At 39.2% G+C, this 1,056,083-nt stretch overlaps 10 protein-coding genes, 2 non-coding genes and 3 pseudogenes across 22 annotated transcripts; 9 read left to right on the forward strand and 6 right to left on the reverse strand.

Moving 5' to 3' along the window:
- Positions 1-13,949: 13,949 nt before the first annotated feature.
- LOC105086686 (vitamin D 25-hydroxylase) lies at positions 13,950-32,111 on the forward strand. Of its 2 annotated transcripts, none has more exons than XM_010977244.3 (5): positions 13,950-14,206; positions 22,651-22,792; positions 25,783-26,415; positions 27,019-27,348; positions 28,182-32,111. In XM_010977244.3, the coding sequence occupies exons 1-5, from the start codon at positions 13,982-13,984 to the stop codon at positions 28,355-28,357; spliced, it is 1,506 nt and encodes a 501-aa protein (XP_010975546.1). In that variant the 5' UTR covers positions 13,950-13,981; the 3' UTR covers positions 28,358-32,111. The 2 variants fall into 2 exon arrangements, with proteins under 2 accessions (XP_010975546.1, XP_064348620.1); XM_064492550.1 differs by having other exon boundaries at positions 14,082-14,206; positions 26,192-26,415.
- On the reverse strand, positions 31,159-31,408 carry LOC105086705 (small ribosomal subunit protein eS27-like; annotated as a pseudogene).
- A 15,051-nt stretch (positions 32,112-47,162) lies between the features above and the next one.
- PDE3B (phosphodiesterase 3B) lies at positions 47,163-177,326 on the reverse strand. Of its 2 annotated transcripts, none has more exons than XM_031459975.2 (16): positions 175,975-177,326; positions 101,510-101,560; positions 97,691-97,939; positions 94,712-94,854; positions 88,090-88,196; positions 81,030-81,231; positions 80,397-80,473; positions 75,932-76,083; positions 74,754-74,891; positions 73,660-73,771; positions 71,398-71,487; positions 64,207-64,406; positions 57,047-57,250; positions 54,852-55,013; positions 50,528-50,780; positions 47,163-49,366 (listed from the first exon to the last, which is right to left on the reverse strand). In XM_031459975.2, exons 1-16 carry the CDS (start codon positions 176,953-176,955, stop codon positions 49,152-49,154), a joined length of 3,336 nt encoding a protein of 1,111 aa, XP_031315835.1. In that variant the 5' UTR covers positions 176,956-177,326; the 3' UTR covers positions 47,163-49,151. The 2 variants fall into 2 exon arrangements, with proteins under 2 accessions (XP_031315835.1, XP_031315834.1); XM_031459974.2 differs by having other exon boundaries at positions 71,398-71,511.
- LOC116155432 (NADH dehydrogenase [ubiquinone] 1 beta subcomplex subunit 1-like) lies at positions 71,520-72,917 on the reverse strand (the record flags this gene model as incomplete). The annotated part of the gene is made up of 1 exon (XM_064491803.1): positions 71,520-72,917. A coding segment is annotated over one exon (315 nt), but the record flags the coding sequence as incomplete, so codon positions are not given.
- A 97,441-nt stretch (positions 177,327-274,767) lies between the features above and the next one.
- Positions 274,768-286,180, forward strand: PSMA1 (proteasome 20S subunit alpha 1). 2 transcript variants are annotated; one of them, XM_010977245.3, is made up of 10 exons: positions 274,768-274,919; positions 276,270-276,314; positions 276,594-276,695; positions 276,815-276,918; positions 278,642-278,730; positions 279,353-279,423; positions 279,537-279,666; positions 280,816-280,895; positions 284,406-284,516; positions 285,815-286,180. In XM_010977245.3, exons 1-10 carry the CDS (start codon positions 274,917-274,919, stop codon positions 285,869-285,871), a joined length of 792 nt encoding a protein of 263 aa, XP_010975547.1. In that variant the 5' UTR covers positions 274,768-274,916; the 3' UTR covers positions 285,872-286,180. The 2 variants fall into 2 exon arrangements, with proteins under 2 accessions (XP_010975547.1, XP_064348621.1); XM_064492551.1 differs by lacking the exon at positions 274,768-274,919 and adding an exon at positions 275,072-275,350.
- A 3,809-nt stretch (positions 286,181-289,989) lies between these two features.
- Positions 289,990-328,228, forward strand: COPB1 (COPI coat complex subunit beta 1). Of its 3 annotated transcripts, XM_064492552.1 has the most exons (23): positions 289,991-290,144; positions 290,925-291,074; positions 295,000-295,229; positions 295,637-295,806; positions 297,298-297,412; positions 298,666-298,758; positions 302,493-302,630; positions 304,443-304,562; positions 305,958-306,065; positions 306,149-306,295; positions 307,037-307,182; positions 308,498-308,594; positions 309,718-309,878; positions 310,741-310,861; positions 314,662-314,889; positions 315,052-315,231; positions 317,415-317,559; positions 318,615-318,734; positions 321,330-321,475; positions 322,053-322,142; positions 323,775-323,930; positions 324,372-324,474; positions 327,956-328,228. In XM_064492552.1, exons 2-22 carry the CDS (start codon positions 290,984-290,986, stop codon positions 324,429-324,431), a joined length of 2,862 nt encoding a protein of 953 aa, XP_064348622.1. In that variant the 5' UTR covers positions 289,991-290,144; positions 290,925-290,983; the 3' UTR covers positions 324,432-324,474; positions 327,956-328,228. The 3 variants fall into 3 exon arrangements, with proteins under 3 accessions (XP_064348623.1, XP_064348622.1, XP_010975548.1); XM_010977246.3 differs by lacking the exon at positions 327,956-328,228 and having other exon boundaries at positions 324,372-324,718; XM_064492553.1 differs by lacking the exons at positions 314,662-314,889; positions 327,956-328,228 and having other exon boundaries at positions 289,990-290,144; positions 324,372-324,718.
- Positions 328,229-330,114: 1,886 nt separating this feature from the next.
- On the forward strand, positions 330,115-462,422 carry RRAS2 (RAS related 2). Of its 2 annotated transcripts, none has more exons than XM_064492556.1 (6): positions 330,115-331,047; positions 447,751-447,838; positions 448,727-448,829; positions 449,006-449,114; positions 459,021-459,139; positions 460,936-462,422. In XM_064492556.1, exons 3-6 carry the CDS (start codon positions 448,762-448,764, stop codon positions 461,021-461,023), a joined length of 384 nt encoding a protein of 127 aa, XP_064348626.1. In that variant the 5' UTR covers positions 330,115-331,047; positions 447,751-447,838; positions 448,727-448,761; the 3' UTR covers positions 461,024-462,422. The 2 variants fall into 2 exon arrangements, with proteins under 2 accessions (XP_064348626.1, XP_031315839.2); XM_031459979.2 differs by lacking the exon at positions 330,115-331,047 and adding an exon at positions 393,759-394,168.
- A 6,588-nt stretch (positions 462,423-469,010) lies between these two features.
- Positions 469,011-860,455, reverse strand: SPON1 (spondin 1). 4 transcript variants are annotated; one of them, XM_064492555.1, is made up of 17 exons: positions 860,347-860,455; positions 828,850-828,968; positions 691,806-691,912; positions 640,602-640,735; positions 606,563-606,636; positions 601,630-601,752; positions 566,420-566,568; positions 487,415-487,479; positions 482,014-482,215; positions 480,882-481,022; positions 480,363-480,438; positions 479,157-479,339; positions 476,806-476,976; positions 476,561-476,728; positions 475,533-475,697; positions 473,275-473,538; positions 469,011-471,618 (listed from the first exon to the last, which is right to left on the reverse strand). In XM_064492555.1, the coding sequence occupies exons 4-17, from the start codon at positions 640,706-640,708 to the stop codon at positions 471,455-471,457; spliced, it is 2,052 nt and encodes a 683-aa protein (XP_064348625.1). In that variant the 5' UTR covers positions 640,709-640,735; positions 691,806-691,912; positions 828,850-828,968; positions 860,347-860,455; the 3' UTR covers positions 469,011-471,454. The 4 variants fall into 4 exon arrangements, with proteins under 4 accessions (XP_064348625.1, XP_031315837.1, XP_031315836.1 ...); XM_031459977.2 differs by lacking the exons at positions 828,850-828,968; positions 860,347-860,455 and adding an exon at positions 711,890-712,382 and having other exon boundaries at positions 482,014-482,212; XM_031459976.2 differs by lacking the exons at positions 828,850-828,968; positions 860,347-860,455 and adding an exon at positions 711,890-712,381.
- Positions 490,284-490,356, reverse strand: TRNAA-GGC (transfer RNA alanine (anticodon GGC)). Its single transcript has one exon. It is a non-coding gene; the product is annotated as a tRNA-Ala (tRNA).
- Positions 776,256-776,329, forward strand: TRNAV-AAC (transfer RNA valine (anticodon AAC)). Its single transcript has one exon. It is a non-coding gene; the product is annotated as a tRNA-Val (tRNA).
- Positions 804,846-805,905, forward strand: LOC105086708 (thioredoxin-related transmembrane protein 4-like; annotated as a pseudogene).
- A 31,998-nt stretch (positions 860,456-892,453) lies between the features above and the next one.
- On the reverse strand, positions 892,454-955,458 carry FAR1 (fatty acyl-CoA reductase 1). 2 transcript variants are annotated; one of them, XM_010977249.3, is made up of 12 exons: positions 955,237-955,458; positions 929,646-929,841; positions 921,732-921,907; positions 915,337-915,516; positions 912,463-912,640; positions 911,316-911,360; positions 911,075-911,193; positions 909,993-910,060; positions 907,839-908,010; positions 900,009-900,138; positions 897,695-897,822; positions 892,454-895,953 (listed from the first exon to the last, which is right to left on the reverse strand). In XM_010977249.3, exons 2-12 carry the CDS (start codon positions 929,832-929,834, stop codon positions 895,791-895,793), a joined length of 1,548 nt encoding a protein of 515 aa, XP_010975551.1. In that variant the 5' UTR covers positions 929,835-929,841; positions 955,237-955,458; the 3' UTR covers positions 892,454-895,790. The 2 variants fall into 2 exon arrangements, with proteins under 2 accessions (XP_010975551.1, XP_031315840.1); XM_031459980.2 differs by lacking the exon at positions 907,839-908,010 and adding an exon at positions 908,317-908,488 and having other exon boundaries at positions 955,237-955,449.
- LOC105086709 (small ribosomal subunit protein eS24-like) lies at positions 945,551-946,071 on the forward strand (annotated as a pseudogene).
- LOC135322607 (atherin-like) lies at positions 954,327-955,870 on the forward strand. The gene is made up of 3 exons (XM_064491885.1): positions 954,327-954,355; positions 954,856-955,184; positions 955,281-955,870. Exons 1-3 carry the CDS (start codon positions 954,327-954,329, stop codon positions 955,868-955,870), a joined length of 948 nt encoding a protein of 315 aa, XP_064347955.1.
- Positions 955,469-1,051,715, forward strand: PTH (parathyroid hormone). The gene is made up of 5 exons (XM_064492558.1): positions 955,469-956,063; positions 960,173-960,304; positions 1,049,107-1,049,299; positions 1,050,953-1,051,043; positions 1,051,160-1,051,715. Exons 4-5 carry the CDS (start codon positions 1,050,958-1,050,960, stop codon positions 1,051,419-1,051,421), a joined length of 348 nt encoding a protein of 115 aa, XP_064348628.1. The 5' UTR covers positions 955,469-956,063; positions 960,173-960,304; positions 1,049,107-1,049,299; positions 1,050,953-1,050,957; the 3' UTR covers positions 1,051,422-1,051,715.
- The last annotated feature ends 4,368 nt before the right edge of the window (positions 1,051,716-1,056,083 follow it).

The following is a 1,056,083-nucleotide window of genomic DNA, read 5'->3' on the forward strand; positions in this document are numbered from 1 at the left end:
TCTTCCTAAGAAAGCATACAATGCGTTTTACTAGTTTTCCATACAAGTAGATATGATTTGGCACTTGACGGGGTAGGGGTAAACTTTTGTTATAATGATGATACTAGCCAAGAGCATATAAGTAGGAGTACCTGCTCTGTGTCAGGCAATGTGCCAGGTATTTAATATAAGTTGTCACCAGTCCTGCTGGGCAGTGAGCCTGAAACATAGCCAGGCATGTATCTGAAAGGTTTGGGGAAAGCAGATTCCTTCTGTTGTGGCTTTGGCAATTGGTTTTATTGTGAAAATTAAATACTTACCGACTCACGTCCTCTTAAGAAGCCAGAAGAGTGTGCATTGATTCCACTTAATTTGTCATGTTGAGCGGCTGTAGTTGGGTAAGCTTTTGTCATGAAATAATAGGCACCACCCTTCAGTATCTGCTTCATGCCAAGCAATATGTCTGGTGTTTAACATAAAATATCTTTACTCCCCATTTTACATGGTGAGGAAATGTGGCTCAGAGAGATTATTATCTGCTCAAGGACAAATCCAGTTGTATAAGAACCCAAAGGCATAATCTTTCCAATCCCAGGTGACTCCAGTTATAGAGGAAATCCTCACAAATGCGCATTACGGCTCCCTGACAGTGTCCATGAAGGACCTGTCTCTGTAAGGAATTTTCTAGCGAGAGGGTTCCTATTTCTATCCCTCCTCTCCATGCAACACTGTTCTTCCTGAGGGGAAGGAGAGACATTCTGGATGCCTCTGAAGAAAGGGAGAACTTCAACCAACTAAGAGGAGCCCATCCAGAGTAATTCCTTGATGCTACCTGCTGCGTCCAACTACCTCCCAGAGTGACCAACCTGGCCCTGGTTTACCACAGTCAGCATTTTCCCTGGCAGTGGAAGCCACCCTAGGAATGGCCTCTCAACCTTGAAAGGAACCGCTCCTGGTGCCTACCACAAAAAAGGTCCCTGTGAGGTTGGGAAGATCGCCACAAGTTGACTCAGCTCTGCAGGGATGTCACCTAGGTCCTCTCATTTTCTAAGAATGAGAAGCCAGGGAAACCCTCACACACAATAATGCATTCCTTCCTTCTGCCGTGAATGCCCTTCTCATTCCTTGTCTAACCCCAAATCTACGGAAGTTCTGCCCCTGGTTCTAGGCTCTTAATGGCAGTCAGAAGAACAGAGCTGACTGTAGTTGGGTATTTCCTTTCCCCCCGGTCAGCTGGCCAAGATAATCCTTCAGGCTAGGCTCTGGTTAGCTGGTGTCTCCTGAGGACAGATCTCCTTATGAAGAGCAAAGTGTTTGATGTATTTCACAGTGGTTCCTTCCCCCTCCCCTCTGGATGCAAACGGGGACTTTTCCCTGTGATTTATTATGAGAACCAAGTGTAGCCCCTGGAGGCTAATCCCACTAGGGGACTTTTCTTCTCTATGTACCGAGAACCTAGTTGAGCACCTGGACTTAAAACTCACACAACCGTAGGAGGCGGGTGCCCCTGGAGTTTTTAACTCTCGGAGTTGCCCACACTGTGTCTCCAGCAGTTCCTCAGTTACAGGTCAGGTTTTGCTACCATAGCACTGGCTCCAGGCACTTGTTCCCACTGAGGTTTCCCCCTGATGGTCTCTGCTCCAGGAAGACATCCTCACTGTCCTTCTCCCCAGTCCTGAGGGCAAGGCTTTGGCTTGTGTTCATCTCTCTCAAGGATCCTGCAAGGGTTGTTTTTTCCACTCTCTTCATCTTTTTGGCTTGTTTTGGGAGAAAGTGGTGACTTTTAAGTTCCTCACATGGGGAACCCAGTTGCATCAATTTCCATTTGAAGTCCTCCAGTCAGTTGGGCAGCTCTGAACGTCCCCCAGGCTGAGGAGAATGGATCTGTGTGGCTGCTGCTGCTGCTGCTGCTGCTGCTGCTGCTGCTGCTGGGGTTGTTACCATTGTGGTGTTGTTACTGTTGATGAGCCTATTTCACATGCATATTTTATAGAATTAGGAAAGTAGGCCTTTAGGTGTAACCTTTCTATTTGAGTGGAAACTCACAAAAGAATTTCATTCATCTATATGAGATGATGGATGTTCAGTAAACTTATTGAGATAATCATGTCATGTATGTATGTCAAATCATCATGCTGTACACCTTACACTTACGCATTGCTGTGTGTTAATTACATCTCAATAAAACTGGAAAAAAATTGAAAAAATAAAAAGTATTTTCAACCAGATAGAGGTATCTGGCATACCCTGATAAATTATCTTTCTAAAAAATTTACGTAAGAAGTACAGAAATCTGATTTAAATGAATGGAAATAAACATTGCAGTTGGAGATTATTGGAACGTTGCAATCCTCCCCCCAAAATGAGATTGTTTCCACCTGATGCTGATTTCCAGGTTTAAAAGTTATGAAATAAGATTGTACAATCAAGTGCCAACTAGTCAGGTATCCATTGTAAAATCAGGGTTTTCCTTGGTGACTTTCTCTAGATCACGCTCTGTTTAGTGCTTCAGTTGGAAGAAGCTTCAGGGAAGGCTGTGTGCAGTGTGCTAAGGTCTTCTCAACTTTTTGAGTTTACTCGGTAAATCAGGGATGGGCTCAGAGGAGAAAGGTTTTGTATTTCACACTAGGACATCTTAGCCTTGAGAAAGAACCCTAGGGGTTACCCTCATATCCCTGTCCCATTCCCACAGACTTCTATCCAGAAACCAACTCTGCGTGACAAATAAAACGGAGGAGTCGGTCTGAAATGTTTGTGCTCACAATTTTGGAATCCAAGCAGAATGCTGCTCTAAGTAATAGGAGGGGATTCTCTGCAGGCTGGGATTAGAGCCCTGTAATATTGGTGAGACTGGCTGGTAAATTTGCCAGAGGAAATTAATTTGCATTCTTTTAAGAAACATTGGGTGAGTGCCACCTGATGTGCAAGACACGGTGCTAAGTGCCAAAGAAAAGGAGATTTGTTTGTTTTTGAACCTTGTCCCCAGCTCAGCACCAGGGACTTCAAGTAATTCAGAGTACTTGAGGGAGGAGTTAATCTCAGTTCCTCCCTATCTGGAGAGATTGACTTTTACAGTAAAGCTTAAAACTGCTGGAGGCTATGTTAGCACCCTCTGGGTGCAAACCCTGATTCCTGCTCCGTATCACCAGCCCTTTATTTGTCGCAGCCAAAGATTTGAGTGAGGAATGATTGTAGACTTTGCAGATTAAAGGCACACGTGGCAGGCAGGGGTAGGGCTCTGAGCCCACAAAGTCACATGGATACAAATTCGTTTTCTAAAGTAGTCGTTTCTTAACCATTTTGCAGTCACCGTTGCATAGGTGAAAGTTGTGGATCTCTCTTCGGGAAGATGCAGTCCACAGACACACATACTTATAAATTCATATGTCAGAAACCTTAAGTCTTGGTAGTCATTTCCGCAAAAGAGCTTAGCACTTGAGAGTTAAAGACTCACCTACAACAGCCCTAAGTGGCAGAGCCCAATTTACATGCAAAAGTATCCCTTGTGCCACGTTTGCCAATGTAGTCTTGCTGCTTTTCTCTGAAAGCCCACTCCAGGGCTCAGGACCCTAACTGCTAAGTCCCCAAACCCCCACCTGTGGCTCAGCCACCGACTTCTGTTTCTAGTCTCCTGGATACACTGAGTCTGCCATTCGCCTTTCTGACCCCTTTCCTTGCACCTCTCGTCTTTCCGGTCTCTGTGCCTAATCGCACCTCGCGCTACCTACCAGATCTTTCATTCCTGGGTTCCTAGCCCCAGCGTCAGTCTGCCCTGAGGAGAGGGAGTTTCAGATACATAGTTCACCTGTCCAAGGTTTTATTCCCTTGTGGCAGAGTCACCCCTGGGGTTAAGAAGGAGAAAAGTTTAAAAAGGGTACCTTGGACTTCCGGTGCCCTGAGCCCGTAGCCCACCAACCTGCAAGGGGAAGAGATGTGGCACCAGACAGGAACGTCCAAGGAAACATAGCTTCTGAACCCTCAGAACTGGGGTGCAGACCTCTGGTTAGGATCACTCATGGAAGACTGCGGGCTAGTTTCGGCTCTGCCTGTGATGACCTAGCTGGAGTCCTTGCTGCTCTCCCCAAGTCCTGAGTGCCGCTATGCTTGCCGCGCTGGATGGTGTACAGGCTGCTGCGTGTCAAGCGCTGCGCACTCGGATACAGTGATCCTGGGGACAGTGGGGAGCATGTTTTTCTGCACTGTTCCCACTGAGGACAGCAATTCAGGACCTCGGACCTTCAGGTGGTCTTAGAGCAGTAGCTCTGACAGCGAAATATAAAAATCTGTTGCACAGGGTGTAGGAGGGTGGAGGCTGGGTAATTGGTTCATATGGAGCATGCTTATTCTCCAGAGTGAGTTCGGGTTTCATGCACGCGGATCCTCATTGTTCCAGCGTGTGCGCACTTGAGGCGAGATTGAGGGTGACCACCACATGGATGCTCTTGTGGTCGTGTCATTTTGTGAGTGTCTGTGGTTTGGGAGTGGGCACATGTTTGGAGACAACTCTGAGTTTGTGTGTGTGTAAGAGTATGGCTGGAATTGAATGTGAGGATTACACTCTGCAAGACTCTTCAGTATTGTCAAGCTTGGCGGGCTTTCTAGCAAAGGACTGAATTGCAGTAGATGTGGGTGAGGGGCTGATGTCACGCGACACTGGAACATCTTGGTAAACAGCAGCCGGAAGCAAGGGGCAGCTGGGCAAATGGTTCGGGAAGGTGGATGAGCTTTAGGTGATGAATGGTGGGGGAGAAGGGGCGGGGCTAGAGGTCCATTTGGAGGCTTGGAAAGCATCTGTGGCTTGCATCTCCCTGCTCAAGCCCAGCGGGGCATCCCGCCCCTCCTTCCCCACACATGGACCACCCAGCGTGACTCTAGGAATCCACATAAGGTGGGGAGTGGGAAAGTAGGATGCGATCCCACAGAATCCCCTATGATCTTCCCCAGGAAGCTCTTCCAGATCCCTACCTAGCTGGAAAACAGGTACGTGGTTACCAATGAGAACATTTGTTTAAGATAGGAATATGACCTTCATTTCAAAGATGATTACATTGGGGTGCTAGACATTTCTAGCCCATGATCTTACCGTCTGGAAAAGGCACAGCTGGAATAGAGTTCAAATTTGACAAGTTCTTGAACCTCTGTCTCTTGATTTCCACAAGTCCTGTCCTCCAATGGGTAATTCCAGCTCTTCCAAGCCACCTGGTTTCTGCTGCCAAGTAAGCCCAGAGATTGTTGCTTAGCTGTGATCTCTGTTTCTCTCTTCCTCTTCTCCCTTCCCTCTCTCTCCATTACTTTTTCTTAGCTGATCTCTTTTCCTCTCTCAGAGTGTCTATCCATTTGTCTCTGGGCCTCTTTATCACACAATCTGTGCTCATCCGCAGTTTGTCGCCGCCTCCTTTCACAGTATGCTCTCAGTTCGCAGACTCCCTGCTCCACTCTTCCCATGCTGAAGCGGGCTCCAATCTCGCTGTCTCCACACACGTGCTTAGGTCAATTTGGGGTGCTGGAGCTCTGCAGGCAACTCCTGCAGAGCAGGATGCAGGAATAGATTCGAGGAACGTGCGCTCACGGGTCACATCTTGTACCTAGTGGTCCACGGCAAATGGGTGCGAAGCCTGGGCTAGCCAAGCAGGTGGCAAACAGGTGCAACTGAGGAGCAGGTAACCATTAAAAGCAAGTCCCAGCTGCAGGTTCTAGGAGCTTTTTCTCCAATTTAAGTCCTGTATATCAATTTGACACTTTGCCAGCTTGATTCTTACAGGATACTCCTTGGCAAGGTGGCTGAGAATTAGAATTTTGTTGTTCAGTTTCTCAGGGATTCCAACCACAGAGATTTGTCCTCTCTAACCCCCTCCCCTCACCTGGTATGGGTAAAAGCCCTGCATCAGAAGGACAGCTCTGTATTGCACTATGGGAAAAGCTGTGGTGACAGGGTACTCAAGGGTCTATTCTCCTGGAGTCTTGGCCAATAAGTTGCCTGTGAGAATGTGTGGGGTGTTGGGGGGTGGGGGGAGGCACTAATGAACTGAGATCTCTTCACCCTAGACAGTTTCCCTTCATGGGCTCCTTCTTCCATAAAAACTTTTAAACATTATATGTTACAACTGTCTGTTATAAACTGAATATAACCCAGGCTTGGTTGATTACTATATGTTCATTTTTTTCTTAATTAAAAATCTTTTTCTTATTTAAAATTAAAACCTTTTTCAAGGGCTCTTAACCTGTGCCTTTTGTGTCTAATGGATGAATCAATACTATCTCAAAGCCACCCTTTGCACAAATTAACTCTATTTCTATCTGTCTGTCTATCTATATTTCCATCTACCTGAATACTTGGGTCTACTTCTGCCTTCTCATTCAGGTTCTGAGATATACATTTCTATCTGATATATCTGAAATACAAGAAACACAGTATTTTAACCATTATTGGTTCTTAATATGTTCTGATATTTGTTATAGATGATTTGTATCCCAGAGTTTTTCTTTTTAGACCTCTTGACCAGTTATTTTCCAAGTGAATTTTAGATCCCTTCTATTTATTATAATGGAAAAATCCTCTTAAAATTTCCTTGTATTTGTAAGTTATCTCAAAGAGATATGACATCTTTTGAAAAATACGATCTTAGCCATTTTTAAGTGTACAGTTCAGTGGTACTGAGTGCACTAATATTGTACAACCATCACCACCATCCATCTTCAGAGTTCTTTTCGTCTTGCAAAACTGAAACTCTGTACCCATTAAATAGTAACTCCCCTTGACCCCTACCCTTTAGTCTCTGGTAACCACAATTCTACTTTCCTTTCTTACTTTGTTGGTTTTTAAATTTTCTCCTCTTTTCCCCCATACTCCATCTTCTGGTAACCATCAGTCTATTCTCCATTTCTATGACAGACAGTAACTCAGGAAATGAGAGTCAGAGAGATAAAAGACAGATAGAAAAAAAATAACAAAATGACAGAAGTATGTTGACTGAAATAAAATGCACAACCTAAAACTTGAGAGTTATGTTTTATTCAGTGGATATTTTTGAGGACTCAAAACCCTCCAGCCTGGGATGACAGCCTCTCAGATCACTCTGAGGGACTCCTTCAAAGGGGTAGGGGAGGAGCCAGTTTTCTTCCCCCTGTTTATTGCTGAGCTGTATTCCAATGCATCAATATACCACAGTATTTATTGATTCTCCTGTTGATGAACACCTGGACTGTGTCCATTTTTGTCTTTTCTGAATAAAGCTGCCATAATTTTCCAATGTTTTATTTGACATTTATGAATTTTGACATGAATAAGGTTGTACATTTTCATTATCTTTGTTCAATAGTTGTAATTCCTCTTTAATGAGTTATATATTTAATCATGGCCTTTGTTTAATAATTTCTCAGAATGTCACACATTTTCTTACACAGTTTTTAAAGTTTTTCAAAACAGTAAATGTATTACCTTTGTAACTATCTTACTTATATGTTGGTATTTGGCTATTTTCATAACTTTTACTTAGTGATGGCCAATCCTCAAACGTTAGTTATAAAATAGAGATTCTGTCTTATAAAACGTTCTAAAATAGTCTGAGAAGATTAACTCTGTATATTTTGAACAAATTTTTGTCTCTTTGGAAATTTAATACCACTATCATAGGAATACACACACATACACACATACACACAACTCTACAGAGACAAAATGAGTGGTTAAACTATGATTTTAAAAGTCCTGTGTAAGTTCTAGCCAATCACCACTTTCATAGCTGAGAGTTTATTACCAAGTTCTGAAACTGAGTAATAGATCAAGTAGTCAAAATGAATTTTTCAAAGTTTCCATTTTCCTTGGGATTATAGTTACTGAAAAATTGTATTTCAGAGCTTAGTTTAAAATACCACTTTTTGGGGGGGAGGGTATAGCCCAGTGGTGGAGCACATGCTTAGCATACACAGGGTCCTCGGTTCAATCCAGTACCTCCATCAAAAATAAATAAGTAGGGGGAGGGTATAGCTCAAGTGGCAGAGCACATGCTTAGTACGCAGGAGGTCCTAGGTTCTATTCCCAGTACCTCCATTAAAAATAATAATAACTAAATAAACAAACCTAATTACCTCCTCCTTCAAAAAAAAAAAAAAGAGCAGAGTTCAGCAAATGTTAAAAAATAAATAAATAAATAAATTTAAATAAATAAATAAACCTAATTACCTCACCCCCCCAAATAAAATAAAATAAAATAAAATACCACCTTTCAATCAATCCATGTGTGAGCAAGACTATTTTTTAAGCCTGCTTCTTCTTCTATCTTGGCAGGATTTCAAGATCTTTAACTGGTGTGTTCCAAACTGTACAGAGATTATAATTTTCAAAGGACAGAACCAAAAGCCTTCTATCAAATGGCCTATTGTGAGAGGAAGCAGTAAGAAAATGAAATATTTGCTAGCCTGCTGTATATTAGAATATTATCAAAGAGAACTTCCTTATAGCTCACACTTCATACCTCACCTTTAGGGGGCCTGCGAGGATGAGTCTAGTAATACATCACCAAGCAAAATTCCCTTTTGGGTACCCTGCTACCTGAATTTGTCAGCTGTCCATGCACAAGTGCCATAGTTCTCTTTGATAACCATCCTGTGGTTATTTTCCCATTTCCAGAATCCATAATTGGAATAGACGTACTTAGCAGTTGGCAGAATCCCCACATTGGTTCCTGAATGTGAAGTAAGGGCTATTGCAATAGGAAAGGCCAAATGAAAGCCATCAGAACTGCCTCAACCTAGCAAAAGTGTATCAAAAGGAATACCACATCCAGGAAGGCTTTCAGATTAGTGCTACCACTGAAGAAAGATGTTAGAGTAGTGACTCCCCCACATTCCTATTCAACTTTCCTGTTTGCACTTTGCAGAAGACAGATGGAGCCTGAAAATGACACTGGATTATGGTAAGCTTAACCAAGTATTGGCTGCAATTGCTAATGCTGTGCAGTCCTCTCCTTCCCTCAGACAGCAGTGTTCTGGTTCTTAGGTGTTTGGACTCAGACTTACACTTGTTTCTCAGGACTTCACTGCTTCTCAGGCCTTCAGACTCAGACTAGATTATATCACAAGTTTATGTGGTTCTCCAGTTTGCAGATGATAGATCATAGGTCTTAGCCTCCATAATCTTGTGACCCAGTTCCTATAATAAATCTCCTCTTATCTATATATATCTATATATCTCTATTACTATTTCTATCTTCATGTATATATCCTCTTGGTTCTGTTTCTCTGGAGAACACTGACTCATAAATTTAATAAACCTATATTTGGAAATCTAAACCAAAGAAATTATCTCAAACATAGAGAATCTTGTATGAAGGAAGATGTTTGTTATAACACTATTTATATAGCTTTACCACAAGTAAGCACAGGGAAATTTTAAGTTTCACTATGATCCTAATTGTAAGATTGTGTTCTAAAGATAACAACACACAAATCTGATGTCATCAAACTAAAACTTGACACAAAAAAATGAGATACTTATGTTTTATGAACTGTTAAATTTAGGAATGATATTCTCAAGTTGTCTGAATCTCAAAAGTAACACTTATGCAACTCCACTGTAGGCTTTTCACTAAAATACACTAGTCAACAGACTTCTCTTTTCTCTACCACTACTTGCTAAGACATTTGGTTCTCTAGGGCAATGGATGTGTTCAAAAGAAAATATAGTCAGGTCTTTCAGCACCACTGATTGCAATGAAAGACACAATGACTGTACTTAAATTACTAAAAGATACTAATGTGTGGGAAACTTTCAGCTTTGCAGCAGAAAATTATGTATTTACTCATTATTTCACAGTAAATCCTAAATCTCCTAAATAATTAAAGTAAAAGAGACAGACATTTTGCAGAGCCCAGATTTCTGGTTCCACTGGTACTGCTTTGTGCTCAGTAATTCTGTGAGGAATGACTAAAGGAACACATGGCCAAGTCCAGAGCCCATATTTCTGGTTCTTCTGGTGCTGTGTTATGTGAACTTGAGGAGAGAATTTCACCTCCACTGAGTCTCAGATGCATAATATTTAGAAGGGGGTCTTCAACAAGATGGTCACTAAGTGTTCATCCACTTTAGACATCTAATCTCTTTAAATACAAGGAAAGGAACAAAGATGTCAACATTAGAAGATGTCCATTAGGGTGCTGGAGGAGAGGCAGTGGCAGGGCGTGGTTGGCTGAGCATCCCCAGGAAATCGCAGGCATGACTCCTGGGAGAAATGTGATCTCTCTACAGCCATCTAGCCTTTGGAAAAATTGTGAAGAGAAAGAAGTTTCTTATTGAAATCCTTCTTCTTTCTGCACCTCTTACTTAAATCCTCATACCTACCACCATCAACATGACCATGCCAACAACTCCAACAAATTAGTGTCATCATGCCTCCCATTCTGTCCTGCCTCTAAGAAAATGTTGGAATAAATACATTCACATATAAGTGCAGTTTTAGGGAATTTCTAACACTTTACTCTTGCCCTCAGGGTTTGCAGTTTCCAACTTAGCCTGTTTTAGAGAATGTTTAATTCATATAAATTAAACGGTAAAGATTAAGTTTCAGGCAAGGTAGGGACATTTTTAGTCATCAAAGGGTGATTTCATAAAGCTCCTCAAATCCCAAACAGAGGTGACACACTCTACCAGCTTCACCCCAGTGCGCAGCTCCTAGGAGCATCAGGAAAATCTAAGTGCACAGACCCTGTTCCTATTTACCACTTTGTCATCAAATTCATCATTTCAGTACGCCACATACCAGAGTCAGGACTCTGGTGAGGCATGTGAGGCATTCAACTTGGGAGCAAAATAAATGGGCACCAGCAATCAAGATATTTTAATGTAACACTTTAAAATCAAAATTAATGCAAAAAATCTGTGATGAACAAAATATCAAATTTTTAATGAGCGAACATCAAGATATCAAAATTTTAATGAGCCAATATCAGTATTGTTGATTTTGTTTTTCTTTTGCCTTAGGCTCCAATATGGTTGGCAAGGCACTTTTTTTTTTTTTCCTTTGGTGGAGAGTGGTAATTAGGTTTATCTATTTTTAGAGGAGGTACTGGGGATTGCACCCAGGGCTCAGGCTAGGGACACAGCCATTCAAGAACTGGCAGGGAGCCCTCACAATGAGTCCTGAGGGGAAGCTCCCAAAGCCCAAGAAAGAGGCTCTCCCTGGAGCACAGCAACTCAGTCCTCTGTTGAAACCATTATCTGTCTGCACACAGAGAGGTCAGAGCCATGTATAGGGTTTTCACATTCCTCCAGGCACCCATTTCACCCAGCATTCTAAAGACCAGATCGCTGCCATGAAACAGAGAAGTCCTTCATTTCCTGTTCTACCAAACATCCTTGTCCTGATAAAAGTCCACAAACATAATATAGGTTGTTTTCTATCACTCTAAGAGCAAACGCTGGGAGGGGAAACAAAGAGAGCTATTTCTCTTTGCTGAGCGCTGAAAGAACACGCTTAATGATGAAAATGATGACAGGGAAGGATCTGTGTTCTCAGAGACTTTTAGTGAGTCGTGACAACCTCCCACACACAGTGTCCCCAAGGGGCAGTAGGGGTGGGGAGGAGGCATCTCATCAGTGTTGTTAGTGAGTCAGGCTGCTGTCAGGGCTCCAGCTCTCCTCTGCTAACGTAGGCAGGGGGAGAATGTCAAAGGAGAAATGCTCCTTACTTTTAAGTGAATAAGAGCATATTTTCAGAGTGGAAAATAATCTTTTTTGAAAAAGATGACGGAAAGGGGCCACTCTTGAACTGAGTACCATACTGCGTAACAGTTATAGCCAGTCTAGACAACGCAAGCCTGATGAAGTTGGGAAAGGCAGGCAGGGCTGACCTCAGACATCCGGTAGGTGACACTCCCACATTCCTGGGGCCTCAGCATCACTGTGGCCCACCTGCAATGCCAATATCCATCCTAGGCCAACTCCATTGACTTTTGATTAAACATTGAGGATTAAGTTTAGCAATGATCAACTCTCTTATTATTTTTCCATTTTACTAGAAGATTCTTGAGTAATAAGAATTTTAAGGAATCCCTAAAGGTAATATATCAGGCATTTGTAATAGGCAATAGGTAGATATTCCATGGCTGGAGAGCCTGGGAAACATACCTTCAGACACTAGAGATGTCCATAGACCAGAGAGTGAGCTCAAAATATTTAAAGTTCTAAGATTAACTAACTTCCTGGCTTCAGCTCTAGTGTATTTGCATCAGAGGTATAGAAAGTGAGAGACTGGAAACACTCCCAGAGGACAAGGTTTGCTTAGTACATGGCAGCCTCTGCTCTTGGCATTCTCTCTTTGGAATATTTCCCCCCACATTCCCCTCTGGATCCTCCCTCACCCCTAAAATGTCCACATCCTAATTCCCAGAACCAAAATATGTTAGGTTTCATGGCAAGGGGAAATAAAATGGAATTAAGGTTGCTAAACAGCTGACTTTGAGATGGGGAGAGTATCCTGGATTATCCAGGTGGGCCCAATGTAACCACAAATTGAAGTGTCCTTCTAAAGTAGATGTAGGCAGAAGGTAGGCAGAGAAGGGGACAGAAGAGAGTCAGTGAGATCCAATGTGAGATTTTGCTGCCTTTGAAGATGAAGGAAAGAGGACGTGAGTCAAGGGATGTGGGTATCCCCTAAAATTTGAAAAAGGTAAGAAAGTTGATTCTTCCCTAAAACCTCTAGAATGAATGCAGCCATACCGACGCCTAGGTTTTAGCTCAGCAAGACCCACTTTTGACTTATGAGCTCAAAAACAGTAAGATAATAAATTTGTAGTTTTTAGGTACTGTTTGTGGTAATTTATTATAGCAGCTGTAGGAAACTAATACAGCTTCTTATCATTTGATCTAAGCTCAAATGTCATTTATTTCTTGTTGATGGAGGTACTGGGGATTGAACCCAAGACCTCTTGCACTAAGCATGCACTCTACCACTGAGCTATACCCCTCCAGCTCCCTCAAATGGCATCTTCTTGAAGAGACTTTTCTTGATATCTCTCACCTGCTAGAGCATTTCCCCATGCCCAGGCATTCTCTATAACACACTTTTATTTTCACCTGCTTATGATTATCTAAAATTATTTACGTGTTTATTCCTCTTCTCTCTCACAAGAATGTAAGTTCTAGGACAGTAGGGACTTTGTTGCTCTTTTCACATATTATCTCTATTGCTTTGGGTAAACTACCCAATGCAAAACAGGAATAGAAACAGAAATAGCAAATACAAATTTCCAAGTTGGCAATAAGTTGCTTAACTTTAGGTAGTGAAGGCAAAACGTTTCAACAGTAAGAACAATCCCTGGGCAACTGCAGAACAGTCTTGTGTGACTGCCAGTAAGTAACCAGTTGGACAACCAGAAAGCTGTGAAAAGATACATGATTAACTCAGGTTCCCTAAATATTGCGTAATTAAAATTCTTCAGGAATCACATGCAAAAACACCTTATAAAATAAGGACCAAAGAACAGATGAGTAAAAGGCCAAATGGTGGGATTATTTTCTTTTTATGTTGATGGGTCAATTCTTTAATGGAGATTCTAAAGATAACCAGGTTCTGCTAAAGACTGCAGTGCTGGTAATCTCCCTAGTTTTTCTCATCTTGAAATAAGCAGGCCTGGTTCCTAAAAAGGTACCCAGAGAAAGGGCAGTAGGCCAGGGAAGCAGGATCCGCCTGGCCCACTGAGGGAGGTGGTGCTGTCAAGTCTCCGAGGCCCAGGTGTCAACAGCCTCCCTGCTCGGTTCCCAGCCAGGGGGGAGCCCTGCCCAGAACCGCTCCCAAACCCAAACGGCCGCGCCCGCCTCCACAGAGCTGACTCTGCGCTGGGAAAAGCCAGGAGTAACCCGCCCGAGGGCCCTACGCTCAGCCAGCCAGCCAATGGCCATGGAAGTGGGGCGGGACCTCGGGGTATCAGGCCAATGGGACGCGGCGAGGTTGGAGCGCTCTCAGGGTCCCAGGGCTGCCGGGGTTAGGAACCCCAGGCCCCGGCCATGTGGGAGACTCCCGATGCTGAGGCGTTCGCTGCGGCCCTCCGCGGCTCTCTCTTCCTGCTGCTCTTCGCGCTGGGGGTCCGCCAGCTGCTAAAGCAGAGGCGGCCGTCTGGCTTCCCCCCAGGACCTTCGGGGCTGCCGTTTATCGGCAACATCTACTCGCTGGCCGCCTCAGCTGAGCTCCCTCATGTCTACATGAAAAAGCAGAGCCAGGTGTACGGCGAGGTACAGCCCCACGGGCCGCGGGCAGGGAGGGCCCGGGCCTTCCTTCCGGGTGGGCTGACGTTCGTGGGCACGAGCTGTAGGGGCTCCTCTCCGTGTGCCGGAGGCTTGGAGGGAAACCCGCTTCCGGGTTCGGGGGGGCGAGGTTCTCGACGCCGCCCTGCCGCCGGGGAAGCCCCGCCTGCCCGACGCCGCGGGGTCCTGGCGGGATCCTCACGCCCCTTAGGGCGCGGAGGCGGTGCTCCCGCGCCTGCGCAATGGGGTCCCCAGTCCGCCCCGTCAGGCGTGACCTTGCTCCCCTCAGCGGGCAGCCCCAGCGCTCAGTTTCTCGCCTCCACGGAGCCGCGTACCGCGTGTAGGTTAGATTCCCTTCCACCCAAGACTTCTCGGGAAAACCAGGCTTCCGAATTCTAAGACAGAGTTAATGGTTAATAAGAGTTTGTTGGATGTTTGCACTTGAGAACGGCTGGTCTAGACGTCTGTTGTGAGGATTAGAGAGCGCAGGGGAGGGCCTCTGGGAAATAATTGTGAAAGAGCGAATAAATTAATGAGTAAAAGTTGGTGCCGAGTCCCACCGGGAGCCAGGAGCGTCCCGACGGCAAACACTGAGACTGCGCCTGCGGTGGACCAGCCGCCCCTCCAAAGCGGGCTCGTCCACTCAGCCGCCCAGGCGGGGCGGGTGCTCTGGTTCCTTCCCCCCCATCCCCGTTTTACAGAGGAGGAAACTGCAGCACAGACATGTTGAGTGACTTGCAGGCAGCCATACAGCTGCTAACTAGCAGGGGGAAAGGGCCAGGACAGTAGCTTGCGTTTGGAAGGGTGTCGTGACCTCAGAAGGAGGCAGAAGTTTCCTAAACACTGGCACTGACCTGGCTCACTTGATTTGTTTTGAATCCATTCTTAATAGGAAACAACCATGCAGGTTCTAACAGGTGCTGGGGATGAAGGGGTAGAAAGCAGTCACAACCCGATTTTAGGGGATTACAGCCTACTGAGAAAAAAATTAACGATTGACCACAAATTGTGAGTGTTTTGAAGGAAAAGTACAGCATCCATTTTTAAACCAGTTTTTACAAGAATTATTCTAGGTTTATGCAGTTCACTGATGATTACATTGCTAAAGGGAGGCTGGACTTAGATAAACCGAATATATATAATTCTTAGGGTTTTTTTCCCCCATCCTCCATTTCTTCAAGATTTGAGTGTATTTCCATGATTTCCAGTGAATATGTGTGGTCTCTGGTATGTTGGTACAAAGCATCATTAATATTCTAGAGAAATCATAAGATGTGAAAGTAAAAGACTGGAATTTTCTCTCTCATCTGATAAAATTTGACCTTTACTTGTCTGAGTCTTAATTTCCCTGGTACGTATAATAATAGTAATAATAATTGAATACTGTTAAGTGCTACTCAGATGTTCTTGGTTGTTAATTACAGAACAATTTATTAGGTCTACAAAGTAGTATTTTTAAAGCAGTGGTGTCATGCAGGATTGGAAATTGTTTTTCACATGTAGGTATTTGAACAGAAAGAAACTCTGTGTTTACTATGAACATTCTTTTGGGAGTGGGGGTAGTCTAAGTCTACAAGAAGTATTACCCAAAATTTGAGTTTGCCTTTTGATGAGTGTGGAGCCAAAAGACACAACGAAGGCAAAGATCAGAAGAAGAAAAGATTTATTACTTGCAGCAAGTAAGGAGAATCCAGGGATTTTTCCCAAAGCAGTGCCTCCCTAAACACTAAAATTGGGGAAGTTTAAACCAAGTTACATCATGTTCATGAATGCTTGGACGGTATATGCATATTCATGAAGCGGCTTGAGCAGGAAAATTCAGCATAGATTTGGGGCAAAGGACCAAGCTTTGGTTGATTGAAGTCCCAAGGGTCAGAAAAGGTCAACATCATCTCTAAGATTCCAGTTGATCTGGTGGTTGAGTGCTTCAGGCTAATCTTTACCATTGAAACAACTGGGAGTCTTTACAACTGATATATTATCTTTGCTATTGTTACTTCTCTTGCCTGATAACAGTCCTTCATTCTTTTGTTTCCTTAAAATCATTATTACTGAAACCTTTTCAAGAGCAAGCATTGTGGCTAGTATTAGATCCCAAAATGGCTTGGGCCAAAAATGACTTCTCTTACGTCAAGAAAGCCATGCCTCATTCTCTTTCTCCTGTGACCCCTGGCCCTTTCTGCTTACAAACAATAGATTGTAAATTAAAGTATAAATGTATTGGAAGAGTGGCATCTTGGGATAGGTAACTCTGGTTTAATGGATTTTGGCATGAGTTACCAGCTTTCCTGGTGGTACAGGTATTTGAGCCAACCATGGTTCTTTACCAAGAGGTGTTTTTACTGAAAGTGGTAAAATCAAATAGAGTTAACCTGTGCTATTAGGCGCAAGAGGGGCAGAAGAAAAAGAAAAAAGAACGGAAGTGGAAAGGATGTGTGCATTGAAGAGTAGACATTGTTTGAGTAACTCTGCCTTAGACTTAAGTGGAAAAGAGTTAATGTATTAACTCTTTAAGCTAGTTGTTCTCTATCTTGGTTGTGAAATACCTCTACAGGTCTCCCATTATCTTAGACATATTTTCCAATTCTTACAGTCTCAAAGTTTGTATGAGTTGTTTGTTAAAATACCAAACCTTTTTTTGGAAATGGGAGGAAACTATTATCTCCTTTACTTCTAGAAGGTTGTGGGAAGTTGTTTATATGTCTTATTTACAAAAAGAATCTTACTTTTCCACTTGATGATCTGGAGATGTGTGCTCAGAGGAAAAAAGCCCTGGACTTTAAAATTGCTTCTGAGAAACGACGATCACTTCAAGTGACATCTGCTTTTATGAAGTCTGTGAATTCAGTTCTCCTTCATAATTCTTGAAAGGAAGACAGCCAGTCCTCAAGTCTTATACAGTCATTTTAAAGACAGTCTTATATAGAAATGTTCCACATTGAGAATTACCATTTCCTTGGAGATTCGCTTTGAATGCGTAAGCTTCTGCAGTGACTAATCTTAACCTAGATTTCAAGAAGCATTCCCTAGCTAGCAAAGCTAGTAAGAGGACTTTTTATAGGTTATTTTCAGGTAATGCACGTAAGGATAATAAAGTAATTACTTTGAGGCAAGTGGAGTTGACAGCTTATAATTTACTTATACAGTAAGCATTTATTGAGATTTATGCAAAGCATTGAATGAGATTCTATGGAGTGTTCAAAGATGAAAGAGATGAAATCACTGAATCTAAGGAGTTTATAATTTAGTAGGCAAGTAGAAGACAGGAATATGAATACTTCTGGTTTTAAGTAGTAGTAAATAAGTGCCATGGGAGCTTCTAAGCATGTGCTGTGTTGGTTTAAGGCAGAAAAAGAGAGTGCACCAAGAAATGCTTGATAGAGATTGGTCCCTAAAGACTTGGTGGGGTTTGGCAGTATGGCAGTCAAGGGAAGTATTCCCAGCATGTGGCAATTATCAGTTTTCATCAGCAACACTTTTTACATTCCTTTGTTCTTAGCACTTAGCCCAAAGTGTTGTAATAATATACTTAAATGTGTGTCTCCACCACTATTTATTAATTCAACGTATATTTATCAATTGTTATCATATGCTATGTAATATCCTAGGTGTGAAGATATAGCAGTGAACAAAACAGATGAAAATCCCTGCCCTTGTGTAGCTTACATCCTAGCAGTGGAGGGAATGAGGGGAGCCGTGTTATCGAGCCCAGACTTATTTGCTCCCTGCATGACAGGCCAGTAAATCTGGAGACCAGGTGTTGAGGCAAGGAATAAGGACTTTATTTGGAAAGCCAGCTGACTGAGAAGATGAGGCACTATTGTCCTAGAGAACCACGTTGCCTGAGTTAGAATTCAGAGTTCTTTTATACTAAAAGGTGGTTGGGGGAGGTGGCTGGTTGTTGCAAACTTCTTGGTATAGGCCAGACCCTAGATGGGATAAAACAATGCTTTGCTTTTGCAGCTGACTATGTAGGTCTGGTCATGATATTCCTCTAAACATATAAGACAGATGTTATTCTCTGTTCCGCAACTTTTAATCTCTATATGAATGGAAGTGTTAAACCCTTTAAGGCCAGAACCTTGAGAATGAGCTAGCCTGTATATTTCAGGCTATCAACAACATTCTTAACTTGAAGCAAAAGCAATAAAATATAAAGGTTAAAGTAAAACAAATAGATCTAATATGTAGTCAGATTTGTTCTTCCTTATTACAGTGGGACAGGGACAATATACACACAATAAGTAAAGTATATAATATGTTAGAGTATGGAGTATGAAGTAAACTAAATTAGGGTAAGGGAGATAGAGAATGCTAGAGGGTGAAATTTAAACGGGTTAGAGCAGGCCTCACTGTAAAGAAGGCATCTTAGCAAATAATTAAAGGAAGTGAAGGAGCAAAGTATGGGAATATGTAGGAAAAGAATATTCCAGGCCAAGGGAACAAGTACAAAGGCCGTGAAGCAGGAGTATGCCATGTTGAGAATCACCCGTAAAGAGACAAGAGGCTGTTGAGATAACATAGGCGAGAAATAAAGGATCAGAGTATCATGACGAAAGTGGTAAAAAATTGTCATATTCTGTCTGCATTGTGAAAGTTGAAACATTATGACTACTGAACAGTGATGTGGGGCTTGGGTGAAAAATGGAGTCAACGCGGGCAGCTCCTGGGTAGTTTGGGGCCTGGAAGGTTGGATGGAATGGTCGTTAACTAAGGTAGTGAAAAATCCTGGGTAGAGCTAGTTTGAGGGGAGGGAAGAGACTTGAAGATCATAGACTGACTTGTAGAAGGCAAAAAACTGTTTCATGTGGTCCTTTTTCTGTCTCTGCCAGCATCATAACTAGCCCATAATAATACTAAAAATTATTGAATAAATAAAAAATATATGAACCTAATCTTGAACCCTTCCATAGATCAAAGCAGTGTAAGGATGAATTTTTACAATTTGATTCACAAACCTTTACCAAAAGTCCTTGAAAATAGTATATACTAAAATAGATGCTAGTTCAAGTAATAGTTTCCACAGTTTCACCCTCAAGTAGAGAACCATCTTATTTGAGTAAAGGTGGATTGTGTAACGACTTTCTTAAGCTATGGCTCCTTCTCAGTTTTTATAATCCCTAGTGTCCAGGCTAGTGTCCATAGCCTGACAGTTTTGCCCTGAAATTAACTCACCTGTTTGTTCTGCTTTTATATTAACACAATTTTTAATCCCATCTTTCTGAAATCAATCACAAAGTTGAGGATGTTTTTCTTTTCTTGCATTATGACCACTGCCTATTTACTAATGCCATTTTTTTAATTAACTCTTCTGTGATATTGTGATTTATAATAAATATGTATTTAGTCTTTGTACCTTTCCTGGCCCAAGCTCCTAAAACCCTTGGAATAACCTAAGTGTTGAGAGCAATAAAGGCATTTTTGTTATTCATAACAAGCCCTTTTCACCCACCTCAGAGTTTATGTTAATATTAATGGAAAATTCTTAAGTATGAGAGCTTGTTGCCTGGAGAACCACCAGGATTAGAGGGCTGGAACTTTTAGCCCTACTCCCCTTACTTCTGGGGAAGGGAGAGAGGCTGGAGGTTGAGTCAGTCACCAGTGGCCAATGATTTAACCAATCAGGCCTAGGTAAACCTACATAAAAATCCCTGAATTACAGGGCTCAGGGAGCTTCCATGTCAGTGAATTGGTGAACATGTTGGGGTGAGCAGAGGCTCACATGCCTGGAGAGATCACGGAAACTCCACACCGCTTTCCTCGTACCTTGCCCTATGCACCTCTTCCATATATATGGCTGCTCCTGAGATGTATCCTTTTATAAGAAACTGGTAATCTAATAAGTAAAATATTTTCCTGAGTTCTGTGAGCCACTCTAACAAATTAATCAAACTCAAGGAGGAGGTCATGGGAACCTCTGATTTATAGCCTTTTGGCCAGAAGCACTGGTAACAACCTGGACTTTGTGATTGGAGTCTGAAATAGGAGAGTGTTCTTGTGACACTGAGCCCTTAACTTGTGGAATCTGACACTTTCTCCAGGTAGATAGTGTCAGAGTTGAGTTAAATTGTAGGACACCCAGCTGGTGACCCAGAATGCTTGATGTGTGTAAAATCCTCGCATCTGGTGTCATAAGTGTTGTAATAGAGTCCTGAGAAACACACAGGAGGAGTTTTTCCTTTATATCTGCTTAAAATTGCACTTTAAGACGATCCCATTACTGCTTTGGGAACCAAAAGAGCCCCACCTTTGCTCAGCTGGTAACCACTTCCTTTGTGCTGAAACTCTTACACTGCCAATTTTGACCAATAACACTGCTTGTAGCAGGCAGCCCGTGCTCCTTCCCCAAAGTTCTGGATGTACCTACTGCTTGGTTGGCAGGGCCATCCTTGTGCCAAAGACTTGCTCAGCTGGTTGAGTTTGTTACTCCCTGGAGGTCTTTATCACTTTGCTGCTGTGACTACTTCTGCTGAACTTCAGTTCTCTGCTAAGCCTCCTGGTTCCTCCTACCCAACCCCCCCAAAGTAGTGTGAACCACATGTTTGCACCGAGATGAGGCTTGACTCAGTATTTTGGTTCTTAAAAGCTCCCAGCCAACCCTAGAGAGCATGGGGATAAGCAATCTTCTCATCCCACTGATAAGATAGCATTGTTCTTTCAATGGACTAGGCCCCTGTAATAGGGCTAGCTAGATAAGAGGTGTGACATTGTAAGCGAACCTGTGGTGGAACACATGAGATGCTCCAGCAAGGAATAGGATGGCTATTCTTTTAGCACACCACCTGTGCCTGTGTGGTGAATGCCTTTCTTCCAAGGTCAGATTCCGTAGGGCCCTCTTTGTTAACTTCATGGAATTCAGGGGCTCGAATACAAATGAGCCTATGAGTTTCAGTATGTTTTGTTGAGGAGGGGGAAATTTTGCCCTCTGTTCCTCTTGAGTTCTTGTGGCTGTACTAATAATAAAATTGATACAAGACAGATTAACAGGAGAGAAAGAAACACATTTGAATTCATGTGCATGGAGGTCTCATAGAAATGGGACCTAGGAAGTGGCCAAAGAAGGCAGAATTTGGACTTTTTAGCCAAAGACCCAGTAATTTTGCAAGGAATTGACAGGACAAAGAAACTTCCATTTTGGGTGCCTAGTTAGTGAAGAATCTAAACAGAATTTGTGCTTGGGGCAGTAAATTAAAGAAGTAACAAGATTTGTTTATATAGGCTTCTTGGCCAGAATTCCCTATCTTTGGCAAAAGGGTGACCTACCTCCAGATGCAGGGAGTATACCTTTCACATGAGATTCATTTCCTGCCTTCAGAGAGACAGAAAAGAGAGTAACATTTCTTCAGTAACTTTGATTCAGAATAACTAATATACCATGAGGCACATTTCTGGGTGGCCTGCTCTGGGCCCCAAAATTTTTACCCTCTTGTGTATATATATACTTTTTTAAATTGAAGTATAGTCAGTTTGCGGTGTTGTGTCAATTTCTGTGTACAGCATAATGCTTCAGTCATACACGAACATATATTTGTTTTCATATTCTTTTTCACCATAAGTTACTACATGATATTGAATATAGTTCCCTATGCCATAAAGTATGAGCTTGCTGTTTGTCAGATTTTGTGAGAATCGTCCTGTATTTTGAAGGAAGAGACACTGCCAGAGTTCAGTAGGTGTTCTATGCGAATCAGTGGGTTTGTAGGTGTAATTCTTGGTATATTTGTGGGTGAGGGCGAGCTGTGAGTCTCTCTACTCTGCCATCTTGGCACCTCCCTCTGGGCCCTAACATTTTTATACTTCAAAAATTGTCTCTCAGGCCTTTGACAATACCCTCCTCTACCTAAACCTGGAATAATAAATGATATATAGATGGAGCCACTTCCTCATTCATCTTGGAAATAAAGATTCTGAGATATCACTGAATGTTTGAGTTGGAATGAATTTTAAAAGAGCATATAAATCACTGGGGGTGGGTATAGCTCAGTGGTAGAGCACATATTTAGCATGCATAAGGTCGGGGTTTGAATCCCTAGTACCTCCACTGAAAATAAACAAACAAGCATATAAATCCAGTATTTCTTGATTTTCCTATGGCAGCCCTGAAATCCAAAAATGTTAAGAGTTCTGCCCAGTATCCTATCTCAGTTTAAAGGTAAGGCTTAAACTAGAACCCAGGCCTCCTGAGTCATACTCTTTCCGTTGCATCGTTTATAAGGTTATGTCTTGAGTTATTGAGTACACAATGAAATCATAGTGTTTGATATACCTTGTAGAGAGAAAGCACTCTAAACATTGTCAGTTGGTTAATAAATGCCAACATTTTCAGGGAAGTAACAAATAACTAGGAGAGCTGGGCTTAGTACATGTGGGTTTCTGTGGTTATATTTCTCCATACATTTTGCCATTTAAATGTTTTTCTTTTCTTCTCAAAGATCTTCAGTCTACACCTTGGAGGTATATCAATTGTGGTTCTAAATGGCTATGATGTAGTAAAGGAATGCCTTGTTCATCAAAGTGAAATTTTTGCAGACAGACCATGCCTTCCTATATTCATGAAGATGACAAAAATGGGAGGTATGTTTATTTTAACCTATTTAGTGATTTACTGAACTATTTTAAATTATATTTCTTATTTTATGCAAATTTAGTACACAGAGATTGGATTCTATTGTACTGATTAACAAGAAATTATTAATTAGTTAATTTAGTTACAGAATCTAGTATTTGAGGACATTTCTGGCTGCATTACATTCATATCTGAGACCAGTACATGCTAATCCTACTGTTGTAATCCAGTTCTAATAAAATATTGTAAATAATGTTTTAAAGAATTAGCACTTAATATGTACAGGTTTTGTGAAACAAGTCAAGAATACACACATGTGCCCACACACTTGAATCAAAAGTACCTTTGGAGCTAGTCTTGAGTGCTTGGTAACATTTTACTATCATTTTGCTCATAAGCTTATAGAGAACCTGAAGCAGCCTTTCTTAACTACTAATCAATGTGATATGTAAATGAAAAATTGTGGGGTTTGTGTAACGGACTAGTATTCTATGTGGTTTAGTGCTGATTAGTGTCAGATGATTTCATGCTCACCAAGGGAGAAAGGCTGAACACTCACAGAATTGATGAGAAGAAAGCAGCAACAGAAAGCCTAAAATAGAATGTTGACGTCAGATACGTCCGTTTTCATGCTTAATAGAAGAGTTTTTATAATGATGCTGTTTCAAATTTCCCAATTTAATGAGAGTTTCACACTTTATTTCAAAGAAAAATTTAACAATGTCTTGGTTACATAGACTAAAAATAATGACACTGACTGAAAAAGAAAAAAAAAATAAAAATTAACCACGTATTACATTGCAAAGCAAATCAACTGATGCAAAGAAAAACCAGTTTCAAAGGCCAAATTCTCAGGCCAGAATATGATGACACTTGAATGCAATAATATAAAATAAAAGCAAATATCCAGCTTCTTAAACACTCCTCTAAATAATAATTGGCCCAAAGAAGAAATTATACCACAATTATAATAGAAGACCTTTGAAGAAATTATGAAAATGAATCATGTGATCGGAGTAATAGTTAGGGTAAAGTGTATATTATACATTTTTTGAAGCTATACACTTATAGGTTAGACTATTTTTATCATAAAGAAAGGTAAAATAAGTATTCAACTTAAGATTTTCAAAAAAACAGTAAGAGAAAAATTGGTAGAAAATTAAATGTGGTAGAAAATTAAATGTGTTATTTTAAGATGCATATGCACTGAACTTGGAACTGGGAAATCAGAGCCACCATCAACCCACTGTTTGAATAGGAAAAAGTTGACCTTTAGGTGGGTTCAACCCATGCCCGGGCACATAGTTTGGCCAGTGTAGGGTTATAATAAGGCTCCTCTGTACCTCCTTGTATGTAACTGTAAGCACATGTTATGCACATGTTCCATATGCATATATTTCTCTAGGACTTGATTTCATCTCAGTGCCTTTGCACTGGTTCTCTACCTGCAGTGATCTTTCTCTGGATATCTTCTGGACTCACTCCTATTTCATGTCTTTACTTGTGTCACCTCAGTGAGACTTTTCCTGACCACCCTATATCTCCTTCCTTGCTATATAATTTATTTGTTTACCTCTCCTCACTAGTATGTAAAGTCAATGAGAAACTAACTTTGCCTCTTTTGTTCACATCATGATATATCTGTGACACTTTAGCTCCATACATACGTGTTGAAGGAATAATCACCTGAGAGTATGGAAAAGAGAATGGACTATGGAATATAGGATTGCTGCATTGCATTAAAGACCCCCTTATATATGGTTAACTTTATCATAAGCTCCAAATTCAAAAACTTGCACAAAAGTTGTTAGAATGTAAATTACATAGGTACTTCATGTAAGAGAACATGACATTTTTCATCATAGCTACACCTATGTACCAATTATGAATGAAACTCTGAGTAAACTACACATTATATAAATATATGCTGAAGATTTTTTTTTGATAGTAGATTTAAAGGGAAAATATTGCATAGTAGACATATCAGAACAGCAGTGGATACTGAAATTTTAAGCAAGCAGTATCAACATTAGAAATTTGAGTTTCATGTTTGTCCTCTGTCTTAGTTGGGGCTGCTATAACAAAAATATCATAGACTGAGTGGCTTAAACAGCAAACATTTATTCTCACAAATGTGGAGGCTGGGAAGTTTAAGATCAAGTTTGCAGCAGATCCAGTGACTGGAAAGAGCCTGCTTCTTGGTTTGCAGACAGCTGTCTTCTCCCTGTATCTTCACATAACCAAGAGCAATCATCACTTTTCACAGGGCACTAATCCCATTCATGAGGGCTCATGACCTAATTACCTCCCAAAGGCCCCACCTCCTAATATCATCACATTGGGGATTAGGCTTCAACATTTGAATTTTGTGGGAACACAAGCATTCAGTCCCTATCACCTACTTTTGGCTTGCATATTTCCAATGTATTGGCACCTCATACAGGCCATCCATAACTTGCCTCTGCCAGTTATATTATTATGTAGCATATGCCTTTAACACGAAGAAATTTGTTTTCTAAAATCTAGTTCCTTAAAGCAGAAAATGCCTAATCCCAGAAGGATGATTTTCAGGTGTGTGTTTAGTCCAGGATAAAATTTTGCCCATAGAACACACCGTCGTTTGTCTTTTGTAAATTAGGCTTATAGTGAAAATTAAACAGTAAAGTCACCTTGGCCTAGTTCACCCAGGCTGAGTTACACAAAACAGTCCAGTTTCTTGTGGTGGGAGGATTATAGGATTATGGGTCTCTTCTGCCTGTCCCCAGATAAGAAATATAGGCAAGCTTTATCTGTTTATAATATTCCGTGACTAACGAGTAGTAGAGAACAGGAAGCAGGGAAACCACTGAGTTTAGTTTTAGTTTTATAGAAAGATAATTTGGAGAAGAATGACTAATCACCTTTTTTTTTTTTTTTCCTCTTTCATAGCATGTTTTAGCTGCTAGATACAGGGATGTAGAAGTAATAAAATTGTTCAATATTCTCTTTTCCCCCCAAGGCTTACTCAATTCCAGATATGGCCGAGGATGGGTTGATCACAGAAGATTAGCTGTAAACAGCTTTCGCTGTTTTGGATATGGCCAAAAGTCTTTTGAATCTAAAATCTTAGAAGAAACCAAGTTTTTCACTGATGCTATTGAAACGTACAGTGGTAGACCTTTTGACTTTAAACAATTAATAACAAATGCTGTTTCAAACATAACCAATCTGATCATTTTTGGAGAACGATTCACTTATGAAGACACTGATTTTCAGCACATGATTGAGTTATTTAGTGAAAATGTGGAACTAGCTGCCAGCGCCTCAGTCTTCCTCTATAATGCCTTTCCATGGATTGGCATCCTACCTTTTGGAAAACATCAACAGCTGTTTAGAAATGCAGATGTGATTTATGATTTTCTCTCCAGGCTTATTGAAAAAGCTTCCATCAACAGAAAGCCTCGGTTACCTCAGCACTTTGTTGATGCTTATTTAGATGAGATGGATCAAGGTAAAAATGATCCATCATCTACTTTCTCCAAAGAAAACCTCATTTTTTCTGTGGGTGAACTCATCATTGCTGGAACTGAAACTACAACCAATGTGCTACGGTGGGCAGTTCTTTTCATGGCCCTTTATCCTAACATTCAAGGTGAGGATTCTCTTGATCTCAAGGTCTGTTGTTACATTTAGAGCTCATATATGTTTTAGAGTCTTTGGCCGTGCACAAAGCATTTTATTTAGGAACTCCTGCTATGCTAGCCGAAAAGAAAAACATTCAATGGTTATAACGTTTTCAAAACTATTATCTCAATTCATGTAAAAACTTCAGATAGGTCTTATAATACCTATTTTATAAATGAGGGAAAAGACTGAGGGGCTGATTTACTGAAGTTCAGCCACTTAGAAGTGACTGAGCTGGGATCTGAACTCTGTTTTTTTAATTCAAGTTTTTATGCTTCACTGTTTTCCTGCTGAGAGTGATGTTATTATAATTCTACGTTTGTTTAATTTTTATTTTTATTACTTTCAATGTGTTTTTCACAACAAAATTACTCAGAGCATTGGCTACTAGTTGTATAAGATATAAGGCATGTATTTAAATAGAACTCTCAGATAATGAAAAATCTGAATCTGGGTGTAGCCATACTTTGTTGGCTTACTGTAAGTTATCCTTTGCTTTATCTCAAGGGGAAATTATTTTAGATATAATCTTAAGAATTGCATAATAACTTGAACACTTTTTCTCTTACAGGACGAGTTCAGAAAGAGATTGATTTAATTATAGGACCCAGTGGAAAGCCTTCCTGGGATGACAAATGCAAAATGCCTTATACGGAGGCAGTTTTGCATGAAGTTTTAAGATTCTGTAATATAGTGCCATTAGGGATTTTCCACGCAACTTCTGAAGATGCAGTTGTACGTGGTTATTCTATTCCTAAAGGCACAACAGTAATTACAAATCTTTATTCTGTACACTTTGATGAAAAGTACTGGAGAGACCCAGATATATTCTATCCGGAACGATTCCTGGACAGCAATGGGCATTTTGTCAGGAAGGAAGCTTTGGTTCCCTTTTCCCTAGGTAAGAGAACTTTCACAGAGGCATAACTTTAGGACACAGTATAATGATGACTCATCACATGTAACATCTTAATCTGAAGCATTCTGTTGTAGAATTAATATTCTAACTCTGAAAATTTAGCATTGGCTTTTAGAGGAGAGAATGGTTTAGGTAGGTGTCATTAACACCTGTTTCTACTCAAAATAAACAAGCCATAATTTAGCAGCTAGAAAGAAACTATTGAGAAGCTCTGGCTTCTGAAACTTTCTTGCTTGTGGATTTTTGGCTTGTAATCAAAACTCACAGAGTTAGAAGTCAGCTAGAGAAACTAAGACTCAGGGAGAGAAATGGCATAATTTGAAGTGAAATTAGAATCGGCTTTCTTGGCTCTCCATTATTATACTTCATCTCCAGAACCATTGCTTCTGCTGTGAAAAAATACACAGATCACAAGACCCATGGAAGATGAACTGAAAATTCTTCTTTTCACTGGGAAAAGGGACACATGCAGTCATTTGAAATGAAATGAGCTTATCCTGGGTCTATAGACCAAAATGTCACACCTCAGATCTTTCATAGCATGTCTCAGGCTCTGTTGCCACATGCAAAGGAAGCAGAGAATGGGACTAATAAGCTTACAAAAGTCCATGACCTGACAAAAGAAGGTAAAGAAATAGGCTCTGGGAGCTGAAGTGCCAATTTCTATTTTGGGGGGCTAAAGATAATCCTTTGATAAACATAACTCCTTTTAACTTTCTTTAAATTCCAGATTTCCTGAATGATACATATTAGACATAAATTTTGGTAAATATCGTGGATTTTTAAAAAGTATTATGCCTGTTCTTTATGTTTAGGGAGAAGACATTGTCTTGGAGAACAGCTGGCTCGGATAGAAATGTTCCTGTTTTTTACAGCATTTCTTCAGCGGTTTCGCTTGCATTTTCCACATGAACTGGTTCCAAATCTGAAGCCTAGGTTAGGTATGACTTTGCAACCCCAGCCCTACCTTATCTGTGCAGAAAAACGCTGAAGGTGCGCAGGTGTTTTGTGTAGCAAAGCTATACGTTTGCCTCACCCCAAACCTTGTTTAATCAATGTGCGTGTTTGGACAAGCATCACAGTATCATAAAGCCAAATGAACACAGATGTGTCTTTAAAAACAGTACCACCAAAACACAGACACAGACACACAGAAGTACTACAGGCAGCAGTAAGCATTAGCTATTATTTCTTCCAACCTTTAATGACTTATAAGGCAGAATTTTCTGAGGAAAACAGGTGTATGTGACAGTTATTTCTTAAGATACTAAGGAGTGTCATGGATGCCCTGACTTTTCAGCCTCTTAGTACCAGGAACCCCTCATCCCTTCTTGACTCCAACTTGCTCCTTTCTGAGGGCTTTGTTTCCAGATGCCAACGCCAGCTCCCTTCTGATCAGGTATTATCACCGAATAGATTGTGTGGTACTAGTCCAGTTTAATAGTGGAGTAAAGAAGAAATTAGAACCCAAGGAGATGAATTTGGACTACAGAGGTGTTTTAGACATGATGGCAGATAATAGAATAAATATCTATACATGTAAGACCTGCCAATGCTTTCAAATCTTGCTTCTTACTATATCGTCATAAGAACTGAGTCATTCTTCCTACAAATGAGGGTCTCTGTGACCCCCTCATACCAGCAATTCAGTAGACAGGAAATTACAATAATGTATGTAAAATAAAAATGACACGTGGCTAATAATTCTTTGTAGGCAGACTTTTTATTTAGTACCACTTTTTTCAAAACCAGTCACAGGGCTTAAAAGATTGAATCCTTTTACTTTTTCAAGATCTCTAGGCATTTCCTTGGATTACTGTTATTTTTCTAAAAAAAGAATACCATTCAAAAAGCATGCTTTAGAGGCAACGTAACTGCATAAATTGGGGAACTTGAGAGTGATGAGCTTCTGTTAGTTATTATGCCAGGAAAATAAATGTAAACTGTGACTGTCCTGATCAAACTGGTGTGTACAGCACCCATCTATACCTTATTTTTTTTTTTAACAAGTTGTATGTTAAGGATTCATGCTTTTGTAGCTTAGCTCATGAATAGTTGCAGCCTCAGAGTAAATGCACATAACAATGACTTCTGTTAAGAATATGAATTTAATCTTAGTTTGACTTCATCTGTCAAATATTTTCAAATGTCTGTGATAAATCAGGAGTCTTTGCATCTCTGGTATTAAGATTTTTCCAGTTGCAAGGGGGGGGGGAAGTCCTGTGTAAATTTACATAAATAATAAAGGAAAAATTCAGAGGTAGCATGGTAGTTTCAGTAGGTATGACTTAGATGCTTCATGGTATGGTCAAAGATCCTGTTTCTTCGTATCCCTCTATTTTGCCTTCTGGATGATATCAGCTTTATCTTAAGGCTGACTCATGTGCTTTGCTCACTTCCTTTAGTTAGAGTGAGCTTGGATTGTTTCTGGGAGAGCAAGGGAGCTTTTCAGATGTTCCCCCAGAACTGCTCTTCGTGTTGCATAGGTCCTAAATAAGTTATATGTCCATCCATTAAAACTATGTCTGTGAACATGGAAGCAACCCAAGTGCATATGAATAGCAAATTGGATTAAGAACGATGGAATATTACTCAGCCAGAAAAAAGAATGAAATCCTGCCATTTGCAGCAACATGGATGGACCTAGAGAATACTATGCTTAGTGAAGTAAGTCAGACAGAGAAAGACATACTGTATGAGATTCCACATATAAGCATATGTGGAATGTATGTGCAAAACAGACTCAGATACAGAAAACAAACTTGTAGTTACTGAAGGGGGAAGAGGACATGGGACTAATATACAAACTACTATGTATAAAATAAGCACCAAGGACATACTATATAGCACAGGGAAGTATAGCCATTATCTTATAATAACCTATTATGGAGTCTAATCTGCAAAAATATTGAATCACCTGAAATGAATATAATATTGTAAGTCAACTATATTTCATTAAAAAAAAAAAAAGAAAAGAAAAACTATGCCATGTGAGTAGGATGGTTCACTTAGGCCTGACTACTGGAGCCAGTGATGGAATTGGCTTTGCTCAAAGTACACGTACTACATTGGGGTTAGTGTAGTTACCTAAACAAAAATAAGGAGAGTTATGAAGAGAAGAATTACTGACTAGGAGACTGATTACAATATCTGCCTCACTGCCCTCTGACCACCTGCTAAGCCGAGCAACTTTCCAACCTATCTCCATGACTCTTGACAGTAATACTCATTCAGGTGGTTCCTTGAACTTTGCTCTTCCTATGACACAAGAAATGCCCTGTCCCTGGGCCTCCTACTTACTGTCGTATTGTGCATAAATGCCTAAATTGAAATCTATAGACTGGGTGTCCTGTGGGTTTTGGTGGTCTTACTGAGCAAAGTCATGTAGTGAACTGGAGTAGATTATAATCGAAATTGCAGAGGCCTTATTTTGCTCTTGAATGCTACCACTGTTTCTTCTAGGGTGATTAAGAATTCCATCAATCTACACAGAATGGAGAACACACTATTTTCTTTACCTGTGTCTAAGGAAATGCTTTTCTTTTCCCTAATCAAGTTACTGCCAACCTGATAAAAATCATTTAAAAATGTAGATTTATAACTTGTTGATGGTAGAAGGTGTTTAATCTCACTTAATGTGCTCATTTTATAGCCAAGGAAATAGGGATTCAGACAGGGAAATGATTCCTCTAGTTCATAGTACAGGATGCCCTTTTTTATCTCATATATATTTTTTTTATCCAAAATGTGTTTATTGGGATAGCTCCCCATTTATCATGATTCAGGGTGCTTTTAAAAGTGCTGTTTCTGTCGAAAGGATCATCCTTCTATAAGCCTTGCTTTTTTATCTCCTATGACTGGCAGAGATAGTAAAGCAGCCAACACACAAAACTATGGCATGGCTGAATTCGGTGGTGTGTTTATAGCATCCTGGGCATTTCATATCCGTGAAGTAAGAATTGGGGCTCTATACCAGGCACTTCTTCTTGTGTTTCCTCTTCTCTTCTGGAGAGGGATGAAGGAGCTTCTTTGCAAGAGGCATGTTCTTGTGGGGAGGTCATCACTACCAGAAAGGCCATCTCTTATTCTTTTATACTGTGCTTTACAAGTTATAAGGTTGTTTTCTTATTGTCAGCTCTTGATTGTTTGGAGCCAGTTAACTATGGTAAAAATAAAATACTGCATCTTTAGAAAAATATAAATATAAATTCAGTAATTAATCCATAATGGAAAATAATTATTTTTTGGAACTACGTAGTAACAGACTATAGATCTACTGCAATAGGGGTGCCTTCTCTCTAATCAAATTGTGAGCTACTAACTTAGAACGTTAGAAATCTCACTTCTGATTCAAGATGGCAACTGAGTACACTTATTTCTTCACAAATGCCCTTGAAATAACCATAAGGATAGAAAAACAGATAAAGGTATTGAGAATGGGGTTGGAGGGCCATATTTTTTTCCTTTTTTTAAAGTATAATCAGTTTACAGTGTTGCTACTTTATAACGTACAGCATAGTGATTCAGTTATACGTATATATGTGTGTATATATATTCCTTTTCATACTCTTTTTCATTATAGGCTTTTACAAAGTATCAAATATAGTTCCCTGTACTATACAGTAAGATCTTGTTGCTTATTTTATATATAGTAATTAATGTATGGAAATCCCAAACTCCCAATTTATCCCTCCCCCTCACCTTTCCCCCTGGTAACCATTAAGTTTGTTTTATATGTCTGTGAGTCTGTCTCTGTTTTGTAAATAAATTTGTCTTTTTTTAAGATGCTACCTATAAATGATATCATGGGGTATTTTTCTTTCTCTTTCTGGCTTACTCAGTATGACAATCTCTAGGTCCATCCATGTTCCTGCAAATGACATTGTTTTATTCTTTGTTATGTCTGAGTAGTATTCCATTTATTATATACACCATATCCTCTTTATCCAGTTGTCTGTCGATGGACATTTAGGTTGCTTCCATGTCTTGGCTGTTGTAAATAGTGCTGCTGTGAACATTAGGGTGCATGAATCTTCTTGAATTAGAGTTTCTTCTGGATTTATGCCCAGGAGTGGGATTGCTGGATCATATGGTAAGTCTATTTTTAGTTTTTCTAAGGCATCTCCATACAGTTTTCCATAAATGGCTCCAAACTACATTCCCAGCAGCAGTGTGGAAGTCTCTTTTCTCCACACCCTTGGAGGGCCATAGTGAATCAGATACTTTCAAGTCCTAAAAGATGGAAGGTAAATGGGATAATATTGAAGGAACCACAGATAAGACAAAGCCTGAGGTAGAGATAGGAGCTCATTCTTCACAGGTTTTGGCTATGGAGGAAACATGTATATAAGGAGAGGAGTAGGTAAGAACAGCAAAAGTGGAAAGAAATCAAGCTGATGCTCCTGTCCCACTGTTTTCCTGTTTGTGCTGTTCCCAACTGCTGAAGTAAAAGTCTAAGTAAATTGAGTACCTTGTCTGGGAGACGGTGGTGCTCCTACATAGGGATTTGTGCCCTACATTGACAGCCCCCTAATTTGGTCTGATTTTGAACCTGAAGTTCTGCATCACCCAAACTATTAATCAGGTGTGAGGGCAAGTTTCAATCAACAAAGTGATGACTGGGGAAACATCAGCAAAACAGCTAGTGCTAAGAATTGACTATATTTATCTGTAGAATTAAGGCTAAAACAAAGGTGGAATGAGTGTAACAGAATAACATGTAAATAATTTACACTCTGACAGTATAGAAATAATGCATCTAATAAAAAAAAAGAAGAAAAGGTAGAAAGTAGAATAAGCTCTCTGATTGCTGCATATATAATAGTTAGGAGTCAAAGGATATAATTTAAAACTGACAAGTCAAGTAGTAGACGTCTGAATAAATTTAAGAGTACAAAAGTAAATGATAGGGGGAGGGTATAGCTCAGTGGTAAAGTGCATGCCTAGCATGCACGAGGTCCTGGGTTCAATCCCCAGTACCTCCATTAAAATAAATAAACCTAATTATCCCCCCCCCCAAAAAAAACCCGAAAGAAACAAAAAGTAAATGATAGAATATTGCCTAAAATTGGGTAGTGGAGGATATGGAGGAAGAGGTACAAGCTAATTTTATTATTATAAGAGAAGCAGATACCATCCAAGCATAAAAGTATAAGCATAAAGATGACCACTAAATCAAAAATAAAACCTTCCTAAATGTCAAGAGAACTAAAATTAAGTTTTTGGTAAAGAGCAAATATGAGAGAACTACATCCCTAATTACAGTCACATTAAAAAATGTAAATAGGCTTATCTCACCTATTAAAAAGGTATTCAGATTGGATCACAGACAAAACCCAATGCTGTATTATGCTATATACGAGAGACATCTAAAACATAGGTTAAAGGTTAAGAATATAAGGATGGAGCTGTATATAGCTCAATTGATAAGAGTGCCTGCTTAGCATACATGAGGTCCTGGGTACAACCCCCAGTACCACCTTTAAAAAAAAAAACAAGTAAACCTAATTACTTCCCCTCTAAAAACAACAACAATAAAACAAAACTAAAGTTAAAAAAAAAAGAAAGAACATAAAGATGGGCATAGCATACCAGGCAAATATATAAAAAGAAAGCAAGGATTATAATCTTAATAAAACAAGGAAGAATTTAAGGCAGACAGCATAAGCAAGACAAAGAAATGCACTCTCTAATTCTAGAGACTCTAATTCTTGAGGAAGTTACAATAGTTATGAATAACTATTATACCAAATAACTTTTGCTTCTTTCATGAAGCAAAAATGACAAGAGGTACAAGGAGAAATGAGTAGAAGTACATTAATACTAAGAAAATAATTCACTTCCCTCAGCCTATGACAAATAAAATGGATTTAAAAAAAAATCCCCAGGATCTCCATTACAAAAAAAAAGATAAAAGAGGGCCTATAGTACATAATCAGTAAGGTAGACCTGATGAATATACATTAAATTCTATACCTGATAATAGACTATACCATTTTTATAAGTGCCATATAGTGTTCTTGAAAATTGACCATATAGTGGACCAAAAGTGAACTTTCAAAAATTTCAGAAGTATAAATAATATAAATTTCATTATTCAAACATAATGCAATAAGAATGGGTATTAAGAGCAAAATAACAAAACCAGAACTCAAAATTGCCTTTGTGTCTTGAAATTTTTTTTAATTGTAAAATAATCTTTGAGCAAAGGGGAAATACAACCAAAACTGCAGAATTTCTAGAAAACTGATAAAAACTCTGCACATCAGAATCAATGGACTACAGCTACAGTTGTTCTCATAAGAAAACTCATAGCCCTAAATACTTATTTCAATGAAAACATTAAATGTTGTGAATGAATTAAGCATACTATTTTTTTTAAGAAAAAAATAGCAAACCAAAGGGACATAGAAGGAAGAAATTACAATTCTTGACAAGCAGGAATTAATGAGTTAGACAATAGAAAAATAAAACCAATAGCTTGATCCTTTTTAAAAAAATCAACACATTAGATCGAGGGTCAGTAATTTTATACCCCACAGGTGAAATCTGGCCCACCATCTGTTTTGTATGGTGTACAAGCTAATGTTTGGAATGTTAAATGTTTGGAAACAAACCCCAAAAGAATAATACTTTGTGAGAGATGACAAATTTTTGCATTTCAAATTTAGTGTTCATAAAGTTATATCAGAAGACAGAAACACTCATTTTTAGAATACATTGCTTACAGCTGCTTTTTGTGCTATGATGGCATAGTTAAGTATAGTTGAGTGATTGTGACAGAAACTGCGTGGCACTCTCATCACTCTGCATGCGGCTTGCCACACTACAAACTCCAGTGATGCAGTTATAACTTGACAGCATTTCTAGCACCATGCATATCTCCATATAGCAACATTTTCTATAATCTTAAAATTTTAATTTGCTTTTTATTAGCAATGCATACTCATCATGTCAAACAAAAACAAAAGGAGAGAGAAAAGTGAGCTTTGAGCGTCATGGTTTTAAGGCACGGTAGAGTGTGGATTATTTTGTTAACCAAAGTAGGTGGCAAAACATTATGTTTATTGTGAAATGACACCATAGCTCTACAGTCAGCTTTGGCACTAGCCGACTGAGCACTCATAATATTCCTAACAGGAGAGTAAAGGTCAGAAAAATTAGAAATTTTAAAATGGAATGTATCATGGTAGCAGAATTTCTTCTCAAAAAATGAAAATGAAGCTGCAACCAAAGTTTCTGAGTGGCTCATCGGTTATCCAAACAAGGAAGGCCATTTACCAATTGTGAATTAATTAAATTGTGTTTAATTGGGGCAGCCAGAGAAGAGTGTCGAGAGAAAATAAACTTATTTAAGACTGTAGTCTTCAGTGAGAACCGTTGCTCAGTGCTGACACTGAGAGAAAAGTTAAGTCAATTAAAAAACAAGGCAGATGATTGAGTGGTTTTCCTTGGCTCTTGACGAGTAAAGAGCTATTACCAATACTGTTCAGTTGTTTATTCATAGAGTCAATGCCAAGTATGAAGATTTAGCCTCTGTGAATAGTCTGCATGAAACAACTATAGGAGAGGATATTTTCAAAGAAGATGAGAAAACACTAATTCAGTACAACCTAAAATGGAATCTGCTGTGTTACAACTGATAGTAAAAGCATATGCGGGGCAAAAAAAAAGGCATAGTTGTGTAAATTGTATTATCAGTAGGTACTTTGCAGAAAATGCTTGAATCTACCAGTGGACTTCATTTATTCTCCTGGACTTAACCATTATCAATCAGTTTTGTGAATTTTTGTCGGAAATAGAAGCTGACTGTCCTGACTTGCTCTACCACTGACTTAGCAGTAAGTGATAACATTTAATTGCAAATTTTTGAGCTCAGGGCCAAGACTGAAATTTTTCTGAATGAGAAGACCCACCTGCAACCATGTTATCAAATGCTGAATGGCTTTGGACATTAGCTTTTACAGCTGACTTGATCTTAATGAGTTTATCCTAAAATTATAAGGCAAAACAATGCTTTTATGGGAAACATACTGAGGTGAAGTCGTTTCAACAACAAGCTAACATTTTGAATCAAAGTAACGTCAAGCTGCTTTATATACTTCTTGTGCCGTCAGCAGTTAAAACAAGCAGTGGGGCCTCCATTCGCATGCACCTTTTCAGCAGATATATTTTGTGAGCTCAAACTAAAGTTCCAGAAGTTCTTTTTTGGACCTGGATGCAAGTGCAAAGAAAATATCCATATTGTTTAACTGTGCAATTAAGGAGCTTCCACCTAACCTTTAATTGCAAGTGATTAGTTTCCAAAGTAATGGCATGCTAAAAGGCAAATATCAGAGAATTTAATAGAATTCTATACATCTTTCCCAGTGATTAATTTACTGGATTAAAATCAGATGCTCATGGATGATATCAGTATTTGGCAATACCCATCTGTGTAAAAAAGCACTTTCAAATATGAAACGTGAATCTCATTACAGATCAGCATTAACAGATGGACATTTGTAATGTTTTGAATAGTAGGAAACACAAACTTTGAACCCCAATTAAGCAAAATTTTGTCTCCCAAGAAAGAATTCCTTTTTTATTAGTAGATCAGTATTCTTTTAAAGTACTTAATTATTACTATAATTATATTTTGAATGTAATAAAAATTGTGTAGAAAATTTTTACTCTTTTATATATATAAATACCTACATAAGATGCTTGGCCTGCAAAGCCTAAAATATTTATTTTGGCCCCTGTACAAAAAAGTTTGATGATTCTGGAATTAATCAAACTAGTAGCTATCCTGATTATTCAAGAAAAAGGGAAGACAGCATAAATACTCAAAATATGAAATGACAAAGGAGAATAATCCAGAAGCAGAACTTTAATAATCATAAGAAGTTGATTTATACAACTTATTGCAAAGAAGTTTGAAGACCTGAATGAAATGGGTAATCTCTATGAAGATATAATTTACCAGTGTTGACCCTAGAAGAGATGGTATCAACAGACCAGTTTTCATAAAAGAGAAAGTTGCCAAAGATGTGGCCGTCAGAAAACTATTTGAACTGTTCTAGAGCATAGAACTAAAAAGGAAATTTTGAATGCTTTTTTAGAATTAAAACAACAGCAAACTTACGGCTATAAATTTTAAAATCTAAATAAATTATTAAGGAAAGATCCAACGCTGCATTTTAAAATTAATGCATTATGGTCAAGTAGAGTTTATTCCGTGAATATATAAATGGTTCAATATTAGAAAACATTATTAATCATTTGCAGAGAAAATGCATGTGAACAAGCTTATAGATGCTAAAAAGGCATTTGAAAAAATTCAACGTTCAATAAAATACAAATTGATAAAGTGAATACATGCATCTATACATATTTATACCTATAAAACGTGTTTATATACAAATATGTGTATACTTAATATATATGTACACATTCCAAAACTGATGTGAAAATATTGGAGGATTCCCTTAAGAACGAAAAAAATGAGTCTACTATCTCCATACTGTTTTCACATTGTATTGAAGGTATTAGCTAATACAAGGACATTAGAGTGAAAGAACTGGAAAGAGTAAAACTTTGTTTGCAGATAATATGACTATTATATTCCCATATAATTTATGAGAAAAATAGTAAGATAAAGTAATAGGATATAAAATTAAAAGACAAAACATCAGTAGCTATTATGTGTACAGCAACCATTAGTAGATAAATGGAAGAGAAAGTTCCATTTTTCAATATAACAGAAATAAAATACGAGGGATAAACATAAGAATATGCAAAAGATGAGTGGAAAAAAACACTAAAACATTCTTGAAAGAGCTGTCAGGGAGTAAGAAATTTTCTTCTACCCTTCTAAATTCCTGTGGCCGATCTAAGAATTAAATTAATATGCAAGATTAACAGAGAATCAAACAAAAATTTGATAACATTTATACATGGGAAAGCATCAGGAAAACTGAGTCAAAATGGCTAAAGCCCTCACCTTAAAGCCATTCTCAGCTAAAGACAAAGAGGATGATCAAGGTGGGGAGAATCAGTTATGGGAGGTTACCAAGAAAAGCACAGTAAACAAGGGTGATTGTGATGCAGATTTAAGTCCTGGACTTCCCCATTTCTAAAAGTTTCTAGAGATTTGTTCATCCTCTTCTAGGTATGGAGAGGGAGACACCTTTACAGTTGGAGTTTTCCCTTACAAATTTTAATGTCACTGGGATTTCAGAGTTTTCCCCAAGTCTGCTGTTTCTCAGAAAATAACCAGCTTAAAACAATATGCCAAAGAGACATATTTTAGGGTGGCAAATTCTGTTTCCCTACAGAGCCAAAATGGATAGATATGTTCTTGGATAAGAAGATAACAAAGATGTCAGTTCTCCCTAGGCTAACATATGAATTTAATAAAATCAGGGTTTTTGTTTTTGTTTTTTTTTCCCATAGAACCAGACAAACTGTTTCTAAAATTCACATGAAAAAGTGAAAGAATAGCTACAAAAAGAATAGCAGTGTGGGAGTTTTAGCCCTATCAGGTATTGAAATAAGCTATAGAGTTTGAATAATTAAAATAGTGTAATAATGAAATGATTAGACAGAAAAATAGAATTGCAAAGAAAGTCAGAAATAAATTCAAATTCAAATATAGTGGAGCAAAGATGGACTTTTTAATAAATGGTATTGGGACTACTTTTGAATCATTTGGAAAACAGCTAAAAATTTGAATTCATATCTCATAGCATATGCCTTGATATACTACTGTCGACTGAAAAAAAGCATAGCCTAAAAGTGAAGAATTATGCTTTATTTGGGGCATTACAGAGAATATAAGCCTGGGATACAGCCTGTCAGAGATAAGAGAGGAGCCAAGACATGTAGGAGTTTTTGCAAAAAAAAAAAAAAAAAAAAAAAACCCAGGGAAGTCGAACATCAAAATATTGCTAAAGAAAAACCAAATATCTCAAGTTAGTGAATTTAGTGCTTTTCTCTGTACGGGAAGATGCAAGAATCTGGGCTTTTTAAAATTCTTCCTCTGATATGCGTCTTAACTGTCTAAGGCTAGTATCTTGTTTTTTCTCCATCCTGAATCCCCTTAGGGTGCACTGATGGGGGTGGCTGGCTGATGGCTTGATGGCTGCAACATCCTTTGTTTACATTCTGTAAACTTTTTTGTTTAGTTTAATATGATTTATCCTGGAGATCTCTCCATATCTCCACATAGAAAACTTTATCATTCTTTATATAGCTGTACAATATTCTATTGCGATATATACTATAGAAACAATAAAACACAACATAAAAACAACAACATAAATCTTCTACAAGGCAAACAACACCACAAGTGGAAACAAGCTAGGAATAAATATGCAAATCTCATTGCAAACAAAAGACTAATCTCCTTAATGTAAGAACACAGAAGAAGAAGTTTCAATAATGCTATAGAAAACATTGGTCAAAAGACTTGGCAGTTCACATAATATACACCACATTGTAAACATCTAAAAAGATAACTATATCTTACTCAAGAAATGCAAATATAAACTTTACTAAGATAATATCTCATCTACCGTATTGTCAAAAATCCTAGAACTTGACAATAATCACTATTGAGAAGGCTGTGCTGAAACATGCCCTTTCATATATAGGTGCAAATTCACAGACATTTCCTGAGGACAGTTTGGTATTATCTATCAAATAATAGACGTATTTACCTTCTGACTGAACAATACCATTTCTTAGGAATCTCTCCAGCAGATACACTTGAACACTTATGAAGGAGACGTAAGTGCAGGTTATTCACTGATATGTTATTTCTAATAGCAAAATGAAACCAAAAAGTTGATGTAACAACATATCTATCAGAAGAGGAATAGTATATTCTATAATAGAATATTTTACAGCTGTATATAGTTTCCTCTATATAGTAATATGGAGAGATGTCCAAGATAAATCACCTTAAAACAAAACAAGGAAACCCCACATACAGAATGTGGTAGCCAGCCTCCAGAAATACCTTCAATGATCCTCACCTGGTTTACACAACCTTGTTAATCACAGCTGGTCTGTGTAAGGAATAGACTGTGAGGGAAGTGATGGCGTGTGAATTCTAAGTTGTCTAAAAGCATTGCAGTTTTTCACCTTGGTCTCTTTGCTCACTCTGGGGGAAGCCAGTCCTCTTGCCGTGATGACACTCAAGCAGTCCTGTGGAGAGGCCCACATGGAGAGAAACTGAGGCCTCCCACCAACTGCCTGGATCAACTTGCCAACCATGTGAGTGAACCAACTTGGAAGTAGATTCTCCTCAAAGCTTAACTGATTGCAGACCCAGCTACAACTGATTGTGATCTCATGAGAGATCCTGAGCCAGAACTGCTCAGACAAGCCATTTCTAAATGCCTGACTCACAAAAACCCACAATAAATATATTTAGTTTTCATCCATTGTTCCTGGCTCACATTTCCCAAACTCTTGGGAGTTTCCTAAACAATAAGACCAGTGGGAGCATCTGTTGTTACAATATTTGGTTCCTAGTCCTCAATTCCTGAAAAAAAAATGCTTCAGAGCCATTAAGGTGAAAGGAGTGTCTTGTTATTCAAACAAGCCTCTTTCCACAACAATTGGGTTTATGTTAATGAGGTGATTTTGGAAATCACCTAAGGTGGGGGAGGGCTGGTTATCAGGGGAACCACCTTAATTAGAGGGTTGGGACTTTCAGCCCCACCCCCTGACTACAAAGGAGGAGGAAAAAGGGTCTGGAGGTTGAATTAATCATCCTTGCCGAGTGATTTAATCAACCATGCCAGTGTAACAGAGAGTCTCCGTAAAAATCCAAAAGGAGGGGCTTCAGAGACCTTCCAGGTCGGTGAGGCATAATGCCTCCAACGTGCCACTGTGCCAGGCCCCAAACTCCAAGAGGAATGAAGTTCCTTTGTTCAGGACCTTGCCCTATGTATCTCCATCTGGCTGTTGATTCCGAAATCTTTAATATCCTCTGTAATCAACCTGTGATCTGGTGAGTAAATTGGTTTTCTAAGTTTTGTGAGCTGGTCTAGTAAATTCATTGAACCCAAGGAGGGGGTGTGGGAACCTCTGATTTATAGCCAGTTGGTCAGAAGTTCAGGTAACAACCTGGAATTGAGACTGGCGTCTGAGGTAGGGGCTGTCTTGTGGGACAGAGCCCTTAACTTGTGGAATCTGTTGCTAACTCCGGGTGAGTTGTGTCAGAAGAGTTGAATTGTAGGACACCCAGCTTCTGTCGGATAATTGCTTTCTGGTGATGTGGGGAAACCACACTCCCACATTGGAATTCGTTCCAGAATATTTAGGTTTAATTTTAAAAATTAAGTTAACAATTAAAAATCTAGATTTCCTGTAAAAATCTGTATTTTCAGCTTTTCTCTAAAGAAATGTGATATTCCATCAATGCTGGGCTGGCATTTCGCATAGCAAAAAATAATTGGAGCAAAAGTTGTGGCCTTTTTGCATGATATATACACTTGTACTACTACACCAAGTCCACATCGTTAATTTGAACTTTCTGTCTAGTCTGGTAGGTATTTAAATATGTGGCTCCCATTTTAAACATTGGAAGAAAGCTTTCACTTGAGTTCTGTGAATCTTTGCTTCTCCAGGCTAAAATATCATAGATTCTTTATCTGATTTGGCTCTTGTCACTCTTCTTTGGACCTCTTTTAATTTACCAATGTTCCATTTATTTTATCTGGCTATTTCAGTGTGGGGTGGATGCAGACAGTATATTTTGAGGAATGCAATTTAAGACAACTTTTGCCTTTTTTTTTTTTTTTTTTAACCGGAGAAACAGGTAATTGACAACAGCTCCGAGGGCTTTTATCATCAGAGGGCTTATTAAACCAGCCCTTCTCCATTTATCCTTTACTGAAAGCAGTCATTTGAACTTAAATGCAATGAAACATACTAACTCTTCTTAATGGTGGATATTTTATATCTTTTTGAATCTTCTTTGTCTTCATTCAGGCTGATAATATTGAGACGGCTATTAAGCGAAAATAGACTGAGACAAAGCATTTGCAACCAGATCTCCACTTACAATGTCTGTCTTCCTGATGACATTAACTGTGAATATCCTCTTTAAAAGCTTTCCTTGAAAAAAGCAGGGACCCATCCTACCCCCAGCTAGGAATTTTGACGATGTATGAAGCCTTGTTAAGAGAATTGAAGTGAGTCTGGGACCCTGAACTTGGGGACCATTTCCAAACTAAAATTGGTGACAGAATTTGATGCTATTCTCTGAAAATGCGGTAGAAATTTGTACACTGGTAGTATATGACAACGGTGGTAAACTTCTTATTTTGAAAAATTCTTTTTCTCAGTTCTTTCAGATTTTCTATTAGATAATCATAGCCTCTATAAATGACAGTTTTGTTTCTTTCCAATTATTATGGCTTTTATTTCTTACTACTTTGGTTAGAACCTTCAGTACAATGTTGATGAAAAATGATAATGGTGAGCATTCTGGTCTGTTTAAACTAACATTTCATTGTTAAACATGACATTGACTATCATTGTGCATAGTCCCAAAACTGAAGTTCCCTTATATTCTAGGTTTCTCTTTTTTTTTCCCCTCCCATCCAGCCATCCATCCTTTCATTCCTCTTTTTCTTTCTTAAATGAAGAAAGGGTAACTTTTATCATTTTTTCCCACTTATTGGGATAATCAGTCTTTTTTCTCCTTTAACTAATGTGTTTAGTTATGTTAACTTCTGTTAATTTTCCCTTTCATAACCATCCTCTTGGCCTAATTACCTCCCAAAGGCCCCACCTCCAAAAACCATCACACTGGGGATTAGGTCTCAACATATGAATTTGGGGAAACACAAAAATTCGGCCCATTGCAGTGACCTTATAAGTCCAATACCTCTCCTATTAGATAGTGTGGTGTGAAGTTCTTAATTTTGATTTCTTAGTTTACTAGTTCAAATTCTTGAGGAGGAATGTGATGGACTAAGCTTAGTCTATGGGTTAGAACTTGGGTTTGCTGTTAATTCTTGGATCAATGAACTGTGGCCAGAGGGAGTGGCTCATGTGATTCCAACAAGGTGGTCTAAACCACATGGAGACTGAGAACTTTCCCAGGAAGGAAAGGTAGGCAATCAAACCTTCGTATTTTCTACCTCCTATTCAATCCTTAAATTGTCTCTCTTTTCTTCAGAAGGTTGAGGCACTGCAGGTATTGCTGTCTATCTTTCTCTTCTCCTGCGAAGCTCAACTGTGGGCATGGGGGATCTTCACAGGCAAGCTCAGTCTTGCCTGTTTCTTGAATCTGTCTACACAAGGTTAGCAGTACATTGAGGAGTGTCCTACATCTGCCAGCAGGTAGGATCTAGAAATTAGTCTGGCAACCATAAACAACAAGTATCTGCTCTACTGTGTTGGTCTCCCCTCACCTCTCACTAGGTCTTTTTTTAAATAGATACAATTGACATTAGTTTCAGGTGTACAACATAATGATAAGATATTTATATCTAATGCAAAATGATGGCAGTAAGTCTAGTTAACCAGGGGAATGGACACCATCTAATTCTCTTTCCTCCTAGAAGTCTTCTCCTGGCATACTGCAACTCATATGGTCTCCACGGACTAATGACCATGAACTGAGTATATTGACAAGGGAATCTTGTCAGTGCCATCGCTGTGGTGTCTTAGCTGCAACTACAGTGAGTGCCCTGCCATGTGCACGTAGTTATCTCTGCTGCTGGGCTGTTCTTTGTAGAAGAAAGGTGGGATTCACCTTGTTTGTGTTGAAAATAAATATTTATTGAATGAGTGAATTAGTAATGGGTAAATAAACAAGATAACCCTGTGCAGCATCCCTCTTGGTGGGGAAGTTTATGGACCTGGAAAATGTTCCCTGGTCAGCAACCCCTCAGAGTCCTGGTTCCCAGGAAAGCACCAGTGCCAGGTGGTATCAGGCATCTTAATCTTCTACTAGTGGAAGACACTTGAGCCCAGAGCAGGGGTTTGGGACAGACCTTATCTCTGAAACTGAGTAGGAATAAGGCTCCAAGGAATCTCTTCAGATGCAAGGACAGGACAGAGCAGGCATGAGGAGGAGGGGTGGGGAGAAGGGGAGGAAGAAGGATGTAGGAAGTGAACAGGGAAGAGGAGCACCCCCATCACCTCCTGTCCTATTTGAAAGTCCCACCCTGGAGCATGCAGCCTGGGTTCTGCAGTGCTCTTGGCTGCACCTCCCCACCAGGAATGATTAGTTTACAAGAAGGATTTGAAGCTTTCAGTGTCTCTCACTTAATATAGCAGCTGCTCTGACAATGACTCCATTTGGACAGCTGATTTCTCTTCCTTCATCCCATTAGAGGCAGCCCTTGCTCACCTCCATTTGTCTAAGGAGTCTGGGCTCCTTGGAGGGGAAAGGGAGGCCATTTATGGTAAATTATTCCATTAGAATCGGGAGCAAGAGTAGTTTCTCCCGTTGTCTGACAGGCTAATCCCAGGGCAACTAGAGAGGGCTGTGAATGTTTAATCTGTAGAATCCATTAGGGCTGTCAACAGGGAAGGGACAGCAAATAGCAGGGAAAGCAGTGAAGGGGCCTGGCCTGACTGCAGCTTCAGTAGCCGCCCTAAGACAGAGAGGAGGCACCTGAGGAGTAGGTGATGGAGGATGCAGAGGGAGGGGCAGAGCAGATCTGGGTGGCCCTCGTTCATGCCTGCCCCTCAGGGACTTTTAGTATGTTGATTCTCAACCATGTTATTTATTGCTAATTAATTGCTTTATGATCAGGGAACATGGTTTGATACATAGTCTGAAATTTACTGTCTTCCTTTATAGACAAGTACATGGTCAACTTTTATATATGTTCTTTGTATGTTTAAGAAAAATGGTCTCTGTTGGATTTGGTTCTATGTATGTCCAATAATAATACAAGACTGTTCATTGTGCTATTTATATTTTTACTAACTTCTGGTCTATTTACCTTACTGAATGTGTTTAATTTCCCACTCAGGTTGTAGATTTGTCAGTTTTTCTCTGTAGTTCTACCAACTTTTGATTCATGTATTTTTGAGACTATTAGATAAATATGTGTATTTTACGTACTTGGTGAATTTTCTCCTCTACAAAACATAATAACATCTATGTTATAAGGGCTGTAACGAAACAGAAATACCTAAAATATTTTTTTATCACGTATCATAGGCATTGTTCTTAGTGATTTTTATAACTAATGCATCATGAGTACTAGAAGATATTATTGCAGTCTCTTCTGGCTTCCACTGTTGGTATTGAGAAGTTTACTGTCAGTCTAATAGCTGTTCCTTCCTGGTGACTTTTTAATCTCTTATTGCTTGCTCATTTTTTTGTCATTCCATATTTTATTTCCTTAAACATTTCGTACATGCTTCTTTTGTATTGTTTTTGATAATGCAGTGCAGCATCTGAAGATATTCTGAGGAGTTTAAATCTGCTGTTTCTGCTACTTTTAACTTACGTTTGTTTCCTTGTGTCTGCAGTTTTATCAAGGTTCTCCAGAGAAAGAGAACCAATAGAATATACCCTCCATCACATCCAAGACCTCCTTCTCCAGTACACCCTGTCTCAGTGAATTACACTGACAGTTGCCCAAATCGCAAATCTGAAAGTCACCATCATCTCTTTCTTACCATCATATGCAATTAATCTGGGCAAATTGAGCCTGCATCTTAAATCTCAAGTCCATTCGTTTCCCGTTCTGCAGTCTATCCCTGAGTGTGGATCCCTGAGGCCTCTTCATGTCTAATCTTACTCTTCTACTCAACATGTTACTTCAATGATCCTCGTAAAGTGTGAATTTAATTATGTCACTTTCAGATTTAAACTCTAAATTTTTTCCCATTTCCTTTTGGAATAAAATTTAAGTGGTATGTCATGCTTTACAAGGCCCTTCATTAACCACCCTCTCTCTACCATTCCCTCTTTTTGCACTCTAAGTTCCAGCCACCCTAAATCTCTTTTGGCTCTTCCAAAGTAGGGATGCTGTCTCCTTTCCTGGCCTCTACACATTGTTATTCTCTGTCCACAAACAGTCATTTCCAAAGTAACTCGTTAAGTCTTCAGTTCTCAGCATTAAACTCCCTTGCCTCTGGGAAGCTTTCATCTAGCTCCACGTACCAGTCGTCCCCACACACCCTCTAGGGCTGCTCAGATTGGCCTGGCAAGTATAATGGAGAGACCAGAGTTGGCTCTATTCCTCTCTTTTGTTCCTACCAGATGATACAATATAGACAGAGACTTAAGCAATACCAGAATTTCCAGGATTCTTGTAAAAATAAGTAGAAAAATACAACAGCACCAGCAGAGTAGTGAGAATAGCTGGATATAGCCTTCAAATCATGAAATAACTTTAAAAGCAGATTTTTATGGAGAAAAATGTCAGTAAGCACATAGATACATGACAGCACTACAAGATTATTTCTTAAAGACTATGACTTAAAACAACAGCAAATTCATGATGAAAATGATTCTAATAAAAAAAAAAACTAATCTGATTCAGTAGTAACCAAAATAGAATCTCCAATATGGCTTGTAATAATTTCTCAAGCGAGAGTCCATCTAATAGTGCTGTTTATACTTAACATTCATTTTTAAAATTTATGACTTTAAGTTTCACCAAGAACACTTTTTAGTGTTCGAGTTATTTTAATACATGTCAATTATTTAACAAAGGTTAAATAATTAAAGGGTTAAATTACTTTAAATTGAGTTTTCAGTAATAGCATTTTTAAGAGAATAAAAACATGCTTCTTTTGAGAAAATAAAAATACACACTAAACAGCCCAGTACAAAATTTTAATAAAATAGAAAGTGAGGAAATTTGAGTCTCATTATGCATACATGCACATGTGTGAATTTATACATATATGTACTTTGCAATAGCAGAAATATGTAAAATGTACTCTAGAGAAACAAGCACAGGATATATACATTATAAGGGCAAACTCAATAATAAATTAGTTAAAATTTTATTACTCAGTAATGAAGGACCAGTTTACAGTGATGTGGCAATGGTAGCAAAAGTAGTAGGAAGGAACTCAACACGCAACGTATCTAATAAATAAAGCTTAGTGAGTCATTAAATATTACGATACCATACAGGATCAAGACATTCAACACTAACATAAATTTTTAATTGATACCTTTTAGATAAGCTAAATATTCTAGGAAGGTAAGAAACTGCCTGCTGACATACTTTAAATAAAAGAATTACCTTTGAAAATTAATGGTTTCACTGTCAACAAAAGGTGCATGGACCCAATATAATATGGTTTCCAAAAATAATGAAAAATATTAGTCTACCGTCTTGCTATTATTTTGGCTGTTCTCTTTATCTTCAAAAAATTTCCACAACTAGGCTATATTTGGTCCCCAACAAGTATATAAACATGGTCTATTTTCTTTGCAATTATCTTAATGTGCTTTTGTGTAAAATGATTTACTAAAATATTTAGATTTTTTTAATATAAAAATTAAATCAGTACTCCCACAATTTACTTTATCTCAAAAATTAAGCTTGCAGTTTGGCTCTAGAAGTATTGAGTAGTCACAGGTCATTTCTGTCACGTAGTCTCATGGCAGACGGAAATGAACAGAAAGATGAACATTAGTTTTACAGTAACTAAACACATGACACCCAAGATATGGACCTAAAGATAAGCACATATTCCAATTATTCAATGTATGTGGCGTTTAGAGCTCACACTATTTCACATGTTCTTTATCTCTGATGTGATGAATTTCATTTAACTTCTGTATTAAGGCAAAAGATACACATCTTTTTCTTGGCTTTAATTAGTCTCAAATTTATGTAAGAAGAGAGAAAATAATGCTCATTTCATAGACGGTTAAACATCAATATTAAGATACTTTTTTTTTCCTTCTGACAAGTTCTGCTGTGTTTATATTAAACTAAATGTTTAAAAATACTAATCCTGAGCAAGAGTAAAAATAAGAACAGTTTTAACTAAAGAATAAAATCCCTTCATTAAAACTAAACACCTTTAAAAATTCAACCATGGAATATAGAGTCAATGAATCTGGAATTCAGACTTCTGACGTCCAAAGCAAACCTGAGTACCCCGAACAGAAAGAACACACGGTAGGTAACAGCAGTAAAAAGCATCAGAAATTGATGCACCTGGATTTTGTTAAATATAACAAAGGTTACTCAGTCCTTCATGGATAAACCTAGCTGGAGAACAGCACTGAACATTGTACTGCATTGAACAGACCCCTCAAGGCAACACTGGATTTCTTTTTCAGATAGGCACAGATTTTTTTTTTCCTTCCTAAAATATCCCAAGACATAAAAGACACATTTGGAAATATGAGTCCTATTTTTGGTGTATGTGTTGTTTTGTTTCTGTTTCTTTGTTTGTTTTGAATCCTGTTTTCATGAAAGCAAAAAAGTTTTGGCCACTTTGGAAATTGAAGTCACTTGAGTTTTTAGTTATAGCTCCCCCCTCATGAACAATAAGAGCCTTCTAGCCAGCAAAGCAGTATTACAACAAAGTATTTATACACCAGTAAAGGCATTAAATAAGAGCTTGGCAACACAAGTCGTCTGAAGCCAAGCTCTGTGGATACGTTTTCAGTTCGTGCGGTGAAAGTGCACCAGAGTGGGACGCTGCCAGCACAGCAAGGGTCTTCTCAAAGTGTCAAGGCCTGTCCCCGAGGAGCGGTCCGGTCCTTTCGGAGTCAGCACAGTGAGCACTAGGCAGTGACTTCCTCCACCTGGTGCAGCCCTTGGGGCCTTACGCCCTTTCTTTTATTCCAGTTGTCTCTCTTCCTCTTCATCTGCTTCTTCAATGACCTGAATCTCATCTCCTTGAGGTAAGGAAGAATTCTCCACATGCAGTTTAGTCCCATCCACTTTACATTTCTCTTCTTCCTCTATTATTTCCTTCCATATCTTGTGGTTTTCGGTGAGGTGGTGCATTAGCTGACAAAATATTCGCCGCCTGCCTTTCCTCCTTTGTGGTTCTGTGAAATTTAAAACACATGTATTCTAATCATAGCAATATGATCCAATCATTCAATAAGTATCTGAGTGCCTGCTGTATTCCAGACATTTACCTAACTGCTAGGGGTTATAGTTATAAGAAGACTGAAATATCCCTGCACTATGGAGCGCTGTTTCTGGTGGGAAGACCTAGACGAGCAAAGGAGCAAGACACAAGCTTGTTGTTAGATGATGTTATTATAGATAAAAATAGAGAAGAGGATTAGGGAAGACTGGGTGAGGTGGGAGTTGGGGGAGAAGGGAGGCTGGGACTGAGATTTCAAGTGATAAATAATAATGCAAAGTAAAAACCAACATTTTAAGAGGTTTTAAAAAATGTATTAAACACAATTATCACAATTTTGGTAAGTATAAATAATTTTTAGAAGCCAGTCAACTCTCCCAAAATGACATCAGGTGGTAATGGCATAAGATTACTCTTCACTATGTTAATCCTGAATGCAAGGTAGGGTGGGAGGGAGTTCTTTGTAGTTATCTGTTCTGATTTATAGCATGCTTGGGAAACAAAAATAATTAGCTAGATGTAATTTAAATACTACTTTAAAAAGCAAATAACTGACTTCATTTATAGTTACAAAGATAACATGTTTCTTTTTCATTTTCCATTTATACTCATTGCTTTATATAGAAAACTATGCATTACAGTTTGGAAGTTCAAAGCCATAATGCCACACAACTTGGTTTTCCTCTCAGAGTCAGGGAATATGTGGTTTTCCACTTCTCCCAGCTGTGCTGAACTATTTCCTAAGTCTATATGAAGGGCATGTTAACAGACAGGAGAGCGGTGTGAGGAGGGGTCAGGCAAGGGGGGACTAGCCACCAGGGCCCAGTCACCTCACATACACTGAGTTCTGGTGGCAGCCCCAGCATGCGTGCACAGGGAGAGCCCAACACCTCCAGAGATGCTGCTTCAGCTAAGGATGCTTGTTGTGTGGCAGCATTAGCAGGGCACCCAAACAGTAGTTAGTCAAAACGAGGCTATTCAATATTAACGTTTAGACAGTCGTTACTTAAGATATAACTACTGAATCTGTATCTTAAAAACAAAGATCCGAATCCCAATTAAGTGGACATTTGCAGTTAATAACATTAAAGAAATGACAGCATCCCTGTATTCTTACTAGAATTTAGATTGTCTTCAATTTCTTCATCCTCTGTATCTAATTCTTCACCATCTTCTTCATAGCAGCTTTCAGTTTCATCGTCCTCTTCTGCTTCTATCCACTGACCCGGTAGCAAACCAGCAGCATCATAGGAGTGACACAGGGGACCCACTATGTGGGTGATAAAAGATTCTTGGAGTTTTGCTAGTTGAGGGGAAGAACGATCCATGAAGGGACTGATGGGCAAACCAAGATTTGATTCTTCATCTCCCTGATCATATTAAAGAGAAAAGTACATCTTTAACTGTTGAGCTTTGCTGTTAAAATTATCTTGAGGTTTTTTTAAATAAGCACAGTCTACCTCAAAATTTTTACAAAGATGTATCAATGAATCTAATTACTGTCATTCCAACTGTAAAAATTTCTCTAATATTTCAGAAATCCAAAACTAGACATTAGTTTCACACTCCCAGTCAACAAGTATGGTTGATATTTAGGTAACAAGAAAAATATACATCTTTTAAAATGCGTCAGCAAATTTACTAATAAACAAAAATTATATTTTAATAGAATATATAAATTCTATATAAATTACCAAGATTCTGTAATTAAATATAGAGCCTCTTTCTCTTAGGGGTAGACTGTATGATGGAAAAAGGTTTATTGCTGTAGTTTTACATTGAATGTACAGAGTTGAGTTATGTAAATGCCTTTCAACTCCCCCCCCCTTTGCCTTTCCCCTTTTTTTGTAACAGTAGAACCGTTTAATGAATCTAAATCAGAAAACTCAATATGTAAAAACAGACAGAAGTAGAGCTACTGTGCTTGGGGTGAGGATCTGGGCCCAGGGACACCCTCCCACTGTGGTCTCCAGGGTTCTGGAGAGCACAGCTGGAGTTCAGACAGATGTGGTTTCAAAACCTGATTTTGCCACCTACCACCCATGTGGTGTTTGGCAAGCTCTATTCTCAATTCACATGTAATAGTTGAGTAATAATCTATAGATTTGCTGTGAGGATGAAAAGCAGTATTATATAAAATGTTGAGCAGTCCCCAAGTGGCACTGTTAACGTTTTAGTGCCTGGTGTCTGAACTGGTAGGGAGTGAATACTTCCCCGGTGCACAAATTCTGCAGGCAAGCAGTGCCTGTCTGTGCTAAGTCAAGACAGCCCTGAGGAGACAACCAGAAACTGTCCTGTGATTAAAAATCTTATGTGACTTTATCTTCTGTGAAGAAGAGAATTATTAATGTTTAAAAAAAAAAAACCGTTACAGGATTCAACAGTTTCGTAGATTTGGCTTTTTTTTTTTTAAATAGGAGCTTGGCTTTTCTAAGCCCACGGCACATAAATGGCTATAGAAGTACAAAGATTACACAATTATGATAATAAAAGGGTAAAACGTTGGGCAAGGTGAGAAAATTTTGTCCATATCTGAAGGATGTTCAATAGCATAATGAGATTGAGAAGGAAATTAATCATTTTGAAGAGGGTGGACTGAGACTTTTCACGTAGATTGGTACATGTAACCTTCATGACAACTCTGTGTGGTAGGGTGTCAGATGACATTTTTCCCATTTGACATATGAATAATGAATCTTAGAAAGATTAGGTGAAACTGAAATATATTTTTAGTGATCTTATTTATTGAGCAGTTATGTGTCAGGAACTGTTCTAAGAACTTTACATAAATTAATTCATTTAATCCTCACAGCAGCCTTATGAGCTGCCATCAATATTCCTATTTTCTCAATGAGGAAATTGAGGCACAGAGAGGTTAAGTAACTTGCCCAAGGTCACACTGCTGCTAACAAAGAGGAGCCAGGATTCGAACCTCAGGCATGGCTTCTAAGTTTATTTGGTAAGAATTAATTCTCTGTACTTTAAAAATGTATTATAAAATGGGTCTAAATGAAATTTTCTAATACTCTTTCACTGAATTAGTGAGTTTCCTAAAATTGGTATATACTAGCACCTTCTTATTACCTCTGTTGGTACAGATAATATAAAGGCAGCATTTCCTTAGCATAAAATTCCTAGGTGAACATGAACTGAAGCCAGAAGCAGGCTTCAGGTACCTTTTTTGTTTTTGTTTTTGTTTTTTTTTTCATATTTTTATTGAAGTATAGTCATTTTACAATGTTGTGTCAGTTTCTGGTGTACAGCATAGTGCTTCAGTCATATAGGAACATACAAACATTCATTTTCATATTCCTTTTCACCATAAGTTACTACAAGACATTGAATATGGTTCCCTGTGCTGTACAGTATGTACTTATTGCCTATCCATTTTACATATATTAGTGTCTGCAAATCTCGAACTCCCGCTTTATCCTTTCCCACTCCCTCCCCTACAGGTAACCATAAGTTTGTTTTCTATGTCTGGGAGTCTGTTTCTGTTTTATAAATATGTTCGTGTGTCTTTTTTTTTAGATTCCACATATAAGTGATATCATATGGTATTTTTCTTTCTCTGTCTGACTTACTTAGAATGACAATTTCCAGGTCCATCCATTTGTTGCTGCAAATGGATGTCGCAAAGTTTTGTTATTTTTTATGGCTGAGTAGTATTCCATTGTATAAATATACCACAGCTTCTTTATCCAGTCATCTGTCAACAGACATTTAGGTTGCTTCCATGTCTTGACTATTATAAATAGCGCTGCTATGAACATTGGGGTGCATGTATCTTTTTGAATTAAGGTTCCCTCTGGATACATGCCCAGGGCTGGGATTGCTGGATCATATGGTAAGTTTATTTTTAGTCTTTTGAAGAATCTCCATACTGTTTCCCATAATGGCTGCACCAAACTACATTCCCACCGACAGTGTAGGAGGGTTCCCTTTTCTCCACACCCTCTTCAGCATTTATCATTTGTGGACTTTTGAATGATGGCCATTCTGACTGGTGTGAGGTGATAACCTCATTGTAGTTTGACTTGCATTTCTCTGATAATTAGGAATATTGAACATTTTTTCATGTGCCGATTGGCCATTTGTATGTCTTCCTTGGAGAATTGCTTATTTAGGTTTTCCACCCATTTTTGGATTGGGTTGTTTGGTTTTTTTTTTTTCTTAAGTTGTATAAGCTGTTTATATATTCTGGAAATTAAGCCCTTGTCAGCCTCATCTTTTGCAAATATTTTCTCCCATTCTGTAGGTTATCTTTTTGTTTTGCTTATGGTTTCCTTTGCTGTGCAAAAGCTGATAAGTTTAATTAGGTCCCATTTGTTTATTTTTGCTTTTATTTCTATTGCCTGGGTAGATTGTCCTAGGAGAACATTGCTGAGATTTATGTCAGATAATGTTTTGCCTATATGTTTTCTCCAAAGAGGTTTATAGTGTCTTGTCTTATGTTCAAGTCTTTAAGCCATTAGTTTATTTTTGTATATTGTGTGAGGGAGTGTTCTAACTTCATTAATTTACATGCAGCTGTCCAGTTTTCCCAACACCATTTGCTGAAGAGACTGTCTTTACTCCATTGTATGTTCTTGCCTCCTTTGTCAAAGATTAATTGACCAAAAGTTTATGTGTGTATTTCTGGGCTCTCTATTCTGTTCCATTAATCTATATGTCTGTTTTTGTAGCAATAATATGCTTTTTTGATTACTGTAGCTCTGTAGTGTTGTCTGAAGTCTGGGGGAGGGTATTCCTCCAGCTTCATCTTTTTCTTCAGTAATTCTTTGGCAATTATGGGTCTTTTGTGATTCCATATAAATTTTAGGATTATTTGTTCTATTCAGTTACCTTTGAGAATGAGGATGAGACTATGCAAACCTAGTATATATACTGCAATTCACAAATTAGGTAAATATTTATAACCATTTATTACCCCAATTATATATAATTTAGTTCAAATGTATCAGAAAAAAGTATTCCAAGATTATCACTAAGATTTTAGCTCTGATTTCTTACCCGCTGCCAGGACTTTTACCCAGTTGATGTTTCTAAGGCAGTTTTTCTATAGCAGAGTTTAAAATGGGTTGATATTTTAAAAGTTTAAGTATACTCTGAATCAATTCAATAACTTTTAGAAATAAATTATCCTTAGTTATAGGCTCTCGGGGTTCAAGAGGACCTTAGAATCATAACGTGGTCTGTCCTCAGCACTAGACTTGAATATATTCAACCTACTTCGGATAGACAATAAGCTAGTTTTTACGCAACAAAGGCAAAAGAGCTGAGAAAATACTAAGACCAGAGCAAATGCAACAATTTCTAACCATTTTTGGTCAAAGCAACTCAGATTTCAAGCATTTAGTGTAGTTATCCAAATCCCAAAGAGTAGTGACTTCAGATTGACTTGCTCTTAAAAATCCCACCAATCTCATGTTTCTACTTACCTGCTCATAAAATTCATTGACAATTCCTTCTGTCCATTTCAAATGCAAGTCTCGAACTTTTGCTGGACCATTTATATCCGCCAGTTTGATGCACACCTGGCATACTAAGAGGCGATCATTTTCATTACTCCATTCTATACCATTACTATTTACATCATTGGCCTAGTTTGGAAAAAGAAAATTATGTTAGGTGCTGAGGGCACAGGAGTTTTGTTGTGTTTTCGTTTGTGTGTTTTCTTTTAACCAAATGATCTTAAAACTGTTTCCTGTCCAAATGACAGGAAGGAATTTCAGTAAATGTTTCTTTTAATTGGTTTGTATCATAACATGTATCTGTGGGTTAAATTTCCCTTTGAAGTGTCATAATTTTGTCAAAGGAAGCGGGGCACTGTAAAAGCATAACAAAACAAAACAGGTTCCTATATTTGTGATTACCATAGAAAACTGTAATTTATGTATATTATATATTATACATATATAATGTTATTAATATATGTGCATATTATACATATATTAGATATATATTAATATATAATATACACAAATATATTAATATATAAAGTGCATCATATAAAATATATAAGTATGTGTGTATATATATATACATATACACAAAAACAAATCATTTAAGAATTGTAACGATTTCTACCTCAAAAAGGAACACTTAAGAAGTTTGCTTTATCTATAAAAGGCAACATGATACAGTTGAAAGAACACAAGTCTTAGAAGCTGGTCTCTATGATTTTAAATCCTGACTCAATGAATTAGTAAATGATTCTAACACTGGAAATACTACTTAAGCTCCCTGAGTCAATCTTTCTTCATCTATAAAAATAGGAAAAGTAATATCAATCTAGCCAAATTTCCACGATTAACAAATGAAAAATGTATGGTTCATAGTAAATGCTAACATTGTTATTTAAATGTTAATTATCAGGCAAGTCACTATGCCTTTGAAGAACTCAAATTTCCTCCTGTAACAGATAGAGTGAATGGGCCAGATCAGTGGCTTTGGAACTTTATTGTGATGGTAGATTTTTTGGCAACCAACCCTCTGGTCAAAGGTAATTTTATGTAGACCACCACTATAGAAAATAGTTAAAAAGAAAGGCTCTTTAGACTGAAACGGTGTAATCTAGAGTCCCACTCATATGGCATTTTCTTGAGGCTACAGAATAGAAGTCTCTGAGGAACAGAGATTCAAAAGCTTTGGGCTAATCTTTCACTTGTAAAAACTTTTATTTATTCTGACTTACGCACTTAAACTTTTATTAAGTAAAAATAAAATAGAGCTGTATAACTATGAAATAATTTTAAGGGCATACTGGTTTCTTGCTAATTTTTTTAAGCTGTTGTAATATTGATAAAATGCAACATATAAGTCTCCTTCCAGTGAGTCAAATCTAGTACTCCTTTGATACCCATTCCTCTACCCTGAAGGTACACCTTCCTTTAGGACACAAATGTCACCAAGAAAACAGCAGCTTCCTGCCTGTAAAAGATGGGACATCCTTCCCTGAGGAACCAAAACAATGGTTCTCAACTCTTTTTCACCCCAATGTCTGAGGCATAAAACACACTCCCATTAGTACCACCATCACATGAGGGCAATGATTCTCAATTCCATGGTGAATGTGAGTTCACTGAGGGCAGAAACTTTGACCTGTTCATTCCTTATTCTTCTTGAGCACAATGATTGCAGGCAGTGGGCAATCCCAATAAACAGCAGTTCAGTGAGTGCATTATTGTCAAGTACTTCTCCAATGCTACCAGCCAGCTAAACACTTAATAACATAAAGAACGCTAACAGGTGCCACAAAGTAGGCATAACTGGCTTCTTAGAAACACATCTTCAACTTCATAAAATGCCTCACTCGGCAGTGTGCACAGCATTCTCAATTCTGCCTCTAAAAGCTTCAGTTGACATAATTAGTTGGTCATTGTGTGAAAGAGTCACAATATAAGTGTATCAGAAAGGAAATGTAGCAAGCAATTGTAGTTTTGGACATGTTATAATAATGTTTTATTTTTTTAAATCTTGGCATATATATTGTCTTACATTAGATTTATCACAACTTTATGAGTGGTATTCTAATTTAACATTAAAATGCTGTAATATTTACTGTAATAACTAATACAGTAATGCAGACAATGATTTCCACTCTTGAAACCAGGAATTAATTTGCATAACAAACCTTGGCATTGAATTCAGCAAGGAAATCAAAATGCTTTTTAAGATCTGTGGCAAGGATTGCTTCAATGACTAAAAAACGAAAGCGCTTGAATTCCACGTGATCAAGATTAAGAAGGAAGTTGTATTCTGGGCAAGAAAGATACAGATGCCAGGCTGATGCAGCATGATGATTTTCCAGAACAGATCTGTCGTTGTACAAAACTGCCTAAAAAGGAACAAGAAAAATGAGGCAGGCATCTCAAAGATACTGAACTTTAATAATAAAGTTATGAGTTAGGATCAGGTTGGAAGGATACAATAAGTACCTACTACATGCCAGGCATTTTAATACCTGTGAAGAAGAGTTGATACAATTTTGTAAACAAGTAGACTGATGTGCAAAAGAGGATAAGGTACATCTTTCCAGCATACACAGCTAGTAAGCGAAAGGGTAATTTGTCTCTAAATTTTATCTTTTTTGCAGATACCACGCTGCCTACCAAGAGATGTAAAGTTGATATTTGAGGTCTTCTCCACTAAATCAGTAACTCTTCTCAGATGAATCTTCTTTTAATAAAGTCATTAGGGATAGAGAGCCGGTTTAAGGATACCTTACTGTTCTTTAGCCAGCATGGAATGAACGCTGGTGCTGATGGAAGGTGAACGAGACCCACATGTATGAGAAGGGCACATCTGTACTTCCAACCCTGACTCAGTGCTTGGGAGTCAGACAGACCTATCAAACAGGTAGAAGCACAAATCCTCTGGTTCAAGTGGTGTAGATCTATTCACTTTTTCTCCACTCCAGTAGAAGACCCTGAGGTACCTGCTCAGTAGTCTAGGATTTGGGAATACAGATTTTAAAAACCTGTATTATTGAATTATTAAAGATTATAGAATTTTTAAAGCTTCTTCCACCTCTAACAAGTAAGCAACTTTTAAAATTATTGAATAAGCATAGTAATTACTAAAAGAACTCTCATAGCCGGTGCTAAAGACTGAGGATAAAAACGACAACCCTGTCCTTATTTTCAGAGCTTCCTGTCTAGTGGAAAAGAACAGATAAAAACTATAGTGCAATCTCAGTTAAGATGCATATTCTGAGCCTAATTAAATCACTTTACATACTTGTGAAAATTACCTATTGTCTAGATTTAAACATAGACACTTACCATTTGATTGTGTTTTTACATCATTTGATTCTATCTAAGCAGTGATATAATTTAAACTTTGCAGAGGGCCATACAAAGGCTGGAAACAATCTATGTCCATCAATGGATGAATAGACAAGTAAACAGATGAAGATATATATATATATAGAGAGAGACACACACACACAATGGAATATTTTTTAGTCATGAGAAAGAAGGAAGTCTTGCCATTTGGTAGACATGGATGGATCTTGAGAGCATTATGCTAAGTGAGGTAAGTCAGAGAAATACAAATGCTGTGTGACATCACTTATATGTGTAAGTGGAACTAAGTGGTTACCGGGGCTGTGGGGGTGGGGGAACCGGGGAAATGTTGGACTAAGTGCAAACTTGCAGTCAGAAAATGAACAAGGTCTGGGGATATAATATACACTGTGATTATAATTAACAATAATGTATTATATACTTGGAAGTTGCTAAGAGACTAGATCTTAAATGTTCTTACCACACATAGGAAAAAGATAATTATGTGATGTGATGGAGGTGTAAGCTATCACTGTGGTAGTAACCACATTATACTATATGTATCAATTAAAACATTGTACACCTTAAACTTCAAAGACTTCCTAAGGGGTCAACTTACGTTTAATACTGGTTTAACTAATTCACGCTTAAATCTGATGAAGACTGATAAGCTACTTCAGGAAGAAGTAATCAAACTCCTGGCTCAATAAAGCACAATGTATAATGAGTGCCCTATAAAGCTAGCTGACTTAAACTCTCAGCTAGTGAGATCAGCAAAAGAAATTAGTTTAAAATTCCTGGGGGAGGGTAATGTCTTAGTGGTAGAGCAAGTGCTTAACATGCACAAGGTCCTGGGTTCTATCCTCAGAACCTCCGCTGAAAAAAAAATTCCTATTTAACCTTTGAAATTATCAAAGAAATATAAAATGGGGGCAAAAAAAAAATCTGAATCAATATTAGAAGTTAGATATAATCACCATACTGGAAAGCCCACCTTAGTTATTGCATAAGAAAAGAAGGGAAAAAACCCACCCAGAGAATAAGTGTAAGGAATTGCCGGCTGGACCCCCAGAACTCATCACCTCATGGCAAGAAAGAATTAAGGAGCAGTAAGGAGGAGGTAAATCACAATTCTCCTTTAGGAAGAATACTGGATGGGGGCACACAGAGCAACAAGCCAAGCTTAAACGGCGAGGAAAGCTTTCCAGGCAAAACAGATAATGAGGCCTCAGCTGGCTTTTACTGAGGGCACCATGACAACTAGAGGAGAAAGACAGTTAACCCCCAATTTAGAGCTGCAGTGACTAACATCCTTTCACTTTTTGCTGAAGAATCTTGCTATTTAATTTTCTCTAGCTATGGATCCCTTCCTTATCTCACAGGCAAACACATCTCTAACATGGCAAAGCAAACTAGTTGATCATAAACTTTTTTACCCTCTGAGTCAGAAAGACTTGAAAAGAGGTTTAACACAAACTGACAGAATTAATCTTAACAAATAGTAAACACTTTTCAATGAGTGAGCAAAAAGAAAAACCCCTCAGACATGAAATGCAGACTTAAACAGGAAGAGTATGACAAATCTGAACACATCTCCTTTTGAAACAAAAGAAACAGGAGGAAACATTAAAAAATCTCTAGGTCACAGTCATAAGAGTAAAGAAGGTACCTTAATTTCTGAAGTGAGAAATCCTGGATTAAGAAAGATCATTTTCATTAAAAAAAATAATATTCCTAATTTTTTAAAAAGTCCAACAGAGGTAGTAAACAAATCAGGTACTGCAGAAAACAACACAGCTAATTTTTTTTAAGCCCTCGTCTTTAAAGAAAAGTCTTCATGAACAGCTGCCACTGGGGGATTCCTTTACCCTCAAGTTCTGGGTTTTAAAATTTAGTAATCCCGTATTTTTTAAAGACCCTTTGTCTTAGTTATCACTCTTATTTTGCTTAAACACATTTTTATGTAACTTTCTCAGGATGGATGCGACATGATTTTTAAAAAAATCTTTATGTGTCTGAGACCTCTTTATTTTGTTCTTAACACTCAGCTGTAGCTTTGCTGGATACAGAGCTCTGACTTGAAAATAATCTGTCTATGCCAGCCCTTCCTGTCTCCTCCCCCATTTTACTTCTTTCCTAGCACTTATGTCTTTCCTATCATCTCTGTCACTTAGACAAACATCTGTTTATCGTTTTTCCTGCTATACTGGAATGTGAGTTCTATGGGGGTCAGAATTTTTGGGGGTGCCTGTTTTGTTCAATAATAATACCTGGAATAGTGCCTGTCCCACAGCATGCATCCAATGCCCTTGTGAATGTTTCGTTGCTGAGTCTCTTTAGTTGGGAAGGATGAGCAGGAACTCTGTAATGTGGATGGGGCTTGTTTACCTAGCAGGTTTTGCTTTAGAATTACCAGTCTGATTTCCAAAATGAGAAAGACTTATCCTGGTATACTAAATCTCTCCTGGGCACTTCCTTCGGTATCTAACAGATGTGTATTCTGCCTGGCGGTAAATGAGAGTTGCAGTGACTTTGCTTAAAGGTGTGTGGTGTGTTACATGGGGGATGTGTGTGTCGTAGAGCAGACACGGGTAAATGACATCAAGTCTCTAGGGTTCCACCTAGGCTGCAGCTCCCTTCTAGTCTACTTTAATCTCTTAATATTTGCCTATATGTTTTCATTTTCCAGAAACAGTATGAAATTCTTTAATCTACTGGTGATAATACCCTCCCACCTACTCCTCTCTGTTGTAATGACCTTCATCCCTTACTATTATTTCAGTCAGCAGGAAGGGGAGACAAATGCACAGGTTCAGTCACTGTCTTGATCCGTATTTGGGCAGACAAACATCTATGACTATCTCAGATCTACAATTCTCAGCTTAAAAAGGTTTTGTTTCCTTTTACCCCAAATCAAAATATTCTACAAACGATAATATCTCAGGCACTGATCTCCATCTTTCACCAACCTTTCATTTGGAAGTAGCTCAGAAATCTCTTAGAATTTTAATACTGACATCCCTCCAGGATAAACCTACTAAATGTTTTACCTTTCATGGCAAGGATTAAAAATAACCCTCCTAAGTCTTCCCGCACACTTCCCTTAGCACGAGAATGCAGAATGCTTGATCCAGTTGGTGGTGTTCTACACTGCTAAGCTTCTCATCATACACTGGAGGAGTAATAGTATCTTTCACTAATTGTGGCCTGATTAGTCCTATTGAGCATCCCAACATGGGAGAGCCTGCTTTATTACATAATAAACAGGTTAAGCCTCAGGCTTTCACAGGAGTCCTTATCTCACAGGCGCTGAAGAAGGACTCATGAATTTCATCACTCTGGGAAGAACAGAATATTTCACACAAGTTTGGCAGTCCTGCAGAGCAAAGAAATAAGACATCCTTCAACATTCAGCAAGTATTTACTGAATGCCTTTTGTGGGCTAGGCACCATTCTAGGTATTAGAGAATAAGAGAGATAAAAACCCCTGCCTGGCCTCATGGAAACTTACATTCCACCAAGGAGAGGCATGTGGACAACAGAATACACAAGCAAAAGACACAGTATGCTAAATGATCACTGCTATGGAAAAAATGAAGCAGAGAAGGAATGCCAGGGAGGGGCTTTTGAAATTTTAGCTGGAAAGAGGTGACAAAGTGAGTTCTATAGATGTCTGGGGAAAGAGCACTCTGGGGAGGGAGAACAGGAAGTGCCCAGGTTCTCCAAACAGAAGTGTGCCCAGAACATAGAAGGAAATAGCAAGGAGGCCAGCAGGGCTAGACCTGAGTGAATTTAAAAAAGGAGAATTAATGGAAGCTCAATCTTGTAGGGCCTCTGAGCCACTGTACTGACTGTCTTTTACTAAGAGTGAGGACTCGGAACACAGAGTAAAATAATGCACATTCAAACTGGGCCACTCTGGCTGCTTTGTGTTGAAACCAAACTGATGGGGAGCAGAAAGTAAGCAAGGAGACTGGGTAGAAGATGATACTTTTTCACAGCTGATCTCTGATCAGTTTTCTTTCCATCCCTTCCCTTCCCATTGCTTCATTTCCTGGCAGTCCTTAACAATGAGAAGTTAGAAGTAAACATGGTTACTGGGTATGTCCAGACTTCACATTTGTAATTTGATCAGGACAACAGTTTTGAGTATATAACTTATATAAATTATATTCATGTGTCATTGTTTTAAATTATCTGCATGCAAGCAAGACAAATAACACTAGAATTCACTCACTTGTAATATCCTTGACCAAGAAGTAATAAACAAGTATGACTCACCTATACTCAAACTAATAAAAGAGAGAATGAAAGCAGAGGTTGGGATAGAATAGTAAATAATTTTTGTCTAAATGATAACTGATTCAGCAGAAAACTTTCCAAATGTTACCTCTTTTTCCGCTTAGTCATATCAGGTATATATTCTGAAGTTCAGAAAGATAAGGGTTACTTGCCTAATGTCACACAGCTAATATTCAGTAACTAGAAATCAAACTCTTGATCCCAAGACCAGTGTTTTTTCCACTATGCAACTACTACCCAGGTCTGGGACTTGCCACAGGACTTGGATTTTCAAAGATTATGAAATGCTAGGCTAGAGGAAATGGGTATGTGATTCTTGCCAAATGATACTGCAACTGAGGAGATGTGCACTTGTTAGTGGGTAATTTCTTCCAAAGCAATTCTTAGAAAGTGGAAAAATAGTATCTAGATTGAAATTTGTTTAAAAGTTACCTGTGGAAATCATGGGCTATGAATATGAATACTTCTCCAATGAATCTAATTGGAGAAAATGAATCACATAGCACTTTTCATCCTCTCTCTGAATCTTGTTTTTATTCTGGCTAGAGAATCTACCGGCTATATTTTAAATAGTGGGAGTGTGTGAAAGGGAAGAAATGAGAAGAGGAACACAGAGGATGGCTATAAAAGATGAAAGAACCAGAACTGAGGTTTGAACATAGAACAACAAAGCGAGGAAGTAAGACGAATTCAGCAAACAGTCGTTGACAACTTACTTTTTGTTAAGGCAGGCAGGCAGGCAGAAATACAAAGCTGACACTTCAGGAATCACCAGCCCAAACAAACACCCACAACCACACTAAATTCTAACTAAAACCAAGTATGGACATCCCAAGGTATCTGCAGGGAATTGGTTCTGGGACCCCTACAGATGCTCAAATCCCTTACATAAAATGGCCTGGTATTTTCATATAACCTATGCACATCCTTTGTATTCTTAAATCTTCTCTAGATTACTTATAAGACCTAATACAACATAAATAGTTGTGGTGTGCAGCAAATTCAAGTTTTGCTGTTTGGAGATTTCTGGAATTTTTTTATTTTCAAATATTTTTGATCCACAATTGGTTGAATTCATGGAGGCAGAATCCCTGGATATGGAGGGCTGACTGTATTTAGTTCCAAGTCCTAATGTTTAAAGCCATTATATTTAAGAGTATCCATTTGCTGGGAACTCCTACTTCTTATGCAAATGGTAACCCTAAAGGAATCTTGCACCTTATCAGCTGTACTGGATACAAAAATAATGTGGTACTAGAAGATTTTATATATATACATATGAATATTTGCAGAGCTAAGAGACTTAAGAGTCTGCATATCATAGTACATCTTACGGGAAAAAAGAGGAGGACAACAACAAAAATAACAATAGTCCTCAATCATTATAGTTTTTAGCCATACGAAGGATCTTACCAGAAGGAAAAGTCTTACCACTAGTCAAAGTCTTATCAGTTTGATCAAAGGCAAAGATTCTAACAGCATGGACTCCAGAATTTCATAAACAGCAAGTTACTCTTTCAGGAACAGGTTATTTATTTTCTTGTTGAAGGAGATGATTTTTCTCTAACTCTTTAGCATATATGGTATCAATGTCATGGTTATTATCCATGTACCTAAAGGCCAAGTGACTCAACAAAGGGAAATACAGCATGGCTGTAAAATTTGAGAATCACCCTTAAAACTTTCTGAAGAAGTTATTTCCTACCTGAGGGGCATTTGTAGCCACTAGAAACGCATTCGTCCGCCCTGGGTGATCGTAATCATGCATGGCAGCTGCCACATATAGAGCCATCAATTCCAACGCAGGAATGTTTGAAGATAGGCAACCATAGCTCTCATCTGGAATAGAGCAGCTCCTCGAAGAAATGTAAGCAATTCGCCCAGGGTTAATTCTACCGTTAGAATCTGAGGGACAAGCAAAATAAACCAGGATTACATATAACTTCCTCACAATGAGGCTGAGGAGGAGGGTCCTGTAGTCAATATGATTGATTACCTTATTTGTTGACTTAACTGAGAAATAAACTCTATAAACATGGATTTAAAACAGTATGCTATTTCCAACATACATGCTAAGAGAGAGAGAGTATTAAACAAGACCCTGAAGTCACTCACTTTCCATGATGCTGTCCTACTGAGGCTAATGATACCTTTTAAAAACCTCTGATTTTCTAATCATTTGATTTTTCCTGTGACCCTGGCCATTATATCTAACCTTTAAACAACAATCCAGAGAATAAAATTTCATGAAAACAGTATAGAGATTTAGGAGTTGAATACATTAACAAACTAAGCTTCTCAAATACATACTTTTCAAATCTTATCTAGGTACATTTCATTTGTAATCCTGACTACAACCCTTCTTCCCCTTCTTTTTCCTTCCATGAAGTCTCTTATAAAATAAGGAAAAGAAAAACTGAAAACTGAAAAGGCATGGAAAGCTGAGGAATGACTCAGTCAGTATAACTCTTTTTATCTTCAAGTTAGAAACAGCATTTTCACTATCAGCACTGTGCTTTTGGTGTCCTTCATATCTTACTGTTTGTTTCCTCCTTTTTTATAATTTGGTGGCTTTATTTAGATGGTCACTCAATTGTTTCTGCTAAAGAGATCTTAAAGTATAAGAAGGAAATAATAAACTATATTGAGTAGACAGCAAATGAAACCAGGAAGATATTAGAAAGATAGAAAATTTCATTGGTTGTGTTCACCAGTGGAAACTTAGAATAATGTCCTCACTTGTCAAAGTCCAAAGGGATTTTATGATAATTTAGTTCACTCAGTAATACCATCACAAGAATTTTTTAACATAATGACTTTAATACACACTAGTGATAATTACAAAGATACCTAATTATTTTCATGCTATTTATAATTTTATACCTAAATTGAGTTTTAGAATCACTCACACTAAATCTACTTCTTAAAACAATTATAAAAAGTAAAAATAAGAGTGAAACATATGGATAAAGATATATTTATTCACATTTCTAGTAAGATTGTAATTATCAATATCAGAGTCAATAACTTCAGTTTTTCCCCTGCATTATATGCATTTCATAGTCCCTCTAAAATTAAAATATGTATATATATAAAAAATAGCAAAAGACTTCCTTTTAAACTCAAGAATAAAAACCAATATTCTGAAACCTAAAGAAGACTTAAGTGGAAAAATACACACATTCATGGTTCAGAAGACTTAATATTGTTAAGATGGCAATACTCCCCAAAATGATTTATAGTTCAACACAATCCGTATCGAAACCTCAGCTGGCTTTTTTTGGCAGAGATATACAAGCCGATCCTAAAATTCATATGAAATACAAGAGATTCAGATTAGCCAAAACAATTCTGAAAAGGAAGAACGAAGTTGGAGGACTCACTGCCCAATTTCGAGGCTTACTACAAAGCTTTAGTAATGAAGACAGTGTGGTATTGGCCTAAGGATAGACAGATCAATAGAATAGAATTCAGAGTCCTGAAGTAAATCATATTTCTGGCCAATTGATTTTGGACAAGAATGCCAAGACCTTGTTGAGAGCCAACTACCCTGCATGATGCTAGACACTTTCATACATGTTATTTCATTTAATGCTCACATCTTATAAGGTAGAAACTCTGATTTAGTAATATTTAAGAGACAACTATGTATAGAATATATAAAGAACTTTTTTCAACAAATGCTGCTGGGACAACTAGATACCTACATGCTAAAAGAATGTTGGACCTCTTCCTTCATCCCCCCGAATAAGTTCCAATGGATCCTAGGCTTAAACTTTCTAGCTAGCTATAACTTTGAAACTCCTAGAAGAAAACATAGTAAATCTTCATTACCTTGAGTTGCACAAACCCTTCTTAGATATGACATCAAAACCATGAGCAATGAAAGAAAAAAAATCAGATAAATTAAGCTTCATCAAAATTAAAACCTTTTGTGCTTTGAAAGACACTATTAAAAAAGTGAAAAGACATCTCAATGTGAGAAAATAGCTGCAAAACATAAATCTGATAAGGCACTTATATCCAGAATATATAAAGAACTTCTACAACTCAATAATAAAAAGACAAATGACCAATTATAAAAAGACACATTTTAAAATGGACAAAGGACATGAACAGACATTTCTCCAAAGATGATATACAAGTGGCCCATAACCACATGAAAAGATGCTCAACATTATATATTAAGGAAATGCAAATTTAAAAAAAAAACACTTTTTACCTACTAGGATGGCTATCAAAAAGATAGTAACAAGAAATAGCAAGAAATTGGAAATTTCATACAGTGTACATAGGAATGTAAAATAATGCAGTCACTTTGGAAAATAGTTTGGCAGTTCCTCAAAATATTTACCACAAAGTCACCGTATGACCCAGCAATTCCACAAAACTAGGTATATGGCCAAGAGAAGTGAAAACAAATCCCCACACAAAAACTGGTAGACAAATATTCATGGAAGCATTAGTCACAACAGCCCAAAAGCAGAAAGAACCCAAATTTCCATCAACTGTATATTGGCTGATAAGAAAGTGAGAAGAGGATGAAAAAAATTGCTTAATATATAAAATAAATACATACCAAAGTAACGAGGAAAATACATATGGCTATTATGGACTTCCATTTCTGTGACTGGTCAATAGCTGTATTTGGAATTTATCACCTTCTTATTCTACCACCCAGTCCTGGTTCCCCTTGTCCTCAGCCAGCCTCTCTGCTGACTATGGTTTTTTGCCTAGTGTGATGACCCATACTTTCAAGGGTCTATACTATTAGTGACCCTGATGGCACTGGATTGTTTTCCATTATCTTTTGTTACTAGACATGGGACTACCAAAAAGGCCAGAGGATCCCCTGGGTTCCTGACATAACATCCTCCCATGAGTAATAGGAAACCTATTTTTTTCTTGATAATAAGGATCAGACTGGATCAATCACCCGGACCTTGTACAGAATCCTCCTCCTTTGTCTGTTGGTTCAAAGGCACAAAGTGGCCAGATGTTAATCTCAATTCCTAGTTTCCCTTCTATGTGTCCCCTTGTTGGAAGCTTTTTTCCTTTGGGAACTAATTATGTGTAAGCCAATTTTCTGTTTGTTTGTCTAGGTGAGAGGCAAGCAAAAATATTTTCTAAGTGGACTCTTTGAGGTAACAGAAAAAATCCTCCTAATCCTACTCTTTGGTTCACAGATTTGAGTATTCTGGGATAGCAGAAGTGATACCATATATTGGGTCACTGGTTCAGAAGATAAACCACACTTTGTGGGACAGCACCTTAGCCTCACAGTGTTTTCCCCTAACAGGTACTCCAACTGAGTCTCAGTATGTCATTTCATCATCCTCTCAGGCCAGCTGTGGGATGATAAGGTTCATGAAAAGATCAGTAAATTCTGTGGACATAAGCCCACTGCAACAATTTTTGGAGGCAAAATGAGTTACTTGATAATGCAATACTGTATGTAATAACCCAATGATGAATAAGGCATTCAGTTATGTTCATAGGTGGTGATGGTGAAGCACCGTAGACAGTAAAAGTAAATCCATATCCAGAATAAGAACAAAAGCTATCTCTTCCATAAAATGAGAGATACAATATAATCAACCCACTATCAGATAGATGGCTGGATGTTCCCCCAGGGAATGGTACTATATCAAGGGCTCACTTCTGCTCTCTCCTGTTGGCAAGCTGGGCGCTCAACAGAAGCCAGAGCTAGGTCAGCTTCAGTGAGAAGTCCATGTTGTTGAACTCATACATAATTTCCATGCTTGCCATCTTGACTACTGTGTTGATAAGCCCATTGAATGAGAACTGGAGTAGCTAAGGAAAAAGACTGATATCAAGAGACGGGCTCATTTTGACTACTTGATTACTGAGTGCCTCCTTTGCAGTGAATGCCCTTTGGTAAGTATATTAGACAGGGTTCTACAGAGAAACAGAACCAATTGTCTGTGTGTGTGTGTGTGTGTGAGAGAGAGAGACAGAGAGAGAGAGAGAGAGAGACAGAGAGAGAGAGAGAGAGAGAGAGACAGAGAGAGATTGATTTATTTTAAGGAATTGGCTAATGTATACATGGAGGCTGGCAAGTCCAGAATCTGCAGGACAGGCTAGCAAGCTGAAGACCTAGGTAAGAGCCAGTGTTGCAGTTCAAGTATGAAGGCTGTCTGCAGGCGGAGTTCCTTCTTGCTGGGGAAGTCAGCCTCTGTTCTATTAAAGCCTTCAACTGATGAGGCCTCCCCACATTATGAAGCACAGTCTGCTTCACTCAAAATCCTCTGATTTAAACGTTAACCTCATAAAATACAGCCTCACAGAAACATCCAAAATAATGTTTGACCAAATATCTGAACACCGTGGCCCAACCAAGTTGACACATAAAATTAATCATCACAGTAAACATTCACATGGGAAACAAATATGCTCCACTCTGGGAAGGCTAGCCACAAGTCTCAGAATTCCTTGTCACCAATTTTCTAATCTTCCTTCTAAAACCCTAAGTATCCAAGCAAGCTATTACCCACCGGCCATATATCAATGCAGATACTTTCCCCTGGTCATCTCTTTCAAGACCAATAAACAAGCAGATTCACTGCTTGGTGTTCTGCCTACTGGTAGGATTTACCTTCCCCTATTAACCTTCAAAGGACACCTTTGAATGAGCCTCTAAGGTGGCAGTCATCCACTTTCAGGAGGTACTGGCATATGGAATAAGACCATCTGTAAACCAGGTCTTTTCTCTTTCAGACAGCTGGTCGTAGGAGATTCCCCGTGGAGCCATATGTATTGAGGAGGAGCGCCAATGTATTAGCAACAGGGGTCACAGGAATCTGAGTTCATATTTTGAGTCTTGAGTGCCTTCAGGAGTAGCTCAAAGCTAATCTTGTATTTATACCTCCTCTTGATAATTGAGTACTAATGTACATGCCAAGTTTACAAACTGGAGGGTCAGAGGGCACAAGTTCATGATAGACAGGTCATGTGGCAACCTAGTGCACATGGCCAAATATTCAAAATCTGTCAGAGCCCAGTAATAATCTAACAGCTGTTTACACAATGGAGAACAGTTATCTGAGGAAGGACTGGCATTGTCTCAAAATCCAAGAATTTACACTGATTCTCTTGTATTGATCTTCCATAAGTCCCCCAGAGGAACTCAGTCTGCCAAAGACACTTTGAAAACTGCTGGAAGATATAGCCTGATCTCTTACTGTTTGTAGTAAACATGCAGGAGGAAAGTGATAGACTGAGGGAGAACTCTTAAGCAAAAAAGAATCAGAAATTGATATTTGGGAAATTCTCAATCTGTCCAGACTACAAAAGATATTAAAGTAAGAGATTTCACTGTCAGGAACAGGTACTCTGGACAGAAAGCCACGGTTGTAGCTGGACCACTTTTTGCTAATTCGTTTGAAGGATGAAAAGGTCAGGGTCAGAGACAGACGTGAAGATGCTATGCTACTGTCTTTGAAGAAGGGGCCATGAACAATGGAATGTAAGTGGCTTGTAGAAGCTGGAGGGGTAAGGAAACAGATTCTCCATTAGAGACTAGGAAGAAAACAACCCTGTTGACACCTGGATTTTAGCCCAGTTGAACCTGTTTCAGACTTACGGTTCCAGAACTATAAGTTAATAAATCTGTACTGTTTTAAGCCACTAAGTCTGTGGTAATTTGTTACAGCAGCAATAGGGAACTAACACAGATTTTGGTACCTGGAAGTGGGGTGTTACTGTAACAAATACCTGAAGATGTGGAAGTAGCTTTGGAATTGGGCAGTGGGTGAAGACTGCAAGAATTCTGAAGAGCATGATAGAAACCAATAAAAGATACTAATCAGTACATTCAAGAAGTTCACCAAACTCCGAGCAGGATGAATACAAAGAATATCGTCTGAGTACATCACAGTCAAAATGCTAAAAATCAGTAGCAAAGAGAAAAGGGACATCACACTTTTAAGGAGAAATAAGACTCATGGCTGATTTGTCAAAAGAAACTACAGAAGTCAGAAAATGTAAAGATATCTACAAATGCACTGAAATAAAAAAAAATTCTTCTAAGATAAAATAAATCTATCTACAAACAAAAAAGCTGCAGAAAATTATATCATCTCTGACAGAAGCACAGAACTACTGGAAGGAAGGAAGAGAACTAGGAAAGACTAAACACGGATGGCAGACAAAAAAGAACCAGTGACATAAGGCAAATCCGTCAGACGACGACAGCACTTTAGACTCAACTACCAAAGAAAGTAAAGCAGTAGCTACGACTATGACCTTTACAGTAATTAGTATGGTAATATTTCTCAGGCATTTGTAACTGAGCAAATTCTGTCCTGGTTTACATATGGGTCTGTATGTGTGTATCTTATTGGAGTATTTCTCTCCTCTTTTATAAACTAGAATAAGAGCCATGAGTGTTATAGTTAATTATATTTGTATGAGTAATTATATTTATGATGAAGAAACAAAATTTGAATGTTAAAAGTTTTTTAATAACATCATTTAAAGACTTATGTGGGGCTCTAAAACATGTTCCCTTTTGTTGGGACTTTTATATATTTTAAATTTACATGATACACCTAAAACAGAAAACCAAGATTGAAAGAAAAGCAAAGAAATGATTATCATCATATTTAGGATAGTGGCTACATCTGTGGAGAAAGCAGCAGGATAGGACACAGAAAAGAAACATGGTGGATTCAGTAGTATTGAGTCTTAACTCTTAAAATGGGTAGTGGATTTCTAATTTGCATGTCACTCTTATGCATCAAAATTTACATAGTCCTTTATATGTACCAAAGTTTACTGAATAAAAAATTTAAAAGAACAGAGATAATGAAATGAGATAGCTTGATTTATTATTCCTAATCAAACAATCAAATGAAAGATTTGTAGAAGGAAGTACCTGTTTCATTTCCTGTTCGATGATCATTGTGGATCTGCTGTAAGCCAGGAATTGGCCTCGTTGTCAGATACCAAACAGCATGTAGGACATCTGTGGCATGTATACGATTGTGATCTATAGTCACCAAAATGTTTTATAAAAATGATCATTCTGTTATTTTTAACATAAGATATTTTAAAAAATACTCTCTAGTCATACTGTATTCTCATAAATAAAATATACGGCTTAGAATAATTTCCCACAATTTTTGTTTCATATTTTATAATAAAGTCTCTTGATGTGTTAAAAAGTTTTCTTTTAAAAACTTTCACATATACTATGAAAACATAGTAGAAGGGTCAAAGAAAAGGCAGGGTAACCAGGGCTAGTTGAAAGGCACTGGAAAATTTACCTAAGGTTGCTGTTTTATGGTTTTTAAAAATATGTAAATAGCATCTGGATTATGGAAACCCATGTTTGTAAACAAAACAGTTTCTGCACACAGACACATAGAACAGTTACAAATTTTGGATACTTGAACCCCCCACACCCACTCCAAAAATAAATACCTATCTCTCAGGCCTGCTATAAGGATTACATATTAAAAGATAACATAAAACATCAAGAACAGTGACTGACACGTAGTATATGATCAGTACAACACTGGTTTGCTGAAATACTGCTTTGTGGAAAGATAAGACCTACAACTGAAATCCAGCTTTGCTATTTCCCATTTTACGATCTTGGGAAAGATCCTTCTGAGTTTTTACTTCTCACCTATAAAGGGTAGATAATACAATCTTTCCAACAAAGATTAAACGAGATAACCTTTGTGAAGCTAGTGATTATAGTCATAGCTGTTACTTCAACAAATATTTAATGAGTACCCACCGTGTCGCATTAGCAGATGATACAATAGTGAGTGTTCAGACCATACAGGTAGGACACAATGTCAGCCCACTAGGAGCTTAATTGTTATCAATACAATCACCACCTTTTATTGACCATTTACTGTGTGCCATGAATTTTTATTTACCTGAATTATCACTACCTGTGGGGTAGGTACTATTGTTATTCTTACTTACAAATTTGGAAACTAAAATTTAGAAAAGTTAGATCCCAGAGACTCTTGTCTTTTTTTTTTTTTTCCAAATTAAATAATGAATGTGTTTTCATTTCTCCCATAATTTAAAAAATGTGAACATTCTGTAATTCAGCCACAGCCTTTACTTCCAGGTGACTTCTTCATTGGGCCTCAATTCCCTTTTAAATAAGAGACTCTTGTTCTGGAAGGCAATTAGTTTTACATCATTCTTTTTGTCTAGATACCATCCAAAGACAAACCCCACAGGGACAAGTATATGTACCCAGTGGTCACGCACAGCCTGAAGTGAACTCAACACGAATGCTGCAGCCTCGGAGCCAATGACGACCCCACGACCAAGGGCAGCAGCAAACCCAGCCAGCGGTGCCGGCGGACGCTCCCGGGAGTCTTGTCTTAACTGATATATGTCCCAACTGGAGGTGACAGTGAAGACGCCTCACCACGTTCATTTCTCCATTCTCCTTCCCTTGCAGTCTGCCTTAAAATATCATTTTATTCCATTTATAAAATTCAGCCACTTTTCAAAATGCCTCTTTGTAAGTGGTAATTATAGTACATATAACTCACATTCAATTATTAAGCATTCACCAATATTAATAAGTTAAGCCAATTTAAAAATAATTTGCTCAAAAAAAAGTGTGTCCACATGGAAGTTAACTGTGAAATGAATCAATACATAAAGAAAACTATCTTTTCCTAATATAAAATTAAGATTCCATTTTACCATAAAATCAAATCACCATCAAAAATTATTTCACAAATCAGGACACAGTTAAAAACAAATTCTATGGATAAATTTTAAGCATTTCAAAGTCAAGAAATTCTGAAACTCATGACTTAATATTACCAAACACTTGAAAAGGTAAGGTAGTAAGATGATATGATTAACATAAAAAGATGTGTACTACACAATCAAGTGAAACAGATTATAAATAGGTATCAATATTATTCACTTCATAAACAATAAATATATGTAAGTAAAAGTCCTGAAGGAGATACACCAAAACGTTAACAGTAGTCAGTTAACTCTGGGTAGGCAGGTGCAGATTTCTTTTTAAATCTCCATTTTCCAACTTTCCCAAACGTGTAATTTAGAAAGTGTTGAAAGGACTATCTGTAGGAAAAGTTTTAAAACCAGTATTATTTCAACTTAAATAATAAGATATGTTAATACTTACAAGGAATGTCTCGATAACCATTTTCTAATGCACGAAAATAGTTCATGAATTGTAGAGTGGGAATTTTAAATATCTCCAATAAACCAGTGTCTTGAAATAGGGTATACATAACCTAAATGTCAATTAAAAGAAAGTTCACTTTAAAAAGTCAGAATTTCTATTTGTAGTTGTAGTATGCTTTTGTGTTTTGCATTTGGGTAAGTCAATCATGTGTATGTCATTAACTTAATAATTTGTTACAAACGTCTCTACAATGAATTCTTTCCAAAACATGAAAAAGAAAGATATTAGCCTCAAGTCCTTGAACTTCAAAGAAAGATTACCATATGATGTCCTAGTTGTAAAATTTTTCTCCTCTTCCCTCTAGTTTTTCATTCATATTTTATTGGAGGGCATGTGAAGTGTCTTCTATTCTAGTACTAGGTGTTAAAAGAAGTCAGAAGAATATGTTTATTACATTCCTATCCCTAAAGACTTCAACGAGATGAACTTCTATGTCCTCCCCATAATTTATTCTTATATTCCTGAATTTTGTAAGTAAGATACTTTGGAGTTAATGAGAGTGAGATTTGGGGAAGGTTAATCTGATGCTGTTGTGTGGACCCACCAGGACCCCTTGAGTCTGGGTGGTAAAGTGGAAGTGTTTTCCGTGGTTCTAGAATCAGATGAGCCCTCTGGCCTTGGGTAAAGCACAAGGAAGACAGGTGAAAAAGGTGAAGCACAAGTTTCAGTCCTTAGAACTAGATCACCTTTCATGCCCTTTTCAACCACAAGGTTCAATAAAAAGTAAATCTTTGTTACTTCTTTAGCATAACTTAAATCCCATTATTATGAGCAAATTACTTTTCATATATTATAAAATTATACAATACTTTATATTTGTTTACATATATATATATATATATATATATATGGGTCTATATATACAGGTTTCTCTTTTCAAATTTTCTAGTGAGAATTTCATTTGTGAAAAAATAATTCAATGACCAATGCTGAACTTGCACCTAAACCAATGTTACACATCTTATAGTCTTTGCATTCTATATGGATTCAAGAAAAAATTTATAATAAAAAAGTAGAGGTTTGAGACAAACCTGACTGAGGATCCTTCCTGATTTCTCTCCCATCTCTTCTACAAGTTCAAAAATTTGAAAATTCCAGTTACTCATCTTTTCTATTAACGAGTCATAATCTTCTAATAAAATCAGTTCCAGTGATGCTTCCTGTTCAGTCTGTACATGTAGGGGGAAAAAAGCCCAGATCAACTTAACCTTACCTTTTTATACATATTGTTAAATCCACAACTAAATAACACTTAAAACTGAACACTAAAAAATGGGCAGTATTATTTTCTATGAATTATTCTCAGATATAATCTGTACTTACTATGCTCTTTATTCAGTGTTGTCTTCAAATTTAAACATGTGCTCTAAGCATTAGAAGACATTGATCTTTACATTAGTTTTATAAATATATTTCCAAAACAGTAACACAAATCAAAAATCCATTATTTTCATTTTGAAAGTATCAAAAGATTACAGAAAGAAACTTACATCCTTATACTGGCATTTATTATTGGGATAACTTCCCCAAAGAAATAGATGGATTTTTTTTCCCTAAAGAGCTTAAATTGTGAACTTTAAGAACAAAAATAAATTGCTATTATAAGATTATTTTCATTATTTTTAGTGACTATGTGCTTACTTTAATTCCTCATACTTTAACAACATACAATGAAGAAAACATCAACATAGAAAGTAATAAATACAATATAAAACTAAATAAAATGTTTATTTAAAAATGAGTGCACTTCGTAGCTCTAGGACGATGAGTTTAGAAGTAATTACTTCTAACCCAAGGGTTTTTTTCCTTTTTTTAAATTTCAAAATATATATTTCTTTAAAAACAATATTTCCCCATTTTTATAAAGGAACACACGCACAGGATAAAGTAAAATTACGGTGGCATACAAGTCTCGTCTCCCCACCTAACTCCCTTTCTCTGAGTCCCATTCTTTATAAGTCCTCATTTTGGTTTTTAGGTCTTCTGGTGGTATTACCATAAGTCTAAAGAATATATACCTCTATTTCTTGGTATATCAGTTGGGGTTCTTGACCAAGGCTTTCTTTAATGTGTTATAGGTGACTTTTCAGTAAAAACTTTTGAAATATCACTATATTAAAAACCTTGTTCAGGGCAAAAATAATGGACTTAGTACTAACTAATAATATATTTCACCTTAGCATAATCATATTGAAAGTTTATCTTTTACATTTGGTTGTTCTTCATTCTGTGCCTCTTGTGTGAGGTGATTATCACCTTCCCCAAATAATTTTCTGCCGTCTCTGTTCTCTGTTTCCACTTCTTGTTGAGGTTCCATAAGTTTGAATGACGCTTTTGAGAAAATGGTGCTGTCTTCATCACCTTTCAAAAAATATATAAAGTGATAAATAAGAATAAAACTTGTCCTATAAGAACTTCATAAGAAAAAGTTGAAAAAAATATTCAGATAAAGTGAATTATACTGGCATTCAATCTAAATTAATCCCTCTCCCTCTCCCCCTTTTTTTCCTCATAGCACATGGTGCTCTTTATTGTGACGCTCAGTGGAAAACATCTGCAAACCAGCTTACTGTAGTGGTGATGAAGGAGAATTAATAAAATGCCCACATTTAGGCAAACAGATTGCTTATTCTCATGCTTGCTCTTAAACTGGCCAACTAACCTGACTGACCGGTTGCTGTTCTCAGCTCCAGGCCCATTGTTAAAATGAATCTATTAATTTCACTGTCTCTGCTTTATTCCAGTAATTGAAAGCAATAATCATACTTAGTTTCTGAGTTGTTCTCCAGGGAGAAGGTCACAGAACTGTAACCTTACAAAATAGCCTGAATTACCAAGAAGGCCATGCCATGGGGGCTTACAAGATAAAGAGATCAAAGCCTCTAGAGAATTGGTCACATGGAGACACCATGATGCCACTCTGAGTCTTATAAGAAGAAAATAATTCTGTTGATTGTTATCAATGCTTTATTCTTTAAGCTACGGCTACGTAATCACCCTACCACATCCTCAAGGTGGGTTCACAGTTTTAAAGACACTAGCCTGCTGTGAGTCCCCTTTGCATGGCAAAGTAATAAAGCTGTCTCTTTTTTCCTATGTTCTAAGACCCTGTCTCAGAGTTTCAATTTGGCTTATCAGTGACAACTGCAACCATACTAAGGCACTTTTATTATATAAAAAAAGGCAGGGGTGGGAATTCTGTTCACTCCTTTGTGACAGCAACTGGGACCTGAATTAGGAGCTCTTTAGGCATAGTAGCTTCTATGTATCTTCATGACTTGAGAGTTTGTTTCCTTTCAAAGAAAATGCCTTCTTCGCCATAAGTAAGTCTAAACGCAGCATATATAAAACAGAATACAGTTAGGAATCGCCCTCTCCCTCTCCCAAGCAGCAAACCTTTTCTTTATTGTAAACATAACACACTGTCCCCAGAGCACTGGAAGAGCAGGAACCAGGAGGAGCCAGGGACAGAAGTCTCTGAAACTGACTGGATTCCCACCCATAGACCGGGCAGCCTTGAATGGCCCAGGAGGGTGTCAGGGAGGGTCAGAAGGCACAGGCCTTGCTGCAGAAGGGACACATATTGTACTGGTAGAGTCAGCTGCAGGAGGGTAAGGGGAGAGCTGCAATGCTGAGCGCTTGGCGCCTAGGTCCTAGGTGCGCAGATGCCACCGCGGCCTGTGGTACCGCCCCAGGGCCACAGCTGCCACTCCAGGAGCCATGGGTTCCCCTTGCCTCAGTGAAGCTAGCCAGCTCTGCATAGGGAGTCTCAGTGAGAGGAGAGAGGCGGCAGTGAAGGGGAGCAACAGCCCAGTCTCCCGGTAGCGGTGAGCGCCCCGGTAGCGGTGAGGGCTCCGGCGCGGCACGGCACTGCCAGCCCCGAGCGCCCCCGTGCAGCACGGCATGGCATTGCCAGCTCCGAGCACTACCGTGCGGCACCGCCAGCGGCAGCGGCGAGCACCGCACTGCGGCACGGCACTGCCAGTAATGAGCGCCGCCGCGCGGCAGCGGCAAGCGCCCTGGCGCGGCACCGCCAACTATGAGCGCCCCTGCGTGGCAGCCGCAAGCGCCTGGGTGCAGCACCACCAGCGGCAGCTGCGAGCGCCCCGGCGAGGCGCAGTGCGGCACCGCCAGCGGCCCGGGCGAGCGCCCTGGCGTGGCAGGACACGGCACGACATCACAGTGCCGCAGTGGCACCCTCATGTTCACTTTTCCCTCTCATTTCTCTTCTGAATTGTCTTGTCTTCTTTATCAAACATGAATTGACCATAATTGCAAGAATTTATTTCCGTTTCATTAGTTGCGTTTCATTAATGTACAGGCTCATCTTTGTGCCAATACTTCACTGTCTTAATTGCTGTGGGTTTAAAGTAAGTAGTGTAGTGTCAATTTTCCAAATTTGTTCTTTGTCCAAATTGGCTGCTTCAGGTCATCTGTATTTCCAAATAAATTTGAACACCAACTTGTCAATTTCTACCCCCAAAAAAAGCCTACTGGAATTTGATCAAAATTGCAATCACCTTACAGATCAGTTTTGAAGAAAACAGCCTTATTGACTGTAATGAGTTTTCCAATCCGTTGATCAATGACACGCCTCCCAGTTTATTAAAATTTTCTTTATGTTTATTCTAACTTTATTTTTTGATACTATTGTGAATGACAATGTTTTCTCAATTTCAATTTATGATGGTTTATTATTGGCATATAGGAATACAATTGACTGTATACTTATGTATCTTGTGACTCTGAAAACTGAATATAGCAACAGATAGACTAGTTCATGGGTTCTAATAAGTGTGTGTGTGTGTGTGTATCCTTTGATATTTTCTACAAATAATCTGTGACTAAGGACAGTTTTATTTATTTCCATTCAGGATATCTTTATTTCTTTATCTTTCTAATTTTCCTAGCTAAAATCTCCAGTACAGTGTTGAATAGAAGTGCTGAAAGCAAAAATCCTTCTTTTCTTCCTTTTAAAATTTTTTTTTTTTTTTGCAGAGGAGGAGGTAATTAGGTTTATTTATGTATTTATTTTTAGTGGAGGTACTGAGGATTGAACCCAGAACCTTGTGCATGCTAGGCATGCACTCTACCACTGAGCTATACCATCTCCCCCTTTTAAAAATTTTTTAAAGTTATTTTTTATTATTTTTTAATCTTTTTTGGAGGGGGAGGTGATTAGATTATTCATTTTTTTAATGGAGGTATTGCGTATTGAACCCAGGACTTGAAGCATGCTAGGCATGTACTCTACCACTTGAGCTATACCCTCGCCCCCTCTTCTCTTATTCTTGATTTTAGGGGGAAAGTGTCAGTCTTTCTCCACTAAGGATGATTCTAGCCATGTGTTTTTCAAAGATGCTCTTTATCAGGTTGAAGAACTTCCCTGATATTACTGGTTTGAGTGCTCTCATCATGAAAGAGTGCTGGATTTTGTCAAATGCTTTTTCTGCATCTATTTAGATTATCATGTGTTTTCCCCCCTTTATCGTATTAATGTGGTATATTAATTGATTTTCAAATGCTAAACCACCATTGCATTCCTGGGATAACTATCACTCAGTCATGGTATGACATTTTATCTGTTGCTAGATTCAGTTTGCTACTATTTTGTAAAGGATATTGGTTGTTAGTCTATAGTTTTCTTGTGATGCCTTTGTCTGGTTATGGTATCAGAGTAATTCTGGTCTTATAGAATTAGTTGGGAAGTTTGCCCTCCTCTTCTATTTCCTGGAAGTTTGTGAAGGATTGATCTCTGTTGGCTTTTAAAAAAAACCTTTTAAAATGTAAAAACCAAAAACTATTGAATTGTACACTTTAAAAGGGTGAATTTACAGTATGTGTAGGGATTACTATGCACCTATAATCCCTGAAAGGGCCTATCTATTTCTGATTTACCTTTATTCCTCTGGCACAGTATTGAAGAGTTGTGCCTACCATGGCAAGCCTTCAACACCAATCTTTGTCTCCCTAGTCCCACAATGCTACCAAAATGGACTGCTCATTCTCTCTGGAAGCAGCAAACACCCTTTTGGTGACCTCAAACTTGAGACTCACTCCCTTGGACTTCTATCCTCCTCCAGATCTTACATTGGAAATTCTGAGGAGCTTAATTCTTCAATAGCTTTAAGCAGATTTTTTAAAACAAAAATAGGTAGCTTTTCCAGATACTTTCAGGAGAAATGATGGTCTGAGTTACCTAGTTAAGTCATCAATTTTTTTCAGTTTTTTTATTGAGAATCATCAATGTTTTGATGTTATAAGACAACTAATTTTTATCACCAACAAAATTTCTTATTTGAGGATATGTTTCAAAATGACATAATTAACTACATTTTAAAACAACTCCTGTGTAATTATTAAAAAAATGTATATAAACCCTTTTGGGCTTAGATTGTACAATTTCAATTTTGATTTTAACATAATTAATTTCATTATTTATGTACCCTAGCCGTAACATAAGACTATATTCATTTGTACTGCACATTTTTACTCTTCAAAATACTTTCACTATTATTTATAATGTCTTAATAACTCCTTTGTGAAGTAGATGCTAACATTATAATCTTCATTTTAAAGATAGATAAACTAAAGTTAAACTCATTCATTCATTTTAAAAAACAATGCAAGAAATTGCTCTTAAATTTAAGCACACATGACTTTTGTTGTCTCACCTGACTTTCCCCTGTGGCAGTCTGTACCAGACTCCAATTCAGATGTTGAAGCATATTTCAGTATTTGATGTCCACAGCTTGTAAAAGAAAATGGATAAATATGTACATATGATAAATGAAGTAAAATTTGTTTTACCTAAACACAGTCAGAAAATCTGGTTATTTTTTAACTGAAAGATCCCAATCTGCAAAATATCCTAATATTCCAATCTCTTTATAAATTGAATAGGCTTTATCCTCCATCTGTATCTCTGAAGGAAATGACATGTTTTGGAAGTCACACTGAGATCTGAGGTAAACCCTTATTATCATCAAAGCAGAAGTGAGAATGAACACCATATGGACTGGGTACTATGAATAGGTACCAATTTAGTACATACTAAAATAATTCTCATACATTTACTGATATTTTATGGTGGGTAGAATACCAACCACTATGTTTCACTTCAGATGGAGATCATTTAGTTGGGAAATGACTAGTAGCACTGAAATGAGAAAAATTTTGTTTAGAATAAAAACTATTAAAGAAGAGGATACAGTCTTAACTATCTAGTTATAGAACTAGAAAACTGCTAATACTTCACTAAAATAACCTATATTTTGAAACAGAAATCAAACATTTGGGAAACTTACCTGTTACATAAATTGCTATCAGAATTTCTAAGCTGCTGGTAAAAATCTGGTGAATTGGGTGCATTGCTCAGGGATCTGTGTAAAATAACACTTGGCTTAGTAAGAAAATCAGCAGTGTCAGGAAATTCTATAGGTGATCGGTTAGTTAGAGAGGCAGCAGACACTGGTCCAGGACTGGGAGAATTCAAGCTGGGTAAAGCACCTAAAAAATTGAAAGAGAGGAAAGAGATAGATAAATAAGTATGTATGTGTATGTGTTTATTGTTTATGTTAGAGATTTATAAAAAGCATTTTCCTTCTTTAAAGGAAATTTTTTAGAGAAATTTTAAAGAAAGCAAAGTATTTACAATTAAATAATAGAATAGATTTCTACAATGGAGCTATCTCAAGACATTTTAGGAATTCAAACATAATATAGACCATATTTATCATCATCAATGACTGTGGAATAAACACCCTGTGACAGGATGGCACATAGTAGGTAAATATTAACAGTATAACTAAAATATACATAGTGTGTGGCACAAGTTTTCCTAATTAATATTGGTCTTTATCTTTCACATTTTGTGTCCCTACCAGTTTGACTATCCATGTAAACAAAGCAGCTTTACCAAATTTTACTGAATATTTTTCAATACAATAAAATTCATTTTTATCAAAGAACCAAAGTTCTTAATATTAACCAATGAGTAAGTTGAGCATATGATAAAATTATAGTAACACATAGCATATCCCTTTAAAAAAATCCAAGTCTTTCCAGCTCTTTCATTTATTCCACAAACATCTGAGAGCCTATTATATGCTGGAAAATGTGCTAGGTTTCATAATGGAGGAAAAGATGCCATCCCTAGAACTCAATGAACCTAAAGTCTAGTGGAAAATAGAAACAAGTGCTAAGTGCTAAAATAAGGGGAAAAAAGAGTGCTTCAGAAATACATCCCTATTCCTATTGATTTACTCAAGAAACCTTTGCTGGGTGCCTTGAACTAAGGGTATATCTGGAGAAGGGTAGACAGATTTAAAACTTTATTTCAAAATAAAGATCCAAGTAAGTGTGAATTAGAGAGAAAAGCTAATAACAGTGATTAATATTTGATATTTTGAGACATCGTTACAGATGTATGTAATGGTTGATTTTATGTGTCAACTTGGCTAGGCTATTGTGCCCAGTGGTTTGGTCAAATACCAGTGTAGATGTTGCTGTGAAGGTATTTTTCAGATGTGATTAATGTTGAAATTAGTAGACTTACTCATGAGTAAGGCAGATTACCCTTCATAATGTGGGCTGGCCTCACCCAATTAGTTAAAGGCCTTAGGAGAAAACACTGAGGTCCTCCAAAGAGGAAGGAATTTTACCTCTAGACTGACTTCGGACTCAATACTGCAACATCAACTCCTGCTAGAATGTCCAGCCTGGCAACCTGCCCTGAAAATGTTGGACCTGCCAGTCTTCCCACTCTGGTGAGCCAATCCCAATCAATCAATCAATCAATCAATCCCCCTTCCCCATATAAATGTATGTAAGTATATATGTAGTAGTTACACACACACACACACAAACATCCTATTAGTTCTGTTTTTTTCTGGAGAACCCTGATGAATACAATTTGTTATTTTATTTAATCTTCACAATTACCCTGTGAGTTAAGTAGCATTTTCATTTTACATGTGAAGAAAAAAACTACTCCCCCCCCCAAAAAAAAATTCAGAAACTTCACATAGTTATCCCAGTTAACATTGGAGACCATACTCTTTGTAGGGCTGCCACTGCTGTTCTATCCAACTTATTTGTTTAGAGGATCCTATAATTTCATATAATGTTAAAGTTGAATGAGCTTTTATAAATAATCTGGTCAAACACCCTAATGTTTCAGATTAATATTTCAGAGGAAACTGAGAACTAGAGAGGGGAAGTATCTTCCTTCTCAAAATCATACTGGTTGGTTACTAACTGGAGACTAAATTCCAATTTTTAGCACTGTTTTCTCTGATTATACTAGCAAGTGTCCAGAACCCTGACAAAAAGGCTGAGAAGAATAAAGGATAAACTAATTTTAGGGTAGAAATTTAATATAATATAGAAAATCTTTGAGGAAAGGACAAAAATGGTAAAGAAAATCCTAGCAACCATTAAATACTTTCTACAATACAGGCTCATCAGTTTTATTCTAAACTTTAAAAATTGTGAAATATAATGCACATACAGAAGAGTTATAAGAGGAACGCTCATCACTCAAGCTAAAACATAAAACATGGCCAGAGATCAGAAACCCCTGTTCAATTTCTAGTTCCCTTCCCTCTCATTAAAGGAAATGACTGATTTTGACTTTTTTGATACTGTTTTTCTTGCCTCTCTTTGTATTTCTACATGTATCTCAACAATTTAGATTAGTTTTATCCTTTTTTTGAATTTTGTAAAGTGAATCAGACAGTATAAATGCTTTTATGCTTACTTTACTCAACATTTAAAAAAGATATTTCATATGTTCATTCATTTTGAATGGACATATCAAATTGTATGTGTGAATATAGCACAATTTTATTTCTCAGGTACTGAACTGCTAAATTGTCTTCCAAAGTAGCTGTGGCATTTTACTTGCCCATCAGTGATGTATGAGTATTCCTACTTCTGAACATTTTTGCCAACACTTGTTATACCGTCTTTAGAATTATAGACAACATGGTGGGTGTGAAGTCATGGTTCATTGTGGTTTGCTTTGCATTTCCCTAATGATTAATTATGCTGAGTATCTTTTCATGTGGTTAAGGGCCATTTGTATATCTTCTTTGGAGAAACACCTATTCAAATCATTTACCCATTTTTTAGTGAGGTGATTTGTGTTTTTATTATTGAGTTGTAAGATATCTTTGTCTATTCTGTTGTCAAATTATAATTTGCAAATATTTTCTCCTATTCTATGGATTGTTTTTTCACTTTCTTTAGGTATCAGTTGAAGTACAAATTTTTTTTCATTTTAATGAATTCCTATTATCAATTATTTTCATTCATGGACTGTACTTTTGGTGTCAGATCTAAGAATGCTTTACTCAGTATCCAAAGTCACAAAGATTTCCTCGTGTTTTCTTCAACAAATTTTATGGTTTCACTCGTTTGAGTCTAAAAGCATTTTGAGTTAATTTTTGAGTATGATGACAGGTATGGTTCCAAATTCATTCTTTTTCATGTGTATATCCAGTTGTCCCAGCATCATTTGTTAAAAACACTATTCCTTCCCTACTGAATTACCTTGGCGCCCTGGCTGAAAATCAGTTAACCATGTGAGGGTTTATTTCTGGTCTCTCAATCCTATTCCAGTGAGGTGAAATATCCTTCTGCCAGACCCAACTGTCTTGATTAACTTGGTAGCAAGTTTTAAGATTTAAAAATGTGAGTCCTCTAATTTTTTTAAATTAAAAATTGTTTTAGCTACTCTGGGTCCCTTGAATTTCTATGCAAACTTTAGGATTAGCTTGTCAGATTTCTGCAAAGAAGTCAGCCCAGAGTTTGATAAGCCAAGGATTATAGTTAATCTAGAACAATTTGAGGAGTATTGCCATCTTAAGTATCCTGATCCACAAACACTAGATACTTTTCCATTTATTTGAGTCTTCTTTAATTTCAACAGTATTTTTCAGTTTTCAGTGTACAAGTCTTGCACTATTTTGTTAAATTTATTCCAAAATATTTTATTCTTTTTGATGCTAACTGTAAATGGAACTATTTTCTTAACTTAAGTTTTGCCTTGTTCATTGTTAATATATAGAAATATAATTGATTTCTGCATATAGATCTTGTATCCTGCCACAATGATGAACTTGTTTATTGGTTGTAATAGGTTTTAATGAATTTCTTAGGATATTACAAGTACATGATTATGTTGTCTGCTAATAATTTTACATCTTCCTTTTATTCCTTTTTACCTTAACTTCCCTCACTAGAACCTCCAACCCAATATTGAGTAAAAGTGACAATTATTTTATAATTATTAAAATTATTTTATAATTTTACAGTTTCTAGTTCTTTCTTTATATTCTTTCTTTGGCGAGACATTGTCATACTTTCCTTAAATACATTATATATGGTTTCGTCAAGTTCTTTAAACATAGTAATGGTAGCAAATTTAAAGTCACTGCCAAATCCAAAATCCAAGCCCCTTCAGGGAAATTTTCTGATGACTGTTTTTCAGTGTCTACATGGCAAAAAAATTTCTTGTTTCTTTGCATGCTTCACAACTTTTTTGTTGAAAACTTGACATTTTAGGTAATATATTGTAATAATTCTAGTATCAGATCTCTCTCTCCCCCAAGGTTTCTGTTGCTGGTTTTGTGTTTGTTCATTTTCTTATTTCTGATTACTCATTGAGTGATTTATGTAGATTTTGTTTTCTCTAAGGTGTATAGCCACTGAGTTCTCTGCTGCCTTTTTTTTCACCCCCTCTATGATTTAAGCTTGACTTCTTAGAAGTCACCCTTGGGTCAGTATAATTTAGATGAGACAGATTTCTTTAAATGTCTTGCCTATATGTCATCTGTAGATGAGAATCTGTTTGAAAAGATACAACTTCAAACTTCCAGGCAGTTTATAAGTCAGCCTTAGCTTTTACTTCCTGCTTATGCAGGATCTCAAGATCAGTTACAGGTCCAGTGACCAGGACCTTCTCCTTTCCCAGACCTTTCCTGGGCATGTGCACAGCCTTACACATGTGCTCAGCCTAGTAGATATTCAGGAACATGTCAGAGCTTTCCAATTTCCCATGATCACCTAGTATTCAGGATTTCCTTTTAAATTCCCAGTCAGCCCTTGTTTGCCCCAACTGAAATCACAGCCTTACACATTCACAGTGTTGCTTGGCATAGGGTGTGGGGGATTTTTTGTTTGTTTTGGAGGGGAGCTGAGCTCTGAATCAAATCAAATATCCACAGCACCTTGGGATTAGAGGTTTTCCAGGGAGCTGTAAGTTTGCACAAAACATTTACTGTACTCTCAGGATGTTGCTTTTAATGCAGTTTCAAAAGAAGTCAGGCTCTCTGATGGCTGCAAAGGTACTGGCTCTTAGCTATAGCACCACTAAACCAAGGAGAGAGAGGGAATGGGAACTGCCCCCAATAAAAATGTCACAGAACCCACTGTCTTACCAAGGTTCGTAGTATCCCTTGTATAGATAACTTCTAGTATGTTCTCTGGCTTTTGCTAACTTCCAGAATTCTGAAATGGTTTCATTTTTTCCCCTATTTCTTGTTGTTTTAGCAGAAGAGCAAGTTTACTGAGATCTTCTCTCTGCCATTACAGAAGTTAATATCTATTGATGATTTTTGAAGCTTATTGAGACTTATTTTATAGCACAGCAAATGGTCTATTTTGGATTAATCTTATGTGCGTCCTTGTAAGAAACACTGTGTCTTACAATGTTATGAGTGCAGTGTTTTATAGTCAAGTAGGACAAGTCAGTTAAATCATGTTGTTCTCATCTTCCATACAGCTATACTAATACTTTGGTTTGCTTAATTCTACTAGGTAATGAGAGTGGTGAGTTAAACTCTCTAAATACAAATATGGATTTGTCTTTCTCTCCCTTTAGTTCTGTCAATTTTTGGTACCTATCTGTGTCCTTATATTTAGAGTGTGCCTTTTGTAAAGGGCATATACTTGAGTCTTGTGTTGTTAATTTTCTGACAATCTGTATCTTTTAATTGGCGTGTATTTTCAATTTTTCAATCTTTTGTTGAAAACTGGACATTTTCGGTAATATACTGTGACAGCTCTGGTCAGCTCCCTGGTGCCCCGCCCCTACCAACCACCCCGCTAAGGTATATATTTAATATAGTTTGCTTAATCCACCATCTTGCTATCTCTTTTTTAGTTGTTCCTTACGTTTGTTTCTTATTTTCTCTTTTCTTGGATTATTTGGGAGTATTTTTGTAATCATGCCATTTTACCTTTTATGTTAGTTCTTTACTTGTTACCCTGAATTTTACAGTGTGCATCTTTGAAGTATTAGTTTCTTTTAAATTAGAAATTTTTAGTACTTTTCAATCATTGCTAGTACATTGGAAGTTTAAATCCATTTACCACTTTCCTATCCTTTGTGTCATTGTTACTATATATTTGACCGTCATACATTATGCAAAAGTCGTTGTTTTTAATCATCAGTATTCTCTCATTTGCAGCCACATATTAGGCCCACCAGTGCTTTTCAGTCATTCCTGCAGATCCATGCTTCATTCTGGATCGTGTCCCTCCTACCTAAGGATCTTCCTTTGCTGAATCTTAGTAATGAGAGTCTATTAGCAATGATTTCTACCAGCTTTTATTTGTATGGAAAAAAAAATGCTATTTCACCTTAATTTTTAAACAATATTTTCACTGGATAAGGAATTCCATGTTGGCAATTTTTGTTTTTGCAATACCTTAAATATACCATTCCATTGTTTTTGGTGATTACAGTTAATAATACTGTATTGCATATTTGAAAGTTGCTAAGAGAATAGATCTTAAAAGCTCTCACCACACACAAAAAAATTTGTAACTATATGCTGACAGATGTTAACTAGACTTATTATAGTAATCATGTCACAATGTATACAAGTATCAAGTCATTTTGTTGTACGCCTAAAATACAACGTTTTGTCTATTATCTCCCCCTGCCCTGTGACCAGACTGATAGAAATTCTGTAAGAATGACTTACTAGGATATAGGATATACTCAGGATTTTTTTCTACTCTCATATTAAGACTTTTTTTTCCCTCCACAATTACCATGCTACAAAAGAATACCCTTTCCCGAGGGTTCTCCCTTGCTCTGGGTCTGCAGTTATTCAGGTTAAATAGTTCTGTATTTTATCCCTGAATCCCTAGTGCCTAACAAAATATCTAATACACAGTAGATGTTCAAATATTAACAAATGTGTGAGCAAAAATGGTCAACTAATAGCCAACCCAAACTGCTTAGTTATGTTAAATTACAACACATGAAATGGATCCAAAATTAGATATAAAAGGTTTGCACTACCATATACTTTGAGACCTCCTATATTTAAATCATAAAGAACGATTTCTTACCAGCTCTTCTTAGACCTATATGGTGAGTTAACGATATAGAAGATGACCTTTGCTTCGGGATTGTCAGCAGATTTGAACTAAAAGGCCCATTTAGATAGCATCCTTGACTAAAAGGGAAAGATAACAGGTTAAGAATTTTAGAAACAGAAGAAATCCCTTTTTTCTTTATGGTCTTCAATTCAATTAGCAAATAATCTGCTTACACATTTAATTTAGACATCTACCTTGTGCCTAAGGAGTAAAGCAGGAGTCAGAAAACTTTTCTGTAAAGAACTAAGTAGTAAATACTTTGGGCTTTGCAGGTCATAAGGTCTCTGTTGCAATTACTCAGCTCTGCCATTGCAAAACAAAAACTGACATAAACAATAATAAGCAAAAGAATATGACTATGTTTCAATATAATTTTATTGACAAAAACAGGTTATGGGCCACACTAGGTCCACAGGCTGTAATGTGCTGAACCCTGACATGAAGCAGGTTTTCAGTACCACCTGGAGGGCTTCTTACACCACAGTTGCTAGTCCCACCCCCAGGATTTCTGGTTCAGAAGGTCTGGGGTAGGGGTAGATAGAGAATCCGTGTTTCCAGCAAGTACTTAGGTGGTCCAGGGACCTCACTGAGAATTGCTGGCCTTAAACATACAGTTTTTCACTGTCCTCACATCACCTCCTCACATATATTGATTACCCATTAAAACAGTCATATCCTCTAACTGAAATACTTATTATTGGTTTCAGGGTTCTTATGAAGGAATTCAATATAGGCAAGCAATCACAGTACACCAGTTGATACCTAAAATGCATTTTAGGATTATATATTTTAAAACTTCTGGCCCAGCACCACACATATAGTACTTCCTCTCTTAGACAGTCACTAGCCTGTTTTCTTCTGTTGGTGGACTCCTGATGCGGTCACTTTGCCACAGGATCGAGGACAAATCTGGATTCTCTATTTTTCACTCAGTATTTTATTAGTGTAGGCTAGGTTCTCAGTAATCTTTCCCCCAATCCCATCTTCTCTGCACTTCCACACCCCATTACTCAAGGAAGATCTATTTTTCTGTGGCCTAGGAGGGTTTTGTTCATGTCTCTTATTATAATATTTACACAAACTATATTATAATTTCACTGCTTACGGACTGCTTTCCCTCATGAACTTGTGAATTCCCTCAGGGGCTATAAGACACACTTCTACATTCACAGTGGATATTGCACAGTGCCTGGTAAAGGTGTTCAACAGATGTATTTTTGGGTCCTATTCTCACTTTTCTAGAGAACGGATCTTTTCTGCTCCCCCCGTTTTGAGTGAATGGACTCTTTCGCTAACTCCTGCTTCGAGGCTCTTCTTGGGCCTTTTCTAGAAATCTAGTTTGTTTTGTAACCCCATGAGAGGAAAAAATTCTGTATTGCAAAGAGAAGGCATGTAAAACCAGTTGGCAACCACTTAATATCAATAGAGAAGTTCTAAGGAACAAAAATTATAACAATAATAGCACTATTTTGAGTACTATGTGTCATCCATTGTTTTAGGTACTTTACACAGTTCATCTCTTTCAGTCATCTGAACAACTCTATTGTTGGATAAGAAAACTGAGGCCTCAAGAGGCTAAGTAATGTTCCCAAATTCACACCACCAGCATTCACTGTGGCAGAGCTAAAATTCAACTTTGAATTTCTCTGACTCTAAATTTTTCTAACTCTAAAGTATATGCTTTTTCCCCAAGACAATTCTGATGCTATCTTTGGGTGTTTCTCCATCTGTAAAATTACAGATTTAAAGAATAAAGGACTTCTAAGATAACATCTAGTCTTTAGATTCTACAGTATTTTTTGCTCAAGCTAGTAGTAATAATAATTTGTTGGCAATGTTACAAAAAGAGGCAATATGTAAATAATACCACTCAGTAAACTCATCTCCCTACCAACGTTCAGTCATTCTTTGTATTCGAGTGCTCACTGCCTACACACGGAGCAGGAGAGACAGGGAAGGAAGAGCAGCAATGCCCCCCAGGGCAGCAACCAGAGAGAAGAATCATTGGACTCGACCAAACTCTTACTTCTGATGAATATTCAAAACAAAAACAGGGTTTTCTCCTTCAGAGAAGAGACCCAAAGCACTGCTCCAGTCTTCTACATTAATCCAGGGTCTGTTAAACAGTTGTTTAGAATTGAAAGGTACAGGTCAAATTATAGGTTTTCAGCTCAGTTCCAGAATCATCTCATTAATTCCTAGCCTAAAACCAGATAAATACACAAACCAAAGAGATTACATAAAACAATACTGAAAAAAGCAGAGCAAGGTAGGGTAGGAATCCCAGTGATTATTAGTAATTGGTAGGAAGGTGACTGAAGTCAGACTTGGCAATCAGTCTTCAAACCCACATGCACAAACTTTACAAGAGATGTCAAATGTTATGGTCAGAGTTAAGCCATACGTTAAGAGCTGATTTCTAGACAATCAATGCAAATTACCTTGACAAGATTTGTATCACCTCAATTTCTTTTTTTTAAGTAGCTGTATAAACTTGTCAGCTGTATGATGTCCAGATTTACAGAGCTGTTCTCTTAACAGAGTGGGATATTGCCATGAGCCCTCTTGAATCTCTGCAGTTCAAGTAAGGTCCAGTCATTGGTATAAATCTCTAATAAATTATAAGATACAGAATTGAAAAGTTGGTTCCCAAGTACATTATTTAGGGGAAATACTATTGCCAGGCAACAAGTTATTAGATTTAATTACAGAGCACTTATGATGATGAACGATGAATCAAGAGAACAGGTTAAAGGCAAGCCTCTTCAGTGTGCGAGTAGCTATAGTTGATAGCCCTCTGAGTTTGGGGATACAATTTGCCTGTATTTCCCCAGGGAAAGTCTGTTCAAAGGGAATGAGCTGTGAGTTCTGCATATGTGGTATTTCTTCACAGAGAGGGTCTGGGTCCTAGCAGCCAGCTCATGGACAGCAGGTTAGCCATTCTTTTAGCCCTAGATACTAACACTGTAACTGGGTAATTCAATTGTCAGTCCAACCCGGAAAAGCATTATTCAACCCTTCCTGGAATTTCCTGCCCAGCAAAACTTCATCCTAAAACTTGAGCAGAAGGCAGCATCAACTGTCATAAGCCAATATGGACATTACACCCCTGCAGAGGACACTTGTTAAGCAGCTATTTATCTTCAAAGACCCATTTAAATGTAACCCCAAATTCTTCACAGTAATCAGGCAGGCCTCAGAAGGGCAGTAAAGACTAACACAACATAGAAAACAAAAACTGCCATAAAAGAAGAAAAGAAATGGTGTTAAGGAGATTCAGAGGTGAAACAGATTACCTTTCCTTGGAAACCAAAGGAGGGGGATGTCAGGGTGCTACTCTTTAAGCAGTGACATCAGCTTATTTTTTAAAGATATATAGAAGTAAGTGTGAAAAGCTCTATTCCAGATAGAGGGAACAACTAAAAAGGGGGACAGGTGTGCAGAGGGAATATCAAACAGTTAATCTTGACTGGAGTTTCAGATAAATAAAGGTGATACTAGAGGGGTATTTTGACGTTGTAAAGTTATGGGCCTCAATTAAAATCTCGAGGCCTCTAAGAGATGAGCAGTGATAAACTCTTAAGAGTAGGTAGCTGTTCAAGCAGGAGTAACTCTTCTTCCTTGTGGTTTTCCTCCTTTGGAATCCTCTTAATCTTAGCTATCGTAAGGTTTATAATAGCTCACTTTTTTCTCCAGGCAAAGCATAAAGAAAAGCAAAATTAAATCTTATATTATGCTTTATACAAATGAGGTAGGCTGAAAAATATTATTGAGCTTAATTTTCAAATGGAGTGAAACTAGAAACAAAATCATGGGAGAACTTCAAGAAAGAGTCTAATGCAAGTTATATGCCTGTGGTTTTCACCTAGAGAGCTTTCCAAATCATTTTTCTATTCTTATTCTTTATAAAACTGCTCATCTCTGTTTGTTTAATTTTTCCAAGTAAGGGTGTAGCTTTGTCATGAGGGAGTAACAGAGTTTTGAATCCCAGGCTAGGAATTTGGGCAGTGTTCCACAGGCATTGATAAATGTCCAAAAACTTAATGACAGAAAAACTATATAATAAAAGTTTTGTTTAAGGAAGATTTCTGGTGGAAGATGGATCAGGCAGTGAAGGATATTAGAAATAAGAAGGATAATTCAACAACCCAGGTAAGGAATAATGAAAGCATGAAACAGTATAGGCAAACTGATAAAGGGGGAAAAAAGAAGAGAGAGGAAAAGAGGTTCAGAGACAGACTTGACAACTGATATCTGCAGAGTAAGGTAACAGGATGCAAAGATAACACCAAGTTTTCTAGGTAAATCAATTTTGTAAGCAACCACAAAACTAGAAGATAGAAGCATAAGGACAGAACAATAGTAGTAATGGATAGAAAAGCAGCTGGGGGGATGAGAAATTTGGTTTCAGACATAGTTTCAGGGAGCAAGAGATTCAATACTGAAATCACACAATATTGAAACCACAGTCCGGGCCATTTAAAATTACAGTCAGAGAAGCTATCATCAGAATCCAAAGCTGCATTCATATCAAATCTAGGATATGTGATCTCCCTTCCGGAAGACTCAAATAAATTCACAATGAATGCCTCATGATTCCAGAGTTATAAGCCTATTTGTTTTGTGCTACTAAAGCCTAAAGAATCCTGAACAAAATGTCACCATACATTAAAGGCCTATAGTTATGCTGTCTAATATGGTTGCTGTTTGTCTATATGATCGTCGTATATGGCTCTTTATATTTTAATTAAGTAAAATTAAATCAGATTTAAATAAAGTTCCTTAGTCTTACTAGACACATTTCAAGTGATCAATAGCCACTTGTAGCTAGGGACGACCAAATTGGATGTACAGATACAAAATGTTCCCACCATAGAAATTCTACTGGACAGCACTGATCTAGAGACTTGGATTTCAAAAGGAAGAGTGGTTTCAAGTGCTTCACACATTCCCATTTACTCTATGTTCAAAGTACACTTAGAAATATATTAGCGAGAGGCTCCAGCTTCTGCACACTAGAAAAATTTCTTCTAGCCTTCTCTCTTTAAAGTAGATGTTTCATATTACTACCAATTACTTTATTCTCTAAGTTTCTAAATCTTTCATGAGGCATATAGTTTTGTTTTAATCAGTGTTAAGTAAATACGTTGAATCTGCCTATATTTACTTTTAACTCAGAGATCTGTTCACATAAAGATTAGTTTTCCTTGGACCATGCTTCTATTTTAATATCAGTCGTGCAAGGCAGCAGGATAAAAATAACCTTAACTCAATGTATTAAATGTTTCTTTAATTTTAAATGTGTTGCTGTTACATCAGTGTGATGGGAAGTTGAAAAAATAAAATCATTTTCATCATTCTTCTTAAGCCCAAAAATATTCTCAAGATGATGTATCCCATGGTTAAGAAATATGACTGAAAATGTCATATTTTCAGTTCCTCACGTCATTTACTTTGTCATATCCTGCTTCCATTAAGAAAAAATCGACAACAACAACAAAAACAGAAATGTTATCATGTTTAGGCTCTGGGCAAGCTTTGGAATAAAGCTCACTTTCCTGTAATATTCTCTTCATACTTGCATCTATTCCTGTTTTATGTATCATTTCACTCAGTTTTTCCTTTAAAAATACTTGCACGTATTATAGAAGATTCAAACTACTTACAGAAGAATCTGGAAAATTCCAATTATCTGATCATATTTCATATATTAGAAGTTAGCACAAATTTTAACAGATAAGAAGCTATGATACAACCCTGCCACCTACTGTTCCAAATGTGTAACTACACAGCTCAAGCTGAACAAAGTACAGCACATGCTCAGTGGTAACAGGGGTGGTTTAACAGATTCATACTAACTCCAATTTTATTAACATGGTTAGGTAATTGACTAAATAGAAGCTTATAGCTCACACAAGAGATCAACATCTTTCTTGGCATTTAAAAGGCAAAGTATCATATCCTTTGTTATCAGTAAATGGGGTATATTTACATTCAGAAGATTTCAGCTCCTGCATTTTCCCAGCTTCACTTGGTTGTAGTTACTGATACCTTCCCTTTATGGGATTACCACAGTTTAGTTCCAGGTAAATCCTCAACAGAAAATAGGCTCTGTTAGTAGTCTTGGTTCTCCAGCAGGAACAGGGCTTGAAAGAGCGTTGCTACCTTATGTCCGACGTCTGCAGTAATTTCTAGGGGGAGCCCTGGGAATGCGCCTCCTTCCACAAGTCAGAACCAACTTCTGAATACTATGCTGTGGACTGGTGACTGCTCCTAATACAGCCAACTCTACCAATTTAAAAGGTTCCCTAGTGCCTGTCCTAAATTGATACTCATTTCCTTAAACTGCCTCCCCAGTTCATGTTCTTAAGGCTGCAGCATGCTCTGTACCCAGCTTACCTATTTGGGGGGAAAACGTAGATTACCTATAAGAATCAGTTTTTTTATCGGGCTTCACTACTAGCCATGCCATCCTACACCTAAAACTCTTCAACTGTTCCTTTATGCTCTTAGAGCTGCTTCGAACTTCATTCACAGAAACAAACTGGAGGTATTAGATTTAGATTTCTTTAAAAGGCTCCGGTGATTTTACCTTGAAATGCCAAATTCTTGGTGGGGCCTTTTGCCATTGTTGCGTTCCCACTTTGGAGAAGTCTGTTCGATAGGTGGCAGACCTGAAGTTCCTGAGCTCCTCCTCAGCTGTGGAGTTGGTAAACTATTCCTACTGTTGAGTCCCTGTTGAATAATTTAACAACAGTTAAAATGGTCACCCTTTAATATGCCGTATAAGTGATACTAAAGATGGCACATGAAAATATAAATACGAGATGCAGTAGACCCTTGAACAACTCGGGGGTTGGGGTGCCAATGCTCCGTGCAGTGGAATATTGGGCTTTGCCTTACAGTTGGCCCTCCCTATGCACACTTCCACCGTATCAGGGATTCTGCATCGGTGGATTCAACCAACCGCAGATGGTGTAGTACTGTACTATTTACTCCTGAAAAAAAATCTGCGTGTTAGCGTGGACTTGCTCAGTTCAAACCCATGTTGTTCAAGGGTCAACTGTACTTTTTTAGCATGTTCAGGAGACACAAAACATTTTATTCTGAAAATCTGTCAATTTTACTCCAAATATCACATCTATACTGTTGTTCTAATTTATCTTCCCTCTACTAAGAAATCATTTCTAACTCCCTACTGTTTAACTAAAGCTTCTTTCTCTTGGACACTTTACTCCTAATTTTATGCAAAATAAGCTGACAACTTTAAAAGTAGATATGAAAGAATTACCCTAAAAAATGACTTCAGATGGCAAGCTTAGGATCAGGGATGATCAGCCCTAAACAGTTAAACTGCAGAATTTTGAGCTACCCTTTGAATTAATGATTAAATTAAATTCAGAACACCTTTACATTAAGAGTATTTTCCCTAATTTTTGAAAATATTCTCAATTAACACAAACATTAACCAGAAAATTCCATTTTTGACCACAATGAATAGATGTTTTACTGAGATTTATATAAAATTTTGTTTTCCGCTTCTTATGAATTTTCCCTATCAGCAGACATGAAACCATCTCAGATATTTAAATTTTCTCAGGGATGTTGATTTTGTAAAGGTTCGATATTAGTAAGACACACAGTGGAAAAGTTGTTTATGTAACAACTTTTTGGATTATAATTTAGGTCCATATAATCTTTCTTAGTTCTTAACACATATACAAGACATTTACTTTAAATTATCTGTTCCAACTCCCATTTCCTTACTAATCTTTTTTTTAATAAATGCTATTGCTCTTTTCTGAAGTGACATTAGGCTTTGTATATTTTTTTCCAAAAACAGATAACTCAGATATGAAATTCACATAAGAAGTTTAAAGAACACAAAGAAATAAGGGTTACTTCCTGGCTCTTGTATGACTTATTTCTATCAGTAAATTCCAGTACTCAAAGTAAGTCTGATTAACTACAATGTTCAGGAAATGAAGCAGTTAGGCATCCTGCTTAATTAATATTGTTCTTAAAATGTTTCTCAAATGTACCAGTACACTTTTCTACATAGTCAACATAGTAACAAACATAATACTGATATCAATGTGATTTTTATAATTAAGATTTTTAAGAATTACTGTTTTTTAAAATCACTATTCTAAACATCAAATGTCAATGGAAAGTGCAAAGAAAGAGCAACATAATAAATGAAAACTAACTCAAGAATGTATTAGTTATTTCATTGATGAATTTATTGCTATTCCTCTTTGATGCTTGTGATTAACCTCTTTTTCATTGGGAGAGTGCTAAAAAAAGTGCCATATAACAGCACCACTGTTAATTGCGTTTTGAGTAATGCAGGTGCCACTGTATACACTTTAAAAACAAAAGCATCATGTAAGTTCCAATGGTCCAGATTTGTGATCAGTAATGATCAAAATTTTGCACTAATCAAAGTTGCTTAATTTTTCAACATTTCTATACAATAATGCCAAAAAGAACTAAATGAAATTAACTGATGATCAAAATCCCTCCAAAAACTTTTTATTTAACTTTTTTAAGCTCTATATACACTATTACAATGAACAAAATTAACTGATTTGAATCTCATCTTCTCTTAGTCAGTTTCTTTAACCAGTAGAATAAAGTAGTTAAACTAGAATCATGTCTGAAATATTTGTTTTTAAAGTTTTATGAGTTTAGCTATTGGTAACGATATTGATAGTCACATAAAAGAATTAAAAGCACTCTGAATAGGCATAATGTATACCTATTTAGAACAGTATTTATTATTTTCTAAAGGAAATCCTATTTTGAATTATTGATATCTAAAGAGAAATTAATCCCATATTTACAGATGGAGAAATTAATGGGTATTGGGCTATAGCAATCTCCAGTGGGTAAGGAGGGGTGAGAGTGACAGCTGCAAAGAAAATGTGACCATCAATTTATAAGAATGCTATGTGATTTCACAGAATAAATATTATAATGATCATTTTTTTGTTTCAAAAGAAAAATCCTTGTTTCTACAGAATAAAATAGATTAATGACACAATTTGATTACTAGTTGGTTGTACAGCCTGGAAGTAAATTTGCTTGTTGTTCTCTACTTCTTACAAACAATAACAACAATAATAAAAATAGTTATTACTGATGAAGGTATAACAGCTAATTACAGCAATATTATTTAGAATAAAAACTAAATACTTGCTTAGAACTATCTGAGGTTACAACTACCTCTAAAGTCCCAAGGAGCTCAAGGTGTTGTAAGAGAAGCTGGCCCTTTAAAAAGAAATTCTGTTTCGGCCCTCTCTCGCTCCCTCCTCTTCAGAGACTGCCCGCACTCTGTCTATGGAGTGTGTGCCTACTTTTACTTTAACCTGAGCACCCACCTCCCACACCTCTTTCCTTTCCTTTCCCTTGCTTTACATTCTATGCAGTATGTATCTCTCTAAATAAATCTACCTTTACTCAAAAAAAAAAAAAAAAAAGAATTTCTGTTTCTCTAAGATTTACAGGGGTAGTTTTAATTTGAAAACACTAAATGTGATGAATAGGGGGCTGATTACTGTATTTTGACCTTGTGAAGTTTTCTATCTCCTTTCTCCGCTGGGTCCTCTGTTTCGGAGCAGGGATAAAATCCAGGAAATGGTGTGAGAGGATTCATCTTAGGCCTACAGGAGCCCGAGAAAGCACCCATCAAGCTACTGATGCTCCTTAGGGAAGAAATGACTTGTGGGGGGAGGGTTGGGTCAACCAGAAGATCCGACACCATATTGCGAGCCTCATTTAGCACTGAAAGATCGACCCCACTTCCACCTCCAGAGTTCTAGAAAAGAAAAAAAAAAGTAAAATTATCTATTTGTTACAGAGAAAACTTAACATTTAAGAAAACAACTCTACTTTAAATCAAAGTCCATCTAACAATAACTAAGTGATTGAATCCTATTAAATATTTTCATCTATTTGGACACGGCATAAATGACACAGCAAATAGTATGATTCTAACCTAAAGTCTTTTGATGCTTAAGTATGTAGCAGATATTGTCAACTTTAATTTTTTTCTGTATTTTTCATTAGCATGTCTCACATTTAATGGTATTCATTACTGACTTACTTTATAAGTAGTATGGAGCCAAATCTGTATTTATTTCAGAATCTATAATTTGGGCGTTTTCATTAATTGATGATTTCCTTCCCTTTATTGTAAAAATTTCTTTTAAATGTACACAGCATTTTTCATTTACACCTCACTTAAGAGGCAGTCTAGCATAGTGACAAGGCTTTGATGCAAAGACATCCAAGTCTGAAATCTAGACTTTAACCCTAACTGTGTTACCTGGAGCAAGTTATTTAACATCTGAACTTTTCAGTTTCTTCACTGTAAAGTGGGGATAACATCTACCTCATTAAGGGCTGATGTGAGAATTAAATCTGATAATACATGGAAAGCACAAAGCGTCGTATAGTGCATATATTTAAAGTGCAATAAATAATACTATTATCAATATTATGGAAAATGATGAGATAAAGATAGAGAAAAAAGGTTTCAGAGTTCAAAGGAATAGTGGTAACATTGAACTGAATGGTTAGCATGCAACAAATAGCACGAGGATGGGCCCCAAAAAATGGATGGGAAATACATTTTTCTAATTTAGAAAAAAATTTCCATTGATGTATACATACAATACGCTTTTTACTTCTTAAAAATACATATATACAATGTTCAATTCAATTACCCACAGAAATAAATGCACTGATCATCAGAACAGTGAATTAAATGTTAATGTATTAGATCAACTCTTATGCCTAGAACAACTGGTCTAAAAAAGGCCGAAATAAAATACAAATAGCATCCATTTTGAGGCATCAGAGCACAATCAAGCAGCCACGGCTTGAAAGAACAAGAACCCAGGGTTAAGAGAAAAGATTGACATGAACCCAATATTCTGTGTTATTTTTTCCCCTCAAGGAATTTGCTACCAATTCATAACTGGCACAGGGCAGAAAGGATGAGAAGCAGAGCAGCTAAGAGACTAGGAAACAGCATAGAGCTTCCTATAGTCTCAAGGGGCCAGAGGCCAAAACTGTAATTTAGGGTTGTAAAGACAAGGAGAGCTTTAAAGGCCAGGCAAGATCCCAGAGAGAAGAGGAAATCAAAGATGCAAGCCTGAATTCAGAACTGCTTTCCCCAAGAAGATATTTGCCAATTTGTAAACAGTGGCCAAGTGATGGAGAAACCAAACAGAAATCCTCAAAAAGATTTCTATTTTGAAAGTAAAATACGTCTTTCAGCAGTCGCAAAGCCAGAGGGAACAAAAGGAGTTCAGAGAAAAATATCACTAACCAAACTGTTTTAAGAAGAGACAGAAAACTGAGTAGTTCTAAAATTATTAATGAAACGTAATAATTTAAAACTTGTCCATTAAAAAGAGCTTCAAACTGAGATGTCTTCAACAGAGCATTCTTACAAAGGAAGAATACCCATCTTACCAAACTTTTCTAGATAACAGAAATCTCACCTTATTTTATGAGGCCAGTATACCCTTTATACCAAAAACATGCCAAGAACATTATGAAAAACAATTATCAGACAACTCTCTCTCATAAACATGGATTCAAAATTCCAAAAAAATAAATAAAATCCAGTGATACATTTTTTAAAAAGAAAATACATGTTGATCAAATTTGCTTTATTCTGGGAAGTCAGGGATGGTTCAACATAGGCACAAAAATTAAAAAGTATAACTTATCACATTAGTAGAATAAATGGGGAGAAACCCAGGCATCATCTCAATAGGTACAGAAAAAAGCATCTGGTAAAATTCTATACCCATTCACTAGTTAAAAGAGAAAAAAAGTTTTTTAGTAAACTGGAATTAGTCTAGAACTTCCTTAATCTGATAAAAGGTATCGATAGAAAACATTAGTGGTGAACATGTTGAACATTTACTCCCCGTGTTCATGAACAAGACAGGCTGCCTACTGGTACTGCTTCTATTCAGCACAGCATTGGAGGTCCTGAACAGCACAGCAATGCGAGAGAAAAGGATTGGAAATAAATAAATAAATAAATCTGTCTTTATTTGTTGATGACATTATTGTATCCCTAAAGGCTCTAAAAGAATCCTCAGACTAGCTATTAGAAATAATAGTAAATTTATTAGCAAGGACACTGGATACAAGGATCAATAAATAAAAATCAACTGAATTTCAATGAGGGGGAGAGAGAAGAACAAAAGGGACAGAGGTACCTGATACCATTTATCACTCTACAAGGTGATACTGCTCTCAACCATTACTGCTTACTTATCTTTAGATTTACCAGTAATTCAGATACTCTTCTAATTGGAAACTGAGGATCTGGGTGGATATAAGTGATGAGAAAGGCCACTATCTAGATAGAACAAGGAATCAGCCCCTTTTAGGTCAGATGTTGCCTTCTTGACTTCATTTGACTGTAATAGTTACATCAGAGAAGGTTTTATTCCTAATGGGCTATTGTGGCTATTCCATTAATAGTTTAAAAATAAAAATCAACCATTCAAAGGGATGTTCATTTTTCAAAATTTGGTGTTGGGACAACTAATAAATGTAATAAATAGAGGTAATGTTTCTATGAACAGAAATGATAAAGATTTAATATTTTTTAATGCTTATCTATTAGTATGAAAAATGTCAAGTTTCAAAACAGCATATGAAGCATAATTTACAATTCTGTAGACTAGAATATATAAACACATTTCAATACAATGAAGAAATGGAAAAAATCTACAAAGATATACCAAGTAAGTTAACAAAAGTAACAGAGCTATTGCTTGATGGTTGAGTGATTTTTCTTTTTTCTCCTTTACTTCTATTTTCAGTTCTTCTGATACCAACATAAAGTAATCAAAAATATCTTTATAAAGTTCATAAATAAGCAAAACTAATTGCTAGAAATCAGGATAGGGATTTTCTTTGGAAACATAAGTAATGACTAGAATGCTACATAAGTGAGGCTTCTGGGATGCTGGTAATGTTCTATTTCTTGTGACATGGGTTGTTTAATTTTGGAAAATTCACTGAGCCATGTACTTCTCTGTATGTATAATTCAATAAAAACTCTACAGAAAACTCTTGAGCATTTTAGCTTCCTTAATAGAATATATTTTCAGTTGCTTTGCTTTTTCTCATATATTGCCTTTAATCTATTTTTTTCCTCTGTGGATCAGTTGTCCACAGTTGGGGGGAGGAGCTCATCAAAGAAATTTTTTTATCTACCTAAATGAAAGTTCTGTTTATTTTACTTCAGCTTAGGAAAAGTCTTATGGCATAGAAATCTTCTGAATGTAATTTTAACTTATGTGTCAAAAGTTTCAGTACAGATATTACTTACAGTGATATCACTTATATTTACCTGATAGTGAGGCTTATACCATTGCTTTAAGTCCCAATCCCAAAGAATCATCTGGAAAAAAAAAATTCACTTAGTTACAAACCAGAAATAAATGAACAAATATATGTAAAGACAAATGAAGCATCTTCAATTACAGATACCTAAAATAGCTTAAAGTTTGGGAAAGGAATTGGGAAAGTGAGAATAAAAATTATCTCTAGATGGAGTATTTCATTAATTATGTAATCTGTGATTGAGAAATCAAAAGAATAGTCAGAATAAAGTCACTTAAAAAGCTATAGTAACCTTCAAAATATCTATTACCACAGAACCGAAAACATAAATCCAAAATCACATCCATCCACTAAAAATACAAGAAAAATTACAAATCACCACTCTTTCCTCATCTCCACCTTCTCCAAAGGCTCATAATTTGTCATCTTAACCCAGAGTCAGTAGGTGGCACTATTTCCTTACCAATTAGGCACCTCTCAAAAGCACTTTAAAAAGTTTGTCCTGTGGTTTAGATTAAGTAAAGGAATGGGTTTATAAAAAAACAACACACAACCTTTTTGGTATACAGATAGTTAGTTATGGTTTTCCTGTTTGTCTCATTTATAGATTATCCATGGTACCAGACTAGTTTTTTCCTGCCTTTCTCTTCTTAGTAGGCTGTCTTCCTGGCTACTTCCCCATTCAATAGTCACTATAATCAAGGAGATAAAATTAGCTTTAATTTAACAAGTTATAACTGCTACACATGGTTAATCCTAAATTTCTTTTACGTTTACTTAGTTAATAAATAGGTCTCCTTTTGCCTAAATAATATTTATAATTGTGATTTTCTACATAGCTTTGAACCCTAGTCTGGAAATAAGTGTAATTAATTGGTAATGCAATCAAAGAATTTCAATGTACTGAAATATTTGTGTCGTTTCCTGCCTTTTGATTGTTAGGGATCCTGGTTGCAAAAGATCTTAAAATGTTATCTACTCTCTCACTGGTCCAATATTTTATTAGGAGTTGGCAGATTTTTTCTTACAAATACTAAACATTTTAGGCTTTGCAAGGCACACAAGGTCTCTATGGCATATTAGTTGCTTTTTGTTTTTGTTTTACAACCCCTTAAGGTGCAAAACAAAACGAAACAAATATCCTTAGCTCAATGGTCATACAAAAACAGGTTGTGGGCAGGATTTGATCAGTAGGCTATAGCTTGCTGACCCCTATTTTAAATAACATAATCACTTTAAAAAATTGTTAGTTGTCATTATCACCATCTCCTTGTCAACATCCTTGCAGAAGGTCATCTCTTGCCAGTGAAAAGAAACCTACCTACTTCTTTCCAAAGAAAACCCAGACATACTACAACCACTTAACAAAATTCATGGACCAGTACCTGCAAAATGGCTATGGTATAGCTAACATGCAAAATATATAATATATATTAGTAGACTCTTCAAATTTATGCAGTATTTTTATGGCCCTAAGTGTAGTCTTCATATAATTATTTCAGGTTGTGATTTAACCAGGCTACATTCTAGATTCTAGAGACAATGCAATTTGGGACATTAATAACTTCCTAATAAGCACATTCACACTAAGATTAACATAACCTAAAATCCCTAGGTTTCTTTTATATCTGACATACATGCTCTGTTTTCTGCATGCTATTCTTACACAACTGGCTTTTTAGACCCAACTGCAATATTTTACTTCTGACCTGGTTTCAGCCTGCCAAACTTTCCTTGGAGAGTGAGGATGTCAACTAGCCTATTCATCATTCCTCCCATCATCGTGACGCTGGTAAATCTGATGTTTCCTTAAGTTCACTAACAGAAGTACAGAGTAGACAGGAGTGCAGACAGAATCACATGATGGGTCACTAAGGATTACCTATGAGATTTGCATTCAGAGTCTATGAAATTGTCTAGCTTACTTTCATCCAATCCATACTTCATTTCCTCCACAAGGATACTATCAAACAGTGACATACCTATATCTCGTTTCTCTAAGTCACTAGTCTAAGTAGAAGTGACTTCTTGCTAATCCCAGTATACTTTCATTAGGATGGTTTCTTAACGTTGAGTGTTCCTTGCCCCCTACTTCATTAGCCTATATGATTAAATATTATCTTTTAAAATATTTGCATTCCAATGCCAAAAGGCATATTTATATTCATATTATGCATTTTTTAATTTAATTTTTTTTTTTTTTTGCAGGAGGGTAAGTAGGTTTATTTGTTTATTTTTTCGATGGAGGTACTGGGGATTGAACCCAGGACCTCGTGCATACTAAGCATGCACTCTACCACTTGAACTATACCCATCTCCCTCATATTATGCATTCTTAACAGTAGTCCTATCACTCCCAAGAAGGTCAGAATTGGTAACTACGGGGCAAAAAAAAAATCTTTAAAATGGTTGTAGCCCTCCTATCACTACAGTACATAAACAGATATACTAAATCTATGGTATTAAAATTTCACACAGGGGGAGGAATGATTAAGGGAAAAATATCTAAAAAGGCTCCTTACGGGGAAGATGATAATTTTTTCTAAAGGTTGAAAAACACTGATTTTAAAAAAGTAGTCCTGCTTATGGCTTATAAGAGAATCATTAGCTTACATTCTGCATTGAGACCATTCCAAGGCTGCCTTCTCAGAAGCTGCTGCTGACATGAGAAGCAACGTGAATACACACCTATTTTAACTGTGCTCTTAGAGGTCTCTTAAAAACCTTACTTTGTACAAGGTGTTTTTTTTTTTTTCCCTCTGTGCCTATTCTTTATGGATCTCTCTACTGTAGCATTTGATATTGCAGACCATCTCTAAATTTCACCCACCCTTGGCCCTCCACCCCATATAGGTTTTCTCTCACTTGTGCTTGCCATGTGGGCTTTGAATAAACTCCTAAGCAGCAACTCAATCTTACTCGCAGTCACTTTCTCTGGGATCAAAAATACGTTTACCAAAAAGCAGCAGGTCTTAGCCTGAAATCCCCTGCATACTAGGAACTGAAAACAGATACAGTGAAAGCCACAAATTGATGGTAGACTGCCTTCCGTGTAATTTGGACAACTAGGATACTCGTGATTTTGAGAAAACAAAATTTTCTGCATAAGTAGTAGCTGATGTATGATCCAGGAATTCTACTGCTAGGTACATCTTTGAGTAGTGTTATTCAAGGTGTGGTCCACAATAAGAGAAGTACAGATATTAAGAGTAAACATTTAGAAATTTTTATAGCAATTTGACATTGTTGAGATAAGGTTTTAGTGTATTTTTACAAAAGCAGAGTCCACAACAGATTGGGGCAAAAACTCCAAAGCTATACAGTTCAACATCAGGAGACAAGAACATGAATGCACAGAGCTGGATACCACCTCCATGTCCATCAATAGCAGAATGGGGAAATCTTGGTACATTCACGTAGCGGAACACAACAGTGAAAATGAATGCAGGATAGCTTCAACCTATATGGATGAATCCTAAAAACGTTATACTGGATGAGAAAAGTTACAGAAGGATACATACAGTTTAATTACATGCATGTGAAATAAAATACACATTGAAATATGCTTTTAAAAATGTAAATATATGGGAAACTATAAAGAAATTCAGGATATGGATCATCTCTGAGGGAGAAGAGAAGAAAACTGGATCTCAGAGTGGCATGCAGGGAACTTCAAAGTCACTGATGATATTCAAAGTTAATCGTGGGTTGATGGTGTTTGTTATCCTTGGTCTCTATCCTGGCAAAGAAGTAGACACAGCGACTAGAGTAAACTCTTCAGGACTTGTGCTGCACATGTCAAGAATGAAATGCAGCAAGAGCTGGAAAAGAATGTGGGGACAATATTTTTGTTGCTAAACTGGTATGTTCTAGAACTTGTACTTGATAGTGATGATATAGGGCAGAGTGAGAGATCTCCAAAGGAGAAAAATCCTTAATGGAAATATTATTGCTCAATGTCTCTATAATACTAGCACATAGATAAAAATTTAAAGTGGGAAACAGTAATTGAGTATTAGCCATTATTTATCAAATTATTATCTAGTTGTTCCATAGGTGGTCTGGAATATTTTAGGGGGTGGGGGAAGAAACAATTTAGTTTACATATATTTCAAAATTGTGAAATGTAAGATTAATTCTGATTTCCACAGAAATATCATAATCTTAATAATCATTATATTTTTTAAAGTGGGGTAAGTACCCTAAGGCCTGCATTATTCTTTAAGAGTACAAATCATCTTAGATAAATATTTTCATGTCTTTTGAATATTATTGTTTATAATTGTTAAATCTGCATTCTTTGCATTGTGTTACAGTATACCCTCCATGAAAAAACTAAACGGCTCAAAATTGGTTTCCTAAAGCTTAAGGTCCTAATAAAAATAGGAGCATAAATAACTCAGAATACGTGCTAAGTCTAAATCAAGAACAAGACTCTAATGCAAACTGACAACAAATTTGTGGGTGTGATAATACCACACAAACCCATAAAAATAAAAATATTACTAAGTCGTACAACAGTGACTATCTACAAACTGGATTATTTTTAGACTTGCAATTCATTCACCCTATATTCTGCCTGTTTTGAAACTTTTATGACATTCAAACAAAATATAAAAGCCTTTTTGGTAATCCAATAGAACTTTTCTAGAACAATCAATGCTTTCTAATCTAAAACTGAATATTTCTGTTCCTAAAACAGAAGATACAAAAACTATACAGGCACCATTCAGATTCTGTGCTCCTCACAGGAAAAGGATATGAAGAAAGATAAACTATTGCTGAGAGACTGGTAAAACTAGCCACCAAATGATAAACATTATGCTGGAAGCGGGAACAGATCAAATAATTTCCAGAATGGATTTGCTGTATGACATATCGAGACATCACAGAACTGAAAAGGCATACAATATAAAAGTAATTACTGTCATATTTGTACATAGCAGATATTTTATTTACTGGTTGGTGGATAAATGCACTCACGTGCTAAGTCCAAATCAGCTCTTGGTTTATGTGCAATACACATGACAAAAGATGGCAGACAACTTTTTATGTGTTCATTTTGTGAACTATGGTAGAGACTTGAAAACATGTGCTGCAATCAGGTCTGAGAGATCAGATACATATACAGTCAGTAAGAGCCTCACTAAACAGTGAGAATCTCTCTTAACTGCAGATCTACCACTGCTTTATTCACAGAAAACAGTTGGTGGTTAAAACACACATGCTGGGCGTGATTCGGTGTTAAAAAACCAAAAATGGGATATTGAATTTGAATATTCAGAACCAACAGCCACACACACACACACACACACACATACACATACTGCTGTGTTCCACTGTAAATTACAATTTTGCTTGGATTTTGGTAGAAGCATTCATTCTTCCTATATAATATGTAGCTTTTTAAAAGTCTTACTTCCAAGTACAAAGTATATGCTCCGTATAAAAATGGTTCCCAAGTCCACAAGATTTTAAGCATCTAACCTTCAATCCCAAAATAGATCCTATAAATTATTTAAGAATAAATAAATAGTTAAATTTTGAATCACAGTAAAAAAAGAAGTTATAGTGACTATGGTATGTGTTCAAAACATGTTTCTATTATACTATAAGACATTTTCTGAAAGTATGAAATTTAACTGCTGTTTTTAGGAGCTTCCAGTGTTATATTTGTCTGTTTCCATCTAAGCTCAATACAGTATCAGAAATTATTATGTATCTTTACACACTGTAGTTACCTGTTCAAAAATAATTTTAAAAACAGTATTGTCTCATAAGTAACATAGGTGTAAACTATTAAAAAATTGTTTCTAGTTGATTTGATAAAGTAAACTCAAGACTGTGCCTTTACATAAATTCAGCTTTTCTTTGTGGTTAAAAAGTTGAATTCTGATAAAAGTTTCTGTTTGAATATGTTTGTAAGTCCAACATGCTTTACAGAGCTCTACAAAACCACCAATACCACAGTGAAACATCAGCAGTACAACCAGGAGATGTTATCAGGTTCAATTACGTCAATGAGGTTTTATTTCATTGTTCCCTATGTAGCCAAAAAGAAAAACATATATGTCTTCAAGTCAAACTTACAGAACTGTGATATTCATGCAAAATTTGAAAGATTATCTATTATGGTACAGCTGTGAATTAACTGTTAAAACATCCTTTATTCTCATGTTTCTTGTTGACATTTTACTTGAGCTTCATGCATAAATCAAATGAAACTGAGTTTCAGTATTTCCAACTTTTCCTATCTCGGTCTTCCAACTTAGGCCCATTTAATTCCGTGTTTACTGAACACAAACTAAAAATATAAAATAACTGGACAGCCAAAAAGCTAAACTAACTAAAACTGTACTTTCTAATAGTTTAAAGTGCAAAGATAGTAGCCTTGACCCCTGCATGACAAAGAAGGGCCCCAGTCAGAAAAACTGAGCAGTAGAGGGAGGGAAAAAAGGGGTGTGTGTAGTGGGGGTGGAGACTAGTATTATTTGGAAACTAATCTCATTTACTGTTACTGATCAGTCAAAATATATGGTTAAAGTCCTGCTGAATTAGACGGCAAGCTATGCACTAGCACTCTGTTAGGTTCCTAATACATAGCGTCTTCTTTAATCTTCACTAGAGTTCTTTGTGGTAAGCCTTATTTCCTCATTTCACGAATGACGCAAAAGAGAATAAGAAAGGTGAAGTAACCTGCCCAGAATCATATGACTAGTAAGTGGCAGAGACAGAAATTAAATTCAGATATGCCTCATTCCAAAGCTTTAAGGATTCTTAATCATTATCTTACAGTCTCTTATAATATTTATCATTTACGATCATTATCAACACTACTATGTGCTAGCAATATGGCAGGTGCTTGGCAGTCATGTAAAATCACAACAATTTTACAAGTAACCCCATTCAAATATGGAGAAGTTGAGGCTTAGTGATTATACTAATTATTCTGCATTTGCCTCCCAGATCCCTTCTTTGCTCTCCTCGCCACCCCAGGGGAGGGTGACCCGTACACTCTGCAGCCCTTGAGCTTCCACGCAGCTGGCTTCCCCTTAGGTTGGGTGACAGCACGAACCTGGAGTTTGGGAGGAGAGAGTCCCCTGGAGGGACTGCAGCTATTACCAGATGGTCTTCCCATTCACAACTTCAGCTGCCACTCTGCGAACACCATGTACAACCTTGTTCCTTCAGCCTCATGTGAGGTAACAGCTTTCCACAGTTAGTAGTCTCTAGTTGCCTCATCCATCTCTCATCCATCCTTTTAACCCTGCTCAATCTCTCAGAGCAGATTCTTCACTAAAATCTTTTTATTTGAACCACCTTGAAGTGAATTCTGTTTCTTCCTGCATGCCTAAATAACACAGGGACATTGCTGACCAGGTTCTGTCAGATGTCAGCTAATAAAGCACAGAACTATGATTTGAACTCAGATTTTATCTCCCTACAATTTTAGTCTGCTTCTTTCTGAAAGTGATAAATTTTAAAAGGTCATCAAATCATCAAACGACCCTCAATACCAGACCCCATGTTCCCCGCATTTCATTCTGTTACTACAGAGGAATTACCTGAGCTCTAGTCAATGGCTCACTTTTCCATAAATGCATAGATCCAATCCCCTGCTGCCTACCTGAGGATATTTCACAAACAGTTCTCTCCCCTTCTCCTACATCCTCATTTTCTCCCTCTACTAAATCATTCCCATTAGACTACAAACAGGCCGCAATTCCTTACCTCTCACACACATGTACCTTCTCATGATCATACTTACAGCTAGCCATTATCCCATTTCTCTGCCCCTCCATTTACAGTAAAATTTGTCAAAAGAGTGATGTTTACCCTCATATAATTCTCTCTGAGCTATATTAGCTTATTTCCTGGTACTTGAAAATGCCAGGCAACTCCAATAAAGATTTTTCTAAAGCCATACTGATAATTTAGATTTTATAAAGTAGCACTTTAAATATATACAAGTTTGCCATTTTCTGTCAAGAGTACAAAACCAGAAACAATAGTACTTAAAGGGGCGGGATAAACACAAGCTGAATGATCAAAATATGAAAGTACTGAAGTCCTAGACTGCTTGAAATAGGTGGAACTTCAACCTGTGAAAGTACCAATTACTTAAATCTCTATATCCTATTCATCTTATTGGACTGTTTTGTTTTTATCATCTGATGTTCTGAAATTGAGTAAAACACCTACTTTTTTTTAACCTTAATATTTTTCAGAATTATTTTAAAGGTTTTAAACAGTTCCACACACCATGATCCAATTAGTTGTGCTAAGGTAATTCAAGCACAGAGAGCCATTTTCTAAATATAATATGAAAGAGTCTCCATTTTACCAGTATTATTTTTTTTTTTATTGAAGTATAGTATCCTTAATTTCTTATTCACTCCAGATGTTTCCAAGTTTTTACCTACCAACTTCTCTTCTAGACTTCCCATGTCCTTCTGGATATGTAACTTAGCGTATGCCTCAACTGGCTTCTCTAGCCTATGGTTGAGCAAAATTTCATCTCCATTTCAGACATGAACTCTACATTCCCACCAAGAGATGCATACTGTGGGAGACAATGTGCCAAAAATAAGTGGGAAAAAAATGGGATTGTAAACCTTTTCTGTTTTCTTCCTACTATGAATAATGATGTTTGCTTTCTAAGTTACAATATGAATTTCAGTATAATTTAAGCAAGACATTAAATTAATGATAGCTAACATTTAAAAGACCTTACTAAAACCTGTGAACAATTCAGGACTGCATGAGGAATTTCCTAACAAGTATTTTAGAATTTTAAGCACAGTTTACGAACAAGACCAAAAGAGAAAAAAAGGTTTCTCACCTCAATCACAGGAATATGCTATTCACTTGACTCCAGTCTGGAAATAAAACCAGGAGATCACATTGGCCTTCTGGGGAGATCTGAGATCAACCTAAAATGGTGGTTTTATGACCAAGTCTAAAGACATCCCTATCCATTCATACAATAACTCAGGCAGACTGACGCCAGAGCCCAGGCTCCTAAACACTATACTGCTTCTCACCTACTTACAGCTCAAAGAGAGGAGGCTTGGTTGCTTTCTCCCCCTCATCAACTCTTTAGAGCTCACACAACTAAAAGATCCACAAATTGCACAGACATTCAAGTAAGACAAAGGAACTAACTGGTCCTAGGCAGGCATACTTTCTGTCTAACAGAGGAAATACAGCATTTATTAATTGCCCTTTATCATTTATCTGTCCCCAGATAAACTATAGTTTAGATTTAAGAATGATGAACCAACCAAAGACACTAGCCCTACTGATAAAATAGTTGCATATATGTATGGTGAAAAAATAAAATAACACGCAAATTCTTTGCTAGAAGTTCCTTTGTTTAGGAATTCTGCTCCTTGGCTCTTTTGATATAGATACCAAATGTCTCTAATGTGTTTACACAGACACGTGACCTTTTTTTTTCCCAAATAACACAATGGAGAGTCCTAATGATATTTCACTGTGGGCAGAGATTATATTTCATCATCAACTTATAACACCTGACGCAAGAGGAGTACTTGAAGAGGGTTAGAATACTGCTCTAGAATAAAGCTAGAAATTCCCTACAAGGGCTCAGCTCCAGGCTTTGATGCCCTTCTGCAATCATCCCACTCCACCCTGCCTTTGGTCATAAGAACTATCAATGCCAGCCAGCTGTGGGCCCAGGACCATTCTAACTGTGAAGGTTCCCATCTGCAAACATGTCCAACCCATCTTTGGACAGAAGGAGGAAATCACTGTAGGTAAGAGCTAAATATTGCTTGGGTCATGCATTTGAAAGAGAACAAATGGTGATTATAGCCCTTTTCATCAGTCTCAGTCTTTTAGTGTCCTCAAATTCCTGTCTCATTGCAACTAAAACAAAATAAAACCTGAAGAGGGGGGAGGCAACCTCAAGTCTGGTAAACCGTAGGCGACAAAAGAGGTTCTGAAAACCTGTGTGTTCACTACATTAGGTACTCTGTTGGGAGCTTCATATGTATTATTATATTCAACCTGTGAGATCAGTTATTATATATAATTAAACTTAGACAAAGTAACTTACTGAATGAATAAATGACTCATTTAAAAAATTCCTCTTTCTTCTTCCCCATGTCAATCTAATTTGATCTAGATATTTCTGATTTTCTATCATCACCTTATTTTCATATTTTTATCATATCAATCCTGGATCACTTTCAGCAGCCTCTAATCAATTCTATCTACTTTATAAAGTAAAATCAATCTATAAAACCATGTGTGTCATGTTACTCTCCTGTTGGAAATAGTCAAAGTATATCTGAGCTTAGGGGAATTTAGAAGTTAATTTCAATTTTCTCCTTTTACAGAAAAAGAAAACACGGACCAGAGTAACTAAGTGATTTTCTTTGTCTTCCTGACCTCTGTGCCTAACCTCACTCAATTAGAAAAAAGGCCTGTAGGCACACAGTCAAGCAAAACAAAGGAACTTCTTGGTTTTAAGTAAGACAAGTCTTCTCTCCAAAGAAAATAAAAATCTCTCTGAGTACCATTTATAATGTTACAAACTCATATTTCCAACCAAACTCACATTTGATTACATCCCCAAACACATGGAGGGAAATCGAACAACAAAAATCTGTTTACCACTTTCTGCATCTGACTTAAACCTTCCCATTTTCCTTGGTTCCTATTCTCTACTTCTTATTTCTTAATCTCAGTTAATGTAGTTGATCTCTTAAAACAGAAGAAATGGTTAGAGGCTACAATTCTTTCACAATAAAGCTTTCTGATAGTAGTAACTGCAAGTTAATTTAGAAAGTAACAATCAGAACTTAGATTATTCAATATGAACTAACGCATTGACAATAGGGTAAAGATTCAGGACTACAAACAAAAAACTCTTATTCTGTCAAATGGCTACATCTCCAAAATTTAGAAAGACGTTTCATACAAAGGACTATATAGGAAAGTAGCACAGGTATATTTAAGAATATTTCCTTATCACTTGCTTGCATAACTTTTCATGGATAAAATTCTAAATATTTAACAGAGATACATTTACTAGGCCCTTACCTGCCTTTATTTTAGAACAGAACATTAAATTTAGGAGATAGATGTATTAAAGAAAATTATCATAAAAGGATCAAAGTAGATTTTAATTTTTTTACTTGAAAACATTTTATTTAATTTATACAAATAACTACTAAATACAAAAAGCAGATTAAAACAAAAGTTATTTTTTTCTGGCATAGTTTAAATGCGCATAATGGATAATTCCAAAGAAAATGCATTTTCCCCACAACATTCAGGACTAAAATTCTACTGAGATCGCTGCTTCTAAATCAGTAATATATTCAGTAGTGTCACATGGGTAATGGCTAAATACGTTCTGCATATGAACTGAAAAAAAGTACAGTCTACACACATATAAAATGTGAAGCACTTAAGTTAAATGTGAACTTAACTGATAATAAAAGAAAATGTCTATTCAGAGTATAGTGTTAAAAACATTTCAGTAATAAAATCATAAAGACCACATAAAAAATAAGTTTTAACATATGCATGAAGCACTTTTGTAAAAACTGCTAAGTGCACAAGTAATAAATAATTTGCAAAGTTGCATATAAACAATTCCTAATGTTCAGCACAATAAACATCAGCACATGCATAAAATGCAGCAAAGTGACATAACAGACAAAAAAGCTTAAAAATCTATGTATACTAACAAAATTTTTTTCCATTTAAAATTAAAATTTACCGTTTTTCATTTGGGACTTTTATCAGTCAGGTAAAAATTACTCAGGTTGCCAACAGTATCTGTTTGACGCTGCTAGGCATTTATTGAGTAAACAAATTCTGTCATAATAACTGAGATTAAAATTAAGCAAAGGTACTAGCTCCACAGTGACTTGATCTGAAAATGGAACCTCTGGTCTACTAAAATTAACAAAAACAAAACAGATTCTCCAGGGATCATTACAGTATCCTAAACTTTGTATTAAAAAGTTTTATGCCTTGCATAAGCAGAATGACTTTTTAATAAATTATAGAGATAAATTTAACACTACAATTTAATAAAAATTTCACTACTCCTTGTTTTAACTTTTGACAATATGTGAAGTATACAAAGCAGCTTGACATTACTTTTGATTCAAACAACATTCATTGTCATGAAAATTGCTTTTACCACATTATTTATTTTGCATTTAAGCAGTTATTCCTTGTAATTTTAGGTTGAATTCATTAAGAAATATCAAATCTGTAGCATAAGCTAATATCCAAAGTCACTCCATATTTAATAATAATGGTTGAGGATGGTTTCTCTCATTCAGAAAAATTTCAGTCTCAGCCCTGAGCTCAAAATACACAATAGGTAATGGTAGAATATTACAGGGACTGCTTTGCAAGACTGCAAAGTCCTGGTTTGGGAGGGAGTGAAGGGGAGGAGAGAGTACATAGAGAGTCAAAAGTGCCTAGACAGTTCACATCTAAGCAGACACTATTAAGGATGAGGAAATCCAGAAATACCAAATTTAACAGGAATATTATCATATACAAAAATCCAACCTTATAAAGTAGATAAATTTGGGGTATGGATGAACTGCAGAGTTATTTTAAATAATGCCGCCTATAAAATTGTAATAATATTCATACTCATAGGTTATTCAGATAAAGTGACATAATACTCATGAAGAGCTTCTGTACTACTGTACAAATTATCCTAATAAATGTTAACATTATTTATTAGTATTATTGATGCTAATAATGAATTCTCTTGTTTACAAAAAGTTAAGGAATAGTGAACATTAAAACTAAAGTATTAAGGAAACTATCCAGTAAAATTAGATTATCAAATTAAATGATCAAATTATCAAGGAAAAAATAAAATTGAACTCCCAAAAATATCCATGCAATTCAGAAAGGAAGAAATAATTCAAGAAAAGTGAACTATCCCCCTAAGGCTAAGAATGCTTTTCGAAGTTTTTGCTTGAGTCAAGTTCTATCTCACAACGCATGTTACTCTGTCTTTATTTATAAAAATTGTTTTTTACAAAAATGCTGTATGTTATTTAACACAATCTAAATAGGAAGTTCCTAAAACACAAGCTTCCACAATCATTCTATCTTGTTCAAAATTAAAAAGGCAATATGATTTAACTGGTGTGTAATAAACTATTTTTATAAAAATTTTTGTTTGCTAACGTCCAAAGCAAAACACCATTTAGTTATCTAATATTAAGGGAGTTTTTAAAAATCTCCAGGGCCTGCTTGAGTTTTCCCAGAAAAGAAACGATTTTAAGGCTTTTTGTGCATTTCACTTACTAAAATATTTGAACACTTGAATTGACTGAACGTTGCAGAAAATGTTATTCATTAACTTTCCATGGAAAATAATAATGAACACGGGGATAATTTTAAGTCAATTTTATAGACCATTTTCATATTCATAAATTTTTTTTATTACGCTAAGAAAAAAGTTTGAAAACAATATGGTAGCTGTGACCAGATGGGTAGCTTCTGCTCCCCTCTGATCCCCTAAGAAGGATACTTATCAGACTGTCACTCTGTATTCAATTAAATTACCTTACCTCTACCATCAAAACAGAGAGGCATAAAAATAACAACTCTATTCTCTGGTAGAAAATGCTGGACATATAGGGATGGATGCTTAGCTTAACATTTACCTAAGGAAATCATAGCTATTGGATTCTTGTACAATAAAAATTTTCACCCTACAGAAACCGGGATTGGTGTCTGAGAACAACTCATCAATTTTAAACATCTAATGATACAGTTTATGAACCCAAGGATTATCAGAACATCAGGTGCTATTACTGAAGAGATTTCATTTAAAAAATCCATCACTGGGAGCATTCAATTTAATGTTGACATTAAAATTCAAGTATTTGTTTACATTTCCATCTCTTCTCCTAGATTCTTTGATGGCAAGGTCCCTGCCTTATCCTTAGTGACTAACAAAGTACATGGTTCACAGAAGGCACTATCCAAATAAATGAATACTGAATGGATAAATGAGTAAATAAAAGTCAGCTATTTAGGTGAGCCTAAGAAAACTATGACCTACTGAAACGTTTACAGAAACAACATCTTGATAAGAAATTTTTGCAGACTTTGGAAAAGTCTCCTTTAAATACCCTCACAAAAATGACTGAACATTCAGAGAAAGTGCTGGTTTAGCATTTATTTCATTACTTGATTTTTTAAATAAAGCTGTTACAATATTCACAAAGCCCTCCAGCACATATTTTATCCCACATTTATGAAGGAAAGGCAAGGAAACAACAGATAAGTTACCATGATAGCTAGAATGCAAGTTTCGTTCATTCAATAAAATTTATATTATATCTTAAATATTAAAATAAACATAATTCAGTAATACATATTCTTACAATAAGAACTTGTATATACTATTCACCTTAAGTAATAATAAATGTTAATAATTCAAAGTACCTGCAACAATGGCATTGGATATTCATATCCTCTCTCTCTGATTTCTGCTGGCACAACAAAGTTACAGGTTCTGCTTTAGTGGTTTTTTGCTGTCATAATTTTTTTATGTCAAATCTCATTCAGAAGCTAGTAAATAAAAGGATACATATATATGTGTGTGTGTGTGTGTATACACACACACACACACACACACACACACACATTTCATATGTGTGATGGTTAATTTTATGTGTCAACTTGATTGGGCCCACTGAGTGCCCAGACATTTGGCCAAATATTCTGGATGTATCTGTGAGGGTGTTTTTGGAAGAGATTAACATTTGAATCAGTAGATTCAATAAGGCAAATTAACCTTTAATATGAGTGGACCTTAGTCAACTGCAGATCTGAATAGAATAAAAAGGCCAGGTAATAGGAAACTTCCTGCCTGACTGCTACGCTGTAACACTGCTGAGCTGTAACACTGGTCTCCTCCAGTATTCAGACCCAGGCTCACTATTCTTAGGTCTCCAGACTGTTGAGGTTTCTGGTTCTCAGTCCTTCAGACTCAGAATAGAACTGCATATTGGCTCTCCTAGGTCTCCAGATTGCTAACTTCTCAGTTTCCATCATCGGCTGAGCCAGTTCTTATTTTCTTCATTTCTTCTTTCACACACACACACACACACACACACACACACAATCGGTTCTGTTTCTCTGGAGAAACTTGACTAATATAATACCCAAATCCATGGATTCCCTGAGTTCTATTCATAGTCTATACCCCTGGTAGGGACCAACTAAAACACAATCTGAATGATAGAGAAGGACTCTATGACACATGAAGAACGGCAAAAGGAATCAGAAATTTTTAATCTAGCAGAGAAACTTCAGGAATGAAGAGAGAAATAGAGGGGTCACAAAAGTTGTCCTCAAATATTTCATGATTGTTAGGAGGAAGGGGGTTTGGGTTATTCTCTATAGCCCCCAAGAAATCTAGGGCCAATGAGTAAAATACAAAAAGAAACACAAGGAGGTGGACTTTGCTTCACTGTAAGTATTTGTTCTTAATTAGTCAATGCTGTTCAAAACTGAGGTGTATCATCTTCAAAAGTATTGAGTTATTCATCATTGGAACTGTCCCTGCAGAAGCTAGCCTACTATTTAATTAGGTGTTCAAGGTAATTCAAAAACTAAAGAGTCAGACTAGATGATCTTTCACTTCCCTCCCAATCAGAATATTCTATTATTCACACAGAATATTCTATTATATCCACATTATTTCATATATATATATATATATATAGAGAGAGAGAGAGAGAGAGAGAGAGAGGTAGAAAACAAGAGAGAGGAACCATTACTATAGACATGACAAATAAAAAGGATTATAAGAAAATTCTTTGAACAACTATATATTCACAAAATAAAAAACCTAGATGATATGGACAAGTTCCTATAAACACTACCAAAACTGACTCATAAAGAAATTCTTCAGAAAATCTGAATAGATCTACAACAAGTAAAGCCCAGGACCAGATGGCTTCACTGATGAATTCTCCTAATTAAAAAAAAATTCAATACCAATCCTTCTCAAACTTTTCCAAGAAAGTGGAATAAGATGCAAATCTTTTTAACTAATTCTATGAGGCTAACATTATCCTGATACCAAAGCCAGACAAAAATATCACAAGAAGACCATAAACCAATATCCCTTATGAATTACATAGCATGACAAAGTGGGATTTATTACGAGAATGCAAGAGTGGTTCAGTATATGAAAACCAATCAATGTAATGCACCACATTGGTAGAATGAATGAAAATAACTACATGATCATCTCCATTGATACAGAAAAGCATTCAACAAAATCCAGCACCCTTTCACGATCCCTCTCCAAAAAAAATAAATTAAAAAAACCACTCAACAAATTAGGAATAAAAGGGACCTTTCTCAACATAGCAAGGAGCATTTATGAAAATTCCACAGCTAGTTCAATAGTGAAAGACAGAAATCTTTCCCCCAAGATCAGAAACAAGACAAGGATGACAGCTTTCACCATTTCTATTTCAACATTGTACTGCAAGTCCTAGCCAGAGCAATTAAGCAAGAAAAAGAAATGAAATCCAAACTGGAAAGGAAGAAGTAAAATTATGTTTATTTGTAAATGATATGATCTTATGTACAGAAAATCCTAAAGAATCCACAAAAAATACTATTAGAGCAGATAAATTCTGAAAAATTGTAGCACACAAAATCAAAACACAAAAGTCAGTTATATTTCTATAAACCAGTAATGAGCAATCCAAAAAGGAAATGAAGAAGACAATCTCATTTACAATAGCATTAAAACAGTGGAACTAGCATAAGGTAGACATGTAGATCAATGGAACAGCACTGAAAATTGAGAAATAAACTCATACATTTATGGCTTTCAACAAGGACAACACAATGATTTAAAGGGGAAAAGTTGTCTCTTTAAAAAAGGGTGCTGGGACAACTGGATATTCCTGGGCAAAAGAATCAAGCCAGACTCTACCTCATACTATATACGAAAATGAACTCAAAATGGGCCAAAGACTTTACTATAAGAGCTAAAACTATAAAACTCTTAGGAGGAAACAGAGGTATATCTTCATAGACTTAGATTTGGCAGTGGATTCTTACATATGACACCAAAAGCACAAGCAACAAAAGAAAAAATAGATAAACTGGACTTCATCAAAATTAAAACCTTTTGTGCAACAAAAGACACTATCAAAAAAGTGAAAAGATAACCTAGAGAATGGGAGAAAATATTTGTGAATTATTTACTGATACGGCTCTGGGCCCCAAAATATATAGCGAATGCTTATAACTCAAGAACAGAAAGACAACCCAACTTTTAAATGGGCAAGATATAAGGAGCTAATATCCAGAATATAAAGAACTCCTCAAATTTAACTATAAGACACACAAAATGACTAAAACATGACCAAAGGACATGAATAGACATTTCTCCAAAAAGATACTTAGATGGCCAATAACCACATGAAAAGATGTTCAACATCATTAATCGTTAGGGAAATAAAAGTCAAAACCATAATGATATACCACTTCAAACCCATTAGGATGGCTACTAAAAGAAAGAGAAAGAAAGGAGGAAAGGAAGGAAGGAAGTAATAAAGGAAGGAAAGGAAGAGAGGAAGGAAAGGAAGGGAGGGAGGAAGGAAGGAAGAAAGAAAAGAAAAGAAAAAAGAAAAGAAAAGAAAGAAATCCACACATCAGAAAATAACAAGTGGAGAAACTGGAACCCCTAGAACACCTAAGGCACTATTGGTGGGAATGTAAAATGGTGCAGCTGCTATGGAAAACTATATGCAATTCCTCAAAATATTTCAAATATAATTACCATATGATCCAGCAATTCCACTTCTGGGAATATACCCAAAAGAACTGAAACTGCTCAAAGACATATTTCTACACCCATGTCCACAGTTGCATTATTTACAAAACCCCCAAAACAGAAGCAACCCAAGTGTCCATTGACAGATAAATGGATAAATAAAATATGGCAATCAAAACAATGGAATACTATTCAATCATGAAAAGGAATGAAATACTAATATATGTTACAATGTAGATGAACTTCAAAAGCATTATGCTAAGTGAAGGAAGCCAGACTCAGAAGGTCACAAACTATGATTTCACTTATATGAATTACCTAGAAAAGTAAATCCATAGAGAAAAAGTAGGTTAGTGGTTGCCAGGGGTTACGATCAGGAAATAGAGTGTGACAGCATAATGGATATGGGGTTTCCTTTTGGGATGATGAAAATGTTGGGGAACTTGATAGAGGTGATGGTTGCACAACACTGTAAATGTACTAAATGCCACAGGATTGTGTAGTTTAAAACAGTTAATTTTAGGTGATGTGAATTTTACCTTAATTTAAAAAAAAAAAAAAAGACTTGCTGAAATCAGACATATTATCTATTTAATTTCCCTGAGCTGCCAGTTTGTATCCTGATCTATCAAACACTAACAATATACCTACTATGTATCATATCTCGTTCTAAATGCTTTCAAGTATAAATGCAGTTAATTTTCATTACAACCCTATGCAATAAATGGTATTTTTTTTAAGAGGGGAGGTAATTAGGTTTATTTACTTATTTATCTTTAGAGGAGGTATTGGGGATTGAACCCAGGACCTTGTGCATGCTAAGCATGCACTCTACCACTTGAGCTAAATCTACTCTGCCCTAAATGGTATTATTTTTAATTTTAAAGATGAGAAAGCTGAGATAGAGGGATAAAGCCAATTGCCCAAAGCTGTACCACTACCTCTCTCAGGTACTCAAAAACCCATCCTTTTCATCTTTTCTGAGATCAGTATCAAACCAATTCATTTATTGTTTGTGAAACTCACCTATCCTCACTCTGAAAATCAGAGTATCTGATCAGAAATCAGACCTATCTACAGTAATGCAAACCCTTCTCATTCTCTATAGCGTCTCAAAGAAGTATAAAGGCTATTTGCTAATCTCTTCTGTAAATTCTCTCCATACCCTGGGACAAAATTCATCTGTATCAGGATGTTTGACTATGTTTATGAACATACTCTTCTATAATCTTCCTTAATCTGGAACTTCAGTTCCCTTAGGCCAACTTTAGTTCTATCTTTTTCATTTAGAAAATAAATCACTCTCCTTGCACAAAATATTGAAATAAAATACGTATAAAAGAGATCCCATTTTCTTTATGATCCAAAAGCATTACAAAATCTGCCCCAAGGAACAAGCCTGTTTCCTCTTTAAGTCTTGCTTCACACAAAAACTCCCCAAGATTTCTGTACTCCAACAAGCTTTTACTATCCCTTGGAGCTTTAGCTTCCCTCTGTACTTCAGGCTATTCTCCTAAGTGCTCCTGTCTGGGCATCTTTTCCTCATTTGGTTTATCAGGATGTGTTCTGTGCCTTGATTCTAAGACCATCCTCACCTTGGGCTCTCTTTACTGCCATAGTCACAGGCACATCCTAACAACGACTGGTCTCAGGGCATACACCCTAGATCAAAGGCTTCTCCCTTACCTTGCAAGGGAGAAGAACACAGATAAAGCTAGATTATTTGTCTTCTACTATCTTCCTTCATTGTTCCACTATCTCAATCAACAAAAAGAAGTGACACACACATACACATACACACACAAACACACACACACACACATCCCCTACCAATTATTCCCAACATGTTTGTTTTTTCTGAGGGCTATAAAGATGTTTCCACATTCTCTTCCTCACTGTCATCCCTATGTGATTCATCCAAATTGAGTAATTATCAAAGATTTTGATAAATTTTAAAAGGCTCTCTGTCAAATCTTCAATATACACCCTAAAAGTCAGAACACCTCTGGTGAGTCCATTGCAGTGCTGTCCAATGAAACTTCTTTCCATGATGGAAATGTTTTATCTAATTTGATTGCCATTAGTCACATATGGCTATTGAGCACTTAAAATGTAGCTAGTGTGGCTGAGGGACTGGATTTTAAATTTTAATTAGTTTAATTGAAGTTTCAACAGCCATTTGTGGCTAGCCTCTACAATACTGGACAACTACAGTCCACCTCCTCTACACAGTACAAGTAAAGTGCTTTCTTTCACCTTTTAGCTCTAGACAGTATCCCCTCATTTTCCCACACTTTTCACCAAAAAATATAACATTATCTCTATTTAGGATAAATCTTGTAATATTTTTAAAACTCTCAGAATGCAATTTCTTCATTTGTTTGCCTTTTGTCGTACTCCTGCTTCACAACCTCGAAACAGAGAATCTTAACAGTTATCATAAAGCCCCAAGGTTCAAAGTTTTTCCCTTCCTCCTTTGTATCTCATTCCTCTACTCCCTATTTCCCTAACATAGGCTCTGTACCTGCCTTGATGTCTCTCTACATTATTTCCTCTGTTCTGTCTAGGAACTTTTCACCTTCCTTCAAGCTGGAATGCAGAGGTATGAGTCTCAATGCCCATCAACTTTTCAGGCACTGCAATCAATTCACATTTACCATACATTTATTTGAATGCTTTTCCTTTGGCAAAAAAATATGACAATATCTGGAAATTAGTACAATTGTCCAACAGACTTCCATACATCTTGAATAGGGTTGAAATTTCAACGAGAACTCTCTTATTAACTTGTGTCCTGGATTACCATCTATACTAATCTTAGGGGCAAAGTATCTAATCACTTATGACCTTGCAAAGTTTAGCACTTATATCAAGTGTGGTGTAGGAACTTCCTAAGTGTGTGTTAAATAAAAACTGCATCAATGATAATGAATTAGGAATACAGACTTTGGCGTCAGGGCTGAGTTCAAGTCCTAGATCTGCAACTTACTAAATACATGACTATGGCCAAGTTATTTAAACATTTTGAGTTTCTGCTTCTTAATCTTTGAAACAGAGATAATAATATTATATACTTTTTATCAAAAAGATCTAGCATACTTCTGTGTACTGTACCTTGAAAAAAAATCTCCTATAAGGCAGCTTTCTCCAAGAATTATTATTAAGGATTAAATGAAGTAATGTCTGCAAAGCACTTAACACAGTGCCTGGCATATATTAAGAGTTCAATAAATGCTAGCTATTTAAAGTGTTAGCCTCCTTCTAACTACTATGTTTTCTTTTTCTGGCCAAACATATGGTTTGGTTCTTACCAACAAACTAATTCCAATTATTACAATCAATACAATCTCCCAGACACAGTTACCAAACTATAAACTGCACAACTACAAGAAAGTCTATCATTTAACTATTATTTAATTTTAATGCCACCTTCTAGAGTCTGTTACAAATTCCATTCAATTTATGGATCATTTTCTGAAGAAGTATTTTAAAGCTGTGAGGTCAGTATTGAGGAGAGTAGCAAAAGCACTATCACAAATTACTGCCAAACAACTAAAAAGTAAGTGAAGTAGAAAAGTGGGCTGATACTAAAAAGGAGGCTAAAGTAAGGTAGTATGTCAATACCACTGAAATACAAAATGATTTTCATAGAAAAAAATTGACAAAAATTATTATTGTTATTATTACCTTTCTTCAGCATTGTAATACTTACGGAGTACCCATAGGTGTCTCAGGAAAAAAGATATCTAAGAAGTTATAGGTAAGTAATAAACAGAGGAGGGAAAATACTGGGCTAAGATTCAACAGAACACCTCTGAGTCCAGGTTTTACCACTTACTAGCACTCTCTTCACCTTTCTGGCTTTTAGTTTTTTGGTCCATAAAACAAAGGAATGGACTATCAGACGTTCCCAAACATCATGAGAATCATTTAAGAAGCCTTTTAAAAAGTACAAATCCCTAGACTCCACACTGAGCCTACTGAATCAGAAATCTCTGGGAGCAGGTACAGGGAAATAGCATTTGTTAATGGTACTTGGTTAATTCTGAGGTGTAGCCAGGAATGGGGACTACTGCACTAAAAAGTTAAGGTTCCCTTCTACTTCTAAATTCTATGGTTTGTACACTTGTGCTTTCTTCATTCTGATTTTATGATGGTAAGACCTATCAGGAATTTACTCAAAACAGCTAGTAGCAATGTTCATAGGACTAGAAGAAGCTGACCTCCTATCTCTTGCCTTCTGTATGCACAGAAATCATAGTGTAATGAATAAAGGTACTTCACAGGAGACTTGGCTCTATTTACTAGCCATGGGACCTTGGGCAAGTCATACAGCCTCTGCATACACTACGTTCCTCACCTCATCCGTAAGATGCTATTGGGCTAAAATGAGAATGTTGTACTAGGAAATCTCTTGCACATATTATAATAGTTTAGTATTTAGTTATAGTAATTAATATTCAAAGTCCTTTGTTACCATGAAAAATTAAATATAGAGTATATTGTGGTTATTAAACTAATGTACGCATGTAATACACTTAGAAGACTTTTCAAGGGAAGTGTTAAAACAAATTTGCAATGCTTAATTATTCTATATGTGTCTAAAAATTCAATAAACTACATTTATGGGCCACATGACATAGACTTAAGTAATTATTTAATTTTAAGATTACAATCAACTCATTGTTGCAAGTTTAAGAGCCTATAAATTATAAACGTAAGAATCCAGTTAGGTAATAGAGGATTTCAAAATCCAATCAAAGGCAATCTGCCTTATAACAAATGAAGAATAGAAATTCTGATCCCAGCGAGAAACACTGGGAATACTACCGAGTTTAACATTGATTCTGATTGTCTGAAGTATAAAAGCTAATAACCAAATTGCTTATAGATGGACAAAACTACAATTTTAGGAAAACTAATGAGGGTTTTATAATGACAAAATCCAGTGTATGTATTCTACCCTAAAATTTTCTAATGGAAAATATGATTAATAAAAAATAAAAAGACATCCCAGGGTACAATTTCAAAAGTAAATGTTTTTTATCCTAGGCAATAATATAGATTCATTTGGTCGCTGTTAGTTTCTTTTCCTGGATGAATGCCTACAGCTTTCTAAAAGTCAGAGTAATGACAAACACGTGTTTCAAGAAAACAGAAATGCCACAAGCTGAGGAAGGTCAGATACATGACGTCAGAAATGAACTTTATTCCACAATGGCATGAACACCGTATTTCAGAAAACAGTAGACTTGAGGCACATTTGCCACACTTGGTTCTTTTAAAGAAGGAGGCTAGAACAAAAATTGACTCGGTGTCCACATCTCTTAAAATTTTTTAACCAAGAGAAAGACAGCAAGAGAGAGTTTCCTGTGATTCATTACTATTGCTAAATAGTTTTCACTCCTATTTCTTCCTGTCCATGCTTCTTTCTCAGTTTTCATTATTATATACCCTTGGTTTATAGTCCCACAGCCTATTCCATAGACCTCCCAGTGACACCCTCCTAGTGACACCCTCGGGTATTTATTTATTTAACCAGCACATTTAAAACTAAACACATTTTTAATTTCTCCTCTGTAATAACAATTCTTCCTAATTACCCTCTAAATTGTTCTTGCCGTAACTACCATGAGTTTAACTTTAATTATAATGAAAGGAAGAAACAAAGGAGAAAAAGAAATTGGAGCTTTTAGTCAAACAACTTAACCAGGCCTTACACTGAAGACAAAGGAAATGCCAAAGAAACACTCTAGTTCTTATAAAGCTAAAAGGTGAATTAATAAATACCTAAAAATAATTCTGTAACATTTAAAATGTTTTTTCAAAGAAAAGTGCTCACTGTAATTAATGTGCCATTATATCACAGTTACAAAACCCAAAAGGTTACTAAAAATTAGGTGGGATAAAATTTGGGGAATGAAGGTAAAAAGATTTTCTGAATTTATTTGTAAGTACTTTCCTTCCATCTTCTTCATTCCCCTGCAACTGCATTATTACATATTTTTTTAGAAAACACGTAATATATTAAGGGGTAGTATTTGAGGCTTTGTGCCATGCATATTATTCTTTTTCTTCTCTTTTAACAATCCTTTAAAAATGTAAGAACCATTCATAGTTCACAGGCAGTACAAAAACAGGTCAAATGCTGGATTTGGCCCAAGAATTGCAGCTGGCTAACCCCTATGTTATTATGCACCTAGCACAATTCTAAGGATCTAGAAATATCCAATCATTCTAGCAATCCGATGACGTTGGTGCTATTATTACCATAATCTCCATTTTAAAGCTGGGGAAATTTGAGGAAGTACAGAAGGATTAAGTAACTTGCCCAAAGTCACAAAACCAAGTAAATGATGGAGCTGAGATTCAAATGTAGGCAGTTTGGCTCCAGAAGCTGAGCTCTCAATCACTGTTCTATAGCTAAGTCTCTATGATAAAGGACTTAAGAGTATCAAATGTAAATGCTAATTCAGAAACCTTCCTGTCTACAAAGAAAGGTATTGCGGTACTGACCACCTCCTCTACTGTCAGAGAGGGAAAAAAAATGTCACCTCCAAGAATCAAACTAGAATTTGACTTCTAGCAATATTGGATGAGAGAAGACAACAGAACATTCATATTTCTGAAGAAAAGCAATGTTAAATAACTTAGAAACTATATATATACTATATAATCGGGTAAATAAAGTCATCTTCAAGCATGCAAGAATTCAGAAAGCATACCTTCCATGTAGTCTTTCTTCAAAGTTTCCTTGAGAATGTACTTTAGCACAATGAAGGAGGATACCAAGCAAGAGAGAAACAGCTAAATTACTATGGAAGTTCAAAGGAAGAAGAGATTGTTTCTAAAGCAGACAGAGGAAGAGGGCAGGTGGGATTTGGTTACCCTAAAATAGAAAAGGGGGGGAAGGAAAGAAAAAATAGGAACAGGGGAGAGCAATATGGAAGGACAGCTCATTTTGGACAAAGAACAGAATAAGTAGGGCCTATCTCTTAGTTATCCCTGTGTATTGCTCTTTGGTTAAAAAGACCAAAATTAGCATCTGAGTAAAGTCATTCTCAAACTACAGCTCCAAAACAATCCTGATTTTGTTATGATCTTCTAGGTGGTCTCTTAAGTTTTCACGCTTTTTTGTATGTTTATATTACTTTTGTATATGAAATGTATCAAGCTAATCAAATTTTGCTAATAGCTGTCACTTTAGTAAAATCATGAAAGGCAGCACATTCTTTGCATTTATTCTAGATAACATGTCAAAGAATCATCAGGTGGGCCAAGTAGTCAATGCAGTCCTTTGAAAGAAGTCCTTAGCCTCTTTGTACCTTAGTTTCCTCATCTGTAGAATAAAGTTGAACAGGCAGTAGCAGCAGTGGGAATGCAACAAAGAGTATGACTTTCCCAGAGCTGAATTCAGATCTAGGCTCTGCTACTCACTAGCTGGGTGACCCTGGCAAAGTTTTAACTTTGCCTGGTATCTGTAAAAATGGAGCTAATTATGGTACCTACTTCAAAGGACTACTGTGAAGATTAAGGAAGACAACAGGTGTAAATCATTTATCACAGTGCTCATGCTTGAGCACAAAGTAAGTAGATCTTACTGATCTATTCTGCCAATGTAATCTGAATACACTGCCCCCACCCCCTCCCACACTGTCAAAGCTTAACAATATCGATCTAATAACAGAAAAAAAAAGTTACAAAAATATAAATACAAAACAGAAATAGACTCATAGACATAGAATACAAACTTGTGGTTGCCAACGGGGCGGGGGTGGGGGGGTGGGAAGGGATAGACTGGGATTTCAAAATTGTAGAATAGATAAACAAGATTATACTGTATAGCACAGGGAGATATATACAAGATCTTATGGTAGCTCACAGAGAAAAAAATGTGACAATGAATATATATATGTTCATGTATGACTGAAAAATTGTGCTCTACACTGGAATTTGACACAACATTGTAAAATGATTATAAATCAATAAAAAATGTTAAAAAAAAATTTAAAAAGTTACAAAAATTGAACCTACTGAGAAAATCCTTAATTTGATTTAGTAGTACCTAAATAGCCAGCAGATACTATTTTAAAAATTAAGTGAAATAAATTCAATGCCTCTGCTGTAATATCCAAGCATTTAAATTTTCTGGCTTTTTGTCTGTGGGAGTCAACCACAGACAACAAACAAGTAACAAGACTGTTGTGCCCTGAAATCCAAAGCAAACATTAATTAAAACTTGCAGCTAAACACTAAGTCTTGAGTTAGAAAGAATTAAGGAATTTATTCTAGTATTCACACTGCATGGACGTTAACCTCTACACTTAGGATGATCCTGACTGAAAGAATCACAAATATATGGGTGTCTTCTTGCGATCACCAAAATATTTGATCTGTAGGTGTTTTAGCACTGGCTAAAAGAGAATTTAATTGCCAATAGGTCTTAATTACAAGGTAACAGATGTGTGAGCAATTTTCTGAAAAAAAAATTAAAACAGTAGACAAAATTCTGTGAAAACTGAACCAAAGAAGATTCTAAAACAGAGTTCTATGATGAAGTCTACTTCATCAGACAGTGTATCACAAGAACATCCATAAGCCAAAGTAGGTCTGCAAGTTAACCTGTAGATTTAGAACCCCAAAGCCTGACAGTTCTTAAGAGAAAGTGTTTTTTAAGATATTCTTTCTCATCTAAAAACATTATTTGTCTGCAACTTTAAAAAAAGAGAGAAATAGCTATCACCTGAATTTCACAAGCTCAAAATTTTCTTTAACATTTTTACATTAGAATCATCTTGATAATGGTTGAAATAGAGTTGGCCACTATCCATTATGTTATCTCTTCTTCTTTTTTTTTTTTAACTTTTTTTTAAATGAAGTATAGTCAGTTTACAATGTTGTGTCAATTTCTGGTGTACAGAACAATGCTTCAGTCATACATGAATATACATATATTCATTTTCATACTCTTTTTCACTGTAAGCTACCATAAGATATCAAATACAGTTCCCTGTGCTATACAGTATAAACTTGTTTATCTATTTTATACATACCAGTCAGTACATTATGTTATCTTGAATAATCAACTTAATCTCTCCACTTCTCAGTTTTCTCATCTACATAATCCTACATATTATATAAAATAATGTATGAAGTTGCATGTTTAATGTTTATCTCTTATATTAGTAAAAAGCCCTATGAGAATAAGGACAGTGTGTATCATGACACCTGGCCTGGATTCTTCAAAAAGTCACCTCATTGGGGGGAAAATGGTGGGGAGGGTGCAGTTCTAGATTAAATACGATGAAAGAGACATGACCATACACAATGTATAAACCCTGCCTCATTTGGGAAAAAAATGAGAACTATAAATATATTCTTGGGACATATGGATATTAGATAATATGACTACTATTAGTTTTCTTGGGTATGAGAAGGGTTTCTAGTTATGTCGAAGTCCTTATTCTTAGAAATACATGCTGAAGTATATAGGGTTAAAGTATCATGATTTCTAATAATTTTGAAAAAAACTGAGCAAATACAGCAAATGTTAACAATTTTTAAATTCAGGCAAAGGCTATACAGATTTTCAATGACCTGTCTCAACTTTTCTGTGTGGATAAAATTTTCCATAGCAAAAAACTAACAAAAAAAGAATAGAATCATTTGATATGTTCCAGAAATGCAAGAATAATTCAATATTAGGCATCCTGTTAATATACTTCCCCTTATTAGCAAATGAAAGAAGAAAAAGTATGTAACTGACTATTCAATAGATGCTGAAAAAGTACTGTCTTAGCAGTGCTCATTTCATGCAAGTAGAGAAAAAAAGCAAAATTTGAGATTGGAGAGAAAGACAAATTATCACTATTACAGATAATATAATTATTTACTCGGAAGCCCCAAGAAAAACAACATAAAATTTACAAGAAACAGTAAGTTCAGCAAAATTGGTATCAATATAAAAATTAACTGCATTTCATTTCAATGTCAGAAGAAATATATTTGAGTAAAAACTCAATGATATATTTCAGTCAGGTGATTTTTATGCATATCATCACACTGAATGTTCAGTTTTCAGTAATTTTCAGTTTTCAGTAAAGTGTTCTCTTTCTTGAACAGATTTTAATACAGGAAAATCACTTTCTGAAGCAATCAGAATCCCTTTTCTTTTTCTGCCTGTAGAGTAATGGTGACTGTTAATGGCTGAATCCAAGCTCCTGCAAAACATGACATCCTACTCTTTGATGTCTCTCAAATTTATATTCTCATCCAAAAGTTAGCTCTTTCTTAGCCTTCTTTGTTTTTCTTTTTTTAAATTTTTTGGGAGGAGAGGTAATTAGGTTTGTTTGTTTTTAATGGAGTTACGAGGAATTGAATCCAGGACCTCATGCGTGCTAAGCATGCACTCCCCCTCTGAGCTATACTCCCCCCCTCTAGCCTTTTTCTTATTTATTTTCCTCTGTAGTTTCATCACTACCAACTGCTTCCTTTTCAGGACTATTTCCTACAAAATGATTCTGCACAAAAATTTGTATCACATTACAGAAGATACTGTAAACAGGAAAATAGCAGCAAACGCTGAAGTAGATGAATTTAGGCTCATCTACTAGCTGACTCCCACGCCCTAGCTTGAAGTATATATATATAATTAAAAGTCATGCCTTAACAAAATTACTATATGTCTATTTGTGAATTTGAGAATTCACAAAGATCTGAGTTCATACCTCATAATATATCAGAAATATTGGTCAGTTTCCAACACTGACAGATTAAGAGAAATAAACAGGAGAAATGGGAAGTGAAATAGAGAAAACAGAGGAAAAGACGAGACAGAGACACAGCTGAAATAAGAAACTGAAAAAATACACAATTGTAGTTTTATTGTCTCTTTTTTAGACCATCCTAAAAGACACTTTTACAAGAAAACACATTCACTCCTCATCTTTCAACACACCTGACAATCTCTAGAATCCTCATAAACTCCTTGTTGTAACTCTTTGTTGATAAATATTAGTGAAACCTAATGAGTAAAAATTAAGATGTTCAAGCATCTTAAAAGAATTTGAATGCCATTTTTTCAGTGCCCTTTTGTAAAGCAATATACATACTACTGTCCTTAAATAAGTATATCAGTATGCCAAACTGAGTTTTCCACAATATGCATTTTTAAAGTATCAAAAATATAAGTGTATCTAAGCAATGAGAATTAAAATATACATTTTTTAGGTCTTTATGAAGCTGCATAAAAGAGAAATCATGTTATCAAACAGTACTTTATGCAAAGCAAAACAAGACAGATCTAGACTGCTAATCTGATATACTTCAAATTGTTCTCTTTGATTTGGCAAACAAATGATCCATCCTAGTAAGTTTTCTTGAACAGTTATATTTTTTAAGATCATTATTTCTGTCTCAATGTTATCTAACCATGAAAAAAATGACACTAAAAAAGACCTCAAACTATATATTAAAAACAGTTCCTCAGAGGATAATTAATCTGATCTGTTCTTCATATCAAACTAGTCTGGAGCCATGGTTCTCAATCTAGCTGTCCCAATAAAATACAGTTGCTCAGACCCCATCCTCTAACCTGCTGACTGAGCACTGACAATTCGTATTAACAAGGGAAACATTTAGTGCAGTTAGGTACCAGTGAATAATCTAGACCTGAGAAAAAAATAAATCACACTTATTTTTGTAAGCTTTTTCATTATTTTTATCTCATCTCCTTTTACTCACCCCTCTGCTTGCCCAGCTTTCAACATACTGTCTCCTTTGCCTCAACCTGAACGTATCAGACCCACTCCTGTCACAGGACAAATGCCTTTGCTCTTCTCTCTGCCTGTAAATGTTCTCCAAGGTATCTGTATGTCTCCCTTTCATACCTCCTTTAGGTCTTTTTTCCCTCAGATGTCAACTTCCTAGAAAGGTCTTACTCAAAATCCCTGTTTAAAATTACAACTCCCTTGATTAATTTTGGCCATAGCATTATCAACAGCTGACCATTCATTTTTTACATTTATTTTCTATCTCCTTCAACTAGCATGTAAGTCCAAGGAAGGCAGTGTCTCGATGGAAGCTAAATTATAGCTGATAGCTAACTAGCATCAAACAGTAATGCATTTCTACTAACAAAATTAGTAATATTTAAACAATAGTACATTATCAAAGAATAATTAAAACAGCATGCTCTGATTTAGTTAAATGCCCAAAGTCCTTAAAGTACATAAATCACTATTCAGAAGATTGATCTGAAATAAGTCATTTTTTCTCTCTGTGTATCTCAGTTCCCACATCTATAAAACTGACATTGTACAAAGATGTCATAAGGATAAAATAAAAGTAAAAGGCTTTGAAACTTAAAGTATTAAACAAATAAAAAGTGATCATAGTGGAGTATAATTAAGAGTTGTTATTTGGAATATGAACAAAATTCTAAACATAAAACTGAGACAAACTGATCTAACATGATTATCTGTCACTGCATATAAATTAAAAATTAGACATCCACAATCTGAATATGGGCACTACTGCATACTTGAGACACAATAAAAATACCTATTCTACACTGGCTTTTTCATGTTTAATAATTCATGTTTAGTCAAACATTCTTGAGCTACTTAGTCTCTCTCTGGTTCAGTTTTTTCATGACTGAAATGGAAATAACAATAATGTTAGATATCAGATGTTAATGACAAGAGTGATAGGGGTCACATCTGATCCCAAATCTGGCTCTAAAGTTTTGCTCCTTCTATCACACTTTCAGCACATATCATCCAAACCAGGTAAAAAGTTGAGGTTTTACCTAGGGAAAGCATATCTTTCAGAAGCAGCAGAAGGCTATGTTTAAGTGATAATGCTCAAAGAACAGTACCAATATGGCTGTTGTCAATATTACCATGACGTCACAGAAACTGCTAAAACAATAACTAAAAATAAGGCTGAAAAAGAACCTGAAACATCAAAGAATATCTAAAGTAATACTGTCTCCAACCACGTCTCTCCATCTAAAGTATTAAGATCATTTATGCCGCCTTCTCTTACGCAATCATAATTTAAAAGAATTCATGAAAGAATGAAAAGGAAAGGAAGTAGATGCAGTAAGAAAGAATGTAGTGGATGTTTGTCCATTCTTGGCCACCCAACACCTGAGCTCCTCTTCTACACTTGAGAAATTCTCCACCTGATGAATACTGGTGACTTGCAGAGTTCAATGCCCACTAGTCAACCTGAAAACACCAGATACTCACTTCCCAATCATTCTTGGAGTTATGGCACTAACATATGTCCTTAGATCAACTACTCAGAAACATTCATCCAGAGCTTCAAATTGGGGGATAATGATGCAATAGAGAGGAACATCAGAGAATCCATTCTGGAGACAGGTAAAAACTGATGGCAGCAACGTCAAGATTCCGAGGCAGCAGTGGCAGAGGTGCCAGAGGTGCCAGAGGTGTTATTCATGGGCTACAATAATCAAGGGAGGGGCAAGTGTGTATTCACTGTTGGTGGCAGCCACACATACATTCACCAGATGGATGCTGCACTGTGATTTTTGGCTATAGTCTTGCTTGTCTGCTGCCTAACTTCTCTTATTTTTGTCCTTTTTTTGAGATTAGTTATCCAGCTTTCCCAGTGATTCTGTGAGCTTCTCAACATTCTTTCAGTATTTTTTTTCAGTTCTTAAAACAGCCAAAGTTGATTTCTGTTATTTTTTAGCTAAGAACTCTAATTTTTATTCCCTTAATTGATAATTTATTCATTCTAGTCATGCATTGTTTTTGTTATAAAGTCTATGAATACTCCATTAAATGTAAAACAAAATTTAGAATTACGATTTTATACTCAAATCTGTTTTGTAGCATTTACATATGGAGATAAATTATATTTGACATAATGGGTATAGTCCTGAAAGTTGGATAATCAACTTCTGTATGTCAATCATATTTATCTCACAGTGGTTAGGTCTTACAAATGTTTCAGCAAAACTTTCTGCCTGCAAATTAAAATGCAAAAAATTATAAAACCTTGGTATTTTATTACATACTAATTTCTGCCACCAAGATGGGATAAAGTAGAGAAGTAAGCAGAGATGGCAGTGAAAAATATGACTCATTTTTTACTAAAGCAAAATCCCTCATTATATAAATTTGAGAAACTACAACTAGCCAAGTCCACCCAGGCTAGAACTTTATTGCTTTTCGTCAGAGGTCACTAGGGAAATAAGCACAATGTGATCTTTGAAATGTCATAACATATAAAAAAAGGAATAAACATAAAAGTCAGTATATTCAAATTAATTTTGAAGACAGTCATCAGATTAATATATTATTATCCTTTTACTTGAAATTCTTAAAACAACTGAGCTATGAATCTGATCAATAAAAGGATTGAGATGCTTTCTTATTTATCCACGTCAATCAATAATGTGTTTGCTGTTGGCATTCTAAGGTAAATGCTAAAGAAAATATCTCCAAGAAACATCTGATCTTGCCCCTGTCTGAAACTAAATCAGAGGTGATAGGGAAGGTTGTCTAACTCAGGGACTCCTACAGAAGATAAAGGAACAGGGTGAAGGTAAAAATGAGACTACTCATGAGTATCTTCAGTGTGGCAGTGAGCATCATCTGAAGCCACACTACAATAAAAGTGTCTGAGCTTTGGAAAAACATATATGATCATACACATTGAGAGATCTACTTTAATTACTCCTCATCATTCCATAACACTCTGATAGAGGAGGTAGTTATGCAACTCAGTATTTATATATAAGAAGATCTGCAGGCATATATAGAAGCAGTACAATATCTTGATGTTTATGATACCTACATGGATAAAAATTTAAATATCACAGAAATTCTGCTATGACATAAAATAATTTTCTGCCTAAAAAGGTCAAAGAGCAACCCCATGAAGGAAGAGTATAAATTGGGCTTGAGTATCAAGTAGATCTTGATTTTAATTCTGGTTCTACCTGTGTGATCTTTATCAAGATAACCTTTGCAACATCAGTTTACTCATCTGTAAAAGGGAAATGATTAATACTTATCTTGCAATAGTTCTGTGAGAATTAAATGAGATAATATAAGATAATATAACCCTATCACTGAGTTACGAAGAATATAACAGATGTCCCCAAAAATGTTACTTTCTCTTCCTTTTCTCTGATCCTCCCAGCTCCTCTCCATTGCCCCGGGCATTCTTTATAATGTTAGCTTGAGAAGTACTGACTAAATCTAAGTTCTTGCAATTTCTCCACAATTGTAGCCATAAAAATATTTTCATTATGTTTTAAGTACAACTTTCATAAAAGCATAAAAACGTATTTAAATAAACTTTTAGCCTTTCCATATTAGATAGAACACCTTCATAAATTTTACCAGCCACATTTGGTTTGGCCAATAACCTGAAATTAAGTAATGTATTTAAAATCATAATTTAAAAAGTTTAAATTAATCCTAAAATAACTCCAAACCTTAAATTCCTAAGAACTCTTTTATAATACTAATTACCTTATAAATACCTACTCATACATTATAAACTCTACAGTAAGCATGTTGATTGGACCTTTCTGTGTTAGATAAATGAAAGAAACTTGGAGAAGTATCACATAAACAGTTCTAATGTTCCTTTTCAATGGTGCCCATGAGTTTGCTCTTTATCACTGTCAAAACGGAATGTCATGACTCCAGAACAGTATATTTAAGAAGTGTAAAGTTGATAATGGCTACTCTGACATTCTGGAAATGGCAAGCCTTGTAAGGTTAATTAAATTACTCAAGGAATAAACAGTGCTTGTTTTTATAAGCACAGATAAATTTAAAACTACGATTCACAGCTAACAGAGGTAGGGCAAAAAAGATGCAGGGGAAAATGCGATTTAGGAAACAGGTCTATCTGATTAGTAAGTTTTATTCCAGTTATTATTTAATTAAATGTCTCATCTAACTCTGAAACCTGATTATTGTTAAGAATTATGGAATCACCAACAACCCAATCCAAAATATTTATTCATATGATAGACATAAAAGGAAAGAAGAATTCTTGACTTTACCAAAATGTTTAACCAAAGGAATATTTATTTACCATAATTGAAAGATAAGACATTTGCTTTGTTAATGTAAAGACAGATTAGCATAGTGCCTAAGAGCAAAAGCTCTCCTACCACACTGACAGCCACTTACTAATTTGTATAATTTTGAGGAAATTAGTTCAAACTCTCTGTACCTCATATCCCTGGATCCTCTGTTGGGAAGAATAATAGCACCTGTCTCCCAGGGTTGTTTTGAATATTAACTCAATAAATACATATAAATCTACTCAAAAAGTCCCATGTACATAGTAAATGTCAATATACATTAGATCTTATTACAATGACTACCACTACTGTTGACACTTGAAACTATCTATGATGGTTACACAACGCAATAAAGTCATCAAGAAAAGCAAACAATTGAAAGCTTACTTCACTAAAAAGTTATCATTTAAAGTAACAAAAACCATTTACCAAAGACTCTAATGAAATGGAGGAAGAAAATGCACCTTAGTAGATAGAAGGTTTGGGGAGGAAGCTGGGTTTTTCCACCTTGCAAAAAGGCATTATAAACAAATCCTCTAGTTAACTGATGACAGCTCTACTTCAATATAAGATAAGAAAGAGGATGGATGGATCCAAATTCAGAAAATTCTGGGGAATGCTTAAGCCCTCCCCTGACTTCATTTCCTTCCTTCAATAATCACCCAATTCTCTGTTCCCGTTCACAGCAAAACGTCTCAAAGTAGTTCTCTGCTCTTTCTAATTCTTGAACTTCATTCACTCTTCTACTAAAATCTGGTTTCTCTCCCAATCATTCTACTGAAATAACTCCTGAAGGCTACAAAACAAGCTTCATTTTGCTCAGTCCAATGGTTAATTCCAAACCTCACCTTGGTCAGCCTCTCAGTGTCTGTCATTCAACACAGCTGTATCCTTAGAACATTTCCTCTTTTTGTTTCAGTGATACATCTCTTCTCGTACACCTCCTAATTTCCTGGGTCATTCTATTCTGATTTATAAATGGAAAAGTAACCTAAGGCTTAAATCTGGGCCCCCTTTTTTGCTATGGCTACACATTGTCCCTTGATAATCTCCTATGGTTTTAAAAACCATCTATATGATACTGACTCTTAAACTTACATTTCAGCACTGCACTTTCCCCTAAGCTCTAAACTTATATATTCATTCATTCAACAAATCTTTACTGAACATATGTATTATGCATCAGGCATTATTTTAGGTTACTGGGATAAAAAGATAAATAAAACAAAATATCTGTATTCCAGACAGGGAGAAAGATAAGTGTGTGTGTGTGTGTGTGTGTGTGTGTGTGTGTGTGTGTGTGTGTGTGTGTGTGTGTACTGAAAAGTAGAATAAATGGAATGAAGAAAAATAAAGTGGGTAAAGGGAATATAGAGTGATAGGCAGACATAGAGAGACGGTTAGGAAAAACCTCTCGTATATGTTCACATCTGGACAGAAATTGGTATGAAGTGAGAGAACAAGTTACGTGAAAATATGTAGGAAGAGCATCCTACGCAGAAGAAACAACAAATATAAATGCCCTAAACTCAGGAATAATCCTAATTGAAGGAACAGCAAAGTCCTGGCCAGTGCAGCTGAAGTAGAGTGAAAAAGTATTCAAATATAAAGTCAGAAAAGTAGAAAGTGACCAGATCTAACAGAGCATTACAGCCATTATAAAGCGTTTAGACTTTATAGGAAAAAAACTGGAGTATTTAATCAAGGAAGTGACATGGTAAGATTTTAGTTTTTAAAGATCACTCTGGTACAATGCCAAGAACAGATTACATAGGGACAAGATTACAAGTTGAGAGACCAGAGAAGAGGTTACTGCAATAGTCTAGGCATGAGGAAACAGTGACTGGGACTAAAGAGACAGTACCAGTAATCAAAGTAATCAGATTTGGCACATATTTTAAACATAGTTGTCAGGAGCTACTAAGGGACCTAATATGGGATATAAGACAAAGAGAAAGGAATAAAAAATGACTGCCAAACTTGGTGAACTGTAGTGCTATTTACAAGCATGCTTCAGCTACTATTACGCACTTGCCTATCAGACACCTCAAAAGCAGCATGGCTAAAAGAAAGTTCTTTATTTTCCTCAAAAACCTTGTTTCTCTTCTAGTCTTCCCCATCTCAGATGCTATCACATAATCCTTTCCTATTTCCTTCCAGCATTCATCCCTATCTGAATTAGTTAATTTACATATTGTTTACCACATTGCAGGCTCTAGGAGAGTAAAGATCTTGACTGTCTTGTCTACTGCTATATCCCTGGATCCTATAATATTTCCTGGTATATAGTAGGTACTGAAATATTTGTTGGAATAGATGAGTAAATGAATGAAAAAATCCTCCTACTGTCTCCTCTGTACATTATTCTCTTTAGCTTGTCTAGCTAATGTTAGAGTCCCCCAGTTTCTAGACACTCTACTCACTAACTCTCACAAGGCAGTCTTACCCACCAATTCAATTTCCACCTCTTTGCCTGTCTTGAACATTTTTACTTCCAGCCCAGAGTTCTCTGAGATCCTAAGATATGCTGCTCAAGATTTCAACATGGATGACTCAAAGGTATCTCAAATTCACCAAGAACTAACTAGTAAGCTTACCACCAAACCTGTCCCATTTCCAGTGTTCCATATCTTAATAAATAGCATCACCATCCACACAGCTAGGCAAGCCAGAAATATTTCAGTTATGCTTGATACCTCCTTCTCCCCCAGCCCCTGGTAATCAATCTATTGCCAAGTCCTTTTGATTTTATCTTGTAACCATTTTTCAAATTGATCTATTTCCATTTCTAAAAAGACTTCTGCCATCAGCCTTGTCAATCTTTAGCTGGATTATTGCACCAGCTTCCTAACAGTCTCCCCATAGCCACTCTGGCACGTCCACAATGTATTGTCCATATTTCAGCTACAATGATTTTTTCAAAAAGAAAGCCTTAACATCTATCATTCCTAATGTTCATTTATAATATGTGTTATTAGGCAGCATATAAGTAATCAATTACTAACCAATTTTATTAGAGTTGTTTTTTGATATTTTGCTATTTTGACACTATCAAAATTCATTTAATGTGTAACCACCAAAAATACATTTAAATAAATTTAAAATTACATTCTCTTTTAAATATGTGTTTACCATTTGTGAGTGAAAATACTAGTCAGGCCCCCTCAGCACCAGAGAGTTAGAAGTCAAAACTGCATAAGCTCTACAAGTGTGCTGTCCCATACAGCAGCCACTAGCCATATGTGATAATTTAAATTAATCAAAATTAAATAAAACTTAAAATTTCATTTCTCAGCCACACTAGCCATATTTCAAGGGCCCAATAATAAACACGAATTCCAAAGCTATATACATCTTTGCCTTTCTGTAACTTAGATTCACAAATAAAGAAGCAAGCTTAAAACAGGGCTGAAGAATGTCATCATGCTCACACTGCAACCTGCCAAGACCAATACAAATAGCAACACACACACACACTCATACTTACACATCTATACAGTCTCTCTGAACCTAACCATCCCCTCCCCTGGACTAAAGCATAGCAAAGTAATGAAAAATGCTCACAGGATAGATTAACTAGGATGCTGAGAAAGTAGGCTTCCTGTTTTACTGATTATCAGCCAACCTGCTACAGTCATTTTTAAAAAGGTACACACATACCACCACCACCATCACCACCATCACCACCATCACCACCATGCAGTACTAGCCAGGTTGTGGTAAAACTGGTATTGCCCCACAACTCTTTGGAAATGCAAAACAACAGTAGAGGCACCCTGAACTCCAGCCAAATTATTGTACTTGAGACTGTTCCCATCACATATGCTATTTTCTCTGCCTGTAATTGGGTTTTTTGCTTTGTTTTGTTTGTTTATATACCATCTTTACCTAATGCAATTCTGCTTACACAAGAGTTAATGCAGTTTAAATTTCACCTACTCTGTGATATCTTTCTCAGTCACCCTGTATTAGTTCACAGAAATATAATTAATAGGAAATAGACAGATGTATTTATTATAAGGTACTGGCTCACACAATTATGGAGGCTGAAAAGTCCCAAGATCTGCAGGGTGAGTGGGCAAGCTGGAAATCCAAGAAAGTCAACAGTTTAATCCCAGTCTGAGTTGGAGGGCCTGAGAACCAGCCAATGGTGTAGTTCCTGTGCAAAGACCAGCAAGTTCAAGGCCCAGGAAAAGCCAGTGTTTCAGTTTGAGTCTGCAGGAAAAATGCTGATGTTCCAGTATGAAGGCAGTCAGACAGGAAATAATTTTCTCTTACTTTTTGTTCTATTCAGGCCTTCGACTGATTGAATGAGGTTCAAACACATTAGGGAGGGCAATCTATTTACCTCGGTCTTCTTCTTTAAATGTTAATCTCATCCCAAAACACTCTCATAGAAATACCAAGGATAATGTTTGACCAAATATCTGGGCATCTCATGGCCCAATCAAGTTGACATATAACATTAACCACCACACACCCAAATGGACTTTGATGATACTTTCAGACCTTAGAACACTTAGCTTATACTCAGCACAAGATACTTAGTATATTATGCTTTGAGTAACAGATATCTGTGTAAGTATTTTAGCCCTCTCTGAGAATGTAATTGGCCTAAAGCAAAGACTGTTTCTTGTATTTTTGTATTTATCATGGTGTCTGACAAATAACTGGTATTCAAAGTTTTAAAAATAAATGCTAAATGAAATAAGTCTATGTGCCTGACAGTAAAGGATCTCAATCTCATTCTTTTGTACAACTTTGTGAGACAATCTGTAGTATAATCAAATAGTCCATTATTTAAGACATTGTATTACGGCATTATTTAAACCTGACATTAGTAGGAGGACTTGTATCTAATTCTCCTATGTAACCACTTGCAAAGAAAATTAAGTCAATCCATAAGATTACCATCTACTTTAAAAACACATCTCTTGTACACCCATATAAACCACTTTCCCAATCTTGGGTAAAATTTAAATACTAATGCACATCAAGAAAAGAAACAGAAGTACAAATGGTGGGAGTTTGTGCACTCTTCTCTAGATATCCTTGGACTTGGGAGAATGACCAAATTTTTTCTTGGCTTCTCCACTTAGATAATTTCTACCGCACTGACTATTCAGTGTGCAGCATGATTTTAAAGGAAATTCTTTCCTTCCCTAACATGTTCTCAAATCCTAATCAAATTGCAAGCTTGCATGTGAATGTGTCCATGTTATGATCTCTATCCAGACTAACTATCCCAAATTGAGAACACAAAGAGCATTTTTACCAGCTGTGAATGCTGACACTGATTCATTATCCTTCTGGTCCTCTCACTTGCATTCTCAGTCACCCTTTATACTTCAGCCCAGTCAGGCCCCACTCACTCTATCTGAGACTCTTAAGAAGCAAAAGCAGTAAAGATCCAACCCACAAAAAAACCCTGCAAATGTAATTTCACCCCCTTTGCCCATTATATCTTTAATCAGAGCCTCTAAATGTTACAAACAGTTTCTAATTAAAATTACACTTCAGTTTTTCTTTGCACATCTAAATAGAAATTTACTTTCAGTATAGTACTCTCCGTAGCATCACTGGAAAGAATCATGTGACATGAAAAATGTCTTAAACGCAAAGATATCCCTTAAAAAATCATAATTTTTACTTCTTTTCCCAGACATTTATCCCCCATTTAATTGCCTGTTAAAAACACTACTTTTTGAATATTTGGCATGGAAGCAATAAAGGCAGTTCTCTGAGCAAGAAAATTCTTTGGGCAAAAAAATATCATTATCATATCCAACAGAACTCTGCATGGCAAGTGACAGAAGGCCAACTTAAGCCACATTAAGCCCAAAAAGGGCATTTATTGGCTCCCAAAGCTGGACAGGAAATTGGCACAGTTTTGAAAGAAAAGCTGTAGAAGGGAAGGCCTCAAAAAAATGGAAGTCGGTCTCCATCAGTTGTTTGGCAGGGGATGTGTCTGTGTTTCTCTCCCTAACTACCCTCCCCCTACAACTATCTCTCATCCCTGATAGTTTCTCCTCTGCTTTATTATTTAAGCAGATTTTCTCCATATGGAATTGGAAGATGGCTGCCAAAAGCTTCAGAATCTAAATCTCACATTCATAACAGCAAAGAGAGGTTTTCTCCCTCCGCTGCATATCAATCTCTGGCTGAATGAGACTCTGATGGACTTTGGTCCTATGCCCACTCAGTCTTAGATCTACCATTGTATCTAGGGGATTGACCTAGATTGGCCAAGATGAGTAAGATGCCCACCCCTTTGGTGGTTTGTTGGAGGGGTGGTGGGAGAATGAGTGGGCAAGATGTATTTCCAAAAGAAGAGGGGTTGAGTGAAAGGGAATATGCTGAGAAACCAGAAACAATAGCTATCAGAGTCAAGCCCAAAATCAACTATTCTGCAACACATCTGTGCCAGATGCCACACTAGACCTTTACATATACTCTCATGGAAGGCTCACAATAACCTCACCACAGTGATATTATCATATTCAGTCTCTAGAGGAGGAAACTAAGGTTCAGAAAGTTTAAGTAGCCTGCAAAGGTAAGCTGCAGAGGATTTAAAACCAGGACTGACGCCAAGGCATATGTATGCTCATTAATCTATTCTACAATGTTGCCCCAAATGTCTTCCACACCAAAACTGACCATGACTACACTGCAAACTCTTGCCAAAATACATACCTTAAGGGGGCTTGAACTATAAATATAGCGTGTTATTTTACTTTTAGAAGGATTCCTCCAGGTCAGGCAAGATTAAAGATACTGTGAAACCATAAACAGGAATAATATAATTAAGGACATATATCTAAATAGTAAGGATGTGAAAGTTAGCCAGGAAAAAGAAAGTAGTTTATCATCATTATTTTTATGTATAACTAAGAACAAAAACTACCCAACATATGGAATCTAATAGGAAACCCCATAATAAAGCTATGACAGAAAGTGCATAGGAGAAAAAAAAGAAATTTACATGAAAAGCAACAGCGTAGAAACTTGTCTTCTAAACCTTGGCACTAGTTGAAAGGGGATAAGTCTCCTTTAATTTAAACCACCATCCAGAACTAACACAGACTTGTAATCTGAATTCATACTACTGGTGTGGTCCAAATACTCAACCACTAAATTAAATTTAAAATGTTCTCAGATTGCTAGGGTCCCCAGGCTATGGCAGAAGCAAACAAATCTGTTACGGAAGAATTGACTTCAATCCACACTGACACTGATTGTCAGATGCCATGGATTGTAAGGCACATCCAAATCTCAGTGGTTTTAAAATGTAAAAAAAAAAAAAGAAAAAAGTGAATATTAAAATGAGATATGATACGTTTAGGCCTTAGGAAGGAAAAGATCTGAAACCACTGCTCTACCATGGTAGCATTTACATGATAACTTCCAAATTCTCTTTCTCCAATTCTGAATTCTCCTCTGGCCAACTTATTCCAGTTCCTCTATGTCACCTCAGCACCACTACCACTGCACAAACTTCTGCATTTTCTTCACAGTCTTATCATGTAGGCCACACTAACTTTTCCCAATTCAAGATTCTAAAATTATTTAGTTTGTAGCCCAATATTTAACACCAGCTAATCATAGTAGCCATACTGTTCTGCATGAGAAATTCTTTAACACAGAATTAGTGGCATTTTTGACAATGAGATATAGCTAGATTTTGGAATTAGTTCTCTCTACTTAATACATAATAAAATACCACTGATCAAAAATCATTGCTTTTATAAACAGCTCTTAAAAGTCACCTTTACAGACAAAAAATCTTTAATCCATTTTTAAACATTGTATTTGAATATATAATTGCAAACTTACAGAAGAGCTGCAAAATAAGATTAGTGTATAGAAGACCTGTTTGTCCTTTACCTGGACTCATCTGTTGTCAGTATTTTGTCCTATTTGCTTTCATATCATATCATATACGAAAATGCATACTCTATTTTTTTGTTCTTGAACTTTTTGAGAGAAAATTGCTTAGATCATACACTTTATCCCTAAATTCTTCAGTACAACTGTATAATAATAGGGATATTCTCTTATGTAACCATATCATAGTTAAATTCAGAAAATTCAGCACTGCTAAATACTTATATCAAACTTCCTGTCCTGTTTCAATTTTGTCAGTTGACCCAATAACGTCCTATAGTTTTTTTATAGGATCCAATCTACAATTGAGTAGTACATTTAGTTGTCTCTTTAGTTTTCTTCAATCTGAAACCTACCTAAAAACCTCTCTTTGCCCTTTAAGATATTGACTTTTTAAAGAATATAATGCTTTGTTTTTAATAGTATGTTTTAATAGTATGCCCCTCATTTTGGGGTATAGCTGATCTTTTCTCATAATTAGATTTAGGTTATTCATTCCTGGCTGAAATACTAATACTGCTTAAAGAATCACATCTGGAAATGTCCACCTACCCCTTACTGTTGATACTACTTTTGATCACCTCATCAAAGTGTTGTCTGATTTCTCCTCTGCATAGTTACTATTTTTTCCTTTGCAACTAATAAGCAATCTGCAAGGAGATACTTTAAAATCATTCAAATATTCTATTCCTTATTAAAAGTTCCCCATGGATTTAACATCAATTGATGATTCTTGCCTGATCCAATCTGTACCATATGGCTGCAAAATTTAAATCCATTTTAATCATTTTAAAACTATATTAACTATATTTAATGACAGATAAAGTCTATAGTGAGAAGTCTAAAAATGTACTTGTTATTTGAATTACATGATCTTTAGTCTGCATATAACTAAATATTAAATATCATTCATTTTAATCACTTTAGCTCATTCATGACCTGTATTAGTTAAGTTTTCTAACAACCATGCTAAGCACTGTACTATCATCTCTGAGATAAAACATAAAATTCAACTTTCACCATGTAGGTATTTATAAAGATGTCACAAGATTCTAAAAGAGAATAAAGAAAATAACTGGCAATTTTATTATAACCAAAAATATTTTGTTTATCACTAAAATTTACTTATCTACCGTCAACTATTTTTATTTTTGGACATTAGATAGAATGTGAAGGGGAAAGCATTGGAACACAGTTGTGGGGCATATAAACTGTTTCTACTATTTTGAAAGAGGATTTGGCAACTGCTTTCAAACTTTTAAAGGTATATGCCTATGGATAAACTTATACAAGATGCAAGTATACAATTACAAGGAAATCAGAGGCACATTTATCAATATAAGCCAGGTCATTGAATTACATTTTATTCAAACATACTACCATTCAGCTGTAAAGAACACGATGGGTCTATGAAAGATAGATACACACACACACACACACACACACACACACATATATATTATGTATTAAGTGATAAAAATGTCACAGAACAGATCCCATATATGTAAAAAGAGAAAGGAGGGGAGGATCACTATACATGTAAATTTATACACACAAACATACACTTACATATGCTTGCATAAACACAGAAAATTTCTAGAAGGAAACAAGAACGTGTTATCAGTGTTGATCTCTGGGGAATAAGACTGCAGGGGTCAAGAACTTTTACTTTACATTTTATATCTTACTCTACTATTTAAACTGCTAACCACAAGCATGAATTGTTTATAATTTTTTAAAATTTGTGACAATTTTTAAATACCAGAGGTGAACTAGCTGTCACAACTGAAAGTGAAATAAAAAGAATTATCATCTGCTAGGAATAGCATAAAACTAATATTTTTTTCCTATCCTAATTCTATTCTCCAATCTGGAAGGAGAAACTAGCAATTGTTGTGCACATATACATAGTAGGCACTAGCTATTGTTTTTCCAAATACTATCTTTCTAGTAATTATCAGTGGCACAAAATTTCCAGCTGGTTGACTAGAGCAAAGGATACCTGAGGCCTGTGGCCCTGAAACAGAAAAAAATCACCTACCAACACAACAAAAGTTAAATTTACAAGGAAGAACTTAAATCAGTCTATCCCATCATAAAATCCATGATATTCAAGTAAATTATCAAGTTGAGTGAAGCAAAGAGTACATATTCCAGTGACTAAGAGATTAATACAATTCTTCAAAGTGGATAAATCCAAAATAGAAAATTACTAGCTGCATAGTTTGTACATTCTATATAAATATGATAAGTTGATATCCTGTAAGAGTATTCACAAAACATGAGCCAAAATTAGTTGCATTCATATATGTCTATATCTATCAATCTATGCCTACATACATCTGTATATATGAATATATTTATGCAATTATATAATAAATACATATGTAATAGGCAGGAAGGATGCTGTGCACAAGTTTTCTCCTCCACTGCTTTCAAAACACATTTTCATACCTTGATATTTCACTAAAGAGAAGCCAGGAATCAGTCAGGACTGGTATATCCCCAGAGCCTACAAAATTAATGATTATTTCTTTTATTATAGTTCCAAATCCCCAGTAAAAACCTTCATGGATTTTTTTTGGTTTATTAAAAGCCACATTGTTAATTCCAACCACATGTTTTCCATCTTCTCTTTGCTAGTGGCATGAAGGTTCACAGAGTCAGTAAGAAATGATTTCCAAGGCTCTACGTAAAAGATAGGTCCCTGCCTATTTTTACACCCCATCTTTTTATTACTCATCCAGTAAATCACTACTCTTTAGCAATATTCGTCTTTTTAAGTATTCAAATAAGGCAAGCTCATCAGGCCTAAGAAGCAGTTGCACTCCTCTTCCCACTAACCAGAAAATCCAACCCCAGGTCTTCATGAGACTGTCTCCTCATCTTTCAAGTCTCAGCCCAAATATCATCTTCTTACAAAGGACTTCTGTAGCCATCCAATTTAAATTAGTCCCCCCAGGCACACCTGCCCTATCATCCTCTTTTATTTTCTTCTCAGGACTTACCACACTATCTGAGGTTATCTTGCCCCTTTATGTGTTGTCTTGTCCAATCACTCTTCCCCAGTATCTTCCCCAACAATGACTTCCATGACAGCAGGAATCTTAACTGTCTTGTTCACCCCAGCATCGGGTACATAGTAGGTACACAATATGTATTCGCTAGATGATTGAATAAGGGAGAAATCAACCTCGTCACTACAGGCTGTCAGGTGTTTAAGAATAATCTAATATAGCATGCACCAAAATGCTAAAGTGTGTGGGTGTGTAAGAAAACGGCAATTACGTCTTTACAACTATTTTGAAATCTATGAAAACTCTGGCCAAAAACTCTAGGAATGAGTGAATATTGCTCCTGTCTAAATGATTATTACATAAGCTTAACATGGTGTCAACAAATACAATTTAAAAATTCAACCACATAGATGATCTAAAATTTATAATACATATCTTTTTGTTTCTTTGAAAGTGTCCTATTACCAGTATTTTTCCTTTAAATACATTATATTGCTTAGTAACATATATATATTAAAATAGCTATAGTGAGATATAGAAGAAATTTTGCTTTGGATATGATCATGATGATGATATGCAAATATCTATTGAGTAGTTACTATGTGCCAGCACTTCAAATACATTAGTTCATCTACTCCTTACGTTACCACTAGGAGTTGTGATACTATGACCATTACCATTTTACAAATGAGAAAATTGAGCAACAGAGAGCTTAAGTATTATGCAAGATCACTCAGCAAAGTACAAATTTCAGTCTACCTTCTTAACTGAATTATAGATGCTAAGAAAATGTAATACTTTAAAAGATAAGTCAGTTTATTCAATCTTTTAGTGTTAGGTACTGTATAATATAGTCTAATTAAAACTATAGTTTAATTTTCCTTCATTCAACTCAAATTTCAAAAATTTACTTAAAGTGTGAGCCTAGATCAGTATACAAATTCAAATTGCACTGCCATCATCAAAAAGAAGGGAAGGAAGGGGAGAGGAAGAGCTGGGGGAGGAGAGAGAAAGGTAGGAGGAAAGAAGGTTATTGCTAGCAAGTATGATGCAAACTGTTTCCAAGGCAACTGCCAAAGTCCTGGAGTGCCTGATTCCACACTTCATCTGTTTACAGTCACTCCAACAGTGTAACAACACGGTCATTGCATCCAATTTTGTTCATCAGTAAATTCAACATGTACAAAACAGTATTTAACCTTTTTGTGCTTTAATAAGCTCATATGAAAAAAGATCTGAAACAGCTATCATCCACATATTTTTAAAAACAGTATGAAGTTTTTTCACCTTATTACTATATAAGTAATAAAAACATTCCCAGTAACACACAACAGAATGTAACTGTAACATACACTTAACATTCACACTGTATCAACAGCATTCAATTAAAGATTAAAATATTTTATTTGTAAGTGAGCCATAACCATATATATTTTCTCCACAATAAATACTCCACATTCAACCATAAACACTGTAATTTAACCACTAACATGGATTTGAAGTCACAAAACAAAAACTAGAAGCTACAATTTCATCCCCCAAATTGTCTTTGCCTGTTTTATTCTGCACTATGTAAAACAAAGCTACAATTCCTAGTTTGTTTGTTTTTGTTTTGTTTTGAGGGGGGATGCCCTATAGTAAAGACTACACAAACACACACACACCAAGTTAACAAGAGCAGTTACAATCCTTCCTGAAATGTAATTTTGATTCTAGAATTGTACTTTACTATAATACAAACTAAAGTGTCAGTGTACACCTATAATAGTAAACTAATGAAAGCTTATAAAAAGGGCACATAATTATATACTATAATACCTGGACAAGAATATAAGATTGCCCAATCCAGTGTTACTTTTCTTAAAATCAAATTTATTGAAGTAAAATTTATATAGAACAATTTAAAATGTAAAGTTTGATGATTTTTGACAAATACTGTACAACTGTAAATTGTAACTCAAAGTTTCTTAATCACTATCTATATATCAGAATTATCTAGGCACATCAAAGTAAAACCCAAGCTTAGACCCTCATCCCAAACCAATCAAATCAGCACGTTCTACTACGAAGTCATGTTTCAGAAAAGCAGGTTTAACCTTCTGGAAAAACTATTGCCATTAAAATTACAGATGTCTGAGACTACAGAGAACTTTTTGGTCATAAATATTGCAGGTGTCTAACTAGAAACTAGGCTATCCATTTTAAAAATTAGTTTCCACTTGTTAGACCTACAGACCTAATATCTGAGTAAGATCCAAGTTAAATATCAGGTCACCTGGTCATCATGCCAAACTTAAAATAGAAGAAATTTGGAACATTTTCAACAGGGAGGAAGAAAAACCCAGTAGAAAAAGCTTTCGATTTAGAAATCTACATCCCGCTAAACTATCATTCAAGAGCAAGAATTAAACAAAGAAACTTCCAGACACACAAAAAGAGCTTACACTAGCTACCCTAACGGAAAGAATTAATTTTTAAATGTACTTTAGCAAGAAAAATATTAAAACAGAAGGAGGGAGTGTGACACACACACATAAAAATATAACTAGGCCCAAACTGAGTAGTTCAAACAAGCACTTAAACAACTGACCCCGAGTTTGTACAAAGTAGTTCAGATAACAGAATAAAAAGTAACACTCACCAACTTTTTTCTTAAATCCAGTGTTACTTGACATCAAAACCAAAGGGGAATACATGTTACAAGAAAAGAACATTAAACGCCAAAATGTCTTATACAAATAGACACAGAATTCTCAATAAAATATGAGCAAGCTAAACACAGCAAAGTGGAGGAGAAAAAAACATATAATTTCAGCAACCCTGATATTAATGAGTGGTGGTAAGTCTCCTAAAATTTAATCAAATAAAAGATACTGACATTAAAAAAAGAAGGAAAATGAAAGAAAAGAAGAAAGCAACACATCAAGGCCTAGTTGGGTTTACACTAGTATTACCAGAATTGCAAGGATATGTTTCTTTATACTTTTTCATACGTTTGAAACTCTATATAACATAATTTTTCTTAAGCTCCAAAGGGGTAGTAATTTGCAGATCAACATAGATTGAAACCTAAATGCCTACAGTAAGGAAAAGAATAGGAAGTCAATTTACCCCACAGAACCCTCCAAAGACTTAGAACTTGAAGATACCAATTGCCATAAAATGCTGGGGTAAGATTTCTCATTAAAATCTCATGACTTTGACTGAAAACCTACATATTTATACTGATAAGAGACTACCTCCACCATAGTAGTCAGACAAGTGAGTACTCTCAGACTGGCAGACCAGAATTTTGGTCTCCTGAGAAATTCTAGAGACTGGAGATCTAGAGAAATTCTGCACTTGATGTTAGCAGGTACCTGGTAGAAAATAGAGGTGAGATAGACTGATGCAGGCCAGAGGTAACAGGGAGTTAACAATGCTAGGAGCAACCTTTAACCAATAAGGGACAGATGTTGGTAGATAAAAAACCCAGCTTTCCCTCACCTCAGTGAGACAATTCTGCAGTATGTTCTAAACCAGTGTGGAAATATTCGATATTTGCACTGATCTATATGGTAGCCACTAGCTGCAAGTGGCTATTGAGCACTTGAGATATAGTTACTGTGACTAAAAACTGAATATTACACTTTATTTAATTTAATTCAAATTTAAATGACAATATGTGGTAGTATTGGACAACACAGAGTCTCTCTGAGGGTCTCTAGTAATATTGAACCCCAGCAGCCCACAGCGGTAATCCATTCAATCAATACACCCTCTACTAGTTTTCCTCTCATCCTGTCTCACTTCCCTATTTTCTCATTTTAATTCCTGGAGTCATCTCCCAAATTAACCAAAGGCAGAGTATCTTAGAGCCTGCTTTTTAGAGAACCAAGACTCTAAGGACCTGATGAAAAATCTCCAATAGAAAGGCAAAGACTAAAATGAGCTACAAGAAACAGAAAAAAAAATCAATAAACTATTAATAATAATCTCAGAGAGATAAGCACAGATATTCCATCCATGAAACAAAAACATAGTATTAAAGTGGGAACAGAGAACAGAAAGCCCTCAGAGAAATTAAAACTATAGTAACAAAAATGTCATAATTCAGTAGAAGGGTAAGAAGATGAAGTGAAGGCAACTAGAAAAATAAAACAAAAATCCTAAGAGATGGACTTCGGGAGAAAAAAAGATTGAAAAAAATCAGACAATTAATGTAAGAGATAAGATGTCAAAATAGGAGATACAATGCGCCAATTAATAGTGAGTCCAGAAAGAAAGAACTGAAAAGAGGAAAAATAAGTAATTATTAAAAACTAGGAAATTTCCCCAAAATTAAAAGATACAAATCTCCTAAATAAAAAAGCTCATCAAATATTAGAACATGATTGAAAAAAGACATATACTAAGGCACAACATCATGAAATCTGTGAACAGCAAGATAAAGAAAATCCTAAAAGCTTCCAGAGAGAAATCAGATTAGCTCCAGACTTTTTTAACAGTAACAATGGATGCTAAAAAAAAAAAAAAAAAGAAAAAAGTGGACTTAGTTCAACAGTAAACAATATCTTCATAATCAAAAAATGTAAATACCAAAAATAGATTTTTAAATTATGACACAGCTAGAGGAGAACAGAAGAAGAGTAAAAGGGAAGGATTCTAAGAGACCTTAATTCTCAATAACATACAAGAATTCCTTAAGCCAAGAAATTTGCAGAAGAGGCATATTATCTTAAATTATGTAGATAAATACCATAAGAAACAGTGAAAAGAATTAGGAGTGATTATATCTGGGAAGCAGGACTGTAGAGTGGGGAAGAACTAGAAAGGGAATTGCAATTTTTCACTTTAATCTTTTAGTACTATTTGATTTTTAACTATGTGTATGTATTACTTTGAAATAAATAAAAATGTATTACAAAAAAGGAACAGAAATTTTATGCTAAAATTGTTCAAGCTTTTGGAACAATTTTTGATTATCAGTTGTAGAGAGATAGTGTAAGTAATTGGAATCCAAAGATAATTGCAATAAAGATAATATTTACTAATTTTAGGCATCTCATTCAATAAAACTTGAGAAAATGCTAACATAGTTAAACCTATTCATTCCTGCTGATGGAAGAGACCTAGAATATGAATAAATCCATTTATTTTTGCCTTTAAAATACACAAAATAAAATTTGTTAGGAAGATTAGGCTCTGTATGTAGGGAAGGTTAAGCTCTATATGTTTTACAAAGTTAATGTTAAAATTGGTTACTATCACTTGAGTACAAATCAATGAGCGGATATCATAGAAATATTATGCATGTAATCGGCATTTAGATTTGTTAACTAAATGATCAAAGGAGATACTCCAAACAGGGCTCCCAAAAATAAGGAAAAGGCAGTAAAATATAAAATTTACCACGGATAATAGGCAAGTAGTAACTGATAACTAAATATATATTTCATCACTTTCACTTTCATCTTTTCTCTTCCAGCTAAACTTTTGCCCTTCACTGTGTCAGGTTCCCATAAAATGACTGAACCGTGTATAAAAGACAGAAAAGGAAATAATGACATCAAAATATTTACAATAGGAGAATAAATTCACTTGTTAGGAGACCTTGCCTGAAACAATATCACATGAGTATTACAAGTGCGAACACAGAGAGGTAAAAAGAGAAAACTACATTTGGAGGGAGAACATCATCTGGAATACTAGTAATTTTTCTTTTTATCCAACAAATATTTTAAGAAATAATACCCTAAAAATGGGGAAAACCGGCAAACCTTTTCTATGAAAGTTTTTAAAGTACTGTACTATGATATTAATCTTAGGCAAAAAATTATAGTTGTCGGTTCATAAGTAACTCAATGTTAAAATGTTAAAGTATTCCTTTCTAAATACTTATTTTTGACAGCTTATCTTGAAAATTTAATTTTTTTCTGTTTCACAATTATTAAAATCAATCAACTTCCTTCTTCTATCTCAGAATTTTAATACAACTTCTAGACCAATTGTTTCCAATTCTGTTAATACATAGAACCTCCAAACTTAAACTTTTATTATTCAGCACAAAAAATTAACTATCAAGTCTATTCATGTCTGTCTTTATATACATACCAAAATGAAATCCTTAATTCTCATACTAATAGTTAACCTTACTAAATATTAGAGTCCATATATTAACCAATTAGACCTATAGATTAGCAAGAGAATAAGATCTACTATTACCAGCAGAACTAAAGAAAAAAAAAGACCAGTGAGCCAATATCTTAACTCCAATTTTTAAGGTGACCAAGGCTTTTCTCCCCCTACTGATTGTGACTAAGAGCAACACTTGCTTTGCTTTCATTTGTGTACCTAGGAGCACCTGTCACAAAACGTAACAGAACCTCCATCAAATTTTATTGAGTGAAAGACTAAATAAATTGTTTTTCTCAATAATATATATTCCTTTAAATTAAATTTTGTGCCTCCATTGTTGGAGGCATCAATAATTAATAAAAGGTTTTAGAAACCAATAAATACTATATCTGTCAACAAAACAATCCCATTAAAATATCAATATCACAAGTACTGAAAGGATTAAATGATCTCTTGGAAAAGTTTCCAGCTCTAAAAAACCCTGAGATTTTATTAACACAAAACATTTTTCTCCTAAAAAGAATGGCCTCCTCTAATATTCTTTTGTAGGCTTCACTAAATACTACTTTATGCTTTAAAATTGAGAAGATGTTTCAAAGGGAGCCAGACTTTCTAATTAAGTTAACTGGAAACAAGAAAAGCTTATTGAGGCTTTCATAGGAAGAGAATAAAATAATGGCATTGACACAGTATAAATTTTACAGACTAAATAACATTATAACTTGCTGAAAAATCATAAAAGAATCAAACATTTCTAATACAATTCTAAAAATAAATGTAAATAGCTATAGTTTGATAAGTCAATAGTAAATAATTGTTTGAAAACCTGAACTCTTTAATGATCAACAAACAAGTACACCTTTTCATGTATTTTGTTATTACTTAGGGAAAAAAAGACACTTCTACATGAAATAAAGGTTAACTCTGTTTTTATAAGGAAGGTTTTCTGTTGAGAACGCTTGAATTAGGAGGGGAATAAAGTACTAGATAAGTCTTTTTTTTAAGGTATGTATTTTCCTTAAAATCCTTTTATGAATGCCATGACTTAAAACATGAATCTGTAAAGGCAAGTAAAATCAAAGTTTTATTTTCTTGAACTTTACTGTACTAGATAAATCTTAAAGAATGACATTTTATTTCCCTTGTATGAAGTTTTTTCCCCTATCCTTGGTCCTGTCAGTATAGGATGAGCTGGCTCTCTGAACTTATCATATGCTAGGAAATATCTTAACTCCTACAAAGCCAAAGAATTTTTGCCAGGACTATGTGGATTTGGAAAAAGAGGAATTCCAGTAAATTCCAAGTAACCATTTGTTACCACAGAGAAACAAAACTGATTTGTTCAATTTTGGAATGGATGGGCTTTTCATTGGACAGAGCCATCAGAGAATTATAAAGCTTAGCTGCTTTAAGCTACAACTCTCACAAGCAGCTAAGCAGCAGTCATCAAGAGTGTGATTCTTAGACTGGCAGAAAGTAAGTTTTCAAAAGAAGTTCTCTCAGCTTTCAAAAGAATAATTTCTGGTATTTCTTAAGACCTCCATATGACCACTTGGTCAGTCACTTTCCTCCATGTACATTATATCCATCACAGGCTTTGAAGTTAGACAGACTGGTTTTTATTTTCAGATCAGTAACTACCAGCTGTCTAATCCTGCAAGTTAAGCATCCTGGAATACTACTGAGCCATAAAAAAGAATAAACTACTGCCATTTGTGACATGGATGGATCTTGAAGACATTATGCTAAGTGAAGTAAGTCAGACAGATAAATACAAATACCTCAAAACCAAGCTCACAGATACAGAAAACAGACTGGTGGTTGCCAGAGATGGATGTGGGAGTGCACAAAATGGGTGAAGGAGGTCAAAAGGTACAAAGTTCCAGCTATAAAATGAAAGTCATGGGGATGCAATGTCCAGAATAATGACTATAGTTAATAATACTGTACTGCAGGGGGGAGGGTATAGCTCAGTGGGTAGAATACATGCCTAGCATGCACAAGGTCCTTGGTTCAATCCCCAGTACCTCTATCAATAAAATAAACAAGTAAACCTAATTACTGCAAAAAAAAAAAAAAAAAACCTTAAAAAATAATAATACTGTACTGCATATTTGAACGTTGCTAAGAGTAAATCTTAAAAGTCCTCATCACAAGAAAAGGCAAATTTTGGGGTAACTATGATGGTGACAGATGTTAACTAAACTTACTGTAGTGATCATTTTGCAGTATATACAAATATCGAATCATATGATGTCCATCTGAAACTAATATAATGTTATCTATCAGTTAAAACTCAATTTTAAAAAAACTACTGAATTATGTAGGGATGGATGTTTCCTCTTCACTGAATCTACTGTTTAGTGCACGTCTATGTCCTGATCCCATTTCCTTACCCTTCTGCTCGAGTCACTATATCTGCTTTGCTTTAACTTCTCTTGCTATTATCTTTAATTTTTTCTTTTTGTGGCATATATATATATATGTCTTCTTTCTATATAGCATATTTAGACATGCATCTATCTTTGAAGTAGATACACACATATACAAAAAACTTGCCTGGAACTTGCTTTCCCCTCCAAAATACTGCTCTCTGACTTCACTATCACTTTCTTCAAAAAGTATACAACTGCCACTCCCCACTCCCAATTCACATGATCATTGATAATGACCTTTATCACCAAATCAAACTGCCTTCCCTACTACCTCAATGCATCATTTAAAACAAAACACATCTTCCATCTTTAAATTGTATTCTCTTGACTTCCATGATTCTGTGCCTCCCAAGTTTTGTTAGGCCTGAACTTTAAACAATTTATGGGAACCTCTTTAAGAAAAAAAGCAAAATTACAAATAAAAAATTAAGTGTAAAGGTGAATACCTGTCCAGGATGACGGTGAAAAAAAATCACATTACAAGTATCACAAAAATCCAGTAAAATATCATAGTAATTCTAACAGTAAACTCCTTGGCACACTTGTAAAATACTTTTTCTATGTTTTACTTGCATATCTTTTATGATCACCTCTTCACATGACAATGATACATAAGATTCTCTATAAAGAGATTTAAAAAGCTTTCTAAAGACCAAATCATTATTCACATTTTAGAAAATATTCTTTTAAGTTCACAAACTGTCATTGGCTATGTCATATAAAATTTTAGTATTGTTGTCAAATTTGGGGAAACTTTACCTTTGTTTCTTTCATTTATAAGCTACCAGATTCAGAAAAATTTTCCCCAGACTAGCTTCCGGCTCTGTGTATTTCAAATTGTGTTTTTCTTACCCTACCCACATACTTCTAGTGCCAGGTTCTGTAGGACATGTCCATATCATCTATGATCTCTGTTCTTGCATCTTTTTGTCATGATGCTGAGTCAACACAATGGGTAACAAGAGTACAGCTGACCCTTGAACAACCAGGGGGGTTAAGGGTCCCAACCCTCTACATAGGCAGTCCCTTCACATCTGTGGTTCCATGTCCATGGATTCAACCAACCTCAGACAATATAGTACTATAGTATTTCCTGTCAAAAAAAAAAATCCACATATGAGTAAATCCACACAGCTCAAACTTGTACTGTTCATGGGTCAATTGTATTCCCTGATGTCATTCCTAAACCAGAACAGCTAGCAAAAACTTAACTATACTCTGAAGTGATAATGAATCACATAAATATATGATACCCAAACTAAATGAAACCCCAATTCAACTTTCCCTTATAGGATCCCCAAAATGCCTACAGTCACTCCAGTGCTACATGCCATGAGAGTAAGTCAAGAATGGAAAGAGACAGAAGTCTTAAAATATTTAACATACTTTACTTTTGGAAACCCTATAGAAACGTGTGGCCATGTGAGCATCCTTCTCCCTGTCTTGGAGGAAATTTGCACAAGTGGTAAACCCCCCACATCCTACCACTCTCTGTTTTCTTTACTGACTCCTCTTTAACATGCCAGCCACTAAGTGTAGTTACTTCTCATAATCCTCCGGAAAAGCCACACAATATAGGTACTTCACAAAGTCAATTTGTCTTTAATTTTTTAAAATTCTACCTACACTCCTTTTTTTCCCTCTCAGTCTTATCCATTTTCAAGCTTCAAATATGAACTTCTTAGCAAATAATCCTCCCTCTGGAATCTACTGACTAGACTATCAACTCTGTGAGAAAGGGAGATGCCAGTCCTGTAGCCTGCATGAACTCCAAAGCCTGAATTCCAAGGTGCATACAGGCCTTTCATGAAACATACTGAGTAACTTCAAAAGTTCATCTCTAGCCCCATCCTCATTTTAAGCTCCAAACCTTTGATCTTCGATTAACTGACTATTGGCCTTTTTCATGTAGACAACATCTGCCCACCTCAGAAAACACACACAAAATCCAACAGCCCCCTGGAGTACTCTCAACTTCATTTTAATATGGTAACTTTTAAACTCTTAGTAAATAATTTTCAGAGTAACCTTTAAGAAAATTAAGGCATGATGAAATTATGGGCCTTGATCAAGAAGAATACAGATAATTCCATCTCTAATACATTAAATTTCTCCTTTATGTTTTATAGTTATGCAATGCTTTATATATACAGATGAGCATATAAAACATAAAATAGTGTTTTAATAATAAAAATAATAAGATACCATATACCTGCCACTCAAAGAAATAGAAAATGGCTACTACGTAATGCTTCTGCATGCCCTCCTCAATCTCACTCCCTCAAGGGAAATTTCCCTTTTAAAAACAACTCTTGTGGCTCATAAGCCATACAGACCTAATTATAAAAACTTATCTGGAAACACATTCAGTCCCCTACACAAGGACACCGTATTAGAAATGCAAAGCCTACTACTTCTAGTTATCAAAGATACACAGATAAAATACACTTGAAAAAGAAAATAAATACAATAAATAAGACTAAATACCAATAACAGATAACTAAATAACAGTAAACATGCCTGTATACGTATGTCTTAAAGTTTGTATACAGAATGTACTCAGACAATACAGAGTACGTATTCAGTCATGTAGTCCTGCTCCGTGAAAGACTTCATTGTAAACACACTACTAAAACAAAAGAGTTCCCAAGCAAATAGGACAAACTGCTGACATAAGTGTAGCACTGACGTATCTGTCTATTTGCCTTCAGTTGCTAGGATTCAGTGTGTCCATTTTTCTCTAAGCTCTAAAACATGCAACTCTTTGATATTATTAAAATTCCATAGTTAAACAAAAAATTGGCAGACTGCTTGACATATAAAAAATATTTCAAATTCAGATCTCTAATTTCTTGAAAACACATTTTCCCTATGGTCAAAAAACAAATCTTAGTGAAAATTTTAATTTCTTTACCAAAAATAGCAACAAAAATCTTTTTCAATAAAATGAAGTGAAAAGGGAAACAGAACGCTTTCTAGTTACCATCATATAAATAAAATTCTGAATGCAGCCTTTAAAGAAAATTATCTCCAATCTAGTCAGAAACTTTCTGAATCAGTGTAATAAAAAAGTACATATTTTGCATTGCTCAAAAAAAGGAAATTATGTGGTGATTTGAATAAATTCCTCAATTACTCAGTTAGGATCCATTTCACGTTTAAAATTCTTACCTTAAGATTACATGCTAATCAGTAAGACATTAAAAAATAAAATGAACTGTAATTCATCCATACTATCTATGAAAGAAGAGGCAACAAGAAATCTGTTTATTGGGCGATAAAACAGAAACTGTGGCAAATCCAGAACTATTTTTTGTAGCTCCATAACTCTGATCCTACCTCAAATTACGGGTCAGTGAGAAAGTTCCCCAGGAACTTCCATCTGCTCTTGGTACAGTTCAGGTATGATGTATCAAATGGAATTAAATACCTTTGGTTGGCAACAAAACCAAACAAATTCCCAGGCAAACCTTCAGAATTTCAGTATTTAACATTAAATGAGCACAGTGCCATTGTTTCTCTAACAGCATTTAACAATGTTGCTTCACATTCCCCACTGGCTTTCAAACCATTTAAATATTTTTCAACTTTTATATTCTTTGGGATAAAACTTTCATATTCTATTTCAAGATTCAAATATTTCAAATCAATTCACTATAATTGATTTTAAGTTTACTATAAATTTGTTATTTAAATAAACATTTGGGAAATCACAAATTAGTAATTTTTCTACCTATGCAAAGTTTTATATGGTCACTTCACTTTATCATTCTTTTAAATTTAAGTATAGTTTGCAATGTTGTGTTAATTTCTGGTATACAGCATAGTGATTCAGTTTTTTTTATACACACACACACACACACTTTCTTTTTCATATTCTTTTTCATTATAGGCTATTACAAGGTATTGAATATAGTTCCCTGTGCTATACAGTAGGACCTGGTTGTTTACCGTCACTTCACTTTAAAAACACTTTGGCATTATTTAACAAAACCGAAGCACAGACATATCCTACCACCTTGCAAGCCCATCCAGGGTAAATACAGCAGAGGAAAAATACACATAAACCAAATGTACACACAGAATTGAAATTATATAAAGTAAGCTTTCTGATTATAACAAAATTAGAAATTAGACTAGAAATCAATACCAAAAAGATAACAGAAATACTCCAAACACAGAAATTAAACAACTACTAAATAAGCTATAATTCAAAGAGCAAATTTAAAGGGAAATTAGAAAACAGTATGAACTGAATCAAAAATTAAAACACAACATAATCAAAATTTATGGCATACAGATAGAGCAGTGCTTAAAGGGAAAGTTAAAACACTAAGTGCTTACGTTAGAAAAGAAAAAAAAAATCTAAATCAATAATCTAAGCTTCCAACTTAACAAACTAGAAAGAGAACAAAATAAGCCTAAGGCAAGCAGAAAAAAAGTAAGAATAATAAGATCAGACATCAATGAAAAAAATAACAAAAAAACAATGGAGAAAATCAACAAATTGAATATACAGTTTAAAACTTTGCAAAGAGAAAATAGGAATTTCTAGTCCCAGATGATATCACTGGTAAATTCTATCAAACATTTAAAGAATAAATTCATATACTAATTCTACACATTCTCTTCTGAAAATAGAAAAAGGAACACTTCCCAACTCATACTGGGAACACCATTGCCCTGATACCAAAACCAGACAAAAAACTGTACAAAAAAAAAGCCTACAGACCTATATCCCTTATGAACACAGATGCAGAAATCCTCAAAATATTAACAAATCAAATCCAGCAGCATATAAGAACAATATACTACAACCAAATGAGACTTATCCCTGCGATGCAAAAACTGGTACAATATTCAAAAAACAACCAATGTAATCCACCATATTAACAGTCTAAAGAAAAAAAAGACATACTAAATGATCATATCACTTGATGCAGAAAACGCATTTGACAACATTCAACTTTCAGCAAACTAAGAACAGAAGAGAACTTTCCCAACCTAATAAAGAGCATCTATGAATTCACTTAATAGACATTTATTAAGTGCTACATTAGTAACAGTGCTACAGTGCTACCCACAGCACTGACGATAAGGAATGCAGAAGAGGGAAAGGACATTGCCCCAATGCTAAAGGAAATCAGCATCTAAAGAGGAAGGCAATCACATACCTAACTAAAGGTACTTTAACAGTAGTGTATGTAAAAGATTACAAATATTTTAAAAAGGACCTTCTATCCAGGGGATCAAAGAGGGGTCAAGAGTGGGGAAAGAAAGTCCACTGAGAGAGTCCAAGCCAGTTCTCTTTCACTTGGACGACTGCAACAGCCACCCACCCATCTTTCTGCTTTCACTCTAGCTACTCTCTACCAATAGCCCACAAAAAAGTCAGAACAATCTTTTTAAAACATAAATTATATCATGAAATTTTCTCATGTCTTCCCATTAGAATGTAGTTAGAAAGAAACGCAAGTGTTAATGTGGTCTATAAGGCCCTATGTGATCCACACGCTTCTTATATCTCCTACCACTCTCCAACCATCCAGCTCTCTTTCCAGCCCCCAAGAATGCCAGGGTCTTTCCCACCACCAGGATTTGCCTTTGCTAGTCCTTTTGCCTGGAATGTTCTTCCCCCAGATCTTACATGACCAGCTCCTTCTCAACATTCATGTGTCAGTTAAAACATCTCTTCAGAGAGGCTTTTCCTGACCACCTTACCTGAAGCTCTCCCTCCACCACTCAGGACCAGTATTCTGTTTTACTTTCTTCATGCATCACAGAACTTAGCTACCTGAAGTTATTTGACTGTACTTTTATTTTCTATTTACCTGTGACAGAATTTTTTTAAGGCTGCATTAGAGCAAAAACCATATGTGTCTTGTTCACAGTACTAATCACAGTATCTATAACAAAACCTGGCACATATGTATGTGCTAAATAAATACTGTTAAATAAAGATGACATTTAAGCTGGATTAAGGAGAAGTGAGTGGGGGCAGGAGGGATTGACCTTGTCAAGAGGAATAAACAGAGAAGGGGAAAAGGAAATTAACATGGCTTATCCAGTGCTTCAATTGCCACAGACTTGGAGAATAAAGTTACAGTTGGGAAGTATCCTGAAGATTTTATCTAGTTTTGTTGTGTTTTCATAGTGCATGAATACACTTTCAAACACCCCCAGTCTTCTCTTGAACACTTCCCCTGGCATGCAAATCATTATCTCATGAGCTAATCAGTTCTGATCCAAACAACTATAAGTGATCAAAAGATTTTCTCATATTAATCAAAAGGCTGCCTATTTGTTATTTATACACATTAATCTCAGTTCTAACCTCAGAAATTCTCATGAAAATAGGAAGTTTAATCCCTATTTCATATGGCAGGCTTTCAAATATTTGAAGACAACTGTATCTTCCTAAATGTAATTTTAAAAAAAGATAGTTAATGTTTCTTGACAATGCCTGCTGGGCTCTGGGCTAAGTACTTCATATGAATCACTCATTTCATCCTCGCAACAACACTATGATAAAATTACTATGATTATGCTATTTTACTAATGAGAAAACTGAGGCCTGGATTAGGTAATGTGCCTAGGTCATGATGCTGGAAAGTGAATTCTGGAGCCAGAATACAAACACAGATAGTCCAACTCCAGAGCCTACATTCTTAACTGTAAGCCTCACTCTCTAAATAACTCTTGCTCTTTCTATTATCTGCTCTGTGTCACTATGTACAGAACACTCAGCAATGCTAAGGCATAGAACTTGACCCAATATCCTATACCCAATGATGAAGGCCATACTGATTCTCATGCATTTATAAGAGCCATGATATACTGCTAGACTTAATAGTAAATAAGAAGAAAAGCAGTGTAAAACTTAACATTTCTCTTCGCAAATATTATCCATCTTTCCATTTTTATGGCCTATTATTCCTCTTTGTTCACACACTCCAAACTGAAATACTTTCCATTTTCTGAGCAAACTTTTTATTTCATTATTCCTCTACCTCTGCTTACATGATTTTCTCTTCCTAAGTAGCTATTCCCCCATGTCTGCAGAGAATGGCATCATCTGTGTTTTTAAAAAGCCAGTTGTGCTGGGGTGTATTTCATTTGCCACTCTAGATCCATTCTCCAATTTTCTCCACTCTGTTCTGTGTTCTCAGAAGGCTGTACTGAATAGACTGTATCAACAGTCTCCTTTGCCCTGTCTTTTGGGTGAATTTAGCCAATGGAGACAGGAAGAGAGTGAGCCTGGAGTAATGACTACCCCAGCTCTCAAGTAATGTCACCTCTAGTTAGTAATCTCCCTCTACCAGAAGCCAAAGCTTCTGTTCAAACAGACCTCCATGCAGCTAACCTCTAGGTCTTGACTATAACCTCCTATCTCTGCCTTTATATGTCTAAGGGATATAATGGCTATTTATTGTTGCTCACCAGATACTTCGTCCTCCCATGTCGGTTTCCCTTAACTCTTCTCACACTTTTATAAACACCCCTACATTAAGCTCTCCCAAGTTGACCATTTGAGCATATCATCTATTTTCTGCCAGGATCCTCACTGACACAGCACCACTCTTTCCCTAGGCCTTCCGTGTACTTTGAATATACCCTCTTTACAGCACTTATTTGTTTTCTTGTACTAGACTCCAAGTGTCTTGATGACAAAATATGTTTTATTCATCTTTGAATCTCCCAAATCATTAATTTCTTGCCTATAGCAAGCATTAAATGTTTCAAGAATAAATGGGGAAAAAAATAACTCTAAAAAAATCAAAAGGACAACACTTTATAAGAAAATGATATAAAACTCAAATTTCAGTCTCTATAAAGATCCAAAAACAGGCAAAACTAATCTATTAGGATAAAGGTCAGAATGGTGGACATTTCTGGATGCAGACTATTAACTGGGAGAGAACATGAGAGAGCCAGCTAGGGTACTGGAAATGTTCCTTATTTTGATCTGAATGCTAAATATATGGGTATATACATCTGTAAAAATGTGCAGAGCTGTACATCTAACATTTGCTCACTTTATGGCACATACAGTATATCTCACAAAAAAAGAAAAGGAAAAATAAATCTATATTTGGCTGCTCATGTTCAATCAATATGGCTAACACTTCATTTATCCAGAGATTGCTTATCAAAATAAGCAAAGAAGGTCTCTGCACAGTCAAAACAGATGTTTCAAAGTCCACAAACTTTATGCATGAGAAAGACCTTCAGGCTTTTTCTTCCTTATTTTTACAGCCAATTCCAATTAGCTTGGTTAACTAGTTTCCTGACCTACTGTTGATAATCAGTAACAAACTGAGAAGATGCAGGGATGGGGGAGATGTTTGTTAAAGATTAATAACTAAGAAATAACAGCTAACAGCAAGAAGCAAGCAAAATAACTACTAAAGAGTAGGTAAAAATTCAAGATAGTAAGAAGTTTGAGACCATTTAGTATATGGTAAGGAAACTTTATAAACCACTTACGGCCTCATTGTACCATGGCACAATAAGAGAAACAGTATTTAAAACGACAAGCCCTACTCATCAGGGAAATAATATCTTCATCAAGATCTATTCAGTAAGCAGAAACAAGGGTAAACATGAGAAAGTCATGGCAAGAATACTTGCACTAAAATGGTATTACTTGTAAAAAGATAAACCTTCATTACCTGACAAAAATGTACTTTATTTCTAGTCTGCAACTAAGTGAATTTTTTTTTTTCAGATGATTCTTTGGGATTGGGGCTTAAAGCAATGGTATAAACTCACTATCAGGTAAATACAAGTGATATCACTAATAATTAATATCTGTAATGAAATTTTTGACGTGTAAGTTAAAATTACACTCAGAAGATTATTTAATTTAAAATAATCACATTTCTGGAGTTTGCTAGATAATTATGACTAACAATTTACTACCACCTTCTTCCTTGGCAAACTATAAAAATTAGCAGTTGTATTAAAAATGCAAAGTTCTCCCTAGAAAATTTTTTAACGTGAATCTAAGTATTGAAAGTGTTCATTTATCAACTCTGGTTAACTAAGAGCCATTCAAACACCAAGGAATTTTTAACCAAATCTTAAGCACTTTTTGGTAAGCCATATCTGAAAAAGTAACATCAAGGTAGTTTATAACACTACTGAACCATTACAGTATCACTTCAAATCATCATTGTATCTCACCTTTTTTTTTAAGGTCCTGCATTAGTCGCCATTCTCCCAATTTTGAATATTCTTCTAAACTTCACCTATAAATGCTATCATTCACCTAAAGGGATCTTCCCCTGCTAGGTTAGATTACTGCTGGGTTCTGTAATTTCAAGAACGTATTCTTTAGGCATCCTGTGCCTCGTGTTATCTTCAATGATGGAATTATGAGCATTATACAGCAACTAGGAAAAAATGCCATGTTAAGCAATAAAAAGAACAGCATTTAATGCAATAATTCAATTCAATGAATTACTTGGTTCATTGCCAAGCATGAGGGATACATAAGTGAATAAGAAACTATCTCTGCATTTAAAGAACACAAAGAGGTTACAAAAGACCTATGAACACAAATATATTAAGTGTTAAGAGCAACAGTGGATGCACACCGAGAAGTGACTCAATTTTGTAGAGAGGAAAAAGAAATGAACAAAGGTAGAATCTAGCCTTAGTTTTAAAATTAAGTACAGTCCCTGCAACTACGTAGAAACTACAGTAGCAAAAACAAAGACATACAAACTTTAAAATATTTGTTGCGTAAATGGTGTCAGGATTAACAAGTGGCTTTTTCTGCTTTCATGTTGAAAGGCAATGCCTTTTCCTTAATCCTACAGTTTCTACAAGGAAGAATTTTCTCTAAACCTTCTGGCCTCTCTACCCCCTCACTATTTTTCTCCTAGAAGGGAAATAGTGACTTACATGATTGGTAGTTTAGGCTAAAGAATTACATAAGCATAATTCTACCTGTTGCTTTTGCTTGTGGGAGCCCATCTGCTACCTGGAAGCAGCTCCCCAGAGCTCCTCCATGGAAAGGCTCTCCTAGCAAAGGGAGGATGTTCCTGGCCCTGTCTGGCCTCTGACCAGGTATGTCTATTTAACTCCGGGCTTCCTTATTAGAAAGCAAAACTTCCTGCATATATAAGCCACATCCTCCAACATGAGCTTTATCAGGAATAAGGGTGGCATTCTGATCTCTCATCTGTCACTCTTTTCTCAGTTTGTTCAGAATTTGGGGAAGGAATGTGGGTGTTACTTACTGAGCCCCCTCAGACACTACAATATCACATCTTCTCATTTAAAATAAAATCTTTACTTTTATCTTATAATAAGCTCCTAGGTATAATAGCCGTACATGATTCTTCACCATGGCCCTCACAGCTCCCAGCAGAACGTCCGCCTTAGTGATGTCTGCTGAGGGAATGAATTTCCAGATAGTAAAGCCAATTTTATATGGTGCTTAACTTACAACAAAAGCAAACTATAAAATGACTTATAATAAATATTGGTGTTTACCAATGTATATGTAGTTATTTTCTCCCTAAGGAAAAATATTTCTCCATATATGTAAAAATTCACATCCATAATTACTTTTGTCGGCTTTAAAACTGTTACCACTCAACTAGTAGAAGGTCTTCAGGGAACTTTATCTAAAAAGTGGAACAAAGTGTTAAGTTGAAGAAGCAGTAAAGTGTGGTGCCTAAAGGTGACTGGAGTGGGAAAGAGGGTTAGAGGAGTCACTTTTTTACATACTGTTTCTCTTCCTTCTGTTCCCTCTTCTCTAGCCTCCCTCTTATCAGCCCTGGGGTGGGGCTGCGTAACTGTCAACATGCTTAGCAGACAGTGAACTATGGAGCAGGAATTATGAATGAGGGCATTTGTTTGAAGTTCCAGTGTATCTCCAACCCCAAAGTGACAAACTGGAACAGAAGTTTAAGGGACAGTAAGTTATGGTTGTGTTAGCCGACAAATTCTTCATCTGATAGACCAAAGGCTCTTAATCTTTAACTCTGAAACTTCAAAAGATAAGAAATCCCAATTACTTCTTTCAATAGCTTTTAGAATCATCACTTGCATCTTTTCTTTGTTGTTCTAATACTGAATAATTGCTGAATTTCCCCCATATAATCCCTTACACACAGCTTTTGTTTTTGTTTTTTTTTTAAACTCAATACAGGTTACAAGAAAAGTTTCGGGACAATAAAAAGGGATTGTTTAAAATATCTAAATTTCAGTTAACCTTACCATTGATTTTAGAGTAATTTGGTATTAAGTGCCAAGGCATACAAGGATGAAAATTTTAGCTATTTATAACACCAACATTGCATGACAACCTTGCCAGGTGCCGGACATTGTTTCAAGAACTTTATAGGCTATTAACTCATTTAATCCTCACAATAGCATCTCACATCAGTGAGACAGACGCTGTTTTTACCTCCTGTTTATACCTGGGGAAACTGAGGCACAGAGAAGTTAAACAACTTGCCCAATATCCTATCAGTGGCAGAGATGCCGTTTAAACTCAAGCAGTCTGGCTTCACTATGTGTAACACAGCTTACTGTTAACAAGAATACCAAAGACAGCAGGGAACTGGGACCCATCTCCACCTAGAGTTCTTTCCTTCTCTCAAGGTCAACATGGAACTGTTATAAGAAATGACAATGAGAATAAATACAATGATAACCATTGTTAACTTCAAAATGTACTATGAGAAATACAAAACAGAAATGTTTGATCCTTTTTCTCAGGGAGTTGCATCCCATTTAGAGATAGCAAGCATGCACATGAGAAAACATAAATTAACCAATAAAAGCAAGCTCTTAGTCATTTCTCCCAAACACGGTCCTGTACCCATATTCCCTATGTTGGCTAACGAGACCACCAACCTTTCAGACACCCAGACTTGAAACATCTTCATACCTCTCTTTCTTCATATGAAAACATTCATACCCCTCTGGCTCTGCACTCCCACTATTCTCACAGCAGAGAGAAGATTCTCATGTCGTCTCACTATTCCAATTTTTCCTTCCAAGGTAAATGCTCCTTTTTTTTCCAGTTTTAGTTCAGGCTTGTTCTTCCCTCACAAATTAGGCACTGTTAGCAATGTTTCATAACATCAAGGCTACTTAATTTTACCTATATATTTATTATTAGCATTCCTTCTTGATTTCAGTTCTTCCTTCTGCCTAAAGTATATGTACTTCTGCTGGTTAAAAAAAAAACTCTGTTTTTGCTGGTATGAAATGATTTTAATCTGCTTTCTAGAAAGATAATTTTGCTAGGCATTTGTTTTTAGTTTGACAGTTACTTTCCCTCACCACCATGCAGAACGACAGCCTACTGTCTTCTGGCTCTTACTCTCACTGTTAATAAGTCACCTTTCAGTATAATGGGTGTTTGCTTTTTGGTAGGTAACTTTCTCTCTGCCTTCTTTTTTAGTACTTCTCTTTTGTGCGTCTGTTCTGAATTTTGCAATGATGTGTCTAAGGGTGGATTTCTTTCTATTTATTCTGCATGGGATTCAGTGGGCTTTCTGGATGTCAGTTGGTATTTTTCATCAGTTCTATAAAGTTCTATTTTACAGTCCTTATCTCCTCAAATATTGCCTGTTCTCCCCTTTATTATCTCCTTTTGGAACTTCAGTTAAATTCATGTTAAACCTTTTTCTTTATTCTCCAACTTCTTCAATCTCTCTTTAAGTTCCATCTCTTCTCTCTGAAAAACATCATAGACAAAATTTTTGGTTCTATCTTCTGGTTTGCAGATTCTGTCTCTCAACTGTTATTTAATATGTGCACCAGGTTTTAAGTTTGTGGCTATTTTTCATCTTTGGAAATTCTGTGTTTCAAATCTATACAATTATTCTTTTAATCCTCTGTTCCCCAGTCATTTTCCCATGCTTCTTATTTCATTTCTTTAAGCATATTAAAAATGTTTTAATATCTGATATATGATCACTGTAAGCTCTGAAGCCTTGTGGGTGTTTCTTTCGCTGTATACTTTTTTCTGAAGGTTCTTACTCGTAGTGCCTTACTTCCTTGTAAGTTTTGTGGATTTTTGGCCATGCACCGCTCAATTTCCTTGGAATTTTATCTGTGGGAATTATCTGAGGCCTTAAAGAATTTGAATTTACTTCTAACAGTCACCTGGAACCACTTACATTTGTAAGCCCACATATGTAGCATTAGTTCAGATAAAAAACTACACTAGTACTCTATGATTCCAATTATATGACATTCTAGAAAAGGCACAATTATGGAGAAAGTAAAAACATTAGTGGCTGCCAAGAGCAGGGATAAAGTAAGAGATGAATATGCAGAACACAGAGGATTTTCAGGACAGTGAAAATACCTTGTATGTATTTTCCATAATGATGTGATACATGTCATTATACATTTGTCTAAACCCATAGAATGTACAACACCAAGAGTGAAACTTAATGTAAACTAAGCCCTTTGGATGATTATGAGGTATCAATGTAGGTTCAACAATCATAACAAATGTTTGGTGGAGGATGTTGATAATGGAACAGGCTATGGCCATGTGGGGGCAAACTGTACATGGGAAATCTGTACCTTACCCTCAGTTTTGCTATGAACTTTAAATTGCTCTTAAATAAGTCTTAATTTTTAAAAAAATTTAATTAAATGAGGACCCTGAAGATTCTACACAAAAAAAAATGTTAGAACAGACAGATTCAGGAAAGCTGCGGAACACAAAATCAACACATATAAATCAGGTGCATTTCCAAACACTAACAATGAAATATTAAAAAATGAAATTAAGAAATAATTCCATTTACACTAGAATCAAAAAGAATACTTAGGAATATACTAAAACAAAGAGTGTACGTACACTGAAAACTACAAAACTGAAAGAAGTTAAAACACAAATAAAAAGACATCCCATGTTAATGGATTATATGACTTGCTGGTGTTAAGATGTCAATACTACTCAGTCTACGGATTCAACTCAATTTCTATCAAAATTCCAAAGATGATTCTGCTAAGTTAAATAAGTTAGTCACAAGAAGATAAATACTGTATGATTCCACTTGCATTAGGTATCTAAAGTAGTCCAATTCATAGAAACAGCATGTAGAAAGGCAGTTACCAGTAACTGGGCAAAAGGGGAACGGAATTACCATTTAATGGTTATAAAGTTTCAATTTGGGAAGATAAAGTTCTAGAGATGATGGTGGGGATAGCTGTACAACAATTTAATGCCACTGAACTGTACACTTAAAATGGTTAATATGGTAAATTTTATGTTACATATATTTTATTACAATTATTAAAAAACCTATATGAGGACCCTCTTGCAGTTATACATTCCCAGGGGAGATTTATTTTATTTCTCCCCCAACTCCCGTGCCAAGGTCAAGATAGGCATCCTGACTTCAGGGCTATATTTGCTTCTCACTTACCCTTACAATGGAGGAGTAAAAGTTTAATGTCTCAGTTTATGCAGTTTTTCTATCAGATTGATGACTCTGGACAGACCCTAGTTTTTATCTCTTGAGCCTAGCCATACCTAACAGGAGTAAAAGTTCAAGGTCTCTAAGGATGGTCAGAAATGTTAAAGTGAAAGCTGGTTTTAGTGTCTGCTTACCTCTTGGGATTCCTACCAAAGGAGAGCAGAATATGCCACACAAGAATATGCCACTTTGGCAAATTGATTATTTTGAACTAAAGGTTACTTGAGAAACAACTGATCTTAAGCGTCTAGACTCCAGAACTGTGAGACAATGAATTTCTGTTGTTCAAGCCACACAGTTTGTGGTACTTTGTCACAGCAACCCATGCAAACTGTTAGAGCAGTTAATGCAAACTAGTACATTCCTGTAACAAATTACTACTAACTCAGCTGTATAAAAACAACACACATTTATTACCTTACAGTTCTGTGGGTCAGAAGTCTGGCACAGGTCTCACTGAGGTAAATCAAGGTGTTAGAAGGGCTTTATTACTTTCTGGGGGCTCTAGGGAAAAAATCCATTTCCTAGTCTTTTCCAGCTTCTAGAGACCACCTGCTTTCATTGGCTCCTGGCCTTCTCCCATTGTCAAAGCCAAAGATGGACTGAGTCAATCTTTCTCATATTATATTACTCCAACCCTACCTCCACTGTCATTTTTTTTCCTCTGATCTCTTCTGTCTCCCTCTTTTACTTTTTCAGGATCCTTATGATTATACTCGGTCTACTTAGATAATGTTGGATAATCTCCCCATCTCAAGGTCCTTAACTTAATCCCATTTGCAAAGTCTCCTTTGCCACATAAGGTAACATATACATAAATTCCAGAGATTAGAACATGGACATCTTTGTGGTACCTTCATTCTGTCTACCATACATAGTAAAGTTGAATTCAAACATAACTTGCAACTCAGAATCCTACTTCTAGATGCATGCATGCAGCTAGGGGACACAAAAAAATTCATAGCACTGTTCATAACAGCAAACAACTGAAAACTACCCAGGGGTCCATGAACAGTGGAATGGACACATGTCATTATGGCCATACAATGAAACACTATACAGCACTGAAAAATGAACTACATCTATCCATATCAACATAGGTGACTCAAATGTCAAGCAAAAAAAACTTACAGAAGAATTCATACAGCAAGATTCTATTTACTTAAAGTTCAAAAGCAGGCAATACTGACAACATATTATTTAGATATTTAGTAATACATTCAGGGGAGTTATAATGATAAGTGAGAAAGAAAGAAAGAAAGGAAAGAAAGAAAGGAAAGAAAGAAAGGAAAGAAAGGAAAGAAAGAAAGGAAAGAAAGGAAAGAAAGGAAGAAAGAAAGAAAGAAAGAAAGAAAGAAAGAAGGAAAGAAAGAAAGAAAAGAAGGAAAGAAAGAAAAGAAGGAGAGAAAGAAAAGAAGGAGAGAAAGAAAAGAAGGAGAGAAAGAAAGAAGAGAAGGAGAGAAAGAAAGAAATTTAGATAGATGTGTTGCCTCTGAGGCAGAGAGAAGATGAAAAAGAGGTTACACAAAAGAAATGAGTAATAAGTACTTGGCTCTTTTCTTTTTTCATTTTCTTCCTTAAACCATATAAAAATATACATATGTATAGTCTTTTATGTATGGCATTCCTCATTAACAAATTTAAATGCTAAATAAACTTAAAACATGCTGAAAGCAAGTTGTACGAAATGTAAGGAAGCAACCAAACAATGTACTGTATCTGATGGAGGAGGGAAAATCTATAAAGATAAGATAAATTCCAGGTAAATCAATACCAGAGGAAAAATTCTAGGTCGTAAAAGAAAAAATGGGAAATACACTCCTGTTCCCCAAGTTCGAAGAACAGACTTCTAATAGTCTCTTAAATAAACATGAATCAGCCTGTAAATAATAAGGTGAACAATGTAATAAACTGTCAGAAACTACCCACAGACAGAACCCAGCTCTACTAAAGTTTTGCTTGGCTAACATGGTTGTTCAGTTTGTTTTGTTTAAACTGAAAGCCCTCAGGCAAAGTAGGCAACAGTCTGTTCACTTCCATTCTACCCCACCCCCTCCTTCCTCAACATACAACATAAATATACTTTGTGGCTGGCCTCTGAAGGCACTTGAGTTTGAGACCAGCTGCATCCTGACAGGTCACCCTGGAATAACGATATCAGGTACCAAGTTTATCTTCAAGGTCATCGTGAACTATGTGATTTCAAGAGTACCTCCTATCTCTCACTCCCCTCTCTCTCCCACCTCTTTCCTCAAACTCCTTTACCCTGGGACATTATTAATCACATAATTGGAGATAGCTGGCAAATTAAGAACAGCCTTGAGAAACTATGACTGCAAGTGCATGTGCTCCTTAAGCAAACTATAGGTGAACTAGGAGTTAAGACCTAGGTTCTAGCCCCTGTATCCCAATATCTCATGGCATAACCTAGAGACAATATTTTTCTTTCTCTGGAGTTGAATTGCTTTCCTTTCTATAAAATGGGTACATTTCAGTTAGATAAACTCCAAATCTCTTTTATATCTATACAAATGTATTTATGTTGAAATAAACTTTTGCAGCAAGTATAGATTCTTCCTGCTTTGGGTGGGATATAAGACTGGCAGGAGAATGGGCTGCGGAAACTGGCTGACTTTGTAACTGAAGGGGAAAAAGGAAATAGAATCAAAGACGGGCCCACTACTGAGAGGATTAAAAAGTCAGAGGACAATGAAAACAAACTTCACTACATTTTACTAAAACCAAAGTTTTACTTATGGTTGGCCCTATTTACCTTCCACTCAGGGTGGGAAAACAAACTATGGAGATGTTGCTGTTTTATGCGGTATAATGAAAATATTCTATCACACATCATCACATCACCGCTTCACAGGATTTGTCACCTTTTATTTTTATATATGGTCAACTCTGCTATAATGGAGTTTTGTTCTTAGCTTGTACATTAATTTGAGCATCACTAAATAATTCTTAGTCTTACACGTTTCTTAAAGGAAATTTCAACCAGTGTGAATGATAAAAGCAAAAGCAAAAAAAAATCTACATGTCAATAAACATAAGCAGTCCTCAAATAGCTAGAGCCATGGATGGATGCAGGAGGAGGGTGTTCCGTAAGTTATAATGGCTTTAAAAAAAAAAAAAAAGGCTAAGAGTAGGTTATTAGGACTTCGCAAGCAAGAGTCAAGGGCATGAACTTTATTCTGTGCACAATGAAAGGCAATAAGAGATTTTTAAAACACAGCAAGTGATTGGATCAAATCTGTGTTTTTGAAAGATAACTGATGGCAGGGTGCATGTAATATTTACAAAATAAAGCATAAAAATATTACGTAGGCTGATGTTTTACTACAAAATATTAACCTGAAATTAGAATAAAACACTCATTAAATCTGACAAATACCACAATATTCCTTAAAAAATTTATTATGCCTTGCAAATTCCTTAGGGGGATAAATGATTACCTAAATTTTAAAATCTTTTTTAAAAGCCTTCATACTACATGTGTATACTTTTTTCAAATAAAATTAACACTTTAAATAATATTTATGGGTTTTAAGGCCACAGAGTTTTTAAATATTTACCTAACCATTTAGAAAGCACTCAGCATTTTAGGTATAGAAAAATATCTCACACATAGACTTATGTTTTTCAAAACCTCGTATTTACCTAGTCTATCACACACCAAATGATCTGGTTGAAAGCTGAAAACGACATTGTAAAATACTGAATTAAAATGGCATAGAAATACAGTTTGTTAAATTCTGGCCAAGGCATCTTATGGAGACAACTAAAAAAAAAAATTTTTTTTTTTTACTTCCTATTAGTTTCAGCTGACTCCTGGCAATTATACTACAAACTTAGTGCATCTTTTCATTAACTCATCAAGGTAGAACACAGCCAGCAGTAACTAAACTTTAAATCTAATTCAATGTTTTACAAATATGTGCCATTATTTTTCAATGTAGTATCTAACATAACATCCCAAATGTTAAAAATTACTTTAAATCCTCTCTCACACAATTAAAAATGTTTACACTGATTTGAGTTTTCAACTATTTTTCAAAGAGTTTAATAAAAATACTTGAATTCTTAAGGAAATGAAAATGTAACAATTTTATCAATCCAAAAATGAATGCCCACATATACTTGTTAAAAGAAAAGTTCTCTCTCTTAAAAAAAAATACAGAATATTTGTTCATATTTTCCAACTATCACACCTTGGAAAATATAGGCTAGCAGTATCAATATTAAATATTTAAGTAAAACTTTGAGATCTACTAACTTGTGAAGTTTTACTCATACTTTTATTTATACCTTACAGAAAGTGTAAACTAACTAAAAGAAATGAATTCTAGAATTGGAAGCTATTATAGAATTCATCTACTGGATCCCCTGACTTGACAGGATGCTGAGACTCTCCAAAAGGCTCACCAACTTTTCCAGTATGATAATAAAGCCAAGCCTTTTCCCTGGAACCTCTATGTATCCAGGACATTTTCCCCTATATTAGCCTCTACCTAAAACCGTTTGTCTCCCTTCACTTTCTGAAACGAGAGTGACTTTTACAATTATCTCATACAAAGTTTAGCACTTTGAAAATCAGAAAATATCTTGATCTTTGTACTTCCATAAAAGTACCGATTTTCTATTCCTTTCTTTCACTTAGGATACACACAAACAAAACCACAGATCTGCTGTTAAACTTCATGAAAAAGCATAAGTAAATTTTATTACAATGTCTGCCAAGTTAAAAATATCTAGTAATTTCCAGTAATGCCAAAGTGTATTATATTATGATACTGAACATTAACTAACCATGAATAAACTCCTGAAGCCCCTCTGCCAAAAAAAGTTCTTATTCACAGTAGAATGTGAATAAGGGTTTTCTGCACTGATAAAATATGCCCTTTTTAAAAGCAGAAATGTTATTTTCCCTAATACAGAAACAAACAAAGCTACCTGGCATAACAATGCCGCACCTAGTTAACAGTTGAAAAAAGGTTAATGTCATAGAGCACCAGACCAGGATTAAGAAGACCAGAAATTTTCAATTTATAAGACAACAGCCGTAATTCACTAGGCCAACGAGTTACAATTAAGTTATGCTAAACTGTAATGCTGTTAAGCTCAGGAAAATTGTCTACAAGTGTGATGAAACTGTGCTAAAACACTTTTCCAGGGTTAAAAATACAATCTATTCACAGTCAAATGCTAGTACAGTCTATAAAAATAGCTGATACATTTTTGCTCTACAGTGAATCTTCTCATGACAATTTTCCTCATGATACACATTTTTCTAACCGTTGTCTATTATCACTAGCAGTAAACTGAGAAAACAAAAGGTATTACACTTTTTGAACAATTTTTCCAAGCTTTTGGCCAAATAACTACTGACCACAAAAGCGGCCTCTGAAAACACTTTTCAGGAAGCAAGGTGCTGTCTCCCTGAACACTACAGATCACCGTTAAACATGCCACAAAATCAGTGTAGTGGCTTGTAGATTATATTGAAGAGCAAAGAACAACAGGTGTAGTAAGAATAAGGAACTTCTGTTTCAAATATATTGGGTGCCCAATGTAAAACATATCACTAATCAAAAGGTCTGAAAACCAGTGGTATAGTCTCCCTACTCTCCTAATTAAGCAAAATCTCTACAACTCATCCTTTTAAGTGCCTAGAAAACAGCACTGAAAACTGAAAAATCTATGTTCAAATCCCAGCACTGCCACTTACTAGAAGTGTGAAGTTGGGTAATCTCTATAACTCTCAATTTGCTCATCTCTGAATTGAGGTTAATGTCACCTACCATATAGGGTTCTTGTGAAGATTTAAGATCATATACATAAAGCATTTTGCCCTTAGTAAATGCTCAGTGAAATAGTAGCTATACTTGGGGAGTTTCTTCCTGATGTAGAACAGGTAAGAGTTCCCTAGGCTATATAAAGATACAAATGCTTTCCCTGATGATGATTTCAATTCCTTTATAAAACAAAAACATGTAAACCCACAGGAAAAGAAATTGTAAATGTTTTTGGCATATTTCCAAGCATTACTAAGTTTAAAGGTTAAATTGTTACAACATTCTCCTAATTATGCGACAAACACACAGGACCACGAGTTAGTCTGTAAAGGATTATATTAGCCTACGCTGCTGAAATTTGGGGTGGAGGATGAGGGGAGAAATCTCTTAAAATTATTCCAAACAGTCTTTTCATCTAAATTAACAAGTTCCGTTCCAAAAACTCATCACTGTTTTCTTTTCAAGATCTCAGATTTGTCCTCTCAATTATCAAGAATAATGAAAGCACACTGATTAAAATTCATGTATGTTATCTTAGCTGAGACATCACTGAAACAGCAACATAAATGGCACCAGAAAGATACACATCAGACAGTGCCAAAGTGGGAATAGTCAATCTACTAAACTTCAAATAATTCACCTCATTCTTCTGAGAACGCATAAATTGCACAAACTCTTTAAAAAGTTTTTTTAAAAGCCTCCTGTATTTTAAGAATTCTTTCCAGAATAAAACTTTTTTTTTCCCCACCCTGGAAGTTAACATGCTTTCAAACAGTAAATCATCTCAACTGAAGCGATAAAACAGCACTCCCTTCCTTACCAAACCTTGTCTTCTGGTAACATACCTGTTCTCTCGAAATGCAAGGCAATGAAGGTCTCCTGAACATTTTGCAACTGCCAGAGTAACTGGCTGAAGTTTCTCCAAACGACACGCAGCTGGACCTCCTTCGGGGTCTAATCACAGGCACTTTATCTTCCGCGGTACTGGACAACCGAGGATGATGGGGAGCTTCCCTGATTTGAAAGAAGTGATCCAACCCCAGGGCCAGCAGGCAGCCGACGCCCCCCACCAGGCAGGACAGCAGAGGACGGAGGACAGAAGGCAGCGCCCCAAGGCTGGTGAAGGAGACCCACCAGACGAAGCTGGAGAAGAGCAGCACCGGGATGCTGTGTCGGAGCCTCCCCGGCTGCGCGAGCGTCAGCAAGCCCACGCAGCTCAGCACCAAGAACAACCTGCCTGCCACTGCCGGGGGTGTGCGCGAGGCCAGCGCCCCTGAGTCTCCGTCCCCCCAAGGCCAAGACCCCCACTGCCCCACCAAGAAGTCCCCTAGGTAACAGCAGGCGGGCAGCGCCAGCAGCCACCAGGAGCCGCCGCCGCCGCTCCTGCCCGGCCCGGGGCCCCGCTTGGTCCGGTTCAGGAAGCAGGTGAAGAAGAAGAAGGCACAGGCGATGCTGAAGAGGGGGCTGAGGCTGTGCGAGCAGACGCTCAGCAGGGTCTGCAGTCGGGCCGCCCCGGCAGCCCAGCCTTCGGGCCCCGAGCCGAGCAGCAGGGCGAGGACAAAGGCGGCCAGGGCGCCCAGCGAGAGGCGCGCCCGGGAGAAGGGAGAGCCGCGCCCCGGCTGCTGGGGGGAGGCCGGCGGCGGCAGCAGCAACTCCAAGTTGCAGAAGCGGCAGAGGTGGAAGAAGAAGCCGCGCGGAGGGTCCTGCCGCAGGGGGCTCACGCAGCCCTTTACGTATCCGTTCCTCAGACTCTCGGGGGGCGAGCCGGCCTCGTCCGGCGGCTGCGGGTACCGCATGGCTTTGGCGTCTCTCTCGTCCCTCCTCATGGCCCGGACCTGGGGTGGCCGCGGGGGCTCGGCACGCCCCGCTCGGATCGCAGCGGCCTCTCGCGCTCCCTCCCTACTGGCCCCCACGCTGGAGGCACCCCCTGGCTAGGCAGCGCGTCAGGGCTGCGCCCGCCGCCGCGGCCCGGGGTCCCCGCCGCGCCGGCAGAGGAGTAGCGGGGTCCGGGACATGCTGGCTGAGGAGAGGGGCGGAAGGGGCTTCTCTCCGGGACCGCTGCCCCCGGACCCCCTCCTTTTCCCTCAGACACTTCTCGGGACTGGAGCCTCGGCGTCGCCTCCCAGCTCCCGCGGGCTGCAACAGTTACCTCACGGCCCCAGGCTGGTCCGTTGGGCGCGCGAGCGGCGGGCGGGCGGGCGCTCCTCCCCCGCGGCTGCCCTGGCCGGGCGCGCGCCCCGCCCGCCGTCCGCGCGCGCCCGCGCCCCGTCCGGTCCCGCCGCCACCGGCGCCGCCTCTTGCCCAGCCGGCCGCCGGCCGGGACGCGAGCCGGGACCCCCGATGACTAAGCGCGCCGGGGCAGGGGAGAGCGCGACAGCGGCCACCCAAAGGGCCCGGGCTGGGAGAGACGAGCGGGGTCATTTTCGGCTGGAAGGGGGCAAGTCGATCACCCTGGGACCCCAGGCGCACAGGTTCCCTTTGGGGGTAAGTTACAGACCCCAGCCACTCTCCGGCACGTCACCACTGGGGGCTTGGGGAAAGAGGGCGTTTGTGGTCCCCGAAGAGACTGCCTAGTAGGGAAACCGAGTTGACAGGGGAGGCGGCAAGTCCCGCCTCTACCCTCATCCCACTTTAGGGTGGGCCCTCCGACTTTCCGAGCCAAGCTGTGACCTGGTCAGGGCCAGCCACGGCCAAAGTCATGGTGAAGAAACCTTGATCGCTGTAGCTAGGTCTGTCCTCAGCGGCAGTGTAGATTCTTGGGCCACGCAGCAGGCCCTTGCAGTGGCTTTTAGGGAGAGCATGCACGTGGAGCGCTCTCTGCAATTATCCTAGTAGGTATTACCGAGCTTATCTTCCTCAAGAACCTTCTTCATAAGGGAGTAACTACCATCCCATCCTCCGCTTCACACCCATACCAAACCTATCCACTGGTTCACATCTGTATCCCGCTTAACAAACAGAAAATCTGTTGTCGAAAATTTCTTTCCACACTGAAGGCTCTTGCACTGTAACTACATGTTCTAGAGAGCGGGGATAGGAGGATTAGGAGTTCTCTCCAAGACCATTGCCCAGTTTGGATCAGTTGGCCATGAAAGAAGCCAAGTAAGATGCTATCTGTGAATTACTGGTGAAACCAGCTACATGTAGGAAACACTGACTTGAAAGCGGGAAGAACTTTGCTGTACCAAAGGGACTGCTCTGGAATCTAACCAATCATAACTGCCTTAGTGAACTGTTTCCCTCCACCAAAATTCTCCCTTCAACCTCATGACAGGCCTGCATTTCTCAAAAAGCTAATTCCACATTTTTCCAGGGAGATGTGAAACCTTACTGTGTGGTAAATCCCACAAACAGGCCCATTTTTCACCAATTAATCTCTGCCCACAGCCATGACCTAAAAACAGACCATTTTCGTATATGATCATAGTTCACATGCATAGCAGAAATCACGAAGAAAATGGCACAAGGATTTGACCAAGATGAAAAAAAGATCAGAATTCCCTTTCCTTGTCTGCCTCTTGGATAAAGGAAAAAATATTTAATAGAGTTTTCAAATTGATTACTCAAATGCTTGCCCTAAAAGATAAAAATCCCTGGGGTCTTTTTTCCACCATGACAATTGAATTTTTTTTTTAATCTCATTTCAACAGAACTCAGCAAATATACTTTTAAATATATTTAAAAATAAACAGAACTCATCACTACCAGTCAAAGATTAAAAATACATTTCGATGGATACATTTTGAGCTTGTATAGAAGAGCATGTCAGACTAGTATCAGCATCACTGAAATGCCCATTATAACTTTTCATGGGAAATAATAAATTGCTTTGAAAATTAAAACAAATTCAGATTAAAGTTGTTAACAAATACGTAAATAAATAAAGCTGTTTGCTTTAAAAGCTTGGGTTGTTGTCTATGGCAGGAAAAGCATGGTAGTGGAAATAGTAGTGGACTAGAAATCCATTTCATAGTTTCTAGTCCTGGCCCATCCTTTCATGCCCTAGCGTTAAGCAAGTCACATTATTTTTACAGGCCTCAGTGTTCTCAATTGTAAAGTGAAGCAATTTAATTTTGATGACTTTTAAAGTCCCTTCTGGTCTTAAAAAGCTGCGATTTCTATATACCAAAAATATATAGGCATTTCTAGGATCCAAGGATTGCCCAGAGTAAACTTTGAATTGTTTATACCATCAAAGTAAAGCGAACTCTCAATGTTGACAAAAATATAAGGATTTGTATCCAAGGACTATTATCTGGAAAATAAAATTCAAAGCCCTCCTCATATAACCCAGTTCTCCTTCTCTGAGCTGTCTTCCCAGGACTTCATGAAGGTAAAAGTCCAACTCTTTCAATAACCTATAGTTGGAATGCATCCCTGTAGACACCAACCCTAGCACCTGAGAGGATTCTAAAATAAAATGTAAGGACATGACCAAAGACTGTCAGTTTATTCAACTAAAAATATGTACAAAAAGAATCAGCTAGCTATGTTTATAGCAACTCCCTTCTCTGTTTACAGTCTTCGTCAGAGATTATCAGTAGGCTGCATGTCTTAGAGTTCAAATTATTTAGTTATTCTTTTGCCAGAGTTAAACAACCGATAGTTACTTGGCTTTTGTCTTTAGGTTCAAGAATGTATAACCATTATCTATTGTGGAAAAAAAAAAAAAAGAGCTAAAGTCACACCTTTTAGTTTTCTCAACACTCAACTCCAGCTTCATTTTACCTAACTTTGCCTTTCCTCACATCTTGACCCATGAGCTCTCCACTAGAATCATTCTCCCAGTTTGATGATCCCTGATGTGGGATCCTAGTACTTACCATCCAGCTCCCGAGTCATTCTGGTGCAATGCACCCATTGTTGGTTTCTCTATTCCGATCATGAGGTCCTCGCCCTCAAGATCCAAAGACCTAGTTTTCCCATGTGCCCCAGATTATACGATTATTCTCCATTTTAAGTACCCACACCAACAAGTTGCCAATGCCTCAATTAAGTTTGAAAGAACTAAAATCCTGCCAAGGTCTTTCTAGTCACAAGACCAAAAACTCTGTCTCTGAACACTAGTTTACTGGCTAAAGACCCCATTAATGGACCTTCTAGATGCCATTGCCTGCCCACCTGTCTAACCTTACAAGCACCAATTGAGATGTCCCATTACCTGGCTCAGCCCAACTGTTAGAATACTCACTTCTTTGTCTGGACCTCTGGTTCTCACCATTGCTGGATTGGAAATTGCCATCTCTGTGAATTCCGCTCCCCCCCGCCCCCGCCTCCACCTTTTTTTCTCCTTAAACCTTCACCCTCAAAGAAGCTGAAATACCAGATGGGCATCATGTTAGGTCTCAGAAACTCCTCCCCACCTGCCCTGTCTTCTAATAAGTTTAACTCCCCATCCTTATAACTTGTGCTTTGATCTTTTTTTTTTTTTTTAAGAAGATAGGCTTATTTCCTAAACTCTAAAATCCAGATGTAAGAAAATCCATTTCTAGAGCAATATTCCTAGAAATTCCCTTTCAAATTAAATATTTTTAAATGGATTTTAGTCACTACAATAGACCCTATTATAATTATTGTCATGGAATATAAGTGGGAAATGGTGGTAAAGGTGGATGGATGAGGGATAGAACTCTGTCCAGTCATTATCACTGTCCCATTATCAAGTGACTCCTCCTGGGGGATCTGACTCCACAGCTTGATTTATGGAGCAGCCTCTAGAGATTTGCTAAGAGCAGTTGTAAAGCAGGGAATAAAGGTTACCAGTTCTCTAAGAGCTTTTTATTTCTGTTCTCATTCTGCATTGTCATGTCTCAATTTTTGTTTTCAAACATTTTTCAAAAGAAATGTTATGCAAATAAAAGCAGACTGCTCTTATTGAAGTGGAGATGTCCCAGCCCAGAGCCTGCACACTGCAGGTCTGACACCTCCTACTCTGACCTGAAGCTCCCCTTTGGAACCCTTGGTCCAAAAGAAAGGAAAGAAGGAGAGAAAGAGGGAAGAAAGGAAAAAGAAGAGGGAGGGAGGGGAAGAAAAAATAAATTTAAGAAAAAGAAAGAAAGAGAAAAGACAGATTTAAAACCTCTGGAGTAGACCATAACAAATGGATTTGAACTGGATTTTAGAAAATGCTTAGAACTGAGTGCTCTTTCTAAAACATAATTTTCATCACAGACAAGCAAAAACTGAAAGAGTTTAGCAACACTAAACCCATGCTAAAAGAAATATTGACAAGTCTACTCTAAATAGAAAAGAAGCAGGAGAAATGAGAAACTCATAACTGGAAAGGAGATAACTGCCATGAATTACAAAAAGAATAAACACAAAATTGTAAAAGAAGACATCTAAATCATTAAGAGTGGGAGACGGAAGCAAGGAAAGCCACTGTGGAAAACAGTATGGAGATTCCTCAAAAGACTAGGAATAGTCTTACCGTATGACCCAGGAATCCCGCTCCTGGGCATATATCCAGAAGGAACCCTACTTCAAAATGACACCTGCGCCCCAATGTTCATAGCAGCACTATTTACAATAGCCAAGATATGGAAGCAGCCTAGATGTCCATCAACAGATGACTGAATAAAGAAGATGTGGTATATTTATACGATGGAATACTATTCAGCCACAAAACCCGACAACATAACGCCATTTGCAGCAACATGGATGTTCCTGGAGAATGTCATTCTAAGTGAAGTAAGCCAGAAAGAGAAAGAAAAATACCATATGAGATCGCTTATATGAGGAATCTAAAAAATAAATAAATAAAACAAAACAGAAACAGACTCATAGACATAGAATACAAACTTGTGGTTGCCAAGAGGGCGGGGGGTGGGAAGGGACAGACTGGGATTTTAAAATGCAGAATAGATAAACAAGATTATACTGTATAGCACAGGGGAAAATATACAAGATCTTGTGGTAGCTCATACAGAAAAAAAAATGTGACAATGAACATATACATGTTCATGTATGACTGAAAAGTTGTGCTCTACACTAGAATTTGACACAATATTGTAAAATATTACTCAATAAAAATATAAAGAAAAAATAAATAAAACGTAATTTTTCAGAATTCAGTAATAAAGCAGCCCGAATTCCTCAGGGATAATGATATAAAGCAGTCTGAAAAAAAAATTAATATCAAAGAAACTTTCAGGAGTAGCCAGTAAATGAAGCAGTATCATTGAGATTCCAAATTCCAAAACTAGAGCCATTCCTTAAGAGTCATGAAAACTTTAAAAGGTTTTGAATGAAAGAATTACCATTTACAAACTTACCTTTGAGAATGAAAAAAAAAAAAAAAAAAAAAAAAAAAACCAAAATAGAAAAAGACTGGCTTTTCTCTGATAGAGAAATGATCACTCTGTTTTCAATGTGCACTGGCAACTCTGTTGCCAGAGTGTGTTAATAATACCTATTTTCCTGCCAGCTAATACTCACATCAGAATCTGAACCTCACTTTGAGTTTCTCTTTAGTTCATCACAGAGAGTATTTATTGAGTGTCCCCTTTTAGGCAGAGCACTGTGCTAGATGCCATTTAGAACATTAAAAAACTATGAACTTCTTTAGAGGTTTCCTCAAGCTGCAGCTTTACGTGGAGGTAGGGCCTTTACACATAGACCATTAAAGAGCACAGGAGAGTACATGATAAAAACTGTTGGGAACAATGCTTCAGAACTATTAAAGAAGGAGAGAATCATTATTTTCCATAATCTCCCAGTTCCTGAACCAAACTTGAGTCCTCTGGCTCACAGTAAAGCCGGTCTACTGACACTGGGTTGTGGTTAAGGAAAAGTGCCCCGTTTATAGTATAAAGGCGCCAATACAAGGCGGCCAGGTGGCTTGTGCTGTAAAATCCTGAACTCCCACTAAGGGTTTCAGCAAAGCATTTTTAAACGCAGGTGGGTGAGGGTGGGGAGGTGGCAAGGGTTATGTGATCAGCTCGTGCACAATTCTGTTTGATTGATGGTGAGGTAAGAGGGCGGTGTCACAGGGGTTAACATTATCAATCCTTAGGCTCCAGGAGGCCTGGAGGCTATGTGCTCAAGGTCATCAAATAGTTAACATCTTCTGTTTGGTGGGGGGTGTTTCACATCAGTAAAACAACTCAGGAACTCTGCACCAGATACTGTTAACCTAGGTACTTCAGAGAGGTGCTAAAGCAGAGCATACAGAGGAAGGGTCTGTCCCAGGAAAGCCCGTAGGGTCCTGCTCCATCACATCCCTACTGTGTGGTTGCCTCAGCTTGCTTTCACGATTTGTTTCTCCTTCTCTACCAGTTCCAGTTCTCTCCCCAATGTCTGTCTGGATAGCTGTCTTTCTCACTCTCCCCTCTGTTCACCTCCCCTCTCTCATTTCTATATATAATCCCTCACTTCTTTTACTTCCTCAGTTCTGTGCACCACTCCCCTTGGCCAGCATTTAACCTTTCTCCCTTAATGAATGCATTAATTCATTTATTCAGTGTTTATTAAGTGCCGGGCATTTTGCTGGGCATTGTGCTGGGCACTGTGCTAGCTGTCAAGGATACAAAGAGGAAAGATGTCGTTCCTGCCCTTAAGGGTACACGGTGAAAGCTAGAAAAGTAAAAAGACTACTAGAGCTCAGTGTAATAGGAGCTGTGATGTGGATGTAAGCAAGCTCCGTGTACTCTGAGAGCCCAGAGGAGGCACACCTAACCCAGACCAAAAGTGGCGTATTGGGTAAGCAATAATGTTCTTGAGGAATCAGAGAAAGATTTCTAGGCTCAGTATTGAAAGAAGGGTGGAAATTACCTAAATAAAGTAGGGAGAAAAGATAATCTGGGGAAAGGAAGCAAGTGTAAAAATTTGGAGGAATGGTGCATTTAGATAATTTCAGGAATTTTATGGCTGGAGCATTAAGGTATGAAGGGGCAAAGAACAAAAGTGTAAGGAATGAGGAGGCCAGAGAGATGGTATGGCCCTAACACAGAACCGGACTTTATTGCTACTATTTGTTACACAAAAGTTCATGTTCTGTTACATTTGTTTATTTACATGGCAACGTCTTCAATATACTCTTCAAACACGAGAATTCTGTCTTATTCAGTCTCCATGCCATGCATAAGAACTCAGTTTATGCTCAAATGTTTTTTGAACTGCATTTATATATCTCAAAAAACTTAAATAAGATTTTTTAGTTGTATGTCCTTTGGTTTATTTGGTTTTTTCTTTATTAGCGGATGAATTTTGATTGAAACTTTAATAAATGATTAAAAAGATTCCATATTGTTACTGAAAAATGTTTTCTTAACATCCATTTGCCCCAAATCAGTAAAAAGAACACTTCCTCTTAGATTTATAGAAAACATCATATATATATTTATGTTTGATTAAATTTTTCCAATATAAAGTAAATGTTTAAGAGATGTGTGGGTGAATTTTTTTTTTTTTTGATTCAAGTCATGGTACTTATATTTCTTTTGCTATGAAAGAATATATTCTACTAGTTCAAGAATTTTCCTTTTTCTATTTCTAGTTTTCAGAGCAACAATTTTATCTGTGACACAAATCCATTCTATTTTTACCAAAAATAACTGGTAAAAGTATTAAACCTATAACTGTTAATCTGAAATTTCCTGGATTTTTTTGTATCAAACCTAAAGCCCAAATCTTGAACAATAAACAGCAATGCAAACTCTTTCCAAGTTTCCTGTTCCCTCCTTAGACAAGCGCTAGTTTCTTCAGCTCTGGCTATCCCAGCAGATCTGAAGGATCACAGCCACGACGGTGGCAGCCTACCGTTGACACTGAACTTGTGGTTAATTGTGGAGTTCTGCCACAAAACCACCTCACTACCACAAGCTGGATTCTTGCCCAGGAGAGTGACAAACTGCCAGGCTAAGCAATGTACAGGAGGCAGCAAGAGCAAACTGCCTTTTACGCGAGACAGCAGTCATTTCTGGATTCCAAATGGAGCCAACAGTGGAGCACACCAAAGAAAAATTTAGAATTACGCATTCTCCACTAAACCTACTTAAAATGTATTCATGTTGTTTCCTCAGAGAGGCTCAAAAAAAGTCATCTAACTCATTATCTTGCATCATCAATAAATGTGAAACTATTCATTAGTAAATTTTTTTAAATGAGCATTGGGATTGGAAGTAAAATTATTACTGTTAAGTGAGCCACCTACATATGATCACTGCAAATAGAAGCAAATAATGTGTCTTTGTGTGTGTTACTAAGCTACACACAGCAGCAGGGCGGCTCTAGGAACTTTATTTGAAAGCCAGAGCAGCATGCTGTGAAGAAGGAAACTTTAGCGTCAGTCAGATCTAGTTACCACTTTGTAGCTGCCTAACCTTGGAGATTACTTACTGTGTCATGTTACTGACCTCATCTACAAAATGGGATAACAGTATCCACCTCATAGAGTCATTGTTACGGATTAAATTAATACATAAAATGACTAACAATGACTAGATCCTCAGTCATTGTAAATTTAATTTATTTTTCTTAAATCCTATCCTCTTCCTTAACGTTATTTGTCCTTTCAGGACTTTGCAGGATTCTATCAATTCCGACTTTTTCCAAGAAGATCCCCCAAGTTATATCATCTGTTCAACTTGTTTTCAAGGCTTGCTTTCAATATTATTTCGTTCAACTAAAACTTTGTCTCCCCAACTACACCATCGAATCGATAAATTAGCAGCTCTCTTTCAAGACAAGGCAAATGCTACAGGGATTTTTATGGCCTATTCTAAATGTGTACTATAAATGCAAAAAAAAAAATTAATACACTAATTTTTAAAGGAATGACTACATATTATCATAATTTTATGGGTCAACATATCTTAGATCTCATTCTTCTGAAAAGATGTTGATTTAGGGCCTATCAGTGGTAACATGTAGAAACAGAAAAAAATCAACCCTTAACAACCAAGTTCATCCATAATAGTATAAAACAGTGAAGACAAGAAAATATTTATGTCTGCAAAAGTTTATTCATTCATTCAGCATGTGGCAAGCATTGCCCTAGATACTAAAAGTACAAATATGAATAAGATATAGTTCCTGCTCTCAGTTTGGTAGAGGAGGAAATATGTAAACAAGTGCAGCACAGTATGAAATACTCTAATATTGCTCTTACCAAGTACAGTGGCCAGATGCAGAGGAGTTCGCAGATGAAAAGATTCTAGCCTGAGTATCAAAGAACAAACAGAGGTTTCCCAGGTAGGCAGGGAGAAGGTAGAGCATTCACACAGAGCAGTATGTGCAAAGACATGGCGGCATGAAACAGCATGGACACTTCTGGAATAGTAACCAGGTAGGTATTTGGATTGGAGGGAAGATGGGCATGGAGAAATGAAGCTGGATACGTAGGTGTTAGATCCTGGGAAGGTCTAGAGGCCATTCCTGTGGAGCCTGGAATTTACTCTGTGAGTGATAAGGAACGATTAAAGCTTCTTAAGCAGGGAACAGGCGTGATCGTTTTTGTTTTTTGGTTTTTTTTTTTTTTTTTGGCATGACCAGTCTTAGTTGTGTGTTTCAAATCTCGATGCTGGTGCTGTGTGAAGAATAGTTCGGTGGACTGTGAGACCAAAGCCAGGAGAATCATTTGAGAAACCCTTATAATACGCAAAATACGAGATAAAGCTCTGTAAGGCAATGGCAGTAAATTTGGAAAGGAAAGACTGAAATTAGTAGAAAGCAACTACAGAACTTTCTGATCAGTTCCACAGAGGGGAAAGGGGCATGCAAAGAGTTTTCCCTAGGTCTAGCTTAGAGGACTACACTATCTTGAAGCCATTAACCAGGAGAAGAAGTACGAGAGAAATCACTGAGAGTAGTAATTAGGAGTTTCACTTTGAACAGATTGAATCCAAGTGGAGATATTTCTTGACAGTTGGATATATGAGTCTGAAGCTCAGGAGAATAGTCTGGACTCGAGAGACAGTTGGGAAGCCTGGAGCATACAGACAGAATGGAACCCTGGGAGGGAAATGGGACACCTCTCAGGAGAGTATAGAGAGTAAGAAAAGGATCAGTGTTTGAACACTGAGCAGTGCCAACATATAAGGGACAAGGTGCAAAATAATTGCTCAAAAAGATGACTGAAAAGGAAGTGGCAAAATTAGACAATCAGGCAAGAGAGGTATCCTGTACCAAAATAAGGAAGTTTCAATAAGGGAGACAAAAACCATAAAATGCTGCGTTCTAAAACGATGAAGACAAGAAAGTATCCACAGGAAGTCATTGACCTTACGTGGAACAGTGGATTGAGGAATAAATAAATATTTATGTTGACATAAGAAGAGTTTCATTCTAGAAAGTTTAGCCAAGAAGAAGCTTTACCTTTAGTTTCATTACTGTCTCTGTTAGTTTTAGCTAAAAATATAATTTAAATAGCTTACTGATACAATATAAAGACCACACACACCATTTTCTCCTATGTGAAAAATAATAATAATAAGAGATTCCCTTTAGTGCTTTACCAGCAGGCTTCCTTACATTTTTATAAATAGGTATTATAAACTAGCTCTTATTTGGTATTGATTGCGGTGTCCTACAAATGAGGAATCAAAAATAAGACAGTGAGTTTACAGATTCTGTATCATACAGAAACAAACATCTGACATAGCTCTGAGAGTTTTTTTTTAAACTAAGCAGTTATTATCTAGCTTTATTGAGTACTACACTCTTAGTCTGATTATTTTTCCCTTATATCCCTTTGAAGTCAGTGAGAATTCCTTTTTTTCACAAGACTTAGATGATAAGATCATTTAAGTGGTCTTATTTAACATTCTTTGTTTAAAATCACAATACTTTCACCAGCTCTGGAAATAGTAAATAAGCCACTAGATCCATTGAAAAGCAAGACATAAATTTGTACATTTAAAGCATTAAAAAAAATCTGGCCAGATAATTCAGACAAAACAAGTGTATTTAACATCCTTTTCCTGCTAAATAACCAAGATTTCCTGTAATGCTCCAGTTCACCTAACTTCAGTAGAATTATGCTTGGCCTGTTCCCAGTGACAACTCTCTAGCATGGTTTGGTGCTTTGGTAACTATATTAAATGTAAGTGCAAACTGTGAAAAATAACAAGAACCCTTATATAAATTCAAGATTTTAATACTGTCTTTTTGGGATGTGTAATCATATTTGAGTGGATGATTAACATCCACTCAAATATGAACAAAACTTTAAACAAATCAAAACTATGTTTTTGTTTCTGTTTTTGTTTTTTTAACCAGTAAACGTCAAGGATATGGCAGATTTTATTCCTTAGATCCCTCCTTTTTACAGGTGAAAAGGTTCACATCAGATTTCCTCTCGTTATAACCTCTCAAAATGCTGTCTGGACCAGCAACCCACTCTCTTTAAACAAATACCAGCCAACCAGGAAACCATGAGGTTTTATTGTACTATAAAATAGACCAGACATATCCAGACCTTCATAGGAATGAACCTGACTAAATCTTTACTAAAAATAGTTTCAAAATAAACTGTAGGCTCCAAGTTTCTCTACAATCAAAATTCCTTCATCCTTCATCAACCTTGTTCTCAGGTTCTTTACTCTTCCAGAGCTATATTGCAAGCAGTTTCTCTGGCCACATATTCATTATGAGAACCAAAGGGTCCACTTCTATTTGATTACTGGGATATGAGAATCGAGAAAATGTTAGGTTCATTCCCTGCAAACATTTACAGTTGTCAAAATTCTGTTTCCAGCTTTCCTGTACATACCAGACCCTAAATCGTGAGCTACTTCTTGTAATATATCACGGGCATAAAGATAGTGAATTTTGCAAAGAATTAAACCAAATCTTCAGCCTGAAAAAATAGATCTCCTTTGATTCCTTTTAGCAGATAGTTTTTTGTTTGTTTGCTTTGTTTTTTTCTGTTTGTTTGTCTTTGAGCAAAGGTAGATTTATTCAGAGAGATGCATACTCTATAGACCATGTGTCCACCATCTCAGGAGGCCAGAGAGGCCACGAGGCTTGGGGGTGGATGTTTAGTTCAAAGTAAAAATAGATACACACTCCATAGACGGAGTGCAGACCATCTCAAAAGGCAAGAGAAAGGCCTAGGAGATACACATTTCATAAGCAGAACAGCAAATAGTTATTAATTTAAGCCCTGTTCTAGGCACCCTCAAAGAATGTGGTGTGTGTGTGTGTGTGTGTGTTTGGGGATGGGAGCATTTTTCAAGGGCCAGTGGGAAACAAGGCATTTATGAATAATTATAATGCAAACAGGAATACACTAAAAGGTAGCAAGATTGCAATGGGGATTAGGAAATGTAACATGAAGTGAGCAGATTTAAAGTCCACCTTAAAAGATGATTAGGGTTTAGAGATGAGAGAGGAGGGCATTGCAAGGAAGAAAAAAGCATAAAAGTGAAGAAAGTGTTCATGGATCCACTATTTGATAAAAACATAAAATTGAAGAATGATAAAAATTTAACAATTATGAAGCACATGGAGCATATCAGATCCCTAATCCCCTATCTCTAATCCTCACAACAACCTGAAGGTAGTAATAACAATACCCATTTCACATATGGGGAAATTGAGGCACAGAGAAATTAATTTGGCAAAGATTACTCAGCTAGTAATTGTTGGAGCTAGGATTTGAGCACAGGCAGTGTGACTCCAAAGTTTCTAAGTGCTTGCCATTGTACTGGTAATTATTAAACTTGGGTACATGAAAATCATCTAGATAACTTTTATCCAGATGATAAAAACACAGACTGCTGAACCCCAACCTCAAAGATTCTGAGTAAACCCAAGATGGGGCTGTGGAATCTGCATTTCTACCAAGTACCTCAAGTGATCCTGATGCAGGAGGTCTAGGAACCACATTATCCTGAGAAGGATTAGGGCAGTATTGAGTAGGCCCCAGAATGGCCTTAAATGTACTTAATGATTAGTGTTAGGAACTTAATGATATGCCCTCCCCCAAATCATATGGTGAAGCCCTAACTCCCAATGTGACTGCATTTGAAGATAGGACCCTTAAAGAGGTAGTTATGGTTAAACAAGGTCATAAGGGTTGGGCCCTAATCCAATATGACTGGTGTCCTCATAGGAAGAGGAAGAGACATGTGGGTGTGTCTGCTCAGAGAAAAAGCCGTGTGAAAATATGGCAAGAAAATGGCTGTCTACAAGCCAAGGAGGGAAACCTGTGGAGAAGCCAACTCTTCCAGCACCTTGTTTTGGACTTCTAGCCTCAAGAACTATGAGAGAATAAATTTCTGTTTAAGCCACCCAGTCGGTGGTATTTTATTATGGTAGCCCTAGTGGACTAGTACAAGGAGCTAAATCAACTTCCTGCTTCTCTAAAGGTACATACATGTGTCATATATCAGAAGCTATGCCAAAGAAGATCCCTAATGATCATCACCATCATAAAAACTCAGATCTATGTGGCATTTTATAATTTACAAAGCCTTTCCTATATCACACACACACACACACACACACACACACACACACACGCGCACACACACACACACACACATCATCAAGTATAGTTATTACATAAAAGATCCATCTGGGCAAATGTCTTTCTTTAGCTGCAGAGAATAAATATCTTTACCCCTATTTTCTAGTTAAGTATGATATGGTTTCAGGAATTCTAGAGATGTATTCAAAAGTTAATAGCAAAGATGAGATCAGAATACTGTACAAGATTCCTAACTCTGTTTCTCTTCTCAAAGAATTGATTAGGCAGTAACAAAATTCTCCCCTTTATATGAATTAAGATTATGCTCGTAGTCCTTTAGGGCACACACTTTTGAGGGGTTTTCTAGTAACAGGAATGTGTTTCCTCAGATGCCAAGTGATATAAATTTGCAGAATACCATACCATACAATGAACTACAGCTTCAGTAATAATAGAAGCTGTAAATAGAAAAAAAAAGTGAAAGAGCAGTTAGAGGAAGTGATTCCTCTATTTTCATTTTCTTTTGCTAGCACTTCCCCTTTTTTAGGGTAGCAAGAATAATAAGTTGTGGGCTGGAATTTTCAGACAACAATGTAAACATTGTACCAACCGTTTCTAGAGATCCAGTACAGAAAGGCGGGTTCAAGGTCTGTGTCTTCATACTCTACCATTTCCTTAATAGCTAAGGTCTCATTTCCCTAGTGGCATTATGATAGTTTATATCCTCTGAGAAGCAGATGCCAAGACAGAATTAGACATGCAAGAGGTTTATTGGGGAAAATATCTGAAGGATAAAGGAAAGAAAGCTAGAGAAGTGGGGAGAGGATTCAGACTGTGATGCAAGTCTGACACCAGTGAAAGAGAAGGGGAGCCTTACACCACAGCACAGTTCTAAGAAAGTTTCAGCCAGGCCAACAGGGAGTCCTCAAGCCAAATTCAGCTGTTAAAGGAGTCCCTGTCTCACAGAAATGGGCATAGGTTTGTACCCCTACTGAGGTACTAACAATGACAATTGGTTAGAAGCCCAAGGGGAGTGTTGGCCCAGTGGAAATACAGTGGTGGATCTAGCAGGTAAGGGTTGGGTACAGCAGTCAGTTATGCTCCCTACAACAGATTTCAGTGGCACATTTTCATGTTTCCCTCAGTCCACCCCACGCTCTGGACAAATCTTCTCCTCTACAGATCTAGGAAATAGATCCTCCATGGTTGCTGTGGGCCTTTCCTCCTGAGAGAAAACTTAGAGGAAGTTAGTGAGATGAACCAGAGCCCTTGTTGCTGCAATCAGTCTTGGAACTGTACCTGGTACTCATAATCTCCGTCTTTTATTATCTATTCTAAATTTCCATCACTCTCAGAGACCACCTTGGCAAGTCTTGGCAGCTTACAGTAGGTTGTGACCTAGACTTTCATTCCTGATGGGTCTTAGTTCTTGGCAATCATACCCTTTTCAAGTCAGAGTTGCTGCCCATGTTCATCCATAGTTACAGTGGGCCAAGGAGTACCAGAGGCTTCCAGGTAGATCACCTGAGTTCTGTACATATTCCTATCCCTGCTGTAGAAAAGCAGCACTACCTTCTCCTGATGATCAGGGTTGATTACTCCTATCAAGATGGTGACTCCCCACAAATGATAAATGCTGAAGGGGGTGTAGAGAAAAGGAAATTCTCCTACATTGTTGGTAGGAATGTAGTTTGGTGCAGCCATTATGGAAAACAGTATGGAGGTTCCTTTAAGAACTGAAAATAGACTTACCTTATGATCCAGCAATCACACCCCTGGGCATATATCTGGAGGAAACTCTAATTCAAAATGATACATGCACCCCAATGTTCATAGCAATATTATTTACAATAGCCAAGACATGGAAGCAACCTAAATGTCCATTGACAGATGACTAGATAAAGAAGTTGTGGTATATATAATGGAATACTACTCAGCCATGAAAATGAATAAAATAATACCATTTGAAGCAACATTGGGATAAAACTGGAGATTGTCATATCAAGTGAAGTAAGCCAAAAAGAGAAAGAAAAATACTATATGACCTCACTTGTATGTGGAATCTAAAAAAAATGACACAAGTGAACTTACTTACAAAACAGAAATAGACTCACAGACATAGAAAACAAACTTATGGTTACCAGTGGGTAATGGGGAGGGTGGAGGGATAAACTGGGAGTTTGGGTTTGCAGATACTAACTACTACATATAACATAGGAAAACAACAAATCCTACTGTATAGCAGAGAGAACTATATTCAATATCTTGTAATACCCTATAATGAAAAAAGAATATGAAAAGGAATATATATGTACGTATAACAGAATCACTATGCTGTACACCAGAAATTAACACAACATTGTAAACCAACCATATTTCAATAAAAAGTAAAATAAAATTAAATTAAAAAAAGATTGTGACTCTTCTTTTCATGTGCTAGTCTCTGGACACAGGGAGTCCAGTGTGCCTTGGCAGGATCCATAACTTACATAGTTCATTAAGATACTTGCCCTGGTGAGAGTGTACCCCTTTTGTAGGCCAGAATAAGGAAAGACAAGATTGTACCCAGAATAGATATCTATCTCTGTTGAGGACAAACCACTAGCTCTTACAGTTGATTTACTTCTAAGTGCTCACTTGGTCTCATCAAGAAATAATGATATATCAGCATCAGTTTCTCTCTGTTGCTAACAAGTTGGACATCCAGAAGTGGCAGAAGCTTCAGTGATGAAAAGTCCATGCTGTTGGACCCATGCACAGCCTGTCTCTGCCACCATGGCTACTTTGTTCATGTGCCCATTATGGCAGTTCCAGGGTGGCCAGTGATAAAAATTGACTTATGTCCAAAGGTCTAGTTATTATATCTACTTGGTTTTTCAGTTCCTCTTCTATGGTGGGTGCTTTCTGCTAAGCTGCAATGTGTGATAAAAAAAACTACTTATGTTCATCTACATGCCTCTATCTTCTTGTTTCCAATTTTCTGATTCTTGTCTTTCCAGGCCACTTCTCATATCTGATTATACTGGGCCACTTCTCAGTCCACAAAAAAGTAGGTAACTAGGTTTACTGTTCACAGCTCTACTCTCTGATTTTCCCTCCTCACTGTCTTTCAAGGTTATCCTTGAACATGGCTATTATGCAGCCATGGTCCATTTTCAACCTATACCCACTTACACAACAGACACATCTATAGATCAAGCTAGGGCTTTTCCTTCTCCTTTAGTTAATCACACAGGGCTCCCCATATGGCCATAAAAGCAAGCTGAGGAAAGGTGCTATTGTAACTGTTGGGAGTAACATGCAAGTCTGCCCCCACCTGCAACCACCTGCTCATGCAGTTTACTGCATCCTCTGTCCTGCTGGGGCTCAATCCCAGATGTATCATTTCCATATTACAATGAACTGCTGCAGGGCCTATCTGACTTTATGATTTGACATAGCCGACAGAACCCAGCTCACAATAGGCAGCTCTGGAATCATAGTCACTTGGTGCCCCATGCAGCATCCCTCCTCCACCAGTCCCAATATCTCAGTGAGGGATATTTATCAAAAGGCACATAATTCTTTGCTATAAGTGGCATGGTCCTGCTCCAGAATCTCAGAGGCTTGCACTGTGACTCTCTCAATGGGACTTGCCATGAGACACTACATCTGTTCTTACCACCAGCACCTCCAGCACCATAAAATCTGCTGAATTGTCTGGCCCAACTAGTGAGGCTATTTGCACTATAACATGGACCTTCCTCACTCAAAGCTGGCTCTGTGTCACTCAGAATATGGAGCAGTATTTGTAGGTTTGGAATGTGTTGCCTCCAGAACCCAAAGAAGCTTACCAGGTATGGTGCTTCTCAAATGCAAGATGCAGCGATTTTCTTTTACTTTGGAGGGGATACTTTGTCATGCTTTTGACCTCTGGACCCCTGAAAATTTCACTGAAGGGTCAGTTTCCTGAATCTGCATAGAATTTTTATCTCCAACCTGGACCACTGTGTTTTACCAAGACCTTTAGCACACTAACCATTTTTTTACTCAACCTGGACAATCAGCATGATGCCATCAGTGTTCTGTGGGGTTTTCAGGCAGTCCAGATCTCTTCAGAGTATACTATAACAGAGGGCAGGAGAGTTAATATAGCCCTGATGCAAAAGCCTAAATGAATATTGTTGTCTGTCCCACAGGAATATGAAATATTTCTGATCCTCTCTTCCAATTAGAATATAAAAAGAATCCAATGTAGATTGCCAAATACCATAGGTCTGAAGCCTTATTAATCTGCTCTATCAATTACATAACGTCCAGTAAATTAACTGTAATTGGGGCTACTAATTACTTGACCCTGAACTCCTAAAAGACAGGGTGGGTATCCAGCTGTATAAATATCTTTTGTATCTAGAACACCTAGGGCAGTACCTAGAACTTTGTATACATTCTATAAGTATTTTATAAATGAATAAGTTGGGAATGAAATTCAAGAAAATGCCTACTTAGGCTGATTAAGATGAACTGACCCTAATTCATAGGGTTATTATGAGGACTAAATGAGTTACTAAATGTAAAAATAAGTCTTTACACAAGCATCTGGCACCTAAAAAGCACTTAGTATATCTCATTAATTTTAGTCTCCAGGACGTAAAGAACTATTATAGAGGATAGTGAGATACAACATTAGGTTAACTCCTTGACCAGAGTTTTAAATGAAATGTGCATGGTATGAGTTGCCATTTACAGTTAAAGTGCCTGGAATATTCTTCGTGATGTGTGAGGTTTCCAAGGAAAATGCAAAAGAAAAATGATTGTAAAGCTGTTATAGAAACAGACAATTAACCCAATGGGAAAAAAAGGTGGTTGCTGTTTGCCAATTCATTACCAGTGTTGCTCTATTTAAGATAATTTCATGAAATACTGAAGTTGAAATTCTTGACAAATGCTTTTCACTAATAATAAAGCAAAATACGATCTTGAAACAAAATGAATAAATGTACTTGTGCCCAGTAGCCATCTCACAGAAATGACCTTTTCCATTACCTAAATGTCTATTTACATATTTTAAAAACACATATATTCACGTTTTTCATCTCTGTCTGAAATAGGTCAATGTAAGAACCAGTACAGGAAAATAAAAGAGTATTATACCAGAACACACACACACCCTTAGTCTTCACTAGGACAAATACATTTTTCTTGCATAATACTGTGACTGAGAGGGCTAAAAGCTATCATCCTCTGGTATTAGCTTAGTGGTCAAATGTTAAATGATGTTAACTCTCAGGGAACGTCCTGGTCTCATTAAACTTTCCCAAAACTTTTCACAGTGAGAGCTGTGAAATAATTCCAGGGTCTCTAATCAGGGATCCACACTTGCTACTTTTAAGAGAGCTAAGAAAGGGTGTTGGACAAAATCAAAACGGGGCTTCTTTCACCTACAAAAAAAGCTGAGCTACTGTGACATCTCCAGTACCCTCTCTCAGTTATTAATGTACCATCTGACAACGAGGCTCAGGCAACTTCAAAACTTAGGAAATTGCTTTGTTGTTTTATTGCCAGTATCTCTGTCTTTACAGAGTCTTCCAGAACAGAATCACCAGACTGAATTTCTTCCACCAGTGACTCAGTTGCTTATTAGCACTTTTGACATCCAGATGTTCTGAGACAAAGGCTAAACTGGGGTTAACTCCCAAGTGTAACCAGTGGAAACTCTCCTTTGTTGAGGACTCTCGTCTACTGGGCAATGGGCCAGGGCATGGGTTTCTTTCACAACATCTCAGCACTGCTGTGTTTTTTTCTATAACCCTTGAAAATCATGTCACCTGAGAGGCCAAGAGTTAAACTGGCTGTACAGTCTGAACTGGGAAGGTTGGAAGTAAATCCAAATGGACTGATAGCCTGGATCTGTTTCATGAATAAACAGAGGAGTTCAGGCTTGGGACCCTATAAAGTTAAGTCAATATTAGTTACAGAGGAAACTCTGTTTGTTCTTTCTTCTTTTTTAGTTGCTTTTAAAAAAGAACTCAAGGAGAGGTTTTGGTATGTTCTAATGCTAAAAACACCACTTAAAACACACACAGACACATAGACACAGACACACACACACACACACACACACACACAAAACACACATAACGAAGAATGTAACCAAGCAGAAAGGAAATCACTGTTGTCTTACTACTAGATACATGAGAATTAAGGATTTTTCCCAATACCCTTCAAGTATAAAACTTAAAATGTCTCTATTTTTGAAATAGGAAATATTCATCGAGGTTCTGATGCCATATAGTCACCTTATCATAATTATTAAGATAAAGATGAGTAAGTGATTGTTATTAAAACCATCTAGTTCTACTTAATGGGCACAAATTTCTCCCAGTACCAGAAATCGTACGTAACAAGGGCTGAACAGGCAAGTAGTTAAACTTCTACAGTACTAAAACAACGACTTCTAACCTCTTTGAAGCTGTGACACCCTATCTTGTTTGTTAGATTTCACAACTATCTCTCCTGTTGTACTGTCCCCCACACCTCCAAGAAAAGGTTAATAATCTATTAGTTGGAATTTTGAAAAACATTTAAATGAATTTAAATTAATCTTACTTCGCTTCAGGGTTAGTTTTCTAAAAATCATTTTCTCTGAAGCCTAAATCACCCTTCAGCTTGGGCTTGAATTAACCTCTCTTCCTGCTGTATTCTTTTAGCTCTTTGTATAAATCTATATTACAGTATCTTAACTATTTTTGTTGGCTCATTTTAAATATTACTCCCTAGCTAACATGCAGGGATTATGTCATGTTCACCTTTTTTTCCCAGAATTTCTAGCACAGTGCTTAAAACAGAAGGAGATTCAATAAATGTTAGCTGAATGAATGAATTAATAAATGAACAATGGCCTTGGAGTCAGAAAAACACTCAGGACGTCAAAACTGTAAAATTGAGAATTATTATTCAAGTAGTTTAAAGACGGCTCCATGTAAGAGCCGCTGTTCTAGAACTTAAATCCAGTGAGAGAATGGATGTGAAACACCTTAAAAACCTAGGTAAACATGGGCAAATATCACTGTTACTTATTATTTAGCAGCCTTTGGGGAATAGTTTCTGAATTTGTGAACCAAAGGTCTGTGAAGACAAGAATGAACTTGGCTCTTTGCAATAGAAGGATCATGAAAGGATTGGTAAATGGAAGCAAGTTGATAAGAAGTTTTCCCATAATACAGCCAGAGTCCAGTTTTGAAAACCTGGGTCTTGCTGAAGTGTTTCCCAATTATTCATTTCTGTGCCCTGGTTTATAAACAAAAGTTTCTTCAGATGCTTAGGTTTTGGATAATTTCATATAGCATTCCCAGAAATATGTGTTCCCAGGTACAAAATACACAAGCTTGATTGGTCAAGAAAACATGTGTTACATTTGGATAACTCTATTGAGAGGCTAAAATAACTGACGCATTTTGAAGTGACCATTGGTAGTAAGCTTCAGCGGTTCTGGAAGATGGAATAAAAATATCAAAGCAATTTGACAAGCTAGTGTGATTCAAATAGATGTTAGTGGTAGCCAAAGTTCACAATTATGTCAATGAAGCTGGATTCCATTAAGTCAATCAGTAACTAAGGAAATAGTTAATTGAGATACAATCACAAACTAGAAAAACAGGATAAAGAAGTAAGGGGAATAATCACATTTCTCGATAGTCACATGCTATCAGACAGCAGAATCTGATGTCTGGAAGATAAAGCAGGCTGATTTCAAAAATTGAAAAGAAGCCTATGATCTAAAGTATGAGTAATTCCATAAAAGCAGTCAAATGGGTATCTTTCTGAAAAGCAGATGACGTCTTCACAGAAGGGAGCTGCCTAAAAACCAGCAGAACAGAGCTACTATGCTATAAACATAATCTGCCCAAGGTCACACAGCTAGTAAGTTGCAAAGCAGGTTCAGAACTAGGTTGAATGACACCAAAGCCCAAGTCCTCTTTTTGCTAGACAAGGGATAACCAAGATTTGTGCCAAGCTGCTAGGCTGTGTTGTTCCTTACCACCTTTTCTGATTCCAGTTGCAGAAAAGCCATGGGTAGCAGCAGCAGTAAGTAGGAAGCTTTCAGCTTGTCCCGCTCACCTGTTAAGACTTTATATTAAAAATAAAAGCCAGGAATTAAAAAGGTTGAAGATGAACTCAAGCCAAGGAGCTGAAGTTCTGAAGCAGCTAATCTATTTCCGAGCTAACAGCTAATCCTAGTATGCTGTTAAATTCTTACTTCTGTATGTTCTGGGAACTAGAAAAAAATATCTATTTGTTCACTCTTTCATTTAACAAGCAATTATCAAGTATGTACCATGTGCCAGTCACTGGAGATCTAGAGATTAATAGAAAAGGATTTCTGCCGCTAAGAAGCACATAGGTGAGGCAGGAAGAAGGAGGTAGAGGCAGACAAGCAAATAATTTCAGCACAATGCGGCACTGATATTGAGAACTAAAAATGTAATAAATATAGGGGCATTACATTGAGGGAAAAATACCTCTTTCCAAGTCATGACGTTTCCTTCCAGGTGGAGGGGACTCCACTATTACAATACCCCTAAATTTCTCCACCTCCAATTCTCACCTCCAACAGTTACAAAAGGTTAAGAAACCTTACACGGTTTTTAGAATCATTGCCCTTTTGTTTACAGTTCTTGGTCCCCTTAGTAGATGAAATCTTAAAGCCTCTATCAGCGGATTCCAAATGCCATGTCAAGCATCTCAGACTTTAGCCCAAGTGACATTGAGATTGGCAAAGCTAATTAGTTGCGTCACATTTTTCAGTCCCTGCTTTCAGATTTTTCTATTAAGTATAGACTCCCTTTTCAGCCAGGCTGATCCCTCTGACCAAGGCAGAAAGGCAATTGCTTACCTGATTCTCAAAGATTACTACCAGGTCCTTTAGGTTTTCTGCACATTCCAGAGATCTCTCCTTGTTCTGGCATCTGCATGTCCTACCCTGGACTTTGCAAAGCCCTTCTAGGAGAGGAAGGCTCATCTTCACCTAGTCACAAAGATTTTTTCTCTGGATGCAGACCTGCCCTAAGGAGTTTAATGGAGGAAATGAACAGGTAGGCAAAAATAATTGGAATACAATGTTAAATACAGTTAAGGAGATATCTAAATGGTACTAAAAGAGTATACCACTCAGGACAGGAAACAGATGGCATACTTTAAAAGGATGATTAAAGAGAGTTTAATAATTTATTTAGAAATGTGTAAGCAGAGTAAGGGATAATTAAGCATGAACATTGAGAAACTGCTTCCACCCCTAGGTCTAAAGATGCAAAGGAAATGAGCTGTTACCAAAATCCAGAAAGAAAATGCTAGGTGTAAGGGAGGTTACCTAACAGGAATTCTTTTGGTAGATTAACACAGCCCTTACTAATCCAAGGCCTGGGAGGGAGGGATTTAGGGAAATATTACTACAATCTTACTCTCTTCTGGTTTCTGAGCGTCTTCCAGAGCCTCCCATTGTTCAAATCCACCAGAAAGTCAGAGAAAACCTGGTTAATGTTGTCCAAAGAGTCCAGCCTCCCGGGGCATAAGAATGATGGAGGATGGTGGAAAGGGGGTCTAAAAAGGCAAACAAAGAATAGCCCAGCAGAGAGTAGAGGTATTAACTCTTCTGGAGGACTTCAAAGATGGCCTTTTAGAGGAGGTAATATTTGAGCTATATCCTGAAAGATAATTAAGGGTTTAGCCAGTGCAGATTCTACACAAAGAAATAGTGTAGTCAATAGCTCACAGATATAAAAAGAGCACACATGATATATGTAGGCAAGCAGTCCCGTGTGGCAGAAGTACAGAATACTTGTGGAGAGATGGGCCTGAAAAGAACATTTAGGATCAGATCATAAAGATTCTTAAAGGCCATGCTAAGATGATTGGACTCCATCCTGTAGCTTGTCAGGATCTCTTCAAAGAATTTCAGAGAGAGAGAGAGAGTGACATGAGCATATTTAAGTTAGAAAAAAATAACTTTAATGTCAATATAGAGGACAGACTAGAGTACTGAGAAACCAGAAGCAGAAAGATCATTTTGGAGGTCTTTGCAATAGTCCAGGCAAGACAAGGCACTAAAGCAGCGGCAGTGATGATGAAGCAAAGAATCTATTCTGAAGGTAAAATTAACAGAATTTGATGACTTAATAACTATGGGAATGCCAGCAAAAACCGATTCTAAATGAGCATCCAATTGCTAGCTTGAGAAACTAGGTAGATGGTAGTACTATTAATTACAAGAGAATTAAAGAAGACTAGGTTTGTGGGAGACTACGTAGAGTTCAGCTTTATATATACTGAGTTTGTTGTACCTGTGGAGCACAATGGGGAAATGTCTAGTTGGCAATGGATAAAAGATGGCCAGGACTCTGGAGAGAGACTTGGGAGCCAGATATACAGTTTCAGGAACACCAATTTATTTTTTGTAGCCTATGTAAAGTCCAGCCGCCAGATTTCTCTCAACCTCTGTAACTAATAAGGGAAAAAATGTGACTCATCATGTAATAAAATAAACCACAATGAGAATCAAATAATCTACTGCTGATGCTCCTTGCCATGGGAAGGGTTTTTCATTTGTTCGTTAGCAATAGAAACTCATAACTTGGAATTGCATGGTAGTTTAGGAGTGTTCTTCATAAAACAAACAAATAGACAACCTTCAAAAGACACCTTTTGAAAATTGAGTGCTATTTGCTCCTTAAATTTAAGCTCATTTATTCTATAAACAACCTCCAAGTTTCTCACAGCAGCTTCATTTTATTAGGTAAACTCATGTCTCGTGACATACAATTGTTCTTCAACAGAGGCATTTGGTAATACAGTGCCCGGAAAAGTGCTTTCCATCATAGCAGGTACATAATAAACATTTACTGGATAAATGGGTGATAGACTGATGAGTAAATGAAAGCAATAGATTATATGAATGTTGATTTTTGTTAGGAATTGTGTGTATGTGTAAAAATCATCATCAAAGGAGAATTAGAAACTCTGGTTTTTCTTCATTAGTGGAAAAAAGCCAAAATTAGACAACTCCCAGTTTTGCCTCAATCACCTTACTTAAGAACTGAAATACTTCTCTCCCAGTTCCTTACTATGTTAAATGATCATAGGTATAGGATTTCATAGATTTACTCCTTTTGTATAACTCCCAGCATAATTATCTTGAAATTTCAGAAATACTGTTCTAATTATCTGAAAACAATTAAGTCTACCATTAATAGCACACAATGAGTCAATTGATTTTTGACTCCTAACTTTATACATGACCAATATGTGACTTCATAAACTGATTTAAAATTGTTAAATTATTGACTTGGCTCTATTTTGTTAAAATCCCCTTCAAAATTTTATTCAAAATCACTTTAGAAAAAACTTTCTGCTTTGGTGGTTGTCCTTCTTGTGAAATTTGGAATGAGTCATGAATACACTACATGACCACATCCCTTTCCTACCTCCATCTGAATGTAGTTGTCTTCAGTGGGCACTGTCAACCCTGCACGTTTTATCACTCATCCACCCAGCCCTCCCAGTCCACGTAACAAATGGGAAGATTTCTTTCCAACTGCTGCCTCTCTAGAGAACGAAGTGCAGATACACACAGGCCAAAGAGAACTCGACCTCAAGTTAAATAGTGATACAGCCCAGGCACCCACAGATCATCTGATTTCCAGGTAAACAGAGCCTTGGTCTAAATGACCAAGTTAAAAGTAACAGGAGGATACAGAAAACTTAACCTTTCACTGAATACTAAAAATGCATATGTTTAATTATGTCTTTCTCCTATAGGGTACAATCCACATCCCAGTCATCAGTGTAATTTTCTCAGCAGCTAGCACAGTATCAGTTGCCAGTAGAATAAATTGTTAAGTTGTCCCATACATAATTTTTCCTTCTTTCTAATTTTTTGCATTATCCATTTTTTCTTTAATGAATGTAAATTGCTTATATAATAAACATAATGAAAATTTTCAATATTTTGTTTGTTTTTAATGTGTGTATTTTTATATAAATTCATGATATTACATATAGTATATATATATATGATCATACTTGTAATAAAGTAAGGAAATAGTTTAAAACTGACTTGTGAATCAGTACATAACACATTTTCAACATTTTATGATAATTTGCTAGTTACAATATAGAATATTTAAATACTCAGTATGTAATAGTGTTATTCTAAGAGATGGTTAGCAAAAACTGAAATGAATGTTTTGGTTGTTTTCTTAGGACACAACTGGGTGAAAAGCAGAACTGCACAGAAATTTCATAATAAAACTCCAAACCACATTAGACTTGTCCATTGTCAGGTTTTGTTACACTCCCCCTAACTCAACCCAGACTCTCTGACATGGGCAAACAGAGCAAAGTTTGCGTCAAAACCACGCCCTTCCTTTGAGCTTTTGGGATGCACTTAGAATTCTGGGAGAAACCAAAAGAAACAGCAGTTTTTTCTTCCAGATGTGGCAAGTCTGTCACTTTCAGTATTTAGTAAAATTTCAAACTCAGCTCAACAACTAAAGACAGTTGTCTAGAAGGGGAAGGACAGATGGGCAGGAGAATCCTAAAGTTCTATTCCACTCAGAATAAAGTGTTGATGTTGTAAGATTCCTTAGAAGAGGGAGCAAGTTAGGAAGAAGGCAAGGAGGGAGGAAGGAAACAACAAGGAGAATGTGTCATGACCAAAGATTAGTATTAATTCAGTTCTGTGGTCCTGAGATCCAAGAAAAAAATTCACACTTGATCTAATAGTGTTCATTTGTGTCAAGGCTGTTTCCATGCCTGAAGCAGGCTGTATTTATAGATTAGCATTAAAAGGACAATTTAAGGCATAGGGTTTTACTCTTAAAACAAAAAGGCTCTAAAAAATCCAATATTATAGGATTTGCTTGGTTGCCCGACTATCATTTATACTCTTCCCCTTTAGCTATTCCTATAAATAAAAACTGGAAAATAATTTCTATTTCAATATTTCAGAACTCTTTTTATTTATAATAGTCAACATTTATGGAGTGCTACTCTCTTTTCAGGTAGTGCATGAAATGTTTTACACACTTTTACAAGGGAACACTTACTCCTCACTCCTGATACTGCCTTGCATGTGGAAGAACATTCATTAGAGTAATCTTCCTTGCCTGAATGCACTGACTACCTCCTATGAGGGGAGAAGCAACGTTGATGAATTTGGAATGAGGATCAGGGCACATGATAAAGATCAAATATAACTGATGTTCCTTTCCCCTTCCCCATTCTTTCTTGTGTTCCAGCCAGCAAAAAGCATATGTTCTGGTCTGCTCTTGGTGAGGTCAGTAGCAGAGTGGTACAGGTCCTGCCCCTGAAAGCCTGGGAAAAGACACTGACAAGTCAAGGCCAGGCCCTGGGTTTCATATTGATCTACTAGGAGACCCTCTCCTGGGAATATTATGCAGCTCAGAAAGGTGACCCCACAAAGCAAAACTCAGAGGAGTATGTAAGAAAAATGCATGTTTGGGCCAGAAAACAAAGAGAAAGACAAAATTAAAAGTGTGTAGGAAAGCAGAAGAAAGATGCTCAAATCCAGCAAACAACACTAACCTTACCATAAGCAAAGAAAAAAAAGGGAGCAATCTAAAATCAGGTTGAATTATTATAAATTGAGATGAATCTTTCTGAAAAATAGCAGTAGAACAGGACAGAAATAACACTATAGGCCTAATCTCTCGCTGCAGAAAAAGATATAGTTGAAAGAATACTACTCAAGGTTTGTGACATTCAAAGTGAAAGATAGGGTCTTGAGCAGTACTTAAGACAGGTAGTAGAAACTTACCAGGCCCATAAAGGTACAGATTCCAAAAGCAGCTTTAGTTCAGGTCTCTACTGAGGGCAATTATCCTGTTGAAACAATTCTAGGAAGCAGGAGGAAGTCATCCAGAGGAGGCAGGTGTCTTAGCCAGCAAGAGGTAAAGGCAACAAGCCCTGTGAATCAGGATTGAGGTGCTGTTCATAAGATATCATAGATGCTATGTTACTGGACAAAGCTCCAGTCTTTTCAGCATGGGATGCTAGAGTCAGGGGATTCAATGGGAAAAGGGAAAGTAAGAGGTTTTAATATGTTAGACAGGAAGGAATAGTACTTCAAGTAAAGCCTATTGAATGGGGCTGCCATCATGTGAAAATTTAAAGATGCTTTTAGAAGCCAGGAGTATCACAAATGCTGCTCCTTGAGAAAGGAGATAGTATACAGAGCTGGCTCTCCCTCCCACATCGGAAGTGAGAGATTTATTTCTTGATGGGTGATTTCTCTTACATTTTCTCAATTCCAAAAACTTGGAAGTGACTGCCATCAAAGTATATACCCAGCTACTTACCATCCCTCCTACTGCTATCACCTTGGTCCAAGCCACAATCATCTCTTCTGTAGATTACTGTAATAGCTTCCTAAATGATATTCTGCTTCAGTGTTTGGCCCCTTGGAGTCTCTTCTTAGCAGAGCATCCAGGTGATCTTGGATACTCTGTTCTCAACTCTCCACTGGCTTTCTAGTTCACCAGAGTGAACGCTAACAAGGCTCCACATGGTCCATCCCTCTGTGTCCCTCTGATCTCATCCCTTATCACTTTCCACCTTGCTCCCTGTATTCCAGCCACACAACCCTCCTTGCTGTTTGTTAAACACTCCAGGAACACTCTCACCTCTCACCTTTGTATTTGTTATCTCCTCTGCCCTAAAATGATCTCTTGCTAGATAACCTCATGGCTTGCTCTTTAACATCCTTATTTATCTTCAATAAATTTGAAAAATTTATCCAAAATTGCTTTCCCTGACTACCCTAGCTAAAACTCAGATCCCCTCCCAATATGTTATAACCTCCATAACCTCCTCTTTTATTTATTTTTAACTCCTTATAGTGTCACTAACACGTTACATATTTAGTTAGTTATCCCATTTAAAAAATGTCTTTCCCAATAGAATGCAATTTCGCTCCACGAGGACAAGGACTTTCGTCTATTTCATTCGTTGCTAGAATACCTCCTGGAACATAGTAGACATTCAATAATTGCTTGCGATATGAATGAATGAATCTTGATGAGATGAAAACCCAGATTATCTCCATCTACTCACCTTAATTTGGGTACCTTTTATACGGTCTTTGGCCTTACTGAGTGATGTGATCTGGGAGCATAATTTTCCTGTGGTAACTGTATTATGATCCAGGGATTAGCTTGCTTTTTAAATTGTATAGTTATATACAATTGTATATTCTAGGAGTTCTTCGGACTTTTTATAAAGTGGGGATCATGAAGATAAATTCTAATCCTGGGTTTTTTTAAGGAATCACAACCATTCCAGGTGCTATGGTGTTGAGGAAACCCAATCCCATATCTTCTTTCTCTTGACTAAGGCTGAGAGGATAAGAAAATGGGGAAAACAGTGGGGTAGGTATAGCTCAGTGGTAGAATGCATGCATAGCATGCACGAGGTCCTACGTTCAATCTCTTGTACCTCCATTAAAAAGAGGAAAAAAAAGAAAAAGAAAATGGGGAAAATAAATTTTGGGTTTTAATTTTTTAAAACTTTAGCTCAAAAAGTCAAGAGAATTTGATCTAGGGTTTTAATCATTTTGGACTTTAATTTATTTGGACTTTAATTTAATTTATTAATTTAATTTAATTTATTTGGACTTAACTTGCAAGGAGATCTAACTTAAGTTTTTACTGTAATTTCTCCATGGAATTTGATTATGGGATGTGAAGTATCTCATTGGTAGGATATTATTATTCGAGTATCTTTATGTTGTCACTTGATATCATTGTAGAACCACTGATGAGCCATATACATGTTGCAGTCATGAAAGTGCACTGCTCAGATCTCCAGCTGCAGGGACCTTAATGGACTAACAGCCTCTGGACTCACCATTTTGCTCATACTGAGGTCACCCTTCCCACTAGCTCCTAGCCAATGATTGAGGATGGTTAGGGTATTAAAGCAGGCCCATTCCAGTGAGACATAGAACTCCTCCAATAAGCGACTTTGGCTCAAGGAGTCCCCATCACTTAGGTTTAACCTTTTTAGGAGCAGCCATGCAGTCTAAGATTCTCCCTACTGTGTCCTCCTCTCTTCCTTCTTCTTGCACAGGTATCAGACATGCACCCTGGTTTCAAGTCCCTCCTTGCCTTCTCCTATTCCTTCTTCTGATAAATCTCTTACATATTGGGTCCCTTCTTGGCATCTGCTTCTCAATGGACCTGAACTAACACAATATGTAATTGGATGACTTGGCTAGACATAATTTGGGCTGGGAAATAAAGTAGGGAATTGATTTTCAGCCTCAGGTACCATGTTGCCTCCAAGTTGATTTATTTAATGTAGTCATCTGGCCTATTTCAGAGCATTCTGGGGCAGAAGCAACACTATGGACCTGTAGGATATCAGGAGACACACAAAGGGGCATGATTCACTCCTCTGGGGAACACCCTTATGAAAGTGAGAATAGGACTGGCCTGAAAGTCTGTTGATCTTTTCCCCATAAGGAGATAGCCAGAGCCTGGTTGAGTATAGGCTAAATTGTCAACCCTAAGGATTAAGAGAACAAAAGTCTGGGAAATGTTAAGGGGTACAACTTTCTTCCCTCCATTCTGATGTTATTCCTATGGAAGGAGCTTCACTAATGTAATGCCCCTTATCTACTCTCTGCCAACCCCTTTTCTCCTCTCCAGGAAAAGAGGAATGACTTTTCTTCTTGATGAGTTAGGGAGAAGAATTTTTAAATGCTTATTTCAGCCCCTTCCTACTTTATTTTAACTTGGGATCCAGACAGCAGGCATTCTATCCTGCTTCTCCACGCCATGTTTCCAGGGGCAGGCTCCTGCATGGGGAGACCAGTAGGTTCAACACTACCTGATCTATGACAGGGGTTCCATGTTAGGAAGCCTATAGTTGCCACATATCTTAGTCACATCTTTAATTCTACCCTTTAGAAGTTTAGCAGGTGATATTTTGATCACCATCTACCTTCTCCTTTTCTGTTTCACAACTGGTTCTGAACTCTAGTGGAGAAATGGTACTATTTTCCTCTTTTTATCTAGGAGGAAATTGAGATATAGTGAGCCCAGCAACCTTTTGAAGATCATACAGTTAACAAGCAGTAGAATAAGAATTCAAGCTTCTATGCTGTTTAATTTTGTCATTTCTTTTTATAGTTCTATTTTTATGATGAAAGTTTTTGATACATACAAATTAGAAACATTCAACTAGTGAAAACATTAGTAGTATTGATAAGATTTGGTCCTGTAGTCTTGCATTTATTTATCTTGGATTTTTTTTCTAAGTTCTCTGAGATGAATCTCTATGTTTTTATTCTTTTCTTTTTTTTTCATGGAAGTACTGTGGATTGAACCCAGAACTTCATGCATGCTAAGCATGTGCTTTACCATTGGGCTATACCCCCACCTCTCATCTTGGTTGTTTTTAAACTTAAATTGTCACATTTGAAATCTCTCACTGAATGTCTTGAAAAGTATTTCCAAAGAGGTTATCTGAAGGAAAACATAGCTTCTAATTATCTTGTTCTCTCACGTGCCCTCTAGCACATGACAAGCAGTGGACCAAAATTGTGTTTGCCCCTAATATTTTCATCTTTGTGTTGGAAACTTGCAAAGGCTTGAATCTAGATATTTCAAATAACCTGAACATAGTAGTCAAGGAAGTAGAATTATAATGATAAAGTCATGATAAAATCCAAGCAGAATTTATCAAACTTACAAATTTACACATTTTTCAGGAACTCATTGCCAGTCATTGATTCTGTTTTGTCTGGATTGTTCTATTACCTGTAAAGCATTGTTGATGTATGCAATGATTTGAATATTTCATTTTAAATATATTTTGTAAAACTGAGTGGAAAGCAGAAAATTAAAATGCTAATACTTATGATTATTCAAGTAAGACAAAGATGGAAATTAGTAGGCATGCTAAAAGCAGCAACTATTTGGCCTTAATTAACTTCTAATTAGACTTATGCTGGTCAACTGTTTAATTACAAATGCAAGAAACAAATTTTAAGTATTTGTTCAAAACACAGAGATATAGTGACAGACGTAGATCAATAAAATTATGAATTGGAAATCAGTATCATGAAATATTCCAGAAACTCAAAAGCAAAGAGAAACTTTAATTCCATAGCTCCATCAACAGGGAGCCAGTCTGTGGCTTGATTCCACTATGAGGGGGAAAAGAAGATGGATGTTTAACTTTCTCTTGAGAAAGTCATTGCATGATCTCATGTTTGATTTCCTATAAATCCCCTGAAAAATCACCCTGGCAAGTCCTTCCCCACATTAAAATACATTTCTTCTGACTACTCTCCTTTCCAGTAAGCTGAGAGAGCTAGAATTTGAAGACATTACTTTAGGAAATACATTTTTATATATATTTGGTGTTATATATGGAATATCTGCTATGGTGTTAGAACCCTTGACAAAGTCCTTATAGTGAGAGAGGGGGGTTAGTCAGCTTCATCTCCATGTCCCTACTTGATGCTTCTGCTCCTCCATTCCCACTTGCCATCAGGCTGCTTCCCATCCTCCAGGGTTAAAATAGAGAGGTAATTAAGAACTAAAGGGCAGGAAATATCTTACCTGACTGGCACCAAGGAACTCTGGCATTGGTTTTCTCCAGCTGTGGCAAATGTTTAAAGCTCTCTTTTTCTGGCTGATGTTCAAAGCTGACTATTCTTCTCACGGGTGGTTTCATGAGTACTTTGGAAGCTCCCACATTGAACTGCCTGTCCTATGGGTAAAATATTTACCTCCATCTGGGCACTTATGTTTCCTCCCACAGCAGTGGGAATCAGGTGAACCAACCCTCTGTTTGGGTCACTTCACCTTTCTGAGCAGAACTCTTGAGTGAAATTTGAAATGGCTCCAGGTTGGCTCTCTGCAGCTGAGCCCACACCTAATCCATGAGAAACACTCATAATCTTTGTCCCTGCTTTCAGTGTACATGCAACTAGCCCTCGATGCAGGTACAATCTTTCTCTTTCTCTGCACTTTAGACCAACAGCTGCAGCTTCTTGTCTTGGCTATCCAAGTTTGTTTATTTAACTTTATCAGCACCTCATCCATTGTATCACCAACAGTCATTTTTAGTACCTGTCTAAATATGGCTACTCCAAGTTTATAAGCATGATTTCCCATTCTCCCCTCCAAGAAAAGGGTCACTTTGCAAGCATTTTGTAGATTATAAACTTATAAGATAGTGACAATCATATCTATAAAATATAGAATAATTGTATTAATAAATTATAGTTATAGTATATGACTATATATAAATAAGTATATAACTATAATTATAATTATACAATAATTAGATATAAAATTATAAACAAGTTTCTATAGCTATCATTCTTTCATGCCTTTGAAGAGTGCTGAAAAGCCTGTCACAGAGCTCTCTGCCTATTGAATGAACCAAGTCAAGAAAGAGAGTATGAAACAAGATCCACTCTTTTCTCTCAAACAAATGCCCCAGAGAGGTAGTGATGAATAGGACAACTTTCCTTGCTACTCTCAAATAGCTTGGTGATAGTCCAGCCTTTTCATTGCACAAGACAACTTTACCCAAGTGCCCATTTCTGGGAAACCATCTTCATCATAGTAACTAAGATTTCCTGTCCAATAAACGTTTAGTGGTTCATGGGTTGCTCCATTCTGCTGGCTGCTCTGCCTCTGGTAGAATGTATCTAAATGACAGATGTGCCCACATAGGTGGTCTCCTTGAGAGTGAGGTAGGACCCACTTACTTAACTGTGCTGTTCTGGGTGTGACGCATGAAACTATGCATCCATAGTGAGCAACCAGTGCTCTCTACTGACAGCAAGAGGCTTTACTAAAATTTGGGTAGAAGTGAAATTTGGGGAATGGTGACAGGTGAGGGTGAGGATCAGTTTCATTATCTTTTTCTGACCGCAAGCCCCTCACAGGATATTCCCAGGCTTGAAGTTACTTCACACAAATTTTGACAAGTCTTATTTAGCATAATGGTTACATGCACAAATGCTGGGAGGTAGACAACTGGGAGTTTAATCCTTACTCTTCTACTTACTAAATGTGAGGGCTTAGACAAGTTACCCGAGCAAGTACATGGGATAAGAGTAGGAGTACTCACTTCCGCTCCTTAAAGGCATCAAAAAATCCACTGAAATCACTCTGAAGCCCATGGCTGTCTGATTGCCCTGAAGGGAGCATGTAGACAGGATTATCTGGCCAAAGAGATCCCCTCCCTGCTCTATTTTTATTGAGTTTCCATTCCTTCAGACTAACCAACAACTCAAGAGCTGAGTCTAACAGGATGTGCATCTTCTCCAGCCTTTGTGTCTGGAGGTTCTTAGGCAAGAACACAGGCAGCTAGTCTCATGCTTTGAGGTGGAGGGTCAACAGCTGTTGTGGGGACTTTCACAAGACCCGGCACGGCCGTGTACCTGGGGGCATCCAGAGATGAGAACCTAGCCTAGGAACAGGAGGAACCCCTAAAATCCTCGGCTACAGCTGTTTGGGGATCTTGACTCAGGCTTACACCATTGATCTCACAGCTACAGCCTTCATCTCTTTTCCAACAAAGTCCCACTTTCACCAGTTTAGGCAGCGCCCTTGAGCTGGCACTGACCCATCTCATTGCAACACCTTGTGCAAAACACACGCGTAACTGAGGCCCAGCCTCTTGTTTCTGAATCAGTCAACTGACTGTCACCTGAAATAGGGAGTCAGAGCTGAAACTCTGAAACGGAATAATGCATGGCATAATGCTATTCACTGGAAATGAGTGATTTCTTTCTTTATCGAAAATTTAATTCCCCCTAGATAGCTGGTTTTGTTTTTTTAAGCAGCATGTAAGAGAACTAAACAGAGAATATTCCATTATTCTGTTCTTCCATTCTCATTATTAATGTTCACTTTGTCTGGTCCCAGGCATCACAAGCAGACCCAACAATACTTCTTCCTATGTGTCTCTTTTCCATAAACCAGCAAACCTTTCCCAGAAGCCTCCAAGTAGACTTGCCTTTATGTCTCACTGACCAGAATTGCACAAGGAGACCTACTCATTTCCCCACTGTTCATGGGCGAGGAGAGTGATCAGCTTAAGGAAGCACAAGGCTAAGTGAAAGAGGGTAGGCTGCAAGGGGGAAACATGGGGTTCTGTTAGAAAGAGGAAGAGAACAGATGTTGAGTAAACAATACCAATGTTTACTCATCCTCCACTGAGGATCTGTAGGCTCCTCTGTGTTATAGACCAAACTTAACTTTCTGTTGCCTTACTTAGGCCAACATACTGAACAGTCACAGATTTTGCTGAAAGAAAGATGATCTTTATGCCTTTCTGAAAAAATAGGACTATTTTTTGTTTGTTTGTTTGTTTCTCTCACCTAGATCTCTTCCTTCTCTATTGCTTTTTTGACAGTAACCCTGGGCTGATTACAACAGAGTTATGTCACTGACCAGTAAATAAATCTCTACCAACTTCCCAGTCAAATGGGCTAGAAATGTTATGGCAACACTTCCAAAATATATCCATAAAACTCTAGAACTATGCTACAAAAAAGGAGGATTCTGTGGTCAAGTTGTTTGGACAATGTTGCATATAATTTCCTTTTTTTTTAGACTGCAGACTGAGAGAATGACTCTGAAAAGTTCTGAAGTTAAACTAACTCAGAATGAATCCTAGAATCAAACTGCCTGTGTTTAAATTTGGGTTCTATCACTTTCTAGCTATGTAGGCTCTTTAAATCTTTGTTTGTCATTTGAGAAAAGGGGGGTTTCATGGTGCTATTTAATTGGGGGTTGCTGTGAGAAGTAGGTGAGATAATCCATGTGAAGCCTTTAGCAGAGATTTTTTTCATTCATTTAACAAATATTTATTGAATACCTACTGTGTGTCAAGGTCCCAGGTCTCACGGAGCCTACATTCCAATAGAGGAGGGAGGGGACAGACAATAAACAAGTAAAGAAATAGAATGATTTCAGATGGTGATGTGTTCTATGAGTAAAATAAAACATGATGACATTACAAAGCATAATTAGGATGAGAAGGGAGGTTTTAGATGGGAGGGTAGGAGAAGGCATTTCTGAGGAAGGTATTTTATTTCAGACCTGAGATATGAGGAGACTGGAGTCCTTTACCATTCATTCAGTCATTCATTCAACAACTGTTTACTGAGCACCAGCTATGTGTCAGGACTGTTTTAGGCACAGAGGATAGAGCAGTAAACAAAATTTGATAAGAATACCTGTCCTAATAGAGCTCACATTCTGGTGCAGGAAAACAAAAATAAAAGGGCAAATACATAGTGCACCAAATGGTAATAAGTGCCATGGGGAAATGCAGGAAAAAATACAAGAAAAAAAGGGAAAGAATATTTAATTTTAGCTTTAAAGTTTGGGGAGGGTATAGCTCAGTGGTAGAGCACATGTGTAGCATGCGCGAGGTCCTGGGTTCAATCTCCAGTACCTCCATCAAAAAAATAAATAAACCTAATTACCTCCCCCTCCACCCAGAAACAGAAACAAAAACAAAACAAACAAACAAACAAAAAAACCCAACAAAAGGAAAAAAAAAAGTTTAAACAAGGTTGCAGGGATCCCTCACTGAAAAGGTGACACATAAATAAAGGAAGACCTGAAAGAGATGAGAAAGTGAGCCATGCAGGAATCTGGAGGAATATAATTCTAGTCAGAAAGAAACAGCAGTGCAAAGGCCCTGGGGCAAGAGCATGCCTGATGTATTCAAGGAAGAGTAAAGCGATTAGGATGCCTAAAGGAGAGTAAGCGAAAGGGAGGATGGTAAAACCAAAAACCAAAACCCAAAAACCAAACCAGGTGCCAGATTACGTCAGGATAAGCAAAAATCTAGAGTAAAATATTTCCAGGCAGATGGAACAGCAACTATGAAGGTCCTGAATCAGGACCAAGGCTGGCTTATTCAAGCGAAAAAAAAGAAAAGTGATTGATAGAGCTGAAGCATACTGAGCAAGGAGAAGAGTTGAAATGAGGCCCAAGAGGGATGAGGCCCAAGAGGTCAGGTCAGAGAAGATGATGTTATAAGTACAGGCCAGTGTAATAAATATGTGTATATATTTTTTCTAAAAACATTGAAAAAAATTAGCTCTGACTGCTGTGGTTGTTATTCATGAGATACTACTCTGTTGCATAGATTGAGAAATGCTGCCTTAGAGCCCATTTTCACTCACCCTCTTGCTCATCGCCCGTAATCAATCAATCCCCAAGTGTCACGAATCATACCACAGCAGGAATCAAGCAGGAACTTGCTAAAAGTTCCTTTGTACTATTTCTTAAGCTACAGTTGTATCAAATCACTCCTCTACTCAAAATTTTCTATTGATATTTTTACTTGTAGAATCAAGTTCATGTCCAGTAGCTGGCAAGGATTTCAAAGTCTCCCTCTAGGTATTCCTCCACATATTTCTGCTAAAGGTGCTGAATGTTCAAAATGTACTCTGGGTATCCATGCTTGATCAGAGCCCTAGCATTTAGCTCATTCCATTCCTCAGACTTAGCTCCCCTTCCCTGCATTCTTTGCTTGCTGGACATCTTCTCTTCCTTCAGAGCCAGCAGAGTTCCCACTCCTCTGAAATTGTGCCTGATATCCCTGGGCAGGGTCAGCCCCTCACTCCTTTAGCCACGTACCCATCAGTGTCACTCATGCCTCAGCTTGGCGTGCCCATCAGATTGCTTTTCTGTAGCTTTAGTTGCTATCACTTCTCTCACTTCCATTAGACTGTAAACACATTGAAAGCAAGGGCTTTATTTTTGTTATGTTTTCTAGAACTAGTGCCCAGCCCAATTGCTATTGTATAGCAGGTACTCAATAAGCTGCTGATGAAATGAAATTTAAAAGGCTGGAATGTGACAAACACCTTTATGTAAAACACTAGGACTCAAAGAGAATAGTAATATGGCCAGGCTGTCAAGGAGTTTATAAATCAAAATAACAGCTACCATTGACTGAATCCTATCTATGGTACAGGCACCTTTCCTATAGAAGCTGTTTAACACTCAGAGCAATACAGTGCGGTAGGTGTTCTAATTCCTAGTTTACAGAATGAGGTTAAGTGGCTTGTCCAAGTTCGTAGAGTAAACAACAGGATTTAAACCTAGATCCTTTCAACTTCCAAGCCTGTGCTCTTTTCAGTATACCTTGTATCAATTGGGATCTAGCCAGGAAAATAAAGGGTTCTTTCAGAGAAAGGGGCTTTTTTTTTTTTAAACAGAGGATTAGTTACACAGATGAATGGAAGAGTGAAGAAACCAAACAGGGAATGGTGAAGCAATCCAGAGATTTAGGGAAATTGGGAGGCCCCTTGTTGCATGGGCGACCCTGAGAGAAGATGATGTTGTCAGAGCCCAGAAGCCTGGGCTGTCAGGCAGAGGAAGCGAGAACCACCGGGGGAACTGCCCAAGGGAGAGCTGGGGCCAGGAAGGGAGGGGCTGTCCAGTGGGACCCTGCCAGATTCCACAGGAAGCAGGGAAAGAAAGAGCAAGAACTACCCTGGCTTCTCCCTTCCTCTGTTTCCAATTTTTAACTGTGCTTCCCATTGCTTTAACCTATCAAGAGCCAAAGAACAGGAGAGCTGTGAGAGCAGAGAAGGGAAGGGTGGGGGTTGGTGTGAGACCAGAGCAAGCATGCACTCTCTCCCCCTAAGTGAAAAGAACTATGAAATGAAACAGTGTTTAATTCGGGGCAAGGAAGATTGGCAATAATATTAAGCAAATTCAAATGAAAGGGAGATTAATGGTGGCTGCAGTAGCAAGGGAGAGACTCCTCAGAAGGAGGAAGTTAAACTGACCCCTAAAGAAAGATTGAATTTCTGTAGGTGAAGAAAAGAATAGGTGCTCCTGAAGAAGGAACCACTTAAGCATTTTACTGCAAGTAACAAATACTATTGGGTGGGGGGTAGCTCAGTGGCAGAGCATGTGCTTAGCATGTGCAAGGTCCGGGGTTCAATCCCCAGTACCCCCTTAAAAAAAAAAAGAACACTATTCATTCTTTTAAAAAATCTTCCTACTTAGCAATATCTGTAATATATGTGCACATTAAAAAGAATAATGAAAAACACACACATACACACTATGCAGGCTTAGTAAGACATTGTTATCTGCAATTTACTTTAAACAATTTTTATGCTTTAAAAATATATACATAACACATATACATTTACCTTTATAGCCATTTTTAAGTGTACAATTCATACAATTCAATGGCATTAGTTACTTCACAATGTTATACAACCATCACCACTATCTATTTCTGATCCTTTTTCATCACCCTAAACAAACTCTGCAGCTGTTAGGCAATAATTCTCTATTCCCCTCCTCCATATGCCCTGGTAATCAGTATACCTTAAAGTACATTTTAAAGTAAAGTGGATTAATGGATGATTAGAGGAATGTTAATAGATAGATAAACATGTGGTACTAAAATGTTAAGAGATGGATAGACATGTATAATAAAATGTTAATGCTAATCTAGGTAGTGAATATGTGTCCTGTAAGGTTTTTTGTTTTTGTTTTTGTTTTTACTTTCTTGAACGTTTGAAATTTTTCTCAGTGAAATGTTGAGGATATTTCATGCCTGGGCCCCAGTCCGAGAGATTCTGATTTAATTGGTTATGTTAGGGCTTGGACATCAGAATATTTTAAATGCTCTCTGGATGATTCCAATGTGTGGTCAGGGTTAGGCACCACTGCATTAAAAGGATGCCATGGGATCGCAGAGCTAGGATGAGAAGAATTAGGCATGGGATAAGCAGGAGAGGTGGAAAGAGAGGAGGAAGGTTTGGGTGCACATCAGAAGTGGGGCCTCCAGTCTGGGCTCCTAAGTGCTTTCTGTGGCTGGACAGGCAGGTGGGCCAGCTCCACAGAAAGGAGGTGAACAGCTGCTCAGTGGGCCATTGAGAACATTGGGTCATTCAGCAGTCTCCTAAGTTCTTAAAATGAGACTGAAAGTTTATACTTATGCATTTAATTTCTCATGAGTCATCCTTTGCAAGGTTTCTTATAGCTTTAACTAAGAGTGTCCATTCTTCTTTTTTCCCCATGTTTTTTGTTTGTTTGTTTTTATTTTCTTTCGGCGGGGCAGGTAATTAGGTTTATTTATTTATTTTTTTAATGGAGGTACAGGGGATTGAACCCAGGACCTAGTGCATGTTAAGCATGCACTCTACCACTGAGCTATACCCTCCCCACAAAGAGTGTCCATTCTTTCAGAATAATGCTCTTAACATGTCAGCTCCCTTTAACCATTGGGAAGTATAAGATCCATTTTCAACATGTATACAACATATATTTTCATGGTTTACTAACTCATCTTCAAACTATTTTTAGGGAGATAAAGAGATGGGCCTGTTGAAGCAGGAAGGAAATGTTATTACCCAAGTGACCTTGGGTTTATGGGTCAGCAGGGGGAGAACAAGAGAAGGCTAGTTCTGGGTAAGATAACGACCAGATTGAACCTAGCTCTCAGGCTTGGAAATTTGACAATTCCGAAGAAGTATTCGTAACCCATTTAACCAATAAAAGTGAGTAACTGACACTCCCTAGAGCACTAATATCTGTACTGCCCAATTACAACATGATGCCCTCTACAGGAATACAAATATCTTCTATAACCCTTCTTCCACTCCCAGCCATTGGAGTTATGGTGGTGTGTTAGGTTGTTGTCCCTGCAGTAAATGATCCCAATCCATTTACCCACGTGAAAGGAGTCAGGAACACTAACAGCTGATCCCTTGTCATGGGACCCTAGCCTGGCTCAATACAAGTGCCAGCTGGAGGCAGCACAGGGCCCAAGGGCAGAGGCAGAATGGCACATGAGGAAGAAGACCAAAGGTCAGTCACAGAGCAGCTGTATCACAGGTGACATCTAAGGGGAAACTGCTAGACTAAAAGCAAGAAGCAAACAGAAGTTCAGGAGCCAGAGGAATGCAAGAACACATTAGGAAGGGGGATGCAAAACCGGAAGAGAATCAGAGCTTTGGCTATGAATGAGGCTCATTCTTTTTGGGAGTTCGCCCTGTGGTGCTTGGGTGAGCAGGAAGGAGTTAGGAAATGCAGGGTGGGAAAATCTTAAAAAAAAAACAACAAAACAAACAAACAAAAAAACATTATCACACAGCCTATTAATTGATGCTCATTTTGATGACCCTGAGCCATCCAGAAGAAGTTAACTGTAATATCTCCCATTTTAAAAGTAAGGGAAATGTATAAAACATTTTAGAAAACTCTGTGAATAATATAGTTAAAGAGAAAAAAAAAAAAAAGAGAGATCCTTTTACCCTTGACAGGATAACCTTCAGCTGCCAGGAAAATTCACATATGTGTAATCCCACATTGCCCCCATAAATCTAGGTAGCTATGGCAGTGATTCAGAAAAGTGGAGGCATAGCTTTTTAACTTTAGATGTCTCCATTTCTCCCAGCTAGAGTGACAGCTATTTTCCCTTCTCCCTTATTTTGGAGTTGTAAGGTATATTAATATTCTTACATAGCTTTAATCCAATTTAGAAATTCTGAAAACTTTCAAGGAAGGACTGCAATGAGCTGGCATAACTCGTGTGTTTATTTGCTATGTCCAGGGGCCTGTGACACTGTAATTGGCCCCACTGGGTACTATCACTGAGGGGTAGGAGAGAGGAGGGCTTGGTGGGTAGCAGGACAGAGCCCTGAGGCCATAAGGAATGGAAAGGAGAACATCAAAGAGGCTGCTGTTTCCAGAAGTAAAAGTTTGGGGGGAAAATTCTTGGCAGATATCTACCACAATCTATTAAGCTCCCACAGGTAATAAGTGAAATGGCAGGGACCTGAACCCATGTTTGTCTCTCTCTAAATGTTTTGGTTTTTTTCCCCACTTCTATTGATGTGTCTCCTTTGCTGGGGAAAACATTTACAAGTGCTGCCAAACTTCCGGTGTTCCACTCTGTCTGTCTTCTCTCCTACCCTGCTTTTACCCCCATCCCGGAGTCCACTTGGGTGGAAATGCCGCCCATAATGGGCCCAGAGTTAATCATCTGCAGGTTTCCCCGATAAGTCACAGTATGTTTGCTGCGCTCCTTCCAAGAGTCAACAGCAGCTGTGGGGATGTGCCGAGGGTGGCCTATGGTATTCTGAGCACTGGCCCAGATGGGAGGCAGGGTGCAGGGAAGCCTATCTGAACACCACCATCTGGAGTGCCTCTGATGCCCTGAAGGCACTTGTCTGCGTCTCCAATGGACACAGCTTAGAGATGCCAAAAAATGAGCCAAGTTCGCTGGATGGACAAATGGCCTGACGTCAGTGGAATTTGCTCATAATTTGGGCCTCATGTGTGATGTACTGTCTGAACTCAAAGGGCTATCAAAACAATCAGGGAGGAAGAGGAGAAGGAAGAAGAAAAAGTGGAGGAGAAGGAGGAGGGAGAGAAGTAAGAAGTGCGAGAACAGGTAGATGAGAAGGAAGAGGAAACTAGGACATGGCCAGGAGCTGTGGCAGGACAGGTTCAGCTTTTGACTCCTGGGGCCAACGGTCCCTGTAAGTTTGTTGAAGGCATCAGTGCCAAATAAAACATGGCCTTTTAAAGCACTGAATTACGTGAGTTCAGAGCTGTTAAAATCAGTGTAGCAAAAATCCAGCTGGGTTTGGCCAATGCCGCAACGTACAAAATGATGATCACTTGTTCTGACAAGACCCAAGGTTCCCCAGACGTGGTGGCTTGAACAGAATTATTTGAATATATGTCCATTCTTTAAAACAAGGAATTTGCTATTAAGAAATAAGCATCTGTTGTTTTTTTATTGCTCTAGGACCAGAGGCAGATTTACTGGGAAGCTTCAGAGCCTTTCACTTGCATGCGTCCCTGCAAATGCTGGGAGATTCTAGGAACTACTGATTGTTCTAGATGGGGAAAGAAAGCCATGTTACAATCAAGGGGCATTTAAATATAAGCATTTCTGGTAAACTGCCTACGCAGACCTTAGTAGAAAAGAACTGAATCTCTAAGATATCAGTAATTTGCTGTGATTTATTCTCTCATTCTAAATAAAATTCACTTTTATATTTATTTTCAAATTTGTAATTTTGTATTATCTTTAATTAAGGAGAAGCCCCAAATTATAAAGCCTCAGGCTCCACAAAACCTGAGTCTGTCCCTGTTTGCCTCCATTGCTCTCCTTCTGATCACCACATCTTAATTTGCCTTTGTGGAAGGGCCCTACTACTCACTCAGTGGGAGGCACATGACCCAGGCCCAGCCAAGCAGAGAGGACGTGATTGGTTTAGGAATAAGCACGTGATCCAATTTGGGCCAAGGAGAATCGAGGCCAGACTTTACTGGATCTTTCTACCATGGTTGTTAAGTTGTGGGAATGAAAGTTTGACATTGCCATTTTGCTTCTACAAAAGGAAGCTGCCTGCTAATAAAATTAGCATAGATGAAAGCAGAGTCGAGAGATTATAAAGAAGCCAAGTCCTGATAATGTCACTTTTTGCCTCTGAAACCAGATATACTGAAGCTCGTGTACATAACCCTGGGCTATTCAGAGAGACAAGTCAATTAAGCCCTATTTTTGCTTAAGCTAGTTTCAGCAAGGTTTCTGTCATTTGCAACTGAGTCTTGACTAATATAGGTTTCACTGTGCTAGAAAATAAACTACTATTATTTCAATCCAGAAGATGGTCCTTTACTGTATTTGCCTCTCCCTCCACCCCAGCTTTATTGAGATATAATTGACATATAACACTGTGTAAGTTTAAAATGTACAACTTGAGGAGGGAAATAGCTCAGTGGTAGAGTGCATGCTTAGCATGCATGAGGTCCTGGGTTCAATCCCCAGTACCTCCATTTTTTTTTAAAGGGAAGAAAAAAAAAAGGAAATTATAAAATGTACAATTTGATTTGATACATGTATCTGTTGCAAAATGGTTACCACAATAAGGTTAGTTAACACATCTACCACCTCACATAACCACTATTTTTTTGTATTTACCTCTTAATGTTATAATAGATAATGCTTACTGATCACTATTATTAAGGGCTTAAGTAACCCATTGTATCTTACAAGCAGCCTTATGAGTTAGGCACTGTTATTATCATACCCATTTTACTAAAGAAGGAATTGAGGCCCATAGAAGTCAAGTAACTTGTCTAATTGGTCCACTATCACAAAACAAGTGTCTCAGACTTGAAGCCATGTTGACCCAGTTCTTTCATTTTTTCAGCAAATATTTATTGAGCACCTGTGAGGCATTGGATATTTAGGAACGACTATGACACAGTTCTTTCTAAAAGTTCTCAAAGTACTGGAGGGGGGTTGGATAGGAGACAAGGTTAACAGTTCCCATGAATGGAGTAACTTGGAATCACACTAGAGGGAGGTGCCAACTCATGGAAGGGAGTGAGGAGGCTTGTTAATGAAGGATCGCAGATGAGGTGGCAAGGAAAAATGATCCTGAAATGCCAGCAGGAATTACCAGGCAGAGAAGAAAGAAGAGCACTCCAAGTAGATGGAACAGCATGTCCAAAGCTAGAAATGCAAAAAAGGACATGACTTGTTTGGGAAATAGCAAGAATTTTGGTGTGGCAGGAGAAGACAGTTTTTGAGAGAGAGGTGAAAGATGAACCTTAAAAAGTAGTCATAAAGTCCTTGTGTGCTGTGCTAAGGAATCTGGAATTCACCCAGTATTCATAGGGAGCCACTGAACGATCTCAAGCAGAGTGACATGATTACCCTTGTATTTGAGACAGATCATAGAGACAACAGTGCTACTCCTTTGTAGCAATCAGGCCCTTCCTTCCAAGCCCTGCTCTTTGAGGTTCTTAAGATCGATCGAACTTTTCGCCTCCATGATCACCACAGACGTAGTTTGCTCTCTTTTCCCTCAATATGCAGTCAGCATATCCTGAGGATCCCCTTTACCTATCAGCCAGGGTTATAGCATTCCCTCAGAGAAGTAATTCTCAACCACGTGTGGGTGTGTGCATTGTGGGAGGGGTATGTCACTTTCACTTGAAGGGCACTTTTATAACACATACGTCTTTGTAATACATTTCCCTTTTGCCCAGAAATTCTGATAGACCTAAGCTTTAGGAAGATGGGAAGGGCTGGTTGGAGAGACTAGCATTTTAGGAAAGTTTACTTTTTTAAAGAATGGGGACCTGGCCATGGGAACTCTAGTAAATGTCTCTCAATTCTCTGGTTGTTGTTAAAACACTACAAAATCTGCATTGATGTTTTAATAGTGATATCCCCTAAAGATGGTTGAATGGTGGACCCCACAAATTTTATGTCCATGTCCTTATATCTGGTCCCTGTAAATGATACCTTATTTGGAAAAAGAGTCTTTGCAGCTGTAATTAAGTTAAGGATATTGAGATGAGATCATCCTGGATTGTCGAGGTGGGCTATAAATCCAATGATGAATGTCCTAATAAGAGACAGAAGAGAAGACAGGGACAAGGAAGAAGGCAGAGACTGAAGTTATACAGCCACAAGCCAAGAATGTCTGAAGCCCCCAGAAGCTGGAAGAGGAAAGGAAGTATTCTCCCCTAGATCCTTCAGAAGAAGTGTGGCCCTGCCAACACCTTGATTTCAGGCTTCTGGCCTCCAGAATGATGAGAAAATAAATTTGTTTTTTAGACCAATTGGTTTGTGGTAATTTGTTATGGCATTCTTAGAAAACTTAGACACCCTCTTTCTAATAGGTTATGCTTAATAGTCTTTATCAGAGGGAAGACAATTTTCAAAAGTGTTATATATGAAATAATGCAAATGAATTTGGACAAGGTAACAATCTCTCTAGGCAGTTTTCTCACCAAAAACATGAAAATAGTAATTTCATCCTCACAGAGTGTTTAGACTATTAAATGAGATAAAATAAAACTACCCAGCAGACAACTGGCAAAAAAGGTAGGTGCTCAAACATTTACCCATCTGAGAATAGGACTCAGCATGTACTCCACAGACACCCTGGTGAAACAAGGCCTCTCAAGGGAGAGCTGGGATAGTTCACGCAGAGTCCTGGCCTGTGTCGGAATCGCTTTTGCATGCAACCACTTACACCCACCTGGTGTCAGCTCTTGCTCTCACCAACTAACCACTGCCCTCTCCCTCAACCTTCTCTACTTCCTGTTTACGTAGATTGCTGCTTCCTGGCTAAGGGAACTGAACAGTTTCAGGCAGACTGCTTTTCCCCTGGACCTCTGCCAAGACTACCTTCTCTGCTCGTCTCTCATTCTGCTCTCCTTTTGCTTTAGAAGCCATCACGTTAATGAGGACAAATTGCTGCCCTGAGCAGTCCCCAGCTAAGTATTTGGTCCTCCTCCTGGCTATTGGATTGAATCAGATGGGCATGAGAAAAAACACAGCAAGTATTAAGTAGGCATCAAGAAATCAGTCCATCCCTGCATCTTCAGCCCCTCCAAACTATTGATACTGAGGCTTTTTTCATTCAACTGTGCTGGTCACAGTGCCTCTACTCTCAGGCCCAGCCCTGACCTGTTTGTGTAAAGCAGTCCTGAGCAAGGCCAGCAGGATAGCAGTAGGTCAAAATCGACCAGAATACCAGGTTGGGACATTGCTGAAATGATTTAATTTGTGGTTCTCAATATGAAGTAAATTTCCAAATCATCTGAGAGGCTCTTTCAAAACAAAAAACAAACAAGCAAACATTTGGAACTGGAGGGTACGCATGGGTATTTTGAAAAAAGCCAAAAAAAAAAAAAACAAAAACGCAGGTAATAATGATTTTCCTCTCCACTGCAGGTTTATTGTTCTTAACACAGTAGATGAGAATGTGGACTCTGGAGCCTGACTGAATTCAAATTCTAGCTTTGCCACCAATGAGCTGTGTGACATTGCACATGTTACTTAACTTTTCTGTGCCTCAATTTCCTCATCCATAAAACAGTGATAGTAATACCTACCTTCATCACAGAATTACTATTAGCAATAAAAGTTAACATGTGAAAAGCACTTAGACTATATGTGTTTGCTATTATTCTCATTACTTTTATATTGTTTTTATTGACCTGCTGGAGGGAGAAGAAGTTGATCAAGGATGAAATACCTGAATTAGTGATTTGACAATGATTCAGGTAGAAGGGATGGTAGAGTTCAGGTTATGACAGTGGGAGTGGGTAGTGGAGGCTGAATAGAAGACCATCATTGGAAGGAGAAAATTTGAAGCAGTACTGAAGCATGCGCTCTCTGGAACTAGAGTGCCTGAGTTTAGATCCTGCCTTTACTACTCAATAGCACAAGTAGGCTTAATTGTTTCCTCATCTATAAAGGAGATGGTAACAACAGTGACCTATCTTACAGGGCTGGCATGGAAGCAAATGAGTTAATATATGACATGCTGATTCCTTCTAGTGACTGGCACATAGCAAGTGTTAGCCCTTATTCTTATCATTTTAATTGGAGATGAGAAGGTCAAGGAACTGAGGGGCCAATTGTTAGTTGGACATTGGCATTTTCTGAGATGATGGCAAGATTTGAAGTAAACAGGAATATTGTGAACCAAGTGTAAGTCTTCAATGAACAAGACAACCATGACGTTCGTAGTAAAGCAGTAAGAAAGAGGAGAGTGACAATAGCCAAATGGCACTAGCCTCCAAGTGGCTGTGTCTTCCAGAAGAGTGTGGAAGCGCTTACCTGGAGCAAAGAGGACCCCAACTGATGAAATAAATTAAGGACAAGAGGTAGAGGAAATAGTCAGAGAGAGTGCTGAGGCTACAGGAGAGTTTTCTGCTTAAGGAGTGACAATCCAGATGGCATGGGAGGAGTCTGAAAGGTGGAGAAAGGATGGGGGTAATGCTACCTTTGCTAAACATCATAGTAAGTGCTATGGACAGTAAATTGTTCTAGACCAGTGCTTTCCACTAGATCTTTAGGTGGTGATGGAATTGTCCTCTATATGTCCAATATGGTAGGCAGTAGCCACATGCAGCTATTCAGCCTTTGAAATGAGGTCAGTGCAATCAGTGTTCCTAAATAATCACTGAGGAATTTTTGTAAGATGCAGAATCCTAGGCCCCACCTTCATATACTGAATTAGAATCTCTATCTCCCAGAGATCCCAGCCAAATATACACAAATATACAGCCAGGTTTAGGCATTGCTGCATGATCTCCAAGGAGGTTGGGGAAATAGGGTATCCACATGGGTTAAATATAGGAAGGGCTATCATTTAAGGTCTGATGGTCTGATTTGGGAGGTTTCAAACTTTTTATTTTATTCTAACACTGATACTTTTTATTCTGAAAATGTTTGGCTTAGTTGATGTAAGAAAATTTAAAAGAATGTAGAGTGGAGAAAATTGGATTTACGTTAAAGGTTAGTACTAATGTTCCCATTACGGGAGAATTAACTACTTGAGAAAAAATATTTTGATAACTGCTAGAATCGAAAAGTGAGAGTGTAAATCCTTTCTGCGTAAAAGGGAAGATGAATCTGAGGACTGGAGGGCACTCTGGGATGGATACAGTTAGGGTGGAGAAAGGAGTGGGTAAAGGAGTTATGCAAGGTGGTAGAGGGCTGAGCATGTACAATGTAACAGCACCCCTGTAAAAAGTCAAAGGAAGTCCACCAAATTACAAATGTTCATTGAGCATGTTATTTAACCTCTCTGTGCCTCAGTTCCCTCCTCTGTAAAACAGGGCAATATTACTTACTACTTTGTAATACCTGCAGATTTTTTGGTTGGGAGTAACTCATCGAAGAGCTGTTTTCCAGCTCTTGGGAAAACTTGGGTTGGCCAGGGATAAATTAGAGCTTGCACGATTGAAAGCAGACACCTGGAGGCAGACAGGGTCAGGAGAGCATAAACCTTTGAAAATTTCCAAAAATCTGAGGAAAGCTTTATGTTACTCCACATTGTGGAATCAAGTAGTTGAGGCAACTTCATCGAGCTCTCATTGATCAGGGAAGTCTCAGCTTTCATCTGGGTTACAGCAGGAAAGAAAGAGAAACATAAAATGGCCGGTAGATCCTGCCACCAGAACTCCCTGACACTTGGGCTGGATGCATGAGCTGCTGTCCACTCGTGGGCCTCTCTGCTAGTCTCTCCAGTATCTTGGGGCCGGTCTGCCTAATGTCTGTCCTCTCATCCCCAGAGTAGCCTGCCCAGCTCTGGCCTCAGCTCTTATCATCCTCCCCAAATGGTGTCACAAGGATGTATATAGATGATAAGTACTCTGGTCCTGGAGTCTAAAGGGTCAGGGAAGGGAGGCAGCAGTGTGGCCCTGGGTGATTAGGTATCTGATTTGCCTTGAGGGAGGCCAGATTAGGCCTGGCAGGGCCATAGGCAAAAGTGGGGCCCAGGAAGAAGGAACAGCTTTGGGAAGCAGGGGTGCAGAGTTGTCCAGAGCAGGTGGAATATGATTGATATAGATGGAAAGAACAAAAGTATTCCAGGAATATACATCAGGAATTGAGCCTTAGAAGCCAAATCTACATTAAATCCAAGGAACAAGGAATGGTTAGAAATGGAAGAAGGAGCCCAATTTCAGAAGTAACTAAATACAGGAATACAGCAGAAAACAGAGTGAAGGCAGGAATGACCAAAATGTATAGGATTTTTATCCACAGTGCTAGGTTACACATGTCTAGGTTACCCTCTCTTCAATAGCAGGCAGACCCGCACATTGAAATACACCTTTTTACGTGTGTGTGGTGAAGTATACGCAACATGACATTGGCTGTTTTAACTATTTTTAAGCGTATAGCGCAGTGGCCTTAGGCTCATTCACACTGTAGTGCGATATCACTGTGATCCATCTCCAGAGCTTTTCTATCGTCCCAATCTGAAACTGTACCTGTTAAATAACAACTCCCCACTTCCCCCTCCCTCCAGCTCCTGGTATCCACTGTTCCACTTTCTGTTTCTATGAATTTTACTATTCTAGGTACCTCAAATAAGTAGAATCATACAATATTTGTCCTTTTATGTCTGGTTTATGAAATATCCTGTTTTAACATCCCTTCAAACTTCCTAAGGGGCAAGTTGTCAGGTGTGCCCCAGGTCATGTCTTGACTAGATCTGCAAACAAACCAACCACTTGCCCCTTATCCACCACTGGTTCTGATTCTCTTCTTGAGGGAGATGAGTGCAGTCAAGAGGAAGGGGTCTACCTTCTCCCTTTCCATTGTTTCTGCTGATGCTGACAATTTGCCTCCTCTGTTCCCCAACCATGATCACCACTACCAATGTCAGCTCTATCTAATCACACCACAGCCCTCTCTAACCCTAAAATGGAGTGAAATTGCTGCTGCAAAGAGTAAAAACTTTTTCAACAAACCTTAGGTAGTCTGGCATCTAAGCAAATATGTTTGGATTCAAACAGCTGGCCATGAACTTCTCTTAATTAACTAAGGTTTGGATTGGGACTCACTCTGTGACACCACCCAACTCAACCTCCCTCACCTGTCTGATCTGTGCCCACAGTGAGATGGATATGCCCCCCACTGCCCACCGCCACCCCAGTCTCACCTCATGACAGTCCTCTGCTTTTCCAGCACCAGGCCTCTGCCCTCCCTCTGTAATTAGGTCCTAATCATCCCCTCTCTGTTCAAGGGTATCAACCATCTCTCTATGGTCCCAATCAGTAGTTTCCATGGCCCTTTTTTACCATTTCCCCTAGGAGGCCTAAGAATCTTCATGCAAATAAGACGCCTGTGACATCCCAGAACTCTCAAGGTGACATGAAATTGAGCCTCACCATGATCCTTGTGAGTTATGAATTTTATGAGTTATGAGTTTTGAAAGAGATGATGGAGGAGTAAGTTGAAGACTAGTCTCATGTCAAGACACTGTCAGGGGGCTTTACTGAAAGGCTCTTGCCAACCACAGAAGGTCAAAAACTATTACCCTTGTGATCTGAAAGTGAACACTGAGAAGAAGGAAAGCACATGGGTTTTAGCAAAAATTAGGATTTAGATCCTGACTCCTTCAACTACTAGGTGGTTGACCTTGGAAAAATGACTTAATCTGGCAAAGCCACAGTTTTCTTATTTACAATTGGAATAATATGGTACCTAGCATATAGAGTGTATCAGTTTGGATTAGTATTGGCTGTGAGAAACAGAAACACAACAAAAGTGGTTTCAACAATATTTTTAAATTTTTCACTCACATCTAAGTCCTGAAGTAGAAAATCCAGAACTTTTCCATGATGCCCTCAGGGACCCATGGTCATCTCACTGCTCTCCACCCTTCTGTGTGGCCCTCACCCTCACCCAACTTGTGGTCCAAGTTGGTGACTAGAGGGGCAACCACTGCATCTGTGTCCCAGGAAGCAGGGTGGAGGAAGGGATGAAAAAGATGTAAAGAGCATGTACCATCTGTCTTTTGAGGAAAATTGCCAGAAGCTGCCATTCGACATTTCTGCTTGTATCTCAGTGACAAAGAACATAGCCACACAATCACACATGGCTGCAAGGGAGACTGGGAAATTCCAGGCAGCCTTGTGCACAGCTGGAATCCTATTACTGTGAAAGAGGGATAAGGTGGGTTTGGGGAGACATTTTGAGACTTTGTTACATAAGTTACTTACTGCAAAGATTAAAGTGCTCCATCAATAAATGTTGGCTCTTTTTAAGATTCTTCCTTGAGGGATTACTAAGGAATAGCTCAGGAAACAGAAACAAGAGTATCCCCCAAATCAAGAGAAGATGGGGCTTTCTTCTTACCCTTTGTCTTTCTTAAGATAATGATTCACCCAGACACGGTAGCCCATGAGGTGCTGACTTAAAATTTTCAAAGCTGTTATCTCCTTTAATTTACAGGACTCTGCTTGCTTTGAAAGTATCATGTTGACTCACTATGAGCCAATCAGTGTCATGTCTAGGGAGACTCTCAGAAGGGAGCATACCACTGTCCTAACCAGATACAGTCCCATTTGCATACCTTCTCATAACCAATTCACCATCACTGTGAGGGTTTCCTTTTCTGTAGAAACTTCCGTTGTCTAGGCCTGATCAGCACCATCTCCAACATGAATCTGACTTCCTCTCTGCCAGTAGCTTACATTCTGTCTGCGGTGCAGACAAGTTCCTGAAGAATCTTGCTTCTTCTACATCTTAATAATTCCTGCATCATTCATTAACTGAAATGGTCTCTTTCATTCTAGAGAGCACCATCCTTCCCAAAGTCCCTCATCACAGTCAGTGAATAACCAAGACATTGGAAGAATGGATCAGTTAACTAAAGACAAGTAGGACAGACCTCCAAAACCACAGAGAGGTGTAGGTCAGATTCCAGTCTGCTAGCCTTCAAGAGGCTATTACAGCAGAACCACACTCTTATCTTTTTTCCCATTGAAATGTTACATTGCATCCCAATACGTAAAACTGACAACAGCAAAGCTGGCCTGACTGAAGGTGGGGAGTGCCCAAAGCCCAGGCCACACATCTTGCCTCTTACCAAGCACCTCCACTCCTGCATGAGGAGTCCCTGGGTACCTCCAAGGAACTCTAGGGCTTGCTCCACTATTCTCAGTTTAAACATACCTATTACGGTCCATTCTCCTGCTTTAAGAGCTCTTCAGGGAAAGAAAAAAGTTTTAGAATTTGACAGTCCAGGTGTTACATATTTAGATCTGACTGGCTGTGTGACTTTTGGGTCTCAATTTTCCCATTTGTAATGTGGAGCTGATGAAAGCTGCTTTCCTGCATTGTAATAAGAATTAAAGCGTGTTTATAAAGTTCCCAGGGCAAAACACGTTCTCAATAGATGTTAGTTCTCTTTCTTCTTTTCCTTCCCCCTAAGGTAAGATGACATCCAGCAAATCTTTAACGGATGTTTACGTCTTTTTCCCAACACACTGACCACCGTGTGTGTAGGTAAGTGTGCCTTTATGCATGCATCTAAAAAAGTACAGGTCACTGCTGGGCAGTTTTAGAAACTGGCAGCTAATGATTATTGTAGTTTATGTAAAACGTCCTCAGGCATTAATCAAGTTAATGAAAGTACTATCAGATAAGGCTATGACGTAGACTGAGTGGACAGGCTTCCTATGTTTGAAAATATTAATCAAAGAAAAATTGGATCTATTAGCCTGGCTATCACAATAGAGAATCTGAATATTGTTGAAGAAATAAAGAATAGTTTCTCCTACCCACCTGTTTGGGCAGAGCAGCCAGAGTACCCTTATGCTCAGTATAAGGCACTTTGGGTCACTTTATATGAAGGTCAAATGACAGGGAGGGACCAGGCCAGAGACCAGCTTCTCAGCAAGGGATTCCTGAACATCATCACAAAGAAGGTGGCTCAGGCCTGGTATCTGAGGGAGTTTACCAGTTTCTATCCTAATTCTAGAATCAGAGAGCAGAGCACAGTGGTTGTTAAAGGCAGAATAATGGCCCCCATAGATATCCACATCCTATCTCTGGAGCCTATGAACATGTTGTGTTACATGGCAAGGGGGAATTCTGGAATTAAGGGTAAGGGTTACAAATGGAATTAAGGTTGCTTATCGGCTGACTTTAAAATAAGGAGATTATCTATTTTTTGTTTTGTCTTGTTATATTCACTAGTTTGTCTTGTTTTTTAGATGCCACATATAAATGATAACATACAGTATTTGTCTTTCTCTGTCTGACCTGTTTCACTAAGCATAATACCCTCCAGGTCCATTCATGTTGTTGCAAATGACAAAATTTCATTCTTTTTTATGGCTGAGTAGTATTCCATTGTGTGTGTGCGTGTGTGTGTGTGTGGTATGTATATATATACACACCACATATTCTTTATCCATTTGTCTGTTGATGGACACTTAAGTTGTTTCCATATCTTCACTATTGGAAATAATGCTGCTATTAACATTGAAGTGCATGTTCCTTTTTTTAAGTTGAAGTATAGCTGATTTACTATGTTGTGTTAATTTCTGGTGTACAGCAGTGTTCAGTTATTTATATATATATATGTAAATATATACATTCCTTTTCATATTCTTTTTCATTATAGGCTATTATAAGATATTGAATATAGTTCCCTCTGTTATAGAGTAGGAATTTGTTGTTTATCTATTTTATATATAGTAGTTAGTATACTGAAATCCCCAAATCCCAATTTATCCCTCCTCATCCCCTTTTCCCTCTGGTAACCATAGTTTGTTTTCTATGTCTGTGAGTCTGTTTCTGTTTTATAAATAAGTTCATTTGTGTTTTTTTTTTCATATTTCATATATAAGTGATATTATATGGTATTTTTCTTTCTCTTCCTGGCTTACTTCACTTAGTATAACAATCTCCAGGTCCATCCATGTTGCTGATTATCTTATTCTTTTTTGTGGCTGAGTAGTATTCCACTGTCTATATATACCACATCTTCTTTATCCAATCATCTGTCAAAGGACATTTAGGTTGCTTCCAAGTTTTGGCTGTGGTAAATAATGCTTCTTTGAACACTTGGGTGCATGTATCTTTTCAAATTAGAGTTTCCTCTGGATATATGCCCAGGAGGGGGATTGCTGGATCATATGGTAAGTCTATTTTTAGTTTTTTAAGGAACCTCTATACTGTTCTCCATAATGGCTGCACCAAACTACATTCCCACCAGCATTGTAAGAGGGTTCCCTTTTCTCCATACCCTCTCCAGCATTTATCATTTGTAGATTTTTCAATGATGGCGATTCTGACTGGTGTGAGGTGATACCTCATTGTAGTTTTGATTTGCATTTCTCTGATAATCAGTGATACTGAGCATTTTTTCATGTGCCTGTTGGCCATTTGTATGTCTTCATTGGAGAAATGTTTGTTTAGGTCTTCTGCCTGTTCTTTGATTGGCTCGTTTTTGTTGTTGTTGTTGTTGTTATTGAGTTGTATGAGCTATTTGTATATTCTGGGAATTAAGCCTTTGCCAGTCTCTTTGTTCGCAAATATCTTCTCACATTCTGTAGGTTGTCTTTTTTGCTTTTTTATAGTTTACTTTGCTATGCAAAAGCTTAATTAGGTCCCACTTGTTTATTTTTGCTTTTATTTCTATTGCCTTGGTAGAATGACCTAGGAGGACATCAGAGAATGTTTTGCCTGTGTTCTCTTCTAGGAGGTTTATGGTATCTTGTCTTATGTTCAAGTCTTCAAGCCATTTTGAATTTGTTTTTGTGTATGGTGTGAAGGAGTGTTCTAACTTCATTAATTTACATGTAGCTGTCCAGCCTTCTCAACACCACTTGCAGAAGAGACTGTCTTTTCTCCATTTTATATAATTTTCTCCTTTGTAGAAGATTAATTAACCATAGGTGTGTGGGTGAGATTATCCTGCATTATTCAGGTGGGCCCAGTGTAATCATAAGGGTCTTTAAACGCGGAAGAGGGAAGCAGGAGAGTCAGAAGGAAATATGATGATGGAAGTAGAGGTTGGAGTGAGGACTCACCCTGCCATTGCTGGCTTTGAAGAAAGAAGCTATAAGCCAGGAAATGCAGGGGTCTTTAGAAGCTGGAAAAAGTAAGGAAACAGATTATCCCCTGCAGGCCCTTAGAAAGGAACCCAGCCCTGCTGACACCTTGATTTTAGCCTAAAGAGACCCATTTTGTTTTTCTGACCTGCATAACTCTAAGGTAATACATTTGCGTTGTTTAAGCCACCAAGCTTGTAATAATTTGTTACAAAAGCATTAGAAAACTAATACAATGGCTGACGGGCAAACACTAGGAGATTATACAAGGAAATTGGGGGCGGGGGTGGCAATCCATGAGCTTAGCTGTGGGGGACTAAATATCACAGAAGCTGGAGAGGTAAAGCCCAATGTGTCAAGGCTTACAGTAGCTTAGAAGCCATCTCTCTGGCTCATTGGTTCACTTCTTGGGTAAATTGGAGATGGCCACTCTTTACCCTCCAGGCCTGCAGAGGAAGGACAGCAGGCAATGTGGGCACACATTCCCAGAGTAAGCCTTTCTCCTTTTCCTAGTCAGTCACCAAATGATCTTGGGAACTAATGGTCTCCACAGCCTGTCTATAGTCCCTGCTGGGGAATCCTGCAGGCATCCTGACACTTAAACTATCAGAATTCCTTCTTAGACACAGACCCATATGTCCCTGTGAGTACCTGTCTTCCTCCTATAGATTTTTGGAAACTCAGTGTGTTGTGCTTTCATACTCAGAGCTGAGAGGAAAAAGAAATATCTCATTAAGAACAAGTAAATACCACAAGATGACAGCATTATTAATGATAACAATAGATAACATTTGAGTATTCTAAGCACATTTCAAAAATCATTATAGACTTCACTTCTTTTAATCATTATGATCACCATAATTCCATAAAGTACATACTATTATTATCTGCATCTTATGGATAAAAAACCCCTAAAATGCAGAGGGATTAAGGAGCCTGCACCAAATCACAGAGTTAGCAAGTGGTAACCCAGTTCAGTCTTACTCCAAATCCCATACCCTTGGGTACTTTATCACTGCCTCCCATTGCCTTGAGTACCACACTACTCCAGAACTATCTGCAAATTGGGAAGCTTCAGCTTCCTGTAGTTCTCCCAACACCAGGGCAGAGATTTTGACTGAAAATCACTTCCAACAATAAAATAATAAACATGGTTCAGAAATCTAACCACATTCTTTCAATCCTAACTGCCATTCTATACTGGTGCACTAAGTGACATTCCTTTCTTAGGCCCCCAGTCAAATATGTCCATCTCTTACTAGTCTAACTTCCCAACCCCTCTTCTCGATTTCGTCTCAAACCCCATTTGCCATGATTAATAGAGGAGAAAAGGAAAAAGGAGATAGGATAGAGGAAGAGGGATTGGGCTGGGCAGATAGAAGGGTAAGAGTCCACGTGAGAATGGGCAGCACTGGTGCCCATGGGTCTAGAAGCTGAAAGCTGGGGTCTTTTAGTTCAGAGTTAAGATTAGCTCCCAGCTCAAGCAGCCTAACCTATGCCTTCTCTTCCAAGTATGCTTCAACCCCATGCCTGCTTGGGATTCCCAGATCCATCTTACTAGAGGTAAAGGGGCAAGCCACAGGAGAGAACATGAAGAGAAATGAAGAGAAGAGGCAGAGAGATTCAAAAAAATGCTTCTCCTGTTGTTTTGTATACAATTTCTTGACAACTTCCTCCAAAAAGCTCCCTGTCTGCTGAAAAGCTCCCCCCACTGCCATACTGTTCCCTTCTTCATGCACTTAAGGATTCCACTCTGTCACTGACCTACATCAGAGCTCCTTCTCCCTGGGGAAAACAGATTGTCAATCTAAGAGCCCAGGCATTCATTCAGAAAAATCAATGAGCACCAACTCTATGCCAGATAGTGTTCTAGGGTGTCCTGTATTTATCACAGTTTCTGTTGAACAGCTTTTTAAGTTGTTTGGGGGATTTATTTTGCCATCCTCTCGCTCCTGGTTCTGTGCACCCACCTGTCCCCCTGCAGTTCCTTCTATGTTCTGTGACTTTAAGAGACGGGGAGGGAATCTCTGATTTTTATTCCTTTGTTTCTCCTTAGCAGTAGGACGTGATATTTTCGATTTTGGAAAATATTGAGTTTGATTGAGAGACGAACAAGAAAGATGTTCCCATCAAAATGAATCTCTCAGGAGCAAAGTTTTATGGAAAGGAATCCAGAAAGCCCTTCCAAAGCAGAATCAACCAGATACTCAGAGCAACCATAACGGTCTAGGTTTTGAAAGAGTCTGAAACACGTGCTTAAACTCTAAAGTTCCTTAAGCCTGGCCATCCAGATCCTCCAAGTGTATGCTTGATCTTATAAGAACACGGGTCATCATGCTAGGAATATAAAGGTTTCATCTTAGATGCCAACTGTGACTGACTGGTCATGATTGCCTGGAGATCTGTGTTGAGAAGGACGTGAAACCCTACCTGAGCTCAAGCAGGAAAAGGGTCTGTGATACATCACCCGTGTCTGCCGCATATATTTAAGGGATGAGTGATGGCAAATGTGCTACGATTATATCCCAGCCCTAATGTGAATGATCTTACATGTTTGACAATTGTTTCATACCTGTTCATTTTCCAATTAGGCAACAAGTTCTAGGGAAGGCCGTGGGATGCGGTAGAAGGAGCACTGGAAGTTGAGCAGAGGAGCTTTTCTTTCTCTTCTGAAAAGTAGCTGGTAGGATGGAATGAACACAGGAGTCCAGAATCAGGGAGACAAGGCTTTGGAGCGGGGCACCCCATTCTTCCCCAGGTTGTTTGATCCTGCATATGTCATAATTGATTCTTATTTTTTCATGGTAGTTATGTTCTGTGAGGTCTCTGTAAACACTGAACTAGCAAATACTGAACTACTACTCATAGGGAAATACAGGGTTAGGTTCCTGCCAGCCTCCAGTCACATTTTCATCAACCAATCAACACATAACCTTTTTTTATAAGTGTTTCTGTTTAAAGACACCGTATTTAATATATATTATTGACTCATTAACATTAAACTCACAGCCAACAGCACTAAAACTCATCCCTGAACAAAGCTTATCTAACACATATTTTCTCTGTAAGGCACATCACAGCTTCTTGCACTTAGGAACACTAGAAAGCACTTCAACATTATGATTAGAGGCCATTTTAAATGGCAAAATCACAAACAGTACAAAAAATGTGAAAAATGTGCACTAAATGAACTGCAAAAAGGAAACCTGTTTACAGTATAAGAGCTGAAACAAGACGGGAGAGCGTTGCCTTGTCGCCTCAGCTAGGAACGTGCATGTTGGACAACTCAGTTTTTTCACTGCTCTGCACTGCCTATGAATGACTAAAGTGCTAAGAGTATTGATTTGGAGTTACAAGTACATTGCAGTGAGTAGGCAAATCTGCAAATGTGGACCCCATAAATAATGAGAATGGGCCGTACTTACCTTCTGTGAACCCGAGTGCTGATTAAGTGAGAGAAGATATGTAAAATGCGTCACATGATTCCAGTTAGTTCTTTATTCAAAATATTTGCATTTTCTCTATTATACTTTGCCATGCTCAATTCTGAGAGATAAGGAGATACCAAGAGATTTCCTGCCAAATGTGCCATCTTTATCCCCAGAGCATAATTCAGTAACTACTCATACAAGCTCAAGTAGAAAAGGAGGTATTTTGATGGAAGCAATCTAAGTACCCAACAACAGATCAAGGATAAAGAAGGTGTGGTATATATATATATATATATATATATATATATATATATATATATATATATATATATATATATATATATATAAACATTACTCAACCATAAAACAGAATGAAACTCTGCCATTTACAACAATGTGGATGGACCTAGAAGCTACTATGCTTAGTGAAATAAGTCAAACAGAGAAAGAAAAATACTCTATGTTGTCACTTATATGTGGAATCTAAAAAATAAAATGAATGAAACAAAAGAAGCTGACTCACAGATATAGAGAACAAACTAATGGTTACAAGTGAGAAGAGGGAAGTGGGCAAGATAGGGGTAGGGGAATAAGAGATACAAACGGCTATGCATAAAATAAATAAGCAACAAGGATATATTGTACAGCACAGGGAAATATAGCCATTATTTTGCAAAAACTTTAAGTGAAGTATAATGTATAAAAATATTGAATCACTACGTTGTATGCCTGAAACTAATATAATGTTGTAAATAAACTATACTTCAATTTAAAAAAAAAGAACAGAAGGTATTTTGAACTGATACAAAAGGTACTTTCTGGGGGCATAAAGTGCAGGGATCAGCACACCCAGGACATTTTGGGCTGCGACTGAAACAGGAAGATTAGATGTAGTCCCATCTCTCATGTGGTTGCATCATCTGCCATCTCTGCTTCTCTCTAAGTGTCTGCTAGCCTTTTCTGCTTCTCTCAGCAGACAGGTTTCCTCTGGTTTTTCTGGCTCGTGTATGGTTCTGGCTCCCACCAACCTGGTTCCAGCCTGACTCTACGTGGCTGGTGCACACTTGTAACCTTTGCCTGTCAAGCACCATCCTCTTGCTTCTGCTAACAGAGGAGCTGACTGTACCTCGCACTCCAGGGTTGGCCCATGACCCACTCCTGGCCATTGGCTCTCTTTCCTCAGAATGTGATGCTTTCTTAGCTCTGTTCTATCACTTCTGTCATTACTCTGTATATCTTTTTGCTGCCTGGTGGTTTTTGTTTGCTCAGAGCTCTTGTTTATTCATAGTTTCTGCTTACTCATGAGGTCTGAATACTGCCTTCTCTTCATGTCTTTCAGCTTCTGCTCTCACTGATAATGATGATGATGATGATTTTGTCTCTCCAGTTCTGATTCCTAAAAGAAAAAAAATTGGCACAGTTAATTGCCATTTATTTGAGCAAAACTTTCATGCCAGGATGTCCTATAGGCTATGTTCCAGACTATTGATCACCTGTTCCCACGTAAGTGCCTGCAATTGTCCAATAAGCTGTGCAGGGTTGTAGGGGTAGGAAGAGTGCATATGGTATTAAATGTGGTCACCTATGTTTAAAGATTTGTATCAAGCTGGTTATCCAGACACTTTTTTATCTTTTTCTATCACCCTAAGTCCAGTCTATGAAGAAATCCTATCAGCTCTACTTTCAAAATACATTTAGAATGTTCACTTCTCACCATTCCTACTGCTACCACTCTGCTCCAAGCCACAATACCTCTCACTTGCATTATTTCAGTAGCCTGCTACAAGGTCACTTATTTACATGCATAAGCTATTCCAAACATAGTGACCAGAGTTATTCTTTTTTTTTTTTTAAGTTCTCAATGCAGTATTTATTTATTTATTTATTTATTTATTTATTTATTTTATTATTATTTTTTAATGGAGGTACTGGGGATTGAACCAGCATGCTAAACATGTGCTCTACCACTGAGCTATACCTTCTCCCTCGAGAGTGATTCTTTTAACACCTAAATCAGTTCATATCATCCCTTTGCTTCACATACTGCAGTGGCTCCCCATTTTACTTAGAGCCAGAGCCAAAAACCTAGACCCCATTATATTGTGACCTCATCTCCATCACTTTCCCCATTGCTTACTCCATGTCAGCCACACCTGCCTCCTTCCTTTTTTTGTACTTCTATTTTTTTTTATTGAAGTATAGTCAGTTTACAATGTTGTGTTAGTTTCTGGTGTACAGCACAGTGATTCAGTTATACATAAATACATATATATCCCTTTTCATGTTCTTTTTCATTATAGGCTATTACAAAATATTGAATACAGTTCCCTGTGCTGTACAATAGGACCTTGTTGTTTATCTATTTTATACATAGTAGTTAGTATCTACAAATCCTGAGCTTCCAATTTATCCTTCCACCTCCCCTTTCTCCCCTGGTAACCACAAGTTTGTTTTCTATGTCTGTGAGTCTGTTTCTGTTTTAAAAATAAGTTCATTGTGTCATTTTTTTAGATTTCATATATAAGAGATATCATATGGTATTTTTCTTTCTCTTTCTGGCTTACTTTACTTGGTATGACAATCTCCAGGTCCATCCATGTTGCTGATTATTTTATTCTTTTTTGTGGCTGAGTAGTATTCCATTGTATAAATATACCACAACTTCTTTATCCAATCATCTTTCAATGGACATTTAAGTTCCTTCCATGTCTTGGATATTGTAAATACTGCTGCTTTGAACATTGGGGTGTATGTATCATTTTGAATTAGTTTCCTCCAGATATACGCCCAGGATTGGGATTGCTGGATTATATGGTATTTACTTTTCCTCTGATATTCCAGGCATGTTCCCACCATAGGGCATTTGCTCTAACTGCCCAATCTGTCTGAAGCATAGTTTCTACAGTTACTGGCTTGACTAACTCCTTTAGATCTTTACTCAGATCTCACCTCCTCCACAAGGCCTGCCTGACCAACCTATTCAATACTTAAATGGTAGTAATAAATGCAGTACAGTTAAGTTCTACAGTAGTTAATACCAGAATTCCCCAAATATCCATTCCTTCTTACACTGCAGTACTTTTTGTTCCTGCACTTTTTACTTTCTAACATACTATATAAATTATACTTATTAGTTATTGCCTGTCTCCTCCTGCTAGGATTTAAGCCCCACAAAGACAGAGATCTTTGTCTATTTTGCTCCCTGATGTATACTAAGGATTTAGAACAGTGCCTGGCCCAAGCACTCCATAAATATTTGCTGAATTGAATTGAATTCCCTGGTAGGGAGCTATAAACATGGCAGGTACACTAACGTTTTTCTATGCAACATAAAATATTTCTTTCAGTGAAATTTATAGTCCTAAGTATACATATTAGAAAAGAGAAAAAGTCTGTGATCAATAATCTAAGCTCCTATTCAAATATCTAGAAAAAGAGCAAAATAAACCCAAAGCAAAAGGAAGGAAACAACAAAGATAAGAGTGGAAATCAATGAATTTGAAAAGAATACTATGAAAAGCTCTACACACATAAATTTAACAACTTAAATGAAATGGACCAATTCCTTGAAAAACACAAACTAACACAGCTCACCCATTATGAAGTAGATCATTTGAATAGTACTATTCAAGGAAATAGAACTATTTGAGAAAGTCACTCCTTACCTATCAGAATGGCTAAAACAAAAAGTAATATCAAATGCTGGTGAGGATGTGGAGAAACCAGACCACTCATACATTGTGGGTGGGAATATAAATTGGGACAGCCACTTTGGAAAACAGTTTAATAGTTTCTTTAAAAATTAAACATGCAACAATCATATAACCTACAATTATACTCCTGGATGTTTATACTAGAGAAATGTTATGTTAACACAAAAATCTGTATATGAATGTTTATAGTAGTTTTATTTGCAATACCCAAAATCTGGAAACCACCCTGATGTACTTCAGTGTGTGAATGATTAAACAAAGTGTGTATATCCACTCCATGAATATTCAATAATAAAAAAACCACATTTTAATTGAAAAATTGTGCTCTACACTGGAAATTAACACAACATTGTAAAATGACTATAACTCAATAAAAAATGATTTTAAAAAACACATTTATTGATACATGGGAAATCTAGATCAATCTCCAGAGAATGATGCTGAGTGAGAAAAGTCAAAAAATACACATTGTATGATTCTGTTTGTAAAGCATTCCTGAAATGGCAAAATTATAGAAATGGAAAGCAAAGGGATGGCTGCCATGGGTAACAGCCTGGCCTGGGGTGAGAAGAATGGCAGGGAGGTAAGTATAGTTATAAAAGGGCAACATAGGGATCCTTGTGGTGATGAAAATGTTCTGTATCAATACCAATATTCTGGTTGTGATACCATATTATAGTTTTGCAAGATGATAACAGTAAGGCAAACTGGGTGTGTTAGTCAAGGTTCTCCTGAAAAACAGAACCAATAGGAGATACAGATATGGATATAGATTATATATCTGGATATAGACACAGACACAGAAATAGTCATAGACAAAGATATATATATGTGTATATATATATATATGTAAAAAGAGATTTATTATAGGGATTGGTTCAAATGGTTATGGAAACTGAAAGTCCCATGATCTGCTGTCTGCAAATCAGAGAACCAGGAAGCCCAGTGGTATAATTCAGCCCAGGTATTAAGCCTGAGAACCAGGAAGGTCAGTAGTGTGAGTCCAAGACCAAAGGCCTGAGAACCAGGAGCACTGAGGTCCAAGGGCAGGAGAAGATGGATGTCCCAGCTCAAGCAAAGTAAGCAAATTAATTCTTCCTCCACCTTTTCGTTCTACTCAGGCCCTCAACAGATTGGATGATGCCCACCTGCATTGGTGAGGATAATCTTCTTTACACTCAACTAATTCAAATGTTAATCTCTTCTGGAAGCACCCTCACAGACACACCCAGAAATAGTATTTTACCAGCTATCTGGCATCCCTTAGCCCAGTCAAACTGTCATATAAAATTAACCATCACTTTGGGTAATGGGCACAAAGGATCTTTCTGTGTTATTTCTTACAACTACTTGTGAATTTACAGTCATCTGGAAATAAAAGTTTCAATTAAACATATCTATGTTAAGATACTATGGGCTACATTTAGTAATAGCTATTTGGAGAGTGGCAAGAGAAGATAAACACTTTATTAAACTCAATCGTCAATTGTAAAACTGCAACTTGTTTTAGAAATATTAAATGTGGACTAAAGGTACCTCTTAGAAACTAGGAAATATATTAAGTGTGCATGTTTATTTGTATAATTATACACTTCAGACATAGGAAACCATTTGGGAGAAGAGACACCAAAGTAACAGTGGTCACCTCTAAATGGTAGGATTATGGCATTCTCTCTCTCTCTCTTTTTCAGCTTATCTGCATTTTCTCATTTTCTACAATGAACACATTACTTGTGCAACTTTCAAAGCACAGCATATTCTTACGACATTATTCAGACCAACCCTTAATCTAATGCTGGAAAACCTGTAACCAATTTCCAAATAATTAGTTATTTCAGTCTACTCACATCATAGAAATCAATATCTCCCAAAGCAGCCCAGACAGCTGTAATTATTGGAAATGAGAGCTATTGAAAGAAAAGGTCTGTACTGCCTGTGCCTTCAGAGGGCTTAAGGACATGGATTTGGTCCCAGCACATATCAATTAACTTGGCTTATTCATAGACGAAAATGGTTCACAAGGGCCAGGCACTACTCAAACACTGTCCACAAGAGACACAAACACGTGAAAGCAAACAGGCAGTGCAAATCCATCTCTGCTAAGCACCCCTTCTCACACTGGGCAATTCCTCATTTCCTCAAATGGCCAGCAGGAAACATAAATAGATTTTAAAATAGTTGTTAACAATCAGTAGTCAGAAACTGAGGAGTAAAAAAGCAATCTCATTTGCAACCAAGATCCCAAATCTCCATTAAATACTTAATGTCAGCCTAAAGAACTATAAAGAAACTTACAAAACCTTAATAACACATTGAAAGGAAATCAGACTGGATGGAGAGCTATCCCTGCTCACAAGTGGAAAGACCAAACAAATGATATGGTAGCACTTCCCATTCACAGATTTAATGTAATGCTAATTAATGGGGCATAAAGAGTTTTACAAAATAGAACTTGACAAAATAATTGTAAAATACACCTGAAAAGAAACACACAAAAATGTCTGTTCTGGGAGGAGAAAAGATAATGCTGCAGAACTTCTCTTTCCTGAATTTAAAAACGTGATGTCATATGGCAGTGGTGATCAAAACCCTTGGGCAGTTAAGTTCCCCATTGAATGGGCTGCTTTGAGTCAGCAAGGTGAAGAGGTGAGGGAAGAGGCCTGTTCTAAAGACCAGTCAGAGGCAATAGGTGTCTTGGGAGGGCTTTTTTGTTTCCAAGACACAGGGACTTCCTTAAAGGCAGTTGATGTAAAACAGGACTTATTTTTAAGGCTATAACAAGCAATTTTGCCTCATCTAAGGATGGAAACAACTAATGGCTGGAGCTCATTGCACTAAAACTATGAACCAAGGCAACTCTCTCCATATCTCAAGAACCCTTCCTGACGCCCCTCCAAGGTCTGAGCACTAGTTGAGTGACACCTCACCCCACCTCCTGTCTGCCTTACAGTCTCAGTCCCTGAAGCAGTGGCAGCCCTGGAGGATGTTCAAAACACCTCCTCACTTTTGCTCCCAGTCTGAGACATAGTAGCTGCTTCCTGAAATAAAAACTTCTGATTTTCTTAGTTTCCCTACCCCTCTCTCTTTTTTTTAAAATCCTTTCTGTTTAACACATCTACAGTGGTTTCTATTTTCCTGATTGGACCCTGATTACCATATTACCAGTTCCAAGGCTGACCTTAGTTTGGTTTTTTTGAGCCGGAGTGCACAAGTCACAAGCTGTTTCTTTTGTGAGCAGGTATCCAACTCTGGTCCAAAAAACCATGTCCAGGGCATGGGTATTTTGAGCCGATGGTCTGTCACCCTAAACTTTCTGGTGCAGCTGAGAATAGGACAGCCCAGAAGCTTGTGGAGATGTGTGCGAGTGGGGAGTTTGGGGGTGAGGAAGGTTGACAATTGAGGAAGGACTACAAAGAGATTTGAGTAGAGTTACACAAACACACAAAAAGTAAAGTCTGAAATCAGAAATCTAGGAAGAAATCAGTAACAGGTAGTCACTATGGGAACCAACCAGGTTGAAAGCTAAAGGCAGATACGGGAGTCACAGGGAGTGGATTTCAGGAACAGGACTGAGACAGACTAGGGCAGAAGTGGGCAAATGCCCACTAGGACAGAGATGTGCTTACAGAGAGGGCTGAACAGTGTCAAGTATTGTCACATAAAGGAATTTGGAAGCCATTGTCATTTATCTGATTTTGCCCCTATCTGACATATTCCCTAACCTGCCCCTTCTTTTTCTTTTTCTTTTCTTAACAAATGTCTTTTATTTTACAATTAATATTCTTTCTTCATTTTATTTGCAGAATTTTTCCTCTTTAAAGTATTGAAGTGATATGTGTTCATTGTAATGTAATATATATTAGAATTTATACATAAATGACAAGAAAAATACAAAGTTCATCTGTAATCCAACCATCCAAGGTTAACCTTCCAGACCGTTTTTATGTCTCTGAATTCATATGCATATACTTATGTTCATATGCATAAATTTTAAAACCAAAATTACTTCACTTCTTAAGGGCACATAAGAGGAAAGAGTCTTATAATACTGGATTTTTTTTAAAGTAGATTAGTGATCAAATCAGAAATATCAGAAATAAATTCAAATCTACGCAATAAGTTGATACATAAAAATTTGGTAAAATAGGCAAAAAATAAATGAATCTCTGTTAAACAATATAGGGGAAATTAGATATCATTTTTAAAAATCTAAATATATGACCATACGTTACACTTAATTTTAGCCAAAAGGCCAAGAAGCAATATATATGACCATACTTTATACTATATGCCACAATAGATTTGGAGGAGTTAAATAATTAAACTGAAATCTATTTTCATTTGAAGAGAAAAATTTCAAAAATTTATCATAAAATGTAGGAGACAATACTATAATACCTTTCCTAACAGAAAACAAAATACCTATTTTGGAATACTGAAGCATTTAAAGAAATCATTAATGTCAAGGCCAGTGGGTTTTAAGCTATAAAGCCCAAAGCCAACTGTTTAATTAAAAAGTGAATTCAACATAAAGGCCAGAGGAATGAGAAACCACTGAAAATAAATGTCAAATGAAGTTTATTATCTATAATATATAATGGACTGATAAAAATATGAAAGATCAGTTCCCCTTTCTGGAGAGACAAATAGCCAAAAGACATAACTAACAAAAAATACAAAAAGTAAATAAACACTTGGGAAAATTCCTTGCCTTAATTAATTTTCCCAGATAATCAACTATGAAATTTGGCAAATGACATGTCTTAAAATTCTCTTATCTTCTTCCAACCCATCCCCCTTCTAGAACTCTTAAGAACAGGTGAAATTTAGAACAGAAATTCCTACCATTTAGATATTGTAATCGATTCTGTAGTACGCTGCCTACCTAGATCTTCCCTTCAGGACTGAGGCACGCATTCCCCCACCTGCTGTGAGAGTTGACTGGTAGCTCTCAGATCAGTCATTCCAAGAACTTCCCTCTCTCAACTAAAGAAGCCACCTTACCCAAGGTCATGCTCCTTTTCTTAAGGGAAGCCACTTCTAATGACTGGCCAATGACGAGAGGAGGAGTATAATAAAGGCTCTTGCCTCAAGGATGGGCACCCTAAAAGAGCCTTTATTGCAACTACATCACTGTTTACTTCTCCCTCTGTTTAAGTTACCACCGAGAGAGACACTGAGCCCCCAACACAGCATCATTCTTCCAGGAGACCAACCAGTTATTAGGTGACAAGTTGATTATACTGGAAGGGGCAGTGATTAATTTTGACTGGAATAAATATATATTTGGGGTATGGGTTTGCCTTCCCTGCTCTCAGGGCCTCAGCCAGCACCACGATCTGAGGGTATATAGAGTGTTTGATCCACCAACATGGAACCCTATAATATTTTTACTGGACCCAGGAACCTGTTTCAAACAGAGTAGGTGAAACATGACACATGACTGTAGAATCCTTTCTTCCTATTTTATACCACACTACACAGAAGCTGTCAAATTTACAGAGTGATGAAATGATCTTTGAAGGTGCAACTGGGATACCACTTTGGAGGTGATACCCTACAAAGATGGAGTGACATCTTCTAAAATGCAGCATACACATTAAATCAATAATTTTTGTATAGGACCATGTTCTCAATAGGTTTAATACATGTTTCTGGAATCCTGGGGAAGGAAGTAGGAGTGGCCCTGGGCCCTGCTTACCATCACTCACAGTGACCAATTGTGGTATTTATGCTTCTTGTTCCAACAACTCTGGACTCTATGTTTCAAGGTCCTGGTGATTAACTGAGTAGTTCTTTGCTCAATTTTGATGGTAAATGAACAGCAACCACCTGAGAAGAGCATGGTAACCAGAGGCCCACCAGGTAAATGACCTACACAACAGAGCTGAGGGTGAGCAAAGTGAAAATGGGTTATAGAGTAGGGAGACAAGGAGTATCAGTTAACCTTCAGACTAGGAGCAGTACTAGGGGCTGTAGTTTGTCCCACTAACCTTCCTTTTTTAAGTTCCCCTAAGAAAAGAGACAAAACAGGATCCTGGAGGAACTGTTTCTAGAACTTAATAATAGTGAGTGGATCCAATGCAGCGGATTGGCTATAATGATGCCATGGTGTGCCATTCACATTCTCTTTTTTGGATTGAGGCAATCATTTCCTCACCTGCTAGGCATATTGGCATCTGATGGCTCTCAGACAAATCTCTCTTCTGATACTGTCCTCAGCTGAAGAGAGTCACCTCACCAAGCTCACAGGCAGCCCACATCCAATGACTAGTTCATGCCCAGGTGTGAAGGCCCAGCCCTCTTTGATCCAAGGCAGGATAGAGTGCTCCACAGTCTGGCTTTGTTGTGACCCCACTGCTGTTCAACTTCTCCTTGTACATAATCTTACCTCCTTTGCTGGTACCGAATCCCTGGGCACTCTCCAGAAAACTTCCTACACGCAAATATCCATCTCAGAGTCAGTTTCTAGGGGACTCAGTATGCAACAATCAGGGGTTTTTGGTTTTTGTTTTTTGTTTTTTAGCAGAAAAGACTAACACACAAGGCTTTGTGTGACTATTATAGAGACATTAAGAATCCCTGGGTAATCTATATCTAGAAAGTTCATTTACCTCACTAGCAACAGTGACAGTACTTCTTCTCCTTTGGAGAGTTCATTTTCCTGGGGTTCCATTGCATGTGCTGAATACTAGAAGTAGCCAGGAATCCTTTCAGTTCTGCTTCTGTTTAAAGGTCATTTCCGTTCTTCTTCAGCTCTCTGGTTGTGTCAGACCCTGAGCTTCTCTATCCCATCCTTCCAGAAAGCCACTGGTCCCACTAGCTGGCACTTGTCTTCCTCCATCCATAGTCAAATAAGTTCTAGATGTTGAGAGAGTTGTGGGAATCTTTACATTGTCACCAGGAGGAGGGGAACTTAAGTTCCTCTGGCTGGCAGTCACCGTCTTATTTCTGTTTCTTTCCTTTGCCCCCATTGCTTTTCTCTCATGATCAGAGTTGAGTCACTTCCTTAGTTCACCATGTCTTCAAGTCCTTCCGCCCACTGTGATGTCAACACCTTTTTATAGTAAATCTCTGTATTACACTTTCAAATTTTATTATTATTATTGTATTATTACACTTTAAAAGTCCTGAATGACAAAGCCATAAGTGGGAACTAAGCTTTTCATTCCTTCCTTCTTTCCTTCTTCCAGTAAATTTCTTATGTACCAACTCTGAGTCATCTCTTAAGTGAAGCTAGGCTGTACCTACCCTTATTTAAGGTTATTAAATATGATATTAGGGACACAACCATTCCTTCTTGAGATGTCCCTAGGGGCCAAAGTTGGCAACAGATTGCAGGTCTGTCTGAGTCTTGTAGTATATCCCACTGGGACAACAACTCAGAGCTCATGCCCTTGGATGAAGGGTATATTAACAGCATTCTCTTTGTGTAGGAAGGCCTCCAAGTTTCGTAAAGGCCCACTATATTTAGTGTAGGAAAGTGAAATATCCCTAACCAGTAGATTGCTTTCAAACAGCCAGTCTTCAAAGGCCAACTGGGCAGGAGGCTGGAAACCACAACCCAGCCCCCCTTCCAGTGGCTCCTTTAAGACATCAGGCCCTCTTGTGCACTTCTAAATCAAGAGTCACATAAAACTGGACCTTCTCCATCCTCACATTGTTGTTGACATTAGTCTGAAGCCTGGACACACTTCTCCACCTTTCTACAACCTCCAGGTTTCTGACCTTGCAATCATTCTTCCATATATAGCTTTGACTCTCCCTCAGGACATAGCTTGGGGTCAGCAGAGGGAACTACTGCTCCTCTTCACATTATCTCAAAGCACAGTCTTTTCAAATGGAAAAATATGTAGAAGGTAGACAAAAATTGTGACTTCTGATATGACTACTCCTCTGGTTGCAGAAACTTACTTGTCTTTTGTTCATCCTTTGTATTCTACCATGGGCACCATTTCTCTGACTTTGACTTCACACTTCTGTTTTGTTCCTGAGTCAGGACTCAGGTACCCTCATACTGGGACAAATCAAAGAAAGCTGAAAGAAGGAAGATAAATTGTACCACAGAACCCTGGGAACTGAAGGCTCCAGTGCCTCTAAAGATGGGAATATGAGATGTCGGTGGAAAGAAAAGCTTCTTTGAAGATCTCGGGATCAGTTGGATCCCGAGATCTTCCCTATAGCACAGCCAACTGACTACCTAGAAGAAGCCACGCAGTTTATTCTCTTAGAGGCTATGTCAAAGGCTCTCAGTTTGGTGACCAGATATAGCTGAAGAAAGGGGGATTAAATAGAAGTCTCTGTAAGGAAAATAACTTCCTCTCACCCTTATCCCCCAACTTTTTCCCCCTGATAATCTCCCAGAAGGCTAAAAGCCAGATTTCTAAACTCCCATGCCAAAGAATATCTTTGACTAACTTACTAACCAGCCTAAGAGAAAATATCTTCAAATAATAACATTTGAAGGTCCCCTCCACCCTCCGCCACAACGTGCGTGACACTACTGCGAAGCCCAACAGTCAGTAAGCTCTGCCCACAGGGGGCATTTAAGTGCCTCACTCTTGAATATGAATAGACAGCCATTTATTAAAAATTACTAATGTAAAATATAAACAAAAAGACTTCAGAGTGAAGTGATAATGTAGGAAACAGAAGGAAACATCAAGCACTAAAATGAATGCCCTTAGGAGAGGTAAGAGAAGATATTGCATCCATAAAATAAGAACAGGACACCATTAAAAAACAAAGCAAAACAAAAACATGGCTAGGAGGGAAAGGACAATCAGAGAACCAGAAAGAGCTTTAGAAAATAAAAACATGACAGCAGAAATTTAAAAATTCAATAGAAGAGTTGGAAGACAAAGAAAATCTCTGGGGAACAAAAGGAAAGATAAGAAGAAAACTAGATCAGTTCAAGTGACCCAATAACTAAACCAAAGGTTCTAGAGTGAGCAGAGAAAATGGAGGGGAGGGGATCACTAAAATAAAAAGTTTCTCAAAACTGAAGGAAATGTATTTTCAGACTGAAATGGCCCATGGTGTTGAGGTTCATTCTGCACAGTGGATGAAAGAAGACCCTAATCTAAGGTGAATCATCATGAAATTTCAGAAAGTTAGGGGGGGAAAGGAAGATCTTAAAACCTTCCACAGAAGAGGAAAAAAATCTTCGAGTCCCATAGGAGGTACCTAATGTCAGACTTTTCAATAGCAATATGGAAATCTAGAAGACAAAGAAGCAATGCCTTCAAAACCTGAGGAAAAATTATTTCCAACCCAAAATTCGATACCCAGACTACCTACCATGCACGTGCACTGCTAAAATAAAGAATTTTCAGGCATGCCAGTCCTCAAAAATTTTACCTTTCATGAACTTTTTCTCAGGAAGCTATTGCAGGATGAGCTCCACCAAACCAAGTGAGTAAACCAGAGGAAAAAAATGAGTTCTAGGAAACAAGAGATCCAATAAAAAAGAGATATAGAAGGAACTCCCAAAATGATGAAAAAGGGAAGTTGCAGCCTGACAACTGGGCAGCTAGCCTGGAGAGCAACCAGTCCAGACCAGAGCTGGACAATGAAAAGCTCCAGGATGACATCCAGAAGAAATGTCTGTGAGAAAACAAACAAAACTGATCGAGTGAGAGATTTATAATTCTGTCAGAGGGCTTGGGCAGAAATTAGTGATTGCGCCATGGAAACTGAAGTTAAAAAGGACAATTATTAACCTAAGGGAAAACAAAATGATTATAGAAGACACAAAGTGAGCAGCAAGCAGCTCACCTGTGAACAGTATTTCCATAGGCATAATGATGTAAACACTGAAAAAGGGTTTATTCAAGATTGTGATATAATTATAATGAGAAGATAGTTGTAAGTGAAGGGTGTGTGTTATAGTGGGTGCTGTAAGAAAACGAAATCCTATCCTCCATAATAGGAAATTAGGAGATAATGCCAAAACTGAAAAGTCAAGTTAAAAAAAACACACACAAATAAGCACCAGAAGAAATACCTAAAAGATGTAACTATAGTTGGCTCTGTAGAGTGGAAATTAGAGGTGAGGAGGAGTAGGCAAAGGGACTGCCATTTTGTTTTGTTGTTGGTAAAAGCCTTGTGTTTGACTTTTATACTATCTGCTTAAATTTTTTATTTTAAAAAAGACTAAAGTTTAAAAAAAAAACAAGTGAGTTAGAGAGGAAATAAGGGAGAAGAGAAAACCAGGGTAGAAAAAAATAAGATGAAATCAGAAGTAATATTAGATCCAGTACACATCACTGCTAAAGATAGGCTGAAAATTGGGTTCAGAGCTTTTTAGCAGCCAGCACAAAGTGGGCAATGTAATCATTTATACAGTTTCACAATGTCCAAGAGATAAAAACAAACCACCCAGGAGAAATATATCTATTCCTGGTACTGAGATCTGAGAGACAGTTTTTCCATCTGTCCTCCTAAAGAGGACACCATGTGACGTAGTGAACCACATCCTCATCAACTTGCCTACAGTAGATGTAATAATAAGCTTATAGAGCTGTTTCTTATCCTATCTCTCAACGAAGGTTGATGGCAAAATGCCAACACAGAGTCCAGTAAAAGCAATTCCGTGAGAAGATAAAAATCTGCTCTCTCCAGACAGATAATAAAGCACAGTGGCTAGCATATAGGTCTGGGTTCCAAATCCATCTCTTAAGAAAGTCACTCAACTACTCTGCACTCAGTTTTCTCATCTATCTAGAATCATCTCCGAGGATTTTATAAGGATTAAGTAAGTATACGCATCAGAAGTAGTTAAAGCAATGCCTGGCATGTACAAGCCCTCAAAATAAAAGACACCTATTATTCAGAGAAATGGGGGTTTTTATGGATCTTGTATGTTAAGACTACAGTAAACAAGACAGTGTGGTATTGGTGAAGGGATAGAGACGTAGATAAGTGGAGTGGTACAGGGAAATAGACCCACACAAGTATAGCCAATGGATCTTCGACAAAACTGCAGAACAATTCAGTGGAAAAAAGATGGTTTTTTCAACAAATGGCACTAGAGCAATTGGATGTCCATAGGCAAAGAAACTTCAACTCAAATTTCACATCTTACACAAAATAGCTCAAAAAAGATCATAGATTTAAATGTAAAATGTGAAACTATAAAACTTTGAGATGAAAACAAAGGAGAAAATCTTCAGAACCTAGGACTAGGTGAAGAGCTCTTAAATGTGATACTCCAAGCATAATCCATAAGAGAAAATTTGAAAATTGGACTCATCAAACTTTAAAATTTTTGCTCTGCAAATGATCCTCTTGGGAGAATGAAATACAAGATACAGACTGGGAGAAAAGTGTTTGCAAATCAAAAAATATTACAAAAAGTATTACAAACCAAACATCTGTAAAGGACTGTAAAAAAAAAAAAACCTTCAAAAATTGACAGTAAGAAAACAATACAATTAGCAAATGGGCAAAGACATGAAGAGACGTTTCTGTAAAGATGATATATAGATGGCAAATAAAAATGTGTTCAACACCATTAGCCACTAGGGAAATGCAAATTAAAACCATGATGAAGCATCACTATACATCTATGAGAATGGCTAAAATACAGAATAATGACAAAACCAAATGCTGGCAGAGAAATTGGCTTTATCATATATTGCTGTTGGTAATGCAAAATGGAATAGCTACTTTGCAAAATAGTTTGGCAATTTCTTAAAAAACTAAACATACACTTAACATATGACCTAGCAATCACACTCTTAAGCATTTATCCAGAGAAATGAAAATTTATGCCCACACAAAAACATATAGAGAAATATTTATTGTAGCTTTCTTTGCAACAGTCTAAAATTGGAAACAAGTCAAATATCCTTCAATGAGTGAATAACTGAGCAATAGTATGTCCATATCACAGACTATTACTCAGCAATAAAAAGAAACAAACATACATATAACAACTTGGATGGATCTCAGAAGAATTATGCTGAGTGAAGAAAAACCAGTCTCAAAAGACTGCATACTGTATGATTTCTTTACATAACATTCTCAAAATGATAAAATTATAGAGATGGAAGACAGATTAGTGGTTCTAGAGATTTCGGTTGGGGGAGGGTAGGAGCATGGTGTGACCATAAAGGGGTAGGATGAGGGATCTTTGTGGTCATAAAGCAGTTCTATATCTTCATTGCGATTATGGTTACAGTAATCTACACATATGATGAAACTGCATAGAACTATGCACACACACACATACATTAAAACTGGTGAAATCTGAGTATGAATAAAGTCTGTTGATTGTACCCAGATCAATATCCTGGACTTGATATTATACTATAGTTAGGTAAGATATTATCACTGAGGGAAACTGGATAAGGGGTTCACTAGACCTCCCTGTACTATGCAATTTCCTGTGAACATGTAATTATTTCAAAAAAAAGTTTTAAAAATAGATAGTATGAAAATATTAGGTAAATCCTATAAAAAATCTTTCTAATTTGGGGATTAAAGTTACCTTTATTTAGCAAACTCTACAGATTGTATAAAATGATTATTTAAACATTTGAAAGGTTGGTAGAAACTGTAGAAACTCATCTAAGAATAGTGCTTCTTTCAAAAAATAGTGAAGGCAAAGCAGGGTGTGTATGTGTGTACAGGGAGGTGTTAATGCAGGTGTTCACTGTTCCAAGAAGACAATAAGCACATTTTCAAGAGTCCTTCAGAATGGCACTTACTACTATAGACCAGAGTCTGGCCCTCAGGTTTTCAATTCACAAACCTCATTTTCTTGCAGACTGAGCATGGATTCCCATTAACTGAGCTCACAACACTGATATGCCATACACGACTATCTCAGCCGCATGCAGATATGCGAGAAAAGCCAACTTACTTTGAACTCCAAACTCATATCCGACAACCTGGAGGGATTTCAACCTAAGCAATCCTTCTAAAGGCATCACTGGTTTGGTTAGTGTCCAGACACTCACTTTTGTAGTCTGAAGGGTACTCCCAGGAATGGTGACTGCAGCTTTTGTGACACTTGGAACTTGGGGAGTGTTCAGTGCCTCGGATCCAGCCTGCCTGGGTACTCCATACAGACTTTTTCCTCTGTCTTAACATCTTCTCAAGCTCTGACATCTCCCCGTACCCAGCTTCAGGGAAACTCCTAGAGTAGTCTCTTACTTCTCTAAGAGCCTTTCTGTCTCCATCCTGCAAACATCCAGTATCATCTGATCAATCAGCTTAACTTTTCCAGAAGGCGGGAAAAACCACTAACTTGAAGCTGCTTCTAGTTTTCCTCCTACCAAAATCTCTATGGTAAAGAATTATAATGCCTTACTACCTTCTGAAATGTGGGGGGAAATATAGGAGAACAAAATAAAGTTAATATTTTAACACATCATTCTGCCAAAACTACACTGAACCAGAAAAGCCACTTTATTAATTTGCAATGAGCAATGAATGTCATAGCCACAGGTCAGAGCCCCGTGGCTAGCCCATTCTCCCCTCTTTAAAGTAAACATGCAAGATTCTAGTTAAACTGTAGTTGGTGAGACTGAAAACAGGACCAGAGGTGTTAGAATAATTCAGCATTTAAAGGAGTCAGGCTGTCAGCCCAATTTATCAATCCCACAACAGAGATACTCATGTCATGCTAAGGGAGCTGGAAACACTGTTAGTTCATTGGCTATAATCTCCTGGATCCATGTTCACTTTAAGAATGTCCTTGCCAGTGGAGTTGCAATATTCAGAGCCACTTGGCTGGGACTTTGTCTCCCAGAAGAGCACATGGATGAACACCACCACCATTTGTCCTAGAGACTGTCCTTTTTCTATGCTTCCACAACCTCTTCCATCATATAACAGGCCAGTCCTGCTGGCCTAGGAAGCACGTCTCTTCTGGATGATTTTGCATAGATCTGTTCCAATCAATCGCAAAGGGACTTTAAACTGAATTTTCAAAGAGCCATATAATTTCTTTGATCTTAAGTTAGCCTACCCACCACATCGTGATAGTGGTACATATATAACTAATTATATTAGAAGATCTTCAATGTGGGATTCTAAATACCAGAAGCATCTGAACAAAGGTATTATCTTAAACAGTGTAAAAATAATTATACATTTAAAATCACATCATTGCAACCATTGAAGAATAGTTAATTATCACATGCAACATGCATGATGATAGGGAAGATCTGCTGTATGCAAATGATCCAATAATAATGTCACTGAAGTCAGATTTTTAAAGTTGAGTGTACACTGTTAAGTATTGAGTGGTCTCACTATAAAATTTCTTGAGTATTTATGTTTTGGTTGGCTACAATATCTTTCTGGATTATTGTAGGAGTGTTGTGTTGGGATACCTAATCCTCAGACATATCAATAATCTAGTACAGGACAGGCAAGTCCATGGCATTTCCTCCCACTCTTTGCAGAGAAATAATGGAAGTCCTAGAGAAGGTATTGTACTCCAAATTTGTAAAGCGCTTAAAAGCAGTCTTAATGGCAATTCCTTACCTATACATCTATGTGTATATCAAGAATTATTATCCTATTTTCTATTTTATAGAAGAATAAGAAAATATAATTAATAATAGTAATAATAGTAATAATAATAATAATAATAATAATAATAATAATAATAATAATAATAATATTTCAAGGTAATTTTTCCTATAAAAAGTTTAACAAGTTCCATCACCCATGGCAGCAAGAATAAAACTCAGACTGAGCCTCTCCCTCAAACTCTGTTTATTTACCTTGTATTCTCTAAGTATCCTCTACTTGACTTATTTCTCTTTTCAATCCTTTTTCCTTCTCTAGTTTCCGTAAAATGGCATAAGCAGGGTACTCGTTACTAATAAGATCTTCCTAATCTTAATGAATTCATTATATCCAATAAAGCCAGAAAAGACACCAGCCAACAGGCCTCATGAATAATTTTGTAATAGCTTTATCTATCAAAATGAATAGCACATTAGGGCTTCTGAAGTAATTCCAGTATAATTTTTAGGATCCCAAAGCAGTATATAAGAAACTGAAGTTTTTTTAAGTTCATTTCAACTGGTTTGGGAGTGAAACTTAACATAATTTTTCTATCAAGTTGTGCTGTTTTATTTTGATTTGATTCCTTGACTATTTATGAAACACATGAATGTTTATGAAATACATGAATATATTTACTCTGAGCTTTGCCTTCCTCCAGCTCATGCATAACGACCCTTTTTTACTTATGTAAACTTGAAATAATAATAATAAGCTAGTTGTGTTCAGCTCTGTCCTTTGAGATGAAGAGATGCAGTCATAGCCCCAAAGGGCAGTCATATGGTCTCCATGTCCTCTCAGCAAGATTACAAGCAAAGACTGTGCTCAGAATCTGTTCAGATGACCATTTCATCTAAGATACATTTTTGTTAAATACAGAACACCAGTCATTAGGGGAACATGAGGCTTAGAAGAATTAACATGTTTTGTTTTGCTAGACAAAAAAAAAAAAAAAAAATCCAGTCCCACGTATTATTATTACCTACTGACTCCACTTTACTGCAGTTGGAGCATCAGGACAGAATCTGTTCTTGTCCTCATGGCCAGAGCTCCAGCTTTGCACACATTTTGCGACACTCATTTGGCCAGAAAGATCCAAGGCGCACGGAGAGCTGCCTCCTATTGCCTACGTGTTGTATAAGGTGGCAAGAACATCTCTTTAGGTTTGGTTTTCACTGCCAGAAATTAAAAAATCAGATTACTGCACATAATGGGGCTCATTCTTGGAGGCTAGAGTAAGATTGAGAAGCCTTTCAGTCCACTTATCAAAATGCTTACAGTTCCCATTTCATTGTGGATGAAACAATAAATATTGAGCAAGGGAAGTTAATCCTGATCCAGAGTATTATATTAAGGTAAACAACAAAAGTTGTGCAGATCTCAGGCAATGAGTTTCCTATTAAAATTTACAGCAATCCATGGGCACATTTCTTTAAAAGCCATAGACATCGTGATGCATCTTTTTCACTACTGATTCTGTTATGAGTCCAAAGGAAAAACAAAAAGTAATCACAAACATCAGGGTTGTTGGTTTTTTTTTTTTTTTAAATCAGTATTTTTCTTTTAGGAGCAAAGCAGATCTAGGACTGGTAGGGACCTATCACATAATGTTGTCCACAGAGTAGTATCAATGCATGTTTTTCTATACTAAAATATTATATAGCAAGTGTCTTCTAAAGATACCTTTTTTAAATTTTATTTTTTAATTTTTAATTTTATTTTTTTAACTTTTTTTTATTGAGTTATAGTCATTTTACAATGTTGTGTCAAATTCCAGTGTAGAGCACAATTTTTCAGTTATACATGAACATACATATATTCTTTGTCACTTTTTTTTTCGCTATGAGCTACCACAAGATCTTGTATATATATCCCTGTGCTATGCAGTATAATCTTGTTTATCTATCCTACATATGCCTGTCAGTATCTACAAATTTTGAACTCCCAGTCTATCCCTCCCCCCCACCCTTGGCAACCACAAGTTTGTATTCTATGTCTATGAGTCTGTTTCTGTTTTGTATTTATTTATTTATTTTTTAGATTCCTCATATAAGCGATCTCATATGGTATTTTTCTTTCTCTTTCTGGCTTACTTCACTTAGAATGACATTCTTCAGGAACATCCATGTTGCTGCAAATGGCATTATGCTGTCATTTTTTATGACTGAATAGTATTCCATCATATAAATATACCACATCTTCTTTATCCAGTCATCTGTTGATGGACATTTAGGCTGTTTCCATGTAAAGACACCTTTTAATTTGACCTTTTAACCAGTATAGGCTGGGTGTGAGGGAAGGTAGTTCAAAATGAGGTTATTACAGCCTTATACTTAGTATTTTTATACTTTGTTTTATATTTGGGTATTTTTAACATATTTGTGACTTATAATGGAAATTTATTTATGTTTTTGGTTATTTATGTTGTATGTACCTATCCAAATAATATGTGTGTATCTGTGTGATATGTATACCCAGAGGTGTGCTGGTAAGTCAGACCTTCAAATAAATAAAGTCCTGGTTTATTGCATTTGCCAAGTTCCCTGCTGTAAATACTCCCACCATGGCCAATTTCAAGCTACCCTTATGATGACACTGAATGTGGAGTTGGCAAGAGATGTGACTATTTGGCTCCAGGACACCACTGTATCTATGAGAGAGAGAGAGTGTGTATGTGTGTGTGTGTATACACATGTAAATATACATGTGTATATAAAGATATGTGTACATACACTCCTGTGTGTGTAGGTCTGTATACACCACAGAAACACAAACACACCTACACACACACCAAGAGGGCTATGGAGTAGTGAGGAAGATTGAAACCAGTGCAATCCCACCTCTACCACCCACTAGTTATTTGAACTTGGACAAATCACTTAACTTTTCTGTGCCTCAGTTTCCTCTTCTGCATAAAGAACATAATAATAGTACTACCTAGTAGACATATGGTAAAGGTTAAATAAATTAACATACGTAAAGTGCTAACAACAGTGACACTTGAGTGCTATATATTAGTTATAATTGTTGTTGTTGCTATTAATATTATTATCCACATATAACTATGTGTATGTACTGATTGGTCAGGATCTGACCCACCAAAAGCAGCTGATGCTCCTCTTCCATTTCCTCCTCTACTCCCCAACCTCTGCCCCATCTTTCTCCTCCTCTCATTAGCAGGTTCAAGTTAGCCTTGTAGGGATTAAGTTCTATCCCAATCAGAATCAAATCTTTAGACCTGAGGCAGGAGCTGTTCTGTTACCAAGTCTCAAGTTGGCTGCCTTACCTACTTGTCCCTATCAGTCCCTGGAGAGCTCCCCTTGCTGGAGCATTACCCTGGGTGTTTGGCTGCCTATCTTCATTCCCCAGTCTTTGAGTTCATCAGGTTGCCTCTCCTATTGGTTTCTGACTGGTGGCTTGCCCTGATCCTTGCTTTGAATGAGAACCTGGATGTCTGGACCTTAACCTTATGACCTTGCTATTGTTTGGATTCCTGACTGATGATCTTGTTCTGGAGCTTTCCCAATTCCTATCCATTTTTACTTCACTTCCAATTCTCTTGATCTAGAATATCTATAATTATGATGGCCATTCAACTTGGGTTTTCCAAATAGGGTCAATTTTAGATGTTCTGTCCTTTTGATTCTAGTGTTTTGGTATACAAAGTATATTGTCCAGAGAAATTTTGATGCCAGAAAGAACTCCAAAACCCCATAGTCAAAACATGTCCTTTTTTTAAAAAATATTCAGAACATATGATCATGGTTTGTCTTATCTTTTAATAAATTCCAATACTCAAGGGACCACCAGTTGTTTTTTTTTCATTGAAGTGTAGTCGATTTACAATGTTGCAGGGACCACCAGTTATAATGCTCAACCCCAAACCATGGTCCAAGTTCTATTACTCTATCAGGTAGTACTATATTACATGGTGGAGGTGATTTGGAAAGAGGGGAAGAGTCAAGAGGAAGACCCAAAAATTCCCTGCCCCAGGTTTCAAATAATGGCAGGAATGTCACACATTCTAGTCTCATTTTTAAAAATTACTTACTCTGTTTGAGTGTACATCTTGTAATCACCTGGTATTTATTGTCATTTGAGTATAATGCAAATGAACAACTTGATTGTCTCTGTTTTCCTCCATTCCACCTCTTAGGGACCACATGTGTATTGGCAGCTATCTCTTAAGATGGCATGCCCTGGTAAGCTCCCCTCTAAATTGAAAAGTGGCAAAATTTCTGCAAAATCTAAAATCAGTGCTTTAAGCTCAGTTACTCCTCTCCTTCCAATGGAATTAATCTCTGTTGGCAGCTTTTCTGCCTCACCAGGCATTCAGAAATGAAATCTTAAAAATATTCCCTCTAAGAAAACTTCAAATTCCACTAGAGCTCTAAACAACAATTATTTTTCTAAATCAATGTCTTCTATTGAAAGGGCAAAGCATTATAGTCCCATTAGGTAGTGGTGGTGTATACGGGTGGTATGGGTGGTGGTGGCTGTGGGATGGGGCAGGGATGGAATAGGAAGAGGAGGGTCATAGTTAAAATCCTTTTTATTTTTTAGAACAACAAGGTCCTACTGTACAGCACAGGGAACTATATTCAATACTTGTAGTAACTTATGGTGAAAGAGAATATGAAAACGAATATATGTATGTTCCTATATGACTGAAATATGGTACTGTACACCAGAAATTGACACATTGTAAACTGACTATACTTCAATAAAAATATATAAAATTAAAAAAAAAACAAATTTCTACACACGCGACTTTTGGGTCCCTCTCTTTTTAGAACTGACTCACTCTAGCAGTTTAAATAAAACTCATTCTTTTTTACCTAATCCCCTTTATTAAGGGAGAGAGAGAGAAAAAAGAGTAGGATTAGGTAGAGAACTGGACTAAATCAGAAGGCATGGATTTTAAGCCAGCTTTCTCACTAACTCTCTTGATGGACCCCCAGGATGTCTACAGACAGAATTCAGCGTGTCTGTGAATTTAGAAGGGAAAAAATTACATCATTATTTTCATTGACCTCTAATTGAAATTTAGCATTTCCTTCAAGATCTCTCCCAGTTCTGCCCTTTCACTTCCTCCCATTTGAAGACTTGAATTAGCCATGTAGTCCTTTGATTACTAATGGAGACAAGAAACCACAGAGTGTTAGCAGTACTTATGATTTTTCACCAATAGAAGTCAGACATTTTCTTATTGCTTTTACATTTGTTGCTGGTATCTCAAAATATCATATATACTCGTCACTACTTCAAAATTACAGTATGTAATAGACTTGCTGCTACACCTTATAATTTAACATGTCAATAAAGAAGCACATATATTACTATATCATATATTTGTTTTTTAGTTTTTGATAACTATATTTTGATAGAATTGGTTTCATTTGGATTCCTATGATTTTTTTAAACATTTTTCTTGAGATATAATTCATATAACATAAAATCCACCCATTTAAAGTGTACAATTCAAAGGCTTTAACACAGTCACAGAATTATGCAACCATCACTATAATCTAAGTTTAGCACATTTTCACCACCACAAGAAGAAACTCCTACTCATTAGTAGTCACACCCCACTCTTTTCCTCTCCATCCCCCAGCCCTAGACAACCACTAATGTATTTTCTATCTTCATCAATTTGCCTATTCTGGACCTTTCCTATAAATGGAATCATAACAATATGGGTCTTTTGGGACTGACTTCTTTCACTTAGCATGTTTTTAAGGTTAACCCAAGTTGTATCATGTATCAGGACTTCATTTCTTTTTATTGCCATCTAATATTTCCTTACATGAATATACTATATTTTGTTTATTCATATGGATGGACATTTAGGTTGTTTCCACTTTCAGCTACTATGAATAATAGCTGAGATGCTATGAGCATTCATGTGAAAATGTTTATGTACATACATATATGCTATATTTTTATTTCTAATGGGTTTATATCTAAGAGTCGAATTTCTGGGTCATATCTTACCTCAATATTAAACCTTTTGAAGAATTGCCAGATTGTTTTCCAAAGTGGTTGCACCATTTTATATTACTACCACCAGTGTTTGAGGGTTCTGATTTCTCAATATCCTCTCCAACTTTTGTTATTGTGTGTGTTTTTGATTATAGCCATCCTAGCAAGTGTTAAGTAGTATCTCATTGCAGTTCCCTAATGGTTAGTGATGCTGGGCATTTTCTCACATGGTTATGGGCCATAGGTCATGGTAGGTCTTCTTTGGAGATATGTCTATTCAAATCTTTTCCCCATTTTTTTAATTGGATCATTTGTCTTTAGTTATTGAGCTTCAAGAGTTCTTTTTATATTCTGGATACAAATGTCTTATCAGATATATGATTTGTAAATATTTGCTCCCATTTTGGGGGCTGCTTTTTCACTGACCTGATGGTATTATTTGCAGCACTAAAGTTTTAAATTTTGATGTACTACAATTTATCTTTTTTCTTCATTGCTTGTGATTTTGATGTCATAACTAAGAAACTTGCCGAGGTGATGGGTGCATAACTCTGAATATACCAAAAACTAATGAACTGTGCACTTTAAATGAGTGAATTACATAGTATATGACTTAGTCTAATAAAGGTTTTTTTTTTCCTTAAGGAAAAAAGCAAAAATGGCAGGAGAACAGACAGAAAACCAGACCTTGGTGTCATTGTTTGATCACCTCTGTACATGAACCAACAAATCCTCCTTATTGTTTAAAAAACAAAATTTAAGTTCAGTTCTAAGATTAGATCATGGTGATGGTTTGCAACTCTGTAAATATACTAAAGCTGCACGTATCTTACATAGATGAATTTTATGGCATATGAATTATGTTTCAATAAAGCTGTTTTTAAAAAGGCAAAAGAAACAACTGCTTAATCTACAGTCATAAGGTTTACTCTTATGTTTTCTTCTAAGAATTGTATTGTTTTAGCTTTCTATTTAGGTTTTTGATCCATTTTGAGTTATTTTTGTACATGATGTAAGGAAGGGGTCCAACTTTATCTACTTTATTTTACATTCTTAAAACATTATCCTGGGAGGGAATCCACAGGCTTCACTAGACTGACAAAGTGGTCCATGGTACAGAAAAAGGGAGGAATCTTTGCTCTAGAAATTGGACTACACCCTTAGTTCTCTGGGCCTCAGTTTCCTCCCTGTAAAAATTCATAGGTAGGATTGAATTGGGAAGCCCCTTCCAGTTCTGTGGGACTCTTTACTGTGCATACATTATAGGTGGATATCAATGATTCTTTTCTTAAGAGAATACCTATGTATGACACCAGCTGTTTCTAAGGGTTTTTTTCGTGTGTGTGTGTGTGTGTGTGTGTGTGTGTGTGTGTGTGTGTTGTTGTTGTTGTTGTTGTTTTAAAGGAAGCCATTGCCTAGCAATTATGGGAGGGCTCAGCCAGAGCTCTGTGAAGTGTTTTAAAGGGTAGAGGTGACACAATAGGGGAAGGAAATGTTTTCTATTGAAAAGCAGTCAATTGCCTTCAACAAGTTGCCAACAGACTCTGAAGACTTTTTTTCCTCTGGTTTCAGCTGAATGCCAGCTTTTTGAAGGTAAATAGAGTGGGCTTGATGAAAAGGTTACAAATACCCCCAAATGAAGGAGGGGTTTTTTTTTTTGGTACAAAGTTAGCAGGAGAAGAGATGCCACACATTCAGTTGAGGCACCACTACTGAAGTCACCGAAGGATAAGAAAAATCAGGAAGATACAATCAAATCTTTGCTTTTCCAATTGTAAAGGTACTTTTGCAATTTTATAATTGTTACTCCATATTCTACACCTTTTTAAAAAATTTTAAACATGGTATAGAGAGTTTTAAGTATACATTGGTTGAGTCTCTTTCAAAATTAAGTTAAATGATTATGGGATAAATCATATGCATTTTTAAAATTTTTAGCATCAAATTCTTTAAGCTACTTGATCATTATATACATTGTAATTTTTCCTGGGATCTACTTCTACACAGTGGAACTAACAATCACAATAATTTTAAAAAGAAAGCAAAACGTTTGCTAAAAGTTCCGCTAAATATGGAGTTTTAAAAAGACTATGAGAACACAAATGAACTTCTTTACAAAAGAGAAATAGACTCACAGACATAGAAAACAAACTTAATGGTTACCAGCGAGCAAAAGGGGTGCGAAGGGATAAATTGGGAGTTTGAGATTTGTAGATATTATTATATACAGATAAATAACAAATTTATACTGTATAGCACAGGGAACTATATTCAATATCCTGTAGTAACTTGTAATCAGGAAGAATATAAAAGGAATGTTCATATGTACATGTATGACGGAAGCATTATGCTGTATACCAGAAATTAACACAACATTGTAAACTGACTATTCCTCAATTAAAAAAAAAAAAAGACTATGGGATATTTGCAGAAGAGCTAGCATATTCTCCTGAGATTTGTAAGCTATCTACCCTGATGCATAGACCATGTTAAATTCCCCATGTTTTTGCAAAGTTTGCTTGCCTTGTGTTGACATCATTTTAAATGAACAGTAAGTAACCTTTATCAAGGAGGGGAAAAAAAAACCCTTAAAGGCTTGAAAGCCAGGACTTCCACTTTTGCTCTTCCCAGCACCTTTTCCTCAGGCTCTTCCCCATTTCAAGAAGAACCTCCAATGTAGGGAAGAAGAGTATGGGCAGAGAGGAAGCAGGGTCAAAGCTCCACAGCCCTGCCAGTTAGTTAAAGGTCAGCACGGAAGGGACTCTCCGCAAGAGGACAAGGAAGCTGGACTTCTCCTTAGCCAGCTGAACTGGATGGCAGCCAATTTCCATCTCCTCCCTGGGCCTGAGAGGAGCTCCCCACGGTTTTGCGTGGCCCTGCATAAAGACAAAAATGCTCTGTAGAAGCAAGGGTCTAGTTTCACCTTTTTAGGTGAATAGATCAAGCCAGGTTTCAGCAGGGGGTCAAGGGACGGAGGACAGAAAGGACCAGACTGATATTTGCTGTGTCAGAAACTTACAGGCTTATTTGGAAAGACTGAAACTAAATAAAGACTTCTTATTAGCGTAGAACTAGAGTTGTGAAATTTGGTCAAAGGGTTGTATGCAAGGATGCTGTTTTTTTATACATGTATTTTCATGGTGATGGGGGAAAGTAGTGGCAATACAACATTCTAATTAGCGGAGAAAACTATTGTTTTTCATGAATTCGTAGCATTTCTCATGCTAACAATTTTCCTTTCACACTAGAACACAGGAATGGCGCTCCAAAGTTTTTGCTCCTCCTCCCCAAAATGAAAGGGGAAATAGAATTCTTTTCTCAGAAATAAAATGCACATTAAAAAAGGCTATTAAACCAACATTAGATGACTTAATGTAAAACATTGTTTCCTTTTAACTGGGCTTTTCTTCAGATTCTCTAAGAGGAAAAGTTGATACCTAACTCCACGTGTTAGTTCCTTTTTTTCTTTCATAAATTTTTTTTTCTCACATTTACTCTTTGGTGGGAGTAGTATTTTATCACCATGTGAAAATCCAATTGCAATCTATCAGTTATTAGTAAGAATCAGTTATAAGTAGGGTAGTATGTATAAAACTGAAATACAGACAATTATGTGCAGAATTGATGGACCTTTTTTGCTCTTTCTGCATTTAGATGATCTCAGCCTATTTTCTGGAAATGCGCATTGAACCAAAAGTGATATCCTATCTCCCCTGAGGACAAATCTTTCCTGAATGCTTTGCACTGTGATTTTTACAGAAGGAAGAATCCTGAGGACTGGGTCCAATGGGGAGGAATATTGCCTAAGTTGGCCTGAGACAACATAGCTGGATGGAGAGGCCCAATTTTCATCACCTTAGTTGCAAAGAGACAAGGTCACGGCACAGAAGACAACCTTGTACATTTGAGGGCCAGGCAAATGCAGAGAAGAAAGTAGTGAAGCTAAAACCAGAGAAGAGAAGGTCTGAACTGAGTTAGGCAGATGGAGAGGGTCAAGGAAAGGGTTTCAGTTCTGAAGCCACAAATGGGAGGCTGGTGCCAGTGTGCCTTCTTAAGTCAGATGTTGAGAGAGGTTCTGCTGCTTGGAGGAGCCACCCAGCACTCCAGGCTAAACACTGCAAAGCGATAGATATATCAGATCTACTTTTATTCTCTCTTTTATATACTTTATTTTCATCTCAGCACTGTTTGGATTTTTTTATCCTTTCCTTCTTCCTTCTGTGGGTTATTGTTTTTAAACTCCAAAGGAGTTCTAGGCTTCTTTTTGGACTTTTTTGTTTTCTTTTCTTTAAGTGTGCTGTAAAAGCTAGCACTTTTGCTGTTTTCTTTTTTTTTTTTCTTTGTTCATGTAGCCTGATCTGGAAACCAGGACTTTATGTTGGCCTGAATTTCTCAGGTCTCTAATCAACTCTCCGGAAAGTGGAATAGCTTGGCAATGGGCATAATAATAATAATTAAAAATAACAGTGAGCACAGAACAAAGAAATGAGATTCAAAAATAAGAAGGAAAGTGACATAGGCTTTCATCTGAAAACATCTCTTCTGGCCAACTGAGAAGCACCATTACAGATCAGCTAATAACATCTCTCTCTGTGGAGAAAAGCAAAATCATAGGGAAATTCTGCCTTCAAGTGTGAAGTTTGCTTTGTGTATTACCCTCTGGTGAAACTCCCACATATAAACAAACCTTTGAAAACTCAAGATGAAAACAATGGCTGCCACTAGTAAGATTTCCAATGGTACTTTTAAAACACAAAGTAGGTTTGTTTTCCTGGCACAGCTACTCCAGAAAAGTTCTCACTTAAATTCATGCGTGGTCATTTTATATCTCCCATTTATGCATTCTTGTTTGCTGAACTTAAGTCTTGTGAATCAGTTATTTAAAAAAAAATAGTGTTTGAAGTAACCTACACAGGACTGCTGTGTGTGTATACAAATGCTCTGGAAAGGCACAAGTCAGGTATTGGGTGTAGGCACAAGACAAACCACATGGTCTGCCTTGGCAGCCCTGTCCTCACCTGCAGGCTGCCCACACACACTCCCTTCCAAACGGTGCTCCTCTGATGCCAGTTGGCTGAAAGAGCTACTGTGGGAGGGAGCCTAAGGGAGGGTAGGGCATGTGGATAAAAATTTTAAAACTAAATTTAAACTAAGTTTAAAAACTAAACTTCAAGCTTAAAACTTGATTTACCCTTTCAGCCAAATTCACATTGGAAGTCTCATCTCTTCTTAAAAATCTTGGACACTGAAGAGTTAAAAGGGTATGGAAGCTGGTGCAGCCTGGGGCTGTCATCCAAGCCAGCAGCAGGAAGGGTTTGGTTCTGGCTAGGCTACAGACAGGCCATCTGGATGCAGGGAAGGCCTAGAATGCCAGAAACAGCTTTTCTTTTTGGTGTTAGGCTTCATTAAGTTCAGCCTGGGGAGAGTCTTTCTCGTTTAAGACCCAAACTGAAAGTCTTCTTTAAACAGGGTTTTGATATTCTGAATTTTATATAAAACACCAACTACATATACTGTTTTGGTAAAGAAGGTCAGCAAAAGCAATGTCCACGATTAAATATATTTTTAAAAGGATGTAGACCAGACTCACTAGACTTGTAAATACATAGAAACTATGTGTAGTTTTTAAATAATTATGCTAGGAATAGATAAATCTGGATAGGTTGTCTGAAAAAAAATTAAATTTTTTATATTGTAGCACTCTGTGATTCTTATGAAGAATTATTTTATTTCTCCTATAGTTCACTTGAAAAAGCAATTTCACCACATTGAAATCGCTTCTAGGTCTTTAAAATTATTTTCTTTCTCCATTTTTGTTCTATATTTAATTATATTACACTTGGCATAATGTTAGTGTGGACCAGTTTTAATTCCTTTCACAGGAAATTTTTCTTTACTAAAATGGAGAAAAATAAATTCTGCAGGGGAATTATAGTAACTTCCTACTCTATATCACTCGTGAACATACACTCTGTTTGGAAACCACCCTCTTTAAAAGATATGATCTATTCTTCCCTTAGCTATAGCAGCAGTGTTGGATTTGTATGTGTTATTCTTAACAATTAAAGGAAAAGGTGAATGTAAATTCACCCATGCAAAACAAAGCAGGAAAGAGAATATTATCCTTAAGATAATTCTTACCTTAAGGAACAGAAAATGCATGTATCTTTCTGGGTGGGGAAGGTGAAGGGGTAGGGGGCAGATTTTTTTTTTGTCTCTCCAAGGCATTAATTGCCACCTAGCAGCAGAGAAGGGAACTGCTAACGTAACTTTGGACTTCAATTTTGAAGACATTGTTTTTAAAGGACCAATATCTAAGGAATTATTAGTCTACTGGTAGACTAGGGTTTGAATTTTTTTCTCTTTTGTCATGAGGAGAGAAAAAATAAATAAGGCAAAATTTTTCATTTGCTGTATTTCAAGAATACTCTTTGCATCCTAAAATGTCTCTGTTCTTTTGTTTCTCAGTGGTTACCCTTGCCATTTTAGCAACAGGCCAAAGGAAAAGAAATTCTGAAGCCACTCTAACACTGAAAAAATGCTGGTTTTGGCCCATTAAAGGAAGAAATGCCTGTTGTTAATACAGAAAGTAGTTTCCCAAATAATCTCAGGGTGATTTCTATGAAAATGAGATCAGAATATATTTTATTTTCCTAGGACAATAAAAAGTCATTTATTTTGAAATTTTAAGGACATTTTAAAATAAAGAATGAAATAATTTTCAGACCAAATGATTATTCAAATTTGTCAAAGAAGTGCATCCTTATTTCAAATTTCACCAACCATGTTTTTATTTTTGTAGCAGTCAGCCATACTGAATGCCAAAGCTTTAAAGGAGACTCTTTATAATGGTGTTTCATAGATCTTGGCAGCTAAATAAAAATAACCAGAATTTTCAAAAGAGATTAAAGCAAAGTTAAACATTTAAGAGGACTTCAAAAGCTAACAAGCTGAAAAAGAAGGTTCTTGGCTAAAAGCGTAGCTGATTTAAGATGTTAGATACGGGGGAGTGGCTCATTGTATTCTTCCAGTTCGCCATTTTTTATCTAGATAAATTGCTACTGTATTGATTATATGAATATATTATCACTAAGGCAATTAGCAACATTTTGGAAGACAAATGCTGGTTTTAAATGTAACAACAGCTAATATTTATTATTTACTATGTGCCAAGCAGTGTGCTAAGCACTTTAAATGAAAAATTCACTTAGTCATCACAATAATCATAAAAGATAGTACCCAATATTATCTCAATTTACAGGTTTAAGCAACAACAACAACAACAAAACAAAGGTTCAGAAAGGTGAAATAAATCATGGAAGGTCTCAGAGCTTATTAGTAGCTCAGCTTAAATACAAACCCAGTTCTCTCTTAAAATTGGAGTGCCCAGCATTCAATGCTTGGGAACTCTTTTCTGCTTATTCTCACTCTAGTCTCACGGCTCTAAATAACTCCTCTACAATGATGATCCCCAATTTTGGATCTCCAGCCTGGACTTCTCCACTCAACTCCAACTCATATGCCAACTGTTACTCCACCTCTCCATTAGGATGTCTAATAGGCATCCCAAACTTGAGATATACAAAACCATATTCATCATCTTTCTCCCCAAACCTGCTCCTCCCATCTCTCCTTTGTCTCATTTCATTGCAACTCCATTCTTCCATTTGCTCAGGCCAAAAACATTAGCCATTTTGAAACCTCTCTTTCTCTTACATGCCACATCCAATCCATTAGCAAAGTACTGTTGGCTCTGTCTTCAAAATATGCCCAGAATCCAGCTACTTCCTACCAAGTCACTATTACAACTCTGGTCCAAGCCATTGTCATCTGTCACCTGGATTACTAAAAGCCTTGATCTTGTCAAAGTGCTTGGCCTCCTATAGTCTGTTCTCAACACAAGGGTTAGGATAATCCTTTTAAAATGTCAGTCCTGACTTTCCTCTGTTCAAACCCCTCCAGTAGCTTTCTGTCTTACTCAAAGTCCTTACTATGGCCTAAAGGCTCTACGCTATCTGCAACCTCCAACCCATTTCCTCTCTGATTTCATCCCATAACACTCTTCCTCGGGAATTTCTGTCTGTTTCGTTTACTGAGGTATTCGCAGCACCTTAGTAATAATGCTTGGTATATAGTCAGGTCATCAACAAATATTTGTTAAATGAATGAAAAATATCTGACTCCAAAACCCATTCTTTTCATCATTCCCCTCTTATGACTATATTGGTGGCTCTGTGAGTTGAAGGTGTTTAGCAGGATTATTCAGAGTGGTCTTATATCAGACACCCACTTGTGGTCCAACAGAAGAAATATTTTGGTTTCTTGGAGTTTTAATGGCTTTCAGCTCCTTTAAATATGATTTAAGGATCTGGTTCAGGGTATATACCCTGATTTTCAACCAGCAGTTGGAAAATTGATCAATAAAGGTATTTTGCAGGAAGAATAGGCCAGAAAAGCGGCACTATTCCTCTTTTTAAAAGATAATTGTTAGTCGCTTCAGGATTTTTTAGAGTTAAATAAATATAAATTCTAATAAGAGCCAAGTTGAAACTTTCCCATGGACATGTAATATTCATTGTTACTCAACTATCTAGACGACATTCTGTAATAATTGCTTAATTTCTGGAAAAGATATTTCTAAACAACTCAAGTATGCCAATGGCTTTTATACAGGCCTCTCTTTTGGTCACACACACTGAGGGAGGAAAATTATATTATACAGTTTAGATATAACTCTAAGGTGTTACTCTTCCAAGTTACATACATTAATTCTAATTTGCTCTAGTCCAAGCTCTAGCTAGTACTAAAAAATAATCTTAGCTTCTGAGTAACTATTCAAAGAAAAAAAGGGTGGTAGTGGATACAAATAAAGCTACCTTTAGATTGAGCTATCTAAAGACTATCAAATGTTGGTTAAATAAATTATGATACATTCATATGATGGAATACCTTATAGTTATGCAGATGTTTAAAAGCACATGACATGAAGAAATGTTTGTGGTATAATGTTTAAATTAAACAGCAGGTAAAAATAGGCATATATAATTTGATATAAAATTTTATGGCAGTTTATTTTGTCAAGATACTAATTCTATGATTTCTCCTATCCCTTGCCCCTGGACTCTATTTAAGCAGGTATCCATACCTCAGATTTCTGCAAAGCGAAAAAGCAAAAGCTGCATGGAGACAACCTAGGCTCTTCCTGTCTTTTGAAATGAGAAGAGGGAAAAAGGAAAGGAATGCCTTTGAGGGAGGAAGAGAGAGTCCTCAAGATTTAGAAGTCTGAAGCCCAAAAGTTGAATGAACAGCTAAGATTCCTGTCTTGCTCTGTGACAGAGCCCAGGATGGTGGCAAAACCTCAGACAGGAAGGCTGCACCTGGGTGCACTGGCTGCCAAATTGACTCACTTGATTCCAGATTCTTGAGTTCTCAGGGTGGTAAAGGAATATTGCAGTCATCAGACCTGAAGAGAAGATGGCACAAAATGGAATCTCAGCAGTAAATCAATGTGGATGGACAACAAAATAATCTGAGGTAATTCCAAGTAGTTCCACAATAATTAAGACCCTATAAACTTTGTGCAATCCTGGATGGAGAGGAAATGCTCAATAATAACTGAGAATGACTTTCCCACAAGCATGGCAGGATGGGAACTCAGGGTTAGGTTCATGCTGATCTAAAGAAATGCAGTATTTCTTTCTATGGAAAGAGTCACACTTTACAATATGCATATGCACAAAAAGACAATGTACTACATATTATAAATATTGGAAAATATATTCTCAGGATAATTTCCCTCCCTTCTTTGATAGATATTATTGTAAGAAAAAATAACTAAAATTCTAACAGTAATTTTCACTACCTAATGGATTTATGGGACTATTTTTTCATACTGTCTACATTTGAAAAAATTAAAATAAATGTGTATTCCTTTTATAATTGGAAAAATATAAAACCAACTGTAAGCTGACTTTTTTCCCTGCATAATTGAGCAGGTAGAAAACAGGAAAGAACATATATCATAATCTTAGATTCTATTTTCCAGCTATTTCAGAATTACTGATATTAATGTGCCTAGAAGTATAATATAAGCTAAACTTCAAGAAAAGAGAACAGATTTTTCTCACATTAAAAGAGTGTTGTATGCCTTCTGCACACTGTAAAAAGTGAAAATATTATTGTATCTGTCAGGGTTCCAGCAAGAAACAGATGGCATACTCAAAAGGGGCAACTGAACAGAGTATAATCAGAATATGAGCAGGGAAACAGCAAGAACTGATGTAGTACCACTGCCAACCTGTGGCCAATGTGGAGGGAGAAATGGTAATAAATACACTAATCTCTCTCTCCAGCCTTCATAAATCTCAAGCTAGTGTCTTCCATCAACTGAGCTCAAACAGAAGCCAGAGGGGAAGGGAACTTGCTGATGTAATCCGTAAAGGGTGAAGTGGATCTATACGGGCAGCAGAGAATATCTAGCATAGCGACAATGCAAGCAATGCTGTAATTTTGCCATAAATATTTCCAAATTTAAAGATTTCTATTAGAGGAACACTAGAAACAGAGTTCTGGACTTCAATCTTTGGGTACTATGCAATATATTTGGAATAACTACCACCGCTAAAGTACTCATGCATCCACCAATTCTGAACTTTATCAAGTACCCAGCTTGTAGAATATATTAGATACATGTACAAAGAGAAATATAACACAGTCCCTCCGGGGGCTCATGATTTAAGATGGAGACAACCTGTAAACAAATAAGTACTATTGTTATATGTCTGAAGCAGGACATTAAAATGGAACTCAGCCTGTTTCAGTTTTGGCTGAAGCTCTAAGAATGTGCCAACTACTCCTACTTCCCACAGTAAAGTGGAAGACCACCAAAAGTAGAAATTTTAAAAAGGAGGGGGCTGCTTTTTTCCACTTCCTCACTTCATGCCTAGGGAGAGAGGCTTTATTTATTCATTTTGTTTTGTGGGGGAGGGAGGTACTTAGGTTTATTTATTTACTTTTTAGAGGAGGTACTGGGAATTGAACCCAGAACCTCATGCATGCTAAGCATGTGCTCTTCCACTTTGAGCTATACCCTCCCCTGTAAGAGAGGCTTTAATGGAAATTATATGTAGGACCCCTAAACTGGGGGAATCACAGTGGATTAGTGTCTGGCTCATACCTGAGCAATTCACTCATTCAATATTTATATAGCAGTTATTAAGTATAAGCACTATTCTAGGCACAGGTGACTGTTAAGGTGAAAAAAATAGATGAAAATCTTCTGCCTTCATGGAGCTAAGATTCTAGTGGAATCTAGGCAGCAAGAAATTTTGGTTGGCTAACTGTAAAGATGAGTTTTAAGTTTGGTCAAAGTCTGTACTCCCAGAGGTATAAAGCAAAGCCATTCTGTGAGTTTCTTTGGGTCGGATATGGGCTACTGGAGAGGGTCAAGTAAAAATATGAGGATATTTCTATAGAAAGAAGCTGGAGTTGTATATCACAGATGCTAGCAACGAGATTGAGCTTAAAACCAGATGACACATATTTACCCAAGTGCAAGTGAGAGACTGAGCTTTTGCTCATTGGAGATGAAGGCATTTCCAAAGAACCCATAAAGTAATGAGTCAAGTGTGAACACCTGCTAAGCTCAAAGAGCATCAACCACTAATCAAAGAACTGTACTAGGCACATTAAGAACTCTCTTGCCCTTTTCTCTATTTCAACTTGGGAGAAGTAAGGCAACTCAGTTTGTGGTGGTGGTGGGAGAGGGCATTAGGAGAGAAATTTGAGGCCGAGACAGAGAGAGTGTCAACCATTCCCTTTTTCCCATGGCAGGCTTAAGCTGGTGGAGGGGGGAAAGGGCTTTGCCTTATTAACTAGTAACCTGAGACTGTTGAATTGACTAGTTAACTTTTTTTTTTTACTTGAATGACAGAAGAGTCATGATATTTGTGCCATATTTCATTCACAGAGCAGGCAAGAATGGACATTTGGGTTGTCTATCTTACAAAAGATGCTATGATTATCATTCTTTACCTCTGCTCTCTTGCAAAGTATCCTTTAGGATAAATTCATAGAAATAGAATCTCAAAATGAAAAGCAATTTTTTAGAAGTAAATGTCAATAATATATAAAAATGTAAAAAAGATGTAAAAATCGTCTATGTACATTATTCCTTAACAATGCAGATAAACTAACCAATTTAACTGGTAAGCTGAATATATTCCATTTTACTTCTGAATTAAAAGAATTTTCAAAAAAAAAACCCCAAAAACATGTGGTAGGAAAGTTATTTGCAGTTACACCCTACACATCTCATTTGTTCAACATCCCAATTAGTGTTGCTGAACAGAGTAACACAATGAGATTTATCTATGGGAAAAAAATTTTCAACTTGACTTTTATTTAGAATTTATTTTTATTTGATTCTAAAAAAGCCTGACATTACCAATGATCTTTAAATTTAAAAAGTAATGCTACATTTGCCGACCCAGTCTTTCTACAAAAGGGACCAAGATGTACCCTGAGCCAAATCTCCTAAACATGAATAGAGTACCTGAAAATGATATAAACACTTTAGTAAGTGCTTGAGACCTTCAGTTTTCTCAAAAAGGCCAACCAAATGCCCCTTGTGATGGTTGACAAGTGGAGCTTTGATAAGAACCACTCTGATGAGCCTAGTCAATTATTGTGAATAAGGGATATATAACAAAGCCCCAGATATTTGCTTAAGAGATAATAATCAAAAGGACAGGTTTTAGAGTGACAGATCGATCATTCATTCATTCATTCATTCAGTGAATGTTTAGTGAGTGCCTACTATAATGACAGGCAGTAGGACTACTTCAGTTAATAAAAAAGTCAAAATTTTCTATCCTTGGTTGTTTATGTGATTCTCTGTTACATATTTCCAATATCCCCACTCCCACTCTTCAACATTTACTTTAGCTAGCTTCAGTGGGCTTTTTTTTTTCCTTTGTATCAGGCTACTTCTGTAAAACTAATCCAGTAATAAGAGGTTTACATCCCTAATGGCAGGGAGCTCCTACAAATCAATGAGAAAATAATTAACACAAAAATAAATTAAGAAAGGGAATGAAGTGGTAATTCACTAACGTAACAGAAACAGCCAAGAAATACATGAAAAGATATTTCTTACCAGTAATCAAAAAATATAACTAAAATTAAAGCAAGAGGTTTTTTTTCTTTCTCTGCCTATCAACTTGACATAGGAAAAAAGTATGTATACTATCCAGTGTTGGTGAAGGTATAAAGAAAGTGGACTCTCATGAACTCTAGAAAATATATTGAAATAACTTTTCTCTTTTTTTTTTTTGCCATTTAGTCATATTTATCATAATTGAAAATGTGGGTTCCCTTAAACCTGCAATTCTATTTCTATGAATTCATCATAAGGAGGTAATTAGGAAAGTACAAAAAAGTGTGTGCATGTACAAGAATATTTATTATAGTATTTTTATAATAGAAAAATTGGAAATAATCTAATTGCCCACCCATAGTTAAGTAAATTATTGAATTTCTACACAATAGAATACTATGCAACTATTTTAAATAATATAGATTATTACTTATGGACATGCAAAGATGGCTATAACTTTTTAAGTCTAGTATAAAACAGTTTAATATGACTTTACTTGTTTAAAAAGTTATATATTTGTAATACATATGTGTGAGGCATGTGAATATACAGATATGTAGAAAAGAATTGTCAAAATGTTTATGTACTATATAATATTTTAAATGATCATTTAATCATTCATTCAATATTCATTATTCATTCATTTAACTCTATTAAGTTCTTAATATGTTCTATGCATTATGTTAGGTGCTGGGAAAACTAAAGAGAACAATCCAGTTAATTTAATCCACTAAGTTAACAGTGATTTTGAAAAATGACATCAACCAATATTGGTGAATTTAAGAAGGGGGGCACTTTCATACACTACCGCTGAGAATATATTTTGGTAAAACATTTCTGGAGAGCAATTTAGCACTTTTTATAAAAGCTTTGGAAATATCCATTTCATTTGACCCTACAATTCCATTTTCAGGAATTTATTCTAAAGAGAGGAGTATAGGTGTACACACAAAAAATATGTCAAGCATAAATGAGTTGCTTGGGAAGGGGGTAACCTAAATATTAAACAATAAGGATTTGGTAAATAAAATATCATATATTTATAATACTATTTATAATACTAAGAAGTCGTGTTTAACCTAGAAAATATTTAACACGAAAAAAAGTTCAAAATTCTTTTTAAAAAAGAATGTGATACTAAATTGCTCAGAACTTGAGCAAATCATTTAAGTGATCTGAGTTTCTTACTACATCTGCAAAGTTTAGCTCCTTAAGGACTCTTTCAACTCTTACCTTACCTGAGTCTAGGTACTCATCCTTTCTTCTTTATAAAGAAAATATGTCATCATTGGCAGTCGGTAAATGTTTGGTTAGCAGCTGTTTGCAGAGCTGTCCTCAACTAATTCATGTAATTCATGTAATTCTCACAAAAGAGAAAATACGTGCTTCGGAAGGATATGTCCACTTTTTACCTTAGTCGTCTCATCTTTCAGGCATCGTGCTTGGCTTTGGAGACACAGAAAGACATTAGTGCCCTCAAGAGTTCAAAGTCTGATGAGGGGAACCAACAATAATGATTAAGAGTGATCAATGACAACGAAGCTCTGAAAGACGTGTTATCCAAGAAAGGAAAAGGATTCCAAAGGGGGAAAAAAAACTTGTCCACAAACAAGATACTCAAGAAAGGGTATGGTTGATACACAGAAACGGACCACTATTTGTGGCCTTCCTTGCTGTCCCGTTCTTCTCACACTACACAACACCCCAAATCTCTGAGGACGCTGAAGGAGAGGGGGCTGAGCCGAGCGCACACTAGATCACCGGGAGTCTCAGGTGCATCCGGCCGGACAAGTGAGACACTGGCGGGAATCTGCAACACACAGGTAACTTCATTGAGGTTCCAAGAAAGATGACTTGGTAGCAGCCGCCAGCAGCTCTTAGCTGCCTCAGGCTTGCCTGGCGCAAGGTTTCCCGCCAATCTCAGTTCCTTCATCCTCCGAGGCCCCGCCCACTCCGGAGCCCGTGGAGAGCTTTGAGGGCGGGGAAGCTCTGGAAGCCTATCGATATCTCTGGAATAGACTGCTCTACCCTGCGCAGCCGCCGTCAAAGTCCCGCAGACTTCTTTGTAGATCGCCGAGCGGTAGTTTCGGCAGCGCTCCTTGATCCGCCGGTTCGCAGGAGGCCGCAGCCAGGTTCGCGCCGGAACCATGGTGCGTTGGATTCAGAGCTCAGGCTGGGTTGGGCAGAGGTCGGCTGGCTGGGGCTTGGCGAGCCGCCTCCCCTGTCATCTTTAGAGCGGCCTGGGGCTACGGGGCATGGGAACCTCAGCCGACGGGAGGGTTCCGGCAGTGATTCAGCATCTCCGGCCTGGCCGGGACAGGGGAGGTCGGTTGTCGGTACGGCCTTTCTCCGGGGTTTGTTTCACTTTCCACCCGGCCTTGAACAGTACCTCCTTGGTCTACTGGCCGAGTTCGCCCCTCACGTTCCTTCAGTGGAGTAGATTCCGAGCTGTCCAGAGAGGCCCCTAGTGCTCTGTGTGGAAGAAAGAGGAGAAACAGGGACTTGACTCGAGATCTCCCTGTACTGCCAAGTGGGGACTTGACCTCAGAGATTGGGTTCCTGGACCGCGTTCATTTTCCTGGTGGGTCTGTCTAATATCTCTCCTTGAGCGCTCGATCAGAAAAGGCCCTTTTCAATCACTTTGTCCAGCCACCTAGTTTTACAACTGAGTAAATCGAGGCTGATAGAAGTGATGGAATCATGGTTACAGCACGGAGTTCAGGGCTCCAGTCCTATGTCTGCCATTCCGGCAGTCAGCCTTCTCATCCTCGTGATTGTTCTAAGTATTGTGCTGGTAGACTTGTTTTAATACCGTCTTTAAAGCAGTAATGGATCTGTCGCTGTGGTTATTTGAGTCTACCTCTAACTTCTGGGAACATTCATGTGTTTATTCATTAAATGTAAGTATTTTAAAGGCACTATTTTAAGTGCAGTGAAGGTTCAAAGATAAATCAGATATGTCCCTAATCATAATGTAAGGTAGAAAGGGACATGTTGTTAAAAAACTGTTGGGAATATGTGTTGGGATTTTGGAAGAAAAGATGGAGAAGACTTCAAGAGATAGTCATTTGAGCTAGTTTAAGGCAAAGGAATGCTTTTGACCATTTATTAGGGCCTAGTGTAAGGGAAGAGCATAAGCAGAGATAGGTAGAAGATACGGACACATAGAAACTTTAGCAGTTGACTGAACGGAAAGTGAGAGCTATGGACAGTGGTAGAATTGGAAGTTGGGAAGATAGGTCCCATCTAGATCTGCTCTGCCTTGCCCCACTAGCTCCCTGTCCATCTTGATCTGTTCTCCCTTGCCCTACTAGCTCCCTGGAAATGTAAAACTGGCTTGCTACTAAGTATGGTAGTAATCTTCCAATGAGTCTGCAATAACAGCCTTTCATTAATGTTGGATGGAAGCAGACCAGAGACCATTTTCTAATGATAGAGCTTGTGAAGATTTGGGATTTGTAATGTTCTTGTATTAATCATCTTTTTTCATTTACTTTCAGTTTCGCAACCAATATGACAATGATGTTACTGTTTGGAGCCCTCAGGTGAAATGTTTTATACTGTTTCTATGAAGTGGCTTTTGGTGGCTGCAGTGTGTTTAGAAACTTATGGGATCGTAGGCTATGAGAAAATGGAATATAATCATTTTAGACATTCCTGAAACCTAAATTATTTATCATTAAAGTAAATTTACTAGTTTAAAAAAAAACAGCATTTGAGATTTAACTATGCTGACTTGAGATTTAGGATATCTAAGTTGATTTTAAGTATAGAAAAGGGTCTTGTGTGATGACTGTAAGGTGTGTTGTTTTTCTTCTTTTTAGGGCAGGATTCACCAAATTGAATATGCAATGGAAGCTGTCAAACAAGGTTCAGCCACAGTTGGTCTGAAGTCAAAAACTCATGCAGTGTTAGTTGCATTGAAGGTAAGTAAAGCAATAAACATATCTTCCTCCTTTAGAAAACAACTATCAAATGTAAGTTTCACTTTATAGAAAATAAAATTGTAAACTTGTTCTTATGTCTTTAAAATATCTCTATTTAGAGAGCGCAGTCAGAACTTGCAGCTCATCAGAAAAAAATTCTCCATGTTGATAACCATATTGGTATCTCAATTGCGGGGCTTACTGCTGATGCTAGACTTTTATGGTGAGTATGATCATGAAAAACAAGAGAAAGATCCCTTTTGATTCATAATTGATTGCATTTTTTAAAAAGATCCAGATATTTTAGTAAGTTGTCTGCCAGAGTGTTTATTAGTTAAAATTGTGAATACCTTAGTGGATTTAGGCTTAGGTACTAAGTATTCCATTTCTTGATCCCTGTAGTAGTAACTAACAGAATTAACCATATTAATATTGATGGTTTTGAGAAGTCATTGAATAATGTGATACTTGTTAACAGTGTATATTGTTGATGTTATGTCTAATAAGAATTTGACACTTTTGTTAGGTTTCTAAGGATCAGCTGAACTACCCTTCCTTTCTTTAATACATCAGTATTTGACTTTTTTTGTTTTGTAAAGCTTAATGCTGGATACTGCAAGGTATACAGAGGTGAATCAGACAGAGCTCATCTTCTAGGAACTTAAAATCTAGTAGTATGTCTATAACTATAGCATTTAATACAGTGTCTTTCAGGTAACCTGGAATTGTGTGTATTGGGAGGTGGGAGGTAGTTAGCTGAAGAAATCTCTTAATTCTGTGATTTAATTAGGAAAGAAAGAATATAAACACTAACGACAAACAATAATATTAATGTTTAAAATTTTCAAGTTATCTGATGAGCTCTCTGCTCTCTTAGGTCAGCAGTATAATGATGGCATTATTGGTTTTTTTCAGCTGTTGGAAGTGTAAAATATGTTGCGTTGTCAAACATTTTATTTAACCCGACCTATCCAAAATATTGTCACATCATATGTAATCAATATAAAAACTTTATTAATGAGATATTTTGCATTGTTTTTTTACTAAGTCTTTGAAATTTCATATGCATTTTATGCTTATGGTACATCTCAATTCAGATTAGACACTTTTTCAGTTCTCACTATTCACATGTGATTAGTACCTGCCATATTGGGCAACGCAGCTTTAGACAGCCTTGGGAAATGGACTTAAATGAAAGTAGTGAACAAGCAGCTTGGTTCCTGCAGCCAACATTTGATCATCAGATGTGACATGCACATAAACAATACAAAGCAACATAAAAGTGCATATCCATTTCTTGTTTATCCTCTTGGCTTTAATAGTTAGGCATGAATTTTCTTTTCCCCAGTGTTATACTTGCTTCAGTCTTGTCAGGTTTAACAGTGAGACTCAACAGTCTAGTGTCCAGTATCTCCTCTAGAGTGCTGCTTATGGATAGACATAACTTTGGCAGGAGCATGTTAACAATGTCCTAGTGTGGATTCTGTTTCTTGTAATTGCTCTGTTAGGGAAATTTTTGTCAGCTTTCAAGAAAAAAGCATAGTAGTTATTCTTTTTGCTAGTTCAAGACATGGAATTAAGACAGTCTTGTGGACAGTGGGAAGGGTGAAAGAAGAGAGACTGCTCTTTTTCTCTTGCTCAGCCTTCTCCATAAAGTGCTCTAAGACAAAGGTTAATCTAGAGCTAAGGAACATTTTAGTCATAAACATAGGTAAGAGTGTGGTAAGTTTAAGGTTAGTCACTTTTCAATAACAGAATGCTTTAAATTTAGAAGGAGAGTTAGTATAAAAATGCATCGTTGTGGCCAGGTCTTTATGGTTCCCTTATATGGGTGTAATTCATGTAAATGTCTGGAAGAAAGCAAAAAGAAATCGAATTACTTTATTTAGATTAGAATAACTCTGATTTGAAATTACTGATTTTTCTTGTTTGTTTTGTTTTTTTAGTAATTTTATGCGCCAGGAGTGTTTGGATTCCAGATTTGTATTTGACAGACCTCTTCCTGTGTCTCGTCTTGTATCTCTAATTGGAAGCAGTATCCTTTTTATTTATGCATTTATTTTAGCAATTTTGGCTGTAGACTTTAAAGCATTTTGATACTTAATCCTTATGTTACTTATTAGGAATATGATAATACATAACATAGGTAAGATGGTGAAAACTGTAAAGTTAGTCGCTTTTCAACAACAGAATGTTTAAAATTTAGGAGAGTTGGGAGAAGTTTTACCATGGAAGAATGGGTTCTAAATAAGGAATTGGGTTGCTTTTTTATCAGCCCTTATAGATAAACAATTGATACTTTCCATATATAGATAGCCAAAATTTCAGAAGAACTAAGTACCATTTGTAGAGGAGATTTAAAGTTTTTTATTGGTGATTCTTGATATTCCAAAAAAATCCTTGCCCTTGTATCCAAAATGAATGAGATTCTCTACATCAGAGGAGGTCATTTTGCTAGCGCTCACTTTTGGGTTTGGTGGATAGTCAAACATTTTTTAATACTAGGCCAAAGAAATATTTCTCTGTTTTATTTTCTTATTCCTGTGGCTGACTGTGCAGCAATTAAGAAACCAGCACTCTTTGTTAATAATGTTTAATTTGAAAATAAAGATAGTACTTTATTCCTTGTTAGAACAGGCTTCTTTAACTAGTTTAAGAAACCCAGATACCAACGCAACGATACGGCCGGAGACCATATGGTGTTGGGCTGCTTATTGCTGGTTATGATGTAAGTTCATAGAATATTGTTATACTTTAATGATTTTTTAAAACTGACTAGAAATCTTCTAATTTTTAGCTCAAAGTCAAGAATTATGTACTATATTTTCCTTCTGTTTATAGGATATGGGCCCTCACATTTTCCAAACCTGTCCGTCTGCTAACTATTTTGACTGCAGAGCTATGTCTATTGGAGCCCGTTCTCAATCAGCTCGTACTTACTTGGAGAGACATATGTCAGAGTTTATGGAGTGTAAGTGAAGTCTTTATATAGTGAATAAACACAGTATCTTAAATGAAGAAAACTGTCAGCTTTACAGAAAGAATTTTTTGAAAAATTAAGCCCCTGAAGTGTTTATTATTTCTGTTATATACTAGTTTTTAACTTTCTCTGGCTACCAAAGTAGTTTCAATCACCAGTAGAACTTTTTCAAAACACAACCATGTGTCCCTGACCTTGAGATTCTTTATTCAATTGGTCTGAAGTAAGAGTGCCCCAGCCAGAATTGAGAGCCACTTTACTAGTTACCAGTTGTAAGTTCTGTTTACAACTTCTAGTTTTCTGTGATTCTTATTTTTAGTCCCACAGACACTTCTGCATTAAGTAATGCAAACAAGTAAGAAATCAGTGTAGCTATGGGGGAAAAGGTAAAAGGTGAAAGATGAGGTGATAGGGGAGGTTTTCAAGTGCTTTGCTTATGCAAGGGCCTTGGATTTTAACACATGCTTTTTATGCATCTGTTGAGGTAATCATATGTTTTTTTCTCCCCTTCATTCTATTGTGATGTATTATATTGATTGGCTTTTGAATGTTAAACCAGCTTGCATTGCTGGGATAAATCTCTCTTGGTCATTGTATATAGTATAAATTAATTATATAAAATGTTTATGTAAACATAAATGTTGCTGTGTTTATGGTATTTTGTTTGTTGGTATTTTGTTGAGGGTTTTTTGTGTATGTATTCATAAGGGTAGTGATCCGTAGTTTTACTTTCTTATGATGTCTTTGTGTGGTTTTGGTATCAGAGTAATACTGGCCACATAAAAGGAGTTGGAGATTCCTTTTATAAAGAGCAAATACATTGACTAGCATTCCACAGAATGCATTCTACAAAACTTTGAGCTGTATCATTTGTGAATCAGGATTGTGATTTGGCTTAGCAGAAGAAAAAGTCAAATTTAATAACAAAAATCATGTATCCTCTCATTAAATAAAATAATAGCAATGTTATTGATTACTATTAGAAGATTTTATGGCTAAATATTAAATTTTTTAACTTTTTTTATTATGATATATTTAGTATATGACTAAAACCATAGTTTCAGATTATAGACCTGAAAACTAAAAGAAGCCTAGCATGAAAGTGGAACTAAGGAAGAATTGTTAATTTTTTACATTTAGGCAATTTGAATGAACTGGTTAAGCATGGTCTGCGTGCCTTACGGGAGACACTTCCTGCAGAACAGGACCTAACTACAAAGGTAATATCATGTTTTCCAATTATAGATACTGACATTACAGTTTAATCATTTATTGCATAAATGAAGTAACAGAGGTGTGTATACTTACAGTTCTTTAATTTAGGAGATAGTTGCCTTGGCTTGTTCTTTCTCTCTAAGCTATTCACTAAATGACTGATTTTGAAATGAGTTTTAAACATTTCTTTTTTGTATAAAGCAATAAAACCAGTAAGTCTGATGTAGAATGTCCTTCATTTCTTCAAGAGGTAGGAATCTCTTCGTATTATTAATTCAGTTAACAAATATACTAATTGAGCCCCTACCACATGCTGGTACTAGGCATTGAGAATGTATAGTAAACATAACAGACATCTTTGCATTCCTGGAACGTACATCCAAGTGGGGGAAGATAGACAATATAGCCACAAGTAAGTTATAGGGTATATTAGAAGGTGATGAATGCTATTGAAAAAATAAAACAAATTAAGAGGAGAAAGAATGACTAGTAGGATGTAGGAAGCGGGTGTGGTGGGTATAATTTAAAATAGAGTGATCAAGGATAGCCTCATTGAGAAAGTGAAATTTGAGGGAAAAATCTAAAGGAAGTGAGTGAGTATGAGCCATTCAGATGTCTGAAGCAGTATTTTTCCAAGGAATATAAGTACAAAAGCTCTGAGTCCAGAATGTTCCTCATATTCAAAGCAAAAAGGCCACTAGTGTTGGAGTCAGGGATCAAGAGGAAGAGAAAGAATGAAGTCAGAGAGGTAATAGAGACCAAATTGTTTATGTCCTATAAACCATTGTGGGTATTTTGGATTTTACTCTGAGTGAGCTGTTAAGAGTTTGAGCAGAGGAATACAATGATTTGATTTAGGTGTTTTTTGTTTTCTTTTGTTTTTTATGGTTTTTTTTTTTTTTTTTAATGGGGGGAGGTAGTTAGGTTTATTTATTTTTTAATGGAGGTACTGGGTATTGAACCCAGGACTTCATGTATACTAGGTATGCACTCTACCACTGAGATAAACCCTCCCCCTTGATTTAGGTTTTAAAAGAGTCACTGGTTGCTGTTTTGAGAACAGATTGTAGTAGGGGCATGGGTAAATAGAAATAGTCTTAAAGCTATTACAGTTAGTCAGGTGAGAGATTGTGGCGGATCAGAGCAGAGTCATAGAATTGGAGATGATGAGAAGTGGTTTAATTTTGGGTATATTTTGAAATTAGAATTTTAAAAGTTTGCTAACAAATTGGTTGTGGGGGTGTGAGCTTTAAAAAAAAAATGCCTTCAGGATTTTTGGCCTGATTAAAGGAAGGACAGATTTATGATTTATTGAGATGGGTAAGAGAGCTGGAGGAACAGGTTTTGGGATAGGGGTTGTGGAGGAAGATCAGGCAGTTAGGACATACAGAATTGAAAATGCCTCTTGTTTGTCCATTTGGTGATACAGAGTAAGCAGTTATCAGATTTGCACCCCTTAGAGTTTGGTGGAGAGTGGTCTATTCTGGAGTTACTAATTTTGGAGTCTTTGTGTAGAAGTGGCATTTAGAGATTGGCCTGGATTAGATTCCTAAAGGAATCGAATAGTTAGACAAGCAGTTTGAAGACTTGACCGGGGCACTTACCCTTTAGAGAGTGGGAGGTAAGTAGCAAAGGAGTCAGCAAAAGGGACTGAGAAAGATGACCAGGGAGATAGGAGGAAAACTTGGAAAATTAGGCATTCTTAAAAGCAAACTACAGTCATTCCTCAGAATCTGTGGAGTATTAGTTTCAGGACCCCTCTTGGATACCAAAATCCATGGATGCTCAAGTCCCTTGTATAAAATGGCTTAGTGTTCGCATTTAACCTATGCACATCCTCCTGTGTACTTGAAGTCATCTCTAGATTACTTTTATACCTGATACAATGTAAGTGCATATAAATAGTTGTAAATGCAAATGTAAATGTTATGTAAATAGTTGCCAGTGCAAAACAAATTCAGTTTCTGCTTTTTGGAGCTTTCTGGAATTTTTTGTCCCCCCCCCCCACCTAATATTTCTATTCCATGGTTGGTTGAATCTGAGGATGCAGAACCCACAGATGAGGGGGAGAGGGCAACTGTCTTTGAAAGAGAAGAGAATGAAAAATTGCCAATAGATCATGGAAGATGTGGATTGAGAATTAACCATTAGATTAGCAATCATGTTTCTGGGACTTGACTAGACAGTCTTAATGGAATGAGTGGGCAAAAGCCTGATAGGAATGGAATCAGGAGAAAATGAGAGAAGAGAAATTGGAGGCAGCTCTTTGGAGGAGATTTTCTGTTGTGGGTCTAGAGAAATGGGGTGGTGGCTGGAAGAGACTAGTGAAAAAAGGATTTTTTGTTTAAATTGTTTTAAGATGGGAAAAATTAGAGCATGTTGGTTGCATGGTTATAAGAATAAAGAAGTATAAAGAAAAACACTTATATAGGTTAAAAATCAGAAAAACTGCTGGACCAGTTTCCTTAAATAGCACACAGTTGAAAAGGTAAGCCTTAGAGAGGAAATTGGACTATTCATTCCCAGTAACAGAAAAGGAGAGAACTTAGGGACAGATACAGGAAAGAGTGGATACTGTGGGAGCTTGAAAATATTCTTATCTGATTGCTTCTATTTTCTCAGTGAAATAGAGTGAGGTTTTGAGCTGCAAGGACAGTTGAGAATAGAAAGAGTTGTCCAAGGAGGGGGAGACTGAATGATCTAGGGACCCGTATGGGACAATGGAGGCACCACTAAAGGCCTTGAGGTTAATTATCATTAACTAAAGTGGTATTGGTCAGCATAATATAAAATCCATTTTGTTATGATGATTGGATAATTAATATTTAATATGTATATGAAGACTTTATAGCCTATATAATCTTTTTAAGCAATTTTTCCTATTACTAAAATAATAATTCTTTCAAAAAATTAAGAAAGTAGATTAAACTGTTTTTATTTAAAATACCTATGATGCCATCACTTCAATATGACTATCTTTTAAAATTTGGGTATACAGCTGACTGTTAACATTTACAGCTTGGAAAAATTTGCTCAGGTATCTGGCTTCCTGATTTCGTATTTTTTACTGAATCATAGAGAATGCCCTATGTATCCTTAATGTCCTAAGTTTTCACTAAAATTTTAATCTTACAGCAACTGTTTTGCACTGGTTAGCATTCACTGAACATTTTTAAGAATTGCTCTTTAATTTTTCCATGTAGAACTTAGTTCCAAGCTCCCACCAAATTCACCACTTTAGAACTCAAAACTTATTTCCCTAAGAACCATCATGTCTTAATTTACATAAGGAACAAATTTGAGTATTTCTTAGAAGTTAGGCTTGCTTCCTAGCTAAGTGGTTTGTTCCCTCACACTGGTCTTCACATTCCCATTATGAACCAAGTTGCAAATTTAAGTCTCAATCAAGTGCTATATAAATTTTTATTCTGATTTTTCCACACAACATTTTATCATAAGCATTTTTCCAACCTAAATTCTATTGACTTTTAATTTCTATCTTTTCTCCCCTGCAGAATGTTTCCATTGGAATTGTTGGTAAAGACTTAGAGTTTACGATTTATGATGATGATGATGTGTCTCCATTCCTGGAAGGTCTTGAAGAAAGACCACAGAGAAAGGCACAGGTATGTAACTAATTTAACCAAGAGGCTTTAGTTCTGTCGTAAATTGCTGTTCCTACCACAACTGTGTAAATCTTCCATTTTTCTCTTTAATTATTGAGATAGGCTTATAATTCATATGGCAGTAGGAAAACTAAGAACTGAGTACAGTAAAATACCAAGGGGTTAGTGACCTCCAGAAACACAGAAAGGATGATTTGGTTATCTACTGTAGTTTCTCAATTCTGTGGGTTGACAGGCTCAGCTAGATGGTTCTTTTGCTTATCTCACTTGGGGTCTCTCAAACATGCAGTCAGTTGAGGAGCTGGGGCTGGAACATCCAAGATGGCTTTACTTACATGTCTTCTTTACTCACTCTAGCTAAGTATCTTCGAGGGACAGCTTGAAGGGTGTTCTCTGTTAGGATGGCTGGGCCTCTGTTCATGTAGTCTCAGGGCCTTTCCTTCACCAGAATCTCTCTAGCAGGGTAGCAGGTCACAGGTTGCAAACATTTAAAAGCTCAGAAGTGCAACCTGCCAGGCATTCTTAAGGCTGAGGCCTAGAACTTGCACAGCGTTACTTCTGCGTATTCTGTTAAAGTAAGTCATAGGGCCAGCCAAGATTCTGCAGGAGTGAGGACAGAGAGAAAATTCATTGAGGACCAGCTTTAGAAACCAAGTTGGCTTTTCACAAATATTGAGAAAAGAATCCAAGTTAAACACTGGTCTTTTTTTGTTGGATGTTTAGAATACAAATTTGCTCTTCATAAATGCTTATATGATAGCTGTGTAATTGAAAAGAAAGTATCCTGTACAGAAATTTAGTCTACAACATGAATTTTTTTCCAACTTGGAAAGGATATTGTTAGTATTATTTGGAGAAGCAAGATTTGCATTATTTAATTACTATTTTTAAGAACCAGAGCTGTTGGGAAGAATGTAGTAGAATGCCACACAGCCGGTTTGTTTGATTATATTTTTGCTGTGTTTATCAGTGCTAAAGAGGAAAAGAATGTCTAAAATGTGCCGATTGTATTTTAGGGCTAGTAGTGATAATAAAAGGAAAGCCTTTATTCTTGAGCAAGTCAAAGTATAATGAAATGCTGAATTGTTCAGTGATGCTTAGATTTTCAGAACTGTAAAATTATATCTTATATTTTAAAAACCTTGTTCAGAAATTTTAACAGGACAGTGAACTAAAATTGAATATCTAAAATATCTCCTCCTTTTTTTATACATTTTTTATAATGTAATATCTGTGATTAAAAGTATATGTTGGTCAAGTGTTCATTTTTACATTTTCTTTTTCCTTCCTCTCTTAAGCCTGCTCAACCTGCTGATGAACCTGCAGAAAAGGCTGATGAACCAATGGAACATTAAATGATAGATCAGTCTATATATGGATTATCAAACATGTAAGAATGCAGGAATACATACTGAGGACAGTAATCTATACTTTGAACCAAAAGATGCAGAATGGTGGAATGGTATGTTTTAGCAATCAGTCCAGAAGTGAGTTTTTTCCAAGCAACTTTACTGAAACCATACAATGGGGTGCATTTTTCTTTAAGAGGGTCTATATAATCATTTTCTAGAAAGTATAGCTATCTGTACTAATGTTTTTATATGGAGAACATAGTGTCTTTGTGGTTTTAAAGACAACTGTGAAATAAAATTGTTTTACCTGCTGATGTATTGGGTTTTTGTTTCTTAAGTAACTTCAACTGTAAATAGTAGTCTGAGATTCCAACTGTGTCATCATGTGTGGTCATCATGTTTTCCAAATTAAATTGTCTTGTATTTTGTGACAGGAGAAATAATACCTCTTATCTATAACAACCTTATAGTAATTCCCCAATGTATAGACTGCCTGCATGAGAATCCATGGTGATTTGGTTCAGAATACAAATTTCAGTATTCAACCTTGGATATTCTGATTAAAACCTAAGAAACCACCACTTTCTAACAATAGTGGTAAGATTAATTTATGAGTGATTTTTCTTTCCGTCCAGCAGATGGCAGTAGTACCATCTGTGGTCTCAGTGTAGGGAATTTTTGCAAAAATAACAAAAGGGAAATTTTAATCCCAAACCATCATTTCTTCTTATTCTGCCCAGCCCCACTCCAGCATAATCTTTAGGCTGCCTCAGTTATTCCTCTGAGCTGTGTATGTAGATACAGCAGTACAATTTTTATCTTAGGTCATGCAAAATGAAATTAGAAGACATTTGATTTATTTTCTGTCTGGAAGATCTGTCTAGTGATGTTAATGCAGTGTTAAAATCTCTGGCAATAGAAGACATTTGATTTAAAAAACAAAGCCTATAATCCAGAATTTTGCTGCTAAGAAGCCTAGAGGAGTTAATTTTACTTTCTGAGATTCCTAACTTTCTAGAGAGGAACAGTTCCTTTATAGGTAGGGAACTTGGATTTTAGACCTAATTCTACTATTAGCTGCTGTTGGCTTTAAGGAAGTTATTTAGCCCTGTTTTAAGGAAATTCTTTGGAGAATTATGAAATTTAAGGGGGAGGACTTATGTGAAACTTAGTAGGATTAAATCTCTCTTGTGACTTCTTGAAGGGAGAATGGTAAGAGAAACTCTGGCCACCTTGTTGAAAGAAAGACCTCTGACTAAATATAGGAAAGTGGAGATGTTGGTCTCCACTCTGAAAATAATCTTGAATCTGCCATTTGAGTGTGGGATGAGGCCATACGTACCATTTGACCTACAATGGAGTTGCATCCAGCACCTGTAACTCACAAACACAGATCAGTGAAAGAGGGAGTCCTTCCACCTGCCTTCAGACTCAGTAGGAGCATGAGTGGGAAATTTCATAATCTGTTGTTTCCTCAGGCAGATTTTGCCCTGTGACTTTCACTGTGTGAACCTCTGTTTTTGTTGAATGATTTTATTGTTTATATGTGTGTGTGTGTGTGTGTGTGTGTGTGTAATTTCTGTACCTGTTCCTTAAATATAAACCAATTACTGACTGGCACTCAGCTGAGAAAAAAATTAAAATTTTAGTAATTTTTTCAATATGTAATTTTAGTCTTACACACTGACTTTAGAACTTAAAATCCTCCCCACAGCAGTAAGATTCAGCTCCACTCTGTACAGAGTTCATTGTGATACCTTTTCATGTTTTGTCTTGTGCTTTATACTTGGTCATTCTGTTTGTGTTAAACAATAAAACTCCTAGTAATGTCCTTTCATAAAACCTATCACTTTGATAAAAAGATAACATTAATTCACTTGGAATTTATTAGGCATAAATTTATATGTGCAACTTTGAAGAACTGGTATAGTTAAAAATAAGAGGCAGTAAAGTAGGTGACAGGATTCAGTTTCTCACCCCAGTTTTTTCAGTGCTTAACCATTTTGAGTTTTTGGGCAAGTCCCTTTTCTCTAGGCCTTGATTTCTTAGACATATAAATTTTTGATTCTTGGTATATTGTTCTCAAATAATTTATAAATTAAAAAGTATTCAAAATGGTATAATTACATGCTAGAGTAAAAATAAGTTCCAAGACAAAGTGCCTGTTATGAGAAGTGAGGAAGAATTGAGCTATAAGATCCTGATAATCTGTTCAACAAGTTCTGTATTTAAGAATATACAGTAATTTAGACTGCTAATGACTATTTCAGTGCACATCCAAACTGTTGAGCTTTCTTACTGCTAAGTCTAGCTTTTATGCATTTTGGGGCCTCATTTCATGCTGATAGGTTGTCACTCCTTGATAAGTGGGCTTGGAAACCAGGTAACTGCATTTGTGAAAATTCCATATTAAAAATGGAGATAGGAAAAAAAAATGAAGATAGAACTTATGGTTACCAGGGGAGTAAGGGGGTGTGGAGGGATAAAGTGGGACTTCGGGGTTTGCAGATAATATTATATACAAAATAGATTAACAATGAGGCCATACTGTATAGCATAGAGAATTATGTAATAACCTATAATGAAAAAATATGAAAAGGAATATATAGTAGTGAATCACTATGCTGTACACTAGAATTAATACAACATAGTAAACTGAGTATAATTTAAAAAAAGACAGAAATGGAACAGTTGTACACACAGTTTGGGTTGATCTCAAGGGAATTATGCTGAGTGAAAAAAAGCCAATCTCAAAAGGTTACATTGTATAATTTATGTTACATCCTTGAGATGACAAAGTTATGGAGATGAAGAACAGGTTAGTAGTTGCCAAGGGTTAGGGAGGGAAGTGACCATTACTATAAAAGGATAGGAGAGAGCTTTGTAATGGAATTGTTCTGTATCTTGACTAGGATGATTGCATGAAATAAACATAGTAAAATTGCCTATAACTAAATATACAGTGCACATAAAACTGCTGAAATCTGAATAAGAACCAGTGAATTGTATCAATGTTAATTTCCTGGATTTGATATTGTACTGTAATTATGCAAGATTTTACCATTGGGAGAAACTAGGTAAAGAGTATATAGAGGATCTCTGTATTTATGTCACTTTATAATTATCTGAAGACAAATAGCTTTAATAAAATGAATGTACAGGATTTGAAGAGCATGTGGCCTATGAGATCTATTTTGGGTTCTCAAAGAATTTGTTTTTTGCTTGATGTTTCCAAAAAAAAGAAACCTTAAAAGAGCTGGATTCTAAATAGATGAGGCATTACTTGTGTTCTATCTCCCTAATTGGGGTGAGCCTGTTAAGGTCAGGTTCTGTCAAACTTTTTGTATTGACGGTATTTTGCTTAAGGCTTCAAATAAAATTTTTATTAATAATTGGCCAGAAAACCCTTTTTTGGGGGGGTAGGGGAGATAGGGATATGTAACTTAAGTGGACAAAACCACAGCTACTGTGGCGGATTGTAGCAGTAACAGGGCTTTGGAGATAGGTAAAATCCTTTAAAACTGACTGTCAGTCTACCTTTACGCATAAAAATGTTTTAATCTTGCTGCTTGTAAAGGATCATGAAAGGGACCGTGACTAATTGAAGACCAGAAGTCATACCAGTGCGACTTTGATGTTCAAGCAACTCCACACTAACTACAGAGGCAGAGATTCAGACTATGGCCTTAAGAACTGAAATGGATCGTCAGATAATCCAGTGTCTCTTATCAGAAGAACTTAAGTTACTTTCTCAAATAGCATTTAGCTTATTAGTGGATGAGCAGAAAAGGGCTTCCAGGTCTCAGTCTAGCGTTCTTTTCCACTGGGCCACACAGTCCTGTAAAATGTTCCCCCCCCCCCCCCCTCTTCTCCAAGCACTTCCTCTCCTTGGCTGTTTCAGTTCCTGGAAGAAAAAAACCAATTTCTAGTTAACTTTTAAATGACTACAGCGCTTAATTCAGGCTTGCAGGGAAAAAGTAATAAATATATGTTTCCAGTCCCCTTTGCGGCCTAAACCAGCAGCAGACCAAAGAGGAAGAAACTCAGCTCCTTTTTAATTAGAAAACTGTTGAAACATACTTGCGGCGCGCAGGCGCAGGTCGGAGGAGGCATGTCCTGTCTGAGTTGCCGTAGGGGCTAGGTGGCTGTGGCCTCGGCCGTCTCCCCACCCCCTTCCACGTCAGCCAAGGACTCTGCGGAGCCGCCGCTGTTGCTGCGGGTCGGAGCCGGAGTAGACGGGCCCGCTGTTGCCCCAGCTGCAGCCCCTCGGAGTCAGGTAGCGGGCCACAAGCCCCCAATCCCTGAGGCTTATGCTGGGCTGGGCTGAGTCGGAGGAATTGGCTCTAGCGGGAAGATTCGGAAGGGGAGCGACTAGGCCGCTAACGTCCGGGCCTGGCGAAGAGGAACGCGGGGCTGGGAAGCTCTGAGTCCGACGCCCCATCCCGGCCTGCATACTGGGCAGGGGTCTTCTCACTCCCAGGCCCCCGGGCCTCTCCATTCTGGGCCGGGGCTTGCTTGCTTGCTTGCTTGCTTGCTTGCTTGCTTGCTTGCTTGCTTGCTTGCCGGGGAAAGGGCGTGGAGGTACAGAGTACCGTTTGAGAGACGCACGTTCACAAGTTCGGGTCCCACAGATGAACTCGATAAAGCTCTTTAAGGTTTTCAGCAGCGTATTCGTGCACGGGGGTCTCTTAACGTTAGCGGTTCATTTTGTATATTATGTTTAAAATCACTTTTGTAACGTCATGGGGTGACACTGTCACTATATTGTCACTGTATTTAATTCTACAGTACTGCATTCTAAACCCTGGGCGGGGTTGTGGGGTGGGAGGTGATGTACCTTAGGCCAAGGCTGACAAGTGTGTGCGTGTGTGTGTTTGTGTTTTAATTATATCAGGATCTATTTTTATGGGACACAATATAGATTGACCCTCCTCTTCTAATACTTAAAAATTCATAAGCCAAACTGAATGATTTTTAGACAGGAAATATCACAATAGCTACTGGTTGTGGTTTTGGGTTTTCACTTGTAATGATATCGTTGCATTTATTTTTCTAGATTTTTTGGCATCTGTTATCTTTAAGTCTTGCCTCAAGGGTTGGCAATAACCGGAAACCATGACGGCTGCCGAGAACGTATGCTATACGTTAATTAATGTGCCAATGGATTCAGAACCACCGTCTGAAATTAGCTTAAAAAATGATCTAGGTAAACTTTGATAATATTTTGAGAATGAAATGAAAATAAAAAGCTCATTTGCTTTTCCAGTTTCTTTGTAATTAGAAATGCTTAACTTTTGTCTAAATTTTTTTTTCTTTAGTCTCTTCAATAGAGTTTTGTCTTATTAAAAACGAAAATTTATTACCTTTAGATTGTAGTATTGGTTTTTGGAAATAAAATAACATCTCAGTTTAGCTTATAACATGATGGGGTGGAGCTAATGAAATGTAATGGTTTAGTTTTTAGATATTTCTCAAAATAACGTAATGGCTTGTTTAACTGTAGCTGACAATTCTAAGTAAGGAACAGGTATTTAAATGTTTTAGTTCCTCTGTGCAGTTAGCTTCGTATTACCTGTACAACCAAAAGAACTTTGTTCGTTGGTTTCACCACATGTTGTACAAATGAAGTCAACACTGGAATGCGTGTATATTTTCCAGAAAAATTTAAACTTTTTAAAGCATTTTTGCAAAGAAGAAAACAAAAACTATATTTATGAATTTTAAAAGTGTATACTGTGTCTCCTTTCTGTGAGTGATTATGTCAAGAAAAATTTTTTAAGTAATGCACATTCCAAAATAATAATTCTTGTTTAATGGAACTACTAAAAATAAATTTAACCTAAACTGGTAATTACTGTTTAAAACAGAGCAGGAAGAAAATTATGCTTCAGATCCTGAGAGGATCTTTTAGAAGATAGCTTGCAGTTTAAAAGGAGACAGTATTTTACTTGAATATTCCCACCTCTCAATCAGCAGTAATGGAATACCTCCTGATTTTAGGTTACTTAATATTAGGTTTCTATTGGGGTTTATTTTGAGAGAAGGAAAAGGAAAACTTTTTTAATAGCATTTAAACTGATGTCCTTAGTTTACAAAAGCTGCATGTACTGTACTGCTTTTTTTTTTTCATAGTTGTATAAGATAGTAGAATGGAATGCAAATTAATGAATAAACTTTCAATACTGTTTTTTTCTTATAATTAAAAAGTTTTCATTTAAAAATCTCCAAAATACTTAAGTTTATTGCTGGGAAGGTAAAGAACAAAACCTGTCCTTAATTATAAAAATATCCTTTTCTTAACCTTCCCACCACCTACCAATAAATAAATAAGTAGTCTTGAATTTTATGTGTATTTTTTACTTTATCTCAAAAGGGTTGAGATTAGAAAAAGTTTAGAAGTAGTTTCCAATTTGAATGACAAATAACTTTTGTTCTCTTTACCTACAATTTTCTTTACCTTTAATCATTGGATATGAGCCCTGATGAGTATATATTCCCTGGAGTAGAAAGTACTTAGTATATTTTGGTGAACTGAATTGATACTTGAAATTTTTCGTATTTTTGAAGTTCTGAAAATTTTTAAGATGTGGAAAGAAGCATTCGTCACCTTAATTTGAATTGTTAGAATAAATGGAAATTGAAGTGGAGGGGCCTGAAGTAAATGGTGTCAATATTTTACAAGTTTGCTAATAAACTTACTTTTGAAACTTTTTAACCTTTAGTTATAAGTGGCCTTTTATCCTGCTAAACTTTTAGGATTTGCTAATTTGTGACTAGTAGCCCAGAACTGGAACAAAAAGAAACCATCAGCATTTTAGTAATAAACTTTTATGCCTTTTGGACCTTGTGTCCTTTACATGATCAAATGGATGAGAAGGAAAAAAAATTTTTTTTTAATTTACAAAAGAAACTTTGGGACAAAGAGAGGAAAACCTGTTTAGGCTCAGTGAGTACAACTTTAGCCACTTAGAACTTTGCCTGGTCTGTCTTATTTCATGGTTTTGTAGTATTTTCATCTTTCCTGATGCTTTATTTTTGTCACCCTCACAGACTTAAAAACTGAAGTTTTGTCCAGACTGATACTTTATCCTTTTACATTTGTTCATTTCTTGATTTGATATGACACACAACAGTTTTTTTTTTTAAATATGTGGCAGAAGATATAATAATCTGAAGCGTGGAGAGATATGTGAGAAGTTAGTCCATTTTAAACAAAAATATGTTCCCTTGTGGGATAAATTTGGCAATAACCCTCACTATGTTCGCACTCCAAATACCTGAGGATATTCTCTATTCTGCAACGTGTTAAAAATACCATATCAAGTTAGTAACAGATGTATAGCCTTTGGTGGATAGTAAGAACTTTTGATTTACTTAGTAAAATTCTTCTGAAGCTTAAATCCTTCCTATAACTTCACCAACTAGTCATTCAGAGTCTGTGTCTCTTTGGTATATCAAAATATATACAAGGAACTATTTAATAGTCACATATGTTCAAATTGTTGAAAATTTACTTCTGGTTTTTTTCCTCTTGATTATTAAAGACTTTTGTCATCCCTCTACATCCTTCCCTCTCTTAGATGTTTATTTTTATGATCTAAACAATTGTAGTAGCAGTGTGTTTGTCTCGTATTTCTACCTTAAATTTTGGATCCAAAGGATATTTAATATATACCATAAATTCATCAGTATTCAGGGTGCTTGTCTTTATATTTCTACCTTTGAATTTTGGATCCAAAAGATTTTTACCATAAATTCTTAAGTATGCAGTGATAATGATGTGAAATTATAGATTGCTTCACATAGCACATAGCAGATATTTTTAGGCTAAGTATCAGTAAACTAGCATTTTATCTTAAATGTATATGTAATCTTTAACTCTAAATAATGGTCACTAATCCAGTATATTTTAACTTTCTTCCAGTTTTTTTAGGTAATTTTTTTTCCTGTTTTATGTTTATTGAATGATTCTTTAAATTCTGTAGTGCATCACAGTTTTCAAAAGTTTCACACATAATTTCAATAATCGTATAATAAACCTTTCTTTTCCCTACCCCTGTATTGCCCCTCCCCCTTTCCTCTCCCCAGTGGTGACCACTAGTTTGTTCTCTGTATTTATGAGTCTGCTTCTTTTTTGTTTTATTCACTAGTTTGTTGTATTTTTTAAATTCCACGTGTAAGTGATACCATAAAGTATTCGTCTTTGTCTTATTTCACTAAGCATAATACCCTCTAAGTCCATCCATGTTGCTGCATATGGCAAAATTTTCATTCTTTTTTATGGCTGAGTAGTATTCCATGGTATATATTTATATGCTGCATCTTCTTTATCCATTCATCTGTTGATGGACATTTAGGTTTCTTCCATGTCTTGACAATTGTAAATAATGCTGCAATGAACATTGAAGTGCATGTATCTTTGAATTAGAGTTTCTGATTTTTTTGGATATGTACCCAGGAGTGAAATTGCTGCATCATATGGTAGTTCTATTTTTAGTTTTTTTGAAAAACCTCCAACCTATTTTCTACAGTGGCTGTATCAGTTTACATTCCCACCTAGGTAATTTATTAAGAAAGATTCTAAAGCTTTATAGCCTGTAGAAATGTGATAAGATTTTGTGATTAATCTAGTCTATTAATTCCCAACCTTTTTGAATTTGGGGTTCTTCCTAATGTTGAAAACATGTCACTGATACCCACCCCAACATCCCTTGATAGTGATTGTAACTTCAATTGAGAAAATACACACTGAATAAGCTACTGTGAATTGAGAAGTACTTAAATTTTGAAAAATAGTTACATGTGTGTTTGAGATATACATTTTTTGGTATACCTGTAGATTCATACCCTCTGCATTAACTCCATAGGTTAGGAACCAAAGATCTATTCAGTGCCTATGCATCATGTGTAAAGAATCATGAGGTTCAGAGGTAAATGACTTGTATAAAGTCATATAGCTTGTTTTTGGCAGAGCCAGGTGGAGAACTCTTGTCATTTGGGTTAGTACCTTTATTAACATTGCCACTGATAAAGTGAGAAAATATTTTATTTTGCTAATTGCTTTTAAATTTTTCTGAAGAGTTTTTTTTTAAATAATTTTGTGCTTTTTTTTTTTTGAATTTTTGAATCAGAAAAAGGAGATGTGAAGTCAAAGACTGAAGCTTTGAAGAAAGTAATCATTATGATTCTAAATGGTGAAAAGCTTCCTGGGCTTCTGATGACCATCATTCGCTTTGTGCTACCTCTCCAGGATCACACCATCAAAAAATTACTTCTGGTATTTTGGGAGATTGTTCCTAAAACAACTCCAGACGGGAGACTTTTACATGAAATGATCCTTGTATGTGATGCATATAGAAAGGTAAACCAAACCCTAACTATTTCTGAATATTGCTTTAATTTAAAATAATTGTAAACTTGATGGAATGGGCTTTGTTTTAACTTTTTTAAACTAAATCTTGGATTAGATGTTAGTTGTAGATATTTGGAACTAAAGTTGTGAAAAATTGTGTCATTACTCTTCACATATTTTCCATGCATTTTTATGTGTTATTAATAAAAACAGTGACATATAGAATATAAGACATTGATGTGATAAGTAAAAATTGCTTTAATCAATAGAAATCTGATGGAAACTGTATAATAATCTAAGTCTTTTTCCTCAAATCTACTTTCTGGTTTTTTTTTAATTTGAAAATTTAGTATTTAAAAATTACATATTTTTTAAAATGCTGGAGCTCAACATTTCATATTTAAATTTTTTATCAGGATCTTCAGCATCCTAATGAATTTATTCGAGGATCTACTCTTCGTTTTCTTTGCAAATTGAAAGAGGCAGAATTGCTGGAACCTTTAATGCCAGCTATCCGCGCTTGTTTGGAGCACCGACACAGCTATGTTAGAAGAAATGCCGTTTTGGCCATCTATACTATCTATAGGTAAATAATGGTTCTTCTTTGTCTTAGCCCTGTGGGTATTGTTTAGTCTTTTAGACTAGGGATTCCGAAGTGATTCAGTGCAGATTATGTGTAGCTTGCAAATATGCTTTATTTAGCCTGAACATTTTTTCCTTATTATCATTAAGTTGTTAACATTGAAAAGTCAAAAGATGTGGCAACACTGGGTCCTGTTTTCTGCATGACACAGTCTGCTGAAAGTGAATGGCAGGGGCCCCTTTAAACAGGTTGTACGCGTTCTAGTTTAGACCAGTGTCTGTCATTCTCAGTTGTAGTACTCCAGCCCGCTTAATTAATCTATTAACTTGCTTAACCCGTAGCTATGAGATTTTGACCATTTTTTAGATTTCTCTTTTTGTGGAATGTGGGTCTTCTCTTTTTACACTTAGAGGCCTTAAGGAGGAAACTTTAATGGGAAGGGTTGCAATTCTCAACTGATTCCTGTTCTTAGAAAGCTGAAGATTTTGGACTTCAAAGGCAATTCAAAAGATGAATTAGATGAGGCTGGAATGTTTGGTTTTTACAATCACTGGTGTCAATCTATTTAGAAGTAGGATGTAATTTTTATGAACATTTTTGTACTCTTAATAGTTGATTGTTAATTTCGTAGCTCTCTTACTGTTATATTAGCTTTTGTTGTCTATTAGGGGAAGTGGTATTCTGGTTAATAATGTAGAGTTCTTTGAAAGTTACCATACAGATTACATAAATTTCAGAATTTAAACTATAGTACACACACAAAAATCATGACATTTATAAGACAATTGGAAATTTGAACAGTTTATCTGATGATAGTAAGGAATGGTTAAAAATTTTAAGATATGATAGTGGTACTAATAGTTTAAAAAAGAAAGAGTCTTAATTTTAGAGATGCCTACTGATACAGAAGAAATGAGTGGTCTGAAATTTGCTTCAAAGTAACATGGGAGGAGAGTAAGTGGGCAGAGATAGGTGAAACAGAAATGACTATGAATTAATCATTAAAGCTAGGTGATGGTTTTTGTTAATCTGCTGTTCATTATTCTGTATACTAAAAATACTTTCAATTTTCACAATAAGTTACTAAATAAGTAAATAAATACAGTGTATATTCAATAAAATTCAAGGGACTATTTTTACCCTGATAATTCTTAATGAAGGATCTTTCAGTACCTTGAGGTTGTCATTTTGAGCATCAATATTATATTCCTAAAGTATATGAAAGAATTGTTAGTTATTCCATTGATAGCATGTTGAATAAATCAACTTTTCCTATATTAAACGAGAAAACATAATTTGATAACTTAATAGATGATGAAGATGTAAGCTGATTCATACTGACAATTTTTTTAATTGATTTAAAGTTTCAAAAAGCAAATTAATTGATAGTGTTATAAAGTTTGATAAAGGCTAATTTTGGTAGTGTCCAGACAGTTACTAAAACAACAAAGTCGATTTTTATTAAAATATGGATATTACCTGTTTTATTTCAAGAAATTTTGAACATCTTATACCTGATGCTCCTGAACTGATACACGATTTTTTGGTGAATGAAAAGGATGCAAGTTGCAAAAGGAATGCATTTATGATGCTAATCCATGCAGATCAGGTGAAGTATTTTTTAAAAAATACTTTTATGACTGTATTTAAATGAGAATTAAAAGTATGACAGAAGCCTAATCAAGTTTTTAGCAATTTTGTTTATAGCACATGTGATTAGTATATTTTGATTTTTTTACGTTTTTGAACTTAATTTGTATAAAAATATCATTTAAAAAAATTCTTTCTGTGGAATATTGCTTGTGTGTGTGTATGTGTATATATATATATATTCTTTTTTTTTTTAAGTAAAACATCAGAGAGGCATTTCATAACAGCCCCTTTACAGTTCTTCCAGATTGAAGTGATTGCAGCCATATTCTGTGGCACTCTGCTTTGAGGCTTTATTTTTCCTTCTCTTGGTATAGATAGAAAATTATTTAATAGAGAAAAATAGTAGCTTTTTATAGGGTCTGTTCTGAGCCATGGCTTTGAAAGAAGGGTGGCCTTCAATGTAGACATACATTTTTATTAGGCTCTTCAAATTTCATAAGCTAATGCCAGCTCTACATTCAACCCTGCTGGTGATTAAAGTTTATGGATCTGCTGGTGGTTAGCAGTGACTTTGCACACCTTGGTGGTATCTAATCTTGAAATTTTTGCCGTCCAGTATTTATTATCAAAATATGGGAAATAATATACATGAAGACTGAAAAATACAGAATTTATCCATTCCTCTGAAATCTAGATGCTGTCATTTTATCATTGTAAATAAGGTTATAAGAAAGCTGCTTATCTGAGCCACAATGTTTTGTCCTCTTGTAGAACTGGTTTTATTGACCTATGATTTTGGTATTATGCTTTTTACCTGCATGAAGGGACATAATCAGAAATAGTTCAAAAAAATTTGTTGACACTTTCACTGTAGAGATGTTGTTGAGGCTATAGTTCTCTGTATCACAGAGTTCAATGTATGAAATTCAATGAGATTTTTCTTCTGAGTCTCAGAAATAGTAACTAGTCATAAGCAGTTGGTTTGTTTTGATTGTATGGATTCCCTGAATCATGTAATACATAATGTTTTTCTCCTTGGCTTAGCTGCTAAAAAATTCAGACCTTAGATTTGTGGCCCATTTCTAGAAAATATATTTGACTTTGTGTCTTACATTTATGTATTAACCTTCATTTTTTTCCTTCAATTAATTTTTCTTTGCTCTGATTTCCTCATTTGTTTTATACTTAGTTGTGTATGTTTTCTAAAGTCACATTTAGTCCTTTTATTGAATGAAGTAGAATTTGATAAATATATTCTTATTTTTTCAGGATCGGGCTTTGGATTACCTAAGTACTTGTATTGATCAAGTTCAAACATTTGGAGACATTCTTCAGTTGGTTATTGTTGAACTAATTTATAAGGTAAGACTAATCTACAATGGGTAAAATTAAAAGTTTGAGGCAAGGTTAGATAGTCTCTAGGATACTGCTTAATTGCTAGGATAATATGGAGTTTTTTTCTTTTTAAAATAAGTTTTTAATTAAAAAAATTAATCCATTGCTGTCTACTGGGAGAGTGTCTAGGTAAAATGTATTCATGAACGTCAAGGAAAGAACATACAACCATTAGTGTAACCACAGCATTTTGCAAGAACACATCAAGCAGATTTGAATATTTATTAGGGTATTAGGGGAATTATAGTGGGTACAGAGGTAAAGGGAATAAACAAATAACTAAATAAACAAGAAAGGGGCCTTGCACAGATCATATGCAATAATGTGCCATGAATTGAGGACAGGATTAACAAACCTTCCCTATTCGAGATCTCCTTGCCCCCAACAAGGCAGTAATTCATCCATATGGTATGGGGAGCATATTCAAGATGGCTGTTTGTGTTCTATCTTAGGAACCTATTTATTTTTATATACTAACATTGTGACTAGTAACTTTATTGACTTATTTTATTTTTTCTAATAGTGTTCAATATCACTTGCTAGGCTAGGGATTTCTAGGAATGCATCCTGATCATCTGCAAATAATGATAATAATCTTGTTGATTCCTTTCTCGTATGTGTTCCTCATATTTCTTTCTCTTCTCTAATTGAAATGGCTGGTACATCTGGAACAGTGTTAAATGATCAGTGATCATGCTTCCCTTTTTTCCTGACTTTTTAAAAAAATTTCTTTAGCTTTTTTTTAATTCAGTGAAAGATTCTTTAAATTTTATAGTGCTTTACAATTTTCAAAAATTTCATACACATGATTTCATATAATCCCACAATAATCCTTCTTTGTCCCTACCCTTGTATTACCCATCTCCCCTTCCCTCTCCCCACTGGTGGCCACTAGTTTGTTCTCTATATTTGTGAGTATGCTTCTTTTTTGTTTTATTCACTAGTTTGTTGTATTTTTTAGATTCCACGTATAAGTAATATCATACAGTATTTGTCTTTCTCTTTCTGACTTATTTCACTTAGCATAATGCCCTCTGAGTTCATCCATGTTGCTGCAAATGGCAAAATGTTATTCTTTTTTATAGCTGAGTAGTATTGCATTGTGTATATATACCACATCTTCTTTATCCAGTCATCTGTTGATGGACATTTGGATTGCTTTCATATCTTGGCAGTTATAAATAATGCTGCTTTGAACATTGACGCTCATGTATCTTTTTGAATTAGTGTTTTTGGTTGTTTTTTTTTTTTTTTAATGTATACAAGGAGTAGAATTGCTGGATTATATGGTAGTTCTATTTTTAGTTTTTTGAGAAACTTCCAACCTGTTTTCTACAGTGGCTACACTGTACCCATCCCCACCAACAGTGTACAAAGGTTCCCTTTTCACCACATCCTCCCCAACATTTGTTACTTGTTTTCTTTTTGATGATAGCCATTGTGACTGGTGTCATTGTGGTTTTGATTTCCATTTCACTAATGATTAGCAATGTTGAGCATCTTTTCATGTGCTTGTTTCCTCTTTGGAAAAATGTCTGTTCAGTTCTTCTGCCTGTCTTTTAATCAGATTGTTTGGTTTTTTGATGTTGAGTTGTATGAGCTGTTTATATGTGTTAGCTATTAACCCCTTATTGGTTATATCATTTGCAAATATCTTCTCCCATTAAGTAGGTTGTCTTTTTATTTTGTTGATCATTTCCTTTGCTGTGCAAAAGTTTTTAAATTGAATTAGGTACCATTTGTTTATTTTTGTTTTTGTTTCCTTTGTTTTAGGAGACAGATCTAAAAAAATATTACTGTGATTTATGTCAGAGAGTGTTTTGCGTATGTTTTCCTCTAGGAGTTTTAGGGTTACTGGTCTTAAACTTAGGTCCTTAATCCATTTTGAGTTCATTTTTGTATATGGTGTTAAAGAATGTTCTAATTTCATTCTTTTACATACTACTGTCCAGTTTTCCCAGCACCACTTATTGAAGGCACTGTCTTTTCTCCATTGTGTATTCTTGCCTCCTTTGTTATAGATTAATTGACCATAAGTATGTAGGCTTAATTCTGGGCTCTCTATTCTGTTTCATTGATCTCTGTGTCTGTTTTTGTACCAGGACCGTACTGTTTTGATTACTGTAGCTTTGTAGTACAGTCTAGGATAATATGTTTTAGTACTAGGTATATTTTATAGCATGGCCTATTAAAGTCTTTTTCTCCTTCTTTGGTTTATCATTTTTTCAAGAACTTGCTTCTATTCTTTCTAAAACGCCATAAAGAATTCTATAAAAACTCATGCAAACTTGATGTAATACAGCTGCAAAGAAATTGTGTACTGTTCAGTCACTGAATAGATTATGAATTACTTTTTAGAATAAAAGCTAAGATTTTTTTCTTGAATACGTATCAGACTGCTTTGGAAGTCTGAAACAAACCAAAAAAGCCTTAAGTTTATTTTTTTGTTTCCTGCTTGTAAAAGAGAATAGGAAGACTTTATGTTAATATGACATTGTAGGCCATTGACTCACAGGAATTCTAAAACTGAATAAGAGATTTGGGTTTTAAAATGAAGTACTTCATTGGCAACATTTTAATTTGATATATTTTTTTGAAAGAATTGACTGCATATTAATGTTCTGGGAAAATAAAAGATGTAATTAATAACATCCAGTTTTGCTGTTGATACCATTGGAGGCCAACAAAAATATATGTCAGGGATGACTTTATTAAATAGGATGGTATGGGCAGAATACCTATAGAAGACACTGCTAACTCATTACAGCCATCTTTGCTTCTGCAGGAAAAAGGCCCTTTCAACACAGGGTACCAGTCATTTGGAACTGGCATTTAAGATAATACCAGAACCTAAAAGATACATAAGTATAATTCATATATATGGTTTAGGTATACCACTGAGATTCTCAGAAATAGAGATTCTCTGCTATCCAGTGACTTCTTTGTCTGGTAGGGTCCAGTTATAGTAAGAAGGAATAGGTTTTGAGTTATGCTGGAGTAATAGAGATTTGACTATATATATTTTAGGAAAATGTAATATAAATACTAACTTCAAAAGAGAAAAAATAAGGACTGTTTGCTTCATAGGTAAAAGTATTAAGATGCATTTAGAACAGGATAAAAAAATTTGGTTGTCTTCTCAAATTGAATATGGTCCCAAATAATAAATAGTAGTACTTGTAAAAGAGGTCATCTTTCTAGCTTTGAGAACAGGTATTTTTCTTTTATCATTTATTGAGATTTGTATGATCCATCATGTTTCTCTTTTTGACATGACATCCAGAATAAAAATGTAGGACCAAATTTAACATCCTATCACAATATCTGTGTTAGTATACTTGGTTAATGTGTTGTCCTTGCTTTTGTTATTGTACGTTTTCTTTTTCTATTTTACTTGTGTATAGTATGCATATCTTTAATTATAAGCCATCTGAAATTTTTTTGTACAAGTCATTACTGAATGAATAAGTGAATGAGTAACTAATAGTTATCTGAAGTAAAACCTCTTTTTTTCTGAAATTACCAGTGTTGTGTCATGTCTTATTCTATGTTGGTCGGCATCTGCAGATGTCCTTATCAGACTATTCTTAGCTTTTAAATTAAGAAAACTAGCATCCCATAAGCTGACACCTGTTTTAAAAAATCTATTTAAAAGCAGATGTCCCTGAAGTCAGTTGAAACCTAAATGTTTTCTTCCCCAGGTCTGTCATGCTAATCCATCGGAAAGGGCTCGTTTCATCCGCTGCATCTATAATTTACTACAGTCGTCTAGCCCTGCTGTAAAATATGAAGCCGCTGGAACACTAGTGACACTCTCTAGTGCACCTACTGCAATCAAGGTACTGCTTGTTTCTTTTGATATCAGTTAGATGATAGATATACTGTCTTATCACTTAGGATTTAGTGACATTGCAATTTACTGTTGGTTATGTGGCATTACATGGTATAGAAATAACAACTACAAATTTTAGAAAATTACTTGATTCCTTACATAGTCTGACTTTCCTTCTTGCCTTCCTTCCTACTTTCATACTTATATATATAGAGAGTAAGAGAGACAGAGAGAGAATAGCAATATTTTTAATTTCTGGAGAATGATACTGGTATTTTGAAGAACTCTCCCCATACTTTAATTACATTAAAAACTGGATATGGGGAAATGGATGCTAGATCCTAAATGATGGATCCTAAAAAGGTTCCAATGAATATTTCCAGCAGTGGAATATTTCTCTTTTTTGATTTACTCTGTCAAGACTATGTAAGGAACCCCTCCTGTATTCAGAGAATGAATTGTTCTAGAAATCCAGATTGTATAAATAGGAGTGTATACTGCTTTAGCCACCAATACTTTAAAAATTATTTTTTAACTTTTTATTTTGAAATAATTTTAGACTTATAGAAAAATTACAAAAATAGGACCAAGTTCCCATTACCCTTCACTCAGCTTCCCATAATGTTCGTGTCTTGCATGACACTTGTATGGTTGTCAAAACAAGAAATTATCTTTGGAACAATGTTATTTGAATAGACTTTATTTGGATTTCACCAGTTTCCCCACCAATACTCATTTTCTGTCCCAGGATATAACGTAGGATGCCATGTAACACTTAGTTGTCGTATGTTAGTATCCTCCAGCCTGTGAGAGTTCCTCAGCCTTTCCTTGTTTTTCATGACATTGACATGTTTGAAGAGTACTGGGTCAGTTTATAAAATACCACCCAATTTTTATTTGTCTGGTGTTATCTCCTAATTATATTAAGGTTTGCGTTTTGGGGGAAAATACCACAGAAGTGATGCACCCATCTAAGTGTATCATATCAAGGAGTACATGATGTTGATATATCTTGTTATTGGTGATGTTAACCTTGCTCATTTGATTAAGGTGGTGTCTGCCAGATTTCACCAGTGTTGAGTTAGCATCACTCAGTGGCTCTCCCCTACAGCAGTTATTACTGTGGTATTCTAACAGTGATTTTCTGTTTCTGTCAGTCTACATTTATTATTTGGAGCTTTTCCACAAGGAAGAGCTGTCCCTTCTTCCCCCCGTCTTCCCTCCCTACATCTCTCCTTTTCCCTCTTTCCTTCCTTTCCTTCTTTCTTTATGTCAGTATGGATATTTTATTCTATGGGTTATAATCCAATATTTTTATTCATTTTGTTGATCAAATTGTTTCAGCTTTGTTCATTGGGAGCTCTTTTCAGGTTTGTTCCTTTGTCCTCTGCTTTTAATGACTCAAGGTCATCTTTATATTCTTGATTTTTCTGTGCTGTAATGTGGGTGTGTTACAGTTTGCACCTAAACTAAAAGATGCTCAATAGCTGTAACTGTTTGGGATTCCCTCTCTGCTTATTTCTGCCTTGTTCCTTAGGTTCAACCCTTAATTTATGGCTGTTAATAAGTATTTCTGCCTGTAACAGCTCTTTTCACCCTTTTAATTTGTAATACTTAAAATTTTTTGTAACCTTGAAAAAATAATGTAATTTGTTAGAACTTAAGAAATAAAAACATCGCCCTGAGAAAAATTCATAAACTTTTAGTGTAGGAGTAGTGAGTCTATTTTGGGTGCTTGGGGGCTTTTTTTTCTTATTTTCAGATTCTATATTTAAGATAGGTGAATGTGTTCTTAAAACGTATTTCTTTTGTTATATAGGCTGCCGCTCAGTGTTACATTGATTTAATTATTAAGGAGAGTGACAACAATGTAAAGCTCATAGTTCTGGATCGATTGATAGAATTAAAGGAACATCCTGCTCATGAGCGAGTACTACAGGTAAATGTTACCTGAAAGAAAGAAATCCTAAATAAAATCTTTTCCAAGTTGAGATGATTCCAAAGCCTTATCATCTTGGTTAGCGTAAGTGCTCGGGAGACTGGGCAGTTTAAATTTTGGTCAACTAAGGGATAACTCTTGAAGCACTATAGCCTTTTCAGGTATTGTCTTTGTTATAAAAAATATTTATAACAGGAATTAATATGTTATCTTTTATCTTCTTTATTTGTATTGTGTTTGGTATTCTTAGCAATAGAGATATATTTGTTTTAATTTAAATATAGTTTACATTTCTTGAAAAATAATTATACCAACTGAGAATAAAAGATGATTAGATTCTAGAAAATTATCAGCATACCTATTTAATCTGTGAGAATAATGATTGTTGTAAATAAAGCCCCATGATAGCTAAATTCAGTGCTGATCCTGGATCAGAATTACAACAAAAATTTTGCTAAAAGGACATTATTGGGACAATTGGAGAAATGTGAATATAGACTCTGTATTAGTAGTATTGTTATCAGTGTTAAGTTCTCTGAATTTGATAGTTTTACTGTGGTTATATAAGAAATGTTTCTTATTACTGGGAGATATACACTAAAACATTTAGGAGTAGAGAGTGTACGATAAAGCAAACGTGGTAAAATATTAACAACTGGTGAGTATAAGTGAAGTTTACACAGGAGTTCATTCTTAAAATCTTTAGAACATTTTTATCAGAGAAATCTTTAAAAAATAGAAAATCTTAAAGAAGTAAAATAATTTGTTTTGCCATATTTAAAAATACTTGCCATAGATTTTCTTTAAGTATGCATCTTTAAAATATTAGTTTCCTGCAGAGCCAAAATAATATTATCATACTTAACAAGTCTGTTAATAATTTCTTACTATTATCCAATTTTCCTAAATGTCTCCAAAATGCCCTTTTTGTTTGGTTTGTCCAATTCATGACTTTACAGCATTTCTGGTTATAATGTATGTGATTGTGATGTATGGTTCGTTAAACCTCTTAATTTGAGCAGTGTATTTTTTTCATGGCTCTGACTTGTTTAAGAGACCAAACCAATTATTTGATCTCCTTCTGAATGTGTCTGGTTCCTTTTTTGTGGTGTCATTTAGCTTGTTCCTCTGACTTTTGTATTTCCTACAAACTATAAGTTTAAAGCTAAAGCTTGATAGTGTCAAAGTAAACATTTTTAGTTTGAATGCATCATAAGTGATATAGACTTCATATTTTATTACACCAAGGAGACCCAAATTATCTGGTTCTTCCACCAATAGTGATTTTATTATTGATCAAAGAATTAAGGTTGTGATCGACAGAACCGTCCATTCCACAGTTAAGATTTTCTTCTTGTGACAAGAAATACTAATGTAATTTTTTCTTTTTTCCAGGATCTGGTTATGGACATCCTAAGAGTATTGAGCACACCAGACTTAGAAGTACGCAAGAAAACTCTGCAGTTAGCACTGGATCTTGTCTCTTCTAGGAATGTTGAAGAGGTAAAACAAAACTCTGAGAGCAATTTGTAAGCTGTCAAGCCAACCATGATGTAATTCTCACTTACTTTTAATTTGTTCTATAGCTGGTTATTGTCCTGAAGAAGGAAGTGATTAAAACAAATAATGTGTCAGAGCATGAAGATACTGACAAATATAGACAACTCCTTGTGCGAACACTGCATTCCTGTTCTGTTCGATTTCCAGATATGGCTGCAAATGTTATTCCTGTGGTATGTAATTTTGATGATCTTAATTCTGAAATCCACCCTTACACCCCCCACAAAATTCTGGTTATTCAGCAGTTAAACTCTGAAAAATCTCAACTGTCTGGAGTCAGTGAGTCCTTAAGCCCAGAAGGATAAGGGCTCTGACTTCTTTCTCTTACATCTTTACCAAAAAAATAAACAAACAAAAACAGAGGCAAAAATGCCTCTGTATATTATTATAATTAACATTTATTACAAATACCTAAAGTAAAATTACCTTTACCTTTACTCTGTATATAGGTCATTCAGTATGGCAAATAAGTATTTCTTTAAAATAGTTTTACTTCTTAAACGTTGAAGGATTTAGTTATAGGAAAAAATTAACCTACTTAGAATATTTTGCTTTCTGTCATTGTTAGATAAATGAGGTATGTTGTGGTAATTTGAAATTTTACCTTTAAGCTCTGAATGTTCTCAAAAAAGATCTTACTTTTAGTTGCAACTTAGGTGTATACAGTTAATTTATTTTGAATTGTGGATTTCCAGCCTCTGTTTTATCATGCGTTTTGTAATAAACTTCACTGCACATAAACTGAAAAGCCATCATGACTTTGTTTACATAATGGTACTTGTCTCTCAGCTTACATTTTGTTATATATTTGAAAAGTATTGATTACATTCTTTGTAAACTTGTTTAATGTACTTATTAAACCTTAGATAATTTCCTTTTTGAAAATATGTAATTGTTATCTTTTTTTCTTTTAGTTAATGGAATTTCTCAGTGACAGTAATGAAGCAGCAGCTGCTGATGTCTTGGAGTTTGTTCGCGAAGCCATTCAGCGCTTTGATAACCTGAGAATGCTTATTGTTGAGAAGATGCTTGAAGTCTTTCATGCTATCAAATCTGTAAAGTACGTTTAAAATCTGTTTAAATGTAAAGTCAAGTAAGCATTTTACCAATTTCTGTCTTTAAGGGTCAGTTGATAGAAAACGTAAAGAAGGAGAGATGACTCAAGACAGTCAAGCCAAAATAAGACAAACGAAACATGTCGGTAAACATCATGTCACCTCCACTCTCACCCTCAGTTAACCCATAATCTTGGGCAAAAAAAAAAAAATTTTGGTAGGTGTGATTTAGCTAGGCTTATTTCCTCTAAAACACTATGAATCCTAAAGTGAATAAGGGAGATATTTTTAAAAGGTACAGCTTTTGGGATGTCTTTATTATTTACTGAGGTGCAGGATTGAAAGTGCAACGTAAATCTGAGTTACGTGTTTCCTTCCAGATAGTCTTTGTTAGTGATAAAGGACTGTTGCATCCAAGTTTTGCTTCATTTAAATCATCTGATAGACTCATAATAGACTTGTATTATGTCTGCCTATATAGAAAAGAAGGGACTACAAAATTGGTTTTATGACATGAAAATTACTGATATTTATGAAAGTGAGAAAGATTTGCTTCCTTTTTGGAAGAAAAAAATCAAAGTTTAGCTTTTGGCAGCTGTAATCTCTTAAAGCTTCAGTTTCTAGAATTTTTTTTGAATAAATTTAATGAAAATATCAGAGAAAAGATCACTGAAGACTTTATTAAGTTTAACATTTTAAAATAGAGAATTGTAGCTTGCTTTATGTTTTTGGTTTTTTTGTTACTGATCCTTTGCACTCCTTCCTTGTTTATTGTTCTGTTGAGCATCTTGCCTCTTTTCAGTGAATTACTTTTTATAGTAAAATAATACCTTTTTCATAGTGGTAAGTGATAAAAATCAAATTTACCTTAAACTTTGACCTAAATGGAAGGTAACACCTTTCTGGGAAGCATTTTGTTGTTTTATTTTTACCACTTGGTTTACCAGTTGTAGAATGTTCCTAAAACTGATGGATAAGAATACTTATTTTTCTTTAAATCCTTGTGATTTCTGGAGAGAATCAAAGAAACTTAGTCTCTGTTATATTCTTTCTTAGTATTTCATCCATAGTCCCTTAGAACTGCAGAATCTTGTTTTCTTACATAAGCTTAAATTCACATAGAAAGATCTCTGCCTCAAAATTTATTGGCAGAATGTATTTCAGAACTTGTATTCTTGAAAAGGAATATGAAAACAAGTATACTGTATATGTATGACTCCATACATCAGAAACTGACATAATATTGTAAAAACTGACTATATCTCAATAAAAAAGAATGCAAAAAAAGAAAAACAAAAACAGCTTGTATTCTTGCCTTAGGATTTACCGAGGCGCGTTATGGATCCTGGGAGAATACTGTAGTACCAAGGAAGACATTCAAAGTGTGATGACTGAGGTTCGCAGGTCCCTTGGGGAGGTATGTTATTCTTTAGTAAATGCTATTTTATACGGTGATTTTTACTTTAGTAAATCTGACTTTTATGTGATGATTTGCTTTTGTGTTTTTATTTAGTTGTGCTTGGGCTAAAGAACACAAAAAATTTTAATTACCCAGATAATTAAGCCTGTGGGCAATGGAAAATTAGGGGAGTTGCCCTCCCCTACATTGAGCAATAACACCTGTTCTTTTTTCTGTATTATTTACCTTTCTGGGTAAGATTTTGTTTGAACAAAAGATTCTGTGTTTTATAAAAAAGAAAAAGACTTATAAAACTCTGCTTTATCCTTTGTGTTAGGAAAAAAGAATGCATATATTATAAGAACAGGGCTAACTTAGAATATGTATTTATGTACTAAAACTGACAGTATTTCCTCATCCAAAAGATCGTTTTTTAGAATAGAAAGAACAGTGTTTGTTAGGAAAACTGGGTTCCAGTCTTGCTTCTTCCAGTAATTCACTCTGGAATCTTGGATATAAGTTCCTTAACCTGAATGGACATCAGGTTCTTCATGTATAAAATAAAGGAATTGATAGATGATGACTCTTAGTAATGATAGGTGAAGACTCTTAGAGCTCTTAAGTTAGATGGTAGAGTGGTACTGAGGAATAAGTACAAAGTACCCATATGGTGTGAAAAAGGAGTAGTTGATGAAGTTATAAGGTACAAACAAGTCAAATTTATTTCATTTTATAGAAGAATGGGTGCTGTTTTGAGTTAGTATTTCAAGGGAAGGGACAAAGAAGAGGAATAAGCTTTAGTGAATAACTACTTAGTGTTAGTCACTGTCCTAAGCATTTTCCTATTAAGAAACTTGTGTGGGAAGAATTAAGATTTCAGTTTAGGAGATTAAGAAACTGAGGGTCAAAGTAACTAAATTAACTTGCCCAGAACCATACAACTAGTAAGTGGCATGCAACTTCAAAACCTCTGTTATTCTCACTAAATTATCCTGGAAAGGAAAGAAAATTGAAAGCAGAGTCCCAAGTTGCAAAAATCCCATTGGGGGAATGCCTTCTCTATAGAAATGATTGAATATTAAAATATGTTTTGCTTGCTATTGATATTATTACTAAATTGATGTTTCTGATGGATTTTTAGATCCCAATTGTAGAGTCAGAAATTAAAAAAGAAGCTGGTGAATTAAAACCTGAAGAAGAAATAACTGTGGGGCCAGTTCAGAAATTGGTAACTGAGATGGGCACCTATGCAACTCAGAGTGCCCTTAGCAGTTCTAGGCCCACCAAGAAAGAGGAAGAAAGGTAATTTGCAGCACTTGTGACCTATCAAGCTATGTTTCTTTTATTATTACGCCTGTGTATAAAACAGTCAAATGATTTCTGATTCGTTTGCTCTTTTGACCAAAATGGAAATCTTTGCCATTTAAGATACTTGAAAAGAGAACAATGTTTAAGTTCTTTCTCCCAGAAATTGTGTGCATGGTTTTAATCCTCTGCTCCTTATAACTGTTCTCATCGAAATAGCTGTTCTGTTTAAACTAAAAATACTTTACTCACGTGGAAAATGCTAAGTGAAGGTAACTGGTATTTGAATTTTGTTGCCTGTTAGCGTTTGGAAAACATATTTTGAAGATTTTCCACTTCTAATTGATGAAATAAAATTTTGATGTTTTCTTCCTTATTTTGCTCTACAATTTTATAGAGAAGATGATGAAAGATTTTAATGGTTAGTTACTATGTGCTAGGCATTGTGCTAAATAGTTTATCTTATATAGTTTTTGACAATATGCTGTTGAGATAGAGTATACCATTTTCCCCATTTTATAGAAGAGGAATTTGAGGCTTACAGAGGTTTGCGACTTACCCAAAGGGGACAGAATAAATAAATAGAAACACTAGATTTGAATGTAGCTCATTGGTTTTCATATGAAACCATTTTTTTCTTTCTCTATTCAGTTAGCTCTTGTATTATTTGAAGATAGATTTTAAAGCCATATTTTTTTTAATCCTTTTTCATTCTGCAAGCTAAAGAGGGAACTAATTTTGAGATCCTTATTGCTGAAGGGTGGCAGTGAGAGTATTAAATAGGCTTACTTGAATCATTTATACAAAAGCTGCATACTGCTTAGGAAATTGGTGGTTTTCATTTTCCTTGGCTTTGCAGACCTCCCCTGAGAGGATTCCTTCTGGATGGAGATTTCTTTGTTGCTGCCTCCCTTGCCACAACTCTGACCAAGATTGCCTTGCGCTATGTAGCTTTGGTTCAGGAGAAGAAAAAGCAAAATGTAAGGTCATTTATTCTACATTCACCCAACAAATGAATATTGAGTGCCTGATATATGCGTTGAGCAGCGAGGGACTCAAAAGTGAATGCTGAAGTTCCTGTAATGAAAAAGCATATGATTTAATGGCGGAAATGGACACAGCAATATAATGTAATATATGTGTATATATAATGTAATGATTGTAAAATTGACAGAGTAATACAATAACAATACCTTGTAATTAGTTCAATGGAAGAGATACAAGAGTTTATGAAGCAATTTCTGTTTACTGGGTTAAGTCAAGGCCCAGTGAAGGAAAGGCCTCTCCCACTCCAGCATCTTCATCCTGTCAGTCATTGTCTGTTTTATACCAGAAATGCCTCTTAAATGTATTCCCATTTCTGCAGTTTATACCTCATCAAAGCTTCTGACCATTCTGACTATATGCTCATTTATAATAATGTACTTTCATTCCACCCTACCCCATTACCATCCTTTGTATGTTGTCCTACATTATATTTCTACATGTCATGTTATCAACCCTGTGATACATCATTATTATTTTTGCCTTAAATAGTTAATTATCTTATATATATGCACCATTTTCTCCCCTTTTCTTATTTATCTAGTGTCTGGACTCAGGGAGGGAGGGAACATACTTAGCCAGTTGTAAAAAGTTGAGTTGGAAACAAGGCAGAGTTCAAGTGCATTCCTACCTTCCTGGGTGCCTTTTTTTTTTTCATATTTTTCTTCGTGGTAAAATATGTGTAACATAAAATTTACCATTTTAACCCTTTTTAGGTGTATATTTCAGTGTCATTAAGTACATTCAAATTGTTGTGCAGCCATTACCACTATCCATCTCCAGAACTTCTTCATCATCCTAAACTGAAACTGTACCCAATAAACAGTAACTCCCCATACTCCCTTACCCAGCCCCTGGAAACCACCAGTCTTCATTTCTGCCTCTATAAATTTGCCTATTCTATATGCCTTCTCTAAGTGGAAGCCTATAATATTTGTCCTTTTGTGACTGGCTTATTTCACGTAGCATAATGTCTTCAAGGTTCATTCCTATGTAGCACTGTCAGAATTTTTTTTTTAACTATAATATTCTATTTTTGTTTATCCGTTATAGTCACTTTCTTTTAAAGATCTTTAATGAGAAATACAGATATATTTACCCACATATTTACCATTTATGTTGTTTCTCATTCCTTTGTGTAGATTCAGATTTCTATCTGATTTTCTTTTCTGCCTGAAGAACTTGATCATTCTTATAATGCAGGTCTGCTGAGGATGAATTCTCTCAGCTTTCATTTGCCTTGGAAAATCTTTACTTTCATTTAAAAAAAAAAACTCTCTCTGGTAGAATTGTGAATATTTTTATTTTATTTTTGTTCATATGTTTTTCACATTGCTAAAATAAGGAGTGATGTAATAAAAATTAATGAGAAAAAATCACTCATGGTTAAAGCACTGAAGTACAAATCTTGTTAATCTTGTGGTGGAGACAGAATAGGTAGAAACATCAAAAGGTAGAATTAAATTACCAGATATATTAATTAAGTCCTTCCTCAGAAAGGATTTATTATGGCTTTTATTTCTGAAACACTTTTTTCCCTAGTAGTGATCATTTTGTGTTTTACAGTACTGCAGTTTCACTTAACATTATAACATTTTCCCATGTTATTCTAAACCCTTCCTAATCATAATAGTGTTTAATAGCTGCATAATAGTCCATTAGATTCCTTCATTTACTCAAACTTCCATATAACTAGACATTTTCATCTTAGATTTGAGACTTTCAAAGGATTTTTTTTAACTTCCATAATATAAAGAGCCATAAATGAGATTTAGAGGGCCAAGTAAATTACAAGGTGTATTGTCTCTTTTTTATCGATTTATTTTAAAGTAATTTACTTCGTAACTCTCTGTGGGCCATTATTTGTTTATTCTGGTCTTGTCTGTTCTTTAAATTATGCTTTTAAAAAATCCCTAACATTTTGTGTCTCAGTTCTACACGTAGGGAGAGCATTTGTTGATACCTGCTTAAGACAGCCAGGTTTTTGGTTCAGAAAGTTTACTACATTTGGTACAAGGCAAAAGGAAGTTTGGTTGTTGATCACCACATTGGCTCTCCTTCATTTATGCCTTTTCCAGCACTCTTCATTTCTTTGTGTAGATCTTAGTTTCTCTGTGGTATCATATACCTTTTGCCTAAAGAATTTGCTTTAACTTTTCTTGTAGTGCAGAGCTGTTGGCAGTTAATTCTGTTGGTTTTTGTTTATGTGAAACAGTCTTTATTTCTCCTTTGCTTTTGAAAGATATCTTTGCAAATATAGAATTTTAGGTTGACAATTTTTTTTTTCTTTTAGTACTAAGGATGTTGCTTCATTATCTTCTGGCTTGTAGTACTGTCAAAATGTAACTCTTGTCCCTCTGTGTGGAATGTGTCCTGTTTTCTCTTGGCTAGTTTTGGATTTCCTCTTTAACACTGTAATGTCAGGTTTCAGTAATTTGATTAGGATATGCTTTGGTGTGGTTTTCTTTGTTTCCTTTGCTCATGGTTCATTGAGCTTCTTGGATATGTGGGTTTGTAGTTTTCATCAAATTTGGGAAAATTTTGACCATTATTTCTTCAGCTGTTTTTTTCTGTCCCCTCTTCCTTCCTCTCCTGGAGACCTCAGCTCAAAGGATTATTATATTTATTCTTCTGCGGTTCTTTCTCAGGCTTCTGGTAGTTTTTTCATGCATGTGTGCTGATCAATACTTAGCTAAAGACAGTTTGACAAGGACATAGAGCATGTGTCAAGCTAATGCTATGTAAGACTGAAAAAGTAAGTTGAATTCACTGGTGGAAGACCTTGACTAGCAGGCTAAGTGATACAGACTTCAACATGAAGGCTGTAGGAAGTTACTGAAGGTATTTGCGCAGAGAGTGAAATGATTGGTGCACAATAAGGATTAAGATACAAGTGATCCCACTTAGCATCAACACTAATGGAACAACTTGACATTATGTGCCTCCTAATGTAATATAAGATATACAAAACATCACCTATCCTGTATTCTAACTAAAAGTAGGGGACATTCTGAATAACAACTGGCCTGGGCTCTTTAAAAAAGTCATGATGGGAAACAATATATAAAACCAGGGGGCTGGTCCAGATTGAAAGGGACTAAAGAGAATAACAGCCAAATAAAATGCATGAAGTTGATCCTGGATTAAAAAATTAATAAAAACATTTTGTGACAATTAAGAAGATTTAGTTGAATTTGGAGTGTAGTAGATATATTTTGGAATTGTTACATTTCTTAGATGAGATAATGATACTGTGATTATAAAGGAAACTGTCCTGATTCTTAGGAGATAAATACTAAAGTATTAGATGAAGAATCTTACTTTCATATGTTAAGCCTCCCCCCACAAAATAAGTGCACGTACATAAGTAGAATAAGAAATAATTATGGCAGAATATTAACAGTTAGTGAAGTGTATCATTCTTTTAACTTTTCCATAGTTGGAATTTTTAAAAGATGACATTGGCTTGTGAGGGGGTTAGAATCAGAATACAGTTAAGAATATAGTTGAAAAACAATTGCTGTTTATCAGTTGAGGGTTAATGAAGGTTTTCAGAGGGTGGCAGAATAGAAGGGAAGAAGAAGAGTGCAGAAAAAATAGGGAGATTAAAATCTAAATGTTTTACTTAGGTGAAGTGAAATTTAGGTATATTTCTTGGATTATGAGTTACAATAAAATGACATTATTGCAGTTGGAGAAGCCTGACAACAAATAAGCCATTTCTCTCCTTCTCTAGTCTTTTGTCGCTGAGGCAATGTTGCTCATGGCCACTATCCTGCATTTGGGAAAATCCTCTCTTCCTAAGAAACCAATTACAGATGATGATGTAGATCGAATTTCCCTGTGCCTCAAGGTCTTATCTGAATGTTCACCTTTAATGAATGACATTTTCAATAAGGAATGCAGACAGTCTCTTTCTCACATGTTATCTGCTAAACTTGAAGAAGAGAAATTATCCCAAAAGGTAAGATACATATGATAAAGACATAAAAGTGCTTTGTGAGGTTTTTTATTGTTGTTGATGATTTTTCAGTCCTCATGTGTGAGGGCTGTCCCTGTTGAAGATTCACAAAAGCTATCTTTTTCCCATATTAAAGAGAGACGATGTATTGTTTTCTCAACACAGAAGGAATCTGAAAAGAGGAATGTGACAGTACAGCCTGATGACCCCATTTCCTTCATGCAACTAACTGCTAAGAATGAAATGAACTGCAAGGAAGATCAGTTTCAGCTCAGTTTGCTGGCAGCAATGGGCAACACACAGAGAAAAGAGGCAGCAGACCCCCTAGCATCCAAACTTAACAAGGTAATAAAATGTCAGGTACACTGGTAAGTTATTTAAATTGGCTACTTAAAGTAATAATCAGGAAGTTGTTGGTGCTACTGTGGGTTTTAAAAAAAGAAAAACGAGTTGTATAGCATCAGTTTTTGTCAAGTCACTGTGGGGAAGGTTCATAAAACATGACTTGAAACTCAGAACCTGATAAAGTACTATTCTGTGTGATAGTACTGTAAGTCAAGTAGATGATTTTATAACTTGTTTCAGTTGTGTGTGGAAGTAACATAGACTAAAACATAGAGCTGAGGGGTCCTTGGAGATAAACTAAAGCTTTTAAAGGATAGGGCACTAGCCTCCTCCCCCATACCCTGCCCTCAGTGCCTCCTGTTCCCAGGGCAGCTCCACTTTCATATTCTTAATTTATCAAGTTATGTGTAGGATTTTATTAGGAAGATGATTCTACTGTTCAAATATTAAATTTACAAATCAGTAATCTAGTTTGATCCTTCTTGTGTTAGATGAGTAAACTGTCTCAAATTGATTTTATTGTCCAAGGTGAGATTAGTGGCAGAATTGGAACTACTAAAACACTTTTTCTTCCTTAAAATTGGGAATCAATATTGACAATATTACAGTTAAATTTTTTTTAATTTATTTTTTTAAATTGTGGTAAAATTTACACATCAGATTTACTCTCTTAACTCTTTTTAAGTGTACAGTTCAGTAGCATTAATTACATTCACATTGTCTTGCAACCATCACCACCATCTATCCCCTAAACATTTTTCATCTTGCAAAGCTGAAATTCTATACCCGTTAAATAGTAATTCCCCATTCCCCTCTTCCCTCAGCCCTTGGCAACCACATTCTACTTTTTATCCCAATAAATTTGACTGTTCCAGGTGTCTTATGTTAGTGAAATCACACAGCAATTGTCCTCTTGTGACTGGCTTTAGTTCACTTAGCCTAATCCCTTCAAGGTTCGTCTATTTTGTAGCATGTGTCGGAATTTTCTTCCCTTTTAAGACTGAGTAATACTCCATTGTGAATTTATACCATATTTTGTTTATCCGTTCATCTGTTGATGGACACTTGGGTTGCTTCCATTTTTGGGCTGTTGTGAATAATGCTGCTATGAATGTGGATGTACAAATATCTCTTCGAGGCTCTGCTTTCATTTCTTTTGGATTAAACCCAGAAGTGGAACTGTTGGATAAAGTAGTGATTCTACTGTAATTTTTTGAGGAACTACTATACTGTTTTACGTAGCAGCTGCATTGTTTTACATTCCAGCTTTTAGTGCACAAGGGTTCTGATTTCACCACATCCTTGCCAACGCTTTTTTTTTTTTTTTTTTCTTTTTTAATAGTAACCATCCCAGTGGGTATGAAGTGGATAGCTTATTGTGGTTTGGATTTGCATTTCCCTAATGATTAGTGATGTTGAGCATCTTTTTATGGGCTTGTTGGCCATTTATATATTTTCTTTGGAGAAATGTCTATTCTTTGCTCATTTTTTAAATCTGGTGGTTTGTTTTCTTTGTGCCGAGTTGTAGGATTTCTTTATATATTCTGGGTACAAGTCCTTTATCAAATGTATGATTTGCAGATACTTTCTCCCATTCTGTGGGTTGCCTTTTCACTATGTTATAGTATCCTTTGATATACAAAAGTTTATAATTTTGATATAGTCCAATTTATCTACTTTTTAATTTTGTTGTATGTATTTTTGGTGACAGCATTACATTTTTTTAAATGCTATACTTCAGAGGTTTTTTAAAAAAATTTTTTTGGTAGGGGAACATCTAAAAATTTATCTTTGTGTAATTACAAGCATTTCTTGCTTATAATTATTTAGTTGCTGATCTATTTAGTTCCTGAGTTTGTAGCAACTAGTGAGTTTAGGTGCTGAGGGATTTAATTGAAAATCTATCCAAATCTGTTCCATTCCTAAGTTGGGATAATTTTTAATGTATTTTCTAAACATACTTAACATCTTTCCACTACTGAGCTATAAACTGTAGGACCTGTTATTCTAACGTCTCAGTTAGAAATTATCGTGTCTGCATTACAAAACAATTTTATTATACCTATTTCAAAATGACTTGTCCAATTTAAGCACATGTTAATTACAGACTTAGTCATTTGACTAATGTATGTTTGGTTTAATTGTTTTAGTCATTTGATTATCTCTTTCTTTTTGTTTGACAGGTCACCCAGTTGACAGGTTTCTCAGATCCTGTATATGCGGAAGCTTATGTTCATGTCAACCAGTATGATATCGTCCTGGATGTACTTGTTGTGAACCAAACGAGTGATACCTTGCAGAACTGCACATTAGAACTAGCTACTCTGGGTGAGGAAATTTACCATAAAGGAAAGATACTGTTATGTAGTAAAATGTCCATAGTAAAATCTGTCCTAAAGAGGACAGATTACTAAAAGAAGTACATAAGTTTTAGTATAATTCTCTTGAGCCCTTTGTGACATTTTGAATGAAGTCTGAGTTTTACACTTAATATTTAGTCTCCTTCAACTCCAATTTTCTGAACCTCTGTGATACAGACTTTTACACTAATATTATGGTACTTCTAGATAGGTTTATTCAGTGAGCTTGGTCTAACAAATGTCAGTTTTTCTAGATGTAAAAAAGAGCTATTTAAGTTACAGATTTACCAAGTAGTTCAGTTAAATTTTTAATTGCCTTACAAAACGAGGTATTTTCTGAGTCCATAACTAATACATACCATGTGTGGCCAAAGTAATGTATCATTATCACATTTAGCAATGTGATATTTTTTTTTTGTCATCTTAATAAAGACACATGTATCAGACTCTATCTAATCATTTCTACATATAGTATTGAAACTGAAAAACATAAATTCCATACAGGAATAGTGTGCACTGCCCCTGGGAAGTTTCATATAGCTTAAGCAAGAATTAAGGGACTTTAAGAAATTGAAGGAAAACATAGTTCTGTCTGTTCTCTTCAGCATAGTTTGAGGCTTGTATAAAGAACTATATTTCTAATATCTTACAATCCTTTTTTCAGGTTGTTTTATCTCTCTTGTAATGGAGTGTATATTTTAAGACTGAAGTTTCCTGAGAAGTTTGTATGCATTCATTGGAATAAAATTGTATGCCCAAATTACCCCTGCCCATACACATACACATGCATGAATTAAATATAGAATTATTCTGAGAAGCCTATTACCTTTTAAAAGAAAAGGTGCATGTTGATATGAATAATAGTGTTAAATGATTTCTTTATTTTTGTCCTTACATTTGAATCATAACCCTTCTCTTGTTCCTTGTTTTGCTGGAAACATTGAGCTTGTATACATTTTAAGGTTTTATGATTTGAGAGGTTAATATAAACGTCTTTTTAGCCATGTCTAAATTTTTTTTCAGGGGACTTGAAACTTGTGGAAAAGCCATCTCCTTTGACTCTTGCTCCTCATGATTTTGCAAATATTAAAGCTAATGTCAAAGTAGCATCAACAGAAAATGGAATAATTTTTGGTAATATAGGTAAGGAATTGTTTTATAGCATGGGCTGTTATAGATATTTTTATTAAAGAATTTCTGTAATGAGTAGCTTTGTGACATTTTTTGAGGGCAAGACTTGAATTCATACATTCATTCATTCATTGATTTATGGGGCATCAGCTATGCTGCTAAGTGTTGCTGGATGTGCAGAAATGAACCAGATAGAGTCACTGTCCTCAGAAACATAATAAGTAAAAATAAGTAAATATATCATTACAATACAATGTGATAAGGTCTAGTTTGTATACTTTGTGTTTTGAGATCATAGAGGGAAAATGCTAACAGTATAGAAGGCTTTGTAAAGAAGGAAGGTATGTTATCAAAGGATAACATTTGAACTGAGTCTAAAGCTCTGTATAGGCATTTGTTGCCAGGCCATCTAGGGACTAGCTTATACAGAGGTAGTATTCAGTAAATTTTGTTTGTTTGAGTAATTTCTGTGGTTGGGATGGGGCTGCCATGATGAGGAACAAAAGATCTCTGTCCTCAGCTTATAGTCAAGTAAGTGAAAACAGATGTGTGAAACAGATATATGCAACACATGATGAATGGTAAGTGCTATGAAAGGCCTGTGCTAGGTGAAGTGGAAGTCTATGAAGAAGTTCTGTCAGTTCTCTCAAAGTGGTGGGGGGTTGGGAGGAAAGGTAAGGAAAGGCTTGGTGGAGAAGGTAAAACTCAAGTGGGGTTTTGAAAGGTCAGTAAGTGGTCTCCATATAGACAGAGGATTTACTTGGAACAAATGCAAGTAGTTTGACATACTTGGAGTTTAGAATGGGCTAGAGGGTGGTGGTAGAAAAGAATGAAGTTAGGAAGGTTAGTGGCAGCTATATTATACTTGTCATAATAAGGATTTCAGACTTTATCCTGGATGTAAAGGGGAGCCATTGAGGAATTAGTGTGTTACACGATTAAATATTTCTTTGACAACACTAAAGAAGAGTAAGTGTAAGAGGCAGAAAGGGTAACTAGTAGACTTGCAGTAGCACAGGTGAGAGTTTGAACCAACACAGTAGTGGCTGGGGTGAAAGAGAAGGGCTGAATATAATAGATATTAAGGAGATAGAATGTCTAGGACATGCTTACTAATTGAAGAGGAAGTGGCTAGGGCAACCCTCAGATTTCATGCTTGGGTATGTTGGGTTGGTGTTTATATTAACCACCAAAACGGAATATAGGAAAGACAAATTGAGAGAGATAATTAGTTAAATGTGAGCAGGTTGAGTAATAAAGTGCCTTAAGATATTGAAGGGTAGCTTCATATGAGTCTGGAACTTAAACAAGAGGTCTAAAGTAGAGATAAATATATGTTCAAAAGCCATAGAAACGGAAGAAATCATCCAGAGGGCATAAAGAATCAGAAGAGGAAAAAAAAAAAAAAGAGTGAGAAGAGGGGAGATTTGAAAACTGATTCCAAGAAACAGCAATAGTAAAAGTTGTTCAGAGTTTTTATTCAACGCAGTATTAAAAGATGGTCAGAGAAGGAGAAGCCTATGAAGGAAATGTGGTCAAAGAGGTATGAAAAAATCTTCAAGAAGTATCTGAATCTGCCAAAGATCCAATAGAAGGGTCCTTTGGATTTGGTATTCAGTGATATTAAAACATTCTTGTGGCATGTCTTGGGCTATGGTGATGGGTTCAAGACTACATCGGAGATGGAGAAATAAAGATAATGAGTATAGACCAGTCAGAGTGTAGGACCTTGGTTTTAATAAGAATGAGAGAGAGCAATAGCCAGAAGAGAAGTCAAGGATGAGGGAAGATTTTTTAAGATAAGAGAGTCTTGACTATGTTTATTAACTATAAGGGAAGAAAGTAGAGAATATGAAGGTAAAGACGTAAGAGTAAAAGAGGTAATGATTGATGGAGTGAGGTCCTGAACCAAAGCAGGTATCTCAGATGGCAGCAAGTGTTAGCCTTGAAGAGAAGAGGCAGCATTTCTCTGATATGAAAATTAAGGAGGTAAGAGTTGATTCGGAGAAAGATAAGTTTATTTTTAGATATGGGGCTGAAAATTAAAGGAACTTTTTCTTGGTAACTTCAGTTTTCTCTAAAAGTAGATAGGGTAGTAGAATGTCAAGAGAAGAGGCTAGAAGGAAGAAAGATAGGTTCCAGTCAGATTATGACTTTCTGCCATTGAAGAAACAGTTATAGACGCAAACAGTCTTGTGTCATTAAGTACTATGGCTCAGCAATATTCATTCAGAAATAATCCTTAAGCACCTGCTATGGGAACCCTACTATTTGTGTATCCCTCTGAAGTGCCTTACACACTGTAACTTCTGTGTAAGTATTCACTGAGCTTGAATCCTGGCCTCCACCACTAACCAGTTCTGTGATCTTGAACAGCTTGTTTGACTTCTCTTTGTTTTTGTGTCTTTGTAAGATGGAAAAATAGTAATACTATAACATAGGATTAACAGGAGTATTAAATAAATAATAATTTATAAAACATTCAGATTGGAGCCCAGCATATAATAAAACTATTTGCTAATATCATAGTTATTTGGAAATATTAAGAATTTTAAGTTAAAATTTGCCTTTGGTGATTGGGGATCATTTTGTGTATATGCATTGCAGTCTATGATGTCTCTGGAGCAGCAAGTGACAGAAATTGTGTGGTCCTCAGTGATATTCACATCGACATCATGGACTATATCCAGCCTGCAACTTGCACTGATGCTGAATTCCGTCAGATGTGGGCCGAATTTGAATGGGAAAACAAAGTTAGTCCTTGGAAAGTTTGACTTCCTTATCTTTCTTTTTGGCTAGTGTTGAGGGATTCTCTGATAAAATAAATCCCACTAAAAAGTGTCACATGTGAAAAGCAAATCAATATCTGTTCTTAACTGGAACTCATGCAAGTAGTTTGGTAAGACTGTTGTAAATTGGTGAAAGTAACAGTTCTATAACTAATCTGATCAAGATATAAACAATATTCCATCCTTGTATATATGAATAGTAACTTACCATTGAATCCAGTGTCCAAAAGAAGCTTTGCAAAGTTAGTGGCCTGCTGGGGAACTTTGTTTCTTTGAGCCTTGATTTTTATTAGAAATATTTTATATACAGCAGGTTGATCTTCTGTGAAGTTATCTATATCTGAAAGTTCTAATGCCAACCTACAGCTGTTGGATCTTGTAGATGTCATTACTTTTTTTGCCCACCCTTTTCCCCTAAATTCTTGGAAGGAGGTTCTATTATGACATACAAATGATTGTTTTCTCAACCCCAAGATAAGAAATTCACAACTTTCTTATTGTAAGAATTATAATCTCGACTTTTTTCTCTCCCTTTGCACAGGTGACTGTTAACACAAATATAATTGACTTAAATGACTATTTACAGCACATATTAAAGTCCACCAACATGAAATGCCTCACTCCAGAGAAGGTAAGATTTACTTCTTAAATCTGATAGAAAGTAACATGGTAGATTGTTAGCTTTGTTGTATTTCCTCTATTGTATTTTATTATTATTTAGCCTGAGAAAAGCAGTGTCATTCTGAACCAGCTAAAGAAGTCATCCCATAGAATATAGGTACCTGCTTACTGCTTTCTATGGAATGGAAACAATATCTGCTTGTTTCTAGTGTAGTGACCCAAATGAATAGTCAGGTTGGTTTTTCTTTTTAGTCTTCTCCCTTTCAGCTAAAGGCTTATTCCAAAATATTTTTTGATACTGAGTTAAGAAATGTCCATGACCTCTTCTGTTGGGTCTGATTATGGGTCAGAATATATCTGCTCATGACAGAGTTGTTAATATACTCAGATCTTCTGCTATGTTTGTGTATGTATGAAAGAAGACTAGAAAGAAAGACCAAAAAATGAAGCTGAGGCTCTAAGGAATTTGTTTTTCTTTATAAAATTTCTGTTAATGTTATATTGATTTAATCAGTAAAAGAATGCTGCCAGATAAGTAGGTTTTAATTCATGTTAGTCTATTCAACAAATACTGATTCCAACAAATATTCAAACAAATAGTATATGCCCAATACCCTGTGAGTTGCTGTATGAACAATAATGAACAAAATAAAAGTAGTTTCTTCCTTCATGGAGCTTAAGGTCAGGTGTAGGAGGTAGTCAGACAACTCTAAACAGAGAATGTGTAAGTACAGATGGAGATAAGTTCGATTTCTTTAAAATCAGGTTTATTGAGTTAATATAGATACAGTAAAGTTCACACTTTTTACTTGTATAGTTTTATGAGTTTTGACAAATTCATAGTCATGTAACTACCACCACATAAGAAGTTTTTTTAAATTTTTTAAATTTTTGAACCTTAAGAGTGGTTTGGAGTCTGCTTCATTTACACATTTTTGGCACCTTCCCCCTAGGGGCCCTATCATTCAGGCTCTGTGTACTGCAAGAGACAGTACACAGCCTTAGGGACCGAGCACTTCAGGGCACCACCTGAGAAGTGGGGCTCAAAACCAGCTTCCCTGTTTGCACCCCATGTTCACAGCAGCATAGTCACAGTAGCCAGGAGGTGGAAACAACCTAAGTGTCCATGATGCTGAATGGATAAACAAACTATAGTCTATACACACAATGGAGTATTATTCAGCCTTAAAAAAAAAGGAAATTCTGACGTATTACAACATGGATGAGCCTTGAGGACATTATGCTAAGTGAAATAAACCAGTCACAAAAAGACAAATATTGTATGATTTTCCTTATTTGAGGTACTTGGTACTTAAAGTAGTCAAATTCATAGAGATAGAATGTTGGTTACCAGGGCCTGGAGGGAGGGAATATGGGGAGTTGTTGTTTAATGGGAATAGAGTTTTCTAAGATGAAAAGGTTCTGGAGATTTATCTCACAGCAATGTGAATATACTTAACACTATTGAAAATAGCTGAGATGATAAATTTTATGTTCTGTGTTATTTACTGCAATTTAAAAAATAAACAACTTCCCTCTCAAAAAAAAATCCTATGTTAAGTGATAATTCACATGTGCTCTCTGGTGTTGCTTATATGTTGTTCTGTAGTAGAGTATTGAATTTATCATGAATTTCTTCCAGGCACTTTCTGGTTACTGTGGCTTTATGGCAGCCAACCTCTACGCCCGTTCCATATTTGGAGAAGATGCACTTGCAAATGTCAGCATTGAGAAGCCGATTCAACAGGGACCAGAGGCTCCTGTTACTGGCCACATAAGAATTCGTGCAAAGAGTCAGGTAACAGTTGCTTTTTTTGAGATGGTCTCTGAACTGAACAAAAAGAGAAAGAAAGTATCCTGTCATACTAGTGTTTTGTGCATTAGATACATATATATATTTATAATAATAGTATTCTTGAATAGAAATATAACTTTCCTTCATTAAAATGGCCCACCTTTGGGGTCTATCATTAAACCATTAAAACCAGATTAATTCCCATAGAGTGTATGTGAAATGAATTCTTCAATGTTTTTTGAAATCTAAGCTACAAATCTAGTGACTGTTTGTAAATCTAGCACAAAAAGTACTTAACCAGGTTAAGTTTTGGTGGTTCTGTTTTTGTTCATCTTCGGTTTCATTGTTGATGAGATGTCATTGAATGGAGCTTGATTAAGATAGAATAGCCTACTGATTGTACATTGTTTTAATAATGGTAAACATCTTCATTCTTTCTTACAGGGAATGGCCTTAAGTCTTGGAGATAAAATCAACTTGTCTCAGAAGAAAACTAGTATATAAGAATAAACAAAAAAGTCTTTGCAGCTTTACAGTTAAAATTTAGGTATGGGTTTATTGAACTCCAACATCTTTTATACTCTTTCATGCTTTATGTTATATAGAATCTGAGTACATGCTGAATGCATTCCAGCCAATAATTTATAGCCTTTCCCTTAAATCAAGATTGATTTTAAAATTATAGTTTGTCTTTTGTCTTAACAGTTCTGAATACTGTCCTCAAAATATATAATGTTTCTCACATGTATCAAGACCATTTTCATAGCACAATAAACAGATCTATTCCTAAATCTTTTGTTATTTTATAAATAAATGTATAATTACATAATTTTAGTTAGGGTAGCAATGGATTTCTTTTAGTTGAGTTACAGATTTCTATTACAAATTTAAATTACTATTTGAGTTGTGAATATATGAACTTTATTAAGAGAATTTACAAATACAGTGATAGGAAATGAGACAGGCCTTGGTTTACTTGATTAATTTTAACTAATTTAATATTCTGATAACAGTATCTCTAAAAATGCTTTATCATGTTCTAAGGGGCTTTTCTCTGGAATTTAGGTTCAGAAAGGAAGTATCAAATAACTTGAGAAAACAGGTTCAACTTCAGTTTAAAAAAGTATTATGAATCCTGATTAAAATAAACATACTATTCTTAATTATCCTGAATCATAATGAAAAGTAGATAACCCAAAATAGATTTTTTGATCATTCACATTTACCTTTGTGTATTCTTTTATGTTTGTGAGGAATCAAATTGATTTCAGCCACTTACTGAAGCTTCACTGGGAGAATTAAACTCCAGAGGGTTCAGAAATCTGTCCTGTTTCCATATTGCCTCCATGCCTCACTCTCCCCTATTCCTCATTTCACACCAGGGCTGGGCACCATCACTTCCCAGTGTGATTCCAAATGCCTCTCTGAGCTAAGTTCCTTAGAGTCTGATTGTGCTTGCTATTCTTTTGGCCCTTGTTTTCCTTGGAGATGGTTGAGGTAGTCTGATCTTTTAGCTAAGTCTGAACATTAAGCTGTTATACTTTGTCTTCCAGCTAAGATTCAGGCTGCATTCAGGATGAGTCCATAGATAAGGTCCATGAAAGAGTGAAAGCAGCATCTCCTGTTTCAGTACTTGAGTAAGAATGGAATGATTTGTTTGGAGTGTGAAGGAGATTGATACCTTGTATGAGTCAAGCTTTGAAGCCACTTGCCTTTTTAATCAGAAAGAACCAGAGGATTACAGGGCATTTGAGATTCCAAAGCACAGAGGTCTCAAAACAAAGTCAATGGCTACCAAATGGGAAAGATACTAGGAAAACTAGAAAGGGATTAGTTTGATGCATTGACTCAAAGCTTGGAGATTTGTAATGAGAGCAGAGGAACTGATGCAATTTTGGATTAGATCATTTCCCGAGCTTTATTCCACTAAACATTAGCATCCTTGATGTTCCATAGTCAAGTAAGTTTGGGAGAAGCTTTATACTACTGTACTGGGAATTCACTGTACACATCAGCATACTAAAATTTTTGAGAGGTCCTTCAGTAAAGAGTAGATTAGTTTGGTTTAACCCAGCGTATCTTAATCTTACCTAACCAGGGAATCCTTTTTTCATAGAACACCTATTCACTATATGTAGGACAGGAAAATTGACTTAGCAGGTTAAAGATTTTGGTTTTGTATTCATAATAAACCATTATTGCATTTTTAAATCTCTCTTAGTTGGGATCTAAAATACCTTTTATATGCTCACATTATAAGATATCATATAATTAGGACCATGATGTCTTACTAGTAAGAGAATAAACAAGCTCTGACACCAAGGAAAGGTTTAATATATTAAATGAATTAATGTGTAATTCTTTTAAGAAAATTAAATGGCCCTTAACATTTTGCTGTCTTGACACTAGATGGAGCTTTATGCATTTACTTTAATTTTGAGATTAGAAGTAATTGGAGGTTAAAGTTTTATTTATAAGAAGGAAAAACAAGATAAATTTTCTATTAGCAAGGAGATTGATTTTAGTGATATTTTGCTAATTGTGAGAAACTTTTTCACATGATTTATAAAAAATACAGGAGACAGAGGAATTCATTTCAGAGTATCTGAAAAGGCAAGAGAACCAAAATATTTTTAAAAACTCAAATAATACTGATTGTGAAATATCTGTGCTATCTGTTGGCTAAAGTAAGTAGTTTTACTGGTGACCTTTTCCTTCCACATTGGCAGATGTCCTTAACTAAGAATTTATAGCCTTTCCCCTAAATCAAGATTGGGTTTAAAATTATAGTTTGTCTTTTGTCCTAATAGTTCTGAATGCTGTCCTCAAAGTAGAGCCAGGCATATCAGCTCCCTGCCTCACTACCCTCTCCCAATGTTATCTGTCCCCCTCCTTAAGCTCTACCTACTCTGCACCCCCAGGAATCTCAGGAGCCTAAGGAAGTAACTAGATATAGGGCAAAAGCTCAGTTTAGAATCAGAAAAGTGTGGAATCCTATCAGAACTTACTTGCTGTGTGTGCAGTGGTAAATGGCTGATTTACTGAGTGCTTACATGTGCCAGCATAACACTGAGTGCTTTTTCCATGGGATATACAGTCCTCCCAATAACTCTTATCAGGCAAATACTATTAATACCATCATTTACAGGTAATGATGAGAGTCATAAGAGAGGGTGTTGCTTATTAATTACGGGTTAATATTAAGAGTTGAACTCAGATATAAGGCCAGGGTTTTATATCTGACATGAAAGCCCTTGCAATTAGTCATACATTGACACTACTGCCTCAATTCTTTGTGCCTCAGTGTCCTCATTTGTGAAGTGCTTTTTACCTCTACTTCATAGAATTGATGTGAGAGATGAAACAATGTATTTATTGTGAATGTTTGGCACATAGTAGAGGCTTATCCATAAGTATTCATTCCATTTCTTCCCCTGTTCACCTTCCTTACACTGCAGAGAAGACAGAAACCTATTCCCCAGGTTATCTTCATTCCTCCCCCACAATTTAGGTCTTAGTTTTATACTTACTCTATTTGAATGCTTTGTTTTTGTTCTTAACACCTGTAGCTTACTTAAAAGAAGCTTCATTTCTCAAGAATTCTTTATAACAGTGTTTACTGTGTCAATTTTTTTAACTTTTTTTGTTGAGTTATAGTCAATTTACAATGTTGTGTCAAATTCCAGTGTAGAACACGATTTTTCAGTTATACATGAACATACATATATTCATTGTCACTATTGTGTCAATTTTTAAATTAGCCCTTAGCACTGTTGCTTATAAACTATTGTTATCACAGCTAAATGTAACTGTTACAATCCATATACCTCATGTGATAGATGGTCTGTGATGAACATACTGGTTTTATTGGTTTTCAGAATGACAATCAAATGACTGATTCTTTATCAGCTGAATACAGAAATAGATATAGCCACGTTATAGTAACAATGTGATATTTAGAGTTACTCACTTGGATCAAAAGTCACTTTTAGTAATCTGACCACTTTCTCTTTATTTTCTCTATCTAGCATGGCAGAATCTCTTTGATTAAGAAGTTAGTTATGCAGTGACAAGAGAAGGCAAGTAGGATTTGTGCCTTTTATCTGGGGTTTGGTATATAATTGTGGGAATCTGAGAAAACGACTCTGTGTATTTTTGATTAATTGTAAAACCAACAAGATACACAAATGGAATGTAGCATGGTAGGCTGAAACAGCCCTGAATGAGATTCTTCCTAAATCGAATCTCAATTCTCTGAGTAGCTTTCTGAAAATAAATGTTATCTGTCTGGGCCTATCTCCTTATCTGTGAAATGAAGTAATACAATTAACTGACCTCTAGTGTTTCTAGTTCAGATAATTCATACTAAAAAGCCTTGTGTTTTCACATATACCTCTGCAACAAACTTTATAAATCAACTGAGATGTCTCAGTTGGGCTTATGTTCTGTGGGCTTATTACCTACCCACAGACACCTCAAAATCAACATTATGAAATGGAGCTTACCTCACCCCTCAGACTTTTTCCTCTGCTATGTCCCCTGTCTGGTTAGTTATGCTAGAACCTAATAGTCACCCTTAACTCTACACTCACCCCCTATAGCTCCTCAGACACCAAACCCAATTTTCTCCCTTCCTCAGTATTTTCCTAATTCTTTTCCCACTCCTACTGCCATCGCTGTAGTTTAGACTTTTGTCATCTTTATTGTGGTCTATTGTAGTAGCCTAACCATAAACTTTACATATTATTCTAAATTTAAAGCCTACACTTTAATCTTGACCACATACAACAGTAGCTATATGATTCCTTGACTTGGTCAGACCCTTCCTTGGTAATATTATTTTGAGAGACATAACTAAAAATAAATAAATCCAAAAATTATTAATAATAATGTTACAAATAATGAAAATTGAAAATGATTGAGCCATACCAGAATGTGTGTTGAGAAGTAAATGGTATTAAGTATATACAGTGTGTACCAGAGTACCCAGTAGATAGAACATGCTCAATAAATCTTTGTTGAGTGACTAAATGAATGAAACATGTAGCTATAGAGAGAACATGGTGTAGATTAAATCACACTGGTATGTGCGTGTGAAATAATGTTAGGTGCGAAAAAAGACACCACTCATAAGAATGTCTCCTACATTAAGATGAATCAAGATATGTTATAGATATACTGCCTCGTTCCCAACTCTCAACTTTTTACAACTGGCTAAGTATGTCCCCTCCCTCCCTGAGTCCAGACACTAGATAAATAAGAAAAGGGGAGAAAATGGTGCATATATATAAGATAATTAACTATTTAAGGCAAAAATAATAATGATGTATTACAGGGTTGATAACATGACATGTAGAAATATAATGTAGGACAGCACACAAAGGATGGTAATGGGGTAGGGCGGAATGAAAGTACATTATTATAAATGAGCATATAGTCAGAATGGTCAGAAGTAGATATACTGTCTATCTCTCCAAGTGGAAAAAAAATATATCACATTGGTCATATGATTAGTAGTACATCTTGAAAATAAATGTTGTTTACCCCCTAAGGTCATTGGGTGTGACTTAGCTCTTTCATTAGCTGGAGTCCCTGATTCCAACTCTTGGGATTTTTAGATCCGTAATCTTGACATCTTGGGCCCACCCTGAGAGCTGGCATCCCCTTGTAAGTAAGCACTGCATTCTCCTAAAAGAGTATAGGGACTGAATCTTACCACACAGGACTTCACCAGCCAGAAAATGCTATGTGGCTCAAGGAATCTGTCCAGGAAAATTTCTGAACCCTGTTAAGCTATGCAAATAGTTTCTTAAAGCCCAACAACATAAAAAAGTGAATTTAATTAGTTGTAATCAAAATGTTCTCTTTCTATAAAGTTGTTTAAGGTCATACTGTTTTTAATGACCCTGTGCTTTGAGTAAAACTATGACTGTTACTCATGCTTTGAGTAAAGGTATGACTATTAAAAGCATGGTTTTCAAACTTTCTCTGTTGGTACACTAGGATTCCACAAGCTGGACCAGTGTGTTCCCACAGCTAAACTCAAATAATGGTGGTCTTTTTTTCCCAGATCAAAAAGAAACGGTAGAAAGAATTTTGTCAATTTTGTTTCTTCTCCATGAATGTTAACACATTAATATTTGCTACCAAATTTTAAAAATGAAAAAAAAAAGCATTATGGAAATATTTGGCTAACCGAATGGTCTTGATCTAATAGTTTGTGACCATATGTAATCCTGGTTGTTTTATATTTTCTGCTGGTAAATAGTTCCTTGTTCATCAAATTGAATTAAATGAATCACTATCATGGTGGCAGCAGAGGATAACTTGATTCCTAGATGCTCCAACACTGGCCTGGGTGTCTATATAAAATGTAACATAAAATCCAGACATTCTTATGTAATTCATACAGAGTGTATACTCATAGGCACTATTTAATGAAAATAAGCCTTGGTAATAGAAGTATAAATCCAGGTTCAGGTAGTTGCTGGCCTATTCCTTCACTGTAGAGAACTCAGGAAAAGCTGTGGAAGAGAGTGCCCTGGTTTGGGTACTCAACCTGTAAGATTTTCCCCTTATTCCCCAACCTAAGGCACAAGGCAGGGGCTTTCTAGGGCCCTTGGGTCCCAACTGATAATACCAGCTGTATGTCTGGTGCTGTGTGATGTCCTGAAGTTACTGAAGGTAAGATACAATTTGGTGAGTATTTTAAGGACACATAAACACCCAATCAGAGAACTGTTTAATAAGTCTTATAACAAAAAAATATACCAGCTGCTGTGAGAGCACAGAAAACTGATGACTATCAGAAGAAAGTCAAAGTTTTCACAAAGAGGTAACATTTGAACTAAGCCTTGAAAAGCATGAATTTGCTTGCTGACTGTCAGATGAGGGGTGGGGAAAAGGGGCAGGAAAGCCATTTCAGCCACAGGAACAGTTTGGATAAGTCACAGAGGTGCATAGCACAGAGAGGCGGGTTCTGCTCAGCATAGGACGTGTTAGGGGCAATGGCAGATGATGAGACTAGAGATGATAGACAAGGCTCGGATCATAAAGGACAGGCTGAAGCATCTGAACTTTATCTTGTAGGGAATGAAGAACTACTAAGGATTTTAAGAAGGTAAGTGAAACAATCAGATTTGCATTTGGAAAAACCTCCGGCCACAGTTTGGAGAATGGATTGTGGGTATGGGAGTCCAGTTAGGAGCCTGTCGTAGGAGTAAAAATCAAAAATTATTTTGACAAGATGAGATGTGGAGCATGGGACAGTGTGGGGACATGTGAAAGCCTTCAAAAAAAAAAAAGTAACAGGTTTCCCTAAGGGCAGGTGCTGCTCCACTAAGGTAAGTTGGATTACCAATTCTGCTTTTCCTCATAGAAAACAGGAGTGATTATCCTTACTTTTCTTATCTGAAAGTGTTACTGAAATGGCAATGAAATGTAATATGTAAAGTCATGTACAAATGGGTGATGGAGTAGTTATTAATAGTATTTTCATTGTGATCTTCATCCACAAAACATAAACCATGGGGCTAAACGATGTGAAATCACCTCTTTTATGGACTTTAAAAAAAAAAAAGGCAAAGTCATGTGATTCAACCTAATAATGTGAGGGTTAACGTAGTTTTTCCTGTTATTTCCTGCCTCCCTTTAGGCTGTATCGTTGCCTTTGCTTTTCTTTTCTTTCTTTCTTTCTTTTTTTTTTTTTTTAAAGGTGAGTGATTCATTTCATCAAGGGGATTTCCAGGAATGCTAGGGAGGCAAGTGTGGTAGAAAGTATGCAGGCTTTGGAGTCAAATAAACCTGGAATCAGATTTTCCTCTAATTTATTAACTGTGATCTTGGGCAAGTCAGTTTGTTTCATCTAGAAATAAATAATGCCTGCTTTAATTAATTTTCTTAATTAAATAAGAAAATTCATGCCTTGCTACTGTGTGGCATGTAAAGGGTGTCAAATAAAAGTGTGTCTCAGCTGTTCCCTACACCCCCATCTCCTCATTTGTCCTACTTGTTCACGGAGGGTGTGGCTTAGAACTCTAGTTACATGCTCCCTTGTGTCCCAGAAAAGCTGAATTAACAGCTATATACCAGTGTGTGTGAAAATTTTACAGTTCTCATAACTTCAAGCCAAAACCTTTTAAATGAGGTGACCATTTAAACTATCAAATATCATTTCATGGAATTGCTTTAATGTACAATTTGTGTCAAATTTTTCTGGAATGCCACAAGCCTCATCACTTTTCGCCTCGTTCAGGAAGTTACTCATTTAGCCCAGAATGCCAATAAACTCATACATACAGACTGTGTCATATTCCCCTAGAAGTGTCATCACCTTTTTTTTCCTTTTAATGTGATAACTGCTTTTTGCAAAGGAAATAGTATTTATTTCCTTATATCCCTAACTCTGATTCCAACCCCAAAAGGTGAACTCACAATTGCTGACCCTCCACATTCCTGGGTCCCAGTAGCACAAATGGATTTCTGCCTCAGTTTCCCTGCTTACCATTTTTTTTCCCTGTTAAGGAGTTTTATTTTTGCACTAATTCAGTGGGTTTTTTAATTGAGCTCCTGCTTTGTGCAAGTGTCTTCTTGTCACAGCTTGTACATGGTGAACAAGACAGACAAAATCTTTCTGTTCATTAGCTTACATTTCTATGACAACAATCAAATAAGGTGTTTTCAAAGTGGATGAGTGCTGTAAAGGAAATAAATAGGCTAATGAGATAGATAGTTGTTAGTAGATGGAGGGTAACTTAGAAGGATTGTCAGAGAAGTAAAGAGGTTAAAAGGCCCTGAGGTGGAAGTGAGTTTGGCATATTTGAGGAAATGAGTGGGTGGTGGTGTGTTTTGTTTTGTTTTTTCTTTTTTGCGACAGAGGGATAAAATGGTAGAAGATGCAGTAGGAGAGGTAGGCAGGAGAGAGACAAAAATTATTCTCTGAGCTCTGGCCTCGCTCCCTTGGAGGGTTGGACTCTGCATCTAGCCACTGTGCAAGACCTTCCTTTAAACCAGAAGTGAGCCATACAGAACTATGCCATGACTGCCAATCTGACTCCATCTCTGTTTCATGGAACCTGACTGCCTTGCCCTGCTCTCTTAAATTTTCCCCTGGCTGAACTCAAGCCAGAGTTCTTGGATGGCCTCTTTTTAACTTAAAAATTAATTACTGCTATATAATGTCCACTCACCAAAGATAGAAAATGAAGAAAGGCAAAAATTTTTTAAAATTGTCCACAATCTCACCACCCAGAAATAAATACTGGTTAGCATTTTTGGATATAACATTTCAGATATGTATTCATTTATATACTTTTTAATTCAAAAAATTATTATAATGTGACTTTTTTATACAAATGATATAAACTTCTGTATCAATAAGTCAGTGTCTGCATCTCCATTACTTTATTATTTTTTTTTTTTGCATCTCCATTACTTTAAATAGTTTCTGTCATGCTGATGATACACCACAGTTGATTCATTGTTTTGGGAACTAATAATAATTATGACAGTCATAGTAGTTAATACATATTAGGAATGCTGGTAATTTTATACACATTGTTTCTGAGGTAAAGAATGTTAAGTGACTTGCCTACCACCACACAGATAATAAGTAACAGACAGTGCTGAAGCCGAAATGACATGTGCTAAGCATGTACTGTTGGCATGTACTGGTGCTAGTCTCAGCAGGAAGATAACCTGCTGTTGCTCTTCAGCCACACAAGTCAGAACTCTAGCCCTTCAGCGACTACTGTGGGAGATAGGCATCTGGATACCTGCTCCCACCAAGGTTGCACATAATGTGTACAGAAATCAGAGTGCTATTAGGAAGGAGGAGATGGATGCTGGACCACCAAAATTTGGCACCAAAATTGTTCTCTTGCCTTAGGCTGCAGTCCAGTCCCATGTTCCAGTGCCCCTCTGAGATGGCTCCCCCAATCTAAGCCCCTCACCTCTTACCTTCTCTGAGGCTCAATTTCTTCATCTATAGAATAGATATACCATGTTTTTTTTTTTTTTAATTACTATTGGCTATTAAATAGGAATAGGGCCCAGCCCTGGGTGACCAAGTTTCCAGGAATGAGGTGGGTCCTCAGCAATGCCCTTTGAAAAAGTGAGAAAGGAACTGTCAGAGTTTGGGATCTAAGGGATTTAGGAGGAAGGGAACCAGACAGGATCTGGTTTTTCCTCAAGGTTATTGAAGGAAACAGTGAAGGGAGAAGGGGTGTGTAACAAGTCACGATTCCTTAGAGCCCTGCTGGTTTCCTGGGAGAACTGCTCACGGGTTGACCCACTGGCCTCTCGTTGGTTCTCACATAAGGCAGGGCACTAATAGGCCTCATCAGACAGTTGGGAAGAGGCTAGGAGGCAGAAACAAGTAGGATGCCTCATAGCTGGGGGATCTAAACTGTATGTCTGCACCCTGACAGTAAAGTGTTGATGGCAAATTGCGAAGGGACTAAGCAAAAATGGTGTTTTTCCCATGGCAGCCAGGCCCCTAGCAAAGCAAAGAGAATAAGTCCTGTGTGGGACCAAAGAATCTGCTTTCCCTTTCCAGGAGCACTCAGGAGGTAGCATGTAACTGCCTGTCTGCGGCCCTGGGTTCTGGTTGGGTTTCCACCACTAACTGCGAGTGGAATATCCTCTTTTCTGGCTTAATCTTCAAGGCCGAGCTCAAATGCCACCTCTGCTATAAAACTCTCTCAGGCTCTCCCTAATTGTTTTTTCTTCTGTGCACACACAGCACTCTCTGTTCCATGATTGTGCCACGCAGCACAACTAAGCATGTTACCATGTCTGTCTCCTCCATTCGTCTATGAACTCCAATGTTATGGACTGTGTCTGATTCATCTTACCATCCCCTTTCCAACTTTGTAACTGACAGAGGATTAACACTCAGTGAGGTTTCTTGAATAAATGAACCTGTAAAATGGAGATAGCATTTGCCGCCTTTCTCCCAGACTGTTCTAAAGTGAGAGTCAAGAATTAAGAACTTTTGCTAACATGCTACCATTAACTCACTGTGCAATAATTGATAATAACAACTCACATGTGGGCAACACTTTACAATTTACAGTGCAGTTTTGCATCCATTATTTATTCGATCCTCATAGTAAACCAGTTATGACTTTATCATTTTACATGGGAAAACAGCTTAGAGAAGTGAAGTAATTGGCTAAGGTTGCTCAACAAGTAAGTGATGAGGCCAGAAATGGAACTCTGACCTTTGACCCAGAGCCTGCTCTCTATTACATGTTATTACTTTTACTTTTACTGCTGTAATAACCCTTGATTCATTGTAAAACAAGTAAACAGGCAAAAACCTCTCCTATAAACTGTTACGTTCCTGGCACATTATTACTCTCTTCATCTCCTGCTAAATGGAAACTTGGCTCTCTCTCAAAGCCACACCTCCCATATTATATTTTCTTCAAGTCTGTTGATTAGAAGCTGCCTATTTTCAGATATTCCACTGGGGCCTCCACTGGCCATCCCATCATTCCCCACTGACACTAATCTACCACCACACTTCTGTCGCATACAAAATTTACTTCTCCTTTGAGGCTTAAGTCGTCCTGCTCAGCCCATCAGACACTGCCCTAGGACCTTGACGTTTGAATGAGTGATCCAAGAGTGGAAGGAACAAGGGGAGGGCTTCTCTTTGAGCCTTGTGCCATCTACGCTATCTGCAGTGGTTTTATTCTGACCACCTCAGTCCCTAAAGTCTTCTCCACTTCAAGTCCTGCCATCACCCAGGAGACTTCACTATGTGAAACCATTTAACATGCTAACCTCTTTTTCCTTAATGTTGGCAATAATAACTACCACCTCACAACCAAGATTATACCCTGGACCTGCTCAAGAACTGGAACCACTCCACTTTAGAGATCTTACAGTCTAGTATACTAAATCTCAGACTGTCATCTCCTGGTTCCCAAGCTCTCTCATTTGTTTATTCCCACCATACCTGCTCCTTGATGTCCAGGATACCACCAGGCTTTTGGCCTCACTGTTTTCTCCCAAGTCCACCACTCCCCTTAGTATTTCCCTTCCTTCCCTACTCTGCCTAGAACTTATAGTGCTGCATGAAAACCAACATTGTCCTCTTTCTGCCATACCCTGTCTGAAAAGTCCAGACTTTGTATCAGTCCAACCATCTGCCTTCTCCACCTATACCTAGGCCGCTGAGTGCAACCATGCAGATTAGCTCTAAAGCAATTCTGTGATCTTCATCCTTGGCAGGGCTCTGATAGGTATTGCCACCTTGGTCATCTCTTCACAGTAGGTATGAATTAATTACCAAAACCGATTAAGAAAAAAACAGAAAAACTGATTTAACAAATATTTATTTATCTATTAAATGCCAGGCAATGCACTACATGTTAAATACGTACAGTAGACAAAAGCAACACAGTGCCGACCTTCATAAAATTGTAGTCTAGCACAGAAGAGAGACCTTGTCCACTATATACAAACATATAGTTACAGTTGTGAAGAGTGCTGCAAAGGAAAAAACTCCAGGTATAAGAGCATACAATAGGAAGACCTACCCTACTCTGAAGGAGGGCCTCCCTGGGAAGGTGACATTTAATTTCAGGCCTAAAGGAAGGGTTTGAATTTGCTTAGTGAAAGGAACAGAAATGGAATGGAAAGGCTTTCCAGGTAGAGGGAAGGATATCTGTGAAGGGCCTGAGACAGGAAGGAAGAAGTGAATGAAAGGGGCCTTGTGAAAGTATATGGAGGGGATTGAGGGCAAGGTTGGAAAAGTCAATGTGAATCACATCAAGGGTCCTTTTAAGGATTTCAAACCAATGTAGGGTTTCGTGAAAAAGATGGGATTATCTCATTTGTCTGGTCTTTTGAAAAAGGTCAACCCCCTTTGTAGTATGTTGAAAGGGTTGAGTGGAGGTAAGTAAACCAGATAAAAACCTATTATAAATTGTCCACTTAAGGGCTGATGACTTAGTGTAGATAGATTTGAGAACCTTCTCTAAACTCCAAAAGGCCCATAACCTGCTTCTATCCCTCCCACCACCACCACTACTGGTGCCACTTTTGGTAATTGATTTGTTTCCTACTTCTTAGGAAGCTAAAAATATCAGGTGTGAACTTCCCCAGTTTCCTGCCTGTACACCCACATATTAGCTAACTGCACTTCCTTCCCTTCCTTCCTGCCAGTCTCAAAGAAAGACGGCCAGATCTTCTTTCTGAAGCCCGTCGTTCCCCCTTACACCATCTCCAGGATCAGTACCATGCTCCATTGCTTATCCACTCCTGTCCTGTAAACAAACAGAAAAACAAAATTCACTTTCTGCCACCCTAGGAACTGCCTTATTTCTCTCCTTCCCTTTATAACAAATTGTATATAGGCTACACTCCCCATGTCAGGGATAGTGGTGCTCACCAAGTATCCCTGATACTCCCCACATTCCCCAGCTCTTTCAACGTTAGGCAGGCCTACGTGACTAGTATCTCATTCTGTACCGAAGCATAGAGTAGCTGGCAAGTGACCCTCCAACGAGTTACTCAGCGGCCACGGCAATTGTGGAGGGAGTTCTGTCTTCCAGAAGTTACAGTTTCAAGATGATGGAGCCTCCATTACTTTGATTAAGTGACTCTGTAGAGCAATTCCCCCAATATGTACAGTATAAGAAAGAAACACTGTAAGTCGCTGTAATTTGGGGGTGGTTTGTTACTACAGCATAGCCTGGCCTAACTAATACATTTACTGCCTCTACTTCCTCACCTCCTGTGCACTGTTTTATAAAGAATTTCATTATTTCTGACATACTTTTAGCCCTCAGACTCCTCCTCTGCACTGACATTTTACTCAGGCAAATGCCACCACAATTCTTTTATTGTTAAATCATGTAATTTCATTTCTCTGTACTATAAGACCTAGTTGGCTACTCTCTTCTTGAAGCATCTTCTCTTCTGGCTGCTGTGATGCTAGCATCTCTTGGTTTTCCTCTGATTTCTCTAGAACATCAGTTTTGGAGGTCAATTTTTTTCTCACACTGTCAAAGTGTAACTGAATTGCTTTTTTCAAGTTAAAGCCCCACTAGAAGACTTCTATGACTTTCCAAATCTACACTTATTAAACTGACATTTGAGACCCTCTAGCCACAACCTATCTTTCCATCTTTAGCTTCAGATATTCTTCTTTACTCAGCCTACACTTTACCAGTACGAGCTTGATGAGCTCTCCTCCTCTGACCTTCATCAGGCAGTTTCCGGCAACTGTCACATGCTTCTGTCCTGCTTTCTCCTGTCAAATAATTTAGACATGTGTGCAAAGATGCTTGTACAAGGATTGCTTATAATAGCAAAATATTGGAAATGACCTAAATGTCCATCTCTAGGTGACTGCTTAAACAGATTATGGTAAATTTATGCGATGTGCACTATGAAGACAAGAATGATAGTGTACAGACATGGAAATTGTTCACAGTTTATTAAGTATATAAGTCAGTGAAGTATACATCATCTCATATTTGTTAAAATACACAGAAAATATTTGGAAGAGTATACATCAAAATGTTAATGGTCAGAAGTTAAAAAAATAGATAAATTAGATTTCTTTTTCTTCTGATAAGGGACTTGTAACCAGAACATATTAATAATTCTTACAACTCAATAATGAAAAGACAACACAATTTTAAAAATGGGCAAAGGATCTAAATAGACATTTCTCTAGAAAAGGTATACAAATGGCCAATAAGCACATGAAAAGACAATCAACATCATAAGACATCAGGGAAATGCAAAACAAAACCACAATGAGATACCACTTCATATCTACTAGGATAACTGTAGTCAAAAGGACAGATATAACAAGTGTTAACAAGGATCTGGAGAAACTGACATCCTCATACACTGCTATTAAGAGTATAAAATAGTGCTGCTGCTTTGGAAAATAGTCTGGGAGTTCCTCAAAAAGTTAAATTACGTTACCGTACAACCCAGTGGTTCCATTCCTAGGTATAAATTCAAGAGAAATGAAAATGCATCCCCACAAAAGCTTATACATGGATGTTCACAGCAACATTATTCATAATAGCCAAAAAGCAGAAACAATCTAAACATCTATCAACATAAATATGGTATATATTCATACAATAGAATACTATTTGACAATAAAAAGTAATGAAGTCCTGATATATAGTACAGCCTGGATGAACCTTGAAAACATTATGCTATGTGGAAGAAGCCAGTCACAAGGACCACGTATTGTATGATTCTATTTAAATGAAAGATCTGGAATAGGCAAATCTATAGTAACAGCAAGGAGATTCATGATTGCCTATGGCTGAATAGGTAGGGGCATTGAGGGGAAATAAGAAGTGACTGCTAATGGGTACAGAGTTTCTTTTGAGGTGATGAAAATGTTCTAAAATTAATTGTGATGATGGTTGCACAACTCTGAATATACTAAAACCCATTGAATTGTACACTTTACATGGATAAATCGTATGGTATGTATGGAATTGTATGGAATTATATCATTAAAACTGAGATTTAACTTAAAGTTTAATTTAATTTAAAGATGTTTTAATTTGAAGATGTTAATGGTATTGTTCTTATAAAGCTTGGAAAGGGGTAGAAGCATCAGTAGGGAAAGAGGGGAAAGGGTTTGTAAGAAATTCATATACAACTCTGGCTTAAGCGAAGGAAAGTGAGGAATTTATGGGAAGACTATTGGGGTAGTTCACAGAATCCAGTGAATTACTGAATAACCAAATCTTGGCAGGGAAGGAATGAGGGCAGCTCTGGGAATTTTGATGGTCCAAGTTTCAGATTCCCAGAAGGAGAGTATTTGATTGTCTCAGCTTGGGTTAGGTGCCTACCCCTGAATCAGTCAACTCTGGGTAAAAGAAACAGGATCAAATAGCAAGGACCTGATTGCAGGAGGCCTTTGCTTGTGTATCTGATTCATTTTCACAGTAAAAGGACAACAGCTATAAATGGAGCAGATAAACAGACACAAAGAAGTACTTACTATAAGTAAGTCAAAAAAGCAAGGTCCAGAACAAGTTGTCTAGTAAGACTCATTTTTCACTAAAAATTCATAAAATGTGCAAACAGGGCCCAGGCAAGTGATATATATGAGTGTTACCTGTGTAAGACTGTAGCACATGCTATAACTAGCAAGCCGGAGGGTCCCACATTTAAAGGGAGCGGATGCAACTCCATTCCAGCCAATTTTGTCCTGCTGGAATGCAAGTCCGCTGTTGCCAGATCTTTGGGTTTTTCAAGCAAAGCCAAAAACACTTGATTTTTATTTGAAACTTCCTGAATTTAAAAACCCTCTAGGGGCTAAACAAAAATCTCTATAAGCTGTGTCTGTCTGCAGGTTCCAGTTTGCAACTTCTGTTCTATATATTTGTGTATAAATAGAAAGTGGTTGAGACAGACCTGAGCTTGTACCTGCTGTATGATCTTGGATAAGTTATTTCCTCTCTAACACGTAAAATGAGGACAATAATTTGAACCTCAGGGTTGCATCCATTAGTTAACAAAAGTGTTAAGAGCTTTCAGTTAAAGATGATGGACTGAATGCACACATATAATTTTGCTCTCTTCCCAAAACCCATTAAAACCAGAGTAAAGGGATTTAGAGTAACAGAGTTTCACAAGGATGGAGGAAAAGGAGAGGACACAACAGCAATAAAAATTTGGAATCTGGAAAGCAGATGGACAAGTGGTAAACTGACTTGGCAGAGCTAAGAAACGAAATCCTACATATAAAGAGGGAAAAGCAGAGAACCAACCTGATCTACACTACAGAATCTTCAAAAAGCTCAGGAACTGAGGACAAAGGAAGTGGGAAATAAATTTAGGAAAATTGAATACTGCCTAAGAAGCATATTCATAGAGTCTACTTCATATTTTATCCCCCTGAATGACAGACAACCTTTACTGCACTCTAGCGGAAGACTGAAGGATTATTCTCTAGAAAGGATTTTTTAAAAAGAAGAAGAGTCCCTGTATTAATGGGTGCATGGCACAATTATAGACTAATAAATCTGTGTCTACTAAAGGCTGAATGCTGAGATCTCCCAGCTCCTGTTCCATTCCTGGCTCCCAGAAGGTAGGCAGCCAGGTATCCACCCTCCCAACAGATGATTAAAACATTTTTCTGGAGAATCTGATCAGCCAAGGGGGAAACAAATACAGCATACTGTCACTGGGGGTTCCCTGACAAATGGCCTAGTCAGATCATCCCACATTGAAACTCCAAATCAACAAGCCTTACCCACATGCTCAGAGCTTCAGATCTATTTTGTGTCCCTTCTTCAACAAGAGCAGACAATCAGAGATGAACAAACTTCTAAGTAAAACGTCTAACAGGAAATATAAAGACCAAAACAAACAGGCAGATTAAAGTAAGTTAAGGGAGAGAAAGATAATACAGGAAAAGGAAAACTTCTAAATCAGTATCATTAATATGTTCAAAGAGATAAGAGGCAACATTTCCTTGCTATTTTTCAACAAAGGAATATTCAGAAAACAAAACAGGGCCCATGGAAATTAAAACCATGGTAGCAGAAATGAAAAATTCAATAGGAAGACTGGAACTTAAAAGTGAGAAAATCTCCCAGAAAGTTAAGGGGAGAATTCAAAGAGATGGAAGGTAGGAGAGAAAAGATAAGAAAATTAAAAGACCAGTCCACAGTTCTGATACTCAAATAACAGGCACTCAAAGAACAGGAGTAACTGAGGGCAGAAAAGCATAAAAGAAATATCTCAAGAAATTTTCCCAGAACTACGGGTCTTGGTTTTCCAGAATGAAAGGATTCACAGAGTATCTGGCACATTGAATGAAAATATATCCATATATGGCAGTTGGTGAAATTCAGAACACCATTGTGTAATTTTAGAACACCAAACACAAAGAGAAGATTCTAAAAGCTTTCAGGAAGAAGGAGTAGGTTACATACACTCTCAGGAATCAGAATGACTTTAGGATTCTTAATAGCAACATTGGAAGCAAGAATGGATGATGGAGCCATGCCTTAAAAATTCTGTAGGCAAATCGTTTCTGACTGAGAATTCTATAGCCTGCCAAACTATAATCAAGTGTGAGGATAGAACAAAGAAATTTTCAGATATGCCATCTCTGAAATGCACCCTTTCTCCCTAAAATAAGAAAATGCTAAACCAAGAAAACAGAAGTTCCAACAAGGAAAAAGATGAAGAGTAACTGAAAGGTGGCAATAAAGAGAAATCCTAGGATTGCAGCTTTGCACTAGGTATAGAGGGCAACCAGTCCTAATGAGAGTAAGGTGATTCAAAAGAGGAATGTTGTGGCCTATTACCAGGCTAAAACTGATGAAGGCACTGGTACATGTGATCTCCCAAATAAGGGCGTAACCCAAGAAAAAGGAAGATACCAACTCCAGGCAACAGGAACTCCAACTCAGGAAAAGGAGGAAAGAAGAAGAAGAATTCCCAGGATGACAGGAAAGTCCCAGAAAGACAGCTGAGCAGGAGAGCTAGCATGCAAACATTTCAGACAGGAAAACGAAGGTCTCCAGGAGGAGTGTCTTCAAGAGAAAAATTGGACCTGATAGATTACCTGATGCCATTGACCACGAGGAAAGCTGTAGTGGAGGATTATTGGAAGCTATCAGAAGAATTAGCTATAGGTAATAATTACAAAGAAAATTAAGCACATGAAGAAACCAAAGCTGTGCTAACTTTAGGAAAAGCAAAAGTATGAAAAAGTATATAATTTTGGTATACTTCAGTGGTCAGTTGTAAATAGCATTTGCATTGCATAATAATAAAAACACTGAATACCAATTTAGCCAAAAATTGTAATAAAATTCTATTGGGAGGATGGAAGAAAAGAAATAGAAGGAATGGAGGTAAAGAGAACTAAATCTTGGTTTAAAAAAAAATCAATAGAAGGTAGCAATAAGAACATATTATTTAAGAAAAACAGGTATTTATAAATGCCAGAAGAAACAGCTGAGTCTAAAATGGTTATTTCTGGGGAAGGATATTTAGGGGAATGGGGAGGGGAGAGGCGGGGTAAGAGATTATTGTTTTACATTAGGTGTCTCAGAAGAGTAGGATTGGCAGGAAAAGGGTTTTATTTACCACTTTGTATTCACTGTACTATTCAAAATTTTATAATAAGTATTCATTACTTTTATAATTATAATAAAAAATAATAAAACCAACATGCTGTCCCTATTTTCTGCCTTCCTGGGGATTTCATCTCCAGGCTGTTGAGACACCCAAGGAAATTCTCACCATCACCAGTGTCAAGACCTGTTCATGGGTTTGTTTCCTTTAAGCTTGAATGACAGTAGGACAGTGGCTCTGTGGGTGCCACACTGTGGTTTCGCTCTTCACTCAAGAGCCCATCTCAGTTTTCAGAACACTTCTATCTTCATGCCATCTCCAAAGGGCAGGAAACTCTGGCTCCCTCAGCTAAGTTCGCCACAGTCCTGTACACCAAAGAGCCTTTATCAGACCATGTCCTGCTGTGCAGTGTATTTTGTCTATTTTGCAGTTTTCTCCTTTAGTGCTTACCTTGTTCCCACTAGACAGCCTGTTCCATTTATGTACCCCCAGTTCCCAGGATAGGTATTTCCTGGAGTATAATGTCATAATTGTAACTATTTAAGTTTGTGTTTGGACCACACAAGAGAAAAACATCCTGAAATTATATATATGAATTATATATGTAGTTTTTGCTTCTGGCTTCTTTCACTTAGCATGTTTTTGAGGTTCATCTGTGTTGTAACATGTATCAGAAGTTCATTCCTTTTTAAATAGTAATACTCCATTACATAGATATGCCACATTTTGTTCATTCATCAATTGATGAACATTTAAATTGTTTCCATTTTTGGCATTATGAATAATACTGCTATGAAAATTTGCGTACATATCTTTGTGTGGTCGTGTGTTTTTATTTATCTTGGGTAGATTTATAGAAATGGAATTTTTATGTTGTATGGTAAGTTTAAGAAACTGACAAACTGTTTTCCAAAATGGTTGTACCATTTTACGTTCCTACCAGCAATGCACAAGGGTTCCAATTTATGCACCTCTTCACCAACACTTGATACTTTATATCTTTTATTATTGCCCTTCTGGGAAGTGCTTCATTGGCATCCCATTGTGGTTTTAATTTGAACACCATTGACAAATGATATTGAGCATCTTTTCATGTGCTTATCAGCATTTGTTTATCTTCTTTGTGTCTCTTAAAAATTTTTGCCAGTTTTCAAATTGGTTTGTTTTTCTTTTTATTATTGAGTTGTTAAGTGTTTTTTTTAAATGTATTTTAGATACAAGTCCTTTATCAGGTGTATGATTTGCAAATATTTTATCCCAATCTATGGCTTGTCTTTTCATTTTCTTTTTTCTCATGGAAGTACTGGAGATTGAACCCAGGATCTAATGCATGCTAAGCACACACTCTACCACTGAGCTATTATTCCCACCCCCACTGCCTTTTCTTTTTCTTAGTGGTGTCTCTGAGGCACAAAAGTTTTTCTTTTTTGATGAAGTCCTATTTATCAGTTTTTCTTTTAGGCTCATGCTTTTAGTATCACATCTAAAGATTCTTTGCCCAATCTAAGACTGTGAAGATTTTCTCTTACATTTTCTTTTAGAAGTCTTAGAACGTTAGCTCTTACATCTAGGTCTACAATCCATTTTAATTAATTTTATGTATGGTGTAAAGTTAAGTGTCTGAGTTAATTATTTTGTATGTGGATAGTCAATTGTCTCAGCACTGTTTGCTTAAAAGACTGTCCTTCCCCCACAGAATTGTCGTTGCTCTTTTGTTGAAATAAAACGACCATATATGTAAGGTTTTATTTCTGGAATATGATTTCTGTTCCATTGATCTAAATGTGTATCTTTGTGCCAGTATCACCATCTCTTGGATCATAGTAAATTTTGATTTCCTTTATTTTTTTCTTGATTTCCTGTATTTTTGAAAGGTATTTTTTCTAGATACGAAAGTCTAGGTTGACACTTTTTTTCCCAGCACGTTGAAAATGCAGTGCCACTCTCCTCTGGCTTGCATAATTTCATATGAGATATCTGCTGTCATTATCTTTGTACCTCTGTATGCAACATCTTTTTTTTCTCTAGCCCTTTGAAGATTTTTTTTCTTTATCATTGGTTTAAGTATTATGATGTACCTTAGTGTGCTTTCTTTTTCCTCCAGGTTTATTGAGATATAATTGACAAATGAAAATTGTATATATTTAAGGTATATAATGTGATGCTTTGACATGCACATATTGTGAAATGATTACCACAATCAACATCCCCATCACCTCACATAGTTATATTTTTTTGTGTATGTGGTAAGAACACTTTAAAGATCTACTCTCTTAGGAAATTTCAAACATACAATACAGTATTGTTAACTATAATCACCATGCTGCATATTGCATCCCCAGAACTTTCTCATCTTGTATAACTGAAACTTTGTGTCATTTGACCAACATCTCTCCATTTCCCCTACTCTCCAGCCACAGGGAACTACTAATCTACTCTTTGCTTCTATGAGTTCAACTTTTTTTAGATTCCACATATAAGTGATATCTGTCTTTCTGTATCTGGCTTATTTTATTTAGCATAATGTCCTCCAATATGTCCTCCATATGGTCACAAATGGCAGTATTTCTTTCTTTCCTAAGGCTGAATAATATTCTATTAGTGGACATTTTGGTTGTTTCCATATCTTGGCTATTGTGAGTAATGCTTCAATGAACATGACAGTGCTGATATTTCTTTGAGATTCTGATCCTTAGTATGTTTCCTACATGTTTCTTCTGCTTGGGGTCCATGAAACTTCTTGGATCTGTGTGTGGGTTTACAGTTTTCATCAAATGTGAAAATTTGGGGGCATTCATTCTTTAAATATTTCTTCTGTCCCCTTCTAATCCTCTTTCAGGATTCCAAATTATACATGTACTAGGCCCCTGGAAGTTTTCTGACTGCTCAATGATGCTCCATTCTTTCTTTTTAGTGTTTTTCTTGTGTTTAATTTCTATTATTATATTTTCAAATTCACTAATATAGTCATACCTTATTTTATTGTGCTTCACAGATGTGCTTTTTACAAATTGAAGGTTTGTGGCAACACTTCATGAAGAAATTCTATTGATGCCATTTCTCCAGCAGCATTTGCTCACTTCATATCTCTGTGTCACATTTTGGTAATTATCACACTGTTTCACACTTCTCCATTATTATGTTTGTTCTGGTGATCTGTGATCAGTGGTCTTTGATGTTACTCCTGTGACTTACTGAAGGCTCAGATGATGGTTAGCATTTTTTTAGCACTGAAGCAATTTTTAATTAAGGTATATACATTTTTTTTAGACGTGATGCTATTGCACACTTAATAGACTGCAGTAGAGTAGAAAGATAACTTTTATATGTACTGGGAAACCAAAAATGCACGTGACTCAGTTTTTTGAGATACTTGCTTTATTGTGGTGGTCTGAACTGAACCTGCCATATCTCTAAGGTATGCCTGTATTTTCTTCCTCGGTGTCTAATCTGTTGGTCTCATCTAGTATATAGTTCTAGTATTAGGGCTCATCTTATTTTTCCTCCTATTTTCAGGGATCAGTATCATTCACTGCTTGTTGCCTAGTGTCTGAAAACAGTCATTTTGTATACTTTTGTCTTGTTTTATAATTGTTTTCACAAGGGGTTATATCTAATGCCTGTTACTCCATCTTGGCCAGAAGTGGAATTCGTCTATTCCAGTAGCCTCCTAAATTTTTCCCAGGTGTTCTGTCTCATTGTTCAAATTTGGTGCACTAATAGGATTGGTCTGGGAATATTTAGATGACAAATGTGAAAGAGAATATTAAAAACTCCCATAGTTCCCCTACAGTAATAACTCTGGTTAGTGTTTTGTGCATTTCATATTACCTTCCAGTTTGCTTTCTGTCTTTGATTCTGCATGGTTTTTATATCAATTTTCCCCTCACTTGACTTCTTTCTAGCCCTTGACACTAATGACCACTCCCTCACTTTAAAACTTTTGTTCACTCTTAACTTCCAGGAAATCCCTCTCTCTCAGTTCTATTTCAACCCTTCCAAACCCTGAGAATTCTCCCTCACAGTCTCCTTCACAAATTCCTATTCCTCTGTGTACCTTAAATATTGACTTCTTTCTTGCCTCTCACTCGATATCCACATTCTCCCTGAGTGATCTCATCTATTACCCATGACTTCAGTTATCATTTGTCTGCTTATGACTCACAAATTTATATTTCCAAATCTCTCTCCCCAACTGCAGCCCTGTATAGCCAACTGCTTTATGTACATTTCTAGTCAATGTCTCACAGTGTGTCCCAAATGAAACTCATTATCTTCCTCAACAACCGAATCTGCATCTTGGTTCCATCCCAGTGAATACACTAATGTCCACCTTTCTCCCCAAGTTAAAAACAGGGAAGCCACGCTCAACTGGTCCTTCTTGCTTCTTCTTAACCCCCATACATTGAATGGAGGCACCTAATTCTTGACTAGCTTGTCTCCTAAATATCTCCTTTCTTCAAACCTGTGCCCTGGTTTTCTCATATTCCTGTTGTTCACACCTTTATCTCTCACCTGAACTATTTGCAATAGCTTCTTATCTGGTCTCTGGATAAGTGCTGGGTGCATTATGGTTTTACAAAACACCAATTAGGTCATGTCACTCTCTTGTTTAAATGGTTCCCATCCAAAGGTTTCCCCATCACTTACAGATTAAAACCTAAAACCTTTACCTTAGTATGTACAAGGCTCTTCACAGTCAGCCTCCAGACTCCCTTTCAGCCTCCTGCTCCTCGCAGATGTATTATCCCCAAATGTAGCATCCCCTCTACTTTTTCACATGCTCTTCTTTCTACCTGGAAAGTGCTTCTTCATCTTCTCTCGTATTTCAAGATAAATGTCCACCTCTTCAGTGAATCTATCCCTAAAACCGAAGAAGCACATCCTCTCATTCCTTTCCTGCCCCAGCAGTTCCTTCACTCAGCTACCACTGCACTTGTCACAGTGGCCTCTAGTTATACATGTACATCGATTTCCCCTACTAGACTGTACTCTCTCCCCAAACAGTGGCCATCTTCTTCCTTATTATGTTCTTATCTCTCTAACAAGAGCTAAGTATAACAGTACTCAGCAAGTATTCAGTAAGTCCACACCTTGAACACGCAATAGTGCTCAGTGTTTGTATCATACTTGGTTTCCTAACTGGGATCTACAGTAGGCTTTGGAGGGCCCCTTGAGTGCTCTGTATTGTATGTGAAATTGTATATTTTGAAGGTATTTTCCTAAAAAGAAGATCCGTTCTAGTCAACAGATTTTCACAGGGTCCTGGATTCACAAGAATTCAAGTACCTCTACCTTAGAGAGAAACTATAGCCAGGAAGTTGTTTTCAGAAACTTGAGGCTTAAACTTCACCTTGGGAATGGGATGACTTTCTGCTGCGTCTCTTGTCACTCAGTCCTGGGATCAGGAGAGAACTGGAGGGTGAGGTGTGCAGTAGCTCTCTACCACAGGAGGGGACAGTCAAAAGGCTGACTTCTCAAAGCACAGGACACTCCTCTCTCTCTCTCTCTCTCTTCCTCCTTCCCTTTCCCTCTGTCTCAACATTTCACACTCATAAACACACATACCAGGATGAATGCAAACTCAGAATTCAAATACACACCGCTGCATTCACACAATATACACACCCACAATCACACAATCAGGCGTACGCATACACATTCATCTTCACGCACACAGATACACATGTACACACAAACCAGCCACATACAAATAGATAGATGGTCTGCGTCACACACAGCCTCTCCCGTGCACACTCCATATGTAACCACATGCACATGCACACAGCCATGCATGTGAGATTCACACAACCTGGCTCCCACCCTCCCTCCTGCAGAGAGCGAGTGCTGCCCCTGGCATCAGGCCCAGGGAGACAGCCGAGTGGAGCCATCTGTCAGGCTGAGGTTCCTGCGCCGCCCATCCTGCCTGAGCTCAGCCGGTCGGCATGCAGAGCATGCAGTCTTGCTATTCTCTCTGGCTGAATCATGCTGAGTGAGCTGGCCTGGCCAGAGTTTATCAAGTCAGAACAGAATTTTGGCAAACAGATGACTTGTGAGCTTGGCATTTGTGGGCCTGGGAGGTGGAGACCTGCAGAGGGAGGAAGAAAGAGTGGAGGTGAGGAGAGAGGAAAATTACTTGTCAACGTACAGAGAGACAGTGGCAAATGTAATTCAAGAGCAATATGGCAGGAGGACTTCGGTACTGCACGTAAAATCCAAAAAACCTGATTCACATTCCAGCTCTGGCTTGTAACAGCCACGTGACTTTGAACGTGTGAAATTACCTCTTTGAGCCTTGGTTTCTTCTATAAAATTGACCTAATAAAATGATCTCACTCATAGAGTTGACAACAGAATTTTATGAGATAGGACTTACCAATTAGCACAGTGCCTGACATATGGCAGCACTAAATAAACAGTGGCTTTTATAGTCACAGAACTTGAGAGTTCAAAGCGATCATGTAGATCCGCAGCCCAGCCTGACCAGCCCTTTCGACTCACCATCCCGTCTCCACCTGGCCTGGGTATCCCTGCATGCTTTCCAGTCTTCACCTGAAAACCAAACTCCCTGATCCACCTCACACCCCACTGGCCTCTTGGGTGGCTTCCTACTGTTCCTCACATTCCCCTCCTGAATCTGAGAATGAGCACTGCCCCTCTGATACTAACCTTTACCTAACCCTGGGCTGCTTCTGCCTCCAGCACCTCACCCCACGCAGCTCCCACCACCACATTATCTGATTTGGGTAATAGTAATAAAGATAATAGCAATACGTGGCATGTATTAGGCCTTCACTATGTGCCAGAAATTTGCAAGGTAAATCTAATTTAACCCTCACGACAACCTTATAAAGCAAATACTATTATTATCTCAATTTTACAACTGAAGAAACTGAGGTACCAAAAGATTAAGATTTTCCCAATGTAAGACGTCGATTTTAAGTCACACTTTTGTCTCTTGTACTGCTGAGAGACACTGGCAATTAAACCATGTTACAGCTCTAAGATGCTTTGATGTAGAGATATTTTAAATCAAGGGGTGAGGGGTAGGGAACATACATTACAGAATCAATGAAATACAGTAGTTGTACAGTAGTTGTACTGGAGTTGACCTCTGGAAGTCTGTCTGACTCTGGGGCCTGCACCACACTGCACTGCCCTCAAATTCACGTTTATTGGGCCCTTTATAGAACAGACATTGTGCTAAATTCTTCATGTGCATTACATGACCTCATTCGGACCCCACTAACCATTCTATGAGGTTGGTACTGTTCTTCACTTTCATTTTACAAATGAGGAAACTAAAGATCTGAGAAGTTACATAATTGGTCCAAGGTATCATCACAAGTAATGAAACCAGTCCTGTCTGACTAGAGTCTTTGCAGTTAAGCGCCGTGCAAGTCAGATACCTTCTTTCAGCCTGGTTGGTTGTTCCCGAAGTTTCCTCCAAAGGTCTCCTCAGGCTGGCTCTGGGACTGAGGCACAGCTGTTGTCCTGGTGATTTCCAACCTTACTCGGTTTTGCTGTGAGTGGTAAGTGGGTGGGGCGAATTGTCCTGGGTTGGAGGGCAGAACACTGTGTGTCTTGTGCTGTTCTGTCTCTGGGCGGGATGACTTCTCAGCAGGGCCTTCTAGCACTGGGCCTCCATCATCCTACTGGTAACATGAGGAGAATAATTCTATTCCTCAACATATCAAAATTATTATTCTCTTCTTTGAGATTAAAAAATGGAAGACATCTGCAAAAGGGATTAGTGCTTCAGCATGCTGTCATCTACAGATCTAGTCCACAACTAAATTCCAGCCTTAGTTTTCCGAAGTTCCCACCAAATGAGAAAAATCTCCAAAGGATCCTTACCTCCCTGCCTTTGTTCACACTGTTCCATGTATCTTTACCTATCGTCACACTCATCCATCAAGGTCTAGTTCATAGGCGTGCTCCCAGAAGATGCTCTTGGACAGCTGTACTTGAAGTGACTCATTTCTCCTACTTACTCTTTGACTGTAAGCTTTTAAGACATGTATCACTCACAGCCTTGTCACATAATGGCTCATGTATCATACGTTTCCTCTATGGAGGGCTTGTGTTGGTTTTTGCCCACCCTGACATCCTCTCCCCATTTTAATAACAGCAACCTGGTTTTCCTCTGCCTCTTCCTCCAGCTTCTTCACATACTCTTCCTTCTTTCTGTCTCTCTGCCTCACATACTGATCAAACCATCAAAGTGATTACAAGTGCAGGTTCTGAACTGTGAAAGATTTTGGTTCTGCCACTTACTACCCATATGATCTTGGGCAAAGTCACTTACATCCTACAAGTAAGTACATAGTTTATTTGCTTCGTAAGATTGTTGAGAATATTGAATGAAATTACAGATTGAAGGAGTGGGCCTGGCACAAGGTAATGCTCAAGAAATATTACTGCTATTATTTTTATTGTCATAGTTAAGGATCTTTAAACACCAAGGAACAGAAAATCTAACTCAAACTGGTGTGAACAGTAAGGAGATTCTTCATCTTCTATAATAGGGAGGCTTGAAGGAGTACAGGCTCCACACATGGAATAATCAGGGCTCTGACTCCATTTCTCTGCAGTTCTCTGAGCTCTGCCCTCTCCTTTGTATTGGCTTCGTCTGCAGGCTGGCTTCCTTCATTGTCTAGAGATGGCTGTGTCACCATGTCCTGAGCAACTGTGACAAAATACTTCCTTGTTCACATCTATCACAGCAGAGAAAAAAAACCTCCTCCCCCAAATAGAAATATAAATCCCTTCTTTCAATCTGTTTAGGCCATCTTAGGTTATACCTACCCTTGAACCAATGATAGTGACCAGGGGGATTCTCCCTGTGTTAATTGGCTTAAGCCTGGCTTCCTGAACTGGTTACTGCTAAGTGAGGTTGAATTGCCAGGATTGGCTTAGACTAACTGGGATCCACCTCTGGAGTCAGAAATGGAGTCCAACTTTCTCCTGGTCACCCAGACACATCGTGGCAAGTGGGGAGGGGTTCTGTTAGAGAGAAGGGAGGAATATCTGGATGTTGGCTGGACAACCAGCAGCATCCTCTACATTCATTTTTTGCAAGCTAGGTCACATGGGTCTCTCCAGGCCTTTGCTCAAAAGGCTCCTTACCAGTGAGGTCTTTGTTGACCATGAGACCAGTTACATAAAATAACACGGACACATCTATCTTTCCCTTCCACACCTCTTCTCTGCAATTCCTATCTCCCTTGCCTGCATTAATTTTATCTAAAGCACTTCTCTCTACCTGATACCTCATGTACTTTTGGCTTCACTTGTTTATTGTGCCTTCTTCTAGAAAACAAACTCCATGAGGGTAGAGATTTTGGTTTGTTCAATGCTGCATTTCTAGTACCTGGAAGAGTCCTGGCCCATATAGGCACACAATAACAATTTTTTTTAATGAATTAATGATTCTGACCAGACCCAGACTCCTCTACTCTTCCTTGGAGGCTGTCACCTGCTGCAGGCCCTAGGAATAGTTGCAGCCTTCACAGATCCTCCTTTTTACCCTCCCTGTTATCTCTCTCCATTGATTCTCTCCTCATCTGTCTCCCTGTCCCTCTAATACACATCTAAAGAGTGGGCTGCCATTTGTAATTTTGCTTTCTTTCTCTACAGTATTGATTGTAAATCTTTTTCTTCTCCTTTTTCATGCTAATGATTACCTCTTATTCTCTACATGCAAAATATTAAATAATTTGTGTTCAAATAAAGTTAGAAAACTTGAGTTGCCTTTTCATCTGGCAAAGATTTAAGACTTGGCATCTCTTTTTTTTTTTTTTTTTGAGAACTACGTTTATGTTTTCACATGTGTTGTAAATACATTATGTATTTACAGAAATGTGTATGAAGTGTTTCCCTCTATGTCCTTCAGAGTCTACCATTCCACGTCTTCCTAAATTTGTATCCTCTCTGAAGTCTTCTTTGGTATGAATATGAAAAAAAATTAAGGGGAAAAAAATCTCTGCTTTCCCCCATAAAACTCCCACCCTAAAACCTGTCTGCCTCTAATAAGGGACAGGTAATAGGAGCCTTCTTTTCTTGGGTGTATTTCTGACTCTAGGACTGGACAAAAGAACAGTGATAAAAGTAACAACACATAACATGTATTTGCTCAGAAATTTATGAGGAAGCTGCTCATCATTCTTGTTCTTTTCTTAATTATACAGTTGACATGTGCTTATAAAATATTACTTGTTTAAAAAGTGAAAGTCTCTCCATCTTCTCTAACCTCACTCCCCATAGGTAACCCCGGTTAATAGATTAGTGTATATTCTCCAGACTTTTTTTTTTTTGGCACATTTGGCATGTCCTCCAGAATTTCAGTTCCTTCTCCACGATACAAATGGGTGCCAGGAAGCAGCTACCTGGGCAGGAATTGCATATTTTAGCCATCCTTGCACCCAGGTGTGGCCATGCATATAGTTTTTGGCAGTGGAATGTGAGCAGAAAGGACATATATCATTTCAGGGCCAAACTTTCAGGAATTGAGCCTGACTCTTCCACATCCAGTTCTCCTTCTGTCTTCTGAAGCCCCAGGGGATGGCAGAACCACTAGATAAAAGGACTGTGGGTCTTTGAATCACTAAGGGGAAAAGGGCTACCTGCCAAACCACCTTGAACTTACTCGAGGGAGAAATGAACTTCTTTTACATTTGAGTCTTTATACATCTGGAGGTTTGTTCATTGCAGCAGCTAGCAGTACCATAATTAACACAGCATATACAAACACAAGCTCTTTTACGTTACTGTGTATTCACTTACACATATTTTTAAAAAGTATGATCACACATTCGACCATAATGTCACTTGGCTTTCACAACTGAGAGAGGTCATCAGAGAGATACGGCCAGGAGGTGGGAGAGCTGGAACCTGGGCCTTATAGCCCCAAAGTCTGCATTCTTCTCAGCGCCCTCAGGCCAGCTGTCAACTGACCTGCACCTGCCTTTTTGAGGGTGTTAGCCTGCAAGAAGGTGTTATTTGTTAGGCTTCTTTGATGACTCAGAACAGCTGCGTTCCCCTCTGGGGGTGGGTGGGGGAGCCAGGTAGGCTCTGCCCACCCAGAAGCTTGTGGCTTCCTGCCTTCCTCAGTTCAAGGGTTTCTCAGAGATGGAGGCTTTAAATTGATCATATTTCTCAGAAGTTGTAGTTTGAGTTGACAAGTATGGGCAACAAAGACTGCCCAGGGGATGGGGGTGTGGGGCTGTGATGACCAGCAGTGAGAGTGGAAAAGCCAGGGCTGAAAGTCTCCTTCTCAGTCCAACACGAACACCCACAGGGCCTCAGCGTTTATAGCTAGTGGGCTTATGTCCCCAGAGGGGCCTCCCTCCTCCAGGTCCCAAACACCACCAGAAAGCCAGCTGTAGAAAGCCAGATGGCCCCAGCTCTCATCGGCTTCCAGGAAATTCTGACAGTTCTAAGAAGCCCCCGTTTCTTGCCTCCCATCCAGAGCCTGGGTGGGGAAGTTGGGGAGGCCCTCACTGGCTGCTCCCTCCACCCTCGAAACATACCCTGGGGAATACCTCCGTGGGCACAGCTGCTCAGAGAAGCGGTATGGGCAGCAGGACGCAGAGGGGAGGGAGGCCCCTCCGTTTATCCAGACTCTGGGATCCCCCACTTCCCCTAGGCACCCTCCACACCCATTTCTCTTAGCTCAGCATCCATTTAACACCTCCTGAGCTAAAGACAGGCCCAGAGGTGAGCCAAAGCAACTGATAACTCAAAAGGTACTTCATTCTGGTTGTGACATTTAACAAATCAATGTTTCCCAGTATGGCCTTGTTGGAATGTAAAATGACTTAAAGATTTCATATAAACACCATAATTAAATAATATTTAATTACTTCCTTTTTCAACACTTTTGATTACATCAGAAAGAATATCTGCTGGGTGCTAGTAGGTCTTTGACACCTCTCTAATACCAGTAAGAGTCATCTGGAAAAAAAAAAGAGAGAGAGAAAGGCACAAATAAAAAATATTCAAAATAGGGTCATAGCACTTGACATAACAAGATATTAAAATGATATAACAGCAAAAACATTATCTAATGTAATACAATTTTTAGAAAAAGATCCTCTTTTCAAAAGCAACATAATTTTATGCATCTAGAAACAAACTAACAAAAGCTATGTTCCTGGTCTTTATCAAGAAAATTGTAAAGCTTTAATGAAAAAATAAAATAAAATAGTAACAATGAGATGTAGCATGGATAGGAAGAAGACTCAATATTATAAAGGTGTCAGTTCTCCTAAATTATTCTAGAAATATATGCAATCCCAAACAATACATAGACAAGGTTTTTGTTTTGTTTGTGTATGTGTGTCAAATTTTTCTAGCTGATTCTTAAATGTATTTGAAAGAGCAGTTTTGTACCAGGTGGTCAGAAAAGGCTTGAGAGATGATTGTGAGGAGTGAAGCATTCTGGGCAGGTTGAACCAAGACTCTGAAGCAGCAGCTGCGTTGGAATGTTCTAGGAATACGCAGTGGTCAGTGTGGGTGAGTGGACTGAATGAGTGGCAGAAATGAGGTCAGAGAAGTTTCAAGGGCTAAAGTGTATGGTCCTTGTAGGCTTGTGCTGAGAACTCTTAAAATTAACTCTGAGATGGGAAGTCCCTGGCGATTTTTGAGCAAGGAGTGACCCCATCTGATCTAAACATTTTAAAGATTTTGAAAGGGTTGGAAATATTCAGTAAACCTGTTTTGGGGTGGTATGGAAATGCAATAAAAACTGTGCAGGGGCACATGAATGAATGAAATTTTGGAAAATTCTACCTTGAGTAATTCCTTGGGTCACAGACTTGGTCTTTCTAATTCGTTCAGTGCAAACCAAAAGGGAAAAGAATCTAAGTTCTTGGAGCCAACACTGACAAATGTGCAGAGGGCCAGGCCAGGCTCAAGTCCCGCTCCTTTGGCTCATGGCTCACGCCCCAGGGAATCTTCCCCATGGCTGGGCCTCCAATTACAGCCTCCCAGGGAGGGGGTCCAAAAAGCAGTAACTCTGTCCTGCTCCTGAAAAATATCACTGGCTTCCACACTAATGAGGCTTAAAGAAGTTTGAAGGTGAAAAGTACCCCAGAGAGAATACAACTAGCATGTCCCTAAGGGAACTCAATTATAATACAACTAGCGTGTCCCTAAGGGAACTCAATTATAATACAACTAGCATGTCCCTAAGGGAGCGCATTATCTTCTCTAAAGAACTGTGCCTTCTCAGGCATTCCCTAGTCCAGTAAAGGGCAACATCGTTATTCACTCATTCAGTCCACAAATATCAATTAAGTACGTGCTGTCAGTATTGAATTTGCTGTGATGAGCAGAACAGACACAGTCTCTGTCCTCATGGAGCTTACAGTCTAATGTGGGGAGGAAGACAATTCAAAAATGAAGATGTAATTCTTACAAAATGCTTAGTGCTGTGAAGCAAACAAATAGGGTGATGTGGTCAAGCAAGGATACTCCAAATGGTAGGTGGGCCAAATGTGGCTCACTGCCTTTCCTTTGTAAATAAAGTTTTATTGGAACACAGCCATGGGCATTTGCTTACATTTTATCTAGGGCTGCTTTCACACTACATTGGCAGAGTTGAAGAGCTGCAACAGAGACCACAGGGCTTTCAAAGCCTAAAATATTAACTATCTGTCCCTTTACAGAAAAAGTTTTCCTACCCCTGTAGGATAGAGCATAGTGGAAGAGTCTCTCCTACCAATGTCCAGTGGAACTCTCTGCAATAATGGAAATGTTCTATATCTGTGCTAATATGGTAGTCACTAACTGCGTGTGGCTGTTGAGCACTTGAAATGTGGCTAGTAACTGAGAAACTTAAATTTTACCTCATTTAATAATTTTAAATTTAAATTTAAATAGTCTGTGGCTAGTGGCTACAGTGTTGGACAGATATATATATATATATAAAGTATGTATCTGTGTGTATGTATGTATATGTATGTGTGTGTGTGTGTGTATAAAATGACACAGGTCAGAAAGGTAGAGGTCTTCCCTGAATCCTCATTTCTTCCACATGTTTCTTCTAAATATCTCCTGAAGTCCCAAAAAGCCAGTGAAAGTCAAAAGCAAAACATATGTTCACCATAATCGCAGTTGTGTACAAATGTGTACAAGGATACATCGAAGTATATATCTAATACACGAAAGCTACTACCATTATTAGTTATTTATTAAATAGGGAAGCATGGTAGGTGATCTTATTTTGCTCTTTCAACATTGTCCTGCCTTCTATTTAAATCATTACGTTTATTAAAAATCTGAGCTCAGGCTATGCTTCGTTCTTTCAGTTGTTGGGAACGAAGAAACATTCAATTTATCTAAAGTAATGTGTCTGTTATGAGTGAGAGAGAGAGATGAGAAGGGAGACAAACTTATCCAATCTAAGGAGAGGACCCGTATTGTCGTGTGGCTGGGCCATGAGGCCTAGAAGGTTGCTCTGGATCTAAAGAGGCTCAACGGGCCCTTAACAACAGGGTTTCCATGAACCTTCATGGCACTGGTCTGTGAATGTGACTCGAGGATCTGCATATCTACATGTCAGCTCCATTTTCTCACCACTGCCTCTACTCATAGCTTCTGATTCTTTGTAACTTCTGTTTCCTTAAAACTCTTTCCTGTTCATCATAGTTGCCCTGGCTGTCTCAAAATCATAATCCCTGAATGTCTGCTCCTGCTAGCTAAATATCTCATTCTCTCAGTGTTTCTGTTTAAATCTCTAAAGGAGGAAATACAGTTATCCCACCCCCTCTTTTTGTGCCATCTCATACTGTAGGTCATTGGCCAGCCTGTGGATTTGTTACACTTGAGGTCAGCTTTCCACTTCCCAGTCAGTTGTAGCCAAAGGAAGGTAGGGTCACATGGTAAAAGCAGGGCCACCCTTGGCTGCAAAGACAATGAGCGGAGTCTGTGGATATGACAGTTGAGTTCATTGACATGTTGAATATCATCCTCTAAAGCTTGCAGTAGCTGGGACCATCTCCAGGTGCTGAATCTGTGATGCTGTGATTCTCCCATGAGGCTTTGGGCCCTGGGGAGCTGGTTCTGTGACCTGAATTGACTATGTTTACAGCCAGAAGTTCCCAGATGGTTGCTTGGTTGGGGCAAACCCATTTCTCTCTCTCCTTCTGTACCCCCAACTCAGACTTACCCTCTCTGTTCCCCAATTTAGAAATACTTCAGCAAGGGAGAGAAGGACAATGCTTCCCACGTGTGGGGCTCAGAGCCACAGAGAAACACCACTGTCCCTGGGGAGGAAGCCTGCTGCAGAGGCTGCTGGAGAATTTCTGATTTTCCGCTATGGCCCTTAGTAATTCAAGGATGATGTGGTTGGAGCCTGGGGGGAGAAGTTTGCAGTTTTATCCCTAACAGCACTGGCTTGGGCTCTGAAGCTTGGGCCACCTCTGACTCAGAGCTGAGTTAAGGAATTAAATCTGCTGCCTCCCAAATTTGGCATGGACGGCAATGGGCGGTCGCTGCAAAGGCCCTGAGACTCTTCTAGGCTGGCAGGGTGGGCTTCACTTGACCATATACGGGTGGAAGGTTGAGAGGCCTGGAAACTTTCCATTCCCTGCACGCCTTCCCTAGCTGCTCTGAATGCCTAAAATAAGCCAGTGGACCTTCCCTTTACCTATGGAGGCTTTGCTCCCAGTTAAAATGCAACTCCCTGTACTGCCCAAGACTGTCCTCAAAGCTGATCTCAGTCCCATGGGTTTTATGGAAGACTGCATTTCACATCCTTTCGTCTTATCTGGTTTGCAGAGGAAGATAGCAGGAACAGTAGGAGCCTGAGGGTGTGTGTGTGTGTGTGTGTGTGTGTTGGAGGTAGATATGAAAGGTGGAATTGACAGAAGAAACATGCTCAGAATTTGGGCTGGAGCCATATTGAATGCAGATTATAACAGAGCTGTATCTCTAATAAAGACCTGGGTCTAATCCTGGCTTTGCCACTAACTCTCTGTGTCCTTCAGCAAATTGCTTAATCTCTTTGGGCCCCAGTTTCCTCATCTGGAAAAGGAAAACTTTGAGTGAGGAAGTCTCTAAGGGTCTTTCCATTTCTGAATCGCTGGACCTGAAACAAATGCCTTCTGGAGGAGAGCCAGTGACAGAAGGAAGTTTCCACTGGAATCTCTTTTATTATTATTATTATTATTATTATTATTATTATTATTATTATTATTATTATTATTATTATTAGTGGGGGAGGTATTAGGTTTATTTATTTGTGTTCTTAGTGGAAGTACTGGGGATTGAATCCAGGACCTTGTGCATGCTAAGCATGCATTCTACCATTGAGCTATACCCTCCCCGACTCTTTTTTTCCCTCAATCTCTCCTTTTAGGCTTTGAAAATACAAGGGCAGCAGCAGAGGCTCACACCCAGAAAGCTGGAGAATGAGGATAGTCTTATGGGCAAGCTCAGACTGCTCCAGCTTCTAACCCCAAATTCCAGCACCTGCCAGTTTCACCTCCAATCTAATTGAAAAAATATGTCCCTTCTTCAAGGCACTTTACTGCTGTCTTCCAGAAAATTGTCTTAACAGCTCTACAAATCTAGAACGTCTGCAATGTGAAGGCTACTCCCTGGAGTTGTGCAAAGCATATTCTGCACAGTCTCAAGCAGCAGCCTCCCACACCATCACACGTTCTGCCAGGGGAAAGGATACAGGCTCGAGAGGCACTAGGTACCATAGACCATACTGTAAAACAGTGGTTCACAAACTGAGGGACCCCACTGTTGTTGATGCTGTTTGACTGGGGAATACACATTGAGAACTCCCACTATCAAGTGTTAGAGCAGAAAGGGGTCTTGGAGGGAAAGCTCCCCTCCCCTTCTATATCCTGTCTTACAGCCTAGAAAACTGAGGGAAAGTGAGTTGTCAACATGAGGGATCTGTAACCAGATTTCTCATCCAGTCCTCTTTCCATTCCATTATCTCGCTGTTCCCTGGACAGTGATATTGATGGAAAACCCACAATCCTCCTCAGCTTCCCTGGAGATATTTGAGGAATGGTGAGGTTGAGCTGGGGCTTCCTGGAGGCAGGGGAAAATACCTACAGGCCTCTGCCAGACCCTGGGAAATTCTTTCTCAAACTCAGGCTGCACCAGCAGAGGTGAAGCCTGGACCCGTTAAGGGACCCTGGTGGGGCACGTGGCAGCAGCTCCCTCCTAGCCACAGAGAGGGGAAGGCCTTAGCAAGGACAGTCAGTTTAAAATTGTGTGAAGCTGTGGCTTCCTGCTCCAGCTCTGCTACTCCTTGCTGACTTTGTGAGAATTGTTTAACATCAGGGTTCCAAACCTTATGTTCTGTCTCTAAATTCCAAATTTTGTTTCTCTATGAGGCACTAATCCTGCTTCTGCTTGAACACCTTCATTGAGTAGAAACTCATGCCTTCCCAGAAAAGTTCCCAACCTTAACTGGAGAATTTCTCTTTTCCAAGGAATATGTGCACTAATGCCTAAGGTTTTCCTAAGATCCAATCACTATGTCTTGCCAAGACCAGAAGGGCTCCCTCATGTCTATCAGCTACTTAGTTGATTAATAAATATTTGTTAAGTGAATGAAATGGGATCAGCATGGGCGGGCAGTCAATCTGACTAGGAGACCAGCTTTTTCAGCAGCTACTTTTGGTGCAGACCACTCAGACTTACCATCTTGCTTGATCTAGCCACTGCCTACCTCTCCAATCTCCTCTAACATTGCTTTCCCTTATACTCATTACTTCTGTAACTTTATATTTATTTGTGTGACTGTTTAAATAATGTCTGTCTCTGCTACCAGACTGGAAAGGCAGGGACAGTGTGTGTTTTGTCCACCAATATATCCCCAGCACTTAGCAATATGCCTATCACATAGTATATACTCAATAAATATTGTGAAAGGAAGGAAGAAAGGGATTGCCTACTCGGTGGAAGGCCCTTGCTTATCTCTTATCTGTCCTTTTGGATAGGCAGACTATATATAAGTAAATAATTTGGCTTAGACATTGAGGGTAACACTCCAAGAGAGAGCCTATTTCCAGATAATAATAATGATAATAATTGGATAGATGTTAGAGTAAAGGCTAGGTTGCTATAACAAAGGGGCCCAAAATATAATGACTTAGATAAAATAGAAGTTCATTTCTCTCTTACAAAAGAACCCAAGGTAAGCAAGCCAGAGTGGCTGAGCCCTTCTGATCCATTTAGTCATTAAGGGTCCCAAGTTTCTTCCTTATTGTTCTGCCATTCTCAGTGCCATTGTCTTCCTCTGCATGGTCAAAGAAGGGCCATGTGTGACCCATACATGTTTCAGTTCGTGAGAAGAGGATAGAGAAGTCCAGAGCAAGTGATTATTTTTAAACAAGTGAGGCAAAGTGGCATCCTTCACTTCCACTCATAGTGTGTTGGTGATGACTTAGTCACAAGGCCACATCCAGCTGCGAATTAGCCTGGAAATGGATGGCCATTTGCCTCGCTTACCCTCTTTTGCTATGAAAGATGAGGAGAATGGATTTGGGAGGCTACCTGGCATTCTGTCACTAGGGGACTTATAATAATAAATAACCACTATTCAGGAGATAAAATCCTAACCCAAATTGTTAGGCCCAAGCCACTGAGTCCCATAAATTAATTGCTGGAAAAAAAATTTCTTTATGGGCTCTTCTAGTTATTCCTGAGAATGTTTCAGGGTGCTAGTCCATATGTGTTCAAGAATAGGTCCCTCCTCAATTTGGCACCATACATCAAAATTACAAATATTCATACCATTTCACTCAGCAAGTCCACCTAGGAATTTCTCCAATAGATATATTTACCCACATGGGAAATGAAATATGCACTGTTGGTGAAAGGAAAAGATTAAATAAAATATGATGTCCCTATGCAATGAAATACCATCTAGCTATTTTTTTTTAATGAGGAAGCTTTTTATGTACTGCTATGCAAGAATCTCTAAGGTATATTGTTAAATGAATTTTTAAAATGCAGGACAGTAAGTAGAGTATGTTACCATTTTTATAGAATAGAGTAAAAAACTGTATATGTATTACAGATGACCCTTGAACAACACGCGTTGGAACTGCACAGGTCCACTTATACTGGGGTGTTTTGTAATACTGTAGACTCCAGTGCTATGAGGTCCATGGTTGTTTGAATCCACAGATGTGGAGGAACCGTGGGTGTGGAGGGCCACCTAGAAAACATGTGCGGATTAACCCCTGCATTGTGCAAGAGTAAACTATTTCTATATTTATCCTTGCTGTCATATCCATAGGATAATCCTGAAAGAGTTCAAAAGAAACTAGTAATGAGGGTGGGGAGGGGATTGGTTGCCTAGATGTCTGGGGTACATACTTTTTATACTTTTTCATTAAGACCATGTGAATACATTGCCTATTTAAAAAAAAGGAATGGGGGAAAGATGGAAGAGGTGAGAGGAGAGCCAGGAGAAAAGAAGAAAGTAGAGGACAGGGAGGGGAAAAGGCAGGAAGAAGGGGAATAAGGAAGAAAAGAGAGGGAAGGAAGACAAGAGGGAGAATTATTCCTATTTCTTCACTCTGGCCTTCTCTCCATGCAGCCAAACTGCTGCCTCTGTTATAATGACAGGCGAGGTTGCTGCTCCACAGGCGCAGCAGTCCTTTGCTGGCAACTACTACCAACAGTGTTTGAGTTTCATGAAGGGAACGACTCTCCTTTTGGCTTCTCTGGCCCAAATCTGAGACAAGATCTTCTCTTCAGTGTCCCATATCCCAGCAGAGACCAGCCCATAATATTTACAGAGAGAGGAATGATGACTCCAGAATAAAGAAAGAGAAGAGTAACACAGGGCCATCTCTTCCTATGACTGCGCAAACTCCGATTCTTCCTCAGGATCCCCTACTGGTCCATCTCCCTGCTGTGTTCCAGTCCTGGTCTCACTGTGCAGGAGTTGGAGTTGATCATCATCAGGAACCCTCCCGGAATGTCCCCACTTCAGAGAAGAAGCCAAGCTCGCCCTAGGCTCCAGAGAGAGAAGGAATTTTCTCCCTTACCCCAGTCTATGGAAGTGACTCACCAGAACTTACTTCCAACCAAAGAATTGAACTCTTGCCATGAGGATTAACAATGGCAGTATCAATTTATCCATTCCCTTCAGGGACTATCTCCTGCATGCCCACAAGGGTGTCTTTTGGCCTTATGGTCCCCCAAAGACAATCACAAGCATCTGACTTGAGTATATGTCCAATGTCTTGTCACTAAGCTTTAGAAATCAAATTCAAATCAAATTAAGATGTGTAATCTGGGATAGCAATTGCTGACTCAAGGGGAAACTGGTCTCTCCTGGAGGGCTCAAAAATCTTGGGGTCCAGTCTTTCCCAGAATCAACTTATTACATAAGAAAACAGCCAGATCTTAGACACAGTATAAGAGAGGAGAGACATAATGGTACCAAGAGCCTGGGATGAGATCATCATGACTGTTGAGCACTACACATAGCTCTTAAGTTTCATTGCTGTAAGAAAGAATGATAATGGATTGTGTAATTGTCCTTGTGTGGTGAGAGGATGTTTGTCCATAGATACAAACCTATAATTCAAGGAGAAATTCATCACAAATTCTTATATAAGGATAATGAGCAAGAGCAGACACTGTGTTTTCCATGGAAGTGTGGCAAAAACCTCAAGGGACACTCAGGCTGTGCCCACAGGGCTGATTCCAGAACTCAGTGGAGAGGTGGGTAATAAGAAAGAGGGAGGAGAAATGTTTTTGGGGAGCAGTCTACCTCGGGGGGGGGGGTAGGGAGGGCAGCCCATGTCTCTTACAGAGACTGTTGTCTGGCCCAGGCTAGCAGATTTGAATTGCAGTGTGCTAAGTGGACAGTTCTATGGTGTGTGAACCCATAGTGGACACTCTCTGTTGCCTACAGTTTCCATTTTAACAAAATTATGATTTTGTTTTGCTACCCACTTCTTCATGCATCTGTGTGCATCAGGGGAAGCTAATGTTGCTCCTAGCTCCAAGGGAGAGGCCTGGCTGACTAAGATTGTCTAATGGTAGTCTTACCCCTTGGCCACAATTAGCCCAGGAATATGCATATGACCCAATTCCAGCCAATGAGAGCTGAGAAGAACACTGGAGGATTCTGGGAAAAGATTCTTTGTTTCAAAGAAAGAGCCATAGAGAGATGTTCTCTCTTCTTCCTCTGCATTTTGTGTAATGCCTGGAACTTGTACAGTCATCTTGCAGCTTGATGGATGAAGTCAATGTCAAAGATGCCATGCAGACAGCTGTAAAGAACCAGGATTCTTATGATATTGTTGAGCTGCCGAATCAACCAAGCTGGGAACCTATCCTATCTCTAAATGTATTTTAAAGCAAACTTCAGTTGGGGCTTCAGTCACTTGCAACTGAAAGCATATACCCAACAAATATTTATTGAAATCCAACTATTTATTATGTGCTGAGAAACAGTTTTTAGATGATAACACATCTCTACTTCCATAGAGCTTATCTTATAATGGGGGAAGGCTAGACATCAGACAACTGATTTCACAGTCAATTATTTAATCCTAATAGTATAAAATGCTACAAAAGAGAACGTGTGTAAGAGAGGATCCGATCTTATCTGAGAGTGGCACCTTTGTTTCTCAGTCTCTCTCTTACTTGGTCTTTTCTATGTCAACTGTGCTTCTTATAAAAAGGTAGTTTGCACTCAGTTCTAAGTTTTGCTTCTTGGTAAGGGCTTGTACTATCCATCTGATGACTACAGGAATATCTATAGACTTAAAATATAAGATCGACAGGACCAGAGATGACAGGTTTCTGTGAAAATTGTAGAGCCTGTATTGCGTTCCTTCTTGGATGGAAGGAGACAAACCTGTGGTTTGCCTAGGATGAGCAAATCCCATTTCATAACCCAGCAATGCCAGAGAAATCCTGGGAAATAAGATAATTAGGAAGGCTGGGTACAGTGCTTGGGGATCTCTCCCAGCAGAGCAAGTATTGAATAAATTACAAGTATCAATTAGCCAACTTCTGATTACAAGATAGCAAAATCAAGTTCTTTTTCCTCTCCTTTACTCAGAAATTAGCCCACATAAAAGATAATATCAATAAAAACAAAAACTCCATATTCAATATCTTGTAATAATCTATATTGAAGAAGAATATGAAAAGGAATATATATATGTATAACTGAATCATTATGTTGTACACCAGAAACTAACACAACATGGTAAATGAACTATACTTCAATTAAAAAATAAAAACAAAACCCAAAAAACCCTAGAAACTCCATCTTTGATGACAGTCTGAACTTGAAAAAGCAGGTGAGGAGACTGCCTTCAGAAAGTGGAGGAAGGTAAAGCTGTTCCAGCAGGTGCCTGGGATGCCTCACTCACATCTCCTCAGCCCACCTGATTCCAGCCACAGCTCAACCTTGCCTGCCCTGACAGCATGTGACTTGCATCTCTTCTCTTCTTGCCCTGGGGCTTCTCTGATGCTGCAAGAGCTGCTTGGCTCATGTGGAAGTGAAAGTGTGTTTTGTGGGAGACTGAATGTATGCTACTGAGAGGCAGTCCTCAACCAAAGGAGAATTAAAGAGTGTGTAAGTTCTCCAGCATCCAGCACTCCAGGCAGACAGTTATGGGAGGTTTGTTCGACATTTCTCCAGCCCCTGGCAATAATTGAGGCAATAACCTCAATAACTTACCCTTATAGTGACCTTTCCTTCTTCCCTTGACTTATTTCTCTCTGCTTCTTTACTCCTACTTCCTGGAATCATCTCCTAGATACACCACTGCACCCAAGTGCTTGTCTCAGGCTCTGCTTGTGGGAGAAATCAAACAAAGGTAGTTATAGAGGGGACACCAACAAGAAGCAAGTTGATTTCCCTGCAGTACCTTGGAAAGTACTCTCGGGAATTGAAGGGAAACCAGATGCTCTGGAAGTCAGGAATGAGATTCTCCAATGAACAAGCCAGCTCTCTGCCTATGGCGAAGCTACAGGGAAGCCTCTACCAGCAATCTTGCCGGTAGATGGATTCTAATCAGCATTTTAGTGCCACACTCTTCAGAAGAGTACTAATTTTTTTTCTTAAACCTCAAACCTACAGAAAGTTTGCAAGAATAATACCTACAGAAGTATTGGTGGAACCAGATGAATTTCAACATACACAAAATAACTTTTATCCTCTTGAACTATTTGGGAAGAACACAATGACTTGATCCAGTACCACTGAGTACTTCGTATTTTCTAAAAACAAGAACAGTCTCCTACTTAACCACAGTACATCAAAAAAATCAAGAACTTAGTATTGACACATTACACCTATGTGAGTTTCTTCAGGCCGCATGCAAGTTTTACCAATTATTCCAATGAGATCATTTACAGAAAAGCATGCCAGTTGAGAATCACATGGTGCATTTATTTGTCATACCCCTTTAATCTCTTTTAATCTGACATAGTTCTGTCTTTCCTTGACATTCCCGACCTTGACACTTTTGAAGATTACAGTTCAGTTATTTTGTAAAATGTCCCTCAATTTAGATTTGCCTGAGATTTAGGTTCTGCATCTTTGGCAGATATATCACAGGAATGATGCTGTGTTCTCATTGCATCCTATCAGGTGGTACAGGGTTTCACTTTGATCACTTGGTTAAGGTGGTGTCTTGCAGAATTCTCCACTGAAAAATTACTTTCCTTTTGTAATTAATAAGTATTTTTACTGTGGTTAAAAACATAAAATTTACGATGTTAACCATTTTTAAGTGTACAGCACAGTAGCATTAACTATATGCACATTGTTGTGCAGCAGCTCTCTAGAACTTTCTAATCTTGCAAAACTGAAACTCTATCCAGTGAGCAACAACTCCCCTTTTTAAACTAGTAAGTATTTTGTGGGGATGTGTTCTGAAATTATGCAAATATACTGTTCTTCTTCAAGCTTTCAATTTACTCACTTATTTATATATGCACTCATTGTTTCCTGCTTTATGTAGTGGATTATACTCTTTTATTATCATTATTTATTTTAATGTGCAAATTGTTCTAGATTTGGCTGCTGGGGTTCCCCACAAGCTTGCTTCTTTGTGCTTTTGAATTGTCCCTGTTGGTTTTTGAGCATTTCCTTACTTTCTGGTACAAAAAGAGGTTCTGGGTTCATCTTGTGCTTTCCCTCACTGAGCCCCGAAATCAACCATTTCTCTAAGGAGCCCTAGTTCCTTTATTGGAGAATGTTTTTTTAGAAACCAAAAACTGAGTGCTAGGTATGCTCATTGTGTTTTGGATATCACTGCTTCCAGACCCTAAGACTAGGCAGCTAGGGTATATATATAAATGTATATCTGTGTGTGTGTGCATGTGTGTGTGCACGCTCACATATAGACACTTATATGTATATTTCTACATCTATCCACATATATTGAAATTCATTGATTTCCATCAATTTCTAATTCAACACTACATTCTGGCTTTCTCCCTTTCAGTATTTTTAACTCCAGACTTTGACAGTGAGAATCTTTATGAATGTGTCAGAGATTCTATTGAGTGAAAAAAGGAAGTTACAAAATGGTATATACACTCTAAGATCCTGTTTTTTAAAGTTAATAAAATGTGTATGCATTGCAAAAAAGGGCCTAGAAGAATATACATCAAACTGCTAGCACTGGTGTTTGTTCAGAGAACTGGGATTATGGGAGCTTTGTACTTTCTATATTACATCCATATTTATAGTATTTAAAAATTTTTGTAATGCAACATTGTGAATCAACTAGACTTTAATACAAAATAATAATAATAAATTTTTTTGCAAGAGCAGGAATTATTTTTTTAATAAGATGTTGGTGACTCTTTTCCTACTTCCCTACAGTCACACTAAAGCTGATAGCTGGCAAAAGGAAAAAAAAATTAAACACCTAACCTTCTAAAGAGAGCAGCCTACATTTGGAGGTTTAACAGCATACCCATCACTCTTCTCCTGGGCTTGCAAAGAGGGTACAGAATTTGTCCAGCTGCCACCATCTACCACCTCTCCACCACAATAACCTCCTTTCCAAAATTTATTAACATACAGAATAGGGGAAACAACAGAGATTTCTTGAGGGTAGCTGACCTGTGGAGATTGCAGCATTTCTCCATGGTGAGCGAGCTCTTTCTTCTCTGCCTGAAGCCAAGTGCTGGGGCATGGAGGAGGAGCTCTGAAAGACCCCTTTGTAGACATTAGAGTTGCCTACAAGAAGAGACCAGAATTCTATTCTACAGTTGGATGTCTGCTTAGGCAGTAAATTACTGAAATAACTTCAGTGTTTAACTGAGCAGAAGAGAAGACTATTGGAGGGAGATGGCAGGCCAGATAGAAGAAGAGGTGCAGTGGAATAGTCTGCACACCCAGTGCTCAGAGCTGAAAGTTTCTGTGTATTCCCTGAAGGTGAAGTGAATGTCACAGACAATTTGGACACTTGGGTCCTCTTATTGCTGTTTTGTCCAATAGGGCCGCCTGCCAGACAGGAGACTCCAACATTAAAAAGATGTAAAGTGTACCCAGGGTTGATATTCAAAGTAAATATTTAACAGCTAGGTGGCACAGCTGCTGCTTAATCAGAACGTACACTAGACGTAAACAACTTGGACAGCAGAGTTGCTGCGATCACCCTGAAGCCATGGCCTAGGGAGCGTGGAAGAGCAGAGCCCCATCTTCCATGTCACATGTGCCGGGTTTCATCCACTTGCCCCTCCAGCTCCATTCTCCACCCTTCCCTGCCCTGCCCTTCTCCGTGGCATGGGAGGTTTACTTCTACGGACCTTATCGCTAGGCTCCCTTGCCATCTGGCTTCCAGTTGGATCTAGGCAATAGGAAACATCAGTAAGAGATGAGAGGATAGGAGGAAAGATATTTATCCCTAGCCCCAATTCCCTCCATGCCGGGCCACAAGTTTACAGTAGCTTCACTCATCTTCCTATGGATACAGCCCTCTCCTGTGGTTAACCATTCCTTCCCTATATCTCTTCCAGCTTAGTAGTGGTAAAGGCTTCCCCCCGACTCCCCCTGGGTGCTTCAGTAGTCCTGGGTGGCTCCTTTAACCTTGTCCACTCCTCTGCCACCAGTCCATTCATTACAGTCTCTTTGGTTACTCTTTTGAATGTGGTGTCTGCTTCCTGACTGGACTCTTGACTGATGTGTCAGACAACTCTGTCTGCAGTGGGGAGGTTCCTGCAGTTCCCTCCCAAAGAACTCCCACAGGTTCTCCATGACAAAGCCTACTTTTGGAAATCTGCCTCACAGAGGTCATCAATGGTTAATCACCGTCAGCCAGAGAAGCAACAATAACCAATAGAGGGAGGACCATAGCCAGGGCCTTCAAATTAGGACAACCATCCACTTCTTTCTTGCCCATCTCCAAATACTAGAGGCTTAAAGAGAGAAAGGGGTTATTAGAGTCTCTGATGTGGCCCAATCAGCGTGCCCCTCTCACTGCCTGGATTCTAAACATGGAGGGACCTGGAGATCATCATTCTAAGTGAAGTAAGCCAGGAAAATACAATATGATACCACTCATATGTGGAATCTAAAAAAAAATAAAAAAGGACACTATGAAGTCATCCACAAAACAGAAACAGACTTGCAGACATAGTAAACAATCTTATGGTTACCAGGGGAAAGGGGGTGGGAAGGGATAAATTTGGGAGTCTGAGATATGCAAATGTTAATCACTATATATAAAAATAGACTTAAAAAAATTCTTCTGTATAGCACAGGGAACTATATTCAATATCTTATAACCTTTAATGAAAAAGAATGTGAAAATGAATATAATATATATATATATACATGACTGGGACGTTATGCTGTACACCAGAAATTGACACATTGTAACTGACCATACCTCAATTTAAAAAAATGAATTCAAGAACTATTTATCAAGTGCCTACCATGTGCTAGGTACAGTGGTGGATGCTGGGGTTCTGCAGTGAAAAAGATTATGGAAGAAGCTCTTGGGCCCAATGTCCACCCTGGACTAATTACTCAGTGATGGAGATGACGCAGTAACCTGGCTCCTGGGAGTCAACACCTGTGGTGAAGCAGACAGTTTCTATAGAGACACCAATACTTCAGGGGGGCTGTGAAGGTAAGGGTTGGGTGTTCCAGGCTCTGAAGGAATCTGTTCAGTGTTGAAAGCTTTTCTTGTGTCTCCTCCAGGTTACATACTCCTGACCCTCCCAAGGTATGCCCCCTACTCTTTGCTCCTAGTCCGAGTTGTGCCACCAGAAAATGGACAGTGAGTGACTGGCCAGGGCAAAGGGCACTGTGAGTCTGAAGGAAGCAGGAAGGCTGAGAGTGCAGCTCCCTGAGCATCTGGCCTGGGGACAACTGGGTTGGGCCCAAAGAAGGCTGAGAAATCAGAAGACAGATGCCTAGTGTAAAAGGATCCCTGCTGGGCAGCTCATTCCTGCCTCCGAGGCATTTCCATGAAATTACCACCCCAAGGCACTAATAAGGTGATCTGGGAGACAGCCGGCATTTTGCATAATTCCCAGTAGTCCAGTATTAAGTGGAGATCATGATTGATTCCCTGTATCTTCTAAGAACAATAAATGTCATTGAAGGAGCAGAGAGAGGCTAAGGGACACCTGGCAACCTCCTGGTTGAGGAGCCTAGGGAGCCCTGGAACAGCCCTGGTTGGGGAGAGAACTCTAACTTTTCCTAGAGTTCTGTTCCAAAATTGCCCTATATCTGGGCCAGGCAGGGTATGTATAGCATTTCCCTGGCTCTAGGCTCCTTTGCTCAGCCTATAAACATGCTCAAGCCTCATTCCACATTTATACAATCCTCCCTTAACTGCCTCAGTCATCACATTATTTCTCTATTCCCCTTCACAGTCAGACTTCTAGAAAGAGTTTGCATTGCTCACCGTCTCACCTCAATAGTCCTCATTAAAATCATTACAGCTGAAACCAGTCCCTTGTCTTCCTAGCTCCTCTGTAGGATTAACACTCTTTTGAAGTCCTCTTCCTTTAGCTTTCTAGACACCATTCAGCCTGGTTCTCTTTCTACCTCTCTGATTTCTCTGAAACCATCTTTTTCACTGAATTCCTGCCCATGGCCCATTCCTTAAACGCTGCTCACCCAGGGTGTGTCCTTGGCACCCTTCCCTTCTTGCTCTGGGTGACCTCATCCATTCCTTTGGTTTTCACCAATCCCTCACATACTAATGACCCTAGCTCCCTATCTCTTTTCTGAGCTTCCAGCCTCTATATTGTCCTGCTGTCTGGGTAGACCATGGTCCCCCCAACTCCGTATTTACACAACTGAGCTAATCATCAGTTTCCTCAAATTTGCACCTGTGATGTTCTTCAGCTCATTTGATGGTAAAACTCTTTTAGTCAGGTACAGAAATGAGAAATCAATGTAGAATTCTAGCCAATCAATGTGTCTAATGTCATGACAATTTAACATCTCCGGTTTCCTCCATCAGACTTCCTATCTCCCTCTCCAATTCCTATCATCACAAACTTAGTTCAGACCTCGTCATCTCCTCTATGGACCTTGCAACAGTTTGCTAACGGGCCTCTTTGCTTCTCATCCTTCCCTGCCTCTATTCCATCCTCCATATTACTCTCTAAGCGATCTATGGAAAACAGAAGTCTGTGACTCCTGAAAATTCTTTAATAGTTTTCCATTTTCTGCAGGATAAAATGCAAACCCTTGACTTTGAATCCATGATGAAGGCATGCCGATGGGACCTGAGAGGAAACAAGGGGAGTGTTGTGAAAGATTTTCCTCACTGTGAAAAAGGGGTGTACAAGAGCAAATGTTCTTCTTCTTTCGAGATGAAATGTCAGCTTTTGACACCTAAAATGTTTTTGGTCATCTCTTACCCATGAGAGGAGGTATTGCAGACATACTAAGGAAGGAAGAGTGGAAAGACAGAAAGCACTTGGGTCCTATTGATATTCCTGAGCTACTGAATTAACCCACCCTGGAAAAGTGGTTCTCTGGAGCATGAAGATAACAAATATCCTAATTATTTAAACTACTTTAGGTTTCCTGCTATTTGCAGTTGAAAGCATCCTAACTAATACATTTATAGTATTATAGTATCCCTTTTATTTATTAGAGCAAATGCCAAAGTTTTTGTTAAAATGAAATCTGCTCTGACTCTCTTAGGAAGAATTAGGTCTGTATCTTTGTTTTGTTCATACAGCAATAGGTATCTTCCTCTGTTGTGGCATTTAGAACCCAATTTTTGTTTCAGATTTCTTTTAACTTATTACAGCCAAAGCAGTTACTGCTGCAATGATAGCCAAATGCATTCCCAAATTCAGACTCTTACTTATGCAAACACAAATTTCCTCGCCCCTCAGAGCCATATCTAGCTTGCTTTAGCCCTTAGATCAGTGCAAGGAATATAATAATAGCTAGTCAGCTACATTCTGTGGGGAGCTGGGTGTCACAGCTCATCTCTGCCGAAACATCTAGTTATGCTGGGTTGGTCGTCATGGAAACACAGCTGATGATGAGAGCATATGGTCCAGAGCCTCTGTCTCTTACATTCCCAGTGAGGGAGGGGAGCTGGTACTTGAGAACAACATGACAATGTCCTATATTATCTGTTGTTTTTGTTGGATGAAGCAGGGAGAATAGATTGCTGTGGAGTGAGCTGAATTGTGGGTGCTGTGAGGAATAAGGACTTAGAGAGCTCTGGTTCCTTTGTGAACAGACACCAAGTGAGCCCTGTGCACCTAAAATTCACACAGATGGACATGTGGAGGGTTGAGGAATGGCCAGGAGGACGCAGGGGAACAAACGTAATGAACACTCACTGTGTGCCAGACGCCCTATTACAGATAATAATTGGCATATTTTGAGTGCATAGTAAGTACAAGGTACTTTACATCATTATTTCATTTAATCCGTGCAACAATCTCATGAAGCTGATTTCATTATTCATCCAATTTTTCAGAAAGGGAAATTCAGGAAATAATTGCCCAAAGTCATGCAACTCGGAAGTGGTAAACCCAGGCTGGAACTCAGGATTGTCTGTCTCTAAAATAGCTGTGGAAACTGAAGCTATACTGTCTCTCTACTGTGATGAGTGCTTTGGATATCTTACTCTGTTCAAAAACATTGTCTTGGTGTTGGGAAGGGTCTAGCTCAAGTGGTAGAATGCATGCTCAGCACCCAGGAGGTCCTGGATTCAATCCCTGGTACCTCCTCCCAGCGGAAATCAGTGAAGAAACCTAATTACCTCCCCCTCAGAAAACAAACAATACAAGCAAAAACATAGCCTTGGTATTAGACTTCACACCAAGCTTATAAGATACACTACAAGGGTGTTTGTCTGAAATGTCATCACATCTAGCAGATGAGGTCTTTTCAGTTGTTAATTGTATTATAGTATAATTCTCATGATAATTTGGTGAGGTTGCTAAAATCATTTCCATTTTACAAATGAAGAGTCTTATGTTCAGAGAGATGAAGCAATTTGCCCAAGGTCATATGGCCAGTGGTAAAGAAGGAATGGAAATCATTGGATGTCATTCAAAGTCTGTGCTCTATCTACTCCCTGCTCTGCGTTAGGGCCAGGCAGGCTGCCTCTCTCACTGTGGCTTCTGTTGCTATGTGGGGTTGACTCCAAAGCCCACTCCTCTCTGACTGAGAGACTCACAAATCCAACTACTTTCTCAATTTCACAGGCAAGCTTATTCTGCCCAGATAAAAACAACCAAAATAACTACCATCACAACTAGAAAACCCAACACGGCCAAAGTTGAACTAAAGGTCTTCTCCCCCAATAGCTGCCCCTCCTCTCATATCCCAGTTTCAGTAGGTGGCACCATCATTTACTCTATTGCTCACTCCAGTAACTCGAGGCACATCTTTAACATTGCCTCTCCCTTCCCTTTTGTATATCTAACGTCCCTGTAACCTAACCCAGACCATTACCATCTCTTGTCTGGTTTACTGCAAGAGCCTCTTAACAGGCCTCCATGTCTCTACTCTTGTGTCCGTCCAATCCAGTCTTCATTGCAACAGACTCTTACCATCACTCCTTGCTTAAATGATTTCCTATGACTTTGGAAAATGTCCAAAACCTTTAACATGGTTTATCTGTCATGTTATAATCTGTTTTGTGCTTTCATCACATCCTCTATTTTTCCTTCACAGCACCTATCACATTTATCATTCCATTAATTATTTGTATGACTATCTGTTTGATGTGTCTTTACATTAGAGTCCAGACCCTGTCTTCCAGTCCTCATTCTGCCACTCACTGTCTGTGCGGGATTGAGCAAGAAGCCAGATTATTGCTTTTGTGCCAATCTCTATTGTCTGTCTTTGTGTGGCTGTGTCCTCTGCTGAATTGAGTTCCTTTGGGAAGAATTTGACTAGAAACCAAGTTTGTCTGACCTCAGAGCCTAAATTTCCTAGTCATTGCAGCAGGGCAAGAATTAAGAAGATAGTTATGTGGATGAGGAAACTGACACCCAGAGTGGCAAAGTGATTTGCTCAACATCACCCAGAGCCAGAGCAAGAACTCTAGCCTCCTGGCTCCTAATCCAGGGCTGGTTCCTCCAGCCCAGTGTCTCCCAAGCAGCAACACCTGACAGAGGCTGAGGGGAAATGGAGAGGCATTCCCATGTCCATGTCTTGAGTGTTGGCAGCATAACTATGAGACTTTGTGGGGTCTCTCCACTCCTCTTCCTAGCCACAGTCTGTATTAGAGCTTATCTCCAGGTGAGCTCTGCAGGTTGTCCACACTAGTCCACGGCAGTGCTGCTCATCAGCTCTGCAGGGGTCCTGGGAGGGCTCCTGTGTGAGGTGGACATACTCCTGCCTGGCCCCAGGGGACCTGCCTGGGTTTCGTATCACCTTGCAGTCCTTGGTAAAAATTTTCCTTGGACCCAGTTGGGGCTCTGCTGGCTCACATAGCACCTTAGGGTATATTACAAGCAGGCATCCTCTCTGGTGACAAATGGGGAAAAGGAGCCTCTCTGGGAGCCCACATTAAACAGCCTCCCTTCCTTAGTCTCAGCTGGGGCCCTGAACTGCCTCCTCTGCTGGGTGTGTTCCTTCAGGACACAAACTTCTGAGCCCTGGAAATCCTTCCCCTCCTCTGGCCATTTCTCTTTATCCTGTACAATATGTCCAAATCTCATTTGCCTCTTAGAGGTCTAGAGAACTCCGCCTCCATACCTATTGCATCAGCCCCTTAAATCACAGTCTAGGGAAAGAGACCAGGAGAGAATCCCAGATGGTTTTGGGGAGTCACCCAAGTTGCATCAACTCACCTCCTCTCAGGTTCAGACACAGGTTCATTAATGAGACCTCATGGGCACAGACCCTGACTGAGGGGTCATCTAGGATGTAGGGGGAAGGGACCCAGGTGAGGAAGTTGGTAAAGGGAAGCCAAGGGCATTGGACTTGAGATCAGGTAGCCTCAGCCTGTCCCTCCCCTGATGTGAAAGTCTGGTCCCTTTGTAGGGGTCTCACTCTCCTCAGCATAGTCCAGGGAGTTGTCCATGGTGATAACTAGGATCTGGGTCATTGTGGACATGCCATGATAGGCTCTGGAAGGGGCTCATCAAACAACCAGAGCAGAGTTTCCCAAAGGATTATATGTGTAGCCAACACATAATGTGCATGCACACGTGTCATGTTAGAGGGTCTTAGATGGTTAGGGAATGAACATTTCCTGTTTTAATGGTTATGCATTTCTTAATAAAGTACAGTATATTAGGGAAAGTATACAGCAAGCACTTAAAGGAGTGCTATATTTTTTCTTAGGAATTAATTTTTGCTAGACTTGTTTAAAGTATTCATCAACTAAAAGCAGAGGTGGCATACAGATACAGGAAAACACGTGAGGGTGGGGCATCAGCGACTGTTACTTGAGCAATGTGGGTTTAAAGAATATTCCATTTTCCCTAAACAGTTCCTTTTACACTTTCTCTGTTGTGAGACTCAGAGCTAAACTCAAAACTCCATCTCAGAAATTGTAGTGATCTTTATATTAGGAGGTTCCACCTAAATGATCATTTCTCTGTGGAAACTTCCATTGCAAGCCGTGGAAAGCAGAAGGCAGTGAGATATCATGATATACAAATAACATTCAAAATCAGAGAACTAAAAAGCATACATCTGATGAACAGGGACTAACATTAGCTCAGTGCTTCATAATTTACAAAGCAGTTTTCACATATCCTTTCTTACATCCTTTTTTGTCTCCATTAAGAAGATGCAGAGTTACCTGTTGGGGTAAATATTGTCATTAACCTCATGTCACTGGTGGGAAACTGAGGCATGAAGCAGGAAGAGGACCTGCTCATGGTCACATGAGTTGAGAGTCAGATCTAAATCTGACTCCCATTTCCGTATTTCTTCAATGTGTGGGTGGAACTTGTAGCTTACCATCTGCCTTTACAAGGATTAGGTCACTAGCTAGTGCAGTCTTGGACTGTCAGCACAACCTGAAAGGTGTTCAGGGCCAAGACAGGAATGAGGCATTCTGTGCTCTGAGAAAACTGGCTGAATAGGCCTTCAGATAGATATTTTCAGGAGATGATTTTATGAGCTCAATTTCTTGCAGCTTCTTGTATCAAGGAAAGTACTAAAATCATTAACAGAGACACCTGCTCCTCGTGACTAGCAGCAACCTTCTGCCAAAACGTGTGCTTGACTGCATGTACCCCCTTCACTAAAATCACAAATAAACTAACCTCCCCTCTTACCCCTTCGGAGCAGTTCCTCAGAGCTATCTGAGAGGCTGTCCTGTCTCCCAGGCTATACTCCTCATTTTGCCCCAAACAAAACTTAACTCACGACTCTCACATTGTGCTTTTTTTTTTTTCCCTATTGACAAATGTCTCCCTAATTGCTTTATTCGTGTGTGTTTAAAACAAGGTAGACAGCCCTCTGGGTGGAAATGAAAAGAGAACTGAAGCAGGTGAGGCCTGCCAGGGGCTCTGAGCTCACAGCACGTGGTCCTCTCCAGACCCCATCACCCTGGCTGCCCAGGGGGCCTGGCTGCCCCTCTACTGGGTTCATGGCTCCTCTGCAGGCTCTGAGTGCTCAAGGCCACCTTCAGCATGTTGGGATGCTTGCAGAACCACTTCTGCCTAGTGGACTGGACTTTTCACAGGCTTAAAGCTTCAGACTCTGTGACCACAGCCTGTTAGCAGCTGGGGTCAACAGCCCAGGCCCTTCCGGAGCTCTGCATCCAAGCATGTCCCCACCGGCCTGGGTAGGGGTGGGGGCCACAGCTCTGCACCCGAGGCCACCCCCACCTCAAGCTTCTTCCAACCTGCTCAACCCCTGTCTCTGTCCTCTTGTCCTTTCTTCTCATCTACGCACTTTGCTCTGAGAGCAAAGGCTTTGATTTGGTTAGTTCCCTCTGTAATAGTCAAGGGAGGAAAATACAAAAACAGCAAAAAGGGAACACACAGAAATTTTTTCTAATCATCCCTGCCTCCCAGCTTTAGGGACAACCACTGTTAACATGCTAGCATCTGTCCTTCCATGTTAATATTTTTTATGTAGTAGTACACATTTTTTTCTCTATAGGAAAAGAAAAACACTAAAATAGTTACTATTTTGTAGGGGGCTTTGGGTTTTGTTTTTGTTTGTTTGGTTTCTTCTTCTTCTTCTTAGCAGTAAATTGTGAATATTTTCTGTGCCATCCAATAGTTGTCTACAGTATGATCGTTTATGGTTGTACAGCATCCCACCATGGGTATATCATAATTTATTTAACTGATATTCTTGTTTGGCCTTTTTTTTTTATTTCCTTTTTTTTTTCTCCCTATAATGCTGTGATAAGTATTCAAGAACTTACATTTTGATGCATTACCTCTGGTTATATTCTTGGAAGTAGTATTGTAGGGTCAAACAGCATGCACACATTTAAAGCTTCGCTCCAGGAGTTCCACAGTGGCTTTACAACATAATTTTATTTACTGCAAAAAACAACGATGAATAACAATAATGAATTCTTCAAAAGAAATATCATCCACAAACCCCTTCTCTGACAAATCAATTGGTTTTTTTTGTTTTGTTTTTTGTTTTTTTGCTCATGTTCCTCTCCATATGCAAAGAGAACTTTAAGGTGATTGCATTTATACATATGTTAGGCTATTATGATTCCCAGGAATGCATGCTCACACAAGCTACAGGGTCAATTTGAAACCACTTAGCTAGAAGGGAAGAGTCCCATCAAAATTCAGCAAAAGGGGTTGGAGTCCAGTGAGGCCTGTTGGACTGAAGCTGGAAAAGCTGTTCCAGATCTAAGGCGGCTTTCCGGAACTCAGCAGGGCCCTCTGATCTCACACGAACACTTGGTCATTTACCTCAGTTAGCTACTTCTTGTGCTTTTGCTTCTCTCTGTGTTTATCTCTTTTTCTCCATCCCCCTGGCTGACTTCCTCACACTCTACCCTGTATCTCTTCTCAGCCTAATATTTCTCGGTTCCTAATAACACACATATTCACAGGCTCTCATTCTCATACTTGACCTCATGATCTGTGTATCCTTTAAGCTTCAGCCCCTGATGAGGTTTGCCTGATTCTCTTGGTATTCCCCAATTCCAGTTCCAAAGGATGAGAAACACATTGGTTCAGGTCACTCCTGGTGGAGCAGAGTTCTACAGCAAAGCATCTCAGAGGATGTTGGCCTCTTCCCCTCCTCCAGCAATGGGCTGTGTGGAGAGCAGGGATCATAGAGCCACATGGCACAGAACATGGCTGTTTGGGCTACTTTGCTCAGCAGGTGCTGTGGGTGATTCGGTTCCTTAAAAAGTGATTGTGGCTATAGTAGGTAGCTGGGTTTTTATGTATATTACAATAACATAGATAAAGTTATGTATTACAGTGTTTGAATTATTATGTCATAAGCATATAAAGACTTCATACTTATCCAGCTTAATATTGGTGCAATTTATTTAAGCAATCTCCTATAGTTAGACATTTAAATTTAATGTTTTTTTTTTAAAGCAATTTGGAAAATTCTGTAGTGAACAACTTAGAATGTATTTTTACTTTTTTAAAAAAATTTTTCTCTTGGGTATATCAATAATGTTTTTAGCAGCAAGGAAGAGAAGGGTTCTTTAAGTGGCCTTTAAAATAAGGGGTTATCTCTCTCATATAACAAATCATTCAGAGGTGAATGATAACTAGTTTTGGTTCCCTTGGCCCTTTTCTCATGTTCATGTTCTCAAAATGGCTGCTGACATCATTCAAGGAAGAAAAGAGGAAGAGATAATATGGGTTAGATCTGCATTTTGTTTTTTGTCATCCCAGGATCACCCCCAGTAGCCATAGATTTTATGTCTGTCTGGGTAGAATTGTGTTATAACACCCCTACCTGCAAGGGAGGCTACAAAAACATCTTCCCAACCTCTTTATTTGAAGGCAACAAAGAAGAAAAGAGACAGGTAGTGTGCATTAAACCAGCCTTCCTGATGCTGTCAGAGGGCTTCTCAAATGTGCTGAAGCTTCAGAAACCTTCCTGCAAATAATAAATCTTGCCTGGAAACCTATTTGGAAATGCAAAGTGGAGTTGCTTTAGTTGAAGTGAGGATGGGGGCCTAGAGCTTTATGTGGTCAGCACCCCATCACCCAGTAGAAGGTATTTCCTGCTTTCCAGCTGTCTAGCACCTATATCATCTTGCAGTTTGTACCCAGGTCTTCTGTCTGGGGACTCCTCATATATGTGGAGACTTGGGAGAGAGTTCCCATCTTCCACTGGGTAGCCAAAGACCCAGATTCTTTACCCCAACCTCCTGCTTTCTTGCAAAACCCAAGTCATGTGATTTAGGTTCAGTTAATCAGGCATTATTTCCTATGTCTTTGAATCACGAGCATGTGACAGTATGGGGGTGATCAAGGTCACTTTTCTCTCAGCAGCAGTGCCGCATGCACCAGACTCTTCTTGCTCTGTGACCTGTGGTGTGGTTCCAGCTGCCTAGCCCTCTGGAATTCTCTTGTTTCGTGCCTGTTTTCATTACCTGGTTGTGTAGCTTCCCATTGATTCTGTGAACCTCTGAGGTTTTTTTCAGTGCATTGACTTCTGGCTTAAGATAGCCAGGGTTAATTTCTCTTTATAGTTCCAAACCCTGCATAACACATACCCTTCCTAGCCGTTCCATAGACAATTCTGTGGAACTTCCAGTGTTGCAAGCATAGCTTAAAATCTGCTGCCTTAGAACTAATCCTTTGGACTGCAATTAAGGTACAAAGGTACAAACCGTTTAAAGTTTCTTGATAATGATTGCCAAAGAGGGATCCAAAAGAATTATGTAAATTTACTTAACCACAAGCACTGGGTATTCTCACTGTTACAATTTTTTCTAATATAATAACAGGGAAATGGTTTCTATTAATGTTTTAATTTGCACATACTTGAAAATATGAAGCTAAACACATTTCCTTATGTTGACTTGTGGTTATATTTCTGTTTATGGAAGAGGTCTGTTTATTCAAGCTTCAATTTTTCTTTTTATGACACCAACATCATATAATTTAGACATTAATTCTTTGAATACTTACTGCAAACACTTTTCTATTTTTCTTTTTATCTACCTCTTGTTAACTTCCCTTTGTACAGAAGTTCCACATTTTTATGTAGTAAAATCTGCTCATCTTTTCCTTTGTGATTTCTTTTTTGGCTTCAATGCTTGAAAAGTTACTATTCCTTCAAAGATCTGATAAAGAAAGAATTCAATTTCCTGCCAGTTTTTCTGTGATTTGGCTTTTAAATATTTAACTCTTTTATCTGTCTGAGATATATTTTTGAGTATTGTATAAAGGCATGAATCTAAACGATCACACTGGGTTTTTGATTGATATGCTTTTGTGAGTAAGCCAAGCCTCTGGGTTTTTATTTTGCTTTGTTTGGGGAATATTGTCCAGGGGGATGGGGCTTGTTATTGAGAGAAATGTGAGTAAAATGGAAAAAGAACTTTAGACAACTGAGGTAGAAAGAGAGAGAGGGAACAACTGAAACAGAGACAGAAAAGCTGAAATGGAGACTGAAATAGAAACAAAGAGGAGTGAAGACTCAAAGGGCAAGAAGCCAAGGAAAGGAAAGTGAGGTCCATTGTAGGAGAAGGTTTGGATGACTCAGGCCTAGAGCTTGGCTTGGTGACCACTGAGGCTGGGGGACTGCGTGGCAGAGGCTCAGATGGTATCAGGCCAGCAATGGGGGATCTCCTTCTGTACAGCTGCCCCATCCAGCTTTAACCCATCCACTGTGGACCTCAGTTTCCCCATTATTCTCCAGTTAGCTCCAGATCTGGGGAATCTCAAGGGCCCAGAGGGAAATATCTTTCCTTTCTCCTATTCATAGTCTTCCTTCTCTCTGGTCTGACTTCAGGCAAGCATTCAAGGAAGGACAAAACCCTGAAGACCAACATCTAAAATGGCCACCAGTGGGGGCTGTATTGTCTGAATATCTCTGCCTGGTTCTGAAGCCCCATTATTAATTATCCTTATCAGAGGGGTTGAGTAACTGTGCCCATCGATAATGGGTAGATATGGGATTCAAACCCTGGTCCTATCTAATTCCAAACCTTGTGCTTCTTTCCAGTGCATCAAGATATTGGGCTTATTGCATATCTCCACTAAAAATTGTCTTCCCCAGAATGCCCTTTATCTCTGCTTATCTGTATGTCATCTTCCCATCATGCCTGCCTACAGGGCGAGATTGCATCTCTCATTGCCTATGGCTTAGGCTTCAGCTGAGGCCTTACTTGTTGTCCAGTCTTCTACTCTTACCTAAATATGGTGGTACTTTTGTCTTGTCTCCTCAACTGAGTTATGACCTGGGACTATGTATTTTGCCCCTCTGGATTTCTTGCATTACTTTACAGTATGTTGCCCAATTATTGGTTCATTCCTTCACTCAACAAATATTTTCTGAGAAACTTCTGTGTGCCAGGTGCTGAGTGAGGAACTGCAGAAGCAAAACTAAATGTTTGTCAAAAAATGTTTTCCAAATCATTTTTAATAGATTCCTGCCCTGTAGTATGGTCCCAGGTGCTGGCATGCTCCAGACACAGAAAGATATGAACCAAGAACCCCCATGCTGGGCTGTAAGCTCCTTCTCTGGCATGAAGATCTGAGCAGAGGGGCGAGAGGAAAGGGCTTTCCCTCCGGCTCACTAGGGTACTTAGGGTACTTTTTGTCCTGGACCTTGGGGTATTGTGACTCTAAAATATGATCCCTTTTTTCAAGGCTTTTATCAAAGTCTGCATCTTTAATAGGTAGCTCTGAGGGGACATTTGTATATGTCTTGCCTTGGGGTCAGAGAGACCCGGAATCAAATTCAGGTGCTGCTTACATGACCTTTAGCCAGTCCCTTCAGTTCCCCAAGCCTTAGTCTGCTCACCTGTAAAATTGTGATGATAGTAGCTGCAGTGAACATAAGAGAATATGCACGTAAAGGTTCCAACTCACAGCAGGTTTCAAGGACAGGGGAAATGTTATTTATAATGATTGCTTCAAAATCCCCAAGTGTGACTTTGGGCTTTTCAACAACCTTCCCTGTCATTTTTTTCCTGTCTCCCTGGTTAGTTTACACATTGTCTATACCTTCTAAAACTCTGGATGGCTGTTGATATACATTTTTTGGACATGTTGCAATTTGTAGTTTTATAGTTTGTACTGTTATAGATATCACAGTGGTATCTAACTCTATAAAAATAAACAAGTTTCTAAAATGACTAATTCTTAAATAATTTTCCTAATATAAAATTCTTTTTCCACACTCATTTTAAAGAAGTTTTTAATTAGTTAATTTCTTTTTCAGAATAGGTAATGCTTTCATGTGGTACAAAACTCAAAAAGTGCCAAAGAGTATATACAAGAATAATCTCCCAGTTTGTTTATCCTTCTATAAATAATCAATGATTACTACCAATTACACATTTATATATGCTTCCCCTTTTACACAAATGGTAGTATACATACATACTCTTTGGTACTTCATTTAAATGCGTCTTGAAGTATGAATTCCTCTTTTTTCCCCTGCATAGTATTTCCTTGTGTGACTGTACCTTGATTTATTTGACCAGTCTTGAATTAATGGACATTTAAATTGTGTCAGTCTCTTGGTATCTGCTATTGCAAATAGTGCTTCAGTAAATAGCCTCATCTATGTTATTTTGTACATGAATATATCTATTAAATAAGTTATTAGAATCAGATTTGCTAAGTCAAAGGGCATGTAAATTTGTAATTTTGCTAGATATTGCCCACCCCCAAAGAATATTTATATCTTGGTTGGGGTTCAACACAAGAAAGCATATCTCTGCGACAATGATCCTAGTGCAAGTAGTGTATTTGGAGGATGCAGGAAACACCAGAAAGTTGAAGGGAAGGGGGATGATACAGGGAAAAGAAAGCAGCCATTAAAGGGATGTGTTATAAAGCCAGCTACTACCGTGGGTAACTGGACCTTAATCCCACTGGGAAATTATGAGAAATGGTGGAGAATACTTGCTTCTGGATTTTTCCTAAACAAAGGTGAGGAAGCTGCCTCTCCCAAGAATCATTGGCTGAAGGCTACTCCAGGAGGATAGGGAAGCAGGAGGGAGGTGTTAGTTCCCTGGCCTGGCCTGGCCTGCTAGTGCCAGAATGGACTTTCACAGTTCAGAAAAATCCCTCGGGCAAAGAGATAAAATTCTTGGGACACTGGGTCCCTGTGTATGTTGAAAGTATAGGATGTAGGCTAGACTCTAGCAATGAATGACAGTTACTGTTTCCCTTGACTTTTGCTCCATAGTGTTAGCAAATATTTGATCTTGCCAACTGTATAGGTGAACATAGTACTAATAGAACAAAAAAAGTGACTCTGTATAGTTTTTGTTGTTGTTGTTGTATGTATATTTTTTTAATTGAAGTGTAGTCAGTTTACAATGTTGTGTCAATTTCTGGTGTACAGCATAATGTTTCAGTCACACATATACATACATACATTTGTTTTCATCACATTGGCTTTTAAAATAAACCAGTTTAAAACTCACCATCTGTCTAATACTTCCATAACTATGAAGGACTCTTACATGTTTCAGGAAATCATCACACCCCTTATGAATAGGTGTTACAGTTATTCCCATTTTAAAACAGTAAAGAAAGGAGTAAAGAGGTTTAATGACCTGCCTGAAACTAATCAGTTTGTCAGCCGTGGGGATGGGATCTGACATCAGATTTTCTTGCTTCAAAACCAAGGTGCCCTTGGAAAAACTTTTCTCTCCTAAATGGGATAAAACAGACCAGCCATTTAACCTATCAGTTTCATGGTCTATAAAACATAGAGTAGTAAACGTTTATTGTTTGAGTCTTTCCAGCATCCGTTCACCATTTTTCTGATTGCATCAATATTATCACCTGGGAATTTGTTAGAATTGCCAATTCTTGGGATTTACCCCAGACCTACTGAATCAGAGACTCCTGGGTTGGAGCCCAGCAATCTGTGTTTTAACAAGCCCTCCAGGTGATTTTGATTAATGCTGAAGTTTGAGAAACACTGGCTCAGGAGAAGAGAAATAAGTGGGCCATATTGCCAACACCAGGGGAAACCCTGATTAAGACTTGCGTCATCTAGAACAAAAACAGCTGAGAGATACAGAGAGTGAAAGAGTCCTGAAGATACCATTTGAGTCTCTGAGTGTAGTCGTCCTTGAAGTTGGATCAACAGCTGTATCATTTAGTTACATGAACTAATAAATTCTTTTTATTTCAGTACAGACAAGTCCTGACTGTCAAGAGAATCATTTATTCCTCTTTATATTTCTAAGCAGAGAGATTCTCTTTGAGTATTGGTTCTCAAAATATGGTCCTAAGATAAGCAGCATCAGCGTCACTAGGGAACTTGTTAAAAAACAAGATTTATCAGACCCTATTTGAGACCTACTGAATCAGGGTTCTAGGGGTGGAGTCCAGTATCTGTGTGGCAATAAACCCTGCAGGTGATTCTGATGCACACTAAAATCAGCAGAGTAATGCTCCTAACCTCTCTCCCCATCCCTTATTATCTCCGCATTCCTTCTCCATGAAGAGGTGTGATGTATCTAATTGAGTTTGGAACAATGATCTGGGCATGCTCAATTTAACTCCTCCCTTGTTTTCTTCAGGAGCCAGCCCGATGAAGGGGGGCAGTTTTTCTGTGTTCCTCCATGTGTTACAAGCTTTACAGAGGCAGATGTTATCCCCATAAGATGAGATTTGCAGTTTTTCCAGCCCTGCCTGTAACTCAGTGGTAAATTTATTCTGGGAACAATGTAAGCAAGCACAATTGGCCTCCAGTCTATTTCTTATTAGTAATAAAGCTGAAATTTGGATCTCCATCTATTGGTTTTCTGTCTCTTCTTTCGCAATTGGTTCAAAACTTGGGTAGGTAAGAGGGCTGTTACTGATGGGGTCCCTTAGTGTTCTAATACTGACTGACATAGTGGGTGGAGCGTATCTGTCAAGCCCCTTCCCTTTCTAACATTAAGGACGCCATGTCTCACACTCTCACTCCAGGGCTCCTGAGGGCTCCATGAAGAAACCCTTGTTTGTTCTGACCAGACCACTGGTGCTGTACCTGTGAGAGACAGAGGTAGCCCATGTCCCATGGGGCACAGGAGGAAAGATTGCAATCACAAAGCGTTTCCTTTCAGTTCTCTCCTGAAACTGTGTAATTCTGTGAGGGCAGGAACAGGGTCTAGAAACCACTGTATTTTAAAAAAGCTTGCTAGGAGCTGTCTGCTCTGCCTTATTATCAGGTTCTACCATCTGTCTAACCTAGGTCATATAGCTGCAATTGAAGTGGTGTCTGCCCTTTGGTTCTGGAGACTAGAGATCTCTTAGCTTATCATTTGAAAGAAGAAAGGATTCCCCCTTCTCTCTCCCATTCTTTTGGTCTTTTCTGAGTTTTTCACAAATCTTTAAAATAGCCATAGTCACAGTCCTGCTAAGAGGTGTGGATGAAAGAGAGAGCTGCTATAAACCAGGCCTGGGTGCTACAGGGAGGTCAGTTTTCAGGGCTTAGTTCCCACAGAGCAGCAGCATGCCTCTCTTTGGAAGGCTGCTGCAGCAAAGAAAGAGATAAAGCAGCCATTACAGTTCAACCTGAGGGATGGAGGACAACGTAAGTATTTTCTGTATATTGACCTTGATTTGCAGTCTCTCTGGAATAGCTGGTTCTCCTAGACTATCTAACTACCATTTATTTTTATATAGTTAGGTCATGTGTGTACAACTGTTTTATGTAGTTAAATCATACATGTACAACTCTGGCTTCTGCTTTACCTATCTCATTAAAAATTGTTTATAAACATAATTTTATATTTTTATTGATTAAAAAGAAATAGAGATTGGACTTCATTAAAATGAAAAACTTGTGCATCCAAGAATGCTACTGAGAGAGTGAAAAGCCATAGAGAATACCTTTGCAAATAACATATGATAAAAGTTTAATATCCAGAATATATAAAGGACTCCTAGAACTCAACAACAAAAATGCGAACAACCTACTTGAACAAATAGGTAAAGGACTTTAATAGACATTTCTCCAAAGTGAAGATATAAAAATGGCAAATAAGCATATGAAAATATGCTCAACATCATTAGTCATTAGGGAAATGCAAATCAAAATGATAACTATGGCTGTAATAAAAAATGGAAAATGACAAATATTGATGCAGATGTGGAGAAACTGGAACCTTCTCACATTGCTGGTAGAAATGTAAAAAGTTGTAGCTGCTATGGAAAACAGTTTGGCAGTTCCTCAAAAAGTTAAACATAAAATTACCATTTGATTCATCAATTCCATTCCTAGGCAAATACCCAAAAGATTTGAAAACAGGAACTCAGGTATTTGTCCACAAATGTTTGTAGCAGGACTATTCACAATAGTCAAAAGGTGGAAACAACCCAAATGTTCATTAGCAGATGAATGAATAAACAAATTGTGGTATATCCATACAATGGATATTATTCAGCTATAAAGAGGAATGAAGCATGAATATGTGGAGGAATCTCGAAACATTATGCTAAGTGAAATAAACTGGACACCAAAGGACAAATGTTGTATGATTAAACTCATATGAAATGTCTAAACTAGGAAGAAAGTAGATGTAAGGACAGAAAGTAGATTAGCGGTTATCAGGGGCTGGGAGTAGGAGAGTATGGGGAATTGCAAAAAAAAAAAAAAAAAGATAAATACAGTAAAATGAAATGTAGAAAATAAAACTCACCTGTGATCTCACTACCTAGGGTAACAATATCCTGACAATCTTTCTTTTTTAAAAAATCTGTTCATAATGATTAAGTCCAAAGCTTTGCTGCCCAGACCTCATGGGTTCAAATATGCACTCTGCCATTTATTAGCTGTGTGATATCTCTGTGCTGAAGCTTTTTTTGGTAAAATAGAAACAGTAATAGAACCCACTTCATATGGTTGATTTGTGGATTAAATTGAGTAATATGTTTATTATGATTAGCACAGTGCCATGCTCATCTTAAGTGCTCAGTAAATGGTAGCTATTGTGTGTGTGTGTGTATGCAAAATGCATTATATAAACATTATATATACATTATTATATATTATAATACTGGAATCATACTGTATACACTGATTTGTATCCTACTCTTTTTATTTTCCTATATAAATAAACATTATTTTTAATGGCCACATAGTATTCCATACTATAGCTATAGCATTATTTATTTAGTCAAGTCTCCATTGTTGAATATTTAGGTAGTTTTTCACTTTTTATTATTTAAAAAAAAAATTGCATTACTGGACACCCTTGCTTATTTCCTTCTGGCAGCCACGCCTGAGAAGGGTGGTGTGACTTTGGCCGTGCTTAGCCTTATCTTGGACTCCCAAGGCAGTGCACTCCATTAAGTCAGTCCTCAGCCTAGGGGACAGAATCTGAGTTCCAGTTGTGCTTCTGCTCTATCTATAGGCAATGTTGAGGACTGCTCTTTTCTATCTGGGCCTTTGCTTCCCCATCTTTAAAATGAGAGCCTTAGAGGGATTGAACTCAGATGCTTCTTCTGCTCTAAGGCTCTGTGATTCTCAGATGATCCTCCACTAAGCTGTGGATTCCTCCAGCTCTGTTGTGGCCTTTCTTACGGCTGTGTGTGCGCACGCTCCAGCCTGTGTTTCAGTTTCTATTCTTAGCAGCATGATCTTTATACAAGGAATAGATTTGTGTGTCTGTCTCATCTCAGATGCATGCAGCTCCGGCTGGGTTGTTTCATTCTCCACCAGCCATTCATTGACATTAGAAGCAGTGGCCCATTAAGGAAACAAGTAGATGGTGCTCTTCCATCAACCATGATAAGGATCGAATACTCTGTAATGTGGGGGATTGACCCTCTTGGCTCACCAGGCCTGGGCTCTATCTGACTCAGCTGTAGATGAGATCAGGGGAATCTTAGTTTCAGCACCTCCCTCCGCACTCCACCCCCAGATCCTTTCTCTGGGATGGGCCAGGGATGGTATTTGGGCAATGGTGGTTTTTAGAGATGGTGAGTAACCAACATTCCAGATGAGAGGGTCATCATTTGTTCTGAAAAAAAGAGTGGGTAGGGATGAGTCTTTTCTCCTCCAAGAGTTCCCAGTTGTGGCGGTGTCTCAGAGACACTTTGGGTATTTAAATATACAAATTCACATTCTTGGTCTGCAACCTCAGAGATTCCTATTTATCAGGTCTGGGGTAGAGCCCAGGTTCTTCATTGTAGCAAGGGAATTCAGATTGCAACCTAGGTGGGGAACACTGACATTTAGTAGTAGGATTTGCGAACTTTTAAAGCCCACAAAGGCCAGGCAGGTAACATCAAATGGGTGGAGGGTGATACAAGAGAGCTGGTCACTCTGAAGAACAGGAACACCGATACCTTGTCTCAAGGGCAGTCTGTATTTACCTTTTGCCATTTGTCCTGTGATAAGGCTGACCCAGTGTTGCTAGGCATCCCATTTAGTTTTTTCAGGAAGAGTTAGAAATCTGAATTTGTTTGTGAAGTAGTCTAAACTCAAATATTGGCAACAAATTGAAAATTTTTTAAAAATTAAATTGTGGGCCAAAACATACCTGTTGGCCAAATCTGACCCTGCCTCTGCCCATTAAAGTCTCTTGACAGTCCTTTAGCCAGATCATTGCTCAACTTAAGTTAAAATGGTGCATTCAACAGCTCTCTTGATTGGTAGCATCACACTGTCTCTGCTGTGATGCTCTGCGGGATCCTGGATAACACCCAGCTTGGCACGGGGCAAAGAGCTCTGGGCATAGGAGTCAGGGGACTTGTATCCTGCTAACAACTTGCTAGGTGACATTGGGAAAGCAATTACTTCCCTAGTCACAGGATTTCTTTCAGTAAGGTAAGGGTGATAATCTTTATGGTCCTTCTCAAGGTTCTGGGTCATTCTTCTGATGAAGATTTATGTACTTACCTATTATCTCCTAGGTACTTAAGAAGGAAGCTTTTATAGATTAAGATGAAAATTCATCTTTAATTGGCTTGAATGACAACTAGTTCCTCCTTCCATATTCTCCTATGTGTTTAGCGATTTGTTTTTTCAGGGGAGTTTCTTCTTGCTGTGAACTTCTGGGTTATTTCCTAAGGGCAAGAAATCATTTTGGACTAGAATATGTAGGTGGAGTTGAACATATGGGCTTCTTGCTTGATGAGCACTCAACTTGGAGTTGAATTTAAAAAAAATAAAGGAATAGAGTTTATAGGAGGAATATCTTGAAGTAAAAAGACATTTCCTTACTAGCTTAAAAAAAACCCCTGCAATTGAATCTTTTCTCCTCATAGCTTTGAGATTTAACTAAGATACGATAAAATTCACTTTAAGAAGAATACAATTCAATGGTTTTTAGTATATTTGCAGAGTTCTAATTTCAGAACATTTTCGTATCTCAAAGAAACTCCATACCCATTACCAGTCACAGAGCATTTCCCTCCTCAGTCCTGGTAACCATGAATCTACTTTCTGTCTCTGCAGGTTTTTCCTATCCTGGAACTTTATATAAATGGAATCATATAATATGTGGTCTTTTGTGACTGTCTTCTTTCACTTAGCATAATAGTTTCAAGATTCATCTATGTTGTAGCATATATCTGTACTTTATCCCTTTTTATTACCAAATAATAGTCCATTGTATGAATATACTACATTTTATTTATCCATTCATCAGTTGATGGACAGTTAGGTTGTTTCCACTTTTTGGCTATTACATATAATGCTGCTATAAACTTGTACATACAAGCATTTATATGGACACATGTTTTAATTGATCTTGGGTATCTACTTAGGGGTAGAATTTCTAGGTTGTATGGTAAGTCTGTTTAACCCTTTGAGGAAATGCCATACTGTTTTATAAAGTAGCAGCACCATTTTACACTCCTACCAGCAGTATATGAGGGTTTCAGTTTCTCCACATTCTTGTCAACATTTGTTATTATCTGTCTTTTTGATTATAGTTATCCTAGTGGATGTGTGGTGGTTTCTCACTGTAGTTTTGATTCTGCAGTTGAATCTGTTCATGATTGGCCTGACCTAGGTCATATGCCCATCCATCAGCTAATTACTGTGACCAGTGGAAGTTGATAATCTTAAGTGAATTAGGGTGAACCCCTAGAGCTGGGGAGTGGATATCAGTCATTCCAGAACTACAGAAATTTGGAGATACTATTTCAAAGGAAGGAGAGATGGATGCCTGGGAGGCAACCAATACATGGTTTCTACAGGATGGGTTTGCTTGCTTGGTTTTAGTGTTGAAATTGCCCTGTACACAGGGATTGTAGTGGTGCAGAGTAGGAAGGAAAGGAAATCTTGGTTAGAATTCAGGAAAGAAGAAGCTCAGCAAATAAATATTGAAATAGGTTCTACTGAAGGTAAGTTTCTCCCTGAAAACTATAGTTACTCGACAAATATGTGCACACTAGCTGGTATTTATTACTGCCTTATCCTCTTTTTCATTTACTGTTCAAACTATCATCAGGTTCAGAGTCCCCTAAGTGCCCCTGTGACAGATGCAGAGTCACAGAATAGTAAGGAATTCATTACAATCACTTTAGGACTAATACCTGATTCCCCCAGTCTAAATAGTTATGACTGGTATAGCTATGGTTTTTGGTCAGGGAATAACTTTCTTTCTTTTGGATATTTTCTGATTATCATTATCTTCTTGAAAGCAGAGAGAGATTTTGCCTAGTACTTTAGAAGGGAACCTGTGTAAGGAGGACTCTTTAGTTATCTTTTTGGTCCTGAAGGATTATGGGAAATTTTAGAGCTAGACAGACACTGAGGGACGCATAACTGGTCCTTTCTCAGCATTTCCTTGATATGGGTTCTCTTTCTTTTCTTTTTCCTTTTTCTCTTTCTTTTCACATTGATAACTATCTGCATTAAGGCTTTTTTGGCTACTGCTGCTGTGTAAAAAATGTCCCTCTCCCCTCAAAAAAATAGGTTCTTCATACAGCCATTTTGTATCACACTAAAAAAGATAAAAGAGATTTGACAACTAAATGCAATGCCTGGCCCTAGACAGGATTCTGTATTACAGGGGGAAAATGCTCCAGAGCACATGATTGAGTCAGCCAACAAAATTGGAATATGAATGGTAGGTTAGACGAAAGTGTTCATATCAATGTTAAATTTACTAAAGTTGATAACTATACTGTGGTTACATAAGATAATATCCCTATTCTTTGGAAATATACACTGAAGCATTTAGGGGTAAGGAGCCATAATGTTTGTAACTTACTCTTAAATGGTTGAAAAATTCATTTATATATAAATTATATATATGTATACACACATTAATTTATCATAAATTTATATAAATGGCTATATATCATGTGTATGAAAGAGATTAGAGAGGGGAGAATGATAAAGGAAGTGGGGGGAAATGCTCCCAATAGTTGAGTTTGGGTAAAGGGTGTATGGGTGTTCTTTATATCTTATACACTGAAATTATTACTGAATAAAAAGTTTTAAAAAGCACAACCAGTTTACTGTTTTATTTTGCTCATGATTCTGTAGGTCAGGAAGGGCTGGCCCAGGCAGCTATTGGCTTAGGGGTCTTTCATGCAGTTGCAGTCAGATGCCAGCAGGGGCTGCATTCATCAGAAGGCTGGACAGAGCTGGGTGTCCAAGAGGTCTCACATGGCTGGCAGTTGATACTGGCGGTTAGCTAGGAGCTCAGCTTTTGACTGGCATGCTTACATGTGGCCTCTCTAGCATGGCAGCCTCAGGGGAGCCAAACTTCTTAGGTTGTTTCTCCCAGAGTGAGAATCCCAAGAGAACAGGTGGAAGCTGCGTGGCCTCTTCTGACCTAGCCTTGGAAGTTATACAGCATCTCTTCTGCTGCATTCTCCTGGTTCCAAGAGAGTCACTAAGCTGTTTCCAAGAACTTGCGGTCATGTTCCAAAACTGCCATAAATGCTTACTACACGCCAGGTACTGTTTCATGTGCTTTATATGTATTAATTCATTTGATTCTTTCTAAAATCCCCCTTAAGGTATGTAGTCTTACTGTCTTTGTTTTAGAGCAGAGAAGATGGAGGCTTAGAGTTTCAGTAAGTTCCCAACATCACACCATTAGCGAAAGATCTAGGATTTGAATCCAGACAGTCTGGCCCCAGAACCCATGGTCTTATCTACTACCCCACAAGTCTCTACATTCAGCTGCTATTCCTGCTATATTTGGTTAAACTACCATACACATAGATAATCACTTTTCATTCCCAGTCACTGGTGTGCACGCTCCCCCAACACGATCAAAATCACCTGACACAAATCTTGCCTTCTCAGCTCTCTGATTTTGCATATGCAGGTTGCTTTCCCTGGGATCCTTTCCTTCCAGTTATTCATCTGTCTAAATTATTTATCCTTAAGGTCTTTTAGGACGTCTTCCCTGACCACTCAACTTTGGAATGAGTGCTTCTCCTATGAGCACACAGGCCACATGTGCTTTTAGTTACAGTTCTTATCATTATGCCTTATAATTTGCCTGTTGTCCTGGCTGTTTCCTCCATTGGACTCTAAGTTCCCTGAGAGCAGGGACATTATTTTGTTTACAAAAGGATCTCTACTACTGAGCACAGTGCCTGTAGTGTGTAAATGAGTACAAACTAATCTCTCACACTCACACCCTTAGAATACAATTATATTTTTCTCACACAGAAACACACAAAAAAAAACCTCTCCTGACACAAAATGTGCTCCGTTTACTCTTGTCCATGTGACCTCCATCACTGACTCAGTCTGTGCCATTCCTCACACACCGACACCACTGCAAGCCTATCACACACACAATTATTGTGACAGCTCGAATCTTCTATCAGTCGTACATTGTTTTTCATATAGTGATGGTCACCATCTGTACTCAAAACTGGATATTTACCCTTCTACAAACTGAGTTAAGATAACAACAGCGCTATTTTTCACACATGCTTTTACATACTGTATTTTTTCATCCGTACAATCCCTGACAACCCCTGACATACAATTATGGTCACACACTGTCTACTGTCTTCTTCCACTCCCACTTGACACCCACTCCCGTGCTCTTTCTCACATACACACACTCACTAGCACACGCGCACACACAGCTGCTGCCAGTTAAGGGATTGGAGGGGCACGTGGCTGGGGTCTGAGCCCTTTTGGGTCTGCTCGAAAATCAGCTCAGTCCAGCGCGGCCCCGCCCCGCCCCGCCCCCTCATGCATATGCAGCACCTCAGCCCAGCGGCCCGGCCCCCAGACGGCCATTTGTAGCGGCGCTGGAGGCTGCGTTTCGCAGGCGCTGAGGAGACGTGAGGAGGAGCGCGACCCCCGGCCGCGGCCGTCCCTGGTCTCTGCGGTCACCCAGGTTCTCCGAGCCTCGGGCGGGACCCGGCCAGCCGGGGCGCCGCGCTGCTGCCTGGACCGGTTCTTTCGGCAGCTCCTGGCGCCCGGGACCCTCCCCGGCCGCTCACCCGCAGCCCGCCGTCCGCACAAGTCCCCGGAGCCGGGCCTAGGGCGGGCGGCGGCTCGGCGTGGCCGGGCTGGGCTCGGCGGCGTCCCCATGGCCGCGGCCGGCTGGCGGGACGGCTCCGGCCAAGAGAAGTACCGGCTCGTGGTGGTCGGCGGGGGCGGCGTGGGCAAGTCGGCGCTCACCATCCAGTTCATCCAGGTGCCTGGAGCGGGCCTGGCCAGGGGCGCTGGGGTGGCAGCGGCGGCGGGCGGGGGCTTGCGCTACCTGTGGCGGGGCCGCAGCTGCAACCCCGCCCCAGAGGCGCCGCGCGGGCTGGGGGCGGGCGGGCGGCGCGCGAGGGGCGCGGGGCCGGCTCTGCCGTCCTGACCTGTGGTCGGGACGCCCAGTTCCTGCCTGCTGGGCGCCCTGCTCCGCGTCCCGGGAGTCGGGCTTCTCAGGAATGTGTCCAGGAGGGCGGAGCTGGCAGGGTGGGAAGCGCAGATCCACCTTATCGCTCCGACCGCGGCCCTATCCCTTTGGGAGAGGCAGCGCCGCCGCGCCGAGCTTCCTGACCCGAGGCCGGGGCGCAGGGCGTGGGGCTGGAGCCTCATGCGCTTGGTTTCTAGACGCCCTGGGCGCCTCCTGCACCTTGGGTGCGATTGCGGTGGCAACTTGGCGGCGGCTCCGCGTGGTCTCCGGGCTTCTCCGCGCACGAGCCGGAGCTGCCCGCTTTAAGCAGTGTGTTTTCTCTTTGTGTGTGTGTTGTGCTTTTCTTTTAAGTATTCTCTTAGGTAATTGTCCGGGTGGGAATGTTTGTTAATGCCCCAGGGAAATGGTGGCCGCGAGGAAGTTAATGTTCTCCGATAGGGGTGAGACAGTTTCCTAGGAATTCCTGGTGCCTTCCTGCTTCTCGCCGTGCCAAGGTGAAGTTTGGGGCGGGCCAGGCTAGGAGATGACCGACCGAGTCCTGCGTTCTCCGTTTCAACCACCCTCTCCCCCACCCCCACCCCTCTCTGGTAGCTTGAGGCATAAAGTCAGGAATTGTAAAGAAAAGGGAGGTGGAATTCTTGATTCGTAGGATTTGCTCTTGTTAGGAGGTTTTAGTGATCTTTTTGTGGGATTATTAAAGAGAGAAACCCTGGTATCTCTCTCCTTTTGTCAACCTAAAAGGTGTGGCATATGCTGGGAGAGAATGAAGGTACTACGTTGTAACAGGTACCAAAGATATTCTCAGTATGTAAGGATTATTATTGAGATGCTTTGGTGAGATATTTATTTCTGGGTTCTGTTTCATCCATTTGTTATCAATTGGGATACTTAAATTTCGTTTCACGTAAAGTTTATAGTGACGTTAAAATAGAGTACTGTAACATAAATGAAAATGTTATCTTTCACATTGACTAAATGAATAATAATTGTTGTTATACTATTTCAAAATATTAAAAACTGCTGCTAAAAATCTTCGTATCCGGGAGGAGAGGAGGTTTATATAATGAGCATTTACAGCATGCTCATTAGTGGGTTAAAAAAAATCACACTGAGTAAGAGGTGAGATTGGTTTTAGTTTAGCAGGCTGCGGAAGCAGGGATGCTTTTTTGTTGCTATTTCCCCTAGGGCCAAGAGAGACTCTAAATAACTGATGGCAAAGCAAAACAATTTATAGCAAACTCTTTGGGGACTGTAGTTGAGGGTGGGTGGGGGGTAGTTGGTGAGGAGTGAGAGAATAATCTTGGGTTACAGTATTAACAAACAGCATTACCTAAAAGACTTAAACCACAAATATTCTTTAGTTTTTTAGGAGGAGGGACCATCTGAATGTATTTGAATCCGTTAAGTTAATTATTTAAAGTATTGGAACCCTTTGTTTTGGGAAATAGTGTCAGAAACCATTAAAATAACTAATTGCAGTCTGCCTAATGTTTTTTCCAGAATTCATTTGTTAAAGAAACATCTCCTTTGTGAGTAGTAATGTAACCCAGGTGCTCTCAATGATCTAAAAGAAGTAAAGGAGGCATGTATATGCTTGACAAAGGTACATATTTATGCAAAGAGAAAAACTGAGCTTTGAGTCATGCAGAGTTGAATGCTAGGTCTTGCTATGTCATTTATTCACTGCGAGAACATTGCCAAAATATTTAGCTTCTCTGAACTGCAATTTTCTTTTCAGTAAAATGGATCTGATCATTTAATAATCCTTTAAATTATGGGAGTGACGTTAGCATTGTATCTAGCATGAAGTATGTACTCAGTTAATGATGGCTATTATAAGTGTATGTGTACACTTCTGTAACACATTTAAATGCAAAGGAAATTCAGAATCAGGGAAAAAGTCAGTTTGCAAAGGCTTGATAGAAGTCCTTTGTAGGCTTGGTGGTGGGAAGAGAGGACCTGCCTTACGTGAGTATCAGGGAGTGGGGGAGTCACATGCTAGCTTGGAGAGAGGAAGTGGGCAAGGAGGGGAGTGGGATAGACCAGTGACTTGGGGCCAGTGAAAGGGAGGAACATAGGCTGTGACTTTGTGGAGACTTTCTGGAGAGGCAGGAGCCAGACCCCTGGATCCAGTCTCAGCTCTTCCACTTACTGCATGTGTAATCTTAGGCAAATTACTTAACCTCTTGATACCTTGGTTTTTCCCATCTGTGAACTGGGGAAATACAAAGTACCGGATACAGTTGTGGAAATTAATTGAGTTAACATATGTCCAGGATCTAAAATGGTGTCTAGTACATAGTAAGGCTACAAACATTATTATTGTTGTTGTTACTATATTGATCTTAGCTTATGGAGCTAACGTGACCATCATCTATACTTAATAGAGCTGCTATTTATTGTCTGACTCTTTGGAAATTAAAATTCATTCTGTTATAATTGTTTAGCATTAGTAACTGGAGGGGAGGAGATAGTAGAAGGATAATAATCTTAACAAGGGGAAGTCACTTCTCTTTGTAGGAGATCAGGATGGCACAACTCAGTTTTATTTATTTCGTAAGACTCCTGAGATAGGACACTTTTTGACAGTGTTCAGTGTATTTTTCTATTACGTGATCTTGAGCAGAAAAAATGTGATAAACCTATTTGGGAGTGGAGAACTTAAAAACAACTTTGCCTTTAGCCCTGACTTTCTTTAACCTTAAATTTACTTGTTGCCTTTTATGCATGTGAAGAACTACAAAATTAGGACATTAAGGCAATAATTACTTGAGATGGCTTTTCCTCTTTAAAAGTGAATATAAGACATCATAAAACATCTGTGATATAAAATGTAAAGTATCATTAAGAGTATATGTGTGTACATGACCTCCTTGCTTCTGTTACTAGTTTTTTGAAAGACATCTTAAGTTCTGTTGTAAGTAGAACCCCTAAATGATGAGTAGACTCTGTAGTTAGAGCTTAAAATTGTACAAAGTGAAATGGAGAGAGCCTTGGCTATCTGGGTTCTAGGTCTCCCTACTCTGGTGACACTGAGGAATCTCTTAATCTTATGTAGTCTCTTCAGGGCTTTAATTTCTTCTCCAGAAAATGTTGAGTTTGGGTGAACAAGTCTCTGCATCGTTGAAATTCTAGGTTCATTCTTACTTAGTTAACTAACTTGCTGTGTGTCTTAGGTCAAGTTTCTTAGCTTCTCCAAGCTCTAGTTTCCCGCATGAAAAGGGAGATTAATATTAGTACTTTTAGAGTTTTTAGAGTAAGTAAAATAATACATCCAAATCGTTCAGCACAGTGCCATCTAAGAGTAAATAAAATAATAAATTTGCTGCTGTTACTTCTGTATCTTGTTCCTCCAAAACTAAATTTTTAATTTATTCATTTTTCCTGGATACATAATTTGGAATATTTTAAGTCTTTGAATCCCTTCCCCACTTCTCACCCCAACCTCCTACTCCCCTCCTCACTTCTGTGTAGTGTTTAGGTGATGAATGTTGAGTTGGGGAAACTTTTTATCAGTTTGGGGTTGATTTCCAGAAATAATGGAGTAACCGTTGGGGTTTTAGGTTGATACCTTATCTGGCAACTCTGAAGAAAGACCATACGTGATTTACAGAATTAAAGAGGAATTTCCCAGCCTCTGTTCTTCGTTTAGTGTCCTGACTTTTTATTCAGAAGTTTGTCAGATTTTGAGCTGTAAGGGGTAGCTGATTTCTTGAGTATTGAATTTTAGTCAGTCTTACAATTTCTTAGCCTGGACCTGACTCGGTCATTACTTTTTACCTAGTTTGCCTTTTGCTGAATGCTCTTCCATTGCCTTTTCCTGAATCACATCTGAGAAAAGATTTCAGGACATAAGCATTTGTGTTAAGTTAGTTGATCCTTGCGTGAAGTTTGTGAGTTTAGATTCCTGAATTGCTGTTCTATTGTTGCATCTTGAACACGTGCCCTGCAGTTAGAAATCACTTAAAATAGCTTTTATCTGTGAATTTGAAATTACACTGTAGACTTATTTTTAGTGTGCAAATTATTGTTTTACATTTTCAAAGTAACTTACAAGTGAATTCTTTGGCATTAAAAAATAAAGCACCCCTCCTAGTGGTAGTACATACTAGAGATTTCTTCATCTTGGTAGCCATTGAAATGGTTCTGATGATAATTCATACATATAAGTGCTAGGCACTCAAGGAAGGACACTTTCTTTTACAGAGTGACTGCTTTTGTCAGGAGAAGTTCTAACCTAGGGCTTCTTAAAACTCATTCTTTTTGTTTGTGTCTAACCTTTGTTTGTGTGTCTGTCTTGGGATGGGGAAGCTGCATGAGTTTAGTGGGGATACTTCTGTTGAGTAGGTTAAGAATCCTGCTTTCCCTTGTTATAATACCGTTAGAAGACAAAGTAATGACAGTCAGCTACCTGCTGGGATGGGATTTTTAATTCATTTGTATTGCTGAAATGTCAAGGTTCTTTCCTAAGCTTTGAAATGAAGGTAGTCTGTTTAATTCAGTTAGAAAAATAAATTGGTAACTTTAAAGTGGGGAAGGAGTGCGGAAAGAGACTTTCTTAAAACAGTATTATTTTTAAAGTTTTTAAAGTCTCCTTTTTCAAATTAAAATTGATCTCATAAAATTGAAACAGATTTTGTGATGCTGCGTAAACATTTATTCCTTTTTTTTTCTCCTTTTGCTGAGAAAAATAGGGTATTTTTAGGGTATTAGTTTCTTGTTGTGAAGTGATAATGACTAAGACTGACTGCCTGTAAACAGTGTGGAGTTAATGTCATTGAATCTTCTTGTAAGGCCTTGATCTTGAATTTGGGTAGAGCCACTGAGTGTTTGGGATTGAAACTTAGTTTAAAGTAATGTCCTTGATAGGCCTTTGATTTTTTTCTATTTTGCAAAGAAAAATGTCTCTCAAGCTTTTATAAAAAAGCTAAGATAGATATGTTTATTCACATATTTTCTGTGTGGTTCTGAAAGAAGGAAAGAAATATAAGTTGTCTAAAATTGAGTTTCTTGTTGCCTTGTAAATTATATTTTAGTCTTAGTGTTTTATAAAAGCAATGTGATTGTTTATTGGTTACATAGCATTAAATAATATTAAATCATAGTTTAATTTAAAATATTACAGTTACAGAACTTGTTGTTTATATACATTAGTGGTTTAATATGCCAGCCAATTTATCTTGTCACCTCATATGGTGATTTTTTTTTTCCTTGGAGAAAGAACTTTGTATACAAGTAAAGTAAAAGTTCATTACTTGAAATACAGATATATGTGCCAAAATGATACCTGATGTGCTTTTAAAAAAAAAAAAACTTTACCCAGATTTTTCAAGTGCTACCATTTTTACTGTATTTTTTTTTATCTCCCCCGGCCACACGTACACACTATTTTTTCTGAATTATCTGAGTGTAGGTTGAAGACAGTGCCCCCTTATTTTTAAATACCTCCATGTGTATTGCCTAAAAGGAAGGGTGTTTGCTTATATAAACATAGTGTATAACCAGAATCAGAAATTAACACTGACATATTACTAATCTAATATGAACTTTTTCAGATTTTGTCAATTGTCCTAATGCGTTTTATAGCAAAAGAAAATTGGAGATTATGCAGTGCACTCTGTTTCCATGTCTCCTTTAATTTGGACCAGTTCTTTGTCTTTGTGTTTTATGACATTGACATTTTTGAGTACAAGTTAGTTATTTGTAGAGTTCCCTAAATTTGAATTTGTTTCTTCATAGTTAGAGTCATTTTTGGGACAGAAAGAGTGTGGAAATGATGTTTTCTTCTCAGTGCATTATATCAGGAGACATAAAGTGGATGTTGATTTGACTATATATGTATTTATCTTTTGACTCAATAATCCCAAACCTAGGAATTTACCCTGAAAGTGTACTTCCAGAAGTATGAAAATACATGGTGCACGAAGTTACAGCAATGTTTACAATAAAAAAAAAAAAATTAGATACCTACAGGATAGGAGTGGGGTTAAATAGAATATGTACATTCACCCAGTGGAGCATTTTGTAGCTGTAAAAGGAATAAGAAAGATCTCTGAATTAATTTGAAATGCATTCCAGGATAACTTGTTCAGTGAAAAATACAAAGTGCAAAAGTTAATACTCTATTTGTAATATGCTATCTTTAGTGTAAGAAAGAAGAGGGGGAATAAGAAAATATGTATGTATTTACTCATTAGGGCAAAACCAGCACAGAATGGATAAATCAGAGATTAAAGAGATTATTGATTAGCTATCGAGGTGGGTAGGGATGAGGGAGAAAGAGGTAGAGGGAATGGTGATGGTGACTCTTCAGAGGAAACTTTTCTAATTTTTGTGGGACCATGTTTAATGTTTCACATATTCAGTATATAAATAGCAAACATCAATAAAATCAATTAAGGAAGAAAAAAAATCACCCCATAGTGGTATATAAAGAGAAACAAATGAACTGAATATTTTTTCAGATGACTAACAACCACACTGAAGGAGGGAAAGAAAAAAAAAAGTAATAAAGTAACCTTTGAACAGGTGTTTGGACTATGTCCTCAGGATAAAGACAAAAAGAACTAGAAACAAACACCAAACTCTAGTTAATAGGCTCCCCCCTACTCCCTGAACCATGGGTTTGCAATTCTGAAACCGTTTTCTGTACTAGAATTAAGTAAATAAGTAAATGTACTGTGGAAAATGGGACCTAAGTTCCTCACTGTTGGAGAAGGGAGTTTTAAGTATGAAAAGGGGAAGGCTAGGAAGAACTCTTGATGCGTGATTGGGATTGAGGATACTGGCATGAACTCAAGGTTTAAAAAGTATATAGATATAGAAGTAGATGCATGTGGCCACACATACATACATCTATGCATTTTTTCCCCAGCTCTCCCTACTGAGAGTCCATAGAAACAGTGACACTCTTTTAGCAATGAGAACGCCTAGTGCCAGATCTTGATTTCTGAATACCAGTTTTTTACTAAAAGGAGCCTTGGAGAAATGACTGATCCCTTGGTTTGGCAGGGGAAAATAGAAGATGACTTGGAGCATCTTGTAATGCCAGAAAGTAAAGAAGTGCTCAGAAAACAAAATGCTGGTGGCATGTGAAAGAGGCACAGCCAGCCTGGAAGAAATCCCACTGGTTAACTGGGGCAATATCATGGTCAGAATAAAGAATGGTAGTAATTGATAATTGCCTATAAAATAAGAATCTGTGAATCCTTTGGGATTATAAACAATGAAGGATGAAAGGAGGTTCTTCCTTTAAGGTAGAATCCTAACTAATATACAGAGAGGACATAGTGAAATTAGGAAATCAGCATTTGGCAGTCAACAGCTGGTTCAAGTAAGAATATGGGTGTTAAAACTAGTCGGTAGAAGTTTTAAGAGCGGCTGGGTATAAACAGTCTCAAAGAATCTGCCCATAAGATATTGGTAATTATCAAGGGGAAGATAATAACCTCAGGGGAGAAACCTGGCTGACATCACCTTGACCAACCGGTCAAAGTTAACCCCGCTGGTATTGCTTTAGGTAAAGATAATAAGCAGAGTTTGTTTTAACTCAATTGTGCTAATGAGCTCTGGTCTTCATAGTCACCCAAGCTAGGCGCTGATTGAATTTAAGCCTGAAGGAACCAAGTTGAAGCAAAGGAGAACATTTTTGCTTAATTTTGTGGGCAGATGCCTTTTGAGGGAAAGGTTGATTTGATTAAACTTATGTTAGGCTAATATGGAATTTGGCCATGATCTTAAGCATAATGACCTCCCTTTGGACTAACCTTATTTTTTGCTATGTAGATGTGTTTTTTTCCCCGTGTTCTTTGGTGGACTTGAAAAGAAAGTTTTTTTAACTACTCAGATTTACCTTAAAATTATTCATACTCTTAAACATATTTACTTAGAAAATCAGAATAATTGTTTTATTCCCAGTTGTGGAAAATGAGGAATTCAGCAGTTTTGTTTGCTGTTTTCACCCACCCCTTTCATAAATTTAGTGTCCTTAAAGCATTAAAAGTGTGTGATTGCAGTGTTTTTAAGAGGTTGTTTTTTGTCTTTGCATTTGATTTTGTTATAATTTAATAGTAAGTAATATTCAGTGGTATTAACCCCTTTCTCGTTAGGAGTTATTGCTTTCATTTGCCATTTCTATCATTCTAACTGGTTTCAGTCCTTACAAGCAATCCTCATTAACAGCTACTTTTTATTTTGAGTTGTGATTTAGAGAACACTTTCATGTACTTTCAATTAAGATTATTTTTACTTTTGCATGATAAATGATGATTTGGCTGAGTATAAATTATTGGTTCCCAAGATTTTTGTATTAAAACTGCTTTATTTATCTTTTGTGTCTTTACCTTTATTTAACTGGCCTCACATTTCTGTTCTGCGGGAGTAACTTGTTTTCTGTTTGTATGCTTGTAGCCTTCTCTTATCACTGGAAATGGAAAATTTTATCAGGATATGACTAGAAGCTTTTCTCTGTTCATTGGTTTTCCATGGGAAATGAGGAAACACTCTCAGGTCTGGGAAGGTTTTCTTCATGTTTCAAGTCATTTTCTCAATTATCTTCTGAAATACCTATTTATGCATTGATTCTTTGAAATCTTTATCTATATTGTCTTAAGTTAACCAGCGAAAAGGCTAAGATAGTCTCCATTCTAAGAGAATTTGTCAAATTTGCCTTCTGTATCACGATGAAATTCTGTATGTCAAATCTAATTACAGTCTTAGACTTAATGCCCTTGAAATCTCAGTCTAATATTAATAGTGGTACTGTTCTCTTGTCTTAAGGCCATAAAGCTGTTATTTTCTAAAGCTTGGTACTGTTTAAGGAAATAACACTTTCTAGGGAAGAGTTTTTTCTTGTATGGCAGAATATATTTTAAAAATTTATCCTCTCATGAAGAGTTGATCTTAGCTGCTCTTGGTGTTGGAAATAAAGAACGGTCCGTCTCTCAGAATTACTGCAGGGCACTGAGATTCCCATTCTTTTTTGATGCTGAAGGGCAATTACTAGGATGCTTCAGTTTTTGGAGTATCAGTAGCAGGATTTCAACAAATGTAAAATTCTGTGAAATCTGCTAAGACATCCAGCCAAATTCGGGGGTTTTTTTTTTTGGCTAAGAAGTATAATTTTGGAGAATTAGAGATGGTTAAAAGGGATAGTTTTCAAGTTTATTATTCCTTCAAGTCTAAACTTTCTACATTGAGGGAAGTGGAAGAAGCTTGGGAAGATAGCAGGTTGGTGGGAGAGTGTGTGTATGTTTTGGGTTTGTGTGAGACAGTAAAATGCAGATCAAGGCAAAGATTTTTCTTGTTGGCACAGGAATTACAATGGCCTAGAATCAAAAGTTCAAGTCCTTTAGCGTGTGTGTGTAATCTGTATGATTGTTTTATACTGTATTTTGTATAGATGTCTTTTTCATGATTTCATAAATAAATTTTGTTGTGCTGTTTCCTTTTTTAAAAAATGAGATTGATTGCCATTTGTTTCTCACAGTAGTGCTTTAGGTAACTTATATGCTATAATTAATATTTTTAAAGGTATTTTAAAGGATTTCTATTAAGAGGTATTCCAGAATGTTTCTTATATTACCCCTACCACAGTCTGTAGTATCCTTAATGACTTTTGGAAAGGCATTGTAAGACTGATTTTGCATTCTTTTGATATGAAATCTTGTACTTTTTATTAATTCTTAGGTAACTTTAATTTCAGTTTGGGTATCTCCTTAATTTTTAAGTGATTTAATTTTGAGGAAGGATTGAGTGGATCCCTTTGTAGATTTCTAGCTTTGTTGGGATGTGGTCAAAGAGTATGACCTGTAAATTCCCTGTTTTGGAACATTAAGAATTATTAATGGCCAAAACATACCCTTGATTTTTGTAAATATTCCAAGAACATGAGAGAAGAATGAGTATTTGTAGCTTATAAGGTACAAAGTTTTACATAAATCTATTAAAATGGAAATTGTTGGTTGTATTATTCAAATCTTCTATATCCTTTTTTCTTGCCTATTTAATCTGAAACTCTGAAATACATTTATTAAATTTCCCATGAAGACTGTTTTAATTGTTTCCTTGCATTTCTACTTTTTCTTTATTTTGATGTTATATTATTTGGTATATAAAATGTTGCGATGATTACATCTTTCTTATAATTAAATAGAACCAATCTTTTGCAGCGTTTTACTTTGAATTTCAACCTGTGATATTATTGTTACCATTCCTGTTTTTTGTTTGTATGCATTTATTTCATTTGTATTTTACTTTTGGGGGGGCATTTTATGGTAAGCTTTTGTAAATAATACGTAATGTGATCTTTAAAAAATCAAACCTGAGAGTCTCTGTCTTTTGGTAGGGGAATTCAGCCCATTCACATTTATTGTATAATATAATTATATATTTGTGAAATAATCTAGATAAATTTGTTTTGATCCTTTTTATTCTTTTTATATTTTATATTCTTTATTTTTAATCTTTATCCACACAGGCTTAATTAAGTTTGTTTTTGTTGCTTTATTTCCCCTGCATTGAGAGTATAAAAGTGGAGATCATTTTAAAAGTAGAGATTGTTTCTGACTTAACTCCTTGTGCTTGCCTTTGTCATATTTATAAGTAGTCTATGAAATTAAACACAACTGCCATATTTTTGTTTTTTAAACAGATACCTTAGACCTGGGAAAGTTTATACTGCTTATCTGAGAACATGCAGCTTGACGTAGTGTAAAGAATCCTTGTGAGTCAAGATATTTACCTAGATCTTGGTTTAGCCCGTATGTGACTGGCTTTGGACAAGATAACTATTCTATGTCTGATTCACTTTGGCATTTTTCTTTTAAACTCTATTAACACTAGAATGTTTACAAGTAAAACAAATATTTTAGTAGAGAATTTTACAAATTTGGAATTTTTGCCTGAATGTCTACCTCTTGGTTGTATTTGTTTATATATTTTATTCTTCATATTTAGATTTTGAGCATCATAGACCAGAAGTACTTTTGTTACAAAGAAGAAAGCATATGGCAAAGTGTTTGTGAATGTTTATTAATTGCTTGTATTAAGTCTTGAACAGGACATAATAAATAGTTGAAAAAAGAAGTCTTTGGAAAGATGAGTTGTATCTATTATGGTTCCATAGCCGCTAGTCACTGAAGAGGATAAAGAACTAAACTGTTCTTGATTTTGGGTTTGAGTTTCTTTGTAATTAAGAGATTGTCCATATGTGGCATATGAACATTTGATTCTTGAGTTTTAGAAGTTTTAGCAGTTGATCCATAGGATTCAGTTTCATTCAAAATAATCTTTGGAGAAGATAGTCCTATTTTAATTTCTCTCTGGAAATTCTGACTCAGGAAATGTAAAACAGCCTGAGTAAAGTCTTAAAGATTTATTACTTTCATTTTGTTTCCTGGTGGGTTTTCTCTCAGTGCCTTGGTTAAATGATGACATGTGGTTGAGATAACAACAGTCAGCAATTTGTTAGTTGAAAGGAAAAGAACAGTAAGCAAGTAGTTGAGTCAAACTGCAAAGGAAGATTTGTGATATAACATTTAAGTTTCACAAATCTTGTGGAAAAGATATGTGACTATTTGTAATTTTATCCCCTTTGCCTCTGAAATTAAGATTGTCAGTTAAATAAGCTAGGACAGTTTGCCGTACGTGTGTATATGCATGTGCACAAGCAAACATGGGGATGTATCTTATTTTAACTGAGAAAGGAGTGAATTTAAGGTTAGAGAAGAGTTTGTTGCCTTGTGGAATCAAAAATGGAGTTAAATATAAAACAAAGGTACGTCTGTGATAATTTAATGAATTGCAGACATTTAAATGAATAATAATAGTAGTTTGAATACTACATGAGTTTATTATTTTCAGATATTGCCATGGTCCATGCCAACTTGGTTTGAATTAGCTTATTTTTAATTGCCAAATTACTTAATGTTAAAAATTTCTTATAACCATTGCAGTGTTTTATGGTAAAGGCACTTTTCATTCAGTTGAAAGTTAAGAATGGAGTAGAAATTAGTGAGCTTGCACATTATAGTAGAATTCAGATGCCATCAAATGTTGGATGTTGGGATTATTTCTTTTTTTTTTAAACTTTTAATTTTTATTGAAAATGAAAGAAGTCCAGGAGAATAATTGGTATGCAACTATACAATGTTTTAAGCGGCTTTCCTATTCCTATTAAAGCTTTGTATTTAAAATGTTATGTTACATGATATGTGCTTCGCAGTCTTGGAATTATTTCCTATGAAGTCTGATAGGTTCTATGATCGTCATTATAGCAGGTGTTAAAATAGTATCAAAAACTTTGTCTTCTGTTATAATGAAAGTATGTGATTCTCAGTTTTTAGGTTTACATTTAAAAACAAACTGATGGTTTTTTTTTTTCTCCTTCAAATTGCAAATTATGTATTTAGTTAGATTTCTTTATAGCAGATCATTTCAGGAAGGAGCCATTCGCTGAGCTGATTAGTCAAATGAAGTTGTCTGACATGGGTTACTTTAGTTTGTGGTTTTAAATGAACAGTACATGGTGCACAGCTGTTGTTCCAACAGCTTTGTTCCAGCTGTCTTACTGGCCTGTCACAAAATACCCCACATTCCTTTTTTTTTTTTAATGAACCCCCTTGTAATATTCTATATTTTATTACTTAAATGAATCCTGCTAATTACTTTAATGACTTTACTTTTAGGCCTATCAATAGCTATTTATTTAGAATGATGTTAAAATGGATTATGAGTAATAGATTTAAACCTTGTCATATTTGTAATTATTTTTGTGAATTAAAGTTGGAGTTGTAAAATACTAATACAGATTGTGTTAAACATTGAAAAAGGCACCAAACTTAAAGAATGTTCCCCAAGTAAGTAGTTGTATGTGGATAATGAAACTGGCATCTTCTAGTTTCTTATTTTAACCTTGTGTTTGTATTAATAAGCTTCAATAGAATTGTAAGATGAAAAGCTGTGATTTTGTGTTTATAAAGCTTATATAGAACCTGTATAGATAGACTTTAGTTTGTGTTTTTTTGATCAGGTGGTTACACTTCAATTCATTTTCCTATCTTGCACAGTAACTGAATTACAATACTAAAGGTTTCAGGTTTTGTTTTGTTTTTTAATAAGGAACAAAGATCTATGAAAAATATTTTGAGTCAGTAATGACTAATATATATTGAACATTTTCTTGTTAGACACCATGCTTAAAAGCTTTATAAGCATTGCCTTATTTAATCTTTACAATTTATTATTTCTTTTTTGCAGATATGGAAACTGAGGCTCAGAAATTAAATAAATTGCTCAAGATCCCGCAATAATGGCTGATGGGACTTGAAGCCATATTTTCTTGATTACAAAGCACCTAAGAGGACTATACTCTATTACCTTGCTCAAAAAAAAAAACACATTTTATGAGTTACCTTAATAATGAAGTCTTTGCCTAAGTTTTTCTTTGATTAGGTTCATGAAGCATTTTCCATTTAGTTGAAGTTGGGAGAGCTGAGATTGAATAGGGAGTGAAGTTTTGCTTAAAGCATCCCTTACCTCTCTTTCTGCTCCCTCCTGCCTGTCTGTGATCAGTTTCCCATTACTCCTACACATGCTGTTCTGGCTACTGCTTTCCCCAGACCTGGCAACACCCAGACACCTGCCCCACACCTATTTGAAATTCCTGCTCTCACACAGTGCATTATGATTAGAGAAACAGTCTGATCACACTTAGTCACACTCTGTGTGAAGTATATATCCATGACTCTCCTGAAGCTGTATCCTTTACCAAATATGCCTTTTTATCTGACTAATTCTTAGTCATCTTGACAGATGTGGCTCAGGGTTCATCTGAGCCTTTCCTGGGGGAATATCCAGATTGGATAAGGTGCCCTTCCCATGTGCTTCAGTAATATCCTGTGCATTTCTTCCTGAACCTTTTGAGAGTAAGTTGTGGAAGTGATTCCCTGTTAGTATTTGTTTCTTGAAGAACAAAAACAAGGGAGTCTTTTATACAACCTTAGTACAGTTACCAAAATCAGGATGTTATATTACTATTATCTAACATTAATCAGACTTCACCAGTTGTTCCAGTAATGTCCTTTATAACAAAAGAAAAAACTTTTTTTTTCCTGTTTTTTTTTTTGGTTCAGGATCCAATCCAGGATTGCCTGTTGCACTTATTCTTTGTGTCTTTTAGTCTTAAAAGCTATTTGTAAAACATCCCACAATTTGGGTTTTCTGATGTTTTCTTATCATTAGAATCAAATTGTATATTTTGGCAGAAATATCACAGAAGAAAAATCTTTCTCCAGTACATCATATTAAGGAGGCATGTGATGTCTGGTTCCTCATTAGAGTTGATGTGAAATCTGATCCCTTAGTTAACCACTGAAAAATTACTACTGTTCCCTTTGTAATTAATATCTTGTGGGTAGAGATACTGGGACCAGGTTAAAAGCTAGTTATTTTTGAGCCTTTGGGTTATGTCTTCCTTTCTTTAGTGCCTCTCCTTTCTCCCTCCCCCTTTCTTTAACTTGCTGCCTCTAATTTGCATTTAGTGACAAGAATTTTTTTAATGTCCTCAAAGAACACTTGCATCATACTTGTATTTTCTTTAGAGACAAAAGCCCTCAGTTACTATATTTTCTTTATTCAGTAGAAGAATCTACACTTTCTTGGCCTTTTTTTTTTAATCTATAAAATGAAGGGGGTGAAACAGATTCTATCTAATTAAGGTCCTTTGAGATTCTAAAGTCCTGTGGCACACGTGTTTGAGTTTTAAAAAATTAGATTATTAGATCCTGTTTGACCTTTTTGCACTTTAGGTTTCTAAAAAATTGTTTCCCACTTCTCTCTGTACACTATATAAATGTCTCATTGCTTTGGATTGTGATACAACTGTCCTTACTCTTACTTTAACTGAGGCCATGGTATTCTTCACACCTGGATAATGTTTCTTCCAACCTGGAAGACAAAGTGGTATTCTTTTTTGGTGGGATGCGGATAGGGGCAGGGCACTCGTTCCCACAGTCAGTGAATAAATCTGTCATTCCTTGGAGTTTTCTAAATCACTTAAAAAAAGAAGAGAAGGAAAAAACAATTCAGTACGATAGTGTTTATCACCTTTAAAGACATAATTTACATATAATTTCTTTTGGAGAGTTTTACAGAGTTACGAATCATTCTATCATTTCTAAAGTGAGAATTTTGATTCATTGTGGAATTTAGAACAGATTATTTAGTTTTAGAAGTTATTTCACTATAAACACTGAATCAAGTATTTCAACATTGTTAATATTTTTAAGTTCTGTAGTAAAAGTATTAGATTATATACTGAATTATTAAAAATTAATTAGCCACATTTTAACTCTTAAAAATAATTCTTCCTCAAGAACTTTTATAACTAGCATTTACTTTTTGTAATGTTTCACATTTGTGTAATATTTTAGTTTTGAAAGAACTTTTACATACGTGATTTCTTTTTATACCAGCATCAACCCTTTATGATTGGAAAGTGGCATGGCATGGTCATGGTCATCATTTCCAATCTATAGATGAGGAAATGGAGGCATGAGATGAAGTGATTTGCTCAAGGTCCTATAACAAGTAGACAGTGAAGCTGGGATTTAAGTTGGTTTTCCTCACTCCTAAAATAAAGTAGTCTTCTTTCTGCAGAACTGGGAATGTTAAATTGAAACAAAAATGCTAACGCTTACTAGAAGAGAACTGAAAAGAGTGACACATACTCATTTAATGAGTGAAATTGTGACTGTTTATCAGTTTGAATCTGGGAGGAGCATTGATTAGGGGAGGGGTCAAGAGAGAGAAGAGACTTGATATATTTCTATTAAAACTGCTTGTGATGGCACCGATGAAAGCTAGTGTGGGGCCCAAGATTTGTAATGGCATCCTCTCTCTCACACATAGCTTCAGAAGACCAAGGTATCCATTTTACAAGTATCACTATTGTATAAGTGCATGAGAACACAAACACCAACTTTAGGTATCGATTACCTCTTGGGGTGGGGAGGGCGAGGAGGGGTGAATATGATTGTCAAGGGACATATAAGGCTCTGTAATTATATTAATGTTTTATTTTCTAAGGTGGGAGGTAGGTATGCATATTCTTAATATTTTTTCTTTATAACATTTTCTAAGATATTTTATAGTTAATTAAGAACAAGAATGTATTCTAAATTGACTTAAATATGTAGTCAAATGGAAACTTTGAGCCTTTCATTTGGTATTCAAGGTATCATGACTTGGTTGACAAGACACAAGTGTGTTCTTTAGGGGTTTTCCTTCAAAGTGGGAAACAATTTTCTTCCCTCTGTTCAAGCAACAAGTAAAACTGAGTACAATTCTTATTACAGCAGAAAGTTAATAATTGAGTTTGTGAGCAAAACGATTTTGTGTGTGTATAAGTGTATGTGTTGTGATTTGCTTTTAAAATTACTATACCTAGTTTTCTGAAGATTTCTCCAAAGCGCAGTATCTGATTTCATCTTGGTAATTACAGGAACTGATGATTCATTTTGCCTTAAATTTCCTGTATGAAGAACTGATACCTTTAACTTTTCCCAGCACAAAATTCTTAAACTATTAGTAGGTATACAAAATGAATGCTCATATAATGTGGTTTTAGGTAGGTATGAGTAAGAATTAAGACAATGTAGAGTATTACATACTTACTAGGACTGTGCTGTATGCTATACTGTTAACATTTTTGTTCATGAAATTCACTCATTTATAAAATGGCAATTTTTGGACTGTTTTCATCAAAAGTTGATAAATGAAGGGTAGAATTATTTAAAAAATGAGCTGCCCATTTGATGGCCTTGTGAATGAAAGAAATCATATTTCCAAGTTTGGATGATCATAGGATTAGAAAAAATGCTGTTGGTGGTTGTTCATCTGAAAGCTTTGCCTTTATTTGGGTACTTCTGCTTTTTGGAGAGGTACAATGGGAGAGAGAAAAGGAATTCTGTGTTCTTCAGTGTGAAAGTATGTATGCTTAGATGTTGCTAATTCCCTCAATAAAGAAAGTGATTGAAAATGTGATTTAAGGGCATCTTTAGGTTTATAGATTATAATGTTTGCTTAAGAGGAAGTGGGTGGGGTAGAGTGGGTAAGAGGTGGAGGGTAGAGTAAATACTCTTGTTCTTGAGTTTAGAGGTTTGAACTGTCTTTTTCCGGGATTACCTGCAAATTAACTCACGGTGTAAGTTGGCAGGGGATCCCTTGGTGATTCTGGATGGATTTTGAATGTCATACAAGGACTGAATTCTTGTGGTATTGACTTTTGGGAACCTGAGAAAGGGTTTTGCTTCCAGCGTGGTTTAATATTATAGGTTTTATTTTTCTGGTGTCTTCCCACAAGGAGAGCCATTCTTCCCATTCCAGTGGCAAGTGGAAGCTGTGGTCCAGTAAGACTTTTGTAGTAGAATTTGGAAAATGTTCTACATGTAGGGGTTTTTTGACCTTTTTTTTTTTTTTTTTTTTTTTTTTTGGTACAAAGGACTCTTGGCATTCTGGTGAAGCCTCTGGGCCGCCTCAGAATATTGTTTTTTAAATGTATAATGCATAGGTTTATAAAGGAAACCAATTACATTTAGATACAGTTATAAAAATACTAAAAACAGAAGTCTGTCTTTAATGCATGTTGAGAGTAAATTCTGTTGTGACTTATTTTCAACAGTTGTGACATGAAACATCTGTGATTTCTATTGGTGACAGTCACAAGTACTACCACAATGGTTTATTGAAGGAAATGCTAAATTTCTGTTAGAGGTTAGTGAAAAAAAAAAATTTCCCAATCCACATTTTTGAAGTTTTAATCCCAAGAACTTCTTCTTAATACAGTTTAAAAAAAAGTCAGGATTTGGAACAAGGTGACTATGTAATTGAGTCTCATATTCACTGTATATTGGTATCTGTGTACACTTGCAACTCTGAGCCTTAATTTCCTCATCAGTATAATGGAGATGGTAATAGCACTTGTGGGAGTTTAGAAAACTCACAAAACTGAAATCCCGTGAGTACTGTTACCATCTCCATCTACTATCATAATCAACTCGTATTGTCAGTTTACCAGTTTGAAGTATTTTAAAAACCTTTCCTTTATGTCCCTTTACCCTCCTATGTTTATAATATAGTTATTAAAAAATTTCCTTTACATACATATCGAACCATATCAGATAGTAGTATAATTTTTGCTTCAACTTTCAGGCATACTTTAGAAAACTCGAGAAGGAAAACTTGTATTTATCTATATTTTTGCTGACTGTTCTTCTTTCCTGATGTTCCTTTTATTGTTTCTTTTCTGTCCAGAGAACTTCTTTAGTCATTCTTTAGGAATAAGTCTGCTTGTGACAAATTCTTTTTTATTTACTTTATCTTTTCCTAAAGGCTACATTTTTTCTAGGTATAGGATTCTAGGTTGATATTTCTTTTCATTCACCTGAAAAATTGTGCCTCTTCTGGTCTTCCTTTTCTGATGCGATATCTGCTACCATTCTAACTGTCTTTCCCATGTAGATAAGGTGTTTTTCCCTGACTGCCTTCAAGATTTTTTCTTTGTTTTTAGAAGTTTAATTATGATGTGTCTTAGTGTGGATTTCTTCGGGTTTTTTCCTTTTTAGGGTTTGTTCGGCTTCCTGAACGTGTAGGTTTATGTCTTGCCAAATTTGAGAAGTTTTTAGCTATGATTTCTTCCAGTACTTTTGCAGTCCCATTCTTTTTGTCCTCTCCTTCCGGTATTCTGATAACATGAATGGTAGATCTTTTGTTATGGTTTCACAGGACCTTGAGGCTTCATTCTTTTTCTTTTTTTCCCCCAGTCTTTTTCTCTCTTTTTCAGATTGGGTAGTTTCTATTTTCTATCTTCCAGTGCATTGATTATTTCTGGCCTTCCGTTCTGCTGTTGAGACCATCCTCTGAGCTTTTTATTTTGGTTATTTTGTTTTTTAATTTTAAGTTCCCATTTGGTTCTTTATAACATATTTGCCCACACTTTGATTTTTGTTGAGGCTTTCTTTTCTTTTCTTTTTCATTTATTTCAAGTATGCTTGTGATTGTTGAAACATTTTTGTCAAAATTGCTTTAGTGTCTCTGTCAGATGATTCTAACATCCTCCGTCATTTCAGTGTGTGTGTCTGTTGATTGCATTTTTGTCATTCAGTTTGAGATCTTCCTGGTTCTTAGATTTTCTGTTGAAACCAGCACATATTTTGTTCTGAGGCTCTGGATCTTACTCAAACCATCTGTTTCAGCTGACTCTTTTTGATACGTCTCTGGCAGGAGATGGGAAGTGGAGGTGCTTGCTTATTACTGCCAGGTGGATGGAGACATCCAGATTACCCACCCATGTTCTATTGAAACCTGAGGTGAGGGGGGACACTCATTATTATTGATGAGTGGAGTGAAAGTCCAAGCTCCTCTCTATGATCTCCATTAATGTTGTTGGGGAAGAGAGGGTCATTAATGGTCAGTGGGGATGAAAGTCCTGGCTTCCTACTTGGCCTTCTCTGACACTGTCCAGTGGGGTCTTCGGGTGCCTCTTTACGGCTTTGAGAGTTTGGAATTCTAGGCTCCCCACTGGGTCTTTGCTGGTAGGGGTGTGGATAAGGCCACAGTTTTTTTGTTTGTTTTCCTGTGGTGCTTGGAGTAGAGCAGTGATTGTCTAAAAGTTTTCCAGATTTCTGGGCTGCCCTTTTCCTTGTCCTTTGGCTAGAGACAGCATACTTTTGTAGGGATTCTTTTTGTTTGTGCCTGTTGGCATTTCTGGGTTGCAGGCTTTTTCATCTACAATTCTGGGATTTTTCAAGGTAAAAAGGAAACCCAGGAAACTTACCATGGTGTAGTTCCTTGGATTCCAGTTCATTAGCCTGTCTGCCTTCTCTCCAACTTAGAGTCTTCTTGTGTTTGTTTTATATATAATGTCAATGAATTTTACATTTACTTAGCAGGAGGAACGGGGAGAGTATGTCTACTTTGTCCTCCCAGAAGGAAAAGTCCTTTTAAGGATTTTTTTTGGCTATATTAAATAATGCTGAAATTAATATTTTCCTCCAAAGTTTTAATTTTGCTTTATTTCTCGTGACTTTACATTATTAGCTGAAAAAATATTTTTATGCCACTTGTTTCATATTGCAAGCCATTGGTCATTCAACTTAATTTTGTAATGAGCTCAGTGCTGTATCTATTGAGGTTGAGATGATTCAGGCGCAGTTGTGTGAAGGTATATGTTATCCCTATTTATAATCAGAAGAGTGGTATAGGAGAGAAATCTGGATGGAGAGATAGCTTTGGGAATCTAAAGTAATAGATGATTCTTGAAAATAGTTTGTATAGATGAGGCCTACCCATGTGGAGGAGGTAAACATGTCTCATGATAGTACCCTGGAAGGCTGGCTGCCAATGAAAAGAGGAAGAAGAAAAGGAACAAGTTAACTGAACCCACTGGAGAACTAGAGACAAAAATTGTGCTTTGCAGAGACCAAGAGAAGAGAGCTTTGAGAAGGTTGTGAGTGTTCAGCAGGGTCACATGTCTTAGATTATGTTAGTCCAGTGGTGAACATTGTATGATTGGATTCCACAGTGAATAGGTTACTGCGAACAATGTGAGTGGAATAATGGGAATAGAAACCAGACTCTACTGAATGGGAAGTCAAGAAAAATATCAGTGGAGGAGAGAGAAGCAAGGTAAAAGCTGGGGGGTGCATGTGAGTGTTTTTAAATTTAAAAAAAGAGAAAGTTTCTTGTTTATATGCTGAGGAGAAAGCTAGTACGATAGGAAAGAACTACAGAAGCGGGGCCGTTAATGGCAAGGACCTTTGAGGTGGGAGGGAGAAGGAATCTAGAGCACAAAATGAAAAACTGGACAGGAATAATGATCCTTTTTTCTCTCAAGGAAGGGTGGAAAGGATATTTATATGGGTATGATTATGGATGCAGGAAAGATTTCCGAAACAAGGGAGAACTTGATAGTGTCTCAGGTAGAAATATCAAGCAAAATAATCTATGTGTACATTGAAACTTTTCAGAAAAGCTTTACCCAGATCAGGAATTTCAGAGGTTACATTATAGACATCTCACAATTGAATATTTTTTAAAAATTTACTGATGGTACAAATAATTCTTATGTCTTAAAAGAAAAATGACAATAGGTGAGCAGCAGACAATTAAACAAAATACTAACCTATAATGAAAAAGAATGTGAAAGTGATAATAGGTATGTATATGAATGACTGAAACATCACACTGTATACCAGAAATTGACACACTGTAACTGACTATAATTTAAAAAACAGAATGTTTTGAATTGTCATTCCTGAGTAGCAAAAAAAAAAAATTAAAATTATCAATTGACAAAGATCAATAAAAGGTTACCTGTTGTAGATTAAGGATTTAGAGTTGTGGGGACTCTCACACTACTACTGAAATTGTAAATCCACAAGCTGATTTAGTCATAAGTGTCATAAATTTTGACCCAGTAGTTACTTTTCAAGAAATTTTTCCTGATGGAGTAATTTGCTATAGGTGCAAAGATTCATATACACATTTTTATGGCAGTGTTACTTATAATAAAATTTTGTAAATAATCTGTATGATCAGTAATAAAGATGGATTAAATAATGGTCCATGTCATTAAAATTAATTTTTAAGAGACTCTTTGGCAAGAAGGAAATACTCATTAAGTTAGGAGGGAAAAGCATATTATAAAATGGAATATACAATACAACAGATTTAATTAAATGTGCATAGGGGAAAAAGGACTCGAGTAAACATCTGTGAGTGATTTTAATTATTTTTGTTTTTTTTCTTTTCTGTGTCTGAATTTTCTTCACTGAACATGCAGTATATACAGTAATAGGGAAAAGGAATTTTAAAAATCCAGTGCTGTTGAGAGCACTCTTAAGGGAATACAATTGGTATAACTTTCTGGAGTACAGTTTGGTATTGTTTATCAACAGCCTAGCCTTATCCTTTGACTTGCTAAGTATACCTCCAGGAATTTCCACCAAGGAAATGAGTAAGAACCGTAAAGATCTCTATACAAAGATACTTATCATTACATGATTTATAATAGTGGCATGCTGTAATTGTCCTAAATAGGCCAGTGCTTAAAATATAGTTCATTACTGTAGTGTGCTTCAAACAGATCAATGCAGCCCATATAACATGATTTAGAAATATATTATGGTACAGGAAGTATTTATACTATAATTTACCTGAGGAGATAGTATAAAACTTTGTATAGTATTGTCTTGATTTTCATCCTTAAAATAATAGAAAAACCAGTGGGAAGAGAGAGACCCAAATATTGAGTTGTTTTTTTCTTTATATTTTTATAAAATTTCTTCAGTGGCCACTATTTTAGACTTAGGGAAGAAAGCTGTAAAAAATTTGCTAATTGACATAAAATGATACATAAAGCTCTTTGGTTATGATTTCCAGGGATATTTGAGCTCTTATTTTTAAGAGCTCTTGGTTTTTTTTCTTCTTTTTGGGGGTATGATTTGTTAGTGTCTTTATTTATCTATTAGCCTTTTAAATGAAAAAGCTGTTATATGTCTTTTATGTTTACTTCACTTAGTTTCGCTATTGTGTGGTAAAACACATAATAGACTACAAATCAGAATTTCTTCTGTCACTCACAGCTTAGAAAAAGATCATTTCCTTTAAGATCTGATACACCTTTTTTTATTCTTACCATCAGATTTTCTTATATTGTATATTTTATAAGGAATCTTATTTTGTGGCTTTTTATTTTGTTCCAGTGATATGTGTGATTTTTTTTAATCCATTGAAAAACTGGAGTGAAATATTTGTGAAAATTTCATTAAAAATATAAAAATTTTACTCTATCAATGCAAAGATATAAGCAATACAAAGATATGTAAAATAAGAAGTAAAAGCTTTCTACTCCACCTCTCTATTCTATTCCTGTTGACATTTTCGTTCAGTAGTAGTAACCACATACAATAAAATGCATATTGTTAGATGAATTATGAATTTTGACAAATGTGTGTATCAGAACTATGTAACCATTGCCACAAGCAAGATATAGAACATTTCCATCACCCCGAGAAAGTTCCTTGTGTCCCTTCCTGCTCAGTAACCTCCAGAGATAATGACTATGTTGATTCTGATTACCATAATTGAGTTTTGCCTAGTTTGGACTTTACATCATGGAATTATACAGTATGTACTCTTGAGTGTCTGTGATGTATGTTCTTGGCATAATGTTTTCAGGATTCATTGCTTGTTTGGGTAGTTTGTTCCTACTTGTTACTTGGTAGTGTTCCATGGTTTGTATATACCACATTTTGTCACTTACCTTTTGGTGGAATATTTGGGTTGTTTCCAGTTTTTAGGAACTGTGGCTAAAGATGCTCTGAACATTCATGTGCAAGTTGTTATATTGATTGGTATTTTCATTTCTCTTGGATTAAAACCAAATTGTGAATTATTAGGTTATATGGTAAGTGTTTAACTTGGGAAAACAGTTTTGCAGTTTCTTATGAAGACTCATACTATTTTATATTGCCACCAAAGATGCAGACATTCCACGGATCCTTACTGACACTTGGTGTTTTAGCCAGTCTAATCGGTGTGTAATGGTATCTCATTGTGCTTTTTTTTTTTTTTAATGAAGTACAGTCAGTTACAATGTGTCAGTTTCTGGTGTACAGCACATGTCCCAGTCATGCATATACATACATATATTCATTTTCATTAAAAGTTATTACAAGATATTGAATATAGTTCCCTGTACTATATGGAAGAAACTTTTTAAAATCTATTTTTATATATAGTGGCTAACATTTGCAAATCCTAAACTCCCAAATTTATCCCTTTCCACCCCCTTTCCCCAGTAACCATAAGATTATTTACTATGTCTGCAAGTCTGTTTCTGTTTTGTGGATGACTTCATAGTGTCCTTTTTTCTTTTTTTTTAGATTCCACATATGAGTGATATCATATGGTATTTTTTTTTCTCTTTCTGGCTTACTTCACTTATGATGATCTCCAAGTCCATCCATGTTGCTGTAAATGACATCTTTTTATGGTTGAGTAGTATTCCATTGTATAAATATACCACAACTTCTTTATCCAGTCATCTGTCACTGGACATTTAGGTTGCTTCCATGTCTTGGCTATTGTATATAGTGCTGCTATAAACACTGGGGTATATGTATGTTTTTGAATTAGACTTCACTCTGGGTATATGCCCAGAAGTGGGATTGCTAGATCATAGGGTAAGTCTGTTTTGAGTTGAGAAGTCTCCATACTGTTTTCCATAATGGATGCACCAAATTACATTCCCACCAGCAGTGTTGGAGGGAATTTTCCACATTATTGTGGTTTTAATTTGCTTTTCTTTAACTGATTTTGTGCATATATTGGCCATTTGTATAGCTTCTTTTGTATTAGTTCAAATCTTTTGTCTTGAAAATTTGTTGCTTGTCACTGAGTTGTAAGAGTTCTTACATTTGGAACACGAATCCTTTGTCAGCTGTGTATTACAAATATTTTCACCTTGCCCCTTTGTTTCTTCCTTTTTAATATTTATATCCCATTTTTTTTATAGTTATATTGCTTTGGCCAGAAGTTTAAAAGTTTTAAAATAACAAAATAGTGTGAACACAGGTGGTGTTTTTGTTTTGCTACTGTTTTTTATTTCTTCATCATGTAGAATACTTAAACATTTTTTGCTTATGTTAAATGACATAGTCCTTTTGTTTAATGTTATTGTTAACAATGTAATTTTATCAGATGCTCATTTGGCATCTGTAAAAAAGGATCCTGTTTGTTTTTATTAACCCATTATTGTAGTATCTCTAGTGTTGAATTGTTCTTACATACCAGGACATGTACCACTTCATTAGAGTATATTTATTTAGCACACTGAGGAATTTATGTACTATCATTTTACCTGATAAGTTTCTTGTTTATTTCATTAAGTTGTGTTATATGGGTTTGTGTCTCTTGTTTCCATTTTCTGGGTACACAAAACCTGTGATCAAGACAAATATGGTATTTGTCTTTAGGATGAATTGGATAGGATGTTTATCTTCACATTCTTCAAGAGTTTTAAATTTTATGTTCTTTAAAAATCAGTTTACTGCTGTTGCCATGAATCTAGATACTCATTTTTGTTGATAGTTCTTAGGCAATTTTGTCCATTTTTATCTTTTACTGATTGGTTTTCTATCTCTTGAGACACACTAGCTTTGTGTGTAATTATGTTTTTTTCATTTTAAATTTTGATGTGAAAAACATTACCTTAATTAAGCTTCTCAATTTTATCATATGGCTGTGTAAGACTATCTTGTTATAGCCTCTTTCCCTTAAATATGTTTATTATCTAAACTTTTTTTTTTTTTTGGAGTATTACTACGTGTCAACATACTGCCTGTACTTTTTCAGGGAATCTAAGATGATTAAGACATCCCTGCCCAGTGATACACATTTAGATTTTCTAGAATGAGTATCTCTTCCCCCCCCCAACTCCTCAGTACCAGTTCTTAAGTTGTCAGTGCTTTCAGTTATTCTGTTCTGTTTTCCTTTGTGTTTAGTAGTTTTCTGAAATCTTTTAATTTATTGCTTTGTTTTGTATTTTGATGAACACATTCAAAATTATGATTTCACCTGTGAATACTGCATTAGTCATGTTGGTATTTGTTGAACTCTTGTGCCTTTATTTCCTAAATTAAAACTTTCCTCATTTAAATTTTTATTGTATTATAATAAATACTTGAAATTTAAGTCTGTTGATCTCTGCGTTTTTGTTTTTATTTTTGGCAGTGTGGCCAGGGACTTGGAATTTTTAGACATTAGGAAAGATATTTTTCTTGTCTGTAGTGCTTGAATAGCTCTAAAGGTTGAGGGGCCTGAAGCTTATGTGGTTTTGGGGATCCTCTTTAAGAAAGACTACAGAATTATGTACATAGGTGAATATTTGTTTAAAATGAGGAAAGAGACAACTGTGTAAATGAAGGCCCTTAAAGCCCCAGTCTTCATTCATTTTATGGTGCATCTGCCTCTGCTTTAAAGTATAAAATTTGGTTTATGTATCTGACTCTTCATTAATTTTATTTATATCTTTTGTGTGCTGTATTTTTTTCTTTTTCTTATTTTTATTGAAGTATAGTCGATTCATAATGTGTTAGTTTCTGGTACATAGCAGTGATTCAGTGTATATGTGTATATATACACAACATACACATATTTCTTTCATATTATTTTTCATTATAGTTTATTGCAAGATACTGAACACAGTTCCCTTTGCTATACAGTAGGACCTTATTTTCCATCTTGTGTCCTGTATTTTTGATTTCGTGCTGCAATGTTTTTCTTAACTTCCAGTGTATCAAATAGTTTTGCATTGATTTATACTTCTTGTTGCATAAATAATTTTGTTTCCATTATTGCAAAATGGCATTATAAAATCTCACGATGGCTCTTGCCAAATACATTTTACCTCCTTGATATTGATGTTTTCATCCTTAGTTTCCTCTGTTGACTAAACTTGATGCATATTTTTGCTCACCCTTTTACTGCTAGCCTTGTGTTTTTTAAGCACCGCATTGTTCAATTTTTAATTAATTAAATTTGGGGGGGAATAATTAGGTTATTTATTTATTTAAGGGAGGTACTGGGGATTGAACCCAGTAGAGTGCTCAACACTCTACCACTGAGCTATATACCCTCCCCATTATTCAGTTTTATTTGAAAAGAAATTCTATTGAGCCTCTTTGTTTCTAAGGAAGCCTTTTATTTTTATTATGATTATTTTGGTCTCAGTTTGGCCTCTTCGTATTTTTCCCTCCGTACTTCTATGTTTGACTTGCCTTTATTTTCCAGCGACTTTTAAGGAGTAAAATCTATTTTTATTCCCTGCATGTGTGTGTGTGTTGGGGGGGGGGGTAGGGGATGGACAGGGAGATAAAGTTTTCATTCATGAAATGTTTTTCTCTAATGAGTTGTGGTTGTGAGTATAAATCTATGAGTATATATGAATCTGTGTAGGGTTGGTTGGAAGAGAGGAAAATTAGGTACTGTACATTTTCTTTTCCCCTAAAGCATTTAGAGATTCATTAAGTAGGGGAGAATTTATGTTGTTTGAATTATGTTGCATGAATTTATATTGTCACAGTTCTGGTTGCAGTTTCATAACTTGACTTCGGATAAAATCAATTGAGACTTACAACCAGTTATTTTCCTGGAGTAAAATTTTAGTCCCTGCATTCTTCTGGGGTCCTTTTAGATGAGAGAAAGAGAAGAGAGAGAGAGAGTCAGTCTGTCTGTGTCTATCTGTCTACAGGCTTAGTTTGCTTAGTTTATTGGTGCAAATTAAAAGGCAGTTTTGTTAGTACAATAAAAATGCTTCTGAACCTAACACAACACTACTTATCTTTCCTAGTGTGAGTAATCTGTATTTATTCTTTAAATATTTAGGAAGGCCCTGAAACTGATTTGGCGCCTCACCCCAGGTGGAATAAAGTTAGTAAGTAGATAGAATGAGACTTTCCTCCTGCCCCTCTTAACTCTGAAGAAGACAGCTTCCTTTATTTTGCATTTTTGGGTGATGGTTATAGCACTTGTTTTGAGGTTTGACCACCCTCTGTTCAGCTATTTTTATTTTTACATGTCACTTTGAGTATACTGAGTGCTGTTTTAACTATAGTATCTTCTGTAATGAAATTCATGCATGCACATTATGTCTTAAGACACCACTGTTGTTTTGCCTTAATTTGGTTTAATTGGTTAATGCTATTTCTGCTTCATCTGAAATTTTTTTTTAACAAGTCAATGCCAATTTTCCACAGGTAAACTGAATAGCAGAATCATAGATTGATAGATTTGCAGTGTTTGTTTTCTCTGTTTAACATGTAAATGATTTAAGACATGACGTGAGTTTCAACTGCTTGGTTTGCTAAGTGTCCCCACCTTCCTACCCACAGCACCTCAGTAGAGGACAGACATTTTACTCTTGCTGAAAACTATGTCCTAAATTGAATTGAAACTCCTGGTTTTGTTATGTCATTTGGAATAAACGTATAGGAGAACTTTTACCCCTTAAAATTATTTTTCTCATCACTGTTTAGCTTTCAAAGGGCTTACTAAACAAATTTTAGAATCAGTGAAACTTAATATATTATTTTAGGTTGAATATTTATAGTCTTTTCTAAAACTTCATTAGCATTGGAAAGCATATATTCCTTGAAATAAGTTTTATTCTCACAACAATTGGTGTAGTTGAGTTTAATCTAGTATGTGCCATAACCTTTTATTTAAAATTAAAATGTGTAAAATAGTTAACAATTGCATACTTCTTGGCACAGAAACTCAGTGTACAAAATACTAAAAATTATATAGTAACATTTTGGAAGCTATATAATCTAGTTTTAAGTTGTTACTATTTCTGGTTTTATGAAAAAGTAAGTAAATCATTAGGTTTATGCCCTGAGATTTTCAGATTTGTGTATTTTCTGTTGAAGCCTTTACTGCTGTTTTTGTGTTCCATTTAATGGGATAATAAAGTCATTTTTGTGCTATTCAAGGCAAGAAAACTAGATTCTTTGAAGAGATTCTAATACATCTCTGTTTTGCTTAATGCTTTCCTGTACTATTCCCAGGCAGAAGGTCTTAAATTTGAAGTAGATGAGAGATGCCTAGTGAGATTCTAAATTCCATCCTCCCTCAAAATGGGATCAGTTACTGCTTCTTCCCCAACTCCTACTCCAATTCATAATTGGTCAGTGGATTTTATGCCAAAATTACCATTTTATAAACCAAGTAGATATACTAGAAGAAATCTGTTGTACAATAGCAAGCAAAAAACACAGTTCTTCCACACACTTAAACAATGTGTAATATCCATATCAGGATACGTAAAAATGCCACCACAGTTCACGTAGAAGATTTAAGTAAATAGAAAAGCACACTATATTCTTGGATTTGAAGTTTCAGGTTCTTAGCTATCAATTCTAGAACTTATTCTACAAATTTAATGGCATTCTATAAAAAAAAAAAGAAACTAAAAAAGACTAGAAAAAACCTCCACCAGATGCTCTGTTGAGGTATTAGTATAGGCTCACTTTATAGATCAGTAAAATGAAGTTCAGAAATCAAGTAACCTCTCCAAGATCACAAAGCCAGGAAGTTATTGAAGCAAGACATCACAAGAAGATGAGTTTGAGGGCTCAGATATGATAGCTAATATTTAGTAAAGAAGCATGTACATTACTAAACATTACCGTAGGCAAAGTACTGTTTATTTTCTCAACTAGAAGAGCAACTAAACATACTTAGAAAGTCAAAATTTGCGAGACTTTTGTAGGGTGGTTCTAGAGCTAATGCATGCTGTATTTATATATTCATAGATCCTTCATAATTCCCTCCTGCCAATTTCACTTCCTCCTACATGCATAAGCAGTTGTTCCAGCATCACTTATTGACTAATCTGTTCTTCCCCTATGATCCACTATTCTACATTTTTATATATCAAATTAGATGTGTGAAATTTTGTTTTGGCCTGTTTTATTAGTCTTTTTGCTTGTTCCTGTGTCAGTTCTACTCTATCTTAATTTTATAAATGGTTAGGATAAGCTTCAGTACTCTGCTCAGTCAATAAAAGTTTCACTGAACAAATATCTATTGGTTAACTACTATGTGCCAGGAACTGTGTAGGTGTTGGGAAAATAACACTGAACAAAACAAAAAAGTCTCATGGAGATTACTCTTGTAAAGAATTTTTTAGGTATTTGTCTTGTTTATAAATTTTAGAATCAGCTTGCAAGTTCCATGAAAAACCTGATGTAGCTTTTTACATTTTAAATTATATCAGATAAGGGAAAACTGATGTTTTGACAATTCTGTCCGTGAAAATAGAATGCTTTTCCAGTTATATGTATCTCCTCCCCTCCCCTTTTTTGGCCTCTAGTTTAAAGCTTTATAGTTTCTTTCCATAAAGGTCTAGAATATATTTTATTTGATTTATTCCCAGTTATCTTCTATTTGACTTAAGTTTTCTAAGGGATTGTATACAGAAGTGGCTTTTTTTTGCGGGGTGGGGGAGGGTGGTGGCTGGGGGCTATGTAGATTTATTTTTGTATCCAAATACCTTGCAGAGCTCTAATCCCCATAATTATTTTGTATATTCTGTAGGGTGTTCTCTGTAGATGACTGTTATTATCAAATACAGTTGACCTTTGAACAACACAGGGGCTAGAGATACCTGAACCTCCTTGTAATCGAAAATATGCATATAGGTTATAGTTGGCCTTCTGTAAAGGTGGTTCCTCTGTCAACTAACTGTGGATCATGTAGTATTGTAGTATTTACTATTGAAAAAAAATCCACATGTAAGTAGACCCATACATTCAAACCTGTGTTGTTGAAGGGTCAACTGTAATTTGTGTGTGTTTATAAGTGTGTGTGAAAGAAATGGAAAATTTTATTTGTGCCAACCTGGTAGTCAGTCTTTCAGAAACTCAGGACTGTTCCAAATGTAATTTGTTTTTAATTCTTATACCATTTTGTTTTCTTATCTTACATTATATTGGCGATCCTAACTAATGCAGTAATAGTTGTGGACTTTTTAAAAACTGAAGTGTAGTTGATGTACAACATTGTATGTCACAGGTGTACAACATAGTAATTCACAATCTCTAAAGGTTATACTCCATTTATAATCTAAAATATTGGCTGTATTCTCTGTATTGTCCAGTACATCCTTGTAGCTTATTTTATACATAATAATATGTACCTCTTAATCCTCACCCATATATTGCCCCTTTCTCCTTCCTTCTCCTCGCTGGTAACCACTAGTTTGTTCTGTGAGTCTGCTTTTTTTTTTGTTTGTTGTTGTTGTTATATTTACTAGTTTGTTGTATTTTTTAGATTCCATGTATAAATGATACATAGTATTTGTCTTTCCTTGCCTGACTTACTTCACTTAGCATAATACCCTCCAAGTCATCCATGTTTTTGCAAATGGCAAAATTTCATTCTTTATAGCCGAGTAGTAATCCATTGTGTGTGTGTGTGTGTGTGTATACACACTTTATCTTTTTTATCCCTTCATCTGTTGATGGACACTTAGGTTGCTTCCATTATCTTGGCAATTGTAAATAATGCTGCTATGAATATTGGGGTGCATGTATCTTTGCAAATTAATGTTTTTGATTTTTGTGGATATATACCCAGGAGTGGAGTAGCTGGGTCATATGGTAGTTCTAGTTTTAGTTTTTTGAGAAACCTCCATAATAGTGGAAAGACTTATTCTTGACTTTAAAGAGTTCCACTGTTTAAAAAAATGTTGTCTGCTATAATTGTGGTCTCCTTACTGTGGACTTTGAGGATAAATTTCCTTTAATCTATTCATATGATGAATTATATTTGTAATTTTTTTTCAAAAAGTCTATGTATCACTGTATTCCTAGATCCCTGGGGATACATCAGTCATAATGTATATTCTTGTTTGTGTATTGTTGCATTCTGTTTGCTAATATTCTGTTTGTGGGCTTTTTTTTTCCCCATCTATGGTTTTTAGTGAAGTTAGACTATAGTTTTTATTTTTCATAATGTCCTTGTCTGGTTTTGGTATCTTGGTTATACAGGCCTCGTGAGTTGGGGAGTATTTCCTCCTTTTCTGTTCTGTGGAAGAATTGTGTAATATTGGAATTAACCTGCTCCTTGAAAGTTTGGAAGAACTGGCTTTTACAACTTTTAGGCCTGTCTTTTTTGGGTATGTGTGACAAGGTTCTTTTGTTTCTTAGTTTTTCCTCTTTTATTGGTCCTAGAACTGTTCAAGCTTTTTTCTGATAATTCTATCCCCAAATAAGGGTGAGCTCAAGTGAGAGAAGGGAGCATTTATTGATAAGAAAACATAGAAAATGCAGTATTTCAGGAATGAGTTAGATTTCAGTTAGACACTAAACTTTGGGCCAGCAGCAAGTTGGGGAATGGAGAGGGAGCTAAATCTGAGATTTCTCTCATTAAGAGGGATTCCTCCAACCAGGCTGAAGTGGTCATAGGTAGGCTAAAATGGTCTTAGTAGACAGCCCCCTGCTCTCCCTACTCTCACTCACTTCTGAATGATGAAACCAATGGGCACTAACAGAATACAAGACAGGGCAGAAAATAAAAATAACAGATTTAGGCTCCACTCATACTCTGTGCAAGGGACTTCAGATATTTTGATAGTTTTTGATCATTTTCAGAGTGTCAGCAGAAAGAATGGAGTCAGATATTTTGAGAGTTTTTGATCATTTTCAGAGTGTCAGCATAAAGAATGAGGGACTTCCAGTGCCATCCTTATAGAATTCCTGGCCCCATCCGACCATTCTTTCATGAAGGGAAATTAGTGGGAAAACCTAAAATTTGCTCCCAATTTAGTCATGCTAGTAGAAGAAGAAATGATGTGAACATTTCCTAAGGGTTTTAAAGTATCTACATGCATTTACTTGTTTACAGTCAGTTTATCTTTTATCACTAAGTTGCTTAAGTTACTATGGAGATTAACTCATATTTTCCTTTTTTCCTATTTTATATCATTGGGATCATGAGAAATGAATTCTGAAAAAAAATCTAAACTATTTACTATTTTTATTTTTGCCAATCCATGCCATTTTATATAAACTGACAGTATATTTAGTGCCTTTTAGAAAAGTTCCTTCCCTGTGCTTTTATCTTAAGCCATTCTTAGCTAATGTTTTTGAGTAATTTTATTCTGAAAATAAAAATTTGATTAAGGGGAATCTTTGGGCCAACTTGAAGTTTTAACTTTGAAGGCTAAATTTTACAGGAAAAGCTTTCTGCTACTTTTATTTTATTGACAGATTGAAATTAGCTAAATGAGCAAGTAAGCAAGTCATTGCTTAAAAGTCCATTTAAAATTTTGACTGGATTTATTTCCAGTTTGTGGAAATTGGCCTCTGATTTTTGGTAGAGAGCATGTGACTCTAGACAAGCATGCAGTCATTCTAGGTATATTGCAGGTTTAGAAAATGGCTTTAAAAATCTGTTAGAACATGGGGAAAAAAAGGTCTTGCTCTCTCGTGGTTTTACAGCGTGCCAGAGGTTTAGTTGCTTGTATGTTTCACTCAGTTGCTTTCTGTTCAATGAATAGGATCACTACCATGCATCACAATTTTGCAGACTCACTGCAAAGGAAATAGCAAGAGGTAAAATAACCTCAAATGAATGTGGTTTTTTTGTGGGATGGGGTGGGTGGGCAATGCTACAACTAAATAAACAAATTGAATTATGCAGGAGGACCTTTATTTAACTCATCTTTATATTTTTCTCATATTGTGACTTCTTTGGGGATATCATTCCTTGGTTTTTAAATATTTTTGCAATGATTAGTTCATTGTAAATATGTAACAATTATTAAGTTATTTAGTATTTTTGTAGTCTTATTTTGTTATCATTTCTCTAGTGAGCTCTTTTTCTCTTTTGGGTTGATAGCTGACATATATTGAGTGCCTTAAGGTAAAAAGAGATCACAGTCTCACAATGTGGGTTGAATGGAACTAACCCCCTATATCTTGTCACATTAGATTCTTTTACATCTGTTTTTGCTAGTTTATCCTGCAAGTTTCTGTTTTAGTCACGCAATTATTTTGCACTTGGAAAAAGAAAACTGATGCTTGCATCTCTCTACCTTAAGACTTTTAGGATCGTGGCCTTTTATGTGTTAAGTGTTGGGTATGAGATATCTTGATAATACTTTAAACGGGAAAGAGAAATTCTTTATGTATAGTAAGCTTGCAGTTGTCTGTACTCTTAGAAGGCAGAAGGGAATCTGGATAGTTTATGTTTATTGCAATGCAAGTCATACATACCTGGGAAAAACTTTGCCTCTTTGCCAGCTTATTGCCAGTGTTAGGATTGACTGAGGTCTGTGGGGAGAAGGAAGGAGATCTGGGCATTTTACTCCATTAATGTAGAGAAAACAGTGGCAATACGTTTATTTTGTTTTCTGAAGGTAGTTCTCAGTGTAATGTAGTGGTTTGGGGCACAAAATCGAGCCAGACTGCTTGGAATCAATCTCCACTCTACCACTTACTGTCTTGTGGCTTTGAGCAAGTTACTTAACCTCTTGTGTCTCCCTTTTCTCATTTGTAAGATGGAGACAGTAATAAAAGCACCTGCCTACTTCATGGACTTCTTGTGAGGTTTCAATTAATATATGTAAGGCACTTAATGACTGGCACATAATTAACTCTATAGAGGTATTGCTAACAAGTCAATATGTGTGACTTAAGGTGAATAGATCTGCTTCTCTGAAGGAGAAGTGTGAAACTTAATTTTTCTAAGTCTGATTATAGTTACTTTTGAATAGCTTCAAAAGTGGGGACTGAAAGAATCAATAAAATGTCTGTTTGGGTCATCTCTACTGTACAGGTCTGTCTTCCACTGGGAACATTTCTTTTGTCTGAGCTGCTCCACATCAGGACTGAGCTGGGTTCTCTGCTGGGGTAGCCACAGCAGGGAAGCTTGTCCTGGGAGACTGGGTGAAGCCCCTCCCCAGCCCCACCCCCAGCTGGGTATAGGAGTCTTGCTGTAAAAGAAGGGTTTTGCTTCTCTCATTAGGGCACCTAATTAAACAGGTGCCATCTCATTCCTGGGCACTCTAGTGTTAAAAGAAGTAAACATCCAAGTAGATTTTTTATTATGCTGGTGATTTCATTCATTCAGCAAATAATTTTTTTAGGGTTTATGTGCATGACCTTAAAAGAGTTTGCAAAAACAGGGTTTTCCTATTCTAGAGTAGAGCTTTAGTCTTAGCTGAAGGGAAAAACATCATGAAAATGTTTTATTCTTCCTGCTATCTATAAAAGTAACCCAATTCTCTTTTAGCAATGTAGTTTTACTATTGTCCCCTTTGTACACTTAAATGTTTTGCTATGATTTGTTTTGTTAGAGGAATATCATGAGGAAAAACTGTAAGTTCTCTCATTTTCTAAGTTTCTTGTTGATAAAAAAGCTTCGCTTCTTACATAAAGAAATTACCTATGAATTTTGTTTCCCATATAATTTAGTGAAATATCAATATGAATTTATTCATAATTGGCTTCAATAATTTTATTAATAAAGATACTTTTCATCTTTACAGGTATATCTTGACTTTTGTAAATAAATCAGTTCCTGGCAAGATGGATAAATTTTGAATCTGTTTTTCCCATTGATTTAAAGGATTAAGAATCTGTGGAACTGCTCTTACATTCCCCTCCCCACCTCCAAAGATAGCAATGTCAAATGGTAGAACATTCACATCTGTGTTCCCATGTAGTACCTTATGCTAAACCTACTCTAGGACTTTGAATGGATAACCATAGTTTGAGTGCTAAGACACATTAAAAAAAAAATTCTTTCAAAATCCTTATAATCAGGATGCATCTTCCAAATGACGGCTTCCTAGAGTCAATAAAAGATGGTATTTGTTTTCTTGTCTTCCCTCCTGCTTGAAAGTGAGTAGACTCCTTGAGGGCAAGAACTGATACTCATTTATTTTTATCTTCAATGTCTGATTTGCATTTAGCACTTCCCCCCTTTTGCTGAAGAACAATGTAGTAATTTTTAAGATCATCTTAGTTAGTTAAAATGAGAGTTTCATCAAGACATTTTTTTGCAGGGAGAGGCATATAAAAGGGGGTCCTGGTAACTGCTAAGTAGTTAAATGCTACTTCTACTTCCCCTGCTTTGTACCCTCTTTTCTTCCTTGGTTGATTTTCTTGCTTGCTACTGGTGCATACCTCACAAAGCATTACATACATTTTAGCTGAATCGGTTGCTTTTAGCAGATGCTAGTGAAGTGCAAGAGTAAGAATGTTAACATTCTTATTTATGATATGCTGTTATTTTTTGAGCATCCTTTGGATATTGCACAGTGCCATACTTACTTTCCATTATGTAAATGAAGAAATGGAAAGTAAATGTGTTTAGGGACATAGTGTTTAGTCTCTGGTAATGGAAGAAAGGGCCAGACTTCTTGCTCAGGACCTGCTTTAGAAGAATCCTCTTCTGAATTACTTTCCTTTTGTTATTTTTATTAGTTTAAAATTATCTGATTTATAAGTAGTTCTGTGATTATGAGACTTTGGGTTTTCATACCCTTATCATAATAAACCAAACATTTGCTTAAGAAGGTGGGGTAGGTCTAGTCTCCCTTTATATTGCCCCAGTTATCTTAATTATTAGTCTTGTAAAATCTAGATGTAATTTTGATGCTAGAAGAAACTGTTTAGTGGATCTAGTTGTTCTCCTTAAGTGAAGCTTTTCCATGTAGGTGATTAGAAAACTATGATTTCGGACCTTAATTAGTATTTTTCTGAAAGTGACTTGCCATGCAAATTTTTAAAGTAGGCTTTAGTTTTTTTTTTTCAGAAGAGTTTCAGATTTACAGGAAAATTGAAAAGATAAAACAAAGTTTTCAATACTGGCAGCACCCAGTTCCCCAGTTTTTAACATCTTATATTGTATGGTACATTTGTTGTAGTTATTGAACTAATATTGATACATTATTAACTAAAGTCCATACTTCATCCAGGTTTTCATAGTTTTTACCTAATATCCATTTTCTCTTCTGGGATCCCACTAGGGCACCGCATTGCATTTGGTTGTCATGTCTCCTTAAGCTCCTCTTAGCTGACTTATTTTTAGTGACCCTGACCACTTTGAGGAATACTTGTCAGGTATTTTGTTGAATGCCCCTCTGTTGGAATTTGATGTTTTCCTCATAACTAGAGTGGGGTTATGGGGTTTTGGGAGGAAGACTACAGAGGTAAAGTACCATTTTCATCACATCATAGCAAGGCTACATACTATTAGCACGATTTATGACTGTTACTGCTGACCATCTGGCTAAGGTAGTGTTTGTTTGGTTTCTCTACTGTAAAGTTACTCCTCTCTCACTTTTTTCTCCATATTCTTTGGAAGGAAGTCATTATATGCAACCCATACTTAGGGTGTGGGGATGCTGTGTAATTTTGAATAAACATATTTAAATGGCAGAACAGTTTAAAAATGTACCTGGGGTTAGTGAAATTTTTGTTTTTTAACAAAAACATCACTGTTTAAATGAAACATTAAGGAATGTGCCTGCATTCGCAGGTTTGGTTTGGCAAAAGCTAAACTTTTTTTCATTCTCAGTGTTTCAGCCTTTGCTAATGCATGGCAGCTGTTAGATGTTCCTCTTTACCTGCTTTTTGCGCCGTTTGATGCTTATTTTTGAGAAAACAAAATGTAAGGGAAATGGGAGATCATTAGTCAAAAACTCTTGAATAAAATTTGTTAATATTTCATCTTCATCTGTTGCTTTTCTGTACATAAAAATATTATTTCTAAAATTGAGGGCTTAGTTGACATGTAAATTATGATTAGAGACCAGAACAGTTCAGGACCCAAAATGATCAAGGGAAAGCACCTTGTCGGAAACCCCCATGACAATAAAGCTCTCCTTGTAGTTCCCATTTGTGTGTTTCAATTATAAGGCTTATGTTAAAATTAGATCAGAATTTCCATTATAGACTCTCAATTTCATAGTTGTGTAACTGCCATACAAACTTGGTTGTAAACAAAGGCCTTTAATGATGGGCTTACTGGAGCAATTTAAGAAAGAGTTACTCAGTCTGGAGGGTAGACTACATATGTCTGGTTTTACACTTCAAGTTGAGAAATTGTGAAGAGGGCTTTGATTCTAAACGTGAGCTTAAATTTTTTGCATGATTTTTTTTCCAGATTTTCTACAATGAGGATGTATTATAGTAAGGAAGAAAACTAAATTGAAAATGATAAAATTAACTTGTTAAAATCTTGAGACTTATTATATTTTAAAAGAAAGTATTATTTTGAGTACCTTCCTCAAACTACTGGAAACTTGGAACCATTTATCTCAGTTTACCTTCTTGCTTTTTGTGGTTTTGTTGACTAACTGAATCTCTCTAGAGAATGAAAATAGCTATTTCATGTGTCTATGTGTATATCTTTGCAATAAATTGTAGTGCCATTACTGTGAAGACAGCTCAGTATTTGAGTTCCAATAGCTTGTCAGTAGTAAAAAATTCTGTTTTGTCATTCACTCCTCTTGGGCTTATAAGCTACGTACAGGAAATAATTAGGAAGAATGTGGAGGTCAGATTTTGTAGGTGAGTATATTCCTTTCCTGGGTCTTCTATAGCAAATTACCACAAATTTGGTAATTTTAAACAACAAATTTATTCTCTCATGGTTCTTGAGGACAAAATCCCCAAATCAGATTGTCCAGCAGGGTTGGTTCCCTCTGGAGGCTCTGAAGAAGAGTCTGTCCCATGTCTTTCTCCCAGCTTCCGGTGATTGATGGCAGCCCTTGGCTTGTAGATGCATCTCCAGTCTCTGTCTCTGCCTTCAAGGGGTCTTCCCCTCTGGATATTCTCTGTGTTTGTCTCAAATCTTCCACTCTTTTCTCTTACAAAGACTGTCACTGGATTTAAGTCTGGGATCATCTCATCTGGAGATCCTTAATTTAATTGCATCTGCAGAGACTCTGTTTCCATATAAGGTCACAGTCACAGGTAATGGGTTAAAAGTTAAACATACCTGTTTGGATGCCTCAGTTCAGCCTGCTACAGAGACCACAGTTCAGGCCGCTACAGAGAGTAAACCCCTCCCTGAATTTGCTAATAAGCAATGTAAGGCACTGTAAATTTGCTAATAAGCACTGTTCTTTTACTAAATGGAGTAATAGTTACAGAATCTGAGTTATATAAATGTGATTCAGAATTTAGTTGCATGTTTACTTTCTCTTCATGTGGTTTGCAATTGATGTGGCATTCTTTTACTGTGAAATTAGGCTGTACACATTCAGACACGTTATAATTTGTTTCTTTAAATGGTGTGAGCAAAGTCTTAAATTCTGTGAACATAGGCCATTTAGCTCTTGACTTTTTAAACCTACGTGGTTGGGTATTTTGTAAGATGAATGTTTATATGGTTCTTCTTGATATGAATCATATCTGGCTCCCCTCAAAAGAGTTTAAATTTATCTAGTGATCTAGTCTTATTTAAATTTGTATGCCACAAGGAGGGACTTTACAGCAACTACCGAGAAATGCTGGGTGTTTACATGAGGTTAGATAGTCAGAAATAAGCAGGGTGGTCCTTGGTGTGAATGAATAGATAGGGCCACTTTCTGAGAAGTGCTGGCCCAGCCTTCTGGCCTGTGGTTTGGAGAGACACTCTGGTGAGAGCATTCTCTGCTTCTCTCCTGTTTTGAGATGAAGGTCGTGAAGAATTTAGAACTTAATTATTGAGATAAAACAACAGTAATACAGGCTCATTAAAGTAATTCTTTAAAGTTTATTTGGGCTGTAGACCCACAGCTATAATATTTGACAGTATAATGTCTTTAAAAAGTACCCCTCCAATCTTCTCTATCCAGAAGAGTCTGTTTATGTTTTTGTTGTTGTTTTTGTGTGTGTGTGTGTGTGTGTTTGTGTGTGTGTGTGTGTAAATTATTTCAAATATTGTTACATTCGATCTGCTTGCTTATATATTGTCTCCTCCACTAAACTGTAAGTTCCACAAGTGCCCGAACCATGTCAGCTTTATTCTCATTCAGGACTGTGTCCCAGCTCCTAAGTGGTAAAGTATTTGTTGAATAAATGAATTGGATGTTTCACGGACACTCTTGAAATCCATACATAGAGACTTATCTCATTCCTTTTAATGGCCTTTACTATTCTGTAATGTATATACCGTAATTCATTTAACAATTTCCTGTTAAAGACATTTAGGTTATTAACAGTTTTTCTCAGTAACAGACATAGCTGCCCAAACATCTTGTTTGTGTGTATGCTTATGTGTGTATGTATTGGTAGCTTACAATGCTGAGAGAGCCTTCATTTATAGCTATGTTCCTATAAAACAATTAAGCACATTTTAAAATGTATTACTGAAGTAATTTTCAGTGTAATTGACTCTCTGAGGGACAGACCTTGGCTAAATCCCCTTGAAAGGAACTATCAAAACCCTTCTGTCCACTACATAGTGCTGTAGCTGGGGAAGGAAAGCAACAGCCAATACAGGATAAGATTAGAGCTTCAAACTCTCCAGTGGTTTCATTTCATTTAGAATGCCAAGGCTTGCAAGGCTCTGCTTACCTCGTGTGAACTTTCTGAACTGGTTTTGTTTGTTGTAGCCATGCTGTCCTGCTTGCTGTTCCTCCAGTATGCTGTGCATACTCTCACCTCACTGCCTTTCACTTCATGTTCTCTCTGCCTGGAATGATCTGCCCTTGGCTAGCAGCATGACTCACTCCCTGAGTTGATCTAGGATTCTTTCCTCACATGTCACATTGTCAGTGATGCCTTCTCTGGCCACCTTTTGTAATATCACATCCTCCCTTCTAGCTCCTGCTACTTTCAGACCTCCCTTCCCCATTTTTCTTCAGAATTCTAATCACCTCTGATGTATAATATTGTTTTCTTGTTGATGTTCAACCACCAAAAACTGCAGCCCCATGAAAGCTGGGATTCCGTCTTCATTCAGCTTCTGACACATCGTTGGTATTCCATTAGCATCTGTAGATTGAGTTAGGTTAGTGAGTGAACCTAAGGGAGACTGACATGGAAGTTTTAAAAGTTGAGTGGGCTGGGAAAGTCACCACCCCACTTTACCTCTGGTTTTGCTTCTATAGGCCCCTTCTCTGCTCTTGAAGAGATGAGAAATGAAAATGGGGTTTAGGATATTCATAGGTAGCAGGAGATAGAGGGGAAAGGAAATGAAAAAAGAAGTAACAACCTAGGCTCTGGAGCAAAAATTACAGCCAGTAGTGAGTTGGTCAACTCCCTGTTTAAGGGGCAGCCTTTTGATTCATTTCTAAGTTTGGAGAGGAAGAGAACCAATTTTCGAATGCCCATTTTGAGCTAAGCAGTGTGCTGGGTACTTTACCATGTCATTTACCCTTCACAATAGCCCTTTCAAGTAAGAATCATTATGGCCATCTTACCGGTCAGGACATTGAGATTTAAGAGATTAAATAACCTTCAGATCACACAGCGGTTAAGTGGGATATCCAGATCTGACTGACTCCAAAATACATACTGTTTCTCTACCTGAAGGAGAAGTCTTTGTGTAATAATAATTTACATTTTACACGGTGGTGTAAAAATTTCAGAAGATTTTTACATCTTATTTGACTCCTTATAACAAACTTGTGAAAGTTGCTATCACCTGTTTTATAGGTAATAGAACTTGGTGTCAGTGATGTGATTTCCTACAAATCCTACAGCCAGAAAGTACCAGGAGCTAGGGCGTTAAGCAAGCCATTCTGACTTAAGATCTGATATTCTTTTATTACGCCTCAAACTTAAAACAAAGACATTCTCAATAGCACCTACAAATTAGGTTTGACACTCTGTAGTAGCTAAATATGTCATAATAAAATTAGAGAGCTGGAAAGAGTCTTAAGAGATCATGAAGAGGAAATTCCTGAACAACTAAAAGCCAAGAAAGAGGTTGACTCATCCAGGAACACTCATCTAGTTGTTGAGCTGGGACTAGAATCTAGGTTTTCTCATACTTCTATGCTCTGCTTTTATTAATAAAGAGTTTATATTTAATCTGTCTAGGTCTTCCCCCTTGGTTCCCTCTTATATTCACATGTTTCAGATTTCAAAACCTGCAAAAAATTTTTCACTCCCACTCATATCTCCCAGCAACCTAGATCTTCCCACAGGTAATTGAAGTTAATCAGTTTCATGTGTATCTTTCCAGAAATGTTTTATGGACATAAAGCAAATACATAAACTCTGTGTATTTATTTAATGATGTATCGTGTAGATCACTCCATATTAGTATGTGAAGTCATTCTTTTTTTTTAATGGCTGCATTCATTTTGAATGAATGTTCCATAATTTAACCAGTCATTTACTGAAGGACTTTTTAAGTTCTTCCCAGTTTTTTAAATTAAAAACAATTCAGTAATGAATAGCATGTCATTCTTTTATGCACAGAGGTATTGGTAGGATAAATTTGCAGAAGTAAAATTGCTAGACCAAAGAATGTTTTTGTATTTTTTTTTCTATATTGCTGTGTTTAGATCCTTATTCTTAATGTAGAAATGGAGTGTTTTGAATAAAACTGCTTTTAACTGTCTTCTTTTTGGCACTTTATAATTTAAAAAATAACTTGAGTAACAGGATTCCTTTTTTAAACTGGTGCATGCTGTATGTGTTGATGTTAATATGGAAGGTTAAAGAAAGTGTAATGGAAGTAGTATTGCTTTGGAATGAGACCTGGATTTGAATCTCAGTTCCACCAGCCTACTAACTTTGTGACCTTTGGCAAATCACTTAACCACTGAGCCTCAATGATCTCATCTGTAAAATGGGAATAAATAACACCAGCCTTACAGAGTTGTTGTTTAGAACTGCTGTATTTCATTGATTCTAACTCATACATTTTTTACCCTGTACATTTTAGTATCTGACATTGAGGTGCCTTATAATCAGAGACATGCCATAGTTGTTTTGGCATTTTTTTTCATCCTTGTCATATAAAATAATGATGATCTTAGAACTGATGGCATCTTAGATTTGATGAAATAAGGTGATTCCAGATACTGGCACATGTGCTAGAGCATGGTGTAGGCAGTGGAATTTCAGTATGATGGGGAAAGTTCAGGGTTGAGGTGGGTGTCGATGAGTATTAGGGGAGTGGATATAGCAATGGAAATTCTGTGGGCTCATGTTACCCACAAATGTGGGTATATGGAAGTTGGAATTATGGCAAATTGTTGATGAGTAACAGGACTTTGGAGGTTTAGGAACTGTGTATTAATACTTGACAGGAAGACTTTATAAAATAATAAGACCACTGGAGAAAATATTTGCCAATTGTATATCTGACAAGAGATTTATATTCAGAATACATAAAGAACTCTTACACTCGATAATAAGAAGATAATTCAGTATAAAAAAGTGGGCAAAGATTTCAATCTACATTTCTCCAAAGAAGACATACAAATGGCCAATAAGCATGTAAATAGATGTTCAACATCCCATTAGGGAAATGACAGTCAAAAGTGGGAAGAGATCACTACACTGACTAGGATGGCTAGAATCAAAAAGATAGATGTTCAGTAACAAATGTTGGTGAGTATTTTGAGAAGTGAGAGCCCTCGAGCACTGCTGATGGGAATGTAAAATGGAACAGCTACTTTTGAAAAGAGCTTGGCAGTTCCTCAGAAAGTTAAAAATGGAATTACCATATGATCCTACCATTCCACTACTAGTTATATGCCCAAGAAAAACATATGTTCACACAAAAGATTGTATGTGAGTGGTCACGGCAGCATTATTTGTAATAGACAAAATGTGACTACAACCCAAAGGCCATCACCTAATGAATGAATAAATAACGGTATATCCGTACAATGGCGTATCATAAAGGAATGAGAAATGAGGTGCTGATACATGCTATCGCATGGGTGGACATTGGAAACATGCTAAGTGGAAGAAACTAGACACAAAAGACTACGTATTGTATGATTCCATTTATAGGAAATGTCCCAGACAGGCAAAATGAGAAAATAGATTAGTGGTTTAGTGGTCCTAGGGATAGGAGGGTGTGCTAATGGGTATGGGATTCCTTTTTGGGGTGGTGAAAATGTTCTGGAATTAGATACTGATGATGGTTGCATAACATTGTGAATTACTAAAAACTGTTGAATAGTATAAATGGTTAGAGGTTAGAGGCTGTCTTGTACACCTAGAGCGTCCCACAGAGGTCAGCATTATGTTGATGAGGCAGCTGTGGTCCACATGAGGTGGAGTCAAGGAAGGCGAACTTAACTAAGGTAATAGCAATGGGGATGGAAAGAATGGGGTGGGTATAGATCCTCCCTAGCAGAGCAAGGTTCAGTCAAGGCAAGAACCAAAAGACACAAAGACTTGTGCTTTAGTGTGAAAAAGGGAATGTCTGGGATTTACCATGGTGATTGTGTGAAATACATATGATGCACAGTGGGCTTATATGGCCCTCTCTGTTTATCTGTTACTTCTGACTGTGCCAGTTATTGTGGTTTTAAAAAATTGTAAATTCTTATCCTTAAAACTTCATTTAGGCTTTATATGTTACCTGTTAAAATAAAACTACAGTAATTGGAAAACAAATAACTATTAAGTTCAAGCAAGGGAAATAAACTTTATTATGCTAACAATAGAAGCCACTGGCATATTGTTGCTCAGTGGTTTGTAAATATTGTGCCGATGTTAGAGGATGATTTTCCTGTTATGTAGGCAGTCCCTGAGTCAGGCTTGACTTACTTGCAAATGGTTTGTATATGTATAGAGTGGCTGAAGCCATGGCAGAGCCCCTTTCCTTTTGTTGACAGTTTTCAAAAATCACTCACTGGTATTGTGAACTAAAAATTTTGGGTGATCTTGTCTACCCAGTAGGTTAGCCTTACGAGTTGTAGGGTTATAGAGGGAGGGGAAAGAGGAAAGAAGAAAACCTTTCTCTTTTCTTCTCTCCTTTTAAAGCCTTTGGAAGGATTAAGGCTGTGGAGAATTCAGGGAGCTGGCATCATGAATTGGTAATTTACCCCCCTTGATAGATTCTTTTGGCAGAGTCGGAAACTTTTTCTTTTTGACCTATGGTGCAAATGTTACTAAAGATTCATTTTGGTTTAGAATTTTGCTTGTTAAAAGAGCAAGCATTGCTTGCAGGGATGGAGTGAGCTGTCTCACACTGCAGGGTGCTCTAGTTTGAACTGATACTTTTCCACCTAGTGCCTCTGGGTGAGAGCTAGCTTTCCTCAGGGAATTGCTAGTTTTAATTTGAGAGTAGAAGGAGTAGTGGGGAGAGAGGGAAGTGGTTTTGTACCTAGGATGTTTTCAGAAGGAGGCCAATGCTAAGGTAAGAGAGTACTGGTGGGGAGTTGGGGCAGGATGAGGAGGCTGGATGTCCGTAGGGTGCCCCTAAGAAAAGCTTTTCCTCCCTGTAAGTGTAGCTTTGGGCTGGCTCTGTACTCTGCGAAAGGAAACAAAATTATCTTCCCATTTCTTGTTGGGCCAGATGACTGTGCTTCAGAAGTTAGAACTCAGGGTTAATGCTGGCTTAGAACCATGTATTAATGGTAGTTTTTGTGGTCTGGCCTATGGACCTAAAGACAGGTTAGAACAATTTTTCTCTGGGGAAATGAGCACCAAATAACTGACTTAGAAACACATTTTTGTAATAGGACCAGTTTGTAAGTTGACTTTGTACCGTAATTTTTCTTGTTGCCGACCAGGCTCGTTGATTTGCAACAACACTTTGCTTGAGATGTATATATATTGCTGAGGTTACCAAAAAGTCCCTTGAAAGGCACAGCGTGGCTTTATACAGTCTGAGACAGTTAGCAATGTTGACTGAAAGCCTAAGTTTTGTTAAAAAGAAACTGAAAGGATTACTGGATTTAGGGTAGCTTTATTATTCTGCATTAGAGTTCTGAAGTATAAATTATGGAGATCTCTGTAATTATACGTGTCAGATTAAATGAAATACTAATTTCAGTCAGGAAAAATTATGTACTTGAGTGAAGGAATATCAAGCATATTGGAAACATTTGACATAAAAATAAGGGAGGACGCTGCAGGGAACAAAGGTTCTCTGTGACTTGACAGCTGCTGTTAAAAAGTGACACCAGGAAGAGCCCGGCTTTGGCTCACAGCTGCCTGTAGTTGCTGTAGTCTGCTCTAGTGTTACCAGAGGAATTTGCACCACTCTTGTTTTAGCAAATAGAGGCTACTGATAACCAACCAGGTCCTTACTGTGCTCTGGGAAATTAATTCCTAACTTCCCATTATGATCTTCATAACTACTGGGTTTTCCAACAGCCAGTATTTTCGTGCTCTAACAGTATATGTGCAGAGTACCTTGCTTAACTCCAAAGAAGTTGTGAAAGGCATGAGATAAGCCTTGGATACATCAAATCTAGTTGTACATATGCAACAGGATTTTAAATGGAGCTCCAACTTATTTCAGTTTCTCTCGAAGGCCCAAAGGCTGAGAATACAGCAGTAGTTTCCAAGTGACTCTCATATTCCAAGGACTTGCATAGAAGGTGGCCTTAAACTGTTTTTGCGCATTTAGCCCATACTTTATCTACAGGAAATACAAGTGTGGAGAGCTAAGCGTTCTGAGACAAGGATGATTTTGGAGAGAGCAGTTAAGTATGTGGTGTGTTCTGTGTCCTTTCCTTCTTCTACACACAGCAGAGAGGAGAAGACGCCTCTCTTAAGCCTCCTTCTTTGAAGCCAAAGGATGGGGGGATGCTCTTAATAGAATCGTTCTGCGAACTTGACATGAATACCCTGGTGTTTGGGGAGCATAAGGATAGTATGTGAATCTGTGGATTCATAGCAGAAAGAAAGAGGGCTGTGTAGTTAGCAGTATGCACTTCAAAAGACAGTAGTGTTTCCCTGAGTTTCTGAATGGAACCCACTTAAAGTTTTCTAAAATGGGATGTGGTGCATGGCCACTTAGAAGGTGATGTGAATCAGGAGGAGGTACCCAGGGAAACCCCAAAGATTGAGAGTTGGAGGTGTAAATGGCCAGGACTTAATCATATCCTAGGAATTGCACGTGGAGGGTCCTACTTGTGTACTTTTCCAGGAAACCCACAGGCTCTCATGAGAAAGTTAGCATGGACATCAGATTTCATTGCTGTGGCCTTTTCAACCCCCCTGACCTGTCCCCACTCCTTCATCTGTAGTCCTTAAGAAGCCAGAGCAGAGGCAGCCTTGTTGAGGGTAGAAAAGATGCAGAATGTTAGATAGGGAAAGAGAGAAGATAACTGGTCTTAACTATCCATTCACCCCAGTCCAAATGCAGCCCTCACAGCTCTATGTAGGAGGGGGGGAAAGAAACTTTAATTTAGATAAGTATTGACTAATGCAGTTAAAGCACTGTACTAGATATCTTAATTATTGAAGTCACAGTGTTATTGGGGCTGAAGGTGATTGAATAACTATTTATTATTGAAAAATGATTGGAAAAAATTAGGAGACTTGCCTTAGATTTCATTCAGGTGCAAGGAAAAACTTGCCACAGAAGGGCTTTGAAAAGGAAAGTTGTATGCTTAGGGTCTGTTGATTTTATTAGCTCATTGTGTCACTTATATGTTCATATATGCACATACATGAAAAGGTGAGCAATTATAAAAGGAAATTATAAGTACCAATTACATGATATACATAAAGCTTGATACATGTATTTTCCAAGTCACAACTTTTTTTTAACAATAAGATAAAATATTTGAAGTTGAGACAATCCAGAGTAGTCGTCACCTTAAGGGTAGGAGGAATTCAGAGCACACTGAAATCATTTTCTGGTTGGAGTGTTGAAGGCTTTGTAAAGAAAGTAAGCTGTGCTTTGGACTTCATTAGCTATAATTTATTAAGGGCCTACTGTGTATCGTAGACTGTGTTGTAAAAATACTCCACATACATTATTTTTACTTTTCACAACAATGCTGCAAGGTTAGTATTATTTCCATCTTTTAGACAAGGAAACTAAGGTTCAGATAGGTTAAATGAGGTACTCCAGTTCCTCACAGCTAGTAAGGGTGGTAGAGCTGTATCCTGATCTGACTCACACCTCAGGCTCTTCCCACTCCGCCCTGCTGCCACCCTGCTGCCTCCCTGGTGGCAGCACTGCAAGGTCCAGAGGTGGAATGGGGCGGGCTAACTAGGAAGAGAATGGGCACACACCACACTCACTAGTGATCACAGTTCTTAAATCCCTCAGGGCAGCTCTGTGAGCAGCCCCGGAGGCCCCAGCCCTCTCCCTGTTCCTTCTGTCTCCTTTGTTTTCCCTTTTCCATTATCCTTTGGTGCCACATCTGAAGTGGGCACTGGAATAAGCTCTCCTTACACTAGCCCAGTTCTCACTCTTTTCTGTTGAGAAAATGGGCTTTAGAGATGTTAAACAGCTAGGAAGTAGGATGGCCTCTGGGTTTGAATTTCAGATCTCTCAGACTCCTTAGCCCATACATTTTCTTCCCATCATGCTGCCTCCAGTAAGGACTTTATAAATGCATGTATTAATAGAAAGCAAGGCCTCGTAAAGCCTCATGTTTTGGTTTATTTTGTCATAATTTTAGAAATGTAATACAGGTTTTGTGGATGGAAGAACTAATAGAAAAATACTGATTTCAAGTGGAGGGGAGCAGAGAACCACAGAATTTTGTGTCTAGAATGTTTCATGACCTGGGTTCTGTGGAGCTTGAGGGAAAGGGGAGAGGTGAGCAGGGTATCAAGAAGGAAAGGAAAGTGAGGTTGTTAGTCTTGGGTTTCCTTGCTTTTTCTTTTTCCTGGTACTTTTACTCCTCATTTTGTAGACCAGTAAAGGAATGAAAGATTTGAAATTTTTTATGAATTGTATTTTAATAGCAAGAATTCTAGAACATTCATTAGGATAAGACCTGAATTTAAATTGTAGTTATCCTACTTTATTAGCTAGGTGACCTAGAAGAGTAACATAATTCTGTGCCTCACTTAAAAAAAAATCTGTAAGAGGGAGATAGGTATCTAAAGGATCATTGTGAAAATTAATTGGGAAAATTTTATGTGTGTCAGTAATCTGCATGTCACACAGTAAGTGCTCAGTAAATGATGACTGCTGTTACTATGATTGAGGATATTTCACTTTTTAAAAAATGGAAGCAATGGAAGCAGAAATGGAGGATGAGTATGAGTGTGCTTTACTTCCAGAGAGTTAGAGTGAGCAAAGCAGAGCCCGGAAACTGATTTCAGTGCTGGATATGCCAGTGATTTGCTGTTTAAGCATAAGAAAAGTCACTCTACCTCTGACAAAAATCTTTGTCCTCATGGAGCTCTTATTCCAGTGGGGGTTGGGGAGGGGGGAAGGATGGACAATAAAAGTAAAGTAAAATATAAAGAAAACTGCAAGATATTCTGACCAAGAAAAAACTTCAGTTTCTAGGTGAGTTGGTTTTGAGTAGAGTGAGGTGAAAGCTCAAGGTTAAATCTTCCCTTGGTTTGATCCTTCCTGTAGTACTTAAACGTGCTACCTCATGCAAAAGTAGAGAGACTAGTGTAACATACACTCATTACACATTACCTAGATTCAGTGGTTGTCAAGGTCTTCCCACATTGTCTATTTCCTTCCCCTCCTTGCTCCCTTTCCCCTCCTCTTTCTGCACCTTTTGTTTTTAGAGGATTCCTGAGAATGTGCTGTGCTCAGAAATGCCCCATCATTTGTTTACAACTCCCCAGGGGCACCTTAGGTCTAGCCTCCTGTCCTTTTTATATGCAAGGGTAGTGGACTTTAACCAGTTTGCTGAATTTACTGAGTTCCCCAGAATCTCCAATAAATTACCCATCCCAGTGTATAGACCAGGCACCGCTCTGTGGCAGAGCTTGGGAACTACACTTTCACCAGCAGCTTGGTGTCCAGAGAGAGTGGGTTGTCACTTCTGCCCACTGAATGCAGAAATTGCATCAGCTCATTCTCTTTCCTCCCCGGCCCCTCCTTATCTTCTCTAAGGCAGATTCTTTGAATGGGAGGGAGTGAAGTAGCAATTCTCTGAAGCCAAGCAGAGCTCCTATTGTGCAACCTAGTGGCATTGACACAGCAATAACATTCCCAGCTATCACTATTGTGTTATTAAGGGTTTTAGACAGCCTTACTCAGACCAGATTTTGTCAGGGGGATGTCCCTGTCTAAATGGGTTAGCTTCCCTAATCTTAAACTTTTCTAGGTAACGCCTGACAACCTTAAAGAGACTAAGGTCTACTTGTCGTTCTTACTACCTGCCCTTTGAAAGGAGACATTCCCTTTCTTTTGGTTAGGATCCTTCTCTATGCATCCTTTCCTATGATTTCCAGAAAGCACATTGCTTTCTCCACTCCCAGTCCCCACTTCCCCTTTCAATGGACTGAACTCTGGGCAAGGGCACTCTCCTTTCCTGCTCTTGTGAGAGCCTCTACTGTCTTCCACAGTGCAATACTGTGCTTGTTTCCACTCCTCTCGCCTTCTTTTCCCTTAATTTCTGCTACATAATATCCTTTCTGGTCTATGGTTGGTAACTTTTTTCAACTTCAGGAGACTGTTTTCTCTTCAGGCAAATTACTGGGGCTCTATGTTTATAAGTGAATGTACATATAGTTCCTATGTATGACTGCAACGTTAACTGCTTAAATTTTGTTGCCTTCTGAACAAGCAGAGTATTGGCATTTCTCTACCATTTCTGTTCTTTGGTCAATATGGTTAACACTCCTCATCCCCTTTGCTCTCAATCACAGAACAATTACTGGATATTGTGTAAAAAGCAATGAGTTCTGTGAAAGTAGGGACCTCGTCCCTCTGATGCTCCATAAATAATTATCGGACAGATGAATGAAACCTAAAGAGCAAGAGCAATTGGCTGAAGGGTTTCAAGTAGTGAAAAGTAAGACTTTGAATGGCAAACAGCACACATCAAACTGGAGGATTTTGCGTACAGTGTAAAGAAATTGCTGAATCCTATATTTTGCGTACGGTGTAAAGAAAGTGCTGAATCCTATAAGCAGCAGGGAACTGTTTATGTATTTTATAGAGGTATAATTTGTACATGTATGAAAAATGCACACATCTTAAATGTACAGCTTGAGTTTTTACATGTGTATGTCCTTGTGTAATTACTGCTTAGACCCAGAAAATACTTTCAGAACCTCAGATGGGGAGCTTTTATCTTGATTTACAACACTTTGGATACCAAGTCCCATGGTTGGTCTGTGGTTTAATTAGGACTGGAATTACAACACTTGTTCCTGGTTTTAGCAAGTCTTTTTACCCAAATAAAAATGCTATTTCATATCATCTAACTGGGTGACAAAAATGATACACTGACTCTGATGGCTAGCATTTATTACCCATGAACATGTCTTGGCACTTTATATACATTACTTCATTTTATCTGTTCTGCAAGGTTTTGTTACTGTCTTTATTTTACAGATGCTAAAGTTTAGTTAAAGTATTTTGCCTCAGGTTCCACAACTAGAAAATAGCAGAGTTAGAATTAAATCCAGGGCTGTCCATCACCAGAGACTGATTTCTTGTTGTTGACCTGCTGCCTCAAATATCTGGGACCCAACTTTAAGTAACAGCAATCTTATGTCTTTGTGGTGGGAGGTGATGATTATCTGCATTACCTGTACACAATGAATGCTCTTTTGTTTGTTTGAATGCTCTTTTTAAGTGTGTTGCAACCTGTGGCTTACTAGAATTATGAGAGGGAAAGGGATCTTTGATTCTGTGAGTCAGGCCCGATGATGTTCCTTAAGGAGGATCTTTATGAGGGAGGATGATGCTTTCAGTGAAGATAGCTCCGTAAAATGTGCATGTAGCAAGGTCTCTACAAATTTTGAAATCAGGACTCAGAAAGATGAAACATGAACCTACATATCCAGAAATTCCAACAATTTGTCTTAAAAATTAATGAGTGGGATAAATGCATGTCAGCGTTAGTTAGCAAAGTGGCAAAATTCTTGTAACATTAAGAGTGTGTTTCAAGAGCTAAGACATCCAAAGAAAATATGAAACTTCCACAGTCACAAAAAAGTTTATTTTAATAGCCCTCAAAGTTGCTTAAACCAACAGTCTTCTATACGTGTTATTTTCTTACTTTGGTATCACTATGCAAAAAAAAAAAAAACATTGCATTGAAAGAATATGAGCTATTGTGCATGACTTAGACATTTGAAAAAATATATTTAATATTTGTCCATTGTGTTTTCAGACAAAATAGGACAGTGCTGCACATTTTAACACATTTAGGCATAAACTGGGAGCAGCCAATGAAATTTAGATTTTACAAGATGAAAGCATGGCAAAAAGTATCAGATTGCTGTGGAGAAACATGTAACAGGAAACTAATCTTAAGATATAAACGCATGCCTTATCCAGCTTGCTTGGTGAAAGACTACAGTTTTATGTTTAGAGGATACAAAGAATATTGTTGCCAGTTGTATTTACTTTTTGAAGAGGTGTGAGTGCCAGAAAGTCAGTTCAGGATTGTTTTGATATGTTTATTTTTAAATAGGGTGGGGTGGTGACAGAGATGGCTTTCTACTCAAAGCTGCCCCTGTTGGTAAATGTTTCTTTTACAGACTTTGTTTAATAAATCATGCATTTATAAGAAATCATCAGAAAGGAAATAGGATTATGGATACTGAATTCTGTTACAGTAAAGCCTTTTATATCACATTTTATAAAGTAGAAAATGTCTTTCAAAAATAAATATGTAAGTTCAAGATAGCAGGCAGATCAGTGTCTCCCCTGCTCCTTACCAGAGGTTTCTTTACTGCCTTGTTCAGAGTGCCTACCTTTTGAGTAGCTTTCTGGTGTTTGCATAGGCCACCATGCAGGCTTTGTCACTTAAGAATGTGTCCCTGGAGCCAGCAAGTCCAGCTGCCTTCCTCCAAGTCATCCCTCAGATTTTGTAATGAGCTAGTGGCAAAGCAGGCTTTGAGGGAGTTGGTCAAGAGGGAGAGTGAAGGAGATATTCAGAACAAAAGAAGGATGTCAGCGTCCTGGTTAGTGCCATTCTGTAAGGGGGCACTAAATTCTCTTTCAGATTCTTGTTGTTTCTGTTTTCTTTTTAAAACGTTTTTAAAAGATTGTGAAATGTAATATACAAACACAGAAGTGGTTTGCTAAGACTCTTCCCTTCTTACCGTTTCCTTAGCTGTTCTTCTGGTGATGATTTTATAAGATATTAGTTGGAAGATTTTGCTAACAGAAGAAGTAGAAGTTAAGATAAAAAAAAAACAACAAAATTATCAATGAAAGAAAGTTTGAGATCCATGCAGATGGAAAAAATCCTGAAATCGTATTTCCTTAAGGATAATACGCAAGGCAGCTGAAAGGGAATAAGACAAGATATGAGAGAAGGGGAGAAAAGAGGGTGGAGCTTCGAGTTGTCCAGACTTACTCTTTTCTCATTTGTTTCAAACTGCTTGGTTCTAAGGACTGATGTTTGTTTGCCCTCAGGTTGCAAATAGACCTGAATTACAGCTTACTCTGTTTTCTTGGTTTTTCTAGAACTTGAGGTCTAGAGTCTTAGGTGTATTTAAGTTAATTATGAAAAAAAAGAAAAACTACAGTAGATCTTTTGCAGTCTTCTTGCATATTTCAGATACGAAAATTCAAAGATATTTAATACCCTTTCTCCGCTTGGAAGCTGCTCTGAATAGACTTCATTTCATAAGGAATTGACATAGTAGGATAAACCTTAGTACAATGAAAATATTTTGATTAATTCTGGATAAGTGAGATTTGATAAAATTACAGTGGTACTTGGACGAGAAAACATAAATTTTAAAATAAGGTTATTGTTCTTACAGTCCTATTTTGTAACGGATTATGATCCAACCATTGAGGACTCCTACACAAAGCAGTGCGTGATTGATGACCGGGCAGCCCGGCTAGATAGTAAGTAATCTCCCTTTCTTGATAGTTCACATATCATATTTTTAAAAATAAGCTTTGATGTTTTGCTTGGTTAAATACTACAATTGAAATGTTAGTTGATTTTTTTAGTTTTGATTGATGAATCTACATATCAGGCAACTTACATATTCCTCACTGAACGTAAGACAGTAATTGGATTGATCTTGTTCTGGTGAAACTAATCATGTCACTAAACTTGCTGAAGTTGTGTTTGTTGGGTCATTTGGAAAAACATGAGGTTTTAGCTTTTCCTACCTTTTGATGAAGGTTAAAATGGGTGAAGTAAATATAGAAAAACTTCAATATTTGCTAACTTGCTTAGAATTTATAGCACAGAGGCCTTAGCAAATAGTGTTTTGTGCTTAGCTAAGCATTCCACCTCTCCACAAAAGAAAGCCCTGTTCTTTTAACTTGTGTGATTCTTTCATTCACAGAGATTAAGAAATACATTAGCACCTGCACATTCAATATGGTATTTGGGGGTTGGGTGGACCAAAGTTTCTTTCTTGAATTTGCAGATATCTTTTTCCATTCTTTCAGTGGAGGAGGTAAACTTCAGGTGACTTCAGAAGTTACCTGACTCTGTCTGCCTAGATGTATTTGATATTTTTAACCTTGTAATTGGCATGCTAATATATTCTAACTACAAAATCAATCTGCACTGATGAAGATAACTCTGAAACTGTCTGCTATTAGAATATATTTGTCTTTAGCATTGGGAATGAAGTATAAGAGGAGAATGCCTTTTAAAATATTACACTAAGTATGATGTTCTCCAGAGGACCCTCATTAACTAGGCCTATCTTTGTGAGGAAGCAGTTTTATAAAATGAAAGCATGAACACAGTTACATTTCTTGTTTTTTCTTTAGTTCTGGATACAGCAGGACAAGAAGAGTTTGGAGCTATGAGAGAACAGTATATGAGAACTGGAGAAGGTTTCCTGTTGGTCTTTTCAGTCACAGATAGAGGCAGGTTTGTACCAATATTCAGTTGTAGATCTCCTGTTCATGTCTAGATCACTGTTTTATTGAATTTGGATTTTCTTGTTTTTATAGAAAAAGGAAAAGTAATAAAGTACTAAAGGGGGCATGGGGCTTGCTGAATTCTGATACTTAACCAAATTGATTAATTTGTTTTTGTGTTTTTAGTTTTGAAGAAATCTATAAGTTTCAAAGACAGATTCTCAGAGTAAAGGATCGTGATGAGTTTCCAATGATTTTAATTGGTAATAAAGCAGATCTGGATCATCAAAGACAGGTGAGAGGGACTTTGCTGCTGGGAAACCAATTATTTATAATCATGCAAGTGAATAGGTATATTTAATGAGAAAGTGCCATGATCAAAACCACTGTGCTGAGAGTGGCACATTGGATTTTACAGAAGTCCTGTAATAGGTGAGAAATAAAGAAGGAAGTAGGCTTGGGGAAATTAAATTTTTACATATTACACAGGACTTCAGTGGACTCTCTAAGCCTGCAAGTATTTATACCAGCTCCATTCACATGTTAAAATTTCTTGGGTAACACTCACAACTCTAGTTAGATAATCTTAAAAGATACCCCTAATTCAATGCTAATGCTAAATTACCTCTTTTATAGAGAAAGACTTTGTTTTAAATTAAAGTATTTGGATTTTTCCTAAGTCTCATTAATGATTGAATTTCCTCTTAATTCATCACATTGGTAACTCTAACACCAGTAACCTGCAGGAAAAGAATGTTTTCAGTATTGAGTTGCAGGCTAGTTTATTCTTACTTGATCTGTACCTATTTATTTCACATTTGATTTTTAAATTTTTTGGTATATATTGTCCACTCATCTTTTTGTAGGGAAGGGGAACAAGGTCAGATGTAAATTAACTCATTATTTGGGGGTTCTTTTTGTGTCTTCATTTCTTTTAGGCCTTTAGCGTGTATCCCATATCTGGAGTATAATTGTTTAAATTCTTAACTTTTGCTGGTATTTAAGTTCTCTTTCATTTTTATACCTCTCGTGTTAACAGATTCTTAAGATTTTCTTTGAAAAGTGCAAACATCAGGAAATATTGGTTGATAAATGGCATTGAGAGCAGCCTTCTATTTTGTGTTAACTATTATTTAATATATAATCCTAAATTTGTGAGCTCTGTTTGTAAAATTTTGTTGAAGGTATACCAGGTTTAACACGTGGACTTGAGACAATGATACTGTTGTTCTAATGCTAAGATTTAGAAATGTTTACTGATAATACTTGATGTAGAATAAATTTTACTGCCAGGTCTCTTTCAAATTTGATTTATTATAAAGTTAAGGTGAAAACATTTGATCTTCATTGCAAACCAGTATAAGCTGTTGGAGATAATTTAGAATATGACACTGCTCACATTTTAAAACCTGTAGACAATCCATCTTTTTTTTTAATTGATATTTTATTTGGGGGGGGTGCATTTCCTTCAGGGTTTCTGAATCTAATTTTATTTATTAGATATTGCCCAGTAGAACCTGTCTACTACTCTTCTAGTTCTTTGTAGAACCAGAAATACTTGAATGTCATTGGATCTGGAAAATAACGCCAGAGTAGCTCTGCAATGAACAAGGGGTTCTTGCCCTATCTAACACTAACCTCCACTCCACCCTCAAATACTTCCCGCCCTGATTTTTCTCACACGTTTTCATGGTGGTAGTTCCAGTAAAGGAACAGGTGGCAGGCCTGGGGTGAGGTGGGAGTCTTCTTAAAAGGTAGGTGGTAGCAGATTAGGGAGAACAGGGGAGTATCCCCACCAGAACTAAGCAGGTCTTGCTGTGATTAGCTTGGGGCAGGGGGTCTTTATGAGTTATTTTTAAGTTATCTGTATACTGACGATTGCCAGTATTTGGAGTGTGGTTTCCATCTGTCTGCAGATATTAACATATTGTGGTACTTAGGCTTTGTTTTATACCATAGGCCTATAAACTTTTCAGCTAAGTTTTTTTTTTTTAATAAAAGTAATAGATTCTCAGAGTAAAATAAAAACAAGGTGGTGAAAGAATAATATAGGGAATGATACGTCTCATATTTCCATCATCTTAAAGATATGCACTTAGCTTAGAGAAAATCCTTCTATATTTATCAGCTTTAAGACACATCCAAGGGAGAAAAACAAGTGGCTGAAAACGGCATAGTTTTCTGCTCGTTCCTGGAGACTCTCCTCTCTGAAGGATAGGTGCAAAGAAACATTGTGTTCCTCCCATGCTTCCTCTTCTCTTTTCTAGTTTCCTTACACACATGCACTCAGGCATGTTAGCTGCTCTCCTTAGAAGACATGATCACCACTCTTATGTGAGCCTTTAGTGCTGACTGGAAATCCTACTATGCTTCCCTAGTCCATTCATTTCCCACTTGTTGGGATGATTATTACTTACTTTCTCATTCTTAAGCTTACACTTTCTTCCCCTTCCTCACTCTCAGCTGATGATGATGAGTGGTATTTCACTATTTCACTGAGAAATTTCTACACGTTCCCACCTCCACATGTACTAACCTTAAGTGCTTGTGTACCCCATCAATTCTGCCTCCTCCACTTTCATGGATAAACTTCACCTCTCTGATCAGCCTCTCCCATAGGCACTGGAGCCTGTCTGCTCCTTGTCGTTGGCTCACCAGCATCCATATTACCCTAGCAATTTTTCCATCCAGGTGTCCCATTTCTCTTCTGCATTTCTGTCAGCATGGGACATGCTGTATCCTCTCATCTTTAAAACAAAAAGTAACCACAGCAAAAGCTAGTTCTTGATCTCACATTCCTCTCTGAGGACCTTTTTGCTGCTCCTCCAGCAAGCAAAACTCCTTAGAAGTGTTATCTATACTTGCTCTCTACTTTCTTTTTCTTGCTTGCACTGACTTGGGGCATGCAGTGTCAGGTCAAGGTCACCACTTGCACAGATGTCAGTAACAGTTGACACAGTTGCTCACACTCTACTTTTTGAAAGGCTTTGTTTACTTAGCTCTTATTTACTTAGCTCACCATTCCTAGCCTCCTCCCTCCTCCCTCCTCTTTTTATTGGTACTTCCTTGTCTCTCTCGGTTGTCTTAGGGCTCAGGCACACTCATCTAGGCCCCGGATGTACAAAGACAAACATGCCTAGTCTTGAGGGCCGTACTTGGTCCAGTTGAAGTGGAGGTGCTATACTAAAGGGTTTCACCTTTTAAAAGTCTCTTCAGAATCAAAGATGATGTTCTATAATGTCTTGGCACCCTTACTTGCTCTTCCAACTGAACCTGGACAAGCCCCGGGCACCTGATGAAAACTTCTTCCCCTTCTTTAGAAATGCTGACATTTTGGTCATTTCTTCAGGTTCGTAGTGACCAGTCTGGCTTGCTCTTAGTTGCTGACTGGCTTGTTCTTTTCTGCCTTTTTCTTAGACACAGTACTTGGGACTTTCTCTACTTTTCTAGCCTGTTTTCTCTTGCATAGCAAATGCCAGTTCCCCCATGTTCTTTGAATTTGGGGCTGAACACCGCCCTTGGTGTTCCTAATACTGGGTCCTGGGGAGCCTACTGGGGAGGAGAGATCAGCCAGAAGAGGCTTTGCTTGCTTCCTTTTGGCTTCTGTATCTCTGTGGACTTGCTTCATCCACCCACCTATCCATCCAGTATTTATAGAACACTTCCTAGGCACTGATGACAGGGCAGTAGGAAAAAGTCACTGAAATAAAAGGAGATCTGTAGAATTTGACTGGCAGTGCTACCACATACCTCGGCCCTTAGAGATACGTAGATCATTTTGTTTATCCTATCAAAGATGGAGGAATATAGGTAAATGATTTGCTTGCTTGCTCTTGCTAAATGTAAACATAGGTAAATATGACAACACATTGATTTTGAAATTTAATATAGCAGTTGTGTGGGCTTGGACTGTGGACTTCGTAATAGCTCTGATTTCAAGTTCCTTGTCCTTGACTCAGCCCCGTTTACAAATTGGCTATTTTTGCTTTTTTATTTTCTACCTTTTTACCTCTCCTGGCTTACCTTAGTTTCTCCCTTTCCTCTCCTACTTGTTAGGTATTTAATTGCTACTGACCACCATTTATTAGAGAAAGGAGCCCATTATACTTATAATAGTGGATATCTAAGTGTACTAACCCCTACTCCTCCTGTCTGTCAGTACTTTGACCACAGTGTGCCCCTGTAGCCTCCCAGGAAAAAGAAACCCCTCCCCCCAACAATAGAGTTAGCGTCTTCTCTGGCCTTACCTGCTTGGGCCTTGTCTGCATCTAGAAGGTTTTGTAAACCACTGCAAGGGCTTCTCAGTTTTGACCACTTAGTTTGTGTTTTGTCCATAGCACATAGAACAAAGATGTGCACTCAGTATATAGTTACTGAATGAATGAATCAAGATGTAGTATTAATATGATTTTTTTCTATATAGTAGATATTTTTGAAAAATAAAACTGGTTTTGCTTCTGTAAACTTAGGGATATGTTGAGTTAATGAATAACCTAAGTGAGTATTGTAAATATTGTAGTCTACTCCTGTTAAACCCAGTTTGTTTAATAAAATTACTCTCATCATTCCCATTTTGCTCTTTATTTGGAAATACATAGTAACAGTTAAATTCATATTAGCATGGATTTCTGCTAATATTCATTTGTGCCTTTGAAACTGGGTCTCACTGGAGGCTCCCAAATGTGAATCTGAGTTTCTTGCATCAGGTTCTCCTTAGTTGTTTAAAACCAAACGTTTGCTGGGTAACACTCAGACCTACCAAACCAGAATATCCAGGCTTAGCATTTGGTATCTTTGTATACTTCTCTGGCTTGGAAAACCTCTAGGAAATCCTTGTTTGTGTAGCTTTCAGTCTTCTGTTGATTTCTGGTTTCACAATGTTTTGGCTTTGTTCCACATGGTGTTCTTTTTGTCATTTTTTTTTTCTTTGGTGATAGCAATGCTGTTTCTACTTCTTAGTTAAAAGTATACTACACCAATGAGCTTGAAAACAGCTTTATATGTGGTTAGAGATTTCTTGACCAGAAATGTGTGTACAAACTTTGCTAACCTGGATTCCTGGAAGACAGTGGTGTGAGATCATGGTTTAAAAATGAATAAATGAAGCACATAAACAGTCTTAGCAGTGGGATTGTTTTATCATCTAGACCATTGATTTATTAATTTTTCTTCATTGTATAAAGATAGGTCATTTGCTATTTCCCTCTAGCTGAATTACACTGTTTAGAGGGGATAGGATAAAGTACCTTTCTGAAGAATAATTGAGCAAAAAGATAAAAGGCAGAATTCTTAAGGACATATATTTCCCTTTCCCAGTCAAATTACTTTATGTTAATAAAGTAATTTATTGACACTGATATGTCTCAGATATTTCTTTTTACTTTTCTTCCTATATCATTTCTTTTACTTCCAAATGTACTTATTTGGTCATATTCTATTTACTTAACATACGTTTGTTAAGTAACTACTAAGCATTCTTATAGGCTGCGGGTATACATAGACAAATACACCTTACAACCTAGCTGCAAAGGACATAATGGTGTGAAAGCAGGAAAATGAAGAAATGTAATGTGTTGGGGTTTTTTTGCTGCTCATTATAGGGTGTGATGGGCACTCTGGGATGCTGTTGTAAAAACAACATTAAGGGGAAGTTTGATTGCTTGAGTCTTGAAGTATTAGTAAGAAACAAATTAAGAATACAGAGTTGGGAGAGAAGGGATGATATCCCAGGAAGAAAGCATAGAATTTTTGACAAAATGGTATTTTTGTAGGATGGAATTTGATGTCAAATTTTCTTAAAATAGGAATTTTCCTTTCTGAATTGGTGGCTCTGTAAAAGCTTTATTTTCTTACTTGGCTTCCTTACTTATTGTTAATTTCTTGCTTGATTTGATTGATTTATATTTCAAACCATAGGCCTTATGTTACATACGCTGTTTTGAAGAGAGGCAGGGTAAATTTAAAAATTACGTAAACTTGGATATACCAAAGCTATGTATAACCTGCTGCCACACTTTTGGAACACAGCAGGGTATAAACTGTTATGAAATAATTGTTAGATGTATATGCATTAATGTAATGGCCTCATGATATTTCATTGAGGCTGCTGAATTTTGAGCATATGATTTTAAATTAGAACAAACTACCTGAAAGAATTAGAGGGAACAGTACCTTGAGCTAAAATAGGGCTAGAAATAATTCATATTCGAATCAGCCAGGGTGGAAAATCCTCTAGTTCTTGAGGTATTGAGTAGTGCACTGAGAAGGATTTAGTTCTAGTAGTGGAGCAAAATTGTTAGCCCTAGACTAGCTATTGTTTTGGTACTGTGTGACAGAAAGCATCAAACTTTACAAATAATTGCATACCATAAGAAAGCTCAAGAATATATGAATACCAGTTTTCCAGAAACCAACAGCTAAAAATTCAGTACCTTCACATCCACTCAAAAATTACCAAGAATATAAAGAAGCAGAAAAATGTGACCCATAATAAGCAGAAAAAACAATAAGTAGAAACAGACCCAGAAACTACACAGATGAGTTGGTGAACAGAGAAATTAAAAGTTATTATAGTCATATTCCATATGGTCAAGAAGCTAGAGAAATGATTGAATATAATAAGTAGAGGCATAGACGATGTAAAAAGTTCAAAATCAAACCTCCAGAAATTAAAACTACAATGTCTGAGTTGAAAAATACACTGGATGGAAGTAACAGCAGAAGTAATGGCTGAAAAATTTCTAAGTTTGATGAACTCTAAAGCTCAACAAACCCTGAGTACAAGAAATATGAAGAAAATTACAAGGCACATTGTAATGAAATTGCTTAAAAGCAGTGATAGAAAATCTGAAAAATAACCAGAGGAAAAAACAACTGCATACAGAGCAACAAAGATAAGGATGACAGTAGTCACGTTGTTTCCCATAGGAGACGATGTAAGGGAGATAGTGGCACAACATCTTTCAAGTACGAAGAGAAAACTGTCTCCTAGAGTTCAATAGCTACTAAAACTTTACTTCAAAAACAAAGGTGAAATAAAGACTTCTCCCAGATATACAAAAAGTGAAAGAATTCATTACCAGCAGACCTACATTATAAGAAATGCAAAAAGGAAGAAAACCGTACCAGACGGAAATTTGGACCTATACAAAGAAATGAAGAACACCTTTACCTGCTATGTGGGTAAATGTAAACTGCTTTTATTATTTCAGTCTCCTTAAAACATAATGGGATGTTTAAAGTAAACTAATAACAATGTATTGTGAGGTAATAGGTAATAACAATAAGCAAGAGGGAGAAGCATACTATTGTTGTAAGTTCTTAAACCATACATGAATTGGCATACTACCATTTGAATTAGACGGTGATGAGTGAAAAATGTATATGGTAAACTCTTAAGCAATCGTAACAATAACATAATAGATAAATAGTTTATTAGCCAACAAAGAAGATAAAATAGAATCATAAAAACAATACAGTAAACTCAAAAGAAGGCAGAAAAAGGATAAATAGAACAAAGAACAAATGGGACGGATAGGAAATAAATTTCAAGATGACTCAACTATATCAATAAGCACATTACATATAAATACTGTGGACACCTCAGTTAAAAGGCAGACATTGGATAAAAAGCAAGACCCTGTAAGAAATCTTTCAATGTAAAGACACAAATAAGTTAAAAGTATAAAGGGCCGGGTAAGATATACCATGCTAATACTAATGAAAGTTGAAGTGGCAATAGAAATATCAGACCAAGTAGATTTCAGGGCAAAGAATATTACCAGGAATAAAGAGGATTGTTTCATAATGATAGAGAGAAATTCATAAAGAGAACATAACAATCCTAAACATTCATGTACCAAGTAACAGCTTTAAGTTTCTTAAAGCAAAAATTGAAAGAACTGCAAAGAGAAATAGACACATTCACTTACAGTCAGAAGTTTCAGCGTCTCTCTTAATCATTGAGCAAGTAGAGAGAAAATCAGTAAGGACATAGCTGATTTGAACAGCATTATTGAGCAACTTACTGTGACATTTAGTGAACACTCAACAACAGCGGAATACACATCGTATAAAATGAGAATGGATCATAGAACAAGTCTCAATACAATTAAAGGGATTTAGTTAGATGGTATATGTTCTTTGACCACAGTGGAATTAAATTGGAAATCAATATCCTAGAAAGATATCTAGGAAGTCTCTAAATACACGGAAACTAAGATACTTCTAATTAACCATTGGTACAAAGAAAAAATGGGAAATTACAAAGTATTATGAACTGAATGATAACTATAAAACAGCATATCAGAATTTGTGGGATGCTACTAAAGTATATACATATAAAGAAGTTTATAGTGTTTAATATTTGTATTAGAAAAGAAAAAATTGCAATTCAATGACTAGCTTCTACCTTAAGAAACTGTAAGAAAAAGAAAGGACAAATTAAAATGATAGTTGTTGGAAGAAGGAAAATAATAAAGATAAGAATGGAAACCAATGAAATTGAAAATAGAAAAACCATAGAAAAAGTAAATAAATCCCCAAACTGGCATCATATGAAGCCAATATTACTCCAATACCAAAACATACAAAGACAAGGAAACTAAAGTTCATTTTCTCTTGTAAACATAAATATAAAAATTCTTAATAAAATTTTATTAAATAGAGTTCAATACATGAAAAAACAATGCATTATCACTCAAGTGGATTTTATTACAGGATTGCAATGTTGATTTAACAGGCAAAAGTGAATCAGTATAATTCATCATATTAGCAAACTGAAAAGGAAAAATCATATGATCTCAATAGATGCAAGAGGGAAAAAAAAGCATTGGACAAGATCCAGCATCCATTCTTGATAAAAACTCTTTACAAATGGAATAGTGAGGAAATTTGTTAACCTGATACCACAACTAACAGCTTACTTGATGGTGAAAGACCAAAAACTTTGTCCCTAAGATCAGAAACTACTCAAAAGTACCGCCTCACCACTGCTGTCTTGCACAGGAGGTTGTAGGCAGTGAGGTAGAGCCAGAAAATAAAGACATTCACATTGGAAAGGAAGCAACAAAACTGTCTTTACTAGCAAATGACATGATTGTTTATGTTTATGTTGCATTTACCAAAAAACAAACAAAAAACCCTAGATAAGCTTAGCATATTTCTAGGGTCTAAGATAAAGATGCAAAAATTATGATTCTGTTTTTGCAGAGAAAAATGTACATCATTGAAAAAAGACCAGAGGAATGTGGTTCTGTATAGGTGATAGGTTCCTTAATTTTCTTTTTCTTTCTGTCCATCTATAATTTTCTAACCTTTTGTAAGTGTTTATTTTTGTGCTAATGACAGCAATGAAAGTAATTTTTTCAGAAATTATTTTTTGCCCTACTGTGTAAATATAAATGGAATAGAGACTAATATCACTAGTCCAACTTCTACATTTAAAATCTATAGGGTATTTACTTACATTCAGTTAGTGTTTTCTTACTCTGGCCTACCATTTTGTATGTCATCAGTGATGCCACCCTTCCCTGCCTACTTTCCTTCATCTCCTAAGGTAAGGAAGGCATTGTGAGGCTGTGGTCCTATTCATTATTCATTTTCCCTCACATATTTATTGAGCGTTTCCCATGTACCAGGCACTGGGGAATGGAGAGAAGACAATGACCCCACGGCCTCTCAAGGCTTGCCCTGCTCTCCAGCCTCACCTCTTGCCAGTTTCTCTTGGCTTGTTGTATTTCAGCCATTCTAGGCTTCCTTCAGTTCCTGCAACTTGGAGCACCCTCATACATGTTATTTCTTTTGTTAGGGATACTTCCTTGCCCCACCCCTACCCAGCTCCGTACTCTTTTATTTAGTCCTTAGCCCAAGTATCACTTCCTCAGGGAGCCTTTTTCTGATCCGCCCCACAGGGTTATAGACTCTCGTAGCACCTTGTACTTTTCCTTCCCAGAACTTATCACTGCTATGTTTAATACTTTTTGAGTAATCACTAGACTGAAATCTTTGGTCATATTTTTCAGACTTGTTCTGTAGAGCTAGGCTTCAGCACTGTGTGTTGAGCTATTAAGTCTCTTGGTTCATCTTATGACAAACCAGCTTGGCCTCTGGCTGTATTAACAGTGCATTCTGTGGCTGAGAATTAGATGGAGCAAATCTAATTGTTAATGCTGTAGCTCAAACACAACTCTTGGAATTTCAGGTAACACAGGAAGAAGGACAGCAGTTAGCACGACAGCTTAAGGTAACATACATGGAGGCGTCAGCAAAGATTAGGATGAATGTAGATCAAGCTTTCCATGAACTTGTCCGGGTTATAAGGTAAGCAAAACACATCCTAGAAGTTTCTTTTAATTTACTGAATTTGATGGGTAGTCACACTATGCTTTTTAAAACAACTGGGAAGAAAATTACAATTAAATGTTTTAAGTAAGAAAGAAAATTGTATGCAGGAGTGATTCTTGTCTGGAAATTAATGCATTTTAACAGGTATGTTAAAATTTTTAATGATTTTTCTAGTTACTTCCTACATTAAAAGCCTAATTTTATTATATGGAAATAGAGTATACATAGGGATTTTGAAAAGAATCTGCAACTTCAGAAGGTGACGATGGTATGAGGGTACTGATGACAGCAGCTAACCTTGGAGTGGAAATCTCTGCCAGATGCTGGGCTGAGTGCTTCACTGTATTACTACATTTGATCCTCATCACAACCCAATAATGTCCCCCCTTTCAGATGAGAAAACAGGTACAGAGAGGTTAAATAATTTGAACACATTAAATGGCAGAGCTAGGACTTCAGTCCTTGTCTCTGACTCCAGAACCTGTGCTCTTCACTTTGCTTCTTACCCAACTCCTCCTCGGCTGTGAGGAGGCCAGGCAGTAGAGGTTCAGCAGTCCCCCAGGGCATGAATTTAGCGTGATATCCAGACCACATAGAGGTTTTCTGTTAGCCAGCCTAGGAGGCCCCCGTGGTTTGGAAAGTGTTCATGGATTCTAGGAAGCTGGAGGTGATAAATGAGGTTGGCTGGAGAGTGTATGTGAGAAAGAGTGAGTTGCTTTAGTGGATGGGGTTTGGTTAGATTATTTTGGATCTTGGTGGCTTGGCCGCTACATCACTCTTTGTTCTCTAGATCTGCTGGTTTCTCCACTTGTTGGATAGTTTGACGGATATATGGAGTTCTTGTTAGTTGTATATCTAAGGTGAACTGACATCTGAGATTCTTCTACTTTTTTTGCCCCTTGCCAGGGCATTCTCCTGTAGGGGTGTGGGGAGTGAAGATTACATTTTCGTTTTTTAGTAGTTTGTTAAAAGTCTAAGTTCTGTTATTTTTTTACATGAAAACAGAGTTTCAGTTTTGCAAGATAAAAAGATTTGGGATGTGATTGGTGGTACACAACACTGTGAATATACTTAAGCCACTGAACTATACATTTAAAAATGATTAAGATGGTAAATTTTGTTATGTGTATTTTACCCCTCCTCCCCATGAACCAGTGCAGTCTTAAAATAATTTTTATTGCTTTTTTGAGATATTTCCTCCTTGGTTTTGATCCTCAGAATCTATCCATATCCATTGATCAGTCAGGAGTGAGGAGGGGGTAAAGGAGACTTTTTTATGCCTGACACTGTTAGGCATTTGAACATAACGAGATCTTCCTTAATCCTCATAGCAACTGTGAAAGGTAGGGTTTTATTGTCCCTTCTAAAAAACTGAGGCTCAGAGAGGTCAACTAACTTGTCGAACACTGACTTGCAGCTCAGAAGTGGCAAAACAGCATACCTCATAAGGGTAGGTACTCTGTGTCATACTCTGGTGATAGATGTTCATTCTTAAGGATACCTTAGAGTCATGAAATTTCAAACTGGGAATGGAACCTAGACTTTATTGAGTTCGGCATCTCATCTAATTGAAGACTTGTCCATCAGTGAAACTCAGGCGGCTTTGCTTATGCTGGTGTTGAAGCATTTATTTCCTCCCACCCCTATCCCGAAGATTTGCTTGGATTCATTGAAAGCATATGCATGTAAACTAGACTTGGCCAACAATAATCTACATTTTCAGTGATATATTATCAAAAAGGCAATTATCTGTAGATTTTTCTATCTTACAGGAAATTTCAAGAGCAGGAATGTCCTCCTTCACCAGAACCAACACGGAAAGAAAAAGACAAGAAAGGCTGCCATTGTGTCATTTTCTAAGAATCCCTTGAATTTTAGCTACCAACTGCCAGGAAAAGCCCTCGTCTTCTCTTCTTAACGGTTTATGTCACGTTGGTACCTTTCTAGCCTTAGACAAATGATCACCATGGTAGCCTTAGACCAAGAAGCTGGCTAATCCTTTCCGTGAAGCTCATCCTATGGTCATTTCAAGACAGATTTAAAGGAAACACTAAGGCTGCTTCAAAGATACCTGATTCCTTTAAAAAATATATCTATATACACAGACACATTCTTTTTTAAGGGCTTTTATTAGGGATGAATCAGTTTTGGAACCTAAGCTGTTTGCCAAGTTGGAGTCAGAGGTTGTAAAATTACTTTTAACTTCTGGAATCATATTGCCTACTGTTACTCTATATAGAAACATAGGGAGTTTTTTTTAAATGTGAATTTTTGCCTGTCTCTAAAAATTTTGATGTCAACTTCAGTTAACCTTAAGTACACTGAATTGAATCCATAAAAGTGAGACATCTCAGATCTTTACTGATGCTACAGCCTTTGATTTCCAGTGGCCAAAATAAGAAAATACCTATTGTATTTATAGGTTAAAAACTGTGTGTAAATCCTTCACTATTACTCCTATTCTTAAAGATAATATTCTGTGTGGCCAAATATTTGGACTCATTCTGGACTTAAGCATTTCAGTGTTCTTGGTTTTTTAATTTAACTCTTTTCACAGCCATGTTGAGAGTGAAAATAAATAATTTCTGTCTGTCTTCCTTTTCAAGTATTTCTGGATAAGGGATTCAAAAAACTAAAACTGTTTTTGTTTGTAATATAAAATAGGGAATTGATCTTTCCAGGGTCAGAGATGATTAATGTTTTTGCTATATACTTTTATACATTATTTTCTTATCAAACTAGTTAACAAGTATTTTTATATGTTTGTAAGCAAATATGCTTTCACAGCATAACTTGTGTATATGTAAAGATAAGTATTTAATTCTCACTGTTCACTTTTAACTGACAAAGAAAACAAAGTGAAAAACTACAGAAACTGTGGTAGAACCTTACTTGCTGTCCTGGTCCTGGTTGTACCCATCTTTGGCCAGTCACATAACTACACAAGAAACCTTCCCAAAAGAGTACAACAGGATGACACTGAACTCACTTCTGATGTTCCCTACTGGATTTTGGCTGTTCTATCAAGTAGTCAGTGGTAAAACTTTTAATTGACAATTAGTATAACTGTGGATGGCTTCTGTTTTTAATTCTGTGGATTGTGTTTAAACAATTCAAAAATATGTTCCTAATTTTGAGATACTGAGTGGTATTGCACAGTTGTCACTTTACTGAACGTGTACAACAGTCCTATGAAGTCTATAAGGCTTACCCTTGTATAGCTTCCGGTGCTAGAATTAAAATTGATCTGTTATCACAAGATGATGCTTGATGACTTGTTATTTTGGTGGTTTTTTGAAGGAAGGACTGTTGGAGGAAACTTATTTTGGTAGCTCTATGCCTTTTCCTTAGGATATAAATCTAAAGATCAATATTGGTTATGTAGCAGGTGAACTTGTAGTGAAATGGCTTGGTGTTTTTAGTGATTTCCTGAATATTTTCTTGAGTCTGTGTTTCTTCAACTTTTTCTATGAAGTGCTCCTGACAAAGAACCCCCACTGTAGAGGAGAGAGGAGGTGAATACATACACATGCACATAAATATACACTCTTTCTTAGGATGAAGCCTAAAACAACTGAAGCAGAGCACACAGATTTATTTGAGTGATAATTGAAACTACTGCCCAGGAAGACACCACATTTATCCTGTGGCTTTTGATGCTTTGCACTATCATGTTAGTACTTTCATTTGGGGAAGATTTTTTTATTTATCATTGGTTAACTTCAGATAACAAGAAACTGTTTATATAACATTCATATTTAGTGGGAAATCTTTAATTTTATTCTAAATAGGTGATTTGTAGTAAAGCAGCCTAAAAGTTAAATTTTGTTATCTAAATCTATCTTTTTTTTTTCTCTCTGTGCTTCACTTTGAATAATTTTTATTGCTACATCTTCAAGTTGCCCAGCCTTTTCTTCTGCAGTTGTTTAATTTGCTGTTAATTCCAGCCAATGAGTTTTTCATTTTGGACCTTGAGTGTTTTTATTTATTTTTTTCTTCTTCGGTCGAAGTTCTGTTTGGTTCTTTTTTTTTTTTATCTTCTGTTTCTTTCTTCATTATATTCATGTATTTCTCTTCTCCAGCACCTCTCAACTAAGTTCCCAGAGAAGTAAGTCTAATGCCTTATCTGTTGTATATAATGGATTAACTTCTCTTCTGTGCATGTAGAATGACTCTAGCTGTGTACCATCTTTGGGAGAATAGAGGAGATAATCCCTCAAATAACTTCTGTGGGGCTTAATTCCTGGTTGAGAAAGGCTCTGTTGAATATTTGAACATGGTTATAATAGCTGTTTTTACATCCTTGTCTTTTGATTCCTTCATTTGTATAATTTTTGGATCTATTTCTTTTGACAGATTTTTCTCTAGTTATGAGTCTCATTCTCCTGCTTTTTTGCATGTCTACCAAGTTTTTATTGGGTACTGGACATTGTGTATTTTAGGTCATTGGGTGCCTAGATTTTGTTGCTTTCATGTAAGTAAAGATTGTTGGGCTTTGTTCTGGTATCCGTTTAATTTACTTGTAGTTCAGTTTGATCCTCTCAAGACTTATTTTTAAGCTTCATGCAGTCTCAAGTAGCTTTTTCCCAGGATAGTTTAGCTCTACTGCTAAGGTGTGGCCCTTCTGGGGTCTCTACTGAATGACCTGTATAATCAGTGAGGACTCTCCTCCAGTTTGGCTTGTAGGAACTCAGCAGTTCCCAGTTCCATGTGAGCTCTGGGGAACCATTCTATTCACAGCTCCTGGGTCATTCTTTCCCTAGCCTCCTGGAGTTTCACCCTGTTAACATGTGTATCTTAATATTCAGCAAAGACTTGTTGACCCTCTGCATATTTTTGGAGCTCTTTTTCTGTGTAGCTCTCTTCCTTCCAAAACTCTGTCCTGCAACTTTCAGCTGCTTCAGTCTGCCTAATCTCCATTGTCGGTCTTTTCTGCTCAGGGAAACATTTGTGCCCTGCTTGGAATCCACTGTCCCCTCTGCAATCTGGAATAAGCTTCTAGGCAGAAAGCCAGGGCAGTCCTAAGGCTTAGTTTATTTATTTCTCTTCCATCAGGGATTGTAGTCCTGTGCTGCCTGGTGTATAATGTTTAAAAACAGTTGTTTCACCTATTTACTCCAGTTTTCTGTTTAAGGTAGGAGGGTAAATCCAGTTCATGCTACTCCGTGACTAGAAGCCAAAGTCGCTTCCGTTTGATTTCTATCATCTTGTAGCCCTCAGTCTGTGACTTGAAATCTTTTCTTACAAAGAATGGCCAGTCTCATGGCATGAATAGTCCTTGTCTCCCTTGTCTGTGTGGCCAGTTTTTTTCTCTGGAGATGACAAACCTTTTCTGTAAAGGACCAGTTAGTAAATACCATCTTGGGCTTTGTGGGTCATGTGGTCTCTGTCTCAGCCACTCATCACTGCCACTGTAGCACTGAAGCAGACATAAGCAATCTGTGTATGAAGGAATATGGCCATGTTCCAATAAAACCGTATTTGTGGACTCTGAAATTTGTATTTCACATCATTTTCATATGTCATGAAATATTTATCTTTTGAATTTTTCAGAAGTTCATTTAAAATTGTAAAAATCATTCTGTACAAAAACAGATGGCAGACTGGGTATGATCTGTGGGCCATGGTTTGCCAGTCCTGCTCTGTAGCACTTTTAGCATGTGAGGTTACGTTCCCAACTTTAGAATCTCTTATGTTTGTGGAAGTTGTTTCAGACAGGATTTCCTGAATTAATAGTCATGAATTTGCTCTAGGAATTTTCTCCCTATCTTGTTTGTTGAAGGATTTACAATATTTCCGAGTTGGACATTATGTCCTATTGGTATTCCTTGTGCATTGATGATTCTCTAAGTTTGAAGCTTCAGTGATTTGTAACATAAATTGGTCCCTTTATATTTTGATTTTTGAAATTCAGTGTAACAACGTTGTATATACTTAAGGTCTAGCCTATTCCTTGTTTTAACTTATTTCTTTTCGCATTCCTATGTATAGTGATCCCTTTGAACAGATACCTGGCAGGTAAGTAGAAGGAGATGATGGTAAAGTGACTACTTTCAGTATCATTCAGTCACTTAAGGGTATTTAACCAGTGACTGCTTATAAAGTTTCAAAGTAATTTTTAGAAAGAAGGTATTTTAATTTGAACAGATTTCTTTGTGCAAGACTTTATTAGCTATTCCGGGGAAATGGGTAGATACGGAGCTTTCCCTTCCTACGGATTATTCAGTATCTAGTGGAGGAACACAAAGAGTGACAAAAAACAAATGCTGAGACCGTAGAGTGAAGGCAGAGGGAAAGAAGCGTGCAGAAAGTTGTCAGGCCCAGCAGGTGATGGTGTATATTCCTCCTGGAGAATTTGAGGGAGCTGAGCTTAATTAGTGATGTTTTCACTGGAGCTTGATGGACTGTGTTAGGCTTTGAGGTGGGGAAGAGAGGGAAGGGGAAGGGTGAGGTGGTGGAAAGGCTGGGAAGAAGCTCGGGCAGAAGCAGAGTTGGCAGCATGCAGGGTGTTTGCTGGGATTGGAACCTTAATCTAAAAGGTTTTTAAATTCATTGGAGAAAAAAAAATGATAAAATTGATTGGGCTTGGGTTGTGGAGGGCTTAAAAATGATGGCCCTTCTGTATGTACTGGGAAACTGCTGGGGATTCTGAACAAGGAGTGCCTGAACCCAGTCTAACGTAGTATGAATGATGGAGAAATGTAGATTTAAGGAAGGGTGGTCAGGTAAGAGGTTATTAGAATCATGGAGTCTGTTCTCTTTCCATTCGTTCTGCCACTTTTGTCTAAGCCCCTCTGATGTCACACCCATATTATTGCAGTGGCCTCTGAAGTAGTCTTTATTTCCATTTTGCCCCCCAAAAGCTGTTCTTCCAGTGCAGCCAAAAGGATCTTTTTTAGACCATAAATTAAATGTTACACTGCTGCTTAAAATCTGTCATCATCTCAATGCACTTGGACTAACATCTGAATCCCTTACCATAAGTGTACAAGGAAACTTTTTGCAGGATCTGTCATCTTCTTGCTTTCTCACATACAGGCTGATTTGCCTTCTCACACCCTAGAACATGCTGAATATGTTCCAAATGACTTGCTTCATTCAACTGTTCCAATTATCCTTTTACTCTGGGATTAGATACCACCTCCTCAGCCTTCTTTTACTACCCATTCTAATACCACACTGCCCTGTATTTACTTCATGACACTTACCCATCTGCGTTTATTTTGTCTGTCTTGTCTAACCTGTACCTTAACATCATAAGCTCTGTGAGGGCAGAACCATGTCTCTTGGGTTTTTGCTTTACCCATATTGCCTGGCATGTGCAGAAAACCACCATTTGATAAATGAATAAGGAGCACACCAACCTTCCAGTGATAGAAATAATGGTGAGTATGGCAGTTACATACAGGGTTAGTCCAGGAGGTGTTGGGGAATGGGGACTGGAGCTTGAAAGAAGAGGGTAAGACTGAATTTTAAGTGCAGATTTGGAATTGGTCTGTTTTGAGCTAATAATTGAAGCGGAGGCAGTGGATTGAAGTAGAAAGTGTGTGTTTGAGAGAAGGTAAAACTTTTGTGGAAGATGAACATTTAGGGTATCGAAAGGCCCAAATTAAAAGATTAAATGGCAGGAAAAAGCGAAGAGAAGCAGCCCTTAATTGGAAAGACGCAGGAGAGTATTTTCAAGGAAGCCGAAGGGTGGTAGAGAGCCTTGAGTGCTGTGCAAGGAGGACTGGGGAGACGGGCAGCAGTGCCTGTGTAGAGATTGCTGAGGACTTTGAGAGATTTGTTTCAGTCGTGTGGTTGTGGGAACCAGATTATAGCGGGTTGTGGTATGATTGGAGAGCAAGGGAGTGGAGGAATTACGTATGGGCTGCTATATGGAGAAATTCTCTGGCAAAATCAGAGGGTGATGCAGTTATCTTGCTTGGTGTAGGGTAGGATGTTAGAGGAATAAGAAGAAGACAGTGCAGGGCACTCAGTCATAGATATGTAGGTATAGAAGTCTGGAAGTAGATATTATTGTGTAGGTACTGAAGCATTTGAGATTCAAAAGCCTGTGGTTCGTAGGTAACATCCCTTTCTGACTAGTGAGTGACAGTGGCTTAGTGCAGTGCTTCTCAGACAGAGGTGAAGGGCCAGTTTAAGAATTTTTTGTTTAACTTTCACTGTTACGGAATGATACATTTTGTTAAATGTAATAGTAAAGACGAACTGTTAGAAAAGTAATCATACTCTTGGATATTGTGACAATGTCAAATTACTATAAAAGTTTCTAAATGCTTTTGATTTCCGCCTCATTGTAGGATGGTAATGAAATAAGTTTGTAGAAGTTCTCTGTCTGCAGATCTCTTTCTGAGTAGCCCTAACATAGTGGGTGAGGGAGCAGGAGATCCAGGAACTTTCCGTAAGTGGCCCTTTGACTTCTAAAGAGTCTAGTAACTTCCAGGTGAAGATCACCCAGTAGAAGTCACATGCTAACACGAGAAAAAAATACTCTACTTTTATGAACTCCGTGTTGTAAAGAACTCGATAATGTTGAATAAGATGTTGGCCCCTTTCCCTTCTGCTAATACTAAAAATTATTTGAAGTAAAGGAAGACTTTAAGTATATAACAGTTAAAACATGAGAATTATTACCTTAAATGTTAGTACTATTAAAATATGAGAATATTTAAGAATAATTAAGAATGTATTCTGAGTTTTCTGGAGAATTTATAGTATGAGAAAATGATACTGATAGATGAGGAATGCTGTCTCATGTTACAACATGAATGTTGAGTGAAAAGTCTGTAATTGCATTTTGCTCTGATGATACCTGGGTAAAAGTACTGCATGTTTATTTTATTTGTCAGAGCATTTTGAGTCATAAGTGACAGAAATGCAACTCAAGCCAGCTTTAACTGGGCACTTACTGGTTGATGAGGAAGCGAGGGACTGGTAGGGTAAAACTGGCATTCAGTGACCCCCATTGCCAGGGTATCGTCAGGATCCACTCTCAAGGTGAGAACTTTGGGGTAGGGAAATCCTCTAGTGTAAGAACGCTTGTGACAAAGCCTGAGGCCAGAAAGCGTGAAAAGACTGGCCCACTCTCACAGCTATTTATGGGCACAGCAGTGGTTTGAACTCAGGTTCCCCGTGCTTAACCATTACAGCTTCTGCCTCTGCCCGACAGAGCGTGTAAGACCTTCAAAACCGACAGTGTTTCTGAAGCAGGTATGCTGTTATTTAAATTTGACATTTTAGTATAGATCTTTTGCTCACAGATTTCAAAGGATTTAAATTGAAAAATTATCTTTGTGCTCATTAGCATTCAGCTGCTATTTATAGTTGGTTACAGCATCTCATTTTCAAAAGGGACTATTTTATTTTCATTCATTCTCCCTACTTGTGGCAATATGAAAAACAAAATGAATTCATTCTATTATGAAAATTAATAGTACCAAACAGTGGAATCTCTAGGTCTTCCTTGATTCTGTGTTATAATTAGAGGTTATACATTTTTGTTTAGTCTTATTTGGACAGTGCTGTCTATTTCTTAGGATATGAATATTTAACTCTTGGGGGAAAGGAACAGACCGTACAGTCCTGATACAATTTGATATTTAACTCCTTTAAACTATTGTCTGAAACATGTGGACTGTTGTTAGGTCACAGAAATAATTTGACATGAGAATTTTTATGTCTTGACATTTTAGCGGCAGACTTAACCTGGATTAAATTTCTGGAGAATTGTAGTCATGTGAGAATGTATAATGTATCCCTAACTTCCTGGAAGAAGTATACAGACCTTGACTGTGCCTAAAACATGTTTAATACACAGAGGTCAAATTAAAAACAGCACAGAATCTTAAAATTTTTTCAATTCTGGGTCTGAAGAAGCCCAGACTTTTATTTTCATTTGCTACAACAGAGTTCCTTCAAATAATGCACTGGCAAGTTGACAGGTGAGTGACCCCATGTCTGGCTGGGGAATATATCTCTGAACTTATTGTCATCTTACAGTGTGAATGTAAACTGAAGTCCAAGTGGTTTGGCATTGATAAAAATATACACAAGTATAGTTGTTCTTTATATGGCAATTTTTACTGGGTGTCTGATAATCTGTTTACTTTCTCAAGTGGAAGTCCAAGCAGATTTCATTTTTGTATTAAAAAGTCTTTATTTCCAAAATGATTAGTTAGCCAGAAAAACTATAAACCACCTAACACAAGACTTTGGTAAGAAAGAGATCTGACGCTTATAAATTCCCCCTTGGAAACAAACAAAAGAATAACAACTTATGTAACAAGAAACATGTTACCCATTCTCAGCCATTAACCAGTTGCCTGGTTTTAAGTCTCCAAAATGAGGATTAAAATGTACCCAGTAGACACCAGATAAAAACTTGAGAAACTAGGGTGGCTTGTCCTTAGTTGCTTAGGAATTGCTGTTATATGGAACTTTGATTTTCATAGGTGAGAGGAAAGGTGCCTCCAGACAGCTAACAGTAAATGTTGCAAAAGCGGGCAGATTCTGTATCAGGACTTATTTTTTTCCAAGTAGAAAATTAAACCTCTTATTTCTTTATATTATGCTGCTTTGTTCAGGGAGAAAGCAGTTCATTTAAGGATGAAAAAAATAATAATTTTGGAAACAACTCAAACCTCCAGAAAGCTCAGGGATGTGGTAATAATGGTAAGAATGAGGGAGCAAAAGGCATATCTTTTGCTAAATGTGATTGAAATGGATAACAGTTGTAAAAAAGGCCCAACTTTCTGAACACTGAATTCGTTTAAAACTAAAACACAAAAGATAGACCCAATGAGTTTATTGAACAGTCTCTCTTGTGTTATAAAGAAAATAGTACAGATCAAGGCTATAGCATATATATATATATATATATATTGTGTCTGGAACTATCTTTAGTGTATTCAAAGCATTGTATGCATCTCATCCATGGTACGTATTTGGATTAAGCATGATAACGAAGGCCTGAAACAAACGAAACAATAATTTCAACAACAAATGAATGAGTAAAACCTGCTGATAGACTCTTCTCAGTAAAATGTCCTTTTACACTAATCCTTGGCAGTCGGTATCCCTGAATTTGGTGTGCTTATGAGTGCTCAGGAGGGGATGGGAAACCATGACCTTCCCTGTGGTTGTGTTGGAGTACCAGACCCCTGGTGTGGAGAGCTGACACAGGTTTGACTTCCCACCAGACTTCTCTGCCAAGCTTGATTCTGTACCATTCCTTTTCCCCTAGATTTGTCTTTAAAAAAAAAAAAAATCCCAAAACTTTTCAATTACAGAGAGAGAGAGTATTTTTGTTGAAGGAATGGCATGCTAGGCTGTGGACCAACTTAGCAAAATGTTTACATAAAGAAAACAATGTTTTCTTGTTAGAAACTGGTTTGAAAACTTAAAAACCTCGCTGCGTGTCAGAAGATTTTAAAAACTCAGGTTTGGGACTTCTACAGAGGCCAGTTTTGCTGCCTTGGCCTTGGTTCTAGTAAGGATCTAGTATCAGAAGTTTTGTAAAGCTGGCTTCCTAAGAGAATTGTGTCCCCCAAACCCTGCAAAACAAGGGAAAAACAATTTCTAGACTTGGTACCTTTTCCTTCGGGTGTAAGAACTGGTTGCCTTACATTCAAATGAAGCAGCCATCACTTTTTTCCTTTGTGGTATCAGGACCAATATTAGGGGGTGAGATACATGTATTCACAACTTCTCAATGAAAGAAGAAAAGCCACCCAGCATCACGTCTGCCAGCTGTTTTCCCCAAGAGCTACTGATGACTGAGGAGACTCAACAAGGGACCCTAAGTTCCACTAAACAAGAAGAGATGGGCAAACAATAGTTTCCTGCAAGAGCAAGAAGGCCACAGACGAGAACGAGGGGAATCTGCTCTCCACCTGATCAGGAATGTTTCCTCCCTGCCACACCCTGGAACCGAAGCACAGTCATTTGCAGACACAGTGGCCTCTCCCTGTGAAGGAGGCCGGGGTCTCTGTCCTGCTGCCCAAGTGGATGCTGCAGAGGGACACAGTTCTGTTCAGTACCGGGTAGCGGACACTAACTAACTTGTGCTGCAGGAGGGCCAGCTGAGGCTGACGGAGCCCCTCTCAGATTTTGCCCACCAAGAAGTGTACAGAAGGATGTCCCTGGCATCCACAAGACTACTGGGCAGACCACACTGCAGAAAAGAAAACTAGTATACACGATTTAAATTGCCTTAAACAAACAAGCAAACAATCCAGCCATTGGTGACTGTGGGATCTAGAGTGCAGCCCTGGGAAACGTGTACCCTTGCTAACATGGGTGGACATTGCATGCTCTGATCTCCTTCTTGTCTTTACAGCTGGTAAACTGGGAGCTTTTGAACCTCTTCTTTACAGTCATGTAGCGTTCCTGAATTCCGCCTCCACATAGTTTGGTGCATTCTGACCAGGCCGTCCAGGGGCGCATCCTGCAGCCTGAAAGCATGAGAAGACCTGGTTAGGCCAGCAGACATTGCGGGAAGAACAAGGATGCTGAACTTCTGTAAACAACTGTCAACTTAGTTGTCTGGGCTTCTTGTCTGCTCTTGTTTATTTAAATAATGGCTTGAGTCCTTATTAGGGACTGTGAGCTCATATGTGATAGACTGCAAAAAAAAAAAAAAAAAAAAAGCCATAAATACTTTGCAGTTTTTTCCCATCAAGGGGTGGAGTCTGCTTCTGCACCTCTTGAATCTGGGCTTGGCTATATGACTTGCTTTTGGTCAGTGGGACCTGAGCAAACATGGCTTGGAAACAGCTGTCAGGAACTTTTCCACCACTGTGTAAGCAAGCCTGGCTATCTGCTGGAGAGAACACGTGGAGAGAGGCCCCAGGAGCACAGGTGAGGCCAGTCGAGACCTTCAGCCCCAGGTGAGCCATCAGCTGACAGCACCCACTTGGATGAGCCTAAGCTAGACCCCAGAAGAATCATCCAGCTTACTCAGCCAAAGTCCCTGCCCTATAGAATCGTGTTAATTTCATTTGTTTTGGGGTGGCTTCTTAATGCAGCAACCACTCAACGAGCAGTTAATCACTTTCTCTTATGCATTGCTCCCCCAAGGACTTAGCTTCCCCCCTATGCTAAGTAAACTCAAATATAATTTGTTTTTCCTCTATAGATAGGTTTGCCTTTCTTAAGACTTTGCTGACCCCTAGATTAGGTTACATCTTTGGGTAAAAACAAAAAAGCTTCTGTAGTGCTTTGTATGCTACTCCTTTGTAAAACCAATCACAGTTATGATTATCCAGTCAATACTAAGCTAAGTTTCACAGCATAGTGCTTGCCTGGCACATAGTTGGGCATAATGAATGTTGACTGGCCTCTGACCACCATGTGCAACAGACAGCATTTTGGTATGGGAGTGTCTCCCTAGTGGAAAGATTGTGAGCTTCAGGTAGCTCCTTGTAACTGCACTTCTCTCATTGTCCTAGGTGGAGGTGTAATGTTTTAAGGAAGAGAAAAGAAAAAGGGGTAATTTGAGCTGTACTTTTAAAAGTAGAAACCCATTAACCTTCACTTACACACAGCACCTTCGTCACCCACTCCAGGGAATCCAAAGACCATCAATTGGCCTGGACCCGAGACTGACCGTGGATCTTCCCAACTATTGTTTCATCGTTTTGCTGACGATATTGCACTCTTGGCTTGGACCAGCTTATTCAGCAGTGAGGCTCTATGCAGGATTGTTTAAGTCCTGGAATTCCCTCAAGTTATGCTGGAGGAAGGGGGACACATAATCTCTCTTCTGGGCTATACAGAAAATTTAACTGGCCTCTCTGCCTGTTTTTGCCACCTCCAAACCACTCAACACAGGTCAGTTAAAGTCACTGTTCTTAAAACCTTCACCTACAGAGTGAAGTCCCTACCTCCCCAGCTGGGTTTCCTGCCTCCCCCTGTAGTGTGTTCCTCCTGCATCCCACTTTCTACTTCAACATCTCTTGCTCTTTAGTGTCTCCCTGTCTTTGCAGTTACTACTCCTGCCGCCTGGGATGCCCTTCTTTAACTGGCAAACTCCTCCAAGTTCTTTAAAATCTGCTCTGGTTTTCCCTGCTTTGACATCTGGAAGGCCAGCCTTGCACTTGAGACAGTACCTGGAAACTGCTCCCCATCGGACTCTTCCCTCAGCTGCTCACTCCTCCGGCTCTCTCGGGCCTCCCTCCAGCGCAGCTTCTGAATGGATGGATTGCGGAGGCATTTCCGGACACGGCACCTTTTCCGCTGCACAGTCTCCGGGCAGGGTGCACCTCCAAACTGAGGCTCCATTTGGATCATGCGGGTTCGGATCATGTGGCCTTTCCCACATGACTTGTTACATTCTGACCACTGGGACCACTCGGTGAGCTCACAGTCAATGGCTGGCAAGAGAGAGATGGGCATGAGTGCATCTCATGTCTGTAACAAGATACTGTCACTTATACTCTTTTGAACATTTTAACACAAGCCTATGAGAAATGCCAAACAGGTAGTGTTTTTATGGAAGTAGAAACTGTTTTTATGAAAGTAGAAACTGAGGCTCCAAGAGACAGATTATCTAGCCCATATGGTTGGTAAGCGGTATATGCAAGATTAGTGCCCAAATCATAGCCAACCTTCTTTGCCCTCTTTATGATTTGAGATGGCTTTGGGGGGACTTTGAAGATCAGTTCAAAGCCTCTTGCCCTGCAAGCTTCTAGAAGAGTATCAGGTTAGCCTCAAGTGGCACAGACCAGCTTCCCACAGCAGAGGACCCTGATTTTCTCAGGGAAGTCAGCTCACTGGTGCCATTTTTCAGAGCTGAACCCTGTGGACAGTACTGATGACACTGACTTGCAGTAAGACCCAGGCAGTGTCTCTTGTTCTCGACATCATCCTGGGTCTTCTGTGTGGCAGTCTGCAAAAAACACAGGAGTCGGAAGTGGGAAATACAGTAGAGAAGAGGGACAGGAGCAAGTGGTGTCCTGGCTTATCACAGTAAGAGATCCAGCAAGTTCTCATTAAGCCAGCATCTCACAAATGTGGAGGGAGAACAACTTAACAGAGTGACTCTCAGGATGTCTCCTAGAGAGGTAGATGATTCCAAACTCTCCACTGCCTTTGCAAAGTGAGGACCAGACTGGAGAGACGTAGCAAGAACTCATTTTGTTCACAGTCTCAGGCCTTTTCTCCCTGTGGGAGCTCCGGCAGCTTTCCTGTATGCATCATGGGTATGATGGTAATTTTCTCATCAGGTTGTGAGGATTGAGGGAAATAATGCTCCCAGCCCAATTCTTGGCCCACAGTAAGTATTCTTTAAATATTCTTTCTTTTCTCCCTTCATTCAGTGGACCTTGTAGCTATACAGTTTTGTTTAAGTTGGTTACAGTGTCTCAGAAGGTTCTGGAACCCCAGCTGGGCTGGTAAGCTGGGCTGAACTCGGGGTCAATCTTAATTATTAAAAAGCGCAGGCTTTATTTAATTTGATGGCCTGAGTCACCTCCACATATGGCTGCGTCTGGTTTAAAAAAGCTCAAGAACTGGTCTACATAACACTGACGGAGGCTGCACTCTCCAGGTCCAGTGCTCAGCACTTCGTACCAGTTCTGTGGTTTAATTCGCAGAGCAAGCTAAGATGTCTTTCTTGCTATTTTACGGGTGACAGGGGTGCTAAGTAATCTGCTGAAGTTTATGCAGCCAGTAAGGGACAGAGCTGGGATCTGCACTCGGGCAGGCAGCCTGAGTAATACAAGATAGAGGAACCACAGAAGACTGCAAGCGCATTTCAGAGGAAGCCAGAAAACAGATCTCAGCAAGCATGGCTGGCTTTCCACCACCTGAAAGGGAAGCTGTCACGACAGACTAGCCAGAAAGATGGGCTCTCCTTGCAAATCAGTCCCCAGGTAATAAACACAGCTGATCACAAAGATCTCGGAGGAGATGGGAGTGGGCCTTGGACTTCTGAAAGCTCAGCTTATTGGTTTGCTGGCCTGTCTACTGTCAAGGCTGCAAAGATACAGGAGTCACTGGTTTGATGTCCACCTTCTGGTCATGGTCACGTAAGATGGTCACAGGGAAGAGAAAGGATTAAAAACCTTGGAAAACCCAGGGGTCAGACAAGCCTCTAATCTGGGGAGGGGTGGAAAACTATGAAATAAGTTTTACTGATCATGTGCTGTTTTTCATCCAAGTCTCCTGTTTAGACTTCACGGCATCATGCAGTTTGGGTATTAAGGAGACAGTAGTGGGATCCCCTTTTACTCCTGAGATGATGGAGAGCTTACTTTACTGCTACAGAGATCCTAGGCCCATGCTCTTTCTCCCCAGCAAACGATCTCGCACAGGGCTGGTTAACAGGAGGAGAGAAGAGGTGGCTCCCAGGAGCTCCAGGACTTACGGCATTCAGGCAGCATGCACTTTTCCACCTGCTCCAGCTCCTCGTTACAGTCCCCGAGTTCGGCCAGAGACTTGAGCATCCGCTGGCGGGTCCTCATGCCCTTCCCACAGGTCACGCTGCAGTCGCTCCACTCAGACCATGGGGACAGCAAGCATGGAATGGTGTCTAGGTCAAGAACCAGGTTTGCTACTGAGATCAGGCCCCCTGCCCTAGAGAGGTAGATGATTCCAAACTCTCCACTGTCCCACGTGCAGGGCCCCTTATGTGAAATTGACCAATGGGTTCAGATAATCCAAGTGACCCCCATGGAGCAAGGAGTGGCTCAGCAGACTACTGACTGCTCTTGTCACTCCTGCATTTCCCCTGGCTCAGCTGGTGGTCATGATGTGACAGCAGATGTGGCTCAGTAATATGAATGCACATGTCCCCACTTGAAACACCCGAGAGTCTGAATGGGGTCTTCCTAGAGACAAACATCCCCCATGCCCCAAGAACCATGCACTAAAAGACAGGCTCAAGGATGTGTTTTCGGACACTTTGGTGCTGAAGTCTCTAGAATGTGTGTGTACCTGGGTGCATGTGTACATCTGTGTAGTGATGTATGGATGGGCCTATATGCATTTGTGTATAGAGCAGGAATTCTAATGCAGTACATGGGACCACAGGCAACTCCAAGGAGAGTAAGAATGAGAGGTCTGTGATGACCTGGAGAATGCACATCTTGTCTACATGTATCACCCCCACCCCCAAGATACTCTGGGGTCGTATAAAACAGCCACAAGTGAATTCTGTCCAGAGGCCACCAGTTTGCCACCCTAGCATTACTCAGAATGGCCCTTAAAGGCGGCTGCTCTCTCTCAATCTGGTTGATGCCGGCATACCTATAGCCCTCATCTTGCTCCTAGCAGTACCCTGTAAGGACAGGGTCTATATTTTCCCCCTGCATCTGCCCAGCCTTGGTGGTGGTAATAGTAGGGGCTGCTGTAGTCCTCGGTCCTCTCCCCCACGCCCACCTCACGCCCACTCACGGCACTCGGGCATCATGCACTTCTCTGCCTGAGACGTCTCGGCCTTGCACATGGAACCATCCGCGGGGCTCATCTTCACCATGCGGTGCCGCTTCTTCATGCCCATCCCGCAGGTGGCGCTGCACTCGTCCCACTCGCCCCACTCGGTCATCAGGCAGCTGCTGGGAGCTGGGGATTCCTGTGCCGTTGGTGTCGCGTTGGCAGTCTCGAGACCCCGGCCTCCACCCGCCCCGTGCCCCACTCACAGCACTCTTCGTTGACCGTGCACTTCTCCGTCTCCTCGGTGGGCAGCGTGCACACAGAGCCGTCCTCCGGGAACTGCTTCACATACCTCTCGCGGGACCGCATGCCGGTGCCGCAGGAGATGCTACAGGGTGACCAGGTGATCCACTCGGACATGGTGCAGGTGGAGCCGTCTGCAACACATCAGCAGACGCTGCAGCCCGTTGGATCCGATGGACCCAACTCCCCAAGGGCAGGAGTCGGGAATGCCAGCTGGCATTCAGGGGGAGTTTCCAGTTGAGGATGGAGTCAATGGAAAAGGCATACGTCTTTAGACTGGGAATTGTTCTCTTAAGGAAATGCCTTTTTCCACGTGCACAGAGTACTCGGGGTTACTCCCTATCTTGTGACAATACATTTGAAAGGTGCATGAATGGATTTTGTGTGTGTGTGTGTGTGTATACGTGCGCACACACCCGTTTAGTTCCTTTAAAAAAAAAGTCATCCATCCATCCATTTACTCATGTCAATAAAGATTTACTGACTGCTTAGTGGTATGTTCTGAGGTTAAAAAAAAAGGGCAAGAAAGATGGGCACACAAACTGGCAGTATCTCTAGATATTGAAAATACAACAGAAGTTAAGCCCAGGGAATTGAAGGGGGAAAACTTGTTCCTTGGAGTTCTGGGGAAGATTGCCCACAAGAGGGCACAGCTGAGCGCACTTCTGTTGGGTAGAGAATAGCTGCATTTAAGGTGAAGGGACAGTAGCTCACGCGGACGACCTGTACAGAGCGTACTGTGTGTGGCTCTGGGAGATGATGTGAAAGGAGGATTGAAGTCAGAGCTTGAGACCAGCATGCACACGTCCACAGGCTATCATGTGCACATGTGTGATGCCCACACAGGGTTATTTAACCTATAGACAGAATAGCTGGTGATACAGTAAGAAAGACAGCGGGAACCCACATGTTAGACCCAGGGAAATTATGACCCCTTAACAACACGGATGAACCTTGAGGACATTATGCTGAGTGAAATAAGCCACTCACAAAAAGACAAGCACTGTATATGATCCTGCTTACTAAGACACCTAGAAGAGTCAATACCTAGAAGAGTCAAAGTAGAATGTTGGTTGCCAGGGACTGGGGGTGCGAGGGAGTGGAGAGTTAGTGCTTAATAGGTCTACGGTTTCAGTTTTGCGAGGTGAAAAGAATTCTGGAGATGGATGGTGGTGATGGTTACACAACACTGTAGGGGTACTCTTAATACTGAACTGTATAATTAAATAGTTAAGATGGTAAATTCAATACTATATACCCCCCCCCACACACACACACAGCAGGTATAGTGCAACATGTTTCAGAACTGTCTTTACCACCTGGGAGCCAGCTGAACTATAGTGCCCTTGTGGAGGGGCTGGTTAAAGACCTCAAATCCACTGCAGGCCTCAGTCAGACAGCCCACCCCTCCCCATCCTCATCCCTGAGAAAGAGAAAGCCTCCAGCATTGCTGCCTGTTTGTAGGAATGGCCTATCCATGCAAGGTTCACTCCTCCCGTCACCCACAATGCAGTGCAGCCAGGAGAGGGATTTTAAGGCTGTCCTGAGGGAGAGCCAGAGAGTGAATGACCTGCAGCGGGGTAAGCTTTCTAAAGCTATCCTCAGCTTTGAAGTGGTTTTTCTTCATGCCATAAACCAGCCCATCCTATACATCCCTTCCTATTGCCTCGTTGCACCTCTGAGACACTTAAGATGAGAGCACAGAGTATGGATCTGACCAGGCAGAGAGAGGAGTTGTACCCTGGAAAGTAGGCAGCTGGCCTTAGCAGTCAGTGTAGCGCCATCCTGTGGCTTGAGCCTTCATGCCATGGGCGGCACAAGCTCCGAGTTCAAGCCTGACCTTTGACCAGTTACAGAGACAAAGGCAGAATTGCTGCAGTCAGTCCAAAGGTGCTGACGCTAGGAAGTGAGGGCTCGGACTCAGGCTGAGGCAGGACATACACAGGGGCCCATGAATGACAGAGAATTAGAGCAGTGATCTAGATTCAATCTTGGCCAACCTGTTCCCTGCTTCTTGAGATTGAAGTTAAGGCCCAGAAGCAGGCAGCTTATCTGTAATTTGTCACTTTTGCTAGCTTTTCAACAACTTGTGTGTATTTTCTTCCATGGCTGGGGGTTGGGAGGTGGTCAAGCTCAAGAATTCTGATGTCATGAGACACGTCTGTTCACAGCCCTCAGGACACTGTTGGAGATGGGGGTCTGCCCAAGATGGTACCCTGACAACGCATCAGGGTCCTAGTGCCTTACCAGGGACACTGCCTGCAGAGCCAGGCAGAACCCTCCCTCCCTGAGGGAGGCCTGGGTGTCTCCTCACCTTCATCACTGCAGCCTGGGCCCATGCAGGGCTGGAAGTCCTGGGTGTCGGGGCAGGGGACGCTGAGGTCCAGCTGTGCTTTCAGCATGCGCTGCCGCATCCTCTTGCCTTTGTCGCAGGTGGACGAGCTGCAGGCGGACCACGGGGACCAGTTGGAGTAGATGCAGGTTTCAGGGGTGTCATCTGGGGAGAGGAGGGGACATGTTTTCCCTGGGAGCCTGTGGAAGCTGTGACTGGCCTCCCCAGACAAGCTCATGTGGGGACAAGAAAATCCCTGCTGTCCAACCAGCCTCAGCGAGCCTGGCTCCTCCTAGGATGGAAGCAGCCATTCACTGCCCTTTAAAAGTTCTATTTTAGCATTCAACTAATACGAATCTCAATCACATAATAAGGCAAAATTCTCTTACGATCCCATCCCCTCAGCACATGGACATCTTTTCATTCCCAGCTCCTCACCTTGGCAGACACTGTTTGCACACAGGTGCAGGCCATCCTAGGCAATCTGGGGAAGCACAGGCTTTTTTGGTGTGTTGTTGCTTATCTTCCCAGTGAGCCCCTCCACAGGGTCATGATAAGAATAAGGGTGACCAGTGTTCACTGAGCACTTACTAGGTGTGAGCATCATCCTAAGAACCTAATGTGTTTTATCCTATTTGATCCTCCGACAACTCTCTACAAGGCAGGGTCTTGTTTTTATCCCCATTTTATAGTCAAAGTGGTGGCAGAAAGCTGGGGTTCCTGCCCACGGCCATAGCAGGAGAGCCCAGCTTGTCTAGCTCTGGGTCTGTGAGAAGATGTGAGCTGAAGCCACGGCTCTGCCATTGCTTCCCTGACTCTAGGGTCTGGGCTCACTTTCTTTGCTAGGGAGGTGGACTGACCCACAGCTGGCCTCACAGGCTAGCGTGAGATCAACACAGAGGGACCTGAGCGCTGTGAAGCCCATGCAGGTGCCTTTTACATGGTATGTGAAAGGCCTGATACTGCTGAGGTGTCCTGCCTTCACCAGTTCCCTTACATTTTGTGCTTAGCCTTGGCGTTGTTTTGGATTATTTCTCAAGCAGCAATCCACAATGATGGGGTTACCAAGTCTAAGGACATAGTATATTTGTAGCTTTTAAAACATGTTAGCAAATTGCCTTCCCAGAAGATGGTTTAAGTTTAGTTTCCAATTTATGTTGCCACCTGCCCCACAGGGAAACAACTTACCTTCATCTTTCTCTTCTGGAGCCAGGTCTGCAACAATATCATCAACGTTGTCAGGGACAATATTGCACTGCTCGCCCTGCAAAAGGAATTTTACTTGGAGGGCTCATATTAAAGAATGGAATGTGTAGGGGAAAGATGAGGAAGGATATAAAATAGAATGCCACCCTGTATACAAATCCTGTGCCAACTCTTAGAACCTGACTGAACCAGAAATGGCAAGAAAGGCACAGCTGCCCAGTTCCTGACTCGTGGCAGACATTAACAATTGATTATGGAATTCATGATGAAGCCTGGGTACCTGGATCCAGTCATTCCATTGAGTGTCAAACTGCACCACTATGTTCACTTTTCTCATTTATAGCTTATGAATAATTTGCATTCTAGAAACTCTGAGAGGCCCAGGAATTCCACATGCTAGAATATGCCAGGGACCCCATGATTTTAGCACAGAAAAGGGTCCAGTCTTTTTCGCACGCCTGGTGGGAAGGGTCTGTGCCAGGGTGAGCCCTAACCCAGTACCTTCCGGGCGATTCTCTCGATGACAACTCTGGCTACTTGAGTGATGGACCCGCCCTCTGGATCATAAAAAGGACTCTGAGGATGGTCTAGACTAGTCAGGGGCCGGATTTTCTCCTGGGGAATTGTGGGCTTGTTGGGTGACTGCAGTGAAGAAAACACAGATACAGAAAGTGGGAAATAAAACTGGTTAAAAACTACAAAAGCAATTTGATACACGATCAGAACAAAAATGTGGATAGGAATTTAACAAGTATAACTACTAGTTATGTTTATAGAATTCAATTCATGCCATGCATTGTGCATAGAAATTTGTAGATCTATACTTCCACAATTTCCCATGTACACAGTAGGATTATGCCCAGATGAAGATGCCGAGTTTCAGAGAGCCATTTCCAGCTAGGGAATAGCTGAACCAGGTTGGCCTGAATTCAGAGTTCTTCATACTAGACCAGGAGTTGGCAAACTTTTGTCTGCAGAGGGTCAGCTGGTAAATATTTTAGGCCATACTGTGTCTGTCACAACGACTCAACTCAGCTGTTGTAGTGAGAAAGCAGCCCCAGACTTGTCACTGAATGCGTGAGGCTGGGCTCAAAAACTACAGTTGGGGGTGGGGGGTGGGGTCCAGAGCTTAGTTTACCAACGTCTGTTCTAGGCTGTTCTACCACTGGTTTTCTGATGGCTCCAGATTTCAATGCAGTTGGCATGCTGACCATCTCTAAAAATATTGACATTCACAGGAGAATCCAAACTCCTTGACGTGGCTGTTCTGAAACTTTGAGAATCTGACTCAGCTTAACGATCATCCATTTCCTGCTGTTCCCCCTTCGCTCTCTCCCCCTCTCTTTTTGCCTCCATGACTTTGGCCCCCTGTTCCTTTGCTTACCTCCAACAGCTCATCTGCAGATTCCCTCCCCAGGCTCTCCTGACCAGCTGCATGACACTTCCTGGAGCCCAAGTCACACAGCAGGTGAGGATGTGGTGTTGGAACCATGCTGGGCTCCCCTACCAGACTGAGTTTGTCCAGCAGAGCCTGGGCCACACTCTCCTCTGTGTCCAGGGCACCCAGAACAGAGGCAGGCAAAGAGCAGGCGCTTGGGAGGTTGGTCACTCACCACTCCAGGCGCACACGCACCTCATAGGTCACCCCGCTGTCGGTGCCGGCATCCCAGGGAATCAGGTCCTGCACCACCTTCTGGACCCAGCCGCACTCTTTGGTGCACAGATCTTCTGCAGATAGGCCCACGTTCCAGTCGGGGCTGGGGCCCATCATGGTCAGGAAGGACATTAAGTGGCGTGTCCTGTCCACTGAAAACTCAGCCGAGGGTGCTGCTCTTCTGGAACCCGAAGACAGAGACCATTACCGTCAGCCCTGAGGGTGCACACTCTGGCAGACAATGGGTAAAGGATGAGAGGGAAAGAAAGAAGGGGGATTCTTGGACTCCCATCGATCTCTGCCTTTGGCTGCTACTGGTTTCTCTCTCCGAGCCCATCCTCTGGCTACACGCAGAGAGAACCATATGCCACCACCCTAGCAGGTTTAATGTGTCTGCGTTATTTTGTATTTTCTTCTTTATTTGTTTAGCTGTTTATTGACTGTCATCTCTCCCTGGAGTGTGTAAGCTCTGGGGAAGCAGAGTTTCTGTCTGCCTCTTTCATGGCTCTATTTCCAGTGCCCACAACAGGGTCTGGCACAGCGGAGATGCTCAGCTAATGTTTCCGAATAAATGAATGAACCAACACTGGGCTACGTGTGCACCCAGCTGTGTTGGTTGTGAGATGAACTCAACAAATAAAAGCTGTGCAACAATGCCCAAGCCTTTTATGTTCTCACAGACGCCTCAGGACAGACCTGGGGTGAAGATTACTTAGTCTGATTTATGGATGAGGAAACTGAGGCTCCGAAGGGTTGTCATGTCACGTGTTCAAAGTCACAAAGTGAAGTGGCAGAACAGATACCACAACCCCAGTCAGTCTTAGTTTGGGGTCAGGGTTTTCACGATCAGTTTCTAAGTACCACCCCCCGACCCCCTTTCTTGCTCTGATTGGTCCACTGCACCGTCGCTGAAGGGGGCCTCTCCCCTGCCTGCTGCCTCCACTGCCCTCTACAGGCTGCTCAGCGCAAGGTAATGCCAGGGCACAGAGCTCACAGCCTCTTAGCTGGCTCCCCTGTCATTTCCTCCAGCAGGCAAGCAGGGACCCAGCTATGGCCAGCGACCTCTGGCTGACTACCTCCAAGCTATGAGGCAGTTCTTCAACCCTGAGCTCCTCGTATGGCTAAGAGGTCCTAGGCATGGCCAGGGCTGTGTGAGATCCCACCCAGAGGCGTAGTGGGAATTACAGTCACTCAGCACACACTTGGTGGCACACCTGCATTATGTTATTTTTCCCCCATGACACTGCTGTGGGGTGAGAATTATTAGTCTTGCAGAGGACAAAGGAGAGCATCTAGAGGTTGATGAACTTCGAGGCACAGCTGGTAGAGGCTGATGTGTGAAGGTGGCTCTGTCTGACTCTACCTGCTCAGGCTGCTGATCGTGGGGGATCCTTTGCTGGGAACCAACTCGACTGTTCAGCCCAGCTGACAGCTGTTGGGGAGTCCCTGTGCTCCTCTGTTGGGACCAGCTGCTCCAGGCTGCCCTCACCTGTCCCAGAAAGTGATGACTCCGGGCCTAGCTGGGCCCTGTGGGCCTGGGCCCCTTGGGCTGTGCAGGTCAGATGGGCTCAAACAATGAGCAGAGACGGGGAACGGAGGGGAGAGCCTGGGTGTGCAACCTGCACTGCCTCTTAGAGCTGCATATCCTTGGACAAATGACCAAATCCTTCTGTGCCTCAGTGTCCAAATCTATAAAATGGGGATCCCCATGTCTACTCCAAAAGGTTATTGTGTTTAAGGAGAGAGCTCACATCCAGTACTTAGCCCAGTGCCTGGCCCCTGACCAGGTATTACTATTACTGCTCCTGAGAGAAGCAGCACCGTAGGCTCATACAGAGATCAGAAAAAAGGGGAGAGGAGGTGAGGGAGGCCTTCCTGAGTGCACCTCACATTTCAGCCTGATGTCAGTCTAGGTTCTGGCATCTGAGGGGAGGAAGAGCCTGGCCTGTGCCCTGGCTTTGGCATCAGCTGATCAGCAAGGTCTAGTGTTGCTCCTTCTCCAGCCTCCCTGTCCGACCCTGCCTGCTGCCCCAGAGGCTCCCTGTATCCAGCCAGGCTGGCCTGGTTTCAGGTCCCATGTGCACTTGCATCTGCTGAGAAAGCTCTTTGTCAGTGGTCTGTGGTCCTCACACCAACAGTATTGGCCTCCCCTGGGAACTTGTTGGAAATTCAAGTTATTGGGCCTTACCCTAGACTTCCTTAATTAGCAACTCTGGGGGTAGAATCCAGTATTTTGTTTTAATAATCCCTCCAGGTGATTATAATGCACCTCAAGCTTGAGAATCATTGGACTCCTCATCTTCCAAGCCTCAGATTATGGGCCACCTCATTCTGGAGCCTTTCTGAGCCCCCACACAGGCCAGTGCCCTTGGTGTGTATTTCCACACACTGAGTAGGTCTCTGAGCTCTGCCCTTTGGAATCTCTTCCTCACTGTTGGGTCTCCCCCACTAGACTAGGAGCTCCTTGAGGGCAGGAACCCAAATTTCACAGCCACACCCCAGGTGTCCAGTGGGCCAACCGAACAAGTGGATATATGACGACTCGCGCGTCACTACTTATGTGCTCTTGGGTAACTCACTCACCCTCTTCTAGTCTAGATTTCTTCATCTGACCCTTCCCACCTGCCGTTTGCTGTGAGGCTCAAATAAGATAATTTATTAGGAAGCCTTTATAGACCACTAATGTCCCACTTACATACTCTGCTAATTAGTGAGGCACAAATTGGGGGATTTCACTTCCTTTTCTCATGTGTGCGTTTTCTGGCATGTAGACATTGCTTTTAGCAGGGTCTTTAAACACCTGGCTTCTACAAGAACTGCAGTCTGGGGAGTTGCGGCACTGCTCACCATGGGACTAACAGGACATGGTCTGGTGCCCGCCTTCCAGTGACTGCCCAGCAGGGAGCACTGGCATGTGGGCAGCATGCGCGGGGCTGCTTTATGCCCCAGCCCTTGGCTCTTGGCCCTTCGGGAGTTCAGCAGTGCCTTGGAGGAACCCTCCACCTCACCTCCCTTTGTAGTTACTAATCTGCAAATGAGAGCATCCTCAGATCCACCTCAGGGCTTTCTGTGGGGAAACTGCTTATCACTGTGACTGGCACGTGATAGGAAGGCGAATGTTGATTTCCTTCTCATTCAGCTTTTCTAAACGAAACTTCCATAAACACCGCGAAAGAAAACAAGCAATAAAGGATTTCCATGGTCCTTCTGGAGACTCGCTATCCCATCCTAAATGACAGCTCCACATCAGTGAGACTCGGGTCACTGGTGACTCAGGTCATTCTTAGGCTGAGTTGGGTCCCTCACCATGTACCTGTTTGCAGAAATCCCCACTAGAGCATTCAAAGTTGCAGAAACTCGATGTGGACACTAGGGGGCGCTGGAGCCATTCCCTACGCTGAAGTTCTGTGCAGGAAGAGGAAGGTTTCAGTAAGGTTTCCTGCCTAGGAAAACTGTTTATAACCTGGAGGCATCTAGGGCTTCCAGTCCACCTGGCCGATGAGATCCACTGCCTGCTCCTCTAGTCCAAGGTCAGTCTTCCTTTACAACCTTGAGGACATTGACAGACCTGGGCAGGTGCTACTGGAGGCGGGGAGGGCCCTGAAACTTCCAGCCCTGATTTGAAAGACGCCTCTGCCCCGACCCTCAGCCCCCTGCAGCTGGGCTGATTACAGGGGCATAGATCCTCCAGAGGCAGGATTTCTGGTAAGGGTGACCATGTCTCTATTTTACCTGCTCCTCATTTGTCTTGAAAACAGGGGCCATTGTCTAATCAAATGTTAATTAAACAGAATGGCTGGGACTAATTAAGGGGAGTACAGTCTTTTAGAGGATTCATTATAAGAAAGGGAATAAAAATGATTTTTTTAAAGTTCCAGTAATTCCTAACATTCAGACTAAACTGGAGGAACTGGGTGGTGGAAATTCAGCATTGATTTGCAGGAAACCTGGACATTCTCTACTCAGGAACTCAAGAAGGATGTGGGTTTCGTTCAGAATCTGTCTTTTCCTGTCTCTACCTGTGCTCTGGGCTGTCGGAGCCGCAGCTTGATTTATTGAGCTAAACAAGTCAGCAGCTAATTTGTTCATTTATGGCTGTCCTTTGAGAAGTGGTTCTGGGATAAAGATGAAGATCATTGAAAAACAAGTCAGTTTCTCTGGGCAGGACTTCACAAAGTAGGTCACCCTGGCTTTCTACTGGCCTGAGGGAGGCTGGAATCCCATTAACCTCAATCGAGCAGGCTCCGGCTCGAGGGGTGGGGCTGATTCTGCAAAACAAAACTTGGCTGCCAGTAGGCTTCCTAATTTGACTTCCTAATGAGATTTGGAAGAGGAAAGGGTTGACTAGGGTATGGGAAAACCAAAGGAAAATTCCTTTACTTTAATGAGCTGGTAGCACTGAGTGGAGAGGGTTTGGGTGTTTGGGAGATATGAGTGTTTTCCGTCGATTCATTCTGTTCCACTGGGGTCTCAGGAAGTCTAAGGGATGGCTGAAGGGTGGGACGGTGTCCTTAAGTATTTTTTTCAAGTTTTCAGAAAGTCTCATCTTGGAAGAAAAAAAGCTCCATTCGTTCTTTCACCTCCTTGGAGCTACTGCCCAGTCTCTCTTCTTTCACAGCAGACTTCACAGAAGAGTTCACTTCACTCACCAACTCCATAACCACACTCTCTGTTCAGATTTCACCCTGCTCCAGGCTTTTACCCCTCCCCCCATGACTCAGCAGAAAGGAGTCCCAGTAACGTCACTGATGAATCTTCATGTTGATAAATCCAAGGGACCTTTTGCAGCTCTGATATTCCTCAACCTCTCAGCTGCACTGGGCACAGCTAACAGCTAACCACTCTCTTGTTCTTGAACTTTCTTTCCTGGGCTTCCCGGATGCCAAGCTTCCTTCCCAATCTCCCTGCTGCTCCTTTGTTGCCTCCTTGCAGGCAGGTCCTCCTCAGCTGTAAATGCTGGAGCTCCTTGAGACTCAGTCCCAAGCCCTTGACTCTCATTCTCATGCTCTCTCTCATCCATGACCTTGGTGTTGACTGTCTGCCATTCCTTGGTGACTCTCAATTTTATATCTCAGTGGAGAATTCTTTCCCTGGTTTTCAGAGCTTTATAGTTAAGTGTGTTCTTAACACCTCCAATGTCTGAGCTGGGTCAGCTGCGGTGTTAAAACCATGCAGGACACAGAGATCAAGCCTGCATTTCCTGAGAAGGTAGGGGCACGTGTGATATGCCACGCACGGGCAGTGCACCTCACCTGCTCATCCACCTGGGAGGTGTTGCTGACTTTCAGAACATAACTGGCATGTGGTGGCGGCCAGTGGGTGAGTGGCCCCAAGTGCCAGGCTAGGACAGGGGATGGGCAGAGCCCTGTTTGCTACTTACACGTTGAGAGGCTGCCAGGCTGGCCACTGAGCTTTGGCTTTGATGACGGTGAGGACCTCATCACTCTGTAAAACAAAGACCACAGGTATTGAATGAGGAGAGCTGGGCTCAGGGAACAGAGGGCTCTGACACGGTGACACTATCCACCCCCACACCCTTACCTGCTGCTGAGGCTCTACCTGCCCGGTGTGGAGCCATTGGGCCCCAGGGTGGGGATCCCTGGAGTCCTGGCAACCCCAGGAGGTAGGGCTGTGTGCAGGCTGACCCACTGAGCCACATACCCCTAAGGTTTCCAGCTCAGCCCACTCCTTCTGCACGGGAGCCAGGCTCTGACCTGCACTCTCCTGGGATGGCCAGACCTCCATCTTGTGTCCAGCCTGGAGGGTGCATCGTGCTCTCGATGTCCAGGCGCCAACGGCAGCCACCCCCTGACCCCAAGGATTGTCACCCTCGAGGCCTCTCCTGCTGTGGAGACTTGTACCCTGGCTCAGAGCCCCTTGGACAAGGAGGGCGAGAGGAAGCCTGGGCCACACCCCTGGACCACTCGTGGTAATCTAGGCACTTTGGACAATACTAAGGGTGCCCTTCAAGCCTGGGGACCCAAAATAATTATCAAATTCTTCCTCAAAAAATTAACATTTGGAAAGAAGTCATTAAGTCATCATTGTGGGGAAAAATCAGAATTTTGTTAATCTTACTTTACTTCGAGGTTTGTTTGGGTTTTTATTTTCAAGTACACACTAGGGCTGAGGGGTACCATTTTCTTTTCAAGGCAGAAGCTTTCACAGGTCCAAATTCAGCTTTGGCTGGGGCTCCCCTAGAATGGATGCAGCTGAAGCTCCCCTTCCCCTGGCCTGGGCCCAGCAGTGCTCAGACACCACCAACCACTCTGCACAGAAAAGCCCATAATGTCACCAGCAGGGGCAGGAAGAGCTCTGGTGCTGACTGAACAGGTCTCTGAGTTCCAGATGGACAGAGCCCAGCTTGGCTGGCCCACAGCTCTGCCCCAGCCCTTAGCGTTGTTCTGGCAGTAGCTAGCATGTGTTTGGGATGAACCAGTGAACTTCTCCCTAGTTGGTGGGTACCTTGCCCAGAAAACCCCACAGCTCTGAAGGAACTGCAGGGAGGGGGACAGAGGTGCCTCCAGGCAAAGATTATCCAAAGTGTCTGGTCTGGAGCACCTCTCCTGCAGCCAGGGAAGGGTGGCGGGGTGGGGGGCCTTAGAGAGGACAGGAGCTTAGCCAGTCATCAGCTTGGCTTGGGCACCTACTGGGGGGGACGGGAGTGAGGCCCACAGGGCACCCCCCCAAGAGGATCACAGCCTATTCTGAGCTCCAGCTTCCCTGGGGGTCCCCCTTTTGGTCAGAGGAAAGAATCTGTGGATGCATGGACACCCCCCCACGCTCACAGGTCTGCAAGGAGAGCATTTTCAAGTCCCGACTGAGTGTTTTACATGTCTTATTGGAGATTTTTTTCCATTTGTTGAGAACGTATCCCTCACGCACTCCTAATTACATCTGCTGAGTGACCAAGAGAATATGCCTGGCACAAAGTCACGTATGAGACACAACCTATCTATCTCCCAAAGGCCAGCGCCGTTTCTCCCATGACCTGGGTTTCCTGACCTCAGCACACTGCTCTTCCTCCAGCCGGCCCCATCAGGCACGGCCACCAGCTGCCTGCATTCCTCCATCTCCCCCTGGCTCACAGGCCCCAAGATCCACTGCGTTCATAGCCTTCACACATCTCGAGTCCTTCCACGGTCTCCTCACTGGTTGCCCCGTCTCCAGTATGTTCTTGCTTTTTCCCCGTCCACCCTCCACATCGCTGCAGATCTGACCATATCTATTTTCCCTGCCTAAACCCTGCAATGGCTCCTCACAATGTCCATGGTAATTTCTTAATTCCTGAAGTTTGTCTACATGGACCACATCATCTAGCTTTTTTTCTTTGATTTTTAATTTCAGAATATTACATGCTTTTTGTGGAAAAATTTAGCATCACAGAAGCACACAATGTAAATGTTGAGCATTCCACTCAGTGTTTAGCATCTACCTGCCTTCTGCCACCTCTTTCTCCAGAATGTTAGTTTGGTGCGGATCATTCCAGACCTTTTACTATATGTATACACACGTGTGCGTGCATGTACGTTAGATACAGCTTTTCCCACAAAAATCTGCATCATGCTCAATATCTTATTCTGCACCATTATTTTTACATTTTTCCCTTACTGTCATATCATAGGAAAGTTTCCACGTTAAGTACCTACGGTATCATAGCTGTCTTTCTGTTGATTTTTAAAGTGTTGTAGGTCTTCAAATTAGGGTAAGCCAGGGCAAGACTAAAAAGAAATCCAAGCGTGAGATCCAAGTAATGAGATACTGTCTGATGACAATCCTTTTGCCTTTGAAGAAATACTTTACTAAAAAATAAAATCCATGTGGATGGAGTTCAGGGGGCCACCCGGTTAGCTGGCCCTGCGGGTTCACCTTGTATGACGATTAAATCTTGGCTTTCAAGTCCCAAATAATGACATACTGATTTTGCTTTTGCAACACATAACTCAACAAAAATTGCTGAGGCCTTCCGTTAATGTTTATTTATGGGGCTGAAATTCCATCTGTATTTTTTTTGAGCCATGGAGGCTCCAAGGATGGTGGGGTCCACATGTACGGGCATTAGAACAGCTTCTTCCTGTAAATTACAGAGCTTTCATCTCATAGTTATACACCATCTACATGATCAACAGCTTATTGTTCCTTGTGTACATTTAATGAAATAACGCAGGAACGTTCTGGAAAATGTATTTAAGAAATGAACTATCTTTCTTTGGGGGAGGGCATTAGGTTTACTTACTTACTTAATTTAATGGAGGTACTGGGGATTGAACCCAGGACCTCATGCATGCCAGGCACACACTCTACCACTGAGCTATACCCTCCCCCCTTAAAATATTTTTCTTGAGGCATCAAGATTCTCTAGTAGAACCAAAGCTCTACAGGATTGAGGAGTGTCTGGCTTGTCCATGGCCATATCCAAGTGCAGTGGATGCTCAGTAAATTGGTGAAAATGCAAAGCCACACCTTTTTTTTGTTGTTGTTGTTGGATGTATGTGTAGAATTCCATAGCATGAATGTTCTCTCCTTATTTAAAGGCTTACGTAGCTGGGTGAGCCTTGGATGGGGGCACTGAGGTGCCAGGTAGTTTACATTCTGAAGATTGAAGGACCCAAATTCAGAGTAAGCAACCTAAAATTCAGATTTAAATGAAAAGCTGTTTTAATAAGTTTCTCAGACCCAGAAAGGATCTTTCAAGAATCCTTCGAGCCCTCACACATCTCCCCTAGGACCGTTGTCAGAGTATTTCAGGGCACTCACACTTCATGGCTTGTTTGGATGACGCTAGCACTTGCCCAGAAATATGCCAACTAAAATAAAAAACCTCCAGGAAACTACAGGTCACGTGTGTCCACCTACACGGGAACAAGTTGTTTCATTTTGCTTCTGGTCAACATATTGTGAAGATGTTATAGCTGTACTCAGACTTCCCAGCTACAGGTACCAAATGGGACGATTCCTGAAAGAGGGCATGGGCTGAGGTCAGATCCGGAAAAAGGAGGGTTTGTGTGGAGAGGAAACAGGCCTGGGACAGGTCAGAGGCAGAAACCACGTGGATATCAGGAGATGTCAAGTCTGAGCAGAGCAGAAAGGGAGAATGTGAGTCTGGGGGGTCGGGCGGGGGCTGGTGTCTGAACAAACCTTACCCCACACTGACCCTCCCAAGCCCACTGGGGCCCGCAGCGGAGGCGGGAGGGAGGACCCACAGCAGCAGCGAGTCTGTCACCTCCCCAGGTCCTCGCTTCTCCCCTCCTCTCTGTTCCTGTACCTTGCTGGCTCCTGATCGTCTGCCTTTGTCTCCCAGGCCTGAACCACAGCCTGCTTCCTAAGGCCCTCTTTGCTCCGGGCGGCACTGAGGCTAAGCTCCTTCCTGCCCGTAGCATGTCCTGCCCCAGACCGGCAGTTTGGGAGCTGGCCCAGCCAGCCTGCCGCCTCCCAGCAAGTACAGAAATGGGATGCCATGTACGATCACAGAAGGAAAGGAATCAAAGCAAGTAGAAACAATAATAATATCAACCGTAATCTGTTGTTTTTAAGTGCTAGGCACCTTATTAATTACCTTATATAGAGTATCTTATTAAATCCTTATATAGTTTTTAACCCTTGGAAACACATTTCTTTTGCCAAATTAATTACATACTTAGTCAATAGCAGGTCTAGAATTCAAACCTCGGTCTGACTCCGGAGACCACACTTGTCACCCTGTGAACCCAGATAGAAGGGACTGGGAGAGGAGGGAGAGCGTATATAGCTCATTGGTGGAGTGCGTGCTTAGCATGCATGAGGTCCTGGGTTCAATCCCCAGTACCTCCATTAAAATAAATAAGTAAATAAATAAACCTAATTACCCCCCCAAAACAAAACAAACAAACATAAATAAAATTAAAAAAAATAAAAGAAGGGACTAGGAGGGTTAGTTGTGGGGCAGGAGAGCGGGGCTTTCTAGAGAAGTCAAGCCCCACCCCTCCCCGCCGTCTGTGCTTCTGCTGCCCTTAAGGGCATGTCCTAGTCTCCCCTGAGTTCTGAATATTACAGCCACCCTGGGGGGATGGTCATAACAGTGTTCACAAATGTTCATGTCAAAGCTGTCCTGAGAACTGGTGCTGATAAAGAGGAGGCAGCACAGGGTCCCTGAGTTGGAGAGAAACTGCTGCTACCAAAGAGAAGGAAAGTCAGTGACACTAAATGCACGGGCAGTGATCCACGTGCGTGCACGTGGAGACCCCCACCCGATTATGCATTTCCCCATTCGTCAGTGTTCCTTACGAAGAACTTTGGGAATAGCTGCCATTTCATTTTGCAGATGAGGAAGCTGAGGGTCAGAGAGGTCAAGTGACTTGTAAAGACCATCCAGTAACCATGATTCCACTGTAGATGTGTCTGACTCCAAAATTCACGCTCTTTCCACTTATCCTGATGATTCTTCCTCTCCGTCTCCCTCTGGTTCCCTCCTGTATCTTGTTTGTTTTTCAGCAAGACCATGGCTGCCCCTGGCTGACAGTTTTCTCCAAGGAGCCCTTGCTTTGAGGCACAGGGTCCCCCGATTCCCACTGGGAGGGCAGCACCTGGCATCTTGTGTAAAGACTCAGGTGAGCAGTGTTTGGTCCCATTATTTGTTTCTACCCTTTCCCAGAATCCCCACTTACCAACCATTAAAAAATATCAGACCTGATGGCTTCCACCTCTGAAGGGGACTTTTTCATCCCTCGGTGAGTGTCCTGGTGATAAGCAGCAGGAAATGAGCCATTTTATGAGGCGATAATGGGGCTATAAGCATCTTTAAAATCAATTGTGCCCAGCATCGCCTCCTATCATTTCAACAGGGTCTGGGTTTCTCGGGTCATATATAAAAACAGACAGCTCATATTCGGCGGCGCTCTACAGTTTGCCCGTGGTCTCACGTGGGCTGCAAGTAGCCCCCTGAGGTGGGCAGGCCGATGGTCCCCCTTTTTCAGATGAAGTAACTGAGACTCACCTCTCTCTGCAGCCAATGGCCAGTGCCCAGCTTGGAGCTTCTGTGACCATTTGACGCAGCTGGTGGCTCCCTCTGCCTTGAAACCCTTTCCACCTGCCTCTGGCACTTGCTGCCTCTTCATTTTCTTCTCACCTCTTCCATCCTCAGTCTCCCTCACTGACCCCTCCTCATCTTCCTCTAAACACATGAAGTGGTCCAGGACCCCAGCCCTCTGGGCTCTTTTCTCTCCACCTGCTTGGCCGTTTCCCCTGGTCCCCTGCCTTAAAATACCAGCTGTGTGCACACTGATGACTCCTGCATTTTCACCTTCACCTCAGCCTCGCCTCGCAACTCCAGCTTGTCTATCGACTGTGTGATGCTGTCACCTGGATGTGGAATTGGTGTCTCAAACTCACTGTGTCCAGAACCAAGCTCCCCAGGGATCTTCCCTCCCCAAACCTGGCCTCTCTCATTCTTCCCATTCCATTAATGGCATTGCCGTCCTTCTGGTTTCTCCTCCTTGATGCGTCTTTCTCTCACCCTCCCCGTCGGATCCTTCTACACATCTGTCAGCTCCACTTTAAAACGTATTTATGAGCCAACCACAGTCTGTCACCTGCCCTGCCACCACCTTGGCCCAAGCCACTATCATCATTCGCCTAGATTATTGCAGTTGCTTCCTGGGTGACCCCTCACCTCTTCCCTCGCCCTCCTTCCAGCTCGTCACCCAACAGTCATATCAGGCCATTCCTCTGGTCAAAATCCTATAGTGGCTTCACATTGCACAGCAAATGGGGACCTTGCCGTGGCCCCCACGGCCCTTCATGATCTGCTCTGCATCCCAGCACCCCCTGCTCCGTTACCTCACTGACTTCATCTCTCACTGCTCCCCCCTTGCTCACTTTGCTCTAGCTGCCCCGACAGCTTTCCTCCAACATGCTGGGCACACTTCGTGCTTGCTGTTCTCTGTGCCTGGAATGCTGTCCTCCCAGATAGCAGAGCACTCGCTCTCCTGCCCCCTCCAGGTCTTTGCTCGAATGTCACCTTCTCAGTGAGGCCTCTGCTGACCACACTATTCAAAATAGCAATTCCCTGCCCCTTCCTCAAACTGCTCCCCGCTCATCACTTCATCTGATGATCTTTTCTCTGTAACGTTTGTCACCATCTGATATATCACCATCTGATACACAGTATATTGTGCTTACTTACTTTTTAGCATCTATCTGCCCCATTCCAGGCGGGCAACAGCTTTTGTCTGTTTTGCTCACTCACTGCTGGACTATCAGTGTTTAGAACCAGTGCTTGGAATGTGCTCAGTCGGAATCTGCCGGATGCACGAGAGGCTGTGACGAGGAAGGGGCTGCTGTCCTTCTGAGCCCCTGCCCACCAGCAGCCCGCAGCCGAGGGTGGCGCCAAAGCTGGGTGGGGCGACCCTGACAGACCTGGGTGCGGAGCTGCTGGGCGCTGGAAGAACCGGGGCGGAGTGCCAGCCGGGGAGCCCTGCTGGGCCTGCCTGGTGGGAGAAGGAGGGAGAAGGGACAGGACCCTGAGGCCACTTTAGGGATCAGGGTCAGAGCTCACAGGCTCTGAGTCTGTGTCAGATGGACACCGCAGTGACCTGGGCTGGCCGTTTATAAGTGTCCATAGCCTGCCTTGTCCCCAGGAAGCAGCTGCCAGCACAAGCTGCTGTCTGATCAGCTATTCCAAAGCCAGAGAAGGTATCTGAAGCCCATTAACAGATCCACAAGAAGATGATGTGGTTTCACAGAAGCATTTCAAATTCAATTTCTTTTTATTTCTTTTCAAACATAGCCTGTAATTCCGATGGGAAAATGACATAATGCCCGGAGATGGTAATTTCCCTGTGAGACGGCTTTGTGAAAGCATCTCTGGAGCCGAGGGGAAGGGCCCACCAGGGCCTGGGCCTGCCCCCTCATGCCTCTGTTACCCCTCAGGTCATATGGTGACGTCGGGCGTCACCATATGACCTGAGAGAGAGGGCCAGCCTCCCACGTGCCTCTGTTACCACCGGCACTGATTTAGTTCGTTCTTTGCTGACCGAAGTGCCAACCCTGGGTTTCACCTCATTTTCTGGACTTTCATCGTGTCTTTTAGAACGCTTATGGAAGTCTGCCTCTCCTCCAAGTCAGACAGGGAGCTGAAGAGGTCAGTGGGGCGGGTCTGCACCTCCCATCCCAGCCCCTCATGACCTGACCTTCCCAGGCCCTCCTACCCTTCTCAAGCAATGAGAAAAAGGTTAGTGCTGGGGCCAGAGTGGAGAAGTAAAAGAGAGGCTAGGCCAGGTGAGATTCTGACATCACACAGGACAGAGCACGTGAAGCAGGGGCTGTCTGCTCCCCAAGGGGCGGGGGCTGCAAGGGAGCGCAGCTGTAACCGGGGAGGGAAGGTGAGCCGGCAGGTCTGGCTGAAGGTGCCTCTAAGGCAACCGGTAAGGGCAGCGCCCCAAGCCCTGCCTCGTGGGGGCATCTCTGGGGGTCTTAAAGGATCTGACACCCCATGGCCTTCTTCTCTGTCGCCCCTTCCTCCCTTTCCTCTGAGGACAACTTGTATCTAGTCCCAGAAGCCATTGTTAAAACAGGGGCAGGACTGTGTCTTCCTGGTGTCCTCAGCACTAGCCTGGTCCAGCGGAGGTGTGCAGGGAATGATTAAGGAATAAATAATGGATTAGTTAATTACACAATTAATTCATGACAAGCTAGAGGAAGCCTCTGGCCTTAGCTGCCCTCCCAGGGGATCTGAGGGGCGCTCCGTGGGACTCGGATGCTGCTGAAGGTTTGTGAGTAGCAGTGCCAGGATCTGATTTATGAGTTCAGAGGACTGTGGACTGCAGGCTGTGGTGGGAGAGTAAAGGGGAGCAGGGCAGGGGGAAGCCAGGAGATGACATTGGACCAGAAGAGAGCAATGGAGTGGGTGGGAAGATGTCAGATGCAAGACATTATTTTAAAGGAGAAGCAACAGGATCAGCTGATGGATGGGATGGGGGATATAAAACAAAGAGGGGTCAGGGCAGACTCCAAGGGGAGATGTCATGTAGGCAGTTGGATATATGAGGCTGGAGTTCAAGGGAGAAGTCGGGAGGATCCAGGCAGGAGATAAATTTGAAAGTCATCAGCCTACAGGTGCTAGTTAAGCCATAAGGCGGAGTACCTGGGCAGCGAGCGGAGACGGGAGGGTGGGGAAGAGCCAAAGAGCCAGAGAAGGAACAGCCAGAGAGGCATGAGGACACTAGGGCCAGCCCTCAGGGCCTCTTCAGAGCCTTTGTGCTGTCCCCACTGTCCTCTGCTGCCCCCTCCCCAGTCTCCCCCTTGTCCCCCTACTGCTCCCACTGTCTCCCTGCTGCCCCCTGCTGTTCTCTCTGCCCCCCCACCATCCCCACTGCCCCCAGTCACCGCTCCCCGCTGCCTGTACAGTCCCCACGCCCGCCAGCCCTGCCACTGCTTGCTCACTGCTGCAATCCCAGCCTCACTGGTCACTGCTGAAAATTCAGCTGGAACAGGTTTAGGAAAGACAAGGAAGCCAGGGAGGTGGAGCCAGCATCACCCCCTGCTGTGAAGGGGAGTCGAGGAAAATAGCAGTAGCAGGGAGGACACCTGACTATTTTTACAAGATGAGTGATATCAGGGCAAGTTTGTATGGAATAGGGTATAATCCAGTATGGACAGAGAAATCGCTGTTGCAGGAGAGAGAGAGGGTGCACCTGCAGGAGGGAGGTCCCAGGCCCAAGATGCAGGCGTGACCTTCCAGCCACTGCAAGAAGAAGGCAGAGGACAGTAGCTACTGATGCTCAGTTATGGGCATTGCCGGGGGCCACGCGAGGATTCATTCGTCCAGCAAATAATGACTGAACCCCTGCTCTGTGCCAGGCTCACTCTGGGCGCTGGAGACAGAGCCCCGAACAAAAGAGACACCAATCAATCCCTGCCCTCATGGAGCTTTCCTCCTAGAGCGGGAGGCAGACGGAAACAAAGGAGCAGTGATGGGTGTGCCAGCCCTGATGGCTCTCTGGGGAAGACACTGCAGGGGCGGGCGAGAGGGAGGCCAGGGTCGGATGGGGACGGATGCTGCAGTTTTTAGTAGAGATATAAGCGCGAATGTGTATGTAAGGATCAGGAGAGAACTTTAACAAGAGGAAAACATACCTTACATACTAAGGTAAGGTCTTCAAAATTAAAAAAAAAAAATAGCATAACCATATAGTAGGAAGTTAGAGAGAGAGAAGCCAAAAAGAAATACCCAGTCAATATCCAACCATCCTCACCCAACAGCTATCATCAATTAGGACGGTCATTTCTGTACCTGTGGGTCTTGGTCACATAGTTGAGACACAGCTTGCTTACACACACACACACACACACACACACACACACACACACACACACACACACTTACTTTATCTCTACTATTTCCTTGTATCATGGTTACTAGACTCTTACACAAGTAGATTATTAAAGAAAACATGCTGTACCTTGCTTTCTATTTCTAATATATTTCAGAGATAATCTCATTACTGATATAGCTCTTTTAACGATGAACCCAGAGACCACAGAGCAATATAAGAATACACATGTATATAGTTTTGTCTCTCTTTTTTACATTGTTATATAGTCTTTTGGGTTCATCTATTTGTATAATAATCTAGCTACCACGTTACAAAGAAATGGGAGAGGTGGAGAAAATGTGTGCAGTGTGGTGTGTGTGTGTGCGCTTTTGTTTCTAATTGCCTAAAGTACCTCTGAAAGGAACATAAGAACTTGACAAAAACCGGGTGCCTCAGGGGAGAGAAACTGGGCATCCAGGGAGCACAGAAAACAAGACTTCGCTGTATAACTTTATATAGCACTTTGGTTCTGAGCCATGCAAACATATTGCCGTTAAAAAAAAAAATAGGAAGAGAAAGCCATTCTAAGGCTATTCCCCCCAGTTTTCTCATCTGGAGAAAAATCCACGAAGGCTTTGGAGGGAGTGTTTGGAGCTCCGTGCTGCACGTGACGGGGGGGCAGAGGGAATGTCTGGAGGTGATGGGCTCGGAGCCAGGACAGAGGCCAAAAAGGTGGGGAGAGGGGACAGAAGCGCCAGGGCAGGTGCAGAATTGATAAGACATCTGATGGGTTCTTTACTTGACAATCTTAAAGCCTGTTAGGCTTTGTGAGGCTTTATCATCTTTAAAATAAAAGCTGTTTCAAAAAGAAACAAGAATCCACCTGCACAGCAGCATCTCCCTCTCCTTGTTCCTTGGAAGAAGCTTCCGACCCAGGTAGCCTACTGTCAAGCCTCTTTTGTTGGGTCCTTAAATATAATAACATTTCCCTTCATCATCTCCCTCCATCCACTGATTTCCATAAAAAGCTTTCAGATTATTAAGTAATGAAGCTCTAAATGACCTGGACAGGGAGAAGGAAGCACGCCTTAAGGTGCTCAGCACGTTACCATCAAATATGGTTCCAGAAACGCTGCTTTCTTAAGTGGTGCTATTTAAATGCAAAGGAACAGCTCGATAAGCTGTAAAAGCTTAACTCTTTTCATTCCTGAGACCCCCCCACCTCAAAAATCGTAGAGGTCTGGAGACAGACTGGGGAGGTAAGAAGAGAAACTGTGTTGGGCTGACACCAAAGGGGTGTCCTTACCAGGAGTTTAAGGTCACACACACACAGGCTGGTCTCTGGCAGGCTCGCATGGTGACAGAAGGTTCCCTGACTGTGAAATCCCCTTCTAGTTACTACTCTGGCAACATGGAGCAGGGGTTCAGGAGCAGTGTGGTGGACTAAGGCAGACCCTGGTTCAAATCTGGGCTCTGCCATGTACGTACTGTGTAAGTTTGGGGAAGTCACTCACCCTTTCTGGGCAGGTCCCTCATTGTGTACAGCATATATTTACTGAGCTCCTTCTACGGTCAAAGACTGTGCTGGGCAAGGGGCATCGGGCAGGGGACAAGGAGACATGCTCCCTGCTCTTGTGGGGCGTGTCCACTGGCAGGTGTGACAGATGAAGAGAGTGAAGCCATTTCCAATAGAACCAGAAAGACCATTTGAGAGGAACTGTTTTCTCAACCTCTGAACTGGACCAAACCGCCAATATTCCAAGAAGTCAGCAGGAATAAGACTGTCCTGTAGAACGGACTGATAAAAGCGAACTTTTACCTCGTGACCACCCCGCCTGAAGTACGAATCTGGCTTTGCTTGTCAGCACCCATGAGCTCTTCTTAAAAACAACTTAATCCTTCTTCTTTTTTCCATAAAAGCCCCAATTCTCTCTTGTAAGCGGGAGGCTATTTGCGTTTCTACTTGAATCTCTGTACCCCAAACTGCAGTTCTTTGATCCCGAATAAATGCTTTGTCTCTTGAATTGGTTTCTTATTTTTCAAGGTGACACTGGGCACGGGGCAGAGAGCAGTGGACAAGGCAACACTGTCCCTGCTTTTGTGGGGCTGTCCTCTAGTGGGTTAACAATAGCACGTGAGGACAGAACGAGATACGTGTAAGGAAAGGACCAGGTAATGGGAAGGAAAGGGGCAGCTCGGATTCCTGAGTCATGTTTGCTGTCTCCACCCCTTTCTCTCTGTGGCATCGGCACTTCTGCCTGACCTACTTCAGCCTCATCTCCTGCTTACCTGTCATGCCCACACGTCTCAAGGCTGCTGAGTCCCTCTGCCTAGAATGTCCTATGTCTTAAGCAGCTCCTCCTAGGAAAAGCCCTCCTTCCTTTTTTTTTTTTTGAATAGCAATTTCTATATTTAAGGTGGACAACATGATGTTTTGATATATGTAGTAAAATGATTACTGCAGTCAAGCTAATGGACATATCCACCTCCTCAATAGTTGCCTTTCTTGTTTTGTGGTGAGAGCACCTGAAATCTACTCTCTTAGCAAATTTCCAGCATACAATACGGTACTATTCATGAAGGTCACCTTGTCACGCATTAGATCTCTGGATTTATTCATCCTACATAAGTACATCTCTGTGCCCTTGGACCAACATTGCCCCATTTTCCTGACCTCCCTGCCCTGCCAACGCCTCCCTGAAGCCCCCAGATTCTCAAATCATCCTTTTCCATGACCTCAATCATGTTGCATGATTATCTGCTCACTTCATTTGTTGACTTTACAGGTCTTCCCCCACTAGAAGGTGTCTAGCAAAGCAGCCATCTTAGAGTAGATGCTTGATCAAATATCCTGAATGAATGTTCAGTAAATGGAAGTGTTTATTCCTAAATGTGACATAATCTGGAAAGAAGATCTGTAAATTACTACTGCCACCTGAAGACACATTCATAGAACTTCGTGATTTTCATGCCATGGAGATGTCACAGGTTTACACAGCAATCTGCAGCAGAGGTAACTGAATGCCTCCTGATGTTCTTTGTTCTCAGAGTGAGATCTGAGGAACCCTCAGGGTCTGTGAAGGCATTGTTAGGGTCTCTTAAGTTTTCTATGAGAATGTAAACATTTTGTATTTTTATGATAACTTAAAAAAAATCAGTTTAAGTATACTATAGATGACCCTGAAGATCTTATAACCAAGTAGCACCAGGCAGTTTCAGTGGCCGGGATGCTTGGTGTTTACATCCTATTGCTTCTCTCTACAGCGTTACTGGGGGCTGGTGTGGTGGAACGTCTTGTTCTGCCCAGATCCCTCTTCAGCTGCTGGGAAAGATAAAGGACGGCCCTTAGTTGTCAGTTCTTTTCAGGGTATTGCGTTGAGTGGATGAAACTACCCCACATGATGTTGGCAGAGACCTTCTTTGGTCTGTTACCCAGCTCAATTTCACCCCTGCCTGGTTCTGCTCCCCACCTCCCCCCCTACACGGGTGGTTCCCAAGAACATCCCTGATAATGTCTGCTAATCTTGACTCAACCTGCTGCCCAGAGAATCCAGCTGCTAGAGTCAGTGGATAAAGAGAGAGGCAGAGTTAGCAAATCAGTGACATTCTCACCAGGTAAAGCCCAAATGATAATATGAGATGCCAGTGGATGGGGGAGCAGTGGGAGAAGTGAGGCCAAAGGACTGCGGTGTGCAGGCTCACCAACCCCTGAAGGACCACAGCAGGGCAGTCAGCATCAAACCTAGACTGTCAATAGCCATTTAATTTCAGCAAAACGGCACCACCCACCACATTAAAGCAAAGCTCCTAATTAGCATTTTAAACGGTTCGTAGTTTTGCTTGTGTTATTATTATCATTATTTTGCTTTTATAGTCATGCGAGAGCTAGAAGCGTAAGGAGTTAATATTTAGTTATCTTTGCACATATTTAAATAATAATATGATGAAAATAATTATAGTTCAACCCAGAGGGTATGTGCTCTTTAAAAGAGGTCCATATATTGCTCAGGTTTGGAAATTTTCCAATTTTGCAACAACATGGTATGAAGAGCCTGGGTTTTGGAGGCTCTGTGGCTTGACTGTGCAACCTTGGGCATGTTCCTTAATTCTTTCAGCCTTGATTTTCTCATCTCCAAAATGGGCTAAAGACATCTACCTTACAGGCTTGTTGTAAGATATAAATGAGCTCTCACTGAATGTTGAATGCTTGCACAGTTCCTGACACGTAGGAAGTGCTTGATAAATGGCAGCGGGCAGGAGAGACCTGAAGAATGCCCCTCTTTGCAAGCCATTTCCAACCTGGAAATGCTTTGCTGTCTGCCTCCAACCCTAAAAGACAGGATTCTAAAAGGAGGATCCAGTTTTAGGAAAGTGACTTCCAACAAGGAGTCAGAGTTAAATTTGCTTAGAAACTAGCAAGCAAGCAAATACTAAAGCCCCAAGGCCCTCAAGTGAAAGGTTAAAAATAAAATAATTAAGAGCTATGGCCTAAATCTAAATTCAGAGCATTTTATGGAGAGGGTGTGGAGAAAAGGGAATCCTCCTACACTGTCGGTGGGAATGTAGTTTGGTGCATCCATTGTGGAAAACAGTATGGAGATTCCTCAAAAAGCTAAAAACAGACTTATCATGATCCAGCAATTCCAGTCCTGGGCATTTGTCTGGAGGAAGCTCTATTTTGAAAAGATACATGCACCCCAGTGTTCATAGCAGCACTATTTACAATAGCCAAGACATAGAAGCAACCTAAGTGTTCATCAACAGATGAATGGATAAAGAAGATGTGGTGTATACATATATACAATGGAATACTACTCAGTCATAAAAAAGAATAAAATAATGCCATTTGCAGCAACATGGATGGACCTGGAGATTGTCATTCTAAGTGAAGGAAGCCAGAAAGAGAAAGAAAAATACCATATGAGATCACTCATATGTGGAGTCTTAAAAAAAGACACAAATGAACTTATTTACAAAACAGAAACAGACTCACAGACATAGAAAACAAACTTATGGCTACTGGGGGGTCAAGGGGCTGGGAAGGGATACATTGGGAGTTCAAGATTTGCAGATACTAACTAACATAAATAAAATAGATAAAACAAGTTTATATTGTATAGCACAGGGAACTATATTCAATATTGTGTAGTAACCTATAATGATACAGGATATGAAAAGGAATATGTAAGTATATGTATGACTGAAACATTATGCTGTATATCAGAAACTGACACATTGTAAACTGACTATATTTCAATTAAGAAAAAATTCAGAGCATTTTACTTTCAAAGACTATTCCATTGATGAAATAAATATTTCTGTGGTAGGCTGTACAATGACCCCCATATCCACACCCTAATTCCGAAAATCTGTGCATGTTGCTTTTATGTCCAAAAGGACCTCACAGATGTGATTAAGTTAAGGATCATGAGATGGGGAGATTATCCTGGATTTTACAGGCATATATCTGGAGGGAGCTCTAATTCAAGTCCCTATGAGAGGGAAGCCTTATGAGAGGCACTGTGAGGATGTAAGAAGAGATTGGGGTGATGTGGCCACAAGCCAAAGAATGCTGGCAGGCACTGAAATCCTGGAAGGGACAAAAAGCCTGGAGCCCCCTGAAGGAGCTAGCCTGGCCAACACCTTGGTTTCACCCCTGTAAGATTCATTTTGGACTTCTGACCTCCAGAACTGCAAGAGAATAAATCTGTGCTGCCTTAAGCCACTGAATTTGTGGTCATTTGTTATAACAGCAATAGGAACGAATACAATTCCTATGGGCCCTACTTGCCCTTTCAGTTAGTGAGTCTAGAGAAAACGAAATAATGCAGACCATCATTAGGAGGAAGGTGTGGAAGTGGCACAGCTGTCAGGGTCTGAAGAGCTGATCTGAATCATGTCTCTCTACTTTCTACCCTTTGTGACCTCAGGCCTGTCTGTCAGCCTTTCAGAGCCTCACTCCCCTCCTCTCTATAAAATGGGACTAATGTTAACGATGGGGTGGTTGTGAAGATTAAATGTTTATGAGCCATAATACTATGTGAACTATTTTTGTGATTATCATTACTGTTAATTCAAATTGAAGACTGGAATCAAGATGCCACCTCATAGGAAGATGACCTAATGAAGGTTAAAATGTACCTAAGGAGACCCCATGCACGGTGGATTCAGCGATTCAAGGTTTCGGAGCATCAGGCTGAAAAAATCTTAGTTCTTAGACGCCTGTCTGTAGTTCCCGCTGAACCTCACTGAACTTAACCCAGGGCCCGACTGCAATTCCTTACTTTTACAACTCAGGCTGAGTGCGGAGATACTGTCACTTGGACTTCTCTTTGATGTGATGTTTTATTTTCTTTTGAAAGAAAATAATCAATAGTCCAAACATCTCTACCTGTTGGACAATTTTTCTGCCCTTTTCATTTCCTGAAGGATAAATCATGAAAATAATCCATGCTGGAAGCTATAACAATAAAAACAACTATTATTTCTCAAACTCATGTCTCCAGTCTACCTTCATTGGCACAGCACAATCTCCCAAAGCTAAAGAAAGAAAATAAATCGCTTGTAAGTTTGAAGTTGAATCCTATCAATAATTTTCTTTTCCCATTTGTAATTCAGGTGAGTGCTGCCTCACTCAGGTTGTAAGGACAGAACTGCTGTTGGATTGAACTACGGGTAGTTTTGGTTCAAAAAAATTTTATAATGGGGTTTTCCTTATTACAAAAGTGTGTTCACTGCCGATCATTTAGAAAATAGAGCTGGGAAAGAGAACAATGTAAAGACAACCTGTAAACCCACCACCCACAGATGACCACTGCTGCTTTTCCATCTCAAGCCAAAAAAACCCCCACCTCAGTGCACCTGAGTGTGACATTTATGGAATCACCAAAGCAGCTTAATTCCAATGATAATAGGAGACTGGATTCTGTCTTCCTCCATGTAGCTGGGCCCTGCTGTGAGGGAGTAGCCCTGGCCTAAACTCACAGCCCAATCAGCCGCACCTCGGAGAAGCCACTCTTGCACTGCACACCTTCTTATTAGTGCAAGAGTCTCCTAGCTCTCCTCCTGCCTCCCATTTTGCTCTCCCACCCTGCTCCAATCCACCATAAGGCCCATTCCAAAACATTCATTTGACCAGGTCAATCCACTTACTGAAATTCTTCCTCTGACTTCAGGGATAAAGTCTAAATTTTTTAGCCTGGAACACAGGCTTCATGTTTCGGCACTGCCTACTTCCCCAGCCTCACATCTCCCTATCTTACCTGTACCCTTGACCCCATCCACCACCATCTTCATCTTCATCCTCATCACCAAACCAACCACCAGATACTGGGTGTGGTCTACATGCTAGGTACCACATTAGGTACCTGACATACATTGTCTCATCTACATATCAACTGTCCTATGAGATGGGGGTGATGGATGAGAAAACTGAGGCTCAGAGAAACCCAACAATTCTCTTCTGTGCATAAAGCCAAGAGTCAGAGGAGCCAGAATCTGATTCCAGGGTCCTCTGCTGTCAAAGCATAATGATCAGCCATACCTGTCTTCCTACTGAATATTCTTGCAATTTCTTGAACCAGACATTCTTTATTTCAAGATTCTATGCCTTGGCATAAACCACCACCTCCCTGAGGTGTCTTTAGCCCCTTCTCACCTAGAAAATGCCTTCTTGTCCTTTCAAATGCAGCTCAAGCCTTGGGGTTGGTGTAGCTGCCCCTTCTCTGTGCTTCCAAGGAATCCTATGTTGACCTCAGTCATGGGATCCGTGTCACTGACCTGCAGCTACCTTCTTCCATATCAAGTATCCCCCCCTCCCCTTTCCCCACTGGGAGTGGCTCAAGGTGGGGGGGCAGCTGTGTCTCATCCGTCAGTATAGCCCTCATCCCCCCTCTCTAGCACAGGATTTGGCAGAAGGAAGATAATAAATAAATGTTTGCTTAATAAAAGAATGAATGAGCAGCAGCTCCTAGAGCCTTCAAAGAGGCTTCAGCTGATCAAAACTTGAATTGCTTACAATGTTCCTGCCAGAAAGGGCTCAGAGAAGTAAGGAAAATGAAACCCAGAAAGAATTCCTCTGTGCCAGCTCCCTTACCAGGCTGGAGCCAGACGAAAGAGCCCATCATTTGTAAGTAACTGCTGACGCTCAGGGGAGCAGGAGGGAGCTGAGATTCCCCAGTCTTTTAAAAAAAATTATTATTCTGTTTAATTCTTGTCACTTGAGCTTTTTGTGATCCAGGTAAGGTCTCATGGCAGGTGAAGTGTAACAGAATATGCCGCCCTGAAATACGCCTCTTTGGCATAAAGCTTATTCTGAGCTGATTATTTTGAGAAACTGCAGACACAGGAGAAGCTCTGAAAACAGAGGAGAGATTACCCTTTTGTAAGAGAAATTTACATCAGAAAGGGAGGAGTGCTATTACTGGAGATGCTTTTTCATCCGCAAGACTGATCTGCATGGCAGGGCAGATTTGTTTACCATACATTTCCTCTTCTTCTCTCCCTCTGAACTGCCTTCCTCCCCTTTGAAGCCCCAGACCCCTATCCCTTTCCTTAGCTCAGGACAATATATAACCCTCAATTACCTGGCTGCCTTTTGAGTCTCACCTCTCTGTGGGGCTCTCCTTATGTATATACATGTAAACGTATACTCATAATTAAAATTGGTTTTTCCTCCTGTTAATCAGACTTTTACTATGGTAGGGGTGGGGATCTCAGCCAGCAACCTAGAAAGGTAGAGAGAAAATTATTTCTTCTCCCCCACAGAGGGAATCTGGCTTTGGAAGTTTCTGAGAAGCAAAGAACAGAAGAAAGAAGGGAGAACACTATGTCCAGCACCTACATGGATTGGGAGTGGAGACTGGAGGTGAGGGTGGAGACAGGACTGGGGGATGCTTGCTCAGCTGTCACATTCACAAAAGCCTCAGATTAGAACCTGGTGTGCTCTCCAGAGGCACAGAGATATACCAACAGAACCGAATAAAGAAACTCATCTCACAACTTTTAACATGTCCCGCTACTGATCGACCCCATTTATGGTGAAGTATAAATGAGAATTTTTATAACTTTTGTAAATTTTATAACTTTTGTAACTTTTGTCTTCAGAAACAACAACTTTATTGCATGAAAGTTTTGTATTAAAGCATTACCCCAATTTTGGCAGTCCTGTTATAGCATTTTCCCCACTTTTTAACATGCCAAGAGCTTTTTTTTTTGTTTCCTCCTCCTGGGCAGCTCCGGCTGGGTTGGAGGATCTGAGTGTGACCTCTGCACCTTGGGTAGTAGTTTGTTTGATCCTGAGGGATAAGTAAAGGCGGTGGTACAGTGGTGAAGTGGATTTATCTTGACTCGTGAGAGCTGATTATACACACCTCTTCCTAACTCTGTGTTCAGCGACATCACATGTGTAGCTTCATACTGGGCGCAGTGGGCGTATTTACACCATGGAAACTGGCGAACACCACCAATCAGGGCTTTTTCTTTTTCCCCCTCAAGAGCCATTGCTAATCACTTACTAGCGCATCACTGGTGGTGGGAGAGGAGAGGGCAGCCCTAAGCTGGAGGCCAATGGTATTTTTCTCACCTAAGGATGGTAAACACAAGGGAGGGAAGACTCAAGACACTCACTGGGTGTCCGGATGTAGAGAGCATCCAGATTCATGGGCAGGGGCTATGTGTCAGTGCTCCCCAAACTGGCTGGGCTTCAGAATTCACCAAAGACTTTTCAAGCCTACTTATGTTCAAGTCCCACCTCTGAGCTACGGAATTCAAATCTCTGGGTGAAGCACAGGGGTTTTAACAATGTTCTCAAAATGATTCTGGTCAATGGAATGGCATATGGGAATCTTTGCTGTGTGTCTCAAGATATTAAGACACCTAAGAAAAAAGATAAGGTGCAACTTCATAGGACATAGATTTCCTAAACAGGTCTCCAGTCTCTTCACTTAATGCCTCTGTCACCTGTCACAGCTTGATGGGATCTGGGTTATGATGGTGGTAGAGAGAGTGGTGCAGGGCCTGAACAAGGAAGAGACTGGGGAATTAACATTAATAGGAAAAGGTGTGCCTTGAAAAGATTTTTTTGTGCTGACATAAAGCTTTACCAGACAAACTCCTTTGATTTGCGTTTAGGCCATTCTATCACCTGTGAGTGAGTTCCTGACAGACTTCACAGGCCATAAAATCTCTCATTGGCCCGTATGACTCCAGCACCCATGCAGCTGGAAGTGACCCTAATCTCAGCAAAACCTGCCGACTCGGGCTGGAGAGGACAGCCATGCCCGGGGCAAAACCGTCTCAGTAAGGGCAGGGAGTGACCAGAAGGCTGGTAGGTGGTGGAGACGGGGGGGGGGGGGGGGGGGGGGGGGAGGCAGAGGCTGGCATGGCTGGGTGTGAGGAGGCGATGGGAATGGGGTAGGGCCTGGCCCCGCCTCCTGCCTTCAGTTATGTGGGACGTGCCCTTCGCTCGAGAGGGTGGGGGGGGTTCTTAAGGAGGAGACGGAGGGAGAGCTGTGTGATGGGGTTGGGGTGTGGAGGGGCTTTGAAGGACACGTGAGGACCATTTCTCACCGCCCTAGGATGTCAGTGAGTCCACCCAGAGTGGGGCTCTGGCTTTCCCCACCACGGTTGTCCTGCTGTGTATTACTGTATATCAGCAGCATTACTGATCACGCTGTATTATAATTTTAAAACCTGTGTTTAAGTTCTGTGTCTAAATTCCAGGTGTAGTGAAAACAGCCTAGGCCTTGGAAGATGACAGGCCTAGATGTGAATTCTGACTCTTTCCTTTTCTAGCTGTGAGGTCTTTGGCAAGTCATTTCACCTGTCCGACCCGCAGTTTCTTCGTATGTACAATGGGCATAGTAACTCTCTCTACTTTTTGGGTTGCAGTGAAGAATAAATCAGATATTGTCTGGAAGTTCCCTCTATATTGTCTGAGATGTGGTAGGTTCTTAATCCTTGACCCCCGTCCTTGACTGAATCATCTCTGTTTCTTCATGGTCTGACACCAGTTTCATGAAGGTGCACAAAATATGTTGGCTGAAGGAATGAACAGAGTAAATGAATAAGTGAATTAATTAGTGAATGCTAATTTTCAAAAAGATATGTTATGAAGGAAACCCAAGGCACTCTGCCATGGCTGAATGGATTTCTCCTGTAATTCTCGTAAGCATATAGCCCAAGCTGGGTCCTCTGTCCTATTTCAAGGTCAGATCCATTCCATTGTCTTGACCTTGGCATAATGAGCCATGGAAAGCTTGTAGCTTTTTTCCCCCCTATTTTAATCCTTCTCTCCATTTAATGGGCTATGTTTTGTCTGGAAACAGTGGGGTGAAGATAATGGATAATAACATTAACATTATCCCCACTGGCATGATCCAGATATTATTCAATTAAAGTAATAACTCCTAATGCAGGATGAATTGTTTTTATCTTAAGAACCCAATTCAGCCATCAGCTCACCATCATATTCAGGTGACAGAAATTACCTTTAAGTCATAGATCTGTAATGTAATGTCGAAATGGATTTCTAATTATATTTTATGATGCTACATTATAGACATTTTTAAGGTCGGGGTGCATAGCTTGTCTTGTTTTCATTTTCTATCATAAGGCAATTCGAAATCCTTTTCAGAGACATGATGAACAAAAATTAGAAATTTGGAAGCAAAATCACTTCAAAGGAGTGCTTAACACAACGTAACAATGTCACCTCAGTAAGGATACTAATAAAAAAGACTATCATTGTTACTTAACTTTAATACTGGTACTCTGAGGACAGAGATTGGGAAAGAAAAATAACCTTCCCATCATGGAATTTAAGAGCTTTGTCATCTAGGATGTTGGCTGGACCATGTCCAGAGTCTAGTCCTCTCCTTTCCTGGCCCAGGACCTTGGTTTTGGAGGTGTGTGCAGAGGGGAGCAACCAGAGGAACCGGCTCATACTACCCAATCTCAAGATGTAGAAGAGATGCTCAACAGTAAGAAATAGGAAAGTCAAGTGGACTTCATGTAAACCTTTGCATGCTTGGGTAGCACAACCTCCCCATGTTGGACAGTCTTTTTGAGGAGCCATAATCTTAACAGAATATTGCCTGGGAAGCACAGAGTTGAAGCAAAGGGTGTAGCTGAATGGTTCTAACGGACAGAGTCATGGAGCTATCTTAGTCAAACACATTTACCTCTAGTCTGAGGACAGATCTGCCTTGCAGATCAAAGCATCGTGTCAGCTGGCCATGGTGGACTCTCTCTCTTGAGGCACAGAAGACCTTCACAAACTCCTTCTCTTTGACCACCCTCTTTCTAAAGGCCATGCTGGCCACTCCCTTTTATCTACATCTTCTTCCTTCAGCCAGGCTATAATATGATCCAAATGGGTGGCAGTTTTATAACAAACATTTGACTTTAGAGGATACAGCCTAGTTGTGATGATTGGAATTTGGCCATCATCCACTCATAACCAGATCTCAGGGTCACTTCCTTCTGCTTTTAGAGGGGGCCTGCCTGCTCTCCACATGATGGCGGCCCCTCACCATGGGCCCACTACCTACCGTCTACACTTTCATTTAGGGAGAGAGATTACAACAAGGATAGCTTTTCCCTCACAGTCTGAATTTACCTGTTAAAGTTTTCTAGAGAGGGATGAATTCCCTGCTGCTTTTCAATAAAATTGAATGAGACCATAGAAGGTAGGAACATTGCAGTGAGCAAGAAATAGGAAGGTTCCATAAATTAATGTGTGGAAGAAGAGATCTATATTTATTCGAGTTCTTCTGAGTGAGCTAGAAGCATGGCACCCCGCATAGGTGGCAGTGGGTCGGGGACAGACAGGAGCAGGATGGCTTTCTGCACCCACCCAGCATGAAAAGATCTAGGAGGTAGGAATACTTCAGGGAAGCCCTCGAGGAGGGGCAAATTCTTCCTCCACTGAGATGGGGCCCAGTTCCCACCCATCCCACCAAGTGCCTTGTTCATTTTCCACAGCGCAAAGCAGAATTTTGTCCTCCACTATTGAGAATTCATAAAACAGAAAAGTTATTCTATCCAAATTGTCAACAGAGCCTACTTCAACCTCACCTGCAACTAGAAAAACAAATTATAATAGAGAAAAGAAATAGATATTTGCAGCTTGCTTTTCTAGGCTGTTCCTAATGTGGTTCCAATCTGCCCTGAGACCATCACACAGCCTTCCTTGTGGCACTGAACCAAGCCAACGGATGGAGGAGGCATGGCTCAGGGAACATTTCTCAGATCCCTAGGCAATCCCGTTGCCTACTTGTCACCAAATATATGGGCTGTAAGGGCACACCTACCACCTGAATGGTCCCAGAACAAATGCCCCTGTGATCTGGGGCTGACACTTGGCTCATTCACCACCCATTTATTAGGCGTCTACTGTGTGTACCAGGTGCTGGGAACACAGAGATAATTAAGACATGGCTCCTGCCCTCGAGGAGCTCGTATTTTATCAGGAGGACAGACGGAACTCATAATGACAAGTCAGGGAGCGGTGGGCCTCAGTGCTGGGGCTGCAGTGAGGAGGAAGTATTCGTTCTTGCTGGAGCAGCTGAGTTCTCACCAGGTACTTCACAAACCCCTTGACACATACAGGATGCAGACCCCCTGGGGGAGGGAGAGAGGACCTGGGAGGGAGGAGGATGTAAAATATCTGGCTTTTCAAGTCTCCCACCTTCCATCTCCTTGTAAGGGATGGTTCTGAGAGCCACGAATGTCCCAGATGTGACTCAGTCAGTAAGACTCTGGGGCGATCATCAAACAAAACAAAAGTGGGTGTGACTGCGTCTGTTTCAGCACCAAGTATTAGCTGTAATGCAACGTGGCAGTGAAAATCATATTTCCCATTTGTTGAACACTGAGGCCAGTGGTTTGCACACTGTAGTGTGTATCGGAATCACGAGAAGGGCTTGTTAAAACAGACTGTTGGCCCCTTACCCCCTGGATTTCTGACTCGGTGGGTCTGGGGAGAGCCTGCATTTCTAACAAGTTCCCAAAGGCCAACCACTGACCTAGAGAGAACCTGTCACACAGCAGGGGCTCAATGAATGATAGTTATTAATAGTGTCAGGCATTGCACTTAGTAAACTAGCTAACCTAACCCTCATCGCACCGCTGTGTTGCAGGAACTATTACTATATTCTCATGTTCTACATGAGAACGTGGAGACCTGGAGCTCTCACTGTCTTGCCCAGGCTCACAGAGCTAATGAAGTGGCAGACACGAGAAGTAAACCCTAGTATTTTTGAGTGAAGAATCCATGCTTTTTTTTCTGTCACTCTATTCTGCCTCTTTACTAGTGTTTTTCCTTCCTTCTTTTTTTAATACAGAAGCTAAAGAGATTCAACTCCAAATAAGTGAATTCTAGAGTCATAATACCCTTATTCCATCTCAAATCCCCAAGTATATTATTAAAATTATCCCTCAAGAGCCCGTGGAAAGGCCATTTATTTCTTGAAAATAGTTGTGAAAACATCTAAGGGCATGAGCCGGCTATGCCCTGAGCCCAAGGAGCCTCCCAGGCCAGAAGCCATCAATCTCTTTTTACAGTCAGTGGAGCACATTTTGTTAAATAAAAGTATATTCAGAACCCCAATATATAAGCAGATAGGAACGAGGCTGCTTTTAGGCTTATGAAGTGAATGCTGGTGCCAGCAGAAATGACTGAGCCTTGAGCACTTGTGGACAGAAACTGAGAGCTCTCCCCATAGAAGCATCAGGGCCGATACAAACAAGAGAAGCATCCGACCTCTCAGGATCAGGATGCAAAAGAGGATCTGTGAGTTTCTCAGAACCAGGAAGACGGCGGAAGAAAACCCGGTGAACACCCACGACACGTGCCGCCTGCTCCAAGGAAGGGCTCCCCATGCTCTTGTGGGGTGGGGCTGCTTGGCTGGATGTGGCTGATGCTAGGCCTGCCTTGCAGGGATGGTTTTAACATTAGTTATATCGATTTCACAATTTATGGTTGATAAACCGTTTAGTGAGCTATTTAGCTCATTCCTCATCAACAAATTCTTTGGTAGTCTCTGTGAAGTTGAGTAAGATACATCAGCTATTTCTAAGGAGCAGGGTTCACCACCAAGCGAGCCCAACTGGTAATTACCATTCCTATTCAATGAGAGGTTCAAGTAAGCAACCGCTCCTAATGGGGGTGTATCTGCACATCATTTGCTTCTGCTTGGCTGAGTGGCCAGATACTGATAGGTGTGTTCAGCGTACCCTGTTTTTCCCTACTCAGCCTTCATTACCCAGTGAAGACCCTCTGCACTTACAGGACAGGTTCATAAACCACCTTCAGATATCAACTTCATTATTTAGAACTGAATCTCATCCACCACCATCTATTTCTTTTTTGGACCATCAAGAGACACCAAGAACTAACTGTCTCCCAATACTCACTCTCTCCATCGTCCGTTAGTAAGAGCTTACAGTCAAGTGTGGCCACATGCTAATATTTAGCCAATGAGATGCAAACAGGGGGTTGGTATAACTTTTGGATCATCTTTTTAAGGAAGCTGTTTGCCTTCTACTTTCATTTCTCTCTTCCTCTCCTACTGCTTTAGAAGGAGTAGCAACTAGAACACCTGTCTTGGACCCAGATGTGGGAGTCCGGTATGGAGCCTGGCAGAAACAGACCACCAGCCATGTTGCCGACCCCTGGACTCTACTGTGTGAGGAAAATAAACTTCCACCTGATTTAAATCACCCTATCTTTGGTCTCTTTCTTACAGCAGCTTAGTTTTTAACCTATGTGTGGATCCAAGATGACCATCAATTCTATACTCCTCTGATTAAATGAGACGTGGGGTCTACTCCCCTCCACTTGAATGTAGGAAGATTTGTGACTACTTTGGCCAATTTCTAGGTCCAGGCCTTAAGAAACTGGCAGCTTCTACTTTCTGTCTTTTGGAACATTCAAGAACCCTGAACCATCATGTGAGAAGTCTGACTCCCTGAGACCACCATGCTGAAAAGGCCACATGCAGGCACTCAGCTGACAGTCCCAGCCGACAGTCCCAGCCTTCTGCATACCTCTCAGAGGTTCTGGACATGTGAATGATACCATCTTGGACCTTTTAGGCCAGCCCATTTGTTGGCTGAAGATCATGGATAACCTGATCAGCAGCACTCTGAGCAGAAGAAATCACTCCAGTTGTCACATGAGGAGGACAGTGTGTGGAACTGCTGTACTGATCTTGCAGCCGTGAAGGGAGCCACTAGTGACACGTTAAAAATGGCAGAGTGGAATTATTTATAATTGCCAATTATTTATAATTGCCAATTATTTATAATTATAATTTATAAAAAGCAACTCAGGTTGCTTCCGAGTGTCCATCAACAGATGAATGGATAAAGAAGATGTGGTGTGTGTGTGTGTGTGTGTGTGTGTATTATATATATATATAATGGAATACTACTCAGCCAAAACAAAGAATTTAACACCATGGACGGACTTGGAGGGTACTATGCTTAGTGAAATAAGTCAGAGAAAGAAATGCTGTACATTATCACTTACACATGGAATCTAAAAAATACAACAAACTAGTGAATATAACAAAAAGAAAAAGACTCACAGATATAGAGACCAAGCTAGTGGTGACCAATGGGGAGAGCAAAGTAGGGAGGGCAAGATATGGGTAGGGGATTAAGAGGTAAAAACCATTATGTATAAAATAAGCTACAAGGATATATTGTTCAGCACAGAGAATAGGGCCAATATTTTATAATAACCATAAATGGAGTATAACCTTTAAAAACTATGAATCACGATGTGTACACCTGAAACTTATATAACATTGTAAGTCAACTATACCACAATAAAAGGAAGAAAAATTGGCAGAGTGGAAGGATGTAAGTGTCCTTGTCTCTGATGACATGACTGAACCCGTCCTACCACCTATCCTCAAACTTCTCATTTAGTGAGATACTAAAAGTCCATCTTGTTCAAGCCACCCTCAGGTAAGTTTTCTGTCCCTTATAGCTGATAGCATTCTAAGAAACATATCCCCCCACATCCTGACTCTGAGGAGGAGTTTGTTATGGGAGCCAGAAGCTTTGGCTGGGCTTGAAACTATACTCTGACTTCTTTAATAAATTTATGAGTTGGGAATGATGCAAGGCTTCAACTGCCATGATTGATTTATCCTGGGGTAGCCTTCTGAGGTTCTCCTGGAACTGAATGCACAACCCTCAGTTATTCCAGCCTGGTGTCCTGATTGGGCAGAGAAGATGGAATTCCATGGCATATCACCTCACCTGCCTGCCCTTCCCCTCTCTTCACCTTGCCGGGGGCCAGAGAATAGAGGGGGTCCTGGACTACCTCCAGGACTGCCAGATGGATAATGAAGGGAGTGCTTCCAACAGCTTCCTCAAAACCCATCTTGTCTGCTAGAGATGGGGGCTCGATGGGCAGAGGATTAGAGCTGAGGGTTCTTTCCCCAAGACGACATGGAGGAAAAGGCTAAAACTCAAGGAAGAGAGCAGAACCAAAGTGGAGAAAAGATTAGCTTAAAGAAGCCAAATTTTAGAATTCATTAAATTGAGGAGGGCCAGAGGCCATCCGGGAATGAGGACTTGGGACTGGAAAAATGCAGTGAGGGACAGGAAAGCCAATAGGTGAACTGCAAACGTGTTTGCGTGTACACACGGGGTTAGTGGAAGAGCTGCTGGTGTTTGCTGACATTGGGGGCACAGTGAATGGGTGCACTGGCTTGTTCACCTAAAAGAATCTGAAGGAACACATGCTTCTAGGAAGCCAAGCTTCCTGTTTATGTTCTGAGATGCAACCTAAATACAACTTGCTCATTAAGTCCCTGAAGATCCATCCAATGGATCTGTGCTCCTCCAAGGTGTGGCTTATGACCTGATGATAGGATTTACTTCCACTTTCCTTGCATTACAGCCAATTATTTGGCTATTTCCTCAACTGGATGGAAAGACTTTTGAGGGTAGGGATCATTCCTTAATTTTTCCCTTGTAGCATGTACCACAGTGCTTTGTACATAGGACATGCTCAATCAATTCCTTTTGATTAATTACTGTTGTCAACCTTTTGGCTTATTTTTCTATTGACGTTTATAAACAGATTAGGAATGTTTTTCAATAGAGTATTTTTTTCCTAAATGACAGAATAAACACAGAAATCCATCACCAAAGGGCCAAAATAAATCTTAAGCAGAAGTGTTAAACATATTTAAGAAAAAAAGATAGGAAAACAAGAGAAGGATTTGGAGGCTGAAAATTTCTCTTAGACCAGCTCCAGGCAAATGAATGTGCTCTGAAAACTTCATCAGCCTGTTCTGCATAAAGTGGTTTCTGACCATTTTTCTATAGTGCCTCTCTTATTTGGACACAGAGTTTCATTTATTAATCAAATATAATTGGGCCCCATTTCAAAAGGATGAACAAAGCCTGTTTTGTGGTCCCATTCAAAAGCTGGGTTTAGTCTGGGTCACGGTGTTTGTCGGCGTCTTTTTCCAGGCCCTGAAGGGGGAGAGGCTGCAGCAGGACAATGGGGGGCTGTTGTCAGTTTCCCACTCCCGGGAGCCCTTGAAAGGGCCTCTCCTATCTCTGGAGCCTGGGATCCCTGACTCTGAATGTAAGGCCCGCACCTCCGCACCCACCTGGCACAAGGGCCTAGCTGGCCCTCATCACCTATGTCATTTCTCATGGCACTGGCCCTTCTTCTATGACCTGCCCTCAAACTCACACAGGCTCAGACACATGACTACCAGGGCTCGTGTGCTTTCTTCAGTGGTTCCTCATTGCTTATACGCTGCTTCTAAAAATTCTGGAGGGACTATGAAAATTAGACAGCTGTGCAAATACAAGAAAGAACAAAAAAGAAAGGAGAAAAACAAACAGTATTAGAAAAGAAAACACTAATATCTTCTATTTCTTGAGGACAGGGACTGTGCTAGGAACTTTATATACATTATCTGCGATCCTCACAGAAACCCTGGGAGGTGAGCAACGTGACCCCTGTTTACAGGGAAAATGATGATGTCGGAAGTCAAGTTACTGGGTCGGTTACAGAGCTAAATTAGTGATGGAAGCTGATGAGAATTCAGGTCTGATTTCATACATGAAATACAAAAAGTGATTCAACTACTTATATGGGAACACTGTAACTATGCTAATACCATGCTAATTGACTAAAAGCCTTAACAAAGTAATATTTTATAATAAAAGTATAAAATACATCAAATGAAACGATGAGGTAGGAAATCCTATTAAGTCAGTAACAGAGAAAGAAATTTCAAAAAATTTTCAGAAGACCACCAAAAAGCAAGGCACACACACTTCATGAATTCCGTCAAATTCCCAAGCGACAGAAAATCCACCAGCTATGCTAACTGTACCAAAACACAGACATAGCTGGACTCCATCTAATGCATTCTATGTGACTAATGTGATCTTAATGAAGGTTACTCCAGGAATGCAGAAAAAAAATCAATAAAAGAAAATCTATTAATACTAGAGAATACAACCCATTTCAATATATATCAAAAGAGGAACTGATTAAAACCTTTATTTTGAGCAAAATAATTACTACCCTTAACTTGATAAACATACCTATTTTAAATCATGAACAAATAATAGAATAAAACTAAAAGCTTTTTTTTTTTTCAAATAGGCCCAAGTCAAGAATGTCTCTGCCTTCTTAACTAATATTGCCTTAGACAAATTGCAAAATATATAAAGAACAGTAACTTTTGGAAAAGAAGAGAAAAATGTTTATAAAGACTTTGCTGTACACTTGGAACTAAACCAACAAGTTTAGAAAAGGGGCAGATTGGATATTCAAACTAAAAGAAAAAAATCAGTAGCACTACTATATGCCGTATATTACTATGCATCATCTACACTATATTGTTATACACAAGCAATAAACAGCTAGAAATCATGTACATATAATAATATAAGATGCTTAGAATGCACGCAATGACTTAAGGAGTTAAGTAGAAAGAGTTGATGCATTTTAAATCAAAATTGCCCCTTTTCTTAGAATTTGGCAAAACGACTGTGGCATTTATTAGGCAAACAAAATGTCAAGAACATGAAAGGATATATAGAAAAAGAAAACCTCTGATCAGTGAAGACTAGCACTATAAATGCTATACACATTACAAAGCAAGAATAATTAAAACAGTACAGTACTGATGCAAAACCAGACACACATAACAGTAGAGGAGAATGAGAAGCACTGAGAAAAACTATATATCTGTGACAATTTGATATATGATGAAGCAAAGTGGAGATTATTTAGTAAATGATTATATCAATTTAAATATCATTTATAGCTAAACACACACCAACTATGCTCAAATGAATAAAAGAGTCAAACATACATATTTAAATAACAACCAAAGAAAGAAGACCCAAGATTGCATGAGCTCTTGGGAATGATGGAAAAAGAACTATGAAGACCTTCCAGGGGCTTAAAGCAATAGGAGAAATAACAGTGGAAGAGATCAGAAGCTTCAACTGGATGATGCTTAACATATTTTAATCATAAAAATACAAGAAATGAAAGGAAAAGAACATATTGAGAAAATATTTGCCTCAAATCAATAACTTATAAGGAAGTTGTTAAAATCAATAAGAGCATGTTTATTTCTAGAAAAAAAAGTCATCGGTATGAGGATATTCAATGCAGCACTATTTCTAAGAGTATAAAATAAAAAGTTGTTTTAGTGGTAATTTACCTGAGTAAATCAGAATCAACAACTTAAAAATTTTTCATTTAAAAGGGTAACCATGAAAGATGTGTCTCGCATGATGGAAAAATATTTATGATTAGTGTTAAGCAAAGAAAGGAAATAGAAAATGGTGTGGGCAACATGACTGCGACTATATAAAAACAAGGATGTGTGTGCTCTGGACCTGGAAAGGAGTTCATAGAAATGAAAACAGCTCTTACAGGGCGGGCTTTGGGGGTGAGTTTTGAGTTGCAAACTCAAATGATATCAGGGATGAGGCAGGTAAAGATGAACAGAAAAAAAAAAATACCAAGTGGTGAGGACTACGGGGAACTGAAGAGAGGCTCAGTCAAAGCAGTTCAAAAAAAAAAAAAAAAAAAAAAAAAACCGGAAACACAAAACACTTAAACGCTTAGATTTTGTGGAACCTCTTTGATTGGACCAAGGGGTGTGGGGCCCAGAGACACATCCCTCCCTGCCAGACTCCTTGGAGACCTTTCCTTTCAGGGTGCCCCAGGAACCCCTCAAAGCTCCATGGAGGAGTCTGAAAGTCATGGGTGACAGAGAGCTAAACAGCCATTCATCAAATATTTATTGAGTGCCCACTGCATGCCAGGTCCTGGAGGAAGACAGAGGAAGAAAGAAAGAAGACATGAACTCTATCTTCCATGAGTGTGCAGATGGGTCCAAGATTCAGACACACGTAACAACTCCATGTGCATCAACACGTATACAAATGACTGTGGGAACAGGGCCAATTGCTGCTAATGCAGGGAGAGTAGCACTCCAAAGGCAAAATTTGCTCCAAATTTTAAGACAAGAGTACAGATCTACCTGACATAGAAGAGGGAAGGAACATTCTAGGCAGAGGGAACAGAAGGGCACCTTGACAAAGGAAGAGAAAGGAAAGCCATTAGGCTTGATGGACCAAAGGGGGTATCCTGGGGGGCGTCCACGAGATAGACAGGATCAAGAACAGGGAGGACTTGTCTAGATTGTATCCTCCAGGCCAGAGCTTTCAAACTTTGCTTCTAAGTCACAAAACTCTTTGTTGAAAGTCCTACTTGGAAGCCAAACTTGCAGAACAGATGACGAGACCTCTGACGGGGCAGAGGGCGTGGGGCCAAGAACCACACCCCTGCTTCTCAGACCCCCAAGCCTTAGGCCGAGGCTCCACAGAGCAATTTGAAAACCCCAGTTGTAGGCCATAGGGGCCCCACAAGAAATTCAGACAGGGAATGACTCAATCAGATTTGCAGGGTCTAGCTCTGTGAAATTTTAAAGACTCCAGTTATACCGAAGATGAGCCCTTGGCAGTAACAGCAAAACACCCTGGATTTTTGATTCCATTTTCTTTGTACCTGAGCTGTTAAGCATTATAGATTTTGGGCTGCCCTGCTCCCACTGCTGGAATGATTTTTCCAATTTTGGAAAAGTGGAGAGGAACAGTCCCCTATGTTAATGTTTCCCCGGATGCCAGACATGTCCCCAATGTGTTGACAGACACTGTGTGCTCAATCTTTTCTTTTAATTCGGTAAATAAAAATCTCTGGGCTGAGTAGTGGATTCCATATCCACTCATAGAATCTGGGCAACAAGGCATCTGGAATCATCTCCTTCCCTGACCCTCTCTGAGGTGTGAATCTCTTCTTCCAGCCATTGGGCACCATTCAGATTACCTGGGTATACGGTGGCCAGGGGCAGGCAATCACTTAGGAGTTTACAGATTCGTTTTCTTTAAAAGCTCAAATTCTCTATCTGCCACCTCCAATCTGGACGACTGTGTGTGATTGGGTGTCTGGTACAATGCTTTTGGGGATGGTCATCTTGATGTATGAGAATCACTTCTTAAGGGCATACACATGGGTCATTTCTCTTTCAGAGGCTAAAATACGATGCTATCTTTCAATAAAGCAGGTGCCACTTCTTGCCAAACCCTGCCTTGAGTACTAAAAGCAGCCCACCTAATGACAAGGCCTAGTAAGTGCCAGCAGCTAAGTCTGGGAGGGGGGCCGTGGAACAAAAGCAGATGTCTTGCTGGAGAGGTGACTGGGTGATATTCAATGTCAAGCTCTCAATGAAGTACTTTCAGAAGTTCCATAAAAGAGAAACATGGTTTTGTTTCTCTTGCCGCGGTGCCAAACAAAAACATTTTTTGTCTTCTTCTTCACAAAGAAATATAACCATGGGCTTTTGATTTTTGGAATACATTCTAAGGAGGAGATAGAGGAGAGATCAGTCTCCTAATCACGAGTTCTCGGGTCCTGGCAGAGTGTATGGGGAGAGTTTCTGGGCCTCAAGGACTGCCTTGAGTTTGTTTCCTGTAGTCTAGTGTTTATCTCTTTGGCGTGGTGAAGGGTAGATGGAGGCTGATCATAGACAGACACGATTAGCGGAAGCGCAGCCGAGATTCACAGCACCACGGTATCCAGATGAACTGGTAAAGAGCAGGGCCAGCACTTCTGCTTGACTGTGCCCAGTGTAATCAGGGATATAAAGGAGATCACAGTAAGATGGCCTTGCAACTTGCATTAAAGAAAAGATTACCCTCTGAGAGTTGAATGAGTCAAAGAATTGATGATATAGGCCCCCCGCAGAAGTCGTGGTAAAAGATGGATGTTTCCCTAAGGGTTAAGCAGGAAGAACAGGATCTGGCCTGATTGAAAGGGAAAGAAACTGAAAGCTAACCCATGAGTTTAGCTCAAAAGGATGGCTAGATTAGCGGAGGGTCGAGGGGTGGGGGAGGTACGTGGTGGCTGAATAAACTTGGCAAAGAGAGTCCTGGAGACAGACATTGGTGGAGTGAGACCCAGTCTGGGCAAGCAAGCACCCGACTCTGGGGGCGTGAGAATCTGTGCCATTAGGGGGTGTCAGCCCCCTCCCTTCCCTGCCCTCCTTCCTTATTTCCATTCAGCACAGACTCAGTGAGCACCGCTCTGCCCACACACTGTCCCAGGCATGGGAGGGGTGCCACGAACAGGACAGGAAGGTCCTTGTGTTCATGGAAGCTGCATGACACTAAAAAAATAAACCAAGGTACAAGATAATTTCAGAGAGGAATATGTGCTAAGAAGAAAATCCAGAGGATGACTTGGAGGGGAGGGAGAGAAGGGCTTTCTGCAGAAAGGACAGCAGGCAAAGAGCTTTCTTTCCCAGTCTTACTCTAGTCTGGACGACGGAGACTTGGAGAGTTCGTCCCTGCCTCTGCTGGGATCCATGCTGATGACAGAGGCTGCTGTGCAGGTCCTCAGATCCTGAGAAAACGATGCTCCGGAGAGCAGAAGGAGAATTCTCTCCCTGTGAATGGAAAGTCAGCATCTGGTGCCAGCATGAAGCTTCAGTGAGGTGGGGAAGCCTGACGCGGGCTGCCTGACACACAGCAAGCATTCAATGTCATTCATGATCATTCTTGTCGTATGATGTGATGAGAGCACCCCCCCCCCCCCACCAGACACGCTGACAAGTATCTCTTCACCAACTGACATTTGTAAAGGAGGGTATCTCTGACTCATGCTTGATTCCTGCAGGGTTCAGTTAGAGTTCTCAGTTTAGGATTAATCCATATTAGGATCTATTCTTGCTAGAAAATCATATTAAAGGGAAATTCATTCCATTTAAACTAGGATCTCTTTTCAAACAAGTCAATCTGGTGAAGAATTTATCCATTTTGTAAGTGAAGGAATATTCTTGTAGCTTAATTACAAGAAAATGAGCTAAACATATTAGGAAAAAAATGGTTTTTCTATTACCTCATTATCTAAGTTCTTGGTGAATTTTTTGTTTCTTCTTCATTAGAAGAAACTACTTGAGAGTCACCTACTAATAAAGCCATAACTTAAGATTGGATCTATTAGATTTTGTCCTTATAATAATAATCATTTCTTGAACACTTATATGTATTTACTCCATTGTATTTTCTCTATATGCTTGTATTTCTGTATATGTATTTCCTCATTTCCTCATTAAATTTCAAAAAATTTCATTAATTTCAAAAAATTAATGCTGTGGAGTTGGTAGTTTTATTATCCCCATTTTATAGATGAGGAAATTGAGGCTCAGCCTCCATCCTGTAACGGACCCTCTCTTAGAATCTGGAAGCACTGCAGGGTCCCATGAATCCTTTATATAACTTTAAAACAAATCACTGTAAGTGAGAATGAAAATATCAGCCAAAAGATCCTTTATATACTTTTCAAAAGCATGAAGTCAACAATAAAACCACATAGAAGTTACTTAAATGGATGTTAAAAAATGTTTTCTTTTCATGGCTTTGATGGAAAGGAAATGATTATAGCTCCAATTTGCCACTTTTTCTTTCTCCTTCCCTTCTTTCCCCCAATATTAAGTATTACCAAATTCCTAAGATGCAAAACACTATGCAAGGCATTGAGATCTTATAAATTAATAATTGAAAGTCCCAGGTCTCCAGGAACTTATACTCTAGTGCACAAGACAAGCTATAAACTGGAGTGCTCTACTGACTAGAGATAAGCATGGAGCTGTAACTAAGCTTAGGGGAGGAACATATGAGGTAAAGACTAGGGATGTGGATGGAGCATCGAAGATTTCCTAGAAGTGCTGGTTCTTGAGCAATGTCTTGAAGGAGGGTACTTGCTAACTAGGTGGATGAAGGGTGGGGGAAAGCATTCATGGAAAAGAGAAGAGCATGTACAAAGGCACAGGGGCACGATCTCGTCGGCGGGGCTGTAAGCAGCTTGGAGGCTGGTGCACAGGGCACATGTGGGAGCCTGGGCGGGAATGAGGCTGAAGATGTGGGTAAACCAGGCCAGGGTGAGCCCTGAAGGCAAGGCCATGGAGCTTAGGCTTTATGCTCTGAGTCAGACAGTTAGTTCACCACTGAGGGTTCACACACTCCTGAGTGAGGAGGTTGGCAGTGCAGCAGGCAAAGAGTTTACCACGGGCACGCTGGGAACCATGCAGAACCCAGCTGAGCAAATGAACCTTAAAATCCTGCATGCATGCGGGCAAGCACACTAGCAGAAGAAAAAGGTGAAGAGTCACTGCTGAGAATAAAGGGGAAGCAACAGTGAATTAAGCAGGAGAGGGACACAGTCAGATTTGTGTTTAGAAAGCTCTTTTGAGCAGGAGTATAGAACAGAAACTATGAGGAGGGAGGGGAGGGAAGGTGGAGAAAAGATGGGAAATGAGGATGGGGGAAGGAAGAAGCTAGGAGGCTGCTGCAATAATCAAGGCACGAGGTGATGAGGCCTCGACCAGGGAAGAGGCAGGGGAGGGAGAGGAAGACATGGAGTCAAGAAATAGTACAGGATTTAGAGCTACTGTCCCCAGGTGGTCAGCTGTTGTTGAGGTGACAGAGAGGAGTGGTTTGGAGTGACGACCTGGTGTCTGGATTGAACACCTGGATGGGAGGTAGTGTGATTATGAACGGAATGTTTGCACAGAGCAGAGTACTGTAAAGACATCGGAGGAACAAAGTTATTCTATGTGCCCCAAAAGGTCTACTGAAAGCTGGCACCTGTATATCTCCTGAAAGTATCTAAGGGGGCTGAATATTTGCAGACAGTTGTGACCTTCAGGTCAAGGCTATACACTATTTATTTATTTCTATCTCCCACATGCCAAGCCCTGGGCTGACACTTAGGTTGTCAGTAAATCCATATGAAAGGGTCTCTCTTTTCTTTCCCTGCAAAGTAGTAGACTGTGCTATGAGATTTTAGGCTGGAAAAGTTATTACTGATATCAGTGAGACCCTTGACTAAGTATAAAAGCAGGAACAAAATTCACTGAAGTCCTGAGGCCAATTTTAGCTAGGTTCCTGTTTGCCTTTTGGAAATCTCTTTATTGCTTTGCTTGAGACAAGTTTTAAAAATACCAACAAAATAGAAGCATCTCTTCTCTAAGTTTCAGCTTCCAAAAAAAAGTGAAAAAGCAAATGTGGCCAAATGACTGAATAAATAATTTCATTTCAAAGCAGCCTTGGTGTATACAAAGTTACAGATAGTGGCTTTGATGATGATCAGGGGCCTGAGAGTGATGGGTGTGTGGTGGGGGCCCTGCCTGGAACACTAGGGTAGAAAACACAGTCTTTACATAACAGAGCCGTGTGTTTGGGGACCTGATCAAACAAGACTAGATTTCAGTCCAGCAGATATTCACAAAGCACCTGTCATGCCAAGTTCCAGTCTATCCATTTTCATATGTATCATCTTTTAAAATTCCAGAACAATACACAAATCTGTTAACACCAATCAAATGTGTAAAGGCTCAGTATTAACACAGGGTGGAGTAAACACCCCAGGTGAGCTAAGAACTCTGTGGTTCCAGCTAGAAATGGAGAGTTGTCATAAGGCCAAGAGGTTTTTAAATCCAGTCATCTGCGTTTGTATTTTCTTTCCTTCCACCTGGCTTAGCGGTTTTCAAACTTTAGTGTGCACAAGAAATCAAGGTCAGACACATAAAATCACATATTCTGTACTTAATAGGTGATTTCGGGGACTTTAGGGACAATTATGACTATGTGTGGTTTTCACATATATGCACAGATTTTAGAGCCTGACCTTCACCCACCCACCTGACGTCCCTGTGATCATTCTGGTTATCCGCACGGTGGCATGGGGAGTTAATTACACGACCGCTTAAACTCTATTTTTAAACAGAATTGGAAGGCTAGGAGGCTTATAATGCTAACAATGAACATTTAACACAAAAGCAAAATAAAATTCAGTGAAAACGAGCAGAAAACTGAACATAGTCAGAGGCAGACTTACCAAGAGGATAAGGAAGATCTTCTTTCTTTCTTTTAATTGAAGTCTAGTCAGTTTATAATGTTGTGTCAATTTCTGGTGTACAGCATAATGTTTCAGGCATGCAGATACACACATACATTTCTCTTCATATTCTTTTTTGGTATAAGTTACCACAAGACATTGAATATAGTTCCCTGTGTATACAGTATAAGCTTGTTTATCTACTTTACATACAGTCGTTAATATTTTCAAATCTCGAATTCTCCCAATTTATTCCTCCCAACCCGCTTTCCCCCCTGGTAACCATGAGTTTGTTTTCTACGTCTATGAGTCTGTTTCTGTTTTGTAAATAAGTTCATTTGTGTCTTTTTTTTTTTTAAGATTCCACATATGAGTGATATCATATGGTATTTTTCTTTCTCTTTCTGGCTTACTTCACTTAGAATGATGATCTCTAGGTCCATCCATGTTGCTGCAAATGGCATTATTTTATTCCTTTTTATGGCTGAGTAGTATTCCATTGTATAAATATACCACAGCTTCTTTATCCAGTTATCTGTCGATAGACATTAAGGTTGTTTCCATGTCTTGGCTATTGTAAATAGTGCTGCTATGAACACTGGGGTGCGTGTATCTTTTCGAATTAGAATTCCCCCCGGATATATACCCAGGAATGGGATTGCTGGATCATACAGTAATCTACTTTTAGTTTTTAAAGGAATCTCCATACTGTTTTTCATGGAAGCTTTACTTTCAGAGCCTTTCTTCCACAAGCTTTCAAGAACCTAAACTTAATTTGCATTCATAATTTTATATTCTTTTTTCTTAAAAAGGACCCCCTGCCAAACTGAGTAAGATTTAAGCCCCATAGATTCTGGACTCATCCTTGCATGTAGCAATCACTACTCTTTAGCCCTTAATTTTAGTCCTGTACTTTTAGGCACCAAGGGCAAAATGCAGCCGTGACTACTCACTGTGCACAGAGAAATGTCAGGAGGGAAATCAGAATGTCTGGAACACCCAACTGTGCACCTGCCAAGCTAACTGACAGAGCCTGAGCTGGCAGCTGCAGAAAACTCAGCATCAACATTAGGAAATAGTATGATGTCTCTGTCTTTTTAGTTAATACTTAGTTTACCTACAGTTCACCAGCAATTCAGTAAACAAGACAGTTATCAAGTTCCTACTCTGCAACCAGCCCTGAGTGAGATTCTCAGGGGACTGTAAAAGGATGAAGCTCAGATCCCTTTTAACTTTTCCCTTGTAAATTCTGCGAAGAGGCAGATCAGCGTGTACTGAGAACAGTGAAACACCTCACAGAGAAAACTCAAAACGGATACTGGGATCAATTACAGACCAGCTCGACTTCCATAAAACGAAGAAGGTGGAAGAACATTGGTTAGAAATCAAGGAACGGTGATGTTTGATCTCTTTTCCTCCCTCTTTTCCTTCCTTCCACAGATGTTTACTGAGCACCTCTTCTTTTTCTTTTAAGTAGCTTTATTGAGATATGATTTATTATACAGTTTACCTATTGAAGGCGTACAGTTCAATGGTTCTTTAGCATATTCAGTGTTGTGCAACTGTCACCGCATCAATTTCGAACATCCCCGCTGCCCCCCCACCCCCAGACCTATTAGCAGTTGCCCCCCAACTCCCTTTCGCTCTCCAGCCCTAAGCAACCGCTCATCTACTTTCTGTTTCTATAGATTTATCTGTGTGGAGGTTTCCAAGGACCTGTTACTATCAGGCGTAAGGCCAGGAACAGGGCAGGGGCTACAGACACCAGTATCTCCCCTCAACCCATGAAGCTCTGCAGTTAGCTTGGAGAAAGCATCACCTGTCCCCACCGGGCTTCATTTTTTTTTTTTCTCCTAAAAATGAAAGGGATGAAATTCAAGTTCCCTTCTATTTGAAACACTCGACTTTAAAATTCAGTTCCAGAGAAAAGCAGGAGGCAAATGTGACTGGGTGAGCAAGTGAAAACTTTCAAATGCTCTTGTTAAGAACAGAGATTGTACCATCTTCCTAGATGCCGATTTGGTAATAGGTATTAAACGCCCTAGAAACGTATGTACCTCTAGACCCAGAAATTCCTCTCAGGCATTCATCAAGGGTGGTTGCAGAGACGTGTGGACAAGGATGGCAATGCTGATAGTGCTATTGACAATTGTGAAATAAATGTGTGACAGTAAAGGCTGTGCCCTCTAAATCCCACACAGAAAGCCCCAGATTCCAGCTAACACATCCCAAGGCCGCCCCCACTCACGCTGGCCTGTCTGCAGCCTCTGCCTGCCACTGACTCTGACCGACTTCACAGCCACTAAAATCTGAACGTTATTTTTATGCCCAATACCATTTTCTGACCCTGTAATTGTGCTCTTGTCCTTGGGCCCCAGTGTGGGCCTGAGGTTTTCCCCTCCACCATAAAGCATTGTAATCAGGAGAACTGATCTGACCTGCACTCTGAAGAAATCCACTGTATTACAGTGTGTTGGGTTGTGGGCGTTTGCTGTATTATCTTTAATGACTCCAGCTTTTGTCCTTTGACTTCAGGCTTTTTTCCACTCGTTTCTGTCTTCACTCTTAACAGCGCACACCCTTTTAACTCATAAATAACTTTCATCTTTTTAGATACCTGAAAGCCTGACACTTTGATCTCAAGGGACCTTCAGACCTATTTGTGATCAAATAGGAACAACTTCACTAAGGGCTCTGCAAAACTGATCAAGAAACAGCCACTTTTTTGAACTCTGTACAGCATCTATTAGAAGTATAATTTAGCCCCTGAATGAAATTTTTATATGTTCGTGATTTGTAAAGAGGGCAGATACACACTTTAGAAAAAGGCATCATTTCTAGCTACGTAGTAGGGGCACGTGGTGGGGCAGCTAAGTTAAGTGATAACATGCAGACCAAGCACCATGAACTTCCAGCCCTCTCGTTCACCGCTGAAGACATTTCAGTATCTCAGCGACCCCGGCCGGCAAGGACCATCCTGTAAACGTGTCATGTAGCCTGCTCCCTCTAGTGTTTCCAAGGATCCAAACATGCTTTCCTTTCCTTGTCATTTATTGAAGGTAAAATAAATATTTAGTTCAGGAGTATCTTTAAACTCAGAATTTCGCTCTAAAATAATACATACAATTATTAGTAAAAGAAAGAAAGAAAATATTTCTCAATCTGGAATAATCATTCGAGCCAATGTTTTACCCTAAGTAATTTTAAGTCAGATGCCTTTACTTTCAGCCTGATAACAACTAATTTATTTGGTTGCTAATTTAATTACTTTGTAATTAGCTTATCAGAGCGGGAAAGAAGACAAAATAAATATCTTTGTGATTAGTGCTTTGTAATGAACTAGAGGAGCGAGTCAACACACACATTTATTGTGCTGGCCAACACAGCCCCTATTTTGGGGGAATAGGCCTGGATTCTCTCTCTTTGCCGCTGCTTTTCAGCAATTTCCCACTTGAATGTTGGCTGTGGGTGTTTTACCTTTGAAATCTATCCGTAAGCTTTGAGCTGACCTTTGGCTTTAAATTTCAACAATTGATGCTCACCACTCAAGTCAGAGTCACTAATGAAGTTTAATTTTCATTTATTGCTTAAGAAGCTGAAGGACGCTTAGGACTCTCAGATTACTCAATTCCATGCCCAAAGGTATACACTTCATCAGGACCATGTGAAGAGGGATCTAGAGCTTTTTCCAAGTACCTAGAGATCAGATCTCAGATCCCAATAGGAAGGTTTAATAGGCATGTTCTGCTTCTGGGTGAGGAGACAAAACCTGGGGGAGGTGAAGATCATCCCTAACCCAAAGGGCTGGAACCACAGACCTGTGCTGGGCCCCAGCTTGCAGGGCTGCAGGAGTGGCTACAGACTCAACAGAACTTGCTAAAGAAGAATGTTGGCAGGCTCTGCAGTAATTCAGCTTCCACAGGGGCTCAGCAGGGGTCCTTCTGTAAACTGCTGCCTTTGAGAACTGCTGAGTCGTAACAGCCACCAAAGTGCTACCCAGATAAGGAGGAAACCCGGAAAGCCACTCATGGTCATTGCTGTCAAAAGACTTTCTGAGGAAATCCTCTGCAAAGCTCCTGTGATGGGCCAGGCCTCAGGGTCTGGGCCGGCCTGCTGAGGGCCTCCCTGAGCGTCAGAGTGGGGAGGCCAGACTGACGGTGTATTTTAGTATCTCCTCACCAGGAAGAGAAGGTAACAATTTTCCGTCAGGCCATGAATGTGGTTGGAAACCCAGGTGGGGCCCAGTTCAGGACAGATACCTTGATTTAGAAATAAACCACCTTGTAGATTTGTTTGGCCACATTAGCTTTTACACTTTTTTTTGGAAGCTGAAACTTAGAGGAGAAGAGATGCTTCTCTTTTGTTGGTATTTTTAAAACTTGTCTCAAGCAAAGCAATAAAGAGATTTCCAAAAGGCAACCAGGAACCTAGCTAAAATTGGCCTCAGGACTTCAGTGAATTTTGTTCCTGCTTTTATACTTAGTCAAGGGTCTCACTGATATCAGTAATAACTTTTCCAGCCTAAAATCTCATAGCACAGTCTACTACTTTGCAGGGAAAGAAAAGAGAGACCCTTTCATATGGATTTACTGACAACCTAAGTGTCAGTCCAGGGATTGGCATGTGGGAGATAGAAATAAACAGTGTATAGTCTTGACCTGAAGGTCACAACTGTCTGCAAATATTCAGCCCCCTTAGATACTTTCAGGAGATATACAGGTGCCAGCCTTCAGTAGACCTTTTGGGACACACAGAATAACTTACTCTCAATTTGTTACCTACATCTTACCCACATTGCTACCTAGAAGGGTCCCATGTAGGAGAAGCCTCCGTTTTCAGTCAACTCAAAGAAATGTCAAACTCCCTAACGACACCCTGTCTCTTCCCTACAGTTTGCTACCAACGTTTTCAACACGTGTTCTTGACTTTCATCATTCTTCTTCAGGACTGAACACACAGTTGACCAGCTTTAGTCCAATAACTACACGAAGCTAACGTTACCCTTGTTTTCAGCTCGCCTCATCATTTCTTCTCTTTTCTCAAGTACAATATGAGCTTCTAAAACCTACACTTATCACTTCTGTTCTTTTGCTTTCCCACTCTTTTTATTAAGCCAACAAGGGCAAAATACAATCAAATCCTCAAATAATGATACAAACACTGCTGTACCAACTGTGTGGATGGCTGGCATTTGGGGTTCAAAAGACAGTTGAGAGGGGTCAGTGTTTAATGTACCAAAGTGAAGGTTATTCGAAAGTTGAATATACAAAAAATAAAGGACTGCTTGGACCTTGACTGCCTCTTGTCTGACCATTACGGCTTTCATAATCGGCATAATTTGGGCACAAAAGCAGATTTCCAGCTGTTTCAAGTCACAGATGTATTCTTTTCTGGGTTGTTCTAAAAATATGTACAAGCTGTTTTCTTAAGTTTAAATCAGTATTCTCTTGATAGACTTTTCCTATGATTTTGGAATCTTTTGGCTCAGTTCTATTTGCAAGCATGAACTGGAGGCTAACTTACTTGGTAAGAAAATTTGGGGAGCCAAAAAGTCACGCAGCCCTTGCTGTTTCTTCCCTCCCATTTATCATTTCACAACGTGTGCCCTGTCAGTCCTGAAAGTTCCTGAAGAACAAAATGTGCTGACTTTTAAGTGTGTGGGGCTGGAAGATAGAAATTCCTCTACATTAGAGGCGTTCTCCTCCAGGGAGGGGGGGCAGTGGGAAGGTCTGTGAGAGAGGCAGAAAGCTCAGGCACCAGGTTGTGAATCAAGGAGGAAATTAACTTGTCAATGCACCGTCTATAAACCATCTATGCACAAATGAACTTATTTACAAAACAGAAACAGACTCACAGACACTGAGAACAAACATGGTTACCAGGCAGGGAGGAGGGTGGGAAGGGATTAAATTGGGAGTTCAAGATTTGCAGATTATATACCATATGTAAAATAGATAAACAACAAGTTTCTACTGTATAGCATGGGGAACTAGCCTCAATATCTTGTAGTAACCTATAATGAGAAAGACTCTGAAAAGGAATATATGTATGTGTACGTACAACTGAAATATTACGCTGTACAACAGAAATTGACACAACATTATAAACTGACTAGACTTCAATAAAAAACAATGCAGAAAAAATAATAATCTATGAGCTCTCCCTGGGCAAAGACTGGTTCTTATTCTTCCATGTTCTGTTGCTTTGGGGGCTAGCTGGGGCAGAACTGGAGACTGAGCCCAAGGCTACTGTGGGCCATCAGGTGGGAGATGGAAAAAACCAGCTAAAGAAGAAAGCTGAGACTCGGAATCTGGGAAAGCCGGTATTAGGAGAGATTCGTGAGAGGTGGCCCTGAATAGTGGAATGAATGCAGCTTTGGAGCAAGTGGACTGACATTCAAATCCCAGCTATGTGGCTTGGACTCTGAGGCTGGACAAGTAAGTTGCTTATCTGCCCTGAACCTCAGATGTCACATGGAGATGGTCATAGCAACTACCTCACTCACACCAAGGTCACTGGATTAAACACAACAATGCCTGTCAGGGGTCTCGCCTGGTGCTGGCCACTTAGCTGGCATTCAAGAAGCCAGAATTAACAGTGCCAAAGATAACAAAGCCCATGGAGGAATAACCCAAAAATAAGTGCTCATGGTCAAGAAATATACAAAAGCATGGGACAGCCAACATTTTGACGAGTCGGGGGAATGTGAATTAAAATGGTAATAGCTTTGTCAACAAGATCGACAACAATACAAAAGACAGTGCCCGTGAGGAAAGAGGGACAGGGACACTGCCATGTGTGGCTGGAGTGGGAACGGCTGTGTCTTTTGGGAAGCACTTGGGTGATATCCGTCACAGATGAAGAAGATACACACTCTTTGATTCACTAATGCCACTTCTGGAAATCTACTATCAATAAATAATAACACAGCTTTATATGCATCTGTACATATTCCATATATATGTAGATGTCCACTACATAATGGTTTATAACAAGAGAAGCACGAACATTGAAAACAACCTAAATGTCTACCAGTAGGGGAATGTCTGAACAAATTATGGACCTTCTATTTAATGGAAAGCCAATCAGCTATACAAAGTAATGAGGTAGGTTTACTTAATAAAATCTATTAAGTAAAATAGGAAAACCGTGGGGACTAATAAGCATAGCGTCATTCTGTTTCTCCAAGAAATGTGTAGGTAGACAATGGATAGGTAGATAGCTTCATTTGTACACCTTTAAGGAAAAGGTGGGAGGGACAAAGACCAGTCTGTTAAGGAGAGTTAGCACCCCTGGGGTTTAGAAGGTGGGATGAGAAAAAAGAGGCATTTTTTTTTTTTTAAAAATATGTGAAGTGGTAGGATTGTAAGTGCTTTTTTCCTTTTTGTTTTTCAGCATTAATTAAATACCTAAGGAAGGAAGGATGGATGGAAGGAAGGAAGGAAGAAGGGAGGGAGGAGGAAGGGAGGAAGACAGGACAGATCGGATTGGCATGAGCTGCTCTGTATCTCTAGTGCTCAGTACAGGACTTCTGGTGCACGGTGGATGCTGAGTAAATAATGAGTAGAAATATTGATTGATTACTATTGAACCAGAAAAACAACATGAAAAAGAAGTTATTATCCTATCTACTCCAAAAAAAAAAAAAAGAAGCCCGTAACTCTTGCAGCAATGGTGAGAAGCTTGTGCTGGAGGCCCCCTGGGGTGAGGGAGGGACAGAGCTGGGTACAGCCTGTTCTTTGCTGGCTGAGGAGGTTCACAGAGGGTCTCACCACATGGTGGACCAGGGCCTCTCAGGGTCCAGATGTGGGAGCTATTAGGAAAAGCCCAGTTGTGAAACTGTCCTTAGAGTTGAAAGCACTGAAGCCAAGTGCTCCCTGGTGCCTGCCAAAAAACTAAGGAATTGCAAAATGCACATTATTATACAAACTCAGGAGGAACCAACTGCACTCTCTCTTAGGCGTTATCAAAAGAAGTTTCAGCTTACAAGAGAAAGGCAGACCAAGAGATTTTACCAGCAAAATGTCTGTGTTTCTAACTTCATGGATGCCAGCTTTGAAATGATATGGTTTAATAAAATTTCAGTCCTCTCTTGGGGGATTGCACAAAACATTCCAAGGCTCTAAGACTCAGATTCAAGTGCACATGGGCTTCTAAATAACCTTTAACATGTAAGTCCACATCATCCGCCCACCCCCTTCATTAAGTTTATTTGGATGAACAAATTTTGGACACTCAAGAAAATACTTTCCCTAGCTTAGAAGGACATAACAAACTGTTGGAAATAATGGAAGAGGAGTTGGAAGTGGGACAACAGTGGGGGTGTGAGGTGGGAGGCAGGACTGAGGAAGATGCATTTGCAAGGCGGCTGGCCGGCCGGCCGTGGGAGACACAAGCCAGCTGAGCCCAGCTCAAGGGTCGGGTCGTAGAGAGAAGTTCTGTGTCTGCGGCGGGGGGAGGAGCTGAATCTGCCTCAGAAGGGCTGAGGCAGCTGGGTGACAAGCTTGGGACTGGGCTCGGGTATGAAGCCCCCGTATGCCCAGATGGCAGATTCTACAAGAGGGGACAGAATTGCTGGTCTGTGGACCATGCAGGGAAGCCCTGTGGAGGAGAAGGTTTGGTTAATAAATGAAGAAAAGAATATGTTTGCTTCTTGATAGACTTGACTCATTTGAAAATACTGTTCTGAGCTCTGTATTGAAGACTGATGAAAAGCATTTTCAGAGCAACAGCCGACGGCAGAAGGACACCTCAATCATCTGCGACTGGACGTTCCGTTTGCTTCTAATTTTTCATGATTGTAGCCACCTGTGTGGTGAACCTCTGCGCACTGCAGTTTTCCTGTATCCAGGACGATTTCCTAAGAATAGATTCTGAGAAGTGGAACAACTGGGTCATAGGATATGAACATTTTTGTGTCTTAATACACAGAGGAAAGCATGTGGAAAGCCAAATTGCTTTCCAAAGGGCTGGTTGAACCCAATCACTTTTATTTCAAACAAGATTTTATGGGTGATTATGCAGGGCTTTTAATGAGATGTTTGGCTAAGCAATGATAGTACAGAAACTGACATTTATTCTGTGCTAATCACAGCCTTTTTATCCACTGTCTTCTTTAATCCTCACAACGACCCTGTGAGGCAGACATCATTATCCCCATTTGGCAGATGAGGAGACAGGTTCAGAGAGATTAAATACTCTCCCAAGACCACATGGCTACTTGAGTGGGGGAGCCGCTATCTGAACCCAGGCCCATCTGACTTTTGGATGATGCCCAGAAGCCTAGTGCCTGAGGCTTCCCTCCAAATCTTGCTGCCTCCACTGGTTTTAAGAACACAATCCAAGGAACAATAATGCACCTGAGATGTATTCTGAGTCCCAGAGATCTATGAAGCCATAAATGGATTCTTGATAGATACTACAACAGTGAGAACATGTATTTCAGAGGAAATACATTTTATTTCATGGTGAAATGAATTGATTCTTTATTATCACATTCTATTTCCACCCCCATTATCTTAATTCAGACCCTGATTATCTTGCCTTGAACCACAAAATAGGCTGCAAATTGTACCCTGCACCTGCAACCTCTCCACCATTCAAGATGGAACAGGCAGGGCAGTCCTGAACTGGGTCCCAGAATTCACCTTCTGAAAACATGGGTTTTGATTATCTTCTTCCTCATGATTATAGTTATCGTGAGAACTTCATTGGCTCCCTTTGTCAACGGGACCAAATATAATAAACGTTGGTGTTGAAGTTTTCTAGGACTCTAACCAGACTGCCCACTCACAATTCCTGAGTCAGGTCCTTGGTACCCGGGGTTTGCTGCAGGATGGCAGCATGTGGCAGGGTCTAGGTTTCTAAGGGTTGACTAGAGTAAGCCACCCTATCCAAAGGTGACCAAAGAGGAAAGAGCCAGTGAGGTGGGTTAGGCAGTGAGAGGCTGGCTTGTCTGACTAGTGGTTGGGAACCATGCTATGGGGTCAGACAGCTTCGAGCTCAAATCTCAACAATACCATTTATGGGTGATGCAACGTCAGACCTTCTCATCTCAAGCAACAATTTTCTCATCTGCAAAATGGGGGTAAGAGCAGTACCACCTCACAGGGTCATTTTGAGAATGAAAAGAGGAGGCTATTTCAGGTGTTTGGCCCACAAAGGCCTAGGTAAGTGTTAGCTTTGATTCTAGAAGTGAGCCTCTGAGGTCAAACATTGGAATCAAGTTCTCAGGGCCCAAGCAGGGGTGTAAAGGAACACACAGGCAACGTTAGGAGTCCAGCTGAGCTGGGATGGCCAAAGGTGGGCATGAAGCAAGACTGAGGTGATGGTGGGCAAATGACATGGCTGGGATTAGAGCTTATTTTTCAGTTGGTTGGGGCATGTGTCATTGGTGTGTTGGGCTTGTTTAAAGGTACAGAGTCAGAGCAAACATCATTCACAGCTTCCCACCACATCTATGCTGAGCTCCTCCCACTGTCCCCCGCCCCCAGCTTCCCTGAATACCCCATTGCCTGTCTGTCCATCGGCTCCATATAACTTATCTTCCCTGGAATGCCTCCCACTCCCTGACCCCCTGACCTACCAGCCCAAATCCCATCTGTTCTACCAGAAACATCTCCATTATTCTCTACAGCCTCTCCAAGGCCCCCTTTGCCCCTCCCCCACCAGCGAGAGCCAAACCCTCCCTCGTTCATATTCTTCCGGCAATTATTCTTTTCACAATCCACTTGGCAATTAATCACACACTGTCTTGTGATGCGTTTACTGTTGTTGGCTTAAACAGATAAAAATATCTTCTATGCCTGTTTAACTTGTCACATGTGTCTGGCTTGCCTTTCTGAAAGGGAATCCAAAGGACAAGCCAGGAATCGCTAAACAGGGGAGAGCTCCTTGCAGGAAGAAAGAATGATAACAACTGGAAAGAAGTAACAGGCTTTTCAAACTCATTTTGCCTGTATGATTTCATTTGATCCTCATGCAGCCTGGGGAGGTGCCTATTCTTATTAGGGCTTATTCTCCAGTTCAATAATCTTTGTTGACTGTAAGATCAAATGTAAAATCTGGCATTGAAACCTCCTCTCTGTCCACCCAGTCTTCCTCCTGTCGTGTCAAATCAGTGGGACTGACATAAAAATAAGAACTCTTTGCAATATGAACCTCAGCTCTGAAGTAAGAAGCGGCCGGTCTGATGAGTAGGTTGTTGATCAGCCTCGGTCCAAATGTTGATCCGCAGAAACCACAGAACTACCACAAAGACAGAGGTGGATTGGGGAGGCCCAGGACAGCTCTACTTGGCCGGCTGAGGCCAAGGGCTTGCCCAGTGCCCTATTTTAGAGGGACTGACAGTTAATTCGACTTCACTCTGTAGTGACGCCTATATGCTATTTGTGGTGGCTGTGTCCATATTTTAATCTCTTTGGTAAACTGCATATAGCTCATTCTGGCTTCTAGCTTCAGGTTTCTCTAACACCCTCGCTGTTGCTACCCTCTTCTATCGTAAGGAATCTCTCCCATTGTTGATAAAGGACTGATAAACCCCTTGCTGATTTGTCAGCATTCTGATATCTGTGACAGGCAGTTACGAAACACATCTCCTTATAGATGAGTCTGTACAGGGCATGCTCCTGTTTATAGGGCCCACCCTGACACACATACACTTCCACAGCCATTGTTCTAGGAAGGCACTACCCTACCATGGCACCATCGCCAATGAAATATCACCCAAGGAAGAATGAATGGAATTCACAAAAACCAAAGCTCTAAGTGCTACAGAATTACATCAAAGGCAGCAGAATGCTAGATTCCAACCCAGAAAACTCTGAACCAAGCCCCTGGTCTGTTCCTATAATTCTTTTGGGAAAATGGTTGCAAGATTCCACAGATGAATTATGAGATCAGCCAAGGCTGGCTGAGAAAGGCTCTTTAAGAGAAAGGAGTTGGGGCACAGAACTTGCCCACCAGTCAGGGCTTGATAGTAAAGGGAGGGAAAACAGTCCATTCCGATGTTGGATGTTAAAGGGTGACATGCCATAGGCAAAACTGACAGCTCAATTCTGCAGCAAGGAACAATGGTGACAATATTTAAGAGAAAATGATTGGCTTTGCTGACAGAGGGGGTGGGGTTCCAGCAGACCCTGTGATAAGGAGAATATGTGATACTGTATTTGTCTAAAGGAATAGTTCAGCAAAAGTGTGTGCTTTGCACCGGCTTTACTCTTATGTCTAAGCGGAAATGCCTCAGGGCTAAGAGAACTGCAGGAGAGATCTGTGTGACCCTTCAGTGATTACCTTCCACTCAGGTATGAGAGCTGGGTGTGAAGGGGGGTGGGCTGGAGGGGGCTGAGGAAGGCTTTGAACTCTCCCTGGTGTGCTCTTCTGCTGACCTGAGCATCTGGAACTCTTGTCTTCCACGGGCTCTGAGTGCTGGAGGATGGGCGTACTCTCAAAGACGGGGTGACAAGGTTGCAGCTATGTGCTGCGTTGACCAGAGCTTATAGAGACCCCAGAGGCTGGTAGGACAAACAGCCCCATTGCTTTCTTATCTTGCCTGGCTGGCTCTCGGGAACTCCTGGGTGGAGAGTGGTCTGGGTGTGAGGGAAGTGGCAGCAGTGCAGGGCTGGTGTGTAATGTTGAGAGAATCACAGGAGTTACGGGCAAAGGCAGATCAGAGCCTGGGAACACAAAGGAATGGGTTGGTTCTGCTGGGGTTTGTGCCATGACAGCCTTAACATACTTGCGCTCACAAGGTGACGTTCCCTTTCTCTACCTGGCTGGTGACAGCTCTTCTCTTTCCCACATGAGGATGGAGAAATCCCCTCAGCCTGGCTCTCAACCCCCTCAACCCTTTGATGCTTCAAAAGTAACAGCAATGAATGATGACTAGAACAGTTATGAGTCATTAATCTGACCATTAATACATTAATCCCTTGCCTTATTCCACAAAGGATCTGAGGCAGGAGTTATGAGTAACATTTATCGCAGTAACCGAGAGAAAATCATGACAGCATTGCAAGGAGCTGGGACGAATGGTAATTGCAATCATGACGGTAACAGCTGTAAGTTAGTAGATCAATGCCAAGTGCAATGACTATTTGAAGAAAGAATCCGTGTTAACAGATCAATGAGGAGAGAGACTGGGAAGAGGGAATCTATCTGTAAGTGAGCAGGGATTACACAGGTGGAAGACTGCCAGGGGCTAAGATGGGTTGACCTGATTGGGAAACAAAATTATTATTTCGTGGAGTGTTTTCAGTTCTGAGCCAGGTGCTGGGTACTTTGCGTGACACCGAGTCCACAGATCAGCCTGCACACTCCCTACTTAACAGATGGGAAAACTGAGTCACCCCAAGAGTTGCAGCTCTAGTAAATCACCTCTGGAACCGTCAACAACTCCTTCTCGTGGGGTTGTCGTCTTCTGTTCCCTTTGGATCTAATTTACCTTGAGATAAGGTTTAACTTGTGCTCCGACCATTTGTGGCAGTGGAGATGTGGTTTCAGGCCCACAGAAGGAAGGCAGTTTCCACCCAAGACCTCATGTGGCAATGTCAGGGGACATTACCTATCCCGTCTGTGGTGCACGTCATCTTCTGCAAGGGTCATTTACGTGTATTGCTGTATTTGATCCACACAATGAATGGTGAGGAGGTAAGCATTATGATCATCCCTGTTTAGATGAGGGTCCTGATGATCAGAGTGCTCTAGTTTCCAGAACCAGTGAGAGGCAAAGAGAATGACAATTTAAATCCCAACTCCACAATCTGCCAGCTGTGTGACCTTGGGCACTTTACTTACCTCTCTGAGCTAAAGTTTCCCCATCTGCAAGTGAGATAATGAGCCACAGCTCACGAGGCTGTTATCGATATTAAGTGTCTTACCCAGAACTTAGCAGATGGTGCCTAATAAATGTTCATTCCTTTTGCCTACCCTTCTTTCAACTCTAAAGTGAGAGGTCTGAGACAGAACAAACACGAACTATGATACCCAGAATAATAGGAGAGAAAACTTACTGGCTCTAATTAGATCTTAAAAACATTTCAACAATGCTGTCATATTAACCAGTCGTTGTGTCTGATAGCGACACTTAATGGTTCAAGTGAGATTTTGTGCCGTACAGGGTCTATACCTCTAATTGCCCAGAAAGCTGTGTTCCATGAACATTGCTAAGCAGAAGAGGGGGAAAAAAATAGCTCTTCTTCGGCTGCTTCTGCAAGGAACACTGAGACGATCTAATTAGCATGCCTGGTGTCTCCAAAATTGAATTCAACCTAAGAGTATGCTATTAAAGGCTCCCACATTAGACAGGAAAGTAATTTGAAATGACTGAGCTATCTGCACAAACACCTTAATGTTACTCTAATGAGCCCAGAAAAAGGATGACATCAAATACAGTTAAAAGGAATTTAAGTTTAATTGCTGCCTAATAAAATTATTAGTACATTTTCCTAACCATAAAGCCATTTCACCCTCATGGATAGGATTTTGCAATTTGATAAATGATCAAGCATAGCATGCTGCCACAGGTCCCTGTTTACTTTGTTATATTCTTCCCTTGCAGAAATGATAGCTTGGATGCCAACTAATTGCTGGTCTCTCCACATCTGGAGTCACTTGGAGATTTGGTTCTTGCCAAGAGGAGCCAAAGGACACAGTTTTACTCCCCACTTGGCATCTGAAATGACACCTTCAAGATGGAGACTGAAGTCCCTCCTGCTTTTTAGTGAGCGGTACTCCTAAGAACACTGGAGTGCGTTGATGTGCCAGGGTCATTACTAGTCTATATGACGCCTTTGTGAAAGGTAGAAAGATGATGATCAAATTAGAAAAGGATGAGCACTCAGCTTGTCAAGCAGAAAGGAGACTGGGATCTCAGTGCCCATTTCTGTCCTCAGCTGGGTGCCTTTGTACAGTGCACGCACCACTCAAACATGTGTGTCAGTTCAGAAAAATGAGATCCCTGACATTGGAGGCATTCAAGCAGAGGTAGGGTGACTATCTGCTAAGAATGTGATGCAGTGGTTTTTAACACTGGATGAAAACTTGAACTGAGTGACAGGTGTTTAGAGATTTTAACTAAAGGCTGACAAACAAAAGTGTTGATCATGTGCCAGGATGAAGAGGCCAGGAGTAGAACTTGGGCCTTTGATTCTGAAACCCTTTCTCATTTAGTCTCGCTGAGCTGTCTTCCACAGCTCCCTATGGGAAGACTTTGGCTTGTAAGTAAGTTAAGCTTCCCTCACGCATGCCTATTCAAATGTGATTTTAAAAGATTAGTGAACTTGGAAGTTGAGTGAATAACTATCACAAACAATAGTGTATAGAAATGAGGAGTCTAAGGGACAGACAGCAAGGTGGGTATCAGAGAAGGTAAGGCTGTCAGAGACCCCTCTCCACTGGAAAGACAGGAGAGAAAGTGAGAGTCAAAGCAGAGCGCAGGTGTTTCTAGACCTTTCCAGAGACTCCCAGCAACTTAACAAAGCACCATTTGTTAGTGGTTATGGTCAGCTCATGGATAGAACCACCACACTTCCCAGACAACCCTTGACAGTTCTAATTTTATCCTGTTCAACATCATTGTCCTTCTACTCAAAAGTAAGTGGCTTTGTGGATTAAAGACCTAAATGTAAGATTGGATACTGTAAAACTCCTAGAGGAAAACATAAGCAGAACACTCTTTGCTGTAAATCAGTGATTTTTTTTAGACCCATCTCCTAAAGCAAAGGAAATAAAAGCAAAAATAAACAAAGGAGACCCAGTTAAACTTAAAAACTTTTGCACAGCAAAGAAAACCAACAAAATGAAAAGACTTACTACTGAATGGGGGAAAATATTTGCAAATGATATGACCGGTAAGGGGTTAATATCCAACATATATAAACAGCTCATAAAACTCAACATTAAAAAAACAAATAACCAAGTTAAAAATGGGCAGAAGAACTGAACAGACATTTTCCCAAAGAGGAAATGCAGACGGCCAACAGGCACGTGAAACGATGCTCAACATCACTAACCATCAGGCAAACACAAAGCAAAACCACAATGAGGTATCATCTCACACCTGTCAGAATGGCTATCATCAAAAAGAACACAAACAACAAATGGTGGTGAGAATGTAGAGAAACGGGAACCGTCACACACTTTGGTGGCAATGTAAACTGGTATAGCCACTGTGGAAAACAGTATGGAGGTTTTTCAAAAAACTAAAAACAGAACTACCATATGACCCAGCAATTCCACTCTTGGGTATATACCCCCCCAAAAAACCCCAAAAATACTAATTTGAAAAGATACATGTACCTCAATGTTCACAGCAGCATTATTTACAATTGCCAAGATATAGAAGCAACCTAAGTGTCCATCAAGAGATGAATAGATAAAGAAGAAGCGGTATAACAATGTGTACACACACACACACACACACACACACACACAGGAATACTACTCAGCCATAAAAAAGAATGAAATAATGCCATTTGCAGCAACATGGATGGACCTGGAGATCATCATTCTAAATGAAGAAAGTCAGAAAGAGAAAGAAAAATAGCATATGGTATCACTCATACATGGAATCTAAAAAATAAAACAAACTAGTAAATAAAACTAAAAAGAAGCAGACTCACAGATATGGAGAACAAACTAGTGGTCACCAGTGGGGAGAGGGAAGGGAGAGGAGCAACATACGGGTAGAGGATTAAGAGATATAAACCCTGGGTATAAAATAAGCTACAAGGATGTATTGTATAATATGGGGAATATACCCAGTATTTTATAATAACTATAAATGAAGTATAACCTTTAAAAACTGTGAATCACTATATTGTACACTTTAACAGTTTTGAACAGCAACTATACTTCAATAAAATAAATAAAATAAACAAGAAAAAAACAACAAAAATTTTGAAAATGAATCAATTCAAAATTAAATGAAGTCATCATTATAAAGAAATACACAAATGAGGAGGAAAATCCTTTGTTAGTCAAAAAGTATCATTTTAGCAAATCAGATTCAAGAGAGGGAGTCAATGTGTACTGATCACACCCTGTGCCCAGTAGGTTTTGTTATTCTTCTCACTGTAGTGATGAGAAAACTGAGGCCAGTGAACTGGGGTTGCTCAGCTCGTACGTGGAAGAGCTGGGTTTTGATCCCAGGTCTGTGTGACCACAGGCCCTTGGATCTTTTCCATTCCACACTTATTTCCAGGAACAATCACTCATGTTCTAATCTGCTCTCATTTTCTCCATCCTGCCAACCCCCTGAGGTCTTATTCCCTGCTAGGCTTTCGACTCCACTTGCCATAAAACTTTTATAGGGGAGAAAGTTACAGCTTTCTGGCTAGAAAGGTGGCTGGAGGAAGTGGATGGACCCTGCCTGCTGCCTGACTTCCTGCCATCAGGCAGTGGGATCTGCATTGTCCAAACGGGCTCCCAGCTGTTTAATGCTGAGCTCCAAAAAGACTAAGCCACTACAGAAGTGGAAATGACACATACTTCATCTCTTGTGTAGCTTTCTTCCCCATGGGCTAGTGGCCTTTATACTCAATTGTGTAGGGAACCTAGTGGAGAATTTTCTTAGATCTGAAATCAGCCTTTGGACAAGAACGATTTTTCTTCTGGAGTCCGTGTTGATTGGAGAGGTCACGAACCCACTGATTTTCAGCTGATAACTACCTGGGGACAGCATGGAGCCATGCTTAGTTCTGACAACTGGTGCCTTGCCCAGGGCACATGGCTTGGGGAGGGCATGAACTGATGGGAAGTTTATTTCACCATGAACGCTCATCACTTGACTTATATCTAAAGAAAGATGTACTGGTTCATTCATTTATTTATTCACTAGTCCAAGATCTAAATAAAGCCCTGCTGTGTCCCAAGTGCTGGGAGAAAAAATTAAAGAAATCAAAGAAAATCAAAACATGTGTCCTTTCTGCTTCTGAGGAGTTCATCACACACTCGTGGGGGTGGAGATGTAAATGTGTACATCTCATTTGTTCATTCACTCAACAGAGGACACTTACGATGTGTCAGTTCCTGAAGTCACAGAGATAAAGACAACACAGTCCCTGTCCTCAGGGCCTCTCAGTCTACTAGGCAGACAGACCGTTGTCACAGTGAAGTGTAGTAGGCGTCAGTTTAGAGGCAAAATCAAGTGTGCTGTGGAAGCACAGTGGAGGAGTAACTGTGTTAGGCAAGGGCTAAGGGGAAGCTCCTTAGGGGAGGCGACGCACTTGGTCTGAAGGAGTTAGATGAAAGGAGTAGGGGAATGGGCACTGCAAGTGGAAGGAAGTCCAAGGGCAAAGACAAAAAAGGGTCTGGGGAAGAGCACACAGCATCGGTGACAGAAGTTCCAGGAGCCCAGGACTGCCCCAACGAAGGGTGTGTGTGTTTGCGTGATGAACAGGGGTGGGTGGTGAAGATCAAGGAGTGAGGAAGGCAGAGCTGAGTACAAAAGGTTTTGTGTATTACACTGATTAATTTCAGTTCCTCTTGAAATTTCTGAGGAACCAAAGAGAGATTTTAAGTAGGAGATTCAGGGCCTGGTTTGCCTAAGACTGTCCTGAGTTTAAAACTCAAAGTCCCACATCCTGGGAACCCCTTCAGTCCTGGGCAAAGTGGGATGGTTGATCACCCTATAGGAGAGGGGCATGAAAGATCACTGTAGAAGCCTCACAGGGATGCAACGGAGCAGGTAAGATGGGAGGGGGTAAGGCTGCATTCACTGCATCCATGAAGAAACCAAGTGTGAATCAAGGCAGGTAGCAGTAAGGACCAAGAGAAAGGAACGGATCTGAAACAGAAGGTAGAAACAACTAAATTTAATCACATTTTACTTGTGTAGTTGGAGGCAGAAAGGACTAATTGAATCTAATTTGAATCCCTGTTTTTGGATTTGTTGATCAAGTAGCATCAGAAGATTTTTTAAAATACTACAGAATGTGCAGAAAAGGAAAGTAAATTATACCTATGATACTCCTTTTATGACTAGGCACCATCTGAGTGCTTTACATGAAGTACCTCCTTGACATGCATAACAAGAATGTTAATTCTCCTCCAGGGTACAGATGAAGCTCGGGCTCAGAGTGCCTAATTAACTTGTTCAAGGTCACACAGCACTGGCATTCCCAGTCAGACATGTCTCCTAAGTTCTTCTGCTCTTCCAATCCTCCCCTCCTGCACCCCCACTACCACCACTGCAGGGCAGGGCAAAGAAAGTGGCAATTGAGCTGAGTTTTGCTAAAAGATGCTATTTATTCAAATGGAAAGAGGGAGTGAAGAGAACAGCACGGGCTGTCTTTTGCTGTCTCTGTGGGACAATAAATAAATACACATGCATGTAAGAGTCAATTATTCTTGACCCCTTTATGCAGAACACATACGAGGATAGTGAGATGCTATCTCCTATCTTGGCCAGCTCAATGCATTTTAATTGCCCAAGTTAAAATAAGCAGAAATAAAACGGAATGATGCTTTCTTCCTATCTTCCAATCTGCTAGCAAATCCTAATGGTTCCCCAGTATTTCCCAATAAAAGCTAAGTTGTGGCACAATGAACTGAAGACAGGAGATCTTCGCAAGCAAAGACCACCACACCCTGGACTTTTTAAATCTTCCTTTCAGGAGGTCTCTTGTTTTAGGACAATGAACGGGGGTGGAAGTGCTGCGCTCCTGTAGATGTAATTGAAATGGAAGCGGCTTCCTCTTCCTCAGTGATTCGAGTCACTGAGATTAATCATCATTGGGCCAGTCTAGCAGGCTGCCACAGTCTCTACAGGAAATGCATCTCAACGTGTCTGCTGCAGCAGCTGCAATTAAAACCTATCGAGCGGCGGGATAAAACAAACCAGACACTTGCCACAGCAGCAGATGCACTGGGTAAAAGAGGGGTGTGCAATTAACAGACAACTTGAAGTGAGGCCGGGGCCTTCACGTAGACTGACACTCCAGTGCTTGTTTATGGGAGCCATCTGATGGTGAAAAATTACCTTACCAACACTAGCTGTGATTTATTTAGGCATTTATTATACCTATTACCAACTTCCTGTGGATGATGGTTCAGTGTCAGAATTATCTATTCTTATTTCCTAGCAGAGTGTGTAACAATTGAATCCAGAGAATAAAATAAGTGGGCTGATTTCATTTATTTTCCCACCTGTGGGGTGGGCACGGGGATTGGTTGTAAGACAGGCCATGTTTGTGTAGGATTCTGAGTTGTTTCTGACTTCTAAGCTCTCATTTAATTGAAGAACTGTGTGTGGAATATAGTAACCTATGAGAACAAGTCACTTGAGGCCAAAGTATGTGTGTGCTTGAAGAAGTGTAATGAAGAAAAAGAAAGTCAGACTCTTCAATGTAAATATCCTTCACATGACAATTACCCTGAAAGGAAATACAAAACAAGTATCTCAATCTCTGAAATACTTTTGAAATTCTTATCTATGTCAGGAATAGCTTTGACTGCATGTAACTTAGAAGTCTCAAATATCATAGCTTAACATAAGAATAAAAGTTTACTTTTCTCCTCTGTGGATAAGTTTGTTGGTGGAGAGTCCAAGGACAAAAAGGAACATGCTCTCTCCTTTTAAATACTCTTCCAGGAAATTGCATACATTTTGTTTTTCTTACATCTCATTGGTCAGAATTTAGTTTCATGGCTATGGTTAACTCACGTGAAGCTGGGAAATGTAGTCTTTATTCTGGGTGGCCATGTATCCAGCTAACAATTGGTATTCTCACACTAAGAGGTGTGGGACAACAGACAATGGGGAACACGTTAGGTTACTTGATAGTGGCAGCTTAAACTTATCCGTGGGCTTTTTCTGAGTTTCTGCCATTTCCATATAGTCAGTAAGTTCTTCCTGGGTGACAGTTATTCCAATGAACAAATCTGTTTCTAGAGTTAGTGGTTAACAGTGGCTGAAGTTGTGGCTTTCCTGCCCTGGCACTGAACCCTATGTGTGCCAGGTAAAATAATGACATTTTTTAATAAAGTTTTAACTTCATGTTACGTAATAGTGTAAAGTAATGTAAAATAGTGACATTTTAACAGAAGTCACACTTTTTAGCCCTAAACAGCAATCATCAGGTAATACCCAGGGGGCTCATTACTGCTGTTGTGTGTAGGGGGCAGAGTCCCTGGAAACAAGCTGCCTTTCACATCTCAAGGGCTTTCAAGTACAAGCTCCCTTGTTTATAGAGCATCTGTGCTGGGAAAAGAAACCTTTATAGGTGTGGGGACAACCAGGGCTGTTGCTAAAGAGGCAGAGGGAACTGGGAGTCCCTTTCTCAGGACCAAATACGGAGAGCAACAGCTCAAGGGAACATTTGGTTTCCATCACAGCAGGGGCATGAAAAATGGTAGCTCAGGAACCAGAATTCAAGCATGTTGTTTCTGGGATCTTTGGCGTTTTTCTTTCTGCATGTGTTTTCCTCTTACCCTATGTCACCACAGTGATGAGAGTATAATCCTTACATCACAAAGAGCTCACAAGGATGTCTTCAGGATCAATGAATAAAGAGGGAGCTTAGGATGCTGGAATCCTGCACTTTGCCAGGTTTAGCGGGCAGGAGGGAATTTAGAGGACTAGTGAAAGCAAAAGCATCAACTCCTGGAGGAAAGAAAGTGGGCTAAGTTTAAAGAAGCTGACTGGAGCCAAGAAAGGAAAACAGCAGCCCCAGGAGCTGGCCCCAGCCTGAGAGACAGAAAGGACACACCACCAACTCCCAAGTTCCACGACAAGGCATGTGGTCAGTGTGTGGAGGAATGTGGGTTCTGGACTCTGATGACCTGGACTTACTTGAATTCTGCATCTACCATTTGGGCAAGTCATTTCACTCCTCCAAGTCTCATCTCCCTCGGGTATAAAACAAGGATCATAACAATACGACACAATCGGGTTGTGAAGATTCAATGAGATGACCCATGGAAAGTGTGCAGCAGGCTGGCACTTGGTACCAGAGGAAAAGGTCACTGTCACTGAATCTAGGCAACACTACAGATTGGTGAAAGGGCTGTTTTCAATCATTCTGGAACTATGCCAGTGAGTGGGAGGGGTGGTGGCAAGGAGGGCGACTTCTAATGGACAGAGTCAACCCAAGCCTGAAGAAAGTGAGTTGTACTCACTAGGAGGACTGTAGAAACCTTCTCAACTACCTGCCACTTTCGCTCCCTGCAGGACTAAGCAGTGCTCGTCGTTCCCTCGGTAGGAAGAGCCCCCGGCACGCTGACTGCCTCTGCCGTGTGCTGCTCTCCGCAGCTCGTGCAGTCGAGCTGTACGTTTACTAAGTTGTGTTTGTTCCCAAACCTCTTTATGCCACTTATACTGTATTTACACATGTTATTTAATTTTTTTAATCGATGAGAAGTCAGTGAGAAAAGGAAGATGTTATCTTATGACTGCTTTGAAAGGCAAGTTGCTAAAAATATTGGATAACAAAAATGAGATCAAGATCACGGTCAAAGATTGGGGAAGGCTGTAAAAATCGGGCATTCTGCACTTGGATTGCTGTGCAAGAATCTTTAAGGACTAGATCCTAAGCCTAAACTGGAAATCAAGGGTAATGCATTTATGGAGTGATTTATATTTGCGACCCAGAGTACACTTATATGACATGACTTAAGTTAAAATATTAACATATTCATAAATTAATATTTATAATTCCCTGCTTTAATACAGTCTGTTTTAGTTTACAGTAATCAACTACTGCTCCCAGCTGAGCTGGACTGAGGGGGTGTCTACCACACTAGACATTCCTATTTATGTGCTGGTTTGTGATCAATACATAGCCAACATAGTTCATTCTGTATATTCAGAATTTTCATTAGTTTAATATAATTCCTTTTCGAAGGCAACAAGAGAATCTTTAATAATTCCTGACTCACGTCCAATGTTGCGAACATTGCAAAAAAGTGGCACAATTTCACATTTTAGAAGTAAGAATCAGAGTCCTACTAGTGAACTACAGTAAAATATGATTTATTTTAAATCCAGACGGGCTTTTAAATTTTTTTAAGAGTTTGAATATTTGGAAAAGTCAAAACCCAATTCTCTCTGCGCTTACCATGACTTATTTAACAAACCTGTCATTCACATGCACTGGACATCAATAAGTCAGAAAGCAAAGCTCCAAGACAGCTAGGTTGAGTTCAAACTCAAGGGTAGGTGGTTCCTTTGTAGTGGGGTTATGTGAGTGAGACACTCGACACAGAAAAGGGGTGCTTTGATGAGCAGGAGCGAGACATCAACTCAGAGGAAAGCCTGCCAATTAAAGCCCCTTCCACACTGCAGAATTTTGCAAAGATACTCACATTGAAGGAAGTCACACCTGGTGTAATATTGTATTTGCCAATATAAGTGAGGAATGGAAACAACAAATATAGCTTATGCTGCAAATATAACCTAAGGGGGAGTTTTGAACAACTGCAGATGGAAAGACATAGAGTTCCCCACACTTAGCACACTAGTAGTGATACTAGAAATCGAGATTGGGTCGAAGATAATGGATGAGAATGATGTCAGAGACACAGCTGGATGTTGGAGAGACGAACCCAAATGTTTAAAGAAGAGAATCTAGGTTCACCTCCAATAATGATGAACTAACTTGGACCAGACCAACAACCTGCCAAGAACAACCAGAAAAGATGGATAAAACAAAACAACTTGGGTTAAAGCATTGGCAAGCTCTCAATGAAGCCAGGATGTGAAGGCCAGGGTCTTGGAGAGAAGGGAAATGCACAGAAGTGAGTCAGATATTCCGAGCTGCTTTTCCCCTCCAGACACTGGCTTTTTCATCAGCCGTACAAGGCTAAGAGGCTGAGAAGCTGAGCATAGCTCTTGGCAGGCTCACAGGACTGGGGAGAAAAAATGACGTGAGCCAAGACCCTGAAGAGAAAGGAAGGACAGAGAAGGGAGCCCCACAGTTGGCACTGCCTTCCTTCTGCGGCAGCTGCTGATTTGTAAGAGTCACAGGAGAGAACGTTTGCAAGTCTCAGTAGAAGCTGAGTAGCTAAGAAGTTGAACAGAGCTTTCAGTAGCCTCGTATTTTGAGAAGATTAAAACCGGAAGTCAGAAACCAGGAGAAGACACTGACAAGCTCCCTGGGCTTTCAGTTAGGACCCCAGAAGAGCTGCACCCTTGGAGTAAGGGTGAACCACAAATAAAACAGCTCTCACAAAGACTAAAATGCAGTGCTATAACTGTCCGACTCAAGATGTGGTTAAAGTGATCTGTCCTACGCTGACTGTCTGCTAGAAGTAGGTCTGTGAAGGAAGGTAATGCCATCTAGAGCTTCTACAACTTTTCATGCACAATGTCTGGCATTCAATAAAAAATTATCAGACATACAAGGAGACTGGACCAAGGCAAAAAGACAACAGAATCAGAACCACAGATGATCCAGAAATTGTAGTTATCAAATCTGGATCTAAGCAAAAGCAGTGATTCATTTGTTCACAGAAGCAGAAATCACAAAGGAGAATTTTGGCAATGAACTAAAATTTGTAAAAAGGAATCAAGTGAAATTTCTAGAACCGACAAATATGATAATTAGAATTAAGAACTAACAGGTTTAACAGTAGCAGTTTAGGCCAGCAGAAGAGACAATGAGGGAATATCCAGACTAAAGTATGGGCGGAAAAATGATGGAGAACATAGGAAAAAAGCCTAAGAAGCATAAGAGAAATGATGGCAAAATTTAACACATGTGTCACTGGAGTCCCAGATAAAGAGGAGGGTGAAAATTTAAGTAGAACCAATCTTTGAAGAAATATTGGCCAGAATTTTTCAAAATTGGCAAGAGATATCAAGCCATGGATTCGAGAAGTGCTGCAAACTCCCCAAAGAATAAATGCATACGAACAAAGCCACACCTCAGTGTATCGTAAAACTGCTGAAAACCAGAGACAAAGAAAAAAATCTTAAAATCAGCCATAGAAAAAGACCTGTTACCGTCCTAAGAGCAAACTCAGACTGACATGTGACTTTTCAACTTCTTTGATGGAAGTCAAAGGCAGAGAAATCGTGTCTTTTAAACACAAAGAAAATAACCACCAACTTACTTATTAAACAGTAACCTTCCATGGGAATGTAGTTCAGTGCAGCCATTATGGAAAACAGTATGGAGATTCCTCAAAAAACTAAAAATAGACCTACCATATGATCCAGCAATACCAGTCCTGGGTATATATCCAGAGGGAACTCTAATTCAAAAAGACACATGCACCCCAACGTTCAGTGTACCTGATGTCTATACACCAAGTACATATAATGTATATATACTTGAGAATATATATATATATATATTTTTCAAGTTTGGGGTCACTAATCTGCATGCAGATAATTCAAAGGGCTGAGTTTTAATTTATCAGCAAATTCATTTGAGAAATAAAACCCTTTGCACGTCGGTGTAGAAGGAAACCTCATTTTGAAAGTCCCAATCACATTTGCAGTCCTTATCCTAGATCATCATCCAGATGAGTACACCCTTTATATTTGAATTGATTCTTGAATATATTCTGCAGAAACTTTATTACACTTCAAAGAATAAATTAATTTTGCCCCAGATAACACATACATGTCTGTCAGTGGTTGTTGGTTAAATGTATGCATCTATGAAATCCTCAGTCTCTACACCATATTACTGCTGAGCAAATAATCCCCCTCCCATTCCCCCCATACACAAAAATCCCAATAAGAATCCAGTGTGTTTCTATGTATTTAAAGGGTTTTTCATAAAAGATTCCAGTTCCCCCATCACTTCCCCAGAGGCTGCTCTCGGGAGCTGTAGTTACCAGTGAACAGGCTGCCCATAACATACATGGATCAATGCCCTTTGGGACAGCACTGGCTTGCCAGTTAATAGACTTTTGATTTTCTTTACCCATGGATTAATGAAGCAGTAATTTTGCTTTTGAATAGGAAGATAAATTAAGAATTACTGTCACTGGAGCCTACTGGGAAATGGGTTGTAGTTTGGAGAACTAGCGGTAACTGTGGAGACCAAGAGGTCAGATGGCTGGCTTTGCTTAAAGCAGCCTTTCCGTCAGGGAACTGAGGGCTAAAGTGTTCAGCTAAATTCAACAGTCACTTCTCAATGTATTATGAGCTGTATGTAAAGCCTTGCTGGGTAAGAGGAAGGGGTGGGTCCAGGGCACAGCGTGGCTTGGGCGGACACCTACATTGTGTCCGTTCTTCCAGAGGCACGTGCAGACACTCATAACACAAGGCAGAGAAGGGGCCAAAGTGGGATACAAGATGCTCTGGAAGATCTGAGGAGGCAGAAACAACAGCATTTGGAAGGACCAGGAAAGGCATCATAGCACAGTGGGATAGGGGAGGCTGGGTAGAATTCTTATAGATACAGATGGGAAATGAAAGTCTTCTGGGGATGGATAGTTAACATGAGGAAAAGCAAAGAGCCAGCAAAAAGGAAAGAACTCAAATTCTGGTGCTACTAATTCTTAGCTGTGTGACCTTGGGCTAGTTACGTAACTTCTCTGGGCTTTGGTTTCCTCATTTGGAAAATAAACTCAATAGTAACCACCTTTACAGAGTTGTTGTGATGACCCATTGAAATAGGTTAGTCTGCAAGGAATCTATCATAGTTCCTGGCACAGGGCAGACTCTCAGTAAATGGAGGCTATGAACCACGTGGGGTTGAAAAATAATAGCAAGACTTTGAAAGAATCATCTGTCTTTCTTCCTTTGGCCTCCCTCTTCTGAGAGAAGCACTGCTGTTTGGGTTTTCCACATATCCGAACTCTAGGTCCTTGAGCTCTTTCTGGTGAGAGCTGTGTCTTATGCACTTGTATGTGCCCTCCTGCTGACCTCAGGGCATAGCCGGCCTCCGTGCACAAAATGAGAGATGAGCATGTCCATCCTGCTCCACTCCTAGCGCTCTCCCGTCACTCACAGTTTCATGAAGGTAGTTCACACCTCTGTGCAGCCTCATGTGCTCTTCCCTTTTGTCTACCCAGCAAACGTCTTCATCCTTCAAAGTTTGACTCGTGACTTTGTGAGGTCCTTCATTCAAGATGGAACTGGACAGAACTGATACTTCTCCTTACTATCCCTTCGGACATAACTCTACCATAATGTGCAGCTCATCCTCCTGCAATTACTTGAGTTTCCCTCTATCTCCCTTAGCCTGTGAAGCCAGGCTTTGTAAATCTTATTGGCTGCTCGGTGTCTAGGGGACATAATGTCATATTCTGGGGGCAGCATCTAAGGAGGCAGCAGAATCTCCCTCCATGAGCTGGGGCTCCTGTCTCTTCTTTTGTTGGTTTATGTATTTCTATCCTAAGGAAAAACTGCAATGTTTACATAGTTACAGAACAACTGGAAGTGTGACTTATGGCTTTATAATTCCTGTAGCTAAGTTCATATACTATGACGTTTCAGAGACAATTTAATTTCTTTCTTTAAGATATAGATTTTATATTGTCTAGGGGTAGAGGGTGCATTATAACCCAGGGAGATGATGTCACACATCTCCCACACTGGGTCTTATTCTTCTCTGTGCTTTTAGGGCCCGGCCCGGGGTCTCACTCAGTGCCTTGCACACAAAAGATGTCAATAATTATTTGTTGAATGAACGAATGCCATTGTCTCTGGTCCCTTCCTTGCTCAGAAATCCTCAATGGCGCTCTATTCCTACTCGTCTACGTGTAATCTCTGCAGCCTGGTTTTCAAGTTCATTTGTGAGACGACCTCAGTCTCCCTTTACAGGCCTGTCTTTACCCCCTTATGCATGCATCTCTCACTTCAGGCAAGCTGGACACCTGGGTGGTGGCTCTTGGCCCAGGGAGGGCATCTTCACTGGACTGGGAGAACTTGCTTGCCTGGGGGATACCTTCAGGATGAGAGAGCTGAAGCACCGAATGTACAGGAGGGACAGCCCAGAGATGCTCTGACCAGACATGGGAAACAAACAACGCTCTCTCAAAACAGACTCGAAGACCAGATGTAGGGGATATGGCTCTTGGGATAGCTACCCCATTCAGCCAAAGGGCATTACTGGCTGCATTCCTAACATGCTCAGCTCATGAGTCCATTCTCACACGGAGAAGGCAATAACAAAAACGGCTATCCTGGACCTCATGGTCCAGCAAGACCAAGACAAGAAAGGCGCCAGTATTTTCTGAGCATTGAAATACTGAGTTTGCTGCTGCTCATGAAATCGCAGCTTCCCGAGGCAGGGGGAGGGTTCTGCTCTGCGTTCCTTGTGTGCCCTGGACTTGAGTTTTCTGGCTCAAGTTGCACTGTGTTGTCACCTATTTCTATGTCGGTCTTTCCCAAAAGACCATGAGCCTCATTAAGGCCAAGTGACTTCTCAAACATGGTGTTTGACATATGAATGAATGAATGAAGTCTATGTGAAGCGTGTACACCTTTTCAACCAGTAGATGGCAAATATTCATTGGAAAAATCTACTCTAAACTGTTTCAGACACAGAATCTGGTGAAAACTAGGTAAGTTTTTCAATACATACACTAGGATGAAATTTGCAGGGCCACCTAGGCCTCCTCTCTTTTAGCAGAGAGAGAAGAAAGCACCAGAACGGAAGACAGGAGTACTGGGGTGCAAACCTGTGCTGCCATCAGCATGTGGGCAAGTCATGTGTATTTTCCAAGCCTCGGTCTTATTATTTAAAAAAAAAATCTGTGGACAGTGGTAACTTCAGATAATGTTAGCATCTATGATATCCCAGACCCTGACTCAGGTACTAGGCATAAAGAGATGCCCCAGAAACGGTCCTCTCCTCTAGAACAATTCAACTTTTCCTCTAGAACAACTGTTTCTTCTAGAACAATTTCAGCTTTTCAACTCTGTAGTGAAAGATTAATTTGATGTCATTTTTAAAATATCAAATCTGTTGCAGACTGTATCAAAGTTCTGATTTTTAAAAAATTATTATTACAGTCATTGGACATCATTAAATTCCTATTTCTGAATGCTTACTCTTAACTTCTGGACTTAGTGCTTCATGGACTGGTTGCAAATGGCCTGTGAACAGGCACCGTCCATGGAGTACACTCTCAGGAAGGAGGCCCCCACCGGCTCCTGCAGAACGTGGGCCTATGAATGTGAGACAGCCCACAGACAAGGTCCTCTCTTTGGCAGGGTATTAAACACTTAAAGCATGTAGGACCGCTGCCTGACTGTTTTGGAGGTGAAGTGGGGGTGGCTCTGATCACTTGTGGAGCCATTCTGGAGAAAAGTCCTCTCTGATCCTTTAAGACATCAGGCCCTCCTAGGCCATGTGGCTACCAACACACCAGAAGGGGTTTGGGGTACTTTTCAGCCTTTCCTGTACTGTCTGGGCTTCTGGGCTCTTCCTGTTTGGGGCCTCAGCCCTCAGACCCAAGGCTAAGCACTGACTGTGATCTTTGCTTTCCTCCTAAGCCATGATTCATACCCTTTCTCTGTGTCAACTATTTTTGCCACTGGGATTATAAATCTCTACCTCTAACCAGCCCAGTTCTTGGGACCATGTCCTCAGGGGACTTGGAGGCTTACTGGTGCCACGTTGGCCTGACTCCACGAACAGGATCTAGACCACCTCTGTGGGTCACCAGGATGAGAACAAACCACTAAGAGCACATAGGTGCTTTCTTATGTGATGTCTTTTAAAGATTCCTAAGCTGGGCTGTTTGGGTTATTTTTTAATTTAAAAATCACTTTTAAAAATACATATTGCAAAGACATGTTACAAAATTCAAAGGGCACCAGAGGCAACACAATGAGAGGTTCCCCTCCCCTTCCTACTTACAGCCTCCCACCTCCCTACCCCGGAGGCAACCACTATTCATATTTTTATACACCCTTCAAGAGACAGAAGCATACATCTAAAATGATAACACAAGGGGAGTATGCTATAAATACTCTGCTGCACTTTCTTTTTTAACTAAATGATTTGTCTTGGCACTATTTAATCTCAAATTCTCATTTCTGTTTAACTGGTCTCCTATTAATGGATATTCAAGTTTTCCCACTCTTTCTGTTATAATGTTCTGTAAACAGCAAGTTCCTAGGTATGAGTATATCTGTGTATATGTTTCTGGATAGGAACCAGAAGTCGGAGAAACATGTCCTTCACAAAGCTGGACGAATCAGCACTGCCCCAGCTGGCATTTTACAGTGTCTGGTTTTCTACACCTCTTTTTACATACGGTTATCAAAAGCCTAACATCAAAAATTATAGCCCTGTGGAATGAATTTGCATTTCTGTAATTGTAAAGGAGGTGGAGCATCTTTTAAAATATCTGAAGGCCATCTAATATCCTTTCCTGAGAAACTGCCTATGTGTTTTGATCATTTTTTAATTGGTTTATTGGTCTTCAAAAAATTGACTCATAAGAGCTCTTTATATATTAGAGAAATTAGCCCTCCATTTATTGTATGTGCTGCAAATATTTTCCCCACTTTGTCTTTTACCTTTCAAATGTTTAAATATTTCCCATAATTAAAAAGATGTTTTCAGGTTATCAATAGTTTCTTTTCTGACTTCTGGGTTTTGTGATGTGCTTGGAAGGGACTTTGCTTGGGATTACAAAATGATTCTATCTTATTTTCTTCTAATGTTTTTAATGTCTTCATTTTTAAAATATTTAAATCTTTGATATATGCATAGTTTATTTTGGTTTAAGATTTGACGTATGGAGAAAATGTGTTTTTCCATGGTTTCCAGTTGTGCCATTACCATTAATTAAACAATCCATCTGTCCCCATCTGATGTGAAATTATATTTTTTCTTATATTTAATTTAAAATAAATTAAAATTTTTTCTGGGCCTTTTTCTGGATTTCCTATTATATTCTATTGATCTGTTTATTTATATGCGAGTGTCACACAGTTTTATTTAATGTATATTTAATGTACAGTTTTATAATGTGGTTTTTAATATTTGGTTTGGCTAATGTGTTACCTCCCAACAGATCATTATTGTCTTTCAGACATTTTCTGGTTACTTTTAACTACTTAGTTTTTCATTCCCATAGAATCAGCTTGTATTGTTTTTAAAATTATGTTTTGCAGGGGAAGCACATTAAATTTACAGATTAAGTTTGGACTATTGTCCTTTTTGCAATATTCACTTTCTTATCAAAGTTTTCCTTATTTATTAAAATAACATTCTTTTAAGAAGGTAACATGTGTATGTACCAACAGTACAAAAGGGCATATAATGAAATGTGACTACATCTTTCACTTCTGACTCCTATTCTCCCAGTTTGTTCTAGAGACATTGAGTTTCTGGTGTGTGTATACACAGAGATACTCTATGCATCTAAAATTCGGCATATGCATAGAATCACTTGACTCTGGCCCGCTTGCCTTTATCCCAGATGGCAGCAAGCTAGACATACTCTTCCGCTTTCCCCCACCTAAGCATATACACCAGGGAGCGTTCTGTATCAGTACACACGGATCTGACTTATTCCTTTTAATAGCTGAATGGTATTTAACTACATAAGAGCAGCCAGAATTTTTTTTTTAATATGTCCCCTATTGATAAAAAAAAAATGCTTCTTCCCATCTCTTATTTTTAGAAACATTCTTGTAATGAGTATCCTTCTTCATATACCTTTGTGTGAGAATATTTCTGAAAGACAAATTCCTAGATTTAGAAATACTATATCAAGGTATAAAGAAAATGTATACGCAATAACGTAAATATATTCAGCACTCTACTGAACTGTACACTTAAAAATGGTGAAGACAGTATTATGTTCTGCATATTTTTGGCCATAATAAAAATTTTTAAATGTACCAGTTTGATAGATCTTGCCAAACTGCCCTCTAGGTCTTGACAATTTGTTATTTCCCCACTTAAACTTGTCTTGTGTTTGTAATATTTTGGCTCAGCTGCTGTAAAAATAGATTTTTAGTGGGTTAAATAATGTATAACTTTTAAATAAAATTATTCCCCATCTCTCTCAAAGAGAGATTCTCAGAGATTCTCAGAAAAATTCCCAGGGATTGATGATGCTCTAATGTCGAACCATGGAGGTTGGGAATTGCTACTACTTTGCTTCTTCCAGCAAAGGCAGCCTGGGCAAGATTTATTAAAGAACAGGCATCGCTCAGTCACTTTAGCTGCTTGTCCTACTGTGATATAGATTTGTTTGAAGACCCAACTGAAAGCAAACAAGAGGTTTCCCATGACTCAGATCACACCTTTCAAATGATGTTCTAATTTCTGTGTCAAGTGTCTGTGACTGAGAATCTTTTTAACTCCTTTTCCACCTCCACCCATAGTATCACTTTTTTTCTATCAACTCTAAGTACCCACTTACACATTCTGTGCAGTTAAGCCTTGAATAAGGTGGTGAAGGACAGAAGAGGTATAGATAATAATACTAATGTAACCCAAATAAAACTGGGCATTTCTGGGGGCTGACAAATCTAAATTTATTTTATTTTATTTACCCAGTCTGACTCCATGAAGCCTTGAAAGCACTGTAGGTCTTTACTGAATGTTTCTTGAGGAGGAAGCAGAGGATAAATTACATCACACAGTGTTCTGCAAAGTGTACAGCTAAAAATTCTCTTTTGATGTCTCTTCTTTTAGAAATCAAACTTACTAAAAGTCTTATTTTGACCTTTCCTCCTCGCTCCGATTTCCAGTCCAAACAGCAGCTGCTCAAATATGTCTCTTCTCACTCCTTAGAATTCTAATACTGTCCCAGCTTCCTGGTCTTATTTCTCCCCTTACTTTTCCTTCTTCCTGGTCTACATCCGCCAGCAGCTTTTATGTAGTGCATATACCCGCCTCTTCCAATTGCATTCCCACCCAATAAAGCCAAAGCATTTTCTTAGAAGGTGGGAGGACAAGGGAACTATAAATCCTTCAAATGTACTTTTTTGTCCTAATAATAAAAGTAATAATTGGTCATATTTCAAGCTAGGCACTGCAATTATATTATTTCATAACCAACAAATGTGGTTCATAGTCTTATGGTCATTTTGTAAATGAAAAATCTAAGGCTCAGTGAGGTTAGGTGACCTACTCAAGGTCAAATAGTTATGAAGCTTACCTACTTGCCCTGTACTGTTTTCATGGTTCTAAAGTAACAATGCAAGGTGGTAGATAAGTGCAATGCAGTGCAAGAGCAAATAAGTGGTCGTGACCATGCCCTTGGCCCTCGTATCACTTCTCTGGTCTCTGCCTTTCCAAATCTTTATGCTTAGGTCTAGTGATACCCCCTGGTCCCACATCAGTGGCTGAACTAACCTCTGGTCCCAGCATTTCCCCCCAGTTGGCTTAGCTCTGCACCCTGGGGCTCTGTTGATCGCCTCTCTCCTTTGTGCCAAGCCTCCATTCTCTTTAGTGCTCCTCCCTGACATGCAGCCCTGAATTCTGGTTCTTTGTCTGAGGTTCTGTGACTTGGTCTACTTCTCACCAATCTACTGCTGACTTGAAATGTCAATTAATTTACCTTCAATTCCCTTTTTAGTATAAGCTGCTCTAACCACAGCTCTATGGTTCTTTACATGGGGGTGGCTGCTGATTGGATTAGGAGTAGCTCTCTGATGCAGGGGGAACCCATGCACAAACCATCCAATGATCAATCTGTCTTTCCAGTGTTGCAACTGAGAGTCACCAACCCTGCTCAGTTGGCTATGGAAGCCAAGGAAGAAAGTCATATAGCCACCATTTGGGGCTACGTGCAACATAAGTAAGAAGAGACAGCAGATCTATTGAGAAAAGGTGGTTGAAGAGATTCACATAGAAGAGCAGAGAAAAGACCACATAACCCAGGTAGTGGGGTTGGGTGGGGAGGGGAGAGTGTCAGCAGCTGTCTCAGCCTGATGACTTCTGGTTACAGCTCTTGTGAGGTTTTTTTGAAGTCAGAATTAGCTGTGTTTTCCTGAGTTCTACTTTTTGTCTACAGTCAAGTTTCCTTTGTCTTGAGTTATTTCGAGCGGGTTCCTGTTACTGACGCTTGAGAGACTTCACTGGACCACCTCCTTCCTTGGGTTGGGAGCCTTGTCTATATTTCTACCCTCTGGCAGGTGTCCTGTGGCACATGGGAAGGTCTCCTGTTTGGGGGCTGCCTCTAGGCCTTGTTCTGGAGGTGGCATTGAACTAGATCCTGTGGGCATCCAGATAAAGCCATTCCACGGAAGGGGAGGAATGTAAGCACTGGAATAGAGTTGGAACGGGCATGGAGCTTTGCTGGGGCTCCTTTTTTTTTATATGTGGATGTGGTTATTGTCCTTAAATTGTTTAGGGTCAACTGTGGACAGAGGACTAGGGCTATCAGGAGATGACGCTGTTAAGCGGGGGTGGGGGGAGTGGGAGGCAGAGAGAGCCTGGAGGATGGCAAAGGAGTGGTCCTCATCCTGTGGCTCTTGGGGTGAGGATGGACATGATAAACTTGAACCTCTAGAATCACCAACCTTTCAAGCTCCTGCAGGGGCCCTTCAGTCTTCGGACAAACCCCTCATTTTACTGATGAGGAAATGGACACCCAAGAATGGAAACGTGGTAATGATAGATAACACTTAATGAGCACTGTCTACAGGGCAGGCCCTGCTCCAGGCACTTTCCACGTATCCGCTCCATTAGTCCCTAGGCCACTCTGTGAAGCTGGCGCTACAACCACCCTCATCTCCTAGAAGAGGAAAGCAAGGCACAGAGGGGTTGAGTAACTTGTCTAAAGTCACACAGTAAGTAAGAGCTGGAACAGGGTTTGAATCCAGGAATCTTGATTTAGAGCCAGTGCTTTTAGCAATTATACCATACGACTACTCACAAGCACTGCAGATCACTGGAACTTTATTACTATAAATAAAAGCTAGTAACGTGTGAGTGTGTGTGTGTGTGTGTGTGTGAGACACTTTTTCAAACACATGAGGCAGCATGTCACGATTCATGGAAAATATCAGAAATCAGGCAAGGGTTTTAGTTCTAATTAGAGGAAAGTGATCATAACTGTAGAAAATAAAAAATCAGGAAAAATAAAAGTTTAGTAGACACCTGTTATCTCTAATGATTTAAAGAAGATGAGAAAAGGAAATTCTCAAACCCTGCCTGACAGTTCCCAGAGCCTTATAAACTGTTTCAACTTTAAAGAAAAAGCACATCCCTTTGTTTATTGATTCTTGTGCCACAGGTGGTGCGATAATCCTGGCAGCAGGTTTAAGGAATCCGCCAAAGTGAGGCCTCCTGCAGGTGAAATAATCAATGCTTACATTAGGGTCCACCATTATCTGACCTCTTATGGTCAGGGAAGCTGTGAGTCTCGAGAAATACAAGTCAGAGTGTTTTTTTCTATATTTTGAGAAATATAAAAGTTGGAATTTTTTTCTAGCATTCTTTTTTCCACGAGTGAGAGGCATTCACAGCTCATGGCCTCTTATACAAGAGACATTTATGGCTTGGTTGTCAATTCATCAGTTCAGACACTGGTTGAGCACCTACTTCATGTGAGACACTGTATTAGGTGCTGGATATGCTAGGTGGACATCTGGAAACATCAAAGACTGAGCTAATTCAAAAGGTTCTCCCTCCTGCTAAAAACACATAGAAATGTTAGACAAACTATAGCAAGACAAAGTTTCATAAATACATAACTGAATTTAGAAAAAATTTCCTGGATACCAGAAAGGGGGAGGAAAGTCTAACCCAGAACTGTGGACAGGAGCTGATGCCTGGGGACCTGTTGGGGCCAGGGCGGCCCCAGGAGCTGGAGGTGGAGGTTTTAAAGCCACACAGGGAGAGAGGCAGGGGTCTCGAGTTGGTGTGAGGTGGGATGTGGGAAGAAATGCCCCGCAACAAGCTGGACATTTTGAAGGGCTGCCCTTTTTATGAACAGGGGATAAGAAAACCCTCCATCAGTTATTTCAGGGGGGTGAAAAGGAAGCTTGCCCTCTGTCCAGGCCCATGATTGAAAATTCACCTTCAAGAAATAGAAGCCCCAGCCTCTCCCATGTGTGAATGCAGAGTCCACATTTATACTGGGCAGGCAGCAGGCAACTGCAAGCTGAGAAATGCCATTAAAACTCGGGTGGAAAGACAAAAATGCAATCTCCCCCTAACGGGACACCACAACTTGAGAGCATAGCACTCCCACAGGAAACAAAGGAAAGCACCCACTGAAGATGAGCAAAATAACCAAAATCAAATGAGGAAGCGAGTGATGGGGAGAGAGAGCAAATTCAATTCAAAGAAACATTAGTCCCTAAGACCCTGAGATAATAGAATAATCTGAATGACATAATTAGACATTTAAAATTGAAGAGATACAGGTAACTAGTGAAAAAGAATATGAAAAAGAATATATATATATGAATAACTGAATCACTATGCTGTTCACCAGAAACTAACACAACACTGTAAATCAACTATACTTCAATTTAAAAAAAAAAGTAACTGTAATGAAGCAATAGAATGCATAAGAACAGAGCAGTGAGGAAAACCAACAAGCACTTGCCTTCCAGGGACACAGAGCCTGTCTGGGAGATGGAGAAGGAAATGAGTGGGGATGATTCAGTCTAGGAGAGAGACAGCACAGAGAGCTGTGGACCCAGCCCACCCAGGGGAAGGGGTGGGGAAACTAACACACGTCTATGTGTGTCCACAAGGAACAGGGGATGTTAAAGGCTGGGGGAACTCCGAGAACTGCACACTCAAGGGCTCCCTCCAGGGCACAGTCTAATGCCTGCATTTCCGCGGCTGCAGCAGAGATTCCCCTAAAGCAACTAAGTACATTATATGGAAATGGTTATTTATGTATCTGCTTCTCCCACCCAACCTGTGAATTTCTCCAGCCCGGAGACAATGTGTCCTTCATTCATGCCCTCACTCCCTCTCCTCTGCCACACCTGCTTTCAGTTCTTCAAGCACCATAGGCTCTTTTCTACTTCAGTCTTCATGTTACATGCTGCTGTCACCATCCAGACTGGTCTTTTCCTCATGCTTTTCTTTTGGGTTTCAGCTTAATGGGCACTCCTCAAAGAGATCATCCCTGAGCACCTTACTTAAAAAGGTCCCTCCCTACTACTGGTCTCTATGTCACTCCCGTGGGTTTCTTTTACTTATTGTAATTTATAATTATTTAACTGTTTTTTCCCTTGTCTCCCCCATTAGAACATGGACTCCATGAAGGTAGGGAATGATCTGATCGTTTATTTAGCAGGTGTTCAGTGAAGCTATTGAATAAATTAGTAGACTGAAGAAACGGTGAAATAAAATTCATATTTTTCGGCAAGGCGAGAACAATTTAAACACAAAAAATTCTTCTCTGCCCTTTGGTCTCCTCTCTCCCCTCACTGTGCATCGTGTGCCTCTCTTATGCATCGATCAAACCGGCAGGAATACCTGCTCAACCATAAAGAGCAATGTTCTCCCAGCATCAACAAGACAACTCCTTAAAAGGTAACATTCCTTCTCAATCTGGTAAGGGGTCACGTGACCCACTACAATGACGCTTAGATCTGGGTTGTGTAAACTGCCAATAATACATCATTTGATGCATAGCCTTTTGTCTCAAAAAACATACATAACTGTGCCTTGACTTCTAATGGGTAGAACAGTTCTCAGAGTTTTCTGAGATGTTCTTCCCAGGTTATAATCCTCACATTTGGCTCGAATAAAATTTTCCATTTCTTTCTTTGATCAACTGGTCGATTTTCTGTTGACAAAACAATTATGAAGCAATTAACACTACACCCAGCTCAGAGGATACAGAGATGGATTTGCACTTCGCAGTTTAGTGAGGAAGAGACATCAAACAAGGACTTGCAGTAAACGTGATGACTGTAATGATAGGGGAGGTACAGGGTGTTGCAGGAGCACCTGGCAAGGGTACCAGTTTTGTACGGAATTTGGGAAGGCTTCCAGGAAGAAGCAACGTTTAAGCTGAGTCCTGAAGGATAAAGAGTTTACCAGTTGAAGGGGAGCTGCAAGATGTTCCAGGCTGACAGAGGGCTCAGATGCCAGAGGGTCATGGCTCTTGGGAGAAACTGAGAGGTTCTGCAGTGGTAAAGCTTGGATCTGCAGCAAGAAATTTAAGATGGCGGAGGTAAACAAGGCCAGATCATGCAGGGTGCTTAAGCTATGAAAAGGAGTTTGGACTTCATCCTGACTAGGGTCAGTCAGGAGCCATTAAACATCTTAACTGGGAGAGTGGCATACTCCAATTGGTATTTTATAAAATGGCCACGAGGCAGTGTGAGTAACAGGAAGACTGGAGGTAGGGAGACCAGATGGCTTGTGCAATAATTTAGGCAATAGATGAAGGTGGTTTAAATGGAGATGTGGTGATGAGGAAGTGAACTGGAGGAATTTAGGAGAGAAGGCAAAAGTTGGGGCAGGGGGCAGAATCAAGGATAATGACTAGGTTTCTAGCATGAAAAACATGGTGAAGGGTGCACCATCTTTGGGCCACATCCAGCAGAGAAGCAGACACCTAGTGTACATGACATAAATGTGCACTTGATGGGGTAGAAATGGTCTTAGTGTAATGTTTTCAGAACTATGAGTACGTATCGACTCACTTTTAGGTCCTGGGTCTACCTACCTACACGTGCGATCTACCATTCCCTACGCCTCCACGTGTCTTGGTGACCCATCTGTGACCTGCCCGGTGCTGGCCTTAGCTCAGTATTTCTAATCCACAGTCCCCACTAGGACACACTGGCCTCCATTCCCTGCAAAGAAGTGTGCATTGTGCCCTTCCCTGACTCTCTCCAGCCACCAGTGTCATTATTGCCAGTAATGCTGCGGTCATTTTTCATTAATATTCTTGGTGTTTTGCAGTTATAGTAACATTAAAATTTACACTCAATAATATTATTACAGTTTTCCACTATTAATAGGATTATTATTTTTGTTCATTTGTATTTGAAAGCCATTAGCATAAGATTTACCTCCAACAATATCTGCTGTGATTTTTAATGCCCTTGAAACTTGCAGTGAGCGATAAGTCTACAACAAGAGAGTGCTGGGAAGCATATAAATGTTTTTCTTAGCAAAAGAGGGCTTTTTATTTTCATCCTTGTTGGACTTGGGTTCTTTGATAGAGTGGTTGGTAGGATATAAGGCATTAAAGGCTGAGAACACTGTGTTAGTCTGTTGATGTGTTCAAACAAGCTCCTGGTTATTCAGAGGACTTTTATATTCTAGGAGGATTCATATTCTTGCTCCTTTTTATGTTGTTCCTTACCTGACTTACAGGAAAATATAATAAATTGTGTGCTTGCAGGGAACAATATTTAGAACCATGAATTGTTCGGAAGGGAAGGGACCCTGAAATCACTCTATCCACCTGACTTTCTGATGAGCTGGGGGGCTGGGGTGCTTGATGCGTTGCTAGCAGAGCTCTGGAAACAGGCTTATTTCAGAGGCTGGGGTGGTGGAGGGAGCTTCTCCATGGGGCAGGGAAAGTGGATGGGCAGGGCCGGCCTGATGAATGTGTGATCTTTGCAGATTCTCAGGGCCCAATGGTGTGAAATTCACAGGGTCACCAACTTGAAACTCTTAAGTTTTAAACAAGGGACCCCGCATTTTCAGGAGCCCCTGCAAATGATGTATCTGGTGCGGAGTGCAGGTTGCAGAGTCAGACAGGCTTGGGTTCAAGTTCTGGAATTCTCTAGCTATTGACGGTGCTTCAGTTTCTTTATTTGCAAAACTGGGATGATAATCTTGTCTTCTCCAACTAGAGGTGAGAGCTCAGAGTGCATGGTCAGCACCCAGAGGGCCGGACAGATGATCCCTTAGGACATGCTCCATGGGATTTTTAACTCCTGTGTGCAGTACCTGTAATTAAGCACTATGATGACTTAACATCAGGAACACTAGCCAGCTGGGATAGCCAAATATTGTCTGTGTGTACAGGAGCTAATCCCAGGTGCTGGTTAGAAACACAGCAAGCAAAGAATGTTTTCCTAAAGGAGGCCCCATTCTAAGGCAGGGTCTTATCCATCAGTTTTTAGCCTTCTCACTGCTATGTTCGCCAGCACTATGTTTTCTCAGTTTCTCATAATTCATATGTGCTCCACTTCTCTCCAGAAACTCCTTAAAACAGCCAACAAGTGACACAAGCACGAGTATGAAGATGCCCTTGACCTAAATCCAATTAATTTGTAAACTTCACTACGTCAACTATTATCTGTAACAAATGGTTTTAACACACAACACGACACGACAGAACTTGACAAGCCGGCGTATCACAATTCCATGCCTGAGAACCAAGAACCCAAACAAGGGATTTCCCTTCCCTGACAAGCCAGACTAGGACCAACATGATGCCCTCGTGACTTTGCAGATGAATGTGGTGCACTGTAGCCCAAATGAGTGATACCAGTTAGGAGGTACGGCAGCCAGAGTCAGAGAAACACTGAGTAGCTAGTAGGATAAACTTGTGATGAATAATAACATGCTCTCTTAGAACATTGGGTTAAACAATTTTTCCAAGAATGAAGAAAGGTTTTAAATCAAATCAATGAGAAACAAGCTAACTCCTGGGCATTTTGGACTCTGGCCCAAAAGGATTCCTCAGGGGATTATAGTAGGAATGCTGCATTCAGTTTAGGGTTTGTGGGAGCTTGGAGTCCAGATGGTGAACTTCAAGAGGAAGCACTGGGGGCCTCAGCTGGGCTCGCCCTCCTGCACACACATGTCGTGAGACAAGAGGAAGCACTGGGGGCCTCAGCTGGGCTCGCCCTCCTGCACACACATGTTGTGAGACACAGGGCCTAGGGTCTTCAGGGTCCCCGAAATTGTCTCAGGAGATGTGGGATGGGAGTGTGACCAGAGCAATGGCCTGCAGTGACCTGTGCTGTGAAATGACCGCATCCCAAGCTCGGTCTTCTCTTTCCTTACTCCCTCCTGAGTGCTCCTGGGCAGCGAGATGTGGCTGCCTACCAGGCTCTCTCAGGCCCGAAGGGCTTCTGTGAGTAGTGACTGCCAGAGCTGGACTGTCACCTCCCACAGTGCAGCCTGTGAATGGCCTTCAAAAAACTGTAGCTCTTCTTCCAGATCCCTCACTAGCCTCTTTCTAGAGCTATTGATGAGGGGTGATGGAATTTCCCGACAATATTTTTTTTTACTGATGGACTATCTCTCCCCATCTCCCATTGGTATGAATGGGGACCTAGATAATGGTCTGGCTCCTGGGCGCACAGGACATGATACATGGTATATAAAAGATGCTTTAGCGTGTAATGACCATGATTAATCACTGACTAATTTACCAAACACGTCAAGACATAGGTGCAAAAAGCACGTGTCAATGCACAAATGCTTATTTTTAGAAATGGTGATTTCAGCTTAGTGTGAATGTCACTCCCCCAACCCTCTCAAGGATCATATTAAGAAAACCGTAATCCACCACACCGACCTCAGGAGAACAGAGACATGGCATCCCAACAACACGGCCATAGCTTTTAAGCACAAGCTGAAGAAACAACAAGCGCATCCAGGGGAAATCTGAGACGACAAGGTGGACAAAGGTGTCCCTGTCCTCTACTGAACATAAAGCCCCCAAACTCAGCAGCTAGATTTCACTTCCTATGGCACCAATTTTCCAGCACATGGTCCTGTAAACTTCAAGCCGCTGGGAAAGAAACCTAAAAAGATGCTTTGACTACATTTCTGGGTTTCAGTGATTCTGTGATTGTTTTTCTTACCTGCTGTCGAATTTCCTCCTCCATTTTCACTGGTGAGCCCAGTTCTGCAACTTGTTTGACGCCCTCGCTTGCGTATCCTCCATACTCCCACAGCACGTAATTCTTGGAGTGGGATCCGCCGATGATCGCAGACCAGTGATTGGCCCGACCTGGGAAAGCCAATTGGGATGCAGGTATCAGTGTGGCTGTGGATAAAATACAAGTCCCTCAAAGCATGGAGAGGAGGTGTAATTGGACAATGATTCAACCAGCGATGGCCAAGCACCTGCTCTGTGTTAGATTTGTGCTATTCAGGGATGAGTAAGAGTCCCTACAAGTAAGTAAGTCTTGGAAATAAGCAGACAGGGCAATGGTAGGTGTCCGAACAAGACACAGAGGCAGCCCAGCATGATGACTTCTGTCTGGGAAGAGCTCAGAGCAGAGAAAAGTTGGGAGAATTTTAAATGCTGATCAGATTTGTAAGACAGAACAGAGAGGAAAGGCTGTTTCTGGCAGACTCAGAAACACTAAATAACCTTGCGTGTTTGGGGAGCCATACGTAATTTCACATTGCTGTGTCACACTCTGTCAAGGGGAGAGGTAGGCAGTGATGCCAGAGAGGTAGGAAGGAGCCTGCTCATGGATGTCCTTGTTCTAAATGCTTCAGGAGTTCGGATGTCATTTGAAAGGGTCTGAAACCACCGAAGGGTTCTGAGCATGGGAATGACACAGTCACATTTGAATTTCAGATAAATCATCCGGGCAGCAGTGTGAAGAACGCATTAGAGGGAGCAAAACTGGAGTGTGGAGCCGGGGAGGGCAGCAAGGAGCAAAAAGGAAGGGAGGGAGAAAGGAAGTAGGCTTAACAGTTCTTGGGAATAAGCATACTTGTTTTTAGCTGGATGCACCTTCCAGGGTGAGAGGCAGGCAGGCTAGCCCCGTGAAAGGACAGGAGAGGTGATGCAGATACAAGGAAGTGACTGGTCCACAGTGGTTGGGTGAGGATGATGCAGGATGATGACTGTAGAGGGATGTAGGATGGAATTAATGGATGATGTGAAGGGAGAACAGAATAAGGTCTGGGCAGGACCAACACAGAACTTGGCCTGAAGACTTTTCAAAGTCTCGGAGGGAGGAAGAAGAGGAAAGAGAGTCAACACCAGCACCACACTGGATTTGTTTTTGCACATGATGACTATAGATGCATCTCTATTACTAAGTTACATACAGCTCATCATAGAGTTGGCTCAGTTCTCCACCATTCTCGGTTGGTTTTATAAAGTCTCAAGTGAAGAAACATTTTCAGGGATAGTAAAGAGGAAAACTTGAACTGGGTGGACAACCAACATTTGCAGTTTACTACCCCATGGGACTGGACTTCTCTCCAGTCCACCCCACGACTTAATAAAATGCTTCTGAACAGGCCCTGATCTTGTTTACATCTGCCACCTGCTACCCCAGGGTCCTCAGACCCAGGGGCACATCAAGAACATGGGCACAAAGCCACCTGCACAGCTTTCTGAGGGATGACATCACCATGTGGGTCTGCTCAATTGCTGGCTCATTATTTCCCACACATCAGGGAAATGCAGACTCTGTGTCTTTCCCTCACACTCCTAGAGAAGACAGATGGAGATGTTGCCAGCTATTTCTCTAACTCACTTCCTGAGTAGGGAGAATGTCCTAGTTATCATCTAGGCCAAGAGCATGGCTTGTATAGGGGCAAGGGTTGGAGCCACCCATGACCTTTGGTTCATGATGTGAACACAGGGAGGCCAGATGCAGCATCTCTTGCCCCTCCCGCTCTGTTCCACCGAAATGCCCCCTTGTTCCAGACCCATCCTACCTGCAATTTTGTACTCTAGTTCCTGAGCACATGCTGTTCCCTCTGTGCTCTCCTCCTCTTGGCTTAGCGAACTCATTCCTCCTTCATTATCTACCCAAAAGCCTCCCAAGACCACCCTAGAATGACTTAAGCCCTTGTCTTCTGTCTCCTCTTAGTACAGATCACATTTTAAAAACTGAAGTACAATATTATATCTGTTTCAATATACAGATTTACAATAGTATATTAGTTTCAGATGTACAACATAGTGATTCAATATTTTTATAGGTTATACACCATTTAAAGTTATTACAAAAGAAAGAATGGCTATATTCCCTGTGCTGTACAACATATCCTTGTTGCTTATCTATTTTATACATAGTACCTTGTACCTCTTGCCCCCCATCCACATTGTGCCCCTCCCCCTTCCCCACCGGTAACCACTAGTTTGTTCTCTGTATCATCACAGATCACATTTATGATCCCTGCTATATGTCTGTTTCCCCACTAGACTGTAAACTCCCTGAGGAAGCCTGTCTTCAGCACTGTAGCCCCAGTCCCTAGCCCTGTTGCCTGATGCACTGTGAATGCTTACTACGTGCTCCCTGAAGCATTCCAACCAAATAATCAAATGGGAAGGTGGCAATATATGTGCTGGAAGCATTTGGGAGCAGACTTGCACAGATTTGATTCAATATGATTAAATTCAAGCCTCAGTTCAGCAGAGTTCCTAACTCCTACTGGGTTGAAGCAATCAGCTCTCCTGCATGCTGTTAAAAAATAAACAGCAAACAACAACCTAAAGGAAAGGCACTGGTCTTAGAGCCAGAAGATGGGGATTCAAATCCTGGCACTGCCACTCACTAGCCGTATAAACTTGGTCAAATTCCAATGACTTTATTTCCCTGAGTCCCAGCTCCCTCCTTTGTAATTCAGGGATGATCATGCCTACCTTATCCACCTGTTAGAAGAATTAAATTCAATTTTCAAAATAATGACATGAGGTATGTGCAATCACAGGCACACAGTAGACCCACAGTAATTATAGTTTCCTCCTTGGCTGTAGTTCGGGAACTACAAAAATGAGTAAAACATGAACTTGCCTTTAATTCAATATAGGAGATAAGAAACATAAGATGTAACTTAAGAGAAAAGGAATAAGTACCATCTCAGGGGAATGAGGGACCTCAGTTAGATGGGACACAAAGAAGTTTCGTCCTGGGTTCCATTGTCCACCAGGAAATGAGGGAGGAGTGGGAGAAAGGCTGCAGGCATCAGGAGGCCTGGGGAGACGGGGACAAAGTAATGCTTGTGAGCTTCCTAAAGGAATACGTAGTGAGGCTACCACTGGGGTCCTTGCGGAAACACTTGGGCTTCAGTCTTGGGACAGAGGAGGAACAGAGACCATTGCTAACACTTTGGTTCTCAGGTAAGGCCACAGCTCTTTGGTTTAGCATCCCTCTCAGGCCCAGGCAGTGTCCAAGTGGCTCACACATATCTGAGTCTAGATGTTTACTCCTAGTAGCTTGGATGAGGCATAGATGGGACAGAGGTAGGTGAGAGGCTGGGAGGAGGAAATGATTAGACATACAGGTTTGAGATACTGATAGCCAACCAGGTGTGCGTTTGTCTGAAAAGCCACTCCAGGGGGGTATCCTAAATTTATGTGTAGCCTCCTCATTTCTGACATCTTTTCTGTTGTAATCACTGGTGCTAAATTACCAGTGTTCACAATGATGCTGAAAAGGCTAGTGCTGCTGAAAGAAGAACCGTGTCTGGCCTTTTGTCTGGTGGAGGAGGAGGCGTGTGGCACAGTAGATGGATTCTCTGAAGTGCCTGCATGTGGCACGTATTCAGTGACAGCCCATATTTCCTGGTCTGCCTTGCCAGTGTCTGCATTTCCCTGCCAATCCCAATCCTGCAGAAGCCACCCAGTCATTTCCTTGACACTCATTCCTAGAGCTTCACTGGAGAATGTCCCACAGCCTTGGTGACTAGTTTGCTGCCACCCCCTGTTATCCAACCTCAGCTTCACCCATCATATCTCAGCAAATCTTTGTTTAGGGCCCTGGTTGAGCCCTTTTGGATTTTGTTATAGTAGCTACATCAGTTCTAAGTTCTAGCCTCCTCTCCTCTATCTCATAGCAATAACTCTGTCACTTAACTCTTCTGAGAAGATAAAGATTAACACATCCATAGACTTATCCAGGTACTACGTGGCCAGTGGTCACAGGAGAATGCTGTGGACCTCTAACCCTAGGCACAAAAGTTGTCTTGGATCTCACTTCACTCTTGTCCTGGTTATTCTCACCCTGAGCCCAATTTCAGGATCTGCCTGGCTTCTGATTCTCTGGATTTGGCCACAGAATGTGGCTCCTCTGGGTCTGCCCCCGGGGTGCTGCCCAGTACACAGCTTGTATTTGCCCTCTGGCTCTTCCTACTCTTGGCTGCTTCAGGAACTCGCTCTGAGCCAGTCTAGTTTTCAGGATCCCATCCCAGTATGGCCTCCTGGAAAAAATCCCTGCATTGGGAGAGCTGTCATGTGGGCCAGAGATTCCTCAACTTTCTCTCTTTCTGCCTCATTTACTTTTTTCCTTCCTTAAGGTCTCATGAGAAATGTCACTTTTCCATTCCAGGGAGACTTCTTACACTCAGGCGATCAATGACATTCCCTTGCGTTTCCCCTGAGGCCTCCAATAATGATATTCTATTCTATTCTATTAACTAATTCATTGAACAAACATTTACTAGGAAAACACTAGGTGCTAAGCCAGGGATCAGCAAGCTACAGCACACTGCCTGTTCTTGTTCCAAGAAGGTTTTTTATTTTACATTTTGTGTATATTGTTCATGGCTAGTTTCATGCTGCAAGGGCATGTCAAGTAGTTACAATAGAGACTGTCTGGCCTGCAAACCCCAAAGCAGTTATTATCTGGCTCTTTATAGAAAAAGTTTCCTAAAACCAGTGCTAGGCCATGGAGACTCTGAAAAGAATCAGACTGGGCCCCTGTCCTTGAGATGTTCAGTCTGGAGGGTAGGGTGGAGGGCACGAAGGACAAGTCATAACAGGTGATTACAATAAAGTATTTGCAATACAGCTTTGCTAAAGGCAAAAGCATGCTAATATAAAAGCACAAGTAAGGGGGCATTTAACCCATTCTGTACCAGAGAAGGCTTCCTGGAGGAGACAGCAGTTGAGCTGCATTTTGAAGGATTAAGTAGGAGTTAGCAAGGCAATGAGGGGAGAGAAGGGAGGGTGTTTTTGCAGAGGGACCAGTATGTACAAAAGAAGAGCATAACAAAAGCCAGAGGTTCATGGAAAACCAAAAGTAGGTCAAGGTAGTGTGCGTATGTGTGTGTATTTGTAAGAAAGGAATTATTGGTGATGAAGCCAGTCAGCCAGGCAGATCATAAAGGGATATGTATGTCTTCACAGTAAGTTTTAATTTTATCTTGAAGGCACTGTGGAGAGGAGATTAAGATATTCCTGTCTACAGACAACTCCCAAATCTATATATATGCTCGTCTAACTTCTGCTTCTGATTCTGATGTAGCAAATGGCACTGGACTAGCCCTCCGGACATAAGTAACTATAAAACTGGGCAAAATATATGAAGCACCAGTTTTCAGAAGTTGGAAAACAGATAGCAAAGGACTATGATCCCTGAGAGAAGGGAAACACAAGAGATGAGTCCCAGGTTTGTCCTGGACATTTTCTGGTTCGTGGTGCAGGAAAGTGGAGCACAGCAGAGAACGGCAATCTGGCTAAGCTGATGTCGTAGAGGTAGGAAGTTGAGGCTACTAAGGTAGATAGGATTTACTGCTAAGAACGCCAGGGAGGAGGGAGCTGCACAGAGAAATCAGAAATATGCATAAAAGTCCCTTTGACTCTGTGACCAAACACTAAGCTACACCCGTGCAGGGTGACACTCCACAAGGCCTGGGAGAGAATAGCCACTGGGGAGCTAAGAGCTGAATGGAAATTAGAGATCACACAATGCTAGAGATGCAGGACTCCCAACCATCCATATTGGGGAGACCTTGCTAATCATTTCATATGTTCAACTGAGACCCTAGAAAAGCCACATATTAGGAATAAAATTACATTAGTCCTAAAGCATGGGCCTAACAAAGCTTAGAAAACAAGCCCTGAAAGTGAATCAAGCAAATCTATCAGTAAATCTGCTGGATCAAACCTCCATACTCTTTAAAGGAAGACAACAAATCCAGACACTCAACAATGCACTCAACAATGTAGCATCTGCAGTGTCTATCATAAAATCAAAAATTGTTCAGAAGCAGGAAAATATGATTTATAACTATGAAGAGACTCCAGTCAATAAAAAAGTTCTTGAGCTGACAGGTATGTTGGGGTTATCATATGAGGACTTTAAAACACCTATTAGCAATATGTTAAAGAATTTAAGGAATAGACTTACTGAGTCAACTGACAGGGATCCTCAGTGGAGAAACAGACTGTTTTTAAAAACCCAATGGAAATTTTAGAACTGAAAAATATATCTGTATTAGGACATTGCAAACAAAAAGATTTGTAAACTAAAAGACAGGGTAATAGAAACAACGCGGAATGAAGCACAGAGAAAAAAAATGTTGGAAAAAAAATGGAGTCTCAGTGACCTTTAGAACAACAAGCAGTTTAACATAGCAGTGATTGGAGTCCTGAAGGAGACAAAAGAGAAACTGAGTTATAAAATATTTAAAGAAATGATGCCTGAAAATTTCCCAAACCTGATGAAAAATATCAACCTACAGATCCAAGAAACTCAATAAACTCCAAACAGGATTAAAACAAAGAAAATTACACCTAGACACATCATAATCAATTGATGATACCTAGAGATTGAGAGAGAATCTTAAAAGAGTCAGACGCAATAAAAGACAGATTATAATCAGGAAAACAAAGAAAAGAATGACTGCTGACTTCAAAAACAAGACAATCCAAAAGATAATGAAATGACACCTCAAACGTTCTGAAAGAAATAAAAAACCTGTCAGCCTAGAATTCTATATCCTGCAAAAATATCCTTCAAAAACTGAGGATGAAATAAAACACTCTTTTGATAAATAAGAGCTGAGTAAATTTATTACCAGCACACCTGCAGTATATGAAATATTAAAAGTTCTTCAGGCTGAAGGGAAATGAAAACAGATGGACACTCAGATCTACATGAAAGGATAGAGTTCCAGAGAAAGTAAATACATGGGTAAGGTAAACCTTTTATCTCTTTTTCACTGAAGCATTTCTCCCTTGAAATAAAGAAGTTCAAGTTTTCCCATTCTGGGTGAAAAAAATTTCCATCAATGCTCTCCTTCCACAAAGCCTACCTTTTGTCTTTCCTGCATCTCCAGGCTTTTCAGGAAATTTAAGTGTACTATTTTTCACTTCCTCTCCTTGAATTTTTTTCTCAAATCCTTGCAGTCTGATCCTGAACTCCCACCTGAGCTCATTTACTCAACCAAGTCTTTGAAACTTTGACTTTGCTCCCCTCTATTCCCACAGTTGGACCATCTCTGGGGGCAATTGGGAGAAAATTACTGTCTGTTTTGTTTTCCATATAAAAATAAAAGTATACTTTAAATTCAATAAAATTCATCCTCTTTAATGTGTAGTTTAGCAAGTTTTGACAAACGCATGCAATCATGTAACCACTATCATAATCAAAATATGGAATAGTTCTATTACCAAAAAAAAAAAAAAAAAGCCACATATCCATTGTAGCCAACCCCATTCCTCCATCCCCAGCCCTAGGTAACCTCTAATCTGTTTTTGGTCCCTACACTTTAACCTTTTTTGGAATATAGTACAAATGGCCTCATACAGTATATAGACTTTTGAGTTTGACTTCTTTAACTTAGCATAAATACATTTGAAATTCATTCATGTTGTTGGATGTATCAGCTCATCCTTCTTTCAAATGTCTTGAAAGATAAAAGAGACCTCCTACTGGTTTAAGGTCATCACCACATTCCTGTTTCCATCATTTACTAGCTATGTGACCTTGAATAAACTACCTAAGTTTTCTAAGACTCAGTTTTCTTATCTGTGAAATGGAGATAACAATAGTACTACCATGTAGGTATTACTATGGGTAATACAGAAGGAAATCCATAGAAAAACAGTACAATTCCTGTTATATAATAAACATTCAATAAATACTATTTTTAATATTAATATTCCATTTCTCCAGGGAAGGCAGGAGTTGGAAGCAAACTGGAACACGCATAGGACCTGTCTATTTGGTTAAGGCAATGTTCTAGAGGATATCTGGGTTTTCCAAGTGGTGCTGGAAGCTTAGCTGTGGTTCAGGTGGCAGTCAGCATTGAAAGGGTATAGACGCCCATCGGGTGGGTGGAACATGTGGTGGGAAAATGGCAGCAGAATGAGTCGAGTGTACAGACAGAAGTTCTCAGAAGCAGGCAGTAGAGCCCCTGACTTAAGTTTATAATCAGCGTTCAGGTTCCATCTTCTGGAGTCAGGGAGAGGGACTGAAAAGAGGCTGAGACGGAGGCAGTGACCAAAGAAGCATTTCTGTTCTGAGACTTGGCGACACATGGCAGGGACATCTTGAGTGTCGAGACAATTTAGGAACCCAGAGATGAGCCCCAAAGGACCTGGGACCTCTACTGGGACTGAAGGATCTTTAACAACTGCCTCCCTCACATAGGAATTGCCTGAGAAACTGGGAAATAATAATCATTAATATCTAGTGAGACTTTACTATGTGCTTTATATGTTATTGTTTATTTAATCCTTGAGATAATCCCATTTTACAGATTAGGAAGTTAAAGCACAGTAATGTTAAGTGACTTGCTCAGAGTTACCCAGCTAGTAAGTGGTAGAGCCAGGATTTTGTCCCAGCAGGCTCACTCTAGAAAAGCTCTAACTGAATTTTTCTGGGAAGATAGAAGTGTTCTATACTCCACTGTCCAATAGCCACTTGCCACGTGTGGCTATTGGGCACTTGAAATGTCGTGTATCTAGTGTGACTAAGGAACTTAATTTTAAATTTTATTTGATTTTAATCCATTAAAATTTTAATAGCTACATGTGTCTAGTAAATATCATTCAGTCAGCACAACTGTGGAATCTTAGATAGGTCTAAGCACTACTAAGTGTAAGGACCAAATGTGCAGGTAGCCCCTCTGGGAAGTAGAGATGAGAAAGGATAGGTCTTACTGGGGACTGGGGTCTCTCACAGCTGTAAGGCACATGTGGCAGGTAGACAGCATGCAGGAGGAGCCTGCCCTTGAACTAAGATCTGGCCTGCAGTAGTTGCATTTGATGCTCTGTATCACACACCCTCCATCTACCTCTGACTTCAGCCCATAACAGTGGGAGGCAGATGTGAGCACACACTCACCTGCCAGTGAGTATCTATCTCGAGTGTATCGCGTTTCTTTCCATTTACTGCCTCATGGTCCTCTCTGAAGCCTTGAGTACCTGCTTGGATAGCAAGCAAGTGCCTAGGAGTTCAGGGAAGTTGGTGCTCCTGAAGACAATACTCAGCTATGGAGTGGTGGGTGCTAGTGGACAACTCTGGAAGATGGATAATTCTAGAAGGCATTCTACACACTTTTCAGAGGTACACTGATGCCAGTGACCTCAAAATGCACTCTTAGGTAGATTCCTTCTCTTTATCATTTTCCCCCAATTCCTTCACTCCTGCTTCCTGGATCTCCTTCTACATAAACTATCTGCACCAAATCCTTGCCTCAGGCTCTGCTTTTGGGGAAGTTGAGACATGGCACTTTCAATTAAGATCATGTATCTGGGTCTAGAGATCCATAAAAGTCTGGAGATTAGACAAGAGCCACCTGGGGCTGCTCCTCTTGTTTCTGTAAACAGAGTAGTTTTATAGAACACAGATGACCCTTCAGCATCCTGCACCCAAAGCTACGGATGTTATTTCCACTGTCATTGTCATCATCATTGTTGCCATTGTCATCATTATCATCCACTTATTGAGCACATTCCCTGCATCAGGCACTTCATAGCTAATATTCTCCTGTTCTCACAGTGGTCACACTTGGTAGGTCAGTTACCAACCCCATGTTATTGATGAGGGAACTGAGTTGCTGATAAATGGCAGAGCTGAGATTATCATCTGGTCTGCCAAGGCCATGCCCCCTCTATTCCCCTAGGGTCACAGCTTGGGCCAAGTCCAGAGTTATTTAAGAAGTCATTCTGATGCTACCTATGGCTGACACTGGAATCAACTCTTGGAGTAGGGACACCAGGGGAATAAATAGGACAGTGCCTATCTAGTGCCTCTGACAACACTGTGGGTATTGGCTCTTGGCTTTCATAAATTTCAGCCTTCTTTAAACTCAGATTTCCCAACACAATTTTTCTGAACTTCTGACCTCTGATTTATTTGGACATTTATAAAGCCTAGCCAATCACCTGGTTTTCATCTCAGAGGTAAATAACATAATCTCAGGTCACCTCCAAACTCCTATCCCCATTGCTAGTCTAGAGACTGGTTAAAGGTTTATTGTGCTCTGACAAATAGCACTGGGGTTAAATTTCTAGAAAGAAGGACTTCACTTAAAAGTGTCCTTCTAAGCTGTCTTTTCTATATAAAAATTGTTACATATGAAAGAGAGGGTATATCCCTGGACAACTTTCAAATGTTTAATACACCATTTACACCTGAGTTTGAAGCCCCAGGGAAAGAATTCTAGCACTTTCAATGATAAAATTCTAGCAATGTTTATCTAATTTTAAAAATCTAGGAGCTTGTATTTAAAAACTTAGCTGGAGCAGTAAATAACTTTGTTTTGTTTTTTTAGAGTGTAACCAAAAAAAAAAAAAAAAGACTTCTCCCATTCCAATTAGTTCATTTTTCAGGTTTAAATCTTAACTGTCAGCTAACTCTGTAAATAAGTAAGCCAGTGCTCCTCTGTATTTAAAAATGTTTTAGGCCGTGGAGAGAAGAGATAGTGAGAAATAGAAATTACTGAGCAAACACTTGTACTAGGTGCTTTCATATGTATCAGCTAATTTACTTCTCAATTCCCTTTCATTGATGAGGAAACAAAGGCTCAGAGAGGATTTGTAATTTGCCAGTGGACACATTGCCTGTGAGCGGTTGAACCAGGATCTTGATTATGGGAAGGTTTTTTTCTTCTGCCTGGGAGAGGGAAGCTGGAGGCTCTGGTGAAAGTTTGCTAAGCTAATAATAGAAGCAAAATCTTTTGAACCAATTTCATACATAGCTTGAAAGAGGAGTCAGGATGGGGTAAAAGAAAAATTCCACCTCAAAATTGAGGGTAAAAGTGAAGAATAGGGGTCCAATTTCTTTCATGACTATAGATGCAGAAACCTCAAACAAAGTATTAGCAAATTCTATACCCAGGTACTTAGAAAAATGATACCATATCACAACCACATAGGGTTTATTCCAGGGATACAGGGGTGGCTTAATATTCAAAATTTAATCAATATAATTCATTATATTAACAGAAAAAAAAGAAAAATATACGAATATCTTCATAGATACAGAAGCATTTGATTACATTTGGTATCCATTCATGAGAAATAAAAATCTCAGCAACTTTATCTGATAAAAATATATACAAAAAAGACATGGCAAAAGTAATACTTAATAATGAGACATTAGAAGTTTTCTCCACAAGATTAGGAACAAGGCAAGAATGTCCACTATCTACCCAAAATTGAACTGGAGGCAGTTGCCAGTACAGTAAGGCAAGAAAGAGAAATAGAAGGCATAAGGATTGGAAAGGAACCGTTGACAGAAGATATAGTTGTGTATGTAAAATTTTCAAAATAATCTACATATAAACAGAATTAATAAGTGCATTTAGCAAGGTCTCTGGATATTAGTTCAATATACAAAATCAATTTAATTTCTATATATCAGTTACAAAAAATGAATTTTCTAAAAGCTATATTTACAGTATCATAAAATATCTAAAAATAAATCTAGTGAAAAATGAGCAAGAGCTCTTCACCACAGGAAGCTATAAAAAATTGAGTGAACTTAGAGTAAATCTAAATAAATAGAGCAATAAAACATTCATTTAATTAGAAGAGTCAATAATGCAAAGTTGTCATAGCTTCCTTAATGTGTCCATAAATTCAACATGAACCCCAAAAAAATACTAGCAGGTTTTTAAAAAATGAAAATTAAAATGAAAATTGAAATCATGAGTCTAAAATTTATGCAAAGAAACTAAAACAGCCAAAATAATCTTGAAGAAGAACAAAGCTGGAGAACTAACACTTCCAAACATAAAGGATAGACAAACAGATCAATGAACAGAATGACAGAATACAGAGTCCAGAAATAGACCTACAGATATACAGTCACTTAATATATGACAAAGGTAACACCAATATGGAAAGGAAAGACTGAGCAGTCCAATAAATGATTCTGGGGGGGGGAAAGAATCTTGACCCCTACCTCACACCATACACAAATTCAATTATAGACCTCCTTAACATCTAGACATGAAAAGTAAAAACAATAAAGCTTTTAGAAGGCAACATAGAATAAAATCTTCATGACTTTGACGTAGGCAAAGATTTCTTAAATGAGACACAAAGAGTGCTAACCATGAAGGGAAAAGATCATTTGGATTACATTAAAATTAAAATCTTCTGTTGATCAAACGATTAGGAAATTAAGAAGGCAAGCCACAGAATGTATTACATATACTTGACAAAGGACTCATGTCTATAATGTATACAAAATCCCTACATACCAATAAGAAAAAGGCAGATGACTCAATAGAAAAAAGTGGTCAAAAGACCTTAATAGGCACTTCAGATTATCCAAATGACCAATAATAACATAGTAGTCTAAATCAAAGAAATTCAAATTCAAATCACACTGTGATATCACTACACATACACCAGGTAGCTAAAATAAAAAAGACCAACAATATCAAGTGTTGACCAAGATAATAGGTTCACCAGACCTCTCTTGTGGAAAATTGTTTAACAGAATTTACTAAAGCTGGGCTACATATCTTATGACCCAGTAATTCTACTCCAACAGAAATATATACATATACCAGAAGACATGCACTTGAATGCTTACACAGCACTATTCGTAATAGTTCTAAATTAGAAGCTACGCAAATGCTCATCCATAATAAGATGGAAAGATGAAATGTAGTATATTCATGCAATGGAATATTACCCAGCCATGAGAAGGAACAAACCAACATTACACAACACCATATAGATGAATCTCACAAACTACAAAGCTAAACAGAATAAGCCAGACACACTGTAAAATTCTTTTTATAAAAAGTTTTAAAACAGGCAAAATTAATTTATGATATAAGTCAAGATGGTGGTTGCCCTTTCTCAGTGGAGGACTGACTGAAAGAGGATAAAAAGGATGCTCCTGGAATCCTATAATTTTTTAATTTTTATACTGATAACATGAATGTGTTCAAAGAAATGGGAAACTGTGACCTATACACTTAGGATTTACACACTTTTCTGTATGTACGTTAATATTTCAATACAAAATCCACTTTTAAAAAAACAAAATGTGAAGGTAGAAGCAGTGTTATCTTTCTTTCCTTGTCTCTCAGGGCTCATTCTGGACTACCCCAGGCTTGAGCTGCATTGTATGGAAACCAAAAGTTTAATTCTCATGTAATGGGGACGGTGAAAGGGAAATGACAAGCGATGCGCTGTCTGTTAGAGGTGCAGATAGGAGGTCAAAGGTTACCCCAGCACATTTTAAAGATCAGAGGTCATGTACTCTGGGCCAGGCACTCAACCTGCATGGAGTCATTAGCCAGGACTTGCAAAGCTAGTATCTTTATTTTAGGATTTGACCTGTCAGAGAGGCAATTTAGTAGAGAAGAGAGTTTGGTTCATCTGAATACAACAAATCCTCACTGGTGACACGTTAGATGCTCTAAGTCGTATACAAGGTCCTGGGGATTCTGAGCCGAACCAGACAAGGGCTCTGTCCTGTCTCGGCATATTAGGGGGATCAAACATGTAAACAATGATAATGCAGGATGGGAATGTCATGAGAGAATAAGGCTGAAGCAGAAAGGAGGAGGGCTGCTAATCCAGACTGGGGAACTAAAAAGGGCTTTCTGAGGCAAAAGTAGGGTTTATGAGGTTTATGCTGAGAACAAAAGAGTGGCCAGCAATCAGCTAGGTGAAGGGGGTGGGTGCAGAACAGGGTGTTGCAAGCTCATGAAACAGCCTGTGCAAAGGCCTGGAGATCACAGTGAGCAGGGTGGTGTTTGGAAACACAAGATGGATGTGGAGCCAGGAGGACAAGCTGCAGAGGAACAAGAGATGAGACTGGTATGGAGCAGGTCCCAGTGAATGGAGCCCTGCTGAAGAATCTGTGTTTTAATCCAGAGTGATGTCATTATATTCTGGATCTACCATATCTGGGATCCATGACCTTGGGCAAGTCCCTTCCATTTTAGTAGTATAAAACTTTGTTCATCTTGCCTTCAGTACTAGCTTTTTCATCAACGTTTTTTAAAAATATATAAAGAGGTGACTTTTTTTTAAAAAAACTTCTGAAGGCCTGCATATAGGAGGTGTACACAGGAAAGTTGGTTGACTGATGAGTGCCCAGGGCTCTGTAGAGAAGGAGGACAGTCTCTTAGCTTTATTATTTAGGAACACAAAGGTTGGCTGAGACCTACGCCCACCACCATGTGCTGGCAGCTGAGAACACTGCAAAGGCAACAGTCAGGATGGAAAATTCCCCTTTCCAAGTTCCTGAAACCTGCAGCTCAAGGAGGCAGCTGGTGGCCTATTATTCCCTGGAGCTCTGGTGAAATGGAAGAATTCTGTTTGTGCAATTCTGAGCAGGAGAAGTCTATTTTCTCTTGATGAGGAGGGATAATTTACGACTAGAGGGATATTTCCTTAGTGTTGTTGGAGGTTTTTTCCTAAACTTTTTAGAGATTAAATTATTGCAATAAGATGGCAGCAGGAATTCCCCTGATTTGATAAGGTCTGACTTCCTAGTGTTTCTTTGGAGGGAATAAAGGGTTAATTTATTCATTGCTCGAACAAGTTGCAAGGGTGCTGTCAGAATCAAGACCAGACCAGGCAGGTGAGCTTAAAGATGAGACAGAGAGACCAGGAGGGCAGATGAGTGGGCAGGTCAAGGACTTCCCGGTGGTAGGAGACCCGGGACACTGGGCATCAGGCAGGTCTGGCAGCAGTAAGAGGCAGAATTTCAGGGCTTGGAAGGATTGGTAGGAACAAGGGAGGGATCTCATCCCTGGAAGAAAAACACAGAGCTTCCACGTGGGTCTCACTGGGGAGCAAGGCAACATTAAGGGCAACATTACTGTTTGCTGGACAGTAGTCAGTCCTTAGATAACTATGGAATCAATGAATGCCAATGATTGAGACCCAATTATGAGGCCTGGGATCCAAGGCAAGAAGTTGATCACAAAAAAATGAATTATAGGTTGAGCCAAGATGGCTGATTAGAGAGACTCACAGCTCGCCCTCTCCCACAAATACACCAAGAATTACATCTACAAACCCAGTGAATCACACAGAACACCTACTGAACTCTGGCAGTGTCTCTCACTTCGAAATACAGGCGGATTCTCACAAAATTCAATAAACAACAAGTTTATACTGTATAGCACAGGGAACTATATTCAGTATCTTGTAGTAACTTATGGTGAAAAAGAATATGAAAATGAATATATGTATGTTCTTATATGACTGAAGTATTGTGCTGTACACCAGAAGTTGACACAACATTGTAAACTGACTATACTTTAATAAAAATACATTTAAAATGAATTACAATAATAACTAACAATTATATAACACTTAACATATGCCAGGCACTCTTCTAAGGTCCTTACGTTTATTAATTCACTTCATCCTCACAACAATCCTATGAAATTGGCATTGTTATCATCTTCATTTTATAGAAGAGAAAACTGAGGCACAGAGAGGTTAATCAAGTGACTTGCCTAACATCTCACAGACAGTAAGTAGTGAAGGCAGGATTTGGTCTGGCTCCAGAGTCTACATGCTTAACCATTAGGTATGATGACCTTGGACAATGATCGGTGGCTAAGCTCTTCCAAAATTCTTCCAACAAGGAAAATCACTGGTTCTATCTGTATTTTCTGCTCAATTCTGTTGTGAACCTGAAACTGCTCTAAAAGAATAAAGTCTATTTAAAAAGAAAAAAGAAAATAAAATCACTAGTTCTAGAACCCAGGGGCTGGGCTGAGTCTTAAGGAGGCCCAAAGGCCTTCAGCAGGCTCACTTTTCAGGAGCACTTTTGTCTGTAAGTCCTATTTGTTGTGAATTACTCTCCAAGTATATAATTTCTGGTAGCTGTGATTAGCAAATCTAAGACCTTGGCCTGCCAGCTCCTTGCTTTTTGCTTTTTTCTGCAAGTTTTGGCCCAGCAGCCACCAGGATGGGGAGCCGATTTCTTGCTTTGGCTGATGAAAATATCTGACTGACAACTTCTCATTTGGTGCCTCTGGCACAGAAGTGGTGTGAGCCATGTTCCAAGTGTTGTGTGTTAAGAACTCGAACTGACATCACAATTCTATTCACTTGTTTCCATGCCCTTTGGTTGAAAATCCATGTCACTTTGTCAACCCAAATAAGCATTTCAAAACAGAGCTAAGATGTTATTCTAATCAGTGTAGCCTCAGTCAGTACTAATGAAGAATAAGACCCACATATGTTGGGTTGAAGAGGCATTTTACTGTTTTATTTCCAATGTGAAACCCAAGAATCCTTGCAAATTGGGAGGATGTTTGGCAGGAATGCAGTGGCTGGCACAAAACAGGCAGCAATGCCAGTCATGATCATGAACAGTCAGCCTTATTTGGCATAAACAGTTCTTCAAGGTATATTTTCAACTCATTGTTTGGAAAACTTAAGCACGTAAATGCTGTTAGCTTTAGAGGAGTTTTGTGTGTACAATTCTGATAAGTTCATTAAGATTTTTAGAACATAGACATTCCCCCTTCCTATGATTGTCTTAAGTAGCTAGAATACTTTCTTGAAAGTGGAAAAGACTTCTTACAGTAAGCCCACTGAAAAACATGCATTGACCACTAATTCCCTATCAAATACTATGCTGGAGCTAAGGATAGAGTGATGGTCCCAATTAATTCCAATGCCTTTCTTTGAGGTCTCTCACAAACCATTACAGAAGGTGAAGAAAAAGCAAAGAGGACACAGGAAATTGAAGGTGAGGAAAAAGATCATACAGGAAGTTTGTCCAATGTTATTTCTGATATTCACAGTACCTTGAAAGTGCTAATTATAATTGCATGTCCCATAGTTGAAGATATGAGAGATTTTTTTCCCCAGATCTTATAGATTAAAGGAAGCAGGATGCATTTAACCAAGATAGATTTTAGAGTGGGTTTAGATTCTGCCCTATGTGGCATTCATTACAAGGGGTGGGGTGGACCCCAGGAGGCTAGTTTATCCACCTGATACTCACACAGGTCTACTGTTTTGCACAGGCTGAGAGATGGTGGTATAGTTATGAACAAGACATTGTCCCTGCCCTCAGAGAACTGAGACTCTAGTGTAAGAAACAGATTGATAAATAATTTTTGCCAATTAGGATCTGTTCCATGATGTAGGAGTAGACAGAATGTTGGAGCCCAAAGGAGAAGATAAGTCTTGCCTCTGTCTTTGAGATGGAAGACAGCACTGTCCTTCCTGTCTATGGAGAAAAGAAAATTGTTCCTATTTTTAGACTCTCAGAAGAGGTCAGTTTCTATTACCTACCACGAGCCAGGCAGTTTGCTGGGCACTGGATGTACTGCAATAAGCAATGGGTAGCCACAGTTCCTGGACACTATCCATTAGAGGGGAAGACAGCTAATTTATTTAAACAAATAATTACAGGGCAGCTTCATTTTATGTGGATGTGAATTTGGGGCATAGAAATATATACATAGATTAATAAAAAAATATAAAAATAGTACTAAAGTCCAGCTGGACACAAAACGTAAAACAATGTAAATCCCCCCTCTCCCAGATTAAAAAGAATTGTCAAGAATCATAATTTCAGAGTTGGTGACTGAGTGAGTTTTAAACTGTTTATGTGACTGGTACACAGCTGTACCATTTCATAGCTGGTTTTAAAAAGCAGTCTTAATCCTTTGTTAGGATTAAGCTTGAATTCTGTAAAACTTTAAATTAGATGCATATCTAGAGGAACATGACCCTAAGGAAACCTGCAGCAGTCCTACTAAACCATAAATAGCTGGAAGGGTACAAAGGGTTGTAAAGGGGCTTTGAGAACCAGACCCAGTCCAGGGAGGGGTATCAGGAGAGACTTCCTTGAAGAAGCGATGGTTTAGGCTGAAACAAAAAGGCTGATAAGACTTGGCCTGGCGAAGACAGAAGGGGCCAGACTCAGCTCAACAACGAAGTTGATTTCCTTATCTCATCCCAGCTTCGCTTCTTCTCTAATTGGTTGTTACCCAGGTCCTAGAAGAATTTGAGGCAGATTCCACGTATGAATTGCTTATGTGGACTTGGGGAGGTTGGAGGAAGGGAGAGAAACCAAGTAAAACTGATCTGGGCCAACAGAAACCCCAGAGCACATAAATCCCAAACTCTGTTTACTTCCCTTAGCTGATTTACAAAAATACAAGGCAGTAAATACTAACTTACAATTAAAATTAGCTGACTAGTTCCATGTGTTTGCCTGGCTGATTGTGAAATGTATGTTTGTTATTAAATTCCTTTCTGAGGGGGAAGAAGTCACAAATGCGAACACTCTTTCTTCATTGACAGTTAGGCTGTCTGTAGAATGAGGTCTTTTGTAAAGTGTCTTTTAATCTTAAAATTGGGGCCATGCATCTTTAGCAGTGTTTGTAAAGTTAGGAATGATAAAATATACCTGAAACTCAGCCCTCTGTCCATTTAGGACATGAAGGAAATTCAGTGCATTCTCACTGGGTCACGGAAGCCAATCTGATGAGAGGACTTGCCCAAGATCAGAGCTAAATTCTGATTTAAAGGTTGAGAATTTGGGTGGGTATAACGACAAGGCTAGAAATAAGCACACTACAGTTGTAACCAACACAGCTTTTGCTGTGTGTCTGGTACTAAGCTAAGACCCATTTAATAATTTTCTCATTTTAAAGGAAAAGATGGGTAACATTCTGTATGCTCTCACTATCTATCAAGTCTGTTTCAAGAACTGTAAGAGGATTAACTCATCTAACCTTCCAGTAACCCAGTTTTGTAGGTTTTGGTTTTATCAGGCAAAATCAGAGCTCAAAAAAGGTCAGTTGGTGTCTTTTTCAAGGTCTTATGACTAGTAAAGGAAGGAACTTAGCTTTGAACCCAAGCCGTCCTCAAAGCAGCTTCATGAGGTAGGGGCTTTGATTACCCCAGCTTTGTAGATAAGGAGACTGAGGCACAGAGGTTAAGCAACTTTCAAAAGGCCCTATAGTAAGTCTCAGATTCATGACTTCACATTGGATCTGACTTCCAAGTTCACAATCATTGAGGCTGTCTGTGTATGTACTGCCTTTCTGCAGAGTGCTCACCATTGGCCATTCTTTTCCTCTTGGGGCAAGAGAAACCTAGACTATAGTTTCTCTCACATCAGAGAAGTGCTCCCTTTCAGCTCTCAAATGACTATTATTTGGTGTTGAGATTTGCTTTCTCCCACCTTGCTACTTAAACATATTTTTCTGGCTTTTAGCCTCCACTTTAAAAGCGAACCCTCTTTTGTTGTTGTTGTTGTTGAGCCCACCTTCAGATGACAGATAGAAGTTTAAGACGGAGGCAGAATTAGCCCAAGAGCTGGGTAGCCACTCAGGTCTGCAGGCAAGAAATGTTTACCTAAAAATTTTGTCAAAGGACCAAGGACGGAACCAGAGACTTGAGAAGCAAAGCCAAATGAATCCATGTCCGCTGTGGTAGGGACAGCCGGACAGATGTATAGCTCTCTTCAAAGGTTGCTTAGGGACCCAATAACAGCTGAAAAGACTGTGTCCTGAATCTTAATGTGGGTGGGCGGATAAAGGAACATTCTTCCTCTTCCTCCTCTTGGTTTTCCCAGGCTATGTGAAACAAAGCAAATGCCATTTGCATTCAATGACTGAAAGCCACTCACATCTGTAAACACTAACTGTCCCAGGCAGCACCACCCTCTAGAAAGCTTCTTAGCCCTATTTTGAGGAGCCAGATGTGAAGAGAAAGCCTTTTGCTTTCCATTGTTCTTTCCACTTGAGCAGCAAGACCCTGGGAAGCTCCATGTGCGGGGAAAACATGGCACGTTCTACTCTTAAATTGAACCAAGCTTATTATGTTAGAGAGAGTTTAATTAAACTCTTGATGGAGGTTGTGAAAAAGTTTAGCTTCCTCCCAAGCCTTTCTTCTTGTGTTCTCTGCAGGTAGCGCACACTTTTCCTTCCAGTGGAAGGTCATTAGGACTGTATGAATATGCAGAGACTGGAAGTTTCCAAGATGTTCTGGGGGCACTGACTCACAACTTTCAATTTAATCAATCAACTCAGCGGTCTAGTAAAGGGATTACAACTATACTATTCCCTGATCACAGGCGATTGGCTTTACTGCAGGGCCGCACGTATTAATCCTTTCACTAAAATAAGGCAGGGCTGCCTGTGTTGTTATTTTTCTATACCCTTTGTCCTCTTATATGTTTGTTCTTTCATTCTGAATTTAACTGAGACTAGGAAAAAGCTGCAAGTATGTCTTTGTCCTCATGCTTCACTTCCAGCCCAAAACAGTAGAGTAGAGTACTTGCAAACTGGGAGGGATGTTTGCCAGGACGGTTGTGCCTGGCACAGACCTTTGCAGAAACTCCTCTTGTGATTATAAATAGTTGGTCTCTCTTGGCATAAACAATTCTTAAGGGTATATTTTTCAACTCATTGTTTGGAAAACTTAAGTACATAAATGCCATTAGCTTTAGCAGAGTTTTGTGTGCAAAGTCCTGGGTAACCATACATAATGCTGTTGCTTAATGGCCTTTGTATATTCCCTCTCCTGCAATTTCATAAAGCTTTTTGGAGTTTAGAAAATTTTCATGCAAAGGGATAATTAAGTCTTTATTATTAAAGTATGCCTTTCTTGGGATCATAACACAGGAACTGGCAAACAGGTTGGAAGGAAATAGTAAGTGAAAATGCATGGGTTGGTGTCGATGCTTAAATGTTAATCACATCCATTCTGCCAAGGAAACTGGTAGCATTAGAGCTTACATAATAACTGATCCATGACTTGCCAATGAATCCAATCTTTCTTCCTCCTCAAATCAGTTCAAAACAGGTGACTACTGAAGCTACATGAATGAGATGCAGGAACCATGGGCTCTTTAAACTGCCAGCCAGCAGGAGTAAATGGCAAGCAAGTTATCAATAAATTAACTTACTCTTTCAGTGGTAATGGGACTTTACCTTGATAGATAAAAGGAAAGTAATACTTTATATAATGTATATATTTTAATCTGTAAGATAAACTTATTGGAAGTGGAATTGCTGGTACAAGGGCATTTGCATTTTTATATTTTATAGACATCTGCAAATTATTCTTATACCAGTACAAAACTTTTACCAATTTTATAATATATCATTTTGAATGGTCAATCCAGTATTGGCATGCCTTATTTAAGAGTGGATAGGCTCAAGAAATACAGTTTGTTGATTTCCAGGAGGTAGGCAGAACCAGAGGCTATGACCCTTTCAGTTTCAAGTCCATTTAAATGCCAATAAAATAGTCTGAAGCAAAGGTTTCAGGAATAGCATTCATAATCATCATAAGAAACTCAAGGAAGAATGATTAAAAAAAGAAGAGTGATTTTGAACTACTAAGAATGTCTGGCAATATGAAAGAAGACATATGAATTAAGAACCTGGGTGCGGGTGAGGTGGGGTTAGAGGCTATGGAATCAGTAAACCATGAAATGAAAGATAAACAAAACAGGATTTAGAGAATAGTTGCAATCTATTTTTGAAATGTGGAAGAAAGACATTATACCTATTTCAGAAGCGTTCATTATTAGGGGAGGGGTGAGAAGAAGTCAACAATGATAATATAGATAAAATGTGGAATTGGATGCTATTGGAAACTAAACAGAGACAGTGAACTAGGGGGAAATACGTAAAGCAAGAAAGAAATATGAAAAGATGAAGATGAACCTAGAGAATGGAGCACTCTGGGAGAGACAGGACTTGCCAAAGAAAGAGAAGGAATAAAGAGAAATAAACTGAGCACATGCCTACACACAGTGGATGCTCTGAATAGATTTGTGGGATGAATAAGCAAACAACAATGAACCAAAAAATCAAAGATTAAAAAAAAAGATCCATTAGAAGAAAAATGTCACCACAAATAAAATAGTTGAAGGTATAAATAAGCCCTATTTAAGATACCATCTACATCTAAAAAATGAGATCATCATGCATAATCAAATATCTTATTTTATTTTATCTACAAGAGAAAAAGAGAAGATTTCATGTAAAGGTATAGAACTCCTAAGCAAATAAGGACTACGTTTTCTGTCACTGTAATGGAAAATCATGTACAAACCAAAAGCAGAGTTACAAGGTGTATAATTTAGGTTTTAATTCGAGCAAGCTGTTATCCAAATACAAAAACTTTCACAAATTTTTTCGTTTTAAGTAACTTAATCCCAGAAAATAAATTTAATCATCCACTAATGAGCAACTTTTGGCATCAAAGGTTACTTCAAAAAGAAACCTGATCTCTTAAGATAGACCTGAAAAAAATGACGCTGTTAAAATAGTAAGAAATCCTAAATCAGTGAGTATCTATTGAAGAGATAAGTACAGAAGAACAATAATTGGGAAGAATTATTTGTGATATGAGTTGGGGATTAGGAGAACGGTTACAATAAAAAGCAAATTAAAATAAATTGAGTAGTAATTCAAATCAATGGAGAATGAATGTGAGAAGAGCTGAGAAAAATAAAAAACAGAAAAGGTTTCCCATAAAAGTTAATCAAAAGATAATATTCTAATAAGATATAGATGCATTGATAAAGTAGAATATCCTTGATGCTTATTTTATGTTGATAGCTACTTGAATTAAAAAGAAGATTGTTGCCAAAGGGAATGAAAATAAACAAAAACAAAACCAAGCAAATGCATTGTCTATATAGCATGAAGAAAATCTAGAAAAAAATTAATTATAGAAATCGAGAGGTAAAAAGTAGAATGGCAGAACATAAACTGAATAGGACTGAAATAAATGTAAGTTTAAACAATCCTGTGGAAAGTGAAACAAAACAAAACAAAGAAACAAACAACCCCCTCCAAAAAAAGAAGAAAAGCCCCCACCACAATCACCATCACCACCACAAAACACTTCCACTAGGATTAATGCAATAATTTACTGGGGAACATTTGAAAAGGCTTACAAAGTCTACAAATAAGAAAAAATAAATTTAAAAAATACTAAAAAGATAAATTAATTAAAGTGAAGGAAAAGAAGGTAGGCTATCCAATACAGTTTAATTTAAGGCAAACATTATTAAAGGAAGCTAATTACATTAGTTATGTAATGACGGAAGTCCTAAGCTTCTGACTAGGGAGGTCTTTTCTTCCTGTTCCTGCTTTGTGTTGAGTATTGAGATGAATCACTGCCTGGAGAAGACGCCCAGTGAAATGAAAGCAAATGGACGAGTTGATAGCAGTGATGTGATGCTTGGGGCTTTCTTCCCTGGTCTCATCCCCTTTCCTTCCCTTAAACACATCTGCAGAGATATCACCTAGGATTTGGCCCTTTCCCATCACATACTACCCGGCCTAATGGTTAAGGCCCTAGAGAAACTTAAGACCGTCTGCTACAGTAACTAGACACCAAAGGGTACAACTAGTAAGAGTGAAAGTAAACTAAGCATGAAGCAGCTTAACTGCAACAGAGGGACCAAAGCATTTAGCATAAGCACAATACTTACCCTCAAAGACATGGCGAGGGTACTAGTAATATGAAGCAAGAACAAGAAGTCAAGAAAAAGAACCAAATGTAAATTGGGTGATAAGCAAATACGTACAGCAGCTGTAGCAACCTTGGCAAAGATGCACAACTTGAATCTAATCATGAGGAAATATCAGACGACCCCAAAGTGAGAGACTCTACAAAATAACTGCCTGGTACTCTTAAAAAACGTCACTGTCACCAAAGTCAAGAAGGACTAAGGTTACAAATGAAGGAGGCTAAAGAGACATGACAGGTAAATGCAATGTGGACCCTGGATGCAATCCAGACTTTTTATTTTTCATTTGCTACAGAGAAGTGCTGTCCACTATGGTGGCCACCAGCCACAGGCAGCTGCTGGATAATTGAAATCCAGCTAGTCCAGACTGAGATGTGCTATGACTGTAAAACACACACTGGGTTTTAGGATGGAAAGAAGAATGTAAAATATCTCAATTGTACATTTTTATATTAACTAGATGTTGAAATGATGCTACTTGGCTATATTGGCTTAATAACATTCATTATTAAGACTAATTTCACTCGCTTCTTTTTGCCTTTTTAAAGTAGGTACTAGAACGTTTAAATTACATTTCTGGCTTATTTTTGTGGCTTACATTATATTGATATTGTATGGTACTGCTATAAAGAACATTAGAAGTACAATTAGTGTACTTTGAACAAGGTATATAGATTTAATAATATATATATATTATTAAAATAATAGTATTTTATCAGTGTTAATGATAAATGGACTGTAATTCTGCAAGAGAATGTCCTTATTTTTAGGAAATATATACTGAAGTCCTCAGAGGTAAAGGAGCAGGCATGATGCCTGCTGTTCATTTGCAAAAGTATAGAAAAACATAAAGTGTATATAAATCTATGAAGAGGGAATGATAAAGCAATTACAGGATCCAGGTGAAAGTATGGAGTTCTGTGTACCATTCTCTCAATTTTTTTTTTCCATTTGAAATTATTTCAAAATAAAGGTTACAAAAACCACTCCCACACAGTGGTTAAAACAAGCAACACAGTAGTTGGGATACAAAGCAGGCTGCTTAGCAGTGAAGAAAGGAGTGATGTAGGGAAGAAAAATGAGGAACTTGCTCTCCCAGGAGGTGGCAGAAAGTATGAAGAGAACACAAAAAGTAAAACCCAGATATGGAGATGAGTGGAAGTGACAACAGCTGAGTCAATGAAGGCTCTGAAAGAGAAAAAGAGAGGAAATACTTGGAGAAAAAGAAATCTCTCTGAATTACGGGAAGAGGAAAAGACCTCATATTTAAAGGACTCATAGAAAAATATTTTTCAAAAAGAAAAAAGTCCACACTTGGTCACATTAACAGGGAAAATTAAGAAATGAAGAATTTGTTAAAAACATAAAAATATGAAATGCAGCAAGAGTAGGTCACCTAGGCAAATCCCCAAAATCTGACTGGCATCGGACTTACCCACTGGATATAAGAATCCATTGTTTCACAGTATGAAAGAACAGGTTTTTGAATCTAGACCTTCTATTTAGCCACATGCTATTTAAATGTGAGAGAATGATACAAATATTCTCAGGCGTCTCAGACTTTCGGGGATTTGCCTTGTAAAGACCTGCTATGGAAATACTCTTGTAGGAAATACTCAAAATGAAAAATACTAAAAAGCCGTGGGTGATCAAAATTTTAGTGAAGTTTATGTTTGTGTTAAAAAGCCACGACTAAAGAAAAGAAAAATACCCCTAACAATTCAGAAATAAAGTTTTGGAAAACAATCAATATGAAGTCTATATTTGGGTAGAAAGATCACAGAGACCAAAGGAATGAGAGCAGGCTAGTGCTCTTGCTTCGTTCAGGGAAGATATAAATACTAAAATGTTTATGAAATCAATAGAGATAAATAAACATAGGCATGTGTCTTAAATTAAAGGCAACCACTGTAAGAAGAAAAAAAAAATGAATCAAATAACTTTTAAGCCAGCAGCTGAAGACTTAACTCAGGCAATGGAAAGAAAAAAAAAATAGTTTCAGAAAATATAAAATAAGATGGCAGAAAAAATTGTAATATGATTGTAATCACAATAAATGTGGGATAAATGGAATGAAACAAAACAAATAAAGCCAGAGGGGCCTTGCATGGACCAATGATGCTCGCGTGCCATGACGTAACATTTCCCTTGGCACCTGGGGTGGAATAAAATAAAGACTTTCTAAAGTAAACATGTATGAGATTATTAAAAAAAAGAAAAGAAACTGTAAATTGCAAAAAAGCAGAAATAATCTTTACATACTCTTATCAAAGCAAAATAAACTTTCAATGAAAAAGTGATTCAGCAAGAAACTAAATCAGCACATGGAGACAACCAGAGAGCTTCTCTGTCTCCACCTGGACTCTGGGCTGAACAAATAGTGTCCCCTGAGAATTTATAACCACAGGTTTGGAGTTCAGCATTGCTCCATTGTTGTGTAGCTTTTGTGTTGCTCTAAAGAGGTCTGATCCTTTGTTACCTGTCTTTCTGAATGCTTTTAGGGTTGCCCCATCCCCATTACTAAAAATTTCATTTGGTGTTGAGCACTTCTTCATTCATTGTGCTGAGCACATGGTTCTAGTCTGGTCTTCGTACAATGAGTTGGCTCAGTTCTTCCACAATATCCTCTGTGCAGGGACTTAGGGTTCATCTTTCCTTGCTCTGATAAGACAGTTGCCACTTATCCATCTGTCTTTCATCTCCCCAGATTCTGGTACTATCTCTTGGATGGTGTGGACTTCCTCCTTCTGTTCTTGTCTTTGTGGATACATATATGTATCTAGTATTTTTTTATGGGGTTTGAAGAAAGATCAGAGATTGATGTGTACATTCAACCTGTGTGTATAACTGGAAGACCGTACTATTGATTTTTCCTTCTCCACTCCCAATCTGTGAGTTGTTGCCATCAGACTTCCCAAAGAAAGAGGGAAGGGAGGAGGTAAAGGGAAAAAAAGCTTTTTAATCCATTTTCTTTTGCCCTTCCTTTCACTGAAATGGTGTATCATGGCACATGTGCTTCGCACCAAATTCCATTTGCTGGCAACAGATTCTGTTCGTGACTCAGCTGGGAAGCTCTAATGAGCACCATTACTCAGCTTGGAAAGAGACTTCTCAGTGATGGGGAGAAGAAATGGGATTACTGATTGCTGAATGTTTAATTTTATTTCTGAAGCTAGGTCAAGAGAACGGGCCTTTGGTCCACATGTGGCTCATCACTGTTCTAGGCAGGGGGCTAAGGAAACCCACACATGGTCTTATTCATAAATGGGAAGAAACTTAGCAAGCTAAATATTATACCACTAACAATTCTTCCCAAATTAGTCTGAGGATTTAACGCAATCCCACTTAAAATTCTGACAGGATCCTTTACAGAACTTGAAAAAATGATTTCACAATCATGTATAAAAATAGAAAGACAATATTAAGGAATATCTTAAGAAGAAAGAGTACCTCCATCTCCAAGCCATAAACCTGGCTTGTCAGCTTTATGCTTTTCTCTCTCATTCCTCCACATCTAATCCATGTCAGAATAGTGCTAAAAGGTATCTCAAAACTATCCATTCTCTCCCTCACTACATCCGCTGCCTGAGTCCAAGATACGGTCATTGCAATATCCTCCAACCCATCTTCCTTACACCACCTGCCCCATCCAATGTGCTCCCCACTCAGCAGCCTACCTCTTCAGTAGCTTTTCATTGTTCCTCTCCCTCCACTCTCTTCCTTGCTCATTTTGTAACTACTTATCATTTATTCATTCAATCAACACTGTTTATTGAGAGGCTTTCAATATGCCAGACAATGAGTCAGGCACCCTCGGGAGGTAATGAACAAAGTCAGGCTTGATTCCTGCCAATACCCTAGTGGCTTTAAAGACAAAGGACAACAAACGTGAAAAAAGATTCAAGTGTGTTAGTAATTAAACCAATGCCAATTTAAAATAATAAGATTCATTTTTTATAACCATTAATTGTCCAAATCCAAATGGAAAAAAGTTACGATGGATGCTGAAGAGGCTGGGAAAAACAGAGGTATTTATTCATTATTGTTAATGTGGTGAATACAAATGTTTTGGAGACACGTCTGGCAAAAAAGTCTCAAGAATAAAAAAAAAAAAAAGTCCATATCCTTTGATCCAGCAGTCTTACTCTTGGGAATTTATTTCAAGGAAATAATTCAAAAGAAAAAGGAAAAATGAAGGAAGACTTTTAAGACCAAAGGTTTTTTTTTTTTATTGCAATGCTTTCTATATTAGCAAAAGACCTGACATCACCTAAACATTCAATAAAAGAACAGTTAGATAAGTGGTTTAGAGCAAGCTGATGTAATAAATTATGAATACAGAAACAAAATCAAATGCAAAATAGTAGGACATAACATGCTCAAATGTGATATAGAAATTCTGTACACAGTTGAATATCTGAAGAAATGAAAGCAAAGTGGTGGTATCTCATGTGATTAGACTTAAGAATGAATAATTTTTAAAAATTAAGTGACCCAGTGGAAAAGATGGCTGAATTTCTTGGTAAAACTAATTTTGATTCTGTAGAGTGTATTTCCCAGTGGCCATTTTTATATTCTAGGCAATGTGTTGTCAAATGAAGAAAAAAAAAATTGGCTCCTGGAAAAAAATGTTCTTTTTGTCAACATGTATTTGTTACGTGGTGTTAAAACCGATGTTTGTATCAAAAAAAATGGGGGGAGTTAAGCAGTTTACACTGTCAAGGGAGGTTACAGAGCCTCTGTAGGGTGGAAGCACTTGCCAGAAACCCAGAAGCTGTGTTCAGGGCAAGAGAGCAAAGGGACTCAGCCTCTGTTGGGCAACTCCCAATCGCCTGGCCAAGACTGGGCACATCTCCATCCCCAGGGACATACCTGGGTGGTTAGCATTGCCTGATCACCACATTCCTGTAAAGAGCTGGTGCTCCTGGACTGTTGCTGAGCACTATAGACATGCAGTACCGAGGACAGACACTGGGGGGCCTGCCCTTCTCCTAATACTGCAGGGTTCTGGAGTCTGGCTCAGTCTCAGCGAATCCAGACCTCCTCTGTTTGACTTCTAAGTTACTCTGTAGGTGTTCAGAATTTGGTATCAGTTGAGACCACGGTGGTATAGCAGGGCCTTATTAAAAGATGCTTTGTGAATGGGATATTTAATTTTATTGCAGAGGAGAGAAGACTGTCGTGTGACAGTCCCCAGAGGAAAGCAAAAGGGAGTCAGAAGATCTGAGCTTTGATTTTGGTTCTGAACATTCTCTGGCTATGTGATCCGAGAACTTAACTTCTTTGTGCTTCAGTGGTTTTTATTTTTTCCACTTATAAAATTAGGAGGTAGAACTTGCATGATCCAGCCTTCAAATAGATTTCTAGAAACTACTCAATTAAGAGTGTTTTTAAAAAATTTCACTATTTCCAGGTGGCTAGCAGGGATTTACGGAACTGCAATTGGAGGGGATGCTAGAGGTCATTTATACCATCCTCCTGCCTTCCTTATCTGATGCCAAGTGCCTCCTGGAGAGAGGGGTGTCATGGATACAAGGAGTACTCTGTTCTCCAAGAAAGGGAACCCAGAAACAGCATTTGGAACAAACCATTTTGTACAATGATGGAGAAGAGCCACCTGCAGATGCAGCCAGCCATAAGGGATGGCTGAAAGCACAAGGTGTTGTCCAGTTCTCCATGTAGAGTACAGGGTGAATTCTCTAGGGCACGTTACCCACAGACAGCTGAAGGACAGCCCCCTTATGGTCCTATCACAGAGGTTCTCCAGTGTGGTTACAGACCCCTGGGACCCCTTGGCCCTTTCTGGGGGGATCTGTGAGGCAAAAACTATTTTAACAATACCATTAAGACAAAATTTGCCTCTTACAATGTGTTGACATGAACACTAATGGGGCAAAAGCAATCATGAGTAAAACTGCTGGCACCTGGTGCAGGACAAGGCAGTGGCCTTGGACTGTATTAGTAACATATTCCTCACTGCCAGGGACTTGCTGCAAACAACCCCAAAAGTCGGTTTCACTTAAGAACGTCCTTGATGAAACAATAAACATTTTTTTTATTAATGCTCTACCTTTGAGTACACATCTTTTTATTATTCTACGTGACTAATTGGGAAATGCACATAAAGCCCTTCTGCTGTATACTGAGTACTGTGACTGCCTTGAATAAAAGCACTTGTATAATTGCTTGAGGTGCAAGCCGGATGCTTTCATTTTCAAAAAACATCATTTTTACTTTAAAGAACAAAAGACAAATTATGGTTATTCAGACTCAAGAATTTGGTATATATTTTCTAAAAAATGAAGTGAGCCTGTCACTTCAGGAAAAACAACTGACAAGACTTGTTGCCAGTGATAAAATCTGAGCTTTCAAGCAAAACTTGGGATCTTGGGAAACTTGTATCCGCTGCTATGAATTTGACAGCTTTTCAATACTTAAATGCTCTTCTGGTGAGATTGGAAGTGATCTTAACGAATGTGATTTTTGATATTGCATAATGAAATGACTCATCTGCATAACTCCACAAGCCAATATTTTCCAAATGACCAATATATGATGTTATAAAATTATTCATTTGTGAAAGATGCATTCAAAGTGCAAGGGAAAGCAATGCATTTTCAGGTAATAGAGTACAAGTTCAGTGATATGGTTTCACATTCTACATCGTAATTACCCTTTAAGAAACTACCATTTGTAGAGTTTTGTGTGGCATCAAAGAAGATTATCTGTAATTATTGCAAAAGATTATTTCAACATTCTTCCCTTTTTCAATATGAAGCAGGACCTTAAGTTGCTCTTTAATCAATCAAAAATACATATGGGTCAAATTTCTTAAGATGAGGACTGAATGAAGTGTCTCAGGGTGTGTGGTTGGTAATAAAGCTGAGAGCTTAATGAAAAAAAATACATACATAAAAATACATTTCTTCATATACTTAAACCAAAAAAAGAAAAAATACAGCCACCTCTCCCTCTCTTTCTGTTCAGAGACAGCCCACATTCTGTCTATGGAGTGTGTACCTACTTTTACTCTGAGCACCCAAAACCCACACCTTGTGGCCTTTCTCTTGCGTTTCAATGTATCTCTCCAAATAAATCTACCTTTACTCAAAAAAAAAAAAAAAAAAAAACCAAAACCACAACAGGTTAAATGCAGAGGAAAACATGAGGATCCAAGTGTCTTCAATTAAACCAGGAATTTAAAGAGATTTTCAAAAATGTGCAAATGATGTAACAAAGGTTTAATTTCCAGAATATATAAACAGCTCATACAATTTAGTAACAAAAAAACAAACAACCCAATCTAAAAATGGGCAGAAGACCTAAACAAGCACGTCTCCAGTGAAGACATACAAATGGCCAGTAGGCACATGAAAAAATGCAGTATCTCTAATTATCAGAGAAATGCAAATCAAAACTACAATGAGGTTATCACCTCATACCAGTCAGAATGGTCATCATTAAAAGACCACGAACGATAAATGCTGGAGAGAGTGTGGAGAAAAGGGAACCCTCCTACACTGCTAGTGGGAATGTAGTTTGGTGCAGCCATTATAGAAAACAGTATGGATATTCCTCAAAAAACTAAAAATAGATTTACCGTATGATCCACTCCTGGGGCTATATCCAGAGGGAACTCTAATTCAAAAAGATATATACACCCCAATGTTTATAGCAGCTAAACTATATATACAATAGCCAAGACATGGTAGCAACCTAAATGTCCATCGACAGATGACTGGATAAAGAAGTTGTGGTATATTTATACAACAGAATACTACTCAGCCATAAACAAGCATAAAATGCCATTTGCAGCAACATGGATGGACCTGGAGATCATCATTCTAAGTGAAGTAAGCCAGAAAGAGAAAGAAAAATACCATATGAGATCACTCATATGTGGAATCTAAAAAGAAAAGGAGGATACTAATGAACTCATCTACAAAACAGAAACAGACTCAGACATAGTAAACAATCTTATGGCTACCAGGGGAAAGGGGGTGGGAAGGGATAAATCTGGGAGTTTGTTAGCCACTAAATATAAAAATAGATTAAAAAAAATTTCTTCTGTATAGCACAGGGAACTATATTCAGTATCTTGTAATAACTTTCAATGAAAAAGAATATGAAAATAAATATATGTATGTATATGCATGACTGGGACATTGTGCTGTACACCAGAAATCAACACATTGTAACCAACTATACTTCAATAAAAAAAAGAGATTTGCAAAAATGTAAACCAGTGATGCCCTTTTCACTAAATTTCTTTTGTTTTGGATAGTATAGTTGTTTCCATAAAATATGTTAACATATAATGAGTTAATTATTGCTAATTCACTATGCATTACTTTTTAAAATTAATTAATATGTAATATTTTAAAATTTGTTTTAATTTTTTTGACTTACTTATCTGGAGTTAACAGTTATATTTTGTTTTTTTAATTTTAATCCTTATTTTTAATTGAAGTTTAGTTGATTTACAATGTTAGTTTCAGGTGTAAAGCAAAGCGATTCAGTTTATACATTCACATACACGAATTTTTTCAGATTCTTTTCCATTACAGCTCATTACAAGAAACTGAATATAGTTCCCTGTGCTGTATAGTAGGTCTTTGTTGTTTGTCTGTTTTGTTTATAGTCATGTGTATCTGTTAATTTAGCGACACAACCCACATAAACAATAGTATGTTGGAGTTCTCAATGGTTTGAAAAAGGGGTCCTGAAATGAAAAAGCCTGAGAATGGCTGGTCTGAGATCCTTGTGGAGAAAGTGGATAATAAGAGGAGGACTCGGCATTTATCAGTTTGCACTATTGTTGGGAAGCGTCATGACTTAATTGGGCTTAGCGGCCAGGGTTGTTTATTAAGATAGAATCATCCCTGGAGTGGCAAAATGAAAGTCCTCTATTACGTAAGATTGGCAGAAACCACATTTGTGAACACAGAAGTCTCAAGGTTCTGATTAGATCTTGCAGGGCACCTCTCTGTGCCCTTCCAATTGGCTCCACTGCCCCTGGTGTCCAAGTCAATCCTGTTCCCTCCAGGGAAGGTCTGGTCCACTCCCTGCTCAGGACTGGCCACCATGACTAATATGGTGCCTCTCAGATCATGGCGAGTGCCACTCTGAGTCTGACAGTCAGTACCCAGTACTTGGGAAGGCCCTGGGCACTTGCAGGAACTAAGAATGAAAGATGAGCAGATTGTGGCTTTTGTCCTGGAGGAATTCTCAGTCTGGGGGAGAATAAAGGCTCTTGAAGAAATAATTACAGTACAATGTGATGAATGCTCTTCTGTACATAGGGACCAAGTTTTTTCCAACCCAAAATTAGGACACACTCTGACATCCAACAATGAAACAATCCTGGGGGATCTGGAACACATGTCTGCTGTATGTACGAAGAAACTTCCAACAACTCTACAGAAATTCTGTGTAGATTTGTACTTGATTTGGCCCAAAGACCCAGAAACAATGGTCTGTACCTTTTTTTCCCCCTTAAATTCTGGGAAATAATAGTGTCAGAATAGAAAAGGCAAGAAGTGTCTTAGGATTACAAAAGATGAGTAATGAGCCCCTAACGTTTTATTTCCTCTGAGTTAGTGGATGGGAGGCACTGGAGGAAATTTTTTCCGTCATACTTGTTCCAAGTGGTTTTCTTTTCCCCCAAGGCGAGGAGTCCAAGTTCGTTCACACAGGTCTCCCACACCAGCTGAAGCGGATCAAGCTGAATCCCAGAGTCAGAAGAATGAACTAGTAAGAGGCTTCTAAGATGTCAAGCCTTGATTACATGTGGGCAAAATTAAACAATAGGGCTCTTGATCTGCCAAGAAATGTTGGGAGCCCCCTCTGGGTGGGCTGTTTGTGGACCACAGAGGTTCTGGTCTGGACTAGGTCTTCTTAAGTCCCCAACTATGTGCCCTTTGTGGCCCCCCTTCCTTTGGGGCTGACCCAAATCCCCCTTTTTAATCTCTTTCTCCCAGCCTCCCTGTTCTTTCTCAGCTGTGGAACTCCAAAGTGAACTGAACAAGAACAAAACACACAATGAACAGAAAGAAAGCATGCTCAATGCCACACACAGACATCCCACCACCCACAGTTAGAGAGAGTGGGTGACACTGGGTCTCAAAGGCAATCCAAAGGAAAGGCAGGACAAGGAGCCTGACAAACCCCTCCTGCATCTTGGACTCACTACCATTGGCACTCTGCTTCTGAGCACTCAGCACCTACAGATTCAACCAACCACAGATCACAAATATTTGGGAAAAAAAATCCCAGAAAGTTCCAAAACGCAAAACTTGAATTTGCCACGCTCCTAATAACTACTGACCTAGCATTTACATTGTGTTTACAACTATTGACATTGTATTAGGTACTATAAGTAACCTAGAGATTATTTAAAGTATACATAAGGATATGGGTGTGTTTTATGCAAGTACTATGCCATGTTATATAAGGGATTGAGCATCCATGGATATGGTATTCCCAGGAGTCCTGGAATCAACCCCCCTCGAATACTGAGGAGTAACTGTACTTATGTTGGACTGGGGCAAACCATGACGTCTCTGTGATTTTCAGTGAGCTCATCCACAAAAGTAGGTTGTTTTGAGGAGTCAATGTCACATACGTAAAATTGCTTGCCACATAGTAAGTTCACTATTCACAGTTATAATTTGCATATCATTCATGTGATTATTTAATTAGTGTGTCTCCCCATTAATTGGAGTTGCAAGAGAACATGGGTTGTGTCTTTTTTGATTTATTATTATTATATCTCTAGAGTTTAGCACAGTATCTGACACATATTAGGCATTTGTTGAGACAATTGTTTGATAAAAGAGAGTTGATGGGTCCTGATTGGGGATCTACTCTAAAACAGCAAGTTTGGGGTCACCTGACAACTGTCATGGGTTGATACTGGCTGTCTGGAGCATGGTGTCATGAGGATTCTAAGGTGGTATCTGGAACCAGCAGGGAAAGGGAGTGCTGATATGTTATCAATGCCTGCTAGGATACTGGTTGAGGATATTGAGTATTTGTTGACCTTGGTCTGTAGAGTCAAGAGCAGGTCCCTTTTGCCAGTTCTTTCAGCACAAATAGGCCTGTTGTATAACTCATGGATAGAGCCACATCAGTAGGACTGAGGTTACCAAATATGTGACCTGGAGATAAGCAGTTTGACCTCACGAATATTTTGTTTTAAACCACAGACAAGAAAACACTCAGAACAATGCTATGCAAAGAAGCTGAAAGCATACCACCATTGCATCTGCCTGTCTCGATGACTTCACTTTCTTGGAACGTATGTCTCATGAATTCATTGGGACGAGCTAGCAGCAAGTGTATCTCTCAATCAAACAGAACTTTGTAACATGCTTTCCCCCAACCCATAAAGTAGCCATTCTACTCACGAGGGTAGTCCTTTGGGTGTGTCTTCTCAGACCAATTCCCATAAAATGTGAGTCTGTACTTGGCAGTTCCACAGGCACAGCAGTCTAAGATTGGTTTGTCAGTCACCCCATCAAATGTGGAATCTGAAAGAATCAAGAAAGTCACCAAGTTAGGAAGCAACTGTAAGTCATTTGTAAAGCAGGGCCGTCTTGGTCTCATCCTGTCTTTAATGCTTGGGGGGAAAAATGCTGATTAATAACATGCAGGTCCAGTTCCACCTACAAAGGATGGTATATACCTCGAAGGATGGTAACTATATTTTGCAAATGAGAACAAAATCAGAACTTTTGCTCTAATTATGTGAAGAGACCTACAGGACCAATGAGACAGAATATTTGGGATGGGGGCTATCTAGGTAAAATTTACTCATTTACTCAGTCACCCTTTCTGGACCTGAATCTCCTTCCCCACCCCTCCCACAATAGGATTTCTCCAACAAATTTTCAGAGGAATATTCATGTGCATGTCTTCTCTAAGGAATATTCTCTGGAGTCAAACTGCTAGGACCAGAAGAAAAAGCTTTGAAGGAGAGCAATGAGACCAAGCAGAGAGACAAAGAACTGTTGAAAATTATTTTTAAAAAGATATGCATATATAGTCACATTACTTCTTATCAAGCTTTCAGAGACTTTACTAGGATGGTTGGGGGTTTGGGAATATGTTCATAAGTTCAGATTTACTTCTGAGCATAGAAACAGCCAGGGAAAACTCAAGATTCCCTCTCCACCCCCACATTTAGCTGGGAATAGCTGATAAGTGGAGAGAGAGATTACATGAATAAATTCAGTATTTCCAATTGTCAAGCCCACGTCCCTAACTGTGCACTGTTGCTTTTAGTCGGTTCTGCTTCTTGCAAGACGAAAACAATGTCTCCAGATGCAACTTCCTTCAACTGCTTTTTCTTTGGTTCTTCTGGAGGTATTAACACAAATATTCTCTCTCTCTCTCTCTTTTTTTTTTTTTTTTTTTGCAAGTTGGACATTTATTCTTAACTATTACGTTAAAAGCAGCAACAAAAGAGTATAAAAATCTTTTTGAGTGTCAGGAAGAGCATTTTACAAATCTTATGGAATTCACTGGGTGCATTTGGTTTGAATATACAAAATCAGGGATAGGCGGGAGAAGTAAATTCTGGGTTCTAGGATGGAGACACAAGCATGAGACATTGCGGTAATAACTGCATTGTACAGAGTCCTCGTATGCGCTGATCTCTTTCCACCTATTGTCTCCTTTAATCCTAGGTCAGTACTTTGGTTAATCCCATTTTATGGATAATAAAACTGAGGCAGATTAGGTAACCAGCCTAAGGTCACAGGGTTAGTGAGTGGTACAGGCAGAACTGGAGCTCGGGTTTTATCAAGTTCACAGCCCATGCTTGAATCTCTACACTAGATCACTGTTGGAAAGACCTTATGGATAGGTCTGCATAAACACCAATGAGAAATTTTTGTGTATGTTTCTCTTTTTGCTTTTTCAGACAAAGAATGGTGCACTGAAAAAATTTACCTTCTTACATAGCTCCAGGATTTCTTAACAGGCTAAAGAAGCGATCTGAAACCACCCAAAATAGAAATCATTGGCTACTTTTTGTAACTAGGAAGAGGTGAGGGCATTGTCTGTGTTAGAAGCAAGCTTCCCACTGCCTTTCATACAGGAGCCCAGATCTGACTCCTGTGTGAGCCACTTTGATAGTTAAGAGACAAGCACTATTAAATGTATTTTGGGAAAGGTAACATACATAAATGAGTAACTCCTGAAGATTTTTTTCTTTTTACATTTCCCTCATGATCAACTATGTCATAAAAAAACTAAATTAGTCTTGAAAACCAGATTCAGAGCTAAAAGATACGTGCTGAGGTTTCGATTGTAACTACTAGGCGCTGTTAAATAAGGCAGCAATAATCTCTCAAAGAACCCAAATAACACAAATTGGGAGCTTTACCTTATCAAAACAGGTTTCAGCTATAAGTAGTGAACTTAAAGATAACTTCCAGGGGCTCAAGAGAATGCGCTTATAATAAACCCTACGGAATTCCAAAGGAAAATAAGCTTCCATTTAAAAAATGGATTTCTACGTTTGAAAATAAAAACACACATACCATTTCCTATTGAGGAAAAGCCTACTGAAAATGAATCAGGTTTTTCCGAGGGCAGTGATAACAAGTGTCGAGTTACCCCTCTTGTCCTAAGCACGCAGGGCCTGCCCGGTGCAGGGAACCAGAGGTCACGCAGCATCGCCTGAGCTGCCCCTCCCCATTTCTACTCTTAACACACCAGCTTCCTTTACAACTCTCAGCCTTTATTCTTCGTTCCTCTTCCCTTGTCTTCCTTTTCTCATTGCTCCTTCTCTGCCCACAGCCTCCTCTCATCCCTGCTTTTCCCCTCATCTTTTCCTCTCTCTGTCTCTCTCCCTTAATGTCTGTGACATGGTATTAAAGTGAGTATACATATGCGTTTCTTTAGTACAGGTCACCTTTTTGAATATTTTCTATTTCTCTGTTCTGAATGGTAAAGAACTCAGTGTTTTGTGTTTCTTTTAAAAAATAACGATTGCTGTTGCTTTTCATCTGTGCGGTTCTTAGTTTTTCCCCCTATCGATTAATAGCTTCATTTGAGACAAAAAATAATAGATCCCAATTCTTTTCTCCCCTTCCTTGAGAGATCTGATTTGATCCAACAAAGAATGTGAAGGCCTTAATGAAAGAGCTGGGTATACACATTTAAGAAAAGTCCTTTCGCTCTATGCTGATGTCTTAAAGACGTTCTTCACGGGATTTGCTTTGCTAACTGATGGATTTCCTCGGGTCTGCCATCTCCAGGGATCATCTACACTGCACCTAGTGATTCTACAGCTCAGGTCCCACTGGGCCATTTTGTCCACAAAGTTGCTGTTGGAAAGGGGTCTTTTTATACAGATTTGTGCTTGGTCGTTTTGATAGGATCTCTGCATCCGAAGTGGTAACCAGTAGAGATTTGCAAGGCCATTTTCTTGACACTGGATATGCAGAAGGTTAGCTATATTCACAGCTTAGACAAGGCTCCCCACATCAGGACTGAGGCTTTGGAAAGTACACTTTAGTTAATGATTGCTGGCAGTACATGGGGGTGACTGTGGAGTGTCTCCTAGGGACCCTCAAATCTGGGAAGTAAGGCTGTGCTCTGAGAGTCAAACTAACACAACCACACCCCAGTGGCCATGCTTAGCCAACCGTGGGCGGAAACCAAGAGGGGCACCAGAGCACTCATAACCCTAACCCATGGGACCTGGATGTCAGCTCATGGAGGCTGGGAAGGGATGGGATCATTCTTTAGGAACCAAGAGCCTCAACAGTTGAGATGGTCTGGGTTTGGGGAAAGGCTGAGCAAATTTGTGGACTATTATATGTAGGAAAGGAAAGCCCCAGCAGCCGTGTGTGGTGATGCCCCCCTGGAAGCTGCTGGGGTCCCACAGGCTCCAGCTCTCCGGCCCCTTTGGAAGGCATGAGCCTAATGCAGGAAAGCCAAATCTCTCCCCTTTTGCTCTTTCCATGATCTCCAAGCATTCCTCCACTTCAGACCTAGTTTCTGCTCCAGCTCATCTATAGGGAGACCTATGCTTTGATCCACCAAAAGCAACAATTCAAGCTACTGAATTGGGAGGCAGTCACTCTGATAGAAAGCCGGTGCTTAGGGCAATGGCTCCTAGATCCAAACTCTGTCCGCCCCCACTACTGTACAATGCTGAGCGGGCTATTTAAACTTTTCATGTCTCAGGCTTCTCTCATCTATAAAATAGGGATGATATAGTAGTCTTTAACATTGTTGTGCAGATTATATAAGGCCTGTGAAGTACTTAGAATGGTGCCTGGCATGTAGCAAGCACTAAAAAAAAATTAGCTATCATCATTATCTTTCCCAGAAGACCTTGATCAACTTTTCTTTTTATTAATAGCTTATGAGCTACGAGAATTGGAGAATTCTTACAGAATTATTTCTTCTCAAAATGCTAATTGATCTAAATGTAAATAAAGTCTTTAACAATGGATAGAAATGAGAGAATGAAGATGTATAATTTCAGAACATTTTCCATTTTTATTTAGTTCTCTAATGACCTCTGAACACATTGGATGTTTAAAACCTTAAGTTTCACAGATTAATGCTTTTGGATATACATAACAATAGCTAACACACATAAACATTATAAACATATATGTATGTGTGTGTATGTGTGTACATGTATGTATACACACATACACATATATCTTCACTATGTATCAAGGAGGCATGGTACTATTTTACATATACTAAGTCATGTGACTAGGAAGGGCAGAGGCAGGATTTGAACCCCACCTGCCTCCCCAGTCTACTTGGTCTCCATAAACTTTGTTAGAATGCCTTCAATCCAAGGAGAGGGAATAGATGGACCGGCAAATCCAAGGACCACCTTGGATTGAGGTTAGATCATAAACTCAATACCCCGTTGGCATCTGTTTCCCTAGAGAAAACCCCCCCATATGGCCTGGGTGCCACATTAGGTTCCTGCTAGTGATTATTCCAGAAAACAATCACAGACTTTTCTAAGGTACACAATTGTGTGTTCCTAATTAAGTCTTATGAATTATTTCAAGGAATCTCTTCAGAATAATCACTGTTTCACAAAAATAAGAAGACCACGACTCCAATATAAGGTACATTATCTCCTACCCAGGGAATCAAGCTGAGTAATTAGAGTTTAAGGCAGATCCAATTATCCACAGCACACAGCCAGATTAAAAATCGGAGCGACGTGAGGAACAGAACCCGGAGGAACTCAGAAAGCCCAACTGCCTTAATTCCTGCAACTGATGCTTGGACTGAATGAGCCACCTTTCATTTACCTGGCCCTCTCCCACCCTCACGTCCACACGTCCTTACCTTGTTCACAAAGTTTCTTTGTCAGGGAGCCCTCATCTTGAAAATAAATGATGCGTTTCTGTACGATGCTAGCCCTGTGGGGAAAGAAGACACAAACATGTGGTGAGGAGGGCAAGTCTGGGGGATGCCAGACCATTGCTTGTCCACCTTCAGCTGTGTGGCTTTGGGTGAGTCCCTCTGGCTCTCTGTGCCTTGGTTTCTTCATTGGTCAGTCAGCATTAATAATAATATCTACCTCCTAGGATTACTATAGGAACTAACAAAATGTATGTGAAGATGACTGGATAAAGAAGTTGTGGTATGTATGTATGTGTGTATATATATGTATGTGTGTGTGTGTATGTATATATATATATACATACACACACACACACATACAATGAAATACTACTCAGCCACAAAAAATAATAAAATAATACCATTTGCAGTAACATGGATGGACCTATCATACTAAGTGAAGCAAGCCAGAAAGAGAAAAATACTATATGCTATCACTTACATGTGCAATCTAAAAATAGGACACAAATGAACTTATTTACAAAACAGAAACAGACTCAGACTAGAAAAGAAACTTATGGTTACCAGGGGGGAAAATGGGGGTGGAGGGATAAATTGGGAGTTCCAAATTTGTACATACTAAATATTATATACAAAATAAACAAGGTCCTACTGTATAGTGCAGGGAACTATATTCAATACCTAATTAATAGCCTATAATGAAAAAGAATATGAAAAGGAATCTATCTATCTATCTATCTATCTATCTATCTATCTATCTATCTATATATATAACAGAATCACTATGCTGTACACCAGAAATTAACACATTGTAAACCAACTATACTTCAATTTTAAAAAATAGTAAAATAAAATTTTAAAATAAAGTGTACTTATAGATCTACAATACAAAAGTTATATGTTGACATATGAGAAAAAACCCTGTATATCAGGAATTTAGCATACACCTAGAAACAACTCAATAAACATTAGTAATGGTGGGGTTGCTCGTGGTGCTAAAGAAAGTGAACTAACAGCATTTTCAACAACTTTTCTCAATGGTTCATTTACTCCAGTTTTGTATCAAACTATTGAGGCCATTTATAGATCAACCAAATTCAAATCAGGGAAGCATGTCAAATTCTCTTCCTGAAGGGGAAAAAAAAATCCTAAAAATATATTTTGATTTGTTCTGAAAATGTCATTCTCTATCTTTCCTGAGAGTCTAGACAAAACTGTCTCCTACGTTCTGAACAAAGACAACTTCAGCTGTTAGAGCTCCCTCTTCAATGTGTCAAACTCAGGATCTTAGAATCTGGAAAGAATACTTCGAAGTTGAAAAATGACTTGCTTTTGGCCCGCACATATTTTCTCTTTAATCTAGGATTGCAGAGACATGCTACTTTTCCTTGAACCCACTCTGCCGTCTATTTGCAGCTGGCCTTGCAGAGACCTGAAACTCAGCGTTCCAGTAATTTGAAAGTCCACAACACTTAACGTTGAGACGCTGTTAGTGGATCTTGAGCTGTTTCTATTGATTTTCTTCAGCAATGCTACTCAATCAAAAGGTAATTTTCACTTTGATTTGCCCTATGTCACAGATAAAGGGAGTCTGGCCACCCTGAATGCGGGGTAGAGTCACAGGGAGCTGCCCTGGGTCACAGGATCTCAGCTCCAGGAAGGGGTCCACGTGTGCAGGATCTGCAGAGTGCACAGGCGGTTTTCCCCATGGTCTGGGCCTTGGCCAAAATGACTTTCCAAAGGAATGTCTACTGTACACTCAGTCTCGCCCCAAAGAATAAAATTGAGGCCAGCCTACCGATGTCTTTTACAGTCTTTCCTCTCCCGAGAGAGAAAAGATATTGAAATAAATGAATGAAATAGACTTCCTGTCAACACAAAGCTACTGTGATCATTTATCCATTCTGTTGACCATCAAGCAGACCATTTCTTCAGGCCAAGAGAACACTCTGGAGAACGCTCGCTCACCCCAAAGCCAAATAACAAAGCCTTTTGTTGCTGGAGGATCCCATCACCTACCACTGTGCTTTCAGAATGTTCCCCAGTGAGAAGTGCCTGAGGGAGCCCTGTGGGGGGCAAGGACTAGGCTTATCGGGAAGTCTCCCAGGCCCTACATTCTTGCTTCAACCTCACTTCAACCCAGAGCAGCTTCCTCTCCCACGTGTTTTCCTATTGTATTTGCTGGTGTATTTTCAACAAATAGTTGTTAGAAGTCTGCTTAGTGGCCAGACATTGGCCAGGAACACTGTCACGAACAAGACAGATGGGGCCACTTCCCATTCTCAAGGCTGCCAGCATAGTGGGGAGAAAACATCCAACGATGAAATCTTCAGCTAATCAGTTAACACACCCGTCATTAAGTGCTGAACGGACAAGCCTATGGGGTGTGGGAGAGTCTAACACAGGGGGCCCTGACCAAGCCAGGAAAGGCTCCCTGCAAAAAAGGTGGCTGAGCTTAGATTTGAATGAGTAGAAGCTAATTAGGCAAATGGGAGGGAGAAGCAATGGAGAGGGCATCCTTTGTAAGGTCCTTGAGATGGGGAGGGCCACGGCTCACTGGAGAACCATGAGTAGTAAGCCAGGTTCAGAGTGTGAGATGAGCTGGGGAGGTGGGCAGGTCCCCAGCACCCAGAGCCTACAGGGAGATGGCATTTTACCCCAAGCTTGATGGGAAGTCTTTGAGGAATGAGCCCTGAGGAGTGAGATGATCAGAGGTGCCCTTTTACAAGAGCATTTGGGCCATAGAGTAAAAATGGACTAGTAGGTGATGGCAGTATACAGAGCTCCCATGAAAATCAAATTTTGTTTCAATAAAATTCTCTTGATAAAATGGTCTGAAAACACCCAATCTACCAGGGCAAAATACAAGCTTATCATGGTATTCAAGGCTGTTCTTAAAATTTCCCCCAAATACCCCTCTGGCTTTATTTATTGCCATTTCACGCCATGCTCCCTGGGTTCCAGACTGTGAGAAGTCTATCCCCCTTGTGTGAACACCGCTCCACTACGCCCTTCCCTGTGCTGTTTCCTCTCCCAGCATCTCCTATCACCTGTCTTTGCTCGCATCTGTAACAAATGCCCTGAATTTTCTGCCTCCTGCTGCAAATAGGAGAACGATGGCAAAACCTACGCTTTAAAGGCTTGATTATGCTTAGAAAAATTAAATCACCTCCACATTTTCCAAAACTATCATCATAAAAATTTGAGGGGCCAGAGGTAGAAAATATGTGTTTCCTATAAGATATCTGTCTCTTTCATGCTTTGTTTTATAAAGTCAAGGTGGCCCTCTTTTTGATAATAGTTGTATCTCCTGAGCCCTTACTTTGTGCCCGTCACTGGGCTAGGGAGGCCCTTCACTATCGTATATATAAAGATAATCTTTAGCTTCTATATCTTATGCTTTACATATACTACAAGTCCTCAACTTCTTCATCCAAAATCCTTGGACTAGATGTGTTTTAATTTCAGAGTTTTTCAGACATTAGGAAGTTAAGATGGCAATAGGCCATTAACATCCCCATAATCAAACACACCAATATTCTGCAGCAGAATGTAAGAAGAGTCATACTAAGTAAATAAAAGCCATAAACAGCTTCACGCCAGTTTAGGTCAAGTTTGGCAAACTTATCAAAATGCTCTTGTTTTCAGAGGGATGAAGATGAGAGTTTGTGGCTAGTTTCACCCCTATCTTACAGGTGTGGGCAACTGAGAAGCAGGGAGGCTAAGTAACATGCTCAAGGTTTTGAAGTTTCTACACCAAAATCCACGTCTGTAGTTAGACGGAGGGCCCTGTGACTCAGGAGAGGTGCGAGGGGTGGGGAGTATAGATACGAGGGTCACTGGGGCAGAAGAGCTAAAGCTTTTGAAAGACACACAGATGGCCAACAGGCACATGAGAAGACGCTCAATGTCACCAATTATCAGAGAAATGCAAATCACAGCCACAATGAAGTATTAACCTCACACCAGTCAGAATGGCCATCATTAAAAAGTCTACAAATAATAAACGCTGAAAGGGTGTGGAGAACAATCTGGAGATTCCTTCAAAAACTAAAAATAGAGCTACCATATGATCCAGCAATCCCACTCCTAGGCTTCTATCTGAAGGAAACTCTAATTCAAAAAGGTGCATGCATCCCAATGTTCCTAGCAGCACTATTTACAATAGCCAAGACAGGGAAGCAACCTAAATGTCCATTGACAGATGAATGGATAAAGATGTGCTATACAAATGCTATGAAATATGACTCGTCATAAAAATGAATGAAATAATGCCATTTGCAGCAACGTGGACGAACCTAGAGATGATCATATTAAGTAAAGCAAGTCAGACAAAGACAAATACCATATGATATCACTCATATGTGGGATATAAAAAAGTGATATAAATGAGCTTATCCACAAACCAGAAATAGACTCATAGACATAGAAAACAAACTATAGTTACCAAAGAGGAAAGGGGTAAGGGATAAATTAGAAGTTTGCAATTAATATATACACACTACTATATATAAAATAGATAAACAGCAAGGACCTACTCTATAGCACAGAGAACTATATTCAATATCTTGTAATAATCTATAATGGAAAGGAATATATATATTATATATATATATATAATATATATATAAATCTGAATCACGTTGCTGTACACCTGAAACTAACATAGCATTTTAAATCAACTATACTTCAATTTAAAAAAAAAGAGCTGAAGCTTTGGAGTGGCTGACATCGCCCAGGGAAAGTGTGTGGAGTGAAGAGAGAAGAGGGTCTAGCTGAGCCCAGGACTTTGAAGGCCAGCACTCACCCACAGACAGAGACGCCAGCAGAGACCAAGACTTTGGTCTGCTTGGTTGCAGAAGACGTTTCTTTTTATTCATTTGGTCAACTCCTGAGAGAATTTTATATTCTGAGAAAATGCATTTCATTTTGAGTCTGTTCCCATCAAAAGTATAAAACTCAGTGGAGATTTATAAATCATATTATAGTTCGGAAAAATAATAGCTTTACAAGATGAAAATGCTGTTAGTAAGAATTCCCTCAGCATTTCAAAATGACAAATTTCTCCCATTCTGTGTTGCAATTTGGCAGGCCTGTTGCATAGCATTTATATACCGATACACTGAATGCTCTCTTATCATGAAAGAGCGTGTTAAGGAAGTCTAAATTAAATTTCTCAGTATGTAAGCTTCTCCAACTTTGGAATATTGAGGTTCTAAATAACTTACTAATCATTTCAAAAGTTTCCTTTTAAGCCTAAAGTGGAACATTTCCAGTAACTCCATCCTGAATCTTTTGGATGCTCGTATCTTTTCTGTCTGAAGAGTTTCTTCAATTTGCTGTTCTTTGTCCAGTGGGAATATGCCTGCTGGAGTGAAGTTAGAGTTGGCCAAGTTGTGGGTTTGCTGTCTAGAGCTGAAAAGGCCTGGGATCCCTGCTCCCACTGAAAAGGGACAGGGAGCCTTTAGAAATTCAAGGATTTGGGAGATCAGGCCATGAAAGGAATTAAGAATACACTGGAGTCCTCTGCGGCTGGGTCACTGCCATGAAGAGACAATTCACGTAAGGTCCTTATGACACGCACATCGCACAGAGTAAATATTCAGTAGTGGCAGCCACCACTGTGGCTGTTGTTAAATCACCAGCCCCTAACCAAGTGTCTGACACATAAAAGTGCTTCATAAACAGAAGCTATTAAGATTGATGTCAGGTCGGTCTCCTTCGCTTGTGGAGGGAGGAGTGAGCATGCTAACTTGGTCAAATGCTTTGGTGGAGATAATGAATGACTAAAAGGAAGCTCAGGTTTGTGGTCTCCAGACTACTTTTGCCAACCCTCTTCCCGATTCCAGTAAAATCCCTATTACTGAGCATTTCTTGGAATACTTTACAAAAGTTGTCTATGATCTCAGGGATGTTTTCCATAGAAGCAATCCAGTTTATAACCAGTAACATCTCCTTCCTTCTACCAATGAAAGAACAACTCTGTAGGAGGATGCAAGAATAAAATATTAGAGTCACAGCAATGGTACATCAGGAACCGAGATGCCTTACTTCACTCTGCAAGTACGCCAAGTGCTAATCTCCTGTTACTCAGCAAATATTCACAAAAGCTGGGTGCTTCCCCTGATCCAGACTCTTCCCAATCTTTTATATGATTTTATGTGTATCTCAAGAAATGCTGTGGTGTCCAGGAGTTAACAGGCTTCTTGAAGCTTAAGGTAATGTGCCCCTGGGAGAGGAACAGCAAAAGCTTATCTGCAGGGCTCTGTCCATAGCGCAAGAACTCCATAGCTGCCCATCGGTAAGGTCACAGTCTGTGCTTGGGGTCACAAAGCTGTAGATTCAGAGACTGGTATAGTTGTCTGCCATTACTGCAAAGAAGCAATTCTAGTAAATGCTAGGAAATCTAGCTGCCATGAGATTTCTCCTGCTTATCACTCATTCATGAAATACTTACTGAGCACTTATTATGTGTCAGACACTTTGCTAGGAGCAGAAATTCAAAGATGAATAAGAGATGGTACCCTCCAGTAAGAAGCTCCTAGTCCAGTGGGGGAAAAGAGAGAAATAAAAAGGAAACAGGAAGGCAATGTAGAGCGCAATCATGGAGGAGCCATAGGGTGCAGAAATAACTAAGTTCACCCTGGCCAAGTGGCAAGAGGAGGCAATGACCCCACAGGTCTGAATTGCAGAGGGCATAGAGAATCCAAGAGACACGTTGTAGAAAAATTTCCAAGGACTTAGTAACTTACTGGATCTGGGACAGAAAGAGGAGGTTGAGTACAAGACCTTTTATTTATTTGTCTGTTTAACAGTTAAGCACACTTTAAGTGCTTCATGAATATTAATTCATTTAATCCTTCCAACAACCCCATGAGGTAGGCACTAATATTTTCCCTGTTTTACAGATGAGAAAACTGAGACAGATGAGGTAAGTTAACTGACTCCCCATGGCAAACCCCAATGGCCAGAGGGAAGATTGGGGGTGCCAGTGACTGAAACAAAAGAGAGAGGGGCAAGGAAGAATTTTTATTTAATTTTTGGAATTTCTATCGAGATCGTTGTAGCTTCACATACAGTTGTAAGAAATAGAGAGTATACACTTTGCCCAACTTTCCCTAATGGTAACATTTTGCTAAACTTCAGTATAATGTGATAACAAGGAAACTGACAATGATGCAATCTGCCAGGCTTGAGACTGGTCACAAAACGGTGCCATAGGATTAGATGAGGGCCAGATCATGCCATTCTACAGAAACTCTGCCTATGACAAGCTGCCACATTCTAAGACGAAACGTTCCCAAATGACTCTCAGAATACCTACTATGCTAGAACCCCAAATGGAGAATCTCCTACGAGCACTGCAGTAACTCAGAGGCAGGAGGCCATGATGCCGGAGGTAGAGCTGGGGGACTTACTGGTGGGAATGAGGTCAGTCAGGACACCTTCTTAGAAAGATGCCACTGGAACTGGACTTGGAACCCCAGAGGTGGAGTCTGTAATCAGGGAGGAGTTTTTTTGCAGGAGTTAGAGCTGCACCTAATCCATGGCCTCGGATGGAACGCCATCTGCTCCGGGCAGACTTCACCAGAATCTGGGGAATCAGCTCCACGCAGTGCTGCACGTACACTTGCAGCTTAGCTAACAACCAGAATCTGGCTAAGAGGTCAGTTAGGTTCTTAACAAGACTATATTCCACTCCCAACCTGGAATGGCCAGTGGATTTCTCGAGTTCTTGATTCACATTATTGAACAGACTTACATCTACAAACCTCTGGTTCAAAGTTCATCAAAAAATAGAGGAAAACTAGTCTTAGTACTCAGTTTATTTCTTCTCAGAATGACCCTGAGGATAACAAGCTTATCATGATTCCATTTTCTTTTATTATTGTCCCATTTCAGACATCATTGTCAGATATCTTGTCAATACTATTACTCTAGCACTTTAAATTTTACCCCCTAAAAATCCAATGGCAAATTAACAATGAGGAATTGATCTTCATAACACAAGATGTGAAAAGAAAAGACTAAAACTGGATTATGTTTTCAAAGAACTAATTTAGACATGAAAGGCATTAAAACATTTACTCAAGTTTTTATTTAACACAGTAGGTTCCACAAAGCTGTGTCAGGAATTAGAGTTACAAAGATGAGCAAGATATAGTATGTGTGACACCAAAGAGCTGACAGCCAGATAAGGGAGAGATATGCATCACAATACTGCATAGCAACTAGTAGAGTCTACCCAATATCTACTCCTTCCATCTGCCATGCTTGCAGAGCCCTCATTTTTCGAGGAGTAGTACTAGGTAAGCCAATCATGACAGTCCTGTTCCCACTTTCCCAGCCTTCCTTGCAGCTGGGGAAGAGGGTATGGCATATGACCCAAATGTGACCTCATAAAGGAAGATTGTCAGCTTGAAAGGTAAACCTGAGAATGTTTCGTTTTTCAGCTTAAAGAAATTGATGACCCACCCTGTCCTGTCCTTCTTTTTCCAGCCTTGATTATAAACACGATGTGTGAAACAAGGCAGCCATTTTGTGACCATGAGGAAAAGACCAACAAAACTCGGAGACCCTAGCTCTGACATCATTCAGCTGCTGTCATTCGTCAATGACATCACTTAGGTAGCAGTCACCTACCTCCAGCCTTCTTGTTATATGAGAAAAATAAATCTCTATTTGTTGAAGCTATCATTGGTCAAGTTTTTTAATGAATGCTGCTCTCAAAAGCATGCCTAACTGACAGAAACAAGTATGAACAAAGTACTGTGGGAGTATGGAAGAGGGCAGTTCAAATGCTAAGGCAGAGCAGGTTCTGCTGACCCTTTACACCAGGCCGGGAGATTGTACTGGGGAGCCACTAAAGGGCTTAGGCAGGCTTCGGGGCAGGGATACTTTGGTCAGCAGAGTCTGGGAGAAGAACACTCCAGATGCCTTAAAAGAGGGCTTGGGTTTGGTGGGTGGGAGGTCATACTGCCTTTTTCTGGGACTTTCCATGGCATGCAGGGGACAGGCACCTGCTCACAGTGCCTAGGAAGAAAGCAGCCGGCCTGCCAGTGCACTCCAGTCTGAAAGAGACACGGCTGTACAGGGAGGGGGCACGCAGGTGCGAGTTTGACAGGAAAACACAGGAGAGGGAAATACACTTTTTTTTTTCTCTGGAGGGGGCTTTCACATGCCTAGAAGCATGTGAAGAGTCAACAGTGGAAACCCTTAGGGATACCTGCTGGATCACTGGCTGGAAATTTGTCATCTGTTGGAAAAATCTTAAATAAACTTACAAGGACAAAAGAAATAGATTGCAGGATATAGTCCCAGTTGTGGAAGCTCTGACAGGCAGGCAATTCTGGTTAGTGATCAGGACCATTTCACATTTCCTTTTTTTATCAAACTTATCCATTTTTTTCCAGCATCTTTTGACCCTTAACAGGTTCCTCCCTCTGGCTTAAATTGTCCATGGCATTTCTTAACCTTAAAGACATACATATGTGTCTAATCCTTAAGCCTGGAAGGGGGGGGAGGGTGGGGGGACAGTATCTCACAATATATCTTTAGGCCAAAAAAACTTTTTCCCTTAAGGATACAAAAACACAGAGTTTGATGTTCCTGAAAAATTACTTTTTTTTTTTCAATCAGCCTTAGCACACTTTTTAGGTTTTTGTAGTATGATTACTGGTACCCAGGGTACTACTAGTCAAGGGACAACTGACAGTTAATTCAATGTTTCTATAATATTGTCAGATGCATGATTCTATTGTATAATGTATCATACAGTTAAACTGCTAATCAGTGCCTGCCTCATTTTCCCCTCTAACTCCTTCACCCTTGGCAGAATAGGAGCCCCTCCAGCCCTGGGCCTGTGTCTTAAGCATCATTTATGCTTAGAATCTAACAGGGAATCTGGCCAAAGCTCGAACCTGGAGGTCTTAATCTGAGGTCTACAGGATTCAGGATGATGAAATTCTGGGTGATGTGCACAAGTGCATATTTCTGGTTAAGAGTTCATAGCTTTCATCTGCTTCTCAAAGGGGTTCCTGACCTTGAAAACTTTAAGAACCACTATTGAGCCTGAAATGAATGATGGCAGATACGTGAAATGGCATGACTGTCATCCCATTTCATCAAATCTCCAACTAAGATATATGTTTCTAAAGCTGAAAGTTAAATTTTTATCCCAAGCACCCAGGTCTTCAACTGCTTTCTCTCCAGACTGTGCTCTCATCTGAAATAGAACCTATCTCAGCTGGAAAACAAGAAATAGAAAGTGAACATTGCTCCTGGGTTCCTCAGTGTACTTGCAGACTCCTTTATGCTCCACGCATTGCATGGATGTAATAGTACGATCACCCTAGCCTGAGTTAGAGGAAATGCTGCTATGCTGAGAGCTCTCTCCTGGCTGGTTCACAAAGTCACTGTTCTCTGCAGCTGGTCCTTCTCTGTGGGGGCCACAGCCACCTCCCCTTCCTGTGAGTTCCTGTAAGCCGGGGTGGGAAGCGTGGTTTCCCAGGGGTAAGGAAGCCATCAGGCAACAGAGCAGTCTCCTTACATACAAGCAAGGAGACTCTGCCCTCCTTTCTGTTCCTCAGGGAGCCTCCCTGTCACCCTGGGTTTTCTGCTGTGAAAATTCATGTACAGTAGCAGACCTGTGTGTTGGGAGATACTCTCTCTTCTGGACAGGGTTAGGGAGTGTGTGGAGGGGGATATGGTTCTTAGCTACAGAGTCATGGTCCATGAAGAGGTTTCAAAGGATTCTTGAGCCCCTGAAAATGCTGTATGCAAAACTGTAAGCATGTGCATTGCTTTGGGGAGAGACGGTACAAGAACTGCTCTAAGTGAGGAGTCAGGACTGTCATGCCTGTTGGTGCTGAGTTCTCTCCCCGAGCCCCCGCCACCCCCACCTCAGAAAGGACATGCCCGAAAGAGTAAATGAAGGACTCCCTGCACAGTTACTGCAGAAACCTCCTAATGGGTTTCCTCTCCTGGCCAACCATCCAACTTACCTACACTCTGCTAGGGGATTAATCATCACCTCTAGCACATTATTAGGCAGCAGTTGTACCATACTCCTAATTATCCTATCCCCACCCTGCCCCACCCCACCCCTCTATACAAAGGTTCCTCTCTCACTTATAAACTACAGTCCAAGCTCTTGGCTAAACGTCCAGTCCTGAATACCAGAACACCAGCTGCCTCCCAGGTCTGACACTGCATCTCCCACCCCAGATGCTCTTCCTAGCTACCTGAACTCAGCCCTGCCTTTTCCCTGTGTGTCACAGGACCCCTCTCGGCTTCTGCCTGTGCTACTCATAAACCAGGCCTCCTCTCTGCCCAGTCACACCCCACACATCTGTCACCATCTCACGGCCTCCTCAGAGTCTTGTTGAGCAGGACCTTCGGAAGTGACCTCCTCTGGGTTCCTGGAACACCAGTGAACTTTAGGATTGGCATTCGGGCATTGGGTAGTCTTAGTGTTTGCTTGTCTTACCATTTAACTCATTGTGTGTTTATGTGGGACTCCTGACTGAATTCTGAGCGTTTTCAGGGACGGGGTCTTTTTGCTCCCTTGTGGCCCCTCTAGCACTTAGCACAGTGCCTTTCATGAAGCACACATTGAAAGTGTGTTGATCTGATAGATTTTCATGGACTGACTTGACCTGTAATTCAACTCTTTTACATTCAACACCTAGTGCTGAGTGTCTACCATCACGTCCACAGTCAGGCAAGACGCATAAACTCCTCCGCATTAGCAGTGCCACCCAGCGTGCGGGGTGAACAGCCAACAGAGACTGGTCTGAGTCATGGAACATTTTCCACTGCATAAAGACCAGTTAAGTCTGCCTTGTTCTTTTCAAGCTAGGCTGACGACAACCACTGTTCTTAAAAGGAACCTTTTGGGTTGAATTCAAAACCCTTTCACAAGGCTGGGAATCAGCAGGATGAGGGTGTATCTGCCAGGAGTTTAAACCAAAGATGGAGCTTTCTTGATGGAAAAGACAGTTGCTGATTACACTGTGCTCCCCTCTGTGCTCATCCCCTGAGTTGACTTTTCAAAAACATCCCTAGGCCTTATGTTCCGACTCACACTAGATTTGTTTCATGTTTCTTCTTTTTGACATCTGCACCCCTCTTGTAGCAACTGACCTCACTCTTATGTCACATGAGCTCATCAGAAGTAAACCATGATCACTTGGACCCCTACATGTTCTGAAGCAACAACATGAGACCACAGGAAGCCACACAATCTGGGCCTGATTGTTCTGTTTCCTAGACTTTCTCATGGAAAATAGTTTCAGAGATAAGTTAAAGGAAGGCAGAGAGGGAAAAAGGAAAGGAAGGGAAGGTAAAGGGGAGGGAGGGCAGGGGAGGGGAGGGAGAGAGGAAGCCAAGATCTTTAACTTTCTGAGTTAAAAAAATGTGGGAGAGAAATTAATGATACCTCATTTTAACGCAGAGTAGAATGCAAGTGACCAATTTTTTTTTTTAATATGGCAAATTTTTAAAATTCTACTAATGCTTATATGGGGGACTTAGGAGTGATGATGGAGGATATTTGGTAATGATTTTTTGGAAATTGAACAAGGGGCTGGAAATCTTTTTTTCTTCAAGCAGCCAATGAATAAATTAAAACCCAATAAATTAATAAAAAATATCTATCCTGAAGATAATAGTGTAACCACATTTACATGTTGCATGTCTGGGAAAGATAAGAAGGTGAACTTGAGAGTCTGTGTTCCTGGGATTGCTTAGATTGTCACTAAATAGGGGCAGAAGTCACAGTGGAGATGGAGAGGAAAGAGAGGGAGGGGAGGGGAGACTTCAATTTCCTCATCTCTATGAGGGAACAAGCGTAAAACCAGATGGTTGCCATCCAGAGGGCAGCACAACAGACGTCCTAGAAGTTGGACCCCACAGTGTGGCGACCCAAAGAGCAAAGTTTTTCCAGGGTCTGTGCCCTGATCAGTGCTTCATTTTGTGTTTGCAGGTGGATGAATCTGTGTCATCAGATTGGGATGTACACTTCCCTAGTCTTCTAGATGGCTCCATGTCAAGGATATCTCTGATACAAAGTAAGATAAATTTGATACATTTCAAGAATGTGAAGTAGCAGAATCCTTATCCTAGGAGGATATTTGGTAATGATCTTTTGGAAATTACACTTTTTACTGTATCTAGCCCACTGCATCCAAATGCATCAATACACATAGTGTTTCTTTGGGTTGACCTAGCTAGTCTTGAAAAATCTGTAATTCAGCTTCCTGCTGACTTGGATTCTTCTTTGTTCAAGCTGCTCTGGCAATGATCAGGAGTCCCTCATGGCCAGAGGTCTAAGTTCAGGATGATACTGTACTGGATTGTCAGTAGAAAAAGCTAATAAATCTTGGCCTTCCATGTGTCTGGTACCCTCCATAGGAACACCAAACCAGTTCTTTGATCCATAAATTGTTATGATTTGTGCAATGTATTTTGGTGAAACCAATTACCTGTAACTGATTGGACTGGGGATCAACACATGAGCCAAAGGCACCCATGGATGGGTTGGACATGAAGGATGCTGGCTACTTCTGAGTTGCTTTCCTGATAATTCTGTCAAGTAGTTCTACATATTGAATGGTGCAAACTGGCCTCATTAAATTGTCTTTGGGGAAAAAAAAGTCAGAAAAATTAAGGGAAGATGGGTCACTACACAGGTCTAAGTGCAGAGCAAAGGACAATTGTTCAGAGCACTCTTCTGTACCTCTCTGGAGCCTGGGGAATAATCCCATGTGACCCACTATGACTGTGGCTGATGTGATGATGTAACTTGCTAGGCTCTCCCACACACCCCTTGTATTTTGCGTGATAAACTTCTGGCACTGAAGGTCGGCTATGCATAAGGAATACTATATGCAAACCTGCAGTTAGCAACATTTCCATTTGGATCCTCTTGGGCTCTTTTGGTTGTTGTCAGGGCTCATCAGCATAAACATGAAGTTGTTTTGATTTGCTACAGTCTCTCTGCTATCAGAAAACTGTTATTAGGAAAATCGCATTAATTAGCAACAGCTGAGAGGAGGATCAGCTATTTTGGAGCTGCAGCTGCAAGTCTCTTTGCAATCTTGACTATTGCCTAAATTTTAACAATTAACAGAATAAATAGTCTCTGAACATATTTAATCACGTTAATTTTGTTTTCCTCTATTTGTATTACTGTTTAGGACTGGTAATTAATCTACATTAAATACTCTGATAGTATTAGCATGCTTTAAAGCATAACCTCAGTTATCCTATTCCTGTATAATTTACTGGAAGTGATGTATTGTTTTGCTTAATGTTAATTTTTTAACTTTATGAGGAGAAATGAAGAATTAATTAAAATGTATCCAAAAGGCTGTCCTATTAACCAAAATGTCTGCCTTAACTTGAAATATTTATAGCCATGTTGGGTAACAGTGAGATGGATGGTTGGATGGATGGATGGATGGTTGGATGGATGATGGAAGGAAGGATAAATGGATAGAATTTTGATAGAGACATAAAGTAACAGAAAGACAGACAGACAGATATATACATACATACATAAGGACTGGGATTTAAACCTTCTAAATTCTAATCCCATTTGTTCATTTCTTTTCTTAATAATCACCATGAAATCAACATGATAAAGACACAGTATAATAGAAAGACCTTTGTAGTCAGGCAGATCAGATTTGATCCTGGATCTACATCTTCAGTGTGTAGTAGATGAATTACAGCCCTGAAACTGTAATTCAATTTTCTGCCCTACAAATTGGGGTTAATATCTACTCTTGTGAGCATTAATGAGCTAAGCCAGTATGTAAAGTTCCTGGCACAAAGTAAGTGCTTGAAAAATGCAATCTTCCTTTCCTCTTTCTACTTTAAACCTCATGTTGCTATTTAACTGCTCATTTATTTATGCCTTTCCTACCCAGCTAGAGAGTTAATTAAACCCTTAAGAAGTAGACTTTCTCTTGCTCATCCTTGTACCTACCCAAAGTGCACTGCACAATAGCTGGGCCCATTGGATGGTCGTACCAATTCACCAGTATTAGCCCACAAGCCTTGACTTTATCAACTTGTATAACAATAATTAACATCTACTGAGTGCCAGGCACTCTGTGGTAAGTGTTTTATGTACTTCAAGTGTTCTCAGCCTTGGCTACTCATTAAAATCATTTGGGGGAGCTTTTAAAAAGTATTGACACCCTTATACAATGGAATACTACTCAGACATAAAAACGAATGAAATAACGCCATTCACAGCATCATGAATGGACATAGAGATTACCATACTAAGTGAAGTAAGTGAGACACAGAAAGACAGATACCATATAATGTTACTTATATGTGGAAATCTGAAAAAAAAATATTCAAATGAACTTATTTACAAAACAGAAAGAGACTCACAGACATAGAAAATAAATTTATGGTTACCAAAAGGGAAAGGCAGGGGAGGGATAAATTAGGGGTTGGGGATTAACAGACACACATTACTATATACAAAATAGATAAACAACAAGGACCTACTGTATAGCACAGGGAACTATATTCAATTTCTTACAATAACATATTATGGAAAAGAATCTGAAGAATAAATACACACATACACACACACACACACACACACACACACACATATATATATAAAACTGAATCATTTTGCTTCCCTCCCCATACCTGGCACAAGCTTGGCATGTAGCAGGTGCTCACAAAATGTCAAATGAATAACTGATCCCTGGCAGGGGGGTAGTGGGAGGTGGAGGGTGAACGACACCTTGACTCCCCTTCCCTCTGAGGCCAAGATCCACCTACAGCATCACACACAAACAGGCCTTTTCTACCTTTGCCTCCCACTCAGTCACAGTTTCCATCATAAACCACTCAGTTGACTCAGCTTTGTCTTGTTTCTTCCCTTGTGACTGCCTTTCCCACTGAGCACTCTTTTGGCCTGATCCTCAGCCTTTCTTTTTTGATTTGACCCTTTCTTGCCCTCTTCCAGAATGAGCTGCTCTAGCTCTGCAGCCATGCAGGGTACAACCAACACCCGGCCCCGCCCCGGCTCCAGGTTTCCCTGGAGCTGCTGGCGGCACAGGCATGGGAAGGCAGTGAGTGAGGGGAGAAGGGAGATGACCTGAGTGTGTAAGATGCAGCAGTTCATAAGCATCTCCCCTGCTCGCCCCCGCCACACACCCAGTTAGAGAACGATTGAAGCTCACAAGCCCACTTTATAAAAGATAATCCTCGCAAGAATTCAGCCTCACCAAAGATCTACTCATACGCTGTGGCAGATCAAAAGCTTGGGCTGTGGAGTTAGACCATCTGGGGTTCAAATCCCAGTTCCACTACTTATCACCCTGGGCAAGTTGTGCCTCAGCTTCCTCTCTGTAAAATGGGAGAATATCATCTTTATTATGGGATGGTTGGCACATATTTCAGCTACTATTATTATTGTTACTAAAAGATTAGAGCAACATCTAGCTGAGTGCTCAAAGAAGGGGTGTTTTGGGGAAAAAAAAAGAAAAAGGAAAAAACAGGATAAAGAGAAGAAATGCAAAGGGAAAAGGTCACATTTCTTGAGTGCCACCTCTGTCCAGCCACAGTCCTTCCTGCTCCACCATCAGGACCCACTGGTATGTCCTCAAACATTCCTTGCTTTCTCTGGTCTGGGACATTCTCAGATGCTGTTTCCTCGGCTGCGTCTCCCCTGTGGCCTCTGTCGGCTCACAAGTTGAGCTCTTTGGACCTTCTGCACCGCCCCAGACTAGGCTGGGTGCTCGCCCTCCCAGCCCTGTTCTCTTCCCTTGTGTTCTGCCCGGGGACTGGTCCATTTCCCTACCACCTTGTGAGGCCGCACCCCGCGCAGCTCTGCATCCCCGGCGTCTGGCATGGTGCCTCGGAGGGATGGGTGGTGCTAACGAGAAGAAGTCAATGAAAGAACGGACAGCCTAGCCTCTCCTGCCTAGTGAGTCCTGGCCTGTTTTCTTGATTGAACCCAACCAATGTCTTCTCACCCTCATCTTAGCCCAACATTTTGGGAGGAAGAAAATGGAAAAAAAGAAGACAGAAGAAGAGGGACGGTGCAAAGGCAGGACTTCTTGTTCTTCACACCCCCCTACCCAGGCCTGCCTTTGAGCTGAGTCTGTTTAATTCAAAACTTCAAGAACAGTACAAAGAACTTTTATTCCCCCCTAAAACATTTGAGAGTAAGTGGGTGACATGCTATCCGATCACCTTGAGGAGCTGAGTGTTTTTCCTACAGACAAGGATACTCTCTCATGTAACCACAATATAATGGTCAGATTTAGGAAATGAACATTAAAACATCCAACCCTCAAACCCTATTCAAGTCACGACAATTATTCCTTTATGGCCAGAAGGTCTACTTTAGAATTGCTGTGTTGCCCTGAGGTTCTATGTCTCTTTGGCCTCCTTCAATCTAGAGCAGTTCCCTCAGGCTTTCCTTGACTTTTATGACTTTGAAAGTTCTGAAGATTACACGTGGGCAATTCTGTAAACTGTCTGAGCTCATCCGATGCTTCCTCGGGATTAGATTCAGGTATATTGCGCCTTGAGCAGGAACATCACAGAAGTGATGCTGTGCTTTCTTCACTGCATCCCTGTCAGGTGGCAAAGGATTTAAATTTAGATTCGTCCCATCACTGGTGTCTGCCAGACTTCTCCCCTCTAACATTCCTGGTTTCCTCTTTTTTATTTTATTTTTTAACTGAAATATAGTCAGTTACAATGTGTCAATTTCCAGTGTACAGCACAATGTTTCAGTTATGCATATACATACATAATATTCATTTTCATATTCTTTTTCATTATAGCTTACTACAGGATACTGAATATAGTTCCCTGTGCTGTACAGAAGAAATTCGTTTTTTATCCTGGTTTTCTCTTTATAAGCTATTATATATTTTGAGGGCAGGTACTTTGAGATTATGTAAACATCTTTTTCTTGATCAAACTTTCCAATTATCCATTCATTTATTTAGTCAGCACAGGTATTGATTTGTATCAGACAACCTCGAGTTTCCCATTTCATCTAATGGGTTGTAATCCGTTACTGTTACAATTCTATGGGGACCTAGACACCTATGTATTTGTGCCTGATCTTCCTCTTGTCTTGACATTATACTTTAATTTTTATTTTCTCTGGTTTTGATTTTTAAAATTTGACGTGACTATTTTATGTTTTTCTTAACACCACTTCATATTCTTTATGGGAATTGGCAAGAAGCAGACAAGCAAAAGGAAAGGAGATGCAGAGAGACTGAAACCTAACAGTTTTTGAAGCTCGAAAAACCATCTTTAAAAATGTAGTTTTTTATAAAAATAGATTTTAAAAATTTCTTCCATATAGCACAGGAAACTATATTCAGTATCTTGTAATAACCTTTAATGAAAAAGAATATGAAAACGAATATATGTATGTACATGCATGACTGGGACACTGTGCTGTACACCAGAAATTGACACAATATAACTTACTGTACTTCAATTAAAAAAAAATTTTTTTTTAAATGTAATTTTTAAAAATGTAAAGTTTTTGTCCTAAGGGCCAGAAACTGTAATTCACATCTAAGGGATGAACCACTTCTTTTGTCTTAGAAACACCTATGTGATAATCTTCCTTTTACTGCAAATGTAAAGCAATAGCAATAACAATAATAATAATAGAGCCATATACAGAGCTGCTTCTGGGCCAGACACTGTTCTAAACACTTTACATATATTAACCCCCTTAATTATCACAGCAACCCTATAAGCCAGGTACCACTATTATCCCCATTTTATAGGGGAGGCATCTGTGGTACCCAGACTTGCCTAACATCATTAGTGAGCAGTGGAGTCAGAATTCAGTCTCAGGCTGCCTTCCCTATGAATCCACCTACATAACTACAAGCCAAACAAACTAATCCAGAGGAGAGTTGAGTCTGGAATTGGGGTCTACTGGGACTTGTACAGGGCATTATTTTGAGGGGGCTGGCCCCTGAGGTTAGGCAGGAAGCCTGATGCCCACAAAGTGTGAGAGCTGGGAACCCCCAAGGATAAGCCTGGGCTTCTGGGCGCCGTGAAGAGCCAAACCTATAAGCCAGCTATGTAGGACCTCTGTGTTATGACTCCATTCTTGGACTCCCCAAGCTTTCAACATTTTATTAACCATTGTCACTTAGCCCCACCTGTGATGTGGGTATTAAGGGATGGACCCCAAGCACGGAGCAAAGGTCAGGGAGCAGCTGCCTGAGGGACAGATCCACAGTCTAGACCCAGGTAGATGGCTGAGGTAGCCAGCGACAACCAGGAGTTTTCAATACCTTAATAATTGCCCAGAGATTCCCCCAAATTCTTGGGTGTTCAACCTGGCAGAAGCCTAGTCTTTCTGTAATTAATGAAGAATTAGTTCCTGATTAATAATCTGCAAACAATACTTTCCATTTAAAAGGATGGGGGACACCATTTGAGGAGTCAGATCTGGCCCTCAGAGAGCACATCTTTGGTTCTGTTTACAGCGTTCTGTTATTTCTAGCACTAGGTGGTGAGGCTGCGGGTCATTCCTCTGTCAAACAGGGACTTAAGAGCTGGGACCCAGGATATCTGCCAAATTTGTCCCTGGGGTGGATTCTTCTTTAGCATAGCATGTATCACCACTGTCGGCTGAGGAGGAAGGCAAGGTGAGTCGTCTCTCTCAATGTACAAAGAGATGCAGAAAGTATGTTATTGCATCTAGTATGCCCCCGACAGAGGCCTTCTCAAAGAGGTACTGAGGGCCAGTGATTAGACACATGATCGGTGGTACACCAGGCGTACCACCAAGTGGCGCCACCAAAAGTCAAACACGGAAAGGAGAGGGCAGAGAAGTCTGATCCGGGAAGTGGGCTCACCTAGCAACACAGCTGGGGTGAAGGAGGAGTCCTCCAAGCAACGTGGACTGGCACAGCAGGGCCTGTTCGAGCACATTCTGACTCATCAGACTTCTCTGTGGAGCCACAGATGTGTCTAATTTTATACACAGAGAATGCATGGACCCAGCTGCCTGAGCCCCAGAAGCAAGGTAGATATGGCAGAGCGAGTGGGGGGCCCTGGCTTCCACTCTGAGGGCTGTCTGTTTGCTCTCTCTGGTTTCCTGATTCTGCAGCCACAAGACAAGACCCAGCCTTGCAGCTCTCATCTGGGGTTGCGGCCCAGTCACCCATCATTCACCACTCCCTGATTTCTTCTGCACTTTGGAAAGCTTTTCTGGGTAGCTGGGACTGTTGTTCAGAGTCTGGGTGTAATTATCACAAAACAGCCTCTGACTTTGGGGGGAAAAAAAACAAAGAAAAAGAAAGGACTTCGAATCACGTAAGGAGATGATAACTAACCAGTCCTACGCCCCAAACTGCAGTTAGAGCAGTTCTGATGTCATTGTTAATCATGCCAATTTATGTTTCGAAAGGAAACCAACAAATATAATGATTATTTCTGCTTCTGCTTCCCCCCCTTTCTCCTCAAAGATTGGCAATAGCACTAAAGTCAAATTAAACATCTGTTTGAAAAATAAGCCAGAGTGCTGATGACAGCTGCCCCGGACTTACAAATGCACCACAGCTGTCAAACTCTAAATTAACAATGATTTTCATTTATGAATAGCAAAGACCTGAGATATTATGGAGCTTTTTCTCCACTGTTTCCCCAGCTTCCAGGGGCGATTAAATGTAAATGTTTGGGAAATGCCCCCCCCCCAAAACAACATAGCTGAAATCAGCCTGTGATAATTAATCATGGAAGGAGGGGAGATGTCCTTGCTTCTTCCGTAACCTCATTTCTTCATTGGCTTTGAGTGTTCTCTGTGGCAAGCGGGCTTGCAGGAAGGCAAATAGTTCAGGGACCAATCTTTGATTAGGAGTTGCCAGTGAATGGTGATGTAGCTGTGAGCCTCCACAGAGGAATGTCATCTTCTACAGCACTGAGGACCCTCTGCTCATCTTTCCAGCATTGTCTGTGTCTGCAGTGGACTTTAGCCCACACTTCTTCCAGATGAAGTAACGGATGACCAGGTATATGGCTTTGTTACCCTGTGGTCACACGTTGGGTGTAAAGATCTAATCAAGCCATTTTGGTATCAGGATAAAATATGCCGACCTGTTTTACACTTACTGCATGAGATTGGCCAAGATAGTGGAGTAGAAAGACCCAGAGCCCACCTCCCCTCATAGGCACACCCAAATCACAACTATTTGCAGAATAATTGTTGATGAAAAAGACCGGAACCTACCAGAAAAGATCTTCTACAACTAAAGATAAAAAGAAGGAACTACAACAAGAGTAGGAAGCGTGGGCTCACAATACAGTCAAGTTCCCATACCCCTGGGTGGGTGACCCGCGAACTGGAGAATAATTACAGTGCAGGGGTTCTCCCACAGGAGCGAGAGTTCTGAGCTCCGTGTCGGGCTCCCAGCCTGGGGACCCTGCATGGGAAGATGAGCCCCCAGATCACATGATTTTGAAGGCCAATGGGGCTTAATTTCAGGCGCCCCAAAGGGTTGGGGGAAACAAACTACACTCGTAAAGGCGTACACAAAACCTCAAAGCATCATGGATCCAGGGCAAAAGTAGTAAAGCAGTGATCTGATAGGAGCCTGGACCAGACCTACCTGCTGGTCTTGGAGAGTCTCTTGGAGAGGCAGCGGTGAGGGGTAGTGGTGGGGCACGGCTGCAGAGCACCCTGGGGACAGAGACACTGGCAGCAGCCATTCTTGGGAGCTACTTCTACTGTGTGGATGCTGCTGCCAGTGGATGCTATGCTGGTGCTGACAGGCACCACAGTGGAATTCTCCCTCAAGCTCGTTAGTGCCAAGAACTGGCCCCACCCAAAAGCCTACAGGTACCAGTGCTGGGACCAAGCAACTAACTGGGCAGGGACACAGCCCCACCCGTGAGACAGGCTGCCTAAAGACATCCTGAGCCCACAGGTGCATCTGGACATGGCCCTGCCCACCAGAGGGCCCAGGACCCAGCTCCATCCACTGGTGGGCAGGCACCAGTCCCAGAATCTCATGGGTCCCGGTCGTGCCCTCAGGAAGCCTGCACTAGCCTCTAGACCAGCCTCGCCTTCCATGGGGCAGGCGCCAGATGCAAGAAAATCAAAATCCCATAGCCCGTGGACCCAGCTACAGAAGGCCAGACCCTGCCACGGGACCAGCCGGGCCCCAGCCCTGCCCACTAGCAGGTCAGTACACTTACTTCATGACCCTGAAAGATGAAGTAGGTGTGGAACCACTCCTTTTGTCCTTTTCTACCCTTGTCACAGAGCCATCACTGTCCTTCCCAGGGATGGGATGAGGCTCAGGAGTGGAGTAACACATCTACTGTATATTCTCTTGTTTAAAAAAAAAAATATGGATTGAAAGGTTAATGTAGTTATGATACCATCTGGTGATTTTTCAATGTTGCACAAATGTTTCCATGTTTATCCTATGACCCTTTCACGTTAAAAATGTCCACAGGGACAAACATGTAATAGAATATTATTCAGATGTATAAAGGAATGAAGTAGCAACACCTGCTACAACACAGATGTACCTCCAAAACATTATGGCAAGTGAAAAAAGCCAGATGCAATAGAGCACATATTGTATGATTCCATCAATATGAAATATCAAGAATAGGTAAATCCACAGAGACAGAATGCAGCTTGGTGATTGCCAGGGGCTGGGGGAAGAGGAGAATGGGGTTCACTACTTATGGGTAAAGGGTTTTACTTTGGAGTAATAGAAATATTTTGGAACTAGATACAGGTGGTGTTTGCACAACATTGTGAATGTACTAAATGCTACCAAATTGATGACTTTAAAATGGTTAACTTTATGCTATATGAATTTAATTTAATTTAAAAAATATCTATAGCATCTAAACATCATATTTTGATCCCACAGTGGTCGGGGCAGGGAATATCTTGGCAACCCCTGTTCCATCAATGGGATAGGACTGGGGCAGGCCATGTACTTGCACATGCCCAGCAAGTTGCGGTCACAGCCCCGGCCCCCTGCAGTGTGGGTTTCAGTGTTCCACCTGAGCTTCAGTTTACTGCCATGCCTGGAGCAACTCGGCAGCCCATACTTCCTGTTTAATTCTTTCCAGTTTCCTCCCCGGAGACTGGATCCTGCACCTGGAACTCCAGCTGCTCAATGAAACTGTACTGCCATTGGGCTGCTCCCCTGGAAACATGCCACTGCCAGCTTCCCAGGAAGCCCTGGCATCTGGATCCCACCTGTTGGATGGTGGGTCTTAGAGGATCTAAGTCTTCATGAACCAAGCACATGCTTCTCTTTTAACCATGGCCTTGGTCTCTCCAACTGCTCTCCCAAGAACCAGACACTTTAGCTGATTCAGGGTTTCCCACCCACTTTTCTGTTGATTTCTTGCTTCCACCCCTGGGTAGCATTGCTGAGGTCCCAGCCAGCCTTGAAAGAGAGCCACACTGACTTATGACAAAGGAGCCTGTGGTTCTTCTCATACCTAATGCCAGAAAAATTGCAGGGTAAGCTGTACTGCAGCCACATCAGATCCTCCTAATCCTGCCAGCTTCCTCTAAATCACACACAGAGTCATCACATGTGGGTTTTCTATGTTATTTCCTTCCAAGATAAAAAGAGTTGGTGAGCTCCATGAAATTACAAAGTATTACGAGTGCTGGCTAATTCCTCCTAATACTCTTCCTCTCTTCCCACTAACAAGCCTTTCTCCTGCCAGGTCCCTGGGCTTGTTTTCCACTTTCCAAATGACATTTCTTCACTTGGGGAACATCTTCCCCCACAGGCAGTCCTCTACCCCCTGGTTTACAGGAGGGGCTCTGCCCCTCCAGACTTCACAGACCAAGTGAGGCAGAAGGTGGGGGTAGGAGGGTCAATGTAGCTTAGTGGTGACTAGTGAACAAGGGCTTTGGAGTCGGGTGGAAGTGGGGTTAAGACCCAGCTCTATCACTTAACTGCTTTATTACCCTGAATACAAACTCTCTCAGCCTCAGTTTTCTCATCAACAAAATGGGAATAGTATAGTAAAGACCCTATAGGGCTTTAATGAGGATTAAGTAAGATAATGCATTCAATACACCTAGCATCATGCTTGGCATAAACGTCAGCTACTTACACTATTATTCACACTAGTAGATGCATTGAGCATCTCTATGCACCTCTTCACATCCTTTCATCCCAACTCCGACTCCATTTACTGTTGAAACGAGCAGCTCTGTCCACTGTCATTGGATGATACACACCTTGTCTGCATGGTATACCTCTTGCTTCCTAGTCTAGAGCTTCTTTGATGCCATAGTATATGTTCAGAATCTGATGAACGTTCACACATGTGCAGCCTAGAAGTGCAGGGGCATTAATGCTTGTGGGACTCCCTCCACTGATCAACAGAGAATGAAAATCAATGGATAATGGCTTCCTCCTTAATTCCTGGGCACACTGTTCTGAGACACGTCATAAGGCTTCTCAAAAGGTCCCAGGAGGATCAAGCACCAGTTTCCTACAATGATGGCCAGGTCAACAACACTTGACTGAATAACCCCTGTGCCCTCTGTCCCCACCTCCTCCTCCCTGGAATCACTTCCCAAACAAACTCCCTGCACATAAGCCTATGTCTCAGCTGGGCTTTTAGGAGAACCCAGGCCAGGAACAAGCAGTTACTGAGTTCCCAGCGCTGGGGCATGCACTGGAGTAGGGCTCAGTACACTGTTTTCTATAAAGCGCTGGATTAAAAAGCACTTTAAGCTTTGTAGGCCATAAGGTCTCTGTTGCAACTCCTCAATTTTGTTGCTGTAGCATGAAAGCAGCCCTGACAATACATAATTGAATGAACCTGGTTGTGTTCCAGTAAAACTATTTATAAAAACAGGCAGTGGGCCAGATGTGGCCCATAGACTGTCATTTGCAAACCCCTGCATTAGGGCCACAAAGATGAGTGAAAATTACCCCCTCCTCCATGAAGTCCACAGTCTTGGGTTGGGAGGAGTACCACCTAGAAATGAGTCTGGAAAGGTGGTTGGAAACAAGTCACAAAGCACCTCAGACCCCATGCTAAGGAATTTTGGCGTATTCTTTGGTGATGGGGAATTCTGAATACACTCTCAGCTTGTGTAGCAGCTGAGAACAGGCTATTTCACTGGCCCATTTCTAACATTTATGTAAAACCCTGTCCTGCGAGAGGGCTGCCTCTTCTGCACTCCTCTAGCACACTGAGTGGTATTTCCATGACCAAACTTCCCGTCAGACAGCCAAGTTCCCTTATCTGATACCCTTGAGGCCAGAAGTGCCTCAGAAATCAGAATATTTTTGGATTTCAGAAAGACAATACAGTGCACTTTCCGTATTTCTTGTAACCTCCCCATCAGGGTCTTGGGCAGCACCAAACACATCCATATTTATACTAAAAGACAATAAATAACTTCAAGTTAGTTCAGGGCAGGTTTGGGCCCTAAATGAGTTAAGAAGACATCTTTTGGATTTTAGAGCTTTCTGGATTTCAGAAATGCAGATGAAGGACCTGATTTGTTTTTGTGTTTCACCCCTAGACTGTGATGTTCTCAGAGACAGTCTCTGAGTCCTCATTTACTGCATGCAAGAGGTGCTCAATAAATGTTACCAAGAGAGTGAGCAGACAAGAATGATAGAACAGTGTTCATGGAGGGATTCAGTGGATGAAGAGGCTGGTCAGGGACTCCGGTAAAGGACGTGGGGATATGTAAATGCTCTGATCAGGATTCTGAACTTATCTGGAAGGTGATCAAGGACCCCCTTCAGGTTTGTTATGTAAGTGGCCCCTTCAGGACTCAGCTGCATCTGAGGACAGCAAGCCTTCTGCCTGTGTGCGGCAGGGCCAGAAGGCAAGGAACCAGGGTGAGCAGCAGGAGGTTCCCGCAACAGTGAGGCAAGAAGTCAGGAATAAGGCAGTGACTGGAAAGCAAGTGAGAGAAAAAAGAAACATCTGGCAACTAATGATGTTGGGGAAGAGGGAGAACTTGCAGGTGAACCTGACCCAGTGGCACCTGTCTGAATGGTAGAAGGCAGTGTTAAGATCACAGACTCTGGAGCCCAGGTGCTTCTGTTTAAAACCCCTGTCACTCTAAGAGCTCTGTCACTTCCCTGTGACCCTGGGCAAGTTACTAAACCTCTCTGTGCCTTAGCATCCTCCTTAGTATCTACTTCATAGGGTTGCTGTGAGGATTAAATAAGTATTTGTAAGGCACCTAGAGCAGGGCTTGGCTAGGGGCTATTATTACTGCCTGTAACCAGTCATTGTTTCATAAGGTTGAACTCTTCAAATGGTTCACCAAGTGATCGTCTCCTCCAGAGTAAGGAAACCCACACCTCAAACCCTCCAGAAAGTCTGGAGACATCTATCTATTCTATTCACAGAGGCTTTATCTTTCAACCAGTTGCTACTTTGCTGTAACAGTTTGCACCATTGTAGCATGTCAGGGAAACTTGAAGTGCTGGGTCATTCATTTGTAGGAAGAAAGCTATAAGGAGGGCTGCGTGGAAAGCCTATAATTTAGAAATGTTCAAATCTTTGCATCCAAATGGAAAATGGAAATGGTGTCAGGTTTGTGCCAAAAGGAAAGTCATAATTGCTATGTGCTTCCCTTCCCCGCCCTCCAGGGCAAAAGGACATAACGAACAATGTAGGCATCAGAGCTGTCATCATCTACAGGCATTTTGCAGATTCTGCAGCTTATCCTACCAGGCTGCCTTCTCCTAGGAATATTACCCAAACAGGGCAACACAAATGCCCACTTTTGCAAGTGAGGGCCCTGCAATAAAGCTGGCATCTCCTCTTTCATCTTCCTGAACTTTGCTGCCATATTTAAGCAACCTTACTAACTTTTTAGCGAACCTGCCTCCCAGCATGTCCATCCACTGTTTTAATACCCACTAAAGGTTCCCTTGTTCCTCTTTAACCAAGTTTAACCTCTTCCCCTGGAACTTGGAGAACCTCCATGATTTAGCAATGGGTTTTGGCACCCAAAGACCTTCTAATCTCACTAAGTCTATCTGTTTACTGTCTCCCACAGCTACCATGTTTACTCTCACCTCCAAGTTCTCACTTCAGTTTTCACTCTGTCCACCCCCTTTACCTGGAATAACCTCTTCCCTTCTGTCCATTTATCCAAACCCTAGTATTGCCTTCAAAATAGAAACTCAGCTTTCTAAGGAGCTCTGGTGTTCCCATTATTACATGCCTCACTCATCTGCTTTCTGACTAACCATGTTTAATCTGTCCCCAGTTCATGTCTGTCTTGGGCTTGCTAACTTCTGCACATGTTATTTTTACTTACACAACTAGACTTCATGAAAGTGTCTTGAGAGTCTGAGCCTTTCTCAGTGCTGACTTACTGTGGGCATGTGGCAGGTGCACATGGAATACTGGTGGTTGACTGGATTCCCCAACATCACCTTCCACATTGAAAAAAAAAAAAAAAAAGGAAAAGTCTCAGCTAGATAAAGGGTGTGTCACAACTTGATTCAAGGCAGCAATTTGAAACCTGTACTTCCTGTATACTTAAAAGTGAACTATAATAGTATTCCCACTAAAATAGAAATAAGCATGAATTCCACTATTCATATATTGTACTAGAGGTGAACAATAATAAACTAAAACATGAAAAAGAAACAAAGGTATGTTTGTTCATTATTTCCCGAAAGAATGAAAAATTAAGCTGTGAGAACTATCAAGAGAGTTCAGTAATGTCCAGGCTCAAACTCAAGGTATAAGAATCAGTAGCTTTCCTTAACACAAGAAATCGATGATTAGAAAGTTTACTAGGAAAAAACAGCCTATACACAAAAGCAATAAAAGTATAAAATACCTGGGGGGAGGGGGAGCCTCACAACACTGTGAAGTCTAAATGAAGAAAAATTCCATTACTTTCCTGAGGGACATAAAAGACCTGAATAGGGGATATTCCCTATTCCTAACTGAGAAAACATACTGTAGGGTTTGCAGCACCATTCAGAATCCCAATGTAAGTTTTTATGGAACACAACAAACTTATTCTACGATTCATCTGGAATTATGAATCTGCTTGAATGGACATGAACATTTTGAAACAGAAGATTAATGAGCGGTGACTTGCTGTCAAAACATAAAAAAATTTATGCTATAAAACAGTGTGGGTTTCATGCAGGAATAGATAAAAAGATCAACAGAACACAGCGGACCTGTATAAAAATTTTATATTTGATAAAGTAGCATTTCAAACAGTTGGGTAAAGGACAAACTGTTTGATAAATGGATGTGGAACAACTAACTAGCAAATTTGAGAAAAACAGGTAACTATGATTTCCCGTCTGTGCTGGACAGCTTTGGTTTGCCCCTCTGGATACCTTCTCCATCCTTCTGCACCCTGGTTTTTGCAGGAAGGGAGCAGCTGTGTGGACTCTATCAATGGGCTTCATTGTCATCATGGTTGGAGCTAAGGTCAAATGGGAGAATCAACAGAGAATCAAGGTTGGGGTTCCTGTGGGATCACCTCAGGCTAGTAGCTTCCCAAAACCAAAGCTATCAGCTCCTGGGAGATGGTGGTCTTCTCTGCCCTGTCCTCTGTACCCTCCCCTTGCCCCTTCCAGCATGGGTGGTAAAGGCTCCTTCCACTGTTATTTTGGCCACACCGTTGTAAAGACCCCTGATTAAACTGACCCTTTGGCACCTCATATTCAGCATGCCATCTATTTTTCTGTTGATTTTACTGATACCAAATTAATCATAAAATTAAATCCCAGGAATATTAAAGACATAAGTTTATTTTTAAATCTATAGGGATATTAGCAATATGGGAATATATTGATAACCTTGGGTGTGGGAAGATTATTTTTATAAAAGGTGAATCAAAATTCATAAGAGAAAGGATGGATACATCTAATTAAAATCAAAATTTCAAATTTCTGGATGACTGGATACTCATAAGCAAAGTTAAAAGAAAGTGGAGAGAAATATTTGAAATTTATGACAAAGTATTATTATCTGCATACATAAGGATTAATTTTTAAACATAAATATATTTTAAATCTATACAATCATATGTCTACATATGTTTATATATAAGATACATAATATAAAATGTATTATATACATATAATATACATGGACTTATATAAATATATGGAAATATATAATCAATTTTTAAAAGAAATATTAGAAAAATGGACAAGAATATGAATGGGCCATTCACAGAAGAGGAAATAGGAATGGAATAAAGATCTGAAAAGATTCTTATAATATTACTAGTAATCAGGAAAATAGAAATTACAAGAAGATATCATTTTGACTATCAGATTGGCAGAACTTTAAAGAATGATAAACATCAAGAGCTGTTGAGCAAGTAAGGAAATAGGCTCTCTTGTTCACAGTCGGGGAGAGTGTTTAAGTTGGCAAGCTTCTGGAAGAAAATCTGGCAGTGTATATTAAAATTATAAATGTGCATCCCTTATGATCCCACTTCTTGGCAGCTACCATGGATAAAAACTTGCACATTTGCTCAAAGAGGCATGGATAAGGATGTTTATTATATAGCATTATTTGTAATAGTAAAAAACTGGAAACAATCTAAATGTCCATCAATTGTGGAATAACTAATACATTTGCACAGCAGATTATATGCAACACTTTAAAAAAAAGAGAGAGCCATATGTTCTGACCTGGAAATGTCTCTAATACATTTTATTTACTGAATACCCATTCAGTTTCAGGACATCATGTAGACCATGATACCATTTGTGTAAATGGTACCTATGTGTTTATATATGCATAAAAATGCATAGAAAAAAACATATATATTAAATTGATATCTATTGCTACTTTTGGGTAGAAGATTCTGGGATTCATTGGGAGAAATGTCACAGAGTTTTCACTTTTTCTGTATTTTGCTATTTTCTGTATTGTTTGAAATTTCACAATGTAAATGTATATACATCTTACCTATAAAATTATTATTTCTTTGGAAAGATATCCCATGCAATTGGATTGGAATAATTAATATTGTTAAAATGGCCATACTACCCAAAGCAATCTACAGTTTTAATGCAATCCCTATAAAATTACCCATGACATTTTTCACAGAACTAGAACAAATAGTCCTAAAACTTATACGGAATCACAAAAGACCCAGAATAGCCAAAACAATACTGAAGAGAAAGAACGAAGCTGATGGAGTAACCCTCCCAGACTTCAGACAATATTACAGAGCTACAGTGATCAAAACAGCATGGTATTGGTACAAAACCAGACACATGGATCAATAGAACAGAACAGAGAGCCCAGAAACAAACCCACACACCTATGGTCAACTAATCTTTGACAAAGGAAGCAAGAATACACAATGGAGAAAAAACAGCCTCTTCAGTAAGTGGTGTTGGGAAAGTTGGACAGCCACATGTAAAATAAATGAAGTCAGAACACTCCCTCACACCATACGCAAAAATAAACTCAAAGTGGCTTAAAGACTTAAGTGTAAGATAAGACATAAACTTTCTAGATGAGAACATAGGCAAAACATTCTCTGACATAAACCCTAGCAATGTTTTTCTAGGGCAGTCTATCAAGTCAATAGAAATGAAAGCGAAAATAAATAAATGAGATCTAATTAAATTTACAAGATTTTGCACAGCAAAGGAAACTATAAATAAAATGAAAAGACAAGCTATGGAATTGGAGAAAATATTTGCAAACGAAGTGACTGATAAGTACTTAATTTCTGAATATACAAACAGCTCATACAAGAGCTACCATATGATCCAGCAATCCCACTCCTGGGCTTATATCCAGAGGAAACTCTAATTCAAAAAGATACATGCATCCCAATGTTCACAGCAGCACTATTTACAATAGCCAAGACAGGGAGGCAACCTAAATGTCCACCAACAGATGAATGAATAAAGAAGATGTGGTATATACACATGCATAATGGAATACTACTCAGCCATAAAAAAGAATAAAATAATGCCATTTGCAGAAACATGGATAGACCTGGAGATCATTATACTAAGTAAGCCAGAAAGAGAAAGCAAAATACCATATGCTATCACTTATATGTGGAATCTAAAAAAAAAATACAAATGAATGTATTTACAAAACAGAAATACACTCACAGACATAGAAAACAAACTTGTGGTTACCAGTGGGGAAAGGGCAGGGTGAAGGGATAAATTGGGAGTTCAAGACTTGCAGATACTAATTACTATATATAAAACAGATCAACAGCAGGGCCCTACTGTACAGCACAGGGAACTGTATTCAATACCTTGTAATAGCCTATGATGAAAAAGAATACGAAAAGTAATATATATATATAACTGAATCACTATGCTGTACACCAGAAGTTAACACACTGTAAACTGACTATACTTGAATTTTAAAAAAAGAATAAAATTATTATTTCTTTAGTGAATAATTGTAACATATATAATTCCTTCAAAAAAAGACAAAAGAAAGGAATAACATGGGGCTATAGAGTTAAATGGATGTGTGACTTGAAGAAACTTGCTTGATTCACTGGGACCTGCCTCCTCCTGCATAAAAGGGGGAAGTTTGTCTTGAAGATTAAGTTAGACAAAGCCTGCTAGATGTGTGGCTGAATTCCTGGTAGACTGAAGGTATTGGTTGTCCCTTTCTCTCTTCTCCATTTGGCTTTTGAGAACCTTGAGGATCAAGATCTTACCTCAGTTGCCTGTATATTCTGGATGTCTGTGCAAATAGAAGCTCAGTTACATTTGCTGAAAGAATGAGTGACTGAACAAGCCGCATTTGTTCATTGCTAGTGGATAAACGTATGTTCACATATGTTCATTGTTAATGGGTAAATGAGAGATGCCTTTCTGGCTTCCACCAGGAAGATCAAATGCTTCTGGTTTGTGAAAACAATCAATCAAAGAAAACCAGAGATCTATGCCAGAGGGATATGGATTTTTAGAGCAGGAGGACCCAACACATAGATCTGATGTTGGCGAGGCCCAGGCTCTGCTAGTGGAAGGGCTGCCACGGGCAGGGGTGTGGGTACTGGCAAGTGAAACTGAGAGCCCGGTCTCCAAGCTGAGAGACTGAACATACCAATGGCCAATGGCCAGGCTCTACATGACAATGATGATAAAATTCTGACCCCCAACCCTCTGCACTAAATGACTTGGGAAGCCACCACCTCTGAAGCCATCAGCCCAGAATGGTTAGAACTTGGCCACTGATGCCAACTCTAATTTTTGCCCCCACTGCCTCCTCTACTTCCAGCTCAGGATCAGGCAGAGAAAGCCAAATATGTTCTCTAAACCAATCACATAAAATGCTCCATTTCTAGTTAGCCTGCTTTCAGGTTCCCCATGCCAACACTCTTCAGTCAGAATGTACCTGCAATCTTCCCCTTTTTCCACTATAGAGCTTTCCCACCCCTCTGCCTGCCTTTGAGTCTCCGCCAAATGCTAGTGATGGCAGCGGACTTCCTTGCTATGTAGGAAACCTTCGATAAATAGCCTCTGTTCTCACTTCAGTGGTCTTTGTTTATTTCTACAAGGCCTCTTCCACATTTCAACTAGATACTAGAAATACGTTATATATTGGGATTTATATGTAAAGTTTCATTTAAACAAAATTCTACTGCTAAAATTAAAAAAAAATCACCAATGTAGATTAATGCCAAAAGCCAAACTTCTCAAGAATTCTGAGGAAGGATGCTCAGCTTACATTAAACTGAGAAAAAAAAAATGTCCAGACAGATGGCAGCAAAATGAGGCCAAGACAGGGCTGGATATGGTCAATGGACTGAGGCTTCCAGAGATCTCTGTGGGCTTTTTTTTTTCCCCGTAAGCAAGGCACACCTGACTAGAAACTGCAGGGACTGAAGTGCCTAGGTGGAACATCCCCTTATCAGCCTTTTCTCAGCACTAGGCTGTGGTTAACCACAGTAGTAAGTGTACTGAAATGTCCACCTGCCAGCAGTGCAGACAAATGAACCAAATACATGAATAAGGTCTTGGGGGATTTAAAGAAGAGGAAGATGGCTGGGAAGTTTCCAGCCCCTACCTCCAGGAAAAATGACATCTTGGATGTTGGCATTGGAGCCCTGCCCATTTACCCATGACTATTTGCCTGTCTGAAATTCTAAAATTCCCAGCATCATTTTATACAGCCTTCAAATCTGTTTAGAAGAGGTTACAGCTGCATGTCTCAAACTGCTGAATGTTAATAGATGTCTCGGCAAAAAAAAAAAAAAAAAAAAAAAAAGGAGCTTTGCAGTCAAGTTTGGGAAATACTGGGTAAAACCACGTTAAACAGATTCTTTTTGCCAGGACTCTGTAATACTTTCAATATGCTAATATATGTTATGAATTTGCAAGAAGGGAATACAGTATACAGCATTTTCCAAACTTACTTAACCATAGAAATTGGTTTCTTGCTCCTATTTACATCTCCCTGAACATCATTCTATCACATACAATTTTGGAAATGCAGGTTTGAGGTAATGCTGCTTTTCAGAGGAAACCATTAGCTGGCTAACATCTCTTACCATCTATTGTAACTCACCAAAAGGAGGATTAGGAGGACCCAGAGTTAGAAGTACAAGAGCACAATTTTGATTGAAGGAGGAAGAAAATAGGGCCATAAAGCAGATCCAGGGGCCAGTGGAGGTTACAGTTGGGTCTCAGGTCCACCTAGCACAGTTTAAGGATACTAGGTATTGAATTCAAGATGGAGGAAGCCAAAAATTATCCTCACTTGGTTCATAATTTTTCTTAACTAGCCCTAGGATCATTATCTCTAGGAAGACAGAGTGGACAGCAGAATCACTGTATGAGAGGAAAATAGTGGTTCAGGTGATTGATTCTTTTTATAGCACTTCACCAAAGACGGTGCGTGACACAACTTGTCCGATATCCCAGTAAAGCCACTTTTCCTTTTGCAACCACACGATGAAGTCTTCACGAGGCCGAAGGGAAGGGAAGGGAAGGATAGGGAAGGGAAGTGTTAGGATTCCATGCTGACTTACTTTAGAATCACACAGCCTGTTCCCGCAGGTGGCGCTATCCAGAACACCTGGATCCTTGTCCTCCTCCGTGGGGTGCTTTCGGTGACCGCAACAGGGCAATTACTCATAAACTGTGTTTCTTCTTCATCTATTATCTATGGAAAACCGGTGGAAAAATAAACACATTGAAATGCAGTGTCACTTTGGGAAGTTACCGTGTTGACCTCCATAATTTTACTTTTAAATCTGTCATTTTCTGTTAGCAGCTCTATGCCCCCAGACACCAGAATAGTGCCTGGCATAGAGTCGCACTCAATGCTTGTCGAACTAATGGAAGGGCAAGGATTTTGCTCCTGTTCTCTGCTCTCTGGGACCAGGATCTGGGGTCAGCACTTTCAGGAACAGGCCACATTGGGTGATGATCTTACTCATTTCACTACAACAACCTGTGTCCCACTTCAGGGAAAGAGGAGGGTGGGGGAGGGTAATCCAAAGCAAACACTCTATACCCAGACATTGTGATTCAATTTTATAACCTGAAATTAAAATGTTGCTTAGGAGGAAGTGTACCAAAACACATAAAGTCACCCAGCTTTATAGCACTGTTTATTTTGCAGTCTCTCCTTTCTTAATTTGTGCTTTATGTTAGTATTCTCCCAAGTTAACCATAAAGTTTTCCTATGACACTGCAAAAAAAAGCTGGCGGCCGTTCCCATTTCCCAAGGCTATTCTCAGCACTTCCCCTACTTGCTTCTGGGTCTGCTACTAGGACTTGCCCATCCCTCTGGTAGAACCATAGACTATTCCACCTGGAAGGATCTTTTGGGGGAAATCAGCTAAATCCAATGGGTCTTAAATGCCAACCCCAACTGACTGATAGTAGCTGTGTCATGTAGCATTGATAACATGGATAGATAACATTTACTGAGTGTTTAGTATAGGCTAGGTATTAAGCTAAGTGCTTCACCTGAATTACTCATTTAATTTTCAAATACAGTTTAACAAGATCATTATATCCATACTGCATTTATTTTCCTTAAAACATTTTTTAATTCCTCTTTTTGTTTTAGGAAAGTGGGTAAAAAAAATTGTCACCTTATATTTTTATCACTGGACAAAGCAAAAGCTACATTTTGTTTATCTCTACACTCTTTATACTTCTCCCATTTTCCTCTTCTATTTAGCACTCACTCCTGAGTATTTAACATATGTCCTTCTGAATATATACATATATACACACACACATACATACATATATATGTATATAATTTACTTGAAGTTATATAGAATTGTTTTGTATTTTAACATTCCTTTCACTTAATCTTATGATTTTGAGATATGTCAGTGTTACTACATGTGAATGTAACTCTCCGCTTCCAACTACCTCCTAGGACTCCACTGCATGCACAGACCACATTTTACTTATCCACTCGCCCAGTGAGGGGGCACTCAGCTGGTGTCCAGCTCTCTTCCTCCACAATCATTGCTGTAATGCAAATCCTCTTGCTGCTCGGCTTAGGCAACTATATGAGAGTTTCTCAGCAATATAAACCATGTAGTGGGATTGCTTGGTTGTTGGGTTACAGATATAATCATATTAATTTCACTAAGTACTGCCAGATTGTCCTGCAGAATGGCTGTACCTACTTTTCTGTATAAGCTATGCACAAGTGTTCCCATTTCCCCATATCCTCACTAGTACTTGTGACTATTTGACTTTCAAATGGCTTCCAATCCAATGGATGTAAAGTAGTATCTTGTTTTCATTTAATACTAGCAAATTGGAGCATCTCTTTATAAATTTATCAGGCTTCTCCTTCTGTGAACTGCCTACACAATCTTTAACAGTGGATTTTTCTGTCTTTTTCTTGTCAATTATAGGACTTTCTAGATATGAGTTGCTCATCTATGCAAGTATCTTTCTGTCACCTAGACATTTATCTTACCTGTGGAATTCTTTCATAACTTTCATCTGGTCAAATTTATCAATACCTCTCCTGTGGCTTGCACTTTTTTTGATCTTGCCTAAACAACGGAGATCATAAAGATATTCTCCAGTATTTTCTTCCATTAGCTTATAATTTTATTTTCACACTTAGTTCTTTAATCCATTTAGAATTTACTTTTTAATTTGATGGAGAAGGGATCCAACTCCACTTTCTCCATACGGTGAGCTACTTTTTAAAAATTAGTAAATGAAAATTTTTAGAGGAGTTTTAGGTTCACAGAAAAATTGAGCAGAGTGTACAGAGAGTTCCCATATACCCCCTGTTCCCACACATGCACGACCTTCCCCATTATCAACATCAGGCACCAGGGTGAGGCATTTGTTAGAAATGATAAGCCTACACTGACACATCATCACAAAGGTCCATAGTTTACATTAGGGCTCATTCTTGGTGTTATATATTCTGTGGAGTTTGACAAATGTATAATTATATATATATATCCACCATTGTAGTATTGTACTGAATAGCTTCACTGCCTTAAAAATCCTCTGTGTTCTGCCTATTCAGTCTCCCCTCCACCAACCCCTGGCAATCATTAATCTTTTGTTGTAATTGCTTATTAGCTCCAGGAAGTTTTTGGTCAACTCTTTCAGATTTTTCTATGTAGACAATCATGTCATCTGCAAAGACAACTTTATTTCTTCCCTTCCCAATCTGTATACCTCTTATTTCCTTTTCTTGTCTTGTTGCATTAGCTAGGATGCCCAGTATGATGTTGAAAAGTAGTGGTCAGAGGGGACATCCTTGCCTTGTTCTTGATCTTTGCAGCAAAGTCTCAAATTTTTTGTAGCCTCTCAAGTAAGTATGATGCTAGGTGTAGGTTTTTTTCATGCTCTTTATCAAGTTAAGGACATTTATCTATACTCCTAGTTTGCTGAGAGTTATCATGAATAGGTGTATATTTTGTCAAATGCTTTTTCTGCATCTACTGATATAATGATGTGATATTTCTTTTCACCTGTTGATGTGATTGATTGATTGATTTTCAAATGTTGAACCAGCCTTGCATGCCTGGGATAAACAGAATGAGTTAGGAGGTAGAGAACTGGTACAATTTCTTCCTTAAATGTTTGACAGAATTCACCAGTGAAACCATCTGGGTCTGGTGCTATTTTGGAAGGATATTAATTATTGACTCAGTTTCTTTAAGAGTTGTAGACCTATTGATACTGTCTATTCTTTATTGTGTGAGATTTTACAGATTGTATCTTTTAAGGAATTGGTCCGTTTCATCCAGATGACCAAATTTGTGAGCCTACAGTTGTTCATAATACTCCTTTATTATTCCTTTAGTGCCCATGGGATCTGTAGTGATGTCCCTTACTTCATTTCTGATATTAGTAATTTGTGTCTTCCCTCTTTTTTTTAGTTAGCTTGGCTAAGGGCTTATCAATCTTACCTTTTCAAAGAGCCAGATTTGGTTTTGTTGATTTGTCTACTAATTTTTTTTCCAATTTCATTGATTTCTGGGTTTGTTGTTGTTGTTGTTGTTTTGCTTATTTTAGATGTAATTTGCTTTTCTTTTTCTAGTTTCTTAAAGTGGAAGCCTAGATTATTGATTTTAAATTTTTCTTCTTTTATAATATGTACATTCAATGCTATAAATTTCCCTTAAGCACCACTTTCATTGCATCTCACAGATTTTGGTAAGTTGTAGTTTCATTTGCATTTAATTAAAAATATTTTAAAATTTCTTCTGAAATTTCTTCTTTGACCCACATGTTGGTTAGAAATGTGTTGTTTAACCTCCAAATATTTGGGGATTCTCTATCTTTCTGTTATTGATTTCTAGTTAAGGCCATCAGTGGTTTCTGCAACTCTTAACCCAACAGATACTACGTGGTCCTTCTTTTTGAAGCACTCTCTTTCCTTGGCTTCTATGCCACAGCTCCTCTCTACCCTCTCCCTACCTCGACTTTCCTGTCCACTCTCTCTACTTCCTTTTGGCTGCTGAGCCTCCTCTACTGGCCTGTAAATTTGAAATTTCAAGCTCAAAGCTCAGTCCTAAGCCCTCTCCTGTTCTGACTTGATTCCATCTCTGTAGCTGATCTTATTCCATTCATAGCTTTAATTGCTACCTATGTGTGGCTGATTCACAAGTCTATATTTCTAGTCTTCACCACTTCTCTGATTTCTAGGCTAATGTATCTCCAAACTTATCTTCTACTTGCATTTTCTCTTGGATAAAACTTACCTCAAATCCACCTTGTCAACCACTAACTTCCCTCAGACCTGATCCTACTCCAATTGTGTAAGTCAGAAATGTTGGGTCCTCCTTGGCTCTTCCTTCTCTCTTACCCTTCGTATCCAAATGCTGTCCTTGTTACCTTCCAAGTATCTCTTGAATTCATACTACCATCCCTACTATCACCATAGACTAATATCCCTATTACTATTGTAGACTAAGCTACATCATTTTTAATCTGAACTAATTAACTGGTCTTTATACATCTTCTCATGCCTCTCTTCAATTTATTCTCTATACTGCAAACCTTTTAAAAACACCAGTAAAAGAATGTCCTCTTTGGAACAATTCAACAGCTTTTCAGTATTTCCAAGACCAAGACTGAAATCCTTAGGAGTCTAGTCCCTGCCTTCCTACCTCTCTAGCCTCATCTGGTGCCATCTCCCTCCTTGCTTTCTGCACTCAGCTGCTCTGTTTTTGTGTTTCCTCCTGCCAAATCCTGGCCAATTGCTAGTTCTTTCTTCCTCCTTCTTTCCCTCCCTCCCCACTTCTTCTCTTTCTTCCCCTCAGCTCATTCATCCTTTTCACTGAAAAGCCTTCCCTGTCCTCTTTCACTAGGGCAATTTCCTCCCTTATGTGTTATATATCCATTCCTCTCCTTCCAGGCACTTTGGCTCTCTTTTAATTTTACAAGCATTTGTTTGAGTCCTTAATTAACGTCTACTTCTCTAATGATCTGTAAACTACATGAGGGCAGACACTAGGTCTAGTGCTTTTTTTCCTCATCATTTCGTCACACTTAGCACAGTGCCTGATACATAAGAGGTGTGCTCTGAAGAACGAGGTGTACTTGCCTCTTTCCTTTGGCTATGAGATGGCTGACTCTACCTCCTGCCAGCAATGTCTGCTTTTGCTCCCTATTTAGATAACTCCCTGGACTTCCTTTTGACTTTGGGTTTTGTTTTTCTAGGTGATTATTAATAGCTTGCATTTTTGAGCACTTTCTAGTGGCCAAGGACTTGACATATATTATTTCCATTTCCTTCCAATAATTAAGCATTATGAAGCCTGCCCTTGAGGAAACTACTGTGATGCAGATGGGTTAAACAACCTGTTCAAATCCCACAGTGATGGAGCTGGAGTTTGACCTCAATCCTATTTGGTTCTAACGCCTGTGCTCTTTCCCCCTATATCACAATACCTCCTAATAGTGCCATTCCCTTATGTTAGGTAAGAAGTTTGTCTCCAGCCAAGTCCACATATGCTGGACCAGCCTATGACAACCTAACATCTGACTCCAACATACACACAAGAACTTGGTAAATGTAAACAGTACTTTTGCTTCATATTTTCTTAAAGGGTACTTAGATTCCTTTCTGTAAGCTCTGTTTGTGTGAAGGCTGATTTCCTAACAATGTGATTTTCTTGGAATTGTGCACTTGGACTCCATGAGGAGCCCCTGTATGGGTGATCATAGAGAAATTTGCAGGTAATTTTAACCCTAAATCTTTAAAATCCTTGGGAGGGTTCTGGGTGACTATACTGGGAAAGCCAAAGGGAAATATTATTTAATTCACACCTACTATGTGCCAGGTACTTAACATGGTCATATCATTGAATTCCTGATGGGAATAATTATTCTCATTTTACAAATGAGGAAATAAAACTGAGTGATCTGGTCTGGATTCTGACCCAGGGCTGTCTGAAACCAAAGCCTCTACCTCTGAAAAAGATCCCAGTGAGGGATAAGGTTCAGACCCTTGTCTCAACACTGAAACAAAGAAGAATGTTTTCCAAGCCACAGAAGCCATCACAGGTAAATACGGTTGTTTATCCACAACCTCAGTTGCCAGATGGTAATTAAGTATTGAACAGAAGGGGTCGTTTCCTCCGATTTAGAAAATGCGCTCAAAGTTGTTTGCTTTTCAGAAAATGTCACCTTTCTCCAACAAGCTTTGGAGCTATCAGAACCTGTTCTTGTACATTTCCCCAACACCGAAAGTCTCCACACTTGCCCTGGTCTAGACTAGACCCACCAAGTTACCCACCAACTAAATGAAAGCCACTTAAAAAGCTTTCAGTACGCATTTCAATCTGTGGTTTCTTTTCTGAGCAACCTGAGACTAGAAAATTAAAACATATTACAGTGGGTGGTTGTGTCTGGTAGCAGTATTATGGGTGATTTTTATTTCTTCTCTATGCTTTTTATATTTTCTGAATTTTCTACAATGATGATGTATTACTTTAAATGAAGAGATTTCTAATTATTTTCAAGGACTTCATTATAACAGTCTATAGGTAATGTTTTATGTATTTATTTTTAATGTAGGTTAAAATAAACATTCCAGGTTAAGTTTAAGTTTAAATTCACTTGGGAGTGATTCACTGGTAAGGCAGGATGCTTGACTCCTCAAAGAAAAAGAGAAATTAAGGGATCAACCACTGGTCCCCATCCAGCCGGGGGAGATAGCCAAGTAAAGCAGACCCAGGTTTAGACAGGTGAACAAGGTCTGATTTCCAGAATGCTTGGCAACCTATAGTTAAGGCAACCGGTTGGGCATCTGGTCATGAATAGGCCTTTCTTAATATTAGGGACTTTTTAAGCCACCTCATCAGCATGACTTTCAAGGCTTCCAAAAACTTTTCATTGATCACAATCTTGGTCCTGAACCACCTGCCATACCCATATTGAAATTTACATCATGGCCCGCCTTTACCCTTATCCTACTTATGGCCTTTCTTTTCAGACTCGGACATACAAGACTTCCTTCCTAAATCTAATTTTGGCTCCCCTTCTCAACTCTGATCTGGATTATCTCTTCTGCTACGTTGTCTCATCATTTCTGGTCTGACAGACATATAAGCCTCAGAAAATGACCCTAAAGAGCATCAAAGTCCCAGATAAAGTTGCAAGTGTTCTATCAGTGGGATATCCAGGAGAATACTATCCAGAAGTCCCTGTGGTGCCATCTTGGGACATTTGTCTTCAGGAAGCAGAACCCTCGTCACAGACAGAGATCAGGGCTAGTGGTCAGGGTCACGGCTCCAGTTCCCACATGAGAACCATGGATAAGTCAGATAATTCGAACAGGAACTTGGAATGGCATCCACAGCAGGAAACTGGCCCCATGAGCATAGGCTTGGAGTGGAGTTGGCAGGAGACATTAGATTTGACCCTTGGGATAAGAGGGGACTTTGGGGGTGGAGAGGGGAAATGTGAGTTGTGAGTAAGAAAACAACTCAGGAGCCCAGTGGTCAATGCAGGGCACCATGACCAAGGATGCCTATCAGGGAGAGGATGGGAACAGTGACTGCATAAGCAGCCAGTGCTCAAGTCCTTATTGGTCTGGGTAGTGGGTGGTCTGAGTCTGAAGGAAAGGGCAACAGTGTATCTAAATACCGATTGTTGAGTCAGAGAGGGTAGGGGACATTGATAGGGGCTGGATTAGAGAATGAGGTAATACATGTCCTACAGCACCTTCTCGTACATATTTCTTCTCTGGAGGTTTGTGAGAAGCAGTGGGTCCTCAGTATATTGTAGCGAGAGGGAAGTGTTCCCCCAACACCTTAGTCTGATTGTATTAACACAGGAGAAAGACACCCTGAAGAGGAGAAGCATGGATATAGGCATACCTAGGAGCTATTGTGGGTTTGGTCCCAGATCTCTGCAATAAAGTAAATACTGCAATAAAGCGAGTCATAAATTTTTTGGCTTTCCAGTGTGTATGAAGATTATGTTTACAAGGAAAAGATGCTCAGCATTGCTAATTATTAGAGAAATGCAAATCAAAACTATACTGAAGTATCACCTCACACCAGTCAGAATGGCCATCACCAAAAAGTCAATAAATAATAAATGCTGGGGAGGGTATGGAGAAAGAGGAACACTTGGACACTGTAGGTGAGAATGTAAATTGGTGCAGCCACTATGGAGAACAGTCTGGAGATTCCTTAAAAAACTAAGTTACCATATGATCCAGCAACCCCACTCCTGGGCATATATCTGGAAAAGATGAAAACTCTAATTCAAAAGGATACATGTACCCCAATGTTCATAGCATAACTATATACAATAGCCAAAACATGGAAGCAACCTTAATGTCCATTGACAGATGAATGAATAAAGATGATATGTGTATATATATACACAGACACAATAGAATACTACATAAAAAAGAATGAAAACGAAATAATGCCATTTGCAGCTACACGGATGGACCTAGAGATTATCACACTAAATGAAGTCAGTCGGAGAAAAAGAAATATCATATGATATCGCTTACATGTGGAATCTAAAAAATTGATACAAATGAACTTATTTACAAAATAGAAACAGACTCACAGACATAGAAAACAAACTTATGGTTACCAAAGAGGAAGGGGAAGAGGGATAAATTAGGAGTTTGGGATTAACAGATACACACTACTATTTATAAAATAGATAAACAAGGACCTACTCTATAGACAGGTAACTATATTCAATATCTTTTAATAAGCTATAATGGAAAAGAATCTGAAAAGAATACAGACATATATATGTAACTGAATCATTTTGCTGTACTCATGAAACTAACCCATTGTAAATCAATGATACTTCAATAAAATAAATTAAAAAATACACTGTAGAGCACAGGGAAATATATACAAGATCTTATGGTAGCTCACAGCGAAAAAAAAGTGACAATGAATGTATGTATGTTCATGTATAACTGAAAAATTGTGCTCTACGCTGGAATTTGACATGGCATTGTAAAATGACTATTACTCAATAAAAAAAAAGTTTAAAAATTAATTTAAAAATGTTTTCAAAGGTTAAAATTAAAAGAAAAAACTATGTTTACAGTAATACTATAATCTATTAAGTGTGCAATAGCATCATGTCTAAAAGAATCAAAATAGCATCATGTCTAAAAGGAACCCTACTTCAGGATGACACCTGCACCCCAATGTTCATAGCAGCACTATTTACAATAGCCAAAACATGGAAACAGCCTAAATGTCCATCAACAGGTGACTGGATAAAGAAGAGGTGGTATATTTATACAATGGAATACTACTCAGCCATAAAAACCGACAACATAATGCCATTTGCAGCAACATGGATACTCCTGGAGAATGTCATTCTAAGTGAAGTAAGCCAGAAAGAGAAAGAAAAATACCCTATGAGATCGCTCATATGTGGAATCTAAAAAACGAAAACAAAAACAAACAAACAAACAAACAAAGCGTAAATACAAAACAGAAATAGACTCATAGACATAGAATACAAACTTGTGGTTGCCAAGGAGGGTGGGAAGGGATAGATGGTATTTCAAAATTGTAGAATAGATAAACTAGATTATACTGTATAGCACAGGGAAATATACACAAGATCTTATGGTAGCTCACAGAGAAAAAAATGTGACAATGAATATATATATGTTCATGTATAACTGAAAAATTGTGCTGAACACTGGAATTTGACACAACACTGTAAAATGATTATAAATTAATAAAAAATGTTTAAAAAAAATACTGGGGGGGAGGGTATAGCTCAGTGGCCGAGTGCATGCCTAGTATACACGAGGTCCTGGGTTTAATCCCCAGCACCTCCATTAAAATAAATAAATAAATAAACCTAATTACCACCCCCCAAAAGTTTTTAAATAAAAGATAAAAAAAGAATTTAAAAAATACTTTATTTGCTAAAAAAATGCTAATCATTATCTGAGCCTTCAGCAAGTCATAATCTTTTTGCAACAGTGCCAAAGATCACTGATCACAGATCACCGTAACAAATATAATAATGAAAAACTTTGAAATATTGCGAGAACTACCAAAATGTGACACAGAAACAGGAAGTGAGGAAATACTGCTAGAAAAATGACACCAATAAACTTGCTCGAACCAGGGTTGCCACAGAACTTCAATTTGTAAAAAACGCAGTATCTGCTAAGTACAGTAAAGCAAAGTGCAAGAAAATGAGGTATGCCTGTACTTGTTCATTGCAGGAAAATCAGAAAACAGAGAGAAGCAAAAATTATGAAATAAACAATACTCACAATTCAACTACCCCAAGATAGTTATGAACATTTTGATGTATATCTTTTCAGATTATACATACATGTATACAATTCTAAAAAACAGAATTACACTTTACTGCCATTTCAGCTCAACAATACATCATGAACATCCTTCTTTTCTACTCAATATGTAACTCAGTAAAATTAGCTATGGCTGCATAATAGCCCACAGTGTGGCCAGTCCACATTCTACCTGACAAACTTCAGAGCATTGACTATTTTGTTGTTTATAATTTGGGGATATTATGATGATCTCTTATTGCTAAATTTCACATCCTTAATTTTTCTGTGAGTGAAATTAATGCAGATCATTATTGCTGAATCCGTCCAGGAAGGGATTTTGCAACGCTTCAGTAAAATCTGAGAGTGAATCCAAAGAAAATAATCCCAGTCATTAAATCTCCTCTTTCTAGTTTCCCGTGTGTATTTTCTGAGTCTGAAAGTCATGGAAGGAAAGACAGCTGTTTTGTCTTTTATGAAAAAGCTTTCAATACATATTTTTAGAAATTGAATAAAGATTTTGCCTTTATTGCTCTAAAGAGTTCGTTACAGAAAGGCAGAAAAGTGAAGGGGAAAAAAATCATCTCTCACTGTTTCAATAACTTTGGTTTGTTTGTTTCCTTCCAGACTTTTCTGTTTATACTTGGAAATTTGTAGACAGTTGTATTCCTACTGTGTGTATAATGTCTTGTTTTTTTTCTATTTGTCCTAAGAGCCTCCACATTTTTCCAGGTTTTTCTAAATGCATCAGGAACATCATCTGAAAGTCTGCATTGGCTGCATTCCCCAGTGTAGCTTTTGTAAGTGGTCCCTCTTTTAGGCTGTAAAGACTTAGGCCCAAATCTTGTCCTCCTTCCTGACAAAGCATCTCCCCTCCCGCCCCTAGACAGTTACTAGAATCTCTTTCTGCTCTAGCATCTCTTCCAACAGATTCTTATTTTCATTGCATTCATTAAAAAAAAAAAACCAACATTTCTGCTTCGTTTTTTCTTTGCCAGGGGTGTGCCCTCCACTGCCCAGATCTGAGAAGTGAGAGAAGCTGGGGGAGGAGCAGTGTGGAGGTGTCCACAAGCATCGTTGGGGGGCTCCTCAGTCATCGCCCTGGGTACATAGCCTCCAGACTCATGGAGGTCAAGTCCCAAAGTTTGTTACCCCAAAAAGCAGATGAATCCTGGGATGTTTCACATACTGGGAGCAAACACAGCAGGCCTGGCTTGGGAGCCAGGCTGGACCAGGACACGTGGGCGCCCTGAGCAGGCTAATAACCTGGCCTCTTTTCAAATGATATTCTCTCTGGAGGAGAGGCCGAGTGCTGGGCAGGAGGAGGAGGAGGCAGAGAGACTGCTGGCTCAGCACTGGCCACTCACAGCTGGGCTCCCAGCCCTGACCGTGCACACCCCTCCCAGCAACTAAGAGGCCTGGAAGGCAGCCTAGACACCATTTCTTGCTGCCACTTTATAACTCCTGGGAGTTTTGCCCCCTACCAAAAGGCAATGGTGAAGGGCCTGGGGCAGCCCAGCCTATCTACTAGTTGTGTGACTCTGGCAAATTCTTTACTCTTTCTGGAAGGAGTCTTATCTTTAAAATGGGGGATAATAATAGTACCTTCCTCAATGCATTGGAAGGGTTTAAATGAATTATTACATGTAAAGCAGTTAGAGAAGTTCCCAGCACAAAGCTATCACTGTAAATATTAGAATCATGGTATATTATTTATAATAATAAAATCATTATTATCATGATCACGCTTGCTCCCAATTAATTCTGGTAAATTTTCTCCATCTCATTAGGGTTCCAATGACACTAGTGCTCCTTACAAACTGGGATCCTGGCACCAGCCCAGCTGGCCTGAACCGAACTCCAGCTTGGCTTGGGAGCCTTGAGTTCAATGGACCGGCTCCAGTAGAACTGGTGCATGTGTGTGTGTATGTGTGTGTGTGTGTGTAGTGGTCACTGCCTGATCACTTGACCCACACTGTAGGGGTGTGTGTGTGTAGTGGTCACTGCCTGATCACTTGACCCACAGTGTAGCCCTTGGTTGAAAAAGAGAGTCTGACATTCCACATGAGGAATGGGAGATGCTAAGCAAGGTAGAGATGGAGTTTGGGGAAACTGGTCATTTCCTAAGGGTAGGTAATCCTCAGTAAGAAAAGAGCTATCTCCTTTAGAAAAACCAGGAAGAGAAGGAAGAATTGTCCTGGGAGGTGACTGATGCACATGTGTGAGTACCGGGGAATATCGTCATTTGCTGAATGTAAAATCCAGGGCATCCCAGAACGCAGCCAGAGCAATACATCTATTATTTACCAAGTCCATACACTATGTTCTTGCTAACACTTCATAGCCATTATTTCCCATGATCACTGCAATAATCTTGTAAAGTATGAATTATCCCCATTTTACAAATTCAGAAACAGGGATTAGGAAGCAGAAGCCTGAGCTCATGACCCTTGTGACCCTGAAGCTAGTGTTTGTAACCTCTGGACCTAACCCCATGTCCCTTCATCTTTCACTTGGGGAGATGGTGTCAGTGTCATCGCAAGGCTAGAAAACCACTCTGACAAGTAGGTTTGAACAAATAGAACAATACAGTTGGGGAACTTTATACTAGGTGGTCTAATGCCTAGAAAATAAATCAGCCTTTTAAGTTTTATACAGCAATACAGTTGAAATGTTTAATAATTATTCCCAGAGAATGGTATAATATAGTGCTAAAAATGAGTAATTGAAAAGCCCATCAAGGCAGATGAGGCATCTTCTCACTGAATTGCTCTTGAATAATTTACATAATTATTTCATTCAGATTTATGATCAGCTCAGCAGAATGTATGGCTCTCTATCCTGCTCTGCCTGAGGTTGTGCGGGAAGCCGTTTTCTACTGTGCTAACCTTCGGAAACGGACGAATGTCTCTTGTACACTAATGGGGCTTTCAGTGGGTTGACTTCACTGAGTGAAGGACAAAGTTCAGAGCAAAAACCTGGTTTGCTAAGGCCCCTACATGTCCCAAGCACTGTTCTGGGGTTTATATGTATCAACAACATGGGCTCAACTTAAAGATCTCTTGTTTTCTATCTCACAGAAGAAACCAAGGCTCAGAAAAATAGTCACTTAGATCTGCCAGATTCATAGTGAGCTCACACCAGGCAGTCTGGCTCCAAACCAGTGGCCTTTCCACTATATCACCAGCCTCCACAAAGACCCTGTGTGCCCAGAGAAGGATTAGACCTTTGGAAAGAGGATTCTAGAAACATCAGATGTTGGGGGAGGGAGCTGATCCCAGGCAGATTTTATCTGCAGCTCTGGCTTCTTAAACATCTGAGTTGATCCTCCGCCCTCACCCCTCCCTCCTCATTCCTTCATTCTTACAATGTCAGCACCTACAGGCACAGAGGGATCTAGACCAGTCTCCACAAGGGACACAGTTTCCCATGGACTCAGCCTTCCCACCCTGCCCAGATCATTCAAGGCTGTGGGCTTTATCAGAGGCCCAAGCTTATCAGCCTGCCTTTCCCGAGACCGCGGAGTGGGAGTTCTTGGCAAATACAGTTCGCTGGCAAATGTGGACAGATGGCTGGCTGGGTGAGACGGCAACCTTTGTTCCTGGTCTCACCCGTATGTCAAAGTGGCCCCAAATGAGGAAAAGTGGGGGAGGAGGAAGGAAGAAAAGGATGGGCTGTTTTATAGACATGGAAAAATATATATAATCCTCTTTTTAACATTGCATCTAGGTTATAAATAGAAGATGGGTCTCTCTGACTTTCCCCCATCCTTGCATAGGACAGTGACATTTCCGGCAGGTGACTAAGTTTTCTTCTCAGTGCCCTGGTCTCCCCTTACCCTGATGCTTGGTTGCACTCTGCTTAAGTCAGCAGACATCAGCACAGGGTCAAACTGTGCTCCTCTCTCCCTGACCTCTCGCCTTGAGGATGAGGTAAGGTTCTGCTGAGGGTCCTTTCAGAAGAGACTTAAATAGATCCTTAAACATCTTCATTCTCCAGGATATAGAAACCTGTCAAACTTTCCTCTCTTTTAGCATGAAAATGGCAGACATGATGCACGGACTTAAATCTTACAGAATATGCTACATGTCTGTGACCTTCTTCGCACCCTGGGGAAATGCCAAACTTTGATCTATTTTAACACTAAGAACCTCTCTTAGAGAAGTGGATATACAGTAACTCTCAGTGTCTATTTGTCAGACACATCCAACGGGGTTACCAGCCAGGAGAGTACTGAGCTCTCACAAAACACGTCAATTATCTGAGGAGAATGCATTTTGGCTTTGCGTGTCTCAAGGTGGAGGGTTGGAAGGACACACTGATCAAATCATGCAGGAAAGGGTGGGAGGTATCGCCCTCTGCCGTAGTGAGGCAGCGCCAGGAGGGAGTGAGAGGCTGGCTCGCGCCTTGCTAAGAAGCAGGAGGTGTGAGCGGTTCACCAGCTGATGGATGACAGAAAGGAGCTCTTTAAAATAATTATTAAAAGCCAAAGAATCAGCTGTTGTTCTGTCTATACAGTGCATTGTAGGAGAAAGAACATTAACGAAAAGGGAGTGGGGCTGGGAGGAACAAAGGGAGAGAGAAACAGGCAAAGGTACCCTGGATTCAGTACTGGCCATAGACTGTTAGTGTGACTGTCTCGTTACCTCTTCAGCCCTCACAGTGATTCTGAGAGCCCCTGGCCTTCCCAGCCCCTGTTCCCTCTTGTTGCTGATCAGCTTCTACCTGTGGTCTCACTGTATATATCACTTGCTCTAGGAAACCTTCCTGAAAACCTCAGAGCTTGAGCCACACGTGCGGCTCTCTGTATGGTAAAAGAGAAATCCAAATGGAGTCAGTAGTGCTAAGAGAGCTCCCTAAAATGGAGCTGAGAGGCCATTAAGCAAGTGTGACTTACATATGCTGACCTTTGGACCTGACAAAATCATCTAGAACACCTGCCAGAAACTCAAGATACTTATCAGACCCTTACTCTAAAATAACTCGTTGACAGTCTACTCATCAGACCTGTACCCTGAAACAACTCCTGATTCCTTAAGGACAACCCTTTTCGGACTGCATCAGAGTTGATCACAGTGCTCATCAGGCAACTTTTAACAATCTCGTGGCTTTTTGTCTTTATAAGCCCCTGACTCTCTCTTCCTTGAAACACTCTTTCAGGGTTACCCAACTCTGTCTTCCAAATTGCAATTATTAAGAAAAGAGTTTACTTGTCTTATTTGTAGCCTCCTGTATTATTATTATTATTTGGTGGGGAGGGGGGAGCTGACATTACATGGTATCAGAAGAGAGTATATAGCAGGACCTGCCACTTGGGACTGGCACCACTTCAGATCTGAGTAAGGTACCTACAAGAGCCCACAGGGCTCTGTCACCTCCTCAGTGGTGGGGACATGGCAGTATGTCCTCCTGTACTGGAGCCTCCTCCCTTGGTAGAGGTTCTAGTTTCTCAGTGCCCTCTGTTGCTGGCTACTATCCTTTGGGATTTCACTTCCTGTTTTGTTCATTTTGTTTATGTGGCCTTTGGAATTTTGCTTCTTGTTTTGCTGATTTTGGTTGAGTAGCCTTCGGATTTTGCTTTCCATTTTGTATGGATTGCCAGCTTCTGGTCTCAGGATTTCATTTCCCATTTTTTCCCCTTTTTTTCTGGTGAGTAAATACTCCAGGAATATGGGAAGTTCACGCTCTAAGAGCAAGGCTGTAGGACAGCCTCCTTCTGGAATGTCTGCTGGTCTTGTGTATAAGAACTTTGGGCCCTTATCCCACAAGTATTTATTTGTCTTGCTGGATTATGATTACCCAGGATGATCTACAATTAAGCTGGCCAACCTGGGGCTCTTCTGAAATTCTTAAATTAGTTTTTCTGCACAGTCTTAGAAAAAGAATGTAAGACAAGAATGGAAGCATATATCAATTGGTATTTTGAGGCCTCCAAAAATGTAATAAAGAATCCACTTTTGCTTCCCCTCAGAGAAACTGACTCACAATGATCTCAAAGGATTTCCGAATTGGAAAAATCCTCTGAGGTTCATGACAGCTCACTCTCACTCTCTCCTTCTCTCATTCCTTGCTCCTCCCTCTCCCTCCCTCTCCCCCTCCCTCCTCTGCTTCTTCCTATTCCTCTAAATGTCCACAAGGCTCTCCTCCTTGCTACCTGTCTCCCTCTGAACTTCCTTTTTATAATACCAAGATTGATCACCTACAGAAAGTAACAATAATTCTAAAAGCCTGTTGAAAATGTCTATGACTATTATGGCCATTTTGAAAAAAACAAACTTTTCCCCCCCAAAATTCTGACCTTAAGGGAACAAAAAGTTCTCCTAGGAGGAGCTTGCATTTCTCTCTGTGACTTTGAGTTATAAATGTTCCATCTGGTCTTCTCAAGGAACTCTTATCTAGACTGTCCCCAATTCTTAAGACTGATTAAAAAAAAAAAAAAAAAGAGGACTTTTAAAATTCAAACTGCTAAAAGGACTCTCTTGCTCAAACAGCCTCCTAAAAAGTGGTTGTCAAAGGCACAAAGCTTAAAAGTCTTCTCCACAAATAAATAATCCTTTAGCCATCTGAATGAGTAGACAATTTATTATCCCAACTGTTATTTATAAATTTGTGAGTTTTGTATTGTACCTGATTTCATGACTAAAGTTTTAAAATGAAAACTATGAGATCCCTGTCTGTGTCTATCTGGATGGATGTATGTCCAGGTATGTATGTTATAGATACGGTATATTTCTACTTCTGAATGGTATCGCCAAAATTAATTTGCAAAAGAGCTCTGTTTAATTGGCTTAAAGAAAGTTAAGTGCTTATATAAATTATCAGAAATATAATAAAAATTAACACAAATTTCAGGTTCACATGATCTGGGAAATATTTGGTATTAAATTAATGTTTGGCATTATAGCTAGGCTGTTGATTTAATTGATAGAGACTGTCTTCAAAGTTATCAATATCAAATATAATACTTATATGGTTCCTAGGTTTACTAAAAGTCAAACAAGTTCATTTTATCTGTCATAAAATTTGTCAGCAAGAAAAATAACTTGGTATGATGATATTTCTATAAGTAAATTAAATGTAAATGAGATGTGTTTTTAGGTGAACTCTAAGAATAGTTATGTTTTATGGTATGTCTACTTATAGTTTCTTCAAATCTTTTTGGTAACTTGAAACTTTAGAATTTTGCTAAATTAAGTTAAATTATGGAAATTTATTGACTATCTAAATCATTCCCAAATGAAATAAAATGCTGAAACATTAATTACTCAACATAGGTTTCCTTTTATAGAGAAACTAAAGATATTTGAGACTACTAGTAAATATGTTTGGTGCTACTGAGGAATTTCCTATGAGAAAGTACATGTTTTAGAAATTATAACATATGTAATTAAAACTACTAAAATTCATAAGGAAAACATCCTCATATGCAAGGGAAAAAAAATTTAAGACATAAAGAACAGAAATGCAGTTTCTTAAAGTAAAAGAAAGTAATTTTGTCCTAAAGCTGGTTTTTTTCTAAATAGGAAAAAAAATAAGGGATAAACTAAAATGAAATTAGAAAGTTATAGAAGGTTTGTAGGAGGAAAAAAGTAATCTTTAGAAAGGAATTTTATGTATGATCAAAACTGGCTAAGATTGGAATGAATTTAATTAAGTAATTGAGTTTTAATATTAAAAGTAAGCTGGTGCACAACTAACCCCCCCCCCTTTAACAGGACAAAATTTTCTTAAATTATTAGTCTGGTCTTAATGAGAAATTATACAAAAATTTTTTCTTTACCTTTAATTTAATCTGTCTAGAAAAACAAAGATTCTATATTTTGCAGCTAAGGATTTTTACAACTATATAACCTTCTTATTTGCCTCTGAAGTCTTTGTTTTGATTAAATGGATAACCAAGCATTGCTTCACAGTTATGAAGCAATGATCCTATTTGATCCATGTTTTCTTAAAAACTTTGATATTTTTGATAAACTTCCCAAAATCAAATTCCATATGAAGTCTATGACTTAGAACTAACTTTGAGGTATGAGATGTTTCAGAGGACCTCTGAAATATCTCAAAGATTTGTTCTCTCTCCTTATAAAAAGGGAGGTATTCAGGACTAATTAGGATTATTTGATATATTAAATTACATAGGAAGCATTGTCAAATACAAAGTAATACTAAGCATTCTTTATGTTGTGTCTGTATAGGTGTATTTTATAAGTGTTTCAGAAACTGTGAAATTTCTGGAAATCTGATATGTCCAAGTATAAGTCATAATTCCAGTTATTATCTTAAATTATTTTGTGTCAGAGAATTAACCAAATTTCCTTGTTAATTCCATTATAATGAACTCTCGGATCTTCAATAATGGGCATTTTTAAGTCTTTTGTCACTTATAGATAGATATTGTTTTATTCTGACACTCTTACAAATATGTTTCATCTTCAGAGATATTCATGGGAGGGACTCTGACACTAACTCTAGCATACAGGCTTCTGATAAACTTTCAGATCACGCCACTGAACTAGGTCAGAATCACTGAATGCTAATGAAGAAACTGATGGCTTCATAAAACTGCCAATAAGATAAAAAATTAATTCCACGGGACTGAACTGATGAGGCTGATTATCATTTTTATGACTTTTTGTTTTAAGCATTGTCTATTTTTTTATGTTTTACTTTTCCAGATTTAAGGAAACCTTTTCTCTTAAGCTATCTATGACTTGTGGCAATTTGATGAAGATACCTTCATAAATAAAGATGAAACATTTATCTTTTTCTTCTTATCTGATCCTTCCAGAATTTGGAAACTCTTAGTGACTATTCTTATTTTCATGGAAATATAGTCATTTGCATAAGTTCAATAAGAATCTGTTTTCCTTATAACAGGACACAAATGGAAACACTGGTTGTATTACCAAGGCTTTGACTTGAATGTCATATTTGAGAGAATCATGCATAGACTCAGATATGACCAGACAGCTTTAAGAAACTAAGATTGACTTTACGGAGCCAATAAAGATCCTTAAAGAAACAGCCTGGTAACTTGCTTACAGGGTTCCCAGCAGACTTATCAGGTGAGGAAGGAAGGTCATTTCCTGGCAGGTGCAGGAACCACAGATATTTGGGGGACCCCAAGAAGAGAGGAATTCACCCATATCTACTGTTATTGCAGGCAAAGTCTGTTGGCAAGTCCTTGCTTGGCTTTTCTGGCCTCAAAAGGCTTTTAAAAGTTCAATCTAAGATTCCTTATGAAAAGTTCAAGCAAAGCAAACTTAAAAGAGCCTATATGATCAACTGCTATTCTTGCTATACTTATGTAAATAATCATCCCACGTTTATTGAAAACAGACTTATCTTGCAAACAGATCCATCTTAATTTGGCTATATTTGGTAGACATGAAGGTAATTTTGGAGAGAAAAATTATGTTTCAGTAACCTATCTTTGTGGATATTAGGTGCTAATACTGTTAATTGTCTTTGAGGTTTGGGTATTTACCTGTAAACTGAACTAGATCCAGAATTCTTCTAGTTTCCTCCAATATCTGGTGATACAACTCTCCAATATAAAATAAAAAACCAGTTTTTCTCCCATCCTTCTAACTTGGAACCACTGAGAACCCAAACTGCTCTCCACCTAAACACCTGATGATGTCCTCAGAAACTGCAACTGCAAAAGATGCTGCCACTGTAACATCTAGAAATCTTCTTTAGCTGACTCCCCTCTGGACTTGGTGGCTTATTAAAATCTGAATTTCAACTAGTTATACTAATTATTGTTCCAGTTTCTTTGATGTTTCTAAACTGTTTATATGCTTTGTGTCTCTCGCTGCTATATTATGACACCCTCCACAGGAATAATGACAGTTTGACATCTAGAGATGATTGACTACTCCTACAAGATTTCTCCTGATGAAGACCCACAAATTTCTTCTATTTTGAATGCTGCCTGAGACTTACTTCCTAGATGGCTCCTTGTTGCTTAAATGTGGCCATAAACTCTCTCCAAAAACATACCTCTCACACAACCACTTTTTTCTCTCCACCTTGGGACATGACTGACTGGGAATGAGCCTTCCCAACACTGAGGGAGTTGATACCATTGCCAAATAATCAAATGGTTGATCATCAATGCTTTCTAAAGAAATATTTCAATCAAACGGGAGAAATGAAAAAGGAAAATCAAACTGGAGTTGGTATTGCTAAGAGAGCACCCTAAAATGGAGCTGGGAGGCCATTAAGGAAATGTGATGTATGTACATCTCAGCCTGGATGCAATCTGACCTTTGACCTAATGAAATCATCCAGAACACCTGCCTGAACTTTGACCTAAGGAGGTCATCCAGAGCACCTGTCAGAAACTCAAGGTACTTATCAGACCCTTACCCTAAAACTACTGCTGATTCCCTAAGGACAACTCTTTTCTGACCGGTGTCAGAGTCAATCACAATTCTCATTAGGCAACTTTTAACAACCTTGTGGGTTGTCTTGATAAGCCCCCAATTCTTTCTCTTTCTTGGAATACTCTTTCAAGGTTACCTAAATCTATGTCTCCCAAATTGCAATTCTTAAGACTTCAAAAGCTCTTTTCTTATTTGAAGCCTCCTGCATCATCATCATTATTATTATCACCAATATTTTTGGTTGACAGTCATCACCCTTTTCCTCACCTCTCCAGTGCTTGCTTCTTCAACTCCCGAACCCAAACATTAGAACCACCTAAGAGTTTTGGGAAACTAGTGATGCTTGGATCCCACTTCAGACCAACTGAATCAGAAGCTCTGGGTGTGGGGCCAGTGTAGTGGTGATTCTTTCAAAGGTCCTGGGTGATTTTGATGGACATTTAGGATGACAGCTATCTTGAGTCCAGTCTGTCACATCTAAAAGCAGGGGCTAGTTCTACCTTGCTTACCTTTGTGTCATCAGCACTTAGCACTGTGCCTGGCACATCATGTACAACATACTTAATCTTCGAGACATAAATAAATGATTTAATTATAAATAAAGAAGTATTACTACTCTGCTTTTTAGAGAAGAGGAAACTGATTCCTGGAGGCAAAATAGCTGGTCTATGGAGGCAGAGTTGCTGAAAGAGGAGGAACTGGAGTGTCATCTCCATTGGGACAGGGCTCTTGTCTGTTTCATTGCACTCTGTTTCCGGTGCCAAGAGCGGGGTCCAAGACAGAGCAGGAGCACAGTTATGTGTTTACTGAACAAATGATTGCGCCTGGTCTCTCTTTACTTTGAAAATCAATCTCTTTCCACTATCTTGCTACCAGCCCTGCCTTTGCTATTACCTAAGTGGCTTTGCACAAGTCCTTTTTCTCTGGATCTCAGTTTCCTAATATCGAGGACATTTGATGAGATGGTCTCCAGAGGGTTTATTCCAGTCTCAATCACAGTAGACTGCCCTGCTACACCTCTACTGTCACTTTCACAGATGCAAATCTAGCTAGCATGCCAGCACTTTCTGCACAGAGCAGTATCTTCATGTCTGTGAGGATGTCCCTGCATCAGTCCTTCCAATCTTTTTTCCATACTTCTCTTCCCTCCCTCCCTGCTTCCTGCCTCTCTTTACTGTCTCCCTCCTTTGACAAGTGTTCCCAGTTGGCAGGCTGTGGTCAGCAAGCACTGGCCTTCATCTCCTGGTCAGCCTCCCTCCAAAGAGCAAATCCGTAGCTAAGAAAACATTGTTATCAACTTACCACTCCCCTAAATCCAGTTCAAGAGAAAAATGCCACTTTGCTGATGTAGTTATAGGACAAAGAAAGAAGAGAACTTCTGTTAAGAACTTTTATTTAAGGTTTGTTACATGTTTACTTCTGGCTTAGAACTCCATTATGTTACCTTATTTAAGCCTCACTTCTGCCTGCCTGGTAGTTTTGCCTCCACAATATTTCTCCCCAGCACTTTAGAGCACCCAGGCTCCAAAAACCATGACAGCAATGTCCTAACTTATCTCTCTGCTTCCATACATAACCCCTTCAATCCAATCTTCTGTAGAACCCAGAGTGCACATTTAAAATAATAAATCAAATCATGTCACTTCCCTGCTGAAAGCCTTCCAAAGGCTTTCCATTACACTTAAAATCCAAACTTAATAATGCCAGTTGGTAAATCCCCACTGATCTGGCCCTTGCTGACTTCTTGGACATCATCTCCTGATACTCTTAGTCTCACCCACCAGACTCCAGCCTCTTTAACATGCTCTACTCGAGAGCCTTTGACGGTTTTCTTCGGTTGTCCCCATCCTACATGATCTCACCCACAGATCTTAGGAAATTAGGAAGGAAAAGAGTGAGGAACAGATTTAGACTTGTTTGAGACTTGCATGGATACTGGTTTTCCAGGTGAACCAACACAAACTTGCCTTTAGCACTGCTCCTCGCCTTTGCTTTCTCAGTGAGCGGAAGGAAAGGTAGGTGAACTACTCAAGGCATTCTATGGATAAAGTCAAATGCATATGCAAAATATTGTCAAAAATCAAATATACCACTTTGCCTTCACCAACTGAAGGATTTTAGTAACTTATAATTTGATTTTTCAGATAGTCAGGGAACAGAAGTTTAGCTTTGGGGAAAGGAAGATAGAACTTGTTGACCTACGTGCCAGGCCATTTAAACATGATTTTTTTTGCATCAAATAGGCATTATGATCCTATCTCACAGAAGAGGAAACAGACTCAGCAGAGTTAAGCAATTTCCTAAGGAACACACAGCTTTCCTAATAGGCAGAACCAATATTCTACTCGGCTGTATCTGATCCTAAATCTCAGCCTCTCTCCTCTGCCACATCATCTCCTTTTGCTAAGCACATCCTTTCTTTAGCAAAAACAATTCCAGAGTAAACAACAATGTATGGGTAAGTAATGATTAAGGTATAAAAGTGAGGAAAGGCTGTTTTCCAAGAGCACATTTGAAACCTCCATTTACCTGTGCTAATTGTAATATCGTAACAAGAAGTTGTTCATAAATATTCATTAAATTGGATCCCGTAGGGGTCTGTACTTGAGAAATTCGGTTGGCTGATATTCTGAATTCCTAAATGTACCTTAAAAAAAAAAACAAAAAAAACAACCAAATGTCTTTTGTCCCAGAGCAGTCTAGTTTAGATTGGTAACCAATTCAAAATCACCCTCTGGTCAATTAGTGCTTTTTTGCCTTTTTCTTTTATTCTTCCAAACTTTACAGTGTCACCTGCTGAGCCCCCCGCTGGGCTCTTTTTCTGGATGTGTGTTGCCAAGAGAACAATCCTGCTTGCAACAATAGAAACAACAATCAATGCTAGCACAAAAGATGTAAGGACAATGGAAGATGTGGGTGAGTTAATTATGCTCCTAGTCATTTTGTTCTTTCCAAATAAAGGGCATGGGTGATCAGTGAGTATTAGAAATGCAAGTCACACTACATAAGAGAAATGAGTTTCTCCAATGAATATCCTCTAGCAACAACTTCATTTATGTCTGAAATATCCACACTGTTGGGTTCCTGGAGGAAGGAGACAGCACAGAGCGGGAATTGGGAGACACACATCCTGGGGGAGCTTGGGGAACTCACTTAACCTTTCTGGGTCTTTGTTTTCTCAAGCAAAAATGACTCGATGGAACTGAAATTCCCCTGCAGTTCTAAATTATGGTTATGCTCTCAGATTCAGCCTGTTTGGGAAGCACTGAACAGAAATAGGCAGGGATCGGACTCCAGTGCTTATGGGCCTGTTTTCCCCTCATGCTGTCCACGTCCCTGGAAACCAGAGCATTCAGGCTGATGCCTGAAGACAGCCCTGAGGCCTGAGCTCTGCTCCTTTTAGCCACTCCTCCCTGAGGTCAACCCTGGACCTTTGCTGTACAAAACTGCTACATCTTTGAAACCTCGGTCTATGCAACTTCTTCCTAAACACAACTTCCGTCTTTCATTCATTCAGTTAACATATATTTATCACCTGCTTGCAATCTGCCAGATACTGTGATACACAGGGGTGAACAAAACAAAAATGACACCTGCCCTCATGGGGCTTATAGTCGGCCAGGTGAATCAGACATTAAATACTGTCAGCGAAGAATGAATTTCCTCTGCCCTTCCAGGTTCTTCCAGCTGGCCTAATAATTAAACTAACATGAGACAGATGAATAGAAGAAAAGTAAACAAAATTCAGTAAAATGTATACTTGGGAGCAACCAGGAGAACTGAGTAACATATCAAAATGCCTGAAGCCTTCACCTTAAATACCATCTTCAAAAAGAGGATGTCGGGGGCAGTGGTTTGGAACTTCAAAGGGGGAGGAAGGCAATTCACACAGTGATGGAAAAACAAATGTTTGGCAAATAAATGTTTGTTGAGCCATGAAGAGACAATGGGACACAGTGTGGACTCTGATCTTTAAGCCCCACCTAGAGTTTCCCCCACAACAGCTGGCCCATATTCCCTGCAGAGATCTCTGGTGATAGCACTTTTCCAGGACAAACCTTCCATGTAAATTTTTCTAGGTGGTTAGGGAGATAGTCAAAGTTCCTTTCTGAGTCTTTTGGGACTTGAATTTTCAGCTCGAAATAATCTACATGCCAGACACATTTGGGGTGGCAAATTTTCTTCTCTTGCAATACTTTGTTTTAAAGGTAAGAAATACAGACATGTATCAAGTATAAAGTGAATTGTGCCTCGAATTCCACCTACCAGAAAAAAGCCCTGTGTAACTGTTGAGTCATAGTATCTTGCTATTCTATAACTTCATTTTTTTTCTCTTAATGTCTCATAAATAGCTTTCAATTTGCATACTATAGATATATCATATTTTTGGTGTTTTTATTTTATTTATTTGTTATTTTATTGAAGTATAGTTGGTTTACAATGTGTTAATTTCTGGTTACATAGTGATTCAGTTATACATATATATATTCCTTTTCATATTCTTTTTCATTATAGGCTATCACAAGGTATTGAATATAGTTCCCTGTGCTATATAGTAGGACCTTGCTGTTTATCTAATATATACAGTAGTTAGTAGAGCGCATGCTTAGCATGCACAAGATCCTTCCTGGATTCAATGCCCAGTACCTCCATTAAAAAAGAATAGGTGTCTTGTTTAGGTCTACCATATATTTTAAAACGTCTGAGTCATAGTATGTGCCAGACATATTATGTGTTTCGTTTGTATCAACTTCCTTAATTCTTACTATAGCTTCATAAGTTAGCACTATAATTATCCCATTTTACAGCCAGGGAAATGAAGAGTCCCAGAAAGTTTCCCAGAGACCTGAGATCACACAGCTGGTGAACAGCAGGGTCACTAATTCAAACCCTGACTGTCGGATTCCAGAACTTCAGCTCTTAGCTGCTGTGCCTTGTATTCCATTGCCAAGATGTACCATCATTTATTTTAATTACTCCTGTATGATGGACATTTAGATCAATTACCCCTCTTTTTTTCCCTACAATCAACAAGGCTGCAGTCAACACCCTCGTACCTGCATCAGCCTACACTTGTCTAATCCTGCCTGTTTGAATAAGTCCTAAAAGTAAAATTTCAGAGTTAAAGGGTATGAGCATTTTACGTTTTGGTACACATTGCCAAACTGATAGAGATGTTGAATTAATTTGCACTCCCACCAAGTGCTTATGAAAGAGATTGTCATTCTTTTCTCAACCGTTGGTGCCACTGATTCCACGCTGTCAGCGGCCTCTATGGCCTCCTCACCGCCAAGTCAGACATCTGTTTACAGCCTCATCCAGCTCTAAGCTCTGTCACATGAACCCCTAAACACAGGCCCTCCTGGAAACTCTTCCTGGGCGTCTCTCTGGGCTCTTCTCTCCTCCTATGTGTTTGGCACTTGAAATCTCTTTCCTGCACGAGTGCCACGCATACCTGGAGTCCTGGGTCTCCCCTGTCCTCTGCCTTCCCTAGTGTGGCCGATTTTCTTAACTGCAGGCCCAACAGCCATTCCCTTCTCCTTCCTTGCTAAAAGGACCCCCATTTTGTTCAAGGCTTAAAGTGTCCAGCCCCAAAGGATGAATAATGAACAGTCTAAGTCAATCATGGCTCTTCTGTTCCCAGACCTGGAGCTACAGGTGGCCATGGGACCCGGTTCTGGCCAACAAGACATGAGGGGAATCTTCCTGGGGGCCTCTGGGATTTTCCTCTATGATCAAGGGATAGAGGCCTGTGAGGAAAGCATTTTTCTCCCACTAACCTCATTCCCTCCTATGCAGAATACGGTGAGTAAGGCTGAGATACTTTGAGCTAAAGCAGCCATTTTACAAACCAGGAGACAAAGTCCCAGTGAATCACAAAGCCAGCTGTCCAGGGACCTGACATCACTGAGCTTCTGAAAGAATGCTGAAGCCATTTATCTCCAAAGTCCTGGATAGATAATGAAAGAGCCTACAAGGAAAGCTTCAACTAGGTTTTTTGTTTCTTATAGCCAAATACCTCCTAACAGATAGAAGCATCATGGTTAGCTTAGCCTAATACTCTTTTTATTTTTTTTTTCAAGATTTTAAAAAATTTATTAATTTATTCATTTTTTAATGGGGTTACTGGGGATTAAGCCCAGGACCTCAGGCATGCTAAGCACATGCTCTACCACTGAGCTATACCCTCCCCTCTAATACTCTACCATGATGGTGCTAACCCCAGGCCCCTCTCTTGAGCCTCAGAACTATATATAATAACTAGTAACAGTGATGGATATTCATTAAGGACCTGCTATGAACTTAGAACTGTTCTAAATTATCTATATGTATATAGTATGTAATAATAATATGTATGCAATAATATGTATATAATAGTAAGAACTGTTCAAAATTATATATGTATATAATAATGTATGGAATAATATACGTAAATAAGCATGTAATATGTATATAATAGCACTTTAGCATTTATAGAGTTGTAATAATGTTTAAATTATATGTGTATGTATAATGATATATGTATTATGTATATATATATATATACACATATGTAATTTAAACACCATAACAACTCTATAAAGCAAATGCTAAAGTGCTTTTATTATTCCCATTTTATTCATGAGAAAACTGAGGCACAGAGAGATTAAGTAACTTGCCCAGAGTCATGTATCTCTTACGTAGCTGCACTAAGATTCAAATGAGGGCAGTACAGCTTCAGGGTCTAGACGCCCAAATACAATATCATACTGCCTCTCAGCTACTGGAATGACTAAAGGGACCTCAAATTTAACATGTCCCAAATGGAGCTCATCGTCCTCCTCCCTCATAAATGCAAACATCCCATTTGGTCAATGCAGAAACCTGCGAGTCTCCTTGGACTTGGGCTTGTTTCCTCTCCCCTGAGTCCAATCAGTTACCACATGCTGACAGTTCTCCCTGCTGAGCACATTCTGAACTATCCCTCTGTGCCTGGCTGACATTAAGTGCTTAATAAAGGCTGGCTGCTAGTCCCGCCTCCTCATGATCGTGCTGCTCCTGCTGTCCTGCCTTTCCCCATCCAAAACCTTCCAGCCACTGTCCTCGCCTGATCAGCTGGCCATTCTTTTACTTTGGGCCTTTGGATATATTGCCACCCCACCCCCCCCCGCATTGAATACGCTGCACTACAAGCTCCCTAAGAATGTAATTCTTCTACAACTTAGCCCAAGTGTCCTGTCCACGAGGAGGCCTTCTGATTCCCCCACCTGGATGGACTGATCTCCCAGCATGCTCTGTGGCTCTCCATCGCAGCCCTTATCAAACAGTAGCTTAATCATTGGCTTACTTATCTTACTCCCTCCCCTGTTAAGCCCCCATTCCCAAAACCAGGTTATAAGCTCCTCAGGCACACGATAGACTATCTCAAACTCAGTCCCTCCCTTCTGTCCCTGTCCTTCCTTTGTTCTCTTTCCCAATTACTGGTATCATTAAACTAGAAGTTTCCATATCATCTCTAACCCCCCCAGTGAACTTCCATCTCTAAAATGTTGTTTGAATCTATCCTCGCCTTTGTTCCCAAGTGACCCCCTGCGTGGCTTAAGATCTCAGCCCTAATGACTTTGGCAAAGCAGATCTCTTTTCCATTTGGGACCTAATAAGGGCTTCCTGCAGAGCTGAGAGGTGGAGCCAGTTGTCTGAAAGGTGGTTCAAACTTGAATAAAGGCCTTCTGCCTATCTGCAGATTGAATACATTCCTGCATTGTAACACATTTTACCTTTTTCTATTCACAATTTCAACAAGACTCAACTACTCTAAATGGTACCTTGCCCCAGGGTTATTTCATAAGAAAAGGGAGTTAAAGACTTGCTCAGTAGCTCTGTCAAAGCCTTCTTAATGCCAAGTAAAGTATAAGTTAATCAATCAGGCAAGCGAGCAATAAAATATAAGACCAAACACAAGATTCAATAATAGTGAGCTGCTCATTCCAATTAGTCCATGATTCATGAGTTTGGTCAATACATTACAAAGATGTAACCAATATAAAAACACAAGGGGCCTAAAAGCACTTCGTCAATGAAATGCATTCATTATCAGAATGTACATATTTTAGCTGGTCCTGGCTAATCCAACCATTAACATTTTCAATATGCTGAACAGCAAACAGAGTTTTGGTAAAGGTCTTCCACTTGAGTGTCCAATTTTGTAAACATCTGACGGCCCCATGGGACATGCCTGATTCTGTCACCTCCTGGCTTGGACACCTCAGGCAAGTTGCTCCCCCTCTGACTGTTTATCTGTAAAATCAGAATAAGAAGGTCTGTCTCCTTTACAGGGCTACCACGGAGTTCAAATGAGAGGATGAATATGAACATGATTTAAACATTGCTAAGTTCTCCAGAAATGTAAGATACAGTTTACAAAAGGATCAGAACATATTCAAGCCAGGCAGAAGAGAAGAGAAGCTTTATTCACAGATTACTAAACAAAAATAATAATTACACTAATTTAAAAATCTGCCATTTGATCCTTAGTCTAGGAACAACATTAGTTTTCAAAAAACCGTCTTGGGGATTCTTTTTTTTTTTTTGGTTAATTCTTATTGATGCTGATTTTTAAAATCGGAGCATTTCATTACTGGTTTTCCCTATTAACTAAAGGGTTGAGAACTTTTTTTTAATGAATTGAACTATTTTTATTTGTGACCTCATTGGCTCTTCAACTCAATGAAAATGTTTTAAAGAAATATCATGATCTTGGGGCTTGGAATCCAGTTACACTTGGCGATTGTTCAGTCTCAACTGGAAAAGTGGTTTGTAATATTTTCCTTTATAATTAATACTTCTGGATAGTAAAATTAAATTTCTCATCTGAACATAGGAAAATGCAACACGTGCCAAGAGGGCCACTGCCAATGAAAATGGGCCTGACTTCAGCACCGGCACATCTCCCTCAACACCAGCCATCTATGGGCACTTACAAAGGGGGTCGAAAGGCTGCCCTGCTGAGCTGCAAGACCCTACGTCCATTTCAGAAGCAAAAGTTTGCTAATCTGCTGTCAGCCGCTGCAAAATGCACACAGATTGTCCCGGCCAAAGGCAGACCCTCGTGATCACCAAGTGCTGCCCGAATTGAAATGAAAAAATGGCACATTACCTTCGGCAGAGATTAAAGCCAATTGTGTGAGTCAATACTGGGCTTCCTTTCTTCCCCAATTTAAGTCCCCAAAGCACTACTAAAATGATTATTTTACAAATTCTATTTTAAAAGCATTAATTTTAGATTAAACTAGATATGAGCTATCTTAGATTCTTTTTGAACGTGGTTGGGTGTGTATTTCTTTTTTAATGCGAGTATAAAAATATAACAGGAAAAAAAAAAACCCTACTCTGAGAACTTGTTTTAAAGCTTCCATTAGCAATAAATGAACAGTATGTTCAGTTGACAGCTAGTCAAATTTAGAGAAAATGTAACCAGTGCTCTAGTTAAGGAGCCCTTTTCCAAATAAATGAGTAAGTTGGCTGTTATTTTGATATAAATGCCCACCTGGATGCATATAGTTATGCCTTCTTGCTGAATACGTAGATAGTACAATTGACTGGCAGATCTGTTTGTTTCACCAATTAAACTCTCTCACAGGTTAGTACAAGTGGAGAAAGTACAAGGATCTTAGAAGCTCCTTAATCGTTTCCTAAGCAGTTAGCCTCTTGGTGGCTCAGTTAAATGAATTGCATTAAATGAGATAATGTGTGAAAAGTGCTTGCAACATTGTAAGTGCTCCCAAGAAGAGAAGACACTACAATTACACCCACAGAGAAAATTCCTGAGGCATCCCTAGTAATAGGGTATCCAGGAACAGTAGTCTCTGCAGCTGCTGTCAGAACCCCTTTCCTTCTCTGCTTTCCCTTCCCCAGCAAAGGAATAGAAGAAGGATCAGTCCCAAGACTGCACGACCCTAGGGGGTAAGTCATCAACTGCCCAGCCCTCTGTGGCCATCTGCAGTTGATCCACAAGATGGAGAGGCAGTGACCTGGCACTTCGGAGATCTCTCCTGGCAGTGTGGACATTTCTCCAGTTTCTTAGAGCAAGTAAAGCCAAAGGTGACCCAGAACCCACGTATTTCCCGAGAGGCATCCCTAAGACCCAAACCCCTGATGCACTGCACAGGGGCAGCAGGACATACGCCCCTCCTAGCAAGAGTGGCCACTAAGCAGCCAACATGGATGCTCACTGATATATTTCCAATATTCCCTTGTTCTTTGGCAATGGAAAACACAAAGGCTTTATTCCTGAGCTTGAATTTATCCATAGTTACAAGTGTCAATCAACCAAGTCTTCAGAACATCAATTTATAAATTATCAAAAACTTTAAGCATGCTCATGACCCTTAATATCCTAATTCTAGTTCTGGGAAGCCATTTTAATGAACTGATCTAAAACATAAGCAAAGTTGTTCTGGTCAAAGATTTTTTTCCCAAAAAATTTATACTAGTGAAAAGCAAGAAATAATCTTCATGCTACACCTCAATAGGGAAAGGTTAAGTGGACTATTTTGTGCATACTAAAAATGACGCCTACCCAGAATTACTCTATGGATGTACAAATGAGTGTGCACGTGCACACGCACACACACATGTAGAAACATGCATGTTGGTTTGCAATAGGAAAAAAAATTTATATGACCATTAATAGTAGCATCACACAATGACATTTTGAAATTTTGTGTACTTCTATATATAGCTTTGCTTTACAACAAGCATATACTAAATTTTATAATTAAACTGATATTTTTAAAAGCTATTTTAAAAGACCAAAGTAACAAACCTGTGTGAAAGGAGACAGTCCTCTGACCTGATATTGGGAAGCAGAGAGACTAAATTATATCCTCTGAACTGAGAAGGAACTTTGAGACTGAAAAACGATGCAAGTAACTCCATAAAGTGCAATTATGAAGTTTACCGTGGGTAACTTACATATAGGAAGATTGGCTGGCATTTATTTAGAGGCATTTGCAGCTGCACTCTGCGCCTCTGAAAGGGGTACAGGGGGAACATAAGGAGCCAGAGCTAAAAACAGAATCTGACTACCAGGGAGAAGCAGGTCTACACCAATGGGAACTGATGGATTTTCCTCCCCTCCCCAGGGGGTCTCATGGCCATTAACCATGTGCGTCAGCAAAAGGCATTCGTCCAGTTTTCACGTCAGATGAAGGCAAGGGTAAAAGATGACAGGGAATTTATCTGGCTAGGGCCCATTCCTTGTGAGTAGCTAAAGCTCAGTCACGCAGAGACAGGAGGGGAAGGACGGTGGTCCTGAGATGGAGCTGACAAAATGGAGTCGGTGTGGTTCATCCACACACCTGCTCTCTGGGAAATGTGTCCCTCAGTTCACAATTAAAGACATGGCGGTGTTCCTCCATTTACTCCCAAAGACTGATTGTTTGCATGGGGTGCAAATGCTGGGCACTGGGGATCCCCAGCCTCCTCCCACGCAGACTGAAGTCCCAGATTATCATTTTTCCCTGCTGTGACAGGACACAGCACCAGACGCTTCTCCTCCCAAACTCTTGATAGTCTCCACCAATTGATAGGAACTGACACACAAGACTAAACCTGCCACAGTTCCTTGAATCTAAGATGCCATTGAGTGTGAGAGGCATCAACCTCTAGGGAGAAGGAACCCTCCATTTCATGTCTGTATCAACTGTCAGCTGTATTCTGATGTCCGACTTCCATGTTTAAAACGGACGTTTTAGCATCTGCTGAAGGCCACTGATGCCCTCCCTGGTCTGTGGCAGCCCCTCTTTTCTTTCCCACGCATGGCAGTCACTGCTTGCTGCCATCTCACTTACTGTCAAGAAACCACAGCATAGATGTAAGTCACTGGGCTGGGCCCCCTGAGTCCACTCAGCTGGAAGGGCAAGAGGAACCGGGATCCAGAAGTCATTGGCAAATTCTGGTGAGCCAGAGGCAGCTTGGGCTGGGACAGGGGCAGGAGGACTGGGTCCCTCACACAGAGCTTCTCCCCAGAATTAACTTCTAATCTGGTTAAAGGACCCCTCCTGCACTGTTGGTGGAAATATTAATTGGTGCAGCCACTATGGAGGACAGTATGGAGGTTCCTTAAAAAACTAAAAATAAACTGACCATATGATCCAGCAACCCCACCCCTGGGCATATACCCAGAGAAGAATATAATTCAAAAAGATACATGCACCCCAATGTTCACAGCAGCACTATTTACAATAGCCAAGACATGGAAACAACTTAAATGTCCATCGACAGAAGACTGGATAAAGAAGATGTGGTATATATATATATGCACACACACAATGGAATACTACTTAGCCATAAAAAGAATAAAATAATGCCATTTGCAGCAACATGGATGCCCTGGAGAGTGTCATTCTAAGTGAAGTAAGCCAGAAACAAAGAAAAATGCCATATGACATTGCTTATATATGGAATCTAAAAAAAAAAAAAAAGACACAAATGAGCTTATTTACAAAACAGAAACAGACTCCCAGACATAGAGAACAAACTTACGGTTACCAGAGGGAAAAGGGATGGAAAGGGATAAACTGGGAATGGAACTGTTAGGTATCTTGATTTTAGTGGTGGTTTATAGGTGTATGCATCTATCAAAATTCAAATTGTACATCTGAAATGTGTAGTTTACTGTATAGAAGTTGTACCACATATTGTTAAAAAAAAATCAGCCTTCTTAGATCATTATGCTTAAAGCTCCCCTTTCTCTTAAACCCACAGCATTGGCAAATAGGCTTTAACTTTCTTTCTCCTCCACAAAACACTCAAGGAAGAAAACACCCCTCCAGTTTGGGAGTCATTGCTGTGTGGGTTTCAGCAAGTAAATAACCTCTCTGAATCTTTCTTCCTCTCTAAAATATTCATGACACTTTTCTCAGATACAGTTTGTGAAGATCAGAGTTACAGGAGATAGGGTACTCAGGGCAGCACCTGTCATACAGTGGGCGCTCAATAAATGCCGGCTGTTAAGAGCAGTATGGTGACGAACACAGCAGGAAACCGGGAAACTATTAACACATCCTCTAGGGGGTGTGCTTGACCTGAATGGAGCCTAGGTCTGTAAACAAAGAGCTTTTTAGATTGTTGACACGTCTTGATACTTCAGAATTGTTTCTAACAATCTACCTTTCCTGAGAAGTGTACTGGGCTGCACTTAAAATTTAATCAGGTGAGCTAGATTTCCCCCAGTTGGGTGAACTGGTGGCTCAAGAGGCAGTGTATTAAATAGTAGCCATATGGCATGAACACAATTCAAGCAGCTTCCAGAACTATACTCAAGCTGCGTCTACCCCAGGAAAATCCTACACACTATCCAAGCAACACAGCAAATGGGACTTCTGGCAACTGCAGCGACAAACCCATCAGTGAGTCAGAGAGTTGGAGGAAACAATTGTCACAAAGCCCCTTAATTCCCCCCCCCCTTTTTCCCCCCAAAAGAATGGCCAAATTGGGTTAATTTGCAAGTCTTACTAAGAGAGTCGCTCTAAAATGATTAATTATCACTCCTTTACTAATACAGTCAGATTTTTTGTTTAATTCCAAAATCTCATACTAGGATAAAAGCTGGCCAAATGGAAGTAGAGTGAAGTGGGCTTTGTTTTCCCAGTCTTTGTGCCCCACCTCCCCAGCCCCCCAGGGACCTTAGTGATAAAACAGACAAGGCTACAGAGGGAGTTTGGAGAACAAGACGCAAAAGGACTACCTATTTGAGAACCCGCATAATCAGCCTAAGAATTAGCAGAAGCTGTTAGTTAGCATGGGCCTTCTGGGACCGTCTGGATGTGTATTCCCAGCCTGCAACCTACACTGAAGGAGAAGCAAAAACCTAGGTTCAGGCTGGAGCAAACTGATTTAGCAACATGTGTGAAATTACACGTGGAGGATGGGGTTGCTGTTAGAAACAGACCCACGGGGAAAAGATGTGAGAAGTATTGGATACAGTCATTGGGGACCATTTTGTGCAGGGATAAGCCATGCCTCTCCAAAAAGGCAAGATACACAAATAGACAGATTTAATATTTAATAAGTATAGAAGAGGATATAAAATTTAGCCACCCTTCTTTTTGACACACATTCATTAATTACCAATAATTAATTTTTGTCCTGGGCCCTGGCAATTCCAAGATGATTAAAATATGCTTTGCCCTCAAGGGGCTTACAGTTTAGAAGACTAAGGCAAAAAGTTGCAAATAAAAGGCAAATTCACCCAAGCCAAGGTCAGTGGAAGCCTCAGGAGGGCTTGGCTTCCACAGGGTGGGGCCGGGGTTGAGGAGTGGGGCCAGGACTGGCTTTACAGAGGAAAAGACCCTGAGCCAAGTCTCAAAAAAGGAGTAAGCATTTGCCAGGCCAACAGACACACTGGTTAATCCTTGTTCCTGCTTTGAAGGCTGTAGCTTTTGGAGGATGCATGTATGGAGAAAAGCCTCTTTCCCAAGATAAATGTGGTCTGCATGTCTTTGCAGTGAGAACGGGTTTGGCACAACTAAGTTGTTCTATAAGGGAGCAGGTGTGTTAGTCTGGTTCTTAAATAAACTTCATCAGGATCAAAAGCTGACCCCCATTTGGGGTCACAGGAAACACCTCTGTGAAGCGGTGTTCACTTCCCCATCTGTGTCACGTGGCCCTGAGTGAGATGCCAGGGCAAGTGAAAGCGCCTGTCAGGAGGGCTGGTAATCCCAGGCTGCAGTCACTGTGGGCACCAGAGGGCTTTGCGGCAAAGAGTTAGCAGGTGCAGGAGCTGGGAGCGCTGAGCCTTGGGCCTCCAGAAGGCTGACCAGTAAGCCCCGCGTCATCCGTTCATCTACTGTTTACAGCCAGACTCTCCTAAGCACTTTGCACACACTGCACTGCTGCCTCACACCTCACGCCCTCAGTACAGTCAAATGCTCTCTCTCCTGAGCTTCTTGAGCTGAATTCAAACCTGCACAGAGGAGCAGAGGGGACTGGGATCTGCTCTGGGGCTGCCAGTGCACAGCATGTTCAGTGCTCTGGACTGGAGTCACATTCTGTGCATAACATTTTGGTCCTGGTCCGCCCTGTTCACCCACAAGAATGTGGAGAATGTAACTGACCTTAAGGGCTTCTCGTTAAAGAGAAAAAAAGTGGTTTGTTACAAGGGACATTAGGATTTCTTAAAGCCTGGACCCTCTCATCAAGACACTTACCAAGGACATTCTGCTTCCCCCTGGCTGGAGGCTGCTTTCATCTGCAGTAGATTGAAATGCCAAAAGATGACAAGGCCCAGGTAGGCTAGAGCTAGGTGAGACGACTGTGGTTTAGCAGAAAGAGCACAGTAGGAGATAAATCCAACTTAATATTGCAGCTAGAAAAGAAAGAGCATCACACCTGGCTTACCTGCCTCAGAGAGTTTGGGGAGCTGTGAACTGATGCAAGGTAATCTACTGAGAAACAGGTCTGAATTGAGAATAGTGTGATCGTGTCTCCCCACACATGTGCTCACATGCACACCCATGCACACGCACATGTGCACACACTCACATAAGTTACTTGCCTGGCCTATGTCAGTAGGAGCTTTCCTCTTCTCAGAAAACCTAAACCTTCCACGTTCTCCACAAACCCCCATCCTCCCCCTCATCCTCCTTCACCTGTACCTGTGCTCACCTTCTGTTTCAGGTCCTTTTTATCATCTTCCCCTCTTCCATCTCCACACTTATCTCTGTCCCCATCCATCTATCACATCTGTGCCTCTTCCTTTCTAAAATAAGCTCCCATTAATGTCCTTAATCTTAGGCCCCTCTCATCTCCAGATGCTAATCCTCTTGTATCTCCAATCTTTCCTGTCTACCACACTTTCACCAACTGCCTAAGTCTAAACAGCCAGCCTGAACTCTGACTTGAGCTCCCAGTCCAAATTTCCAACTGACAGCGAATCTCTCCAACTAAATTACAAGCTGGGCCCTTCAACATGTCCAAAATGGAATGGTGACCTTTACACTGAACCCACTCCTCTTCCCATATCAGATCTCAGCCCCGATATTATTCCATTATCCATTCATTTATTTCTGCTATACATCTGTGTGTCAGACAACAGCTAAGCAGTAGGAATATAATGGCCCTCATCCTCATCTGATGGGAAAGATGGACATCAGTCAGTCATCAAACACAAACACAATTATAGCTGGGGAATTCTCTATAAAAGGATGATGTAACTGGGACGAGAACATAAGAGCCCATAAAGGTGCCAAGGAAAGCTTTTCCAAGGAAGCAACTTGCAACATATATACTGAAATCTGAAGACTGAGTAGGTGTTAGGTAGGAAAATACAGGTTGAACATTCCAAACAGTGAAAAACATTCATGTGCAAAGGCCCTGGGGCAGGAGGAAATATGGAGTATTTCCAGAAGACCAGTGCATCTAGAGCTCAAGGAGCAAGGGGGAGACGAAAAGTGGGGGCCAGACCTTGCTGGGCCTTATAGGCTGCTAAGGAATTTCATCATCTTCTTGAAATTAGGAATAAATTGACTACCTTCAACAAACATTTATTGAGCACGTACTAAGTACCCGGCACTTTTCCAGATGCTGGGGACACAGGGAGTACAGCAGATAACGAAACAAAGTCCTGACCCTGTGGCACTCTCATGTTGGTCATACAGGCCACTGAAGGGTGCTGGGCAGAATCACTGAGGTGGCAGAAGTGGGTGCGAGGAGATCACTATGGTTGTCCAGGGGTACGTGACAACTAACTGGGCTGAGGCTGAGCTGAGAAGCAAAGAAACTGGTGAATCAGATACTTAGTAAGTACAACCGATACGACTTTGTGATGGACTGGTGGGCGTAGAGTTTTTGTTTATTGTGAGGCTTTTTGTTATTATTTTAAGAGGAGAGATTCAGGAAGGAAGAATCATAAAACTTGAGCTGAAGGAAGGATCTAATTGAGAGGAAACAACTAACTCTGCAAAAGGAAGAAGTTATTGGGCATTTAGGGTTCCTGAAAAGGCAGACAAGGATGGTACCCAGAGCCCAAGTAGAGAATATGGCCTTAGGAGGATGGACGGTTCCTTCACTGTTTTAGTAGGAGGGATGGGGAGGAAAGATGCAAGTAGATTTCTTAACTTGGTACCAACAAGTTAAGGAGTTCTGTCCAGGAATTTCCTTTTTTTTTTTTTAATTCCTATAGAGCAAGAGACAAGGTTATCTGAAAAAAGTGATGTGGAAAAAGGTAGAGAAAGGTGAGGAATTAGAGGAAATCGGTAGAGAGATGTGGGAAAGAGAACCTTCCAGAATAATTCAGTCAGATTGCCAGGCAGGTTGAGGGCCCTCCAAGGTGAATGTTTCTGAGGGGATGCATATGGTAGGCAGAAAAATTCACACACACCCACCCTTGCCTCCAAAATGTATTTACTTCCTAAACATGGAATTTTTGACTATAAATAAGGCAAAATACATGACTAATTCAAGCATTTTAAGAAGAGGAGTTTATCCTGGACTATCTTGGTGGGCCCTAAATGCAATCATCTGTATCCTTAACAGATAGAAGCAGAGGGAGTTTTGAAAGACAACACCAAGGAGAAGGTAGTGTGAAGACAGAGGCGACGGCTAGAGTGATGTGGCCACAAGACAAGACTTGGGGCAGCTGCTAGAACCTGGAAGAGGTGAGGAAGAGATTCTCCCCCAGAGCCTCTGGATGGAGTACGGTCCTGTTAACACCTTGATTTTGACCCAGTAAAACTTATTTTGAAATTCTGGACTCCAGAACTGTGAAAGAATAAACTTCTGTTATTTCAAGCCACCAAGTCTGTAGTTGTGACAGCAGTCCTAGGAAACTAATACCATGTCAGTCTATCCATCTGTCCTTGCTCCACAGTTGGCTCAGCTGCAAGCACAAGTCATTCAGGGTTGGAGGCTTGCCAGTTCGGTATTAAGAAAAATGATAAGGAAATTCTGGGCTACGGCAGGAGTGTTAATGAGATGATGAGTTTAGATGAGAAGTGAAACTGAGCAGGACACTGCGGGGCCCTCCCAGGCAGGAAAGCTCCTCCATGTCCCCTGTTTCTTGTTTGCAGAAAAAGGCTTTAGTTCCTTAGGCAAGAGTAGAACAGGGATTGAAATCCTCACTAATTTGAAAAGCCACAGTCTTATTTTATCCTCTATTTCAGCTGAGATGTAGATGATGGATGTGGGCAACAAGTGTTTAACTGAAGCATAAATGGGCATCATTACCATGAGATGGCACTTACATCTCATAGCACTGGATGAGCCTAACTGAGAGTGTACAAAAGGGCAAAAAAGGTCACAGGACTGAGTTTGGAGAGTGCGACATTTAGGGCAGTGGATCTCATGAAGGGTGATTATGTCCCTCAGGGGACATTTGACAATGTCTGGTTGTCGTGACTGGTTGGGGAGGGGGTGCTACAAGCCCCTGGTGGGTGGAGGCCAGGGATGCTGCTCTCCAGTCTGGGGGCGAGGAAGGACATTTGCCTTGTGAGCTCAGTTCACTGATAGATCTAATTAGAGTTGTTGATTTTCAGATTTTCAATTTTTTCTTGTGAAGACAGGACCGATGCCTTCCAGGCTCTTGACACGTCATAGCAGAAAATGGACATCCTTATCTAATCTTTACAACTCCTTGGATTAGTATTATTCCAAGTTGACAGGCAAGGTTAAATTAAGCAGCCCAAGCTTATGCAGTCAGTGAGAGGTGGAGTGGCCACTAAACTGACCAAACTAAACTGGGATGCAGGCAAAGTCCTATACTAGGATCCAGAGAGACAGCTGCACAAGTGCAGGCTGCTTTAGAAAGAGGCCAGGAGGTGTGGTGTGCGGGGGCCTGTGTTCTTACGTGCCTACACGTGAGGAAGCCCAGGGATGTCAGCTGACTTTGGGAAGGAAAGGAGCTGACAGTGGAGGCCAGAATCCTTGCCTGTACCCTGAGTCAGTGTCATTTCATTGTCAAAACGAAGGTTTTACAGAAAAGAAACTGACTCACAGGTGTAGAGAAGGAACTAGGGGTTACCAGTGGCAAGAGGGAAGCAGGAGGGGCAAGATGGAGGTGGAGGATTAAGCGGTACAAACTACCAGGTATAAAATAAGCTACACGGATATATTGTGCAACATGGGGAATACAGCCAGTATTCTGTAATAACTATAAACGGAGTATAACCTTTAAAAATTGTGAATTACTGTATTGTATACTTGTAACATACAATATTGTACATCAACTATACTTCAATTTAAAAAATATATTGTAAAAACACAAATCTTTTTTAAAAATGAAGATTTTTAGGGCTGAACTCAAAAAGGCACAGCTAAGAAATTGACAGCTTGTTATTAATTATTTATTTAATAATTGATTGATATGTGCCAGATCTCTGATAGTGCTGGACAGACACAGTGCTGAACAAAGCAACGTCCCTACCCTTGTGGAGTTGACCCTGCAATGAGGGAAAATAGCTCATACACCAGCAAGCCCACATCAACCATGTCAGGTGGTGATCAGTCAGATGGAGAACAGAAAGAGGGTAAATGGGATTAAGAGTGTTGGGGTTTCTGTTTTACAAAATATGGTCAGAAATGGACTCCTTGACAAGAGTGACTTTTGAGCAGGAACCTGAAAGAAGGGAGGCGGCGGGAGTTATGGATACCTGGGGAAAGAGCACCCTGGGCAGAGGGCAGAGGAAACACACAGTCCTCGCATCATGCACTGCTGACTTAGCTGACGACACAGGCTGTGAGGACAGTGATTCACTATATTGGATGAAAGATACCAAATCTGAAGAATCTTGAAATGCTGGAGAGCTGGACCATGCTGAATAATCAACTAATCAGGACAAAAATCTAAGGTCTTGATCTTGATTACAAGGAGGTAACTGCACAAGAATGGGATGTGTAGGTCGGGGTTTAGTGACCACATGGTAAATGGATGGGAACTTTTCCAGCCAACACCTTGGCCTCCCCAAAATGAAGGACTAGGGGACATCAGCTGGGGGTCAACTGGAGGGACAGTTTTGTGTCCAAGGGGAGGAACCAAGACAAAGTAACTTGGTAAAAAGTTACACATTCTCTCTAGAAGCTCTGAGCCAGACTCCTACTCAAATTCCTACTTGATTAACTGTGATAAAAAGTGATATAATAATATATATCAAGAGCCAAAAAACTATTCGTTACAGAACCTGGGGTCTCTATCCCATGGCAATGATCTAAAATATAGAAACACAATGTCTGTTTTGTCACAGCTATAGTCTCACAGACTACAACATGCCTTGTACATAGTAGACTTAGTAACTATTTGTTGAAAATAAATGAAAAGCTTTTCTTTATAAAAATTATTTATAATATTAATTTGCCTAAATATTCCATAATAGGCTATTGCTTAAGTAAACTATGATCCATTCGTTCATTGGATTTAACTCCAAAACCAAACTGAACTTAAATTTAAACTTAAAAGGCAAACAGATGGCTTATGTGTTTGTAAAACCAGAATTAAGATCTATCCTATAACGTAGTTAGATCTGAAATGGACAGTCATCACTCTCATTCTAAAGATAAGGGGCTTACAAAGCCACATTGTGACTTTTTGACCTTTTTAAGCTACATGATATGTATGTGATAAAAATGCTTTGGGTAATAAATGTTACCTATTATCTGCTGAACAATTCTGTCATGTGTTGGCAAATGATTTCCAGAGCTTTAGAAAAATAGATGTGGAAACAATGCTAGTTCCAATGAAAGAAAGCAGGAGACCAATGAATGCCAGCAAACAAGCGGGTAGGACCAGAAATTCCGGCAGCGGTCATCCGTCAATTTGGAAAACATTTATCAACTGGACGGTGTGCCAAGCCTTGGTGAGGCCGTGGGAATAGAGAGATGGCTGCCGCCCAGACTTCTGCCTCTTTGCAGAATCTTGCAGGGAAACAGGGATTTAACACATCAGGGCTACACAGTGTGTGAAGAACTAGAATGTAGCAAGTGTTTGAGGGCTGGGGTAGGGGGCAGGGACAGAGATTCTAAATGGGATAAAAGCAGGACGTGAACATGAGGAAACAGGAGATGGCGTGTGAACGGCTGAGGTCTGGATGAGGGTCTGTGAGCTGATGAAACGGGTGTGATCCCTGACGACCTAGAAAGGCTTTTAGAAGGTCAAATAGTCACTTTCTGTCTGTCTCTCCCGCACATCTGCCCCTGGAGCTACAAGAGATGCTGAATGGAGAAAAAGGCACAGACTGCAGATGTTTTAATCCCTGCTCACTGTCATTCACTGGCTCTGTGCCTTCTGTCATATTTCTAATTCAGTGTTACCTTCCCCAGAAGATGGTGATGATAACAGTGGCTACCCCATGGGATGGGTCTGAGACTGACAGGAAATTAATATTTATTTATTGTTGTGACAAATATTTACTGAGCGCCTGTTGTGTGGCAGACCTGCACCAAGCACTGGTTGTGCAGTCATGAAAGAACAGACAGTCCCTGTTCTGGTGGAACGTACAGCCTGGAGGGAAAGAATGAACATAAATAGAGCATGTAGACCCGTTAGTACCCAGAGGTGATAGTCGCGGTTTCCTCCATCTGTCCATTCCCTGGGGTGTAGAGGCTTGGTCAAGATCTAATCTGAACCCCGTTTTCTGTGAAGCGGCTGTGTGGGAGAAGGTCACAGAGCCAGTAATGGAGCCCAGCCAAACATCTAGCACCCACATGGGACAGAGTTTTGTTTTTATTTACTAGGTATCCTGTATCCACTAAAAATTTTCATTTTCCTTTATAGCCTTCCCAATCATATTCCAGTGAAGATAGAAAGAATTAAAGCAGCCTGGCTCTTCCCTCACTTGGTAGAGCTGGACAGACAGCTGGTGAGCTGCACCTAAGATGAGATGTCTTATTTACAACTATAGAGAGATGGGGTTTGTGATTCGCTGGACACAGATATGTGGAAAAGGCACCCTGGCTGCTAGCTCAGAAGGAAGAGATGCTGACGAAGGGTCAGTCCATCATGTCCAGGCACTATGTTGGCATTTTACATAAATTATCTCATCTGATACTCAAAACAATCTTTATCATGTCTACTTTAGAGATGAAAAGACCTAAGGTTCAGAGAAGTGAAGTGAGTTCTTCACTTAGCTGGTAGAGGCAGAATTTGAGCCCGGGTCTGCTAACTCAAAACCTATGTTCTCTCCAGACGCCCACTGAACATTCTAAATAGAAAAGCTAAGCTGGAATTGGAAGAATAATGAGATACATGGTCCTTTTTAGGAGGAAGATCAGCCTAAAAATAGTAATGCTTTCTACTGTCATAATAAACTGTGTGCCCACCACTGACACTGTCAAGTTCTACATGACCACCTCAAGAAAGAGAGGAGATAATATACACGTATGTGTGTGTTTATATACACTTAAAATCTGGAAGGAAATATACCAATGATAATGATGATTATCTCTGGACTATAAGGTAACAAATTTTATTTCTTCTCTATCCTTCTCTGTATTTATCCTTTTCTGTATTTTTCATCACAAAACAAGGGGTGTGTCCTATTAAGAGGAATGATGTTCAAGTCCTGATCAGGCATCTGGTTCCCAGACTCAGGGCTCGCCTGCTTGGAAAGAAACTTTTCGTCCTTTTTGGTAGCAGGCAGCAGAGACCAGGGCTGTGGCAGCTTGAGGACCCAGTGTCCATCTCAGGCACTCATGTGCCACGCTGCTTCTCACTCTTCTTACAAGTGATTTTAAAAAGCAATTAAAAAAAGAAAACTGAGTGTTGAACAATAGGTACTGATGTTGCTTTTAATCTAGTTTAGTACTCCTTTTTTTTTTTTCAGTGGAGGTACCAGGGATTGAACCCAGGATCTCATGCATGCTAAGCATATGCTCTACCACTGAGCTATACCCACTCCAATGTTGCTTTTTGATGGTTCTTTTAGGATCACAGCTCACAGAGGCATTTTACAGCAAGTGGGTTCCTAAAGGGAAGAAGCCAGCATGGCATGTCATCTACTCCCTGGTTTGTTTGGTCATTCATTTATTCCTTCCTTCATTTGTCTAAAAAACTATTTACTGCGCCTCACTGGGCTCTATGCACTGGTCAAAATAGATTAAAACATTGAAATAGAGCAAATTTTAAAATAGAGGAAAGAGTAGAGTGCTTTTCACACAAACCCTATATCTTCACCCCTCTTCCACCTGCAAACTTCAACCACCCAAAGAGATAACTCGAATATTATTGTCTTAAGAAGACACACAGATGACCAACAAGCACAGGAAAAGATGCTCAACACTGCTTATTAGAGAAATGCAAATCAAAACTACAATGAGATACCACCTCACACTAGTCAGAATGGCCATTATCAAAAAGTCTACAAATAATAAATGCTGGAGAGGGTGTCGAGAAAAGAGAACCCGCCTACACTGTTGGTGGTAATGTAAACTGGTGCAGCCATTATGGAAAACAGTCTGGAGGTTTCTTTAAAAACTAAAAATAGAACTACCACATCATCCAGCAATCCCACTCCTGGGCATATATCCAGAAAAGATAAAAACTCCAATTGGAAAAGATACATGCACCCCAATGTTCAAAGCAGCACTATTTACAATAGCCAAGACAGGGAAGCAACCTAAGTGTCCATCGACGGATGACTAGATAAAGAAGATGTGATAAATATATACACAATGGAATACTACTCGCCACAAAAATGAATGAAATAATGCCATTCGCAGCAACATGGATGGACCTAGAGATTATCGTACTAAGTGAAGTCAGTCAGATGGAGAAAGACATATTAAATGGTATCATTTATATGTGGAATCTAAAAAAGAAAAGATACAAATGAGCTTATTTACAAAAAAGAAATAGACTTACAGACATACAAAACAAACTACGGTTACCAAACGGGAAGCAGAGGGGAGGGATAAATTAGCAGTTTGGGATTAACAGATACACACTACTGTATATAAAACAAACAACAAGGACCTACTGTATAGCACAGGGACCTATATGCAGTATCTTGTAATAACCTATAATGGAAAAGAATCTGAGAAAGAATATATATGTATATATGTATTAACTTAATCACTTTGCTGTACACCTAAAACTAACACATTAAATCAACTATATTTCAATTTTTTAAAAGTTGTCTCTCTAGAAATGTCTTTTCTCCCAAATCAGCACCCACTCCTCACTTCCTGCAAATGATTGCTTTCTTGTTTGCACACGTGCAGCAATTACAGCACTTAGTACGCTGCAATACAATTCTTTCTATACAAGTCTATGTCACAGGTAGGAAAGTATAGCATCGCCCTAAAGAGAATAAACCACCCCAATACCATGGAAATAAATATCCAGGCCCTCCCATAACCCATTTTGTGCTCCCCCAGTGTACCTAGCCTACCAGGGTTGAGAAGTTCTGCTGCAGATCTTGACCTCCTAATACCAGGGACCAGGCCTTAATGATTTATCTCAATATGCTCAGAGCCTAGTATGTTGCCTTTTCCACAGCTGGTAATTAGTGCTTTTACTTGTTCATCTCAGTGAATACTTACTGAGTGTCCACCATGTGCTGGCACATTGCTAGCTGACAGAAATACACTAGTGAACAAAATAGTATGGTTTTGCCTTATAATTTGGTGAGGCAGAGCAATATTAAACAAATAACCCTACAAACAAATATATAATTAGAAGTGGTAATAATCACTGTGAAGGAAAAGTACAGAGTGCTATGAATGCTATGGAAATATTTGAATAAACAAATGAAAGAAAACACTGTCTATTTTATACTGTAATCTCTATTACATTAGAAAGATATATTCTATAGAAAAGAGAACATTGTGGGCTCTCTCAGGATAGATTAAGAATCCCATGAGACAGTCTAAATCTCATGTTCATGCTCCTGTGGTGAGTCCTAAGACCTCATTAGTTTTCTGTGGTCCTATCTCACAAGTGACTCATTTTGAACTTACTGACAGGCAACTAAAATCCCTGAGATACTTTCGGTGTTGTATGTTTAATGTGCTGCCATAAATCCAAATCTCTCATCCTGTCCATGTGCAATTGGTTATTTGGATCTAAGTAAGTGACTTTCTGGGCTCCTCCATTAGCTCTCATCTTGCTAGAGTTGGTCTATCAATTGGACCTGCCCAAACCCTGTCATGCCCAGTCCTGATACGGGAATATGTTTCCTGTGGCTACTCTGATGGAATACCCATATTCAGGTTGTTGAAAGGAGTGTTGTGTGAAAATTTTGGGAGGGACTCAGGGGTGGGAATCACCTTTGAAACACACATCAAAACCACAAAAATGTCCATATCCTTTGCATTTGTAATTACCCTTCTGGGAATCTCTTCTAGCAAAATAATACCAAATAAGGGGAAACATTTTATGCAAGAAACAGCTTTTACTCCATTAATCATCGTAATGAATAGCAGATCGAAAAATTTTAATATCTTATCAGGGTCATGATTAAGCTTAGGTAAGTGTAACATGAGGAAGTTTTCCTATAAACTGGGAGAGAATTCCTAGGAACAGGCTGGCCATGGCATTTTATTTTCGGAAAAGTGTGTTGAGAACCCTTTTAGCTTCTCCCGTGGCTCAGAACCCATTAGGTGCTAATAAATATTTATTGTTAATAAAGAAATGATGAAAATAGTTTATGAACAGGTGACTAAGAATATGGAATAATTAGTTATTAAAAGATACTTGTTTGTACGGTATTGATAAGGAACCTTCTCAGGAAAACACGTCTTTATAATGAGGCTTTCTTCCTTTGATTGGCAGACTACTACCTAAACTACTTGATGCATATGGGCCTTAAATTAAAACTGCTTTGTAAAGCAATCGTATTCTAAATTAGCAGCTTGAATTTTAGTACAAGTACTATGCTTAAAATTCTGCCAAATTTGAGTGCTGAGTCTGTGAGGGGGTGTGGTTTGAGGTGCTAGGGGTACAGCAGCAAACAAGATGGACCAAAAGCCCTGCCTCGTGGAACTTACAATTTAGTGGTGGGGGCAAATATACTCAAGTCAACAAGTAAAAGAGATAGCATGTCAGGTGGCAATAAAGGTAACAGGAAAAAAGGGAGGAGAGGGATAGGGAATTTAGCTCAGGGGTAGAAGGGGGAATGAAGTTTCAAATAGGCGATGGGGTGCCCCCCGCCCCCTCCAGGACATCTGAGCCAAGACCTGAAGGAGGAGGGAGAAAGAGCCAAGAAGCTGGCTGGGCCAGGAGCATTCCAGGGAGCAATGCGTTTCCAGCAATATAACTTGAAAGGATTGGTGGATTACTTCTGGACAGGCAGTCTAGCTGCTGCATTCCTTGTCACTTTCAATTAACCATGAGTACACCCAGCTAGCTCATCAAAGAGACTCCCCTGCCTCTCCCTTCTGGCAGCCGGGGACGGATACCCGGGTTGGTGCCAAAGCCGCCACGCTGGACCAGCCGCCACCGCTGGAAGCAGAGGAGGCAGCCCCACCCCCTCCTCCTTGGGTCTCTGCCGGTGGTGAGAGCTGTAACCCTTACCCTCCCTGTCCCCAGCAGCCCCATTCCCTGCCCACTTCGTCTAAAGGGGCATTAACGTTTACTATTGCTCCTTTTGTACCTGGTGAGGCTGTGCTCTGAGGAAGGGCGCTCTCATTTAGAAGCAAAATCACCCACTCTTGGAGTCCTTTGAATGCAAAGAATGTCATCTTTCAAATTTTAAAAAGTATTAGGATTCTGTTGTGGATGCTAAGTCCTCGAAGCTGTTATATTTGGAGTGAGGGTGTTAACAAAGAAGTATATCTGAATATTTGTTCATTGCTATGTATATCTAAATTACATTGGCACTTGTAGTTTCTGATCACCTGCTCCTGCTCTAACTGATGACTTGCTGACTCTTTGCCAAGCCTGTGGATAATAAAGCACAATTACAAGGAGGATGCTGTAAACTCCATGAGGGCAGGACTGTATCTGTTTTTCTCACCATTATATCCTCAGAGCCTACCTTAGTGCCCAGCACATAGGAGACACTCAGTAAATGCTGATGAATAAATGCATGACTCCACAGATGACAGCTTCGGTGCAGAGAGGAAAGACTTTTATGCTAGAGTGGGAGGGGGCAAGCATTGAGACCACAAAGTCTGAAGTTGGAGAGGTAAGATGGAGCATGAGCTATGATTCCTCCCCCTCTGAGATCCTGGGCACCCAAGGGAAGTGTACATTTAAGCCCAAGGGCAGGGGAGGGGTGGGGAGATGAGTGTGAGAAAAATCACTGGCACAGGGCCCCTTCTGCTCCCAACCACCCACACCTCCCCACCCCCGCCAAACCCCCACAGGTGTTGGATTACTTTGGTCAATTTACTTAGCCCCTTGGAGACTAAGTTTCATCACCTGTAAAACGGGGATAATTCTGACTTTACAGGATTGCTGTGAAAATTAAGTAGGCTAATGAATACAGAGCCCTTGGCACAGAGACTACTACGATAAACAAGCCATGATAGACCCTTACTGTTTCACTGATGTGAACACTGAGGAGCAACGTACGTGGCTGGGAGCCGGGATCTGGAGCCAGGCTGCCAGGGCTGGAAGGTATCACTTATAGGAGAAAGGTCTTAAGAAAGTTACTGAATTGCTCTGTGAAACAATCTCCTCATCTGTGAAAAAGAGGACAAGGATGCTTATCTTACAGTACTGCTCTGAGGATTAAGTCACTTAATAAATGTAAACCACTTAGAACAGTACTGGCAAACCAGCCTTATCACTGTGGCTTGGCGTTTTTCCTGTGTGTTTCCCACTTCCATCCCTCTAGGGCTCTAACGACAGATATGTTGATGGGATGATGGGGGAGTTCATGTTGGATGGCCTGGGTCCACGTCTCATTTCAATACTGGTTCTGAAACTCACATGTGCATTGGATTCCCCCTGAGGGCTTGCTGAAACACAGGTCGTGGGAGCCCCACCCTCAGAGCTTCTGATTCAGTAGGTCTGGGTGGGGCTTGAGATGTGGTATTTCAAACAAGTTCCCAGATGGTGTGGATGCTGCTGATCCAGAGACCACACTCTTGAGAACCACTGGGATGTAACAAGAAAGGATGTCAGAAGCTCCAAAAGAAGAAGGATGCACAGAGAGATAGGAGTCTTGGAACCATCCCAAAAAGGACTGAGTTATAGGCACTAGCAGAAAGAATAATTTGTTCATTTACTCATTCAACAAACATTTACTCACTGCCCGCTGTGAGCAGGGTCCTGTATTCAACTAGTTACAAGGACCAAGATTTAGCCAAACAGTGAGTTAGAGAGAACTACCAATTTAATGAATTAAGACAGACAACATCAAGAAGCCATGTCCCCACTGGCCCAGCTCAGGCATTATTTTTGTGTGTGTGTTAGAATATATATAACATGAAATGTACCATTTTAACCATTTTACCATTTTAACAGACACAGTCCATGGCATTAGGTATATATGTTGTACAAGCATCATCACCTCTACCTGTAGAACTTTTTTCATCTTCTCAAACTGAAACGCTGTACCTGTTCATCAATAATTCCCTATTCCCCTCTCCCCCACAGGCCCTGGCAACCACCACTCTACTTTTTATGAATTTGACTCTGTAGCTCATACAAGTGGCATAAGACAATATTTGTGTTTTGTGCCTACTTATTTCACTTAGCATAATGTCTTCAAGGGTCATCCATGTTACAGCATGTGTCAGAATTTCCTTCCTTTTTAAGGATGGATAATATTCCATTTTAGGTATGCACCACATTTTGTTTATCCATTCATCCATCAAGGGATGTTTGGGTTGTTTCTGCCTTGTGAATAGTGCTGCTATGAACATAGGTGTCCATGTATCTGTTCCAGCCCCTGCTTTCAACTCATTTGGGTATATACATTCAAGCACCATTTTAAAGCAGATCAGTTTTGTTTGAGTGAACATTAAGGTCACACTCCCCATCTCCCACCTGCTACCTTTTCCCTTGTTAGAACTTTACCCCTCCTGTCAGTCAGGTACCCAGAACTCTCAACTGCCTGAATCTCATAAATCACCCACACCTCCAGGTAAGGTAGCACAATAAGAACAAGGAGAATATATTTTAGTGCTTTATGGGCTGAATGCATGCATGAATCTGCCTTTCCCTATAATGACAACCGTGCTGATGAACTATCCAAACACCCCGATGCCGGGAGCTTGTTCAGTGCTATAGGAAAGCCATTTGGTTGCTGGGATCAGACACCTGATAGAGAAGCCTGGCCTATTTACTAGCCCTTTAGGCACGTGATTTAATCTTTCTAGTTTCAATTTTCTGACCTATAAAATAGAGATAATGATTCCTATCTACTTGGTTGTTTGGGGAATTAAACTAAGATAAAAGAAAACTAATTAAGGTAAACCAAGATAAGGTAAAGCACTTAACCCAGTGCCTGGCATATGATAAGTACCCCACAAATACTGGCCATCCTCAGTGTTGTTCCTGGGTAACGCCTTCAAATACATGCCAAGAAAGTTCCTGCCATCTAGGTCCATACGAGGACATGACAATGAGCATGGAATTGACAGTCCCACTAGGCTAGAATCCTAAACATTGGAGATTTTATTTTTAAATCACAGGATTCAAAGTTATAATCTAGTCACAAAGGGTTAAAAGATGTCTTTGGATGGGGAAGATTATTTTAGGGGGCAGGGTCCTCTGTGGAACCCACAAATTATACCAGAGGCCCCAGCAGCCAGTTACAGGTGTTACGTTTTTTTCCTTGAGTTTTTTTTTTTCCCTCTGAGATTGCAAATGCCAGATAAAAATGGATTCCAGAACAATGGAAAATTGAGATGAGAAATGGTTACAGCAAATTTGGCCAGGCCTCCTCCTAGGATCGCCCCAGTCCTTCTGGGACATGTTCTGACAACTCACTGGCCTCTAAGCCTCTGAAAGGGGGTGATGTTCCCGCCATTTCCCTTGGAAGAATATTCCACGGTGAAATATGACTCACTGTCAGGGCCCTTGCCTTTGTGATTCCCTTTCTTCTCCTGACCCACTTTCGTCTTGCTGTGCCCTTTTGTACAAAGTCAAACGAAGCCTCCCCTGGAGGAAGCGGCTCTGCGCAGACTGACATTTAAAGACCATTACCACCTCTTAAACTCGGCCCTGTTCATTTGGCCAAGCAAAGCATGTTTAATTCTTTTAATCTTCCCTCATAAATCAATCTCTTCGTTCCCTTAATAGTCCTTCTCCTGTGCTTTGAACTCCCTCCAGTCTGGCCATCCTAAGCCCTTGTTCCCTGTACACTTGAGAATTGCCAGTCAATCACGAAATGGCTGCGCAGGAAAAGCAGTCGGGCCTCACCAGGGTTCTGGGCGCTCTTACCACGCCGGACTGTCTGCTGCCCAGAGGCGCCCAGAGCCCCAGGAAAGCCCTGCCTGGCGGCCTTCATGCAGACTGGAGGCATTTGCTGCCTGCTCCGTTTGGGTCTTTCCATGGACCTGGCCCGTCTGGCCCACGGTCAAGGGAACTGCACGGACGCCGCCTCAGACACTGGTTCCCCTCACCCCCCTCTACCTCCTCAGTACGTTCACCTTTCACTTGGCATCTACCCACCAGGGTGACAAGGGTCCCTGGCAAAGCCCAGAAGGGGTCTTACCTGGAAGGTCCCGGCGTGGTCTTCCTCCTTATCCCCCTCTCTGTTCTCTTTGAGGGCGATTAACGTGAATCCTCTGAAGTAGGAGGGAGGGGCAGCCGAAAGGGTCACTGGGGTGAGAGAAGAAAGCAGATGATAAGCCTAAGAATCAGCTGCCTTCCATTTGTCAAAATGAGAAACGTGAGTTCCCCATCAACATCGCACACCTGTGGATGGGAGGGGCGCGGACAGCGGGAAAGGCTCGTTCTGCTGAGTAGTGAACTTTCACCCTCTCCACCCAGTTCCCTCTCACATTTCAGAACCTTCAGGTGTTTACACCCTAACTGCAGTCTCACTTGGGAATTCTTGAATCCACCAAGACTGTGATAAGCTCTTACTCCCAGCAACCACAATTTGATAAAAATAGTCCCTTGTCAGCAACTCCAGTCTCAACAGTTATCTAATGTTACTCTTCCACAGATTGGCCCAAGAGAAATCCAGCTGCTCACAGCATAAACTCCTGTAGGATGTCCTTTGTGGCAGAGACTGCTGTGGGTTTTCCAAAACACGTTTCCTATTTCTTGTGGGTACTTAGCTAGAACACCTTCCCAGCCTCCCTTGACTGTGCCCCAGTCCTGCCAGTGGAAAGTGTGGACAGACATGACGCATGCTCCTTCCTGCCTGTGGCGCATGCAAACTTTCTACCTGATTCTCCATTCTCCCTCTCCCATCTCTGCCTGCTGAATGCAGGGGAGAGGACTCTGATGCCCCAGGAGAAGGACAGTAGAACTACAAGATGGAACCTGGGTTTCTGAATAACCACACAGATAATCACTCATGGACCAGAAATATCCATCTTATACTTTGCATAAAGTGGAAATAAACTGATATTGTGGGGGACTATTTGTTACAGCAGTTGAAGTTATGAGCCTACATTAAACTCTTCCTTCCCACATCTACCCAGAGAACTAGATATTCAAGGAAATCCAGCTCAAGGATCTTCTTAATGATGTTCACCCCTCTCTTTGTGTCTCCAATCTCCTGAGACGGAAATCCCTTCTTACAATTTTCACACTGGACTGCAATTCTCTTTTACCAGCCTCTCCACTGGACTATGAGTTAACACCGGAGAACTGGGTTTCAGTTCTCTTTGTACCATTATCACCTAGCACAAAGCCTGGCATCTAAGAGACTCATTTCAACTTTCTTGAAACTGATATAAATTGAGGTTTAAATTACGTTACTGCCTACATTAAAGCGCTAAGGTTCTTTAAACATAAAATGATAGACTATTAGAGCTATGCTAAGAACCCTCCATTTCAGCCTTCCAATTCCACAGATAGGAAACAAAGACACAGAAATCTCAACAGACACCCTCTAAGTAGAAAGACTACCCAGGGGCAGACTTAGGGCCCGGCCCCCTTCCCAGTTTAACACTCCACCCATTGTTATATATATATTGAATATATTTATCATAGTATGGGTATTCCACAAGTGTTGACTACATTTTCAAATTTTAAAAATTAATTCAGGGAACCTGTAATACTTCTGTGATTCTAATAAGCAACTCCCTGTTGGGGAGGGGTATTTAGTCTTCTAGTTTCAGTCCTAAAAATGAAACATCTCAAAAATCCAAAAATTAAAACCACCATCTGGGATAATAGCAGTGGTCCATGAACCACCGACAGGACATCTCAGAGAAGACTTGGAGACACAAAGACTGCCCATCTCCTGTTGTGATTGGTCAGCCCATCTCCTGTTGTGATTGGTCAGCTCATCCCACAAAAGTAAAGGAGCATTCCGATTGGCTACTGATGTCTGTAAGAGATCAGATAGAAAGGAAGAAAGGATGAGGAAAAAAAAGCACGAAGTAAAGAAGAGTAAGAAATGATGGTTATGAAGTCAGGAGAAAGAGCTGGGATCTCTGAGGCACAGACAGACAGCCCCACAGCAGTCTGAGGTTATCTAGGCTGGAGTGGGGTGGCCTTCAAGGTCATTCTACACAATTCTGGAGCAAGGGGACCAGAGGACAAGAAGTAGACGGAAAAGGTGCTCTGCCCAGATCGCCTTAAATTCCTCTTTACCATTGTAGTGTTTGTTGATTTTGTTTACTCTTTAAAAAACTAGCTCTTTGTTTGATTGATTTTTTCTATTTTTTTAAAATCTCTATTTTATTTATTTCCTCCCTGATCTTTACTATTTCTTTGCTTCTGCTGACTTTAGGCTTTGTTTGTTCTTCTTTTTCTAATCCCTTCAGGTGGTAGGTTAGACTGTTTATTTGAGATTTTTCTTGTATGGGGAGAGGGCCTGCATCACTACGTACTGCTGGAACGTGACCCTCGTGCTGATGTGCCTTTGCTGTGGCTAAGCCAGCACCTGTGGCTCATTCCTGTAGGACTGCTCCAGCTCAGGTCACTGGAGTCTGCTCTGCCTAAAATGAAAGGCTGAGCTCCCTTGCATCAGGTGAGGATGATTCTGAGGGGTACCTGACATCTCAAAATGGCCCTGCAGGAGCAGAGCTCACCTGGGGTCACAGCCTGGCAAGGCTTCTTCCTCCCCAGCTCACTTCTCCACTCCGTTATTGGCTTCCCCTGGGAGCACTTCTTTAACAAGTCACTTTCACCCAAATCCTCAGCTGAGGATTTGCTGTGGGTTAAATTGTGTCCTCCAAAAATAGATGTGAAAGTCTTAACTCCAGGTTCCTGGGAATGAGACCTTATTTGGAAACAGGGTCTTTTCAGATGGTATTAGTTAAGATGAGATCATCCTGGATTAAGGTGGCCCTAAATCCAAGATGGCCAATGTCCTTAGAAGAAGAGACTCAGAGACACAGGGAAGAACGCCAGGTGAGGACAAAGGCAGAGATTGGGGCAAGGCATCTGCAAGCCAACGCACAGCAAGGACTGTCACCAGAGGCTAGGAGAAACCCCCTCCAAGCCTCCAGAAGGACCCGACTCCAGTGATACATTGATTTCAGACTTTTAGCCTCCAGAACGGTGAGCAAATACATTTCTGTTGTTTTAAGCCACTGATTTGTGGTACTATACACAGAGTCCCTAGGAAATGAATATTTGTTTCCGGGGAACCCAACCTAAGACAGACAGTCAGCCTCTGCCGCACAGTCACTGCCTCAGGCTACAGCTCAAACTCCATAGCCTGAAAGGCCCGCAGACTCTGCCTCCCCGGGGAGCTTCACCAACCACATTTCCACTCCCCACCCCTCTACATTTCAGTCCTGGGACTCACTCCCTGGCAGTTTCCGGAAAAGCCATATTCATTTCACCCTACATTATTATTTATTTCCATACACTTTTCATACGGCTGGTATGTTCCACCTCCTCCTTCCCTGGCAAACTTCTTTAAAAATCAGCTAAATTTCACCTCGTCTGTGATGTTTCCTCTGACTTCCCCATCAAGACCTGGATGCTCTTTTTCCTTGGACCTTGTTAAGATTAAAAACATCTATACGAGTGGCATAAGATCAGCATTTACCTTAAAGCATCAGGGCAAAGCATAAATGAATTAATGCACGTAAAGTCCTCAAAATCATGGTTGGCTTATAACAGACACTTAATAAATATTAGCTCTTATAATTAGTGATGATCAATAAGGTAATGACCACATTAAATCATATTTAAAACATTTTTTTATTGAAGTATAGTTGACTTACAATGTGTTAGTTTCTGGTGTACAGCACAATGATTCAGTGATATATATATGTATGTTCTTTTTCATATTCTTTTTCATTATAGATTATTATAAGATATTCAATATAGTTCCTTGTGCTATACAGTATAAACTTGTTGTTTATCTATTTTATATATAGTAGTTCCTCTCTGCTAATCCCAAACTCCTAATTTATCCCCACCCCCTTTCCCCTTTGGTAACTGTAAGTTTGTTTTCTATGGGAGTCTGTTTCTGTTAGGTAAATAAGTTCATTTGTATCATTTTTTTAGATTCCACATGTAAGTGGTTATCATACAGTATTTTTCTTTCTCTTTCTGGGTTACTTCACTTAGTATGACAATCTCCATGTCTATCCATGTTGCTGCAAATGGCATTATTTCATTCTTTTTTATGGCTGAGTAGTATTCCTGTGTGTGTGTGTGTGTGTGTGTGTGTGTGTGTGTGTGTGTATCTCACATCTTCTTTATTCATTCATCTGTCAGTGGACACTTAAGTTGCTTCCCTGTCTTGACTATTGTAAATAGTGCTGCTATGAACATTAGGGTGCATGTATCTTTTTGAAACGTTAAATCATATTTTTTATTTTATTTATTTTTTAATTGAAGTATAGTTGATTTACAATGTTGTGTTAATTTCTGATGCACAGCATAACTCATATATACATATATATTCCTTATTATATTCTTTTTAGCCTATAATGAAAAAGAATATTAAATTATATTTTGCATGTAAGTATTTGTTTTCTTATTTGTAAGTCCTTCAAAGACAAGAACCACATGTGCAATTATATTTACTGAATCATGTTCATGGACTGGTAGTCTCAGCGTTGTAAAGTGGTCAGTCCTTCTTAAATTGATGTATATATTTGGTGCAATCCAAATTAAAATCCCAGCATGTTTTTGTGATATTGACAAGCCAATTCTAAAATTTACATGAAAATGCAAAGGGCCAAGAATATCTAAGACAATCTTGAGACAGAAGTGCAAGCTTGGATGGCTTATACTACCAGATATTAAGACTTACGCAGCTATAGAAATTAAGCCAGTTTACTATAACAAGAAAAAAAAATAGGCCAATTGAACAGTGTGAGGTCCAGATAAAATTCTACGAATATATGTAAACTTGGTTCACGTTAAAGAGGTACCACAGAGCAGTGAGGGAAGGGCGGAATTTTCAGTGAAAAGCTAGGACAGCTGGACAACCACATGTAAAGAGGTGACGTGGCCTTTACCTCACGTTATACACAAAATAAATTTCACATAGATTGTAGAGCCAGAAGTGAAAAGCAAAACAATAAAAGTCTTAGAAGTTGGCATAAGAGAAAACATGAGTGACCTTGGAGTAGGAGAGAGCTTTTAAACAGGACATTACACAAACACTGACAACAAAGAAGATATATAAATGGAGTGATATCAAAATTTTGCTGATCAAAAGACACTGTTAAGAAAAAGTAAGCCATAGTGTGGAAGGAGGTATTTGCACACCATATAACTAGAACATGACTTTTATCCAAAATATATAAAGAACTCTCTATAAGATCGATAAGAGAAAGATTAAGAAATAGGCAAAATACATGAACTAATACTTCACAAAAGAAGGTGCCCAAGTGGCCAATAAACAGACGAAAAGGCACTCAACGTCTTTAGTCAATGGAGAAATAAAAATTAAATCCACAGTAAAATACTACTGCATTTCCACCAGATTGACTAATCTTAAAAGGATTAACAACATAAATGTTGTCAACTAGAACTCTCATACACTATGAATATACTGAAAATGAGCGATTTTCCCTGGAAAACTGTTCGGCAGTATTTACTGAAGCTGAACATATATGTACCCTACAACCCAGTACTGCCAGTCCTAAATCAAGAAATCCTGGCATATGTGCACCAAAGGACACCTATAAGATGTTCATAGTAACATTATGTGTAACAGCATCCAACTGGAAACACTCAATGTCCATTGGCAGGGATGGTTATATAAATTGTAGCCTTGTCATAGAATTGAAGGCCTTAGGGTAATGAAAATGAACAAATTGCTGCCACCTACAACAACATGGATGCTTCTCACAAACATAATCTTGAGTGAAAGAAGGCAGATGCAAAAGAATACAAAAAGTATGATGATATTTATATAAAGTTCAAAAACAGGCAAAGTAGACTATGATCCTAGAGGTCAGGTTGGGGTAACAAGTGTGGGAAAGGGGAGGCAGTACTGATCTGGAGGGGGCACAAGGGGTGCTTCTGGAGTGCTGGTCATGTTCTATTTCTTGATCTGGGTGGCAGCTGCATGGGTGTATTCAACAAGTTATAATTCACTAAGCTGCATGATTTGTGAACTTTTCTGTATGTAAGTTTTATTTTGATAAAAATATTACTTAACTTTTTAAAAAAATTTTTTGTGGGTTTTTTTGTGGGGGGAGGTAACTAGGTCTATTTATTTACTTGTTTACTTATTTTTTTTTTGTAATGGAGGTTCTAGGGATTGAACCCTGGACCTCATGCACGCTGAGCACGCACTCTACCACTGCACTACACCCTCCCCCATTAAGCAATGTTTCTGAATGTGGTTAAGTAGCCATCTTTCTGTATATCTGTGCAGTGCACTTAAAGAGCTAACCATAAACTCAGCTTCCCAGCATGACACATTCCTGTAGGTTCTAGAAAACTAAGGGTTTACTCTCCCTTATTGAATACAACACACAAGATGGAGGTTCTGGAGGCTGAAATAGTGTGGTGTTTTAATCTATAATTATCAGGATGATGATTGTGTTACACAATGTAATTTGAAGGAAGAGAAGAGATCCTGTTCCTCCAGAAAACCCTATGATATGACTCTCCTGAAATGAACAAATGTGCAGTGTGTTCTGAGTCCCAGTGATGACTGAAGATGGCTGCTTGGCAATAAATAATACAGTCTTTTCTCTAATGACTCCTCCCAAGTGCCTCCCAAGAGAGGCCATTAAGAGACTCAAGAAATCTAAGAAAAAAGCTTATGAAGGATTAAAAAATAATAATAATAATTTTTAAGAGGTCCATTTGGAGCTATCCTGTGAGCACATACAAGGAACTAGTTAAAAGCAAAGATTTCAGATTACAATCCCAGAGCCACCACTTATTAAATATGTGACCCCTGGCAAGTCATTTGACCTCCCCATTTGCTCATTTTTAAAATGAGATGAATGATATTGCCTTTCTTGCAGGAATGGAGAAGAGACTAAAACATTTATCACAGTGCATGGCATACATAAAGGATTCAGGATTGTAAAGGATGATGATGGTGGTGCTGGTGATGCTGGGGATGAAGATGATGATGATGAAAATGATGGTGATGATGATAAAGACCATGATGCTTAGGAGGCTGATTAACCAACAATGAGTTTCAAAGAGCTGGTCCTCAGGAACAATGACTGAGCTTCCAGAGAAAAAGTCTAGTAGGCGCCAATGCAGGACCACTGACAGGACTGTAATGGAGATAATTGCCTCTGGGGATGATCATCACAGGGCTGGGATTTGGGGACATTTGGGCAAGTCCTAATCATGAACAGAGCCTTCTTGCAGCTCATCACACCCAAGAAAATGTGCCCCGTGGGGTTCCCTCAGCCCCTCCCACCCCCACACAATATAGCCTTTCAACACTGTTCTCTTTTTCTTGAATACCAATCTTTTTTTAATTTCTCTTTGTCCATTTTATTTTATTTATTATCTTTTTTGGTGTTGGGGTGGTAATTTATTTATTTATTATTTTTTAATGGAGGTATTGGGATTGAACCAAGGGCCTCGTGCATGCAGTCTACCACTGAGCTATTCCCTTCCCTACCCAATCTTAATTAAATGTTTATTTGCAGATTATTTGTTAAATGTCGGTCTCCCCTAATAACTTGTAAGCTCTGTGAGAGCAGAGACCAAGTGTCTTGAACTACGCCTCTGGAGACACAGAGAGAAAAGATGTAGCCTCTGCCTTCTAGGAACACACAGTCTAATAGCTGGGAGAAAAGGAAACATCAGCAGATATTTTGTGTAACATATGATGGGTGTTTGGATGTATGAATGAAGTCCTCTGGGATCCCAGAGGAGGGAGCATCTGAGTCTACTGGGGGAATTAAAGGAGACCTCAAGGAGGAGGTGGCATCTGAGCTGCAGATTGAATGAGGTATAAGAGTCTGTCCAGTGAACAAGAGGAACAGCATCTCAGGTCGCAGGAAAGGCGTGGTGGGCCAGTCTTGGCCTTGGAAACCAAAAGTAAGTCTATATGTCATGAGTTGCAAGCTGGGAGGGAGGGTGTTATAAGAGCTAAGGGAGGAAGGTGAGAAGTGGAAGATAGCCAAAAGTCTTCAAAGCCTTGCTGAGAGGTGTGGATACTACCCTGGAGCTGAGGAGGAGGCACTGAAGGGTTTGCATTAGGGAACGTCATGTTCGTATTTATGTTCGAGGAAGGTAAGGCTGGAAGTTGTGTGATTATTGGATAACAGCCCTTTCCCCAAAACCAGCTCAAAGGCGAGGGCCTCTCTGGCCTTCCTTGTTTATATGAGGACTGAAGTTTCACACTGGAGTCTGGCCTCAAATCTCCACCCAAGGTGGAGTTCTCCCCTTCTTATTATATGAAAATTCCAGTCCCACCTAATTCCCAAATAACTTTCTGGGCCCTTCAGATGTTGGTTTGCCAACCATTTATCATAAACTCCAGTGCATCTGCTATGCCTACTGCCCTCATTGGCTCTTGTCCAATGCCACCACCCTCCCCACTCTGCCTCTCAGTTTCAGACCCCTCTAGCCACAACCTCAATGAGAAAGTCCCGAACCAGATTCCAGTTCTGTTACGAGGCCAGCCCCTGCCATCCGCCTGCTCTACCTTACTGAGATCCTCATCCTTTACGCCCCACACACCAATCACAATGACCTTGAGCTGCTGCCTTAACCTGTAACGTGGGACTGGTTATCAGGACTGTCGGAGCATTTCACAAGTCACAGTGGTCCCCTCCTGACTCTGTACAATTTCCATAGCTCTGGGCAGCTGCAACTCGCATGCTTCTCTTAAAAACTGGCAATTCAGCCCACCAGCGAGGAGCAAGCAGGAGATGATGCTGGTGACGGGCTGGCAGACAGGAAGGCAGGGCTAAAAGGTGAGCAAGTGAGTATGGTGGGGTTGGACTCTGCTTTCCCCAAGATGATCTTCTTCAGAGAATGATCCCAGCATCCCCAGGAGGAGGTGAAACATCTCCCACTCCATAGTAAAGATCATGCACATTTAAGGTTGTAAGGGCTGTAGCTATGGATGTACATGGATGTAGCTAACAGACCTGGGTTCAGATTTCCCTCTGTTTACTATGTGTTACCTTGGGCTAATCATTTAATGTCTCATTGTCACAGCTGACAATCTCCTGTAAAACGGCAGTAACAGTACTTACCTCACATTATTATTATGATGACTAATGAATTAATGTTTGTGAAGTAAGTATATATAAACTTTGCTAAATTAATAAAATAAATTTAAAAATAAATGTCTTCATGGACATAGAAAACAAATTGTGGTTACTGGGGGGGAGGAGAAGTGAGAGATAGATTAGGAGATTGGGATTAACAGATACACATTACTATATATAAAATAGATAAACCACAAGGACCTACTGTATAGCACAGGGAACTATATTCAATTTCTTGTAATGACCTGTAATGGAAAAATAATCTGAAAAAAGTATATATACGTATGCATATGTATAGCTAAATTGCTTTGCTGTACACCCAAAACTAACATTGTAAACTGACTACGCCTCAATAAAAAATAAGAATTAAAAAAAATAAATGTCTTCTCTCTAAAATACGGATCATAATTATCATTTCATGGATCTGTCATAAGGACTAAAGGATGTAAGTTTTACGAAACACATTGCAACCACTCAGTAGAAGTTCATTCTTTCCCCCATGTGCTCTCTCATCGTGCAATACCCGGGAGCCAGGTAAGTGGGTCCTGAGCTGACCAATATGTGGACAGGAAGAGGAATGGAGGGCAAGGACGCTCCCGAGGAATTGGAGGTATGTCAGCCAAGGGAATGTAGCTGGGACTATGGATGATAGTAGGAAGTTCTAAGGGACATAGGCTGTCTATGACCCCCACATCCTCCCCTACTCTGACCATGTGACCTTTGGGGCTATGACTCACAGTCCCCTCTCTCCCTCCTGAAATATTAAGTCACAGAAGTGACTGTGACCCAGATGCAGTCTGTCTCCATATCATATCCCATATCCCAGCTGGACCAATCAGAATCCTTCCTTGGGATTTTTCAGTTTGGAATTACAAGGAAAAGGGCTTTTCTTTTAGTTACAGAACTAACTGAAAGTCTTTTCATTGAAGGTTGTTGACAGCTATCTTCTCTGTCATTGGGAGAAAGTTTATCTGCAGTAAGAAAAATTATGCCAGCACATAGAAACATAGCCAAGAGATCAAGGATGGAAGGAGAGAGAGAAAGTGAAATGGGGGGATGGAAAGGAAATGAGAAAGGGAGAAGGGATGAGGGAGATAGAGAGAGAAAGAGAGAGGGAGAGAATGTTGTTCAGGTCCCGAGATCCATTTATACCTGAAGCCAGATCCACCCCTGGACTTTCCAAATATGGGACTCAATAATTCTATTTTTTGCTTTAGTTAGACTTTGTTCCTGTCACTTGCAGTGGAAAGACTGCTGACTAATTCTGGAGCAAAGAAAGAAAATAATTCTGCCTAGACTATAAGATTCATTAACAGGCTGAAGAAACAGTATTCCTGACTAAACTAAGATGGCTGACCAGCCGGGTGGAAGTTAGTATTTAAATGTCACTGAGGTAACAGAAAATTAGTTGACTTCAAAACTAATTAGATGTCAGCTTTAGAGAAAGATTCTAAGGGATGTCAGCGGGTCCTGTTCTAAGCCCTGACCTGCTCAACACTATTCAACTTCTTAGATAAAAACTTCTAAGGCTTGCTCATCAAAATTGTGGATAATCCAAAATTAGGGTATGTGGATAAATCACTCAGTGACAGAATCCAGATTCAGAAATGGTTGATGGCGACAGGGATGGACCCAAACATGCTAGACGAAGTCTCATTAAGAGTCATGTTGAATCTTCTGTTCTAGGACCAGTTACACTGTTCAGGGAAAGGAGGGCAGCAAGCCTTCCCAACAAGTCACAGGAATGTTTTGCTGGCTGCAAGCTCAGCAAGATTCCAGAGTACGACACAGCTGCCAAAATAGCGAACACAAGACCTGGCAAGCTTAACGTAAACACGGTGTCCAGAACGAGGGAGATCGTCATACCACCATGTTCTATCCCGGTCAGAGCACATCTGGAGTCCAAAGTGCAAGGGAATAAGGAACAGCGCCCTACAAAGAACGGGTGAAGAAACAGGGCATTTTCATCAGGAGAGAAATCATAGTAGCTACTTCCCTACAAACACCTCAAGGGCTGACGTATGGCCAAGGGGAGACCTTATTTCGCTTGATTCCAAAGGACAGAACCCGGACTGGTAGGTGGAAGTTACACAGGAGGCAGTCTTTAGCAGCACACACGTACAACGAGGTCCGCCCTGGCTCTGGCTCTGCTGACCTGGGAGGGTTGTCACCTAGAGAAAGTGCACAGTTCTGCCCTCCTGACCACTCCACGGCCAAGGCAGGGGAATGCCACCATCGAGTCAGCTTTGAGGACATTTCCACCGACCACTGTACCAGTGTTGACTGAAACAGGACAGGGCAGTGATGTGACCAGGCGCCAAAGTATGTGGGACATAGGAGGCTGGGGGTAGGGTTGGGAGAGCTGGGGATGGGGAAAAGCGCTCACAGAAGAGTGACCACCTTTTGGCCACCTTCTCTTTGGGTCTCACCATCATGCTTTAAAATAAAAAAAATTTTAAAAAAAGAAGGAATATAGATTCCTGGAATCCAGCCCTTTGTTGGGGTGGGGCCAGTGAAGATGTATGTATATATATATAGAATACATATATATATACACACACATACATATAGATGTAAGATGTATTTTAACTTTCCAAGTGATTCTGACGCATAGCTAGGTTTGGAAACCACACAAATGACTCCACAAAGTGCTGATTCCAAGGAAAATCACTTTAATAACTGGTGTCTAGGTTTGATGGATCGACAATCCCCTCGGCTCTATTCTCCATGTAATGAGTCAGTGTCTGAAGCTGGTAGCTCTTTGCTCTTCTGCCTGCTGTCCTTCTGCTCCTCCCCTTTGACCCAGCCACCATCCCGCTTTCCACTAATCTCTTCCCTCCCAACAGTCTTTACCCTGGACCTGGACCATCTGCCTGCCCTCAGCCTCCAGCCAATGCCCCCAGGGCACTGAGCATCCCTTCTCTCTGCTGCCACCACCTGGAGATCCTTGCCATCTGTCCCCATCCTTTGGCCTCCCCTCTCTCTCTGGCAGAGGGAGAAATGCTTTCCCTTCCTTCCATCCAGCTCTCTTTGGGGGGGTTCTTGGGGTTTAAATGATATGTTCATTTTTCAACAAATAATGATTTAGTGCCTGTTATGGCCACATGCTGTTCTGGGCGCTGACTATAAAATGGCAAATAAGAAAGGCAAAGTCCTTGTTCTCATAAAGCTTGTATTCTAGCTTGAGAAGGCAGATGATAAAACAAGATCATTTCAAGGTGATTCAGGGCTATGAAGAAAATAATACCAAGCACAAGGAATGGGAAACATAAACTGGTGGTCAGAGAAGCCTTTTTAAAGAGATAACACCTGAGCTGAGACTCAAAAGACAAAGATCTGGGGATGAGCATTCTAGGCATGGAGAAGAGCATATACAAAGGCACTGGGGTGGGAATGAGCTCAGTGTGTTTGGAAAATTCAAAGGTCAGGGTTGCCACTGTGAGGAGGAGGAGCAGGAGGAGAAGGAGGAGAAATAAAAGGAAATAATGAAGGAGAAGAAGGTAAAAAGGAGAAAGAGGGGAAGAAGAAGAGCTTCTTATAGCACCTAGAATCCCCATTCAGCTTGCTTCTGAGTCTGCCCATCTTCCCACACTCCCATCCCCCCACAGAGTGGTTTGTGCTGGGAGCTTTCCCTTTCCTTCCCCCTCTCACCCAGCCCACGAGACGTATTTGCAAATATCTGGACTACAATTGTAGAAGGGATTCAAGTTATTTCCCGTGGGTCTCCTAGACCTCAGCAAATCAGTGGCTGTGAAGAGTGGCTTGTTTAAAGTTTCCCTGAACTTTTCATAGCAGTTTTGCACACTCTGTGAAAGTCAGAAGCCTCGTCTAAGCTGGCAGAGGATTTCTTGTGGTGTTACCTAACTCCTCACCCTTCCCATCCTATTAGCCTCAACTCTAGCCCAGCCAAGACACCCAGTAAAAATGGGAAATTGTATACTAACAAGAGCTGGCCAGCCACACAGAAAGCTTTATGTGACATAGTGAGCTCTCTGACACTATAGGTGCTCCAGGGAGATGCACAGGATGGATCCTGACACAACTGCACAGCATCAGAGGAAAAACAGAGAGAGGAAATGATACCTGAGATCATTTGGGCCACTTGCCACTGTGTTCAATACGTGCATGTGCGTCAGAGAGCATGAGACCAGACTCTCCGTTTCCTCCGTCCATCGTATAGTGAGTATTTCGTACTTGTCACATCAGTGTTTAAGGACAAGCAAACCAATGGTTTTATCTAGCATTCAACTGAGGAAACACTGGTCTCCTCCAACGTTGGAGGGAAAAGGAGAAGTGCTGGACTAACGGAGAAATGTCCATTTGTTTCTACTCCCCACTAACAAAATCATTTGCAGGGGCACATAAATAAGGCACAATTAATCTAGCATCCATGTTACGGTTTATGTAACATTGCAAAGGATTCTTCAGGAATAATTTTGACTTCTGGGAATTTTTTTTTCCATTGTGCTTCTTGAATCTAACCCTCAAGGAAGATGGGACTCCCTTGTACTCAAATTCTTTCTTTTCTCTTTTTCATTCTAAATGTATACCCTGATGAGGTTTTTTCCTTTTTCTTTTCTCTGAATTTCTTCCTTCTCCTTCCCCTCCTTCCTCTCCTCCTTCTTCCTTCTCCCTGTTCTTTTCCCGCTCCCTCTCGTATTTTCTTTCTCTTTTTTTTACATTCAACATTATATTTCAGGTGCTAGCCATAGCAGTCTCTTGCATTTTCTTGCTTTATCCACTTCTTCCTTCATTTCTTTCTTCCTTTGCCACTTCCTCCTTTATTGAGGAAGAGGGTGAGACAGAACAGGCTGCTCTGACATATTAGCTCCCTTTTTCTCTTCTCAGTATGAAACCTACAACACACACATACATCAACACTCCTTCCCCTACTGATCTTTTAGCAGGAATATCAAGTGCACACGCTGTAGAGAAAGCCCACCTAGACGACCTGTCACTGAGGAAGAGAACATGAAACATTGTTCTTACATGACTATGCATTAAAACCTGTGGCAGAGGTAGCTAACTGTCCCTCCAAATCCATTTTCACCTTCATCCTTTTGAAAAATAAACCCCTCCTTCAAGTTTTCACTGGGTTTGTGGCTGCCTGGCTAAATGCTATATTTCTCAGGCTCCCTTGCAGCTAGATGTGGCCACCTGACTAAATTCTTACCAAGCAAGTGTGTTTGGAAGTGTGGGCTGTGATTTCTGGGTCATATCATTAAGAGAAAGCTGCTTGCCCTCCACTTCCTTTCCCCTCTGCATGCTGACTGGAACTCAGATATGTGGGTTGTGAGATGGCTATAGCTATACTGTTGAGAACAACTCCTTAGAACAGCACCATCCAATAGAAGTAAACTCAACACAGGGGAAATTCACTTTACTTTTTAATGAGTATCCAGTAGGAACAAATGTAAAACAAGTAAAATGGCTGTTAACAACATATTTTATTTAGCCTACTCTATACAATTATCACTTCAATAGGAATCAATATAAAATACTATTAATGAGAAGTTTATTCTTTTTTCATCCTAATCATTCAACAACCCATGTGCCTCTTACGTTTATGGCACATCTCAATCTGGACTAGCCACATTTCAGGTAATGTGACTCATGGCTACCTGTGGACTGCAGTGCTAGAAGACGGCAGAGCAACAAGGTGGAAGGAACCTGGGTTCCTGGTTGACCTTGTGGAACAAGCTGCCTATCATCTTGGACTTGCTATTTACCTCTTGTTTAAAACACTGTATTTTGGGCTCTCTTTGTAACATGAGCTTAGCCTGTATCCTGACTAATACAAGATGGTAAGAGTTTTCACCCCCACAGAAATTGGTACCGACCTACATTTGACATTCTGTATAACAAGCAAATGGCATATTTGTAAACATGCCAGCAATTTAGTCTGCTCTTCTAGTTGAGTCAGCCAGCTGTAGTGGAACCACGACTTAACTGTGTATGGGGATGTACTCAAGTCCTAAACCTTGAAAAATGCCAATTAACATGCTTTCATTTTCTGTTCTGATTTTTTGTGTTTCATGAAACTTAAAGCAACAAACAATCCACATAACCATTAAGCATTTAGCTATGTATGCATCTATTAATTTTTATTGTCAATTTGAACTAAATACTTATTTAAAGAGAGCAAAAGGTAAGAAAAATAAAGCTACATAATAAAAAAAGAGGGGAATAATGCAAGAAAAGAGGAAAAGTGGGAGAGGTCACTTACAATTAATTACAGTATCATCACCAATACTTACAAAAAAAAATCCTAGATAAGAAATAGTTTATTTAGTGGGGAGGGAATAGCTCAGTGGCAGAGTGTGTCTTAGCATGCAGGAGGTCCTGGGTTCTATCCCCAGCATCTCCATTAAAAATCACTCACTCACTCAATCAATCAAATTACCACCACCCCAAAAAAGAAGGAGTTTATTTAAAAGACCTCATCCAGTTTAAATTTTTCGGATTCTACATACGTACTTGTCAAACATATAATTTTACAGGCATAGTCATAAAATATATGCATGTAAACAAACAGCAGCCAAATAAAGTTTTTTTTTTTCTTTCCAATTTCTTTCCGTTTCCCCACAAACAAAAGGAATTGGCTAAAGATTGGCAAGGTTCTTAATGTTTCTAAATTAATCCTCTGGTTTATGGAGAAAAGCAATACTGAAGTCTATAAAAAGAAAAAAAGCAATTGTAAATAAGGACCCATCACTTCATACTTCGTGTCCTAAGACATGTCAGTTATTATCTTGATTTGGTGTTGCTGTTTTCCTTCAGCAAAGACTCACCGCCCAGAAAGCTGAAGGTAGCTAGATGAACTCATTCTACTCCTAATTCATTTTATTGAGTCAGTATAGAAGACCGGTTAAGAGCACAGATTTAGGAGTTAGATATCCCTGAGTTTGTATCCTGACTCCACTGATTCTTAGCTGTGTGACTGTGGGCAAGTTACTAAACCTCTCTGAGATTTAGTGTCCTCATCTGTAAAATAAAAATAGTAAACTGCCCCAAAGTCCTGGAAGAATAAGTGAGATGAGTAGGAAAGTACTTAACAATGTCTCATCCAGTGCTAGCTGCCAAGTATTTTTCTATTTCCAAAATAATGATCTCATTATACATATATGTGTGTGTGTGTGTGTGTGTGTGTGTGTGTGTATCCTACTGTATGACAGTTTCCTTTGACATGGATTATTCCTAATTCTCACAGCTACACTGGCGGTGGTGGGGGAAGCAGTCTCATTTTACAGTTGGAGAAACTGTGGCTCAGAGAGGTAAAGTGGCCTGCCTGAGGTCACACAGTGAATGGGTGACTGAGCAGGAGTGGAAACAGACCCAACAGATCAAAGCCTGTGTTCTTTCTAGCAGGTGGCTGTGGGACACTCTGGGACACATATTCCCGTGGCAGTGTGTGCTCCAGAGAGAGACAAAGAAAGAGAAGGCAAAGCAGCTTTGGAGGTCTCCAAAACTCCTGGTTTAGAATAAATCCCTCAATTATGCTTGAAGCTGGACAAGCTTTTGAAACCTCAACTGGACATTCTTTCCCCCATCAAGTTCCTTGAAATTTCCCTTTAAAGAGCATCTAGGAAAAGCCACTCTCATTAGCCAGGGTCTGGCTTTATTTTCCTAATAAACAGAACTTTGGACAAACAAAAGAGCCTCTTTGATTTTCAATCAATTCTTGAACATTTCAGCTGATTTTCTCCTATTTGGCTTGAAATTGTGATCTGGGAATGGCTGGTCCTGCAAATTGTCCTCCTATAAGGGAAGCCCCTTGAGGATCCTCAACTTGTTATTTTTAATCACTGTAATCTCCTTTTCAAAGGAGGCCATGGTCAGAAACAGAGCAGGCCTTTCAGAGCTTTCTAAAGCACAATTATTGCAGAGGGAGGGGTACTGGGGGGAAGAGGGCGGGAGAGTAGAGATGTGGTGGGAGAAAGAAGGCGGTCAATATAGTACTAACAACTTGGAAAAAGGCTGAATCATCTCAATTGGATCCTGGCTGCTGGGAAGAAATCCTATGTTTCAGTATTTTTTTTAATAGTGACCATTTTATTCCAGCCTCAAATACCCAAAGGATATACTGGGGTGGGGGGCATGGAGAGCAGAAGCTATTTGAGGATGAACCGGAATACTGAGGACAAAGGTTTGAGGCAGGAAAACAAGCCATTGTTTCCAAGGATTGTGAGGGGCCCTAATTCAGGAAAAAATAAAAAAGCAAAGAGAACACCAGGGGAATGTTAATTTCCACAGCCCTAAGTCAATACTCAGAACAGAATGTATTAGATTTACTTCTAACTATTCTAAGAAAGGATAAGCCAACAGAAAATGTTACAAACTAGGCCAGTGCCCTTTTCTTCCTAACTTTGAGTGGCGGAATCAGGTTTGCTAATCACAGAGTATTTACTCAGAGGGCCTTAGCATGGTTCCTGCAAGATCTTTCTTTCAAGATCTCTTAGCCACTGGAAAGGAGATAAGATGATTGCCCATCAACAGCCTGAGTCAGGTGTCACAGTCCAAAGGGCTAACATTTTAGGCTGGAGTAACTTGCAGGGTGAAAGTCTAGTGTTCACCTCCCTACTTGTCCCAGTTTGCACCTACTGGACATAGATACTTAAGCAGTCATGAAACCTCTCTCTCCGTGTGAACTCCAGACACATCTCCCTCCCACTACTGGGGCCACTCACTGCCAGGGCTCAGCCAAACTGGGAGGATTCATTCGGAAAGAGAAACCCAGTAGTAGGACTCTTGGCGTGGGCTCCAGACTAGCCTAAATTACCAAGAAAACGAATCCTCCTGGTTTTAAACTAGGAATAGTCTTAGGCAAGACTCCTAATATGGAGAAATCATTCATTCATTTAATCATTCAATATTTCATGAGGACCCAGATAACGCATTCTCTGGTAGACTGGACTGAAGGAGTGCGGAGAAAATCTACTTTTAAACACACACACACACACACACACACACACACACACACACACACACACACGAAACAAAACAAATCTGACCAAGCACATCCTTCGAGTATTAAACCATTAGGGCCGTGTTGCCAACTCAAACTAACATACAGTGTAGCTCAGGCATGCTCATCTTTATACATTGATTTATTCCCGACAACTGCCCGGAGTGGTTGGATAAACAGCCGTTTTCAGTAGCTGGGAAACAGGTTCAGAGAAATTAAAGGACTTGCACAAGGTCACACAGCTACTAAATCCGAGTCCGTCTGACTCCAGAGCCATCTCTTTTCCTGCCACGTGGAGCTGGGGCAGTTTTCCCAGGGAACCCAGATTCTCAGTTTGGGGGAGGGCTGAAGACGCCAATGGGGTTACGCCCACTTCCCTCCGGTCCACGGAGAGGACTGGCTGACTGCTTCCCAGCTCCGCCGAGAGGCTGAGCCCTTGTACGTTCGGCTTGCTGGGCAGCCTCGTCAACCCGCCGCCGGCTCCCTCCGGGCTGGGTCGGGTGTCCTCCGCCCCCGTCCGTCTCCGCGGAGCATCCAGCATCCCGCCGACCCTGAGCGCTGGGTCAGAGGGGCTGCCCGCCAGGCGTTGAGGGAATCCATGTGCGGACGGTGCCCGGAAGCCCGCTTTGGGTAGCTCCAGGTGAAGAAAGTCGGGGACACCAACCAGGGAAAACCGAAGAAGCGAAGAGTTCTGAGAAGGGTGGCCCCTGGTCCTAGTCGCCTGTGTGGCCCGGGCGTCCTCTAACACTACCCGCCCCCAACTTTCTCCAGTGTTGCTCTCCCACCACTTCCTCCCGCGACGCTCTAGGAACCAGGAAAGCGGGAGTGGAAGGGTGACCTCCGTTGGCCCATTTGCCCCACCAGGTGCTCCAAAGCCCCTCTCTTCCCAGCTTGGCCCCAGCGTTGACTTATTAAGGGGCGGGGATGAAGGGACACGCGCCCTACCACTCCCTGCCTGCGGGGCCTCGGTGAAGCCAGGCAGGCTTCCTTCCCTGCCCGGTGGATGTCCTCGCTCCCGACTGGAGAACGGCAGCTGCTGCACGGGGAAAAGATATCTGGGAAGATGACCCAGCTGAAGAGAGGCAGCGGGACGGGGAAATGATGTCAGGGGTCTTCAGGTCTGTGCGGGTCGAGCTGCCTATCCTGCCCGGTAGGCGCTCGCTTGCTTTGGACATCCCCTATCTGCGCTCGCGAAAGCCGGCTCTCAGCTGAGGAGCGCAGGAAATACACCTGGGGCACCGAGCCTCGAGGTTGCGGGAGCCAAGGTCCCCCGGCCTCCAGGGAGCAGGCCATGGGAATTCGGGCTTCCCTTTCCTTCTCCATAGGGTTCCCCTTTCCTCTCCGAAACTGCTCAGAGCTCCCGGTCCACTGGGAGCCTGTCCTAGAAATCCGAGGTCTTCTCCCTCGCCCGGGATCATCAGAGAATAATTTGGACTTCTTTCCAGGGATCCTTCTGCAAAGCTTCAGGCTCTTTCTCCCCTCCTCCCCTTGCGCTGGGACCAGTTAAGGGAAAAGCCTAAGTACCTTCTCCTAAAGGGACCTGTCCGGGCAAGCTGGAGTGACCGTCCCACTGGGTGCCAGTCAGTGAGAAGCTGATTTCCTCTCCTTCAGGGATGGGAGCGGGGAAAACCGGAGTCACCACCTTGCCTGGGACCCCACTGAGAGAAAACAGGGTCCCCTCCTCTCCAGAGACGGATCTAGAGAAAGCCGGGTCTCCACTGCTCTCCTGGAGCTGGACGAGGGAGAAGCCGAGTTCCCTCCCAGCCAGGCCGGTGTGACGCGTCGCTCGCTATAGCCCAAGCCCGGGAACCGCGAATCGGAGATGGGGGCTGCCTGTCCTGGCTGAGGCCCCCGCGACGGCCCCAGAGGCCGGCTCGGGGCTAAAAGGGCTGAGGGTAGCCAGGACATAAGGGCCTTTGCCGGGCTGCACCGGCACCCTGCGTCCGGGAACCGCGCGCCCTCCTCAGGCACCGCGCGGTCGGCGCCCTCCGGGGTCCGGGTCTCGAGCCCCCAACGCCACTCCGGGCCACTTACCGCGGTAGCTGGTTCCCGGCTTGTAGAAGTCAGGGTCGCCCTCCACGCGGAGACTGAACTCGGTGTAGCCCTCGCGCCGCGTGCCTTGGACGCGCAGGATGCGGCTGCAGTAGCCCTCTGATTTGGGCACTTTGTCCAGGGTCTCGTCGGAGAAGGCCAGCGCCGCGGCCAGGGGCAGCGCCAGGGCCAGCAGCACTGGACTCCGGCTCAGCCTCAGGGGCGCCGGGGACAGCCTCATCCTCGCGGGCCCCCAACTTTGTGCCACTGAGGCCAGCTCTCGCCACGCGACTCCTACCCGAAGGGGTCCCCGCGGAAGCGAGACCTGGCGGAGCCCAGCGGGGAGCGGAGCTTGGAGCCGGCGCTGGCAACTGGGAGACCGTGTGCCCGCCTCGGCTTGGCGGCTGCCGAGCGGCGCTGCTCTGAGCAGAGCTGAGCAAGCCGAGCAGTGCGAGCAAGGGAGGGCGGCGGCGAAGGAGGAGGAGGAGGAGGAGGAGGAGGGAGGGCTGATTTTGCCCAGATCCCCGAGCGCAGCGCTGTTTTGTTTCCGAGCTGGCGATTAGCGGCGCGGCCGTGTTTATTTTGCGACGCTGGATTCCCAGGGTCTGGCAAGGAAATCAGAGGGCACAGGGACACTGCGGGCTCTGTCCCACCAAGGAGGCTGCTGCCCCAACCCCCTGGACCCTGCGGAGTAGGGTGCTCCAAGGTGGGAAAGACTGAGAACTAACTTTCTGTTGCACACCTACTCTGTGCGTAGCAATACGCTGGGCAGTTTACTTACCCGCTTGCTTTCTCCACTCTCACTGCACACAATAAACGTGACATTACTTTCACTTATTTTATAGATGAGCAAACTGAGGCTTGCGGCCAGTTAAGGCAGGGTCACACGCCATGGCTATCTGACTCTATTGCCCTACTTATAGGGTGCTGCAACAGTTCAGAGTGGAGAGTGGAAAGGAACAGAATGGCCCCATCCATGAGGCCCAGCAGGCACTGGGCTATGGCCTGTAACACTTTTGGAGATTCCTGAAAGTTTTCTTTAAACCAGAAGAAAAAAACATTTAGGTTCAATAGAATATTTTACTAGCTATATTAACATATTTGTATTTATACCTACACAGTTATAAAATGTAATGTTTACTATTGTTTTATGAAGGGCGGAGCCCACAAAGACAAAAGTGCCAAAGGCCTACAGGAGTCCTCATATAGCCTTGGAAAGGGGTTTTGAAAGTTTCCCAAAAAAAGCCTGTTTTCTTGGCTTAGATATTAGTTCAGGTTCCCAGTCCCCAGTGACAGATGTTTGGAAAGCGGCTAAGCCTGAGGGCTCCCTGGGCAGAGCCTCAAGCGCCAACCTCAAGGCCAGACAGAAGACCCAGGTGCAAGAATCTCTCTCGGTGTTCCCCTGGGAACAGACCTGAATCAAACATTAGTCCTGCTACTCACCCATTGTGAGACTTGGGCAAGTTATTTAACCTTACCAAGCTTGCATTTCATGCTCAGAGGGTATGTGTGCGCCTGTGAGCTAATACACCCTTCCTCTAGGGGGCACTAGAGTTAAATGAAATGACCCACATAAAACACTGGGCCCTGTCTCCACTGTTTCCAGCCCCCACACCCCCAGGATCAAACGGCGGGTCTAGGCTGGCCCTGGGCACCACAGTAATGGAGACCAAGCCCACCCTGTGGATGCCTTAATGCCTCTGCCTCCCGTCAATGTGCACAAGCACCCCAAGTGCTCTCAGAAGCTTTGGTTATGCACCTCGTCCTTCCCCTGGGCTGTCAACACACCTCAAGAGCCTGCATTTAAAAAGCAATCTCCTTTGCTTTCCAGGTCAGGTATTTCTCTTTGACATCACTAACAAACAGCCTGGAGTAGCCATCCGCATTGGAGGTCTCCATCCCTCCTCGCCTTACCCCTCAGTCCTTGTGCTGGGACTCACACTGCCACTATTAACTTGGGCGCCTTCTCTCAGAGGTCCCCCAAGAGTGCCCCCTTGTTGAAGCCAATTGTGCTCTTTTCTCAGCCCTGATCCTTCCTGACCCTCAGCAGCACCTGATCCAGCTGATCAGCCTTCCTTTATAGAGGTGACATTTGGATCCACCTCTGCGTCCCGAGTAAATTCTCTCCAGCATGACCAGACTGGCTCAGAGCTCATGTAGACTCCATGGTGCACAATCCCACACAGCCAGCAAGCTTTCATTGAATGTAGGTTTGGGGCCAAATGTGCGCTGAGTAGTGGGTGTCAGAGGGAACAAACATTCATTCATTCATTCAAGTCCAAGGCCCTCGATGTTCTCAGCACTGGGACACAGGACAAATAAACTACTTGCCTTTGTCAATCTTACAATCTGGGGGAAAGACAAATATTAAATACATAGTTATATGTATGTTTTCATATTATAATGGTGATGTATATGCTACACTAAAATAAGTGGTTCATGGGGGGAAGGTATAGCCCAGTAGTAGAGAGCATGCTTACAGTACACATGGTCCTGGGTTCAATGCCCAGTACCTCCATTAAAATAAGTAAATAAATAAACCTAAGTACCTGCCTCCCAAAGTGAAAACAAAAAACAAACAAAAAGCAAATAAGTAAAATATAAAATAAAATAAGTGGTTCATGAGAGTGTACCCGATCTTATCTCAGGGAATAGGAAACTACAGAGATAAATAAAATGTGGCTCGTGTCTTAACAGAGCTTATTTTACACCCAATAGCTTAATTGTGTGTACTTGAAAGTCTTTTCATCTAAATCGGCATATTCAGATCTCACCTGGAGGTGGGTAAGAATGGAGCAACGAGGGACAGTATAGTTAATTTTTCATTCAACATGGACGGGAAGACCATGTGAGGTAGTAGGCTGTCTCCACTCTGCTATTTTCCAGATTAGGTACCTACAAGATTACCTGTCTGGGTGCCACAGCTGGTAAGGGAAAAAGAATTAGGATTCAAAACAGTTCTCACCAACACCACAATGGGGTTCTTCCCACTACACAGTGGGGACCCCATCATCTGGGCTAGAACAGCAGGCTCTAAGCAGCCCCTGGAGCTCCAATCCCACTGCTGGAGCTAGATTTCCCTCACCCGGCTCTACCATCATGTGAGATCACGGCTCTCTCCACACATCCAACCCATCACCAAGTCACCAGCTTCACCTGCCAACTCCCTCTTGAATCTGTCCACTTCCCCCATCTCCTCTGCCACCACCAGTCTGAGTGGTCATCATCTCTCAGCCTCCTCACTGGGCTGTCCACATCTACTCTACTTCTCCTCCCATCTATCTTTTGAACTGAAGCCCAAGTAATCCTTTTTTAAATGCAGATTTGAAAGTCGGTCTCGAGGTTAAAATCCTTTTTCAGTGGCTTTTCGGGGCTCTCAGAGCAAAGAATCTTTAATATAGCCTCCTGGGTCCTCATGATCTGCCCCTCAAGGCCATACACCCCTTTTCTCCTGGACTCCAGCCACCACGGCTTTTCAGTTTTATGAACTTCTGCCCAACCATCTCCCAGCCAACTCCTATGCATCGTTCAGATCGCATGCAAAATTGCTTCCTCACAGAAGTCCTTCCTGATTTCCTGGAATAGATCCTGCCCCTCAAGGCTCTCCTGGAACCTGATATGTTTCTCTTGACATTCTCAAGATTTATAATTACCTATTCTCTCTTATGTTTGATTTTTACATTTTGTGTTTATATAGTGTCTGTCTCCATCACTAGCTCCCACGCTCTGTAAGGGCAGGGACTGTCTCTGGGGCTCATCGCAGTTTCCTCCATGTGCATCATGGTGCCTGGCTCTATACAAATATGTTCTATGAATTAAAAGTCTTTAACAGCCTCCCAGTGCCCTTTGATGCAGCCCAAGTTCTTCAAGTGACCTTCAAGGCCCCACATGATCTGGTCATAGATCCCAGACTGAGTTCCCAGAGCTGCTCAGCTGGGTTCCCCAGGTCCCCCATTTTCAGACTTGACTCGGCACATTTGCTTATAGCTTTCCCATCACCTACAGTACCCTCCCCTCCTTCTGCCCATTTAAATCCTCTTCTCTGTGGAATGAGATCTTGCATCTCTCCTCCAGACTTCCGTAGAACTTGTGAGAAGAAAGTTTCTCATTTTGACTGTTGTGTTCAGTGGATTGTCATGAACAGTCTCATATGTCTGTGTCTCATCTCCTAGCAATGAATCCAGTTTACTTTCTGTTTAATTTCCTGTTCAGATGTTTTGTTCTGTTGTAAAATACACTGGACTTCAAGAAATCTCCTTCCAGTTTTGTAGCCTAAGGCAGAGCTGATGTTAGTTGCTAGGATGTTGCTAGGGAAAATCATTTAGCAAGGGCAGATAATTAACTTTATCAGTGTGTGTGGGTAGGTCACAGAAGAGGAGAGCTGGGGGCTCCCCTTCTCCAAGAAAAAAAAAAATTCCTTTGATTGGTAAGAGGTGAGATCAGCCTCCCTTTTTTTTTTTTTTTTTTTTCCTTTTAAGAGGGAAAGGAAAAAGAAGTTTCTAGATAATCACTTTTCAGAGTACGGTCACTGAAACACAAGCATCAGATGTTAGCCTAAAATGTAAATTTCAAAACCCCCTATCCCACACCTATTGAATATGCACTTTAAACAAATTCAAACTACAGTCTAGGAAACCACTGTCTCAGAACTTAAAATTCAGACTTGGGGTGCAAAGCTTCCTGTCTGACTTTCCCAGGTTTTGGCTGCTTGTAGTTGAGTGGTCTTGGAAAGTCACAGGACCTGTCTAAAGTACTTACATACAAAATTGGGAATAGTCATACCCATCCTGCCTACCTCCTGGGGTTTTGAGAAATAAACAGGTAACTGAGATAACAATTTATAAACTTCAAAGTGATTCACACACAAAAAAACCCCTGAGTATTGTTACTCTTACTTTATTAATTTAGAACAAGAATCCAGAAATATCATATCTTTGTTTCTCTAACTCAGAGTTATACTCAGAAGCTCTATGGAAAGGGGTTTCTAGAAAAAGAAAGTAGATAGACAATAAAGAAAGTTGAACTGCACTCAACAACCTGACATGAAGAAAAGCCCGAAGACTGTCCACTAATGAGCCAGTAGGTTCTGAGACTAAGTTATGGAAGATGAATATAAAAAATAACATTTTTAAAAATTCTAACAGCAAAAGACATTAATTAATTGAGATATTTTATTCAGCACCTGTTGTGTTCTAGGCACTGGCCAAATCACATATAATTACATCCCCTCTGGAATTCTGAAGCTGATTGGGTCCATCCTACAACTCCACCCAAGGTATGAGTTCCTCCATTCACTTGATCTCTTCAGTCCTTTGGTCTCCATTCTGTTTTACCCTTCCTTCTACTCTCTGGAGCATTTCTCTACCTATTTTTTCACTGCCCCATCCAGATCAGCATCCTAGAATACCCTTCAAAAGTCCCTCTTACTTTAAAGCTCACAGCATCCAATTTATACTCCTTCATCCTCCCTCATCCTACCTCCATCATCTATAGCCACAGGTCACTCCCTGCAGCCACAAAGAACTCTGCAGCCGGCTCACTGACTTCCTGCTCGTCCTAACTCGTACTCTAGTGTTGGGAGACTAGAGAGCCTGTACTGATAGTCAGCCACCCTCTAACCTCCTCTTCTGAGGTGAGCTTGGGTCCTTCTGTATTAGCAGCTCCCCACCCTCCACGGCAGAAACATCCTCAGCTTTGGCAATAGTGACTCCCAACAGCTCTCTCTCATTCTACTCCCAGCTATCCCATTGCCTCACCCCTTGGAGCTGACCCCTCTAGATCGTTGAGATCTACAATTGCTTAATCAGTTCTGATTTTCCCAGCCTATCTTGTTGTCAGTTCCTTCCCCATCCAATACGGACACTGTGCCTAGCCATTTTAACCACATCCTCACCAACACTCTTGATTAGGTCACCTCTTTTATTTTCCTCCTTCCTCTCTAACTAACCCCCAACCCTAGATCCATTAAGCAGAGCAATGGAACTATCCCTGACTTCTGAGTTCTGCTGCACAAACCCTGGTAACCCTGCCAACTGTTCTACTACAAACTCATGCCTTCTACCCTTAACCATCGTTCTTAACCAGTTTCCTTTCTCATCCTTTGAAGTGCCTTTTCTCTTCCTTCTGGTCCTTACCATGGTTTTTGTTTTTTGTTGTTTTTTTTTTTAAAGCCTGTTGTATCACTCTTGCTATTCTCACTCTCACTCTTAGAGGCATCATCTGGTCTCTAATTTCACTCCTCAAAGAGAGGATAATTTAGGCATGATCTTCCTCAAGTCTCTGTCTCCTTTGTCATCAAACCAAGCTCTGGCAAAACCCAAGTTCATTCCCTGCCTCAAGGAAAGAAGGGTTTTAATCTTCAGTTCTTCCAAGGCTAACCCCCCTGCCTGTGTTCTTGTCCTCATTCCCTCTTGCCTTCTGCTGAACACTGATCTGGCCGTGACACTCTCTCCCTCTCATAGTTTGGTTTCCCTTCCTGTCCACGTCCTCCGCCTGCAGACATGGGCAAATCTCCCCCATCCAGGATGGGAGCAGGAGTGGAGGGTCTGGGTGTGACACTGGACCTTCCACTGCTCTCCTCTCCCTCACCAGCTGTTCTCTCATTACACTTCAGAGCCAGACTTCTGAAAGAGCTGTTCGCCGTTTCTATCTCTGTTCCCTCCGTTTCTGTTCATTTTTCCAAACAGTGAACTTTGGGAACAGCGCATAACTCTTTATTGAAACTGCTCCAACGGAGGTCACCTAAGACCTCCTTATTGCCGTAGCCATTGTCTGAATTCAAATAGACAGAAGCCGTAAGTGAGGTCCCTGTCATTGCACAGCTGAATGGAAGCTCACCACTGGAAGAAGTTAAAGAGAAGTGCACAGCAGGAGGTCTTCTAAGATGCAGACCTGGTCCCAGCCTGGAGACTTCTCAGTCTCCCTGCTTTGTGTTTATGGATTAGAGAGAACATCATGTCTGAATGCAATACAGCCAGGTGCAGCTGTGGGCAGCTCCCAAAAGCAAGCTCTTGCAAATCCAGCTATGTCCAGAATGGAGACACAGCCTGCATTTCCTCTGTGGTTCACTTGCTATTAATCTAGCAACCTCAACCAAGCGCAGCCACCTTTCTAAAGCTCTGGAACTTCAGAGCTGGACCACATGACCATGGCACACTACTGCCACCTGGTGACAGTAAACAGAACATGCAGCAGTATTCAGTAAGGCATTCTCCAGGCACTCATAAGATAACCCTCCCTGGGCCTATAGTAGGCTGGATTGTTTGCTCTTTGAGAAAAGAGTCACTGAGTTTTTCCACTCTGTTTAGAAAAACATGTCTGCATGAACTGTTTATATAATGAATTTTTGTGAAATTCAATCCTTTCATTCAACAAACATTTAGTGATTAATTAGGAGGAAAGTGATACAAAGACATAATTCCTGCCTTCAAAAAACTGCAGAGACAGATAAAGCAGAAATTTGTAAGATGAAAAATCGGATGTCCTAAGTATTAATGAAACCACAGAGCGAAATGATTAATTCTGCTTGGGGTGAGGGCCCAGGAAAAGGTAACATTTGAAAAGGCACTCAACACCTTCTTGAAAGATAAGAACTTGCCAATTGGACAAGGGGAACAGGTATTCTGGCAGAGGGAAGAGCTGGTACAAAGGCAGAGAGGTGTGAAAAGCAGGATGTGTCCTGGTTTTGATAGAATGACCTTTTCAGTGGCACCAGATAAAGATGGATTGTCAGTGAGAGTTTGGTGCAGGGACATATGCCACAAGGCTTTAACAGAAGTCCAGAGGAGGGTCATAGGCTAAAAGCTAGAGAGGAATGAATGACATGGAGGGTCATTTAAGATGTAGGGTGAACAGGACTCAGTGCATGGTGATGTGCAGGAGGGGAGGGAGAGTCAGGGATGGCTCTGAGGGTTCCTACATGAGCCATGGGGGTAAGAGGTGTGGATGGTGGTATAATTTCCTGAGATAATGAATTCAAGAAGAGAAGCCGTGGGCTGGTGGGAATAGGGGATGGTGTCAGATGATATACATTCAACTGTGGATATGTCCCATTTATAACATCTTTCAGAGATGGGTGTACTCTAGACTGTCAAAGGCACTAGGTCTCCAGCCTAGATGATTGGTGGGAGCTGGGGACCTGGGAGTCGTTAAGGTCTTGTGTCCCAAAGCGCCCTTTAAGAGACTCTCAAAGCCTAGCTGTCCTGTGTTGCTCCCCCTCAGTTTTGTCCTCTGATTTCCAAGCCAACAGACCAATTTGATCAATGTACCCTTGCTAGCACGCTAATGGAAGGAAGAATAATCTTCTGTTCCCTGTGTGGCTCACCGAATGACATGGGTGGGTATTCACAATGGTGTCCTAGGGTGAACCAGCCAAAGAGGGGGATTCGAGATGCTATCACCTAGCAGGTATCTGTGGTCTTGAGGAGCTTCCAGGGCTTGTTGGCTGACAACTCCTTTACTCACATGTAAGACTAAACTGGAGGAAGTCACTAAGAGAGAAAAGCAAAGGAGAAAATGGACCCACATCCTTTTAGCCTGATGACATGCAGAAGAGACAGAAAGGAGAGAAAGAAACACAGTAAAAAGAACAGAGCATGAGGGAAGAAGACCAAAGTGGCCAGAAAGGGTATTTAGTACACAAAGGAATACAGAGGAGTAACCAAAAAAGGGCAAAGGAAAAGACCCTCCCCTCCCCCTACCACCATGATGAAGTTTCCATACGCTGCAATTTTTTTTTTTAAGACTTCTTTGCCTTCCAATTAGCTGTGGCCCAAGTTTTGCACCTCTCCCAATCTGGAAAATATAATTGCTTTAGTGTCAGGTTTACGGATTGGATTGTGGCTTTAAATAAGCTGCATCCAACTGTTACTTTGTGTACATAGCCCGAAGAGCTAGAACCTGAAAAAAAAAAGTCCCCAGAACATAATTCAGCCCCCAAATTACTTCTGTTAGAAAACTGGAACCCAATCTGTTGGTCTAAGCATTAAGACGGAGTAAGAATAAAACACATTTTATTCATTCATCAGACTGTAGCGACATTGGCAATGCCGAGTCCTTTACTGGGTCCCTGAAGGACAGGAGGGCATGCCTCCTATCTCAAAGGGCTGTAATAATCACAATGGATGATAACATGCTTACCACGAACCAGACCATGGTGATTTAAATGCTTCACATACATAAATTCATCTCATCCTCATAACAACCTGTGTGCTTTTATTACGTCCATTTTGCAGTTGAGTAAACTGAGGCATAGGGAGGTTAAATGACTTGCTTGCCCAAGTTCACAATCTATTTGGGAGCCCATGAAGATCTCCAAGAGACATTTCAGAGCCAATTAAGAACCAAGACAAATGGTCTCTGTGTGCCTTGCTCAGAGGGAGAAATCACCACAGGCTAGAGTGGTCGCCAAAATTTCAGGGAACCAGTAAGACCTGATGGAGGGGTCAGACTTGGAGAGATAAGGGAGAAAGGCATCTGCATAGCCCTGACTGTGGGGGCTGGGAACAGCAGCAGAATAGTGAGGGGGCCACCTGGTCAGGAGTAGGTTTGTGGCAGGGAATCGCGGAGGGTGCTGTTGCGACAGGAGGTTGTGATAAGCCTGTGGTATTGGAGTTTCTCTCGAGAAGTTTCAAATGTGAAATGAGCTCTAGTTCTCGGCCCCGTGCATTTAATGCAGCAGTACAAGAGCTGGAATTCAGAGTGTATTCCTTCATCAGGCTCTGTTAGATCATTGAATGCATCATTCACTTTGTCTCTGTTCCTTCGTTCTTCTTAGTAAGTCCTGGCCTCTGGGATGCTGACCTGGTAGAAGGAGTCTTATGCTGATCGACAGTCCCCTTCTTCATCCTTAAAAACACAGCTCACATGGCATCTCTGAGAAGCCTTCACCGACACCCCAGGCTAGGTTATCCCTCCTGCTTGATTAGGCTCCGTGTGGGGAACCCCTGCAGCACTTATCACGTGGGATCATCATCTGTGTACACATCTTGTTACCTCTCACAAGACCCCAGAGTCCTTAAAAGGTGGAACTGTTTGTATCCCTAGGACCTTGCCCAATGCCTAGCACATAGTAGATGCTCAGTAAGTATCTGTTCAATGAATAAAAAAAAAAAACGGATGAAGGAATGAATGAGTAATCACCATTATATTGGAAGAAATCGATAGGATTATCTTGTTCAAACATTGTTCTCTTTTGTAAACTCCATAAAATCAAAGTACCTCCCTAGAATCTTAGTTGCTATTACAGTAGACTTTTTATTTGTTGCCTTTACATAACACCCAGCACAACCTGTAATTATGTGATGTGCTTGTGCACTCTCTTAGGACAATGTAAACTCCACCAGTGCTGGAGCCACATCTGTCCCGCTCACTGCCGCATCTACAGCTCTTGCACAGTGCATGGCTCATACCAAATGCTCTACAGGTATTTGTTGAATAAAAGGATGAATGTCACATTTCCAATTATTTGTTCAGATTCTTTTTGGATCTCTCAAGTGAAGGAAAACTCTTTCCCATTCTTTTAGGCAATGCTAATTATTAGGAAAAATTTCTTTCTACTGAAATAAGAATATCTTCCCTAGGATCCATACAGAACAAGCCCAACTCTCTTCCAAGAAGCAGACTGGTGATTTTTATTTGTTACTTTTTTATTGACGTATAGTCACTTTATAATGTTTTGTCAATTTCTGTTATACAGCATAATGTTTCAGTCATACATGTACATACATATATTCCTTTTCATATTCTTTTTCATTATAGGTTACTTACTACCAGATACTGAATATAGTTCCTGGTATAAACTTGTTGCTTATCTATTTTATATATAGTAGTTAGTATCTGCAAATCTTGAACTCCCAATATATCCCTCCCCATCCCCTTCCCCACCCCTGGTAACCATAAGTTTGTTTTTTATGTCTGTGAGTCTGTTTCTGTTTTGTAAATAAGCTCATTTGTGTCATTTTTTTAGATATCCACATATAAGTGACATCATATGGTATTTTTCTTTCTCTTTCTGGCTTACTTCCCTTAGTATGATAATCTCCAGGTCCATCCATGTTGCTGCAAATAGCGTTATTTTATTCTTTTTATGGCTGAGTAATATTCCATTGTACAGACATACCACATCTTCTGTACCCATTTATCTGTTGATGGACATTTAGGGTGGTTCCATGTCTTGGCTATTGTATATAGTGCTGCTATGAACATTGGGGTGCGTGTATCTTTTTGAATCAGAGCTCCCTCTGGATATATGACCAGGGGCGGGATTGCTGGATCATATGGTATGTCTATTTTTAGTTTTTTGAGGAATCTCCATACTGTTTTCCATAATGGCTGCAGCAAACTACATTTCCACCAGCTGTGTAGGAGGGTTCCCTTTTCTCCACAGCCTCTTCAGCATTTGCTGTTTGCAGACTTTTTAATGGTGGACATTCTGACTGGTGTGAGGTGATACGGGCTGTGGTGATTTTTAAATATGTCCACATATTTTTTATATTCCTTTCTTCAAGAGGGAGGGCTTCCCACGACCAGAATAATGCAGAAGTTATGGTGTGTGGTTTTGGAGATGAGGTCATGAAAGACACTGTGACTCTGTCCTTGCCCTCCTAACAGCACGTTCTGGGAGATGTTCATTGCCAGGTCAAGAGGACACTCATGAAACAAACCCTAGGGAAAGACCTACGTAACAGAAACTGAAACCTCCTGCCCTGTGAGTGAGCTGTCTTGGAAGTGAATCTTCCAGCCCCAGTCAAGCCTTTGGATGACTGCAGCCCATATGCCATTCTGCCTGCAACCTCATGAAACCCCAAAATACAGCCACCCAGATAAGCCACTTCTGAATTTTCAAACTACAGAAACCATAAGATAATTATTATTATAATTATGAATATATATTATATATTACTATATGTTACATGATAATATACAATATTATTATGTAATATACTATTATATTATGATTAGTAATATATTATATTATGTTGTTTTAAACCACTGAGTTTTGGAACAATTTGTTACACATCAATAACTAACTAATACATAGCTCTTTAAGTATTTGCTGAGAATTGCCATGCTGTACTGTTTTCTTCTCTTCTCCAGGTTAGACATGATTTCTGAATCCCTCACCCTCCTGTTCTCTCTCCCAAGGGCATGCTGAAGCTTATCATGAACCCTGAAAATGGCTGGCATCCAAACTGAAAACAGAATTTAAGGTATGGCCATGTTATCTCAGAAGAGTCTATATCCTTCCCATCTAAACATGGCCACATCATGCTATCAGTTTACACTGACTTTCTCCCTCATTTCATTATGAAAATTTTCAGACATACAAAAAAAACTGAAAGACTTTTAGAGTCAACATCCATATATCCACTACAGGAGTCCACAATGAAAATTTTGTGACACTTGCTTTATCACAAATCCACCTATCACCCTATCATGCCATTAGTCCTTATTTGTTTGATGTGTTTCCAACTAAGTTGAAGACAGCCACACTGACCTTTCAGCCAATCAAAATCTCCAAATCCTTACTTGCTCCCTCCTCCAACCTATTTCTTTCCCATCTCGAGCTCGGTCCTGAAATACAGTTCTCATTTACATTTACTGGCATAGAAAAGCAGAATGGCATAGGGAAAACAGAATAGATTTTGAAGGTAAGTATACCTGGGGAAGAGTCTAATTTCACTTCCAGCTATGTGATATTAGGCAAGTGACTCAATCTCTTGGAGTCTTGGTTTTTTTATAAAATGAAGACATTAAGAAGATCCACATTGCAGAGCTATTCAGAGGACAAGAGATTATCTATGGAAAGCATTTAGTATATTATCTGGCATGCAGTAGATGCTTAATAAATGATAGCTAATATGATTTCATCCACCATTCCTGCCCATACGCATAATTTTGGATTCTTAATTTGTCATCCAAAGTTACATCATCGAGTCTATAGCCTGTATACAGGTCTGCTAGATCCTCATCCAGAAACTGATATGGATCATGACTGGGATAAGGACTGAATTTCCTGTCACTTATGAATATTGTTACTGTTAATAACTCTGATATTCATTACAATAATACAGTAAAGTCCTAATAGGTATTGCTTAGAGATCTGACATTAACTATTCATTAGTGGTCTTTTGAGTCTTTCAACCTGTTATAAATCTACCTTACTCCACTTTCACATCATCCATATTTGTCCTTATAATCTTTAAAGACATTACCAGTGCCTTTGTTCAATGCCTTGCTGATGATGAATGCATTTACTACATCTCCCATCTTTCCTTTTTCTACCAGCCTAGTAACATTTTCATTACAGAAAAGTTATCTGCTTGGCAGTTTCTGTGCAAACTCATGGCAGTTCCTAGTAATCAACTCTTTTTCTTTTTTTAAACATGCTTAAACCTGTCTCTTAGAAAATCTTTTGTTGGAGAGACTAATAGTTGTCTAAACAGTCCACTTCTCTCCTTCCTTACTAGCAAATCCCTGGTCTTTTGGGGGGCAGGGAGCAATGTGCCCAACTGAAAAATGACATTCTCCACTCGTTTCAGATTCTGGTGGACCATCTGACACATTCTGTCCAATGAGAGACAGGTTGCTGGGTAGAGCTTTGGAGGAAAGCATCTTACAGGGTTGGGCTGGGACAGATGGCAGAGTTGATTTGTTCTTTTTCTTTTTTTAAATTTAGGTCTAGTCAGTTTACAATGTTGTGTCAATTTCAGATGTACAGCATAATATTTCAGTCATGCATATACATACATATATTTGTTTTCATGTTCTTTTTCATTATAGGTTACTACAAGATATTGAATATAGTTCCCTGTGCTATACAGAAGAAACTAGTTGTTTATCTATTCTTGATTTGTTCTTGTCTTTCCCTTCTTTCTGTCTGGCACACAGAAACTCATGCTAGCCATACAGGAACTGTCTTGGGTCCATGAGGTGACAGCAGAGGGAAGACCAAGAGAATCTCAGAGATTAAGTCCTGACATCCTTGTGCAGCTAAACGGATGCCTGCCTTAGAACTGCTCATATAATGAGAAAAATAGGTCTCTAAACTTTTTTTGGTTAAGCTACTCTTTTAGAGTTTCAATTACTAACAGACAAATGTGATTCCTAGGTAATACATCTGTCCTGGAATTCTGGCCAGGATGAACACCACCACTCTGTGGTTTGAAGTCTCCATCTTCTTCCATCAATAGAATCAAGATGCTATTTGATGATTTTCTAATTTCCAGCACCACTAAATTCCCCACAACTCCACTGTCTATAGGCCAGCAATCTCATTGGTAACTTATCTTCAGGCACGGGTAAGTCATTTGTTTAGTCCAGAAGACTTGGCTTCATTTGGAGCTGAGTTTAGCTTTCCAATCATTTTTCTTGGACTCAGGTCTCTTGTACCAATATTGGTTTCACTCCCTCGAGTCCAAAGAGCATTCTCATTGATAAAGACAGAAGCCAAGCACAAAAGCAGCTGTTTTCCCTCTGTCAGCCATGACTCTCACTGCCCCTCCTTCAGCCACAAATGCTGCACCCTGCACTTCCTATCCTTCCAGACAGAAGAAAAAGTCTGTTTTGTTAATCTTGACATTTCTTGCACGCCTCTGCTCAGTTTAGTCTCCAGCATTCCTTACACAATTCCCAATATGTGTTTGCAGACTGAATGAATATATCTAATATATAAACAAACTAATGAATTCAGTCAACCATGGACATACAACAGGGAATGCTCAATCACTCCGAGAGTGCAGGCAGGGCTTGGGGTTTTGTTTCCACTACGTGAACAGTGTGGGCCGACTGCACATCTTGACCATATTTGTGTAGTCACATTTGCTGTTCAAAAACACTGGGGAGCCTTAGCAGAACATACTTGAAAAACAATTGACAAAAGAAGTAAGTGCCTGAAATTATTATTTCTTGGGCTAGCCATCTTTCTGCCAGGCTAAATCCAAGTTCCTTCTCTGCTTTTGACTTCTAACTTGTTTTCTAAGAGTAGAGAATAGTTCCTTTCAAACTCGATCAGAAATAAACTCAATGGTCTATTTAGCATTCTGTATTCTAAAAGTCCTCATAATCTTTAATTTGAGAAAGTACCTGTATTAAGCAGGGCTTTAAAAAAATTTTTTAAGTGTAACTGATTTACAATATTAGTTTCAAGTGTACAGCAAAAGTGATTCAGTTATATACATACATAGATATTTTTTTCTTTTCAAATTCTTTTCCATTATAAGAAATTGAATATAGTTCCCTGTGCTATACAGTAGGTCCTTGTTGTTTATCTATTTTATATATAAGTAATGTTATGTCTGTTAATCCCCAACCCGTAATTTATCCCTCCCTACCCTTGCCCCTTTGGTAACCATAGTTTGTTTTGTATGTCCATGAGTCTATTTTTGGTTTGTAAATAGAATTTGTATCATTTTTTTACATTCCACATGTAAGTGATACCATATGATATCTGTCTTTCTCTGTCTGACTTACTTCACTCAATATGATGATCTCTAGGTCCATCCATGTTGTTGCAGATGGTACTATCTCATTCTTTTTAATGGCTGAGAAATAGTCATATACACACACACACCTACATACTACATCTCCTTTATCCAGTCTGTTGATGGACATTTAGGTTGTTTCCATGTCTTGGTTATTGTAAATAGTGCAAGCAGGGGTCTTTTTGGTATGTGAAACCGAGCAGGGAATGACAAACTTTTTCAGATAATAAATATTTTAGGCTTTACAGGTGGTATGGTCTCTGTAGCAACCGCTCAACTCTGCCATTATAGCGTGCAAGTAGCCATAGACAGTAAGTAGCAAATGTGCATGGCTATGTTCCAATAAAACTTTCTTGATGAACACTGAAATTTGAATTTCATATGTAATTTTCATGATTCATGAAATATTCATCTTCTTTTTTTTTTTTCAACCATTTAAAGATACAAAAACCATTCTCAGCTTCTGAAGCAGAAGGTTGGATTTGACCTGCATGTCATAGTTTGCTGATCTCTAAAACACAGATAACCTTAAGGCTAATTCAAGAAAAGAGTTCCTTTCTATAAAGCTATATTAAGGACTTACAGGAACTGGAAAAGGAAAGTAGAAAGCTGTCAGGACCTCAGTCTACACTGTACCAAATGGTCTCCCTCATGGCTTCTCTGCATCATCCAGCACTTTGACTCCTTCTCTAAGCCCAGCTAGCTACCCTTCTGCACTCAGAGCCTCCACAGATAAATCAGTAGACAATTCAGTGTGGTTGGATAAATGCAGTGAAATTGGTTTGCACAAGATATTATAGGGAACAACAGGAAGTTAGGGGTTCAAGAGTAAGGGCCAAGTTGAAGAAGGGTACTGGTGGTCAGAGGTTTGAGGAATATGTAGAAGGTCTGGAATGGTCTGTGTGGAGAATGAGCTAGGAATCAGACAGAAGAAACAGAACACCTCCTATGGACCACTGAAGGCTCAAGTGATGCTGAGAGCTTCAGTCTTTGGTAGCTGTATTAACTGGGTCGCCTTTGGCAACAAGTAAGAAAAAATCTTCTCAAAGCAGTTTAAGCACCAAGTTCACTAGAATGCAAGTGTCCTAAGTGCAGGGAATCTGTCCATCTCGTTCACCACTCTGGCCCCAGTTTCTAGGACAATAAGCTGTTGCGTAGAAGGCATCCAGTAAACACGTGTTGAATGAACAAATGAATGCTCTCTCATAGCAGTAAAGAGCTCCAGGCTTGGTTAACTCAGCAGCTTACTGGCATCATCAAGGATTCAAGCTCAAAAGTCTATCTTTTGGTGTGTGGGCTTTGTCTTTCAAGCTAGTTTTTCATGGTTACAAGATGGCTGCTACAGTTCTGATCATTATAACAGACCCCAAAATGCCCAACAGAATGAAAAGAAGCGATCTACTCCTTAAGTCTCTTTTTGAGAGTGAAAAAAAACCCTTTTTAGAAGCCTCAAGAAACTTTGCCTCAGTTCTACTGGCTAGAAATGCATCACATACCAATGTCTAAACTAACCACTGGCAGGGGTAATGGAACCCCTGTGATCAGCTTAGATCAGTGCTTCCCCACTGTATGTGATTTTGTGCCCCTATCCCCTGCCCACCAGGGCACATTGGCAGTGACTTGAGACATATTTGATTGTCATGATTGGGGAGGGGGTTGTAATGGCATCTAGTAGGTAGAAGCCAGGGACGCTGCTAAACCATTTTACAATGCATAGGACAGCCTCTACCACAAGAAAGAAGTCTCCAATTCAGAGTATCAGTAGTGCTGAGGTTAAGAAATTCTGGTTTACACTGATCAGAATCTCCTCCTGGAGCTGAGCAGGAGCTCGTTTCCTTAAAGCATGCGGTCAGGGAGGAGCAGAAAATCTGTATCGAGTCAGGGTTCTCTAAGGCAGGAAGAAATAAAAAGGAGGTAGGGCTGTACAGCACAGGGAGCTATCTTCAATTTCTTGTAATGAACTGTAATGGAAAAGAATCTGAAAAAAGTATTTATATGTATGTATAAATATAACTGAATCGCTTTGCTATACATCTGAAACTAACATTGTAAATCAGCTACACTTCAATAAAAAAACAAGAATTTAAAATAAAAAAAAGTAGGTAGGGGATGGGGGAGATATGGATTCTGGGTAAGCAATCAACTGAGTCCACACCAGAAAGATTGATTGGATTTTCCAATTTAACAGAGTACCCAAGGAGTCTTTGGAAAGATTTTTTTTTTTTAAGAAATACAGAACAAAGAGTTCCTGCCTTTGGGGACAAATAAAAATTATAACCTGATAGCCATTCACCACTTCAATAAATACACACATGGAAAGTGTAGGAGGAACTGATGTTCACTGATCACTTACTGTGAGTTCCAGCACCAGGAGCACCTAAGATGTACCGAAGCCATGCCAGATACTTGCACGTATCACACCGTGTCATCCTCACCACTACACAGCAAGGCATGTGTTATCATCTGTGTTTACAGATGAGGAAGCTCAGGCCCAGGAGTGATCCCCATGTAAGTCAAAGAGCTAGGATTCTCCATCTCACTCTGCACTTGAAACCCCTTCTCTGAGTTTAGGATCCATCAGAAGATGCAGCAGTTCCAGAAGGAGCATTGCTAGAGAGGATACCACGTGCTGACTCATGATCTCTGGATACCTTACAGCATCTTCCAAGGGCAAACAGGCTGGGCCAGAACTGCTCTGGAGAAAGTGCCTCTCTTGACAGAGATCTTCCTTTTTAAGAGCTTCCAAGACCCAGGACAATCTCCCAATTTAAAACTCTGTGAATTAAATGCTTTCTTTAAGGACTTTTCCTCTGCCTCCCTCCTTAGCACATACTCTTTTTTTTTTTTTTTTTAATCACTCTGCTTTCTCAGTCTGATGGGGGAAAAAAAATTCAGGAGTGATAGAAAATAGAGCCACAATTTTCCTGAAGTATCCCTGGAAGACAGTATCCGGGCACTAGAGTGTTCACCTATTTGCTGTTGAACATCTTCCCTGAGAAGCCCTCTCTTGCTTCCTGGAGTTAGGACTCAGCCTGGGTTTCCTGGCGCACATGCTGGGGAGAGAAGGGGGCTGGGCCCAGCATCTAAACCCAGCAGAATTGAATGTCTTTGTCCCATACGAGACCACTGAGCACCATGGTGATTCTCAGTTCTCACTCAGGGGTGTTACAAAGGTTCTCTCCCTCCCTCTTTATTCCCTCGGACTCTTCTGTTTATTTTGGAAGAAGGAGGGTCCTGTGGTCGGCAGGTTGCAGGTTTGGGACTGTGTCTTAAAATGAACAAGAAAGCAAAGGGAACTTAACTATTATGCATGCTAGGTCCCAGCAAAGCGTTTGGTTCCAACCTCACAGTAAGTGCTACTCTGTGCTGCCAGACTTCAGGCACATTCTTTTATTTTATTTTCCAAACACCTCTATTGTGGTATGGCTCCTGTACAGTGAACTACACATATTTCAGGTGTACAACGAGATGAACTTTGATAGATGTATACACCCATGAAACCACCACCACATCAAGATAGGTAACATTTCCATCACCCCCCCAAGAGGTGCAATTTTCAAATTCTCAATTTATCCCTTCCCACCCCTTTTTCCCCGTAGTAACCGTAAGTTTGTTCTCTATGTCTGTGAGTCTGTATCTGTTTTGTAGGTAAGTTCATTTGTGTCCTTTTTTTTTTTAGATTCCACATATAAGTGATATTATATGGTATTTTTCTTTCTCTTTCTGGCTTACTTCACTTAGAATGAGAATCTCCAGGTCCATCCATATTGCTGTAAATGGCATTATTTTATTCTTTTTATGGGTCAGTAATATACCATTGTGTGTGTGTGTGTGTGTGTGTGTGTGTGTGTGTGTGTGTGTGTATACACACATACACTCACATATACCACATCTTCTTTATCCAGTCATCTGTAGATGGACATTTGGGTTGCTTCCATGTCTTGGCTATTGTAAATAGTGCTGCCGTGAACAGTGGGATGCATGTGTCTTTTTGAATGATATTTTTCTCTGGATATATGTCTGACACATTCTTAAAACACAAGTTGGACACAGTGGAAAGCCAGGAGCTTTTAACACAACTCTTTTGACTTAAGTTATCCCACCTATAATAGATCTCACTTCTCAGGGTCAGTGTGGGAAATCACATGAAATATAGGTTCCAGGTTCAAAATATACAGTTATACAGGTTCATCAGTTAATTAATTTGTGTCGAGCTCTCCTGACTGGGACTCAGTTTCACACCTCTCACTGAGATACTTTCCCTGCGTGCCCCTGTGATGGTGATCTTTTGCCATGTAACAATCCACCACAGGACACGCCCGCCTACAACGACTAATGTTTTAATGACTCATGACTCTGTGGGTCAGCAAATTAGGTTGGGCTCGGGTGGGTGGTTCCCACGTGGGTTTTACCTGGGGTCACTTCCCACAGCTGCAGTCATCTGGTGGCAACACTATGACTGGATGGTCCGAAATGGCTTCACCTGTGTTGGTGCTGACTGTTGACTGGGACACGTGCCTCCAGAAGGCTAGCCTGGGCTTCTCTTGGTTGATGGGCTCCAAAAGCAGCAAGAGAGACAGCAAGCACCAAGGTGCAGGCTCGAGCCTCAGCTTGCCTCCAGTTTGCTAACATCCATCTGACAGTGTAAAAAAGTACCATGGAGGCAGTGGAGGAAGGCAGGGATGAGGGAAGCATAATTCTAAGGAGCCACTCCATCACCATCTGCCAGGCCCCTTCCTCCTGGTAACACATTCTTTGCTTCTCACTGGATCTCCCAGAAATAGACTAGTTGTTCAATGGATGGAAACCTCAGTGACAAAACTCAGTTTGGCTGAACCCAGAATAATTCTGTTGAACCTCCCCCAACCCTTCTTGCTGGATGGTAGAATTTTAAATTTAATTTTTAGTTGCCTCCCCTCCCCCACTTCCAGAAAATCCCATTCGAGTGCCAGAATTGGGGAAGCCTTGTCTGCTCTGAGTTGTGTTCTATCTATGATGGCATTTGTGAGATGTTCTGGCTCTTCAGCAGAGGTTCCCTGTGGTCCCCTTGAGGTCTGGCCCCCTGGCAGCTACTTTTCTATCCTTCTGGTCCACTACTGTTTTATTCGCACCGGGCCATGGGAATCTCATGAGGACTGTTTAAGGTCCTCTCCAGACACTCTGCAGCAGTTTCCTTTCTGAGGTTTTTTGGGTTCCACACAGGAAACAAGGAAGACAAGGGTCTTCTCTCTCTCCATTTCCCCCAACGTTTCTGGGGCATCTTCCCTTCCCTGAGCTTAGCCTGACTGGAGGGGAAGCCAGCCCTTTCTTCAGAGATCTACAATGTCGATGGACGCATCCCTTTGCTTCCGACTCCCCCTCCCCACCCCAGGGACTCTTTCTAGCTGGAGGTAAGCATAGCCTGGCTCTCACTCAAGCCCAGAGTTCTCCCTGTCACCACTGAAGATTAGCTTTCTTTACTTAGAAGAAGATATTGGAGCTAAGGGAATGGAGTGGTTGGGGGGGGAGGGGTGGTGGTGATAGTAGTAAGTCATTTTCCAGGACTAATATCTTGGTCCTTTTTCAAGCCATGGTAACAGAGTCCCACTGGAATGATTTTGTCTTACTACTATTTCACTATTAATGGTCATTTTTTTAAAAGTCTGCAACTTTGTATCAGTTTTCTATTGCTGCATAACAAATTACCCACAAACACTGCTGCTTAAAACGTTGCTTATCTCAGTTTCCATAGGTCAGGAGTCTGACTGCAACTCAGCTGGGTCCTCTGCTCAGGGCCTCACAAGGCTGCATCAAAGTGTCAGCCAGGGCTCTGATCTTATCTGAGACTCAGGGTTCTTGTCCAGGTTCACGTAGTTGGAGGCCGAATTCATTTCCTGGCAGCTGTAAAACTCTTGGTGACTTGCTTCTTCAAAACCAGCAGGAGAATCCTTCATTTAGTTGAAGCAGACCCACCCAGGATAACGTCCCTTATGACGAACTCAAAATCAACTAATTTGGGACCTTAATTACATTTGCAAAATCCTTTTACTTTTGCCATACAGCTTACTAGAGTGAAATCCATCATATTCCCAAGCCCCAGCCACACTCCAGGGGAGGGGCTTCTACAGGACATGCATAACAGGCAGCCAGGATTTGGGCCATCCTAGGATTCTGCCTACCACACACTTGCATGCTTGCTCAAGGCCAGACACTATGGTATGCACTTTTATGAACATTGTGTTGTTATAAAGATGAGCAACTAAATTATATCACCTGTCTGAGGTCAACATTACTTATGGCTGTCAGTCTCCTGGTTTAAAAGCTGTGGTATTCTGCCTTATACTGGTGTTAAGAAGGCTTTTGTAGTTTTAAGCCAGGAAGATACCAAGTCCTAGAACAGATGGATAAGCCCCTGTTAAAACAAGACAGGCCATGCTGAGACTGGGTGAAGGGCTCCGGACAATGACTGAAGAAAAGGCAAAGGAAGTATATATTGTATACTTATGTGCAAGACATTAGACCAGATTCTTTTATAGGTTTCAACTTTTATATTATCATAGTCCTGCAAGTAGGTATTAGTAGCCCCATTCTGAAGAATGAGGAAACTGGGGCTCAGAAAGCTTCTGTACTTTTCTTGAAGCCACAGAGGCAGTCCATAGCAGAGACAGATCTTGATCCAAGACTGTCGTCGGAGCAAACAAAACACCTTTGCAACATCCTGCAGCCAGTGTAGGTGGATGAGAATGTTCTCAAGGTACGCAGATTTTGTAAGTTATAAATAATTCCGGGTCTCCGAGCCTTCTCTCTTTTCTGGACTGGGGGTGCAAACCAAGGAGCGACAGAGACTGTCACATTGATCTGTGGGACTCCCTGACGTTTGTGTTCAGCCTAGGGAAATGGAAGCTGCACAGCAGCCCCACTGTGTGTTGTGCTTCTTACGAGGCAGAGAATTAGCCCCTGGTGTTCGGGTGCCCCCTTCATCTCTAGGAACCACAGCAACCACACCCTTGCCCCTGCAGATGTCTCTCCAAACCCATCTTCCACTCACAGCCCTCGGCAATGCCAGCCTCTCCCTTTGTTTAAGAGGCACTAACAACATTTCCATTCAGCACATCTTTCTTCTAGAAAGTGTCCTGACAGCTTTACTACTTTGGGTTCTTTACGGGGCAGTGGAAGAGCGAGGGCGGAAGAAAATCAATAGCAGGCAATGGAGGGCGCAGGAGAGGGCTCAGTGCCAGTGCTCCCTAACCCCCTTCACCGCCCCTGCCCTGGCCCCTGTCAAAGCTAACTGTACACAGATTTAAAACTGCTGCCCAAGAACTGGAGGGCATCAGGAGTGAGCTGACCAGACCCCCGGAGGCTTATAGGGAAATGTCATGACCACAGATCTATTTGCTCAGGACCTCCCGGCTTCTGGGAAGGGAGTGGGACTCCACCTGGGGTGATGAAGAATCTCTGAAAGGAACTGGTTGGCAGAGAGCTGTGGCCCCTCCTTCTGGAAGCGGCGCTAGGAATTGAGTGAGGATGTAAAAGAGAAGTGGGATCCTTTGTGGCAGGAGTGATGGGGCGGCAGATTGGCAAGAAGCAACGAGGGGTGATGAAGTCAGATGTTCAACTTCAGAGGTCGGAGAGCCTTGAACTCTGTTAAAAAGGGAGGCAGAGTTTCCTCATGCCAGCTGCCCACATCAGGAAGGGACCGTAGCATCCTTAGTGGACAAATGAGCCCCTGGCTCCACCTGAGTCCCCTCTGTAGACACAGCATCCTGGGGGCTAGGTGCTACCCTGGAGCAGAGCTGGCCTCTCCCAGCTAGCCCCAGGGGAGAGATGTTAAGCTAAAGGATGGTTGGGAGAAGAGTAAATAGTACCTTGCAACCCCTTCTTAAGTGGAACTCCCATGAGAGGAAAGCAACTTCCATCATGGCCTTAGGGTAAATTCCCAAGCAGCTCTACTGCTGTGTGTTAAAAGAGAAGATGACTGTTAAATGGTATTGCCCTTTTGTGGCTATTACCATCCAGTGCCAATTCCCTGCCCACGGGCTTGCCAGCTTACACCATCCCAGGAAATGGAGCTGTCTCCCTGCAGACAGGGGTTTTCTTATTTTTAAAAATTTTGCTTATGTTAATAACATTCTCATTGTAATTTGCATCGCTTTGCTGATCAGTGAGGTGAAATGTTATTTTCCTAGATTTGTGTTCTTTTCTTGAGTGAATAACCTGACTGGGAAAGTGGGGGAGAAGTGCCAATGAGAAGAAAAGAAAAAAAGAAGGGTGAGCAAGAGGGAAAAGGAAAAATCGGAGAAAGAACTAAAAAAACTCCTTCAACTAAAGTTGGAGTAGTACAAAACACACAGAATCCATAGTCACCCTCTCCCTCAATTAAATCACAACTCTACCACTTAATAGATATGTAATCTTGGGCAAGTCACTTCAATTTCCCTGTAAAATGCAGATAATAATAGCTCTTGATTCATAGGATGATTTATAAAGGTTGAATGAGCTAATGTATGAAAAGCACTTACATTAGTGCCTAATAATGATTACTACAGTGATAATAATTACTATAAATACATACAATTTCTATTTATAATTATATTATCAATTTAATAAATTTATCATTTATATAATTAATATACCATTTATATAATTTATTTTGCTATTACTATAATTATTATTATCCAAGCACCAACCTAGGCAGTTTTTGTAGGTTCTGATAATAGATTTATAATGATGCCCAAGCAACAAGATGATGAACAGAGTGTCTGAACATGGGCAAGCCTGGAGATGAGTCATGGGTCTGCTATCTACTGGTTATTTTATTTAAACACTTAGAGATTCCATTTTCTCATTTATTAAATTCAGGGTAAAAACAACTGGCTAGCAGAATATATGCAAAAATTAAATAGCATAGACAAAAGCCTTTAGCACAGTGCCTGGCAAGTAGGAGTTGAAGTTGCAATAGTTGGAAGAGCAATTAATAGTCAGAGAGCATTGCTACCCCGGGCCATGTGTGAAACAATTCGCATATATTCTCATTTTATTGGTTTGTTTGGTGGGGGAGGTAATTATGTTTATTTATTTACTTAATGAAGGTACCAGGGATTGAACCCAGGACCTCATGCAAGCTAAGCACACTCTCTACCATTGAGCTATATCCTCCCCCACTACATAGATCTCATTTTAATCCTTACAAAACCTTGTGAGGTAGGTGTTAAGTCCATTGTATAGATGAGCCAACAGAAGTTTAAATAGAACTAGATGACTTGTGTTAGGTCACATACATTCTAAGTGACAAGAGTTAGAATTTGAACCCCAAACTTTTCCACTATCTGCACATACTAGCTTTCAGTAACCCTCTGCATCTGCCCTTTTAAAAATTATGCTAATACTTTGTTCCATCTTTAGTTTTCCTACTTGTCACTTAGAATCACTATTGGCTATGTCTGCGTCTGTCTTCCTCCTGAGACTGTGAACCCCTGGACTTGACTCTTGTCTCTGTTCCCGTAGTACTCTCCCATAATCCCAGCATAGTCCCCTGTGCCTACCCCCAACACATGGTACACCTTCTTGAATGCACATGCCCTTCCTAGCCCACCTCCCCACTTCTGGACCAGTCCTCCTCTGACAGCCTGGGCCCCAGGCTCCCTTCTTGCACACTCTGCTCCCAGCTTCTACCCATAACCAACCCCATCTGCAGCAGCACAGGGCCCAGCTGCAGCCCCACGTTCTGGGTCTCAGCATCAACCTCCCATCATCGCCCCTGGACTCTCAGGTGCCCCCCAGGCTCTGCTAACAGCTTTGGCTTCCATCCCTATCTTGTGCTCACCTGCCTTGTGCTTTCTCTGTGCTCCCAGCTCACTTCCCAGCCAGAGGGGAAGAGAAGGTCTTGCTTGCTGTCTGTGGTGAACTACTCTTTCACCCCACTTGCCCCTGAGCACTCCCTTCCTGTGCCTGTGGCCAGAGCTGCAGTGCTAACCCCAAGGATATGCCAGTTAAAGTGATTTTTCCATGGTTTTCATCTCAAGCCTGGAGAAGTGAACATCCCACAAGTCCTTCAGAGGAGGCCAGATGCAGAAGTGGGAAAGCCAGCTAGGAAGGATGCATTCATTTGACTCTAATCCTATTGATTGACATTTTTTACCTCAGACTTGATGGTTACACAGAGTTTACATTTACAATGGAATCCATCTCAGCAGCACTTATTGGGTACCAGCTTTGTGCCTGGCGTGTGCAGGGCACTGGGACGACAGTGATTAAAAAGACCCAGTCCTTGCTCTTGGGAGCTCTCCTCCATCTGGTCCATATTCAGATTGGTTCAAGTTCACTGTGGTGCTGGTATTCTTCTTACGCCTAACTATATTTTACTTATAGGTTTTTATTTTCAAAAATCCACTGGAGACCCGTGCCATCTGTATAGATTACCTTTTTCTAGCATTTAGCTCATTGCCATGGCCTGAAGGCAATTAATGTAAGCTCTTTGATGATATTGAACTTCAGGCATTTTCTTTCAGTCATCCCAGTTGGTGTCTTAATGTGATAACAGGTTGATTTTTATGTGAGTCTTAATCACCTGTCAGATATTCAACTTGAAATTCAATTTCAGCTCTACCAACCGTATGACCTTGGGCAGGTTGTTAAACCTTTCTAAACCTCAGTTTCCTCATCTATTAAAAATAGGAATAATAAAATCAACTGCACAGGCTTGATGTGATCATTAAATTCAATAGAATTCCAGCCAAAAGGAATTCACCTCTAGCATTCCATTCTGTTATTTTTTCTTTTTTTTTCATCATGTACTATGGTCTGGATTCTGTGCTAGTCCTTGGGAATACTAAGAGAATGATACACAGTCCCTGTCTCCCCTGAACTCCACAAACCAGTGGGCAGAGACAGATGTAGGCAAGTAGTTATGACACACACAGATCTCTAAGAGAAGTTCTTTAGGTACAGGAGGGAGGAAATAAATACTTATTAAGCTTTGACTATGTGAGTGTGAGGGACCCTCAGGAAAGTCACTGGAGTGTGTATTTGTATATGTGTATCCAGGAACTCATTCTTATTTTGGACTTTGCCTTCTCCATGGCCAGGTTCCCTGGATGTGTGACTTTCTTGTAACAAGTACCAAAAAGCCAATCTTGATTCTTCTTCCCTCTGGAGCAACCGCATCCCGAAGAACAGCAGGGAATGCTGATGACTACTTAACACATTCTGAAACCATCAGCCAAATCTGGGGCTGGATAAACATGCAGAGAAGGGCTCCCTGTTGACCATTCCCCTGAATGCTTTTCCCAGCTCTGCCGTCTCTCGCTGCCCAGTAACCCGTTGCCATGGGAGACAAGTGTACTTAGTGTGACAAGTCACACTGCACCCTGAGCCTCCCCAGTCCCATGTCAAGCTGACCCCAATGCACTGGCAACTCCCCCAAGTTATGGAAAACAGAACGTAATTATGTTGAAATGCATCACACATTTCTATGAGCTCTTCTCTTTCATAATCGTATTGCCTGTTCCCCTCCTTGTGGGAGCCTGGGGAGGAATGGATCTTGCCTGGCTGATGCCTCTGTGGATGCCTGGGTTGATTCCTTTGCTGTTACCTCCATCTCCTGGGTGTCAGGTTCCAAACCCACCCCAAAACAAGCCTGGGTGGGCCCCTTTCTTGATGAGACAAGAGACACTTAAGGAATACAAATCACTACACTGCATGAGGCTCCCCAGCAGCGCTGGAGATGGAGGGAGAAGAGATAAGCAGAAGCCAGCCTTTAAGTCTTCAGTTGTTAATAGCAATGGAGAGAATTCAGGTAAAAGGGGGCAAACAGGCTTAGCTCTCTGTAATTTAGCCTAACTTTCTTTTTTTTCCAACAGAGACAAATTGCAACATTTGGCAGCCTTTATATCTCACATGCCCTTGTAATGGTTTGCTTATAGAGCTTATCATGGATAATAACAACAGCTAATATTGATTGAACACTAACTACAAGTCAAGTACCTGATGTATGTTTATTTCATTTAATGCTTACAGCAACTCTCTGAAGTAGGTACTTGGATTAGCCCCTCTTTACTGATTAGGCATTTGAGGTTTAGAAAGGGTGATTCTTTTGCCCAAGGTAATGTGGTGAGTTGGGGAAGCAGCATTCAAACCCAGGATGTCCAACTTCAAATGACACATTCTTAACTCTTGCAAGATATTATTGCTTGGGAAGAAGCCTGGGAGCGTGATACAGTGATAAAGACGACCCCACTCTGCCGCTTACCACCTGCATGACTTTGAGCAGGGTGCTTAAGTTTTCTATGAAATGAGGATAATAATGCCTACCTCATATGGTAGCAGTAGTAGTCAAGGATTTAATATACATAAAACATTGAGTACTACGCTTGGCACAGAGTAAGGATTCAATACATGTTATTTATTTTTATGAACAGTAAGTCCCGTGAAGTTAAGGCCCTCATCTTAGTCCTCTTTGAATCTTTATGCCCTGTACATAGCACGGTGCAAAGTACATAACAGAAATGGATTCAACATTACTGGAGTAAATTAAGGATTAAACATTCTAGAAGATGATTATAATTAAACCTTATCTTTTATAAGTCCTTTGTCATTTACAAAATGCAGTCATTTAGTCTAACTCAGAGTCCAGTTTGTGTTTGAGTTAAAGAAAATTTGATCCAACAAATACACTCCTAGGTATGTACTCAAGAGAAATGGAGAAATGAAAACATATGTCCACACAAAAACTTGTCTATGATTGTTCATAGCAGCATTATTCATAATAGCCAAAAGGTGGAAATAACCAAACTGTTCATATCAAAGGATGAATGGATAAACAAAATAGGGCATAACCATAAAATGGAATATCACTCAGCCATAAAAAGGAATGAAGTACTGTTGAATACTCCAACATGGATGAACCTTGAAAACATGCTAAGTCAAAGAACCAGTCACTAAAGACCACACATTATAAAATTCTACATATATGGAATGTTTAGAAAAGGCAAATCTATAGAGACAGAAAGTAGAGCTAGGAGGATGAGGGTGTTGGGGAAAGTGATAACTTAAGGGTATGAAGTTTCTTTCGGTAGAATAAAATGTTCTTTTTTTTTTAACATTTTTTATTGATTTATAATCATTTTACAATGTTGTGTCAAATTCCAGTGTTCAGCACAATTTTTCAGTCATTCATGGACATATACACACTCATTGGCACATTTTTTTCTCTGTGAGTTATCATAACATTTTGTGTATATTTCCCTGTGCTATACAGTGTAATCTTGTTTATCTCTTCTACAATTTTGAAATCCCAGTCTATCCCTTCCCACCCTCCACCCCACTGTTAACCACAAGTCTGTATTCTCTGTCTGTGAGTCTATTTCTGTCCTGTATTTATGCTTTGTTTTTGTTTGTTTGTTTCTTTGTTTGTTTTTGTTTTTGTTTTTTAGATTCCACATATGAGTGATCTCATATGGTATTTTTCTTTCTCTTTCTGGCTTACTTCACTTAGAATGACATTCTCCAGGAGCATCCATGTTGCTGCAAATGGCATTATGTTGTCAGTTTTTATGGCTGAGTAATATTCCATTGTATAAATATACCACATCTTCTTTATCCAGTCACCTGTTGATGGACATTTAGGCTGTTTCCATGTTTTGGCTATTGTAAATAGTGCTGCTATGAACATTGGGGTGCAGGTGTCATCCTGAAGTAGATTTCCTTCTGGATACAAGCCCAGGAGTGGGATTCCTGGGTCATATGGTAAGTCTATTCCTAGTCTTTTGAGGAATCCCACACTGTTTTCCATAGTGGCTGCACCAAACTGCATTCCCACCAGCAGTGTAGGAGGGTTCCCCTTTCCCCACAGCCTCTCCAGCATTTGTCATTTGTGGATTTTTGAATGACGGCCATTCTGACTGGTGTGAAGTGATACCTCATTGTAGTTTTGATTTGCATTTCTCTGATAATTAGTGATATTGAGAATAAAATGTTCTTAAATTGATTGTGGTGATGGTGTGACTGTGAATATTCTAAAAACCATTGAATTATACATATTAAATGGGTAAATTGTATAGTATGAAGTTCTATCTCAATAAATAAAGCTGTTACCACTCCCTCCCAAAAAGTCGATACAGTGGTAAGTCTCCAAATCAGAAGCTCAACACCACTGAGTTCTGTGACCTTACCCGATTTCCTGTTCTGCCCTTGCATGGACTCAGGCAGCCTCGGCCACCTGCACAACACACATCCTCACCAAGGGGACCAAATGGAGATGAAAAGACCAATCACTTGTGATTGTTCAAGGTAATATTGGAAAAATCAACTTAATGATTATTCTTGTATTCCAGTCCAGCACAATGCTTCTTTTTAATTTTGTCTCCTGTCTAGCCCTGTTGGATAGGACAAAAAGCTGGTGAGCTGCTCAATCCAATGCAGAAATGCGAGGTATAAAATGAAGCTGCAGCAACAGCCTAGTCTTTATCAAAATTAAATGCAAGCTCCAAAGCTGGACATCAAGGCTAAAAAGTTTCAAGATCAAGTCTATTAAACGTTTGCAAGTCACTTCCCTTCATAATCTTGTCTCAGAAACAAATAAAAGCCCAATGGTCTGGCATACTCACTGCATCCTTTGTATTAATGATGTTTTTCAAAACTTAAGCAAATTGCTGATGGAAAAGAGAGAAGTCAGGATTCTAATTAAGCTGCCCCAGTTTGAAACGTTGTAGAAGATTGCCAACAGGATTCCAAAATCTATAGGTATTTGAAAGTGAAGGCAGAGGAGAATTGATGTTTGGAATTCATGAGAGTTGCTGGGAAGGTGTGCCATTATGACTGAGACTGAAACGAAATTTTATCACTTGGAAATCTTGTCCTTTGTGCTACTTTTCACCAATGACGCTATAGATAGATTAACAAGGGAAATTCCTTAAGCAGAAGGCAAAAAGGAAAAATTACACTTTCCCTTTTGCTGATAAACTTATTACTGTTAATTCAAACTCAAATAAATATTTATTTAGGTAGTGGTGTTGAGGAGATTTACAGATGAAATGTTGGTTTCACTAAATGAGTATTGACTTTTGTTTAGTGTGCTCAGCTCCTCACATTTCAGTTTATTTAATCCCTGCAGCTACCCCCTGAGGTTGGTACTATGTATTACTATTGCTGCTGTTGTTAAATTTTGCAGATGAAGAAAAGTTAAGACACAGAGAAGTTCAGTAACTTGCCCTGGGTCACACACCTAGCATAAATGTTAGAGATGAGATTTAAACCCTGTCTGACTCCAGAGCCATGTTCTTAATCACTGTCCTATTCGGTCTCTCCAATAACCTGACAGTTGTTAATTTTACTCTTGATGCTTCTACTGTGAAGAGTTGAACAGGTTAGAACATTTTAAAGAAATACAATTGTCCACAGTAATATCATTCTATTTAATATATATTACCATTTTCTTGACTTAGTACACGTGTGTTGGGTAGCTTCTGTATGGAAGTGGGTGCCTTAGCCAGCTATGTGGTGATGTATGCCTCAGGGACTTTGCATATGCGATTCCCTTGCCCAGCCTGCCCTGCCCACCCCTCAACCACATTACTAGCCAACGTCTACTCAGTCTTCACATGTCAACCTAAAATACCACTGCCCAGATGAGTTCTTCTTGACCTCACTCACTCCTCTGTCACATATGCACTTACCCTCTTATTTTTTTCCTTTGGAACACTTTTCAAGCTTGTAATCAAATACATCTCCCCTGCTAGAAGGCAAGTTCCATAAGGGCAGGACTAGTAGCTTGTTCACCACTTCACCAGTTTTTCCTGTGCTTCCCAGAGAACTTGCTGTGCTTCATTAACGTGTGAACAACAAATGAACAAAGGAATAATGAGAGCAATGACTGTGCCCTTGGTTGCTTATATTTTGGTAGTGTTATATACAAGCACGTGTCTACAAGGGGGCACAAAGGGGTTTAGAAGGAGAAGGAGCTCATCAGAGAAGGGGCTCATCAAGGCCATGACACTTGAGCTGGCCCTGGGAGGATGGGCTGACATCTCAGATGGAGAAAAGCCAAGCGCAAAGCTCGGAGCCTGGCAAGCACAGCCCACTAAGTAAATTACTGTGATGTATTATACTTATTTAGAGAATAAAGTAAGAAAAGAGTGAACCAGCAAATGTTGCTTTCCTTTCCCCTGAAAGCATTTAGGTATAGACCATCCTTGGGGGCCAAAGGGCAAATTAATTGCTTAGCTTGAAGATAGCTGTCTTCACACACTGATGGAAATTATAAAAGCCAAGATGCAAGATATAACTTGTGGCTTTGACCCAGATACCATCCATCACTGAGCAGGAAAATAAAAGAGCCACGAATTCCCGACAAGAGACGGGTAAGATATTCCCTTTGTTCCTCTGCCTCCCGGTTTCCCTATTCCCAGTGAGGAGCATGAGGTTGCAGAATTTCTCAGCCAAGTCGTGAAGAGTCTCTTAAAAACCGGTCCATCACTTTTTAAGCTCAAAATCAATAGAGGATCAATAGATTGGACTCCATAAAAATTAAAAACTACTCTATGTCAAAACCCACACAACTTAAATGAAGGACAGACAGTACATTGAGAAAAACATTCGCTATTACCCTGATGGCAAATCCAGTGCAGTCCAACATACACCAGCTGTGCACTCCCATATAAGCAGAGTATTGGCGCCAGGGCACTCCAGAGAGCAGTAAGACAGTTTTGGTTTTCATGGGGTTCTGTCTGGAGGATGGGATGTACCAGAGGACCATTCCTATGTGCTGTTGTATCAGCACAAGAAGCTCTGAGGAAAGAGGAAGGATGGACACCTAGTGCAGCCTGAGGATCATGAAACGCTTCCTGAAGGTGGACCTCGGATGGATGAAAGTGGAAGAGAACCTGCCCAAGGCAACGAGGAGGAGAGGGAGAGGGTGCTTAAAGCAATGAGAAAAATGGGTGAAGGCGTGGAGACGTGAAATATCCTGATGTGTGTGTGTGCATGTTGGGGGTGGTTACAAATCCCTCAGGGTTCTGGAATAAAATGCAATGTTGAGAGTATTGGGGATGAGACTAGGTGGATAAACAGGGATTACTTTATCAAAGTTTTACTTTATCCTATAGCTGACTGGGAGCCATTGAAGTATGTAACACAGGCCCGGACAGGGGGATTTTAAAGCCAATCTTACAAGGCAAGGAATTAGTTAGGATTGGGTAGAATTTTATGGCATAATAGCTTTAAATCAGTGAGTGCAGCTGGGTTACGATTTCGAAGTGAGTTTTGAGCATGCTCTTTTAGCTCTTGGTTTTGATGATTTAACTGTTGGGTGGATTTACAGCCTCATCTTGCAGGAGTTAGTATTTCCTGGAGCAAGCAACTGAGTTCTGTTTGCTTGGTCTTCTGGGCTTAGTATTGTTGATCACAGGCAGGAGAGAGAGTGCTGACCCCAGCGCTGTTTAACACAGGGGTAGGAAATTAGGTTGGTTTCAGTGCAGAAACCTACTCAACACTTTCTTGCTTTAACACCTGACTCCCAACGCACCCCACCCCCTTCATGATGTTTTTGGGTGAATAAATCTGATTTTTCATAAAAATGCATTTGGGAAATGGGTTTATTGTGACCTGGGATAGCCTGGTTGTGTGGAATAAATGGATTCTAGAATTAGACCAACATCTCTGGGTAGAGGCGCAAGACTTCCTACATTGTAGGTGAGGTGCGAGTTTACATGTGTAGGGAGCTAAAGAAGAAGAGGGCGAATCTGGAGGGACCGAGAGGAGGGCCGATCTCAAGATAAAGGGAGTAAACTGGCACCTTGGGGAGACATAATGGGATCTTCTAGGAGGGGTTTAACTTTTTTGTTGTTCTTTTTCGTAGACCATCTAAGTCACTTCTGGTGTGCTACTGAACATTTTCTTCTTTATCGAGGTAACTTGTGGACATTCCAGTATGGAGCTTTGAGAGTGAGGTGTTAGGAATGAGAGGTTGGAGCTGTAAAGAAAAGGCTGACTTTGTAACATGATCCAACCACGGATGCCAGGGTAGGATGGTGGCATGAATAAAGGAGGAAAACGACCAGAACATCAGCAGAGATGGGGGAGGCAGGAGGTGTGTACCAGGTCCAAACAGCTGCCACACAAGCCAAGAACATTCTCCTCCCATTTTCCCAAATATGTTAGAGGAAGGCCGCCCTTGATGAAAGTGGCTGACACTTGGGTTGCCTTTGTGTCACTGGAAAAAATAAATAATTTGAAAACCAAAAAGAGATCTTTAAACAAAAGACTTATTCTACTTCTCCATATATTTTACGCAGGGAAATGGAAATGACTAGATTAAAATAAGCAAGAATAGCCCACAAGATTCCTAACTGGTAAAGGAAGAAGCTCATTTAATTGGTGGCTGTCTCGAGTAATATGCCCTGGAAAGTGTATATAAAGTAGCACACAGAATAAGAAAAATAACCAAGGAAATAAGGAAGCAGTCAAGAAAAGTTCCATAAATTAAATCATAGTTTGAAAGGATAAAGTCATGCTAACACTCATTACCATATTTTAATTTCATGGTGATTAAAATTATAATATAGCATGTATTACCACTTAATTGATCTGCCAACATCAAGTATTTGCAAGTTTCTTTTTGTTCTCTGAAGTCATAAACTATCTATTCTTTGCTTCATAATTTTGGAGGTAATTTCAAACCATAAATATTTCTCTTTATTAAAATTCTTAGGAAATTAGAGCCTCGATAGCTACTTATTTATATCTACTTTGGCAAGAGGCCAGGAAATTCATTTTCTTATATTTTGAATCCTACAAAATTAAAGTGCTAAAGAATATTATCTATTAATCTTCATGCTTCATTTTAAGACAGTTTTACAGTTTAATAGCAATGTTCAGATATCCAAGGGTGACTAGCTAAGCTGTGTCCCTTTAAAATGGGGTGTTTTTCTCTGATAGAAAGCCTTCCCTTGCTAGGATGCAGACCCACCTCACTGCCAAGCCTTGTTCCTTTTCAGCATCTGATCAGCTTGCCCACGACTAGGTTGTCCCCTGGAGATGCTGATCTAAGGACACCTGACAATTTTCAGGGCCTTCACTCCACGTGGGTATGCCTACCTCACACGCACCCCTTGCACAAGATGATGTCCTTGTGCTGACCATTTGCTGCAGTCTGCCCTGACCCCTCAGGTCAGGATGCTGCCCACTCCAGCTGGATTTAGTGCACCCCTCATCAGTGCATCTGTGCTGGCCACCCTGGTTCTGATGGAGTGAACAGGGCACATAGGTCACTGTGGAGTCTCATGAGCCTCTTTATATAATGATAAATTTGGAAAATTGCAAAACCTTCCAGAGACAATACTTTCCTAATGATTCCTGTCAGATTAACTACCTGGCATAGCTCCCTGTCAAAATAAGACAGGACATGGTGGGGAGGGTATAGCTCAGTGGTAGAGCACATGCTAGGGTTCAATCCCCAGTACCTCCATTAAAAATAAGAAAGGACATATTTTCAAAAGTCAGGTGCTGTCCTTTGTGCATTCAAGTCCTGGTATGCATACATGTGTGTACATAATGTGCGTGTGCAGACTGATAACAATGACAAACAGATTCAATATCCAAATCCTAAAATTTATTGGCACTTATTCTACATCCATGTCCTCCAATACCATTATTCTCATTTACCATTTCACTTATAAAACTAGTCATTACAGTTAGTTCTCATACTTAGCAAAATGTTTAGACTAAGGCTGGCCAAATATTTTAAGCCAACTGGAGGTGGAGAAATGCTTTGTAGAGATCTTTGGCATCAACTATCTGGAGATTAAAAAAAAAAAAGAGGCAACAGAACAGCCTGTTTTACAACATCACAAGCTATGAGCAAATAAATCTACTTTCAATGCTGAGCCTCAGTATGAGTTTGATCACTCCCCCTGACATTTAAAAAAAATCTGGCTCTGATGGGATTTATAACTGAGTACACATAAAACTCATACATGCGAACGCCAACCCTGGTTACACAGCTATCAGGGAATGTATGATTGTAAGAAACAGAAACCCATTCAAAATGACACAAACCCCAAAGGAGAGCTTATTGAAAGCAGACAGGGGATACCTTTCAGTTCCCAGGGGAACAAAGTGTAGTCAGCAGGTCAAATGAAGGTCGGGACCAGAGGTTAAGGACTGCATGGTCCCTCAAGTCTTGCCTGTACTGCCCAGCTCTCGTCGGCCCATGAGCAGAGCTCTAGCTCCACTTCAACTGAACTCCAAATTTCAGCATCTCAGTCTCTGAGTCTCTTAATTCAAGTGAGAGGGAAAAATAACTGAATTGGTCACTGGCCAGCCAATGGACTGGACCCTCCTGGGCCCATGTGGCTCAGAACTTTGGGTGGGACAGTTTTAGATGGAGTGGCATCTCAACAACATTGATCAATGTCTCTGTAAAAAGCACAACCTCTGGTCAAGAGTAGTTCCACAGCATCCCACTTCAGGTACTTACGGGGGAAAGAGTAACAGGAGCCGTATCGAGAGGTTCAGGTATTTCCCAGAGGGCCAGTGGGAAGGGTATATTTTAGGAAAAGGCTTGGGAGAGTCTGTGTTTGGGCCTGGGATTAGAAAATGTCAAGACTGCAGAGAACAATTCTGGTTTTGGGGTAAGGGTAACTGGACGCACCCATGTAAGACTCTGAAAAGTGAGAAATGACCAGGTTAAGGTCATACACCAAAAGGACAGACATGGGGAGAAGAGAAAGGAATCAAGTAAAAGGTTACCTATATCATCATTTCAGCAGAGACATGCATTCTCCTATTTAATCCCTTCAAACACAACTACCACTCAATTAGAGGAGACACAGAGAGGTAATTACAGCTCCAACCTGTGGAGTCCAAATGCCTGGGTTCAAATTACAGTGTTGCCACTGACTAGTGTTAGAATTTTGGGCTCGTTGTTTTTGTCACACGTGAATTCCTCATCAGCAAAATCCCAACCGATGATTCGCTCCTGCTCAACTGCCCACCCTGGGGTGAATCAAGCTTCAGATAGAAGGGAGAAAAGAGGAAAGAAAGGGAACTAACTTTTGCTGAGTCATCTAATTAGGAGCCAAAGCCTGTATATCTGTTTTTGCAACTTGGTACATTCTCAAATCTGCAGATAAACTATGAGATCTTAGCTGTGTCTCTCTACCTCCATTCCCCCAGCTCCTCCAGTTACTCTCATTGTTTACTCGGCAGCTCAGGGGACTATTCTAGCAGTGTTGATTGGATCTTGCCTCTGTTTTAGGTTTGGTGGATCCTCATCTCCAAGGTCAAATCCTCACACTTGAGTTAGGCACGTGCGGTCCTTTGCAACAGCCCCAGCCTGCTTTGCTTTCCTCACATTGTGGTCTCTGTCCCCTCCACCCTGCCCTTCTTCCAGCCATCCCAGAAGGCTTTTCTCAATGGCATTGCTCTCATACCTCCATTTTCATGTTTTCACACCTACAACTCTCTTTGCATTGATTGTTCTCTCTTCTTTGGTTAAAGTTCATCAGTTATTCAAGATCAAGATCAAATATCCATGAATTCATCAGGCCATCAGTTGCGTCCTCCTAACACTCCAAGTGTACCTCTATTATAGCACATACAGTTAGTCATCATATCCATGGGAGGATTGGTTCCAGGACCCCCACCCGCCATGGATACTAAAATCCACACATGCTTAAGTCCCTAAAAGGGCCCTCCAAATCCACAGAATCTGCACGGTGGACTGTATAGTATTATATGTGCATTATATTCATCCTTTTATATGGCTGTCTTTCTCAGCAGTATATGAGGATCTAGCAGAAGGGAGAGCCTGAGGTATTTTTCATTCCTGCATCTCCAGGACCTAGCACAGTTCCTGGTCTAGGGTAGGCTTCTCATCACTGCTTGTTGAATATGATCACTGGAGATTTCACACTCATCATCTGTCTTAAATTGGTATTTTGCAAGGATTTTATTCCACTCCTTTTACTCAGTCCAAGCTTGCACTGCTTGCTGTGTGACAGACAAGCCAATAAATTGAGAAACAAGTTGTTGAGGTAGGAACAGCCACTTTATTCAGAAAGCCACTAGGCTGAGAAGATGGTGGTCTAGTGTTCTAAAGAACCATCTTTCTGGAGTTAGAATTCAGGCTTCTTCTTCTTCTTTTTGTTTTGCATTCTTTTTAATTGAAGTATAGTCAGTTTACAATGTTGTATCAATTTCTGGTGTACAGCATAATGTTTCAGTCATACACATACTTACATATATTTGTTTTCATGTTTTTTCATTATAGGTTACCATAAGATATTGAATATAGTTCCCTGTGCTATACAGTATAAACCTGTTATTTATGTATTTTATATATAGTAGTTAGTATGTGCAAATATATGTGCAAATGAATTCAGGCTTCTTTTATACTAAAAGGGGAAGGGATAAAGTCCTGGTTCTGGCCAGACTTTGGAGGGAATGTGTTTAATTTCTTCCTTCCTGCAGCCATTCACAGATGAGCCTGGTCAGGATGTTTGCTGTGAGCTAAACAAAGGTATTTTAGCTTAACACTCATTACCTGGGAGTCAGAGTTCCCAGAGATGGGCCACTGTGTATAATTTAAGCTTGTAGGTAACATCCCTTTAGTGATTAACTTGTAATAGAATTAACGTTTAATAGAATGCAAAGTTCTTCCCTATTACAATTTCCCACTGTCAATTTTACCCAGGGCTCCTGTGGGGAAACTGGAATTGAGCACCACAAGTCCAAAGGAGCCCCTGTTCCTCTTCATTAGTCAGAGTGTTCCTCACTTTCTACCGTATGAGAGACTCTTGTCTTTCGTTTTGTTTTTCTTCTTATGTTTTAGCCTAGGGCAATCTTTTTTCCAATGTTCTTCCTCCTTACAGTAAGCACATCGTTCTCCCTCAGTTATAGAACTGTGGTTTAGCTCTTTCCAGGTGACGCCTTCCAGGAATCCAGGGCCACAGCCAGAGAAGTTGTGTTTGTTTCACATCTTCCTTCCGTGGTTTTCCCAGTTGCCAGTCGAACACTTCAAAAGCAATGTCTACCAATGGATAAGGGTTCATCCCAAATGCACCATTTAATTTTTGCAAATTTCTCCTGCTATCTGAGGTGCTTTGCCCTCCAAAAAGGTCAAATTTACCATTCTAGTGAGGCAGGAAGCCTCATAAAAAGACTGGCAGGACCCCTGGGCAGGGCCGCTGCTCTCCTCCCAGCACCATCCAGTTCCCTGGCCCAGAGGCTCTATCTCACTTTTTGCCTCTAAAGCAGCTAACTTACATCTAGAATTCTGTTGGTTCCCTGAGCTCACTTCTGATTAGTTATTTCCTTCACTCCTGTTTGGTTATTACTCTCACTTCTGATTGGTTAATACTCTCACTCCTGATTGGTTATTACTCTCACTTTTGATTGGTCCACTTCCCTAACTTCTGATTGGTCCATTTGTAGTACTTCATTTGCATGGAGCTCACTCCTGATTGGGCTATTTCTACAAAGCTTGTTCCTGGTTGGTCAACTTCTGTTGTACTTTATTTGCGTATGATGTTGCAAAGTGTAAAACTGGCAGCCTATAAAAGGCCTGTGTAAACCTACAGATGGGGTCCAGAGCTTGAAGCATTAACTCCTCTGGGCTTGCTGGCTAATAAACCTGAGTTCTCCAACTCTCTGAGTACTGCCTGGTGTCTCACCTGGATCCAGGTTGCTGTCACAACTGACCTGTAACACCGAGCTGCAACACATTTTTTCACAACAATTTTCAGGGGCCTCAGAATCTGCATCAGCATAATGTCGGTAAGCCTGACAAATTCTTTCCAAAGATTTAGATGGGCCTTCATTTGACTTTGGCTGAGGTTCTTAGATTTTGTTCAACCTCTTTTGCTTTAGCTCCCCTTTCTAAAGCCATGCCAAGATGCATTTACAGTAGTGCTGTAATAAGGGCCTTCCTCCCTCACTGGGATCCCAGTTTGGTTCAGCTGTGGGTACTGCCAAGTGGGCTTCAGGTGAACCATGTTGGTCTGTTGGGTGAAGCTGGCCCGCTTCTTCCCTGGCCTTATCAATGACCATCCTCCTTTTATCTCCTGTAAGCATCATGTTGGAAACAATGCGCAGGGAGGGTGGTGGGTAGCAAAAATATAGGCTTTCAAAAGATCCTCCCTATAAGGAGGACTGCGATCTTTTCAATTAGACAAGTCTAAACAGCCCAGCCAGCTGGCCATTCGCCCCTACAGGATAACAGCGTGAGGGAAACTGCCCTGTGGGTGTGGCTCCTGGTCCAAACGGGGTGCCCTCTTGGGTCTTAGGTGGTGATACCAGACCAGGTCCCTGTGCCCCAGGAACTGACACAAGGTTTTCTAGTTGATCTCTGTAAGAAACCTCCTTTGGCATTGCTTCACCCATTCCAATCCTAGCTTTTAAGATTTCATTGCTTCATTTTATTTGCTTCTTGAACCCCAGTGTCAGAAACAGAGGCTGGACAGGGATGGGAGGTGGTAGAAGGGGTGTATATTGACATAACCGCCACAGAGGCTCCGACAGCTAGCTCAGCCAGAGGAGTTCAGGTCTGAAGAAACGTGTCCTCACTCTCATTCCCTTCCTTTTCTTATTTTCCCTGATGTAATAGCACAAATGCTTGCACATAGAGGATTTTTATCATTCTTCCCTGCTTTTTCACAGATAGCTCTAACTGCAGGACTATATAGAGCTATTTATTCAAAGGCCACCATTCCCCAGCATCTTATTGTAACTGAATCTCTCTAACCACTTTGCTTGGCATCAGCAAACCAGGCTGAATTCTGGGCTGGGGCTTTTGGTGATTTTAGCAACCAAGTGAAAATTTCTCTTCCCTCCCTGAGAATGTCCCACCCTCAGGCAAGAGCAAACAGGCTTTTTTCCCTTGTTCCTTTTCTCCATTTGACATCGGTAAAAGTTTTAAATATCACAAAAGTGATTTGGCTGTAAATAGAGAAAGGGTACCAAAACCAAGTGAAACAAAAAAATTCAAAGGACAAAAAGAAAGGTAGAATAGATCAGCAAGATTATACTGTACAGCACAGGGAAATATATACAAGATCTTATGGTAGCTCACAGTGACAAAAAACGTAACAATGAATATATGTATGTTCATGTATAACTGAAAAATTGTACTCAAGAATGGAATTAGACACAACATTGTAAAATGACTATAACTCAGTAAAAAAAAAGTTAAAAAAAAAAAAAAAGGACAAACAAAATCCTAAATAAACCCTCAAGTTTGGCCTTGGGGCTTTACATATACCACCAACACAGGAGACCACAAGCGACTTAATTAACACAACAAGGGCAGCAGTACACAGTACACAGGGTCCTAAGATAGCCTCCGTGTGGAGACCCAAACAGATACCCTGGCCACACATTGTTCATCTTCCTCTCAGGCATGGGTTCCTATCTAATCAGACCACTTATCCAAAAGGCACTTCAGAGGACTTTCTTTAGGGATAGTTGAAACATCCCCCATATTTAAAGACAGGAATGAAAAACAAACAACACAAATGGCGCATATAAATGCTAGCAGCCAAAGGAACAAACGAACTGGTTCACAAATCGGGTAAAAGTCCAGCAACTATTTCCTCTCTCCAATAGGGTACCCCACTCAAATGCAAGATAAAATGATGTCTTCCAAAGAAAAAGCCCCAAACGGAGAAAAAAATAAAGCTGGCTGTACAAATGGGAACAATTTACCCTACTGTACTGCACCCCTTGGCTCCCAAATGTGGGTTCCTTGCTCCAATTGCCAACCACTGAGGCAGCCGAGTGGGAAATTTTGAAATGACGATCCTCAGGACAAGTGGTCCTGGCAGCTGCTAGGAATTTACCCCCAAATTCCCCAACCAGAGCCTTCTGGCCACAAGCAGCTCGTCTCCTGGCTGGCTTCACCAAAACTTGTTACTGAGTCCAAGCTTACACTGCTCCAAGCACAACAGGCCATTAAGTCAAGAGATGACTTGTTGGGGCGAGGAATAGAGATTTTATTCAGAAAGCCACCAGACTGAGAAGATGGTGGTCTAGTGTCCCGAAGAACCATCTTTCTGGAGTTAGAATCCAGGTTTATTTTATACTAAAAGGGGAGGGGATAAAGTCCTGGTTCCAGATAGACTCTGGAGAGGATGTGTTAATTTTTTCCTTCTTCCAGCCATTCACAGGTGGGCCTGGTCAGGATATTTGCTGTGAGCTAAACAAAGGTATTTTAGCTTAACGCTCATTACCTGGGAGGCAGGGTTCCCAGGGATGGGCCATTATGTACAATTTAAGCTTACAGGTAACATCCCTTTAATGATTAACTTGTAATAGATTACAAAGGTTCTTCCCTATTGTTCTCCATCTAGCTGAAGCTTGTTCTTGTTTAGACACAGAAGAAGAAAATATGGAATATTGTTGCTGTGGAAACAAACTTGGAAAACAACTTTTTCTTCTCCTTTATATAAATGTAGGGGGAGTCATACCTCCTGGCTAAGCTGAACATGAATACTTGTACAATGGCAGCATCAGGCTTGCTCTTAAGGTGCTGCGTGGCAGTCAGCTGTGCGGACCATGGAACTGGCGCCACGTGCCATTCTAGCATATAATCTTTTTCACTTTGATGCACAGTCACTGTGTTAACTGTTATTTTCAGTGTATCCTACAATGAAATTATTACATTTCAGTTGATTTGTTTGGGGATTTAAAATGTTTTAAAATCACACACTGTAACAATTTTTCTAGAGAAAAAAACCACTTACCCATTATTTTTTAAAGTTCCTTTCATAAGTCTCTATTCTGTTTTATATATTTGAGATCAGCCCACCTAGAAAGCTTCTCTTAAGAGTCTATAGAAATATTTTCCCTTTCCTCCCATTAACTCCTACAAGAAAGGTAGTAAAAAGTAATAAAATATACTTTGTGACATTTCTCTTTGTGGAATGATTCTTTGTCTGACCACCTTTTCTCCTGAGTAGTTACTTTACTGGAAAAAACATGTGGAAATGTTACCTTTTTTCACCTTCATTGACCAAAAGGCTATTTTCATGTATTAAAACCTCCAATCCTATCTGATCTCTGTGGTTCTGTAGTCTGACTTTTACCATGTTGATAGATTTCCTGGCTCTCAGTCTAAGCTGTTTCTTCAGCCCAAATAGCCTTGCCTCAAAAGTTGTAAAAATGGGGAGTTTCTCATATCCTGTATGTAGGATATTTCATAATTCTAGCATTAAAAAAAGACTTCATGACAGCACTCAAAACTCCACATGCTTTCAGGCAGCAGGTGCTCCTCATGTAATAAGTATGAAACTCGGATGTAAGCAAAATTGACAGAGGGTCGCATGCCAAGAGCTGGGAAATGCCTCTAGTTGTCTGACCAATTGACTCTCGAGAAAACTGAAAAGAAAAAACTCAATTCACAGTGTTGTTAAACAGATATATAGTGCACGTAGATAATGCAGTTTCCTTGGGGTTCTGTTCCCCTTTGCATGCTCTACACCAGCCCTGGGTGACCCTCATCCACTTTGGGGGTGAGTGTGTGTGTGTGTGTGTGTGTGTGTGTGTGTGTGTGTATTCTAAACATATTTTTTTAAAAGGAAAGAACAAATCTGACTCCATATTAAATCTGTTCCTTTGGCTTTAACCCTGTGCTTTGTTTCCTAGGCTTAGTCTTGTTGGTTCTGCACCTTTTGTAAAAGAATGTTGACTATAGCCTGAAATATATAGGACAGCCTATTCTCAAGGCTCTGACCTTTAAGAGTATTAACACTTTGGCATTCATATAAATATAAAAAGTTGCAGAATATACAAAAATCAACTCAAAGTGGATCAAAGACTTAAACATAAGACAAGATACAATAAACCTCCTAGAGGAAAACATAGGCAAAACATTATCTGACATACATCTCAAAAATTTTCTCCTAGTAGGAATAAAAGCAAGAATAAACAAATGGGACCTAATGAAACTTACATGCTTCTGCACAGCAAAGGAAACCATAAGTAAAACAAAAAGACAACCTACAGAATGGGAGAAAATTTTTGCAAATGAAACCGACAAAGGCTTGATCTCCAGAATATATAAGCAGCTCATATGACTCAGTAAGAAAAAAATAAACAACCCAATCCAAAAATGGGCAGAAGACCTAAACAAGCAATTCTCCAAGGAAGACATAAAAATGATCAAAAGGCACATGAAAAAATGCTCAGTATCACTAATTATCAGAGAAATGCAAATCAAAACTACAATGAGGTATCACTTCACACCAGTCAGAATGGCCGTCATTCAAAAATCCACAAATGACAAATGCTGGAGAGGCTGTGGAGAAAGGGGAACCCTCCTACACTGCTGGTGGGAATGCAGTTTGGTGCAGCCACTGTGGAAAACAGTGTGGAGATTCCTCAAAAGACTAGGAATAGACTTACCATATGACCCAGGAATCCCACTCCTGGGCTTATATCCAGAAGGAACCCTACTTCAGGATGACACCTGCACCCCAATGTTCATAGCAGCACTATTTACAATAGCCAAAACATGGAAACAGCCTAAATGTCCATCAACAGGTGACTGGATAAAGATGTGGTATATTTATACAATGGAATACTACTCAGCCATAAAAACAACAACATAATGCCATTTGCAGCAACATGGATGCTCCTGGAGAATGTCATTCTAAGTGAAGTAAGCCAGAAGGAGAAAGAAAAATACCATATGAGATCGCTCATATGTGGAATCCAAAAAACACAAACACAAACCCAAACAAACAAAAAACAAAACCGTAAACACAGAACAGAAATAGACTCATAGACATAGAATACAGACTTGTGGTTGCCAAGGGGGCGGAGAGTGGGAAGGGATAGACTGGGATTTCAAAATTGTAGAATAGATAAACAAGATTATACTGTATAGCACAGGGAATCACAGAGGAAAAAATGTGATAATGAGTGTGTATATGTCCATGTATGACTGAAAAATTGTGCTGAACACTGGAATTTGACACAACATTGTAAAATGATTATAAATCAATAAAAAATGTTAAAAGAAAGAGAAAATAACATTTGTTTTGTTGGAGGTTTACAAGGACACCGTGACCTGACCCACTGGACAGCTGCAAGAACAAAGGATTCCAACACCAAGAAGTTTGCAACAATCACACTCCCTCCCCTTTGTAGTATAAAAGGAGCCTGAATTCTAACTTGCAGAAGATGGTTCTCCAGGATATTTGTTTGCCTTCTTCTCGGTCTGCGGGCTTTCTGAATAAAGTCATTATTCCTTGCCCCAACACTTCGTCTCCCAATTTACTGGCCTATCACGCAATGAGCAGAACGAGTTTGGGCTCAGTAACAATTTCAGATTTCACCCATGAGTTTCAGATCCACACACTCAACTGTTTATCTGGACTTTCCGCAGCTACCTCGAACACAACACATGGAAAACTAAACTCACCTTTGGCCTTTCCAAATCAGCCTCCCTTCCTGCTTCAAGTCAGAAACCTGGGCATCCCAACTCCCTTCTCACCCTTGCCCAACTTTCATTTCCAAACCAAACTGGACTCACTCACTTTTCTCCATCTTTTGCCACTGCCTGGGTTAAGGCCTCCAGTTTCTCTCACCTGAGCTCCTGCAGCAGATTCTGGGTGGACCTCCCATGTCCAGTCTTGCCATCTGTTCAGTCTCCATTGCAGCCAGAGTTCTCTCTCTAATGCACACACCTTCTCTCCCTCAACTGATTTTCTGGTCTTCCTGTTCTCCTCTGAACAAAATCCAAGCTCCTTATGATCCTTTCCATCTTTTCTCTGGTTACTTTCCAGCATCCTCTTTATCCATTCCCCATCACATCCCACTCCAGCCGAACTGAGCATCTTTTGTTCCTTACACACACATCGTTTCTCTGACTTCTCGGTCTTTGTCCTCAGACTGCTGACAATGTCAAGACTGGGAGCTTTTAAACTACAAATAGAGAAAATCCGAGGATTTCTCTTCTGACTCTTTTTTAACAGTGAAGTGATTTCATTCACCTCCCCCTTGAACTCCAGACCCATATTTCCAACTGTCCCCCAGTACATCCTTCTTTCAGATAGCTAACAGACATCTCAAAATTAACCATGTCCAAAACTGATCTGTCAATTAATCCCACCGTTCTCCTTAATACATATCACCACTTACACACTAGGTATTTTACTTACTTATTTTGTTTATTATCTGTCTTCCCCATTGGAAGATAAGCTCCAACAGATGGAGTGACTTTTTCTCTTTTATTCAATAGTGAATTCCCAGAGCCTAGTCCAGTTCCTGACTATTATAGACTGTTATGCCCCTCCCCCAAATTCACATGTTGAAGCTCGATTCCACCCCTACTCCTGCACTGTGATGTTATTAGGAGGTAAGGTCTTGGGGAGGTAGTTAGGATTAGATGAGGTCATATCAGTGGGACCCTCGTGAATGGGATCAGTGTCCCTGTAAGAGTCACAAGAGATTTTGCTTCCTCTGCTCTGTTCATTGCCGTGTGAGGATGCAATGAGAAGTAGGCAGTCTGCAATCTAGAAGGGCACCCTCACCAGAACTTGACTGTGCAGGCTCAACAACCTGAGTGCAGACTTCCAGCCTCCCAAACTGTGAGAAATAAATTTCTGAATGAATATATGTATGTTCATGTTTAACTGAAAAATTGTGCTCTGCACTGGAATTTGACACAACATTGTAAAATGACTATAACTCAATTAAAAAATGTAAAAAAAAAAAGGAAAAGAAATAAATTTCTGTTGTTTATAAGGCACCAGGTTTATGGTATTTTGTTACAGAAACCAGAAGAGACTAAGATATCAACACTAAAGGGGACACTTGGTAGATGTTTGCTGAATGAATAAATGATCCTATAGCAACAGAATGAAGATGGATTAAACTTTACTCAGAATTCCCCAGATCTGGATAGCCAAGATGTAGTAGAAAGATCATAGATTCTGTCAGGCAGATCTGTTTAGTTGTGTGACCTAGGGTGACTCATTTAATCTCTTGGAGACATTTTTCTCATTTGATAAAATGAAGATAAGACAGCTCACAAGATTGTTGTGGGGTAATTGATATAATTGGATTTAACCATCCTGTGGGTTGGCCCTCAACAAATATTATTCAGTTCCCAACTCTTGGTTTGACAAAGACTACTGGAAGCCTTAAAAACTTGGCAAGGTTAGCAAGCGTTATCTAAAACAGACTTCAGATGAAGCGACTTAGGAATTAATCAAACTGTGTTCTATAAGGACCTCGTTTTCATAAAAGTGCTATAGCTCTTACTGGGAGGAGCAGGGTCTAGTGTGAGGGTCAATTGAAAAGCCTGTTCTTGTAAGTAGTTGCTCAAGGCATGGTCTCCTTGAGGAATTGGGGGCATGAACTCCCCTTGCCCCTTATTTCACCCAACTCACTGGGAAGTGTTTATTTGAGACATTGTTTATGGAACTTGGAATACTGTGGCTCGCTTTTTGCACTATGCCTAATAGCTGTGCATTTATGTATAAAATTCCTTTTGCTGCACCGTGGTCAGAAGTCTTTAAAGGGGGTTAGAGTAGGAAGGGAGTTGACAACAAAGAACTGGGCCATGCAAGAAAGAGGTCCAAAGTGTCTGGAAAAATGCAGTGAAAATACAGCTTTGCCCAGTGCTTATGATTGTCAGGGCAAAATAAAATACGGTCCTCGTGTGAACTTGTTAAGGTACATTTGTGGGATGCTTTTTGCAGACACACCGCAAGGGCACTGATATTTGTGGACATTGTAGTGACTCACAGGGACAGAGGATACTCTGCCGTGGAAGGAACTGACACATCGTTGAAGAATCATAGTCTAACACAGTTAAATGTAACCTTAGGATTCTTTTGTTTTGAAGACCAGGAAGATGAAGCAGAGACAGATGAAGTGACTGCATGGGGGGCCCACTGCTGATAAGGTGCCAAAAGACAACTCCAATCCTGGTCTTTAGAGCCTCAGACCTGAGTCCTTTCTACACAATGTTCTTCCCGCAAAGAAAGAGAGGTCGAAAGAGGCTAAGTGACTTCAGTTTTCAATGAAATTTTTAAGGTTTTCTCAGTGGTCAGATAAAAATGCCCTAAAATAGTTCAGCATTTAATAAATGAGACAATGAATGAAAGTATATTGTACATTATAAAACACTGCCTAACTACTGGGTGAATTTCTGATTAAATCTGTGAGGTTAATGAATAAAATGGCCCGACCAGATGGATGTAAGCGTACAGCATCACACATCACATTTGATGGCCATCAAACACATTCAAGTGATTTTTACCTGCTTTGTCAGCTGTTCCACTGACTCTTTGTTGCTGACTCCAGAGGAGGTAACACATAGATCACAAATTCATAAAAGAAAAATGTGCAGGAAAATTAATTTATACTCAGTGTTCTTTATTAAGATTTTTTTCAGTTATAAAAAGAATTTATAAATATATTATTGTAGAACACTGGGGAAATGCAGAAAAATATAAAAGAAACAATAAAAATGACCTGCAAAACTATCCCTGAAAAATACTTTTAAGATACTGGTGTATTTTTTCTAAAAGATTAATATCCTATAAGTATATACTATATATGCAGCTTAAAATCCTAAGTTAGAATAATAGTTTAGTGACTTTTTTCCATTAATCTTTAAAGATAATTGATTATATATTATTTCTTGCTACAGAACTATTATAATTTATTTATCTACCCGTTTATTGTTGGACATTTATTTTGTTACCAAATTTTCACTATTATGAGTAATTCTGACATGAAAACAATACTTCTTGGGCCACACTTTGATTTTTAGATAGATTTCCTAGAATAGATGCCTGGAAGTTGGATTATTAGATCAAAGACTATGATAATCTTTAATGTTCTTCATAAGGATGGCTCAGTTGCTTATCAGAGAATGTGATCTATTTATCCTCGCACTAGCATGGTGTGTAAATATACATCTCACCCCACCTTTGGCACTATTATCATATAAAACATGGATGATGGGTGAAAGTTTGCTGAGAAACAGCATATTTGGATGGCCTCAAAATAAATTCCCACAAGGCGCTTAATCACCACAAAAGGAAAAAGTAACTTTATAGAAGAGGAGGCTTGCAGACACCACATTAACAGACATCAAAGTCAGCCTCATCAATAATGGGACAATTGATACCATGTTCCTCATAAGAGGATGCAAGAAGAAGGATACAGCCTCATTTCTGAGATATTCCTGCCAAAAATGCATAACCTGAATCTAGTCATGGGGAAACATTAGACAAACCCAAATGAAGAGACATTCAACAATAGAAATGATCTGTATTCTTAAAAAATGCCAATGTCATGGGATTTAATGTCTTCTGGTTTCTATTGTGGTTGAATTCTGTTCCCCATTATGTTATGTAAGTGGTGTTCCTGGCATAGAGGAAAGCTACTGGATTTTGCACAATTTTCTTGAGTGCCACCATTTTACTTATCATGAATTAATGTTAAGAGCTTTTGGCTGATTCTCCTGCAGTCTTTTAAAGATATGTAATCATATTGTTGGCAAATAACAGTAATTTTGACTCTTCCTTTCCAATAATTTTACCTTTTATTTCTGCCTGATATTTTATTGCATCAGATGAAATTTCTGGAACAATGCCACATAATAGTAGAGACATGTAGCATTTCTGCCTCTCTCTGGTTTTAATGGGAATGTTTCTGGTGTTTCAACATTAAGGAAGACACAGGCTGTCAATATGAGATACTGTAGGTTAGAGGGAGTATCTTCCTATTCCTAAACTTCTATGAGGATTTTTTTTTAAATCGGGCATGAATGATGAATTATAGCTGAATGTCTCTTTGTCATCTATTGATGATATTATCCTACAGTTTTTTTCTTTTTGAGATTGTTGAACTGATGTCATTATATTAATACATTTTTCTAACGTGAATCTATACTTGCTTCCTGGAGTAAACCTGATGTAGCTGTGGTAAATAATTCTCTTAATACTTCATTTTACTACCCTCTTTCGTCCTTTTGCAACTCTGTGGTGGATTTTATATATTGTATCAACTTAGTTTAGCTGGGGCTGTTTCCAGAATTGCCTTCTGTGCATAGTTCTGGGTGAGCTGGACCACAAGAGACAGCTGAGACTGGGAAGGGGAGTGAAGTGGGAGCTAGTCTCATATACTGATAGTTTGCTGCCAGGGACGAGGCATTGATGCCTCTCAGAGTGCTGTCACTGCCCTGCGGACTCTCCTCATTGGGGTGGGACGGCAGCTGGACCACAGCAACCTGAGTTCCTGGTTGCCAGCATCTTCAGCTTCACTGACTCCTGGGCTGGATACATTTCAGCTCTGTGAGAAGGGTGCCAGTTTCTCCTACAAAGCCCCCATCATCAAAATTGGAGACTTGGGGGCAGTGAGAGCCTGATGTAGGGTCCAGTCTGTCTTTGCAGGCTCCAGTTCTTGCTGCCCCACCTCACGTCCCTCCTTTCCTCGTTGCCTGTTTTGCTAACTTCAGGCTCCAGATCCAGACACGGAAGCAACAGCCATATAGAAATTGTTTAACTGGCTCCCACAACTGCAAGAGGTCTCATCTGTATAACATATCCCTATGTTATACATCTCCTAGGGGTTCTCCTCTGACCAGTTCCTGATTGAAGCACCGTTCATAAGTGAGACAGTCTAAATACGTTCTCATTGTTCTTTGTTGGCTCCTCTGAGAGAGGAGGTGCCTGCTCAGCCCTGCTCTGTGCTCCAAGACTAATCTTTACAGACAGGGGCTCATTTGCTCTCTGGCTTCTCCTAGGCTTGGTCTGTGAGACAGGGGGGAAGAGGGCAGGGCATAGACATTCAAGGAATGACACAGCAATTAACACCAAAATGGTGGAAGATTCAACTCCCAGTATGCCTTGAAGCTCAAGATGGCAGGAGATTTGACTTCCAGTAGAACTTGAGCTTCATTATACGCTCGTTGAAATATATTAGCAAGATAAATAACATACTCACAGGCTCCATGACAGTTCCAAGGCTAGCCACAAAAGGTCAAAGAGTGGGCAGTGGCCCAATTCCTGGGAATCCCAGTCCCTACCCCAGGGTAGTTGGAATGGTCTTCCCACTTGTTGGCGGGTGAAGCTACCAAGCCCATAAAAACTGGCGACACCATGCCTCGTGGCCTCTCTCGCTCCCTCGTCTTAGGAGTCGGCCCACAGTCTGTCTGTGGAGTGTGTATCTACTTTTACTTTAACCTGAGCACCCAACCCCCACACCTCGTGGCCTTTCTCTAACCTTCTGGAACAGCCTACACTCTATGCAGTATGTATCTCTCTAAATAAATCTATCTTTCTCAACTGTGGCTTGCTCTTGAATTCTTTCCTGCGCGAAACCAAGGACCCACACTTGGCGGGGCACGTCCCAGAGACTCAGCCGAGACCCTGAACACGGCCCTCCTCATGCCCCACATTTGTTTTTCCTGTATCACGTGTACGCACTGGCAGAAGGTAAAAGGGCAGGAGGAGAGAGAGCAGAGGACTTTCTTCTACCTCTCCCTCCCAGCCTGGGCACAGCGTTTCTGGCAACAACCATACTCTCCATGGCTTGCCCTGAAGCTATAATAGGGAAGAACAAATCTGACTCCCTATGAGATCTGTTCCTTTAGCTCTAACCTTGTGCTCTGTTTCCTGTGCTTAGTCACACTGGTTCTGCATCTTTTATAAAAGAATGTTGTCTAGAGCCTGAAATATACAGGCTAGCCCATTCTCAAGGCTCTGACCTTTAAGGGTATAACACTTTTCCATTCGTATAGAGATAGAAAGTTGCAGAACAGAGAATAACATTTGTCTTGTTGGAGAGGTTTACAGGAACAGCATGACCTGACCCACGTGGATTGCTGCAAGAACAAAAGAGTCTGACATCAAGAAATGTGCACCAACCACAGGTTTATGGCTACATTCAGGGTTATGTCTATGTTCAGGGTTAGGGCAAGGTTCAGTGTTAGGCCCAGGTGCAGGGTTAGGCTAGGTGCAGGGTTAGGGCTACGTGCATTTTTAGGGTTTGTTTAAGGGTTAGGGTTAGTTGCCAGTGTATGGTTAGGTGCAGGGTTAAGGCTATGCGCATTGCTAGGGCTAGGTTCAGGGTCACTGCTAGTTTCAGGGTTAGGGCTAGGAGCAGGGATACGGCTAGGTGCAGGGTTAGGGCTAGGAGCAGGGATACGGCTAGGTGCAGGGTTAGGGCTAGGTGCAGGGTTAGGACTAGGTTCATGGCTTGGGCTATGTGCAGAGTTAGTGCTATGTTCAGGGTTAGGTCTAGTTTCAGGTTTAAAGCTAGGTTCATTGTTAGTGTTATGTACAGGGTTATGGCTAGGTTCAAGTATAGAGCTATTAAAAAAAAAAAAAGAAAAGAAATGTGCACCAACCAACCACACCCCTCCCCTGGGGCTGGAAACATGAGAACTACATTTCCTTAAATCCTTTGCCAGCAGGTTCTGAATTATTGTCTATTAACAAGAGGCACTCACTGTGAGACTCAGAAGGCAGAAGGAAAACACACTATTCCTTCTGCTGTGCAGTGGCCTCAGGGCCTTTCCACCCAGAGACACCCACCTTGGTGCTGTAGCAACTGTGACCACTGTCAGGGATTGGTTTCTTACAGTTGCAGATTGGGAAGATAGTAGGAACTTCTGGATTCTGAAAGCTGGCAGGAACCTGAGTGCTGTCAGTCATCTTCTGTTGGGGTGTGTGTGTGTGTGTGTGTGTGTGTGTGTGTGTGTGTCCCAATGTGTGTGTGTGTGTGTGTGTGTGTGTGTGTGTGTCCCAATGGTTTTTAAAGCATGTATTCCCTGTCCTAAATCATATCCTACCTAAAATAACCAGAGTACTTCACTTTCTTGACCAACTCTTGACTAATACAATAATTAGAAGGAAATAAAAAACTTGAATGTATAATGATTATTTTTCATTTATTTTTTCTATAGTCAAAGATTCATTTTGAGATTGTCAATTTTATTAGCATGGTATTCTTTAAAAATTTTTAAATTCTTTCTGTATTTATGATATACTGGACTAAATATTTTATTTATTTGTTTATTCATTTTTTTTAAAAATTGGGCTTGCCAGAGGTTTTGTTTTTATTTTTAGAATCAGTTCTTTGACTTGTATACCGTTAGAAGTGTATTTAGCTGCATGCATCAGAAAATGCAACTAAGAGTGGCTTCAGGAAATAGGCATTCACTTTTCTAACACAATAATGAGCTCAGAGTTAGATAGTTGCTAGCCTCGTTCAACTACTCAATAGTGCTGTGAGGGATCTAGACTCATTCTGTTGTTTCAATTCACTATCCCTAGCCACGGGCTTCCCTTCTCACGTTTGTGACTTCGTGGTTACAAGATGGTTATTCTGTCAGATATCAGGGGTATATTCAGGGTATAAAATGTGGCCAGGGAAGGGGAAGAGGGAAAGCACTAAATCAGCTCTGACAGTACCCCTTTCTACCATTAAAGCAAGAGTGCTTCAAGAAGCCCCGTCAATAGTCCTCCATTGATACCTTGTTGATAAGATTTACTTTACATGGCCACTCCTACCTATAAGGAGTCCTGCAAAGTTAACTTAATTCACTTCCCAGCTTCTATAGAAGATAAGAGAAAATAAAGTTAGGATTGGAAACAGTAAGAAAATCAACCTACAGTCTCCACCATATATATCAATTTCATGTTGTTTGTTTCTGGTTCTTTTTTATTTATCTTGCTGTTTATTTTCTAAGTTATTGAGTCAAAGAAGGAAGTTTATCTATTTTATTCTGTTGCTGTTAAACAATGAGATTATTTTATGCTGTGAATTTGCCTATGAGGATAGCTTTGACAACGTCCCGTGAGTTGATATACTGTGTTCTCACTGCAATTTTCTAAACGATCTACAATTGAACCATTAATTTCCTCTCTTAATGACAGTTTTTTAGGAGAGTGTTTTTCATTTCCATGAAGTTGAGGGCTTTATCCTTAAACCTTTTTCTTATTTAGATTTATTGAATTTTAGGGAGAGAATGTAGTCATTACAATTTCTACTTTTTGAGATTGATTGAACTTTTTTGTGGTCTAGTATAAGATCACTTTTTGTAAATGTTTCTCAAACATTTTAATAAAAGGTATATTTTTGTTTATAATATTATTATTATAACACATATGTATTGTTCAAATTCTGCATAGCCCCAGGTTTGGAGGGAGGGTTGTTCTAATTTGTCTGCAGAAGTCACCCTCCAAATTATACAACTATGTTTCCTCTTATGTTTGTAATCCTAGCCTCTCTGTGCCTCAGTATCCCTGTCTCTAAAATGGGAGAAATAGTATTTCCTACTTCATAGAGTTGCTGAGAGGGTTAAATGATTTAATTTTATGTGAAATGTTTACAGCAGTGCCTTGCATGTGGTCAGCAATCAGTAATTGTTGCTAAAGTAATCAAACAAGGACCGAGGTGGCTCTGATGACTTGGTAGCCTCTGTGAGAAAACCGAACCCTCAGCCAGAGTCAATGCCTATAAATGCCTCAATAGTAACAACAACAAATCACAAAGAGCCAGAGTCTTTCCCAAGTAATGCAACTATTGGAGCTATCAATCAATCAATTTCCCTGTTTTGCTTTGCATCTTCTCTAAAAACCTTGCCCCTAGCTCCCCTAGCTCCTGCCAGGGGATCAGTTCTAACTACTTCTGGTATAGAATTGCCCAATTCCAATCGACTTTTGCTCAAATAATCTCTAAAAATTTTTAATATGCCTCAGTTTATCTTTTAACAAAATTAACTACTATTATTATCATTATTACTTTCAGTCTGACTTGCTCTGTTTCTTTTGGGGGGGAGGGTAGGTAATTAGGATTATTTATTTTTATATTATTTTTTAATGTAGGTACTGAGGATTGAACCCAGGACCTCATGCAGGCTAAGCATGCACTCTACCGCTGCTTGCTCTGTTTCTAATATCAGAGCAAGGGTAGGACAGGATCTTCATTCTCAGGCCAATTCCATTGGCATCGAAGTTGGTGTTAATTAGTCCCAGATTCTGGCAGCAGTATGTCAGTCCTAGTCTGCAGTTTTTTTAAATACATGTTTGACATTTTCTCTGTTTCACAGACTTTTATTGGGAGGTTGGAAGAGGTTGTGTCAAGAGATACTTACCCAGCCACCTTTTAAACCAGAACACTTGTAACTAATTTTTAAAATAAACTGCTTCAATGAGATTCAAGTTGGGTGGAGATTGAGGCTATAATTCAATTGCCATAAAAGAAACAGCCATTAAGGGCACTTTTCAGCTCTGGCTAGGCACTTTCTTAATGGCCTCAAAAGGCTTTGGTGAAATATTTCAGAGAATCGTTTTGTTCTTATCAGCAGTTCATTTGAGAATTTAGTGCCTTTTTTTTCACATGTCATGAATTTCAACACTATCTTTCTGAATTGTATCTGATCTACTCTCTAAAACCAATCACAGAATCATCTTTAAAATAGCATCCTTGCCTCAATGAGAGCTCCCTTTTTAAAACAGTAAGTCTGACAGGCATCATGCATTTTAAATTGAACATAGACTGCAAAGCAGCCCTTATTCATTAGTCCAACTGACCTTGGAATAACCCAGACCAGAGAAGAATAAGACCATAAATCGAAGAAGACTCTAGTCCTGGCTGGGGCTTGGTGAGCCTATCAACCCAGGAGTGCAGACAGCAATCATGCATGACATGGGAATTTTACGTTTGCACATGCAGTCAAACTCCTCTAATGGAAAGAGCACGTGAGTAGGGGTCAGGAGACAGGAGTTGTAGTCCTGATTTCAAAACGTACTGACTGTGTCACTTAACTTTCAGAGCCTCCATTCTCTTGCTTATAAAATGAGGATAACATCCTAGGCCATACCTCCTTCAAGACTATCTTTTCCTGCCCTCAGGGAACTCATGCTTAGTGGAGGGACAGCAGGGAAAATGGTGGAGTCTCGAGCTTTGGAAATTTAGGATTTGAATAACAGCTCCACCCACTTATTAACTGTGCAACTTTGAGCAAATTATTTGTGTTCCTGGTGCCTCGGTTTCCTCATCTATAAAACGAGGGGGTGATAATAGTATCTATGTCATAGGCCGTTTTGAAGATTAAATGAAATAATTTACATCAAGCTCTTAGCCCAGTTCCTGGCATAAGGAAAGCACTCAGTAAATGGCATTAATACTCCAGTGTGACTGGCTCTCTTTGGGCAGCCTTTGATTTGTCCCCTAAGCCAACCATGAGGCCAGACTTGGTAGTTTGCCCCAGACTCCTGATACCTCCCCTTCCCCACAAAAAGACCAGCTCCAAAGGATTGACATGTTCATTTTCATGGAGGGTCAGAGGAAGGGGTAAAAGAATAACAATGACTGAACTATACTGATCCTCAGTATGTTTTAGGTACGATGCTGAATACTTCTTGTGAATGATCTCATTTCATTCCATTCAATACAACAACATTTAAGCCAACTTTGTCTCAACTATTGTAATTTTTTCTGTAGAGCTTTTTCCCTTTAGAGAAAGAACTACTTTCTGAGGAGTCTATTCTGCCTTCTTTTTCCCAAGGAACTGAAAATTCCCTTTATTGCCCCAAGCAGTACAATTTTCCCAGCAAGTTGCACACCCCATTCAGGAAAACCAAGGCAAGGTAGCCAGATTGACTGCCTCCTCCCTAATTCATGCTGTTCAGGGACACTTCAGTTCATCCCACAATGCCTGCTATTGGCGGGCTAGGTCCAGTGGTCCTCATCACCCCCACACAGTCAGGAAGAATGTCTAGATTTCAGTCTTGTTCCCCATTTATTTCCTGTGCCTGACATTTAGGAGGTCATCCATAAGTATTTATGGAAGGACAAATGTATGATCAAACCAACATTACAGAGGTCAGAATGAACTAGTGTTTAACAAAAGAGCAGTAATGTGCTGTAGGGAACAGACTGAGAGGATTTGGGAAAGCTGCATGAAGAAGACAGAATGTGACCTTGAAAGCTGAGCAGAATTTTAATAGGCAGAGACTAGGGACAAGAACATCTCAAATAAAGGGAGCTGTGTAATAGCACAGATATAAAAGAGCGTATGGTTTGTTCGGCGCAGAGAAATCATATGAACAGTCTGTGATGTGGAGGTTCAGAGCCTGAACCCCAGACACGCCTGAAACCTCAGGGTGGCCAGAGAAAGCATCGCCAGAGACGGCGCTGGGAAGCTTGTGGGAGCCGGCTCAAAGGGAGAGACCTGAGCATCTTGTGCAGATCTTTGCTTCATTCTCAGGCAGTGGGGGAAATGTACCACTGAGAGGTCCGGAGGAGACTGGCTTGCTCAGATGTGTCCTTTAAAAAGATGACGCTACTGAGGAGGGGTTAGGGGGTGGGCAGAGACTGGGGACAAGGACAGCCAGACAAGGAGGGCAGTGCACACAGGTAAGCACTTCCCTCCACGGGTTTTCAAGGCCATTTCCTCAAGGAAAGTTAGTCTGGAGTTCTGCTCCCAACAGATCTGAGCATCTGTTTGTTATATGAAAGAAATAGGGTTTGTCCTCCATGTTCTTTGTAAATATTTCAAGCCGAAGGTCATAGAGAGGAAGCTAATTAACAAAGAAAACATACCATGGATATTAAATCTTCTAATCAAAGCTAACAAGTCTGCTCTAATTGGGGTGGGGTGGGGTGAGTATATTCATAAATCCAAGGTCTGAGAAAAGAAAAAAAGAAGGAAAAAAGCCCTTTCAGATCCTGGCAGCCTCTCCGGCGCTCTCTTCAGAGCTGCCACTTGTTCCTAGCAGGTGCTTCTGTTATCAACTCTTTGATAGTCTCGAGTACATTCCTAGAATGTGCACAATTCCAAACAATGAAGCATCTCTCTTACTCCGTGGTACCAACTTCTCCTTCTGAAGCCATAGCCACCACCATCACCATCATGTGTCTGCTCATAGCCTCCATCTGGTTTCCCTCCATAATCACTTTTTATTTACCGCTGTGCTACACCAATTTCAGCCTCTGGTTAATTCTGATATCATATAATCACTATAAAATTTCCCCCTACTCCCGCTACAGTCTTAAAAATGAGTTCATGCCCATTCCAATCTGTGTTATAAAGGCATCAGGACTGTAGGGTAGGACTGTTGGTAGGAATGTAAATTGGTGTAGCCAATATGGAAAACAGTATGGAAATTCCTTTTAAAAAACTAAAACTAGAATTACCATATGATCAGCAATCCCACTTCTGAGCATACATCCAGAAAAGAAGAAAATTCTAGTTCAGGAAGAAACATGTACCTCAATATTCACTGCAGCATTATTTACAATAGCCAAGACATGGAAGCAACCTAAATGTTCATAGATAGATGACTGGATAAAGAAGTTGTGGTATATTTATACAATGGAATACTACTTGGCCATAAAAAAAGAATAAAATAAGGCCATTTGCAGCAACAGGGATGGACTTAGAGATCATCATACTAGGTGAAGTAAGTCAGAGAAAGACAAATATCATACATATCATGTATATCTGGAATCTAAAAAAATGATACAAATTGACTTTTTTAAGAAACAATAATAGACTCATAGACAGAAAACAAACTAATGGTTACCAAAGTGGAAATGTGGGGAGAGGGATAAATTAAGAGTTTGAGATGAACAGATACACACTATGATACATAAAATTAGCAACATGTACTGACTGTACAGCACAGGGAACTGTAATCAATATCTTTTAATAACCTACATTGGAAAAAAATTTGAAAAAGAATATATATATGTGTGTGTGCATATATATATGACCGAAACACTTCTCTGTACACGTGAAACATATTAAATGAACTATATACTTTAATTTTTAAAATTTTAATAAATAAATAACATTTAAAAAAAAGACTGGAGGGTAGGAGTTAATCAACATTAAGACACAAAATAGAAATGGTGCCTAAGACAATTTGAGATGGGTTGGGTATGGCGGTAAAAAATCAGGAAACATGATGATTTATATTTTTTAGCTGAGGCATTGGAAAGACGGCGATTTCTCAGTACTAGAAATAGTACTGAGATTTGAGTGCTATTGTTTACTATTTAGCCAGAAAACCAGGGTCTACCACAATCCTTTCCTAAACCATAGCCTCCTACTATGAAGTGTGTGAAAGAACACACACATACATAGACACACACAAACAGCAAATAAAAGAACTGGCTAAAGCAGGTAAAGCAGTCTGCCCAATTTTCTTGCTCCTTCCTCCCTCAAAGTCCATACTCAGGTTTCAACTCTTGCCACACTGATCATATGGTTGAAAGAAGCCAAAAAGAGACTGAGAGAGTAGAAGACAGCCAGGCTGGTTGCTGGCCCTTATCACTTTAGACACATAGAAGGAAGAGACAGATAAGACACAGACGGTCAGATCTGCTTAGCTGGAGAAAGCCCTGGGTCAGCAAACTAGTTTCACTCCACAAAGAAAGAAAAACAATAAAGAAAGTCCCACCAATGCCTTTTAAAGTAGGATTTGGCATACTATGGAGTATGGGTCAAATACGGCCCATTGCTTGTTTTCACATGACTCACAAACTTATAATGATTTCTACATTTTTAAACGGTTGGAAAAAAACTGAAAGAAGGGTGATATTTCATGACAAGTGAAAATTACATAAAATTTGAATTTTAATGTCCATACATCAATTTTTATTGGAACGCTTTGATTGCCATTCATTTACCTATTGCCAGTGACTGCTTTTAGCTTCAACAGAGAAGATACAGACCATGAAGCCTAAGGTAGTTACTACCTGGCCCTTTACAGAGAAAGTCTGCCAGCCCACGTTCTAAAGCATAGTGATTCTATCCAAATAAACAGGGCCTGATTAGATTTTAAAAATCTGACCCATTCAGATCAATTTCTCCTCTCTGGGAGAAGCAAGGAAGAGCGTGGAAAGAGGAGAGAGGAGCTTTGTCTTCCTTCCTTTAAAGGAAATTGTGTACTAGGGTTGGAACACAGGAGGAGGAACAAGTTTTGAGGAGGCAGACGGCATATTTAGTTTGAGGTGTCTGGGGGACACCCAGGAGGTGGATGGACTTCTCAGCTTGCCTCTCAGGAAGCAGAGTTGGAGATACGGACTTGGAGACTTGTCTACGGAGGAAGCAGTGATGCCATGGGTCAGCTCTCCCGGGGAGAACAGGGATGGCCAAGAAGAGAACTGCCTAGGGCTGCCAGGGAGGCTATTTACTACCCGCTAAGTCTGGCAACCTTACTGGGGACAGAATTTTGAAATTTGAAGTTGGAATAGAAAAGGAAGGGCCAACAAAAGAAACAGAAAAGGAAAAGTAAGAGGAGCAGGAGGAAAATCCTAAAAGCTCCTAAAAGGCTATTTGTCACCTTGTAGGGTGCAGCTTAATTGGAATAATGGAGGCAGGAGCCAGTAGACTGAAAAGAGTGAGAAATGATGAATATGGATTCTCATTTCCAGAAATTTACTTGTGCTGCAAAGGACCAAAAGATGGCAGGGTGAGGGGAGATGTTGGGTTAATGGCTCAGTTTGGGGTAATAGGGGCCATGTGAGCCTGTCTTTTGGTGAAGGTAAGAAGACAGTGGGAAGTAGCTGAAGATGTGATGAGATGAACCAGGAATAGTCACCTAGACCAAAGAGAGGATGGAATCTCTGTTTTTCTGTAACCTATTACAAGGCCAGAGCCCCCACTCCTGCACTCACAGTTAGTGCCCAGCCCCTCACAGATGCATCAGTCAACTCTGTGGACGATGCCTGTATCCTCAGGTCAGATCTGGCCTCTCATTCAGCCTTGTATCTCTTTGACCTGTTCTAGCCTCGTGAAAGTTGGGGACTTAAGATTGGACCCACTCAGCCTGGGAGTGGACCAACATAAAAATGTAACCACAACCCCCTGTTGGGTACCTGAAAGCTCAGGTTCTCCCCGAGGGGCCCCTCCCTCTCTCATGCACATCATGAAGTTGCCCAATCTGAAACATGTAGGTCCAGTGGCAAAAGCAGCCCAGGGAGAGGCAGGCCCAACATTTCCTTAGAAACAATCTGATGCGACTGAAACCCCTCTTTACATCATCCTCTTTTTGTTGGGAACCTATAATTTCATTCATAACTTTAGGAAGATAATTACACCATGCTAGCGAGAGACAACTTGAAGAATAACTGTTTATTTTCAAAGGAGATATATTTCATGCACTGGCTGCATAATGGGGTCAGGGACATAGCAAGCTGTCACCATGTTTTCTATGTCATTTTAGCTGCCTGGCAGGGTCCTACATGGGAAATGGAAAATCTCTATGATAGATCATATAATATCCTTGGCCTTGCTCAGAAGCCATATTTTGGAGGCAGGATTTGTAAGTATCTCCATATTTACAAATTTTTCATTTGTCAAACAGTGTCAGTCTTGCTTCTGCTCTACCTTCAGACTCTGCCCCACCCCAGGTGCCAGCACAGCCCCCCACCTGATGGGTCTCAAAAGAAATTAATAGGATTATAATTGTTGAGTACCTGGGATGATCCCCATGTTGTTTTTCACTGCAGATCAGATCCAGGACCTAGAAGCAACCCCCTCAATGTACAGAGGCTTTTAAGACACTGAGAATATTATATACAATAAAGCCATATAAATAATGAATTTAAGATTTAGACCAGAAAATACAGGAACTAGCATAATATTACTAGCTAACATTTACTGAGGGCTGACTCTGGGCCTGCTACAGATCTAAACCATTTACTTGATTACTCAATGAATCCTTGCAAAAAAGTATGAGGTAGACAAGACCATGATCTATTTTGTAAATGAGGAAATTATGGAACTAGCCCAAAAGTCACTCAGACAGAATTCAAACTCAGAGAGTGTGAATCCGGGGTATAAGCGCTTTATCAGGAGGTGTGTTTCTCCCTGTAGCGTAGCATTCTGTGGTGTGCTGCCTAGATCTCGCACCTCCAGGACTGAAACATTCATTTCCCCAGCTGAAGGGGGTGTCAGGCCTCATGAAAGTTGTACCACCCATCCAATGATGAGTCCCTGTTGGAGTATAAAGGCCCAGCCCCTTGCCCCAGTTCAAGACAACTCTGAGGCTCCCTCCAGGGTGCAGTGCTCTCCAAGAACCAGCTGAGACTTTGCTGTGAATGCACTGCAGTTCCCCTTCTGATCTGCCCAGTCCTGCTTCCTCTCCTCCCCAACAGGTCCTACTAACAGAAGACACCCCAATACACTTCCTGCGCACGATCTCCGTCTCAGTGTCTGCTTCCCCCAAGAACCTGGTCTGCAACACCCTCTTAGACGTGATTCAGCAGAAAACTCAAAACACAGATAGGACTATACACTGTTATTAAAGGGACTTTGCCAATTTACCCCTGAGCATTCTGACAGCCAAAGAAAAGATGGACACATGAAAAGAATTGAACCAAAAATCCAAGGGCAATCTTATATGCCTACATGCAGAGCCTGGGAAATCTAGAGGATGCGAAGACTAAGAGGCTTACCCCTGCTTTCCTGGTGGATCCAGGAGAGGTTGCTGCCTTCAGAGCTCTTGAACTTCTACAAATTGTCCAGCATCCCAATTACATTTGTACATGTGACCTCTGAGCTGGCTTCAGGTACTTACTTAGAGGGAGATAGATTTGCATATTTCCAAGGGAACTTCCGAAGTGAGGGAGGCCAAGGGAGCAAAACGGGACGTAGCATCCCTGCAGAGAATTCTGGGCATCTGGGCAGCAATAGGGAACAGGAATCCAGTTTTCCTGCAAGAAGGGGCTTCAGAGGTTGAGGGGTGGCCCTGCCTTCTTCCTGCTCTGGCAATGAGAGACAGCCTGAGTCACAGGAGCATCTGAAGACGCCAGGGGTTAGCTCACACCAGCACAGGGCGCTTGGCGTGCACTTGCCTTTGGTAGGGCTGGGAGAGAAAGCACCATGTGAGCTGTACCCTCCCCATGTACAGACACACACACACACAAACACACACACACACACACACACACACACACACACTTCGGCTTAACAGTCACAATAACCTTTACCTCCTCTGCCTCATTTAGCATCTGTCTCCATGTTGCTTCCTACCATTAATGACTTGCCGAAAAAGTGAAAGGCATAAGTAAAAAACTGTGTGTGCTTTGCATGCTTGTGTGTATGTGTGTGTGTCTTTCACGTGCTGTTCTCTCTGCCTGTAACACCTGCTGAATCAGTCGAGGTCCCGACAGGAAACAGATGGCCTACTCAAAATTGTATAATTCCAGGAGGGTCTATATGCAGGGGGCCCTTGACAAAGCTGTGGGTGCAGGGGAAGCACAGGGGATTCATGCCCGGGGTGTCCTACCCTTAGGCCCAAAGCGACAAGTGATGGGGGGGCGGTTACTGGAAGCAGCTCATCCCACACACTTGTGGGCCCAGGATAAGAACACTTGGAGGCCTCCCAAACCACATGTCTAAATATTTGAAAGTCATAACTCAAATGAACAAACTGCTACATGAAATATATTCTATCTGTTGACCTTAGCAAATAAATCTTTATAACAACCAGGAAGATTGGGTTTGAATTGAGAAGTCTCTCACTGCTCGGAGTTCTGTGTAGGAACAACACGGCAGAAGGGAAACATCTGGACACCCTTCTCTTCCCACCTCTACCTCTGCTTATAACCACAAGTGACCTCATGCATACAGCTGGGCACCTCATGCAACCCCCAGAACCTGCCACCCACGCATCACACACCCTTTGGCCAAGCCCTGAGTCCTAGGGCTGAGAAGGCTGGTGGTGCACAGGGGTGTGGGCACACAAAACGGAGGGGCAGGTGCAGGCGGCAGGGGCGGGGCCTCTTACACCATGGGCAGGGGTGCAGCCGGAGGAGGACCCCAGCGCTAAAGCACACTGTCCATGGTGTCCATGGCAGGGGCTTGCACTCAAGGATCAAAGGGAAGCACTGCTAGAGAAAGAGAGAATTTCCTTAAAGGACTGAGCCATTCCCCACCTCCCCAAGACAATTCCACAGGGAAGAAGACAGTTAAGTGACCCCTGAGCCCCGATCTCACGCTCCTTCCTCTGATTCCCTAGGGAGGGAGGGCTCCCCAACAGAAAGCCCGAGGGGGCAGGGAAGTTAGGGAAGTACTCCCAGGTAATCAGCCTCCAGAGCACAAAGCAGGATGGAGAAGGCTGGAGAGTGGGTCTGGAAGACATCTAGCTCTCTGTCCTCCTCATTTCCTCTAGTTAACTTCTGCTCAAGCTTTCAATGCCAGCTCAAGTGTCAATCTCTCAAGGAAATCCTACCTGACCTCCAGAGCTAAGCAAGTCTCTCTTTTAGGCGGCCCATGCTTCCTTGTCTTCGTCCTCCACGGCATTCACTAAAGTTTCTAACTGGGATCTGTGTGGTTATTTTATTAATGGCAGTATCCCTACCAGACCACGAGCCCCACAAGGGCAGGGGCTGGATCTGTTTAGGTGGTGGCTGTATCTACTGCCTGGCATTGTTCCTGCTATACTATTTATGGTCCTCTCCGCTATGCTGGGGTCAGGGAGAGCTACGTTCAAGGGAAGGCAGAGAGCATACGTGACAGTAAGTGACACACACATGCACACACACACATATACATACACATACACACATGGATACAGATGCACACACATACTCAGGCATGCACGAATGCACGGGACTTGGAAGTGAGTCTTTGAGGGTTGAAATTCAGATTCCCATACAACTGATCAGAATCATCATCAGCTTAAATGACTCCCAGACCCCAGAGAAGCACTGAGGAACAGTATGGCCACATCTAGAGAAGGTGAGCACGAGTCGAGAGACTGGGCAGCCACAGAAGCACAGAGAGAAGAAGCGCTTTCCAAACAGCATCCAGAGGACATGGTGCCCAGCCTGGTGGGGTAAGTGCCCAAGCCACTGGACAGGCTTGTCATCACTAGGGGAACGAGAGCATCAGTTTTCCAGGGTCTGATGCTATTAACATTTCCTATTCATAGGGAGGTGTATAGCTCAGTGGTAGAGCACGTGCCTAACAAGCACAAGGTCCTGGGTTCAATCCCCAGTACCTCCATTAAAAAACAAACAAAACAAAAAAACATTTCCTATTCATAACTCCCTCATTCTGTTCTCATACTCACAAGCCCCCATTGATAACTTGGCTCCTAAGGAGCTGGCTGGCCAGGTCCACACAATGACGGATTCGACCGTCAGGAGTACCGCTCCTTAGAAATTAGTGAAAGTGTTCGGATTTTATTCCCACTTCTTAGAGATTTTGTTAGCCTGGGTGGGCATTCCCAAATGTGATCACCTCTGGAAAGCTGATGAGTGTAGATTGATCCCAGGCTGCGTGAACTCACAGGACAATACCCAACAGAGAACCACCTCCACCAACCCAGACGTGAAAAGTTTTCTCTTTTGTGAAATAGAAATAATGGTATTTTCAAAGGGGCTAACATTTATCAAGGGGAAGAGAGAGACATATTGAGTGGCGTGCAAATAGAAATGGTTTTGATTTTTCATTTTTCCTTTGACTTCTCCAGACCTAAATTGTCTTTTCAACTAGAATACATAGTAGCAGAGAGATGCAGAGGACACTGGGGTGACAGTGTCCCTGAGGAGGGAGCACGGGTGAGAGGGTGCTAGGAATAGAACAGGGGACGGAGAGGGACATCACCCGAGGTCCCTGAGGCAGTTCAGTGCGTAGGGAGAATAGTCATTTTTAATAGAAGTTCTAAGTTCACAGTGTGCATTAGATCTGAGGGGCAAGAAAACTCAGGAGGAATGGAAAAATCAGAGGCCAGGGAAGTTGGGAATGAGACAGGGTGAGGTACGAGGAGTGACCTCTGTTGAAAAGCACAAATAGCTCAGTGTGGACTCCCACTGTAATTCGATTTTTATAAAAATATAAACACAAAACGCCATGGGGTGTCCTGGATTGGATCCTGGAATAATAAAGGAATACTAGTGAAAAACCTAGTAAAAACTGCATAATCTGTAGTTTCATTAACTGTGCTATACCAGTGCTAATTTCTTAGTTTTGACAAATGCATAATGGTTACAGAGGTGTTACCATTAGGAGAAACTGGGTAAAGGGTATATGGGAACTCTGTGTTTATGACTTTTCTATAAATCTAAAATTATTCAAAATTAAAAAGTGTTTTTTAAAATATAAAGACCTGTTTGTTTTTTAACTCAGGAAAGTTTTCTTCAGTGCATCTTTGATTACTGTTTCTATTCTAATTTTTTTTAATATAATTCTTAGATTGGGTTTCTTTGTTCCACTTTTCAGAGCTATCATATTGTTCCTTACTGTTTTCATCTCTTTGTTCTTTTTCCTCTGAATCCTCGGAGACCTTCTACAACTCATTCTTCGCATCACTGATTTGATTTTCTGCAATGCTGCTTCTCCTTGTCAGTCCTCTACTACTGCATTTTTAATTTCTTTGTAATTCATTCTTATCTCAGTCATCTTATTTACACATGCTCCAGCTGCATTTTAATCAAAGACTATCTTCAGCTGTCACTGTATGCTATCATTTCACAGAGGCCACGGTATTTACGTTCTAGCAGACATCTATCTAGCAGACATCTATCTAGCATGACTTTGCAGACGGAAGTGGGTGCTTTCTCTTATTACCGTTAATGAGTAGTCCTTTGCGATTTGCCTACGGAGCACATGAAAATGAACTCATAGTATGAACATGCACAGAACTCGTGCTGTGTCTGGAGCTGCCCGTGATATTTGCTTGTGAAAACTGCGTTACTGACAGTTTGGAATTCTTGACTAAAATCCTTGTATCTTCTGATTAATATATAAATCACAAATAAAACCTGGCTAAAGGCCGACATTCTATAATGTTGGGGGGGGGGCCCATCAGCAATAGGGCCTTATTATTAGAAGGTACTTTATAGGAAATGAGGGCGTGATTATGCACCACCAGGAACTGAATCAGGAAAACAAAATCTTTGCTGTGATCATGATGCCTCAGTGTAAAAATTATTTTTCTGTTACTCTGTGTCTGATAGAGAGGGTATTGTTTAGGGGCTGAGATATTATTCCACTGGAATCCAAATGGACAAAGCCTACCTTTGTGAGTAGGAAACAGGGTTATTATCTGAGGAGGAAGTTCCTTTTGTGTGCCTGTATCAACCACCAGAGACTTGCTCATCAGCTGGGGAGAGAGCAAGGCTGTACCCTCAGACCAGAGTCTAAACTACAGGGAGTGCTGGAGGGGATGTAGGTCATTTTCCCTGAAGGCTGGAGGATGTCTGAGAGGCAGGTTTGGGTACGGTGGAAACAGCCCGGCACGTGCACAGGAGGGAAGACACGCAGGATGTATGAAATGAAGCAAAACTTCAGAGCCAGAAGCCACAGAGAACAGAATGAAAGACAAATAAAAAAAAAAAAAAGACATTTTCAAAGCCTATTTTTATGCTGCTTGAAGTTTCTATAATCTTCCCCCTTTTGTTCTCATTATTTAGTAAAGTTTCTTTAGGAAGTTAGATTGTTTTAAAAGATATTTCTGCAAGGCCAGCCTTCAGAGATGGTCATGGCACCCCCACGGATTAGATATGGTGACAGCTGAGCCAAGTGGGAGCCCCTCTAAAGGAAAGAGAATCTCGGAGTGATGGGGGGGGCCCTCACTTGCTGCCCTACCCCGTGCTTTGCCCGTCTGAAGATGGTTCTTGTGTAGACTTGTCATTCCCTGCTCAGTTTCAGACTTGCTCCCCTCTGCTGTCTCTGCCCTTTCCAGAACCTCAGAGGAGACCACATGCCTGCCAAGAAGGGGTTCTTTTTGCTTCCTGATCAACCAATAGTGGAAATCACTGAGATCACTTGAAACTCATGAACCCTCCTGTCCTTTGCTGGATAAAAGATTTGCTTAATTAAGAAAAGAGTTCAATAAGTTCTAGAACCTGCTTTGCATTTTTAAAGCACTTAATCCACCACATGAATTCTCTTTTAGCAAATTTGGATCTTCCTCTTTTATTCTGTATAAATGCATCTGCTAGGACGCTACACCCTCGGATTAAGGACACAGGCATGGAAATTTTCTCCACTCAGTCACAACATCTAGGCTTCTTAATTTTTTCCCCAACAAAGTTGAATTAATGCAATTCAGGCTCAAGAACTAGTACCCAACCTTGACCTCACAGTAAAATCCCAGGAGGAGTCATTAGTATTTACAGAACACTTGCTACTTGCCAGATATTCTTTCAAGTGCTTTATGGGCAACAATAAATAAACAAGAGGGGAGGATGTCATAATGAAAAGAAAGACAAGAGATCAACTTGGGAGTTTGATAAATTTGTTCAAATCCCCACTCTGCCATTTGTACCACCTATATAATTTCGGTCAATTTTCTTAACCATTTTATATCCCAGTTTCCTACTCTGTGAAAAGGAGCTAATAGTAATACCTGCTCTCCAGGGTGTTTTGCAAAGATTAAGAAAAATAATATTTGGAAAGAATGCCTGGCACGTACCCAGGGTCTCTTTCCTTTACTCCTTCCTGATGGAAGTGTTGTGTTAAGTGTGCAGAACGTGTACTGTTTGACCCACAAGACTACAAGAGGCAGTGGTTAGCTTTCTACCGCACAATAAATGGTCTCATTAATTTTCTGGCCAAGAGGGAGGAGAAGGGCTGGCAGCTTGCCGGGGCTAATGAAGTCATTTTGTAGGACTCTGGCTTGTCATTGATGAATGAAACTCATCCCACCATTACTCTGCAGGGCAGCAAAATCCAAATGAGATGCAGTGATGAGAGTCCAACGCCCAAGGGTGTGGAGAAGTGTTGATCCTAGACATGAGTCCTGTGAGGTCAGAGGTCTGGTTCTGCAAAACACTGCCCCCAGGTATGTATGTTGGCCACTGTAGGTGCAGCCTTTCAGTTCTATTGCTGCTGCTGCCGCCGCCGCCACCACTGACCATACCACGTGGCTGTTCCATCCCGCCTGCCTCTTCATGGCCAGAGATGAGTCAAAACCACCATCAGAACTTCTCCAGGCTTCCCTCAGTGTCCGGGCTCGGCTGCGCCTGGCTGGCACAATTAATTGCGGGAGGGAAGGGAGGGGTTTCTCTCTTCACTAGTCCAAAGGCCCACCTCCTGAACATTTCTCAAGATGACTGGCTACTGGGATACTGGGATACTCTTCAGAGAAAATTCCCACCCCATCCACCAGACACTGGTCTGTTTGTAGGTCCCACAAGATACTCATAGGAGAGCCCCACGGAATGCATCTTCCATTGTCACATTTTGGTCTCTTCCAGCATTGCCTTGAGCCCACACTCTGAAATGAGGACCACATGCAGTTTACTCCGAGTGTAGCCACCAGTCTCCAAGGACCCACAGTCTCTAGTTTATGTTCACTAAGAGCTGGTGATTAGGGTGTCCATTGTGACCCAGGGAATAATTCTGGTGTAACTGGGGTCTTCCTCTGTGGGTTCCATGCTCCTGTGCTCTATTCCTTTGCCAAGCTGGGATGTTTCGGTCTCCCTTTAAATCTTAGACTCTGTTCCTGCACTTGTTTAAAACTAAAACTAAAACTTGTTTAAAACTAAACAAGTCTGTAGTATTGCTTTTTACAGAAGGTTTATCTTTTCCTTAGGGCATTGCCATTTTATCATTTCATGCATCACACAATCTATTTTTAAAAATGATTTTCAAAAGGTTTTTCTATAAGATAACATAAGTTCTATAAAATATTCAAATACGACAAAAGTGAGTATTGTAGTCACCACCCCCCTCCCCTAGCAACACTACTCCCTGGTATTAACTAACTTTAATTTGGTGTATATCTTTCCAGACCTTTTCCTAAGGGCTATAGTTTCATACTCCTAATTAAAGAGTACACATATTTTATTGCATAAAACATTCCATAATAATTTCCCAGTCTCCTTGAGCATTATTTTAAACATCTGCATAATATTCTAGTAAATGGAAATACCATAATTAGCCATTTGCCAAGTGTCAGTGAATTGGTCACTTCCAATTTTTCATGATTATAAGTAATACTGTGATAGATGTATTCAGACATTTTTTCATTTAAGATAATTTACTTTGGTTCAATTTCCGTAAGTGGAATTACTTAGTGAAAGAGTATCAACAAGCTAAAGAAGCAATTTACAATTTAATGATAGGATGATAAGAAAGACATATAGCCAAGCAATGTGTTTGGGTAAGTAAATGATAGTTTATCTGTATGATTGAATACTATGAAGTCATTAAAAATAATGTTGCAGAAGAACATGGAATATCATGACAAGATTCCCACTATACAAATTTATAGTAATTTATAAAACACATTACAAAACTTTCTATGTAATTTGTACAAAGACTGTTTATAATCAAAATTCTGAATAGAATTCATATGGGAATACCAAAGCTCAAGAATAGCAAGACAATCTTGAAGGACAAAACTGCAAGGCTCATGCTACCCAAAATCAAGACTGATGGCAAAGCTACAGTGATTAAGACAGTATAGCATTAGTGAAATAATTTAAAAAAAAAAAAAAAAAAAAAGGACCAGAATGCAGAGGTCATACACTTTTTCTGAAAAGGGTCAGATAGTAAAAACTATGTAGGCTTTGCAAGTCACATGATCTCTCACAACAAACCAAACCTGCTGTTCTGGCCTGAAAGCAGCCAGGACAATACACATGGCATGGCTGTGTTACAACATAACTTCATTTACAAAAACAGGCAGCTGGCCATAGTTAATCTATCTCTTGTTAGAGAATTCAGAAACAGAGCTCTGTGTGTATGTGAGAGAGACTTGTGACAGAGGTAGTACTGAAATGCAGTGGGAAAGGATAGGTGTTTTTAAATTTTTTTTAATAAATTACATGGATCCAACTGGCTCCCATATTGAAAATAAAAACGAGATTTGATTCCTATCTCACATCATACGTAAAAATAAATTCCATCTCAATTACAGACATAAATGTGAAAAATCAAATGATAAAGCTTCTAGAAAATAATATAGGAGAATATATTCATGATCTTATGGTAGAGAAAGATTTCTCAGATAAGACACAAAAAGCATTAACCATAAAGGAAAAGAAAAGGACTAGTACATTGGGCTACATTAAAATGATAAACTTTTTCTTCATCAAAAGGTGTTGGAAATCTACAGTCTGACAATACATGTAAGTGAAAGGGAGCTTATATTCAAGAAATATTAAAAATAACTACAAACCAACTTTTAAAAAGAGATAGAAAATCAATCCAGTAGTAAAATAGGCAAGAGACTCGGACACTTGACAAAAAGAGAATATATAAATAGTCAATCGATATCTAAAAAGATGTTAAACTTTATTGGTTATCAGGGAAATGCAAATTGAAAAGATAATGATATGACTGTGATTAAATCGGGAATTCTTCATCCATGACTAGGGACGTGGAATAACTTCTCATGCTCTCAATGCTGGTGGGTATAAACTGGTACCATCTCCTTAGGAAGATCTAATAAAGCAGGTAATATTCATACCTGTGACCCAGAAATTCCACTCCTAGGTCTGTACTTAACAGAAATGTGTATGCATGCATAGCAAAAGATGTGTACAAGAATGTTCTCAGCTACATTACTCTTAATAGCCTCAAACTGGAAATGACTCAAATGTCTCTAAATAGTAGAGTGGATAAATAAACTTTAGTATATTTACACAATGCAAACTACACAACAGTACTATTGCAATGAATGAATTCTCCTTCACACAATATGGATGATTCCCACATTCACAATTTGGAAAAAAGAAGCCAGGTACTAAAGACTGAAAACAGGCAAAACCAACTCATGGCAACAGAAGTGGGGATATTGAGAGAGTAGTTAGTAATTGGGGGTGAGCATGAGAAGGAGTTCAAGTTCCCTTACTGTTCTATGTATTACTCTGAGAGGCAGCTACCTGATTTATTCACTCTGTGATAAGTCATTGAGAGATACGCTTTTCTGTATGTATGTTAAATTTAATTTTTCTAAAAAGTTTGTTTAAAATATATCTGAACAGTGGGGTGCATGTATTTTTTCAAATTAGAGTTTCCTCCAGATAGATGCGCAGGAGTGGGATTTCTGGATCAAAGGTTAAGTTTATTTTCAGTTCTTTTAAAGAATCTCTATACTGTTTTCCATAATGGCTGCACCAAACTACATTCCCACCAACAGTGTAGGAGGGTTCCCTTTTCTCCACACCTTCTCCAGCATTTACTGTTTGTGGACTTTTTAATGATGTTCAGTGTTCATAGCAGCACTATTTACAATAGCCAAGACATAGAAGCAACCTAAATGTCCATCAACAGATGACTGGATTAAGAAGATGTGATACACACACACACACACACACACACACACACACACACACACACACACACACACACACACAGGAATACTACTCAGCCATAAAAAATAATGAAATAATGCCATTTGCAGCAACATGGCTGGACCTGGAGATTGTCATACTAAGTGAAGTAAGCCAGAAAGAGAAATAAAAAAAACATATGTATCACTTATATGTGGAATCTTGAAAAAATGACACAAATGAATTTATTTACAAAACAGAAACAGACTCACAGACATAGAAAACAAACTTATGGTTACCAGAGGGGGAAGGAGGAGTGGAGGGATAAATTGGGAGTTCAAGATTTGTCAGATACTAATTACTAGACATAAAATAGATAAACAACAAGGTCCTACTGTATAGCACAGGCAACTATATTCAGTATCTTGTAATTGTCTATAATGAAAAAGAAAATGAAAAGGAATATATATAACTGAATCACTAAGCTGTATACCTGAAATTAACACAACATTGTAAACTAACAGTATTCAATTGAAAAAAAGAAATAGAAAAACATATATCTGAGTAGAAATAGAAATGAGGCAATTGATACTGTCTAAAACTGATAAATCAAGAGGTAAAGGTAAAAGCACATTTTTTCTCTTGAGCAGCATTGACCCAGAAAAGTTTCTGCGCTCATGTAAATGTTCTGTATCTGCTCTGTCTAATAGGATAACTTCTGGCTACATACAGCAATTGAGTATTTGAATGTAGCTAGTGAGACTGAGAGACCAAATTTTTATTTTTATTTAGTTTTAATTAATTTTAATTTAAGGAGCCACGTGTGGCTAGTGGTCGCGTGCTGGACAGCATAGATCAGAGTCATGGAAGTAACCACCACGGGAAGCAGCCATTGAAATATGATCTTTCTGGGAAGTGGGACAGTATGATGAGGTTGAGACAGAGCCAGGTTGCTTTTTATCATAAATTTTTTTGAACCATTTGATGTGTAACTGTCTGCATGTATTACTTAGATAGAAATTAAAATTTAATTTAAAAAAAGAAAGCAAGCTTGACACACACTAAAAACTGCTAAAAATGGTTTATCCTTGGGTGGTGGGATTTACGGTGATTTTTCCTTTCTTCTTTTTTAAAAAAGTAACCATTTTCCAAAATGCTTACCATAAGCACATGTGGGAAAAGAACAAATAAATAAATCAAAAGCTGAAACTAAATGCCAACAACAAATCAAAACTCTTTAGAGGCCGATCTGTACTTGTGCTATTATGGCAATAATGTGTGTAATGAGAATTTATTGAAGATCATATTTTTTCTTTTCAACATTTTAATACCCAAACATGCTGGCTAAGCAGTGATTTCACATAAAGCATGTCAGATTTCTGCTACTCTCTGCTTCCTTATCAGGTACACAGATGGTTGAATTTGGGCTGAATCAACAACGCAGACTTTGATGTGGCCCATCCTTCAGGATGGTTGGAGTGGGTATCTTTGGAGGAATGGCTTCATTTTCCTGCTGCCCTGTCTCACAGTTCAACATTGAGGTCTTCTAAAGCCTAGATTTTTGGTGAACTTCTTAACAAGTTTGTGGTAAAGATTATTATAGGTTCCTAACTGGTGTCCAGCTACCTACTGGACCCTGCCCATCGACATATTCTATAGGCCCCTCAAACTCAGCATGCCCAAACCAGCCACAACCATCTTTCACACCCAAACTTACATTTCTCACGTTTCTCCTTGTACTTCCAGTGTGTACTCACCAAGCAGCCACGCTAGAAACCTGGACATCTACATTCAGCTTATACCACCTGCCTTCCCTTCTAGGACCCTGTGCTCTAGCCTCTCCAAACCACTCACTCTCCCCTGTGCCTTCCTGTTTTGTGCGTCTCTGCACTGGCATATGATGCTCTTGGCTAGAATGTCTTTCTTCACTTTGGCATCCTGGTGAATACTAACCTGTCCTTCAAGACCCATGTCAAGTGTCATCTCCTCTTAAAACCCTTCTGTATCTTGACATATAATAAAGATCCACAAGCCTAAGTGAAACTGCTCAACCTTCAGCACCCACTCAAAGGACAGTCACGTGACCTGTCCTCTGGTTACAGCTATTGGGCCAGGGGCGGGTACCTGACATAGGGATACACACTTGACCGAGGGCAAGACATTCGTAAGCTAGTCTACAATCTGTTGCAAAATTTAAATTAGGAAGTGGGTGACTCTTGGCATGTAAATTAGACCTCAATAAAATGATTTAAAAAAATTAACCTAGAAACTTTGAAATACTGAGGCTCTTGCTAGTGAGAATTGAAGCTAAAAGCCCGGGAGTAGATTTGGGCCCTAAGGCGCCATCCTGACTGTGCACAGGTGAAAGTTCTGATGAGGCAGACTCTCTGACCACGCAGAGGAAGGCTGCCAGGAGTGAGAAGGGGAGATGCCAAGAGAGACATCGTGAGACTCCAGGAGAGATGGAGAGAGCAGCGTGGAGGAGCCTCAACTGCCCACAGTTTTCCAACCACAAGCCCAGCTTGTGGGTTTCCTTACAGTAACTGCCCTTCTTTTATGATGAAGTAATTTGACCTGAAAACTAAAGGAAGTTGGCAAGAACGACTCCCCAGGTTACAAAAAGCAGAGTTCGTCTCTCTTTCATGTGCTCTCACGGCCTTTTGATGTTGCAATTTTTGTCTGTGATAATAGAAAATGCATTTTCATTGGAAAGAACGTGGCTCTTGAGTCAGATGGACCTGGCTTTTAACCTTGACTCATCACTAACAAACTTGGGAACCTGGGGCACATGACTTCTCTTTGGGCCTTAATCTTCTCATCTGTGAAAATTGGAACAACCCTGATTGTGAAGATTTACTAAGATAACACATAAAACATTGGTGATGCTGCCCGGATCTAAATAGATGCTCCATAAACATTAATTCCTCTGTGCTTCCTCCCTCACTGGCTTGTGATTTTGGTGGCAGAAACTGTGTCTTGTTCCCTTTGGATGCCACCTTGGCATCTGGTACATTTCCTGGTGGGTAGAAAGTATTCACCAAATAGCTTTTTATTTAATTTAATAGTTAAATCCATAGAAGCACATGTTCCATCTTGGTAGGATTGTCATGTTTATCAAATAAAAATACAGGACGCCCAGATAAGTTTGAATCTCAACCAACAACAACAAATAATTTTTACAGTAAGTATGTCCACTACACACTTACACTAAAAATTATTTGTTGCTCATCTGAAGTTCAAATTTAACCTAACTTCCTGTATTTTCTCTGGCAAGTCTACATCCTGATGATAACCTTCTCATCAATCGACACGTTCTGTTTATAGGTACCAGGCATTTGTCTCTCCAAACCCACCTTTTTTCAGAAGACAAAAATAATTAGATGAAGGGGGGAGGGTATTGCTCCGTGGTAGAGTGTGTGCTTAGCATGCACGAGGTCCTGGGTTCAATCCCCCGTACCTCCATTAAAAAAATAAAGAAGTAAATAAATAAATCTAATTACCTACCCCCCCCCAAAAAACAAAACAAAAATAAACAAACAAACAAAATTCAATGAGTGCCTTTTCTAACTATGTGATTCCCAGTAATGAATCCTAGGAATAGGGATTATTTACTTGAGAAATTACCATGTGTGGGGACTGTACAAGGCAGCCTTCCCTGGAGTGTCCTGATTTGCCCTGTCATCCGGCTGTAATTATATGATAGGTAATAGCTCCCCCTTTCACCCTCACAAGTGACCCAGTTTGGATGGTGAATTCTATGACCTCCTGTGTGCCAGGCACGGCCCCCAGACATCAGCCCGTGTTGCCTGAAACCACCAGGTAGATGCTGCTGCTTCATAAGGCGTGGCCCCCAGCTCTCTCCCCACCACACTTCCCCACCATTTCACCCATAAGGAAACTGAGGCTCGGGAGCTGACACATCTTGCTTGCGGTGACCGCCTGGGTCCGGTTTTCCAGTGCCACCGCCCCTGTGTTACAGGGCTGCTGCCCACCCTCCCTTGGATGCCTCTTTGCCTCTTTCCTTCACTCTCTCCGTGCTCCCCATTTTCGCTGCATTTCTATGCTACGTGAGTCCCTCTTTTTCTCTCCCTGTGCTTGTGTCATCAGCCCTTTCTTAAACCCAACTCTCCCCCGTCGTTATTAGCCCTTGACACCACTGGGCTCCCCAGCAAACACTATCCCACCCAGCCAGTACCTGCCCCTTATTGGCTGAAATCTAAGAAAAACACTGTACGCGTCACTCTGTTTAATCTTCACAAGAACCGGTGGGAGGCATACTCCTCCTCCCCACTACCTAGGGTCAGGCTCCATCCCAAATCTAACGTGGCGCGTGCCCCTGGTGCTGGGCCATTGTTTTGTGCAAATATGAATTCTGTTGGTTCCACCCTGTGGGTGCCCTTGGAGGATGTGGCAGATGCGGGGGTTGGGGGTAGGGAGTCAGAGTCGGTAACAATAATAATTGTCCACACTGTGCTGTGACAACCGTTCTCAGAGCCTCACACACGACCTCACTTAATTCTCTCGGCCACCTCGTAAGATGAACGGTGTCCTGCTGCTCGTTTTACAAAGAAGGACACAAGAGCTCAGGGCTGGGACTGGACCCAGGGCTTTCGTCACTAAAGCCTCTGTACTTCCTAAGGCGCTGCATGGGATGCCCCAAACGACATTGCTTTTGGAACATGCCCCCTGAAAGATCGCTGCCAGGTGAAAATGGAAAGGATCCTGATAAGGACACTTAGAAATGCTCCTTCAAAACACCTCCCGGCCTGGAAAGACTCCTGGAGGGATGCATAGGCAGACAGGCAGGTTCCTCTACCAGGAGGATTTGTTCCCCAACCTAACACCAGATCACAGATTGTCCTCTTGTTCACTTTTTTCCCCCCAGCTTTGTAAATATTCAGAACAGGTGGACCTAAATAAGAACAAATGCCATTTAATTTGAACCTGAACTTCTGCCTCACAGACCAATGCTTCAGTCAGTCCATGAGGAAAAACAATTATTACACCCCAGCTAGCACAGGCACCGGCTTATGAAACAACATCAGTGGCACAATAGTTTATTGGCAAAGAGATGGGAGGTTTGAAAAAAATCAATTTTGTTAAAAATAAACAAAGTATAATTCTACCTTCCTGATGAGAGAACATTTATTTCCAAGGCAAATGAATAACAGCATGGCATTTTAGTCCCCAGAAATGATCCCACAATCATCTTAACAACACATTACCCAATACCAGATATCGTGGCATGACACTCAAGGTCCCCTTGCCATCTGCCCCTGCCAACTCTTCCTGCCACACTACCTGCCTCTTCCCTTCAGGAACCTTGACTCCAGCAGTGATGAGTCATGTCTCAGTGTCCACTTTCTTGATCATTCTTCAAGACTTGGTACAGCCACCACCAGGAGACCTTCCAGACCCTCCTTCAGTGCTCTCATGGTATCTGGTACCACGTTAATTAAATGGTTTTGCTTCTGTATACTGTCTTAGTCCCTTCAGGCTGCTATAACAAAAAAATGCCATAAATTAGGTGGCTTATATCAACATTTATTTTTTAAATTTCTGGAGGCTGGGAAGTCCACGATCGAGGTGCCAACAGAATCAGTGTCGGGTAAAGACCAGCTTCCTCATGGAGGGCTGCCTTTCTGCTGTCACTTCACGTGGCAGAAGGAGCAAGGGAGCTTTCTGGGGGCTCTTTCACAAGGGCACCAATCCCATTCGTGAGAGCTTTGCCCTTATGACCTAATCACCACCCAAAGGCCCCATGTCCTAATACTATCCCTTTGGGCATTATGTTTTCAACATATGAATGTGGAGGGACCACTTACTTTCAGACCATAGCATCCCTAACACTAAGGGAGCATTTACAGTGTGCTGGGATGATTCTAAGAGCTTTTACATGTACAACAACAGTCTTTGCAATCATCTCATGAAATAGATACAATTTTTACATTCTCATTTTACAGAGAAGGAAATTGAGACACAAAGAAGGGAGGCAAGTTTTTCAAGGTCAATGGCTTGTAAATGGTGGAGCCAGACTTAAACGCAAACAGCCTGACTCCAGAGTCTACACAACCAACACTATGCTCTATTTTTTCTGTCTCTTTTACAAAACAATGGGAGCCAGGGCCGGAAGCATAAAGAGTGCTTAATAAAGACAACATGAATCAACAAATAAATGAAACCCATTCCCTAGCTCCCGGTGGCCCTGGGGTGCTGACTGCAACATCTGCTTTTCCAACGTGGCCACCACCACCCCAAGGCCTCAGACTCGAGGCAGAGAAGATAGTTGGTGGCTTCTGTGCTCCTTCCCCGGAAGGCGTCTTTCCTGGCGCATAGCAGTTCCTGATTTGGCACCAATGCCCCCTGATCTTTAAAAGAACGTCCGCTTCCACTGAAACAGGTAAATTGCTTCAGGGAATGACAGGTTACTCCTCACTCTCAAGATAGAAACTGTTCCTCCAGCCCAGAATGAGTTAGTTGGAAAAAACTGATTTCACGCTTTGCTGAGCCTGATTGTCCTTGAATGCGAGCGCATTATCTGCCTGCCTGCGCTGGTTATGTGCAAGGGCTGCAGTGACTGTGGTTTGGGGGCGCAGGGGGCCCTTCGTAGGGGGAGATCTTGGATCTTGAGCTTTCGGTGGTCCCCTGTGAGCTCGGGAAAAGCAGAGCCATGCCATGTGGCAGACAGTTTTTCTCTCAACACTACTTTCTTGCCTTCAAATCCTCCATGCCTTCCTTTTTTTTTTTTTTTTCCCTGTTTTTCTCCAGGGGCTGCAGACCTGTTTTCCCAGCTGCCAGCCTTGAGGCCTTTCACCCTTGGTTGTTCCACAGACCCATCAGCCTTAATATGCCTGCAAGGGAACTTTCCTCCCCAAATCTGCTTTGCTTGTGCTCCCATCAGTGTCACCTTCAGGCAGCCGGTCACTAAGCCATGAAGCACCTAGATTCCACCCTCCCTTTTATGGATTTCCTGGCCCCCTCTCTGCCCCCTTGATGTGGACATTCTAACTTTAGAGGGTGGACCCAGCTTCCCTGCCTCCAGCCCCCATGAACAGGATGACATGAGACTCCTCACTGAACAAACAGCCTTGCTGCCTGGGACCTTCCAAAGAAGGGTCATCAACCCATCCAGAGAGCAAGCGTGTGACAGGGGCCCACCTGGAGTGTGTGCCTGGCCCTGGCTGCGGCGTGTGTGGTCAGACGCAGGGAGGAGAGAAAATGAAATCAAATCCAGGCAGCCTGATGGTGAACCCCAGGGTTAAGTGGAGTCGAATCCAGCTAAGGTAAGGAGAGGGAAGTGGGAAAGCAGATGGAGGAGGAAAAACAAACAGAAGTCCAACCCCCTGAGGAGTCCATGGTGGGGAGTTCCTCTGGCAAAGGAGGGCGCTCTTTCTAATGCATTTGGCATGTTACAAGGAAACTTACTTTTTTAGGTACCTTTGGATGAAGTTCATGAAAGGATGGCAAAGTCCAACAGAGCTGCTGACTGAATTTTGAATGTGCAAAGGGAACCTAAGGTGTGTGGATAGAGGGTGGGTAGCTGGAGTATTCTCAGGATGAGATTAATAGGAATTTGGTAGTTGGGCAGGGAGCTGGCAGCATGAGAGGAGAGAAGATTCTCAAGGCTGAGAGCAGAGAAGATGACGGCAAAGCCTGGTGAGAAACCAGCAGACTTCCCAGGTCAGGAAACCCTAGTGATCTAGAGGCTGACAAGTAAGACGAGATTGTAGATTGTGATCTCTAAGGCGGTGTGCTCAGAGCTACCTGGTCCCCCCACAACCTTCCAGGAAAGTCCACCCTGTAAGAGGCCTTGTGTTAGCAGTAATCTGGGACAAAATGGAGAAAGTTGGGGCGATGCATGAAATGGAGCAAAGAGATGTCAGAGGAAGTTACAGAGTAGAGATTAAGAATCCAAAAAATGGCAGGAAACTGACGGTAATAGCAGGTGCTGTGCTCCTCTTCATACATGGGGTGGGGCTGGGGTCATCTGTACCCACTGAAGGATGGAGACAGCCCGGCAGCCTGGAGGACTGGGGACACCCAGCTGCATTAGCTTACTGGCCAGCACAAGAAGGGTTGAAGCAGAGAGCACCAAAGGAAAGTTAAGCCTGGAGGAGAGTTTTAAAAGTTAGTTGTCTATGGCAACAGAGAGACTGGAGAGGGTGCAGTTACTGGTACCGGTCTGTATAGGCTTTAGGTAAAATACAGAAGAAAGAAGTTCCCAGAAACCCCTCCAGAGAACCGAGCCAACCCGGTGGGGTTCCAGATGTGGATGGGAGGTAAGTGAAGGGAGATCGCTCTGTGTCTAGGCTAAGAAAGTGGGACAAAGAGGGTCCATCCAGGATGAATGTGCCCAAGGTACCAAAGGAGAGAGGGGCAGAGAGAGGTGTGGTGGAAAAGTACAACCTGCTTCTCTGCATCTGTTCTTGGGTCTGAGCCAGCTCAGATTTCACGCTGCTCCCATCCAGCTGATGGAACAAACACCCAGTGAACTCTACCTGGCTGTGTTCTGTATCATTGGAACCCCCAGGTCCATCGGTGAAGCCCAGTTCCTGGCAGAACAGCCACTGGTGGAAGCCCCGGTAACAATGCCCCTCATTCCTACCCCAGTTAGCTGCTGGGTTCTGCAAATTCCATTCCCCGGATAGCTCATTTCCCTCCTTATCCTCCCAATGCTTCTTTCTTTGCCTACTCCCCATGGGCCTGATACACGGTCCTCTCCTCTGGCTAGGTCTCAGGCTTCCCTTCAGGGGTTGGGCACATGCCAGCTGGTACTCCATCAATGCTCATTAAGTCAGGAGCCAAGCCCTTGTACAACACACCCCACTACACACACACATACACACATACTCACACACACACGTTATCTGACTTCTGGGGTTCTTCCCTTCCATTAAAAAAGCAAGTGTCTTACTGTTTCACACTCAGATTTAAATGTACAAGTAAACTTTGCCAATGTAGGAGAACTGGGGGAACTTACAATGTGCTGCTGAAACCTCCCAGGGGTTAATTCCCTACTGTGTAGCTTTGCACAGATCGGGGACCAGAGAGCCGCCCCATTCCAGCACAGTGGATGGCATAGCTGTGTCTAAACCTTAAGCTGTCCCTTCCAGGGGGCTGCTGAGAAGTGGTCCTCTCTCTTCTCCATCATCTTCCTCTCTTCCTACCCCTCATCTCCCTCTATCAAGTCAGCACTTACATTCTCTACAATGTCAGGCACTGTAGTTGGCTCTTATTTCGATTCATCCTCATCATCACCCTCTGAGACAGGTACCAGCATCCTCATTTCTCACAAGCTCAGAGACTGGTTCAAGGTCCAGAGCTAGGGAGCAGCTGTCCTCTTTGATTGCAAAGCCTCTGCTCTTCCTGCTCTCCCTGCTCTCCTGGGCCACCTCGCACTTGGGCCAGGATCATCTTGCCAGATCCTTATCTTTATTCCCTCCAATCTCTCCAGAAAGCCTTGCTAGAAAGCTGCCTCTTTTGGTCCCCTCCTTTAGTTCAGAATCTGTTAGATCAAGTGTCTTTCCTATTTCTGAGGTGGCTTATAGAAAACCCTGATCCCTTTCTACCAGAAGATGTAGTATGGTCCTTGGCAAATTTATTATTTGAATTGAAAGTAACTGAAATATATTTTGGTCCTTAACAAATTGCACTTTGATTCTATATGTGCCTCCATTGCCACACTCTTAGCTGGGAGAAGAGGGACCAAGTCCAGCTCATCTGCGTGAACTTCAAAATGCTTTATCCAGAGACTGAGGCACTAGGGACATTCAGGTGATGTTTCTGAGGAAAGGGCAATGGCAGAGTGTAGAGTACAGGCCCCACAAATCATGCCAGGTCTGACTGTGCTCCATCATGTCCAGCTCTGTGACCTTGAGCAAGAAGCTCGCCTTTCTGAATCTCAGGTTTCAAAATGAGGAGACTGGTAGTACCCACCCAATATCACATGAGAAGTGCCTTCAAGGGATTAGCACACTGTCATCACAGTGAGTGCTAAATAGATGGTGGTCATTGGTGGTGGTGGAGGTGGTGATGTGACTGTATCCATCCTGTCTCTGACCCTTTCCGATCATCCAACACAGCTACCCAACTGTAATCCTGGTCTCCGTATTCAGTCACCCTGACCCCATCCCCCAGCTGTAATCTCTGGTCTCTGTATTCAGCCTTCTGACTCCAATCTTGCCTCGCCTTTGGCACATGGATTCTGAATTTGGTTTCCAGTATTTGGCTTGGGGATGCTCCCTTATGGTCTTGGGCTTGGAATGGGTCCTTTGGTTCTTACCAAAGCCTGCAGTCTGACCCTGCCCTCGATCCAAACAAAGGCCACTTAATCTGCCTTAATTCTTCCTATTTCCTAGTCATGCTCATCCCACCAAAAGAGAGAAAGAAGAAAGGAATAAGAGCAGGTGGGAGGGAAGAAGGGAGAAAAACAAGGAAGAAGAAAGGGCTTCAGGGAGCTCTCTTAACTCTTCTCTGGACTTTTTCACTATTTAATGCCTGAACTGGGATTGCTGCTTCTAACCTTATTTTCATCTCGTTTGCCATCCACATAGTCACTAGAACAACAGTGAGCATGTATTAATCATGTCCTATGTACGTGACAAGTACAGTTCAGAGCATTTCACATACATTAGCTCATTTAACCCTCACTACCAACATACAAAGTAAACAGGAATAGTAATTTCATTTTAAAGACAAAGAAGTTGACACCCCCTTGCCCACCTGCTTGAGCATCTTGCCTGAGGTTGCATAGCTAGTAAAGCAGCAAAGACAAACTTCCCAACAGAATGGGCACTCAAGACCAACCTAGTGACTGTCTTTGCACGAGACTGCAAGCATATCAAGGCGCAGGCAGCTTTTAAGGCAACCTATTCAGATTTGGCTACTACCCGGGACTGGGGGAGTTGGGATGGGACCAACATCTGGGTGAGGGTATCCCTACTCCCTTGCACAAATTTTCCCCCAAAGGGCAGCTAAAACTTGAGAGGCCCTTGAGCAAGGAGAGACTCAAAAGGCCTGTCTATCTTCCCCATCCTGATACACACACATAACAGTGGGTCCCCAAAGGTCAGGGCTCTCATTCACCTTTCTAGCTCCCCTACTCTCTTGCACAGTGCCCGACCCAGTACATGCTTTGCACACATGGTGTTATTCAGCCTGATCTCTCCAGGTTATACTGTGAATTTCATGAAATAATATTGGTAAAAGTGTCTCATAAAAGGTTAGGTACTTCTCAAATAAAATTCATCATCATCATTATTATTATTACTGTCTTTCAAAAAATTCCAACTATTTGAAAGGCTGTTGAAGAGTTTTCATGCCATTGGAAAAAGGAAGGAGGCACAGCCACGCTGAGTTTCTTTGGAAGGGGTCACACTGTGGTTTGAAGACTTCTGTATAGTCTAAGTTACGCTTTTCTTGCTCAGACTGTGTGGAGAAAGAGCAACCGGGGGCGGGGGGTGTCCCACCACTGCCCCTCTGCCACCTGTTTGTGGCAGAGCCATCTGGAGCCCACCCCTGGACTGGCTGCTCATTCCTTGCCTTTGGTCGATAAACAAACCCAGGAGACTGAGTAGCCAGTATGGGTGTTTGTAGAGAGCAGTTGAGGAAACATTCCCAGCCCAGAGGACACAGCTGGGGCGGCTGTCAGAACAATCCAGGCCTCTGGGAAAAGGCGAGGCTTAGCCTAGCAAACATGGCCTCGGCCTCGGCTTGACCTCTGGATGCCACGTGTCACCTTCGGTGGGAAAATAAATAGTCCCCTTGTCTGGAATGCACACTGCTTCTCTTGTGGAACATGGGAAACGGGCAGCAATTGTGCGGGAGGAAAAGCCTGTCTGCAGGCTGTCCTCGGGGCCTGTGGGCGGGCAGGCTGCCTCCTGGCAGTACTGCTGTTGTCTCCCTGATGGCTCGCTCCTCACTCTGTGGTGACGGTTCAGGATGTAGTTTTACAGATGGGCCAGGGATGCTGTCCATACAGCTTTGTAAGGTGGGGGTTGGGGGTCAGAGGGCCACATTTCACTTTGGTTACAAGAAGCTGCTTGACTTGTATGAAGACTTCTGACAGGGAGCGGGCCCTGGTCAGGTGGTGCAATGCTCACTTTAGATCCTGGCTGCCGACACCTATTGCCTGGAGCCCCGAGAGGTGCCCAGAAAAGGTAGTCTCTCGGTGGGAGTGAAGAAGCTGACTTGGGTGGCAGTGAGTTTGCTAAGCAGGCACTGAAGGGGGGCCACAGTTTTTTCACCCATCAGCTGGGCTGCTCAACCTCTAGGACTGTAAGAGGAACCAAACAGCTTTCCTCTTCAGAACTAAGTTTAATTACCTGAGCTTGACTTCCAGGAGCCATTCTATTACAAAGTGTTCTGATGCTGGGTCCAAGCTCAGTGGAGCGAGGGGCACACTTGATGAGTAATATCTGTCACCAGGGCAGACTGTGAAGGGTTGGGACTGTCAGAACGTACGTACCTCTCTGCCATCCCTGCCCTAGCCCCCTCTCCACATGCATCCTAGTGGCTGTCAGGGTCTCTCCCTTCCAACCCCTCCCCGGGCTGACGACTGTCCACCTTCATTCACCTTTATCCCCACCAATGAAAATGCCCTCCACAACCCAAGCCAGAAACCTGGATCTTACCACAAAATGCAACTTTTTCATTTCCCTCCAGATATGGGTAATTTACAAATCCTTCCAGTTCCACTTTTGCAAGATCTTTTTAGTCCCTCCCCCCTCATTTCCCCATCTACACAGTCTTTGTTTTAGCTCATGTCTCACCTTGATGAGCATAGTACCCTTCCAACAGGTCGATCTGAGTTTGACCTCATTCCAAACAGTTATCATCCACAACCATCATAAGAGGGACAGAAGCATCCTAAGGCAAGAGGAGAGATAGAAAATGTGGACACCAGGAGATGCCTAGGAAAGCTGATACCAAAAATCAGAGGCTATAGGACTTCAACACAGAGAGGAGGAACTCTTTAAATGGTGATAGAGCTACCTGAGATGGCTCCAGGCACACAAATCCTAACTTGTTGGACTCCCAGTGGCTAAAATTCAGGATGCTTCTCCAGCATCTCTGTTCCCTGCACTGTTCACTGCTCTCTCTCCCTCTCTCCCCGACGGTCCCCTCATTCCCCCGCCACCATTTGCCTTATTAACTGATCTCCTAAATGCTTCCAAAGCGTCCTTATTCAAGTATTTGTAGTAACCAGTTCAATGATCTTTATTCTTCAAACTCTGAAGTCGAAGAAAGCTTAGAATTTGCTCTTGTTCTTTCAGTAGCCTCATTATCTCTTCTGGTCATTTTGTTCCTGTCTCCAGAGGAGTCAGGTGCCCAGAGGAAAACTTGAGGCACAATATGGGTGACCACTGGCCAATGAGTGGGAAGCTTGTGGGGCTCAGGAGATTCTTTTTTTGGAGAGCCGGCCCTCAGCAGAGCGTCTGCCCTAGGGAGTAGAAAGCACCTGTGATTTGTTTCAACGAGCTACACAGGGATGATTTCCTCCCTGGAGCAGTACGATGGGCTTTAAAGACATGGAAAGGGAACACAGCATTTTGTAATAAATCTGGCAGATGCCCTTGCCCAGAAGGAAGGGAAGCTCAGTGACTTGGACATTAAGCTGTCAGAGTATGGCTGGACAGGTCAAACGAAGACAACCCTGGCAGAGGGTCAGGTTCCTAGACTCTGGGAAAGACTTGAGCCACCTACTGGCGAAGGGTAAATAAGACATCTTCCAGAGAGCCTTGTGGGAAGAGAACCAGGGAACCAATGCACAGCTTTTAATTGTAGAATCCAAAGTGTTGATTTTTTATTTTAATTAGCAAGCCATGGGACATTGTATCTGAGCCTTGCACATGGCAGGAAAAGTAACAATTATTTCCAGGGTTTCCAAAGAACTGATGATCTGTTTTGATCATTTTTGCTGGTATCTCCAGAAGCATCCTAAGGCAAGAGGAGAGAGAGAAAATGTGGACACCAGGAGATGCCCAGGAAGGGTGATATGCCCAGGAAGGACTGAGGGAAGACTGGAAGTATTGAGATCCATTAGAAAGCAATCATCAGTGCTTTTTCTAGGTAAAAGTTGAGTGGATTTTTGAGATAATTAAAAATCAACATTTAAACTGCAGAAATTCTTTCCCCCCTTTTTAAAAAAGGCAATTCTCTTAATATTCTTCAGGAAAGCCTTCCCTGTCCCCAGGGACTGGATTAGATGATCCTATTATGCAAACTCATTGCCTTCTGTACTTTCCTTCCCAAGTACTTCTCATAATTTTTAATCATACCTCTGTATCTTTCTTCATGTATTTAATATCTATTTCCCCACCAGACTATAAATTCTGGGAGTGCACAACCAGATTGTCTGTTCTTCCCTGCTTTATCCTGAGCACCTAGCACATGCCAGAGACATAATCTAAACTCAAAGGAACTGATGACAATGATGGACTTGAGGGTGGACAGAGGGAAGCTAAGGACATGAGGGTGTAATAAAGAGTACAATGCAGTAGAGGCTGTAGACTGGAGGTCCAAACGAAGATGAAGAATTATTACAGTGTGTTTCAAAAGAAGGTTGGCCAGAGGTTATGGGAGATGTGGAATTGAGATTTTAAGAGCGAGCGTAGCTGCTGGTGATGACACAACCTAGACTAGGATATTGCACGGGAGTTGGTTAGATGAGGAGCTGAATGTCTGAGGGAAGCTGTTGGCTGTGTCTTCTCCATAGATATTGCAATTAACAAAATTGATTGTTAATGTCAGGAGTGGTATGAAAAGCTGAAGCCTACAGTGAATAATGGGGAGATGGCGGGACCAGTGACTGACAACAAGGAGAGGTAGAAAGTGGCATAGTTTGATGGCATGTGTTTCCTCCATCCATTTTTTAGACAAGCATTTACTAAGTGCATACTATATATGAAGTCCAGTACATGCTGTGCGTGATGCAAGTAACAGTAAAATATTGTCCCTCCTTCAAGGGGCTTGTAATTTACTGCCTGTAAGTGTAAATAAGATTGAAAGGCATTTAGTGATTGAAGCATTATTGATCATCTGTGACAAGCATAATACTAGGCCTTTATGGACACCATGGATCTTGCCTTCAAGGAGTTTACTGTGTGGGGGAGAGACAACCAGCAATGTAGAAAATTATAACCTGGCAGGATGAATGCTAATATTGAGATTCCCGCATGAGGTGAAGGGGCCTTGAGGAGGTTTCCTAATCTAGACTAAGGAAAGGGAATCAGAGAAAAATTCCTGGAAGAGAATATGACTGATTTCAATTTTGAAGAAAGAATAAGAGGAAGTGGTGTGAGGCAGACTAGAGATTCTCCTAGAGAGAGGAAATTGAGTGAAGAGCGTGGTGGTGAGTGGAAGGATGATAAATCTGGAGACCTCTAAGAAGCTCTGTGTGATGGGAGCTTAAAGGGAGATGCGAGAAGTGGCAGGCGATGAAGCTGAAAAGGGAAGCAGGTACTAGATCATAAAGATTTTTAGCGGGGAAGATTTTAGTAGCTCAGTGGTAGAGCATGTGCTTAGCGTGCATGAGGTCCTGGGTTCAATCCCCAGTACCTCCTTTAATATAAATAGATAGATAGATAGATAGATAGACAGACAGACAGACAGACAGACAGATAGACAGACAGACCGACCTAATTACCCCTCCCAAACAAACAAACAAAAAAGGTCTCTGTGACAGTCTAGGGAATGAACTCTCTGAGATGCTCTCAGTTATTTATTTTCTATTATTTTCTGCTGGTTTGTAAGATCCAAGAGTTCACGGATCTTTTCTTTGTCCATTCGTTACATCCAGCTTTAGAAGCAGAATCTGACACAAAGTAGATACTCCATAAATGTTTCCTGACTGAGTGAATAATGAATAAAATTTTAACCTCCTCTGTGGCTTCTGGATAGAGCCATGGTCAGACGCCTTTGAGCTTTTAGGAATAGACAGGCTAACATATTTTGCAATGAGAAGTCACCCAAGGTTCTTCAAACAAGACATTCTTCTATGATGTACATTATTCTGAATATCATAACATCTCCAAAAGACCAAAGTTTGCTGATGAAAGAAAGTATGAAAAGGTAGCTTCCCAAACAACTCTATTCAGTTTCATAAGGAACTACTGCACAAAACAAAAAGCCACCTACTCTTACCTAAAATATTTTCAGAGCTTTAATTTTAAGTGAAAATTTTAGAGTACCACATTCTCAGGCACTATTGAGGCTTAATGAGATGACTGCACTTGGCAGAGACTATCAGAGTCCATACCCTGACTATATATTTATTGTCAAACTCTTTTTCCTCAAATAGAACGTTTTTAGGGGAGGATGGTGGGGGTGAGATCTCCCAAGTAAGTCTTGCCAGAAAATTAAGAATGTGAGAAGGGCGAGAGCCACGAACCAGAAGGGGACATTAATGTTTTCCAAACTGTAGTCCAAAGAAGGCTAATGCCATTAACTAGAGCAAGAGCAACAAAAGCTGAGTGGCTGTGGGGGAGGGTGGTATTCTGTCTAAATAAATCTGGTCATGTAGTTATTAAGACTCATTTAAACAGGCTTCTTTACTGCAGAATTTCCATGCATCTGGAGATGTTCCTAAGCTTTGAGGTGACCTATCATATCCATTATTTTGGCCTCAGTACTTCCCAAGAAACAGTTACTAACATGGGTGAGATGTGGCTTTGACATACTGGAGCATCAGGACTGCGTAGTGGGTTGTGGAAGTGATAAGAGATGAGTCCACATACATAGTCGAGGGGAGATGAACAGCAAAGACATAGCTTTGATGATCTATTACCTTGAAGGGCACAAGCTGCAATACTTGATGTGGAAATGTGGGCAGTGTTGGGATTTTAAGCAGATTTCATGCTAGCTAAAGCAACCTACCTGACAGAGGCTTTTAAGTCTTCCTCTGCTGCCTTTAATTCATTTGGCTAGAAGACATTTCTGATGGAAGCATTTCCTTATCTAAGGTCTGGAGTCTTTTTTTTTTTTTTTGCATTCTATTTTGGTTTGAGGCTTATTACTGCTTCTCTTTTGATTACCATAAATTTAGGTAGAAAAGATCATTTCTCTTTCTCTTCATGTAATTCTAGAACCAAGATGTTCTGATAGTTCTGAATGAAGGGGGAGCAACGAAGATGGTACAGTAGAAAGCTCACCTGTCACTGGCACACCAAAATCACAGCTATCCGCAGAACAACCATCCATGACAAAAATGAACCTACTGGAAAAGATCTTCTAAAACTAAAGACACAAAGAAGGAATCACAATGAGATGGGTAGGAGGGGCAGACTCTCAGTATAATCAAATCCCATAGTTCCTGGAGGGGAGCCCACAAACTGGAGAATAATTATCTTGCAGAGGTTTTCCCATAGGAGCGAGAGTTCTGAGCCCTACATCAGGCTCCCCAGCAAGGGGGCCTGGCACGGGGAAGATGAGCCCCCAGAGCATTTGGCTTTGAAGGCCAGTGGGGCTTAACTGCAGGAGCCCCACAGGACTGGAATAGAGACTTCACTCTTAAAGAACACACACAAAATTCCACATGTACCAGGACCTAGGGCAAAAGCTGTAATTTGATAGGAGCCTGGGCCAGACCTAACTGCTGGTCTTGGAGAGACTCCCGGAGAGGCAGGGAGGCAACTGTGGCTCACCATGGGGACAGAGACACTGGCAGCGGCCATTCTTGGGAGCTATTTCTACTGTGTGGACTCTGGTGCTGGTAGATGCTATGCTGGTGTTGGCAGGCGTCTTAGTGGCATCCTCCCTCCAGCTCGTTGGCCCCACCCAAAAGCCTGTAGGCACCAGTGCTGGGACACCTCAGACCAAGCAGCAAACTGGGCAGGGACACAGCCCCATCTATCAGCAGACAGGCTGCCTAAAGACTCCCTAAGTCCACAGTCACCTCTAGACATGCCCCTAGACACGGCCCTGTTCACCAGAGGGCCAAGACCCAGCTCCACCCACCAGTAGGCAGGCACCTACCCCTCCCAGCTGGAAGCCTGCACAAGCCTCTAGATCAGCCTCATCCACCAGGGGGCAGAGAACAGAAGCAAGAGAACTACAATCTCACAATGCAGGCGAGAACCTACCCTGGGACCAGCTAGGCCCTGCCCCTGCCCCTGCCCACTAGGAGGCCAGCACAACCTTCAGGACACCCCAGACTCCATACCCAACTGTGTCAGAAACCGTCCCCCCTCACCCCCCCATCAACGATCTGAAACAAGATCTGGGACCCCTGGGATCTGTAGCCAGACTCCAGAAACCAGGTCTGCCTGCTAGTCACCTGGCAATAACCCCAGGATCTGGCTTCAGCTGCTAGTGGATGGACAACAGCCTGAGGCTTCAGGGCCCTGACTCTGCACACCAGTGGGCTAGCACAAGCCCTGGTTCCCCCTAAGATTCTGCAACCAGACCCCTCATAACCAGGCCCCGCTAACCATCAGCCAGCAGCATCCACACAAGACAGAGCCTGGCAACCAACCAGACTGGGGGCCAACCAAGCCTACCAAACCACCCACACAGTCGGCCAACCACAACAGAAGGATTTACACAGCCCTCTTAGTGGGGAACCCCTAGAGCATATGGCTTGGGTGATGAGAGCAGAGTGCACTGCTGGGATGCATAGGACGTCTCCTACAGAGGGCCACTGCTCCAAGGTGGAGAAATGTTACTAACCTACCACATACATTAAAAATACAAATAGCAACTCAGACAAAATGAGGCAGCAAAGGAATATGTTCCAGATGAAGGAACAAGATAAAACCTCAGAAGAAGAACTAAGTGAAGTAGAGACAGACAATCTACCTGAGAAACAGTTCGAAGTAATGATCATAAAGGTGATCAAAGAACTCAAGAGGAGAATGGATGCATAAAGCAAAAAGTTAGAAGTTTTTAAGAAAGAGTTAGAAAACATAAAGAACAATGTAACAGAGATGAAGAATACAATAACTGAAATGAAAAATACACTAGAAGGAATCAATAGTAGACTAAATGATGCAGGAAAATAGATGAGTGAGCTGGAAGACGGAGCAGTGGAACTCAGTGCTGCCCAACAGAAAAAAGAGAACAGAATAAAAGGAAATGAGGACAGTTTAAGAGACCTCTGGGACAACATCAGGTTCACTAATATTTGCATTATAGGGTTCCCAGAAGGAGGAGAGGGAGAGAAAGGGCCTGAGAAAATATTTGAAGAGATAATAGCTGAAAACCTCCCTGTCCTGGGAAAGGAAATAGTCATGCAACTCCAGGAAGCACAGAGACTTCCATATGGGATTAACCCAAAGAGGAACACACCAAGACACACTGTAATCAAAGTGACAAAAATTAAAGAGAGAATATTAAAAGCAGCAAGGGATAAGGAACAAACAACACACAAGGGAACTCCCATAAAGCTATCAGCTGATTTTTCAGCAGAAACTCTGCAGGCCAGAAAGGAGCGGCACAATATATTTAAAGTGATGAAAGGGAAAAACCTACAACCAGGAATACTCTATCCAGCAAGGCTCTCATTCAGATTTAATGGAGAAATCAAAAGCCTTACAGTCAAGCAAAAGCTAAAAGAATTCAGCACCACCAAACCAGCTTTATAACAAATCTTAAAGGAACTTCTCTAGAACCAAGATGCTCAGAGATGCAGGATTAAGCACCAATTTGGTGTTACAAAATACAGTTACAACTATATTTATAACTATAAATACAATGTATATGTAGAAAATATCTCATATTGTTTGTTACATGGACGGATTTCCTAAAAATTCTTTTGAGTGGCTCATAGTTCTTCTGAATATTGACCAGGGTGGTGGTAGCTGGAAGTACTTTAATTAACAAGCCATAGCAGCTCTGCAAGGAAGTGTGGGTGGACTAGGAAGCCAGTTAGCTGCCTGTGACTTGAATGGTGCTGTGTCTGGGAAGAAAGATTAGTCATGCTGCTGGTACTTCTGACAAGCCGTCTTTGAAAAGCCTACAAAACCATGGGCACTGGACTCATAGAATGCTGGTCTTAAGGTCTCCCAATAAACTACGGAAAGAAAATAAGACAAAATACCATGCAAGATAGAATATGAGTGCCTAAGAGAGGATCAAAAATGTATGTAGTTACAAAGAAGAAAGATATAATAAGTGATTGGGGGAAGGGTGCAATCAGTAGAGACTTCAAGGGCCTTAAAGGATGGAAATCCACCCCTGAGGTCAAAGAAAGGTGTAGGGAAGAGGCACTGGGTCAGACGGTTTCTGTGTCAGGACACCAGGTGGAGTGAACCGATTGAGACGGATTAGGGTAGACTGGGCAGCAGAGTACAAAATGGGTGTCAATGACGTGGTTCTAATTTGAAGAGTTCCCAGGACCCATTCTTCATTTGATTGCAGAGGAAGACAACCACAATTGAAGACTTACTTCATTTCACAGACTTTAGGATCAGTCAAATCCGTGTTTGAACTTTTACTGTCTATATCACTTTAAATAAATTATGTAACTTCTTGACTCTGCATTTCTCCAACTTCAAAAAGAGTATAAGAATACCTTCCAGGGCCATTATGAAAAATGAATGAAATTGGTGGTTAGAAGGTGTCAGCCCAATGCTTGGCACACAGCAGTTGCACAGTAGTTCCCTTCTGCTCTATAAGGAAGAGCACAGTAAGGTGGCTCACAGAAATTAGGTTTCAAGATCACACTTTGCCTTGAATAAAGAGAAATGCATATAGTAAACATCTCAGTGGCATTCCGCATACACACCCAAAAAAGGGTTTTTAGGTTCCTGCTCAGCCATGAGGGTACTTATTTAAGCCGTACATCTTGGGTACCAGGAAAAAGTCTTTGGTACACATGGTTTAAGTCTCTCTACTCAACAATATTGATCTAGTTTCTAGTAATTCAGTGATGGGGGTATGGGAAGTCTACAGTAGCCAAATAGGAACTGCAGGCAAGGTTTTCTTTTATATGACTCAAAATTATGTCACCAATCCTAAAGATAATAAAGATGCCATCCATATAAGTCAAAAGCATTCTTTGTGAAAAATCAATATATCATATATCATGTGATGGTAAGCATCGCTGCTATTGGCCAAAATTCAGAAAAAAATTTAAATTCATTGTTTGGAAAGATCTTAGACTCAAGATTTGATTGTATTTCAGAAGAAAAGAGAGCACTGTGTAATTATCCAGATAAAGATGAGTCGAAATTTTAAAAATTGTATTCTTTAAAAGAGTGTTTGTTTTTTCTGAGCTGGTTCTAAATTAATGGTATGTTACGGGTCCGAGCGGCCGCATCCTTTCCCTGCAGAGGAGCCTCGCTCCGCGCCCTGACATGGCGGGCGGGCGCCGCGGCCCGCTGCTGACGGCGCTCCTGGCCGCCTGGGTCGCGGCGGCAGTGGCGGCGGCCGAGGAGGACGCCCGCCCGGAGCAGGCCGCGCTGCCTGAGGAATGGAGCCTCGTGCTGCCTAAGACCGCCTCCCACTGGACGCTGGTGATGGAGGGCGAGTGGATGCTGAAATTTTACACCCCGTGGTGTCCATCTTGTCAGCAGACTGATTCAGAATGGGAGATATTTGCAAAGAATGGTGAAATACTTTAGATCAGTGTGGGGAAGGTAGATGTCATTCAAGAACCAGGTTTGAGTGGCCGCTTCTTTGTCACCACCCTCCCAGGATTTTTTCATGTGAAGGATGGGGTACTCCACTGTTACCGTGGCCCAGGAGTCTAGGAAGACCTGCAGAATTGTATCTTAGAGAAGAAACGGCAATCAGTTGAGCCTCTGCCTGGCTGGAAATCCCTGGCTTCTCTAACGATGTCTCGAATGGCTGGTCTTTTTAGTATCTCTGGCAAGATACGGCATCTTCACAACTATTTCACAGTGACCCTTGGAGTACCTGCTTGGAGTTCTTACGTCTTTTTAGTTGTAGCCACCTTGATTTTTGGCCTTCTCATGGGTCTGGTCTTGGTGGTAATATCAGAATGCTTCTCTATGCCACTTCCACGACATTTATCTGGACATTCTGAGCAGAATCTGAGGTCAGAGGAGGCTCATGCGGCTGCAGTTGCAGGATGCAGAGGAGGAAAAAGAGGATTCAAATGAAGAAGAAAACAAGGACCGCCTTGTAGATGAGGAATAAGAGAAAGAAGAGCTGGGTGATGACGAAGCAGAGGAGGAAGAGGAGGACGGCCCGGCCGCTGGTGCAGACGAGGAGAGGGGTGCCGCTCAGGACGTGGCCCCGAGAGAGGCCCGGGAGGACGTCGGGCCGGAGGTTGGGCCGGGCGAGGCTCTGGACGCCGCCTCCGAGCAGCGCCCTTCAGCCGATGCAGAGGTGGCAGAAGACACTTTGAGGCAGCGTAGAAGTCAGCATGCTGACAAGGGGCCGTCGGCCTGATGACAGCATTTCCAACAATACAGACCAGAGAAATACGCCAGCTTCCCTCTGGTCTGCAGTTTAAACCAAACCCTTATTTTTTTTTCCTGAATGAGCAAGCTTCTCTTAAAAACTGATCTCTAGTCTTGCAGTCTCCTGGCATTGAGCCTCACGTGTGTTAAGGAGAACCTTTTGGGCATGACAATCAGGATACAGGAAACAAACATGCTGTTAGGAACTGTTTTAGTCCTAGGATGGGCACAGATTCATTTACTTGGGGCCACAGAGTTATGAGCAGAGGAAGCCCTCCGCAGCCCTCCTCGCTCTGTTTGTAGACAGCAGATGGGGCTGCGGGCCCCGAGGTGCGAGCAGGGCATCCCAAGCAGGGTGTCCCCACAGCACAGCCAAACTGCTTCCTCCTCTTATCAAACTGTAAGATACATCAGGCACGCTAGTACAGGGGTGCTTTTTTAGATGGCCTTGGATATTATTGTAGAAAAGTGCTTGGAAGTCATCCTGACTCTTAAATCTGCCTTGTCGGGTTTTACTTCTTACCTGTAACATTTCCACCTTTCCCATCACACGTCTGCGGGCCCCCCACGCTCTGCGCGGTACTTCCTGCACGAGACGACTCTGACGGCAGTCAGCTTGACATCAGCGGCCTTCCTCCTGACTCAAGGGTTCAGGCTGTCAAGAAGCCCAGCCCCTGAAGCCACGACTGCCAAGCGTCTCAGATGAAATGTTGTAGCCTTCGGAGATTCAAAAGGAAGTAGGGGTTTTACAGGAGAGATTTTAGTTGTTGTTTTTAGCCAAAGTGTAGTGATTTTTTCTTTTTTTTCAAAAAGTTCCCTTAGCAATATTCCTTTTGAAGCCAGAAATCTCCTGTCTTGCCAGTATAAGGTAGTCCTACGAAGAAAACTTAAATCCTGTGTTGTTTTGTTTCCATCTCAAGGGTTCCCTGGCTCTTGAACCACATTAATAATAACTGAAAAGCCACTTCTGGTTTTTCTTCAGTGATGTGCTTTTGGTGAAAGAATTAATGAAAGTGAGTATCTGGAAATGAAAGATTTGGTTTCGTTTCCTTCATCCTTAATCTTGTAAAGAATTTTATCCCTGTAAATCTCTCAATACTCAATCTACTGAAAATACCCAGGGGGCCCAATGTCTTTTAAAAAATCCTTCCATCTACTTGATTGGTGTTTTAGAATAAATTCATAAAATTTGAAAAAAAATGATACGTTATAACTGAAGATGTCTTAAGATCTAGAAAATCTAATGTTTTCTGATTTAGATCCAGATCCTCAGTCTTTGTCATTTCCACCTTCTGTCATATTCACTGCTCTCACTGCTCCCTTGCTGATCTACACCCATTCACATGACACCAAGACCATTACCACCCTGGTACCAAAACCAGTCTACTTCCCTCTCTCTGTAATTGTGCAAATCTCAGTCTTTAAAGAATAAAGTTGCCACCAACTGCAGTTTAATTCTCGCTTTTGAGGTACCTCTTGGCTATTTCACTCATCCGTATATACTATGTGACAGCTGCATAAAGACTTCTACTGTAGATGCCTGTCCCACCCCCACAGTACTGTAGCTGTTGGCTTCAGTATTGGACTGAGGAGGAAAAACAATCATTTCTGCATTAATCATGAATAGGATGAGCTTCTCTCTGTTACTTAGAAGCTCTTTTTTGTTTACATTTACTTTCTGTGTCCTGCTTGCAAATTCTTCATATTTACCCACAACGAAACAAAAACATGGTTGCTTCAGATGTTGCCTCAGAAATTCTCTGTATGTACGAGTTTGCTGTTTCAATTTTTTTTTAATTGGACTTTGTTTTTAAGGCTTGTACATTCATCTATGTAGACATGATTTTCTTGGTACTTATAAGGCAATATATAATTATACTTTAATATATATAAATTTTAAATACATATAATGTATATGGAAATATACATTGTATGTGAATCTGTGGCTACCTGACTTAGGAACTGAATATCTTTTTCAGAAAGGGCTGGATCGTTTTATCTTTTTCATTCTGTATCTCTAGCACCTGGTAGAATGCCTGTATAATGAGGCACTCAGCAAATATTTGCTTATTATGGCTGAAAAAAAGAATGAATTTCTTTCCAAATCTGTATTTAAGGTTTTTTGGTTAAAAGGCTATACTCAGCATAAGTTTGAATTTGTAATGAGAAGCTTTTTTAAAGGAACCAATTTAGGAGCTCAACTTGTTCCTGAGAAGAACTATTCTTACACTGGTTTAAAGCACATTTAGAACATCTGAAATACCTCCTGTGAGGGAACATGCCTCACTCTGCTTCAGGAGTCGAGGGGATAATCACTTCCTTTTATACAGGGAGTCTGAGAGATTAAAAAATCAAAGGGTTCCTCCTACTTCCAGAAGCATCCCAACTCGACATGATAGTTTAATTTTTCATCCCTGTCATGTAGGAAAAACAACCCGGGAAACTGTAGAAAGGCAAACTCACACATTCCATTGAATAGGTCTGAGTGCCTGTTGAATAATTAAATCAATTTCAGAAGAAAAAGAAAAAGAAAGACCTTCAGGGTTTTGCTGCAGCAAAGTCAGAATGCCTGATAATTATGGCAAAAGGAAGAGGTACTGAGAGTGGTGAATCTCAGAGTTTATTTTGTATTAAGAAAGCTGACACAACACAAATAACATATAGAACTAGTGCTTGGTTCACATCACTGTTTCCCTGTTTCAATAAAACTTCTATTTCTAAGTGGAAGTATACATTGCCTAGCAGTTCCAGTTCAAGCCTGGGGTCTTAGGTCTCTTACCAGCCTGGGGTCAGAAGTCTACACTGCAGGGAAATTTCTCAAGTCAGAAGAAGAGGAAGAGCAAAGGGCAGTCTTTGAAATAGTTAATTTGCAAACTTTCACTACCAAGTCATGGAAAGCATCAAAATATCAATGGACGTATTTCCACAAAGGCATAAGCCTGTAAGTAATTTTAAATATCCCATAAAATTAAGTTCACAGCATTATTCCTGTTGATGTACTTCTGTTCTCTTTCCCCTCACCCCCTAGGTGTCCAAAGCATACTTTGCTCCTGGGAAACTGCACATCTTTTAAGGCCCAGCCCGTGTAGCCCTCCTCTGTTTTCCCGTAGCACCTACACACACCCCTGTAACAATGCCCATTGTGAGCATGATGGTTATGCACATCCTCTTAGTTTATAAGCTCCTCATGGGGTGAGACTGTTTCTCCCTGGTCCCGGTGCCCCCACATCTCAGTCTGAGACTTGGCACAGCATGGAAGCTCAATTAACATTTGCTGACTTGGACTAAATTCTGGGAAAGACAGAGGAAGAATGAACTATAGAAGAGAAAGAGAAGCTCCTCAAAAATCACAGCTCTAGAGCCACAGGACAGAAGGAAGAAACAGGAGCTCAAAGTTTCTTTTAGTAAGTATTTTTTGAGCACCCCGTATGTGAAAAGCATTGGTCCAGCAATAATATCAATGAACAAAACAGAACCCTCACTTTGGAGGGGCTTTCCTTCTAGTTACATGAGACAGACAACAAATAAGGAAACCACACAGTATTTTGAAAGAAATAAGTGATTTGGGAAAAGAACATTTGGATTGGGAAAGCCAACCCAGTGCAATTGCAGATTGAGATCTTCAATAAAAGAGGTCAAAAGATGACACTGAGCAGAGACCTGAAGGAGGTAAGGAATCAGCCACGTGGGTATCTGGGGGAAGAGTATTGCAAGCATAAGGAACAGCCAGTGCAGAGAACTCAAAGGAAGAGTGTGCCTGGTTCATTGGAGGAACCACAAAGAAGCCATGTGTTTGGAGCAGGGGAGGCGGGGGACAAGCAGGAACAGATGGTACAAGAGAGTCTGGGGTCTGGATCCCATAGGGGTTTTTAACCTGTTGTGAGGGTCTTGCTTTCACTCTGGCACCAGGGGAGCTCCTTGGTCCTTCAGGGGCAGAAAGGGGGCTGGTGACGTGAAGCCCTGAGGCAGTATAAAAAGGTTGTGTTGAAAGACGTGGTGGCAGTGCTCTGCCCGCCTCCCCTAAAGCTAGCGCTTTTCCTCTCCACCCTCACCTCTTCCCGGAGCCCCACTGGGCCACCTTCAGCTTTGTGCCTGCCTCTTTCATTTTGCCTTGACATTTAAATTTTATACAAGGTCACTTGTGTCAGGTCACCCAAACCCACTTGTATTTTGTTGACTTGCCCAGTATTTCAAGCCTGGGAATTTTTAAAGAAAAATCAAGATTCCGTGCTTTTCTTTAAAAATGGGCAGATCATGGGGGGAGGGTATAGCTCAGGGGTAGAAGCGCATCCTGGGTTCAATCCCCAGTACCTCCATTAAAAAAATAACAAAACCTAATTACCCCCCCCCAAAAAAACCTGAAAAAAAAAAGGGCATGTCTGGTGATACTGAGCCAGCATCCTTTCACAGTCACAATCCACTGGCCCTGAGGAGAGTCTGTATCCTTCAAGCAGAGGCACGTAGCTCTAGTTTGATGCAGTCCCCAACACTCCCTGTCTTAACACCGTACCCTCAGCCCTCATTTCACTTCCCAGCTGGACCTTCATAGGCATTTCACTGTCTGATCTTGCTCTATAGGCTGACCAAGGCCCAACTCCACCCACCCCCTTTCATTTCCCTGACTTTCATTCTTTGCTGGGATAGTGTATTTCTGACATTGGCCTGGCAAGCCTTGGCCCTGCCAGATTCCACCCGGGCCAGTCTTGCCTTCCAACCACCCAAAGCTTTGCCCTCAGACTCAGTCTTGCTGGCTCAGTCCTGCAGATGCTCTCTGTATTCAAGTACCTGGGCTGGAAGGTCTCTGGGGAATCTGCTGAGAGAACCCCAGATCTCCTGTTTGAGCATTAAAAAAAAAAAAAGTAGAGCAGACGGGTGTACAGCTTCCCTCTAATAGATGCACTTTTCATTCTCTTGTCCTTTCAATCTGCATTGAGGATGAAAGGCAGGCAACTCCACTCTGTTCTTGTTTGACTCTCCCAGAGTTCTGCGTGGGGCCTCACTGGTTCCAAAAGGAAACGTGGCAGAAAAGACAGTTTTTCTATTTCCTTTCTTCATAATTAACGTGTCCTTTGGCCAATAGTAAATCGACAGGAACGGAATGACTAATCAAAGCAAGATTTGTTTCTGAAGTGGGGTAGGAGCGTTGGCGCTTTCATTTATTTTACTCTCACCTAATTAGACTTCTCAAAGTAAGCAGAAGGAAGGAAAGGAAAAAGGAAGGAAGGGAGGGAGGAAGGGAAGAAGGGAGCAAAAGAGGGAGGAATGGAGGGAGGGAAGGAGAGCAGGTGGTCCATCCTCTCCCACTCCGGCCCCTCCCTAGCCCCCTGGGCAATACTCTTCCTCTGTGACCCCCGGAGATCTGTCCTAGACAAGCCTCAGATGCAAGGTGAGGATGTGGTAATGGTATTTCCCTCTCTTTTCACTCTCCATTCTCCTCCCCCTTTCCAATGCACTGCCAGCAGCCAGGTTTGAGTCTTGGGGGTGCTTTTTGCATGGGAAGTCCCTTTGGCTCTGGAGAGCTGATGAGGTCCAGCAAGGCCTGAGGAAAAGGGTCAGGAGCTGGCTGCTTGGAAGAAAAGCTGCCCTGGTCCTCACTGGGGGTGCCAAGGGGGGCCTTGCAGGACATCCCTGCTTACAAGGGTGAAAAAACAAGATGGCAGTGGGAATGCATTTGAGGCTGACTCCAAGCCAGGAGCAAAGACTGAGAATTTGGTTCTGTGCCCCTTATATTGGACTTACTAAGTATCTAGGAGGGGAAAAGGTAACTGGAGGAGCAGACATCCTAACATCAGGATATTTGAATGATTCCCAGTTCCTGGCCAGGGGTTGAGTGAATAGTGGACCAGTCCTCAGGCTCAAAGACATTCATTCATTCAGTAGCTCAAAGACAACCCAGGAGGCTTTACCTGTGATGCTCTTTTTAAAATTGCTTTAATCACACGCAGTTACAAAGCCCATAATGCTTACTAGGTATCCCTAACTGGAGACAACTGGCCTTCTTTAAAGACGGCAAGACAATGAAAAAGAACCTTTTCTTTTGATTTGTGAGCCCCTGAGTTGCGCTAATAGATCTCTTCAAAGATTATTTTTCCAATTTCATGGCTGTCATTTTACTTTCTGATACCCGCCTAGAAATAACCTTGTCTTTCTGGTATTCAGCTATCCCACATAAATCCTTTGACCATTTCTAAGAAGCCACAGAACTCTGCTCTGACGGCCGGAGAGCCGGAGCCCCACCAGCGCAGCCCAGCACTGCCACCTAGGCTGGCTTAGTGTGAAAAAATTTAACGAGCTTTCTCCTGTGGAGGAGTCGGATGGAATTCGTCAAATGAGATTTAATGGGGGCTGAATAAACTTCACTTCGTAATTCCTCACACATTGGCCTCTGCCCATGGGTGACAACAGCCTGCATTTGTTCGGAGGTGTAACAGAATCCTAGTCTCGCAGCCCAGGCTCCAGGAGGAGGCAGGATGGGTTCCTGTGTCGCCGTTTGGAGCTGTCAGTCATCTGCCTGCTCAGCTCCAAACCTCCTGAGGAGAAGCTCCAAGCCTTGAGCCCTCTCTCCTTTCTCCTAACAAAGGAAACCAGAACTACCTGGGAGCTCAGATGGAACCTTTGGGTATGGTCTTGGGCCGACGGGGAATCCGTGGCAGAGACTCTTGGAGCTATCTTCCCTCAGAGGCCAGGGAAGGGGCCCCAGGGGAACGTGCAGACCCTCCGGGAGAGCAGCCGCAGGGGAGAGCGCCAGCGAGAGTGGCCCGCGGCAGTAATACACAGTGAGCCATGTTAAACCAGGGCCCAGCAAAGCCTTCAGGCCAGAAGGCACATCGGGAGAGAAGGGTTACTGAGGCACGAGGAGACCCAGCTCTAATGGACATTTGAGAAAAACCATGTGTCAGGAAGGGATGGGGATAAACTGAGTTTCCTCAGAGAAGGAATCGAGGAAACCAGGTGTGTCCCTGAGCAGTGCCCCTGACAGAGGGGAATGGTGTCAGCAGACATGCAGTACAGAAGAGGGTATGAGGGCTTGGCCCTCAACCCACCATCAAGGTACTCAGCCAAAAGACAGTGCTGGCCGAGGCTCTGCGGTCCACACCTTAGCTGTGAGATCCACAGGCACCTCATTTAAACCCTGAATTTCAGTTTCCTCATCTATAAAATGGGAACAGTGAGACCAATGCCACAGGGTTACCACTCATGAGTTTACCCACTCGTTGCCCATTTATTATATGCCTGCCAAGGGTCAAGCACGGAGACAGTGGCTAGATAAAATAGACACAGTCCCTGCCCTGGAGCCAGGAATTTCAGCACAAAGACCAAAAGTCATAAAGCAAATGCTTGGCTGCTTTTCCCATTTTACGTGTCTATTTTCTAATACCTGATTTCATGTGAATAATAGTAACTGTAAAGGAGACTAATGCTGAGCTTGGACTATAGTAAGCGTTTGAGAAATAGGTGATGACTCAATCTGCATCAGCCATGGGCAGTCTGAGGATGGCCGAGAAGTCAGTGGGGAGGCGGGGGAACGGAGGGGAGACTTCCCCACGCTGCCTTGGCTTGTCTGTGAGCCCCAACACCCTGACATTAGCTTGTAACCCATCTCCATCATCCCTCAGTGTCTCCTCGAGACCTCAGCAGTTCAGGTCTTTGAGACCATCCCCCTGGCTCACCCACAAAAGGAGTAAGTCTTGCCCACAACCCCCAAATATTCCAATCTGTATCCATTTTGCTCTTCCCTCTCCTTTGACAGGAATCTCCAGGTAGATTCAGGCTAGGCGTAGGCTCAGGTGTGATGGCTCTGAGGCTGAGCTGAATCTTGCAGGTTTGTAATATTAGATCTCTCTTCCATCCCCTGCTCTGCAATGATCATGATTGACCCCCAAATGCAAAATAACCAAATGACATGGAAACAGCAGGCAAAGTGTTCAAATTAACTACCCAGGCAGAATTGATAATCCAACTTTTTCACTGGCAGAAAGAACAAGACTTTGTGTCTCTAACGCCTACTAAATGCATATGAAACAACTTTGCCAATAGGTGGATAATCAAATTGTTCTGAATAATCCAATCTAGAGTTTTCCTGCTTCTTCTTCATGCTAATTTATTCTGACACAGCTTTTCAATAATGAAAATCTGTTCTTGCAGAATCCATTTCATTGAGATTTTCCATATTCAAACGGAGATGGAAGTGTCGTGGAGAATTAGATTACTTCTCATCTTGGTGCCTGGCGTTCCTTGGGAGGGGCATTTGTCTGGCCGTGGATAACCAGATGGCATTAATTTGAGAGGAGCAAGTGTACCTTTCTTGGCAGTCTGGGCAATTGTTTTTAAAGTGCTGTTTCCATCTAATCGAAGCCTCTTGCCTGCACAAACTTAATTTGTTTCTTTCCTTGTGAAATTTGTTAATTTTCAAAGCGTTCTCAGTCCTAATCATTACCACTGGGGTGAAAAACTAGTTTAAATAAATGTCTCAGTGAGTGGAACACGTGTTGGTGTCTCATGCCAGAGAAATACTCTGAAGGCAAACCAAAACCTTAGCATCAGAAACAAAAGGATGGATTGATAAGCATACATTCAGGGTGCAGCTATTCGACACAGGTCCTGCTCTGGGGTGGGGGTGGGGCCACAGAAATGACCAAGGAACAGTTTCCATCCACCAGGAGCCAGGGTCTAGGGTGGGATGCTCCAACTTCAGTGTGTGTAAGAATCATCTGGGGAATGCGTTAATGGTGTGGGTTTCTGGGATTCACTCTCAGAGATTCTCAATCAGTTGGTGTTCAAGAGATGTTGGCTGCCAAAGGCAAAATGTAAGTGTACTCATGTCTTTAGGTAGCTTACTTCATGTAATAGTGTCGAGTTGGCATCAGCCCCTTCACTCGAGCACCCCTGCGAAGACCTTATATATGGTACAGGCATTCTCTCCAAAAGGTATGTAAACAGTGTTTAATTCACATCAAATAATGTTAGTTTGGTATTGGTATAGAGAGTAGGCATCTCCATGGCTCCCAAGTTCTGGTCTTGTTCATTTCATCTAGTAGAATGTTAGTTTTCATTGATTCTTCAGCACCATTCCTAAACTCTTCTACAGGGTTGCACTAATCTACCTCTTCTAGGATATGTGTCTAAGTAATAATATTAGTAATAGTAACAACAACACCACCAATAATAAATACTTACTGACAACTTCCTACATGGCAGTAAGTACCTGGCATGTTCTGTCTCACTGAATTCTCAAAACCACCCTGTGTGACATATGCTATTGTTGTCTCTCATCTTATAGGTGCAATGCTGCATCAGTGGATTATGTGGGTTTCCCCAGCTGCAGGTGGGGTTGAAGGCATGAGCCTGGCCATCTGGGTTTTCTCCTACCTGGAGACCAACCACCCTGGTTTGTCCAGGACAGAGGGTTTTCTGGTAATCAGGACTTTCCATTTTAAAATTGGGTAAACTAGGATGAGTTGGTTACCCAACTCCTACAGGAGGTTTTGGGACACCAAAATCCAAAGAAAGAATGCATCCAAATTCTGAGTGGAAAGCTGAGTCCTTATGAGCCGAAGGGGAGTCCAAATGGTTTGTCTAAACTAAAGAGACAAGAAGGAGCCCAAAGCTGTGGCACCAAGGTCTGGAAAGTGAATGTGAGAACCCCAGGTTTGAATATTTGGCTGTGGTCTGGGATGGTTACTTAGAACAAGTAGACTTGACTTGCCAGCTAGAGTGTGGTCCATGATGCAGCAGCCGTCTTTAAGGGGCCAGACGTAAGGTGGACATCTCTGTTCTCCTGGCCTCTTCTCTTGGGAGTGGTCCTGAGGCTTCTCCAGAAATGCCTGCAGTACATTCTGGTGCCATTCCCAGCCTCACCTCTGAATCTCACCTTTCTGAATCTCTTAGGAAAAGCAGTGGCAGGAGTGACAGCTTAATTCATGTTGCCTGGGAGTATATGGAAAACAGCTTCCTTCTCATCTTTCCAATGGACTGGAGAAAGTTGTCATAGACCCCTTTGGTTTGTACCAGCGTGGTACACCTGGGTGGTGCGGGTGGGGGGTCTTGTGACAGTATATGGTAACTATACAGATGCTCTGTCATTAGTAACTCAGTAACCATAGTTAGCGTAAATACAGGGAGTGGCAATATACAGTGGGCTTTCTGTATATTCCATGTTGTAATATTACCCTTTTCTGGATTTTTTTCCCTCTAGATTTTTTTCTTTATGGAGACATAATTCACATACCATACAACACACCCATTTAAAGTGTACAATTCACTGCTCTCTAGTACATCTCCAGAGTTGTGCAATCATCACCACAATCTAATGTTAGAGCGTTTTCCTCTCCTCTGAAAGAAGCCCTGCACCCATTAGCAATCCCTGCCCATTTTCCCCTCCCTCGCCCAACTCTTGATTGGAGGTTAAGGAAGGAAAAGTTCGCTCAAAAATCACTGGAGAACAAAAGCAAACTGTGCTAGAATTCAAAACACAGGGGAAAGATATGCAGGGAAAATTCTTCCCAGATCTGTTCTGATTGCCTCTGTTTCCCTCCTCAGCAGTGAACTTGGCCAATCTGGACTAAAAGAGGAACAGTAGGTTGTATTCATTCATCTATTCAGTGAGCAATCACTGGGCCAGGCCCTGGGAATGTAGCTAAAGGTGTAGACTTTGCTCTGAAGGAGCTCAGGCAGAAATGGGAGATTGGGGTTGGGATGAGGGGGTGCAAGGTGGTGAGTGTCAGGAGGACAGTGTAGCCTAGAGATGTACAGGTGGCCACCATTCAGAGACACCCTGCCTAATGATGAGCCAACACCCAGGGGAGCAAAGAGAGGAGCAGGACAACATGCTGACGACACCGTTAAAGCTGTTTCCAAACATCCCACAAACGTGCCTTGGATTTCCTAAGTACTTGATACAAAAATTTCCTTTTTTTTTTTTCTCTTTATTTTAAGCTGGGTATCTATCACTTGCAATCAAAATCAAATGTATTCACACTAACACACAGTCCCCACCCCCTCCTGCCTCCTTTGCCAAGTATCATCAGAGAGTTTTAAAGTCTGGGGGGACCTCTCCCACTTGCTATCTGCAGAGTCAAACCCAAATGCTGCCTCTTCCTAAGGCACTTCCACCAACACCAAATGTTCACAAACTCCCTTGATTGTTACAGAGTTTGAAGAGATAAAGATGGAAGGGCAAGTGGGAAGTTAACAAAAGCATGGCAAATGCATGAGCTGCAGAGTTAGATGATTCTGGACCACTTTCTTTTTTGTACGTGCAAAATGGAAATAATAGTATCGACCTCACAGACTTGCACGAGGATTACCTGAGATAATATATGTGTAAGGGCTGATCACAGGGCTTAGAAAATGGTCTAGGGCTCAGCTGAAATCAGTCTCCCCTACACCCTGCTCCTTGGTTAGGATTCATGGGGGAGAGGACCAAATTTCTGGGGATGTACCTTAAACAGTTTGAGTCTGTTTTGCTCATTTCAGGCATTTATTCAACACATTATTGCCACAAATGCAAACAAAGCATAATCCCCACCTTCGAGGAGCTCAGAATCATTAACTTAGAAGCCTGCTGCAAGAACTGGAGTCGGGAGAGGGAAAAGGAGTGATGGCTGATCCCTGGGACAGTGGAAGGACTTCAGGTCAGTCCTTGAGGAGGTGAATGTGATGCAGGATCACCCAGGATGACTGTTGCTAAGCTGTACTGAGAGTTCTGCTAAACTTGAAGTGTGACTATCTGAAATGTAGCACCATTTGGCTTGGTAGTGTGATTTTCCGCCAGCAAGGCTTAGCTGCTGATGGCAGAGACAGGGAAGCTGACTGGCAAGGTGGGTACAATGGACATACAGGGGGCTGAGGGCCTAGAGGATGTTAGGGAGGCCACAAAGTGGATAAATGGGGATGCTGGGCTGTGGATAGAGATAAGAATGTCATTTACAATACTACCCTCTCTACAAAAGCTGTCACAGGGTATCACACAGTGGGGACCTGCTGGGCTGTGGGGGCAGTGAGTGACCAGGCATCCTAGCCTCTCTGAAATGGGCCAAAAAAATAGTTTTGGTTGCTTACAAAGAAGGCATCTTGACTATAGGAAAATCTTGAGAGTTTTCTCTGCCATGAAACACAGGTACCCACTGAGGCAGCTGCTTAAACAGCCTTGAACTCAGGACAGCTTGAGAGAGGAATAGCTCCCTGGTTTCTTGCCATAAGTAACAACCAGTGCTCAGGGTTTAAGCAGAGAGCCAGAAAGAGCTAGCAAGACCACCCCATAATAGGTCACAACCAAGGAGGTTGCAACTTGACTTTCTGCAAAGGGTAGAGAGAATTAGTTTCTCTTGAAATACATTTATTCAGACTTCTATAACCCTTTGGAGGTGGGGGAGGGAGGACCAGCCAGTCCCCTAGGGATCAACAATGCCATGCAGGAAGGAATGAAGTACTTCAGTATCTGCTGAGGTGGAAGTTCCCCTCCTGGGGACTGGAGGAGGGGCACAGGGCACTAGCCACTCGTGGTACCTTCCCACACACAGCTCAGACGATCACACAGAGAGTGAAGAGCCTGCTATGACTTCTGGGCAAACTGTAGGCAGAGTGAAGGAGCTGTCTGTAAACTGGTGAGAGGCAGACTCCTCCATCCTCCATTCTGTAGACACTCGAATGGCTCCAGTTGCTTGAAGCATCATTTTTGAGTGTGTTTTGATGGCTTTTTTGAGCAGCCTCATGGAGGGAATCCAAGAAGTGCTTGGAGTTCCACTGAGCTTGATTCAGACCTGGCTCACACTAACCAGCTGGGTCGGCCTGCCCAAGGTTCCTAGGCTTTCTGAGCTTTTATCTTCCTCCTCTAGAAAGCAGGGCTAACAAAGTCCTGGAATTGTTGGGAGGGTTGGGCATGACCAGTCATAATAAGTGCTGTCTCCTCCCTCTTTTGGGGGTTTCCTGAGCGCCTAACCCTTGAATCAAGGGAAAAGCATCAGCACTTCCCACACCCCAGGCACAGACAAGAACAGCGTTAATCAACACGGTAAACAGAAGGAAGGGATTGATTTGTTCCCCTTCTCACACAAAGCTGAGCATGAGGCAGGTTATGGTTTTGAATATTAATGTATTTGAAGTGAGAAGAACCACTGACAACAGAAACTGTCTTGCTTGCAAAGATTTATTCCCCGTGTAGTTTTTCATGGCTCATAAAAGGTGATGGATGAACGTAATTTTTAGTTTAATTTCTTGCCGTGCAGTTCAGTAATTTTTGAGATAAACTCAAATTACTAAGGATCTGGAACTGTTCAAAGCAATGAGGAGCTGTGCACATCTGGTTGTACACAGGACATGGCACGTTTAATTTTTCAAGCCAGCCGAAGAAGGGGTGATTAGAAATCCCAGCACACGCGTAAACCATGTTATCTTTAAAGTTCACTTCTGCTGGCTCCAAATACAAACCAAACTCCCTTTAATAAAAATTTTGTTGGCTCTTTGCGGGGAGCAGGTAGGGACACAGATAGATGGAGAGTATAGGTTTTTTTTCCTTAGGTATTTGATATCTTTTATCAAAATATATACTTGAATCTTTATAAAAATGGAAAAGCAGTACTGAAGGTTATGAAAAAAATCTGTTTGGGTTTTAAAATTTATTTTGATCTCTCCTGCAGTTTTTAAATTTCATAAGGCAATTGAGAATCTCAGTCCCTTAGAAAAATTTAGCAATGTGGTATAGTGAGAAAAATCTGAGTTTTACAGTTAACAGAGTTAAGAACACACAAGATCAAATGATTGTGATGCAAACCGGCTTCTGAAGTGATTGTTAGAGGCAGCAATGGGCCAAAGGGTAAATCTTTACAGGGCAGTTTCCCCTGCAAGTACCAAATAAATAAACAGTGAAATAAATAAAAGTAAGAGAGTACTTAAGTACTGACCAAAGGCAACTAACATTGTGACAAAGGTTAATTTTTTGAGTAAAGATTTACATTCATGTTTTTTTAAAAGCAAATCTTGTTCTAGGCTAGATCTTGCCTTAAATGTGTTTCTATTTATTGGTTAAATAATACAATCCTAATGAAGATCTTTTCATTCTTATAATCTTCCTGAAGACAAAGAAAGATAAATGTTCCAACAAGTACATGTTTTGCCTTCTATCACAGTCAATAACCTACACAGAATTCTCTGATAGCACCAATTTCACCATGGTGACACTGGACACACCCGGAATGACAAATTTAGTCTGGATGACTCTAAGAACTTTGAAGCACACCAGGCAAAGCCAGAGTATTGAAAATAAAGAGGGGAAAAGAATCTCAATTCAGTGATAATTCTGGTTCCATGGTCGGAACAGTCTTCAGAGTTTAGAAAATTGTGCCTGCAAGTAAAATTTAAAAGATAGAAGGTAATGATTTAAGAGACTCTGCGACAGTTTAAAGTGTCTGTGGATCCCAAGCAGAGTCATCACTTTGGGCAGGTTGGATGCTCTCTAAAAGTTCTTTGATAGGAAAAGAGCTACAGCCTATAAACTCTCAAAAGGGTAGTATAAACAAGGGCTAAGACATAAAATAAAATGAGCTACAGTCTTACCAATCTCCATTTACTTATTTATTGTCAGCCTACTCCTGGTTTAGGAAAAGAATTTGAAGTGGCTTTTAATGAGAGACGCAAAGGTATTATCAACCTAAAATAAAATAACGCCAAAAAGCCTTGGAACAAAGGGAAGGATATTTGATCCTTTGTGGGAACTTGAACCTCTCAGGTTTGCCCTCATGCTGAGCAGCAGATCCACCTAAAAGCACGTCTTTGAGGCCTCCAAGGTCTTCGTTCTGAAGCCCGGGCCCCTCACCTGCTCTGGAATCTCAGCTCAGGCCCTTCTGTTCCACACCACGCCTTTCCTCTGACCTTCAGTTTCTCTCTCGGATTATCCCTCAGGCTTATTATGCAGGAGGAAATTGATCCAAGATCAAGGAGAGAGATTTAACACAAATTGCTACCGACAGGGTATACCAATTTAAACATTTATTGACTCCAGCCTACTAGGTTCAGCCAGGCCAAAGCTGCACGCTCTTTGAAGCGGGCCCCTCCTATCTGCATGCTTGGGGAGGTCCTGACCACTCAGAAGTCAGGGGCTCAATCACAAGTGTTACCTTCCTAATGTCCAGTTTCCACCCTTTTGCTATCACCTACTTTTGGTCTCTTGATGTTGCTGGTCTGCTCCAGTCCTCACAGAATAGATTTAAGTTCCTGATATTTTTAGACCAGTGTTTTTCAAATTGTTTTGACCCAGAACGAAATACATTCTTGATCACAACCCAGGGCACACACATAAAAAGAGTCCATAACAGAAGTTTCATTAAAAAAACAAACAAACAAAACTTACTTGTACTACAGGGGATGCATGCTGATGTTTTTCTATTCCATTTTGTTTTATTTTTCAAAACTTGAGTCAAGATGCTCTAAATCAATTTCACAATCCCCTAAAAGTATATGACTTGCAGTTTTCAAAATCCTGATCGTGTGAAGTAGACAGTCTTGGTCTTATCTGCTGGGAACCAGTCCCTTATCAGCATTGTTTTCTCCCTTCAGACTGTCCAAGTATAGCTGAATGATTCTCAAGATGTTGCTGGATCTGACTAGTTGTATGACTACTGGTTTAAGGGCCAGCCTCTGTAAAATAGACACACACACACACACACACGCACACACACACACACACACACACATACACACTCCCTTCCTCGATTCTGTTGTTCCCATAACATTTCTGGTGGGTCTTTTCCAGTTATAGAATATCCCAAGTTGTCTTGGCCACAATCCGTAACAGCCTTTGCTGCCTTTCTGCCACCCTCCAGATCTTCTGACCCGACCCCAGACCTCATGCTCTGTCCACAAGCTAGACCCTTAGGGCAGTGAGTTGTACTAAACCATCCAGGGAAAGGATAACCTTTTAAATCCCTGGCAGTCAAGACAAGAAAAGAACAAGAAACTAGAGTTTTGTAGGGATGTTGACATAATTCTCATTAACCAATGAAAGGAAATATATTTTGGAGAAACAAAAATTTTCCTAGAACTAAATACAGAGGAATTTATTGTGGGATATTCTTGTATCTTCAGTATGCACTGAGATGCATAAAAGCTGCTGGAATCTTATTCTCTATATAAAGATGTCTACTGTGTATGTCTTGGTTTTGTCATTATTTATGCAGTTAATGTTTCTAGGTTTATTTTAAAAGTGTTCTAGAACTATTCCTAGATTTCCCTAAAGGGCATTATTTAACTAACTGGCAGAACTGGGTTCTGACAGCCCCTAAGCGACCTTGGAGGAAGTTCAACGCTTGCTACTGACACTTCCTCATTGCGTACCCCACTGTTTAACCCCTGACCTATAACCCCTGACCTACTGACCTATAATCTAATTACTTTTTAACCCCTTGAGATCAGACTTTAGGATTTCTCAACTGAACCTCTTTTCTAGATGAGTGTATCGGTCTGGGTCGGCTAAGTTACGCTAAAGAAACAAACAACCCTCAACCTTTAATGGCTTAAAACAATAAGGTTTACATTTCACTTGTGCAGCACACATCCACCCCACGCTGGCTGGGGTGTAAGAGGGGCTCTACCATGTATCATCCCCACGCAGGGACTCTGGTGAATTTCGGGAACCTGTGTATCTGGGATGTCACCAGTCATTCCAATAGGGAAAATGAGACATGGAAAACAGCGCCAGCTGTTAATCTTCTACCTCCTAGCGATACATGTTACCTCTGTATTCATTTCACTCCCTGGAACAAGTCACAAGGCCATGCCTCACATCAAAGGTATAGAACCACCATCTCACTTTGTGCTCAGGAGGGATACAGAAGAATTCCCTGCACAGCCCTCCCTGCCAGCAATAGAAGAAACACCTCTTCTCTGCCTCTGCAGCACTTAACCCTGCCAAGCACCTCTCTTTCTTCAAATTCTCTTCTCCTTTGGCCCTGATCACCTCTTCTCTAACTCCTTCTACTACTTTTCTTTTCACACTCAAAATGTATGTGCCCTCCATCGTCTGAACTAAAATTTCATCCAGAATGGACCAAAAAGGAACCTAGAAGAAGCCAACTTCAAATTTTTATTTTTGGTCCTACAAGAATGGTCATCTCAGAGAATGAGAGCAAACGTAAATATGCATGAATTTACAAAAAGCTCACTTTTTCCCTCCAAGTTCTTTCTTTTTTAATAGACAATACAACCAATTGTCCAGACATCCTACCTGGAAAAATTTATCTAACAGAAATAAAAGCTCCAATACGTATGGATACATGTACCAGGATATTTATCTTATCATGGCTTATAGGAGCAAAAACCTGGGAAAGACTTAAATTAGGAATTAGGGATATTCCTTCCCCAGTTGTGATACAGCCCTACCATGAACTATTATGCAGCTGTTAAAAAGACTGAAATAGGGCGAGAGCAGGGGAGAGTAGAAATACTTGAGTTCACTTCCTGACACGAGCACACCAAAATCACAACTATCTGCAGAATAATCATCGACAAAGAAAAACAAAAGACAGGAACCTACCAGAAAAGATCTTCTACAACTAAGCACAACAACCAACTATGAAGAAGGAAACACAACGAGATGGGTAGGAGGGGGTGCACTCACAATATAATCAAATCCCATACCACCCAGGTGGGCAACTCACAAACTGGAGAATTATATGTCAGAGGTTCTCCCACAGGAGTGAGAGTTCTTAGCCCTATGTTAGGCTCCCCACCTTGGGGATCTGGCACTGGGAAGATGAGCCCCTGGAGCGTTTAGCTTTGAAGGCCAGGAGGGCTCAATTTTGGGAGCCTCACAGGACTGGGGGAAACAGACTTCACTCTTAAAAGGCACACACAAAATCCCATGTGCACTAGGACCCAGGGTAAAAGTAATATTTGATAGGAGGCTGGGCCAGATCTACCTGCTGGTCTTAGAGAGTCTCCTGGAGAGGCTGGGGGAGACACAGATACTGGTGGCAGAAATATTTGGGAACGTTCAACCACAGAAAAACTCCTGGTGGCTGCCCCACCCCATGGCCTGGAGGCTTCGGTGCTGGGACACCTCAGGCCAAACAACTAACTGGGCAGGGACACAGCTCTGCCCATCAGTGGGCAGGCATCAGTCTCTCCTGCCTGGAAGCCTGCACAAGCCTCCAGACCAGTCTCATCCACCAGGGGACTGACACCAGAAGCAAGAAAACTATAATCCTGTAGCCTATGGAACCTGTACCCTGGGACCAGCTGCGCTCTGGCCCCACCCACTAGCAGGCCAATGCAACCTTCGAGCCCCATACCCAACTGTGTCAAGGATCAGCCCACCCACCCATCAATAATCTAAAATGAGCTCTGAGACCCTGGGATCTGCAGCCAGATGCCAGGAACCACTCTGTCTGCCGTAATCTAGCACTAACCCTAGGGTCTGGTTGCCAGTAGGTAGGCAATTAGGGTTCTGCAACCAGCTGCCTCATGACCAGTCCCCACTAAACAGCAAAAAAAACTGCAAAAAGACACAAGTAAGTGGAGGCTACACAATATGCTACTAAAAAACCAATGGCTCACTGATGAAATCAAAAATACCTAGAGACAAATGAAAATGAAAACACAGCATTCCAAAACCTATGGGATGCAGCAAAAGCACTTCTACGAGGGAAGTGTAGAGCAATCAATACAAGCTTACCTCAAGAAACAAGAAAAATCTCAAATAAACAACCTAACCTCATACCTAAAACAACTAGAGAAAAAAGAACAAACAAAACCCAAAGTTAGTAAGAGGAAAGAAGTCATAAAGATTGGAGCAGAAATAAATGAAATAGAAACTTTAAAAAATAGGAAGATCAATTAACTTAAAACCTGGTTCTTTGAAAAGATTTTAAAAATTGATAAACTTTTAGACAAATTCATCAAGAAGAAAAAGGAGATGGCCCAAATCAATAAAATCAGAAATGAAAAAGGAGAAGTTAGAACCAACACCACAGAAATACAAAGAAGAGTAAGAGATTACTATGAGCACCTATACATCAATAAAATGGAAAGCCTAGAAGAAACAGACAAATTCTTAGAAAGGTACAATCTCCCAAGACTGAACCAGGAAGAAATGGAAAGTGTGAACAGACCCATTACCAGTACTGAAATTGAATCAGTAATTAAAAAATAAAAGTCCAGGACCAGATGGCTTCACAAGAGAATTCTACCAACTATTTAGAGAAGAGTTAAGACCTATGCTTCTGAAAGTATTCCAAAAAGTTGCAGAAGAAGGAACACTTCTGAACTCATGCTATGAGGTCACCATCACCCTGATACCAAAACCAGATAATGATACCCAAAAAAGAAAATTACAGGCCAATATCACTGATGAACACAGATGAAAAATTCTGGACAAAATGCTAGCAAACTGAATCCAACAATACATTAAAAGACTCAAACACCATGAAGAAGAGGGACTTATCCTAGGGACTCAAGGATTTTTCAATATCCCCAAATTAATCAATGTGATACACCATGTTAACAAATTGAAGAATAAAAACCATGTATCATCTCAGTAGATGCAGAAAAGGCTTTTGATAAAATTCAACATCCATTTATGATAAAACCTCTCCAGAAAATGGGCATAGAGGGAACATACCTCAACATAATAAAGGTCATATTTGACAAACCCACAGCTAACATTATTCTCAATGGTGAAAAGGTAAAAGCATTCCCTCTAAGATCAGAAACAAGATATGGATTCTCACTCTCACTGCTTTTATTCAACGTAGTTTTGGAAGTTTTAGCCACAGCAATCAGAAAAGAAAAAGAAATGTATCCAAATTGGAAAGGAAAAAACTAAAGCTGTCATTGTTTGCAAATGACATGATACTATATATAGAAAATCCCAAAGACACCACCAGAAAACTGCTAGAGCTCATCAATGAATTCAGTAAAGTTGCAGGATATAAAATTAATACACAGAAATCAGTTGCATTTCTATACACTAATAATGAAATATCACAAAGAGAAATTAAGGAAACAATCTCACTTACCCTCACATCAAAAAGAATGAAATAACTAGAAATAAACTTACCTAAAGAGGCAAAAGACCTGTGCTCCAAAAACTGTAAGAAACTGGTGAAAGAAACTGAAGATGACACAAACAGATGGAAAGATGTGCTATGTTCTTGGATTGCAAAAATAAATATTGTTAAATGACCAGACTACCCAAAGCAATCTACAGATTCAAAGCAATCCCTGTCAAATTACCAGTGACATTTTTCACAGAAAAATGTTAAAACTTGTATGAAAATAAAAAAGATCCTGAATAGCCAAAACAATCTTGAGAAAGAACAATGGAGCTAGAGGAATTATCCTTCCTGACTTGAGACTATACTACAAAACTACAGTAATCAAAACAGCATGGTACTGGCACAAAAACAGACACATAGATCAATGGAACTGGATATAAAATCCAGAAATAAACCCATACACTTATGGCCAATTAATCTACAACAAAGGAGGCAAGAACATACAATGGAGAAGAGACAGTCTCGTCAACACATCGTGCTGGGAAAATTGGACAGCTACATGTAAAAAGAGGAAATTAAAACATTGTCTAACACCACATACAAAAATAAACTCCAAATGGATTAAAGACCTAAATGTAAGACTGGATACTACAAAACTCCTAGAGGAAAACATAGGCAGAACACTCTTTTGACATAAATCACAGCAATATTTTTTAGAATCCAGCTACTACAGTAATGGAAACAAAAGCAAAAATATATAAATGGGACCTAAAAGCTTAAAAGCTTTTTCCTTTTTTTTTCACAGCAAAGGAAAACATAAACAAAATGAAAAGACAACCTACAGAATGGGAGAAAATATTTGCAAATGATGTAACCGACAAGGGATTAATTTCCAAAATATACAAATAGCTTATAAGCTCAATATCAAAAAAAAAGAAAAAAGAAAAGAAAACCTAATCAGTAAATAGGCAGAAGACCTAAACAGACATTTCTCCAAAGATGACATCCAGATGGCCAACAGGCACATGAAAACATCCTCACCATCACTAATTATTAGAGAAATGCAAACCAAAACTACAATGAGGTATCACCTAACATTGTTCAGAATGGCCATCATCAAAAAATCTACAAATGATGGAGAGGGTGTGGAGAAAAGGGGACCATCCTACACTGTGCATGGGAATGTAAGCTGGTTCTAGCCACCATGGAAACCAGTATGAAGGTTCCTTAAAAAACTACAGAGTTATATGATCCAGCAATCCCACTCCTGGGCATATATCCAAAAAGATACATGCTCCCCAATATTCATAGCAGCACTATTTACAATAGCCAAGACATGGAAGCCACCTAAATATCCATCAATAGATGAATGGATGAAAAAGATGTGGTATGTGTGTATGTATATATATGTGTATGTGTGTGTGTATATATATGGAATATTATTCAGCAATTAAAATGAAATAATGCCATTTGCAGCATCATGGATGGACATAGAGATTATCACACTAAGTGGAGTAAGTCAGACAGAGAAACATAAATATCATATGTGGACTCTAAGAAATGATACAAATGAATTTATTTATAAAACAGAAATAGACTCACAGACATAAAAAACAAACTTATGGTTACCAAAGGAGAAAAAGGAAGAGGGATAAATTAGGAATTTGGGATTAACAGATACATACTACTATATATAAAATGGATAAACAACAAGGACCTACTGTATGGCACAGTGAATTATATTCAATATTTTTAATAATTTCTAATTGAAAAGAATCTGAAAGAGATTATATATATGTATGTATAAATGAATCACTTTGTTGTACATCTGAAACATTGTAAATCAACTATACTTCCTTCAATTTAAAAAAGTTTGAAATATATCCCTCATTGTCCATGGTGTATTGTCAAATGAGAAAAGCAATTTGCAGAGTTATATTTATAGTACGATTCCAGAACATCTACCAACAAACACTAACACCAACCAAAAAAGTCCAAGCTATATGTTTGTATTTCTTTGAGAATAAATGAAATGTAGTAAGATATACAACACATTGTTAAAGTTGATAATCTCAGGAGGATTAGAATGGAGGGCAGTGGGAACAGATTTTTAACCTTCTCAAAATACAGTTTTGGATGGTTTCATGGGTTATAATAATCGATAGTGTAATTTTTAATTTAATAAAGGAAAAGTAATATAAAAACAAAACTAAAGGAAATTTTAATTCAGAAAAACAATAACAAAAATAAATCCTGTCATTTCAACACCTCCACCCTGCCGCAGGGCCCTCTCTCTGTCCAGATTTATTTCGTAGCTGCAATCCCAATGTGCATATCAGCTTTTCACTTAAATTTACATCTTAAATTCTTCTGCTTGTCACCCCTAAGTCCTTGCAAAGATTATTGCCTTTATCTTTACTACCTTGCAAAGGGCCAATAAACTACAATTTATCAAACCACTATTTCAAAGTGGATAGCATGAGGATCATTGCAACACTAGGTCTGTCATCCTAGTTTATGCTTTTAATCATTATTTTTCCTTGAGGGGCCTTTTCTATTATGATTTTTTGAGGTACAAGCCATATTAGTTTCTTTTTTATTCTAGTAATGGTTTAGAGGGTAAATACACTGTTTCAACATTATTCATCATTAACTTCAGACCTTCCATAAATATCCCATGCACCGTAACCATCAATTTATATCCATCTCTTCCAGCATAACTTTACAATTTTTTTTATGGCAGATAAAGAGTTAGGTCCTTTTTGGATTTTCCTACTTCCTTCATGCTTTCTCATTAATCATTGGCTTAACCTGAGAGCTCATTCACCTCTTTTTGTGTCTCCCATAAAGGGGGGAAATAAGAATATATACTTATGTATATTTGTTGGCATAAGAAACTTCTTTCAGTGGTTATATCTACTAGCTAGATACAGAAACAGTCTTACCTGTGGTGAGGTGGGGTGGGAGCCAGGTGGATGGAGAATAAGATTGAAGGGACACAGGAATTTCACAATATCTATCTACCAGCTCTCAGCTCTGCCTTTCTCTCTTCAAGGTGTAATACCTATTAAAAAAAAAAAATCTGATGGGCCCAAATTAGAATAGTTTCATATTCCTCTACTACAACTTACAATATCTGAAGACAATGAATTCTATTTTTAGAATTTTTAAAGAAAAAGAGAATGATGTAAATGGCTGTGACTATTCATTACTTTTTTATGAAAGACATTTTAAGACCTGAAATTTCTCAGAAACAGTACCACTCAAATAGTTATTCTATTGAAATCATTGGAGGGCCTTATGTAGAATAATCAGTGTTAAATGGAGAAATACGGGCTACAGAAATGCGTAAATAATAAGCAATAAACCCAGTGACTCCATATAAAATGTAACTATTATTTTAACCACCTGTTTGGAAAATAAGTGAAAATAACCTCAGTGGGGAAATGTGGTTTCTAAAACCAAGAGTCGATAATAAAGGAGTGATTTCACACTAAAAATGTTTATTTCTCATTTACATAAAGTCCAGCAGGCAGAGGTGGGAGGGAGCAAGCATCCTCGACATCTCTTTGCACACGTTGTTTCCAGGGACTATGTATATTTGGGTCATATCTATCTTGTTTCACCATTAGAATCTCCTATAGTACCAATTTTATCTTTTTGTAGTTTTCTCTGATTCTAATCATTGTAGAGCAAAATTTTAAGCTGCTTTGTCTGTATTCACAACTGCCAATTCCTTGAGATTAACTTGAGGATTTTGTTCTGTTTTAATTTTCATGCAGGTCATGGGATACAAAGAAAAGTAGGAAAATGATCCTAGAAAAAGAAAATTATCTCTGTCACTAAAGGATTCACAGCCCAGAAAAACAGACAGGCATACAAACAAACAACCACAGCAATATAAAAAGCAGCACTGGAGAGAGATGTGTGGGAACAAATCAGGGGAAGCAATTCATTCTTCCTGGAGTCGAGAAAGATGACATCTGACCTCAGCTGAAGATGACTTTGTCCCCCATAAGCATATGGACGGGGAGCATTCTAAGCAGAGGGAAAAGCATCTGCAAGTATACGGTGCCTTGATTAGGGAGGGCCTGCTAGGAAATTGGCAAGAATAGCACGTGTGAGGAGAGAGACTACGGCTTTTTGTGCAATTCAACTCGAAATGATCTCTTGTTGATCGTTCAGTTCTTCCAGAAAGGTGTCATTTTGTAAGTAAATCAATTCAACAGAAGTACGCTTTAAATTCTAAAAAGATGCTGCAAATCCCTAGCTCTCTAAGGATAGCTTCAGGATGCTCTGCAAACACACCACATAGCATCAACATCCCAGTGTGATGGGAGGTGGAAGATGGATTTTTAACTGTCAGAATTGTGAGGCAACTGTCAACGTACACGAAATCAGCCACATAAATACCACAGGCCTCCCCACTCTGGGACAGCATGAAACCTCAAACTTTTTATCAAGTTAGGAAATAAAAAATAAAGGGAGTCTCTGCCTGTGCCTTCTCATGGAGGTTCAGCCCTTTCCACACCCACATTTCCTGTACCCCCTTTCCCCAAACATTGTCCTTCAGTGCCCAGTGTGTGTCCTCCTTCACTAAACAACGTCTCTCCTTCAGCTCTGCACTTAGTGCTCAAGTTTTGCTTTCTTGAAATACCAAACATGTGAAAAGAAAAAATCATACTTTGAGCTGGACTTGCACAGAAAGGCCAGTATTCCTGCCACAGCTTCTCTGAGAAACTGCGAGAGCTTTGGTTCCGTGATAGGCAATGCTGAGCTAACCCGACTGGGGCCAGGACAAGCTGATGGAGAAGGAGAACAGATCTTCTAAAGTGGGAATTCACCCAGCCCACAGCACTGTCCTGCCGCCTACTCTGATCATGGACCAAGAAACCCGGGCACTGATGAGAATTTTGCATGAATAATGCATGATGGCCTGGGATGGTTGAGGCTCTTAAGACGGACATTTCCCAGAATGACAATGGGCTCAGGTTGTCTCAGACATTTCAACTAAATTCAACAAATGTTTATTCAATGCTTGAAGCATGGCTGCAAGTCATTGCTCCAGTTCTGAAGCACCTTCTGCAGAGGCCAAGATAAAGACCGTTCCAGGCTTGTCCTCCAGAGCTTAAAACCTTAGGAGAGAGATGGGGCAAGTGTACAGACATGCAATAAAATGCAGAATAGTGCAAATGCCACAGAGAGGGACCACCAAGTGTAAGTGTCTGGGCAGGCTGAGAGGAAACTAGCTCACTCGTGGATGAGGGATGCCTGAAGGAAATGTCAACTGAGATGGATCTGAAGAACGAGACAGCCATAGCTTTAAGCACCAGCTGTGTGCCAGATGTTAACATGCAACTTTACAGTTAATCCCCCCAACAGCCCCACCCAAGAGGTGTTGCCAACCCAATTTCACTAATGAGTAAATTGAGGCTCTGGGAGGTTCAACAGCATTCTCCAAACCACAGCTATTAGAAGATAAAACCAAAGGGGAATCCCAGATATGTCTTTTCCTACAACACGAGATGACTTTTCCAGGAGTAAAGATGGGGAAGGTCACCAAGAGTAAAGAAATAGCTGAACAAAGGCATGAAGGCAGCAAAGGGCAAAATATACTATGAAAACATGTGAAATGCAATCTCGTTAAACTTGTAAGAAAGAGTGGAGGTTAAGCTTTGAATGCCAGGTAAGAGGTTTCTATTTTTACTGACAATAGGAGTCATGGAAAGTGTAGCCAAAATGACATGGTTAGCAAGTGGACCTAGATAAATTGCTCAGGTGAGGTGCAAGTGGGAAGAAATGAAAGTTTAACAGTCTGGAGTTGAGAAGGTATCAAACTTTGGTGTGGGATGCATCTGCCTGACTTTCTCCTTTGCATCACACACACATACTGCATCATTGAAACCACATGGTGCCTATCTGCAAACTTAGAGACCCATCTTGTTCTTACAAGAGTCACTGACCCAGGGGACCCCTTCCAGTACCAAGGCAAAGGGTGACCCAGAGGTCAGAGGTGACTCATTTCTGGCTCACACAAATATTCTTGGGGAAATCTCAAAAATATTTCTTGAGAAAAACTCCATGAAAGGCCACAATCACTGGAGGTAATCCTCAATCATTGGGGTTCAGTATTCAAATAAAGGATGGCCTTATGGGGTAGAGAGCTTGAGGAAATCTGAAATTAATTAATTAGTTAATAAATAAACTAATTAATTAGTGTCTTATTTTTCATTTGGGTAATTTTCATTTGGTTAACTCTGTATCTCAGTTGAATGTACTAAGATAGCCCTGGGCCAGACATGCATTCATTCATTCATTCATTCAGCACATTTACTTAATTGTATTAAAAAATGAAAACAGACATGATAGAAGCCCCTTGGATCTCCTTGCGTCAACCCTTGTCCTCTTTCCTCTTTTTTATCTCTTTCCTCTTTTTTTTCTGCTACCTCCTCCTCCCTCATCCTTGATGAGCAGAGAAGCTGCAACGCTGAAAACAACAGCTCTTGAAAGAACTGTCCTGGAGTTGCACCAATGATCCCGAACAAGAGGCACGGTTCCAAGCCCAAGATTCACGGCAGTTAGTGACGAAAATGACTACCTAAGCCAAACCCAAAGGACACATACGCCTCTCCACTCTCCACCCTATAAAACCACAATCCCACTTTGACTCAGAGTCACTTGATCTCACGAGCTCATGGATGCACATTAGCTGAGTAAAACCTTTAGTCTCTATTCAGTCACTTAAACTATTTTCCCTTGACAATCTCTTGAGTAAGTTAGGCACTTCATTCACTTACTTATATATACTGTTGCATTTAACCTCCACAAATAACCTTTATCTAGAAATATTATTCCTGGTTTACATATGTCAATACGGAAACTTAGGGAAATTGGATAACTTGCCCAAAGTCAGTACATGGTACAGCCATGGTTTAAACCCTGATCTACCGGACTCCAACCACAGGTGCAGCAGAGAGATAGAAACCAGGAGACGGGGGACAGTGGTGTCAGGAAGCTGAGGGGAAAGGAGTGACTACCTGCTGTGTACCAGGCCCTGTGCTACCTGCTGTCACACACTCTGTCTCCTTTCATCTTTACAAGCCAGTAAGTCCTATGATGTCCAGTTTACAAACGCAGGCCTGGAGACTCAAAAGGGTAAGTAACTTGTCTGAGTTCACACAAACAGGCAATGCTCTTCACTCCTTCCCCACCCACTTACCAGGGACCAAGTGCCACCAACTGCCCTGCCCGCACATTCAGTGAATTCTTCCCAACTTATGGGCAGCTTCCTTTTGGCTCTCAAACGCATGAATTCTCAAAGGACATCCATGCTGTCTAAGTCTTATACCTCATCCCCAGCTCCAGCTCCTTCCTTTCATCCATGATGGAAAAAATAAGTTTATATTTGCCACCTTCACTTCCTCACCTCCCAGCAATTCATTTCAGCCTTGCTTCTGCCCCTGCCACTCCTCTCATCTCAGGCCACATATTAATCAGGTTCTCCAGGGCAACAAAATCAACAGACTATAAATAGAGAGAAAGAAATTTATTATAAGGATTGGCTCACGTGATTGTGGAGGCTGAGTCCCCGTGATCTGTCATCTGCAAGGTGGAGACCCAGAAAAGCCAGGGGTGCTGCTCCAATCTGAGTCTGAAGTCCTGAAAGCCAGGGGAGCCAGTGGTGAAAGCCCCAGTCCCAGGGCAGGAGAAGACTGATGGCCCAGCTTAGTACACAGGCAGAAACAACTCTTCCTTCCTCTCCCTTCGCTCTGTTCAGGCTGTAGATGGGTTGGGTGATGCCCACCCATGTTGGGGAGAATCTACCAGTTCAAGTGCTAATTTCATCCAGGAACACTCTCACAAGATACATCCAGAATAATGTTTAACTGAGTATCTGGGTATCCTGAGGCCTGGTCAAGTTGACCCACAGAATTAACCACACAGTCCACTAAAGACTCCCTAATGGTCAAATCCAGCAATTGCTTCTCAGCCTCCACCCTTGCTGAGGCTTATACGGATTTGATGGTATTTATGTAGAGTTTATATATAAAGTAGGTAGAAGTGGAGATACTCTGATTGGAGCAGGGCAGGGGGCCTGACCCAGCCTCCATTCCTCCTCCTCCTTCCCTGCAGTACTCCCTGAAGCACCTCAAGGGAGCCCTGGAGTTCTGAGAGGCAGAGATCGGGTACCACCCTAGAGAGAGAAGAGCTCAAGACTTGACAATTGACTGGCAGGGTTTAGATGCTTAACACCCCCAAATTCACCTCTGTAACTCTAAAGAGTAAAGGAAGCCAATGGTAGACCGATCCAGAGTGGGGCTCTGGCTGGAAGGAGAGGTGGGTAGTTCAAGGGAGTTGACTGATGGATAAAAGAAAAAGAGACCTACCTGACAGGCTGACACCACCACAAACTTGGAACCAGAAACACGCGGAAGAAAAACCTTTAGGACTTACTCTCAACTCCAAACCCTTAAAAGAAAGCCCACACCTCGGAGTAACTTGCACTGCGAGCTCTTTGAGGGAAGGGACCAAGGATTCTCAGGGCAAGTTCTAAAAAACATTGATGGGTGGGCATAAAATTGAGATCTACCCACATGTAATGCATTTTTCCTCTTCAGTGAAATCACACTGAGTTCTGAACCTACAGCTCTCCATGGGTCCAGAGAGCAACTAGTGCTGATTTTTCTATATTTATGTTAGCCATTTCCAGCCAGTTGCCATGGAAATCCAGAAGGTAAGCAAGGTACCAACACGGAGTGAAATCCAACTTTGAGAAATCTTACACGATTATAGAAAGTTTGCTTGTTTGTTGGATAGTTGTTAAAACGTTAGAGTTTTTCACAGCAGTACTCTGTTTTTCTGTCAGAGGAATGAATAATGAACAGAACGTATGCTTGACCTGGGAATTCAGGAAAGATGGCCATGTGGTTTTCGCTTTTTTCCTCTTACAGATCTCAGCACCTGTCAACTTAACTCACACAGATTCAGAGTGAGGCGCTTTCTCTTCATTTTACGAATTTTATGACAATGCTATCTATTTCCTGTCAAATTAGTGCACTTCCCCTTTCTGCTAGCCTTTTGTTATGTAGACCTATAGATAATTTTATTTCTAGTGTCCTTGTCTTTATTAAACCGATACCTTCTACTGGATTAAATTGGGTCATAAAAATTGTATCACATTATTTTATGTAGCATAAATATAATGTCATGTGTTCAGTGTACTGTCAAGTCTTGGTGGTAATGAATAACCGACTTTCATTGCCCGCTGAGAATGCTGACTGACCCTCCCACTCCACAGCAGTGGCTGATAGTAGACTATTTTCAAGCTACACCATCTCTGCTTTCCCCTAAGAATTACCTGGTGAGCTGGTGAGACAATCACCTATTCTATCCAGCTTAATGGATTGTCTCTCCAGTGAAAAAAGAAAAAATAAAGGAAAATAAATTTACAGCTGTCCCCCTCTTTGTTTGTGACTTAGATTCCCTTATGAGGTTTTTCTTAGGCAGTAAGAAATGAAATACTTTAAATTTTGAGAAAATGTGTGGTCTCTTGGTGAGTGACCAGGCTGATGGGACCTACTTCTTCAGTCTTCAGTGTCTTGTGATGTCTTCTGAGACCAGTGTCCTAATAATCAGGGGCAGCTGTCCACTCACTTAGCCAGGGTCCTCTTGGCCTCAGAAGACTGGGGCCAAGACATAATGAGACAGCGTCTCCAGGAGGACAAGTTGAGAATGGCAGAAGCCAGGAAATTGAGTAATTCCCAGTCTGGAAGTCTCCAGAGGCAAACTGCCCAGGTGAGTCCAGAAACCTCCAATGCCCAGCCTGGCTGGAGTCTTGACTGGGGAGAAGTTTCCTAAGGGAACGAAGCATCCCTGCGTTCAGCCCTAAACTCGGGGACAGTGGAAAGAGAGGGGGCTAGTGAGCTCCACTTTCTGAAATAAAAATGTGTGTTTAAAGGTCTCCAAGGCTTTCCTTATCCATCTCTTGAGGGAGTCAGGGACTCTGCACCCAAGACCAAGACCAGGACGGTAAAGACCCTGCAGGGCTCTGATTTCTGTCACTCCCTCTCTGCATCCCTGCTGAGACCCGCAGTGAAGTCCTTAAAACACAAAGGTGCAAGTGCCGGACTCTGAGAGCAGGGAGGAAGGAGGGAATCGGATCCACTGCAGCCCTCTGTGCCAGAGACTGGGGAGACTGGGGAGAGAAGACCAGGGGAAGGGAGTGACTGAAGCTCCAGAGGAGAGAAAAGCGGCCAAGTCGCCGAGGTTTTCTGCCAGGGAAAGAAAACGGAAAGAGTGGGGCGCTAGCCAGGCCTGAGCCAACCTGGGGCAGAGCAGCGGAGAGGCCCAGCCTAGAGCTCCTGATCGCTCATCCCCTCTAATCAAGGAGGGGAGGCCACGGAGGGCCAAAGAGGCCAGGATTCCAATCTCTGCCGCTGTTGGCTACGTAAACATGGGCCAGGGTCTTCATCACCAAGTGCCTCTGTAAAACAGGCACGATACTAACTACTATGCATAAAATAGATAAACAGCAAAGTCCTATCGTACAGCACAGGGAACTATATTCAATACCTTGTAATAGCCTATAATGAAAAAAAAATAGAAAAAGGAATATATATATATATTTATATATATGTAAAACTGAATCACTGTGCTGTACACCAGAAATTAACATAACATTGTAAACCAACTATACTTCAATTAAAAAAAAAGAATTGACAAGACAGAGGGGTTTGGGCTTGGGTGGTCCAACTAGGGCTAGGTAGTCCTTATAATAAAAGGCACAATAATAATTTTAGACTCTTAAGGTTATGGTGATTCTTTTTCTCTACTTCTTCCTTGACAGTGAAGTTTCTCAGAAATGTTTACTTCTCAAAACACATCTGGGAAAAAAAACAAAAAACACTTGAGCCCCTAGATATGGAGAGTCAGCTTGGTCCTATCTCTTCTCTGAACAGTCTATTCCAAGGGAAACAGTGACGCCCTGTCCAGCTCGGACCCCTGATAGGGAGGGTCCTCTGGGGCTTATAGTTCATGCTGTTAATTTTCAAGTTAACCCCTTAAGGACAGCCAACTGTGTCATCCCATTTGTCTTTAGACTGGATATGGTGGCATCTGGATTCTGAAGTTGCAATGTGTTCCCAGACAAGCCCCCATCTGCCTTAAGACGGGCTGTTTTAGATGGTGATAATGAAAGAAGGCAGCTCCGAGGCAGAGGGTGACTCCTAGGAAGAGCTGTCAGTGCCCTGGAAAAGTGTGCAGATCTGGCAGGATGGGAAAACAAGCCGCTGTGCACACAAAGCAGAAACTTTGAGCTGCATTGGCCAGGCAGGGGGTCAGAGTGTGTGTGTGTGTGCGTGTGTGTGTGTGTGTGTGTGTGTGTGAGCATGCCCGTGCATGAGATGGAAGGTAGGCATGGGTGGATGCTGACCATTTCTCTCCAACACGCTGGCTTAGTTCAGATCTCCAGCTCTACTTGCACTTTAGCAACAGTCTCCTGTAAAGAAATGAAAGTAAAACACAGAACTTCCCATTTGAGAGGATAAAGAGGAGACTTGGCAAAAAAAGTATCTGGCCAAAGAGCCCATACCAAAGTCTCTCATCTCCCACTTGAAAGTGCTCCCCCCGCTTTTCCTACCACTGCCACCATTCAGACCCCGAAAATCAGGTGGAGGGAGGAAGTACAGTTTTGTGGTTCTGGCCCAAGTATGGGCTTAAATCTTTACCCACAGCTTCATTTAGCACAGCTGAGAAAGATGGAAATTTCAAGGAAACTTCACTAAATCCAGAGACAGAACAGTAAAGAAGTAATTCCCCAAATGCGAACTGCATAGGAATAGCATGATTTCCAGAGTTTTCTGAGGCTGCAGAAATGAGCTGCTAGTCCCATAGGAATAGACATAGCCAGATTTCCAGAGTCCACATTTCCATAAAGGCAGCAGGAAATTCCTGGCCCCAGAGAGCTGGCAGGCCCTACCAGCCATGGCCACATCACTTCCCGCCCAACTCCCAGCCTGGCTCCTTCAACAAGCACCATTCTGTTGTCTCGCATATAAATTTGGTTCCTAGTATATCCTACATTCTCTCCAGTTTCCTCTCCAGGTGGGACCAAAAGAAGCCAATGTTCATTATTCTCCCTGAGTCCACAGGAACCTTTCTCTCAGCCCTGCTTTCCTGTCAGGAAACCTCTTCTCCAGGTTACTGACAAGTTTGATATTGACTGAGATATGCCACAAGGGGAAAAAAAAAAAAGAAATGCCAGGAACCTGGAGAGAAAAATTGTGGGTCAAGCTAATTAAAAGAAAGGCCTAGGATGGACAATTGACTCCTTACTACATTTCAAATAGCTATCCTCCAAGTCTTATCTTTATGCCAGATTCAAAACACTCAATTCTCTGGGCAACAGAGTGGGGAGTGTTAAGAGTTGGTGGGGATGCGAAGTCCTTATTCATAGAGGCCAGAAGAATAAGTGAGTTTATGTTTGGGCAGTTTTTCCTTTGCCAATTCAATCACTTCTTTACAATGCTTTCCCTGACCTGTCCTCCTTGGTAATTTCCAAAGATGGCTTCTGTAAATGCCTTTCCTCCGTGTATACGCATAGCACTTCACTCATCAAGAAATGAAATCTACATCTCCTCCCCTTGAATCTGGTCTGGAATTCTGACCTGTTTCGACAGTAAAATTTAGTGAAAGTGACATTCTAAAACTTTCAAACCCAAGCCTCAGGAGAACTAGCAGCTTCTGTGTCCTCCCTCTTAGAAGCTATCTGCAGAAAGAAGGCTGACCACCCTGAGACAGCCATGCTGTGAGGAGGTCCAAGCAAGCCAGACAGAGATGCCACATGAAGCAAGCACCCAGTCATCTCAGATGAATAAATAGACATGCAAGTGAAAAAGCCATGGATTTTCTGTCCCATAAGACAATACATAAAGCAGGACAGTTTCCCAGCTAAGCCAAGCTCAGATAATAGAATCATGAGAAATAATAAATTATAGTTGTTTTAAGCCACTAAATTTTGGAGAAGCTTGTAGCAATAGAAAACTGAAACACTATCCTATACCACAGTAAGTCATTCTTGCCTCTGTGCTATCTACGTATTTTTGTATACACTTTTATAATTGTTGGTTTGCTAATCATTTAGTCTTCTTTTTAAGTTCTCAATGACAAGATCAGTGTCTTAAGCATCTGATTCCCCAAAATAACAGGTGCTTAATAATTAGTTTTAAGGGAAGGGTATAGCTTAGTGGTAGGGTGTGTGCCTAGCATGCACAAGGTCCTGGGTTCAATCACCAGCATCTCCACTAAGAAAAAAAAATCCCCCCCAAAAAAAAATTAGTTTTAGCCATTAGAAGGGCTAGAAGGATGGGTGTGTGAGAAGTGATGACTATAGAAACCCTTTTCCCCAAAGGAGCCAAAAGGAATGGTTTACCTTGAGAGAAGAGTGCCTTCCCAGTACTACTTCCTGTGGCATTTGTAGGAAAATGAAAGAATTTAACACAGAGATACAGAGAATTTGGAACCTGAGGGTAAGTGAGGAAACTCCCTCGTATCAGTCAGCTTCCATCTCATCAATGATGAAGAATGTACAGTCATTTACTGAGGACAATGATGGGACAGCTTGACAACAGGCACTCAGAGAAAGGGCCTAAGATGGACATTGCAAGGAAGGTGTTAGAATGACTACAAAGGAGAAAATATTCCAGGAATATCAGTCTTAGGCAAAGGCGGTTGAAAGAAGCTTCTAAGAGGGAAAAAAATCACCTTCCTATCTAGGAAGAAATAAATAGATCCAAATAAATAAATGAAAGCCTTGCACTAGATAGAGATGGTTGAGATTCAGATTTAAGAAAAATCAGTAGGTTGGCAAACAGGTTAAATTGCAATGCCCAAAAAAGTGAACTCATGATTAAATTTACAAAACAATTGCATAATATTTTTGAAGTAGTAAGACTCAAAGTACTTGGCAAATTTTGTAGATGAGGTGAAGCATGTACCATCTGTGTAACAAAAATTGTCACCAAATGCTTTCACACATCCCAGTGTTTAAATGTATCACGAGGTCAAATGGGAGAGATGGTTGGGGCTGGAGATTTTTAAAAATAAATCTTTGAAAATTACCTTGAAAATTAAAACCAAGAAATGAATAGTAGTAACTGATTGTTAGGATTATCACATAGTCTTCCAAAAATAAAATTTATATGTAGCAGTTATTAATTTGTAATCAACATGTTCAGGTAAAGCATCATATTATCTATTTCTTTAATGTTTTCTTAAAATTATATCAAATTTGACTCTACTTCCATTAGCTGGTCCCTGTCCCCTACTTTCTCTTAGGGTCTTACATAGTCCAGAACACAGAGGAAGGAACTATACTAGCCACAGCTGATATACCACTTGTCTGCATCCACATGGTCTCTTGAAGGTGGGATGTTCCATAGATTGTGTCCCTGATTTAAAACATAGTGTATTAATAGAAAATTTGGGGCACAGTAAGGTCAAAAGACAATTGCCATTGAAAAGATAGTTTGTTACTCAGGGTTCCCAAGAGAAGGGAACATGCCATGCTATGCGGGGGCCACAAAGAGAACACCAAATTTAGTCAGGAAGCAGAGGGAAGGCAGGGAACTGTGTGCAAGAGGCTTTATTATGGTTTCCTTATGAAGGAACAGGTGAGGCATGGTAAGAAGGTTTAGGATGGGCTAGTTTGAATAATTTCAGCAGGGTCTGGAGCATAGAAGCTCTCCCTAGTTGTCTGGGACCTGGCCCTAGAGTGGCCCTCCCTAGTGAACCCCATAAAGGAGGTGGTTGGTGTGTGGGCTCTGGATTGACTGGTTTGTATTTGAAAAGTGCTCTCATGGGTGAGTTGTTCACTATCTCTAGGAACTGGCTAACCCTGGGAGGGGCAGTCCCTGCAGAGTGAGTGGGGCCCCAGATGTTAAAGCATCAGATTACCCAGGAAATGAGAGACATGATTAGTGCAGTCCCAGGGTTGGGCCATGGATCTTGTGGAGCTGGGAACCCCAGTGTAGATCCAGTCTCCCTGGGAGCTGCCAATTCCCCCTTTCTCCTTAATCTATCACCTCCCAAGAAACCATCCCCTCCCAGCTTTAGAAACTTTTATTCTCTCCTGAATCAGCTACTTCATCTTATACCCTTCTGCATCTATTAGATTGGAATGCTTTCAGCTACAAGTATTTTTTAAAAACTCAACTCAAATTGGCTTTAAAATTAAAGGAAAGTTATTGGTTCACTTACCTGTAGGAAAGGCTTCAGGTGTGGTTATGTAAGAGCCCTAGGACCATGTGTGACGGTTTTAAAATATGTCTACAAATTCTTTGATGTTTCTCTTTTCAAAAAATAAAACCTAATTCCTTTCCCACTGACTGTGGGCTGGACTCAGTGGCTTGCTTCTAATGAATGTGGCAAAAGTTATGGTGTGTGACATTTGAGACTAGACCATGAAAGGCATTGAAATTTCCTTCTTATTCTCTTTTGGGTCACTTACTCTGGGAGAGGTCAGCTACCATGTGATGAGGACATTTAGGCAGCCCGTTGGAGAGTCCTACCCACAGCCATCACTATCCTGCCATCTATGTGAAAGGGCCATCTTAGAACAGCTCCTCCTGCCCCAGACAAGCCTTCAGATAAGTGCAGCCCCATCTGACATCTTGATTGCAGCCTCATGAAAGACTCTGAGAACCAGGACCACCCAACTAAGCCATTCCCAAATTCCTTATCCAACAAGAGTGTATGAAATAATAACTTTGTTGTTTTAAACCATTTAGTTTTAGGAAAATTTGTTACACAGCAATAAACAATTAATATGCCCCATTTCTGCTATTTTAAAAAAGCATGCCCTTTTCCACATGGCATCTTAGTCCTTAAGCTTACTTCTCTCATGGGGTAAAATGGCTCTATCAGTTCCAGGTCCAAAAAATATGCACCACAGTATCCAAGAGGAGCATCTGTGTAGGTATCTTAGAATCCCCAGCAAATGTCTTTAAGCTTCTAGCAAATTGGGCTACCACTGAATTAATCGCTGAGGTTAGAAGAATGCCATATACTAAGGAAGCGTTGGGTTACCTGAGCTATGACAAGGAGGATGAACTTTACTCAAACCACCTGCCTGCTACACACGCCTCCCTGAGAGGCCCTTTTCCGAAACTCTAAGCTTTTGAAGATAAAAGCAAAGAAAGGGGGTTTTCTTCTTGCAGTGGATTTTTTCCATTGCCAAAAAACTCCCCGAGACAAAAGAAAACAAAAGCCTGGCTTCCTTTTTTTCATGGGAGCAGGGAGACAAAGGGAAAAATACAATGACCACAAAACACTAATTACTATCAATATTGACTTGCTACATATTTTAGTGGGTTTCCAATGACTCTCAAACTTATATCTCTTTTCCAGACTCCCGTCTCAAACTCCAGAGTCATACCCAACTGCCCCCTGACATTTCTGCTTTGATGTCTTATAGACATTTCCGATTAAACATATCCAAACTGAGATCCTGATTCTCCTCCAGAAACACACTCGTGTTCCCCATCCAATCCATCGGGAAAGCACACTCGCCCTGGCTGCAGAATTCATCTAGATGTCCAGCACTTGTCACCATTTCCTGTTATCCTGGGGTCACCGTCATCTCTCACCCCTTTCACTGCCTCCAACCCAGTTTCCCTTGCTTCCTAAAAGCCTTACTTTCAACACAGTAGACAGGAAATCTCCCATGCTCAAAACTAGTATTCAGAATCCTGCAGTCGTTCCTCACTTTGCTCAGAGTAAAAGCCTGAGTCCTGACAACGTACACAGTCTTAACACAATATTCTGTTACCCCAGGCTCCCCACCCACCAATTCCTTTTGTTTTTAAACTCTGTTTTAGATACATTGGCTTCCTTTACTCTCAGACATGCCAGGAAACATTCCACCTTGGGGCCTTTGTACTGGCTGCTCCTGCCTGAGAGGATTTTCTCCAAGCCATCCCCTTAGGTAATTCCCTTCTTCAAGTCTTGACTTAAATCTCATCCACAACAAAGTCTAGATGAAAGGGAACACTGGGAACTGCACAGACCCATCCTGCCCTCCCAAGTCCCTTTTGCCCAGTCGTATTTTCTTTTTTTTTTTCCTAGAACTTATCATCAACCATATAATTTACTTATTAATTATGCTTAATGTTTACCATCGTCCCCTGCACTATATACATTCCACAATAGCAGGAATCTTCATACATCTTCTTCACTGATGTATCCCAAACACCTAGAAGAGTCCGGAGGATTTGGGACCTCAGAGCAGGGGCTCAGTAAATATCCGCTGAGTGAATTAAAGCCTGATGCTCACACCATAACATGGGGCATCTTTTCACCCCATTCATGGAGTGGAGCAGGAACTTGCTGGAGATCACAGACAGGGTGAGGAGCTGGGCTAAAAGCCTAGTCCACATTCTTCCTATGAGAAATGTGTATAATTAGACCCCTCCTCTTCCCTCAGCCATAACTTAAGAGCATAATTATGGGGATCTTGTTTTTTAAATCAGGACTGATTTCATTAAGTTAAAGAAAATGTAAAAATTATAAAGATGGCCTGAAGCTAGGAATGCTATCAGTGAAATGAGGCTCTTAACTTATGTGATTTGACATCTGGGAAATATATGTAGTAATCACTTTTGTCTTGAAATATGTAACAGTGTCCTAAGAAAAGGCCTTCTTCCCGATTGCTTCCATTTTCACCTAGGCTTATTGGATCTGTGCACAAAAACAAAAAACAAACAAACAAACTGATGAATCCTTGTATATAGTTTTTGAAATATTTGTGCTTAATGTTTCTGACCTTGCTCCTTCATTGACTAATCAATGGACAATAAGTAGTGTTCCTGTTTTATCAGCAGAAGCCCAGGAACTTATGTCACTCTGAGAAGTAACCATTCCCACTAAGGAAAGACCAGTGAGTCTGGAATTTGACAGCAGGGAAACATACCCACGGCCAAGGCCCAACTGCCTATCCCTGCACCCCCACCAGCCGCTGATCCCCTCCATGACTGCTCAACACTGGGTTTGCCCTACCCATATGCTCCAGAACTGGAGACAGTGTGCAAATGAATGAGTGATAAAAACACGGCATCTACCCAAATTTATTCAAGGTAAGTGGAGTTTATATTCAGGTCTAGCAGGTACCTAAGAAAACCAGCAACTTAATTTCTGGTATTATACTTCAAGTGAGATTAGGTGGCCCAGCTGTAGACTCTAATGAACTCTAATAACTCCCATAACACAGCACTTAACTCACTTTGGAACTGCAGGCTGTCTCCCTCTGGCCAATAAAGTCCTAGAAAATGGGACCTTAACTGATTCATTTACCAATGTGACTAAAACTCCTGTGCCCCGCACATAGTAGCCATCCTTTAATTTATGTAATGCTTGTTGGATATGAGAAAGAAAGAATGAATGAATAATGTAACAGAAGAACATTTATAAATAATGCATATAGAAAAGGAAATTGATTAGTAAGACTGCACCAGGGTTGAATCAGCTGTTTCCACAAGGGAGACTTTGAATTCTTGTCACCAGAGAGACATCCTATAGCTTGTAACTGGTAGCCACTGATCTTATTAAACAAATTACAAAATCTTGGCAGAAATGTTTCTTTAAAAGCTACGGGGATTTTGGTTCAACGAGCCTGAACATTCTGTTCACTGAAAAGGACCAAAAGGGAATGGGCTGCCTCTGGGGTGGTAAATGTTATGCCACTTTGAAGTAGGATGCCAGTTTCTGAAGGGCCTTTGCACCAGATAGGGGATTAGACTGAAAGTGCTATAAGTCCCTTTAATCTGTTAATTGAGGAGGGTGGCCTTGAGGGGTCTATACTCTAACTAGGAAGCAAAATATGAATTCTTCCAGAAGCTGCTGCAGGGTTGTGTCCTGGAACAAGCACAGAATGGAAATCAGAGACACTCAGTGGCTCTCCCAGGACAGTCAGCCACGTGCCTGGGAGGTGCTCTCAGCTGCCGTTGGAAAGAGACATAAGCAATGCTGGGTGATCCCACATAGTGGCTAATGAAGAAAACCAAAATAACGAATTTTCTTTGATTTTTAGCATTTAGGTGCCTATCCCCCAACTTTGCCTGGGGGTTGGTATGACTTAGAGGAAATATATGTTATACTCAACCCCCTTCCCCAGTGCTGGCTCTCACATTAAATTGATGTTGAAAACTTAACACATCCTTTTTTCACTCTCACCACCACCAAAAAAATTTTCTTTATCTCCATCTTTCCTTCCTTTCCCTTTTCTATAATCGCTTGTCCTATGTCCTACACAGTCTGAGTTTTTAAATTATTAGACTCAGAAAACTGCAATTTTAGTGTTGGTAATAATTTTCTTCATTCTGCAGCTGGAATTTGCTCTTAGAACAGACTCTCCTTTCTGTTTTTATTCTTTTAGTTGTGCGTTAGCTACCCAAGAAGTCATTCTAATGCGGATGTTAGCTATTCATTCAGCAAACAGTTAAATGCCTGTGTATCAGGCTCATGTTAAAAGCTTGGGAGGACTTTTGAGGCAGCTAAGGCAGTCTTCACAGGGCTCTTGATGCTGACACTGGAAACCTTCACAACTGTAAGTCAACCCTCTTGCATTTTCCACACCTCAATCTTTGCGGTCAAAACAGAGCCCCACATGCTTAACGGACAAATAATCCTTTAATCTCTCACCTTATGAATGTGGCCTTCTACACCTCCAAGAGGAGTCCTGACGATGCAACAGAGCTCACAATCTTCCTTGACCAGAGCCCTAACCTTCCTTCCCCATCAACACAAACAACTTCAACCCAACCATCTATCTGTATGTTCTTTGTCTCCATTTTTTTTTTTTAATTGAAGTATAGTCAGTTACAATGTGTCAATTTCTGGTGTACAGCATAATGTCCCAGTCAGGCATATATATTTTTGTCTCCATTTTTATTAGTCATTGCAAGAAGCCTAGGTCCCCAAGTTCATTCCTGTAGATCCCCAAGATCTAATCCCCAAAATGTTCTAAATGTTCTGACCCCATCTCATCACACTCTCCAACTTCTAAAACCACTGACTGTCTGGAAATCATGGTCATAATCTGCAATGTCCCCCAAACCCTCAAGCCTTCTCTATAGGCTGCCTTCACCTTCTGGCTCTAACTGAAATATATGTACACACAGTCTTGGGGGACTGAGCCTTCACCTGTGGGATCTGACACTGTCCAGGTAGATAGTGTCAGAATTGAGTTAAATTTGTGGGACACCTGGTCAGTGTCCATGGAGAATTAAGTTAATTGCTTGGTGGTGTGGAGGAAAAAAAACATGGAATATGGACAGCATATCGTAACTCACAGATTTATTTCTGCAACTTAAACTCCTCCCCTAACTCCAGATTCGAATATCTGTCTCACCATATCTGTCTCATCTTTATGGACGCCCAATTGTCTTCTCAATCTTAACATGTACAAATGGACCTGTTTGATAAGAGTGAACCCAGATTTGGGGGACCTAAAGCCAAAAAACAAACAAACAGGAAATTATTTGGTTGGCTGCAGTGTAAAGCATAGTGGGCTATTTGTGACTGGTTGTTCTTACGTTTCAATTTTGTATCCTTGGGGCAAAGGCTTACACTTTGGTTTGCTACACAGGTCACCACCTCATTAGAGCCACCTCAGCCTAATGACCTCCCTTGTTTAATTAATTTAGCAAGAATGAGAAAAAAAAATACAACTAGATCCAAATTTTAAAAAGGTAAGAAAACCTATAAACATCATAAAATCCAGAAACATAACATTTTGATGAATTAACTGCCTGGTACACCTTTATAATACTTTATCCTCCCATTTTGGGGTACATAATCTTTGATCAACTCTTCATTTCCTACAATTGGGTCTTTCCTCCAGCATGGTTTGTGGAAAGCAGAGTTTTAATATCGGTATTTTAGAAAAGTTCCTTCCAGTATCACAACTTATTAATGGTATTGTCATGTAAATTTTTAGGTTTGTTTTTAAATTTTGGAAAACCTCTATCAAGTTTATTTCACAAATGAGCTGTACAATTTCAGAACATTTCAAGCTTTTCTGTTTCTGATTGAACATAAATATTTTTGAATGGACAGTACTCTTTAGCCAGTTTTTATTGATATCTTAGTGTGTTGGCATATTTTGAGTTTTACATTCTCTTCATTAATTTCAAAGTTTTTTGCCAAATTAGCAGTGGATTTATTTAATCAATTCTCTTCATTAACTGGATTATCAAATTTACTGGATTAAATTTATCTCTTTCTTAATGAATTTGGGCTTTAAGTATAATCTGAAAAATTTGTCACAATTCATTTCTCTGTATTAAAATAATTTCTATTGATTTCATTATTCATCTTTATTGTTTTGCTTTATATGCCATTGATTTTTATTTAAATCTCTCAGTTCTTTTAAAAAATACAGTTAAAGATGACAAATGATAGCCTTCAAAAACATTCAAAAGAGCAGTCTATAATTTCTCACTCATTTTATTTAAACATTCCAAAACATCTTTCCAAATGGCAGTTACAGTAGCATATTCATGCATTACCATATATATTTTTTCATCAAGAAAGAAGAAAATATCTATTGTGTAATTATAGTTGTACCTACTCTATCATCAAATATATTCCTGAAAGGAGAGAACTTCTATTTCTACTCTGCCTCTGTGAAAACTGAATCCTCTGTTTATGACTGTGTCTATCTGATGACTACAATTTCCCATAGGCTAGCTCTGGTTCCATCTGTTTCTGCTTTTTATCCTTCTGTCTATTTCCAATAAAGCCATCAAAGTGATCCTGTTAAAAAGCAAGTCAGGTATGTTCATGTATGACTGAGGCATTACGCTGTACACCAGTAATTGATGAAACATTGTAAACTGACTGTATTGCAATTATATATACACAGAGAGAGAGAGAGAGAGAGAGCGCACACACGCGTGCGAGCGAGCAAGTCAAACGTCAATCCCTTGCTCAAAATCACCAAACAGATTTGTATCTCACAGTTAGTAAAAACCAATGGCCTATAATGTCCCACACAGCCTGGACCAGCTACCTCTCTGATCTCACCTCCTACTGCGCTCCCCTTTTCACTTTGCTCTCGCTACAATGTGCTCCTTGCTTTTCCTTGAGTTCTCCCAGGATTCTCTGCCTCAGGGCCATTGCACATGTTATTCTCCGTCTAAAAGGCTCTTCTGTTAGACCCATGGTGTACTCCTTCACCTCCAAACTCTTCTCACTTCATCCCTCACTCCCTCACTTCCTTCAGATCTTTACTCAGACATCACCTCAGTAAGACCTTCCTTGATCATTCTATTTAAAATTGTCCCCCAATACTTCCTACCACTTTTCTTTATTTTCTTCTAGTTTTCATCATTGAAAGTACTATATGTCCCTAAGGTCTACATAGGTTTTCAATGAAAATTAGTTGATGGAATGAATGAAAGTCCAAAAGTCTGGGCCTTTTTTTGTGGGGGGGAGGGCAGGTTAAATACAACTTAAATGGAATCATTCTGGAATATTATTGCTCATTCTACAGAACTATGTGTTTTATCAAGAATTTGCTCATTCCTTTTCTCAGTCAGCAGATCAACAAGTAGGGTTTAGTTCATGCCTAACACTGTGTAGGTGCCGAGTACACATGGTTAAGGAAAGGAAGCATGGTCTCCGCCCTCCTGAAGCTCATGGCTTCTCAAATAAGAGAAAGGTGATGAAGAAAAGTTGATAGATATCTTGGCAAATCACTACCTGAACATGGATTTACTTAAAACTGAGCAAGCCAGACTCTTGGAAATTTACTTTTGGCATATGCTACAGCTGCATGAGTCCCAAACGTGTAATTAAATAAGACAGCACCGTCGTATGCACTGAACTTCAAGTCAGGCATGGAAGATAATAAAAGACAAGTTTAAGACACAATAAATGTCTTCTTAAGTTTCTTTTTAGTCTCATGTGCTGTGTTAATAGCTTTCATTATTGAGACTTAATGACATCTACAGTCCTAAAGAAAAGAGGGACTGGTGGGGCTGTACTCGGGGTTTTTGCAGAGCTTTCAGGCAGTAAGATTTAGAATCTTTACCTAAAAGCTTAAATATTCAGAGAACACGAACATCAACTTACCGACTCAGGCTGCTACAGATTTTCAACAGCCTTTCTCACCCTGATCTCAGATGGCCATGAAATTTTTTTGAATATGTGCATCTTTTAATACGTATTTCAAAAGTTTTAATCATTCCAACCAGAGTGTGGGCAAAGGTGGGGGTGGTGTGAGGGAAGACTCGCTGTGCAGAAACTTGAGATTAGAAGCTATTCAAACGAAAATTGTCTCTATTTCCTCTGAACTCTGTACAACACAGCTCAGAGGAAAGGTGCATCACAGTGTCCAGCACATTGTGGGTTCACAAAAACATACTATTGAATAAATTAACATTTTCCAACCTGTATTCAGGAGATACTGCAGGCAGAGCCACACCCATCCAGGTTGTTAAATGGAATTGAAGACAATATGCTGTTTCCACTAAACTTAATTACACTTGCTTTGGTTTGGCTCATCTGATTGTAAATGTAACCCAGGTGGCCTCAAATTCACTAACCTTCTGGATTCACTTTTCTTTCTTCCTTTAAAAAAAAAAAAGTGCAAGCACACACGTGAGAAATAAAACCCATGTGCAGAAGAGTAAGCAAAATAAAGGTACACAGTAGTACCTCCATATCCTCAGTTTTGCTTTTCACGGTTTCAGTTACTTCCAGTCAACCATGGTCTGAAAATATTAAATGGAAATTTCCAGAAATAAACAATTCATAAGTTTTAAATTGTGCAAAGTTCTGAGTCACGTGATGAAGTCCCTTGCTGTCCAGCTCCATCTCGCCAGAACCTCAACCATGGACACTGTCTGTCCCTGACATCCATCTCTGGCCACAGCATCATAAGGGCGCCATGATCCTGGATCACCGAAGGCAAACATCTCCTTCTGATGTCAGGTCAGTGGGAACCTACCGCTGCCTCACAGAGCCTGCGTTATTCCCCTCACGCCATCTCAGCACACAGACATTTTATCATCCACATCATCAACTCACATACTAGTGAGTACAGTTCAACAGGATGTTTTGAGAAAGAGGGTCTGAGACCACATTCACATGACTTTTATACAGTACATTGTTATAATTGTTTTACTTTGTTAGTTTTTGCTAATCCCTTACTGTACCAAATTTGTAAATTGAACTTTATCATAGGTATATGTGTATAGAAAAAAACGTAGTGTATATAGGGTTTGGTACTATCTGCCATCTCGGGCATCCACTGGGGACGCAACGACATAAACTTGGAGACAAAGGGCATACTGAAAGACAATTGTGGTGAAGTTGTGTCCCCCAGAGACAAGGGGGAACTACTGTATGACCACATGATTGGTCACAAAGTAACCAGCATCCAAGTGAAGTCATAGACCACTGCCCAAATCTAGGGAACCCCCTCATGCCCCTTCCCAATTGTATCCCTTCCCTTCCTCCACAGGTAACTATTATCCTGACTTTCATGCTAATCATTTTCTTGAATTTCTTTTTAGTTTAATCATCTGCACATATATCCCCAGATAGTAAAATACAGCTACGCCTGTTTCCTTTTTAACTCTTAATGAATGGATTCATCCAATATGTATTCTTCTCTGTCTAGCTTCATCTTATTATTATGTTTCTGAGATACGCATTGTTGTGTATAGCTACAATTTTCTCATTTAAATAATTGTATAGTATGTATTTTATTGTATGATTCTACTACCACAATTTATTATTAATTTAAGAGATGTATCCAGTTTGGGGTTATGACAAATAATGCTGTTATGTATCTTACTTACACATGCCTCATGGTACACATGTACATGTATTTCTGTTGGATCTTGTATTGTTATGGGTTGAATTTGTTCCCTAAGAAGATATGTTGAAAGCCTAACCCCTGACTCCTGCAAATATGATCTTATTTGTATATAAGGTCTTTGCAGATAGTTAGTTAAAATGAGATCTTAATGAATTAGGGTGGGCCCTGGATCCAGTATAACAGGTGTTGTTAATAAGAGGGTAAGTTGGACACAGAGGGAAGATGCCCTGTCAAAGTGGAGGCAGAAATTGGAGTCCTTCTGCCATGAGCCAAGGAATGCCTATGGCTACCAGACCCCAGAAGAGGCAAGGAAGGACCCTCCCCTAAAGGTTCCAGAGGGAGCATGACCCAGCCAACACCTTGATTTTAGACATCGAGCCTCCAGAACTGTGAGAGAATAGATTTCTGTTGTTTAAAGTCACTTCGTTTGTGGAACTCAGTTGCGGCTATCCTAAGAAAGGAATAAAGGGGTATACCTAGGAGTGAAACTGCTGGTTCATTAGGTATGCACAGCTTTGGGTTTAATAGATAATACTAAGCAGTTTTTCAAAATGGTTATATCAATTTCTACTCCCACACAGAGATAATAAAAGACAATAAAAATTGTTCCCCATCTTTGGCAAATTTGATATTATCCACCTTTCAAATTTTAGCCATTGTGATGCATAGTTAATGACATCCAATTGTGGCTTTATTTTGCATTTTCCTGATTACTACTGAGATTATGCACCTTTTCATATATTTTTTGGTCAAGAGCAGATAGGCTGTTGTGAGGTGCCTCTTCAACCTTCTTGCTCATTTTTCTATTGGTTCATTTGTCTTTTTCTTATTGATGATAGATATATAATATATATAATAAAAATATACAACCTATAATATTATATATGTAAATATAAATATATATATAATATTAATATAATCTACTACATTATCATATTTCTGTATCTATTACATAAAACACATATAATGAATAAGGGGCTCATATTCAGAATATACATAGCTTTCTTTTGATAAATATATGTACAATATATCTTTTTTCAGTCCTTCCCCTTTTTTCTGTGTCCTTATGTTTTACATACAACTCACCTAAAGCATGGAATGAGTTTTTAATCAGGTCTGGTAATCTTTGTATTTAGTCCATTTGTTTTTATTATAATTACCTATATTGGGGGGTTTAACTTACCATTTTACTGTTTGTTTTTCTTTGTCCCATATATTCTTTCTTTTTTCTCTTGAAATTTTTCTAATTGTTCAATTTTTCTTTTCTATTAGTTCTTAGTCCACGACCTTCAAATATATTTCAAATATATGCTGTGCATTTGAATTTAATATATCTTTGTTCTATTGCTGATTTTAAGATTATTCCCTTGTGTTTCATTTTCAGCATCTTTACTAGGATGTGTTTAGTGTTCTTGGAATTCTTTTTATTGATCCTGCAAGACATTTGTAGGGAATCTTAAAAACACTGGATTTATATCTCTCATCAATTTTCAAAGTTATCAGCCACTGTCTCTTCAAATATTGCTTCTTTCTCATTCTTTATCTCTCTCTCCCTCTCCCTCCTTCCTTCTCCCTCTGCCTCCTGGCATGTCAATAATACAAATATTAGAACAATATAAGATATTCCTATACCCTTGTGTCTCTCATATTCTACTCTGTGTTTTTCCTCCTTCTGTTTCTCTGTATTTCAGTCTAAATGCTTTCTTTCAATCTATCTTCTAATGTATTAACTCGCTCATTAGCTCTTAAATCCATTCATTGAATCCTTCATTTTGACTTTGATATCTAGGATATTCATTTGGTTCTTTTTTAAAACATAGCTTTTAGTTCTCTTGCTAAAATTCTAGACATTGTATTTTATTCCCTTGAGTAAGTAATCACCATTATTTTAAAATCTAGATCTGATCATTCTAATATATGAAGCCCTATTGGTTCTGCCTCTGAGGGATTTCATTCTTACTGTTTTGTCTCCTTATGGTCCTAGCCAGTTTTTATCCAGTCCAGGATGCTGTCTTTACAAATTGCTTGTGAAAATAATTTGTGACATACATGATCATGTCTTCTTTCAGAGAGAATTGACATTTAATGCTGCCAGGTGCTTGGCTCTGTGGGTTCACCTTCATTTTCAAGAATTGGGTTAGCACAACAGAGTTATAGACCCTGTAGATAGGTTTGCAAACTTTTAATGCTTACTCCTGGAGTACAAAATTTGGGGACCTAAGCCTATAACAAGTAGGGCTCACTAAGTTTCCCCCATGCCCAGCAAGTGAGTTGCTTATGAAGATTTTGTTACTCAGCTTCAAACCCACCCTTCTCCTCTACTCCTCTCTGGATGCTAGCGCTGAAATTCTGCAAGCCACATTGCAAATTGAATAAAACAGTTATTCTATAATTTTCAACCTTTATTACTTTCGTCTGTTAAAATCTGGCATAACTGCTGTGCTAGTAAATGGTTGTGGGTGTATATATTTCATATCTGTACTTGACAAAATAAAAACTGGCAACCTTATGTTTGTCCTTGTTGATGTTTTAAAAATTTTATTGGGCTATGAAACTAAAAGTCTTGGATCAAAAATGTAGTCGACATCATGGGTCTGGATTTCTGTTGGGTATTTGGCAAGCTCTTTATGATGTGCTAGTGGCCAAAATGGAGACAGGAATTAGAAGCAGAGCCTGAGGAGGCAGGGTGACCTGATGGCAATGTTTTATAACATGTCACCCGGACAACTAAACCTCACACATTATGACACTCGCTATGACACTCCAAGTCCCTCTTCCTGTGGTTCCCAATCTCTCTCCTCCACCTCATCCCATCCTCCTCCTGACCCTTGGCTTCATTTCCCATTTACAGTCTTGCACCTGCTCTTTCCTTGGTATTTGCATTTGAAAATGTGAACATAAATGTGCTAAGCATTCAAATTCAAAGATTAAAACAAAGCAAAATAACCTAAAAAAAAATAGGAGGGGATTAATAAAGATAAAATGCTAAAAATAGTGAATCGCAAACAAATTGCCAGCCACAAAAAAAAAAAAAAAAAAGGCAGATAAGCCCAATACTGTATAAAGTTTGACTAAGAAAAAATGCAGGACAAATATACATATTTGGAAAGAGAAAGAAGATAAAACTATAGTTGTGAAAAATAGTAAAAATAATTATAAAATGTCATGTAAAGTGTTGTCAATACATGTTCAAATCTAGATGAAATGGATGATTTGCCAGCACAATATAAATTACCAAAATTAATTCAAGAAAAGTAGGCTATCTGAACACACAAGCAACCACACAATACACTAGCAAGGTTTTTCACAGATCCATCACATTAAAAAGTAAAAATAAAAAAGAACAGAAGACCCTGGTGGTTTTACAGGTAAGATCTAACTAAACTAACCATCAAGGAATATATAATTCTATCTAAATTATTCAAAATGTTCCATAATACATAAGTGGATGGTTTCCCAAATCATTTTCTAAATCCAGTATAAGCTTAATAAAAAACCTAATAACATCCAAAAGAAAATAAGCCAGTCTTACTTATGACTATCTGTGCAAAGATTTTAAAGAAAATATTTAGCAGATATACCTACTTGGAGTCTTGCCCCCACGCCTTCTAGACCGTGACCTGGGTGTATTGGACCCTGGAATTCTCTGCACAAATGTCCCTAAAACCATCTGCCTGTCCTGTACAGGCCTAACCATTCTCCTAAGGGTGAACTATGCTTTTAGAATGTCCATGCCCAGCCCAGAAGTGTGGCCAAGGATGGCTCTTTGCAGGAGGCCTAAATGATGCTTGAATACATGGGTTAGTGTGTGTACCAGTCAGGGACAGAAAGACAAGGGGGGCAGGCCATGGGTCAAGGACTAGCTTTCCCATACCACCACTTCTGGTACAGAACTTGGAGGGATACAGGAATTCTAAATTTAAACCTGGCCTTCCAGGTTATTGTGAAAATATAATTGTCAAGGTAGGAGAATAGGACATATTTGGCTTAACAATTTATTAACTTGATTTGTAACTTTTAAATATTTAGTCATATGATAAGTAAACCTTCATTGTACTCTTACCACAAGCCCCACAAAGTTAAGAATGAAGCAGTCCACCTCTTCTAGATTTGGCACAGGTGAAAACCAATAGCAGGCTAATAAATATAACATGAATAAATACAAGTGGATATATATATACTTGGCATGTATGTGCTTATATACCTGTGTGTATATATACATACATATATATATATGTGTGTATACATCTATTTACCTATTTATCTATAAAGAGAGAGAGGATGTATCTGTATACTTGTGTGTAAATATACACACAAACATTTACACAATGCACACACACACACACACACGCCAGCACAAACACAGGAAAAGTTGGAACTTCCAGGTCCAGATCAGACAGAAAACTAAAAAGTGCTGCTGTCCGCCTTCCCCCTTTCTAAACTGGAAATGCCAGGAAAGATAAAGGGAGAATAACCAAATGCAGAGCCAGTCCCAGAAGTCTCCTCCTTGGCAGATTGGAGGTAATGAAGTTTCATATAGGAAGGGAATGACATCCTGAAGTTAAGGGTGTCCAAATTCATGGGTGAATGTTGGGGGCCAATATAAAGCTGCTGCATGCCAACAGAGGCTTTTAAGTGCAACTCTACTCCACATTGCCCTGGGTAATCCCTGCAAAAAACAGACCCGGTCAGGTTCTGCCCCACCACCCCATTTACGCTGCCCCTCCTCCAACACTTGGGCACTCTCTGGCCAGATGGGCACCCAGGAAGCCTGAGCTTTTTGCTAAGGGATTGTATCAAGACAACTCTGTGAGCACACTCATCAGGCTGACACTCTAATTGATGTCCACTGTCACTGTTCCAAGGGAAGAAAAGTAATGGAAGGAAGGGGACACAGTCCAGATAGTGCTTCAGCCCAAAAGAGCAGAAGAGCCTACTGGAGTGGGGACAGACCAGCTGGCTAGGCTTTGGGCATCCACTCAATAACCTGTCATGGAGACTGGCTGTACCAGTTAGCTTTTATATAGCAAATCATTCCAAACTCTCAGTGGCTTAAAACAAACAATTATGTATTTTTGATGGACGGTCTGGAGGTTGACTACACATGGCTGACCATGTTTAAACTCCACCCCTTGTGTTGCACAACCTCCCCGAGCCAGCAGGCTAGTTCTGGCATGTTCTTCTCATAGGGATGATGAAACCTCCAGAAAGCAACTGGAAATATTCAAGGCCTTGTGTGCCTAGGCTTGAAACCAGCATGCCATCGCTTCCATCTCATTCTATTGCTTGAAGCAAGTCACATACTCAGCTTGAAAGTCAAAGGTAGGAAAATATATTCTACCTCCTTTGCAAAACAAATGGCAAAGCCACATGGAAAGACTGAAAAATAATCTGCAATAAATTTCAAATGATTAAAATCTTATAGAGTACAGAATCTAGCCACAACAGATAATAAAACTGAATAGCAATCAATAAAAATAAAATATCTAGAAAATTTCCCCAAATATTTGGGAATTAAATAACACACTTCTAAATAATCCAAGAGTCACAAATCACAAGAGAAATTGGGAAATGTTTCAAAAATGAAAGATAATGGGAGGGGAGGGTATAGCTCAAGTGGGAGAGCGCATGCTTAGCATGCCTGAGGTCCTGGGGTCAATCCCCAGTACCTCCTCCAACAACAGATAAAGAAGTAAACCTAATTACCTCCCCCCACCAAAAATAAATAAATAAAATTAAAAATCAAAAATGAAAGATAATAAAAACACAACATATTAAAATGTGTGGAATGCACCAAAAACAGTGCTTAGAATGAAATTTATAGCTTTAAAAATTAAAGCAGAAAAAAAAGGCTTAAAATTTAAAAATCAGAATTTTCACCTATTCTTGGGGAAGCTAGGAGAAAAAAAAGTAAACCCGAAGGAAGAGGAAGGAGAGAAATAATAAAGATAAAAGTAGAAATAAATGAAATAGAAAACAGACAAACATTAGGAGAAATTAAAAAATCAAAAGTTGATTCTTTGAAATATTATTAAAATTGATAAGTCTCTGGCAAGAAAGAAAAGTAAAGAGAAAGAGAATTCAAATTGCTAATATAAAAAAATGAAAGTAGGGATATCAGTAGATATCCTACAGACATTCAAAGTATAGTAAGGAAATGTTATGAACACATTTATGTCAATAAATTTGAGAGCTTAGATGAAATGAACAAATTACTTGCAAACATAACATACTAAAACTGATTCAAAAAGAAACTTTAAAATCTGAATAACCTTATACCCATTAAGGAAATAGAATTTGTGATTAAAAACCTCTGACTCAAGAAGAAATTAAAAACTCTAAATAGCCATATATCTATTAAGGAAATAAAATTTATAATTAAAAACCTTCTAACAAAGAAAATTCTAAGCCCAAAGTCTTCACCAGTGAATCCTATCAAATATTTAAGGTATGATATCAGTCTTACATAAAGTCTTCCAGAAAACAGAAGAGAACACAACTCCCCTCATTTTATGAGGACATCATTGCTCTGATAACAAAACCAACAAAAATACTGAAAGAAAATAAATTAATGATATAAACATAGACACAAAATCTTCAAGTAAATGTTGGCAAATTATATCCAGGAATATATAAAAAGGATAATACATTGTGACTAAGTTAAGTTTGTCCCAGGAATTCAAGGTTGAGTCAACATTTGACAATCAATTGATATAATCCACTACATGAATAAAATATATGGGAGAAATTATGGTGATTTCAAAAGATGCAGAAAAAATATTGAAAAAAATCCAGCACATATTGGTAGGATGTACATTTGGGGTAATGTGATGAGAGCAGCATGGTACCTCTATGATATTCCTCTCCAAAACCCCAAACCCTAGTCTAATCATAAGAAACACATCAGACACATCTCAGCTGAGCTACATTCCACAAACTATCTGATCAGCACTCCGCCAAACTGTCAAAGTCATAAAAAAACAAAGCAAGTCCAGGAAACTTGTCACAGCCAAGAGAAGCTTCAGGAGTCATGACAACTTAACGTATAAGGTATCCTGGATGGGATGCTGGAACAGTAAAAGGACACTAGGAAAAAATGAGGGAAATTTAAATAAAGCATGGACTTTAGTTGATAATAATGTGTCAATTTTGGTTTGTTAATTGTGACAAATGCATGATATTAATACAAGATGTTAACAATAAGGAAAGCTGGATGTACGATATACACTCTTTGTATTGCCTGTGCAATTTTTCTATATATCTGAAACTATTTTAAAATTTAAAAGCTTATTTAAAAAAAACTATACATGAATGTTCATACCAGCTTTATTCAAAACAGCAAAAACTGGAAACAACGCAAAGGTCCATCAACAAGTGAATGGATCAATTATGGCATATTGATATGATAGCATGTTATTCAACAATAAAAATGACTAAATTACTGACACACAAAACATAGAGAAAAGAAAGCGTAGTTGAGAAGATATATAAGAAATTCACAGAAACTTCTCATAGGAGGGAACACATTGCATGCCAAGCAGGACCATAAACTCAGTTTCTATTGTGCCCCTCTCCTGTACTAGGATGTCAACCCATGGGTCAGGGTACAAGACAGGAACACTCTCAGACACCGCCACCAGCAATGAACTTTGTCTCCTTCCTGAATTGCTTTCTCAATGCTTCAGCCCAGACACTTTTGGCTCCCCAGTGTGGAGGGGAAGCAAGCTTACTCTATAAGCATTTTTCCAAACTTATTGTTGAAGTCCAAACACAGTTCTAAGGCTCCCAAGCCAAAAAAAAGGGGGGGCTTATTTTGATTCTCTGCATTTCTGCTGCAACAACTCAGTGAGAGCTGGGACACTGAGGTCTTGTTTGAGATAAGTTTGGAAATAAAAGACGGTGAGACTACAGGAGGAAAACATGTCAGTTATTTTTTTAAAAAAATATTAACCCACCTCCTATGCTTCTTGCATAAATAAATGTTTCTTTTAACCAGAGTTAACAAAATAATTGTTCTGTTAGAGAGGGAGATGAATCTTCCTTAAGGCTCTCCATTCTATGAGCAGACAGTATGAGTGGGAAATCCCTAGTTAGCACTCTTTGGGTCCCTTTATGAAGTTGTCAGCACTTTTCATAAGCTGCATTTGCTCCTGCTTCTCCCACGAAACGCTGCTTTGAAAACATTCTCAATGGGCAGCCTTGGGGTAATAGAAAGAGACAACAATGGCTGTTGTTAATCACTTCCTGTAAACCCCCTGCTGGCCCCCAATACGTCTGACTTCTTAGGCATCCTGAGCTCTAAACCCCTAAGGGGGAGGAGGGTGACCATATTTCAAATATTCCTCATTAAAAATATCGGAATGATTCTAGAACCCAAACAATCCAACACCTGAAACTAATTTTCCTGACACAGTCATGGGCTTTAATGACAGCTTCATTAATTGAATGGAGTCACATGGAGGCAAAATCATGTTTTCCTTAATGACCTGCCAGGTGATGGATTTGTTTGGTTACTTCCTTTACTACGAACATTTTCAGAGGAAGGAAAAAAAAAAAGGACTAGTTTTGGATGTCGTATCACCGCAGAGCTTGACCAAGAGGCTGCTTGGGATCTCAGTGGTAAGCCAACTTGGAGATGATGAGGTGGGCTTGGCAGGATAGGGAAGCAGTAAGACGTCATTGTAGGAGACTTGCTACTCAAGGTGAGGCTCATGGACCAGTAGCATTAGCATCACCAGGAAGTTTACCAGAAATGCAGCATCTCAGGCCTCATCCCAGATCTACTGAATAGGATCCTGCTTTTAACAGGATCCCTGGGCGATTCTTAGGCACATTAGGCACATTGATTGGAAGCACAAGATATGGGAGTCCAAAGAACTTAAGTGAGGATTCCTGCTCAACTTAACTGCTGGCTATGAATAGGGCATATTATCTAGCCTAGCTCAGCCTGTTTTTCATCTGTAAAATAGTTATAATGGTATCTACCTCATGAAATTGTGAGGATTAAACAAAATAAGCAATTAGCATATTTCCAAGTATGCAATCTATGTTGAATAAATGGTAGGTAATAGTACTACTGTGGCTTCTCCTGTCTGTCCCATTTGGCAGAGAAAGTGTTTTTGGAATCAGAACTGAGTCCAAATCCAAGTTTTATAACCTGTGATCTTGGTCATGTTACCTCACCCCCTTCTTAGCCTCAAATTCTCTGCCTGTAAAATGGGTATAATTTAAATGTCAGTTAGAGCCTCCCAAGTCTAAAGATAGAGACCAATTACACAGCCTAAAGAAGTCATAAAACTCCAAGATTTCTACTACCAAAGAGTTTACCCTCTCTGACTCTCGTGTTACATCCTCAGATGCTGTCCTTATTCCTCTCTAAGTCTCTCCTGGTGCAAAGTTCAGACCTTTTAACGTTTCCACAAGAAATCTACTCATTTCAGATGTTTCATGAGCTGGGTAGAATTTAGAAAAGAGACTGGAGAGTGGGTAACAAGGAATAATCATATTACATATGGCAGAGCTTTACGCCAACTCCCTGGCTCTTTCCTGTCTTCCTTCTTACCTCCTCTCGTGACAGCCCCCCTCAGAGATAAGGAAACTCCTTCCCTTGTCATCCAGAAGAAAGCTTCACTTCAGCAGATGTCAGTGGAACAAACGTGAGCACAAGGTGAGAAGATGTGTGTTCCCATTCCAGGGCTGCTAGGATCCTTTACTCTCTCTGGGCCTCCACTTCCTCTTCTATGAACTAGGGCAAGAATTCCTCAGTCACAGGGGTGGCAGGAGAACTAAAGATCTCATATTTGAAAAGGCTTGCCTGATACATGGTGGGTTGCTGGTTATTAAGTCATTGTTTCTCGGCTCCAATTTTCCCCTCCTCCTCACTCTGCTTTCTGATACTGGGGCTGAGCCTGGGCAGATGACATGTTTCCTTTGCCAGGTGGCTCCCTGTCAGGCTCTGCCTATCAGGGAGATAGGGAGCTTGAGGGTCGGAGGAGGGAATGCAGACTTTCTCCTTTGTTTGCTTCCCATTCCTATCAGCGTTGCCCCAGCAACATTTCTCACCCTGCAGGGCTTCTGGTTCCAGCAGTGCGGGTAGTTCTGGTTTGCTGCCCTTCCACACTCTTAGAACCGACTGCTTTGTGCTGTTTCAGAAAGACAGCACCAGCCACCAGCCTCTCCTCCTTGGGAGTCAGAATCCCAGCTCCCAGGAGCCTCTTCCCTGGGCTCTGTACTCAGAGCCTTAGTTCCATTTGAGCATGCCCCCTCCCTAGAGGGCTGAGTCCCAGCTCTGCAGCCCTTTTCTGCAAACTTCTAAGATTTAGTAATCCCAACCTCTTCCCTTTGTTCTCCCATCCTTAGGGGAGGCAGCTACCTCCCACAGCTACTGCCTTCACGAAACCTCAGTTTCCCCCTATTTCCTGTTCAGTTATCTTCTATCTGGGAAGCAGTTCTCTTTACATTAAATTCTCTCCACTGAAATAATGGCACGCTTTCTGGCTTCCACCAGGGTCTTGTCTGATATGAAAAGTATGTAAAAGATACTAGTTTCCTTCCAAAAATAAAATCTGTTTTCTAAATACCAGTAAGGAGATTCAAAAGGACAGACCTATGGCTTTTGGAAACAATTTCCAAGGAAAATTTTCCAAGCTATTTTGGGCTCTGACAGCATTTTGGAACAAAGCAGTAATCCTGCGCATTTGGAACAAAGAGTCAAAACATGTTACTAGGGAAAGAAATGCGGAGTTAGACATAACTCCCGTGGCAGAGCTGATACGCAATGTAGAGAGATGCCACCTGTGTAGACAAGGGCAGAAGAGAGGGGAGGGGAGGGGAGAAAGGGGAAGAGCCCCATGAACCTGGTGCAGGGCATCACATTTCCAGTAGTCAAACAGGTCTTGAACCAAAGCTGAGTTGAATAGGATTTAAAAGAACTTGGAAACAGCAGTTTAGTTATTAGTTAGTGACGCCTGAAAAAAGTCTGAGTTAAATTAGTGGTGCTTAAAAAGTCTGAGTTGACCATGCCTTTATAAGAAGTTGCACTTTGAAGATGCTGGCCATGGCTTATATAGAAATTGGAATGGAACTGAAAATAGTATTTTGTATGCACTTAATTAATAAAGACAAATTGATAGCCATAGCCCTCAGTGTGGGTGATCTTGCTCTCAAACAAGCACCTGCACATAGTTGGTGCTGTATATATAAGGCAAGATATAATAGCTAGAAAGAGTTATAGTGAATTTACAACAGCCAAGACATGGAAGCAACCTAAATGTCCAACACCAGATGATTGGATAAAGAAGATGTACATATATATATACAATGGAATATTACTTGGCCATAAAAAAGAATGAAATAATACCATCTGCAGCAACATGGGTGGACCTAAAGATTATCACACTAAGTGAAGTAAGTTAGATAAAAACAAGTATCATATGATATTGCTTATATGTGGAATCTAAAGGAAATGATACACACAAACTTATTTACAAAACAGAAACAGACTCATAGACATAGAAAACAATCTTACAGTGACCAAGGGGGAAAGGGGGAGAGAGATAAATTCGTAGTTTGGAGTTAATATGTACACACTACTATATATAAAATAGATAAACAAAAAAGACCTACTGTATAGCACAGGGAACTATACTCAATATCCTATAATAACCTATAATGGAAAATAATCTGAGAAAGAAATGTGTGTGTGTGTGTGTGTATATATATATATATGTGTGTGTACACGTATATAACTGAATTACTATGCTGTACACCTGAAACTAACACATTGCAAATCAACTATACTTCAAAAAAATTTTTTTAAGAGTTATAGTGATATCCCTCTCTTGTGACCCAGCCATTCCATCACTAAAAATTAATCCTAAGGAATTAAGTCAGAAGAATCTTTTTAAATCTATTTTTGTGAAGATATTCATTGAAGTGTTATGTATAAGAGTGAAAAATAACATCATATAATTCATAAATAAAAGGAGACTAATTTAAAATGAGAAGAGTTAAAGAAAGAAGGTTCAACAGCGTGACTCTGCTACCCCAGGGATGAGCCCATAGAGTGCTCTGAGAGGCCTGTAAGGCATCATGCCAACAGAAGATGGTTGGAGCAGGTTAGACAGAATGGAGAAGCCACTTATGAACAGCTGAATCCTCCCTATGGATTTTGTATAGGCTAGAATAGATCTCTTGATCCTAAAATAAAGAATCATCTTAATAATGTCAGGAATGGTCTGTGTGTTTAACTCAAGACAATTTTGTTACAAACTGCAATTCCTCCCTTCAATCACAAAGCAGCAGAATCTTAAGGTGACCCTGAGTTCCTTCTCTCCTTGGGTCAGCACTAAAGGTGGTTTGGCTCCAGAAGAAGGAAGGAGAGAGAATAAAGAGTAGAGACTGAGCCAGACAGGAAAGGCATTTGTGGAAGATTAATTATATCTCATGTGGGGAAGGAAGCCATAGACCACCGAGTTAAACAGCTGGTTTCTGCAAAAAGCTGTAACAACTGACCAACCAATTAGTTCAAGGTACAATTGGCTGCAGGTGGCAAGTTAAGAGCCAAGTCTGGCCTCTGACCAAAGGGATTTTGCCAGGGCTTGATGCTTGACCTTCTTGGTCAAACCTGGACATTCTGGGGACCTTTGCTTGTTATAGGAAAGCTTGGAGGACTGACATCCTGTGAGCTTTAGAGGCCACCCCTTCCGCAACCCCCAGAGTTCTAAAAGCTATACAGAGTTGGGCTGTCATCTAAGGCACAGAAGTCGTTATTCCACATAGAGGAGGGGATGAAGCGATGATTACCAAGTACGGAGAAAAATTTAGTTTTCCTGGTGGTATTTGCTATTTCTTCAGAGAATCTATGAGGGTCAATTTGTTGGTTGAGATTATCCATCAGCGTTTAGAGTTAGAGAATAACCAGGGTTGGAAGTCCCCATATGAAGAGGCTGGCTTTGTTGGTTGCTCAGTGAGGGGCTGGCCACCAAAAACATTCATTTGTTCAGCAAGTATCTTCTGAGCCCCTGTTCTACATGAGGTCATCATTCCACTAGGGGAGATGAAACTGAGTCACTTCCAATAGAGGGTAACTGCTTTTTACAATCCAATTAGCATGGCTTCAGAAAGAAGAGGATGGCTAACTTTTTTAGGAGAGATTTGGGGGGAAGATTTCCTAGAAGATATGTCATCTGAGCTGAGTTTTGATATGAGTTGATATTTTCTCCAACAGTGTATTACAGAGAACAAAAGGGAGCTTTGTGTAGCTGGAATGTTCAATACGAAGAGGGAAGAACAGGAAATGATATCAGAGATGTGGTCCTGGCCAAGGTCATGAAGGCTCTTAAATGCAGTTAAGGAATTAGACTTTATCTAGATGTTGAGAAACACTGAATAGGCTAAAGCACAGTAAAGAGGTGGTTAGACTTGCATTTTAGAAAAAGGACTATTTGGGGGATGGAAAAGAGTGGGACAAGGCGAGAGGCAGAGAGAATAAGCAGGGGACTCTTCCAATAGTCAAGGAAGAAGATAAGAAGCATCTGAACTAAGGCAGTGGAAACCTTGCCTTTCCCCCACCTCTCCTCCCCTGATGCAGATGGTGTAGCCCTTCCTCCCAACACTAGCAGTCAGCTCAGAATCAGCTGCCCACCTGCTCTAGGCTGGCTGTGGTCTGGCCCTGGCTCTGAAGATGGATGCCAGCACGTGGAGGGGTCATGTGATGGGACAGGCTTGGGAGTCAGAGGAAAGGAAGTCAAACCCCAGTGTCACTGTGTTATGGGCAGAATTGTGTCCCTCCCTCCAACTCATATGTTAAAAAAAACTCCAACCCACAACATGACTCTATCTGGAGATAGGACACATAGGGAGGTAATTAAGGTTATATGAAGTCATAAAAGTGGGGCCCTAATCTCCTAGGACTGGTGACTTTATAAGAAGAGGAAGACTCACCAGAGAGCTTTTCCTCTCCTCATGTCTGCATAAAAGGCCATGTGAGGACTCAGGAAAAAGGTGGCTGTCTACAAGCCAGGAAGAGAGGCCTCACCAAACACGAACCCTGCTGCACCTTGCTCCTGGATTTCTAGCCTCCAGAACTATGAGAGAACTTCTGTCATTTAAGCTACAGTAGGGAGGTAAAATACGCCACCTCATATTACCTACTACTAGGGCATGAGGATTACTTTGAGCTGAAGGCAACTGAGAATAAGCAGATTCAAGAAAAGATCTCTGTGCTTACCCTATTTGCCTAAAAATAGGACTTAAATCCTCCCCCCCCCCCCCCTTCTACCAGGAAGGACAAAAGTTAACCATTGGAGACAGCTTTTAACCCCTGAGCCTGGAGATGGCATCAGAGAAATCTACATAAACTTCACTAACTAGCCCAGAATTTGTTGCCCCTGGAGTCTCAAGGTTCTTTTGCTTTGTCTTGTCATTTCTAGAAAATGTATTGTTCCTTTGCAACATGACATATGGCATATAAACCTAAGTTCTAACCAATCCTTTGAGTTACTGATCTCTGAGTGCTCCCATATGTAAATATGACACACATGCTAATAAACTTCTGTTTTCTCTTGTTAATCTGTCTTTTGTCATCCCAGTGCAGGCAGTCCCCAGGCACAGAACCTAAGAAGGTTGTAGGAAAGAGAATTTTTCCTCCACTATACCACCCAGTCTCTGATAATGTTACGGCAGCCTGAGCTGACTCATACACACTCTTTGCAGCAAAGTCTCTTGAACAAATCATTTAGGCTGACTGAGCCTCAGCTTCCCTATCTCTGAAATGAAAATGGTAAAATAATAATCCTTAAATAATTCTTACTTTACAGGAAAATAATTCTTACTTTAATGTGACTCATGAGGGTCAAATGAGCTATACAGTTAGCAAATGGAGTTTACTTGAAAGCCCTTTGTAAATTGTGCATTAAAATAAAATAATAAATATTCCTTCCATGAATGCCCTGGATTGATAAAAGATTAAAATATTTTCAATCATAGCATTAATTTAATTATTATACTTAACAATAATTTCTGTCTCTTGGATATATTTTAAATGCATATAATTAGCCAATAATCAAAAGTTAATTGATCACAGATGTCTAATAAGCTTTCAGTTCAAATTCTAGGATGGTAACCAATGCCAATAAAATCACTTGGGAAATTTCTATATTTTCATTAAAAAAAAAAACCCCACAGAATTCCAAATATATGGAGTACTCCAAATACAGCCTATATAAGAGATTTCTTTGAAATGTTTAACATCTGTAGGCACATTCAGAAACAAGCATCTTCAATATTCATTTTATTTTACTAATATCTCTGTTACATGGAAAGTGTCTGTTAATAAGTATGGACAGAAAGATAATCACATAGGAAGTAATTGATATAAATATTCTTTTTATCATAGAGTATTAAGAATATCTCAGCCTTTTTTCATTATTGCCCCTAAGTAGCCTTTTAGACATTTTTCCCTAACATCTTCAATGAAATTTTAATGTCACCAATATATTGTATACATACATACATACTATTTACATGGGTGTCTGTGCTTTATACCATGTGAAGCATATAACCAAGAACCAATTTTCACCCCTTTGGGGTGATATTGCCTCTGTTGAGAATGCATGGCTGTAAGATGATTCTTAAAATAGAGCATGTAATTAGTCTTTACAATAAAGCCAATGGAAACTGCATTCAGTGTGAGACATGAAGCCATTTTCAGAGGGCATACCTGGACACGAAGACAAATGTGGCTGGAGGGGCCTGGCTCAGAGCTACACATGACTAGCCTCAGAGGGGACTCTCTACTGAGAACCTATTTGCAGGAGGAGGCCAGGAGCCTTCCAGGAAAGCACACAAATTTGGTTCAGAGTCAGTGAGCCAGTGGAAGAGGTAAGCAGAGGACTAAGCACAGCAGTGTGGTCTGTCCATAGACTGTCCCTCATCCCATTGGGCTCATGCTGAATCCTAAGGCAAAGGAGCTTCAATGTAAGAGAAATAAAAATTGAAATCTCCTACATAACCTCCCACCCGTTGTTCCCATGGTGTGCTGAGAAACAGTGCAGGGACTGGGACTGCGTGTGTTCAGCTGGTGGGGGGGTTCTCACAGCTACTGCAGGTGACTTGTGACTACTGTCCTCATGCCAGTCTCAGCTCCACTCAGCTGGTGGCCTGGGAGCCCTGGACCATACCCATATTCCAAGGGATGTTGAAATGCCCACCCAGTAGCATCCAAACATCTTAGCGCATCACTCAAGGCTCTTTATGAGAGAGGCTGAGCCTTTCTATTGAGCTCCGGTGTTGAAGTCAGTTAGACTCAGGTTTGATTAAGCGACTTCCCCAAGATCACTCAGTGGCAGAAATGAATTCAAATCCACATCTTCTGACTCCTAGTTCCTTGTTCTTCTGTTATATCATGTTGTCTGTCTCTGATACTAAAGCAGACTTGAGGGTTGAGAAATAGTAGAGTCTACTTGTTTTAGGAAGACCTTTGAGGGAAGAATGGACGTGTTTTGTGCTCACAGGATTGCTGTTAGGGAGTGAAGAGATGGTAGCAGGGATTGTCCACCCACCCAGAGGGCCACCACCTTTTTCATAGGTGAGGGGCCTGAGGCCTCCTGTGACCTCTACTCACCTGTATTCCTGTATGCTCATCCTTCCCAATCCCAGTCTCTCACACACACACACACACACGATTCAGGTAAAATCAAAGAAAGAGTACACCTTTGAGTAAACATCAGTCGTCAGCTAGAACAAAGCTGAACCCACTGCCCAGCACAGGTCTAAGGAAACTGCTTCAGTGAAAAGATCAGGCTTGTGATGAACCCAATAAGGGCAGCTTCAAAACAAGCAGAGACAACTGATTAAGATGTGTATACTTAATCAATTATTTGGGGTTCTATGCAAAATTTTTGCACAAATTGTACTTTTATAAATAAAATCCATTTATGTGCAAAAAAAAAAAACCCAGCCATCCTAATTTTCTCATTTTGGGAATGATGGACAATAACTTTTGAACTTCCCAAAGAATAAGAAAAAACTGAATTTAAAATAATCTTAATCTGCATTTTCTGGTAAAATAACTAAGTTCATTTATCTTTGTTCTTTGTTGTGATAATCCTTTAACTTATCTTAGATTTTCAAATGTGTTGCCCTTTCCCATGGGTAGCATCCCCAAGATCTGAACCTGCCTCCGGGCAGTAGCACCAATTAATTAAAGATTGACTTGAGCTCAGCGTCCAGTGAACTCAGCCTCCACTCCACCAAGACCAAGGAGAGAAACACACTTGGGAGAAGAAGCTTCTGACCAAAAAAGAAAACATATTTCTTAACAAGTGTCACAAAATAATGACCCAAGGGATAGAGCGCAGGGAGAAAGTGTGTGCTTGAGGACTTTGTAAGAAATGCTGACATCTCTGTAATGCCAGAGTAGGAATCAAAGCCCAGCAGTATCTCCTCCTTGAACAATTACCTACTTTCTTTGTATTTTTAGGAGCCAGTTAAGCAAGAGCAGCAGAATATGCTGTCCCCAGGACCCTCAAAGGATTGGCTATGTGAACAGACATTCCAATATGGGAGAAATGCCAGGATCAAGAAGTCTTATCAGGAGTTTGTGTCAAATGGGACTCTATCCCTGGTAGGTACAGACTGGTTTAGAAATACTTCTTCAAGAGAGTAGATGTTTGCCCCTCTGGGCACCAGCATTGTGACTCTACATAGAGTCACTGATTATTATTATTATTATTGTCATTGATTCAACAAGCACTTATTGGTTGTCCACTTTCTGCCAGGTACTGAGATAATAATGGCCCCAGCTAACATGTTTACTAAGTGCAAAGCCCGGGGCCAACTTCCTTCCATGTGTTACCCAGTTAATCCTCAGGATAATGCTGATTGGTTGCTATTTTCCCCATTTTACAGTTGAAGTCCCCAAAGCCTGCTGAGTCTATGTAATTTGCTCAAGATCACAGGGATAGTAGCAGAGTGAGGATTCTAACCCAGGCATCTGATTGGAGAATCCATGTCCTTAACCACTTTGCTAGAATGAGAACAATCACTTGGGACTATTAAGGGTACAGATTTACTAAAGATTGTTCCCCATTCCCCCCGCCCCTTGCTAGAGCACTCAAGAGTCCCATCAGGAAGAGTCAAGGTGATAATATTTCAATACTATCTGGTAAGAGCTATTGTGTTATGTTGTTCAAGACACACAAGTGACACCAAACACACAAGTAACAAGAGGAAAACACACTCAATGGACTTCATCAAAATTAAAACTTTGGGACTTCAAAGGACACCACCCAGGAAGTGAAAAGACAACCTATAGAATGGGAAAAACTTTTTTGCAAATTATATATCTGTACCTTATATTTAGACTATATAGATGACTCTTTATCTAGAGTTCAAATACCCTATAAAAGGATAAAAGTGATATATCGTATGATAAAAAGACATACACCACAATCAAAAAATGAGCAAAGGAACTGAACAGACATTTCTCCAAAGAAGATGAACAACTGGCTGAACAAACATGTGAAATGATGTTCACCACTGTTAGCCATTAAGGAAATATAAGTCAAAACTACAGGGAGATCCAACTTCACACCCACTAGGATGGCTACAATAAAAAAGATAACAAGTGACGGCGAGGATATGGACAAATCAGAGCCCTCATACACCACTAGTTGGAACGTAAAATGGTGCAGCTTCTTGAGAAAAAGTTTGGCAATTTCTCAAAAGGTTAAACACAGAGTCACCAGCTGACCCAGTTTTCAGATACACAAAAACTTGTACACGGATATTTATAGCATATGAATATTCATATTCATGTTACTATTTATGTAGCCAAAAGGTGGAAACAATGTAAATCTCCATCAAATACTGGATAAATAAAATGTGTTTTACTCATAAAATAGAATAGTATTTGGCAATAAAAAGAAATGAAGTACTGACATAAGCTACAACAAGGATGAAATTTGATCACACATGTTGTATTATCCCATTTATATGAAATGAACAGAAGAGGCAAACCCATAAAGACAGATAGTAGAGTAGTGATCGCTAAAGCTGGATACTGTTGGAGGAAATGGAGAGTGACTGAGAATAAGCACAGTGTTTCCTTTAGGGGTGGGTGATGAAAATGTTCTAAAATTAATTGTAGTGATGACTGCACAGCTCTAAATATACTAAAAACCACTGAATTATATATTTTAAATGGGTGTGTTGTATGGTATGTGAATTATATCTCAATCAAGCTGTATTTTTTAGAAAAAGATACGCTGGTAACAAACAGAAGTAATCAGAAGATTGACGCCCACTGGGAATGCCTGCATTTGGCGAAGTTTGCTGATGTGCCGGGGCCGCAATGTGTGTGCGGCGACACAGAAGTGAATCAGATGCCACTTCTACCCTCAGGTTGGTCACAGTCTCTCCAGATGCAAGGGGAGTTCAGACAACTGTGAAAAGATCAGCATTTGTGGGCACCGGGTGCATGTAGCCTAGGAGCTCCTGGGAGGGGCATCCTCACCCTGAGAATATGGAGCGAGGGGCGTGAGGTCACCTTCGGGGAGTGAAACTAGAAATAGGTGTACTATGTCGGAGAGCACAGTGAGTCCCTGACCCCAAGGCTCAGCTGCCGCTCATTTCACAGTATTGCAATACCTACAGCAGTGGTGCTCTAAGGAAATAAATTTGCCCCCAGACCTTTGACAACGCCTGGAGACATTTTTACTGTCACAACTCAGGGGGTAGAGTGCTACTAGCATGTAGTGACAAGGCTCAGTACAGCCACCCAACAACATAGAATCACCTGGTCCAAAATGTCAACAGTGCCAAGAGCTTCAGAAACCGAGATCTGAAGCAAGTAAACACTGTTCAGCAGGGGAATGATCAGCCACAGATAATGCTTAGAGAAGGGAGACTCACAGAAGCCAACTTTCAACAGAAACCATAGGCTGAATTGTGTCCCCCAATCAACAAAAAGATATGTTGAAATCCTAACTCCCAAGACCTCAGTATACAAGCTTATTTGGAAATAGTCATTGCAGATGTAATTAGTTAAGATGAGGTCATACTGGAATAGAGGGGCCCCCCAACACATGACTAGCATCCTCATAACAAGAACGCCACTTGAAGATGACAGCAAATATCGGGGTGATGCATCTACAAGCCAAGGAAGACCAAAGAGTGGCCACAAACCAGCAGAAACTAGAGAAGAGGCGTGGAACTGTATTCTTTCTCACACCCTCCAAAGGAACCAACCCTGCCAACACCCTAATCTCAGAGTTCTAGGCTCTAGGCTCCAGAACTGTGGAAGAATAAATTTCTGTTGCCTAAGCCAGTGTGTGGTAGTTTGTTCTGGCAGCCCTAGCAAACTGATACATCCAAGCACTGTTTATGGGAGACAGCATCTTGGCCAATGGACTTTGCACATCCTAGACCCTCATTATTCAGTCCCTACATGTCCCTTAGTTCTGTTTCCAGGCTTATCAGGTTATAGATAATTATGATACTCACCCCCTCCCCATCCCAGGGAAAGGATGGGCTGATTGTTCAGTCCAAGTATGCCAGCCCCAATGTCTCTCTGGCTCGAGCTCTCCTGAACATTGACTAGGGAGAATCTCTGAATCTCTGTCTCAGAGCAGAGAGCCAGACCCAGCTGGCCTCACCTGAGGCTGGTGGTTTCCAAAGTCTGCACAGAGTGTGCAAGGCAAGGGATGAACAAGAACTTCCACTGGAGTGAAGGAAGGAACATTAGACATTATTTAGAATTTCTTTTAAATTAGAAATAAAGTTTAATAATAGTCAATGCATGAATTGACAAGAAAACCTGTAAATAGCTTGTGGGTAAATATTCACGTATTGTGGACGTGTACTTCAGAACAACAGCAGTGACAGGAGTGGTCACTGCCTTACATCATATCACTGTCATTTCTCTGCTCTGGCTTGAAACTGATTTATTTAAGACCTTAACTGTCAGGCTAAGGGATCTGGCTTCTATCCTGTGGGCTGTGAAAGCCCTCAGAAGGTTTTAAGAGGGAAACAGTAGCAATTCCGGAGGAAGGTTAACAGCATGGCAATTAGTGTGGATTCTGGAACCAGGTGAATAATTTCCAAGCTGTAGTATTTACTAGTTTGTAACATCTACAAATATTTGTAATATTTGCTGTTTAACCTTGGGCAAGTTGTTTAGCCTCTTCACGCCTCTGGTTTCTCATTTGTAATATGAGGGTAATAAGAGTAACCACCTCTTGATATGGTAGTAAAGACTGAGAGAGAAGACACATTTGGAGCACCTCACACAGGGCATCTGGCACATGGCAGTCATCAATAAGGGTTGTGATCCTGTTTTAGGATATCACTTTCTTGGACCCACATTTCAAAGTAAGATGCAGACCTCAAGCCACCACATTCTAGAACTAGTTCTTCAAATTTAGGTGGAAGCTGCCTAGAAAACAGTATTTGAAGATATATGAATTCTTTGGCTCCAAAACCTTCTGGTTTATTCAGTCCTGGGCATAATGGCTTTGAATGCCTCTGATAACATGCAAAAGCATGCCTGGAAGGTGTAAGCCATTACATGCCTCATTTTGTGCGTATACAAATTTAAATCCAGGTCTACCATACACCAGTGTACCAAGCTGTCTTTATTCTAAACTGGTAAACTCTAGAACTAGTGTCTCCCCAAATGCCTTATATTTTTACTTCAAAATATTTTTACTTCCTGGTTTCACAGCCTTGGGGCTACACCTGCCCCATCACTAAACAGCCTTAATTGGGGATTTTGAAATCCAAATGAAAAAATGACAGGTGGTGTTATGTTCTTAGCCACTCAGTCTCTAACTGGTTTTAAAATTCATCCCTTTCCCCCTCGGAAAATTCAAGTCATTTTCTCAGTTTAAGGAGTGTTTGCAGGAGCTGAATTTGTTCTTGTTAACTCCGATTCTGAGGGGTCCTCTGACAAATTACGTTCAAGAGCTCCATCTGCTGGCCAAAGTTTAAAATAAAAAAAATGAAAGAATAAGCAGGAGCTTAAATGGTCTTATGCCTTTAATCAGCAGCTTAACTACTTAACCATGAAAATGAGCTTCCCCGGGCTAATGAGACTTGCCCAATTTGCAGAAACCCGGTGTTTATTTTTGTAGCACAATTTTCCAGCTGCCTGCATCCTGCGTTCCTTTACAGTGTGGAGCATCTGCTTATGCTGCGTTGTTGGTGTATACAGGTCTGCTTAAAGCTCCCCCTGGATACTGAGAGGCAGAGGATGAGCTAGGTGTCCCAGGTTTGAAAACTGGATTATGGGATCCAGATTCTGGGTTCTGCCTATCGGGACCCAGGAATTAGGTACAAGTCGCTATATTTCATTATTAAACAAAAAAAAATGGTAAGAAGACAAGGTGAACTTTGATGATACGGTGTAAAAGCAAGGAAATCAATAAGAACTGAAGCAATGTGGTCCACGGTCAGCACATCTCCGGCTCTCTCTCACTCTGCTCTTTAAAAAATGCAAGGATTTCTGCAATAACGAGATCTATGGGTTCCTGGGGGAGAGGAGAAAAACACAGTTTCTGCAAAATGGCAAACTAAAAATAAAAGACTTATGGGCACAATAGGACTGAGGCAGACAGTTTAAAGCTCACACAACTTTGCAACCAGAGCCCTAACCAAAGCAATAACAATCTTAATAAAAAATACCAGCAGAGTTTAAAAAGAGCTTAGCACCTAATAAATAAAAAATTCTGCAGAAGACAAAGGAACTTGCCTGAAAAAGAAAATAGAAAGAGAACGTAATTTGGTAGCAGGCAATGTGGGAGAAGCTGTCGCCTCCTGACTCTTGGAGGTAAGGGGAAAATGGGCAGGATCAGTGCACTGAGCAGGGAGCACTTCTAGACAAAGACGATGCTAAGGTGACAGGGAGACAGGAGGCAGGGAGAAGTGCATTGCCCTGCCTCCCTCCTCCACTTGCTGCCATCAGCCTTGGTCCTAAACCTTGCCTTCATCTTCTGACAGGCTGGAATCATCACCTACAAACCAATACGATTTCCACGTTTCACTGACATTGTTCCACTCCGCCATTTACTCATCACATTTGAGCTAATTTATGTTGAAATCACGCACAAACACACCAGCGTTATAGCAAAACAGACTGAATGTGGTATGCTTCCCTGGCATACATTTGACACAAACCCCTGCTGAAAGGCTAGATCCATCAGGCCTGCATCTTCCTCTTGCCTCTCTCCTTACAAACTCAATGTTGGGTTCACAATGTCCCCACCTCCTGGCTACAGGGGCACCATCAAGGCTTTGGGCTCCTGGGCTCTTCAGTTATGTCTGAGGTACTATCAGGTAGTTAGCAACACTGTGGATATTTGACAAGCTTATTTTGGTTACTAGTGAGAGACTCCAAACAACAACTATCTTAAGAAAGGATAACATTTTGCTAACCTAGTCAAAAGTCCAGCTGTACATACAACTTCAGGCTTAGCTGGAGTCAGAGGCTCAAATTTGGTTCCTGTCTCTCCTTCTTACCTTCATTCTCCACACTTTCTGCTTTCCTTGGTGATAGTGTCATTCTTTTCCAGGCCCTGTCCCATCAGTGGCACCTGGACCTTCCAGACCCATAATCCTCATAGCTAGCAATGCCAGAGAGAAGGGAGCTTCTCCTCCCCAATAGTTTTTGCAATAATAATAATAATAATAATAATAATAAGGAGCAAACAGGAACAATCTCATTGCCGTGGCTTGATACACGTGCTCCCCAACCTTGCCTTAGTCCACTAGGGATGACCGGAGGATGAAGTCTCTGACTGGCTGGGTCAGGTTGCAGGCTGATCCTTGGATTCAGGGACTGGGTCAGCCCCAGCCAAACCAGCTGTACTTGGAGAGGGAGCTGCTCCCAAGAGAGAGACAGGTCCAGTGCCTGGAAAGGGGGATGGATTAACACAGACACCCATCACCCATAGAGGTCTAAGCCAGGCACTTGTCTAGTAGCTTGGGAGGTCTGGGGAATCTGGTTTCTGATGAACACGGTATCTGAGACAAACTATTTACCTTGGATTTAAACAAAGAACAGAAAAAGATGGATCTGGCCTGCTTGTATATTTTGTTTGGCCTGAGAGTGCTGTTTTTTATTTTTTTAATTGGCTGCCAACAATTAGAACTCGCAAAATTCAGGGCTTCTCTTAAATGGGAGCCACATTGTGCCCATTTTCCCACATGGAGAGTTGAATAGGAGCTGCCCCTTTATTGACCCGTCCTCTCCTGTTCACAGTAGTCCTCACTGGTCCCTGTGCTCCCCCGTCCTCCCCCAGGTCACTCATTTTGTTATCCACTTGGCCCCTGGAGGCATCTGGATTTGCAATCTGCCATGTGAGTTTAACTCTGGCCGCCCGGTGGCAGTTGGCACTAATCAGAAAGGGCTGGGTCAGATGCCATCTGTCTCTCTCTGCTGTCCTGTCTTCATAGTGTTTCAGACAAGCCTGCAAATGAGTCAGTGGTCAGGTGCTCTAATACTAGGACTTGCTGCCTTAGTATGGCACCTTTAAAGCCAACTAGCAGGCATTTACTGAGATACTTACTTTTTCCCCCAGCTGTAGGCAAATGAAAAGGTAACTTTGTCCTCCCCTATTCCTGGAAGGACAGACATGCATTTCTGTCCAAGAAAACTAAGCAACCTTTGCCTTATAGGAAAATTAACAGGCTTTTGTTTTCAAAGACCTAGTCACATAGACCCTAGAGCTGGATTGTTCCAGGGAGGAAAGTATCCCAAAGGCTGAGGAGAGGGAAAACCCCCAAACCAGAAGAGAGGCTTCTTTGAGACTCGAGGCTAGAGGGGAGAAGCTGGATTCATAAATGACCATGACCTTCACTTCACTTAAAGTCCTCAGGAGAAGCAGGAGTCAGTATCTGTTAGAATTTCTTCTATTGTAAATGATAGAAGATACAGCCAAACAGGCTTAAAGAGGAGAAAAAAAGATGAAGAAAGTTGGGTAATTCATTTGTTTGTTACTAAAAAGTGTATGGGTAACTGACTAGTGGTATGGCTTGATCCAGGAATCTAAAATATGCCCTGAGGACTATTTTTATCCATCTCTCAACATTGCATTTCCCTCTCTCCATTGACTTCATTGTCAGGATCCATGTAATGTTCCTCCAGCAGCTGTCTCAAACAAACTCTCACTGGCTTCTCAACAGAATAGAAGTCAATCACTGAGCCAATTACAAAAGCTATGAAACACAGTACTCTAATTGGCCAGTCACGTGCTTCTTCCCTGAAACTGAGAATTGGGTACTATAACTGGAAGAAGTCAGGTATGGATGCTGAGTAGCAAAAAACTATTAGAGGCTCCAAACAGGGATGGCTAAGGACACTGGGTACATGGAACCACGGCTTCTGTTAAGAATCTTGGCAAAGATCTCTGTGTGCAAGCTTGCTGCTTCTGAACATGGGCAAGGAGTACCAAGAGCTGCACCCACCTGCAAAAAGCCTTCTTTTGGGGATACCCATAAGCCCCCAGGGCTCTTGCACAATCACTAGGCAGGAAAGGTGTGTACATAGGCATGCATGTGTGCACACACGTGCACACACATGCACAGAGAGGCACATGCAATGATAGGCTTTGCTTCCCTGATTAATTCTGGCAGATAAAGGACTGAGTTTGTTTTGGACTGTGATGTTTCTAACACTTAAATAACTGGAGTAGATTTGTTTTCATCCTATATACTAAGATCTCCAATCTATTGTCTCTTCCCTGTGGTCTCTGAGCGATTACAACTGTATTCCACTCCTCTCTCTTGCTACTTCCATCATCTCTAAGTCAACTCTTTCCAGGGCTCTTTCATCACCCAGTGCCACATCTCCCTGCCCGCACTTGTCTTTGTTCTGCTGGCATTAAAGCTGTGTACTCCACGTAGTCCTGGCTAATCTATAATCGAATCCTAATCTACATAGCCGAAGGAGGTACTTACATCCCTTCAAAACGCTTCTTCATTTTTGTTAGAAAGATGTGGCCAGAGGACAGACAGCTGTGCCCGACAGAACTGTATATTAACCCACAGGCGCAGAGAGCAGGGGCAGCATGGTTGGCAGGCACCCATTTGCATCAAGGAGTGGAAAAGCATCAATGGACACGCCCTGAGCACAGGAACACAGAAAGAAATACCTGGGAGGGGATTTTGGGACCACCTGGAACTCCTTTGCGAGAAGATGGGACTAGGCAATCAAGATGTGGGATTGTATGTTAATTCAGTGTATTTTACACTCTCAAGCCGTGAAGCCAGGAGGCTCTGAGGTAACACAGATGAGGTTAGCAGTGGCCAGTAAACAGTAGGTGTGGCCTATATGGTCCCCGACCCCGCCCTTTCCCCCTTTACGATAAAGCCCCTCTGCCCAGATTCTGTTTTTGTGTTTCAATAAAAACTCTCCCATTCCACCTTATTTGCCTTGTAGCCCAGCTCCTCCAGGTATACTATGTATAAAGTGAACACACGTTCTCTGCTGCCTGGCAACGTGAGAAAAAGCTGGTGTATGAGGCTCAGTGAATAAGCAGAGATGATGTTACTCATTCATTCATTCATTCAACAAATATTTAGCTTAATATGCACCAGGCATTGTGTCAGTTCCAAACCAAATTGTATATTTGCTTAGAAAAAAAAACCTAATAGAACTGGCACACCTAGAAAATGCATTTTTTTCTTCCGTATTATGTTTTCTACCTTTCCTATGAGATTTTACAATTGGAAGAACTAATACTTACCACTGACATTAAAACACACACACACACACACACACACACACACACACACACACCCAAAACCTTCGCAACTTCTGGCTAAATGTCAAAACACCCAGCGCATCTTCCTGCTTTCAAATGTCATTCACTCTTAAAATCATGGTTGGACAAGCTGTCCCTCCAGTGGGTAATTACCAAGCTTGATCTGAATTCAGACATACACTAGAAAGAAGCAGTGCAAAAATAACTCTGTCCCAAGAGAGCTTATACCCTAGTTGGAAAGACAAGAGAAATACCTGAAATAACTACATTGCCCCAAAAGGGACAGGCACTCAGTAGGACTACCTTCCTGGCCCCCTTGTGCAGGGGTGGGTCCTTGTGACAAGTTTGGTATCACTTGCAGGCCAAACATTCAAAGGAATGTCTGTGGAGGACCCTCCAGAGTTCTCTTTCCGTCTGGGACTGGCTGCCAAGATGGCGGAGCAGGAGCCGCAGCTCACGTCCTCTCAGACACACCGAGATCACAGCTAACGCCAACAACCGTCGAGTAAAAAAAAAAAAAAAAAAAAAAATACTGGAAACTACCAGAAAAGATCTTCTATAGCTAAAAAAGGAGGCGGCAGCAGGGGAGGACTCGCGATATAATCAGGTCCCACACCCGCTGGGCGGGCGACCCACGAACTGGAGAATAATTACAGTGCAGAGCTTCTTCCACGGGAGCAGGAGTTCTGCGTCCCAGTCAGGCTCCTCAGCCCGCGGGTCCGGCACTGGGAAGAGAAGCCTCCAGAGTGCTGGGCGTTGAAGGACAGCGGGGCTTGATTACAGGAGCTTCGTGTGACTGAGGACACAGAGACTACACTTAAGGGTTGCAGAGAAACTCTCCCGCTCGCTGAAACCAAGGACAAAAGCGGTAATTTCATAGAAGCCTGGGTCAGACCTACCTGCTGGGCTTGCGGGTCTCCTGGCCAAGCGACAGGTAGCTGCGGCTCACCCTGAGGGCGTAGACATGGTGGCCGACATTCAGGGCTGTTCTTCTGAATGAACTCTCCTTCCGAGAGAATAACATCTTGCTGGGACTTTAGCAGCGAGACTTGGCCCCACCCAACAGCCTTTAGGCTCCAGAGCTGGGACGCCTCAGGCCAAACAACTAACTAGCAGACAGACTGCCTAAGGCTGACCCCACAGCAGCCTCTCCACACGCCCCTAGACGCGGCCCTGCCCACCGGAAGGCCAAGAACCAGCTCCACCCACCAGTGGGAAGGCACCTGCCCCTCCCGCCAGGAAGCGGGCACAAGCCTCTAGACCCACTTCACCCACCAGGGGCCAACACCAGAAGCAAGAAAACTTCCATCTCGCAACCTGTGGAACAAGCTCGCAAACACAGGACAGAAACTACCCTGGGACCAGCTGGTTACAGGCCCCTGGGTGACGCGAGAGAAGTGCACTGCTGGGACGCATAGGACGTCTCCTACAGAGGGCTCCCCTCCAAGGTCGAGAAACGTAACTCACCTGCCACACACATAAAAATACAAATAGAAATTTAGACAAAATGAGGCGGCAAAGGATACCTTCCAAAGGAACAAGATAAAACCCCAGAAGAACTAAGTGATGTAGAGATAGGCAGGCGCCCGAGAATGAGTTCAGAGTTATGATGGTAAGGTTGATCAAACATCTCAGGAGGAGAATGGATGAACAGAGCGAGAAGATAGACGTTGTTAGCAAACAGATAGAAAAATAAAGAATAACCAAACAGAAATGAAGAATACAGAATTCTCTTCCCTCTGGCACAGTGACCGGCACCATTTGAGTTACAGCAGCTCCATCATTTGGGGTCCCCGCATGTCTGCCATGAGCACAGCCCTCTGCAAACCCATGATGAACGTGTAGTAGAAACGAGAAATAAATCTGCTTTGGTTTTAAGCCACCAAGGGTTGGAGGTTGGTTGTTACCACAATATAACCTGGGTTATTCTGACTGAAACATGAAAAGGACGTAATGGTTAAACCTCTAGAGCACTCTAGGGTACAGGGAAGGATACGAAAGAACTGAGACTAGCAAACGCAGTGACTTTTTTAAAAAGAGTGTTCCAAAGCTACAGGCTGCCAAGCTTGACATGGACCCTCTACAAGAGTCTGGAAGGAATAAGTAAAGAGAATGGTCTGTGAACACTTAGGGAAAAAAGCCGAGACCATTAAAGAGTCAATGTGGTTTAAAGACAATCAAAACCAACTAATTTTCATTTGCTTTGCAGACAGGTCTTAAGTCCTTCTGGGTCTTGGCAGGTAACAGTGTACTCAAATTAGAATGGCTACTAAAGAGAGTTTTATAAAGGGACTATACACAAAGATGAGCAGGCTGCAGGAAAACCACAAGAAGTAGTGTAGTCCCATGGGCTAGAGTAGTGGGGATGTTACCATCAGAGCCTGAAGGAGGGAGGGGTGAAAAGGCAGGGCCACACCGCCTGGCCGGCTATCGTCATCTTGCATTAAGGGAGCTTGGAGAATAAATATCCCAACTCGTCCTTCTCTTTCCCTCCAATTTCTTGTCTCCACTGGCCAACCCAACCGGAAAGCCACCTAGAGGGCAAAGGAGCCATTGATGTAGTCTGGATAAGTCAGAATCCTGGGTACAGAGCAGGACAGAGAAGGGCAGAAAGCAGATCTGGAGGGGCAAATAGAAGATATCCAGCTGAAGATTACTAGGCAAATTGAATATACATGATGCATCTGGACTCGAGTGAGGTATTTGACAAAAGTTGTTAGGAATTTCTCAAATAAGCAGTATTGCTCGCACCCTCTTCTGTGGGCCCATAGCACTGTGTACTTGAGCCCTGGAGCGGGTGGTGGTCACTGTAGTTTTATCTTCTCAGCAGGCTTCCCCAACTCCCTTCTGGCCATCTCCCTCATATTCTCCAAGGAACTTGCCCCCAGTCCTTGTGTTTTGGATGTGGTCAATTGCCACACCCTGTCTATCCCTAATTCTCAACTCCAAAGGGTGGACACCTGGGTCAATCAAGCTAGATAGAGTCTTAGGAACATGCCTGCTGACAGTAACAAGAAAGATGCTATCTTGACTCCAGGTTACAGTGCTGGAAAGATGCAAGTTTGGAGCAATGAATAGCTATCTTCCATAGCCTGGCAGGAGACATCATTTACAATAAGAGAGTTTGTGGTCTTCACACAGAGAAACCAAAAAAACAAAACAAAACAAAACAAAAAAAAAAAACCTAAAAGATGAAAAAACATTATATTGCTTGAGTTTCTGGATTAAACTGTTTCTGAGGTTAAGTCACTGCTAAATTTCTCACTTACATGATCCACTCCATTGCCACGTTCACTTTTGCTAGTTTGAGCTGGTTTTCTTTTGCTTACAGCAGAAATCTCTCATTAATCTACCTGTATTACAGAGCTTCCATCTTAACCTCACAGTGGTCTCAATAGTTATTTAATAAAATACATTTTAACTTGAGTGATAAAGGCTAGTACGTGATAGTAGCAACTACTACTGTGGAGTGCTCCCTAAATATTCAAGGGATGAATGATCATCACCCAAGAAATGAAAGCCTTGTCAAAAGACAGGGCAGGACCCAGCTGAGACTACAGAGTCCTGTGTCCCTCTCCAGGAATTACAGTTTCTGCCTGTCCTAGGCCCTCGTATAATGTCTGCCTCTGCTGGAGAAGCCACAGAAGGAAAAGAAGGTCGTGGTCAGTTTCTCCCTTCTTCCTTGCTCCACTGTCTTCCAATTGTTCAAGCTGCCATTTTGGGACTTCTTTCAGCTCATAAACAGGAAGGAGCAGAAGGTTTGAGGAAAAAGATAATGCCCTCCAGAAATAACGTTTTTTTAAATTTTAAATTTACCCATCATCTTTGGGTAAATATCCTTTACCCATTTTATTTTATTGAGGTATAGTCAGTTTATAATGTTGTGTTAATTTCTGGTGTACAGCACAATGCTTCAGTCATACATGAATATACATATATTCATTTTCATATTCTTTTTCACTGTAAGCTACTATAAGATATTGAATATATTCCCCCATGCTATACAGTATAAACTTGTTTATCTATTTTATATATACCAGTCTTTATTTGCAAATCTCAAACTCCCAGTTTATCCCTTCCCACCCCCCTAGAGATAACGTGTTAACACAGCTTTAAGACCCAATGGGTAGCAGGTACCAAAGCACTGGCTCTTTCTCCCATGAAGGACTTCTATGGGTTTTTCAAAAACTCTCTTCAGTGGGGCTCTCCCATTGCACCATCCTAAGCTGTGAGTGATGCAAACTCTGGCTGACTGCTCACCCCTGGCTCCTCTCCCTGCTCCCCACAGCTCCCTTGGTACATTCCATGCAGCCTCTCTCTCCTGGTGTGAGGTCCTATGGGTTGGCTCCTTCAAGGTGACTAATGTCCCATGGAGAACATGCCCCTTGCCCTGCCATAAGCACAACCCACCTTATTCACTCTGCTGCCCTGTCTCCTTCCTCTGCCAGCAAGGTCAGCTCTAGCCAGGCTCACTCTTTGACTTTCCAGGCACTAGTCAGGCATCAGCTTCTGTACTATACAGAAGCTTCTCTTGCTTGGTTCAAACTGGAGGAGTGGGACAACTCTCCTCTCCATTAACAGGGGAAGGGAATCACACAGTTCTCCAACTATTTTCAAAGAAATTGTCCAGTTCTCCAGAGTTATTCCAGTTCTCTTCCTCTGATCCCCTAGATTCCCTTACAAATGGTCTAGACATTGATGGTGGTGAGCTGAGGCTCATGAGCTGACTGGAGACTTCCAATTAGCAAGGTCTTCCTGGACGGCAAAATTTCTTTCTTTAGAACCATACCATTCAACATGGCAGCCACTAGCCACGTACAGCTAATGAGCACTTGAAGTATGATTGGTTCAGAGTGGGGTATGCCGTGAGTGTCACCAACACACCAGCTTTCAAAGATATAGTGTGAATAAAATAATGTAAAATATCTCATAAATATCTTGTATATTCATTAGATGTTGAAATAATATTTTTGATACATTGAATGAATTGAATAACTCATTAAAATTGATTTCACCTCTGTCCTTTTTAATGTGGCTACTAGAAATTTTTAATTACACAGCTCACATATTTCTGTTGGATAGTGCTGCTTTTAAAATGAATGGGAAAAAAAGAAGATAAAAATTTAAAAAGATAAAATGCATGCGCACATGGCTTTAGGGACTGGCCAAACTCTGAGACAGGAAAAGTCTCAGTCAAGAGGCTGTTAGGTGATATTTGTAAAATCCCTTAGACCGCTGCCTGGCACATATTAAGCACTCAATAATTAGGATGGGGGAGAGAATAGAGGTGGAAGAGACGTTATTGTTGTAGTAGTAGCTGATGTGGTTAATGATATTCATCTCCCTTCTCCCATCTATAAAACAAGAAAAAGAATTTATGCCCTGCCGATGTCTCAAGGTTGCAGTGCAGTTTGAGTGAAATAGGGTGTACAAAATCTCTTTAAACTGTAAATAGCTGCATACACAGTGGTTGCCACAGTGATAATAATCATGATGGCTGCTGAAACACCCTGGCTCACGCAGGGAGCGCCTCTGGAATCGGGCTTCTGGAACCCAGGGCTGGGGCAGGCTGGCCATGGGCCCAGGCACTCCTTCCATTGCATCAGAGCGAATGCTGGGCCACCGCCAGGTGGCAGTGGAAGCCCAGCTGCGGTCCCCGGGATCCCTGCCCCGCTCAGGAAGACGCACCCACTTCTCTGAGGCCCCCTGACTGAAGCACCTTTTGCATTTCAAGCTGGATGCTAGGCACTGTGTAGAATACCAAAGGGGAAAGGGGCAGAGAGTATATAAACTAGGGGTTTGGGATTAACAGATACACACTACTACATGCAAAACAGATAAACAAGGACCTACTATATATATCACAGAGAATGATATTCAATATCTTGTAATAACCTAGAATGGAAAAGAATCTGAAAAAGAATATATATCTATATCTGTATCTATATATATATTCTTATATATATTTTCTGTGTACCTGAAACTAACACAACATTGTAAATCAACTACATTTCAACATTAAAAAAGAAGAAGAAAAAAAAGTTTTCTAAGACTTGGTCCAGGCTTCAGGGGCTTCAGGGTAAGGAAGGAAATCGACCCCCAAACAATTGATAGAATAGTGATGATCCCTGCAGGGTCAGAGGATGGGTCTACGGCTGTGACTTGGCTTGCGGGGAATTAGAAGGAGCTTCCAGAGATGTGACATTTGAGCAGGGTTCTCAGGAAGGAAGACTTCTCTCAGTGGAGACGTGGGGGTGGGGAGGGACATTCCAGGCAGATGATGGAGCAAGAGCAAATAGCACCTGGGCCATTTGGAAAAGGGGGAGGGCGTTTGAAAATGAACAATAAGGGTGTGCGTGCTGTAGGCGCTTAGTGCTTGAAGGTTAGTGAAGCCAAATGTCCCGGAATGGGCAGGATTATGTCATGTATTATGAATAAGTGTCCTGCCTGAAATGGCAATAGCAGCCCCATTGAGAAACTGAGAGTCTGGGTGGGGAAGGAAAGTTTGAGTGTGAGATATGAGTGGAAAGATAAATTAAAGCCAAACTGTAAAGGGCCTCATGGCTAGACACGGGCCTTGGGCCCTCTCGCAAGTGACACAGAGACTCCAAACTCCTTCTCATTCGCAGAGAAGGGCTCCCATCATTTCTAAAACCCAGCAGACATCCTCGCACAGCTCTAGAGGGAGCTGCAGTGGTGGGTGTGCTCACACGGCGCCCAGCTGTGCTCCCTAGGCTCACCTGCTCCCCCATGGCTCTTGCTCCAATTTCTAGTGGTCCTGACTCTGGCCCCAGAATGATGCCATCCTCCCTTGGAAACTACAGACTAAGTGCGGATACAAATTGACACTCAAAAAACATTTGCCAAATTGAATTCACATCCAAGACCTGGTACACCAGCTCAGTGACATATTTAGGTCGTGTATATTTCGGTCACATAAAGGTGGCATCACTGGATTGTCACAGTATTTGCTCTGAGTCTGTAGGAGGGTCTTCATTTCTGGAAGAGGCCAGAGAACTTTCTCTGTCAGCATGCCTGTTAATGATGATAAGAGCTAGCATTTATTAAGCAAGCTGCTTTGAGTCAGGCATTGCTCCTGGTACATTACGTAAATAATTCTACTTCATCATCACCATGACTTGTGTTGCAGGTGATAAAATTGAGGCTAGGAGAGGCAAATGAGTTGCCAAGGGTGCCCACGTGGAGTACCAGGCCTTTTTGTTTTTGTTTTTTTTTTGGTTTTCTGGAATTTATGCCTCTTTAATGCTGAATATAAAATCTGAGATTTCACCAATAACTTGAAAGACAAATGCATACAAATTGAAATCTAAAAACAATAATTATGCAAAGTGCGCCCTGACACTTTAGAAAAGATGTTACATGAAAAGCATTTCTAGAAAAAGTAAAACCGAGATCTGTCTGACTCTAAAGGCCCCTGCCCTTTCCCCTACACCAGCCTGTTCCTCTCGGTCACAAGGAAATGGCGCTTTCTTGAAAGGGAGGAAAGGGACCCAATGCTGGCTGACCCCAAGCAGTGAAGACAGGCGTCTTCTTTCAGCCACCTGATAGGACAGGGTCTGCCGTGGGTTCCCTGCCAGATGGTTCAAGGGCTTCACACCTGCTACCCTTCAGGGCCCCACTCAATTCAAAATGGGGCCAAGGGGCCCGTGAAACAGAAGCAGGAAAGGGAGTGAGCTTGGGCAGGGTGTTCTCTCCCAGGACCACCCAAAGCTGCCTCTGCCAATTCCACGCTTTGGGCTGGTGCCTTGGCTGCGTGGAGTGTACTGATTGAGCAGTCTTTTCATGGGGAAGAGGAGCCTGGGGCCGTGGGGCCGGTCTTCTCGCCCCGGGGCACCATAAAGGCCCATGGCTCACAGCCACCAGAGCCATCGCACAAGCCAGGTCCACCACTGCTGGTTTTTCTTTGCTTCCTCCTGGGTGAGGGCTATTCCTGTCAGAGGGCTATTATCTTGTATGAAGAAACAAGAGCGATTAATTGCCATTGGGGCTAGCCTGTGCCGGGCTGCTCTGACCTCCTTAAATCCCTTGGACTCAGGGCAGGGAATCAACAGAACAGTCTTTTCATCTGGCTAACCATCCATCTATTTATCATCTGCTGTGTCCAGCCACTGTGCTTAGCCCCAGGGAGCAGAAAAGGAATAATAGTCCACTCCTCAGATTTCAGGGGTCCAGTATAGGGAGACTGGAAATATAAACTCAGTGTCCCCAGTCTTCAGCAGCTTATGAATACAAATGGGGGCTCATTCATTCAAATAACTTCTCACTCAGAGACTTTAATCCCCTGCAAAGTGTCCTTCAAATAGTTATTGAAGTTTCCAAGGAGTGTTTGACCTGTAATCATGAACCAATCCATCAGTTTAGCTGACGCTGAGCCCCTACATTACGGCTTGTCGTAGTTCTCTCCTGTCAATGTCCCGTGTCCTCACAGGGAGACCCCACACAGCACTCTTTCTGGAAAAGCCATGGCTACTCCAAAAGGGCTGCCACAAGACCATAAAGCCTTCTGTGCAAAGCAGAGGAAGTTCTTGCTTGCTTTCAGGGGACTGGAGCCCCACTCCCAACCCTTTGTCTGGGTGCCCACGTGCAAGTCACAACCTGGGCAAGCATACATGGTAGCCTGCATGCCAAGGATGCTCCCCACACCACTAGGCCTCAGGGTGCCAGACTGATACCTGGTTCTATGCCAAGGAGAGAATGGCCTCTCCTCACATTTGTGTCGGACTTTGTCACCTGGGGACTTCAGAGTGGTACTACCAGAGCCCAGAATTTCACAAGGTCTGTGACTCACTGCTCCACCAGGACTCACAAATATTTCAAGGGGTTTGGCAGAGAATAAACTCCTCTTCTGCACAGCCCCGATGTCCTTCTGTCTCACATCTTTCTCTCCGCTGTCCAATCCCACATTCAATGCTTCTCCCCAAACTACCCTCACATACATCAGTTCATGCAAACAGAATCCAAGCAGGTGCCCAGTCCACCAATTCTGACTCCCATTCTAGGCTCAGTTAGAACACTCTTTTGCATAAGTAACTACAATGCGGTGATGACAAAAGCTATCATAGGTACAAGAACAGAGGAGCGTGTAAATCAGATGTGTCTTGGAGAAGGAACATCGGAATTGAGCCTTAAATAAGGAGTAGGGAAAGTTAAAGGGGGTAACATTCCAGACAGAAGGATCAGCATGAGCAAAGCTGCAGAGGCATCAGCTTGGTGTTGCTGGAGTATAAACTGCAAGGCAGGGAGGGAGAAGGGAAGCTGGACGACTCAGGAGGGGGCGGGTCAAAGATGGTTGTATAGACTATATTGAGGAGATCGTACTTTGTTTTAAGGAAGCCACTGAAGGTGTCTAGCAGAGAGTGAGAGATTGGCTGTGTGCTTTGGATAGACTATTCTGGTTATACACAGAATGAGTTTTAGAGTGCCAGAGAGGAGGAAGTGAGTCTACCAGGGGGTGGTTGGAGTGTTTGGGGTAGGAAGTGATAAGGACCAGAGTAGAGCAGTGGTAGACAAGGAGGACAGAAAGGAAGAGGGGAAGGAGGAGAAGGGGAAGGAGGAGAAGGGGGAGGAGGAACAGGAGAGGGAGGAGGGGGATTGAGGCAAGTCCACAAGTAGAGCAGTGAGGATGACTCCCAGGTTTCTGGCTTGGACATCCATGTATAATGAGTGACCAAGACGGTAACACAGGAGCAAGAATTGGGGTGGGAATATGACCAGTTCCTTTTATAAAGTGTCTGTGTACATCCTCAAGGAGTGACAGGTGGACTCTGGAGATACGGATCTGAAGCACAGGAGAAGGACCTGAGCCAAGGCTATAGATTTGGAATCACCAGAAGGGCAATCAAGCTTATGAATGGGTCACTGCCAGAGAGCATTTGAAGGAGAGAAGAGGGCTAAGCACAGAGCTTGTGTAACAAGAAGGAAAAAAGAAAAGCAACGTCAATAAGAGGTAGGGAAAACCCAGCATACAGTTGTGTTAGGGAAAGCCAACAGAGGGGAGAGATCGAGGAGAATGGAGTGGTCACCCGTGTCAACTGGTGCAACAAGGTCAGAGGAGATAAGGACTTGCTGACAAGTGCCCGTTAGGTGTTGGATGTGACTAGCCAGAGAACAATGTGCTGAAGTGTGCGTGGCAGGGAGGGAGCTGAGATAGAAAGGCAAGAGAGAACTGCTATTTCAAGATTGGAGGTGACAGGAGAGAAACAAGAAGGAATTTGTGTGAGTAGCCAGTGGAGGGAGTTCCTACCTCTCCATGAGGTATGTTTGAACAGGTGGCTAGGGGAAAGGGAAGGAAGCAGGGAGAGCGAGAGATTAGAAAGAAACATAGACAGGTAGGTGTCCTGGAACAGTTAAGGCAGGAAGGGCACCTGAGCAGGGGGTAGGCCTGGCCTGCACCAAGTGGAGCGATGCAGCTCCTGAGACCCAGGGAAGGGCAGAAGCACTGAGGTGAGTCTGTAAGTAGAGGGGTTCACGCCTGAAGGTCTGTGATGTGGGGGGAAGGAGTCTGAACTGATGTGGGAACTCCAGGATACTGGAGAAGACACTAAATGACCACCACAGAAGGGGGCAAAGCAACCCACCAGGGATGCTCAGAAGAGTTGCGCTTTGTTTCTGTTTGGTTGACCCAGAAGCCTAGGTGCAAGAGAATGTGCCCCGGCAGAAAAACAACAGCTTGAGTATTCGTGTGAATCCTTTCTTTTTCCTTTCGCTTTTCTCCAAAAGGCAAGTGTCTTGCGAAACCTTAAGCTGCCTTTTTCTTCCCATAGATGCAGCAAGTGTCAGGGATTTGATGGGAGGCCTACACTGCCCAGAAATAATATTACTGCTTAAGTTTCCAGAAGGCCTCGTCAGGCCTTCTTCTGGTCCCGCCTCCTTAGGCCCCAGGCAGGCAACGTCTATTGAAATATTGGCTGCAGGGTGCCAGACCTCTGAAGGCCATTTTTCCTTACAGCCTGACTGGACCTGCCTGGTTGAGAGGTGGCATAAGCAGGTATGTTTCAGACATGGGAGCTATGTCTCTGCAGCAGGCGGAGAAAGCATTTCCTGGTTGAAGAGTAGTGTAGAAGGGTTTGGGGCTTGTCTCAAGCTCCCCAAACAGCAGAGGCCTGAGAAACAATCTCAGGTATCTCCCTCTGCCTCCCCTCTGTCGGCTGAAACCCTCAGCAGAGGGTCTCCATCAGCCAAGTGAAACCCTCCAAGACAGGTGCCCATTTCAGGGTAGATCGTCTTTTTTCTCATTCACTGTGGCTTTCTCTCTTGGAAGATCATGATGGGTGAGTCTGCAGTCAACCCCTTAATCTAACCTCCTCCGAGGTCAGCCCTGGGTGGGGACAAGGAGCAGGCACACGAGGGAGAGTAAGGAGACACTAAGTAAGCCCATCTGAAAAAGAACCTTTAGAAACAGGAACCTCAACCCCAGGAGGGAGTTAACCTTCCTCAGCTGTCTGAATCTGGGCCTCTCCCACCTGTCACAGTCTCCATTGGTGCCCCTCACCTCACCCTGCTCCTACATCCACCCAGCCTGTTTCCTCACCCCTCATTTCTGGATTCACTGCCCTTTCTCCAGTCCCTCAAAGCTCGGCTGCATCCTGTGCCAGACACCTTCTAGCAAATACTTCTTGATTGCACAATCTTATATATGAGCAGGAAATGGGACAATTCTGGGACTGATGGAAGGAAAGACAAACTTCAAGTTATCAGTTACGCTGAAACATTTACTGAGCATGCCAGGTACTTTAAAAAATAAACCGTCCTATGGGAGAGCTCACAATGGAACGGAGAAAACGAAGTAAAAGGTATTTTCAGTCTAAATGGGGATAAGTCCTGTTTTCACATAGCTGAAGGCAAAACCCCTAATCATTTCAGATTTTCTCAAGCAAGACATTCTAAAATTAGCAATTTGCAACTGCCTGCATGCTATGGTAATTATGAGAGATTCCAGGGCACAGGCTCTAGAACTCAGCTTTAAGGACAGAAATACCTTCTCAGTCTACCAAGAATTGAACAATCTCTACAGGAACTGATTTTCCATATTGATATATGTAAGCATTATAATGGGAATTACAAAGCTAGCTGTAGGACTGTAGTTACTTGGCTACAAAGACAGGACCTACACTCCTGGCTGGCACCAGAGAAAGACCGAGTAAGAACCAGTAAGCACAGAACTAAATGTATTTACCGAGTATATCAAAAACAAATCAAACACCTGGACAATTTCAAGAGCTATCATAGCCTAGTAAGTTGCTGTTCTCTAGTCATGAGACAAAAGTGCCATCTCAAGATCTGGAGTTAAAAACCCAGAATAAATGGACCTTTTTTTTTTTAAACACTTTTGTGATTTTTCCAGATTCCACGCACCCTAATCTGTAAGTTACTTAAAATAAAAACTACTTTGGTTTACCAAAAACTCAGGTCATTGCAGAAAACGTGGAAACTATGACAGAATAGGGGACAAAAAGCTAGACCATCCTTAATTATCACATAAGGCTAACTTCTTGAACATTTTGGCATTATTCCTGCAAGGTCAGATCTTTTTCTATATAGGTATTTTGTGTCATATTTTACATACTGATTTTTAGTTTCAAGTGGGACTTTCCAGACCTTGTCCTAGATCCTAGGAATGGACTCTACTTGGACCTTGTTGGTATCTCATGAAGATGGACTACACATATACAGACCAGGGTTCTCCAACTTTAGTGTGCATTGCAATCACCTGGAGGACTTTTAAGAACAGGTTGCAGGGCCTCAACCCCAGTTTCTAATTCAGTTAAGTCTGAAAGTTGCATTTCTATTGCGCTCCCAGGTGACGCAGATGCTGCTGCTGCTGCTGGTCTAGGGATCACACTTTGAGAAATCACAGAAAACTGAAAAACAGAGATGAACTGTTTAAACACTGGTGTGGTTCTGTATTCTCAAAAACACTTAGTGACACTCTTTGAGTAGAATTTTTTCTCTTAAACTGATTTCATTTAGAAAACAAATACAATGGGTCAGTTCGTTGAAAGTCCAACATCTATTCAAATTTAATAGGAAAAGATGTGCGTTAGCTAGGAGAATCTTCTGAGAGTTTTTGACCACAGCCATTCCACAGCCCACAGTTGAATTCCAAGCAGACAAAGCCCTCCGCTGGTCCCCAACTGCCTCCCTAGTCTCATCTTTCCTTAGCCATTTTATCCTTTATCACCAAAATATTTCCTCACTGCTCCTCACACTTCCCTTTCCATGTGCCCTTCTCTGTGCCTGGAATGCTCCCCAGCCCGGCATTCTACCAATCAGACTTAAAACCACAATTCAAATGCCGTGTCTGTATGAGCTCTTCCCTGAAATACTAAGCAGTAAATCAATCCTCTGTGCTTTTAGTACTTTGTTCTTTACTTTATGTTATATTAAAACTATGTTTACTTACCCATGTTAAGTTATACCACCCTAAAGGGTAGGTGGCATGACATATTCCGGTCTGGACCACTGAGAAGCTTACAGTGTGCTGAGCGGCTGAGTGACAGACAAATGAACTTATAATTGCAATATAAAACACAGTGCCTAATCCAAGCACATGTCAGAGAAAAACCTGTGTTCCTACAGTGAAAGACAGTATACTGTGATGGACAAGTGCAGTGGGCTTTGGAACTAGACTACCTGCCATTAGCAGTTTAACGTGAGTAAATTACTAACTTCATATACCTCAGTTACCACACCTATAAAATGTGGGTAACAGAGATGCCTTCTTCAAAGGGTGTTGTAAGGCACAAATGGGTTAATATAAGTAAAATGTTTAGAGTAGTGCTGGGCATTTTTGAGTGAGTGCTCAACAAATGTTCACTAGTGTTATTTCTACAAACTGAAAGGTACAAAGCTGGTTTTCCTCTCAAGAAATCAACAACCAAGTTGGGGAAAAAAGACCACAACCTGTGAAAGGTGTAACATAAAGCAGAAAAGAAGGTATTAAATGTCAAAAATTAAGAACTGATGAAATAAACATACAATCTCTTGGGATGACTATTTTAAATAAAATCCCATTCATTTGTATGTTTAAGTTCAGATGAACTTATTAAAACATAAAAACCAAGAAAGCAGCTCTAATACTAGGTTGAATCACATGAAATTATCTTTATAGGTTAAGATGATCAAGTATTAGCATTTTAATGTGTTTCAATGTAACACTTTCTAGTTGTGTACTTTGCTCTCAAAAACTGAAGATAAGCTCTCCACAGATTTACATGAAGAGAGAGACAGAGAAAGAGAAAAATAGAGAGAAAGAATTAGGTTTTCTGTACAAAAGCAGAAAATTAAGGAATTCTATCTCAAAATCACCTCTGGACACCTAATTCAACCCCATAAAGATAAAACTAAAGTCAAATGTCTAGAAGAACATCTTAAGGTAAATATTTTGAAGAGATTAGAAATACTTGTATATTTTAATGAATTCAAAAAAAATCTCCACTGCCTCTCTTAATGTATAAAAGTATAGGTATTGTTATGTGATCTGTGACCAAAAAAGGAAAAGAGAAGAAAGAAAAGAAGACAATTATAGTCTCATTCGCCCACAGTAAAGATATTAAACTCATACTTATCACTTCACATTTTTCTATATGAGTGTATTTTATAGCCATCAACTGCAAATGAGCACTTCAAACCTAATATTACTCAAATTTTTCTTTAATAAAGAAAAATCAAAGGAATTATTTAACAAATATGCACAACTATGCTCAAATGACAAAAATGATCTCTTTAGAAATCTTAAGGGTAGCAGAGATGTATGCTAAGAGGGTACCACCATTAAAAAAAAACCCCAACAAATTCATTCTATGACTAGAAAATGTCTTAAGAATATTAATTCATTAAGAAAATATTTCAATTTTCTTCTATCACAGAGACTGTAAATTTAATCAACTCATTTCTATATCAAGTTACACAGTATATATTCCTTTCTCTAGTTTCTCATGCAAAAGATTTGAGTTTTTCTCAAAATAGAGCAAGTCAGTGCTAATGGTTTCAAGTCAGGGCTTGGAATCAGCCTAGAAAAGCTAGCTTGGAAGGTCTTTTATATTCACTTGTACCCTAGCCTAATAAGAGCTCTCTCCTTTTTTACAGTTAATCTCTATTACTAACGAATGATCCCTTATACTTACTCAACAGATAAATTACAACAAACATACCTATAGATTAATACAGTATCGTTCAATGAGAACAGCTGGAGGCTAATGACACCCTGGCAGTCTCCTGGTACTGTTTTTAGAAATCAGAAAAACTACCTCATTCCAGCTAATACATAAGAATAATACTTTAATAAAAAGCGTTTATCCTGCCTATGTGCTTCCCCTAAAAGGCAATGTAAGGCTCAGAACTAAATAAAATTAGAATACAAAAAGTAATGAGTACACCTAAAAAAATGTAAGAAGAAGTGTGAGTGAGAACTGTTTCCTATAATCCTAACCACATTACCTCATGGGTAACTTTCAGAGTAATTATTGTAAAAATACAATAAATACTATAATGGAAATATAGGGATTCATTTATTACTTTTTGGTTTACAAACAAAGGCACCCAATAATGCTTCTATTTGCTTTTTATAAAAGACTATCAATTTACATTTAAAACAAAAAAGCAAAAAACCCTGAACCAGTTCCTACAGATAAGCACAAAAAGGAGGAGAAATAAGAATTTTTCCTCCCTGCTTCCAAGCTTTATCACACAGATTCAAAAAATGTTTATTTTACACCATCCTTAAGTCAAAGAATATATTGCCATGCTTCTCTGTATTGAGTTTTAGGACGTATTAATGTTGCCAAGTCAAATTTAAATATAGTTACCATGACATCACAATGACAAACGCATATGCCAGAATTATAATTACAAGAGTGAAAAGGGGAAAAAAACCCAAATGTTTCATAGTATCGCTTTATCAAATGAGTTAAATGAAATATTAAATTTATTTAATAGGCTATCCTGTTAAAATTTGAGTTCACATATGAAATAAAATCAAACAGAACTAAAAACCATGTGTACCAAATAACATAAATAAAAATGATTTCCAAAATCTTTGAGTTAAGCTTAAATTTAGTTGGTGAGGAATAACAACCTATATACTTTTTATACTAATTTTAGAACTTTAAGTTCCAGAATGACATATTAATTTATTCACTAGTTTTCTTTTGACAACAGAATTCTAAACAAACACACAAAATTAATGCAGTGGCCTCAGCACCCTCCCAGTTAGCACTTTTTTAAGTTAAGATTACAAGAACAATGACAGAGTTCAGAAACATACACCTCCCATGTACTTCATATGCCTGCCAAAGTTGTTCCTGATTCTTTTTCAAGACACAAAAACAATTCATCTGATTCTAAGTATATTCAGCAGATGTATAAAAATCATACAAGTTAGCATGTTTTCAACACATTATGGAAATGTATTTGGAGAAGTGGAGTATTCAATGTACAGAGCATCTACTGTTAATTATGTGGGCCACTTTAAATCAAAGGCATCATCATTTATTCCATTTTTAGACACTGTCATGGTCTCTCATACCTTACACAAGGTATGGTCCTGGACCAAAGACTTGAATATCATCAAAAGAAAAATATATATTTATATACGTATTTCTTTTAAAATAACGTTTCAAAAGTTTTACTACAGAAAATCTGGCTTCAACATGGAAGCATTTTCCTTTTCAAGATTATACACCTGCATGGAAGAAGGTGATTTCCTTTACATTTAGTTTTTTCACAATAACAAAATAAACTTCTTATACACTGCATTTAAACTGACAAAGAAAATTAAGTTCCATGTAACTTTTTGTATTGTGAACTGATTTCATTACATATATTCAAGATACATTGTTAATGACTTAAATATATTACAACTTGCTCAGCTAAATTGGAACATGTTATGCTGATCTGTTAAACCAAATTAATGTTAAAACAGTAAGGAGAGTTACCATTAAGGTTGAAAGTGAATTATAATGTATCATTAAAATATACATTATTTTTCTTGCTATTACTTGTTTCTATAATGCATTTCTTTCTAAAAGCTAAAATCACATGCAGAAAAAAATAAATGATATCTTCAAACTCATCCAACAGTTTGCTACTTTATATGGTACGTAAATAAAGTCCTTTATTTAATTTTATACACATTATTTTACGCATTATTTTTCTTGAAGGAATTCAGCTCTAGAGGTCAAGAGTTAGTATGTGTTTACACACGTATGAGAACATTTTCTTAATGTTATGACTACCTGCAAATACATTCTTTCATAATAATGTACTTTCAGTTTTCACTGGAAAGACTGTATAAGCCTTTAAAAGTCCTATTAATAAAACTTATAATGGGAGGAGAGCACAAGTATGGTAAACTTCTCCCCACATACACACCTGCTTGTCAAAGTCTCAAGTAGTCATCCAGCTTCAAAACATGAACAAAATGTCACAGGACTTATTTTTATTTGGTCATAATGTAGACAAGAAAAGTGTATTCCTATTCTTTTTGATACTAATAGTCTTACTGAATTTTCATTTTCCTTCTAAAAAGACATAGTATATGTTGATATGGAGTCTGAAACTCATTTAGATCCAGTAGGGTCTTTACATAATAACATACAGCCTTCTGATTATGAAAGCAATTGATTGCTGATAGAAAAGTGATATGCATCAGACCTCTAACCAAAGAAAGGAAAATGAGAACATATCTTTCATGTCTGAGACCACTCAATAACTTACAGGATGATGTGAAAATAATTTGGCTGTAATTTAAACAAAACTAAAACCCACGTCAACTGATGAAAAAAAATCAAACACTGAAGAATCAAATATCTACCTACTTAGCTAGTATTCTTGTCCAAATAAAATGCTTTCCACTGCACTAAATATTAGAATTAGAAATTTACTATACGTTAAGGCATATTTTAATTAGTATGTTCCAGAATTGCACAGTTATACTGGTCAACGTTCCTATTTCCCCACTTCTACCCTCACCCCATCCCTTTTCCCCAGGAATCAAAACGTTAGGTCATGGTTTTGGTGGCTACTGTAGATTTGAGCTGGCATACCACAGTGTATTCACTAGGTTTTCATGAGCATAAACATTAAAATGTTACATAAAATGTACCACACTCTGATCTAAGACGGTTTAATATCTTGACAAAAGGTGAGATGACTTAAGTACATTTTACATTTTGTGCATTTAGACCACCATATGCATAGATGTTCTAATGCTAAATTCTTGTCTTCAGTATCTCATAGTGCTGGATGCTCGAAAGTATGACAGAAACTTGTAACACAGACTAACCACAAAATACCAGATGTTTCTTGCCATTTGTGATCTTGCGATAAAAATGCGCCAAATCAGGATCACAAGGATAGTATTGAAACCATAACGTATGTTCCTCAACCTGGAAAGCAAATCAAGAGATAAATTGGATGAATACTGTTGGATAGCAAATAACTTGATGTTCAGTTTTTAATCTAATCGAAGTTCAAATATGTGTCATTATGAAACTTACTTAAAAACTAACTAGAAGTCCTTAAATCAGAAAGTTAACAAAAGTCAAACAAACTGTGCACACACTGGACAGCAGTCCATTAAACAATGCATTACCTCTATTAACAATGAATAACACAAAGGTTTTTTTACAACGGCATATTTGGGATAATTTATTTATTCAATAAGTATTAATGTGCATTCTTCTGTGTGCCCAGTACTGTATTAGGCAACAAGTCTATTAGTAGGTAAAACAACATGTCCCTCGCACTTCCAGAGTTTCCTATCTAATCTAAAAAGGTATATTCATTATATATATCATCCTACAGACAAAATAAACACTTTTTGGACATCTTTATCTGCTTAGAAGTTGTCAGACAAGTGAATTTACTCCTTTAGTTATACCTGACAGTCACACGATCAAAGGCCAACTGGACACAAATGAAATATGGCACCTGCTCTATGCAGGAGGACCCTCCCAGTCTCAAAGAGCAAAATGCACATTATCTTGCTCACGTTTCAAAACATTTTTGATGTTTTTTCAGTGGTGTTAGAAAGGAATACAAACACAAAACTTTAGATATGCAATAGTGCTACATATATTCCATTAACTTCAACAGGCAGTTTGAGATATAGGACCACAGCTGATCTTTGAACAATGCGGGGGTTGGGATACCAACCCTCCACACAGTTGAGAATCCAAGTATAACTTTACACTCAGCCCTCCTTATCTGTGTTCCTGCATCAGCAAATTCAACCAACATCAGATTGCGTAGTCCTGTAGTATGTATTTATTGAAAAAAATCTGCACGTAAGTGGAACCCTCTCAGTTCAAACCCATGTTGTTCAAGGGTTAATTGTACAATATATGAATAATGAATGTAAATAAAAGAGCTTTGAATTAGGAATCAAAGATCAGTATTCTAATTTACTCTGCCACTTAATACAATATGACCTTGTCAAACACAATTTCCTAAGCCTCAGTTTCCTCATTTATACAACTAGCTGCCCTGTAAGGCCTCATAGAGTTGAAAACACAAGGAAAATGTGAAAGTTCTGAAAAATTCATAAAAATTGTATTAAAAAAGCTACTACAAATAAAAGAGATTACTTTTAAAGTTAACTGTATCTTTGAGTGATAGATTAACAGTAATTTTTCCTTTCCTATTGTCTGAATTTTTAAAAAACAATCAGTACGTATTACTTTTACAAAGGGACTAAGGGAATATTTATAATTATTTTATAAACAAAGAAAAATATTCTACACTTTTCCTCTTCCAAAGATGTATTTAAGTAGGGCAAAAAAACAAACAAAAACTAATCTTTAAATTACCTCCAGTTTAAAACACATTTTTATTTTCTCCTAGTATCTTTACTACTTTAGTAGCAATATAAAGGAAGGTAACAGTGATTATTAAAGCTAAATTCCACCTGAACTTAGTACTAAGGAACAGTATAAATAGATGAAAATAGTAAGTTTCAACACTCATAGGCTAAGTCAATACTACCATAGTTACAGTCCAAAGGCAAGCACTTTTCCTAAATACAGTGAATGAAAAGATACTGCTAATAATATACTGTATCAGCTTACCAAAAAACCTCTAACATTTCATAGGGAAGACAAGATAAAACCAAGCCCATATAAAACTTACTTGTTCAGATGTTTTCTAGCTGCAGGGAGGCCAGACATTTCTTCATTCAATACGTATTTCTTAGTTCCCATACAGTAGTTCTCTATATATTCTGCCCAATGTAACTGCCGTACATCAATATTAAAGGTCTACATAAACAAATATTATTGGTTATTTTCGTAAATAACTTTTTTCACAACCAGTCAAAAACTCGTACTTTTTCTAAAGGCTAGTTCCACATGACATGATTACAAAATGTTTACAGTATTAATTTTGAATGCTATTCACAGAAAATTCTTATTCCTATTTCACATCTTTCATTAAACACAAAACATTTTAGTATAATCTGAAAACTCATGTCAACATTTAAAGAAGACTATATGAAGTGCACGTGATTCTAAATTTGAAAAGATACTTAACCTCATTAATAAAAATGGATATGCAAATTAAAACTAGACTGAGGTATTTATTACTTATTAGATTTGTAAAAAATGTAGACTTTGACATCATATTCTGGTGAGGCCTTGTGCAAGTAGGCATTCTCATACATTGCTAGAAATGTGTATCATTCTCCATTCTTTTATTTTCAACTTTGCTGTATCCTTATCTTTCAAATATTTTTCTTACAAGTAGCATACAGATTTTTTTTTCAGTTTGAGTTTTTGACCGTTCCTTCATCCCACTGTACAACACATACTGCCCAATGGATCATTAGAAGGGGAGTACCCAGGTGAAGAAATAGATTATTATAAAACCCAGAAGATCCCCTCATGGCCACTCCTAATCACTATCTCCTCTCTCCTCCCACTAGTAACAACTGTCTTGAATTCTAACACTAAATGTTGTGTTATTTTTTCATTCTTTTGTTGATAGACATTTGAGTTTTTTCCAGTTTTTGGCTATTGGGAATAAACCTTCTATGAACCCTGTACACACATTTGTGTATGGTATGTATCTAGAAATAGAATAGCTGAGCCAAAAGATATTCATATGTTCAATTTACTAGCTAATGCCAAACAGTTTTCCTAAGTGGTTGTATCAATTTACATTCCAAGTGGCAATGTATGAGAGTTCCTGTTAATCCACATCCCTCCCAACTCTTGGCATTTTAATTTAAATTTTTAACTTTAGCCACTTTGGTGGTTATGTAGTAGTATCTCAATGTGACTTTAGTATGCATTTTGTATTACATAAAAAGCTTATATAGAAATGGTAAAAGGTGTTAGTAATCCTACTGAAAAATAGTCTAGAGAGATGAACAGTTTACAAATGTGCACATGTCTAAGACATTCAGATCCAGGAAGCACAACTGAAACAGAATAAATTATTTCTAAATTACACCCAGATGCATTCATAGTGAAATCACAGAATACCAAGCATAAATAAAAACTCTGAAAAAGAGGCAGGAGTAATAGACCACCTATAAAGCAACAGCAAATTAGACTGATTTTTTAACAGCAATGAAGTAAGACAGAATATAAAAAGAAAGTTATCTTTAATGTGCTAAAATCATGTTACAGAAACAAGCATGAAATAAAGACATGCCAGACAACTGAAAACTGACAATTCACTACTGGTAGATCCCCTACTCAGCCATATTCTGATATTCCGGATATATTTCAAGCAAGAAGAAAATGATCCTAAAGAGAAGATCTGATAGCAAAGACACTGATAATTACACAGTTAAAGTAAAACTGAACAAAATAATCATTTTTAATTATGATGTTTAAATACAGAACTAAAGTAACATATAAACATGTAAGTTAGTGGGGGTGGTAATCAGAGCTAGAACATTTTATGGTCCTAAATATCATTCAGGAAGACGATATAGAAATTGTTCAATTTAGACTTTGTTAGGTATGCATATTCAAGTATCTAAGGTAATCTCAAAAAGAAAATACACAGAGTTTACGTTTCAATCTAACAGAGAACAGAATGTGTAATGATAAAATTAAGAGTATATGAAAAACAATTTCTGAGAGAAGGTTTTCCCCTTAAACTTAAAGAAAACATGGTGTTTGGGGGGACAATGCATAAATAAAGTAAAAGTTCTCTTTGAACCTGACATTAAAGAGAAAAAAAATCAAAATTTCAGTCATGCTTTGACAATACCTGTTACTCTCAGATATTTACACTATAAATTCTAAGGTAAAACAATTTTATTTTACCACCACTTATTATGACTGAGATTTAATGAGAGACTATAAATAGATGAATGACTTTCTTACTGCATAATGGTTGTGGAAAACATCCAATTATTTCTCAGGTTACTAATCAGTATGCTACTCATTCTCTAATTAGTATGCTAATCATTATCTAAAATAAAAACACTTGCCTTTTTATCTTCAGGGCTTAGCTGATTCATTAACATATTGACATTGTCAGTATTCCAAACCCAAGAATTACTTGTGAAATATTCAAGAAACACCATAGCTTTGTGAAGACGAGTTATTGTTTTCATCATCCTGTATTATAAGAAAAATTGAGATTCATAAATTTGCACAGATAAGGGAAAATGTCATCACCACCCAGGGTACCAGTTTTTACACTGAGACATTAATAGTAAAATTGTAATACGTAATTCAATTTAAGTGTACCAAATCACCAGGGAGTAAGAATATTTCTGCATCTTAGAAGGACATTTTATAAACCCAAAATGAAAAGAATTTAAGCAGCAGTAAATGAATTTAATACAGCCTAAATACAGTTCTCCTGATATATGAAATTAATTTTCTAAGGAAATAAAATAAAGGTCAAATTTTCCATATACAATACTAAGCAAATAAATGGATTCAATTAGTATTCCCTTCCTTTTTGTTCCTTAAACCACACTTGAATTCAGCTGATTTTACTAAGATTTTCTGAATTCATAACATATTGTGTTACATTATAATCTCAACTCTTCAGGATTATAATCTCAATTCTTTTGCATCATGGAAGCAAAGTACACAGAAATATTCGTTTCCCATTTAGACAACTCCCTCTATATATTTTAAATAATTTTTTCTTTAAGATTGATAGGTACCACTCTCGATTGTCTGGATGTGTCAAGAAATCAATGACTCATGTTGACAACTTTCTTAAATAGATATTCAAGATACTCACTCATCTCCCCAAATCCCCAATATCCATCTTTATAGAAGTAAGAGTTTGATACTTTTTTTGTTTCTTTTTAAAAGGGTGAGGAGCTTTAATCTTTAAATCTGTAATTTTATATATCATAGCTCACTGTAAGTCATTGATATCATAACACTTACCAGAGTAGTAACATCTATACAATAATAATTACCTATTACAAGCAGAGAAAGGAAAGAAAGAACTTTTTGAAATAAAACACACATCAAAAATTCCTAACCTCTGCCTACAGAATGGGAGAAAATTTTTGCAAATGAAACCGACAAAGGCTTGATCTCCAGAATATATAAGCAGCTCATACGACTCAATAAGAAAAAAACAAACAACCCAATCCAAAAATGGGCAAAAGACCTAAACAAGCAATTCTCCAAGGAAGAAATACAAATGATCAATAGGCACACGAAAAAATTCTCAGTATCACTAATTATCAGAGAAATGCAAACCAAAACTACAATGAGGTATCACCTCACACCAGTCAGAATGGCCGTCATTCAAAAATCCACAAATGACAAATGCTGGAGAGGCTGTAGAGAAAAGGGAACCCTCCTACACTGCTGGTGGGAATGCAGTTTGGTGCAGCCACTTTGGAAAACAGTATGGAGATTCCTCAAAAGACTAGGGACAGACTTACCATATGACCCAGGGATCCTGCTCCTGGGCATATATCCAGAAGGAACCCTACTTCAAAAAGACACCTGCAGCCCAATGTTCATAGCAGCACTATTTACAATAGTCAAGACATGGAAACAGCCTAAATGTCCATCAACAGGTGACTGGATAAAGAAGATGTGGCATATTTACACAATGGAATACTATTCAGCCATAAAAACTGACAACATAATGCCATTTGCAGCAACATGGATGTTCCTAGAGAATGTCATTCTAAGTGAAGTAAGACAGAAAGAGAAAGAAAAATACCATATGAGATTGCTCTCATGTGGTATCTAAAAACAAACAAACAAAAATAAAAAAAAATCCACAAATACAAAACAGAAACAGACTCAGATAAAGAATACAAACGTGTGGTTGCCAAGGGAGCAGGGAGGGTGGGAAGAGACAGACTGGGATTTCAAAATGTAGAATAGATAAACAAGATTATACTGTACAGCACAGGGGAATATATACAAGATCTTGTAGCTCACAGTGAAAAAAAAATCTGACAATGAATATATGTATGTTCATGTATAACTGAAAAATTGTGCTCTACGCTGGAATTTGACACAACATTGCAAAATGACTATAACTCAATAAAAATGTTAAAAAATAAAAAATAAAATAAAAAATACAAAATACTATGCTTGATATACCTATAAAAAATTCCTAACCTCTGATAAACAGGAAAATAATTTGTAGAGAGGTACTTAAAAAGAATTCTAGTTATATTCCCACAATAAGGATTAGCATTACATGCAGTTTAGAAAGTCCCAATCTTAGGGGCTTTAGAAATGAGGGAAAAAGGAGTAAACTGAAACATGAGAAATGAGGGGGGAAAAAAATCAAAACAGTAACATTAGCTAAGCAATTACGATGACAAATTTAGACAAACACATTTAGAAAGAACCCTGAATCCAGAATACTGAAAGAAAATGAGGCAACGTGGACTATGTAAAGAAAAACTGTAGTTCAAGCAAGAAAGTAATTCCAAAATAAAACCTTCATTAAGCATGAAAAGAATTACTGAGCATCAAGATTAAATTTGGACGGAATAGTTCAATACATAGAAGGCACTTAAAGGGAAAAAAAAAAACCAAGACATGCTGCTTTTAGAAAAGAGATTAGGCAAATTTTTTCCCTAAAAAGCAACAAAAAGATTTAACAGATGTGTAATTAAATCAATATCCACCATCATAGCCAGTTCAGTACACTGGAATCACACACATACACATATTTTGGTTAACAGTTTTCCAACATACATCTTATTAAAAAGTTTTTGTTTCTAACTCCCCTTTCACTGATAATTCTCATGTAGTCTTATTTTCAGATTCATTCACATGACAGAATTACCCTAAAACCAATCATTGATTCAGCCTTAATTATAATAAAAAATTAGAGAAGGAGAAGGAAATTTGAAAGGTCATATATGTGTGAAGTTCACAGTATTTATCAAGCAATAAAAGTACTGCATTGAATACTATGGGGGATAAAGAAAAACTTAAAACTTTGCACCATCAGTCTTTGGTTAAACATGCTTTAAGAAGAGATGCCTAGAACTACACTGCCATGCATGTTCTGAGTATTCATCTATTCTTTAATACAGTAACCTGCAAAAAATAATCAGTCATAATCCTTTAGAGTAGGGCAAGATCTTAAAGGTAATCTAGTGCAAGGTTTCTCAATGTGAGCACTATAGGTATTTTAGGCCAGATAATTCTTCATGGCAGGGGGTTGTTCTATGCACTGTGAGATGCTTAGCAGCATCCCTGGCCTCTATGCACTGTAAGTGGCCAGTAGCGCCCATCCCCCAGCTGTGATAACTAAAAACAGCTCCAAAACTTGTTTGATGTCCTCTGAGGGAGCAAATTTGTCTTCTGTTGAGAATCACACAGATAAACAATATCAGGTTCAGAGAAGTTAAGCTAGAGAAAGTTAAGCTAAGTAACCAAAAAACAAGATCATGGAACCATTTTTAAAATGTCATTTTTAAAAGCAATGAAATATCTGCTATACTTCAAGAGCTACAGTGAATAATTTATACTGCTTCTACATGTAATAATACCATGCATACTAGTCCCCATGGCTACTAACCAGGAATCCAAATAAAGCATATCTGGCTTATACTTTAAAAATTATGCCAAGATATAAAGCAAGTCAGATTCTTATCCAGCTCACACTCAGAATAATGTAAATGATTAAAATGGACACCACAAATGAGAAGATTGACATTAGTTTAACGTAGAAGTAGGCATTATATTAAGGCCCAAATATAAGGTATAGAGCCAAGTAACTTGCTCAGTAAATACCTGAACAAATTAAATGTTACAAAACTTTATATTTAACATTTATAAAATTGCCTAAACATAAAACTTTTATGTCTCTTGTTTGTTTTTAGACTATAAGCTCCCAGAGGTTAAGGATCATTATTGCTTTGATACTTAGCATTACAAAGGACAAACCTCAGGTAAGATTCTTTATTTGACGTTTCTTATTTGTAGTTGATTTTAATTTCCAAAGGTGGCTGCAAAATTATCTCCCACCCTATGTGCTCACCTACAATATCACCTTAACTATCTTCCCTGTTAAGAAGTGAAGGTAACTCATACCAACAGAATGGGGTGGAAGTGACACTGTTTGACGTCTGCAGGTAGATAAGGAAAAGCAATAGAGCTTTCTGCCTTGCTCACTGGAATACTCACCCTTGAAGCCTTCAGTGGTCATGTATGCTGTCCAACTCCCCCTGAGGCTGCCATGCTGTGAGGAAGCCCAAATTAGTCCATGTGTAGAGACCACACGGAGAGGTTCTGAGACTACATGAAGAGAGAAAGATGCCTGGCCACCCAGCTGCTCTGCACCTTCCCCTTCCTTTACCATTCCGTCATTGTACCTGCTCCAGTCCCTGTGACTGCAACTGCTTGAAAGATCCTGAGCCAAAACAATCCTGTCAAAGCCTTCTGGAATTTCTGACCCACAGAAATCATGAGTGATAAGTGAAATGACTGCTGCTTTAAGATACTAAATTTGATGTCAATCATATTTCAATTTCTTAAAAAAGAAAGATACTAAGTTTAAACGATTTGTCATGTAGCACAGATAATGGGAACAAATACCAGTACTGGAAGTGAGGGGCTGCTATGATAAAAATCAGGAACACAAAGTTCTGGCTTTAGGATGAGGTGGTAGACAGAATTTGGAAGGCCCTTGAGGAGACCACTGGTGAAACCTAGAAGGACCAAGAAAAGAATGTCAGTAGAAGCCATAAAAGGGCTCAAGGAAGCTGTTGGTGAGTGTTTCAAGGTAAGTGAGGAAAATAATGTTGGAAGTCAGAAGAATAAAACTGTCACCTGTGGTCACACGAAAATAGAAACCATATCTAATAAACTCAATGATCTAGCCAAGATTTCCTCAAAGAGGACAAAGATGATCTTAAAAAATGAATTATCTGAGTAGAATTTGGAAGGAATGTAAAATTCCAGCCAGGAATTCTTTAATAAACGTGTTCTGAGCACAGGTCAAATCTAGAATGCAGATCTAAGTTTCCTTATTAAGACCTCAGAAAGATTTAAGGTAGTACACCTCATAGAACATTTCAGACAAACAAAAGGCTCACTCCAGATCTTAAAGACATGTCTTATAGAATTCCCATTTTTTAAGAGGCAGGATGTAAGAGTCTAAGGATCTAAGAGGTAAGGATCTAAGAACCGAGGGTGCTGTCCCACAGCAACCTCATAAGGAACCCAAGACAGAGAAGGATGTGTCTCAAAAAGATCTGTGTGTATGGCTCCGGTCTAATGGAGTGGATTGTTTTAAAATAGATACATGGGAAACCCAGTTTTAAAAGGACTTATATCAGTTTACATTTAAAAGGACAGAGACAGTACAAAATGAAAAAAGGCCTCTAGATCAAGGGCCAGCAAACCAGAGCTTAGGGACCAAATCTACTGGTTTTTATAAATAAAGTTTGATTGGAACATGGTCATGCTAATTCGTTTACTTATTGTCTGAGGCTGCAGAATTGAGCAGTTACAAGGTGGAAGCTATACTTAACAGCAGAATTGAGTAGTTGCAACAGATACCATAAGGTTCACAAAGACTAAAATGTTTACTATATGGCCCTTTACAGAAAGTTTACCAATTCCTGCTCTGAAGACTCCCAATATTTTGTGGGCAAGAAGTAAGGTAAGTTGCAAACACAGGCCATTTTTTTATGGGAGAAGGAGGATGACTCTGAGGGGAGAGGCAAAAGCCTCAGAGAACAACCAGACAGTGGGAACGAGTCCTAACTAACAAACCATCAAACACACCTAGCTAGAATTCAGAACAGTTATGGACCAGTGATTGCTGTGTGCCTCTCATTTTCTGTGTTTTCAACAAGGCTGTCTAAAGTATTTCCCATGCATGTTTCACCATTATATGTTGAGTGGAGGGGCAGCAGGTAACTTGTCACTTTAGGTCACAGGTTTTCAGACCAATACTTGAGTTACCATAGTTTAAAAAACACTCCTACAGAGCTGCAACTGTACCAGATTTTGTTGACCACACTGGCTCCAAGCTGATGTCAGAGAGGTCTTTGGGGGAAGACGCAAGTGTATTTTCTATGTAGGAGGAGTATGAATTGTTGTGGCCAAAAGGCTGACTGTAGCAGCCTGTGCTTTCCAAAAATGGCTACAATCATACCGTTCACTTCACCTGTTCTTATGACATGATCTCGACCACTCTCTACATCCCCTTTCCTTGAATTCTGGAGGATCTGTGACTCACTTGTGACTAAAAGAATGAGGTGGAAGTTGTGCTGCAAGACTTCTGTAGGTAGGTCAGAAAACGTACATAGCTTCTACCTTGCCTGCTGAAGCACTTCTTGAAGCCTTCAGTGCCAAGTAAGCAGACCAGTTCCCCTAAGGCTACCACTGGTCCTTATAAAGAGGCTCTATGAAGAGATCCTGACATTATGTGAAGAGCAGTGATACTAGCTGTTCCATCACGCCTCCCTTTCAGCTCCATCTGACCATAATCATACAAAAGATCCTCAAGCCAAAGCTGCTCAGTGGATTCCTTCCTGAATTCCTGATCCTGAGAGAAATAGTAAATTGAAAGAATAAAATGACTGCTGCTGTTTTAAGCCACTAAGTTTGTGATGATTTGTTATGCAGCAACATTAACTATAAATTATTGAATAAACTTTACCTCTTCCCTCATTTAAATTTACTAAGCCCCCTTTCTGAGTAAGGCATTATGATGTAATTAACCTTTTTTTTTTTTACTTTTTAGACCTAGTTTTGACTTTTCTGCTCTAACTTGCAACAACTCTATTAATATCAAGACGACACGCATTGCCATCAATCATAAATTAACATGTGCTTTTTAGCCACGAAAGACTGCTAATGACAAATATTGCACTTTGCAGATCACCCTAGAAAAATATGGAAGATTACTTTTTGATATATTTTGGATTTTTTTCCCATTAAGTATTTCTTTACCTATTCTAAAGTTGTTCAATTCAACACCTCATATGTTTCAATCTTTAACATACAGAGTTAGAAACATAATGGACCACTGAACCCACAGAAATTCCCTACATGTAACTCAGATCCTGATACACTATAACTGGCAGATACCTCACTTTTACTTTTTGAGCAGTTGATGGAAGTTCTGGAATCAGCATCTTCTTTATACATAAATACTCAAATCCTGAACTCTCCAATCAAAGGCTCCACTGTAATGCCAATGTAGTTAAAAACATAAATATTTTTATGTACATTTCACTATAATTGAAGTAAAGGCAGTAGGTTTACTTTTGTGGGGTTTCAATAAAAAAAAGAAAAGAGGAAAGAAAGGCTAGAACAACTATAAGGAAATAGAACGTTTTCGATTTGTTAACTTTTGTTTTAAACTATGACATTTTCAACCTGGAAAATTAGTCAAAAATTGTAATTACCATATTATAAGCTGAACGGGAAACTGAGATATCTCAAGCAATCAATTTTCTAGAAGCATCCTATGTTTTTTCATATAAAAATGGACAATCTGCTTAAAGCAAAACATTTAACCCTTAATCCCCTATAAAACTCACCTCCAAGTTTTTAAGGGGGAGAGGAGAAGGGTTCAATTTCAGCTTATAATAACAATGACAACCTTGACGTTGGACATTTCCTGTATTTCGGGATTTTGGAGGATCAATGGCCCAATAAGAGGAGATCCACAGTGAGTCTCCCCAAATATCCTCAATTTCTAAGAAATGTCCTAGCATCCTGATTGTGATTGCGATGAATTCGGTTAGTAGTTCTAAAGGTAAAGCTCATGCTAGCGACTTTTTGTCTCTCCAGCAAGCTTCCACCACCTTACCAATATATAGTGTATTTACTGCTATTCTTCTTACCACGGTTTCTGACCTGTCAACCTGAGTGCAAGATCGAGCAATAATGCAGGTACTGTATGTCTGACACCCTTCCAATAATGAAGCATTAAGTTGTTGGAATACAACTTAATATTGGGGCGCCTGAATACTTGATTTAAAGGATTCATCTTGAAGAAATGATTTAGATAATACCCTGTAGGGAAAATAAGCGTCAAAGCATTTTGAATGTTATTTGTTATTCAGAAAAAATACCTAAGTTAGACCTACAATTCAGCACATGACAATAATTTATCATCCAAACTTCAGAATAAATTAGAGTGAATTACAACACTACCTTTGCTTTTCTGACAAATTCTTAAATTCAAGAGTCTTCTTGTTCAAAAAGGCCTTTCAGCCTTATTATAAGCATAAACAAATACAGAGTTAATATGCAGTTTAGTGTAAGCATGGGTTGTTTAACAGTCAGAGGAACAGATAAGACAGAGCTAGTCACCATTACCTTGGGCTTCTTCCAGTCATCCTGAGGTAGATATCATACAGGAATGCTGGGGCCTTATGGCTTACAGCAATCCAGTAATGATATAAAAGGTGATTGGAGGTTAGATTTACATTGGGCCGTCTGAAGGCCTGTTCGAGAGGATTCCTCTTGAAAGTGGAAATTACATGGTATTCTGAGGAAGAAAAGTTGTGTAACAGCTTTGATAATAACCATGTAATGAAGTTTTGAAAAAAAAAATCATGTTTTTACATAGCAAAATATTTTACCAAGTATGTCAGAGTTTGCTCATTTAAAAAACAAACTTTTCTACTCTCTACAGTAGCTAAGAGAATACGGGTCTCAGACTGCTTGCTGAACACAAGTAATTTTACAACTGCCACTATTTGAGAATTTTAATTAGATGAATGAATTTTTGCTAAAATTCACTCTTAAAAATCCTTTTAATGTTTACCTATATCAGTTTACAATGTCACTTTCTATATTTCACCTCTCACGATAGCTTCTTTCTTTCTGTTCCTCTTTCCAGATTCTTATTACCGTACTTACTTAAAAAAGAAAAGGAAAATCATCATCCTTTGCTCATGAATAATTGTTGTTCAAATTTACATACATCAACAAACTTAAAACAACCCAAATTAATTTCTGTTGTAATTTATTTAGGTTATGCAATATCAACACAATCAAATCTATTATCATCTATGTTAACACTTTAATGGAAGGGTATACTAGGATATTCACTTAAAAAATGCTCAACTTGATTTTTACTAAACTTTATAACACAATGAAAGACTATAAAAAACCTAACTCATTTAAAGTGTTTTAAAATTCTTAAAAGAATACAAATAATTATCATAAAATTAAAAGTACCCTAGATCTTTTGCTTTTCTTATATGTTCTAACAGTCAATCTTTAAATTGAAATAAAAATGCTATTTAAAAAAAAGCACTAGGACAAAAGACAAAGATTTACTTTAAAATCAAAAAACTATTCCACAAGGGCTAACAAAAATTGTTCAACTGGAGGTAAAATAAGACCTATTATTAAATCAACATTGTAAATATACTTCACTTTAAATTTGAAAACATAAACCAACAACTTAAAAATGATTCAATTGCAGCAGGCTTTAGGTTACACTATTCCTATTTTTGAACAAGTAACATAACATTCACACTACCTGCTGTGGATCTGTGAATTTAAATAGATTAATAAATGTAACAAAATATTCTGTCAAAATATATCCTACTTACTAACTCCTTCAGTTATTACTCTTTGGACAACTAGTTATCTCTTGTGATAAACCAACTCCTGTATTTGGAAGTGATACTGCCTGTGAATAGGGAACATCAGGATTGAGAGTACCCATGAGGGAGGAAGGAAAAAAAGACACCACAGGTATCTTTGGGCACGGCTGCAGATGGCAGCAGAAAAATAGTAAGGGTCAGACAAGGGTGAGATGAGGAGGGAATATACAGTAGGATATTTTTAAATTTGTGAAGCATTATTAAGGACCAAAAGGCAGTTCTAGTAGAAGATCTAACATGGCAATTAAAATAAGAATAAATTGGTAATTCAGTGGCTTTAATGCCTCAAGGGTTATTCTAACATAAAAACTCAGCGAACATTTAAAGTTCTTTAAAAATTTATTCTAACATTCAAAAACACAGGTAAAATCATACCAACTTCACCCCAGTGGAAAGGGTTAGTGCTGCCTGTTGTACAATTATACACCATGATGTTTCTTGGTCTGCAAAGACAAAGATCAAAGCAATGAAACATAAAAAGAGGCCAAACTTAACCAATCTAAATCCTGTATGACATTTAAGTAGGAGGAAATAAAAATGATGGGTATCTTTTCTACAGTGAATATTTCAAAAAATTATCTTTAAAGGATTAATTTTGGGGTCTGAACAGCTATTTACAACTACTCTTTTCCCCTACCCTACCACAAAAATTATAAGACAACAGACTTCTTTTCATATTTTTCTTTCTTGTATTAGCAGGAGTATCTGCTTTTTATGTAAGGAAAAACAACAACAAACCCCAGCTCTTCCTATCTCCTTCCCATTTTCAGAGGTTCTACTTGAAAAAAATTATGGACTGAGTTCCATTTTACCAGAAACAATATATTCATATAATCATATCCCTCCTTTTTTAGGATATAAAATACACTTCAAAAATAAGGGCCATTTATTATTTAGAAAAAAAGTTATTGAGAAGCTTAGGTGTTTAGGTTTAGGTGTTACCTGTAAACGCTACTACCTTCTTTTAAAAGGAGGCCTATGAGTTGATCAAAGCAGCTCTAATGTGCATATTTGATATATGTAAGCCATTCTCTATGAATTTCAGCTCTTTACATATGCTGAGTTTATACCAAATTTTAGTTTGAATTAAAAAAAATAATGCAGGGAATTGAAAAAAATTTTTTAAATCTCTAATGACCTTGTCTACCCTGTAGGTGGCACACAAGAATTTATGTTTTTTTTTTTTTTTAAACAGAGATACTGGAGATTGAACCCAGGACTTCACGCATGCTAAGCATGTGCTCTATCACTGAGCTATACCCTCCCCCATATGTTAGTTCTTAAATTATTGCTGATGGAACCACTTTCTACATTGCCTGTGATAAACCATTTCTTGCAGTTTAAAGTGAAATGCCTATAAACATTGGTATGGGTTATTAAACATTCCTAAGTAGCTCTGTTTTCCTGTCTCAATTACTATATACATATATAACAAGCAACATTGTCACCTCATATACCTATTAACTCCGGAATACCAGGCTGCTGCAAGACTCGTGTTGACAACTACATCTACAGGAACAAGATCTGCAAGGGCATTGTTGGAGGCACGCATTGTTCGAAGAATTCCTTTCCCTGCCTTTGTTGAAATTAAAAACAATACCTTAAGATATACAAGCCAAAGTGCATATATACAATATAAAGATACACAGAAAACAGAAAAATGTATAGCATATTCAATAAAACAAAAGGCTTACTTACCGCAATAAAGAGACCACTTGGCCCATTAAAGTTATCAATCCATCCCTAATACCAAAAATTAAAAAAAGGAAGGGAGCTTAGAATTATTATGAAACTAGAGATTTATTATTTGAAATTTACAACTCCACTATATACTTAGTAGTTTTCTTCTAAAAACTAAAACATAAGACTAGATGCAGGCCAGAATATTTCCTCCCATCCTAAATAGAAGCAGTCGTCTTCTGGGATTGCAAATGACTAAGTAAAACCATTTTCAAGGGATTACCTACTCTACCATTAACTCTCTGCAAAGAGAATTTTATAAAAAGGAGTATATATATATATATATATATATATATATATATATATATATGTCAAATATTAAAACTGTTCAAGTTTGATTTTGTGCTATTTACCCAGGCAGTATCCTAAGATTAGGAGGAAATGGTAAATCCTCCTCAAAATCACTGAATAAAACAGAAGAAAACAGAATAATGTCAAAGCAACAACAACAGCAGAAGAGCTTCATTTACTACCATTAACAGAGACCTCAGTTTTTCCTAAATCAGCTTATCTGTTAGTTTATGTCTCTGTTTTCTCTTATGCCAGGGATTCACAAATACCATAATGCCTTGCTTCTCTACAATGGATCATAGAAATCTCTTATCTTTCTTGGCTTGTGATCTCTACAGAGAGGAGTCGACCTCTTGGAAGGCCTGCCTCTTTTTTAGTGTACTAAAAAGCAAGTGAAATAATAAGATCCTGAATATTCTCATCTCTATTCCCTTTACCTCTGCATGAGAAACTAATCAGAAAATAATTTTTAAAGCCAACAAAAGTTGCTGTGTCAGAGTCCAATCTGTTATCAATCTCAAAGATAACTCATAAGGCACAGTCTCCTTTGACTCCAGAGAATACCACAGCCTTTGATTTAATTTTCAATTAACATTTTTAAAATGTTGATATGCATTTCTATATACTCAGCATAAATTAGAAATGAAAGTACCAATAAAAGTGTCTCTTTCTATTAAAGGGAAACAACTTTGCCATAGTAAAATCATGTTCAGTAAATAAGACCTGCTCTTAAAAAACTGCCAACTCTTTTTATACAGAATAACGACTTAAAATTCTCATTTCCAATTATTTACAAAGATTTCTAACAACTTACTGGAAAAGGTTCTTTCCAACTGGCACCAACAATTGATGGCCTTACAATCGCCACATTTAGCTTTGCTCCTTCTTGTTGTACAACATATTCTGCCAATGCTTTTGTGTATATGTATGTATTAGGTCTGTCTCCTATCAATTTTGGTGTGATATCATTTACTAGGCCATCATCCATCCACCTGGTAAACAAAGAAATTGCATGCAAAAATATTTTCAGATGTTTCTACTATGAAGTGAAAAAGTATTTTGCATATTTCAAATATATCTGTTGCTCTACTCAAGTGATTTCACAACTTTTACTAAAAAAATGGAAGTTAGTTTTACTTTCATTAAACATCAACCACAAGTCCACATCTCTTACATCCAATTTCTATATCCAAAAGTCTGAAAACCAAAAGTTCTTTCATAAATCATACAGTAGGTAGCAAAAGTGAATTAGAACTGTTTTATGTTTTTTTTAAACAAACACTTAGTGTAAGTATTCATACACATCGTATGTGTTTGATGAGGGTGCTACCCCAGATTGAATTGAAATTATTTCATATTACACAATACATAGATTGTATTTCCTTTCTAAAGTCTAAATAAATTCCAAAATACATCCAGCCCTAAGGGTTTCAGGTTAGGAATTATAGACTTGTATATAACCACTGTAACAGCATAACATGTCAATTATATACATTTAAAATGAACATACATTTACAATTAATATAAAATGTCTAGCAATCTAAATAAGGTGAAGGACTGAAAACTGTTAAGCCTGCACTAGCAAGACTAACAAATACTGGAGTAAATGATAAAAATAAATTAAACCATGCTATAAAAATTCAATTAGCAACCTACTATGAAGTCACAAAATTCTTCCAATTTTCTCAATGTCTCTGAAGAAAAGGTCTACTCTGATAATCTGAAAAAGGAGGGTGATACACTAGGTGACCTCTATGGTCTTTCCCAGTCTAAATGTCTAATTCCAATGTTATGTATTTCTTTTCAGATACTTTTTCTTATTGTCTATAATACTATGCAAACTTGTATACTCAGTACTATTATATACTAATGATACCAATACTACCTGATGAGGATGGATGAAATGGAGATTATCAAGATATATTTTCTTTTGTGTGTGGAAGTACTTTTGGTGTGTGGAAGGAAAAGAATACTAACAAAATTAAAGGGAGGCCGCTACTCAAATTAGGAAAAATCCCATGGTGGAGATGAGCTTTGAAAAATGGAAGAGATAGTTGCTACATTCAAAAAAACAAAACAAAACAAAACAAACAAACAAAAAAACCTGGCTAACCTAAGGAGAGACTTTAGCCAGTAAGCTTTATCACTGGAGTGAGTTTATAGAGCCAATCTACAAGTTATCTTAAAATTATCTGCTGGCCAGATTTCTTTGTAAGTAAAGAAAAGAGACAACAGAATTAGAAGGGTTTAGGCTCTTTCACAGCAACTTAGATGTTTGGATATACCAACTACTAGTAACAGAAAAAGTAAAAAGCTTTATTAACTTCTACACTCAACTTTTCCGAGACATATTAAACACTTCTGCCTACTGACCTGTGAGGAAAATGAGGTAGATATTTCAAGACCATCTAAGAAATGGAGTCAGAAAACAGAAACCAGGGAATTACCATTAGAATGTCTCCGTAAGCTCCCATACTTACTAATTTTCTTACAGCCTATCTACTTCCTCATAGTGACTTCCAGGAAAGCCTTAAAGAAAAGGAATTATGTGCTTATTTTAGGAGAAAACTTAGAGAAGGAGCTATGAACACTCTGTAGCACACTTGGGAAGAAAAGAATTTGATTGACAAAACAGTGGATGGTAACTAAGGAGATGAAAGTGGACAGGATCTCTTCGAAGAAAGGAGACCTAGGGGAAACAAAGAACAAAGGAGGAAAAAGCCTACAGGAATATTATATGAGAATTAACAAATACGTGAAGATATGATAGATACTGGAATTTTCTATATAGTCTAAAAAGAAGGGAAGACTCTTCTTTTTATTCTTGCTCTGATCCTGTCTGTTTCAATTAATGAGAAGGTGCAGGCTGAAGCAAATAAAATCTTCGCCATGCGTACTTCACTTACTCCAAATCCATCAAATATACACAAATATTTCTTAAGCAATAATTGATGGTAGGTCCTGGTCCTCAGAAAGATGATAAACAATAATACTAGGAGCATCAATTAAAGGACCATGACTCCTATGATTTCCTAATAATTGAAGGCCCTTCTGTAGATATACAGTCAACCCTTGACAAACACCGGGTTGGGGCACTGACCCCCAGCGCAGTCAAAAGTCCACATATAACTTCACAGTCGGCCCTCTGCATCCACAGATTCAACCATCTGCAGATTGTATAGGGCTGCAGTACAAATTTATTGAAAAAAATCCCCATACAAGTGGACCCACATAATTCAAAACCCATGTTGTTCAAGGGTCAACTGTACTCCACTGGGCAAAATAAAAAGGATAATCTTTTAATAAATTAAACCTTGCTATTAAATAGGCAGTCATTAGTCTCCTTGGATATCAGGCCCTTCTTAGTGGCTAAGATTGATTCCCTGAAACTGGAGACCCCAATGTCATGGATGAGTTATTCAGAGGCTTTTCTCCCACCATCACACCTGTCAAAGTGAAAGCTCCACACTGACTTCACCAAGAGTAATTTAGGTACAAATCTATACAATAAAAATAACATAGTAGATACAGAATACTTTGTTGAATAAGAAAGAGAAAAATGTATACATATGTGTGGGTTGGGGAGAGAGGAAAAAAAAACTGAAATAGACCAAGAGATAAATGTAAATAGATAACCCTGGACCTAAAGTTTGGGATCAAAGCAAATGTATATAAATGTCAAACATACTCTAAAGAATCAATCAGCTTCTTGGGATCCACAGGGGGTGGATAGACTACTTCATCAATATGCTTTCGATTGCAGTAGGCATACGCTGTTGACACATGCATGAACACTTCCAGATTCTTCATCTGTTGTGCAAGCAGAATAAGCTGTCGTGTAGCAATCACATTTAACTGAACAGCATCTCTGCAAAAGAAAAAGTGACAATAAAAAGTTGGGAAGCTATGTCATTTATTTCACCTGCTAAAAAAATCTTATTTCCATTTTAGTAAGAGTCAGAGACAGAAAGGGACAAATAGATTTTTGTTTCTTTGCAACTGATCCCTTAGCTCTGATTTTGTGTACTTGTTTCAATATGAACTATATCCATTCTATCAGTTGTGTTTAAAATTTTTCTGAACATAAAATAAACTTCGTATTAGGATTTTAAGCATAAATGCACAAATTAAAGATTTAAAATCACCCAGATAAGGACACATGATTTCAGTCTATGGCTTTTATGCATACATTTTTAAGTAATTTTTTACTTCCTCTGCATCTTGATTTTTGAAAGTATAATGTTTCATGATATGGCTGTACCAGAAGGAGAAATAAAGATAGTTAAATGATTTTAAAATGCTAAGGTAGCATTAACAATAAGGGTAAAACAGTCAATGAAAATTTAAAAACATTAAACTATATTAACATATAATCAAGTAGAAATATGTTTACTTCTCTCTTTCTAGCAATTAATCTAAACACCTTTTTAAGAATACCTTACAAAATTCAAAAGGGTATTGTAATAAAATGTACATTTGTTACAAGAGGCACATGCAAGACCCCAAGATGATCTACATATTCCCTTCTTGAAATTTATTTGAGGTTTATAGTTTCACTAATGCAAAAGTATATATGCAGAAAAATAACTGATGAAACATCATCTAATAATAGCAAAAGCCTGGAGAGCCCAAATATTCACTTATGAATGAAATAATTTAATAAAGTAGAATTTTATTGGTATTTTATCACAGTGAAAGAATACAGCCATTAAAATAATTATGACAACTATAAAAACATGGAAAATCTGTTTGAATAATATTTTAAAATATACACATTATGAAGTGAAGCAGGATTAAAAATAAGACTCTGGAATAAGACCTGGGTTCAACCCTGGCTTGGCCAACCTATCAGCTAGGATTAAGTGACCTGGTAAAGTCACTCAAGCACTCAGGCCTCAGTTTCTTCACCTGTAAATGAGAACACATAATGGAGACTACCTACTAAGATTTGTATAAAATTAAATGAAATAAAATAGCTCGCAAGTATTAAGCATTATTCCTAACATAGTCCCCAAATAGGCATTCAACAAATACTACTTAAGGAATAGGTAGTTTTGCTTTCTATTACACTTTTCTTTATAGCTTATTTGAGAAAAAAAAAAAAAAGGTGAAATACTCAATACCAGTAATACCGTGACAAAACAAGGGAAGTAATACACTGTTGGTGACACTATAAACTGAGACAACTGACCCAAAAGAGACTAGGACAAAGTACCGGGTATTACAGAAATGACATGGCTATTTAGATAACCTACTGAAATTAACAGAGAGGAAAAACTTGTTTTAACCCTAATTTTTCAAACAGAAAGAAATTAAATTCCCTAAATTTGCTATACTAAGTGAATATTACATAAATTATGGTAAGCAACATAATGAGATACCACTTCATGATAACTATAACTATGAAGAGAGAAATACAGAAATTGTTTCAATAAGTAAAATCACAAATTCTGTTTACATTTTGCAGAAAACAATATATTTTCAAAGAAAGACCATCAGGAAATTTTTTTTTAATAAAAATAATTTTGAGTACTTTCTAAAATTCTTACATTTCAGTATTTAAGAAAAAAACCCAACTATTCTTTTAAAAGGCCAGGACATGTCACAGAATCCAGTCCACTTGACTATAAAGCAGTGCTCTGAACCCTATTACTTTTGCAAAACAATGGGAATGGGGAGGGTACTGTTTTGGAAAAGGTATACAGAGAATATTCTGTTACAAGGTTCCTGAGGACAGGACAAGTTCTGGGTCACCAGGAACAAGAAATAATTCATGAGAGGAGAAACTCCTGGGCCTTACTTTATTTTAATTTAATAGTATCTGAGAATCTATGAAAACATACTAGAAGGAAAAAAAATTTAATGAACTAGTTGGATTGGGGTCTTACAATCATGAGTGTATCTTTTTTTCTTCCTTATCTCAAATGAGGGGGAAAAATCTGTTGAAATAGATATCTAGCAAAAAAGACATTTCACAGAGAGGATACTGTGCACTAGACTGTAAGGCAAAGAGCTATTTTCTTTTGCATTTGCAAAACAATAGTGGTAGGGAGAGTAATGTTTTGGGAGCAAGACACAAAGGATATTCTGTTACAGGTTCCTGAGGATGTTGACAGAATTTCTGGGTCACTGAAAGTAAGGAATAACTTGAGAGAGGAAACACACCTTTGCCTTGCCTACCCACCCGCTTCCACCAATCGGTACCTGACAGCCCATACCTGAAGGCATTTTTGTTCCCACATAAGTAATTCTCAGTATCTCTGCCAGGCTGGTATCCTCACTCTGTTTTACCACCCCCCTCCCAATTTCTACTTCACTGAAATTCATGCTCAGTCCCTGACACGTTAGATCAGAAAGCATTTAGTAGTACTAAGCAAAAATAAAATTCTCAGCATGTTTTGGTTATATGGATTCATAAATGCATCTTTTATAACACTGGCTTTTGGGAGGGGCAAAATGAACAATTATAGTCCATCATTAATGTAGACATAGAAACCACTTTAAAAAAGGAAAAAGCTCAACTTGGAACTGCCAATAAATTTTCTTGTTCACCTGTCTTCTACAGACATCTTGCGTTGTTCAAAATCTATGTCGATAGTAACACTTCTAAGACTTTTGAAACCAGAGATCACATGCTTGGCATGACAGATACCTTTGAGCTTATTAAAAAATGCTGATTGCTGGACCTCATCCTTAGACACTTTTAAGTGTCTGAATTGAGTCCTCGGAAACTACATTTTAAATAAGTTTCTCAGACCATTCCGATCTCTCTCCCACCATCCCCTTCCCCACCTCTGAGAAAATACTACCTAGATGACAGCTCATCACAATTGCTGCCGATTTTTTAAAACTTAATGAAGATACAGACAAAGATGTCTAGAGGCCAATTAATCAATCAGGGTAAGGGACTCAGACATTTGTAATTTAAATCACACCCAAGGCTCTTGCTAAAAATGAGGACTCCTGGTTATTATCTCAAAACTACAGGATCTGAATTTGGCAAGTACAGTCCAAGATTCTGCATTTTTAAACATTTTCCAGTAATTCTTAAGATTCATAATACATTATAATGTCTGAGAATCAATGCCCTTAGACTCAACAGTTTCTTGATCTTTTCTAATCATCCATCTTTACTTCCACTCCTTTCGGAACACCTACTCTCATATTCCTACCCTGGACCTTCTCACCCCAAAATGCCCCATCTCTGAAATCTCATACTCTGAATTTTCCTCAGGCCACACCATCTGTCCTTCCATTTCTGCCTTTAATCCTGTCTTCTGTCCTTATCATGGTCTCTTGTCTCTTGACACTTGTTTACTCTCAACTCCACTGGCCTCCTACCTTCACTTTCCCAAGGTATACCAGACCCTATGATCAATTACTTAAGTAACTCCTTTTATTATCCTCAATAACACTCTCCTTTTTTTTTTTTAATGGAGATACTGGGGATTGAACCCAAGATCTCATGCATGCTAAGCATGTGCTCTACCACTGAGCTATATCCAGTGCCCTCATCTTTTGTCAGTATTTCTTTATGATTCTTAATCTTGATACACATTTTTTCCCACTTCAAGATTTATAAACCACCATATCTGAAAATAAATGAGCTCTGCCACCTCTCAACTCTCATAGCCCTTTAGTGTATGCTCTTTGACAGTAACTTTATATTTCCTATCCTATTTTATGGTTATTTAAGCATGTTCTATCTCCTCTATTAGCCTATATGGAATTCACAAATAGGATTTGTGTGTAATTTATCTTGGTTTCTCCCAATATATTGGGTATAATATTGGGAATAAAGTCTGGATTTTTTTGCCCTGGCAGTAAAAGCTCTGATCTATTTTTTATTAATCATTAACTTAAAAAGTGGTTATAAAGAGTAACTGTTTTGTAAGTAGTTATTATATGCCAACCTACAGTATTGTAGAACAACTGGCCCAAATCTAATGTTGCAGTAACACACCTTAGCCAACAATATTCATTAGAGTTGCATCAGAAAATAAGTTTCAATGTAATGACTAGAGTTAGGTCAGTAAACATACATGCCTTGACAAGAAAGAGAAGAACAATAAATTTTCTTGTTCACCTGTCTGTCCCTTCCACTATGGTATCTCTAGTAAAAAGAAGAAACAATAATAATAATAAGATTCCCCTTTCGTTACTGGCAATCTTGCTTACCCTGAGGGAATAGAAAAAGGAGAGAACCTTCCCTGAAAATATACTTTGGTCCTCCTTGTAAAGGTTACTTGGATGAATTTCACCCTAATAATGTTGCCTGTTAGCTAATTAATTTTCCCTTTAAAAGCATCTAATTTTCCCTTTAAGCCAATGAAAACTATACCACAATTATCCAGTATCTATATACCTTTTTTTCTTGCAAACAGTTTCAGAAGGCTACATGAATACTTTCTTTTAGTTATGAAAAAAATAATGAAAGCTAGAACTATGGGGGGAAAATATCTGTTAGACTGACTATTTCATATTAAAAAACTACCTATAATCACAGAATCCAAAGAAAATAATTGGCCAATATCAAAAGACATGTATATAAATACACATACATGTAAACACATATTTTATGAAATGAGATCACACTATCATTCTAGTAAGATTCTTTTGTCACTTTTGAATCATGAACACTTGACGTCTGCATAGAAAGAACTAAGAAGTAAATTACTATCATCAGATAATAAAGGATAAAGTCAAGATTAGAACTAAGGTATGTAATTCCAACGCTCATGCCCTTTCCATTACATAGTGCTGCTTCAGCTTCCTCAAGTATAAAATGGATTTGTACATTATATTACAGTGGATAATGTAAGCATGGAATGAAATAATGAATGAGAAAAAACCCTGAAACTATAAGGCGTTTTTACAGAAATGTAGAGGGCTATTACATTACACACTTGTGATATAGGCAAACCTGCTATAATGCTTTGGCATTTAACTGTCACGTTACATAATGTAATGCTGATTAAGATTTATACTTCTATATTATAGACAATATGGGGGATAATCTCAAAACCCTTTATAATCAGAATTGAGTTTAAAAACATTTTAAGAAGATACCCCTCAAGCAATTGTGAAACCTAAAGAAGTCTGCATCATTTTAAATGGCCTAAGACCATACAATCAGATTAACGTTATAAAACTGATTTCAGACATAACATAAGAAAAAATGCTCTGAGGGGGGTGGAGGGTGGGAAGGGATAGACTGGGATTTCAAAATTGTAGAACAGATAAACAAGATTATACTGTATAGCACAGGGAAATATACACAAAATGTTATGGTAAGTCACAGAGAAAAAAATGTGACAATGAGTGTGTATATGTCCATGAATGACTGAAAAACTGTGCTGAACACTGGAATTTGACACAACATTGTAAAATGATTATAAATCAATAAAAAATGTTAAAAAAAAAAAAGAAAAAATGCTCTGAATTAAGAATCATTACTTGAAACATATATTTGTTAGAAATTTTAAAACATAGTGACTGTTTAGAATGTTATTTTTTTCTTGAAATAGGCATCTTGGAGGAAGTCCAAATTACTTTTAAATTGAACTTATATCCAATGTACCCTGTCCTTAACGCTGATACCACAGTTTTAAAACAAGAACAAGGTATGACTTCAATTTATAAGCTGTTTAATCTTATTTTGCAAAACCTGAGCTTAATTTTTTAAAAATTTTCAAATGGATATGTGTAAAGTAGAAAAATGAAGCTGTTGGGGTATATGCTTCTGAAAGAATGGAGAGGCAAGCAAATAAACACTATTGTTAAGACTAACACTCCTACCCAAGGTAAATTTCTCTTTCTTCAACTCCACACTTTCTATTTCTTGCTTCCTCCTTATCCCATATTTAAATTCATGGCAACTTCTTCTAACAAACATATACTAGCTAACAAATGTTTTAAAATGATAACAAAAGGAAGGAAATTCTTTTAACACTCTGTAGGACACTGAAAGCCACAATTAACAGAGAGCAAATATTTTCAAAGCAACTTGACTAAAAAGTAGAATGTGAATTAGATCTTTTAATTCTGTTGAAGTTCAAATATCATATAAATACCTTTACTTACCTTAAATTTTCATTAAACCTTACTGTAGCTGCACAGTGGAATATAATATTGGTAGAGTCTATGATGACTTCCTTATCTTCTTCACAAAGAGCCAGTGTAGGTTGGGTGAGTTCACTGTTGATTGCTATAATTTTCTCCCTAAAATCTGGATTTTCATCTCTCAATCTGTCAAAAAGCTATTAAGGGGAAAAACAGTTTAGGGCAGTATTTTTCAAATCTCTAAAACCCACTCCCTCAATGATGAATATTTTAAAAACTTCAACTATGCAAATTCTAAGGTTGCTATTCTTAATTGCTATCATTCTGTATGAAAAACACCTGGTGGGGCCCACATTATTATTTTACAGATGAGGAAACTGAGACACAAAGAGATTAAGTAACTTGCCAACGACACAGAGATGGTAGTTTGCAGAGCTAACTTTGAGCTGTCCATGTCTTTGCTGATTAGATTACATTATCCCTCAGAACAGATGTTAGTAATACAAATATCAGGACAGATTAAAATGATTATCTGGATTTCTAAAACCCAATCCTTAATTTATAACTTCATTTTATTTGGGCTTTAGTCCCTTTCAGTAGATTAGAATAAAATACCATTACTCATATTCTTCCTAAAATCTTAGAAAAATTTTAAAGGGGGAAAAAAAAGTAAGTATGCTAAAGGAAAAAAAAAGTTGGCAAGCAAATATACAGATTGAATCTGCACACACTTGAGAAATAGCATATATATAAGGATTCTAACCTGAAAAGTTAGTATTCCTTAAGTATACTCAAAGAAATAAATTTACCTAAAGAATCAAATTGCAAGATAATTATAGTGTAAAGTCCCATTCAATTGGAGTCAAATTTAATTTTTTATCCCAGATTTTATAGAGGAAAACTGATGCTACCTCCAGATCATTACTCTATTACACTCTAACTCTCTACTCCATTTAAAGTCCATACTTGCAGTTTAAGCAGAGATTCTTAATATGGGAAGAAAGTCTATACAACACATATGGTGCTCACTTTCACCTTCCTAGATGACTTCAGTAAATAACAATCTTCCCCTCTGCCACGGTTGGCTAGTGACTTCAACATTAATGAGTTCTTATTTAATAAAATATTTACTAAGCATTTCAAATGAACCAAGCACCTTCTGGACACTGAGAAAACAAGAAAATGACTTTTGTCTCAAGCTACTCAAAGCCTAATAGGAAAAATTAAACAATTAAATGGACAATTAAAATATAGTGTTGTAAATAAAGTAATAAAATAGGGGTAATATTACAGTATTATGAGACTGCACAGTCCATGATAAGATATGAGGGATAAGGAATATAAACTTCATGCGGACAGGGACCACATATATTTTGCTCACCACACAGGTAGCAGCAGTGATCAGCCCCTTAGATCCAGACTATAAGAAGCTTTCCCCAAGGTTCATTTAAAATACAACCATTTATCTTACATAAAACACAAGTGGTTGGACCTGGTAGGAAGAGATCAAGGCCTAGGACAAAATTCTGAAGAATATTTAAGGGGCAAGCAGAGAAAAAGGAGTCTGAGGAATGACCAGAAAAAGTACCTTTAACACGCTGAATTCACAGTTTTTCATTTTCCCAGATTGCCAATGACCTTTAATTCCCCTTCATATAAGATATCTCTACCACTATTACCAAGACATGATCACACCGCTTCATAAGTTACTTTTCAAACTTAAGGCTCTTCCTCTCTCTAGCCACTATCTCTTTATTCAGTATCATCTTTTCCAGTGCTTTTAACCCACTGGTACCCGAATTAGTTCCTTCTTTACTAAGTCTACTAATGCCCTCTTTTTTTATTATTTATTTATTTAAAATGGAAGTTCAGTCGGTTACAATGTGTCAATTTCTGGTGTACAGCACAATGTCCCAGTCATGCATATACATACATATATTCCATATATTCGTTTTCATATTCTTTTTCATTAAAGGTTATTACAAGATATCGAACATAGTTCCCTGTGCTATACAGAAGAAACTTTTTTATTTTCAATATATACTGGCTAACATTTGTAAATCTCAAACTCCCAAATCTGTCCCTTCACACCCCCTTTCCCCAGTAACCATAAGATTGTTTACTATGCTGCGAGTCTGTTTCTGTTTTGTAGGTGAGTTCATAGTGTTCTTTTTTCTTTTCTTTTCTTTTTCTGTAGATTCCACATGTGAATGATATCATATAGTATTTTTCTTTCTCTTTCTGGCACTAATGCCCTCTTTCATGTGCTTTCTTACCTTTCCAGAATTTATTTCATGGTCAACTATTTTAATCTAATCCTCATTAGCAATGGAATTTCTTTCCCAGAGACATTACTGTTAAATCAGTGGTTCTCAACTTGGGGCAGTTTTGGCCCCCAGGGAACATTTGTTGATGTCTGGAGATATTTTTGCTTTGTCACAACTGGAATGGTGAGGAGAGGGAGCTGCTAGCATCTGGGAAGCAGACGTTTGGAATACTGATCACCCTACAATACACAGGACAGCTTCCCATAACAAAGAATATCTGGCCCAAAATGTCAACAGTGCTGAGGTCAGGAAATTCTGCTATAAAACAATGTCCCACTATAGTATATGCTCTTTGCCCATGCTCTTCATTCCTATTTCAAAATCACAGTAGGCTCTATCTGTAAGTTTCTTACTAACTTTAAGTGTACATATTCACTGCTACTTAGTATAAAAAAGGACTCATTTTATTGATTTACCAGCAATGCTATACGTAAGGGAGAATGCATGTCCCTAGGATTAGGTGGCAGGATGTGCCAGGAGAGAATTAAAGGCATAAGATACAATGACATAATTTTATGAAGCATTTTGTCAAATATTTAGACAAATATTTGGGGGCAAAGCATTTTTATACTGAAAATAATGGTCTTATGTTTAGACTAAACCAAAAAAGTTCAATGAAATTTCAGGCTTTAAGTAGAAGGTAATAATTTTCTTTACAAATTAGACTTACTATGGAGGAAAAATTTTAGAAGCATAGCCTGGAGACCCCAGAGGAAATGCCCAAATCTTTTACATTTTACTCAGGCCCTCAATTCCAACCAAGACATCAATTTCAATAGTAGCTCTTACTCAGTCTCTCTTAACACCTGTACAATCTCTTTTATCCATCCTCTCTCTTAAAAACTCTCTATCTAGACAGTAGGCTCCATTAAGGCAGGGACTCTTTTATCTTATTTATCCCTGAATTGAATCAGTTACATCAAATCAAGTGCCCAGCCTTGAATATGCACCATAAATGTTTTCTGAAAAATAAAAAATGAGTAAGAATAAACAACCTCTCACTAGGGAGAGGGTGGGTGTTGAGAAGGGAATTAAAGTATACCAATTATAGCAGTTCATGATAAAATGCCAAGATGAGTACACAAAGGGCAGAGATGACAACGAAACATACATGGGGGCATTTTTACTTAAAATAAGACTTGTGGTCTTCTAGCCCCCTTGATGACTCCCTTCTCAAAGGTTTTAAGGGAAGCAAGGAATTCCAAAAGGATTCAGCAAAGAATCAGAAAGAGAAAAAAAGGCGAAAGGAGACTAATGTAAACTATTTGTATAGTTAAAAAGAAGCATAGAGATAATGTCTCAATTTCTAAGAAGTGTACAGAAATGTGTATCTTACAGTTAAATAAAAATAAAAGCAACATAAATGTTTACTGTATGATGTCAAAGAAAAGCTAATGTGACATGACAACTAGTTACAACAAAGATATAAGAAGTTCATTCAAAGCAAAAAATCTGGTTAGTTTCGATGTAAGGGTTTGCTACTATTTTGGTTTCTTCCAACAGGACTGTAAGAATTTAGACATTCAAATGATCATCATTCTCATTTCAAAACAAATGTTATAATCAACATTTCTTTAGGGGATACGTCAAAGAGTTAGAGCCCTTATGTGTACCAAAACTGAACTCATAGCTTTCTAATCACTTTTGTTTCTGACTTCAACTTCATTCTCTGAATCTCTACTGCCAAGCTTGATTTCACACTAATTTTGGATGTCTCCAAAAGTCAACTCTCTCCTTAAAGCATGAACATTTGCCCCTATTTCGTATATCCATAAGAATGTGCCAGAAGGCTGTCCCCAAAGGTCTAAGTAACACTGTATATTCTTAATCAGCAGCAGTTCTCAAAGCACAATAAGATCCTAAAAGTTCCCGAAACTATTTCAGGTAGTTCACAAGGTCAAAACTATTTTCATACTAAAACTAAAACATTATTTGCATTTTTCACTTTCATTCTCTTACAAATGTAGAGAAGAATTTCCCAAAGTCTACATGTATAGATGACATCATCATTCTGATGGCCGATGGAATTAGTGCCTATACATATATCCTTAATTTTTAAAATTTCTCAGTTTTAACTTCTACTATGATAAATATCAGTAAGATATTTGAAACAAAACCTCTTTGAAGTCCTCAATAATTTCTAAGAGTGTAAAGGTGTCCAGAGACCAAAAGTTTGAGAATCACTGCCTTAAATAGACAGAAACTTTCAACCTATTTGGAAGATATGAAAAAGTATAGCCATAGGGTAATATTAGTCTGCAATACATTATAGTCAATTTACATTATCAAATAATTTGCTCACAAGTTAAAATTAATGATCACTTGGGGGAAAAATGCTACAAATTAAATCATGTTTTTAAAAAATGTCCTTATACTAGGCTATCAAATAGTTTTCATTTTAAAAGGATCCTGAACACAGTCAATCCTCAGTTCTCAGGAAGAAACTGGAGATGAACTTTGTACCTATCACACTTTAAGAAGGCAAATTCTTTAAGCACAGTTATTATGCAGCTACCTTTTATGGTGGTAAATGCTGAAATGCTAACTCAAATCTTTTTTTTTAATTGTCTGTAGAGAATTTAGAAACAATAATAAAACTGACAAATAAAACTTGCCTTTTTTTATTGAGGTACACTGGTTTACATAAGTTTCATGAGTAGGACATTATATTCTGGCTCCTATATACACTACAGTGTGCTCACCATGAAAAATTTAGTTTCCATCTGTCACTATACAGTTGACCCCCTTTACCCATTTTACCCTAACCCTACCCACCCCTTCTTCTCTGGTAACCACTGCTCTATTCTCTGTTTTTATGTTTAAACCACATCTTATTTTTAAAAATAAGTACCTAGAAAGTTCATGTGGTAATTCCTTAATCTAAGAGTTTAAAGTTAACACTAGCTATACTTTTGTCATGTTTAAGTATAAATATTCATTTGAAGCCCTCTTCCTCAAGTCAAATGAGCAAAAATTTTAAAGAATAAAAAACTAATAATTTTTAAAGGCAGAAACCTCATTTGGGGAGAGGACGAGTGCTGGTAGGAAATATTCTAGCACTTGATATTTATTTAATATGCCTTACTCAGCTTCCAATAAAACAAAAACCACGGCTTGCTTTGATGTTCTTTGAACCTGCAGAGCAGTTCTCATTTCAGAACCTTCACCCCTGCCGTTTCCTCTACCTTTACCACCCTTCCTCTGCATACACACATGGATTCTTCCTCACTTCATTCAGGTCTCTGCCCAAACGTCATCTCAAGAGAGAACTTTTCTGACCATCTTACCTCAAGTGCACCACCATTACTTTCAACCCTCTTTATCTGCTTTAACTTGTCTCCCTAATTAGAATATAAATTCCGAAATGCTGGGACTTTGTTTTGTTCACTGCTATACCTATAGAAGGACTCAATCAATATATCTTTGCAGAGGGAGGGCAAACAGGAAGAACACAAGTGCAATGGGAAGGACGCTACTAGAGTGTAACTAGCCATATGAGCTATACTGTCACTGAGTAGCCCTTTAAGAAGTAGATTTGTTTCTAAAAAGTAATTCAGAGAAAAGAAGTTTTTCTAGTTAAAGTAAGGATTATTTAAAGTTTTCATATGGGGACTTAATAAACAGCAGAGACAAAAGTAGTAAGTATTATTATTCTTTAGTGCCTTAATAATAGTTTCAAATTATTTCTAAAAGGAAAAACTAGTATTAATTTACACCCCACTGTTAAAACCCTGTGGGTCTTTATGAGCAGAAAAAAATATAGACAAGAAAAACATGGAGGCTTTACATAAGTGAAATTTATCTTTCTGAACCAAAATTATATGTGAATGGGAATCATTCTCAAATAATCTAACACCTTAGTAAAGAAAACATTCTAGTTTAACCTTTTCTTAATTTATTATAAGTCACTGTAGTGAATATTGGTGATTATATTTTATTATAATGCTGTGATGTTTAGAAAATTAAAGTTTATTTAATTTAAATTTTTAAATACTCCTGTAAAGGTCTTATTGTGCATCTTTTCTCTTTACTCTCTTAACTGTCCTTCTGTTATCATACTTTGTCACTCCCAGGACACAAGCTTCCCACTACTGCCATAACCCATAAACTGACTTTTATTCCTGCTGTTTTTACCTCTGTTATTCTCAGTCGTCCTTCACCTTCTTCTGATTTTGTCATCTTCTCTTCTAATTTTTGTCAACTTGGGCACCAAGCTTTTTGACATCAGCTTTGGGAAATTAAGCTATTTTCACTCAGTGTGTACCAGCTACAACTCTTACAACTAGTAAGCTATCCAACACTCAAGATTACTTTCCCCACTGTATCAAAAAGCCTTCCATCATCTTTGCCTTACTTTTTTATCTATTAGGGAAGTAATGTTATAAACTAGAAAGAAATTTATTATATCAAGTCATTTGTGTTACCTCTGGCATCTATTAGCTACACAACTTCAGATAAAATGACAGCTTCTGAGATTCACTGTCCATATTTGTAAAATGGGATATATCAACATCTAGCCTATCAGAGCATAAGCTCTAGGTTCAATTGTCAGAGTTCACAGACACTGGATCTAGCACTATGTAACCTTATAGAATGGGAACAGCACCAGTACTTATGCTATAGAGTTGTGATAAATACATATAAAGGTGCTTTGCACACAGTGCTTGGCACAAGGTAAGCACTCAATAAATATTAGTCATTATTAACTATGGATTTCTATTGAAAGATCAAAACAGACTGGAATACAAATGTCTAATAAATTATTTCTTAATTCTAGAAAGTTGTTCATCAATAATTAGTCATCATATCTTTTGACACTTTTTCAGCAATTCTTTGCTCAGAGCAACTCAGAGGTTTCTGGGGTTTTGGGGTTTTTTTGTTGTTGTTGTTAGTATGTAAGTCAGCTGCCCTAGAAGCTTAAACGGTATCAGATACCTACCTAATAACTAAAAAACTACATAGCTACTGCACTAAACCACCATCGTTAAATGTCAGATAAATTCATTCATTTTGAGAAAATTCAAAAGCTTCTGATTGTGAAATAATTTTATTCCAGCTCATTTTCATTTTTTCTCAGTGATATTTTTTTTTAAGGTTCAAAATGTATGACATATTCTTGTATTCTATACTATCTCTCTGTCATCATGTTCTCATTCGTCAAATGGGAATATGTGACTTTGCTACCTCCACCTCCTAATACTGTTGTAGGGAGCAATTAGTGCTTACAAATTTTTAACTGTTATCAAAGCACTGTGTCTCACAGCACAGTAGCATAATTAGAAACCACCTCTTAATTGTTACTGTTCTAAAAACCACTTAAAATATCTAGTAATTACAAATAACCTGCCTTAAATATTCTAAAAACACATTAAAGAGCTACCATAAAGGTAATTTAGAATTTGTTATTCAATTTTGCCCCCCATAGATGAAAGCTTTTTTCTCCTACTGATCACAAGTCATATCCAGTTTATTGCTGTTCTATAGGATTTCTTTTACTAATATTTTTCAGGGTATTGAAGAAATACACCAAACTGTTGATGATTACAGTAATTATACACACAAACAAAGATGTTTTTCTCTCCTCCAAATGATCATTTTCCACACTTACCTTGCCACTAATTACTTCTTCTACTCGCTCCTGGGGTGTCTGTCCAGCTTTCTGTCTCACCAAAACATACACTGAATTCACCTTAGGACAAGACCTCAGCAACTTTTCCAGAAGTACCTTCCCAAGGAAACCAGTAGCTCCAGTGAGGAGGACATTCTTGCCTTCATAGTATTCTGGGATTGAAACCATTCTGATCCTAAGGAAAACATGACAAATAAGCATCAGTTCAAAGATTTATGTTCATTGTTATGTACTAGAAGTTAAAAAATCTCTTAGTAGTTAAGTAAGTATTTTAAAGAACTGGTAAAAATCATAGTTGAATATTAACAAGAGGGGATATTAACCTCTGGTTCATTGCGGTAAGGCAGAAACTACACAGAACTGAGACACTAGCTTCTAATCCCTGTGCTTTTTCCCTGGATCACCTCAGACAAGCCACTCACCTTCTCTGCGCCTGAGTTTTGTTAGTATAGTTTGTACCAAACGACCTCTAAAAATTCCTTCAGCAATAAGAACCCAAATCTTCATTTAAACCTCAGTTAAATCTGAAACACAAATGGTGTTTCTCTGTCTCTGAAAGTATTTATAACGCCAAATAGAGGTCAGCAGCAAGACTCAATAGCCTAGCTTGTATAACATGGTGGGGTGTCATATTCACCTATCACCACCAGTTGAAACAAGAAGAGGTTAACACCAAGTCCTTTCTCCTACATGTCTATAGTGACAATATATCCAAAAGGTGCTCAAATCTCCCTTTTAAAAACAGTCATAGTAAGAAATACACAGGCTGACTTATCCTCCCTACCCAATTCCACTGAAACAGCAAAAAAGACAGTCAACTAAGAGAATAAACAAACAAAAGAACCACGATGAATGGAAAAAAACAAGATGCAGAAGGATTCATGAAATATGTCACTATTCAAAGCTCAGCACATTCAAAACAATGCTATTTATTGTTTAGAAATGCACACACAATAATATTAATAGATACATGAGAGAAAGTGTAATACAATTAGAAAAGGCAATAAGGAGCTTTCATTGTATTTGTTTTCTCTAAGCTGAGGAGTAAATACGTGTATTTTATGTTCAAAATTTTCACAATTATAAAAAGAATAAATTCATAACAATTTGAAAAGCAGCAGCAGGCAGGAAGGAAGGAAAAAAGAATTTCCATTAGAAATAGATGAGACTAAATTGACAGAGAAGCCATAGCAGAAGAAATAACAACCCAGGCAAACACAGGAAAAGGACCATAAGGAGGCAAGAACTGCCCCAACCCCCTAAACACCAAGCTCAGGATCAAGAGTCTGAATCAAAGCATAGGGGAATAAAGGTAATTAAAGATTGCTCACAGAACAGCAGAGCCACTTCTGATAGTCTTACTTCCTGTATAAATTTTAGTTCTCAGGCTTAGTATCAAGATCTGCTGAGAAAAACATCCAGCATTGGTGATAGGGACAAAAGAGAAGTAGGGCTGAGCTTGAGTATGATCTAAAGATCCGCAAATGGAGGTGAGGAAGTGGAGGAATGAGAGAGAGTAAACAAACAGAACCAAAAGAAAAAGTCTTCAGAGCACTGGGCCCCAGAAATAAATTTTAGGTCCTCATACTATCTGGCTGCTGCTGGCCTTTAAAACAAACTTATGCAGAGCTCTCAGTTGGGAATTCCACTTGAAGAAAAGCTCTTTTGGAAAAACAGATCTCAAAAAACTGAGAGGAAGCCAGTATCAGTTACCAAAACCAACAGTCTAGTCCTTCATAAATATGGATAACCACAGATCACCAGATATTTAAGAGATACCTACAAAATTAAGGACCAAAATAAAAAGCAACAGAACCAACCACAGCGAAAACTATAATGAAAAATTTAAAGAAAACTTGAACTCTAATACCCTCCAAGCCATTCGTAAGTATATTGCATCCATCAAATAAGAAACTATAATGAAAAAAAAAAAGAATAAGAAAGCATTTGGAAATCAGAAATTCAGATGTAGAAAATTCAATCTATAAACAATCAGAATTATCAAGTAAATTTAAGAAGGTCACTAGATACAAGGTTTATGTGGGAAAAATAAATGTATTTCTATACACCAGCAACACACAGAAAATGAAGTAAAAAAAAAAAAAAACCTATACCACTTAGAATACCATCAAAAATACCAAAAAATTATGGAAAATATCAAGTATTGACTGGTGAAGATGTAAAGAAATTGGAACTCATGTACCTTGCCAAAGGGAAAGCAAAATGACTCAGCTGCTATGGGAAAGTTTGGCAGTTCTTCAAAAAGTTAAACACAGAATTATCACATGGCCTTCATTCCACCCCCAAAAAACTGCAAATAGATACTCAAAACAAGTATATGTACACACGTATACAGCAGTACTGTTCAAAACAGCAAAACAGTACAAACAATCCTAATGTCCATCAACAGATGAATGGATAAACAAATTGATATATACATATAATGGAATACTACTCAGTCATAAAAAGAAATGAATTACTAATACATACTACAATGGGGGATGAACCTCAAAAACATTAGCATGGTGAAAAAGTCAGATATAAATGATCATATATTATATGATTTCATTTATATGAAATATCCAAAAGAGATAAATCCATAGAGACAGAAGGCAGACTGGTAGTTGGCAGGGGCTAAGGAGCGAGGAGAGAGGGCAGTGGAGGAAAACTGCTTAAAGAGCTTTAATTTTGAGTGATGGAAATGTTTTGGAACTAGACAGGTGGCAGCTGCAAAACACTGTGAATGTAATAAATCCCACATAATTTTTCTCTTTAAAATGGTTAATTTTATATTATGTGAATTTCACCCCAATGAATCATTTTTTTGAAAACATCAAATATTAGAAATAAATGTAAAGGATGTTTAAGACTAGTATTCTGAAAACTACAAAACAGAAATTAAACAACACTTAAATGGAGACATATACTACATTCCTGGATCAGAAGACACCTTTATAAGATGTCAACTCACCATCCTTAGATTCAATATAATCCCAATCAATATCTAAGCTGTGTGTGGAAACTAAGATTCTTAAATGTTACAGAAATGCAAAGCCAAGCCAAGCATGAAGAATAACAAACCTGGAGAACTTACATTACCACATATCAAGATGTATTATAAAGCTACAGAAATGTAGTATGTGGACAAGAAGTAAATAGTATAGTCAACTGGATATCCATACAGAAAAAAATGAATCTTGATTTTATCTATATCATACCACACACAAAAATGAATTCCAGGTAGACTATATACCCAAATGTGAAAGGTAAAATAATTATGATTCTAGAAGATGACAGAGAATATCTCCATGATCCTAGGGTAGGCAAACATTCCTTTAATAAGACACAAGAAGTGCTAATCAAAAAGGAAAAATATGGACAAATTGGAAGACACTAAAACTGAGTTCATGTCACAACACTATTAATAGGGAGAAAAGGCAAACCAGGTAAAAGATATCTGTAATTATGTATAATGACAACTGATTACTATTGAGAATATATGAAGAACTAGAAGTCAGTAAGAGAAAAAACAATAGAAAAATGGGAAAGGCTTAATGGACACAAGGAAGCATAAAGAAGGAGAGTATCCAAATGGCATTACAAAAAATATCCAAATGGCCTATTAGCACATAAAAAGGGCTGAACTTCATCAGTTATCAAACCTCAATGTCAGCCCACTACACTGTCCCCAGAATGGCTAAAATAAAAAAGACAGACAATTCACAGCATTGGTAAGGTTGCAGGTAGAAAAACTGGAACTCTCACCGACTGCTAGAGAAAGTACAGATTGGTATAACACTTAGTAAAAGTAGTACTACCTAATAAAGCTGAATAATCACTAATGTGATAAAGCAATGCCATTCCTAATGATACACCCAACAGAAATGAATACATGTATTTACCAAAAGACTTATAAACAATGTTTACAGCAGCACTATTTTACTGGCCCCAAATTTTACAAATCCAAATGTTTGTCAACAGTTTATCATATAAATTGTACTATATTCATACAATTTATACAATGGAATATTAAAAAACAATGAAAATGAAGTAACTATCACTACACTACACACAACATGGATGGGGCTCACAAAGAGAACACTGAGTCAATGTGGTCAGATACAAAAAATATATTATATTCTATCATGTACATAAAGCTCAACAACAGGCAAAACTCATATATGGTTAAAAGTCAGAACAATGGTTATTTCCCATGGCAGGAAGAGGTAGTGACCAGAAGAGGGTGTGTGTGAGGGAGGCTTCTGGGATACTGGTTATGCTCTATTTCTTGATTTGGGTGGCTCATTTTTAAAAACTCATCAAGCTATACATATGGACCTTTTAAACGTATGTTACACATTAATAAAAAGTTTACTTTTAAAAATAAAAGCAAACATAGGGTGACCATATGTCCTGGTTTGTCTGGAACATGGTTCTATACATTATCCAAGCTTAATTTTGATTAGAGTCCCCTTTTCAAGAGTGTTCCAGTTTACACTACTTACAAGCTGCTTCAGGTCCTCAATAAGACTACTTCAAGATTTCACTGACCCAAATCCTAATTAAAACTACAGAGCATTAAAATTAAAATGTTCTCACAGGGGACAAATAAAGAATAATTCTGCATCAATATACCTGAGGAATCTGTTAGGCATTAATGACAATTACATTCTAAATACATGTTAAACACAGTATCCTGAGCACATGACCTAGAAAAAGTTATCTAATTCTCTGAGCTTCATTTTCTTTATATGTAAAAATTTCTTCAACAAATACTTGTTAAGAATCTACTAAATACCAGACACCAGGAAGTTTTCTACAGGTGTTAACATGTATTTAAGACAGAAAAAGATATTAAGCAGTTTTTCCTTTAATAATTGAGGATTTATAGCCTGACTATGTGATTGGCTTAACCCTAAAGAAAACATAACTATGTGCTTTCTTCCTCATCTACCAGGACACCCTCCCTATAAACCCTAAACAACGTATCTGTTAACACCAAATAGCAGAAAACTTTTACCAAACAACTCTCTCTCCTTAACAGTATAAAGATTATCTGCTAAGAGTGGCAGAATGAAACTGCTTTTTATCAGTTTTAGGTAACTATCTTAAAGCTACTTGCATGTGATTTTATCCTACTATAAATATAAAGCTTTATGGTTTTCTTCATGGAAGAAAGAACAGAATTCCCACAACTCCCCCACTTATCACAAAGCAACCAAAAACACTACAAGCACCAAGTATTTTTAAATTGTCTCCAGGTATTCTTGGAAGTATTCCACCCACCAGTACACTTTACCCTATTAACTTAATGGCAAAGCCAGCACAAATGAGAATTCTTTTAAAGGAAAAGTGTAGACATCACATCTTTCACATAGTCCTGCCAGATGGCCAGAAGCTACAGGAAAAGCAGAAGTCAAGAAAAAAGTGCTACCGATTCTCCCAGCACATGCTGTCTAGATTCATACTATGTGATTCTACAACACAGTGAGATATTTAAGGCTCTGATCATCTACTGAAAAGAAGCTGCAGCACTGCAATAAGGAAAGCAGTAGTACCATTCCATGTGCCAGGGTAGAGGAGCTGTGAAATGTGATGCAAATTTATTTTCACTGTACTTGCGCTGCCTTAGGAAACACCACCTAGCAGTGGCAGCTGGGTATTTTCTTTAAAAAAAAAAAAAACCTTATCCTGTGGTTCAAAAGTTAAAGAGGCAAAATCTTTCCGAAGACCAGCAAAATGGTGGGTACCAAATATCAATTATTTTCAAGGCTTTCTTCCTCAAATGAGTTTTCCCAGTGGGTTTTTTGTTATGCATTTATATTTACATTAAGAGAATATACTAAAAAGTTACTTAAACTCCTAGCGATGAATGTATCTTAGTTAAAGTCCAGGCTTTGCCACTTTGAAACTATGAGATCCTAAGATAAAACTACTACTTTGAACCTGTTTCCTTATCTGTAAAAGGAGAACATGCAGGTCTCACGGGCAAAAAGAGCCTGAAATGAACACAAATGGAGAAACCACAGAGAGATTCTAAGATAGCAATCACCTACTCAATATAAACTGCACCCTTGTAAAATAATTGCAGTCTCTTAATAAAAGTCCTAATATTGATGGAAGGCCAATCATGTTGTCTCATTCGTTTTAGAAACCTATTTAAGATAAATAGAGAGAAGATCCTCTCTCTCATTTTCAACTTTAAAAAAAAATTCTTTAAATAGACAAAGCAATTAAAGTTAGAGGCTGGGGTATTACAATAACAAGAAAATCACAAAAATCTACTTTAAAAAAGCAATCCTTTAGTGCCAAGAAATGGGAATTCTTTTGCTTGTGTTAGAGCTGAAAACAACTCAAATTAATTAAAACTTTTAATATACTGTCAACTAGTTGTTGCAGACACTTGCTAAACAGAAAGACAAATGTGAATAAGTATATGGAGATTAGGGTGGGGTAGGAGGAAGGAACAAGAAAGAGGCAGGCCCATGGGCTTGAAGCTAGCAATTTTGTCTAAGGTCACTCAGCACACATATATGGACAAGACAAATGTGAACCAGTATCTTCTTTTTCTTAAAAAATTTTTAAATTGAAGTATAGTTGATTTACAGTGTGTTAGTTTCTGATGTACAGCAAACTGACTCAATTACGCATACACATATTCTTCTTCAGATTCTTTTCTATTACAGGTTATTACAAGATATTTAATATAGTTCCCTGTGTTATACAGTAGGTCCTTGTTGTTTCTCTATTTTATATATAGTAGTGTGTATATGTTAATTCCAAACTCCTTATTTATCCACCCCCACCCCTTTTCCCCTTTGGAAACCAGTTTGTTTTCTATGAGTCTATTTCTGGTTTGCAAATAAGTTCATTTGTGTCATTTTTTTTAGATTCCACATATAAGAGAGATCATTTATTTGTCTTTGTCTGACTCACTTTGAACCAGTATCTCCTAACTAAATTCCACATTTATAGAGGGTATAAAAAGTTTCTACTTGTCTTATAGTGAGGTAAAGACAACAACTCATGAGTAAGGTCTAAGTGCACAGCACTGGAAAAGAAGTTCAAAGAAACTAAAGAGGTTGTCTAGAAGGTCCCTTCCATTGTTAAAGTTGTATGATTCACTGTAAGAGGAACAGCATTCTTCACTACAGGGCCTTCTTGGCTTATAAGAGACAAGAATGTGCTCCACAGAAATTTTAGCATATGAAATAAGGCAAATCCTGGCTAAAAAAATTCTTAAAATTCCGTACCACTTCACAATAAAAGTTGATAGGCTACCAACACAATTTAGAAATGAGACTACTGACTGGTTCAGGTAGACTCTTAAACAATTAAAATTCAAAGGCAATTAGACTTTACCAGTATTTCCCCAAGGGCCATTTCCAGAGGCACCCAAACAGAGTGAGAAAGGAAGAGGTGTACAGTCAAACTTAGAACTTGACTCAAAAGACCACCTAGATGTACTTAATTATTGCCACTACAGTTTTAAATAAAAAGATATCATTCTCAAGTTAAGAAATAAGCACTTACCAAAAAGGTTAGTGGATTTATTTCCAACTCTGCTCTATCCACTGAAAGACCTTTCCTAAACAGAATCATTTATTGGAATGTTGGAAACAAAAAAGGGCAATAGAGGTAATAAACTAAGGTAGAAGACAAGAAGCTCTGGGGTCATGCTTAAGATTAACAACAAAATTCAAACATGTTTCTAAAACTATCTATACCAAGATATACAAAAATCTATAATGAATACATATATTATGTGTTGGACTTAACTACTTTTGAAAAACAGTGAGTTTTGCTTAAGGGAACATAGAGGTTCAGAATTTGTACCCCAAAGCATATCACTATGGCATGTAGGTTACTTTGAACTGAAGGAACAGATCCAACAGATGCAGAAAGAAGTCTTCTTAAAGCTTCCCTTATCTGATTAAAAGCAGAAACTTCTAAGAAATGAGGACTGCCACAAGAAGGACTCTTTGGGTGAGTTTCATGGCCATGAAAAGTATAGAAAGTTAGCACTGAGATGAGTTTGCACAAACTTTACTAAAATAGCCTACATCTTCTGTTAGTTTTCCCATATATTTACCTTCCCACAATTTACTGCCGCTAGTAGCCCAAATGCCTTTTCCTTTGTCTAGTCATTTCTCTATAATTATAACCTTTTGTTAATATGGTGTATAAGCTCTCAAGTCTAACCATCTCTTTTGGAGTTTTCACTTCTTTTCTGTGAAGCCTTCATGCACATTTTAAAAAAATGTATGTATGCCTTTTCTCTTATTAGTCTGTCCTTTGTCAGTTTAATTCACAAGAATCAGTCCTAGAACATAAGAGGACACAAAAAAGGTCTTTTCTCCCCTACATCTCTTGAACTATTAAGAAATCAAATCTCTAGAGAAGCCAATTTCAGTACTATGTTAAGTCTGGCCCTGCTATAAACTGCTTCCTGATAAATAAGGTAGGCCCTTTGCGGAAACAAGTCTTTTCAGATAACCCAATGCCATGCTGTAGTGGGAACCCATGGACTCAGTCTAGCAAGGCTGGGTTGGAATCCAGGCTCATCCATTCATCTTGGGGCTGAGCTTACCTACCTGTTTGGCTCTGTAATTTCCTCATCTCTTAAACATATAGCATACACACCCTCTCCCTTCACTTCATAGCATCATGTATAAGGATTAAATGTAATAACACATAAAAGGCTGGGCACATAGTTACATTTCCTTATTCATCTTCCCCATACTTCTTTGGCACTGATTCTTGGTACGGTCCCTTAGCAATCAGTCCGATCAGTGATATTTCAATCTAAAAAAATTTAATGATCCTTTCTTCTGGAAATAATTAATCATTTACTTACGAGTATAATTTTTAGAGTAGGAAAATCTTTTTACTACCAAAGTAAAACTAATTACTATATTATCTGTGGACTATATACTATTATATTCACATGCACATATATTCATTTTTTAATTCTGGGAAGGAAATTAATGATTTTAGGAGAAGTAGGTTTAAACCAAACCTCTGAGGGCTTGAAAAACAACTGACAAGCCATACCTACTTATGCTGAAAGAAGGGTTAGCAAGCCTTTAAATGCTTCCTAAGGTAGGAAATCAGACTAGCCTCAGAACAGTTTTATTAGTAGCAATGTACTTGGGTAATCCCTCTACCCTGGAGGTTCTCAAACTTGTAGATGGTGGTATAGAACAACTAGATGGGTAAAAAATATAAATAAAAAGTAAACAGGAAAAAAAAGGCTCTTATCCATCTTTAAAGATGTTCAACCTTAGTCATTGAGAAAAATGCAAATTAGGACTACAAGATTGATTTTTTTCACTTATGAGACTTAAAGACACACAAAAAAGATAAAATGGACATAGGGAACAGAGACTCCTATATTGCTGGTAGGGCCTCAAATTAGTACAGTGTCCATGGGGGGGTAATCTGGCCTATCTATCAAATATTAAACGCTCATTACCTTTGACCCAGTAATTATACTTCTAAAAATTTAGCCTGAAGCTATTCTTACATGTGTGTGTGAGCTGATGTATTCATTGCTGCATTGATAGCAAAAGACTGACAACCTAAATGTCCACCAGTAGGGGACTGGGCAAACAAACTGGCATATTCCTGTAATAAATAGTATACTCCACAACTAAAAAGGAAAGCGGTGGTTCAACAAATATTGATATGCAACAGCATTCATAATAAAATTTAAAAGCCAAGATGCAATATACTATATGAAATACCTTTTATGGAAAAGGAATGAAAAAATTCATATGCTTATAAATACATACTTCTCTGGCAAAACAAAACAAAACAAAAAACCAGTAAAGATGGCTGCCTCTGGGAGAGAGAACTGGATAACTTGGGAACAGAGATGATGGGCATTTACTTTTCACTATATATCTTTTGTTCATTGTTCAATTATGTAGTAAGTGCATGTACTACCTATTTTTAAAAACCACTGTTTTTGTAAAATGGAAAAATCAAAAGGTACCAAAAAAATATTTGAAAGCACTGACGTTCCCCTCAATTAGCTAGTTTCCACTATCTTTTGTCTTATAACACTTGACAAACTTTTCATCTATTGGGAAACAAGTCTGAAAAATCTTTTTTATAGTGAAAATAAAAGACTACCATTGTATTTTTAAAAAAGGTATTATCTTTCTTCTGCTAATCTTTATGTCTTAAAATTTTAATTTCATTTCCTTTTTAGATAGAAAATCTACTTTTTAGATTAAAAACCAGGTGATGATTTAACTATAAAACTGTTGCTTAACAGGACTCTTAATAGGCTGGATTTCCTAAATGGAATGTGAAAAATTCTTCCCACATCAGAGTAATGTTGATCTTGGAATCAGATGCCCCCCCCCCATCTCCTGAGAGAATCCCTACGTTCACCATATTCACAGAGAAGTCAAGTACACAAAACTCCCAAATACAGTCCTGCAGTGAACTTTAGACTGGCTCTGCCTGTATATTTCTTTCTTCAGTATTTATTGAACATAAATAGTAAAAACTGATAGAGTATTTGCAAGAACTCTTAGTTTCATGTTTTAGGTGCTACAAATTTATTTAGGGAAACTTAACACTGATATGAAAAGTCTCTAGACAATGTCTAAACATTCATTCCAGTTTCCTACAAATTTCCATCACCTACAGTTATACCTTAGAGTAGGGTCTCTTTAGTTGTCTTCCTCTTAAAAATTGGCTCCTCTGTGCCTTTTGGAAGTAAACAAACCCAAAGTAAAAAATCTAACAATGGAGACAGCGGGGAGAGAAAACAAAGAATTAGCTATTTCATCTAACTGTTCATTAGGATTTACAGATTGACTCCCAATCAGGGGCAATTTTATATTTAACACAGCCACATCCAATGCTGTTTTGTCCTGTTGTCCTATAACTCTAAGCTGGAGGACCACTTGGCAGGAGTATTGAAGGAAATTCAAGCAGCAGTAGATAGAATGCTGAGCTAAATGGTCTTTTAATATCCCTTAGATTCCATGATTGAAAAAGTAAAAAACAAACAAACAAACAAACAAACAAACAAACAAAAAAACTTCAAATATCCTTAAAAGGAGGGAATTAATTCCAAAATATTCTAAACGAAGAGTTGGCAAAGGTTTCTTTAAAGGGTAAAGTAGTAAACATTTTCAGCTTGTGGGTCATATAATCTTAGTAGCAACTACTCAATTCTGACATTTGGAGCATAAAACCAGCCATGAACATTTAAGTTAAATAAATGGGCATGGCTGTATTCCAATAAAACTTTATTTACAAAAACAGGAAGACAGTTTGCAGATCCTAGTTTGCCAACCTTTGTTGTAAATAAAAGATTCTGAATATACCACATTTAGAAAAATGAACTGCTGAGAAGAGTATCAATGGGAAACCACAGCACGGTCGAAATGTCCATTGCGTATTATTCCACTATTACTAGAGTTACTGTGCATAACACTCTAAATTTTCACTTGTTTTTCCACTGAAAGGGAAATGGAGATTGAGTATTTCTATCAGATAGAAATTAATACTCTTTAATCCAGAAGTTCATGAATAGGGTTAGAGGGGCGGGATAGGGAATCTAAGAATATGTTAAAGTTTCATGTAAAATATTGTTGCGAGTGTTTGTATGTATGTGTGTACAAGTATGCACTCCCATGCATATCATCTGCACATTTTTCCAGGGGAAAAACCCACTGTTTTTATCAGATTCTCAAAAGGGTCAATGAGCCTAAACAGTTAAAAATTACTATCAAATTTTATATGTACTATTGTATATGCTAGAGGCAAGGGAGACTTGAAGTACAAAGAAAAGAGCTTCATGGTCACTGATTAAAAACCCCATTCACATCTAATCTGGAATAAAATTGTGTAAATGGTTAAAACATAATTATACCCATCTCCCTAGAAGACTGTTACAGATTTAACTGTGTTCCCCCTAAAAGGATATATTGAAATCCTAACCCTTAGTACTTCAGAATGTGACCCTATTTTGAAACAGGTTTGTTGAAGGTGTAATTAATTAAGGTAAATGACATAACACTGGAGCAGAGTGGATCTGTAAACCAACATCACTGGTGTCCTTACAAGAGAAAGGGCACGTGAAGACACAGACACACACAGGGAGAACTCCACGTGACAACAAAAGCAGAGACTGGAGTTACACAGCTACAAGCCAAGACCTGCCAAAACTGCCAAGAAAAAAACTACGAAGAGGCAAGGAAGGACTCCCTTACAGGTTTCAGAGAGAGCATAGATTTTGGACCTCTAACCTCCAGAACTACGAGACAATAAATTTCTGTTGTTTCAAGCCACCCAGTTTGTGGTACTTTGTTACAGCAGCCCTAGGAAATTAATAGAAGGCCAAATATTTTGGTAACTAAAATTAAGGTACAGAGCAAAAGGCCTTCTAAAGATGATCAAATGCCCTCATGCCACAACAAACATACCATGGGTACTTTCTTATACACATGACACAGTTTCAATTACCAAAATACAATCTACTAAATATTTAAGGATGGAATGGCTTTTCCAAGTGGGTACGGGAAAGAATGGTAGAAAAAAGTTTTATATATCAAAGGTAAAAGATCAAAATACAGTTAATGTTCAAATTCCAGAACAAATCACTAGGGTGTATCACTGACTGTACATCTGTGTACAGTCAAATCTCAGTATATAGTAGCTGATTCAGGAGAACTGATGTTCTGAATATCTATTGTTATGTAACAGAATCACTCTAAAAGTTAGTTTTTTAAACAACAATAATCATTTTATTCTCTCTCACAGTATCTGCAAGTTAGGAATTTGGGAAGGGCTCAACTAAGCAGTTTTAACTGAACTAGGTTCTAGCTCCTGATCTTAGAGTCTCTTCACATGGTCTCTCCACATGAGGTAGTATGGGCTTCCTTATAGCATGGCAATCTCAGCCTACACTGCTTACAGAGCTGCTGAAGATTCAAGACCAGTATTCTGGCAAGTTGGATAGAAGCACACCTTTTCTGACCACATCTTGGAAGTCAGTATAGTATAACTTCTGCTATATTCTGTTGCTTGCAAGTGATTCACAAGACCACTCAAATTCAAGGGAAGGGGACATAAACCTCACCTCAGGATAAGAGAGTAGTCAAGATCACACTGAAAGATCATGTGAAAAGGGAGATATTGTTACAACCATCTTTAGAAAATGCAACCTGCCACAAAGAACATGATGAAGTAACTGCTTATTACTCTTGAGACCATCATCTATTTGAAACCGTACCCTTATAGTTAACAGAAACTGGTGAATAGAAGAAATTCTTGAGCTTGTCTTACAGAATAGCAGCTAAGGTAACAGCTTATTAAAAACCCCTCTGCTTGTAACCTAACTTCACTGATCAAGCTCACCTTAATTCTTTCTTTTGACTCCTTAACTGCCCCCTATAGATAACACCTCTGTTGTATGAGTCCCTAAAGTATTGGGGGCTTACACTGTTTTTCAGAAACTTGGAGTCAGCTCTTCTTCAGTTTCAGCCAGCTAAGATAGGTTGGGACCACTGACCCTAAAACTGGGCCTGTGCAGGTGTTCAGTGAATGACCTTTTGACGTTAGAGGGCCAAAAACTCCACCCTCAGATCATGCTAAGTACCTCATTTTTTAACATCTCAAGAAGCATGTAACTCAGATACATCTGCAAAGAACACCAATTATTTCACCGTTCCCCTACCTCCAATCACCTTTCCTCAGGCCTAAAATCACTCTGCTTCTTTACTGCATAGAAATCTCATGCCGCTTATCTTCAGGGGAGGTATATCTGAGATTTGTTCTTCTATCTACTCCACTTGGCTGCCTCCTGAATAAGCCCTTTCTCTGCTGCAAACCTCAGTGTCTCAGCATTTGGCTTGCTCCATGTCAAGCAAATGAACCCGGCTCAGTAACAGATCTGACCCATGCTGAACCTATTTCATGGGACTGTGGAACAGCAGAGTATTCCTTACTACATTTTTAAGCTACCAAGTACAGATGATCCTTGAACAACACAAGTTTGAACTACATGGGTGCACTTATATGCAGGTTTTTTCCCCAGTAAATGTGTACTAAAGTACTACACGACATGCAGTTGGTTGAATCTGAGGACATAGAATCATGGATACAGAGGACCAACTGTAAAATTATATGCAGATCTTTGACTTTGGGAGAATCGGCACCCCTAACTCCCACTGCTATTCCAGGGTCAACTGTATTTTTACTACCAAATAACTTCATTCACTGAATAAAAAGTTCATTTTCCCATATTTGCTTAACTGTGAACTTCTAACAAGCAGGATACCACTTAGAGTTGTCACACTTCTAGCCAAAAACAAGCCAATTCATTTCAGTTAGACTATTAAGGGGCCTCACATTGCAGGGAAGTACATCTTTTAAGATGTCTGATAGACTCCCATCTGGAGGCATACTGGGTACCACTGGTCTAGTATCTTATTACTGTATTTTAATAACTCTAGAGTCTTTAGTGTTTTGGTTAAGACTCAACATAAAAGAAAACCTCCTCTGCAAGTGAGCTGTAAGCAACAAATGAAGGACCAAAATGCAAATTCAAAATGTACAAACTACTGCAGTCAAACTGATAAGAATAGTGGGTTCCTTTCTCCTTTCAAAAATTAAGGCTTATAAGGCATTTTTCCACAAACAAAAGAATAGCTCTAACATCTTAGTTAACATTTCTTTTTTCAATAAAAGATGCTAGTGTCCAACCCTGCTGTAAGCACTCATTGAAGTAAATATAATGGCCACTCTGTTTGCCTACACAGGCACTGATATACCAATATTTAACTCTCTGTATCCAATTTTCCCCAGCGTCTAAGATATTTCTTGGTAGTAAGGAACTCAGCTGATTCATTAGTTCTTAGGGCACTGCACAGCCACTTTGTATACTGATGTTGCTCTATAAACATGGCACTTCAGCAAGTTAAAATGCTTCTATGACTTCATTATCCTGGAAAATATCAGACACCAAGAAAAATCAGACTAAATTCCTTGAGTGATATAAGTGATATAAAAATCAAACAAAAAAATCTTAAAAAGTCAAGTTCAGAGAAGGAGAAGGCAATAGCTCAGTGGTAGAGTGCACGGTTAGCATGCACGAGGTCCTGGGTTCAATCTCCAGTACCTCCATTAAAAAAAAAATTAAACTAAAAATTTTTCAAAAGTCAAGTTCTACTTCATCAGAGAGGAAATGTCAATTCTATAGTATTAAAATTACCTGCTGACAAGAAAAAATTTTTAGCAATATCCACTTTCCTCTGTTTCTGTCCTCAAGGCCTGTACCAGTAGGGTAACTGCTCTACTGTAAAGCACACAGAAGGGCTGTGCTCTTGTTGACACAGTTTGGTAATAAACAGTTCCACGGCTTGCAAAAAATGTATTCAATTCCATCGTAAAATTTTTAAAAAGTAATCTCCAAAAGTCACATACGATTCTTATTTAGATACTGTGCTACTGTCTCTCCTTAAAAAGTTTTCATGTTAAGACCTGTAATTTTTATCTTAATATGTTCAGACTCAGGAAAGTGGAATATAGGATTCCAGTATACAAAGGTATAAATATTTTAAGTGTATTACCAAAGATAAAGCTTCTCAAACTTTACCAACAGAGGAAACTGAAATATCCTGTTTTGTTCAAAATTCATGAAAGCTGAGCATCTCATTCCAAAAGGTAACTAAAGATTAACATAAAAATATTTCACTCTGAAAAATATGAAAACAAATACATGTGTATTCATGTATGACTGAAGCATTGGGCTGAACACCAGAAACTGACACAACATTGTAAACTGACTATTCTTCAATAAAAAAAAAAATGTTTTTTTTACTCTTTTTCTCCCTGACTGCTTGATGATCAGCCATCTCATGAATGATACAATAACTCTCTAGACCAGGAAGTTCGTGACCAACCGACTACTTTAGCAGAAACAAATGGTCATCGATGTCCTTCACTCTGGGAAAGCAAAGCAGCTAACACAGAAATTTGGGGAAAACTAGCCAAAATGTACAAGACCATACCAGATGTTATGTTTGTATTTGGATTCAGGACCCATTTTGGTGGTAGCAAAACAACCGGCTTTAGCAGCATTTATAATTCCTTGGATTATGCAAAGTAAAACGAACCCAAACATAGATCTGCAAGATAAGGCCTGTATGAGAAAAAAAAGACTTTGAGAAAACACTAGAAGGAACCTTTTTGAGAAGAGGCAAGGGGATTGCAAAGGCCAATGTTGGTGCTGGCAAAAGAAAGCTGGTGAATGGACAACGGAAGGAGTAAAGATTCTGCAGCAACTGTATCTGTAGTGATTCTGCAGACTTTTCATTAGAGGATTAATAAACTAGGAACTTTAATATGAAAAAAGATATGAATGTTTCATGTTACTCAGTAAAACTGATTTTAACAGGAAAATGTACCACATATACCCTAAACACTACACGTAGGCTACATACAAGTTTATCCCCAAAATTGCCTCAGGCTAATCATGTTATCTTGTGTGGTCTAATTTAAAATTACTGAAGCCTATTCATTAAGATTAACAACTTTCTTTTTAAAAAAAATTTGTTGTTTGGGGGGGTAATTAGGTTTATTTATTATTATTGTTATTTTTTATTTAAAGAATGTACTGGGGATTGAACCCACAACCTCGTGCGTGCTAAGTATGCGCTCTAATCACTGAGCTATATCCTCCCCTCAGCCAACTTTGTAGAATCAGGTATTCCACTGGTTGTAGAAGCATTTAGACTCTGATTAAAAGTAGTTTATACTCTGTCTGATTATTATAGCAAATGATTGGCAATTCTTAACTACAGAAAAGTACTTTGAACCTCCTGTTGTATGCTGTATTTCCTCTATGTTTCTTTCATATCACTTTCTCATGAAGCCTTCTGAATCTGTTCCCAGCGCTGAACCTAAAAACAGGCTCTATTCTGCCAAGGCAGCATTTTCAAATTGTGCTAAATGGGGCTGGGAAACTGTATATTTTATCCCCAACCAGGAAATCAGCAAAGTACATTAGCAAATCAAAGACCTACAAAATTTCCTGAGGTAAAAAACCCATAGATCTCTTTTCAGGCCTAGCCCTTCACCAATTTCCCAACACAATTAGGGAAACAATGCTTCTGAAAAGCTCACTGATTACCATATCAGCCCTCTAAGGCAATGATTGCACAGACAGGGCCAAACCTCCCATGGACAATGATTTAGAAAGCCATGACCTTCCTTTGATCCATAAGGCTACTTTGAATAAACTATTAAGCCAGTTACAAAGAGCTGCAAAAATGAACATGTTATTAGAATGTACCAAAGACTTCAGTTTATATACAATTAATAACTGATTGCTGCAACTCACAATGCTGCAAAGCTCCTACCACATATACACACTCAAGAGCTGGAATTCAGTAATTTTTAACAGGAATAATCGCTGTCAGTGAAACTCTGTTGTCTTCAGCTCGTCATAGTTTTCAATTATCATTATTCTCATTTTCTAATTAAAAATCACCATTAGTTGAGCTTCATTATTATCATTTTAGTTGTCTTATTACACCTGCAGAATATATTATACAATTCCACCACTGGAATTTGAGGCTTACAGTTTTCCAACTAGTCTAGACTTAAAGCATATTCAGTGATTCAATTAGGAAACATCCATATCCCTAACTGCTGAAGAAAATCACTTTCCCCAAAAATGCTTATACTTTGACAATTTAGTTATTATTATTCCACTAGAAAGTGGGAATTATTGAGGTAAAGAATGACATAGCTAAAGGGCCTAGATTAAAAAGAGCTTGAGGGTCACTGTTTAAAGGATCCTTACGCCAGCTATGGGGCCACTAATGTAGGGGCTGGTCTTCTGCCTGGCCAGCAGGTCCACATTAACCAAATGTGGCATAAAGATTTGAAATCAGAGCTCTTCATGGAAGCTCTTCTCTGAACTTGGATGTCATCCCTCCAGTCTCTAGTTTTAAGTAGGAAGCTTACAGGAATGTCTGAAAACAATTAAATCTCATAACAAAGCCTCTTCTCAAAATCTTTTCCTGATTTATCTTTAAAACTTTGCCAGGTTCATATGTACAGCTTGTAATTAAATGCTGTCAAGCAGGAATTGACATAGAAAGGTATAGAAAATAGGAGGGAAGTGTTTGATGGCTTTGTGGATTCTTAGTGTCTGTTTCCAGCTGTGAAACTGACTTCAGCGCCTAAGAAGCCTACCCAGTAAGCCTTGTAACTATGGGTTACTGTGCTAAAGATGGGATGAGAACATATACAGCAAAGTAAAAACTTTAGCTTTAGCGTATAAAACCTCAGTAAATTCTTAGTCAATTATTCAACAAAGAATCAGTCACAATGCTGAAAACTCTAGCATTAGATATTTCCTTCTCCAGAAACTGAAATCCAGAATGAAAAGACAGCCAAGATAAGTAAGTGCAACAGACTTACCAAAAATAAGGTAAAGTAATGAAAAACTACACTGTTGGGACTGCTGCTAACCACCTGACCTTGGGAAAGTCAATTAACTGCTCTGTTCATTCATAAAATTCATTGAAGGGGAGCCAAACCACTGATGGATAAAGCCCCTTCTAGCTCTCAAAGTTTATATATTACTATGTACTAGAATAAGTTGTTTCCTAGTAGTACCTTAGATACTAAGAAAATTATTAACTCCAACGGGTCACAAGGGTTATCACTTTAAAGCAATACACCTAGAATTCACTGATCTTCAAACAACCTATGCGCTGCTCTGTAGGTCAAATGTCCCATTAGCAGGTAACTGACCTGTTTCTTTCTATCTCCTAAGGATTCTGCTTATGCTCATAACCGTTACAATGATTATATTTTAGGTACAATCCACAAGTTTTTAAAACCATATATTTCTAAATAATTTATTTAGGACCGTTCTTCAAACAAGATGGATGATAAAAACTTATGATATCAGGGCTCAACTGAGAATCAATCCTTTGTCAGCCCAACATGCATTTCTAAGCTGCTGTATCATATCTAGGAGTTATTTTAACACAAATGTGAACCTCAAAATACTTTAACAGTTCCTTTCCTCCACAGATCTTAACTATTTAAAGACAAGAGAGGTCAAAGAAATTTCTTCCTTCACCTCTGAAAAAATAGTATTTAGGCATTTATTCATTCTTCTTTTTTCTTTTTTTTTTTTTTGCGGGGAAGGTAACTAGATTTTTTTTTTATTGGAGGTATGGGGATTGAACCTAGGACTTCCTGCATGCCTAGCACTGAGCTATACCCTCCCCATTTATTCATTCTTAAGTTCTTAAGTCTTATACTACTTTCTGTTATTTCAGGATGGACAGCAGCCACTATATAAAGTTCCATACACTGATTCCAAAAATGTTGGTAAAATCATTCCTACATATTCATTAAACTGGCTACAGCTTCTTTTCCCCCAAGAATCCAATTCAGAATTGGTCTTTTTTCAAATTAGGCATTTCCATAATGAAGTTTATAATTTCATTCAATAATGAAAAACACTTGTTTTTAAAAAGTGAGGCACACACAAATAAATTTATGCTGAATTTCAGCAGTATGCTTTCTGCCTATACACTAAAGAATGAATTATTAAACCAGAATCCATAAATCGTCGAAGATACCTGAATGGCTTTTGAAAGTCTTATTAACCTTCTGAAATTATATGAAAAACTAAGTGTATACGTAAATTTTTTTCTGAGAAGAGATAGCACAAAGCTTTGAGGAGATACTGAAAGAGGTTCATGACCTCTGACTAAGACTCTCTGCATTATACAATGTATTTTAAGATCTTAATTCTCAACTAATATTTCAAAGTATTTAAGTTAATACTCAAAAACAGTAAGATACAGTGGTAAGAATTCCTTACATCCAAGGAGGATTTCTCATGTGACTATCCTGCCAACATTTCTGGCAAGAATTCCATAAAAGACAAGAATGATCTAGGACTAAATACTTCTAAGTAATCTTAAAACCATCAAATGGTTAAAATTTAAGTTAAACACACACAAAAGCACCAAGGTCATTTTCCACTTAGAATTTATAACATTGGCATAGGATCTCATGTTGCTACATTTGTTTTACATATCTATATTCAGTCTCCCCAACTACTTATCCCTGCCCTACAGTAGATTATTATATCTAATTTCTCTTGCTCAGCCCAGTATAATATACAGTGTCATGCTGTATGGTATTAACTGGTAAAAATGTCTAGGAACTTACTTCAAAATTAAAAAAGTGGGAGAGTGGGTGGAGATACAGATGAAACAAGACTGATCACAAGTTGAAAACTGTTAAAGTTGGTGATACGCATATTTCTGTATTTTCATGTTCCTAATTTTCCATAATACAAAGTTTAAAGACACTTGCCACTGCTATTAGAGTAGACAGCTTCTTAAAGACAGATCCAGGAGTTTTCTTCTTTGTATATCTGCCTAGTAGAGAACAGATATTTACTTTGCTAAACACATTTCATTATTCATATGAAAGGGAGCAGTACTACCTTTCAGTGAAATTTCAACAACTCTTTGATGGTATTTTATTTAAATGATTCTTTTACTAACTTACATAAAACATATTCACTCGTTCATTAACTACTGAATATCTGCTTTCTCAGATCTCCTGTCTTGGTAAATGGAGGATATAAAAAATAATCCATACTCTCTGGTAAAGTAAGAATCTGACAATACCCTCAAGGATCCATGGGAAAAAGGCAGGGAAAGAAAACAGGAATATGAAGAGAAGGAAAGAAAAGTAAAAAGCAACAAATACAGTTGCTTTAAAAATCTAAGGCATCCATGTTTTTAATTAGAAAGAAGGCATACAGTTTGTTCAAACTAGACAGGTCTAAAAAGTTCCTCTCCCCACTCCATTTTACAGATGAGGAAACTAAAGCTCAGAGAAGGGAAGTGACTTGTCACAAGTTACACATCAAGTTGCTAACAAAACCAAAATTAAAATTCCAATTTGCTGATTCACAGTGCAACGTGAATTTTCTACATCAAAATACTTTCTTCTACACCATAATATTCACAAACTAAAGAGAATGACTATTTTATTATTAATATATACTTCAATTCTGTATTATACCATAGTTAAAAAAAAAAAGAATAAAAAAAAAGGCTAAGTAAAGGGAGGATGCTGGGAAGAAAATGCACACAACAAACTGCCAAGACAGTTATACCTGAAGACTACGTACACATACCACATTTCCTTAATTCTGAGACATTTTTGACTTTAAGACATAGTATCCATTTTGTAAATATTAAACAAAAAAACTATAGACACTGTAAAATATTCATTTCAAAAAATACAAAAATGTGAAAACATACATCTCTAAAGCAATAAAATATAATGTACCCTATAAGACACACAAAAATCAGCACCATTTAAGACCATGTCTCACAAAGCACAAACATACAGAGTAAGAATCTCATCTTCTAAGGTAACAAGTACTTACTAAATACCAAAGGCTATGTGGCATTTTTTTTCAGTTGTATGTATTAATATAAAACAATTCCTTCTTGCTGTATGTTTCATATGCAAGAGTTTTGAAGTTAGGTAAAGAAAAGTTTGAATCTCAGCTCTGCCACTTAGCTCCCCCACCTTTAGAAAGTTACTATTTTCTCTAAGCCTCATTCTCTTAGTAAAATGAGATAACCACCTTAGACAATTGCATAAGAATTAAATGTGATAATTTATTTAAGGAACATAGTACAGTGCCTAGAGGAAATATTAAATTTCCTCCCATAACTCCTATGGGCCAAATTAAATTAAACTAAAAACTAAGTACCATTCTTGACTTAGAAGGTTGGAATAAATCTACTAACCCTAGGGCAAATGATACCAAACTGCTTTGGAATAATTATCTGATAAGAAAAGCTTATTTTCTTGAAATTTATCTCTTCTTCAAACTGGGAACAGAAAACAAGGATGAATTTTAAGTGTTTAAGTTAAATTTGTTATATGCAAATTCAGCACTTCCATGTTGCCTTAGTGAACTGAGACTTTCCTAAACCCATTACAAACCCACTGAAGAGAGGAACTATAAATCAATGTGTGGGTGGAGGGAAGACTGTAAGGCCAAAAGGCAGTTAAAATGACTCAACTGCACAATTGGTTTGGTTTTTTTAAACCTTAAATTCATTCACTAAACAATGTTTAGAAAAGCCAAGACCGTATCACCATGATTCAGGGTGCTTCAGTAACCTGATCCCTCAGATTAAGCAAATGTAGTTTCGGGATATTTCTACCGGTAACAACCAACCATTTCCAAGATGGGATTGTGCCTACCAAAGTGGCTCATATGCAGCAGGCACTGAAACAGGACCGTATTCTTCATTACCCCAAACACAGTACAGATTAACTCATCCACATATTCCCTCACTACTAGTTCATTTTAGTTGAATGATTTCCCCCCACTAATTACAAAACAATGCTCTTTTTTAAAAACTTGGAAAAATACAAAAAGTACCCACATTTTTAAACTAACCATGATCTTAATAGCCAATGATTAAAATATTGCACAGGGACAAACCAACATTCTTTCACAGAATCTGACCATAACTGTGATCATTCCAAATTTCAAATTTGCATAGAGCACTTGCCACTAAACATAATTAACTACCAGCTTGTATCTTACTATCTTCATTCTGGCTTTCTTAAGACTAAATTCACACTACTTTTTTCCTTATTTAACAGTCTCTTCTCAATCGTTGTTCTTCTGAGTCTCTCAGTTACACATTTTGTTGCTGACCACTTCCTCTTTCTTAAAACTTTACCCTAAGTTTCCCTAAACAGTATATTCCTCAGTGTCTAAAAAAAATCTCTCCAACGAACCTTTTTGTATTTCTTCATTGGCTCGCTTCTGTTAACTCCTGACAATCTCTAAAAAATGGCCCATGTCTGACCTTGGATTTGCTTGTCAACTTTGAATCTCCAGCACTTAACACAGTGCCTGGCAAGAAGCAGATGCTCAATTAGTATTTATTTATTGACTCTGCCAACCCTGACCTACCACTCACTAGCTGTGTAACGTTGGGCAAAAAAATCTCTCTGAACCTCAGTTCCTTCATCTATAAAGTAGGGATAATCAAAGGAAGATGATGCTTGAAAACCTCAAGACAGTTTTTGGTACAAAGCAGCACCCAATAAATTCTGCTATTATTATCAATATAATCTAGTACAGGACCCAAAAACATTTCTGCTTATTACATATGGTTGAATACCAAACCTACCTCTCAACAACTCAACTTACTTTCACCACATTTCTCTTATCACCACCATCCAAAAATGTTTTTGTAGGGGAGAAGGTATAGCTCAAGTGGCACAGCACATGCTTAGCATGCACAAGGTCCCGGGTTCAATCCCTAGTACCTCCTCCAAAGATAAATATATGAATAAACCTAATTATTTCCCCCCTCATACGGCAAACAAAACAAGCAAAAAATATTTTTGTACTCTTTCCTTCACTACCAGTCTCTACTCCATCATCAACTATTCAAATTCTTATCTTCTAGCCAACATACAAAACCACCATTTATCGATTAAGGCATAAAAGACTTAGCTGACTTCCATACCCTTAAATATTCATCCAAATCTTCAATTCTACTTAAAAACCATGTTTGTCGGTCTTGTTCACAGTTGCTTATAATATGTCCATGCTACTGAAACATCATCCTCATGTCTTCCAATAACCCACATCCCAACTTCTAGGCCAAAAGAGCTCAAAACTTACCTCTTCCTGGAAACCTTCCCTGATTAACTCTACACCACTCAGATTACTTCTCTGCTCCGAGTCACCTTAGCACCTCAACACTTAGGTACTCTGTTATACTAAGGATAAAATGTAATTAGTGAACAGCATTACCAAGAAATTACTTTCAAAAATTATTTCTACATCCTAAATGGTCCATTAGCTATAATTCTTTGTTGAGTTGGTTAACAAGGAAGCCTCCTATACAACAAATGCTGTCTTTGGTGTTTGTCCTTGACACTCCACTATTTTACGTTTGAAAAGAATTAACTCTTCACAATCTTTTTGTTCTATCCTCAAGTAGAAATTATACCTCAGTAGTATCACCTCCTCCTGTTTAAATCCACTGGAAGTATAGAACTGGGCTGTTTTCTTTTCTACTACCCTTTCTCTGCCTACAACCCACAAATAAAAATTCTGAAACCTTTAAACAGAAAGGTAGTAGCAGTGATGCCATTTTTTCTTTCCTCTAAGTGAAAAGAACTTTGAACCTAATTAGCTACAAAACTCTTCCCAAGATTGAAATATACCCCAATAAGCACGATACATAAATCAAATTCTGCATCAAGACGGTTGATCCTATAGAGTAACAGGATTGTACCTATGTTCATTTTCACTTGTGTTACTGTAAGAGATCTTGCATCATTTTTAAGCTACACCACATACACCGAACAAGATAGTTGAGAAATTCCCCTGTAGGGCAAATTTTCTTAAAATATCTTCTGATGTTGCCTTTAAACCAACACATTCTACTTCTTAACATAAAGATTTAAGGGATTTCTCACTGCCATCCAATCAAAAGCAAACACTACTTGTGCCATTACTCCTGAGAGGATGAGTTTGTGTGCTGCTGAGGCAAAACACTGAGATAAACTGTCATAGGAGCGGGAGGAGGGATGCGTTGGGCGGACGATCAGCCTCAGTGGTGAGAGTTAACAACTCTAAGTATTTAGCCCTCGATGAGAGTAAATGAATCTGGCTGACTGGCTCCTACCTGACAAAACGGACAGTTAATCTTGCCAACTTACTCATAAAAGATCCACACCCTTCAGCTACCATAAGTAAACCTATCCCGTTTGATCCTTGTGAAATTTCTCCTAACTGGCCACCTAACGCCTTCTACTCAAACAGTCTACAGCCATACCTCACCCAAAACCTCTCGATCACCTTCTGCCTTCAGTAAATGCCTCTTACTCCAGATCCACGTGTCCCTATTTGTCCAGCGACCTTAACCTTCAAAACCCAAGCTTGTCCTCCCTTCGTTCCCAGCTGATCTCGCCCCCGCCCCACTCTCTTGTAATGCTTTTTTCCAAGAGGCCAACCACACGCCCTGGCCCCTCAACGTCTCCCCGGGCACCCTCTTCTGAGCATCAACCTATTCCCCTCACTGTCTTCGTCCCCAGACCCAGAATTCTTCCACCACAGGCCTCTTCACTGCCACCGTCGAGCACACAAGTCCGCTCCTCCGTTAACTACCCCGCCCCACCTTCGCCACCTCTACGCGGCCTCGCCACCCCAGGCGGCGCCCCTAGGCTCCGCGGCTGCAAATCAGGCCCCTCCCTACCGCTCCGCTAGCGGTCGGGGCCCTCCGAGGGAGACGGCCCGGCCGAGCCGCGCAGACACCATTCCCGCTGAAGGGGCGCCTCCGTCCGGCTCGCAGCAGCCGAGGGCGGAGGCGGGGGCGGGGCGGAGGGTGTCGCCCCCGTCTCGGCCCGGCCTGACTCCCCTGTTCCCACAGCCCGGGCCAAGACCAGGCGAGGAGAGGCCCGCAGCCCGCCTCTCCCGCCCGGCGTTCCTGCCTCTCACCTAGACGCAGAGGCTCGGGCCTCGCTTTTCCCCCGGCCGTCCAGCGAGTGCTCCGCCACCGCCGCCGTCGCGCTCTCCTCACTCCCTCTTCCACCGCTCCCGACCTGCAGCTGAAGAGCGGACGGGTAGTGGCACGACCATTGGCTACGGCCCGCACTCACGTAAGCCGGCCCCGACCCGAACCTCGGGATGTGACTGGCTGGCGCGGCGCCTCTTTTCCACGTCTGGTCCTGATTGGCTCTCTCGCACCCCCTTACCAAGAGGATCGCTCACCCTCCTCCAGGCTTCGGCCTCCCACCCCTTCAACCCCGTTTCCATCCGGGCGGGAGGGGGACCGGAGAGGGCGCGGGTGCGACGCGAACTGCCAATAGGAGGGCGGAGAGAGGGCCGGGAGGTGGGCTCTGCGGCCGGCCGGCCCGCGGGGAAAGTTCAGCCAATGGGCGCGCACCCCACATCCCGGGCTCAGGAGCGCCCCAGCCTGGCCGCTCGGGTTCCGGCGGGTCGCGCCCAGGGCTACGCCCCGGCTGCTGGTCGCTTGGGAGGGGCGCCCACTGGAAAGGTGGGGAGGATGCGGCGAGGCCGGCGGGGAGACAGTGGGCAGCCATTGTGGCGTGCTCCCTCACTGTCTACGTGAGGCCGGGCGCGCCTCTAACGGGGCTGGCTCGGGTCGGTGAGAGCGGGGCCGTCCTGTCGTCCGCTGGAACCTCGGCGGGATGCCCCATAGGGAGCAAGCCGAGCGTGCGTCTCGTCCAGCCCCGCGGAATTATGAGCCAAATACTTCCACTTGACACTTCTTCCAAAATAATTTCATACAGAACTTATTTATGGTAAGAGAAGTTAGACTAATGGTTACCTGGGAAGGGAGGAGGGGAGAGGGGGAATGGAAGAGGCATAACGGTGCTGGAAGCGTTCTGTCTCTTGATCTCAGTGGTAGTCACAGAGGTGGTGTGTGCAGAGGTAAAAATTCACCGAGCCATATACTTAAGTTAGTGCACCCAACGCACTTTACGTATAATATCTCAATTTTTGTAATGATAAAAGGATTCTGAGAAAAACTCTGCAATAATATTATCGTAACCTTAGGCTCCATGAAACATCCATGATATAAACAATCCTACTGGGATTTAGCTATCATTCAAAAACTAGAAACCATAGGAAGAAAAAAAAAGTGTGAGAATTTAAAATAAGTGAAAGCTCCTGGCATGGTAAATCACACTCACAAGCTTGTACTTTAAGGATGAGCCAAGATGGTTCAGAATTTTTCTTTGAGGATTTAGAGCTTGTTTTAGTGCATGGCACTGTTAGTAGAACAACAGCAGCCACGATCTTGCACCCAGTTGGAAACTACAGAAGTTTAATGAGCTGCCTACTTTGTGGGCGACCTAAGTTGTAAACCCAGGAAACTTTAGTTTGAATACCATGACTTCTCCTTGGAAGAGCTCACGGTCCAGCACCATGTACAGTCATCCCTCGGTATTTGTGGAGGGATTCGTTCCAGGACCCTCCAGGACCACCCTCATACCAAAATCCGCAGATGTTCAAGTTTTTTATATAAGACGGTGATGTACCTTTGTTTAAAGTACTTGTTCCTGAACTTGGCATATAAAGTTAGATAAGACAGTATTTTCCACAGAGCATGGGTATAATAGGGAGACAGACTTAAACAGATAATTCTAATATAATGCAGGATGAAGGAATACGTATAAAGAAGATCTAACCCAGCCTAGAAAATGTAGGGGCATCTTTTTAGAAGACACAGAGCTAAATTAACTACTGCTAACATAACCACTATGCACATCCTCCTGTATACTTCAAATCATCTCTAGATGTCTTATAATACCTAATACAATGTAAATGCTGTGTAAGTAGTTGTGAATACAATGTAAATGCTGGGTAAATAGTTGCTGACATACAACAAATTCAACTTTTGCTTTTTGGAACTCTTCTAGAATTTTTTTTCTGAATGTTTTTAATCCACAGTTGGTTGAATCCACAGATGTGGAACCCACAGATACGGAGGGCTGACTGTACAGTCATTACCGGAGAAAGGCACAAAACACAAAGCTGACACAGGTGCCTACTCACAGGGATGAGTCATTCATTAGGTTAGGCAAGATGTATGTGCCTAACACCCAGCCCAGTGGCAGAATTCTGAAATATCCAGGGTCAGATGAAAGACTTCTTAGCTATGGGTCAATAACATTTTTCCCAAAACAAACATTACAATTCTGGGCCAAATTTTAGCCTGTGTAAGGGCACCAGGAGCCAAATGGGTAAAGATGACAGGATTATTAATTTAGTCATTTATTAGCCATTAAGCTGTTCAATTCAGATAAATTCCTTTGTTTAAAGTAGTTGTCCTTGAACTAAGCTCATGAAGTTAGTCAAGACAGTACTTTCCACAGAGCACAGGGAGACAAACAAACAGATAATTCCAATATAATTCAGGATGAAGGAATACATACAAAAAGGATCTAACCTAGCCTAGGGAATTTAGGGGCATCTTCTTAGAAGACACAGAGCTAAGTGAACCACTGCTAAGTTTTATCACCATGCCATATGCAATTAGACACTATTTCTAGTGACTCCTTTCATTACAAATATCTTGATCTTTTAAAGTAGCTATACATAAATATAATAATATAGCTATATATAAAGACATAAATTAATATTTAGTTCTGAGAATAGAACATGAAGAAATTAAGTAATTGCTTAATGAGCACATTATGATTTTCAAAAATAATTTTAGGGTTGAGATCATAAAGGCATTTATTTGATTCAAGTCAATGTGTATATAACATGTCTCTCCAGCAAAGACCCCCTACAGTGGGACAGCGTGCTTCTGGAAGAGGATGTAAAAACAATGGTTTATTATTCAAGGTGGTACAATCTCATGGGGAAGGCATGTTATATAGTTAGTGTCCCTCACAGTGCACCATCATTCTTAAGTGAATTCCAAGAAGTCCTATTTCTATAAAAAGTGAGTAATTGTCTTCACAAAAGGAATTCATTTTTTGCCCAGAGTCTAACCTATAAAATACAGTAACACCCAAAAAAAAGGTATTATTCATTCAAATGCTTTTCCCATCTTTCCTCAACAAAAGCCCTGAAAATTGGGCTGCCATATATTGGAATCAACAACATTGTAATTTTATTCAAATATGAAACACCTGTATGTGCTTTTGATTCTTGCTACAGAAATACAGTTCTGTAAATGAAGATAAATTACACCAAGCGAAAAATGTACTATTATCATTGACAGCCTAGAGATACCATATATTACTGAGAAAATGCTTAGGAATAAACACCAAAAACACATGTGCTACACGTAAAAAGTAGTTACAGCTATTTTATACATCCCTCAGCCTTTTTTAGCTTCTTTAAAAACAGAAGACAAGTAAGGTTGAGCATCAATTTTTTTATGCAAATAGTACCTCTTCCCGCTCTAAGGAAACACTTTTCTTACGGCATGTATCGTTTTCTAACTCATATGATATATTGTTCTGTCAGTGTCTTATTAAACACAGTTCTGTTGAGACTCTTCAGTCTGTCTTCACAGCATTCCTATGCAAATATTCATCTAGTCATCTGAATTTTGTAGAAGAGAAACTTGAAGCTTAATGAGACAAGTAACTTGCCCAAAGTTACACAGCTGTTAGGTGGCAGAAGTGGGATTGAAATCTAGGTCTATTTGATTGCAAACTCCATAATCTTTCTATTGTGCCACATTTGCCTCCTCCAAAACAAGATCAGGTCATTTTGCCTTGTCCTCATGTCTTTGTATTCTCCACAACGAGTAGCACAGGATCTTACATATGTCTTGGAACTCATGGAATTAATCATTATTTTCACCATGCTTTATCTTTGCAGATTACATGACAAGGGAGAGTGTGAACTATTTAAAAGTAACTATTTCACATTAAAAATGTCTGTTTTAACAAGACTAAAAGGAACACAACTTTCTTTGTAGTTGCAGTGAAGAACCCATTACAGCTATCTAGAATGCATCAGAGATGCTCACTTTCACAGCACTGGAAAGAGTTTTAGGCAGCTTTTCTTAAGAAAGCCAAATTTGTAGTATGCACAGTATCCCCCGCAATTCATTTGGTGATCTCTGCTGTGCCTTGTATTCAATTATGACATTCAGAATTTGTCTGCTTTAAACATTTTCAAAGCCTCTTATTTAAAAAAACCCAAACATTTCTACCAAGTTTCTAACATTCCCACTAGTGCCTCAATATTCAGTCTAAACAAGTATAGACAGGTTTCTGTGACATTTCCTCATCTCTAAAGGATGGTTAAACCTAATGCCCAGTATCTGTTCTGACTGTTTCAGAAATCTGGAATGTAAGTTTGGTTTTCACCTGGAGGTGAAGCATCTGACCCTCAGTTATTCAGCACCGTTAGTCTAGGGGGAACAAAAACAGAGCTGCTATGTTCTTGGCTCTTCTAAATCATTTCTTGTGTCCTGACCACTGACCTTCTGGTTCTAGAAGGGTGGCAGAATATGCCACCCCAAAATATGCCACTTTAATGCAACAATTATTTTGAGCTAAAGGCACTTAGGAAGCAGAGGATGCAAAGAGAGATGTCTAATCTCCCTGTCTCTTCCTGAAAACAGGAGATTAAAACTCCCATGTGAAGGATGCTCTTCTTATACCAGGAGAAAAGAAACATGCTTCAATGCGAAATCAAAGCCGAGAGACTCCTATCTACATATACTTTGTTGAAATAGTTCTTACCTTCCATTAGCCTCCCCATATAGTTTAGTTACTTTTTCACAATTGCCTTTCTTTGTTCAACCTAATATAAAAGCTTGTAGATTTTGCCATTTCTTTGATCTTTCATTTCCCATGAGAGTTTCTGTGTCACAGAAAACATATAAATTTGTATACAATTCCCCTGTTAATCAGGTTAATATCCATTTAATCTTCAGGCCCAACCAAAAAAACCCTATGAAGACAGAGATAAGATTTTGGCTCTCCTATGGTTTCTGGTGGTGAGGATGGGATTTCAATGGTTGGGGCACTGAGAGATCCTGGGACATCTGACAAAAAGCCAGCAGAAGGTAAGAATTCTTACCACTTCAGTCACTTAGATCTCTGCCTGCATGGCCCAGCCAAAGCAAGAATAATGAAAGTCTCCCCTTATCGTTTTTCCTTTCTAAATGTAGATTGGCAGGAGAAAAACATATGTAAAATTAGTTCTTTGAATTGTGACTGTAAATATGGTTCTGAGTATACCCATTGGTTATGATCCGCAGCCTCCTAGTCTTTGTTTTTTTTGTTTTTTGGGTTTTGTTGTTGTTGTTGTTGTTTTGTCTGTCTTTAGTGGTGTTTGTCATAAGGAGGAGAATTGTAAAATAAGATGCTCCTTTCACCTTGTTTCATGTCTTCAGAGCTTGGCTTTGTGACCAGTGAGAATATTCTCTCTGGTCTCCCCAAACTGGAGCATACAGATGTTGGCTTGAATCAGGTAACCAGCCAAAGAGGCTGGAAACCAAGACATAAAATTACAAGCAGCTCTTTGTCTAACCTTGCCAGCTCTCAAGGAAGTTTGTCTTAGTGAGAAGTTCCAGTGCGTAAGGAGACTTTGTGGTCTTACCTTCATTTTCTTCATAGTGCTAGGAAGCCCTTATCCTAATGTCGCCCAGTGGGTGCTGCAGGTTAGCTGGTGCATAGCTGGAAGCAGCTCACATTCCTGTAGGAAACAAGAGACACCGGTTTCACAAATACTGTTCGTACTGCCTGTGACAATAAAGCGCTTTACATTCCTAGGCTGGCTCTGAGAGTACACTTGCTGGATCTTGGGAGGGCTGCACCTTTGGTGCTCTTTGGGGTTGCCTCTTGTGTCCATGGTTAAGCCATAAAAAGGCTTGTTGATTTTTTTGGTAGCCTTTAAAAAAATGGACATATAGTTGATTTACAGCATTGTGTTAGTTTCTGGTGTACAGTAAAGTGACCCAGTTATATATATATATATATACACACACACACATATATATACATATATATTTTTTATATATATGTGTATAATTCTTTTTCATGTTCTTTTGCATTATGGTTTATTACAGAATATTGAATACAGTTTCCTACTGAATACAGAATACAGTGCTATATAGTAGGACCTCATTGTTTATTTTATATATAGTAGATTGTATCTGCTAATCCCAGACTTCTAATTTATCCCTCCCTCTCCCCTTGCCCCCCCATAACCATAATTTTATTTTCTATATCTGTGAGTCTTTTACTGCTTTATCAATAAGGTTGTATCATATTTTAGATTCCATATATAAGTGATATCATGTGGTATTTGTCTTTCTCTATCTTACTTCACTTAGTATGATAATCTCCAGGTCCATCCATGTTGCTGCACATTATTTCATTCTTTTTTATGGCTGAGTAGTATTTCATTATATATATATATATATATATATATATATATATATATATATATATATATCTCACATCTTCTTTATTCAGTTCATTTGTTGATGGACATTTAGGTTGCTTCTATATCTTGGCTATTGTAAATAGTACTGTTGTGAACATTGGGGTGCTTATATCTTTTCAAATGAGAGTTTTCTCCAGATGTATGCCCAGGAGTAGGATTGCAGGATCATATGGCAACTATATTTTCAGGTTTTTAAGTTATTTCCATACTGTTCTCCATAGTGGCTGTACCAATTTACATCCCCACCCACAGTGTAGGAGAGTTCAAAGGCTTTTATGTTTTAAGCCATAAAAAAAAAGCTTATTGGTTTTGAGTCACAATTAAAATAGGTGTAGTCTTGAATATTTGGACTTTTATATCTAAAAGGATTTTTTTAGAGAGATCTCACCATAAACAAATATCCTATTATTACCTATAGGAAGATCAAATTGAAAGGAAAAAATTAATAAGGCAAAGATAACTCTTGTATAAGTTAGTAAATTTTGTGTTTCTGAATTTATGCCTAACTCATGGCTAAGATTAAAAATGAAAACTATAAGATCTCTTTTTGCATCTTTGTCTCTATATGACTATGTGTATATATATTTTTCTACCTCCAGGTGATATTACCAAAGTTACTTTGTAAAAGAGCTCTGTTTAATTGGTTAAAAAAAAGTGCTTATATAAATTAAGTTTTCCTAAAACTCTCAGAAATATAGAAACTAACCCAGATGTTTCTCAAGTTCACAGAATCTGAGATAATCTTTGGTAAATAAAAGCTAGTTTAAGTTTGTTGGTTTAAAAAAAGCAGTCATGTCTACAGGGTTGTCAACATTAAACAGAATGAAGACATACAACTTTTTCTATTTGGGTTTACTAGTCACATGAGTTTATGTTATCTCTACTAAATGTTTAAGATTGTAAAATTTTAAATTAAATTGAAAATCAAGTTGTACAATAAAAATAAATTGCTTGATGTATGTCAAACACAGCAGTACATAAAATAAGTTAGAGAAAGTCATATGTTTTAACTTTTAGGTTCTTTAATTCTGTGATTTGTAAAAATAGTCACCTGGTTTATAGATGAGAAAACTAATTTAAGATTATGCTAGCTTTATTTCAGAGTCCAGAATAGAGGAAATTTTAAAGGGGAGGAATAAAATGTGGCAGAATATGCCATTCCAAAATATGCTACTTTGACATAAGGATTATTTCGAACTAAAGACATTTAAAGAATAGCAGATGCAAAAGTGGCCTTCTAATCTCCCCATTTCTTCTTGAAAACAGGAAATTTAAAACTCCCATGTGAAAGGTACCCTCCCTTTAGAAAAGAAATTCTTCAATGGGGAATCAAAGCTGAGAGAATCCTATAGAAACACACCTGTTAATTCTTATCTTCCTTTAGCCTCCCCATATAGTTTACTTTCCCACAATTGCTTCTCTTTGTTCAACTTAATGTGAAAAAAGGCCTGTAGGTTTTGCTTCTTCTTTGGGACTTCATTTTCTTATCAGAGTCCCCGTTTCACGTAAAACATTTGAATTTGTATATGTTTCTCCTGTCTTGTGTCAGTTTCATTCTCAGGCCCAGCTGAAAAACCCTAAGAAGGTAGAGGTAAAATTTGTCGTCTCCCCCGCTCTCCACCCCCCGACCCCGGCCCCCGCATTCTCAACTGCCTCCATCGATAGACCCTGTTTATTGATAACGGTGTTCTGGTGTTCTCTAGCTCATAGGTATTTAGAGAAAGAGGAACAGTATTTGTAACATTTCTTTAAATACCATCTGCTGTCCACTTTCCAAGTATCACTGTGAAAAGAAGAAACCATTTGGCTGGCCAGTTTCTTCCCACATCTGATTAGATGGTCATTTGCCCTTCTTTTGTGGGTGCCATTGTCATTGTTTGGAGCTCATTTGGGGGGCAGTAGTAATTCAATAGAATCCTGAGACCTGGAGATTACTTTTTTCTGTCTTTTTTTTTTCCTTCCTTTTTTAGGGATTTTTGTACATGAGTCAGGACAGAGCTTCTGCCGATGCCCAGAAGTGGGCATAAGTAGTTCATTATCTGTATTCTAACCTCACAGCATGTCCGAGGTGTAAGGCACAGACTCTGCTTCCCGCTCTTTGGGTGGTGCTTTTTGAGAACTGTGCCTAAATTCCCTAAGATCAGTAAGTCATCTCACCCTTGAGCTTCTAGGGAGGGGCCAACTCCCAGCAACATCTGAAACAAAGGACCTGAACTGGGGGAACCATGGGCAGCAAACCACACCTATGTATAAAAAGTTGTCAGTGTATACAAATGTATGACTCTTTAAGGAAATAAAACTTAAGCTGACTCAGTCCCTAATCTCTTTTTCCCCAGAGCTGAGAAGTGTACAGATTGGTTTCTTTATAAACAAAGCCATTTAGTCACTCTGTTATGATATTTATTAAAGCAGCCAATTTTAGTATTCTCGTAATAAATTAGTCAGTGGTTGGCTTGAGAAAAGTAGAGCCCAGTGATTCAGAGTCCTGACTCTAGCACTGAGGGCCTGAGTGTAGAATCCCAGCGCTACCAATTAATATCTGTGTAACCTTGGGCAAGTTATTTACCCTCTGTGCCTCAGTTTCCCAAGGGTGAAATGGAAATGATAGTAATGGCGCTTACCTCACAGGGGTGCTATGAAACTGAATGAGTTAATATTTTAAAGCATTTTAGCACATTTTCTGGAACATGGTAAGCCCTACCTAAAGGCTTACCTTTAAGATTGTTAAATCCTAAGGGGGAAAAAAATAGAGTGAAAGAATTCCCAGAACCAATTATAATGTCTATCCTTTATTTGTTGAAGATACAGTAATATGACAAACACTTTATAGATATTATTTCCAAGCCTCACAACAAGGTAGTTACTACTGTCTCCATTTTACAGATGAAGCAGTGAAAAGATTGGGGAATTTAAATTCTAAGAGCACATAACTGAGTGGTGGAGTTCATAATTCTAACCAGATGTGTCTAATTCCAAAGCATGTGCCCTTCCATTGCACAACATTGTCTCCTAAAACTTATCCGACCATTCATTGTTTTCATGACTCAACTCTAATAAACGCTTTACCTTTATTTATATCTTTACCTATTTTTGAACTGGTCTAAGAGTAACTTTGCCTATCCCCTCCATCTTTCACAAATGAGAAAATTGAGATCTTAAGACAATAAGTGGCTTTCCCAAAACTACCTAATTACTTAATGACCATCAAGTAGCCGTTGAATACCAGCTATCATTTGCTGGTAAGAAAAGGCTTATCACAGTGCCTTTCACATGGTAAGCAATCAACACTAGCTATTTGTATCAATTCTCATTTATTAATTCATTTATCAAGCATTTATTAGGCATTTCCGACAAGTCAAACACCTGGGAATACAAAAATGAACAAGATATGATTCCTTTTAGATCTCACACTAGTTGTTCAGTATGGGAGCCACTAGCCACATGTGGCTATTGAGCACTTAACATGTGGCCTGTCTGGATTGGAATATGCCGTAAGTATTAAGAACACACAGAATTTTGAAGACTTAGTACAAAAAAACCAAGGTATAATACCTCATTAATAAATTTTAATTACATGTTGGAATGATAATATTTTGGGATATATTAAGTTACATTAAATTATTTAAATTCCTTTTCTCTTTACCTTTTTAAATGTGGCTACTAGGAAAATTAAAATTACATATGGCTTATTATTATATTTCCATTGGACAGCATTGGTCAAGATGGTAAAGAGGATGAACACAATAAAATCTAAGTGCAGTGAGAATAGTCACTAGAATGTCTGTGGGAGCACAGAGGAGAGACTGCCTTGGTGTCAAGAAGAAGAGGTAATATTTGACTTGACTCCTGAAGGAAAAGTAAGAATATTGTCAGATGAGTATTTTCCAGGCAGTAGGTGAGCATGTAGAATGTCATATACACATGAAAAAATAACTGACACATTTTTAATTTGGGGCTGGGAGAATGGAAAGGAAGAGAGAAGATTTTAGATGGCCATATTTTGAGCAATGGCAGTGGGAACCTGTAAGAACACAGAACCACAAAAGATATCTCAGAAGTAAAACTGACCAGACCTGGTAACTCATGTCAGGGAAGCAAAGAAAAGAGAGTGATCAAGACAGATGCCCAGATATATTTGTACATGGCTATGTAGTGACATTTCCATCTGTCCCTCTGTTCATTCACCAGACATTTATTGAAGGCTTACTTATGTGCCAGGGAGTAGGTAGTAGTGTTTAACGGGCTCCTGGTGACAATGTCTTAACATTATGTGATTATGTTTGAAATATTCATGAGAGATCAGAAAAGGATAAATTATTAAGTCCACATTTAATTATTGACCCACTAATGAAACTTTTATTCTACTTCTGTGGAATAACATCTTATTTTCAGGGGCCTTAAATGGTCAAAAGTCTTGTACTAAGACGAGAGTGGGGATTCCTCATCTAATGAGATAGTCAGTTAGAATAGGAATCTGGTCCCTGAGGGGAAAGGTCAGTCCACAGACTGACAGGTATGAAGTTTGATAATATAAAGTTTAGGAAATGATGTGAAGAAACAGGAACTCCTTCATAAACTGCTTGTAAATTAGCACATTGCACTTTGAAGAGCAATTTCGCAGTTTGCAGTAAAATTGAAAGTGTGCGTTTCACAGAATTCAGCTGTTGGATTTCTGTATCCCTGAACACTGCTCTGCAAAGCAAGGCTCTAGCACCCCAGGCATGTGTGGGAAGAAAATATGAGAGCTTCTATAGATGTATTTTATATATATATATATATAAATGAAAAAGAAATTGAGCTTTTTAAAATTTAGTATAAGGATTGAAGCTGGTACCTTTCTTCGATCTGTGTATCAGGTATCATGTGGATGCTGACAACTCTAAACTTTAAACATCGAGACTTGTCCTCTCTCCTGAACTTGGCCTACTAAGTATCTTCACTTGGAAATATATGATTACATTGAAAAGATGGAAAGAATAGGCAGATGACAGATCATTTATTCATAAAACAAATGAATCAAGAGATAGCAGTATATGCTTATTATTTAAGTTTATCAAGGTAAATGACAAAATTCTATCTTGAGGTGCTAGAAGCAAATCTTCCCTCACTGCCATTCCCTGGAGGTGCTGTTCTCTTCCCTCTGACAGTGAGAGTGGACTTCGGTCAGTGCCAGGTCAGTGCAAGAACGGCATGGCAGTGGAGTAGGGTGTGGGGTGGCTGAGAAGCAGAGAGGACAGGGGCTGACCAGAGGCTGAACCATGAGGCAAGAAATTAGTGTAACAGAGAATCTAAAAGAAAGTTCTATGACAAAGGGCAAAGCAGTATGTCAGGGAGTGGGAGAATCATGTGAGAAGAGGTATTGGGATAGAATTTGCCCTTTCTTACTCCTCCTTTTCGTAAAATATTAACTTGGGAAGTTCCCAGTCCAATCAGCCTTTCTTGACCATAAGGGTAGTATAAAAGTTAGGAGGGAGTGAAGAGGGTGATGAGGAAGGACATGGTGTTGAATAATACCATGACAATAGCAGGTTGGGCTATTTTTCCCCTTTCTGGCCTGCTTTCCCCTTCACCTCTTTTACCAGGGCACAGTATGGAAATGGGAATCAGAATGGAAGGGGAAACTGAGTCAAGGACCTGGGACCCTGGCAAGGATCAGCTCCCAGAGGGAGGAATGAGGAGGGGTTAACTGCTCATCCGCAGTGTAAAGGGAAGGAAATTCCCCACTCTCTACCCAACCCTGGGAGATAAATTCACAAAAGTCAGGCATTTCTAGGCCCAGGCTTGTCTGTAGTCAGGATAAGACAAAAATTCTCTCAATCAAAAACCACCCTATCCATTTCTTAAAGTTGCTTTTACTTACTATAGTAGTCACACATACACAAAATTATGCATAACAAAGTTTGAACAATGAAACAGAAAAAATACTCAGCAACCTTGGTTTTCATTCTGGCTCACTTAAGAAGATACTCCGTGTGCCTCTGCTTGACTCACTAACACATGGTAGTTGTCATTGTAGGGTTTGGTGAGCTTTGAGTGGTAAAGAAAAGCTCTTGGTTATAATAGCTGTTAAAAATTATTGACAACCAGGTTAGGGTCATGTTGGCCAAAAGAACTTGAAGTTCAAGGCAAAATTTCAGATCAGATAAAAAGTGAGAAAGGGGAAGAACTAATACTTGAAATACGCATGGCACGAGTACTTCTCCATCTATGAAAAGAAAAGTGGCAATTCAGGTTGCACAGGCCTTCAAACATAGAGTGATAAGGAAAAGCACAAACAATGTACACAGAAATGAAAGAAAAATTAGTTTTACAGGAGGGAGAGAATCAAATTCTTTCAACACAGTGAAAACCTGGTAGAGGCTAGATTCTAGAGTCATTGTTTATTGCTGTTGTGCCCTAATTCTTCCAACATACAGCCGTAACTTTTACTTAATAAAAACATCAAGGGGGCTGAGGGAATCTCACTTTTGAAACTGGTATTCATGTTGTTCAAGAAAGTAAAAGGAATGCCAAGATATCAGAGATAGGCTTTCTTGTATATAGCATGTATGGTGTTACTGGAGGTATTGCTGGGAGAGCTTGCTTCCGGGAGGCCTAATGGGCTAGAAAGCAACGTGGATAAAGGGGTGGGGGTGGGAGGTGGTGAGGATTTGGGGAGGGAACCCACCAGATTGTAGGGTCTGAATTTGAGACTTGCTAGTCCAAAGAGTAGACTTTGGACCCTGTAATGAGCAGATTTTCAGTGAGAAATTCATAACAAAATTTTCTGAGTCGGTACAATTGGCTTCAATGCTGGATGATTGATTTGTAATTAGGGGCTGTATCTTTCTTGCAACACTATGCTCATGTGCCCTCTTCACTGCATTCCTTTCCCAGGACCACAGTCCCTTGTAGGCTGAATCAACAATCCAAAAGCTGTTGGATAAGCAGGGAATTCCACCCAAAGAATACAATTAGACCTAGGCATATTTCAGCCAGCTCAGGCCTGGGGAGATATTCTTGACCCACTGAAGAACATTTTTATTATACTAGACACTCTGTCAGAATTTGCTTTTCAGAACTGTCTATACTTTTAGAATAATTTTAGATTAACTAAAATGTTGCAAAAGGAGTATCTAGATTTCCCATATACCCTTCATTCAGCTTCCTCTACTGTCAACATCTTAACACAAACACCATACAGTTGTTAAAACTAAGAAACTAACATCGGTATAATACCATTAGCCATGGACTTTATTTGGATTTTACCAGTTTTTCTACTGATGTTCTTTATCTGTTCGAGGTTTTGAACCAGTATCCCATGTTGCAATTAGTCATCACATTTCCTTAATCCTCTTTGATCTTTAACAGTTTCTCAGTCTCCTTGTTTTTCATGACTTTGACAATTTTGAGGAGTACTTGTCAGATACTTTGTAGACTGTCCTTCAGTTTAGGTTTTTCTCACGATTACACCAGCATTATTGAGTTTGGGGGAAATTACCACAAAGGTGAAGTACCTTTTCCTTACATCATATATCAGGGGGTATATGATATCAAAATGATTTATCACTGATGATGTTAACTGTACCCACTTGGTTAAGGTAGTACCAGGCAGTTTTCTCCTCTATAAAGTTACTATTTTTCTCCTACACTCTGTTCTTTTTGAAGCAAGTCACTAAATCCAGCTCACACTGAAGGAGAAAGAAATTACCTCTATCTACCTCTTGGAGAAGAAAGTATCTGCAAATATTGTTTTGAATTCTTCTGTAAGGAAAATTTATTCTTTCTCTAGCACTTACCTATCTACTTATTAATTCATTTGTTTATGTCAGTATGGGTTCATAGATATTTATTTCCTTATTTGGGTTATAATAGCATGTCATTATTTTGTTGCTCAAATTATTCCAACTTTAGCCAAATTTTTCTAACTCTGAGAGCTCTTTCAGGTTACCTCCTGTGTCCTTTTATTGGATAATTGTATTTAGAAACCAAGATTTGAGTGCTGGGTATGCTCATTGCTCCTGAAGTGCCATTGCTTCTAGGCTCACTCAGTGTGCAGAGCTAGCAAATATGAGTGTTTGTGTATGTGTGTGTGTACACATAAATATTAATCCATGTTTCTGTATCTCTCTGCACATAAAATAAACATGAGTTTGTACAGACATCACCAACACTAATGCAGTGCTAAAGGATTAATTCTAGATTTTTCTCCTTGATTAATTTTTAACTTTTTCTCTGACATTTAGAAATCTGGCTCCTATTGTCTACAACTTATTTAATTATTCTACCCTAGTATTTATATAAAGGAGTTTCAGAAATGCTGACTCATATCAACTGGAGTATAGTGGTTTTATATGTGTGTATGTATACACACACACACACACATACATATATACATATATATCTTTTTGTCTTTAGCCTGAAAGTATCCAATCAAAACATGATTTTCCAAATTTACTTAGGTCAGCTCCTGTTTTGTTTCCCCACTTCCTTCAGTCAAGTTGTATCATATACTTGTAATACAATTAAGTTCATTTGTCACTGTCTACATTCCATCCTGGGATCCCTGGACATCCTGGTTGATATCTCTAAAGTTTGTGTGTGGAAGTTCACTACTTGTGATGCATTATTCTGTGGGTTGTGACAAAGACGTAAGTCATCTGTCTACAACTACAGTATTACATAGAATATTTCCATCACCCTAGAAATTCCCCTGGACAGCCCATTGTAGTTTAAACTGCTTTAAAATACTAGTTTCCCCTATTAATTTTTTTATTCACTTTAACTGCCTAGCTGTTCTGAGGGTCTTGGAGACATTTTACTGGCTTCTTATATGTGCTGAGTTGATAAATTTAGAATTCAGAGAGCACTTTTCTTTCTCATTTCAAAGATTTTGGAAGGCTCCTTAACTGCTGCTCACTCCACTACCATGAAATAACTAAATAGCTCACCCATAAAGTCACAAGGACCCAAAAATTGCTTCCCAAAGACTCATTTGAGACTGAACTAATGGGACTGTTCCATCCCACCTGTAACATCATATCAGAGTATGGATATGGAAAACCTTGTTGGAAAGCAAAGATATATATTTAACCTATTATTTGCAGTTGGTGAGGACTTTGTATTTTTGTAATGAGTAACTCCCAAAGCAATCTGTAAGGTGCTACTTGTTCAGATATTAAAACCTCGTCTTCAAATGTCAAAAATGCTCCACTCAGTTGAGATGTCTGTCTATACTGGCTCCTTGATGGTTCTTCGCCGGTCTCATACCCTTCTAGAGTCTTCCGAGAATTTGATAAAAACTATGAGCTTATCCCCAAAAAAATGCATGAACATACATCCACTTGATGCTGTATATAATTGGAAAGTATCATGAACTTACTATCCCCACCGGAAGATGGGAGACCCTCTAGAAAGTCCATGGATTCCAGGTTAAGAATCTTTATCTAAATACTAGTAAGGCAAGTTGATGAACACAACTTGGGATTTGTTGTTAATTAATGGGTGTGTTCTACTGTAAAGTAAAATGTACATATTTACATTGTGATGGTTAATTTTATGCATCAACTTGGTTAGATCATGTGCCCAGTTGTTTTGGTCAAACACACCAATCTAGATATTACATAAGGGTTTTATTTTTTTTAACATGTGATTTACTGTTTAAATCAGTCAACTTCAAATAAAGCAGATTACCGTCCATAATGTGAGTGGGCCTCATTCAATCAGTTCAAGGCCTTAAGAGCCAAGATTGAGGTTTCCTGAAGAAGAAGGAATTCTCAAGACTGCAACATAGAAGTCCTGCCTGAGTTTGTAGCCTGCTGCCCTTCAGAATTCTCCAGACTGCAGCATTCAACCTGAATTGCCAGGCTGCCAGCCAGCCCAACAAATTTCAGATTTGCCAGCCCTTCTAATTTCATGAGACAATTCCTTAAAACACACACATAGAAAGCCATACCTCACATATGTAGAATCTCCTATTGGTTCTGTTTCTCTGGAACAGAGAATACATATATCAAACTGTAACAAATACACAGTGAATTCCCATAGAAATCTCCAGTTTGCTTCTTACTATGAAAAATGATGAAAACTCTTCCTTAGTGTTTAGCTAGGTATTGCCTCTGTTTTGGTTCCTCTTGTCTTTGCACTATTCGAGTCCCGTAGATAATCTTTGCTTTGTCTCATGCTGTTCTTATTCTGTGTCAGCCTGTGCTTGGATATTCTGTTGCTGTGTAACAGGTTACCCCAAACCTAGTGGCTTAAAACAATATAGACGTCATTATCTTACAGTTCTGGAGATCAAGTCTTAAATAGGTGTCACTAGGGCTACATTCCTTCTGGAGGCTTCAGGGGAAAATCGATTTCCTTGCTTCTTGTAGTTTGGAGAGGCCACCTGCATTCCTTGGCTACGGCCCTTTCTTTGCATCACTTCAACTATGGTTCCATTGTTACATTTCTTATTCTGACTCTGACCCTCCTGCCCATCTTTTATAAGAACTTTTGTGATTATACTGGGCCTAACAGGAAAATCAAAAAATAATCTCCCTATCTCATGACAACCTAATCAGATCTTAAAAACTGCTTTTGCATGTATGGTTAACACAGATTCCAGGGATTAGGTCAAGGGTATTTTGAGGACTCATTCTATCTACTACAGATGTCCTTTTTTCTAATTTATTCTCTGTTTAACTTAACCTTTATTTTTATAAAGTTATTTACAAAGTTCACATTAAATACAATTTTGATTAGTTTATTTTATAGGTCTAATACTCTGCAGAAGTATTTTTCACTTGTTAAATCCCAATTGCTTTTCTCTTTTTCTGACTGCAGGATTTTGAAGCATTTCTCTCTGTATATCTAAGACCTCTACATTCTTTATGAGTTCTGTCCTGCCCTTTGCATGTCAAAGGAAGGACAGTTTAGCAACTCTTTTGGTAAAAAAAAAAATTATTAATATTCTAGCTGAAAATGGGCTTCCTCCCACTAGAGAGTGGTGTATAGATATGTAGTGCATATGCTCAACCACTATTCTCCCCTTCATCTTTGCCAATATTGGTTTTGGTTTGATTTTGGTTTGAAGTTGTGACATTCAAAAATGTTTGCAGATATGGGCAAATGTCTCCTGGAAGGCAAAATCATCCTCAGTTAGGAATCACTGTCTTAGACCAATCATACAAATCTGGTTCTCCCTTTTCAGTGACTTATTTAGGGAAGGGTATATGATCAAGTTCTGGCAAAATGAAAGGAGAAGTCTACTCAGGGGTCGGGTGGAAGGAAGAGAAGTTCTTAGGAAGGCTTCCCTTTCTGTAAAAAAAGAGAGCTAAAAAATGATAAAGCTCTTTCAGTCCCTCCCCTTCCTTGCTGCCTGGGATGCTGGAGTGTATGAACTTAAATCTTGGAGTGGTGGCAGCCGTCTTGTGGTTTTGGGGTCCGTCAGAGCAGAAAGATGGAAAGAGCCTAGATCCTTGATGACATAATTAAACTACAGAAATAACCTTGGAGCTGACTACATCTAGATACTAAATGTGTAAGATAACAGAATGTCTTTATTGTTTAAAACATTGTTGGGACCTAATTAAACTTAAAAGCTTTTGCACAGCAAAGGAAACCATAAGCAAAACAAAATGACAACCTATGGAATGGGAGAAAATATTTGCAAACAATGTGACCAACAAGAGATTAATTTCCTAAATATACAAACAGCTCATACATACAGCTTAATATCAAAAAAACAAACAACCCAATCAAAACATGGGCAGAAGATCTAAATAGACATTTCTCCAAAGAAGACATACAGATGGCTTACAGGCACATGAAAAGATGCTCAACACTGCTAATTATTAGAGAAATGCAAATCAAAACTACAATGATATATTATCTCACACCAGTCAGAATGGCCATCACTAAAAAGTCTGCAGATAATAAATGCTGGGGAGGATGTGGAGAAAAAGGAACTCTCCTACACTGTTGGCGGGAATGTAAATTGGTACAGCCACTATGGAGAACAGAATGAAGATTCCTTAAAAAATTAAAAATAGAGTTGCCATATGATTCAGCAATCCCACTCGGGGGCATATGTACAGAGAAAACTTTAATGCAAAGAGATACATGCACCCCAAAGTTCATAGCAGCACTATTTGCAATAGCAAGACATGGAAGCAACCTAAATGTCCATTGACAAATGAATGGATAAAGAAAATGTGGTATGTATATACAATCGAATATTACTCAGACATAAAAAAGAAAGAATGCCATTTGCAACAACATGGGTGGACCTAAAGATTGTCATACTGAGTGAAGTCAGAAAGAGAAAGAAAAATACCATATGATATCACTTATATGTGGAATCTTAAAAAAATAATACAAATGAACTTATTTACAAAACAGAAATAGACTTGCAGACACAGAAAACAAACTTATGGTTACCAAAGGGGAATGGGGATAAATTAGGAGTTTGAAATTAACATATACACACTACTATATATAAAATAGAGAAACAAGGACCTACTGTGTAGCACAGGGAACTATATTCAATATCTTGTAATAACCTATAATGGAGAAGAATCTGAAAAATAATACTTATGTATATCACTTTGGTGTACACTAGAAACTAACACAACATTGTAAAGCAACTATTTGTAAATAAAAATTAAAAAAAAAAAATTGTTAGTTAGAGATTCTGTTATTTTAAGCCAAAGCATCCTAACTGATAGGATTATATAATAAAACATAATAGAAATAAGGACCCACATTAAACACTTTCCACCCCCTACAAAGTACTCAAATGGTGAAAGTTTAGGTGAGTGTGGGTTGTTAAAGAAGAAACATCTGTAACTATTTAAATACTTTGCAGAATAAAAATGTTCATGAGTACACCTAAGGAAAATTTAATAAGAATTTCAATTCAATAAAGTAAGAGCTTGAACACCAGATAAAACAACAACAGGAGATGGAAAGGGAAATTGCAGAGTTTTGAAAACAATTCAAGGACCAAAATCACACACTGTCTCTAACAAATTAATATGAAATAGGAAGAAATAGAATGGATACAACTGAAAAGATATTTCTAACACAAAAGAAAGCCTGGTTAATCCCTATAATTGCAGAAGGAAGAAAAACAAAGGTTAAAGCAATTAGAAGTTCATCATTGCAGAGGATAAACATTATCCAACATAAGACTAATTATTGTCCCTGAAACAGTAGGCTTAGAAAATGCAGCAGCAAAAAAAAGCATTAAAAGAAATTGAATGTGTAAATTAAAGTGCCCATTTTGTTCTAGAAAAAACGTGGTGTGAAATGATCTACTTGAGATGAAACTTGTCAGATTAAGTTGAACTTCAGGAATTAAGGAATGTTCTTCAAGCATGCACACAGAAAAAGAAGGTCATCTATAAGAGGAGAAAATTGGATTATTCTTTGACTCTTCCACAGGAATATTCAATGCCAGAAAATAATACAGCAGTCTCTAGAAAGTTAAAATGTGAGACAAGAATACTACACGTATAAGGAAGCATATTAATATCCCTAAGTAGAAAGGAACCCAGGAATCACGTTACCCAGGAGCCCTAGCACAACACTACTTTAAAAAATCCATATATTTATGAAATTTAAGTATAGAGAAGTTAAAGTAAGAGGATTGGTGGTAAAGAATGAATACATTTAAATATGGAGTTTAATAACTCTGATATAGAGCATGGTCTGAAATGATGTTCACCAAATATTTCTGATAATTATTTCTGGATGATAGGGTTTTTATTTCTTTTTACTTTTGAATTAATATGTTGCTGTGCTTCTTGAATGCTTTTCAAGGAATCTGCTATTTTTACATTTTCACAAACACAGTAGTCATTAGTTTAAAAATAAATTTATGATATAGCTTAAATAAATTATCTCTAGAAAGTTTAGGAGCGGGTGAAGCAGTCTTTCATTTTCTTGGCCTTAGTTGCATTACTAAAGTCCTCCCCATACTCTCCAAAAAAAAAAAAAAAAAAAATGGAAGAGTAGAGAAAACTTCCCAACTCTATGAGCCCAGTATTACCATAATACCAAAACCAAAGACATCACAAGGGATAAAACAAAACTACAGACCAATAACCCTTGTGAATATACTCACAAAAATACTCAGCAGAATAATAGCTGCATATTTGTGCATTTGCAAACCTTATCTAGCTGCATATAAAAGGATTATACACCATGACCAAGTGGGATTTATCCCAAGAGTGCAAGGTTGGTTTAACATACAAAAACCAAGCAATGTAATACACCACATTAATAGAATAAAGTTTAGAAATCATATGATTGTCTCAATACTTCTGATAAAATACATTTGACACACTAAGAATAGAAGGCAACTTCCTCAATCTGATAAATGGCGTCTGTGAAAAAAACCACGCTAACGTCCTAGTTAATTGTGAAAGTTTTAAAGCTTTCCCCTAAGATCAGGTGCAAGAAAAGAATATTTGTTCTTGCTACTTCCATCCAACATTGTGCTGGAGAGTGTAGTCAGTCCAATTAGGCATACACACACACACACACACACACCCCAAAAAAGAAAGAAAGAAAAAGAAAAGAAAAAAAAGATGTAAAAACCATCCAAATTGGAAAGGAAGAAGTAAAACTACTTATACTTGTAGAGGACATAATCTTCTATGTATAAAATCTCAATATTCCATTAAAACCATTAAAACTAAGAAATGAATTAATTCACCAAAGTTGCAGAATACCAGATCAATACACAAATAATAATTGTGCCTAGGTACACTAGCAAAGAACAGCCAGAAAATAAGATTAAGAAAACAATTCCATGTTCAATAGCATCAAACAAATAAAATATTTCTAAATAAAAATTTTAATTATTAAAAACTTTGAAAAAAATTAAAGAAGACCTAAATAAATGCAAAGACATGGTCACAGATTGGAAAACAATATTGTTAAGATGGCAGTACACCCTAAATTGATCTATAGATCCCATGCAATTCCTATCAAAATACCAGCTTTTCTTTTGATCCTAAAATTTACATGCAATAGCAAGGGATCCAAAATAGCAAAAACAATCTTGAAAAAGATCAAAGTTGACAGACACACAGTTCTTGATTTCAAAACTTACTACAAAGCTACAGTAATTGAGACAGTGTGTTACTAGCATAAACATAGCGATATACATTAATGGAATCAAGTTGAGAGTCCAGAAATAAACCCTTATATTTACAGTCATTTAATTTCAACAAGGGTACCAAGACAATTCAATAGGGAAAAGAATAATCTTTTCAACAAATGATTCTGGGACAACAAAGTATCTATATGCAAAAGAGTAAATTTGGACCCCTTACTTCACACCATATACAAAAATTAACTCAAAATGAATCAAAGAACTAAATGTAGAGGCTTAAAACTATAAAACTCTTATTAGAAAACATGAGTATATGGTTTCATTACTTTGGATTAGCCAATGATTTATTAGGTATACCACCAAAAGTACAAGTAACCAAATAAAAAAATAGATTAGACTTCATCAAAATTAAAAACATTTGTGCTTCAATGACAAGAAAGTGAAATTAACCACAGAATAGGAGAAAATATTTGCAAATTATATATCAGGTAAGAGACCAGTATCCAGAATACATAAATGGCACTTTCACCTAAACAATAAAAAGACAATCCAATTAAAATATGGGCAAAGGATTTGAATAGACATTGCTCCAGGGAAGTTACACAAGGAGCCAGTAAGCACATGAAAAGATGCTCAACATCATCAGCCATTAGGGAAATGCAAATCAAAACCACAATGAGATACAATTTCACACCCACTAGAATGGTTAAAATAAAAATGAAGGACAAATGTTTTTGAGGATCTGGAATGGAACCCTCATACTTTGCAGATGGTGTTTGCCAGTTTCTCAAATATACATAGAATTACAATATGACTCGGTAATTACACTCCTAGATATATATCCAATAGAAGTGAAAACTTGTACGTGATGGGGGGAGGGTATAGCTCAGTGGTAGAGCGCGTGCTTAGCATGCATGAGGTCCTGGGTTCAATCCCCAGTACCTCCGCTAAAAAGAAAAATTAATGTAAATAAACCTAATTACCTCCCCACCAAAAAACCCCAAAACAAAAAAACACAACAAATAAAAAAGTGAACTTAAAAAAAAAAACAAAAAATTTGTACATGACGTTCGTAACAGTGTTATTTACAATAGCCATTAAGTGGAAACAACCCAAATATCTTATCAGTTATGAATGGATAAATAAATAGTGATATAGCCATACAATGGCATATTGTAGCCATAAAAAGAAATAAAGTACTAATATATGTTACAACTGTTACAACATGGATGAGGCTGGAAACATTACACTAAGAAAGGAAGACAGATGTTGTGGGCACACTGGCGTGTGCCGGTAAGGTGGGTTGGTAAAAGAATTTACCAGAGATTAAGTATGGGAATAGAAAAGGAGTTTATTAGGGTACAGTGTCATAGGCAACAGCAGGCCACGTGGACAAGGGGTGCCTGTGTGAGCCTGGGATGGAAGTACAGGGTCTTTTATTGGGGGGAGGAGCTGGTGGTCACAATGGGATGGGGGCTGTGTGATTAGCTTGTGCACAAGATCTGATTGGTTATAGGTGAGGTAAGAAGTTTAGGGTCTGGGAAGGGTTGGGGGGTTATGACTCTGATAAGGTAGTCACCTTGATCTGTTACGAGATTAAGCATTCTCTAGGGCTATCAGTTTGTTAGGGCAAACACGCCCAGCAAAGAATGTACTTTATCTTTTGAGGAATCGCCAGAGCCCAGGAATGGGGGTTGTTGGACTTTGAAAGACATCAGCTGGCCCCACAACAGGCACACAGTGCCACATATTGTATAATTCCATTTATGTGAAATGTCCAGAATAGGCAAATTCATAGAGACAGAAAATAGACTGTCAGGATTTGAAGGGAGGGAAAAACAGAGTAACTGATGAAAATGTTCTAGTATTATATAGTAGTGATAGTTGCGCAAGTTTGTGAATATACACCAACCACTGAATTGCATTCCTTAAAAGGGTAAATTTTACGACATGTGAATGATATCTGAATTAAAAAAAGAAAAGAATGAGGGAGAGTGAGGGCCCATATATTGCCCCTGTTTAGGCTATCTCTGAGTCGTACCATGTTAAACATTAACTGAGAAAGGAAATACTATAATATTATGACTCCTTTCCCTTCCCACATGGAAAATGTGCCAAGAGAAAGCTGACAGAAAAGTTAAGAGAATCCAGCAGAGCCAAAGACTCTCTGCAGAAGCAATTTGGAGTCTTTTTGGTGAGGTTTTAATAATTTCTGTAGGAGATAGACAAAGCAAAGCAGAAGAGCACCCTTTTCCTCAGCAGTCTGCCTCAGCTGTCTCTGTTAAAAGGCACTGAGAATCATTCAAGTAACAGTTCTGGGAACTCTGAGTCCTGGGGAACTCACAGGAATACAAAGACAGCAATCGCAATCACGTGGGAAGGCCTGTGGCAACTCAGCAAAGAACAAAAAGCCATGTTGTTGGGCAGTCAACAGTTCTTGGTTTGGCTTCCCAAATACCTTTTCCTCTTCTTAGCACCCCCCTTCCCCCTCCCCCTTCCACTTTGATTAATTTGTTGGTGCTTTTATTTGAGGCTTGGCTTATGACCCAAGCTAGAGGAGAGACTCCTGACCCAAGCTACGGCATTGTATATTCCCTCCTTGGAATTTGAATCTCTAGCACAGGGACAAAGAGACTCAAGCTGTCAATGATCAGATTTACTCACCGTCTGTATGGCAGCATGTTGACCAGACCATTTCTGCCACTGAGACAGCTGTTATCTCTAGGGCTGTCTTGGTTCCCACCAGTTCTCCAGTTGACTCTTCCACCTACTGTCAATTTGATTATATCCCTAATGCCTTTTGAATAAATTCCCTTCTGCTTAAGTCAGTCAGAGCCACTGGCTGGGTCCTTTGGGACTGGGTGGTCATACAGAATCCAAAACAGCTCTTGGGTCCAGCAGTAGAAGTTCAAGAACTATCTCTCTAGTGAAACATGACCAACAACTCTGTCTGTCTGCTACTCTCTGCGTCTTTTTCCCTTCCTACTGCCAGTTCTTCCTCACTCTTTATCTTTTCTCCAGCTCACACTTTCTGTATACTCAAGCTTTCAATTATTCTCTTCAACACACACTTGGCCCCTGCAGGGGAGGAAAAACTTTTCCTCTACACTCTTAGGTTCTGTGACAGGCTTGAGATCTAAACTGACGGAAGACAGATTAATGGGAGAGGTACACAAATTTTATTTAATACTGTTTTGCGCACCTTGAGCCTTCATAGGAAAACTGAAGACCCAAAGAAGCAATTAAGACTGGGAGCTTATATATCTTTAAAAAACAAAAACAAAAAAACCCAAAGAACAATAAATTTGTGGGGAAGTGACAAGACAAAGAAAAAGTTGAACCTCCTAGGAGTGGTATATTTTAAGAAAATGACTAGGAAATATTAGGGAAAACTAACGGAAGATAAGGGTTGTTTTAGTAGGTTGTTTAGTAGATCCATTTTGGCATTGACTCCCAGTCTCTTGGTGGTAAGAATGTCCTCTTCCTGGTACAGAGAAGGCACTGATGTGCTTTTAAGTAGAGAGGAGGAGTTCAGAGAGCCCTTCCTGCATCTCCTGTTTCTCAAATGCCATGTCAAAATAATCAGCATGCCAAAGTGGCATATCTGGGGATGGCGTGTTCTGCTCCCCTCCGGGATCAGACTTCTGAGCCTCTGCTCTCATCTTGAATTTACTGAATCTTTCAGGATTCAGCAATTAAACTCCTGTGAGTGAGAGTCTGCCACAGGTCATTCCCCAGTAACCAGAGTGCCACACAGGGCCAGGACCTGGGCGAAGCAAGCAAGTTTCCCAGGGATCAGAACTTCAGAAGGCATGCACTCTGTGATGCCAACCATGCACTTGTACAGTCCTGAGAGGGAGTGCCTCCTGACGTGTTGTTTTCTGGAGGTCTTGCTGGCCTCTCCCTAGTGCTGGCCCTGGACTGCCTCAGCGTAGTGTTTGGAAACTGTGCCTTATCCTACCCCCTTGCAAGAGCCAGCCTAATGCTTGCTAGAGTACCCTTGAGCCAATTTCTTCTCCCTAATGTACATTCCTCAAATCCCCAAGGTCCAAGGAAAGGGAATTGCTTTTATCTTTCCTACAGAGTCCTCGTTTCATGCTCCAGAGTTTACCTCATCTCAAGATGATTAAAGGTGGAAACTCACGTTTTCTTCACCTCCCATTCTTGGGGCTGTCTGCCCTTACCTTAGGCTCTCCCCATAAGGTTCCTCTGAAAATAATGAACAGTCCATTTTCCAAAATATGAACAACCCAGTCTTTTATAACATACATGTAGGCTTACAACCAGACAGTTAAGGTCGTTTTGAGATAATTGCAGCTTGTCTCTAGTTCTAATTTCCTATTTTTAATTACCTGAACAAAAATCACATCCATTTCTTCAAAATAGAGTTTTTAGGTATAGTCTATTCTAATTCTAGATTGGGGGAAAATGATTTTAATATCATTTTCAGGGACACGTTTCTGCTAAAAAAAATTACCAATTTACTTTTCTAAATAGGACACTCCATTTTTCAACTCTCTTTATTTGGGTATTTTTTTTACTGAATTCCCTAAGAAAAGTTGGTAGGTACTTGACTCACGTTCATGTAACTAAAAAATCATGCAAAAATAGTACTTTCCAGAGCACAGAGAAGGTCTTCTCTTAAAAGTAACCTGTTTTTCCTTACTGGATGGCAGAAGGTACTTTCAGCACATAAAGTGAAAATGTTCTTGCATCCACATTTTTTGTAAAGTTCAGTCTTTCGTAAGCAAACTCCCTCCTCGATTAAGGCAAAGCATTTCATGCTGTTTCATTGTAGAGGATGTGGGCTGGCCTATGTATTTGTTCTTTAGGCAGGAGCCTACCAGACCTTAATTAGCTGTGGCCATGTAGTATGGGGTGAGGTGGTTCCATAATACCCAAAAGGTTATTCAGTCTGGGTGGGTCATGGGTGGTGCTGGGCACATGGCAGATATTTTGATGACTCTCTGGCATTCAGTATCAATCCAAGTATGTCACAACCACAATGAAGAGCTTGATGCAGACACAGAGAACAGCACAGTGTTATCACAGTGTTCTAAGAGTTGGCATATAGCCCCTCCCTATTTTCCAGAAACAGTGTTGCAAGAAGCAACCCAAGTTCCTCTTTGAGATTTCTGTTTTTACTGAGTAGCACTGTGCATTTGTCACAGGAAGAGCAATTGTCCAAAGACCAGAACAGAGCAGGTGAAAGGAGTTCACTACATAGTGAGGGGGCTTTAGAGGTGTTTGGTCATTTTGTAGGAGTGAAATGACTGGTTTTCTAGCTTTAGGAATGTAACCCTTTATTTGGTCCTTTGAGTTTCCTTTGTGCAGCCCAAGAAGAAATCAGCAAGTGAGATAAATTGTTAGGTAGACACCCTCTGGCTTAGAATCACATTCAGTGGGACATGATTTTGCATTTTATTTTATTTTGTTTCTTTTTTTTTGTTGTTCTGCTTTGTTTTTAAGCTTAAACAGATGATAAATTAATAGATGAGACAGAGGATGGAAAATGTTTGCAGTTCCTTTCCTTTTATTTCCACCTTCAGGAACATTTTTGATTTTGTAAGCATTTTTATTTACTTTGTTCTTTAAAAACATTTTCTGATTGTTGTATGTCTGACTTCCCTTTCTCTGAAATAATGCCTTCCTTACCTGGCTCTGACTCAGCTTTTGAAAAAAATTCTCACTTTTTAAAAGAGCTTTAGAAATTTGCTGATTTTATCTCAGGAGCAGGGAGATAGGTGGCTTATGCCTTATGTTGCTATAGACTGGGTTTATGAGGACTGTTGTTTTACTATATCTGGAAGTCTCCTCTCTGAGTCACAGGATAACTTTACTTCTTAGTATAGAACTTGGTAAGACTGATACTTCTGCATAAAACGTAAGTTTAAAACAGAGGGCCCCAAGTCAAATTTTATCAAGTTGCCCATATTTAATTAAGTCTTGGATTCCTATGGGAGCATGGAGTGGGGGAAATGTACCATTTATTGAATACATAGTGTCCTAGTCACTACACATAAAATTTGTATTCAATCCACATAACTGTTACTGTAGAAAGTGCCATTCTCTCTACTTTACAGATTAAAAAAAAGAGATACATTTAGGGACGTTGAGTAATCTACTGCCCAAGATCACCCAAATGGATAGATAGCAGAGATAAAATTCAAACTCTGGTGGGGGAGTGTATAGCTCAGTGGTAGAGTGCATGCTTAGCATATGCAAGGTCCTGACACCTCTGTTAAAATAAATAAATAAAAACCGAATTACCTTCCTCCTGAAAAAGAAAAGATATGAAATTGTAAAAAAAACAAACAAACAAAACAAAACTAACAAAAAACCCCAAAACAAACAAACTCAGAATTTGCAACATTAAAAAAAAAGAATTCAAATTCTGACCTGTTTTACTTAACACTACTTTTCTCTTGCATCACTTGAGACAGTGACTAGGTAACAGTTACATATTGTTTATAAAAATTTTTGCCCTTGTGTCATACAAATGTTAAATACTTAAAGAACTCCAGTTCTATCTTAAAGCTTCTTTCTAACTCTGCCATTTCACAAATATTTGTGTCTTCCTTTCCTCTAGAAGTGACTCTTTCTTGGATGACCCTGCTATGCCACTTTTTACATAGTCAAAGTGTAAGTGGCATATTTAACTCAGTTTCTCTAACACCATTACATCTTTAGTTGACCATCCGATCATGAAGCTTTCTATCTGGCTGCCTTCCAAGGTAACTCAAATAGGTTTAGGGCTGCTATCGGCTTCCTTGAACTGTAAGGCTATGAGGCCAAAGATGGAGTATCTTTTACACTCTGTCAAAGATCCTAGGGCCAAATGATGAATAACAGAGTCATATCTGAGATAGAGATAGGGTAGTATGTATAAAAAGGGGTCTTACATAGTCAGGAATGCCAGAGGCAAGTATTAGGAGCCTAGGTACAGAGCTAAAGAAATGAAGAGAACCAGGAAAGGAAAGAGTAAGAAGTAGCAGTCATTCCCAGACTTGTATGTACTTAAAGAGATTGTGGCCTGTAAATCTGGGCTAGAAGCAAGGTATTTGTATCATTAACAAAGGCCAGAACTGATTCTAATATGAGAATCCCTGGGAAGAACATCACTGAAAACAGAAGGTATCTACTGATGAATTCCCCATTAAGGAGAAGGAGCAGGGGCTATCAGTGGTTGGGATTTGATCTCCTCCACTCTCAGCCCAACTTGGTGCACATGGAACTGATCCATACAAATGGGCAAATTTTCAGAGAACAGGGTGAGGGAGTAGAACATTTTGCTTACAACCAAGACTTCCAAAGGGTAGAGTGGATTAGAGAGCTTGCAGAGGATTAAGATATTAGTTAGACTAGCTAGAGGATACTCAGAGCCATATAATTTTGCAATATAATTTTGCATGTCCCAAAATGTGCTTCTTGACCACACTTCCCCTTGCAAATGCTGCTTTATTTCTCAAGGCCACTTTACTGCAAAACTCCTCAAAAGAGTTATTTATTATCCCTATTTTATTTCCTGTCCTCATATTCCCTCTTAAATCTTCCCAATCAGGCTTTATCTCTGCAACTTTGGCAAAGTTATCAATTTTCATGTTTCCAGATCCAGTGGTTATTTTTGGTTTCACCTTGTTAACTTCTCAGCAGTCTTTGATACATTTGCCCATTTCCTCTTTCATGAAATGTTTCTTCACTTGGCTTTCAGGACATCATATCCCTTTGATTTTCCTTCTACCTCATAGGCCATTCATTCAGAGTCTCCATTGTTGATTTCTCCTCCTCAACATTTACTGGAGTCCACCAAGGCTTAACGCCCAGCCCTCTTCTTTATCTACCTTCCCTCCGTACATTATTTCATCCAGTCTCATCACTTTAAGCGGCATCTATATGCTGATGACTCCCCAAATTCTTATCTCTAGCCCTGACCTCTACCCCATCCCAAGTCAGTAACTTTTCCTACCCCTTCTTGGTAACTCCACTTGGAAAGTGTAAAGTTTATATGACTAATAACTATCTTTCTTCCTCCAAACCTGCTCCTCATATAGTTTTTCTTATTTTAATAAGTGACAACTCCATTCTATTGTTCAGAACAGAAAAAATCACCCTAGATTTCTCTATTTCTCACACCTCACATCCAATCCCTCTGGAAATCCTATTTCTTCTACCTTTAAAATGTAACTAGAGTCTGACCAATTATCACTACCACTTATGCTCCTGGATTCAAGCCACCATAGCTCTCAACTGGAATAATCAAATCTCCTCATTTACCTTCCTGCTTTTTATATCCCACCTTCCCAAATAGTCTGTTGTTAAGTCAGCAGCCATAGTGATTCTTTAAAACAGAATTCAGATCATGTTACTCTTACACAACCCTCTCATCCCACCCCACCCCAACCCTTCAACCCCTGCATTTCCAATCAGTGAGAGGATACATTTTCAGTTCTTGGCATTGGGGTATTCCTTTGGCTAAATTTTTTTTATTGAAGTATAGTTGATTTAAAATATTATATCAGTTTCAGGTGTACAACATTAGTGATTCAATATATTTTATATGTTACATGTCATTTAAAGTTATAAAATATTGGTTGTATTCCCTGTGCTGCACAATATATCCTTGCAGCATGTTTATTTTATACATAGTAATTTGTACTTCTTATCTTGCCCCTCCCCATTTCCCTCTCCCCACTGGTAACCACTAGTTTGTTTTCTATATCTATGGATATGTTACTATTTTGTTATATTTATTTGTTTGTTTTATTTTTTAGGTTCCACATATAAGTGGTAACATATGGCATTTGTCTTTCTCCATCTGACTTATTTCACTAAGCATAATATCCTCCAGGTCCATTCATGTTGCTACAAATGGCAAATTTTATTTTTTTCATGGCTGAGTAATATTCTACTCTGTGTGTGTGTGTGTGTGTGTGTGTGTGTGTGTGTGTGTGTATCCCATCTTCTTTATCCATTCATCTGTTGATGGATACTTAGATTGCTTTCACATCTTGACTATTGTGAGTAATGCTGCTATGAACATTAGGGTGCATGTACCTTCTTGAATTAATGTTTTCATTTTCTTTGGATAAATACCCAGGAGTGGAATTGCTAGGTCAGATGATAGTTCTATTTTTAGTGTTTTGAGAAACCTCCATATTGTTTCCCACAGTGACTGAACCAATTTATGTTCCCACTAACAGTGTACTAGTGTTCCCTTTTCTCCACATCCTCACCAACATTTGTTATTTGTAGACTTTTTGATGATAGCTATTCTGACAGGTGTGAGGTGATATCTCATTCCTTTGGCTAAAATTTGAAGTAAGAACTCCGTATTTGTTTTCTATTTCTATTTAACAAGTTACCACAAACCTTGTGGTTTAAAGCGACACAAATTTATTCTCTTAGAATTCTGGAGGTCAGACATTTGAAATCAAGATAGCAGCAGGGCTGCATTCCTTCTGTAGGCTTCAGGAAAGAATGTATCCTTACTTTTTTAGGCCCTAGAGGCTGCCTTGCATTCCTTGCCTCATGGCTTACTCCTTGTAGCTCTCCAACCTCTTGCTTCCATCACTGTCACATCTCCTAGTACTATTTACTCTGATCTCCTGCCTCCTCCTTATAAGGACCCTTGTGATTACTTCAGACTCACTCAGATAATACAGGATAATTTCTTCATTTCAAAATCCTTAGTCACATCTGCACAATTCCTTTTGCCATATTTGATAACATTCGGGGTTCTTGGGGGACCACTATTCAGCCTACCACAATTTTTTTCTCACATTTTTTACAAAAATAAATTTCAGACCCATGTTTAAAAAAAACTATATCTTTCAAAGAATAAAAGGAAATTTAAGGGAATATATTTATAACCATGGAGGTAGAAAGTTCTTAAAATGAATTTCAGCAATCTAAATCAGAGTGACATAAGTGAAAATTTTAAAGAAGGAGGGGAAATCCAAAGTTCTGTCCCTCCACAAAAGCAGTAAGCAAACTGGCAAAAAGCTGTCACAACCAACTTTATCAGAACCTCTAGAAACTAATAAAAAGTTGACAGTAACCAGGCAAATACTTAATCAAGAAAAGAACAGCTGAATCTTTTTTTTTAGTTAATTTTTAAAAATTTTATCTTTTATTGAAGTGTAGTTCATTTGCAATGTTAGTTTTGAAAGAGCAGAAAACTAACAAGATGGCTCTTGAGTTGTTCAGGCCTGTACTTTTAGCTAAACTGATCTTATGACTAACACACTCCCCTCCCTGTGCACTCTTATCGAATAACTTATCCTTCTGTCCTAGATATCTTGAAAGAACATGATGAACTGAACCTCAAGAAAAGGGGCAAAGCCTCCTAAATTCCTCCATAACAACAGCAAGCTCTTATCAAGATGAAGAGAATGTAACATCCTGTAAAATGCCCTGATTGTGATCACCTTTTCGGTTCCATCCAGTTTTTCTATAAAACCTCAAGACCCCAATCCCAAGATGGATTCACAGTTTCCAAGGCATTAGCCTACTGTGACTCCCCTTTGCTGGGCAAAGCAATAAAGCTGCTCTTTATTTTGCTCCCAAAACTCTGCCTCCAAGTTTGAATTCACTTTTTGGGGTGCAGAGGCTGATTTTTTGACAACAGTTTCAGGTGTACAGCAAAGCACTTCAGTTATACATATATATAATATATATATATTTTTTCAGATTCTTTTCCATTATAGCTTATACAAGAAATTGAATGTAGTTCCCTATGCTATACAATAGGTCCTTGTTTATCTATTTTATATATAGTTATGTATGTCTGTTAATTCCAAACTCCAAATTTATTCCTCCTCCCTTTTTCCCTTTGGTAGCCATAGTTTGTTTTTGATGTCTGTGAGTCTATTTCTGGTTTGTAAATAAAATTTGTATCTTCTTTTTTTAGACTCCACATATAAGTGATAACATATGATATTTGTCTTTGTCTGACTTACTTCACTTAATGTGATCATCTCTAGGTCCCATGTTGCTGCAAATGACATTATTTTATTCTTTTCATGGCTGAATAGTATTCCATTGTATAAAATGTACCACAGCTTCTTTATCTAGTTATCTGTCAGTAGACATTTAGGTTGCTTCCATGTCTTGACTATTGTTAAATAGTGCTGCTATAAACTTTGGGGTTCATGTTCTTAGAGTTTTCTCCAGATATATACCCAGGAGTGGGATTGCTGGATCATATGGTAACTCTGTTTTTAATTTTTTAAGGAACCTCCTTACTGTCCTTCATAGTAGCTGCATCAATTTACATTCCCACCAACAGTATAGGAGAGATCCCTTTTCTCCACACCTTCTCCGGCACTTATCATTTGTGGACTTCTTAATGATGGCCATTCTGACTGATGTGAGTGGTACCTCATTGTAGTCTTGATTTGCATTTCTCTAATAATTAGAAATATTGAGCATCTTTTCATGTGCCTGTTGGCCATTTGTCTGTATTCTTTGGAAAAATGTCTATTTAGGTCTTCTACCCAGTTTTTGATTGGGTTTCTTATTATTTTGGATATTAAGCTGAAACAGCTGAATCTTGATATGAAAGCTTTGTGATATTTTAATTTTCACTCCTCATCCTCCATCCTCCACTCTCTGGTTCATTCAGCAGCAGCCTTTAAGATAACACTTTGCATTCTAGGCATATGTTCCAAGTACTAGAGAGGGCAGAACAGACCTTATTCTCAAAGAATTGTGGTGATTTCTTTTAACTTGTCTGGTGGTTCCCTGAAGGACCAAATAAAAGGGCTTGTCTTCATTTCATCTAACTTGGGTCTCTCCCAATGCTAAGGCAGTTACCTGGAAGTATTTGTCAAAAACATTTAAAGGCAAATGTATTGTCTGTTGCTGCCTGAGGAAACAACAACAACAACAACAACAACAACAACAACAACAACAACAACAACAACACAGTTGGAACAAGCAATGGAAAAATAGAAAAGTTTGGGAAGATATCCTGGGAAATGAGTTTGGGGAATAAGGCCTTTGAGAAGTTTCCACATCTTCCTGAGACTCTAGAAGGCTGGCGCATGCCCAGGGCTGGTGTATGTTCAGAAAGACCACCCGAGAAGACCCTGAACTCTCACCTCTAGCTGGCCTTCAGTCTCTGCTCAAGTGGGGAGTGAAGGCTAAGGCAGAGTTGTTACCATCTGAGTGTTGAATGTGTATCATAACATGCACATGGAGGTCCTTAACAAACTGGGAGGTTTTCTGTAGTTGTTGTTCCAGGGATTAAAGGAAATTCTCTGTCAAATTATTAGCTGACCACTAATAATTGAACAGAGACTTCAATGGCCCCACAGGACAAAAAAAGAGTTTACCAAATTAATTCAGAAAACTCAATAAACAAACAAACAAACAACAACTACAACAAACAGGCTCACTAAACCTTGGGGAGGGAAGAATATGATTTCTGGAGATGCCACATTATAATATTCAAAAGGTACTTTGTACAAAGAAGTAAAGGATACTGAGAAAACAAAATCTCATCAAATAGAGGATATCAATAAAGAAATAGAAATTATTTTAAAATGAACCAAATAAAATTCTAGAGTTGAAAAGTATATAACTGACATTAAAAATTCACTTGAGGGGTTCAACAGCAGATTTAAGAATGCAGAAGAAAGAATCAGTGAGCTTGTAGATAGGTCAATTGAGATTTCCCAATCTGAGGAGCACAAAGAAAAATGAATGAAGAAAAATGAGTTTCAGAGACCTGTGAGACACTATTAAGCATATCAACATATATGTAATGGGAATCCCATGAGACAAGACATGGCAGAAAAAATATTTGAAGAAATAATGGCTGAAAACCTCCTAGATTTGATGAAAGATGTGAATCTTCATATTCAGAAAGCTCAGTGAACTTCAAATAGGACAAAAATTGAAGAAATACACACCATGACACATTAGAATCAAATTATCAAAAATCAAAGTCAAGGAGAATCATCAAAGCAGCAAGAGAGAAATGACTTGTCAAGTACAAGGGATCATAAGTAAGATTAACAGTTGATTTCTTAACTGAAACCATGGAGGCCAAAGGGTGTGAGATGCCATATTCAAATGCTAAAAGAACAAAACTGTCAACCAAGATTTATATATCCAGCAAAATGATCTTGCAACAATGAAAGAGATATACTTATTGCAGCATTATTCACAATAGCCAGGATGTGGAAGCAACCTAAATGTCCATCATTGGATAAAAGGATAAAGAAAATATTGTACATACATACAATAGAATATTGCTCAGTCTTTTAAAAGAAGAAAAATTTGCCATAAACTACAGCAAGGATAAACCTTGAAGACAGTATGCTAAGAAAAATAAGCCAATCATACACACAAAAAATACTCTTCAGTCAATTTATATGAGATATCTAAAGTAATCAAACTCATAGAAACAGAAATAATAGTGGTTGTCAGGGGCTGGAGTGAGAGGAAATTAGAGTTGTTGTTCAGTGGGTACGGAGTTTCAGTGATGCAAGATGAAAACATTCTAGAGAACTGTTGTACAACTATATGCATATAGTTGTCAATACTGTAACATACCCTTAAAAGTTGTTAAAATGGTAAATTTATGTTGTGTTTTATACCACACACACACAAAATCTAACAAAAAAGGGAAGAAACCAAGACTTCCCATAAAGATAAAAACTGAGAAAATTGTTTCTAGTAAACCTTCCTCTACAGGAGATGATAAAAGGAGTCCTTTAATCTGAAATAAAAGGACACCAGACAGTAAACCCCAATTCAGATGAAGAAATAAAGAACACTTATAAAGGTAACCACACAGCTAAATAGAACTATCTTGTTATAAATTAAGATGTCAACTGTAATTCCATGGGCAACCATTAAGAAAATAATTAGAGAATATATAGTAAAGGAATTAAAAAGAAAAAAATGACATACTAGAAAACTATTATTTAAGTAAAAACTATTTAGCACAAAAGAAGGCAGTAATGGAGTAACTAAGGAATAAAACATATAAGACATATGGAAAACAAATACACAAATCACAAAAGTAAATCCTTCTCTATCAGTTATTACATTAAATATAAATGTATTAAACTCTCAAATTTAAAGCAGAAATTGGCAGAATGGATAGAAACTTTATCCAACTATATGCTGTCTATAAGAAACTCATTTTATATCCAAGGCACAAATAGACTGAGAATGAAGGAATGGAAAAAGAGATTTCAGTACCAACAGATAGCAAACAGTAAGCAAAAGAGAACTTGAGCGGCTATTCTAATATCAGACAAAATACACTTCAAGACAAAAATTGTTACACAAGATAAAGAAGGACATTACATAATAATAAAATAGTAAATTCATCCAGAAGATAAAACAATTGCAAGCATACATAAAACTAACACCAGAGTTCTAAAATGTATTAAACAAAAACTGACAGAGTTGAAGGGAGAAATAGACAATTCAACAAAAATAATTGGAAACTTCCACACCTCATTTTCAATAATCAATAGAACAACTAGACAAAAAAAATAAACAAGGAAATATAAGACTTGAATGGCACTATAAATCAACCAGACCTAACCGACATATATAGAATACTTCAGCCCCAAAACAGCTGAACTAACATTATTCACAAGTGCATAGAGAACATTCTTCAGCACAGAACATGCTAGGCCATGAAATAAATCTCAATAAAGTTTAAAATATTGAAATGATATAACATCTGGCAACAATGGTATAAAATTAGAAATGAATAAAGAAGAAAATCTGAAAGATTCACAAATATGTTGAAATTAAACCACACAGTCTTAAACAACCAGTGGGTCAGAGAAGAAATCAAAAGGGAAACTAGAAAATACTTTGATATGAATGAAAACAAAAACACAACATACCAAAACTTATGGGATGGAGCAGCAGCAGTGCTCAGAGGGAAATTTATAGTTGTAAACATCTACATTAAAAAAAGAAGCCAAAATTGTGTATAAACAATATTTTACAGTAATATAAATGGAGTTAAAAAAAAAAAAAGAAGAAAGATCTCAAATCCACAACCCAACATTGTACCTTAAGGAATTAGAGAAAGAAGAGCAAACTAAACCCAAAGCAACTAAAAGAAAGGGAACTATAAAGATTAAAGCAGAGATAAACAAAATAGAAAACAGAAAAACAATAGAAAGACTCAGTGAAACCAAAAGTTGATCCTTTGAAAAAATCAACAACATTGACAAATTTTTGGCTAGAATGACCAAGCAAAAAAAAGAGAGATTTGAGATTCTTGATCTCAGATTAATGAGATGAAGAATGAAAATAGGGACATTATTTTCAATCTTAAATAAATAGGTTTATAAGAGAAGGCTATGAAAATTGTACACAACAAATTAGATAACCTGGATGAAATAGACAAATACCTAGAAACACACAAACTACTAAAACTGACTAAAGAGTATATAGAAAATTTGAATAGACCTGTAGCAAGTATAAAGATTGATTCACTTATCTAAAAACTTCCAACTAATAAGAGCTCAGGACTTTCATTCACTGTTGAATTTTATCAAAAATTTGAAGAATTAACATCAATTCTTCTCAGATGCCTTCAAAAAATAGAATAGAAGATAACACTGTCTAACTCCTTGTGTGAGGCCAGTATTCCTTTGATAGCAAAGCAAGACAAAGAAATCACAATAAAAGCAAATACAGACCACTGTCCTTAATGAATATAGGTGTAAAATTTCTCAGCAGAAGACTAGCAAGTGAAATCCAGGAGCGTATTAAAAGGATTATATACCATGACTAAGTAAGATTTATTAGGGGAATGTAAGGGTAGTTCAATATGAAAATCAGTCTGTGTAATGCACCATATTATGAAAATGAAGGGGGTAAGTCACATGATCACCTCAGTAGATACAAAAAAAGCATTTGACAAATTCCAACACACTTTCAAGGGGGAAAAAACAACTCTACAAACCAGGAAGAGAAGGAATCTTCCCCAACCTGATAAAGGGCATTAATGAAAAACTCACAGCTAACATCATACTTAAAGGCTTCTCCCTAAAATCAGGAACAGGGCAAGGATATTTGCTTTCATCACTTCTAATCAATATTGTATTGTAAGTTCTAGTCAGGGCAGTTAGACAAGAAAAAGAAATAAAAGTCATCCAAATTGGAAAAGAAGTAAAGTAAAGCTATTTCTATTCACAAATAACATAATTTTAAATATAGAAAGCCCTAAAGAATCTATTTAAAGACTAATAGAGCTAATAAATGAATTCAGTAAAGTTGTAGGATACAAGAACATATACAAAAATGTTATGTTTCTGTACTCTAGCAATGAAGAATCTGAAAATGAAATTAAGAAAACAATTCTATTTACAATATCATCAAAAATAATAAAATACTTAGAAATAAATTTAACTAAGGTGCAAGACTTATAAACTGAAAACTGTAAAACACTGCTGAAAGAAATTAAAGAAAACTTGAATAAAGAGAAAGACATTCTGTGTTCTTTGATTGGAAGACAATATTGTTAAGATGGTAATATTTCCCAAATTTACAGATTCAATGCAATTTCTATCAAAATTTCAATACCTACTTTTCAGAAATGGACAAGCTGATCCTAAAACTCATATAGAATAGTATGGGACCCAGAATAGCCAAAACAATCTTGAAAAAGAACAAAGTTGGAGGACTCACAATTCTAAACTTCAAAACTTACTACAAAGCCATAGTGATTGAAACAGCATGGTATTGGTATAAGGATAGACATGACACATAGGTCGATGACATAGAACTGAAGGTCTGGAATAAAAACCTCACATTTATGGTCAACTGATATTCAACAGAGGTGCCAACACTATTCAGTGGGACTAGAACAGTCTTTTCAAGAGATAGTGCTGGGACAACTGGATATCCATCTGCATTGGAATGAAGTTGGACCCTTCACACCATACACAAAAATCAACTCTACATGGATCGAATTCTAAATGTAAGAGGTAATATAAAACTCTCAGAGGAAAACATAGGTGCAAATTCCATTTCTTGGATATGGCAGTGAAATCTTAGCTATGACATGAAAAACAAAAGCAAAACATATATAAGAAATAGAAAAGAAAAAATAGATCTTAGACTTTATTAAAATAAAAATCTCTTGTGCATTGTAGGACACTATCAAGAAAGTTGAAAGACAACCCACAGAATGGGAGAAAACATTTACCACTCAAATATCTAATAAGGATCTACTATTCAGAATATATATACATGACTGAGACATTGTGCTATACACCAGAAATTGACACATTGTAACTGACAGTACTTCAATTAAAAAAGAATAGATATAGATATAGATATAGACATAGATATAGATACTCTTACAACTCATCAACAAAAAGACAAACAGTCCAGTTAAAAAAAAATAAGAAGAGGATTTGAATGGACATTTCTCCAAAAAAGATATAAAAATGGCTGATACACATGAAAATGTGTCTGACAGCATTAATCATTAGAAAAATGCAATTTGAAACCAAAATGAGCTATCACTGCACATCCACTAGGATGGGTATAATTTAAAAATAGGAAAATAAGATGTACTGGCAAGAAAGTGGAGGAACTATAACCCTCATAAGTTGCTGGTGGGAATGTAAAATGGTGTGGCTATTTTGGAAAGTAGTTTAACAGTTCTTCAAAATGTTAAAACACAGGGTTACCATAAGACTCATCAATTCTATTACTAAGTATATATTACAAAAGAATTGAAAAAAGATGGTCAGACAAAAACTTGTACAGGAATGTTCATAGCAGCATTACTGATAATAGCCAAAAAATGAAAACAGCCCAAAATGCCCATGACTGATTAATGAATAAATAAAATGTGGTATATCCATATAATGGGGTATTGTTTGACAATAAAAAGAAATGAAGTACTGATACATACTACAACACAGATGACTCTCAAAAAATTCTAAGTGAAAACAGCCAGACACAAAAGACCACATATTACATGATTCCATTTGTATGAAATATTCAGCATAAGGGACATAGAGACCATAGAGATATAAAGCTGATCAGTAATTGCCAGGGGCTTGGTGGGGGAGAGGGATGTGGCATGAATGTCTAATACTTACAGGGTTTCTTTTTCAGGTGATGATGTTCTGGAATTAGATAACGGTATGGTTGCACAACATTGTGAATGTACTAAATCACCAAATTGCATACTTTAAAATGGTTAAGATGGAGTGGAGTGGGTATAGCTCAGTGGTAGAGTGCATGCTTAGCATACAGAAGGTCCTGGGTTCAATCCCCAGTACCTCTTCTAAAACTAAAAAAAGTTAATTACCTCTCCCCGCCTCAAAATAAAATAATATATTGGTTGAAATGGTAAATTTTCTGTTACATGAATTTCATCTCAGTTGAAAAGAACAAAAGTCATAAGACTTCATCAACATATAAAATTTCTTTTCACCTAAAAGACATTAGTGGTAAGAAAATGACCACCTGTATAAAGCATAAATGATATAAACAGACAACTTACAAAAGAAATATAAATGGCTGTAAGAGATGACAAGACACAGAACCTTACTAGAAAACAGAAAAAAAAATTATAACAATGAGGTAGCATTTGACTTGGTAGATTTGCAAAATTGAAAGAGTTTGAAAATATCAAAGGTGGCTATGCATTGAAAAAAGAGATCATCTCATACACTGCTAATAGTAGTTTAAATTGCAATAGTTTTGGAGGGCAGTTTGGCAATAAAGTATTAAAATATTAAACATACCCAGCCTGTGACCCAGCAATTCTGCTTCTCCATATCTATCACAAAGTAATAGCAGTACAGGTGCATAAGGAAGCATGAACAAGGATATTCACTGCAGCACTGTTGGTAAATGCAAAAATAAGAAACAAGCCAACAAGTGTGGAGAAATAAATTGTGGTAAAGAGAGACCACAAAATATTATGTAATCGTTAAAACAAATAATATGGAAAGATTCCTGAGATATAATGTTGAACAGGAAAAAGCAAATAACATTATTTATGTAAAATATAAACCAAATGACAGAATACCTTTGTTTCCTTTGGGTATGTATGTGTGTATGTATATAAATGCAGAGACAAAATTTTAGAAGATCAAAAACCAAAGTGACATCAGTGGTTACCTATGATGAAAGGGATAGATGGATCCAGATTGCTGAAGGTAACTGAAGGGGATTTTAGCCTTATCTAAAATATTTCTTACACAGAGAGATGATAATAAGAAGACCAAAAAAAGTAGATTCAAAAAATCCAAGGTTTAAATAGTGAATATATTTTAACTCCAAATAAATAAATTTTGGACTGCTCAATGTGGAAGTTGAAAGAAAGAGTTGATTTATATTTTTCTCTCCCTAAGGGTAAAGGGGAATAGTAGTGGACAGGGAAAATATATTAGACTAATTTCTAATTTTACTCTGTCAAAATGAAGGCCAGGTGAGTATCAGGTAATGGTTTTTAAATGCATTGAATCAATTATTTAGTCATATAAAAAACTCATTAGAAAAGCTTTTTAAAACATCTAAAACCTTAGAATTTATCAGTAAGGAAGTCTATCTCCAAATTATCTCTCAAGAAACACTTGAATTGGATCCTCAAGATCTCTAGATAAAATAGACATGAACACTAAGGAAAGCTTGTTGTTGCTGCATATAATTATTCAGCACAATAACTATGTGGAAAAAGAAAACAAATTAAAAAGCAAAAAGAGAAATGGCCCAAAAGGGAAGGGGTGGTATTTTAGAATACCAATTGTGACAGAATGTAAAAAGCCCAGAATCTGGAGACAGTAATCTAGGCTAATACCAACTCTGCCACTTTCTCATGTGACCTTAAGCAAACCACTTAACTGATTTGCAAAGTAAGAATAAGAATATCTACCTTGCTTACCTCACTGGGTTGCTGAGAAAGGCACTGTAAAAGGAAAAATACTAACAAGATCAAAAGAGTTAGAAAGTTGATCTTTCAGATCAACTCAATAATGTAAAATCCTCTGGGGGTGAAGAGCTGCCAAAAGACTTGGGACAGAGTGTCCAGAGAGGCTCATTTTAAAGCAAGCCCAGCTTTATTCTTTATCCTCTGCATAGTAATACACACCAGCCTCTGATTATGCCCATGTTTCCCCCTCATCATTTCAGGAAAATTGCTCTTGAATCAACACTAAATTATTTCTATCATTTCTATCTCACAGGTTCATTGACTTGATTAAAATATGCATCAGTCTCTCCCTCTGACTCAAACCATGTGTTTTTGAAAATTATGCAATCAAGTGAGGCAGTATCAGAGAATAATTAAGATAAGAGGCTCTTGGGTCAGATTGCTTTGGCTTAAAGCTGTGCTCCACACCTTAACAAATATGTAGGCTTGGTAAATGGATAGGCATGCCTCAATCAAGTGGGTTAAGAAAAGTATCCAACATGTAAAATTGTTATGCAGTGAAATGACAAAACAAATGAAAATTTCTTAGAACAGTGTCTAACACACATTCAGCACTCAATGTTAGCTCTTTGTTAACAGTCCCTTTGTCTTCCTGGGTCTGTCTTTTGTGGAACCTAAATGAGTCCTTTCTGAATCTTGATTGAGGAAATTCCTCATCTCAAAGGGATGGAAATATTATCAGGGCTTTCATTTTGCTGAAAGAAAAATGAGAAAACTCAGACTCCCCACCCTCACTACAAGGAGGTCCGATTTTTCCACTTCTGTAAGTTCATATATTTTCTATTCTTAGACATCACCACCCACCCCTACGCTGAAAGTAATTTGAAACCTAAATAAAATACTTATTTCACCAGCATAGCTACAATCCCAGAGCTGATCACTGCTGATCATATCTCAGCTGTAATTCCGTATTTCCATGGAACTGATGACAAAGGACCATGATGATAGCCAGCATTTATTAAACACAATTATGTACAGAGTCTGCTAGTACTAGGCACAGTTCTGTGTTTTACATATAATTCATGTTACCATAGAAACAATCCTATGAGGACACTGAGGTTAAATAATGTGTCCGAGATCACCCTGCTACTAAATGGTGGAGCCTAGACTGCTATACCCCTATTCCCTGCAAAATCTTAGTTCCCTTTGCGATGATGTGGAGTATTTTACAAATCAAATAAAAATCAGAAATCACAGAAAGTATCAAGTCCTCTAACTAGAGCACTCCATTGCTAATGGGAGTGTAAACTGGCATAACTAATTTGGAAAACTACTTGACATTGTATACTGAAGTTGAATATGATGCATTCCCTATGGCCCAGCAAATCCATTCAGTTTCTAGGTATGATCCTTAAAGCAGTAGTTCTCAAATTTTTTTTTTGGTTTGAAGACCATTTATAATCTTAAAAATTATTAAGAATCCCAAAGAGCTTTTGTTTAAGACAGTTATAGCTATCAATATTTCCCATATTATAAATTATAACTGAGATATTTTTGGAATCTTTTCTTTTAATTCACTTAAAAATAACAATAATAATGAGCATATTACATGTTAGCAGAAATAACATTTTTGTGGACAACAGCTGTATTTTCCAATACAAAGCACAGTTGACCCTGGAAAGACATGGATTTGAGCTGCAGAGGTCTACTTATATGTAGATTTTTGTTTTCAATAAATATGCATTGCAGTACTACATGATATATGGTTAGTTGAATCACAGATGTAGAACCACAGAAAAGAGGGCCGACTTGTAAACTTATATGTGGATATTCCACCTCAAGGAGGGTCATCACCCCTAGCCCCCAGATTGTTCAAGGGTCAACTGTAGTGAGATGAGTGATCTACGACACTGTGTTCATTCCAGGTGCGCAATGTAGTGATTCCATATTTCTGTGTTACTAAATGATCACCACCATTAGTTACCATCTGGTTAACATGCAAAATTATTACAACATTATTGACTGTATTCCCCATGCTGTATATTTCATACCCTTAACTCATTTATTTTGTAACTGGAAGCTTGTACCTCTTAATCTCCCTCACCAATTTCACTCATCCCCCCCACCACTCCCCTCTCCCCTGGCAACCAACTCTTTGTTTTCTGTATCTGTGACTCTCTCTGTATTGTTATGTTTGCTCATTTGCTTTGTGTTTTAGATACCACATATAAGTGAAATCATACGGTATTTGTGTTTCTGTGTATGACTTACTTCACTTAGCATAATACTCTGTAGGTCCATCCATGTTGTTGCAAATGGCAAGAATTCATTCTTTTTTATGGCTGAGTAATATTCCATTGTATATATATCACATCTTTGTCCATTCATCTATTAATGGGCACTTAGGTCACTTCCATATCTTGGCTATTGTAAATAATGCTGCAATGAACATACATCCTTTCTAATTAGATTTTTTGTTTTCTTTGGATGAATACCCAGGAGTGGAATTACTGGGTCATATGGTAGTTCTAATTTTAATTTTTTTTTTGCAGAATTTCCATGCTGTTTTCCATAGTGGCTGCACGAATTTACATTCCCACCAATAGTGCGCAAGGGTCCCCTTTTCTCCACATCCTCACCAACACTTGTTATTTGTTTATTTGATAATATCTGTTGTGACATGTGTGAGGTGTTATCTCATTGAGGTTTTGATTTGCAGTTCCCTGATTACTAGTGCTGATTAGTGATTTTTTCATGTGCCTGTTGGCCATCTGTATATTTTCTTTGGAAAAACGTCTATTCAGATAGTCTACCTGGAAAAATATCTATTCAGATAGTCTACCCATTTTTTAATTGGTCTGTTTGATGTTGAGCTGCATGAGTTTTGTGTATTTTGGATATTACCCCCTTATTGGATATATCATTTGCAAAAATCTCCTATTCAATAGGTAACCTTCTTGTTTTGTTGATAATTTCCTTTGCTGTGCAAAAGCTTTTTAGTTTGATGTAGTCCCATTTGTTTATTTTTGCTTTTGTTTCTCTTGCCTGAGGTGACATATACAAAAAGAAAATGTTACTATAAAACCAATGTCAAAAAGCTGCTGTCTGTGTTTTCTTCTAGAAGTTTTAGGTCTTACATTTAAGTCTCTAATCCATTTTTAATTTATTTTTGTGCATGATGTGAGAAAGTAGTCCAGTTTGATTCTTTTGCATGTAGCTGTCCTTTTCCCCAAACATCATTAATTGATTCTTAATCCAATTAGAGCCCTTCTTTCTTGAGAAAAAGGGAACATTGTAAGCAACAGTACTTCCAAGACTGTCAGTGCTCATCATGGGTGATAAAATGACCCAATAGCCACTTTCACAAATCCCAACCAACTCAGAGAGGCTCAGGTTTTCACAATGATGGAACTTTAAGTTTCAAAAAGCCCTGTCCAAGTCTGGGAGACCACTAATAGAGGATGACTTTCTAGACACATTTGGGTCCTTTGGTTTATGCTCACCCCAGCAGTTTTCAATAATTCATGATAATTATCTTTCAAGGTGGGGTTAATAAGGGATATAGAATGGAGTTTAGTAATCAAACCATTAAGTGACTTCCCGATTTCCTTCCTGGACCTAGCCTTCATAGGAGCAGCTGATGCTTGTGTTCCTGAGCTGTCTACCACCATGTTACCCCGAGCCAATTTATGTTTTCCAAGATGTGTGTCAGATGTTGTGCCTCCAGATGATTCACACAATAGTCAACAAGATATTCATCCTCTATGAAGGGAGAACACTAGGATAATCAAGTTTCATAAATTACACTCTTTGGGGCTAAGAAATAGGCTTAGTTTATCTCCATTTACTTCAAGTAATGGAGGATGTGTAATTCTTTTCTGTAAAATTTTTTTGCTCTGAGACCCTTTACTTGTTCTGCCTTGAATTGCAGGGAGCTCTGTGTCTGAGGTTCCCTTGCCAACTGGCTTGCAGGTAGCTTCAGCTAATGGAAGAAATCAGGAGAAAATTGAAATTCAGAAGGTAAGGGGGTAGCCTGGGAATTTCTTCATATCTTACCATGCCTAAAACAGTGTCTCTAGTTCCCATTCCTGATGGACAGCTCCCCTCTGCATGGTCCCTGCTCCCTGTGGACAGCATTCTAGGCTCTTGTAACACCATTTCCTTCCTTGTCATTTGGCCATAGATATCGTAGTAGATCTTGCCATTGCTCATCTAGGGGTTGACTCGTACCCTCTTTGGCTTCCTAGTGCTTCCATTACCTGTGTAATTAATTCTTGTATTAAATTGCAGCTGGACCAAGACTGACAAAGTATGTTTATACTAAACCTTCATGTGTTTAGGAAACCAGGAATAGTCAGACAATGGGGGCTTTGGAAGAGCAGGATTTGTAGTACAGGCATGCTTCACAGGAACAGAAATTGGATCCAAGGCAGGTCTCAAGACCTCTGCAGCAGGAGTCTATTAATTCTCACTTTAGTACTCTGCCATCAGTATGAGTCAGTTATTCTTTCCAAATGCTTATCTCTTTACCAATGACTTCCTCCTCTTCTACTCCTGCTGTGTCCTTTGTGTGCCTCATAACTTTGGCTTCCTTATAAGTTTTGGATCTCTCTGTCTTAACTTTATAATGGCCTATCATGATTTTGACAGCTTCTCTCTACATCAGAAACTTTCTGTTTTAGCTCCCACTGATGATACGTCTTATCTCTCAGTATTTCTTGGTTCAAATCTATGAGAAAAGTAGTCTGATTATCCAAGCTCATATTTTTATATTAGACTATGTCATAGGTTGTGGTCAGTTTGTGGATTGGGTAATATTCCCAATTCAGGTATAATCAGCTACTACCTATGTGTTTGTGCTACTTTCTCTGAACTTCCGTTTCTTCACCTGTAAATTGGAGATAATAAATGTGCCTATTTAATATATCCATTTTACATGTGAAGAAATGGAAGTTCAGAGATCAATTATGTGTAAAATATCTACCACAGTGCTTGGCAAATGGTAAGCCTTCAATATTAGTTATTATTACTACTACTAGTACTAGTATAGAACAACTCCTTCAACAAGACTATGAGTAAGATGGTTCCTCTGAGAAGGAGGGAGAGGGACATACTCTATTACTGATACTTTAATTATATGGGGATATTTGGAAACTGTTTAGAATTGGTGATATTATAGACAGCTGCACTCCGTTCTTTAACTTCATCTTCCTGTTAACTGGTTTACATATATATATATATATAATTTTGCTCTCTTTATAATCCTTTCTTTCTATACTGTAGCTATAGAAAGCTTTCAAAATCACAATCTGATTGTGCTCCATTGCTCTTAAAATGGTTGAAAAATTTGTCCCCAGGGCCCTGCGTGGTTTGACTCCCTCTTTCTTCCTTTCTCATGGTGGCTTTTCCCATTTGCTCTTTTTGCTGCTGTCCAGTTCCTTTCCCGCATTAGGATTTAGAAAATATTCTGAACTTGCTGAAGTGTTTACTGATAAAATAATGTGATGTCTGGTGTTTGCTTGAAGATGTCTCAGGCCCCCAAAAGTATTGGTGAGAAGGAGCAAAGAGAAAAAGATTTGCAAAATGTGAAAGGTTGTTGAAGCTGGGTGATGGGCAGAGGAGGTTCATTATACTATTCTCTATTTCTTTGTGTGTATTGAATATTTTTACAATAATTTTAATTAAAATATATTTAGTTGAATGATAAGGAAAATACTTTGTATCAAAATTGTGAGATGTATGTAAAGCCATGATCAAAGGGAAGTATGTAGCCTTAGATACATCTTTAGGAAAAAAGAAATGCCGTACAGAATTGAGCTAAGCATCCACCACAAGAAATGGAAATGGTAACAGCAAATGAACTTCAAATAAGAAGGAACAGAAATTAATGAAACAAAACAAATAATATGGAGAATCTGCAAGACAAGATTGCTTTTTGGGAATATAACAACTTTCCTAAATCTGGTGATTATGATTAATTTTTTTTAAAAGAGAGAGAAGAGACAAATTGCTTGTGTCAGGAAATAAAACTTAATAGCAGACAATACAAGAGTCACAAGAGGATATTATAAACATCTTTATGCCAATGACTTTGCAAACTTAGATTAAAATGGCATTCTTAGAAAAATATAATTTACTTAGGCAAACCAGAAATCTGAAGAGTCCTATATCTATTAGAAAAAATTTAAGTCCATAATTTAAAACTTTCCCAAATGGCTTCGCTGGTGAATGCATCCAAATATTTAAGGGAGAAATTATACCAATCTTCCACAAATATTTACAGAGAATAGAAAAGTGGAGAAAACATATCAATTTATTTTATAAATAAAGGATTACTTGAAAGTAATGCTCAATTTTTGTATAAATAAAAAAAACCTGTTGAAAACACAAGAAGAAAGGGTACTGTGAGTAATTCTCACTCATGAACATAGAGGCAAAACCCTTAAACAAAATATTAGCTAATCAAATCATGCACTATTTATATAAATCAATAAGAAATAAGTAGAAAATAAAATCTTAAAAAACTTTTTTTCCTTTTTCAGTTTTATTCGGTAGAATTATTATAGTTCAACTCCACATACATATTATATTGCATGTAAATACATATATACAGTATAGTGCACATTTTTTTAGTTTACATGTATGTACTGATCATTGTTTCTAAGAACAGATTAAAGCTTTAACTATTTAAATTTACATAGTTATCAAAGGAATAAAGCTAACTACAAAATACGAATCAACAGAATGTGGTAATCCAATCATAAAGGACAGTCAAATGTGCTTACTCATATTCAAGAAATCAATAATCTTAGTTATAAATAATAAGTAGTTCATTTGTGTCATTATTATTATTATTTTTTAGATTCCTCATATAAATGATGTCATATGGCATTTTTCTTTCTGGCCCACTTCACTTAGAATGACAGCCTTCAGGTCCATCCATATTACTGCAAATGGCATTATTTTATTCTTTTTTATGGCTGAGTAGTGTTCTATTGTATATATGTACCACATCTTCTTTATCCAGTCATCTGTTGATGGACATTTGGGTTGTTTCCGTGTCTTGGCTATTGTAAATAGTGCTACTGTGAACATTGGGGTGGAAAAGATGCTCAACATCACTAATCATTATGAAAGTGTAAATCAAAACCACAATGAGATATCACTGTCTTATTAAGGGATAGCCCTTTTTCTTAATACAGATCTTATTGACCCTGGTTAGTCTGTAGCTCTGGTCTGAGGGACAGATATCACCTCATACCTGTCAGGGTGGCTACTATCAAAAAGAGAACAAATAAATGTTGGCAAGGATATGGAAAAAAGGGAACTCTTGTGCATTGTTGGTGGGTATGTAATTAATGCAGCCATTGTGGAAAACAGTATGGAAATTCCTTTAAAAAGTAAAAATAGAAATACCATATGAACCAGTAATTTTGCTCCTGGGTATTTACCCAAAGAAAATGAAAACACTAATTAGAAAAGATATATGCACCACCACGTTCATTGCAGGATTATTTACAATAGCCAAGATATGGAAGTGACCAAAGTTGCTTAAGATAGATGAATGGATAAAGAAGAGGTGGTATATATGTTCAATGGAATATTACTCACCCATAAAAAAGAATGAGATCTTGCCATTTTACAACATGTATTATTTTACGGTATTATGCTAAGTGAAATAAGTCAGATAGATAAAGAAAACTACTCTATGATTTCATTTATACATGGAATCTTTAAAATAAAACAAATGAACAAACAGTAAAATAGAAACAGTCATAGATATAGAGAATAAACAGATGGTTGCCATAGGGGAGGAGGAAGGGGAGAAGAGGGAAATAGGTGAGGGAGGTTAAGGTACAAGCTTCCAGTTGGAAAATAAACAAATCATGAGTATGAATACAGTATAGAGATTATAGTAAATAATTATAATATCTTTATGATGAGAAATGATAATTAGACCTATCCTGGTGATCATTTTGAAATGTATAGAGATAGGAAATCACTGTGTTGTGTAACAGGAACTGACATAGTATTGTAGGACAATTATACTTCAAAACAAAGAAACTCATAGAAAAGGAGATCAGATTTGTGTTTTCCAGAGGTGAGGTTTGAGGTGGGAAGAATTGGATAAAGACAGGCAAAAGGTACACACTTCCAGTTGTAAGATAAATAAGTAGAAGGTATGTAATGTACAATATGATAAACATAGTTAACACTGCTGTATGTTATATATGAAAGTTGTTAAGAGGGTAAATCCTAAGAGTTCTCATCACAGGGAAAAAATGTTTTTATATTTCTTTAATTTTGTATCTATATGAGATGATGGATGTTCACTGAACTTATTGTGATAATCACTTCATGGTGTATCTAAGTCAAATCATTATGCTGTAAACCTTAAATTTACACAATGCTGTATGTCAATTATATCTCAATAAAACTGGAAGAAAAAAGATAAAGAAAATACTTTGGCCACTGTGTAAGAAGCTAAGAGCGAAAGTAGAAAAACCACTCAGGAAGCTTTTGCAACAATCAGATGGGGTTGGGGTTAGCTAGGGCTAAGATAGTAGTGGTGGAGGAGGTGAGAAATGACTAGGTGTGGTTATATTTTGGTATTAGAGGTAAACTGGATATAGGACATGAGAGAAGGAGAAGAAGAGAATCGACAATGACTTCTAGTTTGGGTCTGAACATCTGAATGAGTGTGTCATCTGAGAGAAGGAAGACTGGAGAAGAAGCAAACCTGGGGTGTGGAGGACATCAAAATTTCTGTTCTGGATAAGCTACATTTAAGATTCCTGATAGACATCCAAGTACAGAAATTGAGAAATCAGGCAAGAGCAACTGGTGTCACCAGAGTCATGGGGTATTCAGAAGTGAGAGGAAAAGCAAAGCCCTGAGTGAGGGGAGAGATCAATGAACAAGTAAGGATTTTCCTTAGATAAAAGCATGCCAGTTCCAACCCTTATAATACAAGGATCAACAAAGTGGGTACAGATGCCAGAGGGTTGGTAGATTTGTGGTGAGCAGGTAGGTGCCTGCTTGTCTCTAAAAGAAACAAGATTATCAATTGAGGGTAAGGAAAGGGAAGGGAGTGTTGGAGATTTGGAGTGGAGAGTAAAATAGTAGTTTCTAGAGAGTGTAGGACATCTTAGCATAAATATTTATGATATAACTGAATGCTGGCAAGTCCGTGTCTAACAGGTACAATGCTTGAAGCTATATAAGTTAGAGTAAGCAATCTAGAGGTTAAAGAAGTGAAAATTAATAAGAACAACCATCACTTCTTTGATTCATCCTTTTTCCTGGGAATTAGCCCAAAGTAGCCATTGAAAAGAAAATAGTAATGTGTGGCAAATGTTGATTTTAAGTTTTATTGGTGTCATTAATAAAAGTTTTACTCAGTGGGTAGGGTATATAGCTTAGTGGTAGAGTGCATGCTTAGTATACACAAGGTCCTGGGTTCAATCCCCAGTACCTCCTCTAAAAATAATCAGTAAACCTAACTACCTCCCTCCCCACAAAATAAAAGTTTTACTCTACATGTTACACAACCTAAACAACCATTTGTAAAGTAGCCACTGGGGAATAAGTCAGTGGGTCCCATTTCCGAAGCATAAGGGAGAAAGAAAAATTGGCTCTCTCACCTACATGCTTCTATGCAAGTGATTCAGGCCATTCCTGATCTGGCTCCTGTAGCCTCATCTCTCCTGGTGCCATCTTATACTTAATGCTCTAAAAGCACTGGGTGGCTTGTAGTTGGCAGTACAAAAGGCATTAAGTTCATTCCTAGGATTGCTCAAAGGATTGTGCTGTTATGTATTCGGTACAGGTGCTGAATCAGAGGACAAATTCAAGAGAGAAAGAGTATGGATTGTCATCCTTATAGCACCTGCATTCTATGCAATTTTTCCCCAGTTCTTTTTTTTTTAAATTAATTAATTATTTATTTTAAGTGAAGCATAGTCAGTTACAGTGTGTCAATTTCTGATGTACAGCATAATGTCCCAGTCATGCATATACATACATACATTCGTTTTCATATTCTTTTTCAGTAAAGGTTATTACAAGATATTGAATATAGTTCCCTGTGCTATACAGAAAAAAATTGGTTTTTACCTATTTTTTTATATAATGGTTAACATTTGCAAATCTTAAACTCTCAAATTTATCCTTTCCCCGGTAGCCACTATATTTAAGGTGATGCAATACCTGAGTAGATATGCCCTATAGGCAAAAGAGTTCATAAGCCTGGATAAGAAGATATTGGGATAAGAATGGTTGTGAAACTAGTAAGCAAGAAGTAGGGTAGCCTAGGGAATGTCGCTGGGGTGTGGTGGGAAGAGAGAAGAGAGTACTGGAGAAAACAGAGACCAGGTGTTCAGAAGTAGGAGACCCAAAGTAATATAATATCTGGACAAAGTTCACAAGACATAGTTCATGAAGTTGAGAGCAAGGTTCTTGTGTTTAATGCAATGTAGATATTACATGAAACAGAAGAATACTGATCATTGGATGTGGCAATACAGGAGTCCTTGGCAAGAACAGTGTGAATGGTGAGGTTAGGAAGCCACGTTTCAACAATTTAAAAAACACTTTATCTGAGTCGGATAGAAGTGACTAGTATAGATCACTTAAGAAGTTTCATAATGAAGGAATAGCTGAACCCCTAGAAGGTACTCAGTATAACCTTTATGCTTTGAAAGTGTTAGATTAGATTTGATTTGATTCACAGGTAATTCTCTTTTGGAAAAGAAATTCCATACTAATGTGAGAGTTTGTCAAGTGAACTTGAAGATAAGTGCCAAAGTAGTATAGAAATATAATGAAGTTTATTTTAGAGAAATTTTTGTTGAACAATATTATTCAGCGTGGTATTATTAAGCAAGAAGAAAAGAAGAAGAAGGAGAAAGAGCAGGAGGAGGAGGAGGAGAAGAGGAATCTGTCTGCCATCTTGCTAACATTTATCCTCTTTGACAAAAATATCACATGGCACATTTGAAAAGGATAAAAACAATCTTATGTTGTGTTTTTCTGTGTCAAATTAAATCTTATGCCAAGGGAGGGGGATAAGTTCAATATCAGTCATTCTTCATAGCTCCCTTCTCTTTCTTCGAACTTTACCAGGATTCCAGAGCTTGTTGAATTCCAGTGTAAACGAGGAGAGAGACCTCTGGCCTTTTGTCTGTTGTGATCAGTACCAAAGATACGCTCAAGGCTCAGTCTCATTTAGTCTGTGAGTTTTGTATCTCATTAGATACCACATTAGACAGAAGGTAGATGGCTGGGTTATGCCCACTCAGCCATGGGGAACTGTGCCATAATCACCAAGCCATGCACTGAGGGTTCTCCCTGGCTTAATGCAGCCACCTGTGTTTTTCCAGTGGTTCTAATTTCTAGAAGAAAGCCACTACTTCCCCACTTAATACTGGCGTCTCCCACTTTTTCCTAATCTACCTCTCCAGGGACCAGGCTTTTCACACCTCCAACACTTGATATTTTTGTCGTAGAGGATAAATGTTGGCAAGATGGCAGACAGATTCTTCCTCTTCTTCCCCTTCCCCTTCCTCCTCTTCCTCTTCTCCTTCCCCTCCCTCTCCTTTTTCTTTTTCCTTAATAATAGAGTGATGAATAATAGTGTTCAACAAAAATATTCTCTCAAGACACCCAGGCTTCCTTTTCTCACTACTTTCTTTAATAATGGACTTAACAGTTCATTAATAAGGTCTAGATATTTTAAACAATGAGAACCCAATGCCAACATCATAAAAGAATATTTTCTGGGGATAAGATGCTCCCAGTCTTTAGAAAAATAATAGTCTCTCAGGGATATGCAGCATACTGCTTCTAAGCAACAGAAAATAAATAATGCTGTTGAATGTTTACATCCAATCTTACCCCATTTAATTCTCAATAACTCAGCCTGTTGTATATTTGTCTTGGTTTAAGGGGCATCGTTAGTGTTTCCTGGTTAATCTAGAAGCTAATTGGTCTTTCTTGGGAGGAGAAAAAAGGCACGAAGGGATAATGACCAAATGATGTGAGCATATCACATATTACCAAGCTCTTAGAAGCTTGGTAGGGGAAGCTTGGTGAAATAATTAGGAAAAGCCTGGTGAAATAATCTAAGAAATTGTCTCATATATATGATGTTAGTGTTTTGGTGGCATAAAGTGGCTCCTGTTTTGTAGAATGCCTAGGGAAAGATATGTCTGGGCCATGCCCTCAGCTCACATAGTAAGTCAAGGACAGGGAGAAGTTGAGCACATCCAGCATATGTGATTGGTCAATATGGGGCAGGTAGAGACACAGAGAGTGGAGAGGTGACATTTTTCCAACTTTACCCTCTGACACACAGCTGTGGAAGAAACCTGTTGTGAGAAGGAATGATCAAAGGCACAGCTTTCAGGAAGACGCTTTCTATTTTCTTGACCGTGTCCTGCTGAATGGTTTCATGGCCCACCATTAATGTTATAATTAACTATTTGATTTCTTTATTTCATAAGTTATGTTTATTGTTAAAAAAGAAGAAAATTATAGACGAGAAAAATGAATTTATAAATACTTACAATAGCTCCTTGGACTTAACTACTGTTGGTAATAATAAAAGAAATTTTTATGTACTGAGATATGGAGAAGTCATTCTGGCTTATACATGAGTTAACCTGAATATTATGCTAACTAAAACAGCCTGTTTGTGGCCTATCAAACATACATTGCACATCTGCTTTCATTATTAAAGAAAAGGGCACCTTGACCATAAGTAAAGAATGTCTATGATAAAAATAAAGATTAAATGCCTCCCTTCCTGGGACACCAATGCTGGTCCTCCTTTGATGATAAGACTCCCTTCCCAGGTTCCAAGGCCACATTGTACATGCTGTACGTGTACGTGCTGCTCTATTTTTCTGAAACCTTGCAGAAATGTATCCCTGACTTGTTTAATGTTCTTTGTTCTGACAAGATATAAAAGTGTGCTGAAAACCCTGCTTCTCTGGGGCAGTTTCTCAGAGTAATCTGGGAGGCAGGCTCCTCGGCTGGTCCTTAGTTTGGCTCAGATAAAACTCTTTTCTATTCTTATTATTGATTGTTTATTGATCATTTTTGTCAACAATTATATATTCCATCTAAAGTTTTTTGTATACAGATACAGACATTTTTGTTGAGAAAAATAAAATGAGCTCAAACAGCACGTACTATTTTGTGACTTGCTATTCTGAACAACTGGTAAAAAACAGACAAACAAATAATGGTTTATTGTGGTTACAGCAGACTCTGCAGGTGTTTGAAATACATCAGAGACTTCTTTGGGCTAGGTTCCACAAAAGATCCCAAAGACTTGAGTGGATCTAAAGTTTTGTAAGGTTAGCGCTGAGACTGAAACAGGAGGAAAAGAGGCATATACTCTCTCTTCCCCATAATCTCCCTCTCCTCTTAGATGTTAAGAGCTGAGTCATGCAGCTCAGCTCACAGCATTACTCCAGAGTGACTATGCCTCCCTCAAAGTCCCAGACCATAAGGTCAAGAGAATGACTAAGGACCGAGGAGCCATGGAAAGGCCAATTCTGCTCTTGGGTTTCACTTATTAAACTGTTCCTACCTTATTGAATACTGCTTCCTTTAGGCTATTTTGTTTTTTGATTGGTGTAAACAGTCTGATTCTCTCATCTCTCTCTCCTAATATAATTCTTTGCGGAGTCCAGAACTAGTCTCTTAGAGATTTCTTTGCAGGAATAATGGGAAAGTGCCAAAACGACCGCCCAGGAAAACCCATATCATGTTTAAAGATTTCCAAGACTGACTCTGGACATTATTTGTCAGGAAGGAGTAGAGCAGGGTAGTTTAAAGCATGGCTTCTGGAGACCAAGACTGAGCCTCCACCCTGGCTTGACTATTTGCGAACTGCATGGCACAACCAGGGCAAGTTACTTAACATCTCTTTTCCTCAGTTTCCTCATTTGAAAAATGAGTGATTGTATTATAACCTACCTCATTAGGTTGTTTGTCAGGTTTAAATGTGCTTTTACACATAAAGTGCTTAGAACAGGACCCAACAGATGGTGAATCCTCAGTAGTAAGTGTTAGCTATTAATATTAACTCAGGTGCTCTCAGTCTTCTATTTTCCCTCACTCAGGGAGGGTTCCTCCTTCAAACATCCAATCTCCTTATCCCCTCTTCCTGTGTCTAATTCAGACTACTCCCTGAAAAGCAATCATGCACGTTTATGCTCCAGTGTAAAAGCCACATTTGTGATATCACCAACCTTAATCTGAAATGATGGAACTAGAGTTGTAGGTGGTGTAACATTTGGAACATGCCTCCTGCAAGATGACTCTCAAAGCTGGCTGACCCAGGCCAGTAGGGAGAAGTACCTTCCTATTTCGAAATGGTGATGCAAATCTAATTGTTCCACATTACTAAAAGCTTAAAATCCGTAACAAATATTCTGTGGGTCAGAGTCTACTACAGCCCATTCAAGTGAAGGCTGCTTTTCTTTCACAACCCTATATACTTCTGTGTATCAGGTCCAGAGCTGAGGTCAGAGGGCTCTTTTCTCTCCGTTTCTTAATGTTGCTTTCCTACCCTTACTCTTCCATCTGCTTGTTAAAAACCTCTGTATTTTCAAGGTTCATGCCATTTGGCTATATCACCTTTTAGTCTTCTTGTGTCTGTCATCTCTTGGCATCCTAGGCAATACTTCTCATTTATTGAATACTCAAGCTCTCAGCTCATAAACCTCCCTCTCCACCCTACTTCTGACATCCATATGAGTGACTTCAGTATCTAAAGTGTACTACTTATCCAACACCCTGGCTTTTGGTTTCTTGATTTTTTTATTTTCAGTAACCTCCACCCCTCTCACCTTAGGCACACTTCCCAATATTACACCCTGCTCCTTGTCTTCATCTCAAATTATTTTGCCTGTAAAATCACTAAATTAGACAACCTACTCTCAGCCACTGTCTCCCATCATTTCTGTTTATTTGCTTTTCTACTCCCCATATACTTGTTTTTCAGACTAACTTCTGGTCTTTCTCGGTACCCATTTGCCTCCTCTTGTCCTCGTTTCCTCTCAGTCCAACTTGCAACCAGTCATTTCTGTCATTCTTTTGACAGTGATCTATATTCCTTTGTCCCTTTGTCCTTTTGGTTCATTTGAGGGAAATGCTGAGTCCCAGGTAAATGAATTATTGGATGAAAACTTCAGTTTTATCTACCTTCACCATGCCTTCCCATGGGCTTCTGAGCATAGCCAGAGAAAAATCACATAACCAGGCCTATTACTATAACTATAAATTCAGGGTCACCATGTTCAGCTGCCTTCAGGGCTTCCCAAGACTCTTACTGTATCTCTCAAGTCTTACTGTTCTTCTACTCTTTGTAATGGCTATATCAAACTTCCCTCTCAACTTCCAACCTCTTCTCTTCCCATCTCTGCCCCCTCATCAAGTCTCAGGAGATGAATCTGCTTCTTGTTTCATTGTGAAAGGAGAAGCCAATAAACTGGTACTCCTGCAACTCTGCCACAAAATCCTCACACCCACTGGCGTGTGGATCCAATTCCCTCTGTCCCTTTTGTGATCATGTAGCAAATATCCCTCCTTTTACTTCAGACTAATACTTGCATTTTTGCTTTTGATATCACTCCCCATCTCTTCTTAGTAAGCTTGCTCCATTATTCATCTTTCACCTGTATGATAAATAGCTCCCTTCCTCTAATATTAAAAAAAAAGCTCCTAGAAACTGAGAAGAAAAAAGCCAACAACCCAAGGAAAAATTGATAAAGATGTAGACAATGAGACTTTGAGAAACAAAGTTCACTATAAAAAAGTACAGATTGCCTTTAAACATATGAAAGCATGTCCTACTTCTTTCATAATAAGATAAATGCAAAATAGAAGTATAGTAAAATACCAGTGACTACTCTTCAGACTACAAAAAAATTCAAAGGTGTGATAGCATTTTCTGTAGCTGGAGGTAGAGGAAACAGGCACTTTCACATAGTGCCTTGGAGGACAAAATGGTACAAACCCAATGCAAGGCAATTTGAAAATATCCATCAAAATTTAAAATGCATTAATCTTTAATTCAGAAATCCCACTTCTGGAATATAAGCCTAAAAATATACCTACACATACAAACTTTCAACTGTACAAAGTTATTCAATGCAGCATTGTTTATAGTAGCAAAAAGTTGGAAACAACCTGTGTTCCTCCATAGGTACTAATCTGGAAAGATACACAAGAGCTATTGTTAAGTGAAAAAAAAATCAAAGTTGTGCTACTTTTGTGTAAGAAAGATGGAAAAGAATATTAATTTACATTAGTATTTGCTGATATCTGCACAAAGAAATAATGGAAAGTTTCAAAAAAACTCTTGGTGGTTACATATAAAGGCCAGGATAGGGGATGTGGATTATGGGGAACTAGAGTAAGACTACTCAATGTATAATTTCAAAAAATTTAAACCAAGTGAATTTCTTACTTACGTAAGAATAATTAAATTGAATTTTTTAACATTTTGCGATCTGACCCACATAGCTGCTCCAGATGCTAACCTAGCTCACTCCTTCCTTTTGCATTCAGCATTTTCTCAGAATTGTTTTTCTTATAGTGTCTAGTTCCTTAACCTCCTACTCATGAACTCATTACAGTCTGGCTTCTGCCCCAATTAAGTAACTAAATTGTTCTTACCTGTTGTCATCAGTGACCTCCATATTGCCAAATCTGGTATGTATTGTTTAGTCTTTCTCTTACATAATCTCTCAGGAACATTTGACAAGTGACCTCCTTGTTCTTCCTTTGATTCATGTTCTTCCCTTGATTTGCATGTCTCCGCTCAATCCTAGTTTTCCTCTCACCTCTCTGGATGCCCTTATCTTTCTTTTCCTCTTCCCCCTTACCTTTTCTCTTTTGGTCAAGGGCAATGTCTAGAGGCAGATGCAATTGTTGAACTTCTAGCAGCCAAATTCCTGGCAGTTGTGGAAGGGAACTCTCCAGAGGGAGCACCACTGCACCCACTGCAGGTTATGTATTGTGAATATTTTCCCCTAGTATGTGATTTGCCTCTTCATTTTCTTTTCAGTGTCTCAATGAATGGCTAGTTTTAATTTTTACAAAGGCCAATTAATCTTTTTTTTTCTTTTATGTTACATGCTTTCTTTCTGTAAAGATTTAAAATTTTTTATTTTGGTAAAAAAGACATAATGTATAATTTACCATCTTGACCATTTTAAAGTGTACAGTTCAATAATGCTAAGTAATTCACTTTGTTATAAAATAGATCTCCAGAAATTTTTCATCTTATAAATCTAAAACCCTATACCCATTAAACAACAACCCCCATCTTCTCCCCTCCTCCAAGCCCTGGTAACCACCATTCTACTTTCTGTCTCTATGATTTTGACTACTCTATATACATCATATAAGTGGAATCATACAGTAGTTGTCTTTTGATGACTGGCTTATCTCACTTAGCATTATGTCCCTAAGGTCCATTCATTTTATATCATGTGACAGGATTCCCTTTCTTTTTAAAGCTGAATAATATTCCATTATATGTCTATACCACATTTTATTTATCCATTCATCCATCAATGGACATTTGGATTGCTTCCACCTCTTGTCTACTGTGAATAGTGCTACTATGAACATGGGCATGCAAATGTCTCCTTGAGACCCTGCTTTAAGTCCTCATGGATGCATACCCAGAAGTGGGATTGCTGGGTCATCTGGTAGTTCTATTTTTAAATTTTAGGGGAACCTCCATGTTGTTTTCCATAGTGGCTGAACCATTTTACAATCCCACCAACAGTGTCCGTGAGTTCCAATTTCTCCACACCACACCCAACTCCCATTCTCTCTCTCTGTCTTTTTTTTTTTTTTTTTTTTTTTTTTTGCAGTAACTATCCTAATGGATGTGAGGGTATTTAGTGCTTTTAGTGTCTTCTTTAAGAAATATTTACCTATCCCAAGATTTCAAATATATCCTTCCACATTTAAAGTTTTGGCTTTTACATTTAAGACTAGATTCATCTCAAATTAATCTTTGTGTGTGATATACAGTAAGAGTCAAGGTTCATTATTTTCAGTTGAATATCCAGCTGTTCTGGCACTATGTGGTGAAAAAAATTTTCCAATCTACATTGAGTTTTTTTGGCACCTTAGCAAGTGTCTTTTGACATTGGTTATAAGAAGCATTCCAAATTTGGAAATGTTAAGCTGTGGGGGAAAAAGTGCATCTTAGAATTGAGAAAATTGGAACTTCTTTCTAATTCTTACAGCAGCTACCACAGTGTACGTAGGTCACACACAGGGAGTGGCACAAGGCGTTTTGGAAGCAGATGAATCTGAATTGAGACCCAGCTCTGCATAGCCTTAAACGATTTCCCTAATGTCTGTTTGCCTCAGTTTATACCAGGAGGATCCGATGTTGTGATGAGAAATTAAACTATGTAAAATGCCTGGTGAAGCTATTCGATAACTATTCCTTTCCCCTCGTATTTTCATTTTCTCCAATAAATATTTATTATCTTCATCACTTAGTGACTTGGGGTGAGAAAGAAATTTCTCTAAATTCTCTGTGTTTAAAAAAGACTTTCAGATTGATTTCAAGTCTCCTTGCCTTTAGCAAGATATACCGTCTAGTGTTAATCCTGTTTCTCTGAAATAGTCACTTTTTCAACTTCTCGAGAGAGGTTTTCACATAATTATTTTGAAACCATCATGTTAAGGAGAAATTTAGTCACAATATTATCTGATCACTAGAAGTTAGAAATCCTTCAGCTTCAGTTAGACTAAAGCAGAGCTTCTCAACTTGAAGGGGCACACGACTCACCTGAATTCCTGATGCTGGCTCAGGAGGTCTGGAGTGGAGCCTGATTTCCTGCATTTCTAATAGGCGCCAAGGGGATGCTAATGGTTTTGGTGTGAGGACCATATTTTCAGAAACTAGGGATTAGAGGCTCTAGTTCTCTGGGGAAAAAAAAAAATGTTTTTAAACCCTGAGGTTCATGAATAAGATTTCCCTTGGCTGAGGATGCTTTGGTTGAAGGAAGAGAGGGAACTTTTTATTGAATTTTACCATGCACATACCATACAGGCATATGTATGAGGTGAAGCCCAGGTAGACTGAGCACAAACATTTTCTCTTTGAGGAACTCTGGATTTGGAGTCAGACGATATCATTTCACATCCCAGCTTTCCCACTTTTTATCCATTGTGACCTTTGGCAAGTTGCTAAGCTCTCTAAGAGTAGTTGTAAGGATGAAATGAGATAATATAAATCCATTTATCCTGGCTTCTCAATAGCATTTACTAGGTATCACCTAAATATGAATTTCTTTGGAAATTCTTGGCAGACTAATTCATTAAATAAAAATAAAGGACACTGGCTAGAGTGTCCAGACTTGGGTTTAAAATCTTACCTTCCCCTGAGTAGCTGTGTGATCACTAGACAATTGGGAGCTAGTATCTCTTATACATCAAATAAGGAGATTGACGTGGATGTCTTACAGTCCTCACAGTCCTGAGGGCCCTCACATCCTAATAATCCATGTGATTCTTGTGACTTCTCTGTAAGGCAGACTCAGGCAAACATTAAAAGAAACTGTTTCTTGAATCAGGATTATCTGAATTGATATAAACCAGGGGTAAGGAGAAGAAAGAAAGAAAGGGAAAAGAAAGATCCTGGAGTGGTGCTGGCCCATCTCTTTGGTTCTTTCAGCTCATGCCAGCTTTCAAAAGTAAGACTTAGCTTAGGTAAGCTGGCCTCCAGAGACACCTCATCTGTTTCAGTAATAATAAGGGTTTCATCCCCTTAGTCACCACTCACCTTTAGGCATAGGAATAGTGGGGGAAGGTGGCACATAAAGTCTGCTCAGTCAGTTGTTGACCCTGAAGTTTGATCAGAATGCAGTCATGTCTCTTGCCAAGCATATATGAGACTCATAAATCCCAAACACACAATTAGCAACTATAAGGTAAAGAAACCCAAAATGACACTGGATAAAATAAGAGGCAAGAACATAAATCTCTCAACCACATTTCAAGTTCAGTATATTTTGCAAAACATCACAGAAACATGTATGGGAAGACATGAGGTACGAAGTAAACAGAGATCAAACCACATCAACAAATCATTATACTACTGAACCATATTATGATAGCTTGTTTTTAAAACTGTGAACAATGCCAATGGGTAAAAATCTTAATGTCGATCTCCTGATTTGAATGTAAAAATGACCTTCTGAAGTAGGTACTGTTATCTACAGTATACAGTTGGGAGTCCTGGGCCTTAGGGAAGTTAAGCCATTTACCCAAGATCACAGTTAGTGGGCAGCTATTATTTAAACTGAGGCAGTCTAATTTCTGATCCCGCGTTCCTGATCATTATACTCCACTGCCATGCAGCTCTGTGGACCTGACTGAGATTTACTTAGTTTCAAGGTCTTTGGTCCAGATTATGTGGGGTTAAATTCCTCTGAAATCATGAAGTAGAGTCCAAGCCCCCTGTGCAGCTCATGGTGAGGCTAGATTATAAACAGGGGAAAGAAGGATTATCTCTAATCTAGTAATGATAGCCTCATGATGTAAGAGCCCCTGGTGGAAGAGCTGGGAGGACAAAGACAGAACCAACACTAGGGTTTCCCTCCCTGGACATGAAAGTCTAATGACCTCCTTTTGGCTCTGTAAGGCCCTTGAATTTTAGATAATTCAAGGAGAATAGGAAGATCTAAGAGGAAGATATGGAATCATCTATTGATCTAGTAGCTGGGGACACTAGTGATTTATTTAAAAAAAATGGACTGTGTTAATATTTCTTTCCTGATATTTTGGGGTGGTTTATACTAATTGTACATATAATGGAATAGTATATAGCTGATAAAAAACTTACAGTACAGATATACATTTATATATTTGCTTCACAGAAAGATGTCCACAACATATTGTGAGGGAAAGAAGCACATTATTAGGCAACATATATGCCATGATTCCATTTATGTAAAATACTTCACAGAGAAAAATAACAAGTATACCTTCTTTATTTGCTTGAGAATAAAATAGTCATATTTCTTTTCCTGTTTAAATGATAGTAACCTCAATGCTATTCTTCTCAGCTTAGCAGAAAATACAGTTTACCTTCTTGAGTATCCTGCCCCAAGATACCTTAATGACATTCCTCAATGTCAATTTTGTTGATCTTTTCACAGAACCAACTTTTGGTTTTGTTGTTTTTTTCCCCTACTATTTTTAAATTCTTTATTTCATTGATCTCTGTTTTGGTTTTTACTGTTTTCTTCCTTCTAGCTTTGGGTTTAGCTTGTTTGAAGGTGCAAAGTTAGGTTATTCCTCAAGCGATGAGACCCTTAAACACAAGTCTTCTGAATCAGAGCTTGAGGATACAAATACATCAGTGCTTTCCAAAGTAGGTCTTGACTTGCCGACTTAGAGCTCTTGAGGGACAGGGTTTCCCATTGCTTATATGCACATCACTCACTAGGATCACAAGCTTCCTCTCATATGAGCTGAAACAGGGCAGAGGCTGGTGTCTGCTGCCCCATCAACCCCAAACCTTCCTCACACTTGGTTTCAGGGCAGAAGCAGGTCTACCACCTTCTCTGTTTTTGATGGTCATGGGCATTTTTGTCTCAGCAACTAGTTGCCTGCCACCCTAAACTGTTTAAGACCACTGCTTCAGTAACTCTGAATATCAAAGAAGGATCTGGAACTTGCCTCTCTCACAGGCACCAGTGCTCCTTATATAAATTTTCCCCTCTGCAGTAAATTTCAGATTCTGCATATCACACACATACATGGAAATATGACTGGAAGGATTTTCACCAAAATGCTAATGATGGTCATGAAATAGTTCAGGTGATTTCTACTTAAAAAAAAACTTTTTGTATATTGCTGACTTTTTAGAATGATAAGCATATATACTTTTTATAATCAGAAGAGTAAGAAAGAACTGGCACTTACTAATCACTTACTATGTGCAAACATTTTACATTTCACCCTTCACAAGACCTCTGTGAGGTAGGCACTATTGCTATCCTCATTTTATCAATGAAGAAACTGAGGCAGAGAGAAGTTAAGCAACTTGCCTGAGTCACACAGCTAGAAGTAGCAGAGTTGGGGTACAAACCTAAGCAGTTTATTTTTACCTGCTATGCATACTGTACAAAGAATTTTTATTGGCATGGAAAAGAGTAAACTAGTAAGAAGCCAGGGAAAATGTAGATTATGTGCTCCATATATTAATATTAAACTGTTTGTGAGTTACTAAAAGATTAAAATTCTGGGTGGGCCAAAAGGCATATTTCAGGATCTTGCTAAATATTTATCACCGCTAAAAAGCAGAAAGTAAAAATGATCCTGCAGCATATTCATATGCATGACTAAATGATTTTGCTTTTCAAATTTGTTGGTTTGCCCAGCAGTACTTATTGTTTCCAGAAATTATGTGCTTATATTATTGTAAATCTAGAAACTTTTTTCTCTATTTTTTATTGAAATATAGTTGATTTACAGTGTTGTGTTAGTTTCTGGTATGCAGCAAAGTGATTCAGTTATATATATTCAGTTATATATATTCCAGTGTAGAGCACAATTTTTCAGTTATACATGAACATACATATATTCATTTATATATATAGATACACATATATATATATACACTCTTTAGAAACTTTTTCTAACACATTACTAAAGGCTTGGGGCAAAGCTAAAAATGATCACTAATCAAGACACTGCAAATGATAGAACTCCAAAGAACATTCTGTAACTTAAAGCAAGTTGTAGTTTTATTGAGATACACCAGCCAGACAGGCGGTTTTTAGAAATTATTTTTCAAGTAAAGAAAACATGAATGATTATATAGTCATTCATGTTTTAAAGCAAAAATAGGTGAGCAGGAAGGTGAGGTGAAAAAGGTGAGGTTACTGGGTATAACTGGAGAGAACAAGTAAAGAGACTAAACTGAGTTCTAGATTCTTGACTTGAGCAAGTAGGGGTGTACTGATGCCACTGACCAGGAGAGAAAACAGAAGAGTGGCAGATCATGGGGAAAATAGTGAACTTGATTTCAGGCACTGAGTTGGGAGGCATGTGACGGACGTCTAGGTGAGACTGACTAGTAGAGTGTTGGAGACACAGGTCTGGGACTTGTGACGTTCTGGCTGCATGTGCCAGTGTGGGAGTAGTTAGCATATATACTTCAAGTTGTCAGACTCTGGATAAGTTATCAAGCTTCTCTGGGTCTTAGGATCCTCACATATAAAGTGAGGATGACTTAACTGTTCTGTCACAGAGACATTAGGAGGATTGAATCAACTACAATATGTAGAGTGTCTGGTATTTGAGTCAGCACAATGCAATGACTGAATGAGTGACACTGAGAGCTGAATCACTGACTGATGATGACAGGTCCAGGTAGCCAGGGAACTTGCAGTATTGTCAGGCAGTGAGCACCTCTGAACTGGAGCAAGTTGACTTCTGTGCCATTACATCAACATAACTTGGGCTAGATTGTATATATCCAAATTTTCTGTATTAATAGTTTCTCTGAAAGTAGACCAAGACCTAGGAGGAAATTAGTGACAGAAAGGAAGTGACCTAAGTATATCAGGGCTTTGAAGGAATATGTTCTTTTTTTTTTTCCTTAAGATGCATTAAAGTATGTTTTTATTTATATTTTATTTTTTAAACTTTTTTATTGAGTTATAATCATTTTACAATGTTGTGTCAAATTCCAGTGTAGAGCACAATTTTTCAGTTATACATGAACATACATATATTCATTGTCACATTTTTTTTCGCTCTGAGCTACCACAAGATCTTATATATATTTCCCTGTTCTATACAGTATAGTCTTGTATATCTATTCTATATTTTGAAATCCCAGTTTGTCCCTTCCCACCTCCCGCCCCCTTGGCAACCACAAGTTTGTATTCTATGTCTATGAGTCTGTTTCTGTTTTGAAGGAACATATTCTTGAGAAATTATTGCACAACAAAAGACAAAAGAAGCTATGATAATACAATAATTTAGCTATAGCTAGAGGTTGTTTTTGCAAGAATTTTGTTACTTTCATTAATATTTTTCCACCACAATTGGCACGGCTGTCTTGTAAAACACAGTATGTTAGAGTACAGTGAGCAGAAGGTTTAGAATCAGAAGGCCTGAGTTTGAGTTCTGGGTCCATCACTTACTGGCTCCAAATCCTGTGATCTACATGTATTTAATGGCAGGGTTACCAACCACCCAGTGGTTCAAACTTGGAGTCATCGTCTGATTCTCCCTTTCCCTTAACCCCCCAAATCCGACTGATCACCCACTTCTGATAAGTCTGACTCCTAGTATCTCTTTAGTCAGCCTGTTTGGCCTCATCCTCATTGTGTCAGCCTTGGTTGACACTGTCATCATCTCATGCCCGAGGACTCCAACAGTCTCCAGCTAATCCACCTCCCCAAGCACAGAAGCTACATTGGCTCCAGAGTTATCTTCCTAAAACATTACTCTGCTGATTTTATAAACAGTGGAAATACGCAGAGATTTTAAAAATCCAAACTCTTTAGAATGACATACAGGCCCTTGACAATCTGGTTGCAACTGTGTTTCCCAGGCTCAACCCTATGACTTCTCATTATTTATCTGATGCTCTCCCTAGTCAATGGAATTTTCACCTTTCTCTCACTGCCTCAGTTTTCTGTGTTCCCATATTTTGCGCATTTTTTTTTCTGCCTGGAAACTTCTTCTTTCTCTACATAGCAAATTTATTTATACTGTTTGAGATTCAACTTGTTACTCTAAAGAAATATTTCCTAACTTTCCCTATCATAACTGGGGGCTTCCTCCTCTGTGTTATAATTATTTTACATATTTACAGTGAACAGTTAGGTTCTTGAATTTATTTCCCCTTATATCCCTGGAACCTGGCCAAAGTTATGGTCCATATGGAAATTATTCAATTTTAAAGTGCTTTCTAGAAAAGTAATTCTGGGCAAATCTCTGCTTTTCTGAGCTTCAATTTCCTCATTTGTAAAGTTAGAATAATAATAGCTACCTTGCAGAGCTGTTAGTAAATCAAACCCAATAATTTGCATAAGAGCATTTTGTAAAGCCATATATTTTGTAACATTTAACTTTTGATTCTAAAGAGATGTCTCCAAGTATCTGTTCTTTATGCATTAACCTAACACCAGGTAAATAACAGACTTTTAATAATGTTTGTTGAATTACATCCAATTTGAAGGTATTCTGCGTTAGCTAGACTATGTCACTGTGAACAAGATGTCAAACTAGCTCTTTTGGTTGTTTTACCCAAGTGGTTCTCCTCGCTCCACCTGATGGCAGTGTCGCTCAAGAGCAGCTTGTTACTGCATCGCTTGAGTGCAGTAACAAGAAGCTACAGCAGGGGGCTCCCTGGATTTTCCAAAATGAAATCTGTAAAAACATCCTTCACCAACCTAAATAGTTGTGTTCTCAAGTGAAGTATTTGCTTTCTTTTGGAACAAGGCAGTAGAGGAACACAAAACAAGTCACAAGCTTGGAAACAGCACCTTTCATTTCTATCAAACCACTGTCTGAGACTTTCTTAGTTTTCCTTCATCTTTTAGAGACCTGACAGGGATATTAGCCCCCTTTTACTGATGGGATTTCGAAACTGTAAGACAGTCTGTCATTCAACTGGGGACTACAATGAATTATTTATTATCAAGAGGCTTGCTCACAGGTTGAGCTAAATAGGAGACAAACCTGATAATACAAACATTTAATTACCATGTTCCCAAGAAGATCCAGCAAATAGTAGAGGTGGGGAAAACCAAATAAATCAAAGTACATTTGTTGCTTTTCTTCTAAAAAAAATTTGCAAGTTGTAATGCAAATAGCCTTAGATTAGGAGTCAAGGACTGCTATACTCCTTTAGATCTCAATTTGTTCATCCTTAAATGAATTTTTTGGGTGATGCTCTTTTAAAACATTAGTTTTAATGAGGTATTATTTGCAAATTCAGTGTCCCATTTTTATCTGTAATTTGATGAGTTCTGAAAATGTATATCGTCCTGTAACCACCACCGTCGTCATGGTGTAGAACATTTCATTTTCGTCACCACAGAATTCTGCCCCTTTGTGGACAATCTCCTTCTCTGGCCAATGGAAAACACAGACCTGATTTTTATCACTACAGTTTTGCCTTTTCAGGAATTTCATGTCTGCTTTCTTTTATTTAGCATAATGTTTTTGAAATTCATCAGTGTTGTATTTATCAGTAACTTGTTTATTTACTGTTGAATTGTATGGTATTGTATGAATATATCACAAGTTTTATTTGTCAGGTGATGAACATTTTGGGTTGTTCCAGGATTTTTTTAAAACTTATATTAGTAAGTCTACTATGAGGACTCATGTACTTAAGTCTTTGAGTGAACATGTATTCGTTTCTCTTGGGTAAAAACCCAATAAGTGGGATTGCTGGGTTAGATCGTTAAGTACATGTTTAATTTTATAAGAACTACAAACTGGTATCTAAAGTTGCTTTACCATTTCTCATTCCCATTGGCAATTCAGAGAGTTCTAGTTGTTCCACATACTTTTTAACACTTGTCAGTCTTTTTCATTTCAGCCACTCTAGTGGGTGAATAGAAATATCTAATAGTGGCTTTAATTGGCATTTTCCTCATCAATAATGATGTTGAACATCTTCCCTTATATTTACTTGTCCTTCATGTATCTTTTTTGGTCAAGGAAGATATCTTTAAATCTTCTACCCATTTTAAAAAATTGAGTTGTTTGTCTTTCTATTTTTGAGTACTTTGTATATTCTGGGTAAATGTCATTATCACATAGATTTTTTTTTCAAATATTTTCACCCAGCCTGTAACTTGCCTTTATAGTTTCATTTGAAGAGAAGACCACTGATTCATATGTAAATGCTCAAATTCTTCAGATTCTTCACATTCAAAATGTGGTCTTTGAATAAATGTCCTTTGCTTTTTATAATGGTTTAAGTAAGTTAGATTACGCATACCATGAAATTCACCCTTTTAAAGTGTACAATTTTGTGGTTCTTGGTATATTCAGAATTGTACGACTATCACTGCTATCTAATTTCAGAATATTTTCATCACCCCAAAAAAGGAACTCTATAATCATTAGCAGTCATTCCTCCCTTTCCCAGCACCTGGCAACCATTAGTCTAAGTTTTGTCTCCATGAATTTACCTATTCTGGATGTTCATGCAATGTTTGGTATGTTGTGTCTGGCTTCTTTCATTAGCATAATGTTTTCAAGGTTTATCCATGTTGTAGTATGTATCAGTATTTCATTTTTATTGCCAACTAATATTCTACTGTATGTATATACCACATGTTTATCCATTCATTAGTTGATGGATATTTGGGTCATTTTGACTTCTTACTTTTTATGAACATTTCTGTATAAGGTTTTGTGTAGACATATTTTCAGTTCTCTTAGGTACATACCTAGGAGTGGAATTTCTAGGTCATATGGTAACTCTATATTTAACATTTTGAGGAAATAAACTTTGGTGTTCCAAAGTGGCTACACCATTTTACATTCCCACCAGCAAGGTATGAGAGTTCCATTGTTCCACATTCTCACTAACTTTTTTTCACCACATTTATTTAAATAATTTTCTGCACTATTTGTTGAAGTTTTTCTTCCCCACTAATGCTTATTACTGTTCATATTTTTAAATAGCCATCCCATGGGTATGCAGTGGTATCTCATTGTGGTTTTGATTTGCATTTCTCTAATGACTAATGATGTTAAGCACATTTGCATGTGCTTATTGGCCATTTGTATATCTTCCTTGGAGAAATGTCTATTAAAATCCTTTGCCTATTTTAAAATTGGGTTGTTTGTCTTTTTGTTGTTGAGTTAAAAGAATGTTTTATATATTGTGAATATAGCTCCCTTATTTAATATGTAATTTGTAAATATTTGCTCCTATTCTGTCTTTTTGCTTTTTTGATGGTGTCCTTTGACACAAAAGGTTTTAGTTTTGATGAATTCCGATTTATCTTTTTTCATTTGGTTGCTTGTGCTTTTGGTGTCATATTTAAGAAACCATTGCTTAATACATGGTCACAAAGATTTACTCCTATGTTGTCTTCTAAGAGCTTTGAGGTTTTAGTTGCTAAATTTAGGTCTTTGATCCATTTTGAGTTAAATTTTGTATATGGTGTGATTAAGAATCCAACTTCATTCTTTTGTTTGTGGATACTCAGTTGTCCAACATTATTTGTTACAAATACTATTCTTTCTGTTTTGAATTGTCTTGGCATCCTTGTAAAAAAATCAACTGGCCATAAACAGTGTAGTATTGGCATAAAGACAGACCTATATAGGGGGGAGGGTATAGCTTAGTGGTAGAGTGTGTGCTTAGCTTGCACAAGGTCCTGGGTTCAATCCCCAGTCCCTCCACTAAAATAAACAAATAAATTAAAATAAATAAACCAAATTACCTCCCCCCACCAAAAATTTTTTCTGAAAAAGAGAGAAAGAAAAAAAAGACATATATATAGACCAATGGAATAAAATAGAAAGCCCAGAAATCTACTCTCACATATACTGTTAAGATTTTTGACAAGGGTTTCAAGACAATTCAGTGCAGAAAGGGCAGCCTTTTCAGCAAATGGTGCTGGCAAAACTGGATATTCACATGCAAAAAAAAATAATAAATGGACTTCTTTTATCTAACATGACATACCAAAATTAACTCAAAATGGATCAAAGACCTGTAAGAGCTAAAAGTATAAAACTTATGGAAGATAACAAAGGACAAAAGCAACACAACATTGGATTTAACAGTGATTTCCTGGCTATGACACAAGAGCCACAAACAACAAAATGAAAAACAGACAAATAGGACTTCATGAAAAAATTTAAATTTTGTGCATCAAAAAACACTATCAAATTTACAATAGCCAAGACATGGAAACAGCCTTTAGTAAATGTCCATCAACAGATGACTGGATAAAGAAGATGTGGTATATTTATACAATGGAATACTACTCAGCCATAAAAACAGACAACATAACGCCATTTGCAGCAACATGGATGCTCCTGGAGAATGTCATTCTAAGTGAAGTAAGCCAGAAAGAGAAAGAAAAATACCATACGAGATCACTCATATGTGGAATCTAAAAACAAACAAACAAACAAAGCATAAATACAAAACAGAAACAGACTGATAGACATAGAATACAAACTTGTGGTTGCCAAAGGGGTGGAGGGTGGGAAAGGATAGACTGGGATTTCAAAATTGTAGAATAGATAAACAAGATTGTACTGTATAGCACAGGGAAATATATACAAGATCTTATGGTAGCTCACAGAGAAAGAAATGTGACAATGAATATATATATGTTCATGTATAACTGAAAAATTGTGCTCTACACTGGAATTTGACACAACATTGTAAAATGATTATAAATCAATAAAAAATGTTAAAAAAAGACACTATCAATAAAATAAAAAGGTGACTCATAGGATAAAGGAAAATATTTTTAAATGATATATATGATAAGGGATTAATATCCAAAATATATAGAGAACTCCCAAAACTCAACAACAAAAAAGCAAACAACCTGATTAAAAATTGGGCAAAGGACTTGAATAGGCATTTCTGCAAAGATGATATACAAATGGCCAATAAGCACATTAAAAGATGCTCAACATCACTAATCATTAAGGAAATGCAAATCACAACCATAATGAGATACCACCTCACATCCATTAGGATGGCTACTATAAAAAAAAAAGGCAGAAAATAACAAATGTCAGTGAGGATATGGAAAAACTGAAACCCTTATTAATTGCTGGTGGGAAAGTAAAATGGTGTAGCCACTTTGGAACACCAAAGTTTATTTCCTCAAAATGTTAAATATAGAGTTACCATATGACCTAGAAATTCCAGCTGCTTTGGGAAAAGATATGGCAGTTCCTCAAAAAATTAAAAATACAATTACCATCTGAGCCAGCATTCCGCTTCTGACTATATGACCCAAAGAATTGGAAGCAGGGACTCAGGTTATCTGTATACCCATGTTCGTAGCAGTATCATTCACAATAGCTAAAACATGGAAGCAACCCAAGTGTGGTATAAACATATAATGGAATATTATTCAACCTTAAAAAGGAAGAAAATTCTGACATATGCTACAAAATGGATAAACATTGAGGACATTATACTGATCAAAATGAATCAGTCACAAAAAGACAAATACTGTGTATTTGTACGTATATGAAGTAGATATTTACAGTAGTCAAAATCATAGAGAGAGAAAGTAGAATTGTGGTTGCCAGGGGCTAGGAATGGAAAATGGAGGTTATTGTTTAATGGATATAGGGTTCAGTTTTGTGAGATGAAAAGTTACAAAGATGAATGGTGGTAATTATTGAACAACATTATGAATGTATTTAATACCACTGAACTGTACATTTTAAAAAGGTTAAGATGGTAAATTTTATGTTGTGACATTTTACCTCAATAAAAATATTTTAAAAAAATCAACTGATGGTAAATGTGATAGTTTATTTCTGGACTCTCAATTCTATTCCATTGATCCTTATGTCTAGTCTTATGCTGGTACTGCACTGCCTTGATTACTGTAGCTTTTCAGGGTGTTTTGAAATCATGAAGTGTGAGTCCTCCAACTTAGGCCTTTTTCAGAGTTGCTTTGAATAAGAAAACAGCTTTTAGTTACTTTCAACTTAGTGTTCTATGAGATAAGCCTTTAAGGAACATTTATAATGTATATGAAACTTACATATGCATCCCATGTAACCCTCACAAAAATCCTACAAGGTAGTATTCTGATTTTATTAATTAAACAATCATATTTTTATCGTGTGTTACATATCAGGCATTGTGGGCTGATACTAAGGCTACAAGATGTGAAACATTATCCCTGTTCTCACACATGAGGGAACCGAGGCTCAGAGAGGTTAGGTAATTCTCTCAAATTGGAATACAGTTCTCTTGACTCCAAGTCCCATAATATTTTCACCCTAGAAAGGCTGAAAGGTTGATTCCTTTTGTAGTTCTCAAACGTCTTCTACACTTTGTCTCTGACCTGGGCTAGGTGAGTGGCTGCCTGAGTGGCATGAAGACCAGGATAAACACTGAATCTTATGGCCTTCTCATTTAGGTTGGGAGATCATTGATCATTCATTCATTTAAAGAATATTTATTCAGGGCCTACTGTGTGCCAAGAATTAGTGATATAATCAAGACTAAACAATGTCACTGCGTTGATGAAGTTTACTTTCTTGCACCGGAGACGTAGAACAAAAAAATTTCACAAATAACAAAACAATTACAGCAAATAGTTGCAGGCTACTGGAAAGAGAAGGCAAGTGGGCCATGAGAGAATATCAGAGGTAACTACTGTTGATGCGAGTTTTACAGAAAGCCTCTTTGAAAACTTAAAGTTTTGTCAAGTCATGAAGAATAGGGAGAATCAGCCCCACCAAGAGCATTCTAAGCAGAGGAAATATAACAGGCAGGAAAGAGCTAGATGTACCCTGGGAACTGACAGAAAGACAATGTGACTCAAGTTTACTAAGCAAAGAGCACAGTAATACTGGAGATGGAAGCAGGCAATATTTACAGGGCATTGTAGGTTACTCAAGACTTGATTTATCCAAACTACAATTATAAGCCATTAAAGGGTTTTAAACCAGAGAATGTTGTGATCTGATTTATATTTTTAAAAGCTTACTCCTGCGATGTATGTAGAATGGATTGGGTGTCTAGAGTAAACAAGGTCAGAATCAGAGAGTCTGGCTAGGAGGCTATGGCAGCTGTCAAAATGAAAGGAGGATGTCTTACACCAGCATGGTACTAATGGAGACCCATGGAGAGAAGCAAAAATATTCTAGATGTATTTTAGAAATGAAATTAACAGGCTAACACTCAAGTTTCTGGCTTTAATAACTCACTGGATAGTGGCATTGGATGCTGAAATGGGGAAGAGTAGAAGAGAAATAAAGAATATATAGGTTTAAAAAAATCATCCAATATGTAAACGAATATATGTATGTATATGCATGACTGGGACATTGTGCTGTACACCAGAGATTGACACATTGTATCTGACTGTACTTCATTTAAAAAAAATCATCCAGAATTCCATTTTAGACATGTTGAGTTGAGTTTGAAATGCCTATGAGATATTCAAAAGGCAAGCAGGATCAAGGTCAGACTCTTCCAGCAAGAAAAGCAGCTGAGGCAGAGGGCCTGCTATCTGGGTAAGTCTGACTTCCTGGGTGCTGGGGCAGGTGTCAGATGAAGGAGGCTATTATCCTAAGAAAAGATAACCAAGAACCAAGACTAATAGTGCTATTTCAGCTCATCTTAGCAAATATTTTTTGAATACCCATAGGAATCACCATGAGGCTAGTCTCAGGTATTAGAAAGAGGCATGAACTTGAAGAGAGAAGACATGGTTCAAAGTCTGGTGACTTTGGCAAAGTTTACACTTCTTTGATCTTTTTGGACGATTGTGAAGTTTAAATGGAATAATTCATGTGAAAGCATCTGGCTATATAAATGGAGATTTTTATTGTACATTCTGGGAGCAGGCATTATTATGAGCAATCAATATAAAAAATACTGTATACCTATAAACATTGCTTTCTGCAAAAAAACAGCAACTTTGATGATGACTTAACATGATCAAAGTAAATGTATTTTACCTTGTACAGGCTAGCTCTTGCATCACCCAGGTGAAACAGATCAGGATAAAATGATACCCAGAAGACTGACATGTGTACACTGAGCTCCCATGTGGGTAAATAACATACCTCAGAATCAATGGGTCTCAGCAGATCTTTACCTTGATTGCATGTGACCATGACTAGCAGCCACAGCTTGATTACACTGGCTGCAATCTCTTTGGCATTGCATCCCAAACATATCAGGGTGTTGTTTGTACATCTTGTACCCTCTTTTAGGGCCCGTCTGTCAGCATTAGCCCACAATCTTGGTAAACATGGCAGTGATGACCTGCCTTCCCTCCCATACAATCTCATAGACTTGCTTCTTCAACAAAATAAGCATTTTTTCACTCCTTTGCAGAAAATCTCATTTTTCTCAAATACCATGTACTTTCTCATTGCCAAACCTTTGTTCTTAGGCCTAGAATGTCCTCACTACTCACTTTCCTGCTGAGTTGCTATTTATACTTACAGGCTCAGATAAATGTAAATTACCATTTCTCCTCAAAATGCTCAATGGAATACATTGCATCCTCATCTATATTTCCATTTCACACTATTTATAATTCAATATACTTATTCAGCAAACATTTATAGAATGCCTGCTGAATATCAGGACCCTTTAAGATCCTGAAACCCAGTCCAAGTAGCTTAAACTAGCTCACCATGTTTCCATCCTAACCTATGTTTCCATTTTACTCTATTTATAATTCAAAATACTTAGTCAACAAACATTTATAGAATGCTGCTAAATATCAGGACTCTTTTAGATGATAGAAACTCAAATACAAATAGCTTAAACAAGGGAAGCTCACCTAAGAAAGAGTACAATGGAAAACATGGTGCTATCCAGGCATTCAAATGATGTTATTTGTACTCAGCTTTCTTTTGTACAGATTAATTAGTTGGGTTCCCTAGAAATAGCACCTTAGATAAGATTCTTATGAAAGTGATTTATTGAGGGGATGCTTTCAGGAAGAGGTGTGTGAGGGAAGTAGGGGACAAAAGCTAAGTAAGAATGTGGCCTCCCCTGAAGACTAGCTTCAACTCTTTCCCATGGGAAGATCTGAAGCACGAATCACACCACAGAGTTTATCCCACCTTGAGTCAAGGGGGTTCTGCCTTTTGCACTCCCTTGTCAATCACTCAAGGGTTGTTAGACCAGAAGGTTTGTGTTAATCTCCCCCATGCAAGGGATATGGGTGGGGCAGCAACAGCATCCATGTGGCAGGCATGATGGCTGCCAAGATTCATTTGCAGCCAGGCCAACCTCAGAGGAAAGAGTCTTCTCTTTAAATCTCTGAAAAGTTCCAGGGAGAAATCTGATGTGTGCAATTGTTTTGCAATACAGATGGGGTCTGAATCAAGTAAACCACATGAAGTAGATGCTCCACAGGAAAGAGGATTCTTCTATTAAAGAAGAAGGAAGAAGGACTGGTAGGCAACGACTAGTATCCACTTTACCAGGCACGGCTAAGGGCATAGGGTACAATGATGAGTGAAAAATACACACATCTCTGCTCTCGTGGGGCACATCAGCCTTGTTAGGGCAAGATGTACTAGCAAGAAGCCGGAGTGTTGTAAAATAGATGCTTTGGTAGAGGAAGGATAGATTGCTATGGATGCATTACGTGGGAGGAGTCACCTCACTCTTCTCAAGGACTCATGTTTTATAGCTTTACATATCCAGTGCCCAAATAGTACCCTAAGTATTGTAAGTGCTCAATAGATGATCCCATGCAGCTTGGTGTGTGAATTCAAGGGTTTGGAGAGGAAGTAGCTCCTCTCCAGTAATTTTCTTTTTAGTCAGTTTTTGAGCCATGCAAGAAAATCACTCACTGCTTTATGGCTACATCATGCCATTAAGTAGAGTGTTTTTTGTTTTTGATTTTTTGTTTTGTTTGTTTGTTTTTGAGTAAAGGTAGATTTAATGACCCAGATAGTCAATGAGTTCTCTTTATTTAACTTAGTTTCAAGTTTTAAGTACCAAAATTTGGAGAGACAGTTTAGATAGACATTCTCAAAACATGATTACTCTTATAGAGTTTACCCAGAAGCTCTTATTTTAAGTAGTGTTTCTTATATCTGACTCCTAATGACTTTTTGCTTGTTCCCAAATTCTGAAACCATTTTCAAAGGGTAGACCCACCCAACTTTGAGGATATTTAATTACTCTCAGTTTAGTTTAACATATAGCTCATTGGTCATCAACTTTATGTTAATAGAGTGCTAAGTGTTGCAAAAGATACAGAGATGAATAAGCCCTAGAGCCAGCAAGCTAAGAATTTAGGACGGCTGCCTAGCAGGATCAATGTAATCACTTGTAATAGTGAGGAATGCAAATTTTATTTTGGGCATTCTCTGGAAAGCTGCTAGGGGAATTGCAGGTTTTAAAACGTGATCTTGATTATATTTGGTGTCATTGAATCTAAGGCCAAAAGGACATAAACCCCGAGAAAGAAGCTTTTACATAAGGGCGCTCAACACAGGAGCCACAAATAGTCATCCTTGATTTTTATCTAATTTTTTCCCTCAGTCTCTAGTCTCACCTACAGATCAAATCTCCCTGCCACCATCCTAGTCCAAGTAGCCCTCATTTCTCACCTGGTCTTACTCTCATCTTTCACCTGTGAGAGAGCCTCCTAACTAGTCTCTCGGATCCTATATAGTGCATCCTTCCTATCCATTCACCAACACAGTAAGCAAAGTAATCTTTTGAAGTCATAAATTTATTACATCTTCCCCTAATCCCCAGATCAGCCCTATTTAAATTCCTGTTTGGCTCTCCTATTGTGCTTGGTATAAAATCCACCCTTTACAGTGTCCTGTTGGGCCCTACATGAACAGCTACAGCTTCTTCTCTCTGCTTCTTATTATTAATGTCCACCATCATTGGTCTGTCTTCAGTTCCGCAGACACTAGAGGGGGAGAGCCTTCACATGTGGGGCTCCCTCTGCTTGGCACATCTGACTCCAGCTCAACTTTTAATTGGCTTAAATAGCTTGACCTTAAAGAGGCCCTCCCTCACATCTTATTTAAAGAGGGTATCCCTCCTCATACCCCTTTATTGTCTATCATAGCACCCAAGCCAGTTCATCCATGGTGCTTATCTCAATTTGCACTTAAGTATTAAATAAACGGTTTATTGCCTGTCCTCTCTACTAGGCTGAAATTCTAGGAGGGCAAGGGGTACTATTTTGTTTTCCAGCAGTGTGCCTATTACCTGGCTCTGTGCTTACATATAATAGGTGCTCAGTAAACATTTGCATTAATTCAATTCAATTCATCCATCTATTCAAAAATATTTTAAGCCATAAGATTTAAAAAACAGTTTTGATAGATAAATGTCAGGTGTGTCATTTTCAAGATTTAAGCAATTCTTTTTTTTCTTTTAGTAAAAGATCAAGACTTGTTTTGCTTTGTTTGCCTTTAAGGAAGACCTTACTTCATTTGGGGGAAACCACTTGAAAAATGCATGCATACACACACACACACACACACACACACACACACACTATTTGTATATATATGTATATATAAAACAGAACATATATATACATATACATATCCCATACATACATATGTAATATATATATACACACACACTATTTATATATATATATGTATATATAAAACAGAACATATATATGTACACATATACATATACTATATATATGTGTGTGTGTGTGTGTGTATCTCCCAAGTAGCCATCTATTGTTTTTCAAGAAATTGAAAATAACACGAAAGCAGGTGTTTGGGATGAAGCAGCTCAGTTTTCTGTTTGATTACATAAATTTGATGTGTTTTAGCAGTACTATGTAGAATTTTGCATATCATTATTCTTTTGTTTGATTAAATTTAAACAGCTTTATTGTTTGTTCTTATGGAAATATGAGAGTGTGTTTTAACTCCAAGAGATCTGGAAGTCTGAAAAATGTATGAAAATGTGAGGCCCCAAAGTTTATCTGGAGCTGGAGAAAAGAATAGGAAGGAAGGAACTAGACTGAGCTGGGCTGGACTATTGATGTCTACAAATAATTTGAAGAAATAACTCAGTTATGCTGATGTTGAAATATTTTGATCTAATGAGGTTGCATTTTTGTGAGCCATTCTGCACTATAACCTTCTTGTGGGTAGGAGAAGGGTTTCTTATGGTTGAAGTGGAGATTTCCACTCCCACTCATTCTCTGGGCCTTGAAAGGCATTGATTCTGGAACAGAAAATGAGGACCAGTGGGATGGACCTAAAACTTGCTTCACCATAGGTGGAACTTCAGCTTCATGGCAAGCAAGATGGTCAGGGGATTCTCTTTTGTGAGAAAGAAGATGGCACCACCCAGAACGTGGTTGACTAGCCGCCAGGCAGGGGGCATCCTGCCAGGACCCTGACAGAATGGGTCTGAGGCTTGGTCTAAACACTGAGCGACCACATTCAGCAACAGGTGTACATTATTTCCTCATTCTACCTTCTATTCTTTATCAATTAAAGAAAGTGTCTATTTCCTTCTCTCACTGCCCTTGTCAGAAGGATTGTGACAGCATGTGTTTGAGGATGGATGATAATCCCCAAATTTCAGCATGTGATTGGCAGAAAATGAATGGCCATGCGTGTGAATAGAAAAGCAACTTTCTGAGGCCAGCAGCTTAATTAGGTAGCATACCCCACCAGGTTGGATTTGTGAAACATGTAAGCTTCTCTGATTTTAAAACTACTTGGAGAAGATAGTTCATGGAATGACTAAACTTTCTTTAGTCAAGTGGGATGGGGGCACAAAGCCCTCATAATTTGAGTATTAAAGAACTCACTTCATATTCCTTGTTTGGGGAGATTTTAGACCTAGTAAGTCCATGACAAAGTACCCTAAGGAAAATGAAAAAGAACTTGCATCAAGTTATTTCCCTTCTCAGAGCCCCAGATTCTCTGTTAGTGCCTTAGTCAATTCAGGTTGCTATAACTTTCATAGACTGGATGACTTATAAATAGAAATTTATTTCTGTTCTGGAAGTTGGGAAGCCCAAGATCAAGATGCCAGCAGATTCAGTGTCCGGTGAACCAACTTTCTGGGCTCATAGACAGCTCTCTTCTCTCTGTGTCTTCACATGTTGGAAAGGGGTGAGGGAGCTCTCTGGGGCCTCTTTTATAAGGTCACTAATCTCACCCATGAGGGCCCCACCCTCACTATCTAATTACCTCCCAAAGACCCCGCCTCCAAATACTGCCACATTGGAGATTAGGTCTCAACATACTGATTTTCTGGAGACAAAAACCTTCAGTCTGCAGCAGTTAGTACCATGAAGATGCTGGTTTAAATCATCTCTAATGACCTTTTAAATCTGAAATTATGTTTCTTTCAGGCTCCCTTCCATGAATTACTTTTGATCTAGTTGTAGAGACAAGATATACATGTAAAACTGTTAAGTAATAATAAAATTCCTTACTTTCAAGACCCAGCTAGAAGGTTACCTCCTCTGAGAAAGTTTCCTTTCTACTCTCTCTCCCCTACCCTGGGATCCAATAGCACTTTTGTTTCCATAGCTACCATTAAGGCATTTATCCCATACATTTATGTGGATGTTGGTATGGAACTAAAAAGACCAACCAAATGAAAAAAGCAAAGTCTATTTATTCTGAGCTTGCTACAGCAAGGGAGTCAGCCACTGTCACTTGCATTTTGTCGGAGACTCAACAGCAGGCAGAGGAGGGATAAAGCTTTATGGTGGGAAAAGGGGAGCTTCAGGTGTGCCCCGATTAGAGGCTGTTGGCTTGGGGAAGCTATAGGTGGGCTAATTAGAAGTGGAACATCCTATGTGGTTGGTTAAGGGTACGTATTTAGCTTTCTCTATTTGGTCCTAAGTTGGAAGCAGGGACAATAACTAGAGAAGCAGTTATAAATCAAATCCTTGCCATTTTGGGCCAATTGTTACAGAATTTATTGTCTAGCTTCCTGGGCTGTTACTAGAGATAGCAACCTAGCTTTCTGGAAGTCTGATTTATAGCAGACTGGCTTCCTGGGTTGTTTATTGTGGATGAGGGGTTGTTTCCTGAGCATATTGCTGCAGGTTGTGGGCCAGAGTCCTACTTTTATATATGGCCTGACCATTGTCCATTTGTATATTCAATCTCTTATTGGCTCCTGGTTCTCTTCCCTAAATTGTGAGCTCCTCAAAGTCAGGTACCATCTGTTTTCATTTGGTTTTATGCCAACATCTAATCCAAACCTGACACATAGTAGGCCCCCAATAAAGATTTGGTAATGATTTATTCAAGAAGCCAGGTAAAGCATGACATTGATACTTTCAGTTAGGACACATGGAGTCAGAGACTAATAGGTCAGAGGATCCAGCTAACAATGGAGATATATGATCAGAATTTGGGTGAGCACTCAAGACTAATAACATTTTAGAGTCATTGGAAAATTAGAATTTAAGCCAAACAATATTCAGTATTCAAATTTAGAAAGATGACTATAGCCTCAGGCAATATCTTGACTACAACCTCGTAAGAGATCACAAAACCGACCAGCCATGCCACAGGTGAATTCCTGATCACAGAAGCAAAAGAAATAACAAGTAATTATTGTTTTTTAAGCCATCAAGTTTGAGGGGCAATTAGTAATGCAGTATTGGAGTAACACAGTATGACCTGTGTTAGAAAGGGTTCCCCTTGCCTCAGTTTGCACCGTGGTGCCAAGTAAAGATATCAGACATCAAAGTGTGTATGAAATAGATCTCCATCAATAGAATTTACAAAGGAAATGAAAGAAAACCAATTCCATGACTCTGGAACTTCCTCATCCACTTTTAGATTATGAAGTATAGAAGAGATTTTGTGAAAGAGGTATCTTTGAAGAAAGTTGTGATTTTACCTTCAAACCTAGTAAAGGAGGTTTCTGCAGTGCTGGTGTAATATGTGACCCCTACAGTTAACAGTGCAAAATTGATTGTACATATATGTGTAAAGCAGGAGGTTAATGTGGAAGAGACTTGGAAGGCTTTCATTGGTCCTAGAAATTAATGGCTTGGAGCTTATTGGGACCTGAGGGCAACTGGAAGGTGAATGGAATTTGCCATGGAGGAGCCAAGAGAAATGTGCATAGTGCCTCAGTCAGAGACACATGATATTGCTCAAGGCTGTTTATGCCCCATAGCTCAGAAACATGGGTACACTTGCTTTCTCTCTTTAATCTCAGATAATTTAAGGACTGATTGAGGGGGTTCAGGCAAATCAAAAAATTCAGCTATGAAAAGAGATGATCACAGCACTCAGAATCACTATCTTATGCTCTTTGTTTTCCTGAAAAGACAATTTCCAAATCTCCATTTCTCCATTAGCCCCCAGTTCTGAGATTCATTGGTGAGTCAGTCTGCAAATGTCACAGCTTAGAAGTTAATGTGAGCGGCAGTGGGAGGTGATGGAAACAGCTGGACTTGGGTTCTAGCCTTGGCTGCCACTTTCAGTGCTTTGGTAGATGAGTATAAAGTGCCTCAGGAATATCTCAGTGGTCAGTGTTCAGGGAGGCGTCACGGAAGCGGTCAAGTGGCCAAGGGAGTAACCAGAACCTACAAACAGAGACTTGGCTCATGTAAAATTTCATAGGAATAGAAGCAGACTGCTCTTAAATGATTTAAAATTGTTCATATTATTTGTTAAGCAGTGGGATCCTGAGGAAATTCTGCTATAGGATATTTTTTGAGTAGAAAGAATAGGCTCAGAAGCCAACTTTGAAGATGTTTCTAAATCTAGGAATCCATAGGTAGCATTATGGTATATAAAATTTTCAATATATGTTAGTATTAGAATGTTACGTGAGTATCCTTTGTTCTTCCAGATAATTAATAAGTAACTTCTTATGTGATTGGTTCTAGTAAAGTATTGGCATTTGAGGAGCTCATTACCTGTCAGGATCAATCCTAGCTGGAGTAAGCTAGTGGGTGGAATTTTTCTCTGGGATGCTCTCCTGCCCTTCCTTGCTATCCCAATGGATAGATACTTGGTGTCTACCTTTCCTCTTCAAGCAGAGGGTAGGGTCTTCCCTTCTTGGAAAAAAAATATTTTCATATTTCTCTTTTTAAAGATATGAATTATTTTATCTTGTCCCCTGGAAATGGTAACATCTAATATAATATTGGTAGAGGCAGATCACTAAACTTCTCTCTTTTTCCAGTAATGTCTCTTTTACATGAGTTTCCCAAGATCAGTGTTACCACCTTTGCTGTCTACCCAATTGAGGATCAATACACTTCAGCAGTGGAAACTTCAAGTCAAGGAAGAAGGAAGGTAATATAACATGTTAAGGAGTGTCTTCAAGACTCTTTGGAGTAAGACCTAGTGTTTGCAAAGAATTCCCACTGAGACCAGTGGTATTCAACAGAATCAGTAGATCATCCTCATGACTCTGTTGCATGTCCTTACCACTAACTACATTGTTTCTCATTTCTTCCTGTTTGGCTCCCATTTTAGACTATAGCTTTGGCACTTCCCTGGCTCCTGGGTTAGCGATTAATGTTTCTGGATTCAAACTACCACCTTCCCTCCTTCCCAGCTGTAGACAAAAGTAGCATCTTGCTTCTGGATTATGGATGGAACCTGTGGTTTCTGGGTGATCCTATACACCTCTCATTTTAATTTTTCTCAATCAGTTCATTTGCACAACGATTGTACAGTACGTGTTTTTGTGTTGGAGAGGAAAGGAGGGTGGAGGTGGGTAATGAAGGGAGCCAAAACAAGCCAGTTGGGGAAGATATTTGAGAGGACCCTGTGAAGGTACTCATGTAACATCAAGTAAGCAGCGGTTAGTTCTGAATAGGTGTGTGTATAACACTGCCACTCAGGGCAAGCACCATGTGGGCACTGGGTCCATCTGCACTCAAGCTTCTGTGTTTATTGAGTGCTTACTCTGTGTCAGATACATAATAGACTACTTAAATGCATTATTTTATCATCTAGTACTTTCCTGTTAAAGTATCCTTTAAATTTTAAGCATCCATCCAAACTCACATTTTTTACAACACAAAGTAATATATAGTTATTTTTAGAGCTTTGTGCCAATAAAAGTCTCAAAAAAAGGTAAAATTCTTTCAGATTATTAAATCAGCAAATATTTAGTGAAGGCCTCCCATATGCCAACCTCTGTTTTTTTTTAAACATTTTTTTATTGAGTAATAGTCATTTTACAATGTTGTGTCAAATTCCAGTGTAGAGCACAATTTTTCAGTTATACATGAACATACATATATTTATTGTCACATTTTTTTTTCACTGTGAGCTACCACAAGATCTTGTATATATTTCCCTGTGCTATACAGTATAATCTTGTTTATCTATTCTACATTTTAAAATCCCAGTCTGTCCCTTCCCACCCCCCGCCCCCTTGGCAACCACAAGTTTGTATTGTATGTCTATGAGTCTGTTTCTCTTTTGTATTTATTTATTTATTTTAGATTCCACATATGAGTGATCTCATATGGTATTTTCCTTTCTCTTTCTGGCTTACTTCACTTAGAATGACATTCTCCAGGAACATCCATGTTGCTGCAAATGGTGTTATGTTACCAGTTTTTGTGGCTGAATAGTATTCCATTGTATAAATATACCACTTCTTCCTTATCCAGTTATCTGTTGATGGACATTTAGGCTGTTTCCATGTCTTGGCTATTGTAAATAGTGCTGCTATGAACACTGGGGTGCAGGTGTCATTTTGAAGTAGGATTCCTTCTGGATATAGGCCCAGGAGCGGGATTCCTGGGTCATATGGTAAGTCTATTCCTAGTCTTTTGAGGAATCTCCATACTGTTTTCCACAGTGGCTTTCCTTGCTTCCCTCTCCCACTCTTAATGATTTAGATGTCTTCTTTTACAATTTTGTGTTTATTCTATTTGTAATTCATGGTAGTTATCACCTTTCCAGTTATGAGTTTTCATTTTTGTAGCATCTTGCTTCTTTTCTATTTATAGTAGACCTGTCAATATTTCTTTTAGCTTGGGTTTAGTGTTGCTAAACTCTTTTAGTTTTTGCTTCTCTGTGAAGTTCTTTATCTCTCCTTCTATTCTAAAGGATAGCCTTGCTGGATAGAATATCCTAGGCTGCATCTTTTTTTCATTCAGGACTTTGAATATATCTTGCCACTCCCTCCTGGCCTTTAGTGTTTGTGTAGAGAAATCAGCTGAAAGCCTTATGGGGGTTCCATCGTAACTCAGTCTTTGTTTTTCTCTTGCTGCCTTCAGGATCATTTCTTTATCCTTGACTCTGGCCATCTTGATTATGCGGTGTCTTGGTGTGGGTCTGTTTGGGTTCTTCCTGTTTGGGACCCTCTGAGCCTCCTGTACTTGGATATCTGATTCTTTAGGTTTGGGAAGTTTTCAGTCATGATTTCTTCAAATACCTTTTCAATCCCCTTTATTCTTTCTCCCACTTCTGGAACCCCTATTATGTGTAGATTGGCATGCTTTATGTTATCCCACGGGTCCCTTTTATTGTTTTCATTGTTTTTTATTTGTTTTTCTCTCAGCTGTTCTGATTGGGCGCTTTTTGTTGTCCTGTCTTCTAGGTCACTTATTTGTTCCTCTGCATTATCTAGCCTGCTTTGCACAGCCTTTAGGTCAGCTCTCATCTCAGCAAATGAGTTTACTAATTCTACATGGTTCTTCTTTATAGCTTCTATTTCATTTTTGACATATTTTGTATCTCTAAACACTATTTCTTTTAGTTCCTTCAGTACTTTGATCAGTCCTTTTTTGAAATCTTGATCTAGCAGGCCATCAATGTCTATTTCCTTGATCGTGCTTTCAGGGGATTTCTCTTGATATTTTAATTGGGAGTGGTTCCTTTGCTTCTTCATATTGCTCATATCTCTCTGGCACTGTGGCCGGTGGGCAGGTGGGCCACTCCACCTCCTGATGCCACAGTCAGATGCTGCTCTCGGGAGAGGCAGGTGGGCGGATTGCACCCCCTCCCAGCACCATGGTCAGGTGCTGCTTTCCTGCCAGGAAGGTGGGTTGCGGCCCGCCTCTCCTGGTGCCAGTTGCTCCACTGCTCTGTGCAGCTGCCCGCTCCGTCTCGGGTCAGCACTCCGTAGGTGGGCTCGGGGAAGACCGTGGAACAGCCCCACCCCTGCTCTGCGCCAAATCTCAGCTCCTTGTTTGTCTTGGCGGCGTGAGTTATCTGAGGTGCCAGAGCAGAAGGATCCTATCTGCCTCGGGCTGTAAACAAGTCTCAGTCCTGCCTAGGAGGTTGCAGAGCCCCCCGGGTGCGGATTCAGTGCTCGGCCCCACCCTTGCCCAGGCGATGAGCACAGAAGGAGATAGCGGCTGTGGCTGCACCCCACCTCTCTTCTCGTGAGAAGCGCCAGTAATGGCGCCGTGGGTCTGAGACAAAGGCTATGGCACCCCTCCCCCTGGGCACACCAGACTCGTTGCTTTGGTTTTTTTTGCAATTTATGGGGGAACGAGGTTGTTCTGCTCCGTATCCCCTCCCAGCCATGGCGTGCAGCCCCCTGCAGTCCCCCGTGGCTGCCTCAGTGCAGCCACCCCAGTCCTCCGCCCGGCTCAGGCAGCCTGTCCCGGCCCCAGCTGCCGGCTTGCATCTTGGGCTGGGTGTCGTGGGGACCCGTTGTGCCCGTTTAACTTAGTTCTGTCAGTCAAGGGTGCTTGGGGCAGGTCTGAGCCTCGGAAGCTCCCCCTCTGTCCTGCTGGCCTCTCGGTTGCAGAGGGGAGACCCAGTGAACGAGCGCTATTCCTCCTTTGATTAAATTTACTTTTAAACATTTTATTATTTTTAATGCTATTATAAATGGAATTGCTTTCTTAATTTAAGAGGGATTGTTCATTATTAGTATAAATAAATGTGACTGGTGTTTGTGTGTTGATTTTGTAGCCTGCAACTTTGTTGAATTCATTTATTAGCTCTAACAGGTTTGTGTGTGTGTGTGTGTGTATAATCTTTAGGATTTTATACATATATGATCATGTTGTCTGTGAACAGATAATTTTACTTCTTCTTTTCCAAACTGGATGCCATTTATTTCTTTTTTCTTTCCTAATTGCTCTGGCTAGGACTTCCAGTACTATGTTGAATAGAAGTGGCAAAAGTTGACTTCTTTATGTTGTTCCTATTCTTAGAGAAAAGGCTTTCTGTCTTTCTTCATTGAGTATAATGTAAGCTGTGGGTTTTTCATATGTAGCCTTTATTATGTTGAGGTAGTTTCCTTCTAATCCTAGTTTGTTGAATGTTTTTATCATGAAAGGGTATTGAATTTTGTCAAATGCTTTTTCTGCACCAACTGATCTTGTGGCTTTTACCCCCTTCATTCTGTTAATGTGATATTGTACAATGATTGATTTTTACAGAGTAAGCCATCTTTGCATTCCAGGAATAGATGTGTGTGTACTTGAACTCATTTTTAAACGAAATCAAATTAAGAATTTTTATGCCCCTGCTAACTAGCTCTTGGGGAACTTGAAAAGATCAAAATAGTTTTAGAGACCAGAGAAACTATTTCCTCACCTATAATCTACAGTATAAGTGAACACGCTTTAATATACTGTTTCAGTATATGTGTTAGGGAGGGTAGGCGGACAATATACCATAATGATTATAAGATGCATTCTGGAGTCACACTCCTCTGTTCAAATGATGTCTCTGCCACTATAGTTTGATAACCCTGGACAAGTTTTAAACTTATTTTATGTTTCAGATTCCTCAGTTGTAAAATAGGAGTTAAAATAGTTCCACTTTAGGATTGTTGTAAAGATTAAAGATATAATGTTTATAAAGTACTTAGAATAGTCTCTGGTGTATAGTAAGTGCTCTATAAAAGTAACTATTATATTATTCCACTCTGACTAATGAAAGGTATGAGTATTTTGCTGAATCCAAGCTTAAAATCAGATTGCCAGCTAAACTATTTAGTGGCAAGGAAAGCACTTACAGTTGAAAAACTATAGGCAGAAACGTTTATACCAGATGAAAGATTGTCAGCTTTATCGTTTGAGTGTGTCATCTCATTTACACCTGAAAAGAAAGCAAGATGCCTGTCCTTCAGTGTTCCCTGAGGTAAAAAGAAGTAATCTTCCAATCTGCGGAGATTGCATATAAGTGTAGGAGTCTGACCTTGAAACTGTTTACCTCCAGCAGGAATGAGGTTGTGTGCACATTAAATAGTCACATCTGCCTCTCCTCCCAACTCCAATGGACCTGGTATTATTGTAAATCATATTGTCTCTCTCCCCTGCCAGCACATAAATGCCTCAAGGTCAAGGTCTATGTCTGACCCTCTCTATAATCCTATATAACATGTGGCCTCAACCTTAGCAGATATGTTCTGGATTGAATCCCCTGCCTCCATTCTATTTACCTTTATTCTCTGCAGTCTGACACTGAAGAAAAAGCCATAGATAAAATAGATGTAGATTTAAATTCAGACCTTGTTCCCTCACTAGCTGAATAAACTTGAACCAGTAATTTCCTAAGTCCAAGCTTTAACTTCTCACTTAAAAGATAGATAGAAATAACATTTACCTAACAGATACTATGAGAACCAAAAAAAAAAAAAAAAGCATAATATAAAGTGCTGTGGAAAGTGGATTAGATGATCAAAATAATCTTATTTGACTGAATTTTCCTCTCTCAAGTCACCTCTCTAATTCTCAATTTAATTCCTAAACTTTTTTGTTTCTGAAATTTCCAGTCATTTATTTATCTTGGCTTACCATATCTATGAACTTTTAAAAATTAATAGACTTCATTTTTTAGAAGAGTTTTATATTTACAAAAAGTTTGACCAGATAGCACAGAGCATACCCATATATCCACCCCTACACACAGGCTCCCATACCATTAACATATTATATTAGTATGGTACATTTGTTATAATTAATGAGTCAATATTGATACATTGTTATTAATTAAAGACTATAATTGATTCATATTTCCTTAGTTCTTACCTAATGTCCTTTTCCTTGTAGGATCTCATCTAGGAAACTATATTACACTTAGTTGTCATGTCTCCTTAGGCTCCTCTTGGCTGTGATAGTTCCTCAGACTTTCCTTATTTTTGCTGACTTGACAGTTTTGAAGAGTGCTAGTCAGGTATATTGTAGGATGCCCCTCAGTTGGAATTTACCTCTTGTTTATCTCATGATTAGACTGGGGATATGGGTTTGGGGGAGGAAAATCACAGAGGAAGAGTGCTACTTTCATTACATAATATCTAGGGTACCTTCTATCATGACTTATCACTGTTGATACTGACCTTGATCACCTGGCTGGAGCAGCATTTGTCAGGTTTCTCTATAAAGCTACTCCCTTTCCCCTTTGCATACTGTATTCTTTGGAAGAAGTCACTCTACCCAGTGCACACTTAGAGTGGGGAATTAGGCTCCCACTATACAAAGGTATACTTAGTTTTAATTTAAATTTTATAATTTCTTGTGCAATTAGAAAATTCAGAATGAAATTTATGAACATCATAACTACCTACTGCCTCAGAGTTGTTTGCACTTCAGGGGTCTGGGCTGGCAGGTCTTGGAGACAGAGCTCAGACTGGGCCCTGAAGCTCAATTCTCTCCATGTTTATTACTGGGGACTACTGGTGTGATGTGGACCCATGTGAGAGGATGGGAAAGGGCAGATTTAGATTTAACATGCATGTTTTGAATGCCATTTACATGCAGAACACTTTCATATGTGATAGTTCATATCTGAAAGCTCATAACTCAAAGGAGGGAAGGCAGTATTCTACTTTGTGATGTGGAATTTGAGATTTAAAAAGTTAAGATGCTCAAACTTAAAAAAAAATCACATGAAAACAAACATCAGGCAGAAAATTATGAGCAGGGGAAATTGCTACTGTTTCTTTGACTGGCTGATTTTAGGAGCTCAACAGATCTTTACTACATTGGATTGAAACAGTAATTCAGAAGGCCCTGTTGGCATTCCTAAACTCAGACCACATCGTTTGACTTAGAACTTCACTAATGGAAAATCAATACCCCTTGTCCTGGATTTTTTTTCCCTCACACTATTTTAAAACACAAAGAAAGAATCAAGGTACACAGCCTGTTGGCTACAGTTGACTATTGGGAAGGGATGTGAAAGATGTATTTTGTTTTCTTTTGGTATCATAAGCTGCATATGATATCTACTGAGGGTAAAGGGAGAATGGAGCAAAACTAAGAAGCTATGCATTCCAACTGAAAATTCACATTAACTGAGGAGAACATATTATCTGAACTCCGAATGAAAACACTTTGTCTGAAAAGTATGAGTACATTTATGAGACAATAAAAAATAATATTTATTATTATTTTTTGAAGTATCGTTAGTTACAGTGTGTCAAATTCTGGTGTACAGCATAATGTTTCAGTCATATACATACATTCTTTTTCATATTCTTTTTCATTATAGATTACTACAAGATATTGAATATAGTTCCCTATGCTATACAGAAGTCTGTTTTTTATCTATTTTATATATAGTAGTTAAAATTTGCAAATCTCGAACTCCCAATTTACCCCTTCCCACCCCCTTTCCCCTCTTTAACTATAGGTTTGTTTACTATGTCTGTGAGTCTTTTTCTGTGTTGTAGGTAAGTTCATTAGTGTCTTCTTAAAAAAAGAATATTTAGAACCAATGGTGACATCAGTGGTCTGGTCAGCCCACTGAAAAGGGTCACTAAAAATGTGAGACTTCTTCACTTCTTCATTAAATTGCTATAGCTGTCCAATATCCTTATGGTTCCAAAATAAAAATGAATACTCTCAATTTAGCCTACTCCTCCCCCCCCCCCCCCCCGCCGCCACTATTTCTTTAAGAAACAGAGGGTAGAAAGAGATTAAATCTCAGGAGGTTTTGAATGAGGGACACTCAAGGACTTGTTCATTCCTTACCTATGTCATAAGAACATTACAGAGGCATTTGCATAACTAGAAATCTTTTCAGTCAATACAGATCCTAAGTCTTCTCCAAGTGGCACCCTGGTTTACGTTGTGACAAGACAGAGACATTCCTTGCTGTATTTAGAAAGCCTTTCTCATCCCTGGCATCCAATATCTTATTATTTACCCTCAGTTCCCACCTGTAGAGATGCCTCTTTCTGATGGTGAAAACAGTGCTTGTCATCTTAACACTCCTCCATTCCACGTAAACATGGAGAAGGCTGTAAACACATGCAGGGATGGATGCTCATTGATACAATAGACAAAAAGCAGCAAATAATATTTATTTGTGAAGGTAGCTACATATTTCATCTTTGAAGGGCTACTCAGGTATAATGGATCCCAGGGTTTATAACAGCTCATACATACAAAGAGATCAATGGCTTATTAAATGCTGCCCATTAGAGAACCACACTCACAATATCTATCAATATAAGATTATGGAGGAAGAAAAGTAAGAACTGAGTATTACCAAAAAACACTTGGAAAATTCAACAGTTATTATGTGCTATCCTTTAATGCTTTTTTGCTCATTGTAACAACAGAAAAGTCTGGGGGCTGGTGAACAGGAGGGAGGAAAGTTTTTTCTGACCAATCAAGAAAAATTCAGTACTTCAATATTCCACATGAGAGCTTAAAGCAAAATTGTAAGTCAACTCCTAAGATAATCCACCATCCAATCTGTGAACAAAATAGGGAATTAGGAGAGTGACAGCTGGATTTCCTGACCCTGGAAGTTTCTTCTTGGTGTTAAGTCCCCAAAGCTATCCTAATTCCTGTTGAACAAACAGAAGGAAAAAGTGTCAGTCTCAAATTAAACCTCCCATAATGCAAGAGGAAATAACACACGGCCCTTTAACCTTCCCAAATGTGAAGGAAGCAGTGGGTTGTTTGACCCTAGCTTCAGAGAACTTGAGAGTGCTGAGAAAGGCTGAGCTTTTTCAAAGCAAAAAGTTGTGCTCAGCTCTTCTCTGTCACTGTGACACCAGCCTCTTGAGCCCACATAGCCCCTAGCCCTCTTATTCCTAAATGGTTTCCTTCTATCTAACGTCTGCAGTCCCAGAGGCTGATGGTGCAGATAAACTGTGTGCCAAATCTTGGCAGCACTATCTCTTTGTGGGAAGGTCAAATTAGTACTTTACAAAATCTGAAGGACACAAAAATGTTACTAATGCACACATGAGTTTAGAGAGGACTAGGTGGTACGGTTCCTTGGCATACACACAGAGAAGCCTTCCTTAATTTGTACCACACTTACTTTTTAGGGTCATTACCCATCTCCCCTCTCCTTCCACTAGCACATATTCAGTCTTCATTGCCTCCATGCCTTTGGACACGCTTTGTTCCCTCTCGTCCTTTCTCACCTTCTCTTGTGGAAAACTACGTTCATCCTTGAGAACACTTCAGCTTCTCAGTACAACAGTTTCCAACAGCTCCAGGGAAATTTAGTCACTTCTTCCTCTGTGCTTTTTATAAGCCTTTGTTCATATAGAAATTGTAACACCTAGCACCTTACATTCCAATTTATGTGTCAAATTTGAGGGCAAGGATCATGTCTCAATCATCGAGTGATTAACACAGCCTCTGGCAAATATCTAGTATATACTCAATGCATTTTCTGAGTGAATAAACATCTGTTCATTTTCATGTAAAAGTAGTTAATAATGTGTTTGTCTTCAATATGAAAATTTATTCTTAAATAAGTGTAATAGGAGGAAGACAGTGAAAGCACTAATTGCATCGCTCCTGGAAGGCTGTCAGTTATGTCAGACTTACCCTAAGAAGGGGGTAAAAAATCTCCAAATTAAAATGTTAAACATGGCTTTATAATAACAATATAAAATGTGTTTATAAAACCATTTCTTTTTGCAGTTCTCCTTCTTCTTAACACAGTATAACAAAAAATGGTACAGAAACTTCAGGTTTAGACTTTGTATGAGAAGGGGACTTTTAAAAGATCAAAACAGTAGATTTTTTTTTAGTCAAAAAGAACCCCTTGGTTATTTAGTTTAACCCTCTGCTATGTATGAATTTCTATAATGTCCCTGATAAATTCTCACCTAGCTTCTACTTGAATACTCCCAGTGATGGGGAGCTCACTACTTAGAAGGACTACTTAGGAAGGTAGTTGCTTCCTTATTTTGACAATTATTATATCCAAGTTGAGCCCAAATCTGCTTCCCTGTAATTTTTAGCTATTGGACTCAGTACTTCCTTCTTTTTTTAAAAAAAATTTATTGCAGTTTCTTTTTTAATTTTTAAATTAATTTGGGGGGGATTTATTTATTTATTTTTAATGGAGATACTGGGGAGTGAACCCGAGACCTTGTGCTTGCTAAGCACACACTCTACCACTGAGCTATATCCTCCCCCCTAGTAATTCCTTCTTAAACCACAGAAAATATTCCTTCTTCCTTATGGTAGCCCTATAAAGAATTAAAAACAGCCATATCATCAACCCAAGTGTTTTCTTTTCCAAGACTTTTCTTTTTCAGTTTCTTTCAGCTCCTCCTGATATGCCATGTTTACCAACATTTTCACCAGACATATCCTTCAGACATGTTTCAGTTTGTCTCTAACACTTCTGAAATGTAGCCTGGAACAATACTCCAAATGAGGTTTGCCTGATGTAGAGGATTTCCCAGAGCAGCACTAACACATATCTTTCATTCGCACAGCCTCTGTACAGGTATGTTAAATTTAGACCAGCTCTTCTTGATGTAAAGTCAAACCTTGGCAAGAATTAGCAGGAAAGAGGAAAACATGAAGCCTAGATAGGAGCAGAGCTCAGAGTACTGGTCCAATTCTGGTACTTCAGTTGGAAGGCAAGCTGCCTAATTGAACCCTAGATATACCAAGGGGATTCAAAGGGTTTGGGGCTGAAAGACAGGGACCAGGCTGGAGCAATATTTGAAATTAGACAGGTGGCAGCATCTTGCCTCCATTAGGTTTTAGAGCAGGCCCTCCATCACCAGGTGGAGAGCATGAGAGACAAGACTCCACTCCTGGGCAAAGAGGTTGCAAAGGGTTAGGCAAATTAGAGTCAAGGTGACTGGGGTTCAAAGAAGGGCTCCATTTCTAAGGGGAAACCGAGATAGTAAGAATCAAATTGGCTCTGGAGTCATAAAGACCTTTGTTGAACTCCGTCTTCTGCACTTTCCAAACCTCAGTTTCTTCATGTAAAAATGGGGCTAATTATAGTATTTACTTTAAAGGATTGCTGTGAAGACTTAGTGGGATAATATATGTAAAGTCTGGCATACAGTTACTGCTTTTCAGATGTTTTTTATTGCAAATTAGAGTGCATAAATAAAATGTAAGTTGAAAGAAATTTTAAAGTAATTTCACTTTTGAAGCCTTTAAAATTATGTACTAAGAGTATGTTCTCAAAATATTTTTAACACTTTAAGAAAAGCATATTTTTTGCAAGATGATCAGGAATGATATGGATTGGTTGTAAAGTAAGCATAATGTAATATGATTAATTATAATCTTCATCACAATTGTGCCAATATTATGGTTATAACAAATATACTTATTTTCAGATTTTACTTTCAAAGAAGATGATGACTTTACTATAAATCTTTGAAATCAGTCTTTTTTTGTAATATAACTTCTTTAATGCAGTCAGAATTACAGTTCACTGTTTGTTAGAAATCTTTGCATAAACCCTTTCCCAGCCCCGCACTGTTTTCCTTTTAATATCCAATTATCTAAAATTTAAGATGAATGAGCACCGCCCCATGGGTGTGTGTACTGCTCTGATCCTATAGTTAAAATTCAGAGAATTGGAAGTGACGTCATCTCTGACAAAAAAGCTCCTCTTGGTGTGTGGAAGACCTATATATAAAAGTCACATCTAAGGGTCCACAGCTTAATTCATCAGCTTTCTCAGGCTTACTCAACTTTGAGTGGCATCAGCTGCTAATACACCTGAAAGAAAATCGTGTCCTAAGACATTGTGTGGTGAGTAATCTTTATTTTCTCTTTTAAATTTTAAATGAGTTCTTTTTTTATGATCAAGCAATTATTTAATGTGTATCATTTTCTGCTAATGTCATGCTGTTTGTTCAAGGTAAAATGTTAAGGGAGGGTTTAAATTATATTTAATACAAAAATGCCACAATGCAAAATAAATTTATGCTACTAAAATACTGTTAAATCATTTATTTTTGTGATTAAAGTCTTTTGTAATACCTTGCTTTTTTAAAACTCATCTGAGATGACATGAAAAATAATTAAAATTTGGCATGATATGTTACTAAAATTTTGAAGTGTAACAGTCTAATGAGGAATGAATAATTCTGATTTAAATAACCAACATAAATTCATTATGTTGAGTTAAAATTCTATTTTTCCTGCAGAATATCCTCATAGAGAGCTCAATCTGTGTACTGTAGTTGGAAAAACTCAATTTTACTGCTGAATATTTATTCCCTTTACATAAGGCCTTTTATAATTTTCTATTCTGAGAACTATACATGAATTTTAAGGATGTTTTACAACTGTTTTTCAGCTTTTTAATGACATTCTGGTAAGATGCTCATCTCTCTATTAAGAACAAGAAAGCAAGGCAGAGACAGTAGCTGAATGTGACAAAGCTAGAGTGAGACACCAATGCTCCTGTCTTCTAGCTACAGTGATTATTTCTAACATAAACCAAAAATGAAGAATATTTCTTTCTGGCTCCTTCAATAGCTTTATATTGCACAGTAAAAATAAATAGATTATAATGTTTCTTATGCTACTTTTAAATGATGCAGTTTCTCTTTACATAGCCACCCTATGTGTATGTTAAAATGGAGAACATTAAGTATTAAGAAAAGGCATTTCTATGGTAATAGGCTTTACAATTGTTAAAATGCAGATTAATTAAAGACTATTCTATTTTGAGATGAAAAGCTTTATAAGCAAAAGAAGAAAGTAGTAAAAATTATACTCAAATAAAGTTGTTAATAAAATAAGCTGAAAAGATACAGGCAAGCATTTTATCTGGAGCCAAGCTCTAGGTTCACATAACAAGTAATTAATTAGATGATATTTAAATGTTTTGATACATTCTTTTTAATGGTAAGAGAAGTGTATGTAAATTCATAAACATCTCTAAATCAGAACCTATTATGGTATTTATGGTTGTCACTGCAGTTCCTGAATGAAGTTTACTTACGAAAAAGAGATTTTCTAAGTAAATTAAGTGTTGACAATTTACCTAGTTAAGAGAAGTCGCCATTTTCAAGCAAAATATGAGCATTTAGTCATGACTAACACAAAATGTGGGAAGAAATTCTCAAAAGCAAGCTTTTTGATTCCTCATGTAGCTTAACATTCATATATTAAAACTTGAGCAAGAACTCTCAAAAAGATACCTAAGAAAGTAAAACTAATCTAATTTCTAAGTCCAATTATGTGTACGTATAATATAATTAGTAAAAGTACTAATGTATCTGTGAAATAAAGAGGTTGATTCCAAAAGTCTCTCATGAAAACCAATCCAATTAGTTACTGTCACACTCTGTGCAAAGTTATATGGTTATAAATATAAACTACTACAAATAGAATTGTATCATTTGAAATATTACAAATATTTTTAAAAAACCTCCATTTTGCTTTTTCTTTTAGTGAAGATGATGTCTGCAAAAGACATGGCTAAAATAATGGTTGTCATGTTTGCGATTTGTTTTCTTGCAAGATCTGATGGGAAGCCTATTAAGTGAGTACTGTAGCCTTGCATGGTGAGGGCATGGGAATTGGATTTTTAAGGTTGGCTTTATGATTTGGAAGAGGGCAGCTAAGTGGAGTGATCCTCTCTGATTCTGTTCCCTCCAGGAAGAGATCTGTGAGTGAAATACAGTTTATGCATAATCTGGGCAAACATCTGAACTCAATGGAAAGAGTGGAATGGCTACGGAAGAAGCTGCAGGATGTGCACAATTTTGTTGCCCTGGGAGCTTCTATAGCCCACAGAGATGGTGGTTCCCAGAGACCCCGAAAAAAGGAAGACAATGTACTCATTGAGAGCCATCAAAAAAGTCTTGGAGAAGCAGACAAAGCTGATGTGGATGTATTAATTAAAGCTAAACCTCAGTGAAAACAAATATGATCAAAGCACTGCTCTAGACAGAGTAGGGCCACAATATTACATGCTGCTAATATTTTCAAGCTCTACTACAATTAAGTGCCAATATTTCTAATATTACCAAACTTTACATGTAATCTGTTGATAGCTATGATAGCTGCAATTTTAATTGATTATTTTGATTCTACTTTTATTCAATTTAGAGCTCTTTTAATAATTCTGTTTCTATTGATTCTAAATAAATGAAGTTAAGTATTTCTCCCTTGTTATAAAAATGTCTTTTGGTTACGAGTAACACCGATATATTTAAATTGATCATGACTAAGAACAACACAAAATGTGTGTTTAACTAGATGTTTCACATTCTGATGTTTTGAAATTATCTTTTAATGTTATCAAAGTACCAGGTCCCCAAGTCATCACTAGCTATATACTGTTGTCCTCTTCATTTCAGGAAAGGAAATGAAATGCTCAGCAAGAGGCAGAAAGCGGTCTGAAACTTGAATGCAAAAGCATTTGCCTATACCAAAGCCAATGGTCATATTCCTAGTCTGGACCCCAATTACAAGGAATAGAATGTGTTTAATAGAATATAACTTCATTCATTTGTCCTTCCTTATGTGCATTTCTAACAAAATGGACTGACTTAACCAAAGATAGTTTAGAATATCAGTTGCCCTTATAGGGAAATAATCCTGAAACTCAATTTTCTTAAAACCAAATTGGACTACCATAGCTCTGAGATTTCCAAAACTGAGTGAAATACCTATTTTGATTGATATTTTGAGGCCTCCAAATAGCACCAGGACCCTAAAATTGCCTCTGTGCAAAATAGGATTTTAAGATTAACTGAGGCAAACAAACAATTAAAGAAAGATAAAATGGCTTTGGAAGCCTCGTGCTCCTCTTCCTTGGCTCCCTATGCTCAGGCTTCACCTCCAGGGCCATCTTCCTCCTTCCCTTCTGTACTGCCTACACCTCCTCTAGACCCTCAGCTCCTCCTTACTAATTCTCTCACCAAACTTCCCTATTTGTCTGAAACCCTCCCCATGCCCTTTTCCTCTGAACTTATCAGAACCTGTCCTGTTAAAATTGAGCTTTCCGAGGATCCAGAGGCTAACCCTTGAATTTCTTGTATTTCCTGGACTAAGGCTGAACTGCGAGCCATAGTGAAAAATTTTCCCAAAGTAACTGAAGATCTTCATAGATTTGCTGAGGAATTTAATCTAGTTATTCAAACTTGTCAACCTATTTCTCTGACTTACATCAGTTAGTTCATAGGCTTGTTGGTAAAGGCCAGGCCTAGCACTGGATGAAAACTGCTAATTAGGAAAATCCTGAAAAGTCTCTAGAATTGCAACTGGGAGACCAGCCTGCTAACTTATTATATGATCAGGCTTGGACAATTACTAGGGAACTTCATGGAGCAATTCCTAGGGTTTTCCCAAGGCCTTTTGATTATAGCAAAATTCAGGTTTGCACACACAAAAAAATCTGATGAATCTGTTCATGACTGCTATAATTGACCTCGGATGATTTTTAAAGAAAATTCTGGTCTTCCTTCAGCTGTTGATTCCACCTGGGTAGCTTTTAATTCTATGCTTATTAATGGGCTGAACCAGGACATTTCTCTTCTAGTAAAAAGGGCCAGGATGAAACAGGAAACTGTCCACTCCAGATTTAGTTAATGTGACAAACTTCCTCTCTTACATTCTAGATGAGTCATCTAAAAGGAAGACCACTAAAATTCTTAATCTTCGACTCCAGCAAGTGATGGCCCCTAAAAAAACAAAACCCTCCTAGTTTCTTCTATAATTGGAAAGAGCTGGGACACTGGAAAAGAGATTGTTATAAATTTAAGTGATTTAGGCACTTTCAGCCCTCTAACCAGCCTTTCCAACGCCTTCCCAATTCTCAAAGATGGGGGTCTGAGAAACTAGAGGCTCTTCCCAATCATCCTTCTTAATCAACTTGGAGAAACATTTCTCCAGATTGAGGATGAATCTCTTCCAGTCCTGACACCACAGCCACACCCTTAGTGCTCAACTCCACTACTATAAAATAGCCCCTGCCTCAAAGTACTAAAACAGTTCAAAAAGTGGGGATCTCTGCTGAGCTTCAAGAGATGCATGTCTCTAACCTATTTCCTTTTGTTTAGGCCCTTTGAGAGATACACACTCTTTTCTCCTTAGTTCCGCCACCCCATCCATCTATCAGGCTGAGACTTCTTAGAGAAGTATCATGCTGGAATTTCTTCCAAAGGGAGAAATAATTCTAGAACTTGATAGTGATCGTCAAAGTAACCAACCAGGTGGATTAAATCGCCCCTTGACATCTTTTATTTGCTCCATCTCTGATGGTTCTAGAGCTGATTCTAGAAACACTGATGTTTTGTCTTTATTGATTCAGCTACATCCTCCTTAGGGGCAAAATCTTTAACTGATATTGGCAAAATTCACAGCTCACCTCCCATCAAGATTCAGAGAGATCCCTCAAAATCTCTGCCCAGAATTAATCAGTATTCTATAAGTAAAGACTCCCTTCAAAGTATATAGCCCATAATAGAAGATTATAAAGCTCAAGACCTCATCCTTGTACTAGTCCTTGTAATACTCCCATTTTACTAGCAAGAAAACTTAAGGGCTGAGAGTGGATGCTTATCCAGGACCTTTGAGCAATAAAAAACATTGTTATCTCTCAACACTCTGGGGTTCCTAACCTTCATACACTGCTAATACCCATTCCCACCGGAAGCAAATTCTTTACTGTAACTGATTTATGCAGTGCATTCCTTAGTATTCCAGTTGATGAAACTAGCCAATACCTTTTTTACTTCACTTGGAAAGAAAAACAGTAATGGACAGTAATGCCTCAGACCTTACTTGTCTCTCACAAATCCTGAAGGCTTATCTGGATAATATAAAGATTCCTAGAAGTCCTACTTTGTTATAATATGTGGACGAAATCTCTTTGCTCTTCTTTTCAAGCCTCTTCACATCCATCTGCTAAAGCTTTTAGCCTTAAAGAGGTGTAAGGTTGCCAAGGGAAAAATGCAGTTTGCCCATACCCAGGTTTGATATTCAGGGCCTCTGATATCAGAACAAGGGCCACACCTAGATCCAGATAGACTTCATGAAACTTAGTGCCCTTTGACTAACATCTCCCTTTTTCTCCCTTGGCCAACACTATTCTACTCTCTGCTTCTATGACTTTGACTATTTTAGATTCTACATGTAACTGAGATCATACAGTATCTATTTTTCTGTGTCTGGCTTATTTCACTTAGCATAATGTCCTCCAGTTTCATTCATGTTGTCACAATGGCAGGATTTTCCTTCTTTTTAAAGGCTGTATAATATTCCAACACACACACAGACACACACACATATATACATACACACACACACACATATACTGTATTTTCTGTATCTATTTCTTTGTCAATGGGTATTTAGGTTGTTTCCAACCACATCTTGACTATTGTGAATAATACTGCACTGAACATGGGAGTAAAGATACCTCTTCAAAATCCTAATTTCATTTCCTTTGGATATATATCCAGAAGTAGGATTGTTGGATCATATGGCAGTTCTATTTTTTTCTAATAGTTTTATTGAGGTATACTTGACAGTATACCTTGACATACAGCACTGTGTAAGTTTAAGGTGTACAGTATAATGATTTGACTTACATACATCATGAAGTGATTAGCACAATTAGTTTGGTGAACATCCATCATCTCATATAGATACATTAAGAAAATAGGAAATAAAAAAAATATTTTCCCTTGTGATGAGAACTCTTTGGATTTACTTTCTTAACAACTTTCATATATAATGTACAGCAGCGTTAATTATATTTATCATGTTTTACATTATATCTCTAGTACTTATTTATCTTATAAATGGAAGTTTGTACCTATTAATTACCTTCATCCAGTTCCCCCTCCCTCACCCCACCTCTGTAAACCATAAATCTGATCTCTTTTTCTATGTTTGGTTGTTTATTTTTGAAGTGTAATTGACTTACAACACTATGTTAGTCCTGGTATACAACATAGTGATTTGATATTACTATATATTACAAAATGATCACCATGATAAGTCTAGTTGTCATCTGTCACCATACAAGTGTATTACATAATTATACTGTATTCCCCACACTGTACATTTCATACTTGTAACTTATCTATTTTGTAACTGGAAGTTTGTACCTCTTAATCTGCCTCACCTATTTCACTCATCCTCCCACCCCTCTCCCTTCTGGCAACCAGCTCTTTGTTCTCTGTTTCTATCTTTCTATTTAGTTATGTTTACTGATTTGTTTTGTTTTTTAGTTTCCACATACAACTAAAGTCATACAGTATTTGTTTTTCTGCATTACTTATTTCACTTAGCATAATACCCTCTAGGTCCATCCATGTTGTTGCAAAGGGCAAGATTTCATTTTTTATGGTTGAGTAATGTTCCATTGTATTTATCTACTACATCTTCTTTATCCATTCATCTATTAATGGATACTTAAGTTGCTTCCATATCTTGGCTATTGTAGATAATGTGACAATGAACATAGGGTTGCATATATCTTTTCTAATTAGTGTCTTCATTTTCTTCAGGTAAATGCCCAGAAGTAGGATTGCTGGGTTATATGGTAGTTCTATTTTAATTTTAGCTT

The sequence above is a fragment of the Camelus dromedarius genome, chromosome 12 (assembly GCF_036321535.1).
Source record: "Camelus dromedarius isolate mCamDro1 chromosome 12, mCamDro1.pat, whole genome shotgun sequence".
NCBI lineage: Eukaryota > Metazoa > Chordata > Mammalia > Artiodactyla > Camelidae > Camelus > Camelus dromedarius.

Excerpts from the sequence above, each read along its gene's own strand:
- LOC105086686 (XM_010977244.3), top strand. The coding sequence starts at position 13,982 with ATGTGGGAGACTCCCGATGCTGAGGCGTTCGCTGCGGCCCTCCGCGGC. Across the intron at positions 14,207-22,650 it reads AGAGCCAGGTGTACGGCGAG|ATCTTCAGTCTACACCTTGG; the intron begins GTACAGCCCCAC and ends TTCTTCTCAAAG. Across the intron at positions 22,793-25,782 it reads GAAGATGACAAAAATGGGAG|GCTTACTCAATTCCAGATAT; the intron begins GTATGTTTATTT and ends TTTCCCCCCAAG.
- PDE3B (XM_031459974.2), bottom strand. The coding sequence starts at position 176,955 with ATGAGGAGGGACGAGAGAGACGCCAAAGCCATGCGGTACCCGCAGCCG. Across the intron at positions 76,084-80,396 it reads CTGCCACAGGGGAAAGTCAG|GTGATGAAGACAGCACCATT; the intron begins GTGAGACAACAA and ends ATTTTTTGAAAG. Across the intron at positions 49,367-50,527 it reads TGAAGACAATCTAAATTCTA|AACCACAAAGGAGGAAAGGC; the intron begins GTAAGAATACAG and ends TAAATTTCACAG.
- PSMA1 (XM_010977245.3), top strand. Across the intron at positions 278,731-279,352 it reads TGTATCTCTAATTGGAAGCA|AAACCCAGATACCAACGCAA; the intron begins GTATCCTTTTTA and ends AACTAGTTTAAG. Across the intron at positions 279,424-279,536 it reads TGCTTATTGCTGGTTATGAT|GATATGGGCCCTCACATTTT; the intron begins GTAAGTTCATAG and ends TTCTGTTTATAG.
- COPB1 (XM_064492552.1), top strand. The coding sequence starts at position 290,984 with ATGACGGCTGCCGAGAACGTATGCTATACGTTAATTAATGTGCCAATG. Across the intron at positions 306,296-307,036 it reads CTGCAAATGTTATTCCTGTG|TTAATGGAATTTCTCAGTGA; the intron begins GTATGTAATTTT and ends TTTTTCTTTTAG. Across the intron at positions 315,232-317,414 it reads TAGCATCCAAACTTAACAAG|GTCACCCAGTTGACAGGTTT; the intron begins GTAATAAAATGT and ends TTTGTTTGACAG.
- RRAS2 (XM_031459979.2), top strand. The coding sequence starts at position 394,061 with ATGGCCGCGGCCGGCTGGCGGGACGGCTCCGGCCAAGAGAAGTACCGG. Across the intron at positions 394,169-447,750 it reads TCACCATCCAGTTCATCCAG|TCCTATTTTGTAACGGATTA; the intron begins GTGCCTGGAGCG and ends TTGTTCTTACAG. Across the intron at positions 459,140-460,935 it reads GAACTTGTCCGGGTTATAAG|GAAATTTCAAGAGCAGGAAT; the intron begins GTAAGCAAAACA and ends TCTATCTTACAG.
- SPON1 (XM_031459976.2), bottom strand. The coding sequence starts at position 712,127 with ATGAGGCTGTCCCCGGCGCCCCTGAGGCTGAGCCGGAGTCCAGTGCTG. Across the intron at positions 691,913-711,889 it reads GCCGGGAACCAGCTACCGCG|TGACCCTTTCGGCTGCCCCT; the intron begins GTAAGTGGCCCG and ends CTCTCACCCCAG. Across the intron at positions 566,569-601,629 it reads ACACCCAAAGGACTACCCTC|GTCGGGCCAATCACTGGTCT; the intron begins GTGAGTAGAATG and ends TGGCTTTCCCAG.
- FAR1 (XM_010977249.3), bottom strand. The coding sequence starts at position 929,834 with ATGGTTTCAATCCCAGAATACTATGAAGGCAAGAATGTCCTCCTCACT. Across the intron at positions 921,908-929,645 it reads AAGAAGTAATTAGTGGCAAG|CTTTTTGACAGATTGAGAGA; the intron begins GTAAGTGTGGAA and ends TCCCCTTAATAG. Across the intron at positions 900,139-907,838 it reads TTGACAGGTCAGAAACCGTG|GATGATGAAAACAATAACTC; the intron begins GTAAGAAGAATA and ends CTTATAATACAG.
- LOC135322607 (XM_064491885.1), top strand. The coding sequence starts at position 954,327 with ATGCGTTGGGCGGACGATCAGCCTCAGTG. Across the intron at positions 954,356-954,855 it reads GCGGACGATCAGCCTCAGTG|GCCTCTTCACTGCCACCGTC; the intron begins GTGAGAGTTAAC and ends CTTCCACCACAG. Across the intron at positions 955,185-955,280 it reads ACAGCCCGGGCCAAGACCAG|CGAGTGCTCCGCCACCGCCG; the intron begins GCGAGGAGAGGC and ends CCGGCCGTCCAG.
- PTH (XM_064492558.1), top strand. The coding sequence starts at position 1,050,958 with ATGATGTCTGCAAAAGACATGGCTAAAATAATGGTTGTCATGTTTGCG. Across the intron at positions 1,051,044-1,051,159 it reads TCTGATGGGAAGCCTATTAA|GAAGAGATCTGTGAGTGAAA; the intron begins GTGAGTACTGTA and ends TGTTCCCTCCAG.